General features: G+C 36.9%; 36 protein-coding genes, 10 long non-coding RNA genes and 1 other non-coding gene across 76 annotated transcripts; 23 read left to right on the plus strand and 24 right to left on the minus strand.

Moving 5' to 3' along the window:
• Positions 1 to 1,229: 1,229 nt before the first annotated feature.
• LOC123879906 lies at positions 1,230 to 74,751 on the minus strand. The gene is made up of 9 exons (XM_045927776.1): positions 74,622 to 74,751; positions 27,759 to 27,841; positions 22,480 to 22,990; positions 17,280 to 17,388; positions 8,571 to 8,653; positions 8,157 to 8,293; positions 3,230 to 3,410; positions 2,353 to 2,504; positions 1,230 to 1,381 (listed from the first exon to the last, which is right to left on the minus strand). Exons 2-9 carry the CDS (start codon positions 27,817 to 27,819, stop codon positions 1,266 to 1,268), a joined length of 1,350 nt encoding a protein of 449 aa, XP_045783732.1. The 5' UTR covers positions 27,820 to 27,841; positions 74,622 to 74,751; the 3' UTR covers positions 1,230 to 1,265.
• Positions 13,683 to 15,327, minus strand: LOC123879920. The gene has a single exon (XM_045927779.1). It carries the CDS (start codon positions 15,281 to 15,283, stop codon positions 14,285 to 14,287), a length of 999 nt encoding a protein of 332 aa, XP_045783735.1. The 5' UTR covers positions 15,284 to 15,327; the 3' UTR covers positions 13,683 to 14,284.
• A 109,034-nt stretch (positions 74,752 to 183,785) lies between the features above and the next one.
• Positions 183,786 to 206,002, plus strand: LOC123879790. Its single transcript, XR_006799075.1, has 3 exons — positions 183,786 to 183,871; positions 187,151 to 187,156; positions 205,984 to 206,002. It is a non-coding gene; the product is annotated as an uncharacterized LOC123879790 (long non-coding RNA).
• On the minus strand, positions 192,508 to 203,783 carry LOC123879784. Its single transcript, XR_006799074.1, has 3 exons — positions 203,771 to 203,783; positions 194,630 to 194,636; positions 192,508 to 192,649 (listed from the first exon to the last, which is right to left on the minus strand). It is a non-coding gene; the product is annotated as an uncharacterized LOC123879784 (long non-coding RNA).
• Positions 206,003 to 218,893: 12,891 nt separating the features above from the next.
• LOC123878958 lies at positions 218,894 to 219,550 on the minus strand. Its single transcript, XR_006798915.1, has 2 exons — positions 219,292 to 219,550; positions 218,894 to 218,998 (listed from the first exon to the last, which is right to left on the minus strand). It is a non-coding gene; the product is annotated as an uncharacterized LOC123878958 (long non-coding RNA).
• Positions 219,551 to 231,818: 12,268 nt separating this feature from the next.
• Positions 231,819 to 258,865, minus strand: LOC123878954 (guanine nucleotide-binding protein subunit alpha homolog). The gene is made up of 3 exons (XM_045926343.1): positions 258,128 to 258,865; positions 245,188 to 245,456; positions 231,819 to 239,957 (listed from the first exon to the last, which is right to left on the minus strand). The coding sequence occupies exons 1-3, from the start codon at positions 258,626 to 258,628 to the stop codon at positions 239,600 to 239,602; spliced, it is 1,128 nt and encodes a 375-aa protein (XP_045782299.1). The 5' UTR covers positions 258,629 to 258,865; the 3' UTR covers positions 231,819 to 239,599.
• Positions 258,866 to 259,484: 619 nt separating this feature from the next.
• LOC123879819 lies at positions 259,485 to 259,968 on the plus strand. Its single transcript, XM_045927715.1, has one exon. It carries the CDS (start codon positions 259,687 to 259,689, stop codon positions 259,966 to 259,968), a length of 282 nt encoding a protein of 93 aa, XP_045783671.1. The 5' UTR covers positions 259,485 to 259,686.
• A 73-nt stretch (positions 259,969 to 260,041) lies between these two features.
• On the plus strand, positions 260,042 to 265,542 carry LOC123879813 (RNA polymerase I-specific transcription initiation factor RRN3). The gene is made up of 7 exons (XM_045927710.1): positions 260,042 to 260,450; positions 261,411 to 261,510; positions 261,824 to 261,976; positions 262,564 to 262,779; positions 263,187 to 263,548; positions 264,118 to 264,343; positions 264,968 to 265,542. Exons 1-7 carry the CDS (start codon positions 260,042 to 260,044, stop codon positions 265,173 to 265,175), a joined length of 1,674 nt encoding a protein of 557 aa, XP_045783666.1. The 3' UTR covers positions 265,176 to 265,542.
• Positions 265,543 to 266,867: 1,325 nt separating this feature from the next.
• LOC123879948 (probable RNA-binding protein 18) lies at positions 266,868 to 271,125 on the minus strand. Its single transcript, XM_045927808.1, has 4 exons — positions 270,985 to 271,125; positions 270,661 to 270,746; positions 269,832 to 270,042; positions 266,868 to 269,270 (listed from the first exon to the last, which is right to left on the minus strand). The coding sequence occupies exons 1-4, from the start codon at positions 270,997 to 270,999 to the stop codon at positions 268,998 to 269,000; spliced, it is 585 nt and encodes a 194-aa protein (XP_045783764.1). The 5' UTR covers positions 271,000 to 271,125; the 3' UTR covers positions 266,868 to 268,997.
• Positions 271,126 to 271,566: 441 nt separating this feature from the next.
• On the plus strand, positions 271,567 to 273,029 carry LOC123881177. Its single transcript, XM_045929807.1, has 2 exons — positions 271,567 to 272,199; positions 272,505 to 273,029. The coding sequence occupies exons 1-2, from the start codon at positions 271,707 to 271,709 to the stop codon at positions 272,966 to 272,968; spliced, it is 957 nt and encodes a 318-aa protein (XP_045785763.1). The 5' UTR covers positions 271,567 to 271,706; the 3' UTR covers positions 272,969 to 273,029.
• A 2,496-nt stretch (positions 273,030 to 275,525) lies between these two features.
• LOC123880975 (SEC14-like protein 2) lies at positions 275,526 to 303,257 on the plus strand. The gene is made up of 10 exons (XM_045929433.1): positions 275,526 to 275,795; positions 296,073 to 296,142; positions 297,373 to 297,416; positions 298,205 to 298,325; positions 298,882 to 299,033; positions 299,986 to 300,124; positions 300,528 to 300,727; positions 301,690 to 301,835; positions 302,154 to 302,302; positions 302,738 to 303,257. Exons 1-10 carry the CDS (start codon positions 275,733 to 275,735, stop codon positions 302,884 to 302,886), a joined length of 1,233 nt encoding a protein of 410 aa, XP_045785389.1. The 5' UTR covers positions 275,526 to 275,732; the 3' UTR covers positions 302,887 to 303,257.
• Positions 289,201 to 295,027, minus strand: LOC123880971 (armadillo repeat-containing protein gudu). The gene is made up of 6 exons (XM_045929428.1): positions 294,267 to 295,027; positions 293,877 to 294,183; positions 293,454 to 293,799; positions 292,962 to 293,345; positions 292,086 to 292,300; positions 289,201 to 289,360 (listed from the first exon to the last, which is right to left on the minus strand). Exons 1-6 carry the CDS (start codon positions 294,863 to 294,865, stop codon positions 289,229 to 289,231), a joined length of 1,983 nt encoding a protein of 660 aa, XP_045785384.1. The 5' UTR covers positions 294,866 to 295,027; the 3' UTR covers positions 289,201 to 289,228.
• A 594-nt stretch (positions 303,258 to 303,851) lies between the features above and the next one.
• Positions 303,852 to 305,899, plus strand: LOC123880979. Its single transcript, XR_006799386.1, has 2 exons — positions 303,852 to 304,657; positions 305,074 to 305,899. It is a non-coding gene; the product is annotated as an uncharacterized LOC123880979 (long non-coding RNA).
• Positions 305,900 to 306,787: 888 nt separating this feature from the next.
• LOC123880978 (thioredoxin domain-containing protein 17-like) lies at positions 306,788 to 310,381 on the minus strand. The gene is made up of 3 exons (XM_045929436.1): positions 310,096 to 310,381; positions 308,482 to 308,563; positions 306,788 to 307,505 (listed from the first exon to the last, which is right to left on the minus strand). The coding sequence occupies exons 1-3, from the start codon at positions 310,238 to 310,240 to the stop codon at positions 307,352 to 307,354; spliced, it is 381 nt and encodes a 126-aa protein (XP_045785392.1). The 5' UTR covers positions 310,241 to 310,381; the 3' UTR covers positions 306,788 to 307,351.
• A 534-nt stretch (positions 310,382 to 310,915) lies between these two features.
• On the plus strand, positions 310,916 to 314,954 carry LOC123880972. Of its 2 annotated transcripts, XM_045929430.1 has the most exons (6): positions 310,916 to 311,165; positions 311,894 to 312,025; positions 312,187 to 312,350; positions 313,184 to 313,247; positions 313,746 to 314,468; positions 314,550 to 314,954. In XM_045929430.1, the coding sequence occupies exons 1-6, from the start codon at positions 311,093 to 311,095 to the stop codon at positions 314,891 to 314,893; spliced, it is 1,500 nt and encodes a 499-aa protein (XP_045785386.1). In that variant the 5' UTR covers positions 310,916 to 311,092; the 3' UTR covers positions 314,894 to 314,954. The 2 variants fall into 2 exon arrangements, with proteins under 2 accessions (XP_045785386.1, XP_045785385.1); XM_045929429.1 differs by having other exon boundaries at positions 310,917 to 311,165; positions 313,746 to 314,954.
• A 3,549-nt stretch (positions 314,955 to 318,503) lies between these two features.
• LOC123880977 (peroxisomal membrane protein 2) lies at positions 318,504 to 322,039 on the plus strand. The gene is made up of 4 exons (XM_045929435.1): positions 318,504 to 318,924; positions 319,351 to 319,443; positions 319,820 to 320,105; positions 320,536 to 322,039. The coding sequence occupies exons 1-4, from the start codon at positions 318,836 to 318,838 to the stop codon at positions 320,623 to 320,625; spliced, it is 558 nt and encodes a 185-aa protein (XP_045785391.1). The 5' UTR covers positions 318,504 to 318,835; the 3' UTR covers positions 320,626 to 322,039.
• A 2,582-nt stretch (positions 322,040 to 324,621) lies between these two features.
• LOC123880969 (serine/arginine repetitive matrix protein 2) lies at positions 324,622 to 353,930 on the minus strand. Of its 13 annotated transcripts, none has more exons than XM_045929415.1 (14): positions 353,795 to 353,930; positions 353,355 to 353,613; positions 349,418 to 349,522; positions 339,218 to 339,433; positions 338,862 to 338,921; positions 338,716 to 338,742; positions 338,604 to 338,636; positions 337,681 to 337,795; positions 335,325 to 335,377; positions 332,859 to 334,949; positions 332,153 to 332,239; positions 331,026 to 331,124; positions 326,334 to 326,352; positions 324,622 to 324,818 (listed from the first exon to the last, which is right to left on the minus strand). In XM_045929415.1, the coding sequence occupies exons 2-14, from the start codon at positions 353,591 to 353,593 to the stop codon at positions 324,663 to 324,665; spliced, it is 3,300 nt and encodes a 1,099-aa protein (XP_045785371.1). In that variant the 5' UTR covers positions 353,594 to 353,613; positions 353,795 to 353,930; the 3' UTR covers positions 324,622 to 324,662. The 13 variants fall into 13 exon arrangements, with proteins under 13 accessions (XP_045785371.1, XP_045785370.1, XP_045785374.1 ...); XM_045929414.1 differs by having other exon boundaries at positions 331,026 to 331,157; XM_045929418.1 differs by lacking the exon at positions 326,334 to 326,352.
• Positions 353,931 to 354,071: 141 nt separating this feature from the next.
• On the plus strand, positions 354,072 to 357,237 carry LOC123880976 (THO complex subunit 6). The gene is made up of 5 exons (XM_045929434.1): positions 354,072 to 354,328; positions 354,457 to 354,644; positions 355,657 to 355,858; positions 356,427 to 356,589; positions 356,883 to 357,237. The coding sequence occupies exons 1-5, from the start codon at positions 354,225 to 354,227 to the stop codon at positions 357,201 to 357,203; spliced, it is 978 nt and encodes a 325-aa protein (XP_045785390.1). The 5' UTR covers positions 354,072 to 354,224; the 3' UTR covers positions 357,204 to 357,237.
• A 1,054-nt stretch (positions 357,238 to 358,291) lies between these two features.
• LOC123880974 lies at positions 358,292 to 388,088 on the minus strand. The gene is made up of 5 exons (XM_045929432.1): positions 388,040 to 388,088; positions 368,158 to 368,243; positions 363,753 to 364,235; positions 359,686 to 359,906; positions 358,292 to 358,789 (listed from the first exon to the last, which is right to left on the minus strand). Exons 1-5 carry the CDS (start codon positions 388,068 to 388,070, stop codon positions 358,336 to 358,338), a joined length of 1,275 nt encoding a protein of 424 aa, XP_045785388.1. The 5' UTR covers positions 388,071 to 388,088; the 3' UTR covers positions 358,292 to 358,335.
• A 2,260-nt stretch (positions 388,089 to 390,348) lies between these two features.
• Positions 390,349 to 392,646, plus strand: LOC123878678 (dynein axonemal intermediate chain 4). The gene has a single exon (XM_045925994.1). The coding sequence runs from the start codon at positions 390,426 to 390,428 to the stop codon at positions 392,619 to 392,621; it is 2,196 nt and encodes a 731-aa protein (XP_045781950.1). The 5' UTR covers positions 390,349 to 390,425; the 3' UTR covers positions 392,622 to 392,646.
• Positions 392,647 to 392,733: 87 nt separating this feature from the next.
• On the minus strand, positions 392,734 to 398,232 carry LOC123879927 (rabenosyn-5). 2 transcript variants are annotated; one of them, XM_045927797.1, is made up of 6 exons: positions 397,697 to 398,232; positions 396,642 to 396,789; positions 395,859 to 396,073; positions 394,658 to 394,852; positions 393,868 to 394,128; positions 392,734 to 392,973 (listed from the first exon to the last, which is right to left on the minus strand). In XM_045927797.1, exons 1-6 carry the CDS (start codon positions 398,111 to 398,113, stop codon positions 392,899 to 392,901), a joined length of 1,311 nt encoding a protein of 436 aa, XP_045783753.1. In that variant the 5' UTR covers positions 398,114 to 398,232; the 3' UTR covers positions 392,734 to 392,898. The 2 variants fall into 2 exon arrangements, with proteins under 2 accessions (XP_045783753.1, XP_045783745.1); XM_045927789.1 differs by having other exon boundaries at positions 396,642 to 396,804.
• LOC123879940 lies at positions 394,227 to 394,566 on the plus strand. Its single transcript, XR_006799113.1, has 2 exons — positions 394,227 to 394,368; positions 394,399 to 394,566. It is a non-coding gene; the product is annotated as an uncharacterized LOC123879940 (long non-coding RNA).
• Positions 398,233 to 398,904: 672 nt separating the features above from the next.
• On the minus strand, positions 398,905 to 406,484 carry LOC123879860 (tetratricopeptide repeat protein 27). 2 transcript variants are annotated; one of them, XM_045927752.1, is made up of 12 exons: positions 406,305 to 406,484; positions 405,846 to 406,225; positions 405,242 to 405,500; positions 403,391 to 403,625; positions 402,747 to 402,971; positions 402,179 to 402,350; positions 401,630 to 401,705; positions 401,043 to 401,217; positions 400,562 to 400,748; positions 400,298 to 400,473; positions 399,446 to 399,593; positions 398,905 to 399,172 (listed from the first exon to the last, which is right to left on the minus strand). In XM_045927752.1, exons 1-12 carry the CDS (start codon positions 406,363 to 406,365, stop codon positions 398,906 to 398,908), a joined length of 2,361 nt encoding a protein of 786 aa, XP_045783708.1. In that variant the 5' UTR covers positions 406,366 to 406,484; the 3' UTR covers position 398,905. The 2 variants fall into 2 exon arrangements, with proteins under 2 accessions (XP_045783708.1, XP_045783713.1); XM_045927757.1 differs by lacking the exon at positions 405,846 to 406,225 and having other exon boundaries at positions 406,305 to 406,374.
• Positions 406,485 to 407,115: 631 nt separating this feature from the next.
• LOC123881106 (transmembrane protein 201) lies at positions 407,116 to 410,364 on the plus strand. Its single transcript, XM_045929683.1, has 5 exons — positions 407,116 to 407,425; positions 407,494 to 407,611; positions 407,704 to 407,897; positions 408,208 to 408,811; positions 408,893 to 410,364. Exons 1-5 carry the CDS (start codon positions 407,334 to 407,336, stop codon positions 409,916 to 409,918), a joined length of 2,034 nt encoding a protein of 677 aa, XP_045785639.1. The 5' UTR covers positions 407,116 to 407,333; the 3' UTR covers positions 409,919 to 410,364.
• LOC123881108 lies at positions 410,007 to 413,184 on the minus strand. Its single transcript, XM_045929685.1, has 5 exons — positions 413,010 to 413,184; positions 411,988 to 412,124; positions 411,262 to 411,435; positions 410,567 to 410,721; positions 410,007 to 410,339 (listed from the first exon to the last, which is right to left on the minus strand). The coding sequence occupies exons 1-5, from the start codon at positions 413,107 to 413,109 to the stop codon at positions 410,294 to 410,296; spliced, it is 612 nt and encodes a 203-aa protein (XP_045785641.1). The 5' UTR covers positions 413,110 to 413,184; the 3' UTR covers positions 410,007 to 410,293.
• A 239-nt stretch (positions 413,185 to 413,423) lies between these two features.
• Positions 413,424 to 415,627, minus strand: LOC123881109. The gene is made up of 2 exons (XM_045929686.1): positions 415,431 to 415,627; positions 413,424 to 415,316 (listed from the first exon to the last, which is right to left on the minus strand). The coding sequence occupies exons 1-2, from the start codon at positions 415,524 to 415,526 to the stop codon at positions 415,167 to 415,169; spliced, it is 246 nt and encodes an 81-aa protein (XP_045785642.1). The 5' UTR covers positions 415,527 to 415,627; the 3' UTR covers positions 413,424 to 415,166.
• A 381-nt stretch (positions 415,628 to 416,008) lies between these two features.
• LOC123881104 (E3 ubiquitin-protein ligase HECW2) lies at positions 416,009 to 544,359 on the plus strand. Of its 8 annotated transcripts, none has more exons than XM_045929676.1 (16): positions 416,009 to 416,483; positions 418,274 to 418,729; positions 470,925 to 471,026; positions 471,099 to 473,195; positions 473,648 to 473,792; positions 474,093 to 474,279; positions 474,830 to 475,015; positions 475,682 to 475,822; positions 477,740 to 477,832; positions 478,946 to 479,106; positions 531,332 to 531,529; positions 532,258 to 532,524; positions 537,948 to 538,113; positions 538,560 to 538,772; positions 539,232 to 539,398; positions 541,812 to 544,359. In XM_045929676.1, exons 2-16 carry the CDS (start codon positions 418,303 to 418,305, stop codon positions 542,068 to 542,070), a joined length of 4,809 nt encoding a protein of 1,602 aa, XP_045785632.1. In that variant the 5' UTR covers positions 416,009 to 416,483; positions 418,274 to 418,302; the 3' UTR covers positions 542,071 to 544,359. The 8 variants fall into 8 exon arrangements, with proteins under 8 accessions (XP_045785632.1, XP_045785633.1, XP_045785631.1 ...); XM_045929677.1 differs by having other exon boundaries at positions 416,010 to 416,483; positions 475,682 to 475,807; XM_045929675.1 differs by having other exon boundaries at positions 416,010 to 416,179.
• Positions 425,795 to 471,026, minus strand: LOC123881110. Its single transcript, XR_006799415.1, has 3 exons — positions 470,923 to 471,026; positions 470,486 to 470,491; positions 425,795 to 425,910 (listed from the first exon to the last, which is right to left on the minus strand). It is a non-coding gene; the product is annotated as an uncharacterized LOC123881110 (long non-coding RNA).
• LOC123881111 lies at positions 514,802 to 538,377 on the minus strand. The gene is made up of 3 exons (XR_006799416.1): positions 538,154 to 538,377; positions 530,054 to 530,063; positions 514,802 to 514,813 (listed from the first exon to the last, which is right to left on the minus strand). It is a non-coding gene; the product is annotated as an uncharacterized LOC123881111 (long non-coding RNA).
• LOC123881107 (plasminogen activator inhibitor 1 RNA-binding protein-like) lies at positions 543,851 to 545,833 on the minus strand. The gene has a single exon (XM_045929684.1). The coding sequence runs from the start codon at positions 545,635 to 545,637 to the stop codon at positions 544,450 to 544,452; it is 1,188 nt and encodes a 395-aa protein (XP_045785640.1). The 5' UTR covers positions 545,638 to 545,833; the 3' UTR covers positions 543,851 to 544,449.
• Positions 545,834 to 547,405: 1,572 nt separating this feature from the next.
• Positions 547,406 to 548,770, minus strand: LOC123879847 (glutamine synthetase 1, mitochondrial-like). The gene has a single exon (XM_045927741.1). The coding sequence runs from the start codon at positions 548,763 to 548,765 to the stop codon at positions 547,563 to 547,565; it is 1,203 nt and encodes a 400-aa protein (XP_045783697.1). The 5' UTR covers positions 548,766 to 548,770; the 3' UTR covers positions 547,406 to 547,562.
• Positions 548,771 to 548,960: 190 nt separating this feature from the next.
• LOC123879854 (glutamine synthetase 1, mitochondrial-like) lies at positions 548,961 to 550,260 on the minus strand. Its single transcript, XM_045927747.1, has one exon. It carries the CDS (start codon positions 550,152 to 550,154, stop codon positions 548,961 to 548,963), a length of 1,194 nt encoding a protein of 397 aa, XP_045783703.1. The 5' UTR covers positions 550,155 to 550,260.
• Positions 550,261 to 551,593: 1,333 nt separating this feature from the next.
• On the plus strand, positions 551,594 to 554,610 carry LOC123881197 (DNA-directed RNA polymerase III subunit RPC9-like). Its single transcript, XM_045929853.1, has 4 exons — positions 551,594 to 551,790; positions 552,543 to 552,663; positions 553,684 to 553,836; positions 554,453 to 554,610. The coding sequence occupies exons 1-4, from the start codon at positions 551,783 to 551,785 to the stop codon at positions 554,540 to 554,542; spliced, it is 372 nt and encodes a 123-aa protein (XP_045785809.1). The 5' UTR covers positions 551,594 to 551,782; the 3' UTR covers positions 554,543 to 554,610.
• Positions 554,611 to 557,099: 2,489 nt separating this feature from the next.
• Positions 557,100 to 860,927, plus strand: LOC123881009 (serine/threonine-protein kinase 17A). The gene is made up of 7 exons (XM_045929524.1): positions 557,100 to 557,726; positions 849,367 to 849,538; positions 850,162 to 850,462; positions 852,596 to 852,824; positions 853,234 to 853,577; positions 853,959 to 854,098; positions 854,650 to 860,927. Exons 1-7 carry the CDS (start codon positions 557,581 to 557,583, stop codon positions 854,827 to 854,829), a joined length of 1,512 nt encoding a protein of 503 aa, XP_045785480.1. The 5' UTR covers positions 557,100 to 557,580; the 3' UTR covers positions 854,830 to 860,927.
• On the minus strand, positions 560,905 to 579,607 carry LOC123881016. Its single transcript, XR_006799393.1, has 3 exons — positions 579,528 to 579,607; positions 574,930 to 574,935; positions 560,905 to 560,915 (listed from the first exon to the last, which is right to left on the minus strand). It is a non-coding gene; the product is annotated as an uncharacterized LOC123881016 (long non-coding RNA).
• On the plus strand, positions 563,035 to 575,686 carry LOC123881015. Its single transcript, XR_006799392.1, has 3 exons — positions 563,035 to 563,047; positions 572,463 to 572,603; positions 575,676 to 575,686. It is a non-coding gene; the product is annotated as an uncharacterized LOC123881015 (long non-coding RNA).
• Positions 664,994 to 667,750, plus strand: LOC123881010 (protein ALP1-like). The gene is made up of 2 exons (XM_045929525.1): positions 664,994 to 665,346; positions 666,512 to 667,750. The coding sequence occupies exons 1-2, from the start codon at positions 664,994 to 664,996 to the stop codon at positions 667,386 to 667,388; spliced, it is 1,230 nt and encodes a 409-aa protein (XP_045785481.1). The 3' UTR covers positions 667,389 to 667,750.
• LOC123881013 lies at positions 665,705 to 668,715 on the minus strand. Its single transcript, XM_045929527.1, has 2 exons — positions 667,748 to 668,715; positions 665,705 to 666,436 (listed from the first exon to the last, which is right to left on the minus strand). The coding sequence occupies exons 1-2, from the start codon at positions 667,917 to 667,919 to the stop codon at positions 665,760 to 665,762; spliced, it is 849 nt and encodes a 282-aa protein (XP_045785483.1). The 5' UTR covers positions 667,920 to 668,715; the 3' UTR covers positions 665,705 to 665,759.
• On the plus strand, positions 774,282 to 800,117 carry LOC123881014. The gene is made up of 3 exons (XR_006799391.1): positions 774,282 to 774,595; positions 780,123 to 780,127; positions 800,081 to 800,117. It is a non-coding gene; the product is annotated as an uncharacterized LOC123881014 (long non-coding RNA).
• Positions 860,928 to 863,942: 3,015 nt separating the features above from the next.
• Positions 863,943 to 878,426, minus strand: LOC123881007 (protein HIRA homolog). The gene is made up of 20 exons (XM_045929518.1): positions 878,283 to 878,426; positions 878,010 to 878,183; positions 877,298 to 877,459; positions 876,342 to 876,499; positions 876,155 to 876,263; positions 875,479 to 875,639; positions 874,297 to 874,465; positions 873,169 to 873,263; positions 872,239 to 872,409; positions 871,427 to 871,569; positions 870,797 to 870,940; positions 870,189 to 870,396; positions 869,380 to 869,482; positions 869,021 to 869,140; positions 868,428 to 868,574; positions 868,016 to 868,112; positions 867,311 to 867,418; positions 866,374 to 866,504; positions 865,565 to 865,656; positions 863,943 to 864,736 (listed from the first exon to the last, which is right to left on the minus strand). The coding sequence occupies exons 1-20, from the start codon at positions 878,317 to 878,319 to the stop codon at positions 864,599 to 864,601; spliced, it is 2,667 nt and encodes an 888-aa protein (XP_045785474.1). The 5' UTR covers positions 878,320 to 878,426; the 3' UTR covers positions 863,943 to 864,598.
• Positions 865,144 to 865,214, plus strand: Trnag-gcc. The gene has a single exon. It is a non-coding gene; the product is annotated as a tRNA-Gly (tRNA).
• Positions 878,427 to 878,565: 139 nt separating the features above from the next.
• LOC123881008 (solute carrier family 2, facilitated glucose transporter member 1-like) lies at positions 878,566 to 895,912 on the plus strand. 5 transcript variants are annotated; one of them, XM_045929521.1, is made up of 13 exons: positions 878,566 to 878,833; positions 882,426 to 882,526; positions 883,995 to 884,542; positions 884,928 to 885,074; positions 885,399 to 885,559; positions 886,315 to 886,439; positions 886,790 to 886,930; positions 887,790 to 887,927; positions 888,354 to 888,553; positions 892,615 to 892,827; positions 893,193 to 893,295; positions 893,855 to 894,023; positions 894,947 to 895,912. In XM_045929521.1, exons 3-13 carry the CDS (start codon positions 884,513 to 884,515, stop codon positions 895,050 to 895,052), a joined length of 1,533 nt encoding a protein of 510 aa, XP_045785477.1. In that variant the 5' UTR covers positions 878,566 to 878,833; positions 882,426 to 882,526; positions 883,995 to 884,512; the 3' UTR covers positions 895,053 to 895,912. The 5 variants fall into 5 exon arrangements, with proteins under 5 accessions (XP_045785477.1, XP_045785475.1, XP_045785479.1 ...); XM_045929520.1 differs by lacking the exon at positions 878,566 to 878,833 and adding an exon at positions 881,586 to 881,962; XM_045929519.1 differs by lacking the exons at positions 882,426 to 882,526; positions 883,995 to 884,542.
• A 1,571-nt stretch (positions 895,913 to 897,483) lies between these two features.
• Positions 897,484 to 916,564, minus strand: LOC123881012 (solute carrier family 25 member 35-like). The gene is made up of 5 exons (XM_045929526.1): positions 916,368 to 916,564; positions 900,421 to 900,716; positions 899,663 to 899,910; positions 898,967 to 899,179; positions 897,484 to 897,993 (listed from the first exon to the last, which is right to left on the minus strand). Exons 2-5 carry the CDS (start codon positions 900,702 to 900,704, stop codon positions 897,800 to 897,802), a joined length of 939 nt encoding a protein of 312 aa, XP_045785482.1. The 5' UTR covers positions 900,705 to 900,716; positions 916,368 to 916,564; the 3' UTR covers positions 897,484 to 897,799.
• Positions 916,565 to 916,686: 122 nt separating this feature from the next.
• On the plus strand, positions 916,687 to 922,061 carry LOC123878543. The gene is made up of 3 exons (XM_045925764.1): positions 916,687 to 919,216; positions 919,644 to 919,747; positions 920,411 to 922,061. The coding sequence occupies exons 1-3, from the start codon at positions 916,858 to 916,860 to the stop codon at positions 921,875 to 921,877; spliced, it is 3,930 nt and encodes a 1,309-aa protein (XP_045781720.1). The 5' UTR covers positions 916,687 to 916,857; the 3' UTR covers positions 921,878 to 922,061.
• Positions 922,062 to 922,334: 273 nt separating this feature from the next.
• LOC123878544 lies at positions 922,335 to 927,275 on the plus strand. 3 transcript variants are annotated; one of them, XR_006798842.1, is made up of 4 exons: positions 922,335 to 924,085; positions 924,174 to 924,283; positions 924,367 to 926,170; positions 926,258 to 926,367. XR_006798842.1 is itself a non-coding variant. In XM_045925788.1 (4 exons), exons 1-4 carry the CDS (start codon positions 922,462 to 922,464, stop codon positions 926,846 to 926,848), a joined length of 3,843 nt encoding a protein of 1,280 aa, XP_045781744.1. In that variant the 5' UTR covers positions 922,335 to 922,461; the 3' UTR covers positions 926,849 to 927,275. The 3 variants fall into 3 exon arrangements, 1 of the variants encoding a protein (XP_045781744.1); XR_006798843.1 differs by having other exon boundaries at positions 922,335 to 924,079; XM_045925788.1 differs by having other exon boundaries at positions 922,335 to 924,079; positions 924,367 to 925,890; positions 926,258 to 927,275.
• Positions 927,276 to 927,288: 13 nt separating this feature from the next.
• Positions 927,289 to 959,768, minus strand: LOC123878548 (solute carrier family 25 member 35-like). 2 transcript variants are annotated; one of them, XM_045925815.1, is made up of 6 exons: positions 959,458 to 959,768; positions 957,580 to 957,847; positions 956,845 to 957,047; positions 955,685 to 955,808; positions 954,022 to 954,164; positions 927,289 to 927,486 (listed from the first exon to the last, which is right to left on the minus strand). In XM_045925815.1, exons 2-6 carry the CDS (start codon positions 957,816 to 957,818, stop codon positions 927,296 to 927,298), a joined length of 900 nt encoding a protein of 299 aa, XP_045781771.1. In that variant the 5' UTR covers positions 957,819 to 957,847; positions 959,458 to 959,768; the 3' UTR covers positions 927,289 to 927,295. The 2 variants fall into 2 exon arrangements, with proteins under 2 accessions (XP_045781771.1, XP_045781760.1); XM_045925804.1 differs by lacking the exon at positions 954,022 to 954,164 and adding an exon at positions 954,995 to 955,137 and having other exon boundaries at positions 959,458 to 959,764.
• A 3,759-nt stretch (positions 959,769 to 963,527) lies between these two features.
• On the plus strand, positions 963,528 to 964,690 carry LOC123878552. The gene has a single exon (XM_045925828.1). The coding sequence runs from the start codon at positions 963,584 to 963,586 to the stop codon at positions 964,445 to 964,447; it is 864 nt and encodes a 287-aa protein (XP_045781784.1). The 5' UTR covers positions 963,528 to 963,583; the 3' UTR covers positions 964,448 to 964,690.
• Positions 964,691 to 973,256: the final 8,566 nt, after the last annotated feature.

The following is a 973,256-nucleotide window of genomic DNA, read 5'->3' on the forward strand; positions in this document are numbered from 1 at the left end:
ATATTATTCTGAAATCTAACCTCGTTCTTGTATGAATTTAAGGTGAAACTATCTCTAGTATTTTTGAATAGCAATGCTGAATAAATGAATGCCTACATAATATTAGTATTAATTTGTACAATATGGATTGAAGCGGCGCGGCGAAAGACCGTCAGTCAATCAATCAATCAATCAGCCTGTTTGCTTCCACTGCTGGACATAGGCCTTCCCAAAAGAACTCCAAAACACACGGTCCTCCGCCATTCTCATCCACCCACTACCCTTTTATGGTCGTCGGTCCAGCGGGTTTGAGGTCGTCCCATAATGCGCTTGCTGATACGCGTTCTCCACTCCAGAACACGTCTGCCCCGGCGGCCATCGGTTATGCGACCGATATGACCTGACCGACAAAGGACATTATGTCCAGCAGTGGACGTTTATTAGTTGATAATGCTGATTATGTACTCCCTAGTTTTTATTAGAAGCCGTGATCCAATATGCGTCGTATCTTCTAGAGGCAGCCGTAATATAACGCGATTATTCGACTATCGCAAGTTCGTGCGAATTTTTCTCGTATGAACCCGCAGATTTGTAGGTTTTGTCGAATTATAGTAAACTAGATATGCCCGCGGCTTTAGGTGCGTAGATTAAGTTTTTCTAAAAATCTTTGGTTTGTCGGAATAAAAAGAAGTCTATTTCCGTCCCCGGGATGCAACTGTCCAAATTTCGTCAAAATCGGTTAAACAGATGGGCTCGAAAAGGTAGCAAACAGACAGACACGCAGGCATTTAAATCTAATAGGTTTTAGTGTGGAGTATGGATTAAGCTGGAATTCGATGTTTAATAAGATCATGCAAGAACTCCAGGATCGATTAATAAGGAACTTTTAAAGTATAATAAGTAGTAGACTAAGAGCCCGTGAGGGCCAAACCCACCCAAAGGGTGTATGACAGGCGGTTGCCGCGATATGAAGTGTCTGACAATGCATGTCGTGATATTTTCTAATACTTTTTCGAAGAAAATATAAAAAAATGCTTTGATGAAAGATTTATGAGTAAGCCTTTGTTACCTGTTATCTATAAAAGCCACCATGATCCAAACTTCATAGTCGCTGATCGTTCCTCCCTGTGTTGGGGACAATACGCAGAGGAACTTTCAGCTTTTGTAAAATAACGAGGGTCTGGCCATTACAGGCTCCAAGTCTATAGGTATTGAAGGTCCCTATATAGAGAAATAAAACATTCGGTAAGTATATTCAAATATGAACAATTTATTATTATTATTATCTATATGTCATAGTACATTATGTGTAAAACTATCAACGTCCCGAAAGTAATGGCGATATGCAACGGGGCAGCTGTCCTTGTCCACGCGCCTTGGTGTAGCTCAGCCAGGCTTTCCCCTGGAACAAAAAGTCTAGTCAAGAACAATGTTTTTAACAGAAGCTTAGGCGGTTTAGGATGGGTACATACTCGTAACTTGCAATTAACTTTATTTTATAAAGTATAGCCGATGCCCGCGACTTCGCCCGCGTGGATTTAGGTTTTTCGAAATCCCGTGGGAACTCTTTGATTTTCCGGGATAAAAAGTAGCCTATGTGCTAATCCAGGATATTATCTATCTCCATTCCGAATTTCAGCCAAATCCGTCCAGTGGTTTTTGCGTGAAGAAGTAACAAACACACACACACACACACACACAAACTTTCGCCTTTATAATATTAGTGTGATTTTTGACTATAGAGTCAAAAATAGTTTTGACTGGAATTCCGGTCAAGTCTCTTCGCTGGAATAAATCATCATTAAGATGATGCATAATGCGTCCCTGATGTACATTGTACCTTCCTATATATAGGAATATCTACTGTCTTTGTAGGCTTATATCACTACACACCATTTACATACAGGGCTACAAATTGCTAGTGTAATCCAATACAGCCGTTTAACCCTAGGTGCAATAACAATATACGTTACACGGAGTTATTGACGCAGAAACCCATCAGAAATACATTGGCAACAGCTGAGCAAGGTGTACAGTATCGTGTTACGTAACGAAATTGCCGTAAGACGTTGAACGATCACGTTCACCAGGTATACTGCAGTATCACGTAAAGTCACAGTAAGTAGATAACTACGTAAAGTAAGTTTTAGGTCGCACAAAACTTCTAGTTTGCACGGAAACAGACGAATAAATTTTTACGTAGATTCACTATGTTAAAATCTACATTATTTCTGACAGTGCTTCGCGGAGCACGGAGCTAGCAACATTATAAATAACCTTTTCTGACTACGTAGTATGACGTACGCGTTGGACAGAGTCATCATTTCTGAGACGTGCTATACGGAGCACGGAGTTAGTGGCATTATACTATACCTTTTATAACATGTAGAATGACGTGAGCGGTGGACGGTGCGGACGCAGGGGCACGGGCGACGTTGCATGTGTAGCGGCCCGCGTCATCATTTCTCACACGTGCTACGCGGAGCACGGAGTTAGCGCCGTTTGGACCAAACTCTGTTCTGACACTGTAAAATAAAATAAGTCGTATTAGTAATACTATCCAGTTGAATCTTCATACGTACCTATATATGTAGGTACGTACATAGATTTTGTCTACAGAATCTATTGTGCCAACTGGCCATACATTTTACTGATGTAAAATAAATTTAATACCCTCTATATTGTACTACAGAACAGCAAGAAGCCATAAGCCTTGAAACCTTATGAGTAAGTGATTGATATCACGGTGGGAAGGGTAAAATTTGACTATCTTCAAAGGCTAGACAAGCGCATCCCAACCTAAACTTTATCGCTGCTTTTTTTTCATTATGCAGGATTGAAGTCTACGAGTAAAGTAAACCAATCTTGTATAAAAAATACATAAGTATAATGCCTCGTAGTGTCTTTCTTAATTGAGCTGCTCTTCCCGCCACAACAGCGAAGGCCCGCCTTCCATACAAAGACCTCAAAGTCAAAGTCAAAATCATTTATTCAAAGTAGGTACAATTGTACTCCTTTTGATGGTCGAAATTGTTAAATTTGTACGATATAGTGGTGATAATTAATTACGTAACTTAAAACTAAAGCTACGAGGGTTCCAAACGCGCCCAAGTCTGAGAAGAGCCCACAACAAACTCAGCCGGGTATTCTTTCCTCTCAGTTCGCACTGCAAGGCTTCTGTGCTGCCAATTTCACAAACTTGATCGAACGCTTCAGCACCAATACCACCAAATACGGAGTGATACAATACCTGATTCCGCCTCTAGTTGTGTCATCATTGAGCAGCGCTTCTCGTCTGTACCACAGCAGAGAAGGCCCGCCTTCCATGCGAAGACCCCTGACTTCACACCGCAAGGCTACAGTGCTGCCAAGCTCACATACTTGCTCGGAAACTTCGGCACCAGCACCGTCCACTATACGGACTGATACCTCTGCAAGGAAAAAAAATATGTCTCATTAAAAACACCTAAATAATTAAAATAATGATCCACATGCGAACTCAATTCTTCTATGAGAGTTGATGGCAGATCAATCCATACTAATATTATGAATGCGAAAGTATGTCTGTCTGTCAGTCTGCTAGCTTTTCACGGCCCAACAGTTTAACCGATTTTAATGAAATTTGGTACTGTGTTAGCATACATCCCGGGAAAGGATATAAGCTACTTTTTATCCCGGAAAATCAAAGTAATCAACTTAAGTTCATCATTTTGATGATGAACTTAAGTTTTCGGGTTTATAATATCTAGGTACTATAGTAAAGTTTTTGATGGAACCTTATCATGTTTATCATAAACTCAAGTTTTATGTACTTATTTTAGACCATGTAGATAGGTATTATAAAAGTCAAACTAATACAAAGTGTAAATTAAAAATTTATAACACCCCCGACAAGTGAAGGTTACAGTAAGAACTAGAAAAGAGCTAATAACTTTCAAACGGCTAAACCGATTTTCTTGGATTATAGCTAAGAACACTCTCGACCAAGCCGCCTTTCAAACAAAAAAAAAAAACTAAATTAAAATCGGTTCATTAGTTTAGGAGCTACGATGCCACAGGCAGATACACACGTCAAACTTATAACACCCCTCTTTTTGGGTCGGGGGTTAAAAATTATAGGACCCATTTCAAACATGTACATTCTTCTAAAACATTTATTATTCCGTAAATTTACCCCAAGTGCTTTAGCATCGGGCTCATAAAGCGTTTCATTTCTTTGTTACGCACCGACATCAACTTACTAACAGTTTTATATATTTATATATTAACAACCATCGTCACTTGAAGAAGGCAAAGAATTAATTTTGGCTTTAACGCCAATTGTTTAGTATCCAGAGTGTTTTTTTAGGTTTCCGTACCTCAAAAGGAAAAAGGAACCCTTATGAGATCACTTCGCTGTTTTTCTGTCTGTTTGTCCGTCTGTCGTGTCTGTCAAGGAAACCTATAGGGGAGCTTCCCGTTGACCAAGAATCATGTTTGGCAGGTGGGTAGGTCTTATAGCACAAATAAAGGAATAAATCTGAAAACCATGAATTCCCGACCTCCCACTAATAGGAACACAGCATTTACCACAGCGCCAGGAAGGTTGTCGTCAAGGTGTGAAATAGTTTTCAAATCACAGAGGTGTTCTGTGTTTCAAATGCACTCAGGCTAATACCGTAACCAAAAATACGTGTGTTACCACCATTGTTAGTTTGAGACTTGAAATACTCGTGCCTACGCTATTTGAATTGCCCGCATGAAACCGCGTGCGTGTGCATCCCAAACCAATATTCAGTCTGCTATAAAGCCTTCACCGACTATAGTCTGACTATTGGAGAGAAAACAATTTGTGTACATTCTACACAACCGCAAAAACGCAACTAAAACAATAGATCCAATTTATCTTTGAACAGAGGAACCTAATCAATTTGTTGGCCGATAAATTAATGGTAGAATAGATAGCCATGCCTAAATGGCTATGCATACGGACCACACTACAATTCCCATACATGTCACCGCGGTACAAATGTCGACAGCAATTATAGTCGTGTGTTGGTTTTGTTGCAGCTGCCTGAAGTTTCACTTCCACAAATACAAAATATTAGGAAAGTACTAAGAATTGTACGGTGATCGCGATGTGGTCGGCCATTTACATCCCACATGCTGCAACACGATGGCCAAGTGCGAATTGGCAGACTATTTTATTTTAATATTTTTTATAAGTACTTAAATGTACTGTTTGATTTTCCGGGGTAAAAAGTTGCCTATGTCAATAATAGGGACGTAAGCTCCCTCGGTACCAAATTTCATACAAATTGTTTATGCGGATGGGTTTGTGGGAATCCCGTGGGAACTCTTTGATTTCCCGGGATAAAAAGTCTATGTCGGTATGTGAATCGGTTAAGAGGGCTCTCTCCGTCACTCGTTTCATACAATCGTAGTTCCAATTTCATTTGAATATTAAGCAACCAAAGTCCATGAAATTTTGCAGACATATTCTAGAAACTAATATCTATGTCTGTGGTTTTCCAGATTTCTGTTAAAATATTCGGTTTCAAAGTTACGCGGTCTTAAAAATTTACATACAAATCTTTGAGCCCCTGTAATTTTAAAACTACTTATTTTTAGAAAAATCTAAAACACCACAGACACAGATATTAGTTTCTAGAATATGTTTGCAAAATTTCATGGACTTTGGTTGCTTAATATTCAAATGAAATTGGAACTACGATTGTATGAAACGAGTGGAAACGAGTGACGGAGAGAACCCTGTTAAACTGTTGGGCCGTGAAAAGGGAGCAGACAGACAGAAAGAAAGACAGACACACTTTCGTATTAATAATATTAGTATGGATCGTTAACTTTACACGTGTGGCACATAAAAATACAACTTTTATTTCATACGAAGAGTTCATCAAAAGTTAATAAACATAAAATTGTATGTTTATTAATGCAAAAGTCGCACCGAACGCTGTGGGGCTTTATGACAAAAGTTTCCAAGAGTTGTGGACATTTATTACGCTGTGCCATCAGTATTTTAATGCAAACTATTAAAATTGTTTGTTAATATTTTATGTTTTAAGCGCGAAAAAGGTGTTATTTTTGAGCAAGATAAGAACGCTTGTTTAATTTTAGAGGCTATTTAGGCGGACTAAATGCTCGATTAAAAATGATACTTATTTAACAATATACCTAAACTTATGGTTTTCATGTACACTAGCAGATGCCCGCGACTTCGTCCGCGTGGATCCCGTGGGATTCAAAATCCCATGGGACCTCTTCCTCTAAAAATCCTCTAATGTTACTTTAACAAGTTTTTAAAGTTTTTCCAATATGGACAATTTTTTACTCTTTTGTCGTCAAAAACTTGTATTATCAGGATGTAAAATCGGTCCATTCCGGGCACGTTCGGGACAGCGTCCCATTGACCCACGCGTTACTGATAACAAAGTATGTAGGACTTTCCATTATTATCTTCAGTATGATGCTCGTGATATGAGAATTCAAAAAGAGGCAAATAATATAACCTATTCAGTAGATGCCACAGCAATAAAAAATATGGCTAGGACACCGAAGTCCAACAGCTATACAAATGCAATCAATTTTAAATCACCTATTCTTCCAATCGCCAACATTGGTACTAGGTAACAAGAGTATCAGTGACAATAATATGATACCAATATGATAAATCGATAACGCACATCTATTGTTCATTAACGGAAACGTCCAGAAAAAGAGGATTATATTAGCTAGTCGTATATTCTGCTAGTCACAATAATTTCACTTGCTCAATGTTTTAAGTTCTTTCAATTCAATATTTTTTTTTACAGAATAGCGCTCGGCTGTAATCAAACCAGCTGGTAAGTGATGATGCCTAGAAGATGCCTACTCACTATTGATTTGAATTGAAGGTATATTAAAAGTGGAAGGAAAAACTGTCGCCCGCGCCGGAAAGGCATTCCACATACTAGCGGTTTGAATCAGAAACGAGTTTAGTTTCATTAGTTTCATCCAGTCGGGAAAGTTGAACAGAATCTAAACATGTCCCATTCCAGACACGTGCGGGATTGCGACCCGTCTTCGACCCGAACACCTATTACCGATAGCGAAGTTAGTACTCGTATGTTAAACAAGTCTTTATGGCCTTTACCCATTCAGCTTAATGACCCGTTATATGGCAACTCTGGTTTTGAATGAGTTATCACAACCTTATACAGGTGTTAGCGGTTAAGAGTGCATTCCAAGTTTCATGGTAGTCAAGTGTGAGAGCATGCTATTTCAATACACATTTACGGACAGGATATACGGAGTCGTAACAGATCAGTCTCACTTGGTTACGTAACCCGAGATGTAGCAGGAGCCGCCGGCGGATCCTGATCCAAGAGAGAGCGAGAGAGAGAGAGAGAGGGGGGGGGGGGGGGAGAGAGATAAGAGAAAAAGAGTTTACGCAACAGAAAGAGAGGCATTTCAAAGAATCACCAGAACACACTCAATTGTGGATTTGTGTGGTGTTGCGTGGGGCTTTCTTGGTGGCTGACTGTTCCTGAACGCTAAGCAATGGGAGGGTGGGCTGTGCATGTCGCTTGCTGCATGTTTTACCATATACATTATTTACCTTTTTCAGTGGATTACAGCAAATTAAGGTTTTTATTCCTTGGATATCATGGAATTCCGCAAAGTAACGCCTGCTTCCATACAATAGAGAGGCGTTTGTTAAACTTGTATTGCACTTTAGTGAATGGCACTTTATTGCGTCAGAACAAGAGTACCTACTTAGTTATTTATACAACCATATTTGCGGAGTGAGCCTTCTGTACCAGTATACGTACAGAAGGCTCACTCCGCAGTATATATGATACTATTAAGTACTAGAGGATGCCCGCGACTTCGTCCGCGTGGATTTAGATTTTTATAGATCCCGTGGGAACTCTTTGATTTTTTGGGATAAAAAGTAGCCTATGTCCGTCCCTGGGATATCAGCTAACTCTGTACCAAATTTCGTCAGAATCTGTTACACTATTGGGCCGTGAAAAGGCAGCAGACAGACAGACAGACCGACACACTTTCGCATTTATAATATTAGTATGGATGTATTCTGTGCTCAGGAAAAAGATAAGATCAGCTGTGTGAACGTTGTCAGTCAGTTTGTTTATTTTTTAAATGTACGTATGTAAAGAAGTTTAATGCGGACTTACCAGGTACCCTCAAAGTGACCCGCGCAGTCCTCGGAGGATGAGCGGACAGTTGGCAGTCGTAAAATGCTGCGTCAGACTGCCTCACTTCTTTTATCTGCAGCCTCCAGATGTCTGGCGGTATGAAGCGGGCTGAGTACCTTAATTTAAAAGAAAAAGGTTTTTTTAATACATAGGTATAAGTAATTGACATAAAAATGATATTTCGGTCATGTCAGCGAATATTTAACGAAGGGAGGCTAACCATAAGGTAAGTAATATATTATGCCATATAATATTTCCTGCATAGTTACGTAGAAGCAGTGGCGTTTGAAGTCAAGGTAAGCATTAAATTAACTCGGGACCCCAATAACATAATATGCATCCTGCCTCCGAATCAGCTAGCCACAGTCATGAGCCACTCATAAAAATATTCACCTGTCATCTGCCGTATACTGCTGTGTTCCAGTTGTTAGCAATTCCATCGGTTGCTCGTCGTTTTTCCGACGTACCCACGAAACCTGCGACAAGAAAAACGCTTTTATTTGCCATCTCATGCAGAAAATATATCATTTATAGTTTAATAGCTACTTTGAACAATGAATTGATGAATGTAACATGGCGAGCCATTCTGAGATCGCTATTGGTCTGAGGTACCTACAAAGCAACTAATTCTATGATTAGATAGGTAAGATGTTTAGATCGTAGACCAATAATTTTTTTTTTAATTCAAGAACTACGTATAATTGCCATTATGTTTGCCTGTAGTTTCTCCCGAATGGAATTAGGATTTTTAATCCCGTAGGAACTAGAAAAAGGACACCTACTCTCAGTAATGTAGGTTTTTTTAAGAATCCCATGGGAACTCTTTGATTTTCCGGATTAAAAGTAGCTTATATCCTGTCCCGGGATGTAAGCTACCTATTTACCTTGGCTAGTTGCCGTAGCCAACTGACAAAGTAAGTAACTTGAAAATAATATTGGTGATTACTCATATATGTAACTAGAACGTCTGCCCTTTCGTCTATTTAATGAAAGGAACGAAATCTACACGAAACTTCCCAGCTCTATATCCGATTAAGTTTATAGCTAGTAGTGCGATGAAATATGAGTATTTCCCTGGAGGCAACTCGTCGAGCACTGATGGAAGCGACCTTGCTACATCTTTATAGTTTATACCCTAGTAGGTACATACTAGTTTTTTCCCACAGCTTTGTCCGCCTTTTTCTAGATTATAGGCTACTTATCAAACTTAGCTCAGTATTTAGAGGTCTCGCTACATTACTTATCCTCTTGAAGTTACGCGTTATACAACACCATTCTAGACCAGCCATAAAAATACGTGCAAAATTGTTTCTCGTTTATAAATAACAGTTATTTTTCCAAGTTTCGACTGGCGAAGACTCCGCTGCCTTGGAAATTTTGAAAAATTCTATTAATTATAAAGAAAACCTTTGTGAAAATTTTAAGCTTTCTAGGTTTAAGGGTTTGGGCTGAACGTTGATAAAGTGAATGAAATACACTGACTGACTTATCAACGCTCAGCCCAGACATGAAAGCAATACACATTAAAAATAGGTTATGTGTGGTGTGTGGTCAATCAACAAAAATACTTTTTTTACTCACTATAATTTTTTTTTATAAGAAATTTACATTTATCTGTCGTCGTATTAAAATTATTTGACCGAAAAATGGAAAAGTCGGTAGTGGAAAATTAAAAGTTTTCATTCTTTGACTTTGTGCAATATATCTGTTTTCCGTAGCAGGTAATAAATTCTCATGCAATGTCTGATTTAATTGGATTACATCTACTTCAATTAGCAAGAACATCTGTCGTAGGGTTAGTTATAAATGCTAATTGGCTATCACGAACGATTTGTAGTGCTATAGATCATCGCTGATCTTAATTAGTAGCACTAATTGTAATGCATTCGGTAGATACATGTTGATTACTAATACAGAGTGAGATTTGGAGACTTCTTTGTTCATCGCACTAATATTATAAAGGCAAAAGTTTGTATGTGTGCGTGTGTGTGTGTGTGTGTGTGTGTGTGTGTATGTTTGTTACTCCTTCACGCAAAAACCACTGGACGGATTTGGCTGAAATTCGGAATGGAGATAGATAATACCCTGGATTAGCACATACGCTACTTTTTATCCCGGAAAACCAAAGAGTTCGCACGGGATTTCGAAAAACCTAAATCCACGCGGACGAAGTCGCGGGCGTCAGCTAGTTGATAATATGGTTTCAGCTGCGATTACACCTGTAAGTTTTACTCACGTAAGTAACTTACGTGATTAATTGACTACATTTGACAACTTTACCTACTTATAATATACACACGTTAGGCCGCGATTATACCTGTAGGTATTACTCATGCTTACAATTAACCTGATTAACTTAAGGCATACTAATGTAAACTTTCTTATAAGAAAATTTCTATTTACGTGAGTAAAACTTATAGATGTATTCGCGGCCTTCGAACAAAATATGTCCACTAGCAATAAAACTTTTTATTATTATTATTCAATTGTAATCAACAGCGTTATACAACATAATTATTATAATAAATCTTAGTTAAACTTAAGGCCACAAGAGATTACCTTCTTAAAATTAATTGACAAGTATTTTAACAGAGTATACAATAATATAAAGAAAAACAATAAAAACAAAGAGATGTACAAAAATTAAAACTGTGTGTGTGTGTGTGTGTGTGTGTGTGTGTGTGTGTATGTGTGTGTGTGTGTGTGCGTGCGTGTGTGTGTGTGTGTGTGTGTGTGTGTGTGTGTGTGTGCGTGTGTGTGGTGTATATGATTGTGCGTGAGTGTGTGCATGTTTAGTTGTTAACTATTTTTTTTTTTTTTTTTGCGAAGATGGAATTCCTTTTTTAATTTATTTTTTGTCAGGTGAAATAAGTCGAACTCAGCATACTGCTTATTATAAGTGCGTGCCAGGCGCGGAATTATAGAATTTTGACCATAATTTGTGTTGGATTTGGGAACATACAGAAGGCGCGTGTGGCGTGTTCGTAGAGATCGTGCACTAAATGAAAAGGCTGACAACAGGCTAGGACAGTCGATCGAGCCAGTCAAAATAGCCTGCAGTAATAGCATATCCAGCTGTTCTCTTCTTTGTTCTAGCGAGTCGATACTGTAATACGAACACGCTTCCTCATAACTATTGAATTTTTTAAAATCTTTAAAAGCTAGGAATTTCACAAACTGCCTCTGTATGCTTTCAAGCCTTTGGATATATATTATGTATTGGGGCGACCAAATACTACACGCATATTCAAGAATACTCCTGACATACGCAAAGTAAAGTGATTTAATGCAATCCACATTACTAAAATACCGAGTTACCCGTTTGATGAAACCCAGTTGTTTGTAGGCTCTATTAGCTACATTATCAATATGGTCAGTCATTGAAAGTTTTGCATCAATTTGGATACCCAGATCTCTAACGGTGGTCACTTTGGGTATACTTGTCCCATTGATTCTGTAATCGAATTCAAGTGTATTAATTTTACGAGTCAGAGTTATATGGTGGCACTTTTTAACATTAACTGTGATTCTGTTCCTCGCATAGTAATCTGTCAAAGCATTAAGGTCTTGCTGTAACTTGTGGCAATCTTCAATGGAACGTATTTTAACAAACACTTTTTTATCGTCCGCAAACATTAGGTATCGCGCATGTTGGAAGCAGCTTCCAATGTCAAATATATAGGCGTTATATAAAAGAGGGCCTAAAATGGACCCCTGGGGTACTCCTGAGGGTATCATCACGAAGTTACTTCTAGCACTACCCGTCACGACTGCTTGCATACGCTTTTTAATGTATGAAGTAAACCACCGGAGCAGGCTCCCATTTATTCCAAGCACGCTTAGTTTTTGAAGTAGGGATAACGTGATCTACGCGGTCGAATGCTTTTTCGAAGTCTGTGTAGACCACATCCACTTGATATCTCTCATCCATGCTTTGTAGTACATAATCCGTGAAAACAGCTAAATTTGTAACGGTAGAACGGCTCTTCATGAAACCGTGCTGCTCGTAGGGAATAGACCTAGTTATAATGGGACATATATGTCTGTAGACAACTCTTTCAAATATTTTACTCATCACGTTTAGGATTGAAATGGGCCGATAATTTTCTATTTGGGTTTTTGATCCGCTTTTATGTATAGGTACTATAAGTGCTTCTTTCCATATATCTGGGAAATCGCCAAATACATTAATGGACAGGTTAAAAATTATGGAGAGTGGCAGTGCTAAATTGTTAGCACACTTAGTTAGAAAGACGGGTGGGATGCCATCACTACCCGCTCCCTTATTAGTTTTTAAATTTTTCAGTAGTTTACAAACTTCATCTTCACTCACAATAATTTTGCAAATGGTTTCGTTATGGTTTAAATTTAGAGAACTTGTTACATCGTACGAGCTCGCCGGTTTTACGAAGACACTCTCAAAATATTGGCTGAATCCATTACAAGCTGAAGTTTCGTCTGTGTATGTAGTATTTCCAAGAGTGAGCTTGGTGGGATATCCTTGATCACTTTTTCTTAGGGACTTTGTATAAGAGAATAGAAGTTTAGGATCTTTGCGGATGTAGCATTGCATACGCTGAGTGTAAGAGGTATGGCATTGTCTCTGTACAAGTTTTTGGCGGGCCCTGAGTATAACAAACTCGTCGTAATCGCGAGGGTTTCTACTTTCTTTCCATTGCTTGTGCTTCTGTAGTTTTTCTTTCACTATATGAGTTAAAGACCTAGAGTACCATACAGGGAAATTAGATTTATATTTAACTTTGAGTGGCACAAATTTATTTATGGCATCGTTTAGAATGGCGTAGAAAATATTTGTTGTCTCATTAATGGAGTCAGCTACTAGCAGCTCATGCCAGTTAATTCCTGAAAGGTATTCGTTTATTTTTACGTAGTCTCCTTTATAGAAATTAGGTCTTTTCACGGGTTTGTGTCGAGTATTACGGATAAATAGATTCGAGAGATTAAATTCTAGACATGGATGGTATACGTCTTCTGCGACGAGGGGATTAATGCCGCGGTGAACAACAAAATCAATGTTGCTAAACAAGAGGTCTAAAGTGTTACCCTTACTGTTAAGGATAGTGTTATGTTGTGCCAAGCCAGAGAGATTACATATGTCCAAAATTTTTATAAAAGAATTCTGTAGTTCCACTGAGCCACGTTTTTGTACTGTGGGGCCGGTATCAGTCCACGTAACATTCGGTAAGTTAAAATCGCCAGCTAAGATAAAATAGTCATTGGGGTGAGTTGCCAGAACTTCTGCCAGACGGTAAGAGACTGACTCGAGTCGAATAGGTAACTCTGAGTCTGGTGGTGCGTATATTAATCCAATATGAAGGTTGCGGTGCCCTGGAATTTTGAGTGAGTCAGCTGGTATAGTTGCCCACAAGGATTCGACGCCGGGACAGATCCACTCACGTTGATGTTGGATATGTAGCTTCTTTGACGCACATAATAGAACTCCCCCACCCATATTTTTAGCAGATGTTTCCTGGTTTCGGTCACATCGTAAGATGTCATATCTATTGTCACAGATCTCACTGTCATAGATACCGTTAGTGAGCCATGATTCTGTAATTAAAATTAAGTCATAATCGTGGTTTAGTATGTTTTGTCTAAATTCATTCGTTTTAGTGCGTAGACCACGCACATTTTGGTATAGTATTTCTATTGTATTAGCGCCCTTGAATGTGCAATAAGTACCAAAATATAGAAAAGTAATATATGTAAATACCAAGGCAGTATTGTGAGTAATGTAAGACAGGCTGAATTGTTCGGATATATAAGGTAACATTTGCTTGAAGATCGAGACGGAATAATTCTGACGTTTATTTTAAAAGTGACGTGGGTGTGGTAACAATGTTGTATGATATTTGATTTGTGAATTCGGGAGCGAGTTGGATAAGGAATATATTTTGTGTGTGGTTTAATAAAGTGTGTATGTGTTGAGTGTTCGATGCAAGTGTTAGTGTTTAGAGTATGATTAAGATGTCGCTTATTATGCTGTGGAGTTTTACAAAAGGCGCTAGTAATCTTGAGTAAAGACAGAATAAGAATAATTGAAATAACTGTTAAAAGATAACACAATAATATTTTAATGTTCAAAGTCACTTTATCTTGGCTAAATCCTTTTCGAAACGAATGTGCAGTGCCGGCGATTCTTCGTTTTTTCTTAAAAAAATGTTACAATTCCTAACCCAGACAAACTTGTACGCTTTCTCTTTTGCTAAATTTTTAGTTGACTTTAACAGCTGTTTGTTCTCAGGGGTTAGGTGTTCATTTACGAAAAATTTTTTCTCAGTTCCACCGATGCCTATATCTCTGGTGCAGATGCCCTTTTTGTTTTTCAGGCCTGAGAGTATTTTATCTTTAGATAGACGGTCGGCTAGCTTGACTACAATAGGTTTGGGCCTGCCAGCTATGACTTTTTGAGGCTGGACGCGATGTGCAAAGTCAACATCCCCACGGTTGAGCTCGACGCCAGCGTATTCAGCAATGCTCAGTACTAAATCGACAGGCGATTCACTGCTGGTTTGTGGCAACCCTACAATTTCCAAATTATTCATTCTCGCCTGTTGCTGCTGTCTATTAAACTGTGCACGCAGTTCCGACACTTGATCCTCGGACACACTGATACGTTCCAGCAGCGCGCATACGTCACTCTTAAGATGGTCATTTTCCAACTGAAGTTGACTATAGGAAGTCTGCAATTGAGAAAATTGTGAAGATAACGATGTTATTTCGTTTTTCAATTCGGTGAAGATAGTGGTTTTTAATTCCTCGATTATTTCGCATTTAATCGATTGCAGCTTTGCGTCTAGAAAGTGTTCAAGTCGACTAACAATTAAGTTTGGGTCATTATAAGTCGGGGCTACGGGGACATCGCGTTCAGACTCCGAAATATCGGAATCGGCGGCTACAGTTCGCACAGTTTTGCTAGTTTTCTCTACTCGCACGGGTGTATTGCTGTTATCTCCACCTTTTCGCTCAGTCGCCACGCAACTAGGGCACTTCCATTGCATTCGTGCAGATGTTGTATCGCCAGTAAATCGGACACATTCAGAATGATACATGAAGTTACAAATGATACATTTTATGCGTTTCATCGTCACAGTAATGTGTGCCTGGCATGCTTCGCAAGTTCCAACCATTGTAAATGTTTGCAAATTAAGAAGAAATATAACTTGAAAAAAGTCCAATCTCCGCGGCGAGTCTCGAACCGGGTCCTCTTTGGAGCGAGTCGGCGTAGTTACCAACTGGCCACGGAAACGTGTTATTGAAGCGACGAACTAATAGACGCCTATTGGATTCTGAACGATAAAGCGTGCCGCGTGACACTGACAGCGTTCGCAGATCATTAATTTATAGGTACCGACATTTGTAAATTAATGATATTATTAGTCATTGAATCGAGAAGTTATTACACTGATTTTAGCACTTTTGCAAGCGAATTCGATTGAAAATTATTTATCACCACACTGTAAAAATAGTTAGCTTTGTACACTTAACACTTTTATTGTAATTATAGCAGTAAGTACGATGTTTTACAATTTTAAATATAGGAGCTATCGATATACGTCTACTCTGTTAAACGTCAAACGTCACAACTTGCTGAAGTTAGCCTGGCAATTCAATTGCACTGGGAGATCAAAAGCTATAATATCGCGATAAAAAATGTTTGTCAAAAACTGGGTTGGACATTCATTTTCTACTATGACTTCAACTATAATTTCTCAACTGCAGCTACCTATGCATAAATATAAGGATGCCCAAGCTGCTAAAATTAAAAACTAATCGAGTGTATGGTTCCGTAGCCATGAATACGTGATGCGCAGACACACAGACAGACGAATAGACGGACTGGACGAAATTTTAATGGCTCCCTATTTAACTAGGAAACTTTTAAAGTCTTTTATCCATAAAAATTGGTACTTACGCTTTAGGCTGAAAAAAAAGAAAGCAGTGTCTCGCAATTTGTGAAAATTACCACCACCACCAAAGGGATTCAATAATAGGGTCCCATTTGCACTCTACGCTTACCGAACCCTGAAAACCTAAAACCATCCAGGCGAAGATGCTAGAGCTGATAATATTATGATGTGTGCGATTAACTTACATACATACTAGAGAATGCCCGCGACTTCGTCCGCGTGGATTTAGGTTTTTAAAGATCCCGTGGGAACTGTTTGATTTTCCGGGATAAAAGTTGCCTATGTCAATTAGAGGGACGCAAGCTACCTCGGTACCAAATTTCATACAAATCTGTTAAGCGGATGGGTATTTGGGAATCCCGTGGGAACTCTTTGATATTCCGGGATAAAAATAGCCTATGTCCGTCCCCGGGATATAAGCTAACCCTGTACCAAATTTCGTCAGAATCGGTTAAACTGTTGGGCCGTGAAAAGGTAGCAGACAGACAGACAGACAGACACACTTTCGCATTTATAATATTAAGTATGGAGTATGGAATAATTTGAGTATTTACATAATCATCGAGTATTGTATTAGTCTATTAGTGTATTAATTAAGTACGTGGTAATTAATTACATTGGGCCTGGTTCAGAATGTTAACGAAAATATGGATAGGAATGTAATTTCATATTTATACAATTATTTCGGGAATTTGAAATGCGTCAAAATATCTACATTTTAATTTATTTATGTTTCATGTTACGTTAAGGTTTACGGTAAGATTTGATTGCCGGTAATACACATTATTGAACAAATTGTTTGCTTTAACGAGACATTCAAATCAATATCCTAGGGTCGAACACGCTTGCCTAGAAAATGCCTATTGAATATTGTAAGTATGTACTTAGAAGAGAGACTATGATACCTGCAATTTCGTCCGCATCGATTTATTATCTAGGCTTTCTAAATATACTGTGGGAACTGTGATTTTTGAAGTAGCCTATTTCCGTCTCCGAGATGCAAGCTATCTACCAAGTTCCGTCAGAATCGGTTAAACGGATGGGATGTGAAAATGTAACAGATAGCCAGACAGACACACTTTCGGATTTAGATATAATATTAGTATGGATTTTGATATGAGCTAGTGAAAGTATAAAATGTGCGGTAATGATGGTGGAACATACTTATTACCAGTTTATCGTGCAGCGCGTCCACCTTGCAGTCCAGGAGTGCTGTGGAGCCCACCAACGCCTCGATCTCCGGACCCGCTGCCACGTATATGCTGTTGCCGGTACCAACTCTATGAAAAAAGAAAAATCACTAGAAACAAGATAAGTTGAAAACTAAAACCCGACTGCGATCGTCTTAACAGGGCTCTCTCCGTCACTCGCTTCATACAATCGTAGTTCCAATTTCATTTGAATATTAAGCAACCAAAGTCCATGAAATTTTGCAGACATATTCTAGAAACTAATATCTGTGTCTGTGGTGTTTTAGATTTTTCTAAAAATATGTAGTTTTAAAATTACAGGGGCTTAAAGATTTGTATGTAAATTTTTAAGACCGCGTAACTTTGAAACCGAATATTTTAACAGAAATCTGGAAAACCACAGACATAGATATTAGTTTCTAGAATATGTCTGCAAAATTTCATAGACTTTGGTTGCTTAATATTCAAATGAAATTGGAACTACGTCTGTATGAAGCAAGTGACGGAGAGACCCCTCTTAATAACCGCTAAAATATTATAGTAAAATTGTTTGTCTGTCGCTTGGTATATTTTAATGCTGTAGTACACTTATATTCATGAACTCTGAATTTTCTCCTCTTTCATTTGACATCCCACTCGATACAGTAGCAAAAAAAAGTTTCAGAGACCCCCAATTTTTTCGATGCAACATCCGTCAGGTCTATTTTTTCGTATAAAATGTAGTCTATGTCACCCGGGCTTTTACAACGAATCAATTGACACCTCATTCATCTAAATCGGCCCAGTAGTTTAGGCGCTACGGTGGAACACACAGAATCTGGATTCAAACATACATACATACATACCTACCTAGACTGCTAAAATCACATCCCTTCCTTTTGTCTTTGCCACAGTCGGGTAAAAAATAATAATCAAACTAAGAGCCTTGACATCTCATTTTTGTTGTCGGTTGATAAAAATATAATTAAAGAAATGAGACTTGAGCAAAGTTTTGGATATCTGTAGACTATGCTAGGAAGACTATAATGGAAGCACCTGGTGCTTCCCTATGGTGAGAGCACTTGTTATTGTGGTTGAATTGAGTGGATTTTCTGTTACCTCTGTATTACGTGTCGCTTCCACCAAATGTGGTAGCTGCGCGGTTTTCCCCTCTGTACTAATTTACTAGGGTGGTTATTCCCTTCGGTACTAATTTACTTCCAAACAAACTGAAGTCAACATTAGATTTATTGATTCAATCTGAACCCAAAACTAAGTTCGTAAACAATGAAGTACGGAAAGCAAACAGAATAATTAATGCAAATTCTCAACAACTAGGTAAGTGCGAGTATTACTTGAGTGGTGCAAATCAAATTATCCTCAGAATTTGTATTCGACTATTGTAAGCGAACAAGGTTCATGTAAATAGTGAGCTATGGAATATTATATTGCCTTTGGTCCAATGGAGTAAGTAGAGTTTTTTAACAGCTTAAACTTAGCTTTATGCACTTTGACATACGGTTGAAATTGGTATACTGGAAACAAAATACGAAGAAGCCTTGAAGATTCAAATAGGACGCCGCCACCGCAATGGTTAAGAAAATAAAGCTCATTTGGAGTTGTTACCAAAAAAGACACGGCATCTCAGCACCACTAGGTACCTACTCTACAGGTTAGCGTTGCTCCTAAGACACGATTGATCGTATTTCAGTACTGAAATTGCGCCGTAGAAGAAGATCCTCTTCTACTAATAATTTTATTCTTTGTCATATAGCACTTGGTTCCATAGACTAAGTATAAGTCTCTATCGTCGTCGTCTCAACTGAATGTTGTCCACCGCTGGACATTAGCACATTTTACGACGTAAATTAGCCTTTTATAAGGATCCACGATCTTGGGCCAAACCACGATCTTGGGCCTCTTGTGTGGTAATAAGTTGAACTCAAATTCACATTGTCATTTAGCTATATATAGACTTATATATTACTTCGTATCAATGCATTTAGTACAATTTTCTTTCCTCCATCTACGATGATTGATATAGAATTGAAATTATCAATCAAAATATACGTGCCTAGTGAACCAGCCTGGCTTCGCATTCGGGTAGCTTATTACAATTTTGTAGGGATCTCTAATTTTTTTGAGAATTTTGCCTATTTCACTCAGGAAAAATGTACTTTTCAGTTGGAGAAAGAATTTTCTAAATCGATTCAAAGTTTCACAGATTACTTCTTACAAACAAATTTATAAACTTTACCTATTTATAACATTAGCAGGTAATAAGATATTCAAGGACCCTGAAATATAAATATCAGGAGGTTTTCAGGTGAAAGAAAAATAACTTTAAATGAATGAAAAATTAGCTTTTTTATTATAGCTATACTTTAGGTAAAGTTTAAAAGAGGTTAAAATTGAATGTTTGACAAGTGTAAATTAAAAATTTTCAACACCCCCGACAAATCATTTTCAAATAAATAATTATGTATATCTAGGCAACGTCCATCTTGACAGCTTGACATTTGCACTTGAATATTATGAACCTAAGGGTTATCTAACCTTCTTTTCTACAAGAAAACTAGAAAATAGCTGATAACTTTTAAACGGCTGAACCAATTTTTTTGGATTATAGCTAAGAACACTCTCGATCAAGCCACCTTTCAAACAAAAAAAACTAAATTAAAATCGGTTCATTCGTTTAGGCGCTACGATGCCACAGACAGATACACAGATACACAGATACACAGATACACAGACACACAGATACACAGATACACAGATACACAGATACACAGATACACACGTCAAACTTATAACACCCCTCTTTTTGGGTCGGGGGTTAAAAAATCATTTCAAAGACAGCTTCGTTTTTAGCATAAACCCTCCTGACCCTGTGACAACTCGAGTGATAAAAACCCTCCCTTCCCTTTACACACTCCACCCTTTCTATTCCATTTTACAAAGGCATTCCTGTAGTTTACATGTTTATACAAGCTACAATCCCCTACGGAAATGCGAAGAATTGCTCTACTGATTGAGAAACTGACAAGCTAAGTAACTGACACACTGACATACTGACTTACTAATGGACAGAATGACTGACAAAATGAAAAAAGAAAAGAGCTATAAGTAATGTAAGTTTATTGAAGCACTTCAGAAACGAAAGTCACGCGAATGCAAAGATGCCGTCTTGCGCTAACTTTGCAACGGCTTTTGTATGAAAACTGTTTCCTCTTGAAGATAAATTATTATTAGACTCTTCACAACTCTCTATCAATGATGGGATAGGTATTATTGGGTAGGTGTATTTTTTGGGAAGAAATTGTAAGAAGCAGCCTACAGTTGGTAAGTTGACGGTGTGTGCTCTGGAGAGCACGTACAACCGTTGGTCCTTTTTTTTTTTTTTTTTTATTAACTATCAAATATTGAACGTATTACAAATGCTTTTAACACAACAAAAAAACCACTAAGGTTTAGTATGTTGCTTATCATTCCGTCCATTCATCGATTTTGGGTATAGTACTTCCATAAATAATATATACATTATTTATAGAAGCACTAGGGAACATTACAAGATAATAATTTGTTATTTTTAATTTTTCAAAAATGGGAATTGTTATTCTCTTTACCAAAGAGAACGTTAAGTAATTGTTACTCTCTATCCATGACAGGATTGGTCGGTATTTTTTGGGAAGAAATAAGCAGTAGCAACCCAGAATTGGGAAGTTGGCGGCGTTATACCCCATGCCTTAAAGAGTACCGGTTTTAGGAATATCAGCTTTAGGCTAAAGCTGATGTTCCTTAACCAGAGATAAAGGTACTACACTATACATTTTCTGGGACAAATGTCTTGAAGAGATTCAAAAGAACTTGTAAAAGTCTAATTGAACAAAAATATTTTGAATTTGAATTTGAATTTGACTTTGAATTTGAAGATAATATACGAGTAAGTTAAGCCAAGATCGTCTACACTACTGAATTATGCTACATATTTATTATGCTATGTTATGCTTCGAAATATTATGGTAAATTATACAATATCGTAAAAGAGCCGACAGACGTAGGATTTGCATGCGGTTATCATAATTTGTAGCTCAAATAAGCTCCCTTTAAGCTTGGAACACACAAACGACAAAAGTGTCCCACGCGGCTGTTAGAAGCTGTAATACCTTGAGCTGTAATACAATACAAGGAGAAGGTCTTAGTATAAGATTTTAAATCTCACAGATGTTGATAGAATTCGAGCATTGAAATACTTTTGCGTTCAATTAAAATGGTCCATACTGGTATACTGCCAGAGATCCATAAGGAAATCTTGTGAAGTTAAAATGGGTAGTACTGAATTTTCGACTTTAAATCAAGAAGGTCTAGGAACAATTTGCACACCAGTAGGCATCTGGTAGAATGTGTAAGATGAATTGTATGACTATAAGATTACATTTATGTACTCATTTCTTACGAATAAAATATTATTTATTTACTTATTTAATATCATGCAGTTTCCGTCGTGCGTTCAGTCCGTTTCAGGCTTTAACTGAAACCTTTCTATAAACGATAACACACGTGTGGGAATAAAAATAAATAATCCTGATCCGGTGGCGGAAAATTGTATACCGTTATGATAATATTTTTCCATTAAACTCATTTTTTATATTATTGATCTATCTATCTAGGTACTCAAAATAAAAATAAGTAAATGATAATACTATTTAAAAAAAAACTGTCAAGTGCGAGTCCTATTCGCACTCGAAGGCATACATCATACAAAGAGAAGGGAAGAGTACCTACTATCATAGAAGAAATAATACTTTTAAATTTTTGTAATGTAACCACAAATTCGCGGTTTTCGAAATTTTCCGTTTTTGTGATACCTTCCAAATTTCATGATTCTCGGTCAACGAAAAGTACCCTATAGGTTATGACTCCCTTGACGGGTTTTGCCAGACTCGACAAACAGACAGATAACGAAGTGAATAAGGGTTCCTTTTTTCTCTGGAGACACGGAAGCCCAAAAAGTCCTGGCTCATTGACTGATCATTGTACAGCCGAAACCTAAAAAAATGTCTTTATAAGGTAGACGAGTAATAAGACCGGATTTTTAAATATTCTGATAGGATAGGGAATAAAAATGATTTATATTTACGTCGAGCGAAACCGCGAGTGGTTGTTAGTCCAAAATAAAATTATAGACGTGGTTCAACTTACCTCTCATTTCTATGCTGATGTGTGTTTGAGTACGTATCAAATATGTAGTTGAGCAATGGCGCACTGGACCCAGCTTCCCCTTGCTTGCGTCTCCTCTCCAAAGCCATCGGTTGAAGGCTCGGATACGTCACAGCAGGTTCCATAAAACCATCCATCGTAACGTTCTCGTCCCGTAGCACGTTTACATCCCGCAACACATTCACAACCCGTCTCTTTCTATTTATTATGTCCTTATCTAACATATTTGCCACAATAGCACCGTTATCTAAACTTTTGTACATTACGTCTGTGCGGTTCTCACAACACATTACTTTTGATTTATCTATCTTCTCCGTTGTAGAGAAATGCTTAGGTTCGAAACTATGTAGAACATTGAGGGAGTAATTAAAGTTGGGGTTGGTTTCATTATGTGAGGCGGTAGTAGCGTACAGCATTTGATAGACCTTATTTATCGTTGGCTGGGTTGTTTCATTGGTTTCGCTCGGAATTGTCGAGGTGTCAGCGTCCGTTCCTGTTGGGGGAAAAATGTGTTAATTTATTTCTAAACGGTATTGACCATTCCAAAGGCGTTCTTATCTTAGTTTTTGAAAGAATACAAACGGTTTTTCTTTGAGAAATATATTTCGGTTTACGTTATCTTTAACATTGTAATGAAAATTCATGAGTCAAATTGAGAGTCTTCGGTTTCATTTGCCCATTACCTATGATTCGTATTAAACATCTAAAGACTATGTAAAAATAACGTTATTATAATAATATATGTAAACAGCTCTGATAGCCTAGTGGGTAAGATGTCGATTTACCCTTCGGGAGGTCGGGACTTCGATCCCGGGCACGCATTTCTAACTTTTCACGAAGGAAAACATGGTGAGGAAACTTGCAAGCCTAAGAATTCTCCATAATGTTCTTAAAAGTGTGTGAAGTCTGCCAATCCGCACTTGGCCAGCGTGGCAGACTATGACATAAACTCTGCTCATTCTGAGAGGAGACCTGTGCTCAGTAGGAGGCCGTAATGGGTTGATCATGAGGATGAGAAACGTTGATAATATTATTACTTACTATAAAATATAAGACTTAACCCAGCCATAATAATAATCGATTTTTTTTGCAAGTAGAAAGTGAGAATATAACTATTAGAGATTATGAATAAGTACTCGTAGGTAGCCGGTAGGTGCACCTTGAATGAATAGTTTTTCTAAACTCTTTTAAATTAGAAAACTTAATAGGTACCTCTGTGCCGCCGTTCAAAAACGTTTCTTACAAACTTTTTCCACTTCAAGATGTGTTTCTACTCTATCGAGGAAGTTTTCAAACGTGTTAAAACTTTAAAGAGAATTTGCCGAAAAACTGAACATTGGGGACTTGAAACGAAACCGACCAACATCTTGTTTGTTTTGGATGTTTGGGAGCTTGTTTTTGGCTAACTATTCAAACCTTTTACTGCAGTAGTTTAACTGAGCATTGCAGTCTGTTGAAAATTTAATCAGTACCGATTTTATCTTTACGTAAATGGAATACTAACTTTAAATGTTTGTTAGCTCAACTGGGACATTTTTCTAGATTAAAGAGACACCGTTATATTATTTAAGTAGGTACTTTACTTTAATATTTTAATTGGTGGATAATCCATAGTGACGATATTATTAAAGCCAAAATGGATCCGTCTGCTTGTTATCTTTTCACGGCCATCCTTTTAAACGATTTTGACAGGTACATAGGTAGCTTGTAACCCGAAGACTACTTTTTAACAGGGCTCTCTCCGTCACTCGTTTCATACAATCGTAGTTCCAATTTCATTTGAATATTAAGCAACCAAAGTCCATGAAATTTTGCAGACATATTCTAGAAACTAATATCTGTGTCTGTGGTGTTTTAGATTTTTCTAAAAATATGTAGTTTTAAAATTACAGGTGCTCAAAGATTTGTATGTAAATTTTTAAGACCGCGTAACTTTGAAACCGAATATTTTAACAGAAATCTGGAAAACCACAGACATAGATATTAGTTTCTAGAATATGTCTGCAAAATTTCATAGACTTTGGTTGCTTAATATTCAAATGAAATTGGAACTACGATTGTATGAAACGAGTGACGGAGAGAGCCCTCTTAAGGCTACTTTTTGTATCAGAAAATCAAAGAGTTCCCACGGGATTTTTAGAAACGTAAATACACGTGGATGAATTCGCGGGTATAACCAAGTTACTTTATAAACCCTTTTAATTCTCACGTCATTGATTAATATTAACTATGCCTATTTTTAACCCCCGACCCAAAAAGAGGGGTGTTATAAGTTTGACTGTGTATCTGTGTATCTGTCTGTAGCATGGGAGCTCCTAAACTAATGAGCCGATTTTAATTTAGTTCTTTTTGTTTTGTGAGAGTCAAGGTGGCTTGATCGAGCGTGTTCTTAGCTATAATCCAAAAAAATCGGTTCAGCCGTTTGAAAGTTATCAGCTCTTTTCTAGTTACTATAACCTTCACTTGTAGGGGGTGTTATAAATTTTTAATTTACACTTGTTACTTACTAAGTATTATAACATCTTGGCTAAGTATCACCGAATATAGACGTCATCACCATTTTTTATTGACGGCCTATTATTAAGCACGGGCCTCCTCTCAGATTGAGTTAGACCATAATCAGACTTTATACACGTTTGAGAACATTATGGAGAACTCTCGAGCATGCAGATCTGGGCAGGTTCATCTTTGCAGAATGAGCTTTTAAGGAAAAAATCGTGAACCTGCATGCCTGAGAGTTCGTCATAATGTTTTCGAAAAAGTGTGTGAAGTTTGCAACACTGCACTTGGCCAGCAAGGTAGCCTAAATCCTTCTCATTCTGAGGAGAGATTGGTGCTCAGTAGTGGGCCGTCGATTGGTTGATTTTGGCGACGATGAGGAAGTATAATGTAATAAGGGTAATAAGTTTATTCAAATTGAGTTTTACCTAAGCGCAAGCAAGGGCCGACCTTTGCGGTGTGAATAAATACATATTTATTTAAAACTCTTATATTATTTTTAATGAAAAGCGAATGGATTTAATTAATGTTTTTCGGTGGAGCATTTTTAAGTGCTTGCAACCTAAAAGCAAAGTGGGAGAGAGAATTTAATTTCTTGTTCAAACTGGAAGTATTAAGATGATCGCATACTGGTCGCAAAAGCTGCAAAAGCCGCAAGAAACTTGACGACAAATGCATTGTTAGGGTTCTTTAGTAAAACTAGGACCTATCATAGTTTTATCCCGTCCTTCTATCCGTCTGTTTGCGTATCACAGCCATTTTAAAAGTAAACTATAAGTGTTATATCCAGGGTTCGATCACGGGTACGGACTTCTAACAATAAAATATCACTTGTTTGTACGGCGAAGGAAAACTTGGTGAGTAAAGCTTTATATATGAGTTTTTCCCTAATTTTCTCTAGGTTATGTAACCTATATGCCTCATTAGGCAGGTTTAAAGCAGTGCGTCTTTTTCAGTACCTACTACAAAAAGCACTTTTGCTAACGCGTGCGGTTCTTACGGCACATTGCGGCTGTATTTGCGATCAGCTTGGAAAAGATAAAAAAGAGACAAAAGCAGTCATATCGGGTATACTGCACCTACTCTCAAGATAGATTTCCATCGTTTCAGAAGGTTCCCTTTGAAATTGAGTGCTTCAGAATTAATTAGTTGCAAGTTCTCTGCTCGAATTTTATTTACAAGTTGTTACGTATTGGATTTTTGTTTCCAAGTTTGAAGTTAATTAGCTTTTGCATAATTGGTTTAGTTAGCTCTATACGATGGTACATTATAAATGGATAATACTACCATAATATTACCAAAACCATAACCATAACTATTAACCCAACCTCACATAGGTATAATTGGATCCTATAATAAAATATATAAATGATCTCCCTGACATTATAAAACACGAATGCATACTTTTCGCTGACGATACTACCCTATTAATTAAATCTAAACAACGTCACAATATAAAGAGTGAAGTACAAGGCGCACTAATGGATGTGGTAGACTGGCTTAATATAAATAATTTAAAAGTAAATATATCTAAGACTAATATAATGCAATTTCAAACATATAAAACTAAAACACAAAACCTTGATATTAAATTTAATGATGTGAGAATTGAAGAAGTAGATGACATTGTTTTTTTGGGAATTACTATAGATAAGTATTGTAATTGGAAGGCACATATTCAGAATTTATGCACAAAATTACATAAGTATGTCTATGCTTTGGGTCGTATTCGACAAATAGTTTCAGTTGAGGCATCACTGTTGGCCTACCATGGATATGCCTCATCTTTGTTAAGATATGGAATAATACTTTGGGGAAATTCCACCAATGCACTAGAAGCTTTTAAGGCGCAAAAACGTTGTGTTAGGTCTATTTGTAATGCTGATTTTACTGACAGTTGTAAGCCTTTATTCAAAAAACTTAAAATATTGCCTCTCCCATGTTTATATATTTATGAAGTTTGCATATTTGTCCGTAAATATCCCCAATACTTTAAACTAAAGACAGAAATAAAACCGAGCAGTAGACATAAAAATAAAATTTGTATACCAGCACAACGATTGGCTTTATATACAAAGAATGTGTACTGTGCGGCAATACGTATCCATAACCATCTACCGTCACACAGTTATGCAATGAGCCTTACTTCTTTTAGATGTTATTTATTTAAATTTTTATTAAACAAAGGTTATTATGATGTTAATGAATTTTTGAATGACAAATTTTAAATAGTGAATGCAATAATTAATAATAATTTGACATGTTTGTTACATTAATTAAATTCAATAAATTTTGCACGCCATGCTTGGCAGAATATGCGGTTCCACATAATATTTAAGACCAATGTACTTGTATATTATACCATATTCTAGCAAATAAACACTTCTTATTCTTATTCTTATTCTTATTCTTATAATCTTGAATTTATTAACCTACAAAAAGATTGAATGGGAAAAATATGACCTATTAAGTTATTTTAGGGAAGAATCGTAATACCGCTATTACAAAAGTCTTTCAATATATTATTATAACTACAATAACAATCTAAACTCAGCTTTATATACTTAGAAATATTGGTTTTTTGTATATTATAAATATAACGGGAGGACACCCAAGCACACTGCGCGACCTCCTGTGTTGTGGCGTGGTATGCCTTAGTTCGTCGCACACGGCGCTTTGAAATACCAAAGTAAATAAAGCTTAGTTTGAATTGTTTTAAAAAAAGACCAGTGTGCGTTGCGCTTAAACCTTTAATAAGGTACCTTTGCACGGAAGTGCGGCGAGCGCAGCTAGTAAAAGCGCCGCGGCAGCCGGCGCGCACATCGCTCTTACATCCTCGATGACACTGCAACAAAAGAGAGATTTTCCTCAGTAAAAAAAAGAAAAGACAGAGTTTAGAACAATAATATTAATAAAGAAACCTGTTACCGTTATACAGAAATATATTAAAATTTTGAAAAAAAAAGGTTATTTAAGCTACCTCCTGAACATGAATGTGAGATTTAAAAAAAAATTAGGTGAACCGCTTGTGTGATACCTCGTTAAATAGATATTATAAATAATTTTAAGGTTTCTTAGACAGTTTTGAAGAAGAAAACTAGTTTTGATAATGACCGTCAAAATTTTTAGCAACTGGTATTAGTACGGAACTCTACCTCATGCATCTTCGCTTCCGACACTTTAACATTCTCTCTATACAGTTGGTTCACGTTCAGTTGCATGGAAGAAAATCATAAAGATATCAGTTGATAACTATGAAATGCTTTGTTGGTGCCTCTTGCGGCATTTGCTGTTCGTTTCGTAGTACGCGAATATGTTTATAATAGTAATCGCATGCTAGGATGTTTGTCCTAGGGACGTGAACCCTTCCAAGATAAAATATAATGAAAGATGTTATAATATACTAGAAAATACACCGGTCTTTGTCTGTCTATCGGAATAGCTATTAGGGACAAAAAATCATAAATTAGCAATCATCGCCGAGACGGCTAAATTAAAACACAAAATTCAATTGTTCCAGGTTTTTCATTCCCGTTATGTCAATATCCATTAAAAGTCCACCTTAATTTAATATACCGAAAACAGTAGGAATATTAATTAAAAAATTTGCGCTCCAATTCTGGAGGTTATACAATTTAATTTGTGGTTTTCGTTATAAGTGAATATTGAGTTCGCCATCGAAATAATTTAATGAGTGGAAGTTTTTAATTTAATTATTTACTTACTCGCTGGTTTAGATGGCAACAAATAAATCTTTAGATGGCATTAAAGCTTCATTTACGCCAGAGTGACATAGTGCGACATTACGGCATGCCATAGGGCTGCATGGTACAATAATAATTTAAAATGTACCAAAAATCATTGCAGACTGCTGTTATACCATAGTATTCAAGTTCTACAACACGATGTTGTTAAATTAAGCATTCCAACGTTTTTTATGCCATAGCAACAACATGCGACAATACGGCATTCTACAAATGGAAACATTATTTCAGGGACACAGCATTCAGCAGTCAATTTTATGCCGAGATAAAGATTTGAATAAAAATATTACGGACAGTCTGCCGACGATTCTTGCTACATTTTAAATTATCGTAGCATGCAGCTCTATGGCATGCCTCGATGTCGCACTGTGATACTCTGGTGTAAAACGACTCGTAAATTAATTAAACCAGAATATCATTATCGCCAGCGTCCCCTTTGGAGCCCACAGACATAACCATAGAGCGAACAGTATATTTAGTAATCTAGTTGAACAGTGGACTGTTCGAATTTCAATTCACTGCTAGCCCTATGTGAGCTATTGAGGCTATTTGGATTTACATAGACAAGTGTAAATTAAAAATTATAACACCCCCGACAAGTGAAGGTTACAGTAACTAGAAAAGAGCTAATAACTTTCAAACGGCTGAACCAATTTTCTTGGATTATAGCTAAGAACACTCTCGATCAAGCCACCTTTCAAACAAAAAAAACGAAATTAAAATCGGTTCATTCGTTTAGGCGCTACGATGCCACAGACAGATACACAGATACACAGACACACAGACACAGATACACACGTCAAACTTATAACACCCCTCTTTTTGGGTCGGGGGTTAAAAAAGCGACGCAAGTTTTGACAGTAAATTTTTGGAACCTATAAAAGGTTTCCAGTAGAAAAAGGTAGGTATTTAGGTCTACGCGGCCGCACCTGTCGCCGTTGGCGCGAACCTTCGCCCGCTCTACAAATAAAAGTAAAATTTTATCGGAAAACCTTTTCTCCAGCACTAAAAGTGTCATTTTGAAAATATAACGACAGAGAATGTATGTGTTACAAACTGTGGTTTCAGAAACGCATTTTCATGAAAAATATTATTGGAAAGTGCTTGCTGATTTGTAAAAAATCAATATAAAAATGCTTTGTTAGCTATGATATTTTATTCTACAAAAAACTTAATTACACACACAACACAAGAAATTAAAATAATAAACATGATACCTACCTACACGGAAACGCTAAACTCAACAAGAAGCTGAATTATCCAATTAACCGAATTTTATTAATTTGTGTTTGCCGAAAATGAATTATAAAATTATTTATTATACCCTTATTTAAAATATTAACCAGCACATATACGGTCTATAAACTTAATTTAAGATTTTTACTTGTTACTTCTTTCTCTTCGTACTTCCACTTAATTCCATTAGGACTCTTCCCAAATCCCTTTGAATTCCGTGCCATAATAAGGGCTTATTACAACGTAAGAAGCTTTCAAGATAAAAGCCTACATTTTTAATTCTAAAAAATATTTTTACATTCCAAGGTAAATAGGTACCTATGGCAATTTTTTTTTAAGAATACCTTCTTCAGGTGCTTCTCTTCGAAAGAAGCGATTCTTTACACTTTAGAGATTGCTTGAGAATAACTAAGAAATTTTTCGGACAAAAATAACGTCCATACGTCACTTCCATCATATTAATTTATCGAGGTGGTATCAATTAATTAGTACCATAGATTAAAAGTTCTATTTTACCTACTTTATGATACTAGAGAAATTTTCAAAAATGGAATCCTACGCGCGTTTAGTTTTACTGTAACTGCGCCATTTCGCGTAGGTAATTGCTAACGGGATGATTAACTAACTCATTGATCAACACTAAATAATAGCCATCAAGATCATTTGACATTGGTTAGCTCTACACTGCTGCTCCACTTAGCGAAATTTAAATAATGTTTCGTAGAAAACCTTTAATGGATTAAAAATAAATGTCAGATGTACTCGGAGGCTAGGTACAATTCAGTCTTGACTACTGAGTTAGCGAATCAATCTTCAAGTGAGATAAAAAGAAAATTGGGTCCCCATATACCTACCTACCTTTTTAGGCAATAGTTTTGATCGATCAATAATATGAATTTGATGCTCCTTGTTTGCGAACCTGTATAAGAACCACTTAGGCCCACTAAAGTCAACTGATGCCGGTTTCAATACACATCAAATATCACTTTCAGTTTCCTACTAAGTTTGTTGTTTAGGCTTTTTACGAGCCTTAATTAAATAGTAAAGGAAGCCTTTTGGAGCGTTACCATATAAGATCCTACACTTTTCTGAGCCACCTTCTACCCACCACCTTCTTAAGGTCGTTCCATACTGCGCTTGCCGGTACGCATTGCGGTATACTCCGCAGAACGTGTAGACTCTACCGGCCCACGCTTTTGCGACAACATTGCCTGCCCAGTGGCCATTGACACTTCCATATAATATAACGCAAATTATAATAATTTTATTTGAAATACGTACAAATTATTATCTTTGTATGTACCCGTATTGTTATAATATGTTCCTACCTATCACATCGGGGATATCCGGCTTTACCTATAATCAAAATGTATGCTAAGCCATCATACGTGCCGACAAAAGACGCAGATACGAAAAGTCAACAGAGTAACTTTACCACAGGTAATATATTCATGTTAAGTAAGCACTGGAGTTACCAACTCCTAACTAGGCGGGGAAGTATAACGTCACCGATCTCCTAAAAAGTAATTTAAGGCAAAGTTCAACAAAACCGATTTAATTAGAAATCTGCCGCGTCACACAATCAAAGTTTCGTACCGAAAAGCTTTAAGGCTTTATCATTGAAATAGGAAAGACGTGATTCCTCTACTCTAATTGGATGGTTCTCAATGGCGTGTTCGTACCTACCTAAGTTACAGATAAAACACCATTGCCAAAGCTGTCGTTTGTTTATTTGAATGTAGACTTTTTGAAGACTATTCTGTAACTCTACGTGCCTTGGATTGGTTGATAAAAGTTGGTTCCCTTTTTAGGAGAAGGTTCTCAATTCAGCGCTTTTTTTAACAAGTACAGTAATAAACACTTAGTGCGTGTGCAGTTTGTAAGCATTTTCTAGACAACCTCAAAATCTTTTTATGGGATGTTACTTTCTGGCCTTAAGCGAGTAAAATGAATCTTTTGTCTGAATGTCTGTTTGTGACAGCCATTTTAATATTTCACCCACTCAGAAACTATTTTAATATTTAAATCTTCTCCCAATTTATGTAGCTCTATTTAAAGCTCCTACCTAATTTTGAAAGTTCATTTAGAAAAGTCATTTTATCTTTGTGAATGATTGATTATTTCTATTTGAACCAGTAAAGTTAGTTCTGTAAGGTACGTAAAACCGGAATTTGATGAGAGGGCGTGGTAACCTCACTCTCAGTTGAGTTAGGGAATATTCTAGGTATTCTGAGCAATTCCAAGGAAGGTTATTCGTCGAAACTTATACAAATGCCGAAGTGATAACTTGGTATAACCTTTTGTGTTGACATTTCAAATTACCTACCAAAATGTTACAGCTTTACAATGCGCAAGAATATAGTCGTAAGATAAACATTCACAAGCGCGTAATCATGAAGCGTAAAGGTCGTTTTACCCGGAGCAACAACGTGCAACAATCCGGCATGCCACAAACGAAAGCATGCGACAGTCTTTTTTATGCCAAGATAACATCGTTCTGTAGGATTGTAATTTTACGATTTGACAGTATACCAACAAATCTTGTTACTCTGTAACCATGCAAATCTGAGGCATGCTGCAATGTCGCACTATGTTACTGAATCGAAAATTAAGTATCACAATGTTTTTGGCTAGTGATTTTGTCTTTACAGCAGTTGAACTCTGATTTTTTTAAAGCTTAGCCATTTATCGAATGGGATGGAAGCGGGTCTAGCGTCTGAAATCAAGCACTGCGTTTTATAGCTACCGTAGAGGAGTTTAAGAAAAGAAGAATAAGTTTAAGAAGATAATTTTAACGTTATGGCAGCTAAAGATACTAAAATCTCTATTATTCTGAGTGAGCTAATTACAATGTGCAGGTCTCATAATAATCAATGCAATATACCTCTCACGCGACTTCCACAAGGCGTTGTTGATAAAAAAGCCGTATCAAAAATTGTCGCACTGCACAAGTTCTGTTTTTGACAAATATTTTGTCGCGTTACAGCTTGGGGTCTTGTGAAACTTAAGTAGTTAGTAACTTACTGTGACTTTGTTAGCATAAAACTTAAGAGCCAATATAAGTTGATCCTCAGAAGTTCAGAACCCGGATCGTACATTAAAAACTTTCTTTTAACATTTTACTCTGGCATCGCACTTCATGTGATTATTTAAGATGTGTTAGAATAGAATGCATTTTCCTGATACGCTAGCATTGTATTACAAATTACAATAGCTTTTGTAACATAATGTTGTTTTATAAGAAGAGTAAGTAAGCGTAAGTTCTGAGTATTTTGCCGATTTTTTCATCAGATTCCGCTTTCTAAATTAAGTCAGAGGTTGTCTCAGAGTCTATAGAGTTGTTGCCAGGAATAGATGCATGAATTTTGCATGTACAAAGGTAAAACTTTCCCTTACTTGAGAAAAGTCTGCACCTACGTTTTATATAGGTATGAAATACAGAAAAATTCCTCGTACAAATATTATGTCAAACTGTAATTTATGTTTTTCGGAGAAAAACGATACATTTGTCCTTACATTTTGCGAATACCGTAACATCCATAAATTCGTGGATGTAGGCTTAGTTTAGAGTAACCTGCTCTTATCCTTTTTCGTCACGTACCGATATTGTAATATATAACTTGATGTACTGTTGGAAACACTAAAAGCAACGTGACATTTGTGCAAAAATAGCTGACGAACTGGCGTAGTAGTACAGTTCGCGGCAGTTAGGAAACTTTTTAACAAAACGTCGAGGCTTCACCTGCACTGGCAGGCATCAACAAGTGTAAATTTAAAATTTATAACACCCCCGACAAGTGAAGGTTACAGTAACTAGAAAAGAGCTGTTAACTTTCAAACGGCTGAACCGATTTTCTTGAATTATAGCTAAGATCACAAAAAAAACTAAATTAAAATCGGTTCATTTGTTTAGGAGCTACGATGCCACAGACAGATACACAGATACACACGTCAAACTTATAACACAACAATATATATAAAAAATAATATATTGACGGCACACTGAAATGGATATAATATACAAGTAGGAACGCTGGAAGAGGTGTGCCACACAAAATTACAGTTATTTTTTGTCGGTACCGGTTCGAAGCACACTAATTCATTAAAATTGATATTTGTGTCAAATGGTCTTCGTATTGGCACTATGTTGACAGATTTCTCAACGCTAACATTTAGTGCCGAGTATGTACGCTTACATATTACATGACGCTGACTACTGCTATTAATACTAAAATGGCGTATATCAAGTTGCTTTAAAAACAGATCGGCAGTCGCATATCCAGCAAACTTTTATTAATAGAGGTCAGTGTTACGTATTATTATTCAAAAATGTCAAGACCTGTTATATAATCCACCATTATAATCAGGTTATAATAAAGGAAAATGTCGAAAATAATCACGTTAATTGACACACGCCATTAGCGACCTCCGACGGCTGGATTAAAAATACCAAAAATAATCTTTCATTCACAAATGTCAATATTAATTAATACGCTACCAATTAACTTGCTATTCTGAAACAAAAATTAATATTTTCAAATTTAAGTTCGGTTCAGACATCAACATCAAATGGACTAAGAGGCAGCGAGGACCAGACCTTCGTTATTTTATAAAAGCTGAAAGTTTCTCTGCGTATTGTCCCCAACACAGGGAAGAACTACGCGACTACGAAGTTTGGATCATGGTTCCTTTGGAAGATAACAGGTAAAAAGGGTGTAAAAATAACTTTTAAACTTTAAGGGTGTCTGGCAAGGGGTTACTACGACTCTAAGTGTCTGGCAATGCATGACGTGTTTTAGGTTTTAAGAGGTTAGGTTTTCTAATACTATTCCGAATAAAATATAAAAAAATTACACTTAATAGGTACTCTGACTTAAAATTGGAGCCTAGAGTTTGAATAAAAGTATGCTGTGTTTCAATATTTTAACACATTCAAATAATATAATATACCATTTCTAGATTTTTTATTTATAGTTTCGAAAGGTAATGAGGATTGAAATATGAAATGAAGTAGGTACTTAATATTTTTTTTACCAAAAGGGTTGTTTTTCAACACGTACCTATGGAGGTACTTATTTCTCACAAAGAACCAATCAATATAAACAAAGAGTATCAAAATGTGTCGTATAAATTGTTAAAATCTATAAATAAAGGACCTCCTCCGCGTTTTCAAAATCAAATTCAATACACGTGTAACCAACAATATTATGTATAACCAAAATGCCAAAAATATATTAATTTCCCATCTTGTCCAAAACAGAAATAGCAGTAATTGAACTGCTATTGTTAAATATTAAATAATTACTACATTAAAACTCAACATTAATTTGATATTTTGTAATAAGCAGGAATCATAAAATTCAGAATAAGTAGAAGTGATAAAGGAACCTACGTTCAGATGTCTAGTGAAACATCAGTGCAGACTATTTTCAGTTTAATTTGCCGCTGAAGCAGACGTGTTCTGGAGTGGAAACCGCGTACCAGCAAGCGCAGTATGGAACGATCTCTAACCCGCTGGACTAACGACCTTAAGAAGGTTGCGGGAAGTGGGTGAATGAGAAAGGTGGTCGAGGACCATATTGTGTGGTGGAGCGCTCCCGGGAAGGCCTATTCCAGCAGTGGACGCGAACAGGCTGATTGATTGATTGACAGTTTAATTTGTGTCGTTTTGAATATCTGAGTGCTTGATTGATACGTGCTTTCGACTTATCTTGCTAAAAGTCATCGATAGTGGTAATTTCTATTAAACCATAAATAGAACTCTGTGGTAGGAATATTAATTGAAAATTACCTCCAATTTTGGTATTAATTGTACAACGATTATCACATTATTAACGGATGTTGATTTTTTCATCAAAAGTCATTAACAGGAATGGAATGAATTTGTTTTTGATTCAGAAATTACTTTCATTAGGCTCATAATTAACTGGTACTGAACTTCATTCGCAAAATCCATAGGTATCCATGCGAAAATTCACGCCGATCCGTTGCATTGCTCTGTTGCGGCGTGATTGAAGAACCAACAATGATTTGTGAACAGACAAAACACACTTTCGCTTAATATGGGAAGTGATGATTGGATAACAAGGGTAAATTAAAAATTCATAATACCCTCGACAAGTGCAGGTTCCAGTAACTAGAAAAGAGCTGATAACTCTTAAACTTTAATTACCTATAGCTAAGAACACTCTCGATCAATTAAAAAAAAAACTAAATTAAAATCGGTTCATTCGTTTAGGCGCTACGATGCCACAGACAGATACACAGATACACACATCAAACTTATAACACCCCTCTTTTTGGGTCGGGGGTTAAAAAATACGATTTATTTGACGAACAGATGACAAAGACAGACCCTTTATGCGATCTGACGTATTGTTAAAATATGTATTTTGACAACAGACACGAAGCTCGTGTTAATTTGGTTGGTTGAAAAATAAATAGATGTTGTACTCTACGCTCTATAATAAACTAGATTCAGTTATTTCCGAGCGTAAATACAATTATATATAAGTATTTCTTATATTTTATAAGAGGAATTATTTTTAATAACGGTCTAATTAATACACTGTTTACAGCTTTGTCCCGTGCAAAATATTACTGAATGCTGGAACTGTTTGGAATGAAGATTTTTATTTCATTTTCGGTTTATTTCATTAATTCTATTCATTATTCCCCGTAAGGGTCTTATTTCGGTATTTTGTCTCTCAAAGTAAAAATAAAATGCCGCCGAAATATCTCTTCATTTGAAAAAGATTTGAAAGTGCTTTATGAACCATTTCGAGGTTTTTATAATTCGTTTTTCTTTCGCTTTTCTGCCCTCTGGTTTTTTTTTCTTGTTTCAAGTAAGTAAAGCACTAAATACGATTTGAAATAAATCGCAGCTCATTTGGATTTCTCAAAATGTTATTTCAAAGAGATTTTAAATACATAGGCAGGCATAAAGGTGTTTTTAGGGTTCCATACCTCAAAAGGAACAACGGAACCCTTATAGGATCACTTCGTTGTCTGTCTGTCTGTCTGTCCGTCCGTCGTCCATCCATCCGTAAGTCCGGCCGTCCGTCCGTGGGTCCGTCCGTCGAGAAACCGCTGAGTATATTTTGCTTATCAACAATCCAAACCTACCATTATGTGATTAATGAAAGGAGCTACCATCTTCAGAAATAGATTTTTTATTCATTAAAACTCGGAAGTGGTGGGTCTATATAAAATTTTGTCTCTACTTTGTCATTTATTACTCCTTTGTGCACACCATTTTGCTTTATTATTACTAAGGAAACGTGCCAACCCCGTGTTTTAATCAACCCATTTTAGCTCTATCAATTTGTATCAGTTACTACCTCACCACTATGAAAGCCGTGACAGAACTCCATTAACAATAATAAAATGTCTATGTCCATCCATTTAAAATACAGTATTAGTTGGCAATATAAAATTATATTAAAAGTATTCCCATTTCCTTCAAGAATACATAGACCTCATTATCTGGAATTGCGGCAGTAGGTACCTATAACCTCAAAACGACTCTTTATTAGGGTGCGTTTTCAATAAAGCGATGACTACTTAATAGCCTAGTATGTACCTACATAATAGACTTATTGAACCAGATTAATTTGAAATCCACCTTTTAGTGTAAACAATACTAACCACAGAGATATTCGTATTGGAACATTCGTCCAAATACAATAATAAAGTATATTATAACAGTAAGTATAAGGTCTAAGTACAGAATTGCGTGGGACGGAGTTAAACAGTCGATCTCATCTCATAGAACTCAAGCATGCAGGTTTCCTCACGATGTTGCCCTTCACAGTTAAAGCAGGTGATATTTAATTGCTTAAATCCCATATAATTTCGATAGAGGTGCATGGCCGGGATCGAACCCCCTGATCCGCCAAGTAGAAGGCGGACATTTTAACAACTAGGTTATCATCACCGCTTTTTGCATGAACAGCCAGCTTCATTGTAAACACACCCCAGAGCGATATTGGCGCGTCTACGTGCCTATGTTACCGTAACGCTCATTATGACGACTATTATTGCCATCTCAGTATTCTATAGACGCCTTGGCACCGCGTTCGCACGTCTCGTGGCCCGTACGTAGGCATCTAATCACGCGAAATGGCGTAATCGTCTACGTTGATGTTATGTATTAAAATTTAAAGGCAATTCTGCGACGTAACGAAGCGGCGAACGTGACTTGCAGGTGGGCGTATAACGTGTGTGATGGATATAAACCTTAATTCCTTTTAATTGTGAAATTATATGCTTTATAAACGCCTTATAACGACATTTTTGGGCGCAGTCGAGGCACGTTTTAAAAACGTGCGAGCGGCGGCTAATAATACTTAATTGGGTAGTTGATGGCAATAATATCTGTACTTCCATATTATATGCTTAAATATACTTACTATAATATACTATATTGTACCTATTACATATCCAAAGCGATATTAGCTTTAGCTAACTAAACTTCGTTTTATAAAAGCTCGTTAATTAATAACGGCAACGAAGTTAAGAACGTGACTTTCAGGCACTGTGGATGAATATCAATTTTATTTGCACTTAAATAAATTATAACTTTATTTACTTACTTCATTATTTGTGTTACGTTCACTCGACAATATTAATAGACAGGAAACGGGTTGCCATTTTTTGAAACATGCCTGTAGGTGTCGTTTTGTGCGTAGGTAAATACCGCACCACTATCTATGCAGTAGGTAGGTATGTGTCGCTACGCGAATGCATGTCTTCTGTGTGACTTTGTCTTCACTTTTTGAATAAAATACGAATATATAACTGTTTTTTTTTAATATCTTTCCGTTCACATAGTTAATAAATGACTCATTAATTTATGTTTAAGGACTGCATGGCAATATCTCAGGATCAGATGCTCAAGAATATCGCAGGAACATTAAGTTATCGTGTTGGGATAAAAGTCAATAAGGTTTTCCGTGGAAAATTCCGTTGAAACTAGTTTGCCGGGATAAAAAGTAATCTATGTTACTTTGTAAGTTATAAGCATGCAAAAAATTCACGTCGCTCACTAACTCACTCACTGAACAAATCAAACTGCTGGGTCTAGTAACTTGAGATTTATCATGTACGTTCTCAGGTTCTATAACTTAAAACCCTCACTAAGAAAGGATTTTCAGAAACATCCGAGCGAAGCTAGTGAGGATCAGTTAACAGGGCTCTCTCCGTCACTTACTCTATAATAGTTACTACATACATAGTTTATAGAATATGTCTTATTTCATGGACTTTGGTTGCTTAATATTCAAATGAAATTGGAACTACGTTTATATGGAGCGAGTGACGGAGAGACCCCTCTCAAATGAAAAGGTAAAACAAACTTGAACATTTTATATAGGTAGGTACCTATTAGGTACTCTTTCATATGTATATCTTTTTAGAGTGGCACACCTCGCTCTATCACTCGAGTTTCGATAGGATGAGTGTCTCGTGAAGCCGGTTCTATAGGTAAGGAGTAAAAAGGGTCAAGCACTCTTGACGTGGCGGGCCTCCTGTAGTGGGCAATATTGAGAGGTTATTGTTAAAATTACAGGCCAAAGCTACGTTAGAAAAAAGCGGTTTTGAAGTTCAGCCCTGGCCAATTAATGGGTATATTTTTCAAAAGATTTTCATTAATTTTGTCGGGGCCAAAGCCCACATAAAACGTCTAGAAAAGTTATAAATGGCACTTCAAAGTTTCTTATGGCGAACTTACATACCATACTTTTTGATAAATAAATTTTCATTTTATTTTCATTTCATTTTCATTCCATTTTCATTCCATTTTCTTTTTCTTTTTCTTTTTCTTTTTCTTTTTCTTTTTCTTTTTCTTTTTCTTTTTCTTTTTCTTTTTATTTTTCTTTTTCTTTTTCTTTTTCTTTTTCTTTTTCTTTTTCTTTTTCTTTTTCTTTTTCTTTTTCTTTTTCTTTTTCTTTTTCTTTTCTTTTTCTTTTTCTTTTCATTTTCATTTTCATTTCATTTCATTTTCACATCATTTTCATTTCATTTTCATTTCATTTCATTTCATAACAAATTATTTCTAAATACATGGAGATGTGGGTAGGTATTTAGCAATATTCCGATTAATATTGGTGCAAAGAGAAAATTTGCGGCGACCCCCAAGCCAGTTGCAAGTTGCAACTATGTAGATAAAGCTGGCCAACGATGCGATGGTGCCATACACCTTCTAAGTTAGACTTTATTTAGGTCTCCGATCTTATTAGAGATCGCAGACAAAGAACTCTTGTCATAAGATTTTAAAAAAGCCGGCCAAGGACGAGTCGGACTGGCACACGAAGGGTTGCTTATATGATGATATGTGATTACAGATTGGATGGATTATATGATGGATGGATAAATTATATGATGGTATATGATGGTGAATTTCAAAATGGCTGACTTGCATTTTGAAACTTGACCTCGTGACTTTAACTGTTAGTCGCGAGCCTATTGTTTGTAAGCGTGCACTATTTTGGGCGTTTAAATGTAAAATTCATGTTTTTTCTTTTTTTGACTGTATCAAAAGAAAAAGATGCAGATATACTCTAAATTTAATTTAGAGAAAGACAACAGAATCGGCGCTATTTTCTGCTTAACTCAAAAACAGTTTGCAATTGTTATTTCTAAATGTGTCTGTTGTTTTGCTGAAACGGGAACTCTCAAGATTAGATTCGTGAAGTGTCGGTTAGCTGAGCTAAGCTCACTAGAAATTCAATTCTTGGTGCTATTCCGAGAGTGTACCATTTAGCACACTTCCGCTAGATCTCTAGTTCATATTCATAAGTGCTGAATTAAACATGGGCCTCATGTTCAAGACTCCTGCCTTATCTTGTTAGGATAGTCAGCTTTGGTCTTGCATTTGTTTCTTTACTTACCAAATCTTACTTATATTTAACAATGTTTGTCTATCATTTTGTTACTTCGACAAATTTCATTTCCTAACCCGATGGAACCCCTTATTGTTTTTCGGGGTAAACCTCTCCTGCATGTTAAGCTGGAGTATCAGCCCAATTAATTTAAACCCAACCCCATCATCCCGGATCCCGAAACTAGCCTGGTTTACATAGACTAAATACGTGAGTAAAGCCGTAACAACCTATACTTTTAATGGAAATCAGTTTAAATTTAAAAAAAAAATTATGTAGTTTTGGTACCGATAATAACGCTTTCTTCTATCAAAATTTTCAATATTATATTTAACGTGCAGAAATCATCCATTTACAGTTTTATTTCAAGCACGGATCGATAAAAATATACCTAGATATTTTAATTCTGTTAGATTTCCACCCATTTTGACCATCATTCTATCGTAAAGATTAGTTCCACGGCTGAGCCGTGAAAAAACGTCATACAGACGCACCTTCGCATTTATACTATTAATATGTATGTGTGGATATAGATAAAATTATTACAAACGTTTTGCTAACTTGAAAACAAATTATATAGGTCACTCTAACATAATGTACAGAGGTATTCGCAAGCTGGATTCTCTTGGCTCTGTGACAGCGGGATAAGCCTGCGTTGGAACTGAGACGGTACGTTCAAAGTATGTAATGGCTTTCAGAACTTTCTAGAGCATTCCTTTTAGTTCTTAAACATAGAAAACAGTATAAAAATAATAGAACTATCCAAGGGATCGAATTTATACCTGAGATTAAAGATACACATTATTGAGTTTCTCTTTAAAGTAATATTCGAAACAAGAAAATTCGTAGGAGAAAGGAGAAGGCGGCAAGCGGATGGATGAGGAAGGCAGAAGACCATCGAATCAAATGTATGGACTTTAGGCTGGTCATTGACGAGTCTTTCAGTGAGTGAGTCAAGACTATTCTTTTATTGCAGGTATGCGATAATATTAGGTACAACGTCATTTGTCAAAACTTATTCTTATGAGATAGATTTTTCAAATCGTGTGCATTTAGGAGCGTTCTTGACTAGATTTTTAAACTTACAAGATATTTCTGTAAAGGTAGAGGTTAAAACGGTACGCTTTTGTTCAAGCTTTATCGAACAGATTTAAAATCCCGGGCCGGAGTTCGAGGAAAAAACCTCAAAATGAAGTAAATCCTTTCTGCTCGTGAAACCATTTTCAGCTCTCGATTATTTATTCAAATACGTAAATTGGTTCTTTCTGTCCGATGTCGCGTCAACGGATTGGTTCGTTACGTTATTTTCAATACTTTCTTACTTTTTCTATACAGAAAAAAATGCACTGTGTGTGTCTGTTTTGTGACCATAAGTGAGTTATCATCACATTTTCAGCTTGTAGATGATATTTACTGAACATAGGCCTATTTTCAATCCTTTTTCACTTTTGTCCTCCGCGGACAATAATCACTCGTCTGCGCCGGCCCTTATTCTTCAGAAAAACTTTTAAGTCTGATATCAAAATACGAGTAAATCCAATTCGCAGCCAAAGTCACAGATATTTGTCAGTGATAAGAGTTACCTAACGATAAAACGCGCATTGAATTTGCAAGGTAAACCCATTAACGATTCTTGTTACGCTAAGAGCTATGGCGTGTTACATTTTGTTTACTCTGCGCCTGTTTCCCGTAAATAGGTACTTAAGTACGGTATATGACCCGATTCAAAATGATGGAATGTTGTATGAAGCACTAAGCTACCTGGTTAGGTGGAATTACCTACTTAAATATGACGATTTTAGGTGCGTAGACCTTCTAAAAGAGTTATTGGCATATAATTTTTTATTGGACATGAAACACACATGGAATGAGTGCGCCGCTCCGCCATCGCCAGGCTCTGTCAGTCCGAATAAAGACCCTGGGGTCCCAAGTTCGGCAGGAATTTGGAATTTTATAATTTCTGAATCTCTCTGGTTTGGTGGGAGGCTGCGGCCGTGGCTAGTTACCACCCTACCGGTAAAGCCGTGCCGCCAAGCGATTTAGCGATTTGGCAGGTATGGGTTTAATAAAAACTGCCATACCCCTTTCAGGTTAGCCCGCTTCCATCTTAGACTGGATAATCACTTACCATCAGGTGAGATTGCAGTCAAGGGCTAACTTGTATAAGAATAAAAATAACAAAAGGCCTTTATAGCGCCTTAAAAACTAATTGGTTCATGAAGAGGTCAAGCTAGAAGATTGATACAGTAGAGTGCTATAAAAGTTAGTAATAGGGTCTTTTATTAAACCTCTGGAGATGACCGTAGTCGGATTAGTCAGTATGAAGGGTACTATACTAAGATAAGTCGCCGTTATTAAAGCTCGATTGTAGAATAAGATTTTTAATAAAGTCCAGGGATTATATGAGGATGCAATTTATTTTGTACTGCACCATTTTTAGGGATGAAATTTTCACAGAATGCGTATTTTTATTGGCGCTTTAAGAACAAATAATTAAACATCAAGGTACCATGAGACCCTGTAGTATACCGCAATGTCTTCTTCATGAATCTATAAAACCGACCAAGTGCGAGTCAGACTCGCGCACCGAGGGTTCCGTCCTCAGGTGTTTTTTTCGACATTTTGCACGATAAATCAAAAAATATTTAATTATACATAAAAATAAGTAAAAATCTGTTTAAGAATGTACAAGTAAAGCCCTTTCATATGATACCCCACTTGGTATAGTTATCTTACTTTGAAAATTGAAACACATTTTAATTTTTTTTTAATGATGTAACCACATATTCACGGTATTCGAATTTTTCCCGATGTACTACAAAAATTTTATGATTCTAGGTCAACGGGAAGTATCTTATAGATTTTATTTCCCTTTAGGGGTCTTGACAGACAGACAGACAACTATATTATGATCCTATCTCCTCTCTGGGCTGGTTTCCGCACTTAAAATTATGATCCTATAAGGGTTCCTTTATTTCTCTGGAGATACGGACCCCTAAAAGTTACAATTTTTAATTAAAATCTATGTTTTATATCAAAATTATTTTTGTTTTAATTTTAGAATAGGTACCCTTTAGATACAGATGTAACCAATTACGCTCGAATAAATAACAAAATGTTTGCTACGTTTTTTGTATGATGAAAAACACAATTTGTCACTGTCAGTCCGAGCCGTGGCAATTTGCGCTAATAAATTCCCACCTCTTAGTAATCAATTCTTTTGATGAATTCGCGATTGAATGGAGGTGTTTTCGTTTGACAAGAATTTTTGTAGAAATTGAAATTTTCCCTATAAAGAACGGAGAAAAATACGGCGTCTTTTTCCCCTTTTATATTATGGTGGCTAGAGCCACCATAATATAAAAGGGGAAAAGGGGATATTTGAAAATAGCGCTATAGATAGCGCTATTTTCAAATATTGTTTTTAATAATAAGAAGTTTATTTCAGACAATACATAGTCTATATATTATGTGTTAGTTACATTATTTACTTAATACTATATTAGTAGCTAAACCTAGTTCAAAGTGTTAATAACGATAACTTAAAAACTATGTTAGTACTTAAAACTATAAAACTACCTTTTACTTTTACTTTTTAATTTTCAGTTCGCTTTACGGCTGGGCAGTCATGGTTTTAAATTTACTTATAAAACTTGGTTTCACCATGTATAATAAACTACTTAAGTCAAGTACTACCAATTTTGAGCGCCTTTGAGTCAATCAACTGTCAAAGTTTGAAAATTTCGCGAGTCGGTGGAAACTTACAAGTAAGGATTGTAGATAATCGGCTTAGCCTTGTTCGTGACTAAGATGGTTTAGATAAACGATAAGTTCCAGCAATTTGGGCTGAATTTTCAATTCAAATTAATATATAATATTATGACATTTTGATTAATAGAAATGGGGACTGAATAAACAAGATACGAACAGCAGTTATATTTTCTCATTAGTATAACTCCTACCATCGGCCCTCTATGAACCTACAATATTAAGTACTATATACATGGGTCATTCTGAACAAAAATTGTATTCTGTGATGCCATCAAAATTAGGTAGATAGGTAAATAGATAAAAAACTTTATTGCACAAAAAAAAACAAGAGAAAAAAACACAAAGAAACGACGCCGACGCGACATCTAACCATAGTTAAATATCATCGCTAAGAGTTTTAGTTAAGTCTATATATTTATTAAACTCTTTGAGTTACGCCAATTGAATAATCCGTGACAAATGATAAATAACGTTGTCACGTGGTTGTCACAGTTTTCTGTCATGTAATAACGCGAATTACTCGCTGGTTGATGAATTACACCAGATTACACGGATTTTGTGTGATAAGTTTTGAGTGTATGGGTTTACGTATTTTAAGCATATGAAAAATTGTATTTGTGAAAGGAAATCATAAGCTGTTACAGGCATTAAAACTTTAACTAGAGATTTTGTTTCAAAAAAATCTTTTTGTTTTTCTACACACTTAACCCTAATTATATGAAAGCTAACGAAATAACCGGATGTGAAACAATGGCATTTCCGATTTATCGACGTCAATATGAGGAAAGGAAGAGTGTAAATGAGACTCCATTTCAGCACAGATCGAAATATACAGAAACCATTGTTGCGATATCTAAGGCCATAGTACACACGATAAATAAATAGAACGAAGTTTATTTTAAGCGACAAAGCTTCATTACGTAAAATTGTATAAGTAAAATAGAGTAAACTAAAATTAACTTCAATAAATTGATCATCATTGATTTTTTTATTTATTCAATGACAGCTTAGTGTGATGGTACGGTGTGATCGTCTATACTAGTGGTTAAGATTAGGCATTATGAAGAGATAAATAAGAAATAAACTCAGCTGAATTATAGAAACACCTAGGTATTTAAAGTCATGAGTTATTTACAAGTAATTAATTGGTACAGTACGTTGGGTGAACACGTAGACTTCTCGACCAGCTAACAGGTTTACACGGATTGAATTATAAAAAATTAATGTAAAATTTCAACTCCTCAAAATAGATATAATGAGTGGAGAGATTTGCTAATTTAGAACGTCCTGTTAGTGTGGAAAATCAGTTGATACGTGTATTTGCCTTATTTAGGCCATCGGTTTGAGACCAACCGGCATTCCTCAAGCACGGGGGGAGCCCTACACTGAAATCTCAGTCTTTTAGCATTGTTATCGGGGCACAGCACTTGGACTCTCCTATTTCGCTGCGAAGCGTTTTCAATTTGCCTAGGTACGGAAACCTAGGTTCTTTTCAATGAGCTCTGGGCTCGCCCCAAAACCATGGTATTTTTGTATATTTATATATTTGTTTGATTGATTGTCAATAAATTGGCCAATTTATTAGTTCGGAGAGTCCAGCTGTATAAAGACATGACGTGTTTGCTTTGTGCCGGAATCTCGCTGCTGGTACGTCACCAATCAACCATGTACCATATAATATCAAGCAAAGGAATTACAAAGTACAGCAAAACTAGTATTTTTATCTATTCAAAAACTCGGTGATTCACAAATTCAGCTGGCGTCGGTTTTAACAGATAATGTTACCTAAAATGCTGTTTGGGAAAGATCGGTACACCATAAAAAAAAAGGTACCTACCTGCCTCGCCATCTGTCCTCCGGAGGCAGCGTGTATTCCATTGTCTCGTTCAGGGTATTTTAGTAGGTAGATGAAATTTAGCTGTTACTCGAAAGTATCCTCGACAAGGTCCCTTTAAGGTGTCTTTAGCCTGGGATTCGAACCCAGCCAACCCTATTATCTTTAGTAGTGGAGAGCATTCTTGGTATATTAGTACTAATCGTTTTGTGATAATAAAAGTATAAGGAAAAACCATCGTGAGAATTTCACATAATGGTATAAAATACCATATGATGAAGGTAAACTTGATCGAGAGTTCTCTATGAAGTCCGCGCTCAGTAGTGAGCCGGTGAAAGCTGTTCATGTTGATGAAGACGATGTTTATACCGCGGTAGCTAGTAGTTTATAGCACACCACCTTATTTTAGCTATTGAGTAATTTTTCTACCAAATCTATAATTGTAACGACAAGTGTCATTCCATCAGACTGCATTAGACTGCTAATTCAATTTTATTCCCTATTTAATGCTGAATAAGAGCTAGTATTATAAATAGGTGCACTGCTGAAAAAAAAACCTAACCTAATTTTTACTTAATAATAGGAATTGTGATTGGTAAATAGGTCATATGAGAAAATCTTAATATTGGAGCTCAAGTTAGTTCGATACATGGTTTCTTCGTATCTTTGGCTTTGTTAATATTACAATACGATAGTCTAGCCTCCAAACAAATTGAATCTCCATTATTAAATGTCTAGGAAAATGTATCTAAATATAGCAAATAAAAGATGATAGTTATACCCAAGTGCATTTATTTCTGGTAAATAATTGTTTATTTACTCATACAGTTGAGTATTTAGAAAAAAAGAAGAGAAACTGAATTTATTATTTAGACTGGGAATTAAGTAACTTTATTACATTAATTAATTCCCGGCCGAATATTTGCTTCCTAAGCCATACTAATTATTGAAAGGGAAAAGCAAATATTCAAACAAAAAAACCCTTTCGGCTTTATATAATATTATGTACACCATTTTATCTAAAATACACACATGCCCACATAATCAATAGAGATATTATCTATAATTCTTACTTCTATAATAAAGTAAATTTTAAGGACACACATTATGCGTAAATTATAATATATTCATTATTTATTCTAGATATATTTGAGTCCTAGTTCCACAAAGAGAAATGTCCCATTTCTATAATTTTGGATGCAAATCTAATAGTTATACACAATATTGTAACACCTCCTAATATCCAAATAATAATATCATCTCTAATTTAGTTTGTAAAATAATTCTTTACTCAAGATTTTTGGAACTGATTTTCAAATAATCTAGTTTAAAATTAAATGTAAATTAGTACATCACCATATATCAGCTTCTGCTGGCCCGGATACACACTATTTTATTCTATTTATAATTTTTCTATTATTAACTATACAATTGCAATATATTTCTACACTTAATTAATATTCACTGTTAGGCTCTACTGCACGTTGAGCCAGACCTCAATCGAATGTCCCTCTCGGTCCCCCAGTGTAGACTTAAAACGTCCACACGGATATCTTTTGTTCACGCCCATGATCTGAAATGAAAAAAAAACCAGCGAAATTTCGGTTTCTGATTGGTTCACTCTTGCGCACAGAATTACCCTGGCTGATGGCTAATTGGCTGAAAATAAAATGTATTTCGAACATCCCTTAATGGGCCGTACCTTTTGCTTTCTCACGCTCTTGCCTTGCCTAGACCACTCGCATAACACGTGATTACAATTTTGTACACTTGTAGAGATTTCTAAGTTAAAATTTACGACTTTTATCTAATTTATGACCGACCCTAACGCAATTTAGCTTTAGAGCAATTTATTTTGCCCTTTTGTTTTTTATACTTCCTTTCCTACAATTACTCAGAATCTTAACTAATTTATTTCTTTTCGTGCGAGATTTTTGTTTTTAAGAGCAAGGCTTCAAATTTCCGACAGTCATAAAACCGTATGACGGATGGCAAGGCCATCTCACGCTCCCCCAAAATAGATTTTTAATACACGCAGTAATCCCCTATTTTCATTGCAGCTGTACTAGTCGTTTCAAAATCTATTTTTTTTTTTCTTATCTGTATTCGAGCGCTAGTCTTAAACCTCCCACGCCTATCTATTATACCCTCGGGCATGACCATAACTACTTAACTCAGGTATCTCTTTGTTTAGCGTACCCCAAACTACCTGTTCACTTTGTTTAGTGTACCCCAAACTACCTGTTTTCTGTTCCTTCCAGTACTCTGGTTTTACCTATCTTTCTAGTTATCTACATAGTACCTAAACAAATGAATGGCATTGTAGTTACCCTTAACTTTACTAGTATGAACGTCTATTAATGTATATACATTATTATATGGAACTGCCCCTATTATGTACGGTCCTTCATATAAGCGCATGAATTTTTTTGTCAACTTTTTATCAGCATCTGACTTTGTAAAAGTCTTAAGTTTCACTAAATCTCCGATTTCGAATTGTATTAACTTATGATTTTTGTTATAATGTAATTGCCTACTTTCGGCCGCCTTATCTATGTTTTGTCGCGCCTGCTGTCGAATCTGTTCTAACGGTTCACCCTGTAAGTCTGTCCTCACCGATGAGTCAGTGTTGAAATCAGTCGATAGCAGAGTACGTTTTCCATATATAATCTCGTTTGGCGAATATCCCGTTGTAGTATGTATTACCTGATTGTAACAATCTTCTATATCCGATAATAGATCTACCCATGAACGATGTGATTTGTCGCAATACGTCCTGAATAATCTACCTAACTCTTTATTAACCCTCTCTGTCGAATTTGGCCGCGGATTTCTAACAGATGTGTGCGTTAATTCGATACCTAGTTGGCGAATACCTAACTCGAAAACTTTTGAAGTAAAATTCGCGCCTCTGTCTGAACATAATGTCTTAATTGTGACCTGCTTATGAAACTTTTTTACACAAGTTAAAGTAGCCTTCCCACTAGCCTGGCGTAGTGGGTATAGTCTGATTAACTTACTATAAGCATCTTGCATTACGAATATGTATTTAAAACCAAATCGTCCTGCCGGTAAAGGTCCAAAAATATCGCAAAAAACTCTCTCCCCTATTTCCTTCGCTATTACAGTTTTTATCGGCCCCGTGTGCGTTTCCAAAGCATGCTTTGACTTTTGACATGCCTCGCAAGCTCTTACAACACGACCTATTATACGAGACATATTTGGGAAATAATATTGACGTTTCATCAGAGCATAAACCTTGTATCGCCCGAAATGACCTACTTCTTCATGTATGCTAACTATCAAATCCCTTAGTATGTTCTCGGGAACATATAACCTTAAGATATCCCCTTTTATGTCTCTTCTATAAAGAATCCCTTCTTTAAGCACGTAGTACTTTGATTCAGAAGTGTCTGCTGTTTGCACGCGTCTAATTATCTCACTAACAGTCTTGTCGCGACTTTGATAACTACCTATCTCTCTCCATCGCTCCCGCACTAATCGTCCTAATGATGTTTTAAATAGATTCATTTCAGGCCCCGTGGCCTTGTTAGTTAATACATCAGTGGTCCCCTTTAAGTGTCGAGACAATACGTCTGCTACAATGTTTAGTTTACCTTTCACATGTTCGACTGTGTAATTAAATCGCCCTATATAATGTACCCAACGTATCATCCTAGCGCTCAATAGTTTGCACGTCTGCAAGAAAATCAGACTTTTATGATCAGTCCTAATGACTAAATTCGCTCCTCTCAAATATGTTTCAAACTTTGACAAACTGAAAATGATGGCCCATAGTTCTTGTTCAGTAACTGTCCATTTGCGTTCTGTCTCTGTCAATGCTTTACTACAGAACCCTAATATTTGTTCTTCACCTGCTTCATTCAATTGATAGACATAACCCGAAACCCCCAAATTACTGCTATCGGTTTGTAAATAATAAGTTCCCTTAGGATTTGGGTGTACAAGAAGTATCGTGTCTATAAACAATTTCTTGACCCTTTCAAAACAATCGTTAATTTCCTCTGTCCATGACCATTTCGTATTTTGTTTTAATAGGTCACACAGTGGTTTAACCTCTTCGCTATATTTTGAAATAAATCTTCTGAAATAATTTATTAATCCCAGAAATCCTCGTAATTGTTTTATAGTCCGAGGTATAGGGAAGTCTAATATGGCTTTAACCCGTTCAGGATCCATACGTACCCCGTTAGTATTTACTATGTGTCCTAACAACTTTACCTCTACACATAAGAACCGACACTTCTCTAATCTTCCAGTTAAACCTGCGGTTTCTAATTTATCTAACACTCGATCTAAATGTTCTAAGTGTAACTTTATGTCCCCGGTAGTGAATATGACTATGTCGTCTAAATAGTTTACGCAAAACTCTCGTACTCCTACTAGGATATAATCCATTGCTCTCGAAAACCCTGCTACAGAAGTCTTTAAACCTTGAGGTAAAACATTATAAGTATACGTCTTCCCCATGAACGAGAACCCAGTATACTTCCTAGAATCTTTATGCAAAGGTATTTGAAAATAGGCATTATTCAAATCAATTAAACTGATATAATTTACTCCATGAAAGGATTGTAAAATCTCAGATGTGAGTGGAGGCGCGCCCGCGTCACCTACCATTTTCTTATTCAACTCTCGTGCGTCCAATAAGAGTCTTATTGACCCATCTCGCTTCTTAGTGAAAGTGAGAGGACTACAGTAAGGAGTCGCTTCCTGTCTGATCACGCCTAGTTTTTCTAACTCTTCTAATTCGGTTTTTACCTGTTCTCTATACGCCAAAGGTACCGGATAACTGTGTTTTACAAAAGGTGTTTCGTCTAATAGCTCAATAACGTGTTCGTACTTGTTTGTCAAACCTAAACCTACCGTAAATACCTTACAGTGTTTGTTTAACACAGGTAGTAATAATTCCTTTTGTTCATTACTTAAGTTCGCGTCATCTAATTTTAATCCCTTAAATTTCTCATTATCTAAATTCATGTCTGATACACTTTGTTCCACTGGCCTAGAGTTTTGATTTAATATTAAATTAATCGTGGCTGCGTTCGTCTCTCCCCCTAACCTTTCGATTTTGCAGTCCGAATTCAGCCTAACACAAGACCTAACGCCCATATGTTCAATAGTCAAAGTGTGTTCACCATTACAGTTCACTATTCCTTTTACCCGCTCTAACCAATCGTATCCTAGTATCAATGACCTAGGAAGACGTCGCATAACTAGTACAGGTGCTTCAACTAAAGTACTACCTAACTGAAACTCTATTAGTACTAACCGATTTGTGCTTTCACTTCGCGATCCAAACGCGCCTTGTATTTGAATTGCTGGAATAGCGATCTCTGGCAATGTCCCATGTTCTCTTAGAATAGAGTCGTACAATTCCCTAGTTATTCCACTAATCTGACTTCCCGTATCTATGAGTGCACTCATACTTCTTCCATACAATCTAACACATACTTCAGGTAACCTAGGTAAAGAATAATCAACACTCACATCGGTTTGTTCATCTAACTCATGATACATTGTGTACACATTCAAACCTCTCCTCATACAAGTTTCACAAGTCACGCCTAACTCATTACACTCTGTTACATTTTCAAACTGGTTTTCCAATAAGATTCCTATACTCCTAATTTCAAATTGACTACTATACTCGTTATAATCAACGCCGCCTCTTAATAACCGCTTAAGTCCCTTATCTCCGGTCCCCAAACTCTGTCCTGGCTTCCATCCACTATTAATTAAGATCCTATAGACTACACCTGTCCTTTCGTGATCTGAGGTCTTTCTGACGCCCGTGCCACACAAGACTAACTGACTTGACCTCGTTTGTGTTGGGCATTCTAGTTTTTTGATGAACCCTCCCCCACATTCTTAGACACAGTAAGATCCTCGCCCTCTTTTACGAACGTGATTGCCGGCCTAATTTGTTTAGTTTCGGATACCGTAGGTCTGTTAAAGTTAACCCTAGAACCTAATCGACCACGATAGCCGCGTCCCCTCGTCGAATTTCCCCTAGCTCTCCAACTTCTTGTTGACATTGTTGCTACAATAGGTCGTCTCGATGATGACTCATTGTATCGTCTACCTCTGTAATTATTACTAACAGTACCTCTCGTAATTTGCCTAGGTTTTTCAACAATATTTTGCTCTATGTTTCGAAGAAATTTCGCTCCGTTCATGATGTTAACTTCTTCTGTTCTAGTAAACCATAATCGCTGTATATCTATAGCATAATGTCGCATAATAGAATTGACCAAATCTCTCTCACTAAACGCAATAGTTAATGACTGCATTGATTCTGCTTGCTCAGCAAAATGTTCGGACATCGACATTCCCGAATCGCTTGAATATACCGCATTAATCAATTTATATCTTATAGATTCCTGAATTTGTTCGGTCCAATAATTTCGTCTAAAATCAATCTCGAAGTCAGCGAACGTAGTCCAGCCCTTCGAATACAAGTCCATAACCTTCCGAGCATGCCCCGAGATGCAACCTAACGCTATATCTATTTCGCGATCTAATCCATTTACCGCCCTTATATATTTCTTTAATCGTTTAAGAAAAACGATGGGGTTAGTGAATGGTTTTCCGTCGAAATTTGGTTTAGTTACTGACGGCTGTACAACATATAAATTCCGGGTCTCAGATAATGTACTTGTGCTCGCGGTTTCAAGATTCGACCCCTGCCTATCAGATTTTTCATTTTCATTAATCCCGTTCGACTCGTGTGAAGAGACGCTCGCGATTTCATTTGAACCGGTATTTGAATTTAACTGATGTAATTTTGCTTCGAACTCGGTGATTTTTTTCAAAATCAACTCTAATGTAGCATTCCCTAAGGTCGTTGTTTGCTCGCTCGATTCTACGGTACTAACATCGCTTTGCCCCGCACCTACTTGCTTTGTTCTACGTCCTTTTCTACCTGAAGACATCCTTTTTTTTTTTTCAATTTGACCCTATTTCTTTTACCTACTTTGGTACTGTTTTAAATTTTATTTGAATAACTTTCATAAGTCGCGAAGCCGTATTTTTAATACTAATATAATACTGATACTAATTGCAATCACATGTTTGGGTCTGCTTCGATTATATGTATTCTCAGAGTTTGAAAAAAATTAAGTCTGAGAAATAAGCAAGGAATAATAGCTCGATCTCTGTAGTATCTTCTGAAAACCTGTAAATTTTACATTTATAAGACATACAGCTTATTTCTGCTCTCCTGCTCCCCCTATACATAAATAAATGTAAATGTACAACATATAAATATAAAACAACATGCAGTGTGTCCTTAAAACTTATAATTTATAAATAGCAATGTAAGTTTATAAATTTTTCTCTCTCAAATACCCAATCACAATTTCTACGTTGTGTTATTTTTATGTTAATGTAAATCTAGTCATATCGTTATTTCGAATACGTACATAGATCCCTGGTCACTCGGCATCAAATTTCTGTGATGGTACGGTGTGATCGTCTATACTAGTGGTTAAGATTAGGCATTATGAAGAGATAAATAAGAAATAAACTCAGCTGAATTATAGAAACACCTAGGTATTTAAAGTCATGAGTTATTTACAAGTAATTAATTGGTACAGTACGTTGGGTGAACACGTAGACTTCTCGACCAGCTAACAGGTTTACACGGATTGAATTATAAAAAATTAATGTAAAATTTCAACTCCTCAAAATAGATATAATGAGTGGAGAGATTTGCTAATTTAGAACGTCCTGTTAGTGTGGAAAATCAGTTGATACGTGTATTTGCCTTATTTAGGCCATCGGTTTGAGACCAACCGGCATTCCTCAAGCACGGGGGGAGCCCTACACTGAAATCTCAGTCTTTTAGCATTGTTATCGGGGCACAGCACTTGGACTCTCCTATTTCGCTGCGAAGCGTTTTCAATTTGCCTAGGTACGGAAACCTAGGTTCTTTTCAATGAGCTCTGGGCTCGCCCCAAAACCATGGTATTTTTGTATATTTATATATTTGTTTGATTGATTGTCAATAAATTGGCCAATTTATTAGTTCGGAGAGTCCAGCTGTATAAAGACATGACGTGTTTGCTTTGTGCCGGAATCTCGCTGCTGGTACGTCACCAATCAACCATGTACCATATAATATCAAGCAAAGGAATTACAAAGTACAGCAAAACTAGTATTTTTATCTATTCAAAAACTCGGTGATTCACAAATTCAGCTGGCGTCGGTTTTAACAGATAATGTTACCTAAAATGCTGTTTGGGAAAGATCGGTACACCATAAAAAAAAAGGTACCTACCTGCCTCGCCATCTGTCCTCCGGAGGCAGCGTGTATTCCATTGTCTCGTTCAGGGTATTTTAGTAGGTAGATGAAATTTAGCTGTTACTCGAAAGTATCCTCGACAAGGTCCCTTTAAGGTGTCTTTAGCCTGGGATTCGAACCCAGCCAACCCTATTATCTTTAGTAGTGGAGAGCATTCTTGGTATATTAGTACTAATCGTTTTGTGATAATAAAAGTATAAGGAAAAACCATCGTGAGAATTTCACATAATGGTATAAAATACCATATGATGAAGGTAAACTTGATCGAGAGTTCTCTATGAAGTCCGCGCTCAGTAGTGAGCCGGTGAAAGCTGTTCATGTTGATGAAGACGATGTTTATACCGCGGTAGCTAGTAGTTTATAGCACACCACCTTATTTTAGCTATTGAGTAATTTTTCTACCAAATCTATAATTGTAACGACAAGTGTCATTCCATCAGACTGCATTAGACTGCTAATTCAATTTTATTCCCTATTTAATGCTGAATAAGAGCTAGTATTATAAATAGGTGCACTGCTGAAAAAAAAACCTAACCTAATTTTTACTTAATAATAGGAATTGTGATTGGTAAATAGGTCATATGAGAAAATCTTAATATTGGAGCTCAAGTTAGTTCGATACATGGTTTCTTCGTATCTTTGGCTTTGTTAATATTACAATACGATAGTCTAGCCTCCAAACAAATTGAATCTCCATTATTAAATGTCTAGGAAAATGTATCTAAATATAGCAAATAAAAGATGATAGTTATACCCAAGTGCATTTATTTCTGGTAAATAATTGTTTATTTACTCATACAGTTGAGTATTTAGAAAAAAAGAAGAGAAACTGAATTTATTATTTAGACTGGGAATTAAGTAACTTTATTACATTAATTAATTCCCGGCCGAATATTTGCTTCCTAAGCCATACTAATTATTGAAAGGGAAAAGCAAATATTCAAACAAAAAAACCCTTTCGGCTTTATATAATATTATGTACACCATTTTATCTAAAATACACACATGCCCACATAATCAATAGAGATATTATCTATAATTCTTACTTCTATAATAAAGTAAATTTTAAGGACACACATTATGCGTAAATTATAATATATTCATTATTTATTCTAGATATATTTGAGTCCTAGTTCCACAAAGAGAAATGTCCCATTTCTATAATTTTGGATGCAAATCTAATAGTTATACACAATATTGTAACACCTCCTAATATCCAAATAATAATATCATCTCTAATTTAGTTTGTAAAATAATTCTTTACTCAAGATTTTTGGAACTGATTTTCAAATAATCTAGTTTAAAATTAAATGTAAATTAGTACATCACCATATATCAGCTTCTGCTGGCCCGGATACACACTATTTTATTCTATTTATAATTTTTCTATTATTAACTATACAATTGCAATATATTTCTACACTTAATTAATATTCACTGTTAGGCTCTACTGCACGTTGAGCCAGACCTCAATCGAATGTCCCTCTCGGTCCCCCAGTGTAGACTTAAAACGTCCACACGGATATCTTTTGTTCACGCCCATGATCTGAAATGAAAAAAAAACCAGCGAAATTTCGGTTTCTGATTGGTTCACTCTTGCGCACAGAATTACCCTGGCTGATGGCTAATTGGCTGAAAATAAAATGTATTTCGAACATCCCTTAATGGGCCGTACCTTTTGCTTTCTCACGCTCTTGCCTTGCCTAGACCACTCGCATAACACGTGATTACAATTTTGTACACTTGTAGAGATTTCTAAGTTAAAATTTACGACTTTTATCTAATTTATGACCGACCCTAACGCAATTTAGCTTTAGAGCAATTTATTTTGCCCTTTTGTTTTTTATACTTCCTTTCCTACAATTACTCAGAATCTTAACTAATTTATTTCTTTTCGTGCGAGATTTTTGTTTTTAAGAGCAAGGCTTCAAATTTCCGACAGTCATAAAACCGTATGACGGATGGCAAGGCCATCTCATTAGCTCTAACCTATTTTTAGATAGTACCGGGCTAACGTGGAAGGGGTATGGCAGTTGTTGTGAATCGTATTTTTGAGATACGTTTTACGTGCATCTGGTTTCCCTTAAAAATTCGTATAATTTGTTCATGTGACTTGTCTTGCAGCTCACAATATAATTACGTTTTGACATCACTGAGTCGTTGCAACTATTTTTTAAAAGTGTGGAACGGTAATCTCGAGAGAATTCCGTTTCTCTTAAATCTTCGGTCAAATGTTATCATGTGTGCAACGGCCCTTACTGAGAACGCCGGCTTTCGTGACAAAAGGTCCCGCGTGACCGAGAATCGTGACACGTATTATTTTAGACCCAACACATGTCTTCGCTTAAAAAAGCTTGTATTAACAAAATTTTAACACGAAAATTGAGATGCTAACATGGAGTAGGTTATAGTGTTCAATAGTATACGTATTAGGTATATGTAAACAACTATGTGAACTCTAAATGGGTATTCGATGCAACCTTTGGACGAAGGTTTTCTTATAATGATCTCAATATTACTTTTAATTAGATTTTCTAATAAATAATAATCCATTATTATATTAATTTTCAATTAGAAGACTATCAAAACGTTTAAAATTAAATTTTCAAAAATTGATTACGTTTGGCAAAGTTTATTAAATTTTTACTATACAGCTATTTGAATTATTTTAACGTAATTTGAACCTGTCTGCTCCTAAATTAATAAATACGGACGTTAGAACAAAAGGTTGGCTTTAATATCATTAAACAATAAGTATGCAAATTTTCTGTTAAAACTTGCGCAAAGCAAGCGTAAGCTTTATAACCCTTTGAACAATTGGTCTATTAGTTTGTGAACCTCTGATTTACTCAGCTGAGGGATATTCTAAGGTAACACCAAATAATACGGTAATAAAGTATTCATACAGTAGTAATATTATGTCACTGATTTTTAGTTTCACATAATATACCTACAGGAATAATTTTTATCAAATTTCTATTTTCCTAATAATATTAAGTATATAGAAGCCATAATATATTGCAATTTTTTTTGAAGTTTTACACCAAATGTTTTTATCAGTAAATTTTGAAGAAAACAAATTGCGCTCTCTTCGCTCGCACTTGTGTTTCATAATTAAATTATAATTTTATAAATAAATTTGTCTTTACTCACTGTCTAGTGCTATATAGCACTAAACAAGGCGTGCGCGGCGGCCGCCTGCGGGAGCGGGGGGTCTCGCGGTGCGGCGCCGGCGCGCGGCACGATGCATTCGCGGCGCGACCGCCTCCTAATTACCAGCGTTAATATATTGTACTTGATTTGTATTTGATTACATTAAACATTTATAAAACCATAAAAGTGTACAGTCCATTTCAAAGTGCCATGAAACACATCACTATACACTCACGATATTATTTAGGTAGCTTATGCTTTTTTTTCACTATGATCCATGAGACGGGCATGGCCTAAAATTTTATAGAAGCAGATAAGTTACTATTTTATAAAGTTCAGTACCTCAGTGACACATTTGAAAGCCTTTTTATACAGAATGCAAAATTATTATGGTATACTAGAGGATGCCCGCGGCTTCACCCGCCTGGATTTCGGTTTTTTAAATCCCGCAGGAACTCTTTGATTTTCCGGGATAAAAAGTAACCTATGTCCTTCCCCGGGATGTAGCCCATATCTGTACCAAATTTCATCAAAATCGGTTCAGCGGTTGGGCCGTGAAAACGTAGCAGACAGACAGACAGACAGACAAACAGACAGACAGACAGACAGACAGACACACTTTCGCATTTATAATATTAGTATGGATTAGTTATTCCCTTAGCACCCCGAAGTGCTAACTTAGTTTAGCTGTGGTGCAGGTATTCTTGCATCTAGTTTAATTAGTTAATTAATTCAAAGTTATCGCGTGAATCTGCCACTTAGTATAAGATAACGTAGGAAATCTACTTACACTGCAAACTAGCTTTTGTTGTAAGAGCATAATACAGTAACTAGTAAATCTCAGTTCTGAATATCTTATCCATACTAATATTATAAATGCGAAAGTGTCTCTGTCTGTCTGTCTATCTGCTACCTTTTTAAAGCTCAACAGTTTTACCGATTCTGACGAAATTTGGTGCAGGGTTAGCTTATATCCCGGGGACGGACATAGGCTACTTTTTATCCCGAAAAATCAAAAAGTTCCCACGGGATTCCCAAAAACCCATCCGCTTAACCGATTTGTATGAAATTTGGTAATTGACATAGGCAACTTTTTATCCCGGAAAATCAAATAGTTCCCACGGGATCTTTAAAAACCTAAATCCACGCAAACGAAGTCGCGAGCATCCTCTAGTTAATATATTTCTATACGTACCTACTCCAAAAACTGAAAATCAGCTACCTGTTTCTGTAGTTAGTAAATCTCAAGTTTTCAAACTTGTGCTTTCGGATAAGGAATCAAACGGACGAAGTTGCAGGTAAAAGTCAATAGGCTCTCAGACATGATATATTCCGTAAGAAATATTTTTTTTCGTTATTATATAAAACACATTAGACATTATCTTGAAGGCATTAGGGTTCACAATTAGTGAGAACAGGCTTCTAAGGTTGTAATGCTATTTTGTTATTTGGAATAGTGCCAAGTTGTGCACGCTTTGTTAGAAAATAGAGAAACAATAAACTAGAACGAGTGAGTATGTTAGCCTTTTGTTAGAATATAAACACTACCTATGTACGTACTAATTTACACTATAATATCACTAACTGCTGCCTGCGATTTCATCCACGTGGATTCAGGTTTTTTAAAAATCTGTGTGAACTCTTTGAATTTCTGGAATAAATAGTATCCTATGTCACTCCTCAGGTCTTTAATTATATGTACCCATCAAAAAATCACGGCGATCCATTGGTCCGTTGCGACATGAGTGAAGGACGAACCAACAAACCAATAAACCAACAATCAAACACACTTTCGCATTTATATTATGGCTAGTGAAATATGAGTAGAGATTATATAAATGTGAAATTGTGTCTGTTTGTTTGCTAACTTTTCACGACCGATTTAGTTGTTTGGTATAGGGATAGCTTGCATTCCCTTGATGGACATAGGCTACTTTTTATCTCGAAAAATCGAAGATATCCCACGGGATTTTTAAGAACCTAAATCCACACAGACGAAGTCGCAGGAACCTTTTTTTTAATTTATGGATTAGCGCTTGGCTGATATCAGACCTGCTGGCATGTGATGGTGCAGTCTAAGATGGAGCGCGCTTGCTTAGAAGATGCCTGTTCATTCTTAGCTTAAAGGTACCCTATCTATATTTGAAGGGGAAGAAAATGATGTCGGAAGAATGTTCCATATCCTAGCGGTTCGAATTAGAAACGAGGAGGCTAATCGCTTCATACCTACATGTCCGTGAAATTTCCACCAAGTACCTACCGATGCAGACCTTAACGATGCCCTGCGATCTATTAGGTACGTTGATAGGTACTCCATAAATGCAACACATTTTTGGTAAGTTATACTAAGTTTAGTTTCACTTAAACCACCATAACGTTACTTAAACGCATCATTTCAATTTACTGACAGATGATCTAACATAAACATGAGCTGGCAAGTCGCCAAATAGCGAATAACAACTAACATCAAAATTCCATTTCTACTTATTGCTTAGCTAATAATATTTATATTGTCTGTGGAAAGATGCTCATGGTAGTTATGTTAATGGAAAGTTAACACTTGCGCTTTTGTAATAAGAGCTGTATTAGCGTGAAAGGAAAACATCTGATGTTCATAATTGTAGTTTATTAGACGTAAACATGCCTTACAATATTTGGCGGGTGGTAAAAATGATATTAGGAAAGAAGATAATTTTCATAATAAAGGTTGCTAGCCGTGCTAGCCTAGTGGTTTAATTATGTGGCATCTAAATGTCGCGTGTTCCTTATGTAACTACATTTTTTTTTTTCATGTACGATCAATTGTTGCCTGGAATAGTGATAAGGTCACCCTTTGCTTGCAAATCTTTCCTGTATTTTATTCTTTGTCATAGTTTTAAGCAATAAAGTGATTTAAATAAATATATCAATATCTGGCTAATTTTTAGTTTTAGGGCAGTAAAAAGTAGAATTAAGAACCAGTTACCATAAGTTTTGTATTCCAGTCAGTAAAATAAACTTTTTATAGCTACGAAAGCTCATCTCCTCCAACACAATTGAAGGAGGCTCAAAGAAGGACTTGAAAGAATCTCAAAATCAGTATTCGTTATTGTCAGGTTAAGGAAATAATGAGGTTCCTTGAGTCCTGAGTCAAAGTAAAGTCGTTATTATTTAGAACAACATATAGGTACATATTATTTTCTTTGTTTGTGTTTGGCTAATATTTTCAAACTGTGGCTTTCAACTTCAGGGGTCAAAAAAATATTTCCATCCATGCTGTAAAAAGTAGTTCCTAATCCATGCATAATATTATGAATGCGAAAGAGTGACTGCCTGTCCATCTGTCTGTATATCTGTTTGTAATCTTTTCCGTTAGACCGATTTTGATAAAATTTGGTACAGCAACAGCTTGGGCCCCGCAGATGGGCAAGGGCATAGTAAGTTTTATTCCGGAAAATCAAAAATTTCCCGCGGGATTTTTAAAAAACCTAAATCCGTGACGAAGTCGTGGATATCATACAGTAAATAAATAAATAAAACATTGTTTTTATTACCTGAGCGGAAGCAACATAATTTATTCTCAAAATATGATTTATTTAAAATGGGTTTCTACCGGATATATTCGATCCCGAAGCGATAATACTCGTATCTTTTGTGAGCGGTTCACTGACCTCTATAATATATTTACTCTGGATTTACTGGTTTTGACGTGCCTAATGGTCCTATTTGATTTAGATATTCCATTTTGGCGCATTTCACTGTTACACCTTTCTACCATATTTACCTATAGGTAAAAGGACACAATGGTTGCGTGTATTCGGTATGTAAACGAAAAAATAAAGCTTCAATTTTTTTCAACACTGTATCTTTGCCTTTATGAACTTGAAAATGAATATCATTTACGCAATCAGCACTCCGAAAGATCTCGGAAATGATACCCATATCCGATGATGGTGTTACTTATATGTAAAAAAAGTAGAAACGTTACACACGCGTCAAAAATGAGTGTCACATATTTTGTAGAGCGCTCTCTTTTGCTCTCGTGTATTTTGTATTTTCTGTCTAACTCATCGCCGAACCCGCATTTTATACGCCAAGTAATACGAATGTTACATATCTAGGATGGATACCCATAATTATCTTCAATTAATACATTTTGCTCTTTCTTATAATACCAGTAAAAAATTACAATTTTAATATAAACAAAGAATTTTGATTAACATACTATCAATCTCTCTCTAACAAATATTAACCTGAATAAATTTCTTAAAATAGAAAGTACCGAATAATGGCATGCCATACTTCGGTCACGATCAGTTTGACAAGGCATTTGAGAGTCTTCAGCCTAGCATGGGTACCTCTCTGTCAATTAAGCTCGACGTTAAGTATGAATAAGTACCTAGCGACGTAGCTGTCAGAGGGTTGATATTTGATTCAATCCATTGAATTAAATTTAAGAACGGCTATAATTACGAACAAAAATCGTGTTCTATGATGCTGAAAAACTTGATATGATACTGGACATCAAGTTATAAGCATTTTTTTGTTTAGAGTAAGTCTGTATAGTGCGTTATGCGTAGTTGGTATGTATACATATAATTCGTTGATTTAAGCGGATTGGGCCGATTTTGATGAATGAGGTGTCAATCAATTCGTTATTATGATCTGGAGGACGTAGGCTACATTTTATGTGAAAAAAATCGACTTGATTCGACTGATCGACGAATGTTACATCCAAAAAAGTGGGGGTCTACAAAATTTTTTTTGCTATTGAATGAATTATTGAAAAAAGTTCTCAGTTCTTAAATATAAATACATATAGTACAATGTTAAAATATACCGAGCGACAGAAAAAAATTTTTACGGTGCACCACAAGTTACAGTGAACAGTCATATCAGCATTTAATTCGAAACGCCCGATGGAGTCGAATTTTTTTGTTGTCCTCACATGCACTTTCAGTAATAGAAAAATGCATTACTTCCGGCTCCTGCACGTCGCGTCGTCTCGTGTAGGTATAGGTAGGTTTAGATTCAATTGTTCGGTATTAGATAAATTTTCGACAATGTTCCGAATAGCTTCTCTACCCGGTCGGTAAATCTCTTCGATTATGACACATAACGACGAAATGATCACACTTAATATTATAGTTTTGGCAAAGTTTTGTCCTCTGGTACAACGCAATGAGTGACAAATTACTCACAGTTGGGAATTCAAGTTATGTCGACATCCGACTAAACTTTGTGCTGACTCGAAGGGTTTGCACAGAAGTTCGTACCCTATAATATTCACAGATGCTTGCGATTTATGGAAGTGCGAAACGGGCTATATATACCTAGGTACATTATGAACCTTGTTCAGAGGTTTCGTCTATTTTGCTGACTTTGCTTATAATATAGCATACTTAACAGAGCTCTCTCCGTCACTTACTCCATACAATCGTAGTTCCCATTTCAATTGAATATTAAGCAACCAAAGTCCATGAAATTTTGCAGACATAGTCTAGAAACTAATATCTGTGTCTGTGGTGTTTTAGATTTTTCTAAAAATATGTAGTTTTAAAATTACAGGGGCTCAAAGATTTGTATTTTTCTTTAAAAAAAGGCCCAACTTTGTGCTCGTTTTTCTAGACAACGAAGCAATTTAATGAAATTTGGAAAAACCACAGACCTAGAAAATTTAATGAATATTATGTAGTAAAAAAATTATTGTTATATATTTTATATTGTTATAATTATGTGGGAACTACGAAAACCAGAAATTACACCCAGAAATCTTGAAAATTTCGTGCTGTCTCGATTTGTGCAAGCGGGGTGGTGAAGTGCGGGGGACGACACGTGAAACTGACAGAAACTGACAGTCTAAACACACGGGCCACATTTAGACTGCACCCAACTCCAAACTTGTCGATAGGTCTAACTAAATACACTGGTACATTTCAACTTGCGTTAGACGTATGCGTTACCTACTCAGACGTTGCCTGTAGATAAAAATATGTCTCATGTTTGCTGGCAATAGCGCATGCATCAAACCCTGCAAGTTGCAACTCTCTTGCAACCTATTCCTCACGCAATACGCACAGCTTTAATATTATAATTTTTGACAATGTATACTATATGTAATGCCATATCACAGGTCAATCTCTGATTTATTGCTAACAATTTACTTCCAAATGCAAAGAAATCTAAGTGTGTTGAATTCACACTGCCCAATACCAGGACCTTAAATGACATAAATTCATTGATAAATAATCATATGTTGAAAATAAAGGAGAACCCCGTGTTTCTCGGTATAATGTTAGATGCAAAGCTTCTATGGAACACCCACATATCAACACTTGATGGTAAACTCAGCTCTGCTGCTTACACTGTTAGAAAAATTCGACAGGTACTGACGTGGAAACTGCAAAAATTTTATATTTTGCCTATTTTCACTGTATTATGTCTTACAGACTCTTGCTATGAGATAAAGCGGTAGATATTGAGAAAAAAATGTATTACAGAAAAGGACAGGACGTGCAATTTATAATTTAAAACCGCGCGCTGCCATACAATAAAAATATAAGGAAATAAGTACCTTATCTATTATCTTATAGTAGCTTCTAAATATATTTACAACTAGCTAATGCCCGCAGCTTCGCTCGCGTGGATTTAGGTTTTTAAAAATCCCGATCCTTTCATTTCCCAGAACAAAAGTTGCCTCTCCGTAATAGCCCGTCCCCGGGATGCAACTTGTTTCTGTATCACGTAAGAATATTTAAACGGATTATCCTTTTCAAATCCCGAGGGATCACCAGGATTTAGGAATGCAATTTCTTACAGCATCAGGGTTGAGGTCAACGACAAAGTGTTTACTTGGTATAGATACCTTCAATATCAATTAATAATCGAAACTTTTTAAATCCCATTAGCTTTAGTAGTCAGGTCCCCTGCAACATCAGGATTGAGGAGTTGGAATCCAAATTGTCGCAAACTTTCTTTATCGATTAAAAAAACTACCCAAAATTACGCAGTTAGGTTACCTGCCAAATTTCATGGTTTGTCAACGGGAAGTACCCTAGAGGTTTTCTTGACACACACGACAGACAGAGAGATAGACAACAAAGTGATCCTATAAGAGTTCCGTTTTTCATTTTGAGGTACGAAACCCTAGAAAACGTAGGAACGGCATTCCGAACCAGTGGTAAATTTTTCTGACCATCCAAAAACACTTTGAAGTTTACCTAAAAGTTTACAGGAATAAAAATTTATCATTGTATTCCATTCCATTTCATTCTATTCCATTCTGTTCAAAGATAAATAGATAATAAAAATATTTGTCACCGAAACAATAATTTACGATACATCAACCAATATCAATTTTACTGATGACAATCTGACTATTACCAAAGTGAACGACTACTATAATATCTATTATATACGACTAACATAATATGTATTATAAATTGTGTGCCGTTTGCATTCTCACTAGGTTCTCATTAAGTTTGTTTTATTTGGTTAAACTTTCTGGCATTTATATTGTTATGACGTTTAATTGGCAAACAGTCTGTTTATTGGCTGAAACTCAAAAATTCAGCCAATCACAACAAAGAAAATATTGTAATAATGATTGATGCAGCTTTCTGTAATTGAAAACAAAATATTTGACATTAACTTGAATGTGACAGTGTTTTCCGAATAGGGTTGCCAGAGGCCCCGTATTTTACTGGTTACCCCGTATTTCAGGATACAGAAACCTGTAATTATGAAAATAAAATACGGGGCAAATAAAACTAAATATTTTTAGGGTTCCGTAACTCAAAAGCAAAAAAGAACTCTTATAGGATCACTTCGTTGTCTGTCAGTCTGTCAGAAATATATCAAACATTTCGCGCTCACTTCACTCGCGCTTTGAATTTCTATTACTTGGTGTAAACCCCGCAATTTCGTTTGCATGAATTTAGATTTTTAAAAATTCCGTGGGGGATTTTCCGGGCTAAAAAGCCGCCTAAAAAAAAATGTCTGGGATGCAAGTTACCTCTGAATAGTAAGTACCAAAATTTTGGTAAAGAAGATGGGCCGTGAAAGGGTAACAAATAGATAGGTAAATAGATATACTGTCGTATTCGTAATATTAGTATGGATAGGAAGCTTTAAAAATAAAATCTTGCTATGGCTACACTCGTTTCCCTTTCAATTTATTTTTTTCTGTATTGAACCAAAACACTTACGCTCACTGCGCTCGCGCTTTTTTATTGTTGTATTTTATCTCACTGTCAAATTGAAAGGCGAAATTCCACTAACCAGGTAATTATCCCATAAAGTTGACCGAATGTTTTTTCCTCATGACAGGATTCAGTTCCGGCCCTGATAAAACCTCTCCCGCAATCGATTCCTGGCTACGGCCATAGTATTGATACTGTGAAGGTGGAATTACAAATTAAATGTAATTTTAAGTTGAAATGAAAAGATTGTATGCATGAAATGTATAACATTTTGCTTTACAACACTAAGAGTTTTTTAAAGCTATTTAAATAAATAAATCTTTTATTTAAAACCACATTGCAAACACAGTTCACCAATCAAGACACGGCAACATACAGAGAAAAAATACAAAACTTACAAATAAACTGAAATATCTAAATAGGCTTTCCATGCATTTCAGAGAGAACCACCGCCTATTTTTTCAAATACTTCAAATTTTCAAATTTCTTCAAATCTAAACCCCGTATTTTTGATGGTGGTAGCCTGTAAATCAAAAAGAGCCAGGTGGCAACCCTACTTCGACCTAGACAGAATGAAAAATTGTTTTCATTACTCGGTATGCCTACTGCCATAGTGTGACAGAAAGTGTGACGGTAGTTGTGACCTCTGATTGGCCGACTCTCTTTCACTATTTGCTAAAATTGATGATTGCAACAACAATTTTTTCTTTTTTGTAATCGAAAACAGAACACGGACGTCAAACAGGTTGACTAATTGCAATCATTTCTGACCCGCTAACATTGTTCCGCTAGTGGCTCAAACTCACTGTCGCAGCAAGAACATGGTAAATTCAGCCAATCACAGCAATTTGAAATTTGGTTATCACAAATGTACCGATCTAGGAACCGAGAATGCACGAACCAGGGCAGATAGAGATAAGAACAATAATATCATACGTAGGAAATCGACGGGGGCTCGTTGACAAGGATAGCCTTAATGTGTGACTTCAACAAGGCTCGGGCAGCGTTTATTTAAAATATACTTAACTAGCTGATGCCCGCGACTTCGTCCGCATGTATTTAGGTGCTAACAAATCCCGTGGGAACCCTTTGATTTTCCGGAATAAAAAGTAAAGACTATGACCGTCAATGGACCGTATATCTGTGTAAGTAGAGACAATTTCTGCTCCGAATATAGTGCTATGTAATATGTAATTGGATTACGCTTACTTAACACATTTTCGCCCCGAAGTGTCCGGGGTGTGGCCGTGTGATATATAGGGGACTTAGGGCAGGCAAAACATAAAGGAAAGTACTATATCTTTGTTTCCACGGTTGTAAGAGCCTAAGGAGTACATAAATCGTTACAAATGTTCTAGGCCTACAGCGATTATCAAAATACTATAGTAGATATCATAATAAAATTGACAGTGCTTCGGAATTTTAATATAATTATAAGATAATGTGAAAGCGTATACATACAAAAATCTATTTATAATGCAAACATGTAGTTTGCAAAGCATCAAATATTTAAATGCGACAGTTTGTCTGTTTGTTTGTCCGTCTGCTTGTTAGCTTTTTATGGCCCACTCGTTTAACCGATTTCGAGGAAAGGTATCGAGATAGCTTGCATCCCAGGGAAGGGCATAGGCTACTTTTTGTCCTAATCAAAAAGTTACCACAGGATTCTTAAAAAACCAAAACATGAACGAAGTAAAAAGTTACCACAGGATTCTTAAAAAACCAAAATCCACGTGGACGATATCGCGGGCATGATCTATTTAGTTCAGAGGTACTCTTAGCTTGCATCCTGGCGACGGGCATATATTATTATTACACTTTTTATCCCGGAAAATCAAATAATTCTTACGGGATTTTAAATAGTTTTAGATTTTAAATCATCTAATTGTTGGAGGATCATATAATTTAAAAGCTTTAGAAATTTGAAAGCTTGATCAAGTAAACTTAGTTGTGTGATGTTAGTTCACACAATATTAATATCCTCGAGTCCTTTCATTTACGAGCATATCTATGTTTACGAGTATGTAGGTTGCTTATTAGAGATTCTTAGTAGCAATAAGGGCACCTTTAAATGCCGTTATTTATATTTTTTATTTTTGTATGGCATTTTTATCGTATGTGTGCAATAAAGTTGTTTTCTTTCTAAAAGCACAAAATACATAATAGTTGTTAAAAGATTTTCTGAAAGCTTGTCTCAAGAGTTATATTATAATTTATAGCGTAGACGAAATATTGCCAGCAGTAAACAGAAAACACTTCAGTCCTGAGGGAATATTTGGAGGTGGATTATAAACTTTAATATCTTGTTACAGGCAATTGTTCGACTTTAATTAAATTTTGATTGAGAGCTCAGTTGCTTTATTTTGTTTATATTGACGACATTGACATTTTTATTGTAAAATTCGTAGGTACGAACTGTACAGGGCTCTCTCCATCACTTGCTCCATACAATCGTAGTTCCAATTTCATTTGAATATTAAGCAACCAAAGAAAAGAAACAAAGCGAAACTTAAATTTAGTCTTTATGTAAATTAATTGAAATTCGCCTTCCGTATGTCTCAGTCCGTAAACCTCGAAAAGTTATCGATGGATTGACTTGAAATTTTTACACAACGTTGCATTTTATATAAGAGTGATTTCATTCATCTACTTAGGTTCTTTTTATCTTGAAGTTCCCAAGGGAACAGAATTTTTATACTTCAATTAATATCACGCTAAGCTTCAGCGAAGCTTGGTATTCTGCAAGAACTCTTTGACCTGGTTCCTCCTAACACGTACGAAACGATTTGCTTCCTCTTTCCTAATTCGAACCGCTAGGATAAGGAACGCCCTTCCGGCGTCAGATTTCCCTTCCACCTATTATATGGGTACCTTCAAGTCAAGAGTGAATAGGCAACTTCTAGGCAAGCGCGCTCCATCTTAGGCTGCATCATCACTTGCTAGCAAGTCTGATTGCAGCCAAGCGCTAGTCTATATAATTAAAAAAAAAAGTACCTATTATACAGATAGGTATGCAGAAGTATGCTCTCAAGTTCCAACTTAAGAGGGGTCTCTCCGTCACTCGCTCCATACAAACGTAGTTCCAATTTCATTTGAATATTAAGCAACCAAAGTTCATGAAATTTTGCAGACATATTCTAGAAACTAATATCTGTGACTGTGGTTTTCCAGTTTTCTGTTAAAATATTCTGTTTCAAAGTTACGCGGTCTTAAAAATTTACATACAAATCTTGGAGCCCCTGTAATTTTAAAACTACATATTTTTAGAAAAATCTAAAACACCACAGACACAGATATTAGTTTCTAGAATATGTCTGCTAAATTTCATGGACTATGGTTGCTTGATATTCAAATGAAATTGGAACTACGATTGTATGAAACGAGTGACGGAGACAGTAAGAATACCTACAGAAGTGGCATACGGAAACATGTCCGCATGTACACACGTTATATCCGTTGATCCTCAAAGACGGGAAATGTGAACATCGGGAAAGCTGTTCCATTTCGGAGCACAAATCTAAAAACATGGAACCGACTCAACCGTCGTTGGCGAGAATTGAACTTGTTTCTCGGAATGACTACTTACTATACGAAAAAAGTACGAGAATTGGTAACACGTGAAAAATATACACATAGGTAAGAACAGGAACCATATGTATAAAACTACACTATGACTTTCATGTTTAAAAGAAAAACTAATCCTTTTTTTTTTAATTATATAGACTAGCGCTTGACTGCAATCAGACCTGCTAGCAAGTGATGATGCAGCCTAAGATGGAGCGCGCTTGCCTAGAAATTGCCTATTCCACGTGTAGTCCCTTTGATCGTTAGACCAAACGTGCCTACCTACGAATTTTTGCTCTATCCTCACTCTGCTATTTTTTTAGATAAATAGGGACTGTTTGCTCTGTCTCCGTTATATCTCTACTAATTATGACTACTACCGGAGAGGATTCCCGCGGCTTCATCCGCGTGGATTTAGATTTTTGTAGATCCCGTGGCAACCTATTCGATTTCTATTTCGATTACAGGGACGCAAGCTACTTCGGTACCAAATTTCATACAAGTCGGTTAAGTGAATGGGTCTTTAGGAATCCCGTGGGAACTCTTTGATTTTGCGGGATAAAAAGTAGCCTATGTCCGTCCCCGGGATATAAGCTAACCCTGTACCAAATTTCGTCAGAATCGGTTACACTGTTGGGTCGTGAAAAGGTAGCAGACAGACAGACAGATAGACAGACAGACAGACACACTTTCGCATTTATAATGTTAGTATGGTTATGGATTGCAAATGCAAAAGTGCGTTTGTTTGTTCGTTTGTCCTTCATTCATGTCTCAACGGAGCAACGGATTGATGTGATTTTTTTGCATCGTCATAGGCTAATTTAGCCCCTCAAATCAAAGAATTTTCATGGGATTTTTAAATACAATACCTAAATCCACGCGAAGAAAGTCGCGGTTATCAGCCAATCAAGGACAAATCGCCAGACTACAAAAAACAACAACAGCAAAATTAAAAAAATCATGAAGCCATCATAGACTAGCTAGCAGATCTTGTTTGTTATCCTTAATTAACGCAAAGAAACGATCTTACTGTCAGCTTTTTTCATTTTCTCCTCAAAACTCCTCATAGCCTCTCAGAACAAGATCCCCGGCAAAAATACCCATCTGAAAAGCCTCGCTCTTCAATAACAAAAGAGTAAGACCATGCATAACTGAAATAATAATAACAATGTATCCTATCGTATTGGAGTTAGTTATTCCACAACTAAGAGGGTTCGTAGGCCCATCGGTCACGGTTATTATCATCCACAATAGTCGTTCGCTCCTATTTTGTTCACTCTAGTTATCTCAATCAACGAGTCGAGAATGTACCGACCACCGGCTGGAACTTTTTCTGCAATCCATACTAATATTATAAATCCATAATACGAAAATGTGTCTGTCTGTCTGTCTGCTACCTTTTCACGGCCAAACAGTTTAACCGATTTTGATGAAATATGGTACAGGGTCAGCTTATATCCCGGAGACAGACATAGGCTACTTTTTATCCCGGAAAATCAAAGAGTTCCCACGGGATTCCTAAAGACCCATCCGCTTAACCGATTTGTGTGAAATTTAGTTCTTAGTTCTTACTCGATTTATCTATAATATATTATGTACCAAAATAATAAGACCTATCCTAAGAAAGGAATCCTACAAAGTGATAAATTTTTGAAGACTATACCTACCTATATGCTTTCAAAGGGTATGGAAGACTAGCTTTAGCCCTTGACTGCAATGTCACCTGGTGGTAAGTGATGATGCAATCTTAGATGGAAGCGGGCTAACCTGGAAGGGGTATGGCAGTTTTCATTAAACCCAAACTCCTTTGATTTCTACACGGCATCGTACCGGAACGCTAAATCGCTTGGCGGCACGGCTTTGCCGATAGGTTGGTAACTAGCCACGGCCGTAGCCTCCCAACGAATGAGATAGAATAGTCATATTCAGCCTGACTAACATACTTTTATATAAAAAATGTACATATAATTTTACGTATTGCTAATTTGTTGTCGAAACAAATTAGGAAAGTTTTTGTTGCGTGTAAAATAAGTGCTCACAAACACGTGTTACGGAAACAGGTCGTGCGGGGCCTTTCGTCGTAAAAGTAGACATTTGCGGAAGATGGGAAATACCTCCATTTTGCGAAAAAAGTTCCTACATTTCTCGATTTGTGTTAAAATGAACAAAGTTCTCGGTGTTTGCGTAGCCCTTTCCTACGGATATAAAAAAATATAAATAACTAGCCGATGCCCGAGACTTCGCTCGCGCGGATTTAGGTTTTTCGGAATCCCGTGGGAACTCTTTGATTTTCGGGGATAAATACATATCTATGGATAAAAAGTAGCTTGAGTGCTAATCCAGGATATTATCTATCTCCATTCCCAGTCAAATCCGTCTAGTAGTTTTTGCGTGAAGGAGTAACATACATACACACACACACACGCACACACACACACACACACACACACACACACAAACTTTCGCCTTTATAATATTAGTGTGATAGTGTAATTTTTGTGAACTTGAAAAGTAAACATAGGTACCTGTATCACATCTAATACTATATTAAACCTATAGCGTAACTCAACACTTAGGACGCCACTTACACACAATCCGTACTTGGCCACCGTGGTGAATTATGACCTTAAGCACTTGCCATTCTGAAGAATTCTCAGTAGTAGGCCAGCGATGGTTTGAGGATGATGATAATAATTTATGCTAAATACCTCTGTCTAATAATAATTTATTAAAAGCTTTTTTGTGCCAAATTCAAAATAAGTTCCAAGGTTAAGCTACATTTTATATTACTTACAAATACGAAAGTATACCTGTATATACTTTCGTATTAATTATAAGTAACATAATTTGGTAAGGAAGTATGGATTAAGTATTATTATCATTCAGAAATAAAAAGAGGTACCTATTTACAATATACCACTTTACAGGCACTTATCTCAAGACCATTCTACTTAAGTCCAAACTCTACTACTGGTCGTGAAGTAGAGATTCTATTGAGAAGAATAAACCCAGCAATTACTCTTCTCACATATAGATAAACAAAGCAATAAATTAGGATAGAACCGATAGGAAAGTTTAAAATTCAATAACACTGGTCTGAATCTGCTCTATGTATCTAAAAAGGTTCATGCCAAAGATAATATTGTCACCTAATCTTTATAGATGCGACAATACGACTAAAGTATGATAGACGAAATGGCCGTAAATCCAACATACTTACGTGAAATGTATTTCTTATTTTAGAGTAAAGAACCAAAATTGCCCAATAACTGAAATTTAGACCAATTGAATTTATTTGGTTGGTTGTATATACTCACAAGTGTTTTAGTGTTTCAGCTAACATCGAGTATGTAATACTCTGTCTGTCTGCTACCTTTTGAAGGCCAATCCGTTTAACTGATTTTCATGAAATTTAGTCCAAAGATAGCTTGCATACCAGAGCCGCCCATAGTCTAATTTTCGTTCCGGGAAATCAAAGTTCCCACGCGATTTTTAAATTCTAATTATCCACATGGATAAATCCTCATGGATGAAATTAGGACATCATGTATAAATATGATATTGTATGAATCATAAATCAATATACTGTACCTACTCTTTAGAAGCTCTATTCTTTAGATAAATCTCTTTGTCCGGAGCTCTTTCAAACCCAAATATTATTCGGTTTTCGGGTCTAATTTACAATGCAAATATCTCTAGGGAACTGAAATTATGTTTCAGTTAGAAAGTTAGCTAATTCCGAACTGTGTTAAGCTTAATTTTATTTTCTACTGCAATACAGCACTAGTTATACAACTCATTTATTCTGTTTATTTTACGTGATAATATTTTTAACTTCATACACCACTGATTTTAGTCCGTACCCTATCTACACTATCCATACTAATATTATAAAGCGTGTCTGTCTGTCTTTCTGCTAGCTTTTCAGGGCCCATTTAACCGAATTTGACGAAATTTTGTATAAAAATTGCTGGCCATACCGAAGACGGCCATACTACTTTTTGTCGCGAAAAATCAGAGTTCCCACGGGATTTTTATTCATTTATTTAGAAATCTTTATTGTACATACATGTAAACAGAAAAACAATACAAAATACTGCAGAAACTATACAAAAAGGTGCAAGGGCGGCCTTATTTTAATTTTTTTAAATTTATTTACCAACATTTCAAAAATCTTTAGTTTATAGATTACTAAAAAAACTTCTACTTGTATTTTTTTAAAACTACATGCTTATTTCCTGATGTGTTCGGTATGAGATTTTTTGAAAGTATTTGAATTCATTTTTTCCAAAATAAAGGATGCTTTCTTAGACTAGTATTTTTCTAATTTGTAGTTTTCGCTTTGTGAACGCATAGATTTCAAAATAAAACAACTATTACTCTACGATTATATCTAACTTGTCTAGAAAGAGAGTTGTTATATCCAGGCGGAGCAAGACTGCAGCGTGTGGCAGTCTCTACAAGAGACGTGAACGTTTATCGGTTGACGATGATGATGATGATAATATATTTTAACCTTAACAGGTTGTACAAGTGTAAATTAAAAATTTATAACAGCCCCGACAAGTGAAGGTTACAGTAACAAGAAAAGAGCTGATAACTTTCAACCGGCTGAACCGATTTTCTTGAATTATAGCTAAGAACACTCTCGATCGAGCCACCTTTTAACAAAAAAAACTAAATTAAAATCAGTCATTAGTTTAGGAGCTACAATGCCACAGACAGAAACACAGATACGCACGTCAAACTTATAACACCCCTCTTTTTAGGTCGGGGGTTAAAAATGAAAAATCATGCATGATACCTATTGATCTCCCTTACTTTTAAGTTATACTAATTTTACTGATTACAAAAATAGTAAACAATAAAAAAAATATTTCAGTAAAATAATTGAAATTAAAATTACAGTCTACTTACCCACTACATAAAAAACAAATCGATGAAATTCACAGTCACAGTCACCAAGAATAATAATATTGAACACAATATTCTCACGCAAATATATCGAACTTTTAACGCGAAAGACCGTTGAACAGACGTGCGTTCAAAATGGGCGTCAAATAGCGACTGGCGTATCAAGCACTAAGCTAAGCTAAGCTTGGTAGGCTCTGTAGCGGTAAGTTAAGGGATGCTTTGGTGTTTATACGGTTTTAACGGAGTTTTAACGCAGGACTTATCCAGTTCTTAATGGCAAAAAGTCAAACATACAAGTTCGTAGCCAAAAAATACGTAGAACATCTACGTGCGTAGCATCGTAGCTCGTAACGGCGGCGCTCCTACTCGTAGCTTTTTGAGAATCTCAAGTGGGACTCATTATGTACTACTACCCATATTATTATTAATGCGCAAGTATATCTCAGGTTTGTGAGTTTGATGGTTTGTCCTTGAATCACGCCGCAACGGAACCACGGATCGACGTGATTTTTGCATGGGTATAGTAAAAGATCTGGAGAGTGACACTTTTTATCCCAGAAAAGAGTTCTCACGGGATCTTTTAAAACTGAATCCACGCAGACAAAGTTCTGGGTAACGGATGGATATTTATAGCAGTGATCAGTCCACCTACAATTATGTATTAATGCAAGTTTATTGTCGGTTCTTATCAGTAGAATCTGCTTATCAAACTAGTGGTATCAGTTTTCCCCTCCACTTTTAATAAATACATTCAAGTCAAGAGTGAATAGGTATCTTCAAGGCAAGCGCGCTCCATATCAGGCCGCATCATCACTTATCAGCAGGTCTGATTACAGCCAAACGCTAGTCTATAAATAAATAAAAAGAGTTAAAACAAACGCGTAAATAAAAGTTTAAGGCTAATTCAAGATTCCGTGGGAGATAAAAGCGCAATTTAGGCGATGTAGCGTTAAGCTGATATTCTGATTCATTACCCCTCAAGCTCGGTACGTCTCGCTGGGTTTTATTCCATTCTAACTCTGAATAGCTTGTATGTATAACTATGAAGAATAACTTTTTTTTAATTGACAAGATAAAGTTTAAAACTAAAACTCGACTACTCCTTTAAATAGGCGCTAAGAAATAATGTTTTTGATAGTTTGGTTTGATATAAACTATAATTATATTTCTGAACTCTGTAACTCTTTTTTCATTACTTTACTACTCGATACGATAGCAAAACAATAAAATTCATCTTTTTGTGTTGGTATTGATTTTGTTCATATAAAATGTGGTTTATGTCATCTGGACTATAGGCGTAATAACGAATCTAATAACATTTCAACAACATACTAGTACAAACATACATACATTCATACATGCATACATGCACAGACTGCTAAAATCATAATCCTTCAGTATGGTTTTGCTGTAGTCGGGTAAAAATATAGATTACATCATAGTAACTAACTATTCAGTAATGTGTGATAATACCTAGTCATATAAGTATACTTGGAACCGTCGCGAAAGCTCAAGTTACAAAAGCTCTGCGAAACTTAGCAACTTCCTCACGACTTACGGACTTGTTCGCACAAGTTACTCACTGAAGATAATAGGAACATTATCGCATAAGGGAGAAAAAGAGAGTTCGTAAAAGGGGATCTAGTAAAAAGGAAAATGTTATTACGAACTTCAAAGAACGCATGCCTCTAAAGTGTTAATAACCTAAATTAATATTGCAACACTAATTTCCTCCTGACTGAATTTATTATATTTCCATTCTTCCATCCTATTATTATTATTTGTTACTAAATGATACCAGCGAGTTCATCCACGTGGATTTAGTGGTTCAAAAATACTGTGGGAACCCTTTGATTTTCCGAAATAAAATATAATCTTTGTCAATTCCATCCATCCGTCAGCTTGTTTGCGTCCACTGCTGGACATAGGCCTTTCCAAGAGCGCGCCTCGTGTTAATTCCATGTGTTCATTAATTCACGCACTTTCGTGGATATGTGTGTTTTAAGCAATTTACACTTGCTTTAACGGTAAAAGAGCAAGTAGCATCTTGAGGAAACCTGCATGCCTGAAAGTTCTTCATAATGTGCTCAAAGGTGTGTAAAAATCTGCAAATCCACACTTGGCGAGCGTGGAGCGAACTACGACCAAAATCTTCTCATTTTATAAGAGACCCGTGTTTATGGGCGGAGGATATGATGATCATGTTTTTTTTTTATTAATTAAGCAAGCGCTGATGGAAAGTGATGATGTAGCCTAAGATGGGATGCATTTACCTAGAAGATGCCTATTCACTCTTGTTTAAAAGATACCCGGATTGTAATTGGTAGGAAACACAGGTCACAGAAGAGTATTCCAAACCTTAGCCATGGTGATAATAGGAAAATTAATTGTTCTACAAAGATGAAATCGTGAAACCGTTTCAAACGCACTCCTATCGGCTCAGTTTGTATTAGTTGATTGAGGCATATCGGCCAATCCCGGTCCGCGATTCACTGATATGAATGGAAACCTATGGCGATCTTTTATCGGTGTATTCTGCTTTTCTACTGCGCTCTTATTGTTCTAAGCTCGCGTAGCTTTTTGTTTGAATTTATTTTTTGATAGCATCGAATGAATGGTTAAAAGTTACATTAGGATATTTGGGGACCGTTTTTTATCGCAAGCAGAAAATGAAAGTGACACAAGACTTGCATATGAGAAAAATATTAAATTCCAAAAGCAACGGGAAGAAAATGTATGATTCTATCCTGTATATAAAAGTGTTTCCACTGGGCTGCATGGTCGCGGCTGCTGGGGTAATATATTTTTACGACCAACAAGGAATATACAGTATCTGTATTGCTTCGGGGACTGTATTGGTTGCATAGGAAATAGGTAGATGCTTGTCGAAGCAAAAGTCATAAACTAAATCGCAATATAAACTACTAAAATAGGTAGCTTTCGGAGGTTTACAAATATTAAAAAAAAAAAGAATATCAGTCATTAATCATAGGTAATATTCCCCTTTACCATCCAAATAAGCGCAATGCTTGTGCTAGGAGTAGGTACGACAATAACGCAACGGGTGGGGTATGAAACGTCGACCTTTCGGATTTCAGTCCGCTCGCTCGTTTAACCGTTGGGCTATTGTGGCTCAAGTAATTGCTGTAATTTCAGTATAATGCAAAACATTGCAAAGTCGTAGACCGCACTCTTCGGAAAACAACTTATCGTCATATCGAACATAAAACACAGTCGCTGACTTGAAACGGATGCACCGATTTATGTCGTTTTATTACAAGTCATAGCAGATTAGCGACCTGTATTCAATGAAATCACCCGTAGGGCGACTATGCACTCCTTCCGATCCGAATCCGTAAATACGTTCCAAAGTAGTCATACAACTATTTGTATTGTAGCTTATGTACTAGCTCCGACTTCCGTCATCCGTGAGAATATCTCGGAGTGCTTCGGATTCAAATCGGACATATTATGACGTAGATATGTCAAAGATGTCCACTGAATAGTTTGGATTTGGATCACAGATCGGATTAGTGTGGAAGCACTATCCGAGTTCGGTCCGAGTTTTTTATATCCGTATTTTCACGGACTCGGATCGGATGAGTGCGTAACCGCTCTAACATAGTTTTACCTGAATTAGGTGTCTATACTCGTAAATGTGACTCATCAACAACTATTGGACAACGATTTAGAAGTAACTAAAAAATCAGTCACTAATTTCGATGGAATGACATTCGATCGAGTCAGACTAATAAGAAGCTTTAAAACATTCAAAAAATAACTATACCGCTCCTTATAACATCCTTGTACCAACCCATAATCGCATTCACATCAGAGTTCCAACTCCAGTTTTTTTTATTGCCGCCTAACCCACTTAAAGGGAGGTCCTTGGATATTTACAAGTATGTCGGAACTTGTTTTATTGAAAGGTTCGAGTGAGGACTGATCATGGACTGAATAGTTATTTACCTATGTAATACGTACTAATATATTTTTAAAACTGATATTTTTAAAAAGAGATTGCTATATATAACCTAAATAAAAATCTGAGTCCTACGTAATATTATTGTTTTTTGAAAAATCTTTTTTTTATAATTTCTACTTGGCTATCTCAAAACTATTTTAGAAATAGGATCGCTACATGAAAAGCAATACATAAGTCTAGATTGGAATATATGAATATATTATTCAATCTTAACTTAAAATCTGCTGAGGGAAAAAATGGGAGAACTTCAAAAGTTATAAAATTAATTGAAGCAATCGGCTTGAAGATACTTACCCAAAAGTTTTCTCAACAAAAAAAATTGAAATAGTTTGAGCAAAAAAACCTCTTTATCAAAGGAGATTTTAACATTTTTGTAACCAAGACTGAAAATGCGAAAGCGATCATTAATTTCAAAACCCACATTACTTTAAGAATTTGATTTTACCTACTATATAGGTATATCTACGAGGACAGTTTGAAATTCTCTTACTCCGATATCAGCCGATTATGTCGGCTGCACTAATCTAATGATTCTAGTGCTGTCAGTGTTATCAACGTCAAACACACAGTGTGTTTAGGTATTTTGAAGATTTTTGGGATCAGTAATTTATATCAAAATTAAAACAAAAATTTTATAACAAAACCAGTAATTTATATCGCTCTTTACGGGAGACTTGAACCGATTTTTTTTTATTTCCGAAATTGGTTAAAAGTAATTTGTTCCGATGATTTCCAATCAATTTAAATCTAAAGCGAATTTATCAACAAGCTGTCAAAGAGTTTATTGAATTAAAAAGGATGAGTTGAGTGATCCAGAAATTGGACTCTGGCTTAATCTATTCAATTATTCGATGTGAAGTAGGGAAAGTAACGAGTTAGCCCTGACGGCGTTAGTCAAGAAAAATAAATGGCGGGTAATAATTTAAGACGGTCTTATCGTCAAGGAGAAATTTTCAAATCGTTCTTTTAAAAGTGAACTACTTAAACTTAAGTAACCCAGAAAGAAAGTAGAAGGAGAAGAAGTAACTTTATATTTTTAAGCGCGCGTTCTAAGTGTGAACGACTCCGACAGTTAGTGAGCATTAAATACCCATACATAGTTTATTGCTTTTCCTTATGTTTTCTATACAATATTCAACTTTTCATTCACACCAAACTGACAAAACGCTATTACGCTATCCACCATTATCTACGCATCACCGAGCTTCACTACTGAGCACGGGTCTCCTCTCAGAATGAAAATGTTTGGCTGAAATCCACCTGGCTGGCCCAGTGCAGATGGGCAGACTTCACACAACTTTGAAAACATTATGAAGAACTTTCATGTATGCAGGTCTCCTTACGATATTTTTCTTCAACATTAAAACATGCCCGTGTTGTAAATTAAACGTAACAACCGTGCCCAATACTGACCCACTACCAGGTTACCGGTAGTGGGTTACCTAAATCTGATGCCCGTGACAGTTAAAGGTTGAACTCCCTTAACAAATAACGAGGAGGTACGAGTACCTACGTCTAATTCCCAGAAGTAGCTAGCCCACGCAAAATTACGCACAAATAGAAAGTTCATCCTTCAGTATCAACGCACCTCAGGCCTTATCCTCTAAGAAAAGAAGTTATGCACAACATCACCATCAGCCAAAGTAGTGGACCACTGGGTCAAATAATAATATGACGGTGTCATTAATGTGTACCTGACGTTTATGCTCTGTTCTATTTTCTTTCGCAGTTAAGTCTGTTTCAGAGGTGAAGAAGGTCTAAACTTAATTCAAAATTTTAAATCCTTTCTTGCACTATTTTCGTTTAGTTGAAAGAAACCAGATAATTATATTGATACAAATAGTCAACTTAAAAGTATCTCAAATATAAAATTATATTGAATATTTGAAAAATAAATAACTAACGGTTAAAATTTAACTATAAATAAATTATCTCAAAAATATTAAATTAATAATTATTTAAATTAACATTAATAATTAAATTCTCTCAATCGCTTGCGATTAATTATTTTTGTTATAAGTGTGTTTCATATGTGAATTGATTTTCGTAATTTGTGAAATCACGAACGTCTTAACATTGAAAATAATAACAATAAAATGGACTATCATTAAAAGAGTGATATCGATGGAAAGCTACGACCCTCAAAGTGGAATGAGCGACGTAGGAAGAAAGAGCGCTATGTCTTCTCTTAGAAAATTTGCTTAATACGCGGTATCAACGGAGTGGCAAGATTGAATTTAATTATTCAGCTGTCTGTCAGTCGTAAACCTCTTGTTTTAAATTAATCCGCTAAACAGAAATCTTGATTAGACTGCAGTGCCATTTTGTTGATGCGGAAGTAACCACGCTGCGTTTGTTGTATGTAAATTAAACGCTATTGGTCAGACAATATTTATTAATACAGCTAATTTCAATTAAAAACTTAATTACGATTTCTGATGCATCGGCACATGACGTATAATTACTTGTTTACTATACTATATCCACGGAAACAAGTTAGTTTATCGCTCTTTCTGTCACGTAATCTCATACAAAAGACAGAGCCAACAATCTTAGTGGGTTTAACCATTTTGAGTCACCATCACCGAACAATCCGTTGCTCTGTTGCCGGGTGATTGAAGGACAAACCAACAAACGAACACGTTCACATTATAATATCCGTAAGTAGAAGGTCGAGGAAGAGCAAGGTAGTGGTATATAATGGTAAAGGTAATGGTATGTAAGTATTTTATGGCCGTATTTTCGGTAAATAATACTACTCGTATTTGGTATTTTACGAGAAATCTAACTGTCGGAAATGTCAATTAAGTACATTAACTACACAAAGTAAATTAAACGTAACATTCGCTGTGATGTGTGACAACTAAGTAGCGACGGAAACGTGGAAGGGAATTAGTTTTGACCCTAATTCCACCTTTAACATCGACATCGACCTAAATGAAGATTACGTTATTGTCTTATTTTTAGGGTTCTGTATAACAAGGAACCCTAGTTTCGTCATGTCCGTCTGTCCATCTGTCTGTGTGGCAGGTTAAATGTAAGAGCTGTAAGGTTGAAATTTGATACAGTTCTAGAAAATAAAAAGACATATTTAAATTTTGAAAAAAACAAGGTAAAATCAGGGTAAGTAGGCTATCTTAACATAAAAAGCGTGGGTCGTGAAAAAATACTTTTTTTTAAAAGCGGATAGCTCCAAAAACTGATGTTTCTAAAAAGAATGCTACTTAGGACAAAAGCTTTTAATTCGTTTTTAATTTGATCCTACCTGACAAACTTTTTTTAAGAAACATCCGTTAATCTAAATTCTCATGTTTTTAACAATAACTCACAAATTTCTAGGTATAGAAATAGAGAGATTTTTTTATTCGAATAACTTGAATAGTGCTTTTGAATCATCACTGAATTTACTCTTTGGGGTAAGCTGGAAAATAAGATAGCAGCCGGGTTATGACTGCAAACCTTACCTTTTAGCATAGCAGTCTGATCATCTTTGTATGGGTATAATAGTTCCTTAGTTATTACAACTTCTAGAAAGACATGTTTTCGTCGCGGGAGTATTTCAGACTAAATGCATTATCTCAGGAAACATTACCATAACGGATGGCGGTGTGATGTCCTTAGTGTTATCTAATGGACTGTAACTACAAGCTTTTACTGGGTACCACATTACCATAATGGGGTACTAACATAATATTATTATGAGCGAAGGCGCTGGCCTAATATGGGTCCAATTATTGTGACAAAACTAACCAGTAACCATACCTATATTAAAGTCAAAGTCAAAATCAAAATCATTTATTCAAAGTAGGTACAATTGTACTCTTTTTGATGGTCAAAATTGTTAAATTTGTACGATATAGTAGTGATAATTAATTACGTAACTTAAAACTAAAGCTACGAGGGTTCCAAACGTGCCCAAGTATGAGAAGAGCCCACAACAAACTCAGCCGGGTATTCTTTTTTATTATTATATTTAACGCCATTTTTATCGGTACAAGAAATCTTAAAAAGATTTGTTTGTCTCGAATAAGTACTTTTATGTAATTCTGCTTTATAGAATTAAGTAGACATTACTGCTGAATGTCATGACCCCTTCCATATATCACATACTTCCACCATAATAAGCACGTTGCTACTGTTTTGAAACCTACAGAAACTTCGCTTCCATCAACCATTCACAGTCACAAATTTTTTTATCTTTTTTTTTTAGTCAAAATGTTGTTTAAGGCTGCGATTACAACTGCGTGTTTTACTCACGCAAGTACCTTACGTGAATGTTCAGAAGCAATTTACAGGCGTAATCGCTTTGATAACCGAGAGCGGCTGCTTAGCCTACTTTTCGAGGCACAGAGGAAACGCAAATGCCAAATTCGGACATTCAGAGTAGGTTACCAACTTGGATAAGCATTGTTATCCAACGCAATCGATGAAATTTCACTGTTTTAATAAATAATTATTATAAAATACTTTGAAATTCCTTTTCATATTACTCATAATAATATTTTTTTCATTAGACCTGCGTAAGTTATGAAAATCTCGCAATTCTTTGGTGAGAAGACAGTCTAATGGAGACGAGGCCCCACAAAGAGTTACGACTCAAATTTCGGTGGCTCCGAGAGTTGGAGAAAAAAAAAACGTAATGTGTTGTAGGTCCTGAAATTCACGTGTCATGAATAAATAACAATTTGGTGTTATTTTTCATGCAAATAACTCGGCGATGCTCGAAAGGCACAACACGCGCGGGCTTTGGGTTTGATGCGGCCGTAATGACATCCTAATGGGCTTTGTACTGTACGTGATAGGACTTTTTCATGGAATATTTTAATGTTTTTTTGGGTCACAAATTTTTATAGACTATGGCTGCCCACCCATGACGTTAGCGGTGCGGCAAACGGAGCGTAAGCATATGGCCATCAAATAAACTGACCAACAAAATGGTAATTCAATCGATCAGCCTGATCGCGTCCACAATGGGACTTCCCGAGAGTGCGCCACCACACACGGTCCTCTGCCTTCCTTAACCCACCTTCTTCCCACCATCTTCTTAAGAATGTCATATCAGTCCAGCGGATTGGAGGCCATTCCACGCTGCGCTTCATGGTACACTGGTGTAATTACTACAACCTTGTCAAAAGTCAAACTATGTATATAAATTGGGTACAGTTGTATACTTTCTGATTGTTTGTTGCTGAATTTGCAATACAATGATGTAGTGGTGATAATAATAATTAAGTAATTAACTAAAACTACGAGGGTAAGTACTTGTAATTTATTTTCTTTAATCCAGACGTTCTGGCCAATCTGAACTCAATTCCAAGTAAAATGGCCTTAAACTATGCTAAAACTGAGTACTTTCGTGATTTCGATCACTGAATACAAACTTGAACTTAATTCCAAGCAAATCGGATGCCTAGCCGGGGAGACAGACACTCCCTTTGCCGAGAGGTGGTTTTTACTCGAGAACCTTACAATTCCAGCGGCCATCGGTCCTCCAACAAACGTAATCAGCCCACTGCCACTTCAACGTTCTAGCCTTGAGGCTGAGGGCTACGTCGGTTACCTACCTATTTTAAGTTCTTTGGCAAATCATTTAGTATCGGTCTTCTGCCTCAAAGAAATAATGATGGATGGTTCATAAATTAATCAAAATGTCAAAAAGCAGTTTTGAAGTAAGCAAAGCTTTTTATTTCGAAGATTATGTGAGCTTGTGAAACGGGCGATAGAAATTCTGAATTATGGTGATCATATATGAAACTAGAGGATGCCCGCGGCTTCACCCGCGTGGATTTCAGTTTTAAAATCCTGTAGAAACTCTTTGATTTTTCCGGGATAAAAAGTAGCCTATGTCCTTCCCAGGGATGTATACCAAGTCTGTACCTTTCATTAAAATCGGTTCAACGGTTGGGCCGTGAAAACATGTCGGATAGACAGACAGATAGATACACTTTCGCATTAATAATATTAGTATGGATGGCTTAGATAAAATTAAATTGAAAATTGTTAGTCACAAATAAAATTATCTCTAATTCCTCCAGCTGTGTTATTAAATGTTAATTGTAAAATGCAAACTTATCTTTTGTAAGCGACCATATAACGATATGGAGTATATGGAATTAACACAAACAACTTCAAAGTGCAGTAGATGTCAGCCGCCGCTTTGTTTTGGCGAGCTTGCGGCTACAGGTTTAAATACTGTGGCACTGTTCGCGTTATCTCACTAAACTCGCGCTATTACCCTGTTAAATGCAAGTTACGTTTTCCTATTATCTAAATACCTATATTGTTACAACACACAACCAAAAATGTACTAAGTAGGAGCAGAACAACATAAACATATTACTTTGTACCTAATTTTTAGGGTTCCGTAATCATAAATGATAAAACGGAATATTTATTAGGGATCACTCGTATGTCTGTCTGAACGTCTGTCACAGCCAATTAGCTCCGAATCTACTGGACCAATATAATTGAAAGTTAGCTACATGTTATTTAATTTCTGTAACTCGAACATGGACGTGTAACGTAAATAAAAGAACTTTGAATATGGGAATTGCTTTTGAGCGGCAAATTAGAAAATTAAAAAAAGTTTAAGTTTGTTTGTAGGGAGTAATCTCTGAAGCTACCAAACCGATTTTGAAAATTCTTACCGTTCGTCCTGTAGGTCAAAGTCGGAAAACCTGCATCAATCATTCTTACAATCGCAATTGTTGTAATTGGCTGGATTTATTGTGTTTTTGTTGCAACAATGCATTGTAGCCAATAGTGAGCGAGCGTCAACCAATCAGACGTGATTGCGATCATCAGGCTATACTTAGCTCTCATTTTACCGCAATCGAGCCCATGTTCCAAATAAAACGCCATATAAATAGACACAAACAACGATAATGTTCAGAAACTCGTTTTCGTCGAGAAAAGTGCAAACGGTTCGATCGCTCCGTCGGAAATAGGGACGAAACTAATTTCCTTCCTCACATCGTATCTCGCTAATACGTCGAGCTTCGATACATTTGTAACAGAAACCCACGGATTTCATTCTAGAAATAGGTACTTCTATTTCAACACCCACTAAAATAACTTTTTTGAATCTTAAAAAAAAACCTAGATACCTTAGCTTTTTTAAACTATATTATTAAAGTTGAAAAACTCTAGAAATAATTAAAGTTGTAGAACATACTATTAGGTCAAAGAGTATTACCTATTCACTTCAAGAGTAAGTAGATAACTCTATGGAAATAATTATCATTAGGTACTTAAGTATCGTTTTAGTTTATACAAAGTAAAACTGACTGTGTTATTCGTCGCTTTAATTGGAACATAACTAACATTAATGTTTTAATGTCATAAATACAATAAAAGTTACGGTTACAAGTATTACATTTATACCTAGAGACAAAACGCAAATCGTGGTTGATACGTTAAAACTACCGCCAACATGAATTTTCTCATTTGCGGTCATGTATCGAAATAGTTGGACGTGAATTTTCATACAGTGGTTTGAAAATTGTTACGATCGACTGAGCGTAAATTTTGTGGTAGATATTTAAGATTTGTGTAACTAAATCTCTGACTAACTCTTACTAACGAAGTTTATTCGAGTTTCTATCACACACCATTATCCATAGTAATATTATAAATGCGAAAGTGTGTCTGTCTGTCTATCTGTCTGTCTGTCTGTCTGCTACCTTTTCACGGCCCAAAAGTGTAACCGATTCTGACGAAATTTGGTACCGGGTTAGCTTATATCCCGTGGACGGACATAGGCTACTTTTTATCCCGGAAAATCAGAGTTCCCGCGGGATCTATAAAAATCTAAATCCACGCGGACGAAGTCTCGGGCATCCTCTAGTAATGATATATACACTGTGACTTGAAAACTTTGTACCACTTATTACACAAGTGTAAATTAAAAAATAACACCCCCGACAAGTGAAGGTTACAGTAACTAGAAAAGAGCTGATAACTTTCACACGGCTGAACCGATTTTCTTGGATTATAGCTAAGAACACTCTCGATCAAGCCACCATTCAAACAAAAAAAAAAACTAAATTAAAATCGGTTCATTAGTTTAGGAGCTACGATGCCACAGACAGATACACAGATACACACGTCAAACTTATAACACCCCTCTTTTTCGGTCGGGGGTTAAAAATGTGTATTTGCACTCAACAAATTATGATTATGATTACTATGATTATTATTACTTTAGTAGAGTACGAGACTTCTATGCAAGCTTTAGTAATATTCTGGCTCGATTCTCGTATGGCATGTCTCGGGTAAGGATATGACATTACATACAGAGGTTCGACGAAGCCGTCTAAACAGAGCAAGTGCAGGGTGCAAGAGTGACCCTAACTGGCCTATGTAGTTAGGACCCTATGTTCAAGGGTCGTCGAGGTCGTCATTTACCACGAGATCAAAACGCCGGACTACTATATCTCTATTTATTTATTTTATTTTTAACCCCCGACCCAAAAAGAGGGGTGTTATAAGATTGACGTGTGTATCTGTGTATCTGTCTGTGGCATCGTAGCGCCTAAACGAATGAACCGATTTTAATTTACTTTTTTTGTGAGTGTTCTTAGCTATAATATAATATAGCAGCCGTTTAAGAGTTATCAGCTCTTTTCTAGTTTTCTTGTAGAAAAGAAGGTTACATAACCGTTAGGTTCATAATATTATGTCAATCGACTTTCAAGCTGTCAAGATGGACGTTGCCTAGATGCATAATTATTTATTTGAAAATTAAGTTTTGGAAAACTCAGATACTTTGGATCGTAGGCGCGGAATAGTCCAAGAAAATCGGGTTCGGTCAGGTCTTTTCGGTCTTTTCTAGTTACTGTAACCTTCACTTGTCGGGGGTGTTGAAAATTTTTAATTTACACTTGTACATCTAATTGGAACGACAGTGCCACTTACACTAACTAGATTATTATATAAACACAAAAGAAACAAAGTACGCTGCTGTGGTTATCATAAAGTAGGAAAACGATTTAATGTTTTAGTGAGCTAATGATAGTTATTGCCCAGCTTGCGTTGCAATGCCACTTTGAACGAATCGCGCGCCACCTATTGCATGTTGACGGGACTGTGAAACCTTTCCGCAAATGCTAACAACGACTGTACAAAGTATCCTAATCGGATGAATAGTACCTACCTACTTAATGGTAATAAGGGACAAACAAAATCGCATTTATATTTACATAATATTAATTGATATTTATGTAAGCAATGAGTGACGACATTTTTCTACCATACTTCCACTCATTTTTTTTTTAATTCTTGCTCTACCAGGATTCAAATCCATAAGACATCCAAAAAGTACTATTTGCAACATTGCGCTGGGCTATAGTTCATCTAAGGCTTGTAATAATCTCATTTACTGAGAATCTGCGAAATAAATTGGGTGTACTTTTTCTTTTAAGCATCTATCCACTTCCGAAGATTGAGGTCCTATTGAAGGCCAAGTAATCGCTCTAATTGGTCTCATTGAGAATTTGCTGAGATTTCAATCTTTTATTTTCATTTCTTGATTTAAAATAATGTTTTATTTAGAAGTACTGTTTCATTCGCTTAGTTTTTTTAATACCTTAAAAAAATTGTAGGTAATAAAAATTAATTACTTTTAAGATTTTAAAACTCGCAATCTGCACTCTACCTATCTAGACGAAAAATTTCAATATGAATAATTCTCATACAAAGATAAAAACACACAACCTGCATTGGTTGAGCAGTAAAGGCATATAATTTGGAAGCGATAGATGATGGGGTTCTAAGCTGATGGAATGGCAACGTCACGTCACGCATCGCACCCGAAAAGACATTTAACAGTTACCATCGCACAGCGTTGGCAACCCCCTACTATGTGGAATATGGGCAGATGTTATCAAACGAACCGCAGCGCGCCGCTGAATTCAAACAGCACAAGGTCGTGGCGTCTGCAAGTCCCCAAAAGATACTTGTGTCCAGCTGTGGTCATTCAAATTTTATTTAGCTTAGATATCTACCAGACATTTAAGTTTTTGAAATGTATCCATACTAATATTAATGCGAAAGTGTGTCTGTCTGTCCATCTGCTACGTTTTCACGGCACAACCGCTGAACTGATTTTAATGAAAGATACGAACTTGGGATACATTCCGGGGAAGGACATAAGCTACTTTTTATCCCGGAAAATCAAAGAGTTTGAGATGGCCTTGCCATCCGTCATACGGTTTTATGACTGTCGGAAATTTGAAGCCTTGCTCTTAAAAACAAAAATCTCGCACGAAAAGAAATAAATTAGTTAAGATTCTGAGTAATTGTAGGAAAGGAAGTATAAAAAACAAAAAGGGCAAAATAAATTGCTCTAAAGCTAAATTGCGTTAGGGTCGGTCATAAATTAGATAAAAGTCGTAAATTTTAACTTAGAAATCTCTACAAGTGTACAAAATTGTAATCACGTGTTATAAGAGTGGTCTAGACAAGGCAAGAGCGTGAGAAAGCAAAAGGTACGGCCCATTAAGGGATGTTTGAAATACATTTTATTTTCAGCCAATTAGCCATCAGCCAGGGTAATTCTGTGCGCAAGAGTGAACCAATCAGAAACCGAAATTTCGCTGGTTTTTTTTTCATTTCAGATCATGGGCGTGAACAAACACATCCGTGTGGTGGGTTTAAGGCTACACTGGGGGACCGGGAGAGAACATTCGATTGAGGTCTGGCTCAACGTGCAGTAGAGCCTAACAGTGAATATTAATTAAGTGTAGAAATATATTGCAATTGTATAGTTAATAATAGAAAAATTATAAATAGAATAAAATAGTGTGTATCCGGGCCAGCAGAAGCTGATATATGGTGATGTACTAATTTACATTTAATTTTAAACTAGATTATTTGAAAATCAGTTCCAAAAATCTTGAGTAAAGAATTATTTTATAAACTAAATTAGAGATGATATTATTATTTGGATATTAGGAGGTGTTACAATATTGTGTATAACTATTAGATTTGCATCCAAAATTATAGAAATGGGACATTTCTCTTTGTGGAACTAGGATTCAAATATATCTAGAATAAATAATGAATATATTATAATTTACGCATAATGTGTGTCCTTAAAATTTACTTTATTATAGAAGTAAGAATTATAGATAATATCTCTATTGATTATGTGGGCATGTGTGTATTTTAGATAAAATGGTGTACATAATATTATATAAAGCCGAAAGGGTTTTTTTGTTTGAATATTTGCTTTTCCCTTTCAATAATTAGTATGGCTTAGGAAGCAAATATTCGGCCGGGAATTAATTAATGTAATAAAGTTACTTAATTCCCAGTCTAAATAATAAATTCAGTTTCTCTTCTTTTTTTCTAAATACTCAACTGTATGAGTAAATAAACAATTATTTACCAGAAATAAATGCACTTGGGTATAACTATCATCTTTTATTTGCTATATTTAGATACATTTTCCTAGACATTTAATAATGGAGATTCAATTTGTTTGGAGGCTAGACTATCGTATTGTAATATTAACAAAGCCAAAGATACGAAGAAACCATGTATCGAACTAACTTGAGCTCCAATATTAAGATTTTCTCATATGACCTATTTACCAATCACAATTCCTATTATTAAGTAAAAATTAGGTTAGGTTTTTTTTTCAGCAGTGCACCTATTTATAATACTAGCTCTTATTCAGCATTAAATAGGGAATAAAATTGAATTAGCAGTCTAATGCAGTCTGATGGAATGACACTTGTCGTTACAATTATAGATTTGGTAGAAAAATTACTCAATAGCTAAAATAAGGTGGTGTGCTATAAACTACTAGCTACCGCGGTATAAACATCGTCTTCATCAACATGAACAGCTTTCACCGGCTCACTACTGAGCGCGGACTTCATAGAGAACTCTCGATCAAGTTTACCTTCATCATATGGTATTTTATACCATTATGTGAAATTCTCACGATGGTTTTTCCTTATACTTTTATTATCACAAAACGATTAGTACTAATATACCAAGAATGCTCTCCACTACTAAAGATAATAGGGTTGGCTGGGTTCGAATCCCAGGCTAAAGACACCTTAAAGGGACCTTGTCGAGGATACTTTCGAGTAACAGCTAAATTTCATCTACCTACTAAAATACCCTGAACGAGACAATGGAATACACGCTGCCTCCGGAGGACAGATGGCGAGGCAGGTAGGTACCTTTTTTTTTATGGTGTACCGATCTTTCCCAAACAGCATTTTAGGTAACATTATCTGTTAAAACCGACGCCAGCTGAATTTGTGAATCACCGAGTTTTTGAATAGATAAAAATACTAGTTTTGCTGTACTTTGTAATTCCTTTGCTTGATATTATATGGTACATGGTTGATTGGTGACGTACCAGCAGCGAGATTCCGGCACAAAGCAAACACGTCATGTCTTTATACAGCTGGACTCTCCGAACTAATAAATTGGCCAATTTATTGACAATCAATCAAACAAATATATAAATATACAAAAATACCATGGTTTTGGGGCGAGCCCAGAGCTCATTGAAAAGAACCTAGGTTTCCGTACCTAGGCAAATTGAAAACGCTTCGCAGCGAAATAGGAGAGTCCAAGTGCTGTGCCCCGATAACAATGCTAAAAGACTGAGATTTCAGTGTAGGGCTCCCCCCGTGCTTGAGGAATGCCGGTTGGTCTCAAACCGATGGCCTAAATAAGGCAAATACACGTATCAACTGATTTCCCACACTAACAGGACGTTCTAAATTAGCAGATCTCTCCACTCATTATATCTATTTTGAGGAATTGAAATTTTACATTAATTTTTTATAATTCAATCCGTGTAAACCTGTTAGCTGGTCGAGAAGTCTACGTGTTCACCCAACGTACTGTACCAATTAATTACTTGTAAATAACTCATGACTTAAATACCTAGGTGTTTCTATAATTCAGCTGAGTTTATTTCTTATTTTATCTCTTTATAATGCCTAATCTTAACCACTAGTATAGACGATCACACCGTACCATCACAGAAATTTGATGCCGAGTGACCAGGGATCTATGTACGTATTCGAAATAACGATATGACTAGATTTACATTAACATAAAAATAACACAACGTAGAAATTGTGATTGGGTATTTGAGAGAGAAAAATTTATAAACTTACATTGCTATTTATAAATTATAAGTTTTAAGGACACACTGCATGTTGTTTTATATTTATATGTTGTACATTTACATTTATTTATGTATAGGGGGAGCAGGAGAGCAGAAATAAGCTGTATGTCTTATAAATGTAAAATTTACAGGTTTTCAGAAGATACTACAGAGATCGAGCTATTATTCCTTGCTTATTTCTCAGACTTAATTTTTTTCAAACTCTGAGAATACATATAATCGAAGCAGACCCAAACATGTGATTGCAATTAGTATCAGTAATATATTAGTATTAAAAATACGGCTTCGCGACTTATGAAAGTTATTCAAATAAAATTTAAAATAGTACCAAAGTAGGTAAAAGAAATAGGGTCAAATTGAAAAAAAAAAAAAGGATGTCTTCAGGTAGAAAAGGACGTAGAACAAAGCAAGTAGGTGCGGGGCAAAGCGATGTTAGTACCGTAGAATCGAGCGAACAAACAACGACCTTAGGGAATGCTACATTAGAGTTGATTTTGAAAAAAATCACCGAGTTCGAAGCAAAATTACATCAGTTAAATTCAAATACCGGTTCAAATGAAATCGCGAGCGTCTCTTCACACGAGTCGAACGGGATTAATGAAAATGAAAAATCTGATAGGCAGGGGTCGAATCTTGAAACCGCGAGCACAAGTACATTATCTGAGACCCGGAATTTATATGTTGTACAGCCGTCAGTAACTAAACCAAATTTCGACGGAAAACCATTCACTAACCCCATCGTTTTTCTTAAACGATTAAAGAAATATATAAGGGCGGTAAATGGATTAGATCGCGAAATAGATATAGCGTTAGGTTGCATCTCGGGGCATGCTCGGAAGGTTATGGACTTGTATTCGAAGGGCTGGACTACGTTCGCTGACTTCGAGATTGATTTTAGACGAAATTATTGGACCGAACAAATTCAGGAATCTATAAGATATAAATTGATTAATGCGGTATATTCAAGCGATTCGGGAATGTCGATGTCCGAACATTTTGCTGAGCAAGCAGAATCAATGCAGTCATTAACTATTGCGTTTAGTGAGAGAGATTTGGTCAATTCTATTATGCGACATTATGCTATAGATATACAGCGATTATGGTTTACTAGAACAGAAGAAGTTAACATCATGAACGGAGCGAAATTTCTTCGAAACATAGAGCAAAATATTGTTGAAAAACCTAGGCAAATTACGAGAGGTACTGTTAGTAATAATTACAGAGGTAGACGATACAATGAGTCATCATCGAGACGACCTATTGTAGCAACAATGTCAACAAGAAGTTGGAGAGCTAGGGGAAATTCGACGAGGGGACGCGGCTATCGTGGTCGATTAGGTTCTAGGGTTAACTTTAACAGGCCTACGGTATCCGAATCTAAACAAATTAGGCCGGCTATCACGTTCGTGAAAGAGGGCGAGAATCTTACTGTGTCTAAGAATGTGGGGGAGGGTTCATCAAAAAACTAGAATGCCCAACACAAACGAGGTCAAGTCAGTTAGTCTTGTGTGGCACGGGCGTCAGAAAGACCTCAGATCACGAAGGGACAGGTGTAGTCTATAGAATCTTAATTAATAGTGGATGGAAGCCAGGACAGAGTTTGGGGACCGGAGATAAGGGACTTAAGCGGTTATTAAGAGGCGGCGTTGATTATAACGAGTATAGTAGTCAATTTGAAATTAGGAGTATAGGAATCTTATTGGAAAACCAGTTTGAAAATGTAACAGAGTGTAATGAGTTAGGCGTGACTTGTGAAACTTGTATGAGGAGAGGTTTGAATGTGTACACAATGTATCATGAATTAGATGAACAAACCGATGTGAGTGTTGATTATTCTTTACCTAGGTTACCTGAAGTATGTGTTAGACTGTATGGAAGAAGTATGAGTGCACTCATAGATACGGGAAGTCAGATTAGTGGAATAACTAGGGAATTGTACGACTCTATTCTAAGAGAACATGGGACATTGCCAGAGATCGCTATTCCAGCAATTCAAATACAAGGCGCGTTTGGATCGCGAAGTGAAAGCACAAATCGGTTAGTGCTAATAGAGTTTCAGTTAGGTAGTACTTTAGTTGAAGCACCTGTACTAGTTATGCGACGTCTTCCTAGGTCATTGATTCTAGGATACGATTGGTTAGAGCGGGTAAAAGGAATAGTGAACTGTAATGGTGAACACACTTTGACTATTGAACATATGGGCGTTAGGTCTTGTGTTAGGCTGAATTCGGACTGCAAAATCGAAAGGTTAGGGGGAGAGACGAACGCAGCCACGATTAATTTAATATTAAATCAAAACTCTAGGCCAGTGGAACAAAGTGTATCAGACATGAATTTAGATAATGAGAAATTTAAGGGATTAAAATTAGATGACGCGAACTTAAGTAATGAACAAAAGGAATTATTACTACCTGTGTTAAACAAACACTGTAAGGTATTTGCGGAAGGTTTAGGTTTGACAAACAAGTACGAACACGTTATTGAGCTATTAGACGAAACACCTTTTGTAAAACACAGTTATCCGGTACCTTTGGCATATAGAGAACAGGTAAAAACCGAATTAGAAGAGTTAGAAAAACTAGGCGTGATCAGACAGGAAGCGACTCCTTACTGTAGTCCTCTCACTTTCACAAAGAAACGAGATGGGTCAATAAGACTTTTATTGGACGCACGAGAGTTGAATAAGAAAATGGTAGGTGACGCGGGCGCGCCTCCACTCACATCTGAGATTTTACAATCCTTTCATGGAGTAAATTATATCAGTTTAATTGATTTGAATAATGCCTATTTTCAAATACCTTTGCATAAAGATTCTAGGAAGTATACTGGGTTCTCGTTCATGGGGAAGACGTATACTTATAATGTTTTACCTCAAGGATTAAAGACTTCTGTAGCAGGGTTTTCGAGAGCAATGGATTATATCCTAGTAGGAGTACGAGAGTTTTGCGTAAACTATTTAGACGACATAGTCATATTCACTACGGGGGACATAAAGTTACACTTAGAACATTTAGATCGAGTGTTAGATAAATTAGAAACCGCAGGTTTAACTGGAAGGTTAGAGAAGTGTCGGTTCTTATGTGTAGAGGTAAAGTTGTTAGGACACATAGTAAATACTAACGGGGTACGTATGGATCCTGAACGGGTTAAAGCCATATTAGACTTCCCTATACCTCGGACTATAAAACAATTACGAGGATTTCTGGGATTAATAAATTATTTCAGAAGATTTATTTCAAAATATAGCGAAGAGGTTAAACCACTGTGTGACCTATTAAAACAAAATACGAAATGGTCATGGACAGAGGAAATTAACGACTGTTTTGAAAGGGTCAAGAAATTGTTTATAGACACGATACTTCTTGTACACCCAGATCCTAAGGGAACTTATTATTTACAAACCGATAGCAGTAATTTGGGGGTTTCGGGTTATGTCTATCAATTGAATGAAGCTGGTGAAGAACAAATATTAGGGTTCTGTAGTAAAGCATTGACAGAGACAGAACGCAAATGGACAGTTACTGAACAAGAACTATGGGCCATCATTTTCAGTTTGTCAAAGTTTGAAACATATTTGAGAGGAGCGAATTTAGTCATTAGGACTGATCATAAAAGTCTGATTTTCTTGCAGACGTGCAAACTATTGAGCGCTAGGATGATACGTTGGGTACATTATATAGGGCGATTTAATTACACAGTCGAACATGTGAAAGGTAAACTAAACATTGTAGCAGACGTATTGTCTCGACATTTAAAGGGGACCACCGATGTATTAACTAACAAGGTCACGGGGCCTGAAATGAATCTATTTAAAACATCATTAGGACGATTAGTGCGGGAGCGATGGAGAGAGATAGGTAGTTATCAAAGTCGCGACAAGACTGCTAGTGAGATAATTAGACGCGTGCAAACAGCAGACACTTCTGAATCAAAGTACTACGTGTTTAAAGAAGGGATTCTTTATAGAAGAGACATAAAAGGGGATATCTTAAGGTTATATGTTCCCGAGAACATACTAAGGGATTTGATAGTTAGCATACATGAAGAAGTAGGTCATTTCGGGCGATACAAGGTTTATGCTCTGATGAAACGTCAATATTATTTCCCAAATATGTCTCGTATAATAGGTCGTGTTGTAAGAGCTTGCGAGGCATGTCAAAAGTCAAAACATGCTTTGGAAACGCACACGGGGCCGATAAAAACTGTAATAGCGAAGGAAATAGGAGAGAGAGTTTTTTGCGATATTTTTGGACCTTTACCGGCAGGACGATTTGGTTTTAAATACATATTCGTAATGCAAGATGCTTATAGTAAGTTAATCAGACTATACCCACTACGCCAGGCTAGTGGGAAGGCTACTTTAACTTGTGTAAAAAAGTTTCATAAGCAGGTCACAATTAAGACATTATGTTCAGACAGAGGCGCGAACTTTACTTCAAAAGTTTTCGAGTTAGGTATTCGCCAACTAGGTATCGAATTAACGCACACATCTGTTAGAAATCCGCGGCCAAATTCGACAGAGAGGGTTAATAAAGAGTTAGGTAGATTATTCAGGACGTATTGCGACAAATCGCATCGTTCATGGGTAGATCTATTATCGGATATAGAAGATTGTTATAATCAGGTAATACATACTACAACGGGATATTCGCCAAACGAGATTATATATGGAAAACGTACTCTGCTATCGACTGATTTCAACACTGACTCATCGGTGAGGACAGACTTACAGGGTGAACCGTTAGAACAGATTCGACAGCAGGCACGACAAAACATAGATAAGGCGGCCGAAAGTAGACAATTACATTATAACAAAAATCATAAGTTAATACAATTCGAAATCGGAGATTTAGTGAAACTTAAGACTTTTACGAAGTCAGATGCGGATAAAAAGTTGACAAAAAAAATTCATGCGCTTATATGAAGGACCGTACATAATAGGGGCAGTTCCATATAATAATGTATATACATTAATAGACGTTCATACTGGTAAAGTTAAGGGTAACTACAATGCCATTCATTTGTTTAGGTACTATGTAGATAAATAGAAAGATAGGTAAAACTAGAGTATTAAAAGGGACAGAAAACAGGTAGTTTGGGGTACACTAAACAAAGAGATACCTGAGTTAAATAGCTATGGTCATGCCCGAGGGTATAATAGATAGGCGTAGGAGGTCTGATACTAGCGTTCTAATACAGATAAGGGGAAAAATAGATTTTGAAACGACTAGCACAGCTGCAGGGACAAAAGGAGCTACGTGTATTAAAAATCTATTTTGGGGGAGCGTGAGATGGCCTTGCCATCCGTCATACGGTTTTATGACTGTCGGAAATTTGAAGCCTTGCTCTTAAAAACAAAAATCTCGCACGAAAAGAAATAAATTAGTTAAGATTCTGAGTAATTGTAGGAAAGGAAGTATAAAAAACAAAAAGGGCAAAATAAATTGCTCTAAAGCTAAATTGCGTTAGGGTCGGTCATAAATTAGATAAAAGTCGTAAATTTTAACTTAGAAATCTCTACAAGTGTACAAAATTGTAATCACGTGTTATAAGAGTGGTCTAGACAAGGCAAGAGCGTGAGAAAGCAAAAGGTACGGCCCATTAAGGGATGTTTGAAATACATTTTATTTTCAGCCAATTAGCCATCAGCCAGGGTAATTCTGTGCGCAAGAGTGAACCAATCAGAAACCGAAATTTCGCTGGTTTTTTTTTCATTTCAGATCATGGGCGTGAACAAACACATCCGTGTGGTGGGTTTAAGGCTACACTGGGGGACCGGGAGAGAACATTCGATTGAGGTCTGGCTCAACGTGCAGTAGAGCCTAACAGTGAATATTAATTAAGTGTAGAAATATATTGCAATTGTATAGTTAATAATAGAAAAATTATAAATAGAATAAAATAGTGTGTATCCGGGCCAGCAGAAGCTGATATATGGTGATGTACTAATTTACATTTAATTTTAAACTAGATTATTTGAAAATCAGTTCCAAAAATCTTGAGTAAAGAATTATTTTATAAACTAAATTAGAGATGATATTATTATTTGGATATTAGGAGGTGTTACAATATTGTGTATAACTATTAGATTTGCATCCAAAATTATAGAAATGGGACATTTCTCTTTGTGGAACTAGGATTCAAATATATCTAGAATAAATAATGAATATATTATAATTTACGCATAATGTGTGTCCTTAAAATTTACTTTATTATAGAAGTAAGAATTATAGATAATATCTCTATTGATTATGTGGGCATGTGTGTATTTTAGATAAAATGGTGTACATAATATTATATAAAGCCGAAAGGGTTTTTTTGTTTGAATATTTGCTTTTCCCTTTCAATAATTAGTATGGCTTAGGAAGCAAATATTCGGCCGGGAATTAATTAATGTAATAAAGTTACTTAATTCCCAGTCTAAATAATAAATTCAGTTTCTCTTCTTTTTTTCTAAATACTCAACTGTATGAGTAAATAAACAATTATTTACCAGAAATAAATGCACTTGGGTATAACTATCATCTTTTATTTGCTATATTTAGATACATTTTCCTAGACATTTAATAATGGAGATTCAATTTGTTTGGAGGCTAGACTATCGTATTGTAATATTAACAAAGCCAAAGATACGAAGAAACCATGTATCGAACTAACTTGAGCTCCAATATTAAGATTTTCTCATATGACCTATTTACCAATCACAATTCCTATTATTAAGTAAAAATTAGGTTAGGTTTTTTTTTCAGCAGTGCACCTATTTATAATACTAGCTCTTATTCAGCATTAAATAGGGAATAAAATTGAATTAGCAGTCTAATGCAGTCTGATGGAATGACACTTGTCGTTACAATTATAGATTTGGTAGAAAAATTACTCAATAGCTAAAATAAGGTGGTGTGCTATAAACTACTAGCTACCGCGGTATAAACATCGTCTTCATCAACATGAACAGCTTTCACCGGCTCACTACTGAGCGCGGACTTCATAGAGAACTCTCGATCAAGTTTACCTTCATCATATGGTATTTTATACCATTATGTGAAATTCTCACGATGGTTTTTCCTTATACTTTTATTATCACAAAACGATTAGTACTAATATACCAAGAATGCTCTCCACTACTAAAGATAATAGGGTTGGCTGGGTTCGAATCCCAGGCTAAAGACACCTTAAAGGGACCTTGTCGAGGATACTTTCGAGTAACAGCTAAATTTCATCTACCTACTAAAATACCCTGAACGAGACAATGGAATACACGCTGCCTCCGGAGGACAGATGGCGAGGCAGGTAGGTACCTTTTTTTTTATGGTGTACCGATCTTTCCCAAACAGCATTTTAGGTAACATTATCTGTTAAAACCGACGCCAGCTGAATTTGTGAATCACCGAGTTTTTGAATAGATAAAAATACTAGTTTTGCTGTACTTTGTAATTCCTTTGCTTGATATTATATGGTACATGGTTGATTGGTGACGTACCAGCAGCGAGATTCCGGCACAAAGCAAACACGTCATGTCTTTATACAGCTGGACTCTCCGAACTAATAAATTGGCCAATTTATTGACAATCAATCAAACAAATATATAAATATACAAAAATACCATGGTTTTGGGGCGAGCCCAGAGCTCATTGAAAAGAACCTAGGTTTCCGTACCTAGGCAAATTGAAAACGCTTCGCAGCGAAATAGGAGAGTCCAAGTGCTGTGCCCCGATAACAATGCTAAAAGACTGAGATTTCAGTGTAGGGCTCCCCCCGTGCTTGAGGAATGCCGGTTGGTCTCAAACCGATGGCCTAAATAAGGCAAATACACGTATCAACTGATTTCCCACACTAACAGGACGTTCTAAATTAGCAGATCTCTCCACTCATTATATCTATTTTGAGGAATTGAAATTTTACATTAATTTTTTATAATTCAATCCGTGTAAACCTGTTAGCTGGTCGAGAAGTCTACGTGTTCACCCAACGTACTGTACCAATTAATTACTTGTAAATAACTCATGACTTAAATACCTAGGTGTTTCTATAATTCAGCTGAGTTTATTTCTTATTTTATCTCTTTATAATGCCTAATCTTAACCACTAGTATAGACGATCACACCGTACCATCACAAGTTCCTTTGGGATTTAAAAAACCGAAATCCACGCGGGCGAAACCGCGGGCATCCTCTAGTTGAAAAATAAAGTATTATCAGATTGTAAATTGCAACACTTTTGGATTTGGTAACTTTTATAATAATATATCGGTTAGTAGTTCCTAAGTTTTTGGCTTTTTGGCTTTAGTCTGATGATACTCGTAATATTGAAGATAGATAGCACAAAGGGAGATGAAAAAACTTATTAAAACCATTTAAGATTCCTGCAATTTCATTTGTATTCAGAAATTTAAAATTCCTAGCCGAGCAGCGGCTGCGGTCGGCTGAATGGCTGTGCACTAATTAAGATTGTACTTCGGCGGATTTTCATTAAAATCGGGTAATTAACGGATGACGACAAGCGTGGAATAAAAATAGAAATTGCCTTCAGTTACGTAGCTATTTATTTTTAATTTATCAAAAAAATATCTCGCAGTTATCTGAATAGGTAGGCTGAAAATAATGCAGAATAAATTTGAACATTTTTTTAAAAATAATTGTGTTCTTTGAAATACTTTTTGAACTTTAGAGTTTAATGTCATGTGAAACTATTTTCGTGCGTATTTCAATTATAAACTAAATAACTAAATAATAATTATTAAAATAATGAACCTAAAACTAAAAACCTTAAAAAATATATAATAACTAAAATAAATTATTGAACTGTATTAAACTTTAGTCCAATTTAGTGTTTCAGCATGATAAACTACGTAGAAGCGACGACGCGCGACGTAGCAAATCTTTTGACGTAACAAAGGTAATCGGGCATTTTGTATGTGATAATTTGTCTCTACTCTCTTTATGGTGTGTTTAGCCATACTCGCTTGAAAAGTTTGATCTCCAAAGTATACCCGAATTGTCAGGCCTCACAGTGACGTAACAGGTGTTTCCACAAGGAATATTTTGTAAAAAGGCCTTTTTGCATCAGCTTTATAATGCTAAAGCGGTCTAAAATTCGACACGCATGTCTGAATTTCTTTCATGGGAATCAACCATGTTTAGACCAATTCATAAAACGTAGTGCGTTTGCAAAAAACTCAGCCGACAGCTATTGAGACAACTTCGCTTTGGCCTTTTGCATTTAACTTTAGGTTTGACTGAAGCTTTGGTAGGGACTTTTCTACCTTTTCATCAAACGTTAGATTATGGAAGGTTGGTACAGAGAAATTCTGTTGACTTTGCTGAAATAAAGAAAATAAGCCTTCAAACATGCCCTAAACAGAGCAATATATATTATTACGTAATAAAACAGACCCCTATCATTCACTATATTTTTGCCTAAAAGTCCAAATATCAATTTTCATTATACCTATAAAATGACGGGATTTCATACAAACTTTGATAAGGATGACGGAAAATGACAGACTTTCATTTTATACCTTTGGAGGTGTATTTCCAGTGTCTACGTCAGAAAAGAAACTTGCAGTCAAAATTTAGTTTTGAACTGAAACGGTTCTGCGTTGATAGATCAGTCAATCAGGATAAATCCTTGTATATTGTATAGATTAATCTGCATCCTAAATTTTTACAACCAAAAGTAAAACTAAGATCTCTTGCCTGCAATGTTCTCTTGTAGCTAATAGCAATCGTAAGTATATTTATTTTAAATAAGTTACGCTATCGAAAATTAATTAAACATAAAAACTTTTGAACAAGGTACAAACCTTAACGAGATACAAAAGGAAATGCTTAATTACTCAAATTAATAGGAAACAATTACAATGAAAATGAATTTTCGCTGAAGAGTTAATTTCTACGAAAGTTTCGAGTATCGCACTGTGTTTTAATGAGTACAAATTTACAACGCGACGTCTGAGGAAACATTATTACTATACTTACTACTGGATATATGATGGAAGAGATCGCTATAATTTTAAAAACTATAGTTCATCATCATGACCGTCAACCAATAGACGGCTGGATATAAATCTCTTTTAAGGACTTCCACATGCCACGGACCTGAATCCAGTGGCTCAGTGGGACTTGTTTGATTTGACCAGTGCGAGGTTGCTATATATATTTTATCTTGCACACAGTCACATATGCATTAATATACTTGTACGTACTCCCGAATATTCGGTGTGTTCAACTTAAAAGCACGGATCACATCCCCAGGCGGCGCTTTGCGCTCGTCATCCCATCCGGTGACACTGCGCGCTGTAGCGCCCAGTAGGACCTACACAGCATTCTCAATCCGAAACCATGAAATTCTTGTTTCGTGTGGCTGTGATATGTGAATTGCAGATCTGCACTTAAAAATGAGTAAGCGAAACAACTCTGTCCCGTCATCCTAATTGGCAACGATCAAATTCAAATTATTTTTATTCAATTAAACTTTTACAAGTGCTTTTGAATCGTCAAAATAATCTACCACTGGTTCGGAATGCTGTTCCTACCGAGAAGAACCAGCAAGAAACTCGGCGGTTGCTCTTTTACGATCGTACGATGGCGCGATGCGTTTTCGTCGCATCGCACGAGCACAGGCAATGTTTAATCGTAGGATAAGTTTGATCGTCCGATCATGTAATCAAATATATCGATCTCGTTTTTTGAGTGTGCTAATTGGTAACGCATCATCTCGCGAGCACGGCAACGCGAGCATCTATTTTCATCGCACGACGAAAACGCACCGCGCCATCGTAGGTAGGTACGATCGTTGCCGGTTAGACGACGACGCCTGTGTCTGATGAGCGATTCCATACACCATACATTATTATATTTCAATGCTTGCACAGGTATTCCCCACGTTCGTAAACATTTATTACTGCGGAAGTGAGCACGTAACACCCACTGTGACGGCAAAAATAAATCCGTGAGTCAGCAACGCTCCGAAAAACGGCCTGCGTATATGCAAATCTTGTTTTGAATCCAAAGTGGAAAGCATTGAAGGCTTTAGCGCTTTTAAAAATATAAATTCTCAAAAGATATTCATTTATGCAATACGATTCCAATTTATTTACACTGCAATAATTACATACATAGGTTAGAATATTGAACACCTACTAATCTAACATATTTTTTAAAGAATTTTCGATGATTCTTTCATTAGAACTAGCGTATGCCCGAAACTTCATTCGCGTGCAATGCACCAAACCCCTATTTTACCCCCTAAAGGGTTGATTTTCAAGAACCCTTTCTTGGATCATCCTAAACTTCAGCCCGATTGGTCCAGTACGTTGATAGTTCGCGCTCAGGCATTTTTCCTCACAATGTTTTCCTTCACCGTTAAAGAATATTTAATTGCTTAAAAGTAGTATTTATAGAATTTTTCTTCCGCGTGGATCCAGGTTTTATAAAAATCCCATGAGAACTTTTTGATTTTCAGAGCAGAGATAAAACTCGTATCCTTTCCGGCAAAAATTGGTTTAGCGGATAGACCGTGAAAACCTCGCATACAGACAGACCACTTTTACATTTATAATATTAGTAAAGATGGATGTGGATTATCAAAAATAGTCTATAATATTAGACTTGTCACTTGATTTATACTTATCGCAAAACCGTAACATGTTTCGGCACAATTTGGCATTATGACATTATGATATGAGACCGAAGTATGGGCCTATAAAACTGCCATAACCCTTCTATGGCAACATGTCCCATCTTAGAGCGCTCCATCTTTTCCATCATAACATAAGATATCATTCAAGCGCAAAAAATACACACATCAACAAAATAAATAAAAAAGGTCCACTTTTAGTTTTACGTAGCGTGAAACACATCACATCCAAAGTTTCGGATTATCGTGTGGAAATCTGCCCTCATTTATGTAATACTACATGAAACCTGCGACTTTGTCCGGCGTGGATTCCCGTCCGTGGGAAAATCCCCGTGATAACTCTTTTATTTTCCGGGTCTTTCACTCTCCAGCGTAGCGGAACAATTCGCTAACTCAGTGTGTAACACTCAATTGTAGCCACCGTTTGAGTTCATTTGATACTGGTTGGTGATACATTGCTGTTTTATCGAGCGATATTAAAATAATTATTTGTAGAAAACCTTCAATGGTTTAAAAATAAATGTCGAATGAGCTCGGTGGCTATCATTCAGTGTTCGACTTTTCATTGAAACTACTTCATGAAAACTAACTTTATTAAAACTAACTAAACTGATTAAGCGAATTATAAGTAGGCAGGTTTTTAACTATATCCCTGCGAAAATTACGTCCATCCGTTGCGGCATGATTGAAGGAAAAACCAACAAACAAACAACCTTGCATTTATAACATGGATATAGTGTTGTAGGTAGTAATAGCGAAGTTGCGGTCGCAAATTCGCCGTGTTCTGTACACTCGAGAGCGCATCTGTGCACTTTAGTACCGTACATATAAATCCAGTGTAAGCACACTTATTAGTTATTTTATGACTCAACTTATTTTATAGCATAATAATTTTGAGTGCGTTATTTTTTGTTCTGCACTCGAGTAATGTTCTATTTGGATGATATATTTCGTAACTTTATCAAACTTACTAGCTTTTACCCGCCGCTTCTCTTGAAGATATTCATGTCAAGCTTGAGTCGTCTGGATCGATTTGAATTTCCGAGCAGTATTATGTTAGTTTGGCGCATTCGAATTTTACCTTAGTAGGTATAAAGAGGCACAGAACTCCGGTGCCTTTGATCTCGTGGTAAATGACGTCAACAAAGACTCTGCCATCTAGGTCCCGAAATTACTGGTACTGTTTCGGATCCTTTCCTTACCGCATGATTGCTCTGTCTAGATGGCTTCATCGAACCTCCACCAAACCTTACCAAAAATTACCTCCTAAAACCATAGTTATCATTATAATCAACCCAACACCGGCTCACTACTGAGTATGGTTCTCCTCTCAGAATAAGAAGAAACATCAATATCTAAGGTTTAGGTATTAAATAGGTCCGATAGCTGTGTTAAATAAAAAGCGGATTTTTTATACTTATTGTTTCAGGGAGTACTTTCAGTCTGGACTCTCGGAAGAACATAAATCAGCCGATATTACGGTCGAGGCGAAGCTGTCACTCAAAACTGTATTACGGGCATTTTTCCTCTCAAAATGAAAAAAACTTTCATGAAAAATTATTAGCTATCTTCCATCTACGACTTAGTTTGTGTACTCAGTTGTACATAGTTTGTGTACTCAGTTGTAAAATCTATACTTCATACTAATATTATAAATGCGAAAGTATGTCTGTCTGTCTGTTTGCTAGCTTTTCACGGTTCAACAATTTAACCGATTTTGATGAAACTTATTACAGAATAGCTGGCACCTCGGGGACGGACATAGGCTACTTTTTATCCCGGGAAATCAGAAAGTTTCCACAAAACCCATCCATCCACGCGGAAGAAGTCGCGCGCGTCAGCTAGTACTTAATAATTACTTAAAAATAAGTTCTTGCACCCGCTGGCACAAGCAAGATAGATCAGTCAGTCAGTCAACTTTTCCTTTTATATGTTGGTAAATAAGACTGATCATCTGAGTATGGATGAGCCTTAGTCGCCGGTGGCTATAGCTTGCATAAAAGCACTTACTACAGCATGCGTTTTAGCAATCGCTGGCACTCGAGGTGCGGGCGATTGCCAAAATGAGTTTCCTATCGACGAATGACGCAGTTGCGGGTCAGATTCTAGTTCAATGAGTGTGTATGAGATTTTATATCTCATCAACATTGATAAAATTGGATTATCAAAACAATTCAGTATTTTTATCTTAGCAACCTTGTTTTAAAGCTCAAGCCCATCCATATATTTTATCTATTTCACGCGGAAAAGTTGCGAAACTAATACTGTGACACTGAAGTTATGACCGTTAGGTCCATTTATTGTGTTTTGACGGTCAAGTTCTATCAATGAGATGAGCGATGTTTTTTTAAATCTAAATATATAAAAGGAAGATCTGTCTGACTGACTGACTGATTGATCTATCAACGCACAGTTTAAACTACTGGACGGATCGGGCTGAAATTTGGAATGCAGATAGCTATTTTGACGAAAACATCCGCTATGAAAAGATTTTTGCAAATTCAACTCTCAAGGGGGTAAAATAGGGGTTAGAAATTTGTGTAGACCACGCGGTATAAGTCGCGGGCATAAGCTAGTTCATTATAAGTGCACGCTTGACTACGATCTGATGGTAAGTGATTATGTGGCCTAAGATGGGACGCGTTTGTCTAGAAGATGCCTATTCACTGTAGTTTTTCTACCCGGATGGCAGAAAATACTCATCTGAGAAGAGTTTTCCAGACCCCACCCATACGTATAAAGAATGATGAAGCAAAACGCAAAGCGTAAAAAATCTAATAAGCATACTTATTTTAATCAAAGTAGGTATATAGATTTTACTACTTATAACAGTTTCAGAACAAAAAGTTTTCTGTGTCAATTGCAACAGTTATCTAAATATCTCGATACATTCGAATTCGTACCAATATTTCCATGAGAGCCAACTAATCCAATGTAGGTGCTTTTATCAAAAAATAATAGGAAGTGCAAACGAACCGATATTTACACTATTACTATTTTCCAGAGAGGTGTCATTTGCTAGAGGAGCCAACCTCGTACATTATGTACATATGTAAAAAAATTGACAGTAGGTACTCATATGCCAAAGTAAAAAAGGAGTATAAAAATGGATTTGTATAAAAAATCGACTTGTAAAATAACCTGTTCATTAGTAGCTCAAGCACAACCGTTACGACACTTTTTAGTGACTTTTTTGACTAAGTTGTGCGAGCGATGTGTCACAAAGGGCAATGTATTTTGCAAGTCTCTGCACGCTCTAGTAATATAAAAACTCTGTTATTTTCATATCGGTCAGCCACACTCGATGTAGGTAAAAAAGCGATGCGCTTTTCAGCGCTTAAAGTTTATTAAAGCTGTGTGAAACGCTCATGGTATATGAATAGACTCTGAGCCCATATGAAAACATGAAAATCGGTAGCTTTTGAGAATCATTTTCCATTGAGATTGAATTTATGCTTCGTTTTCGAAATCACATTAAAGTAGGTTTATCTATATTCTATAGAATAAAGCGGGGGAAATCTGATTTTCAAATTATGCTACATTCATTTTTCTTTACGCGCCCCAGTTTCCAATTAGTGCGTCCTCTTTTTGTTACTTTTCTTTTTAAAAGATAATTATGCGTTTGATTACGTTCTTTGTTGGTACGTCATATAATTAAGAGGGCTTTAACCTTAGTGCGCTCCAGACACGTAACTTGGCATCTAATCATGTGGCTTGGCTCTCATTTGAATTCTAACCATCCATTCTATATCATTCCATCATCCTGTATGCGTCCACTGCTGAACATAGGCCATTCCAAGGGCGCGCCACCAAACACGGTTCTCCGCTCCTCATTCTTCATCTTCCTCATTCACCCGCTCCCCACCATCTTCTTCAGGTCATCGGTCCAGCGGGCTTGAGGTCATCCCACACTGCGCTTACCTGTACGCGGTCTCAACTCCAGAGGAGTACGTAATACTATCTGATAATTTCAAAGTTGAAATATGGAAGAAAGAAATTTAAAGGAAGGAAGAGCAGTTTTGCATGAACAGAATAATTGGTTCTTGCAGTAACAAGATCAGTAGACAAATAAGTTCCAACGCCAAACTGAATTGCCAAGCTTATTTTTTGAACAAAAAATCGGTCAGCTTTCCTATCACCAAGAGGAAACTAGACTCGTAACATTGGTTGAATAAGAAAGATTCTATTTTCTTTTCGTCTGGATTTGTTTTGAAAATAAAGGAAGTGGATAGAACGAACTGAGAGATTTATTTAAATGTAAATGAAATGTATATCCGACTTGCCTTTGAGCTTCACCGTTTCTCTGGGGAAATATTAAATAATAGCAAGAATACAAGCACACTATTTTGTATTATTTGAATGGAGGAAAAACTAAAAATCTAGATATTAATTTCCGCGTAATATTATAAACCTGCCCACGAGCTTTCTGTTTTTATATCAAAAAATATAAAACTAGCAAAAGCCCAAGGATTCGATCAGCACAAATATATATTTAAATCGTTTGTTTTTTATATTTATCTAACTTTAAGGAATCCCCTGGAAATTTCGAAAAGTCCAGCTTTAATATCTTGCTAATGTTATAAATGGAACCTCTGTGCAAAATTTCAGCCTTCTAGATCTAAGGCATCGATGAGTTTGTTAATAATGAGTCAGGTGAGACAAATAAGCCTCTTTCGATTTGGTTAATAAATGCTAAAGTTTGTCGAAATTTTTATTTTTCACCACTTTGGAAAATTGAAGCAATAATCTAAGTAGCGTCTTATTCAGAATACTTGTCCAGATTTTCTTAGAGTTTCCTTTTTGTTTTCCAACTTACTCTGTCTTTCTTCAACTATTCATTTCTTAATAAATTGTAGTCCTTTGAAATGTTTTAAATAAATGAATACAAATAAGTTTTGCTGGCCACAGTTATAGGTACCCATAAAGTAAATTACAGTACCCACTTAGTTATAGAAGACTAGCTGACACGAAAAATCCTTTTTTAGCTGGGGTCTGTGATAAGAAAAAATCTACATAGCAAATCTGAGTTTCTAGACCCCCACAAATTGTGTGCGGACAGGCTGGTGTTCTGGTAGTAGTAAAAGACAAATCAGTTCGCTTGCATGAGAGTGTGAGTGTCTGAAGTGATTGTCTGTAAAACAAGTAGAGCAACTTAGCAGTTTAGATTTTCCAGTCCACGTCGAGTATCGACAATATTGAGTAGGTAAGTACTAGAAGATGGGTTGAGGCTTTATAAATATCTCGTGGGAACCCTTTGATTTTTCGGGATAAAAAATTGTCCATCAATAATAGTAATGTCCATCACCAGAATGCAAGATATCTCTACTAAGTAATAGATGCTCGCAACCTCGTCCATGTGGATTCAGATTTTCTAAATATCTCGGGGAAATCTTTGATTTTGTGAGACCGAAAATTAGGTAAATTACGAATTCGTTTCAGACAGAGAGACACACTTTCGCATTTATAATATTAGTATGGATAAATACATGGTATGTACAAATAACTTTTAAATACCTAATTGATTACAAAAGATATTTACTACCAAAAAAAAATTTCATTTAATGTTAATAAATCTTATCGCAGAAACGTTGGCGGTTAGCTGAATCACATTCCCCTAATGAAGATTGTAATTTACCGGTTTTAATTTAAAACTGGAAAACGCACGAACAAAACAAGCGCGAAATAAAAATAAACTAATTAATTTTAATGGCCGTGAAATTGGATTTTCGTACAATTCACCTACCTTCATATTTTAAAATAAACTTTTTCGTTATACACGTGGTATTTTTTTTAAAGTATTCGCTATGTAAGCGTGGCGAAATGTGAGTTTTTAATATAACTAAACGATGCCCGCGACTTCATCCTCGTGAATTTAGATTTCTAAAAAAATCATCATCCTAAATTGACTAAATTAAAAAAACCGGTCAAGTGCGAGTCAGACTCGTGCACTGAGGGTTCCGTACTCGGGTATTTTTCCTACATTTTGCACGATAAATCAAAAACTATTATATCTATACTTTATACTAATAAATAAAATTGGAGTGTCTGTCTGTAATTTCGAAATAACTACCTCATATTAAGCTCATATGGTTATTTGAACGATACCAACACTGAATCACACGTTTTTAAAATTTTTGTCTGTCTGTCTGTTTGATTCATAAAAATAAATAAAAGTCTGTTTTAGAATGTACATGGTAAAGCCCTTTCATATGATACCCCACTTGGTATAGTTATCTTACTTTGAAAATTGAAACACATTTTAATTTTTTTTTAAGTGATGTAACCACAAATTCGCAGTTTTCAGATTTATTCCTGTATTTGTGCTATAAGACTACCACCCTGCCAAATTTCATGATTCTAGGACAACAGGTACCTACCCTATAGGTTTCTTGACAGACAGACAGACAGACAACAAAGTGATCCTGTAAGGGTTTCGTTTTTTCTTTTGAGGTACGGAACCCTAAAAACTCTAAATCAAGCAGGCTGTCGTAAAGATAGCCTAAAAATCCACCATACAAAAATGTCTAGTATGACGAATTTGAATAAAATCGGTGCAGTTTCTAAATTCAACGAAGCTCAGTTCCAAAGGCTAAAATGAAAAGAGTAGATCTGAAAGCAGTTTGATTTGTTTGTAAACATTACGGTTCACGAACAGTGACTTTGCCAGAAGTTGTTAGCGTAGTTCTATGACTAGTGAATTTATTTTGTAGTACATTACTAATTAACTATCAAAACTCTACTAGAGCAAAGCCGTGCCGCCAAGCGACCTGTCTAATGGTGTGTTTCGCCACGTCATTGGGTGCGTCGTGTTCCGGTGCGTTGCTCTTAGTAGCCAGATCTGTGTTTCCTACCAATTACAATCCGGGTATCTTTAAAACAAGAGTGAATAGGCACCTTCTAGGTAAGCGCGTCCCATCTTAGACCACATCATCACTTTCCATCAGGTGTGATTGTGGTCAAGCGCTTGCCTATAGTGAATAAAAAAAAAATACTAGAGACCATATCAATACAGTAGATTCGAATATGAACTCGTAGTTAAATACATTTTTCCGGGATAAAAAGTAGCCTATGTCCGTCCCCGGGATATAAGCTAACCCTGTACCATATTACGTCAGAATCGGTTAAACTCTTGGGCCGTGAAAAGGTAGCAAACAGACAGACAGACAGACACACTTTCGTATTTATAACATTAAGTATGGATCAAAACTGAGCTAGAGAGAGAAACCAATACAGTAGATTCGAATATAGTTGTAGTAAAATTGAGTCATGCCTAGGTAGTAAGTATTTCAAAATTTTTAGCTATCGGAATCATTATCTACATTTTTATATTATAAATAATAAATGCGAAAGTGTTATTGTTGTTGGTTTGTTGGTATGTCCTTCTATTACTCCTTAACGAAGCAACGGATCGACGTAATTTTTTCCATGAATATAGTCAAAGACCTAAAGCGTGACATGGGCTACTTCTTAACCCTGGAAAATCAAAGATTTCCTACGTAATTTTAGAGAACATATGTCATGGGCATCAACTAGTGTTTTAATATTTCAAACCACACGTGGATCATGGATGCCATACCTACTTTACGATATGACTTTTATTGTAGACGGTCGAACGTAAAACGCAGTGTAACGAACGAAAGAGTGTACCTACCTTAACTACCTTGAACCGGATAAGCCTATGTAGGCTGTCTCAAGTTACAAGCAAACTTTATTATTTATTGCCTGTATTGACTTCGTTAGAATATATTTTTCTAGCCGTGTTTGCTGACAATGTTTGATAAAAGATTTGGAAACCTGCCAATAAAGTTTCTTGTCACTGATTTTGAATAAGTATTTGTTTCGTAGATGGTCTTGGCTGAGATCTTTCAATGAAATTTAACTAGTCAGAGTGAAAATTGAAGCAATCCGTAAAAAATTGGTTTCACACAATAATAGAAATTGTCAAGGCTTTTTTTTATTAATAAAAAAGTCGGTTTACTGACGATAGTTGAACGTAACAACAAAGGCCGATTGTGCTTCTTTGTCGCTCGTTCCGCGCTCTCGCTTGCACTTCAAGCCTTACATGGAACGCCTCAGAGCGAGGTAACGCCGCATGAGTCATGTTTTTTCGTGCGTGCAGCCGGCTCTATCGAATTATAAGACGTTGTCACGTCAAAAACAGCGAGCAAACGAGCAAGCGGGTCACCTGATGTTAAGTGATTACCGCCGCCCGTAAACATTTGCAGCATCAGAGGAACCGCCGATATGTTGCCGGCCTTTCAGGAATTTGTTGATCCGCCCCTTAAATGACCCCATGTTGCAATCTAGTGAGAACACCGCCGATCGGAGTTGATTCCACAGTTTGCATGTCCGTGGAAAAAGGTGGCACAACGGGCGGTCGAAGTGCACCAGTAGTCCAGGCACCCAGGTGGTGTGGGTGAAATGTCTTATTATTTTGTTTTTCGCCGAAAAATATTGTCGCGTCGGCAGCACAATAAGTCACTCACGGTTATGACAGTACTTACGACTTTCTCGCGGTTTTTCATCGACAGTTGCAATGCCTCGATATGTATCGCACTGACCGTTCTTGGGCTGCAGATCGCTAATTTTACCAGCTTGTACCATCCCTAAACCGCATGCAATAAAGTAACATCTGTTTTTTTTATCGTCCTGCTAACCCACTTTTAGGGACGTGCTGAAATATGTGCCGACATGAAGTACTTTCGAGTCCGTAACTCACTTTATTGAGAGGTGTAAGCCATGGACAGACACAACGATGTGCTATCAAAAATATAGGACAAAACGTTCCACAGAAACGCGCGTGTAAAATTTAACAAAGATGTACAAACATATAACATGGAACTAATTTACCAAGTATGTCATCATACAACTCAAATGTGACTGAAATCACACGAAACAGGAGATGATGCAGCCTAAGGAAGAACGCCCCTGCCCAGAAGGTACGGGCATGTGCGTTGCGTTTCACGTAACCGTCGCGCATTTTATGTCCAAACCTTAAAAATTTAACAGACTTTATTGAAAGATTCTATTATGAATGTATTCAGAATTTACTAGCTTTGTATATGAAGCATGTCGCGTCAAGGCCTTTATAGAATTGTTCCTGTTCCTTTAGATAATATATAGGTACGCGTTGGACTTGTTACTGTCGCGTGTCGCGTCTTGTGTGACCAAACCTTTAAAACCTCACTTTATGCAAAGGTTCGATTGTGAACGTATTCAGAATTCATGCCGAAAAGTTATGGGGATAATCCACTAGATTTGTTAAGTACAAAACTAGGTAGGTATCTGGTAGAAGTTCTAGAGTGGTTTTGGGAAGATTTTGAAGCTTGACAGTAGTTTCTTAGTTTGACAGTACCTATTTTTAACCCCCGACCCAAAAAGAGGGGTGTTAAAAGTTTGACGTGTGTATCTGTGTGTCTGTGTATCTGTGTATCTGTGTATCTGTGTATCTGTGTATCTGTCTGTGGCATCGTAGCGCCTAAACGAATGAACCGATTTTAATTTAGTTTTTTTTGTTTGAAAGGTGGCTTGATCGAGAGTGTTCTTAGCTATAATCTAAAAAAATTGGTTCAGCCGTTTAAGAGTTATCAGCTCTTTTCTAGTTTTCTTGTAGAAAAGAAGGTTAGATATCCGTTAGGTTCATAATATTATGTCAATTGACAAATGTCAAGCTGTCAAGATGGACGTTGCCTAAATACATAATTATTTATTTGAAAATGATGTTTTGGAAAACTCAGATACTTTGGATCGTCGGGGGTGTTATAAATTTTTAATTTACACTTGTAAAAGCATATTGTTCGCAACAGGTCGAGATGGCAATCGGGGTATGAGGCGGCGGGACGTCCCGCACACCCACACGTCACCATGATACTATTCCGCACCCGTAAATTAAATAAAATTGAGTTTTTTTTTTTAGTAAACAATCTGAAACTGAGTCCAATCTGATCTGATTTACCAATTATTATAATAATTGATCTCCTAATCTAATTTGGACGATGTAGCCATTCTCAAAGGAGGCTAACTTATATTATATTAAAAAAGTGCACTCTCCTCTCCATTCAGTCACTCTTAATAGTTTGATGGGGTGGCAATCAAACACGACCGGAGAAAGATCAGATGCAGGATCAACAACTTTAATTTCCAATACACGGGGTTGAAACACCACAAACTTCCCTAGTTAGGGACTGCACTTCCATAAAACCTACGCCAGGCTCAGCCCCATAAGATCAAGCGCAAAATAGGCAAAAGCTTTTTAACATAAACTACCATAGAACTGTGCCAAAGTTGTAACCCTCTCGGATTAAAAATTTTAACCATGCTATACGACGGGAAATAACTATAATACCCTTTTTATTCGGCCAATCTCAGTTTTATGTAGCGTGAAATACGTACAGTGCAAACTTACGAGATATTGCAAGGATTTTTGGTCCCATATCCTGTGGTCGCTGGCTTATCACACGGAACCATACAACCAAAGTTTACTCGAGCTGATTTCAGTTCTGGTCTAGCACTGAAGTTTGATAGTTATAGTGCAATGTGAATCATAGAAATTTCTTTTAATTTAGTTTCACGCAGTGTCTATCTGTGTGTCATAGTCATATTTATGGATCTGTGCCTCAAAAAGATATAAGGAACTCATATAGGATCACTTTGTTGTCTATCTGTCGTGTCTGGTAGGTAGGTAGGTTTTATAGCACAAGAGCACAAGTAAAAGAAAAATCCAAAAACCATGAGTTTGTAGTTAAGTACATCACAATCAAGTGTAAATTAAAAATTTATAACACCCCCGACAAGTGAAGGTTACAGTAACTAGAAAAGAGCTGATAACTTTTAAACGGCTGAACCGATTTTCTTGAATTATAGTTAAGAACACTCTCGATCAAGCCACCTTTCAAACAAAAAAAACTAAATTAAAATCGGTTCATTCGTTTAGGCGCTATGATGGCATAGACAGATACACAGATACACAGATACACAGACACACAGATACACACGTCAAACTTATAACACCCCTCTTTTTGGGTCGGGGGTTAAAAATATTTGTTCACGAAAAAATTAATTCATTACAGTGTTACATATACAAATCACAGTTGACCAGTTTTTTTTTTTTTTTTTAAATTAAGAGACCTGTAAAGTTGAAGTTTAGTACAGTTACAAAAATTTACTTCACAAAGGCCCATTTCATAGTTTTGGAAAGAAAAAACGTAAATTAACATGATAAGCGTGAATCGAAAAAAATGGTTAATGCCCTCAAGGGCATCATTCAAGGTATCAGTCAACTGATACCTTGTTAACAAATAGGTATTTCAAAAACATTATAGGCAGACAGTTTTCAGAAAAAACCTACCTACTGCCAAAGCTTTTAGCCACTTAGCTCACACGGCTACGAAACTTACCTGTAGATATGTTCTGTCACTTCTGTAAGAGTATTATAATATTGTATTATTTGTACAACTGAATAACACAGAAACAAGTGTAAATAAAAAATTTACAACACCCCCGACAAGTGAAGGTTACAGTAACTAGAAAAGAGCTGAACCTTTCAAACGGCTGAACCGATTTTCTTGGATTATAGCTAAGAACACTCTCGATCAAGCCACCTTTCAAACAAAAAAACTAAATTAAATTCGGTTGATTACTTTAGGAGCTACGATGCCACAAATAGAAACACAGATACACAGATAGGTACACACGTCAAACTTATAACCCCTCTTTTTGGGTCGGGGGTTAATAAAATGGAACATATTATTAGAAAAAAAAAAATTTTCAAAGAAATACTGTAGGAGTCGACTCAATTTATAAAACTAAAGCCGCCATTTATCATAAAGGACGATCCAGGAAAGGGACAGTTTTCGGACAAGTTATAAAGTGGTGAGGGTTTAGTGGTACTTACCGAGTTTTTATTGCAATAATAAAACGTTTTCGAGGATAACGAGACTAATGGTAAGTTTAGTTTTAGCTTTCATGTTTTTCTAACAAGTTGCCTTGTTATATGACATATTAAGAGAATGTATAACTTATTACGCGTACAAATTGAGAAAGTGTGACATGACCCTTTTCTTGAGGGCTTTTATTGAAACAACGAGTGATAGTCCGCGGCTTTGCTTGTCTTCATTCTCTATTCCGTGAGAACTTTCAAAAATCGTCTATGCGGTGGACGCCCAGATTTACTAAGTACGATTTCGACTCAGTCGATTTGGGATTACATGTCAGTGATAGTAGAATATAACCGATAGTAATAATAATCGATAAAAATAATAAAAATAAAATAATTATTAATAGCTAGTACCGGCGGCTACATAATATGCTCCCCGAGGCATGGAGAAATCGAAAAGGCCAACGGGCAGAGTTTTAAAGGAAAACAGCAGCTTTTTGCAGACAGACATTTATTTTGACACAACTTGTTATGCGAAAATAAATTTTTGCTTCCCCCCCCCCCCCCCTTTACTTCAATGAAAATTATAAATAAATAATATTATTTTTTATATAAGTCTCAGCTTTGGTTCATCGATTTACCTATTTGTTTTGAAGGAATAATGTTTACTAATTCAGAAGTTATACGATTCCGATAGACGGACAGACGTAGAACCAAACAGACAAACACATACGGACAATAAATTTGCAAATTCTTCCAAGTAGAACCTCGCTTCGCCTTTTCAACAAGCTTGTCTACAAGGGTGATATGAAATTTCAAGACTTCACATTTTTATTTACAAAACTAATACGATTTAATGAAAGTTTCACGTCAAAATAAAAATGTCGAAAACATCTTGAGCGACAGCGTCGCCGCGCCAGTAATAACAACTGATTTATGTCCCTCCGACGATCCAACTGAAAAATAATCCCCAGAAAGAATATTAAAACCCACTTTTTATAATTAAATTAAACTCTGAATTTAAGTTATCAATAGCTATATTAGCTGGCCCATTGGCATAGTGGCTAGCTTATTTGGCTGCGGATCATGAGTCTCAGGTTTGAGGCCCGGACTCAACTACACTGCTAGGTCAAAAATATTATAGGGATTTCCTTTCAAATAATGCTCGAATAGCAGCCTGAAGTTCAAAAGTAGGCGGTGCGTGTTACACCTTTGTACCTCCGGTCGTGTCATATTGCCGTCCCATGGAACTTTGAGATTGAGGAAACAAACAGTTGACTTGTATTTGGGTCTTTTTAACCCTCTTCAAAAAAAAGGAGGAGGTTCTCAATTCGTCGGAATCTTTTTTATTTTTTTTTAATATTTTTTATGTATGTTCCCCGATTACTCAAAGACGCCTGGACCGATTTGGATTTTTTTTTCCTTGGAAAGGAATCCCTTGGATAATTCTCTACCCTTGAATGGACTCCTCAATGGATAAGAGTAAATTGCTCGCGATCAGTGTAATAGCTTACTAAACAGTAGGGTTTTAACTAGGGTTATTACTTTTCAGTGCTTGTGGTTTTTGAAGCCGGTTTTATGTTAGCTTTAAGGCTCAAGTGGTGGTTTTTTTTAATTTCTTTAACTTGAGACGGCGCTTTTATTATACTGGTTTGAAATTTCTTGTACAATGGTGCGGAACGAGTTCGATTCGTACTTGACCGATTTTTTTTCAATTTCCTGCTATCTCTTTTACTTTTAATCAGAGTAAAATAAGTACTTCAGTCAACGTTTCCTCATAACGTGTGGTAAGGAATATCGACGGTCACAAGTTTAAATATGGGGGCCACGACCCAATATCTCGAAACTTTGTACTGTGTGTATTTCATGCATTGATATAAAAATCAAAGACACACAGTACTAGAAATGTACCTTTTCAAAATAATATTGTCTACATTTTCTTTTACATATAATATTAAGCAACCTTAAGTATCGCCGATTTTATTGATAATTTAAAAATGGATGTTCATGATTGAATCTTTGATTAATATTATTCAATTATATTTAACCAGGTAGAATAATGATGATATAAAGTCTTAAAAGAACTTTGCTGTAGTATCAAAAAATAATGAGTGGACAACTAACAAAGCGGCAGAGAACTAAGCACCTATGATTTTATAAATTTAAAAGTGAGGTGCACTTAGATTGTCTTGATAATTTAAATTTTTAAGTGGAGGACTTATTGTCGTCAATTCACCCTCATGATCAAAGCTGTTACTTGATTTAGTAATTTTTTTCCAAGCTAATAAGTTCAAAATATAAAATGCCATATTTACGAGTATCTTGGATAGCTCCATTTTTAAATGCTTACAGATTTAAATTTTAGTGACGTATCTACTGTAGATTTATGACGGACATTATTTCTTGTGGATCTGGGTATCTTGGGTTCTGCATATCAATGACTTCATGCTACATAAAACTGAGATTGGCCGGTTAAAATGGGACTTTTTATTTATATTTCCCCGTATTTAACTCAGATTTAACTTTTAAATAGGGTAAAGTAGCCCATAACTGTCCCAACCTTTACATTGAAGAGGTTTTATGTAGGCTTTACGCCTTTTTGTGGCAATATAAAATACCTATTTACTTTAAGGAAATAAGGAAAAACGAGTTGTACACATATACTTTAAGCCTAACCCTTTTCGTTTTTACTAGAATAAGGGAAGGTATTTAGCAGTCTATATACCTAATTTGTTTGTTAGTTCATTGGTTAACTTATAATTGACCAAGTATTCTTCGTAATTAATGAGTTGCTGTCGTCTTCATGTTTTTCATATCTATATTTAGTCTATACAAAAAGAATCGCTGAAATGTATGTAGGTACAACTTCCTAACGACTGTACCAAATTGGAAAAATCTTTTTTGTGTTCGTTATTATCAGGACAAGGTTTGTATGAAAGAAGATTTTGGAGTATCCACGCGAAAAGACAATCAAAAATGCAAAAGTGTGCTTGTTCGTTTCTTGGTTGGTTCTTCAATCACGCTGATGTAGTTAAAGACCTGAAGAGTGACACAGGCTACTCTTTATTACAAAAAATAAGTCATATATTGCATTGAGACATGCAAAGCGAAACAATTAGATATTCTGCGATATACCTTGTTTTTAAACAACTATATTATAGGTATATTGTCAACCTACCTAATGAAGTGGTGAGCACTGTGGTCTCATAAGTGGGAGGTCCTGGATTCGATTCCTGGCAGCAGCAATTTGGAAATTAATATTTTCTAAATTGTCTCTGGTCTGGTCTGGTGGGAGGCTTCGGCAGTGGCTAGTTACCACCCTGCAGGCAAAGCCGTGCCGCCTAGCGATTTAACGATCTAGACACCGAACAAGGGTATGGGTTTTATTGAAACTGCCATACCCCTTCCAAGTCAGCCCGCTTCCATCTTAAACTGCATAAGTGATGACTTACTATCAGGTGAGCCGCGATCTTGTACCAGAATAAAAAAAACATTTCTCGTTACTAGTGTACAAGCCTGATAAATAAATACTCAACGGGCTTTTCATGCTTAAATTAATGAATTCAATTTCTCCATTTAAGACATAAACCCAATTAACTTATAAATACAATGAAACATACTCGTCCTTCTCGTGGAATTGCTTCAGTAATTGAAAACAGACAACCGGAGTGACACTTGAGACAGTATCAAGATGAATACACATGCCATGTTAATTGGGTTAGCGACTAGTTATTGCGCGTGACTTGAGCTCTGAAATTCAATATTTAGCAATTATTCATTTTTTTAAATTCAGATACAAGTTACCTCTTGACTGCAGTCTCATTTGGTGGTAAGTGATAATGCACTCTAAGATGGAAGCGGGCTAATCCAAACCGTTGCACTATTGTCGTACCCACTCCTAGCACAAGCTTAACGCTTAGTTAGATGGGAAAGGGGAATGTTAGTCATGATTAAAATGACTAACATTTAAAAATAAAAAACTCAGCAAAATGTTTTATGTTCTTACCAATATTATCGAATACCATCACTTAAAATCCACAAAAATTTTATATTTGGACACCATACCAAATTGTTTTTCATTTTATTAACCGACTTCCAAAAAAGGAGGAGGTTCTCAATTCGTCGGGATCTTTTTTTTTTTTTATTTTATTTTTTTTTTTTTTATGTATGTTCCCCGATTACTCAAAGACCCCTGGACCGATTTGGAAATTTTTTTTTTGTTTGAAAGGGTATACTGTGCAGGTGGTCCCATATAAATTTGGTGAAGATTTGATGAATATCTTCGGAGATGGAGAACAGAACTCCTCAATGGATAAGAGCAAATTGCTCGCGATCACTGTAATAGACACAATGTAAACAGTAGGGTTTTAACTGGGCATAGCATATTATAGTACAGTGGGGCCACTAAAAATTGTGAAATAAAAAATTTTCAAAAGAAAAATAAAACCGACTTCAAAAACCAAAAACACTAAAAAGTAGAAAATAATTTTTGTTTAGCTACACATGTAATGTACCTAGGTATGAAGTCGGGCGAGCTTCACTCTTGGATTTCTAATTTTGTTTTAATATGCTCGCTCGACTTCATACCTAGGTACATTACATGTGTAGCTAAACAAAAATTATTTTCTACTTTTTAGTGTTTTTGGTTTTTGAAGTCGGTTTTATTTTTCTTTTGAAATTTTTTTATTACTATGGCACGCTCCAAACAGATCTTTCTTTGAATCCATTTAAAAAGGCTTTTATGGGAAGAAGAGCTTGCGATATTTTCGCGCTTTATTGACGAAATCCATTCATATTATAATTTAGGGTAAGATATGGGGATAACGGAACCAAACATCCCTTTGTCGCAGTATGAAAGATTCAATTAAATAAAGGGGCAGATTTGACTCAGTCTCGAGGAGTTCTAGCGGGCCCCATATAAAGGAAGTTTGATTTTTATTTGAATTCACTCCAATCAAATTTAATGAAATTTTATAGACACACTCTGGAAACTAATGTACTATCTGTGGATTGTCAGATTTTCATGAAAATATATATTCAAAATTACACGGGTTTAATAATTTGATTGGTTGGGAATTGGGATAGAAATATTATGAACACATTTTAAAAAATCAGATGCATTACATTTACACGCATTATCAATACAACTTGTAACTTCACCATATGCTTAGATCTCAAATCCCATCAAAGCCTTCGATAAAGTCTTTAATATAACATTTGAATAGTAATATCTTTGCCTCCAACCAGTCCAGGCAATTCAAAGTTATTGAAAAGAGAAATAAGATAATTTCCGATCGGTCTCCTTAGTTAGGATTATTGCCAGAACTTTGCTGGCACACCGCTGTTCGAATAGGTAATCCTCCTAAAAGATAATGGTGCTAATGGACTTTTGTTATTGCTACTTCAAGTAAGTATTATGTGAAGATATGATATCTCGTTATAAAACTTAGTAATGATTTCGGTACTTTAAAAGATTTTAATCTAGTTTATTAAGTGGGGCATATAGCCAAATGAAGGTAATCCGACAAACGTTTTGCAGGACATTGTCGGACTATCGAATTTGTCGGATTATAGAGTACTGCCTAAGACCCCCTATAGTCCGGAGTTTTTTACAAAAGAGTACCTTGTAATCCGACAAATTACAAATCCAATGATAAGATTCCATATTATGTCATACATACTCTGAAGTACATGTCATACTTCACTATGTATGTCAAATTTAGTAAATTCAATAATAATAGACATGTCGGTTTACAGGGGGTGCCGGATTAGACAGGGGCCGGATTACCGGGGGTCCACTGTATATGGTAACCCCGCAATAGAAATACAAACAAATAAAGAAAAGACAAAGAGTCTCCTTCGAAATATTGTTCAATAAATTAAGTATAAATACTAGTCTACCAAAGTCTAATGCCTGCTAATGAAGCAAATCCTCTTAGACACTTTGCAGAGCATCTCGATTTTAATACACTAATCCGATTATGCTAACTACATAAGCTAATTATGTATTATTGCGATATTATAATACTGTAATGATTAATTGTGCGTTGCAACTTGCAAAAAGTATTTTATTTACTTCCAATTATAAATAGGTAGGACTACCTATGCATGCTGATTATTCTTTTTTGCAAGTAATTATACATGCAGGTTTATGTGAATTTTGACATTTCTAATTTTGATTCATATAGTAAAAATCGGTTCATTCGTTTAGGCGCTACGATGTCACAGACAGATACACAGATACACAGATACACAGATACACAGACGCACAGATATACAGACACACAGATACACACGTCAAACTTATAACACCCCTCTTTTTGGGTCGGGGGTTAAAAACGTGGAATCTTCTTTTTACTTGTACTTGCAGCTGATCGAAGTAACTACAAAGCCCGTTGTTTTATTTTTAGTACTACTTGCTAATATCTACGACTCAGTTAGATACTCTTGTACAACTTTTTCTGTAGATACCACGGTTGAAGTATTACCGATGATATTGTGCAAAAAAAGAACTAAGTAAGTATTGAATTGCATTGAAGATTTAAAACTATTGCACTTGGGTAACATTAATTACGAGAACTATCTATTTTACTCTCATCAACGATCTATAGTACAATGCCATTGGGTATGAGCAGCAATACCAATGTTTTACATAATCTACCATACAACCGTTATAAAACAATTTAAGTCAGAGAATGGAGCTGACTATTAAAACATGCAAAAAAAAACACATTCATACAATTGTATTAGCGAAATGAGGTATGAATTCATATCGCGATTCTTTCCTCATAATCTCGGTGGTACGGCTGCAAATTCCTTATGACAGCTCGTTACAGCTGGATTATTTATCTTGTGAATGTAATCCGTTTATTATCTTGAATCTGATTCCACCAAAAGCCAAGAGAATAATCCCCTGGTAAAATATATAAACGTGATTTTGGAAACGAAGTTAGAAGGAGGCGTACGTCAGAATTCATGAATTTATTTTCTCGTGTTATTGTAGAAAAGTTGATTTCATTGCTAAGAAAAGAAAAATAAATTCTATCTCTTATTCAATGTTTGAAATAAATTATCATATTTCATTTCAATAACTCACTGAATAAAGATCAAGACATCAAGTCAAAGAACTCTGGTTTTAATACCGAGGTGTTACAGGGTGGACCTTCTCTCCTATGTTTTTTTTTTATATTTATAAGTGCCATTTGTAATATTAACTCAAGGTAAAAGGTAAAATAATTAATATGTTTATCTAAAATCATAAAATGTGTGTTTAGTAAATATCTTCTGAATATTATATTCCTGAACACAGTATAATCACTATTAATACAAACTCCGCTCAATATATTCCTCATAAGATCCAAAGAGCAGACCAATAAAATTGTAATAATGTCCAAAGTATTTATGTATCGTTTCTCATTGCATGATAATGAATGACAAGTGTAAATTAAAAATTTATAACACCCCCGACAAGTGATGGTTACAGTAACTGGAAAAGAGCTGATAACTTTCAAACGGCTGAACTAATTTTCTTAGATTAAGTATAGCTAAGAACACTTTCGATCAAGCCACCTTTCAAACAAAAAAAAACTAAATTTAAATCGGTTCATTAGTTTAGGAGCTACGATACCACAGACAGATACACAGATACACACGTCAAACTTATAACACCCCTCTTTTTCGGTCGGGGGTAGAAAATTAAAGCGAAAAGTAATTTAGTACGAGTTAGTTACAGATATAGAGAAAGAACTTTTTATACACACAACTCATTGTCAATCCCAAGTTTTAATGAGTGCTTTATCACGACTTTACGACTCGCAAAATGTAGTAAAATGTTGTTCTCGCGTTAATAAATTGCCAGCATTTATAACTCTCTTATTGCAAGGGCTCTTCCAAGATAAGGACGGCTTAATTGCCCTTGTTATAAAAAGAAATCGCATGTACTTACTCGCCTGAAAACCTACGTACCTACCTACCATAGTTACGAGTACATTTCTATAGGGTTTTGTTATTATTAAATGGTTGGATTTTATATTGAGGATACTTTTTAGGGTTATAGGATCACTTTGTTGTCTGTCTGTCTGTCTGTCAAGAAACCTATAGGGTACTTCCCGTTGACCTAGAATCATGGAATTTGGTAGGTAGATAGGAGTATACAAGTACAGGAATAAATCTAAAAACCGCGAATTTGTGGTAGCATCATTAAAAAAAATCAAAATGTGTTTCAATTTTCAAAATAAGATAACTATACTAAGTATATGCTATAACTATACCAATATAATTATTCCAAATGTTGAAAAAAATACCCGAGTACGGAACCCTCAGTGCGCGAGTCTGACTCGCACTTGGCCGGTTTTTCATAATATCAAGTCACTTTTGCCTCCTATTATTGTAGAATAATCCTAACGGAAATTTTAATAAAAATAAAGAAAAACCTGCGTTGTATAGACGTGGAAGATAAATTACCGTGATTAATGATCGCACGTTTGAGGTGGGTAAAAAAATGTTAATTACAAGAAATAATAATGATCTAACTTCGATGATAATTAATTCGCTTGTTTTGTGTATGCTTCTATTTGAATTTTTTATTAGATTTAGATAGATTGGCGTGCAATAGTTGAATAGCTCACTGGCACTCAATAATAAGTAAAAAAATGACATCCAAACTTCACGATAAAATCTGATCATCAAATTTTCAACAAGATATTAGAAACAATTTCAATAACGAGTTTCCAACGCTCCGAACTTTCTTGCAGCCGAAGTAGAATCAGTAGGACTTTTTTTTTTTAAAGATAATTTGTGTCGCATAGATTGTGGGTTAAGTCGACAATTTTATTAATAAAAAAAAAAGTTTATCTATCCGTCTTTTCGTTGCCTATGCTTTTATCCGATTGTCATCCGATTGATGAGTTGATTTTATGTAAAATTAAAATACTCTACACTCGTATATTTTTTGGTGAAGCCTCGTCGAGATTCGAAAGCCTGCATTAAAATTTTTCACGTGTGCTCGCTACAATGTAAGAACAAGTGTAAATTAAAAATTTTCAACACCCCCGACAAATCATTTTCAAATAAATAATTATGTATATCTAGGCAACGTCCATCTTGACAGCTTGACATTTGTCAATTGACACTTGAATATTATGAACCTAAGGGTTATCTAACCTTCTTTTCTACAAGAAAACTAGAAAATAGCTGATAACTTTTAAACGGCTGAACCAATTTTTTTGGATTATAGCTAAGAACACTCTCGATCAAGCCACCTTTCAAACAAAAAAAACTAAATTAAAATCGGTTCATTCGTTTAGGCGCTACGATGCCACAGACAGATACACAGATACACAGATACACAGATACACAGACACACAGATACACACGTCAAACTTATAACACCCCTCTTTTTGGGTCGGGGGTTAAAAAAAAAGTTTATCTATCCGTCTTTTCGTTGCCTATGCTTTTATCCGATTATCATCCGATTGATGAGTTGATTTTATGTAAAATTAAAATACTCTACACTCGTATATTTTTTGGTGAAGCCTCGTCGAAACTCGAAAGCCTGCATTAAAATTTTTCACGTTTGCTCGCTACAATGTAAGAACAAATTTGAACAGGGAACTTGCCAATGGCAAGGTAGGACAAGTATGTGACATGCAGACTTGTCTTACAAAGTAGACTCAAATATCTATAAAATTGTACTTTGTCATATTTCGCGGAATAGGAAGATATAATATCAGGCCATTGTGCAATGACATCTTCTGAATTGAGATGAAAATGTTGAATTTCATACTATCTTAGAGTAAAACGTATGGAAATGAAGTCTATTATGATAACTGCAAAGCTTTAAGTAAAATATATCAGCCAATCAGTATAGTTACCACTATCCAGTATTGTTCTTGACTAATTTTGGACTAATTAGTATTCGAATCAAAAAGTGTCGTACTGTATGGATATTTTTTATATAGCCCTGGAAAAGAACCTTTTTCCGTACATTGCCGTATGGAGGAACAACACTGCTGCTATGGCACTTGTATCTGAAAAATTTTCACCGTCGTAATTTCAACCGATAAACTCATCGCTTTCCATAAAAAATTGCTTGATAACGTCCGTCAACCAAATAGGGAATCCTCCAAACGCTGAATTTTCTGCTGCAGAGCTGCTATACCAGCACCGTGGGATCCCAAAGTTTATCGACTCTTTCAGCTATGTGTCCTTCAATTGCTTGTTCAGCTTCACAACATATTGAGTTGTATCATACTGACTCTTCTACGGATCTCCTTATTGGAACACGTAGAGACAACAATTTTCATCTTCCACAAAGTGCTCTGAGCGTTTTTATCAGGCTCAAAGGTAGCGAGCATGCATGTTTTGAAACCGTATTTTCCCGGCTCTAGTTGGACTACACACTAAAATACAACACTGTATGCAGGTACATCTACGAAATAAAACCCTAATGATATGTCGCCTAGAATTTGCACTGCAACTAGTCCATGTCAGGAACTAGAATATAATACATTCTTATTAGCGTATCCCTCAACGGAAACCCGTATTATAATTTTTCATTTTCCGCGAAACTCGTTCCGACGTGAACACAAATTCGAAGCACGGGGAGATGTAGATGACAGTATGCAATATCTAAACTCACAGAATATCATCTCTATCGTATCTAAACCTCTGTTTAGCAATCGCAAGAGTAGAGCAACACCCATACATAATGTGCACATTTATATAAATAAAAGATTAGGTATGGTTATATGGCATATTATTGTAAATTGAATATTTGAAAAGGGCAACCGCCGAGTTTCTTGCTGGTTCTTCTCAGTAGGAACGGCATTCCGAACCAGTGGTAGATTATTTTGACGATTCAAAAGCACTTGTAAAAGTTTAATTGAATAAAAATATTTTGAATTTTGAATCATATTCAGATTAACTAAAATTCAAGTGTGCACAATGTCTGACAATCACTTGAGCGATCGCTTCTTTTCAGAAACCGACAGTCTGATTTTTACCGAGCACTCGTAGGCAGCGAGGTTTTCTCAATGGTTGAGCATTAATTCATAGCTACAGTAAAGAAACTTGAGTTTGCTTCTTTAGACGTTATTGACAGCTATAGAGACAAAAATGCTATACGTCTTTCTGGAACACTTACTCTGGGCTTCTGCATACCTACTCGTGCAAGTATTGCAAGCAAATACTCGTACAAGACCCCACTCTTGTTACAACAGGTACTTACCTACCCAGTTTGTACAGCACGTTACAGGTAGATGGCACCAGGGTTTGAGGCGAGGAGCACCCCGCACATCCGCACGTTACCCGTCCTATCCCGCACAGGGTCAGCGCGGGGGCTGTGCAGGTGTCCGGGGCGACCCAACCCAACGCCATCTCAACCTGTCGCAAGCTATACGTCTAGGTTTTAGAAAGAGCAATACATTTTTTCAGAAGGCATATTATTTACACATTGTTTTTTGCCGCCCAGAATTCATGTTATTATTCACGCGTGGTATAGTCCGTACGTACATATATTTACTGTCCAACTGTATGATTATCAAACTATGCTTTTAACTCGTTACACTCTTCACACATTTTATACTCGTTGAAATATTAAATTTTAAATAACGGTTAATTAAATCTCTTTCTTCAGCGAAAAAGTGTGCGAAATAGGGTTGGCGCATACGTTTGTTCAAATTCGTCACCAATGAATAATTCAAGGAATTTTCTTATTTCCCCTGCGCCCATCATTCTTCCGTTGTTACCGTGATGATGTGTAATATCATTTGTATGCGGGAATGGGTTGTATTTCACATGAAGGTAGGAGGTGGCTTTTCTCAAAACAATACTATCACAAAATTGCTTATAGATATGACCCATTACATTACGTTTACGGCTTTGAAGTGGGCGTAATGAGACAGCGAATGTGTTCAAACGCGACAAAAATGATTAGATACTTATATATTTATATATTTCATGTACCAAAATTGTAGTTACAAAGTTATAATAAATAAATTAATCTATGTGCAAAGGAAATGCTTATCTCTAAACAGAGATTTCTTCCAGCTTTCCCGTGCAGGTTGTGAGTAAGGTGCATAAATACGTGGAATAGGTCCCATGGTACTAGATTTATAAAATGGTTAATACAAGTACTTACTAGATTTAACGCTTAACGAAACAGAAATAATTGTTCAGAAGTAATTTTGCGTATCATACAACATTGTGTTATTACTATAAGTACTATAGGACATAGGTATCCCGCTCCGATCAGCCTGTGATATCACTAGGGGTCGAACGTAAGCGATTGATGCCGTGTAGAAACCAAAGGGTAATAAAAAACCGCCATACCCCTTCCAGGTTAGCCCACTTTCATCTTAGACTGCATCATCACTTACCACCAGATGAGATTGCAGTCAAGGGCTAACTTGCATCTGAATAAAAAAAAAACTTCAACCGCGAGTAAATGTTACACGCACTTTTTTTAATCAACCTTCGCGACTGCTCCAAGAATTCTCTTGAGAATACTGAATTGTTTATACTTTATGCTCTTCAAAATCTTGTTCCGACTGGACAATATCAGACAGCACCGGAAACGGATATGACAGTAAGCAATATGCAAGCTCATGTTTCACCAAATACACATTGCGAAGTCGTAGACATCAATAAATGTTTCGCAGCGAGAATTAATGGCCCTGGCGCCAATGTTTGTTCCAATTCCTCACTAATGAAATATGCAACGAATTTTCGTATTTCCCCTGGGTGTGTCATTCTTCTGATTTATATACGAGTAGTCTAGATTATTATAATATTGCAGTTGTACTGCAAAATTTTAAGCGAAACTCTTAATTACATACTAACTTTTTCAAAGATTTAATTTATAGCTAATAACACGAATAATGTTTTTTTTTTGTCTAGTGGAAGGCTTCGGTCGTGAATAGTTACCACCCTACTGGCAGAGCCGTACCGCCTGATGCCGTGTAGAAACCAAAGGAGTATGGGTTTAATTAAAACTGCCATACCCCTTCCAGGTTAGCCCGCTTCCATCTTAGACTGCATAATTACTTACCACTAGGTGAGATTGCAGTCAAGGGCTAACTGAAAAAAAAAAGAATAATGTAATTATCTATTAGTGAAAGAACTTGCAGAATCAGTTCATTAGTTTCAGTGATTACCCCCATATCCAAACTTACGTCTTAAGGTCTCGGCACACATATGGGATCGGAAAGAGATCGTCACCGTATCGCCTCGAGCCGTTCAGAATGATTTGTATTAAACTCCCTACTGCAACGCACACTAATCGGAATCGTAACGTAATCGCCTCGCCTCGGAACAGGCTCCGAACTTGCAATTCCCGCGCTTACGGCTCATCGTCCCCGCGCTTACGTCTCTCCGTACCCGAGCTCACATCTCTTCGTTTTTTCTTGCTATTTTCTTTTTTCTCTTCATCAAGTGCTATGGCTATCATAGCCAACTCACGTATTGTAAACCAAGACATAACCGTGCGCTACACTTAACGTTTGGATTCAAACTGATCTGGTGCCAACCAGGTCAGCCAGCGGGCGGCGAGGCGTAAGCGCGGTGTCGCCTAGCCGTAGCCGAGTTGACGTACAGGCGCTGCTGATACGCTTTCGTTACGTGCATACGGTAGGTTGACGCCTGGTTGACAGCGCGGCGAATGGCGTTACGGTTACGATCCCTTTCCGATCCCATATGTGTGCCGAGACCTTTAATAACATTAGTGTAGACCAATAGATATAACATACAAAATCGTGACAGCAAAATATTTTCAACAAGTTAGCGTGTAAAGGCGGCCTTATTACTAGCACTACTAGATATTTTCCAGATTTAAGTAGACATTATTATTGAGAAAAGTTCTATACCTAATAATTAAGTTCAATAAATTAGCCTCTCCAACATTTTCAGGAAATCGGAACTTAATGGAGGTAAAATTAAGTTTGTAATTGGGAAAAGCTCGGTAGCTTTATATTTATTTTCCTCTCAGGACATCTCGAGTATCTACCTACTAATAAATTCTGAGTATCTAGATTATTAGGTTACCGAAGGAAGCGTGGGTGCATTTAAGTTTCTCTGCCGTCAACAGAACTCCACTTTGATGAGAAAGGTTTTTAATTATACAAGTGAAGACGTGGCTGAAAATTAAGAATATTTTAATAATCCCGCGGTTTTATACGCGAAGAATAACTTTAAAGTTACACAACAAAAGTTATACTAGTTAGCTCTTGACTGCGATCTCACTTAGTGGTAAGTGATGATGCAGTATAATTGGTAGCGGGCTAACCCGGGTGATAGATCACACTAATATTATAAAGGCGAAAGTTTGTGTGTATGTGTGTGTGTAAGTTTTTTTACTCTTTCGCGCATACACTACTAAACGGATTTGGCTAAAATTTGGAATGGAGATAGATTATACCCTGGATTAACACATAGGTTACTATTTCATAAAACTTATACTATACTACTAGTTCATAAAACTTATATCCACGCGAACGAAGTCGCGGGCATCAGCTAGTTGGTTAATAAAACCCATACCTCTAACCGTTTTCTGCGTGGCATCGTAACGGAGTGGTAACCATTAATAAAGAATAAGTTTATTTTGTTTCGCGCACGTCGAATTTAAATTGAAAACAAAATGTCATAACGTTTTACCTAAACATAGGCATAAAACCATCATAAAACAGTGCTTATCCTTAATTGATATCGCTCATTAGCTTATTTTTCATAACGACCTGCCAATAAAATATAGTTTCTTACCTAAATGATGCTTCACTCAATGCATGCCACTGTTTCAACGTCCTGTTGGTAAGATAAATAAAAGAGCCATTTTCCTGACTAGTGATCGCGATCAATGGCCCCGCCGAATATGGTACTGAAGCACATATGGGCCGAATGGCACACAAGGCCCCTTGATGTTAAAAATACGATCTCAAACCTCAAGGCGACACATGATGTATACCTACCTATAACTATATTCTGAAGTTCATCCTATTCCAGGGGACTATAGAATAGAATAGAATAGATTTTTAGTCAAATAGACTTTTACAAGTGCTTTTGAATCGTCAAATAATTTACCACTAGTTCGGAATGCCGTTCCTACCGAGAAGAACCAGCAAGAAAGTCGGCGGTTGCTCTTTTCAATTCTTCAATTTACAATAATATTCCATATAACCATAATCTTTTATTTATATGAATGTGCACAATACTCCACTGGCCGAATTTTGGCCACGGCAGCCAATCTCAATAGTGCCTAGGTACGCAGGAGATATCATCTTGAGCACTAGTACGCAAACACTGCACTCTGTATGCTTTTGGCTTCATTTACACGAGAGTTTATATATCACCCGTTAAAAAAGTATGTATTCCCAAGTATCTGTTCACACGTAAAAAAGTGTTGACGTGTGAACATATACTTAGGAATACCACACTTGAAAAGAGAAACCGCCGAGTTTCTTGCTGGTTCTTCTCGGTAGGAACGGCATTCCGAACCAGTGGTAGATTATTTTGACGATTCAAAAGCACTTGTAAAAGTTTACTTCCATAAAAATATATTCTATTCTATTCTATTTTGTTCTATTTGGGCACTTTTTTAACGGACCTTAAAAAACCTCTCACCTCTCTCACTCTCACTCATGTAATACAATGGCGTACAGCAAACTAGTGCTTTTCGCTGTAGGCATTTTACCATACATTTGGCATATTTCAGGCTTATTACATAAAATGAAATCAGATCTTCGTAAAATAATAACCGAATTTACCTACATTAACAAGACAAACAGACTGTTTAAATAGGCCTGTCAGAAACAACTGGGATTTTCTAGATGACCTAGTATTCCTATTTACCTACTTTTCGAACTTACTGATATCGAATGTATGAGAATCTTCTCTAAAGTCTGAGCCTCTGAATATAAAGCTGACAAATATCCCAATCTATACAGACAATATAGTTCATTCTGTAGTAGGTACACAATTCATAATTTAAGCTAAAATCACAGTTCCAAATGTAATCCGGTACCCCGTTCGAAATGATCCCTAGGTAGAAAAGGATTAAATGATTTAGACCTGTCAATTTAGTTTAGTTTAGATTTTGTATTACACTATAACATCACTGTTTATGGTACGACAATAAACAACCTCTTTTAGGGGCATACATTGTAGCGAGTATTTTAAATAAATAAATAATATTTTGTTTAATAATGGCATGAAAGCCATCAGTTCTGGCCTCTGTGAATATCCCACTACAGTCCCTCGGCATTTTATCAGACACTCAGTTACTGACTGAAATTACAGCTCAGGTGATGGAAGGCCAGCCTTAGAGATTTAACTTTGACCTAAATCACTCTCGACACGTTCGTTGGATCAAGACAATGAAAAGATAAAAACAAAAACTCGCAAGCTTCTGTGAATCGCTTTCACGCTTACAAGTGCTGAAAATGTACTAAGATGTTTCTTTAAGAGATTTCTCCTTTTGATAAAAACTTATGCACAGCTACGTGATATATTGTTTTGCAGCACAACTTAGCTTTTGCCAGCGGTTTCACCGAATCTTAGGTTCAAAAGATACACTGTGGCTATTTATATATGAATACTGTATAAGTTTATCAAATTGTACCTTTCACATGAGCGAAGCCGGACAGATCAGCTAGTCTTTTAGAATTTTTCCATTATGTTAACTTCCTTTTTATGAAACAAAAGCTTATTTATATTTAGGTACATCTTCATCGACCGCTGCCGATGCTGGACCGATGACCTGAAGAAGGTGGCGGGGAGCGGGTGGATGAACAAGGCGCAGGACCGTGTTTGGTGGCGCGCTCTTGGAAAGGCCTATGTCCAGCAGTGGACGCATACAGGCTGATGGATGGATGACATCTTCATCATCACCATCATCTCAACCCATCGCCGGCGCACTACTGAGAATGGGTATTAGGTTAGGTAGGTCCACCACACTGGCCAAGGGTGGATTAGATATGTATCGTAATATAATATGGGGATTTGATGTAGTGTGGAAATAACTAAAAATAATCTAAAATTAACTACTACTAAACTATATGCTACTTACCAGTAAAACTATTTGTTTCAGTTACTTACTCGTTTTGTGTGTTATTTTATTGCCACCAAGATTCCTTTGAACAAATAAGCCGATTCGAAACACAATACAGTTTTATTTTTAGTGTTATCGAGGTTGAATACTTTTGCGAGTTTGTTAGACTTTGTGTTCCTACTTAAACTTTATATGGACGTAGAAATAAATTCAAGGAAAGTATGCGACTTTATCTGTATTCTTCATTTGACATTAGATCACTATCATCATCATGATCAACCCATCGCCGGCTCACTACTGAGCACAGTCTCCCCTGCTGAGCTGAGTCTCCTCTCAGATTTAGAATGGCTTAGATCATAGTCCACGCTGACCAAGTGTGGACTGACAGACTTCACACACCTTTGAGAATATCGTGGAGAAATCAATTGATATTTAATTGCTTGAAATTCACATAACTCCGAAAAGTTGAGTCGGTCGCCTTAACTTTACTACGCTATGTGCTTGTCGCCATGCATGTCGCTTCTATTTGCTGGCAACCATAGCGGTGCGTTTCTATAGTCTCTACTCTATGGCCTCTACGCACCTCTACGGGCCTCTACGTGCCTCTACGCTACTCGCCACGCCTCTAATACAATGAACTTTTACAAGTGCTTTTGAATCGTCAAAATAATTTACCACTGGTTCGGAATGCCGTTCCTACCGAAAAGAACCAGCAAGAAACTCGGTGGTTGCTCTTTAAAACAATAATATTCCATACTATACAAGCAATTGCAGTTCAGCGCATTGCTGGAGCGTGCGAGTCAAATCCATGCTTTTTTATCATTTACATTATCTTTATAGCTAAACGAGCAGCTCTGATTTAAAAGCACCACGTTATATTATTATCTTTGAAATGAAATCATTTGTTTTTGGATATCATCAAAAATTGGTTATAAGGATCGCTTTCAAAAATTTCGTAAACCGAACTTTTTCCTTCATTCCATTGGCTCCCTTAATCCAGTTCATTTATCAGAAGCATTGAGTTACCAAATAATAATGGCAAGATCAATAACTCGGGGAATCCTTTATCTACGTTATTCGTTATAAGGGATTTGGGCGTCGACTTCAATGAAAAATAATGTAGGTAGCAAATATACCTACTCGTAGGATGTTCCGAATATGAAGTTGCCCTTTTTTTTAAACCTACCTAGGTACATGGGTTAGGTACTATAGTAAGCGTTTCAAATCTGAAAACCAAGAGTTACGAAGTATCTTGCCAATGCTCTGCATAATGATTCGGATAGTAGGTACTCTTGTTCTAGAAGTTTCATTTTAGAAAAGCTTCAATTTTCCTCCAAGTGGTCACACAAAGAAACTAACAGAGTCTTGACTGTAGTACCAAAATGATTGTGATGTTTTGTATAGGGCTAATTTGTGGAGCTATGATTCATTTTTAAAGAGAATAATTAAATAAAAATCATGATTTTTCTTAATTTTAAAATAAATATAAATTTTAATATAAATATCACAAAACTACAAACGAAAAAAAAAATACAGTGTATATTTGGTCCTGGCATTAGCGAAATGGAAATATGAATTCAGTCTGACAGCTCTTTTTCGCCGGATTATTTATCTTGCTAATGCTGTGGTACAATTCGTTTATCATTCTAGATTATTTCGAGTCTGATTTCATTGAAAGCCACGGGGATTTCATGTTCGGAGACGTAAGTTGTAACCTGATAATTCATATCGTTGGTATACCAAATAAATTAGTAATATTTTTATAGCCTTCAAAATAAAAAGGAGAGTATTATATAGGTATGTTGTCTATCTGTATCGTGTGCTTCAAGCCCCAGAGGCATTCGCATTTATTTAGTTTTGCGAATAAAACATATTTCACGTCGAAGATATATCATTAGATATAATGTTCTTGTTATTTCGGAAAGTATTTGTACCCTAGCATTGTACCCTTTCTTTTCAGAAGATACAAAAAACTAAATTAATTTTGTTGTTCTATAGATCTCGGAGTTAGAGACTGCATCGTCGCTTGTTACAGCTGGTGAGATCGCACTCAATTTATTATTCGATATTAATCAATTATTCGATAACAATGTAGCCCACATTGTTATCGAATGAAAAAAATAACTTTCCACAAAACGGCATGCATATAACATCTGCAATACAAGTAATTCAAAGATTTACGCTCAGTAAATCTTAACTTGAAAAGTTACAAAGACTGTAGAACCTCAGGGTATCTAATTTCAGGTACTCGTATCTACTCTTCTTGTTTTAAATAATTTTTGTTTACATACGAATACAAAATTATAATTTCAGTACCTACATAAATGTCAGCTTAGAGCCTCAAGGCATTGAGTTTTACTCCTCTTCTGTGATTTCAACAATTTTTGTTTGCATACGAATACAAAACGATATTTTGCGTGCTCAAACAAAGCGAAACTGTGTTCCACTTGTTAACTCCAAGCGAAGCCTACAACAAAGACAATTTAAGAAGCAAACAGGTTCTGGAGTAAAAGCCCGCCAGGGCCAGACCTTTCGTTATTTTATAAAAGCTGAAAGTTTCTACGCATACCATCCCTAACGCAGGGAAGAACATCAGCGATTATGAAATTTGGATCATGGTGGCTTTGGGAGATCAAAAAGAAAAGAATCATACATCAAAGTATAAAGTGTACTTTTTTATATTTTCTTCGAAATAGTATAAGAAACAACGGCATGCATTACCAGATAGTATTGTGGCAACCCCTGCCAGACACCCTTAAACTTTAAACTGTAAGGGTGTCTGGCAGGGCGTTGCCACGACTCTAAGTGCCTGGCCATGCATGACGTGATTTCTAATACTATTCCGAAGAAAATATTAAAAAAAAATTATTTTATACTTGGAATTAAAAAAATTACACCCTTTTTACCTGTTATCTCCCAAAGCCACCAAATCCAAACTTCATAGTCGCTGATCGTTCTTCCTTGTATTGGGGACAATATGCAGAGAAACTTTCAGGTTTTATAAAATAACGAAGATTTAGTCCTCGCGGGCTCTCTCTCTATTCCTATTGTTTCATGAAAACCGCTTCAGAGGCCACCAGTCAACAAAGGTTTCGTTATCTCTACATTCTAAACCAAGCATTGGAATTACAATGCGAACCTGGCTGGCATAGTGGTAGGCGATGAGGTCTTATAAGCGGGAGGGTACCGGGTTTGATTCCCGATGGGAGAATTGAGAAATTTATATTTTCTAATGCTCATTCCGTAGAATTAATTAGAATGCGCGTTACCAAAACAAACGAACATTTCTTATTGAAAAGAACTCGCAAAACTTTATCCCTTCTTAAATAACAAGAAAATGGCGGCTTTTTCAAAGAAACAAAGTCAATATTTACGAGAAAGAGCAAGTTTAAGCATACCTACCTACTTTACGCAGTTCCGAGAATAACAATAATATTTTGAACCACAGTTATTTGAATAGAAATTATTCCTAGCATTTTTTTAACAGTATTTTTTAATAATATTATGATGTAAGTAATATGTGTAGTAATACCCGACACTATAATGACAACTAGTCAAATCAGTATCTTTTTATCACACGTCAAAACACGCGCTTAGTAGGTATGCGAGCTTCTATGAAATACTGGCATGTGACGTCACAATGATTTGACGTTCTTTTTTAGTTTAATCGATAATTTAAAATGGTTTTTACGTATTTCGGAAGATTTATTATTATTGAGAAGTAATTTAATTTCGACGTAGGCAAATACTGTATTGTGACTAAGTAATTGATTTTATTCGTCCGAATTTCAGGCTTGAACTTCTATATTTAAGTATAATTATAATTAAAATATTAAAATGCATTTGCTGACTGAGAAATTGGACCTATTGTAAGTCTGCAGGGTGATTCGCTAACTCAGTGTCTAACAATGAATGATAACCACCGAGCTCATTTTTTAATCCATTGAAGGTTTTCTACGAAACAATATTTTCATTCACCCAGTGAAGCAGCAATGTAGAATCAACCAGTAGCTATCATTCAGTAAGACATTGAGTTAGCAAATCACCTGTTTTGGTGGTTTGGTGACTTCGACTGGCACACGATCGATTCCTAGTTCCCTCTACTAGGTAGTTACATACCTCCTAAAACTCCTGCCTTGTGTCTAATTTAAGATCTTCAATGTAGGTATATTTTCTTTTCAAACGTAAGCCCCTACAAGAAATATTTTTTTAGAAATAACAAAAGTGAAGTCGGGTAGGTTAACTAATAGAAAATATTTAATAATATTACTCTACAAGTGTAAATTAAAAATTTATAACACCCCCGACAAGTGAAGGTTACAGTAACTAGAAAAGAGCTGATAACTTTCAAACGGCTGAACCGATTTTCTTGGATTATAGCTAAGAACACTCTCGATGAAGCCATCTTTCAAAGCAAAAACTAAATTAACACGGATACACAGATACACACGTCAAACTTATAAACACCCCTCTTTTTGGGTCGGGGGTTAAAAATAGGTCATAGTTGCCTCAACGTACTTAGATATTGTACGGGTAATAGCAATAGGTAGCAATTCTATCGCTACGCTTGTGATTGCTTCATCAAAGCAGGTGCGGTCTTCGTAATTAAAGCCAGCCTGTGAAGCCAGCTCTATAAACCCCGGAGCAGCCCGAGCGTCATTCATTTAATTGAAATAATTATATTGGCGGAACACAGATCTATATTATCGTTAATTAAAGGTGATCATTTATATCACGAATACAGACTTTGGTGCTTTGAGAGAGGGAATAAAAATGCACCTATATTTACGCACACAAAGAAGAGCCACGATTCAAATAGGTGCGATTAAATAAATAAATAAAAATATTTTTATTCAATTAAACTTTAAGTACTTTTGAATTGTCAAAAGCATCTACCGCCTGGTTCGGAATGCCTTTCCTACCGAGAAGAACCAGCAAGAAACTCGGCGGTTGCTCTTTTTAAAGATTTGATAAACAATATTATGCCATGTATAAAAATAATAATTGCGAGGCGGAGGTCTCCACTTCAGAACACGTTTGTTCCATCGGCCGACAAACATGACCTGTGGCAGGGCCCTGCCCATTGCCATTTCAACTTGCTAATCCTAGTTATCAAGTAGCTGTAGGTCTGATTATTTTAGTTGGTTATTTCAAACTATTTAGAGCATAATAATCAATTAGACGCGTGACACGGGTCCGAGTCCGGCGATCGAGGGGCGGATTACACCACGTCACTGGCAATTACCGTGAGCCCGGCTAGGGTGGCCAGGATCTCTAATTATTACCGGGACATTACTGATCGACAAGATAAGTGCCGGTTGGAGACTGCGACCGTAGCTATTATAACATACCACCCTTAAGTACTCTATTACCATACTACCGGCTAAAACGTGCCGATGTAGTAATATCCTCCGCAGACCTACTGATTAATTAGGGTAATGAGTTTTGCCCATGAAATTAAGAATATTAATAGGTCGCGCAGATGTCAACTGCGCTTATAAACACAGACGTGGTTTAGGTTGTCTGTCACTATTCAAACACAAATATTTGTTTTTGAATAGTGAGAATAATACACAATATTCGGGTGGAAGGCTGGGTTCACATAGCAAAGGGATCTTAGTATCATTTTGTATGCCTACTTAGTAGGTACTTATCTTTATGAATCACCTCACTGTTTATTCTGAACATTTAATGTAAGTATACTAGTCTACATGCATGGTATATAAAACCAGTGTATTTGAAAGTTTTATCATAAATAAATACTTAATAGGTACTTTAGGCTCGTAAGAGACCTCTCTGATGACTTTCTGGTGCAAAGACCCGAATTTTCAGGAATTTCCTAGATTACTCAACAAATGATAACACTGCACTCGACTCAGTCAAACGTATTATCGCCCTATGTGCCAGCTTGTATATTGCAAGTTAATGGCTTGTCTGTCGATTAATAAGGTGAAAAGTGGACGTAGATACCTATACAAAATACAGGCTTTGTTTTCCAAATAAGTATAATACACAAATTAACGTAATAATCATACGTAGCTATACGTCATTAAGGACTTAGGCTCAAAAGTGAACTATCGAGGAAAAGAAATACAAGGAATCTGAAAAAATATCATCAGCAGAGGTATCCAAAAAAAATCTACATAAAAATAATAGATACAATGCATACCTTCCATTAAAGAATACCTACCATTATAAAAAACTAACAATATAACACCATTCGTCCTTTAGACCCTTTGTCTCCGATATTTTTCTTTGCCCTTACCTACATGTTACCCTTGAGCGATGAATTTCGAAAAAACGAATATATAAAAAGACTGACCCGTCAACGCTCAGCCCAATCCGTTCGACCTATAATTTAGAAAGCTTAAATTTTGCAAAAAGATTTTTTTACATAATGTTAACAAAAAAATATGGCCGAAATTACGAAAACCAAGTCGCGGGCGATCACTCATGTATCGGACATTTCGTATCGTATCGTATCGTATATTTTATCATGTATCGGACTGAGTTTGTTGTGGGCTCTTCTCAGACCTGGGCGCATTTGGAACACTGGTAGCTTTAATTTTTAGTGTACGTAATTAATTATTGCATCATTATCTTACAAATTCAACAATTGACATACAAAAAGTGTACAATAGTAAGTAATACTCAATTTGAATTGATTTGAAATCTATTTTGGACATACCTAGAGCCTAGGGCATACCTAATAATGTGTCTCTTCTTTTAAACCCCCGACCCAAGAAGTGGGGTGTTAAAAGTTTGACGTGTGTATCTGTGTATCTGTCTGTGGCATCGTAGCTCCTAAACGAATGCACCGATTTTAATTTAGTTTTTTTTTTATTTGAAAGGTGGCTTGATCAAGAGTGTGCTTAGCTATAATCCAAGAAAATCGGTTCAGCCGTTTGAAAGTTATCAGCTCTTTTCTAGTTACTGTAAACTTCACTTGTCGGGGGTGTTATAAATTAATTAACATTTGTGATTTGATTGATTTGATTTGAAATCTGTTGGGCACACCTAGAGCATACCTAATATTATGTCTCTTCTTTTTAACGTTCAGAATAGACAAGTAAGCACAATAACCAAGCTCACTTGCTATGGAATATACAGCTATTAATATTCTCAGAATACAAGCTTACAAGTTAGACAGAGTTATTAGGGCACGCTTATTATAAAGACGTCCGCCATCTCGTCGCGCGTGACCGGACCACAAAGGAGACAGAACAAAGCAACCTCTGGTAATATACCTCGCCACAGATCTCGACGATCTAATTTGTTACTGGACAACCTCTGGTAATACACCCGATAATATATTACGTTGTTGGATACATTTGTATGACTAAGTCTGCACAAACAATCCATACTAATATTATAAATGCGAAAGTGTGTCTGTCTGTGACAAACTTGTAACAAACTTTGTAAATTAAGTTGCTATTAATATTCATACGGCCTTAACAAAAAACGTTATATACCAACCAATTACCGAGAGAATAGAAACGATTTACGAAGAGGACAAAACATTGTATGACTATAATATAACCCGCTATAATAGCGTTAATTAGTAAAATGACTCGAAGACAAGCTTACAAGTTAGACAGAGTTATTATGGCACGCTTATTATAAAGACGTCCGCCGGCCGTCCGTCCACTCAAGACTCACCGTGACTCAAGTCACAAAGCAACCTGTGGTAATAGACCCCAAGAACATAATATGTTGTTGGATAGGTACCTATATCTAAGTTTCCAAAAATCATTTCAAGGTAATTGAAATTATATCTGCTTGCATTTAATACCAATAAATCAGTCAGCAATACATAGCTACTACCTTACATACATAAATGATTACGCCTACATCATGTCTCTAGCAACCAAAGCAAATAAAATCATAATTATTTCCAAATACGTCTGTTTTTATAATAACGCGCAATGTTGATGCATTAGTCATCTACTCAAACTCTAATGCACGTATGTAGGTAATTTGGTCGCTTGGTCACCCATCTAATTACCGACTTGAGTTAACCTTGTTTAACGATCACAATCGACTGCTATGCGCTATCACAACTAGACCATACTTCCTCCTAAACAGTAAATAACTATGTAAGCTAAAGCACAGTAATTATTATATTAAGTAGGTAGCAATATTTTGCGTGCCAGAACGCTTGGCACGCTGATTATGAAGGCATCGAGCGTCCTCGCGCGTGATCTGAACATAAACAAGTAAAGACAGCTTCTATATAAATAAGTTATGTGCCAGCGATAAAATAATTTTGTACTTTACTGAGACTTATCTCATTGATGATAAATAATGCAAAGATATAGGAAGAAGATATAGATATGTATTGTAAAGAAATAAATACGATACATAAGTATCTGAAGTGAAAACTTGAGACTGAAACTCATAAGTTACATTTTTGTAGAATGCTATCACTTCTACTCTTATGCGTTTTCTATCTTCTGTCTGTCTTATATTATATTTTAAACGTCATGAATGTTACATAGCATAACATATCATTATCTTTATAGACATACATATAACACAACGTAACATTATCTTTATAGACATGGTGGTATAATTATCATGCCTAAGTTTTAAATATAGATCCACAAAAAGTAGAACGACATGAGCAGTAAAAAGTGTGTTATCTTGTTACTTAGACTATAAAAGGCAAATGCAAAATTTACTAAAAAAACTGGTCAAGTGCAAGTCAGACTCGCGCACCGAGGGTTCCGTACTCGGGAATTTTTTCCGACATTTTGCACGATAAATCAAAAACTACTATGCATAAAAAGAAATCAAAATCTGTTTTAGTATGTACAGGTAAAAAGCCCTTTCATATGGCGCCCGACTTGGTATAGTTATCTTACTTTGAAAATTGAACCACATTTTTTTTGTGATGTAACCACAAATTCACGGTTTTCGCACTTTTCCCTTCACTTGTGTTATAAGACCTACCTACCTGCCAGATTTCGTGATTCTAGCTTCTAGGTTCTAGATTCACGACAGACGGACAGACGGATAGACAGACAAACAGACAAACAAACAGACAACAAAGGATCCTATAAGGGTTTCATTTTTTCTTTTGAGCCACGGAACCCTAAAAACAACTTGAGTACAATCCCTATACATATTATACCTACATGCGAAAGTGTAAGTTTCTTGGCTTATTGATATATCCTTCAATCACGTTGCCATGGAGCAACGGATCGATGTGATTTTTCGAGCATGGGTATAGTTAAAGTCCTGAAGAGTGGCAAAGCCTTTTTATCCCCGAAAATCAAAGAGTTCCCACGGGTTTTTTAAAAACCTAAATACACGCGGACAAAGTCTTTGTTTTATTTTATTATGTGGCATATTACGTAAAGCACAAGACAAATGCGCGGGCCGCCGCGGCAAGCATTCCTTGATGTGAGTAATGAGACTCGCTTCTAAGTTGACGACTACATACTTGATACTGCCTACATTACGAAGCCTTTAGATAAGCGACGCTAATGTCACGCGACATCCACCTTCGGCGGTTGTCCGACCACCGACGATTAGCGAGAAAAGAGCTAAAAACTAGAAACGTATTGACGAGAATCTAGTGTTAGTTGGGTTAGTTTTGTCGCTGGGCTATGAGTGAATGTGCGAGTACGATGTGCGACTAATCGCCTATCGTACATTAATTAATAATAACTAGCCGATGCCCGCGACTTCACCCGCGTGGATTTAGGTTTTTCGAAATTCCGTGGGAACTCTTTGATTTTCCGGGATAAAAAGTAGCCTATGTGCTAATTTGATGTGATATTATCTAACTCTATTCCAAATTTCAGCCAAATTCGTCTAGTAGTTTTTGCGTGAAGGAGTAACAAACATACACACACACACACACACACATACACACAAACTTTCGCCTTTATAATATTAGTGAAAAAGCGCGAGTGTTTTGACCGGAAAGCGTCGTTTAGCAAGTTTTTTACTTTATAGCTCTTGTCGCAAGGACAAACTGCAATGAGAGTTTTTCAGCAATGAACTAAGTATTACATATTATCTTTTTCATTGACACGGAAATGATATCGATTGTACGTTTCTTAAACCAGAAAATAGTCGATTGCTAGTCGCTTCTCCTCTGCGGTGAGACATCTGCCTTATTCTGTTTTTCGTAAGTTTATGAGTTCGCTAGTTTTTATGACCATAAAAAATTTATTACAATAATTAATCAACATATTGGATAGCTCTAATCCTGAAAAACAATACGGAGGAAAAAACAATAGGGAATCATGTTATATTCACACTTATCTATGGAATACGTCGGGGCGGATCAACGAGTCACAAATAAATAAACGAAAGACAAGTGTAAATTAAAAATTTATAACACCCCCGACGATCCAAAGTATCTGAGTTTTCCAAAACATCATTTTCAAATAAATAATTATGTATTTAGGCAACGTCCATCTTGACAGCTTGACATTTGTCTATTGACATAATATTATGAACCTAACGGTTATCTAACCTTCTTTTCTACAAGAAAACTAGAAAAGAGCTGATAACTCTTAAACGGCTGAACTAATTTTTTTAGATTATAGCTAAGAACACTCTCGATCAAGCCACCTTTCAAACAAAAAAAACTAAATTAAAATCGGTTCATTCGTTTAGGCGCTACGATGCCACAGACAGATACACAGATACACAGATACACAGATACACAGACACACAGACACACAGATACACACGTCAAACTTATAACACCCCTCTTTTTGGGTCGGGGGTTAAAAATGACTTTTAGTCTTCATTCGATAATGTTCTCACTTCCGAAGAGCACTTTCAAACAATACAAGGTCCTGAATCCACAACATTTCACAGATAACTGTGTGTGTAATATTGTGTGAGTTCAAACATCATCGCACTCAATTTTACCGGCGGAAAGTTTCACGGCAGTTTTATCTTCTTTTTACGGGTTTCGTTCAGGACGTGCTTAGCTGAAATGTATTGATAAAAAAGGAAGTAATCGCTTTCTAGTTCTTTTTGGGTGCGATCGATTATTACTTTCTAGTTACGTAGATGTGAAAGGTGTCTGGTGATACATTACCAGCATTTCACAAGTAGGTTAGTCGTCTGGGTATATAATTACAAAATACTAAGCAGTATCTTTTCCAAGAAGCACAAATCTATTAGTGAAAGCTCTTTTCAAGCCCTATCTGTTTAACTAATTTTGACGAAAAATACGAGATAACTTGCATCCTAGGGACGGAGATAGGCTACTTTTTGTTCCTTAAAAAGAAAGAGTTCCCACGAGAGTATTAAAAAACCTAAATCCACCTAGAAGAAGTAGCAGGCGTTATTTATTTGGTACAAAGATAGCTTGCAACTGTGAGAAGGACTTAGGCTACTTTTTATTCTTGAAAAACAGAGTTCCCACGTCGCACTTTTGAAAAAACTAAAATCCATGCGGCCGAAATCATGTAGTTAATTATATTATAATGATTCGATACAAAATATATAAAATACACTAAAAATACCGTGGTAAAATAAATCCATCCAAAATTCATATCACATACAAATCGTTTTACGACAGCAAAAACACCATACACTTTAGGTTTTTTGAATGATTTATGAATCAATCAAAGTGTCGTCGAAACGATATCAATGTATCAAACTTCGGGGCAATTTTTCACTAACCCGTTCAATAATTCAGGTGAAACAAATTGTACAAAAAACAATAATATTAAACTAAGTTTTTTGTTCTTTTTAAATTTTTAGGATTCAACGGGAACCTATTCTATTACTAAGCCTCCACTGTCCATCCGTCTATCTGTCGGTCCGCGGACTGTATCTCGTGAACCGTAATAGGTAGAGAGTTGAAATTTTCACAGAATGTGAATTTGCTATTGCAGCTAAGTATAACAATAAAAATGCCGAAATGACCGGCAAAAAAAAGTGTTATTGCTGTACGATGATACGGAACCCTTCATGTGCGAGTCCGACTCGCACTTGACGTTTTTAAACTTCTAAACTTTAAGGGTGTCTGGCAGGGGGTTGCCACCACACTAGGTGTCTGGCAATGCACGACGTAATTTGTAATACTATAGTAAAAAAAACTATAGGTAGGTAGGTATGTATAAAAAATATACTTTATAAAGTATATTTTTTTTATTTAGTTTTTTCAAAGTGTAATTACTACTGCTTACTTAGTACTACTTAGTATTACTTACTTTTTTAGTACTTAGTCATAGTATACTTTGACGTGACATTTTTTACACCTTAGTTACCTGTTATCTCCCAAAGCCACCATCATCCAAACTTCATAGTCTCTGATCGATCCTCCCTGTGTCGGGGAGAATACGTACAGAACCTTTCAGCTTTTATAAAATAACGAAGGTCTAGCACGCGCCGGCTCTCTCTCTATTATGGAACCTTCCAAACATTCGAAATTCAATTCAAAAACATAGGCTTTAACGGACAGACAGACGGACATGGCGCAACTATTCCTCGTTGACTACAGAACCCTGAAAAGATTAAACAATAAATACGTTTCTGTTAATTCTCTTAGCACACATTTTGTTATACCATAGCAGAGCGTTACAAGTTAACAAAATCACGTACAAAACTTCGTATTCCAACCCACATAAGGCTGGCGCGTGTTTCGAAAAATTCCGCATAACCGCTTATTAGTTTCTTTGCTTTTGTATGAACTTTCGGGTGCTTTAATTGAATGGGACGTGATTTGATTACGCTACCACAATACCTACTGGTAATTCTCGCTATTCTGCGATCAAAAAAAGATTCTGGTGCTTGTTGTTTAGTGAATTTTCTTTTCTATCACTAAATAGAAAGAATGAAACATTTTTGTTTATTTAATACTGATGATGATGAAATAGAAAGAATGAAACATTTTTGTTTATTTAATACTGATGATGATGAAATAGAAAGAATGAAACATTTTTGTTTATTTAATACTAGCGAATGCCCGCGACTCCGTCCACGTAGACTGCACAAATTTCAAACCCCTATTTTACCCCCTTAGGGCTTGAATTTTCAAAAATCCAGTAGTTTGAGCTGTGCGTTGATAGATCAGTCAGTCACATTTTCCTTTTATATATTTATCTAGCTGACCCACCCGAGCCTCGCACGGGGTGAAGTTTAAAAATCGGTGAGGGGTCGAATTTCTAAAAAATCCTGAAACATGCGTCGCTTTTTTGCCCGAGAACCGAATTCTAATCAATTTTCATAACTATACTTAAGCTTTTTTCTCTTGACATACGGAACCCTAAAAAGAAGCAAAGAACGAGATCATTCATTGATAAATTCAAACTAGACTTCCCCGCTTATCCGTGGTATGTCAATACGGCTTAGTACGGCCATTTATAAAACGTTGAAAGCTCTAGAAATCCCGGCTTTGGCGTAGAACAATCACACAGGGAACTAATTGATTAATTGCGTTTAGCTCGCCACTGCAGATAACGAGGGACCACTCTGAGGCTAAGCTGCAGTATGCACTAGCCATTGCTATGGACGGTGCTTAGTACGAGACATTGCATCTCACCAACGGTTATAATATTCGAGCAACGAAATGCCCACTTCAAAGACCACAAAATACTTACTAAGTACATATTAATACGTAAAAAAATGGCTTATTCTCGCCCAGTCAACTTAATATCATACACACAAGTTTTGTGCGGACAAGCACTCTGGTAATAATAATAGGTGGTGAAATCAGTTAGCTTGCATGGAGTGTCAGGGATGTTATTTAACTGCTTAGTTCTTAAGCTCAAGTTCATCCATACCTCTACAACCAGAGCTCCAAAAAAAAAAACACTTTATCAAGTTAGAAGGTACTGATTTTTTTTACTTTATAACGAAAAAATTAAGGCCAATTTTTTTCTGACCTTATTGTATTTCAACACTCGAATTCTATCACCGTCGCATGTAAAATTTCATACTAAGCATTGATGTAGGAGGAAACTACCTAGCTTTGTGCGAACTGGAATCTTTAATTCCGAATCTATTTCATACTGTTTTATTCATTAGCTACTACTTGCAAGTAAGTATCATGGATGGAAGTAGAATAGAAGCAAAAAATAAAAGGAAGTAAAGAATTCCAGATAGGTAGCTCATTTGAAGACATTCTCAGATACACATAAATATGTTTTGATTTAAGTCCTTGTTTTAGAACCTAGAAGTTAAAGAATAACCTAGATTTTGACTAAAATAATTATAATCATCAAAATCGTACAAACAATGAATGAATTACTCTCATATTCAAATAGGGAGATCACAAACAAAATTGCCAATGAAACCAAGTTTTAATGATTACCTATCTACAATTCAATACAAAATAATGACATAATTAAAATATAATAGTGATAAAATACCGTTAATGGCAAAATTAGTTAGATTCAGTTATTGCAAAACCTTATTAATAGTAGCATCAAATTTATATTTTGGAAAATTATATTCGGCATCATAAAATCATAATAAAATTATTATCAGGTTTCCTCACATATTTTCCTTCGCAGTTAAAGCAAGTGAGACTTAATAGCTTGAAACGCACAAACAACGCCGAAAAGTTAGAGGTATGTGCCTGGAATCGAACCCCAGACCTCACCCCTACAGATAAACAGACAGATAGACGGGCAGATGAAAGTTCCTTGTTTTATGAAGGAATCTCAAAAAGCTCAGAATTAATAAACATTCTAAGCTCCGCACGGATATGCAAAATCATACTTGACCGCAAAGGTAAAAATAAAACAATACATGTACCAAAATAATCTTATTCGACTTTGCAAACATCCGAGCTACAAATTAGCACGTGCAGCAAATGTTACAGATCAGAATGTTATCCATCCCACTTCTCATTTGTCCATTTCTCGTACTAGAATTTTCCATTTTACGCGAAACTCATTCCGACGTCAGCACGAATTCAAGCGAGACGTAACGATATAATCGTATGCAATTCACGCTCTCGTGTTTCACATGGTTTGGGAGATTGTGGTAAATTTAGCGAAGGTGCTTGATATACCTTTCTGAAATAAAGTTTACCTACGTGTGTTTTTGACCAACGGGCTATGGCATATTTACAGGTGAATAGACAGACGGACAGATAGAAGTTCCTTATTTTACTACGAAACCCTAAAAAGCTTGGAATCAATAAACATACAAAGCTCCCCACGGATATGGAAAAGCGTAAGTACTTGACCACAAAGGTAAAAAATAAAACAATTAAGCGAGGATCCATTCCATGCTTTTAATTGATTTTTTTAAACTTGTGTAAAGGCACGCCTAACGTTTTTACGGAATTCCGTTATAGTATAAATAATTACACTCATCAACAAACTACTTTCGGACCTTCTTGAGGCGGTCTCTTGTTGAAGAAACGGCTTCGCTCCGTTTATTGAGACGCGGTCTCCACTCGAGGATAGCAATCGAAACTCCGACGTTCATCGATCCTCCAACACACATGAATAGCCCACTTCCACTTTAACGTACCAGTCTCGAGAGCTATGTCGGTCACTTAAGTTCTTTGGCGAATCACTTCATTTCGGACGTTACTCTCACAGAAATTCTGAGCACAGTTCTTTCCATAGCATGCTGAGTGACTTAGGGCTGTTTGTTTATGTATGCTTGACATGCGAGTTTATTACAGACTTTTTAAATTAAAAAGTTTTATGGTAATATTATAATTTATGTATCCTGTCGCATATGTGAAACAAAATGAGCGAGTGATTCTGAAATGGAAGCTACTAGGAAACGTGCCAAAAAAGATAAAAATAATAACTGAAACTTCACAGCACCTGCTTCATGCCATGAAGTGATATTATGATAAGTGATATTATAAGCGGTGATCTACTGGTTAAGATTTTGACCTCCTATTCGGAGGATCTGGTGCTCATTCTGGTGCTCTGGCACGTTAAATTTTCGAATGTTCACGTTTTAAGCAATACCTATCACTTTCTTTAACGGTTATGGACAACATTGCGAGGAAATGTGCATGTCTGAGAGTCCTCAAGTTTTCTATACTTAAATTCTCAAAGTGTGCAATCTATCAAGCCAAGCCTAGTGGACTATGGCCTAAACCATTCAAATTCTAAGAGGAGACTCGTGTTGAGTAGTAGTGATAATGGGTCATAGATCGTGGACTAGCGATGGGTTGAGATTATGTTAAATTATGTGAATTACTTGTGAAAAAATCACAAATCGTGAACTCACCACGGACCACAAAATACAAATACACGAGACAGCATTCATCAAGTGCTTGTTTAAATTATTCCACGATCTAAAACACTATGATACATTTGGATATGCAAAGTCGCAGACGTCGAATAATATTCCACATTCTAATTTAATACAAGTTTTGCAATGTATCTATGCAACATGTTTCTTACTTTCTGTGAAACCGTAACATTTTCGTTCCAATCTAAACTAATATTATAAATACGAAAGTGTTGTCTATCTATGTGTTTGTCTGCGATTTGAATACACAAAGGTAAACAGTAAAGGTTACAGGGAATAATATAGTCAATTAAATTTCTTTTTTGTAGGTATTTTCTAGTTGATAACTTTTGGGAAAATTCCTTTCTTTTGTCTTTTCGAAAGTTCAAAATTCCAGAATTCCTTTCATAGTAGATATTGGAATACCTATCACACCTTTAATTTTGTGCAAAATTTCACGATCCTAGACGAAGTCTTATTTTACTTTGGATGAGATGAGTCAGTTAATATGTCGTTTTATTCAAGGAAAGAACCAAAGAAAGTTAGTACTAACAGATTTATATCAGCTTGTATAAAGTATCGACTTTCCAATCAGAATTAGAGATGATGGATTTTATTTCAAAGCGAATTGAGGCAATTTTTTTCTCATCTAGATACACAAAGAGCGCATTGTTTCTCAGATGATCTCAAATATTATAATGGAGATACTCGTAAGAGAATATGATAAGCTCGTCTTTGTCTCGAAGGGTCAAATTGAATCAAGCCTGCCTGCGGGCGCTGAAATTGGACACGTGTGACCTGATAATGAGAATAATTTAGTTTTTTTCCTTTATGGTTCACAATATTTAATAATTTATATTAATTAAATACACAAATAGCCATTTTCTGTAAACAGCATATCCCAGAGCACTTCCGCTAGATTTACATCAATATTTCTTACTGTAGTGGATTTATGTGGACATAATGGCGTGACTGGAGGCGGCGCAGTAAATATTGCGGCCCAAGGGGACATTAACGCGACTATCCGACCTTAAGCCGACAATAAACGCACTTCTGCGCTAACTGTTTAAACACTGTTTATTGCTGAAATACAGGTTATAAGAGCTGGCTATAATAATCATCTAGTATTAAAATATAATGGAGACAGGGTCGCTAACTATGAGCCTTTTAAGAAAGCTCAGAGCCATTTTCTCTACGTGTTCAAATGAGAAATGAGGAGATCCGTAGGAGAACCAGAGTAACCAAAATAGCTCAGTGAGTTATGAAGCTGAAATGGCAATAGGCAGGATACTTTATTCGAAAAGCCGATAAACCTTGGGCTCCCAAGATATTACAATGGCGACCTAGCACCAAAAAGCGAAGCGTTGAAAGACCCCTCATTGAATTAAATTAGCCGCTGGATTCAGGCGGTGTAGGATCCTGGCGTGTGGAAGTCCCTACAAGAGACCTGTGTTCAGCAGTAGAGGTCTATCAATGATAGACGGATAAAGTGACGAGATCTGAACCCATAAAATTAATTAAGGGTTGATATCCCAAAGCACTTCCGCTCGATTTTCATCAATATTTCTTACTGTAGTGGATTTATGTGGACATAATGGCGTGACTGGAGGCGGCGCAGTAAATATTGCGGCCCAAGGGGACATTAACGCGACTATCCGATGTTGAGCCAACAATAAACGCACTTCTGCGCTAACTGTTTAAACACTGTTTATTGCTAAAATACAGGTCATAAGAGCTGGCTATAATAATCATCTAGTATTAAACTATAATGGAGACAGGGTCGCTAACTATGAGCCTTTTAAGAAAGCTCAGAGCCATTCAGCGGACGATTGAGAGAGCTATGCTTGGCTTTTCTCTACGTGATCAAATGAGAAATGTGGAGATCCGTAGGAGAACCAGAGTAACCGAAATAGCTTAGTGAGCTATGAAGCTGAAATGGCAATAGGCAGGATACTTTATTCGAAAAGCCGATAAACGTTGGACTCGCAAGACATTACAATGGCGACCTAGCACCAAAAAGCGCAGTGTTGAAAGACCCCTCACTAAATTCCATAAACTAGCCGCTGGATTCAGGCGGTGTAGGATCCTGGCGTGTGGAAGTCCCTACAAGAGACCTATGTTCAGCGGTAGGGGTCTATCAGTGGTAGACGGATCACGAGATCTGAACCTATAAAATTAATTAAGGGTTGATATCCCAAAGCACTTCCGCTCGATTTTCATCAATATTTCTTACTGTAGTGGATTTATGTGGACGTAATGGCGTGACTGGAGGCGGCGCAGTAAATATTGCGGCCCAAGGGGACATTAACGCGACTATCCGACGCTGAGCCGACAATAAACGCACTTCTGCGCTAACTGATTACACTGTTTATGGCTGAAATACAGCAGGTTATTAACAACTAGCTTCAATAAAGGTCTAGTAATAAATTGTGAGGGGCATGGGGGTTTGGGCGGAAGGAAACTGGATCAGACCGACCCTGATGGCGGAGTTTGCATAATCAAGCCAAGGCTTTAGTTCTTTGCTGATGATGATGATGATGATGATAAAGTAATATCCTGTACACGTAACATTTACAGGTAGGTACAACATTTTGTACCTACCCAAGTACTAATCACATACAATAAATAATGTTTCGCGATCGAATAACTCTACAATTACAGGGTTAAAATACATAATTATTAATTACTTCTTTGGTCGCGTTAATACAAAAATATGTTTAATTAGTGATACTGATAGGTACCATATTAAACGAAATATTCCGTTTTAATTAGCGGCTTATTATTTCGCAAAAATTGATCGTAGTTCGTAAATTAACCGATGAATACAACATTTCATACATCGTATTACATTTCGTTTGATTAACTTCGTAAACAAGGTTCATATTAAGCGTGGTAACCTCGCATGCTCTGCTTTCACCGACAAGTGTAAATTAAAAATTTATAACACCCCCGACAAGTGAAGGTTACAGTTATAAATAATTAGAAAAGAGCTGATAACTTTCAAACGGCTGAACCGATTTTCTTGGATTATAGCTAAGAACACTCTGGATTAAGCCACCTTTCAAACAAAAAAAACTAAATTAAAATCGGTTTATTAGTTTAGGAGCTACGATGCCACAGACAGATACGCAGATACACAGATACTACACCTCAAATTTATAACACCCCTCTTTTTGGGTCGGGGGTTAAAAAAAATGGCTCACTCTACCTTCACCAGGGGTGCGTGAATTAAATTACTACATAAATAAAGGCTTTTTATATAAAAATTGTATTCAATGAAGCTGTCAAAATTAAATAGTATGACACTGAACATCAAGTTGAAAGCGAAAACAAATATCCCGCAAACAGTTTTGTTTGGAATTTCTATTACAATAGAGTTGAAAATTCGTTGCTCTTTAAAAAGCTGCGCTTAATATGAACCCTGGAGTATTTTTGTGAAGTCGTGGTTTAGCCACGTGGCTGCTGAGCTTAATTTTCAATCAGTGTGGACTTGCTTGGTGATGGACATTACATTAGAGTTATAAGGGTGCAGGTTTCCTCGCAACAGCAATCCCTGGGACGTCCACACTGGCCGATTATAATCGGTTATATAACTATTTGGGCTCAGCATGTGTCCTTAGTGTGTGGACACGCCTAATAATCTATGCAGTATGTACTTACTTTTAGTGCGTAAATTAATTTCATAGAACGCGAAAAATAAGGTAATTTTATATTTCTCAAAGGACACCTCTTGTTGAAAGTAATATTTGCCGGAGATTATTAGGTTACTGGGAAAAAACGTGAGAGCGAAATTGGGTGTTTCAAGTTTCTTTTCACGTTATTTTTTATTTGGAAAAGCCCCTGAATTATACAAAATACTTGCCCCATTTCCTTCAATAAATTAAAACAATTGACACATACAAAAATAATTATTTTATTTTCTTTATTTTATTGAAAAAAGGCACACAAAACAGGTTGTAACTCTAAATACTCTCAACATAAAAACAATTGATCCAACAACAACACATTTATATAACACAACAACAACAACAACAAACAACACAACAACAATAGATATAATATAGTCAAAATGAATGTCTAAAATAACAATAATTTGCTTGGTCTGGACAGACAGACAGACAGACACAGGCAGACAGACAGACAGACAGACAACAAAGTGATCCTATAAGTGTTCCGTTTTTCCTTTTGAGGTACGGAACCCTAAAAAATAATAGTTTGTAAATATTTTTCATTTTTCTCAAAAGGTATTAATGTTTGTGAAAAATCACTTCTAGAAACCTTACATTTAAAAGTACTTAAGTATACTCTGAAATGGCATCGCAGCTACTCGTATATCCTTTAGAAGCCTTGAAATAAATCTACGTCGGAAAGATTTCAATGGAAACCTTGCATACAATTTATATTCTCTAGTCTGGCGGCGGGTGTTATTGAACAAGATCATCTTTTTCTTTTCGCATTTAAATCAGAACTGAGGATAAAGTATGGGAATGGAATTGCAAATAATGTAGTAATGTAGCATTTGTTTTTTCCAAAATCTAAATTATACTCGTAATAAAAGAAGAAGCGTCACGCTTTGATTTCTAGTTTATTTTATTATAAATGCAAGATTTAATTTAAAATTCATTTCCTGGGTAAGTGTATATTACTGAAACCACACACGTATAAAACAAACAACGTAAAAAACAAAGTTCATTTTTAATAAGCAATAGTTAATATCTAGGCACTAGACCGGCTAAACTAATACATTATTATCATTATTAGGAAAGATGATCTTGTATTTTCCCAATAAATGCCATAGAAAAGTAGCTTCTATTTTTTTGTATAATTACTGAGGCAAGGGAAACCAATTTACTTATAAGGGCTGATAGCTTCAAGTAAATGAGCTATCATTCTACCCTCGTCTGTTGAGAGCGTGTCGGCCTAAACTATAATATTTGTTCGGGCGCAAAACATCGACCCGTAGCTGTCAAGTTGAGAGAAAGGCCTACAAACAATAGTACAAATTAATTAGGATACTTTACTTACGCGGCACGAAGAACCACGTAACAGAAACAAAATAAAGAAATATAAATAATGAATGAAATTGTGTGTAATAAAATCGACCCATTTATACTATTTTTGACAGTTCCTGTGAGCTAAAAACTTTGAAAATGATTATAATAATATACTATGTATCTATTTAATCAAGACCCTAATATTTAGGTACGTGACTACATGTGCTAGCTTATTCTTACTTAAAAAATAAAATAAAAAATATCATAACTTTTTACCTTTTAAATTAAAAAGGAAAAAGTATGAAAGTCTGTATCCACAAACTTTAGAATAATAACGATATTAGCCATAATTTCGTGAATTATTCATTGCCAAGTTTTTCGCTAACCTAAATAAAGCGTTGTCAAGAAAAATATAAAGTAGGTATGCCTTAATTAAACTTTTCTAGACCAAGTACAAGGACTTTATTCTATAAGATATTTAGTCCTGCGAGTTAAATTAATTTTTTTTTTTCACCAAGTGCTACACCTAAGTATAAGTAACACAATTTTTTTTATTAATGTCTCTCTCTTTTCGTTTTCATTGCCGAGGGTCATAATCCCTTTCCCAATCACATATTGGTATTCGCTAATTAATTTTATCGGACGTTTTTGAAATCTTCGGCAATCAGCAGGCTATAGATAGAGCTACACTCGAAGTACCTCTACGAAACTCGTAGAGGCTCTACGAGTCTCGTATTACGAGCTTATGGCTAATTCTGTCGTGAACAATCTCTTAATGACAGGTCCAGATATATATCTATTTTATTTTTGCTGTTTATGACTATGTCTTTTTCATAATGCCTCTTGCTGGCAAGATACAGTAGATAAAGTCCTGTCTATTAAGTTAAATTAGAGACTGTGTTCAATAAAATTAGCCTCATTAAATAAGAAATGATCTGTAACAGAACCAGAGTATCCTTAATAACATAATTAAGTATTTTGTGAATGAGTTTGCACCAAAAAATAATAAACATGTGAATGTTTGATAGGTATCGTATGTAACGAATCTAAATACTTGTTGAATTTAGTTCGTGCACTTCAGAAAATCGTGTAAATCCTTCGACACATGCTATAATTTGTATTTCAAAGTCTATGAAATGTCAAGTTTCTCCTCAACAATATGACCATGCAATTGCTGTTTGATACAATAACAGAAAACAGAGTTTTCATCACGTTATGTTTAATGTTTCATCAGTACAAATTCATGGACAAAGCAGAAAGTAGCTTTTAAGTAAAGTCAAAGTTCATCGGTTCGAATCTAACGCTACCAAAATACTGCATATATTATCATAATATCATAATATTATTACGGAGTCATTATAATAATATTATTACAGAATTGATGTGCGAAATCGGCACCTAAAATAACATCATTACTTACCGCGCAAACTTCAATCAATGAATGAGGAGGTATTTTGCCGAAGTGGGTTCCGTTTAGTGTACCGCAATCAGAAAATTACTGTTGGAACTGCAATTAGCCAAAATAATCATAGTAGGCAATATAGAGTTACTAGATGGTGGTCGAATTTATTCGAGTGGGTTTAGATTTTTAAATATCCCGTATGAACCCTGATTTTCCGGGATGAAAAGTAGCAGTCAATCTCGTACCTACACACGTAGCTTGCACCTCTTATTTGTCGGCGTTATTCGCGTACTAAACAATTAAATATCACTTGCTTTAACAGGGCTCTCTCCGTCACTTACTCCATACAATCGTAGTTCCAATTTCATTTGAATACTAAGCAACCAAAGTCCATGAAATATATATGCAGACATATTTTAGAAACTAATATCTGTGGTGTTTTAGATTTCTAAAAATATGTAGTTTTAAAATTACAGGGGCCTCAAAGATTTGTATGTGAATTTTTAAGACCGCGTAACTTTGAAACCGAATATTTTAACAGAAATCTGGAAAACTACAGACATAGATATTAGTTTTTAGAATATGTCTGCAAAATTTCATGGAATTTGGTTGCTTAATATTCAAATTAAATTGGAACTACCTACGATTGTATGAAACGAGTGACGGAGAGAGCCCTCTTAACGGTGAAGGGAAACATCGTGACGAGCTTGGGAGTTTTCCATAATGATCTCAAAGGTGTGTGAAGTGTGCTAATCCGCATTTGGACAGCGTGGCGGACTATAGCCAATATATTCTCATCCGAAGACGAGACCCCTAGAATTATAATGGGCTGGCGATGGCTTGATCATAATGAGATATCTAGGTGCAAACTAGCGACCCAGCCCGGCTTCGCACGGGTAACTTATTACAATTTTCGTAGGGTCTCTAATTTTTTTGAAAATAATATATGTATAGACTATGTCACTCAGGAATGTATTTAGAAAGCTACCACCACCACCACCAGTTCTTGTGTTCAGTGTAGTTCTTTCACCAGTAGAAACTGGTGATAGAATTTACAAAATCGGTTCGGTAGTTGCAGAGATTATTTCTTACAAACAAATTTACACATTTTACCTCTTTATAGCATTAGTACCTATAGCTATAGATCACCGATCCCTTGATTATTCTCTGCAGCTATGTTCTAACAATGAAAGTAATGCTGAGACTAGAAGGGGCATTCTATGAGGATAATGAAATTGTTGGCCGAGTAAATGAACAAAGGACATCATGGGGCCATTGAGCATTACTGTCCATTCATTAAAGTCGCTCCTGGTTATTGCACTCCTAACACGTTTCTGCAATTTTGATTAAACGATACGATATCGATGCGACATTCATGCATGAGACCTACGCGTGAGGACTGGCACTGTACTATGCTCGTATACTAATCGTCGATCCAAAACAATATTTCCAAATATACAATTTTGTGTGATTAATTTTGGGGGTCAAAATTTATAGAAGTTGAAGAACATTAATCAGCTTAGTTGGCATAAAGTTTAGTAAAATGCTTAAAAATGGTGAACGGGCTATTATAGCTACGTATAATTTTCTTTCGACACTAACATAATATGTATTTAACAATAATAAATAAATAATCAATGCTTTCATCTGAATCTTTAAAATCTAACACAAGTGCCATCATAATATCGAAGATAGATATTTAACTTATTATTTACAGCTGTTTCGAGGTAGTTGTTACTTTTATATTTTATAGAAACACAAGCCATGTATAGTGTAGAGTGATGTCAAAGAAAAAAAGCGCTGGCTCACTTTTAGCGCAAAGGAGGTCTGCTCATTATTTACAGCTGTTTTGAAGTAGTTGTTACTTTTATATTTTATGGAAACAGAAGCCATGTATATGATGTCAAAGAAAAAAGGGCTGACTCACTTTTAGCGCAAAGAATCAGTCAGGCTGTCCAGTAGGGAATTGCAGTCAGTGTTCTCGGCACCATTCCACGCGAGCATAAATTGTACAGTAATTAGAAAAGGCTTGCTTTATAGAAACATTTTCAATATTAAAAAAATAAAAAAATATGTTTTTCCCAATGTAGTTAGAGCCAGCTTGTAAGCAATTTAGCGCAGAATTTAATAAATTACTTTTGTACGTGCGCCACGTCAACACGCGTTGCGTCAACATACCTACCTCAGTAACTGGTATGGAGCGATGCGGCGCACTAACAATGTTGTTTTAAACTGTTGCTTCTAATTTACCTTATAAACGTGGTTAATAACGTAAATTATATAACGCAAACAAATCACACTAATATTGTAACGCACTGAGCACTAAGTAACCTTATAACTGGCGGGTAGGTAGGTACGTCAAGGTACGTGCGACAACTACAGTGAAACACTTATTAAGGTAAATCACGTTTATTCAACACACAACAATATTTCTAATTACACTTAATACTTTACTAATGCACTACACTTAATTTCACTTAAGAGTCCACTGTTCAGTTCTCAGCACTTTTCACTGTTAAGAGTATACACACACACACTGTCCCGTGGCCGAAAACGTCCGCTTATATAGTATTCCGAGGCTCCGTCTGTCCTTTGCTTTTGTATAAGCCTATCTCTTTCTCCGACTTTTCTGGACACCTCGAGTGGGTCATAAAACCCGCAGACAATAGATGTTTACGTTTCTGGAGTGTTTTCGACGCTGGCCTATTGTTCTTTTCGGCGTAAACAGACAGTCCTTTTGTTTTGATGCGCTTATTTTGAACTTGTATTTTCTCGAATTAAATTAATAGAGAATCATCGCGAACAATCTCCCCGCGGTGCCAAAGCACCTTCTCACGTTTTAAGCGATGATTCTGTAGGAACCACCACGTTAACTCGACGGACGTCTTAGCATTCCTCCGGTAGTTTGCCGGTCCGTAATTTGCTTTCTTTCTTATTATCGTTCGTTCTTTTTTCCTCTGGGCTTTTCTATTTGGTTTCCATTTCTTTTTCTTCTGCTTGGCAGCGTTGACGGTATTCTTCTTCCTTTTTCTTAATAGATCCACGAATCGGTCAACTCTTCCAGTAGCTTGAAGCAGCTTAGGCCAACATGAAGGTCTTTCTGAATCTGCTAACTCAATCTTTGGTATCTTCATCGTTCCAACATATCGCCTTATTTCTTTCTCTTCCAGATTTTCATTCGCTTTGTCATATCTTTTCACGGGCCATTCATCTTCGTTTTTGCGCAAGAAAGAAGGGCCTTGGAACCATCTTGCTGCTTGGTCAAACTTGTTTAGCGTCTCTCTCGTCGCATCGTTGGCTGGATTTTGATTAGTAGGCACCCACCTCCATTCTCCAACGTTCGTCGTTTCCTCAATTTCAGCCAGCCGGTGAGCTACGAAGGTCTTGAATTTTCGAGAATCAGATTTTATCCATTGCAAAATTGCACTTGATTCGGTCCAATATGCTTTCTTGAGCACACATAGATCCATTTCGCGGTCTATTGTCGCTGCTAACCTTGTCCCTAGTAAAGCAGCCTGCAGTTGTAGCCTTGGAATCGAAATGGGTTTCGTCGGTGCGACCCTTGCTTTCCCTGTAATTAGGGTAACGTGTATCTTCCCATCAGATCCTATGGTTCGCCAATACATGGCTGTGGCATAAACTTCTTCGCTTGCGTCTGTGAAGGTATGTAATTCTCCTTCTTGTGAGTGCGGTGAGATACATCTTCCGATTTTTAATTCTTTTAAAGTGGATACTTCTTCCAAATACTTCAACCATGACTTCACTTGATCTTCATGAATTTTTTCATCCCAGTCAATTTTCGTTCTCCAAATATCTTGAATTAATTTCTTCCCCTGTATCAATACATGTGTCGCAAATCCCAATGGGTCAAATGTTGACATGACAGCGCTCATTACTTCTCGTTTGGTGGGAATTTCCTTTCCATTCATTTCTTCTAAGGTATTTCGTAAACCAACATTAAAGGCCAATGCATTTTCTTTTACCAACCATCTTAAACCAAGAGTTTTTTCTTCTTTCGTGTGTTCTAAAGAATCATTCTGTATCTTTTCCCTGAATTCCTCAATTATTCTCGCGTCGTTGTTAGACCAGCATTTTAAGTGAAAACTTGCCTTTTCATGAATTTCTTTCACTTTTGCTGCAGTTTGCTTTGCTTCTTTAGTGGTCCTAAAACTTTGCAGGTAATCGTCCATATAATGTTTCCTTTCAATTGCTATTACTGCTTCAGGAAAAGATTTTCCGTATTCTTCAGCATTTTTATTCATGACGTATATGGCGGTCGCTGGAGATGATGCAGCTCCAAAGATTACCGAAGTCATTCGATATTCTTCAGGTTTCTTCTTTCTATCTTCTCCACGCTGTCCTGTTTCGTATTGATCACTTGGTAGTTTCTTCATGGTACTCTCTAGAACTTCTAAGGCTCTTCGGTCACTGTCATTACTCGGCAAATTAGGTTGTATTCCCAAAGACTCCAGTTTATAGTGTTCTCTGGTGATTTCTTCTATTCCATCTTCCTTAGCTCGGCAGTGGTTAACGAAGTTAACTACAGCATTAGCAGTTGTGTCAAATCCATGCAGAACCCATCCTAGTTTTGTAAGTGATGCCACTGGTTTGGTGGCCTTTCCTTTTAATAGTTTCCTTGTGACAATCAATTCCCAATTGTCCTGTCCTATAAGAAGCTTAGGCTTTTCACCGGCGTAAACGAGTTCTTTTCTGATTTTTACCAAATGAGGACAATCGTTTATTACTTTCGTGCCAACTTCTTGTTCTGACAACTTCAAATCGTCTATTGTCCTGGCTTCCATTGTCATTATTTCTCCACCGTTGACGCCTTTTATTTTCAACTTAACCCTCAAGGAATTATTCTTCTTCAATTCGTTTCCACCAACTGTTTCTATTGTCAATGGTTCTCTCTTTCCTTCAACTCCAATCTTCTCTGCGATCGAGGAATCTACCAGCGTAATTGTAGATCCTTCATCTAACAATGCTAACACTCGGACTTTTCCTTTTGGGCCATATAGATTCACTGGCACCATCTTCAGATACACCTTTCCTTTAGTCACTGTGGTATTGATGGATACAATTTTCTCTTCTGGTTCATCATCACAATAATAATCATCTTCATCGTGATATATTTCATCTTCGTAGTCGACATTGTTGCACGACTCGTTCTTCTGCTGGACTGCAGCTGGTGCGGGTCTTTCAGAATGAAGAGCTACATGGTGGTATCTCCTGCATCTTCTACAGGGTGGAGCCTTGCAGTCCAGTCTCTGGTGTCTGTAACGAAGGCACTTGAAACATATCTTAGCTTTCTTCGCAATTTCCCATCGTTCATCTACGCTTGCTTCTCTGAATTTCTTGCATTCTAATAGGCCATGATTCTCATCACATAAGGTACATGAACTCTTAACTGTGCGAATGGCTATTTCTCGACTCATCGACGGTGATTCTTGTTTTCTCTCTTCTGGCTCTAACATAGCGTGAACTGTCTTTCTTGAATTTACGTATTGCGGCGTTATGGTATCATCAATTTCAGGTGGAGCGAAAACTCCATAATTCTGTATTTCTTCGGTAAGGAATAAATCGATTATTTCTAAGTCAGCTATTTCAGTATCTCTATACCGGCTATAAAAAGCAACGTATCTATCAAACATGTTCACTGACATTTTTTCCCTTATGCAATTGGAAGTTTCTGGTGAGTGAAGATACTGTGGTTTCTTCAAGGTTTTGATGACAGAAATAGAGGCCTTTACCTGGCTGGCAAATCTGCAAATATCTCTTGGATCATTTTTCACTGGTTTTATCCGTTTCATTTTTTCTAACTCTGCTAGTGCTAAAGATCCAGGTCTACCAAATCTATCTTCAAGGTGCCGCATTACGATCATCGGATCATCAACGCTATTCATCAAGCTTTCCACTGCCTCTTTGGCAGTTCCTCGTAGAGCCTTGCGAAGGCGCGCTCGGTTCATTGCGTGGGAAAAGTTCTCAGCTGATTCAAAATAAGCTTTCTTGAAATTTAGCCACTCTGCACTTGCGCCACTGAATGGAGGCAACTCTATGATATCTCTATCTTTTTCGTTTAACTTCTTGATTTCCTGTACAAGTAATTGTACTGTCGATATTTCATCTTGCCTTGACGCCTGGTGCTGACTTTTATTTTGAAATTCATCTGAAGCCTGGATTACCCATTCTTCGACATGTTGTTCTTGTTCGTAAATTTCATCTTCGGTTTCCTCTTGTTCCTGCAATGCCAATAATTTCGCTCGAGCCAGCTTTTCAAGAGCTTTGGCGGTTTCATATTCCCTCTGCGCTAGCTCTATTTCAATTTCCGACCTCTTTTTCCTAGGCAACGGGTGCGCGTTATCCGCACACGTAGACTTATAAGGGTTCAAAGAAGTCCTTCGTATGTCCAGCGCTTGTTGACGTGATCCCTTAATTTTGTCTTTCATCCTGAATGATCCAGAAGGCTCAACATTCGGTGAAACGTCGATAGTACCAGAAGTGAATACCGGAATGCCCCCCTCTGTGGGGGCAGGGTCTGTATTCCCCCTGATTACGTCCCCGACCTGTTGCACCGGGGACCTCACTGCTCTGACGTTCACACAGGGCGGAGGCGTCCTTAGCGTAGATTGACTGGTAGCGGACGTGTCTGTAGACTCGACTGGTATACTTACAGTCACATCTCTCGCCATGGTTTCCGCCGTAATCCTTGAGCGTGATTCTGATCTTGTTGTCGGCATCCTCACCTGGTTTACCTACTACAATAACCCGATCCGGCTCTTCGAAGGACCAATTGTAACGCACTGAGCACTAAGTAACCTTATAACTGGCGGGTAGGTAGGTACGTCAAGGTACGTGCGACAACTACAGTGAAACACTTATTAAGGTAAATCACGTTTATTCAACACACAACAATATTTCTAATTACACTTAATACTTTACTAATGCACTACACTTAATTTCACTTAAGAGTCCACTGTTCAGTTCTCAGCACTTTTCACTGTTAAGAGTATACACACACACACTGTCCCGTGGCCGAAAACGTCCGCTTATATAGTATTCCGAGGCTCCGTCTGTCCTTTGCTTTTGTATAAGCCTATCTCTTTCTCCGACTTTTCTGGACACCTCGAGTGGGTCATAAAACCCGCAGACAATAGATGTTTACGTTTCTGGAGTGTTTTCGACGCTGGCCTATTGTTCTTTTCGGCGTAAACAGACAGTCCTTTTGTTTTGATGCGCTTATTTTGAACTTGTATTTTCTCGAATTAAATTAATAGAGAATCATCGCGAACAAATATTATAAAGGCAAAAGTTTGTATGTGTGTGTGTGTGTGTATGTTTGTTACTCCTTCACGCAAAAACTACTGGACGGATTTGGCTGAAATTTGGAATGGACATAGATAATATCCTGGATTAGCACATAGGCTACTTTTTATCCCGGAAAATCAAAGAGTTCCCACGGGATTTTGAAAAACCTAAATCCACGCGGGCGAAGTCGCGGGCATCGGCTAGTATGTACATAAAACACAAATATTTTTTTTAGCTATGTCCGTTATACGACACGACACCATCCAACCGATGTGTGGTGTGCCCCAAACCAGTTTCATTAGAAAGGCAATAATGCGAAGATAATTTTTGACCACTAAAACAGTGCATTAGGCACATCTTACTTACCAAATTGTACCTACCTAACTGACTAAATTTTGTTTTGCTTTTTGTACGTCTTTTTTCTGTATTAATTTTGTGGTGTACAATAAAAGTATATTCTATTCATTCATTCATCCTTTTTTTTTAATGTTAAAAATAACTTGCCTTATAGAGACTTAAAGCGTGGTCTATCCAATTTCCACTATATTACAAGTGTAAATTAAAAATTTATAACACCCCCGACAAGTGAAGCTTACAGTACCTAGAACAGAGCTGATAACTTTCAAACGGCTGAACCGATTTTCTTGGATTATAGCTAAGAACACTCTCGATCAAGCCACCTTTCAAACAAAAAAAAACTAAATTAAAATCGGTTCATTAGTTTAGGAGCTACGATGCTACAGACAGATAACCGTCACACACACACACGTCAAACTTATAACACCCCTCTTTTTGGGTTGGGGGTTAAAAATAACCCAGAAATAACCATTGCTATCACTGCAAAAGCGTGTCTACATCTTATGTTAATCTCAAGTTACGAGTAATTGTCTATTCCGAGAGAGTATGAAGCCTGCGTGCGGAAGATAAACAGAAAATTAGCTAAATTTAAACGAGTCTCTCGTTAACTCAATATTCAAACCTTCTGTAGTTACCGAGCTACGGAGGAATTTCATTTTCGTCAACAATTTATCATAGGGCAAAATCCCATGCCGCCAGACCTTGCTTATTTTCTAAGAAACAAAATTTGTGGGATAGAGTAGTGTTAATAGTGCTATTAACATGTTCCGTGAGCCAATTTATAGGTATCAGCTACTGAAAGTACCTATTTCAAAATTTACTCATTTTTTTAAATCTGACTGCTGATTTTCATGTATGTTTTACAGAATATTGTTTATAATAAAATTAATAGTCAATATTCTGTAGGCGGTAGTTTCCGGCAGACGCTTTAAAGTTCGCAAAAAATAACACTTTTTATCTTACTTATAGCCTGAGTCGTATTTTTATATTATGCTAGGTACTTAGAAATATCGGCTTTATCACCCGTCTTCGTTTTTAGTATTCTAGTTACACCCTGTATAGTGTATATGCAATGTAATATGAACGTGACCTGTCTATTGTATTATGTCATTGGCTAAGTTAAACAGAAATTATACCAGTCACTTTTAGGAACAAAATGTAGGCATGTTGTACTAATACTATTACAAGTTTATCACTTTCTTGTTATCTAGAGTTGGCAGCACTTTGTTTAGCCTTCGCCGGGAAAGTTTTAATTCTCTCGGGACGGGGTCCAATTGCTATCGACGAACGAATCTTCATTTTGTATTCTGGATACAAATACTTGTATCAAAGCATTCTTGCATCTTTTGACTTGCATATCACAGTAGCCTTTGAAAAGAGACCTGTCTATGACAATCTCTTTGTTATGAGTTTCAATACAGGATAATTAGTTAGTGTTCTATATTGGTGATAAAGTCAGTATAAATGAAACACAATTGCCACTTGAATAATTGTATTTATATTCTAATCATTTATTTATTTTTCTCATTTTACCCTATTTTTAAAAAAAAATCACGAAACTAAAATAACAGGAACAACAAAATAAATGAATAACAGAAACTAAAGAGAAATAAAATAACAGAAACAACAGAAAGGTAACAAAACTATTTATATTTTTATTGTATACTAGAGGATGCCCGCGACTTCGTCCGCATGGATTTAGGTTTTTAAAGATCCCGTGGGAACTGTTTGATTTTCCGGGATAAAAAATAGCCTATGTCCGTTCCAGGGATATAAGCTAACCCTGTAGCAAATTTCGTCAGAATTGGTTAAGCTGTTGGGCCGTGAAAAGGTAGCAGACAGACAGACAGACAGACAGACATACTTTCGCATTTATAATATTAAGTGTGGATTTTATAAAACAACCCCTCTGTATATTGATGCGATAAAATATTGAAGCACACATCCATCTATCAGCATGTACCTATGCATACTATTGGCGTCACTCAGAAAAGCAGGTATTATTTAAATATTTTTATCGAATTATTGGAATGTCCTCTCCAAAACCAACACAAAAAACACAAGTTTAATGTGCAAGGTTATCCGAGAGTTTTAATCTAAACAAACTAATGCCAAAATAAATAATTTAACTAGAGCGTGATTGCTATCACAACATCTAATTATCCAGTTCACAATCCAAATACCGAAAATATGCGATATCGCTCCGAATCTCAGAAGGAGACTGAACTAAAACCTTCGAAACACCCGTATTTATGCAAGTTCAATCTTGTTGGCCTCCTAGCAACAGATTGTATGACATCGAATGAGCGAAATATCGATTTTATCAACCTACCTGCATTACATAAACTAATAATTTTATATTATTGTTAACAATTCAAATCAATTTTTAAAAGTAACCTTACAATACACTCCTAGACAAAGGCCATTTTGGAAAGCGCTTTCCCAGTCTTCACCTTCCTCATATGACTACTTACTTCCGCTCCGTTCCTTTCCTAAAGTCCTTGGTGAGGTGATCTGAGGATTGTCCCAGACTGCGCTTGCTGGTGCACGGTCTCCACTTCAGAAGGCGTCTGCTCCCGTGGCTATTGGATCTGCAGCAGATATGACTTGCCTACAGTCACTTTGAGTTATCAATCCTGTGGTATAAAGAAACCTAACAAGAAAAATATTTAACGTTATAATCGTAGAAAAGTGAGGAATCTGCATTTTGTGATACTTTACAGTAATTTCTGAAAACTTTTATTATTTATTTTTTCTATAAAAAATCTGTAGCAATGAAAATTCACCTAAATTCGATGCAAAAGGTCTATTTTAAAATGCTTTTTAATATTTTCATGTTGTTAGCAGTTTTTTAGCAAAACCGACAGTTTTGCGATCATGATATTATTTAGATTTACCAATTAGAACATACATTTTAAACCATATTTCAATTCGACCCAAGAATTTTCAGTTAACCCGCACACATGCTGTAAATCAAAGGTTTTTGCGATAATCCAAGCTGTCGAACCCATTACCTCCTTAATGACCATATCGTTTCTCAACATCAATTGCACGGACTGATCGTGCTATTCATTGTTCCTAGATTTTAGATCAAAGTTAAGAGAATGGGTCAATTAGACTTCCTTAATTCTGACTTTCTGACAACTGACGACTGACTGATTTATTTTGTGCATAATAGTTTTTGGTTTATCGTGCAAAATGTTGGAAAAAATACCTGAGTACGGAACCCTCGGTCCGCGAGTCTGACTCGCACTTGGTCGGTTTTTTCAATCATGACGTATCCCAATTTAGAAATTATTTAAAGCAATAGAACAGATCGCTGTTAGTTACCTACTGAACATGATGTGAGCCAGCAAACAAAATGATACCTACTGTAGCGAAAAGCAGTATATTTGTATTTAATATTTATAAACGAAAATATACCACAATTTAGTACATGACTGCGGGGATAAAATGCGTAGTCTATAACAAGGTTTTATATGTGGCGTGATTTGAGCCGGGCATATAAACTGGCTTTGCGTGGCTATTATAAATATTGTACTTTTTTCATAACTTCTGATTTAATAGAGTTTTGGTTTCTGATATTTACCACAAACGCTAGTGCGTGGTTTTTTATCTGAATTTTCATTAGATTAATCTAATGAAAATTCATATAAAAAATATATACCTACCTACCTAAATATATACCTAAATGTATACCTACTGTGGTTTTAGGTTTAAACCTAAAACCACAGTAGGTATACATATATACCTACGTACCTACAGGTTGTAATTAGAAATTAGCCACTTGAACTTCACAACGCATTGAACTATGTCGCTAACTCTGGTTCTCCTACGGATCTTCTCATTCCATAAGAAAATTCCGTTCTGTGTAAAAGTTTCGCAAATTGGCACATAATAAAATTGAACTTAGCTATAATAAGTGTATAATGTGTAATATGTGCAATATGTATGTAAAGTGTGATCAGTACAAGCCTGTATAATGCTTACGAAATTTATAAAGATGATTTATCGCATAGCTAAAGAAAATACTATTTATATTAAACAATTTCGTATTTCAAGTGAAATAAGTGTACCTACCTTAAAAAATCGGTCAAGTGCAAGTCGGATTCGCACACGAAGTGTTCCGTACCATCATACAAGATGTACCTAACACTTTTATGTAGAACAAACACTGCAAGTTAATGCACTAAAAAGTTAACAGTCTGCACCATCTATATGTGACTTAGTAAATAAAAATTTTCGTGAACACATTTATAACCATAAATTCACCGTTTTCGGATTTTTTCCTTTACTTATACTATAAGAACTATCTACCTGCCAAATTTCATTATACTAGGTCAACAGGAAGTACCCTGTAGGTTTTCTCGACAGACACAACTGATATACGGACGGACAGACAGACAGATAACGAAGTGACCCTATAACGGTTCGTCATTCCTTTTGAGGTACGGAACCCTAAAAATTACAGAAACTCGTATTTTGTGTCTTGGCAATAGGCATTATACACAGATAATACATTTTTTCATGAATAAAGGATTTCCATTTAGATTTTTCTAGAACGGTTGCTCATATTGTCTCATCCTCTGGGGGCTGAAACGTATTTTGTATTTTGGGTAGAGCAGATAAGCAACGTATGCATTTAAAATAATTTATTTGCGTACAAATCATCCATCTTTTATTATAAAAATGAGATTGTTCAAAATACAAATGAGTTTGCGAAAAAAAATCCCAAAGCGATACTTTTGTATTGAACTAAGCCCGGTTAAATCATTAATTTTAAAAAGTAGGCCAGTTTATTTGTATATGTTACAAGCAAAATCTGCAATTTGAGCAAAGTCGAAACTGCCCGGACAGAGTTTTTTTGTCTCTGCACAGAGCTTTTTGGCAAAGTTGTACTGAATTGCTAAACTAATTACTAAGTTCTTACACCTCTCTGCAAAAAATGATAATATATTTTACTACCCCTTAAATTAATTTGCTCTTTAAAATATTATCACGTATTTTTTTACAGTCACAAAAATATAATATGCTACGAATAAGTTGAGTTCAAAAAAGTTGACGCAGCACCAGTATATAAGTGGTCTTAATTTTGACCATCAAACGAAGAAAAGTCGTTTATCCGAATCCTCTATCAGACTGTCATGATGACTAAAATTTAGGACAAAAGAAACTTCAACAAAAGAACTTCATTCAAGAATTCTGAAATAGCTAACTATACATTTTCCGTTTGGCGAAATACTAAACACGAAAAAAAGAAGACTCCTGAGCTCACGAAAAATTCTGAGCAAAATTTATTTAATGTTTACTAAACGGGCATTGTTGGCGTTACACATTTTCCAAACTTCGCATGTAACACACACACACAATTGTGCCAAAAAATTTGAAATACAAAGCGCCTGGCACAAAAGCACTTTTCAATTAAATTAAAGCATTGCAAGCTTTTGAGCTCTATTACAATAAGTTAATACCTGGAACGAAACTCGGATTCAACTTTTTCCGCATTTAAAAAATATAATTTTAGGCAGTGAGAACTTTTGTTATTTTGATGTATGGTCACAATAATTAAATTTTATCTTCTTGCTGTTTATAATACCCAATTATTTTACTTTGAAAAATAACCTTTGTAGGTCGTTATAACTGTTTAGTTTAAGTTTTTATTTACCTTAATGATCTTGTAGAGTGTTCCACACGCCACGGTTTTGCGCTGCATTAATCCAGTGGCACCCTGCAAGTCGTTTGATGTAGTCTGCGCACCTAGTGGTGATCAGCCAACGCAGCGCTTTCCGGCCCAGGGCCTTTTTTAATGACATTATAATATAATCATCTAGGAACTAAGTTATAATAATATTTTTTATACTTTGTGTTTGTTAAATGGTTATTCTCAAAAATAAATGGTAAACAAGTATAAATTAAAAATTTATAACACCCCCGACAAGTGAAGGTTACAGTAATAACTTGAAAAAAGCTGATAACTTTCAAACGGCTAAACCGATTATCTTGGATTATGGCTAAGAACACTTTCGATCAAGCCACCTTTCAAACAAATACTAAATTAAAAACGTTTCATTAGTTCAGGAGCTACGATGCCACAGACAAATACACAGATACACAGAAACAAAGATACACAGATACACACGTCAAACTTATAACACACTCTTTTTGGGTCGGGGGTTAAAAACAAAAAGCGCTCCTCGGTGACCATTTCAAAAGTTTTGACTTTTGAGTTTGTTAAACTCTAGTCTCGACTTTTTTAATTTCTCAAAAACTTAGATTCAACCTTCCGAATACCTAAACAACTTTAAGCACCAGTTTCATAAGGACATTCGAAAGGCAATCACTCACAAACGCTCTATCTAATCTACGTAATAAATTAGTAGCGATCGGCGGCGATTGAGAGCAATCATCGTAGCCATTGGCGATTCAATCGCGCGATCGCCTCTGGCCTAATTACGCCAATTTGTCTCGGATAGTGCCAAGCAGTTCTGAATAGTCCGAATTCCAGTTATCCAAGTATTAAATTGGACTTTTCTCTTTTACTATAATGAAATTTTGTGGTATATCAAGGTTCGATATAAATAATTGCTGTGATCAGTTGTATTTTTTTTACGAGGTTTATAATTTTTTAGCTCCTTCAAGTTTTTGTATTGTCTTTATTTCTATTTTTGGTTGATGACTCATTTAGAAAAAGTCAGATATGTAGATAGATATGCACATTATATGATCCCCGCGACTTTGTCTGCATAAATTTAGTTTTTTAAAAATGCTATGAGACCTCTTTGATATTATATAGGATCCAGGGGATACAACTTACATTCATTTTCGGGATTCCAGCTACTTCTGTACCAAATTTCGTCAAGAGACAGACAAACACACTTTCGCATTTAAAATATTAGTATGAATTTGGATTCATTGAGCCCTTGGATTTGTTTATTAAAAATTTTAACTTTTTCAATAACCTCTGAACAAAATACTTTTTTATATTATTCGGGCGTGAATTCAGTGGAGTTTTCCTTGGTGAATAATTTACTCTAATCAAAATTTTCCCCGCGAATTGGCTCAACGTGGAATTACAATTTTTGTGACCTCGTTAAATTTTGAGTGGAAACATTTTCTTTTTGAGATTTTTTTTAAAGTTGCAGATGCGAGGTGTTTAATCAATTTAGAAGAAAGTCTCAGGTGGGAGGTTTCGGTTAAAGCATTTTTAATTCTCTACCAAGACTAAGTCGTTTTAAGGCAGGATACGCCTATCGCCCAATGCGATGTGCCGCATGGCCCAAGAATAATTAGGGACCCCAGACGGATCAGAATTTTTCTGAAACTAGTCGGGCATGCTCCAACAAAAAACGCGAGTTTTAGCCATCTTATATTTATATTTATGTATATTTTATATGAGTAGACGTCTTTTGCTTTCCACTAGACATGAATGTATCTAATATTGCATTCTGAACATAAGTGACATAGGCATCGACATCCGAATTGTGCGGCGAAAGGGTCGCAACTTTAGATTTACAAGCCCCTAAACGAAGTTAATAAAATTTCACAAAAACAAAGTACACAGTTACTAACTAAATTTTTGAGCAGCCCTGTGAAATAAAAAATAACCTGAAAGAATAGCCGGCAGGTACGTTAGCAAAATCGCAATTTATTTTGTTTGGATCCAAACTCCAAAGTTTCGCAGTAAAACGTGACCGTTACAAACAGAGCGACACGTAGCATCATGTTACGGTTAAAAACTCAAGCTGAGTTCGGATTTAGTTTCTGTCCAGGTATACAATAAAAATATGGAAAAATCATTTTGCAAAATGAAAGTTTTTATCAGAACATAGTATTTGCTCTAAAGTTATAAGCTTCGTTTTTTTTTTTGTTGACAGGTGTAAGGGGCGAGGGAAAAACCTAAGATACCTGACCTCTTAGGGGGAGGTCGGGTCTTCCACTAAAACTCCCTCGATGGTCATCCTCAACATATACTAAGAGGCTCCGGGAACTCTGAAAGACTGCGCAGGTGCCTCTATTCTGCGAAGCCCGTTGGACTGGCCTGGCGCATTCCCTGACCTCATGCACCTTATATCTATACACGACAGTTTTTACCAAAGCAAGCTGCAGCGGCGGTCCCATTTCCGTACATATACGTCGGCCGCTCGTTGTGTGTGAGGAAACTACAGGTGAATCTTCCTACTACATCATTTCAGCCAGGCTAGCTCATAATGCTAGCAAATCACCAGGTTAGTGAGGATACATGCAAGAATGTCTATCAAGAACATCTGCACTTAATAGCAGCGTAGGCATTCGTACACGCGCTACGTTATTGCTACATCGAATGCTACGCAGCTATAAGTGCTAAAGCGATAAATACTTTGCATTGAATAGACAGCAAAACGGTCACAAACATTTGACCAAACATTTTTTCCACGCCAAATATGAACATTTTTTTTTCTATTTGAAACGTTGTACATGAAATGTATTGCGCTTTATCGGTGACTCGTAACACGTCCAAAGGTTCACCGTTATTCGAAAAAACAAAACATCAAAACCAAGCAGTGTATTTACATCATACCTATTGTTTGTTTTGATTCTCTTTGAAGAGTTAACAATAGTATCTATGTAAAATTATAATTTCCTATTTCTTCTTATTTCAGGACACTACATGCCGAGTGAAGAATTCTATGTGATTCAAAGTTAGCGAAACTTCACGGAAAGGTCAGCTGGTCCCGAAATCCCGCTCATTTGTATTCCGAACAAGTATTTGTAGTTCGCAACTGCATCCTAGCAAATAGCCCGAAGAGACGTGAACACTGAACACTTTAGTGGCGCGAACTATTGCCTGCCCAGTCTCTACTCTCTACGCTTGCTGTTTCCCTGGGATTCATTTTATTGTACAGCAAATACATTTGAGGATTAGCGAAATACTTGTAACAAAGCACAATATTTAACAAAGTTAATAAAATTATTAATAATATTATGTATTTTCGCAGTTCAGAAGTACAATTATATTGCTGCTAAACTCGAAACTTGAACCGAATTTCACGTGTGTAGAAACTAATTTGTTTATAAAAGGAGAAATGGACTGACTGACATCAACTTACAGCTCAAACCGCTGGGGGTGTTTCTGCCAACCCATTGCTTTCCTCCTCAAGTACTGAAGAATTTTTTCAAGTTAGATTCGGGCGATATAATGAAAAACTAAAACGAAATCCAAAAAGTAAATACGACGCATCATAAAATTTCACAAATCCCGGCAGGAGTAGCAAAAACTTTGCTGTCTGAAATATTGCAGCATATATTATTTCCGCCTTGCGTCGCTTATGCTTTCAGCTTTAAAGCGCGTGTATTTTTATAGTGCAATTTTCAAAATTGCGCTGCGTTTATGTGCCATGTGGCCACTCTTGTGATATGTAGTAGGTAAAGCTTTTCGGTGTAGCGGAATGTGTATAGTAAATAACATATTAAAAGTTTCATTAACATTAGAGTAAAAGGAAAAGACGACTGAAGCCAGAATTAAGTTTCACGTAAAAACATTTTCTTTTTTTTGGTTTTCTACGATTTAACCAACGACTCTGTTTTTAGTACCTACGTAGGCATAACAAATTGTTATTTGAGTTCTCCACTCCTTTCGCGCTGGCTCTTTGCAAAGAGCCAGCGCGTGCCAGACCTTCGTTATTTTATAAAAGCAGAAAGTTTATCTGCGTATTGTCCCCAATACAACGAGGAACGACCAGCGACTATGAGGTTTGGATCATGGTGGCTTTGGGAGATAACAGGTAATAAAAGTGTAAAAAATCTTACGTCAAATTTTCTACTAGGCCTAGTTTTTTTAATATTTTCTTTGGAATGGTATTAGAAATCACGTCATAGATTACACCACACCACACACAACTCGAAAGCGTCGAATATTGGTCGTCGTCAAATTATACTGTATTTTTCTTTCTTCTATCTGGGCACGTGACCGCTTGAACGTTTCCGTCTACTGTACAATTGTGTAGGCATAAGGAGTGTGTAAGGTTTTATCAGTAAGAGCTGTTATCAGATAAACCAAATTCAAGATATAAGGCATCAGCTATATAGTCAAATCGATGTAGGCATAGTCCTAACGAGACCACCAATTAGCACACGCAATACATCGATTAATTGGTCAATTTCGCCCCAATGAATAATTGGGTATCTTCGAACGACAATCAACACTACTCAGGTTTGAACTAATCCGAATAGCTGTTATCCGGTAGTAGTAATAATAGAAAGAAATTACAAAATCGGTTCAGTAGTTCCAGAGATTACTTCCAACAAACAAACTTACAAACTTTACCTGTTTATGATAGTAGTATTCCTATAGGTAAATCATTTTTTTTTTCCAACTCATGCTTTTTATGTTGTCATGCGGTTTATGTACAGGAGATATCATGGTATCTTTTTTTTTTCAAAATTCTAATATGCCTCTATGTAGCGGTAGTCTTAATAGGTTTCTATAACACTTAAATTTCAACTTTACATGATGTGACACACAGACAGACGGACAAATGGACTGGACGAAACTATAAGTGCTCCTAGTTTTGCTACGGAAGCCTAAAAACATATGCCTACATACAAATACATTCGTTATCATGTTTTCAAACGTTTCAAATATATCGACAGGGGATCTGACAACGAATATCCGACGCTATAAATACTGGCGCTTGATTTGTGAGTGTTTTATCTCGTGTCTCTGGATTATTCCATAGACATATCGCCGGTTCATTGGTAGCTAGTAAAGTTTAGTGGAACTTTAGTTTCCGACGGCCGCCCTGGCGCCGGTGGCAGCGCTGTGGTCTTATTTATGGAAGGTCCAGGATTCGATTCACGGCAGGGGTTTGGAATTTTATAATTTCTAAATTTCTGGTCTGGTCTGGTGGGAGGCTTCGGCCGTAGCTACGGGCAAAGCCGTGCCGCCAAGCGATTAAGCGTTCCAGCACGATTCTGTGTAGAACCCAAAGGAGTATGGATTTAATGAAAACTGCCATACTGCTTCCAGGTTCACCCGCTTTTTGAGGTACGGAACCCTAAAATCAGTACTGCTTATCTTAATTGAATGAATATAAGTATAGTAAGTACGCACGAAAATCTGAAGTGCGTCTTATTAATGAGGTTGTGAAGATTGATGACTTATGACGAGGCGTCTGCTCTGTATCGAGATTGAGATAAATGGTACGCCACAACCAGACTTTATAAGAAATCTTTTTGTTTTAATTTTTCTTTTTTTTTTTTAGTTAAAACTGGACGAGTGCGAGTTCTAGAACTCGCGTGGAGAGGGTTCCTTACGATAAATGTGTAAGTTCGTACAAGGTCTGTAGACTGTACCTACGCACAATATTGAGTTTTTTTAAGACCATAGACATCTTATAGGTTTTCCTGTAATTTATTTTCAATATTTCATCAAGCCCTTTTATATCGTATGTCACACGGTACAGTTTACAAAAAAAAAAAAATACTTTACATGTTCGTAGATATTTGGGTTACTGTAATTCAGCCCACTTAATTTCTACTAGATTCGAAGAAATTCTGTGACTGATGGCAGATAGACACAAGATTCACGAATCCTATAAGTAAAGGGTTCCGTTTTTTTCACTTGGACGAAGGAATCCTGAAAATGAAAAAAGTGGACAACGAAAGATTCCTCTATAGAGATTTAAAAGAAGACATGAATTTAAAACTATTTACCTACTACATTTTTTAAGTAAGTAACATTATTTTATAATTTATTCACCATCATGAATTTCATCGGGCGATAAATTAGGGATTGTTCAAAATTAATAATATGGAAAACTAAATTTTAAATTGCTCGGTGGAAATATCGTTTTCGCAAACGTTTTAAAAACTTAAAAGCTTTATAGAGCGGAATGAAATTACTCGTAGATATACATATTTCAAAGGTCGGTGACGATTAATATTTTCAAAATGTTACTATGCTTATTTAGTATTTATTCAAAACTATAGTTGATACCCATGACTTCAACGGCGTAGATTTAGGTTTTTAAAAATCTCGTGGCAATTTTTTGATTTTCCGGGACCAAAAATAGTATGTCGTTCCCCAGGGATGCAAGTTGTTTCTGTACAAGGTAAACGTAAAAATCAAAATAGAGATTCTTTTAAATTAGATATCTATTAAATCTATTGAGAGTAGGGCCTTTTTACAATACTTGCGGTGCGACGTCGTTGCAACGTAAAATTCTACGCCAACGCAAAATGCATCGTGGAAAATAGGATAGTAGGTACCTAATACGTTACGAGTAGTATGGAGACGCAAGGTGCGGTTCTTACGATACGGCGTCGCAGCGAGGTTTTGCAGCTGATACGAAAACAACGTAAAATTCTACGACAACGCACAACGCATTGTGGAAATTAGAATAGTACCTATATGTTACGAGTATAGCATAGAGTCGCACTGAGGTGCTGTTCTTACGATACGACGTCGCAGCGAGGTTTTGCAACTGATGCGATAAGAACGTAAAATTCAACGACAACGCACAACGCATCGTGGAAATAAGGATAGTACCTATATGTTACGAGTATAGCATAGAGTCGCACTGAGGTGCAGACGATACGACGTCGCAGCGAGGATTTGCAACTGATGCGATAAGAACGTAAAATTCAACGACAACGCACAACGCATCGTGGAAATAAGGATAGTACCTAATATGTTACGAGTATAGCATAGAGTCGCACTGAGGTGCAGACGATACGACGTCGCAGCGAGGTTTTCCAGCTGATGCGATAACAACTATAGTAGATCCGCTGTCTTCTTATCACAGTAATAGCGTTCAATTAAAGTGTCTCTTAAATAAGGTATCTACTCAAGTCTATTGTCAGTTAGCTGATAATTTTTATGAGGAACAGAAATAGGCTGTTTTAGACAGGAACGTAGAAATAGTTGGTTGAAGGTTATACACTTTTTGTACAGTAATATCACAAAGTTATCGCATTGAGTGTTTCGCTAGCAAGATCCCGAAAGCGGACAAAAGACAAGGACAATAATAACGAGTGTAACCGCTCGGTTCAGCCACAATGGAGCAACTTTAGGGATTTAGATCGTGATTGATGACGCAACTCCAGCCCTAAGTTCGCTTTACACCAGTTTGATAACCCTCTGTTTCAGCGAGGTTTTGCAGCTGATGCGATAACAACTAGATCCACTGTCTTCTTATCGCAGTAATTAGCGTTCATAATTATTAAAGTAGATCAAGTTTCAAGGGACATATAAAATTAAAAGCGTAGAAGCAACTTATTTGCAAAGGCCCGACATAAACCTGAGGAAATTACAGGATTGTTGTGTTGTATAGACGTATTAATTCAGGATAAACGAAATCCATACTAATATTATAAATGCGAAAGTGTGTCTGTCTGTCTGTCTGCTACGTTTTCACGGCCCAACCGCTGAACCGATTTTGATGAAATTTGGTACAGAAGTGGGCTACATCCCGGGGCAGGACATAGGCTACTTTTTATCCCGGAAAATCAAAGAGTTCCTGCGGGATTTAAAAAACCGAAATCCAAGCGGGCGAAGCCGCGGGCATCCTCTAGTATCTCAATAAAATAGACTAATTCTAAATCGAAATTGTCTAGTAGTTAGATAGATCTGTACATCTTGCTGGACTTTTTTTTAGACCTTTTTGATCGTTACAGAAAGAGCATATTATACCAGCTATTATGGTAACCATCAATAAAATTGATGGTGATATTTTTACGGTTAACCTAATTATCGTCTGGCATAAGATGTTATAAAAGATTCGTAATCAGCATTCAGCATCTGCACAAAACATTTTAAACGTAATTAAATAATCCTTTTGGAAGCCGGCAATCTTCGTATTTTTATCTTTTACAACGTCGTAAAACAGAACGCTCTCGTCTTATGCCCATTTCATGGAAACAATACCTCGTTTCCCTCGAACAGTTTCCTGACTCAGTAATAGGCTCTTTAAAGCCCTTAACTCCTACGCAATGCGAGGGGCATGTGGATAAGCAAATATTATTGCTTAACAAGTAGGTAGATAATTTATAGCTTTTATTAAAAAAGAAAGTTGTAACAATAAAGAGAAAAAGAAAGAAAAAGTGGACAGGGAAGCACTTATCTCTATAAAGAGATCTCTACCAGTGACCCTTGGCAGTGCGAGAGGTTGTAAAGGGAGTAGAATAGGTACAACAAGCTAGGGATTTTAAGATCGTCTGTGGAATTTAATATGCCAAAGTAGCTATAGTGTTTTTTGAACGAAGCTTCTAGGACATTCGGAGTGCAGTGATGAACATTGGGGACCTAACTGCCGAACCTTTAGTAGTATAGGCCCACCTGACTTCAAACAATTTTAGAAGCATTCGCAGTCGATTTTAGTTCCGTACCCCAAAAGGAAAATAGGTTATAGGCTCTTCCTCGTTGTCTGTCTGTCTGTCGTGTCTGTCAAAACTCGTCAAGGCCATCAAAACCTATACGTCACCAAAACTTCCCGTTGACCAAGAACATTGAAAGACAGATAGCAATATCGTATAGCAAGTAAACAGAAAAAATCCGAACTGTGTTTTGTGGTTCCACAAAGACTTTACTTTACATCGCTGTTACATCACAAAAAAAAATTTAAAGTGTTATTTCTTGTAAGTACAAGAAGATGCCCGCGACTTCGTCCGCGTGGATTTAGGTTTTTCGAAATCCCGTAGGAACTCTTTGATTTTCCGGGATAAAAAGTAGCCTATGTGCTAATCCTGGATATTATCTATTTCCGTTCCCAGCCAAATCCGTTAATATTAGTAATAATTTTAGTGTGATAGTGTGATGACAGTACGGAACCCTGCGTGCGCGAGTCTAACTCGCACTTGACCGGTTTTTTTTAAAGAAGTTCTTTATGTAGCATGTAATTAATTTAATTTGTTTCAAAGCCAATTTTGAAATAAATTAATTATTATTAATTTCATTCAATCCAAATTCTATCCAACCCTTATGCTCAGCCCAGAAAATGAAAAGAAAACATGTAGATTTCATGCGTGAATCATTCCATTATGGCACACGAATTTTAAAAAGGTTTTTCGGCGATCCTAAAAAGGAATCGATCAACGTCGCCTATTCAACCGTGCTGAACCGTGATTGATGCTACATGCGACAGCACCTGACGTTACACGTAGGCGCATCAATAAGTACAGATGTTCTATTTTACGAAGACCGTTTTTTTAAAGAATATTACCCATGGTGATCATGACTAATGGCCGATTCACACCAATTGCGTATGCAGCACGTACAAGTGACACATGCGTAGTGACGCGCGTAGGTAAACCCGTAGACGTAACTGCACGCATTACTTCAACTCCTCACTCTATATTATCAGGATCAGGTTCGGTCTGGCACGCAATAGGTACAGCTACAGCTACAGTATCACCATTGATGCTCATGGCACCCAAGTAATGATGTGCCCCATCACTGATGTTCATGGTTAAATAGATACGCTTGAAGGTATTATAGAATATATTATAAAGGTATATATAGGTATATAGATATATATTATAAAAACAAGATTTACGAGGAGGTATAATGTTAACTTTCCCATACTATAACATCTATATCCGCTGAGCCGTGGAGTTCTCCGTTCATACATGAAGATGAGTTTGGTATTTTAAGCGAATGAAGTTTCAGGATTTATTATCCTGTATGCTAATTGTGGTTTTGATCCTACGAGACTGACGATATTGTTGATTTTGAATTTTTTTTCAAGATAGGCTTGCGTAGTTGCGCTTAACGATAATAAAACCAATGAGACAAGAACTATAGTGATTAAACTCTCGGTTTGATCCTGAATCGACGATATTAAAAATTTTAGGTTATGGTGACAACAAGTATACCTAAATTAAAAATTTATAACACCCCCGACAAGTGAAGGTTACAGTAACTAGATAAGAGCTTATAACTTTCAAACGGCTGAACCGATTTTCTTGGCTCTCTCAACACTCTCGATCAAGCCACCTTTCAAACAAAAAAAAATCGGTTCATTAGTTTAAGAGCTACGATGCCACAGACAGATAGATACACAGATACACACGTCAAACTTATAACACCCCTCTTTTTGGGTCTAGGGTTAAAAAATTAAAGAAAAATAAGGCTACTTCAGGGCTACCTGCGTTTAATGTACCTACCTACTAACATTTGACGCCTGCCAGTGACGTCGATGCCTCGAAGTTTTGTTAGAAGTTCCCCTAACTGTCGTGAACTGATGTCTCTGATCGCTTCGCGTCTATACATTGTAATTTCTACTAAATAGCTCGAAGAAGGTTCTTTATAACCTTTGCCGTCATAATCGTGGAAACATAATACTGCAATGAGGCTCAGTGGGTCGACTAATCGCGCTGGAACTTTGCCAAATTAGTGTTATCGTTAAATACACTGCCCGAAACATTAACTCATACTAAACTGCTTTATTGTTTTAGGTAGGCATCTATTTTACCTAAGTATTTATCAAAAACTAGAGGATTCCCGCGGCTTCGTCCGCGTGGATTTCGGTTTTTTAAAATCCCATGGAAACTCTTTGTTTTTCCGGGATAAAAAGTAACCTATGTCCTTCCCCGGGATGTATCCCATATCTGTACCAAATTTCATTCAAATCGGTTCAGCGGTTGGGCCGTGCAAACGTAGCAGACAGACAGACAGACACACTTTCGCATTTATAATATAATATGGATATATGGATTAAGAGTAGCCAGAGTCAAATAGTTTAGTAGTAAGTAGTAGTAGATACTCGTGTGGCCGAACTCCTATTTCAATTTTGAAGAGTCCCAGTGTCCCAGAGTTAAGACCTACCTTGTAATTAGGTAGATGATAGGTAGGTAAGTATAGTTCGCGACAGGTCGTCATGGCAATCGAGGTATGAGTCGTGAAGGGGGGACGCCTCGCACACTCGCACAGCGCCTGTGCTATCCTGGCCCTAGTTGTCTATCAACCCATAGACGTCCACTGATGGACACAGGTCACTTTTAGGCGGACTTCCACACGCCACGGTCTTGCTGCCCGCCGCCTGAATCCAGCGGCTCCCTGCGACTCGTTTAATGTTGCCTATCCACCTAGTGCGGGAGTCTTCCGAAGCTACGCTTTCTGATGCGAATTCTAGCACATTGAGACCCCAACATCTATCATGTTTTCAAATTATGTCCCCTGCCCATTGCTATTTCAGCGAACTTCTCGGTTACTCAAGTTCTGATTTAATCGCATAGAAAAAGCCCAAGCATAGCTCTCTCCATCGCCCGCTGAGTGACTGAGCTTTCTTATGAGGCCCATAAGTAGCTAGCTGCCATGTCTTGGATCCCTGACATCGCTGGCACTGTTCTTCAGAGTGGTCTTCAAGCACCGAGGAATATTAGGAGACGACATCTCCAAGCTTCCTGCATCACCTTTACATAAATCCAATTTATTCATGTGGTATCCACGTGTAAAACATTACTTACCCGAGAGTAGACGTGGGACGTATGTTATTTGGAGTAAACCTTTTTACACAACGGCCTCAAATAAATCTATTGGCCGGAAAACCACTATCCATCACGAATGATCTGCACGCCTGACTGCCGCCATTGAACGAGTTTGTGACCAGTGATATACAAATGTTACCCTAGACAGGGTGTTTCATATTAACAAACTAATCCAACGAGCATCGGTATCCGCACTCCTGTAAATAGTAGATAGATAGAAGTCAGAAAAAAAAACAATTGTGTGCAAAGGCGGCCTTATTGCTTAGAGCAATCTCTACCAGGCAACCTTTGCTGAAAGGAGAAGCTAGTGTTATAGTAATCCGCTTTACACCCAGTCCGTTTGCAAAAATTATAGTAGCGCGGCGATAATAAATTATTATTATTATTTACATAACGTCGCTGCGCATGAAAATTCCGCTATGTGGAAAATCACAAGTCTTCAGGAGACTCTTTCAAACTTTTTTTTAGATCAAAATCTCATGGCTAAAAAGATTATCTCTATGAACGGGTTTCTAGATGTACACACGCCTTTTAAAACCAATTAAAATGACATGAAAATCCTAAAAAAATACTTAGCGGATTTTGCATACGCAGCGACGATAAGTAAGTAGGTACCTATAGTCTGTTCTAGCTTCCTAAAAATGTATGTTTGTCATGCTTGTATAGAAATGGTCTGCATGAGCGTGGATTGCGATGAGTGCAGACACCGAAGTTTGTTGGAACATTACTATGAAGCGCCCCATGAACATCTTATATCGCTGTTTGTGGCTCTCACGCTAAGGTTGAAATCTATAGACCACACTTTGACTTTGCTAAGACTTAAGATACTATTAAAACGAGACAGCTATACTGCTGACATAAAACCGTCTCGACTAAAAGCTCTCGTAAAGTCTAAGTACGCTCTATAAATCTCGGGGTAAGATCCGACGTACATATCTTTGGCAGTACACATACAACAAGTGTAAATTAAAAAGTTATAACACCCCCGACAGGTGAAGGTTAATAACTAGAAAAGAGCTGATAACTTTCAAACGGCAGAACCGATTTTCTTGGATTATAGCTAAGAACACTCTTGATCAAGCCACCTTTCAAACAAAAAAAACTCAAGTGCAAGGCGTCAAGTGATTTAGAACACAGAAAAGTAAACGCTCTAAAAGCCTAGGCGTGTGTTGATTGAGAGCAAGCGAGAATGTGAATACAACTTGGTTACAAATAGTTGTTTTTAGGCTGTATTTTTATAAGAAACTCAGTGCGGGCGCGCTTACTTTTACCAAGGAATAAATTAGGCGTAATTACAGTTTATGTGTATATGTGTGTGTCTGTGTGTGTGGGTGTTATGTGTCTGTTTGTGGGTGAGAGAGAGAAAGAGAGAGTACCCTTTCACGCAAAAACTACTGGATGGATTTGGCTGGAATTTTACTGGAATTAGGCTAGTTTTATATAAATCTAGACTGGACGTTGCCCGCGACTACGTCTGCGTGGATTTAGATTTTTGAAAATCCTGTGATGAGATCTCTTCGATTTTTGGGACCAAAAGTAGCCTATGTCCTTCCCCGAGATGCAAGCTATTTAACGCTATCAAATGTGCCACGAAAAGCTCTAAAGCTAAAATGCGAAAGTATATATTGTCTGTATTATTATTTTTAAAAAAACGCAAATGCTCTGCCATATTGTTTTTTTTTTTTTCAAATATTTTGTATCTAGCCAGTGTCAGCTCAGGACGATGTTAGTATTCTAACGATACCCCATACATCTACATCTTTTCAGGCATTTAAAAGTTATGATGGAACAAAGAAACTCGCATTAATAAGTAAATTCGTTTATTGAGCAAAACATAGATATAACATACATATAATAAGTACATATTCACATGAACCCTGAAAACATTACCTACCCCCTTTTTAGAGCAGTCCTGTAAAAAAACTTTCGCTTTTATCATTTTTAACCCCCGACCCAAAAAGAGGGGTGTTATAAGTTTGACGTGTGTATCTGTGTATCTGTGTATCTGTCTGTGGCATCGTAGCGCCTAAACGAATGAACCGATTTTAATTTAGTTTTTTTTGTTTGAAAGGTGGCTTGATCGAGAGTGTTCTTAGCTATAATCCAAAAAAATTGGTTCAGCCGTTTAAGAGTTATCAGCTCTTTTCTAGTTTTCTTGTAGAAAAGAAGGTTAGATAACCGTTGGGTTCTTAATATTATGTCAATAGACAAATGTCAAGCTGTCAAGATGGACGTTGCCTAAATACATAATTATTTATTTGAAAATGATGTTTTGGAAAACTCAAATACTTTGGATCGTCGGGGGTGTTATAAATTTTTAATTTACACTTGTTTAGTCAGTGCTCGAACAATTCACCGAATAAAAACAGATGCGTTATCGTGAATCGCATATACAGTCGCATGTCACTGGTCGGAAGTCTCTAGACGGATGTCACTAGTCGGTTAAGGGATACATCATACAATACATCACACCCCCTAGGCTCTTTATTTTGCAAAATCTACCCACAGGCATTTTTGTTTGCATGTACAATATACCTACGCGAACGTCAGTTAGATGTCACGCGTACTCCTGCTTTTTTATCAGGTGAAATTTTTGAAAGCAAAGAATTTTGCTTTGTATTTTTTGATGATCGCTCTAGCGCATTACTGTGTACTCTTTTTAACCCCCGACCAAAAAAAAGGGGTGTTATAAGTTTGACGTGTGTATCTGTGTATCGGTGTATCTGTGTATCTGTGTATCTGTCTGTGGCATCGTAGCTCCTAAACTAATGAACCGATTTTAATTTAGTTTTTTTTGTTTGAAAGGTGGCTTGATCGAGAGTGTTCTTAGCTATAATCCAAAAAAATCGGTTCAGCCGTTTGAAAGTTATCAGCTTTTTCTAATTACCTAATTACTATAATCTTCACTTGTCGGGGGTGTTATAAATTTTTAATTTACACTTGTAAACTAAAGGCTTCTATTTCTGAACTTAATTGAATGCAACCCAGTTGGGAAAATGAACTTATGTTAGTTACCTTAGTATCTCCGACTTAAAAGCTTCATTTTTTTGACCTACCTAGCAGACTCGATCGCCTTTTTTTCGTGAGGAATATCCATCGTGGATACCACCGGCAGACCTCACGAGTTCCATCTCACAGCTGACGATGGAGCACAAGGGATTGGCAACTCCTCAATACTTTGCCAGCGGGTGTCCACCTAAGCATACCCTCCACTGGGACACTACGTACCCCCAAACATAGTTAACATGCAGGAACCACAGCACGCGAACTACCTTAGGACCATACTGTGAGCGACGGACCGTGTCTATCATCCACAGATTCTCTTGGAGGTCAGGATTCCTTCTCAAAATCCGGGTCCTACCTACTTAGGTAAATATTGGCACCGTGCGTAACTTTGGAAATAGATTTCTAAATGCACTCAAATTTTATTTATCGTCATCATCATTATCATCACGTCGTCTTCTCATTTTGATTTTTGATAGGTAGTATCAGTTACTCTTGTATTTGAATCTTCAGCCCAGTGTGCCCCTACCTACCCGTTGCCAGCCGAACATAGTTGAATGCCCTTTGATAAATGGATAATCCGAAATCCAGGCACCACAGTCTACTTATAGCATTGTAAGCGTTCATAACTCTACAATGGAAACAATAAACGCCTTCAAAGCGTTCAAATTAATTACGTTATTAATCAGAAGCTGATATTTGATACAGTAACATCCGTCACTGTCGCGGCTTGATGCTGGAAAGAGATTGATATCCAAAATAGGTATAGCTGTGACAGCCTACTGGTTAGGACGTCTGCCTCCTAATGGGAGGTCGTTGGTTCGTTCCCGGACACGCACCTCTAACTTTTGTGTGCATTTTAAGAAATTAAATACCTATCACTCTCTTTAACAGTGAATAAAAACATCGTGACGAACCTCCTCCTCCTGCATGCCTGAGAGTTCTATACGTTTTCAAAGGCGTGTGAAGTCTGCCAATCCGCACTTGGCCAGCGTGGTGGGCAATGGCCAAACTATTCTCATGCTGAGAGGCGTCCCGTGCTCCGTAGTGAGCTAGCAATGGGTTGATCGTGATGATGATGATGATACTGTAGGTAAGTAGGTATTTGTCACGATCAATGTCTACAAGAATCTTCATAACTAATCTAACTTGACGTGACCTAACCTCCCTGGCGTAGTGGTGAGCGTGAGGTCTTATAAACGGAAGGTTCCGGATTCGATTCCCGGTTAGGGCTGGTCTGGTCTGGACTCTGGTGGTAGATGGTCGTCTGTTGCCACTTTATCCGTAAAGTCGTGCTTCATGCTAGTGACGGTCCCAAAGGACTGCTTGTGAAGCCCAGGCGCTACATCTTTTTTTATACCTACCAAACTTTACATCTTAATTATCATCGTCATCATCATGATCAACCCATCGCCATCCCACTACTGAGCACGGGTCTCCTCTCAGAATAAGAAGGGTTAAGGCTACGCTGGCCAAGTGTCGCTTGGCAGACTTCACACATTTTTTGAGAACTCTCAAGCATGCAGGTCTCCTCGCGATGTTTTCCTTCACCGTTATAGTGGTTAAAGCAAGTGGTATTTAATTGATTAAATTGAATCACACATAATTTTAAAAAGTTAGAGTAGCGTGCCTGGGATCGAACCCCGGATCCTCCGACTAACTATAAGTAGGCTATTTCAGCTACACTTCGCTTATTTTTTGGTATTTTCGAGAAAATTATCAAAACAAATGCTGAAGCATTACCTGATATTCCGGAAAGGAAGAAAATCCATTTAAATGTAAATAAAACGTATCCGAATCGTATTGTCTGTTGTACAGAGCACTATAGCAATAGACGGAGTTCTCTTGAAACGTTTTTTTTTTAAAAAAAGGGATTTATAATTATCCAAGCTATGTACCTGCTCTTTTTTAACAGTTTTTTGTTTTAGTGGTTACAGAAGTAGTATAATATATCTTTTAATGAGTCGATGTAAAAACAAAAGTTGTACAACTTCAGTCAATCAGGAAAAGGAATCAGGAAATGAAGGGGTGTTTTAATGGAAAACTGTTTTTTTTTTTTTTTTTTTTCAAATAAGTACTTATTTTCTATCGTCATTACTCTATCCCTGTATCGTGGAAGTAACCCGTCATTACAATACTCTATGTGGTAGACATTCGGATATCTACGGAAGGCAAATCTCCAAGGACCGATTTACTTAACATCGTTTACAAACTTTATGATATTTGAACATAGCGTTTATATAATTTTCTTTTTTTCTATTTTATTTCTTTCTTTTCTTTTTTAAAACTGAATTTACTTACTGGATTAAATTCTTCTTATGTCTGGAATTCAGTGCACTCCCAAAAGGTAAAGAAGAAACTGAAAAGAAAGAAGAGGTAAGAAGGAAAAGAAGAAACTGAGTTATGCTCAAATAGCTCAACTTATTTTTTTTTTTACTTTATATATAACGCAGACCTTTATATTCGATTTTATTGTATTTAGTGCGATTTTTTTTATATTCGTGATTTCTTATACAAATTTTCGCTTTTTAACAAGATTATCTGCTGAGTTTCTTGCCAGCAAGACTCAATAGAATCTGCTTACACAAAAAAGCAGCTGCTTCTGTTTGCTTCTGCAGTAAATGTATACGAAAATAAATAAATACAATTTAATTTGATTTCATGTCAAAATTATAGCTATACTTAGCTACTCTCAATCAAAGTCAAAATTTAATAGCTATACTTAGCTACTCTCAATCAAAGTCAAAATTTAGTACCTATGTTCGAGTGCAAATTATTATTATTACGCTCCGGTCAATTTTGCACATCCATAAGTACAATGAATTACCGCGCAGCAATTATCGGGAATGTACAAACATGACGTTAATTTACAAACCACTATTATACTGTTTGTGCTTTCAAATTCAAATTCAAAATGTTTTTATTCAATTAGACTTTTACAAGTTCTTTCGAATCGTCAAAAGCATCTACCACTGGTTCGGAATGCCTTTCCTACCGAGAAGAACCAGCAAGAAACTCGGCGGTTGCTCTTTTCAAAGATTTGATATACAATATTATGCCATGTATAAAAGCAATTGAAGTCCTGCGCATTGCTGGAGCGAATCGAAGTTCAAATCCACGCTTTTTTATCATTTACATAATCTTCGATAGTATAATATGCTTTTCTCAAGAGCATATTTTTAATAGATTTTTTGAACCTGTGTAAAGGCAAGTCCAAAATTGACTGAGGAATTTTGTTATAGAAGATTATACCCATTCCCACAAATGACTTTTGGACCTTCCTGAGACGGAGCGTAGGAGTCGCAAGCCTGTTACGGTGTCTAGTCAGCCTGTTGTGTAGATCGCCAACCTTCTTGTAACTAAGAATATTTTGTCTTACAAAAATTATGTTGTTGTAAATATATTGAGAGGCTACGGTAAGGATACCTATTTCCTTAAATTTTTCTCGAAGTGAATCGCGTGGTTTTAAGTTATAAATTGCGCGTATTGCCCTTTTTTGTAATACAAAAATTCTCCCAATATCTGCCGCTCTACCCCATATTAAGATTCCATAAGACATAATACTATGAAAATAAGCAAAATATACTATCTTTGCGGTCTCCACGTCAGTTAATTGTCGAATCTTTCTAACCGCGTAAGCAGCAGAGCTTAGTTTGCCAGCAAGAGTTGATATATGGGTGCCCCATTGCAGCTTCGCATCTAAGGTTATCCCCAAAAATGTAGTAGTCTCTTCTATTTTCAAAATATCATTATTTATCCTTAAATTAATGTTACTTGTGTTCTTGGTATTGGGCAGTGCGAATTCAATACACTTAGTTTTTTTTGCATTTAAAAGTAGATTATTTACAGTAAACCAGTGAGTTACCTGAGATATGGCACCATTTATATCGTCAAAATTGTCCTTATTTCTATCGACTTTAAAAATCAAAGACGTATCGTCAGCAAATAGTACGATATCGCAAATATTTTGGACTACATATGGTAAATCGTTTATGTATACTAAGAACATGAAAGGACCTAGAATAGAGCCTTGAGGAACACCCATTAGTGAGGCTGATCCGGATGACTTCACATCATTCACACATACTGTTTGAATACGATCACTAAGATAGGACGCAATGAGACCAAGCGCAGTGTCTTTGATTCCATAGTGGCTCAATTTAACTAAAAGAGTCTCGTGCTCAACGCAATCAAATGCCTTGGATAAATCACAGAAAATACCAATGGCATTCTGTGACCCCTCCCACGCATTGAATATATGCTTTAACAGCATTGCGGCCGCGTCGGTTGTTGATCGACCTTTAGTGAAGCCATACTGTTCAGAATGGAGTAGCTTATTAAAATTGAAATGCTGAAGCAGTTGGTTGAGCATGATTTTCTCAAATATCTTGCTCAGTGTTGGCAAAATTGAAATTGGCCTGTAATTGTTTGGGTCATTTTTGCTACCCGATTTAAAAAGTGGTATCAATTTACTACATTTCATGAGATCTGGAAAAGCGCCTGTATCCACAGACTCATTAAAAATTAAGGCTAGATATGGCGCAATAATATCAATAATATTGTTAATTATTTTTACTGATATTCCCCACAGATCTCCGGTTTTTTTGCTTTGTAAAGATTTGAACACTTTAACAATGTCATATGGAGTAACGTATTCAAACCTAAACAACACACCGCATTCAGTGACATTGGCCCTGAGAAGATCATAGGCTTCTGTTGGTGAAGAGCTAAGGGAACTAGTAGTGATGACTGGAATGTTCTGGAAAAAATTCTCAAATGTATTTGCAATTTCAATATTGGAGTCAATAATACGGTTATTAATTTTTAGCTCCAATTTATTGTTATGCACTTTTTGTTTCCCAGTTTCATCCGTGATGATATCCCAAGCTGCTTTAATTTTATTATCAGAATTAATAATTTTTTGCTTTATGCAGAGTGACTTTGCTTGTATGCAAACCTTTTTGAATAATTTTGAATAATTTTTTACATATTCAACAAATGTGGGAGTGTAGTTATATTGTTTTTCTGCATACAAGTCGAACAACTTATTTCTACTTTTATAGATGCCAACAGTAGCCCAGTCACTAAATTTAAGATTTTTAAACAGTTTTTTTTCTACAATTTTAAAGGTAGAATTAAATTGAGAGTTTATGAGATCAAAAAAAGCATTATAGTGTTCATCCGGACCACCCTGAGTAAAGTCAAGTTTAGGTAAAGCAGTTAAAACCTTTAGTTTGAACTGCTCTACCTTTTTAGTGGTTACTGGCCTATACTTTATTAACTTTGTTATGTCTTGATTATCACTGGGAACAGATATCATTTGTCCACAGTGATCGGATCTTAGATTCGTCATGATCGATTTTGCGACAATCTTACAGTCACAGAAAATGTTATCTATACAAGTGGCTGAATTTGCAGTTATCCGTGTTGGTTCATTGAAAATTTTCTGTAAATTAAAGCTTTTAAATAAATTGAGTAATCTGTCAGTAAAAGAAGTGTGAAGCAAAATATCAATATTGAAGTCTCCACAAACTAATATCTTTTTTGATGACCTACATATCCGCCTCAAGGCCTCTTCCATAACGTCCTCAAACAGAACAAAGTCACCTGAGGGGGGTCGGTACACGCAGACGACAATATAGCGCTCCAGCTCAACACAGGACAGCTCAATAGTGCGTTCCAATGAAAGATTAACAATGTCTTTCCGTTCTTTATAATTGATATTGTTGCGGGTTAATATTAAAGACCCTCCGCGTATAGCTTTCTTTCTAGAGAACGCACTTGACAATTGATAATGTTTTTTTTTCAATACAAATTGTATGATTAGTAGCGAAATCATTGACCCACCATGCAGTGTTAAACTTAGTTGATGAACTCGCTAACACAGTTGGGCGGTTTGAATAGTTCCTAATAAAAAGCCCTGATTTACAGAAAATCGGTCAAGCGTGAATCGGACTCCCACACGCAGGGTTCCATACAATTAGGTATACCAGAAATGACACTTTTTATTTTATTTTCAATTTTCATGCCGGTCATTTTCAAATTTTTATTATTTGTTGTTAAAGCGGCAATAGAAATAAACATTCTGTGAAGATTTCAACTCTGTACCTACAGCCCACTGAGAGACGGACGGACGCACGGACAGCAGAGGCTTTACTAACGGAACCCTATTACTATAGGGTTCCGTTGGCACCACAGGTTGGCACCCATCCGGTACGGAACCCCTGGGTATAGCATAATGGTAAGACAACCCATCGTAAGAACGACGTCGTAGCTTGGTTCAGAAAACTAATGCTGGGCATAGGTCTCTTTTAGACATTTTCATACGCGACTCGTTGCATGTTGTGTGTCCACTGAGTGGATCTTAGAAAACTGCACTTTTAGGTACGAGGTCGCCATTCTAGTACCTTGCGACTATGCTTGGGACCCCGACGCCTATCGTTTTTAGTACTAATGCTCATTCCTACTTGAGCTTCGCAACCCGTTTAGCTATGCGAGTTACTTAGGTACTTTATACTGATCTCCTCATTTCTGATTTGACCACATAGAGAAACTCCAACCCTAGAGCCTATTTCCATTGCCCACCGAGTGACTCTAAGCTTTCTTGTGAGGTCCTAAAAACATCAATTTCAATCAAAAAACACTTGTTACATTTTAGGTTATGTACTTAGTACTAAATGTACCTACCTACTTACTTACAATGTAATTCAAACAGCAGAGCTTTACTTAATAGAGGAGAATAATTTAGAAGTGTATTTTCAGGCAATTACCTACTGTCGCGAAGGCTTTTACAGTTCACTTCGCTTAGTCCTAACGATAATACTGACGATTATTTTACTAGCGCTAAAGAAGTAATTACGTGGGACGTTTATCTAGTCTACAGAATATAAAATGTACCTATTTACTTTAGAAAATAATGTCCTACTTTCTTGTTCTCTGGATGCCTAATTTTTCTTGAAGACCAGAGAGAGAAGAGAAAGAGAGAGCCAGCGCGTGCCAGAAGTTCTTTATTTTATAAAAGCTGAAAGTGTATCTACGTGTTGTCCTCAACACAGGAAGGAACGATCAGCGACTATGAAAGAATCAAACTTTAAGGGGGGTAGGGGCTAAATGTATGGCAATGCATGACGTGATTTCTAATACTATTTACATTTTTATTACCTGTTATCTCCCAAAGCCACCATGATCCAGACTTCGTACCTAGTCGCTGATCGTTCCTCTCTGTGTTGGAGATGATACGCAGAAATACTTTCAGCTTTTATAAAATTCCTAACGAAGGTCTGGCACGCGCTGGCTCTAAGTCCAGAATACTTAGATAATATCGAGACAGTTTCAAGTTTCGTGCTAAATAAGCTCTGAGGCGAAAACGTATCGGACGCGGCTGACGGACGCGGCTGAAGGCCACGACTTATCTTAGACTAGCTGATGCCCACGACTTCGTTCGCGTGGATGTAGGTTTTTTAAAATTCCCGTGGGAACTCTTTGATTTTCCGAGATTTTTATCTCGGAAAATCAAAGAGTTCCTATGTAATCCAGGGTATAATCTATCTCCATTCTAAACTTCAGCCCAATCCGACCAGCAGTTTTTGCGTGAAGGAGTAACAAACATACACACACACACACATACAAACTTTCTCCTTTATAATATTAGTGTGATATCTGGATAATACATAGTACATAGAACTGTGCAAAATATCGGACGTAACCTTGAGCGCTAGGACGTCCGAGGGATATCTCGCATGCCAAGTCCCAAACGACTGTGCAGTATGCATACTCAGTTGCGACTGTTAGTCACGGCTTACGGACGCATCCAATAGTTAATTCCAGATAAAATCTAGGTATAACGTTTTGATATTAATTTACTAATAGGTATTTTAAAATATAACATAAAATAACCGCAATTTAACATTTAATAAATACGCATCGATGATTATATTGTTTCTGAATCAGTGAACCGTGCAAATTTTATATTATTACGAGGGGTTTGATTATAATGTAGCCACACTGGTTTACAGCAAAAATAATGGTTAGTGCCTAAGTATTACACAGAATTCAAAATAAGTACGTATAGAAATGGTATAAGAGCATGAACCGGTTGCCGCGTAGCCTAGATAATGCCCAGGACTCCGGTTTGATCTAGGTTTCTAAAAGTCACGTGGGAACTATTGAACTTGCCGGAATAAAAAGTACCCTATGTCATTCAACAAATTTACAACTAAGTAAGTATATCCAATATCCATGCAAAAAATCAAGTCGGCCATTGCTGTGTGTGTGTGTAAGTTAAACCAACAAATAACACAACTTCGATTTACACACAGGGCAGTAATGGTGTGGTAATGGAATGATGATAAGCTGTTAATGGATTTAAACACATCACCTACCGCACCAAAAATCCAATGGAATAGTTACGGGATTACTTAATAGTTTCCCTTTTTGATCAAACAAATATATTATGAAAATCGTTGCGCTTGTGTGAGTCTGTGAATATTACTTTATTATTACTAAGACTATTATTTTATTATTACTAAGATCTGATCGAAATTTTAGTTCACTTAGTCGAGTCGTATAAGAAATGTCGTAACCATGCAGGAAAACTCCTACCATTATATTTAAATAATTAAAAGGGGCCATAACTCTCAGTAATGAGGCATATTATTGTAAATTGAACACTTGAAAAGAGCAACCGCCGAGTTTCTTGGAACTTCTTTTTTCTTTCTTCTCGGTAGGAACGGCATTCCGAACCAATGGTAGATTATTTTGACAATTCAAAAGCACTTGTAAAAGTTTTATTGAATAAAAATATTTTAAATACGATGCTGAGAGAGAGAAAGTTTGCACGATCCTAGTCCTTATATCATAATCTATACCTACTAAGTGATACTTTAGAATTTAATCTATTTAAGTAATTCTAAGAAATTTTTGTGAGAAACTTTTGCTTGAGTATCAAGTTTTAACAAGATCAATTTTATTAAGAGTCGCGAAACGTACCTACCTAGCCCCTACTATAATTTTGTCCTCACTTAATAAATTGCGAACATTTATAACTTTATTCTTACGTAGAAAGGCTTGTCATCCACGACATTGCTTGCTAAGCTAATAAAAATGTTCAAGTTACGGTCACACCTGCGCATCACCTCGCGTTGCAGGAGCGTTTATGACACTAATCTATACTTACGTACGGATTTTTTTTCGACATAATAAGTCTTAAATTGATGAAATTTAAAAGCACCACGCTAGAACCTTTATTATTTTAATGAAAATCCCGTCAAAATCGGTTCAGCCGTTCCGAAGATTAGCCCGTTCAAACAGACAGACGGACAGACAGACAGACAAAATTTTTAAAAACGTGTGATTCAGTTATGGTATCGTTCAAATAGCCTTAAATGAGCTTAATATGTGGTAGTTATTTCGAAATTACAGACAGACATTCCAATTTTATTTATTAGTATAGATAAGCACGCCGCCGTCACAGTATAAAAAGAGACACAGTAGCCTGACGTCTTTGATCTCGTGGTAAATGACGACCATGACGTCTCTGCCATACTTATTATAGGTCCCGGAATTACTGGGGTCATCTTGGGTCGCTCCCTTACCGCACGCTTGCTGTTTAGATGGCTTCGTCGAACCTCTGTAGGTAATAACATAGGTACTATCCTTACTCTGTGCCGGGGTAGGTCAATGAGGCCCTAATTCACGCATGCCAAGCACCCAACCATGATTTAGATAGTGTGACCCTCCAAATGACCCTACAACCCTTAAGGCTGTGAATAATGAGTTAATGACGCCTTGTGAATGAGGAAATTAACTATACTACAAGGCTTGATAGTTTTACTATTTCTATCTCTAAGTAGGTATAGTAGCAAGTAGCAAACCCTTGTGCCATGAATATTTTTATATTTTTTTTACCATTAAATTTACTGGGTTTTGTAAATCAGTTGGAGTGAAATATATGGAAACTCTTTGATTTTCCAAAGAGTACTCAAGTCTTTAACTGAGTATACCCATGCAAAAATCACATCAAACCGTTGCTCCGTATAGCGACGTGATTGAAGGACAAACCATTAAACATTTTTCTTTCATATTTATAATATTAAGTTGTGATATTATTATTATAGTAAGTATAGAACCGCCAAGCGAATAAGCGTTCCCGTATGATGCTGTGTAGAAACCAAAAGTAGTATGGGTTTAATGAAAACTGCCATACCCGTTCTAGGTTAGCCCGCTTCCACCTTAGACTGCATCATCACTTACCACCAGGTGAGATTACAGTCAAGGGCTAACTTGTATCTGATTAAATAAATAAAATGTATATCTACAATACCTCCAGGGATTCAAAACAAGGAAGCAGCCATGTTGCCGGGGCATGACAAGAGTAGTAAATGTACAACTACCAAACAAGTACGGTTCAAGCGACTCTCTATTGAGTTTGTTGTCGAGAGAATTCAATTTATCCGGACGTTTTATTATGTGAACAACATGTTGTTTTTAACTTCAAAAGGGAAAATATTACCTACTAGAGATAAAAACATCAAACAAAAAACCATTCCAATAAAAATTTTTGGAAAGATTTTGGTATAGACGATCGCAATTTGCGTTCAAACTTCAAATCTGTTCAGTAGTTAACCGGCAAAACTAAAAAATACTAATAATAATGCTTCCGATTAAAATTTTTAAAATACGTTTAGTATAATAGAAATCGTCCAATTACAGTGGATATTATTATATTGAGTAACCTATAGATTTAATTGCAATACCTCCTACAAAGTCAAAGAAGTTTTTCTTCACCCACGATTACACAGATGTGTCATTGCGTAGTAACAAGCTCACGCTTCTTTACCATTTCTATACCTATTTTGGATTCTGTGTACTTTCATTGTACTTACACAAAAAGCTGCCTCTTTTTCATTTTTATGGTTTCGCACACCTGGGAACTCATATCGTATACAAGTTTTAACATTAATTATAGTATTTTTGTTCACTTTGCTAGAAAATTAATGCATATTTACGTGAAATATAGAGAAAATAAAACCAGCAATAGGTACGCTTTACAGATTACGTTAATATTATATACACGGACTATTTTGCGGTAGTAACTAAGTATGTACCAACTAAATAAGAGTATAGTTGATATAATAATAAGTAGGTACTTCTTCTATAGTTAAAGGTGGATTTAACTTCTTTAAAAATCCAGTATAAAAATATTTGAATCTCAAATTCATCGCCTCTTCACACTGAATATGATGAATCGATGCCATTCCTCCGTGCACCCGAAATCGACATTGAGAAATGGTTATGCCACGGCCATTATGCGTCTAATGGGTTTAGCAGCTTGGATGGCAAAAACTTGTAGGTTACATAGCGCAAGTGTGGGTTCGATTAGTGTGGATAGGCATCAATTCATACTGGCTGCAGATGCCAAAGATTTCTTTAGGAAATATTCAGTAAAAACATTAAACTAGAATTAGTATTTATAGAAGGGATTTTTCACAACAAGGTCTCTATTTTGTTCCAAGGTCTTTTTTTACCTACAGAATAAAGTCTAAATAATAAAATTAATACCTTTCAACTTATAATGAAACTGGAACGGGGCGATTCATTAAATCTATACCTAGTACCTACTTACTATATACATATACATCTACGTAACTATATGTAGGAAATAGGTGCGTTAAATAAAAATACCAAAGTATTTTGAAAATTTCAATTAATCGAAATCATTGCCATCAATAGTATTAATTAACGATACTTATAATATGTAGAGCCCAAAACAATATTTTTTTATAATAATAATTAAATAATATATTGATCGTTTGAGGTAGGAAATGAAAATAAATGGTGTCAATGTTAACTTCATAAAAGTCAGTCAAGTGCGAGTCTGAAGGGTTCCGTACCATCACACATGAAATAACACTTTGAATTTTTTCTCTCCTTTTTCATTTTGAAATTTCTATTATTTGGTGTTATAATAGCAATAGATATACACATTCTGTGAACATTTCAACTTTCTATCTATTACGGTTCACAAGATACAGCGCGCTGACAGACAGACGGACGGACGGATAGTGGAGGCTTAGTAATAAGTCAACTTAGTTTTCACTTAAAATGTGTCTCCCTAAGTGTTACCTACTTATCTCGTGAAAAATTGCTAAGGCTACCCAAGTGAAGCCCAAGGGGGTATCTCATCTAGTTATTAATAAAGTCCAATTAGACCACGTCTAGCGTCCTCTAGACGTATAATATAACAGGCCATTATTAAACTTTGATTGCGTCATTTCACTTCAGGGATCTTCCTAATATGTAATACCACAACTAATGATAGGTTACTTTGATGACTAGTCCCTCACTTTGATCGCCTATTAATGTGTATGGTTACAGATCGATAGATATAATCGCCTGCATACCACGTTAGTCAGTGGCAACGTGCAGGGGACATAGTTTGAAAAAAACCGGTCAAGTGTGAGTCAGACTCGCGCACTGAGGGTTCCGTACTCGGGTATTATTTCCAACATTGTGCACGATAAATCAAAAACTATTAAACATAAAAATAAATAAAAATCGGTTTTAGAATGTACAGGTAAAGCCCTTTCATATGATGCCCCACTTGGTATAGTTATCTTATTTTGAAAATTGAAACACATTTTAATTTTTTTTTAAATGATGTAACCACAAATTCGCAGTTTTCAGATTTATTCCGGTACTCGTGCTATAAGACCTACCTACCTGCCAAATTTCATGATTCTAGGTCAACGGGAAGTACCCTATAGGTTTCTTGACAGACACGACGGACAGACGGACAGACAGACAGAAAGCAAAGTGATCGTTTATAGGATCACTTTGATCCGTTTTTCCTTTTGAGGTAGGTACGGAACCCTAAAAAAACCGGTCAAGTGCGAGTCGGACTCGCACACAAGGGTTCTATACCATCGTACAAAATATACCTACCTAACACCTTTCAAATTCAAATTCAAAATATTTTTATTCAATTAGACTTTTACTAATACTTTTGCATCGTCAAGAGCATCTACCACTGGTTCGGAATGCCTTTCCTACCGAGTACCTTTATGTAGAACCTGCAAATTAATAGCGGCCTGCACCATCTATATGTGATGTAGTGAATTAAATTTTTCGTGAACACATTTTGATTTATTTTTTTGTATGATATAACCATACATTCACGGTTTTCGAATTTATTCCTTTATTTGTGTGGGCATCTATCGGTTGATCTGGTTGATAATGATAAAATAGTATATTTCATTACAAGTGCGGAAAGGCTGTCATTGCAAAGAGTTCCGACAAATGTCTACCCGAGCCGAGGCGTAGCTGAAGGCGAGGGTTGACAGTCGGAACGAGTTGCAATGACGGTTCCGCACGTGTACTGAACGACTATTTTTAATACAGTTGCGAAATAATGAAGCAATTTAATATAATAATAAAAACACAATAAACTCAACTAACTTAATTTAATTTAAAACAACTTTATTGTTAATAGATATAAAAAACTAGGGTCGAAATCACTCATTTTGTGCAACCAACAACTAAACTCGCAAAGAAAATTTCTGAAAAATGGCGCCAACCGTAGAATATAAGCAGAGTTTTTTTTTTCTTCACCCATTCTGGTAGGCAAAGGGAACTATGCCATACAGCTAAGTCTTCAGTAGAAGTTTTTAATTGATATGAAATGAAAATGAAATTTAATGAGATGAAATGAAATGAAACCTAACCAAACTCATTCAATCAAATCATTAAATCTGATATTGAAACAAAATAGTAGCTTCTTTTTAGAAATATACGTATTTGCATGAATCCTAAATTTTTTTTTAGTAAAAACTTCATGGTTTGTTTTTCTTTTTAATAGACATTATTTTGACAGTTGGGAAAGAAAAAGCACGAGTGCGGGAAAGGTAAAGAAAAAGCACGAGTATGTAATAGCCCACATCCCGAACGCTATACGTCCCTGCAATACGCCACTTTTTGAGCAACTGTATTAAAAACGTATTTTCTTTTCTAGTATATATTTTTAACCAGGGAGAAAAACAGAGGAATCGTTTGTACGGTTTAAACGCCACCCGTATCTTTCGACTTGGCTTTGTTCCGGAAGGAATACCGAAAGGCAGCCTTTCAGTAGGGCATTGAACAATCCTATAGGGAAGTAATTGGTTAATTAGGTTAACTTTGCCCGCTTCGCCTTTGTGGGCAAAGCTTCGGACGGAGTGCACTCGCCCCATGTAATCTTTCATTTCAGCTTTTCAGCTAATATTTCAGCACACTATTTGTTCTATCTATCTATTTGTTGTTTCTATCTATTTGTTCTTTATGTTTTTTTTGTGTGACCAAAATGTATCTTAATTTAATGTAACATATTGCATGCTTATAAGCAGAATTTGGCTGTACCTTTTTATCTTTGTAACATCTCCACTGTTTACCCAAATTCGCAATAAAGAAATTTGATTTGATTTGATTTGATTTGATTATCCTATACTGAAAATGGATATCGATTTCAATCAAACATTGCCTTGTATATATATCTATCTCTTATTCTATCCGATTCGGAAAATGTAAACCGATTGATCGCCATGATAGGCGTTCGATTGAGCATTCCAGTATAACCGCACTTAGGAATCGATTCGGTGTATAACTGTATAGTATAGTGAATTACCATATCCTTTCCAGATTAGAGCACTTAGATCTTAGCTAGTTAGTTAGTTAGTTAGTTTTTCCCGCAAGCTTGTTGATGTCGTCGTATACCTGCCTACTTGCTTTTCCTACGAAAAAATGTAACAAAGTTTTTCCGCAAGTGTCCAACTGAATCCTCGTCCAAGATGCGGCGAACCGACAAATAGCCGCTCTCATTATGTCAGCCCAGCCTCAGAGCTTGATGTTCTTACTAACTGTGGTGTGGAGCTTTCTCATCATTTCAAAGATCGGTGCCGGCTAGAAATGGTCAATTTTCCGCATCGCGTCTTTTATATGATGCAAAAAATATGCGTGCCCTTAACTTGGCATTTTTAAGTAATCGCATATTGACCGCACCAAATGAACCAAAATGGAAAAGTTTTGCATAGGGGTGCGGTTTGAAAAATTTGTTCTTTCTGAGAGCTTCTGTAGTTGAATATACATAACTTAAACTCATAACTACTTAACACGGAATAGTCCCTCTCCCGTGCGAAGCCAGGGCAGGTCACTAGTCATATTTAAAGCTCTGGTAAGCAACGTCAATACAGTAAGGTCCCCACAGTTGAAAAGACGTCCGCACTCAAGCCGGGAGTGGCATAAATAATGAGGCTGTACCGGGTTTACTTTCCGGTCATGAAGCTGAAAAAACATAAACACATTGCTTAGTAGAGAATAATTTGATAAATATATTTATAGGGCGAGTAAATTTATTACAGAATTTTACTCAGAAGTCTCAACAAAATACCTGAATTTTCCACCCATAATAATTGACTTAATCGCTCGCATCGTAAGGGTATTTTGTTTAAAAGAAAAATAAAAGCTATACATTGGAATACCTAATCAGAAGTTTTCAATACAAACATTGTTGTTTGTTTAATCAGCTTCGGAAAAAATAATAAATGTAAGTTCTTTTTCCCGAAGCAACGTCGATGCATTAAAGCTGCCACAACATAAAGACGTCCGCACTCAAGGCGGGAGTGGCATGAATAATGAGGCTGGGTTTACTTTCCGGCCATGAAGCTGAGGGAACATAAACAAATTGCTTAATAGAGCATAGCGGAAGAGTTTTATAGGGTGAGAGTTCGTTCAGATCTCAATAAAATACAGGAATTTGCCAGCCATAAATGACTTAGGTAAGCCGTTTATTTCTTCGTAGGTACTCGATCTAGCATCACACAGGTACCATTATGTTTTGAACAAAAATAAATTATAACCAAGTGTCCTAATATAAAAATTGCTGTTTATACAATTAACTTCGGGAAAAATCGAACACTCTAACAGACGCCCGCTTTTAAGGCAAGATCGACACGAATAGTGAGGCTCTGCGTGTTTATTTTCCGGTCATGAAGCTGTAGGAATGTAAATCTAATCTAACGTATGTAATGTAATCTAATCTAATGTAATCTGTGTATCTGTCAGTGGCATCGTAGCTCCTAAACTAATGAACTGATTTTAATTTAGTTTTTTTTGTTTGAAAGGTGACTTGATCGAGAGTGTTCTTAGCTATAATCGAAGAAAATCGGTTCAGCTGTTTGAAAGTTATCAGCTCTTTTCTAGTTTTCTTATAGAGGTTTTTGAGTCGGGGGGTTTTTAAATTTTGAGTTATTGACCGTACTTGTTATTATGTCCAATGTCCATTTCAGTGATTCAAAACTATTCAGATGATAAGAAGCATCTATCAGAAAACGAATTGTATAATGTACTAGTGACTTTCAAACTAGTAAATCCCTGCGTCGAGACGCATATAACAACCATTAGTAAACGTAGAAACGGGCCACACGCTCATTTGTCTTACCGCCAGATTAATATACAGCAGTTAACCTCACGCTTTGCACGTTTGTCGCCTCGGAGTAGGTAATGCGAAAGTAGGTAGGTATTTAATTTTACATTACTCCAACCTCACCTCATAAGACCGTGATTGAGTAGACACAAACTGAAAAAGTTATGAGATTTTCATCCCGCTCATAGCACGGATGCAATTTACTAGAAAATTAAGAAAATGAAAAGTAAATTATCTACTGAGATTTTCATACAATCCCACGATTCTGGTGGTAATTTCCAAAAAGGGGGAGAAAAGACTTTTTTGTATAATAATTAATTTATCAAAAATCAACAAACATCCATTATCACAATCATTCGTTATTGGCTGATTGGAATTTTGACTGATTGATTTGATTTTAAAACAAAGATTGTATGACTCCCTTTCCATCACATTAAAATGGATTTAATGACCGCCAAGACATAAGAAGGGCAATAAACTGATGTAACGGAAAACTTGAGCTTGAAGTTCGTCTCATCAATCACCGCGCAAATCCTTAAAGTTGCTCCATTGTGGTTGAACCGCGAGATTACACGCCTTATTATTGTTGGCAGGCTTTTCAGCCTCGAGTAATCTTAATAAATTATTATTATAGACAAAGTTCATATCAATGTCAGCGAATATCTCGTGGAAGGCTTCGGCCGTGGCTAGTTACCACCCCTACCGGCAAAGCCGTGCCGCCAAGCGATTTAGCGTTCTAAATCCGTCTAAAACAAATCATGGGTATGATTTTTTTATGAAACTGTCATAGCCCTTCCAACTATTCCGCCTCTATTTAGACTGCATCGTCACTTACCAACGGGTGAGATCGCAGTCAATAGCTAACTTGTATCAAAATTTAAAAAAAAAACGTTTCACCGCCATACGATAATTCAAAAAATATATATTTCCAAATAGACCGCGTGGGAATCGAATTATTCTACTTTCACTCTTCTTTTTTCTTTTCTCTTTCCACTCACACACTTGTCTTGCTAGTCCATACTTCTCCACAACTTCTGTCCGTACTCCTGCCACTCCTTTTCATTGAACAGCATGCGCACTACGCTATGTATCATAGTTCGCTTTTTAAAATAATTACTTAAATATTTGCCTATATACTTATACAATTCTTTGTTGTTATAATAATATATCACACTAATATTATAAAGGAGAAAGTTTGTATGTGTGTGTGTGTGTGTGTGTGTGTGTGTGTGTGTGTGTGTGTGTGTATGTTTGTTACTCCTTCACGCAAAAACTACTGGACGGATTGGGCTGAAATTTAGAATGGAGATAGATTATACCCTGGATTAGCACATAGGCTACTTTTTATCCCGGAAAATCAAAGAGTTCCCACGGGAATTTTAAAAAACCTACATCCACGCGAACGAAGTCGCGGGCATCAGCTAGTCTAGTATAAACTTGCAAGCAGTTTACCTACTTAATTAATTATCACCATCTGACTATCAAAAATTGTACCATAGTAATTTGATTTGATAATTTGATTAAAAGATTTGATTTTGACTTGCGCCACATTTTCAATTTAATTGTATGTAGGTGGTTAAAGTGGTTAAAGGCATTGTTGATTGTTATCTGGCTTCTCATATTATGTGTAGTTCCCACAAAATGAATAAAAGCAAGTGGTTTCATTGCGATGTGGGATTCATTAAATCGTATTAAAATTATATCGGTGCAAGAATAATGCTATTGTGGTAAAATATTAACGTTTGAACGTGCTCATCTCATTGTTTGTATTCCCCTCGTTCCCGGTCGAGTCGGTGAGAAATTGTTGCAATATCTGATATAAATGGTTAATACAATAGTGGTTTATTTCTCGACACGTTTGTCTTTTATTTTGCAAAAGGGTAGGTATAAATTTTATTATTATTTAAATGTACAACTTTACACTTTCTACAGTTATATAGTGTCGAGCGGTGATAGTGGTTAGAACGTTGGAATCGTATTTGGAGGGTCGAGGGTTCTATTTCAGACACACGTAACTCTAACTTTTTGGATCTACGTGCGTTTTGAACAATTAAATATCATTTGCTTTAACGGTGAAGAAAACTGCGTGTCTGAGAGTCTTCCATAATGTTTTTAAATGTGTGCAGTCTGCCAATTCATATTTTGCAAGCGTGGCTATGGTGGACTATGGTTATAACCCTTCTCATTCTGAGAGAAGACCCAATGCCCTGTGCTCAATAGTGGGCCAGCGAGAAGACCAGGTTAATTAGTTATTATTATTGGTTAATTCTAAAAAAATTGTGCGTTGTATTCGGTGGTCAGTTATCTGCCCGCCATTTTGAAATTCTATAAAATATAAACATTCACATCCTTTGTGTTAAAATAATGGCATTTCCTGCATTGTTCCCGTTCAGAACAATTAGCTGATTCGACACAATTTTATTGATCAAAGGTTCAAATTGTGCAGCCATGCGAAATTGACAATTAATCGACGTGTGTGAGGTGCCACGTAATTGGTGGCATTGTTAAGTCACTGTCTCCATAGTGTGATGGCTAGATTATTCTGCCGCGGATGATGAAGTCCTTGGTTCGATTCGTGAGAGAGCCAAAAAAGGTCGTCATTATCATCATCATCATCTTATCATCATCTTTAACCGATAGACGTGGACGTGGACATAGGTCTCTTGCATGGACTTACATACGCCTTGGTCTTGCGCCGCAGACTCTCCCTGCGACTCGTTTCATGTCGTCCGTCCACCTAGTATGAGGGGTCTTCCAACACTACGCTTTCCTCTGCAAGATCGCCATTCGAGAAATTTGGGATTTGGGACCTGTCTGTCTGTCTGCTACATTTTCGCGGCCCAACAGTTTAACTGATTCTGACAAAATTTGGTACAGGGTTAGCTTATATCCCGGGAACGGATATAGGCAACATTTTATCCCGGAAAATCAAAGAGTTCCCACGGGATTTTTAAATCCTTTTAAAACCTAAATCGTCGCGGGCATCCTCTAGTACTAAATAAAGTTTTCGTTTACTTATTTCACTGAGTTCTTATAAATTATTCTATTCGTAAATACGGTCATAGCGGTTTTCAAGCAATTTCAGAAGTAGACTTTGCAATAAAACTTCAAGCATTATCCATAATTACTTTTTAAAGAGCATTTTCGTGGATGTAGAAATGGAATGAGAATGGTTTAATTCATGATACGAAAGAAATTCAGTGAAAACTTTTTATGTTTCATGAACTTTTCTTTTGAACTCATGTTTTAGACTTGTAAATAAGTATGTCTACAAATAAATAAATATATATAGCTGTCTGTTATATTTTCACAGCTCTGCCGCTGAACAGATCAGAATAAGTACACCTTGTAGCCGAACACAGTATAATTTGTATTCTGAGAAACCGAAAAGTTCCCATGGGTTTTAAACCTTATTAACAGTTTACCATGAATACGTAGTAGCATAGTAACATAGGAACCCGTTTTCTTTACCACTAACTAGCCTATCACCGCTGGGGTTTTTTTAGATAGATTCGAAGATATCCCCTTCCTACCAGTATAATTTTTAGTTAGATAGTCAATATTCTGTAAAAAGTTCTGATGATATAAGAGGAACGACTAAAAAATTAATCTCGACGATTTATTACAATAGTGAAGCAAAAGAGGCAAAAGATAGCAGCGAAGGAAGCTGTCCCGGCGGACCGGATGAGGTTCTTATAAAACGTTCAGAATTCAGACGTCTATCAGTCTATCCTACAGGATGGGACCGTCTATAACTTGAAATATAGACGTGTATCGTCATGTAACGTTTGAAACAGACGTAAGTACTCCACTTTGGTGTTTTACCTTTGAACATCTCTTTTTTTTCAAGCTTTGGCTAGCGCTTGGCTGCAATTAGGCCTGCTTGTAAGTGATGATGCAGCCAGATGGAGCGCCTCCTTCTACCTCTTCATACGGCCATCCCCACTATGAAAACCAGCAGATTATTATTTTTCCGTTATCAGAAACACGTGGGGCGTATAGCGCTCGAATATTTCTTTGTGATTGGTTTTTTTTTACATTTTTGAAACCTGTACATATTATGCTCTCCGCACCAGTGGAAGGGCATACATCATATTGTAATCTTTTTTCTTTTTAGCATCTAATCTGCACAATCCAATAGGTGCCCACGACGGGTCGTTCCCACTAGTTCAACTGATTAGTTCAACCGTTGAACTAGACGACGCTTGAGTAAATGCCTATTTAGCCTCTTGGGCTCCCCTACTATTTACCTTTAAATCAGCTAAGGAAAAATTGATAATAGGTCTTTTCCTACACAATATAAAATCATGCATATATTGTCTAAAACGGAGATTTACCGTTTAGCTAGTGAGGCTCATTACGCACTGCATCCGATCCGAATCCGAGGAAATTCAGATCTAGCAAACTAGGGTCGAATCCATAAATAATATCGATTTTACAATGTGTTCGCTTTGACGGATATTGCTTGTTTGGATTAGAATCGGGCCCAGTGCGGAAGCTTTCCTGCAAGAATACTGTTGTTAATTCGGTCCGTATAATGCTCCAAATGGGAGATATTCTCGGCTCCGGAATTCGAAATTTAGATTTAGTATAAACTCCTCATACAAACGAGAATCGAGTTTCAAGAACTCTCGAATTTGGATCGGATGCAGTGCGTACAGAGAATAAATTGAAATGTACATATAATACAGTAGTACAATATGACAATACTGTCCCAAATTGCATGTTGCTTACTTGGCGCAGCAGTAAGGAACCGATAAGCAAGTTCTGCTAACATTCGCACTTCAAGATATGTTGCGAACTTAGTATTCCTCTGTAGTCTATACTACCCCGTCTATAGATTACTCTAGGGTGAACAAAAGACTACCGACTCCACAATGAACCGTGTAATGTTACTTGGCACAATGAGCCAACTTTAACATCACTATGAAATTATATTAAAGCATTTTCCTTTCTTAATATTTCTTCTGGGTTTAGGCGGGAGATTGATTAGCTCTACCATGGCTCAGCCTCTTATATTATTCTAGATTACTTCTTTACTTTTTCAATATTTTCTCCTTAAAAACGGATAATATTTATATGGGTAGGTAAACATAATGACCGATCACGCTCATACAACAAATTAGTATTCGCTCCACGAACGTCGAAAAGTGAAAACGCAAAAAAACTTTCCTACAAGCACTAATTAAACATTTCTACGCGTACGGGACTTTTGTTATACCATGTACCTACTCATACCATACAGCCGTACTAAATATTACTACCAATATGAATGTATGTCTGTCTTCTTCTGTCCATTTTTCTCGTTTTCATATCCCATCTGTTTAACCGATTTTGACGAAATTGGGTAGTTACAGAGATAGCTCGCATTCTGAGATGGACATAGGCTAATTTTTGTCCTGAAAAATCAAAGAATTACCACGGTTTTTTTTTTAAACCTAAAACCACGTCGATGAAGGTATTTGGTGTAGAGATAGCTTGCATCCCGTGGACGGACAGATATAGGTTGGCTATTTTTATCTCGGAATATCAAGAAGTTTTTAATAAAAATTAAATTAAAAATTTAAAAAACCCCCGACACATAAACCTCTAAAAAGTAAAAAAATAATAGGTAAGTATGTATGGGCCCTTTAAGAATAGTATAAATAGTAAAGTTTTTATCCAAGCGCTCGTTGCGCCAGGGGACCGCTACCTATCATAAACTATGAATGTCATCTGTTGTAGAAAGAATAGTCTTTAGCGGTCCCCCGACGCAACGAACGCTTGGATAAAAACTTTACTATTTATACTATTCTTAAAGGGCCCATACATACTTACCTATTATTTTTTTACTTTTTAGAGGTTTATGTGTCGGGGGTTTTTTAAATTTTTAATTTAATTTTTATTTCACGCTTTTTAAACTTTTATTCATAAATTACCGTTTATTTGTGCCATTCTAAAACCCAATATAAATCCAATAAGGCAGCTAATATCTCTTCAAAAGTAACATCAATGTTATGTTAATTATACGTTCCATGAAATATTTTTGACCGACATCACTAAATCAAGAATTATCTGAATGACTCACATAGTTTAACATGACCAAAACGAAATATCTGTTTCTAACATGTCGTTGCTTTAAAAATGTACCCATTTTACGTAGTCGTATAATAGTTCGCTTTTCAAGATATACCTACGATTAAATTGAAATCGACTTTCACCCGATGATATAAGGAATAAAGTGGCTTGTATTTAATTTTGTTTGTTATTGCATGTCAAATTTTTATTTGACATAACTTTCAAAAACCGGTCAAGTGCGAGTCTGCCTCACACATGAAGAGTTCCGTACAAGTTTTTTTTATGTAATGACAATTCAGTTGTCGGATTTTTCTCTTTACTTGGGCCACAGGAGTAGAGTGCTTGGGCTATAAGATATTGCTACCTGCCTTTCATGATTCTTCGTAAACGGGAAGTACCCAATTTATTAGTTTTGATTCACTTGAAAGATGACACACAGACAGACAACGAAGTGGTGAAGGAAAACACCGTCAGGAAACCTGCATGCTTGAGAGTTGGCCATAATGCTCCCTCAAAGGTGCGTGAGGTGTGCCAATACGTGCTTGGCCAGTGTGGTAGCTTCTCATTCTGAGAGGAGACTTGTGCTCAGTAGTGAGCCGGCGATGGGTTGATCCTGATGATGATGAATTTTAAACGTATTTTGTCAAAGTAAATAAGCTGAGTTCAAGCAGATAAAATAAAAAGAAGGTGCGCCTAATGCATCATCCAAACCTGCGCGACAAAGCGACTACGATGCGGGAACCTCAGCCGCGCAGAGGGTTATCGCCTCCTACGACATTTAATGGTGCCATGCACACCTATGCGACTACAACATCTTTTTTTTCTACAGATACCTACTGAACCCTAAAAATAGTTTGAGTATGGTTTGGGACCTGGGTTTGGGTTGATTGTTCGTGGCCTTTGGTTGACTGTTGGATATTATAATTGAATTGATGTTTTCTCGTTTAACTGTGATTATAATATTTTATAAATTAGAAACTCCGCGCCTACGATCCAAAGTATCGGAGTTTACCAAAACATTATTTTCAAATAAATAATTATGTATCTAGGCAACGTCCATCTTGACAGCTTGACATTTGCCAATTGACATAATATTATGAACCTCTGTTACAATAGTGAAAGATCCCAGGGCCACCAGCCGTCACGTATTTTCTGACGAAGGAAATGTGGACGATTGAGTAGTGTTAGTATGTACTAAGAACGCATGCCTACAGACCTGCTAGCTTGCTTAGACGGCCAATTTTCAGGTACCAGGTAATCAAGGTACATAAAAACATTACTTACCTCACGTAAATTCTCCAATTTTTTTAATTTTTAGCTGTTTTTTTTAATATTAATAATTAATTGACATAAGTAAACTATAAGAGAGTGAGAGAGAAGTCAATATATCCTAATACATGTTTTACTCAGTCTTATGCGCGTAGATAATGATGCCCTCGCGCTCAAACCCACAGAGGCATTAAAATTGAATTTAGGGGATGATTGGCCCTCTGGATCGGTCTGTCTTCTTGCAAAAGGTTTTAAAATAGTTGTCTGGTGGACATATATAAAAATGGAGCATCAGAATTTACGTGCAGTTAAGTAATTACTTATTTTGGGAGCTTTAAAGCGTCTGCAAAGCAATACGGCCGACGCGGGAAGTGTCTGGGAGTATTGGCGACATATTTTCAAGGATATTGCCTAAAATATACGTAAAAATCAGTTTGGAGAATTTACGTGAGGTAAGTAATGTTTTTATGTACCTTGATTATCAGATACCTGAAAATTGGCCGTCTAAGCAAGCTAGCACGTAGGCTAGGCATGCTTTCTTAGTACTTACTAACACTACTCAATCGTACATATTTCCTGTGTCAGAAAATACGTAACCTCTGGTGGTCCTGGGATAAAAGTAATAAGAAAACCAGAAAAGAGCTGATAACTTCAAAACGGCTGAACCAATTTTTTTGGATTATAGCTAAGAACACTCTCGATCAAGCCACCTTTCAAACAAAAAAAAGTAAATTAAAATCGGTTCATTCGTTTAGGCGCTACGAGGCCACAGACAGATACACAGATACACAGATACACAGATACACAGATACACAGATACACAGATACACAGACACACAGATACACAGATACACACGTCAAACTTATAACACCCCTCTTTTTGGGTCGGGGGTTAAAAAACATAAACCCCACGTTTACTATTTACATAACAAACACAAACCAAGTCGCGGGAATAATTATAATTATGGTGGAAGTTGTTCCGGTCACGAGTCCAACTTTGTTTTGAAACATGTTGCCCCGATCACGAGTGCAATGTGTTAAAAGTTGTTTGTTTTGTGGTAATTAGTTCTAGTTTTCTTTTATACACCCTAGCCGCTGCTCGTGACATCGACCGCATGATCCTGCTGTTTTCGAAAGTGGTTGATTCGCAACAAAAACTAAGTAAGTAAACTAAAAAAACTAAGTAATACGCGAGAACCAATCTAATTAAAAATGCCGATAAACCACATTCAAAAACAAAACAGACGGAAACGTTTTAGTGCGGAAAACAGCCCAGAGTGAAGATGAAGATGAACCTGCATTCAAGTCATTTAAATCGACCAATGATTTTTTTTTAACTCTGGATGACCCATCCGAGCGCTACTATGCCACAGATAAACACAAAACAAGCATCCAGGCATATATAGATACACACAGACAGACAGCTGGATACGCACACAGGCAGATAAAGTAATCAAACTTATATTTAGCCCTTTTTGGAATGCAAAGCTGTCTATAAGTCATATTTCATTAAGATCGCTTAAGCGATAGCTTTAATATAGCTGTAAAAACTAGAAAGCTTTTAGAAGTTTATGCAGAATCAGCGCTAGAGTTTTAAGCGCTGCTTGAAATTATAGTTACAGTTCTAAGCTTTTGACGCGCATTTAATTACACTCGATTATTCATAACGAGTGAGGTAAAACTTAGTTCTTCTATAAACTTTAATATTAAAGTTATATTAGTGCCTAGCATAAGCTGGATCCCCACGTAGATATATGCTCATTAAACAAGTTTCATAGAACAGTACGACGTTGCGTGCAAGACGGATATCTACCTACTAGGTACTACTTAAGTTTCAGTTAAAACGAGACAAATTTATGCCCGCAGTATAACGCTGTCTCGTTTTAACACTGAGCAAAGTCAAAGTGCTTTCTATAGATCTCAGCCTAAGAGACCAAAGAAATTGATGGCTCACATTTCGAATTTGCTTCATAAGTACTTATGACTAAAAAGCTGGGTCTCCAGGCATTTACAAGCTCGATTACTTTCAGTCTATCGGCTATTAAACACATTATTCTTAGTAATCTACCTACATAGGAGTACACTACTTAAGTTTTGCAAAGCCGCCATTTCTTACTCTCAGCTTACACTAGACAGGCTCGAGTTACTTAAATAAATGAAATTGACGAATGTTTTTCAGCAACAAAGTGTAAGATTTCCCACGTGAAAATGCCATTTCCATCCGCAATCCATTAACGAGTAGTGCAATAATGAAATTCAGATGACGGTCAAATTTACATCATTAACTGGAATAAATCTTATTTGCTTCCAATCGCAATTCATCCATTTTGGCGGAGCCGAGAGCTGATTTTAAAATTCATCACAATTTTCGGCCGTAATCAGTTTGTGGTTACGATCACTTTAACGAGCAACACACTCGTAGGTATAATAATATGTGTGGTTATAATAATCTGGTGTCATTACCTATTAGGGCCAAGTACCCGGTAATAGCCTATAGTAGTTTCGGAGGGCTTCAGCCTTATATTATCCACTGTTCTTCGGAGGTCTTCAGCCTTATATTGAGGGGGCCAGGGTTTTATCCCGGACACGCTCCTCTAAGTCCTAACTTCGCGTTCAATTAAGTATCACTAAGTTATGAAGATACTCGTAGTTTTACCTACTAATGAAGTTGAGCCTCGATAGATCAACGGTTGAAGAGCGGACTGAATCCGAAAGATCGGCGGTTCAAACCCCACCCGTTGCACTATTGTTGTTCCCACTTCTGGCACAAGCTTTACGCTTAATTGGAAGGGGAAAAGGGAGTATTAGTCATGATTAGCATGGCTAATATTCTTTAAAAAAAAAGTTGGTCCTATGAACTGTACTTGTCTAAAGCCGATACCTGCCTTATTAGTGTCATTAGGCTTATGAATATGGTAAAAATATCAAAAGTAAAATCCGAGATGAAACAGAAAATTCATATAATTAGCCTTATTATCCCGAACCGTTGACCGGATAATACAATTAATTTGAAATTATCCAATGAATGGCGTTCGGATGAATCCATATTCAGAAATGAAGCTTTTATATACGATACTCTCGTGTTTCAGTTTAAAAGACGTTGAATGAAATACTCATTTAATTAAATTTGTTATAAGATTGTAGCGAAAAATAGAGTTCATTAGAAAATATAGGTACCTACTATAGCAGTCAGTAGATGTGTAGCTAATTACGATAATATAGATCTTTTGCCAGAGCAAAATCAGTATCACAGATCTTTCTCGATGCGAATTTAAAATTTGTAACACCCCCGACAAGTGAAGGTTACAGTAACTAGAAAAGAGCTGATAACTTTCAAACGGCTCAACCGATTTTCTTTGATTATAGCTAAGAACACTCTCGACCACTTACCTTTCAAAACAAAAAAAAACTAAATTAAAATTGGTTCATTAGTTTAGGAGCTACGATGCCACAGACATATACACACGTCAAACTTGTAACACCCCTCTTATTGGGTCGGAGGTTAAAAATCAAATTTGTTTTGCAACGCTTTGTTAGCGTATCTATAGACAAATCAGCGAGAAAACGTTGTTACTTGTTGCATTGTGCTGATTATGCTTGGCATTTATTCATTAAACTAAATTAGTTCTTACTAAGTTGGTTTCCGTGATTTCCTTCGCGTGAATTAAGGTTTTTACATATCTCGGGAGGACTTTTTGATTTAAAAAGTAGCCTGTGTTACTCTCCAGATTTTCAACTAAGTAGGTACATCATCTTCAAGGCAAGCGGGCCCCAACCTAGACCTCACCATTGCTTTTTTAAGCATGATTGTCGCTAAGCACAAATAGAATAAATAAAAATTCTTACAAGAAATCACGTCGATTCGTTGCTCCTTTGCGGCGTGATTAACGGACAAACCACCATTTTACTGTAAAATCATCTTTACCGTAGTTCGTACGTTTAAAGTAACAAATAGACAAGTGTGAAATGAATATGAAACGATTTCCCGCTTCGACGCGCGGACAGAGGATTTCCTATGACACTTGTAGGCCAATTCGAAGGGTGATTTGTCTACTTTTCAATCAGGCTTAGCTTTGAGAGGAATTAAACGAATCGTGACATTTGCACAGCTTAATACCTTTCCTATTTACCTCAGTCAGTATACCTATTTACGTACCTACTCTTCGACGTGCGTACGTTCATATTATTATTGTGAACTGAATTCGTGAATTGAACAAATGAACTCGTTCTAAAATTGAACTCATTTGAAATGAACTTGGTCTAAACTCTCCATAAAATACATCCGAACTATCAAAGGGAAAACGTGTCCCCAATGAAGTGACTATTTAAATTCAAACATTTTTAACATTATAAGTTCATTGAATGTTCTCCTACAAAATACATTGAAAATCTAATACACACGCACATAAAAATTAGTACTGATTTTATCAGCCCAGCTTGCACCGGAAACATTCCACATTCTCTAATCCTAACCATTGCGCCTCTATGAAATAATTTTCGTCACACCAAAAGAGGTGTCCAAAAACTGCATTCTTTAAAACTAAATTCTAATATAAGTAGTAAATTGTTATTTAACATTTTAAATGTAGCGCCGTTTAGGTAACTGGGAACTCCATTTATTGAGGTTGCACGTAAAATATGTCGTCACGTAGCACTCTCCATACACATTTATCACAACACTTCGCGTTTCGCTTCACGTCGCGATGAACGCTTACGAGAACATATGTTACTCGGCACAGACTGAAGAAAGAAGATAGAAACAGCCCACCAATAAATAAAAAAAGGTTGGAAAACATTCAATTCTAGCTGATACCCGCAAATTCGTTTGCGTGGATTTAATTTCTTTTAATCCCGTAGGAATTCTTTTAATGTTCCGGCTTAAATATTGTCACTCTCCAGGTCTTTAACTATCCATGCAAAAATCACGTCATACCGTTGCCCCATTACGACATGATTGAAGGACAAACCAATAAACAAAGACACTTTCGCATTTATAATATGGGTAGAGATGAGTAGTGATAATATGGGTATTACCAAAATTTAATTTTCCTAAATTTTACAGTTACTGGAAGAAATGTAGAGATAAGTAGTACTTTGTGGACGTCTTTCTTCGTTGTCTTGTATATGAGTAAATAAATAAAATGATTAAAATTAAGTACCTAATTATCAAATAAGATTTTTTACTATTGCATAGCGTAACGTTCCACCGTCAATTTGAACGCTTGCGTGATACAATACAACGCACATAAAGCGCATACAACTGGCTTCAATTTCCTTTACAATTCGCCCCGTCCATTGTTTTTCATTTGTCTGTGCTTAGGGGTTGTTGTTTGGCAAGCGCGCTTTCCATTTTAGCAAAACCTTTTAGGAAGAACTCCGTTCCACTTTATTTTTTACGCCTTGTAACTATCGCCGAGGCTTTTTCATTTTACTCGCAAGCTAGTGTTTAGCGACTTCGTACCGCATTTGCATCACCTGTAAAATTAATAAAACAACAACAGCAACCCTTACACCGGGATACAGATGTAAGTATATTACATGGATATTAAGTGATTACTTTTTCGGGCTTAGTTTTTGAGTTTGAATGATTTTTTGGTATGTGGGACGATTTTGGGATGGGTAAAAACCACAGGTAAAAACCATATGGCGTACACGTAACTGGCATAGCACAGTAGGTACAGTATAGATTTTGCAGAGCAGGGCGATTGAAGCAGTCACACGACCACGCGCGTATGCTGCGACGCAGACGAGTGACACCTGTGACACTGACTTGTTATATAGTTAGTAAGATATAAATTTCTGATTTGACGTGCATGTTTTGCGCAGAAATCTTTGCCGGAACTTGGCTGAGCGTAGGCTGATTGCTGACACGCAGGTATCGTAGTTCAGTGCAGTGCAGTGCAGGGCAGAACTGCAGCTTGATTGCGGCAGTGACAGCTACAATGTCACGATCGCAATCACCTCTCATTGGTTGACGCTCGCTCATTATTGGCTACAATGCATTATTGCAACAAGAATAGCATAAATTTAGCCAGTAACAACAATTGCGATTGTAATAATTATTAATGCAGGTATTACTGAATGGAGCTACATATTTTGTAATGCATGAATGTACTGACAGCTGCGTACGCTACGGCTTAGGTACGTGGGACGCAGTCATATTGGGTCTATAATTATATTATGCTGCTTTGCGTCGCGGTGTATTGTATGCGTCGTAGGTATTTTCTTTATTTTCTTTAATTTCTATTTAATCCATCGACTATTTTTCGAGTTTTGCGAACACAAACTAACGGAAGCTAAATTTTTATGTACTTGTAAAGATAACTTATTAAGATTTAAATAAGATAAACAAACCTTATTCAAAATTAGCCTATGGTTATATCTGAATCATTTTTTAATAAGATATAAGGTATCTATTTAAGGAAGGTAATTAAGGAAGACTCTGTTCCATTGTTCCTGTTGATAATTAGAAATTTCTCGTTAAAGCGTGGAGCTGAAGAGATGGGAGGGTGTAATCATTAATTAGGCATACCTACCTAGTCATTAATCTTCACACGTCGATGAGAGGAAAACTTCCTTGTTCCAACTTTACCTAAGTTAATTAAGTAATTAAAAACTTAATGCTTTGATTATCGAATCGCTCAATATTCGTAAAAACTGACTGATCTATCTACTCACAACCTATACCTACCGCTGGGCATATAAGCACTCACTTAGATAGGATTTTTGGAAATTCCAACCCCACGGATGATACTAGATGGCATTAACAGTCAGTTCAGTACTGAGTGAATATCTTCTTCTTTGTCGTTACACTCTTGGCAGAGCGGTCGTGGTCATCATGAAGTGACGTTTTGGGGGGCAGATGTTACACGCCTCACGAGCATTCGCCACTTCTCCCTGCTGGTCGACATTCTGGTACACTCGTGCACGGCACCGCCCACAGCGGACTTAATTTGGTCGGTCCATCGCGTAGGCGACCTTCCTCGCCCTCTGGTACCCTCCACCTTGCCCTGCACCACAAGACGCTCAATGGAGTCACTCTCACGCCGGGAGACATGTCCGAAGAACTTTAGTATGCGACCCTGTACTAACGCCGAAAGACGTTGTTTTATGCCGAGTTCTTGGAGTATAGAGACGTTGGTGCGAAATTCAGTCCATGAGACTCCTAGCATTCGCCTCCAGCACCACATCTCCAGAGCATCAATCTTCTTCTTCTCGACTGTTCGCAAAGTCCACGTCTCCGCAGCGTATAGAAAAATGGGAAAAACAAGTGTCCGAACGAGCCTGATCTTCGTAGCTTTTGTGATGTTTTTGTTTTTCCATATTTTCTTTAGCTTGTCCATTGCAGTTCTCGCTATCGCCATACGCCGCTTTACTTCTTCTACGCAGCCCCCATTGTTCGAGATTAAAGCACCAAGATATATGTAGGATTGGACGACCTCGCAGTTCGCAATTCGAGTGACTTCGGGCGAATTATTATTGGCACGGTCTACAACCATCATCTTAGTTTTACTGCGGTTGATTTTTAATCCGAACTCTAGACTGACGCGCTCCATTTTGAGAAGTAGCTCTTCCATATGACGAGCACTGGTCGCAAACAAGGTAGTATCATCGGCGTAGCGCAGATTTGATATCTTGTAGCCTCCAATAGCAACACCGTCGGTCCAGTCTTCAAGAGTAATGCGCATTATAAGTTCAGTGTAAGCATTGAACAATAGCGGCGATATTATGCATCCTTGGCGAACGCCTGCGCTGGGATGAAAATTTTGTGATAAAACGTCATCCGTCCGCACCGATGCCGTTCCATCTTCGTAAAGGCGTCTGAGAAGATGAACTAAGTGTTGCGGTGTACCCATGTCTAGCAAAACATTCCACAGTTTAGGCCATTTCACAGAGTCAAACGCCTTCGAGAAGTCAACAAAGCAAATGTAAGTTGGTTTATTGAACTCTCGTGCCTTTTCTATGATCTGGCGAACAATAAGGATCTGCTCACGCGTACCCTTTCCCTTAACAAAACCGGCTTGTTCTGGTGCTATCTCCTTAGACAAAAAAGTTTTCAGTCGCTCATGTGAATATAGGTATCACAATTTCTTCACTGGCAGCAAGCGAACCGTGGTCTTAGCGGTCAGACGCGAACCCAAAAGAGTACAGGTTCCGCATTTTTTTATATATATTTAAAAAAAATTTGAATGTAGTAATTTCGACTAAGTTTCATTTTTATGAATACCATTGCTTTTTGGGTTCCCGAAAGTATGAATTATTTTGGCAATCAACGTGTCGAAAAAGCAATATCAATGCGTCAAATGTTGCGGTGGGCAGTTTTTCCGCAAAACTATGAATTTTAAATTAAAACTGTAAACAACGTTTATGGTTTTCATATACGAGAGGTGGTCGTGTCCAATGATTGTATCGTGTTATTGTGTTACCGCGATAAAAAGTAATGTTTCCTCTTTTACGTTATATAGGTATTATTTGGTGTCATGAATATTCATTTAAAAATTACCAATTAATCAACCAAAGACATTCAATATTAGACAAGTGTAAATTGAAAAATTTATAACACCCCCGACAAATGAAGGTTACAGTAATAACTAGAAAAGAGCTGATAACTTTCAAACGGCTGAACCGATTTTGATTATAGCTAAGAACACTCTCGATCAATTTACCTTTCAAACAAAAAAAAAACTAAATTAAAATCGGTTCATTAGTTTAGGAGTTACAATGCCACGGACAGATACACACGTCAAACTTATAACACCCCTCTTTTTAGGTCGGGGGTTAAAAAGAAGCAACATGACTCTTGTGTGCTTAGTATGAGACTTTACGTGATAGAAAAGTCGTGGTACCTATAGTACGCGATAGATCGAGATAACAATGGGGGTATGAGGCGGGGGGACGCCCCGCACACCCGCACGTCACCCGCACTATCCCGCACCTGGTTAGCACTGGGGCTGTGCAGGTATGCGGGGCGTCCCCACCCCGATTGCCATCCCGACCTGACACGTACTATATGTATTTACATTGTAATATAATATTATTTAAGTAGCTTTAAGGAAAATCTGTACAATACCCAATTAACACTAACGATAATAAATAAAATAGTAAATAATAATAAAAAAGCTTTTTTATTTCTCATATTCCTTAATTAGTTACATAGTAGATTAGTTTTGTTAGTTATTACATTTCCCTTATTTTCCTAAGTTAGTATGGTTAGTAAGTGAACAATTTTTGTTATGGAACATGAGCCCCTTCGCGGGTGAAGGCCTCCTCCAACCTCTTCCACTTCTCCCTGTAAGGTAAAGGTAACACTGCGATAAAGGCTCTTTTATTTATTTATTACTAGCTGATGCCCGCAGCTTCGCCCGCGTGGATTGGTCAGATCCCCTGCAGCATCAGGATTGAGGAGTTGGACTCCAAATTTTTTATAAAACAATGTCGCAAAGTTCCTCTATCGATAAAAAAGAAATGACGCAAATCGGTTCAGAAATCTCGGAGATTTCGGTGTACATAGGTAGAAAAACATAACTCCCTTTTTGAAAGTCGGTTAAAAAAGTAGCCTATGTTACTCCCTGGTCAATTTTCTACTTGTCTGTGAAAATCCCGTCAAAATCGGTTCAGCCGTTCCCAAGATTAGCCTTTTCAAATAGACAGACAGACAGACAGACAGACAAAAATTTTAAAAACGTGTGATTCAGTTATAGTATCGTTCAAATAACCATATGACCTTAATATGCGGTAGTTATTTCGAAATTACAGACAGACACTCCAATTTTATTTATTAAAGTATAGATAATATTATGTCGTTAAACTACGAAATAAGAAGATCATTAGAGAGGTATTATACTTGTATCAATCGTTAACGACATCTCAGTTACATTGACAACAGTTTACTGACCCGTTTCCATAAACACACTAACATGATAATATGGCAATTAACCGTATAGTACCAATTGCACTGTTTAACGAGCCAAAGCTTATAGCTATGGATCTCTAAGAAGAAATATGACAAGTTTAGGAAACAGTTGTTGTTATTGGCTAAATTTATGGCACTTACCTACTATTGCTGCAAGTGTAAATTAAAAATTTATAACACCCCCGACAAGTGAAGGTTACAGTAACTAGAAAAGAGCTGATAACTTTTAAACGGCTGAACCGATTTTCTTGGATTATAGCTAAGAACACTCTCAATCAAGCCACCTTTCAAAAAAAAACTAAATTAAACTCGGTCATTAGTTTCGTCATTCGATCTATGAATTACGTGTTTCATTATTGCGCCGATAGACATAGTCGAGGAAAAAAGTAATATAGACTAGTTTTCCTTTCAAAAAAAAAACAAATACTTAGTTCCCGCAGGATAGCATGCTATAACACAAGATAAAATAACTTAGGCATTGCACCAAAAAATATTGTAATAAACCTCAATTGTTATTAAAACCTAGAGTCACGCGGGCGAAGCCGCGGGTAATAGCTATCAATAAGTACGAAAAGGTATATCGAAACGCTAAAATAAAGCCTGGCTACGTCGTCGGTAAGGTGGTAAAAGCCAGGCTTTACAAAAGATCATTTTCTATTTTTTCTCTTTACACGAACTGAACTTTTACTATTTTTCCTTTAATATTGTAGAAACTTTCTCCCGCAGTAATCACCCATTTAACAACCTCTGTATTTTACACACCTTACTTGAAAAAGGAACATTGGACCAGAAATAATGATTCTTCTTCTTTGCCCAGAATTAATTTCCAAATGGGACCTCGCCGGCCCAGCTATATTTTCAGAAGAAATAGTGTAGAGAGGTTTGGCTCTGACTCTCACATTCACTGATTACTAAAGGGTACTTCTCTGATTTGGCGCAAATCGGAGAAAATAAGAGAATTTTTTAAATTGTGAAAATTGCTGAACTAAACTAAAATATAGGTGAAATTAAAAAGAATGACCAAGTTATATCAAATTGCACCCATGAATTTCAGAGATATATGCATTTGAAATTTTCAGTTACTGAAGGTAATGATTTCTAGTGTGCTGGTAATGATTTTGGTGGAGAAGGCGTTGATGTTTATCTGATGGTAATGAAGCAATATTTCATTTTCAAAAAATAACGTGTTTCTTCATCTTATTAATCAAGTAAACAGAATTAATAACGGAAATATTGCAAACTTTAACAAAAATATTATTCCAGACATATCATCACCTATAAATTTTACTTGAAATGTATAAAATAATCATGCTGCGAGAGCATATTATCACGAAAACAAATGTTTGGTGATAGAACAGTATGAGCGAAAACATGATTATTTAATTTGCATAGAAATGGTAGACCTGCGAAGGGTGTCGTATATAAACATTTTAGTTGATGATAAAGTTAAACCAATTTTGGACCCTGAAGTCAAAAAGAATTTGTAAAACGATTTATAGAAAATGATATGTTCGCAGACACATGTCAAGGAATCATTGCAACATCTTGGGAATGTTAAGACATGCAATGAATACCGCACTATCAGCCTCATGAGTCATGTTCCAAAGATGTTTCTACTTATGAGCTCTTAAGGGATTAGAAATAAATGTGACAACTACTTCAATGAGAGTCAGTTTGTATTTAGATTTGGTGTTGGAACCTGAGAAGCATTATTTGCTATAAACGTACTAGTCCAAAAATATAGAGACATGCAAACTAATATATGAATTTCCTTCATTGATTATGAGAAAGCCTTTGACCGTGTACATCAAGTGGTACTTATTCGTCGTTTGCAGTATGTTGAACTCGTTGGCAAGGAAATAAAGATCATTAAGAACCCTTACTGGTGGCAGACTGGGACAGTAATAGTTGAAGTTGAGGAAACAGATGAAGTAGCGGTAGGCCATAGGGTATGACAAGGACACATCTTATCTCCGCTTCTGTTCAACTTATACTGAGACGCTATCATCTCAGAAGCATTGGAAAATAAGGAATGGGATGTCAAGGTAAACAAATAAATATAAATAATATTAGATACGCTGATGATACTGTTTTTTTGGCTTCTAGTTCCCAAGATCATTAGAAAATAATAGATAGCGTTTATAAATGTAGCAGACTAAGTTTATGTACAGTATCAAGAAAACCGCAACAAACCTCAATAAGAACTCTCACATGTACAACACTCGAAAGAGTTTCAATGCACAAATATCTTGGTACATGGGTAAATGAAGAATGGGATCCAGATTCTGAAATAAAGACCTGAATTGAAATTGCCCGTGAATTATTCATGAAAATGAAAAAAGTACTGCGCAATAAGCAACTGCTACTGAAAATTACTGCGAGTAAGTTGGGTTCAAAAAATAAAAATGAAAAAGATGCATCGGTAAAGATAGAGACCTAATTTTGGCGATCAAATGCAGAAAGGTCGGTTATCTGGGGCATGTTCTCAGACATGACCAGTATCAGTCGTACGCGTACTATCTTTAAGAGGTAATCTGCCATTAATAAAGAAAGGAGTATTAGTCCAATGGAAACGTACATCAGAAAGTATTTTTACTTTTGGTGAATTCCTGGCTTTCCTGGAAACTTCTTCCGTTTTATTTGTTTAACTGATAGAGTTTCTTGTAAAGGTTTTTTTATATAATCCCATCCTCGTCGCCACTGAAATATACTACAAGAAGTTAATAACCATGGTCATTTCGATACGCCATTTTATTCGAAAACACGTCAAACCGTCGAAACAAAAGCCTAATAATTATTGACATACACCATCGACAATGTATATTACACAAAGCTAGCCCTTGACGTCAATTGTAGAGGTTTTGACGAATAAATAACATCTTTTATAACTATAGGAGTAGTATGTTCACAAGGAGCACATTATTTTTCTGTGGATGATTTTCTTCTAAATCCCTTGTTATCTTAAACAGTATTTTCTCAATCGGCTTACTTCTTTTTATTTTTTCTATATGTTTTTTTAATTTTCAAGTATTTTTTTTCTCTGTACTCTTTGTTGTCTTGCAGTCAACAAAGAGTTTTGATTTTCTATTCTTCTTTAGTCTCAAAATAATCCGTAGAGTTAAGTAAGGATGTCTTCCTCACCACTGTTATTTATCTTGCTTATCGACGAAGTTATGCGTCGTGTCACCAATAGTCCGAAAGGGATATCATGGAGCAGTAGGCAACTTGAAGACCTTGACTATGCGGATGACATTGTTCTCATATCAGATTGACTCGAATACATTAAGTCCAAATCAAAATACCTACAAGACAAAGTTCCTTAACTGGTCTGCCGATAACCACAAAGAAAACAGTGAAGATGAGGATAAGTTCTACTGCTTCAGAACCATTTTATTTAGAAGACAAACCAATTAAACAGGTGGAGGAGTTCTATAACCTCGGTAGCATCATTTCTCCTAGCGGCGGTGCCAAGGCTGATGTCAATAACTGGATTATAAAAGCTAAAGCTCTCTCTGTTTGAATCGCTTGTAAATTCAGTCTTCTTATACAGGTGTGAAACGTGGAAACAACTATATCGCTAATCCACAGAATTCAGGTTTTCCACAATAAGAGTTTCAGTGTTATTCCCCGCATTTTCTGGTCTAACACGATCAGAAATGAGGACTTGTGGTACAAATGCCAGCAACTCCCAGTAAATAAGGAAATAGCTTTGAGGCGATTGTGATTGGATATTTTGCGAAGAGAGGAAGAAAACGTTGCTCAAGCGGCATTTATTGAAACCTGCCTACCTGGCAGCCTGGCGGTCAAATGAGACCTGGTCGAACAACAAACTCCTAGAGGAGGCCCATTGAAGCAGACCTTAAAAGAGTGGAATTCTCGTGGAACCATGTCAAAACAGCAACCAAACGTAGGGAGACCTAGAAAACAACTGCTGCAGCCCTAATATCCAAGAAGGAATGAAAGGACTCCATCATTCTTCTTTACGTTTCGCATATTTTTCTAGATCTTTGTTTAGTTCTTCGTTTTTGTTTGTTTTTTGTGTTTTTAGTCTGCGCTAATTTTTTTTCGCGCGTTTTTTGACTATTTCTTTTCACTATGGTAGTTTCTAAAATCGATATATGATGGTTATTTTTAATATTGAAATACCTCGAGTTGCAAGGATTTTGAATAGTTATTTCTAAATTGCTTGTAACAATATGGGCTACTAATTCAACTGATTAGTTACACAATTTTGGAACAACATTATTTCCTGAAAAATTGATCACCTCCTTCAATTCAACATCATTACCTTCAATTTAAAAACGGAAGGAAAATTACGGTAATGATAGAGCGTAAATGAGGTTTTGGCAGTTTTAATTTTATAACGTCGTATTTTAAAGTGCAATATATATGAACATCAAACTAGATACTTATGTTGTTATTAGTACATGAAAGAAAATAAAATTATTAAGAAAAACTAATTATTTGTCCTAAAATGATGTTGAAGGCAAAGAGTGAAAAGTCGTGCCAAACACCAGTTTTGGCACCAAAAGCGTAAATATTTTTTTTTCTACAAGTGCACGGCCACTTTCCGCAACATGCCTAGATAGGCTGATTAGGACTTAGTACGGGGCAGGGGAGAACGGATGGCAATATGTATACTAGAAGGATATTTTGGAGGTGCCATCTCAGTTGCAGGTAATGACTTTTTTTCTGTGCCAAACATTTGTTATTTTTTTATGACGTAATTAAATGATTCGTACGTGTAAAAATGCATTTTAATTGCTTCTCAGGATGTATATAATAATATGTGAAAAACTCGAGCTCGTTTAAAACCGTCTTCTTTGAAAATCATAGCGATTTTCCCTGAGACTCCTGTTTTACCCGTAGAAGGAGGTGAGTTTTTAATATCAAAAATATTATTTCTGAAGTAACCTTTGTAGTTACAATTTTGAATTTTGGGGCACCCGTAGCTGAATATACAAGAGTTCTTTTGTAATGCAATTCTCATCTGTAACTTCATTCATTATTTTTTTATTTGACCTGATATGTGATTTGCGCCAAATCTGAGAATCACCCTAAAGTCAGCTGATGGACACGTCTGAAAAAAAATTATTGCACGCTACTTTATTTAAATATTAGGTCTCGAGCTATGTTTGAGATGCAATGTATAGGTGGAGCACACTAGTGAAGTCTATTGGAGCCGATGCTCGGTGTTTTTCTGGATAACAACTCAAATTAACTTAAATAGTTTGACCTACTTTGAGTTTTGGCGGCGTTGTCCGACCGCCGACGATTAGTATTATAGACAAGTTAAGTGGGACAAGTGGCTAAAAGTGGTGGCGTGTGGCTAAGCGAGCGTCCTTCCAGTCTCCTCCGTATTTTTCTAGTAATTATATAAATTTCAACCATATGTCAACGTAGAAGGCGTCAAAGACTCGACCACTTCGTCTGTCTATGCTGTGTTAGTGTCTATCTTCTAGAAGCTTCTAAGCTTTGCTAGTTTGTTATCTATCTAATTAGTAGGGGCATGTCAAGCTTTTTACCTTGTTATTTACACATCCTTTCAGGATAAAGGGCAAATTAAAAGGACGATGTTCACACCCAAACAGAACTCAAGTTTTAACGAGGTCACGAAACTTGGGCAAAGTCCGCGTTGCGCCAACTCGTGAGGAAAATTTTGATTGGTGTAAATTATTCAGTGAGGGAAAACTCCGCCAAATTTTCCGTCTTCACATTATCCTTGTAAAGAGGGTGACTAAACGAACAAGTTAACAAAAGTTGGATTACTATGGCTGGAATAAAACCTGCGATGGCTGTGTTTTAATTACTTATTCTTTAAAGTGCCATGTTTTAGTAAGTACTTTGGTATTTTATAACTCAGAGGTACAGGGCTCGTGACGACCTCCTGGAGTAGAGGCACAGTCTAAAGAGATTATAGTACGCGATGGGTTGAGATGGCAATCGAGGTATGAGGCGGGGGGACGCCCCGCACACCCGCACGTCACCCGCGCTCACCCGCAGTTCAATAGCCAAGCAGGTTACATCGGCTCTTTCAAAATCAATGGGTTACATAATGTTATTCTCCATGACCTAATCCCAAAATAACTTTCAATATTCGAGCTGAAAACTTCTAAGCGATTAACTTTCTCCAAAAAATTCTGTTCCATTTCGGAAAGCTAATTTTCACGTCAAGGCGAATAACCTGCCACTTGCCAGCACAAGCATCTACGTGATAACTATAGCGTTAAAAATGTTTCAAAAGGTGATCACTAGGTACTAAGTATACTTAGTATGAGATATTACATCTCCCAACGTTGATAGAATACTGACGTCGAAACACAATTACTTCTAAGTACAAGTGTAAATAAAAAATTTATAACCCCCCAGACAAGTGAAGGTTACAGTAATAACTAGAAAAGAGCTGATAACTTTCAAACGGCTGAACCGATTTTCTTGGATTCTAGCTGAGAACACTCGCGATCAAGCCACCTTTCAAACAAAAGAACTAAATTAAAATCGGTTCATTAGTTTAGGAGCTACGATGCCACCGACAGATACACAGATACACACGTCAAACTTATAACACCCCTCTTTTTGGGTCGAGGGTTAAAAATGTACCTATAGGTGCTTGATTTAAAGTAAGAAATTCGACAACGAATGGTCTTCCGTCTGACCATGAGTTCAATGGGTACGGGGCATATAGAGGCTTTGTGTCCTTACTTGGGCTGCTACTTGTGGGGAAGATTAGGTACTTCCTCTGAATTCTTTAAGCCTGTGAGAAAGACTCGTGCCATCTTGGCTTTAGGGCCTAATGGACAACCGATTTTAACTTCGCAAGGTTACCCCTTGGAGCTCTAGCTGTAGATATACAGGTGAATTTGAGCTATACAACAAGGTTTTTAAAGCCCATTTTACTTTAACACTTAAGTGTTTCGACACTCGAATAATTCTTTCGACGTTGGTGAGGTGTAAAATCTTATACTAAGCACACGGACGGTATACAGTGGACGATGAATAACCTTACCTTTTTCCTAACCTTTTAACTTCCCGCAAGAAAATTGTAAAGGCAATTTTTTTCTGAACGTTAAATAAAATAGTTTCCAAGATAAGTTTATTTTTCTAAGGCAAAGAGATTGAAGATATTTTTATAAAAATCACTAAATATAATATATTATGTAGGTACCTACAAGAAACGTAGGAATGACACGACAACGCATTTAGCGGTTCCTCTGTCACTACAAAATACAAATGTTCATGGGCGGCGGTAATCACTTAACATCAGGTGACTCGTCTGCTCGTTTGCTCGCTATATTAAAAAAAAAACAGCGATCGCTTGTAAGTAACTGTACTTATTAATTTTGAATTATTTAATGATAATATGATCCACGTTTAATATTATATAATAAAAGATCAGCATTATTGCGACTGGAACGGTCAGCCGGGCACCGCGCCAGCAAGCAAGCGCAATCAGCAACGAACGGCAAAATGCTAGACACGAGTTGAATACCAACAGTAGGTACACATCTGTGTCTTACCCGCCTGAAGGAAAAGCCTCGGTCTTTGCTTGGCAAACTTGCTTTTTAAAGAAAATTTAAACCTACATTTGAGTGTACTCAGGAACTTAGTTACTCCTTCCCCGTAAGTAGGTACCTAATGTATCTACCTAATAGAAAGTGTCTGGCTGGGGTATTATTACCTGCTTATTTTCTTTGACTTTTATTTTATGGGTAGCTATCATGGATCTATAGGTTCATTCAGTAGAGGTTAACTTATTCATGAGTTATTAGAACTAGGCTTGTTGTATTTTCCCTTAGGTGTCGAGAACTAATCGATCAGCTTATTGACATGAATTGCCGAGGTAAACGGACTACGAATTCTTTGAATTACAAAGACCCAATAAAACTTCGAAGGTAATGAATTTAGTGCAATGGCAAGATTTACGTGAATACACCTACAGTCCGAGCAATTTTTCAGCATCGAACTTTTTCAGTGCTTTGTCGATGAGAAGCTCTCGAGAAATGTTGTGGCACTGTGTTGCGCTAATACTACTACAGCGAGCTTCAAGCAGTTACAACTGCAGTTGAATGTAACAACAACTACTTGAGCAGTCCGTGTACTTTGTTCAACGATGGACTGCTTCAAACATACAAAACACAACAAAATATAGGTACAGTCATGTTAGCAGAGCACTTTACATAGGCAGACAATAGCACAAGACGCTGTCCACACGCGATTTTCCGCGCGTCGGAACAACCCTCCTCGACTGACGCGAAATTTCGATAACTCACGTTGTTCGACTCACCCGATTGAGGCATAATATCTATAACATTTACTTGTTTCTTTAACAACGCCATAGAGTTATATCTAATGGAATTTTCGCGCCGGGATTTCGCGAGGTAGTTGAAAAGGTTCAAAAGGTTCCGCACGTTAAATTTTTGCTGATTAATCTAGCCCTGTCGCCAAAAAAAAAACTTTTGTATAACTCCACAGCTTTTAAATATCAAACAGCATAGTGAAGAGACGTAGCTTGAATAATAAACATTTGTCAAGTAAATCGAGTAGGAAATACAACGATTACTGCTGTACCAAGATAGCTATACTGGAACCTTACGAGCGTTGTCGCATCAAGAACGGACTGTTGGCGAGATAACGATGATGACTGTGCGAAGGAGATAGGAGGTCTTTATATCCATATGGCTGTAGCCATAATGTTTATTCACACTATATTAATAATACAACCTACACTGTGTACTGTTACTTAGGGCTCTCTCCGTCACTCGTTTCATACAATCGTAGTTCCAATTTCATTTGAATATTAAGCAACCAAAGTCCACGAAATTTTGCAGAAATATTCTAGAAACTAATATCTATGTCTGTGGTTTTCCAGATTTCTGTTAAAATATTCGGTTTCAAAGTTACGCGGTCTTAAAAATTTTCATACAAATCTTGGAACCCCTGTAATTTTAAAACTACATATTTTTAGAAAAATCTAAAACACTACAGACACAGATATTAGTTTCTAGAATATGCCTGCAAAATTTCATGGACTTTGGTTACTTAATATTCAAATGAAATTGGAACTACGATTGTATGAAACGAGTGACGGAGAGAGCCCTGTTAACTGCTAAGACAAGGCAGGATTTATTATGCTTTATCTTACACCACGGAAAATAAAGCGTACGGAATAAACGTTAATACAAGTGTAAATTTAATTTATAACACCCCCGACAAGTGAAGGTCACAGTAACTAGAAAAGAGCTGATATAACTTTCAAACTGAACCGAATTTCTTGGATTATAGCTAAGAACACTTTCAAGCCACCTTTCAAACAAAAAAAAAACTAAATTAAAATCGGTTCATTAGTTTAGGAGCTACAGACAGATACACAGATATACACAGAAAGAGGGGTGTTATAAGTTTGACGTGTGTATGTACACACGTCAAACTTATAACACCCCTCTTTTTGGGTCGGGGGTTAAAAAACCGCTCAAGTGCAAGTCACGCAAAGATTCCGTACCATCGTAGAAGATACCTACATATGTAGCTACTTTTTAACTATTTTAATTTTGCCTGGCGTTCATTTTTAAATTCGCCATCTTGGTTTTTTGTTGTAACTTGAAAAGTTGTAAAATAGATTAACTCCGTAGGTACTATCATGTTTGAAATACACACTATTTGAAAATTTCAACTCTACTTACGACGGTTCATGAGATAGTACAGCCCGCTGACAGGCAGAGGGACAGACAGACAGACGGACAGTGGAGGCTTAATAGATAATAGAGCCGTTGGCACTCTTCAGGTACGAACCCTAAAAACGACTCAGCTATTACAATAAAATAATTAAAATCTATCCCACTTTGTAATATTCATTCTAGAGAAACAATCTTACCTCGACCTCTTTTTTTCTACGCTTCTGGGACAAATAAATTTCGGTCCTGCCACTGGACATTATTACCTCTAATCCATTAACTAAGGGTCCTCGGAACGGGGAGGTTTAAAGGGAATACTATCACCATTACGTCAGGCTGTATGGGTACCATTAAATTAGGGAATAAGGGTCTGTATCAGTATTGTAGTCGAACACATTGTCTTAAAAAGTAGGACACACATTTTAAGCGTGAAAGAGACCTTTGCAATGAGTACCTAACTACCTTTACGAAAGACTCTAGTAACGCATTTTACGATACATTGTTTATAAGATACCCAGTAAGTACATATGTAGTAGGTTATTACGCGTAGTTAAGAAATATCTTACGTTATTAACGCCGCCCGGAAATTATGTTCCTTAAGTACCTACTATGTCCCTTATGAGACAAATAAGACGAGTTATGTACTTCTTACCTAATATACTTAATAATATTAGATACTTCACACGATATTTGTCGTTTACCTACTAATTAGGGTAAGGTTTTTTTTTTTTTTTTCTTTATTTATTTAAGGGCTTTGATACATTAAAGTACATGTCGGCCCTATTATAATCTAATTAAATACAACAAAAATCTTAATCTAACAAAATAAGTCTTTCTCACTATCCATAATTTAATTTAGAAAGCAGCCATGTGCAGATGTCATTATCCCCAAACCAAACCGAAATATACTTCATAATCTCAATAATAAAACCAATAAATGCTTTAATCTTTTCTTCGAAAGTGCAGTCCGACAAATATATCTCTTTCAATTTTTGAATTAATTTCATATAATTTATGTTACCTTTTTTTCTCTCGAATTTGTTCTTCTCATTGCCTTTGTTTTCATCATCACACTCATCCATGGACATACCTGTATTACTTTCTTTCTTCTCTTCACCACTGCTTCCTGTTTTCGTATTATTCTTATTTCTTTTCCTAATCTTCTTATTTCGTTTTACACGCTGCTTCGTTTCCGTTCTATCTTTTTCTTGTTGACTCTCTTCATCTGTGGATTCTTGCTTTTCTGTGTTGATACCAGGCTGTCTTATTAACACATCTTTGTATGAGCTTCCGAGACTTCGATTAAGGTTCGATTCGAGGGTAAGGTTTAATTGCCTCGTTGGTCTAGTGGTTGGAATGTTCGGCTGCAAATGACGAGGTCCTGGGTTCGATTCTCGGGTCGGGCCAAAATTAGATACATAGTGAGTTTTTCTGTTAAGAAATTCTACTAGCCCGGAGTTAGAAAGTTGGCGGTACGGTACCCTCGTGCCTCAGAGAGCACGTAAAGATGTTGGTCCTGATTTCTCTCCGGTCGTATCGGATTTCCATCCCATTGGGCTATGAGAGTGAGGTAACAGAGAGAAGGTACACCTGTGTCGGCGCACACACTTATATGCACTATACCTAATATCTCTCGCGCAGTTGGCTAATCTCTGTGGAGATCGGCCAATACTTGGTGGTCGAAATTCGCTCGGGAGCATTTCAGGGGCTCAGAATACAGCACAAACAGTACTTTATTCTGTACTAGATGGTGCCCGCGACCTCGTCCGCGTGGATTTAGGTTTTTAAAATTTCGTGGGAACTCTTTGATTTTCCGGGATGAAAAGTTGCCTATGTCAATTTCCGGTATGCAAGCTACCTATAGGTATATCAAATTTTATATAAATCGGTTAAACAGATGGGTCTTTAAAATCCCGTGGGAACTCTCCGATTTTTAGGGGTAAAAAGTAGCCTATATCCTTACCCGGGAGTAAGCTAACTCTGTACCAAATTTCATTAAAATCGGTTAAACTGTTGGACCGAGAAAAGCTGGCAGACAGACACACTTTCGCCTTTATAATATTAGGTACGGATTCTGAGAATTAGGGTATGGTACCACTTCATTATTGGGTTTCATGCCACTAGATTAAACGCCATGAACCAAAAAAGAAACCCCAATTTTGGTAACAAAGTACAGAAAAAATAGCGTGGAGCGGAAAATTTATCTTTCATGTGAAGAGCAATCTAGCATGAAACGAAGTAACATCATAAGAAGTTGATATAATGAGGGGCGATTTGCCGCTCCGCTGCACGTCGGACAAGGATTATGTATGACACTAGAAAAAAAAAACTGTTTACTTTATAGAAAAATATTGCGTCAATAAACAAGGCAAGAGCGGCGATACATAGCTTAGTAAGTAATCCATACAAATATTATAAATGCGAAAGTGTGTCTGTCTGTCTGCTACGTTTTCACATCCCAACTGCTGAACCGATTTTAATGAAATTTAGTACATACTTGGGATACATCCCGGGGAAGGACATAGGCTATTTTATATCCCGGAAAATCAAAGAGTTCCTACGGGATTAAAAAAAAACGAAATCCACGCGGGTGAAGCCGCGGGCATCCCCTAGTTTCAAATAAAACAACAGTGAAAAGCTAGCAGACAGAGAGATAGACACACCAGGTGTGCTATAGTGGTGTTCAAAGTTGCTTTATGGCAATCACTTGCTTAATGCTTTATATTTTAAGCATGCTTTTTTATATGCTTTATTATAGCATGCTTTTTTATTTGCTTTGTAGATACTTGTTACGGCCAAACGAGCGGATAAATCTGCACGCGGTGCTTAAAAAGCAAATAGCAAGTTGCTTAAAACGATCACGCAGTCAACCGACAGTAAGCGCTAGCATGCGACGACTGGCGAGTGACGCTGCGATGCTGTTGCTAGTTTGCTTAAAAGCAAATAGCAACAATTGAGAGCCACGATAGCAATTGCTTTATGCGATGTATATTAAGCACGGTGCTTTATTTTGCTATATACTTAATTAACCACCACTAGTGTGCTATTAGTTAGTTATTAGTTATCATTTATATTCATAGGCTATCAAATTATACTACAAATCAAATAACATAATAGATACACAGACATAAAAACTATATCTACTAGTTGTAAAAAGTTCAAACCATTAAAATTGTCGATTGCCGACAGTTAGGGCTGCGATATCACGGCTATTAGCGCGGCGCATGATTTGTGAACCTTTTATCTTTTTCCACTTTCCGCAGTTAATCACGTATCACACGAAATTTTATTACAGTTATCGTATACAAATAAATTACTATTCTCACCTTTCCGTAATTTTTTTTGGACATTTTTAAGCGGTAAATAGCCTAGTGGCAAATATAGTTAATAATATTTATTAACTAGCTGACGCCCGCGACTTCGTCCGCGTGGATTTAGGTTTTTCGAAATCCCTTAGGAACTCTTTGGTTTTCCGGGATAAAATGTAGCCTATGTGCTAATCCAGGATATTATCTATCTCCATTTGTTTTTAAGCCAAATCCGTCCGCAGTGGTTTTTGCGTGAAGGAGTAACAAACATACATACACAGATACACACAGATTTTCGCCTTTATAATATTGGTGTGATACGCATACTGCGTAGTAGTAAAGACGTCGGCTTCATATTCGAGGGATCCAAAGTTCAATCTTGGGCACGCAACTCTAATTTTTTGACGTTATGTGTGTTTTAAGCAAATAAATGAACAATAACATTGTGAGGAGACCTGCATGTCTGAAAGTTATCCATAACTTTTCAAAACTGTGTGAAGTCGGCCAATCTACACTTGGCCAGCGTGGTGGCCCAAAACTCTTCACATTATGAGAGCAGATCGTGCTCAGTAGTGCCATAGGTATAGCTATTAATATTCTTCTAGTACCTATTAGATTGGCATAAGTTTCAAAGTAGGAAGTAGTTACCTATAAAACCTAGGGTGGATAAAAGGAATAAGCCAGAAATAATATACAAATTCCGTTATGAAGATAGGTACACGTTTCCGAATAGGTAAGTACACCTTAGGGTAGCTGTTTTAGGGTGGAAAAACGAAATAAGCCCAAAATCCCTATTTGAACGCAGTGGTCCTACCAAAATCCTACAAAAATCAAAGCTACACCGACACAATAAAAGATTTACGCAAGCTCCTCTATTATAGTTCCGCGTCAACCAGCCCCGCCGCAGGCAGGCTTGATTCAATTTCACCCATCCTTGATGCCGCGACAAAGACCCAGCTCAGCATATTCCCTTATCTCGGGAATTTCGCGAACCCTCGCTAAATAACAGCCTTTGTATATTGAGCTCCTTTACTCGTACACAATCTTGATGAAAAACTATTCATCCGCTGGTCCGTATTTCGAAACAAAGAGTTCTTTCGGTGCTTTTTGTCTTCAAATCTGATTGAGGCTGGGCTTTGACCTTTTATTTTGCTCGATTAGATTTTATATTTGAGTTACGTTTGTTGCACGTACGTAGCTGTTATAGAATTTACTTGTTTAATTAACCCAACTTAAAAATAATTTATTACCGAATAGGTAGGTATATTATGTATATTCAAGGGTTAATGTAGATCTATAATAATATTTTTTGGAGTCGGTGCCAATGTGGAGGTCCAAAACAACATCAAGAACAAACGGTTTGTGATGCTTATAATTGTCACCGGCTCCAAAAAATATTACTATAGAACAACATTACCTAACTCTTGTAATAACTACATAATATATTCGGTAATAAATTAAACTCGCAAGTCATTCTAAGGGAGCAGGTCTGATTGCTCTGGTCTGAAGGGTGACTTCTGTGATATATCGTGTGCCAGCTTTCATAGTAGTTGAACTTTAGATTAATCATTACCAACTCAACGCCGGCTCATTACTGAGCACGGATCTCCTCTCGGAATGAGAAGGGTTTGACCATAGACCACGCTGACCAAGTGCGGATTGGCAGACTTGACGCACATTATGGAGAACTCTCAGGCATGCAGGTTTCCTCGCGATCTTTTCCTTCACCGTTTAAGCAAGTGATATAAATATAAGCTTAAAACGCACATGTCCCCGAAAAGTTATATTAGCGTGCTCAAAATGAACCCGACTCTCTAGACTAGCCGATTTTTAACCCCCGACCCAAAAAGAGGGGTGTTATAAGTTTGACGTGTGTATCTGTCTGTGGCATCGTAGCGCCTAAACGAATGAACCGGTTTTAATTTAGTTTTTTTGTTTGAAAGGTAGCTTGATCGAGAGTGTTCTTAGCTATAATCCAAGAAAATCGTTTCAGCCGTTTGAAAGTTATCAGCTATTTTCTAGTTACTTGTAACCTTCACTTGTCGGGGGTGTTATAAATTTTTAATTTACACTTGTTTATCATCATACGTGGTAGGGCAGTCGCATTTTTAATGAAACACAAAAAATACATGCATGGTATTTTATTACACTGTACAATAAATATTGGGCTGTATACAAAATATAGAGGAATTCCAAAAGATATTGTCAACACTCTAGCATACATTAACACGAGTGTAAAATGACGTAACATACCTTTAAAATTCGTAACATACAAATACAACTAACTATAAAGGTTCTCGCCCACTGTATTGGGCCATTACCGTAAACAGTCCATTTCATTTTGGTTTGTAGACAAAAAAATCTGCGTTGTAAACTTAGTCCTATACAATGGGCGAAAACTTAATAACCGCTTACTCAGCCTCGAAAGCTACTTCTATTCCTATCAAAAACAATTGCATACCTTTTTTCATCATCAAATAAACATTTATTATTGGATTTTTTCGAGCAATATAAGAATTGGCACCCACGGCGTTAATTACACTAATCGAATTGTGCCGAACATTCAATGTAATGAGACAAAACTTTTGATTAAAATCATTTTAATCGTTTGCAGTTATTATCGAATATAGAACTCTTACTAAAACGGATCCAAAGTAAAAAAGTTTAATTATACAGTTAGTTTTTTTTTAATTGCGTTTATTGCAAAACCTTTAAGTTAATCATAAAAGTTTCGTTCTTTTCAATGTTATTAATAACCATTTCAAAACAGAATTTCTGCTCCATCACTTACACAGACTAATTCAAATTGTATAAAACGCATCACTAACGGTATGGTGTCGCGGTACGGCCCGCACAAGTGTGCGTGAACCATTACATTGAATGTCCGACACGGCATCTACACAACATCAATCAGCCTATCACATTGCCTCGACTTAGTCGCTAGTTTGAGACCCATTTTCCGAACTTACTACATTTTTTACCTAACCTTTACCGTTGCGTTACAACACTAGATTATTTTGTTCCTTTATAAATAACATTGTACAAAACATACCTTGTACCGGTGTAGAAAATAGATCTATAAAATATCAAGAATTCAGTTTTTTTTTTTTAAGAAATTGGCCTAAGGTATAGAGATGTATAAAGTTCATGACATATTGCGTGATAGTCGAAGTGAAGCGACGCGACTTTTCTAAAATGTTTCAAAGTAAACTGAGCTTATAACTCAATATTTAATGCAACTGTGAAACTAAATGAAATATACGAGCGAATGCGGGCGTCGACTTGTACATTGCGTAGCAAAAGTAAAGTTCAGTTTGCTTCATAACATTTTAGAAATGACATTGATTCGTCGCCGCACATTCGACTTTGCCGCAATGTGTGCCGGCTATTTTTCGCCTAGACCAGACTAGTTTTCGCAATTCGCATATACATTTAATACTTATTGTTAGTAACGTTCTTTGTCAGTTTTAAAAACCAATTTTCTACACCTGTACATAGTATGATAAATCTTAAGCTTACAAGAAATACTTAGGTACAAAACGTGCATTTAAAAACCGATAGATAGTCTAGCTACACAGAAATCCTAAAACGAAGTATTTTACAAAAAAAGGAAATATTTTTAAATAATATAATTCATTTCAATAGCATTATAATTAATATTTATCAATAAATGAGATTATTTGTACAGATTAAAATAATTTATAAATCAACAATCATAATTATCTTTCTAAGATGGGCTCAAGACATATTGCTGCAGAGTTAAAGCGCATCCACGCGTCTTTGCTAAAGTGTGCCAAATAATATATACTAAACTTCATTTTCATTAATATTGTACTAATTTTTATAAAGCAAAGTGAAAAAGGCAAGCGGAGGCGCGAGTCGATGTGCGCATTTACGCTAACGGAATTGGTTTGGTCAAAAAGGGGATCAACCCGAAAGTGACTCATTGGACTCTTTGTAGTTCAAGTATAACAGATAACTTTGAAAATATTCAGATAAGACGCGTCGCTGCGCTTCTACTCTGCGCCAATGTGTCTCGAGCCCAACATTGTAAGGTACTAAACATTTCAAAGATAAGTTTTAAATTATATAAATTATATTCATATATAAATAACATTTTGTTTGTGTATATAGTTTGTATTTAATCTCAAATTGTGTATTGCTTAATTTTTCCTCAAATTTATTTCAGTATACTGACTATTTCAGCCCTGGTCGAATAAAACGCGAGACCGCAGCCTCTACAGCACGACTCTTATAGTTATACAAGAAACTGTACACACCTCAAAGTGCGATTAATACGAGTAGCTGCTGTATTTCCATCGGTCTTTGCTAAAAATCTCTATAAACTACACACTAGGTTGGTCATTCAAAACAAGAATTTTTTGATGTAGTGTCTGCTTATAATTTGATGGCGTATCATTTTTGTTTAACAGCTCTGTAAGACACGATTTTGGTCCAAACAAGCCGTTCTATAGTATTAATTAATTTAATTGGCTATGCAGTATGACGTACAGTTCCTTGTATTACAAGTAGGTATCTATTACTTGCTCCCGCAACGCTCTGCAGTTATCACATGTACATTGTGCCGCCCTGCCGTCACGCGTTGTATCTGTTTAGAGCTTTAGTGGATGCCCACAAATATAATATTGTATTAAGAATAAGGTCTTCCTCGCACATCACAGAAAAACTAACCAACCTTATTGGTCGATTTTTTTTTCAAACCTCTCCTTTTGCTATATCTATCGAGCATCCATCATTATAGGTAAAAACATTTTATTTCAAGGGTCTCATATTTTGATTAACTTATTTAGAGATTTATCGGAAATATGGGTCCATTTAGGTACATTTTAAAATATTGCGTTACCTGCGCAAATCAATTGCAAATTGTAATATTTAATGCATTGTAAATTACGCTTAAAACAATAAAAAAATCATTTTTGTATTTTTAAAACAATAATTTAATTGCAACTCCGCAGGCTCTATAACCATCATGTTAACTGCCATTTTGTAATGGCACCATTAAATGCAACATATCACTTATATAAGAAATCTAATCAAACTCGAAACAGTGATTTCTAAAGCTGTACTCACATTACGAGACTAGACGCAAGCGTAGTATTTTTCAGTATAGAGCGTAAATTTTGAGATCTCATTCACCATTTTTTTAGTTCTATGTGTCAACTTTCATGTCAAAAGTAAGTTTCACATTTAAGCTTAACTTGAACGTGAAACTTACTTTTGACAAAAAGTCGTACTTTTGACATAACAGTTGACACAGATCTATAATGGCTAGTGAGATCTCAAAATGTACGCATTATACTGGAAATGTGTAATAATGTCATACTTATCTGCATTTCTTTGGTGAATTCAAAATGAAAAATTCAGCGCATGCGCCTCGGCTCGCTCCTTGTATTCCAATAGTATAAAACCCGCATTCAGAGACGTATAACACGTGCCAATAATAAAGTAATCTAAACGAAGCCGCGCTAGCCACTAATCATTCCATCTCACTCAAACACTATACACAGGTATACTGTGTGAGTAAGATAGTATGATTAACACTGTTTTTGATTCATTTCTTTATTGGCACGAGTTAAAAAGTGGTCTTATGGTATTATCAGTCCTTATAAATATGTATTGAAAACAGAACCCGAGAATGTCCCTGAATACGTGTTTTAGGCTGGCTGTCTACCAGAAATATGAAGAAATATGTAAATCAATCAAATCAATATAGACACTAAAACAAAGAGGTATTTACACAGGTAGCCTCGAATAAAACGTTTCTAAAATAAACAAATGTACACAGAATAAATAAACAATTGAATTAATCTAAACATTACAAAACTCCGATAAACATTTACAAAACTAGAAATAAATATACTAAAGCTTACGAAAATCCAACTATAATGAGTATAATTATTATGATCGTTATAATTATGCGCTAAGTTTATTAAAACTATAAAAAGATCACTTTCACAGATCCGAATCATGTTAAAAGAATCAAATAGATAGATAATAATTTATTTATTTTATTTGTGCCCATTAAATCGTCGATTCTCTCTGAGGATCATATACTCTACGGCATTACATTCCATTCATAATCTCAATACTACGTGATATTACCATAAAAGCAATGGCGTAATTACATCCAGTGGTTAACCAACATTCGCAGAAGAGTTTCTGCTCAACATCTCAGATGCGAAGTGCGAACCGCTAAGGGGTGGAGCGCCCTTCCGGCGTCCGTGTTTTACTTTCAAGGAAAATGTACTCCAATCCAGACCTCATCATTGCTTCCCATGAGCCATAAATGAAAATGAACGATATCGAATATAGGCAACTTTAAAAAAGATTTACTTTTCAAACTAGCCTGAATTCATGTAAAAAAGGCAGTGTAAAGCAGGGTCAGGTACCCGAATACAGACTAGCGACCAAGTGTAATACCGCCATATAAGAACTTTATAAAAAGCATAGTTTGTCATCTTTAGAATTTTATGATTTAGTTACTGAAACCTCTTTGAAATAATTTATTGATTGTCATATGATAGTATTTTGGGTTGATTTTCAATATATTTAGTATAGAAGTAGAACTAAAGTAGGATCACTTTTGTTTGTATTTCTGTCTGTAAGATCTACCGAATCACATTCAGAATAATCTATTCTTACTAATATTATAAAGAGGAAAGATTTGTATGTTTGTAATCGATAAAATCAGAACTACTGAGCCGATTTTAATATTTCTTTCACCATTAGAATGCTACGTTATTCAGTTCAGTCAAATTATACGTTATGTACGAAGTCGTGGGCTAAAGCTAGTCAAATTCTGAACGTAATGATCTGAAAAATTATGTTAAGGGACGGAATTAAATCGTAAGTGCAAAGAAATTTTAAATGGCTTATTTCGTTCATCCACCCTAGAGTTTGTACCAACTGTGAGTATGCGTGTCTCTTCACCCCGGACGGGATAAATGAACTGAATTTGTATATTGTCGGTCACGCATTTCCGAGTTTACACCCTAGGGTGGGTGTTTTAGGGCGAATAAACGGAATAAACATTTTATATAATTATATTAGTCCATAACAGCTATTATTTTTTTTGACTAATCGAAGCATTTTAAGCGTTTATTTTTTAATATGATACTGCTTGGATATAATATCCAGTAAAAGCTTGATATGCATTACTTCAAAATTAATCACTTGTTCAATGTTTTGAGTTCTATATATTTACTTTTGTTTTAGTTTAATTCAATAAGGATAAATATTTAGATTTTAAAGTTAGATATTTTTAAGCTGCTCTTCATTTTAAGTTATATTCTTTTAAGAAATGACGTTTTTGTTTAGTAAAAATATTAATAAAGAAAATTGTATACTTAATATAAAAAGCGCACTTTAGTTTTCAGAGTTAAAAACAATATATTGTACTTTTGACATCCATATCTTTTATAATACAAACCATCCCTAAAAAACCGAGAAAATCAAACCTCAATCCATTTTCATATAGCTTATTAGGTTTTTTTACGTAGACATGTATCGAAATTTTTCTCTATACATAGTTGTTTGAAAATTTTCTTTATATTTATTTTATTCGATATAAAAATTCAGTCTATATAACATGTATGCGTAAGCATGGCATAATTTTAGGAATTTATTTCTATCACCGATCTTGAAAACGTGAGTCTAGGGCGCTTATGTTTTTCATAAAAACTCAGAGTAAGCGTAGCAATGCTCACTGCAATATGGTTTGAGCTTAAAAATTGTGTCATCAATGGTCATTGTACATACATATAACTTTTTCATAGTAAAAAACTTCGTTGCTGTTTACAGCCCTATAAAATTCCATCACAGTTCCCATACATTTTAATCCCTAAAGGGAAACAAGTTGTTTTGACTTTGATACAATACTTAACACCCCTGGATCATAATAAAGTACTATTCACGTCATCATAATGTTTATCATGAACGAGACAATTTATTCCGTTTACACACCCTAAATATTCAGTATAGGGTGAAAGAGGAAACATGTGTCCATCTATCCATTCTATTAACGGAATTTCGTATATTATTTTTTAGTCTGGTGTGGTTAGATAGATACACACTAGGGTGGCTGTTTTTGGGTGTATAAACGGAATAAACGATCGAACATATATTGTGATAGCATATATTACCTGCATGACAAAATTAAATTAATTACTTGCATTGCAATATTTCGCTTACGGTTAAGAAGTTTTAAATGACAATAATTGCTTAATTCACATTTCTATTAAAAATCACGTCCGATATAATATAAATAAATATAAATACTCATATTTAAATACAATCACAAATTATTCAGATTCGTCGTTTTCACATTCAATTAAAAATGGCAGTAAAATCTATTATATTACTATCGATAAGATTAATTTTAATGCTGCTTTAGACTTAGGGCGGTTCCACACTCATCCGATCCGAGTCTGTGGGAATAAGTTCCAAAGTACCTAGTTGTAGAACTATTTGTAGCTTACGCACTAGTAACGTACATCATCCGTGAAAATATCTCGGATGAGCCTCGGTTTCATCGGACATATGACGTAGATATATCAAAGATGTCCACTGAATAGCATGGATTTGGATCAGAGATCGGATTAGTGCGTAAACAATAACAGAGTTCGGTCCGAGTTTTTTATATCCGTATTTTCACGGACTCAGATCGGATGAATGCGTAACCGCTCTTAAGATTCCGATAACGACTAGGGTTATATAGAATACAAAACTGCCTCTATGTCTAGTGCATACATTAAGCTCCAAACTCCTAAACTCCAGTAAACACAAGTAAAAAGCGCCAAATACATACATATAAAAGTTATCAAAAAGTGATCATCAAATATATCATTTAGAGTGCAAAATCTACATTTTTGGTCATAAATAAACATAATATACAAATTTATCATTACAATATGATAAACTATACATATACTATAGAATGAATGCTTGGTGAACGTATTGCGCCGAACATTTAGCGCGAAAACATACTTACAACATACATAGCAATAAATGGGATTATAAGGCGCAAGGCACACCGGCAGAGCCGAAGTTCCGTTGTGAACAAGACTGCAACTGAGTCGAAATATCGGAATATAAAAAAATCATCAAATTAATCGTGGTATGTATCCGTTATTTATAATTATTTTTAAGGTTCCGTACAAGATGCTAAAGGGACCATATAACTAAGCCTCTGCTGTCCGTCCGTCCGTCTGTCTCATAAACCGTAATATAAAGTTGTATTAAGTATTTCTTGGTAAATAGTACGGAACCGTTTGTGTGCAAGTCTGACTCACAATAACTAAGGCAACCCTATATTAAGACAACATGCTTCGCGGATATCATGTTCGGTGCCCTGTTGTAAGTATATTTTCGCCATTACAAAGTTACAAAACTAGAGAATAGGCCGACGATAAAGTTCTAATAAAACAAAATAAAATACAAATCACATTTCTTGTCTTTTAAAATGTGCTTTCTTATTATGCAGATAAAACAAAATTACAACAGAACGCACGGAACCATCTACTATGATCTTTTTCACCCAAGTCCCTTTTGACACTGCATGGCTACAAAACACATGAATTAGCAATCCTCATTTCCAACAACGATTAGGTATATAAATGTTAGTTCTCAATATAATAATAGACTGAATATTGTGGAATCTACAACCTAACAAAAGTGACAGGTAACATATAACTGTATTGCTATCCTTTTCATTATGCTTCACGCGGAAAAGGATAGCTTTACATTTACGAATACTAGAAACGTAGCTATTTTGACTGATTTTTGCTATGCCAAAAGGAACTTACTATCTGAAAATACAGTGCTAAAAAAGATAAACTATGTATAGCCAGCAATTATCACAATCATTAAAAGTCCACTCTGGCATATGTCACTGCAGCATCAGAGATTCGAGATTGCGGTTGAGGATCGTGTCCTTAACGGAGTTGAATACGACCTCTATGTTATGCGTGTCTATGGCTGTGGTGAAATGGTGGTAAAGTGTTGTCTTTGGTTCCCTCCGGACGTTGGCGAACATGTTGAGCAAGAACATTTGCACATCCCTCAGGTTGTGGGGGTCCCCTGTGAACTGGGGGTAGTACCAGCGTATGTCAGTCTCACTGCTCGCGACTTTTTTCGCTAATAAGTCGGATTTGTTCAGAAAAAGTATAATGGAGATACCCTTGAAGTTCACGTTGTTCACGATCGTGTCGAATATATTCAGCGCCTCCTCGAGACGATTCGTTTTCCTGGAACAGAGAAAGCAAAAGTTTAGTTTGAGGGGACTCAAAACCTCAACTCTCAACCTAAAACAGAGCCAGGCATATGCTTCATCATTATCAAAATATAGGCACTAGGAATTTTAGCCTATTCTTGATTGGCTTGAAAACTCGTGGTCGTAGTTTTGGTTTCGGGCTAAGTGCTCTAGGCATATCTGAGAATTGCCTAAGGCTATCGCCAATCGCGGTGTGCTGCTTTGGACTCATGAATAACATACCAAGAAGTTTTCAAACCTTCTTTTCTTTCAGAATTAAAGCTAGGTATTCATAAATCACACAGTACCCTTTTGAGTTTAAGATTATTATTATATCGAAAAGGCAATTTTGTTTTAAATTCACTAACAAGACAGACCTAGCGTTTTTTAACGACTGATAATTTTGCATTTTTTTTTTAATAAGAAACCGGTTAGTTACAAGGTTATGCATGTAAGGTACCGAATAAATTCTTAAAAACTGTCTAAAGTGGCCTAATTTAAAGATTGTACAATAGTTACAATTTTAAAGTGTTGCATATGAAGTGTTATAATATATTGACCATTTATTTCAGTACTTTCAAACAAGTGATCCATAAGTTTACAAACGCATATATTAGTCTACCTGACCTGTGAATAGAAGATGGATTACTTTAACATAAATAAGTCAACGCGATTCGGATGCAGTTGCCGATAAATTAGTGTAAATGGGCTCTTAAGTCAACTTTTTTCCTCATAAAAAATGGGAAAGATTAATCTATTTTAGACTGTATCTAGTGAATCAGATCTGTTCGAAAACGTAGATCAGGCCTAAGTTGTAGACCTCGAGCGAAAAACCCCAAAAAAATCAAAAAACATTTTGGAAATAAAAAAATTGACATGTTACACACGAGTCAATGCGTGACTACTATCTACAATTTGCATTTTTAGCCGAAATAATGTTTGCGAGCGAGATGTATTGACCTTGGTGCTAAATGCCCGGATGTTGATTTTTATGTAAACTTCTGCTTGTAATTTGGTATTAGTAATACACTGCACAAAACTAGTGAAACTGAAAGATAACCGAGTTCGTCTATCTCGATTCTCGACATCGTTGAGAGATCTCAAGTATCTAAACTCTACAACGTCAGATTACAAGTGTAAATTAAAAATTTATAACACCCCCGACGATCCAAAGTATTTGAGTTTTCCAAAACATCATTTTCAAATAAATACATAATTATGTATTTAGGCAACGTCCATTTTGACAGCTTGACATTTGTCTATTGACATAATATTATGAACCTAACGGTTATCTAACCTTCTTTTCTACAAGAAAACTAGAAAAGAGCTGATAACTCTTAAACGGCTGAACCAATTTTTTTAGATTATAGTTAAGAACACTCTCGATCAAGCCACCTTTCAAACAAAAAACTAAATTAAAATCGGTTCATTCGTTTAGGCGCTACGATGCCACAGACAGATACACAGATACACAGATACACAGATACACAGACACACAGATACACACGTCAAACTTATAACACCCCTCTTTTTGGGTCGGGGGTTAAAAAAGGACCTAAACTCATTTGCTCAGTCAATCTCACAATAAATCAAAAGCTTTTAAATAAAACTAGGGGATGCCCGCGGCTTCGCCCGCGTGGATTTCGGTTTTTTTTAATCCCATAGGAACTCTTTGATTTTCCGGAATAAAAAGTAGCCTATGTTCTTCCCGGGATGTGGCCCAAGTCTGTCCCAAATTTCATTAAAATCGGTTCAGCGGTTGGCCCGTGAAAATGTAGCAGACAGACAGACAGACACACTTTCGCATTTATAATATTAGTATGGATTAGTAGTATACAGAATAGACGACTTTAAAAAAAGCTCTTTAGGTCCATTTTATCTGTCTACCTAGTTTATCGACCGAAATCTGTCTACCTAGTTTATCGATACTCGATATTTGTCTACTACACTCGTAAAAGGGTACTAGGTAGTGACGTGTCATGAGATTGATAAAAGCTGGGAAAGCCGCTTCGGTTGAGTAAAATGAATTTTAGGTATATGAACCGTTCAGGTATTGAATGAAGTTAATCATATGGGCCTACAACCAACGATTTAAGCATTTTTTTAAATATAAAATAGCGAGCACCTGATGCTAAGTGATAACGGCTGCCCATGAACATTTGTAGCACCAGAGAGGTACCGCCGATGCGTTGTCGGAATTTCCTTTTAGGAATTTCACCCCATGAATAACCCCATGTTTGACATGCATTTGCCAAAGTGCGGAGCAAACCTTGTCCAAAAAAAAGATCGGATATTATGCGCGTGCAAAACGCTAGTTAAGAATCAAAGCACCGACCTTTGAGGAAATAATTATGACATCAAGCGTCATTAAGGCCAGTTTCTCTTATTACTCGATTAGTAACGGGTAAGCCATGACTGACACAACTTTGCTTTCGTAATACACGCCACATTTACGCATAGCCCGCATACCTGACTATATTTAAAATGTATCGTAACTTAACGGTGCGGTTTCAAGCCCTGGTCACACAGAACGCGCCACAGCAGCTGCGCTGCTCAAAAGCATCGAAAGGACTCATCTATCATCACGATATCTGCCCCAGCGACCATTAATTTTGCTAGACAATATGACCTGCCACTGACACTTTAGCTTATTAATCCGTGCCCCAGAGTAGTAACTGCATTCCAGCAAATGCAGTATGTAAAGACACTGAAAGAGCTTAAGAAGTTGGCTAGAAAGTGGTGGATGCGAAAGGTGATGGTGCGCTCTCGAAGGCTATGTCCAACACTGGACGCAAACAGGCTGATTGATTAACATCAATATCTAAAACTGTAACCTTGCTCCCGTGCAGTCCGCATTCAGCGTCTCGCGTTCTATTTGACCAGAGCTCAAGAACGGGTCTATGAAAAATCTTTGATGGATCACTTTTATCCTCTGCCGGATTTAACGACGTCACTACTAAATGCGATCGCAATAAAAATATTAATGACACAGTTATAAAAACAACCGACTAAATTAATAAGGTATTTAATGTTTACTTTGATATCTATTTACGTTCACGTGCGCGTTATACATCAGAGTACTCAGTACCATATTTCCCAGTTTTCTTAGTTCCAGTTCTCATTTTCCAGTTTCTCTGGAATCAGGCTTAGTTCTTGAATGATAAGCAGTAGCTCCATTCCGTATAACCAGCATCAATCATTATTACAATTGCGATTGTTTTATTGGCTGAAATGCTATTCTTGTTGCTGCGTTTTCCGGTGCAATGTCACCACTCCCGCACTTCAATACCCCAACGTTTATCAATCAATCAATCAATCAGCCTGTTTGCATCCACTGCTGGACATAGACCTTCCCAAGAGCACGCCACCACACACGATCCTCCCGCCTTCCTCATCCACCCACGTCCCGCTAATTTCTTAATGTCGTCAGTCGAGCGGGTTGGAAGTCGTCCCACACTGCGTTTGCTGATACGCGGTCTCCACTCCAGAACACGTCTGTCCCAGCGGCCATCAGTTCTGCGGCAGACACTGCCACCTCAGCTGACTAATTCCTTAAGCTATGTCGATCACAAAATGTTTCATGTCTGTGCGACGTAACAAAATAGAACAAAGTGGCTAAGGAGATAAACAGAGGAGTTTAAAGACAGATGTGTGGGTAATTAGTATGACCGACACCCGGTCTAAATGATTATAGTATTCGCACGACTAGCCTATGCCCGGCGCGGATGTGAATTAGCAATTCATAATCGCTTTGATTGTGCATACAAATATGATTCATTATGTTGTTATTAACATAGGGCGAAAATATACACAAAGAAACTGCTTTTATAACCTGTTGAGTTGTTTTGTGCCCATGATCCTATAAATCTCTACTCGTAATGTGCACTTTATACACTCAGTTCTGTTCTGGTCTGGTCTGGTCTGGTCTGGTGGTAGTCTCCTGCCACAGTATAAAGAGAGACACAGTAGTCCGACGCTTTTGATCTCGTGGTAAATGATAACGACGTAAAAAAAATGCTTTTTTTTAATAACTTTATCAACCTATTCGTGTTTTGTGCCAATTAGTGTTGTATTCATAAAATATTAACGATGCTTTTAGGTGACTAATATTCCCTGGTTAATATATGAATAATAAATTAATACCAAAGGTGGGTAAACTTCGTCACTTTCCAAGAAGTTCCCTTGTGGTCAAGTAATCTTTTATATGTACCTAATTATTATTTGTGCTTTCAAGGATCTATAAATAATTATAGCAAACTAGCAAAAATCATGACGATTCCATGGTCATTTGCGTCATATCACATTATGACGTCACTAAGGTGTCACAGTTCGCTTCTTTAATGACTGTTGTTAGTGGCTGTATCTTTTCGTGTACTTTTATGTGGCAGAATATCATCATCATCATCATCGTCGTCGTCAACCTTTATCTGGACATAGGTCTCTTATAGAGACATCCACGCGCCACGAATTCGCGCCGCCTGAATCCAGCGGCTCCCTGCGACTCGTTTGATGTCGTCTGTCCACCTAGTGGGGGTCTCCCAACGCTGCGCTTTCCGCTTCGAGGTCGCTATTCAAGCACCCCACCGTCTAAATAACTAAATGGGCTTTCACTTGACTGCAAACACACCAAGCAAGAGATGATGCAGTCTAAGGTGGAGCGCGCCTGTCCAGAAGGTGCCTATTCACTCTTCCTTTGAAGGCACCAATATTATAGTTAGCGGGAACAAGTGTAAATTAAAAATTTATAACACCCCCGACAAGTGAAGGTTACAGTAACTAGAAAAGAGCTGATAACTTTCAAACGGCTGAACCGATTTTCTTGGATTATAGCTAAGAACACTCTCGATCAAACCACCTTTCAAACAAAAAAAAGTAAATTAAAATCAGTTCATTCGTTTAGGCGCTACGATACCACAGACAGATACACAGATACACAGACACACAGATACACACTTCAAACTTATAACACTCCTCTTTTTGGGTCGGGGGTTAAAAACTAAAGCCGGAAGGGCATTCCATATTCTAGCAGTGCGTATTAGAAACGAGGAAGCAAATCGCTTCGTACGGGTCCGTGGGATTTCAACTATGTAGGGATGCAGACCTTGGCGACGCCTAGTGGTTATTCGAACTATGTGTCCTGCCCAATCGCCGTTGGATATGTCGGACTACGGAGCTCATTTCTGGCTTGATCGTTATAATTTAGGATAAAGAATAAAAGTATTCACCTGTCTTCCGATAACACCTGGTCGAACTCCGAAGACGAGACTAGGAACAATATCGACGTGACGGAATCGAAGCACTGTGTCCATTTCTGCCTCTGCGTCCGTTGTCCGCCGACATCGACGAAGACGAATGGCACATTGTTGATGTTGATCGTACACTCCGTGATGCCTTTCGTGGCTTTCCGGCAATGGAGGATGTCTTGGTGTGAAGGCACGTAGTCCGGCCGCGCTATGCGCTCCAGCTCGCCGAAGAAGTAACTTACTGAGTCGCTCTGGAAAACGGAAACGAAAAGGTTAAAGACAACCACCAAGTATTTACAGGTGACCAAACGCACATATCACTTTTCGGAGTTGTGCCCATTTGAAGCAATTAAATATCACTCGATTTAACGGTGGATTTTACTTTACGGACGGATTTTATTTTACGTAATGTTCTCAAAAGTGTGTGAAGCCTGCCAATCTGCACTCGGCCAGCGTGGTGGACTAACCCTTTCCACTCTGAGAGGAGTCATAATTCACTAAGCAACAAATCATTCCCAATAATATTTAGCTTGCCTGTAAAATCAAAGCCAGTCATCATTGGAATTTACGAAAATCAATAACTATAGACTTCCGGATGCAGATTCCTTTGTCGCAACGCATGGCATGGCACAAATAAATCGTTCGTTATAAGATTGTACATTAACATATTATATTGTACGAGTAGGATGCAGGTAAACGAGATTCAAGGGTCATTACGTGTGACATTTAATAAATTACAAAATTCCATCAGCCTTAAACTTAAGAAAAGTACTAGTGTTACTTTTCTTAAGTTACATGCTTTGACTGTATCCAATTCTTGGTTGCTCAAAATTTTAGCATCGAATTTTCTCTTCAATATTATTGGATACCTACTTGACTTACCTAAATAATATTATTATGCACATCACTGTAAATAGCTTACGGTTAACATTCCAGTGCAAGACTATTAGCCTAAATGAGCAAAAATAAATTGGATGAACTCAAAACCATTGAACCTAACAAGGCATTTCATTCAATTCCATCTTATTCAGCCTTCAATTCATTCATCTGATCTCCGTATTGACGCCATACCTATTTATCTAATGCTTCTTTGTTAACTCGACTGACCATACTGAGACCTTATTCGCTAACCACGCATGGTACACTCTCGGTACGGTATTTATTTAAATTCAAGAGCTACTAATAAAGGACGTTTTATGCGTGGTTCCTTTTGTTTGCTATTTTTTGCATATTAATATATAAGATAATTAACATAATGAACTATTTATCGTTTATGAACGGAATTCCGCACCAGAAGCAGAGTGAACCAGAGTGAGGCAACTCTCGGTGTGATCGTGAATCGACGATATGTCAAATATTAGGCTATGACGTGAAAATAGGCGATTCATAGGCTTCCCAGCATGCAATCTTTGCATGCATTTGCATTTGACGTCTGCCAGTGACGTCGAAGCCTCGACGTCTCGTTAAAAGTACCCTAACTGTCGTGAACTGTGTTAGAGGGTTAAACAGAGTTATTCATAGTAATTTTATAGTTCATACGAAAACGCTTCAAAGGGTTAGCAAATCAAAGCTCAATTTGGTCTTCCAAAATCCATAACACCCTAAAACAAAAAGAAATATGAAATCGGTAGTCATATTATACTCTTGTCATTGTATAAATTTATCACAATCAGTAGGCTACAAAAATTTAAATCGCTACAAGACTTAAATGCAATAAGTATGCACATTGGAGGCAATAAAGGATGTCAAATTGATGAGGTCACACCTACAATCCGTGTTAAAATTGAGCGTCCACAATGAAAAGTGACGCGCCAAGTCACTGCTCCGATGCGTCTTTTAGGGCTGTCAAAAACTCCTGAGGGCCTAGCGCCATAGCCGTACTTTGGAGGTCACACCAACATATCCGTGTTAAAATTGTTCGTACACAATAAAAAGTGACGCGCCAAGTCACTGCTCCGATGCGTCTTTTAGGGCTGTCAAAAACTCCTGAGGGCCTAGCGCCATAACCGTAGTTTGGAGGTCACACCAACATAATATCCGTGTTAAAATTTAGCATACACAATGAAAAGTGACGCGCTAAGTCACTGCTCTGGTGCGTCGTTTAGGGTTGCCAAAAACTCCTGAAGCCCAAGCGCTCTAGCGTAGTTTGACAGCTACAATGTGACAATGACAATCACCTTTAATTGGCTGATACTCGCTCACTATTGACTGAAACGTATTGTTGCAGAAAGAATATCATAAATTCACAAAAATAGAGATTGTAACAATGATTGATGATGATGCAGTGCAGCTTTTTGTCAATCGAAAAACTGCGTCTCTAGCAAAAAACTTTAACAAAGCCTACGATGTAATAATCGCTATTGCTACTCACAGTGTAATATGTGTATAATATGTACATGAGCAGTCGAATTTTTGCCTATGAGCCCAAGATCAAAATCTTGTTTTAAGTTACGGATGTCAAAGTATCTCTTACTAAGGTACTTGATATATTTCCTGTGATCTTCTCATCTACGCCTGATAAATGATGTGAAACTGTAATGAAATATTCACTTTAAAATCCTGACTGGCAACCCTCAGGAGTAACGCTCATGCTCCGTATCAAACGTTACGAATTTTCACACGACAATGCAAACGAATAGTACGCAAACATAATGGCACCGTTAGGTATACAAATTACAAACACTAAATTAAATTTACTTTCGCAAACGAAGAGTTCTTAGTTGATGCATTGTCTCTGAAGTCTGAACACAATTTTAAAGAAAAGAAAAAGAAAATTTTTATTACAGACACAAGAAAAAATTGATGAAAAATTGCAGACAAAATTCACAACTAAACTCTTGGAAATAGATAGTCGCCGGTTTTTTAAAATCGGAAAATAGGTCATTCCGGTTACGACGTACTGTGGATTGGATTCCTATTATTCTTAAGTTGGGTAAAATCTTAAGATACTTGACCTCTTGACGGAGGGCGGTATGTGTGTGGGAAATACAATATATAAAATTACAGTATCTTTAGTACCTGTCTAAGAAGAAGCCTCTAAATATGTATTGAGAATGGCAACAATGTAGCATTTGATGAGGTTTTATTGATAATAATTGATGGATATCTAACCTACAGGGTTCGAAGAGTTCTAATAAGAAATAGGGATGGTGGTCGTAACCCTGATCTGTAATACCATTCGCACGACTTTTCTTAGAAAGAACATCGTGAACGAGGGAACCACTATCCTAAAAACTGAGGAAGAAATATATGTTTAAAACAATAACTACAATCGCTATAAAAACTCAATGGCAATAGAATAGGTAAACATAGCAGCGAATTGCGTTGGTGTGTTAATTAAGGAAGGATACGGTGAACGATTAGGTACAGACAAAGCCTTTATTGGCAAGGCGAGCAACTGATAAAAACCAGTCGGTTAAAACAGGTCCCTTATCAGAAACTGAGACGCTTTCTTGTTCAGCAAACAATCGAGCTAATACAATATGTGCTAACAGGTGTATTGTGGTTTATTGATAAGATATTTACTTGTAAGACGACTTAAGATCCCCTGTGAATCATACACCAATATGGAATGATAATATGCCTTCCACGCGAGTCTACTTAATTAATTCAGCCCAAAGGACTTATTGATGACTTGGTTAATAAGTAAAAAATAATATTTTGTCAAACAGGTTTGATGTTGTGAGTTCAAATTCAAATAGGTACACTATTTGAATTTGATAATAATAAAATATCAGTCAGCAACGCTGTTTTTTGCTGGCATCCTTCATATACGGGGGAGCCTAAAAATACTAGGGGAACTACAAAATATCCGGCAAAACGAACCCGATGTAGTAAACTTATAGTAACATAGCAATAATGAGTTTTACAAAGTAAAATCATCTTCAACGCGTTCCACAAATTAACATCAGTTATCACAAGTTCATTGCATATCACTCTGCTAATTGATCATTAATGCGTACAGGTTGCGAAATCAAAGGGTTAATAGCAAACCAATGTCATAATAGTTACTATGAAATAGGAACAATGTTGCAAAATACAGAATCTGTTGTTAGTGAGTCGATAATTGAGCCCTAATAATGGTTTCTTGAACTTCTAATTGGAGCTTTTCTGAAAAACATCCCAATCCACAACCAAGCAAAACTTGAGAAAACATTATGAACTAGTGTAAATTAAAAATTTATAACACCCCCGACAAGTGAAGGTTATATTAACTAGAAAAGAGCTGATAATTTTCAAACGGCTGAACCGATTTTCTTGGATGATAGCTAAGAACACTTTCGATCAAGCCACCTTTCAAACAAAAAAACTAAATTAAAATCGGTTCATTAGTTTAGGAGCTACGATGCCACAGACAGATACACAGATACACACGTCCAACTTATAAAACCCCTCTTTTTGGGTCGGGGGTTAAAAAACTGATTACAGCTTACGGTAAAATGACATATCGCATCGACATTCATCTGCCATCAGTTTATTATACTTATCTCAATTTTGATTTGATAGTGGATAGGACCGTTTAAGAATAAGAAGGGTTTTTCAGGAAATATACGCACAAAATTGTAGAATGATTAAGAGTTAGTCGGACTTCGCAAACTAAGTAGGTTTTCCCGCAACTTCGTCAGCTACAGGTCAGGGTAGTTTTAGATTTTCAAAAATTCCGTGGGAACGTCTTGATTTTCCGGGATAAAAAGTGGCATAAATCTTACTGTCCAAGTCTTTGACTGTACCCATGCAAAAAATCCCATCGATCCGTTGATCCGTTGCGACGTAATAGAAGGACAAACCAACAAACCAGCACACTTTCGCATTTTATAATAAATGGGTAGTGATAGATCATTTAAAAACACATTTAATTTTCATAATTTATCCAAGAGATAACGATCTTATCTAACGTTAGAAATCATTTTATAGGTATTGTCGCATTAGCAAATACTATTACGTGATGCTGATGATTCATGGATCTGTTTCGAAACAAAGGAAATAAACTAAGTGGCAACGACACTTCAGTTTAAGGTGTAGGGAACGCCGTCTACGGATGCACTGTCAACTCCAACTAGGATTATGTTGACCTCATTTTGACAACCTTCTTGTCACTGTAGCAGAGTGAGGGGATAGCACGGTTTGATCCAGCCCGGCTAGCATGGGCAGTAGATAAAAATTATATCTCCGATTATATCCACTGATTTCTATGACAACAGTGGATATAATAAGGGGCAATCATTGATCAGGGGATATAATTTTTATCTACTGCCCATGCTAGCCGGACTGAATCGATGATATGTCAAATATTAGGCTATGGTGACGCAAAATTAAAGAAAAATACGGCTACTTTAAGGTTATCTGGCTGCCTGCGTCAAATCTGCCAGTGACGTCGATGCCTCAACGTTTTGTTGGTAGTTCCCTAACTATCATAAACTGTGGCTGTAGTGAGCTCTATGGTCTTATAAAAGGTCCCAGATTGAGTCACTACAAGGGCAAGGACTCTTTTTTACCCGACTGCGGTAAAGCCAAAAGAAAGTGTTATGATATCTCATACATTTTCTTTAAACGACATCGTATTTAGTAAATAACTATTAAATAAGTAAGTACTTAAAATTTAAATTAATTCATGAATTAAATAATAAATTAGTCAAAATTTTAATGACTACATAGTCGTATCTTTTTATGTATTTGGATCAACAGGCAAATTAGTCAAACCGGTCTCGATTTGATATTTTACCGTCGACATTTCATAAAATGTGATACTATAATGTTACGCTGCGTTACGTTTACGAGAAAAATGCGACTGTTTTGAAAGAATAAAGATTGCGTTCGTGAATGCAGAATTCGACAGTAGAACCTAGGTAGGTATATTATCAGTTTTTTATGGAGTCCTCAATCTTCCTCCACCAATTGTGACTTCGGTACGAAAAGTTCTACCTAAAGAATCCCCTCACCGGCGCACCCCGGCCTCTTAACTCGATTGCCATGTCGACCTGTCGCTTACTATACCTATAACATAATAGAATAGAATAGAATAGAATTAAATTTATTCATTGGATCAACATACAGGTAATACAAAATACGCTTAAAATATAAAACTAAAAAATAAATAAAACTTTAATAGAAAATTAAACTAGAAAATAATATTGACTATAATAGTAATTGTAGTATGTATTTAACCATTTTAAGTTAGAGCACATACCATTACTGCAAAATGATGCAAACGATTATGTATAATGCCATAAAGACAGGTAGGTAAATATGAAATCATTGACGGAGATGGAATCCAAAGCCTTGAATTATACCGCACTTAATGACAGCGTGTGTATAATACACCTCTAATTCTAGGAAATACTCTCGCTAAGTATAAATTAAATAATATTATGCACGTAGTCGCAGATACTAAGGACTAAGGAGCCGTTGGTTTCAGGCGACCGTGGCGTATGGAAATCCCTACAATGGACCTATGTCCTGCAATGAACGTCTATAAACAAAAATTAGAGTAAATGATTGATTGATTGATAGATTGATTGACGATAATGATCATTATATGTAAGTAGACTATGGGCAGATCAGAAGTCACAGGGACTCGTTGGATACAAGTGGCGCAAGACAAAGATATCTGGATTCTGGATATCTGTACAGCTATACCCAGCTGTGGAAAATTTCTGAAGCCCAGTTTTGAAAATTCTTTCACAGATAGTTAGCTGCATTACCCCCGAGGCTATGAATTACGACTTAAGAATATGCATATGCATCAGAAACAAAGTCGCGGGTAAAAGTTAGTTGGAAATGTATCAAGCACGTTGCACTGTCCACTGCAGTGCTCTGCAGTTGTTAAAAAATAGTTACCTTATTCTCTTTGCAAGACGTCGCAGGTCGATTCCGAAAAACCTGCATCAATCATTATTACAATCGCAATTATTGTGATTGGCTGAATTTATGCTCTTCTTGTTGCAACAATGCATTGTAGCCAATAATGAGCGAGCGTCAACCAATCAGAGGTGATTGCGATCGTGACATTGTATCTGTCATTCTAATGCAAACGAGCCGCGGAGTTTCCACTGGCATGCGTTAAGATGTTAAAAATTATCGTTTTCATAGACTGGAAATAGGTCCGGAATGTTTTCGCCGATGACAGATATTGCTTGTTGTAAAATTCTATTCCATGAAGAATGGGGCGTAATATACCCTACTTGATATTGAGGCGTGGAGTAATCCATTTCTTACCTGTCGTAATTTTTTTGTAAACATTTCATTTTATAAAACCAGCGGAAATCTGATTTGTAGGATCGTTACAGGGTGTGTAAGAATACCTACAGCGCATCGAGTGAAAACTTTTCTTTATAGGTGTTTTTACGGCTCCGTACGCAACGTCATCTTATTATAAAGGCTCCGCTGTCCGTCCATCTGTCTGCCTGTCGGACTGTCTGTCCGACAGACGGACAAATTCTATTGCCACTATAACAAAAAAAATAAAAACAAGAGATTTATCTTGTACGATGGTACGGAACCCTTCATGTACGAGCCCGACTCGCAATTAACGAAATCTTATGAAAAGAGTTATAACTTATAGCTATTTTTGAATGAGTATATCTTTAATCGTTTTCAAGCAAAGGTGACTCTTGACCAAATCACTTACTTTTGGTTAATAGAGCCTCCTACCGAAAAATTGGTAACTAAACTACATTTCTCTAGTAGGTAAGTCAGTTCTCTAATCTCTAGTAAGGGCGGTACCAGACTATCGGCCAGCAGGTAGAAGTGGCGAAAGCTCGTAAGGCGTACAACATCTGCCCTCAAAAACGTCACTTCATGATGACCACGACCGCTCTACCAAAGTGTTACAACGAAGAAGAAGAAGTAAGTGGTCAGTTATGAAACACCCCTAGTCCTCTCGCTGGGTACAATTTTGAAGCTATTTTCTGTTTGCGTGCCGAACAGAACATCTGCATTGCGCTGTCGGCGTTTCCGACTCGGATTTGCATTTATAACTAACGAACTTTTTACTCAGATCGATCCTGTTGACTGCTATGACCTTGTATTTGATATTCCACAGGCTTTATACCTATCGAGTTATTTACATATTATTATCAGAGTGAATAGAGTGAGGAAACTCTCGGTTTGATCCTGAATCGACGATATTCACGCTTCTTATTTAAAGGCAGCTTAGAAGTTATTAGATCTATCTATTTTCTTACTTGATTTAAGGAAAAAGATTTTTTTTTTAATTTTAACCCTCCGTTTTTTGAAGTCACTAGGTAAAAATAAAGGATGGGTAAGTATCTCAAGTATTTACCTAAACCATTAAGTAAATTTTACTTAAAATATCTATATTTACCTGATATTAAACTAGACCGTTTGATTCTTTTCCTCTTAATTTAGAGGCGTGTTCTTAGAAAACTCTGGTTTGTATTAGGCACGTAGTGGTGTGAGCGCTAAGACGAAAACATTAGGCTCCTAATAATAATTGATTGTGGTGTTTCCAAGAATCATGGAGATGATCGCAATATTTGCACGAAATCTTGGACCAAGCTCCCTTTATTTGTTTTGTTAACTAGTTGTGTATTATCTAGGTACCAATGTACAAATATTCCATCACTTTCTCATTTTAAGTAACTTTCTATACTTATTTAGGCCTGAGCCGCCCGTTACGAACGCAATGCATTTGATTACTGAAAATATGATTTTTTTATAATTTTACAGTGGAAATCGAAAGAGTTGGATGTAAAAAAAAATCAAAAGAAAAATAAAACCGACTTCAAAAACCACAAACACTAAAAACTACAAAATAATTTTTGTTTAGCTACACGTGTAATGTACCTAGGTTACGACGAATTGAGAACCTCCTCCTTTTTTGGAAGTCGGTTAAAAACAAAATTTGTGATACAATAATGTGAAGAATAGAATAGAATAGATTTTTATTCAAATAAACTTTTACAAGTGCTTTTGAAGTATCAAATAATTTACCACTGGTTCGGAATGCCGTTCCTACCGAGAAGAACCAGCAAGAAACTCGGCGGTTGCTCTTTTTCATCGGCGTTCTTTTCGGCGGAAGCTCATTGAAATCTGTCAAAGCACCGTCTGCTTTAGGGCGCCTTCTCTGCAGCAGGGATGCAGCGCGGACGTAGCGCTGCAGTCGCGCGTTTTTATTTAAATATGGATTTACAACACCATTTACGATGCATGGCACTTTGCGGCAGATTTGAAGGCGCCCTTATAGCTTATAGTGTCCAATCGTAAGACTTTAAATCTAGAAGGAAAATCAATTCAATTTTCTTTTTGTCTACCTTGGTTTTTAACTGATAGTTGAATAGCACACTGATACTACTAAACTACTGAAGTTCCTCACTCCTGAGGCCTATTTCATTACTAGAATCATGTTGACTCAAGTAAAACCTAGTAAAAAAAACTAAAGTAAAGAAAGAGGCTAGCTAGCCGATAGATTTTGTAGAGAATTACATAATATTTAAGTAACACTTAGTCACACTTTTCAATCCAATGCAAATAACATAAAGGAGGAAAAACACTCAGCCAGCACTCTTTTATTTGTCTGCCAAACTTGATACTTTTTTGGTGCGAAATCTAATTCATTCGTCACTTGAATACAACACACTTCTGTCCATTGTGTACAGAATGATTTGTTTACTTTAATTGTTTTCCATTTAGTGTCTACAAAAAAAAACTCAACTAGATGACGCCCGCGACTTTTCCGCATGGATTTAGGTTTTTTTTAAAACTCTGAGGGAACTCTTTGACTTTCCAAGATAAAAAGTAACCTAAGTACCTACCTATGTTCCTGCGTAATGTTAGAAACCAGCATGTTGTAAGCTTTCTTTGTACCAAATCAAAATCGTACTAACGGACGCACCGTGACATAAATCGGTTAAAAATACATTCTTTCTGACTGACTGGTCTATCAACGCACAGGCTCAAACTACTTTACTAGCTAGACAGATCGGGCTATCCGCTAGAACAGGATTTTTGAAAATTCAACCCCTAAGGTGGTAAAGTAGGTTTTTCAAAGTATCGTCCACGCGAAGGAAGTCGTGGGCACGAGCTAGTGTGGTATAAACTTGAACCGAATTCAACGCGGGTGATGCCTCAGGCAAATGATAGTTAGTGGGTATTATAAAAGGTTATAAAACAGGTGGCCTGTCGGTAACAGGTATAGGCAGGCAGGTTAGATACCAGGAAAATGTAAAAAAAGGCTGACGCGGCTAGGAGTTGTTTTTCCTTTTTTAAAGTCGTAACAAAGTCGACGCATTTTTGCATCGGCTCATTATATTTTATTATTGTTTTGAACTGTTATTTCTGCTTTTCTATGAAGGCTGCACAATCATTTTAGGACTTCAAACGAAACGTGCGATCATCGAGATTGTTAAATAATTGGCTGAGTAATTTTATAAAAACAGGGAGATACTCCTACTCTTGCTAAAACTGTAAACTCAGTAAATTGTGTAGGAGTGATAGTTCCAAGTTTTTCTAGATAAGTGTCATCCCCAAGTTTTGCGGGAAATTAGAGATAACACCGAATCGAAAGACCCTGAGCGAAGTTCGGTCATGCCCAGGAACTTATAAAAAAAATATATTAAAAATCTGCGTTTATGCATCTGCAAAAAATTTGGAGCGGCTCAGCTCACTCGCTCACTGTACCTACTGACTATAGGAATGCTCACGTTACGTTCAAATAATACAGACCAATCGCCACCATGGACTCCTAATAGAACGCGATTACGCGTCATTCGCAAGCTCTTGCGAATTTTGTTTAGGAACCAAGATCTGCTAACTGATGTCGAAAAATGGCATTGAAGTTAGGTGTATTGTAGAGTACGCGACCATCGCCTAACAGCTTTCAATAAAGACATAATAAGACATATTCAGCTACATGAAAGAAATCAGCTTTGCATTCAGCTGCTCTCAAGATCCTACTTAGTAATGACTATAAGAACCTGCACACACAACGGAATATTGTCCGAGGAGGACAAAAGTTGATCCCCTTTGGGCCTGCACAGGCAACGGGCTAATTTCCATGGGGGAGGAAAATTTATCACCTAGATACCGCACAGGACTGATTAATAGTATGGCGAAAAATCGTAGTAAAAGACGACGACTTTTGTCCTTCGTGTACAGTAAATAGTCCCTCGTCCGTGCAGATTTTTATAGTTATAGTATAGTTATAGTATTAATTATAGTATTAATGGGTAGGTATCTTGTGGGCAAATGCAAAACCGCTTGCTTATAATATTATGTAACTTTCAGAAATCCAGGTATTGTCCAAACGCTGTAATTATTTATTACGGGTATAAATAATGGGTATGTGCCGCAGAACCTTGCTAACGTAACGCATGACGCAACTCTGTGTGACTAATCAAATGAGATAAAAGCTATTACAATTATTTCATTTACTATACTAGACAATGACGTCACAATATATCTGGTCAGGGATTTGGCAATATAACTATCGCATCAGTGTTACACATCATTGAGATAAATACTGGTAGAGATTGTTAATATTTATTAACCTAAGGATGCGTTTCCACGGTAGCAGAGCTGAGAGGAGACGTGTTTAATAACCCAATCAGATTATTGTTAGATGACCTAGTAATTTTATCAAGTCATTTCTCAGTAATTTTTATTTTAAATTCTCAGTAATAATTGATCAAAAACATGTCTCCTCTCCGCATCAGTGAAACTTGTGTGCATGTTTCTAGCATAGTACATTCAAAATACAGCAGCCATCTGTTATATTTTGATAGTAGCAAGCAAGACAAACAAATCACAAAAAAAAATAAAGAAGCCTTGCTATTTTCAAAGCATGTCAGGCATTAGTCACCTAGCTATTAAGTAATAAAAGCATCCAAAAGGATTAAAAAATTGTAACCTCAAAAAGGAAATAACTTAGGTGCATACAGTAAAAAACAGCAGGAGCATGTTCCAGCCCCGTGTAAACAAACTGGTCAATGAAGTGGAGGAAGATAAGTTTTGACCATTTAGTACAAAACTCCTTAAGTATAAGGAAAACCCAATTCAATGAAACAGTGTCCAAATCTGTTGCATAGATTTCACAGCAAATGGGAAATTCCATCAATGGATAATGTTAGATTAAGACCTTTAAATTTAGTTCAGTTTAATAGTTATATACAACATATTTCACCATATTATTATTACTTAATTAATTGATATAGTCACAGAAGTGGAACAAGTGGTCATGTTATGGGAAAAAGGAACGATAGCACAGTTTTAGGATACATAGATGTGAGACAGTGGCACACAAATTGTAATACAAAAAAGGGAGGGAGATCAGTGTGTATAGATAGAGAGGCCACATTGCTGAGTTTTCAAGCCCTTTGTCGCACAGAAATGTTTATGATACCGGGAAGGTGGGAGGGGCTTCGGCCAGAAATGGAATGGCTTAGTGTTTTTTCACTAGGCTTATAATAATAACATTCATAGTTAAGTATAACAGTTACTAAAACACATTATATGACATAGTAAATATTGACACTATACACAATGAAGAGCTAATTAAGACTGGACAACTAATCCATACTAATATTGTTTAAAAAAAAAAAGTAGTCTAATGGACAGCCAAATTTAACTGCAGATTAGAAATCCAGAATTGAATAAATGCTGCAATACTAAATATAAGTTTTGGTTTATGTTCTTGGTCTAGTGTTTTGTATGATGCGCTAATAACACACAAATAACCTGACCAACTAAATTACAATTTTATAATGATGACTGCTGAGAAACAAGAGATGCAAGTGTTATGTACATAAATAACTATTATTGACTAATAAAACTTGTATGAGATATGATGCAATTTAAAAAAAATGTAAGTATTTTTATTTTGTACAATGAATGTGTATGTTCCTTCTATAACACTAATGACACACCACTCATAAAACATAAAAGAACAAAGTAAACAAACACTCACCAATTGAAATTCTCTCCGCCTGTCATAGGCCCTCTTTATGGCTCTGTCCAACCACAGCGAGTGTATGTGCGGCGCGTAATGCATGAACAGGCGGCTGTCCAGAGACGCCGTACTGTTGAAATGCAACGCTTGCTGCCCAATGTCCAGATTCCTCGGGTTTTCCCAAGGAATCGCGAGCTTGTCCCGCGCGTCCACTAACACCTGTATCCCCTTCACAATGTTCTGGTATATCACATGCTGGAACTCGCGCACTAGTTCCGGCTCGAACTTCACTTTGTGTATGATCCTCATCTGCTTCAGGAATGTCGATTTTCCGCTTTCACCCGCACCGAGAAGCAACAGTTTGACCTGCCGCCGCAACGTCTGTTTGTCTTTCTCCAGTATTCTGTCGATCTCCTTGCTTCTGTACCTCTGCTCTATCTCCTCGGGCGACAGCTTGAGACGCAGCCAACAAGTCAGAGCCTCCGTACAACAGGTACATGACCACAGATCGTTGGCCATTTTGCATGATTATCGACACTCACATAGGAAACGAAGGCTGAGCGAGCGATTGTAAACACACACACGACACAGAATTTTTATAATCCACACATATTTAAAGAAACACTTTGTGCGAACTAATAACAATAAAATAAACTTTACCTATATCCGGAATAGGACGTACACACGCATTCTACCCCTCCCAAATTCATTGAGAAAAATAAAATGAAAAATTGACTGAGGTGAGTGAAAGAGACCACAGATTTGCACAGATCCAAAAGAATCCAACCAATTAAATGTATTTTGTTGCCATTAAAAAAAACTAATAAAATTAATTGAAAAATTATGTATTTTAATGATCTTCAATTTATTTCGAATACATCTGGTTACTTCAATTGATGAATTTCACTCCAATTCATTTGATTAATGGATTTAACATGACGCAAATTGAAGATCTACGCCATGGACGTATTTCTACGCACTCAGTCCCGTGGGCATTTACCTTTATAATTTTGTCTTCATGCAACATTCATTAAAGCTGTCAATTAACTTTTTTTTAACATCTCTGAATTTGTTTACTGCTATGGGTTTACTGTCAATGGAAACTTGACAGTGCTGCCAAATTTTGAATTTTTACATCAATTTAGGAAAAAATGCGTTGTAAAGGTATATTATAAAAATGATGAATGGTAATGGATTGTTATTTTATATTTTTTGGGGACTGACTATGGGTACCAAGTTTTAAAATAAAGTTGTGTACAAAAAATATTCCATAAGGATAGCATGTTGATTGATAATTATTGGGAGATTTAAAATTCACTTTACGGTAACACTATAACCTGCCATGTGGAATTTGACATTTTCACGGTAAAAAAATTGGTTCTTGGTTGACTTGGTTCTTGGTTGCGCGCATTTAAATTGTGCACGTGGTGTGTTTTTATTCCAAATAATTGATTTATTTTTAAGAATATTGTGTTAAATTTATTCCAGCGCGAATAGTAATAGCAAAGGCCTCATTTAAATTCTATTTATTCCTTGAAATTAAATTAAACGAAGTTACAATGTAAATTCTAAGCGTGATGTCCAAAGAAGGTTATAGTGCCGAAAAGAAAGAAGGTGACAGTAAAGTGGTTTTAGAGAAGTTGCAATCGTATCTCAAGGATAAGAGGAGTGTGGAAGTTGAAGCGAGCGTTATTTATAGCAAGCCGAGCACCAGTTTTGAGCCAAATCCTCACAGTGCCGTCGACGAAAGTAGTAACGTGTTACGTGACGTATTGAATCACAAGAAGGCAGAACTCCTTCGGCAGCCTGAGATAGTGTCTTTCCTGCAAACTATATCTTCCGATCTCAAGAAGTCGTAGTCAAACAAAACAGAGAACCTAATTTTAGGTAGTAAAAATAATAAATTTTAGAACTTGAGAAGAGATCTCAAAAATGGCAGTCGCTGCGCAAACCACCGTGGCATCTTTGATGCGTAAGACTCTAGATCGTCAAGCGGCTGTTGCTCGTATGAAAATAAGTTTTAAGAAGAATCAAATAGAACAAGTACTACATACCTATGTGAGAGATGGAAATTCTGGACCTTATAATGAATTAATGAAGATTTTGAAAGACAATCAACTGAATGACAGCAACTTTAGGGTTTTGTTTGAAGACTGTTTGAGTTGTGTGGTGTTGTTGGGTAGGGAAATGAAGACATTTGTGGAAGTCATTTGTAGTATAGACTGGGTGGACAGGGACGAGGATTTGGTCGAACTTTATAGCAGATTCTTGCTAAGTCTGGCGACAGCGCATACTTACCACTCTATGAGAATAATAGGGGCTTTAGTCAAATTGTTTAGAGGTAATTTTTTTAAATAAGAATTATTCAATGAATGCTTACTAAGTAATATTTATAAATATATTTCTTCACAACCCATCCATTTAACTTCTTTGACAAAAGTTGGTGCAAAAATAGCTTGTGTCCTAGGATGGACAAAGATAATTTTTTATTATGAAAAATCAAAGAGTTCTCACTGGATTTTTAAAAATCTAAATCGAAACTGATGAAAGTTGTGGGCATCATCCATAATATTAAAAAAAAAATACATTTTGCATCATACACACAGAATCAGTTTACAGAATCTTAAAATTCAATATTCTTAAGAAATATTTATGCAAAGCGATTGTATTTAATTGATTTTTTAATATAAATAGCTTAGTAGTTAGGTTTTATGAATACCAATGTTTTTACTCATTATTTTTTGGTTAAACAATGTTATGAAATGTTTCATTTTATTTATGTTTTTAATTGTAATGACTGAGTCATAGACTATCAATTGCATTAAATTATGTAATATAAATTATGAAAGTTTGTTGAAAAAATTTGAAAACTCAGATGAAAATTAAAAGTTAATGAAACCTATGGTTCGCGACAGGTTGACATGACAATCGACGGGGGGACGCCCTGCACACCTGCACTTCACCCGCGCTATCCTGCACTGGGTTAGTGCGGAGGTTGTGCGAGGCGTCTCCACCCCAATTGCTAGGTCGACCTTGGACAAACTATACACATAACTTGCAAAAAAAAAATTGAACTTGCTAATTGCCAGGTATCCATTGCAATGACTCTTTTGTTTGAATGACCTGCATGCCACCTATTGTATGTTGATAATACTCTGTCAGAAACCTTCACACAAGTTCCAAAATTTCAACTCCTATGTCATGATGAACAATATGCAAACAAATTGGTAATGAATTGGACAGACAAACATGAATTTTTATTTAAAACATGATTCATCATGTACATTTATCCTATTTTCAGCTGATGGTGAAAACTGGGAGGATACTCCAGCACCAGAGTTAGTTTCAAGATGGTCAAACATACATACAATAATTGCACAAATAGTGGCAGTTATGCCTATGTGAGTATGCATAAATTAAAAAATGATGACATATTAATAGCTTGTTCACACAGACTGCGTAAACGTAGATGTAGCGCGTACTATTGCATTGTAATGTATAGAACTGTATGAAACATAGCACGTCCACGCTTGCGTAAAGCGTGGACGTATGCGTAACCTGGTGATAGGGGTTTACGCGCGTCATTACGCACGTGTCACGTGTACGCAATTGGTGTGAATCAGCCTTAAGTGGGAAAAGAAAATATATGAACTTTTTTCCAGACAAATCATTTAAAACAAATTAAAATGCATTCTTAATTGTTGTAATTTCCAGGACCAGTGAACTTCTAATGCAAACAGTGACAGACCAGTTCCCATACTACAAAGCTGGCTGCTTTCCTAACAGGGCATACATTCACAATCTAATATGGATGAGCAAATACTTACCCTCTCTTTTAGAACAAATTATGGCAACCATTGTTAGCAAGTGAGTAATTATTTCTCTTTGATCTTCTGGGGCAAGGTTTTAACCATAGATAAAATGGAACAGGATTTTTTTTTTAAATTAAGATTCAAGTCACTGACCTGGAAGGGGAATGGCAGCTATTACTAAACCCATATCTCTTTGGTTTCTACCAGCATAGTACCAGAACGCTAAATCGCTTGGTGTCACGGCTTCGCCAGTAGGGTGGAAACTAGCCACATCTGAAGCCTCCCACCAGACCAGATCAGAATCGAACCTGGGACTTCCCAGTAATAAGACCACACCACTTACCACTACACCAAGGAGGTTGTCAAAATTTGGCCTTGTAGTTTGAGGGGTACAGAAAAAATTAACCAAACAGTATTGACCAATGTTAATGGAGTGCCACTTGACACATTGGTCCCAACATACCTGATAGTTGATATTATGCCTTGCTTTGCTTTTCTGAATTGTTTTTTCAAGCAGAAAAATTGTAGTTTGAACAGACAGTTTTAGAAATAAGGACTCCAAAGTTTTTAACATCTAGCATGGCTGTGGAACACTCGCACTTGACCAGTTTTTTTTTTTATTTCAACCTATTAAATTTTCAGAATGGTAGACATAGACACAAATATAGTAGACAGAGACAAACAGCAATCCCAAGAGCTGATGTTTGATATGGAATTGGATGAGAAGGATGAAGTGACTGAGACCCTGGACTATTGTATGCTAGAGATGCTGAAGTGGCTGGAAGACGAGCGGGACAAGGTTCTGACTATCATGTGCAATGTGTTTGAGAGAGTTCTACTGCCCACACATGGAATTAGGTAATTTTTTTTAATATAACTTGAATAGGTTGCAAGGTACATAGTATGCACCATGCTTAATACAATGGTTTATTATCAATGCTTCTATCTATCTATGATATGTCTGTTAGCAGGTAATTTGTGTATACGGTGCATGACATACAGTCCCCTGACAAACAGACAAATTGAGAGCTGAAAGTTGAAATTTTTCAGTAAATTATCTCAAAGCTTTGTTGCTTTTTATTATTTGTTGTTTTAGCTGCACAGCTAGTTTAATAATAAAAAATTTAAATGGTCACCATATAAGTTAAAAAGTACATAATCTTGTATAACGGTACAGAACCCTTCGTGCGTGAGTACGACTCGCACTTGGCTGGATTTTCCACTTTTTTTTTCAAATAATGAGGTTGACTTGTTTTTGTTTTCAGACACGTCCAATTCCTACTTCTATACACAATATCGATAAACCAACAATGCGCCGACCGTGTATTCACCAACCTTTGGATAGTAGCTGCTGGGCTACATGGGCTTGGCCCAGGCGCTTTGGCAACTAGAAGAACCGCTGCCAGTCATCTGGCAGGATTACTGGCGCGATGTGTCAGGGTGCCAAACTCGAGATTAATATTCTACTTGAAAAAAATGGCAGAATGGTGCCATTCGTATATTACTGCCACTCAGGAGTCAACTGTATTTGATAATACAAAAGTTCATGGAGCATTTCATGCCATTTGTCATGCCATTTTCTATTTGGTTGCATTCAAGAATCATCATCTGTTTATGAATAAAGAGAGTAAGTGCTTTTTTTGTATAGTTTCCTTATTCCACATCTTAGAGTCATAACTCATGATGTCATAATAATTAATCTCACATGAAATGAATTTATTTATTTCATGTAGGACAGTCTGTTCCAGTAATGATATAAAGATAAAGATTATTTTTTAAGATTCTGTATCTCAAAAGAGAAAAGGAACTCTTATACAATAGGATCACTTAGTTGATTACCTATCTGTCTGTCTGTTGTGTCTGTCAAGAAACCTATGGGTAGGTAGGTAAGTCTTATAGCACACATAGGGGGGAAAATCCGAAAACCGTGAATTTGTGGTTATATAAAAAAATTAAAATATGGTTATAGACAAATAATTAGCATTTTCAACTTTCAAAGTAAGATTACTCTACCAAGTGGTGTGTAATGTGAAAGAGCTTTACCAGTACATTCTAAAACAGGTTTTCACTTATTTTTGTGCTTAATAGTTTTGATTTATCGTGCAAAATGTCGAAAAAATACACGAGTACGGAACTATCGGTGCGCGAGTCTAATTCGCACTTGGCCGGTTTTTTAATCCATTATCTTTCCTCCAGGTCTAAACTTCGTAGAATCACTAAACCTACCTCGGCTAGTCACTTGCAACCTGAACCCTCTACGGACATGTCCCCCTCAAGTCACGAGAGCTTTTTCCTCCGTAACAAGATCACATCAAGTGGCCTACTGCCAGGCAATCATAGAGAAGAATACTAGACTGTCCCTGCACAGTGCAGTGCAGAAATATGATGAGTGGTTCCCGTATGACCCTTATATGTTACCTGTGTAAGTATCACTGTTATTATGATGCCCACAGCTTGGTATGCACTCTGCATAGAATTAGATTTTTTTATCTCTCATCTGGTGGTAAGTGATCATGCATTTGAAAATGATAGCATGCTATCCTAGAAGGGGTATGGCAGTTTTCGTTAAGCCCATACTCTTTTGATTTCTACACAGCATTGTACCGGAATACTAAATAGCTTGGCGGCACAGCTTAAAAATTCAGTGGCAATGACAAATTTCTGGGACAAAAAATAGCCTATATTTATCCCCAAGATGTAAGCTATCTTTGTACCAAATAGATAAATATGGTGCCTGCAACTTAAGCCACAAGGGTTTTGGGTTTTAATTCCATTGGAACACTTTAATTTTAATAAATTAATGAAGAGGGATAGGATGTTTGTCATCAACAGGATGGATTCTCTGTCTGTACTTTATCAATTTGCGCCAGTTTATCGTCGCTTGCTTACTGAGTTGCTTACGTACGCATAGGCCGTATAGCTTTGTCCTTGTCCCGCTCACTTGCCGTAGCTCAGCCCTACCGTTACCTACACACATCAATCATGTGTGGACAGGCCGGTATTCCGGTAGTAGTTATATATAATTAAATAATCTATCTTATTTCAGATCGGGCAAAATAATATGGCCGCTATGTATGGAGTACAAAAACATGTTCAAAGATGGAGATGACGAGACCCAATACAACTCCCTCAAAAGGAAACTAGAAGCTGAAGACGATGACTACTTAATGCCAAGTCCCTCGCAGAAACTAGCCAGCTCATTAACTAGTTGTATATCACCAGGGTTCAAGACCAGTGAATCTATATACATGTAGTATGTTAAGGTTAAGCTGTTCACTATCAATAAAACTTGCAGAAGTTCTTGCAAGTCATTTGCACTTGGTAAATACTCATAGCAAGTTTTGAGCTAAGTTTTAGCTATCCAGGCTCACTTGGTCACGTGATCCGAGAAAATATACCTTTGACTGCTCCCACATATTGTCTTGTTTGATAAGAGAGAGAGAGAGATGTAAGAGAAAATTTTACTCGATGGAGCGGCGTTTTTTTTTAAGATTTATATCGCAGCGCTGTGCAAGCTCATTTGCACTTTATTGCGTCACTAGCTGATGCCCGCGACTTCGTCCGCGTGAATTTAGGTTTTTCGAAATCCTGTGAAAGCTCTTTGATTTTCCGGGATAGAAAGTAGCCTATGTGTTAATCCAGGATATGATCTATGTCCATTCCAAATTTCAGCCAAATCCGTTCAGTAGTTTTTGCGTGAAAGAGTAACAAACATACATACACACAAACTTTCGCCTTTATATTATTAGTGTGATAACAAGAGTCACTATTTATTTAAAGGTGTTTGCAGAGTAAGCTTTCTGAAAGAGCAAGTTAAACTCACAGAATTTGGCAATAACAGCGACTTCTGCAAGTTTTATTACTAGTGGACATTTTAGAATTAAAAAAATTACCGCCTGCAAATCTGGTCTGCAAATACTAAGTCTGAGATCTATAAAGCGAACTTTGACTTTGAACAGATATAAGACACAGTTAAGACATAAATCTGTCTTGTTTTAACTGAAACTTAAGTCTGAACAAAGTCAAAGTACTCTATAGATTTATGACTAATAATAATAAATTAACGCTTCCTTTATAGATTTATTATAAAAATCTACTGTATATTGTAAAATATATTTCATCCTTCATTTTCTTAAATACAGGTCTTCTACAAGTGGTAATCAGAAGATTTTGTTTTATCAATTTACCACAAAAAGTTGTGGCTTCTGAGTTGTTTCTATACAGAATTTATTCCCTAGTTAGAATACTACCACTTTTATAGGTTATGCCAATATACTTACACAGAAATCTTAGTTTGGAATACCCAAACCGCGTGCCTGTGGTGTTTTAGATTTTTCTAAAAATAGGTATGTAGTTTTGCAATTACAGGGGCTCAAAGATTTGTATGTGAATTTTTATGACAGCGTAACTTTGAAACTGAATATTTTAACAGAAATTTGGAAAACCACAAGCATAGATATTAGTTTCTAGAATATGTCTGCAAAATTTCATGGACTTTGATTGCTTAATATTCAAATGAAGTTGGAACTACGTTTGTATGGAGCGAGTGACGGAGAGACCCCTCTTAACGTCAAGCAATAAGGTTTGTAATCCATTGGTGTACATTCGGTTTTGGTTGGCGTTACGTTGCGCTTGTCTGCGGAAACGAAATTTTCCGATGAGACTTATAAAATGGTAGTATTGTAATTATAGAAATATATAATGTTATTTATAGGAAATCCCATAAAATATAATGAGGGGTGCAGATTTTGAACTAATCAAAATTGAGAAAATGCTTATACCTATTATTCAATGTATGATCAAACTTGGGTACATACCTAGCAATATTGTTATTTGTAAAGTACAATAATTTTACTGTACCCGTAATAAATAATTTCCCCCCTTTTAATACTTTTCTATGGTAAGGGAAACCTGTCTAAGTTAAACAAAATGTAATAAAAAACTTGTTAAATAATAAATGTATTTATTAAAACATGATTTTATTCATACAACTAAGCTCTCACCAACAGAACATCATTCACTAAATAATCAGCTGTCAAGATTATTATCATTATTTTTTCCATCATCAATATCCTGAATCCATTTTCTGGATATTTCAAGGAAAAATAATAGGTAAGTTTTATTGGTAGGTAATACTCTATTAAAGTCGAAACAAATTATAGGACGTCCGAGCGCTCAAGGCTACGTCCACTACTTTCATTCAATAGTTTACTCAGTTCAGTATGCTCATTTTACTGAGCTGAGACGAACCAAAAGCCCTCTCGCATTTATAAATTGACAACTGTTAATGAAAACACATTTAAGGCCGCGTACATACGAGCACAAACATCACAAATATATAATTAATTGAACACCATAGGTATTATTAATAGAATTTCACAAAATAAATAATATTAATAGTAATTAGCATAATTTGTCGAGATTAAATATTAGAATACTGTTGAAAAAATCCTATTAAGATTGAACAAGAATTTTATTAAATTCAGGATAATATTTCATACCAAATCATTTTTTTCATTGAACTGAAAATCGAACATAAGGGCAAGGCTGCACTAGTGTTTTACCGCGCAATTTTTCTCTTAGCTCAATTTCCAGGTAACAGAATTTTTGGGACAAAAACACAGGAGAGGAGCGCAGAGTTTCGTCTAAATGCTACAGCGCATATCAGTCGATTTTGCTGGTTACGCAACATTGACCCAAGTCGGGAACTGGATGGATGACCAACTTTGGAGGTCCGGATTTGACTAGCTTTAACAATAATTGTTGAAACACGTGTAGATACTTTAATAGAGTTGTATGCAGAAGGAACTGGGGAAACCCCACATTTATGTTATTAAAGCAATGGGTTACAACGCTCAGCAATGAATACGACGCAGATAATTTGGCAAGATCATGTCTTAAAATGCCTTGATATGAAATAATCTCCTGAATATTTAAGCTTATTATTTCTACTAAGTCAAAGTGGATTTATAGTTGTTTGACGTGACGACACGTGTCGTGTTGTGACATTTTGGCTAGTTTTCACACTTATATGTCATGTTCTGACACCTGACGATATTTTGGATCAATTCAGCCGCAGCTCTAACAAAAAATGACTCTGACGCGTCAAAACACAGTACTGGCGCTTACACATGTGATGTGTCGTGATGGTGTCGTTTCCCCCGCCACTCTGACGCAAACCGCGATCGCTTCTGAAGCGACAGGTCGACGTGACATTCCGATTGGGGACGCCCAGCATACCCGTGTAGCCACGCGCTAATCCGGTGCGGGATAGCACGGGTGACATGCGGGGTGTCCCCACGCCTCATACCCCGATTGCCATGTCGACCTGTCGCGAACTATAGCATGTAATATACAAAACCGATTCCATTCTGATGCGTCACGTTACTACACGTCAGCTCGTCAGACAAAATATGAATCCACCTTCATTCATAAGCCCACTTGTACAGTGGCAATAATTAAACTGATTTAGTCAAATTTTTTAATGCTGTCACTTTTTGGAGAGATCATAATGTGCATTAAAAAGTCGAGGTATAGTCCATACAAAATGACTTCTCACGCGCCATTTTAACTCTGGGTCAACTGTCATGTCAAAAGTACAGTTCATTTTTAAAATAAGTACTAAAATCATACTATTGATATTGACATGATATTTGTCATGTAAAGTAAAAATGGCGCGTGAGAACTCATTTTTTACGCACTATATAACAGTTCAGTTGTCATTGTGCAAGTGGGTCTTACACTTATTGTTGAACATTTTTAGATCTAAGGAAAAAGTTGCCTCTCACTAATTTCAAGCAATATTTGGAGTTTGGAGATTTCGAAACCTGAGTTTATAGTTCATTTGCATTAAAAAATAGTAACAAAAGCTCACACATCTACAGTGACCACTAAATAAGGATTAAATTTATAGTTGGTATGTGACAGGTCGAGACCTCAAGATGGCAATTAGGGTGAGGACGGCCTGCACTAACCCAGTGCGGGTTCAAAAAAAAGAGTTAATTAACTGAACACTATTTTCTTAGCACAAATGAACTATAATTTTATTTACTACTTAAAAGTTAATTTAACTTAATTTATCTTTTCTTATGATAAGGATGTCTCCGTTTAAATGAACTTTGAGTTTTATTCGGTGGCTGATGATGTCTAGTCTGATACTGTGTGATGATAGGTGTCTCGTTGGCCGCAAGTTTGTTGATCACAAAGTCGTCTCCTGCTTTCATGTTTTCCATCATCTTGAGCTTGGCTTCAATGGACTGGATGGCTGTCTTTTTGCTGAGCTTTAACTCTGGTTTAACCCCACTCAGTGCTGCTATGCCCAGCTCTGGCTTTGGTTTGTCCTGGTCATCCTAAAATAAATACACAAATTTTGCTAGGGTTGTTAATTGCTTACTCAAATTCCACCACCACTGGTGAAATGTAAAAGCTTACAGTTAGAAGCATTTTTGGGTATCTACTGAAAATGTGAGTGACGTCAGCGGTATTAGGCGCTCTGCCCACGTCCTATAATCGATGACCGATGTTTTGTCGGTAAAAAATAAGACATAGATTGCAATATTGAAACGCACCCTGTCTTACAAAAAATCGGTAAAAAATCTGTGATAAATCATAAAAATTGGCGAAACCAACCACCTGATATCGAACCTACAAAAAGTCTGACGCGAGTAGACAGATTTAGGTGCGCCAAAATATGCGTGAGCCAATGTCATTTAATTTTCAGTAATGAAAAATGTATTGAGTATGCCATTTTATATTGTAAAACTTTACTATGATCACTAGCTACCCTTCTTGTCAAGAATAAATAAACATCAAATGTACCTATTTTGAAATCCTTTGTTCATTTATAACATCACATGGTGAATTGGGCAGTTGCAAGTGTGTGATATAGTGAATACTTATTATGTACTTACTGAAGTGTTCTTAGCAAATTTAACACATATCCTCTTGGAACCCAAGAGCTGTCCGTTCAAGGAGTTCATGGCATTGACGGCGTCCTGCTTCAGCTTATACGTGACGAAGGCGAAGCCCCGCGGCTGGCCAGCGCTCGGCCCGCTGCGGTGGAACAGCATGTCAAACTTCTCGATAGTGCCGTACACGCGGACCATTTTCAGTAGTTGATACCGGTAATAAGAAAAGGTTTCATTTAATCAATTGTTTATTTATAAGGGGCTATTACACTATCAAAATTTTATTGCGAATCTGGTATTGCAAGATTTCAAGAAAATCTGGATAAATTGTGATACTGTTAATAATAGCATCAATATTTCCTGGATACCAATGCAGCAGTGTATGAGATATCTTCATTAGATCCCCAGTAACACTTCCCAAAGTCCTTGCCTACCTGGTTGGGTTGCTTGGATTTTGGGTGAAACGTTTTATTGTAAAGAAAGATAATAATAATGCAGATAATGTACTAAAAGTTAAAAATTATATAGTAAATATTTATATAGTAAATATTGTGGCCTTATGTAAAACCTAGGTTAAGATTATAATATTAATTTTGTGAACGCTGTTGATTAAAATTAAATTAAAAAAAAAATAGTAGAAATTTGACTCATCCCACCAATATTATTTTTGTATGCTGTGTATAATGTGTGAGTGAAACAGGATGATTAGCACACTTCGTTTTCATTTCTATATTGGCATTAATTACACTACGGCCTTGCAATTTTCATGGATCAAAATCATTGAACTTAAATAAGGTTCACCTTGAGATATCTAGTAATTAATAAAACATACTCATTAACCCGCAAATCCAGATTTCCAATCCAAAGCCTTTTGTCACACCTTTCAGTTTGCTGGATAGGATCCAAATGTAGTGGAAGCTGTAAGAAAAACATAGAAATTAAAAAATGCCACCTACCCTGTTATTTTGATTTTCATTTCTGTTGGCTTTATGACTGGGTTAGGATTCTAGCCCTCAAATTACACATACACAACAGAAATGAAGCCAGTATAATAAGTATAACACCCCCACACAAATGTCTAATGTAGGACTTTAAAAACACTAGTTTACTATGAGTTTACTCAACTAAATAAAATATTAACAAGAGAAATACAAACAGTAGCCTCTTCCATGATTTTCTTGTTGATTAGGTACCACAAGTTTCAATTAACAGCGCTAAAGTTTGATGGACTGTCACATTATCTACTAAACAAGCCCATATTCAGATTAGTTACAATTTACAATACTTTTTAAGTAATTTAAATTAATTTATCACAATTCCATTTATTTTCTATCGATTTTTAATTTTTTTTTTACCACAGACGAATTTACTAAATTACCAATCACAGATACAGACCAGAGTATTATTTTGTTTTTCAACTAGCTTTACGGCTCTGGATTCTAGCATTTTGAGCCTAAACACATTTAACCATAATATACAAAACTAGTGTTTACAGTGTTTACAACTCTTCCCTTGGACTCTTTAGTTTGGGCGTGGTTTGGGCTAGAAAGAGCTGCACGTGCTGCTTAAAAACATTCACCGGTCAAAAAGAAAATTTTTGATTGATAGATGTTTAATGATCGCCAAGATTAAATTACTTGGCCAAAGTCGTTGATTGACCTCAAAAACAAGAATCCACAGCTGCAAACTAGTTCAAGAAACTATTTTTTTTTTGTCCATGGTACTACAGTATGTCATATTTTGACTTTTGTGTGAAAAACAACATTTTGGATTGGAAATAACCAAAGAAGAAAACAAAATTCTCAAAGATTTTTGTAAATTTACACAATTCGTATTTATTTTACCTTAAATGATTAAATAATTTTTCAGTTGTAAAGTATGACTGTTGCACAAAAAATGAAGAAGATAAACAGAAGAATCCCTGGTATTTTACCGCCACCTCCTAAAAGTGAAATCGATGGCAAAATCGAAAACCTATCCGCTAAATCCATTTCTGAATTAATGGAAATTCGAGATCGGCAGCTAAAACTTCTAAACAACAAGAGTTTCTTGAGAAAACTCGCGGATAAAGGGGCAAAGATTCAGGAATTTTATGACAAAATAGTTTTAGAAATAAAGGCAAAACAACAGGTAGAACAAACTTGTCGCCTATTCAACGATATGAGCATTACTTCTAACAAAGATTCAATACAAAACGTAGAATGGGAAGGTAAGATTCAAAGACATGAGAACACCTATTTGGATTCTGATGATGACAGTGAATCTGAAGATGCCTTGCACATAATAAGTCAAAACACTTCCCATGAAAAGAAAGTTAAAGTTTTACAGCCCGAGAAAGTATTGGTAACTCCTGAAGATCTGTTAAGTATAGGTAAGATTTTTAATTTTAGGTAGAAACTTCACATACTCAATGGTAAAAGTAAGCTGTAACTAGAACTTGGCCAACTTATTAGGTACCTAACACACCAAATTGAAATCCATTATTAGCACAAATGTCAAATTGTAAACCCATGAAAAAATCTTAATTTTTTAATTGTAAAAAATCAAGAATTTTTCCTTAAACTAACCTAACTTTTATTTTTAAAGAAAAATTTATTTTTAATAATTGAAATTTTGAAATTTTAAAACAATTTTTTTATATATAAAAAAAATTGTTGAAATCAATTTTTCTTCCAGGTGAGACGCCTTACATAAAGAACATAGTTGAAAAAACTGAATCCAATATAAAACCTAAGAGCACTGGTCAATTTAAACCATACAAGACAACCATATCAGATGTACATAACCCAGATAAGGAAATACTAAGAAAACAGAATAAGCATTGGGAGGTGACTGCTGCGACACCACCTCCCATAGTGCATGGTCCCGCAAAATCCTTGACTTTAGAGGAATCCTTAAATCTTCAAAAGGAACATTATAAGCATATGAAAGTAGTTGAAGCACAACATGCAGCAGAAAAATTATTTGCTCGGACTGGAATAAAAATGGCTCAGTTACCTGAAGATAGTTCTAAGTTTGGAAACTACAGGTCTGCAGATAGTGATGATTCTAGATCTGATTCAGATGTAGAAGGTAGTGATAAAGAAATACTTGATGAAGAACCAGAACGAGGGGGTGTTGTCTTTACAGTTATGAAATAATGTGAGCTAGGCAAATAATGTAACAGTTGTATTAAGTAAATAAAATAATTTTATATAAGTATTCATTTATTTTCAAATTGTGATTGATAGCTTGATACTTTAATATTTTCTTTGCTTCATGCTGCATTAATTTCATTAAGATTCATTTCAAAGTTCTCTTTATGAAATAAGATATTTTTGATATGACATAATATTATAACATGATGCATAATCTATATCCATACTGATATATTTTAAATGTGTGTATCTGTTTATCTGTCTGCTGTATTTTACTGATTATGACAAAATTTTGTTCAGAGATAGCTTGCATCCTGGAGAATGACATAGACTATAAGTACTTCAAAGCCTGCCCACAAAGTTTAAAAAAAACAAATCCATGTGGACGAAGGCGCGGACATTATCTGTATAGTACTGAGTACAGATGAGAGAATATTATTTACTTATCTGTGGTACTGAGGTAGCTTCAAAGACCTTACACTTACTAACTGTAAGGTCTTTGGGTAGCTTGCGTACCAGTGACGTACGTTACCACTTTTTCTCCATTTTATCTCGCCGAAGCACCTAAGACCAAAGACTACAGTGTACAAAAGAGAGACCACCTTGAGAACCAAGTCGTGCTCATCATCGAGTTATTATATTTTGCTTCCTGCCTTCTATAAATCTTCAGCTTTATTAATCACCCCTGCAATTACTGTATAATATACATTTTTTCCTGTGGTAATTTCCTGTCTCACCATAAAAATTATTAAATCATTATTTTTCATTCCAATAGCCTTGCTTAAAAATAAAATACCGGCTCGTACAAATCGTTTCACGTAAAAAAGCCTTTGGAAGATAGTGGTAGATACAGTGTGCATGGAGTTTTTCAAACTCTGGTAGGTATAGGCTTGCGCTTGACTGCAATCACCAAATAGTAGCCGACGGTGTAGTCTAAGGTGGAACCCGCCTGCCTATTCACTCTTCTTTTGACTTACCTATATTAAAGCTGACGGGGAAAATGGAAGCGGGAAGGGCATTCCATATTCGAGCAGTGCATTTTAGAAATGAAGCGATTCGCTTCGTATGAGTCCGTTGAAGTGGTGCGGAGTGCAGTCCGTCACAATACCTCGAGATGGGTACCTACATGATTGTATTCTCTCCAAGAGGATACAGCAAACGAAGCATTGTACCTATTCTCTCCAACAGGATACACAGGAAGCAAAAAATTTAGTGACGAACTAATGCGTGATGGCCAACACAACCGCGCCGCCCGGCCCTCGCGCTTCCTTTAGGAACTTACCTACTAAGACTGTTTTTAACCCCCGACCCAAAAAGAGGGGTGTTATAAGTTTTACGTGTGTATCTGTGTATCTGTCTGTGGCACCGTAGCGCCTAAACTAATGAACCGATTTTAATTTAGTTTTTTTTGTTTGAAAGGTGGCTTAATCGAGAGTGTTCTTAGCTATAATCCAAGAAAATCGGTTCAGCCGTTTGAAAGTTATCAGTTCTTTTCTAGTTACTGTAACCTTCACTTGTCGGGGGTGTTATAAAATTTTAATTTACACTTGTTATTATTTCATGGGTAGGTAGGTAGATATGTGAACTAGAGAAGTGGCAAGGGAAAGGATTTGGTTCCAGGTTTAGTCAGTAATTATTTCTAACTAATCTCTGTATCGTAGATGCACAACAATCACACATATTCTTGAAAAGTAGGTAAGCAACAAGTGAAAGTTCCACGAATAATAATCAACTTTAATTCTCAGCATTTTTGGCTTAGAAATACTTAATTAAAACAGTTACGTGTGTCTACTTTAGTTTGGGCTCTACTTATTATAATAGGGGGGTTAGGTAGGTAGGTAGGTAGTTGGGTAGATATTCATTTAAATGCGGTGATAAGTAAGCGGTTAAGACGTCGCGTCGGTCTCCTGTTCGGATATCCAGAGTTCGATTCCGGACCGTGCGGGTCTCTGAAGTTATGCTTTTTGGGCAATTAAATATTACCTTTAACGGTGAAGGAAAACGAAAAACCTGCATACCATACCTGAGAGTTCTCCATAATGTTGTCAAAGGTGTGTGAAGTCTTGTCAATCCACACATGACCAACGTGGTATTGTCATTCTGAGAGGATCCCGTGCCGTCCCGTCCCGTGAAAATCACTCATTCAAAGTTGGTACAATTGTACTCCTTTTGATGGTCGAAATTGTTAAATTTGTACGATATAGTGGTGATAATTAATTACGTAACTTAAAACTAAAGCTACGAGGGTTCCAAACGCGCCCAAGTCTGAGATGAGCCCACAACAAACTCGGCCGGGTATGATGCCTGCGATGAGTTGTACCTATTATGAACCTATATAATAGTAGTAGGTAATCAGTATGATTGTAATGTATACCTATCCAAAGTAGGTAAAGTGCTTCAATAAATATGAACTAGCAACTAGACAACTAGATATTCGCATTCCTCAAACCAAACCACTGAGCCATAGAGGCTCAATAACCCGCGCATGCCTCTAGCCTTCACTAATAAAACGCAAGCGCTAACTATGTCGATTGTTTACCTACAAAAAATCTTCCCACCATGCTCCGGTCCTAACCAAACCTATGAACCAGCTGTAAACTAGTCAATCTAGAATCGTTTTGTATCAAACAAAGCTTGCACGCACTGCACACGTAAACAAAGATAAAATACAACATTCGAGTCCGCGCGCGCGAGGTTATCGTACGCTTGTTTTGCTGCGAAGCGTGTATTAAATTAGTGCATCGGAATATTTTATTATATTTGTGAAATGGCACCGGTTTCTAACTCGGTTGTTGGTATTGATGATGACCAGCGCTTTGCCCTGATGAAGGTACGTCTTTGTGAATACCTAATTGTACCTAGGTAAGATTATTTATCTGGGGAAATGTGTAAATGACATTGCATTCCGTAGTTTTCCGGTACTGTATTGAATTGTTGCTGCATCGACGTTTTAGCTGCAGACGCAGAATTATTTAAATTTAATTTAATAACAGTCTGTAGATATTATTTTGTTCCGAATAACATTGCAATATTATAAGGCAAATACGCAAGTTTCCTTTTTTAGGGTTCCGTACCTCGAAAGGGAAAAAAGGAACTCTTATAGGATCACTTTACAGTCTGTCTGTCTGTCTGTCCTTTGTTCCGTCTGTCAAGAATAGAATATCAAAATAGAGTACACACTACACACGTACAGAAGGGTTCATGCAGGGTTCCGCACTCGGCTATTTTTCCAACATTTTGCACGATAAATCAAAAACTATTATGCATAAAAATAAATAAAAATCTGTTTTAGAATGTACAGGTAAAGCCCTTTGATATGATACCCCACTTGGAATAGTTATCTTACTTTGAAAATTGAAACACTTTTTTTTTAATGATGTAACCACAAATTTGCGGTTTTCAGATTTATTCCTGTACTTGTGCTATAATACCTACCTACCTGCCAAATTTCATGATTCTAGGTCAATGGGAAGTACCTTATAGGTTTCTTGACAGACACGACGGACGGACGGATGGACGGACGGACGGACAGACAGACAGACGGACAGACAGACAACAAAGTGATCCTATAAGGGTTCCGTTTTTCCTTTTGAGGGACGGAACCCTAAAAAGGAGCTAAAATCGAATCTGAATCAAAGTAGTGTGATAGTACCTTAGTAGTTAGGCGCCCCGGGGTCAATGCCCCGCCGTAGGTGTGGCCTTGACCTTGAGTTTTGCACGCTATACATTGCGGGTTTCAAAAATACTAAATCACTAATAAAACTACGAGTAATAAGGCAATTAGTATTGTCGATTGGGTCTAGGTAGTAATAAGAGCGCTAAGTTTTTATTAGCTTTCCAATTACACCCTGTATACGTACGAAAGATTATTATGAGATTATCATCATCAAAAAATAATTAAATTGATTTCGAAATCATTTCATATCCTACTTACGTGGAAACTTTCTATCTATCTTGATTGTACCTATCTATCATATGGGAATAACAAAAATAGCAGTAGGTAATAATTACCTAAATACCTACTAGAATATAATTAGAATAGGCATAACCTTTACGTCTCTATGGAGTGTAGGCACTGATGGCTGGCAAAATTGAACAACAAAATATAATTCGTCGAAAAAATATCACTTTAATATTACTAGGTTACCCAACAATTTGGTAATCCCAGGACATAAGTAAATTATTAAAACAGGATAAGGATTATAGTTTTAGGTGTGAGCATACGAGTTTTTGTGTGGAATAATATGTAGTCAGAATTATATTAAATGTTTTAATCCTATAAGCACACAAAATATTATTATAATTTTTAATTTGTTTTATTGAACTTAAAGAAAGTAAATGTCATTATTTTTGCTACATTCAGTGACACAAAAACCAATTATATAACTACATGTGCAAAAGTATGCATGTAGGTATACTACATAGTTACATCATAATTTAAATGTTTTTATTTATTTATTTAGTATATAAATTCATTATTTCTGTTACATTCACTACCAATTATATAAAATTATTACATATGCAAAAAGTATGTATGTATACTACAAACATTATAATTTAAATGTTTAATTTATTTATTGAGCATAAGTAAGTATATTTATTCTTATGTATGTACCTACTACCTATTATATAAAAGTATAAAATAAAACATTAAGTAAGTCGTTGACTTGAGATTGAGACCTTTATAATATCTGTATTTTTAGCACCGGCGGATATAATGTGTAACAAAAAATACCAAGTTACCTAACTATTTCAAGTTTAATAGAGAAGTTTAAGAATTAATTCAATATTATTTTATTTTTAGAGAACACAAAACAGACCTCTTTATGTAGCGTAGGTAGGTTCAGTTTTTACATCACAAATACCATACGTGACTTTGTTGCGATTGCTTGGTTTATTTATTCACTAAGTAATTTTTATGATGTTGTGTTATATGTATATAATCACATCATATTATGAAAATCATAATATAACAATGTAGCTCGTAATAAAAATTAAATAAAATCTTAAGTTATTTTTTATAGCTTGTAATAACCTAGGGACTTGCTACGTGCAATTATAGGTTTGGCATATTTATTACATACAACATAGTTCGCAAGCTAGTTTGTAATTAAAAAACTTGTAACTTTAATGTTAAAATTAATTTTTTTTCTTGAGGTATAGGTTTTAAAGTACGATTCGCCAATTTACTTTACAGCTGATTTTCAGGAATTCCCGTATAATTTTGAACAAAATATTATTTTAAATACATAGTATATATAAAAAACTTGTCCTAAACATAACTAGAAAATCTTATGCCCATTTTCCACGGTATTAATTATTCTTAAATTGGGTTATGAAATCTGCCTCTCACTTAGCCTTAATGCACATATTGCGTTGAGCGCCCATCTCTACGTTCATACTTATTATGTATCATTTAAATTAGGAAACTTAAAGTTAGGAAGGCATTTATTTCTGTAAACAGAATTCGGGATCTTTAACCAAATCGAATATTCCTTAGCAAGCTCATCAAAAATAGGCGCCTTGTTAGTTGTTATCACATTTGTTTTCTCATTGTACTTAATTTGTATTGTAAGTGTAACACAACACTACCTATTTGTAAACCAGTAACTGCGTTACAACAGCGGCACCCAACAATGCTCCCAATCTTGGTATCTGACGCCTGTGTCGCCTTTCATGGCCGACAATTGTCGCTGATGCGTTGCGAATAATAATCGTTATAATATTGCGCATTAGATCTGCTTATAGAACATCAAACATATTATGTGTCCTCCTTCATATTTTTTTGTATTATTTGTGACTTCCTTCAAACATCTATTATAACGTAAAACGCTATGTTACTTACTTCCTGAATGAGTGTTTTTTTTGGTCTGGGACTGTAATGTTCTAACTAATATTGGAGACACTGCCGAAGACTTACCTATTTTTAGGCTTTTTCGTCAAACCATTTGTATCTTTAGCCACACTGAGTCTAGCAATGACACTAAAGGCTTACTTATGTATCTCCTATTATAAACAAAAGGAAATAGAAAACATACGTCTAAGTAGTACCAACCTAATTACTTATAACATTACGAAGTCGGGATACAAAACTTGAATATGCAACCAACACTTTCCCTACTTAGGTATTTCAACTTTCCATTTTCTTTAGATATCCTAATTCCTACTAATGTTGCCCGCAATTTACTTTACAAAGATACGTGGTAGATATCTTTCAAAATTACGTACATTAAAATAACATTAGCAACAAACATTTTTTTTATTTTCTCCTATTCTTTAGGCTCCGTCGAACGGTAGCCGTTCGGAGAGGAGACACTAGCTATTACCACAGTTTAACCTTTTCAAAAATGCACAGTTCATATTTATAAATAGGTAGGTATAATATTTTATGTAGTTTTTCAAAACTAAAAAATATTATTTTTGGAAAAATTAATACATATGAATAATAATTTATCTAACTACTTACTAGGTATAAAATAAGTTAATGGTGTTGTTAGGTACCTATGTAATTTGTCATTGTTGGCCATAATATTTTTTTTTTAAATCGTGGCCATGGACGTGTGTTTCCGCCGTTGAAATATATGATTGTATGTTAATATTTGTGTATTAAAAAATAATTACTGTCGCGTACTAAATAGGTACATGGGTTGTGGGTACCTATCTTAACTTTAGAGGGAAATATATATTTTTGTCACATTCCTGTTATTGAAAATATTAAATTGTTTGTTAATTTTTAGTACGATATTTTTTAAATGTAATTAACTAGATACCCATTTAATAATATAGTAACTACCTAAGTTGTTGTCCTCAAATTACTTTTATAAAACATGGTATTAACATAGGTACATGATGTCAATGGATTAAACGTTGCACATAATAATATTTCTTTATCCATTAACTTTATCAATTAAAAACAAATTATTACGTTAATGCTCATTTATCACTGTTTTTGTTTTGATTACAAGTACAGAATATGGTATCAGAAACGTAAGTAAGTATTATCTATTTTCAATATTAATTAATTATTATTAGTGGATTGATGGATAATATCTTTCATACCTATCAGTAATTTGCATTGATAAATAAATTAAGACTCTTTAACTTTAAATCTTTGTTCATTGAGTAGATATATTTTTTTTGGACGAAATATAGTGAAGTGAAATGAAATGAAATGATTCTTTATTTTGCGAAATGTGAGTAACAATGATGGTAGGTACATTGACAGGTCCTTGGTCCTTCACATTTTGCCATTTGTGTATGGCGTGCAAAATATATAGTTAGACTATTAATTACAATAAATAACCAATAAAAAATAAGAATATTAATTGAGATTGAAATGACCATAGTGGTAGTAGTAATGATATAAGTAGAGGCATGTATGATACACATTCTTTACTAAGCGGAACCTATGGAAATAAAAAACGCTTTTCTATCCTATTAATCCATATATGCGAGATTTCACAAACTTGTTCGAGAAGTTACTTTGAAACCTGTTTGATAACAGTTAAGGTCAATTGCATTTTGACTGGCAAACAGATGTAAACTTGTTATCATTCTTATGAAACAAATATGTCGACTTTTATGTACCTGCCAAGTACCTAGTTAGTGCTTAAAATTAAATCCTGTATTTATAACATACATAAATTTATTATGATAGGATCTAGTAGAATAAAGTTGAAAACTAAAACCCGACTGCGATCGTCTTAATAAACGCTGAAATATTAGAGTTAAATTGTTTTTCTGTCGCTTGGTATATTTTAATGTTACTGTACATTTATATACATGAGCTTAGAATTTTCTACTCTTTTATTTTACATCCCACTCGATACAATAGCAAAACAAAAAAATAATTTTTCGAGACCTCTTTTTTTGATGTAACATCCGTTAGGCCAATTTTTTTCGTATAAAATATAACCTATGTCACCCAGACCTTTACAATGAGTCAATTGACACCTCATTCATCAAAATTGGCTCAGTAGTTTATGCACTACGATGAAACACACAGAATCTGGATACAAACATAAATACATACATACATAGACTGCTAAAATCGTAACCCTTCTTTTGGCTTTGCCGCAATCGGGTAAAAATGATCTATTGCCGACTAGGTAAGTAGTATTCCGCGGAAGTTTAGTTTTCTACTTTCAACTGTGCGTAAAAATTACACGCACCAATTTTTTTATTGCTTTATTCATTAAGAAGATTTATACTTACTTATTCTTACCAAATATAGTTAGTAGTATTTTATAAAGGCTTCTCTACACTTGTGTACTTATGGTTATGGATCGGAGTAGGTTGTCCAACTTCAAAGTAGTCTTCTGGACTTCCTGTTTCGACAGAATCGACATTTGAACATTTAAATTTTAAGACGGTTATTGCAAATGTGTAATAAGTAACAAAAAAATTACATTTCAATTACATTTTTGCGTGTTACGCGTGTATTAAGTAGTTAAAAATAGCCTTGATAAATAATTTGTTATTACTTTTTTACTAGTGTATGCGAATTTTTGAAAGAAATCCATTTAAATTCTAGTTAATGTAACAAGTTACAATTGAGGCTATTCACCTCATCGTAATTAGGTAATAAAAAAAATGACTTGTTGCTTATGTAATCTTTCGGCCACTAACAGAAATACAAAATGCAATCACAGAAAATAATAATCTGAAGAATGTTGCATTTATATGATTTATCACAGTGTAGGTATAGGTAGGTAGGTACATATTATATCATTTCAAAATCTTACACAACGTGTAATCTGCTATAATTGAGAACTTTTATACGAATTTTACGATTATAGTATCTACATACCTATAGTGGATTAATAAACCTTATCTGGTAGGTAACTCTACTTTCGTTAAATCAAAACGGCAAATGTCAGACTTTTACCCGCAGCCTTTTTAGTTTATTTACATATACATAGATTTAAGTGTAACATACAATAATGATGTGATTGTGTTGAAGTAGGTGAGATAGGTAGTTAGGGGGTTTATTATTTTTTGTTTCATGGTAGTTTTGACGTGAGAATTTCCGCATTAAATTACTGATTACTAAGTAAACTAAAAAAACAATGGGTAACGCTAACGTTATATCACTTGCAAGCTAATGATATCAAAGGTCAAAATAACTTTGAAAACATAATTATAAAAATAATAGATAGGTAGGTACTAGGTAGTACATCATAACATAGTTCAGAGTCCAAACAAAACAATTATTGTCGGTAAAGGCGGTTAAGCTAATTTTTTCAAGCTCTCTCACTCACCATGTAACTATAATTTATTGCTCTAACCTCATTGATCTATTAAATTACTAAATAAATCAACGCGTAATCTATTTTAAAACCTGCAAAATTAATAACTAAACTGACCACTAGTGTGACTAGTAGCCTAGATACTCTACATACTACACTATCGCATAATGGAAATGAGATAGGCACCGATTATTCTCAGCTATATATTTACTTGCGTTTGACTCGATATCTACTTAATTTACCTTCTAAGAAGCAAGATTATCCATACGGCCTACTGTTATACAATATACTATACGAAGATTGACAAATTTTAACATAATATTCGTGAGACATTAATCTGGGTCAAGTGCACAACGACTTCAAGTTCATATATTTGCCCATAACTTCACGTAAACGTATTTATGTAACGTACTGTTTACCCATAAAATTATTATAATATAATAAATCCAGTACAAATATCAAAAAAATGACTCATTAAATTTAATTAAATAAAATTATTTAAAATTATCTTTACAAAATTTTTGATGCATAAAAAAAAAATATTATTGAATGATTATTTTCTAAATTAATATTTATTGCTTTACCAATTGTCAGTTCTGATGATAAGCTTTAAGTATGACTATGTAATAAAGAAAAAATACGTGAATTTGGTTATTAATTATAATATGTGGATTCCAGGTCAAGTGTGTGCCTAAAGTTCGAGGTCACACAAGATGCCGATGCCGGCTTGTCGGCATCAAGCAAAAAGTGGGACTGCTATTTTATATGAGTTAAATTTTTTAAAGAAATAAAATATTTCCGATTATATAGGACTCTCATAAGAATTTAAATCGTACAGTAGTAATAAATTTTAACAAATTACGAAAAAATACAAATGGATAAATAATTGCATACATATGCGTTTTTATATTTCAAGAAGATAAAGAATTGATTGCGAAACCATTTGAATAATAATTTATTATTTGAAATGTCAATTTCGATATTTAGGTACTTATACTTAATTTAAAAAATAAAATAAAACTGTAGTAACTGGTCGTTTTGTAACTCCAAATCAATTTATATTCATTTAGAGACAGCCATTAACATGCAAATATTGCCAATATTAATTGTCAGATATTGCAATAAAATTTTGAATTCGCTGCATCCCACGGTTTGCTATAAACCATTCTTTATGCATATACAATGCAATTACAATTGTTAGGTAGATTGCGAGTGAAAACTCGAGATTGAATAAGTTTGTTATTGAACTATCCATCTTTTTTATATTTATATTACGAGATACGTGCGTGATTTCGTTGGCATGGATATAGTAGGGTTTTTAAGTAATGTTGTTGGTTTTCTGAGAAACCAAGTAAGTCTCTATCTACGCCCATCTCTGCGATGTTAGCTATTTCTGTACCGAAGTTAGTCAAAGGGCCATGAAAAGGTAAGGGACAGACAGACAAAGTTAAAATGGTGAGTAAGGTCTCATTTTGAACGGACTATAAAAATTTAGTCAAGAGTATGGCAATTTTAAAAGTAGAAATAATGTATGGGATAAATTAATTACAAATAGGTAGGACCTTACAACGACATGAATTCTGTATGAAACGTGTTGGTATTAAAATGTGGCCAAGTCATAAAGCAAACCACAGTACAGTAAACTGTTACGGAATATTTCTGCGGCGTCCAACCATATCGCAAGTGTCTTTGAAGTCGGTACCTACCAACCTACGTGTTGCAATATTTTTGTCATCGCTCATCTAGTGGCAGTGAGGGGACCAAACGCTTCATATTTTGCAATACAGTCCTACAGTGTACTCTTTTACTTACAATAAGCAGTAGAAAACTCAACAGAAAGTCCAATAATGGTTGGAGCATATGATGTTAAAATGGACCTAAGGCAAATAAACCACCAAAAATAATAGAACTAAAAATATTTTCACATTTTGCGAGACAGACATAAAGTGCACTGTCACTGAGAACTACAAGCAGTAGGTAGGTGAAAAACCAACAGAAAGTCAAAAAATGATTGGAGCAAATCACAATTGACCTAGGGCAGACAAGCCTCCCAATAGTACAATAGAGTTAACGATTTATTAGGCACTAGAGCTGTGTGCCCGCTGAAATTTCCTATCATCCACTGTTCAACCCCCTTTGGCTCGGTTTACATTTAGCACTGAGCCGAAATGAAATACTGTTTGAAAGAATTCGCGTGATTGCTCGCATTCACAATTTTTTTGAGTAGAAATTTATGCTTTAGTGCAATAATACAGGTCAATGTGCTAAGTAAAAATTCACAATTTCGCTTCTTAGCCTTAGGGGATGAATTTTCAAAAATCCTTTCTTATTTCATCTATATTACATAAGCAAAATCTTAAATCTTGTGCAAAATTTCATGCTTCTAGAGTCTAGACCCACCGGTTCAAGCTGTACGTTGTCTGCCAGACAGTTGAAGAATTTTATTGAGTAGATAAATTATTATTTCTTAAATTATGAACAATAAGCAATAGAGCCGCCCTTGCACCCTTTGTAAAGTTTATTATGTATCTTGTATTGTTTTCCTGTAATGTGTGTGAGCAATAAGAACTTGTAAATAAATAAAATAATAAAATAATTAGTCATGGCTCCTGCAGCCGCACAATAGTTTATAACAGATAAAGCAAATCTTTTTCAGGTCTTAGGGTATGATACGAGTATCTTTGACTTCTTCCTAGTGGGACGTAATATCCTGTATTGTGTCAAACATCAAGTCACCTTATGTACCTACGAAGATTATTATGTATAAAGTAAGCAAGCACAGTAATATGCGCTTATTAAAGTTTCATAAACTATATATAATTTTAGACATTTTAGTTTGAAAACGTACACGTAGTGGGTAGGTAGGTATTATTTTAATTTATTTCATAAATTACCCGTATGACTTCCTGTTAATGTAAACTGTGTAATAATGAAGGATATAATAATTTATAGTTTAGCAGACGATGTCCCTGACTTTATCCACGTGTATTTATTTCTTTTAACAAAATTTACTTTTAATTTAATTTAAATGCCGTGGGAACGCTTTAATTTTCGGGGATGAAAATCTCATCATCATCATGTGTTTATCCTGTATCACACTTTCAATTTCAAAGCCTAACTATTCCTTTAACTATTCCTTTCCTAATCTTAATTGTTTACATATTTATTAAAGTTTCATATCTTATACTTATTGTTAATATTTATGTTAGTCTTTTTATTTAGTGTAGGAAAGCGTATGAAGTGCGTGCGTGTGTGTTTTCATATCTGAGTGTATACCTACATATGTACCTGGGAATATGACCCTAGAGTATCACACTTTAATTATAGTAAAAATTCACGTCAATCCGTTGCGGCATCATTGAAGGGCAAACAAACAAATAAACAAACACTTTCGTATTAGTTTCTAAAAATCTCGAGGGAACCCTTTGATTTACCAGATAAAATGTAGCCTATATGTTACTCTGTATTCTTCCAACATCTCTATGCCAAAAATCAGATGAACAATAGATGAACTATGAATAATAACCCAAAATTGTCGTTGACAATTTTAGATTATTTTTCCCCAAGGTCGAAAATGTTAGAGCAGTTATACATTTCGATTATTTAGCAGTTTTATGCAATGATAAAAATTGTGAGGCACCGGAATTTAATGTGTTTTATATGTACAAATAAGCGGAAACGTTTAAGTGTGGAAGCCAGCCCAGAGAGAAGAAAAGAAAAGAAGAATACCTATCCTATACAAATAATACCTGCGTATCAAGTTGTATTTCGCAGGCCGGTGAAATTAAGCCCAATTTGCATAGCAAAAACTATAAAAGTAGGTAACAAAATATACGACAAATACGTCAAAAGTTTTTCTTACTATAGAACTGTTTAATTAGCTTGTACATGATTGCAAAATACTACTGAGCAAGGCCAAGGTGCAACCGATTGAAATCTCAATGCGCTTGCGCAAGCCAAAGCATGGGTGTGCGTTGGAAAATTTTATGGAACAAATTTTATATAGTTACTTATTAATTTTATTTATCCATAAGGAATATTTACAAATAAGAACGGAAAAAAGACGTAAAAGTGGAAAAGAAAATCATAGTTATAACTTTTCACAAGTAGAAAAAGATCAGAGGGGAAAAGTAAATAGTAAAGTCCGTGCATCTAGTAGAAATATCAAATTTTCTTAATAAAGATTTGTGATTTCATGGAATATTCCATTACTAACATAATAACAACCGATTACAAAAAAAAAACAATAGCTTTAACGCAGTCACGCTTTCAGTGCCTACACATTTAAAACCACTCTCACCTGCAAGTTATGTATCACGTTTTAAAATTTAACTGCATCTTTAATTATTTTATGATCTGCATCTTGTCGAGATAGGAAACATCATAAAACTGCAACATAACCGTACGTATCTATCGGATTGAACTTTCTCCATTTATTATTATGACACGCAGATTGAACACCTGACTACTACATGTGTTATGTAGTTATACTATAACGGATTTATGATTATTATAGAATAGTTAAACTCCAATGATAATTACGTTGATGGTTATGATGATGATCATTAAAGCAGCGTGAGTCATTCTGATTTATTTTTTGTGTGGTGAGAACTTAATGTTTAGTGGGGTTTTTTTGCTTCAGTTTTTTGATAAGTTTTTCCTCTTCGAACTAACATTCTTAATGCTTGAGAATTAAATCTTAGGAAATAAGAGCAAAAACACAGAAAAAATCTAATTCAACTTCATACTAATAATATCAATTCATATTCGCGGCAAAAAGGACCTAGTCATATCATGTAAAACCCAATATAAGTATAATTATGTGTACTTAATTATGTACCTACAATTTGACTAGGTGAATTTTTTTTAATTAAAACGCAATCGCTATTGCAATTTGATTAAAATAATTTAAAAGATAAGGTAAAGATTAAAAAAATTGCTACTTATGTATATCTGAACGGATAAGACGTATAATATGATTTTCAAGTAGAAACAACAATATGTTATGTATACATATATCTATGTTGTATAATAAATACCTAGTACTCATTAAAATGATACGTATAACGAGTCGAAATATTGCGATTTTATTTTGGTAACGGCCATGTGCGTTTTTTTTAAATTTTATTTTAACTCTTCCTATAAATAATTTTATGCGATCTACCTAATCCACAGAGTCAAGAAAAAAAAGCATAATATGAAATCATATTATGCAGATTACTCAACTGTAATTTACGCCTGGCTGCTCAACAAATTATGATCTTCTCGACTATCTACCTACTTTTAAACTATATACCTTCTTAGTTTATAGGGTTTTTAATTTTCCAACACTGTGCTGCCATCTCTAGAAGTCCTTTAAATAATCCCTTCGAAACCTTCCCAATTTTATTATGGTCACCCTATTATGCTGCGTAAATATTATCCCATTCTAAAAATTATATAAATTAATTTGGTACTTAAATTCAAAACTAGCCAAAAAAGTATTACCTACTTAATTAATTTTTTACCGTATAAAATCTATTAACCTATTAATCCTACCAATACGAACATGCGTAACTAATTTATAAGTATGATTTCTGAATCAAACAATTAAAATTAATATTATTTTGCAGTCAAGGTCATCCCAACCTTTGTTTGGATTTCGTCGTAAAAACCCGCCGAAGTCTGCAAAATTACTGGAACAATACCTTTAGCCTTTAGCCACGGTAATATTAATATTACCGTGCTTTAGCTTACAAATATGTTACAAATAATAAGTAGGTATTATTCTGTTTCACATTGATATAGAAGTGGTTGGGTAGGTTACATATAGTATGCGACAGATCTAGATGGCAATCGGGGTGGGGACGCCCCGCACACCCGCACATTCCCTGCGCTACCCCGGTGCAGGTTAGCGAGGCTAAGGGTGACAAATCAACATCGAGCTATGCTGCGCTGTACTGCGCTGTGCTATGTTTGGTCAACTCGCTCGTCTAATATTTTGATGAGGATACAAACAAACTATGCTGTGCTACGCTGCGTAAGGCTACGCTCTGTTTAAAAACGCAGCAGTCTCGAGCGAGGCGCGCTACCCGCCGTGCTGAGCCGCGCTGTGTCGAGCACATAAAATATCCATATCCGCTTCTTCTTCACTTTCATCTTCATCGGATTCAACTATGTCGTAATGTTTACGTTTTTTTGAAAATAAACTCATTTTTGACGAGATAAACGACTACACGAGCTGCTAATTACTTTTATCAACATCAAGCTGTGCTGCGCTTTGCTAAGCAAAGCGCAGCACAGCTTGATGTTGATTGTTAAAAAAACGAAGCTTAAGAAACACAGCACAGCACAGCGCAGTACAGCGCAGCATAGCTCGATTTTGATTTGTCACCCTAACGTGCGGGTGTGCGGGGTGTTTCCCCGCCTCATACCCCAATTGCCATCTCGACCTGTCGTGAATTATAGGTAAGGTAGGTACTTAGGATATTAATTACTTACTTATATTGTTATGTGAACCTAGTTTTCAAAATCCCATGATTTAATTTGTTTTTGTTGAGGTATCAATTAAAAACTAGACTTCGCTAATAAGTAGTCCATACATAGTCCACTATTGTCTTCTATTAATTTCTGCTATTAATTTATCTGCAAGTCAATACCTCTAAGGCTGAGATTTATAAAGCGCACTTTGACTTAGCTTAGACTAATTATTAAGACACTGTTAAAACGAGACAGCGTTATATCACTGGCATAAATCTGTCTCGTTTTAATTGAAACTTAAATCTGAGCAAAGTCAAAGTGCGCTCTATAGATCTCAGCCTAAGGATCGACAGTCGAAACCACTATACCCGACTTCGTAATAAAAACTCTTAAGCTCACTCAATGTGTTCTGGTCACCTCGTGACGCTACTAAGCTTAGTAATATTGTCACGTTGGTACCGGAACCCTGGTTCCGGTACCAACCGGTGGAACTGGTAAATGAAATGAAACTAAAATACCATCTGATAAGTACATTTATTATGTAAATTAAGCACCTTCATTGCTTCAGTTTCACCTTCTCAGTGGCCAGCGCCAACTTGCGTATGTTGCAGAGACAGCCCGCGGATGCTTCCTGCAGGACCGGGTCCTTGGACCCTATCGTCTCCAGCAAAAACTGTACCACCCCAGCCTGGAAAAGAGTAGATCTTCATATTATTTATATCCATATCTCATAGAATTCTTATCTGTGTAATCAACTCCCATCGGCGGTGTTCCCACTAGATTACAACATCGGGGGGACGGACCAACTTATTATTTAACTAAGTAATTATCCTTATTTAAATTGAGTAGATAGGTAGGTTATTTATTACTTAAATTGTGTTGACATAATACCCATATTCTAAGATCGAGGTAAATAGGCTTAGGCACTTGTGTCTCCATAAAAAAAATGATGTTCGTAAACTTTTTATAACACTACCAACCAAATAATAACTTTTTGTTTTTAAACCTTGGAGTTGAATTGTGGGAACTATTTCCAAAGGCGAATAGTTGATCTCGTAATGAGATGACAATTGAGATGAGAGAAAAAAATTCATTCATACGATCCGTCGTCAGTGTTGGGATGGAACCACTGGTACCAACTCGGTGAAGTTTTTTTTAGTTAATTAAGTAACTACTTAGTCAAGTTACAACTTTTCGCCACGGCCTTTAAAATACCTATTCACACGATCTTGTTACAACTAGGTATCACCCATTTAACATCTGTATCGGTAACATTTTTTTGATTATGAATAATTAGTAATCCTTGAATTGTCAGATGTAAGAAGATAACTTAGGTAAACCTGCATAAAACTTGTTCAGATCTTGCGATATACCAAAGAAGGATGTAAAAGGAGTTTGCATTAGGTAACACTCTTAAAATTATAAATGCGAAAGTGTGTCTGTCTGTCTGTCTGCTAAGCTTTCACGGCTCAACCGCTGAACCGATTTTAATGAAATTTTGTACAGACTTAGGATACATTCCGGGGAAGGACATAGGCTACTTTTCATCCCGAAAAAACAAACAGTTCCCGCGGGATTCCTAAATACTCATCCGCTTGATCGATTTGTATGAAATTTGGTACCGAAGTAGCTTGCATCCCTGTTATTGACATCGGCAACTTTTTATCCCGGAATATCAAACAGTTCCCACGGGATCTTTAAAAACCTAAATCCACGCGGACGACGTCGCGGGCATCCTCTAGCAACGATATACAAGATCAGATAAAGTAGTATGCCACGTAATTATTCATCGTATAGGTAGGTAACTACAAGACTTTATTCAGACATTTTCATAATAAGTACCTAGGTACCTACTATATGTTCTTGAAAGTTGTTAACCTGAAATATAATGTAGGTCTATCTTAGCCATTATACCTATTATCATGGTAACTAACATAGATCACTTGAGTTTTTTTTTTTTAACTCTTTATTGAAAAGCTTAGTCACTAAGTGACTATGTCGCTTTATTATTTATAATGTTAGGTACTAAAAAATAAAATCGTTGTTCGTACTCGTTCCCTACTTTCCTAGTTCCCTACTTTTAAAGATAGGGACCAACTAATATTGGTTGCTGTATTCATTCGTCAAAAGATTTTAGATAGTGAATAGAGACAATATGTTGACGAACATAAGTGAGATTTCTAACTTGCTTAACAGTAAATAAATATGTCTAATCAAAGCGACAAGTATTGCAACATGTGTGAAAAGCTATATAGAAAGAACTACAGACCTAATGACCTTATGTATCATTAACAGTTAACTTGAGTAAAAGGTGAGCGTTATGTGTCCTAATTTCTATAGCTTTTCTATAGCTTATAAGGCAACATTGACCCTTAGTCGATGCTTTTATGTGAAGACTCTTAGGTAACTGAACTTTGTTGATCTATACATATAATATATACATATAATAAAATTGTAGAAAAGTGGTGTCTGTACAATGGAAATATATAAAAAAAAGTACCTAGCAGGGGTTGTTATTATATCGATGCCGAACCCGAAATTGTAATTAATTTTTTTTTTTGTCTGTTTGTCTGTGTGTTTGTGCACGCTAATATCAGAAACGGCTTATTCGATTTAGATAGGTTTTCATTAATATATTGTAGTAAGCTTCACTTAACATTTAGTGTTTATTTCATGTCAATCGGTTCATAAATAAAAAAGTTATGTCAATTTAAAGAATCACGGCGAACATTTTTAACGTTCAGAGTACGTACTACACGCCTCGCGCCTGAGCGTCCGTGGGTATATAAAGCGCGCTGAGAGCCGCGCCGCTGCCATAAGGAATGCTGCCCGAAAAGTCACTATTCCACGCGAACGAAGTCGCGGGCACAGCTAGTACATAATAATTTTGTACAAACTTTCCAATCTTGGAGAGACCTTTAGTCGCTTTGTAAAACTAAGTGAACTTCTTGCTTATCAGTCAGATGGTGGAAACTGGTCGATTACGAAAAAGCTGCATCAAGCATTGCTACAATCTCAATTGATGTTATTGGCAGAATTTGTAGGTAGTATTTTTGCTTCAACACTGCATTTTAGCCAATAGCGAGAGAGTGATAGGATTGCGATCACCATACTGTAGCTGTCATTTTTTTTTAAATTATATGTATAGACTAGCGCTTGGCTGCAATCAGACATTCTAGCAAGTAATGATGCAGCCTAAGATGGAGCGCGCTTGCCTAGAAGTTGTCTATTCACTCTTGACCGTAATCAAGCCCCGTGTGACTGTAATATTGATGCAGGTTTTCCAGAAACGACCTAGGGATGACAATCGCTCTGGGAATAATCTGAAAGCCCTTCTATTCATTAGAATAGACAAACCCCGTTGTAAATACCACGAGCTTGCCAGGGGATAATAAAAAGTCTTACCCACTTACCGCATGCATAGTGACGCAGTTAATTGAGTAGAATGAGAGATGGTACAGCGCCAATGCAGTCGATCTGTGGACGTTGGGGTCTCTTGAAGTCATGTAGTTCACCAGCGGAGTGATGGCACCACGCTTCCCGAACTCCTGGCGATTTTGTGCCCATTCGCAGCAGTAGGCGATTGCAACACCCAGGTTGGCTCTCAGGTGATCGTCCGTTGTGCTAACTAGAAAAAAAAACCTTGACTGATAAATTTTTCATTTTCTAGTGCCATCAAAACTGTTTCAAACCTTGACTCAGGAGAATGTATTGGAATCTTAAGACTCGAGTCAGATTAAAAATCGATCTCTATAAATTCGTATAGATCTGCATATTATTCTTGTCAATGTACCTACTTGCCTCATTAAACCTTGACGAAGTGAAGGTGTCATCTTAATGCACTTAGCTCTTTTGAACTTTTGACGCGCCTTTAATAAACTATTATAAATTTCGTAATGCCTTTTCAAAGACCTTATTTTTTATAAGTACATATATAGAGATTACAAAGTATTGCTTAGGTACTATTTTCCTCCAATAATACACCATTGATAAAGTCATTGAATGGTGGACAAATAAAACAAAAGATAATAAGAACTGTTACCCGTTCACGATTTCATAACGCAAATGGTAGACCAATTACTATCATGATTTTACATTTACTAAGTTTCATAAGTTTCTCAAGCAACTATTGCGGTTGCAACAAACATCAGAAATCGCCAAAAAAAAAACAAATTACTGTTACCTGCTAGAATCTAATGAAAATCGGATTTTCTCTATTTACAGTGTGATTCGAAATAAACGAAGTATGAAGTCACTACTACTTAATTTAACAAATAGTTTCCATTTACCAAGTTTCGAAAGCTTCGCTACAACACCATGATCGGAAATCACAGCTAAATTTTCCTGGTCGTGAGCAATAGTAGCGATCGCCGCGCAAACAGCAGATAGAACGTTATGGTCATCAGAGTCCAGTAAATCGACAGCGAGATCTAGAGCTCCGACGAATGATCGCACCATTTCCCCAGAATCTGCCGCATTCTGAACACACGGGCTCAATGCTAGAGCTGCGTTAGTCTGCACCTTTTTAGAGTCGTTCTTAAGCAGTGACCAAATCAATCGAACTCCATCTAATTCATCGATTTCTCTCATGCAGGTCTCTTCTTTAGCACACTCCATGAGGACCAAGGGTACGTTCTCCAGTAACGGTTTATAGGTATTATTTAGATGGTGTACTGTGAACAAAGAATACGTTTTTGTCCACTATAGAAAACTTACCGGCTCTGGAATTCTTCATTATACCGGTATATCATCACCTATCAAAAATAAATTTTAAAACATACTTAACATCGGGATGCCTCCAGAACTTCTTATCTTGTCACGGTTAGGTGGATATTTTGCACACTCCGCAAGTGCACCTGCGACATTCGTCAGAACCCCGTCATTTTCGTCATCCAATAACCTTACAAGAATAGGGACTGCACCAAGGTTGTCAAGCTTTTTAACACTCGCATCACTGTTAGCACATTTCCATAGAGCTCCAGTAACCGCAGCCATTAGAGGTTTGTTAGACCTGTTTGTTGAATCTTGTGCTGCTTCCACTAATAGCTCGAGACCTCCAGCTTCTCGTATCATATCCCTTGTTATAGAGTCACTTGCACATTTGTATATAGCTAAACTGCAGTATGTCTAGAATAAACCATTGAATTCATTAGTTTTAAAGCTATTTTTTACGCGATCTATTTGACATTGACCTTTCAATATACCTTCAAGTCCTTGTCTTCATTTGCCAAATGAATAATCAAATCTTTAACCATCTTTTCGGTCTGTATAGCGAGCTGAAAGGAAGTTTCGTTAGCGCACATTTGTAACAGCCCAACTGCTGGTACCGCTACATCTAAATGAATGGTCTTGAGCAATCGAGCGAGGAGAGGAATTATGCCATACTTTCTCATCGCCTCGCGGTTTCGTTGTGAAGATGACATTGACCACAGAGCCTTTGCTCCGGCTCGTGCTACGTCTAGAAATTGTAGCTCATCTTGGTTGAGTTCCTCCCTCGGTGTGATTAAATATCTGCAAATCAGGAAATAATTTATAAAATGTCTTCTCGTAATTTAACTTCAACAACATCACTAACGACGTAATAATACCATCACCTTTCTTTTATGTCTAACAAATCTATCAATTTTGGAATCCCACCAAACTTTCTACAAAATTTTCTACTTTTACGAATTTTTCCTAAATTAGCAATCGTTTCTGCTGCAAGGATCTGAACATCCCTCGCTGGATCTGACAACAGACCAACAAGTAGAGGAATAGCGCCTAGATCTGTTATCTTCTTTCTTATTTCAATATTTGGAGATATATCTTTGAGCACAGCCAATCCTCCCAAAATACAACACAGATCTCTCGTCTCAAGTAAGTTAACCAAGAGTTCCAGACCTCCGATTTCTTGTATTGCTCTTTGATTTACTTCTATAGTCAAGTCGTGATCCTTTAGACAAGATAACGCTACCATAGTTGCTGTTTGGTTACCAGCTTTCATGTACTTCACCAGTTTCTGGATGTGCCAATATTCTGGGGGGATTTCAGTGGATTTGATGAGATCAGCCCAGTTGTCCTCTGAAGATGAACTGGACGACGGAGAAGAAGCAGAAGTATCAGATCCCTCCGTCACCATTACGATTCGAGGCAGACCAACCGTGTCTTGCCCTCCATCAACACTAAACGTTGAAATATTATCAGCCTCTGCCATGATTCTGGATTAATAGATATAACTTTCCAAAAAATATAGGTATATTGGATTTTTAAACAACAACAAATAAACAATAAACAAGTCGAGCAGTAGGTAATATTGAAAATAGTGATTCGTGAGATCGTGATCGGGATGCAATTCTCGAAACCCTGAAATCTGATGGATCAGTCAAATGGTTAGTCAATACGGTTTCCAGGCAACAATCCAAAAAGTTCCTAGTTTTGTTGAGTTGACTAGGTATTTTGTTTGTTAATTCCATGTTAATTCCATCGATGTGTTAATTCAATTCTGCAAAAAGTTACCAAAAAGAAAACAACCCGATCTTTAATAACTTTAACTTAACTAAGGCAATAATTGATAACGACTTGGCTTCCGATAGCTGGTATTGATTTAACTTTTAGGTCAGCTCTTCCTATTCATTAATTATTATCAAACAGCAGATGTACGAGTATAATTTGAATAATGCATCATTCAAGACGGAAAAATATTGCGACTTCTGGTCGAGATTCAAATCAAATCGTAATACTTTTCTATGACTATACAAAATAAAGTACAAAATATCCATTCCTTAATAATAGTTATTCAATAATACCAATAAATTATAACGATTCCACAATTTTATCGTCGTTATAACTGTTTCCGCCTTTCAGTCAAATTATCACAAGTCGGAAATCACTATAACCAGCAAGTAAGTAATTTAAAAAATTACGTAAAATTAAAATGTTACACACAATACTGTGAATACTCGGTCTAGTCCGACAAGATTGTTTTGGTTATTAAATAACTACAACCTAGTCCTAATATTATTTCTTATATTTAATAGCGTTAAATATTATGTGTGTACCTACTGAAACTAGGACATCTTTAATTTAAAAATGTTTTTAATTTACATTTAGCTGCACAAATTATTGCACAAAAAGTGTCTACTTCCTGAGCACTTATTTCTAGATTCTACTAAAACAACCGTCTACCGAAATTAAATTATGTTCATTGCATAAGAAATTTAAAAAATTATAGTACTTATTAATATAACTTGACTGGTTTTGTGATTGACGATTTGCACAATTACGTAGATAAAATCTAATTTCGAATGAATAATAAATAATCTGTCTCAGACTTAACCTAAATGTAATGTACCTATAGGTACCTATAGTGTTTCATAGAAATTTGAATAATATTTTAATAAAAAAATTGTCATTTGTTACAGTTTCGGAGGAGCGTAAGGGATGTTTTAAATCCAGAACACAATGACCACTTTTTACTAAGATGGCTCCGAGGTAAGACTTTAAACCAACCAGTCTAGTATAGTATAGTATAGTCTAGTATAGATCTAAGCCTAAGTGATCCGGATTGAAGGACCAAAACTGAATGAATCTTAAGTAAATTTTATAAAGCGTAATCATGCAATAGGTATTTTAGCCAACAATGGTAAATGGAAAACTAAAAGATTAAGTATAATCCATATTGATACAGTAGGTACTTTAACCACGAGGTAAAGGCTTTCAAACGTTTGTCGATTTTATAATAGCACACACTAATTATATGTAGGTATTTTAATAGCATTAATAAGATAAAATAAGTTGTAAAATATTAGGTGTGTTAAACTGATCTGGGCCAATTTATACTTAGATACTATCTACTTGAAGTATATTTAATAACTGACCAAGATCAATTATGTTAATTGATCTTGGTTAGTTTTTTTATGTAATGCAAACCATACCTACTTACTTGTTATGTTTTTAAAAGTTTAAAACATATTAGGTAGGTATGTACTCAGAACAAACAGTCTCGAAAAACAACGTGATTGATTTGTATAGGCATATTCGTAAAAGATAAAACCTGTATTAAAGAGGTTAAACAAATTCACCGGTGCAATTAACATTGGCATTGAAAAGTACTTGATGTTCGCTTGTTTTTTATGAGGTAAGAGCCAATGATGTATGGGTGCTTTACTATACAATATTTATATAGGTAGATACGTAACCACCTAGCTGACTCAGTTCAGTTCTGGACCATATAGGTGTTGGCTTTAACATGTATCTTTAGGTACTTACTTATCTGAACTTTTTCCGCGAAGCACTTTATTTTTCAGTGTGAATGTTTTCCATTCCATCCAAAATCTAGTTCCTAGTAAGTATATAGGCATATCCATTATCCATTGGTACATTATGTAGGTATCTATTATCTAGGATTTCGATTTTTGATTTTGCGTTCGTTATATATACCTACTAATGCGTTCGCGATTAACGTTCGAATTGGAACTTTGTGCATGGTACTAACTTCTAACACAGTACCATCAACGAGAAATAGGTGGCGCGCTCGTTCATTGCTACGCAATGGTGAGCAATTAGCTCGTTTCCCATGCACACATATCCATCTACATATATGTAAGTAGGTATATAAGTCTATTTAAAAATAGTAGGCAAGTAATTACTAAACAATAATAACTAACCCGACTTGTTTTAGGTAGCTACCCTGCATAATTAAATTTATTTCGTTTTTTTCAGCCAGACAATGGAATCCAGAAGCGGCCGAAAAAATGCTCAGAGATGTAAGTTACTAAGTTAAATGTACACTATAATAAAATTATTTTACTACATAGATGATCAGCGCGGATTCGTTCGTGTGGATTTAATACTTTTAAAAATCTCGTGCGAACTCTTTGTTTTTTTGGGATAATAAGTAGCTTGTCAGCCTCCGGGATCCAAGCTATCCCTGTACCAAATTTCATCATAACTGATTAACTTTAGATATTTAGATATTCATCGCCCATCGCAGATCTATAGATGAATATCATATAGGACATAGGTATTTTATTAATGTACGAGTAGGTACTTATACCTACTATGCAAAACATAAAATAGTGACAGCACACGAGTAGTGACAGTTCAGGTCAAAACTGCATAATATAAAAGCTCAGCACCATAGAGATAGCTCAGCACCGATTTGTTGCCAATATACAGCAATCTAACGAATCTAACGTAATTTTATCGCTAAGAAATCATACGTAGTCAAAGTGAACTTTATAGTCAAGACTTCTAGATATAGTAACTACTGTTTATGGTGTTTTTGCTACAATAAAATATTATTGTTGTATTTTTGTAGATTTCAATAGAAATTAAATAAATAAACCTTTCGATATTTTTTAATAATAGCGATAGTACTTAACTTTTAATTTAAATTACATCACACCAAGAGGCTGACTACTGGATGGTTTACCTCAGTATTTTTTTATAACGATTTCTTTCGAAGTAAGCATACGGCTAGGCTATTTATATTTATACTAAGTGAAAAAACATAGATTAAAATAATAATTCATATTTTAATTCTCTTTTTCAGTCAATGAAGTGGCGTGAGAAATGGGGCGTGGACACAACACTGGCAACCTGGCAAGCGCCTGAAGTTTTAGAAAAGCACTTCCCTAGTGGCAGTACTGGATTTGACAAAGAAGGATCACCAAGTATGGAATTACCTATTTAAAAAACCGGTCAAGTGTGAATCGGACTCGCACACGAAGGGTTCCATACCATCGTACAAGAAATAACACTTTATAATCCCACACTTAGCCCACCGTATTGACCTAGTGAAACGGAGAAGATCCCGCTGCTGATTTTAATTTTTTTAGTGATGTTTACCACAAAATCATGGTTTTCGGATTTTTTCTTTAGATAATAGGTACTTGTGCTGTAAGACCTACCTACTTTACCTAGGTACCTGCTTTTCATAATTCTTGGGCAACGGGAAGAACCCCATAGGTATTATAGAAGCGGCGTTATTTTGTAGAAGCCCATTGTATAAATATATGTCCATGGTTCATATAAACCCCATAGGTGCCATACAAACGTAGTTTAGCTCTCTTTTCAATCTTTGAGCTCGTAAACTTAAAACTCATTAACCTCAAAACTTCATATTACAGAAATACAGAAATCTGGAAACCACAGACATGATAATGTTATAAAAACAGATAGTTTAATCGTCAGAAAGTGGAAAGCCTAATAGGATTTTGATCGTTCCAGTAATAATAGTTCCGTTCGTGGGTCTGGATGTATGGGGGCTGCTGCACGCGGTGACGCGCACCGACATCATCCGCATGGTGCTCATCCACCTGGAGAACTACCTCGCACTCGGCAGGAAACAGGCGCAGACACATGGGGCCAACGCTCTGAAGGTAAATAGATCATCTTCTTCACGTTAACCTGGTACCTGGTATTATCAGGAAAACCCCGGCTAAGTGCGAGTCAGACTCGCGCACTGAGGGTTCCGTACTCGGGTAGGTATTTTTTCCAACATTTTGCACGCTAAATCAAAAGCACATAAAAATACATAACAAGTGTAAATTAAAAATTTTCAACACCCCCGACAAATCATTTTCAAATAAATAATTATGTATATCTAGGCAACGTCCATCTTGACAGCTTGACATTTGTCAATTGACACTTGAATATTATGAACCTAAGGGTTATCTAACCTTCTTTTCTACAAGAAAACTAGAAAATAGCTGATAACTTTTAAACGGCTGAACCAATTTTTTTGGATTATAGCTAAGAACACTCTCGATCAAGCCACCTTTCAAACAAAAAAAACTAAATTAAAATCGGTTCATTCGTTTAGGCGCTACGATGCCACAGACAGATACACAGATACACAGATACACAGACACACAGATACACAGATACACAGACACACAGATACACACGTCAAACTTATAACACCCCTCTTTTTGGGTCGGGGGTTAAAAATAAATAAAAATCTGTTTTAGAATGTACAGGTGAAGCCCTTTCATATGATACCCCACTTGGTATAGTTATCTTACTGTGAAAATTGAAACACATATTTTTTTTTTTTTTTAAATGATGTAACCACTAATTCGCGGTTTTCAGATTTATTCCTATACTTGTGCTATAAGACCTACCTGCCAAATTTCATGATTCTAGGATTTCTAGGTCAACGGGAAATACTCTATAGGTACTCTACAGATACGACGGACGGACAGACAGACAGACAGACTAGAAAGTGATCCTATAAGGGTTCCGTTTTTCCGTTTGAGGTACGGGACCCTAAAAATCGACCACATTAACCAAACCTCAATTTCCGGATTTCAAAAATGTAAATGGTTTTAGGTGACAGTGGTCTTCGACCTGGAGGGGTTCAGCATGCGCCAGTACGCGTGGAAGCCGGCCGCGGAGCTGGTGTTCACGCTGCTGCAGATCTACGAGGCCAACTACCCCGAGATACTGAAGATTTGCTTCATTGTTAATGGTGAGAACAAGACAATCTCAACGACTATCATCATCATCATCATCAATCGATAAACGCCCACGTGCAGGGACTTCACACGCCACGTGAAAGCCCCTACAAGAGACCTACTTCTATCCAGCTATCGGTTAAAGCCACGGTCTACGGATATCCTAAAATAAGGATGGTTCTTGTCGAAGCACTTTGTTCACTGGTTTGTTCTTGGAACACTTCATAAAGAATAAAAATACCTCAAATGGCTAAGAAAAAATGTGAATATCGAATCAACCAATCAAAGGGCAGCATTTGTCGTCAATTACGATGAATACGTTTTTCTTACACAATCCGGGGCCAGGTTTCATTAGAAAGGCAACAATGCGAAGATGGTTAAGGACCAATTTATGATAATCATATTGTCTCATTTCAGCCCCAAAAGTATTCTCGCTGGCGTTCAACGTGATAAAGAAGTTCATGCATGAGTACACGATATCCAAGATCCGCATCTACGGCAGCGACCCCAAGAAGTGGCAACCTCAGATACTCACCGTGATCGATAAGGAGACGCTACCGCAACATTATGGAGGCAGCATGGTGGACGAAAATGGAGACCCCAGATGCAGTTCTCTTGTAAGTGTCCATGTCTTGCTGTAAAATGTACGACACCGATCGTCTTCTGAAGTATCACAGCACGCTGCGTTGGTTCAAATAGGGTAGGTATGATGGTAATACGCTTATGCAACAATACGTAGCCACTACGCCAGCGACCCCGAAAGAAGTGGCAACCTTAGATACTCACCGTGATCGACAAGGCGACGCTGCCCCAGCACTATTGAGGAAGTAGGTATGGTAGACGACAATGGCGATCCCAGATGCAGTTCTCTTGTAAGTGTCCATGTCTTGCTGTAAAATGTTTGACGCCTTCTTCAGCTGAAGTATCACAGCACGCTGCGTCAGTTCAATGTATTTAAAGTTTGCATTTAAGAATTATAAAGGGTAGGTATGATGGTCAAAAGCTCATGCAACAATACGTACCTACACGATATTTAAGATCTGCATCTACGCCAGCGACCCCGAAAGAAGTGGCAACCTCAGATACTCACCGTGATCGACAAGGCGACGCTGCCCCAGCTCTATTGAGGAAGTAGGTATGGCAGACGACAATGGCGATCCCAGATGCAGTTCTCTTGTAAGTGTCCATGTCTTGCTGTAAAATGTTTGACGCCTTCTTCAGCTGAAGTATCACAGCACGCTGCGTCAGTTCAATGTATTTAAAGTTTGCATTTAAGAATTATAAGGGGTAGGGATGGTCAAAAGCTCATGCAACAATACACAATACTACACGATATTTAAGAACTGCATCTACACCAGCGAACCCAAAAGAAGTGGCAACCTCAAATGCTCACAGTGATCGACAAGGCGACGCTGCCCCAGCACTATTGAGGAAGTATAGTGGACGAAAATGGAGATCCCAGATACAGTTCTCTTGTAAGTGTCCATGCTTCCTGTACAATGTACGACAGCGATCGTCTCCTGAAGTATCACAGCACGCTGCGTCAGTTCAATCTATTGATATTTCTATATTCTTGCAGGTGAAGCCCGGCGGGAAAGTGCCAAAGAAATACTACGCGCGAAACGTGATGAACGAGTCAAAGAAGGAATATACGAAAGTGACCGTCAAGACCGGCGAGAAGCACTGCGTTGATCTCTTGTGTGCAGATGGCGACAGTGTCTTAAAGTAAGTCTTTGAGCCCTTACTTTCCACTTCCTGTTATTCCAGAGGCTAAATTACGATAAAAGGGGTTTGGTCTGGTTGGAGGCTACAACCGCCATCACGTTAATAATCTATCGTCCGGCAAAGCCGTGCGGCCAAGCGATTGCATTTCGGTACAAAATTAATAAGGGGTATGCAATAAGTTTTAATAAAAAACTACCATTCACCTTCAGAGTTAGCCCGCTCCCACTAGACTGCATCAACACTTACCACCAGGTGAGATGGCTAACTTGTAATCAAATCAAAGAATCAGTGTTTCTCATCCCTTTATTTTATTTCTAGATGGGAATTTGGGGTAGACCACCACGACATCAAGTTCTCGATAAAGAGGCGAGATCAGGACGGGAACGAAACCATAGTCCACGGACCGCGGAAGGTGCCCGAGGGACCCGTGGACGTCGGCGTTCTCTCTGTCAGTGGACCCGCTACTTGTACGTATTCCTTGATTGCTTACTAATGGCGGTTATACATCGAAAACCGTGGATTTGTGATAACATCACAAAAAACTTAAAGTACGATGATGACGGATCCCTTCGCATGCAAATCCGACTCACACTTAACTATTTTTAGGGTTCCGTACCACAAAAGGAAAAACGGAACCCTTATAGGATCACTTTGTTGTCCGTCTGTCTATCTATCCGTCCGTCCGTCGTGTCTGTCAAGAAAACCAATAGGGTACATCCCGTTGACCTAGAATCATGGGTAGGTAGGTAGGAAAACTGGATTTGTGGTTACATCATTAAAAAAAAAACGCTACACCTCTGCTACACTCCACGTTGTATGTGTGTTGCGTTAAAAAACGCACCCTAGATGTATGTTTAAGCTAAGCATAAAAATTATTTATTTAGCGATAATTTTCTTTCCAGACTCCATAATATTCGACAACAAGAGCTCCTTCCTTCGCAACAAGAAGGTGTACTATGACGTCATCATCTCTATTCCGGAGCGCGACCTCAACATGAGCGACGACCCCGAGGACGTCGTCCCCACCAGCACTGCGGCCGAAGCCTCGTGATCTACCATAGATAAATAGTGGATACAGTGCATACATTTTGAGATCTCACTCACCATTTTAGCTCTATGTAACAACTGTCATATGAAAAGTACGATTTTTGCATGGATTTAGCAAGTGATAATCACTAGTAGGCATATAATACTTCTATATTTTGTCCTTAGGCCGCGGATACACCAAAAGCGGCATTTACATTACAAAAATAGTTTCACGACATCAATTTCATTACCATGTATCACGAAATTAGACGTTTACACGTGCAGTTGATAGTGAAATTAATGTCGTGAAACTAATTTCGTGCCAAATGTAAATTCCGCTATAGTTTTACTCACGTAAGTAGGTAGCTCAAGTACTTACATGGAAACTAATTTCGTGCCAAATGTAAATTCCGCTATAGTTTTACTCACGTAAGTAGGTAGCTCAAGTACTTACATGGAAACTAATTTCGTGCCAAATGTAAATTCCGCTATAGTTTTACTCACGTAAGTAGGTAGCTCAAGTACTTACATGATCAACTCACATCTATACTAATAAATAAAATTGGAGTGTCTGTCTGTAATTTCGAAATAATTACCTCATATTAAGCTCATGTGGTTATTTGAACGATACCAACACTGAATCACAGGTTTTTAAAATTTTTGTCTGTCTATCTGTCTGTTTGAAAAGGCTAATCTTTGGAACGGTTGAACCGATTTTGACGGGATTTTCACAGACAAGTAGAGGATTGACCAGGGTGTAACATAGGCTACTTTTTTAACCGACTTTCAAAAAGGGAGTTGTGTTTTTCTACCTATGTACGCCGATATCTCCGAGATTTCTGAACCGATTTGCGTCATTTCTTTTTTAATCGATAGAGGAACTTTGCGACATTGTTTCATAAAAAATTTGGATTCCAACTCCTCAATCCTGATGCTGCAGGGGATCTGACCAATCCACGCGGGCGAAGCTGCGGGCATCAGCTAGTTACCAGTAAAGCTGTCAATTAATTACGTACCTATAAGCTACTTACGTAAAACTTAGAAGTGTAATCGTGGCCTAAAGTTGAACCATACTTTGACTTGACAGTTGACACATAAAGCTAAAACGGTGAGTGATTTTTTGTAATTTATCCTTTATAAAGCTTCATTTACGCCAGAGCAACTTGGTTCGAGTTATGACACTGGTACTGATTCTGATGGCAACTAAATTTTACCGAATTTGCGTCTTTTTATTACCAATAGAATAAGAAATGGTCAGACAACTTAGCAATATACCTACTTATTCAGAATTATAATCATTTTAGTTTGGTGTAAAGATTGTGTAGGTACAAGAGAAAGTCGCATAGCAGCATGCTTGTCGAATGGTTGGCACATACAATAATTTAAAATTAAATTTTAAAATAAATTTAATTCGCACGGTGACATTTTGCAGTGCCGGATTACCCTTAAAATAGTTATTTTGTGTAGCTAAAGCAAGTGGCCATGAGTGATTTGATTGTAGTGCCTTGAATTTAAAATTCCGAAATTTTTGTATTTTATAGTCTAAACATACTATTAATTGAATTAATATCGCGCGTTTTAGTTATTTATTTACTTTAAAAAATGCTACCTACGCTTAGACTTAGGCCTATTGTATAATTGCTCAAAAATCGCCACATAATTTTAGTTAATTTTAAAGCTCTAGTTTTCTAGCAGTCACAAAGCGGCCACTATAATAGCGTTGAATGACGTCACTATTATAGCGTTGAATGACGTCACTGAAATATACACTATTGAAACGAGGTCGTATGGTCACAGTTCACGACAGCTATTAGTCCGCACAAAATGACTTCTCACGCGCCATTTTAACTGTAGGTATGGGTTAACAGCTGCTGTCATGTCAAAATTACGTTTCACATGGGTTCACCTTTAAAATAAGGGCTAAAATCGTACTTTTGACATGAGATAATAATATTTGACACAAAGTTAAAAGTTTAGAGGCTCGATAGCTCAATGGTTGCGAGCGGACTGAATTCCGAAAGGTCGGCGGTTCAAACCACACCCGTTGCACTATTGTCGTACCCACTCCTGGCACAAGCTTTACGCTTAATTGGAGGGGAAAGGGGAGTATTAGTCATAATTAGCATGGCTAATATTCTTTTTAAAAAAAATAGCGTGTAAGAACTCATTTTTTAAGCATGATAATATTGCGTTGTTTACGCGTTTGTGAGAGAATGATTACTTTAGTTCGGCTAAAGAGAAATAAATTAGTATCGTAGAGCTCCGCTTTGTGATAGCACCGCTTAATCTATAAAACCAGAGTTACGAAAATGGTGAGGCATGTTCTGTGATAAATTTTTGTTTGGTGGGGTCTCTGTATACCTAACTATATATACCTAAGTATTTTCAATAATATTGGAGTTTATGGTTATAATAATGTAATTATTAGATACATTGTGTTTTATGGAAAATAATATTAGGTACTAGTACCTATCTTGTTAACGAATGCAATTCACAGATAGTTTCCACTTGGGTCCAGTTAAACTTAGTTTGCTTTGGCCTTCAATAAAAGCCAAATAGATTACGCAAATCAGGGTCTATTATAATAATATGTCTGTCTCCATAAATTACACAGACTCATCAAGCAGTAAAACATAGAGATAAGAAGAGAGCTTTATTATATCGTGTTCTCGATGGAATTTTAATTTTATAAGCGTACCACGCATGGACCATGCGTGGTCCACGCGTCATACTTTCTTTCAATTAATGTTCAAAATTCCACAGTAAGAACACAATATAAAGCTCACATACCCATGCTTTAGTCGAGTCTGTGTTATGTGTATAAAGTAACCATAACTAACTTTAACCATCTTTCATGCAACTAGATTTAAGTGTCGAGACAGTTGATCTGCAAGCTGACTGTAAAATTGCAGTTTGGATGCGTTTATATGTAGGTAATTGGCAGAACTGCTTTGCAACTGCCTTTTCGCGTGCAGTTTTCCAGTGTCTCATCTGTACTCAAATTGAACGCAGACTGTTGTTGGTCTACTGCATTAAAACTGAATTTTTTTTTTTTCTTTACATCTGGCTTTACTCTGATTAGCCAATGTCAAGTTTGTGATATTTTCAAGTTATTGAATTTATACAAGTATGGACTCCGTCTGCGCCGGCGCCCGCCGACATACGCGCGGCGCCCCTTTGGAGCGCTTCCCAGTCAGTTCCACCACCAAAAAACACCAACTAACACAAAAACCATCCACTCTTAACAAAAAAAAAACACTCCAAACAAGCACAGCACGCGTGCCAGCAAACGCCATCGCAGACGAAGTCCAACTGAAATTTTACAGTCCAAATGCATTTTGCGTATTATGTGTCTATAATAAGTAGATACAAAGGCGTTGACAATCATACACATAGAAATTTTTATATTATTTGATAAGTGTTGACTTATTTACGCCTGCATTTTATAGTAAAAAATGGTTGAGTAAAGGCAAACTATAATACTCCTGTCTTTATTTTCTTTCTGCGGTATTTCGATCTTAGCGTTAAAAAATGTACAAATCTTAGTACAAAATATTTTGATTAAGGGTGAGTTAGTATACCCAGTACTTAACATCAATAACCCTGGAAAACTTAATAATTAATCATAGTAAGTGTAAAATTTTATTTTCATTTGTAAATAATAACAGTCGAGTCTAGAATGTGTTATTTTTACAGTTATATTATTGTTTTTTTATATGTAATTTTTGACTGAAGTTTCTTCAGTTTGATGCATTTCCAAATGTAACTAAATATAATTAATTTTCTAGTATCAAAGATTGGTTGGTATTTTACTTTTTAAGTTTTTACTATTATTTTATAATAAAAAAATATGTTGATAATAATGATTATTTCATTTTTGATCCTTATATTCTAAGAAAAATGGGATAAAAATAAAGATCATTAAGTAAATGCAAATGTGTTTATTTAAAAAATTGCCTCCTTATGATTACATTTTTACATTAAGTAACTATAAAATATTAATAAGTAAGTTTATCATACAGAATTATACATGGAAATTATATTCAACTAATCAAGCAGTTGACAATTCAATTGCAGATAGAATATGACAACTGGAAGACACCTTGAGAATTTTAGAGCAGTCAGTAGATATACACGGTATTATGTGTTGACACTGCTCGATCAAACGGAGGCTTAGAGCGGTCGCGACTGCTCGAGCGGTCTCGTGTATGACGATGAAGAGAAGATTGTAATTTGCCATGCAGTCACAATATGAAGTGGTCAGTCAAACCTTAAGATCTTCGCATGTTACACAGACTCCACACTGTTCAAATTATAACTTTGATCGCCACGCGTGGACCATGCGTGATCCACGCATAGCAGACTATTTTCAATTAAATTTTGAAAATTCTGCCATAAGGAACATAAAGCTCACATTTCCATGCTTTGCCGTGAGTTGAGTCCATGCGAAGACCTTTAAGCTGCTTGTCTCTGGCCGCTCTTAATCATAACTAATCATCTTCCTCAAACAGCATCTGCAGCAGTTCCCGATTACAACACTGGCTACCCTCCAGCCTCTGCACTCCCTTCCATTTGATTAAAGTGGGGATTACCATCAACTTCGTTCGGCTGTCTGTCCTGAACGGACACGCTCTGTCTTTCCAGCTGAAAAAATCAACAAAGAACGAATTATAATCCATCCCTACTTAATATTATAGTGCGAAAGTGTCGCACTTGGTCGGTTTTTTTGCATGAATATAATTACAGATTTGTAGAGTAACATAGATTACTTTTTACCCCCGAAAAACAAACGGTTCCTGCAGGATGGCAGGCCATTCTGACTAACTAAAATCCACGTGGAGAAAGTCACTGTATTTTTGGGTCAAGAAAGACCTTTAGACTTTGAAAGTAGGTTCTCTCTATCATGCCAACTCTCACTTTTTCTGAAACTTTACCCAATAATAAAACTATTGCAGATCAGCCAATAAATCATATTAATCAATTCAAAAAACCATCAGCATCCTAATTAATAGTAATTTAAGTATTTCTTACTATTTTTTATTATTAGCTTATTAAATTTTATAAGTGTATCACTTGCAAAAATAAAACAGAGTCCATTAGGATCACTTCCGCTGTTTGTCTGATTTTAACATCTTGTGTAACATTGATATATCTCTGACACATTTCATACTTTAGCACGAGACGTAAAATGTGTGCCATCTAGGTCGTGACACTGTTACTATCTTTTAGTTTGTGAATTTCGCTGTGATGAATTTAATCTATTTAAACAAAATTAAGGTGGACAGGTCCCTTGCAGCACCAGGATTCAGAAGTTGGAGTCCAAATTTTTCATGGGGCAGTGTCTCTATTGATTAAAAAAACATTACCTATGCAAAAAAGGACAAATTTTGTTTTTCTACCCATGTACACAGAAATCTCCGAGATTTCTGAACCGATTTGCGTAATAAACAATTCGGTAGTTTTATCAATGTTAACATTTATGACATTCAGAAATTTAGTATGACCACTGATCAGCATGAAGGTTATGAAATTATGATAACAATTCTTATCTTATCCTAAGGATATCACAAATGTGATAACTTTGCAAGTAACTATAAAAAGTAAAAAATAAAATACTCACTATTCCCTATCGCCAACATCAACATAAACAAATGTTACATCTTTTTTGACCTCTGATAGAAATGCTTTGACCACTGGCTCAGCTGTAAAATAAAATTGCAATGTATGAACACAAAGAATCTAAAATTCAAGGCATATTAAATTAAGTAAGTAAATATTTATTTGGAAAAATATGCTACAGACACATTGTGTCCAATTCTGTTTACACAATCCCTAGACAAAGGAATAATGTATGTTTAATTCAATAGTCTAATATCCTCTAATGTTAATAAGAAAACCTACAAAAGTTGTAAAGCCTGCTCAGGCTATTTGGTGTATTGAACATTTGGCATATGGCAAATATTCCAAGTGGTCCAGTGTACATGGCCACTTGAAGTTTTAATTCTTATGACACATTGGCTGAGTGCATTGACTGAGTATTATTATTGGACCAATATGAACAAGGCATAAAGCTTTTACCCATTTGACAGTAAATACACCAACTTCTACCATTCTCCTTTTTACTACCAGAAAATAGTAAATACACATTCTTCTTTGACTTTAAATTTGAAACAAAATTAACAAATTCATTATAATTATTTACTGTATGAATTGTCACTTTATTTTTAACCATTCTGCAACAGCTAAATGTATTTAAATTAAAGAAACAATTTAATTTTTAATTTAAATTTTAAATTATGTAATTAATTAATTAATTTGGTATTCAATTACATTCAAAAGGAACCAAATGACAAATGTCATGAAATAGAAAGGTGTCATGTGTAAATTATTATGTATGCGAAAACTATTTGATAAAAAAAAATAGTTCATAACCCAAGTTCATAACATGTATGTAACATTGAAATTGAAATTCAATGATAAAAAGGTCAAGGAAACATAATATTCTTCAGTTTTGAATCATGCTACCATTACCGACGGTTAGAGAGGGTAAAGGGGGAGGGGGAGGTCACCCTCCCACAAATTGCTGGAGATGCATAGGTTTTTTATTTTATAAATGTCTGACCTATTGGTCAAGTAAACATTATTACTAAAAATGAACAATATTAGATATGCAAAGAGTCCAGGTGGGTTAGTAGGGCTTTGTTTCCCCTTTAATTAGCTTGAAGCCAGCTAGCCATCTCCCCCTTTAGTCCACTTGGTCTCGTAAGCTCACTTCCTTCAGAATCCTTTACACAAGCACTTCATAAGAACACTCTAGGACCCTAGGGGTAGAACAGACAATGAGGATTCAGGGTGCTTAGATTTTTGATCTGAGTCACATTTAGTTTAATCATATGTTACTTTATAAGTATCTTTTCGGCACGACTCCAGCAAATAAAATTGATGTTTGTTGGGGGTTACGTCTCTAAGTCCTCAGATTGTTTGTTTCTGGGCGGCTCTACAGAGTACAGACACGATTCGAAACCAGACTATTCTTCTTTCGAAAAAGTAATTAACAACTTACTGAGCGAATTAATTTATTACTAAACAAATGCCGTATATAAACTAGGTACCTAGGTACAATAGAATAGCATGAAATTATATATCAATTGGAATATCGTTGGATTATCCTCATTGCCAGAGATATCGATCGTTATGTTAATACATGATAGGGGACTGATTATCAAGTACTTACCTACAACACAATCAGGACACCAGCTATCGCCGTTCGGTAATTTTGAGCCGCTAAAATAAAACAATACTGTGGGTCCATTAGGTGCAATAGTTTCAGTATATTTTGTGAAGTCATCGAATCCTTTTAATACTACGTTCGTAACCATTTTAAAGTGAATCAATTCAAAAAATTAAGAACAAAGTTGATGAAAACAGGAAAGGTAACAGGTAAATAAATAAACTGCAAAGGTGAAAAACGGATGAAAATTGAAAACTTGCAAAAGTAAAAAGTCCACAGTCACAGAAAAGCAGAAAAGTTTACTTTATGACAGTGACAGGCCTGACGGACCTTTTTTTTCCTCTCTCGTCTAGCTTTCTGCTTTTCAAAGATTAGCCAATGTCAAGTTTGTAGTTATTTGTAACAAGTTAGTTATACTATACAAGTATGGACCCCGTCTGCGTCGGCGCTCGCCGACACACTCACGGTATCCCCTTAGAGTGCTTTCCAGTCAGTTTTAACAAAAAAAAAAAAAACACTCTAAAACGTAGGTACTCTGCCACGCCCGCCAGCTAACACCAACACAGACGAAGTCCGCTGACAGCACCACAGAATTCCATGGTGATTCCTAGGTGGCATCCGGATTCCTAATCTGTGCTAGGTGGCACGACCTCCGGATTCGTGGTCTGTGGGCACGACAGCAGAACCAACCGTCAGAAAGGCCCACAGGGACCACAGTCAATCAATGCAATATTATATGACAGTCGTGTATTATCTATGGTCGTCAGTCGTCACCGTGGAGTGGCAGGCAGACAAAAGTGACAGTTGACATTTGACAAAAACGACAGTTTAAACCATGTTTAAACATTTTAAACTTTGGAAATATTTGTTGTTGCTCTCTCTAAAATAATAAAAAGTCGTGTTTAATGACTATTGTTTCGTTGATTTGCAATTTGCATGTGTTGTGTTATAAATGCGGATGTCTTGACGGAATTACATCGTCATACAATAAAAAACAAGAATGGAAACAACAATACCATCGCAGACGCCCATGCGAGCAAGAACAATGGCAGAATTGTTACCGGGGATTAAAGGTACCAATTGCCATTTAATTGTGATTTTAACGTTATTATCCTTCAAGTCTTCTTTCTTTTAATGTTAATGACATATATTTGCCATGATGCACGCTTAGTGAAAGTTTTTACCTATTGTTTCTTTGGCCTTTCTCAGGTAAGACTGAAAATGCTTTCCTCCTGCAGGTTTACATTACATAAAAACATACATATGCAACATTTCTAAACCCATTTAAGTATTAGAACCCATTTAAGTATTAGAATTGTTTACTGTTTTATCAGTCAGCTAGATTCTCATTTTAAAGGCTTTTTCAATATGTTATCTAGTAAAGGCAACCAAAATTGAAGAGTTAACTCATTTAGAATTTAAATAACAAATCTTTGTTTCATCAAATTTATAAATAGCAATCCACCCCAGCTTTGCATGGATAGCATTGACCCATCTGAAAGCTTCCACACCATGGAAGCTCCCCAATGAGACAATTTTTTCTGACGTATCATTGTACCAATAGAATATTTTCACAAAATTTACATAAATTATATAACCTTCTTAAATAATCCCTCTTTCTAGTAGTAGTTTAGCTTGAACAAACATTAACTCAGCACAGCGGGGAACATTAATTTCTAATTTTTAGTGATAACTTTGACAAAACTTAATTATTCTAAATATATTATAAGTGACTAACAATTACATATGTACTTTTTCTTATTATTTTGCTCTATGGCTTTTATTTAATTATGTTTTTCAGCTCTTCTGTCCAAGGATACATTGCATATGATCACATTTAAGAATCAACAATCTTCATCTTCAAATATCTGTCAGACTCGGACAAATGAGAAAAATAAAAATATCAAACCAATGACTCTTGCAGAAATAAAAGGTAATGTTTTATGTGAAAATAGCTTATTTCTGTGACTTTGTCTGCATGGACTACACAATTTCTAACCCCTATTTTAGCCCCAAAAAATCCTTTGTGCCACACTGTGCAGCACCCTGTAATGCAATCCGGTTTTTAGAGTGTTCTTGCTTTCTATGTTTCAGCTTTAACAGGACCCACTCCTAGAAAATTTCCACAAGCAACAACTACTAAACCGAAGCCCTGGAACTCTTCAGTAAAGGTTGATAAGACTAAAATCCTCACTAAAGACGGCCAAATGAAGCATAGCACAGTGAGAAAAGAGCTTAATTTCCAACCTAAGCCAAAAGTAAGCACCATCAGCAATCTTCTTACCACTAAATTTTATTTAATTACTTACCATAAAAACTTCTGCTTAATCTCTTTTGGGTTCCGTACCTCAAAAGGAAAAAGAACATAACTAAAGAAGGCTATCTCAAAAACTAGACTAGTTAGGAATATGAAATTCAAATGAATCATACACTGTATTTAAACAACAAATACTGAAAACAACCATTTTTAGGGTTCCGTACCTCAAAAAGAAAAACGGAACCCTTATAGGATCACTTTGTTGTCTGTCTGTCTGTCTTGCAAGAAACCTATAGGGTACTTCCTGTTGACCTAGAATCATGAAATTTGGCAGGTAGGTAGGTCTTATAGCACAAGTACAGGAATAAATCTGAAAACCCCGAAAAAAAAAATTAAAATGTGTCTTAAATTTCAAAGTAAGATAACTATACCAATTGGGGTATCATATGAAAGGGCTTTACCTGTACACCCTAAAACAGATTTTTATTTATTTTTATGTATAATAGTTTTGATATATCGTGCAAAATGTTGGAAAAAATACTCGAGTACAGAAACCTCAGTGCGCGAGTCTGACTCGCACTTGGCCGGTTTTTCAAATAGTTTGTAAGCTGTGAGGAAAAAAACAAACATTTTATTGGATTTTCTTTCACGTTTTACTGTGGTGTTCTATCTAGCTCAGAAAAAATATTTCATACACCCAAAGTATGATGTTCATGATTATGTATGGAATCCTAAAAGAGCGAGGCCCGACTCGCACTTGACTGGTTTTCCCTTTTGAAATATAGAATCCCAAAAACTATTTATAATAATATGCTCTATTAATGTTGTTAACAGTCAGCCATCAACAATAAGCCGACCATGCCAGCTCCTGTGGTCAGGAAATCTTTTCACCCACAAGGTAAACATTAATTTGTTTATATAAATATAGATGATTCCGGCTACACTCATATGGTTAGTCAACATAAGCCCAACTGGTTTCGAACCCATCCGGGGTCCTATTCACAGGGACCCAGCTCGTAACACAGTAAACTGCCAGTTTAGTTAAAAATCTGAAAAATTCTAGGACATAGTAGGTAGCATGGAAGTTATAATATAAACAAAATGATCGCTATTGTGAGACCAATAATTGTTTAGTTATAGTTGACCAAAATAATGTGGTTGGTGAAAATTTTGTGTGGGAAAAATCACAGCAAAAATAGCTTCTGATTGTTATTTTTAAGATGGTTTTATAAGCCTACTTAATTTATTACTTAGCCTTATAAAACCCTACTTTAGAGTATTCTAACACCGAGTTGAGTTTTTCCAAATTGCATTTGTGGTTTCACAAAAATTTTGTGATGGCATGAAAATCTTAATCAGCCATAATTTGACTTTAAATGTTACAATATTGTTGCAGCCAAAGCCAGGGACTATGGCATATGTAGAATCAGTGGGGTGCACAAGATACCAGAAACACCTGCCTTTAATAAACCCAAACCAACATTCATTCCTCCACGTGAAGTAAAAACTGTTCCAAGAGTAAAAATTAATAATATTTCATTTAAATCCAATGACGACAGTTTTATACAGAAAGAGAAAGAGATAAACGATTTTGAAGAACAATCTAATGCTTTAGTCAAAGAACCTACTTTGGAAAAAAATTCAGTAATGTCACCATCCATTTCAACACCCTTTAAAGATTACAGAAATGTTAGAGATTACTTCAATCAAAGTGAAGCGGACAATTCGGTTCTATGGAATGATAACACTATAATGTCATTTGAAAAACCTTCAGACACCAAAGACGGTAAACGAGAGGAAAGTGTGATAGTGTCACTATGTGAAATGCTGAATAAAACTACTTTTACCAACTGCAATAACAATAATCAAGAACTCGGTGAATTAATGGAGGTTGAAAGAGAAACAGAAAATAATTTGAAAATGATTGATAATGTTATTGAAATGTTGCATAGTATGAAGAAGAAACAGTTTAAAACTTTGCAGCAAATCAGAAAGCTGAAACACAAGAAGTTAAAAACTAATGGGGCAGAAGAAAATAGTGCTGCTGATATGGCGAAGGAAAATATTGTCACTCATATGGCAAAAGAAAATAATGCCCCTCATAATATGGCAAAAGAAAATAATGCCATTCATATGACAAAAGAAAATAATGCCACTAAGATTGTAAAGGAAAATAATACCCCTTATGGGGCAAAAAAAAATAACGTCAAATTCGCTCTGACAGAAGAAAAAATCAGTCCCGACAAAAGCCCTATTACAAGTCGACCCACAGTTATTAAATCGAAATCGCCATCATACAAAATACCAAGGAAAAGTCTTTGTCTCAGGAAAAAAGTATTCTACAAATCGATGCCAAATATTAATTCCAATGGCATACAGACTCCAAATAAGAATAACGACAAAGCTCTTAACATGTACTTGCAGATAAAAGAGCAAATGACGTTTCTGAATACTCCATCGGCGAAACCTCGCACGGATGTCCCAGACACTCCTGCGATCACATCGCGCAATTTACAAAAACAACTGGATATGCTGTATAATTAATGCTGAAGAAACCGTTTACCTTCCCTCCCATGGGTTCGCCCGATCGCCGCTAACTCGACATTGACTTAGCGGCTAATACGCCGCTCAGAGTCCGCCAGCGGACAGTCAGCCGCTCACTGTTCACAGCGATATAACGCTGTCTCGTTTTAACATTGTTTTCAGCCAGAGCAAAATCAAATCAATAATAAATCTCAGTAAGGTTGAGATCTATAGAGCGCATTTTGACTTTACTTAGCCATAAGATACTGTTAAAACGAGACAGCGCTATACTGCTGACATAAAACCACCTCATTTTAACTGAAGCTTAAGTCTGAGCAAAGTCAAAGTATGCTGTATAGATCTCAACCTTACGGCCGTATTCACAATCATTACTATGAGGTCTCACAGTGCGCTCGAACGAATAGTGTAGGTTCCACCAATCAGATCATTGTAAATTGACGTGACACAGTAATCTCATTGGTGGAACCAACACTGTGCGTTCGAGCGCTCTATGAGACATAGTATAACTCGTGCGCATTAACATGGCACCTGGCACCTGGCTCGAAAACAACCCTCCTCCCACTTCCCAGCGCGATGTCTCGCTCTCGCCGTGCCGCCGCGCCGTGCGAGACCAGTAGCGGCACGGCGAGAGCGGGGCATCGCGCGGGGAAGTGGGAGGAGGGATTGTGTTCGAGCCAGGTGCCATGTTAATGCGCACGGGTAATAACGTTTGTGAATACGAGTGTTAGCCTCGATCGCCTGCGAGGTGGTTAGGTGCTGCGCACACGGTAGCAGCTGTTTGTGCTACCGGCAACTTGGAGCTAGCTGTTTTCGTATAATTTCGAGAAACCGCGCAGACTTACAACTTAAGTTGCGGGTTTCGGCGATCGAAATTATATGAAAATCGTTAAAACTGCTAGTTGTGAGTTGCCCGTTGCCGCAACAGTTGCTACCATGTGCGCAGCGCCTTAACGTTGCGCACACAAGTCCGTCAACGCTTATCAATACATTCCCTACTACAACCAAGGCTGAGCGGGTTTCATGAAAATATACCTACCTATCTCTTTCTAAGTGTAGACGGAGACGCGCACTAGGCGGACAGGTCGCGGTGACCAGTGAGATCCAGTTATCGTTCATAAATTTTAAAAACTGCGCGCATTTAACGGCACTTAGCCGCGGCAGGCGGTTCTATGCACACAGAGACAATTTTTGTCCGTAAATCTGTCTGTTTATCCCGCCTAATCTACGAAACGGCTGGACCGATTTCGACGGGAATTTAACTGGCAATGATGTTATTAGGAGTAACTAAGGCTATAGCTGAAGAATTCTTTTCTAAATAGTAAGTATAATACAATCCTTTGACTGTCTTTCACATAATAATGGGTGTATAATATTTTTTCGTGCATTTTTCATTTTTATTTAAAAGCAACTCGTGTAGTTAACTGAGAATTCTCGGCAGCTCCATTGGCCGCCTGGTCGTCGCGGCCTGGTCGCCTAGTGCGCGTCTACACTTACAGACGTATGACTGATTTACCATTATTAAAATACTTGACTATAGACTGTTTCAACGAATAGTTCCCATGGCGTTATGTTGGCCCCCACTGTCTGTATATGTCATTGGGTGGTCATTGGCACCATATTGGCATGAGAAGACGCATTTGATTTTCATTTCATTCATTCATGAAAATCAAATGAAAATAAACAAAATCTGTGTCTTCGCATGCCAATATGATGCCAATGACTTGGACAGACAGGGAAGCCAACATAAAGCCATAGGAACTATATGTTGAAACGATCTATACAGATTATTATTATACATAGGAGACATAGGATTAGAAAATAAAAGACTAAAGATAGATAACAAGAGATAAGCTTTCTGATAAAAAATATGCTTTTAACTTTATAATAGTAAGTATTTGTAACAGATTTTTTTTTATTTTTAACATTATTATGTAGTTTATTTAAGTAGTCTAGTTTCTAATTTTTTGAAAACATGTTACATTTTTTGAATACATACATGTGAACTGAATGTGAATACAATATTATGGCAATATATTTAAATAAATAAAGGTAATTACTTCTTACTTTTGAAACCAAATTAGTGTAAGTAGTTGATAAAATAATCATAATTGATAATAACTAAAATGATTACTGTATGAAATGTATTTAAAAGGAAATAGTTTTTGTAACTCTTATACTTAACAAAATTTTATAACAATATTAATACTTAATATATTTTCTTATTCTGCAAGAGCTACTGGTTAGTGGCCAATAACTGGCATTGTGTTTAAAATAAATGTATATTGATTGTAATGTAATTTTTAAAGACTATAATAAATTAAATAAATTTTAATTCATTAATATTATACCTAGTTTTTCAGTTTTTCTTTTTTTTTCTCTGGCTTTACAAAGATTAGCCAATGTCAAGTTTGTATGCAGGTAGTTATTTGTAACAAGTTAGTTAAACTATACAAGTATGGACCCCGTCTGCGCACGGCATACGCACGGCACCCCCTTAGAGCGCTTTCCAGTCACTTTTAACAAAAAAAAAAACAATCCAAAAAGGCAGAGCACGCCCGCCAGCTAACACCAATACAGACGAAGTCATGTTTTTCTTTGCTATTAGTAGGTATCTATTTTTAGAGTGTTAATAAGTATTTTGCCTTCAGCCTTTTTCCTAAGTCAGTGAACGAATTACATATTTACATATATACATACATACATAGACTGCTAAAATCATAACCCTTCCTTTTGGCTTTGCCGTAGTCGGGTAAAAAGTACAGAAATCGCGCTTCTAACATTATAGTTATTCAAAAATAAGCGCCATAACTAGCCACTCGGTAACATGCTAAATTAGGTATATCTGTGGCAAGACATAGGCAAAATGTCAAAATAGACCAAGTATTGCCAGTGGAATATGAGCTCCCCAATTTCAGGGACAGCTACCTATTATATCAACGCAAATCTAGTTTGATGTTATGTGCCCACGATGCGACATCATCTGCGTGGATATAAGTCTTTAATAATCCCGTGGGAACTCTTGGGATTTCCGGAATTTAAAGTAGCCATAAGTTCGTCTCCAGAATGCAAGCTATCACACTCTCCGTAATGGCAACCGTCAAATTCGGTTTTAAAGAATGGCCCTTGAAAAGATAACAAATAGCTAGATGTATACGTAGGTATAACACCTTTGAATTCTAGGGTTCCGTACCTCAAAAGATAAACGGAACCCTTATAGGATCACTTTGCTGTCTTTGTCCGTCTGTCGTGCTCTTAAGAAAACCTATAGGTCATCCTAGAATCATGATATTTGTCAGATAGTTAGGTCTTATAGCGCAAGTAAACGAAAAAATCGGAACACCGTGAATTTGTGGTTAGATAGGTACTTCACAAAAAAAATGTGACTAGCACTTGACTGGTTTTTTAATAAGTATGGATTAGTCCTTAAAAACTCCCGATTATTTTCATCATTTCAAAGCATCTGATATTTTATTAGTTTTAAAATTACGCATGCTGTAGCTTGCATCCATTTAACTGAACTGTAAACTTTTCGCTATACGCACTTGAGTGTACCTAATGATAGTTTAAAAAATCTTTTTGGGGTAAAATCAATATTCTGATCTGGCAGCCCTAGTTTTATTTCTATTTGTGAGTTTATTCAACTTTTTACATTACTGATTACGATTACATTTACTAGGTTGTTTGATTCCGTGTTATACCTACCAACTACCGATCGTAAATTGTAATTTTTATCATGTTTTGACAATAAACAGTTAGTTACAGAGTAGGTACCATCCCACTGTACGATTTCGTGATCTGTTTTTGCTTTGCTAATGATTAATGATAAGTGATAACATTATCATCACACAGTGAACATCGTCATTAGCAAGATAAATTGAAGAATAGAATTCGTAAACTAATTTTAGCAACTTAAAAGAATATTTCCAAAAACTTTCTATAAAAATGTCGTTATCTAAGCCCATAATGAATCTAGTGGCGTCGTACTTACAGAACTTGTATTTGCATCCTATCAGGACTAAAGCTATAACGAGGTGAGTCCTTTTAAAAGCTTTTTGTCGTATTTAGCATGACTTGCTGTTTTTTTGACTGTTTATATAATCTTAAAGTTCAAAGTGCATTTAGTTTAGGCCTAAACTAACAGTAAATTGTACACACCTTGGGATTGTCAGTTTTATAAATAAAAAGCGGTGATAGCCTAGTGGATGGTGATTCGATTTTAGCCTCCTATTCCTGGGGTCGAATCTGGGCATACACTACTTCTCGGAATAGTAAATACAGTGAAGGAAAACATGGTCTATCTATGTAAAAATAAATCTATCAATTTGCACTTGGCCAGTGTGGTTTAAACCCTACTCATTTTGAGAGAAGACCCATGCTACGTAGTGGCCCGACAATGATTGAACTTGAAGATGATTGTTAGTCTACTAATAAATAATTATCAAATCACTTTTTTTCAGCTGTGTAGTTGGTTCTGCAGGCAGCATAGCCTCACAGCTAGTTTCTGGTGATACTGTAAGACTTGATCCAGTTTTGGCCTTTGGCTTGTATGGGTAAGTAGGTATTTAAGTACTTACCTACTTAATGGTTATGAAAATTAAACTCATTCTGAATTTTTTTGGTGTTGACTTATCTAGTTAATCTAGTTATACATTATAAGAACAAATTATTTTTGTTGATCTACATAATAACATCAGCTATTAACAATACTAGACACATACTCAATAAAAGTAAACTGAATCAAGTTTGGTTTGTATATTCTTATAGTTTAGATTGATTCAGGCCAATTAAAAATTATACATACTCAACTGTTTTTATAGCTTCATTTTATTACCTCATTTTTAGTTCAAAAATGAGATAATACTTTGAACTGAATAACTAACTACTAACTAAAAACTGTAACTGTAGCATAATTTAATATACTTTCAGGTTAATATTCGGTGGCACTGTACCACATTACTTCTACGAGTTCATAGAAAGAGTGTTCCCACGAGAGACATCAGCATTCCCCTTGGCCAAGAAGCTGTTATTTGAAAGACTGATATTCGCCCCGTTCATGCAAGCGTTCTCTCTGTACACACTAGCTAGACTTGAGGGCAAGAATCATAAGGCTGCGTTGAAGCAGTTGACTGCATTGTACTTCACAGTGTTGGAAGCCAATTGGAAGTGGCTGACGTTGTTCCAGATTATCAATATGGCATTTATTCCACCCATGGTGAGTTGAGACTGTTTTTTATACTTTAAAATTTTATGCAGCAACTAGCCTATGCATGGAATAGAATAGATTTTTATTCAAGTAGGCTTTTAAGTGATTTTAAATCGTCAAAATAATTTACCACTGGGGACTTATGGGACTTCTTTGTGTGGTTGACACCAATTTCAAAGCCCTATTTTACCCCCTTAGGGGTTGAATTTTCAAAAATCCTTTTGTAGCAGATGTCTATGTCATAATAGCCATCCGAAGCCATATGGGCCTGTGTATTGAGCATTCTAAAATAGAAAACCCTTAATTGCATTTTTATTTCCTTATATTAATCATTATCCTTCTATGTATATAAATCGTTAATATGGTGGTTCATCAATATATTATGTACAACCTATTTATAAGTTTTATTACCTCATAAAACAATTTTTCCTTATTTCAGCTTCGAGTATTATTCATGAATCTCGTTGGCTTCGGCTGGGCGATGTTTGTGGCTTCAAAGAGGAGACAACAGAGTAAAAGAAAGGACTAAATAACAGATTAAAAAGGATAAAGTGGGCTATTGATTTATTACATAAGAATATCTAAAGAATTTGAATTTATTGGCTATTTCACATCAAGTGTTAAATCCTAACTTAATAAATCTAATGTAATAAGTGAACAGCCCTGAGCAATAGCCTATATTGAGTATACTCAAATCATAAAACTATAAATCAGAAGTGGTGCCATCCTTTTTTGCAAGAAATAAATAAATACAGAAGAGCATGGCACTACTTTTAGATCTTTAGTATTTGTGTAATTAGCTTGTGATGATGGTGGTGGATGTAAAAATATTTTTTATACTTACCTGGGAGACATATTTTTATACCTAGTTATTTTGTCGTTTTTATCTGAATTTGTGATATAAGATGACTTTGAATTTGTTTATCTCTAATGATAAAACTTATGGGCATTTAAACATTACATGTAATTATTTTTTATATATTTTTAAGCATCTATGACATTGTTACATCAAAAAATCCAAGGCACAAAATTTGTTTTTAGATATTCTACTTTAAATTTAAGAATATCTAAAAAGGAACTCTGTGTGGCTTAAATCCTTTATACATAACAATGGTCTTTACTAGAGAACAATATATTGATAGTATTATTTAGTTCAATTCGTCTCAAATAGTAAACTTTATATTCATCCTAAATATACTGAAGCACATTCTAAGGAAATCATGCTGGATTTTATTCTTGTCGACATAGTTTTGTTTTGTGAAAACATATTGTGATTGATCCAAGTTAAAATATAAAAATGTGTGATATATTTTGGAAATATTTACATTCCTCTATGGCCATAAGTGCAATTAAATAAATAATATAGGGAAAAAAGGTGCAATAAAAGTGTTTTATAAATATTAGGTACTTTATTTGACAACAGCAAAAATCTAATATTTCTGAATATTCGCCGTCGCGTCGTCGATATCGAATCGACTATCAAATGCTGTATAAAGCCTCATTAACATGTCGAGAGTTTTTCGTGTCAAAAATGTTATGAAAAAGTAACTATAAATATTATAATGTTGCAAGTAGAATTATCTCAATTAGTGGGAAAACGACAATCGTCTTTTTTGTCATTAACAGTGCGCTCACAACAAATACATCAGACCGTTCCCTATAACTTGCCCCTGACGTCATGTTGGCACCATTGCAAATCACACAATAATAAACCCTAAATTCTAAGGAATGAATTCAAACAATGCAATGGTGCCAACATGAGTTCAGTTTGGTTTGCGCACACTTTGCCATAGTAATAATTACTACTAGTTACATAATTACTAGGTAGTTCGTACCTTGTAACCCAACGGGCATAAACTCTTTTCATGTAAATCAGGCTTTAGCGATGAAAAACTTTGTTACTTACATTATTTATAATAAATTAATATATTTAATGATCATTATTCGAGTATTTTATTTACTAAATATAGTCACGTTTTCATTTATTGCTTTGGTATCCCAAATTTAAGTTGCTTTACAATGATTCCATTGTAGTGATCGTTATATAAACTTTATATTGGTAGGTACTATGGTTATGATGTACACAAATCTTTAAATTAAACTAAATTAAGATCTGTTTATTTTAGAGATTTGGTACCTCCAAATTAGCACTACTGTAGCCACCCCAGTATTTTTAAGGTCCAGAATAAGAGAACATTCAAGTAAGTAATTTTACAACCTGGTATAGGTACATGAATTGCAAAAATAGGTGCATAGTCATATTTTTAATCGGTTACCAAAGTTTTTAAAACAGCACAAGTTTGGAATGTTTTTTTAAATATGTTTTTTAATGTTGATGGTCTTTGCAACTATAATAACTTTTCAGAGGGTTGACCGAGAATCAATAAAATGACTCAACTCTCCTCGGTTTACCCTAATAATATAATAAGTGCTATACTTTCGTTACAACTTTTATTGTAAAAAATATTATAAGTAGGTACATATAGGATTTATCAAATTAATCCAATTCCTTAGATAGCAGAAACCATGTTTTCTCTTGACTAGATGGTTATAGGTTTCACATTATATCCAAAACACACATTACCAACATTTATAATATGATTTAATAAATTAGATTTTAGAAGTGTACAGGCTTCTATGATTTATTTTTATATACTTACTTACCTACCTTTAAATAAAGTTGGTACACATTTCTTGTAATAACAAGAACTATGAAGACACCTACCTATTTAAAAGTGGATTGAGATTTCCGTACACATAATAGGTATTTACAAAAAATATAAGCAAAATAAAAAATAAATTAGTTGTCAAATAAACTAGAAAACGACCAAAACAATTTAGTGTAAATATCCTTTTGAATTGAATAAATATATTGCACGTATTATCCTAAATGTAAAAATAAGCATTCTTATATATTTAAGACTAGAGTATTATTGTTACTTGGAATGATGAGTATTAAAATTATCAACAAATAAAAAATATAAAAATGACTAGGTAGCGTTTTAAAAAAAAAAACAACAATATTTAAGTTGGGAATCTGAACCTAACTTAATTGTAGAATGTAATCAACATCGAATACGAAGTTTGCCGAGCAGCATAATAAAAGTTATCTTAAATTAAAATAAATTAGTCTAAATGTGAATGCGTATCTAGACGCGCCGCATGTGCCGCAGTCATCACATTTTAAGGCCGATTCACACCCATTGCGTATGCAACACGTACCTACACGTGACACGTGCGTAGTGACGCGTGTAAATCCGTAGACATAACTGCACGCATTACGTCTACGCGGACGTTCACGCTACGCAAGCGGTATGTCATGTTTCATACAATTCCATATTACAACGCAATGGTACGCGCTACGTCTACGCTTACGAAGCCTGTGTGAACGAGCGATTTTGTATGTCTGTCGCAGCGATATAGCAAAAACCGGGAGTTGGCCATATCCCTTAGGATAGATACAATTCCCATAGCACTGCGTTCGGTGTTTACTGCGAGAGATCATGAGAAAATGCAATGAAGGCGTCTACTACTCGGTACTCCTGCGGTGCGTCTAGCTGTGCGTTCACCTTTAGTCACAAATTCTCTATAAGTTATAGGCGTACAACTTGACTGAGACAGCTCGTGGTGTGGGTTGCGACTCTCTTGCTCTCTCATGAGAGAGAGAGAGAGAGAGAGATCAGATAATATAAGAGAAGAGTTTACGCGATAGAAAGGTGTTAGTTAAACTTAAGACCGCAATGAGTTGAATAGCACCTTATTGCGTCATAACAAGAGTCGCTATTTATTTGAACGTCTTTGCGGAGTAATCCTTCTATAATAATGCGCTAGTGCTACAAGCCGTCTCAGGGGCTATCTAACGTTATACATATAAATTGTACTACATAATATTATATGCGTAGCAACATCCGTTATATTCCATTCGAGAGATAGATGGTGTTCGATATTACAAAAACTCAAGGTACCCACAAAGGTATTTTGTAGATTTTATGATCTAATAAAAGATGATTTTTAAACTGCATCGTACATCATTAAATTTGTCTACTTAAAATTACCAATAAATAAATTTTAATAACACTTAAACTAAATATGTATGTGTATATAATGAAAGATTACTAGTTTGTTTAGGGCAGCCTTCAGTGATGATAAAAATATACATATATTTTCGTTATAAGGATAACATAAGGCAAAAAAATAACATTGCAATCAGACCTGCCAATTTAACTCAGTCAAGAGATTGTGTCCAGGTCCAACCGAATTAGCAACACTCACAAACAAACCAGAAAATAAGAGTTATTTTTGTCTATTATATAATGTTATTTTGACTTATGACTAATTTCTGTTGATTTAATCACGCTGGAGGTCTGTTGCAATAAATAATGTCAATTACAGTAGGCAGTTACATAATCGCAATTACCTTTTGTTTCTGCGTCAATAAATAAATAAGAAGCGATATTTTGACAGATTTTATATGTTTCCTACGACGTAAATTTTCACGTACTTTTTCTAAGCAAATATTTAAAAAAAAACGGTACATTTTACTTGTAACATCTTAAGGCTGCCCATTCAATGTTTTTTATCATGTTTATTTCGTCGGCTCATTCTCGTTCGGGGCGCGGCGACCTCGACCAGCTCCTCTGCGAAGACCTGCTGCTGTAGTAACTTCCGCTGGACAGGGAGGACGGCGTCGGTCTTCGGTATGGTATTGGGCGTTTTCGTGCGCTGTTATTGTGTTAGTAACGAATTTGTTAGTATGTACGTAGTACCGTTGATGCTTTAAAAATCGTACAGTAAGTAAATGCTTGTTGATGCTTTGTGCCGGGGCTCGACCGCGAAATGAGCGGACAAAGATGAGCTGACAGAGTTCTTGGAAGCGAGAAATAGCTTAAATGAAAATAATGAGCTATAGGCTCGAGAGTTGCCGGCGGTGTTAGTGTTGTGACGCCTTCGATAGAGAACGGCTGTGTTAAAATGATTTGAAGACTAGAGCTCATAAGATGATTTTCAGACCAATTATGCAAAAAAAGGATTTTAATGGCTTGGTACCATAAAAGAGCGAGGCGCGCCAGGAGCACCGTAGCTCGCTCCGCTCGAAACTCGCAACCGACGCGGACGGGATGACACAGCGAGGCCGCTGCTCTTTTAGCCCGCTCCGCTAGACTTTCGCGGTCGAGCCTCTACTATGGAAATATAGTTGCAAGTTGAGCGGACTCATTAATGACTCGCTCATTTCGCGGTCGAGCCCCGGCTTTAAAATTAGTGTAGTACCTACTACCACTTTTATAAGCCGTATCGGCGAAATTACTTTGCGCATACTACTACCACTCTTATAAGCCGTATCGGCGAAATTACTTTGCGCAGAAAAGCGCAACCTAACGCCGACTAAAACCGAATTTACAATAAAATACAGACCTTATCGCTTGACGTTAAGATTTTAAACACAATGATCAACAGAGACACGTGCTAACTCGCTCATAATTCGCGCGTACGAAACATGGCGCGTAGGCAACAACCGATAGCGAACGTACGTGCGCTGCGATTCGCTGACATATGTACGCACCATTAAAAAAAAAGATTTTTGCGCAGTACGTCAATATAATTTTATAAAAGTGGTAATAGCTTCTGTACATGTAATTAGTTCAACGAGTTAATAAATTAGCTGTTATCCTTTATCTGAATAGTAAATGATACTACTAAACTGATACTGATGAAGGGTAAACTAAATAGTATGTCAGTTTAATTAAAAAAAAAAAAAAAAAAAACTAAAAATGTTGAAACTGAATATTTATAACTAAATCCATGCTCAAGACAAAACTACTCTTATTACACGACTGCCCAAAAAAGGAGTGTAATGTTTTCAGGGTTCATGTAGATACGTGAGTTTTTTTAAATCCACCATACATAATTTCTAAATGCCTGAACAGTTTTGGCTGTATCGGGTATCGTTAGAATCCTTATATCGGTTATGTTTTTTTTTTTCTTGAAAAATGTCGACTGTATGGCGCCATTTTCAAATGTTTTTCTTTTTTAGTTTTTAGCAGGGCAGTCGTGTTTATATTATTTTAATTACGACTTGTTTTAAATCGTTATTTAATGTATAAGTGATAATAACTTTCAAAAATATCACTTTAGTAGCGATATGCTCTAAGTACATAAAAAACATGCTCAAAAAAAAAACAACATCCAAACTAATAATTTACGCTAACTAGATACACGAAAGAAATATAATAAGCTTACCTTTACATGGAGGTCAATGCTGCAAGCGATAAAAACAAATTGATTAACCCTTTAACCGCCATTACTGTGACTTCCCGGGCTTCGTTGTGTGAAGCCCGAGTTCTCACATGTGACCACTTTCAAATTTTTTATTTTTAACTAACTTATGCCCGCGACTTCGTTCGCGTGGACTACACAAAATTTAAACCCCTATTTTACCACCTTAGGAGTGGAATTTTCAAAAATCCTTTCTTAGCGGATGTCTACGTCATAATAGCTATCAGTGTGCCTAGTGGGAGATTTTTAACCTATTCGATCGCGTAAAAGTTAACTGCGTTTTGTATGGAATTCTTCTTGTCACTAGATGGCGCTGTTTCAATTCCATACAAAACGCAGTTAACTTTTACGCGATCGAATAGATTAAAAATCTCCCACTAGGCACCCTGCATGCCTTTCAGCCCGATTCGTTCAGTTGTTTGAGCTGTGCGTTGATAGATCAGTCAGTCAGTCAGTCAGTCAGTCAGTCAGCTGTTCCTTTTATATAAGACATGTTTAGATATTTAACTAAAAATTATTCTGATGAAAGGAGCAACAATGAAAAATAAACACCACTAATTTTTAACTGCTTGCCATAAAATATATGTATCTGCTTGATCAGAATTCGATACTTAAAGCGTTTAAGCAGTTAAAAAAATTAAACCGAGTCTCAAATATCAATAAAAAATATGCTTACAATATTTTAACCAATTTAGTACTATTATTTAATTGGTCAAAATTATTGTGCTCTTATATTTTAAAAACAAAACTAATTTTGATAACATTGTTAGATTAAAGTAAAAAAATAATTCTGATTGCATGTTTAAAACAAACTGTGCCTGTATTCGCCCTTAAAAATTAGTGGCATATTATTTTTCAGTATCCTCTTCAACTGAAAAATTTCATTGTAGATCAGAGTGCGAAAAGATTGAAAATAGAAATTACTTGTTATGCGTACCGTTTGACTGAGACTCTGGAGTCGTGAGGTAGGGTGCGAGTGCGGGAGGGTAACAACGACGTTGAATTCCTCGATTTTTACGTTAACTGTCGTCCTTCTAGAACTCGCGCCCTACCTCTCAGTGAAATGGTATACCTATAAATTGGTTTAATTCAATAAAATAATATTTGTAAAATTATTGAGTGAGTTTTAACTCAAATACATTTGCTTTTCTATAGCTGATTGGTGCTTATTCGTTAGTAATAATCTGTAATCTGAATCTTAATATTTCATTTAGATTCTGTTGTACACCTCTTTTAACGAACAGGTCTAAATCTAGTGCTATTCCTTTCCGTGGGGAGCGTTATAAAAGGGATAGCAATACATATAGATCTGTCATTTTTATTTACAGATTGTGTACAACAAGAATTAGCTACCAAGATGTGCACCTAGGTCCTAGGTACATCATAGCCGAATTAGCAAAATATCCAATCAAAGACAAATACATACCTATTTGATTTTGTTTCAGTTATATAAGAATGAGCATAAATAAATTTGAAAGACTATGGTCTGGCGGTAAAAGAGTTACATTTTGAAATAGTGACGTGTATAGATTCTATTATAAAATCTACCATGCGAAATGAAATAAAAACAAAAAAATATAAATTTACAATACACTTTAATGTGATAACACAAAATAATTGAAACAAAACACACTCGAATTAAATTGTCCTTATAATATAGCACAACTTCTACTTCTGGCGTCGCTTGCATTTTCGCATAATATTGGTATGTGGCAACAATTTTTGTATAGTTATTTAACTCATCTTCTTCGATACTTGTATTTCTTTGACGTATATGTTAGGTCTATAATGGGCGCACTACGAAGAGAGAAAACAACAATTTAATAAAACTGAACTGCCTTTATAAGAACTAGTATGAAAATATATCTTGGTAATAAGTTAAATTATTACTACTAGTCGTTAAATTGATCATGAGATCAGAACATGTAAATGCGACCCGTTCAGTAATTTATGATTCTTGCATTTGTTTTATGAACCAAAAAAACATTGTGGGTATTAAATTTTTGTTTAAGGATTTATATAAATACACATGTCATCAACATAGAAAAAGTTAAATTAAGTTTTATATTAATATATAAAAAACCGGGTTAGTTGGTATACAAACAGAGAAAACGGAGAAACATGTTAGGACAAACATTCTACAGATTTTAACAAAAAAAACATACATAGGTAATACGAATAATTTGAGTAAAATCTACTGATAATAATTAATAGAATCTAATTAATATTTACAAAACATAAAATATGTATGAAGTATTTAATGCCATAGAAGTTAGAATTGTATAAAAAATATGTGTTCAATGTTCATTAAAAATAAAATGTTACTGTGTTTGAGTAACATCTATTGCTAAATTTTAATATCGAAATATTTACAATACAATACAATAGTACATAAATTAATGTGAGAAGTGGATTTAATACCACAGAAATTACTATAGATTGAGTTAGAAACCGCACATAACATAAAATTATGCCAAAATGTTAAAATATACATTATAGCAATACATGTAACTTAATGATAAATATGAGCTAGCACTTCACTATTCCGAGTGAACTACTTGTATCTTGAATACTCGGGCTATAAGTTCGTGTAATTTTTATCTATAAAGAAAAAAACAAATATAAATATAATTAATAAATTAATTACAAATATAATACTGCGGCGAAAATAAAAATAAAATAGTGCCTGAAAATGTTGATAGAACTAAGAGATTTAAAAAAATGTTTCAAACACATACATATTTTCGGCAAATTACGGGCGAACACTGGAACGTCAATTAAATAATTAATTGGTAACACCTAAAGGTGTGTTTTAATAGACGCTTCAGTATTCGTGAATATGAAAATAAAAAAAATAAAGCCCAATGGATTACCATAGACAAGCGACACTCTAAAAAATGTTAAATCACACAGACACGATATTGACGTTTATTAAATAATTGCTATTTTAAATAGTGTAATATTTTGAGGCAACATTAATTTAATAAACGTCAATTTTAGTGCAATTTACACGCTCTGACCAGAACAGTGCTTTTGATTTCTTTTTACAAGAAAACCCTTTTTTAAAGAAAAAAATATTAAATAAAATACATCAAATGAGTTTGTAATATATAACGACGCCGTAGATTTTTCTATAGATTGAATACTTAAAAAAAAATAATTGAAAACAAAGAGCAGAATCTAGTTGGTAAAGCGAAATAATAAAACACATTGCGTCGTATCCTACGAATAACGTCACAAAACGGCAGGAGTGGCGTTTTATTTTATTTTTACTAATTTGAAATCTACTCCAATTACGCATCATTCAAACTCATAAAAGTTTAAAAATTAGATTTTATTGCCTAGAAATTAGCGTTTCAAAATAAGCCACAATTGTACTAGCGAAAAAGATAGGACGAAACGGCCACCGTGGATGCAGTGTCAGACTTTTACCCACCAATCAGACATAGCTCATGCGCGAGGTCATGCCACAAACGCCGCTTTGTTACTTTTCGTCGGATCAGCGTGAGTGTCATCTTAAAATACTCTTTAAATAACTAGTTGGCTAATCTGTGTAAAGTAAAAAAAAAAAAACTAGTTAAATATAAGTATTTAATTTAGTTGTATTTCATTCTAGCACTTATAAGTTTGCACAACACCTTGGAATACAGGCACTATGGTGTTGGTGGCTATTGTCATAAAAGCTTTTAATACTTTTACGACTGCATTTTTCGACTAAAAATGGACACAAATGACCCGATAGAAACGATTCCATGGAATAAATTCCTAAGGGACAATTGTAATGCTTGCAATTGAAGAAAAGTCCGATAAACCCCTTCATAATAACCCTAAAACCCTTTACCAACTTTGTAAACTATAAGATTTCATACATGTTCATTAGTATTAAAATAAAACACAAAATGCTCCTTCTGAAAAGGAGGCCTTTTGTAACAGTGTCGTTATTCGTAGGATACGACGATTGACGCGGTTGCGGCATACCTTTGCCTTGTCAGTAAAAAAAAACAACCCAAGACATTAGTTTTCTTGCTTTCTATCAAGATCTAATCTCAATCCTCGTAAAGAATAAGACATTTCAAGGTTATCCTGGTATCTACTCCTGAAATTCAAATATGGATAAATAACTTTACGCACAGTTGTGGTTGAGACGAAGTTTCATCGTCGGCCACGAGACTTAATGAGAAAAAAAAAAGGAGACTTGAAGAGTGGGTCAATACTGGATAATAGTATAATGATTATTATTGCTGAGTTTCTTGCCGGCTCAAGTTAGCCAGTTTCAGCTTAATAGAACTGGCTTTCTGAACCAGTAGGTAGAGTCCCAGACACAAGAACTAAGAATCACAATTTGACGTATATGACTTCTATAGACGCAATTGAAAGTAACTCAGAATTTTGTCAGAAGGAAGCAACGTTCGCGTTACTTCCATCGGAATTTAATAACATGGGCTGAAAAGCAGAATAGCTATTTTGTGGCCGCCATCTTTGATCGAGGTGTTTTAAAGTACCAAGTAATAAGATTTGTTTTTTTTTTTTAAGTTGATGACCTTGCAATGTCTGGTCCGTAAGTACACGCACGTTAAGCCTTACGAGGATGACTGGGGTCTGCGGCATAGCGATTGTCGCTCAAAAGCACTGTGTGGTGTGTGTCGTCGTGGATACCTCGTGATCCGCCGCCGGTCCAGGAAGCTGGGCGAGCCGGCGCGGCGCGGGATGGACGGCGAGCGCGAGCGCGCCGAGCCGCGGTCGCGCTCGCTCGATCTACGGTAATCGGCGTACACGCCCGTCATTGTTCTGTTCGTTACGCACGCAAGTACGCATCGCATGCATTGCGTGTATTATACGTGAAAGAAAGAAAGTTAACTCCTTTTAATCCTTTACAGTGTACAAATATTATAAATGCGACAATCTGTTGGATTGTATGTTCAAATCGCGCCGCGCAAAGGAGCAACGCATGCCGTGGTTGCGCTCGCTCGATCTACGGTAAAATTAGCGTGAAGGGAACATTGAAAATTATCGTTAGTTCCTTTTCATCCTTTATAGTCTAATCTGAACACAAGGCGTCTGTGTGTGTGGTACATAAACGATCACAGCCGGGCTTGTGTATTTAATCTTAGGTTTTTACTTGCGCAAATTCAAATTGCACTACTTGTTTGGCATGCGCTATACCTGTAGCCCTACTAGTTCCTACTTTATATTTTTTAAATGCGAGTTTTCGTCCGTTGGTTTATCTTTCAATCACGCCGCGCAACGCAACGGATCGTCGTGTTTTTTTCATGGAGCGAGTGGCATCTATTTATCACGAAAAACGGAACCGGTCCGGTTCCCAGCGGAAGTTTTAAAGAACTAAATTCTTGCGGACGAAGTCGTCTAGTATTCTTTATGGAAACCGGTTTTATGAATTTAAATGGGCATAAACTTTGCCATTGTACATTCACGATTTTTTTGAGAAACTCAATTGCGTTAGTTATTACTTAGTTTCCAGTAATTTATTCTTTAATATTTACGTAAAATAAACAATCTTTTCCTTGTCTATTTTATTTCCGAATCATATTATAGAAAAAGTGACTGTTAAACGATTAATAAAGATCTAAATATTATAGTGGATTATTTATCCACTTAATTTTCACAAAGACAAAACACATTCCACGTGGTTCAGTTATACTTTTACGAAACCATACAATTGTCTCAGAAGTTTGAGCATCTGAAGAGATTTATTAGAATAAAAATACTGTTTACATAAGAAACTTGATGTAACACATTAATTTCTCGACACACACGATAATTACCTTGACGAGCGGGACGATCGCGATGAGCTTGACGACCGGGAAGAACTTCTGCTGCTGTACGAACTCGAACGGCTTGAGCGCGAGCGCCTGAAAATTTTGCTCCTTAGTTCCAATTTCGATCACAGATTGCACAATAATTTCCCCAAAATCTAAAGCGAAAAGGCATCAAGAATTTTATGGCCGATTTTTCAGTCACCAAATAACTTTTATCTAAGGAATTAATTGACGGTTGACAGTTTTTGTATAGGAAATCTGTCAATAGGTCAAATCTATTTCTCAGATGAAAGTTATTTGACGATTGAAAAATCGGCCCATAGTCGTATTTATTTTTAAGCTTGTTATGGTACAAGCTCCAATGTCGGGATCCAGCAAATGATTCAAATTCTATCACGATAGTTCGGTGTTTGACAATCGACTGGCCACATTATTTGGGATAAAGCGAATGTCTTGTTTTTGGCGAGTTTTTAAATAAGTGTGGCAAACCAGTAAGTGACAACAGTCCTTCCTGTGTATTAGATATTCCAGAAAAGCAATAAGTTCTCGCGGGACTTAAAATCTATATCTAGGCTCATCAGCCCGAATGTATGAACATTCGGGCTCGCGAATGTGCGAGCTGTGAAACGATACGATAGACAGCGGCCACACAATTCGCGATATCACAAATCATATGCCGAATTCCAATACCGAACTATTAGTGTCACCTTACCTTGAAGATGAATATGAACGCGACCTCGAGCGGGTGGATCTCGAGCCAGAGCGAGACCGCGACCGAGATCGGGACCGCGACCGCGAGCGCGACGACGACCGCGACCAGCTGCGCCGAGACGCACTTCTGTCGCGCTTCTTTTTCACTTCCGGAGAACTTTCCACGTTTACAGGGCTTTCCTTCTTAGGAGTTACAGGCTTAGCCGGACTTTTGTTGACAATTTTTGGGGAATCCTTTTCTATTAATGCGGGACTGCCATTTGTTTCCTTTTCCTCTGGTTTGCTGTTTGCGTCGAGAACGGCCTGCGAAGTCGATGCACTTTCCGCTTCCTCCTCGATCCTCTTTCGCTCCATCGAAGCTTTCGCCATTTGAGCTAACTTCTCCTTGAGTCTGTTCAACTCTTTGTTATCTATCTCCTCCTGGCGCGCTCGCTCGTCGAGCCTCAGAAAGTCATCTTCCGAATCGTCATTTTCACTGGACGAGCTACGCATGCACGCGGCCTTCGGTTTGTTGTATTTCTCGGCGACGTCTTTGCGTTTCTTCTTCTTCGGCTGAAGATCAGATGGCGATTTAATGTATTTCCTTTTATCCTTCTCTGGTAACTTCTCTATAATATCGCGGTATCTGTCCGGACTGCGGCGCGCCGGCGAGTAGCTGAGACTCGATGTACTCCGACTCCTGTGATTCGACCGCGACCTCGATCTATCTTTATGAGATTCCTTGCGATCGTTTCTGTCTTTGTCGATTCGATCTCTTTGGTCTGGCTTAGGTGACAAAGTACGTCTCTCCGAACTCTTCTTAGGTTTCAAGTTCGGTGTGCGGCTCTTTCTTTTCTCTTTCTTCGAGTGTCTGCGCTCTGGCGTAGACGATTTAGATCTACTTCGTGAATTTTTACGCCGTGTGTTTCCTACGGGCGTAGGTGACTTTCGTCTCTGTCTACTGTCGTCTCTTTTGTGTTCTGATGACTTCGAACTACTTTTATACTTTTCTGTTTTCCTCTCATTCGCTCTTCGGTCGGGAGATGCATGCCTACCGTATTCTATAGATGGACTGCGCTGACGTTTCTCTTTAGGGGGAGATTCGCTTCTCGGTTTATGGTTTCGTGAAGTTTTACTTTCTTTCGACTTTGGAGGCGCTTCTGTTTCGGAGTCAGACGACGAAGAGGGCTCGACTCTGGCGGTTTTGTAATATCTCTCAGGTCCCTTTTTTGATTCTCTTTTATTAGATTTGTTTTCAGGAGACCGTTCTTGATATGCTCGAGATGTTTCCGGTCTATCTCTTGATAGGCTTCTATTCTTTTTTCGCTTGTGCTCATCCAAGTTTTCTCTATAGTATCGGTCATTGTCAGTTCTGCGTCTTTTGTCATCTTCGTCTTTTCGCAATTCTTCCTGACGTCTACTTCTATAGTCGGGCGACTCGCTTCTTCTTGATCGTTTTTTATCGTTGCGTTTCACTTCTTCTTTTGACTTTTCTTTTTTACTGTTATAAGTGTCGTCTCTTCCTCTGTTGTCAAGTGACGGACTCCTGCGTCGTCTTTTTTCTGGAGGTGGCGAGTCGCTAGACTGTCGTGGAATTCTCTTTTCCCTGATTTCGGATTTCTTAGGAGGTGGTTCTTCGGAATCGGAACGAGACGGCGATCGTTTCCGGTCACGTTTGGACTGTCTAGACTCTTTTGCTCTTTCAAAATCATCCCTGACAGGATCTCTGCTTTTATCTTTGCTAACGTATGATTTTTGTCTATATTCTGGTGACCTACGATCATCCCTGCGCCGGTAGTCCGGAGAGGACCTCCGTTCAACAGATCGTCGTTTTTCAACTGATCTACGTTTCTCAGGCGACCTGCGCCGTTCGCCCGACCTACGTTGCTCAACCGACCGACTTCGTTCATCGCGTCTTCTGCTTGTATAATTCTGTCGTGAATTTCTTTGGTTTTCGTCGTATCGGTTATTGCGCTCTTCGCTTTCCCGATTCTTTCTTCGACTGTCATTTTCTTGATCTTCTGGTCGCTCCCAATTTTTTTTGCGGATATCATTTCCTCGTGAATCAGCTGGGCGTTCCCATTGTCTTTCTTTGGTCTGCTTTACTGGTGAACTGCAACAATAGGTCGATATATGTACTTAACAGTAAAGTTGTCATAGAAATATGACCTTCGCGCATGGTTGAAGTAAAATAAAACGCGCGCGGGATTTTTCTGTTTTGAAAATGAGTAGGCCAAACCGTTTTTATCATATTTACATGTCGTAAGTAATAAGTAATACATACTAATGTAGGAAGTAAATATAGAGCTTTTAATCTAACAGCCAACTACTTGGCATTTTAAAACACGTCTATAAAAGATGGCGGTCTCAAAACAGCTGTTCTGTTTGACTGAAAAAAGATTTGAGTTACTCTCAAGTAAAGCAAGTCTAAAGAAGTTTTAATATAAATTTTTTTACTTCATTATTTTGATTTTATTTCATTACTTACGTCTCGCGGCTGGACGGCGCACTGCTGGCCCGGCGCCTGCTTCCCGACTTTTTCTGTTCAAAAATCAATATAACATCGTGAATGTTGAGTTGCAATAATACGGCAATAAACACCAGTGCCAATACAAGAAGACTAGTGGTTATGGCAACTAAAAACATATTTTACTAAAATATTCTGAAATCCCTCACTTCACAGAAACGTTAGTGATTGAAGTATTTCTGTTCTTTAAAAATTAAACAACAAATTATTTTACACATGCACTTCTATTTGGAATCAGACAAAACAACTTATAGGCGTTAACATAAAGTTCACTGTATTAAAAAGCTACTCACGAAAGCAAATATTGAATAAAAAAATTATTTAATGGACGAATTGTTAGTTCTTTTTGTACTTTCTCAATATATTACAATAAATATATCATCCATAACACTCTCTTCGATACAAATAAATATAGTAACGTCTAAACAAAAAAGAAAGGATTTGGCACTAGTGCATGTACCCCTTTTTATACATAATCTTCTAGATTAGTAACACATTACAATGTTAATAAAAGTTGGTATGATACTTAAATACATAAATACATGTATTACACAAAATCAAATGTAATATAACTCTCTGGGACGTACCTTTAACAACAAACGGTGGTGGTAGTGTATACCATTTAAACATGTGGAGCATCCTTAATTAGTTTTGAGTCAATGAGAAGAGGGAGAATGTTATGGATTAGTTACATTTTTATAAACAATCAAGTTCAAAATGTGCGATACAAAAACGTGCTTGTATTCAGTACCCGAGAGTCGAAACTTGCACAGCAACGCGAGCAACAATCAGTGACGGCTACGTGTTACATCGATCGTGAGCGTTAAGTCGTTATCGAGCAGAAGTGGAAGGGGCACGAAGCACGTTTTTCCAGTACACATAAGGCATACACGCTGCGGATAGCGATACCACCATCTGTTCCAGAGTACTACAAACACCATGCAATCGTAATTCGTAAACAGTGCACATCAAGACCCTGACAATCGCCCATATTTGTAAATTCTCTTCATAAATAAAGTTAGTCACAAATGTATATGAAAATGCAATACCAAATTGAACACATATTATTTTAGTTTTCACCTAACAGTGTTTAACGTGTTATTGTTTTGTGATATACTTACAGTATACGTTATTTCTTCAGATAAAGATGGCTATCCTATGAAATGATGCACAGTTAAACAGATAATTTTTACTGTCTATTTTTTGTATTTACAGACAAAAAAATAAATAAAAAATGATGTAAAAGACAATAACCACAAATCTGATCTTAAACCCATTTATAAAAGATGTCCGTTCAAACATTTAAACGGGTGGGCATTGGAAAATAAAAAGCTCGCAGGGTATGTATAGAAAAGGAAAAATGTCGCAAAACAAAATAGTGATACTACCTACACTTCACAGTTTATGGCGAATGCATAGAAAAATATAGGGACGTGAATTTATAAAATTACAAGGTTAAATTTTGAAAAATATTGTGCAAGATTTTATAGCTTTTTATATAAGATCACGTTATTATTATGGTTCAAAGAAAAAGAAAGCATAGTGCTACAGATTATTCTCTAGAGGACGACATGAGTAAGGGTTGGTGACATGTCAGTGTATTTGTGACAAGAAATCTCCCCAAAATAAAAAATCATTAAACATATTTGACACTCATAATATATAACCCAAATATCCCCATTTCTACCCATTAAAATACAAGAGAGTAGTCACTAAAAAGTACCTAGTATTCAAAGATTGTGTAACATTCTCAATAAGTCAAATAAATAAGAAAAATACCTACAATTATTATGAAACATTTTTTTATTTATAGTATGTTGATAAAAATTAAAAATCTTTTTTTATTTATTCCTCCGATGTACCATCTCAAAGAATTTTCTAAAATAGAAATCAATTAAATAATTATACTTTGTCCAAGTTAATATTTCTCATGAAATGTGCGGATTTATCTACAAATTGACTTTATTACTGACTTCAAAAAAAGAATACCTTTTGTAGTTTCCATCAAAACCAATGATCTCTATGCAGTACAAGACAGGACATTCCGAACAAGTCCAACTTGGTTTGCTTAAAACTGATGGTTAGTGTAAGTACACTCTAATCTACAGCTTCGTAGAACATGATTTCGTTTCAAATAGCTCTTCTGTAGATACTAATTTACTTAAATGATCAAATTAGACGGTATATCAGACGTTAAAAAAAGATTCTAATGCACAATTCTGTCCAAAACACAATCTTTGAATAAAATAATTGACCAAATCTCAAACTGCTAAATCATAAGGCAAGTCAGTAGGCATTGGCCTCATGTGATATTTACCTTCTTTTTCTTCTGGCGTTCGTCTTCTGAGCTGGAATCGCTGTCGCCTTCCGAGCTGCTGGAACTTTCAGCGTTTGGCGACTTGGACCGTTTCTTCTTCTTCTTGCTGTCTTGCCTGACAAAATAAAGTTTCATTTACGCCAGAGCAACATAGTGCGACATTGCGTCATGCCACAGGGCTGCACAGTACAATAATATCAATAGTAATATACATGTAGCAAAAATCTCAAGTCTGTCCTTCTCTTATTAAGTCAAGATATTCCAACTCAACAGCACAATGTTATTTCAGTCTAAAACAGGCTGCCGAATGCCGCTTACTATTTTCATTTCTAACATGCCACATTGTTGCATGTTGTTGCAACAACCTAAAACCGTGTATTTTTATAAAAATAGGTTTATATTTTGTTTAAAACAACAGAATCGCAGGAATCGGAAATGTTCACAAACATAAAAGTATTACGAAATTGTGTTACGATCTTGAACTTTCTGACCTCGGAACACATCAATTTTTATTTATTTATAGGGAAGCGAAATGCTTAGTGTATTTGGAGATTATTTATAATCCAATGCCTAATTTGGTAATACATATATACCTATAAAACAAACCAGAACTATAACACATCCTGGAAAATAATGTGTTCTTTTATCCACCGACTTCGTGAATTTAACTGTTCTCAAAATGATTTCTTAGTCTTCGTCTATATTATAGAGCAGCTATAGGCGCATACGACCATAAAGATTTGGCGAGGGCTTACACGCAAAATCTCAAGTTTCACTCAGCAGTTTGAAATGTACGTCTATATTATGTCAGTCAGTCAGTTTCTTCTTTTATATTTAAAGACGTACGCGTCCATATGAATAAAGTTTCTATTTGCAGTCTACTGTCAGTTATTGCAAAAAAATCATTTCAACAATTTTCATACCTACGAATAAATCTCCATAACATTTTTCTTTGACTGAAATTATTAAACGGTCCTTTAAATATTTATTCAACAATAAAATTAAACATAATATCATGTATTTCAACGTACTTGCCTCTTAGTTAATGCTAGTGTCACCTGTCTAAGTTTAACAAAAGATAAATTTAGTTATGAAATATTTTTGTGATAAAATAACTAAAACACAATACGTAAAAGGAAGTGTTTACAATAATGATTTGCATATTATTAAGTAAAACTTACTTGTCTTTCTTGTTCTTCTTTGACTTTTTCTTCTTAGATTTTTTGGCTTCTGGTGATGTGCTGAAATTAGAAAAATTTGTGGTTATAAATGTTTCTCAAAGCACAAAACACTGAAATTAGAAAAATTTGTGGTTATAAATGTTTCTCAAAGCACAAAACATACTATCATTTTGGTTACATGATGTACACATACAGATTAATAAATTGACGAATCTTTTACATGAAAAAAATATTATAAATAATTTACTGAAAAAATATTTCATGATACCTACATGATTATCTGAGAAATCACTGTGAACTGGTCTACATTTTGAACTATTGCTACTGTACTGTATAGGCTCACAACTTCGTCATACCTTCGCTTCTTTTTCTTCTTGGTGACGTGCGTATCGCGATCCTCTCTTTCGTGGCTCGGCGTCCTCACTAGAGGGTACCTCTGAGCCTCGTCCCGCGCCCGGCGCTCCGCGTCCAGGCTCGTCCCTTCCACGAACCGCGGCGATATGCCGAACGCGTCCCTGATCCGCGCATTTTTCTCTTGTTGGGCCTCCGCCACTGCATGAGTTTCGCGCACACTGAAAATCCAACAAAATTTCAAGATGGCCGACAGATAAGACAATAATTTTCATATGAAGATTTTATTCGTGGAGCACTAAGTTGGTATTTATGGGACGATTGAAAGTTATCGTTAAGGTAGCAGAATATACTTAAGCTTCAATTAGCTGGAAATAAGATGATATTTACCTGAATAGCACCTAAGTGCGCTAGAATAGGGAAATTGTAAATTAATTTCTCATATAAGTACTAATATGTCTATCATAAATCGATCATTGCGGTACGAAATCGAAATGGTATTAACTGTTAGCGCATATTATTCACTGCGTAGCGTGAAATCGATTAAAAATCCAATTAGTATTGTACGCGTAAGATTGATACAAGGTAATTTTATTGTTTTTATTCGATCCACATAGTTAGCGTAGAGATAAGTAATCGGTATAATAACACACCTTATGACGGATCGCATAGATTTCCTCTCCTCGTCATTGGAGAGACAGACCTGCAAATTGTTGTTTATATTGTTGCGATTGGAGGCGCAACTGCATCGACAGCAGCAGCTTCTGAGTCCTTCGAGAATGGTTCTCAGAGCTGGTTCTAAAGGGTCTGTCGTGGTAGGGGTCGGTCTCAACGGTTCGATCGAGAGGTCGGGGTTAGGGTCGTGGGAGGAGGCGCGCGGCCTGCGCTGCGGGCCGGCGAGCACCGCCTGGAAGGTACCTCGCCATAGCCGCTCGAACACCACGCGGTTATTGTGCTCGCGACGCGACGCTCGACCACGGTGCATTATAACTAAATCCTTAACCTAGTGGAAGACTTGTTTTCTTAAAGCTAGAATTAGACTAAGGCGGCGGGACCGCTGGAAGACTGCAAAGGCGTGGGGCGTGAGGTTACATGGTAGTCCGGCCGGCGGCGGCCCGGCGGCGCTACTGCAGGAATAACAGGAAGCACGCGACGCGCGCACCCTGCGCAATCAACCCATCTCCGCTTTACACCGCCCTGCTAACTACAAAGGGCTTACTTGCCCTTTGAGAACAATACGCTATTTTTAATTCCTTTTAAAAATTGTACTACTTGTTAAAAAAAATCCTATTTCCTACTATAAATACAAATAATGGGCTAGGATCTCAATTTATTCAAATTATTCTAGTATTTCTGTAGTTATTACCGAGAAAAAAAGGAACCCTTGTAGGTTCACTTCGTTGTCTGTTTGTCTGTCAAGACCCGTCAAAGGAAACAAAACCTATGGGATACCTACTTTCCATTGACCTAGAATCATAAAATTTCGCAGGTAGCATGTTTAATTGCACAAGTAAAGGGAAAAATCCGAAAACCGTGAATTCGTGGTTACATCTTTTTAAAAAAAAATCTTGTAAGTACGGAATTCTTCGTGTGCGAGTCCGACTCACACTTGACCGATTACTAAGTGAGTATTGATCATTTTGCCAAGGATGCAAAGAATACGAGCGAAGACGCGAGAAATAGGAATCTCATCGTTAGCAGGCAATGCGAGTGAACCCAATCCTTTCGCCAGTAAGAAAATGAGTAAAGCCTAAGAATTGTAATTACGTCAGTGTTTCTATTTTACGTGTTGAAGTACCCACGTGTATCTCTGGCTACGTTTTGCGGTTTATTTTGGAATTGAGATTGATACAAGCAGTTGCCAAAAGCTAATGTGCTGTGTATGTACAAGTGTCTACGTTTCGCTGTCTTCAAACGCAATCACGAGACGTTTGCGATATGCATCAATCTTGTTTTGCTTGGATATAATTTATAGTCTTTCAAACCCTTATAAATAACCGTATCGTTATCGAAATCTTCGCAAGGTTATGTAATAAATGTTACTTTAACAATACATACTATTGTTATTTGGTATCAATCAGAGACTTATTTTTCCTTAAAAGCATTGAGGAAAGACCTTTTCTCAAACGATCAGTATCTTTTTAACCCCGACCCAAAAAGAGGGGTGTTATAAGTTTGACGTGTGTATCTGTGTATCTGTCTGTGGCATCGTAGCGCCTAAACGAATGAACCGATTTTAATTTACTTTTTTTTGTGTGAAAGGTGGCTTGATCGAGAGTGTTCTTAGCTATAATCCAAAAAAATTGGTTCAGCCGTTTAAGAGTTATCAGCTCTTTTCTAGTTTTCTTGTAGAAAAGAAGGTTAGACAACCGTTAGGTTCATAATATTATGTAACTTGACAAATGTCAAGCTGTCAAGATGGACGTTGCCTAGATACATAATTATTTATTTGAAAATGATGTTTTGGAAAACTCAGATACTTTGGATCGTAGGCGCGGAATAGTCCAAGAAAATCGGTTCAGCCATTTGAAAGTTATCAGGTCTTTTCTTATATTATAAATTTTTAATTTACACTTGTTTGTACTTAATGCCGGTCTCGCTTAAACATTACAAGATAGGTAAATTGCAAGTCCAATGGTAAGTAGGCACTTAGCTATATGCAAAAGAAGAAGGTAATGGTATATGCAGAATATTTGAGGACCTGGCGAACAAAAAGGAACGAAATGCACGAAAGGAGAAAAAAAAACTGAATGAAAGCTGTTGAAACTTTATATAACTGACCGTTTTAATGAAAATCGCAAGCTTGATTTTAGCAAAGTTTCAGTGCCGTTTTACTTGGAAATAAGTTCTGATTTGTATTCAATGATCCAATCTTCGTGGTTCATTGATAGAAATCTTTGGATTCAAGTTTAAGACAGTTTTAGCCTGTTTAGCTTGAAAATAAGCTCATATTTATTTGTATTCAGTGAGCCAAAAACATTCGGAAGAAGCCGTAATACACCATTTCGCCAGCTCCTCATGAAAATTATAAACCAATGAACACTGATTCAACAAGGGGTCAAAATCCAGAATAATCCTAAAGTTTATGAAGATATGCCGACCCTACAGAAGGTGTGACTGTGTAGCATTTGGCAGACGAAATTAAATCTGTTAATTATTATATGAATTTCGCTTGTCGCAGTACATTATTGCCGTCACGTGTAGTATGTCACTACGAGCAGTTAACTGATTGGCATGCAATTGTGGTTGGTTAGCACTCCGATATTTATTTAAACGTTTACAAATTACAGGCGAGCTCAAAAATCAGTGGCTTATTTTAAAATGCACATATAAGTCCAAGTTGAAGTGGCAATGGGCATGTTTGATGCTTGATAATAGTAGGTGGAGCCAGAAAGTTCTACAGTGAAAACCGCGAATAAGTAAGGGTAGTGTGGGACGCCTCTAGCAAAATGAACCGACGGGAAGTGGTTGGATGAAGGCTGAGGATCGGGTGTAGTGGCACTTTTTGGGAAAGGCCTATGTTAGGCAGTGCAAGCTGAAATGATGTCCAAACTCGATTATCCTGCCATATTTCATTAGAGAATTTCCGTTCCCACCCTCCATTTCAGTCATCATCAGGGCACAGTCATCGTGTTCTTTTGAAAAGTTTTCATGAAAACAAAGAAAATGAGTCAAAATACGACTTTCCATATGCCATCAGAGAGTTCCAATGTCGACCTCACACCTCCATCATGATGATAGATGATGGCATGGATGATCATAAGTTACCTAAGAGTTGTTACTCCGTGCTAGACGCCTTAAAGTTAAGTGTCTGGCAGGGGTTTGCCACGATACTGGCAATGCTTGACGTGGTTTCTAATACTATTCTATCGAAAATATAAAAAAATTAGAGTTTATATTTTAACGTAAGGTTTTTTACACCTTTATTATCTGTTATCTCCCAAAGCCACTATAAGCCAAACTTCATAGTTGCTAATCGTTCCTCCCTGTGTTGAGGACAATACGCAGATAAACCTATTAGCTTTTATAAAATAACAAATGTCTGGCATGTGGTGGCTCTTAGTTCTATGCTAGACGACCTAGGTTTTTCACAACGGTAGGTATATCTAAAATCCCAGTTGCACATCTCTTGTGTTTTTATCGCCGACGGCCTTTTTTCGATCTAAACCATTCTAAATATATAACTAAAGTGGGTTTTACGTGTTTTTTATGGACTTGCAACAAATTGTTCGTATTTATTTTGACCATAAATTATTTTCAGCAGACATAAATTTTGGACGTAACGGATAAATTTTTATTGCAATTGAATTCGAGCAATAATGTATTATGAAAAGAGATGGGAGAGAGCTTCGACAATGGCATATTTTAAATGCAAAAAATCTCAATTCTCCTTGAATTTGTTCTGCAATTGAAAGGGGTAATTTCTTTCTCAATTATTCACAATTCTTTGGTGATTTGGTGATACTGTACCTAGGTACAAAAACATACTGCGATTTTAATTAACAATTAGGGGCTCAAAGCATCGTTAGGTAGAATGTGAGTTCTATGCTCTTTGGCGTGAAGTAAGACTTGACATTTTCCACGGAGAGCTTGTTGAAAATGCTTTTAGGTCGACAGACGCTGTTGTTAAATATTTTGAAATAGTTTTTCGCAGGAAATTTTATACAATATTATTGATACAGACATGGTTTACGATACATAAGTTAGAAAAAACTTTGTCTAATTGAAGAACAAACCAACACACTAACTAAGCAACAAACTAACTCATTTTCGCTGTCATGTCAACGATAGACGTCCACTACTGGATTTAGATCTCCTGTAAAGACTTCTAGATGCTGCGGTCTTGCGCCGCCTGTATCAAGCTTGCGGCATTCTTGATGTCATTTGTCCACCTAGTGAGGAATCTACCAACGCTGTCCTTTTGGGTACGAAGTCGCCATTCCAGCACCTTTGGACGCATATCGGTTCTTCAAACCACGAGTATGTGCCCTGCCCACTGCCACTATAGCGTCGCAACTCGCAACCCGTTGGGATATGCCGGTAGCTCTGATGTTTTCACGAATCGCCTCATTTCTGATTTAATGACGTACCGAAACTAACTCTCTTCGGTGCTCGTTGAGCAACTCTGAGGTAGAAATCTATGGAGCGCACTTTGACTTAAGTGTCAGTAAAAACGAGACAGATTTACGCCAGCAGTATAACGCTGTCTCGTTTTAACAGGGTCTTAAGTCTGAGCAAAGTCAAAGTGGGCTCTATAGATCTCAGCCTGAGCGTTCTTATGAAGCTCATAAAATATAGGAGAATGTTTATTCATTTAAACTTATTTCATACCAGTATAATTGGTCCAAGATTAAATGAAATACCGATGCCAAATGCCAAGTGCTAAATGATTAACACCTTGTCAACATGTTCATGCTACCTACTATGTGTGTTAATGGGACAAAATAATTAATATTCCTGCTCTAAACATCTGCGAGGAAAAGGGTTATTTAGAATAAAAATATATTGAAAACTAGATAATGCCCGCGACTTCGTCCGCGTGGATTTGAGTTTTTTTTTAATCCCGTGGGAAATCTTTGATTATCTGGGATAAAGAGATGCCTATGCCAATTTCCGAGACCCAAGCTACCTCTGTACTAAATTTCATATAAATCGGTAAAACTGATGGGCTTTTAAGAATTCCGTGAGAACTCTTTGATTTCTCAGGATAAAAGTAGCCCATGGTGTATGCAAAATCTGTATCAAACATCAAAATCGGTTAAACTGTTGGGCCGTGAAAAGCTAGCAGACAAACAGACAGACACACTTTCGCATTTATAATATTAGTATACATGTAGAAGTATTCAAAGTTTTCGGATAAAAATGATCGACAGATAATTGTCGAATCTGATTGCTACTGAAAAAGAGAATTTATGGGTCGCAAACACTGAAATAATGGACATACCCACTATACAAGTACGCTGGAAGAGATATGCCATACAAAATGACAATTTTTTTTTTCCGATTCGAAGTGCTCCACCGAGCGTACCGACTATTATAAAATTGAAACTTCGTATCAAAAAAAATTGAACTCTGACTTTCCGGGATAACTTTTTGAGGTACGGAACCCTAAAAACAACAAGACAAAAGGCTTTTCGCAATGATGCCTGATGAATACTTCAGTCTGAAAAGTGCTCGTATTGAATGGCATGAAAAAACTTCGTATTGTTCGCTTAATTAATAAGCATTGTTTTCCGATTCTCTCGGAAAATCTGAACCAGAATTTATTAATTAGAAAATATTTGAAAGCAATTTTGAAATCACTTTTGGACTGAGCTCCTGAGGATCTATTGTTTTCAGACTCTCGAAAAATTTGAAATTATTTTAAGGCCATTTTAGACTGAATGCGAAGGGTGGGAAACAGGGGTGAAGCGATCGATATAGGAGACCTTTTTTCTACGACTGGTCTACGATAATGCTCTTGGCTACTTTGCAGTGCACCGTATCTTTCGCGAGACTATCTTTCACTGATTGGAAAATATTGAGAGTCCGTAATAATAAAATAGCCACACCCTCGACAACTGCGATACAAGCAGCTTGATCGTACACGAATCATGTGTGAGTAATGGCAGCGCAGAGGTCAAAGCGAAGTCAATCGAGCGGGATAAGGACAACGCTAGCGGGATGAGTCTCGAGCTGTCGCGAGTGTAGATGACTTCGTCTACTATCTTCTTGTCCTTTATCTCACGCTATGTGGGGTCGGCACAACATGTCTTTTTCTTCCACTCGCTTCTGTCATACGTCAACGTATTTTCCACTCCTCTTACACACATATCCTCTTTCACGCAATCCATCCAACTTTTCTTTGGTCTCCCTCTCTCCTCTTTTTTCCTTTCACATGCATGTTTAACATTCTTCTAGTGACATAATTTTCTTCCCTCCGTATTACATGGCCTTGTCTGCAATCGCTAGTGTAACAGCCGAAATAGTACGAAGTGAACTCGTCAAAAAATTTAGATAGGACACGCACACAGTCATATGTCGATTTTCACATTTTTTATCATGCCATAATGTTAGAAGTGTGAAATCTTGTCTCTCACATATAACACACGTACACAATCTCTATGCGACAATATTAAATCGCATATCAAACGCGCTGTCCTTTTCCGCAGAGGCCAATTTGAAAAGGATAGCAATTCGAACTACTTCTAACCTTGTTAATTTGATTTATCGGACTTTTGTTTGCTGGGTCAAGTAAACAACAACAAAAGAATTTTCACCTACTTCCACCCCTTAATAAAACACAGTATACAGCGAAATTAAAAATAAATAAGGTTGTGCAATACAACCCCTCGGTAAAACCCTGCCTCGCGTAACGGGTAGGGTGTGCGCGATCAATAAAAGGGTCACTTTTTCTAGGACAATAAGGACTTAGTACTTATACATCCATATTTGTGTAACTAGGTGCTCTTTGTTCTTGGAAGTGCAACCTAGGTAGCCGCGCAGACTATGCTAGGTCATAATTTGATTTCGACGACCTCCCTGGATGGCGCAGACGATCTTATAGCGATGAGCGCTGTGATCTTAAAAGTGAGAGCCGTGGGTTCAATTCCCGACAAGGACAATTTGGGCGTTTATGTCTCTGCTCTGGTGAGAGACTTTTGCCGTCAAAGCCGTGCTGCCAAGCGATTTGCCGTTCTAAAGCGATGCCGTGTAGAAACTGATAAAGGGTATGGGTTTGATAAAACTGTTATACCCCTTAGCTTAGCTAAAATAGCCCGCTTCCATCAGACTGCGTCGTCACTCACTACCAGGTGAGATCGCAGTTAAGGGCTAATTTGTAATGGCATTAAAAAATCTATATTTTTGCCAAACAGATTTACACTTGCAAAATAGAATTTATTCCAACTTATTTTAAGGCTCAAGGTACGAGTATGTAATATAAGCAGGACAGGGTTTTACAGATACATACATACATAGATACGAGTTGAATTGAGAGCCTTGTGTATGCTTAGGCGTAACAGCGATCAATATCTATAATAACAAGGGACTAGGGGAGACCCACTGACCTCCCTAAGGGACTCCCCATAACGTCACGTCTAAATTGGTAAATATAGACCGAGAACATTTCAAGAGAAATTTCGTTTGCAAAATATGACGACCGCGCCATGGCTTCTGTTATGTATTCACAAGTTTCTATGTTGCCGACAAGTTTTGTGGTGCTGAAAATTTTTATAAAGTCATCATTTTTAGGGTTCCGTACCTCAAAAGAAAAAACGTAACCCTTATAGATTGTTGTCTGTCTGTCTGTCTGTCCGTCGTGTCTGTCAAGAAACCTATAGGGTACTTCCCGTTGACCTAGATTCTAGAATCATGAAATTTGGCAGGTAGGTAGGTCTTATAGCACAAGTACAGGGATAAATCTGAAAACCGCGAATTTGTGGTTACATCATTTAAAAAAAATTAAAATGTGTTTCAATTTTCAAAGTAAGATAACTATACCAAGTGGGGTATTATTTGAAAGGGCTGTACCTGTACATTCTAAAACAGATTTTTATTTATTTTTATGCATAACAGTTTTTGAGTTATCGTGCAAAATGTTGGAAAAAATACCCGAGTTCGGAACTCTCAGTGCGCGAGTCTGAATCGAACTTGGCTGGTTTTTTATCTCCATCAAAAAATCTATCGTGTAAATATAAACACCTCTGAATGAATATTATTTTTTGGACGTCGTCGCAAAAATCTTCTGAACTGACTGAGGCTTAAAGGTATGCCTACCTTTACCGGATCAGGATATCCACCATGAACAGGCAACTGATAATATCTTAACTTTAATAACTTTATAGGATGGAAGCAAAAACTTGTTTTGTTTAGCTAAAAAGCGTTTACGTATACGCCTGCCAGTTTAGGTAAAGCTTCCTAGTTTACGTATATTTTAAACTAGAGGATGCCCGCGGCTTCGCACGCGTGGATTTCGGTTTTTTGTAAATCCCGTAGGACCTCTTTGATTTTCTGGGATCAAATGTAGCCTATGTCCTTCCCCGGGATGTATCCTAAGTCTGTACCAAATTTCATTAAAATCGGTTCTGTAGTTGGGCCGTGAAAACGTAGCAGACAGACAGACAGACAGACACACTTTCGCATTTATAATATTAGTATGGATTTTTGTTCCTAACTAGATAATCTTTTGCGTTGGTATGACAGATAGTTTAGATTTGAAGGTATTATTTTGTGTTAAAACGCATATGTGTTTAATATGTGTTGGATCAGCAAATAAATCTTATTCTATTCTATTTTATAACAGTCTTGTGACCGGCGGAGTACAAAATAGTATAAAAATCGTCAAACTTTGAGATAGGACATGTTGCCAGTACATAGTCGATATACTGCCTGGCAACATGTCCTATGGACATGATGATGTGGATTGTTGTAGCAAAAATAATAGAGTGACGGTTCAACAAAATCAAGAACTATCTAAGTGAGTATGAAATTACATTTTATAATCATCTTTTATTCCATCGTTATGTAGGAGAACATGTAAATAGGTAGGTAGCGATACAAATCTTTCTGATTACGTTTCCTCTTTCCTCCGGGTGAGCGAATCGATTTTCCGGCTGATTGCTTATTAAGCTAAGTGTTTTTATGCTTATTTCGATACCATTACACGCTATTGGTAAGAAACTAAATAAATTATATGCAAAACAGAATAAAAATAATTAAATAGAAACCACAGTAATTTGTGTATGTATTGCCTATAATGCTAAGAAGAAATGAAAAACAATTTCACATCACGATTCGGAAAATGATGAATAAATAAAACAAAATAATTTTGAACTTCTTATCCCATACGCGTCCAAAATTATTCTTTGTTAGAAATTAGTTTGGAAAAGTTGCACTATATTATGATTAAATAAAATTCGTCAAAATAGGTAGGTACTTTTTCTACTAATGCCTACCTGCTAGCTTTTGTCCACGATTTCCTCCGCGTGATATAATTTATAGCCTATAAGCACGGGGATAAAATAATTATCTCTCAGTGAAAGAAACTTTAAAAATCAGATCATTAGTTCTGGAAATTACCACCAACTCACAAACTATCATTATTATTAGTAGACAAGTATAGATTAAGTAAGTATAGATTGAGTTGGTATTTTTTATATTTACAAAAATAGGGTTCGCAGAGTACTAAAATCACAGAGATATTAAAATATAGGTAATATACTCACGCTACTCTTCCGAACTCATCTCTGGGCACATCCTTGTCTGCACCTGCTTCCGACAGCTTCGCTCTAAACGCCGCGACCCGCGCCGCTATTTCCTCTTTCGGTAACCTGCGCAACCACACCATAGACACGCTCATTATTATTAATAAAACTACTATTATTATTAATAATTATTTATTTTAAAATTTATTATTTTATTAATATTGTTTCGCCGTCTGTAGACGCGAGTGTTTAACCACGTTCTTGTATGTAATCGAATCTCAAAATAAATAGTGAGCGGTCGACTCGCATAACGCGTAAGGCCTAGTGCCCACTAGGTTTTAGGTACAAATGTTATTTAGATCTTGAGCTAGATGCTACATATTATAAGCTATTTTTGGGCTTATTATGGGATATTATATGTATGGCCATCTATAAATACACTAATATGATTAATTTGCCGTGCCGGGCTTATACAATACTGGCAAAAAGTAGAGTTCAAAACTGTAGTTTTTCCGGTATTGTATAAATCTGAAATGGCTTGCAATAGGACTTAGTTTTGACATTAATTTATTATATTGGGGCTTGCATGCAAGGTTAAATTATTTATCATACACCAATTTACTAGAGCCCCAATGCTATAAGCGTACTATCGATTAGATCAAAATCTATAGAATTGCAGTCTTCTTTTCAGACCAGGCAGACAGACGACACGATTCACAACAGTAAGCCCTAATTCGCACGAGCGTTATAAAAGCGTTTGTACATTGTACGCGTTAAAAAAGCGTTGTCGTGTGAACAGATACTTGGGAATGCATATGTGTTCTATTTGAACGTTTTTTTAACGGACGATAAAAAGCTCTCGTGCGAATTGGCCCTTAGGGCACGTCACTAGCAGGCGTCAAATATTACGCAGATAGGCCTAAGGTTCTCTTTGATTTTACGTCACCATAGCCTAATATTTGACATATTGTCGACTCAGGATCACACCGAGAGTTCCCTCACTCTAGTTCACTCTGACGACGACGTCAGTTTATTTAATAGAAAAAAAAAAGAGCGCTACTCACAAGTGTACACTGGACCTAAACTTACCAAAGCATGATACGGTGTTGTAATCACATAATTACTTTAGAAAACAATAAAAAAGCGCGATAAGACGCGCACGGCGTGCGGCCGTAAACCGAATGCGCTGAACAACTCTCCGAAGGACCCCGAGTATGCATTGAATTATTGATTCGACTCGTGCGCAAGGGCTAATGCCCCTAACCGAGGGTTGAAAAAATTAATATATGGACTTCGGGGGAGGCAGGATTTGTACGGAAATATAAAGGGTCCTTTATCAAACATTATATCGATACTTAAATGACACGTGTCCGTTGTCGTGTATGGTAATGACGCAAGGTGCAATTAAAATTACAACAAAAATCGTAAATCTATTTAGTATCGTAATTAAACTTGTTTTTATTTGTATTTTATTTTTTATGTTAGTATTCTATTTAGTTTTTTTTTTCTCTATATCTCTTCCATCGTCCTTAGACACAATTTTTTTTTAGTTGAAATTTTTTTGTCAGTTTGTTTTGAGTCTAAAAAAATATAACAGAAGGGAGCGCGTATTTTAGAATTTTTCATATTTTAATTTCTAAAGCAACACCAAAGTTGAAAAATTGTCTCCAAAGTATAATGCCACATTGGCAAAATACCTAGTCTAGTATGTTGAGAATCTGGTATTATAATAATCTGATAAATATTATGATAATCTGGGTATAATTAATATAAGGGGAAAAATTTAGCGATAGATAATAGTAATATGTACTCCATTACTCCATAAATCCATTACTCATAGGAAGCAAGGCCAAATTGAGAACCCCCTCCTTCTTGGAAGTCAGTTAAAATGATAAATTACTCAAGTTCTCTATATTAAGTGACTGCTCAAAAGGTGGTCAAACCCATTTCTGAAATCTGACTGGTATGGTCAGTTCGAATCCCGTCTATTGATCTATTGACCTCCTTATCATATCATCACAGCAAAAGCTTTGTTTAGTTGGAAGGAAATTTTTTTTTAGAAAAGGGTTTAAAGGGGTTAACTAGGCGGTGTTAACTCTGAACGGACTAAGATTTGTAACTTGGCACCACAGTAACTTTTGTTGAACACGAAAACACCTATCTAAACACCGCTATTGGATAGTAGGACAATGCATTCTTTTTTAGAAAAGGATGTTTTTGGAAAAAGCAGCATGATTTCTTCTTTCAGCAAGTCTCAAAAAAAGTACTATAATTATTAAGTAATTATTATATGTATATTACTACTGTTATAAAATGTATGTAATCATACAATAAATTAAATCTACACAATTTAATTCAAGTTTTCAAGGTTGTTTTGCATCAAATCTTAGCAAAAATTGTTTTTATGATTTTAATGCACTGTCTTGTAAAGTTAATAAAAACCGGCCAAGTGCGAGCCAGACTCGCGCACTGAGAGTTCCGAACTCGGCTATTTTTTCCAACATTTTGCACAATAAATCAAAGACTATTATGCATAAAAATAAATAAAAATCTGTTTTAGAATGTACAGGTAAAGTCATATGATACCCCACTTGGTATAGTTCTCTTACTTTGAAAATTGAAACACATTTAAATTTTTTTTAAATGATTGATTTTCAGATTTATTCCTTTATTTGTGCTAGAAGATCTACCTATCTGCCAAATTTCATGATTCTAGGACAACGGCAAGTACCTTATAGGTTTCTTGACAGACCGACAGAAAACAAAGTGATCCTATTAGGGTTCCGTTTTTCCTTTTGAGGTAAGGAACCCTAAAAAATGAGTTATTAATGTTGTTCTTTCCAGATTTTGAAATGGTTCATAAATCAGCCCACTACTGAGCACAAGTCGCCCTTCAGAATGAGAAGGGGTTTGAGTCATAGTCCACCATGCTGGCCAACTGCGGATTAGTAGGCTTCACACACCTTTGAGAACATTATGGAGAACTATCAAGCATGCAGATTTTCTCATGATGTTTTCCTTCACCATAAAAGCAAATGATATTTAATTACTTAAAACTAACATAACTTTTAAAATTCACCAGTGCATCCCCAGGATTGAACGCCAGACCATCCAAATAGGAGACCAGAATCGTAATTACTTTATACTAATAGTTACTATTTTCTAATGCTTGCAGTAAAACTATTGTAACTTCAATTCACTATTGATTTAATAGAACTCTTGGTAATTTTAGCTTCTGTTATCTAATAAAAAGGATTGTGATTATCCAATTAATTGCATTACCAATTGTAATCTGCATGATTGCATTGTACAAATAAATTCTATTTAGAATGAAGGATGGACAAGATTTGCAATAAACATCATTGTAATTATCTTTATAGACCAAGACTTTGTAATTGCCAAAAAAAGGGCAAATAAAGGAAAAGTTTATTTCTAAATTTTTTAATGTGGAAACTTTTTCTTTACTATAAATGAACAATGTTATTAAACCTATTTGTTTCTTATTTATTAAAAAATGTGTGGACACTATATAATTTAACAAATTACAATGGGAATAACAAAATGTTATATCGGCTCAGCATGTCACATGTGTGCTAACAAAATTTTAACCAATTATTTATTGCTATTTTTATAGATATTTTAAGACACCTATTTTTTAAAGCACACTCTTTGGTGTCAAAAGGTATGTGAACCCTGAAGCAATATCTATGTAACTAGTCTGTGTTGCTACTCATATGCAGATGTGTCACACACAAGGGTTCATTCTTCACTTTTAAAATATACCTAACTGCATGAGCCTAGCCTATCTGAAGTTTTATAATATCTTTGGTGTCAAGTCACAATAATTATAATTTGCTAAAATGTCAAGACAAATATTTGTGAGTGAAGTTAGTAGGACCAAAATCATGTCTAGCACTTGAATAGGGTAATTTTCAAATAATCATCAAAACTGACTCACCCTTGGTCTTCCAGTGTATCCTCTAATTCTGCACATTTTACTTCAATTTTTCTCTTTCTCTCATGATCAAGGATCTCACGATTCGGTTGTTTATTTGATGCAGAATCTAATTTCGCGATTTCATCTTCAGTTCTATAGTTCACAGAATCTTTGGTTTTTCGAACAGAAGCCCAATTTCTTTGCACGTAACCATTCGTACCGGAGCCTCTTGGCGTTGTCAAACCAATCCCATTATACATCTTGAAGATCTAACTCCCAACTAAAATAGGGAAAACACATTATTTTCACATTACAAGATTTTTCGTTTTCTACGTCGCGCGTGCAATTTGATACGTAAGCAAAAATAGCTAAACAGTCAACGAATATCAGATACACGACATATATGTATACTAGAAAGTTTCAGATTTAAGAACTAGGTCAACTTGATAATATTATCTTACCAATGGCGAGAAGCTCTAAATATTTGATTTCACAAAAAATACGTCCATCTTGGTTGAGGTTTTGATTTTTTTGGGGTGTCCACAGATAAATATTCTATGCCATTCTTGGTGTTCTAGTCATCTAGTGTGATTGTCTATGAAATTTTAGAATCAAAGTTGGTGACATTGCGGTGTCTAATGTCTGCGCTGCTCGCAACTTGATTGTAAATAAAAAAAATTGCCCTATGGTCACTGGTCAGTAGTCTGTGGTAAGTAACTGGTTACTGGTCTATCCACATCTACGTCCAGGGCCGTACAAAATAAATTAAAAAAAAGTGCGTTACTGTTTATCACTGTTTATAGGTTATTTTTGTGTTTATTTTCTTGCGGAAAATTATTAAATTAATGCAATAGATCTCTTATTTTAAACGCAGATAAATAAATACCAAAAATGCTCGACAAAATGTTATATAACACAGTTCTTTCTCAAACGTTTTCACCGTGCGGTAAATATTTAGTAGCCGGCAATATTTATGGTCAGTTGGCTGTTTTTGAGTAAGTATTCACATAGATTTCCTATATTTAGCACATTTACAAAGTATTTTAGCCCATTCATAACATTTTAAAACCCGTTCGCTTGTTATCGTCATGAAAATATCAATAAAAACATATTAATTTTTCAGTCTGGATAATATTTTTAATCCAGTCATAGAACTCCTCACTGCTGATTACAACAAACCAAAACACATTCACACCATTGAGTCTGGTAGTCAAGTATGTAGTTTAGTAACTACAAACAAGTTTCTTGTGGTTGGTACAGTCAATCAAATATCTGGATGGGATTGGAAAGCTATAGAACAATCGAAATTGGGTATGTAAATTCAAAAATGTAAGGTATTTCTACTGATTTTACTGTACGTAGCAGGCAGCAGTCAAGTCTAAAATCCTTATTATCCTGTCTTCACCAGCACAATCAATCATTTCACCGATTGAAATCGGCCAATCTCTCTCAGAATGATAAGGGCTTAGGCCATAATCCACCATGCTAGCCAAGTTGATATTGGTGGACTTCAGAGATCTTTGAGCAAATTATGGGGAACTCTCAGGCATGCAAATTTCCTCACAATGTTCTCCTTCACTTAAAGTGAGTGATATTAATTAATAGCTTAAAATTCACATAACATGTAAATAATTGCAAAGATGCATACCAGGGATTATATCCCAGACCACCCAAATTGGAAGCTGACATCTTAGTCTTAACCACTTGGCTATCACTGCTTTTTCTTAATTTCTTGTTAAAGTGAGTGATATTGATTAATAGCTTAAAATTCACATAATGTGTGAATTGCAAAGATGCATATCAGGGATTATATCCCAGACCACCCAAATTGGAAGCTGACATCTTAGTCTTAACCACTTGGCTATCACTGCTTTTTCTTAATTTCTTGTTAAAGTGAGTGATATTGATTAATAGCTTAAAATTCACATAATGTGTGAATTGCAAAGATGCATATCAGGGATTATATCCCAGACCACCCAAATTGGAAGCTGACGTCTTAGTCTTAACCACTTGGCTATCACTGCTTTTTCTTAATCAATTAAGACATACATTGGCATTGATTCTGATGTTTTTATCTAAATTAAATCTAGAGTGTCTGCATTTTCTCTTTTTAATATTACTAAAAAAGATGGAATTTTAAATTAAACTAAATTACTCTACAGTCCAAACAGTTCTAAATTAAAGTAGGTTCATTTAGCTTTTTCTTTTTACATTGGAAGAAGAAGATGTGAATCCTCTAAAATTTATTTGCCCTCAGAATCAGTACAACTGTCCCAATTTGCAGTCAACACGCTCAATTACTTAGCTGGTTTTATTTTTATAGGTAAGCCATCATGGACTATAGAGATACGGGCACACTCATTAATTGAAAACTGTGATATCAATTGTCTATGGTACTCCGAAGAAGAAGCAAAACTGTATGCAGGCTGCGGTGATAATAAAATATATGTGTATAATCTGGAGGACGGTCGACTTGTGAATACATATGAAGGCCACTCAGATTATGTGCATAGTGTGCATGGCAAGTAAGTGATTTTGTGTTTATTTTTATTTGCTATACGAAAATCAAAAACAAACTAGAACGATAAAATTTACTTAGATGATAAAGGCGAAAATAAACTATCGGACACATCTGACGAACGCAGCTGTTAGGTTATTGTATAATACCTAGTACACTGAACTGGGTAAACTATCAGGCGTAAGTCACAGATGTAGCCTTGAGAACTTGGACAACCATGAGATATCTTGAAAGGTGCATCCCAAACGACGGTACATATTTAGTTGTGCCTGACGTACGCGTTCCATAATTTGTTTCCGCCTTAATTATAGAAATAATATAGCCAATTACAAATTTTCTCATAAAATTAACAATTTGGAGAAATAAAAATAAAAATCTATTTCAAATATAGAATAAGCTTTAAATTAAGTATAGCAAAAGTGGATTTCGGAAAGTGAATTAAAAGTACCTTTATAAAAACATAATTTGTACAGTCATTGTTGACACTTGCTATGGGTTCTGACACAGTACTATAAGTGGCATACAAATCTAATTGCAATGTGGGCTCGTAAATAAATAAATCACTTCTGTTTCAGTGGTCAACAGTTAATCTCATCAGGTGAAGATGGGCTGGTGCTGCTCTGGGACACGAGAACTAAGAAGTCACATAATAAAATAGAGCCTCACACAAACAGCAAAGTAGCTCGACCTGATATTGGCAAGTGGGTTGGTGCAGCTGCGTTGGGAAACGACTGGGTTGTAAGTTTAACTGGCTTTTACCTGCTCAAATATGGAGCAAGCTGTATTTCAAACAATTTTAATCGACTTTTTTGCAAAAATATCTTGTTACGCTCTCATTATTCACATCATCACTTTCCATCAGGTGTGATTGTGGTCAAGCGCTTGCCTATAGTGAATTAAAAAAAAAAAAATCTCGCGTAGCTTTAGTTTTAAGTTTACGTTATTAATCATTATTACCACTATATCATCTTACAAATCTAACAATTCCGACCATCAAAAGGTGTACAATTATATTTCTATTATATTTCTAGGTCTGTGGAGGAGGTCCTAGACTGTCCCTCTGGCACTTACGTTCCCTCGACGTGGTCACAGTATTCGACCTCCCCGACACCGGCATCCACGTGGCATTCTTCCACGACGACTGCGTGTTCGCTGGCGGCACGGCCAAGCACCTCTACCAGCTCAGCTACTCTGGCGACGTCAGAGTGGAGCTGCCAGTGTCCGCGACCACAGTGTACTCTGCGGTGTTGAGGACGACTCCGCGGAAAGTGCTGGCGATCGCGGGATCTAGCCCGGAGATCGATTTGTGTACTACGTTTAATTATAGAGACCAAGTACTGCATTTTCGATAAATGAAAATAAATGTATTTTTTTATGAGTAGGTAAGTATAGTTTTATTTTTAGAGAAATTCTCAAGACTAAGGTTGAGATCTATAGAACGCACTTTGAAATTGCTCAGATTTAAGACATTGTTAAAACTAGACAATGTTATATCGCAGGCATAAATCTGTCTTGTTTTAACTGAAACTTAGTCTAAGCAAAGTCAAAGTACGCACTATAGAGCTTGGCATAAGTTATATTTCCGTTATCTGTGGTTATACCCATTCTTACAATATTGTGTCGACGCTATAGTGCGTTTCATCGAATAGTACCTATGGCGTTATGTTGGCTCCCCTGTCTGTTGGATGGTCATTGGCACCATATTGGCATGAGAAGACGCAGATTTTGTTTATTTTCATTTCATTCATTCAGGAAAATCAAATGAAAATAAACTAAATCTGTATCTTCTTATGCAAATATGGTGCCAATGACTTGGACAGACAGGGGAGCCAACATAACGCCATAGGTACTATTCGATGAAACGTACTATAGCTCTACTCAAGTAGGTAGGTAACCTAGTAAGTAGTACACAGGACAGGTAGGTAAGGTCTCTACTTACAACAAAAAAACCACTAAGGTATACCTACTATTGATGCATGTACTTACTGTGCGGTGTTGTGGATAACTTCTCGTTTTGTCAATTGCTGGATCCAGCCCGGAAAATTGATTTGTGTAAAGCTTGTCTAAGCTGAAATGACGCGCCCCACTACGTAATTTTGTTGACTTAGATGTGTAATTGCAGTAGTGGGGCGTGTCATTTCAAAATAGACAAGCTATACTATGTTTAATTAACTATAGTGATCAAGTGCTGCATTTGTGATAACTGGAAATAAATGTACCTACTTTGGAAACTTGTTGATTTTGTTTTATGAGTTTGAGTCCAATCGCGTTTCCAATTTGATAACAGTGATTTCTAGTTTTTTGTGCGGTGGTTAGGGAATTAGTATGTTTTTGCATACCAACACAATTAAAATAACAACAGATAAGATTTAACAACATTTAATTTATATTGTACCTACTTAGCTTCCTAAGTCCTAAACCTTAACAAAAAATAAAAACCTATTAAGTATACAATACTTAAATGCAATGAAAGTAATTTTTGAATCAGATAAATCCATGCCCTGCTATCGCAGCCGGAATAAAACCCTGGTTCCCATCTTTCCTTCTCACATAGAACCACTCCAAGTCCACATCGGTCTCACCCCCGCCCTGTATTAACACGACCACTTCACCCTTTTTGACTGACAACGTCCTGTTCAAAAAACTACCCTTATAATCACAATTCACTACCAAAAGGGTTTGTCTTTGCACTTTTCCTTTGACATCTAGATTTTCTTTGTCGAGATTGGAGCAAACTGATTTCGTCTTTAAGTATAGGTCATCAAAGTCCTTTTCCGCGCAGGATGTTTTGAGTCGTCTGTTCTTGGGACGATGTCTGCTCTCGGATCGTGTTCTGCCGCGCAGTTGTTCCTTTTCGCTGTCGGTCAGGTTGCCGCAGGGCCTTGGGTAGATGTCCGTACTGCTCTCCCAGCACGGGGTTTTCTTTTGGAGAGATGATCTGAGGACAAAGAATTTTTTATTCGTCTGCGATTTCAATGATAAATGATGCAGTCTAACACCCGTATTCACAAACGTTACTATGAGGTCTCATAGTGCCCTCGAACGCACAGTGTCCGTTCCAACAATCGGATGACTGTATCACGTCAATTTACAATGATCTGATTGGTGGAACCAGAGATATAGCAGTTATATTTAACACCTAATAGCTATCTACGCGGCATCGTACCAGAACTCGCAGCACTTCTTTGTCGGCGCGGGGAGGAGGAGGGGGGGGGGGGTGATGAGTAGAGGCGGTGGAAGCTCGTGAAAGATTTTCATCAGAAGATAGAGATGACAGAGCCAGAAAATAGCCGCATCGGACGACCTGAGTCAATTTAGAAATTATAAATTTCTACTAGGAATAGAACCTGGAGCCTCCTACTTATAAAACTACAGAATTCACCAATGCGCCAGAGAGGCTGTCAAAAATGGCTAAACTCTTTGAAGAGTGGGCAATGATATCTTTCAGTTCAGAAGGCTTTTCTCATGGTACAGTGGTCGCAAAACAAAACAAGTAGTCACATCTAAAGTTGCAACATAGCGGTTTGCCCAGGTCATAGATTAAGGAACAAGCCTGGCTGAGTAGGTATAATTTTGTATAATCCGCGTCTTATATGCCTTGTGTTTTGTTCCTATTGTACTACTGGTTTGCGCAGACTATAGGTACTTAAGTAAGGAGTATTTCTAATCTAACAGAATCTATCTTTCAGTGCTCAGGCACATCGGATGAAGTCGAAGGTTTTTTTTACTTTTTATTCAGATACAAGTTAGCCCTTGACTGCAATCTCACCTGGTGGTAAGTGATTATGCAGTCCCCGAAGGTATAGGGTATTATGAGGACTAGAAACTACTCACCTGCTAGGCAATATTCCTAAAGGCAAGCAGGCACTGTACATGACATAGCCCTCATCCCCGTGCGGTGTCTGCGCGTACAGCCACTGTTGGTTCTTGAACACCGCGTTGACCACCGTGCCTAGAGGCAACGTCAGCTCTCTTTGCAGGTCTTTCTGTGTCTGGTACAGCGTAGTGGGGAAGGCTATGACCACTGGGATGTTGCCCGGGTGATCTATCGTGGCCTGAAAATTGAAGAGTGGAAAAATGTGTAACCCACCATTATAATTAAACCATCGCTGGCCTGACTAAGCACGCATTTCTCTCAGAATGAGAAGGGTATAGGCCATAGTGCAGATTGGGAGACTTCGCACACCTTTGAGAACATCATGGAGAACTCTCAGGCATGCAGGTTTCTATTCACCCGGCCGACTAGTCGACATTGCGTAATGTCTCTTAAAGCAAGTGATATTTAATTGCTTAAAACGCATAAAACTCGAAAATCTGAGGTGTGTGTGCACGGGAGCGAACCTCCGACCTCGGATAGGTAAGCAAAAGCTTGTTGTGCAAGTCTAAATATAATTTTAAATTAATACCTACCTACTTAGTTTTATAGTTATTTAAGAAAATATACGAAATTTGACAAAATTCCCCTTAGCTCTGAAACTAATGGTCTAATTTATATTTCAAATCTATTGCTAAACGTTAATTAAGTATATTTCACGCTAAATCCCTAATTCTGACATGTCCTTTAGTGATCGAGGCATGATAGCTACCTGTAGGTAGGCAGGCTGCATCTAATTAATGATTGCAGGAATTCAAACCCGTGTTTAATTAATGGTTGCAAGTATCGAAACAAAGTTAATCAAACCAGTAGGTAGGTACAGTTGAAGGAGCAGTTATGTAACCATTGATAATAATCAAATTCATTCAATAAACCTGCGTCTGGCGGGAAATCAGGTTTGCTTACAGAAAATGCGATAATTTCAACGTGATGTTTTTAACAAAATTTAGGTATCATCATCATCAGCCTATGGACTGCCACTGTTGGACGTAGTCCCTAAAGAGCACCGCCACACCCGGTCCTCAGCCTTCCTCATCCAGCCACTTCCCGCCAGCCGCTTTATATCGTCGGTCCATCGTGCTGGAGAGCGTCCCACAGTACGCTTGCTTAAACGCGGTCTCCACTCAAGGACTTTCCGGCTCCAACGGCCATCGCGTCTACGACAGGCATGGCCTGCCCACTGCCACTTCAGCTTGCTAATAGTTTGGGCTATGTCAGTGACTCATTTCGGATCCTAAAAGTTAGGTATACCTACAGGGTGTAAAATAAATTGATTATGAAAATCGCGAAAGCAGCAGAAATTGAACTCGCATCTCTCTTGGCTATCGCGGTCTTAGAGTGCTTTTAGACCATTTAGACCACGGTTCTTTCACTGCCAATGAGAGATACCATATACCTACCTAACATAACTAGTTATGAAGAGATCATTAATAGCTGCCAACGAAAATAATACATTATACCTAAGAACTATGATAGCTATTTATTTTAAAAAATTTAAACGTGAACATTATTTTAACAGTGAAATAAGTAGGTATTTGGGTGGTATTTGGTTCCCTCAATTACTATTGTTCACTAAACAAAACATTCACATTCCAATATCAATCATCATTCAAACATTTCACTTTGTCAACTTATAGTGAGTCAAAGGTCAAAGACAAATCGTGGTTATTTGTTTGGTATTATTTTAGTCTCCATCGAAATATCATATTACTTTCACAAAACTTGCTGGTGCAATCTTAGGCATTTAATGTACCTTTGATTTGAAGCATTGACTTATGGGCGTTGTCCAAAGAACTGATCGTTTTCAAAGTTCCGATATTTGGTATATTTGGTTCTCTGTACTTATCTGCGAGTTTATCAGGGGTCGGCAAGTACACTATAGGTTTTCTTAACAGACGCGACAGACGGACAGACAGACAGAAAGCAAAGTGATCCTATAAGGTTCCTTTTGCGGTACGGAACCCTAAAAATGTTTCGAATGCCCATTATTATACGTTATCTATACATATAATAAAATTGTAGAAAAGTGGTGTCTGTACAATGGAAATATATAAAAAAAAGTAGCAGGGGTTGTTATTATATCGATGCCGAACCCGAAATTGTAATAAATTTTTTTTTGTCTGTTTGTCTGTTTGTCTGTTTGTCTGTTTGTCTGTTTGTCTGTTTGTCTGTTTGTCTGTTTGTCTGTGTGTTTGTGCACGCTAATCTCAGAAACGGCTTATTCGATTTAGATACGGTTTTCACTAATATATTGTAGTAAGCTTCACTTAGGATTTAGTGTTTATTTCATGTCAATCGGTTCATAAATAAAAAAGTTATGTCAATTTAAAGAATCACGGCGCCTCGCGCCTGAGCGTCCGTGGCTATATAAAGCGCGAAAAGTCACTATTCCACGCGAACGAAGTCGCGGGCACAGCTAGTGTAATCCTATATGGCAGTTAAAATTGCAGGGATAATCGGTAAGCCCCGAAACGTGAGCTCCGTAATATTACGCCATTAAAAAAATTCGTAAATGATGTTGCTCGAACTGCAATTTATGAGTTCTCCAATTTTGCACCAATTTTTTGCTGTTTACCTACAATCGATTTGAAAAACGTGACTTGAAAAATTCTTGCTGTTGACGTAAGATACTTATTGCTGAATGAGAACGAGTAGGTATCCAGGTACCTCTTTGCTTGCGTATTTACCGACGAAAATGGTGGTGGGAAGTGACTGGATGAGGAAGGCTGAGGTGCGTTGGCACTCATTGGAAAGGCTTGTGTCATCAGTGGTCGTCCACAGGCTGTGTTTTTCTAATCAAAACTCACAGGGAATTTGAAATAGCATCCCATACTGCGCAAATTATAACTAAGAAGAAGAAAAATTTTCTTCGCATTTTACTCACCTAACAAAGTAACTAGTTAGGTAAGTAATTCAAAGTCACTGAATGAAAATAATTGAACAAGTACCTATAAATTAAAAATTTATAACACCCCCGACAAGTGAAGGTTACAGTAACTAGAAAAGAGCTGATAACTTTCAAATGGCTGAACCGATTTTCTTGGATGATAGCTAAGAACACTCTCGATCAAACCACCTTTCAAACAAAAACAAATTAAATTAAAATCGGTTCATTAGTTTAGGAGCTACGATGCCACAGACAGATACACACGTCAAACTTATAACACCCCTCTTTTTGGGTCGAGTTTAGCTTGGCGATCGACCGGTTGAAAAACCGTTGTTAAATTACAACGGATTTAAATAATAACATGGTGGAAATAAGGCACTATCGTTATTATAGCCCGAATTAATGTTATCATTATAACCAAGAATAATGCACATATCGTGACCGTGGAATGATGAACTGTTAACGTTAAGCCACAATACCCTTTTAATTATTTTCTCTTAAGCGTGTAATATCTTCTCTGGAATTTTTTAATCTCTACCAATTAACCCGGCGTTGAACGGTAAAATTGCATAATGCGAAAGGGCATGGTATCGTTACGTGCTAAACCTACGTACAGATACAAAGCAAAGGGCAAGGAGTCAAGTCGGTGAACTTGCAATTTTTTTTTTTTCAAAAAAATATACGTGATGAAAAATCCACGAAGTCGAGAATCGATTTTTCAAGCGCCAAATCTTCTTCCAGGCTGTCTTGACAGGTTTAAGGGTTTTGTAGTTTTATGCTATTCTGTTGAATTTGTTCCTCAGAGTTGTCTAACAATTGAGAAATTAATAAGGGATGGCAAAAACATTTTTCTAGAAGCATACTGCATAGTCAGTAGTCAATGTGCATCTGATAGCACCACACTTACAATCTTACAAAAGCACATAATATAACAATTCCTAATCGGTACAAGAAAAAATCGGTAAATACAAAAAAAATGTTTTGAAAGGCAGGTTTTAAGATTCAACAATTAAACCCACCAACAAAGTATGCTTGCAACAAAGTAGTTAACGCTAAAGAAAAAAGTCCGGAATTCGATTCCCGGTTACATAAAATTATGCTTATTACTAACTACTGAGTTTAAAAAAAATTATTCGTTACCTCGCTAAGAAATGTGTCCAAATCTCGAATATCATATCCAAACTTGCTGCTCCTTTTTCTTCTCCTGTGTCGGTGCCTGTGTTTCCGTCTCACGAACTCCTCAGTCCCAACACTAGAGTCCGAACAAGAGTCCTGGTTGTTAGCGAATTCGTCACACGCACTCTTGAACCTTAGATTATGATAATATTCGTTGCGTCCAACAACTCTTTCTCTTCCTACACATTTACTGTCAAAACTTTTCGTAACCGGTTTGTCGTAAGTAAAGCCTTTTTTTTCTTCTTTCTTTCTGTCAGTTTTGTCCAGGTTTTCTTTCAACACCCACGTGAGGGATATCTTAGACTTGTGCCGGTGGGATAATGGCGTGGAATGCCACACACCCATATCTTCGATTTCCGCGTATTCGACCTCGGACGGGGTGTCGTTAGGTTCGCTCGTTATTTTGCAATTTGCCAGCAGGTCTAGAGCTTCGCATGTTGCAGGGTCCTGGAAAGTAATTTTCATGTCTTTTAATTAACATTAGATTATGTTGTTTCTATGTTATCTATTTATGATTAAAGTTTGTAAGTTTGGATGAGGAAGATAATCTCCGAAACTACGATTTTAAAAATTCTTTCACTGATTAGCTACATTATTACCGAGTGCTAAGAAGGTAGGTATATGTTCTAAGTTATATCACGCGAAGTCGTGGGAAAAAGCTAGTAAGTATATCTATATAAACTGAAATGATATTAATACTTTTAACGGCTTTATATATGTAAATGTACACTGCCTCGGACAATGGATTGCGTACAGAAAAAAAACCCGGTACATATTAACAACTGTTGTGAACCACGATTCTGCAAACAATCTACTTATGATTTATGAACCACTAACTAATAAACTATACCTTTTTTAACCCCCGACCCAAAAAGAGGGGTGTTATAAGTTTGACGTGTGTATCTGTGTATCTGTGTATCTGTGTATCTGTGTATCTGTGTATCTGTGTATCTGTGTATCTGTGTATCTGTGTATCTGTGTATCTGTCTGTGGCCTCGTAGCGCCTAAACGAATGGACCGATTTTAATTTAGTTTTTTTTGTTTGAAAGGTGGCTTGATCGAGAGTGTTCTTAGCTATAATCCAAAAAAATTGGTTCAGCCGTTTGGAAGTTATCAGCTCTTTTCTGGTTTTCTTATTACTTTTATCCCAGGACCACCAGAGGTTACGTATTTTCTGACACAGGAAATATATACGATTGAGTAGTGTTAGTAAGTACTAAGAAAGCAAGCCTAGCCTACGTGCTAGCTTGCTTAGACGGCCAATTTTCAGGTATCTGATAATCAAGGTACATAAAAACATTACTTACCTCACGTAAATTCGCCAAACTGATTTTTACGTATATTTTAGGCAATATCCTTAAAAATATGTCGCCAATACTCCCAGACACTTCCCGCGTCGGCCGTATTGCTTTGCAGACGCTTTAAAGCTCCCAAAATAAGTAATTACTTAACTGCACGTAAATTCTGATGCTCCATTTTTATATATGTCCACCAGACAACTATTTTAAAACCTTTTACAAGAAGACAGACCGATCCAGAGGGCCAATCATCCCCTAAATTCAATTTTAATGCCTCTGTGGGTTTGAGCGCGAGGGCATCATTATCTACGCGCATGAGAATGAGTAAGACATGTATTAGGATATATTGACGTCTCTCTCACTCTCTTATAGTTTATTTATGTCAATTAATTATTAATATTAAAAAAAAAACTGCTAAAAATTAAAAAAATTGGGGAATTTACGTGAGGTAAGTAATGTTTTTATGTACCTTGATTACCTGATACCTGAAAATTGGCCGTCTAAGCAAGCTAGCAGGTCTGTAGGCATGCGTTCTTAGTACATAGTAACACTACTCAATCGTCCACATTTCGTTCATCAGAAAATACGTGACGGCTGGTGGCCCTGGGATCTTTCACTATTGTAACAGAGGTTCCAATTGGCAAATGTCAAGTTGTCAAGATGGACGTTGCCTAGATACATAATTATTTATTTGAAAATAATGTTTTGGAAAACTCCGATACTTTGGATAGTAGGCGCGGAGTTTCTAATTTATAAAATATTATAATCACAGTTAAACGAGAAAACATCAATTCAATTATAATATCCAACAGTCAACCAAAGGCCACGAACAATCAACCCAAACCCAAACCATAGTCAAATTATTTTTAGGGTTCAGTAGGTATCTGTAGAAAAAAAAAAAGATGTTGTATGTAGCCTCGACTGTTGTAGCCGCGTAGGTGTGCATGACACCATTAAATATCGTAGGAAGCGATGACCCTCCGCGCGGCTGAGGTTCCCGCATCGTAGTCGCTTTGTCGCGCAGGTTTGGATGATGCATTAGGCGCACCTTCTTTTTATTTTATCTGCTTGAACTCAGCTTATTTACTTTGACAAAATACGTTTAAAATTCATCACCATCAGGATCAACCCATCGCCGGCTCACTACTGAGCACAAGTCTCCTCTCAGAATGAGAAGCTACCACACTGGCCAAGCACGTATTGGCACACCTCACGCACCTTTGAGTTGAGAGATGCTTGAGAGTTGGCATTATGGCCAACTCTCAAGCATGCAGGTTTCCTGACGGTGTTTTCCTTCACCACTTCGTTGTCTGTCTGTGTGTCATCTTTCAAGAGAATCAAAACTTATAAATTGGGTACTTCCCGTTTACGTAGAATCATGAAAGGCAGGTAGCAATATCTTATAGCCCAAGCACTCTACTCCTGTGGCCCAAGTAAAGAGAAAAATCCGACAACTGAATTGTCATTACATAAAAAAAAACTTGTACGGAACTCTTCATGTGTGAGGCAGACTCGCACTTGACCGGTTTTTGAAAGTTATGTCAAATAAAAATTTGACATGCAATAACAAACAAAATGAAATACAAGCCACTTTTTTCCTTATTTCATCGGGTGAAAGTCGATTTCAATTTAATCGTAGGTATATCTTGAAAAGCGAACTATTATACGACTACGTAAAATGGGTACATTTTTAAAGCAACGACATGTTAGAAACAGATATTTGGTTTGGTCGTGTTAAACTATGTGAGTCATTCAGATAATTCTTGATTTAGTGATGTTCGGTCAAAAATATTTCATGGAACGTATAATTAACATAACATTGATGTTACTTTTGAAGAGATATTAGCTGCCTTATTGGATTTATATTATTATAGAAATTGGGTTTTAGAATGGCACAAATAAACGGTAATTTATGAATAAAGTTTAAAAAGCGTGAAATAAAAATTAAATTAAAAATTTAAAAAACCCCCGACACATAAACCTCTAAAAAGTAAAAAAATAATAGGTAAATATGTATGGGCCCTTTAAGAATAGTATAAATAGTAAAGTTTTATCCAAGCGTTCGTTGCGTCGGGGGACCGCTAAAGACTATTCTTTCTACAACAGATGACTTTCATAGTTTATCATAGGTAGCGGTCCCCTGGCGCAACGAGCGCTTGGATAAAACTTTACTATTTATACTATTCTTAAAGGGCCCATACATATTTACCTATTATTTTTTTACTTTTTAGAGGTTTATGTGTCGGGGGTTTTTTAAATTTTTAATTTAATTTTTATTTAGTTTTATAGCTAAACAATAACTGTCATTAAGTACTGTAAGGAACTAAACACTAGTTGAATACCATATTGCTAGGTGGAGGTAGGTGACTATGCAAATTTTGTCACGATGTTTTCCTTCGAATAAGTAAACTGTAAAGGCAATACCAATTAGTCACATGAGTTGCTGCAGAAAATTTAAATGTGGAACAAAGCTAATTACTAGACAACTGCGGTAGTAGCGACTAACCTAATTATTATAGAGAAAGACCCTGCGAGGGCGAAATCTTCGTCTATATACTAATAAGTAAAATTGAAGTCTCGTGTCTATTTGAACGGGCTAATCTTCTGAATGGCTAAACCTATTTTGACAGGACTTTCATAGACAAGTAGAGGATTAACCAAGGACTGAAAAATGGAGTTGTGTTTTTCTATCTATGTACATTGAAGTCTCCGAGATTTCTGAACCGATTTGTAATTTTTTTTAATCGTTAGGGGAACTTTGCGACATTGTTCCATAAAAAAAATTGGATTCTAACTCCTCAATCCTGATGCTGCAGGCGATCTGACCAATCCACGCGGGCGAAGCTGCGGGCATCAGCTAGTTATTAAATAAAAGCTGAAAGTTTCTCTGCGTACTGTCCCCAACACGGGAGGAACGATGAGCGACTATGAAGTTTAGATCATGAAGGGTTTGGGAGATAACAGGTAACAAAGGTGTAAAAAGTCTTACAACAAAGTGTAAAGCCATCATTGGACCAAAGCCTTTGACTTATTTTCTTTATTAATTACTCGTAGGTAACTTCGATACATACCGGAATCTGCAGTTGGTGGTTCTCACGGTGGATTGCTTCCTCTTCATTTTCCCGATATGGTGGCGGCAAATCTTTGAATGTAATTCCTGTAGGTAATAAAGTTGATACTTCAGACACGGTAATGGATAATATTACCGTGCTTCAGACCTGGCTTGGGTAATGTAGCACACAGAATTCAGAACAAGAATAGAAGTGATAAAGAAGCGTGGGCATATTATCGAGCAGGTGTGCAGTAAAACATTAGTGCATGTTGCTGTAAAAACAGACTACTCGTAAGTATTTTCATAGAGTTATAGTTTAATGTAGAGTGGTAGCCTAGTGGTAAGGACGTCCGCCTCCTATTCGACAGGTCGGGGGTTTGATCCCGGACACGCATCTCTAACTTTTCAGAGTTATGTCTGTTTTAATTCCTTAAAATATCACTTGCTTTAACGGTGGAGGGAAAAATTGTGAAGAAACCTGCGTGCCTGAGAGTTCTCCGTAATGTTCTCAAAGGTGTGTGAAAGGAAAATCCACCTTTGGCCAGCGTGGCGGACTACGGCCTTCTCATTCTGAGAGGAGACTTGTACTCAGTAGTTGGCCGGCAATGCGTTGATCATAATAAAAGACAGTATAAAATTACATACCTAATACTTATTATTTATAATTTAGCAATGTAACGTAGGTACATTAATTAGCATAGCATGATGTGTGATAAATTTATTATGGCAATTTTAGGATGATAATTTTCAATTTTAAAATGGTTGCTAATTTAGTATGTGCGTAAGAAAAGTACCTATACCTAAGTAAAAACAAAGTTCAGCATTTGAAACTACATTTTGTTTTATTTTTTATTTTACGCCTACATAATGGTATTAATATAGAAAATTTCAGAAAATTCAACAAGATTATTCAAGGGGTCGACGAACAAATTCCTGAAAGGCCGAGAATGCATTTGGCAGTTCCTCTGATAATACAAATGTTCATGGACGGCGATAATCACTTAACATCAGGTGGCCCATCTCCTCGTTTGCTCACTATTTTTATTTTAAAAAACAATAATTCCACATTAGGAATTCCAAATTAAATTAAATTACCTCTGAAATAAACTGCATTTAAACACTGTAAACTACACAAACACTTAAGTTTGGGAGTTCTATTATTATCACTATTTTTTGTCTCACAGTTTCCCGAAAGCAACTACAAATTATCGAGTCGATAACGTACCCGGACCAGTGTCCAGCCACCACAAGTTCGCGCCACTGACTGGCATGCCAGCGCGGCTAGCCATCAAAGCGTTCGCCAGCGCGTAAGCCACGGCCTACAGAGTGTAGAGCCTCCCGAAAGTAAAAGCGTCAAACAAACGACATCAACGCGCTCGTAGCTGCTCTGATTTGCGTTGCTTTTTATCCCTTTTTTTAAAATTTAACATTTTAGATATTTTTTTAATGAAAATCACACTAATCACACTTAATATTATAAAGGCGAAAGTTTGTATGTGTGTGTGTGTGTATGTTTGTTACTCCTTCACGCAAAAACCACTGGACAGATTTGGCTGAAATTTGGAATGGATATAGATAATATCCTGGATTAGCATATAGGCTACTTTTTATCCCGGAAAATCAAAGAGTTCCCACGGGATTTCGAAAAACCTAAATCCACGCGGGCGAAGTCGCGGGCATCCGCTAGTATTACAATAAAACTTAAAGCTAGCCTTTTCTAATTACTATACAAATCATGCCCGCGTGGAATGAAGCCAAGAATACTGGCTGCATTTCCACGCTGGACAGCCAGGCTGATCCGTTGCGTAAAAAATGAGTTGGCCCTTCTGTTTCCCGATGAGGCTATTAAACGCGGGGAAATGTCTCGTAAAATTTTAGATTGTGCTATTATCAATTAACTATTGGTTTATTCCTAAATAATTATGTATACTTACCGCGCGAAACGATTTGCTTATTTTACTTGTTACTACTTTACCTATATTTTTTCTATGGAATAATAGAGTGATTAGCACTGGAATTCATAGCCAAGATAGAGGCTTTTTTAGGGATCCATTCAAATGACCTGTGTCATATTCAATCTGCATACATGCCTACATTGCAGTTTGAATACGACACTTGACTCCAGTATAACTGGTATTTGACAAATAAAACCTACAGCTTTTGCCGTTTTTGATTATTAGGTATATTATTTGAGTCAAACTCCAGAATCCATAATTCATATATGTATTTTCAAAAAAATTGCTCTGACAATAAAGTAGTTTTCAAGGAAATCACATTTCCTGCGTTCAATATTTTTGTGAATGACGAATAATTGAAGGCTAGATAATAAGATATCTACCGAAACTAAATATAGGACTAGGTAGATACCTACGAGTAGGTATAAGGTTCATGAATGAGCTAACACAAAACTATACTAAAAACTTAAGCGTTTGTTGCATTAGTAAATTGACGAGGCTATCAGGCTATCTTCATAAAAATATTCGAAGCCATATTAGTACGGTTCGCCCATTAACCGTGCGAAGGAATTTCAGTACATTCTCACGGGGCTATACGCACGCAGGGCCGCAGGACACGCTTCTTTAGCGGCCCTGGACAGACAGAGCGCGAGGCAGCAGCAAGGCGTAGTATGCTTACAATTACACCTTGTCACACTGAACGCGTCGTGTACGATTTGTAACACAAGAACAATGGTGTTGATTCAGGAAAAGCTGTACAAATCATCATTACTTTTTAACCCCCGACCCAAAAAGAGGGGTGTTATAAGTTTGACGTGTGTATCTGTGTATCTGTGTATCTGTGTATCTGTGTATCTGTGTATCTGTGTATCTGTGTATCTGTGTATCTGTGTATCTGTGTATCTGTCTGTGGCCTCGTAGCGCCTAAACGAATGGACCGATTTTAATTTAGTTTTTTTTGTTTGAAAGGTGGCTTGATCGAGAGTGTTCTTAGCTATAATCCAAAAAAATTGGTTCAGCCGTTTGGAAGTTATCAGCTCTTTTCTGGTTTTCTTATTACTTTTATCCCAGGACCACCAGAGGTTACGTATTTTCTGACACAGGAAATATATACGATTGAGTAGTGTTAGTAAGTACTAAGAAAGCAAGCCTAGCCTACGTGCTAGCTTGCTTAGACGGCCAATTTTCAGGTATCTGATAATCAAGGTACATAAAAACATTACTTACCTCACGTAAATTCGCCAAACTGATTTTTACGTATATTTTAGGCAATATCCTTAAAAATATGTCGCCAATACTCCCAGACACTTCCCGCGTCGGCCGTATTGCTTTGCAGACGCTTTAAAGCTCCCAAAATAAGTAATTACTTAACTGCACGTAAATTCTGATGCTCCATTTTTATATATGTCCACCAGACAACTATTTTAAAACCTTTTACAAGAAGACAGACCGATCCAGAGGGCCAATCATCCCCTAAATTCAATTTTAATGCCTCTGTGGGTTTGAGCGCGAGGGCATCATTATCTACGCGCATGAGAATGAGTAAGACATGTATTAGGATATATTGACGTCTCTCTCACTCTCTTATAGTTTATTTATGTCAATTAATTATTAATATTAAAAAAAAAACTGCTAAAAATTAAAAAAATTGGGGAATTTACGTGAGGTAAGTAATGTTTTTATGTACCTTGATTACCTGATACCTGAAAATTGGCCGTCTAAGCAAGCTAGCAGGTCTGTAGGCATGCGTTCTTAGTACATAGTAACACTACTCAATCGTCCACATTTCGTTCATCAGAAAATACGTGACGGCTGGTGGCCCTGGGATCTTTCACTATTGTAACAGAGGTTCCAATTGGCAAATGTCAAGTTGTCAAGATGGACGTTGCCTAGATACATAATTATTTATTTGAAAATAATGTTTTGGAAAACTCCGATACTTTGGATAGTAGGCGCGGAGTTTCTAATTTATAAAATATTATAATCACAGTTAAACGAGAAAACATCAATTCAATTATAATATCCAACAGTCAACCAAAGGCCACGAACAATCAACCCAAACCCAAACCATAGTCAAATTATTTTTAGGGTTCAGTAGGTATCTGTAGAAAAAAAAAAAGATGTTGTATGTAGCCTCGACTGTTGTAGCCGCGTAGGTGTGCATGACACCATTAAATATCGTAGGAAGCGATGACCCTCCGCGCGGCTGAGGTTCCCGCATCGTAGTCGCTTTGTCGCGCAGGTTTGGATGATGCATTAGGCGCACCTTCTTTTTATTTTATCTGCTTGAACTCAGCTTATTTACTTTGACAAAATACGTTTAAAATTCATCACCATCAGGATCAACCCATCGCCGGCTCACTACTGAGCACAAGTCTCCTCTCAGAATGAGAAGCTACCACACTGGCCAAGCACGTATTGGCACACCTCACGCACCTTTGAGTTGAGAGATGCTTGAGAGTTGGCATTATGGCCAACTCTCAAGCATGCAGGTTTCCTGACGGTGTTTTCCTTCACCACTTCGTTGTCTGTCTGTGTGTCATCTTTCAAGAGAATCAAAACTTATAAATTGGGTACTTCCCGTTTACGTAGAATCATGAAAGGCAGGTAGCAATATCTTATAGCCCAAGCACTCTACTCCTGTGGCCCAAGTAAAGAGAAAAATCCGACAACTGAATTGTCATTACATAAAAAAAAACTTGTACGGAACTCTTCATGTGTGAGGCAGACTCGCACTTGACCGGTTTTTGAAAGTTATGTCAAATAAAAATTTGACATGCAATAACAAACAAAATGAAATACAAGCCACTTTTTTCCTTATTTCATCGGGTGAAAGTCGATTTCAATTTAATCGTAGGTATATCTTGAAAAGCGAACTATTATACGACTACGTAAAATGGGTACATTTTTAAAGCAACGACATGTTAGAAACAGATATTTGGTTTGGTCGTGTTAAACTATGTGAGTCATTCAGATAATTCTTGATTTAGTGATGTTCGGTCAAAAATATTTCATGGAACGTATAATTAACATAACATTGATGTTACTTTTGAAGAGATATTAGCTGCCTTATTGGATTTATATTATTATAGAAATTGGGTTTTAGAATGGCACAAATAAACGGTAATTTATGAATAAAGTTTAAAAAGCGTGAAATAAAAATTAAATTAAAAATTTAAAAAACCCCCGACACATAAACCTCTAAAAAGTAAAAAAATAATAGGTAAATATGTATGGGCCCTTTAAGAATAGTATAAATAGTAAAGTTTTATCCAAGCGTTCGTTGCGTCGGGGGACCGCTAAAGACTATTCTTTCTACAACAGATGACTTTCATAGTTTATCATAGGTAGCGGTCCCCTGGCGCAACGAGCGCTTGGATAAAACTTTACTATTTATACTATTCTTAAAGGGCCCATACATATTTACCTATTATTTTTTTACTTTTTAGAGGTTTATGTGTCGGGGGTTTTTTAAATTTTTAATTTAATTTTTATTGCATCAATTGCTGCGATTGGCTGAATTTATGGTATTCTTGCTGCAACAATGCATTTCAGCCAATAGCGAGAGAGTGCTGGCCAATCAAAGGTTATTGCGATCGTCACATTGTAGCTGTATGAAGCGCGTGATGGTGACGGCGCCTTATTTAGTTATATACTACAGAAAATGTCCAACAAATAACACTCAAGCTCCGAATTTATTTTTTGGCTAACGTTGGTAACCAACCGACATGGCACAATAATCGATCTCAGATCTGTAAGCGGTGAGATGATGGTCTTGGCCGACTAACAGCACGGCGGATGACAGGGGATTGAATATGGAATTAAATAGGATGCGCTGCATGGTGTAAAACTTTCACACAGTTCCTTGTATTATAAATTCAAGAAGCTACTATGTTGCCGCCGCGCGTTGGTGTCGATACGCTTTGTGTGTGTCCAAGGCTTAAGTTTGCCCTGACGCCCTGACGCCCTGAGCCGTCTCTCACGAACACTCATTACGGCAATCGCGGTCTTCGTTTAGACGAACGACCATAACTTTTGATATGAGAGAATTATGGCTCTTATGTTATACCTACGCGTTTATCATATAGCTGGGGTTATTATATTTGCCATAATAATTAAAACTGACTTTAGGCATTTTTATTACTTTGTTGAAAAATAAATTTATTCAGCGATTGGAAGAATAAAATATTGGCAAATAATCAAATCAGACTGCAAAATCGTACCAACCACCAATCTTTGCGGTTTAGAGTACCTTTCCCTGGCGGTAGCCGCGGCTACCGCCAGGGAAAAAATTAAGTGATTTTTTTTTAATAAAAATATTCAAAAAATTAAGTGAATTTTTCTTGATTACCTATGTAGATAATTGATATTTTTGTCGGTGGTGTAAAAGGGGTGAAAAGTTCACCCCGAGGATTCAAGTTTTCCGTGAATCCGTTACTGTCGTAACTTCGTTAACGTTCGTTACTCCGTACTTTCCAGTAATATCTAAACTTCTTCCAGTAATATCATTTTTTCTCTTGCTTCCAGAAATTTTGTTAGAATGCTCCAGTGATATTTCACGGGACATACTTAAGTACCTACCTACTTGTAGATTGATTCTCCACGAGTCATCGTTTTTCAAACATTTGAATATTTAGCACTTTACACTCCTAAATTAGAGACCTGAGGTATTCCACACCTGTGTTTGAAAAGCCTCTTTGTTTCAATGCAATGACTCCTCTCGTAGCTCGTAAGTGATAAATGGAACAGGAGCCCTGAGAAGGTACTTAATAGGGCTCTCTCCGTCACTTACTCCATACAATCGTAGTTCCAATTTCATTTGAAGATTAAGCAACCAAAGTCCATGAAATTTTGCAGACATATTCTAGAAACTAATATCTGTGCCTGTGGTGTTTTAGATTTTTCTAAAAATATGCAGTTTTAAAATTAGAGGGGCTCAAAGATTTGTATGTGAATTTTTGAGACCGCGTAACTTTGAAACAGAATATTTTAACAGAAATCTGGAAAACTACAGGCATTCTATATATATACTATATACATATTAGTTTCTAGAATATGTCTGCAAAATTTCATGGACTTTGGTTGGTTAATATTCAAATGAAATCGGAACTACGTTTGTATGAAGCGAGTGACGGAGAGACCCCTCTTAAATATTGGACATAAGCTTTTCCCGCGACTATGCTGAGTGAGCTATTCTCGTTCTACACCGAATACAGTAAAGTTAAAAGAAATAGATTATAGAAACAATAACACATTTCCACAGAGATCTGAATTAATTATCTAATTATTCGATATACCTACGCGTAATTCTGGATTGTGTACTAGAAATCTACGTTAAAGGCAAAAAGTAAATGAAATATTGATTAAGTTTTAAATTTTTCTGAACTGGGTAAAAAATATATTATTCGAGCTATTTTGTTATTATTGCTGAGCATTCTTTTATTAGGAGTTTCTGCTGGTTAAAACTTTTTCTCAGAACAAGCCCAATAACACTACCTAGGTATGTTCCTCGAAATCGGAAAGTAACACCGCGAACGTCGGTTACCCGCAAGATTTCGATACGCGGATATTTTGGTTAGATGATTCTACCCAGTTCACCGGTTTTACGCTTTTTTGCGCTTCTGTAACGTTTTTTAAATCAAATTACACCTCACAAACAGGTCACCTCTGTAACAAAATAATGCTAGTTTTATGCTACATACAGTGCATAGTAAGCTTTGGCATATTTATCCAATTATTTTATTTTAAGATAATCTTAAAATTAAGGAAACTCCATGAGAATTATTTTTTGTCCTCACAGAATTTATAAGTAATTTTAACTATTACCTACCTACTTCACGGGTTTTAAAACTAATTACATTCTTAGGTATCTAGTTGAGTCTAGATTAAATTTAAGTATTTGGTTACCAAAATGCCTACCTAGAGGCTGAATAACAAGTGATAACTTATAATACAAGAGTAAATTGAAAATTTATAACACCCCCGACAAGTGAAGGTTACTACTTAACTAGAAAAGAGCTGATAACTTTGAAACGGCTGAACCGATTTTCTTGGATTATAGCTAAGAACACTCTCGATCAAGCTGCCTTCTAAACAAAAAAAACTAAATTAAAATCGGTTCATTAGTTTAGGAGCTACAATGCCACAAACAGATACACAGATACACACGTCAAACTTATAACACCCCTCTTTTTGGGTTGGGGGTTAAAAATTGAGAGTAGCACGTTACATACATACGAATAAGTACTTATAGTTGAATTAAGACTTATACAGAAATACAATATAAATTAAACTTTGAAATCAAAGAGTTAAGTAAATAGTAGTAAAAAGTTATAGTTTAGTGCAGAGTATTAAGGAAGTATTTATATCTTCTTTGAAAGCAAATAAAAACTGCTTTGAATAGATTTTAACATCGGAATCGTATATTAACGTGACAAAAGGGTGAGTGCGTGTATCACGGTAGGGGCACGTTTTCGGCAATCGTGGATCCCTAGCATTCCCGGCATGCCACAGCTGTCGCATTCCTCGCATACGACATGCTCGTGCGAGCACGCGTCGTGTCCCGTTTCACGCCTGCTTAGCTTTGGCGGCACTAATGTGTGACTGTGACATGCTGAAACTGAGCACCGTTTACATCTGAATAAAGGTTCGTTCACCATTATTCATACACAAATACCTACTTACTATAGGTAAATGAGGTAAATCTGTGGACTAAGCAAGATCATATCAGCTAGACATTAGGTATGAATTCCCGAAAGAATCGAGTTCAATACCAATGGTAATTTACTACTAATTGGTTCACAATGCGATTCAGGCAAATGGAACTCAGCAAATTTCTTTTTGTGAATCTAGCTAAAAAAGCTGTGATAGCCTAGTGGTTAGAACGTCCGGCTCCTAATCGGAAGTCGGGGGTTTGATCCCCGGCATGCACCTCTAACTTTTAAGTTATGTGGATTCTAAGCAATTAAATATCACTTGCTATAACGGTGAAGGAAAACATCGTGAGGAAACCTGCGTGCCTGAGTTCTTCATGTACCTACTCAAAGGTGTGTGAAGTCTGCCAATCTGCATTGGGCCAGCGTGGCAGACTATGGCCTAAACCCTTCTCACTCTGAGAAGAGGCCCTTTCTCAGTAGTGGGCCAGCAATGGGTTGATCATGATGAATCTAGGCAATTTTGCTACTATAGCACGCGACAGGTCAAGATGGTAATGGGGTGGGTACGCCCCGCACACCCGCGCTAACTTGGTGCGAGTGACGTGGGGTGTGCGTGGCATTTTTAAATAGAACTCATAAAAACTTAGTCCGTGTCTTGGAGAGATGAATCTACTGAGGATAGGTAGGTATTAATATTATTATAATAACTAACTATAGGTACCTTCGACTTTGCCATCGTCATTAAGGTTTTTAAAATCCTTGTGGGAAATCTTTGATTTTTCGGGATAAAAAGTAGACTACGTTCGTCCTCGGGGTGCAAGCTTACTTTGTTAAACGGATGGATCGTGAAAAGCTAGCAGACAGATAGAGGCTTTCGCATATAATATGAATAGAATTGCCTAATAAAAAGGCCATGATAGGTTTGTACAGTTTAAAAGTCTCTTATTATACGAATTATGATCACAAACAATAAATTATCATAAAGCTTAGCGGTAATTTACTGAGGCTCAGCAAGCCCGGCCCACGTTGCGTAGATGATTATCAAAAAATTAAAAAGTTCAGCTCGTCGACTATTATTTGTTAGAAACGCCTCCACTACGTTGGATTAGACGGAACATAATAATTACGCGAATTTATTTATTAGAGATTTTCCGCGTCGATAAATAAATTCTTTATAGAGTCCCTAGAAACAATCGCTTGCTGCTTGATTTACTTTACTAGATGCCCGCGACTTCATCCCGTAAGTAAATCCACGTGGGATTTACTTACTTAGATTTTAAAAATCCCGTGGGAGACCATTGATTTTCTGGGATAAAAAGTAAGATATTTCAGCTACACTTATATTTTGAACTAGGTTAAAGTTTGTAAGTTTGGATGGTAGGTATAGTCTCCGGAACTAATTAATGCCCCGATTCTGAAAATTCTTTCACTGATACTACTTCTGATTCTTTTACTGTCAAAGCTGTCTTATTATGGATTTGGAACGTCAACCTTAAAGTGGTTAAATAGCTTCCTCAGTGATCGGGCCCAATCGGTACATATAGACCAAAGTGATGGTAGTCAATTGATTTCATCAACGTCCCCAGTTGTACGAGGAGTGCCTCAAGGATCTGCACTCAGTCCGTTGCTTTTTGCTGTATATACAGCAGACATAGTTAACTGTTTCTCCAACTGCAAATACCATCTCTATGCTGACGACGTACAACTATATTTCTCATTCAAACCACAAGACGCAGCAGACGCAGAAATCAAAATTAATGAAGATTTAAAAAGAGTATTTATCTGGTCAGATAAAAACTCTTTATTATTGAACCCTCTAAAGTCTAAGTGCATGATACTAGGAACTAATAAGATGACGAAAACAATCGAATCTCTCAATCTACAAGTTAAAATAGGAAATATTAGTGTAGAAAGAGTAACTGAGGCAAGAAACTTGGGAGTAATCTTTGACTCAAACCTACACTTTGAATCACATATCTTGAATATAGTCAAAAATTGCTTCTACAGATTAAAAGTACTTTATAAGATAAGACCTTACTTAAGTGTAGAAGTTAGAATTCGGATATGTGATTCACTAATCTTGTCCAAGTTAAACTACGCAGACACAGCATACGGGCCTTGTCTGCTTGGAAGAACCAAGAAGTTAGTACAGAGAGTCCAAAATGCATGCGTTCGATTCTGCTTTTCCATTGCTCCTCGTTCTCATATCAGTCCCTATCTCAACAAAGCAAACCTATTAAATATGTCAGCTAGAAGAAATCTGCACTTGGCTACTTTGTTGTTTGGGGTTATTTCCACTGGTAAACCAGAATATCTTTTCACGAAGATTAAGTGGGCAAGGCAGCACAGTAGGTATGCGCCAAGAAATTCGGCGTGTCAAATAGCCGTGCCAAGGCACAGGACCGCCGCATTCCGAGGGAGTTTCAGGCTTGCTTTCTCCAGGATCTGGAACATTATCCCACCGCCAGTGCAGAACCTCAAGTCAGTATTTGCTTTCAAGTCTAAGCTTAAAAAGATACTATTAGAAAAGCAAAAGAGCTTGGAAGCACTTACTTGAGTTTACTTTTTTATCATCAATCCGGTATTCTGGAAAGTAGCCTGAAAAATAGCGCAGGGAGTTTCTTAGACTTTGGATCTATTAGTTGGAGATAGAGATTATAAAGAAGTAAATTTTACGGCTATCTGCGGACTTAGTCAATTTTGCATAGGGAGGTCAATCGCACAGGTCAAACAGAATAATATCTAGACTGATCCGGGACGTCGAGCTGATTTTTTTCAGGGGTTGCCTGAAAAACAGCGCTGAGGTAGTGTATCCACGTACACTACTACAGCATTATGCTGAGGCGATTCCCTTTTTGGGACAGTTTGGCGCCACAGACACGCATTCTGTTTTTTACTATTATTTAGATTTTATAATTGTTTATTTTTAGATTTAATATAAGTAGATATAAGATTCATTGAAATTCCATGCAATTCGGCTCAGAGGATCACCGTGCCTTTGCAGTACAAGTTTATTATTTATTAGAACTACGAAATAGCGGTGGTCGTCTCGGCCGAAATGCATGGAAAGCTCAGTAAGTTATGTTTTGGATAATTTATTTAGGTTTTTAAGTTTAATTTATTAGTTTTTATGTTTTATCTGTTTTCATTCTGTGTACTGTGTTTGCGCCTAACTTTGTAGTCCCGAATAAAAGTATATTTATTTTTTTTTTATTTTTTGATATAAGTATATCTCCAATCGCTAAAGTATACCTACTTTTAGACTATAAATTTTATATTGCAGGTGGACGATGTTGTGCGAAAAAGCTAGTATTATAATTATATAAATAGTGTCATAATACTTATATTATTATATTTTAATGGTATTAGCTAAAACGGGTTGTTTTGTATTAGGTACATGTAATAACTACGATGAAATCCCAGAGCCTTCCGCGCATTTTTAATTGAGATACAATGCGTAATCAAAGTATACCTTGGTGTTTAAGCTTCGATCGAAAATCAATTAAGTAAACTTAAAGCATTTGAGAGCGATTACGGCAAGGTGCAATTCGCCGTGTTGGTAGGCTGCAGGATCAAATTAGGGGTAAGTGTAGGCAGCCGATAATTGCACCGTGAGAACGAGATGCGCGTGCGCAATCCTTACACGAAAACGATACACAGCATACTGTAGTTTGTATCTACCTACTATAAAACATCAAAGTATTTAGTGAAAGCGTAAAAATATAGAAAGGAAAAGGAAAGGTGTAACAAATAAATGCCTAAGTAGTATTTAGCATTCTAATGGTTTGTTTGGGTTTTAATACCTACTCTAATATACATATTATTATGAAGAAAGGCAATGATCACATTTTTGTTATTTAAAAATCAAAAACACTTGTTCATAGTTTAAGTTTTCACTTCTGTCGGCAGTCGTAGTCGCCACTGATTGCCAGTTTTTTCTATTGAAAATTGAAGGGATATAAAAAAACTGGCCAAGTGTGAGTCTCGCGCACTGAGGGTTCCATTACTCGGGTATTTTTTCCATCATTTTACACAATAAATCAAAAACATACATACATAAAAATAAATAAATATCTGTTTCAGAATGTACAAGTAAAGCCCTTTCATATGATACCCCACTTGGTATAGTTATCTTACTTTAAAAATTGAAACACATTTTAATTTATTTTTTAAATGACGTAACCACAAATTCAGGTTTTCAGATTTATTCCTGTAGGTACTTGTGCTATAAGATCTACCTACTTACCAAATTTCAAGATTCTATCTAGGTCAACGGGAAGTACCCTATAGGTTTCTTGACAGACACGACGGACAGACAGACAGACAGACAACAGAGTGATAAGGGTTCCGTTTTTCCTTTTGAGACAAGGAACCCAAAAAAAATGCGGTACGAAAATATTTTTTCGAAGTTGTGAAGTACAAAAAAATCTAAAATCTAAATCTATTCAACTAGGTATCTTACTCTACTCCAACAACGGTCCCAACTCAAAGTATTTAGACAAATTAAATACTCAATAGTAAAATAGATGATCGTATCATTGGAGGCAATGTTCATAAGTTAAGCACAACAGAAAGCGAAACCTTAAGGTCAGTGGAACAGCCACGATGTCGCAACTCGCGAACACTGCTGTGAAGTGTGAAGCTGTGACGAATTAGTAATCATAGCAATTGGACGCGGAACCAACGGTGACAAGTGTTGTAAATACGACTGATAGGTATGTATGCATGAATGCTGAACGGCTAGGCGAGTGCGAAATGATTGTTCCTAGTACCTACCTACATACTTAAACAGAGTCTGGAGCTTTTTATTCGATAGACGTACACAGCTGGACATAGGTCTCAATGTAGGAACTTCCACACGTCGCGGTCTTGCGCCTCCTGCATCCAGCGGCTCCTTGCAACTCGTTTGATGCATCTAGTGTGAGGTCGCCTAGCACATTGAGACCCCAACGTCTATCGGTTTTCGAACTAGGTGTGTAGTTGTGTGTATAAATTTTTTCATCCCGAAAATCGACGTTGAAACTTCCCGGAAAAAAGCTTCAGTAAGAGAATAGGTATACCTACGCTTTTAGTTGATAATTCAAAAGCTTGATGATTGAAATTAATAGTTCCGAATTTATAAAGGAAAAGGAAGTTGCAGTGAATGACATTTTTGTACCCAAAAAATTAATTTTATTCTTTATTAATAACATTAGTGTGGCCTTACCTCAATCTACCTATGCCAAAATTCCACGTTGCTATGTTTTGGCTAATGACGACTACGGAGTAAGGTACCTATTAGTAGGTAAAAATGCGGTTCAATTCAAAACACAAGACAAAAGGGTTGCATCATAGAAACTGTGAATGATTGCACCGATTCGCCATATCCCGGCGAGCGCGGTTGATCGCAGAATCACAGATTACGTAATCTTGCATACGTTATTACCGTATCTTCGCAGGAATGCAATTTGAAAAGAATGCACTTCGGATTATCCAACACAATGGTGTGGCGTAGTTATGAATGTGAATAATATCGTTCTGCGGCTATTTTCGCCGAGTAGATAATATCGATGCCTGCTAAGAAGAATGATGTCTATTGATGATCGGTCAATATTATGATCGAAACTCCGAATCGCTAAAAGTTGTTGAAGCAAACACCAAACATAACACCGAATTCTGCACCCCGACCGGAGCGCCAACAAAATTAAGTATGGAGATATTTAATCCCATTTAAGATGTAGTTTGGCCCTGAAAAAAGAATTAAAATTCCATATCGTATCTTATTCTACCTAAGAGAAGTCAGCTTTGTATCCTAATCTATTGATTGTTAATCCGAACATAAACAAAAATATTAATACTAGAACAATGAACCTAAAACTAAAAACCTTAGAGAAGTTACCTAAGTTCTACGAAGTAGAGTACCTTAGTTAGCCTGTAAGTGATCATCACGCAAAAACTACTTTTAACCGATTAACTATTATTATAACCTACCAACCTGCTTATCAGTTCATGATACTGCAAATTTGAAAATCGATATTGAAAATCGTTTCATTAGACTCGAGAATACGAGCGAAGCTGTAGACAAAAGCTATACTCATTCGTATTTCATGCTATAAGTAGGTATAATCAGTATTGTTTAAAATTAATCAAATTTTACTTAATTACTACGTTTGTGTTACGAAGGTATCATTAACAATTCGACGTAGGTATCTATAGATATTATCGTGGAGGCGGAATTATCGCGGAATTCCTTTTAAAATTTAAGAAAAAAAGAGCTTTACGCGGAATAATTTGAGGTCAAACAGGCGCGTGATCTCGGTGGATAGTGAGGATAACAGATTGTGAGTTGGTTTTAACATCGTAGGTTCTGTAGAAACCACAGAACACATGGTCTGTGGTAGAAACAAAATTGCCTAGTGGAAGGCTACAGCCTTTTATAGTTAGGTACAACCAGTACAACTCTACCGACAAAGCCGTGCTGCCAAGCGATAGCGTTCCAACGCGGCGCGGAAGAAATCGCTACCAATTAAAAAAGTAGAATGAGCTTTAGGTACAGTTTCTAGCTGTTTTATAGACTGGAATAACTCTGCCACCAGATTATTCCTAGATTGGAAGCACTTCTTGCCTCCAAGCACAATTCAGTGCTTGGAGGCAAGAAGGATTTAGAAGTTCGTCTTGGATTGGATGCATTGCTGCATAGGTGGCAATCCCTTAGGATTTAGCTGCGATATACATAATGATGAAAACAACAAAAAGTAGAATAAGCTTTAGGTACAGTTTCTAGCTACTTTATAGACTGGAATAACTCTGCCACCAGATTATTCCTAGATTGGAAGCACTTCTTGCCTCCAAGCACAATTCAGTGCTTGGAGGCAAGAAGGATTTAGGAGTTCGTCTTGGATTGTATGCATTACTGCATAGGTAGTAATCCCTTGGGATTTAGCTGCGATACACATACTGATGAAAACAACAAAAGAGACCAAACTATAAGGCAGGACATACAAACCGACGCGCGACGTATCAAAAGGTACGAGACAGTCTCGTCAAGACTAGAGGAATTTAGAAAAACTTCTAAAAACAGAAGAAGCCGTACGTTTTGTATGTTTCTTCAAAGATCAACGACTTGTTCATCGCAATTTGCAATACCTACCTAAAACTTATATTTTATATTGTTTTGAACATCTTTTTGTACACGGAGCCCTAAAAGTAATCTGCGTGGGGCGCGGCAATTAGGGAGGCGGGGCAACTCCGACAGTGACCCCGCGACCTCGCGCTCGGACTGTGTGCAGACTGCAGGGTCCTTCGCCTGACGCCTGTCCACTCGCCTTTTGACGCGTCCAAGCATCTAGCAACACGCCTAACAGTGGACATAACTCTAGCAAGCGGCAACCTGGGCGGTCTACTCGGCTTCTGGAGCGAGCTTGGATGGCTGGAGGGAAGACTCCGGCAAGGAGGGGCAATGCACGCACAATAGACTGAAACGTTTAAGTGCGGAAATCTGCTCAGGAAGAAGAAAGAAGCTCTAACATTTCACTTAAATTCATGTGCATCATACAAGTCGGCAAATAAAAAGGACTGTGACATGCGCAGTGGGTGATGTAAATAAAAATATAAGAAAACGAGGAAGAGGAAATAAAACGGGCCGTGAAATTAGTCACTAGTGTTATAGACGTAAAAGCGGGTACACGGCCAACAAGGAGGCAGTATAGGTTTAAGCTGGTAAGAGTCTGGCACTACGCAGTGGAGTCCATCATTCATTAGGAGCTCCCCTTCTGGATAGTAATAAGTATTTAAAAAGTGCATGAGGATTTCCCCTAATGTATAAGAATATTTCAAAAAGTGGGTGATTTATAGATCTATTTGGCGTTTCGAAGTAAGACTGGGCGCGGGCGAAGTTCAGCCAACTACAACAATGGCGATCCATCGCAATATTATATTTACAAATTTCGTGCTAGCCCCCAGACCAACAACAATAATTCATACACACTTCGGTATCTATCACATATATTTTTTGACCAATTGGTCCGATGTTATGGCCCACAAAAACGTGGGTACAGCTTCCCTACTCGATGGGTGGGGCCGCGTTTCTTTTTGGACGCACCCAAAGGAATCCCAAAATTACAGACCTGGCTTTCCCGATCACGATTTCACCCACTTTCCCGCGCTTTATCTTGAATGTTTTATTACTATAACCGTTAACATAAAAGAAATAACGCATACCTATGCGGAAATAAACTGTGGATACCTAGCATAAAAGGTTACCATTTAAGTACAATTATACTTTTACAGTAACTGAATAGGTATCTACTGCTAAAATGATTAAGAATTATATTTTATCAAACTAAAAAACATGCTATTCAAACCCTTATTTAACCTTTAGGGGTTGAATTTTCAAAAATCCTTTCTTAGCGGATGTCTACGTCATAATGCCACTTGCATGCCGAATTCAGCCCGATCCGTCCAGTATGTAGTTTGAACTGTGCGTTGATTGATACTCGTAGATCAGTCATTCAACTTTTCCTTTTATTAACCCCCGACCAAAAAAGAGGGGTGTTATAAGTTTGACGTGTGTATCTGTGTATCTGTGTGTCTGTGTATCTGTGTATCTGTGTATCTGTCTGTGGCATCGTAGCGCCTAAACGAATGAACCGATTTTAATTTAGTTTTTTTTGTTTGAAAGGTGGCTTGATCGAGAGTGTTCTTAGCTATAATCTAAAAAAATTGGTTCAGCCGTTTAAGAGTTATCAGCTCTTTTCTAGTTTTCTTGTAGAAAAGAAGGTTAGATAACCGTTAGGTTCATAATATTATGTCAATAGACAAATGTCAAGCTGTCAAGATGGACGTTGCCTAAATACATAATTATTTATTTGAAAATGATGTTTTGGAAAACTCAAATACTTTGGATCGTCGGGGGTGTTATAAATTTTTAATTTACACTTGTATATTTAAACGTACATAAGTAATTTATTTAAGTATTGGATATCTGCTTGTATGTGGATGTATACTTTATTGAAGTAGGTAGCTTACATACTGGTTGAGCTTGAAAGTAGCATGAATAATATTTAGTTATCTTTTAATAGGTTCTTGTATGCACTTAAGTACCTAAGCTAAGGTACCTTTAATTGCACAAACGACATCCCGCATTGCATTAGTCAGTTCCGTTTCGCTTTTTGATGACTGGTTTTGGCATAGGTACCAACCGAAAACCTTAAAAGACTTTTTTAATGTTCTAACAGTTTTCACTTACCGACTGTCAATGCCTACACACTAGGCTAGACTTACGATTTTCCTAAACATGGTTATTATATCGTGCAACTTTATACAGACGTACCTATTGCATTTGGATTGTAACCCGACTGCAAATTGCAGTTGGGTTGCATTCAGTGTGAACTGCACGCCGACTGCGCAGTCATTGGGCAGCTACGGTGCAAGAACAAGTCAAGCAAGCAAGCAACTTAGATTCTTGACGGCGCTTTACCATAATAAGAATAGGCTCTGATTTCCGAACCAATAGTAGAGTCACAATAAATTACAAACTGTCAGACTTGAATTTATATAAACTCCTGTAATTAAACCTACCTTCTTATTTTATCCTTATATGTGTTTTTGTGTGCAATAAAGAGTTTCTATCTATCTATCTATCTATCTACCTACATGAAATAAAAGTAAGTAAAGTAATTTGATTTTGAAGCATTTGTCATCGTCAGCCACGTTGCGTGTTGAATCGATTAGACAGATACCTACATATGAGCGGACTCTATTATGAAACGGGATACGTACTGTAAGGTAGTTTATGACAAGGTGAAGAATATTCAGTGGGCAATGGCATAGGGTGGAGGCAACAGGCTGGATAAAGTGCGCTCCGACAAGCAACAGAGGTTACGCAAATTTACGCATAACTCGAGATTAGCGAACGTAATCGATTAAAAACTTGAAAAATAAATTAGGACATGAAAAGAAAATGCATATGAAAATATAGCTGATAGCCTAGTTAAAAGACATCGGTCTCCTATTTGGACGGTTGGGGGTTAGATGCCGGGGCCCCAACTCTAACATTTCGGACTTCGTGCGTTTTAAGCAATTAAATATAACGTGCTTTATAGGTGAAGGAATATATCGTGAGGAAATCCTGATTGAGAGTTCTCCAAAATGTTCTCAATGGCGTGTGAAGTCTGCAAATTCCTTTTCATTCTGAGAGGAGAGCCGTGCTTAGTAGTTAGCCGGCGACAGGTTGACGATGATGATGACGTTAATTACATATGAAAATAATAATATGCTTATAGATACACTGCTAAATAAAAAAGTGATCTCAATTTTTATGAAAAAAAATTAAAACATAGGTACATAATGCTATTATAGCTATTATATTCTTTGGACGCGTTGATGTCTTTTGTTCGCTCGACCGTGGTGGTGCCAGACTGGGCTGAACTGTATATAATAGTATTTATTTTGTAATGCAGTGGTAATAGTGTAAAGTACCAAGAAAAACTATTTATTATTTTGGGTAAATAAATTAAGGGTCAATAGTTTTGTTAGAAATTTTCTTAGTGCCTTTTTCAAACCTTGTTATCCGGGCGGCACAAATCTGCTGTAACGAATTTAGTCATCCGTTAGTTTTAGCGAATCGTGTGATTTTAAAAACCGCTACTGAGATTGTGATCGAACATCTACCAAATTCAGAGCAATCTTGTGTCTATTATTTGAAATAATGTCTTTAAAAGTAAAAAAGTAACTCCCTCTGGATGGGGATTTAAAAAATCCGCAACTTAATGCATACATATTATATGATCTACTTACCCGTCTATAACTGAATGCAACAGTCGTTTCAGTTATCATAAAAATCAGCAGTTTATTTACTTAATTGTAATACTGTTTCAAGAAAATTACATTGATTTATTTGTTCTCAAGTAGCAATCCGGATAAACACGAATCTATTTTTATCAGAGCAGGGTACGAAACTCAATCAAACAGGGAATTAAGTGCGCGAAAGTTCTCTTCGGCGGCGTTTTGTCCGCGTCCCAAACATTTCAGGACACATTTGCGCGGGACTCAGTTTGCGTTTTTCCGTAGGAATCGAAAAGAGCAACCGCTGAGTTTCTTGCTGTTTCTTCTCGGTAGGAACGGCATTTCGAACCAGTGGTAAATTATTATTTGACGATTCAAAAGCACTTGTAAAAGTTTATTTGAATAAAAATCTATTCTGTTCTATAGTGAAGTGTGAACTAATAAAACAGAAGGAATCGAGTTACTACAAATTCTATAAAGCTAGATGTATCTACTTAATTAGGAACAAAATCAAAATGTTACTTACTCTCTCGCAGCTTCCTCAGGATCTTCTTCATAGCGAAGACGAGCAGGTGTTTTCCGGCACGCGACCACCGACTAAATGCTCAGCGCAACAGTCGCATCGTCACGCGTCAGCTCCCGCGCCGGTATCGTCACGGGGTGGTTAAACTCAGACAAAGGGCGAATTACTCATCGCAAATTAGTCACTAATGAAAAACTGACACCAAAATGGCAAGGATGTTACCACTTTGGTCTTGCTCGATATACCTAACTGCGTTTAAGATCTTCACACATCATACAGACTCCACTCCAACACGACTCACAGTAAAGCATGTTCCTTACGGTTGAAACTTTCAATATTGTATTGAAAGAGATGGAGGTTCGATACGTGGACCACGCGTCATATACTTCCTTCGGAATCCTTGAAATTCCACTATAAAAAACGATATAAAGCTTGCATTTCCTTGTTTTACTTTGATTTGTGAGTAGTCGGAGCGGAGTCGAGTCTGTGTAATGTGCGAAGATCTTTAATCTTATATGTAGCTACCTACATTAGAGATACCTATTATATGCGAGTAACTTAGTAAGTAGATAATGTTGCACACAAAAGTTGGGTTTTTAAAATGCATAGCTTAGTATTAGATAGGTATCATCGGGTTATGGTTAAGTAGAAAAACTTTCTGTAATATTCCCTATAATACTGAAAGTACGCCTGTTCTAATCTCAGCAACTCGGATGTTTAACTAAGTTTTCCGAAGACATTCAGGAAAATAGCACTATGATTATCAGTTTAATCCATAAATAATCCAAATTGGCTGGACACCCTCGCTATATACTTTCGTCGGCGCTAAACATCAAGATCAGCAAAACATTTAGGTAAATACCTAAGATATGTATGTCTTGCCATACTTAGGGCTATCACTACGCCATGCGATCTTAGCAGAACGTATACGACGACTAAATAATTGTAGTAGGTACAAGTGTAAATTAAAAATTTATAACACCCCCGACAAGTAAAGGTTACAGTAACTAGAAAAGAGCTGATAACTTTCAAACAGTTGAAATGATTTTCTTGGGTTATTAACTATAACCCAAGAAAATCTTGGTGGCTTGTTCGAGTGTTCTTAACTAGAACACTCGAACAAGCCACCTTTCAAACAAAAAAATCTAAATTAAAATCGGTTCATTAGTTTAGGAACTACGATGCCACAGACAGATACACAGATACACACGTCAAACTTATAACACCCCTCTTTTTGGGTCGGGGGTTAAAAAGTAGAGTGAAGTATGCAAAAGTCTGCGCTGGCCCAAGACTTTAATTGGAAACCCGCATTGGATACAAGGCGTGTGTTTAGTGAATTAATCAAGAATAGAGACTCGTCTCGTATGTAGATGGTACAGAAACCGTTGAACTCAAGACGGAAGCACGCTTCACAAAGCGCGACGACATCGTGTGCGATATGCTACACTAACTCCTCGCTCGGCGACTCTCCGAGCTCACTGCTGGTGCTCACTGCCACGGAAACCTTATATTACCTTGTTTACATCTTTATACAGCGTGTTTTATAAAGCATAATATAACATCACACTATCACACTTCATCACACTAATATTATAAAGGCGAAAGTTTGTGTGTATGTATGTTTGTTACTCCTTCACGCAAAAACCACTGGACGGATTTGGCTGAAACTCAGAATGGAGTTAGGTAATATCTTGGATTAGCACATAGGCTACTTTTTATCCCGGAAAATCAAAGAGTTCCCACGGGATTTCGAAAAACTTAAATCCACGCGGACGAAGTCGCGAGGGCTAGTGACAAAATATGGGGTAGGTAAGTAGCACCAAACTAAAACTTAAACTTTAAAGTGCGTCTGGCACTGGAATGCCACGACACTAAATGTCTGGTAATGCATGTCGTGATTTCTAATACTATTCCGAAGAAAATATAAAAAATTAAACATTATACTTTGACGTAAGATTTTTTACACCTGTATTACCTGTTATCTCCCAAAGCCAACATGATTCAAACTTCATAGTCGCTGATCGTTCCTGCATGTGTTTAGGACAATACGCAGAGATAGAAAATAAGCATAACATCTATTGTACTCCTCAATCTATGCAAATAAATGAAATGAATAAACTTTCAGCTTTTATAAAATAACCATGCATCCGTCCATTAATACTTTTTACATTTGCAAGATCCTTGGGTAATCCTTATTTTAGCGTAGGTACGGTACCTTTTCAGAAAAAAGACTCAGATCAAAATCTTGACAATTAATGACAATATCGATATCAATCTTTTGTCAATATAAGACAAGATAAAATAAAAATCGGTAAGAAACCAAAGAAACTATCCGAACAAAGCCAACAAAGCTTATTTTTATTGCTGTAGTGCATCGAAATCATTCATCATGGAGATCGAAGACACGTCTATGATTGCAGAGGAATTCAGCACTCTCGCTACATCCGAATCGGTTTCTAAGATGAGTATCTTATCCAAAATTAGTAAAGCCACCTTTTGTTTCATGGAGAAACGCGATATTTTCAGCGTAGTTGTAGACGATATCGACTGCACACCAGACAACATAGTCGATCCCGATTACGTTACAATGGAAGACACATTCTCCCACGCCGCTTTTGAAACCAGAGTACGCGCCCCTGCATTGCGAAGCAGTGTCAAGTTATCAAAGAAATCCAAATCCGGCGTCGACACAAGCATGAAAGTTTACGCCACTACGATCTCCCTTGACGATATTCATATCGACCACACAATTAATACGGAAGAGGGATTCGTATCCGACGATCTCGCTCTAGACGTAGCTCCCTCAGCTTTTTATTTGCCAAAAAGATTACCAATCATGTCGTACCCACCTGAAATATTTGTCATATTGAAGGAAACTGAAACATGTTTTCTGTACGAGTTACCTAGTTTTTCTTACGACAGAGGGACTCCGGAAGGCGCCGCCGTGGAGGAAGAGAACGAGTTCTATCAATATATAACCGTCGGTAAAGGTAAGAACCGAAAAATGGTGAACGAAGAAACACAGACTAACGAGCTTATTACACAAACGCGACAAACCCTCGCCACTCGACCGCAGAAGAAAAATGCTATCGTATTCGCCTCCATGTGGGACATGCACGACACGTACGCGAGACTAGCAAAAATAAAACCAAAGGAACAACCAGACGAAATGGTTATGTATCAGTCTGCTGCGCCCCACTTATTGCGTAAGAAAAAAGACAAATCACATGAATTTGAACTTGAAAGAAGAGGCAAAACTTTCGATGAGATATCAACCAGTCCGGAGTTTTTAGATGCAGTTCTTTTAACTGAGCGTGTGCTGGCAACGTTGGAGTACTCGAGTGCGCAGAAAAAGTTTCGCGGTCTCATAAGGATAAATCCACTGTCGTTAGATTTGATCTATGTTTACTCCATGAAACCTCTTTGGACCCTCGAATGTAGCGATACAGAAAATAGACCGATTACGGGCATCTCATTCAATCCCAAAAACAATAACATTTTAGCCGTCGGACACGGAAAGTTTACCTATGCTGAAAATCAGCCCGGTTTGGTATGCGTATGGTGTACCAAGAACCCCTGTAAACCTGAGAGGCTGTATCGTTTCGAGGATCCTTTAACGTCACTGGCTTTTTCAGAGAAAAATCCAAATTGGCTGGCATGCGGTTTTACCAACGGAGATGTATTGATACTGGACGTAACATCTTACCCTATTAAAACTATAGCTTCGAGCAAACGCGACACTAATCCTTGCTTCGAGCCTATTTGGACGACGAATTGGCGCGCTATCGACAAGCACAACGAATACGTCATAGTGACGTGTCAAGATGGCAGAATTAATAAATTTACGAGTACGAAAACTAATGACTTTATTTGCACGCCCTTGATGCGGGTATCCACGGTCGAGGGAAAGATGAAAGGGTTGGAAGCGCCGAAGCAGTGTATCAAAGAGGACGTGCCCATCACCAGGTACCCAGCCGCGCTATGCATGAAGTGGCACCCTAGAATAGACCACGTCTATTTGATCGGGACTAACGAGGGTTGCATCCACAAGTGTTCGACGCACTATTTGAATCAGCACATGGATGTTTTCAGGGCGCACTCCGGGCCCGTTTACAGTATGCAGTTCTCGCCGTTTATGGACACGCTGCTCGTATCGTGTGGCGCGGATAGTGCTATAAGACTTTGGATAGAAGGGATGGATGACGTGATACTGACGATGACCTGCCCGGCCGCAGTGTACGACGTGGCGTTTTGTCCGGTCAGCTCTACCATCATTTTATCGGCGAGCGGTAACGTGCTATCGATATGGGACCTTCGTCGGAAAACCCACATGCCGTGTGCGGAATACACTTTCCCTGGTCATGTAGTTTTAACATTCATCCAATTTTCCCCCTCTGGTGACAACGTGTTTGTCGGGGACTCTGTGGGACGTATCCATACGTTTCATTTGGAGGACACGCCGATACCTCCTTTTTACCAGAAAAAACTATTGGATGAGACGATAAAGAAGACTTTGTGCACGCGACCACAAATGCTCAAACAATTAGAGAAACTAGAAAAGTTTAGAGAGAAATTCGCTAAATAACTGCTTCATAATAACGTTAAAAGCCACAAAGTCAAGCTTATGTAAATGTTTTGATTTTATTCAAACATAATATATTTTAATTACTTAAATAAGAAAAAATGAAACCATTTTATGCCATTTGTGTCTCTTTATTCTTAAATCTACTAGAGACGGTAAGAATTAAATATTATAATAATAAATATTATTACATTATAACAATAACTAATTTAAATACGAAATGTGCTTAGAATATAATTATAAATATTTATATGAAAAGCAATTAATGAATTAGAAATGACTAGGATTTGTATGAGAGCATTTGAAGCTGGTATTCTTTCTTGAGTTCTTTCAGATTTGCTTCCAATATCGCCACCTGTACACAAAGAAGCCCTGTAAGCGCGGCTTATTCGGCAACCCACATTTTGACTGTAATATGAAAATTGGAGGGGAATAACTGCGCTAGAGCAGTCGACAGACAGCTCGAGAAGTCGAGTGCAGTCAGTGTGATTTGCAACAGTCGAACGAAGCTGTATGACTGCTCGTGTACAACAAGGAAAGAAAAATTTGTTGTTCGCTTCTAAACCACAACTTGAAGTCATGATTGCTTCAACCAGTCCACTGAGAATGTAAGCAAGCAGTTCACTAAGGCGCCTTCTCTACGAACAAAAGTATCGCGACGATAGTCTCGCCATGCCACCAAAAAAAAAAAAACAATTCAACTTTAATAGGCTAATCTTCACAGGGCAATACTATCGCCGACGATAGTAGGTCGGACTCGTTGCGATTCTCTCGCCCGTACAGACGGCGCCTAACCTCTACTAATACAAGTACGCTGGACTTGCAATTGCCGATCTGTTCTTTAAGCAACTTGATATTCGCCATTTCGCCATAGCAGCAGTAAGCGTCATGTCATGTGAGCGTTCGGTCGGTAGGGCGCTTCGAATAGGAACAAAAAATTGGTTGTCTGTAAAGTCGGTTTACTGACGATAGTTGAACGTGACAACAAAGGCCGATTGTGCTTCTTTGTCGCTCGTTCCGCGCTCTCGCTTGCACTTCAAGCCTTACATGGAACGCCTCAGAGCGAGGTAACGCCGTCAGAGCGAGGTAACGCCGCATGAGTCATGTTTTTTCGTGCGTGCAGCCGGCTCTATCGAATTATAAAACGTTGTCACGTCAAAAATAACTGTCATCTTCCAGCGTACTTGTATTTATGTCCATTTCAGTGTGCCATACAATTAATTTAATGAGTTTAAATGTGATATCTTACCTCCTCAAACCGCAACTCTTTCCGTGCCTCTTTAATGTAGGCTCGTATGATATTCATCTGCTCCAGTAAAGGGTTATCGTCATCATGGTCGGGGCCACTGACCCGACTCCCGCTGGACTCCACCTCACTCCTCCACTCTCTCTCCGTCTCTACTCTCTCTCTTTCGAGCTGTATTTGTTTCTGAGCGCGTTCGTATCGTTCTCTTCTCACTTCCTCTATTTGTGCCTCAGTTGGTAACTTTCGTAAGGATAGCAGTTGCTCCTAAAAATGAATACTCATTTAAGTCAAAGCGGTAAACACTATGCAATATCACACTTTCTTTTATTATAATTTATAACAATCTTTTAGTTTAGTTTTGTTTAGTTAGGTTTTGAAGATTTTGACCTACAGTAGTCCGCCATTTCTTTTTTTTCCAAAGTGACGGCCCCACATAAAACCTCTATTAATCAATAGCTGGCATCAGTACAAACAAGTATTGTATGAGACAAAATCTTCCATAGTGTTACGTTTTCAAGATATAAGCTATCAAAGTTGCACTGGTGGAGTCATCAGTACAACAGTCTAGCCACCAGTATAACTTTGATAATAATTCATATCTCGGGAACATGACACTTTGAAAGATTTTGTCTCATACAATACTTGTTTGTATTGATACCAGCTATTGATTAATATGCAGGTTTTATGTGTGGCCGCTACTTTGAAAGAAAAATTTAGCGGACTTGTAGATAGGCCAGGCTTCAAAGAATAAGAAGAACTGTTGAGCTATTGAAAAACCTAACATAATATTCACCTTAATATAAATAGCAGCAGCCTGTCGTATATGCTCCTGCACCTTCGCTTGGCGCGTGTTGGGCTCGGCTGGGAAGCTCGTAATCTGTTTGCTCAATAAGTCAATCCCCTCTGCCAACTTGCCGATGCGGCCTCGCATCGCATTCACGTCTGACAGGTTGTAGGTCGTTTCCCCGTCGAATAAACTTTGACACATCTAAAATTACACAAAAATTGTGAAAAAAGAATGTTTGTACTGCTGTTGCTGATCCAAGTGAAATTTGATATACCTTAATGGGCTTCCATACTTCTATACTATAATATTATAAATGCGAAAGTGTGTCTGTCTGTCTGTCTGCTAGCTTTTCACGGCCCAACAGTTTAACTGATTTCGATGAAATTTTGTAGAGTTAGCTTACATCCCGGGGACGGACATAGGCTAATTTTCATCCCGGATTTTTTGACCCTTGGACCCATCTATTTAACCGATTAATGTAAAATTGACAACGTTCCTACAGGATTTTGAAAAACCTAAATCCACACGGACGAAGTGGCGGGCATCATCTAGTAATATAATATAGCCTATGTTACTTCTTCATCAAGTAGTTTTGTAATGATGAAAGAATTATTAAAATTGGTTCAGTAGTTTCAGAGTTTATCAATAATTAAAAATACAAATGTATCTCTTTATAATAATAGTATAGCTTTGGCTTGCCTATGTGATATCATTTATAGCCCCTATCACTAAGAGATAATATAGCTATATCAGCGAAAGAATTTTAACAATCAGATTATTACTTCTGACATATAAACTCATTAAGTAATAAATTAACAAAATTTACGTCTCCTTAATCCATACTAATATTAGAAATGCAAAAGTGTGTGTCTGTCTGTCTGGTAAGTGTTCACACCCTATCCGTTTGAACGATTCTAATGACGTACATGGATAGCTTCCAAGAAATAGCATCCAAGAAATGGATATAGGTTACTTTTTTTTAACAGGAAAATCAAAGTTCCCATGATTTAGGTGTTAGGTATGTGGACAGAGGTAGCGTGCCCGAGCTATTTGGTACAGAGATAACTTGAATCTTGAAGGTAGCCTTTTATTGTGGAAAATCAAAGAGTTCTACAGGATTTTTCATAAACCTAAATACTAAACCCACGCGGACGAAATCGCGAGCATCATCTGACGATTGTATATTTACAATTACTACAATAAGTACCTTTTCATACATAGCCACAGCTGGCTTCGCCTGGTCCATAAGACTTCGCATTTGTTCATAAGCAGTCATAAGCGCCGTTTTAGCATTCCTGTTCTCTTGCACTTGTTTACGAAGCTCGATGAGCTTGTAGCAATGCTCACACAGGCGCAAACCATTCTTCTCATTTACTTCATGCTCTTGAGATGTTTGTGGTGCTGATGGGTCCACTATAGTTCCTAGAATATGACAATTTAACTTACATATAATAAAAAAAAGAAGTGCAGTGGTCAACGCTGACTGTTGTAGTGAGATGGAAAGTGTTTCGCTCTGCTGCATTTCGTGCATTTGCATCTTGTGCCTCTAAATGCCTTCCTCAATGAACCCTACAATTATCTTACTGGATATTCTGCATTCGACTCATTCTCTCGAAGTTTAGTTTTCTGGAGGTTTGACTTTTACCATGTGTGACCTGCACACATGTTTTTGTTGTTTGGATAAAACTAATTAATTATTATCAATCCAATTAATTCACAAATGTATGCACACGCTTTAAAAGCCGCAACTGTCAAATAATTTTCTTATTTTCAGTATTAACTAGATTAAGCCCTAATTCGCACGAGCGTTAAAACCCGGCGTTGCGCTGAAAATACAAAGTGCGCGTTAAAAAAGCGTTGACGAGTGAACAGATACTTGGGAATGCATTTGTTTTGTTTGAACGCTTTTTCAACAGATGTTAAAAATGCACTCGTGTGAACAAGGCCTTAGTTTTTAAAAAAATAAATAAAAGTAAAACACACAACTTACTGGCAACATTCAAGTCTAAAAACACAGAGCAGTCGTGGCACTGAATGGACCCACAGAGTCTGCAGTGGTGTTTCCTCCTGGTCAAAGTGAATGCTTTAGCACAGTTGGGGCACAGCTTCACTGATGTACCGTCTAGCCATGGTACCACCTGTAAAGATTGAAACTATTCTTATTCAAATAAGCTGTTGAAGCATCAACATCATCATCCAGCAATCGCCAACTCAATACCTGTAGATTGATTCCAGAAAACCTGCATTAAGTAAGCAAAGCTCTGGTCTTCTCTCAGAATGAAAAGGTTTTTTGGACATAGTCTACCAATAAAAATTATGTTGGCCAAATGCAGATTGGTAGATATCACATACCTTTGAGAACCCATCTCTAGAAGACCCCTACTTTTAGACTTCTTTATATTACCAATTAAACTTTGATTCAAATGTACTTTATAAACTGTGAATGTATTTAAATTTTAACTAGTTAATTTAATAGAGGAAAACATAATATCACATACTTAATATTCAAAGTAGTTATAGTTAAGTTACTCCCATAAAAAATATATTTTAGGGGTAACTTTCTATTCATGCATAATTCTTAGCATGATAAAGACAAGCTTCATATCTCTATCTTCTTTGACAGAGAAAAGCTATTGGACAAGTAAAAAGATGTCTTGTTGTCAATCAGGGTGTACTAATTAATGTCTTCTTTTACACTCCATCAAGGAAAACGAAGTAACAATAGCAGTATTACATAATTTGTAAGGTTCTGTACATTAAAAGGAACCCTTAAAGGATCACCTTGTTGTCTGTCCAGGGAATTAAAACCTATAGGATAATTTATGTTGACCTAGAATCATGAAAATTGGCAGGTAGCAATATCTTATAGTACAGGTAAAGGGAAAATCCAAAAAATCATCACTGGTTACATCACAAAAAAAATTAAGTGTTGCTTTTTGTACAATGATACGGACCTCATAGTGTTGTGAACACTACTCAGAGCGAGCTAGAAGTTTCACACATGCTATACTGTACATAAAAAAAGACAACATTATGATGACTCACTTCTTGTTCATGTTGCTTCCTTTGGTTGGGCTCGCTGGGCATATTACACACTAATTTATCTAACCTTATCAATAACTTATTAGTTTCAGTCGCGTATCTCTCTAATCTCGCCGAGCGTACAGCTTTGAAATAATCGGTGCAGCTCCGAGACACTCCAATCGTCTGCTCTTCATATGGATAATATTCTTGAGAGTTCTTTAACGCCCGATCAAAGGTTTCTTTCAATTGGGTATCGTCAGCATTCAATATAACTTTCTTTGCTTTACCGAATATGTCCTTTAATGATTTCAAAACATCCTGTTCTTCTTGGTGCAGGCTCTCAAAGTGGCTCGTAAGTTGCGTCGCAGATTTTAAGTCCGCCTTACATATGGGGCAAAGGAAGCCCTCTAGGATTTCTTCGTCGTTAGTTGCTGCCATTATTACGCATCACTCAGGCACTAAATTAGGCATTTTCGATTGTAATTTAATTTATTTCAATTATTTTTCCACAACAAACACCCACAATCACAGAGTTAGATACCACCAGTGTTGCTAGCTTCTTTCCAAAAAATGCACCACCCTCGATTCCTGCTCTGAATTTATTGATTTTGCTAATTTTGTTAGTACACTAATCGAACAATGTTCCAAAAAACCCTACTGTTTTTTAATGAGTATTGAAGCTTAATAAACTAGAAAGAATCTAGGAAGATATTTGATAGAATGGTTTGCTTCACACTAACTAGGCCCTAAAGTAAAAATGCACTATTCACCTTAGGCACTAAATTGGCAACATTAGAAACCAATCATTTCCACAAACCTCGAGGTACGCTGGACTTGAGATTGCCACTTTTTTGAAGTAACTTTTGAACCTACTTGTTTCTATTAGTGCGCTATACAACTTGAATTTACGTAGTAACTAATACCTAATCTGTGCTTGAATTGGCGTTAAGTTTACGTAAATAGTACCTACCTAAGTATGCGCATACTTTGTTTAAGACGTAAAATATGTACTCCTGTTTTTACAATTTAATGCCCAACATTGAGCCATTTTTGTCAAAATTACGAAAAATATTTAGGGCACTTGCAGAAATCCATGCCATTTGACCGATGCTTATTACTTATACCAAATTCCAAAGTAAGGTACAGATCACTCCATACGCCATCTGTCGTGATAAAAAGTTAGTTGTGCTGTTTCTCCTTTTTGAGGAAGTGTGAGCAATAAAACAAAATTTACATAATCGATTTCATATATTCCGTAACATCATCATACAACTGTTTCAACCGCTCTAACATATCCCGTGTTTCAGGCCAATCCTGTCTCTCTGCGGCCCGTACGACCGCCTGGCCCGTAAGCCGAGCGGACGACAGCTGTTGGTTTGCTTGGAGATGGTCTTTCTCTTCAGCCTCTTGTCTTGCCTTTAAGCTGTACTCTAAGAGATTTTCAGCTAACTCGATTACTTTCTTGCATGTTTCTGGGTTGTTCGTCCAGTTGCCACTCTGTAATAAGAAAAATAATTAAAATACGCGTTTCAACACCAAAGATGTAAGCATAGCGATGACTTCCTAGTGTTTAGACGTCGGCCGCCTATTCGAGGGGTTTGGAGTTCGATCCCAGATACGTGGTACCTCTATTTGGAGGTATCTACATGTGACAACTTTGTCATTGACCTGTTTGTAAAGATCTTCACAAATAATTACAAAGTGTTATTCACATGTCATAGCGAACTAGTAAAACCTGTAAAGAACACACACAAAAGTATAATTTCTTACCAGCGTAAATCCTTTATAAGCTTTAAGTAAACGTTGGGCTTTCAACAAATAGCTTGGACTTAGGTCAGAATACAACTGCCATATTTCCGGCTTATTTTGATGTATTGACGTGATTCTTCCAAACAACTCAAGAGCTCGCTTTTGCAATCTGTAACAAAGAATTATAAAAAAAAACTAATATAACTGACTGTGATTTCTAAATCTAATTTTCCTCTTGTCAAAACCCAAACCATTTTTCACTTTTATTCATCCTCAAAAATGCAAACGGCTGAACCAATTTCGACAGTGATTTTACATGTAGGTAATGGCTTGTGTAGGGACTAGGGAGTGATATATGCTACTATTTCACCATCATCAATCTATCACCGACGCACTACTGAGCATGAGTCTTAGAATTAGAGGGGTAAGGGGGCTACTATTTATTTATCTCAAAATCATATAGTTCTGTAAGGAAATTGACTGCGGATGAAGTCGCGGGCGATTATTACTCTGTCAATCAAATAAACTTACAGCTTTTAAAAGTTGCTAGAATATTAAGCCCTGTTAAGGGCGTTTGTGCACTCATTCGTATTCGTTTTCGTAAAAATAAGATACAATGTGTACCGCAATGCCGTCATTCAAAATGTACGGACGCTTGCGCACTAATTGGTTCGTATTTATATGGATTCGTCACAATAGGAATCCAATGAGTGCACAAACGTACATGTACATTTTATGTGACGGCCACTTCGAGTCCTGTTTTTACGAAAACGAATACGAATAAGTGCACAAACGTCATAATAGAGCAAAAATTTTAGAACAATACGAGATACACAAAAAATCTACTAATTAGTAAAACAAACATTTTTTCACCTGGCAGCACTATTGCCATCTGCATCTTTCGCATCGTTAATAATGGCTCTGACAAGCTGCGATAACAGTTCGACATCCTCAAACTTGTGCTGTAGGTCGAGTATGCGATGGCATCCACGGATTACATCGTCAAAATGGCCGGTGTCTATGCTCACTATTATTACATTTTCCCATAGCTGAAAAAAAGAGTCAATATTAACCCTATGATTATGTAGATGCCATCATCTATTTTTATTTTTGGTAGTTTTTACAATATTTTCTCACCTTCCAGTTATCATAGTTAAATCGGAGCGCTTCCATCAACGCGCGGTAAGCTCTGTTCTTGTCTCCCTGCTTCACGTACACCTTCGCCAAGTTGTTCCACGCCTCAAACGTGTTTGGTTGCAAGTATGTGTACCTGCGGTAGGCCTTAGCTGACAGTTCCCAGTTTTCAGTCATCAGAGCTGCATATCTGCAAGAATAAGTGTTCGATTCCTCGCAAGGGCAATTTACGAATTTATATTTTCCTAAATTGTCTCTGGTCTGGTCTGGTGGAAGGCTTCTATGGTACAGTAAAATGGCTTTTATGGTATGGCACCAATATCGAGATTCAGCAAATGATTTGTGATATAGCGAATTGAGTGGCCGACAGCAATCGTATCGTTCCGGCCTCTCGTTCTCGCTCGGCAGTTGAAGTGGGATAGCGATAAGGAAGAATTTGCATCAAGTTGATCTATCCATAGCTACATATAGATTCATATCTCACCCTAATCTGAGCCACACTCTCTCCTGTATGGAGTTAATCTCCACAGACAGTTCGTAGTGCGGGATGCACTCCTCATACTTCTTGTGATCGAACAGAAAGTTGCCCCAGTGGCGTTGCGCGCGGCTGCTCCTGTGGTTGGAAAACTCCCACGCTTTGGAGTAGCAGGTGACGTCATCTGCCAAGCAATAGAGAGGATGTAATTCATGGGCCCTGGGAGGATAATATTTTTCAGGGTGGTACAGTGCCTACTGCACAGCACATAATATGGTGATAGACCATAGACAGACCGGAGGGACCATGGGTTCATGGTTGGTAGTACTTGTTAAAATGCAAACTTGGCCGATTGGCGGCGCGAGTTGTTTTTTCTGTAATGTTTTTCATGATAGGGGGTTGCAAGTGCACAAAAGGTTGCAAGTGAAAAAGAGGTTCCCAAGTCCCAATTTTTTTTTACTTATGACCAAGTATAATTTTTTTACAGAGTTTGATGATTTTCTTATGGGATAAAGTATAAAGGCTGCGCCAATAGCGGTAGCGATATTTAATCGGTTTGATTTTATGTTAATAAGTTTTTTTAAATGATTTCTTACCAGTAGCATCGCCTAGAAGACAATACAATTTGACTGTTGGTTTGATGTCTATTTGTTGTTGGATTACTTCCGCGGCCTGAAACAGAATTTTTGTAAAACAGGTGTAATATTTGAGTTTTTTCGGTGTGCTTATTGAGAATGATATTCATTTTCAATTTCAAGATGGTGGCGTTATATTTTTATGAATGCATGTGACTGTTGTGAAGTTATATTATATGCATTAAATTTGAGATAGTGGATTTACATTTTATTTTTAATCTGAATTTTAATAGGCTAGTTTTTTATCCTGGATAATCAAAGAGTTCCCACAGGATTTATAAAAACCTAAATCCACTTGGACAAAGTCACAGGCATCATCTATTTAGTGTAGACTGCAGAGGTAGCTTGCATCCCAGAGATGGTTAAATGCTCCTTTTTATCCTGAACAAGAGTTGCCACAGGATTTAAAAAAAACCGAAATTTATGCGTACTTCTAGTCAGAGAGAGTATTAATGACGGCTTGGTTCAGTCCTTTTATTAGTCGGCTTTTAATTAAAGTCAAATATTTACCTTGTGTCTCAACTGCAACATAGTATAGCACACAATAACGTCTTCCCACAGTTGCAGCTTCTGGTATTCCTCCAACGCTGCCTTCACGAGGCCGAGGCTCAGGTACAGGTCGGCCAACTGCTGGCGCCAGCCCCACGCGGTGGGCAGGCCAGCTGCCCAGAGATATGATAACCTGTTGACAAAAATAATATTTACTAGCAAGTTACGTAAGCGTCCAGGGTGGACTGAAGAAAACGGAGGCTTATTAGATACTAGCCGATGCCCGCGACTTCGCCCGCGTGGATTTAGGTTTTTTGAAATCCCGTGGGAACTCTTTGATTTTCCGGGATAAAAAGTAGCCTATGTGCTAATCCAGGATATTACCTATCTCCATTCTAAATTTCAGCCAAATCCGTCCAGTAGTTTTTGCGTGAAGGAGTAACATACACACACACACACACACAAACACACACACACACACACACATACAAACTTTCGCCTTTATAATATTAGTGTGAAGTGTGACATACTGGGAATATAATATGATTGACTCCTCAGGCACATGCTATTCTTTAAACTCAGTTCTCACCGGCTAGTAGCAGCAACTCCTGACTTGTCATTAACGATGGCTTCAGCTTGCAGCATCGCTCGCTCCACCGTGCGCTTATGATTCGCCTCTATTTTACAGCGAATGAGCAGAGCGGCCACGCGGGTCGACCACGGTCCGCTCTTCTGAAATAATATCGCCTCTATGTACGGCTTTATCTCCTCGTCGCGAAGATCGTCTTTGGGCTGGGACTTTTGGATGTATTGGCTATAAAAAGTATTGAAATAAATACAAGATTTATCAGACAAAAAATCAGCAATTTTTTGCAGATGAACAACAAAATGAAAATGTAATGTTGTGACTACATACTCTTTAAAATGTATTTCTTAGGTTGTTTTAAGTGCACAACTTGACTCCGGCTCAACTCACAATGAAGCATTAAAATGTGAGCTTTATATCGTGTTTCCCGATAGTGAAATTTTTAACAGTAGAGTTAAAAAGAGTTGGCGCCGAGTCTGTAATGTGCGAAGACCTTTAAAGTATGTTTATAGTTTTATACAGTCAGGGCAAACGTTGGCTAATATCGACCACAAATAAATAAAATATAGACATGAAGACAAGATGAGTGTTAACAGTACGTTTACACGGCGTTGGCGCGGCGATCTGTGTAGGGATAAAATACTTACACAGTGAGTAAGCACAGTGTCTGTTCCAAGCTAGGCAGTTCAGCTTGCACTATATTCTCGCTGAAGGCTATCTTGTTGAGTCGCACGTCGTCCTGCAACTCCACCTCCGCGGGCAAGTCCGCGTCGCCGTGACTTTGCTCAGCAGACGGACGCTCCATGCTAGAGTCTAGCTCACTGGACAAGGCTAACTGAGCTAGTGCTTCCTGCTGGAACTTTGTACGCTTTCCTAACACACCTGTAAGGAAAAAAGTTAACCAAAATATATAAGTTACCTAAAGAGCCAACTAATCTACACTAATAAAGAGGTTTGTAAATTTGGATGTAGGAGAAACATGTTCTGTTATTTTATAATTTTTTTTTACTCTGATACACACAGATACAGTTAACGGTAAGTGATGATGCAGTCTAAGATGGAAGCGGGTTAACCTGGAAGGAGTACGGCAGTTTTTTAAACCCATACCTCTTTGGTTTCTACACGGCATCGTACTGGAATGCACAGACCACGAATCCGCTGGAATGCTAAATCGCTTGGCGGCATAGCGTTGCCGGTAGGATGGTAAGTAGCTCTCACCAGACCCGAACAGAGATTTAGAAATTATAAAATTCCAAATTCCTTCCGGGAATCGAACGCGGGACCTCCCAAATAAGACCACAGCGCTTGCCACTGCGTTAGGAAGGTCGTCAATTTTATACACAAATGATATATTTTTAAGGTCTTTTTAAAATTAAAACAGCGAAATACAAGCCAAACGAAAAAAAATGTAATAACAAGTTGTAAAAGTTTGAAAACTGCTATGAGTTACATTTTGACAATGGTCTCAGTCTTCATAATATATTTTGTAAGGCATAGCAGCTGTACTAGTAAAATCGACCCGTCGTGATAGCGGCACCTACACTAGATGGCGCTGTTTATTTTTCCGTCGCATGATCTTTCATGGCTATAGTAATTGGTATAAGATGGACTTCAAACATTTTATGACGCAAATCAGTTCAGTAGTTTTGAAGAATTTTTGTATTCTATTTCAGCGCTTATTTGAAGCGTATGAAATAGCCATCAATATAATATCTGCCCCAGATTCCCTTAGGTGGAACTATTGAAAATGTTAACATCATTTCAAAGATGGGCTTGGAGAAAAGCTACCTTCAGTGTTCCCCAAAACTTCCATAATTAAGGTTTTTCATCTGCCTGTCAGTCTGTCAGTCTGTCTGTCAGCGGGCTATATCTCGTGAACTGTCACAGGTAGAGAGATGAAATTTTCACAGGATGTTTTTTTGTTGCTGCTACAACAACAAATACTAAAAATTTTAATATGACCACCAATGGTGCGGAACCGTTTGTGTGCGAGTCAGACTCGATCAACTGATTTCTCATTTCATCTTCTGATCTACCATAAGACAAACACATTTTAACAATCTATATGTATATTCCTAAAGATCCCTTTCATATGTAGGTAAATCCCTTATTCAAACTTCACACACCTTTGAGAACATTATGAAGGACTCTTAGGCATGCAGATTTCCTCACTATGTTTTCCATCACCCTTCTTCTTCTTCTTCTCTCTGGGCTGGTTTCTGCACTTAAAAAATCCATTACCCTTAATGCAAGTGGTATTCAATTACTTAAAGCACACATTACTCTGAAAAGTTAGAGGTTTTGCACCCCTAACCTCTGATTAAGAGGTGGATCTCCTAACCACTAGGCTATCACAGATTACACACAAGCATAATTAAATAATTTGAAAAAAATAGACAATCTCATCAAAAAATTTGAAGCGCAAATGGCATAAGCACATTAACAAAAGCTGCTTTATAAGTACATAATGATGATAATTAGTAAACCTTGTAACTTACCTGTCAACTCCAGTTTCAATCCCGCTATTTCTCTTGCTTTCAACAAGTACTCTTCAACTTTTTGTACTCTGCCATACATTAAGTAGGCCTGTGCTATCTCCAAATATAACAGTATCTTTAACCGAGGCTTGTCCAGTATTTGTGAAACATTGAATAGTTTGGCAATTATTAGTTCCAGCTCATTGTAAAGAGTTGCACTTGTGTCTTCGAGGGTCCTCTGATGGATAACTTTGCTGCGGAAACACCACCAAAGGTTAACCTGAAAAGTAATGTCAAAATCCATTCTAATATTTAAATGAAAAAATCTGTCAGCTCTTCACAGTAAATCCAATTAACTAATTTTGACAAAATTTGGCACAGATATAGTATGCGACCCGGGGATGGACATAGGCTTCTTTAATCCCTTAAAATCAAAGAGAAATTGGTTGGTCCATTATGATGGATATAGTTTTTTTTTGTAGAATAGTACAACGATTTTGGATATCTATTAGGAAACACATTGTTTTTAAAGAATAAGGCTGAGATCTATAGAGCGCACTTTGACTTGAAAACAAGAAAGAAAGAAGTTTTAACTCTAAGTAAATTCTGAGCAATGCCAACTCACTAGGTTTTGCTCCACAGCACACAGTGCAGAGAAAATTTGTGAAGAAAAGTACAGTAACTCCGGATATAAAATGTTTGTGTATAAAGGTTCTGAGTCACGCTGCAACTTTAACGATACATCCACATCTTGAGGCCAATTAACACCCAAATATTTATTTAAATCCAGCTCTTCAGGGTGAGGATTCCAATTTATTTCACAGAATGTTAGAATAGAACATATGGCTGTATGTAACGCCCTTTTCATTTTATTATCATCATGATATCTTTTCAAGTGACTTTCTAAAACATCTATTTCGAGCCCACTGGACAGAAATTCCTTACACAAATCAGTGTTTTCTAGTGTCCACATACCTGACCATAGTTTTTTGACAGTATCAGGGGCTAAAATATAGAAACATTAAGAAACTTAGCTTGTTTTAAATACAACTTAGAAATTATTTTAATGCGAATTCAACGTTACCTGCATCACTTATTTGATCATCGTAGTTACACATATAAAGAATTTCTTCGTTTGAAATCATTTTAAAAGATTATTACCACCTAATTTTTGAATAAAGTTGACTGAAATTTAAGTACCTACTAAAAATGTAAACATAACCTTTGAATGACAATTGAAAACAAAACGTGAACATGACGGTGTTTGTGACACTGACATTAGTAATCAGTGTTTCCACTTACGATGTTGGGCTTAGCTTAGTTTCTGTAGAAATTCACCCCAAATTACCTAAAAAATATTTAAAATACCCTAATTTACGGCACGTAGCAATTAGTTCACGTAAATTGTTATTTTATGTTTTTAAACATTCCCAATCCTAAATCTTTAGTAATGTGACGAAGGTGTTCATTAATAATTTTCTTCTATCAATACCTCTCAGTCTGATACAAATAATAAATGAACACCTTGCTCATTAGTGTCTACCTATACAGAAAACTATTATTGTGCAAATTCAGGATATTTTTTTTCATTCCACCCTTTTATTTTAAGCCTATCCCGTGTAATAAATCTAAAAAATACAGAACTCATATAAGCCAAGTTTACACCAGCATAACAGCATTACCACCAAAAAATTTACTCCAAATTACCATAAAAATTAACCAAAACAGTACCTGATTATCATTTTACCTTAAAATAGGGTAAATAAAAACATCCGAAAAGTGGAAACACTGATTAATATTTGTCAATTTGACAAATAACAAGATTAGATCATAGAGTAAAGTAATTTATTATCTAGAACTGCTATCTTTTTGGATTTATAAAATTCATATATAATTTAAACTTATTTTGTACATAAAAATACATGAAAATTAATTATTTCATCATATACGAATCTATTTTTAATGTAGTAGATCATTGGTTTATAATAATATTATAGTCATATTTTAACAACTTTTTAATCTGTAATGGTGATGGTGGGTGGCCGGGTTTCGTGTATTTTAGGTTAAGAAATAAAATATGAATTTGTAAATTATTTGACAAAACTGACCAAAAATGAAACTTTCTCAATTTATGGAGTCAACACTGTTAACTATACCAGCCATCCTGTGCGCTTTGTTATTGTGGAAACTAATTTCCAGTTTACGGTAAGTGATGTAAGGTTATAATACTTTCCCGCCGTTGTAGTGATTTTACTAAATATAATTTTTTCCAGGTCGTCTCTACCTTGGAGAGTAAACTGTTGGTTTTGCAACAGCAATATTTGGGTGAAGTACATTGATAGTAACTGTTGGACGTGCCCCAAATGCGACCAGTACAACGGGTTTACGAAGGTACCTTTTTTTTCTTAACGTTCACGTTACATAAAAAAAAAACAGTAAAAAACGTTCTGATTCATGTAACTGATCATAAATGTATATTTTAGGACGGTGACTACAACAGAGTGCTATGTGCAAACATTGAACAAGTTTCAAATAGTCCCAAGTTATTCCAAAGAAGCCCATCCAAAAATGGTCTCTGCAGAATGTGTAATATTAATCAACAGCTCAAGGTGACACAACTAGCGAATTTTGTGCCCATGAATGAGAAAAAATATTATGAAGAAATTGACTCTTACAGGTATTGTTATTTATTTCATTAAAATAAAATAATTAATTTGTAGGCTGATTAGATAGAAACATGGAAGACTGATTTAATATTTATAAAATCATAATTAATGATAACCAAATATTTTTATAGATATTGTACTTATCTGAAACAACTTGTTTGTATAAATTATTAAGTTTAACATTTGTTTGACTTGGCTTAATTTGCTATCAAAACATAACAGGAAAATTTTATCAATTCTGTCATGTTAATTATATCCAACACTAATTATTTTTATTATTTATTTATGATTGTGCCTAATATATTGTAATGTTTTTTTCAGAACACAGTTAGAAAAGGCATACAAATTATGCAGTCCATGTGAAAAATTTTTGCAAAAGAAACTTCATAAGGAAAAAGTCTCTTTGTTAGGTTCTAAATTATTAGAAACAAGGACTTCAGATAAAAATCATGAAAAGATCCAAAAACAAAGTAAACTAGTAAAGAATGTAATAAATAGTACATCTAGGTTAATAGCAATAATTTTACTAGTTTTGGTAGTAATTGAATGCCACGGAAATGCTTCGAAACACAAGAATTTATCAAACACAATACATAATGTTAAAGATATTATTGAGAGTCTTGTAGAACGAATTTTTTCTATTGTTAAAATGAAGACCTTACTTACATTCCCGTCACTAGAAGATCAACATATTGACATTTATAATATAGATATAGAGATATTTACAAGCTTTATTGGACTCGACGATTTAATGCAGAAAGCATTAGGAGGTGTTGCATGTATCATACAGATTATAGGACATATTTGGAATATAAACAAAGCACAATATTGTACACTAACTGACTTGTTCTGGTCTGTTTTTATACTGACTGCAATAGCACAAGGTTATGTGACTGCAGACCCATTAATTATGAGCTTAATAAAAGTAAGTACATAAATAATAGACTAAGATAAATCCAAAGTATTTTTTTTATAAACGCTCACCAATAAATTTGATTTGTTTCAGTTATCTTGTACACTGGCAGTGTTGCTTGTCTATAGACATTTAAATAACAAGACTGTTATACATGTTACAAGAAAAAATATTACGCCAAAGAAATTGAAGAATTTTGCGAGTGGTGCGCCAAAAAAACTTTTTGATGAAGAAGATACATCTTTGGATACGGACAGCGACGTGTCACTCAGCAAGTTTGGCCTGCACAACTTTACTGATTCATCCAACGAAACTGCCAGCTTAGTGAACCATAGTCTTGTGAACGGTCGATCATTCACCCCCCGCAACGATTCATTGTGGAGCAAACCCAAACTCAATTCAACATTTACTGTAAACTCTGTTGCAACTAGCCCAAAACCTGATTCAGTTTTCATAAAACCGAATTTCAATCAATACCAGAAGATCGACGACTCGGACTCCGAGTTAGATGAGAGCATAAGTTTACTGTGTATAAGTAGTCCTAAAAAGAAGAGCTTGAAAAGCAATCCCGTTTTTGCGTTGCGTAAATTCACGGCGTCGCCTTTCGTCGTTCCGACGCCTATGAACCGATCGAGACCCGTCATATCGCCCAGCAAGCTCGGCCACAGCACTTCCTGGGTGGCGGGCGGCTACTGGGGCACTGAGGGGGAGCGCCAAATTATATTTAACGTAAACGGGAGTCGCTCGTCTAGTCAAAGTTCGGGCTTTGAGTCTCAGGCGTCTAGTTTGAATCAACGTAATATTTTCTCTCAGCCTTCGTCTCGAGAGGAGTCCGTTTGCGGGGAGCCCGATAAGCATACGCTATTCGACCGATTCCAAAACTGCAACATGAATAATTATAATCAAAATCCTTCATTATTCGCGCCGGTAAGCTCGCCCGTGTATCCTCAAATGCAGTACAATAGCCACGTACAAATACCTCAGCCGAGATTAGCTCAGCAAACTTTCGTATCTCAGAATGTGTTCGCACACCAGCAGTTCGCGCCGCGCAGTATGTTCAAAGCCCCTATTGGGTCCCGACTGATCAAGCTGCCTCAAGACCATTTCGTGTCTCGCTAAATGCTCAACTGCTAGTCAGATTGGCATAGTATCTTTTTTATTCATTCTAACACTTTTATTCTTTGATTGTTAATTTTTTACTACTGTGTCAGGAACTGCCATTATCATAAGGATACTTTGTTAAGTTATATTATATCACTTTCATTAGTTGTAAGCGGTTATTATTAGTTGTAATGGATGAGTGAACCTAGCTGTAAGTGTATCTGCTGATCTCTTGTTGGGCCGAGTGACGGCCATATTATATGAAAGCATTAAGAATTATTGTATTGTTACAATTTTTACACGGACGTCACTGTCCTTTCTCGAACAAAATGTGATATTTAAAGACTAGTAATTTTTGCAAAAAGTAAAGAAAAATGATTCTTGATGTTATCATTATTTTGATTTTGCCATCTTGTAGCGAAAACTTTTTGTGAAGCTCCTGAAATAAAAGATATAGACATCAATTAATTTGTTTAATTCATCTGGCATGAAAAGTACGCGTTTCTCTATTCCACTAATTTAAAGATAGGGTTAGACCAGAGATAATTTAGAAATTATAATCTGCCGGATTCCAGAATCAAAACCAGTACATCCCACTTCTAAGGCCACTGCGCCAGGGAATCTTTATGGAATCTATGCTGAAGAATAATGAAACTGTCGACTAACGAATTCCTCGCTTTTCTTTCGCACCGCTGCAAGTACTGATGAGGCCTCGGCGGCACGTAGGTGTCTTCATACAAGGTCGACGAATAGTCTGACACATCGGTACACTTCCACTCGTGTTCCATAAATTTCTTCAGACCCCATTCTGTTACGTTGCCCTTGAAAAGAAAATTTGGTTTTGTGTAGAGAAGGTACCTACCTAATAAGCATCATCGTCTCATCCAATAGACGTCCACTACTGGATGAATACCCGTAGATTTCAACAATCTCCACAAAATACTTAGGTGCGGTCTTTGGCGTTTATGTCGTGCGGTACATGAGTACCTACCTAAAGAAGTGCCTGCGGCTAGTGAGTAGTGACTAAGCTATACACTCGAGATCGTGAGTCCTCGAACAGACGACGCAACTCAGTGATGAACGCCTCCGCCTAGGGCTCTGTTCTGTGCTGATGAAACTGCAACTTATGTTAGGTAACTACTTTAAATTCAGTTTGGTGCTTTGCCTATATTGTCTTTAATGAAACAAGTTTCACATGTCGCAATTAGTTTCAGACACGTTTCAAACGCATCACTGATTAATAAGTGCATTGAAAAATCTTAGGTACGGTAACGTAAAATTATCTATTAGTTTCATTAGGCAAGCACCCCTAAAAACTTGGATTTTAGTCTGTTAGGTAGGTACACTTAGGTAACACTTACGAAGCATTTCATAAGGTCTGGCTGCGGGTAGAACTGGTGTTTGCTGCGTCTGTAATAGCGTTGGATGGGTCCACACAGCGGTTTAGGCAGATGGTTGTAGACCACGTCGGAGGTAGTGGCGAAGTTGCCGCAGTCGTCGTGGCTATCGTGACGGATTATAGCGTTCACATTGCCCTAGAATGGGTTTTCGCATATTTCCATAAAGATCCGTGTATTTAGGAACATCTTGGATATTTGCTAGTAGATGTTTCCCCTGGACCACCCTAAACTTTGGGGACTAGAGAAGAGCGGCGATAGTCTAGTGGGTAAGTCTATTCGGGAGGTCGTTGGTTCGATTCCGGGCACGCATCTCTAACTTTTCAGAGTTATGTGCGTTTTAAGTAATTAAAATATCACTTGCTTTAACGGTGAAAGAAAACATCGTGAGGAAATCTGCATGTCTGAGAATTCTCCATAATGTTGTCAAAGGTGGCAGACTATGGCTTTAGACCCTTCTCATTCTAAGAGAAGGTCCGTTCTCAGTAGCAAGTCGGTGAAGGGTTGATCATGATGAGTGTTAACTTACCTATCTATCCATGTACCTACTTAATTAAACACTTCATAACGAGTGTGGTGGTAACTGTTAGGAAGATAAGTGTAGTTATTTGATAAGTAGGTACTTAATTAACTAATCTTATCTCGAGTATCTAGGTAAATAATGTAGGTATGTAATAAGTATCTAACTACCTGCAAACCATTTAATTTATTTAACCGGAAATCCGGTTGTCTTGATTCTGGTTTTAATTTCACATCGATCTCCTCTTTGGGTGGAAAATAAAGCGTACCACCTTTGGGGCACTCAATTCGGTCCTCAACCCAATTTCCTTAAGGAAAAAAGATGTGTTTACATCTTTAACCACTCAAATATCTTATTAGTTACCACACCTATCATCTTTTCTCACAGTTCTGCCGAGAGTAGGTCGGTAAGGTCTCAACTTTGATGAAAGCTTTTGTTTTGTGATCCAAGGGGCTAGCTAGGATGCGAGCGACGAGGATATATCTAACTATAATTATTATTATACCTATAGGTAGGTACCTAACTACTAGCTTTTGCCCTCAACACCTCAACTTCGTCCGTATATCTCATATAGGTAAAAGTATAGCATAGCCTAGCTCAGAAAATTTGATAATTAGTTCCTGAGATAAGTTCCCCTTCATCCAAACTTACAAGATTTATTCGTGGTCAGGCATCTTTCTATACTTAAGTAATCATCATCTACTCGATTCTATTAATACCTACCTGTGATACCTACGATACATGTCATCCAGAGACTGAGGTCCCTTGTATCCTACTACCTTCGTCTTCGGGATGTATTTTAGAGTGTGTATGCTCTAGATACCTACCTGTCTTCTCAAGAGTGAGAGTGAGATTTAGATAATGTTGACGTTAGGGAAAGATTGCCAAATCGATTGGTGGTATATATTTATATTTATTTTTCATGTAAGTACCAAAATTGTAGTTACAAAGTTAAGATAAATTAAGCTATGTACATAGGAAATGCTTATCTCTAAACAGAGATTTCTTCCAGCTTCCCCGTGCAGGTTGTGAGTAAGGTAGGTACCTAGTACCTACTGCTCGAGCTCTAAAGAGTAGGTAAAATAATATCGAGCTCTTTCGGTTTGTGACTTTGCGATCTATGGCTCTACCCATCATGTATTTCGCTGACCTAGTCTCGGTTGAGGTATGAAACAAAAATTAAGGTACCTGCCTAGAAGTACTCCAGTGCAATAGACGGGGCCAGGTCTAAGAGCCCTGGCAATTGCCTCAGCGCGTGTTGGGGACTTCGCCCTCGTGCTTATTGTAGTCATAGTTATAAAATAAGTTAAAAAAAACTGTGGTACAAAAATGTTTATATTTTGGATTGTTTGAGGTAGGTACTTTGTCAAAATCTGTCAAAATGCTAACATAGACAAGGTAAATACCATTGACGTTATCTATCAAATCGATGATAAAAAGTAGGTAAATACCTACCATAAAAACAGAAACCTTAGATTAAGGAGTACAAGAGTACCACCGAGGAGTACCTATACAAAAACATTTTTGACATTTATCTCCACGGAGGATATTATTAAAATGACAAACATACAACTTTAACCCCCGGAAAGTAAATAAAATCACCATAGCTTATGCACTGCTTTATTTTATACAATGATAATATCATGCAATAGCGTTTGTATGATTTGCTGTTAGATATTATTAAAGGAACATACCTACTCAGCATAAAATTTAATATTAATAAAAATAGAAGACAGTAAAATAATAACAATTTAAATATTATAGAGTATCAACTTTAAACCTACTTACGAAAATAAATTAAAACTATACATTTTTATTATTACAACAAAATAATAACTAAATGATTGCATTTTTTTACTGTACCTACCAATCACACAGTAATTGAGATTTTGACGTGACAACGTCTTATAATTCGATAGAGCAGGCTGCACGCACGAAAAAACATGACTCATGCGGCGTTACCTCGCTCTGAGGCGTTCCATGTAAGGCTTGAAGTGCAAGCGAGAGCGCGGAACGAGCGACAAAGAAGCACAATCGGCCTTTGTTGTCACGTTCAACTATCGTCAGTAAACCAATTTTTTTTTTTCAAATATTGGCAGTGCTTTACAACACCATGCTTAGGCTAATATGTGCACTTCATATAGACTGAAATGCAATGCCTAAGGCGCAATCTCCACAGACGTGCGAATGGCAATGAGAATGGCAACGATAATTGCCCTCGTTGGTGGAGGTAGGGCCTAAATGTCTATCACAAATTACAATATATGATGTGCATCAATTTAAAAACAGCATAATACTATATTACTATGTATATTTAAATATACTTTTGATTAGTAAAATGTTATATTATACTGAACACAATGTTATGTAATACGAGTAAGGCTGGAATCACATTGGTAAATGGCATATAAATGCCCGACACACATTATCAAGTGTATTGCCCAATTTTTATGAAGCTGTGCCAGACGCTTGTGACAAACATCAAACAGCAACATGGTTGGGTGTTTGTGTATGCTTGTTAATACTTTGGAGAGTTCCGAAAGGCAGGGAAGCCATCTATGGTATTTGTCGATGCTTTGCTGTTTGTTGTTTGCCACAACCATGAAACGCCGGCTTGAGGCTTGATAGTGTGTGGCTAACATAATATTATGTAAGGCTTGAAATGTATTGACAATGTGTTGAATATATTATACTTCGGTACACAACACATACATGGAGGAATCTTGTCTTGTCTTGAGCTAGAGATAAAATAAATCTAAGTGTGAGTGTTACACACACAATGACATTTTGAAATAATGTAAAAGGGACACTATACATGTGCAGACAAAATACCAAAGAAAAATCAGCAGGCAAAGTTAGCAGGTTTGTCTGTAGTCTTTATGAATCACTGTACCCAAGTATATCTATATTCTGTGCTATTACTGAGGGTGCAATATTATGCTAATTTTACTAAAACATTATAAGAGCTCATAAAAGGTACATTGCAAAAACTATTTTTTGGGTTGTCTCCAAAAAATGCAGGAAGTTTCAAATGTGATGTTTTTAAAGAAGAATGCTATATGGGACTAAACTAAAACCTAACTAGAAACATTGGCTAGCTAAAAACAGCATTCATTTTTAGAAGCTTCCACCAAAAGAAAATTTTGAATATTCCAACATTTTTTATCAATAAGTTATGATTTAAACTGCTATAGACCTTACAGCTGTTACAATTTGGACAGCAGAATAGGTGGGCAGTGCATAGTTCACACTGCTGTTTATAGATAATTAAGTTTGTTATTACTTGTGTATCAAGGACTTTGCAAAATAAAGCCTGCTTCTATCCAACATTTAGATTATTAATTTGTTTTCATTCAGTCTCCATTGGCAGGGCAAGGTTAGGCTTGGGCAGTGTTTGCAACAGGGCAGATAGCTGGCTCTCCAATGGGCCAGCTTGTTGGACGATGTTCTTCATGTTCTTCTCTACTTGCATGATGTCCTGGTTTATTATTTCCATGTTCTTAAAATAATAAAGAAATAGAACAGTTTAAACTTTTTAATTAAAAAAAAAACTATAATAGAAATAGACAAATATAGTATACATATAATATAATAAAATATACCATATAAATACCTGAATCATAGATTTATAAAGATGTTTGAACTTTTCGTCGCTGTAACGAATAAACCCACTGACATTCGACTCAGCGTCTGATGGCATTGATTCCATTTTATTCAAAATTTTGGTTTAGATTGGTGCTTTATTTTTTATTCAGGAATATTATTTACACTACTATACAACGACAGAGGCTTCGCATTTCACAATTTTTCACTGACAGTGACATTTGATATGACAGTATACATCTACGTTCTGAAATATTGTTATAATAAATGCTTTTTGAAACATGATTCTGATTCTGAAACAACTTAACTAATATATCTCAATTATTAAAACAATTATTTGTAATTTTCACATAAATCACTTGACCTTCAAAAACTACTGTTAATTTCGTAAAGTAAAAATTCAAAACATTTGGTTATATGACTTTGACGTTTGACTGTAGAATGTCAAGTTCAAAGTAACTTGTCATCTGCAGTACAGCAGACGCGAAATTTATGACCAATCCTAAACTTCTTGCAGGTTTGGTACGATATTTGATTGGTTGGCACATACTATTGACGCATCCCTGTTCGCTCGATGTCAATTGTCATTGTCAAGTGAAGTGAGCAAACTGCAGAGATTAGAAGAAAGATTTTTTGAAATAATTTTGAAATCGAAGAAATATATCCTAAAATGTGTTAATAGTGAAATAATAATTTAAACAATTGGTGGAAGAGTGTATGTGATTTAATTGGCTTATAATTTAGTTCAGAAAAATCCACGTAATACAGCAATTTTCACTTCATTTCCAGCCAGTCTTGTTGTTTTTATTTAGTTTTTGACAAAATTATTGATCCTAACATAAATGTTCTTTAAAAAATCGTGTAATACTTGAAATATCGCATAAATAATTCTTTTCTTCACTTTTTACTTAATTTATTCCTCCCCATAGTCCTTTTCATTGTGAAGTAGGTAATGAACTAATGATCCTTATTTAATTTAAGTTCACATCCTCCTTTCATTCACGATTCTTGATTACTTGCGACATTGAGGAACTTCAAAGATTAAAAAAACAAGTGTTGTGAGGTGATGTATAAATTATTGATTAATATAGTCTATCTTGAACCTACTATACAGTAAATTTTGATCTATTTCTTATGAAAATTAACACAATAAAATTTGCAGCTTGAAAGCCTGTAGTCAAATTCCAATACTCACATTGAATATCATTTAAGTCTGTCCACGACACAATACCTGTTAACTTTGTTCAGGCAATTCCTCTTAGTTGGGCTTTATCACGCCCATAGATCACACCAGTGGTTTTTTATGGTGCACAATACAATAAGCACACAAACTATTACTTAGGTATAACATCATAATATTTAGTGGGTAAAGGATGATTATTCACAAATTCTTTTTTAATCAATTTTTATTTTTATTGTATGCCATCAGTGATCCGCCATTCAGGTATAATTACTTAAGTAGATGAGAAGAATTCTATTTTTATGAGACAATGGTAAATTGAAAAAATGTCATAAAACAAAGTTTTAATGGGTTAACTGTAGATTTGTGTCCATTTTAGTCATTTTTATGCTAGTTAATTAAGTTAGTTGTTTCCTTAACTTTTTATAACAAATAATGGCTTTATAGTCCGCATTGTTAGTTAGTTACTTGTTAGTTAACTCAAGTATTAAGGTTACCAGACAACAAGAATTTTTCTGGACAAAATTTTGTTCCTTATACAGGAATCTATATCAATTAATTTGGTATTTCGGAAACATGAAGAATTGGAAGGTATTTTAGTTAGCTGAATAATATAGAAGTCTCAATAGCTCAATGGTCACAGAGCAGACTGCAATCTGAAAATATAAAACATCAATCACTAGCCCCTGCTTTATTTTAGCAGATTTTTTGCTAGGGGAAAAAGGGGAAGATGAGTATTTTTTACTTCATTATGTATTCTTCAAAAAAATATATTTTATTTTACCTACTAATAAAGGAAAAACTGTATACTTAGAATTGAATGACTGAAAAAATCTGAATATTTTTTTTGTCTAGAAATCTTCATGTTGGATCTGGTCACCCTCTTACATAGGTACATTTTTACTTAATTCATTATTTTAGTTAGTCATCATAAAAAATAGCGGCTAAGTAAGTGCTAAAATTAATCTCCATACAATAGTCTTGTCTGCCATTATAATTTCCCAGTGCATTTGGTTTTAAGTCATTGTTTAAGTTAACGTCTGTATAGGCGGCACTAGGCGTCAGTTGGTTGTTGGCGCCGGCCGGGCTGGCGTCGCGACGTCGCTTCGCATCTGTACCCCTAACCTCACCCCTCAGTGTCTCTCGCTAGGCGAATGTTTTTAGCTCTCATTTGGTTCTGCTTTCTTTTTAATTCACATTCGTATCATTGTAACTTGTTAAAAACTCAAAAAAAATATATAGTGTACTTATTTAACACTTGTTCTTCCATCTGGACAAGTTTCCGTCTGTTGTGCGTGATCCTAAAACTCGCGTAAAAAAAATTGTGAAATCGCCGAATATTGAAACACCATTAAGTTGGGTGCAAATGATATAATTTGTGAATTTTGAAATTTTTTGATTATAATTCCGAACTCATGATTGTTGGTATTGGATGAATCTATTGTTGTGTTGCTCTAATATAATCTAATGAAATCTAATCAAGTGTTGCTAAAATTGTGTACTTCAGTATTTTTAGCCAATAGTATTTTTAGACGATTTGACGGACGGAACTGTTGTGATTATCGCATTGTTGAAAGTTCTTAGCAAATTTAATAAAATAATGTTTCAGTATTCGGCATTATAGTTACGAAAATTGCGTAAAAATTCATTCATTTCGTTTAAAATAATTGCAGTTAACGATGTTCGAGTAGCTTTTTGAGTCATGTCAGAGGAACATGACGTTGATTGCGCCGAAAGTGAACGAACTGAGGACAAAGAGTGCGAGGAAATCAGAGATTTGACAGGAGATGACAAGACAGGAGCTAAAGACGAGACAGAAGAACAAGATAAGACAGAACTCGACCAAACGGAAAGACAAAACGGAATAGAAAAACAAGACAAGACAGAAGAACAAAATCAAGTAGATAAACTAGATAAGACAGGAGCAAATGCCAGTGCCAATGTTACAAGTGCCACAAATGATAAGGAAAGTCTGAGTAGCGAAGTAGATGAGAAACAAGATGTGTATGGAGGGAAAGGTTCGAAAGGGACGCTTACGTGGACGAAGGAAGATTCCTGTCTCCGAGTGTCATGGGAACTGCTCGAAGGGACTGCTACTCCGAAGGACTATGTGGCGCTATGTTATGCAGGTATGCCGGTTATTTTATTACCTAGTTTTAAAGCAGATTTGTAGATACACACACTGTTTTTGCTTGTTTTGGGATCTCAAATTACCCATCTTTGCAAACGCGAAATATTTTTAGAATAAAACCAGTTTCAATGTTTAGCAAACAAACATCAAAGTGTTTTTTCGAACATTGACAGACTTATTCCTTGTGAATTGATCAACTGTCTCTATAGTATTTTAATGGAATTGATGCTCCTTCGTTGATTTGGTATTTGCTTCTTCAAAATTTAGTTATTGTGACAAGTCCTATCTTTCGCCAACTACTCATTTGCCGCCCAACTTCATTAAAATTACGAATTATAATTACCTATAGGTATCGGTTATGGAAAAAATGTTTAAGGAACATAGGCAATAGGCATCTTTTTAACACGGCGTTTTAATTATGCAATTTCTAGCGTAAACTTCTACGTAACGGATAGCATATTATGTAGGTAATTTTGGCAAGTCTCTTGATAGCCTTGTAAAATAATTCTAGTTGGCGTCTATTAAGAACATCAATAAGTGCGATCAAAAACCATCAGGATTCTTAAGTCTGTAGGGACGTGAGGTTTGACTTGCATATATAATTTAGCTTAAAAAATTTCAGTCTCATCTTGTAAGTAGGTACTTACCATAGAAAGCTTATAATAGCTGATGCCCGCCACTTCGTCCGCGAGGATTTAGATTTTAAAATATACCGTGGGAACTCTGATTTTTCGGGATAAAAAGGAACTTATGTCACTCTCTGGGTCTTTCACTATACTTGATTATGCAAAAAAAATCACGTCGATTCGTTGCTCCTTTGCCACGTGATTGAAGAACAAACCAACAAACAAACATACTTCCGCATTTATAATATGGGTAGTGATGGTTATGTAACTGGGTACTAGTCGGGCATATTTTCTACCTGTATATTTTCAACACTGCGAAAAATATCTTCGCATATTTGCGCACGGAAAATTCCAGCTTTTCCTGATCAACGTTTGTTGTTTTATAGACGCAACAAAATTAATATGGTTCTCCTTTAAATTAAGTTGATAGCTAAAATAGCATCGTCAGCCCCATAGGAACACCGTTTCGATGAGGAACCACGCTGTTTTATGTTATTACTTCCAGTATTAAGTGCCAAAGGCAATTAACCTTGGTAATATTATGCTATAAGCCACTTAACCTTTATTGCAAAGTTATTTTTAAATATCGCGACTTTGTTTATGGCTTAGACTAACAGCAACGAGCAAAAGCCGCGATAGCCTCGTGGTTAAGTCGTCAGCGTCACATTTGAAGAGTTCGGGGTGCAATTCCTCTGAGCTACATGCGTTTAAAGCAATTAAGTATCACTTGTTTTAACGGTAAAGTCGTGCATGCCCGGTACAACGTACGAAAGCTGGATTATCCGAATATTGGGATCGAAAGTCATTGTAATATTTGCCTTGATTAGGTAGGTAGGATTAGTTAGGATCAGGCAATTTTCGAAACACGCATAGTTAATTATTAGTTATGATAATTTCTGTGTGTCAATCAGCTGTAAAGTCTAGTATAAATCGTGATTTGGGTGTTCTATCATTATTTGCTCCCAATTTTGCTGTATTATGAAATCATATTATAGTTAACCAGCTGATTCGTCCTAGCTTCGGTCGAGTGGAATTTTTGAAAATCGAACCTACTGTCGAAATTACAATTTTAACCACAGCAGTGTACGCTATGCGTTGGTAGATCAGTCAGTCAGTCAGAGCAAGTATTTTTACATATATGTATATATCATAAATATAGCAAAAGCTATTTTGCATCCTTTTAAGAAGATATCAAAGTTACAAATAATAATCTTATCTACATAATCTTCCAAAATTAGGAACACGTACTTGTTAATGTCATACATTATGACTATAGACCACTCCTATAACTTTTTTACTTGGCTTATTTGCCAAAAGCGCAGCGACGGCTTTTGAAGTTTGGTGCAACGCCGAACTTTGTCTTGAAAACGCGGCCACAAATGGTACAAGAGTTGACATAATGAAAGCAGAAAAGAGCTTGAGCTTCAGAACTCCGGAGTTTCGAAAGACTATAGGTCCGTTTGTAAAACTGGACTCGTGAACATAAACGGAGTTTCAATATTCAGATTTAAAAAAAATATGACGAGCTTGTTCAGCGGTTTCATAATACCGTATGAGTTTTCATAAATGCATAAATTAAATATAGAAATAGGATAAAACTCATCCAATTTTATCGACGTAACACATGATTAGAAAATCTTACTTATAAATATTACCAGATCATAGAATAAAGTTTCCTTTTCATTTTTCAATTTCAAGCCTGAAGCAGAAAGCTTCAGAAATAATTTAAACATCATAAGTTCGCTTAACAGCTCTTTTTAACCCCCGACCCAAAAAGAGGGGTGTTATAAGTTTGACGTGTGTATCTGTGTATCTGTGTGTCTGTGTATCTGTGTATCTGTGTATCTGTCTGTGGCATCGTAGCGCCTAAACGAATGAACCGATTTTAATTTACTTTTTTTTGTTTGAAAGGTGGCTTGATCGAGAGTGTTCTTAGCTATAATCCAAAAAAATTGGTTCAGCCGTTTAAAAGTTATCAGCTCTTTTCTAGTTTTCTTGTAGAAAAGAAGGTTAGATAACCCTTAGGTTCATAATATTCAAGTGTCAATTGACAAATGTCAAGCTGTCAAGATGGACGTTGCCTAGATATACATAATTATTTATTTGAAAATGATTTGTCGGGGGTGTTGAAAATTTTTAATTTACACTTGTCTAAATTAATAAATAAATAACTCTGGACTTTGTAGAGAAAATTTTTGCTTGAATCGCCGTACTTATCGAGGTTTTTTGCTAAGATATAACGTTTCTCTGTCCGCAACTGGATGTAACTGTACCCGCCGGAGCTTATTGCATTAATTGAAAACAGGAAGTGCTGAGTGCTCTCCCGCGTTCCCTTGATAACACCGCTTGGACGGCTTGAATTCATTTATCTTAGGAAATGTTGAATGGGAAATGTACGCCGCGTGATATGCAACATTTTGCAATTTATCTTGGCTCCCTGCGAGATAAAATATACGAGTAGATATACTGGTACAGTGTTCTGAATTCTGATATAAATTGCAAATGTTTTGCCATACAGAAGAAATGTGTTGGTGTTGGTATTTGCTAATAATCGTTTCAAATATAAAAGTCTTGCTTGTAGATCTAATCTGATCGATCTGTAGAATCTAATAGACCTGTAGACTAGCTAGCGTCTCTTGCGGCCTCGCTCCCATAGGAATTTCGAAAAATCCGGTCTTATCTACATTATAAAGGAAACTTCTGTACAAAATTTCATTTCTGTACGTCCAAGGGCTTGGGCTGGACGTTGATGTTTGGTTTGGACTTTTCATTTTGTCGCATGAGATTTTTGGTAAGCCAATAGTATAGTCTATTCTGCAGGTCTGGGGTTCGATCCTGGACACGTAATACTAAGTTGTCAGCGTAATGTGCGTTCTAAGCAGTTAATTAACACTTGCTTTAACGGTGAAGGAAAAGATCATGAAGAAATCTGCATACCTGAGATCTTCATAGTATTCTCAAAAGTGCGTGAAGTCTACCAATCCACTCTTAGCTACCGTGGTACTATAGTCTTAACCCTTCTCATTTAGAGAGGAGACTCATGCTCAGTGAGGGCTTGAGTTGGGTAACAAGATTATATAGTTTTTACTCAAAGATGGATTGAAATCAGATGATGCGACTGAAAATGATCGGCAAGTACTAATAATAAGCTACTGCTTCTTTTAAGAATCAGTTTTACATCTCATTGCGAATAAGGTATTTAACATTTAAAAACTGGTATGGGTACTTACCTTTAAAATTTTGGGGTGTTATTAAAACTTGAAAAGCGCAATTAACCGCGAGGATTGTATAAAAACTAGTCAAGTGCGAGTCGGAGTCGCACACGAAGAGTTCCGTACCATCGTGCAAACTTATACATATATATATTTTTAATTTACATGGCGGCTATTTTAGCATTTATATTACTGGTTGATATAGCATGGGTAAAAAATACACATTCTGTTTCAACTTTCTACTCTATTTGTCCCATGAGATGCATCCCGCTGATAGACAGACAGACAGACGGACGAATGGACAGCGGAGACTTTACAAGAGGGTCCCGTTGGCACCCTTCGGGAACGGAACCCTAAAAGACTTTTTATCATCGGAGTCAATGGATTCTGAAAGTTCACAAAAGTGCAATCTGCGCCCACGCGCGCTTAATTGCGCGCCCGCACCGGCTCCCGCCTCGATACACAGCAAATTGATAACCGCTTTTATTACCTAACACCGTTTTATTGCTATTAAGACGGTGCTCAGTGAGGGGCCTTTTAATTTTGCGATAATTAAGTTAATGGCGATTTCCGATACTAAAAAATCGGTTATAGCTTCTGAGTCAGATGCTGCATTTGGCAAATTAAAACTGACGATTTTATGGCATAACTTTAGACACCCGATAACGTTGTCTAGTTGTCGATGTCTATTGGGAAACGGGTAGATGACATCATTTATGATGTACTAGAATATATACTATATATTATCCGCGACTTCGTCCGCTTGGATTTAGATTTTTTTTAAATCCCGTGGGATCTCTTTGCTTTTACGGGATAAAAATTGCCTATGCCAATTTCCTAGACGCAAGCTACCTCTGTACCGAATTTCAACAAAATCGGTTAAACTATTGGGCCGTAAAAAGCTAGAAGACAGACACACATGCGCATTTATTATATTAGTATGGATTTGATTCATTAAAAGTAGCGTAGCAAGTCATCGTCTACTTTATTTCATGCAAACGTTCAGGCGATTCTGTTTTCAAAGTTTCTGGTGGATCAACCCAAGTCTTGAAAGTATGGGTTGTATTACAGCCAACCACGCTGTCACTTACAGCGTTTTTTATATTATACTAGCTTATGCTGGCTGCCCGCGACTTCGTCTGCGTGTACAACACAAATTTTAAACCCCTGTGTAGGGTTCCGTATTTCCAGAGAAAAAAAAAACTCCTAAAGGATCACATCGCGCTCCATCTGTCAAGATCAGTCGAGGGAATCAAAACCTAAAGGGCACTTCCCGTTCATCTAGAATCATGAAAGGCAGATATGAAATCTTATAGAACAAGTAAAGGAAAAAATCCGAAAACCGTGAATTTGTGCAAAATATAGGGTTGATTATGATTATCGTTCCATCACCAAAACAATTAAAAGTGTTATTTCTTGTCCGATGGTACGGAACCATTCGTGTGCGAGTCCGACTCGCACTTTATCAGGTTTTTGATGTCATTAACAGGGCTCTCTCCGTCACTTGCTTCCACTCGCTTCATACAATCGTAGTTCCAATTTCATTTGAATATTAAGCAACCAAAGTCCATGAAATTTTGCAGACATATTCTAGAAACTAATATCTGTGTCTGTGGTGTTTTAGATTTTTCTAAAAATATGTAGTTTTAAAATTACAGGGGCTTAAAATTTGTATGTAAATTTTTAAGACCGCGTAACTTTGAAACCGAATATTTTAACAGAAATCTGGAAAACCACAGACATAGATATTAGTTTCTAGAATATGTCTGCAAAATTTCATGGACTTTGGTTGCTTAATATTCAAATGAAATTGGAACTACGTTTGTATGAAGCGAGTAGAGGCGAGTGACGGAGAGAGCCCTCTTAAGATTTTTGTTACTGTACTTGACCATAGTTAATTATATTATTTGTCTATATCTATCCTAGATTCTAACAATTTATGGTCGAGTTCTTAAACTCTGAAATTCAATAAGTTTTCTGGAAGACTAAGCGAGGGAGCGTTTTTTTTTTTCGTTTTTGAGAAAACGTCTAATTTCTTGGCGGCTTACCACATTGGCTTAGTCATGCCGCAAGTCACCTCTATCTTAGGCTTGTGACTCTTACAAAATGCTGTGAGTGTATGATTGTCTGAAGTATCAACATAAAGGAACCTGTCTCGGAGTTCTTGTTCTGTAATATTTTTTTTTTAATTAATTAATTAATTAAGTAGGATTTTCTGTTACATTTGAACAAGGCTCAACCAATCTCCGTCTAGAATCTAGATAATGGGCTAGATAGAGAAGTAGAGTAGGCAGAGCTTTTGTTAACAGTTTCGTTTGTTAACAGGCAAAGAAACTTCGCACCTTTATGCTTCACTGTGATTAATGAACGTTGTTAAAATTTACAGTCGTATTGTCTTATACTTATGTAGGTGACGGCTTCCGGTATATTTACGAGTACAGTAGGCACCGCTCGACGCTCTCCAATTTCATCCGACTTTCGCCGATTCAGCAGTTATATTTGTGTCATTGCTGCATCGGGTTAAAATAAACTTTAAGAAATAACCATTGCTCACAGCAACATTTACAGATACATAATAATATGTAATAATTAAAAATATATGTCAAGTGCTGGTTGGTTCATATTTGCACTGGTTGACCCCACTTAATTATTTACTAGTTTGCAGTGGTCGGCATAGTTAATTAATTATTTATTAACCAGTTCCAAAGAATAGGCTGAAGTCGCCAGATGATTTGTTGCCACGACTTTGGGGATTTGGGTAAGGCATAAACATTTTTTGTAGCGTTAAGTATGCAGGCAGCAACATCAAGTTTTATGGAAATGACATCATTTGCTTTATGCCTGCCATTACTTACGTCATTTTCACATGATTTTAACTTTTTCTGGTATAACTTAAAGGTAGATACGTCAGTAGACGGTTAAAATCTCGAATCGCCATTCTCAAAACCGGTGTGGCAACTGGCAAGAGGGCGAATGGTCGCTTTGCATGGTGCATGATTTTGTGTGCAGCGGTTACCAGAGTGCAGTGAGCAGGTCACCACGCCTCGGTGGTCGCATGAATGGGCAGCGGAGCCCCGCACGCCGCTCCCCGCCACTCGATTTGTGAATGAATGCCCCACCGGCGCGTGCCTCGCCGCTCACGCTCAGTCGCGACTAGCACCGCCTTCGATACGCGAGCGCATGCCTCTGTTTCCAATTCTGACGGATCGAACTTTGAATTCGCGAGTTTTGTTAAAGTTATCACCCAAGAACTCCAAATCTGGAACCCAGTCCCAGTGACCACTGAATAACACTGGGAAGCTGTTCCACGAGCCGTTTGATCGGCATTCGAGACCTCATCGCTTATTAGGTAAGCAATTAAAAGCTATTTTGTTCTAGCCAATTCTTATATCGAGCTAGGTGACACGTAGGCTAGATTCATTGAAAAATACGACATTGGGTTGTACCGTAGGTGGGGTGCCCACGTTATTACAAAAATATGGTACATGTAGTACGCCGTCATCATGTCTTCTTCGATATCGGGCACGTATTTGGTCGACCATTGTAGGTGTCCGTCCGTAACACTTTCACAAGCGCTCGCTCATTCTGCACTATTACTTAATTCATTCAGCTAATGATTAAATTCTGTTTGAATGGGCTTTATCGCAAGTGGGCCTAGCCCTGGGCTGTGTTCGTGTTACGGTTCAATGTACAAGAAACTAATTAAGTTATATTCGGGTAACTATTATTACCAAACCTTATTTTCTTTCCTTGTACCACCCTTGTACATATATTTTCCATGCTATGAAACTGATTTTTCACAAAGACATTCTGATTTTTATGGAGAACTGCGGAACCTGTTTGGTTGAATCTATAATCAAGTTTTTGCTGTCTGAATTTGTCTTTACCGGATAACACTGTACTCATAATCTTTATTCATTATCTTCGAAGTGTTTGGAATATTTATCACCTTTTTTCACAGTACAGTGCTAATAGTCAATAGTATTTTCGTGGTCTACGTGGAGTTTCAATGTCTTGATGATCTCACAGATTAAAATAATTTGATTATATTATTATACCGGCAAAAATCCGGCAAAGCAACTCAGTTTCTAAAAGACAAATTGCAGTATATTTACATAATTACTATACACTTTCATCTGTAGACCGGATTCATATCCACCAAAAGTCACATCAAAGTTTTCGAATAATTGAATAAAATGCATGGGAAACTCGGTGCCAGCTGCTCGCTCTAAACTTGAAGTGGTTCCACACTTTTCATATTTTATTCTCCACGGCAAATGGAAAAAACTAAAAACTAGGCGCCGATACAATGGGTCTTTTAAAAGGCGCTAACGGCAACTACCTGGGAATCATTTGCAACTTTTTCACAATGACGAGCGATTGCGCCCGTATGCCTTTGAAATTGATGACACTACCATTCTGTGGGCGATATATCGATCACCGTGTGACACCGCATTAAACATCACGGCTTGTGGAACATCGTCATATAAATTGTTTTCGGTTTGGACTAGTCGGGAATCATTTAGTCCACCAACATGAGAAGTCTCCAGTAACTTTCCCAAAAAAATTAATTCTAAACTTTTCTTAGGTACTATAACAGCTATTTACAAGTGTAAATTAAAACACACCTGACAAGTGAAGGTTACAGTAACTAGAAAACAGCTGATAACTTTCAAACGGCTGAACCGATTTTCTTGAATTATAGCTAAGAACACTCTCGATCAAGCCAATTCTCTCTCGATTAAAATCGGTTCATTAGTTTAGGAGCTACGATGCCACAGACAGATACACAGATATACACGTCAAACTTATAACACCCGTCTTTTTGGGTCGGGGGTTAAAAACATTGAAAAGGGTTCAAAAACGGAATTTTTTAACCGCGAGTAACATCCATTCAGTGAATATTTTAAAGTCGTCTAAACTTTCTTATGAAATTGACTAGCTACCTCACCATCATCGTAAACCCGAGGCACGTCCGGCCGTAGGGTTAATAAAACTGCCATCCATCATGCCACCGGCGGATATTAAATTGACACGCCTCACTCCAACACTCCATCTCATTTCATTATGATGATATTACTGCACTAGCCATCTAGCGCTTGATCACGGCTTTGTCTGGTTTTTTGTTTACTAATAATTTAAATTTTGTGTTTGACTACGAATATATCTATTGATTTAATTTGCGGAAGATGCTCGTTTGTGTACTGTCCAATTTCTGATAAGTAACTAATAGTTATTTGACTGTTCGGTTTATTGAATTTGCATTAAGTTTGCTAATGCTAAAACTGGGGCCTTACCTCGGTAGTTTGTCAGATACAGTGTGATCGTAGCAATCGCCTCTGATTGGCCGGCTCTATAAATTCAGCCAATCACAACAATTAAGATAGTAACAATGATTGATATGAACCAATTATATAATATGAGTCACCTAATTGAAAAGATAGCATTAATAGTAATTTGATAATTGAAGGAATGGCGCTAAACTGAAAAAAATGGAGTATAATATTCAGAAGAACGATTGTTTATATCCCTTGAAATCAGTCAGACACAGTATACCTACCTAGTTTTGGTTTACAGTTGGAAACATTGAAATATTCAAACAGACAGGACAACAGTATACATCGTTTTCAACTGTGGGCAATATAACAGTACCAGTATAAAGAACGTCTTCTATATAATAATAATCGTCTCTATAAATATTACATTAACCACGTCTTTCAATATGTTTTTATTGGCTAACGATAAGTGGTCCCCAGGTGGTACAGGAATCCCATCTCTATTAGTCCCTTGCATACTTTTATTATCTTTCTCGGGAGCGTTGCTAGGCAATTCCCTTTTTCATTCTCAATAAATGGCACCTATGTGGCTAACGATAAACTTTATGGGGGATAAAATTAAATTCTGCTGACGATACGTTGTGTGGTCCAAGAAAAAGTCGTAGCTAATAAATAAACTATCTGCCTACTACGATAGAGGCAATAAATTACTATACAATTCTGAAAACTTGTATAATTGGTTTGATATTTGCTACAAATGATCCCCTGTCTAGTATACCACAACTAAGACATATGGCAGAGTTATGCTACAATAATAATATGTGAAGTCAAGAAACACAAAAATATGGCTTTTATAATAATTAGGGTCTCCTACGATTTTAAAATAATAAAGCCAGCATTACAATTTTTTATATGAATCGTATGAATGCTGTAGTACAAAAAGGAACGAGATCTAATTCCGGGCAGCTAGATCGCTTAACTTTTCTCTAAAATCTATTTATATGGAATACACATAAATCGTAAAGGAAAACGTGAAGAAACTTGGATATTATCTTGAAAAACTTTTGGAGAATGTGTGCTATCTATACCATATCCATAATATTACTTCCGTAGACAGTCCTAAATATAGTTTTTAGTTCTATCATTATTTGGTCTTCGTTCAGTAGATGTTCTTTGACCTTCAGATTAAGGTATGCAGATGATGTTACATAATCCATCGGTGATAATGCGCACAGTTTATTAATTTGGCATAAATACATATATTGACTACAAATGTTAATCATGCAATCAAAAACCTGATAATAATCAATAACCTTTTTGATTGGCTTCTGAATAGAGTAGCCAATTAGGTTGTATTTTTACGCATGTCTCCATTTATGGGCATGTTTTGTATGTAAAATTTACATTTGAAATTAGGTTGGAAACTTTCGATCAGAAGAATAGGACCGTACCTGGAAATACTTGTAAATAATAATCAGATATCAGTTCCAAATTATTGATATTGTTAAATTACTATCAGGAAAGATCAACAATTAATTAGGGTTTTTCGACTTGAGTGTTTTTTGAGGATACAATTGATACCTTCGTTAGCTTTTTACGTGCAGCCACCTTGAGTAGAATTCATTCCATACCATAATAATTCTCGTACTGAATAATATTTTTTTTAACCTAATTAGGTTAACTTTTGTCTATTATATTAGATATACTTTCATATACAGAATCAACGCCACCATTCTATGCCTTTCCGCATTCCGCAGTACCGGGCATATTGATCAAGCGCTTTATTTTTCTGTTAATGTGGATGACCTCAAATGCGGGAATTTTTGTATGCTCCAAGTGCGCGATGGATCCTCTAGGCGGGCTAAGATGCCATATTGGTACTTTAAGTACAGAACAGTCTGTTTCATAAACTTATTAGTGTGTTTTGTGACTGTATTAGTGTACATACTTACTATCAACGGCGGCCGACGACGCGGACGCCGCGTCGTCCGACGGAAATTAACTCGGCCCGCCCTCATTTCTTGCCAACACTGCGGCCACTATACTTTGCTCCTTTGCAATGTACTTAATTTAGTTCAAATTGTCCGTCTTATTTCAATTAATCACATTCATATGTATTCTTGTTTTGTTTTTTGGAGATTTATAAATTAAACTACAATAAATTATTACCAGTTTAAATAAATAATCAGTTGACTTCTGTGTCATTGTTATTATGTGTTTTCGCCGAATATTGAAACAATAAAAGATCGCTCTTTCAAAATCTTCTAAATAATTTGTTTTTCTCTTCTCTGATTTAAGTTACTCAAAATCTTATACGTTTAAAGTGCATTTGCACTTATTTTTGTTTAATCATAATAATTTACTCTCAATAACTTTTATTTAAAGCTCAATAACCGCTGCAAATGTTCATTATGTTGTTACATTTACAACGATTTCCTTTAAAAGTTAGGTTTATGATATACGTCTCCGGTGGGCTAGCGGCTTGATTCAAAATAAATACTTATAGTTTTTTTTTACTACCATATACTTAAAACATCCGTCTTAAATAGACGTTGAATTATCATTATTTATCGTTTGCTTATAAAGTACTTAGGTAATCAATTAAAGTTCAATGCGTTAATGTAGTTACTTGTTCATAGCAAATCGCGTTATCGTGCCAATCCTAACTAGATGTTTCTAATTTCTAGTGTATAGTTTTTCATAGTATCTTGATACAGTTACGTTATTATACAGTTCTTGAACTGTTACTTTATAACGTCTTTGAAATTAATGCTTTATTGTATTCATAACGCTTTCTTGCGAAATTTTTCTTTGTCTCATCTTACAGGTTTCTCTGAATTTAATTCACATATTGTTTGTACAAGACAAAGGATTTCCCAAGCGGTTTCCTCACAAGTCGTTTATCTGATTTTCTTTAACGACGTGCAAACTAATAATTTAAGTACCTACTGTGATTATAGTTTTCATTATTTCTTTAATCCTAGAGATCAATTTAAAATAAGTCGACCTTTATTGTAAGCAGTTTATTTTAATATGAATTCAAGTATCCTCAGTATAGTGGTTAGGCATTTTCTAGGCAAGCGCGCTCCATCTCAGGTCGCACCATCATTTGCCAGCAGGCCTGATTGCAGCCGTAGTACTAGTCTATAAATTAAAAAAAAGTGTCGAGAAAATCTTGCTGGTTTAATGATATTGATGTAACGTTTTCTGTACCTTAAGGTATATTATACGTTTCGTCATACCGCTTGTTATTTATGCGATTGCAGCAGTGATTATGTAATACTCTCTCACCATGCTTTTTGATTGAAGTTATTATCATGCAATGCATGTTGCATTAAGTCCTCGTCATATTAACAATTATATAGAGAAACTGCGGTGCCGCAAGATTACGTCATAAAGTTGCATTGTGCATGTTCTACCTACTTACAGTGCCGTAGGTGAATACTAGATTCTGTAACTATTTCATATACTTGTAGACTGTTGGAAAAACTAGGACAGTGTAAATAATCAATAGTATAGAGGGGTTGGGCCATCTCCAGAGATTCCACGATATGATCCCTTATATTGATTTGTTATAATAACGCTTTTGAATCTTTAATCAATAACACCTCATCTAAATCATTTATTGAATTCCTAGTCAAGTAGGTATAGACGTCTAGATTAATATCATCTGAAAGAGAAATCGTCGATTTAATAGACTTTGCCATTAGGGAAGGAATGTAGTAAATCTCGTTTCATTGATACCAGCGATGAACTAGTATCGAAGGTTTGCAAGGATAAAAAACGTGTCTCTAGTAACTAGGCATGTGTAGTAGATTTTAGAAGGCCTTCCAAATTATTACATGTAGTGAAGTTCAACTGAATTGAACATATTTTGTCATCTTTAGTAAATGGTTGATGTAGAGTAGTGGGGAACATTATTACGGGAGCAAGATTTAGAATGGGACTGAATCTTGGAAAATGTTCTAATCGTTTGCGTTTTAGACGCACAACGCCAAAAACGCAAATAGCGAAATGATGTAAAACGGTAGCAGAATGTCTGCACTATGCCATATTGTACGCGAAATATTAATGCAAAAGAATATAAGCAAAAAACTGAACTATACTATAAACGAAAAAAAAAATATAATAAGGGTACCTATCTTCAATGTTAAGGGTAATAACCCTCAAAACTTAAGAAGGATTTTAAAAAGAGACCCTTAAACTTTAAGAAAACCGTGCTTTAACTACGAACTGTTTGGAATTTCCAAAACATTTAAATTTTTGCATTTTGCGGTTTTGGCGTTTTAATGCTTGTTTGATATTTTGCCTAAGTAATCTTTCATTATCGCAAAACGCCAAAGTTAATTGGAATTTTGCGTTTTTGGCGTTGTACGTCTACTCTAATCGAAAGAAATGATGGGAACTCTTCCCACGACATGGTACCAAGAAACATGGCGGGAGGGACCCCGCTGCTTCGATTGACTCTTACGAGATACTAATTGCATTTCGACTTCGTTAAGATTTCTTATCTAAAAAAATATTTTCCTTTTTATTGGAATGCTTTTGTCTTACATTTCCAATAAATACCTCCGCCAGGTACTGATTGAATTAAAGATCGTGTAAGGATCCATTATGCCCAGTTATTTTAGGTTTTGCCACTTTAGTGCCCACTGTGTTAATTGTCACAGATTTTTAAAATTGCCTTAGGATTTTTTGCATTCGAGAAAACATCCGTTTACATCCTGTTCAATATACATTAATCACTGTCTTGTTTCTTTTTGCACTTTATTTTTCTCAGACACAAGTATTCTAGAGATTTTAAATAGAGTCGCATTTCTCATCTATTCTGTACTTATCTAATTCTCTATCAATTTTTCCGCTTCATCAATTTTAAACCTAGGATGAATCTAAGAAAGTTGTATACTTAATTTTAAGTTTTACTATACTAGTTAAATCAAAATGTATCCTGTATAGTTTGAATATCCAGATTGCTCAGCATAATTTAAACCAGGCAATCAAGTCAGTAGATTATGGGAGCTTGTCTCACTCGAGTATAGATTAGTGAATTTCTCTTTAATCGCATATATCTTCGAGAGTCTGGCGTCTCAGCTTGTCTCTTGTGATGTGATAAATTGCTGCCTTCAACTTATAATTTGTGCTTTGAATAAAGATATGCATTACATCAGGCGACCATAAGATTTGTATGGGATATTCGAAGTAAATCTTTCAATTTCATAGATAAAAAGAAATTGAGATACCTATTGATGGAAATTTGTATAAGGGGGTGACATAATGTTGTATTGTGAATTAGAAAAACCATCGGGATAAACAGTCTGTAAACAATTATGTACTTGAGTTTATTTTAGTCTCACAAACCCGCGAGAAGGTCTTACTAGACAAATTATATGCGGTACGTACTAGGCACATGTATACGACTCAGGCCATTATCTTTCCTGTGTTTGTGTAGTATTGTTTCGTCGAAAATACTGAGAGGAAGCGATAAATAATCTTCGAAGTTTATAAGATCGGCCGATCTGCGTTCGCACAGCATCACATACCCTCGTTATTCGTTAAGGTTGTTTATATTTGTAACGATATCGGCCACTTTAGCTCCTCTGTTCCGCTAACATAGTATATCACACTAATATTATAAAGGCGAAAGTTTGTATGTGTGTGTGTGTGTGTGTTTGTTTGTTATCAACACACGCAAAAACCACTGGACGGATTTGGCTGAAATTCGGAATGGAGATAGGTAATATCCTGGATTAGCACATAGGCTACTTTTTATCCCGGAAAACCACAGAGTTCTCCCGGGATTTCGAAAACCTAAATCCACGCGGACGAAGTCGCGGGCGTCAGCTAGTTGTGAATAAATGTAGGAAGTATTATCTATTTGTAACTAGGGGTAGGTACTATGTTTAAAGACTCTTTCGACAATTAATGGGCATGCCTACTCCACTATATTATATTACATAGGTATATTGTATTTAGGTGATATGTAGTTCGCCGTGCCACGCCGATTCGTTTGCTTAAAAATTTTTTGTCTGCAGCTGTCCTTTCATCTTTGCCGAGCTTTTGTTTATTGTGTTAAGATTGTGTTGTGACGGATAGTAAAGAAATAATAATAGTTTCGGAAAGGCCCAGCTGGCTATGGCGAAATTCTCTAATAATATCACCGACCTCTTTATGAGAAAGATTAGGTTCAACGTAATTAGTTATTAATAGCATTAGATTCTTACTCACTAACTAATAACCCTCGAAAAACTCTCCTGCTGTCTCTATTGTGATTTACAGTTACTCGTTCTGACCGTGAGAGCTAAAATAAGGATCAAAGTGAACACAAAAACGATTACCTAAGTACACTTAATTTTTATTACCCGAGTAACAATTCAATCTACCTTTCCGACTTGGTGCATTTAATTTTTACAACGGACAAATAGACGGAAGTTGTAGTCGGAACAAAGGTTCCGTTGACTTTTTAAGCTTATTAATTTTTGTCCCTTCCGGATCAGCCCCTAAACTAGGGTGGGACTCATTCAGGCGAAAACGGAAGTAGCATACGCTCGCCATACCGTCCCGTAATTGGTGGCACGGGCTTGCGTTTCCGGTTTTAAGAGGCACTAATAATAGGCCAAAATGTTTGCTTTCAACGATTGAGTTGCGTTTGTTAATTTATAAACAAAGACGGTAAATTCTCACGAGGAGATGAGAATTTCCCGTCTTTCTTTTGATACCCTACCTGATTATTTTCGATATTCAAGTAATATTAGTTTTTGTTGAAGGATAATGTGCTATTAAAACAGAACTTAAATTTCGGTATTCCAAATAAGTGATGACAGTTGGCTGACTCTGGAAACCAAGGCTAGCTGAGTGATTTTAATAAAGCTCACAATAACACTATTTTTGTTCGTTTGTAACCCACAGTCATTCATAAATAAAGTCTGATTTCTAAAGCGTAGATGACTATAAATAGAGACGTTATTGGATTTGGCCTCTCCTTACGAAGTTCCTACGTACGGCTTAATGGCCGTCCCAATAAGACGTGTCCTTTGCTCATAAGAGCGTGACACGCACTCTGAATACAAGTGCACTTGCGTTGGCATGCTTGTGTTCTCAATGAGCCGTGTCTTAAACGATGAATGGACCAATGGAGCCAAGGACGATTGATTATGCAATAAACAATTTGTGATCCCAAATGAAATTTATATTTGTATCTAAAATTGGTACACTCTCGTAAAACGTTGAAACGCTGGCAACGTTCGCAAATATCCATGATGATAAACTTTAAGATATTATATTTATAAAACATTTTATAGCAGGAAATCTATGTAGCTTTAAAAACGATTATGTAAAAAATTTATACAGGAAAAAGATAAATTTAATAATGGCCATTTTGTTGTTTATTGAACGCCGCTTTAAATCGAAACTCGCTGCGCCACTAATAAAAGTGTATGGGACAAAATTTGCCGTGGGTGCAGTATTTTTTCCCAAGACAATTTCTTGGGGTAATAAAAAGATTATAGAAGGGTGGAGGTGCTAATGCATGTGTGTACGCACATCCGGTCCATTGGTGTCCGTTAATTGGTCCGCGTAAAAGGGATATCGTGTAGCCGCCCCCACGTCCCTTCTTGACTTCCTTTCTCGCGACACCGACAGGTCGAGATCACGACGTGAGGACACTTTGGACAAAATACTCCTTAAAAGGCCTGATGCTTTTAAATGCGGCCGTACTACCACCCGCTGAGCCGCCTTGTCTTTGATCTTCAGACACGATTATTCTTCATATTAAGTAGGTACCTATTTGCTCAAATTAATTATTATTAGTATCGACAATGTTTTTTTATCAATCAATTTGTTCTGAGATTCCCTTTATCTGACAGTGGGTGATTCTTGTCCTTTATCCCAAGATAGGTGGGGTCGGTCTTTTTCTTCCACACACGTCAACGCATTTTCCACGTGTTTTGCACCACTTTTTACAGGTCATCAGAGTTCGTAATATTAATTCTAAGTTTTTTAGTTTGTTAACTATTTAAAATTTATAACTACCTCTTTGACTCACTCTTTGATTCTTTGACTTTATACCCAGAATTATAGAGTACGTAATAATCAATTTTAGTGATTTAATATTTTACTTTACTTCTTACAAAAGATTTCGAGCAGTAATTATTTCTTTAATGTCGGCTTTTTACTTTTGTCACTCATTAGTCTCCAGGACCACATCCGAAATTATATATTGTTTAATGAATGGCCTTCCCACGATTCTTTGTAATTTCATGAACGAAATCATTAACCGTGGCTCCCTGTTATACTTCTTTGCTGTGATTCGTAATCTGAACTTCATGTTCCCATGACGATGTCTTGGACTGTGACTACCACTTTGGTTTATACTTATTCATACTTATGTTCAGTGTACCGTGTCCTCGCTAACTGCGTAGGTACTTCGTCGTCAACATAGCTTCTTTGAAATTGCAAATTCACATAAATCAAAAGTAGCATTCCATCTTGATGCGTAATACATATATCCAAGCTAGGCGTGTTATTATCTTGATATTTCTTCCCGCTATTTTCCTCAATTTTGCGATTGTAAACAATTTGAGATGTAATTTCCTAGAAGTGCTTAGAGATATTCCAGGGTTTATGGTGACTTGTGTTAAGGATGGATTAGTCCTTTTCTTAGAAATAAACGTTAGACTAGGGTCCATATCCTAGAGAATATAGAAGAGAAAGAGACCAAAAAATAAAGACAAATATTATCGTTGCCTTATTTGGTATTTTTAGTAAAGAATTTATTTAAAAAGCAGTAAACCTGCGTTGTTTATTATTGATTTGCTCAATTAGTGTACTTTAAGTAGGTAATACCAACGTCATGATTGTTTTATTATTTACAAATGAGATAAATTGTTGTATTAAACAAACGTGAACATATAATTATAAGATCTATGAGCCGGATCTCATTGAAATACTACACGCGCACTTAAAAAACATTCACACAATAACAATATTAAGTTTTCTATGGATTTCGATTTGTCCGTATTTGTGTTTGTAAAAATAAATAAAGTCAATCTAATGTCATATGTAAATGATATTTGATCATTGGATTATTTATCAAGACGGTCTTCGTAAGCTTCGTCGATTTATTTTAGATGTTTTTCGTCGACTGGCCAGCGGAAGTCATTATGCGTTTTCCGCCGTAGGTAGGTACTGCCCTGTAAAAATATATTCATTAAAACAGCGACCACGAATTCATTCAGTCCCATTCTTTAACGCTTGTATTTTAATATACTATTTTACGATTCTCTTTTTAAGGTTACTGATCCAGTTATTGTTGCTCAACTTTGCTCTACATTCATCAAAATTCTGATCATTGTCCTCATTTTGTATGCGAGCACAAAATTATATTCAGGAGTATATTTTTAGATAAAACAAATAGAAGTACATAATATATCAAGTTCACAAATATTTGGTTGGGTGTGGACTGCGACAGGTTTTGACTTCAATAAAGGATGCGTGATGTTGAAAAATGGTTTAAGGCGGTCTCTTGCAATCGCGGGGGCTTGTGACAAATATTGACATGGCAAATGTTTGCCTCGCCGAGCACGCTCATCTCTTGTGCCACTACGTGCAGCGTAGGAGGCTCACAGATAAAGGTTATACCGCTGGGCTCCGAGATAACTACAATGTTTGCACAAAATAAATCTTGTTTGCTTTCTTTATGTCCTGCACATTGCCCGGATCACGGCTGTGTGAATCCTCACGTTCTGTTTGTTTTTGCTTTATTATCATGGACATTGTATTTTACTATCGCTGGGGTTTAAGTTATGGCCGCAGTGTCTGTGTGACTGATCGAGAAATACGTGGTAATACGGCACGGAGAAGGATTAGTTATGGTTTTTGTTTGATGATAGCTTATTTCCGTTTCAGTCGCTACCATAAATATGGCTTGTTCTAATGTAATCTTACCATTTACCTTAGTCAACTTTTTAAATCAAAACTTGACACGGAATCTGAATTTTGCAATGTTATTGGTTTGTCTGTCTTCTCATTATTCTTCTATTGTACATATTACAATTTTTTATATTTCAGAAATCTATTTAGGTCTTGACCTACGACACATGCGCGCTTCAGACCAGAACGGCGATCGAACGAACAGAACCTAACTTAGAAACTTGGCAAAGTTATCTTGTAGTTTGTTTAACAAGGTTTAAAAGTTACGTAAAATTTTATTTTATATTAATAGCCTGAAAATTACTACAAACTATGTACATATTTCATTAATTTACAATATTAAATATACCTAGTTAACAGAGCTCTCTCCGTCACTTACTCCATACAATCGTAGTTCCCATTTCATTTGAATATTAAGCAACCAAAGTCCATGAAATTTTGCAGACATAGTCTAGAAACTAATATCTGTGTCTGTGGTGTTTTAGATTTTTCTAAAAATATGTAGTTTTAAAATTACAGGGGCTCAAAGATTTGTATTTTTCTTTAAAAAAAGGCCCAACTTTGTGCTCGTTTTTCTAGACAACGAAGCAATTTAATGAAATTTGGAAAAACCACAGACCTAGAAAATTTAATGAATATTATGTAGTAAAAAAATTATCGTTATATATTTTATATTGTTATAATTATGTGGGAACTACGAAAACCAGAAATTACACCCAGAAATCTTGAAAATTTCGTGCTGTCTCGATTTGTGCAAGCGGGGTGGTGAAGTGCGGGGGACGACACGTGAAACTGACAGAAACGGACAGTCTAAACACACGGGCCACATTTAGACTGCACCCGACTCCAAACTTGTCGATAGGTCTAACTAAATACATTTCAACTTGCGTTAGACGTATGCGTTACCTACTCAGACGTTGCCTGTAGATAAAAATATGTCTCATGTTTGCTGGCAATAGCGTATGCATCAAACCCTGCAAGTTGCAACTCTCTTGCAACCTATTCCTCACGCAATACGCACAGCTTTAATATTATAATTTTTGACAATGTATACTATATGTAATGCCATATCACAGGTCACTCTCTGATTTATTGCTAACAATTTACTTCCAAATGCAAAGAAATCTAAGTGTGTTGAATTCACACTGCCCAATACCAGGACCTTAAATGACATAAATTCATTGATAAATAATCATATGTTGAAAATAAAGGAGAACCCCGTGTTTCTCGGTATAATGTTAGATGCAAAGCTTCTATGGAACACCCACATATCAACACTTGATGGTAAACTCAGCTCTGCTGCTTACACTGTTAGAAAAATTCGACAGGTACTGACGTGGAAACTGCAAAAATTGTATATTTTGCCTATTTTCACTGTATTATGTCTTACGGACTCTTGCTATGAGATAAAGCGGTAGATATTGAGAAAAAAATGTATTACAGAAAAGGACAGGACGTGCAATTTATAATTTAAAACCGCGCGCTGCCATACAATAAAAATATAAGGAAATAAGTACCTTATCTATTATCTTATAGTAGCTTCTAAATATATTTACAACTAGCTAATGCCCGCAGCTTCGCTCGCGTGGATTTAGGTTTTTAAAAATCCCGATCCTTTCATTTCCCAGAACAAAAGTTGCCTCTCCGTAATAGCCCGTCCCCGGGATGCAACTTGTTTCTGTATCACGTAAGAATATTTAAACGGATTATCCTTTTCAAATCCCGAGGGATCACCAGGATTTAGGAATGCAATTTCTTACAGCATCAGGGTTGAGGTCAACGACAAAGTGTTTACTTGGTATAGATACCTTCAATATCAATTAATAATCGACACTTTTTAAATCCCATTAGCTTTAGTAGTCAGGTCCCCTGCAACATCAGGATTGAGGAGTTGGAATCCAAATTTTTTATTGAACAATGTCGCAAACTTTCTTTATCGATTAAAAAAACTACCCAAAATTACGCAGTTAGGTTACCTGCCAAATTTCATGGTTTTGAGTCAACGGGAAGTACCCTAGAGGTTTTCTTGACACACACGACAGACAGAGAGATAGACAACAAAGTGATCCTATAAGAGTTCCGTTTTTCATTTTGAGGTACGAAACCCTAGAAAACGTAGGAACGGCATTCCGAACCAGTGGTAAATTTTTCTGACCATCCAAAAACACTTTGAAGTTTACCTAAAAGTTTACAGGAATAAAAATTTATCATTGTATTCCATTCCATTTCATTCTATTCCATTCTGTTCAAAGATAAATAGATAATAAAAATATTTGTCACCGAAACAATAATTTACGATACATCGACCAATATCAATTTTACTGATGACAATCTGACTATTACCAAAGTGAACGACTACTATAATATCTATTATATACGACTAACATAATATGTATTATAAATTGTGTGCCGTTTGCATTCTCACTAGGTTCTCATTAAGTTTGTTTTATTTGGTTAAACTTTCTGGCATTTATATTGTTATGACGTTTAATTGGCAAACAGTCTGTTTATTGGCTGAAACTCAAAAATTCAGCCAATCACAACAAAGAAAATATTGTAATAATGATTGATGCAGCTTTCTGTAATTGAAAACAAAATATTTGACATTAACTTAAATGTGACAGTGTTTTCCGAATAGGGTTGCCAGAGGCCCCGTATTTTACTGGTTACCCCGTATGTCAGGATAGAGAAACCGGTAATTATGAAAATAAAATACGGGGCAAATAAAACTAAATATTTTTAGGGTTCCGTAACTCAAAAGCAAAAAGAACTCTTATAGGATCACTTCGTTGTCTATCAGTCTGTCTGTCTTTCCGTCTGTCCGTCTGTCCATCTGTCCTTCTATCCGTCTGTCATGTGTTCATGAACAAATATTAGTATTTTCAATTTTCAAAATAAGATAACTACATATATCAAGTGGGTTATCATATGAAAGGGCTTTACCTGTTCATTCTAAAACAGATTTTTATTTATTTTTATGCATATTTTTTTTAATGCATAACAGTTTTTGATTTCTCGTGTAAAATGTCGAAAAAAATACCCGAATCGGAACCCTCGGTGCGTGAGTCTGACTCGCACTTGGCTGGCGAAACCGAACACTGACGTTATGTCCAGTAGAAAGAATATTTTCCTTTTGCGGCAATGCGTAGCCGATACCCACTCGATATTGATCATGGTCGTAGCCAAGGCGGCGGGGCTTGGTTTGAGGATGTTAGCCTTTTTTTATACAAGTTAGCCCGTGACTTTAATCTTTTCTAGTGGTAAGTGATGATGCAGTCTAATTTCTTGGCCGTTAGGGCCATACTAACCATATAACTAGCCATGACCGAAGCCTCCCACCAGACCAGAAATTTAGAAATGGCGACTGCGCCTGGGAAGCCGTCAAAAACCTAAGCCTAAAATAATACTTACACTATTTCTTGCATTTGCTTACCAATTTTTTTTTGGAAATATATCAAACATTTCGCGCTCACTTCACTCGCGCTTTGAATTTGTATTACTTGGTGTAAGCCCCGCAATTTCGTTTGCATGAATTTAGAGTTTTAAAAATTCCGTGGGGGATTTTCCGGGCTAAAAAGTTTATGTCTGGGATGCAAGTTACCTCTGAATAGTAAGTACCAAAATTTTGGTAAAGAAGATGGGCCGTGAAAGGGTAACAAATAGATAGGCAAATAGATATACTGTCGTATTTGTAATATTAGTATGGATAGGGAGCTTTAAAAATAAAATCTTGCTATGGCTAAACTCGTTTCCCTTTCACTTTAATTCTTTCTGTAATTGAACCAAAAATACTTACGCTCACTGCGCTCGCGCTTTTTTATTGTTGTATTTTATCTCACTGTCAAATTGAAAGGCGAAATTCCACTAACCAGGTAATTAGCCCATAAAGTTGAGCGAATGTTATTTTCCTCATGACAGGATTCAGTTCCGGCCCTGATAAAACCTCTCCCGAAATCGATTCCTGGCTACGGCCATAGTATTGATACTGTGAAGGTGGAATTACAAGTTAAATGTAAATTTAAGTTAAAATGCAAAGATTGTATGCATGAAATGTATAACATTTTGCTTTACAAAACTAGAGTTTTTAAAAGCTATTTAAATAAATAAATCTTTTATTTAAAATCACATTGCAAACACAGTTCACCAATCAAGACACGGCAACATACAGAGAAAAAATACAAAACTTACAAATAAACTGAAATATCTAAATAGGCTTTCCATGCATTTCAGAGAGAACCACCGCCTATTTCTTCAAATACTTCAAATATTTAAATTTCTTCAAATCTAAACCCCGTATTTTTGATGGTGGTAGCCTGTAAATCAAAAAGAGGCAGGTGGCAACCCTACTTGCCACATGACATTACAGAATGAAAAATTGTTTTCATTACTCGGTAAGCCTACTGCCATAGTTTCACAGAAAGTGTGACGGTAGTTGTGACCTCTGATTGGTCGACTCTCTTTCACTATTTGCTAAAATTGATGATTGCAACAACAATTTTTTCTTTTTTGTAATCAAAAACAGAACACGGACGTCATACAGGTTGACTAATTGCAATCATTTCTGACCGGCTAACGTTGTTCCGCTAGTGGCTCAAACTCACTGTCGCAGCAAGAACATGGTAAATTCAGCCAATCACAGCAATTAGAATTGGTTATCACAAATGCACCGATCTAGGAACCGAGAATACACGAACCAGGGCAGATAGAGATGAGAACAATAATATCATACGTAGGAAATCGACGGGGGATCGTTGACAATGATCCTCTTAAATCGTTTATTACAAATGGTACGACAGCAGTTGTGAATCTGGGTAAGGTAAAATTATTGTCAAAAATAAAAATAAGTTCTGATAAAAATAATGTTTTTACTAGGTCATTGTAAACTTTATTTGAAGCCTTAAATTAGTAACGTTACGGCAAACTTTAAATAAGATTTAAGTCTTTTAAGTTTAAATATTCTACTGTTTATAATCTGATAATAGAAGAATTAGGTATGTATTTGTTATATTTTATTTTAGCATTCTATTTATACCTAATCACCAAAAACAAATGTTTGATTTTAATCTTAGGCGTATCTAATACAATAGAATCTAAAGTAAAGTTAATTTGGCTGAAACTTCCAATATCCGTAAACACGACTGCCAAGGCCAGTTATGTTTACGCGATGGTAGTTACTGCTTACAGAGCAAGCGTTGCATACCTTGTGTATACTACAGTGTGTATACTATTTACGTGTTGGGGATGCTATTATCATCACTCATATTGATAAAAATAAAAGCACTTATTGTAAAATAAAAGAAATTCAGCTTAGATATGGAAGATCATAATTCTTCTACAACAACAAATAATATTGAATCCTTTATCAATGAAAACATTATCCTCTTGAATTCCTTTTTTCTAGTGTGATAATTTGTCCGAGAGCACATATTATTTACTCCAAATACAATAATTTATTATTATTGAAGCAGGTAACTCTGTCTCATTATTCCATTCTTGGTTCTCCAAGTCTTTTATTTGGCAGTTCACCTAGCAGTTCCAATTTAAACGAGAGGATGAAATAAAATCAAAGATTTGATAACCTCTCGTCTTGAACTTCGTTCATCAAGCCCCTTGATAGTATAGTTCTATAGCCGATGCATCACAATAAATTGAAACATCAATCAATTTGTTGGAGATGTCCATTACATAATAAGTGTGCTCAACTCGATAAACTGCGTCGCGTGTAAATCACCAACGGAAATGAGTGCCAGTAATGAGGTTCGGATGTCGCTCACCTATTGTGCCTTGCGAATAGATATCGACTTCCTCAGTTCAGTTATTGGTAACACAGCGCTGTAATGAGGCATTGTTCGTGAGTCAGGAAGTCTTCAAGTCCCTGCATCTTATTCTGTTTTCAGGACGCAGATCCGTGCTGTGATCCGATTGCTAAATCCTAGTGCCGTTTGTTGCAACTTTGATACCGTCGAGGTCTCCGTGAAACCAGGTCAACGTCCGCTCACGGATCTCCGATCGTAATTTGAGCTGTGTCTTAGGTATTTTACTCAAGTGCATTGAAATTGAGAATTCGTGGTTGGAGTAACATAACCAATCACAGATCACGACTGTAGTGGCCTTCATTTGAGACCGCTTGATATTGCTGTATTATTTTCACAATGCTCACATTTTATCATTAAATAACTTCTTTCTAAAAATACAAATTATTGTTATCAGGGAATTTACTTTCATCACTTGTATCGTTTTACAGTTTACTAATAGTTAACATTATGTGCGGTTCATTGCAGTTATCTGTTTAGGTACTAGGCTTATCAATATTTATTAATATTCCAGATATAGTGAGCGCGATCACAATACTATTTGCAAATATTTTCCAAGTGTAAACTTCTACTTTTCTTCTTAACTTTACAATACATAATTTCTAAAGTAAGAGGATGGGTGTGGGATGGGTGCAGCTGCAGCCGTATTTAACGCCCTGTGATTTTCTCGTGTTCCGCTTTTGCATGAGAATAAAATCCCTTCACAAGTCTCACAAGTCGCAACATTAAACCCGTAGAAGCCATTCTTGTGTGAATTTGATAAAGGTTAAACGTATATTAGGGTACCCGATTTTAAGGTAAATTCTGGTATCAATACAAATTGCGATCATTACATTATTTGTGATTAAACAGGCTGTGGTAGTATTATATTCGTAGCTAAATAAGTATTTATAGCGCAGACCAGATGTCTAAAGATCTAAGCTTGATAATCTCTATATGGCACGCGCTTGCACGTCTTAAAATGGGTTAGCGTGTCAGTTACAAGGTCGGACCGCTTTTTTTTTATTTCGGTGATACGTTGAGGTCTCAAAGTCGAGAACACTTCTAAAGCTTTACGCGTCGCCTTATAATCTTTATATGTCACATTCAGAGTGGGTTGAGAATATGGCCTGCTATTATTTTCACGCGAGCGTCTCACCAAGGGGTAATAAACCTTATCTTGTTCGCCTATGTAATGGAAACCTGAATGTTTTATTCAGTTTGGTTGTCTGTATTCGTCCCATTGAAAAGCAGAACTATATATCTTATTGTATGATGTTCTGGTTACTTCTTAGAATCAAGGAGGTAATCTTATCAAGTGGCAATGGTGGTAACTGGTAATACACTTTAGAAAATCATATTGCATCGGAGAAAATTTACATTTACATTCTCGTACATATTATTAACGTTATAAATCCAGTTTTAATATTAACGTCCTTGGTATAGTTGGACTCGTTCTACTTCCTGTTACGCGGCGAATTGTATACACAGAGCACGTCACTCATTCAGACTCAATCAAAGGATTGTGAATGAGATGTTTACCGCGTATGCGGGTATAGTTATATTATGTATAATGCAAGAGCTCGGCGTTTCCTGTTGTGGTTCTGCTGCATAGCATCGTGCGCTATGCTTTTATGGATTTCCATTAAAATTGTTTTCTCACACAAAAGTGTAAATTACATTAATGCCATCCGTTAAATGGTTGAACAGATGAAAATAATCCATCTATTACAACTTTACCAGTCGATTCAGCGATAAACCTATATAGTGATTTCCATTTTAGTTTTTCGTTGCCTTTAAAGTGGTCGTCGTCGATTTGTGACATCCATATAATATGCATCCATGAATAGTCGTGGCGTGGCTCGACGCGAGCCGGGTCGGCCGTCCTACCAAGGCCAGCGAGTTCATTAGGGCCATTCATGTATGCCTGCCTCTTTCCCTCGCTCATGGCGACAGGATACTCTTCGTTTCTGTGTCCTATGCTGTGCTTTCGATCGGTTTCTTTTTTTATGGTCGAACTCAAGACAAAAACTGAGCGCAATCGTAATTCACCGGATGCACTAACGAGTGTAATTTTTTAAAGTTTCACCATGTAGCATTAGTTTGTTTTTGTTTAGAGCCTTTTCCGCCATGACATAACTGTTGGGTAAATATATATTCTCGTTACGGGTCAATTATTTTGTTAGAACTATATTTATGTTAGTTTCTGCGATATTTACAGTCGATACTACAGACATAGACACTTCTTCGAGGTTTGAATTTTGAATACAGGTGCAAAACCTAAGCCGTCTAGACGCACGGGCTTTATGTATTTGTACTCATGTATGAAAGATACATCAAGAGGCAAAGAGCTGAATAGGAAAGTTCTTTCATGAAAAGTTCCTTAAAGTTTTCATGCGGAAGAACTTTATACGCATCAATGTCACCAAAGGGTTTTTAATTCTTTCAAAACGAAGCTTCACTATTTTTTGCAAGTTCATATCATTTCAAATTTTCTTCAAAATTAAAATACACGAGTTCAAAACGTAATGTAATTGTAATTCAAAAAGTAATGCTTAGTAATCATGATGATGATGAATCTAAAACAAATATTTTCCAAACTAAATTTTTTTACTTGAGAAAGATCTTGGTACCCAAAGTCGAGTCCTCTTTACAGTAAAAATCCAATTAATAAAGTATAGTAGTTTCGACATGACCTAAAACTGCGAATTCAAAATGAAATGTAAACTCAGGAAGAGGAAGTGTAGTCCAATTGAACTAACTAGAGAATATTGTAGCAATGAAATAGCGTAATCTCCGTCAATCGAAGTACCCGGGTGGTATGATTTTGAAACCTGATGTTTCCAAATCATTCACTCCAGAAAAATCTTGATACCCAAAATTCTAGTCCTCTTTATAATAAAAATCCAAACAAGAGTAAAGTTTAGCGGTTTTGACATGACCCAGAACTGCGGATTGAAAATGAAATGTAAACTCAGGAAGGGGAAGTGTAGTCCGATTTAACTAAACTACAGAAACGAAATAGCGTAATCTCCACCAATCGAAGTACCGGGTGGCGTATTTTGGAGTCGCAATGTGGGCAATTCGTCATCATTTGCGTATGTAAATCAATGGAGTTTAGCTATATGAACGTAACGGTATTTTCGTCGGTATACAGCAGGAAGGCGGATGCAATAAACACACATTCAGTAAACCGCAATTAACCGGGTATGCCCATAAAGTTTTCGCAATTCAAAAATTTTCGATGGTTATCGAATGTGATCTTCGTTTGTCATCCTCTGATGTGATGTGTGTACTTTGATAGTTCTCTGTAGTACACCACTGTTATATAATCGAGATGATTCAGTGGCGGGGGCGTCCTTAAAAGCAAAAATATCTACTTTATCTTTGATAGCATTTTCCCGAGGCTTTAAATTAATTGGCATGATTTTTTTTAGAGATGCTTTCAATGCTTATATTAAAAACACATTATTTCTTAGCAATTATTAAATAGATGAAATTCCAAAATTCATAAAATCCATATTCGCTGCTTGTTTTAAGTTTGCTAACCATTTTAAAGTATAGATTTAGTTAAAAAAGTACGTCAAACGTTTATGGCGTCACATACTGTATACACAAATTTCATACGAGCTCCCACACTTTTGACGTTTGATAAAAAGTTACTGATTTGACTGGTAGGCATCATCTCTATTCTAACATCCAACAACCGGAAGTTGGAATTGAAATTGCAAGAGAATTTCTCAAAATACTTTCTTACGGTCTAAGTTTTAGAGAAAACTTAAACCTCTGCAATATCTCAAGTTTCTAGACCCAGTAGTTTGAGCTATACTATCATCATGTCAGTCAATTTCTCCTTTTATTTATGTAGATACTTAAGTTCATATTTGCAAATAGGTGTGCATATTAGCGCTACGTTTCAAGTTCTCAACCAACGCTGCGCGCAATTTTCAATATGATTTCAATATTTTACGCCTCCATGCATAAAGTGCCAGGATTATAACCCTCGTCTGATATTGCTCGCGGGTAAGCTTTTTTAATAACTGCGGACCCCTACCTCATAAACGTTTTAATTTGCATAAAAATTTTATTTCCGTTTTATAACTCTCCTACGTTCATCTATAAATTTCAATCTTAAAAGGCCTTATTTTGCATACAAGTAAAATAAAATCATTCTGAAAATTTTTGTCTTGGAATCGAAAATGCATTTTCTAATGGAGATAAAAACAGGAAAATAACAAAGCAGTAGTTTTAATCGTTATGTCTAATAGTAATAAGATATTGAGGAAAGCTCACATCGTGGAGGAAGCAAATAACGTAGATGGCAGAATTAAGTGATGACAATTTGTAGAGGAGGCCAAGGCCCGCAAGAGCGAACGTAGAATTTAAGTCAGGAGTACTAAAAGCAAAAGAGTTTAAAATAGAGATTAAAGCTAAAAAGTTTATAATAAAAAGATAATTGCATAATCAAGCAAGCAGAATTGAGAAACATAGTTTGCTTTTGGCAACGTAGACTCCAGGTAAGATTATTTTGTATTCACTCGTGTTTGATGTAGTCGTATATGTACAATGAAGTATAGTAATTTAATCAATCCAGTATAATAACTTCTTATATAATCAGAAGTTATACAGCACAGCAGTATTAAATACTTGTAAAAATATATTAAAGAATTATGTATATTAACAATTTTTTGTACTACCTACCTTACTACGGATTATTAATGAAATTATTTTTTTCAATATTTTTTTACGTGATGACGTCGTTCATTTAATATTGTTACTTATACCTTCCTGTTTTTCAACCGGTTTTCATTGTTTATTGGCTATGCTCGATTATAACTTTAACGAACTTCACGGAAGATCGACGCTGTCTTATCAGAGATACAGCATTTTATAATCAGGTAAAGTTGATACCCTTATAAACTTCCTGTATCATATAAGACTACAATAATTTCAAAATACCGTTAGTTTTTCTCCTAAAACTCAAGCAACTTATGCATCAGCAAGGATTGTAGTTAGTGTAGGATTTAAACAAAGCTATGAACAGTTACATAGCGAGTTCCATCACCGCCCCCGACCATCACAACCTACACCCGGCCACATCTCCCTACGCAAAGAAAAAACCACTATAAGGTAGATTTTGTTTATAGTCTCCGAAGCGCTGCGCGCTGGGCGTAGGCCCTAATAAGTGTTTTCGAGATTTACACATTGACACATTCCTTGGACTCTCTCAAGAGGTATGGACCGCTGTCACACCCACGAATTGGTTTATCAATCACGAAGGATCGATTGAATAAGATCAATAAGTAAAGTGAGCAGTGGGCGATCGGTCGACGAACTGCGCGGGCGCAGGCTGCCGGTGGTGTGCTCTAATTTGATTTAACGACAATCCACCGCACACGCACAACAATCCGTTTCGCTGTCGACGATGTATTACTCAAGCCGATATATTACAATCATTTAATAAGCTTTGTGGAGTGTCGACTTCGAAATATTATTTGAATTATTGCTTAATATTATCAGATACGCGCTTAGAAATTGATTTAACGTAATGTTCAGCGGCGGGGCCATTAAATGTTGACAAACTGTTGAGTAAGCAGGATTATACCGCAGATATTATTAATATTTTATAGGATTTATGCTCCACTCGACAAGATAAAATCAATTGTCCGAGCTTACTGCCGTTGAATGCGTGCGTTTTAGTATCTACTGTAGAGACAATTTTATTATTTAACTTCCCTTTCAGTCATGATATGCCTATTGTTTAACCGATAATATTGCCTTTGCGGACGGATCTGCAAGGATAGGCCGTGTCACCTTGAATGCCGGATGCCGGTGTTCTGACGGAGGACCTATCGGCCGTCAATCGTGTGAGCGTCTCGCCATATATTATGGTCGTCTGTCTGTTAGTCTTTGCGGCTGAGAGCCGTTTTTATTTTACGACCGTCCACGTCCGCTCCGCGAGACCTCGACCAAGGTCAACGTTTCTTATAACTAATCGTCTGCAACAAAATGAATAAGATGAATGTGGCATTTAGTAGATGTTTGCCTTAAGTCGATTTAAATCCCGGCGTAAAAAGCCGATGATTTTCTTGGGAATAGCGTGCTACATAAAGTACGCAGCGGAAACAGAATGGACGTGGGCGACGCCTACGTTTCACGTTATTGACCATTCTTAAAAGTAACATGTAACGAGTATTATATTTCGTCTATTTCTGGACGTGGTCTTCAATTTCTTTGCAAACTGCTTGATTTTGATTTTCTTTTTTTCAGGTAATACTCATCTCTGATTTCTCCACAATATCTTCAAGTTCACATCAAAGCAAGTAATCTTCTATAGTCTACACTCTATACCTACTTACTGATGCTTACTCTCTATCGTCTTTAGCTTATGTGATTCTTATAACTGTCATTATTTTACAACGATTTTCGCTGCTCATTGCGACATAGGTATGTAATACGTATCTTTTTGACTAGAGTGATGAGATGGAATTCAACCGTCGAATAAGCTGTTGTATAATCAAAAATTCAAACATAATCTTTTAGTTTAAAATGATAAGGTTGAAAATTGGTTAAATTCCATAGCTCCCTTTGATGTAGAACGGGAATATCGACAAAGACGGATGTCCGGTGCCGGTCAGGATTTGTTTCACACGCAGTGATTTCTCGGGCTTGATGCAGATGAATAATTCCTAATAATGTAAGGAAAATTGTACAACAAATATTTTGGATTCGGAATTGGAATTTCGGAGTCGATGGTAGCAAAATATTAGATAAATAACCAAGGGGTTGTTTTTTCAGTAGAAATTTTTACAATCCATCCTCGCCTAAGTAATTGCGTTGCCGATAAGCAATTTAATTAATTTTCGTCAAGCAATGCGGCGACTGAACTCCAAACTTGCTAACATTAATTAAAAGTAAGTTTCGGTAATTAACGCAATGGTGACGTTTGCTTGATCATCTAGCTATATCTTCTTCATGTTCCTCTCCATTATTGAAGGTCAGCAGTCAGTTTTCTGAACTTCTTGTCTATGGTTTGGCGGAATAGTACTCCGTTTGTTTTTATTCCAGTCCACACCCTTGTTTCGTCCATGACTTCCTCCTTCTTCTCACCCCCAACTTTTTTCTGCGACTTTAGCCATCATCATTATCAGCAGCAGGTAGTACTTATCGTATTTCAAAATATGATCCAGGCACGAGATCTTATGCTATATCTAAAACGCGCGGATTCGATACGACGATCGATTGGCTGGAGTTTTTAAATTCCGACGCACTATAATGCCCATGCAATCGCGAAATCGCTTAGTTCTAAACGCATTAATTCATCATCATCATCTCAACCCTTCGCCGGCCAAGTGCGGTGTACTATGGCATGGGCCATAGTACACCGCGCTCACTAAGTGCGTATTGGTGGGCTTCTTAGTATCCCTCTGAACATTGTGGAGAAATCAAGCATGCCAGTTCCTCACGATATAAGGCAAGAGATATTGAATTGCTTGAAAAGCACATAACTCTGAAAAGTTTAATGTGAGCGCCCGGGGTCGAGCTTCGCAAAGGAAGTCGAAATCTGAACCACTAGAACTAGATTATCACCGCTTACAAATTCCAAATGCAAATAGGTAAATATGCAACAATGTTTATTTAGAATATTCTAAAGGGAAGTTGGTGTGGCGAAGAATTCTTCCGGTCCTTTTGATATAGCCAAGCAGAGTGTGTGCATTTCAAAGGGCTACCGTGTTTGCCGGTTCTTATATAAACATCGTTTGTTTGCTCGCCTATGATTTACCTTTTTGTGTAGTTTTTGCTGGCACGTCCGTTTAATCGTATTATGTCGCGTGCATCCGGAAGTAGATTATATTCGGTTAAAAGCAGAACTTACACAATAGCAACTCAAAGCCGGATGGTGGAAACAGATTTGTTAGTATTTGAGTTTAAAAAATGGACTTTTAGGTATATGTCCTCATTTAGCTTATGACTTTTTCTAAATATCCTTTTCGTTTTGTTGGTACTAAATTTTTTTAGAAGGCTTGGCCTGGTCAAGTATTTAGATACTTCAGATTGACACGGTCAAAGGCCCCCTCTTTCGACTTAGTCACTCCAACTATCAGCAATTCACTCTGGCCTTATTTAATCTATCTTAAATCTGTAGATAAGTTACTTAACAACATTGTTATATGGCAAAAACACCACACAATTCTTACAAATGGCAACATTGCTAAGTAACGTATCTCCAAATTACAGATAGATTAAATATTGAGAACGGCCTAAGCAAGCGAGATTCTTCTGTTAATCTCTTCATAAATGCGTGTTTTTTATGCTATAGATTTCGCAACGTCGAAATCGCTAAGGCTTTCTTTCCTACATTAAGTACCCTAAATATGAAATCGTTCTTCGGTCGTTTGGTGTACTGTACATTCCTGGTAGTAACAATTTGTATAAGAACAGCTAGCTTACCGTTACCGCTGTTGAGTCAGTATTTGGCGGAACAGAGTCGCTTTGCATACAATGCCCATACTGGCTGCTTGCGCAACCGGTCATCGGGCCGGATGTGACGACATGTCCAATCCAATACTACGCCTAGATGTCTGAGTTAAGTCACTGTTTAGTGATTACTCAGATGATCGCTAAGTTTAGATCAAAGTTTATCTTTTTAGGTTTCAGGATCACTTTGTTGTTTGTCTGTCCGTCTGTCGTGTCTGTCAAGAAAACCTATAGGGTAGGTACTTCCCGTTGACCTAGAATCATAAAATTTGGCAGGTAGGTCTTGTAGCACAATTTTGGTTACATCACAAAAAAATCTTGTATTAACGAAAAAATTTATTGACTAAATCAAATCAGGCGCAGTCCGTCATTAACTTGCAGTGTTCTACATAAAAGTCTTATGTAGATTGTAGCTGTATACCTTGTGCGATGGTACGGAACCCTTCGCGTGCGCGTCCAACTCGCGCTTGACCGGTTTTTCATATACATATATACTTAATTACTTGCATTATCTCTAGACCACTGCATTTTCTGTGTGTTGTGGTGCTGCTACAAATATATTTTGCAAAGATTTTGTGGATAAAATTAGGAGACTCATGTGTACAATAAGAGATAGGTTTTTTATTTAAATTTGATTACTAGAATGCTAAGTGAGTCAAGTGGAATCGAACCACATTATGGCGTTTGATTTTTTTTTTTTTATTCACTATAGGTAAGCGCTTGACCACAATCACACCCGATGGAAAGTGATGATGTGGTCTAAGATGGGACGCGTTTACCTAGAAGGTGCCTATTCACTCTTGAAACAACAACATACAGAATTTTTCTCATAGCAGTAGCTACATTTTCGAACAAACATTTTGACTCATTAACGTGCTAACAGCATCATAATCAGATGCTTCTTATTAGGCCGATTCGACCTGTTTTGGACCGTGCTCAGCCAAGGTCGTTTCATAAACGTCCAAGTAACAATTCAAACACGTGTCCATTGGACGTACCAGTGCTTCCGGCCGCTTCCTATGTATAAATCGTTACAACATCGGACTCTGCTATGGCAGTGCCGTCCTTGGAATTAAATCATGCTGTGCATGGTCACTTAATAGCTGTAGACCTTAATATACAGCATACTCTTAATACAATAAGGAATCAGACTTTGATTAGTGGCATGAAATTAGTTTTACTAATTTTGTAATGTAATACCGCTTAAAGGTATTTACTATTTTGTTGTTTTCAATACACTTATAGATCGATGCTTCAGTATGTCAGATATATGATCTAGAATTTTAAGCCTCTTTGGCTTCAGCTCGGTGTCGAGTTATATGATGGTTAGAATAGAACGTAGGTATTATGTGATTTTGCTTGTGTAATTATGATAATGTGGCTAATTCTATTGTTCAACAGTCCCTTCTCTCCCTGCGTCGCTCCCTCAAAGAAGATCATGAGATGACCCTTGGCACAAGCTCTAACTCAATTGACAGGTTTAAATCTAGCGCTATCCTTCTCTGCGAGGGCCATTATAATAGAGATAGAAATGCATTTTGATCTGTCATTAAAGTTAAAAGATTGTTTACAACGAACCAGTACCTTTTAATTCTAATTTTTTCATAAGGCTCATTTTCCGGCCTAAGGAGACGAATGTAGCATAATTTCGCACATTACAATATGAAAAATATTATAAGCATAGATTAGGAATGCGCCTAGGATGAAACGACTAAGAAAATTACCAATCTCGATTTTCCGCTTTTGCCCGTGGCCTAAAGCTATAAAACTGCCGGTTAATTGCAAATGCAGTGCAGGCATGTTTTTAAAGTTTTGTCAGTGATTGATAAATCGTACCCGCATAGCGCTTGCCATGGGCGCAAATGCAATATAGGTGAATATCACTGGTATACCTGCATATCCGTTTCAATATTAGCTACGCCATTTTTTGCATCGCTAGTACTTTACTTAACTAATTTATTTTTGTTGGTCTATCCAGTTGGTAGAGTGGTGATAGGCTAGGTTAAGATGTAGGCCTCCTATTGCAGTTCCAGGCTTGAACTCTGACTTTTCGGAGTCATGTATTTTTCAAGCAATTAAATATCACAATATACTTTAAGGGTCAAGGAAAACATCGTGAGGAAACGTACATGCCTGAGATTTCTCCATTCCCATGTTCTCAAAAATGTGTGATGTCTGCCAATCCGCACTTGGCCAGCATAGATGGCTCAACCCTTCTCATTCTGAAAGGAGTCCCGTACGTACTTACTAGTGACCTGGGCCAGTGAAGTATTGAGATGATGGCATAACCATACTAAAAAAAATATATTTTCAAGTACTTACATTTAATTATTCTCAAGTCTACTTTTCCTGATTATGATTTTTGGCTGACCTTAATGACAGCCAAAAAGCATAATTTAAAAAATTTAAAAGTTGTAAAAACTGGTTAGGCTTTTTCGAATTTTATTTATTATTGTCCACATCCTCAATAAAAATGGCACTAGGCGACCCAATAATAACTATGTATGTTAATTGCATAGATAAAGAAAAAGTAACGTTAATTGTTATTTTTCGTTTCTCCTTGTCTGATATAAAAAAAGTTATGCAAATTGATGTGCCAATAAAACTAATGCTTCTCCACCATTTTATCATTTTAATGGCGCATATAACATCGGTGTAAATTCCTTTGGAGCTATTATAGCTTGTTTTATATTTCCTGTAACGAGGCCTAAATAACTGATAAGACATATTCATATATTCAATAAAAACATCCGAAAAACTTTTAGTACCGACATGTGTGTTATTATAATTTATATTCGAATCTCGAAGCTTTTATTAATATGTTTGTGAGCAATTAATTAACATTAATGCTTTTAGCAAAACCAAAATGAAGTGTGCCACATCTCAATCTATACTGAATTATATCAAACTATAGTGGATAATTTTGCCCTCCATTTGCTCTACCATTCATGCAAAGAATAAGAACTTACTCAACCCAGGCGAAGATTTCCAACGCTTCAAACTAAGACTAAAAATTCACCTTCTAGGCAAGTGCATTCTATCGTAGGCTGCATCTTCAGCTATTAAATATTTGTCACGTTCTATTTATTGCATTTAATTGCAAATTGTTAACAAAATATAGCAATTCTCTAACAAATTCCATTTAATTTTGATAAGAAAATCTATAACACTCGAATCTCTTCCTGCTTTCACAACAGTGGAATGGTTTTGAATATTTCATCTTATCGCCATGTTTCCTTGCGCCGGGATATTACAGAAATATATTAACCATATGACTTACATCCTCCGAGGTAGGTATCAGGAAACACGATGTCGGTAACTCGAGTCCTTGCTCCAGGACCGTTACACGAAGGGTCAAGCTTGACAGGTTTATGTGCGTTGCGTGCACCACCATTCGCATGTTCAATCATCATGTTACAACTTATATCATGTAGGTAATACATAGCTAATTGCACTTGAATGTCATTTTAGTGAATGAGATTGTATTTTATGTTTCCTCTTACCACATTTTATTCTTGGCCATCGTTAAAAAATATGTTGAATCTTCAATGTTCAGATCATAATATTCTTGTGTCTAATTCTACATGTTACATATTACGTTACATTTCGTTTTATTTTACATACTTCGACTTTTATTACTTCTGCCGCTTTATTAAATGAGACCGTATTTTATGTTCCCGTCATATCATACTCGTCGCGTATTTTGTTACATTATCGAAAAATCATAACCATGTTGTCCTATTGAGGTCTTGATTCTTGATAATTTCTAGACATTTTACACCTACTGAGATTTAATATAAGAAACGAAATCTCTGAATCTCATTGCAAACAATGCAATGCATGGTATTACCAACATGTACCTACCTACTATAAATTCTATTGCATTCGAAAAACCGTCCCAAAAAGTCAAAGTAAAGTTAGTCCAAATTACTTTGCCCAACTCACAAAAACACCTCATTAAAAATAAAATAAAAGAAGAACAATTTAGCTCCAATTGCATGTGCTAAAGTGAGTAAATGTGAGGAACTGTCTCTAATTAGCGGAGGCGGCTGACAATGCTTGTTTTTCTCACGACTCCCTGGCACCGGAAGTGAATTGCAAAAGATAAATCAGTTCCCTTGCGTAGACAACGCAAACAGCGGTACTTATGTGAGAATGCAACGCTCTACTTACTGGTGAAGCTGCTGCTCACTCCGTTACACGATCCGCTTGGAATATCAAACTGTTAAACCGATTTACTGCCCTTATCTCGCTTTATGCCTAACCTTTTAAACCCTTATCATAAAGTTATAACGCTTCATACACATTTAAAAGATTCAAACGACGATTTTACTTCTACAGTTTCATACTTTGGCTACATTTCGTCTGTTTTCATTGACTTTAATTTCCTAGCGTATTTTGACCAATACCCCCAAGTTTTTTCTCTTGTCAATCATTAACAAAATAATTCGGGCTTGTGAATATCTCTGTTTCCACCAAAATAATCTGGGATGTTATTAGGAAAGATAGTAATTAAATATATCGGTTTAGTTGGCATAAAATCTACAAAAGTTAACTTCAGAACCAAATGTAAAATAAATTCACACAATTTACAGTGAGACACAATCATCATTTATGCAATTTACATTGCTGATTGTCTGAAATAATTATTCTAAACAGTTTTAAATGGTTTAAATATCTTCTAATTCCGTTTGTTTTTTAAATACTTCAAAACGACGCGACCCTGTTTGCCAACACTTTTGTACAACCATTGTCTTCAAGTGCCATTCATTTTTCTGCGATTCCCATGTCAAGTGCCTTTGAGGGTCCCTTCCAAAATAACAGAAATTATCTATGATTAAACTCTTGTGAATGCTTTGGGCTGTTCCAGACGTATGAACAGTGCAGATACATTTCAATGTGGTAAATAGACAACCGGAAATCCTTAGAGATGACCTATGACATTTCATTACGGATCGTGGTCAATAGTGACTACATCTATCATGTCTACGTCTATTAATAAGCTTGAGCATGGCATTTTGTTTGTCTTGTATTAACTAATTAAAACCTTAATAACGGTAATTTATCTAAGTTTGCTTTCGCAGTTATAAGTAAAATTGTAAATTGAGCGTTTCATTTGTCCTAAAAAAATCAATAACAGCTTTTATAAAAGATGACAGAGGCCTGATGAGGAAATTGAACATCTGATCAGCCCAAAAATTAATAGAGAAAACAGTTTAGTAGGTAGGTAGTTTCAAAAAAGAAACCACGAAATCGTAATCTGCAACTGTAAGGTAGTAAGATTCAATTACTGGGAAATCAAATATGATATTTTCCCTTTTTTTAGGATTTACCTACTTTATGAACTGAATCAGTAAGCATTTTCTAATGAAAGTTTGTTTGAAGTAGCAGAAGGCATGAGAAAATTAATGTCATATAACTAACTAGTAGAACTCGAAAGTCAATTTTTAATGGTACACCACACACTTCGATGATGTTTTCGATGAATACAGGAAGTGCGTGCGAGAATTCAATTTGTCATTACCGTTGGCACTATGGGCTACTTTTATTTAACGTTTAACAATTTGAAAGTTTCGGACACACCAAATTCGTATTGTTTCATCATTACTAACGGTTTATGCTTAGATACTTAAGACACAAATTGAAAACTATTAAATTACTGCCATTTCCTTAGACTTCGACATGTCTTATTAATCGCAAAAGTAGTCGCTGTAAAATATAGGATCCAAATATTAAATCCTTGTGTAGAAAATTTACTCTCTTTGCATCATGTTCCCCATTTCCGATGGTAATGACTCCATTCAATTAATCACAATGGGTTATTTTTTTGGGATAATAATGCGGTGGGCTTCCAGATCCTTCCGCATATCCAAACCCTTTTCATTTATTGTTAAAGCCATTAAAAACTTCAACTTAGTCAAAATATTTATTAATTAGGTTCACGTTCAAATAATCCATAGATAAACAAAATTACTTCTGTATTTTTCTTTAAAAATAATATGTTGCCTTCTTATTGAATACCGCTATAGCTATATTTTAAATTTTATAGCTTATTTTAACTTTCGATCAGGTCAAAGAAATCTATTCGTTTGGGACATTTCGTATTCGTTTCGCAGTGTTCGAGGTCGTTCGTCCCGGTTCTTGTCTGATGCTAGTTATGCTTTAGTATTCCGCGGACAAAATCTTTATTCCGCGTTCGTACTTGTATTAGCACATTGAAGGCACATTGCGATTTGAATTTTTTACAGCTTTTCTATTACCATACTATTAGCGCAGTTCTGTTTCTAGGTTATCTGCAGACATGGGGTTTGGTATTTCTAATATGCGAATTAAGACTAACTTTTAATCCTTTACCTTTGTATTCCGATTCTTTCTGCCCATCATGTGATGGCTTATGTTAATTTAAAATAATTTACTCTTGTCTTGTTTAAATTACAATTTAATGCATTACACTAACACTATTGCTTAAGATGATTATTGAATTTAAATTTATTAAAATGCATGAAGAACTAATTGAACAAGTTATTAGTAACTTGTTTTTTTAAATAAATTTTAACTTTTAAGGCATCAAGTACTAGTTGACCTTATCAATACTTTAGGAAAAATATTGTTCATAGAAATAGCAGCCAATGTGTTTTTGGAGTCGTGTCCTTTTGTTTGTCAGTCCGTGGGAGCATATTGACTTGTAGAGCCATGGCCTGAACTGGCATGCGACAGGTTGGCGGATGTAGGTGTCTGCAAATATTAGCAATTGCCTAATTCATTGCCTAGAGACCTGTTTACTCTATTACCTAACCTGCCTATTTAATGTGGTTCTGTTCTTGTGTCAAGCTGTTTATCTTCATACCTTAGTATGTTCTGTGGGTGTGGATATGACGCTAAGATGACACGAGATGATTGTTGTTTAGGTGCGTCGACAGGTTTCATTGATAAGTGGGGGATTATAGTTTTATGAGAAACTTCGACACTAAAAGCCCGTCACCTTAGCGGCACTACTTTCCTTACATTCTTTGGAGTTCAACGACATTGAGATGAGTGACGGGACAGTGTAATTTGTGATTATGACACGAGTAATCTGAAACACGCGTTTGCGGTGGCGGGCGGCGCGGGCGCATTGCGCGCTCGACGCGATGGCGAGACGCGAGGTCGCGGCTCGCGATCGATGTGCGCGTTATGAATGGACCCCCACCCCGCGGCCATGTTGCCGATCAATGGACCGCACGTGGTAGTAAATCGATTGAGAAATTTAATACTGTTGTAGCTGATGTATAATGTTAACCTTTAGGTAATTGGTAGCTACATTAATGTTTAGCATGAACACCTGATAAACGATGGCGGCATAACGTCGCGTATATTACCGACTCCATTAACAGATAAGTGCTTATGAGAACTGATTCTAATTGAGCGGTCGGCAATCTCTTCGTAGCTTGAAGTGTCATTAGCAAATAGCACTGATGATATAAGTAATATGGTTTGAGGACATTACGGCACTAAATTATCATGTTTTGTTCAATTATTAAATAGATTCAAATGTCACACCATTGAACTACTATGTACTATGTGTTACACCAACAGAGTAAGCGGTTTCTCTGGTGGTACAGTGCTAAGAACGTTGTACTTTCTGAAAGTTCTCTTTTTGCCACAATCTAAGAATAAAGGATAGTTATTTAGTCTCTAACACAGGTGTTTGACTTACGAGTTGTTGAGGGGAAATCCTGAAATGTTAGTCAAGTTGGACTTCTTATAGACGATTTATAACAAATACGAAGTGAGACTAGAATACTGATCGATGCAGGTACTATTTGAAATTCCTCCTCTTACCACTTAGTAAGAATAGTCTTTAACTTAGTTAGGAGAAATGTTAGAACATCAATATAAGTTGAACTTCTAAATGATCTTAACAAACACTGGGATGTAAACTTTTTGAATTAAAATAAACTTTTAAAAAAGTGCTTTTGAATTTGAGTGAACCATTTACATGAATAAGAAATGTAGATTTATATGCAAAGGCTTAAAAATAAATATAATTTCATGTATTAATGAAAAACAAGTGTAGCGCGTGTAGAATTAGTTTTAAATCACACACCGTCTATTTCTATAACGTGAACTTGTGCTGTGTTAGTAAACGATAATATGATGTCACAGAGTTGACATACTACTAGAGCAGCTAGATCAACAGGATTATTGTCCTTCAATGGTGCTGATCTTTTTGCATTTATTCCATCTTTCAATACTTAATATTGCTGTCTTTATCACACAGGTGTTAAAAATTCATATCACTCCCGACAAATGAAATTGAAAAGTATGGCTTTGCGTTTGATGAACCTATCATCCTGCTCTTCTTTCTCTCTCATCAAACCCTGGCCGCTATCTGTACTAAGGTTAGATTTTTGCCTTATTAATGGTGCTTGCCTATGCTGTTAATTAATCAAGTAGGTTAGTTTGAAAAGGGTGTCTAGCCTGCCAAACTACGAGTATGTTATATTTATTTCTATGTTTTAACCTAGGTTACTAGGACAAACTACGTATATATTTTATTGTTCAATATTGATAAAGATATTTTTAAAACTAACAAAAAAAGCAAGTAAAAGTTGTAAGTTGACAAGAAGTAAGGTAGACCATAAGGCTTCCCTGGTTACAGCATCAGATTAAAGTTACAATTATATCGAAGCATCGTCGAGCTGGTAATCATCAAACCTCTGACCAAATCATTAAACATCAATCATCATCAAACAACATAAATTACTTAAAAATGTTCATTAGAACGCATATACGAGTAGTTGTACGTCATTGAGGTGAGGGCGCTTTTTGACGCTTGAGGGTTTGCTGCTCCACGGTCTAACTCAATGTATGATATAATAAGCTCGTGCCAAACCACCCACGTGCATCGAGATCATCACAGCTTCACATCTCATCTCGAAATGAGACCGTAGTTTATTTTCATTCACTAGTGACTAGAATGACAGTGGAGTACGATTAAGTGGATTGTAAACAAGAACAAAACTGTTGATGCGGTGTGTAGCTTTGGCGGAATCACTTTCATGCTATTCTGAGTTCTCTTGGGTGTTTTCTCCCCGTACATTTAGCGCTCTCCTAATATTTCCAGGTGGCCCATTCTTGCAAAATTCAGATTTTTTCTTAAATTTGACACTAGTCTTTATGAGCCATCATCATCGCCACCCATTCCTAGCCCACTACTAACCACGGGTCGCCTCTGCCCTCTTTGAATGAGAACATTACCAGATGTGAAAACCAGTAGGTAAACCAAGCCACTTTATAAATTAGTCTTATTTATGTCCAATTACTGAAATAAAAGTTGGTTCTAACTGTAGAAACGCGTGATGCCGGTGACTTCAATCCGTTAAATGAAGTCATGTATATGATTTTCTTTTTCATAATAGGCAGAGTTATTGGCTTACCATATCGGCGCGGGCCTAACAAGGCGATAACGGGCGACTCCTTCGAGGCCTTCATTAGGAAACTAGCTCCGTCGGATATGGTTAACATGCGCGATGTACGATTATATAAATATTTGATAGAGAGAAGGCCCATTGGGAGTGTGGTATTGGCTAATTGGATGAAAAAACTCCAGGCCATACAAAATATTAAGTAAATATCGATATGAAATGTAACATTCTGTGGATATATTTACTGTAGATAATGTAAAGACGGAAAGTGTTCGGTACAGTAGCTGAATGAGGAATGAAGGACCGGGTGTGGTTCATTAAGAAAAGCTTGTGGTCTACTTTAACAGTCCAAGGACTAAACCACTAAATCAATCTGATTCTGTTTGGCACACAAAGGGATGTCTTTGTATCTATTCGAGACAGAAGTAAGCGAAAGAGGCCGAAGATTGACCGTGGCCTATTTGATTTTTTCCAAAATCACTGTCGCACCTGAATTACTTGACGTCAACAGTATGCTCAGTTTTCAGCCTGCGGCACCATTTTTGTGAGAACCCAAAATGGCGGCCAGACCATAGGCCATGGTCTTTGAATTCCTTTTATTGTGAGGAAATAACTTAGATTTACCCTTAATAAATAATTTAAAGAAATATCTAGTCATCAATATCAGGGTCGAAGTATCTATCTTGTGTAACTATCGTATAAGTAAATGACAAACAAACTAAGCTGTTATTTATTCAACAAAACAAACCAAATGAATGCTTCTATGCTAATCAAACAATTAATTTTTTATTGTTTGTAATGTGAGGTAAAAACAATACATTAGAATAGTAGATAAATTCAGTTCCAATTAAATTCCGTAAACTACGTGTAGTAACAAGGTGTTTTTTAATTAATCACCCTAAATTATCGCAGTCGATCTATGGAAAAATAATCAAGGAGACTTGATTGATTTCCTTGAAATATAGTTAACAATTACCGGAATCATACATATGCATTACTCAGATCAAAGTAAACTCATCTATATTATTATTATTAGTTAGTAGTTACCTATAACCGCAATAGGTGTTATTAGAATTACCATTATAAAGTTGCTATAAGTTCTATGACTAAACGCAGCGGTCTACGATTACGAACAATGTATTTGCTCGATTTTGAGTTTTTGCAAAGTTTTCTTACCTGCCCAGCGATCCTAAAACGATCTTGGCTCTTTAATATACCTACTTATACTATTCCTACATGTTATTTCCAATTTTGAAGGCTTGCAAAGGCAAACCTCAAAAAGATATAAGTTATGTATAAGTTTTGTCGCTCCAACTATTACACAACATGTTATTATGTAAATACAGATTTTTTTTCTTAGTATCATGTCTATGGAAAAAATCGTGTTCAATAGGAGCTTTACCATGCTCGAGCAAGCGAGTCAAGTCTAGTCTTTTTAAAAGTTTTCCGATTATGTTGTGTAGAATCGGGGTAATATTTTTTGGTAACATATTTCATGGACTCTTTAGATACCTTTAACCTAACTAAATAACACTAACACTAAGAAGCATACCTACTATTGTTTCATGTACTTACTAAAGTACTAGTGGTTATTTTGTAAGGTATTGTTTAGTTTTAACTTTAATTTCCGGTACGATTTGTGCTCGCACCATGGAATTTTAAGTGGTCTACACACTCGTAAAATTAACCGGTCCTTAATGGCAGGGAATGAATGGAAAGGAATTTTAAAAAGCATTTGCATTTGCCCGGGTATTCTATATGGCGAGACCATCGAAACTTTTAAATACATAAAACTGTTGCTTGAATACATTACCTTTAACAGACTTTTCGTCTCCCACATTTGAACGTTGCGACTTACGATGTCATTAAAGTTGCGTAATTTAAATTCTGAATACGTAAAAATTTTGTTTTTATGGGTTAGTATCCATGTCATTAATATATTTATTACAACTGTGTAAGACAAATACGCGTACAAATTGTTCAAAATTTATCCTTGTACTAGATAATGCCTGCGACTGGATTTAGGTTTTTAAAAATCCGGTGGAAACTCTTTGATTTTCGGGGACAAAATATGTTATTGATTCATATAATCGTAGTATAAACTACATATCTCCATTTCAAACAGACAAATTGGCTTGGTCATGGTGGTGCGAAGGAGTAGGAAACATCCAAACATCCAAACTTTCACATTTATAATATTAGTAAGATATTGTTTCGTGCCTACTTGCTTGATTTCTATAGTTCAGATTGTTTAATGCCTCATTCCCTTATTTTGTTTCGTGTTGCAGTTGTCTCTGCTGCGTGTCAATCATCGCTATTGATCGTCTAGGGTACTTATAGATTTACCGGTTGGTAATCGTGTGAAAGTCGGTAACGATATTTAGTCACACGTCATCGTCCTCTAACAACCTCGTGAAGCTGTCAAATCGTCACTTCGCTAATGGGGGTCTGTCATCAAGGCGACCCCTTTAAACTCGCGTTTCCTGTCGTCCAAACTCCGAATGTTATTTTGAGACGGATACACTTAAGTGCTTGAAATACTGCGGTTTGTCGATGAAACTGTACGTGTCTTTCCGTGGCAGATGTCTGGCGATGACAATAAATATGACGTCTTGTTTTAGAAGGGTAGGGCTGGAGATAATCGATTTACGATAGCGCATCCCAATGTCAGCGCTCATTAACACACCCGCATACTCTGCGATGAATGAGATAAAATCTTTTAACCGCTTTCAAGAACTTGACTTATAAAAGACTAGCTTATTCCAGTGACTTCGTCCGCGTGGAATTGAAATTCTTAAAAGATCCCGCTGCTCAGAATCTTTTCTTAGTATAGTGAGATCCAGTTGTGTGATTAGACGGTTAAAGTTACGTTACGGTTACCTACCATTTTACCTACTTTGATCATCGGTAGCAAAATGGACTGATCAATTCAGGGCTTGTTAACAGGGCTCTCTCCGTCACTCGTTTCATACAATCGTAGTTCCAATTTCATTTGAATATTAAGCAACCAAAGTCCATGAAATTTTGCAGACATATTCTAGAAACTAATATCTGTGTCTGTGGTGTTTTAGATTTTTCTAAAAATATGTAGTTTTAAAATTACACGGGCTCAAAGATTTGTATGAAATTTTTTAAGACCGCGTAACTTTGAAACCGAATATTTTAACAGAAATCTGGAAAACCACAGACATAGATATTAGTTTCTAGAATATGTCTGCAAAATTTCATGGACTTTGATTGCTTAGTATTCAAATGAAATTAGAACTACGATTGTATGAAACGAGTGACGGAGAGAGCCCTCTTAAGTTTGGATCGAAATATTACATTTAACCATAATATGGAAGTATGAATATTTGTGTAACCCATTTTGCTATTTAATGCTCAAAGTTTAATGGTAACTGTAACGTAATTTTTAACCACTTGTCAAGCAATCTTGTTTACAGCTCGCAGTTTACTTCGATTAAGGATACCAGGTGATTGACGTCATTCAGAGCTTGTGTGAATGCGAGGGACCCACTTAAAACGATATCAGACACGACAAAAACGGCTAAACAGTCGTAGGCGTTAGAAACAACGCTGAATGAGGGTCGAGAGATGACCGTAGTTTAGTTTAACTATGGACTTCCGTCTAATGAGCGGTTGCGTGACACATTGTTCGATTGTCATGGCGATCATAATTGCAGGCTGCATAGAATATGGTGTAGTAAAATCTAGAACAATCATCAATAGCTATACTATACATAGCATAATCTTCCATTTCCGTTGCTATGCCAAACGCTTCATCTGACTAGATCAATTAACACTTCTCCGAAATTCATATTGAAAAAATCGTGGACCTAAAATAAATTGTAAATCCATGTTTCGAGGAAGCTCTATGATTAACAGATGCTTCCTCTTGATATTATCTGTCGTTGACTTTTTGTATAGTGGTGGTTCATTCTTCTGAAAAAGTAGACGGAAATGAATTTTAGTCATACATTCTTCCATACATCTTACCACATTCCCTGATCTAAGAAACGATTCTACCTACTTGACGACGATTCTGGAAGACGACTAAGTATTATTGCTAATTTTTATTGATCTAAAATATTCCAAAGTTAAAATTTTGTTACCAGAGTTAACTCATTATGTATTCTAATTGCTGTGCCCCAACGATTCCAATATTGTTCTGATGTGATCTGTGATATAGAAATTGCGAAAATCATTGAGAATAATATTGGAATGAATGTGAATATTCCTGACAAAGAAATATTCATTGTTAAAACTAGAGCGTTTGCCGAATGCCGACTAACCAGCGCAACCGGTTAAGGGTAAACGAGTAGGTCAGGTTTAATTTATTTGAATAGGTCCAAAGCTTGTATAATTTAATTAGGTGTTAGTATAACTGGGCTTAATGTGATCTACGAGATAAGATTACAAACTTGCTCGAAACCCGACATCATACTCTGATCTGACTCCGTAGATGTGGTTGTACCTGAATATCAAAAACGTTCTGTCCTCACTCGCGTCGTATTCCTGACTAGGTACTGATGTTTGTGAATTGTGACCCTTTTCCATTGTTCACATAATGGATACGGGTTTTCTGAAGATAACAAGACGGTGGACTCCCAGATCCTTCCGCATACGTCTCTACTAAGAGTAGGTACTGTTTTAGTTCTCTGATTATTATTATTATATCCATATTACCAGAGGTCTTGTCCTGCTGCAACAGCAAACTGCAACGAACCAAAAATCCGGGCAAGTGCGAGTCGGAGTCGCACACGAAGGGTTCCGCATCGTACAAGAAATAACATTTTTTTTTGTGATGTTACCACAAATTCACGGTTTTCGAATTTTTTCCTTTACCATGTTCTATAATACATTGCTACCTGACTTTATGATTTTAAGTCAACGGGAAGTAACCTTAGGTTTGGTTTTCTTGACGTATCTTGGCAGACAGACAGAAACATCAAAGTGATCCTATAAGGGTTCCTTTTTCTTTGGAGATACTGAACCCTAAAAAGTCACTTTTTGCCTTCGATTAGTTAGTGGGTACTGGGTATGTTATAAATTGTAATACGAGTACCTATGCGTGACCCAATTCAGACATCCATCGGGCTGTCGCAAATCCCGCGGAAGCCCATCAGTTGATCTCGCCGCTCTGGTATCTGTTCCCACATCCTGCGGAAGCTTGCGGATATGGAGTCACCGGAAATAGACGCCCTCTGTGTCACGCGTGTCGTCACCACCGCCGTTATGCTGTTGACGGCCGATATTCTGTGGATCTGTCAGCTAGCACGATAATTAATTAGGGCACTATGACTATACCATCAACGATTGTGTGTGTACACGTCTTTTTCAAATTTTAAACAGGTTTAGAAACCGAAGGAAGTTTTCAATCTTGGGGTTCTTTAATTTATTGTGGTTCACTTGTGTTTTAACTTTGTACACTTATTAAATACTTGCTTATGCCAGCGATTTGAGTGGATGAAGCTTATGTAAAATCCCGAAGGGATTTCGTCAAAGTTGTTTTCGCGGTTGAACCGTGAAAAACTAATAGACAGACAGACAATTTATTTTTGGCATTGCATTTGTTAGATTTTCAAAGGAATATTGTATAAATATCATACTCTATTTTTCTGTTTTATTCCTCTGTTTAATTCCTGATTTTTTTCTCACTTGGTTTTTTATATTCTGTCTTCTTACTAGTTTTCGTTAGAGTTGTAATCCATACTAATATTATAATGCGAAAGTGTGGCTGTCTGTCAAAACCTTTAGTCACGCGAGCGAAGCCGCGGGTAATAGCTAGTATTATATATTCCTCCAAATAGGTCAGTTTCATTCTGTAATTGGTGGTTTTCATGGTATTTTCCCTATGGTCATTGTTTTTAATTTCCCAGTTATACCTAATGCTTTAACAACTGCAATTTAACATGTCTTTAAAATATAATTCATTGTAATCTTTACATGGAAACTCACATCCGATTACTAGGCTTGAAGCCGACATAACGACTCTGGAAATGACTGCCATTAAATAATTTTCAGTTCACATACAATATTTGTTTTAACTACAAATGGGGCCTTGTAAAATTAACTACGAGCAAAAAAATAATGGCTGCCATTGATCACGTAAAGCCAATTTACCTGTGGAACTTGGAAGTGATTATGAACTAACGGAAACGATCCCGAGATAATTCCGCGATCTATCCGTTCTACCCTACTATAGTCTCGCCCTTCCATTTCCGCAGCTGACTTTGTTAACATATTTCAATATATCACTCCCTACTCGCTACATGCTCGAAAATAATGTTGAAAGTTTGACGTAAACATTTTCACCACGGTCAATATATTTTACGAGCCAGTCAAACACTTAATCAACGGCAGGAAGATGTAAACTGTCCGCTCATATCTTATCCCAATCGAAATATGGTAATGGCTGGGTGCGGGTGGATGCACCGGTGTCTTGCAGAATCAATTTGCGTTCGCGCTATTTATGGCCTTGTTTCCCCAATTAACTGGCAATTCGGTGGCTTCGATTATTTCGCTTTAAATGTGCGGGCGACTCCCGCATCCGGCGATTATGTCTGGCGCATAATATGTGACGCGCCAGCGCCGAACTGCGCATCCTACGCATCGATTTTTGTTAGATATAAAACGGAAGGGTTCGTCGTGGCTCGTTTCGCTGTTCTCTGTTTTATTTTAGTTTCTTGTTCTTATTCTCCTTACAGTTCTTTGCACCTGTACGCTTTTTGTTTCTCTTATTTGGAGCCGCCAGCTTTAAGTAGGGGCTTTGTTTTTCACTTTGTATGTTTCACTTATTGCATAAATGGCAAGGTTTCTTTAAATGTTGATTACAATAAATTAAACTTGATTTATTTTATTGTAATTGGGTTTTTAAATAAATAAGTTACATAGGTATGTGAATTTAATCACAATCCACTTTGGGTTTCAGTTTAATTTTTTCATGAGATAACCTGAAACCTTGGATTACGGATGGACTTCTTAAGTGTATTCAAAAAAGGAACAGACTTCATAGAATGCACAAAAAATTTCCTAGTGAATCTATTGTTAAAGCCAATTATTTAAAGTATAGAAACATTTGTAATAGAATAATAAAAGAAACAAGAGAAAAATACTTTAGGAAAAAAATTTACAAACACTCAGGGGACTCTAAAAAAATATGGGAAATTCTGAATGAAGCTTCTAATCGAAAAACTAAACAAAAGTTGCCAATTAAGGAAATGTTAATAAACAACAAAATGGTAAATTTTTCGTCTGACCCAAATAACATAACAAATGCTCTTAATAGTTTTTACTGTTCAGTAGGACATGACCTTGCTAAAAAGCATCTACACAATATAGGGGTTACAGAGCAATACCTATGCAACAAAATTAATTTCTCCCATGCAGATAAAACTTTTTATTTAAAACCTACAAATCCATCTGAAGTAAGTAAATTTATTAACTCTCTAAAAAATACGGAATCCTGTGGACACGACGGCATTACCTCTAAAATATTAAAACTAATGAATCGTGAAATAGCTGCTCCACTCTCATCTATAATTAATTTAAGCTTTAAAACAGGAATATTTCCACAGACCTTAAAAACTGCTATAATTATGCCACTACATAAGAAAGGGCCAACAAACCTAATGTCGAACTATCGTCCTATTTCACTTTTGCCCACTACTTCAAAAATTGTTGAAAAAATAATGAAAACCAGGATTGTCAAGTATACTTCCGATATTCTATATAATAATCAATACGGGTTTAGAGAGGGAACAGGGACCAATGATGCAATAGCTGAATTAACAAAGCAGATTGTTGTAAATCATGAAAATAAAAATAAAACAATTGCTGTTTTTATAGATCTAGCCAAAGCTTTTGACACCATTTCACATCAATTATTACTAAAAAAATTAGAGAGATACGGTTTTACTCGAAATGCTCTTAACTGGTTCAGTAGCTATCTTAAGAACCGGAAACAATTTGTGCGAGTTGAAAATCACATTAGCGCTGAAAACAGTTCAGAAATAGCATTTGGTGTCCCTCAGGGAAGCGTATTAGGCCCTATTCTATTTAATATATATCTTAATGACTTTTGTTCACTACTGACAGACAGACAGACGGACTCTAAGTCGCTATGTTTTGCAGATGACACTGTCTTATTATTTACAGCCTCCACGTGGGATAGTACCATCCAAAAAGCCGAATATGGCCTTTGCCTGGCTAAAGGGTGGTATGACAATAATCTGCTAACGTTAAATGATGAAAAAACTGTATGCATGTGTTTCTCTCCGACAAGTGCCGGTCTTCCGACCGAGACTCCGAAAATTAAAGTGCACTCTTGCTTGAATAAGTCTGACTGTGTAAACTGCAAAACATTATCATGTACCAATAGCACAACTTATCTCGGTATTATTGTTGATCAACATCTAAGATGGGACGCGCACGTAGACATGCTAACTAATAAAGTCCGAAGTTTGAGCTATATATACAATGATCTAAGAAATATTATGAGTGTCAAACTACTCTTAACAGTGTATTGCTCTTTAACTCAGTCGTTAATATTGTATGGCATCATAGCATGGGGTTCATGTGGATCAACTTTATTAGACAAACTCAATAAGGCTCAAAAACTCAATCTCAAAATTATTTTAAGAAAAAATCGACGATTCCCTACAGAAGAACTATTTAAGCTGAGTAAAGTACTAACACCAAGAAAAATATACATATGGCAACTAACAATGTATATGGCAAAATATATAGACGACTTTACGTTTGAGCAAACTCCCAGTCACCTCAGGCAAAGGCAACAAAGATGTTCAGTTCCTCGACGAACATCTGGATTTACGAGTAGACATTTTACAGCTGCGGCGCCAAAACTGTTTAATAATCTTCCTTTGGAGATATCCAAACTGCTTTTATATGCCCAGCGTAATTCCTTAAAGAGAAAACTAAAAATCTATATAAAGAAATTTTTGCTAGAATCCGGTTTTGAAAGTTTTAAATGCCTTTATGACAAGATCTGTTGAAACTCAATGCTATAATCTAAACTTTATCCTATCCTATCTTTATATATTTTTTGAAATATTATTATATAAACACTGTTGCACAAAATTTTTTTTTTTTTTTAATTTTTTTTTTTTTTTTTTTTATTCTTTTCTTTTTTTTATTCTTTTTTTTATATTCTTTTGTTTGTAAAAAATGTAAATATAGGAGTAAAATCATAAAATAAATTAATCTTTTTTTCTTTTTTGTCAGCCCTAGCACAGACTACGGTCTATTTGGGCTGCAAAATTCCAAACACCAGTCTGTTTTTTATCTAGTGCTTTGGTCTATAAAAAATGGTGAAAAATGTTTCTCTTTAAATTAAGTCTATTACTAAATAAAAAAAATAAAAAAATAAAAATCTATAAGGAAATGAATGTGTTAACGAGATGAGTTTTGTGGCGTAAATAACGTAACGATAACATTTTATTATGTCCCTTTACAGAGACCGCAAGCCTCGCCGGTATCGCCAGGCTCGTGCCGGCGACCGGATGCGACTCTGGCCATATAATGTGGCTGCTTGATGAGCCCAATCAGCCTTATGAAGGTAATTCATCTTCGAAGATTTATCATTTGTTTTCAGATTCCTTTAACTAATCAGCATATTTTACTTTTTCAGACTGTGAACAGCTCCTCTGCTTTCGCTACTACAATGGCGAAGAAGATGATTGCGTGGCAGAGTCCTCGTCGATCCCGCCGAAGTTTAAAGTTGACCTCAAGAAGCTTCCCTCGAAGCTTAAGGAGGGCATATCGAGAAAGAGAAGCGGGGACCAAGTGTCGCCCTTCTCCTATCACAATGAAAGCTTCGAAATGAACTCCGAGAATACTCCGCGAATGGAATTAGTTAGCACGAGCCAAGACATTAAGCATCTTAGTGAAAACGTTAACAAATGCTCAATTAGCGCTTTAGAGTCTAGTGAGAAGAATCTCGAACAAATAAAATGTGATCCTAGCAAATCTCTAGTTAGTAATAGTTCTGAATCTCAATCTGTAAATAGTGAATCTCTGAGTGCTTTGAACTGTAAACCGACATCGTCAGGAGTTAAAAAGAAATGTCCTCCGCCCGTCGATACCGCCAGCTGTGTAGCATTAAATGGAGTAAAGAAGAAGACAAACATGAACATCGGTTTCGAATCTCCCACATCTCCGGATACTGAGTATTACAAAATATGGTCACCGCAAAACCCTTGCAAAATTATGAAGTTTGTCTACGACGTCGAAGGTGCTAATGTGCCAAATGATGCTCAAAAATCACCAGTACCTCCGTTGCCACCTCGACAGTCGCATAAACCTTTAGAGAGAATGCACGCCTTACCTCCGATAGTACAACGACATCGAAAACCAAAAAAGCTTACTAAACCTGAAGATGCCTTCACCTTCGAGCTAATAGATACAGACGAACAATTTTTTACGGATAACAATATTGCAAATTCTGCGGCGTTACAGGGAGATATAAATGATTTCAAGCCTGGGGAGTTTTATTCCGGTGCTCAAGCACCCATGTCTTCTACTGCGAGCTTTTTGAGAGGGTGTCAAAACGTCGCTCCTTTGGCGACACCCGAGACTGACGGCAGCTTGTGTGAATCGACAGTTTCTATTAAATTATCTAGGTTAGCTGATGATAAGAAGAAAAGTGATGTACCTGATAGCACGCAAAGCGTGAGTAAGAATAATATTATGTTTATAAAAGATATAGGTCCAGATAATTATATTACTACGACGTTTGCTAGAAAAGATAAGAATATTTTGGATGCTTTTCATTCGACTCCTAATCATGCAAAATCTGAAGAGAAAGCTCAACATACCTTTCTCAATGATATAAGTAGCCATCAAGATTTTGAAGATGACAACAGGAATCAAGTCGAAGAAAAGGAAATTACGGTAATGAAGGGACATAAACCTCTGACGAGGCAAAACTCGGGACGGGCTACACCGACAATGATGACAGCTTTTTTGAACTCCTCCCACATCGATGGACCTAGTCGAGAAACCGCTCCAAGTAGTCCAAACGCACCGAGTTCCTGCAATTCCTCACAATCAAATTCACCGATAGATGAAGCCAGTAAGATATTGCCCAGTGTGGGAACTCTACTGTTGAATCGTAAATATTCATGTGATAGTTCGACGCCCAAACATTCAAGTTTACCTCGGCATCTTTTGAAGAGTCTCGGCTGCGAGGGAACTCCTAAACATTCTCCTCACAAGACGATTCCTTCAAAAGATATACCTGATAGTCCATTAAGGCCGCATCCCAGGGTACTATCGCGAGTTGCAGCTTTAGCTGGATCTACGGCTCCCCAATGCCCGCCAACGCCCACACATCACGCGAGAAGGCCAAGACCGCTTCCACCAGCAGATTTACATCCACCGCCTATTCAAAACACAGAAAATAGAGTACTAGAAAATTTCGAAATGGTTGAATTTACTAATGAATTAAGAACTTCAGAGATCAGATCTCCGAATCTTGAATTCAGTAATCACTTTACGATAGTTCACGCGGGGCCTCCAGATGATGTAGTTCTGAGGAGACCGCACGCGGTTGATGATTGTGATGATAATGAAAACGCTGTAGCATCGCCGACACCTTTAAGACATATGGCCGGAATAAGATTACCTTCGATACCTGAACGGGCGTCGAGACAGATGGCTTTGACGGGAGATTTTCCGGCCAATATGATTGGCGGAATTATTGAATGTGAAGAACCTTTGCCTCCTGGTAAGAATCATTTGAGGACTAATTTTTAGGGTTCCGTACGTCCAAAAGAAAAAAGAACCCTTATAGGATCACTTCGTTATCTATCTGTCTGTCGAATCTGTTAATTCGGGGGAAGCAAAATCTATTGGTTACTTCCCGTTGACCTAGAATCATGAAAGGTAGCAAAGTCTTATAGCACAAGTAAAGGGGAAATCCGAAAATCGTGAATTTGTGGTTATATAACATAAACAATTAATGATTTGTATTCCCAACCTAATAAAATTAGTTTACAAAATCAGGTGACCCGCCTGCTCTTTTATCGCTATTTTTTTTTTATTAAAAAAAATTCATAATACTAGTTTGATATTTCTTGTACGACGGTGCGGAACCATTTGTGTGCGAGTCCGACTCGCACTTACCCCGTTTTTCAGATGATCAAAAGCTTTTCTAATAAGAATATGTGTGTATTTCAGGCTGGGAGGCCCGGATGGACAGTCACGGACGCGTGTTCTACATCGACCACATAAACAGGACGACGACGTGGCAGCGGCCCGCGGCCAATGGGAGCTCTCCGAGAACGCCCGCACCCGAAGTCCAAAGACGACAATTAGATAGAAGGTAAGAAACTTTGCTTTCATCTAAAATCCGGTAAAAGGATTTTTTTATTTTTAATATTTTTAAGGTTTAGCAAACTAGTCTTGCCTAGGTTTCATAGATTCCTGCAATAAACGCTCCATAGGTAGTGCAGGATGATAATATACCTGCTAATCCATCAATCATAATCGCATAGCCTCAGGCGCATATTTTTTTTGTGTTCTTTTAAATTAGTCATATCTTTTGAATATGATGAAACTTGAACTAGGTTTCAATTTTACCTTGTTGAGCTTTGAGAACTAAAAGGTTCGTTAAATATTTCAGATACCAATCAATTCGCCGTACAATGACTCGCACGCAGCTAGGAGAAGAGGAGAGAGGAGCAAGCTCGTCTCCTCCCCCCGCGGCGAGCACTTCCCGCCCGCTTGAGGGCCAACCGCCCCCCGCGCCGCACCCCGCCGCCGAGTTCCTAGCCCGGCCCGACTTCTACTCCATACTGCATATGAACTTGGTAAGATAATATAATATCACGTAACTTCTTTTACTACATAACACTTTTCCACGGCCAAGCAAAGAAAAGGGAGGGTACGAATGCGTTGCCTTCTCTTTTCGTCTTACCTGAGAAGAGTCTCATACTCATACATAAGAGGAGAGAGGGGCAAGTTCGTCACCTCCATCGGCGGCGAGTACTTTCCGCCCGCTCGAGGGCCAGCCTCTCCCCGCTCCGCACCCCGCCGCCGAGTTCCTAGCCCGGCCCGACTTCTACTCCATACTGCATATGAACTTGGTAGGATATATCACGTGACTTCTTTTACTACATAATACTTTTCCACGGCCAAGTTAAAAAAGAGAGGGAATGAATGCGCCACCTTTTCTTTTTGTCCTACCCGAGAAGAGCCTCATATCAGGCAAAGAGAAGAGAAGTGTTGAGTATAGTAGATTATGCGCGATAATGATTGTCAAATTTTCCCGAATGGTGGTAGTTTTTTTCGTGCAAGACCAATGAAACTGTGTTTTTATCGTTTTTTAACCTCAGTGTTTGTCTTCATGTTTGCCTCCAGGAAGCGTCATCCCTATACAACTGTAACTCGACCCTGAAGCACATGATATCCAAGATACGGCGAGACACTTCGTCCTTCGATCGTTACCAACACAACAGAGACCTGGTAGCCCTTGTCAACATGTTCAGCGAGACTGAGAGAGAACTGCCCTTGGGATGGGATTCCAAGCTGGACAGAAATGGAAAGGTGAGCAAGTTTGCCATCTTCATTAAAAAGTCTTTCATAAAAATTGTAATTAAAAAAGGTAAAACAACTAAGATAAATTCAGAAACTGTGGCCCCAAACTTCTTGATCTCTTTGAAATAGTGATGAGTAGTATCGGATTAGCATTAAAAACTTGTTTTAACACCAGCGAAAAGGAGCGAGCAATACACCCGAATGCTACAAGATCGTCCTGTGAATTAGTAAGTACCGGGGATTTGTGCACAACGTACCGGCGCATACATGAATTTCAGAGCGATGAAGAAGCTTGGCGTCACCTATACTAATAGTTTTTTTGATGATCACTCGGAAAACTTGCTTTGCTAGGTCGATAAAACATAGTTTGGTGTCACTGAAATAAGATAGGTTCCCTGCTGAAAATCAGCGCTGTATGTTCATGTGTAACGTACAAGGCATACAGCATTATGCTGAGTTGGAACCCTTTTTTCGGTTTGCAATACTTGACACGGTTTATTCCGGCGCATCTTCTGCTTGAGGCATTTTGGCTGTAATATTCAAGTGGTGGAGAACCAAGTATAACATGTGATGTGTGGCACAATATACAGACCAAACGTTTTTCTTTCTTTCTTTTCTTTCAAAATTATGCGTTATTGGTAAACGAAAGGTGTAAAACTGGCTGGTGTCCCTTAGCGTTTCTTCGTGGACCACGTGATGCGGCGCACGACGTTCATCGACCCGCGGCTGCCGCGCGCCCCGCAGGCCGGCCCCTTCTCGCCCCTGCTACCGCAACGCAGGCGGCCCGTCTTGCCCGACCAGGTTCACGATATACGAGTACGCTGCTTGTATGGGGCCTTGTTTGTACCTACTGCATAACGTGCACGTTCTTATGTCATTTTTTTAGTTCTATTAAACTGTAGACTTACCACACTTGGGGGTTAAAAATATTACCGCACAGTTATTGTGACCTACAAAGTCATGCAGTAATATTCATTATTGGACTTTTGGCTACCACGTTTTATCGATGTGTGAAAATATCAAGTAAATCGGCCTCTCCTCATCCCTACTACCGCAACGCAGGCGGCCCGTCTTGCCCGACCAGGTTCACGATACACGAGTACGCTGCTTGTATGGGGCCTTGTTTTTGTACTGCATAACGTGCACGTTCTTATGTCATTTTTTTGGTTTTCTATTTTTTTTTTTATACATTTGCTTGAAAAGTGGCTCTTATTTCACCGCTATCAAAACTGTAGACTTTCCACACTTGGGTGTCAAAAATATTACCGCACAGTTATTGTGACCTACAAAGCCATGCAGTAATATTCATTATTGCACTTTTTAGGTCACCATGTTTTATCAATGTGTGAAAATACCAAATAGGTCGGCCTCTTCTCACCCCTACTACCACAACGCTGGCGGCCCGTCTTGCCCGACCAGGTTCACGATATACGAGTACGCTGCTTGTATGGGGCCTTGTTTTTGTACTGCATAACGTGCACGTTCTTATGTCATTTTTTTGGTTCTATTTTTTTCAATACATTTGCTTGAATAGTGGCTCTCATTTCACCGCTACCAAAACTGTAGACTTACCACACTTGGGTGTCAAAAATATTACCGCAAAGTTATTGTGACCTACAAAGCCATGCAGTAATATTCATTATAGGTCTTTTAGGCCACTTTTAGGTTTTCTCGATGTGTGAAAATACCAAGTAGGTCGGTCCCATCATGCCGCTCTATTGCCCCAGCGCATGCGGCCCTTCCTGCCCGACCGAAGTTTACGATAAGTGCTGCATAACGTGCACGTTCTTTTTTTCCAATTTTCTTGGTGTTTTATTATTTTTTCAATACATTTGCTTGAAAAGTGGCTATTATTTCACCGCTGTCAAAACACACTTGGGTTTCAAAAATATTAGCGCACAGTTTTTAGTATTATTCATTATCCCCAAAAACGACGATACTCCTAATCAACTCTAAAGAGTTGATTACGAAAATTATGTCCATTTACATTTTGAAAAAAATCTCGAAACACACCATTTTAAAATTACTCAAATAGAAATAATATTAAAAATTAAAAGAAAGTTTATTCTATCATCTTTTGTCGTGCTGGCAGTCCCTCCCGCGTGTCTCCTCTGCCATCCTATCTGATTGCTCTGTCTAGATGTCTCCGTGGAACGACTGTATGCATCTGTTTAGACTGTGATAATATTATCCGCGGTTTAGGATACCATAGAACTTCATTAGCATTTTCGATCATTTAATTTGCTAGATATGGTATGTGAAGCATGTATGTTTGTAACTTAGTTTTTCTTATTCGCACGTTATTCTAGGCTTCCTATCCGATTGAATTTGTTTTTCAAACTAAGTATTATGATTTGCTGCTGTAGTTTTTTTTGTTTGGCGTAGTTTTTTCGGATTTTAATATCAAGAATGTGTTATATTTATTGAATTGATTATTATTATTATAAACGGGGCATCAAGTCCTTCAAGACAGTAAGGGAACTTGTAACAAAACGTCGAGGTTTCGACGTCACTGGCAGGCGTCAAATGTTATCTACATTTACGCTAGGTAGCCTATGAATCTACTATTTATCGCTTATCATTCGTCTATTTTTCTTTGATTTAACGTCACCCATAGCCTAACTTGACATATCGTTGATTCAGGATCAAACCGAGAATTTTCTTATAGTTCATTCTGATTAAGCAGTGATATTTTGTTGTGTGCCATATAAATAAAGTTATTCTTTGACGCAGGCGCCGACGCCGCCGCCGCGGCCGCCCGTGCCCACAACGGAGTCCTACTCGCATCACACGCAACACGACATACCCGTTGCTTATAACGATAAGGTAACAGTTTATCATTTTTCCCTTTTACATTTTTTCCGATCTTCCAGACAGATATAGATAACTAGATAATGCCAGCGACTCCGTCCGCGTGGATTTAGGTTTTTTAAAACTCCCGTGGGAACTCTGCTTTTCCGGCATAAAAAGGTGCCGAAGTCAATTTTCGGGGCGTAAGCTACCACTGTACCAAATTTCATATAAATCGGTATAAAAAAGTATCGGGATAAAAAGTAGCCTATGTCCGTCCCCGGGATGTACCTTAAAATCGGTTCAGTGGTTAAGCCGTGAAAATGTAGCAGACAGACAGACACACTTTCGCATTTATAATATTAGTATGGATATGTACAGTGAATGCAAAACAACTAGCCCAATCTTACAACCCTGAACTAAGTGCGAGTTCCCCATTCCTAGCACTTTGGAACTCGAACGTCTGTCGGACTATGTGCCCTGCCTATTGCCACGTCAGCTTCGCAACCCGTTGAGCTATGTGGTCACTTTGGCTCTCTTACGGATCTCCTCATTTCTGATTTGATCACATAGACAAACTCCAAGCATAGCTCTCTCCATCGGCCGCTCAGTGACTTTTTCAATTTTTATCAATTACAGTGGACCCCCGGTAATCCGGCCCCTGTCTAAGCCGGCACCCCCTGTAATCCGACAAGTTTATTTTATTATTATTGAACTAGCTGATGCCTGCGACTTCGTTAGCGTGGATGTAGGTTTTTTAAAAATCCCATGGAAACACTTTAATTTTCCGGGATAAAAAGTAGCCTATGTGCTAATCCAGGGGATAATCTATCTCCATTCTTAATTTCAGCTCAATCCGTTCAGTAGTTTTTGCATGAAGGAGTAACAAACATACACCCACACATACACACAAACTTTCCCCTTTATAATATTAGTGTGATGTGATGTGGTTTACTTTTGACATAGAATATTATCGTTGGATCTTTAATTTGTCGGATTACAAGGTACTCTTTAATAAAAAACGCCGGACTATAGGGGGTCTTAGGCAGTACTCTATAATCCGACAAATTCGATAGTCCGACACTACCCTGCAAAACGTTTGTCGGATTACCGGGGGTCCACTGTAATTTTTTTTAACTTGTTATACAGGTGGTGGCTTTCCTCCGACAACCGAACATCCTTTCAATACTCAAAGAGCGCTGCGGCGGCTGCGGCGCCTCGCTACGGGATAAAGTCAACGCTGTGCGAGTGGAGGGCGCGCCTGCGCTTGCGCGGTACCAGAACGACGTGCAACTTACCTGTCTGCTGAGGTTAGTGACTTAATTATACAGAAAAACACAAAAACATTGGGTTAATACAGTTAAAACTAAGATCGAATATTGTCGATACAAAAGGAGCTGTTAATATTCTACTCAAAGAGTGTCGTCAACGGGATGCGAGTGGAGGCAACGCCCGATGAGCAACGTGCGGCTTACTTGTCTACAGATATTCTTGGAATAAGGACGATTAAGGTTTATTAGAAAGGATCGGAAGGATCAAATTAGAATGTGTCTGTCATACTGAGATGTTAGGACAGTGCCATATCTGCGCAGACAACACGCCAAAGAGAATTTCCGAGCGCGGAATTTATTTGTCCCTGGACCAAACTATCCGAGAAAATGATTTGATCAAATCTCACATAATTGACAATGTGAATTGTGGATAGGCTATGACGCCCTCTGTCCTTCGATGTCAAAATCAAATAAGTAGACTATAATAAAACGAACGTCATCTGTCGGTCCTATTTGCAAAACTTAGTATATAGAACTTGTGGCGCTATAGATGGCGCTAGTTGATCGTGCGGTGGCGCTGGTTTCTCAGAACCAGCTCTTTTTCGTTGCCTTGGAAGAAGCCACGCTCCTCAGCAATGAGAAAACTCATTACTAAGGGGTGATTGCTTTTCATCAAACAAGTACCTATATATCTACCTAGTTTCGTTTATTTTCATTAATTTTTACTATCTATTTATTCTATTTGGTATTTTGCGTACTTGTGTATATGCGCTTTGGCGTTACGCGATTTGGTATTTCGCGTACATGGCACTATACAAAAGCATTTTGCGTATCGTTTTACGTCTTTAGACTTTCGATGGCATTTCGCATTTTTCACGTTGTGCGTCTAAACGGCCTATGGCATCATACCAGACAGTATTGTACCACAGAGTGTTGTGTTGTGTAATTTGATTGATTTGGATGTATTTTTTTCTTTTGTCATTTAAAACGCACATTACTGTGGGTTAAATTATAATTAAGCCGTTTAAATAACTGAGCATTCACAAAGGTATCTAGAGTCCCAATTCGCACGTTCCAATTTGCGGTTTAGATTCATGTCTATTCTTTGTGTTGTTAGTTAAATTACATGGCATAAAACAATAATTACATTATAAGTATTGCAAATGTTTTCATTATTATTGTCTGTCCGATTCGTGCAGTTTCTTAAACGACGGATAATTTTATACGCAACTAGCTTTTAGTCGTGAATAATTGTTGTTGTTTTTCCTTTATTCGTTCCAAAAAAAGTTGTAAAAATCAGAAGAAAAAGTTAAAAAGTCCTTCTGTCTCAAGTAGGTATCTCATCATCATCATCATCATCATTATCAACCCATAGAGGCACATTGCTGGGCGTAGGTCTCTTGTAGGGACTCCACGTGTCTCGTTCTGCGCCGTCTAAATTCAGCGGCTACCTGCTTAGGTGTCTAATATCTTGAAACCGTCTCCAAAATACAAGCTACTTCTACGCCCAATTTCAATAAGACAGACTTCGCAGTTTTGCTTTGAAAATGTAACAAACAAACAGAAAGACAATTTAGCCTTATTTATTTTCGTTTGCTCATCACAACATGGAAATTTGCAATTTCACATCCGATTGCATTATTAGGTTTTTAACAACAGTTTTTTAGGGTTCCGTACCTCAAAAGTAAAAACGGAACCCTTATAGGATCACTTTGTTGTCTGTTCTTCATTTTCGGTTCAGCTACGCGACCTTACGGAGTCGAAGTATATGTATATCTTTTATGTATTAATATTAAATTTTGTCGTACAAAGCAATTCAATTTGCAGAAGATTTATGTTAAAGAATTTTCCCATAGGAATAATGATCTTGACCACGCTGAATCCGGTTTAAGTATAATTATTGCAAATTCAATGCACTCTGATGTCGCTCCGTTGCATTGTTTCAAGTTTTTGTGCCTTTTAATATAATACATTTTATTTATTTTGTTCTAAAGCTAACTGCCCACCGGGAATATGCATAGATGAGTAGAAAAAGATATATTATGTGACACATCAGTAAAATCGCTTCATTTTCATAGATTTTCATCTATTTTCCATCAGATTTAACGTAAGCGAGGCTTTAAAAATGTTAGTCTGTGCTGGCCCTGAGCTTTCAACGAATAACTGTTATAGTGTGCAAAGATAACTAGCAACGGATGTTGGTGAAACCATTAAAAAAATAGCTTCGTTTTACGCTTAGAATTTGGATCATCTTAGCTCTGGTGAAAATGTTTCAACAAGCTAGCTTATGAAACGGCGGTTTGACATAAATCATCATACATCTCTCATGGACATTCACCCTTAACTTGTACTTAGTGGTACCTATTCTAGTTTCATTAAAGTGTCGAGTCAATGGATGTTTCATAGTCTTTAACAGGTTCACCAGTCTATGTTGTACGGGTCCGGTAATGGTTGTTTTATTTTTATTTGCCATTCAAGACTTCTGTACGATTTTTGCTCAACGGTTTTATTCAACTTGATTGATAAGCCAACCATTCCAAGATTTCTTGTACTATAACTATTTTTATCGTTAACAAGTTTTCACTTGACTATTATCGTAGGAATCCGACTAGAGTTAGGTTTATTCAACTCCTATACCTATTTCTTCTAAGTTAACGTATGTTGGGTTCTCTTTGTGAATGCATCCTTCCTTATTTACCATTAGATTAGATTGTAGTTTAAAAAAACTTTGTCTATTCAGAATCATCATTGTCATGATCAACCGATTGCCTGCTCAATATTGAGTACGGGTCTCGTCTCTGAATGAGAAAGGTTTAGCGCACCTCTATCTTTTCGGAGTTATGTACGTTTTAAGCAATTAAATATCTCTTGTTTTGACGGTGAAGAAACCATTAGAATTGAATAGAATAGAATAGATTTTTATTCGAGTAAACTTTTTACAGGTGCTTTTGAATCGTCAAAATAATCTAAGTACCATCGCGTTTCCTCTGCATCCCTGAGAATTCTGCAAAATGATCTCAAATGTGTGTGATATCTGCAAACTGCCTATGGCCTATTTCTATACGAATCAATGTGCAAGTGTCGCGTAGCTCAAAGTTCTACTTTTACAGGCGGCGTATTAGAAGTTTTTGCACTACATTTGCTACATCAAATCTAGTTAGTCAGATAAAATCTTGGTAAGGATTTATGAATGTAGAATATTAGTAGAGATTTGTAAGTAGCCAAACGTGATGAGGCAGCAAATAAACACATTTCCCTATTTAGGTATTTTACAAGGTAACGGAGGAAATTACGAGCAAGTGGAACGGCTATCTCGCAAATCGGCCGTATGAGAATGTTCAGAGGTAATCTCACATCTTTAGTGACTTTCCCGTATATTATGATAAAAGCTGTGCATGGAGATCGTGTGTGGCATATGTTTAAATATAAAATTGGTCAAGTCCGTGTCAGAACACGGATAAAGTAGGGTTCCGTCCTTGCTAGTCGCTAAACTTTGGCGGTTATTATTTCTGAAACTAATTTATTTCCAAAATCTGTCTCAGACATCTCATAAGTTCAGTTAAACGGTCTTCACTATGATTTTTTGTCATAGCTCGCTATTAAGTTGCGACACCACGGTGTCATCAGTATGGTGATCGAGTGATCAGTACAACAGTCTAGCCTCCAGTACAACTTTGATAGTTTATATCTCGGAAACGTGACACTTGGGAAGATTTTGTCTCATACAATACTTATTTGTATTGATTCCTACTATTGATGAAGAGCAAGAGGGAGACAAAGAATTAGATGGAGTGATATTTTAATAGGATAAGTCTGTTTAATTATAATATTAAATATATAAGATGTGAAGTAAATAATTGTATTAAATTGTAAAAATGAATGGAATTTCAGTAAATAAAGGCTATTATGAATTTTATTATATTATTATTGATGAATGCAGGTTTTATGCGTGGCCGCTATTTTGAAAAACAAAACATGTCGGACTACAATATTATGTCCAGGCCAGTCTCTATACTAAAATATTCAAACCCCTTCAAAACCCAAAAGCATAGTGGGTACTAAGAAAACTGGTTTATCCCCTGCAGCGGTACCTAACATTATTAAATAATTATTTGAAAATAATTATATTAATTAATGTTTAGCCATCTTCCTTATTCGTACCATCTCATATTTCTAACTCGTAAAGTACCTAAAATAAGTTTTTTCGGGATTGGCCTATTTATTGAAATGTCTAAAAATATATTGCCTTCCCGTTTAGTAATCCACTGCTTTAGTGAACGCGTGAACTGGTTACTCATTTTAGGGCAGGTTATGAAATACGATGCGGCAATAGATAAGTTTGTGTAATAGGATTTTTGTGACTAATAGGTATTATAAAGAGGTACGAGTAAAAGTTAGTTTGAGTTTGTCGGTAGGGGGTAAATAATATCCGAAACTAATGATACCATTCTGAAAATTCTTTCTGGTTAAATTATCCCCGAGTGCTAAAGACTACAAACTATACTACGTGAACAAAGTCGCGGGTAAAAGCTAGTAAATCAGAGGAAAACTAAGTAGGCTGCCGACAGACTGAACTAGCGTGAGGGAACTCTTGGTTTTTTTAAAGTTTAGTTTGTAACGATGGGGCTGGCATATGGGTCACCTATAAAGTCACCCCTTAAAAAAATCTGATTAAAATAAACTTGGTTTGATTCTGAATCGACGATATCCCAAAATATTAGGTTGTGGCGACTTAGAAAAATATCTACAGAGGCTGCATAAGGGCTACCAGCGTCAAATGTGCTAACGTTTGACGCCTGCCAGTGACGTCGAAGCTTCGACGTTTTGTTAGAAGTTCCCTCTGTCCTGAACTGTGCCGGCGAGGAGATTCAATCATTAAGATGATGATGATGATGGTGATGATCTAATTTCTAGATAAAAACGGTAAAAAGATCTACAAATATACTTTAACAACATCCTCATAAAATATGTTTTTTGACAACCGATTCGAATTTCATTGCGATAAGATATTTGTCGACCTCTGCATATTTGTTACGCCTAAAATAATTTACGAGTTCCTTTAAACCGCTGATACTTTGGTTCTCCGAATTTAGGATTATAGTTTGTAGTAATCTCTGATACTAACATTTTTATGGGGGCATGCTATGGGGTCATGCAATTTATTACTTCTTCTGTCGCAGCATTTTGAAACTGTTGAAATATATATTCGTTCTGATATCGTAAAGTCTAGACTAACTTATGAACAGGCATAGACAAAGGAAAACGAACGATAGAGTTTTCGCGTACAACCGCGTTTACAAAAAAATTAAGCCAGTTAAACACTGTTGTTGCGCTTGTGTCTTATTGGGACTTTTATTTTATAATATTATATTATATTATATTATAATAATATTATAAGTTACAGCAAACATCCTGTTTGCTGTAACTGAGAAACTTTCTGATTTTCTCCTCCCAGAAGCGTTTTCTTTCAAACCGGAGAATTTATCTTTTACCGATAATCTAGCGAATCGGAAAACTTCCAAATTCCTACTGATATCGGGAAAGGAAAGTTCTCCCTTTTGAAAGCAAAAAATCAGAAACACGTCGCGTCGGCAAACTCTCAGTGGTACGAATGCTTTATCGTTGAAGATAGGTTTAGATTATGATAGTTAAGATTTACTGGTAAAAGCGTCACTATGTAGAATTCTTTTTCATCAGCAAATATTTTACCAACTATGTCTATATCCCATCTTTTAGTCAATGTTTAGGATCGCCTAATCACCGAATTACAGACAAAGTAGCTGGAATTTGCTAGTGATAAAAACGATTCTCAAAACTTATCCATACGTATTATAATTCTTCGTATAAATGATTGTCATATCACATAATTAGTTCTGGTTAGCTCGCAAAAGCCATATATGAACGGAAACCTTTACGGAAAATCACGTAGAAGCCTTATTAGAGCTTTGCAGGGACGATGCGTTTCGAGAGTTGATTTCCATTGTGATTATTTATCGATAATAGTCTTTTATCAACTTTTCCATTGAATTACACTTGATGTGATAATATAGATATATCTTGACTTCGTCTGCGTGGATTAATGTTTTTTTAAATCCCGTGGGAACTCTTTATTTTACATGAGATAAAGTATGTTCGTCTCTGGGATGGTAGTTACGAGACTCTCAAAAAAATGTTTGTTGATAGGTTAGTCTGTCAGTTTATTCTTTTATACCCAAAAAATATAGATAAAGGTGCAGCTCTTCAATCGTTTGGCTTCTTGTTTTATTGTTTTTTTTTTAATTATTAAGGCTTACTTAATAATATATTATTTCCTTAATTTTCCAATAAAGAAATATACTTATATTTGAAAAATTGTGAGTCTATAAATGAATAGTTAAATTTTTCCACGGGAAGTGGCAAAAAAAGTCATAGATACAACTTTGCATGGTTAGGTGTAATTTAATCATCATTGTAATACAGATAAGTCGCTTAATTACAATACATCAATACAATTAGATGACGAATTGGATGGAAAATTCAATACTTGGCTTCGTTACAAGCTTCCGTTGCATTAGTCACTTTGATGAGTTTGCTTCTGTTAAGGTAGACTTTACGGTACGCGACGGCGCGGCGGCGACATATCGCACTGTCGCTAAATGTCTACCTGTCGCGTGTCGCCGTCTATTTGTAGAATTCAGTAGCGAAAAATTTAACTTTAAGATAGTCTTTTAGCTGCTAGTGTAGCTCAAAGTCTATCTTTAAGTTATTGCAGACTTTGCATGATCGCCACACGCGATACTTGAGGGCGGCACTTGTGCATTGCTTTGTATAGAAATGTATAAAGAGCGCCTTAGGTAAGCAACCGTTAGCGTTGTTTTTTTTAATAAAAATAGTGAGCAAACGAGAAGGCGGGTCACCTGATGTTAAGTGATTACCAATGCCCATAAACATTTGGAGCAGAACCGTGAACTTTGTCGTGGGATTGTATGCAAAGTACCGCGCGTCGCAGTGCTGTAGCTCAAACTAGCCTACCTAAGGAATTGCTGTAGCTTAAAGTAGCCTTCCTAAGGAATTGGCGACAGAGAGGCAACGACTTCGCGCGATAGACATTTTGCACATAATCCCGCAACACGTTTTGCATGTCGCCAACGCGCATCGCAGTTGCGTACCGCAAAGTCTGCCTTTATAGTTAGACATTACGCCAAAGTATAGATTAACGCATTTAGCACAGAACTTGCGGTATTTGGTATGCTTTAACGCTATAGGAATAAAGGCGTTAATAGCTTCGCTATCACATGCTAATGTGTTAGTATGCTGAAGGTATAATGACGAATGAACGGTTAAACATCGTGAATGATAATCAAATTGATGCTTTTCAGTTATAATTTCACATTTAAACAGAAAGCTTGACGTAATTTGGGATTTTACCGCTTTTTTGTAGCGAAAAAATTACAGTATTCGACCTGTAGTAGGTATTTTACGTTGATTTTAGTCCGAGTTTTTTGTTGGTTTAGTTTTGCGTACAGATGGGGGTATTGGTGAATTAAGTGAAAAATTATATGCAATCATTTTTGGATATGTACCTACGTCAGAGAAAATAATGATACAGAGCGGAAAGTTTGGCATGGAAATTTTTAGAGGAAATAAATGTATGATTGAAATAAGTACCTACTAGGTAGGTACTGCTGACGAATCGTTGTAGTTACACAGTGCTAACAAATGCGAAGTTAATTAAGTAGCTCAAAGTTAAAGATGGCTTTATCTTTATACCAAAGATTGCAGAAGAAGTCACACAAGTAATTTGTGGAATATGACAAAGTAAAATACACGCAAGAGCTAAAAGTGCCGTCATCCTTGAGAATTAGACCTTCTCTCAAGTTTGCTTCTAATCTTGTAAGAAAATAAGAAGATTTTACCTCCATACAAAAACAAAAGAGGCAATATAATAAGGAGTGCCTTATTTTTTGCAAATGAAGAGATTTATTTATTTAATTCTCAGGGAGTAAAATATCAAAGTAAGTAGGTACTATTGTACAAATTTTGATTGTTAGAATTATTAGATTTGTAAGATGATATAGTGGTGATACGTAAACTTAAAATCACTAGCCCATCGCCGGCTCATTATGGAGCATGGGTCTCTTCTCTTCTCTCAGAATGCGAAGAGATTGAGCATAGTTCACCATGTTTGCCAAAGAAAATATACGCTTTAACTGTTTGAAAATATGGCAAAAATAAATATCTGCGAACATTGCTCTACGTAACTGTATTATTTTTAGGAAATGACTGAGAATGCATCATGCAAAAACCACCAGACCGTGTTTACTAACAAAGATATCGCAATATTGCTCAATTAATGTGATGATGTCAATATTACGTGATATCAATTATTATTATTTATATTGCTATGATTCATTACTAAGTAACAGAATGTCTACTGCAGAAGGAATACTTAGTAGGTTTTTGGATTAGACTCCACCATAGTAGGTACAAGCGGCTATCCTAATTTCATCGATGATATTCAATTTAAGTTTTCCTTATGCCTTAATTCAATCATGATCTATAAGCGTCACCCAGAAAAAGCACGCCTCATTTAAGTAATTTTGACGAATTATTGGAATGTCCTCCTAAAACCTACGCGATGAACACAGGTTCAACCGAGGTTATCCGAGAGTTTTAATCTAAAACAACTAGTAGCAAAAAAAAAATATAATTGGAGCATGACTGATATGACAACATTTAATTATTCAGTTCCACGATCTAAACACTGATAATATTCAATAATCGCTTCGAATCTCGGAAGGAGACTCAAATAAAAATCTTCAAAACACCCGTGTTTACGCAAGTTCACTCTTGTTGGCCCCCTAGCAACATCGTACTATGACATCGAATGAGCCAAATATCGATTTTACTAAACTACCTTCATTAGTAATATTAATAATGTTATATAATTTTTGACAATTCAAATAAATTTTTAAAAATAACCTCACATATTATCTCACCTATCCTAAGCATACCAAAGTTGATGAGCACCGACTTCTCCCAAATGCCTTCACATACATATCTCCGTCATAAATAACCTCTAGGTACTTTTTCCAAAATCTCTGTGGATCGCTGACGTTTACCTACTGTGTACGTATTATCATATTATTGTAAGGAAAACCGCAATTTTCCACTAGTTCCCGTAGATAATTGCCAGTCGGTTGATGTGATCACAAATAATTATAATTGTATTTAATTAAATGAATCATATTTATTATTATGTATATTGTCAAGAATAGTTGTAACAATTGTAGCTTTGAAGTTCGCTGGTTTATGAAAACCTTGAATTCGCTTGAACATTTTGCGTGAACAATAATATCTATATCTGCGAAATTTTCTCCAACAAGGTTTTTGAAATGTCTATGGATTTCTTTAAATACATTGGTTCATTTAGAATAATGATTCCACTACATGCTTGTTGAATAAATTTGTATTTTAAACTGAATTTCATATTGAGGATTAAATGTTATATTTTCTTTACTTTAGGAACTGTTTGTGCTTTACAATATGCAAAATGTCTATGTCTAGGATGCAAATTATGTCTGTAAGGAATAAATGATGCCCGCAACTTCATCCATGTTGATATAGGTTTTTTTAAATACCATGGGAATTCTTTGATTGTCCAGCACCAAAAGTATCCTTTGTTTGTTCTTCTCCGGTATGGAGGATATCCTTGCACCCGTCAAAATCAAAATGAAAAGTGGATGGTTCATGAAAAGATAGCACACAGACCGACTGACACTATTTGGCGATTTGTAAATCTTAAAGTATGGATATTATTCTTCGCTTAACAGAATTAGACTCTTTAGGCTATCAGTTTTGTGTTAATATACTTTGTATAACATTATCCATTATTGCCAGTTAGTATTCTTACACCAGCTCTAATATTCTGGAAGCATTCGCAGTAGACTTCAGCTGCTAACTCCTAACAGCAAGTCCTTACCACCAATTCTAAACAAACTTCAGAAATAAAAACATCAGTGCTCATTCAGTGCACTTCACACGTCATTGAGTTCCACTTAGGATTTCGTTAATTGCTGCTCCATACAGTCAATGAAGATTGATTTACATGTTTAAATTCTCAAGGAATTCTAGACAGATTGGCTTGAAGCATAAGGGTGTGAATGGCATGAAACGTTTTCAGGAATACATCGATCAAACAACCAGCATTCAGTACTCGGTTGAAAAGGTACTTGTATTTTACTTGAGTCATTCTTGGCGCATTTCGGGCTTCAGGCGGATTTTTCCATGGAAATTGTTCAAGATTTTCGTCTTTATGAGCAACTGTGTAAACATTTTGTTAATCTTGTTATTATTTCCTCAATGCTAAATCCTTCTTTATAAGTTTAGATTGAACTTTATTGGATTTCATGTAAAATACAAGATGTGCGTAAATGTAAAGAATGTAGCTTTTCTGAAACATAAATAGATGCCGTGCTGAAATGTTGGGACCAATTGCTAGGTTTAAGAGATTATCATGTGCATTAATATGTACTTATTTATGTACAAACTTCTTATTAGTTATTTCTCTGTTGCTAGGATACCAAACACGTTTATCTTATACGAGTATAGCTTTACATACGAGTAGTACCTACGACCTCGCTTGACACTTTTATGAAATCTCGAAGTAATTTAATTAAATCAAATTAAACAACTATGTTGTTTCCACTGTAAGGCTTTCAATATAATTGATTAACTGAAGGGTTTCGCAATCGGCCAGATGCGGTGTCAATAGGGGTCGTGGCGTCAAGCAACACGCTGATTTATAGACATAATATCCTAAGATTTGTCAAAACTACAATTTACACACTTTGTTTGCCGTGTATAAGCCTAAGGAGTATGGGTTTAGTGAAAACTGCCATACCCCTTCCAGCTTGGCCCGTTTCCATCTTAGACTGCATCATAACTTACCACCAGGTTAGATTGCAGTCAATCTGTATCTGATTGGGAAAAAAAACTTTGACAAAATATAATTTTTTGCAATATAGAACCCCTAGAAGCTGTATCGTGGCGGAAATTCTTTCAAAACGACCTCTTGAACACATACACACTGACAGAAAATAGTGTCGCTATGAACACAAAACATGGAATAGTATAACAACCGCATACATCGATATAGTTTCATATATAATTAACTACTGCTGTTACGGTAAGGCAGAACATACCTTTGATAACTAATATGTTTTGGACTGATTGGTCGAATGCTTTGGCAAAGAGAAATGTTGTCCATAGCTTCTCCCACTCGTTACCTCGTTGCTTTTTCAGGTCGCGTGTATGCGGGCATTTTACACACTTTGATGTCGGATATTTTTGTATAACCCACTTATTGTAATCAATTTAATCTTTGGTACACATGAAATAGATTGAAGTTAACCGGAAATCGTTTTTAAAGTTCTTCCTTATTACATTAATTTCACCCTTCCTATTTCAGCATGTGTAATAAAATGGATTGTTTATAGGTAGGTATTATTGGTTTTTAGCACATGCAAAGTCTATCATCATTATATGCTATTCAGCTGGAGGACTATCTGAGGCCTTCGAGGATGACATTATGTGTGGAAAACCCGCAAAAGGGGCTGCTTAGTTTTCATAGCTTAGCTCCGTGCCTTTTAAAACCAGAGCTGAAATGAAATGAAAATGAGAAGAACTCGAGAACTTTTGACACAAGTTTAGCACAGATTCAGGCCGTTTTATTTTTTTTACTTTTATTTTGATAAGAAGTTTAATGACACCGTTTTTCTTCCCAGCTAATTGCTTTGTTGAGGTAATATAATGACTCCCTATACATTTGAACCGCTGTTGAGTGTTGACGTTTTAACACCCTCTTGAACTTTAATGGTCATCTATTACATGCGATTTTACTTTTGCGCTGATTTATGGGTAAATAAAAACTAAATTTATGGCGCTAAAATCGCTTTTTTACTACCCAAACATCCTGGCTGGACGATTTATGTAACGACGACGTTCCGTGTGATTATTCCTTAAGTTTTAATAGTTTTCTTTAGTTGAATATGTTGTTTTAACGGTTGGCATATAATATACTTCTATTTTTAACCCCCGACCCAAAAAGAGGGTTGTTGTAAGTTTGACGTGTGTATCTGTGTATCTGTCTGTGGCATCGTAGCTCCTAAACTAATGAACCGATTTTAATTTTGTTTTGTTTTGTTTGAAAGGTGGCTTGATCGAGAGTGTTCTTAACCTTAAAATGGCTGTTTTAGGGTGCATAAGCGGCATGAGCCGTATTTTTCATTCCTTATATTAGTCTTCAATTAGGCCTTGTTTTTTGTTTCTAAATTACCTACTTTGAATATGCGTGCATCATTTAAGTGAAGATATCACTGTTTTGTATTCATTTAACGGTCGGTTTGCCAGCCGTTAAATGCTAAATGCGGACAAATTGCAAGTCAACGCTGAGGATATTTTTGTAACTTTTTTACATTGTCTCAGAACTGTTATTGTCTAAATAAATATCAAACATTCTTAAAGGAGGTCCTTTTTACGGTTGCATAGTTTCCTCAGGTTCCTGCAGGTTTCCTCACGATTTTTCTTTGCCGTTAAATCATGAAATCAAAAATTGCGTAAAATAATTGTTTTGTGATTATTTTTTTGTAACCTTCCCGTGATAAGTAGGTGTTATTAGCTGATTGCTACGACGACTGTACGACTTAAAAAAACTTCGCTTGAGTTTTATTACAAAGAGGCATCCGCTCGGGGGCGTCAACGTTTATTTGATCGCACATCAACGTCGCAGATTAGCGATCATACAGTATGGAAATTAAAACAGATTCTTGAATCCATGTAGGGTTGTTTACGAACTGTACAGTCGCTAAGCTGTGTCAACGACCAACATCGACTATTTCCATCGCTTCAGACGATCCTTGCGAGCGATAAAATAAACACAAAGCATAAACACACCATTCCTGGATACCATTCACATTCGCGGAGACTTGCCAAATGTTCCCCCTTAATTATATTAAAACAACACCTTTGTCTTTGCTGTAAGTCGGCAAGTCGGCGCACCATCAATAGGCCTCAAGCACAGAATTGTGAATAGGCTTAGAGGTGGTAATGGCGTTTGAACTCGCCGCTCAGATGTCTATTCAAACATCAGTGCGCATTATCAGAGTGAACTAGAGTGAGAAAACTCTCGGTTTGATCCTGAATCGACGATAATTATGTCAAATATTAGGCTGTGGGTGACATGAAATCCAAGAAAAATCGTGATCGTTTCATAGCCTGCCTAGCGGCAAATGTGGGTAACATTTGACGTCTGCCAGTGACGTCGAAACCTAGACGTTCCCTAACAGTCGCGAACTGTGTCATTATTGTTTAAATAGAATTATTTGTTGCTATTGATATAGGAAGGAATATAGTGTGTTTTCACAGACGATAGAGTATCAGATTAATATTAATAATATGATTTGCGTCGGCTTTGTATTCTACACTATGTTCATTGTTCATTCCATCTTGACCAGCTATTGTCCCAACATTAAAGACAGCAAGCACATATACCATTTCTTTTAAGATATTTAAAATTCTGTGAAGCCTAAAATATCTCTCCCTGTGTGTACTCTTTGATATAATAATAAACATTTTAATCAACCACACTCCCAGTTCCCAATTCTCTGAATCCTTTAAAAATATCTTAATACTCTTCAGTTGTAAGTAAACGGTTTGAATGTAGAAGAAATATTTGATTGATTTAAATCCTTTCAATCATTATTATGTATGCATCTAAGACAAGCTTTCCCTCGATAGACTAGAACGTGATTTTTATTATGAGTACAGAGTTTTTGGCAAAAAACGCAACCGTCCTTTTACGTCTATTCTATAAACTACAGCTAATAAAATATATTCTCTATAATAAAGTTAATGTTAAATACTAGTTATGTACATAAGAAATATAAAAAAAACAAGTCAAAGACAGTAATAATGTTTGTTTATTTATGCAGGCATATTTTTTTGTAAAGCCAAGTTGCGTTTAACATTTGCAGCGCAAACGCCACAGCGGTTTTAATTTGAGATAATCTTTACATTTCTATGTACAAAAGTGTATTATTATATCCAATTTAGCCATCTGCCTTACATGAGGCGTCTCCTATAAGACATATGGCCTACCTCCACTTGAAAGTACCCACAAATGCTTTTATGGTATTGTATAATAGCACATTTCAATATGACATGCACGGGATGTCTCCAGTCCTGACACTCTTATTATGTCATGCGGTACAACTCGTTTTTGCGGCAAAAAAGATTGTACTCGCATATTTTTCCCACACTATAAATAATTTAAAAAAAAAGATTCGCTGCATGCACCGTTTTTATATGTAAGTACAGAAATCCTGCGCAGGTGTATTTATAAGTATACCGACACAACCATTGTCCTAAACCTTAAATAGGTGCAAGCAAAAATAGGTATATCTATTCATTAAAATAGGGGTGAAAATAGGTTAAAATACTTGAATATCTCTAGTAGCTACCTACCGCTTTAGGAGCATCTGTTTGTATAGTCTTCACAATATAATTATTGTAAACTCATATTGTTGTTATCCTAACGGAACCATCTTTATAAGTATGTACTCTCTTTTTTCATGCGTTTCTATAAAGATTGTTAAAGATTTCTTTAAGGTATACTATTTTTGATATTTCAATTAGTAATTAGAGAACTCTGATAAAATTTTAAGTGTGAACTTTAGAGTCAATAAATATAACCAAATGGTCGGTCTATGATCTATATTCTATGTTATATGATCTATATTATTCTTTAACAATACAAGGAAATTGTAAACATAAGATTAAAATTAATCTTTACTTTTAGTAGGAAATAAATTATGTATTACAAAATATCGGTCCAATACATACGCCATGATCAACATCTGTTATAATTTTACAGTTAACATCCTTTTCTCAAACATTCAATCTTAATCCATGCAATAATAACCTTTATTTATATGAAGTGAAGAATAAATCAGTATCCGATTAGTTGAGAATTTTGTTCTTATGAGTGATATCTTAGGATTTTCAATAAGTTAGTGGGTAATCGATTTACCGGCCTATCTATGGGCTAATGTTTTATTGTAAGGTTACAGGGGTTAATTTGAATCGGCTACAAATAGTTTGGCTTACCAGATGGTGTTTATTCTTCTTAAAAAAAATTGGGTTCCTTTGGAGATTGGATTTTTCATGATTATTTTTTATTAACAATAAAATATTTTTATGATGAAAATGATCCTCTCAAGAGCAAAGGATTAGCTATACATTTTTACAGTTTCCATATCGATGGTTCCTAGATGCAGTCTAGAAGCTAGGCATAGATAGATGAATATTAATAAACATAGTGGCTTCTATAGATTTAAATAATTTCTATGGTAGTTGCATTGCATCGTCAGTCGCGATCATTAGATAATGTTTAAACTGACATCAATATCGATCGATCGATCGAGTATCAATTTTTGGTTCTCCTCTTTGGAAACAAAACATCTTCTCTTTATTTATTTTCTGTTTGTAAGAAATTGTAGTATCACTCTTAGTAGCAAACGTTTCAATTCAATTTATTTTTACAAAAATATACTTACAATTTGAAAAACTTATTAAAAAAAATGTCAATTCAAATCTGAAAGGAACCCATGTCCCATTTCAATCAAGGCGTCTTATTTTTTCCGTCAATCTAACGGTACGGACAATTTGACGCAGGTAGATGCGCCCGCGCAGTTACACCCGCCTTCTGGATAGGGTTACATCGTTGCTATGTAATCTCGTGATATTTTTTGTTTTTTTTTTAGGGTTCCGTAATTTCAGTGAAAAGTGGAACCCTTATAAGATTTCGTTATCTGTTTGTCTATACCTTTTTCGCATATTTCAAAACCCATCTAGGGAATCAACATCTATATAGGGTACTTCCCCTTGACCTAGAATCATGATAAGGTAGCTAGCAATGTCTTATAGCAAGAGTGAAGAGAAAAATCCAAAAAGCGTGGATTAATGGTCCTTAGTATGTATTAGTAACATCACAAAAAGTGTCATTTCTTGTACAATGGTACGGAACTCTTCGTGTGCGAGTCTAACTCGCACTTGGCCAATTTTTTTTTCTTTTAATTCCAGCATTCATTTACCACTCTTGGCTCTTGCAGCTTTTTGCGCATATGTTCATTCAATCAGACCTTTTTATTAGAAGTTTCGTACTGTACCATGTTATTTTACATGTAACTCTAGATTTAATTTGATACGATATTGAAGCAATCGCATGCTGCATGCTGCACGTTTTACTTACCTACCAAACAGATTGGTTGACGGATTATAGCGAATGAAGCTTGTGTTCCTTGGGCACAGTAAACGTTTTAGATATTGGGATTTGGGATACCAAAAATAGTCGATGGCCAACAATGTTTTCATAGATGCATAGAAATCCAGTGAAAGCATTAGACCGTTAAACTCTTTTTACTTATTATATGTAAGGCCTCATTCGCACGAGAGCTTTTTTAACGTCCGTTAAAAAAGCGTTCAAATATGTAGAACAAATGCATTCCCAAGTATCTGTTCACACGTCATCGCTTTTTTAACGCGCACTTTGTATTATTATTATCAGCGCAACGCCGGGTTTTAACGCAACGCTTTTTTAACGCTCGTGCGAATTATTGCTAATAGTATTTTATATGTATTTTGACATTATTGATATGGGTGAATCCCGAAAAAAATAATATTTGAATTTGAAATATGTAACACATTATGTAGTTATTTAAGACTGTAACCGCGCGTGGTAAAGCGCCCAACCAACTAAACAAAAATGAAAATGCCCTGATCCTTTGCCGTACTAAGGCAGTAATTATATGACAGTATAAAATAGTATATTTCATTACAAGTGCGGAAAGGCTGTCATTGCAAAGAGTTCCGACAAATGTCCACCCGAGCCGAGGCGTAGCTGAAGGCGAGGGTTGACAGTCGGAACGAGTTGCAATGACGGTTCCGCAAGTGTACTGAACGACTATTTTTAATACAGTTGCGAAAAAATGAAGCAATTTAATAAAATAATAAAAACACAATAAACTCAACTAACTTAATTTAATTTAATTTAAAACAACTTTATTGTTAATAGATATAAAAAACTAGGGTCGAAATTACTCATTTTAGACAACCAACAACAAAACTCGCAAAGAAAATTTCTGAAAAATCGCGCCAACCGTAGAATATAAGCAGAGTTTTTTTTTTCTTCACCCATTCTGGTAGGCAAAGGGAACTATGCCCATACAGCCAAGTCTTCAGTAGAAGTTTTTTATTGATATGAAATGAAAATGAAATTTAATGAGATGAAATGAAATGAAACCTAACCAAACTCATTCAATCAAATCATTAAATCTGATATTGAAACAAATTAGTAGCTTCTTATTAGAAATACGTATTTGCATGAATCATAAAAACTTCTATGAATTTTTTTAGTAAAAACTTCATGGTTGGTTTTTCTTTTTAATATTTTGACAGTTGGGAAAGAAAAAGCACGAGTGCGGGAAAGGTAAAGAAAAAGCACGATTATGTAATAGCCCACATCCCGAACGCTATACGTCCCTGCAATACGCCACTTTTTGAGCAACTGTATTAAAAAGAAATGAAACAATAGGACCCGTCGAGCGCCATTGTCTAGAATTCGGTGAAAGTAAAAGTTTTAACAGGGCTCTCTCCGTCACTTGCTTCATACAATCGTAGTTCCAATTTCATTTGAATATCAAGCAACCAAAGTCCATGAAATTTTGCAGACATATTCTAGAAACTAATATCTGTATCTGTGGTGTTTTAGATTTTTCTAAAAATATGTAGTTTTAAAATTACAGGGGCTCAAAGATTTGTATGTAAATTTTTAAGACCGCGTAACTTTGAAACCGAATATTTTAACAGAAATCTGGAAAACCACAGACATAGACATAGTTTCTAGAGTATGTCTGCAAAATTTCATGGACTTTGGTTGCTTAATATTCAAATGAAAATGGAACTACGTTTGTATGAAGCGAGTGACGGAGAGACCCCTCTTAAAAATATTTAGTAGGTGTAATATTGCTGGGCGATTCTCCGCTCAAAGGAAGAAAGAAAGAAAAGATCGCTGAACAGAATAGCATGATGGAAGAAAAAAACAAAAATCTGGTTCTCAATTTGCCCAACAAAACTGAGGAACCGTTTCTTATATCTCTTTGTGTTTTAAGAAAGGCACTCTTTAAATGTCACTGATCACGAAACAAAGTGCTTTACATACTATTGTCTTGTTCTAATATTGTTTTGTTGTAAAAATTGCCTGTAGCGGTTGAATTATTATTTTAACGGTGGACACATTTTTTGTGAATTTTGTAAAAAATCCGTGATACTAATCACCAGTGCCTTAAGGTACTTAGGTAACTTAAGACATTGATTGATCTACGGATCAACCAATGCCTTAAGTTCTGAAGCTTAATTTATGAATTTTATGTGCATGAAATACTTACTTTTCGATAACTTTCTGTAAAATCATAATAATTACACGATGTGTATATTATATTATTAACTTAAACAAATGCAAGTTGCATTAGAATTAGCAAAAAATGGACTGAAAAGATAAAGTTATTATTTTTGAGATATTCAACTATTTTCAACAAAAAATGACACTCTGCCAATACATATCACAAATATTTATGTACCTACTTACAATTACAAGTAGATTATTTTAGGTTTGGGTGAAATGTAACAACGACAAGAAAATACAAAAGAGTGATATTTCATCAAGGGTGCTAAAAATGGAGTAAGTTTTCGTTGTAAATGAATCCCACCACAAAACACAATAGAAGCAGCTTCCATTCCAGTGGATCGATGTTCCGTGCAAGTTGGAAGTGACAGCGACATGCGACACGCGGGATGCGCGCGCGCACGCAGGGTGCAATCCAGATTTAGAACTCTGTTAGTAATTTGATGTGTGAAATGAAAAAGAAGCGGTTATTCGGTTACAAAGATGTTGCTATGTGGCTGCCGAACTTGATATTATGCGGTATACCTATCGTTAATAGATTTGTTAAAGTAGGAGATGATGCCCGCGACTTTGCCCGCGTTGATTTAGGTTTTTAAAAATCCCATGAGAACTCTTTGATTGACCGGGATAAAAAGTATCCTATCCTTCTCCAGGATTCGAGGTATCTCTGTACCAAACATCAAAATCGGTTCAACTGTTGGGCGGTGAAAAGCTAGCAGACAGACAGACAGTCAGACAATGTTAATAATATTAGAATGGGTAATAAGCATTAAAAAAAAGTATATTTTTCCATAATAGGTTTGTGCTTGAAGGAAATTGGTAATGTTCAGAATGGAAAATGTCCGAAAGAAAAAGAAAGTTTTTAATACTTGATTGATGGTAGAGCATTTCATATCATCCCAACCAATGCAACTAAGATGCAATGCAATTAAGGTGTTAATAAAAAAACCCTTGCTTTTATATATAGTATAGAAATAACGGACAAATATGAAATGTGCCCAGAATTTCGAAAAGTTCCTTAGACCAATATAAAATTTTAGAAACTGCTAAAATAAAATAAAGTAAAGTAATTAGTCTCATGTGCCCTAATATTATAACTAGGTAAGTACGTATTGTTGTGTTAGCCCAGGTCTATTTAACCAAACAAAGATAACCAGCGCGAAACCCATTGCAAGTGTGAGTAACGAGCGTTAATAAGGATGCGTCGATTGTGCGGATACTTTACTATTAATTAGTAAATTCATCTTAACTATACTGGTTAATTACCGGAAGTGGTGTATAGTTGATGATAGGACTGATAAAGTTAAATGCGGCCTTATGCCTACCATGTTGTAATAGTTAAAATCTGTAGATATAAAAATGTAAGACCAAAATAAACAGTCCACTATCTATGCGCCTAGAAAAATAGGTAGTAGGTATAGCGTTTTATTATACTCGTATTAATTTTTTGTATAAATCATTGTAAAAATGGAAATATGACCCACATTTTAATGACACGAACGAACAATCGCATGATGACTAACTTCTGTTTCTTATTGGACGTAATCGCATTACCTAAGTTTTTTTTTATAGACTAGCGCTTGTCTGCAATCAGACTTACTAGCAAGTGATGATGCAGCCAAAGATGGAGCGCGCTTGCCTAGAAGTTGCCTATTCATTCTTGACTTGAAGGTACCCATATTAAAAGTGCAACATAAAAACTCCTGACTCTCTGGCTGACTCATCAATGTCTAGCCCCAAGTCCTTGGGCCTAGAAAGCAGAAAGCTGGCACACTCCTTTTATAACGTAGACAAGAAATAAGGCCGCATTTTTCAAAATTCCCACGAATATCGGGGATTAAAACGAGCGAAGCCGCGTTTTGTTAGCACATACCTAATACCTATAATATTATAAAAATCCAGGTAACGTTCACAAAAGGGAAACTCGTCGAACGATGCATCCCACACATACTGTTTCATACTAAATTACGTAAACGTTCAAATAAAAAGTTCCAAGTTTCAATGTGACATAAATTACCAAGAACGTAACAATACGAAAATAGGTCACAGTACTTATAGGGGTCCCTTAAAACGAGATACGTTGAGATATCGGCCACGTGCGCTCAGTGTATGCGTAATGCGTACAGCAGTAGAATCACAATGAGCCCTATGTTTGTTGTATACTAACTGGTGCCCGCGACTTCGTTCCCGTGGATATAGATTGGATTGGATTAGAGGAAATCTCTGTTTAGAGATAAGCATTTCCAATGTAATTTAATTTATTATAACTTTGTAACTACAAATTTGGTACATGAAAAAAATAATTTTAAAAATCCCGTGCAAACTCGTTGAATTTCCGGGATAATAAGTAGTATATGTGCTAATCCAGGGTATAATTATCTATCTCCATTCTAAACAGTCATACCCGTTCTGTGGTTTTTGCGTGAAACACATCCGTACATACATACAAACTTTCGCGTATATAACATTAGTAGGAGACAATCGAGTTTACTATACACCTCCTACCTATAAATGGCAGTGTAGGGAACGTGCGCGATTTAATAATATTTTACTTCTCGGAACATCCAATTCATAGAGTTCGTTAAATATAACCCAGTTGTGATAGCCTAGTGGTTAAGAAGTCGGTTGGCAGTTCGAGAATGCGCGGTTTGATCCTGTGTATCTACCTACCTCAAACTTTTCGGAGTTATGTGCGTACCTACTGCCTTTTAGCAATTAAATATTACCTGCTTTAATAGTGAAGGAAAACGTGAAAACCTGCATCTCTGAGAGATCTCAGCCAGCGTGGTGAACTATGGCGTAAACTCGAATGGCGAATCAAGTTATTAGAGTGTTGGCAGTTGTTAGTTTTTTCTGTTTTTTTTCAACAGATAGTACTTACTGACTAAGAATAGAAATATATGGCTTGTGGCGTATCAGATATACTCGTATTCATGAAATATGTGAGCCTAACGTCATACCATGAAAACGGGTAGTAAAATATAATTAATCCAAGAAGGCGCTAATTTTCCTAAGTCGTGAGGCTAGACGCTCTTTTCTATTCAGTTAACTACAATGAAGCTATTATGTCAGGCGTACCGTAAATCTTATAACCTTCGAATCCCAGGAAAACTGAAGCCTATATTATCGGCACGCAAGGCGACGTAATTACGAAGATTGCGACTCGTTACGCCTTACATTATATTAAATTACAACTCAATTTAGCTTTTATTACCCTATAAACTATATAAGTGAGTTAGGTGTTGAGACTAGGTGATTACCAATTTAGGGTTATTTATCAAAATAATAATACAATGGCATCGATTCTGAGGTTTTTTTTTTTGGAAATGATGGAAAATCATTTAAAATTAGTGTAATAACTAGTGCTATTTTTAACCCCCGACCCAAAAAGAGGGGTGTTATAAGTTTGGCGTGTGTATCTGTGTATCTGTGTGTCTGTGTATCTGTGTATCTGTGTATCTGTCTGTGGCATCGTAGCGCCTAAACGAATGAACCGATTTTAATTTAGTTTTTGTTGTTTGAAAGGTGGCTTGATCGAGAGTGTTCTTAGCTATAATCTAAAAAAATTGGTTCAGCCGTTTAAGAGTTATCAGCTCTTTTCTAGTTTTCTTGTAGAAAAGAAGGTTAGATAACCGTTAGGTTCATAATATTATGTCAATAGACAAATGTCAAGCTGTCAAGATGGACGTTGCCTAAATACCTAATTATTTATTTGAAAATGATGTTTTGGAAAACTCAAATACTTTGGATCGTCGGGGGTGTTATAAATTTTTAATTTACACTTGTTAAAAACTACAACTATTGAGTTTTGACAGCTTTCAATAAATTAAGTTTATCTTTCCTTATCTTATTACACTGATAAGAAAAAGATGCTCTAAAATTTGGTTCAGAATTAACGTAGGGCTGTACCAATATTAAGGATTGCAATTTTTATAAGGATTAGGTGCAAGCTTAGGGCCAACCTCCAGTTGTATGAGTTGTAAGCATTTTCATTTTCAATCTTAATAAAAGCTCGGCGTTACTTTGACAAATATAAAATTCTTAAAATAATAATGTGCGATATTAAATGGAATGAAATCATTACATTTTGTCATTATCCTAAGATGAAATCATTATATTTTGTCACTTTGACAAACAACGTTATACCTATTTATTCTTTTCCGCAGTAAAAAAACTCGCATAAATTTTCATCTCTAGGAACCCTGCTCGAACTCATTAAGCCAAGAAGGAAATAATGTCTTGTTAAATTTAAGCAATATACCTATCTAATACATAATTACATATATTCTAACAATGTAAGTAGATTTAAAGTGGTCATTTTTTACAAGGTATGATATTTTGGTTTAGACATGACCTCACTGGCACGTTTTTGCTAGGTTTATTCTAATGACAATTATCAGGCCATTAAGAGGGCTCTTTCCGGCACTCGTTTCATACAATCGTAGTTCCAATTTCATTTATTAAGCAACCAAAGTCCATGAAATTTTGCACACATATTCTAGAAACTAATATCTATGTCTGTGGTTTTCCAGATTTGTGTTAAAATATTCGGTTTCAAAGTTAAACGGTCTTAAAAATTTTCATATAAATCTTTGAGTCCCTGTAATTTTAAAACTACATATTTTTAGAAAAATCTAAAACACCACAGACACAGATATTAGTTTCTAGAATATGACTGCAAAATTTCATGGACTTTGGTTGCTTAATATTCAAATGAAATTGGAACTACGATTGTATGAAACGAGTGACGGAGAGAGCCCTGTTAATGCAACGATATTCACCTAAGGTTGCATTGAGAGAGGTGCTTGAGTCACGTCATGATGTCACTGCGACCTGACCGGCACGTCACTGCACTACGTATGAAACATGCACCTATTAGGTACTTTACAAAGAAATCTCTCCAGTCGACCTTCCAGTCGCAGTGGTAAGCTCTATGGTCTTATTAGTGGGAGGTCCCGGGTTCGATTTCTGACAGGGTTTGGAGTTTTATAATTTCTAAATCACTGGTCTGGTCTGGTGGGTGGCTTCGGCCGTGGCTAGTTACCGCCCTACCGGCAAACCCGCGGCGCCAAGCAATTTAGCGTTCCGGTAGGTACGATGCCGATCCGGTACGAAGTAACTGCTCTCGAATATTAATAATAACCTAACGCTACTTAGCTCTAGTGAGCAAGTAGTATTTAAGGCTGATTAGTTACATTACATTTCGGATTAAGCTTTATTTCGGTTCTCGGTCTGATCAGATATTATTTTTAAGTCTTACTATCGCTAGATGCGACAAACTGACAGACTATCACAATATTATTTATTATGTAGAGAAGATGTGTATTTTTTCCAGTACATATAATATATGCAGTTATTTATCAATTAGTGCAGACCTTAGGTAGGCATGTCTACAACGTCAGAAGCCATTTAAGGTAAAGTGACGTAGCATTAGAATAGTTATGCGAGCTAGGGGTCATTGTGTACCGTTGTCTTATTACGCATTACAACAATTATTATACCCATTCTAGATAGCTCGTTTTTTAGAGTTCCGTATCTCAAAAATAAAAAAGGAACCCTTTATAGGATCACTTCGTTGTCTGCCTGTTTGTGAAAACCCTTTTTTTCAGGAATGCGTGAAGGTTTTAAAGTTGAAATTAAAACGAAATACTCAGAACTCGAAATAATCAGGTCTACATTCCCTTGGAGATGTGAAAAAATCAAACTCCTAAGTCAGCGCAATCAAAAGATAGGCCATTTATGGCGCATATTTTGACACTCGCAATTGAATCAAAACCTATAGGGTACTTCCCGTTGACCCTAAAGTCATGGGTAAGAAGCAATTTCTAATAAATCCACAAACCATTGTAGTTATATAACATGCGATTACAAACTTTTATTTTAGTTGAAGATAGTAATTAATTTATGCAACAAAGTAATTACACGTATCCTTTACGTACGGAACTATCGATGCGTGAGTCCTACTCGCACTTGACTGGTTTTTTCTTTACCAGTTACCATAATAAGGTATGTGTTAAACTATATTTCGTTGTGGAAATATACACTATCGCTTGTTTATTTTTCCATTGACATGGTAGCAAGCATTTTTAACCCCCGACCCAAAAAGAGGGGTGTTATAAGTTTGACATGTGTATCTGTGTATCTGTGTGTCTGTGTATCTGTGTATCTGTCTGTGGCACCGTAGCGCCTAAACTAATGAACCGATTTTAATTTAGTTTTTTATGTTTGAAAGGTGGCTTGATCGAGAGTGTTCTTAGCTATAATCCAAGAAAATCGGTTCAGCCGTTTGAAAGTTATCAGCTCTTTTCTAGTTACTGTAACCTTCACTTGTCGGGGGTGTTATAAATTTTTAATTTACACTTGTTACTATTCACCCTAGTTCTAATAGAACACAAACTGACAGGGTTTATTTAATTAATTTTAATTAATATATTCTTAGATGTTTAATATATATTAACTTTAATTACCTTTCTAACCTTTTATATAAATAAAAAGTGCATTTACGCATTTTATGAAAAAAAATTGTAGTGCCGTCTTTTTATTGAGATACGAACCGTTAGAGCACAGCTATCCTCTCTGGCTTAAAGTTCAGGTTTCGCATCCATTTCAAGTTTCGTGTGATAGTCTCGTATATAGGGTGACTGGTGAGTAATCCTTACGTTCATCACTTCTACGTAAGTTGGACTTCAAATATGTAGATTTAAATAACCCTGTTTTAAAGGCAAATTGGAGAGCGTTGACATGCGATTCAAATTAACAATTTAGTAGCACAACACGCGACGTTTGCCCACAGGCTTTCAAAGTAAAGTCTGAAAGCAAGCTTTGTGCCTTAGATCGCGTGCTCATACAGAAAGGCTCTTGGTCTCCAAGGAATCTGAATACATAATAGGTATTTACCCCTCAAAAGCTTTAAAGTTGCAACTGTAACACAAAACATAAGAATTTAAAGTGGGCCGCACAATAGGCACAATTTTTTTATTTATTAAAAAAACAATAGAAGTGACGTGGGCACGATTTTTTGAAACATCCTGATGACGAAGGATGTACCTATAGGTAACATCAGAAACTATACATTAGTTTAGGATAAAACTTTCAAATATTTTCAAAGTTTTTATTTATAGGTACTTATAGAGAGAATGAAAGTTGTATGATTTATAATTTTTAATGTAATCGTACTAATTGTTTTTTTTTTTTTAATTGTTTAAGTATTAGATCTTTTAACAGCTAGGTCCTGCTTCTAACTGTGATGACTAAAGACATCCACGAGCAAGACATAAACCAACACTTTAGTAGAATGTAAATTAGCTTATTAGCAAAGCTTTTAACAGCTAAGTTGTGCAGCTTACTGTCAACTGTCTATATATGTATGTTATGTAATAAATGAAGTGAACAACGAAAGTTTCCAATGTGCGCTGAACTTAAGCAACGCAGTCAAACAAACAGATAGTGCTGTACGATAATGGTCACGGCGAGCTTACAAATTACTACCCCTGTAGCACATGAGTACCTGTAGCAAGCGTAGCGGCCCGCTTTCCAAGTTCCGTAGATGGCAGAATAGAATCTATGTCCTAACGTCAGTTACGTACGCACCACGCCGCCGAACGCACGTGTCTACTGCTAACCATAAACGACCTCCCTTGATTTTATACGTACATCGTATTTAATTACGTTCCGTGTCAACGCGCCCGCTTTATGCGCTTTCGTACTAAAACAGGGACAATAATTGTATTGTATAATACGATAGAAATTTGTTAAACGTGTATTCGGTACACCTTATTGTAATGAACGTCCTAAAATCCCAAAAGCAGGTAGATCTTTTGAACCGGTGAACAAAGTTTAAAGTTAACGGTTGTTCTTGGATAATGTTAGTGTGGTGTACCTGAAAAGGTGATGAAGGATTGGTCCAATCAGGGTGGAGGAAAGTCGTCAAAATTAGCTCCTACTCGGAACTCGGTGCGCCGGCGTTGCCCCGAGGGGCTCGCCGCCGCCAGTTCATCAAGGGCTGGAAGAAGACTATGGGAGTCATCTCTAAGACGTTTGGCGTCGTATTCAGTCTGTGAGTACATTTTTGAGTGAAAATTTTGTAAGGCGCGTTGGGCGATTTTGGGATGGGTAAAAACTTCAGCGTTGCTATAGTGCCTAGTGGTTAAGACGTCTGCCTTCTTTTCGAGGTCGGGGGTTTGATCTCGGGCACGCACCTCTAACTTGTTGCGTTTTAAGCATTTATGGCACTTGCTTTAACGGTGAAGGCAAGCATTGTGAGGAAACCAGCATGCCTGAGAGTTCTCCATAATGTTCTCAAAGGTGGTTAAAGTCTGTCAATCCGTAGAGTAGGTTTTGGGAGGCATAATATGGAGCTAGGAATCAACATAGCTTAGGAAGACAAATCGTTGTTAAATAATAATGTGAATACTCGTAAATAGCTGGTTTTGATTTTATTTCTATAACTATTCATATTTATGGCAAATATGAAGTTTTATTACTGTACTTGTGTGACAATGTATTTTTTATTGATGAAAACAACGCAAATAACTGTGTTAGGTATCTATTGTATATAAAAAATAATTCATTCAAAAGAATGTAAATATAGTCAATTAGAAGTTTTTATAAGACCTAGTTCCCCGTACTATAAGTATTTGTATTTCATTTATATAAATATTTATTTTCATCTCTAGTCATACTACCAAATAAACTGTGTTTGTAATAGGTGCATTCATGTAATATAACATTGTGTTTGTTTATTTTTTGTTTTACACGCGGATTATGAACAAGCACCGGGATAAAATATCCTAGCGTACCTATAACCTATCATCAGAAAAAAAATCCTTTAGAATCGATCCTAGAGCTTGATCTGAAATTCATGCGAACATAGCGAAATTACAATAAATCGCAATTTTTTTCAGTTACAATGTTTTCGCACATAAGTTTTTCATATTTTCTACGGGTGTATAATTATAATTATTATCTGCACCTATAAAGCGATAAACTGACTGACTGACATACCAACATATCAATGTACAGCTTAAAACTTGAGAAATTATGTGTAGGTTTTCTCTACATTTTAGGCTCTTACTAAAAATGATTCTCAGAAATGTCTTCCGAGCAAAGCCAGGGTGGGTCAGCTAGTTGTTATATTAATTTGTACCTATAAAAGGATATACTGACTGACTGACATATCAATTTACAGCTCAAAATTTGACAAAGTATGTGTAGATTTTCTCTTTAGACTCACACTAAGACACAATTTTAAGAAATTTCTCCCGAGCGAAACCGCGGGTAAAATATATCATAGACAGTCATAAGGTGTAATAAAGGGCTATTATCCGGTGGTGGTTGCGCAAGCGCCGCTGTTCGCACGGGCCGCACGTAGATGCGCTTTCGCTCTGCTAACCTAATGGCCCTGCCGACGATCATCATCTCACTCCTTTTCTCACTCTAAACTATTGATATATAACATTCAAGATATACTTGAAATTTTAAATTGAAACTTTAAGTAACGGCAGTATGTAACATCGTAGACCCCTAATGGATTACCCAATTATAGTGTTTTTTTGTTTAAATTGTTGGGATAGTGAAAGAGATCACAAAATGATAAAAGTTCCTAAACATTATTGTTTTTATCGTACGACTGCCCATTTTATTAAGCTCTAGTTTTTCAGCAGTACCTGCCTACTCTACTAAAATTACGATCTACTTATATGTATAGCCTACGAGTAAAGCTAGTAAGTAAAATTATATTAACTTAAACTTATATATGTATTGACTTTATATTTACTAATCGGTCCATTGACTTATCTTAATTCTAGTTATCAGTTTTTATTAGACGGCACTTTGTTCTTGTTGTTTATATTAGGTATATAGCACTAGCTCTACACTTTCGCTTATTCATTCATTAGGCTTTTATTGTTAAAGTACTTAATAAATGAGATTTAAAAGTTGCAAAAAAACGTGTGATTTAATTTTTTTTTAATAAATTTATAATGGATATTGTAACTTTTTGGTATATGACGACCCTTGTACGAGTGCCATAATTTGACATTTCGCAGGAACTGTGTATCTTTGGTGGCTTCGGCACAGCTTTGGTGTGTGTATCAATGTTATCTACGTACATGTTATATAATGAAAAACTTACGAAATACTTAGTTTAATTTATTTATATGAGTCGCGCTTGCATTGTTTTTATGCTAATTAACGAACTGACGCCTAATTCGCACAGTTTCCTTTGTTTTCGCTTTTACAATAAGGCCGAAGGTTTTAATTATTTTATTTCACTGTGTGCAAAATATTTAAACCTTCATTATTATAAAGCTGGGCATTATTTAAAGTAATTTTGTCGTATTTTAATGGCACGCGCACATTGTTATTTTTCTTTATCTTTTCGCAGCGTTCTAAAATCACCATGGACTCTGGGGACAGTGGTCTATAAATTAAAAAAAAACTAGGCTTTTCTCACTAGAATCAGCTTTCTGAAATCGTGGTAGAATTAAACAAAACGGTAGCGCGTATAAGCCCTCATAAGCCTATGGGAAGTAAAATAAAACATTTGCATAGATTTTAATGAATAATTGATGTGGATATCTAATGTAATAATTATAGGTGATGTCGATTGACCTATAAAAATTTCATGGTAGTTTATCGGTAGACTTGAATGCTTTTTCAGCGATTTTTATGCATTAAATTTTAATCTTGCTTCAAAGCATATACTTATCGTTACATAATAAACCACACTTTTCTCTGCCTAGATAGGTACAAATTATTTGAATCCCATAGTTCTGTAGCTAGGTGTAATTATATGATGGGCCTCTACACCAACCCTTATTATGTGATTATACACATCCGCTATGATACATGATCTTATAAACCATAATTGTTACGTGATTTTGGAAAACGAGAATTTCTATGAGATGCAGTCACAGAATCTTGAGTTTTTTTTTAAATACGAAAATTAAGGAAAATTAACATCCACTGATAATAAATAGATAAGGTTTTAAGTTTTGATGTAGGGGGTAACTAATCGTATTATAAAAATTCTTACTAGTCACATACTTTAACACTGTCCCGAGTGATAGTTAATTGTTGATAAAAATCTCTTATTTTCTTCTGCTTCATTGTACTTAAATATTTTATCGCTTGGCGGCACGTCTTTGCCGGTTGGATGGTAACTAGCCACGGCCGTAGTCTCTCCTACCAAACCAGACGTATCTACCGAAACCAGTGTAATAGTAATTTAATAATAATATTATCATTAAATAAGTTAGAAGGGAACGGGAAGGATAATTTCGTACTATTAGTCACAACAATAAAAATAACCATTGTTCGTTGCAAATTATAAGGCAAATATGTATTAAAAAGCAATTTAAGCCAAATTGATAACTGAGCCTTGGTACAAACCAAACAACATGTAAGTTTGATACCAAAGATATTTAAGTAGAGGATAGAGTAGCCATTCCGAATATGTATTTTCACAGAATAATTATTATAAAATAGGTATGAACTTTACTTCAATAGAGACATGTAGATTTCTTTACAATTTGAAAACGAACAGTAGAGCAGATAGTAGACAAATGCCTTGTTGTTAAGGTACTGTACCCACAGTAATATGTATCAATCACAACTTTTGCAATACAGGCCGATTTCGTATTTAATTCGCGGTCAGAACTCATAACATTCATCATAACAGCGGGTTCACGATCTTGATACCTACTAATTCACAAATAAATCTTGCGCTATGCAATTTAGAGCGGGGCCAATGATTTTGATTACGTCACTTTACTAATATAAGCTAGAACATATAGGTATATAGCGAAATTGAAGATTGACCCTAAGGTAACTATTCTAAAATAAAAATATTCTACAAAAAAATTACATTTAGTTGTTAGGTAAGGTTGTTTCAGAGAAAGAAGGTAGCCAACGAAGAGAGCTCTCCATTTCTTCCACGTAGGTAGAGAAGATTAGAATAACCGGTTTAACTTGACCTTCGGATTCAGGGCCAGATTTGTGTTTTTGGACTGACCTGGAAACGCACTGGATTGAAAAGAGAAACGATTGCATTCCACTTTTGCGTTTACTTAATGCAAGAGAAATGGACTAAATCGGTTTTATTATTTCTTTTTTTTATAATAAAAAAGAATATTAGCCTATAAAAGAATATTATCATAACTATATAGGTTTCCCCTCCAATAAGCTGAAAGCTTGTTTTAGGATCAGGTACGACAATAATGCATCGGTGGGGTTTGAACCGCCGACCATTCGGAGTTCAGTCCGCTCCTTAACCGTAGAGCTATTCAAGCTTTTATTGTTCCATAGGTAATCTAAGATTTCAGTCTGATTTTACTCTAAATCTAAGGTAACTTAAATATAAAAAAATCAAGTAGGTACGTAATAATTTTTCTTCTAACTGTGTTTTAAAACTTTACAGCTCCCATAGTTTATTTTTAAAAAGGCTGTGACACACAGACGTGCAGATGGACTGGAGGAAAATATGAAAGACTAAACAACTAATTTTACTAAAACTAACTCCATAGTTGGTAGTAAGTAACAACGATCTAACAATTTGTAAATGCCTTCCTTGGGTTGCCTTTTAAACGCTTAATTACCCTACAAAACCATTTAAAAACAATAATGTGGTGAAGTAATTTCCAATATGCCTCATCCTTTTGTAAAGATAATAAAAAGATAATAACGCTTACTACAAATATGAGGAATGTGTCGTTTGTCTATTAAAACCCCCCTTATCTTCGTGAAAGGAAAGAAAGGTCACATTAGCGACCGTTCCCTAAAATATGTTGTCAAACCGCGATAACATCCTGATAACACAGCACACTTTGTTAAGTAGCGATCTATTTGTTGACCTACACGCATACCGATATTTAGGCCAGCCGCATGTTATCAGAAAAAAATGGTCAAGTGTGAGTTGGACTCGCACACAAAGGGTTCCGTACCATCGTACAAGAAATAACACTTTTTATTTCTTCGATTGATATGTAAACACTTGGTCACTTCTTTTATAAAGCGACAATACTAATTTATAATCACAGCATAATAATGACTCCTTAAATACATCCCATTAACGGCTAAACAAACCAAAACTGCTTATTTATGATGTTTTGATTTACAACCCTTGATCCTTTTTATTTATCACCCGAATCGAATATCAATCGAATTTTGACGTACGACAAATATTATTAACTTCTTCTAAATCCTAACATGTTTCTGATTTTTATTCGAGGACTATTTATAATAATAATAATAATATAATGAGAGTAAGTTATATAGATAATAATAATAACGTTTATTTACAAAAGAAAGATTCACAAAGGTATGACATGGACCCCTAACTCCCAAAAAAGTATAGACTATGTTAATGGAGTTAGTGCCTTCCCTGTTGCATTTGCTCTAATTTAACTAAAAGTAAAGTACGAATAAGTAAAAGTAAAGAAATTAAGATTAAGTTAATATAAATGAATAAAAGTATTTGTGTAGTATGGTGTGCTGTGTGTGTGTGTGTGTGTGTGTGTGTGTGTGTGTGTGTGTGTGTGTGTGTGTGTGTGTGTGTGTTATGGCTAGAGATTTAACAGAAGTTCAGTGCGCGGAATCTACGTGGAAAATTCCCCTTTAACAAACAATCTAGGCGGAAATTTCGCTTAGGTTCTGCGACTTTGGGAAGAAGTGCAGTTGCACTAAAGAAAAAGTTGATGAAATTACGCATCAAAATCTAAACCACTATTAAAAGTCTTAAAACCAACGATATAATAGTATGTTAGTATCGTATAATGTATTTATACGGTATACCTTAATAAAGAGAACTGATTAAAACATTGGGAACTTACTAAAGGAACCCTTCGAAGGGACGGACGTCCAAATTCAATGTGTTTGCGGCTCACATTTTTATACCTGAGAAATTACTAGGACGAAAAAACATACGTCCAAATTCGATGTGTTTGCGCGAGCTCATACGAACGAAGGTTTATACCTATCGTAAATAGTACGATACCTGTGCCTTTCCGTGCCCCCATATCGTTAGTCGCGGTCCAATCAAAACCTCGTAAAGTGTAATGGTAATCTACTCGTTTGATATGGGAACGGGCTTTTCGAATAGTGTAGGAGTCGTCTTGAACTTTGACCCCATCAATCTTCCTTGACCAAGGATATAGTATTCTTCAGTTGCTACTATTCACTTCTTTCTTTAGCGATTCCAAGCCACTTTGTTTCTTGCGGTTGCGTTAGTATTTTACCATGTTTTACTGTGGTCGCCATGAAGGTTCTCCACATTCCTCAAATAGGTATATGCTTACGAAGGGTTTCACTTCTTCGTTTCTGATACGTAACTCTAATACATGTAATTAACTTGAATATCCTTTCGGCATATTGTGTGAGTCTCCAAAGCGAGAGGATTAGATTATATATTCGTCATTTAGACAAAGCTTTCTACCAAAAGCTCTATCATTTATACCCATTAACGTATCAGTGTCAGTCACTAATATTTTCTCCCTCTCCCCTCATTAGTCATGACTGAGGATATCTCCTCTTCCTCTCTTTCACCTCCTTGGCAAGACAACATTTTGCGGTAAATGATCTCCTACTATCGAGAAAGCCACCTGTATAGCATCGTATGGGTTAAACGTGCTAATCTTTTGATCGATTACAAAAAATTAAAATAGGCGAAACCTGCGCAGTAGTAATAATTTATCGATGTATTTGGTAGTAGTAGAGGCGCTATTTTGTCGATGGTACCTCGCGATAGTTCGTCAGCCAACCGTTTCATGTGCTTTTGTGTCACACGCAGTAAGTATGCAAGAGCAATCTATGCCCAAACACATATCAACTCAAAGCCTTTGCTATGTACTTTTAAATACATAGCAAAACCTCTCTTTCTTTACCTGAAACCAACTGTATCTATTAATAGACATTCAAAATTTTGGTGGTTCTAAAATCTATTGCCTCTCTCTCAGTCTATAAGATCAAAGTGATCTAATATCGATAAACAAAGTATCCTTTAATCGATAAAACAAATCATTCTCTATTCCTTGAGCACCAAGGTTCATAATATTTTTTTTGTTTTATTCTTTACCATCCTCCAACATTGGACAAACATCATGTTACGGATTAAACCGTGTGTGAAGAACTGTTGTTTCCTATGCTTATTGTGTTTTATGGGCGAGTGTTTCATGGTACATACGTTCCGGTGTATCATAATTATTTCGATGAGCGTTTTTTTTCTTTACTCCGTACAAAAAGTTGCGTGATGTTACGAAAGCTTTTAATGGTTTAATTCTAGTAAAAAATGTTTTGAATACAAAAGTAATTCTTTACTTCGCATTGCATTTTAAACGTATCTTCATTAAGAAATAGATGAAAAGTTGTTAGTTTAATTTAATTTTTTAAGTCTACTGCTATATTTTATTCAAAATACATAATATGTATATTCGTGCGTCGGAATATAAATATATTTAAAAGGAAAACGTGACTGACTGACTGAATGACCAACGCACAGCTCAAACTACTGGATGGGTTGGACTGAAAGGCATGCAGATGCTATTATGACGTAGACAGTGCTAAGAAATGATTTTTTGAAAATTCAACCCCTAAGAGGTTAAAATAAGGGTTTGAAATTTGCGTAGTCGCGGGCATAAGCTAGATTTTTATAAGCTTTCTCAAACTGGATAGAAAGTGGGTACTTTTAAGGTTGTCGAAAATATTGATTCTATTGTTCTATGCATAGATATATGTTCTGAGATTTATTTATTTGGCAATAGACTTCGAATACTTGAAATCCTAGGTGAGTCCATAGGCTATATCATAGGTAAATTCAGTATGGAGGCATATCCAAGATGGCGTTTAAGTCATTTAAATTCCAACAGAACGCAAACAAGTCGCGAGTTTATTAATAATGTAGCATTACGGTAATTTTAAAAGAATCACCATTACTATTTACTAGGTATGAAGTAAAAAGTAGCAACTAAGTGCGGTATACAATTAAAAGGGTCTAATAAAAAGGGATTGCTGGTCCGTAATGGCATTGTCGGGATGTGGCGGGCCGACTGGTCCAGATGTCCCAAGGCTGACGGGATTGTTGAAGTAGCTACCCTCCTAGGGTTGCCACTCTGGAAAATTCTCTTGCTTACATCACTACCACTTTTATTGCATTGACATAATTCGTTTGCACAGAAAATCGTAATCTTACGCCGATTAAAACCAAATTTACACCAATGAAATACAGACCTTAATATTGCTTGGCTACAGAGACCCGTGCTATCTCGCTCTTCATTCGCGCGTACAAAACATTGCGCACAGGTAACAACCAATAGCGGCCGGAAACGCACTATGATTAGTCGATATATTTGCACGCCATTCAAAAATAAGATTTCTGCACAGGTACATCGGCGTAACTTATAAAAGTGGTACTACCTGCTACATTTACTTCTATTAAATCACTATCACATGACGTTCAGACTCGACAGCGATAGAGAAAGCTATGCGTGCGTAAAAGCCAGCCACCAAGCAAGCGCCAAGTACCACCACGCAACACCACACAAAACCATTAGAACGCACTCGACGCACGTTTCGCTGCGATACCAGAGCATCCTCAGGAGATGTAGACCTTACAATGAACAATTGCAAAGTAAATTAAGTTTTTTTTAAGAAAATGAGTATTTGACATCCCTAATTTAGACAGTACTTGATGCGACTTAACATTCAATCTAGTGCCACCAGATTCCCGCAGAAGTGGTAGCGAGTAGGTAATATGGTTGCGGTGAAAAACAGGCTTTAGTTGCCAAGTCGCCACTACGAGTAACTGTCTCCGTCATATCCGTTCAGATGATGTATCTCTTTAATTATCTACTGTTTTCAATGAGTAATTGTGTTTTTAATCAAAGTGTACGTCACGGTGCATTTTGGATTTTAATTAGTGTCAATTTTTGGAATTTTTATTAAGTCTAACAAGAAATGTTAACAATCGAGTAGCTACGGGTAAATATTTATAAATTTGACTTTTTGTTGTTTTTAATTAATATTGATCCTTTAATCCGGATAATTCATTAAACTGAAAAAATCGTTAAATGAGTCTCAGAACGAGAATAATGTAGGGTTCCATAGCTATGCTAGTGGCTAAAACGTTTTTTTTCCAAAACTATTTAAGAAACTTCATAATGAAATTATATAACTATATAATGAGGCAGATGTTACTCGTTATTATTATCAACACTTTTTTCAACTCGCTGAAAAATACTGTTTTTTTTTTCATGACTGTGCTTGTTAACTTCACAGCTCTTCTAGTTTATTTTTGAATTGGTTGTGACACACGGACAGACGTACTGGACGACGTTCCTTATTTTACTACGGAACTCTAAAAATAATCAGTTCTAAGTTAAATGCATATCATTGTAACAAAAAGATCTTTAAGTATTTGGTAATGTTAAAGGATTCATCTATGAAACCTTATACGATTTTGGAATCTTACCCCGAGTGCGTAAGAGTGTGTAGTAAAAGTAAGTAATTACTTAAAACCTTGAAGCTATCGGTAAGTATAGAGGTTGTTCTAACTTAGTCACCAAGTATGAATAGCGCGGGAGTGCCTTACCAATCGTACACTGACCTTTATTAAAAAGGCTTGCCTCGTTGATAACGGATGCAAATTTGACTTTCTTGTGCAAAAATTGTTTTGAATGATAAAAAAGTGATTCAGAATTTTAAGCTGACCTAAAAAAAACAGTTTCATAATTTTTGTTTCCAATTTTTACCCCTACATCCAAAAAGAATCATTCTTGACTTACCTATAGGTAATTTAGTTAGTTCCTAAGTATTGGTTGTATTTAAAATTTATTGTTCTTGTTAGCACTATTGAACTCCACATATAATCTATATCCATATATATAATTTTATAAATGCGAAAGTTTGTCTGTCTGTTTGCTATAGTTTCAAGACCCACCCGTTTAACGTTCGCACGGGATTAAATAAAACTTAAATCCAAGCCAAGTGGCCGAAGTCGCGGACATCATCTGGGTAGTTGTGCATAAACTGAATTAAACTGACTAACAAGTGTAAATTAAAAATTTATAACACCCCCGACGATCCAAAGTATTTGAGTTTTCCAAAACATCATTTTCAAATAAATAATTATGTATTTAGGCAACGTCCATCTTGACAGCTTGACATTTGTCTATTGACATAATATTATGAACCTAACGGTTATCTAACCTTCTTTTCTACAAGAAAACTAGAAAAGAGCTGATTACTCTTAAACGGCTGAACCAATTTTTTTAGATTATAGCTAAGAACACTCTCGATCAAGCCACCTTTCAAACAAAAAAAACTAAATTAAAATCGGTTCATTCGTTTAGGCGCTACGATGCCACAGACAGATACACAGATACACAGATACACAGACACACAGATACACAGATACACAGATACACACGTCAAACTTATAACACCCCTCTTTTTGGGTCGGGGGTTAAAAATAGTGTCATACAATTTCTCAGTAAAGCTCTGATTTCCTGAGTAAATTTTAAAATTAGTAAAGTCTTGTAAAAACTTAAGTTTTGTAAACAATTCAATTCAAACACCAGTGGGGCAAAACTTAAGGTTCAGAAGTCAATTAACCTTTATCACGTAAAAGCCAAGCTGTCTGCTATCAAAAGCTATTTTAGCCAAGCGTCATTCAAGTCGGTTTTTGCTCGTCATAAATCTTTTTTCCCTACTAATTATCCCCAGACCGAATTTCAAAATTGAAAAGCTCTGGGAGGATCCTTTAAATGAAATAATGATAGGTTAAGGATAATATGAATTTTGTGCCGCAATTCGACTTTGGGATACAAAAGCTTGATATTTCAGAAGATCCCTTTATAGGAATTTTGTAATTACGCGCAATTTCAATTAGGTAGATGTTAATTTTTTTATTTTTATTTGTGCTAAATTCAAAACTTGCTCAGTAATAAGACTATAACCTAAACCTAAAACAGGTCGTTACTTTTTGGTGGTAAAACTTAACTTTGACGATAACCTTACTAGGTACCTTACTTACCTACCTTAACTGTTCGATATGCAACTGACCTTAGATACCTTACAACAGACCATTTAACTAATGTGTAACTTACTGATAACGAGAGCCTAGCCATAAAAATCAGTCTAACGCTCTGCTGTTATGGAATAACTCGACAAAATTATTACAGAAATCCGAAAAGTTAGAGGTACTTTAGGACTATTATCGCTTATTATATTAGTCCTTACATTAGTAATTAGAGTAATTATTTTATTTCGTATTTGCATCAGACGATAATTCGGTAAAGCCTTGGCTCTGACTTTGTTTACGATGACGTGATAGAATGTTGCTTATATAACAAAGAAATATTGTAATAAATGCAGTAGGTACCTAATGTGGTTAAAACTCTTGAACTCATTGCCTTGATGGTGAAAGGCATAGGAAGGAAGTGGATTCTAAGTCAAACTAAATATGAAGTTAAAATGCTTTTTTACGCAACTGTGCGTGGTGCGTGTGTTCTTCCTCGTGTTTATTTTATTTTATTTTATTTTTATTTATTTAGGACAGTAAACAATTAGGTACTAAAACTATGTAGTAAAACTATAACTTAAATCTATCAAACAATATTGGCAAATTTAATATAATCAATACATTTTGTTTTGCTTTGTATGTTTTTTCTGTATTAATTTTGTGGTGTTCAATAAATAGTATATTTCATTACAAGTGCGGAAAGGCTGTCATTGCAAAGAGTTCCGACAAATGTCTGCCCGAGCCGAGGCGTAGCTGAAGGCGAGGGTTGACAGTCGGAACGAGTTGCAATGACGGTTCCGCACGTGTACTGAACGACTATTTTTAATACAGTTGCGAAAAAATGAAGCAATTTAATAAAATAATAAAAACACAATAAACTCAACTAACTTAATTTAATTTAAAACAACTTTATTGTTAATAGATATAAAAAACTAGGGTCGAAATTACTCATTTTAGGCAACCAACAACTAAACTCGCAAAGAAAATTTCTGAAAAATGGCGCCAACCGTAGAATATAAGCAGAGTTTTTTTTTTCTTCACCCATTCTGGTAGGCAAAGGGAACTAAGCCCATACAGCCAAGTCTTCAGTAGAAGTTTTTTATTGATATGAAATGAAAATGAAATTTAATGAGATGAAATGAAATGAAACCTAACCAAACTCATTCAATTAAATTATTAAATCTGATATTGAAACAAATTAGTAGCTTCTTATTAGAAATACGCATTTGCATGAATCATAAAAACTTCTATGAATTTTTTTAGTAAAAACTTCATGGTTGGTTTTTCTTTTTAATATTTTGACAGTTGGGAAAGAAAAAGCACGAGTGCGGGAAAGGTAAAGAAAAAGCACGAGTATGTAATAGCCCACATCCCGAACGCTATACGTCCCTGCAATGCGCCACTTTTTGAGCAACTGTATTAAAAAGTATATTCATTCATTCTTCTACGCAAACGAAGTCGCGGTTTAAAGCTTCTCTGTAATAAATAAATAGGAAATTGGAACAATTATTCATGAATAAGCCCGTCTCTACGGCAACGATGGACGGACAACAAATTACGTCTGTATATATGTACGTCTGCATAATATAAATCATTAGCACAACAACAATCGCGTGGATAAACATTGTGTTTATTATACTGTGCCTAGATTATCTGAAGCCATTGTTACTGCATTAAATAAGATTACTGTTGGATATCAAGCTTTGTATGTTGTATTATGGTGTGGCATGGTGTATAGGTCAAAGTTATTATCTAATGTGTCGTTAATGACCGCGATGGGCTATCATGGTGTCTGTTTTAAAAGTTAAAACATTGTTGTACTTTTGTTTAGTTTTAAATGTTACACTTTTTTCGTGTTACATAATCGATACCTACTATACCTACCTCTATTGAGGTGCAATAAGTACCGATATTTGATTAACAAAATTGATACACTTAGCAGACAGACTGAATACCACTAATTCCCCATTGACAATCCCCAGGAAGTCTGTAAAAAAATGCTTTGTCTGAAAGTCAGCTGAAACTAAATGTTCAAATCATCGTTTCATAAATATGTAAGCGTAATATTGTAGAGTAGCTCTGCCACTTAGATTTTATGAGTCGCATATAACCTAGTTTTTCGTTTCGTTACACTTTTTAAGTGCAAGACGTACGTCATCGTGTGTTGAAAGCGAAAAAAGAGGAACCACTTTCATTGTTTTAACGTGGGAGTTCGGACCACATTGTTGCTGCCTCAACCTTGCGAAGAAATTTAATTAAACAGTTGTTTTCACAGGTGTCTGTTAAACTGAAAGAAGTATGCTTTTATTTTTGTTTTTAAAAGCTTTGCGCACGTCCTCGCCTACTTACGTGGATTTAGGTGTTTAATAACCATCAACTTTATTTTGCCAGGATAAAAAGTCTTTGTACTTCCATGGGATTTAAGGTTGCATGGCAAATGGAAATGCTCATTTGTCTTGACATGATTCCAAGAGAGTCCCAGTCTTTGCGGTATGGCAATAATGACAGAGGGATAAAAGTGTCCTACAAGCAAACACTTTCGGATTTCTGACAGGTGTTGATATTAATTAGTGATTTTCATTTTCGTCTGGGAGCGCTAATTATTTATTATTGCAGATTCGTAAAATCTCTAAAAAGACAAAATTATACGAATCAAACAACAGTTACTAATTCTGAAAATAACACTGCTAAAAGGCTAAAACCTGGTCCCTGGTTATAATAGCCGTTTTCAAACGTTAAAACAGACTTACTTTCACATGCATAAATTCGAGTGAAACAGTTGTAAACAAGTAACTGTAACAATTAATTCTACCCTCATTTTATAGATTATGATTCATTACCGCATGATCTACATACGAGTGCAGACAGGAAGTTGTAAACAATGGTGTGCCATGGGCCCTCTCAACCCTGACCCCTCGGTTAGCATGCGGCCGGCATCATTAGGTATTTATTTATAGCGGACCTAAATAAGCCTTTTAGGGCTTTTGTGTGTTCATTATGTCCATCCTTTGAATTGTTTAACGGTTTCTGACTCCGGAAGCTATTAATTATACTTATGTATTTGTAAACGATAGTAGGTATTAAGTCCACGTTCTGCTATATCCTATAATCCTGGCATTAACTAACATAATCTAAAATTTACTTACTCTAAAAGCTAAACTCATCTTTGACAGACAGTTTATTATACCTTTTAGGTGAAATAGCTGAATTGCATTAAAATATAAAACATTTATAACTTTTTAAACCTTAAGGGATCACCTTCAATAAAATTTTCAAAAATATGTTAACTATAGAAATTAGGTCCCAGTGTTGAGCCTCGAAAAACACCAGATTTTTTTAACAATGACTGAATGCGTAGGCTGAGTAGTAGTAGGTTTAAGACAATAATAGAATTTAATCCTACTAAATGACGCAAAACAAAATGGAAACCCTTGTAATACCTACCTACATGTTAGTCTACTGTATTAATCCGACATAGACCAAGCTTACCTAGTCACTTCATGTTATTTGAAATGAAAATAAAAAATAAATGAAGGCCTACTTTATTCCTTACAAACTTTATCGAAGCGTCACTTTTGCTTGTCTAGTGACTCTACTACAATATAGTTCGATTCTAAAGTGTTAAATGAACTTGAAAATAAAATAGCAATTAGCGAAGCAAAGGAAACTATAATAAGAATTCATTATAAACATTGACTACTTTAATCTACTAACTCCAAAGATAGATGAAACTACATCACAACTTTGTCTCTTATCACTTACAGTAATTGTCCAGTGTAACTGAAACACGCTTCAACAGATATCTATATTTAAATGAAAATCGAACAAGTTCCTCAGCTAATTACAATACCAAGTCCATACCTACGACACAATGTAATTATTTATTTCGGCGTTAATTTTATACTGGCCTTGAAAACTGTTAGTAAAGCAGTTAGCTTTAGATTTTCTTTTGTATTATTGTTAGTATCAAAAACAGAACCTCTATAAGGCTGGTTTTCTTCTCACGCCGATCGTTGTCGTTGAAAGGTCGGTGAAATGAATGATCAGATGGGAAGAAAATCAGCTTACCTACCTGGTCTGGGATTCTGCTTTCATCAGGCTTAGTAAAAAAGGCAGAGGCTATGCCTTTTTAAATTAGCCAGCTTTCTTTATTTAGGACAGCAACTGAATAAAGATGTTCTACACACAGTTTTTTAGCATAGAGGGCATTATATCGGTGACAGGCATGCTCATGAAAAGGCTTACCTGCGTGTAATGTAGTTAACAGAAATGGTTACTAATTATGATAGCTATATCTCTATATTTTGAGAAGGAGAGTACGGAGTGACCCTGTTTGAATATAGGACTTATTGATCCTACAATTGAAAATGTAGAGAATCTTAAGAATATATTCAAAAACAAACAAGATATTTTTCTCTTTGACAAACAATAGGTTCATTTATCTAAAACTTAGACACAGTCACGGTCTCACCAAAAATTTGGTCGTTCTTAACGAGTATATGTTGTACATTACAATGAGAACTCTAGAGGTACTTTGCGATAGTAATGTACAAGAATAACAAAATTATACAAAACTGTCATTGAGTAGTTTCAGTGTAATTAGACAGGTGGCTTCAAGGCTCGCGTTGAATTTGTTTCCACAACACAATACGCCTTTTGTTTTCTTGTTAGCAATGGTCCGCAGAGGAAGTAATTTAGCAGAATATTGGGCACGTAATGTGCTAAGGCTCTGTAAGGTCGGTGCTTTGTCAACGCTTCCAATTTTATATTAAGTAGTAGTTATTATTATCAAAGTTATCGTTTCCTGTGCCTATGATAAAAGTAAGAGGTTGTTTTGTGTGTGATATTTTTAATAACTTATAAATTGGTTTCCTCAAAACTATTCTTCTGAAATTAGTTGTGTCTGTTGTTTCATCTGCCCATATAACGCACGAGAGTATGTGTATGACATAAAACTGAAAATTTGAATCTTCCCTCTTTCAATTTAAATATGTAAGTACGAAACGGAGACATGCTAGGACGAAAAAGATGAACATAGGAAATTGTAACATAGTAATACCAGAAAGCCTACAGGCGCGGTAGTAGTAAATAACACTGAAGCGGTTGATGAAACCTCACTGGGCGTTTGGGACCGCGGGCTAAACGGTTATTACCTATCTTACCTACTAGTCATTTTGTATCGACCCTAATATTATCTTAATATCCACAATATAGAATTACACCTAAATTAATGTTAACCCGCACAAAAATTACTATGAAGATAATAATGATTTCAATATCTTCTATAAATATATTTCTATGAAGTAAATTAAATTATCTTTCCATAAACTGCTAATCATCTAAAGATTTGTTTAATAATCCTAATGATGTTGTTATTGACTTATTTCAGATATAGTTGATTTTTATTGACTTTGCTAAATTATAAGTTAATGGCTTTATGTTTATTAGTAGTATTTAGTGTATTATTGGTATTTAACCAACTGTTTCATACCTTGAATAATTAATTCTACTTTCATTATCACTTAAAACAATAAATTCTTTAAAACGAACAAAATATGCACCGGATTTGGCGGGCAAACGGGTTCTCACATCCGTTTCGCTTTACGCAGGTGCTTTTTATTACATCTAGATATACTGAACATCATCCTTCCGGGCTATTCGATAGCTAACAATTGCGAGTAATTTTTAACCCCCGACCCAAAAAGAGGGGTGTTATAAGTTTGACGTGTGTATCTGTGTATCTGTCTGTGGCACCGTAGCGCCTAAACTAATGAACCGATTTTAATTTAGTTTGTTTTGTTTGAAAGGTGGCTTGATCGAGAGTGTTCTTAGCTATAATCCAAGAAAATCGGTTCAGCCGTTTAAAAGTTATCAGCTATTTTCTAGTTTTCTTGTAGAAAAGAAGGTTAGATAACCGTTAGGTTCATAATATTATGTCAATAGACAAATGTCAAGATGGACGTTGCCTAAATACATAATTATTTATTTGAAAATGATGTTTTGGAAAACTCAAATACTTTGGATCGTCGGGGGTGTTATAAATTTTTAATTTACACTTGTATGTGAAGATATACAATTGTACAATTTTATTTCTTTTATTTGCACATGTTCTTTATTGTGTAAAATGTTAATATAACATTTGATTGACTGTTTAACACAAAACCCTTACGTTGTTTTATGTTGTGTGCACTTCACAAAAGTAATTATAATAATATATTGTCTAACTCTATTCCATATGCATTAAGTCCTGTTACCTTCCTTATTTCACCTACTTGACTAACAACAATCGAAAGATCTGCTTTATTGGTTTGGTTTAAAAGTTTCTTCCAAATGGCTGCCCTATATTTTTTATTCCCGTTCAACTTTTTACTGAGTATTCATGTTATTTTTGTTTTATCGTCTCACTCAACCGTATCTCTATATCAAGTAGCATCTCGGTTTCATTGATTACTATCTAAACATCGTGCGCTTAATTAAATTACTACCACAATAGCTTTAAACCTCCGTGTCATGTTCGATCTACTCAAAACTGAACTCACTAAAGAATCAAGACATCAGGCCCCGTGAGCGTACCTTGTACGAATGTCTTCCCTTAGGTAAAGGATGCTTAAACGTTATTATTTGGACAGAGGTGGTAGAATGAATGATGATAGGCCTAACTAAAGTCAAAATGAGTCATGAGCTACAGCACAGACTACGTCTTTGAGGACCTAGTCTAGTTATAGGGGCATTAGAGAAGCAATGCATGGACAACTTGAGCAGGTGAGCGCTGAACGGTCTCGTATACGGCAATAAAAGGAAAAATGTAGTAGGTACCTATGTACGTTTTGAAGCGACTAACTTATGACTGCTACACAACAGTTTAATCTGCAATTACGGACTCTACTGCAAATCCCTAGGTATTATTTTCAATCAACTGTCATTATGAACTACTCTTAATATAATATAAATGACTATGACATTGCCGCTCTAACTTTAAAATGAATCTCTCAACTTCTCAAAACTATCGCCGATACCGGCCCGTGGCCTGCGCGGTACACCTGTTGTCTATAAAAAATGGCAATCGTAAACTATTTTAAACTTTGAGACAATACTCATAAGTGAGGTTTTTCAGTAATTCAAGGGGTTAAGATAGCCTTAGGCCCGGACGCGGCACGCGTGCTCCGAGCTTAAAGGAGAGTTGCTCCTTCTGACGGAGGGGAGGTGATATACGCTACCTCACCGTCTGCTAAAGTACCAGATCACTCGGTCCAAAATATATATTTTACAATTTTCTATGAAGATTTGACAAGTTTATTAATCAAAATAGCTAGCTTAGTATTTGAAGCACTGAACGATGTAATAATCAATGCGATAAATAATTGACTATCATAGCATAGGGAGAATTTTGATAAAAGTCTAAACGGTGGAATTTAAAATCCGGGATTAGTCTAGTCTAACGGAGAAGCTCAACAGAGAAGATAATAAAAGTACATGTTGAATTGTAAACCTCAAATCGAAAATCGAAAGTCTTTTGAAAACAATTTGAAATGAATGGGTATAGTAGTTAAAGAACTTAAGGCACTCAAAGGTTTTGTATCCCGGAAAATAAAATAGTTCTTACGGGATTTTTAAAATCCTAAATTCATGCGGATTAAGTCGTGAACATCTTCTGATCTAATATACAGTATGCTAAAGATAGTAATGGTGTTTGTTTTAGTGCTGTGGCGGTAGACTTTTTGGTTGAACGAAAGCGCAATGTCACCTCTCCTAGGCGTGTTAGATATGCTCGATGGTTGGAGCCACAGGGGAATGCCTCCTATAGTCATTAACTTTTGGAGATTGGTGGCATCACAATGATATATGTTTGGGATGTGCCGGATGCTTATGTAATGACTGCGGTGAAGCTATTATTGTGAATACGAAATGTTTTACATTTTTTGTTTTGTAACCTTCCTTGCGTTCGCTTGGCGCGCGATGGCTGGAGAAATTAGGGTTTGTAGGAATGAGGTAGATTGTAGAAATTATCAATACAGTGTGGCTTATTCTGTTGCACACAGTAGGTAAATTGACATGTCTGACTAATGCTCTTCTTTTCCGCAGGGACCATTGTGAAAAGTATAGCTCTATATGTCTATACCTGCCATTTTATTTAGTTTAGTTTAGAGACTGTGTACAACAGAATCAGCCATTTGTTTATACAATAGTTTTTTAATAGCCTTATAACCAAAAATGCACCTAATTACGTACCATACCGTCCTTTTTTAGAGTAGGAAAAACTAATTACTAAAAAAATAGCTTGTATAAAATGGTGACTGGTTTGAACTTTAAAAAATATTGGGTTCTATAACGCAGAATATTTACTAACCTAAGCGTATTATCTAAAATATAGATTTTATCAATATTATACAAACTCGCGTGCCTTCGCGTATTTTCTCGCCAGTGCGTTTTGTTCCGGCCTCACTGTCCTCAAACCACACTACAGACTTTAACTTAGTTTCAATACTTTTTATCTTGGTATCGTCCCATATATCATTCCATAAGTCATTTAAAAACGGATAAGTTAACCAGTATAGGCAATATCAATGATATGTAGTTGACAAACTCTTGTTCTTTTAAATAAATTGATGGTTTTCGGTTGAACCTATTAAGCACAGTTTACCAACTTAATGCGGCTGTTTATGTAATATAAAATCTCAAAAAAAAAACTAAGCTGATTTAAGGTATCCGCTAGTATTAGAGAAAACACGAAAGAATTTGGTGGGTTTATCCCAAACGACGTGTTTGCCTTTTCAAGTTTTTCCACACAAAATGGAGAAGCGACTTTTTGTCGAGGTGTTATTGTTTTACATGAGTCGCATGTGTGATATAGTTGTTAGGGCCACAACACTCTCATCGTCTAACGACTGACGAGTAATATCTGCTGGAGCGAGGGTAATTTTAGGTCATTCCCATCCATCGGTGTCGGGAAGCGGCCTTGCCTCCGACGCACACACACGCGTGCAAACGAAACTTTCTTTTCGTATTTCTTCTTCTACGTTTTAGATATAAAATATGTTAAGACTTGCACAGCTACTACTCTATTTACTGTTTCTATGATAACGATTAGTCAGTTAGGTACGCGCTGGATTCCACAATTTTCAACAATGAAACAATATGGTATGATTATTTTTTCTCTATAAAGGTACGCTCTACGGAGTTTGATCCTGTATATAAAATAAATTTTCATATAATAACAAGCAACTAATTCACTCATATGTTCCTTAGAATTGCCAAGCTATGTGAAAGGTAACCTGTCTACATCGAAAACTGTAGTACATATTATATCGTTTCACAGTTCTAAGGGCTTTGAGAAGCTTTGATTATAGAACTTCTTGATGGTTTTTCTCGGTAGGTAGAACATTTCTAACCAGTGGTACTGAGGTACATTAACTTAGACTGTACAAAAGCTCTTTGTAAAAGTTTATTCGAAATTATACAGAAATACCTTTTTCAAAGCCAGGCTTACATAGGGTTAACACATAGGTCAGCATTCATCAAGTGCTTTATAATTTAGTTTAATGTTATGAAAAAGTGGCGCTATAAGAGGAACTGAAATAGTTCTGCGAATCGGGTGCGCTGAATTCGGTTTGTTTTGTCTACCGTTGCTATATTACGTAACACTAATGTGCTTCAAAAATCAAAACCTTTATCTTGACATTATATAATACATATAACCTGCGTTACTACTTATTGTGTTCAACTATTACAGACAATGAGTAGGCATGATTGATTACGTTGTCTTGCATGTTTATTTTTGCTTTACGAATTAGTTCATCAAACCCTTTCCTACAAAAACAATTTATTATTATTTTTCTTGACTATTTATTATTATTTTGACCATCAGACTAATCCAGCAAACATACTTTCCTATTATTTATAGATTAGTATATAATAAGGTATACCTTTCCTTTGATTGTTTTCTTCGATTTTTTTACTTTTGGCGTGTTTATATAATTTTTTACGTATGTTACCTTCCTTTCTTCTTTTTGTCTTGTCCCTCTGTTATTATATTTTCCTCTAGTTACATATTTTGCGGCCTTTGTCATTATTTTATAGCTATTCTGATTTCGCAACCAATATATGTATTCTCTATATTTCCGATTCTGCTATTTGGTGTAAAGCTGTAAACTATAAATGGGGTCACCAAGAGAAATATGAGTATTTACCGCTTGTGCTTGCGCAGAATGTAAACACATCTGCTGGCAGCGAGCCAGTTGTATCCGTAAGTGAGCCGCAACTGAATCTGGAGCGAGAATCAAAATATCAGATAAAATCATGCTGCCATAAAAAGCACCAATTACTGCAGTTAGAAGCTCGAGTTGCTTTGCGTTTAGACGTCACATTGTGGCTTTCTGTTGCACTTGTACAGAATCTCTAAACTAAATTGATTTGTTTTAATATAGTGCTTTCCTTTCCTGCAGAGACCATAACGAAAGGGATAGCAATACATTCAGATCTGTTACTTTCAATAAGTTTTGAGATTATGAAAACAGAATTAGCCACAGCCACAATATCTTAATAAAATAATTGTGATCAAAGAAGCTTACATTGTGGTATTCAAATATTTGTCACAAACGTTATTCTTAACAGAAATGTAGGTACACAAATTAATCAAATGTTTATAAATAAGTGATTACCTTACAATAGTTCGTATTTTATCTCGGGGCAGCCAAAATATCCCATGATTACCATTGTCATTCAAATTCTGAATAATTGAATACACTTTGAGAAGTATTTTTAAATATATTTCAGATCTCTGTGATAAGGCGCACGTGGCAAGATGTTTTCGTATAACATAGCCACCTATAGATCTTCCAACGTGTCTGATGCCAACACGTTTCAAACAGTAAAATATTGATCTCGATAACCGTACTTTTCAAATGTCAGTTGACAGACTGAGAAAATATTGCGAGTCCATTTGTAGGCGTTATAATAACATTCTGGTCGCTCGCAGTTTAATGTCCATTGTTCAATGAAACTACAGTACTTGTATGGCCATTGACCATTTGTTCGAAAGAAATTGGGTAGGACATCATGAAAATTTCAGCTTTCTAACGTCTTCCAGACCGAAGCTATGACGGTTCGAAAATACGATGAAACGCTTCCAGAAAAGGTAGGTAGTGCCCTGTCATTTAGTTTGGCTCGTCGATAGCGATACAATTTGATCTGAAGATAGCCATGTTGGATGCCGACTTAAGTTAGAGTTGGAGGTTGGCATGTCTGTAGGCGATAAATTTTGGGACCAGTCCTATTTCCGAGTCCACATTATTCTAATTACGCCATGTTGATCACCGGCAGGGCGGAGCGACATTAAATCTCCTCCAAATCGATTATAGCTCCAAGTCGCTAGCCTAGAGCCCTCGTTTTGTCTCTGTCTAATGGCGATCTTCCTCTCTTTTTTGGGCACAATTTTGAACGGTTCATTGTACCTTGTGGGCCATTAGGACTAGCTTTGCCCGCGGCTTCAATCGCGCGGGCCCATAAAGGAAGATTTAAAAGCCGATGTTCTCGGAATATTTAACAACAATTAATATACCTATAGAATACTGATGCATGGAAACATATAGCTTGTAAGAAAAAAGGAACTAGTGGCGATGAATTTCTTTCACTATAATAATTTCCATTTTTATCCAAATAAAAATAGTTTTGCCGCACATTGAAAAATAGACGCACGATCTTGTAATTTTACGTAAAGCTCTACGAAATTTTGCATATTATAAGTATTTTGGAGTACTTACAAATAAAGACGAAAAATATAAGGCAAAATTCCAGTAGGTACGTAGTTCAAAGGATTAAATAAGCGCCATTGACTGTGTCTTTATGTTAGAATCATAACTCCAAAGACACTCAACGAGTATTCTAAATTAGAGTTGTGTGTTTCATCAATATAGAATGAGCGGAAAAGGAAGGCATTAGTCAAGTCACAAAAAAGGAATGCCTTTCCCTATTCATAGACAAAGTATATTACTTAAAAGAGAGTATAAATAACTGAAAATATACAAAATAACGTTCAGCAGAATTATTCCTGCAGGGCGATTCAGAACACTTCGATAACATAACGAATCGATTCGATTCGGTATCGATCACGAATCGAACAAATTTTATCGTGCAATTCAGAACGTTCGAGAAAAGGATTCGATTCGATTTCGATTACGATACCGTTTTCGATAAGAAACATTGCGATTACATGTGCATTTATAAAGTATGTTATGTAACCAAAATTTTACTTGTTTTTAAATTCAAATTAAACATTAAAAAATAACTTTTATTCATCTTGAAGGTAATTTAAGTCATTACTTAAAATGATAGCTTATTAAATTATTGATTTCGAGAGAAAAACATCGAAATGTACTAGTGAAGTTTTATTAAAGCTATCCTCGTAAATACAACACAAATGTCAAACATCAATTACGTCTGTCAATCAATGGCAAGTTTGGTTTTTTTTTTATTAACTGGTTTTACGGCTCTGGGTTCTAGCCCTTTTAAGCTCGGTATTGTGATTCTTGTCCGCTGGTTTTAGGGTTTTGTACCCGAAGGGCACCAACGGGACCCTATTACTAAGACTCCGTTGTCCGTCTGTCTGTCAGCGGGCTGTATCTTGTGAAGCGTAATAGGTAGAGAGTTGAAATTTTCACAAAATGTGTATTTCTTGCCGCTATGACAACAAATAATATTAAATTTCAAAGTTTCAAAACTGTTGTTTCTTGTACGATGGTACGAAACTAGGTGAACAAAAAGATATCGAATGCCCTATAGCTTTCGAGAAGTAAACATCAAAAATTATCGGACGTTCGACAAATATTATTCGGTTAGGTTGTTGTGAATAGCGTTTGATAGTCGTAATCGAACGATATCTACGTCTGTTCGATTCGGTTTCGGATTCGACAATTTCACTGTCGATTCGGTTATTCTGAATTGAAAATACATTTTATCGAACGACAACTTGCCGAATCGATCGACAATTATGTTATCGAAGGGTTCTGAATCGGCCTGCTGATCTCCCAATAGGTACACTTTGACGCAGTAGATAGAGCGCTTATTGGCTTCCGTATTACTATTCAGTTGGTTGTTTAAGTAGTTTATATTATTGCCTATTGTCACGCCAAAATTGGTTTGACTGCTACCTATTCATATAATTGAATAGTTCGGGCAGTTCAAAGTCGGCGATGTGTCATCCAATAAATCCCTGTTTATGAATTAGCTAGCTGATATCCGCGACTTTGTCCACGTGGATTTAGGTTTTAAAAATCCCGTGAGAACCCGATAAAAAATAGCCTATGTCACTCTCCAGGTCTTTAACTATACCCATGCAAAAAATCACGTCGATCGGCTGCGACGTTGCGACGTGATTGAAGGACAAACCGACAAGTCTATGAACCAACCAACAAACACTTTCGCATTTATAACATCAAAGTTGATTTATGAATGTGAAGACTCATTGCATATTAACTTACTACCTAATATCTTACACATACCTACTCACTCATAGGTATGCAAATCTGCTGGTTACGAAAATGCTGAATCATACATTGGTACAATATCAATGGTTGCGGTTAGCTGAATTTATGGTGCTTTTACTGTAATTCTGCATTTTAACAACAGGGAGCGAGTATTAGGACGTGGGCCAGTCAATAAGTGGTCTGATTGATACTTAGACTAGAATTATTACTTCGCAAATAAATGTAATAAGTAATATTATTTTAATGAGAAGATTGTATTCATTACTGTGTTATTGTAATATTGCATGCCGTAAGGTAGAATTTGGCAGAACCTAAGTATTAAGATCTGTAAACTAACCCTAATGGGCAATAAAGATACATAAGCTGGACAGAATATAATGAAATTATGAGCAATCGTTCCGACAAATGATTGTTTTAATAATCTTCGCTCTGGTAACCACAGTACATCTGGCAGTACATCCGAAGAGAACATCCTGTGTTCTACAACTTAGGCTTTATACTAAGGTCTTAAAGAGCAGATTACAATCTGGCATTGCAGGTTCACACCTGGACGAGCATTTCGGTTAAGGTTATGTGAGAGGTGCATAACAACGAAATGTATAAAAGTGAAACAATCATGCGTCTGCACATTTACAGCATTTACGAATGTCGGATGTGTGGCGAAAGTGAATTTTAATTTATAATCACTAGTATCCAAAAGGTTCTACCAACATGATTTAGCTTATATTTTCCAAGTTTAGTTTAACTTGATTAATCGTTTTTGGATCTATCTTTAACAGTAATGAAAGTTTTAACAGGATTGAAAGTTCTAAAGTGAACCTATAGGATTTCGCGAATAGATGCCGTAGACTTAATTCACCTGGGTTAATTTTTCACCTACTTAGGTGAATTAGGTAGGTATACTGATTTGAATATCCTTTAGCACGCGAATGTAAAACAAACAATAAGTCGTCAGAAGTGCTTAACCAACGCCAAAAAAATTAAGAAATAAGTTTGGAAAACTATTTCAAAGCTTCAAGCCTTCATTGCCTCAATAGCAAAACGGTCAAGGAGCGTACTGAAATCTGAAAGATCGAAGGGTCCAACTCCACCCGCCTAGTAGGAACAGTCAAGTTAAACATGGTCTCTTTGAAAGAAATTGGTCCATTATTATAACCTATAAGTTCAAGAGCGCCTTTTCACCTAAAAGTTTAAAAACCAAAAAGCGCACAAATGTAGATGTTGTTAATATTACTTTCAAGAGTGACTACAATGCTATCTCCCTCTTTCCAGCCTGTTCGAGCAGGAGATCATGAGCTATGTGCCGGCGACGGGATGCGCAACTGCTGAACCCTCGCCCGTGGCGTCACCCGCCGCAACCAGGAGTACCAGGGCTCCAGCGCCACAGAGAAGAGATTTTGAAGCCAAATTGAGAGCGTTCTACCGGAAGCTCGAGAGCAAGGGTTATGGACAAGGGCCGGGAAAACTAAAGTAAGTAATTCCGTAATCATTTTGCTCCATGTTTTAACAGGATCGCCTTTCCACAAAGCCGTAAAGCCGCGTAGCAAATCATGAAGCTTTTAGATAGGTAAACTTGATTCTATCTCGAACGCCGTCATGTTCGAACTGATACAGACAACAGATAAGTACAAATGTATTTGCTGAATTTTTGGTACCTTTCCGAATTTATATTAGGAGTCTGTACAAAAGTTGACATTCCGTCAAAATTCTTCTTTTTCCAAACATGTAGACGAAATCAGAAGTTTGGATAGTTTCAATTAACGTTGTTTTAGGCATGTACTCGTACACTTGTAGGTATGTCGATAGCATAGTTTTCGTTACTTTTTCCGGTAACCATTGGTGCTACGCCAGAAAAATCTCAAAGCCTAACTTAATAGAAGAATGAGGGAAATAGAATTGCGGATTACACCGCGAATTTTTTCTACTGAATTCTGTGACCTGTGGAAATTGTATAAAGCCGCGCCTTCTGAAGATTCTGTGGGAAAAATCGTACAATTTTTTTTAAAGAATATTAGCCATGCTAATGATGACTAATGCTCCCCTTTCCCCTCCAATTAAGCGTAAAGCTTGTGCCAGGGGTGGGTATGACAATAGTGCAACGGGTGGGGTTTGAACCGCCGACCTTTCGGAATTCAGTCCGCTCTTCAACCGTTGGGCTATTCAGGCTTTATCTAAACGTTTCATTAAAAAACTTACAGATTACACATACGCCGAGACCATCTGCTAGAAGACGCGTTCAGGCGAATAATGTCGTGCAGTAAAAAGGAGCTTCAGAAGGGCAAGCTCTGCGTGCTGTGGGACGGCGAGGAGGGCTTGGACTACGGCGGGCCCAGCAGAGAATTCTTCTTCCTTCTGTCGCGGGAGCTGTTCAACCCCTACTATGGACTGTTCGAATATTCCGCAAACGACACGTATACGGTTCATGTGTCGCCGATGTCTGCGTTCGTTGACAACCATCACGAGTGGTAAGTGACTTTGAGTTTTGAAATCACTTAATTTTAAGACCGGCCAAGAATCCATACTTAGTATTATAAATGAAGTGTGTCTGTCTGTCTGCTAGCTTTTCACGGCCCAATACTGACCGATTTTGATGAAATGTGGTACAGACTACAGAGGTAGCTTGCATCCTGGAAATTGACTAAGGCATTTTTTATCCTGGTATATCAAACAGTTCCCACGGGATTTTTAAGAAACCTAAATCCACGCGGATAAAGTCGCGGGCATCATCTAGTTCTCCATAATTTACATAAGGATCTACCTATTGAACCCTTCCTACGGGATTTCAAATTCTATTGTATGGTACGGGAATACTCAAAGGCGTAGAGGCATATGAGTCACTTTGGTAAAACGGTTAAGAAAGAATCGATTTTTTCCTAAAATTGAGCCGAAACATTGCAAGAAAAATGCGACGCAAAGCCATCATTTGGTGGACAAAATAACGATTCTTTTCTGCATTTTAATTAGGTGTTGATCAAATGACACCTAAGATTTGTTAACCAATAAAATCTGATACTTAAACACTTATAAATAAATCTGTCACTAAAAAGTTTAATATATTGTGTCTTAAAACAATATTTGCAATCCGGCCTGGATTGTTATGTGGCGAATTAATTACTGCTATTATCGATAATGGCGAATAATCGATGTACTCGTAACAATCGCGATTATCTCTCGAACTGCAAACGATTGTAACACTGACGAACAGTTAAAGATTCTTCATCGTTAACTAGATTTCCTATCGTAATGTAAATACGTAAATGTATAGGTAAATTGTAAGAGTTCTAAATATCCCTATCGAAAAGTGTTTTTAGCTAGTTTTTTTAAATAGTTTTTTTTCCTAAGCTAAACCAATATTTAAGAAAAGCACATAAGTAGATAGATAGAGAAAGAGAGAGACTTCGGTTCGAACTGCCAAGACGCTGGATTCGCAGACAGCGCAAGACCGTGGCGTGTGGAAGTCCCTACAAGAGAGCTGTGCCCAGTAAAAGATGATTATAACTATCGTAATGAGTCATATTCTATTTCGGCCCGATTAAAGCCTGGTAGATTAAAAGTTGCAAAAGATAATAAAATGTGTGTTAGTCAGTCAAGGCGTATTTATCATCCCGAAGCCCTGCAAAGTGATATCTCTTTATCACGCGATTCCTGTCACGAACTTATGATAAGGAAGATTACGCTATTGTTGTACGATTTTTTACTGCCACACTATAAATATTTATGTTACTACCAAGTACCACCATACCTACCTTAAACAAAAAATCTTAATACATAGTGCACTAGGGCTTAAGTACTGTTCAAGAAACTAGATAGGTGGTAAAAAATATTCAATAAGTACACGTATATTATAGTCACATTATGGGCGCTTAAGAAACTTCAAGACTGTTTGTAGACTCTATTACTCGTACATAAAAGTTAACCGAACGTAATGTTATGTCAATTTGTATGACGAATCCCACGTCAAGGATGATTTATGGTAGACCGTGCCGCAGCGTATTGTGCAGACGATCCATGGATTGCAATTTTGTATGAAGAAACGTTACACGGACGAGGCTCGGTAAACTCGGACATGGCACGGTCTGATGTGACCCCATACGTGGTAACGTCTGATCCCTAACCGACATGAGGACTGATTCGGGACTATCAGAAATTCACCTTAATATATTGGGGTCTGAATAATCAAAAGCAGATTTTTGACCTTTGACTAAGAAAAAGCACGCTTACAATTTACCATTTTTTGATTTGACTAAGGCCTCTAGAAAAACACTTAAGGATTGCCTAGGCAAACCTAAGTATGTTTGTGTTTCTGTTTCTTGCTGTATCACTATATGTATTGATTTAGTCATGCTAATTTCTGCAAGTTTTTAGTAAGAGTATAGCCACAGTTCACGACAGTTAGGGAACTTCGAACAAAACTTCGAGTCTTCGACGTCACTGGCAGGCGTCAAATGTTCGGACTACATTTGACGCTATGAATCGCCAATGAATCGCATATTTTTCTTTGACTTCACGTCACCCATAGCCTAAAATATGGCATATCTTCCATTCAGGATCAAACCAAGAGTTCCCTCACTTTAGTTCACTCGGGTATAGGTACAAAACTTGCAAAAGTTGACATGCTACGCTGACAGTGGCGTGCACAGGGTTTAAAGCCGGGGTAAGCATTAAGGTATGAACTTATTTTCTTGTTAAGTGTTGATTTTCTTGTTTGTGTTTCTTAAGTGTTGATTTATTACAACTAGGGTAGGCAGTACTTTTATACCTCTATGAGCTGCACGCCATTGTACGCTGAGTGTGTTTACATAGCAAAAAGCTGACTTCTGCAAGAAAACGCGGAAGATATTTGGCAGCGCGCACGTGGACACGTGGCCTAAAGTATAGATAGCAACATTGTTACGGTACAAGTGTTTAACGGTTCAGCAATGATTAAATAATAAAGTGCACATAAAAAGCAATTTGACGCACCGAAAGAGATAACAAAAGAGAACAATATAAACACATTCAGTCACCGGTGCCGGGTGACTAGACCTATTGATAAAAGGTCTTTTTATATTTATTTACGCACTCCTGAGTGTTTTCAACTTTTGTGCCGTTTATAATTCAGGTCAAATCGTCACGAAAATAAAATGAATATGTCGTATCAAATCCATAAAATATGTCGCCTCCAAAATTAATTTTAAAAGTAGTTACAACTATGGATGCAAATCTTGAATATGTAAATAAACATGTATGTAAAACTTTGTGAGCGTACAATAACGTAATGTCGTAAAAACATGTAGGTATGTCTTATGTTTTTATATTATTGTGTATTTTAAATAGTATTTTATTTTACCTTTTTTAATATGGAATTTGTATGTACTTACAAGTTTAATATTTTTTTAAAACCTACTTCCCTAGTTTTTAGTCTTTTTCTTATTCACAATTTTAGAGAGCGTCAAGTGAGGTGGTAATAATTATATTTTTGTATGTATGTCACATTTCCAGTGCTTATCTACTTCAATAATTGCAGTACTAAGTTACGAATAGTATAAAAGTTAATTTCCCGTCCTTTCCTTATGATATAAATAATAATTTGATGCACAGGACGTTTAGATATTGGAATATCGGTTTTTATTAATCGGATTTTCCAGAGTTGTAATGTATGATATGTCGGTTGTCGTAATATCGTACCGTATCGTCTCAAATCGTCGAGTGATATAAAAGCGCCCCGCTTTCAATCACAAACAAACGGGTCATTGTACTTTTTTTAATCAATTATGGTGCGTTTTAATTGTCATTCACAAAGCAGGGACTTCCGTTGATTGTTTTACGAGTAGGTACACCGCTGTTCAGTCATAGGCCAAGTATTTTTATTGCAAGATAATAATTTAATATTTTGGTTTTGCCGTGCCGTGCAGGAATGGCTGCAACTCGGCAGAACCTCACTCTGAACGCGTATGCTCAAATATTTATTCCTTACACCTAAGTAAAATAATGTGATTAAATTTTAATTCAGTTAGTCACTCAATATCAATTTTTTTTTAATTTATAGACTAGCGCTTGGCTGCAATCAGACCTGCTAGCAAGTGATGATGCAGCCTAAGTTGGAGCATCTACAAGTTGCCTATTCACACTTGCCTTGAATATCACTATCTTAGAGTTTAAACTAAGTATGTATTGTGAGTGATATCTATTATAAAATATGTAACTGTCCGACAGCTCAACTTACGTGCTATGGTCGGAGTATGCCCGACTAATTTAAAACCCGTCCAAGGTCCTTTTTAATGGGCCTCAGTCTCTTCAGCACGAGCTGAAGCGCACTGAAAAAGAACCCCGGACGGGACGGGTTTGAATTGAAACTAATCGGGCATGTTCCAACTAACTCGTGAGATTCAGCCGTCAGTTTATAAAATAGATGTTATTATCTTACCTGTTTAACTGTGGACCCATCTAAACCTTAAAATTGCTGATGTCGATGAAGTATACACCTATTCTTAGATTATTATTTACTAGAGGATGCCCGCGACTTCGTCCGCTTGAATTTAGGTTTTTATCCTGTGGGAACTGTTTGATTTTCCGGGATAAAAAGTTGCCTATGTCAATCATACGTAGGTACGCAAGCTACTTCGATACCTTTTCGGTACCTTTATCGGTTAAGCGGATGGATCTTTAGGAATCGCGTGGGAACTCTTTGATTTTCCGGGATAAAAAGTCTTCCCCGGGATGCAAACTAACTCTGTACTTACTTACCTTTATTCAAAATCGGTTACTGTTGGACCGTAAAAAGCTAGTAGACAGACAGACACACAGACGCACCTTCGCATTTATAATATTAGTATGGATTACTTTAAAAAATATTCCTCTTAGGTACCTACTCATTTGATCGTAAAACATCTAATCCACGGTTCCAAATACAGCGGAGGTTTTTATGAAATGTCTCGAAAATCTCACGTTACATCCGCTATCGGGTTACAAACAGAATAACTACGCACCTACTGGTTCAAAGTCACAGGTGCTTCTAGTTTTTGCGTCCATTGGACACCTCGTCAGTAGTCTGCGACTGTCACGGTTGAAGAACACGTAAAAACATTGAAAGGCAACTCAATCGCTTATAATGTCAGTCATACACAATTTTGAGGTTTAAATTAAAGAATAGAATAGAATAGATTTTTATTCAAACAGACTTTTAAAAGTGCTTTTGAATCGTCAAATAATTTACCACTGGTTCGGAATGCCGTTCCTACCGAGAAGAACCAGCAAGAAACTCGGCGGTTGCTCTTTTCATATGCTATATTATTATATGCTTATTGTATAGGCTTTTAATGAGTAGGTGCGGTATCAGTTATTACTACTACGAGCTGTAGATAGATAGAGCTAGGAACTAGGCAGTTCCTATTAGGTAGGTACTTCAGAGCATCCGAGCTTCTGGGCGAATCAATCTTAGCGCATAGTGTCCTTCTTTTAGCAGCTCAAAGCTTTTCAGTATGATCATATTTTGTTGTTCATTATTATACGGATAGAATAGATACATCTGAGCGGAAGTGAGTATTGGCCTAAGTTAGGCTATTATTGACTAGGAGATACCTATTCACTCTTGTTTAAAACAATAGGTTTCAAGATATCCCGATTTTAAGTGTCAGGGGTCTTTGAAAACGGTTTAATGCGTATAGAATGTAGATGTAGATTTTTTAGTATGTAGCTATCTGGCTAATGAAACATCATCATCGGCAACGCATGAATGTCCACTGCTGGGCATAGGTCTCTTGTAGGGATTTCCACACGCCGTGGTCTTCGGCCTGTCTACCTAGTAGGGGGAGGGGGGTCTACCAACAATGTCTTTCTGTTCGAGATAACCATTCCAGCATCTTATGACGTATACCAACTCGTAATATAACGAATTTGTCTTTTCCAGGTTCAGGTTTTCGGGGCGCGTGCTAGGGCTGGCGCTCGTTCACGGCTACCTATTGGAGGCGTGGTTCACGCGCGCGCTGTACCGCGCCCTGTTGCGTCTGCCGCCCGCCTTGGAAGATGTTGACGCGTTGGACGCACAGTTCGCCGCGTCACTACGGTGGCTTCAGGTAAGGTTTTAGATGATTTACGATATTAAATTTTACATACCTACAGGATGTTATTAGAACGCTTGCAAAAAATGAAGATAGGTGATAGTACTGATGATTACTCATAACATACCACAAAAAATGTATAAAAAATCCTGTATTGTTAAAAGATTGCAATGTTTTGCAAATAAAACGTCTGACTGATGCTAAAGGTCAATAAACGTTGCGTAGATAGGGGTTGCGGGTAAATACCGCGTAGGCGGGGCATTGACCCCGTTTTGCACGCTATACGTGTTTTGAAAATATAGGTATATAAGGCAATCAGTTATTGGTATTGGATTGTGTTTAGATAATACAATACGCTTAGTTTCTGCTAGCATTCTAATTACACCGTATAATTGTCGTGTAATCATTTAGTATACATACTGAATATAACGTTTATAACACGGGCTCATGTGTTGCTACAGTCGGCGCGCTGCGTGTCGTCGCTGGAGCTGACGTTCGCGGTGTCGGAGCGGCTCGCGGACGGCCGCGTGCTGGAGCGCGAGCTGAAGACGGGCGGCCGCGACGTGCCCGTCACCGAGCGCAACAAGAAGGAGTACCTCGAGAAGCTCGTGCGCTGGCGCGTGGAGCGCGGCGTGGCGGAGCAGAGCGAGTGGCTCGTGCGAGGCTTCCACGAGGTGCGTATCGTAATTCGTCTCCACATACTGACACTAGATGGCGCTACCGCTATCTTCAATCACTCGCTGCGGAATCTAAATCGCGCGAACGAAGTTTTCCCTAGAACGCTGATTATATAATTACTGACTATTAGAAACTACTTATTTATTTCAATTGTAACATATGTTATGGAAAAGCGGGACCGCCTGCCACAAGTACTGGTAGTTATACTAGTCACTTACTGGGATGGTCCCAATTTCTATGTTCTATGTGAAATTGTTTTACTGAAATAAATATTTTTGTATTTTTGTTTTGTATAATATAAAAATATCAGCTAGGACCAACACTAGCTCGGAGGACCGTAACAATCTTCATATTGTTACGGTCGAGCCTACAACACAGCTCCTGTACAACCTCATGAACACATTTTTCGCTTGATTTGTCTTACAACTATCTGAAACGTGTGTTTGTTCCATCAGGTGGTTGACCCGAGACTGGTGGGAGCATTCGACGCTCGCGAGCTGGAGCTCGTGATAGCGGGCGCGCCGGAACTAGACGTGGCGGACTGGCGGAACAACACCGAGTACAGGGGAGGTTACCATGACGCGCACCCCGTTATACTGTGCTTCTGGCAGGCTATCGACAGGTGAGGATATCGACTGGTGTACATACATATAGGGATATAGGGAAGCATAGCGGGTGCGCCTGGCGGAACAACTGCAAATGTTCATGGGCGGCGGTAATCACTTAACATCAGGTGACCCGTCTGCTCGTTTGCTCGCTATTTTCATTAAAAAAAGATATCACCACCCAGTCTGACTCCTACAATTCAATGAATCTAATGACACCTCATTTATTAAAATCTAGCAGCCGTTTAAGCTGCAGGCGATCACATTGGTAACGAATTTACACAAGCATAATTTTTTATGTATGAGGTGTGCTTTTCGTAACTGGGATTATTAGGTACACACTAAACAGTATATGAATATCGAGAGAATTGATAACCCTAGCTCAAATTGATAAAATGATAATAATATTTGTTTCGTGACCTATGCTCGGCTTAGCGAAATGTTCCCAATAGATTACCTTCAGTCTACATTCCACATAGGTATGTATGTAAACAGATTTACATACTTACAGCTATAGGTAAGTACCTAGGTACCTATCAGACTTCTTCATAACAAGATTGTTTACTCAAACACATTTAAATATTATTAGGTATACCTACCGACCAACGTTAAAAATCGTTATACTTACCTTAGTCATATTCTGATAAAACTTGATATTACTTTTGATTGACTTAGTCATATTCCGAAAAAGAATTGATAGCCAATTCTATAATAATAATCTTTCTGAATTATTCCTGCTTATTAACCCCCGACCCAAAAAGAGGGGTGTTATAAGTTTAACGTGTGTATCTGTGTATCTGTGTGTCTGTGTATCTGTGTATCTGTGTATCTGTCTGTGGCATCGTAGCGCCTATACGAATGAACCGATCTTAATTTAGTTTTTTTTGTTTGAAAGGTGGCTTGATCGAGAGTGTTCTTAGCTATAATCCAAAAAAATTGATTCAGCCGTTTAAGAGTTATCAGCTCTTTTCTAGTTTTCTTGTAGAAAAGAAGGTTAGATAACCGTTAGGTTCATAATATGATGTCAATTGGCAAATGTCAAGCTGTCAAGATGGACGTTGCCTAAATACATAATTATTTATTTGAAAATGATGTTTTGGAAAACTCAGATACTTTAGATAGTAGGCGCGGAATAGTCCAAGAAAATCAGTTCAGCCGTTTGGAAGTTATCAGGTCTTTTCGGTCTTTTCTAGTTACTGTAAGCTTCACTCGTCGGGGGTGTTATAAATTTTTAATTTACACTTGTTACCATAAACTATTGGCTAGAGAGTCTATTAAAATAAAATACTATAATGCTATAATATAATAATAAAATAAAATACTATAATAATAAAATACTGTAATGCATCATTATTGGTGTATATTTAAAGTCATATATCCTAATAATATTTTTCATTTCATCTTATTTAAAAGTATAACTTAGATCTGGACTCTCGAAATATCGTTTTTTAAATAAATTAATCAAGTAAGTGTCCTAGACGTAGGTACAATTATACACTGTAACTGTTGGTGGAGTAAATATAGTTATTTTTACTCCTTTTCACTCGAGGATAAGATAACACTAAAGGATGTGGTCAACGAACAAAGTGATAAGAGAAATACATTTGTAGTGAAAACAATATTGTATATTATCTTTAACCACATTTTTATCTTGAACATGTTTCGCGTTCGTCTACGATCTCACCTAATGGCGAGTGGTTCAGTGATCGAAGTGAACGTTAACTTAATGTTACCTTGAAAACATATTAATTTAAGCCCACACTTTCATTGATTGGTATTGAAACTGAATTAAAATGTCTCACGTCTTTGATCATTAGTGCAGAGAATTATATAATCAGACTAAACTCTATTCAAATACAGTCAGTAATTCAGTATACAGCGTCAGTTCGCTATACAGAATGTACACATAAAAACCCAAGACGAAATCCAGCGTCCCCTGGTCAAATACCCTGAAAATGTGTCTAAGAACCTCTTAGGTGATAATGCAAAAAACCGCATCAAAATCGACCCAATAGTTTTCTAGAAAATGGAAACAGTCAAGAGTGAATAGTCATCTTCTAGGCAAGCGCGCTCCATCTTAGGCTGTATCCCCCTACACTTTGTATGTATGTATTTGAAGTAGGGAGTACCTGTGTACTCCCTACTTCAAATTAAAACAATAAATTACACTTATCAACTTACCTATTCTAACTTTTCAGTTATATGCGTTATAAGCAATTAATAACATCGAAAACATCGTGAGGAAATCTGCATGCCTGAGGTATCCATAATGTTCTCAAAAGTGTGAGAAGTCTGCCAATCCGCACTCGGCCAGCGTGCTAGACTATGGCCAAAGCCTTCTCATTCTGAGAGGATTGGCACTTGTTCTCAGTAGTGAGCCAGCGATTGGTTGATCATGATGATACCTACTTATTTTTGTTCTTGTTACAGATTCACGAATGAACAGCGCCTCCGTCTAGTCCAGTTCGTCACAGGCACTTCCTCAATTCCTTACGAGGGCTTCTCAGCACTGCGAGGCTCGACGGGTCCGCGCCGCTTCTGCATAGAGCGCTGGGGAAGAATCGAGTCACTGCCTCGAGCCCACACCTGCTTCAACAGGCTCGACCTGCCGCCCTACCCTACGCTCCAGCTTCTACATGAAAAACTGCTGCTAGCCGTCGAAGAAACGAATACCTTCGGAATTGAGTAAATCCCAGACTAGCTTATTAAGCGTGGACAGTGAATTTCTTGAAAAGATATTTTCTCGTTTTGTTGCTTTTGAATCTAGTCTGTGGTTAAAACTTAGTCTGAGATCGATATAGAATACTAAGACTTTACTTAGCTTGAGATCTATAGAACCTACTTTGATTTTGCTCCAGATAAAGTTAATATGTACATTGTACATGTATCTTTTATAAATCTGTCTCGTTTTAACTGTCTTAAGTCTGACCAAAGCCAGTGCGCGCTGTAGAGTTCAGCCTTAGTTACAAGACAAAATTGATAGACATAAATGTCTCGTTTTATCTAAGGCTGAAATCTATAGATGACACTTTGACTTTGCTCAAACTCAAGACCCAGTTTAGTGAGACAGATTTATGTCAGTCACAACTTCCGTCTTGTTTTAGCTCTTTGGACTAAGCAAAGTGAAAGTACTCTCTATATATCCCAATATTAGTCTGCACTAAGTCAAAGTCCTAGATCTCAGCCTTAAAACCCTTACCAAAAGATAAACTAGCTGCTTATAAAACAATGAGTTTGATATACTAAGGTTGATTGTAAACACATTAGCGCTGTAAATTATGAGTATTATGACTCTCATGTAAATAATAGTCAATTGATTGTATAGTTGAGGACAAACAAAGATAGTGTTATATCTATTTGCTGTATGTATGTAATGTAGGTGTGCCAGAACGTTTACAATAAAGCTAGCCACGTATCTATTGGAGGTTTGTACTTTATAAACACTTTTATTGTAAGTGAAGTATATTGTGGCTGTGAATCGGGGCTCAAGTCCCAAGTTTAGTTATTACGCTTTTATGTCACTAATTTATAATAGTTATATTAAGAATCCTACAAGTTTTGAGAATTGTATAAGTTGGCGTTTTGTTACTCTGTCGATCAGTATTTTGTTTCTTTAAATTATTTCGATTTAAACACATATAAGTGATTACCTCTTAACACTCTTTATTGGCTATAACAGAGAAGCTATTAAAATTTACGAACATCACTTCCTAGTCAGCTAATATAAATATATGCTTATAATAAACATAACTGCAACAGAAATCATAATATTGCTTGTTCATCCCTGTAGTTACACTTACCTATTTATGTAATTAATATAATAATTGACATGTGGATGTTGTGATTTGTTTTGCTAATCTTATATTGATGTTCCTCTGTTAATTTATTGTAAAATTAACTATTCAAACAATCTGGAGAAATTTCATGCTCAAAATTTCTGTAAAACCAATGGAAATGGTCACATATTGAATGCAAGTGTATGTAAATACATTATTTATTGTTTATGTAAATCACACTCAAGTGTAAGTTCATTTTATTTTTGTAAGTAATATAGCTCTATTATGTTGGGTATTTAACTATTGAATATTGTTTTATTATGAGTAAATTCTAAGTAACTTGTTTTGTGTGAAAGTGATCAAATGTGTCAATATACAATATTACTTACATAAAACTGTGGTTTTATTTTTCTTCCATTAGTCATAATTTAATCTGGACGTTGATATAATAAACATAAGTAAATCAAGTCAATAATATAAGCATCACATCAGATACTTATCATTATTGAAACTCCTACTAACTAGATTTTAATGACAAAGGAAATATGATAACTTACAGGCAGAAATAACTGCATCAAACCAGAACGGACTTGCTGCAAGGGGGAGGAAGTCATTTGTGACCATAAGATGTTCTTGTTAGAGGAAGTGAAATTTGCAACTGAATAATAAAATAATAACAATAAAGCAAGAATGCACACATACAAAATGTTTATTTTTCAAGAAGTTTGTGTAACAACAAAAATCAACCTTGTTATTAAAGACCTTATCTTTTAAACATTTATAAAACTATTTACAGTGTAAAGTCTGCATCTGTCAACACAAACTGTGATACAAAATGCAACAGGTTAATTCACAATACTCTAAGCTAAGTTGTGACAGAGTTAATTTATTATGTGGCACAGTCCACAACTTTAAAAACTTATCGGATATTAGAACTCATCAAAATAAATGTAAGCCGATGTGATTATAATAGAAGCTACTGTTAAGATAGATTCATATACGCATGACTGTTGCTACGTGTATGCAAAGTAAACCCAGAGTCCTTCCCCTCCCTTACACCGAGCCGCACTCTGATCTCGCCTTCGTCACATCCCTGATAAAAATTTAAAGAACTGCACTTCACCAGCAGGATTTAGACACCAACATGGAGACAACGACTCAACCGAATGCAATATAATACACATCTCTGTAAATATTTTGTATATTTACTTCAAAAATAACGGTACATACAATTTAATCTGTATCTCTATCGTACTTTCGAAAGGAGAGAAGAACGGAGACTCGCCGCGAGTCTAGCTGAGAGAGGGGAAATCCTTGCTGTCGTCCACCTTAGGCGGAGCGACCTGGCTGCGCGCCGCCGGCCGCTCCTCGGGTGGCACCTCCGGCTCGCGTGGTGCGCCGCCCGGGGCGCCTCCGCCGCGGCCACCGCGCCCGCGCCCGCGCCCCCGCCCGCCGCGGCCACCGGTACCGCCGCGCCGCGCCGTGTCGTTGAACGTGAACTCGATGCCCAGCACGCGCTTCTGGCGTCCCACGCGCTGCGGGTAGTCAGCGATATCGTACTCCTCGTCATCTTCCTCCTCGTGCTCAGCTTGCTCTGCCTCCTTCTTCTTCTCCAGCAGCACGAGGTTCTTCCACTGGCTCAGGTCCTCGCCCTCGCCCGCCTTGCGCAGGTTGTACTGCGGTTGCGCGCGCGCGGCGTTGCGCAGCGCCTTGTACTCGTCCAGCGTGAGCTCGCGCGGCTCCTCCTCGGCCGGCGGCGCGCGCTCGGGCTCGGGCTGCTGGCCGTCGCCGGCCGCCGCCGCGTCCGCGGGCTTCTCCTCGGCCGCCTCGCCTTCGGACCCCGTCTTGTTCAACTCGTCCAAGTCGTCTTTGATCGTTCCCCAGTTGTGGGGACCGGCTCCTTCGCGTTTGTCGACGGGCTTCACGCCCGTCTTGTCCGAACCCGACCGCCTGTCGAACTCCCTCTTTCCTCGGCCATCGTAGCCCGGCCTGGGACCGCGCTGACCTTCGCGTGGCTCGCGCGGAGGTCTGGGGCCCCTACGCTCGCCTCCTTCGGGGTTCTCGTTGAAGTTGCGTCGTTCGAAGTTAGGCCTCCGGTCGCCGAAGTCGCGGCGAGGGGGCCTGGCTCCTTCCTTGTTCTCGACGGCTCCATTCTGCGGACGCTCCTCGCGACGCCGCGGGGGCGGTCTCTCCGTGTTGCGATCGGTCGTTCGCGGCGGACCTTTGTTCTTCTGTTGATCGCCACTTTTATTTTCCACGGACTTCACATTTTGGGTTTCTTTGATTCCCTTCCTTACAACGACACTGCCGCCTTTAGGCTTGACCTCGGGTTTACCCTTGTTCTCCTTCTCGGCGTCTTTGGTCTTTTTTTTTTGCTCTTTTGCCTGCTCTCGAGCTTTTATAGCATCAAGAGGATCGGACTCGTCGTCCAGGAAAAGAGCATATCTATTCACTATCCCCACACCGTAGGAATTCTCCATTGTGATCCTCTTGATGTTTTGATTACACAAAAACTAGATGTTTATGGATTGTTTTAGTGGAGCGACATTTTGCCTTATTTTATTGATTTCATTTATTTAATATGGCGGCTAAAGAACACACTAAAACGCCATATGACGGCAAGAATAGAGAACGGAGAACAGAGAATGAAAATGGCCGCACTCTTAACTTTTTAATGTCTATGATCGGATTAAGTGCTGCCAGCCCGTACTAAAATTTCCCTCAAGTGTTAAAATCGTGTCGTCATCTTGTAGTCCAATGGGTAACAATGGAAGCGGTCAAACATAAATCTTAAACATGTCAACGACTTCATAAAAATTTTTCCTGCACCGAGATCTTTGCACAGTTTCCTTTATGATACCTATAGTAAATGCATAATGTAAGTATAAAAAACCAATCTTATCTTTGTCTACAAAGCTACCTAGACAACTAAACTGTGACAACATTAAAAATCACTAACTATACTGTCTACGATGTAGACAAGGAATAAGGCTGGATTTTACGGAAACGTTTAAGTGCGGAAACCAGCCCAGAGAGAAGAAGAAGAAGGCTGGATTTTTTCAAAGGGATAACTGATGATTTATATTTTCATGGCGTGAATTCGCGGGTGGTCGTTAGTTTTTTAATAAAAGGATACATAAGTTTTTTGCACAAAGAATGGGAATGAACTCCTGTGTAATAAATAGAAATTCTAAATACAAGTCATGTTGTCGATAATAATCGAAGTGTTCTGAATCACCCTGCAAGAATTTTAAGTCAAAACGTACCACATCATTATGCTTTCATTCGTTTTGTTCTACACAGACTACGTTTGGAGAATTAACCTGAATTTTAAAAAGCTGTTTCTCTCACACTCACTCAATGATTTCTCCATTCTGGTGTACTTTCTATTCGTACTAAGGTTAGATTTCAGTAATGGTTTTTTGAAGCTCCTCGACGAATTCACAAATTCCTGCCCCTAAAAATCTTCCTTTCCCCTAAATATAGGCTGAAATCCCCAAAAGTGGCACTTCTGCTGTTTATGGTTTTCTACTCAGAGCCAATAAGGTCAGTACAGGGTGGGTAACATTAATATATTATAGTTTTATGCGTTAATTTTGTGAATATTCTCTCCGGATTTTTTAAAATATTGCGAAAATAAAAGTGCATATGTACATTTCAATTACACATTCAATCTGTTGAAGCAAGTTTAAGTTGAATAGAAATATTCAAGCAAACTTTAACACTACACTTTTAAAACTTTTACATTATAAAAGACTAGCTGATGCCCACGACTTCATTCCCGTGGATATTGGTTTTTAAAAATCGCGTTGGAACTCATTGATTCTTTGAGATAAAAAAAGCCTATGTGTTAATACAGGGTATACCTACATCTCCATTTCAAATTTCAGCCTTTGTTCTGTAGTTTTTGCGTGAAAGATTCACAAACATCCATAATACATACATACAAACTTTAACGTTTTAGGATGACGCGCTCCACGCATTAGGTAGGTAGTAGGTACCTACCTTATGCAAAAAAAGAATGATGTAAATTTTTTTTTAAAGAGCAACTAGCGCTTTTCTCATGCTGGTTATGCTCGGTGAAGGGTATTCAGAATAATAAGTGGGATAGTTATATTTTCACAATTTCAAAGTACTTTCAAAAGTTTATTCGTCTATTTTTTTATTTAGCAGATTTATAACCATCTAAAATATTTTTTTCATACATTTATGATTCCATCTAAAATATTTCAAACCAAAATAAATATAAACATTTTAACAATATTTATTTAAAAAAAATCACAAAGCAAATAAACTAAAACTTTACAAAAGTTTGAAATCCTAGAAAATTCGGTTACAAATAAAACATCACCAATGTACAGCATTTTGGCATACATACGCTAATAAGTGCTGAAAGTTATTATCACTAACATATTTTCTTGCCTTTGCCACCACTTCCTCCTGATCCTAGGCAAGTATCCATCAACAACCCACAAACAAGGTAGGGATCGCAGTCCCCAGCCGGTCTTCGGTCCTCCATGAAACCTTTACCTTTCTCTTTTATGTTTCTTTGTAATCGAATAGAGGCTTTTCTGTTCGCTATGCCCCAAGAAAACTTTTCAAAAGGTGCCGTCTCGAACTTTCCAGACAACCGCATGCGATTTGTTTGCTCATCAGCTCCGTATCGTTTCATATGCTTCATATGATTCTGTTCTAATTTTTTAATACATTCCTCGATGAACTTGTAACCGCCATCTGAACGCATTCTTTTTGTACTAAAATTGTGATGCATACCAACACCTGGATGTTTCGGGCCCATGGGCTTTGGGTGGTAAGTTATAACAACACCGTAGTCTTCAGCTACTCGAGACATAAGAAATCGTGACATCCACAAGTCATCTGGAGCTTTTATACCTATGGTTGTACCTATTTGCCACTCCCAGCAAGCGAACATAACCTCAGCATTTGTACCCTCAAAATCACACCCTGCATACAAGCAGCACTTTGAATGAGCTTCACTTACATCTCTTCCAGCTATATATTTAGCGCCTACTCCACAGTAAGAAAACTCATAATTAACAGCTGGGAAACCACCTCCTTTAGGCCAGCCCAAACCCCAGCCGTCAACATCCAACATAGTATACTCCTGCTCTAGACCAAACCATGGCTCTTCAGATCTATGCGCTTCACAAAGATCATTGCAGAATTTCCTATGATTAGTAGCGGCTGGTGAACCGTCTGCCATATACACTTCGTTGAGCACAATCACATGGGGCTCTAGTCTGAAAGGGTCTCTATATACCGCACAAGGCTTCAAGCTCACGTCGGAGTTATCAGTGGTGGCTTGACCACAGGAACTCCCATCAAAACCCCAACCGGGTGCTACGTCGGCGCTGTGAGGAGTACAGTTCAGAATTCTATCCTTACATCTCATGTTGATGCCTGATCCGTCGATCCAGCAGTATGTTGCCAAAACCTTATTGCAGGGCATTGGTAGTCTTATGTATCTGTCCATTACTTTTTTGTTCATAATATGATTAATAGATTGTTTTAGCATATACCTTTTTGATATGGAAAATATGCCTACATGGTTTTGCAGTTTACAAAAACACTTCAAAAAGCTCTCCATCTTGGGATTTTATTCTTTTTTCAACAACTTTTAGAGAATTTAACATTTAAATGAAACGGAAATTTTTCTATAAAATATTTCGTATTCTGTTAAATTTTTCTTGACGCATACTTAATTTAAAATTGAAAGACGTGTCCTTGTGTCGTAAAATATTTTTTTAAACTGTTTTCAGAAAAGCAAGCGCTATCAAGCCTGTCAATTCAAGCAAGTATCTGCTAAGAGAGCGCAAACTCGATACGGATCGCAATCTCCAGCTGGTCTTCTATCTTCAAGAAAACCTTTTCCTTTTAACATAACTCCTCTCTGAATTCTCACCGATGCTCCTCTATCTGCCACTGCCCACTTGCATGTGTCGAAAGAGGCAGTCTCAAACTTTCCTGTAAGCCTTTTCTTGTTTTCTGTTCCATCTCCAAGTCCATAGCTGTTCATGTACTCCATGTGTTTATCACAAAGGATTTTACTCACTCTTTCTATTTCAGCTAGTCCTCCATCATCTCTCATTTTTTTAACACTAAAATTATGATGACAGCCTATTCCTGGTTGATGTTTTCCCATTGGTTTTGGATGGTAACTGATAATAGTACTAAAATGTTCAGCTATCCTGTTTAAAATATACCGCCCGACCCATAAGTCATCTGCAGCTTTTATCCCTAAAGTGGTTCCAACTTGATATTCCCAAGATCCTTTCATAACCTCAGCGTTACATCCTCCGTAGTCCATACCGGAGTAAATACAAGCTCTCGCATGGCATTCTACAATCTCTCTTCCAGCGATGTTTTCGCCGTTGCCACAATATGAAAATTTTGATTTAGTTACTGGAAAGCCACGACATTTTGGCCATCCTAGTGGCCACATATCCGTATCGAACATAGTATATTCTTGTTCAATTCCAAACCATGGTTCTTGGTCTGATATTCTACTAAGTACATTTGCGCAATGTGCTCTGTGATTAGTTGCTGTGGGTTTCCCATCACCATGAAATGTTTCACAAAGTATAATGATGTGTGGACTTTTACGAAATGGATCTCTATAAATTGCACAAGGAATTAACATAGTGTCCGAGTCATGCGTTTTAGCTTGGCCTGTTGAACTTCCATCAAATGACCATTTAGGTACCATTGTGAGATCACATGGTACCCTCTCTAAAATACGATCCTTAGAACGCAAATTGATTCCACTTCCGTCAATCCAAACATACGTTGCTAATATTTTGTCTTTTGGCAACGCTAAATTGATATAGTGGTTATAATAAGCGTTTATTGGCGTATTCATTTTCGTTGTTCCAGAGGAAAAATGTTCTTGAGCCACAGTACGCGCATGAATTCGAATATTAGAGAAAATTTTGAGGATATTATTTCTTTTATATAAAATTAATTTCATAATAGTCATAACTTTAACAAAAGTTATCAAAGTACCTAGTTAAATAATTAATTTATTAAAAATGTCTGTAACAAATATGACGAAAATCAAATAAATCGATTTGGAAATATCAGGATGGTTATGAGAAAAAAAAATCTAGTAGCATTAAAAAGATTATTATAACATGAAATTGCGAATGGGACGTATCTAAGTCTTATCTCAAAACTTACAGTGACTAAGCCTTTTTATGGCGTTCACTGCCCATTGCTTTACAATAGGTACGAGGATTATGCCAAAAGAAATCAGATCGTTAGATATTCAAAAATTATAAATTGCATTCTATAATACAGGTATCGATTTTTTCGAAGTAAGCATTCATCCTAGACATGTTTAGATTAGTATAAACTTTTATGGAAAATACTTCTGATCATTCTTTTATTAACATCTCAGAAATTCCAAAGTTCTAGCAACTAGGGCACCTTCTTTTCTTTCAACCCATTTCAACCCCATTATTTTTATTTTTTTCTTTGATTTTTGAAAACAGGTAAAAATGACAAGGGCAAATGTGGCTGGTAAGATAGAATAGAATAGAATAGGCATGTTTTTCGAAGTGAAATAGTTGAGTATTCTGGCAGAAGTATGTGGAGCGGCGTTGTCGTAATGCCAGAGAAGATCCCGGATTCTTAACTTTGGCCGCTTGTCACACCAAGCTGACCTCAGAATAATTAATAAAAGGGGTGGCACTCTAAAATTAATAAAGCTAACAATACTTTTGAGGCACAAACTTTCATAGATAAACCTACCTACGGGTACCATGTACGGAACATACGGGTTACCTGGGAGAGATCACTTTAGTGATAAGGTCGCCCTTAGCATTTCTAAAATTGTATCATTTATTATTATCTTTGTATTTCTTGTGCAATAAAGCTGTTTAAATAAATAAATAAATAGATCATTCAGAGTTAACCACCCTTTTATCCTCTACCACCACAGTAGTAATGTGTACCGATTTGCAAATGAGGTACTTAACCATTTTTTTCTGTGTTTCATGGTTTCGTGCATGGTTCATTTCGGAAAAGTCGGCTCATGTTCAAAGCACCATACCGTTGACTGTCTCTTTGCTATAACGACATTTTGGCAGTATGTACCTAACTTAGTTTCTCGCCAGCTTCGATTTTATCTATTATTAATTAAATTAACGACCAATAATAACAATGCAAAAATCATGTCGAATGAGCCCATTGATGCAAGTAAATGCCCGCCAAATTATTTTTGAAAAAGTCTACATTTTTTTTTGAAAAGTTCTAATTTTTCTAAAGTTACCCGTAACTCTGCACCTTACAAAATCCATAGAGCAAGAACGAAACAGGAGCGGAATCCCGTTGGATGACATAATTTCTCTATGATACTATTTTAACTGGTCACGTCAATGTCATTCAGTTGTCATTGTCATTGATTGGCTTGTCAGTTGTCATAGTCATATTTATTATTTATTTTATATTGATAATTAATTGCTTTGCTGCTTTGCTCATTGTTGTACTCAGAATCTTGGAATTTGGATATTGTATGAGTAAGAGTTGTGTTGATATACCATGTTGATATCCACAGCAACAAAATAATCCACAATATCCAATTGATTGTAATAGGTACCGTTAGTAATGGAAACGTAAGTAACTAATAATTTATCAAGTAGCTAAGTATACTTATTTATTTACTTACTCTAAATTCCAATCTTCATGTGCTCCAAAGTACCACTTCAGCCAATTCAGCAATTAATAAATAACAGCACAGTACCTAGGTACAAACTGCATACCATATTAATTCAATACAATTACTATATTAGGTAGAGTAGTATATTTTTAACCCACCATTAAAATTAGAGCGCCAAGTAAAACTACTCTTGACTTAGCTGAACCTTCAAGGCCAGTAACATAAAATTTGTTTCACAACCATCCAAGACCTTAACAATTCGTTTTACCACCGGGGTTAGGTATAAAGAGTCCCTGGTTCAATATTTCAGGATAAATAAAGGATTGAGGAAGCTGCGTAGGTCGTCCTGCCCATTTACAGCGTCACCAGGTGGGGTCGCGATTGCAGAGCACTGCCTACGCAGCTGTTTAATACTTACAACCATTCCACACCCATCTTTTCTTGCTCGTGTGTATTCTTGTAAACTTTGTTTATCTAGAGCCAACATAATCTATTTGCTATATCTGCCTGATATATCAACATAGAGCTAAAATCCCTGGGTCTAGAGATTTTAAATGTAGGTTCTCTTTATTAATAAGTATAATGTAGACCTACACCAAGAAAGAAATTTTAAAAATTTCAATGTGATCTTTAGAAACCTCAATCCACACAATGTTATGGGAAAAACTAGTATTTTTTTACTGATAAAAATGTATTCCTTGCTTTCAGAACAAAGGCAAATGCAGCATTTTTGTGCAACTATGAAGTGATGCAGATATTACAGAAGTTGAAAGATAATACACAGAAGAAGCATAAAAGGGAAGGATCATTAGCTACTGTGACATATGAGGTGCTAAAACTTCTCACATTATAGAGCCCTTTCTAAGTTACTAATTTTCTGTTTCAAATAATTAAAAACTTTGTTCAGTTCACACACAGTAGCACATTAAATCTTCAAAATGATATTAATGCAGAATATTAAGAGAAGGATAGTTGTAGGGTTTGTTTATTATACACATTGTTGCCAAGTTTAAAAAAAATACATTTTAGACAAGAAGGTCAATCCTGGATCCACCTCTAACATTTCTGCGTAATGTGTGTTTTAAGCAATTAAGTATGAACATTAACAGTGAAGCATGTGAACTAAGGTGAGGAGGCCTAAGAGTTTTCCATAATGTTCTCAAACATAAGAGTTTTCCATAATGTTCTCAAACATGAAGTATGCCAATCCACACTCTGACAGGATGGTACTTTGGTCAAACCCTTCTCATTCAGAAAGCCAATCCATGCTCAGTAGTGAGCCGGTAAGGGGTTGATGATGATGATGATGAACATTATTAGGAAGCTTGCACCTCGCTGGTTATGTGAATAAATTGAAAGTTTAAGTTAAGAATTCCAAAATTGTAAAATATTTGATTGTCAAAAACATGTTTTATATTGATCTACATTCACATTGGTACTGAATCTGTTGGGAACTAAATTTTAGACTATTTGCATCCTCTTCTTACTAATGTAATATGAAAAGAATAGACAGTTTTAAATTAAATTTAGAGCTGTCAAACCTCCTGACTTTGGCTAGCAGTTGCAAGCCTATTGTGTAGTGTGCCCTAATATTTAGTCATTAAATGTAAAATTCATTTTCCGTCCTTTTTTAGCAATTTCAAAAGGAGGAGGATGCAGCTACTCCAGATTTAGTTTAGAGGAAGACAAAGCCGCTGAGGTTTTGTCTTCCTTAAACGAAATATAACAGGCACAGACTGTCAACAGATAGTATAGAACATAGATCTATAGGTCTTTGCCTGTCCCGAAGACTATTCTAAAAACAACAATTTAATGTTTAAACTTAAACCATGTGGTTATTATTTTGCAGACAGTTCACTACTTGCAAGACACAGAGTGCCAGAATCAAAGTGCGGAATCGATCCAGAAGTTTCTGGAAGCCATGAAAGGTTTCAAATTGACTAAATCTGAGAAGTTAATGATGGTTAACACACCCCCTAGAACTGAACTGGAGATACAATTGGTAAATATCATTTTGTGTGAAATATGTTTGGAATAGTGAACTAAACACTTCAGTTGGTCATTATTCACTAGATAGTATTGATACAAACTAAGAATTGTGTCCTACAGATTGACAACATTTGTACAATGTGGTAGTCAATGGCCAAACCTTTTTCATTCTGGGAGAAGGCCCATGGTCAGGCGGACGGGTAATGGATTGATCATGAGAAAGTATCTAAAACCAATGTTAATTCCTGTTGTTTGGTTCATTAAGTGAGAACATTGTGATTTTGAATAACATCATTATTTAAAAAATACCTTTGCTTGTTTTATACAAAAGATTTGCCCGAAAACAAACATATTTTGTTTCAAGATGGTGGGATTATACATCTCGAAATCCTGCACAAATACGGAAATGGATACAAATATCCATACCAATGATAATGTTTAAGGCCCTGCTCATAACGTAAATAGTAAAGTAATCTACACTCTAGTAGCACAGATGTAATTTAAATTCATCTAGACAATCTAGATACCTGATAAATCTAGGTAGATACAGTATAACATTATATTCTTCCTCAAACAACATTATACAACATTATATTTTTTTTCAAATTTGATTTTTCATTTGATTTCAGATAGTGCAAGAAAGTGAAGAGAGGTTATCAGAAGAAGATGTCAGGAAAATTATAGCCCTGGCAAATGAATTCTTTCCAGCAAGTTCATAGCATGAAATATAATATTTTTTTATTATTGACTTTATCAACCTTCTGTCAAACCGACGCGAATCCCGTACTGGATGCAGGAAGATAGTTCGCGCCGTGTTATCTAACTTGTATGGACGTGGACGTGTTTTAAGTGACGTTGTTAGTTGCTTTGGAAAACTTTTTTTTTAAATTTATAGTCTAGCACTTGGCTGCAATCAGACCTGCTCTGCCGTCCTAACAAAGAGTGCAATAAGTCGAGTTTTTGGGCAAATTGACTTAAGACCATATCCGTAATCAGGAAAATGAGCTCTATATTTTCGCCTTAGACGTCTTTTTTGTATCTTCAGTAGTTTCGGTTCTGTTGGTTATCAAAACTGCAATATGTAATATTACGATTTGTAAGTAGCTAATCATAACCGCGAATATCTCGAAAGTAGTCGAAACCTAGTTATTGCTCTCTTCGTTAGGACGGCAGTGCTGGGAATTGATAATGGGGGCTAAGATGGAGCGCGCTTGCCTAGATGTCAATTCACTCTTACTTTAATACACAATTACTTTTGCCAATTTGTGTGCTGTATCCCGCACAGTATCTGATTCGTTTTGACCGAAACTTCGAACTTTTGTATAATTTGTGATGTAAATTACGTGTATAATTGATTAGTATAAATCGGTATTTTAAAATAAATTTTATTTTCTATTTTTCTACAAAATGAAGATTGTTTCAAGGAAAAATTGATTTTGTAAAGTGGTTTGTTATCAAATAAAAATAAAAGAATACCCGGCTTAGTTTGTTGTGTGCTCTTCTCAGACTTGGGCGCGTTTGGAACCCTCGTAGCTTTAGTTTTAAGTTTACGTACCTAATTAATTATCACCACTGTGTATATCATCTTTCAAATCTTAAAAATCGGACAAACAAAATAGGTACAAAGGTGTACATTGTACACCCTTTGTACCTATTTTGAATAAATGATTTTGATTTGATTTGAAATTAACAACCCTGGAGCTGCTCAGTGTACAAAGCTTTTGCATATGACTTGGCAAATAAATAAAAATTAACGTAACGCAAATATTTGTTTTATTGTTACTACTACAATCAGATAATTAGGTACTTTGATATTGATATATAGACGATGATGGTGAGCACAGATTAGCCAGAAAATACCCGGCGTGGTGGATTAAAGTGGATAAAATTCTCATCCAAAAAATATGTCTGAACGTATAGAACGCGGCAGGTGGAGATGGCAATCAGTTGGGGACGCCCCGCACACCCGCTCAGCCCCCGCGCTAATACCCTGATTGCCATCTCGACTTGTTGTGTACTAACTATATACAGTGGGCCCCCGGTAATCCGGCCCCTGCCTAATCCGGCACCCCCTGTAATCCGACAAGTCTATTGTTATTGAATTTACTTTGACTTACATAGTGAAGTAGGTACCTATGATTTGTACTCCAGAGTATGTAGAACATACAGAATCTTATCATTGGATCTTTAATTTCTCGGATTACAAGGTACTGTTTGTAAAAAAAAACCGGACTATAGGGGGTCTTAGGCAGTAATCTATAATCCGACAAATTCGATAGTTCGACACTGCCCTGCAAAACGTTCGTCGGATTACCAGGGGTCCACTGTATTTAATTTGTTCAGTAGGCCTCATGGATGTCTAATGGACGTATTATTCCTGAAAATCGACCAAGTGCACTCTGACTTGCGTACACAGGGTTCCGTGCCACGAACCCTAATAAAAACTACTACACATACACACGATAATAATATCATCAGAGCATAAGCCATTAATGTCTATTGTCTGGAAAAGTGCAAGGTAATATCCTGAAGAGATCCTGAGGTATTTTTAGGGTTCCGTATCCGCAGGGCGCCAACTGCCAGCGACTCTATCACGAAGCCTCCGCTGTCCGTTTGTCCGTCAGTGGGCTCTATCTTGTGAATCCTAGAGTAGAGTAGGTAGAGTTGCATTTCTGTTGCCGCTATAACAGCAAATAATAAAAAAATACGGAACCAAACGCTTCGTGTGCGAGTCAGACTCGCACTTGACCGACTTTTTAACAGAATTACCTATGGAGGAGTATTTATTTATTAACACCTTACCTCATGGATCATACCGTGTACGAACAATAAAATTACATATACCTACAAGTAGGACGTATTTAGTTTGCACGTCTTCCTAATTCCATGAGAATACTTCATGCCACTGCCATCTTTACGAATATGGAAGAACTACATAGGTGCATTGTAAAGTCAAACCATTTTCTTAGGTATTTTAGTGTTGTTATGTAGTTGAAAGTACTTTCTTGCATAGATGTATGTATATGTTACTTGTTTTGTTATAATATTAAATCAGTGTGAACATTATGTTACATGTTTTGTTAATCAAAATTATTTTAAAGGCACAATATTATATGACATCATGTTTTTAAACGACGTATGTTATTATTTTTGTAATATAGCAACACAAAAATATTCTAGTTTTCAACGCCATCTAGTTACACACTTGGCATCGTAATGACCCCAAGTGACGTACGGCCATGCAACTTTCGAACTTGAAACAACAGAATAGTGACATTCGCCAGAAGCGGAATTCGAAGTATCAGCGAGCGCCGAGCAGCGAGCAGCGAGTCCGCGACGAGAGCGCTGGCAAGTGGCAACAGAAACGTGTACGGCGAAGTGCGGTCGACTCGTCGATTCGCAGCTGTCCAACCGCGTTTGACAATTTTAAAGTTTTACTCGAAACGCGTGTGTAAATAAACAAATTGTCTTATTACTTTTCGTTAAGAAAATGAAGTGAAACAAATGTTTGTTTATCAACCGTGCATAATATAAAGTGGAGCTTCGTTAGTTCGAGCCTTCGAAACCTTAACCGCTTCTCGCAATGACAAGGGAGAGCATTCAGTTACCTTTTGAGAAAACGGAGGCATTTAAAATGGTTTAAGTCGACGCTTTTATAACGTATAAGTGAATTCGTTCAGTATAAGGACTACTGTGTTTCGTTTTGTGACAATTTGGAGTTCTTTTCGAGTCGGTCGTTAGTCGCGACGCATTGAAAATGAGTGTTTTGAGTGGTTTGAGCAAGGCTGACTTCAAAACGGCGAGTGATGGGCTGTTGGAGCTCTCTGAGGAGCGACTCCGCAGCATCATGCGCACGGAGCCGATCACAGACGTCTATCACGTCGAACAGACACCCTTTGCAAGGTCAGTTTGTACAACTTCACAACTTGTCACCAATGTCACATAACTTTGTTCTAAAACTTTTCAATAACACATAAAAGTCTAAAGAAACTACGATATAAATAGCAGGATCTCTCGCTAGGCGTTTCCATTCAAGCCTATAAAAGTTGCTCTCAAAGTCACAAGTTATATTGATAATAAACTTGCCACCAGCAACAGGTTTCTAAGTCCCAACACTTGTATATCATATTTAAATTTGTCTTTAATTAAATCATCAGCTAGCAGATATCTGCATATGTTTTAATATGTTAAGTATTTGTTCATATTGCTTTCATTTGCTCATATTAATTTGATTTAAGAAATAATAAACATAAAATAATTTCATGGCCATATTATCAGCTCTATCAGTGTGTGTCATAGGCTAGCACTTATAGCCATACAGTTTTATTACACAAACACATAGATGCTTGTACTCAGTGTTTGAGTGTGATTGTAACATATAATTTACAGTTGCCTTGTGAAATGGCTGGGCATAATATAATGTTTATCTCAACATTCCTGATAAAAATGACTGATGATAGCTGAGTGTGTTGATAGTGAAGATAACATTGTTTTATTCACCTGTATTGAGACTCAAGTATTGTACATGAGCATCCATAATCATATTTCTTACATTTTGAAGGATTGTAAACAATTTCTGATCAATTTAATACACACAGGCCCAAACTTAATCAATCAAGTGTTTAAAATATTAATAAACAAAGTCACTTTTATAGTCCAAATACTTAATATTTAAATTAAGTAACTTTAGATTTAATAAGTTAATTATAAACCATGAATTGAATCATGAATGTTTATGTTTGACTATGACTTATTTGTTATAATGTCTTCTTCGACTTAGTGTTTTCCCACCTAGATGGTGTCCTCTTTCCTAGATGTTGCCCAGTTTTGATTATCTGAGTTACTCAGTCTATTGGCTTTCAAGTCCATATTCACAACGTCCGGCCAATGCTTGTTTGGGTTTTGCTACATAAGATGCAATAAGGCCTATGTCCAAAAGTAGATAAATTCACAGGCTTGTGATCACAATCGTTTTAAAAGGGACTGATGACCTACTTATGTAAAGTAGAGACAGTTTGTGGTGCACTTTAACTAGTCCACTCCACCTCAGCCAGTGTCAGCATTTACCAGCAGGGTTTGCATATATGCACTGATCTGTAAATGAAAAACAAAACTTCAGAGTGATGAGATGTGGCTGGATGAGGAAATGTTGGCCCAATGTGGCAGACAGAGACCTTCACTAATGGGTTGTGCTTGTTTATTGGTGGGTATGATGACAATTAACTTTTAGTATTTCATTTGCAATTGCATATTATGATAGATATAATAGGTACATAGATTTGTAATCAAGCATAGTTCTTAATGTTGCTGTAAAATAACCTTTTCCAGTATTGCATTAGAGTGGGGTCAATTAAGTAATTATACTTAATAGTAGGTAGTTCAAGTAAATAATAAAATCAAAATTGATAACTTAAGTATAGTAATTATGTAACTCAGTTGTTCAATATTATTTATCTATTTACTTAATTTTTTAATTAAGTACAAAAAAATTACGTACATTTGGTGTAAAAAGTAATCTGAACAGGCATTAATAATATTGAAAGACTAAGGTACAAAGTTAATTATTAAAGGGTTGATTTATATTAATAATAGCAATTCCAAGTGAAAATCGTCAATTTTGCATAGCACTTCTATCTCCACAATGTAATGCACAAGTTCATTGTTTATTTTGTTGAGATAGAGGTCAATATTCTAGTTATGTAAAATTTTAGATTTTCACTTTGATTTGCTGTCTATGTGAATCAATCCTAAGAGAATACTTACCTACTCAATTAATATACAATACTTTTAAATAACATATTTTAAGATATCAATTCAGATGAAACTTGTTTAATAAGTGGGTTCAACTGCTCACTCAGTGTTGGTATAATACCTACATTATTTTGTTAATCTGCAACAAAATTACTAGGTGCGTACTTACCTAACAAAATTGATTTTGTAATTTTTTCTTGAAAACTTAATACTTACGTAATAATCAGTTGGCTTCAGTTTAAGTTTACAATTTATTAAAGATTGTGGTCCCACATCCCAGTAAGTACTTTTTAACAACTGGATAAATATTTACACTGTTTTATTAGTTTTTTAGGCACTAACTAGTGATTTACCTTTAAAATACTTTCTTTAAAACATGAAATAAATGAATAGTTCCAATTTAACAGATTTTTATGATAAAAATCCTAAAATTCTTGCTTTTTGCTCTGTTTCAAACACTAAATTGTAAACTAAACTTTGGCGAGTGAGGTAGCGGGAAAATTTTCATTTGACAGATTGAAAGTATTTTTTTTTAATTTAGTTTTTCGGATAAGACAAAGGTCGTTAATCATACAGCCTAGTTAAGTACTAAATCGTATCTAAATTTTAAATTACTGTCCTGATTAAATTCGAGCTACATTTTGTTCTTTTCTATCCTACGTATTTTTTATTAAGTAGGTATAAAGCATGTAGCACACTGCACGCGAAATTGTACTGACTGATATTTATGTGTGTGTCGCTAAATCGATATGAGGACATGCCCAACAACTTTTCCCATCGTCTGATGTCGGTCGCGTCGTACCTTATACTAAAATTGTATAACATCAAAACCTATTAGGTTTTAAAATTGCTATGCCCTAGATTTTATTTACACTATAAAAATTACTTTATTAATGTCTTACTCGTAATTTAAGTAAGTAGGGTTAGATCTTATTTTTCATTCGATTAATTACAGGGCACCGCTGCCGTTGCATTCAGAGAAGGAAAGTGAAACGCGGCGATAAATCTAGAAATAGAGTTGTTACTCGATTGTATCGAATAATAATAATCGATTGTAAATTTATCCGATACGAAACAATATAATAGTTACCTAAGTTTCTAATATTACTTTCCATGACGGTTTTACAAGTTAAATAAGTTTTATCTAATTTAAATAAAGCTCGCAATCCACAATATAAAACACCTTTTTAAGGTTCCGTACCCGAAGGTTGTCAAGGGGACCCGGCTGTTCCTAAGTCTCCGCTGTCGTCCATCTGTCTGTCAGCGGGCTGTACTTATCTCATGAACAATACGTAGAGACTTGAAATTTTTTCACAGGATTTGTACCTATTTCAATTGCCACTATAACAACAAATAATATAAAAATCCAAGATGACGAATTTCAATATGGCCGCCATGCAAATTAAGTTTGAAAAGGTACAACATAGTGTTATACCAATTACCAACCTATATCTTGTAGGATTGTACGGAAACCTTCCTGTGCGCACTAAAAATTGTGAAATATAAATTTTTCAAAATAAAAATAAAACCTACTTCAAAAACCACGAACACTAAAAAGTAAAAAATAAAATTTTTGTTTAGGTTAGTTTTGTTTAGGCTCGACTTCATACCTAGACGTACATTACACGTGTAGCTAAACAAAAAAATATTTTTTACTTTTTAGTGCTTGTGGTTTTTGAAGTCGGTTTTATTTTTCTTTTGAATTTTTTTTATTAACCTTAGTGCTGTTTTAGTACGATATTGTGTCAATGTAGTGAATTTTCCGTGTTAGTTTACCGTGCTTATAGGAATTGCTGATTACAATTTTACTATCATAACATTTTAGATAACGCCCCATTGCGTCGTATTTTATATTAATAGGCCGATAAGATACTTACCTACTTATTACTTGTATGTGATAGGTAGAATCTAGACTCTTAGAATTGAGTACGTACTTAGTAGGTACTTAGGTTGCATTGCGGTTATTTGCGTGTTATGCTGACGAAAGAATAATGTGTAATTTACACTATCATTTATACTTATTAATATTTTTTTCTTGTTTCTATTTAACGCGATTTTATAACAAAGCGATTGTCGAGTTTACTACTTAGGTAAGTATTTATTTTTTCAATAAAAAAAATAGGTAATAGATTGCACGCGTACGGTCACAATTGCTTAATTTTTTTTACGCAAACTGCATTTTATTTTTATTTTGGCATTGAAATAGTTATTGGAGTTCTTCGTTTACACCTCTCTTACTGCCAAGGATCACTGGTAGAGAATAGAGATCTTTTATAGAGAAAAGGTTCCATGTTTAACTATTATTATCTTTTATATTCCGATTTAAGTATACAATTTTTTGATACGAATAAAGAAAGATAAAAACCGCCTTGAGTTTTTAACAACTAATCTTTTCGCTTGCTCCTTATCTGGGGATAAACCGAAAAATAACATTTACACGAAAACCAACTGAGCAAAACTCCTGAAATTCAAACTCCTGAATACAATTTCAGGAATTACTGAAATACTCATATATTTCAAAGTCACTGAATTAATAATATAGATAAACGCCAATTATCGTGGTTTTATTTAAAATATACCTACCTACCTAACATTATCAAAATAACTAAAATATTCGTCTTTGTTTGATTATTCATTATCATTGTGGCTATTTACACATTGCATTGCCTCTTTTATTACATTTTCCAGGTTTACATAACTCGCCAAACAGCTTTTTTTTTTAAATTTGGCATTGAGATACTTTGGTAACAACCTATTCTTGTTCGTTTCTCAATTTAATTAAAAACCGATACCGGTTTATTGTATTCATAAATACCTGAATGTAAGTTTACACTAGAGAGACGTGCTATTCGGCTTAAAGCTGCTCAAAACTTTGGTGTTTGGGCAACCATTTAACTCAACTTTGGCACAACTTTGCAAGTTGCAAGTTGCAACTTGCAACCTAATGGTAACCTAAACTCCATGGTTTTAAGTGGATTTTATAGCAGTGGTCACTGGTCATACTGGCTTTAAAATTTATAATTCTGGCGTTCAGTTAGGGCAGAAATTGCAATTCATCACACATAAATATCTGCTAGGTATGTGAAGAGTGCAGGCAAGAAATTTGGAGAAAAGGCCTATTATGTACACTACATGAACATTAAGTAACCTACTCATGTAAGGAGAGGATCAATAACATCCCGTAAACCATTCTTACTCTGTGCTACATCTGTATCAAAAAAAGATTGACTTCCTTTTTTCATCGGCTCAAAAGCTTTTTAGCAAAGGAGTGGCAATGCGTTCGTATTACAAGATAGATTATCTAGAAGATACAAAAAGTCGTCATACAAAAGGTTCCTAATGTGAGGTTAGTAAGAACGCGCCATGATAGATCGGAGAGGTACAATACGGATCGTTTCCAGGGCCTTGAGGCGCAAGGTCGCGGGGTCTGTCGATGGCCCCGCGCTTATCAGCCTCGCCATTTCTCAGAGCCGGTTCATAGATAGATCTATTGCACTTTCTGCGTTTGCGCCTCTACATGTAGGGACGTTATAATGGCTAGATTTGATCCGTTTGAGAAATATCGTGTGATAGTTTGATCTTACTCGTGCTGCATAACTGGTGGGTAGGTATATTTTGTGGGACAAAACTTTTTTTTTTCGCTATTGGCCCACTCTTGATGGAATCACACCTGATGGAAAGTGATGCTGTAGCCTAAGATGGGACACGTTTACCTATAACATGGCCTATTCACTCTTGTTTTAAATATATCCTTATGATTGGTCGGACACATCGCGGAAGAGTATACTAAATCCATGTGTATAATATAAGAAATGATGCAAAATGTTTCGTGCGTGTGGATGGAATGTCGAAGACATAAGAATGGAAACTCACCCGCTTTGCCGCTAGGGTGGTAACTAGCCACGTCCGTAGCCCCCCACTAGACCAGACTACAATCAATTTTCAGAAATTACAAATTGGGCTTGGACTTCAGTAATAAAATGATGTTACGTTTTGTATAGCGGTAGTTTATGGGGCTAGAATTCATTATTAAGGGGCATGAGGACGAGCCTGCCCGCGAAATTAAAATTTAATTTGGTTTTTCACAATTTGTAAACTAATACGACAACGTAGGCTTATGGCATTTTAATTGGGACACTGGCAGTATCATCCTCACAGGTTTATATAAAAATCTATATTTGAAAAGGTCCAGTTTAAGAAATTAGCTCTAGTATCGACTAATTTGTGAGAATAGTCGGTACTAGAGCTGATTTCTTAAACCCGCTGTTTACTGGTACCCCAGTAACCAGGTTGACTGGTGACTAGCCACGGCTGAAGCCTGCCACTAGACCAGACTACCAACTCCGATCTCCGACATACGCCGTATCCCGAATAGTCTGGCCAGTTGTTTTTCCGAATGGCGAACTGTCGTATGCCGTATTCCGATCGTGGAGGCTACAGCTATACTTCTACAGTAATTACAACAAATACATATTATAATCTTCGCAACTATGACCTAATTTTCACCGTTTAATTAGGATAATGCACATAATTCAACACGAGCCCATCGCTCTATGACGCGGTTAATTAAAGTTCGCAATAAATTGCCGACGCGTCCCAGTTTGCGCGCGTACGAGAGTTTCGCGCTGTTAGATAATATTTCGCCGGCCTGGAATGTTTATTATGTAAACATGATAAATCGCAAACGACCCGATTCTAACGAGATATGAATTAGGTCTGGCGCCCACTGCGGGATTAATGAGAATTGAGATGATTATTTTGATGAACGTCTCTTGCGCAGCCATGTAAATCATAAAAGGTACTTACAAACTTATTGCATAAGCCGTGATAGCCTAGTGGTAAACACGGCCTTATATTCGGGAGGTCAGGGGTTCGTACCCGGGCACACACCTCTTACTTTCCGGAGTTATTTAAGTTGCTTTAACGATGAAAGAAACCTGCATGCTTGAAAATTCTTCATAAATGTTCTCAAAGTGCTGTGAAGTCGGCCAGCGTGGGAGACTATGGCATAAACCCGTCTCAATGTGAGGAAAAACCCGTGCTCAGTAGTGGGCTGGCGATGAGTTGATCATAATGATGATGATAAGTATAGCATTCGTTGAGATATTTTTCGGGTTAATGCAGATTGCAGGCAGTAACTTCATTCAGAAGATTGTCTCAAATAGTAAAATAACCATTTGTTAAAGTACCTTATATTATAATACCTAGTTTTTTAATCCAGAACGGGTCAGACTTAGCTAAGACTACGTTATGTGAACCCGGATTTATTACGCTCATAAATAAGGCTGACCTATTTCCGAAACGATTTACCTACAAAAATAGGTTAAACAAAATAATCAGGGTAACAGTTGGTTTTCCATTGAACTAGAGCTATTGGGAATAACAAGAACACATTTCATACACCAGCGGAAGATTTTTAGCTGTTTATGAAACAAATTGTAAACCTGACCTCGTATTGTTGAATGTTTTGCTCGTGGCGTAAATACCACGATACCCTGAATGGCCAGAACACCTGGATTATTTCCAGAGAGTCGTTAAGTGGTTTGAACTTTAAATTTGGTTCGAATCCAGGGTAGTAACCTCTTGAATGGGGATGATTCCTAGGTCAAAAATAAATTATTTCTTACTAATTATATTTAAAAGAGGGTCTTCCAAAATTCGTAAAATCCACGATTGCTAACCATTGATCCCAAGCTCGTATCTCTAACTTTTGGGAGTTCGAAAGAAGAATCGAACCCGGGACCTCCCACTTATAAGACCACAACGCTTACCACTGAGCCTGGGAAGTGGTCTAGTTAGTCTCTAGTTGGAGCTTGTTTGGAACACGGCGTAGATACCGTGGGTAAAATAACATGACGTCAATCGACATTGGCGTTACCGCTTGGTGAACTCTGCACGAATGTAATATGCTTCTGTAATTGCATTTTTTTGCGCTATTGAACCAACGGTAACATAAATTAAGTATTAAAAAAAACTCTTTCGTGCAAATAATTAAGCTAATTTAAACTATAATATTATTAAATAAATGAATAAGGTCGTTATACGCGCTTTAAGACTTATTTAGTTAGTAAATAGAATAATATTAATTGAACGTACGCAACTTACATAATTTTGTATGTTGGGCATACATTAGTCGATATCTAATTAGGTGAGTGCAAGTTGCATAGATAGTGGTCGGCCCTTTATAGTACCAACTTAATACAAGGATACACATGTACCTATCATCGTATCTAGTGCCTATGCATCTATCATCATCATCATCATCGTGATCAACCCATCGCCTGCTCACTACTGAGCACTGTTCAAACCATAGACACAGATATCAGTTTCTAGAACTTATTTACAAAATTTCATTGAGTTTGATTGGTTGGTTTGATTTGAATACAAATGAGAGCCAACTACAGTACCCGGCAGAAAACTGTTAGAAAGAGATAATCTTTCATACAATCCTTGTCCTGTCCGAAGAGCCGGGATAACCAACAGATGAAATGTGGCAAAATAAAAAAAAACTTTTTTCTTTCTTCTTTCAATTTCCCGGGACTGGGTAACAGTTTTTACTCGCCACTGCGCTGGTCAGATCAGATGTAATCGGTGACTTTCTACAGCTGGTCGGACGGTTTCACTTTCAAGCGTCGACGGAATGCGGTCGGAGTCCGGACCTCCGACCCGACTCTGCCTTGACATTGACGTCTGGACAACCCTTTGATATTTCTTTGGCGTTGGGGTCGTCCAACTAAAAGATGAATTTTAAGATAAAATTTCATATATCTAGATTCAGCAATAGATTTAAGTGAAGGAAAATTAACGTTTTTCATTCATTCTTTTCACTTCGGGTCAAGAACGTCTTACTTTTGGGCAGGTTTCCGCACTCAGACGGTAACTATGCCAGCCCTACGTACCTACTGAAGACTAAAGTAGGTACAAGATTGTAGTATAAAAAATGCGATATGACATGACCAGCGGCATCACCAACTATCTATGGCAAGATGTTATGGACTCGCGCCGGTCTTTTCATGTCTTGTCAACTCTCGCGTAACACATAATTTATCTTAATAATTGATAGATAGGTCGATTGGCAATGTGGATTCGACGCGGGCCGAATGCCCGAGTGGGATGGCTCGACAGCGACCTGCGCTAATATGTTATTGGTGTCATTGGTGCGAAATGTCAGCGGCTTGGCAGTCGCCGGCCCCCGCGTGCCGCGCGGACGATGCACCACATCCAAGCTAAATTCGGGACCGTTGCATCATTGATAGGGGTGTCGATTGAAAATAAATATTTGTACCTACTGCATCTGGAACGTAAACTGGACTTCGAGCTCGACGTAGAATAAAATAAAAATAATAAATAAATATTTTAATGTTTAAACTATCGTGAGATATTTCCATTTTAAGTATAGATTGTACCAGCTACTCTATATTTAAAATGCTTCAGATAGCTATTCGATGTAAGTCCGACTAGTTAGTGTGAGTATAGCTGGTACATCCCATACTTAAAATAAATAAATATGTAATGAATAATAATAATTATAAAAGTTTCTTTAGTTCACATTGTAAGAAATATAAATTATGTTAAAAAAAGCATAACTAGTGGCCGATAACGATGAATGAAAACGTGAAGAAACCTGCACCCCCGAGAGTTCTCCATAATGTTCTCAAAGGTGTGTCTTCCAATCTGCACTGCCACGCAATACAAAAAATCTGCCAATCCGCACTAGTCCAACGTGGTGGATGACCTACCTTCATTCTGAAAGGGAAGCTGCTCGTTACTGGGCCAGCCGTGGTGGTACCTTCATATTGAAAGGGAAGCTGCTCGTTACTGGGCCAGCGATGGGTTAGGATATCGACTGTACTGAATTTAAAATCGTGCCAAAAAATTAAATTCTATCTTCTCATTCAAAGTTAGCAACCCTAATCAAAGAGCACTTTCGGTTTCGTTTGTCACGCATCTATTTTAGATAATGTCGATTATTAGAACTCCACATTTAGCCCGACGAGCCGCCCCGCGAGATCTATCCGGACGAGAGTGACTAATCGAGTCGGCATGAGGAAACTCGCGCGGCAGTTTAGGTCCTGTATCCGACCTCGTGTTTCCTATTTAAATATACCGACGGCTAAAATAGGGCACTATAAGGCTAACTTAGTTTCAAAGTCAGCGTGTGAACACAGCTTAGATAGTGTACAGTTCAGAAATGGTGTTGAACGGCGTAAGCGAGCGCTGCGGAACGTATTCCATAAACTTAGTTTGTGGGACAGTCAATGCCTTGGGTCTTTATATGCCATTGCTGGTCAAAATCTGTTGCATCATCTCTATAAGGATTTTTTCCTACAAATTAAAAGAACTGTACGTTCTTCTCAGAAATACAAAGGGATATAGAACTAAGACGTATCCAGGGTGGGTTGACAGTTTAGAAAATGCATTTTTACTAAGATTTTTGCCATGTAAATAGAAAACCCCAGACTGATGAACATTGTACTGAGAAAATTGAAATTTTACACAAAAGAATAAAGGTTCTTTATAATGTAGATAAGAAATTAGGCCGGATTTTTCGTTTTTAAGGGATATAGGGAATAAAGAGCATAATTATATTTTCGCTTGATAACTGAAACGAGAACTGGCCGATCCAATCCGTGGGGCGCATCAGCTAGTTTTAAATTATATTCAGAATTATTGTACAGATATTTGGGCAACAACCCACGCACTGTAACCCCTAGATCACTCGATTGTACAAACAGCGTGTATGGCTTTCACCGGACTGTACGTTCGCTATACCGTGGCGTAGACTGTGCAGCGGGTCTGCTGCAGACTGCAGTTATGTTGACTTTGCGGACGTAACCCGATACGAACGTAGTGACACGGGCGAGGACAACGCGTCCGTACTACAGTTCTTTTACTTAGACTGTTTTGTTTAGTATTTATACTTGGTATGAATCATTTTCTATTGACCCATTAAAAAAAGCAGTAATAGCATTTTTTAACCCCCGACCCAAAAAGAGGGGTGTTATAAGTTTAACGTGCGTATCTGTGTATCTGTTTGTGGCATTGTAGCTCCTAAACTAATGAACCGATTTTAATTTAGTTTGTTTTTGTTTGAAAGGTGGCTTGAACCAGAGTTACCATACCTGAGAGTTGTCCATAATGTTGTCAAAGGAGTGCGAAATCTGCTAATCTGCACCTAGGTCATCTTTGGACTTATGGCCTAAGCTCTTGTAATCCTGTTCTTAGTGATGATCAAAACTATCATTACATGGTTTGTGTACCTAAGTAAGTAAGTCCAAATATAAATGGGCAAAATAAATCATACTAGCAATTTCTCATTCGAATCTTAATTATCTCACGAATCGGGTATACATTACCGCCCATAAGCCATATCTAGGCGCCTGAAGGTCGGCTAGACTTTCGCTAAGCTGCTTGTACGTATATTTATACCAATAATCTTAGAGATTTACTTAAATTGTAGAGCGGCTGTTGGAAACATTTTCATTCTATTAACTGATCCAAGAGCATTCACTGAAACGGAACTAAGCGTAGACGTGCTTTAGATCAATCAGATTATTGGGAGATGACGTGCTAAAATTATCATGTCATCTTACAATAGGAACCTAATTTGTCTAATGAAGACGTCTCCGCTCTACCCCACTTCAGTGAAATCGCACTCCAATGGAGTCATCAAATCCTGGCACTTTTCGCGACCGGAATAAGGCGCATAGATGTTTTTTAATAGGACCTCTTACTAATAAGACCAAGCGCTTACCACTACGCCAGGGAGGCCGTCAAATTGGTAGAAATATAGGTATCTTTGGTAGTGACCCAACGGAAACCTAGTCGCCTACACGAACGCACCGCGAATACGAGATGCAGGTCGGCCGCATTACCATAGAGACAATCAAAAGTCAACGCGGGAGCCATGTTGACATTGGCCTGCTGTTGTTACATTCTGTTTTGTAATAGAATAATAATAGAACCAGAAACCTGCATTCCGATGTATGTTGCCGATTGAGTATATTTACGCAGAACCGTGTCGTTTTAGGGACGTGGTAGTGATTTCAAGGGTATTTGTTTAAGCTTCTTCCTTTTCTTCTTTTTTCCACTTTCAGTTCGTGAGTGTGGGTATGCGTCGGCTAGAGCGTAAAACGTTTTTCGGCGCTATTAAAAAAACACTTGTCAAAATTCTTGGGGCGTGTTCTCCCAAGGTGGGAATGACTCCATCGACCGCTTTTTCGTGCAGGGCAAAGTCGAAGGCATTAAAGCGTAGATGTCGAGGAAGGTCAACCACACGATTCCCCATTGGACGGCAATTTAACACGACCGGGGAGAGATTAAGTGCAGAACCAAAGGCTTTACAAGCTTTCTGTACCTACTAAAAATTTCTTGGCAGAAAATCCACTAACATCATATTATGGTGCTACGTTATGATACTAGACCAACGAGGTACCTACCTACCTAGTAAATCTTGTGTAATATAGTAACAGTAATTTTTTGACAGAGAATCCAATAACATTTTTGGCACGTATCTGCGACCTTCCCTGTACTTACCGCTAAACGTGCGCTAAACCACGAGGTACCTAGTCAATCTTGTGTAACATAGTAACAGAAGCCCGCATTCCAATGTTTAGTTGGTCGAGAGGAGTGATTGTTCTCGATCTGTCGCCCACGTGCTGTCGTGACAGTTGCACAACTAACAAGCAACCAGTCGCCCTCGCTCTAGCGCAGGTGAACATTCGCCCAGCGCTGGCCTTGACGGCGAAGGGCACGACCGTTGTCCGTTGCCCATTCCGGTACGTCCGTGAAGCGGAACGCCCCAACACCCCTGATAGGTGAGACTAAACCGGATGTCGATACCTACGTAATAAGACTAAATATAATTTTTTTTTTCATGAAGAAAGCTCATTTATTAATGTTTTTCATTATTTGTGTATTCGACAAGTGAAATAATATTTCTTTCATCAAGTAATAAAGATTAAGAAAAGTCAATAATTCTTTTACTTTTAATGACAAGTGTAAATTAAAAATTTATAACACCCCCGACAAGTGAAAGTTACAGTAACTAGAAAAGAGCTAATTACTTTCAAACGACTGAACCGATTTTCTTGGATTATAGCTAAGAACACTCTCGATCAAGCCACCTTTCAAACAAAAAAAACTAAATTAAAATCGGTTCATTCGTTTAGGCGCTAAGATGCCACAGACAGATACACAGATACACAGATACACAGACACACAGATACACAGATACACATGTCAAACTTATAACACCCCTCTTTTTGGGTCGGGGGTTAAAAAATGTGCGAATGATCACTCACACATTTTTTTAAAGATCATTCATTAATCATTTTACATCAGTACAGTTTCTGCACATTTCACTATTTAACCTGAAGGAACTGCTTTACCACAGCTGATGATACTGCAAGCTTTACATCGTTAAAAAGCTCGCATTTTTATTCTCATATTTATAAGCGAGTAATTAGTGTCTTTTGTCTGTAGTTTTCTTGAGAACTTTTTCATCTTTTTGCTAGTGACTTACTAGATTTATTCATGCCAAATTCAAATTGTGTTTTTTTAAATTTTTCAAAACTACTTTTTGTATTACATGCTCGTTTGGTCTTATAGAATCTGTCCTAAAATGGTCGAAAATCTTTGATTTAGTAATTCTCTTAATTAACGCTATGTATGCTAAACACGTCTAAAATACCCATAGATAATGAAATTATGCAAATTATATTATGAAATATAACATATCTATTATCTTATTTCTTACATCTTTCTTTTAGTCGGTAAGTAGTCAAAGTGCGTCTGCACAAGATTTTAATCTGTTTTTAAAGTTTTAACCCGTGTTGAGTTATGTTCGACGATGTTATCACGTGTAAATAATATTTTTGTTTCGTCAGTTCTGTTTGTCAGTTTTTTATATGGTAACATTATACTTACACATGTTAACAGGTTTGGTAGTTTATTTATTATAATATTATTTATTATTATAGGTGTATTATTGTTGTTGTCTCATAAGTTAAAACGCAAATATTACTTACTAACTCTGAAGTAGGGATGTTATGGATATATAATTTCGGATCCGGATATGGATATGGATATTGGTAAAAAATAATATCGGTTTCGGTTACGGTTATGGATATTAAATTATTTCGGATTATCCGATAGTTTCGGTTACGGATATTAATTTTTTAAGGAACTGTAAAATGAGAACTGATGAAGGTGTCGCATTCCAGCGGAGTGCACAGTTAATTCGTACGAGTGTAGTATTTAGTTAGACTCCGCCCTATCCGAAACTATCCAAAACTTTTATTACGGATTCAGTTACGGTTACGGATATTTTTTTATTTCGGATATCCGATAGTTTCGGTTACGGATATGGATATCCATAACAACACTACTCTGAAGTTGTTTTCGGAATCAGAACTTATAAATACTTAAATGTAAAAAACTTGTAAAATGATTACAATAATTGAATGGTTTGAATTTAAGATTTCTATAAATCCATGGGAACTCTTTGATTTTCCGGAATAAAAAGTAGACTATACTAGTGTAAGTAGAATTCTGTTTTTAAGAATCGTGTGTGTCGGACAAAAAGTAACCTAGGTCCATCCCGACCGGGGTGGAAGATATCTCTGTACCAAGTTTCGTCAAAATCGGTTAAACAGATATGCTGTGAAAAGCTAGCAGGCAGACAGATAGACACATTTTCTTATTTATAATATTAACTGTAGATTACTGACTATAACTTTTCCGTCTTGATGTCATGCAATCTAGCAACATTTCAATAACATTCTTCGGAGAACGTCTTAGATGCTGAGAGGATAAAATACAGTAAAATACCGTTGAATCCAATGAAAATTCTGCAATACCTGAGTTAAATCCAACAGAGTAAGAGAGATTTCACCAGCGTAATATAAGTCTTATCCGAGAGTAAAGATATTTTGGCAGGTTTTCAGTCCAAAAACTGTTATTACCCCAATTTATTCCTTGATTAAACGTCACTTGATGTTGGTGAAATCGGCACTTAGTAACTGGTAGGTACTTAGTAAGTTTCCAATCTCAGTGATTATTATAGAATTGACTCGGTTCAATGCCGTGAATCATATTCCACGTCATAATTTCATAAATGATGTAACACAGCTCACAAGGCTGGGGATTTCCAACAAATCGAAGAAATTCGGTCACCTACTTTTGTTGACCCAGTGATCGTACGGTTTTTACTTTTAATTGGTATTCTGTTTACATGTGTTGTTTACACTTTTAGGTTTTCAGAATCGTCCAAGGTAAACGATTTGCTATACAAAAAATAATAATAAAAAACTTACGTACATGATATTAGAATTGATTACACTTACTCAGTTTTAAAAACAAAAAAACAAAATAGGGAAATAAGGAGCAAAATGGAAATAGAAAAACTTAGAAACATACAGATGAAATCTGTCAAAAGTCCCTAGGTCCCTAAAGGTCCATAGTCCCTAAAGGTCCCAGCAAGGGCATAGACCTTAAATAGTACCTAAACTATGTTATGGAATTAGAATACACCATTCAGTTTGAAATTGAATTGGCTGGTCAAACTTTAAGTTTTGAAAAATGTCTCGATGTTGTCTTCAGAGGAGCATGTATGTGATTAAATAATATGATAAGGCAATGCCATTGTAGTATGCAATGTGTGATATTTATAGCCCTAGGTCTCAATAACACCACAAATGCTCTGTAAGATTCCACGTGCTACTATAGTGCGTTACATCGAATAGTACCTATGGCTTTATGTTGGCTCCCCTGTCTGTTGGCATGTTGGTGGTCATTGGCATCTTATTGGCATGAGAAGACGCAGATTTTGTTCATTTTCATTTCATTCATTCAGGAAAATCATTTGAAAATAAACAAAATCTGCGTCTTCTTATGCAAATATGGTGCCAATGACTTGGACAGACAGGGGAGCCAAAATAACGCCATAGGTACTATTCGATGAAACGCACTATAATACGAGATCGTCACGTCAAATGCACGTCTACGTCAGATACTACGAATTGAATAATATTTACGTATCCATTAAAAATATATTGCCCATTTATGTAGTCCGTAAGACTAGTAGTCGTATGCATGTTTATCGCTGTATTTATCTTTATCGTGTTTAGATAAGTGCTTTATAAACGGGCTATAAAAATTGCAATTTTCAATTATGTAACTGGCATCCATTATTTATTATCTATGGAATAATCAAGTCATTATTGTTTTAACCTTATTCTATACCTTACATTTTCCTTCGTCTCACTGAACAAATTATTTTACTCTTCGACACCAACTTTATTCTTGACTTGCCTCATAGAATCTCCTTCCACGCTTCTATAACCGATATATTACCCGTAATCATATTTCAGCGATAGTAAATTCAGTAATTTTTAGTAATTTTTATGCTTGAAAAGGAAAAAATAAACTCTTATAGGATCACTTCGTTGTCTGTCTGGCGTGTCTGTCTGTCTGTCGTCTGTCTGTCTGTCTGTCCGTCTGTGGTGTCTGTCAAGAAAACCTATAGCTACTTCCCGTTGACCTAGAATCATAAAATTTTGCAGATAGCAATGTCTTATAGCACAAGTAAAGGGAAAAATCCAGAAACCGTAAAGTTGTGGTTACATAAAAAAGTGTTTTTGCTTTTACGATGGTGTGCGAGCCCGACTCGCACTTGACCGATTTTTTATTTTGGGTTTAGCTGCCAACTTACCGGCTACAAAATTGCATCTAGGAAATGCCGAAAATATAGCCCGCTTATGGGCGTATGCCGATGTGTTATCTAGAATCGCAGATTCATTATAGGTACCCTGGTATGCTTCGAGAGGGGCCTCGAGTTGAGCTAATATTGACGTGTCTCGGTTTCATTGTTTGATCACTTGATGGGTGCGCTTCGATGTTCATAAGTTTTCCAAGAGTTTACGATTTACGGCACTATCCCTACATGCTCTTTGTTTCATTTTACTTGGGATTGTTTTTGAAAGAGTAGTAGATAGGTGAACGAAGAATTTTTTTTTGTTTACAATTTTTAATATTACTTTATTTATTTTTACTCTACAGCAGATGTAGATGAATTTTATTCCAACACTAAAACGGTTCTGATTAACGCATAACATTAAGTACTTAAGTAATAAGTTTTGATTTTGATCAAAAAGTTAATAATGTCGTCATACTTTACCTTTGGTCACTAATGTCAAATAGAAGAATCTCCGTCATCCAAGGATTTTTCAGTTTGTGACCATAGTCGATCCTAGATTTGTCCTAGGAAATCGCTCTCTTTGGCAACACTAGCCGTCGCATCGTCGCTCCGTTTGATGTGGATTCCCTTCCCTAACCTTGAGTCGAGTTCAGTGACTCCGATCTCGCTGAGCTCTAATTGTGCGTTTCCGGAGTATTTCCATCCTCCGCCAGGACCTAGGACATCGCGCAGCACGTGCATCCTGAATGTTTACACGCCCGTCTATATTTAACTCGCTCTTGTATTTGTGGCGCCCCCCGCTTTGACGTATACACGTGGTGACGGATTGGAATAAACACACAGATTGTCCTAAACTAGATTCCTTGTATTTTTTAACCGACTCGCATAAAGACGGAAGTTCTCAATTCGGCCCGTTTTCTTTGCTTCAAGCAATTTTTTGAATAACCAACATCGTTGAAGCACTTCGCTCCGTTTAGTTATCCAGATAGAGAAATTGAATTTGCTGATTTGATGAAGGAACGAATTAGGGAGTTTTTCAAATATTAAAAGTCCGTTTATAATTTCTGAAAATTAATAAAATTATAGGTATGTCAAAGTAACTAATACAGTAATTCTTTACCTATTGATCTATTCCATATTTCCACGATAACATTGATGGTATTTCTCTCCAATGCATGATCGTTTCCTAGAGTTTTTATCACGGGTAGTCCGCTTATGATTATCTCGAATGGAAGCCGCTTATTGTTCTAGCATTCCTCGGGGAGGATTTAAAGCACGTCGGCCGGCGCTGCGTAAATATAATTAGAGGGGCTATTTATCAGCGAGCGGAAGGGCGCGCTCTATCGCCGCTGTAAATCTGCCGAGCCCCCGGATGGCTCAATCTGAAGGAGAAATGGAGGCAGATTTTACGAACTCGCGCGGATTTCCGTTTTGGAATGACGCAGAAGTAGGGACAGATTCTGACTTATTGATACTGAGTCATTGTTCGATATCTTCCTGAGGATGTTCCTGTTGCCATTTTGGGATTTGGTGTTGGGTGACTAATTAAAACGAACTCAACTTTTTAGTATGTATCTATTAACTAGTGCCGGAAGTTGTAAAAAGAAAACTACACTGTGAGGTTTAAGATTAAGACATAATATATATAAAAACTTCTATCCATCGATCGATTTGTCCTCATTACATCTTTTGTTCCCGCGTGATACCGAATCTTTGGATAAAGATTTTGATAATTGCTCGCAATAATACTTAACTAGAATGTTCGGCTGTACTTTATAGTTCTGCCTTTTATCAAGGCATAGGGTAATTAAGACCAAATTAAGACCATGAAAAATAAGTAAAAAATGTTGAAGAAACATATCCTGGAGAATATGTTGGTCCATAACATCCTATTACTAGCATAAAACCTTGTACTTCATCCGTCAAAACCAGCAGAGGATTACCAGTTGAAATAGAGCTGGTACTTGGCTAAGTGGAATGGATAGGACGCATGGTTGGACGCTTCGTTGGGATTATGTTAATTTATGACATTACCAGACATCGATGCTAAACTGGGATCGCCCCGGCATTCCGATGTTAGAGAACATGCTACGATATCATTATTTCTATATTCAGATTATTCTTGAGTGTTTTCTTTATCCTTTGTTATGGCATCATTTAGATATTTCAGTAGATGTGTCGATAATGCTGGTTGTGAACTTCTTTATTGCATTAAAGCAGAGGATTGTATTGCAATCCGCTTATTGAACCTCTAGTCTTTACAAATTTTCTCTACTTAACTGTGTTCTCGGTTTATTTCTGACTTTGAATGCGTCTGAAAGATATGCAAATAGCCATAATATTATTGTCCTTATAAATATTCCAATACCGTAGCAAAGCTTAGTCTAAGTATTTACATTTTTTTAAATTTAAATTCAGAAAAGACTTTTTTCTTATAGTTCAATTCAAACGGTCCCAGTCAGTATAAAGCTTGATATTGTTATACTATATTCTATTTCAATAATAGGAAAATTATCGATTTTATCCATGCTAGTTCGAGAAATCATTAACATTATACAATGTAATTCAAATTATATTTGCATGGGTTTATAAACAGAATCGGCCGGGCCGCAGGCGGGGGATGGTCATCTGTAGCAACAATACATTAGCATACGCTATGCACAATTGCACTTGAGCACTGCCCCGCCCACGGCGAGCTGTGGCTCAAGTAGAAAGGAGGAAATCAAAACTACATACTAGTATAGTCAATATAAGACTATTGTGAGGAACTTTGTTATTGCTGAAAGCGATGATAATACACGTCTTGTAATGAGCATATTTTAAGCTAATGTTACGTAACAGGTAAAAGCTCACATAAAAAACAACAAACACCATTAAAAATCGTCGAATGCTCAAAGAGAACCCCTTAAGTTTATCATAAGATCAAGGAGATTTAATACAGTCATAACTAGCGAAATAACTCGGAAACTAGAATCTAGAAGTGTTGTATGTAGGAGGCGTCAGTTTTTCGAAAACGGCTCAAAAATATCTCAAAGATATCGCGACATGAGTCGATTAAAAACATTCTAATGGTAAATCGCGATAATTTTAAAACAAGAGCTCTGTAAAAGCCTTCTGAAAATTTTTAAGTCTGTCGTTTGTAGGGTATGAACAAAGTACACATCTTGAAAGCTTTTATGTGCAAAAATGATTTTTTTTTTGAAGCAATATCTGTCTGATGTCTCACTAATGTGTTTACACTCAGCGCGTTATCGTGATTATTTTTTACTCATCTCGTTGAATAAATTTTAATTTTTTATGCAAATATATCCCCTTTTATCTTTTTTTGCCTTTTTCCGCGTTTTATGAACTTCTACGTCCGTGTACCTGTTTAATGATGCGTTTAATTTTAAGGGACTTCAACCTGTGTGAATTCTTCTTCATGCAATTTTGTGAGTTTATTGAGCACCGTACTTTATTTTCTTCGACTACCTTCGTCAGTGCACCTAAAGAAAATATCGTGTGTTCTAATAGGGAGATAAATACTTACTTTGTAGAAGATTTATGACAAAGTTTTTGTACATAATTTCAAGGAAACTCTTGCTTATCTTTGTACCAAACACAATAAAAGTGCAGTCTTTATTGAACAATACGCGAATGCGGCTATGAATATTTAATGGGCGTCCACAACCATGACCTTTATTTTGGCCTTTCTCTCCGGCTATTGTTCTTGAACAACCATAGCTGGCTAGCCTAGCTATTTATCTTGTATTAGCTTCGTATTGAAAACTTGTAGCCGTAGAAAAACTACCAAGAACATGCCCATATTGTGCTACAATTTTTTGCGACTTGCTGTCAATAAATGTCTGTCAAGTAGCGATATGTCGATCCCTCACGTTCTTTGTTTAGATCAAAGTTACGATATGTTATGGCACAAAAAATACTCCATGTCAGATGATGTAATCAACTTTAGATTTGACCGATTATTGTGTGGATGTTTACTCATCTTCAACCCATCTATACTTACCTACTTTAATGGTACATATTTGCATTCTTTGTCTTCTTACATTTCAAAGCTATTTTGAAGTGTTTCTATCATCATTTTTAGAAGATCAATCTGACCTATTCAAGTTGTCACCTTCCTATAAATATTCTAAAATGTGGTTAAATTACAAGTCTTGTGGGTTCTACAATGTCCGCTTGGCATACCTCCCTGCCCATAATGATCCATCGGTAAAGGATATTGCATTTCTCAACTTATGCTTACTCATAAGCGGTTTTGTGAGGTGATGTTGTTGAGTTTTTTAGACTATTTTCCAGATGACTAATACGATATTTGCGTAGTTATGCCTTCTTAGAAGAATGAAGTGTGGTTTATTCTTTGGTGTGGTTCATTGCTCTTGAATAGTTGGGTTTCATAGACATGATGTGTATTAGATAGCCGTAGAAGTCAAGTAGTTAGAGCGAGTGCATCCTTACCAAGCCTAATACGTGCTAGTAGAAATTTCGACTTTCGGAATCTGTACTGTAAATAGCCGGGTTCTCACTAAGCCTCGCGAATTTTACTTTGTCTGGCAGCTCGGTTGGTATAGAATGTTTTGCCTCTGCCTGGGCGCGTAGGTAACTGGCGCGCTACTGTGCAAATCTGTGCCTAGTGAGGTTGTCTCGCGTATTAGGGATCCATTCCCTTTTGCTGATCGCAGACTATCATTACCTTACCAGAACCAGTGCTTTACCTTAACGTCTTCGGCTCATACTGCATGCTTTAATAAAAAATCCGAAAAATTGTGTGGAATTGAAAGGATCTGGGGTTCCACCGCATTATAGTCCCAAGAGAGGCGGTACTATTATGTGATTAATGAATAGGGGTCATGACCCTCAGCAATGATTAATACGACGCAGAGAGAGTCGCGACGGTGAGACGAGTATACGCATCGGTGCTCCAGACACGTCGCCATATTAAATTCCCCCATTTAGAGCTATACACTGTGACGCGTTAACTGTATCGAAATTAATTTGTTCACATGTAACGAAGCTCACCGTATCGTTTTACACGCGTTAATCAAAGCAGGCCGACTAGGAAGACGCCTCGTTGGCTACGGTGACAAAAAATCGTCACCGGTGCGACGCCCGTCTGACGCCAGCTAAGCAGTTAACGTCTACTCAGAAAACACACACATATTAAATATGTCACTTCATTGACTCAGATTCAGATTGATTCAGATTTCACTTTATTGGTCATGAAATGGCATCGTCTGTTGAAGGAGACTTGCTACTGTGTAAGGAAAACGTATTCATCATAATCGTAAGCAAATTCTGCTCCTCGATAGGCTGTGAAAAATTTTGAACAGCAAATTCAACCAAACAAAGCGTGGGGCAAAATTTTCTGTCAATTACGATTACGGTGAAAAAGTTTTGCTTACGCAATCGGGAGGCTGGTCCACCAACCGACTCCAGGATTAGGTTTTAATGATCTAGTCTTCTTTAAAAGAGTAGATAGTATATCGTACAATATATCAAGTCTATGGCCAAAGACGGTAGGTTATGGAAAGCTACTGCTGCTACTTATGTTCCACGGAAGAACAAAAGGACTCAATGCCTTTTCTTCTACTTCCACGTTCTTAATCTCGGTAATTCACCAAGGTACTTTCTCCACATCGCTTCAAAAAGCGGACAAGTTTTATCGTCGGAGTGATTGCCATTCAGAATTAAGTAATTGTTTTTCAAAAAGGTTTCCTAAATTCGTTTACATGTTAGACCTAGACTGCGATCTAACCTGGTGATAATGATGATGCAGTCTGAGATAAAAGCGGGCTAACTTGGAAGGAGTGTGCCAATTTTATTATCCCATACCTCATATCGCTTTCTAAAAGCATCGTACCTGAACACTATACCAATTGGCGGCATGACTTTGCTGGTATGATGGTTACTAGCCATGGCCTTTTCAATAAACTCGAAGCATATTAACATATAAGTTAAAGAAATCCATCACTTGAACAGCTTCCAAAATCTAGTGTCAAGTTTTTAACTTCGAACCTTACTTACACTCCTCTATTTTGTGTCTCAAAGGCAAGGGACAGTTGTATTGCGAGTTTGTTTACTAAGCTCGCGCAAGCTTATTCGCATTCAGTGGCACAACTCAGGATAGCAAAGGTCGTTTATATTCGCCATCGCCGGTTCCAATTTCCTGGATACCTGGTTAGTGGAATATTCATTTCGTTCCCGATATAGCGGTATTCAAATGGTTACGCGACCGGAAATTGCATTCGATTCGAGTACTTGCCCTGATTATATTATGGGTAAATATTAATTGATGAAATGCTTAGATAGATAGAATCGCAGGAAGCATGGCGCGAAGTTGCAGCAAGTACAGCTAAGTTTATACCGCGCATTAATCGATAAAGTATTATTTAAGATGTAGAGTGCAGGACTACGTAAACGCAAGTTTTGGAGACGCCTCGCGTTCAACATCTTGCAGAGTAACCACTAGCTAATGTTATTGCATCGCTTCATCTTTAGCAAAACGATTAAAGTTAGATACGATATCGGCATAATGATTTTGTAGAAAGTTTCTCTGCTCATTGTCCCCAACACAGGGAGGGACGATCAGCGAAGTTTAGATCATGGTGGCTTTGGCAGGTAATAGATAACAAAGACGAATAAAATCTTTCGTCAAAGTATACAGTCTAATTTTTTTATATTTTCTTCGGAATAGTACTTATTAGAAATCACGTCATGCATTGCCAGACACTTGTATCGTGGCAACTCCCTGCTAGGTCGGGGGTTGCCAAAATAGTGTCTGGCAAAATAACGAAGGTCTGGCCCTTTTGGGCTTTGTCTCTATTACCGTCGATGTACGATGCTATTAGAGATGTTAAGGGATGGCCAAGGAATATCTGATCTAAAGATCTGATCCAAATGATAGATCTATAGTAGATCAAATAAAGCTTATCATTGCCGTTCAAATATGCGATTTCATTATTCGCTCTGTCGCGCACCTTTGTACGTCCCTTTCTCCTGTAGTTTTGTTTGATTTTGGACGAGCGTGGTCGATGACAAAACTTGAAATGGCAGCGTCACTTTCTATGGACGCACGCGCAGCGCCAAATGAAGTGTCTCGCGTACGCAGACAGCTGCGTAGTATTAGCGTAACGTCACACTAGGGACGTTTTTGTCTTTATTCTGTCTCTTAAACGGTCTGAAGGTATACACTCTCGCCAAAAGATAGGGATCACTGAACGTGATGGCAGTTAAAATAAAAGAATTTTTCCTCATCGAAAGAGTAAAAATTTTATCGTTTCGATGTTACTCCTTTATGTTGTCTGTCCAATATAAGATATGGTAACTATGTGTATGTGTGTAAGTGATGATGCAGTCTAAGATAAACGCCGGCTGACTTGGAAGGGAAATTGGCAGTTTTACTAAACCCTTAAAACCGCTTGGCGGTACGGTTTTGCCGGTAGGGTGGTAACTAGCCATGACTGAAGCCTCCCACCTGACCAGACCACAGACAGTAAAAAATTATAAATTCCCATTTTTTTTTCTCCTATTGTATGCACCTTGCGTAGCACGTAGATTACGCGAGAACGACTTGTTTACGATTTCGGTCGGATAAGGTTTAGACCCTTAGTCCACAAAGCTATGTTGAATGTTTGATGTTTTAGGCGTACAGCATGTCGCTTATGTGTTCTCAGCATTTAGTTAAGTTTACTGCTCAAATGTACTCCGGAAGCCATCAATTGAGATAGGGCAAGATTGCCGCCGCAAACATTCTGTGGGATGCAAGTAACCAGCACCAACCAGTGGCTGGAGGAAACGGTGATTTATGACGTTTATTGTTTCGTTCTAGGATCAGAATCCTTCTACATCCTCAATTAACTTTTAATATTAAATGTTAGTGGGGTAACGACTTAGCTATATCTTTAGTGTTACGAGTAGGTATACATTACAAATTGTATTTAGGTATTACTTGAAGAATAAACTAGATGAATATTTAACCCATACTTAATTTTATATGTGCAAAAGTGTCTCTGTCTGTCTACTAGCTTTTAAACGGTTTACCCGTTTAACCGATTTTGATGGTTACTTTACAGCCTCCTCCCGTATAGGAGGCGGATGTTTTAACCACTAGGCTATCAGGGGATATTAGCTTGAATTATTGGGGAAGTAAGGGCGCGTCAATCCGCGTCAGTGAATGATTTTGCGAAATGTGATCCACAATCCACATTATCTAAATAAATGTTCGAATAACGAGGGGCCGTGACATCTGTTTCTCTTCCTGTTTCCCCATTTGCCACACATTTCCGAACCCTCCTGATTGATTTGATTGGGGATACCATCCATGCCATCTGTACCAAATTCTGTTCCAATAAGGTTCCAATAAAGTTTCTGTTGTCTGCTATTCAATAAAAATCAAACACCTAGTAGTTAGTACCTAATGATAACTCATTTTGCCAAAAACTTTCAGTGAGGTGTTTCTTCTTCATGATGAAACTTAGAAGTTCAGTAAGCAATCTGTTTACATTGTTTTGTCAAACCATTATTGATAAGATTATAAGATACCACCTTTACAAAATACAATTGTATAATATTTGACTATCTAGATTCTAGTCTTAATATCTTTGCTTAAAAGATGCAAAATTCTGTTCACTCTACAGAAAAAGTTGTTGGTTTAGTTAGTTCCTCAATCTGTGTAAATGCCGCAACGAATCCATATCGCTGTTCGTTCACGAATACCTTCACTCTTAATCCGTATAGCCTATATTTGCTTAAAATCAATGATCAATGTGTTCATACCGAACACTTTCTCGCGTCGGAGCGAGTCGAGCGTTGCGCTGTCGAAGTATTGTTTATGAAAAGCGGGTCAGATCTGAGAAGAAAGCGATTGGACGGCCGTCGGCGGCCGCGCGGCTGCTCACTCGGATATCTCCCGGTGAAGAGGTCACGGCCAAGAACATTGGAATACATAATAAAAATGAGCACCCTTTTATATGAAATCCATAAAAGACAGATTTAAGAGAATCAGTTAGGTATATAGAGATTGGATAGATATGGGTGAAACACAAACATTTATTGACCGAGATGTGAATGTTAAATAATAAGGAATCTTAGAAACTTTTCTGAGCGAAGAGATATCTACATATCAACTATAGTTTTCTTACATAAATTTATTGCTCTGTAAGTTAGTTTGAATACCACTCACTATTCTTAATAATTTATACTGTAAACTGTTAAACTCATGTACTCTAGAAAGTTTTTTGAGACCTTAGAACAATTAGAGGATATTTTATTTCTCAGAATTCACTGATGTCTAGTTTGTAACAGGCGGTTAAAGTTACGTTACAGCAAGAGTTAAACTTTGACCAGCAATAAAAAACAAAGTGGGTTGAACAAATTGATATTCGTACCTCCATTTAAGGTTAAAAGTTAAATGGCACCATAACTTTAACAGCCACTAACGGATTTAATTATCAAAAACAAATCTGGACTGTTTCCTGTCACCTGAGGAAGTCATAGTTACGTCTAGCTCTTTTGAATCTTTTTTAACCCCCGACCCAAAAAGAGGGGTGTTATAAGTTTGACGTGTGTATCTGTGTATCTGTCTGTGGCATCGTAGCGCCTAAACGAATGAACCGATTTTAATTTACTTTTTTTTGTTTGAAAGGTGGCTCGATCGAGAGTGTTCTTAGCTATAATCCAAAAAAATTGGTTCAGCCGTTTAAGAGTTATCAGCTCTTTTCTAGTTTTCTTGTAGAAAAGAAGGTTAGATAACCGTTAGGTTCTTAATATTATGTCAATAGACAAATTTATGTCAAGCTGTCAAGATGCCTTCACTTGTCGGGGGTGTTATAAATTTTTAATTTACACTTGTTGATAGAGCAGCTTAGAAAGCCTTTTATCATAATCATTGTTATGAACCCTCTCTTAGTCTAAATGACTCAATCCTACCGTAACAATACCTTTTTGTTTGGATTCCGTTAACCTATAAATGCTACGGATTTCTCTTTTCGCCGTCTTACCACTAATTGGTGCGATTCGAGTGCATTCATTGCATTGGAATTTTTATTGCATTGTTTTATCATTTTCCTCCGCTAAGCGTAAAAGATGAAATCCACAGTATTATGTGTTAATCTTTATGACTAATGAATATTGATACATAACTATCTGTTTAATTAATTGATATTGAAAACGTATATACTACTAGATCGCCTGGATAAAAAGAATTCTGTCACATTTGTAGAGCGCTATCTCTTCTACTCTCTTGAGTTTTGTATCTTCTTTCTTCTTATTTATCACCATTTTATGCGCCGTGTATGTATAATAATATGAACGTAATATAATATTTATATGCCACCACTATTGATTGTACTGATCTTTTTCCGACATGATTTGAATTATGCAAAAAAAACATTACATATTTTTAAATCGATAGTGTCAAACAGACAAGAATTTCATTTATAATGGTTCGGCTCTACTATCGAGATTCGGCAAATGATTCGTGATATCGCCAATTATAGCTACGGTATATCATTCTGCACATTCAGTCTAACCCAAATGGTTTTAAAAATCCCGCGGGAATTCTAGGATAAATCTAATACAGCACAGGAAGGACTATTCGCTATCACATAATGTCGCATCTTCTAGCCAGCTGATTTGCCAAACTTATTTAAAAATTCGCTAAACACAAAACATTCGCTGTATTCCGAATAATGTGGCCAGTTGATTTACCGAATACCGAACTATCGTAGGTTGAACCCGAATCATTTGCCGATTCTCGATAGTGGAGTAATTCCATAAAAGTAACCATAGGTGTGTTACGTATATATAACTCGAATAACAAGCTAACTAAGCACAAAATGAAATAAAAATAGACGTTAGATAACTTTTCATGGGTTCCATTCAACCATTGTTGTGATGAAGGGTTATTGTCGTTTGCTCGCTCAACTGTAAACAATCAAGCTACCGTTTGTACCGTCGACATTGCTAATTGAATTCGCTTCAAGTAGCTAGCTTGGTACACTGAGTTTCAAATACGAATGAGTGATCCATCGTCGGCTTTTCGTTATTTAATGGTATGAATATTCATTTGGGCAAGTGCATACGTCTTGATTAGGGTTATCACCACATTTGCTATACTTTAGTTTTCCTTAATTTGCTTAAAAGTTAAAGAAATCGCAGAAATCTTATTTTTCTTCATTAGATCTCTGGAGTTAGATTTTTCACTTGCATCATGTTTTCATTGTCAGTTCGCGATAACACATGACAAGGTCGTATGGGCCTCTTTTTACGCATTCAGTGAGCTTTACCTTTTAAGTTTTAAGTAAACTAAGGAAAACTTAAGTATACTTGCCACCGGATTAAAACTAGTTGTTCCTTGTGGACACTTCAATAATTTAGGGTAAGTATAATCATCCAAGTTTTAAGTTGGCAGCCCTAAGTATGTTTTTGTGTGCGCGGGCGCACATCGAATCAGGAATTCGTTTGCACAGCATGCGCTGCTGGTAGCGTAGTGTCATTTGTCTGCGATCGCTTTGTTTGAGCGCTATTTTGTCACAAGGTCGCCTGTCGTCCCGTATTGCAATTTGCAATACTCTATTATGTTCTTATATCATTTCACCGACATCGACAATACGAGTTTGTTGACATTCCGTAGTTCCAGTCAAGCAATATCAAAATACCAACCCATGTACGTACGTGTTAGCTTCATCTTAGACTGCTTTAAGCCAAGATTCATCATCATCATCATCATCGACGGCCCATTATTGAAAGAGAAGAAGGCTATATAGTCCAGTAGTTGGCTTCGGTAGACTTCACTCACCTTTGAGAACATTACGGAGAACTTTTAGGCGTGCAGGTTTACTCACATGTTTTTCTTCACTGTTAAGGCAAGTGATATTTGATTGCTTAAAACGCGCCTCCACGCGATCCTGAGAGAAAAAAGCAAATTATATTGTAGCCAATTCTTCAAAAAAGGTATAGAAGCCGTCAGATAACTAATTAATAGGCAAAAAGGGAATAACACTCAGCACCACAGCGGCAAAGTGGCAAGCGGTTAGGTACGTGGGTGGCGCCCACACGATCAATAAATCACTCATCGTTTCCATGTCCGCGATGTTTTCTATTACAGCATACAATATATTATAATGGAGGAATAACGTTTTCTCACCTCGTTAAATGTAGATCCAATGAGGGAATCATATTGCTGTTTCCTTATGCCGTTTTGTGGAGGCGGCAGTCGGTGATATATGCGGTCGACTTCTAAGGGGGTATCCCACACAACCGTTCAGGAACGTGGCAGCTGTTGAGGTTATTTATTTTTATTTATTTGGAAAAGCAAACATTTACATATTATTTAGGTTTCAGCCTGTCCACTAGTAGGTACGGGGATGAATCCATGTTCTTCTCAGTAGAATCTGCCGTGGTAGACAACCACACACACACACTCACACACATACGCACACGCTCACACACACACGCACACACACACACGCACACACACACACGCACACACACACACGTGCGCGCACTGCAAAGATTTTTCATTGTATATCATGGACTTCCGCAAAGTAACGCCTGGGTCTAATAAATTGGAGATGATTAATCAGATAGGTACTTACTTAAAAATAAAATGATAACTTCCTCAGTTCGTAATTTAAAGGTTCAAAACTTTCGAAATCACGATCGATGTGCGACCAAAACATAAATAAGGTTTCAATGAAATAATTTTTCTTAACAGAGCTCTCTCCGTCACTTACTCCATACAATCGTAGTTCCCATTTCATTTGAATATTAAGCAACCAAAGTCCATGAAATTTTGCAGACATAGTCTAGAAACTAATATCTGTGTCTGTGGTGTTTTAGATTTTTCTAAAAATATGTAGTTTTAAAATTACAGGGGCTCAAAGATTTGTATTTTTCTTTAAAAAAAGGCCCAACTTTGTGCTCGTTTTTCTAGACAACGAAGCAATTTAATGAAATTTGGAAAAACCACAGACCTAGAAAATTTAATGAATATTATGTAATAAAAAAATTATCGTTATATATTTTATATTGTTATAATTATGTGGGAACTACGAAAACCAGAAATTACACCCAGAAATCTTGAAAATTTCGTGCTGTCTCGATTTGTGCAAGCGGGGTGGTGAAGTGCGGGGGACGACACGTGAAACTGACAGAAACGGACAGTCTAAACACACGGGCCACATTTAGACTGCACCCAACTCCAAACTTGTCGATAGGTCTAACTAAATACACTGGTACATTTCAACTTGCGTTAGACGTATGCGTTACCTACTCAGACGTTGCCTGTAGATAAAAATATGTCTCATGTTTGCTGGCAATAGCGCATGCATCAAACCCTGCAAGTTGCAACTCTCTTGCAACCTATTCCTCACGCAATACGCACAGCTTTAATATTATAATTTTTGACAATGTATACTATATGTAATGCCATATCACAGGTCACTCTCTGATTTATTGCTAACAATTTACTTCCAAATGCAAAGAAATCTAAGTGTGTTGAATTCACACTGCCCAATACCAGGACCTTAAATGACATAAATTCATTGATAAATAATCATATGTTGAAAATAAAGGAGAACCCCGTGTTTCTCGGTATAATGTTAGATGCAAAGCTTCTATGGAACACCCACATATCAACACTTGATGGTAAACTCAGCTCTGCTGCTTACACTGTTAGAAAAATTCGACAGGTACTGACGTGGAAACTGCAAAAATTGTATATTTTGCTTATTTTCACTGTATTATGTCTTACGGACTCTTGCTATGAGATAAAGCGGTAGATATTGAGAAAAAAATGTATTACAGAAAAGGACAGGACGTGCAATTTATAATTTAAAACCGCGCGCTGCCATACAATAAAAATATAAGGAAATAAGTACCTTATCTATTATCTTATAGTAGCTTCTAAATATATTTACAACTAGCTAATGCCCGCAGCTTCGCTCGCGTGGATTTAGGTTTTTAAAAATCCCGATCCTTTCATTTCCCAGAACAAAAGTTGCCTCTCCGTAATAGCCCGTCCCCGGGATGCAACTTGTTTCTGTATCACGTAAGAATATTTAAACGGATGATCCTTTTCAAATCCCGAGGGATCACCAGGATTTAGGAATGCAATTTCTTACAGCATCAGGGTTGAGGAGTTGGAATCCAAATTTTTTATTGAACAATGTCGCAAACTTTCTTTATCGATTAAAAAAACTACCCAAAATTACGCAGTTAGGTTACCTGCCAAATTTCATGGTTTTGAGTCAACGGGAAGTACCCTAGAGGTTTTCTTGACACACACGACAGACAGAGAGATAGACAACAAAGTGATCCTATAAGAGTTCCGTTTTTCATTTTGAGGTACGAAACCCTAGAAAACGTAGGATCGGCATTCCGAACCAGTGGTAAATTTTTCTGACCATCCAAAAACACTTTGAAGTTTACCTAAAAGTTTACAGGAATAAAAATTTATCATTGTATTCCATTCCATTTCATTCTATTCCATTCTGTTCAAAGATAAATAGATAATAAAAATATTTTTCACCGAAACAATAATTTACGATACGATTACGATAATATGTATTATAAATTGTGTGCCGTTTGCATTCTCACTAGGTTCTCATTAAGTTTGTTTTATTTGGTTAAACTTTCTGGCATTTATATTGTTATGACGTTTAGTTGGCAATTAGTCTCTTTATTGGCTGAAACTCTAAAATTCAGCCAATCACAACAAAGAAAATATTGTAATAATGATTGATGCAGCTTTCTGTAATTGAAAACAAAATATTTGACATTAACTTGAATGTGACAGTGTTTTCCGAATAGGGTTGCCAGAGGCCCCGTATTTTACTGGTTACCCCGTATTTCAGGATACAGAAACCTGTAATTATGAAAATAAAATACGGGGCAAATAAAACTAAATATTTTTAGGGTTCCGTAACTCAAAAGCAAAAAAGAACTCTTATAGGATCACTTCGTTGTCTGTCAGTCTGTCAGTCTTTCCGTCTGTCCGTCTGTCCGTCTGTCCATTTGTCCTTCTATCCGTCTGTCATGTGTTCATGAACAATTATTAGTATTTTCAATTTTCAAAGTAAGATAACTACATATATCAAGTGGGTTATCATATGAAAGGGCTTTACCTGTTCATTCTAAAACAGATTTTTATTTATTTTTATGCATATTTTTTTAATGCATGACAGTTTTTGATTTCTCGAGTAAAATGTCGGAAAAAATACCCGAATACGGAACCCTCGGTGCGTGGGTCTGACTCGCACTTGGCCGGTTTTTTACAAATTCAGCAGGAGCTGGCTGGCGAAATCCAACACTGACGTTATGTCCAGTAGAAAGAATATTTTCCTTTTGCGGCAATGCGTAGCCGAAACCCACTCGATATTGATCATGGTCGTAGCCAAGGCGGCGGGGCTTGGTTTGAGGATGTAAGCCTTTTTTTATACAAGTTAGCCCGTGACTTTAATCTTTTCTAGTGGTAAGTGATGATGCAGTCTAATTTCTTGGCCGTTAGGGCCATACTAACCATATAACTAGCCATGACCGAAGCCTCCCACCAGACCAGAAATTTCGAAATGGCGACTGCGCCTGGGAAGCCGTCAAAAACCTAAGCCTAAAATAATACTTACACTATTTCTTGCATTTGCTTACCAATTTTTTTTTGGAAATATATCAAACATTTCGCGCTCACTTCACTCGCGCTTTGAATTTCTATTACTTGGTGTAAACCCCGCAATTTCGTTTGCATGAATTTAGATTTTTAAAAATTCCGTGGGGGATTTTCCGGGCTAAAAAGCCGCCTAAAAAAAATGTCTGGGATGCAAGTTACCTCTGAATAGTAAGTACCAAAATTTTGGTAAAGAAGATGGGCCGTGAAAGGGTAACAAATAGATAGGCAAATAGATATACTGTCGTTTTCGTAATATTAGTATGGATAGGAAGCTTTAAAAATAAAATCTTGCTATGGCTACACTCGTTTCCCTTTCACTTTAATTTTTTCTATATTGAACCAAAAACACTTACGCTCACTGCGCTCGCGCTTTTTTTATTGTTGTATTTTATCTCACTGTCAAATTGAAAGGCGAAATTCCACTAACCAGGTAATTAGCCCATAAAGTTGAGCGAATGTTTTTTTCCTCATGACAGGATTCAGTTCCGGCTCTAATAAAACCTCTCCCGCAATCGATTCCTGGCTACGGCCATAGTATTGATACTGTGAAGGTGGAATTACAAATTAAATGTAATTTTAAGTTGAAATGAGAAGATTGTATGCATGAAATGTATAACATTTTGCTTTACAACACTAAGAGTTTTTAAAAGCTATTTAAATAAATAAATCTTTTATTTAAAACCACATTGCAAACACAGTTCACCAATCAAGATACGGCAACATACAGAGAAAAAATACAAAACTTATAAATAAACTGAAATATCTAAATAGGCTTTCCATGCATTTCAGAGAGAACCACCGCCTATATAATATATATTCTTCAAATACTTCAAAATTTCAAATTTCTTCAAATCTAAACCCCGTATTTTTGATGGTGGTAGCCTGTAAATCAAAAAGAGCCAGGTGGCAACCCTACTTCGACCTAGACAGAATGAAAAATTGTTTTCATTACTCGGTATGCCTACTGCCATAGTGTGACAGAAAGTGTGACGGTAGTTGTGACCTCTGATTGGCCGACTCTCTTTCACTATTTGCTAAAATTGATGATTGCAACAACAATTTTTTCTTTTTTGTAATCGAAAACAGAACACGGACGTCAAACAGGTTGACTAATTGCAATCATTTCTGACCGGCTAACATTGTTCCGCTAGTGGCTCAAACTCACTGTCGCAGCAAGAACATGGTAAATTCAGCCAATCACAGCAATTTGAAATTTGGTTATCACAAATGTACCGATCTAGGAACCGAGAATGCACGAACCAGGGCAGATAGAGATGAGAACAATAATATCATACGTAGGAAATCGACGGGGGATCGTTGACAACGATAGCCTTAAGTGCGACATTACAAAAGTGGCAGGCCATTATAAAATCAATAAAATTTAAGCCCAAAGCTCTTCACCATAAATGGGCTTCCACATCCGCGAGCCTTCTGCGAGGATTTGCATAACAACACACCGTCGACACTCGTAATCTGCGGATATCAGTGCGAATTTATTCTCAAAATGTACTTGAACATTCTTATGACAAGTCTGTTAGTAGATGTAATGTGACCTCAGTATCAAAACAAGTGTAAATTAAAAATATGTATCACCCCCGACAAGTGAAGATTACAGTAACTAGAAAAGAGCTGATAATTTCCAAACGGACGGATTTTCTTGGATTATAACTAAGAACATTCTCGATCAAGCCAAATTAAAATCGGTTCATTAGTTTAGGAGCTACGGTGCCACAGACGGATACATAGATAGATACACACGTCAAACTTATAAATATACCTACTCTTTTTGGGTCGGGCGTTGATAAGCAAAATGAGGTTTAATAAGCAAAATTAAGTAAAACCTGGACAGTACTCTTTTTAACCCCCGACCCAAAAAGAGGGGTGTTATAAGTTTGACGTGTGTATCTGTGTATCTGTGTGTCTGTGTATCTGTGTATCTGTGTATCTGTGTATCTGTCTGTGGCATCGTAGCGCCTAAACGAATGAACCGATTTTAATTTAGTTTTTTTGTTTGAAAGGTGGCTTGATCGAGAGTGTTCTTAGCTATAATCTAAAAAAATTGGTTCAGCCGTTTAAGAGTTATCAGCTCTTTTCTAGTTTTCTTGTAAAAAAGGAGGTTAGATAACCGTTAGGTTCATAATATTATGTCAATAGACAAATGTCAAGCTGTCAAGATGGACGTTGCCTAAATACATAGTTATTTATTTGAAAATGATGTTTTGGAAAACTCAAATACTTTGGATCGTCGGGGGTGTTATAAATTTTTAATTTACACTTGTAAAATAAGCGGTGATATCCTAAGCCTATAGTGGTTCTCCTATTCTGGGACCGGGGTTTCAATCTCGGGCATGCACGTCTAACTTTTCAGCCTTAACTATGTAACATTTTAAGCAATTAAATGTTACTTGCTTTAATGATGAAGGGAAACACCGTGAGGAAATCAGCCTGAGAGTTCTCCATAATGATCTCAAAAATGTGTGTAGTCTGCCAATCCAAACATGTTCTGCAATTTTATTATTATCGGGGCTTATTTTTGTGGCTGCATACCACAAGATTTGTCATGTCATGATGTCCATGACAATATTATATGACAGGCAAAACTTAAGGGACACCTCATTTATCGAAATTGGTTCTTTTAAAAATTCTTTCCTTAGATGGTTGAGAGACGTTAACATGATTTAATCACCTTTAGATGTAAAGATAGTTTTAAGTTAGTTTAGTTCATGCAATATCGTCTGACTGAAATTTATCTGTCTTTCTCTTCAAATAGCTATAAAATAAACATATGATTGAATCACGCCAGTCAATTACTTGCCTTGCATACTTTAATGAAATGAATATTGCCCACTAGTGGGAGGTCTAGTATTCAGGCGACGCGACGCCCATAAAATGCTTTCATCAAGCGCTCAATCGAAGGTTCTATATGACAGTGTAATAGATTCCATTTTAAACACTTCCGCGTACGTTCGGCTGGTTATTCACACGTGTAGTTTGTGCCTTTGGGGAATGTTGGTAGGAACATATTTACAACATGCCACGTAGCGTGTGTTGTGTCGAAACTAATTGTAATACTTATTTCATATGGCCAGAAACATATCGCTTATACCTATATCTATTATCGGGCAAAGCATGTAAGGGGAAAATACCCGATAACACCCGATGCCAATCATTTATCATTTTTCAGGAGGAACCTTGAAAAAATTCTTTTTCAACATTTCAATATAGACGTTTAGTAGCGGTAGCAAGTTTCTATGAATGTGCCAAATTTTAACTTACGTGGTGGCATTTTATGAATATGTTTCTAGTTGTACTTTGGCTTATGAGTCAAAACTAGCGCCACGTGGGTGGCAACTTGTGTACTCACTACTTAGATGGGTTTTTTCACGTTCGAGTTCACCAATACTTAATAAGTATATTTGGCTGGGGACCTCCAGCATAGACGGTTGAAATAAGCTGCTTGTTATCCATCTTATATCGTTAACAATTGTTTACAATTTTGTTGTTTGTGTGTTTTGTTATTTCGAATCAACCACCGTGATATCAAATAACGTACAATCTATTTTTAACCCCCGACCCAAAAAGAGGGGTGTTATAAATTTGACGTGTGTATCTGTGTATCTGTGTATCTGTCTGTGGCATCGTAGCTCCTAAACTAATGAACCGATTTTAATTTAGTTTTTTTTTTTGTTTGAAAGGTGGCTTGATCGAGAGTGTTCTTAGCTATGATCCAAGAAAATCGGTTCAGCCGTTTAAAAGTTATCAGCTCTTTTTTATTAAGTTACTGTAACCTTCACTTGTCGGGGGTGTTATAAATTTTTAATTTACACTTGTATATTTTGTAACTAACGTTTACAATTTATTGAAATATATCAAATTAGGTATCAAAATCATTGACATGATCAAGTGTAGTTTTAACTGCAGTATTAAACTATTCTTCGTGACTTTGTTAGCTTAGATTCTAGTTAAGTATCTCGAGATCGATTTCGATCAAAGTTAGATTGACTACGAGTATTTTTAACCCCCGACCCAAAAAGAGGGGTGTTATAAGTTTGACGTGTGTATCTGTGTATCTGTGTGTCTGTGTATCTGTGTATCTGTGTATCTGTCTGTGGCATCGTAGCGCCTAAACGAATGAACCGATTTTAATTTAGTTTTTTTTGTTTGAAAGGTGGCTTGATCGAGAGTGTTCTTAGCTATAATCTAAAAAAATTGGTTCAGCCGTTTAAGAGTTATCAGCTCTTTTCTAGTTTTCTTGTAGAAAAGAAGGTTAGATAACCGTTAGGTTCATAATATTATGTCAATAGACAAATGTCAAGCTGTCAAGATGGACGTTGCCTAAATACATAATTATTTATTTGAATATGATGTTTTGGAAAACTCAGATACTTTGGATCGTCGGGGGTGTTATAAATTTTTAATTTACACTTGTTATACGAGGCTTTCGAAGGGTATTGTCTCAACCGGTCCAGTCATTTTTGCGTTTCAAACACAAACAAATATTTATTTTTTTGTAGAAAAATTAATACAACTACATTGAAGGGACCACGAATATCAGATCGCAAGAGTCACTTATTGTTATAATCGATGCTAAATCTATTTACCCTGCAAATATTCGTCATTCATTTTATTTTGGTCATTAAGTACCTATAGCTAATAAGTCGGTATGTACATAATATTATGTTGCTATAAACGGTTTAGACTGTATTATAGTGTTCATTAGTTTAATTTAATTCACTTCGTAGAATCAAATTAGATTGAACTTGCTTGTTCTTTGTAAAACTCAAAAGAATTCAGTCGAGAAACCAGTTGGACGGCCCGCCTAAAATATGCGCGTGTATGCCTCAAATTGGGTTATTCTCTTCAGTATTTTATTAATGAGTACAATCAAAGATTAGGGACATTCTTGGCATCGTTTTTCGTAATCTCACCGGAAGGTCGTAGTAACGTTATCCATTTATAAACACCCACTCAAATTTATGCTCTATCACTATGTAGTATAAGATTTAAAATTGCTTGGAAATAATAGCGTAGGATTAAGAATTCAATTTGATTCACGGCTTGGTGTCACAGGTTAAAGTTAATTATGAAACAGCTGGGGATAAATCGAATAAGGGAACATATTTATTAATATAAACAGTATATCTTGTAAATTAACCTATTTTCCTTGTGGTACATCATGTTGCAGTGTTAAATAATTTTAATGGCAAAACTGGTCCCTTATAAGGAGCTAGGGTTCACATAATAAGAGTTGATTTGTTACTTAGTACTTACACAGTGGGTAATGGGCAATGGTGATGGGTAGGGGTCAAATTCATAGGCTTGACACTTGACACTTATCATGACCTGATTAGCTCCTATGTATTAATATAATCAGTAAATTAATCTATTTTCATTGTGGTACACCATGTTTCAGTGTTAAGTAGTTTTAATGGCAAAACTGGCCCCTTATAAGGAGTTGGGTTCACATAATAAGATTTTAGTACTTAGGGGTCATATCCATTGAGTTGATAACTGATTACAATTGATACTTAATACGACCTTATTAGCTTCGTTTTTGTAGGACAAAGTCGAATATCCTCAGGTCAGAGTTTGAAAATACATAGATTATTAAGCAGTTATTAGCAGTAAGTGTTTTTTCAGACACAGGCAGGATGTGTGAACAACCACTACAAGCGAAGTGAAGCTTCTTAACGGATAGCTCAAAGATGAGGAATTAGGCCTTACTGGGTGAACGTACGAGGCTCATAGGCAGCGCGTACTGCTGCCCATTATGAGGAGCGAGACAGAGTACGAGAGAGTAGAGCTTCGCTTCTCTCTGTTCTAATGACACCTCATGGGTTTTTAACCCCCGACCCAAAAAGAGGGGTGTTATAAGTTTGACGCGTGTATCTGTGTATCTGTCTGTGGCGTCGTAGCTGCTATACTAATGAACCGATTTTAATTTCGTTTTTTGTTTGAAAGGTGGCTTGATCAAGAGTGTTCTTAGCTGTAATCCAAGAAAATCGGTTCAGCCGTTTGAAAGTTATCAGCTTTTTTCTAAATACTGTAACCTTCACTTGTCGTATCGATATCGTAGCAAATAAAATTAAAATAAGAAAAAAAACAGATTACCATATTAAATGAAGGTGTCGGAAGTTAGCGCATTATTAATTAAAACAATTAATTTAGTTAAAATGTCTCGATGTTAAAATCGTTAAATTATTGCGACTTGGTACAGAATTAATGAGAATTGAGAATTTACGTGCAACCTTCGGGGCTTGAACTCAAGTCCTTTTGTGGTCTTTATTTAGTCCGAGTCAAAAGTAGTCATACCATTCCTAGGGGAGGCGTTATATTATGTAAAGTTCCTCTGTGCCAAAATAGCAGGATCACTGGGTCTAAAAAAATTTTTTGAATTGTTGCGTCAGTCTAACATGTGCGTAGGTTCACAAACCGCCACTAGAATTTAAATGCTTTGTACGTGTGTATCTATAGAATTTTTTCGGTGTGCATTGAAAATGCTATTTTTCCCTTACTATTTCTTTTTCCGTATATCTGTAAATTATATCAGGCAAGAACAGGCAGGTCCAATCAAAAGCCGTTGATTGAGCTGAAGGCAAACCAAGATCTTACAATATAATCAGCGGTGGACCGTTCTTAGTGAAAATGAATGATCATGATGATGTCTTGCTTTACATTTCTTAAGAGACGGTAATTTAAAAAAATCTAAGCCTGTCTTGTCCAAGGCGTGTTGCTCGATGAGTCCGAATAGGCTACTTTGTCGCCGTTTACACATTACCGAGATCGATGGAATCGGTTTTAACCTTATTTGGCGGCCATATTGTTTTACTGTTATTTCCATTATTTATTCGTGTCGTAAAATTATTAATTTAATATTAATCGGTCAATTACTGTAGATCTTTCACTTCATAATTTTCGCGGACTCACTCAACACAAGCATTTTACAATATGTTTTATGTTTCTTCTCAGTAGAGTTTTCTTTCCGACCCAATGGTAGAGTCTTGAAGTAGGATAAGTTCTATAAGTTGTCATAAATTATATGAAATAAAATACATTACAACATTTCTTAACTATTTTTTAAAATATAATTTATGGGCTGTAGGCCTAAAGTACCGAAAGTAAAAATAAAATAAATCGGAATAGAAATCAAAATTTCTATCGCGCTCAAAATTTTCTTATTGCAACAATATTGATTTTCCGGGAAAAAGTAGCCTATGTCCATCCCCGGAATGTATAATAACTCTATACCTTTCATCAAAATCGGTTGACCAATTGGGTCGTGAAAAGCTAGCAGATAGACTGACAGACAAACTTTCGCATTTATAATATTAGTATAGATGGAACACTACATAATAGATGCATTTTATACTGAAATTAATTTATCTTCAATGGTAGAGCAGAGGAACTGGTCTGTTGGCCACAGTATGGTCGCAATAAATAATCGTGGCCGGATCAGCGTTATTAATCATAATATTGTCTGGCGGGACTTCTCAAGTTCCCGTCCCGTTCCGGGGCAGGTGGGTGTCCATCCTTGCCTTATTAATTGATCCTGTTACTTGGTACTATTCACTTGTCTTCTCATTTTACGAGTATGTCTATGGCTATCTATAGATATAGTATGATCTGTAGAGCTTATATTGATTTTGCTATGACTAAGGGTGAGATCCATAGAGTGTACTTCGACTTTAACAACTCGGCATTATAGGTATAGGATGCGCGGACGAAGTCGCGGACAAAAGCTAGACAATTACAAACAGGTGAGATCATACTCAAGGACGAACTTGTCATCGAATAAAAAAAAAGATTATAGGTATTTAATTGTAAGGAAGTACTTTGTCTTGTACGTAAAACGTCAATATTAAAATAGTGTCCAGTTGATTTACCAGTTGTCAGCGCTGGGCAGGTTTCACTCAGTAATTGGGACGGAGCCAATTACCTACGTACATGCGGCACAATGCAAATATACGAGCCGCCTGTACATAGATCCGAGATAAAGTGAGAACCTACGAACGTACTTACTGCTGCAATCCATTGGCTGAAACTCGGCTAAGCCACTACTGCTCGATTTTGAGTTTCTAACTATAATTGCGAAAGATACGTCTTTCTGTTACGTTTTCTTGGCTAATTCGCTTAACTGATTTTATCAAAATTTGGTACCGATATATTTTAATCTCTATCTAATCTATGTTAATTTAAAAACCAATAGGTACAGTCGACAAATGGAGACATCTAGACAGAGACATACCACTGCCACTCACTGCTTTGCTGAAATGTGCGATCTAAAGCAGAAAATTCTTCATTGATCTGTCTTCGAAATGTTTTTCATTGTTAAGTAAATACATCTCAATAAGTAGGTTATATTTTTAGTTCAATGTAATTTTTATTTTAAAACCTTTTGTGTGGTGACGAGCTCTTCGGAAGGCCTATGCCCAGTACTAGACGCAATTAGGCCGATTGATAGACTGATGTATTTGTCTTCCAAACCATGACTTTTGCACTTATCTGCGTTTTAGTAAAGTTTTAGTTAACGGACACCAGACTGGCATTCAGTTGCCTTTAATTTGACGAACGTTGCCAATGTTTGTTCAAACAGTTACTCGGCACACATTTCCCGCCGCGTCGATTACTCCAACGACGCGACGGCGAAAACTAGCCTGTACTGCTCTCGACCTGACGACCTTTATTCAAAGAGCTAGGGATAGCTCATCACCAGCGTTAAACGACCTCGCGACTTCTTCTAAACCCATGTCAGGATTTAAACCACCAGGGGTCAAGTGTGAATGGATGTGCTCGCTTGGTGGGGTGCCCGTTAGTCTTACTGCCTAGGGGTCATCGACAGGTGGCGATTTGCAATTGACGAGCGTGGTTTTCCTATTTTGGTTGTGCATTGTTAAGAAAATAAACGTTTCCCGTTGCGGACATGTCTTCGTAGTTATCTCGTGTAGCTCCCATGGCTAGCTATCCTGCCTTATAACAAGAATACGGGGTTTTATTTTGATAGACAATTCGATATCTTCGTGTAACGGTAATAAGCTGTGAACCGTTAACCGCAGTTTAAATTATTGTTATTGTTGCCACCGCGTGTGATTTAATACTTACATAGTATTTGATCATTGTAATTTTGTTGCTATGATCTTTGGCAAGCGGATCGATTAGATTTCAACCGCGAAAAAATATGAGAGGCGAGTTTTGAATTATCTATCTATCTATCGTTCTATTAATGGATTAACATTTTAGTGAGGAACCGTTATCTTTCTATTATTTAAAGGATTAAGTTTTAGTATAGTTTTTATGAATCATGCAAAAGATATTTTCGTAAAAAAAATTTAAGGCCGAAGTCCATGGAATTTTAATTTTCTACAATGACTGATTTCGCATATTCAAGCTCCTTATGAAAATTTGTTTTGTCACATAACAATTTATTTAGAGGTCATTTAATTAGTTTTTTTTTTAAGTTTGTTCCACGATTGTGATAAAAAAAAATGTTTTTATTAGGCTCGAGTACTTTAGAAATTCCTGATGTAGAGTTTGTAGTTAATATTCAGTTTAATTTCTCCGTCATAAATCCAATAAGATGTATCCAGGCTCTATTGAATTGCCATAATTATTCCTCCAATCTTTTCGTAGCAGTTTCGTTCTTTGCCATGATATAAATCCTGAAACCGACCGATTGCTTTACAATTTAAATTGTAGAACTGTAGGTCTATAAAATGATTGTAATAATCAAGACTTAATAATAAACTTAATAATAAACACTTAATTATGCAAACATTTATTTTATTATGGATAAAAAAATCTGACGTATTTTATTATTAAGTTACAAAGTTATGAATAAATTAATCGAAGCCATATTTAGTTGCATAAACAAACACGCTGGTACGCAGTTCCGATAGAATTAATTACATACGATTAAATACTGTGCAATATTGGCATAGTAATAATTTAAAAGAACCTATTGTTTCGTTTATATGGACATGGCAATCAATTTAAATAATCATGGCGGAAGATTTTTGCACCCATCGCGAGTCCTTTGGAGCGTTTATGTTCTTTTAAAGAGAAAATTGAAATTTAATAACATGTTCCATCAATGAAAATCGCCAACATTGTACAGAGTGGTGAGCAATTTGCATGTCGACGTAAACGATTATTCATACGTTTATTTTCAAGTGTCGGATGTATTATTTAAAGGCCATAGCAGGCTCGATGCTTTTGGCATCAGCGATTGGCGTTTACTTAGTTGTTTTTCGGAAGCTCGATGCTGCGATTGAACGCTTTGCTCCGCACACATACAATCACCAGTTTGCACCGAAATTCCATGGAAATTCTTTGATTTTTCAAGATAAAAGTAGTCTTTATCCATTTCAGGATGCAAGCTGTTCCTATACCAAATAAATGATGCCCGCGACTTCGTTTACGTGGATTTAAGTTTTTTTTTAAATCCAAGGGAAAGTCTGATTTTCCAGGACGAAAGTAGCCTATGTCCGTGTCAGGAATGCAAGCCAAGCTGTACCCGTCAAAGTCGGTTAAGCGGAGGATCTGACAGACGGACGCACTTTGGCATTCATATATTTTAGTATAGTGGGTAAGTATGAAATTGTACTGAAAATTTTATCTGAAATTCATGTTAGGTATCAAAAATCAAAAATTGAAAAATCTTTAGTGAAAAATCTGGACCGAGCGATTCTCTCGTATCTTGCTGAAAGAGTTCTTTCTCTGCTTCGTAATCCTCTTTGCTGAGGGTTACGATCCCTTCCATTAATCATATGAGGATAATAAGCTAGGGGAAAACTTGTTATCACACCATAGTTATTTATTAAGTCAACTAAAATGTTCTGTCTATGTTTGTTACCATGCAATATTTGGTAAGCAGTTCGATTTGCTTCGATGGGGATAAGCCAATACGTCTCTATTACCAGCCTCGGAGCAATTTCACGCAGGCATTATTCAGTCTAGATAAACACGAGATATTGACAGATGGCGTTCCTTGGATACGTGTATTATGAATCATTTTCGATTTTGCTTCGTTCGTGACGATGTAATTCCGCCTTAACGACTTAATGTAATACCATTATGGAGTTAGGAATTTTATTATATTACATTGTATGGATTATATATTATATGGTATAAACTTGTTCATAATATTAGCTGTAACCACGGCTTTGTTCCCATCGGATTGTTTTAACATAAAATTAATATATAAGACATTTTCAATATATCGAAAGTCAAAATATTGCGTCTCACACATTTTTCCATAGAGTATACTCACTAATCATTAATTACAAATGTTGAAAAGATAAAGTTGCATTTGTTGCCCTTAGATTTCAAATATTTTACATAATTTATGTTAGAGTTTTGCTCTTAACAGGGCTCTCTCCGTCACTCGTTTCCACTCGTTTCATACAATCGTAGTTCCAATTTCATTTGAATATTAAGCAACCAAAGTCCATGAAATTTTGCAGACATATTCTAGAAACTAATATCTGTGTCTGTGGTGTTTTAGATTTTTCTAAAAATATGTAGTTTTAAAATTACAGGGGCTCCAAGATTTGTATGAAAATTTTTAAGACCGCGTAACTTTGAAACCGAATATTTTAACAGAAATCTGGAAAACCACAGACATAGATATTAGTTTCTAGAATATGTCTGCAAAATTTCATGGACTTAGGTTGCTTAATATTCAAATGAAATTGGAACTACGATTGTATGAAACGAGTGGAAACGAGTGACGGAGAGAGCCCTCTTAATTAGAAGTGAAGCCGACCTAATTGTTGTAACTTACCTTCACGTAGATAACTAAACGTCAAATTACTTTCTGATTCGTAGATAAAGTTGTGTTTTGTCTATTTCCAATCGGCCCCACAGGTTTTAACGATTAAACGAAAACAGCTGTTATTTTCAAAACACTACCAGTTCTGGTTAGTGCGGCGCTCGCCATGTTGCCACGTTGAAAAAGTTGTCCTTACCGCTATACGTACATATACAACTATGCATCTTGTTTAATTATAGCTGGTTCTTCATAAAGGTAGAGCGCAAACATACCGCACCACGACTTTATGGGGTTCGGACTTTTAAAACGTGCGAGGAAAACTGGCGAGAGACCCAAGTGCCGGACTAGGCTTCCATTATAAGTTAGCCCATCACTCGGTAGTGAGTGATGATGCAGTCTAAGATGGTAGCGGGCTGACTCGGGAGGGTAAAATTGTATATCAAATCTTTGAAAAGAGCAACCGCCGAGTTTCTTGCTGGTTCTTCTCGGTAGGAAAGGCATTCTGAACCAGTGGTAGATGCTTTTGACGATTCAAAAGAACTTGTAAAAGTCTAATTGAATAAAAATATTTTGAATTTGAATTTGGTGTGGCTATATTTTATCACATCCATAACCCTTATCGGTTTCTACAAGGCATCGTACCGGAACGCTAAATCGCTAGGCGGCACGGCTTTTTTTTTATTTTTTTTATTCTAATATTTTTAAGGGGCTTTTATAGGTGTCCTATATGCCAGCCCCACGGCACGGCTTTGCCGGTACAGCCACGGCCGTAGCCTTCCACGGTACGATGCCGGGCCGTGTAGAAACCAAAGGGGTATGGGTTTAATAAAAACTGCCATGCCCCTGCCAGGTTAGCCCGCTTCCACCTTAGACTGCATCATCACTTACCACCAGGTGAGATCGCAATCAAGGGCTTATTTGTATCTGAATAAAAAATAAAAAAAGAGTAGGGCCCTATTACTGCTACATATTGCTGCCAACTGGTCTAGCTAAGTATCTATAGTAACCGATAAGGATAGTTCCTATTGCACTGCATTCCACCGAGCAGTGCGTTATTATGAAAACATTATTGTATTATCGACTTATCGTATTAACACTTTGCCTCATAGGCCTCAATGATATTGCTGGTTACTTCGTATAATAAAATGCTTAACGCTTAGGTTTCTATGACTTTTCCATTCTAGAATATCTCCACAGTTGTGAGCATTTACAAGTGTAAGTTAAAAATTTATAACACCCCCGACTAAGTATTTGAGTTTTCCAAAACATTATTTTCAAATAAATAATTATGTATCTAGGCAACGTCCATCTTGACAGCTAGTCATTTGTCAATTGACATAATATTATGAACCTAACGGTCTGTTACAAAGTTACAAGAAAACTAGAAAAGAACTGATAACTTTTAAACGGCTGAACCAATTTTCTTGGATTATAGCTAAGAACACTCTCGATCAAGCCACCTTTCAAATAAAAAAAAAACTAAAATAAAATCGGTTCATTCGTTTAGGCGCTACGATGCCACATACAGATACACAGATACACACCTCAAACTTATAACACCCCTCTTTTTGGGTCGGAGGTTAAAAACACGCATCACTGTCTATCGCATCAAGTTGCTTCGAGTGAAAAGATTTTATTTTACTTATTTATTATGATTTATCTACAGGATATACAGTAGGTACAATGATGACTGTGATGTAAGGCTATATTTAAATCAACAGACACATTTTCCGTGTAAACCAGTAAACACCAATAAACACAAGCAATGACATCTTACTTTATTAACGTGAAATAACTGTACGCGCATTCGTCATGAGGAAACACCGCTATAATGTCGACCATATAAAGAAATAAAGAACCATGAAATGTCGAAATGGAGATTCATAGAACGAATCAAAACAGTAAATAATTCTTTACTGCCTTCAACTACATCCACGTGCGTATTCGTGATCGCTGTTTCAAGGTTCAACTGCTAGACGTCCACAGCTAGACGTTGGTCTCAAGGATTTCTACCGAACTCGGTTTTGCGCCGCTCATATCCAGCGGCTTCCTGTGACTTTAATATCGTAGGAACGCGAACTTCCCAACTCTGTTTGTTAACCCCCGACCCAAAAAGAGGGGTGTTATAAGTTTGACGTGTGTATCTGTGTATCTGTCTGTGGCATCGTAGCTCCTAAACTAATGAACCGATTTTAATTTAGTTTTTTTTGTTTGAAAGGTGGCTTGATCGAGAGTGTTCTTAGCTATAATTCAAGAAAATTGGTTCAGCCGTTTGAAAGTTATCAGCTCTTTTCTAGTTACTGTAACCTTTACTTGTCGGGGGTGTTATAAATTTTTAACTTACACTTGTCCAGGTGCTGTTTGAACGCTATTTGATTTAAAAGCAAAAATTGCTACTCATATAATATTATACTGTATATCAGCTTGTTCATCCATTGAATCAGAACCATCCTTGACCGACATTTTATACATTAGATCAAGCTCTTCTGTATAATTGACGCACGATATTTTCTATACCCGTCGTCGATCAATCCAGTTTTAATTGACACTTGGTCGAGCGTATTTCTGCCGTGCCCGAATTCGGAGGGTTACCGTTAAACCGCCTCTGCTGGCGTTCCGCACGCGATTTATTCCCGACATAATCGGGTCCCTTACGGTATCCATCTATTCTGTATCGCTCATTGATATACTGAACTCCAAGAAATACACTTAACAGAAAAAGAGCCTGAGAAAAATTTGTGTTTCAGTCAAAATTGTCAAACAAAAATAACTATTAGAGATAAGAATAACAAATACCCGAAATACCTGTAAAAATTCTAGTTTCGCTCGAAAAAGGACCTGAGAATAAACTACAAAAAATGATAGGTCCAGAAAAGGCGATTTTAGTACGAGCGAAGGCGAAGTTAGTTGGAGTGTTCGAGAAAAAAGTGACATTCTACAAAATTGTACTGCTCGTATTTCTAAAGAGTTATACATATTTGTATCTTTGGTTTTGATATCAATGGTATCACTCAATAAAGCATGAAAAGCGCACCTGTATCACGCATGTCTATCGGTTGGACGTCGACCCTGATTTGGAGCCAATAGCTTGACTTGAACTCGCAAGAGTCGGGAATAAGGTTAAGAAACGGATTCTCAGTAAACCTCCCGGAATCGGTTTACTGCTGATTGCTTATAAATTTTCCAGAACCCAGGGATTTATAAACTACAATTTTCTTCCATGGTTTTCATAGTCTGGAACCGAGACGGAGAGGAAACCTGTCCGCCGATCTTATAACTTTTTTGACATTAAGGTCCACTTGCTCAAGGACACTTAACTGATCTAGTCATTTTTTTACAAAATTAAACTAAATAGGTTTAGGTAACTGCCCTGGTGCAAGCGTAAATTTCGTTCCTATACTAATTCTAAAATATGAGTATTTGACTTAACTATCAGATAGGCGAACCTACCTCCTCTAAAATTTTAATTTGAAAATCAATAACGCTAACGAGACAATGAATAGAATTTAGATTAGAAGGTGCTGTTGTCACAAAGGAAATACTGTGTCAAGTCAATATGTACCTACTAAGATTAGAGTTATCAACGCGCTGTAAAATTTCCGCTTTATGACTAGTCACCTAAGAATTATGTTACGTTTAAGCAATTAAATATCACATGCTTAAAGTGAAACAAAATGTCATAAGGAAACCTTCATGTGTTTTCCATAATGTTCTCAAAGGAGTGGGAAGTTGCCAATCTACATTTAACCAGCGTGGTGGACTGTGGCCGAAAGTCTTCTTATTCTAAATGGAGACCGTGCTCAGGAGCAGGACCGTGCTAATTAATATATGTAGCTAGTAGGAATAGACGTATAGTTTCAAATTTATACGTATTCAAAGATTTTCATAAAAATCTAACTTTAAAATTACACATTTTTACGGAAATCTCACACAGATACTTAATTTCTAAAACGTGTCTACAAAATTTCATCGAGTTTGATCGGTTAATATTCAAATAGAGTTTGTATGGAGCGCGCTCTGAACACACTCTTAATAATTTCACAGTCCATAATTGAAACTGTCATTTCAACTGGCATTCCACGTTCCTTCATTCCGGTAAACGGAAGCGCATAATCGTCCGCCGATGAACAGACGTAACTGTGAATGCGATCCGCTATTTCCCCACGCGATAGACGACTAGTTTTTATCTTGTTCATGCTAAAAAATCTACATAACCTTTAGGCTGATAATTAACCTTTACAGAGAGAACGTTGGAAAAGTTTTATCGTGTTGAAAGTCTCTTGGATGTTTCTAGTTATTTGTAATCTTTGGACTATTAAAATCCTTCTTTCTTTCCAATTAATTGATTGGGTGCCTCAATAGTTCAACGACTGCCGACGAGTAACTATAACTATTAAGTAAGAAATCTTCCTTGCCATTTAGTTTGTAAAGTGTTCATTAGTTTTTGAATGTCATGGAGTTGCACTAAGGCTGTGATCTATAAAGTGCACTTTGACTTTCTGTTAAAAAGAGACAGTGTTATACCGCTGGCATAAATCTGTCTCGTTTTAACTGAAACTTAAGTCTAAGCAAAGTCAAAGTGCGCTCTATAGATTTCAACCTAAGTGATGTTAGTACCTTTGTTATCTTTCGCAATAATTAATGATTTATTACCGTTGTCGTGGAATTCAGCAAAATAATCAAACTCTCATCCGTCATTTTCTAAAGAAGCTGCGAATTCTATTAAAATATCAAAACCCATGACTATGCAATCACGGTATTCTACCTACTCGAGTGGTGTAGGTACTGGCGCCTCTTTAATTGCGGAAACAACTCTACCTGACTCTCAACTTTAAAGCTCGTTATCTTTGTCATCCTTCACAGCCTTACATCTCTTTATGGCACTCGAATTGTCTTTGTTGTTTGCACGTCTGTTTGTCTGATTGCCTTTTTCGTGATGTGTGCTATGGCCAACATTGTCACAGGCAATTACTGGGGGTTTATTTTTATATACGCACCATTTACGGGCAACGGGCGGAATTATATTTTCGACTTTAACGATACATTGTGATTCCGTTAAATAAATGGCTTATTTAACAAAAAACTTGTAAGAGAGATGTTTAAAAAAATAAAAATATACGGTTGCGACTTAAATGGCGATTTATTTGTAATGCATTTATATAAATAAACAGACGTATCCTTCCTTATTTACTTATCGTATGCCAGCCGAAGTGCTAAAATTAGAACTCGCTAAGATAAGAAATAGAGACAGTAGTCCAGTTTTATGACGTAGGCGCCGCGCCCACTTAGGAAAAACTTTAAGATTTCTTCTAGAATTTTAGATCATCAACGTCTGCAATTACCTCACCTTAGGAAACCGTCAACTTCTTTAAGTTGGTAACCGGTCTCTAAACATAGCACTACCAAATATCTTTCATTTGTAATTCCTACTTCTATGGGCACTCCTGATTTGTTTGTCAATTTCTGAAATTCGTTTGACGAGATTGGGCAAAGTTGAGTTTTACCGCTTTACAGAATAACGCTAAATCGAAATAAAAAATTCTTTTTAAATATTTAAAATCGATTCTATAGGTAATCGAATCCGTTATTCTGTCTTGCGTGTGTGCCAAACAGGTAGTCGTTTAACAAATTAAATATTTATGACCCGTTTCGGTATGTACGCAGAGCTGGTCGCATTTGCGCACGAGTTGCCGTTTGCCGTCGGCGGCGCCGGCGCAGCGTCCGAGTGCGTTCCCCGACCCAATTCCCTGCGCGGGCGTCGAGACGCATATTACTCACTATTTAAAGTATTATACATACAGAACGCGTATCGGAATCTTTTTCAATGTTACTCTGAGGGTGTAATACTGTTCTGTGCAGTTGGTTTTAGGTAAATAGAGTTTTGGACGACAATGAATAGGACTATGTTTGCGCCTAGATACTGTTTTTTGATATTGCGCGCTAATCTAAAGGTTGAGTGAGGATATGAACCAATAGTGCGGCGATACGGATACACACGAACACGCCTCACTTCAAATATAATAAAAGGATAAATCTACCACTGTGCAGGTTCGAGGTCAAAGTTATGCGTTCATCAACTATCGTAAAAAGAGCGTGCATCCTGCGCTCCGCCCTCGTTCTTCATACAGTTCTTTGTATTACAAATAGGATAAGAGGATTTAATAGCTTTCAGTGAGGCTTCCTATCATGCCATTTCATATAAATCGCGAGCAAATGACCAAGAAGGTCTCTTGATTACTGTGGCTTATAAATATTTGCAACGCCAGAGTAACGGTCAATGAGTTGCCGGCTTTTTCTTAGGAATTCGTTGTTCTCTTGAATAACAACATATCAGTTAAGCGGGAACGCCGCAGTTGCCGCAACGCGACGCCGCGCTTTGTATTGTTTGTTTCAGCCTTAAGTTTATTTACTTGAATTCATCTGTCGGTTAGAACTTGTGTTATATAACAAGGAGTTTAATGAGATTCATGGAATTCCATGTCTGTTAGAACTCCGGAGGCGTGGAATGAATAGACTCAAGAACTGTGGACCGTTGGCTGTGGGATCGGCATTTGAGACAATATTATGATAATCGCCCTGAGTTCAGATTGGAATTTGTTTTTTATTAAAATTTTCTGTTTCCAGTTAGATTCGAATATTTTCCTAACTTATTTTCATATTAATTTCCGAGCCTATTCTCACTTCTACAGGCTATTTTTATATTAAAGATAACCGGTGATTTCCAATGACGTCTATTTTTGTGACTTTCTTCAGATAGGTACCCTGAGATACAGGATCTCCTAGTTTAGGGGCCAGGATTCCTTGTAAGCTTATGTAAACGATTATTGTTGATCAATAAATATTCATATTCGTTCATTCATCGGTTCAGCGATTAGGCTGTGAAAAGGTGAAATACACCACACGTTGACGTCAACTCCTGGAAATAGGTAATCATAGGAATAGGCATATAATAATGTATTGAATCAATAGTTACAATATTACTAAAGACTCTATTACCCAATTCACGTTCAATTAAAATGTTACAATATTATTATAGCGGTTGCAACACTCGTGATATTTGTTACGAGTGGCGCAGCGTTGCTGCAAGGACGTGGTCATCACGCGGACATGTGACGCGGTGGTCACGAAACGCCTTTCGAGATTCGACTCCTGCGCATTTGTAAGCGCAAGATCATCCTTGCGATATGTCGCGCGACAAATTGTCATTGCCGTCGCTCCGACCGACAGGTCTCCAGGGCTGGACATAGGTCAACGACCTCTAAATAAATCCAACTATATTCAGCGATTCGGTTTAAATCGTCCGGTCACATGTTGGGAGACCACAAAGTACCTAGTTATTTCTCGTCCGGGGTTGCCATACTGATTCTTTGAGACCCAGTGTTCTTTGAGCTAAGTAAGTGCCCTTCCATTCTAGGCCCAACTAAGCGTAAAGCTTGTGCTAGGAGTGGGTACGACACTAGTGCAACGGCTGGGGTTTGAACCGCCGACCTTTCGGAATTCAGTCCACTCCTATAACCGTTGAGCTATTGAGGCTAGTTTAGGTCGTTAGTCCCTGTTTTACTTGTCGTTCACGTTTTTGGTTTATGAAACATTAATCTGAATAATATTGAAATAGTTACCCACGGCAATTCATTTCCTTTCACTAGCGATCGTGCTTGGAAATATATTTTATTAATAAATTGAGTGGCAGCTGTAGGTACCACTTTTGTAAGTGTTTATATTATTTTTAGTCTCAATAGTTCAGCTGTAGATAAGAACGCATTGAAATCTGAAAGATTGTAGTTCGAACACCATCGGTTGGACTGTCGTACAATAATTATATGCCTCATTGATTGATAAATTGTATTAGAGAAGTTGAGCAATGGTCGATCAACTGTTCGTGTAAAACGATCATGATGAGATTAGGCACCAGAAAGTGTCAAGGTCCTAACAAACGCCCTATTAAGAATAATAGGCAGACAAAACAATGACTATTCACTAGTAGTCAAAAAATGTGTTCAAAAATTATATGCCTCATTGATAGACAAATTGTATTAGTGCCGTTGAGCAAGAGGCAATCAATCGTTCGAGTAAAGCGATCCGATTATGATAAGACAGACGCTAGAAAGTGTCAAGGTCCGAACAAAAAGCCCTATTACAAATCAACCGGTTATCATATGAATAAACATTGCTATTGGTTTAATTAAAAACCATGTCCTAATTAATATGATACAATCGCTATTATGAAATGTTGCGGTTATGGACAATGTGCACCTATCGAAGATAAATTGAATCGATAAAGTTTTACTGTTTAGCTGCTATTGAATGCATTAGGATATTTAATTTCTAATTTTGTCTCTCAAGGCCGAACGTACTGCTTAAAATTGTTTTAATAAACAACTGAGCCAAAAAATTGAATGAATTGTATCATCAGAGAACCAACCTATACATCGATTTGTACCATTGGGATATATTGACATAGCTGGAACTATTCAACCAATATAAAAAAAATCATAATTGCAACATAAACTTTAAATACATTCAAAAAAAAAGCAACACATTCTTGTGTTTAATGAGCTCAGTTTTTGTAAACATATTTTGAAATTGCTTCAATTCTGTCAATCGATAAAACTCATCAATCACCTGCACTTATTCTTTAAGTTTCTTAGGAAAGAAGCCATTTTTTAGGGTTCCGTACCTCAAAAGGAAAACCGGAACCCAAATAACCCAATCACTTTGTTGTTTGTCTGTGCCTGTCTGTCTGTCCGTCTTCCCGTCTGTCCGTCTGTCGTGTCTCTCAAAAAAACCTATAAAGTACTTCCTGTTGACCTAGAATCATGAGCAGGTAGGTAGGTCTTATAGCTCAAGTAAAGGTATAAATCCAAAAACCGTGAATTTGTACCCATATCACACAAAAAAAAAAAAAAATTTGATTCACTAAATTACATATAGCTGGCGCAGACCGTTATTAACTTGCATAAAGGTGTTAGGTATATTTTGTACGATGGTACGGAACCCTTCGTATATGAGTCGGATTCGCACTTGGCCGGTCTGAATATGCAGTGACACGGTAACTTCTGCACAAGATTTAGCCAGCGTTATTTTTTGTACAAAACGCGGAGCCATAGAATTGAGTCTGTTTTCTTCATTCCTTTTGCCTTTATCAATCATTCGGCGCAATGCCTGTCAGAACCCGAGAAGTACGATGTAATTCTATTCACATTCAATCTAATTCACCTTACATAAGTACGTTTGTTGAATTCTTATTCGTAGTAATTTTATTTGAATCATCTCTATTTGTGTGTTTCATATGTACATGGTGTATAAAAGTTGTTACTATAGTTATTTCTGCATCGCAAAGTGTTTCTACGGCACTTTAATTGTTTAGATGTTACGTATATTTTGTTGAGTAATTGTATGACCAAACTTAAATATCGAAATTTAATTTTCCTTTTGTGTCTGTTACTTTCTTTGGTTCAAGCACTGAAATATATCTGGAATCAGCATATTTTGACAAGATTTGGCACTCGTTTATATAGGTACATAAGGTATCTTACCTTATATTTTGGAAACGAACTTGTACTGTTAAAAACCGGTTAATGAACCTAATTTCTACGGAAAAAATAAAAAATATTTCGTGCGCAATACCACAGCAATGCATCGTACCTAACTTTCATTGTAATCACCTAAATAATCACAAGATTTACCAACACGTTTTGATTTTTATTCACTTCAATTTAAGTTCTCGCCTAGTCCTTCACAACGATTAACCTACATTACGCAAGATCGGTACTGTGCCGAATCGAATCGGAATCGACTCGGTAGCCCACTTCGCTGTACCCTTGTGAATTGATATCAATAATAATCGAATATATTGTGAAACTTGTCCCTTTCAATGATGATCAATTATGAATTATGATTCTATTGTGTTTACAAAGGCAAAACAATAGGTCAATTGAGATATTTCGTGGTTGCAATAAAAATAAATCAACGCTAATAGCTTGATTCGTACAATTACGACTGTTTCTGGTTTTGAATGCTCTACTATTTTAGTCACTATTTTACTTTTACGGAAATTTTTGTACTTATTTTTCAAGAAAACATCAAGCGGTACTTCGTTTTTAACCCCCGACCTAAAAAGAGGGGTGTTATAAGTTTGACGTGTGTATCTGTGTATCTGTGTGTCTGTGTATCTGTGTATCTGTCTGTGGCATTGTAGCGCCTAAACGAATGAACCGATTTTAATTTACTTTTTTTTGTTTGAAAGGTGGCTTGATCGAGAGTGTTCTTAGCTATAATCCAAAAAAATTGGTTCAGCCGTTTAAGAGTTATCAGCTCTTTTCTAGTTTTCTTGTAGAAAAGAAGGTTAGATAACCGTTAGGTTCATAATATTATGTCAATTTACAAATGTCAAGCTGTCAAGATGGACGTTGCCTTGATACATAATTATTTATTTGAAAATTATGTTTTGGAAAACTCAGATACTTTGGATCGTAGGCGCGGAATAGTCCAAGAAAATCGGTTCAGCCGTTTGAAAGTTATCAGGTCTTTTCTAGTTACTGTAACCTTCACTTGTCGGGGGTGTTATAAATTTTTAATTTACACTTGTCTTAGCAAGTAACTGAAAATTAATCTTGTATTCTATTTAGGTAGTTTTCCTTTTATCAGAGTTGGGTACACAAAGGAACCCGGCAGATCCTCAATGATTGACCTGGCCTACTTGCAGTGTCACGTTGGCAGTCAGTCCATCTGTTTGATCAAATGTTAATTTGAGTTTATTAGCCGTGATTGGCCGGCGGGTCAACATCGCAGTCATTTTGTACACAGATACAATTGCCTTTGGTCTATTTGCCTCGTTGAGGTCGTTTCTTGCTTCTTGATCTACTTTGCGTCTAGTATTAAATAGGTCTTAACTGTCTATATACTTTCAAAATAAAAAAAGCAGAAGTTAAAGTTTCTGCTTAATCGTAGTGCAAATAAGTTTGAAGCAAGAAGTATCGTTTGTACTTAATTTTTGTTTTCATTTTAACGGTCTACTAATTGGCGATTTTAAACTGATTATATGTAATATCGGGGTTTCTAGGTTTAATGTTTTTTTTATAACTTTTTTCATAACTTTTCTATTTATGGAAACATTAAATAGTCGTGTCCAGCAAAGTAAACCTTTTAAACGCTTGATTGAATTCTCGCAATGTGTATTTATAATTTGTTTGTTTTTGTTACAGGTAACTATCAATTAATGAATCATCAGTTTAATAATAAGTAATAACTAACCTGAGTGGTAAGTGATCTCATTTTTTTGGTGTTTTTACCCTTATCTACGTTCATGTACGTATCATTTCTACGTTCTACGTTAATAACATTTCATAATGCAACTAGGTTTTTAAAAATCCCGTGGGAACTTTTTAATTTTCCGGGACAAAATGTCCGTCCCTAAGATGCAAGCGATGTATGCCTTTCGTTAAATCGCCATTACGATTTAAGAGCCATTAAAAGGTAAAAGATAGAAAGACACACATCGCATTTATAATATTAGTATGGATTTACATAAAATACGCCTACCATACTTTCATTTGACTAGTTTGGGAGATCAGATGCTTTGTGTAAAAGGTTTTTTATCTGTACCGTATTGTGTTTACTCCCCGCGCATGTCACGAGTCAACGTTTCCATTCAAATGAGATGGTGCCGGTACACACGATTATGAGCCGCTGATTGGCCAGTTGACTCGGTTGATTAACCGTGCGGCAATTAATGCGCGTCACGGCGTGATAAATGACTATGCAATTAAGCCGACTGCGACGCGCCCCCGATTCACTCGCTATCACTTCGGAAGGTACTTTTCTGTTCTTTACTTTTCTGATAAAATGTTAGGAATTTTTGGGGTTCCTTTGTTCACGTGTGTCTTATTTCTATGCCCTCTCAATTAAGGTTTCATACAAGTGTAAATTAAAAATTTATAACACACCCGACAAGTGAAGGTTACATACAGTAACTAGAAAAAAGCTGATAACTTTCAAACGGCTGAACCGATTTACTTGGATTATAGATAAGAACACTCTCGATCAAGCCACTTTTCAAACCAAAACAAATAAAATTAAAATCGGTTCATTAGTTTAGGAGCTACAACGCCACAGACAGATACACATGTGGTAAACAACCACATATTTGGTTTCGCCATCTCTATTTTAAAATCTAAATAAAACTGTCTACAAATGTTATCCTTCTTCACATTACGGGGAAACAATAGTCACGGTAGTATCTGGTTTGTTGACTTAATTGTTAAGCATTGTTCTCAAACAGCGAATATGACTAAATATTCTTATGAATTTACTATGTGCTTCCCCACTCTGGTTTTATTTCTGTATTTACAGGTTACTAATCTTGTCCTCCAAAGACTTTTGGCTTGTCATTGTTAAACCTAAAACCACACTGTTTAAATAGATCTTTGAAGTGTATATTTTTAACCCCCGACCCAAAAAGAGGGGTGTTATAAGTTTGACGTGTGTATCTGTGTGTCTGTGTATCTGTGTATCTGTCTGTGGCATCGTAGCGCCTAAACGAATGAACCGATTTTAATTTAGTTTTTTTTGTTTGAAAGGTGGCTTGATCGAGAGTGTTCTTAGCTATAATCTAAAAAAATTGCTTCAGCCGTTTAAGAGTTATCAGCTCTTTTCTAGTTTTCTTGTAGAAAAGAAGGTTAGATAACCGTTAGGTTCATAATATTATGTCAATAGACAAATGTCAAGCTGTCAAGATGGACGTTGCCTAAATACATAATTATTTATTTGAAAATGATGTTTTGGAAAACTCAAATACTTTGGATCGTCGGGGGTGTTATAAATTTTTAATTTACACTTGTCTTATATTAGATTACTTTGAAATCATATTCATACCTACTAATATTTAAATGCGAAAGTGTGTGCGAACCGCTAAATCGATCTTTACACCATTTGACATGGGCATATCCTGCAGACTTTTATCACGGAAAATAAAAAAAGAGTTCCCACGGATTTTCAAAAAGCTCAAGCGACGCGGACAGAGTCCGCCGCATCAGACAGATGAAAGAGATTAATATTGTTTTTTGTGGATATATCACCCCACTTTCGATTCGTTTGTGTTACGTTACAAGTGTTACAATCTTATCCTCGCGAGCCTTTTGTCATGTCATTATTGAAACCACAACAATCGCTCGGTCAATGTTTATTCATCAGAAATGGAGATGTTGCAATTCCGAGAATCATAAAACGTAACATTATCGTTCAATTAACGGATTCCGTTACACCACTTTCACTCGCGACGATAAGTACGAGAGTAACGTTGTCGTTTTCATCTTGTTTTCGTTTGCTTTTGTAGAATTGGCCTACATTATAATATTAAAGATAAAACGATGGCTCCAATGAATCGCCTTGTCACACCCCTAATGTATTAAGTAAATAGCTGACATTGTTTAGGTTATTTGGCATAGATAAGATAGAGGTCAAATTAAAAAGCCTTGCTATTTGCAATATGTAATCTAAAAAAAATTGGATCAATGACGGCACGGAAGATAAGTTTAGATTACAAGTGTAAATTAAAAATTTATATCACTCTCGACAAGTGAAGGTTACAGTAACTTGAAAAGAGCTGATAACTTTCAAACGGCTGAACCGATTTTCTTGGATTATAACTAAGAACACTCTCGATCAAGCCACCTTTCAAAAAAAATAACTAAATCGGTTCATTAGTTTAGGAGCTACGATGCCACAGACAGATACACAGATACACACGTCAAACTTATAACACCCCTCTTTTTGGGTCGGGGGTTAAAAATAAGATCCAGACTAGGATCCATTATCTATAGTCCTTGAATCACCCCTTCACTATTACTATATTAGGGGACAAAAAGTACCGCTATCTTTTTCGTTTACGGAAAGAGAAAAAACTAAGTGGACAGTGGAAATACAGTTGATTAAACATTGGTACTGATTCTGTTGACAACTTAATTTTAGAGTGTTCGCATCCTCTTCTTACTAATGTAATATGAAGAGGACAGACACAGTTTGACAGATTTAAACTTAATTTAGAGCTGTCAAACCTCGTGACTTTAGCTGCCAGTCGCGAGCCTATTGCTTAAAATAGCGTGCACTAAAATTTAGAGTCTTTAAATGTAAAATTCATGTTCTGTCCCTTTTCAACAATATTAAAAGGAGGAGGACGCAGATACTATAAATTTAGTTTAGAGAAAGACAACAGAATCAGTACCATTATCGAAATAAATTAGTACTGTGGTACTGTGCGATAAGTTAATCATATTATGCCCAACTTATAATAATTTTATAATATAATGCCCAAATAATTTATTATTTTTTATTAATAATAATTTATTATTAATAAATTATTTCTCTCTCTCTATAAACAAAGGTACAAAGTAACTACCTACATAGTACATAATTTATGTAGTTACTCTTTATCGCACACGGAAATATTATTTTTATTTGTGTTGGAAAAGATAGTGTTATAAAAATAATATCGTATCTATAATAAGAGCTGTTCTATTTTATTTCTGTTCTATTACATTGTACATTTGTTTAATATTTATAAAAATAAAACCAAATAGCTCTTTTTTGTGACAGGGATAACATATAACCCGGACTCTCGGAGTGCAATAATTAAATATTAACTTGCTTTAATAGTGAAGGAAACATAGCGAGGGAACCTGCATGCCTGAGAGTTCGCCATATTGTTCACCATAAGGTGTGACGTCTGCCGATCCGCACTTGGCCAGCGTGACAGACTATGGTTCTCATTCTGAGAGGACACCATGGATCGAACTCCCGACATCACCGTTTTTTTAAGCTTAGGCCTATATAAATACATACTCTAAATAAGTATTGGAAAGTGGAAAGCCAATAAAATTGTTATAGACTACAGGCCCATGTTCAAAAATGGATGGGTCATATGAACCACCAGGTGACGTATACAGGACGATATAAGAGCATAAAATAATAAGATTCAGCACTATGCCGTCACTTGTAAGCTGTCCAACAGAGTGCTGGTGAGAATTCAAAAGTGCAGGTAGAGTGAGTACATTTTGGTCATATATTTTTGTACGGCATTTTTACCATCGATAGATCCATGAAAAATAATAAGAAAGCGCGCAGTGCCGTAAAAAAATGGTGCGCCACAAAGTCAGTAATTTTTTTGATTTTCTGACAATTTCCAGGGTAAATTTGGTCATTTCATTCTGTACGGCATTAGTTTCATACTGTTTCAATACAGCCTCTTATCTATTATTCCGCAACGCCGTACAAAAATCATGCGACAAGGGGAAAAAATTGAGGGTAGCAACCCCCTCTCTTTCCGTGGTCCGGGGGGTGATTTGAAAAAGTACGGCTTTGGTTCCAAAACATTATCTAGCACTCAAAAGTACTATTAAAAATAATGCCGTCAAAAAATTAGTGTTCATTTGAATGTGTATCAATAATTATCTTAATTTCAAGGTATACTTGATTTTTAAAGCTGTAAAATTATTTGACTCTGTACGGCAACTTTTTTTTTAACATGATAGTGTAAAATACTATTGTTATATAGTATTGCCGTTCAAAAGAAACTGTTCTAAAAAAAATTATAGAGAAATACAAAAACTGAAATTTTTCAAATTATTGCAAAAGTTTAAATATTCATAGATTAATAAAATATAGCAATTTTCTACGCTTTTCCCTTGTTTTAAATAGTATTAAGATAAATAAATTAGGAAAAAATTATGCCGTACATTTTAATGCAGACCATATCTTTTAGGCTGATGAAAATGACGCTACCATTTTAAGGGTGTAGTACTTTATGGCCATCTGATACTGTACGGCATTAACATATTTTTGAAGAGAACAATTGATAATATGATAAAATCACTATGCCGCCTAACTGAAGTGAACGGGTGTGTATATAATATCCACATCCCCTACAAACCTTTGGACCAATGAAAATGTACGGCATGTAAAAAAATATTATCTATGCATAAAACACGTTCAAAATAAATTAATTTTATGTTGTTTCAAATCATCCCCCAGACCACGGAAAGAGAGGGGGTTGCTACCCTCAATTTTTTCCCCTTGTCGCATGATTTTTGTACGGCGTTGCGGAATAATGGATTAGAGGCTGTATTGAAACAGTATGAAACTAATGCCGTACAGAATTAAATGACTAAATTTAACCTGGAAATTGTCAGAAAATCAAAAAATTTCCTGACTTTGTGGCGCACCATTTTTTTACGGCACTGCGCGCTTTCTTATTATTTTTCATGGATCTATCGATGGTAAAAATGCCGTACAAAAATATATGACCAAAATGTACTCACTCTACTTGCACTTTTGAATTCTCACCAGCACTCTGTTGGACAGCTTACAAGTGACGGCATAGTGCTGAATCTTATTATTTTATGCTCTTATATCGTCCTGTATACGTCACCTGGTGGTTCATGTGACCCATCCATTTTTGAACATGGGCCTGTAGTCTATTAGATCATTTAACGGTTTACAACAAATCTTATCATAGCCAATTAACAGTTTTGCGGTCGTTTCGTTATCGTAACGATAACGGAGGTTGTAATGTAAACTTGTAACGGCTAAAATACAAGTAGTAATTTAAAAAAATAACGGAATTACTCTTTATCTGCAGCGGTTAAGATTCCTCGTGACAGTTTCTGTGATAGTGTAATGGGTTTTTAATTACCGGCTATTAGCACCTTTCGTTATTTTTTTGTTTAACCTACATTTTTCTGTAAAAATATGTTAAATATGACCGATTCACTAAAATGTGTGAATAATTTGGACCAGGTCTGGATCCAGCTTTTGGATTTCAATCATTCTAAGAGATACAGTGGATGCTTCCAAAGCTCTTTATTATATACCTATTCTTTATTTTGTAAGTACCAAAACTTAAAACTAAAACAATCTTTGAAGGAACATGCGCAAAGGGAACAAGATAGACACTCACGCGCGCACACACACACTCCACATACATAGGCATTATCTGTGTTCTGTGTCTGTACCTCAATAATTTTAATTAAATAGGTACAACTACTTTGTTTGGTCACTGGCTCTTAAAATAAATAGGGCCTTTCCTAGTTCGGAGGCCAGAACTCTATGAAAGTTAAGTAGGTACTTATATGCAACCAAATTTTTTTGGTTAGTATAAATATTCATTTCATTTCATCTTTTTAAGAGACTTCTACCAGAAGTCCTAGAATGAGAGAACAAAAAAATTCGAAACAGAAGAGTAGGTATTACATTCAATTATACAAGGGTTGTTGAGTTTTTGAACATTCGCGTTTTTGAGCTTTTCCACCATGAAACCATGGAATAGTTCCACCACCATGAAATAGTAAACAGACTGGTCAGTTATCGGCAACATTCTAGAACGAATAAAATAGTCTTTGGAGATAGACGCACTCGTTACCTACCTATTAAAGACGACTATAACAAAATTCTTGTAATTTTTCGTGTCTGTCAATTCGTATATCAAAGACACATAAACCCTGAAACAAATAAAGTAGTCCATATTTCTATGATGATAAGAACCAAAATGCATTACGACTTACGAACATATACTAGATTCTAGAATGCGCCGGCGCCGAGCCCACCTGCCCACATAACTGATTTACGAGGAGTCAGAACAGAAGCAAGTTACAGCCATTAAGTATTGTTGCTTTAATGTTAATTTAACTACCTTACTGCGCCTACTTGTTTTGAATGGGTTAAAGCAGGTTAAAGTAAATGACCGTTTGCCCAAGATGGTCGGACGACCTGGCTCAAGTGGCTCTCATGCCTTTTGAGTGGTACTCTTATACCTTATGCTAGATCTGTAAGTGCGTACTGCGTAGTGCCTCGATGTTTTGAAGTAAGTACTTTTAAGAAAATTCACTGGTGTGAACGTAACGTAGCCTACGATCTACAAAAATTACTCGTACAGCATTGATCAGAGTTAGAAGGGTTTCCAGAGAATGCTCTTTTTGGCTTTGACTTCGTCCGCTGATATAATACACACTATACGCTGATATAATAAGCACTCGGGGATAATGTAGCTATTTTTCAGTGAAAGACTTTTCAGAATCGGGTCATTAGTTCCGGAGATAACCACGTACATACAAACTATTTTTTTTTATCACTTTATGATACCTATTACTCCTAGTGCACATCGGGCGGTTGACTTACATTACGTTTACTGTTTTTTGAACGTCAATATAGCAAAGGTTCTGTTTACTTTGGACCGAAATTTTACCTATTACCTTTACCTTGTGTGTGTAACCACTTTGCTTTTTATTGATGGCGCTAAAAGGCTTATATGCAATTGGATGATTCAATTCAATTAAGCAAATTCGAAGGTGTGGATGCAATATCGAGTATTAATTTTTTATATCCTACCAAGTAACTACGCTACTGGTGACCGGGTTCGACTTCTTTGTTTGTGTACCTTAGCAAGATTTATTTTGAGTAAAAAATATAAAACAAAACAAGTTTTGAGAATTGCAAAAATAGTCTCAAAACTGGTGAACTTACAAGCCCCAAACCGCATATGCAATAGAAATGACATCCTAGACAATACTCTATCCACGGAGAGAAATTAATATAGGACTCTCTCTGTTACGTAATCCTATACAAATGACAAAGACAAAAACTCAGTGGGTGTTAACGTTTTGAGACACCTGTCGTAGAGGCGATGGCCGTTGGAGCCGGAAAGTCCTTGAGTGGAGACCACGTTTAAGCAAACGTAGTGTGGGACGCCCTCTAGCACGATGGACCGACGATATAAAGCGGCTGGTGGGAAGTGGATGGATGAGGAAGGCTGAGGACCGGGTGTGGTGGCGCTCTATAGGGAAGGCCTATGTCCAACAGTGGACGTCCACAGGCTGATGATGAACATGATGATGAAAGTAATAATATTAAAAAGCATTTAAGTTTTAAGTTGGTAATAGTGTTTTTCCCTTTCTCGACATTTAAGCGTGAAGTGGACTTTCCAAAGATTATGTAAGCAGAACCTTAGCTAATAAATAAATAACTACTTTAATATTGTATGCTTTTTAGGGTTCCGTACTTCAAAAGGAAAAAAGGAACCCTTATAGGATCGCTTTGTTATCTGTTTGTCGTGTCTGGTGTCAAGAAACCGAGGTAGATAGGTCTTATAGCACAAGTAAACGGAAAAATCCGAAAACCACGAATTTGAGCTTACTTCACAGAAAATTAAAAATTGATATTTTTTGTACCATGGTACGGAACCTTTAGTGTGCGATTCCGACTCGAACTTGACCGGCTTTTTTTAGAATTGGTGTTTAAATTTACTGAAAACGTGATTAACTCCAATTTAGTCTCTCAAAATCAGAATCCAATGCTATAAATTGAACTGTAAAAAATAAATCTTTTGGCTGTTTTTACATTGATGCTTCACTAGTCATTTGCTTTACTAATTCTAATACCTATTCAGAGTTCTGTAATACGGATTTAATATAAATAAACTGATTATAGATATCCTTCCTTTACCATGATTGAACCTATCGTCTTACCAACGCGAACTGAACAAGTAAAAGAAATATATGTATGTTCGTTTATATTATACAGCGAGATTGCATCTGACCCCCGCAAGTCGTTAAGGTTTAATTAACCGAGGCGAGTTCCGATTAAAGATCAGCTCGTGTTAATGACCACTATCGGACGTACACTGTGATAATTAGCCTGGAGAATATCATCATCATGATTAACCCATCACCGGTTTACTACTGAGCACGTCTACTCTCAGAATAAGAACCTATAACGACAAGTGTAAATTAAAAATTTATAACACCCCCGACAAGTGAAGGTTACAGTCACTAGAAAAGAGCTGACAACGTTCAAACGGCTGAACTGATTTTCTTGGATTATAGCTAAGAAGTAAGAACACTCTCGATCAAGCCACCTTTCTTCTTCCTTATAACACCCCTTTTTTTGGGTCGGGGGTTAAAAAGGTTTAGTGGGCTATGCCTTGTTATGAGTTCACCTAAGTTACTAAGTTACTTCTGTTCAGGCGAGGCCGACGCGACGTCTTAACCATTAATTAGGCTAGAGTCTAGACATTAGGCAAAAGTTACACAAGGCGAATCACCTTTACTGGGTACGTTCTAAGTATACAAGGTAAGAAAATGATTTGCATACATTAAATTTAACTGGCTGTTAAAATGTAGCCGTTAAGTAAGCTCCATTAACTCGATGCGGGTCACAAGTCGCCGTGTAGGAAAACTTGTTATTGACTTTTTCTTTGTCGAAAGTTGTGGTCGTGAACTTGCTCCGGCTTGCTTGTCGCGTAACTGTGTGCACAGTGATAAGGCAGAAAAACCGGTCAAGTCCGAGTCGGACACGCACGCGAAGGGTTCCGTACCATCGTACAAGAAAAAACGCTTCTTTTGCATTTTAATGTAAGCACAAATGCAAGTTTTCGGATTTTTTTCTTTACTTGTGTGCTAAATTTCATGTTTCTTGTTCAACGAATAACAACGACAACGAAGTAATACTATAAAGGTTCCTTTTGTTCGAGAGATACCTACGGAACCCTAAAAACTTGAAGAATCGCTTACATTGCAAGAGGCAGGCATGTCTTAGGCACAGCAATGTGGAATGTTACTTAAGTTCTTTTTACACGACTGCCAGAAAAAAGAAGTGTAATGTTTTCAGGGTCGGGTGTATGTATTCTTTGACTCCAGCATAACTATGAAATTCTTGAAAAGATTTGGATTTATGAGGCTTAGATTACTTATATCATCCCGAGAGACAGTGACAATAATATTTAGAAAAAAAAAAAAACAATATAGCGGTTGTATATGACGCCATTTTCAAATAAGTACATGTTTTATTGAAACAGTCACACTACTAATATTATAAAGCCGAAGGTTTGTCTGTGTGTGTGTGTGTGTGTGTGTGTAAGTGTATATGTGTATGTTTTTTACTCTTTCACGCAAAAACTACTGGACGAATTGGGCTGAAATTTGAAATGGAGATAGATTATACCCTGGATTAACACATAGGCTACTTTTTAGACCGAAAATAAAAGACTTCCCACGGGATTTTCAAAAACCCTATATCCACGCGGACGAAGTCGCAGGCATTAGCTAGTTTTGTATATTAAAAAACCTCTCGAAGCTAGTATATAATACGAAGTGCACACAAAAACAACTTTCGCCCAGCGCAGCGCCGCGTCCGTCGTGTACCGCCTAAACTCGACTTCGAACGAAATCGCCTGTCAATTGAAGTTAGGGCTGCCTCATAGTGCTTGAGCCATTTATGTTAGTGACCTACTTACTTGTGTTTGAAATGAAAATGTAAAGACACATCAATTCTTATCTAAGAACCATTTTCCGGGATGAAACGTAGCCTATGTCCGTCCCAGGTTGCAGGTTGTAAATTTCATCGTAATCGATTAAACTGATGGGCCGTGAAAAGCTAGCAGACAGACAGACAGACAGACAGACACTTTTGCACTCATAATATTAGTATGAATTTTATAACGACTGTAACGGAGTTACAGTCATATTCATGATAGATCGCCCATGAATTTAAAAAAATAATCTTTTAATAATATGTTTGTGTGAAAATGTGTTTTTTCACTGCTCAATCGCCGAACCGGTATTGACGAAATTTAGCACTGAGATAGCTTACATCTTAGGGATTGATACCTATAATATGTAGGATACTTTTTATCCCGGAAATTCGGGTGATTTAAAAAAAAAATCTAAATCCACACGAACGATGTCGTTTGGCTCGTCTATTAATCTTTCGCTTGCAGAGCTTCCAGCGCTCTTTCTACGTGATCCAACAGTAAATTGCCTGTAGCAGTTAAGTAGTAAAGTGCCGTTTTAACAGTCTAGTCCTCATAGTAGATGTGGCAACCCTATGATTGGGTGAAGGGTGACGTCACCGCTTTCGCAGCGACCGGAAATGCGCCATAAACAACGAAGAGAAGAGGTGAATGTCAAGGCTCCCGCGTGTTTTGATGTGAAACTGACTGACTGACCGACGCGCGGTGCTTGCGAAGTTAACGACCGGCCAATTTCGTGTAATGGACTTTTGGACGTCGAAGCATGCTGTGTTGTCAGTTATTACGACTATTTGATGTCGATATGTTGCACTAGCCGATGCCCGCGACTTCGCCCGCGTGGATTTAGATTTTTCGAAATCCCGTGGGAAAAAGTAGCCTATGTGCTAATCCAGGATATTATCTATCTCCATTCCAAATTTCAGCCAAATCCGTTCCGTAGTTTTTACGTGAAGGAGTAACAAACATACACACACACACACACACACACACACACATACAAACTTTCGCCTTTATAATATTATTAGTGTGATTAGTGTGATAGTGTGATAGTGTGATTAGTGTGATAGTGTGATGTATGTAAGCTATAGTCTACCTACGTAGGGTTTATGAGTAGGTATCCGTTCACGGTTTAACTAATAGACGTACAGGGCTTTTGCATGCATGTTTAAAGAACACTGTTAGTCTCCATTCCAGCACTTTAAAATCATCCCAACGGATATCAGTTCGATGCTCAGAATACAGGACGACGTTAAAAGCGGCTAACTCCAAAAAGTAGTTTTCGGTTAGGTAATCGCCAAGTTATATGAGAATTTAGAAACCTATGTATTGTAAATACATATTATTGTAAATTGCAGAATTGAAAAGAGCAACCGCCGAGTTTCTTGCTGGTTCTTCTCGGTAGGAACGGTATTCCGAACCAGTGGTAAATTATTTGACGATTCAAAAGCACTTGTAAAAGTCTATTTGAATAAAAATCTATTCTATTCTATGCTACGTAGGAGCCAAACTAACAACGCTTTTAACAAAAGGACGGCAGATTGCCCGTTTCCACAATTCGTTTTCCAACTTAGTTTTCCAGTTTGGACCAGGATCAACTTAAAATTGATTGCAATGTCGGTTCTATGGCTTAGCCGTGAAATACGCTTTGTTATTAGATCTCTCGTATCATAATTTAATTTGAGCAATAAAATACAAGTAATAACTAGCTATTTATGTAAATGTATTATGTTTTTAGCTAACGTAACAATCTCATCATGTTAATGCATGTGCGTATGTCCCTTCATGTTCTTGGTATATATAAACGATCTACCATATTTTGTCCAAAATACTTGCGATATTGTACTATTTGCTGATGATACGTCTTTGATTTTTAAATTAGATAGAAATGAGAATAATTATGACGATGTAAATAGAGCCATATCGCAGGTCACTCACTGGTTTACTGTTAACAATTTGCTTTTAAATGCAAAGAAAACCAAGTGTGTCGAATTCGCACTGCCCAATACCAAGACGACAAATAACATAAAATTAATGATAAATAATGATATGTTGAAAGTAGAGGAGACCACCGTGTTCCTGGGGATAACTTTAGATGCAAAGCTTCAATGGAACGCCCATATATCAACACTTGCTGGCAAACTCAGCTCTGCTGCTTACGCTGTTAGAAAGATTCGACAGATAACTGACGTGGAAACTGCAAAAATTGTATATTTTGCCTATTTTCACAGTATTATGTCTTACGGAATCTTGCTATGGGGTAAAGCGGCAGATATTGGAAAAATTTTCGTTTTACAAAAAAGGGCAATACGCGCAATTTATAATTTAAAACCGCGCGATTCCCTACGAGAGAAATTTAAGGAAATAGGTATTCTTACAGTAGCTTCTCAATACATTTACAATAATATAATTTTTGTACGACAAAACATCCTCAGCTACAAAAAAATCGGTGATTTCCATGACAGGCCAACTAGAAATCGTAATAAGCTCGCAACTCCTACGCTCCGCCTCAGAAAAGTGGGAAAGTCATTTGTGGGAATGAGTGTAATATTTTATAATAGAATTCCACAGTCAATATTAGACTTGCCTTTACCAAAGTTTAAAAAATCCATTAAAAGTATGCTCCTGGCAAAAGCATATTACACAATCGAAGATTATGTAAATGATAAAAAAGCATGGATTTGACTCGCTCCAGCAATGCGCGGGTCTGCAATTGCTTGTATAGTATAGAATATTATTGTAAATTGCACAATTGAAAAGAGCAACCGCCGAGTTTCTTGCTGGTTCTTCTCGGTAGGAACGGCATTCCGAACCAGTGGTAAATTATTTGACGATTCAAAAGCACTTGTAAAAGTTTATTTGAATAAAAATCTATTCTATTCTATTCTATTCTATGATGTATAAATGTATAAGTGATGTATAAATGTATAAGTGAGCCGCATCGCCCGACCGCGACCACTTTCACTGACATTGAAATAGTAAACTTGGACTGTCGAGTGGAAATGTTGAATTCATCATCATGAATAATGGTGATGTTGAATAAATATACTAGTAGAAGTAGTTATATAGGATTGGTTAGCTGTTTTTCTCTTATGTGCCTTGTTACTTATCTATACTAATATTATTTAGACGCAAAGTTCGTAAGTTTGTTTGTAGGAAGTAATCTACTGAACCGATTTTGAAGAACCTTTCACCGGTAGAAAGCTATATTATTCCTGAGCGACATTTATTTTTATTTTTAAGAAAGTTAGAGAGCTCTATGAAAATAAAAGTATAATTTATAGCCTAAATCCATTAGGCCGAGTTTCTTGCTGGTTCTTCTCAGTGGAAAAGGCATTCCGAACCAGTGGTAGATGCTCTTGACGATTCAACTCTGATGTCACATATTCAAAAGTATTGTAAAAGTCTAATTGAATAAAAATATTTTGAATTTGAATTTGAATTTATAAAATAGGAGCTGCCTAAATCACTCGGGAATAATGTAGCTATACATTTACCTTACAGTGAAAAAATTTTGCGACATGCAATATGGGACGCAATATCACAATATTTGATTGGTCACCATATAGGACTTTTGATGTTGTAATAAAACTTTCAAGATACAAGTGTAAATTAAAAATTTATAACACCCCCGACGATCCAAAGTATTTGAGTTTTCCAAAACATCATTTTCAAATAAATAATTATGTATTTAGGCAACGTCCATCTTGACAGCTTGACATTTGTCTATTGACATAATATTAAGAACCTAACGGTTATCTAACCTCCTTTCTACAAGAAAACTAGAAAAGAGCTGATAACTCTTAAACGGCTGAACCAATTTTTTTAGATTATAGCTAAGAACACTCTCGATCAAGCCACCTTTCAAACAAAAAAAACTAAATTAAAATCGGTTCATTCGTTTAGGCGCTACGATGCCACAGACAGATACACAGATACACAGATACACAGATACACAGATACACAGATACACAGACACACAGATACACAGATACACACGTCAAACTTATAACACCCCTCTTTTTGGGTCGGGGGTTAAAAACCAACTCTAATCAAGCAAGTATTAAAACGTGTGCACAAAGTGCGTCTGAATCAGTAGTGTGTATAAAAATTAAAATAAATCATGTAATGAACAATAGGCGACCGGGTGAGGAATGTAAACACTTCTATGTACTGAGTGGGGAATTTCTACAATAACAGTAATTACTACCGGGTATGACTTGACTCGTAAATCGTAATGTATTGTTTTGAACTAACCATAAGGATTTTTTCAAAAGTCAACTCTGAGTTTCTTTTGTTCCCACTTCTGATGTCGATGACTTTTAACCCCCGACCCAAAAAGAGGGGTGTTATAAGTTTGACGTGTGTATCTGTGTATCTGTCTGTGGCATCGTAGCTCCTAAACGAATGAACCGATTTTAATTCAGTTTTTTTTGTTTGAAAGGTGGCTTGATCGAGAGTGTTCTTAGCTATAATCGAAGAAAATCGGTTCAGAGGTTTGAAAGTTATCAGCTCTTTTCTAGTTTTCTTATAGAGGTTTTTGTGTCGGGGGTTTTTTAAATTTTTAATTTACACTTGTTGAAGAACTTATTCGATAAATATTATTATAATACTGCTAGTAAAATATGGAGTAGGTATCTAGTAAGTTTATGCAAAGGTTTTGATTTGTAAATTATAATAATTTGGCATAATTAAAAGAGTAGGCTTTTGAAAGTATATAAGCTCTTGTATTTGTTATTTTATGAGTCTGCCAGTCTGTCTGTCACATATTATACAGAAGGTAGGGGAAATCCTCGTGGACACCCTTAAAACTGTTAATATGGCAATTTTATCCCACACTGAATATAAAATCTCGTAATGGACACAAAATATATATAGAAGAGTGCAATAGAAATTCTCTGTCCAGTTGTAAGATAGGCCGTAACACTATTATTTGAACAGAGTTTGAACTGCACTATTAATTGAAAAGAGCCATTAATAAAACCGACGCGTCATCGGCGCACGTGTGCAAACACTCATCGTTTACTTCTGACATTTACCCGGAATTTTATAGAGTGCATAGTTATCTTATTATAGGCAAGGTGTCCTAACCAAGTGGTGAACGTAGCCTTACTCAGTTATAATTTCAAGGACTTATTACCCTCAATTTATCAATCTGCTGTTTTTGAAGCGAAGTTTCTTATCGCACCTTATAGGTCGAATGCTGGAGAATAAAATGAAAAAATCTTCACCACGACGCCGTGTCTCCGTCACCGTCACTGTCACCTAGAAAAAAATATATTCTCTCAGCTCACTCTCATTCTTCTGCTGGTTATTGCGTATGCTCCTGGTATGCTCTGGCCAACACTATTGACATAGACTTCAACTTTCAAGATGCAACCACTGGGTGAGCATTCTATTTTCTCAATCTTATAGCTTCCTTCATCTCCGTCTATGTAAGCAGGGTGGGGCGGTCTTCTAACGCCGCTTCTTGCCTTTCAAGCACCTTGACACCCTGTCTGTCGGTTCTTCGAGCTACGTGCCTCGCTCATATCCTCACGCTTCAGCTTTACAGCTCGTTGTATTATGTTGGTTACTCTGATTTTTCTTCGGATCTCTCAATTTTATAACTATTTGAGATTAAATTGTCATAGTATAGCAACAAATATCCACAGTGTAATTAGACCAAATGGCATGTAGGTGTAAAGGTTTCAAAATATGCGTATGATTACGCAAGCATGTGCGCCAGTTCTCGCCTATGGGAAAAAGCCGAGGCGACTGTTTGTATTGTGCATGAGAAAGACTACAAGGAAGGCTGCCCAAATGATATTGTGTGATGTGTGTGCTAGGGGTGACCCTGACGTAAACATTTTTTGGTGTAGCAAGGTAAACATTTTTTGGTCTAGTTTATGATATCCTAGTGGTTACACTTCGACCTCCTATTTAGAGGGTCCGGGTTCTGATACCGAACACGCACCTCTAACTTTTTGGCATTATTTGCATTTTAATAAATTGGAAGAAACACTTACGGTGAAGAAAACATAGTAAGGAAACTGCATGTCTGAGAGTTCTCCATAATGTCCTCAAAGATTTGTGAAGTCTGCCAATCCGCACTTGGCCAGTTTGGCTAAACCCTTCTTATAACGAGAGAAGACGCATGAACAGCAAAGGATTGAAATCATGATGATAATGATTGCTACTTAAATGTCTAAAATAAATTTTAAATACTTTCCTCTTCATCTTTACAACTGAGTCAGATGAACCGGTAAAACATTGTAGGTTTTGAGGAATAATTATTCGCTTATTAGTTATTTGTTTTGAAGGAAGTGAAGGAACACCTTAGATTGGAGCTGATTTTAAAATTAGCATGATGTAATGTGTGCGCCATAAATTACCGGGTATGTCTAGGTACCTATAACGAAAATTACTTCAAGGTTTACTTTATTCATATTGATTTGTTTAAATATGATAATTATCATCTGCGTGAGGTTTTATATTGAGAATTACATGAAAACAGCATGTATTTAACAAGCTTTATCATTTGATCCATAATTTTGTTGTATAACGATAAAATCCGAGTAGGTATGTTTTTCAATTATTGAATTGGTAGTAACTAGTAATCGTCAATTATTAATTAGGAATTGGGATATTTGTAGTTAGCCACTAATTTTATAAAATCGAATGCGAATTTGTTTTTCCGGATGTTTTCCCAACGTGATTTTTAACCCCCGACCCAAAAAGAGGGGTGTTATAAGTTAGACGTGTGTATCTGTGTATCTGTCTGTAGCATCGTAGCTCCTAAATTAAAGAACCAATTTTAATTTAGTTTTTTTTTTTATTTGAAAGGTGGCTTGATCGAGAGTGTTCTTAGCTATAATCCAAGAAAATCGGTTCAGCCGTTTGAAAGTTATCAGCTCTTTTCTAGTTACAGTAACCTTCTCTTGTAGAAAGTGTTACAATTTTTTTATTTACACTTGTTCCCTAAACACCTGCTCACAAAATTCTAGCGATTCACAAAATCTTCTTGCGCATTCTAGAGTTTGTCACTAACTATTGTAGTTTGTGCAGCCCTCTCTAAGCTAATATTTGTTCTGGCAGGTTGCCGCAACGTTTAGTGTGGGCCACGGGTAAATATTGAGCCTCATACGATATACGAGTACCAGTCGAGGAGGTAATGGTGCGAGTAATAGGTTATCTTTGACGTCCATTGAGAAATCTTCTGAAATATCTTATTATAACAATTGTAAATTAAAAATTTATAACACCCCCGACAAGTGAAGGTTACAGTAACTAGAAAAGAGCTGATAACTTTCAAACGGCTGAACCAATTTTCTTGGATTATAGCTAAGGACACTCTAGATGGAGTCTAGAGCGCCTGGAGGGCTTGCCTAGAAGTTGCCTATCCACTCTTGACTTGAAGATAAGTACCCTTTTTTATCCCCCGACCCAAAAAGAGGGGTGTTATAAGTTTGACGTGTGTATCTGTGTATCTGTCTGTGGCATCGTTGCTCCTTAACGAATGAACCGATTTTAATTTAGTTTTTTTTTTGTTTAAAAGGTGGCTTGATCGAGAGTGTTCTTAGCTATAATCGAAGAAAATCGGTTCAGCCGTTTGAAAGTTATCAGCTCTTTTCTAGTTTTCTTATAGAGGTTTTTGTGTCAGGGTTTTTAAATTTTGAGTTATTTAACTTATTTCCTAGCTAGCCGCGAATACTTGCCATACAGCAGCGACTAGTAGCTACGTAGTCGCGAAATAGGTATGGTTTTGCTACTAATACCTACTTACCAAGCGTTTAAAATTCCAATACAATATGTCAGCGCCAAAATAAGAGCATTACTATAAAGAATACGCGCTGAATTTATAACCTCTTTTATAAGTCGGTCAAAAAGGCTCATCTACATTCTACACGTCAATTATGAAACTTTGTATCGTGTAATTACAGATCGTGGCATTACAGCAAATAGCAATTGTGCGATGTAATTTGCGATGGCAAATGTGCAGCCATTTATTTTGACACAAATAGGCGACGCTGAGCGATCTTTAGCTCACGTAACGTGGAAAGTGCCTTCGTGCTGCCGTTTTCCCATAGCGCCGCGCTGCGGTTTTTGGGTCAGTCATCGAATAAAGGTCGCTGCATACGTAACGTATTTTTTCCCGTCCCGGACGGGACGGGAGGATTTCTCGAACTACTATTGGACAACTAGAACGCCCCGCCCAGTCCGTTTTCTAGTTGTCCAATAGTAGTTCGAGAAATCGTCCCGTCCCGTCCGGGACGAGAAAAAACACGTTAAGGCTCGATGACACTAGGCTAATTTACGAGCTGCTAGTCGGCGAGTTTAAAAGCTAGCGAGTGAGCGAGTAAGCGAGTGTCGATGACACACAAAACATTCCACTCGCTCAGTAGCCAACTAGCTAGCGTGTTGACATTTTAGCTTTAACTGCCAAAACGCAGATGCTCGCAACTAGTTTACTAGCAGTGATGATGACACGTGGCTACTAGCTAGCTTACAGGCCAACACGCCAGCGAATGGCGAGTAAATTAGCCCGGCTTTCTATTTTTCAAGCAGCGTTTTTACAATCTGATAATCAAAAGCAGATTGTGAAAAAGCTCGATGACACGTGGCGAGTTTACAAGTTACAAGGCAGCGAGTTCGCTAGCAGCTTGTAAACTCGCCCCGTGTCATCGAGGCTTTACGTATGTAGCGACTTTTACACGGCTAGAAGCAGTAAGGCACATAGCACCTTTGAACGGTTTAGCGTCGAACCTTTTAAAAGAAGCTGGGCTATACTATTTTGACATAAAATAATTGGCGACACTGAACGATCTTTAATTCACGTTTAGTTTTTTTAAGTCCACAAATCTGAATACAATTTTATGTATAGCCAACTGGTAAGTATACAAAAATACAGGCTGTCAATCGAGTTTTCTGGTACTTTTGCTGTTTTCCATAGCGCTGCGGTTTTTGGGTCAATCATCGAGTAACACGGCTAGAAGAAGACATATCGCTTTATCCGCTATAGAAAAAGCTGGGCAGATTATTATTTGAGTTTTGACACAAAATAATAGGCGACGCTGAACGATTTCTAGCTCACGTAAAGTGGAATATGCCTTCGTACTGCTATTTTCCTATAGCGCTACCGTTTTTGGGTCACTCGTCGGGTTACGCGGCCTTGGAGTAGACATCGCTGTAATCTTATAGGTCAGGAATAATCCTGTCGATTTTGACACAAGCAACGCTGAACAATTCTATAATTACATCTGTTAAACCTGTATCAGCAAATAAATAAATTGATTGATTGATTGATTGAACAATCTTTAGCTCGCATAACGTGGAAAGTTCTTCGTTTTGCCGTTTTCAGTCTTCAAGCAATACGGCAAGGAGTAGTCATAGAACTCGCGTTTTGTCGTAGTGTAAAGGGGAAATTGCGTTCTACTCGTCCAAAATAATAATTCGTTGATATGACGCAAATCGCAACACAGAAAATTCACGCACATTTATTTGGTTAGTCGCTTATGTATGTCTTATACTTGCTGGAATGTTGTGTAGGAGTCCTTCCCCTTAAAAGACCACAGGGCCTTTTGATCACAGGCCATAGATAATTATTTTTCCTGTTTAGATAATATGTTTTGACACAGTTTGACGTTTGTAGGGCTTTGTTGACAAGTCTTGATTGGGACTATTGGCTACGGCCAGTATTTAAATGGTTATATTTGATTTATTTCTTCTACTGAACTAACTGGAATTGTACTGTAATTGAACGCTTGTGTAACAGAACTGGTCCGAACCGTAAAACCAAGAAATCAATGATTATTATTATTGTAATAGTCTCTGATTGAATCATTTGTTTCGCTTTCGTAGGTCACTGTCGGGTTGTAAATTATTATAATGTCAAAAGTACAGTTTACCCTTAGACTAAAATCGTACTTTTGACATGATAGTTGACCGTGATAGATCACTTTTTCAAAATTTATTATAAGGTATTTGGAAGGATTTATTGCGTCGACGCGATTGATAAGAAAGAGCCAGTGGCGTAAAGTCGAATGGGCCACGTTCAGCAGTTAAATCAGGTTGCCCTGACACCCATTGCGGTTGCAATTTGCATACCCTTCACCACTGTTGTCCCTCAGAGCGATTTTGGTATAGTTCTCCGTAGGGTTGCCTTATGATTCCGTAGCGAACCAATAAAATAAAATTATCTATTGATACAGTGCTTTGAAATATTGTTCCAAATATTTATCACCACTTTCACTCCACTCTCGTTTTTTCCACCAATTATATTCATTTACTTATAATTTTTATTTATAACTTATTTATTTTTAACTTCACACAAATAACTTGCGCTTGCGCATTGCGCTTAACGGACTTTAAGCGCAAGTCGGTTTCCAAACCTCTCAACAAATCTGAAAAATTCTTTACATAAAAATTAATTGTTTTCCTTAGGTAAGGTAAGTAGATTCAAATAGAAACGTCTGCACTCTAAATAAACGGTTATACAAGGAACAACCCTGGAGGTACCGGTTTTGATCGATTATTATATAATAGTGGGCGCCGTATCTCAATGCCTCCATCGCGTTCACAAACTACTAACTGCCCTATTTCCTTGTTTTTACGGTTCATTTTTGATTGTTCTGTGAAGGTACCTCGTTATGCTAATGCTAGGCTGCTAAAAGCTGCTAGAATGTTAGGTGAAGTAGCTATGAGCGTAATAGCTGGTCATTTGTCATTAGTTTTACTAGAAGCATCGCTTAGCTATCATACAGTCAAGAAATAGCTCTAAAACGTAGACCACCACCGCTTTTATTGTAGTATCTCTAGACATAATATTACGTTGTCGTGGTTTTTTTAGATGTTTTCGTGCTCTACAATAATAATTCTTCTTTATATAATTTTCATTATCTGTTACGGTTATAGTAGCGTTTTAAGATAGTCCTCCATCCTCCTCTTTTTTTGGTAGGTACCTGTTTTTTACGCTGTCTTGTATCAGAAAAATGGTGACTGACTTTCACAATCTTTTTGACAATTTCAAGAAACATAGCCAATAAGTAATAACGATCCTATGAGACAGGAGTACACTGTAACAACCAGTAATTTTTTTTTTGAAAAATCTGGTTAATACTTCCAGAGGGTTCCTCTGGCACTACAAATGTTCATGGGCGGCGGTAATCGCTTAACATCAGGTGACCCACCTGCTCGGTTGTATTTGTATAAAAAAAATTGGTTGTCTGTAAAGTCGGTTTACTGACGATAGTTGAACGTGACAACAAAGGCCGATTGTGTTTCTTTGTCGCTCGTTCCGCGCTCTCGCTTGCACTTCAAGCCTTACATGGAACGCCTCAGAGCGAGGTAACGCCGCATGAGTCATGTTTTTTCGTGCGTGCAACCGGCTCTATCGAATTATAAGACGTTGTCACGTCAAAAAAGATTACCCCATACAAAGATTATTATCAGAAACTACTTCTTTAAAATATTAAGTGCAGCATTTATGGACCCAGCGATCTGGCATTTTGACAGATGAGCATAACTTCTCCCAGTCCCTTCTTGGAGCCCACAAACATACATTCCCTTGTTAGTCAGTTGCCGTTGATGTACGCGTGTTTCTAAACTGTATGATAGCGAGACTGTGACTACAGTAGTCACAGGGCGGTTAGGCTGTCCGTACTTTGTGCAGCGTGTTATTGCTCTCCTTTTATAAGTGCGATCGCTTATTAACACACGATTTATTTTCATCTGACATAATATTTTCATTTTTTTAACTGTTTCTTGGTTTCGCTTACAATCATACGAAAAATAACATGATCTTATCTTAAAATCTCCTTTTATATTCTTATACTAGCTGATGCCCGCAGCTTCGCCCGCGTGGATTGGTCAGATCCCCTGCAGCATCAGGATTGAGGAGTTGGAATCCAAATTTTTTATGAAACAATGTCGCAAAGTTCCTTTATCGATTAAAAAAGAAATGACGCAAATCGGTTCAGAAATCTCGGCTATTTCGGTGTACATAGGAAGAAAAACACAACTCCCTTCTTGAAAGTCGGTTAAAAGAGTAGCCTATGTTACACCCTGGTCAATCCTCTACTTGTATGTGAAAATCCCGTTAAAATCGGTTCAGCCGTTCCGAAGATTAGCCTTTTCAAACAGACAGACAGACAGACAAAAATTTTAAAAACGTGTGATTCAGTTATGGTATCGTTCAAATAACCATATGACCTTAATATGTGGTAGTTATTTCGAAATTACAGACAGACACTCCAATTTTATTTATTAGTAAGTATAGATTATGAAGATTATAAATGTCAAACTACTTACAGATTAAACTTAAATCCTAGTGAACCAAGTCGCGGGGCAAAGCTAATTATAGCACAGGTACGTAAATCGCAACAAGTTAGTGTACAACTTAAATGTGTAATTTGTTTGACAGGTATTTCTATGTTTACATAATTTACATAATACAACGAAACTGGACGTTAACTAACTGGACTGGAACTAAGCTGAGTTGTTGAAAGTTAGTTTAGTGAAAACTGGAACTAACTAACAATATCAATGCTTGTACTCAAACGTGTTCCAAATACACGTAACATCGCGTAATAATTATGTATATAATGAAGTTACTCGTCAAAAATTGTATCCACCTACCTATTACTTATCACAGAATATATAATTACCAATAATTGATATTATCATGAAATTAACAGAGCATGCGATATTTGCTTTTAGAGTTCCGTATCTCAAATTGCAAAAGAAACACTTTTAGAGTATGTTTGTTGTCCGTCTGTATGTCTGTAAGATTCTCTTTCTCTGGAGTGCGTGAAGGTATTAAGTTGAAATTAATATGAAATACTTGGGTCTGCTGTATCTTAGAGCTATAAAAAAATCGAACTTCTAAGCCCACGCAGTCAAAAAATGCGTCCATTTATGCCGCATATTTTGATCAAAACCTATAGGGTACTACATACTTCCCTTTGAACTTTAATCATGGCAAGAAGAGAGGTCTCACAGCACAGTTAAAGGAAAAATTCAAAAAATCGTTAATCATTTATCGGGTAATACCTATCACGTAAAAAATATTTATTTACGTTTACAAACTTACGTTTGCAGTTGAAGATAAATTAAGAACTCAACAAAATAAATACTTCTTCTTCAAAATTCAACAAAATTCTTCCAAGGTACAGAACCCCCGGTGCGCGAGTCTGACTTGGACCAGGCCGGTTTTCATTTATTTCGACACGCTTTAGATATCCATGCTGTAGTTTGTGTAGTTAAAAAGTTCAGTAGTTGTAAATTAGCAGGTTAATATACTGCAAAGCACCACTTTAACTCCAAGACTGCTCAAGGGCCCTCAGAGAGCCTGTAAGTTTTGCTTAAGGAAGCTCACGTTCCGTTACGTTGCACCCGGCTACTTGACGCTACCTTACTCTACTCTTGTATAGTAGTTAACTTAGAATTCCTAGTTGAAAAGTTGTTCCTTGCCACCGATTACGCCCATAACTTTAAGCACATACCTGAGTTTTCTTTAAAACTTTCTCTGAAATAAAATTCATACTAATCCGTGCTATATTATCTGACTGTTTTTTAGATAAGTACCCTTCACGGTTTAACCGCTGAGATGATTTTGATATTTGGCACATGGTGGCATGGCTAAATTTTGGAACACTGTTCCGCGATCTGTGTTTCCTACCAGTTACAATCCGGATATTGTTAAAAAAAGAGTGAATAGGCATCTTCTAGGTAAACACGACCCATCTTAGGCCACATCATCACTTTCCATCAGGTGTGATTGTGGTCAAGCTCTTGCATATATTGATTAAAAAAAGTCTTATTATCTTACCCGGTTACGTCAGATGCGTTCCAATCATTTGTTACGACCTACGCTAGCGCAAAACACATTCATTTTCGCCGGCCATAGTCAATGGGCCGTCAACTCACATGTTTTTGCCAACATAAAGCAACCACGGATGATTTGCGATCGCAAATTGCACGATTAAATCATTAAATGATCAAATGATCAGTCTTTTGTGATGTACTAGGCATAAAAAGCATCGCGGCTCTTCCTTTGAAACGCCCTCTACCAATAAGGTAAAGATAGTTGCTCTAACAACGATTTTTTTTAAGTTTTGCATCGAAATATCATTCGACAGTGTAAGTATTCTGTTGTACAAAATCTCTAAACTTAAGTTAAACGACAGATATATGTTATGTATAGAATGTACCAGCTATACTAACGTATTTAAAAATACATACATAAAATGGAAATAACTCACGATTGATTTACATATATTTAGGTATTGATATTATAATGCTCCCGGGGAGAAGGAGAGCATTAGATTTAGATCTGTCAATTTAGTTAAGTTTAGAGATTGTGTACAACAGAATTAGCCCCTTTATGTACTTTGTATACAGATAAAGATAACAGACAGAAAAAGGATAGCAACTCAGGAAGGCCGTGAATCGTGATAGGCAATATACGTAACTTACTGGTTTCGGACCGCTAGGTCTCAAAAAAAAAAACTAATTGTGGTAAATAGTCAATGTGTTCTTCTATTTCCTAGATATTTACGTTTGCGATGTAGCAACGAATTACCTATAAGTAGGAGCTTTAAATAGTGTTCCCACAGCATGAAATGTTAGAACTTTTTGTTCTAGCGCTAAGCGCTAGATCTAATTCTAGGCATGTTGCGTTTAGAGTCATACCAATTATAAAATACCGTGTATGTATCGCTATTGTATAGAAATAATGATGCAACATATTTTTTTCGTTTCGAAAAATATTAGGTATTTTTCATAATTTTTTTTAAATATATGGTGTTATGCATTTTGAAGGTCAGACGGATGGATGAAGTGTCGAGACATTTGGTCGCCGAATTTACTTCCTCGCGGCCCGTTAAAGCCCGAATTTATTCGTCTGGTCTGTGGAAGAGAGTGGTTTTAGTCTAGACGAAAATGGTCATAAAATGCAAGATTGTCAACATTTTTTGGCCTGAGGAAACCTCTAACTAATAAAGTTATAAAAGTGTAGCTTATTAGCTAGCTATTATCTCTTTTTTTGTTACCCCTTCCTGGTCCATCCAATTTATTGTAACGGAACTTACCGAGATAGCTTGCATCTAGAGACGAAATGACTAACGGAAAACTAATTTTTATCACGTTAAATCAATGAATCTTGAACAAGTCACTTGTGCTATAATCCGCTAAACCAGATAAGTAAATGAATTCAAAATTTTTGACTTCGTCAGTTCATGCCTATTTCTGAGTTGTGCCTATTCCTATTACACTTCCATTCACAACCTTTAGCTGATCAAGTATGAAATTAGCAACATATATTTTTGTATTTTTAAAAAGAATCTCAGTAATTTATAGTCTTCCATTGCCAATTTGGGATGTTACGATATTTGAATATGAATAACCGAATATTACCAAATAAGAGCTGTTGGATTATTTATTGATTAAAAACACCTTTTTTTTTCTTAAAAGTCATAAAGTTCCCACAATTTCGAAGAAGCGAACTTCTAAAAGGAGGTCAAATGGTGCCCTGGCCAAACACGGCTCAGCTCGAAGCCCGCCTGCGTTCAAGAGATGATTATTTACTCAACGATTTCGCTGAATAGCTGCACACTAGTGCTTTATGTAGGTTCTGTATTTGTATCAAATTCCCAGGATATTCCTTCTTTTTATGAGACATGGAACGTCCTTCCGGCTTCCGTCCTTCAGTTTTACTTTCCTTTTTTAAGAAGGTACCTTTAAGTCAAAAGGGAATTGCATCTTCTAGGCAAGTGCGCTCCATCTTGGGCGCCATCGTGACTTGTCAGCAGGTGTAATTGAAGCCAACCGCTAGTCAATGAATAAAAAAAAAAACTATTTTGTCGACGTGGCCACTTCAGTCTATAAACTTATCTATGTATGCTGTATATCCATCCGATAAGTTGCTATTAACTTGGTTACATATTTGTCAAAAATTGTATCGTCTTTTTGACAGAGGATTGTTGCTAAGTAACTTACTGGCAGGTTACGCATGATAAATTGTTTATTAATTTCTTCCCTTTTTCTTCCGTGGGACGATAGGTTTTTCTGTCGGTAGGTATTGGCGCAGACACTGCTTGAACTGATGGATAATCTACCTACAGCGATCCGATTTGATGATCTCTGCGCCATCATTAACTCATGAGTCAAGATTGACGGAATTTCCCGTGCCAAAACATTACTTATCGGACGCCTTATCAAACTTTTATCTAATCTGTGACCTTATGTGATAAAGCCGTCAATCGACCATGATTCCTATCTTTTGTTACTTTTATGTATTATGACGTGTGTACGATGATCAAAATATGTATAAATAGTTTATTTTTACATTTGTATAGAGTTGGCAACCCTACCTGGCTATAAATTAGGATGTACTCGTTCCGCCAATAAGAAAAAGCCGAATCGAGTCAACGGAAACCGGTCGAAAAGAGACCTAGACAGATCGCCGCCACAAAGAGAGATACACTCGCATATATTTTAAAGCCCGCTCTACACTCGCGACCGTGAAAGCCGCGATTCGCGCGTAATCCGAGAAATGGCCGACAGCGACTTTTGGCAGCGATACAACCGCAAAAAAGTCGCAATTCAGTAGCAATGCATCGCTGCTTCGTATACCTTTGCCCACGATTCAGTATCGCTACTGTTACGATTAAGAATCGCGTTTAATATAAACGCGGTTGTATCGCTACAAAAAGTCGGTGTGGACGATGTCCCTAATATGTACTTTAACAGTTGGAAGTTTTCACAATTCGCAGTTTCGGCCGCATAATGAACCTGTTTAATGACGTCATTAATATTGCCTGATTTTTGACATTTCGTCAATACAACTTTTAAACGTCAGTGTTTGGAGCTCTCTTACAATGTTTCATTTGTCAGCTATATAAGTCGGGGAACGCTGCGAAGCGCGAACGCGAAACCATAATACCATCCACGCTTGTGTTGCGGCGTTCGCGGGCTTCTACGCTGCGGGTGAAGTACAGGCTTATTACGTGTCGCGGGCGATGTGGCGTTTTATATTTATAGAGCCCAACCGCATGATCTATGTGCGACTGGTACTGATAGTTGATACAGCTGATATGTATAGCTCCTACATATTAATATCAATGGTTTTCAAGTACGTAAAAGTCTAGAATTCCAACGCAATTTATAGCTTTAAGATATTCTGATTTGAAATTCTCGGTCCCTCAAAAAAAAAAATTTTTTTTTTTTAAATTGTAATTGCCAATACATTATTTATGTATGTAGAGCAGATTAGGTGCGTCCAATAGTCTCAGAAGATCACACTAGACATCTCACTTGAATACCATGGCAGCGCCACCGGTCGCGCTACCGTGGTGTCTCACATCAACACGAGCATGGCAGTGAGTGGGAGGAGCGTCAAATGAGTGTGACTGACTCCAAATAACTTACAATCTAAATATTAGTATTTGGGCCATGTTACCGAATTGGTTGTGCAACCAAGTGGACACCAGATGACGTACCCTCCTTAGAGTTGTATACATTTTAATGTTAGCGCGACTGGTTGCGCCACCACTGATGTCCTAGTTAGTTAAAGCCCTAAGGCCAGTCGTTCGAAGAGGGTCGATTCGGCTTGTAGGAGGAATAAATCATGTAAGCCTTTGCACTCGGTACCTGAAATCAAAATCTCGCTATCGGGCATTAGCCAGGTTATTGCACATTACCTCTGGCGGCTACAATGGCGCGCCGGCGCGCCTGAGACGCTGCCATCGCGATAAAGAACCACAGCTTGGCTATCATACAGTTCGGAAACACTCATAAATCATGTTGGTTATTAAACTTCTCAATGCGCGTTCGGATCTGTCTGACCGTGGGTCATGAGCCACCGATTAACTTAACAAGTAGTTTGTAAAGATGGTCAATGGATCTGTATAAACAAACTGCATGATAGCTAAGCTAATTTGTACATGATAAATAAAAATAAATAAATACTAGACCCTGCCAGCACTACTTGTATATTTCAACACGTAGTATGATAACTTGCCATTATAATAATAAATTCCTATAAAAAAAAATTAAGGTATTTTCTTTGGGTAGCCAAAGAAGAATCAATTTTGACGAAATAATACAAATCCCTCTTGCAAAAGTGACTTACAAAAACAAGGATGTCACTTGACAGTGTTTTTATCAATTTCGATTGTGGCGTGATCTTTGAAATTAATTTCGATGAGATTTCGATATTCTTTAGGGCTGACGTGACCGATTTAATGCAGACTTCAACGTCATAGCATCAACGCATTCAGGAGATAAGTACCTGCATACTTATGTTATTCACCGTGAATTTGCTCAAGTGTCCGCCCGGAGTGTTCCGATGTGGGATTAATGAGGAGCCGTCATGTGCTCAAGTCTAACATTGTGTATGCGCCGGCGCCGACTGCTCTAATAATAGCCGCATTCCAAACCTCTCTCCACCATGTATCCTGAAAGAGCCATAATAGTATAAGGATTAAAAGAAAAACCGTAGTGACTTAAAGATATACTCGTACATTTGGTTGGAAAGAATATTGTTTACAGAATTGCACTGCCTGCGAGTGATTAACTTATCACTATTGATTGTTCATCAAATCTTCCCCCAAAAATCATCAGATCTTCTGGTTTAAATGGAACCAATCACTTATAGTACATCGTTTGAAGTAAAACAGTGTTTTTTCAAAATAACTTTTGGTAGTTCTATATTTATTGTAGGTATTTATATATGTATTTATTGTATAGTATGTAACTATTAGAGTGTATGTTTATGTATACCTAATTGTATTTATAGCTGCATGACGACTCCTCCTCTTATCCTGTAGGTTCGAACATACGGGTTACCTGGGAGAGATCACTTTAGTGATAAGGTAGCCCTTTGTATTTTTATAAGTGTATCATTTATTATTGTCTTTGTATTTTTGTGCAATAAAGTTGTTTAAATAAATAAAATAAAATAGTTCTATCTTATCATTAAAAAAAATTAAAACTAAACTTCGAAGGTGGAGGACAGAACTGTTCAGCGAATCAGTAAAACACTTACGACTAGCGCAATCTTTTGGTAAACAGTACCTAAGCTTTTCAACCAAGCTTAATAATGTAACACATTGAAGTCTGCTTTCGATTCTTTAAAATCCTATTGTTGCATCTACTGAGAGCGACATAGGTTTATTTCTAGGCTTGTTTGATGGTAAGGTCTAACCACCTGCCTCACTTTCCTTTTCCCTCCGCCACTTTCCCTCCCACAGTGACATAATGTGTTAGATAAACATCTATCACACTTCCCCATTATTTCAGCCCAAGGGGTCAAAGGTGGTCGGAAACCTCTTGCTGTGTCGTGTTCACCTCAGTATTATGTCCTGAGAATAAACCGATCGGTGTATTTATTATGTAAGACTGTTTTAATATTATGGGCTCTTTACCTTTTATACAATGCTGAGGTGTAAATTGTGGCAGAAGTATAATTTTATATTCTTTGGATTCAGATTACATTATGTAGACTTTTAGCATAAAATGTTGTAATAATGTTTGAATGTTTTGACGCGTTTTCTTATGTTGCCCATAATGCTTTTTGCTTTACATGTACATACAATAATCACGATTTTTACCATGACCTAATCTGGGCAGCCCGACTGATCCTTTGCACAAAAATGAGCCAGCTCTTCTGTCACCAGATGAGGCTAGAAATGTCATATTTATTTTATTAAGTCAATATTCGCAATGAGTTTGGCGATGGTTTTATTTGTTGTTACACTGTTGTACAACTTTCAAAAATCATCGAAATGTGTTTTAAAGTCTAAATGTAGATTAACAATTTGGTAACTTTAATGATACCACAAAAAAAACCATGTTAAACTAAGTACAGTAATATTTCATTTAATGGTAAGTATTTGGTACAGTTATGTACGGAGACAATTTGACAATAGTTAGGAGCAACGTTTCTTAAGCTATTAAGGGAGCCAGGAGCCGTGGCAGGCAGCAGCGTGGAACCAACTAAAGGGCTGTCTTAGACATAACGTGAGAATGGTTTCAAAATACGCACCTTGCATGGCGATGACTCAGACTTGGGGATTCGAAGGCTGATTCAGCAGTAAACTTGAACAACTTAACGAAATGTGGTAGGTAATACTTCGACTAGCCATACTTGATTGACTACATTTTTTCTATTTTGACCAAAAAAGAAAGAATATGCAATATGCATGTTGAAGGACAAAAATGAGACGAAGATCAAAGAAAAGGTGAATAGATTGCGTGAAAGAAGACATGCGTGCAAAAGAGGTAGATTAGATAATACGTTGATGGATAACAGGAGCGATGAGAATAAGAAGTCATGTTGTGCTAACCCCATGGCATAGCTTGGGACAAGGACAGGAACAAGAAAACCAATAGAGTAGAGACCAAGTTACATTGGTTAATATTTCTACACCACTGGTAAAATGTCGCACGTCTGCTAGTTATAATAATAGCCGTGTAAATTAAGAAGTATTTAGTGTCATAAATGTTTTAATATTTGGTCATTCAACTGGACAACAACAAGTTCAAGTTGAAGAAAAATGTTAAAAGCCCCAATTATGTTTCAGAGAATAATTCAACATGAAATATTTATGGCACCGCGCGCAAGATAAACGCATTCTTACATTCGGTAAAGAAATTTTAACAAGGGCATCGGTTTCAATGTTATGTTGGGGTGTAATTTTAGCTTCTATTATTACCTAGAAATAAAATAAACTTGCACTATAAAATATGAGCCTCTGAAATTCCTGTTAAATTACCAACATCGGCTACAGTCACCTGCATTAAATATGTTTACATTAACCTAGCTACTTTAGATTACCCGAGATCTGGTCTTAACACGATTGGTCTACTCAGCACGATTTCTATTTGTTAATCCTATTTATCGCCCAAAATTTTCCTTGCAATCCTACTTTCCAAGGTTTGGCAAAGTCTTCTATCCTTTATAGGTAGGTATATTGCCCATTGCCTTGTTAGTATCTGTATGTGCTTATAGAGGTGGCAGAAATTCTTGTCTGTAAGTAAAAATTAAGATTATAAGTTTATCATGGAGATAAGACTTTAACTATATTTATAAATAAAGGATTTGTTGAGTGAAGAAATGTCAAAGGAGCTTGACAGTTCTTCTGAATTCTGCGTAGACTCATTTGCTCGGCAAGTTTATTATAAAATTATGGTGATATCGTCACACCCTGCGGCACGCTCTTTGTCCTTGAGGAAGGTACACCATCTGTCCTCAAACGTGTTCGATACGAGCATGGCATTAATTAACGCCATTGAATATCCTACTTACAATGGCCAAGAAGCGCCGGGAAGTACGCTTCCGCTCCTGCCTTCTCTGGAATAAAAAAACGTTCAACGTGAAGTTAGTTGAGTTTGAAGTTTTAACCTGTGATAAGAAAAACATTAAGCTTTTATAATTTTGAGATTATTCCTCATTTCTGTCTGTGGCATAGTTTAAGCAGATAGACCGACTGTAGTGGATTGAAAATTTAAATGTTCGTGTTAAGCATAAGTTAAGTATCTCTTTTCTGTGAAGTTATTGGGTAGACTTTCAGTCTTGTTTTATTTAATAACTGGTTTATCTGAGATGTTCTTAGACATTTTTTAGACTGTTATGGTAGGTTCAGACCAGTTCTCACAAAATATTTGGGCTAACACATTACCATTACTTATTAGTAAGCAAGGATAACCCAGATATAGGTTTTTATCAGGGAGAAGTTTAAATCTGGCTTCTATATCGTATGCAGTTACTATAGCATTGAAAATATTACGATCGGAATATTTTGAGTCCTATTTTACATCTTATAAGCCTATGATCAGGCTTTGCATCTCATCTGAATTTTGTAAATATTCAGCAGATAATAAATAATTGACAGTAATCAAAACACAAACGTCAGACACTTGCCGTGACCCTCTTATCCGTTATTTATCTATACATATAATAAAATTGTAGAAAAGTGGTGTCTGTACAATGGAAATATATAAAAAAAAAGTAGCAGGGGTTGTTATTATATCGATGCCGAACCCGAAATTGTAATTAAATATTTTTTTTGTCTGTTTGTCTGTTTGTCTGTGTGTTTGTGCACGCTAATATCAGAAACGGCTTATTCGATTTAGATACGGTTTTCACTAATATATTGTAGTAAGCTTCACTTAGCATTTAGTGTTTATTTCATGTCAATCGGTTCATAAATAAAAAAGTTATGTCAATTTAAAGAATCACGGTGCCTCGCGCCTGAGCGTCCGTGGCTATATAAAGCGCGAAAAGTCACTATTCCACGCGAACGAAGTCGCGGGCACAGCTAGTGTTACAATATCGACAAAAGCTGAAATTATACTTGAAGACCTTGTCCAGACATCTTGCAATCCACAGTCTAGTCAACATCCCACGAGTTCTACCTGTAATAGTTGCCTTGTAGGAAGCATTTATGTAAGTAATAAATCACAAAATATCCAAAATGACACATCACGTAATCACGATAATTTTTTTGCTTTGAAGCATATTTTATTGCCTTACACCTTTATTTGCATTTTAGGAATATCTCTAAATTCTGCCAATCCGCAATTGACCAGCGTGGTGGCCTATGAGTATACTATTCTCATTCTGAGAGAATATCCGTACTCAGTAGTGAGTCGGCAATGGGTTGATCGTGATGATGATGATGAATACCTACTTAGGTATGTATATCTTTTTGAATTCGGTGGTATGAATTCGTTTTGAATATAGGCGACTTTATACATATTGTGAATTATCGTACTACATCAAGACAGAAATACAAGCTTAGATTTTGCGAATTTTATCAAAATTTTGTTTTTATGAGCATGGTTATTCGTCTGCTTCTATCTTTATATCTGTGTCTCAAAGTATCTAATGGTGGCGTGATCATATACATGACATTCTGTGATATTCGCCCGTGTTTCAATCTGTGATTTATAATCACCATTACCATTAGGCTAGCAAGTAACAGGTGTTACAGTAGGTGATAATTGCGTCCTCCAGCGCAGTGTAAACTATTGCCACGTTAAGATAATGATCGCAGTCATTTGCATGCAATTCGATCCTTATTACCTTCAATCTGTTTAAGTAGCCCATTGACCAACACTGACTTTTTGCGTGTTACTGATTATCCGATGTTGCATTGCTGCGTTATTTTCGAGCATGATTGGTGCAATTTTGGTGTTTATACAAAAACCGTATATATTTACGTATATATCATTGTCATTTTATGTTTAGTTTTCTTATAATGCTATCTCCTATCGAAAGTTGATACTCAGCTAAGGATGAAATCAGACAATAAGATTAGTTGGACTATATTAACCGATATCCTATACTATATAGTGATTTCAAACTTAGCGCACTACGTTTAGTTTATTAAGTTTACTTTTTAAAAACCATTTTGGTATTTGTGGGATGTCTAACTTTCCAATCATTAGACAGTGATTTATTAAAAGTCAGCTATCGCGGTAACACTGATGAAACGTATTTTCTCGCAACGTGCTTAACCTGCGACCTTCTTGAAATGGTATGGGACGTATGATTCACGAATGTTTACGTGTTTTTCGCGCAGTGATAGAGCCATATCGAGGGATCGCGGGCGGGCGATTTGGCAATCATTCAACGACCGCTGTGTGTCCCAAACATCCAAAGCATTCCCTCGATGTTCGTCACCGGACGAATCATGCAAATGATATGCGAAGACCGCCGTTAGGAACCTGCCCTCGACCTGGGAACCGAGCAAATCGTTTTTTTTTTTTTTGCCAATATAACGCTTCTACAGGCTCTGACTCGTTTAATAACAAATTCCTTAAATATTATGATTATAAAATGTAGGGTACTCTTCAGGTTTTTGTAATCCACAAAGGTCAAGAAGCAACCATGCTTGTATGTAAAATGAAGATTGCCCTATTGTACTGTGTTTTCAATTTGATCCGAAGTTTGTATAGCCTTCATTTTTCTTTAAAGCTAAAATGATAAAGATAGCTTTATTTGCTCAAATGTGGGTGCTGAAAAAAGATACAATGACTTATTGATCAGTTCTGCCATAATTTAACCACATATATTGAAACTTTTTACTTAACATTTTCTTTCTTAACTCATAATCTCATGAAACCTTCAAGATCATCTATCCTTATTGTATCCTTATCCTTGTTTTCTTTTGTACATCCCTTGACCTATGTCAATGAGAATACATTTGTACCGTCGTAAAAAGTACTTAAAGACTGTGTTGTCCATTACCTAGTATGTACTTAAGAATCCTCACATAAGTCACCACAAAGGAAACATAAACAAAGGAACTTTAAGCCCAATTAATTAGTCCCCGTTTCGACAATTGCCTTTTTGAGTTTTAACTCATTTTTGTTTTGCATTCTTACGACGTTGTGATGGCCACTTTTTGTGTTGGCGAATTAAGGTTACTGTCATAACCTTTAAATTCATTACTCATATTATTATGATTGGATTCGGTTATTGTATTGACTATAATTAAGACGTTAGTCGGATGTTTTGGATGTTTTTCAGTTATTAATATTAATTTTACCTTTGGGTTAACAGTTCCGGGGTGATTTAATGTCGTTTACATTTAATATATGCCCGTGGAGAGATAGTTGAACGCAATCAGCTACAAATCACTGGGAAAGTACTCAGCATATCAATTTAAATGGTGAAAAGTCTTTCTACTTTTAAGAAATTGCCTTTTCTGAAACAAGTTTCCCTGGTCTTGTTGATTGATTCTACCACAAATACTTATTAACTCTTCGCGATCAAATCAGAAATGAGGAGATCCATAGAAAAAGCAGTGCAATCGATATAAGCTCAACGGGTTGCGTTGCGTAGCTGAAATGGCAATGGTGGCACGAACAAGGTGCTAGAATAGCAACCTCGCACTGGAAAGCATAGCCTAGGTAGAAGACATTAAACGAGTCATAAGAAGCCACTGGATTCCGGCTGCGCAAGGCTGGCCTGTGGAAGTAGCTACCTACCTGTGTCCATGTGGACGTCTATCGGTTCTTGACGATGATGTATTATTATCCTCGCCATCCGCCTTTCCAGACTGAACTTGGCATTCAATATTTTAAATCTATTGATTGATTGATATTGATAAACAAGCGTTGAACGCGTGTTTATTTCAAACCAGACAGATTTCCCCTATGGATTTCCCATACAAAGAATGGCAAATCGTCAATTCAATCATCAGTTAAACTTGTTTTTTTTTTTTTTGGTAAGACGGTCTAATGTATTTTACTACTTTCTTTAATGTTTTTTAATTCAAATATTGCTGTTTTTTCCTACATGTTTTCAATTTTACTACCATGTTAAAATACAGAGAAAAGAAGCCAAACAGCTAATAAATGATTTCTAATTCAATAAACATTATTACTCTCTTCACCTCAAAGTTAAAGTGAAATTACCTACGTGTATCAATTTATTACATCCGAAACTACTCGTACATACACGTGAGAACACTAACTAAGATATTAGCTGAAATTTATCTCAAGAGCAACAAGGCTGGTTCCGAAGTGGGACAAATTTACGACTTGATAATACTCTATTACACGGTGTTGTTTGAAGTTCCCATCGTATAAAGTTTAACTTTGTACACAACGCTATATTGTGGGTTGATTGCAATCTTGTATCTACTATCTACCACGAACCGTGGCTTCAAGCAACTGGAGGAAGTTAAGTCAAACATAATAATATAACGTTGAAGCTGCATGATATAAATCAGTTAAGAAAATAATCTTAGCACCAACCTGGAAATCTTGTACCACATATTGCTAAGTGAAGAAGGAAATAAAATGCTTTTAAACATACTTCAGAAGAGGTCATAGTCGCATAGTGCTTACGAAAAGAACACCGACAAGTTATTGACTCTGCATATATTTTGGACCCAGTAGTTCAGTTCTTTTAGAGGAACGTGTAACCGTGACGTAGCTATAGATCCTGCTCAAGAAAGAGGCGTTTTTCTTGAAACGTAGTTATCATGATAACATAATCTTTGATCTTTGTGCAAGAGCAATTTATCATCGGCGAATATTCTGATAGGCTATTATCACTGGCTAATAAATCTAATCGTTTTGACTCGAAGGCCGGCCCTTGAGGTGCCTTGAGTGTACTGTTTCGTAACTGTGATGAAATTGTTGGAAAGACTTGGATTGAGAAAACAGTTGCGATGTTTTGAATGAGATGCGGGTTAGGGTCAAGACTCCCAAGTTCAGCTTTGCAATAGCAGTGACCTACTCGTTTGACCTTGGTCCACTGATAAGCAGGCCTATCGCAATTTGATAGCTACAGAGATGTCGCAATCACCTCTGATTGGCTGACACTCTCTCGCTATTGGCTAAAATCACTGTTGCAGCAGGAATACCAAAAATTCAGCCAATCAGCTGCTTTCAGCAATGCAATAAATATAACTATCGTGCCGAGGGGACAGAAGCGCCGCCTCTAGCTATGTTCTTGATTCTTGATTCCTATTATAGTTAATTAGGGTAAAGTTTCAAACCGAAAATGTATGGATATGATCCGAGAGATAATGTCGAAGAAATCATCCCCCTGGTTCGTGGTCATGATGAAATGAATATTTTTGAATTTTCTAGGATAAGACCAAATTTTTCACTTCTGGATTGTACATTTTCTAATACACTACTCCACGATTGCTATACGATACATTAACCAATTCATTTTAATTGTATCGCCACTAAAACAAATTCTGGGGATATCGTCGCATTGATGTTCCCAATCAAGGATTTGGAATTGAAACTTTACTATTGAGTTAGCACAACTTCAGCCAATAACACAATTGCGTTTACCAATACAATAGTCACAAGTTTGGTGACCTGGTGAACGACCCTTTGTCACCATAGTAGCCACACACCTGGCTAATAGAATTCATCTCACACCTTGGCCGCGGCGCACCGTACCGTTACACTACGCCCCTCCCATCCGATAATGTGCGGATTATAATACGTACCTATTGCACAATTCCTTAGGCCATTCTGATCTTATCGGTGTGAGGTAAGCGTTCATGCGGTGGAAATTATAATTATAGTTTTCTGTGCTTCGTTGTTTTTGAAATAAGTATGTTGAGCAGTTGAGTTTCTTTGCGGGATCAAAACAGAAATGAGTTGATCCGAAGAAGAACTAAAGTAACCGACATAGCTCGACGGATTGTGAAGCTGAAGGGGCAATTTGCACATATAATTCCGTCTATAAACCGATAAAGTGCAGCGTTGGTAGACCTGCCACTAGGTGGTCAGACGACGACAAACGAGTCTCAGGGAGCCGCTGGATTCAGGTGACAAACAAGACCGTGGCGTGCCTATAAAAGAACTATGCCCAGCAGTAATGTTTATCGGTTGAGGAAGAACTAATTAAAAAAAAGTTAAAGCTTGCTTTGGCTAGTTAAGCACAGTAACGATCCCTAACCATACCTTGAACATAAAAATCTATCAAGGAAAAAGTTAGTGTCTAATAATTCATACTTACATAAACTGACCCTTATTAGGCGTTGTGATGATGAATCAAGGATGTAACAACGAGTAGCAATAATACAGCTCTTAATATTCCGTTCGCGTGTCTCTCGTCCGTCATTTAGTTGGGCTCTTCCTAGAAAGCGAAGTGGAGTGGCCCACTGTAGGAAACCTCCGAGCGCCGGATGTGGCCTCAGCGTCATATTAACTGTTGATTTTCACTTTTATTAACATACACAAGTAAGAAGCTACCTCGTTGGTGTAGTGGCTAGCTGGTTCTGCATCATGCGGTACCTAGTCTTAGGTCGGATCAAAAAAAAGTTATCAAATTTTTCAAAGTATTTCAATAGCAACCCGGTGTTGGGAAGTTGGCAGTAGTTCGTGCCTCGAAAATGGTTTCAAGCTGTTGATCCTGCGCCTGATCTCTCTCCGATCGTGTCGAATTGCCGTCCTATTGGACTATGATAGTTATGAAGGAAATAGAGAGTGTACACTTGTGTTTGCGCATATATTTATACACGGTAGATTATAATATCTTCTGCTTAGCACTCGTTGAGATTAGCGACCATGGCCGAAATTCTATCTGGAGGAATGTGGCCGTTATGTTATATTCGTCCTTTGCTGGACTGTTTCTAGAAAGAAAGAAAATGTGTAATCACCAATAATGTCACAGAAAAAAAACCTCATCTAATAGTGTCTGTGAGTTCTGTTACATCACCCAAAATGGGTTACAACAGCTCAGAGCGGAGTGGCGCGGGCGTGGACCACTGTAGGAAACCTCCGAGCGCCGGAAGTGGCGTCAACGTCATATTAAATGTTGATTTTCACTTTTATTGACATAGACTTGGTGCGAAATTGAAAATCTCATTCCGAACTATATTTTACACTTTCTCTACTTGCTATCGGGGGTGGTAGTCATTATACTATCAGACGCCGTCAGCTGGTGTGCCGCCCTATCAATAACCGTGGTTATTGCAGGAACTAAAGTTGTTGCTTTAACACTTCTGTGCACGTTATTTTATATCTATTTTTTCTGTGAAAACTTTGGGGAACCGGTCAGTTATCTACGAGTACGATTATATTAACACATATCAGCCTGCTGACGTCCTCTGTTGATCTTAGTGAACGCATGGCTATAAGCAATGACAATAATTTCAATATTGATTGGATTCAGTTATGCCAAGATGTGCCCAAGCCACATCGCATTGATATCGAGTAAAACTAACTTAATGTACTTAAATAATTATTTTAAATTCTAGTTTAAACAAGTGTAAATTAAAAATTTTCAACACCCCCGACAAATCATTTTCAAATAAATAATTATGTATATCTAGGCAATGTCCATCTTGACAACTTGACATTTGTCAATTGACACTTGAATATTATGAACCTAAGGGTTATCTAACCTTCTTTTCTACAAGAAAACTAGAAAATAGCTGATAACTTTTAAACGGCTGAACCAATTTTTTTGGATTATAGCTAAGAACACTCTCGATCAAGCCACCATTCAAAAAAAAAAAACTAAATTAAAATCGGTTCATTCGTTTAGGCGCTACGATGCCACAGACAGATACACAGATACACAGATACACAGACACACAGACACACAGACACACAGATACACACGTCAAACTTATAACACCCCTCTTTTTGGGTCGGGGGTTAAAAACAAAGAGTTTCAGAGTTTTGATACACTCCTAATTTTCTTAGGATTGTTTAATAAATAATTGAAAATTCATTGCTTTACTCATTTTATGTCAATTTGTAGGTTGGGTCATGTTGGCATAACATGCTCATACTGAGAAAACCTGAACACAAGTCTATCGCTACGAATATCAAAATCAGAAACATAACTTTGTAACAAAACCTAGCATTACGTTATCGCGGCGTGGAAATTGTAATGACATCAGGAATCGTGACAGAACGTATTGTAATACACTTCGTGACACCGCTGACAAAAATAATGAACCCGAAACGGTGTAAACTGAAAACGATACCGATCGTAATTCGCATGTCGACTTGGAATCAGCATATGAACGACACGACAAAGGGCTTGCATAACTTGGTGACACCGACTAACATGCTCAAGAAATGCGCCAAATCGTGCATGCAACTTTTTGGATTAAGAACAATCGACACTTGAGTTTCAATAACTACTTTACCCACAGAATAAACAACGCCATTTTGTCAGTTAAATTGTGATTCTACACTATAATGATGAAAATAATGAACCCGAAACGGTGTATACTGAAAACGATACCGATCGTAATTCGCATGTCGACTTGGAATCGGCATATGAGCGACACGACAAAGGGCTTGCATAACTTGGTGACACCGACTAACATGCTCAAGAAATGCGCCAAATCGTGCATGCAACTTTTTGGATAAAGAACAATCGACGCTTTTGTTTCAATAACTACTTTACCCACAGAATAAACAACGCCATTTTGTCAGTTAAATTGTGATTCTACACTATAATGATGAAAATAATGAACCCGAAACGGTGTATACTGAAAACGATACCGATCGTAATTCGCATGTCGACTCGGAGTCGGCATATGAGCGACACGACAAAGGGCTTGCATAACTTGGTGACACCGACTAACATGCTCAAGAAATGCGCCAAATCGTGCATGCAACTTTTTGGATTAAGAACAATCGACACTTAAGTTTCAATAACTACTTTACCCACAGAATAAACAACGCCATTTTGTCAGTTAAATTGTGATTCTACACTATAATGATGAAAATAATGAACCCGAAACGGTGTATACTGAAAACGATACCGATCGTAATTCGCATGTCGACTTGGAATCAGCATATGAACGACACGACAAAGGGCTTGCATAACTTGGTGACACCGACTAACATGCTCTAGAAATGCCACAAATCGTGCATGCAACTTTTTGGATAAAGAACAATCGACGCTTTTGTTTCAATAACTACTTTACCCACAGAATGAATTAGGCCATTTTTTCAATTAAATTGTGACAGTACACTAGTGATGAAAATTTTCAGGTCGAAGGACATTTCTCAATATTGTATATAGGCAAAATATATCAAGTTTTAAAGATAGAGAATGGTCTCATTTTATTTAATGTGAATAGCCGCTCTAACCTTTGTAGTGTAAATCTCCTTGATTCCGACTAGTACTAACATTTGCATAGCAAAGCAGCCACGCGACCTATTAGAACGAGGTGTCAGTTGAAACTTTAATGACTTCATGGAAAGCGAAAGAGCTAGCAAAAAGCCCCTTGATTATAAAATCGATGGAAACCTTGGAATGTATTTCTAACGAGTTAAAAAAGATATAGTATTCATTTGTAACCTGCTATAGTTTAACCCATCACCGGCCCACTACTGAGAACGGGTCTCTTCTCAAAATGAGAAAGGTTTAGGCTATAGTCTACCACGCTGGCTAATGCGGATTGGCAGACTTCACACACCTTCGAGATCATTTTGGAAAACTCTCAGTCTCAGGCATGCAGGTTTCCTCACGATGCTTTCTCCCCTCCTCATCGTTAAAACTTATTATTTTTCAATGGTTAAAACGCACGTACCTAACTCTGAAAATGAAGAGTTGCGTGTCCGGTATCTAACCTCGGATCTCCCGATTGTTAAGCAGTTATTATCAAAAAAAAGTGCCAATAATTGAAATACAAACGTAAAATAATAATCGAATGAATTGATTGATTCTGACAATAAATCAACTTACTAACCTGCATTTAATTTTAACAAACCATTGAGCATTTTGGCAACGAAAGTGTATATAATTTTGTTCGTGATTCTCACAAATTGTTATAGTTTTGATTTAATCATAGTTTGATGGTAATTTAATGTGTAAAGATGGCGCTGGCATACAGGTCACGTATAAAATTCCCTTTAAAATATCAGATTTAAAAAAACCCGGTATAATGATCAGATAACACCAGAAAACTTATCGTATTATGTTAGTGGGGCAAACAAGTTCTTAATTCGATTCCTAAAGGAGTTGCGAAATTAGTGGGCGTAGTGGCAATTACATAAAAGGAAAACCAGATTAACTGATCCATTAAGCCTTAATAGTTAAGGCTCTCTTAAGTCTACTCTATTCTATTAACTTCATAAAGTTCTCGCGTCTCTCTAACTGCGTCGTATTTCGTTTACGGCAGTTTATTTTGTTTACAGCAGAACCAAAAAAAAAAATTAAGCGCAACCAAGGCGCACAAAATATAAGTGCAAGGGTTATTTTCACCGACACTTTTTGATATCCATCATCTCATCTTTTGCAATTATTTATCGAAGTAAATAATACTAATATTAGATAGTTAATATGCGTGTGTAATAATTTAATGATACCTATTAATTTATTAACCAGCAACCAAACGTGCATAATGATTACAAAACTTTAATGTACGCACTGTCAAAATCATTATAACTCTATTGTAACTTGATTACACGAATAGCCAACAAAACATGACAGGCAATTAAAAACATACTAACTATAATTACAATGCAGTGCTTGAATATTAAATTTTGATCGATCTGACACCAGATTATAATGTCGCCTTGAACCGATTCCTTTGGCGTTCCAATAGTTGTTGGGTATTGCAAAATTGAAACCGCTCGCTAGTGATTCGTCTCGATCAACGAGCAATGTTCCTCTGGAAGGGGAGGTGTTATATACAACGTTTTTCTTTGTCAAAGTACTGGACCATTACGTCAAAAGATGTAATATCATCAAAATTGGGTAATTTTTTTGTGTTTTCTGTTTTCTATGTGTCGCATTGTTTCTGATTTCATTGCATTTACTAACATCAATATATTACAAAGTTTTAATTGTAGATATTTTTCATTGTAGCGACAAATTAACTAGTCAATAGTGAGTATGCTACATATTTTTCATTTTCATTTCACAAAAAATGTAAAAATCCTTACTAAGTGCACTGAGTTTAGCAACAAGGGAATGGTTTAAACACCAAATTATTTTAGATCTAAATGAGTCTAAATTCTAATTTGTTCGTAAAATTCGTTGAAATTCTAGGACTTATGTATTGGAAGGAAAATCACTATGTCCTCTCTTCTGTGTACGCGTGTTGCTTGATTCGCATCGATGTAGCTATTCCGCTACCGATTTGTGTCGGTAATTCAATTACAGAAACACATGTAAATGTCATAGCGCAATGAAACTTGCTAGATAGGCGATAGTCGACAATTTCAAGTGCTCTTGCGTAAAGTTAGAGTGGCCATACACGGGCAGTTCGAAGCAGTCGTGACCCCTTTAAGCAGCGACTGCCTATTACAATCTTAGTACACGAGTAGTTGACAATGTGGCTAACTTTGTTGTACAGACACAACCTTTAACCTAAACTAATTTGACAGGTTAAATCTCTGGTGGGAGGCTTCGGCCATGGCTAGTTACGACCCTACCGTCAAAGCCGTGCCGCCAGTGTGTTGTAATTTAGCGTTCCAGCACAAAACCGCATAGAAACCAAAGGGGTATGGATTTAATCAAAACTGCCATACCCCTTTCATGTTAGCCCGCTTCTATCTTAGACTGCATCATCACTTACCACCAGGGGAAATTGCAGTCAAAGGTTATGTAGTATCTGAATAAAAAAAAACTAGTACTTTTTTTTATTTGTACCAGAAAGTTGTAACAATTTAAATAAAAAGAAAGAAAAAGTGTACTATTTTTTCATAGGGATTTAGACCTGTCATTTTAGTTTAAAGATTGTGTACAACATAATGATCCATAATACTGCTCAAGCAGTTGACAATTACTGCTCAAGCATCCCGTGTAAGGCCGCCCTTACTCTCAGTTCTTCAGTATGTTGGCTAATCGCATTATTTACTCGCACGCTTTTCTTATTTCGATTTATGTTTACATTACGGTTAGGTAACGGCTGTATCATTTTATCTTGTGTTTGTTTTATTATGACTTTATCTTAATTGTCTATTGTTTTGTGTGTGTGTGTTTTTTTTTAATTTACTGTGTTTTTAGGTCAATTGTTGTTTGTTCTTGAAACACCAATATTTGAACCCAATAGAAAAATGTGAGGTTCTTTATTCCACCATAACTTCGATTTGGATGTATGGGGTATCGTTAGAATCCTTACATCATCCTAAGTGACACTATGAATTTTTTGGAAAAAAAATATCAACACGCGACGGCCGCGGCTGTGTGGCGTGTTTTCAAATATGAAAATTTTACTTTTTAGTTCGTTTTTTGGCAGGCTGGTCGTGCTTTTTAATTTTTTTATTACGATTTGTTAAATGATAGTAGGTAACTTTTAATGAATCACTTGTACCTAATGTATTTTTCCTCTCTTTACAGGTAAGGCGAAGTTTCTGGAAGCGTGCGTCAACATGGGTTTGTCTACAATAGCGTCGATTCTGATGTTTTTCTCTAAATATGGAGTATCTGCATCTTTATCTTTTTAATATTGCTAAAAAAGGCCTGAAAATGAATCTTACATTTAAAGACTACATTTTAGTGCACTCTACAAAACCATAGGCTCACGACTGCCTAGGCAGTCAAGATGTTGGGCAGTTCTAAATTAAATTAGGTTTGCCTGTCTTTGCGCCATTGTCACCTTTTCTTATTACATTGGTAGGAAAAGATACGAATACTCTAAAATTTAGTTACGCTCAGAATCGATACCAATATATGTTATTAAAATCAGACGTATAACCTTGTTAAGTATTCCGGAGGGCGCTGGCAATTCATCAGTATGCGCCCGCGCACTCACGGAGGATTTGACGGGTGAATCAAGTCACAACCGTTTTCTTCGTAGTTGGCTCACGTGACGTCACGATTTCGATGTCGCACGCGCTCGCGACAAGTAGTTAAATCGACTATGAAAACTGTTTATGGATTTTTAGGATCGTGGTCTATTATGATGATAATATAGTTTGTACTTTCTAACATTTTTTTTTTTTTTATAAAATTTACTGAGACCCGGTCTTCAGGCTGCGTCCACTAGTCCTCCCACTGCCACTTCAACGTGTTAGCCTTGAGAAAGAGCTAGGTGCGTCGGTCTCACTAGTTCTTTGGCGAATTACTTTGATTCTCACTATTTCGCTTAAAGACTTAAGCCCGCTTGGTGTCTTTGGTTTAGCTACTCTATTGATTTAGAAGTCGTAGTTTATTGGTACGAATACATAGTTACAATCGTGTTCTAGCGACACGGCTAATCCTCAGCTAAACTCGTACCTTGTAAGACGAGACAGCTATATTTTAAGCGATACTTACTAACGACTTAATGGAATGTGCAATAAAACTTAATCTAGTAGTAGAGAATCTCCATAGTCCCGGTCAGTCCCGGTCAAACAAAACGCACGACGGCAGCGACGTGGCTCAATCGAGAGGCTTCGAGCTCGTAAATCGGATATAAAATACTTACTGAATTTTTGTTATGGCCAACCGAACCCAACCAGTGGTATACTAACTTGACGATTCGAAAACACTTAAATAAAACGGTTTTTTTTAAATAAAAGACTCCATTCTATAATTTATTAAAGTAGTTATTACTAAACTGGGCGCGAGTGATTTGTTGATGTCCATTGTGGACTTCCTTCCTTCATCTTTATCTTCATCAGATTTACTTATGTGATGATATCGTTCTGACTAATTATCCCTTAAAAATTGGTTCTGTTTTCCCAGCTCTACCATCATAAAACATATGCGTCGAATTGCGAACTTCCTTCTTTGTAATCTGGGTCAAATCGATCGCGCAACGACGCGTGAAGAGAAATAACGCAGTTTCCAAGTCTGCCATGTACTCATCAGACTCTTATCAAACCAATCAGGCACTTGATAAAATTATCATGTCACCTCTCAAAAATACGACTCGTCAACTAAGCATGACAATCATATTTATACAGTGAAGTTATAACTACGACATTCGCTCAGTTACATTGGCGTTCGTGCCGTCACGCGTCGTGTCTGTCAGAGCCTTATGCTTAGCTGCTTACAATGTAAACACTGGCAATAACCCTGCTCATTAGTTTTATTATTAGTCGTAACTTCCATATTCCGGTTAGGTTGTAAAAAACGAAGGTGGACATAATAATATTTTGTCTCGCTATGATGTTACAAAAGAAAACGTGTTTCGAAACACTTTTCTCACTAGCTTTGCCCCGCGGCTTCTTCAGTGTATCGTTCCAATGTATATGGATAAATCCCTTCATCATCTTCTCAACCCATGGGTCTCCTCTCAGTATGACAAAGATTTAGGCCATAGTCTAGCACACTGGCTAAATCCGGATTAGCAGACTTAACGTACCATTGTTCAGTACATTACGGAAAACTTAATTACTTAAAACGCACATAGCTCCTAAAAGTTCGAAGTGCCCACAAGTGTAGTAGAAGTGTAGTGCGTACATATATAAATATGTATCCCTATCCTAAACTTTGTTTGGAGATCGAACCAGAAATCTTCGAATTATAAAGCTAAAAGTACACCTTTGCACGAGAGAGGTCAACATAGATAAGGAGACAACAAATTTTGATTTCGCACAACGTAATCAATAACTCGATAATGCAGACATCGGCTATAAAATACTGTTGAAATGGACATGAATTATACCTTCTGTAAGCTTAGCTCGAGTTTGCACATTTCGACAACGTTGATCGAATTCGAATATCGAAATACTATAACATCACATAAGATGGTGCTACACTTTGACGTGGTGAACAGTAAATATAAACGGTTGTTTAAACGACGGTTGGGCTGATTACGGTTATCCAAGCGTTGATTATGTAGCTTCTGATGAACTTCACCCTCAATAGTACTCTGACAACGTAACGCAAAGGCGACTCGTCCGCAAATATCAAGGTCGTTGCCTTAATATATGTATTTACGCTGTGGTTACAGTGTATTGATACTCGAAATCTTTCAACGTTGTCGAGATGGGCAAACTCATCGTAAGCCTGCTGTTCTTTTGTCTCTCAGTTCGAGCATTATTCATTAAGATGTATCGGCACTGACGCTAGATGATTCAGTGCAAATAATCAAACGTGCACTTTGATGAATGCTGCGGCTTGGAAAGAGGACGACTGCATTAATTCAACGTCCATGACTCATAAATTCATAATGCAACATACAATGTTTCTATTCTCAGTAAAATCGGTGGTAGATTCACTACAAACAGACAGGTTTCGTATAATATTGGTACCTACCTTCAATAAAAGAGTGGATAGCCATCTTTCTGGGCAGGCGCGTCCGCCTAGGCTGCGTCATCTCCTGTTTGATGTGATTGCGATCAAGCGCAAGCTTTATAGAAAAAAAAAAAGGGTTGACGTTTAAAAAGAACTTGTAAAGATAGCCTATTTCTGCTAGAACTACCGTAATTTGCGAACCAGAAAGAGCTTATAGAATAAAAAGTTTGTGCAGAACAAAACTTTCTTGTGTGCTCCTTCTTGGAACATACGTTAATAAATATCGCATAGAGAAGAGCATAACAAACTACGCAATCTATGGCAACATTCATCATGCCTTTGCATTCAATCGTCGACATTGACTTGAAAGGGACGGAGCAATCCACTAGACTCAGAGAGATTTTATTAAGCGACAGATAGGAAAAAGCAACCGTCATACTCATGGCTCATGAGCTATGTAAAAGAGACCATTCGGCTACTATTACATCCGTCCAAGCCCGTTTAACTTATCAATTTTATTTTATACTTAAGTATTAAAGTCAACCTTATTAAAACATGTAGTCAAAATGAAAATGTGCCTTACTCTACTTACTACTACTAAAACTTACACCTGTAATTTTTACTCACGTAAGTGCCTTACGTAATTAATTGACAGCTTTACAAAGGTATTGTACTGTTTGGAGTGTTTACATTAGTAAAGTTGTAACTACTCTACCTATTTACGTGAGTAAAACTTATAGGTTTATTCGCGGCGTTAGAATAACGCGTGATTCGTAAATGATGTTAAACTTGAAAGAAATTGTACCTACAAAGTGCCACGATTACAGATAACAAGTGCTTACGACATAATAAAACTAGGGCTTTGAAAAGATCGCACTAAAGGGCTATGATAGAATATAGAAAAGCATCTCTATCATTTAGCTGTTCTTTCATGTCTGTTACCAGGCTTTATGGCCAATCGGTCGAACAACCGGAGCATTTAGTTCCTGCCATCGTTTACTACAATCGCTAGATCGCGGTAAGTGCTATGGCAGCGCTATGATAGAATACAGAAAAGCTTCTCTATCACCTGGCTGTTCGTTGATGTCTATTACCAGGCTTTATGGCCAATCGATCGAACAACTGGAGCATTTAGTTCCTGCCATCGTTTACTACAATCGCTAGATCGCAGTATAGCGCTATGACAGCGCTATGATAGAATACAGAAAAGCCTCTCTATCATTTGGCTGTTCGTTGATGTCTGTTACCAGGCTTTATGGCCAATCGGTCAAACAACCGGAGCATTTAGTTCCTGCCATCGTTTACGACAATCGCAAGCCAATCGCCATTGTGTCGCAGCCACGCTGGCCGCTTACATTGTTGAACAATAGAGATGCCGATTGCGAAGCCGCAGACCGGCTTCGTTTTATTGGCTATGGTTCCTTCCACGAGTGTTAATAACGCTTATTTAGTATTGGAATGCGACATCGATAAAGTGACTTGAACATTCTAACTGATATTCGCCACTTCGCCGTGGCTTCGCGATATTTTTTTTTCAATCCCGTTGGATTTTCTCGAAATGCTTTCTTGATGGTCTACGTTACAGAGTACCATACTAGGTTGTCTGTGCAAAATATCAAGTTTCTAAACCAAACCGTTTTAGATTTACCTTTAAAATTTATTATGTCAATGAGTTTCACCTTTATGGGTACTTAGACTATGAGTTAACTTAGACTATGACTTCGTCCGCGTGGCACAAATTTCAAACCCCTATTTTACTCCTCTAGGGGTTGAATTTTTAGAAATCCTTTCTTTGCGGATGTCTATGTCATATTATCAGGCCCAGCCCAAACCGTCCAGTAGTTTGAGCTATGCGTTGTAAGACCAGTTAGTCAGTCAGCTTTTCGTCTTATATTATTTAGTTAGATGAAGATATTGGTTAAAGGTAACAGCGACTCTACCGCTGGTCTAGAAACGTACCAATACGTAATGTTTCACAGTTCGAGTTACACATCCGTGGTCGCAGCTGTAAACGGACACTGTAACGCGATAGTCGACCAACTCTCTCCTGCAGATGGAATGGAAATGCAGAGCGGAACGCTTCCTAGTGTGTTCTGCCTCGAGCTTGTACAGGGTGTTCAGTAAAATGCTCATCGTGAGTTGGTAACTGTGTTGCCTGCGCTTATAGACTAAGCAGCCAACGCAGATTCTAGGCGCGTGGCCGATGGACACCCAAGTCTCGCTTTCGCTGTCGTACAATTGGCGAATCGAACGAATCGGAAGAGTATAAGCAGTAAATTGCTAATCATGAGTTGGTAACTGTGTTGTTTAGGCTCTTATAAACTGAGCAGCGGAGCCAACGCGAATTCTAGGCGCGTGGTCGATGGACACCCAAGTCTCACCTTCGCTGTTGTAGAATTAGCGAAGCGAGCGAATCGGTGGGATATAGAAAGGGGGTTTTCGACAAAGACTTGTGAAGTTGTTTCAGTCGTACTAAGCTTCGGTCAGTTACCAAAACTTGCCGAGAAAAATAATACGGATTTCAAAATTTAGACGTGGGTCGTTACGTCATTTTTAAGAAACGTAACGAAATCAGTGACTTGGTCGGCGTCACCTGTTTCGAAACTAGTGATTTTTGTAACTAGTTTTGTAATTTTTTTTCAGCTTCTGTGATTGTTTACATTAACCTCCACCAACTATACCGTTACACACGAAACGAAAATAGCTTAAATCACTATCTTTGTTTGTAGTTATAGGTACAGTTATATCAATAAATTAACTTCCCTTCATACTTTATTCAGGCTTAGGACTGACTGCATTAAATGTATTTATGGTTGATTAGTGTTTAATAGGAAACTTGTAGGAAACTATGATTTTATAAAATTATTAATGCAGGCGTATTTAGAAGTTGATTTGATTGTATATACAATGATCATTTATATTTACAATTTATTTACAATTTTGATATATTTACAGTTTATTTACACTTTTTCAACGTTTTCACTGTCTGTTTTGGCACTTTTATTTATACACTTTGTTTGTTTGTTTGGCTATTTACACACAGTTTTTAAGTTTTATAATATTACAAGTACAGTACACATTTACATTTTTTCTACACATTTAGTAGTTTTATTATTCTGTTTATTATTTATGTATAAACGAGTTTATGACTCTATCAAAAATCTTTTTGGATCTAGATTAACATTTAAATAAGTTAATTGGGCAACTTTGTATGTCTTCAATTGTGTGCGGCGGTTATTAATCGTGAGACCTGTCTTACTAAATATCCTCTCGCACGGAACTGACGTTGCCATTATGTTGCCATACTTGCGTAGAAGAATGGCAAGGTTGGGATAAATGTGCTGTTTAAGTTGCCACCATTGCAATGGACAGTTAAATTTCCCATTTTCATTGAACGTGGGTAATATGTCCTCTTTTAAATAGGAGTCCACTTCTTTGATGGCACACGACAAAGGTGTGCCTACTTGCTGCTGCTGCGTCCCAACAATATTGTTTAAAATCGTCCATGGTGAAAATTTATCCCTTACTGGGACGGATGCAGAGGTTGAAGTCGATTGTTGTGGTTGTTTTTCTCCATGTCGTCGCCTAATATCCGTTGCCAGTATTTCCTCCAGCACTTTCTTTGCTTTTGCTGCCTCACTTGTGTCTGAGAATACATTGGTTTTGTACCTTGGGTCTAATAATGTACATATCGAGAACGTGCCACTTCTCTCAACACCTTCAAATCTTTTATCCAAGCCTGTCCGAAGTACTGTAATTATATTATTTGTTGTAACAGTAAAGCCTTCCAGGAGCAGTTGGTCACAGGATTCCTTAAGACAGCGTGTCATGACTATAATGGTACTGGCTGTCATATAATCTTCACCACTCATAGCTTTCGTAGCTTCGTCAAAAGGTTTTAAAACCTTGCACAGTTCGTGAAATACTGTCCATTCCTCGAGAGTTAAAATTGGTAAATCTTTTTTAAGAACTGCAACAGTGGCACATATTTGATTTTCCAGTTCTACAAATCGCTGTAACATAGCAAATGTAGAGTTCCACCGGGTTGGTACTTCCTGTATCAAGCGCTTTGGTGTCACGTCCGGCTTTTCCTGTGATTGCGCTTTTAATAATTTTTCTAGCGCTGCTGTACTTGTTTTAAAATGACGGACTATAGTTTTAACTTTGTCCAAAGAAGCTTGGACTGAATTCAAGGCATCTTGCACTATTAAGTTCAACGTATGGCCATAGCAACCATAATGCTTCCACCCTATATCAGCTATGGCTTTTTTGACGTTGGGTGCGTTGTCACTAACAATAAAATTTATTTTATTTGTTAAATTCCACTCGTTGGTCGTTTCGAGCAATGCAGCTTGAATATTCGTACTGCTGTGCGTATCTTTAAACTCTGCACATTTTAGTAAAAATGTTTTAAGAACAAGATCTTTTGTTAGATAGTGCCCTGTAACAGCAATGTAAGCATCATTGACCCGAGACGTCCATAAGTCTGTTGTTAGAGATAGAAATTCAATATTGTTTATTTCTTCTTTTTTTCGTAAAACTGTTTGGTCGTATAATGTAGGAATTAGAATATTAGAGACAGTTTTTCGCGATGGTAAGTCGTATCCAGGTATGTGTCGGGCAAATTTTTTAAAAGCACGTTCCTCTACTAAAGAGAAAGGGTGATAACTATCTATAAATAAATCGGCAAGGTCATTGTCAATTTGTCTTTTTTTAGTCAGTGTTACTTTTTTTTTGCTAATTCCGTACCTATCAATGAGCTGTTGCGCAGCGCGGTATATGGGTATGGTACTTGCAGCAGTGGACGTAGAAGCTGAGGCAGCATCGGAGCTGGACGACGAGGGCTGAGGTTGCACATCGTCTGCGGGTTCCTGCCCACGACTTTGTTCTGGGGTCCTTGCCGTTGATTGCGCGGTACAAAGGCTTGTATACGCATTGAGGTGTTTTCGCCTCAGATGTGTTTTCAAATTCGCAGTTGAAGTTTTGAAGCTATAAACTTCACCACAACTGTTGCATTTCGCTTTTTTTTCGTTATCCAGTTTTTGAAAAAACTCCCACAAAGCACTAGAATTCAATCGAAACATTTTTATTTAGGTATAGTTTACTTAGAGACAATCCACAATTCCACACTAATTATATTTACATAATATCCTAACTATATTTACATAACATCAAAGAAACTTTACATTAAATTTACAAAAAAAGCACCAAAATAACATTTATTAATTTTTAGAAGAAAGTACTCAAAAAAATACAAGTCCAACGACGAACTAAAACCATAAATTTACGAAGCGAAAAATCATAGGTCTATGACTAAGGCCTCCTACGCACTGGCGACCATAGACGCGGCCAGGCCGCCGCGGCTATGGTCGCCGGTGCGTAGGCAAGCGCGACATGTGGACGGCCGAAAAATTTGCAGTCGACTTCCAAGGATGTGTCAAGATGGACGTGCAGAAGATAATCACGCTAACTGTGCTTGTGTATTTACTACGAAAACGAAAACGGAAGATTTCACGTAAAAGACAGTTTTGGGTGCATCCATTACTTTGCGAGAGAAAGACTAAAGGATTATATTATACTTATTTTTTGGATTTAAAAATGTATGAGAAGAGATTCTTTAATTACATGAGAATGTCAACGAATACTTTTAACCTGTTACTGGATACAATAAAACCAAAAATTACTGGAACTGGTAACAACTATCGGAAATGCATTCCAGCAGAAGAAAAATTAGTAATAACAATAAGGTAAGCTTTTTCTTTTTTAAATACAGAATGTTTAAAAAATACGTGATATATTTTAAAGGATGTTTCGGAATGGAGTATTGTGTACAGGAAAAATAAAAATAATGTGATAGGGCCTTTTTTTTTACTTAAACTGCTAAACGGATTTTTTGTAAATTTGAATTATACAAGACTTGATTCTGAATCACCCTAAACCACCACTGTTGCGTTTTTCACAACAACCTGTATAATTCATTGACCAAGGTTTTGCCACTTTAAAAAATTTATGAACTATTGTTCAGTAGTATTCTACTTTACGACTTTGAAAAGGAGAGGAAAAGGGCTTGCTTATAACATGTTTTTAAATATTAAAAAACTGAAGTAGATAATCAAATTATTTGTATTTTCATAACTTAAAAAATGGCAATTGTGAACAATTAATCATTCAAATTGGGAAATAGGTCTATCATTTCTGAATTTTGAGAAATATCAGAATAATGAGTATGAGTATCGCTGTAATTTGAATCATCTGATATCCTGTTGGTAGTAGAATAACCTGAATAACTCGGTCGATGCGGGTCATATTCTTGGTCGTTAAGAGTATTGAAATTACTTGAATAGTTTATGCGCGCTGTTGTAGGTGTACAGTTCGGTTGGTATTTTTCTATAATTTCCATGATTTCCATTTTCGCTTTGGTCTTCATTGCAGCAGGGATTGTTTGAAATCTTTCGAGGAGGGATAAAAGAAACAATCTGTCACAATTTGAATCATTCTGTGTAGTCGCTATGGTCTTATGCAGAACTGAAATTAGAGGGTCTGTATCGGATTCTTCGTTTGGTATTTTTTTCTTCCTTTTTGTTCTAAGCGACTTTGATGCAGACTGTTGAGTCTCAAGATCAGAAGATCTTGCACTTTCATTTTCTTGACTTGCCTCTTCGAGACTATTTTCTGTTGCGTTTGTGTCCAGCACTGATTTCAAAAACAGTAATTGGTTGAAATAGGTGTATTGTGATTTACGTTTTGCAGCAGAACCACTTTTGACATCTTTAAGACGGCGCAGCTCTCTTGTGAAACAGTCTCTAAGGTTTTTCCATCTTTTTTGGAGAGTAATGCCTGTAAATCAATAAATAAATGTAGTACATATTACAAAACTAATATTATGTTTATTAATGTGAATTTTATTTTCAGGTATTTGGCTACTGGGTGTTCTTTATCTCATATAAGTCATGAATACCGTATAGGGCTTCCTACAGTATCGGAAATAGTATTTGATGTTTGTGAAGCAATATGGGAGATATTAAAACCAATTGTGATGCCACAATTGACCAGAGATAAGTGGATTCAAACGGCTGAAGGTTTTCAAAAATACGCCCAATTTCCTAATTGCATCGGAGCCATCGACGGCAAGCACATTAGAGTTATCAAACCACAACATTCGGGATCTCTTTATTACAATTACAAGAATTATTTTTCAATCGTGTTACTTGCAATATGTGATGTAAATTATAAATTTCTTTACGTAGATATTGGAGCATACGGCAAATGCAGTGATTCGTCAATTTACAAAGACTCTGTATTTTATCATAGGCTCTTAAATAATGATCTCGATATTCCGAGCAATAACCCCATCAAAGAAAATGGCCAATCAATGCCGTTCGTTTTAGTGGGTGATGAGGCGTTTTCACTATCGGAACATATGATGCGACCGTATGCTGGGAGAAACTTGAATAATGTAAAGACTAATTTTAATTATCGACTATCCCGTGCCCGCCGCTATATTGAATGTACATTTGGAATATTAGCCAATAAATGGCAGATTCTTCACCGACCCCTAAACGTCAAGAAAGAATTTGCAGTTGTGATTATAAAAGCTCTATGTGTGCTTCATAATTTTGTGCGAGAAAGAGACGGATATGATTTCAAGGACACGTTAACTGTACCAGAGGCTTTATTAGAAATACCTGCATGTTTACCTAATAGAGCAAATAGAACATCAACCGAATATCGAGATATATTCGCAAACTACTTCAGTACCGATGGTCGCTTGCCCTGGCACAATTTGTAAATATATGGGTGCTCGCCGCGAGCCGCCATTGCGCGCCGTAAACAAAATGGCGTCGAACGCACATGCGGTATGAGTAATCTTTTTAAAAAGTTATTCCAATCATTACGAAAACCTGGGAAATTTTAGCAAATAATTGTCAAAACTCATGTGCAAAGCGAAAAATAGTAGAAATAAAATAGTTATACTTTTGACAATTACCTATTTGCTAAAATTTCTTAGATTTTGAATGAACGGAACAACTTTAAAAAAAAATCACTCATGTCACATATACGTGTCGAATGCTACTACAGCACCTGCTGCGTTTATTGTAGTTCATCGCATTATTAATTTACTTAGGCATAATAAAATAAAATACTAACCAAGTTCTGCCTTTTCTTTATCTTCCATGGATTCACCGCCAAATATATCGACCACTTCAAGCCACAACTGCCGCTTAACATCTTTATTGGAGTAATCATTTGATGCTAAATCCCATAAACCTCTTCTATTTTCAACTTCAATTATGAACCTTTCCGTGTCGAAATTGGCCATTGTAAAATAATCACTCTGTAGCTAGCTACACGTCTGGTCGCCGCGGCCGATGCGGTAGCACTGATGAATTTTAATACAGAAGTGATGTTCTCGACGGCCACGATTGGTCGCTGGTCGCGTGGCATCAAATTGGACGCCGCGGCCAACGGTGGCCGCTGGTCGCTGGCCGCTAAGTGCGTAGGGGCTATAGCGATTGCCATATAAAGTCCAGAATTCACTGGCCGCCGCGGCCAGGTCGCGGCGACCATGGTCGCCAGTGCGTAGGAGGCCGAAAACAAACTAAGTTCTTTTATTTTACTTTTCAACAAATTGACGCTCGCTTCCTGGAATCGCAAGCCGTTGAAATTATTTACAAACAGAGATCACTTATTTTATTGTATTTGTCTAATGTCTATAGTCTTACGTATGAAAATTAAACGTACTTAAACTAGTACTGTTACGCTGTTTTGTTTTTTGTTGTATGCCACGGCATGTGCGCGTTCGGATTACTTCGGATTTTCGTGTCACCCGCTCTCGCTTACTCGGAAATCTGATCTGCTATCTCGCTCGACCGGCCGGTAGGCGCGATGCGAAAGAAATGTAACGCATTTACAAAATTACTACTCGAAAGAGAAACTAGTGATTCGGTTATATGCCGCGTATTCATATTATTGTGCGCGTGGTCACTCATGACCCAACCATCCCAGTAACGCATTTACAAAAATCACTACTTTTAATTTGAAGCGAAACTAGTGACTCGGTTACATGCCGCGTAACTAGTTAATGTATCTAGTGACGTGAAATAACGCCCACGTCTATTTCAAATAAAAATAAGTTCTTAAAAAATGTGAAATATCTACTGATTCTTCAAGATCTTTTTCTTCTTAAAATTTCTAATCTAAACTCGTCTTACAGCTCACTAATAGTAACCGGAATGCTATTTTCTGGGCAACCTGTATAACGTACTTTTATTTCTATTGTGTTCGCTATTCGCTTGCATCGCAGTTCAGAGGGCAGTCGCCATTGCGGCGCCCTCTCACAATGCGAGCGAGAGTAGGGTACTCTCTACTCCGTATAGCTTCCGCAGATCGTTATCACGCCCTCTAATCGAGTTCAACTTGTTTTGTTTACGTCCTAACTTCCGAGTTACACGACACGATGTTATTACCCCATTAAAATCCTTTCTTTTTTTTAGCTACTCGTATTTTTAACCCCCGACCCAAAAAGAGGGGTGTTATAAGTTTGACGTGTGTATCTGTGTATCTGTCTGTGGCATCGTAGCGCCTAAACGAATGAACCGATTTTAATTTAGTTTTTTTTGTTTGAAAGGTGGCTTGATCGAGAGTGTTCTTAGCTATAATCCAAAAAAATTGGTTCAGCCGTTTAATAGTTATCAGCTCTTTTCTAGTTTTCTTGTAGAAAAGAAGTTTAGATAACCCTTAGGTTCATAATATTCAAGTGTCAATTGACAAATGTCAAGCTGTCAAGATGGACGTTGCCTAGATATACATAATTATTTATTTGAAAATGATGTTTTGGAAAACTCAGATACTTTGGATCGTAGGCGCGGAATAGTCAAAGAAAATCGGTTCAGCCGTTTGAAAGTTATCAGCTCTTTTCTAGTTACTGTAACCTTCACTGGTCGGGGGTGTTGAAAATTTTTAATTTACACTTGTACGATTAGCACTTACGACTGCCTTGTCCGTGTGAGACAATAATTTATAATCTACTAGCTGATGCCCGCGGCTTCGTCCGCGTGGATATAGGTTTTTTAAAATCCCGTGGGAACTCTTTGATTTTCTGGGATAAAAATAGGCTATATAGTATATATGCTATCTATCTCCATTCCAAATTTCAGCCAAATCCGTCTAGTAGTTTTTGCCCGAAGGAGTTACAAACATACACACATACATTCGCTTTTATGATATTAGTGTGATAAATTAAATAAGAACGGCGAGTCGTTAACACGTCGGTTTTCTATTCAAGAGGTCGGGGGTTAGATCCCAAGCACGCACCTTTGATTTTCCGGGATTATGTGCGTTATAAGCTATAAATATCACTTGCTTAAACGTTGACGGAAAACATCGTGAGGAAAACCTGCATGAGAGTCCCCATAATGTTCTCAAAGGTGTGTAAAGTCTGCCAACCCGCACTTGGTCAGCGTGGCGGGCTATGACCTAAATCCTTTTCATTCTGAGAGAAGAGGAGTTGCAGGGAGCCACTGGATTCAGGCAGCTCAAGACTGTGGCGTGTGGAAATCCCTACGATGTCCAGCTGTCTACATCTATCGGGTGACGATGACGATAATGATGAATAACATTACATTATTACGAGTATTTACGTGCAATTGTCTAATATTTGAATAGTGTTGCCAGTGTTGCCACTGATATAAATTTTATTATGGTCACGCTAGACAATGAAATAATACAATTTTTATCATTATTATCTTAACGTGTGGTAAAGCCACCTACTTACTGACTGTTTAGTTGTTTGCGTATTGTGTCCCCATATTTGGGTTGTTAAACAAGCATTTTGCAACAAGAGCCAACACGAGACACGTATCTGTCGTGGGTGACCATCACCTCGATTGTATCTGTTGTTTTTAGAAAAAGTGGTCAAGTGTGAGTCGGACTGGACTGGAGGGGTTCCGTACTTTTAAATTAAGGCACTTACGTTATGGTGGCCATTTTTATATCTCTTATTTTTTGTTATATTATACTATAGCTGCAATAGAAATACACACTATGTCAAAATTTCATCTTTCTATCTATTACGGTTCATGAGATAAAGCCAGAAAGACAGACGGATGGACAGCGGAGGCGTGGTAATAAGGTCTTGTTGGCACCCTCAAATACGGAACCCTAAAAATAAAACGGATGTCACGTTCGTTGGAGGAGGATTCGCAATATTGCGTCTACTTCTACTAAATCAGATGAAACGATTTGAATTTCTGGTTTTGGTTTGAGGATGATAACATTTTATTATGTTGTTTTTCCAACTAAATTGCGCACGATGTCTACAAGTATTGTGGTAGAGAAAAAGGTATACTTGCCCACTAACTGGATAACAGTTTGTATTTATGTTTTTTTTGCTGTTTTCCTGGGCTATTAAGATTTTTCTCTCGCGGTAGAGTAGCCTACATCACTCTCCAAAAGTCTCAAGAAGGATCATTTCATCGGTGTAAAGGACAGAAACATTTTTGCAAACACACGGACTTTTGAAGTGATAGATGGTGCCCACAACTTCGTTCACTTGGATCTAGGTTTTTATAAACCCAGAGGGGACTCGTTGATTTTCTGAAATAAATAAAATATATGGTATTCCTTAAAAATAGGTAGTAGGTTCCGTAAAAATCACGTAGGAACTCTTTGGGGATAAAAAGTAGCCAATATCGGTCTTCGGGATGCAAGTTTTACCAATGTACTACAAAATCGATATAGCTGATGGACCATAAAAAGATGGATAACAGATGATAAAACATAATAGAGAAAAAGTAATAAGAGGTTTGCTAGACTTACATACTTTCGCATTTATAATATTAGTATGGATTATGACTTGTTTTATTAACCCCCGACCCAAAAAGAGGGGAGTTATAAGTTTGACGTGTGTATCTGTGTATCTGTGTGTCTGTGTATCTGTGTATCTGTGTATCTGTCTGTGGCATCGTAGCGCCTAAACGAATGAACCGATTTTAATTTACTTTTTTTTGTTTGAAAGGTGGCTTGATCGAGAGTGTTCTTAGCTATAATCCAAAAAAAATGGTTCAGCCGTTTAAGAGTTATCAGCTCTTTTCTAGTTTTCTTGTAGAAAAGAAGGTTAGATATCCGTTAGGTTCATAATATTATGTCAATTGACAAATGTCAAGCTGTCAAGATGGACGTTGCCTAGATACATAATTATTTATTTGAAAATGATGTTTTGGAAAACTCAAATACTTTGTCGGGGGTGTTATAAATTTTTAATTTACACTTGTTATATTATTATGGGAGTGTCAAGAATCCGATGTGGCGGTTGCCACACTCTCAGGCGCAAGCAACAATCAACTTCCTAGGCTGACTTCGTAGCCTTCTATTAACCTTCAGAAATGGTATCTAGATGGTATCTATCTGGTTGCAGATGCCCAACTCCACCAAGCGTTCGAATTCGTTCGGATCCATGAGACTCCCATAATATGAATAGATCCGCACTCTATATTACAAGATGAATGCAGTTGCAATATTCATCTGGCTCGTTGCTAAGATTCCGTGATATTTCAAGTCGGGAGCGCCCGCAGCGGTCTTGCATTGCATTAAAAGCACCGACCACCCTGACAGGGTCTGTTACGTTTTCAAATTGCACAGCTATTTATCGGAGACCCTTTCCTACAGACCTATATAGAAACTGACGTCCGTGATTTACGTAAACTAATCAGATGCAATGGTAGAAAATTTGCTTTGCTAGTTAACGGTGTAAGGACTGCTGTTGCTTGGTTTAAGTTACAAAGAAGTAATAACAGTACACTTTGACATGTTTTCTTGTTAACGGCGTAAAATCCTCAGTCGTCTACTACCTAATGGCTAGAATAATAATTTTGCAATGCAATAAATTCACTCAACAAGTAAAATTGCGAGGATCCTAATAATCTATCAATCTATAACAATCTATATCTTCTTATAATAAAACTGTAACTGTTTCTGTACATTTAACTAAACCGACATACTTGACTTGCTACGTACAAAATGGTAAAATGTTATACATTTTCGGAAAAGTCTATAGCCGGAACAATTCTCAGGAATTTCAGCGTAAATTGTAACCCAATGTGAATTCATTCATAGATCCTAATTTTAAACAGTTCGTAGTATTGGATAGTCGCCAATAAACGCGTTTACAAGAAATACTATGTTATCATAGCAATGCCAGAAATATACTGTTGTATTTAGAAATAGAAAATACTATTTTTACTTCACGGATATTTTTAGTGCCGAAAACATTGTTAACAAAGTCATTATCAAGATCGTAACAATTTTGAGGGACAATATGTAACCAGAAGTGAATAACAAAATATGTGCACCCGCATATATTATATGTATATCTGTCGATATACCTACAGATAACTACTACAGAATTATTTTAAATTCATCCAAATCACCCTTACTTGGGTCAATATACCTACTCATAGCAGTAATTGAGTAATTAATAAAATAATAGAAGTTTATTGAAAGCAAGAAAGGTTAATGTAGGTGCGCTAAATATTTTAAGTAAAATACAAAAAAAATGTAAACCACTACTGCATGGTTTCTATACTATTTTTTTTTTCTAAATAGGGCGAAATCCTCACGGATGTCAACAGTCTATTGACATGCCCGACTTCACTGAGGCGTCTAGAGCTGAAACCTTGCAATAGCGATTCACACAATAGTCAGAGTCTGTTGGCATCACCACTCGCACTAAGCATACATCGACTTTGTTCAGACTTTACTTAGACTTAAAACTGATGCAGCTGATTAGACCACTGAGACAGCACTGATAATAAGTAAAATAATTATCCTAAAGAAGCAGTATATATTGAAAATATGGTGGACAAATACAAGAGAATTGTTAAGATTTCTCAATATTGGAGGCTATGCTCTAGTTACGAAACGCGCAGACTTATATTAGCTATTCAAATGGAGGAAAACAATGCCCTCGGTTAGAGAGGTCAGACAGCTCCATGCCAGTATCCGACACTTTAGAATAATCACAATAGCTACCGCACAGATTACTAGTTGAAAGTAATAGTCAGAGATTACTAAAGGAAAACAACAGATGAAAGGTTTTATTTAGTAAGGGAATAAATAAAGGTTTGAACAAACAAGCAAACAAAGAGACAAAGGAAGGAAGGAAGGAAGAGTGTGGTGGCATTCACTAGTGGCTGAACCCTTAAAAAAGTCTAACAATATAAAATTTTAGGCCATCTTTGCACAACCATCGGAACTAATCCAATTCGTTATCCGGCAATACCAATATAGCAAATTAGTCCACGGCCTTGTAATTGTATTCTAATGGCGAATGTAATATTCCATTGTGCGCGTGCGCACACCTTCACCCACCGAGGACACACACTTAGGGTTACCAGATGACATAATTTTTCGTGATTGTCCAGAGTTTTAGCCAACTGCCAGTATTTGGAGCGGTATCAGCATACCAAAATTTAAAATTTGTGAGGGGTTTTTGCAGATCTTTCTAGCGAGAGGTGAATGATGTGGTTATGAAAGGTCCCAGGTTCGATTTTCTGTAGGGGTAATTTGGGAATTTTAAATATCTGAATTGTCTCTGGTTTCGTCTGATGGGAGACTTTGCCCTGGGTAAGTATCGGCGCGGCAGTGTACTCACTAGATTACAATATGGGGTTATTCAAGGGGCGGACCAACAAATCCCTGAAAGGCTGCCAACTCTCTTCGCAAGTGTCCGTAGAAACAAGTGCAGACCTTGACTATGCCTTGCGATATGATAGTAGAAAGGCGAACGTTCCTCCTTGCAGGTTAAAAAGCATACAAAATGTCTTGGGCACAATTACCACGAGGTGAGATCGTAGTCAATGGCTAACTTACAATCAATATCGGAGGGATAGCGATTATCTCGTTGTAGCTATTAAAGTGCGGTGCTATGCTGACAGACATTAAATCAGCGGCTCGATTGAGGAATGACAGCTTCAATGTCACGATCGCAATCATCTCTGATTGGTTGATGCTCGCTTACTATTGGCTACAACGTATTATTTGAACAAGAATACTATAAATTCAGCCAATCACAACGATTGCGATTGTAATAATGATTGGTGCAGTTTTGCCGCAATCGAGGAGGAGTTCTCACATTTGTATCGGGTAACCCTGCACGCAGCGTCACATTCGCGCTTTGACATTTTACAGCTTTATCTAATACCCGCTCTAATATTATCCTGTCAGCATAAATTACAGCGAGCCTTGTCCAATTATGCTGTTACGATGCCTAAAGGTGGTATTGTAATTGGCTATTGTTATATTTTATGCTAAAGGTTAATATATTATTGCCATTAGACAATATTCTCGTTTAGTTGAGCGCTTTATTAGATGAAAAGGAGCTATAGGAATAGAGAAATAGAGCTAGTTGAGTCTATTACAAATCGTTAATGAGGTTGTTCACCTTTATTTGCTTATAATACTATCAGTGCTGCAATGAGCAGTCATACGACTGCTTATTTCAGTTCAGCGTAAATAGTAGCGTCTAAATAGAAAAAAATAACTGGTCGAGAGCTTGTCAAAACTCTTATGGTAGGGTTCCATAATCAAGCTAGTTCCAAAAACTTTGAGGGTTATTATTTCGTTAACACTAGTTATTTTTTTTCCAAAAGTAATCTGACCTCATGATGATGAACCCCTTGAGGACTTTAGTCAAAAAATACTTCGGCTCGCGCTTTTCATGCCTCCTGTAATACAGTTTTTTTTCTCAGGAGGCAGGGCCACAAATACACTGTGTTGGCTGTGACACACATGCATACAGACATTATGGACTGGACGAAACTATAAGGATTTGTTGTTTTATTGCGGATCCCTAAAAATAAAACTTAATGTAACGCCATTATGAATTTGGCACTTTATGCTGAGATAACAGTCACGTGATATTTCACCACTGCCTTTACTCCTCAATTTAACGCTGAAAAGCAGCCTGGCTGTTAGCGCGAAATTAAAACGGAGTTGTACCTACGTTTTTAACCCCCGACCCAAAAAGAGGGGTGTTATAAGTTTGACGTGTGTATCTGTGTGTCTGTGTATCTGTGTATCTGTGTATCTGTGTGTCTGTGTATCTGTGTATCTGTGTATCTGTGTATCTGTCTGTGGCATCGTAGCGCCTAAACGAATGAACCGATTTTAATATATTTTTTTTTGTTTGAAAGGTGGCTTGATCGAGAGTGTTCTTAGCTATAATCCAAAAAAATTGGTGCAGCCGTTTAAGAGTAATCAGCTCTTTTCTAGTTTTCTTGTATAAAAGAAGGTTACATAACCGTTAGGTTCATAATATTATGTCAATTGACAAGTGTCAAGCTGTCAAGATGGACGTTGCCTAGATACATAATATTTATTTTAAAATGATGTTTTGGAAAACTCAGATACTTTGGATCGTAGGCGCGGAATGTTATGTCGAGGGTGTTATAAATTTTTAATTTACACTTGTTATAAGGTTTACTTGTTAAACAAGAAAACCCTTACAGATTGGTCATATCGGCATCCTAAAGTGTCTTTCTTAATAATTTAATTACAGTTTACTGTTTAGTTTTATTATACACATAAGTTGTTTTAATAACCCATAAACGTTGCAATTAGAGAGGAAGGTATAAAGTTTTATCGCACTTTATCTATTGATTATACTTCTTTATTAGCCGTAATGGCGATGCTATGATTTTATAAACACTGTTACTGTTGTAACAGCTTTGATTAGCGAAGTGTGCTGCGTTAATCAACTTGAGAGCTTTTATCAGGGGGCACGGCAGTGCCCCCGCCAAGACGAGCCAAATGGCGGCCGGGGCGCTACGTACCTTTTTCTCGAAGTGTTTCGCCGTATTTTCGACCCGCCATAACTTCGGTCTGGATAACGTTAGAAAGCTGAAATTTTCAATATAAGGTGTCCTCAGCAAATTTACCAAATATACCAAGTATCACATATCTAGCTTTTATGGTTACAGATTTATTGATACCTAAAATACGCCGATTTCGTCCCTCACTGATGATCATCAAAACCTCTACTCAAAACCTCTAAGGTACTTCCCGAAGTCCTAGAAGGCTGAAATTTGGTATGTAGACTAGAAATTGACAACAAACTACGGGAAAATTAAGAAATTGGAAATGCCCCCCCTCTACGCCTCTTATGGGTGAAGCAAATCTGTAAATTCTATCGCTAGAATGCTGATATTTTCAGGATAAGATGTCCTTGGCAGATTTATTAAACGCATTGAGTATCAATTGTCTAGCTTTTATAGTTTCAGATTTATTGACAGTCAAAACTTCTAGTCTGTAATTCTAGGGTACTTCCCGAAGTCCTAGAAGACTGAAATTTGGTGTGTACACTAGAAATTGCATACAAACTACAGGAAAATTAAGAAATTCAAAATTTTCCCCCTCCACTCCCACGTATGGGGGAAGCAAATTATTTGTAAAGTCTATCGCTAGAATGCTGATATTTTCAGGATAATATGTCCTTGACAGACTTATCAAACGTACCAAGTATCAATTCTCTACCTGTTATGGTTTCAGATTTATTGCCATTCAAAACCCCTCTAGTCAAAAGTTCTAAAGTACTTCCCTAAGTCCTAGAAGACTGAAATTTGGTATGTAGGCTAGGGATTTCATTCAAACAACAGGAAAATAAACTTTTCCCAGTCTGTACATTTAAAAAATGTGTTTCCTGAAGTCCTAAAAGACTGAAATTTGATATATCTGCTTTAAAATTGAGTTGCAAGATTCCACCCAAACAAACATAGTTACATACATTGCAAGTGGAATAAAAGCTTTTAAAAAAAGAGGTAACGATAGAGAGCGGGCCATGAAAATGATGTAGGTACCTACAAAAAATAGATCCAAAAAAAAAATCTAGGGCACCTGCCAAAAAGAAATGAAATCCCACCAAAAACATTTCATGTAAAATGTTGCCAAGACTCACAAGTTCATAATGCTTTCACTGTTAAAAAGTTATGAGATCTCTAGTAGAGCCAAGCCCCTAGCTGAGCTTAGAATTGCGCTGCCCATGGGACCTATCCCAAGTCCAAAGTATATAGCTCTTAAATGCTCTTGAGTATATCACATTTATAACAATAAAGAACAAATAACTCTACTTACAAGCTCTGATTTTACAAACCCTAAATCTTAGTTAAAAAAGTACGGCTTGGCCGTTTAATGTTCGTGAAACTATTACATGTCATAACATATTATAATATTAAGGTCATAAGGAATAGTTTGTTCGACAATTACTAATTTATATTATTCTTCATGATTGTCGCACAAGCTATTCCGGGCTTAAATGTCATATCAGATAAAAGTACCACGAACATTAAACGGCCAAGCCGTCCTTTTTTAACCAAGATTTAGGGTTTGTAAAATCAGAGCTTGTAAGTAGAGTTATTTGTTCTTTATTGTTATAAATGTGATATACTCAAGAGCATTTAAGAGCTATATACTTTGGACTTGGGATAGGTCCCATGGGCAGCGCAATTCTAAGCTCAGCTAGGGGCTTGGCTCTACTAGAGATCTCATAACTTTTTAACAGTGAAAGCATTATGAACTTGTGAGTCTTGGCAACATTTTACATGAAATGTTTTTGGTGGGATATGTATGACTAGCTCTCGCTTGCGACTTCATCCACAGAGAGGAGGTAAAAAGTTTCATCGTGCTTTATCGATTATATAGCTATAGCGATTTTACTGGCGGTTTTTCACGGAAAGTGATTTTTAACTGTCGTAGTTACATTCATGTACTACATCAAGTTGGCTGTATCATCACTTTCCAGCAGGCCTGATTGCAGCCAAGCGCTAGCCTATATTATAGAAACTAAATTCGGCCGTTACAGCTGGTATAATATTGTCTGTCTGTGTGTGTATACGACAACGGTCAATCGTTTTAGCGCATCACAGCAATAGATCAGCTTGTAATTGGCCTAATAAGCCGCATCCTGGCGCCAGGCAGCGGCCAACGCATTCGCATCAGCTACCTAACGCTTTTTACTCGTGTTTAAACAACTGCGAGTACCTATATACTAAGTAGTTACATAGCCGCTGTATAAAGAGACATACCCGACTTATTCAATAGCCGAGGTGTAATGTTAATGACCGGCTTCAATGAGTTCTATTTTTCATCAATACACGGAATCGGCAAATTGATGGGACAAATGAATACTTAATGATATCATTATCATCATCATCATCATCATGATCAATCCCATTGTCAGCTCACTGAGCACTAGTCTCTTCTCAGATGGGAAGGATATATTCCACGGGATTTTTACAAAGGGCTTGTAGGCTAGGTGAAATGAGTTTTTTGGTGGTTTTGTCTTTCAATCAACGGATCAACTGATGTTTTCATGATAAAGTGGATGGATAGTGGCATAGGCTACCTACTTTTACCCTCGAAAATCAAAGAGTTCAAATGGGATTTTTAAATGAAACCTAAATTATTTCGGGCCTACTCGCGGGCGTCGGCTAGTGAGGAGTAAAGGTGAAATGGTATCGTGATCTGCGTGCGCGCACGAACGGCGACCCAATTCAACTAAGTGCGCGCCCTGATGAATGGGGATCCATTTAAGAGATAGACGGATAAATAAAATTAATCGCACATCTAGCTAGCAACATACGCCGTACGAGCCGCACGCGATTTCATTTTAATTTCGCAGAAGTGCTACGAATTTAAATGACGCTTTTAGTACATTGTTACATTGAACTAGAGTGAGGGAACTCTCTGATCCTGGATCAGGATCTATCTGAGGATATGGGTGACGTGAAATCAAAGTAAAATAGGAACATTTGACGCCTGCCAGTGACGTCGAAGCCTCGAAATTTTGTTACAGGTCCCTTTACTGTCATGAACTGTAACATTGTGTTAAGAGAATTAATCCTAGTGCGTTCCCCAGCACTGCTCCATACAAACGTAGTTTGATTGTCATTTGAATACCATTACAACTCAACAAAGTTTTGTAGATTCTAAAATATATTGTTACATTTCAGCCAATGTTTTCTAAAATAACAAAATATTTTCAAAATACATCACAAGTTCCTCCAGGTAGGAAACGGCCTTACGCGTTTTTGAAAAATATACACCAGAAGACCCGTAATATCCTCATATCATAAAAGCCATTTTTGAAAATATTTAAATTCACTATATCACTTTATAGCTTGTATTAAAAAGTGGGACAATTCCTTGAGTTTCATCATTTATGCTTTCGTCGTATCCTCTGCTAGCGACAAGACCCTTTCCTATCCTCAGTGGGATCTCGCCGATTGTTTCCAGTCTAGATTCAAGGCGATTATAATGTAAGGGGTACAATTTAAATGCTCACCAAAATAATTTTTAGACTAAATGTAATGCCAGCTTAGTGCGTGTGTTGCTAGATGTGCAATCAGCTTAAGAAAATAGGCGGCTAGATACGGCAACACATGAGCAATGGCGGAGTAACCCCCGACATTCGTTTCAATTTATTATATTAGCCTAGACCAGCTGTAAGTGGCTGCTCCATATAGAGATTTATTGAACAGATTAGTTGGTGGTTTGTTTATCTATCTGCTGGTGGCTGTTTGATCGAAATTACTATTAATTTTCTTTTTATCCGACTTGTATCGGATATATATCTGTTGCCTTCCTTTTCAAGCCGATTTCACTGTCCATGTCTTTAACTAATATAGTATGCAAAAATGTGTCTATCAGTTGCTTCTTTGCGGCGTGATTGAAGGACAAACCATAAAACCGATAAATCAACAAACATGTTTGTTTGGCTTTAAATGGCACAATGATTAAAAATTATTTAAAACTAAAAACTAATTACTAAAAACGTGAGTATTGAAGTTCTTTTAGATATTAAGTAGTTTTACACAAGATTATCTTGTTAGTTATAAGACAAAACAGGCTTGCTCGATAAAAAGTGTCTGAAACTGATGACATTACAAATCAATGTACATACTACAAAAAAAAAATCTCATTAGCATACGTTCGGTAAGTCACGCTTAAAATGACAGCAAAAAGCATAGCTCTATATAAAGCAAAAGTATGCAAAAAATATTCGTATTAAATTCGATTAGCAACAAGATCAATGTCGCCTCGACGGCGCCTACGCCGGCCAGCGTAGACAGAGGATATAATTCTATCTATTTATATTCATAATATAGAAAAGGCCTTGGAGACGAGCTAAAAAAATATTAATGACATAAACAACATTTCCAAAGCTGTTTCCGAAACGCTCTCATTGATTAAATTAGTAAATTTGCCGACTATTCCATTCAAATATGGATTGCATAACATAGTATCTTTTTAGTTTTAATCAAATGCCTAAGACTATCTATAGATCTAAACCTTAGGTTTAGTATCCCTGCAAGTTATCGAAATTGATCACTTCATAACGGTGATAGCTCCTTAGCAGTCTATTAAAGAATTGGTACTATTATAGAACATATTGGTGAGAGAGTAATATCATAAATCAAGAAAAGTAAAGTTTAGTTTTTATTTGTGTCTGATATTTGAAGCCGATTTGACTATTTTAAAGTAGAAAATATAGTCTTTACTCTTCATTAGAATAAAATTTTAATGATAGAAGAGAAAGAGGTATATTGTTGTCTCGCTGACCTATTTCGGACACTCTGGTTCTTCTACTTCGGATCTCCTCAATAAAATTCTGCTTTGATCACGTAGACAAACTCCGAACATAGCTCTCTCCATCGCCCACTGAGTCTGAGCTTTCTTATTAGGCCTATAGTTATGGAACATCGATGTATAGGACTTTAAACGGCCACGCATTAGAAGGCGTTGCGGTGTATACAACTCTTGTCATTTATAGCCATCACAATCGTCAAATTGGTAGTTAGTGCCACTAATTAGGCAGGTCAATGTCGTTCACAGTCATCCTACATGGTAATCACAGGCGAGTAATAAACCATTAGATTTGATTACTGAGTACTGAGTTACTGACTAGTGAATACGAACTAACAAGCAACATATACAAATTATTGTTTGTCTGTTTGTTATCCATGCGTTCGCGCACCGTTAATCCGATTGAGTTGAAACTTTGTACAGTTATTGTTGGCACTTGCTAGCTAGAAGGTTTTGTTGTGTATAGTATTGCACAATAGATGGTATGCGAGTGGGCAGTTGGCACGCATGGGCACTTTTTTATGAATATAAAATTGTAATTGTTCGTTTATTAGATATTTGCATCGATGTATATGGATTAGCCTTTCCTTTACAATTCCGTCCGCAAAAATACGCTTGAAAAAAAGTCAAGAGACTTTTGCAATTTCTCTTGACTTTTTGAGCGCGTTTTTTATCTTCGAAGGGCCCATCCATATACATCGATGGATATTTGATTTTTACACCGTTTGGGATGGAACCTAATTCGAAATTGCATAAGTTTCATGAATCAAACTTTGATAAGGATCGATTTATTAAGTTCTGAAATGTAGCTTCGTCTGTCGTATCCCATACTACTGAACTTATTCATATAAATAAAAACATACTGTTAGTTTGATAAAATTGCCGTAAGACTGCTAATTTAGAATCCTAATGTGATGATAAATGTATTTAGGCTTTTATTTATATTGTTTACCTACTCATTTTCTTGGTATTTTACTATAGTATCAAATTATTCTCATCGTCTAATACCTAATCTCTAATCAAAAGCTTTTAGCAAGAACGGAGATTCATTTAAAATTCAAAATGAAATGCGTTAAGACATTTGAATAAAGTAGGTTTTCCAAGAACATCTGTTTTCTCAGGACCCGTCCTGATTTCTATGGCATCGTAGGTTTCTTTGAGAAATTTTAGGTTTTACATTGCATCATAAAGTAACTTGAAAACTCTAATTTATATCTAGTCGTGACTAGCTTTTTCCTGCAACTTCGGCCGCTTTCATTTAGGTTTTTGAAAGATTACGTTTGAATTTATCAAATTCCTTTATTAATGAGGATAGAGTTTACATACCTGTGCAAAATCTCAAAGTTTCAGGAACCATTTGAGCTGTACGAAGACATTTTATTTAGTTTTATATTCTATTTAAAAAAAAAGTCAATTTTTCGTTTTTGTATGGCTTGCACTGCCAAAAAGGTTTAGATACACTAGATTATGACCTGCTAATTTAATTTAGTCTAACTCTTAAATTAAGGATTGGTCTCCGCTGCGCTCGAGCGAAGACCAATCCTTAATCTAAGGTTGAACATAACAGCAGCATAACAGAATTAGCCACATTGTAGAACAATAAGAGGATTTACTTTAAAAGGTGATTCTTTTAATAAAAAATCTACATGTTGTCCTTGAGTCAAACAGCTGATAGTTACCCTACAATTAACTATGCATGTTGACATCATTTCGATGATTGGATTCGCTCCTTGGTTAGTGTGCCAGTGTCAACGGATATTTGACAAGAGAATTAATAATTTTAATGCAGATTCCGAATCATTCATTATAAAAACTTGGCTGCCATAAAACATTTTTGGCGCGTCCGTCGTACGATGTGTAAAATGAATGTGTCAGTTCGGTTTTGGTCTACTGACATCGATTGATTAGGTGTTGATTAACAGAATAATAACGATTTTGGTGGTAGTACAAATCAAGGAGTTAGGAATAGGGTTATAACTTTGGTACAAATACAATGTTTTTAATGGTCCAAATCTGTTTCATGAGCCTTTTATTATTTAAAATAATTATAACTCCAGCGGCCAACGGTTCTGCGACAGACCTTAAGATCTTGTAATTCTCTTCGAAAGTAGGTACCTAACTGTATAGTAACAAGAGATAATCTTGATTAACACGCATAATATCACATTATTTTTTAATCTGTTTTTTTTGTTGATAAAAATGTGCTTATCATATATTTTCTTTTGTTTCAGGTATTGTATCATTGCTGACATAAAAATGTAGGCTCTTCATCACAGTTCACGACAGTAAGGGAACTTCTAACAAAACGTCGTGGTTACGACGTCACTGGCAGGCGTAATGTCATGTAGCCCTAAAGTAGCCCTATTTTTTTTTTAATTTTACGTCACCATAGCCTTTTTTTTTTTTTTTTTTGTTGACGCTGGGGAATGCATTTACGCATCCCCCCCGGAGGGAGGGTATGTGGGACTCGCCGGCCGAGAGGCGACCGGAATACCCACTAAACCCCAGCGGCGCTACTGCGCGTCGCCTGGCGACTGGGTCACGGGAACGGCCGAAGCAAACAACCGCGACCCAGCCAGCGACGTCTGCCAAGGCAGACCCTCCACCGGGGACCTGCTCGGTCCCCATCGACGCACCTCCGGGACGCACCAACGAAGTGCGTCCCCCGACCTTGGGACGCGCACGTCGCCCGCGTCCCATCCTCCGCTTCATCCACTGTGCCCTCTGCTAGTCAGAGGGACACGCGGAGAAACCTCCCCCCCTGCCAGGTCATTAGCCATAGCCAACAATATCTCCGAAGAGAAATTATTAGCCATGTTACCGGGGCGCACCGGCCCGAACACTGCTCTTCCCCTCGGACGCATCCAAAAGGGACCAGCAGCATCCAGGCACACTGGGAGGTTACCTGGCTGGCGCCCCACGTCACCATAGCCTAATTGACGTAATATTTAATACAATATCGTCGATTCAGGGTCAAACCGGGGGTCACTCTAGTTCACTCTGACTGAAGCTTTTTTTTTTTTTTATTCACTATAGGTAAGCGCTTGACCACAATCACACCTGATGGAAAGTGATGATGTGGTCTAAGATAGCTTGATCTGAACTAACAAGGTTTACCGTAGGCACAAACAGCGACAAAGCTACGAGTAGGTTTGCATCCGACTATGGACGAGTGCAAACCAATGTTCGTCGCTGACTCTACTAAATCGTACTTTTGACATAACAGTTGGCACATAGAGCCAAATATGGCGGGTCCCTTCTCATTTACGCACTATACATGTTTTTTCAAATTTAAATTCCGTTAATTATGCATATCAATGTATGCCAAAGTATGTCAAGACTCGAGAGTACCGTAAAAGTTTTAAGACACAATAAAAGATAGCGGCGGGTCTGTTCTTAATACTACACAAAGTTTAACATAATGTGTAGCGTAATAAATCTTATTTAATATGCAGTTGTCACGAGCAATAAGTCCCCCTTTGAAGATAGATCGCGATTGTATTTATCTGGTCGTGACTCCGGGCTTACTAGTTGCGTATTTCCTGCTTTTCCTACTACTTACCTACATATTTGCTTAACTTCTGTGGTAATATTTGCATTTCTACTTGTAGTTACTAAGGTATTCTAATATTTAGAATGATACTAGCAGTGACTTGACGCACAGTCGACTAGTCGTTCGGCAACTCAGTCGACGGCGACCGTTAGCATCTGTAATTTATATAGAAATCGCCGTGTCATGCGCACGCAGTCGCCGCAACTCCGATCGTATGCAATGGGTCTAAAGCTAAAGCCAGGATAGGCATAGGTTAGGTAGATATAATAATGAGCATTGATCTATTGGAATTAGGGTAAGCAGTTCTTATAAGCCTCATCAATTTGATCAATCAATCATTTTGATGACAAGTTTCTGCTTAGCTACTAATTCACGATTTGAGGTACCCATACTAATTTAAAAAATGTGAAAGTGTGTGCCTATCTGTAATGTCTTTTCAGTTTTCACGCCCCATCCGTTTCCGAGGATCGATTCTGATTAGTATACCTACAGACTACAGAGATATAGGTTTTATCCTGAAGACAGTTTAAAAAGAAATCTAAATCCAAGCGGAAGTCGTGGGCATCATTTAGTATTGAAACAGACTAAGATCACTCATTTAAAAATAATGATTAATTTAATCATCTACGTATCAGTTTCTTCGTGCTATCTATCTTGCTATATTGTCGACTAACAATTACTTGTAAGTTGTAAGTTCATATCAAGTTTCCAAGCATCGCATCGACACAAAATAGTGATTCATCCCGTAAATCTTGATGAATAAACTTTATTAATCGAACGCGGTGCTAAAAACTGGCAATGATTTACACATCAATAAATGTTTTATCATCTTTCAATTCTCATGATCGGTTGGCTGGAAAGTTATTAGGCACAGCCCTTATTTAGGCTCTAAATGATGCCCGCGACTTCGCCCGCGTGGTTTTATATTTTAAATATCCCGTGGGAACTATACGATTTTCCAGCATAAAAATTGCCTATGTCACTTTCTCGCAGGTCGATTCCCGAAACCCTGCATCAATCATTATTACAATCGTAATTGTTATGATTGGCTGAATTTATGGTATTCTTGTCGCAACAATGCATTGTAGCCAATAGCGAGCGAGCGTCAACCAATCAGAGGTGATGGCGGTCGTGATATTGTAGCTGTCATTCTACCGAAATCGTGCCACAGGTTTTTAACGGTTTTTAACTATACCCATGCAAAAATCGCGTCGATCCGTTTCTCCATTGCGTTGTGACGTGATTGAAGGACAAAACAGAAAATCAACAAACAAACACACTTTCGCATTTATAATATGGGTTGTCATAATATGGGTAGTGATTATTACACACACTTAACGCGGAACATTCACGGGGATTGCATCCTGAATATAAATCCACCAATTAGCGGTCGCAGGAACCGAGACGCGACCGTTTGTCTGCCGATGGGTGAAGTTAAATACATTTGAATTTTCGGGGTTCCCTAACTCCTAGGATAATACCATGAAAGATTTTTTTTTTAGGATATCGTAGGAAAAATCGCAATTAACAGACTAATTTGCTGTCTAATTTCTAGGTTTGCCATGTTAACATGCTCTATCTTCATGCTAACATCTTCTATGTAGATTGTAGATCTTTAAAAAAAGCAACCGCCGAGTTTCTTACATGTTCTTCTCGGTAGGAAAGACATTCCGAACCGAGTGGTACTTAGATGCTTTTAACGATTCAAAGTACCTACTTGTAAAAGTTTAATTGAATAAAAATATTTTTATTTATATATTTATCTATATCATAAAATGCAACGTGGAGGCCTACAAAAATGAGCAAGAAATCGAATGGCAACTTATTTAGATAAGTACATATTTTTAAATAAATAAAAATTTGTTGCCTTACAATTTGAAAAAGCTAAGAAATCTCAAAAACATCTTTAATATGTTTAATGTAATCTGTATCCAAATTGACACTTGACAGTTCTAAATCTAGTGCTACGCTCTTCCTCAGGCAGCATTATGAAAGGGACAGCAATATATTTAAACCAGTCAGTTTAGATTTGTACAATAGAATTACTTAATTATACACATTATCTGACTCTATCTAAAATCTACCTAATTAGTGTGCCTGCGTGTACTTGTGAAAAGTGTTACGGAACCCATAAGAGGAGAGTACTTCCTTCACTTGTCCGTGTTTTTATTACAAAGCAACGGTTTCGGCGATTAGATTCACAGCCGGTCCGTGAGTCACCAACTGGCCAGGGTCACTGGACAGAGCGGTTTGCCAAATAATGGACCCCACCCGAATTTGCGAAACTACACAAGCAATTCTGTTCTATATCCCCATCTAATAATAACCATAATAGCCTGCAGGTCGGAAGCTGTTTAGTTGAAAAATCACACCCGAAAACTACTTATGCTAACATAATAAGTGTGAAAAAAAACTACACCCGAATTAAGTATGCAATGAATAAAAAACTTCATTTCATTAAAGGTGATTGCACATTTATGTATACGCACCGTTATCAAAATAGGTTGCAATCTTGAAGTGTGGATATCAGTTTTGACAGCATTCTGTTTTAATGTCCTTCTTAGCTTAAAAGTTATTCTGTTAGGTAACTTTTTTCCTAACATTCTCTAATTCTTGTAAAGCTCTGTTTTTGAGTATCTTGCCCTCTATGATCAGCCTGGGAAACTAGGCATCCTGAGTCCGAAAAATTGAATATATGTAGTTATTTTTATCTATGACGGATTAGTTCTTGTTTTTAGGGCTTTTTGTTATTTCTACTTACTTACATAAGTTTGTTTTGAAAGAAAATGCATGTTGAATCTCTTCTAGTGTTCTTTTTTTTCCTCCAATTATGTTTAAAGCTTATGCAAGGCACTTACCCACAGCTCATTGCTAGCCCGCCATCCCTATGGGGGGCTTGCAGAGTGGTGAGAGACAGAGTGTGGGCCAGCGACTTTTCCAAATTCAAACTGTTTTTTGACTGTTAACTTACTGAATAATATAAATTTGAATTCTGTGATTGAGCTATTTAGGCATCAAACTTATGTGCGGTGCAAACAAATGTGCTTGCACCTTTAACTCCAACAATAACCGTTGAGATCTGTTTGCGCTGACGTTGTATTTGTCTTGAACATTTAAAACTGGTTTCAGTGATGAATTCACTCGCCGAAGTTGAAATTGAAACTGGTAGTTTTTGTTATTTTTATAACTAACTGTTAAGTGTTCAGCAAATACAGGATATGATTGGCTGAGTTTCAATTACATCCATTCACTTTACTTCTTTAGTAATTAATATTGTTTTTTGTGTCCAAGAGGTACGCCGTCCGTAAGGATTATTATTACCAGTCAATCATCAGAATTTAATACTGGAATAGTCCACCAAGCTGGCCAGTTGCGGATTGACAGACTTCACACGCCTTTGAGAACATCTTGTAGAAACTCTCAGGCATACAGGTTTCCTCACGATGTTTTCCTTCACCCTTTGAGTAAGTGAAATGAATTGCTTAAAACGAAACTCATATAACTCCAAAGAGGTGCGTGCCCGGGATCGAACCCCCGACCTCCTCCCGAATAAGAGGCGGACGTCCACGCACATAACTCCAAAAATTTAGAGGTGCGTACCCGGGATCGAATCCCCGAGCTCCCGAATAAGAAGCGGACGTCCTTGTTACTAGGCTATCACGGCACTCTATATTAGGTACTGATATGTAATTATTTATTACTCTGGTCTACTTTTTACGTTTTAGGGTCCGGGCCTCGGGGTCCATACCATAAAATCTAATAAATTAAATCCTTGTTAAATGAGTGCCAAAGGTCCTTTGTTCTGGATGTGACAATACTGTACGTACGGTCTTGCCGGATATGACATGTTCCCAAAAATATCCACAAAAGCGCCAGGCTGTCTGCCCAAAACCCATTGTGCATTGTGTATACTTGTTGTACAGGTCTTTCAGTACCAGTTTAATATAACACCCGTATTTTTGGGAACATTGTATCTAGAGAATGTGTATTGTCATAAAATCAGGTCAAGAGCGAGCCGAATATGCATAGGGTTAGGTTCCGTAACCAATAACCATGCTAGATAATTATGGCTAGAAGCTAAAAATTTTGGCAGTCATTATTTTTAAAATGTAAGCTTTTTTAAAACTCACTTTATAATGGGTTTTAAATACCTACGTATTTAACGCAGAATTGTTCGAGGGAGTTCTTTGCGTCTCTCTCTCTTTATCACGTTCAGGAGGTGCCTTGAAAATTCTTTTCATTTTTTTTCAAAATTTTAATATGCCTCTATGTAACGGTAACAGATTCTATCACTATGCTAAATTTTAACTTATTTGTTTATTAACAGCTATTTTTGTTTATTTCTAAAATGGCTGCGACACATAGACAGACGGACTAAACGAAAGCTGTAAGGATTCCTTGTTTTCCTAAATAACTCTTAAAATCCTCTCTTAGGATTGTAGATTTTTCTTTTATTATCCGACTAGCTGACGCCCGCGACTTCGTCCGCGTGGATTTAGGTTTTTCGAAATCCCGGGAGAACTCTTTGGTTTTCCAGGATAAAAAGTAGCCTATGTGCTAATCCAGGATATTATCTATCTCCATTCCAAATTTCAGCCAAATCCGTCTTGTGGTTTTTGCGTAAAGGAGTAACAAACATACACACACACATACGAGTACAAACTTTCGCCTTTATAATATTATAGTGTGATTCTCTTACTTCGTTTTTTCTTCCTTAGATTTTTTTTCATCATTGGTTAATTATATTATGATAACATAATATTATACACTGGTTAATTACATAAAATAACTCACAGTTCGTTAAAATAACTCGATAGCGAGATACCTATTTCCTTCCTTATTAGACTCATGTTCCATACTTATTAACTACCTGAGTATTTACCTATACCTATGCCCGGTATAAAAGTATTATGCGACCTAGATAGAAGGAAGTCGCCGCAGACATTGCGGGCGCAGTTAGCACTCCAGGCGTTAATTACTCGACCTCTATATGACTCAGACTGGCATGGTTTCCAATTATTCTCTTGCTATTCTCTCTGTCATATTTCATGGCAGTTAGAAAACTTGTAACTAAACTTTGATGCTTCACCTACGCTGGCAGGCGTCAAATGTTACCTACATTTGACGCTAGGTAGGCTGTGGGGTATACAACTAGGTATCTTTAGGGTTCGATCCTTTTTGCAGAACTATGTCCAATGGTCAGTGTAATATTTTGTGTCTCTTCTACCGGCTTTCCTACAAAACCTGTTGGAACATCAGCAATATTCTTCATTTAAAGATTATATTGGTCGTAGAAAAATCAGCTCGACGCAAAGTAAACCTCTCGAAACGTGCACTCAGATAAGATAAAAGCAAAAACCAAGGGAAAAACAAAGCACTATAATATTAGTTCCTTGAGTTGTTCTCCAATATTGATTTTAAAAGTGAAAGGTAAAGTTCTCGGTATTTTATTTTTGCAATACAATGAAGGCTTGGACAGACATAACGCGGCAACGCGCTTCGGGAACTGCGCAGGACGTCACTCTGAACGCGCACGTGTGCAATGTGCTTGATATAAAAATTATCTGCATCATATAAGTTTCCTTAGCTGAATTTTATGTTATAACAATGTAAACAAATTCCAGTGGGAATCAGCGACGCGCTTTGCTTGGTCCTAGACGTTTTGAAGTTTGGTTTTCATTCGAATTGCGAATGATTTGATTGTTAGTTCTCTGTAACGCGTAAAGTGCGACTTTTATGCGTTTTAGGCGAGAAACTCCTGTTCCATTAAGGAAAATCAGATTGTACATGAAACTGTATGAAGTACGTCACGCGACAGACTTTTGCAACGCAGATCCAACGTTTCCAATATCATCATAGATATTCTGGGTGTTTTCTAATATTTGTAATACAAGAAACCGGATACAGGCATAACAAGTGAGCAAGTTGCTCTGCAGGCAATGTGGTGAGCTTTTAACAGTACCTCTTTTGGTTTTTAAAAAAGGTATTGTAATGAAAACGGGAGCCACTTCCATAAAGGCTAATTTAACAATACGAGTTTTGTCATGTTAGCAGCCGCTACAGTACCTTGGTTAAAAATTTAACACATTTAGGCGCGCGTTTACTTAGATATCTTTCGGGTGTGCTGCTGCTATCGCGCGTCGCTCGCTGCCATCTCGCGTTGTGATTGTCCAGGCCTTTTAAAATTTCCATTTTATTTTACCTGTTTCAATGGAGTGAAAAAATGTTCATTTGAATACAGGAAACGAGAATGTGGGTTGATTGAGGCGTTGATGGATGGCCCTCTGTTGCGAAGTCGGTCAAACTATGTGGGTTACGACTTGCGGCCCAGGACCATTGCAACCGAGTACTTAGTACGAGTTCGGACATTCGACAACGTTAATAGACTTCGAGTGCGGAAATTTTATTGTTGCACTAATTTCAATTATTGTGAATGGCTGAATTTATGGTATTCTGGTTGCAAGCATGCATTCTAATCAGAAGTGATTGCAATCGTTACTGTGTCCTGTAGCATTATGGCTATCAAATTAGGGCGCTGAGGAGCTTAGCTAATGGTCTCTGTTTTAAATTCTAGTTCATCCATACATTTACAGATACAGCACAAGCGAAACTTTGTAATATTAAAATTGATAGCAAAAAAAAAAAACGAACTTTGGCTTTATTTTATCTGACGTTTTAGCGAAGTTTACCTATTTTATAGAACCTTTGGTTATAGCATTTCGATTCTCGAAAGCTATCAACGTTGACGAGATTTCCAAAGTCGTACTAAGATTAAGCACTGGGAAATACGACGAGCGTACAAAAGCGCATTGTCGCATATTTGCCGCTACTTTTCCCACGATACAGTATCTCTGCAAGATTAACAATGAATATTCCTCACCATTCTAAACTGCATCTTAAGACTTGAAGTTAAAGTTGGTATTTCAGTGGCGGTAAAATCGTGATTTATGAAGTTTTGGAGGGGTATACATTCAGATGCGATCGCAAGAGAGCATTGTTTTAAGTTGCAGAATGCCATTGCCTCGTTTTTTCACCAACACCAATGGACTCTGTTGACCTTCCTGTAATTGAGATGTACTCTTTCATTGAGATCTTTAACTCTGTCTTCTAACTGTGCAGAATTTGCCGTAGATATCGAATACCAAAAAACCCCTCTCTGTAGCAGAAAATCCTGTAAGAACGACCATATTAATGGTCAATATAACGTCATGATTGAAATAAAATAAAAAAATAGGATTAAAATTATTTAGTTTCCTTGAAGTGTAGGTAAAATACTGTCATAAAAATGATAAATAAAAGGGCCCGATTAGGTTTATAAAAATCCCGTGAGAAATCTTCGATTTCTCGGGACAAAAAGTAGTCTATGTCACTCTTCAGACTCACTCTGCTACCTACCGCTATTACCTTTGATGATGTGATGAGGGTTGCATAGGAAGGTATCATTAACGTTAGATCATTTACATACTTTGTATAAACACAGCACGAACCCAAAATTTCGTTCAGTACGATGCAGTCAAATGTGCATTCAGTTTAATCTTCAAACAGTACAGTAGCTCGCGCTGTCTGGCGCCTGCGAATTTTAAACATACAATAAATCTTAAGTACACACACGATTATAAACTTTAAGATGAACTTATTAAGGTTTAGTATGACCTGATGATGATTAACAGTAGGTTGTCAATCAGCCCACCGTGCAGTATGTAAACAAACGGTGGAGCATCAGTCGACTTCCTTTCTTCTCGGTTCGGCGAAGTTCCCTTCTCGGAACATTAACGTTAGCCGTCCGTGTTATGCTTTAATGCATTTAAATGTTATTTGGTTTGCAATCGATATGTGGGACGGGGTACAAGGTCGTCCCGATACCAATCGTTTAGCGTTTAACAAAGGATAACCTTTATAATATTGAAACGAAGCTGGTAAAAATAATAGCACTAATTGAAACGCGAAATATGATTTTTGAATTTCGAAATGTGGTAAAGAAAAAAATGATACAAAAATTACATCGAAGGTGGCTGGTTTGCTCAAATGCCTGTTTTATTTGCTTGCATTAGGTTTGTTTACATGTGTAAATAAAATAGAATAATAAAATTTTAATATCTCCAGCAATGTGTGTGACTGTAACTGCAATATACATTTACTGGCTAAATAATGGCAAGTGACTTAGAAAGAGTAGCCGCCGAGATTCTTCTCCTTTCGTTAGGGCTTTCCGAATCAGTCGACGATCGAAAAGCACTTTGTACAAGTTTATTAATTATTATTAATAAGAAAAATAATTTAATAAGAAATTTATTAATAAGAAAGCTCTTCTACTTTATCATAAAATCTATGCAAAAACCGGGTACATACCAAGGCAAGGGTAACCTACTACTACCACTACATAGTAAGTCCTATCTATAGTCTAATAACATAATTCCATTGAAAGAAAATCAACATCCTGCAACATAATAAACGTAGCTGCAATACCTAATACTGGTCAAGTGTTTGCACAATTTTTGTATAAGCAATGCCTCCCACGTTCCCACGAAGAATCAAGAAGCCTTAGCGAGGTAAAACGCCCACGACTAACGGCGAGAATGTACCGCCATGCTGCCACAGTTTGCACAATCCTTATCACGTCAGATGATAAGCGCGCAGAGCATACATTGTGAAACTGGGGCGGAGGCAGGCTGATGAGCTGAATGGATGTTACTCCATACTTTACGAGCGAGTTTAGTGAAACTCCAAACAGGTGATACTCATGCATAATATTGAGATCAAACAAATACCTACCGAGAAAGTGTTTTGCATAGTCTAATTCCTATAAGAAAATGTTATGTTTAAACTTTTAACGAATGGATATCTAAAACAAAAAAAAGCCCAAAAGGTTCTCTCTGTAACGTAAGAAAGAATTTTGATATATTATTAATATAGATAAATCTAAAACCACGTGGATGAGATTGCATGCATTATTCAGTAAAAAATAAACAAAACAAGGTCAAAAAAAAGAAGGAATTGAAGAAAATAAAATTATGACCTTAAATGCCAGAGCAATTATTACAAAGTTTACTAGCACGACATAGAAAAAGGTAGAGTAGAATATTATGTAACCAAACAAAATAACATAATGATAACTAATGTATAACACAATTATCATTATGTATCTTTGTGTAAGACAACGTTACGCAATTTAGCAAATACTAAAAACGTCTTGGCCCTATAACCGAGTGAATAAAATGCGTTTGCGCAACGAGTGGGCGATCCGAGCCAGGGATCGTCGCTCTAGATGCGCGGAGACAATGCGCTTGCGACATTGAGCGCAATGCCCACCAAGAGCTCAGCTAAGCTTCTTTAAAAAAAAATAGCGAGCACACGAGCAGGCGGATCATCTGATGTTAAGTGATTACCGCCGCCCATGAACATTTGCAGTAGCAGGGGAACCGCCAATGTGTTGCCGGCCTTTCAAGAATTTGTTGGTCCACCACCACATTGGTAATTAAAAAAAAATACGATAATGGAACAATCCTGTTCTGTTGGTGGTGGCCAATGGTCTGTCAAAAATAACATTTGGCACATCTCACGTTCATAAAAATAACATCGAAGACAATGCAACCATTATTCTTGAGCCAAAGCTACGCGTTCTCATCTATGTTTCTGCAATGATCAGGATACGCCTTTGCTAAGTATTCGGTGGTGGTAATCAGAATCTTGCCCGAAAACCGAGTTTCTATTGATACTATCAATATCGATTTGAAGCTTTTCTATAGGATATCCGTTCATCCATCAGCTTGTATGCTTCCACTCCTAGACGTTGACCTTTCTTATCAACCCACTTCTCGCTACTACCTTGTAGGTCGTCGATTAATTGATAATATCTAGTTTTATTTGCGATGGAAATGAAAATTAGAGAAACTTGGTTGCGAATTGTGATGCGAGTGAAGCTAAACTAGCTTAGCTGGACTATCTTAGCTTCGTCCGCGGAAACAATGCGGTTACAACGTTTACGGGTAAAGCCTTACGCAAGGCGGTCGCTATTCGCAGATCGTGGAAAGCAATCTATGGGCAAGGTTCGCTCGGCACGTTCTGCCTTATGGAACTTATGTTCGTGACTGGAATTTAATAGGTCTTGTTAAAATTTTTGTTCCAACCTTTATGAGAGTGGGAAAAACCGACTAAATAAGTTTTCTGTAGAGCGTACTTTGACTTTGCTCAGAATTGAACAGTCGAAATTCACACAGATTTTTGTCTAAAAGAATTCTATTTTGGTTTAACTCTAAGTAAATATTTGGAGAAAAGGCAAAGTACGCTGTATGAGTCTAACAGAGACCTCCCTGGCTAGTAGGTACTTAAGCGCTATTGATGTTATAAGAGAGAGAGATTTCGGGTTTGATCTGGACCAGGAGCGAAGTAGAACTTACTAATTTCAAGAGTCCCTCTGGTCAGGTAGGAGACCTCAGACGTGGCAAAATACCACTTTATCGGCAAAGAAATACCGCCTGCAAAGATAGACTGCATCGTCACTTGTCACCAAGTGAGATAGACGCCAAGGCCTACTAGTCGTTGAAAAAAAAGAAAAAAATTACGAAGGAGCTTGTAACGTACAAATACAAACCACTTTAAGCCAAAGTCTAGACTATAGAGGCCACGGTAAATGTCGGAATGTGTAAACAAATATACTCACTTAAAAAAAACTGTTTATATTCGAAACTATTGGATTTTTCGATCCGTGCGTCCGTACTCCATAGTGTTACTTCCGGGAAGTGACACCTTAGCATTTAAGTTTATCCGATTAATTTTAATTTAATGTGACATCGACCAATTTATTTTTGTCACGAATGTGGTTAAAGAAACTGATACTCGAATTATAATAATACAGTTAATATAAGAACATATTTTTCCGTTTCTGAAATAACAAAATCTGTTTCTCTTTGGATCTGAACCTTGAGTGTGTTTATAAGAAGAGAAACAGTATCTGTTTAAGTATGGACTGTCAAATGATACAATTTGTAATGGCGGCCACACACTCTCAAGTATTCTTCCAAGTTGCATGATAGCTTGAGGCTTGATTTAATCGCTACTTCATCCAATATGGTCTAGCCCGGGAGGGCCAGACTTTCGTTATTTCATAAAAGCTGAAAGTTTCCCTGCGTATTGTCCTCAACATTGGGAGGAATGATCAGCGACTATACCTTTGTTACGTGTTATCTCCCAAAACCACCATGATTCAAACTTCATAGTCTTAGTAATAGATGCTTGTAATCAAAACTGACATCCCACGCGATCAAGATTACATGATCAAGCCTTCAAGTCTAATGAAAAAACGCACTTTTGAAAAATTATGGCAAACTCCAGGGTCAAATTACTTATCTAATATACATTTAAGACTGCCTGCTTTTCAAACCCAAGTAATTGTTTACTTGAACGCTTACATTTTACTCAACTTATCTACACATCTCTGGTAAGGCAGTGTCTGAAAATTGGTGTTGTTTTATAAAAGAATGCTACAATAAAGAAAAACCAGTGCGGTTCTGTAGGCTTGCTAAGATTTATGCGCCCGCTTCGCTTAATATTTCACATCCGGCACGCACTTTCCCTGCGACGCGTTTGAAAATTGCCGCATCTCCGACCATCCGCGTGCTTTAATAAAAAGATTGCCTCTATTCCGTGATGCTATGCAGTATTTCAACATTTTCTTAGTGTCTCAAGGAAGTATGGTTTGGTAGGTCATATTGGATTTGACTAACAAGATTGGAAAGAGAACCCTACTTTAGCTTCTAAACTAACTGAGACTTAGACGACCGTCTTTCTCTTGAATGATGTTATGCACAACGCTTGTTCTTCATTTTCTCAAAAGAGTCTCTTTCTCTTCTAACAATGACATTAAAAAAATTAAGGTGTCTCTGAAAACTGGTGATTTGGTTTGTTATTAGATCTTTGCTATAGTTCAGTGTGCTAACTGCTATTCCTATGACTTGGGTTTCTCTCTTTCATCTCTTTCAGCCCATATTATTGCCCAAGCAAAAAACATCAAATCAAAAAATATTATTCCACTGTTTTGGAAAAAGATTTCGTTATTTTGCCAGACTCCTTATAGCCATCAATACTGTTACATATAGCCATCTAATAAGTCTGAAAATGTTATTCAACGTTTTTGGAAAGCCGGGCAAAAAGGTTTCGTACTTATACTGTTTGCGCCCTATCATTTGCATTATTTACAAGTCAACAAGCGCTTGTTGACCTCACAAGTCGCAACACAGTAGGTAAAGCCGGAACCGCGAGCAAAAGGCTTCGCACGCTCAAAAAGGGAATAAGCATTGCTTTCGTTTGGAAACAATGGGCCGATGGAAGCCGCCTCGCGGGGCAATGAGCATCGAACTACTCTAATTTGATTCGCCTTTGCGGAAATTTGAGAAAGCCACGATTTGAGCCATTTATTGAAGTTTTAGTGCTCCTATTCCATGTATGGGAGAGATCAAATTTCCAAACAAGTGATGGCGGTGAAAGTGCGAAACAAGAGTCGTACCTACACAGAAACAGAACTGTAAATTGCTAAACTTTGCCCTACTTTATTCTTAGTATTATCTTACCTAATTTACGTTGGTCTTCGCGCAGTTCATTGCTACTGCTAGCTCATCACCTGTGTCCTGTGCAGGTTATATGTACCAAGACTAGCTTATCTACCTCATAATAACTATCTGCATGCCTTTCAGTCCGATCCGTCCAATAAATTGAGCTTTGCGTTGATAGATCAGTCAGTCAGTCAGTCACCTTTTCTTTATATATTTTTAAATTTATCCTGAAGTATTCTGGCTCCCTCGTGTAGTTTTGCTTTCATTGAAAAGTGCGTGATCATTTATAATATCAATTAAATGTTTCCTTGTAGTAAACCTCGGCAAAGATATCAGTCTGGCATTTGAATCGGTGACCTGGATACTCCATGCTTATTTCAACACTGGACCACCATGGGTTTCAACAATGTGTGTAAAAACAAGCTCATTAGTGCTCAGGGTCCACGCAGATCACAGATAGCGTTGTATGAAGAGAATTGTGGTGCCTCGTGGGCTGTTGTCGCCCATGTAGGAGTAGATATACAGGATGTAACCAGAACGCTAGTAAAAACGAAGACAGGTGACAGTACTGATGATTATTGAAAAGATACCATAAAAGAAACTACGAAAAAAATAATTGCATCACTTAAGTATCACAATATATTGAAAATAAAGTATCTGACTGACACTGGAGGTCAACGACCGTTCCGTAAATAGGTCACTCGAAGTCAATGCAGCGTCGCAGGTGGGGTACCTATACCTACCCCGAGTTTTGCACGCTATACAATGCGGTTTTGAAAAATACTAAATCACTAAAACTACAAGATAAGGCAAATGGTTATTCGCATTGGATTTTGTTAAGCCTGTATAATAATAGTGCTTAGTTTTTGCTAGCGTTCTGGTTACATCCTGTATATACCTACCTACAAACTCAATGTATCAGATACGATTTAGTTTGAATAGATTCTTTAGGTATCTCTTTCTTCAGTATTGCGTCGTTTGTCTAGTGATACAAGTATCGAGTGAACCTTAAAAAAAGTTACTCGGTTCTCTGTAAGAAATTCTCAGTAGTGCCCCTGTGTTCCGTACTTTTGTTTAGTATTTTACTATAGTGAATTTTCCTAGCACAAACGGGATTTGACTTTCTTGGATAAAAAATAGCCTGCGTCACACTATGATGGAAACTATCTCTGAACCAAATCTTAAAAGCTGCTTAGCGGATTGGGCGAGAAAAAGGTAGAAAACAGATTGACTTTCGCACGGACGGATTTTTTTATTTATAATATCAGCACCTAGGTTCCCCAACCTCACTCCATGAAGTCCTCGGCAACCTGGGCGGTCTACTTGGCTTCTGGAGCGAGCTTGGATGGCTGGAGTGAAGACTTCGGCAGGGAGGGGCTACACACGCACTACAGACGGAAACGTTTAAGTGCGGAAACCAGCCCAGAGAGAAGAAGAAGAATATCAGCACCTGTAGATACTACCATGTTTCATTTGTAAAATAGAATGACAATGCAACACACTAACACCTACATCATATTTAGACCAATTGGTCTTGTACTTTGGAAAAGGCGTATAAGGTTGCCTCTTAGTAGTGAAACAAAACTGCGTTTACAATGTTGCTAGCGTATAACAAGTTCTCATTAGTAAAGGCCCACAGATTGTCGATAAAGTTGGCAGAAGAACATTACCTCCTTGCGCGATAAGAGTAACAGATGTCTGAGAGTAATGCCAATTTATTGTCTGTGACACGAATTTTATTGTAACTTTTTTTTAAACAGCCTTGCTTGTGTTTGAGTTGACTACAATCATTCAGAGATTTTAGGCAAGCCCAAATACTTGACTAAGCAGATTCTTATCTGCAGCTCTTTTTTTGAAGGAACTCAAGAAAAAATTATATGTACATATTTATATAATGCAAGCCAACTTGTGGTTCTTGTTAAAAGGCAAGAGTCTATCACCGATTCGGAAAGCAGATTGTACTGAGAAGAGCTGGCGAGAAATTCAGCTGCTAGTCTTTTTAAAAGGCAAAACGTTACCTGTTAGGTATGAAGCTGTATCACAATGTAACAAATCATTGTACCTACTATCTTGTGGGCACCTACTAGAAATCATGATCAACCCATCGCCGGCCCACATTGAGCACAGGTTTAATTTCAGAATGAGAAGGGTTTAATCCGCCAAGCTTGCCCAGTGCGAAAAGGCACAGTTTTGTCCATTAGAAAATATAACTTCCCTTAATTTATCACGTGGATATCAAAGTAAAACACGGTACAGTAATTAAAATTTATAAAAATTAAAATACTCAAGTTCTTCAGACATGTCTCCTGGTGTGAGGGTGACTCTATTGAGCGTCTTGTAGTGCAGGGCAAGGTGGAGGGTACCAGAGGGCGAGGAAGGTCGCCTACGCGATGGACCGACTAAATTAAGTCCGCTGTGGGCGGTGCCGTGCACGAGTGTACCAGAATATCGACCAGCAGGGAGAAGTGGCGAATGCTCGTCAGGCGTATAACATCTACGTCCAAAAACGTCACTTCATGATGACCACGACCGCTCTGCCAACAATGTTACGACGAAGAAGAAGAAAAATTAAATACTAAATAGTCTAGTAGTAAACATAGACGCCACTTACCATAGATAAACTGAACAAATTGTACTAAGATCTGAAGGAAACTGATACTGCATCTCATTGGAGACCTTGTAATTAAGACGGGGATATCTTTATCTGAATTATCTATCAAACGTCGCAGCGACTGTCTTGAGATAATCCGTGTCTCTATTCTCTTATCTCTGTAGGTATTATCTATACATACATATATAAAATACTTGCCCTGACTCCTGACTAACTGACTGACTAATCTATCAACGCTCTACCTAAGTCGCTGGGGTTAGAAACTTAATTTTTTGACAGTGAATTCCGTTCATATCGGACGGGGGAAATTTTTGAAAACCAGTGAAAGGATGGAATAAAAAAAAAAAAGTTTTAACCAGTCAAAGTAGAACTATAGTAGGATCGATTGATCGATTGTCTTGTAAAAGTCAATACATTGTACACAATTTTAATGCACAGACTCCAGTAAAGGACCAGTTTGTCACGATAGGACCTTGACTTTTACTTGTCCATAAAAGTAAAATGTTTTTTATTGCACTTGACAATTATCGAAACTGACTTGTGCGACGTTATAAAAGAACTTAACGTTAATGGTTTCTGGCATTTCGGTTATTTATTACTTAATACACTTGCTTAATACAATAATATTAAATAAATAATAATGTAAGTACTACAATGTACGATGATTTATGGTCAATTATTATTTTCATTCTACGAATTATTATTTTAGCATAGCGTATGTAATATGTTAAAAGATATTATTCACAAGGAACTACAAGCTTGATTTGTTAAAATCTGCCAAAACAGACCAATCTGTATGGTATAACGTGCAGCATGCAGTGTGTGGCGCCAGCCCTCCCAAAAAAAAAAACAGGAAAAGCAAGCCACAAAAATCTTCCTGAACACAGTATTAGCATTTTCAGAAGATTCCCTGAGAAGGTTCCGGTGTTGGAGTTTTAATTAAATCAAATTCGGTGATAAATCCGAGTTTGTTTTGTTGTGAACTAGCAAAATACTGTTAAGTATGTCCCTAGATAAAACTACTTAATTCTGAGTTAAGTGCTTATATCCTCATAACTCTGCGAGACAGAACATAAGACTTCAAAGACTTGCAGACCTATTACACACTCTTTGAAGGTAAAACCTCGTATTTGCTTGTACAGAAGGGATGTAAAAAAGTGTTAACTACAGCCACAAGTTCTTCCTGGAAGGGTAATTCTCTATCACACACTTTGACTTCCACCTTAATGTATTGCAGTAGGGTTTAAAGTAGCTTAGCCTATGTAGTAACTTAGTAGGTATGAAGAAATGCTTGTAGGTACATAAACGACATCAAAAATGCCGCGAACACTCAATTAGTGAGTTCCTAGAGATTTCATGTATGTCTCAGGTTGGAAAAAAGTGCATTGAAATGTCGGACGCGGCGTGACCCGGTCACTGCACGGAACCGATACGTGCCGGGTTCTGTGCTAGGTTGTGTGGAATCGCCCACTTAGCTCGTGTTAGATACGGATGGAAAACGGTTCTCGGTATCAGGGCGCGCTGAATCGGATCGTGGTTACTAACATAAGTACCTATTGTACTTAACCGATTTCAAAATCTCTGTTACAGTACTACACATAATATATATACTGTTATATAGGTATGGCTATACATATTGGCTTATGCCCTTTGAACCCCTATTTTACTCCTTCAGGGGTTGAATTTCCAAAGATCTTTTCTAAGCGGATGTCTACGTCATAATAGCTATCGGCATGCCAAAGGGGTTTGGGTAACTTTGTATGGAGCAGTGGTGCCTTTTTTTTATGTTGCGGCCACTGATGGTATTAGTGTTATTTTATAGTACTACTTTAAACATTGTAATGACAACAAATAATATTGCTCTAAGTGACATCGGGGCTGAGATATTTGAATTTGAAAAATTAAACTCGAACCATGAATATCGATTTCAAATTCACTTTCTAACTGAATAATATCTTTAAATATGTAGATATGACAATGAATAGGATCTATAAATATAAAATGATCTTATTTTGAGCTAAAAAGACCAAAGACTTGGAGGACAAAAGACATCAAACGAGCCTCAGAGAACCTCTGAATTCGCGTGGCGCAAGACCTTACCGTGTGGGAGTCCCTACAAGAACCTATATCAAGCAGTGACCTCTATTGGTTGATAATGATGATGATGATGATGATGAGAGCACGCAGTCCCTGTAATCTCCAGGCTATATACCTAAACAAAGTAAATTCTTCTCAAAGAATGATGGGACTGAATTAAAACTTCGAGCATTTGCCCACCGTGCGCTGACCGTAGGTAGACGAACCCTGCGCTGTGATTGGCTGAGCTGTAAGCACGGTGCTCCTCCATTTGTATTTTGGGAGACGTTCTATGGACAGTTCTAAACCACTACACAAAAGCTTGTTAAAGATTTGGCTAGAGATCCCAGAACCAAATTGACCCGACGCTACACCGAAAATGTCCCGGACGTCAGCCTTTATGAGATTAGTATGGCTCTCAAGCAACTCAAGAACAACAAGGCACCAGGTGATGCCGGAATCACAGCAGAACTACTGAAAACGGATGGAAAACCAGTACATAAAGTCTTTCAGCGTTTGTGTAATCCCGCCATTCACGTCGCCATAATGCCAGAGGCGTGGTACAGAAGCGTAGTGGTTCTATTCTTTAAAAAGGGATTGTTGATGAATTATAGACCCATCTCGCTGCTGAGGTATGTCTGTCAGTTTGAAAGTCATCACGAATCGTCTCGCTCGTAGTTTTGATGACTGCCAGCCTACCGAACAAGCCGGATTCTGAATAGGCTTCACAATAGTACAATAGATCACACCCACCCGATACGGCAGGTTATATAGAATGCAGGAAAGAATATATCGAACCATATCCTACGAGGCATCCTGTGTCTTGGCTAGGACCCCACCATGGGACCTGGACGCTATGACACTGGCTAGTGTGTACTAGAGGAGGGTGGAGGCCCTTTACTGGAGGAACAACCGACTCCGATGGAAATATATGGGTGGCAGCGATTAGCGCAGACCAAGCTCCTCTTCTATTGGCAGAGCAGGCTCGAGTCACCCACAGCCGGTCACAAGACAATTGAGGTGATCCGTCCTATCCTTGAGGAGTGGGCGAAGAGGAAGCACGAAGCACTCACGTTCCACCTTGCTCAGGTTCTTACGGGGCACGGGTGTTTTGGGAAATACCTGAGCAAGGTGGTGCGAAGAGAGCCCAGAGAGAATTGCCACCATTGTGGTAGTGCTTTAGACACAGCACAGTATACGCTGACAAAGTGCCCGGCATAGACGCCACGCCAATTGCTGGTGGAAATTATGTCGTGGCTGAATCCATGGTGGACAGTGAGAGGGCTTAGAAAGCGATGGTCTCCTTCAGCGAGGAAGTAATGACGCACAAGGAGGCAGCGGAGAGGATTAGAGAGGAAGCCGAGAACTCTTATTCCATGCGCTGCTGGAGAATCGGGCGCAGGAGAGCTGCGCATGACTGTTGCTTGCCCCCTTGAATAGGACCTACGGGTAATAGGCACGGGGAGTCTATTGCCCACGGGAAAGTAGGTTTTTGAGTTGGAAAACAAGCCCGTGTTTCCGGTGAGTCTTATACTGTGCGTTTGGGATCCCTTTTAGTCCCAGAGCGAGACTTGGGACACCAAAGTGGGTGCCGTTAGCTGGGTTGCAGTTGAATACGTTCATGTCCCTGTGCCCAGTAATAACGACCATGACGGAAAAACGTGGGGTATTAGGCGGTACCACCTCCCCGAGTGCGGTGGTATCCATGAGTATTTCCCTACGTAAAAGAAAAGGGTTATACAGAAGACTGAAGAGCATAATCGACCACTTTGCTTACCGTTTGTGGACTATGAGCCTTCAATTTAGTAGAAACTAGGGCTGTCTTAAGGTCGCTACAGAGACACCGAAACGGCTAATGGTATATCTAAGTGCTGAAGTGTTATATCCAAGTATAGGTGGGTCCATAAATGAACGTGAGGAAGACGAACTAAAATCATGTCTAATGCTCATGTCCCGTCCCATCCAGTAATTGTTAAGAGCCCTGCACTCGAAATTGTACCCCCCTTTTCCCCCTCCCTCCCCTAACTCCGCCACTAAGTGGACAGACAACATCAAACGAGTCACAGGAAGCCACTGGATCCAGATGGCGCAAGATCGTGGCGAGTGGAAGCCCTATCGAGAGACCTATGTCCAGCAGTGGGCATCTATCGGTCGATAGTGATGATGATGACGATGCATTTTGGTGTGGCCATTGCTTGTGAGTCAAAAGAAAGCACTTTTTATTGCTATTAGTGCGAACAATTACAAAAAGACATTGGGTGTAATCAATGGAATTTAACATATTAAAGATGGAATATCTCTGCCCCGATGTGAGTTAGCTATATATGTTACATAATATTTTTTGTTTGTTTTTTGCTGTTCTTTCATAAAATACCAGTTTTATCTGTGGCCGCTATCCTAAAAAAAGGCACCAATTTTACCCAAACCCCTTTCAGTTCGATGCATCCAAGAGTTTGAGCTGTGCGTTGATAGATCAGTCAATCAGTCAGTCAGCTTTTCCTTTTATATATTTAGACTAGCGACCCGCCCCGGCTTCGCACGGGTGGACATTTATTTTTTCTATTTTCCGGGATAAAATATAGCCTATACGAATTCGGAAGAATCCCTCTAAGTAATGGTAAAAGAAATTTTGAAATCGGTCCAGTAGTTTTTGAGCCTATTCAATACAAACATACAAAAATACAAAGGTTTCCTCTTTATAATATTAGTATAGATGGTAAAGGTAAGTAATCGCCTCGTAATGATTAGACGACATATTACGTTACACCCGGTCTCGGCGCCGCTCTCCCTTGAATCGACGATTTGCATACGCCAACGAGCACCATAAAGCATACGCAACAGATATGATTAATGCCGAAGTAATAGACCCATTAGGCCATTACGGAGACACTGGCCGGGCGAGAATGTCGCTACGTCCGCGTACAGCCAGCCTAATTGGTGTTAGGACTAGGGCTTGGAAATCGGACCATTTTTCAGCTCCGGAGTCGGGTTTCGTTGTCAGCAGTTTAAAAGCTTCATTGTAGAAATTGAATGTGATTAAATAATTCATTTAATTTGAATATTTATTGTGCACGTAGTTAGCGCTTTGTCTATGAAGCACAAAATAAAAAAAAAATTAGTTAAAAATTAAAAGGGAGCTTTCATTTTACGCCCTGGTAAAATAAATTTCTCAATCAGATTTTTCTTTTAGATTTTGTTAAATTATGTTTTTAGATAATTTTTATTATTATATTTAATATTTCACATGTACCTATTTAAGAAGAGTTTATACGGTAGAAATAATATGTGATCGCTGAAAAAGGACATCTTTTTTCTAAAGATTTGAAAATTGACACTCCGGTTACGTTCATGGCAACTCCGGTTTTACAAATGAACCTGTAATCTTTCGAAACTCCGGAGTTACACTAAAACTGGAAATCCGGAGTTCAAGTCCTCCGCGTACAGCCAGCCTAATTGATGTTAGGACGACGACCTGTTGCTAAGAGGATTAGTTTAATGTTGAACCGGCAAAAAGTTACAACCGGTTCAGTACTTAATCACTGAACAATCGATGTACACGTATATGTGTAGAGATAGGCCCTTTTATACATTTAGATAGATTTTGGATCAATTTGGATTGGTCCAAAATTGGATCAATTTGGATTGGTCCAAAATTGAGTGATTGATCTATCATCACACAGCTCAAACTATTGGACGGATCGGGTTGAAATTTGGCGTGCAGATAGCTATTATGACTGACAAGTGCAAATTAAAAATTTATAACACCCCCGACAACTGTAGGTAGGTAGAAAACAGTAACTAGAAAAGAGCTGATAACTTTCAAACGGCTGAACTGATTTTCTTGGATTATAGCTAAGAACCTTTCAACCAAAAAAAACTAAATTAAAATCGGTTCATTCGTTTAGGAGCTACGATGCCACAGACAGATACACATTTTTGGGTCGGGGGTTAAAAAGAGGCAGTGGAGACCACAGTCGGGGCTCATTGAAAGCTTTTTAATGAATTTATACTTGTTTGTTGCGTAGGTGCGTATATTATTTTTAAAATATTTAGTTGTTACTCTATTTATCCAGTTTCGACAGGCTATCACTTTACACGAGGCGATTACCATCTGACCTCATCGACCCGGGCCTCAAGATACCACAGCGGTGCTACACTAAACAATTTTGATAAATGAGCCGTGCCATTTCAATGCCGAATCCGTGCGCGAGCGTTCACAATTGAGAGATTAAGACCTTCTATTTTCCCGTGAGAATCGATCGATAGTAATCCACTTATTTGGATTAAGATATTTGACGCCGCGCTGGCGCAACGGGCACATGATTGGCCTCTCAAACTAAAGTTCCTAGTCCCTATTACTGGTTTTACATCTGGAGGAGGTTCATTGAAGCAGACGTTAAAATAATGGGATTCTCATGTCAAGGCAGCAGCCAAAGATAGGGAGACATGGAAAACAACTGCTGTAGCCTCTAAGTTTCACGAAGGAGTAAAAGGACTCCATCATCATCATCAATACAGGTTTTGTATGATAGATGATTACGGCTGTGACTAGTTACCACCCTAAGGTGCCGTGCAGAAACTTATAACCGATTAGTGGAATGTTAAGTTTCTTTCAAGTTAACTCGCTTCCATCTTAGACTACATCTACATTTACAATCAGGTGAGCACTGACAACTCAGTAAAGGACTAACTTGTGATCGATATCAAAAGTTTGAAGGTAAGGTTAGAGTCCTGGATTAAATAAGACGGCTTTATGAATTTTATTCGGAGTGATTTGCCTTTCAACCAAGAGTTCCCCGTCTACGGCAGGAAGGCTTCGGCTGTGGGCTGTGGCTTGTTAACATCCGACCGGCAAAGATGTAGGTATCTAATACACGTAATGAGTATTTTTTTTAATCCGACATTATCGCTAGTAGATAACAGTAAGCTTATTTGGATTAATATTTTTAACAACCTCACAGGCTCGACGGTGCGAATGATTGGCCTTTCGGAAAAGAGATCCAGGTCGGATTACAAGTTAGGTCAATTTAGGGTAATCCTTTCTTAATTGGCTTTAGTTTGGGGCAGTGTGCTCTAGCCAAAGCTACCCTAGATTGATTGATTGTTCTTAATAAACAGTTATAATAAGCCACTCACTTACTGCATAAACTGAATTCATGATTTTTTTTAAGCCCCGTGCGAACTGTTTGATTTTCCGGGGTAAAAAGTAGCCTATGTCACTCTCTAGGTCTTTAACTATACCTATACATGCAAAAAATCATGTCGATCCGTTGGTCCGATACGGCGTGATTGCAGCAACAAACCAATAACCAACAAACTAACAAACAAATCCAATAAACAACTTAATGTATAAGTGATAGTGATTATTATTTTTTCCTTTTTTTTATTCACATACAAGTTAGCCCTTGACTGCAATAACCTGGTGGTAAGTAATAATGCAGTCTAAGATGGAAGCGGGGTAATCTAGTAGGGATATGGCAGTTTTCATTAAACCCATACTCCTTTCTATATATGCCTACATTTTGATACGAATCCTAATCGGCGATCTCTATTGGCGCTGCTATCACACTAATATTATAAATCAGAAAGTTTGTATGTGTGTGTGCGTGTGTGTGTGTATGTTTGTTACTCCTTCACGCAAAAACTACTGGACGGATTTGGCTGAAATTTGGAATGGAGGTAGATAATATCCTGGATTAGCACATAGGCTACTTTTTATCCCGGAAAATCAAAGACTTCCCACGGGATTTCGAAAAACCTAAATCCACGCGGGCGAAGTCGCGGGCATCGGCTAGTTAAGTATATTAAGTTAGTGTTTAAACACAATAGCTGTGCATAATGAGCTTGAATCAGGTCAAGTATAGCGGAAGCGCGGCGACCGCACGCGCCCTATTCAATCTTTATCACTACACTAGCACTAGCACTGCGGCACGCTTCCAGCGGGTTTATTGAAGCCCTGGTCACACACAACGCGTGGCGATGGTTCTAAAGTATAGTGTAGAACTTTAAACACAATGGTACTGATTCTTAATTTTAGAGTATTCGCATCCTCTTCTTACTAACGTAATATGAAAAGGACAGACACAGTTCGACAGTTTTAAAAATTTAGAGCTGTCAAACCTCGTGACTTTAGCTGCCAGACGCGACTCTCTGTCTAAATTTGTAGCGTGCACTAAAATTTAGTCTTTAAATGTAAATGAATTTTACTCCGTCCTTTTTTTAGCAGCATTTAAAAAAATGATGCAGATACTCAGTAGTTTAGAGAAAGACAACAGAATCAGTGCCAATAGTTGTGCATAATAAGCTTGAATCGGGTCAAGTATAGCGGAAGCCTGGCGGACGCACGCGCTTATTCAATCTTTATCACAGCACTAGCACTATGTAAAAAATTTAAAGTAAAATTTAATGTAAAAAGTTTTGTAAAAAATTGTGTCATGTTGAGTATTGAAATATTCAACAAGATCCCTAATAGCATCAAATTGTTGCCTTTGAATAGATTTAGGACTGAGCTATTTAAATGGCTCAACAAGCACAATTTTTATGAACTTAAAGAATTTTTTGACATAAAATAGATAGATATGGACTTTGAGTGATTTTAACCATTGATGTTTCATGCACGAAATTTGCACGCCATTCCATGGCAAATGTGGTGATACCAATATGAATTTGTAAGACCTATTTAACCCGCATTTAAGCAAATAAAATAATTTGATTTGATAATTTGATTTGATTTGATATGCAGCACGATTGCGGCACATTTGCGGCACGTTTGCGGCACGTTTGCGGCACGTTTGCGGCACGTTTATTGAAGCCCTGATTACACACAAAAGTCGGGTAAAAATCAGCAGTTGATCTGCTGAACTATTTACACAGAACAGCTAAGATATAAAATACATATTACAGAGATAATCAAACAAATTGTACCTACTTAAAAATGAAATGGAGACTCTACCCATCACTACTTACCCAAAATATTATAAATGCGAATGTGTTTTGTTTGTTTTTGGTTTGTCCTTCAATCACGCCGCAACGGAGCAACGGACCGGCGTGATTTTTTGCATGGAATAGTTAAAGACCTGGAGAATGATTATAAATGTATATAAGTTACATTTTATCCCCGAAAATCAAAGTTTTCGCTAGTAACAGAGATGCATACAGACCCTTCCGCATTTATAATATTAGAGTGGAATTATAGATTAGAATTAGTTTAGAATTTAAATCCCTCCGCTTCGTATACAAATGATAAGGTTGTTTGAAAGAGCAATAGGCAAAGTAACTTTGTTGCTTATTCCAATATCAGTATGCGAAACAAATTGAATCTGATACACCATTGAAGTTTTAGCTTACCTTTACAATGTAACAGAAGGACACGGGTTGGAAATTACACGAACATTTTACAACAAGATATATGACTAGGATACTACACTATGTTTAATTTTACAAGCTGTACAAATGTTAATATTGCTAGAGTAAAATCAATGATGATAACATAATAATTTTATTGATTACTATAGCTGGTATCGCCGCTTCGTCCGCGTGGATTTAGGTTTTAATGAATCTCGGGGGAACTTTTTTATTTTCCAGAATAACAAGTGTAGATTAAAAATTTATAACACCCCCGACGATCCAAAGTATCTGAGTTTTCCAAAACATCATTTTCAAATAAATAATTATGTATTTAGGCAACGTCCATCTTGACAGCTTGACATTTGTCTATTGACATAATATTATGAACCTAACGGTTATCTAACCTTCTTTTCTACAAGAAAACTAGAAAAGAGCTGATAACTCTTAAACGGCTGAACCAGTTTTTTTAGATTATAGCTAAGAACACTCTCGATCAAGCCACCTTTCAAACGATAAAAACTAAATTAAAATCGGTTCATTCGTTTAGGCGCTACGATGCCACAGACAGATACACAGATACACAGATACACAGATACACAGATACACAGACACACAGATACACAGATACACACGTCAAACTTATAACTCCCCTCTTTTTGGGTCGGGGGTTAAAAAGTAGCCTATGTCACTCTCCAGTACGTAGTGTAGTGATACTTACCATAATTCCATTTATGAGTATTTGTTGCTTGAAATAAACTTCTGTTTTTAACCCCCGACCCAAAAAGAAGGGTGTTATAAGTTTGACGTGTGTGTATCTGCGTATCTGTGTATATGTCTGTGGCATCGTAGCTCCTAAACTAATGACCGATTTTAATTTAGTTTTACTTTGTTTGAAAGGTGGCTTGATCGAGAGTGTTCTTAGCTATAATCCATGAAAATCGTTTCAGCCGTTTGAAAGTTATCAGCTCTTTTCTAGTTATTACTGTAACCTTCACTTGTCGGGGGTGTTATAAATTTTAAATCTACACTTGTATATTTGGTAAATGAATGGTATTATTATCAAATGTTTGTAATTCTACAAATCAATTCAGCGATTGCGTAACCATTTGCTTCGCATTCGGAATACAAAATGTCGAAATTGAATCACGCGCAGTGCCTAAATTCACGCGCGAAATATCACGTTTTGTCGGCGAAAATCTCGGAATCGAAACATTGATTTATCGGCAGTATCGATTACAGGAACAGCCGAAGTATAAAGCAACATCAGGAATACCTATAGGTACCTGTGCCAATTTCCAACAATGTTGCATTTGAAATCGATTGTGAGAATCGAAACACCTTTAGCCCACTCACTATATTCTTAGCCCATAGCAGTGATCTAGATTTAAAGGTTTTTATTAATATACTAGGTTTTTTTTTCAGCTAAGTACTTCGTACACGTGGATTTAGGTTTTTAAAAATCCCGTTTGTAATTCTCAGAAAACTAGCTTGTCGGGCCTACATTACAGAGAAAATCTACATTCAATATCCCAATTATGTATCTATCTACGTATAACTATAAGCTATATTACGGTATATTATGGCTATAAGGTATATTATGGTAGGCATATACCTAAGTAATTCGTTTTAGCTAGACACTTGCCGGATGAATAGGTTTAACAAATACAATAATTTATTAGTGTTCTTTTTTAAATGTTCAACATTCAATGGATAATACCCCTTCAAGCGAAAATCTTATTCTAGAAATGTACCTACTTACCTCCAGTCATATCAGCTTGAAAACCGACCGACGGATGAGATTTCAACCTATGAGCTAACTGATCCTCCATCTAGTAGAGTAAGCTATTGAGAATTTGGTCTCCACAATCTATATTTCGAATATAAGACACATATTTCGTAGCATCGAATAGACGTTGGAGTTCCAAGAGGCTAGAACGGCGACCTCGTACTGGAAAGCGCAGTGTTAGACCTCTTATTGGGTGGATAAACGGTATCAAACGAGGAGCAGTTAACCGCTAGATCCAGGTGGTTCAAGACCTTGGCGTGTGGAAGTCCCTACAATAGACCTATGTCCAGCTTTGGACGTTACGATCTATTTACATTCAGCACAAATTACGTATTTATTGCTACATTAAATTCTACAATTCCGACAAAGGTAAGATAAATGGGCAAGCAATAAAAGTGTATAAACAATCGAGGTAGATAGCCAGAACCTAGAATCGCTGGAATCAAACGGTCAGCCCCGCGTAAACACATTCTGCAATCGAGCTCTGAGCCACAATGGGCGCGTTGGAGCCCCCTTGACGGATTTATGACCGCCTGTTGAATGAAACAATGTAGCTTTCTAACTGAACCTGCTGTTACCCTAAAATCTATGGGGCCGCGTCTGTCTACGACGAGGATATCTAAACGTGATGTAGGTGGCAGATAGGCAAGTCTTTTATCAAGAAAAATGCCATTTGGCTACTTTTCCTCTTGTGATTTTCAGTTAAAAGTTCGAAATTGACGTACAAAGGGACCGTGCCTACAATGGACTAAGCACTCCAGCCACGATAGGTCAGGGATTTTTGAGATTGAGATCAGAGGTTACTTATTCGTTTTTAACAAAAAATAAACAATTACCAAAAAGGATACAATCAATTTACACTAGCTTGCGCAATCACACTAATTAGCGTGGCATTTGTTAAAAGCCGCTGTAAAAAAATCCTTTTGAATTATTAGTTTTTTAAAGAGACCTGAATCATCTCTCCAGTAGGGGTTGGATACTTTCATTATTTTAGTAAGAGGCTAAAATGAATGCGATTTTGTACGAATCTAACTAGTGATACGTACGAACACGCACGAATAATCCCGACCTTACAAGTAGTATGGGAGCGCGCAGTGCGAGTAGTGCGTATTTACACCAGTCTGTACGCTCCTATTCATACGAAAACGAATCCAAAGTGTGGCTTCGCTGACGTCTATAGCCGCTCTACCCTTCGGTAAATTAAGAGGGTAAGGTAGGTAAATCTCTTTGGCCGGCATCCATTATTAGCAAACAAACGGTTTTGTACCGTTGAGAGACGTTTGAAGTTTGAGGCGTATCAAACCCTTAGATCCTGATCACCAGTTGCAATGAGGCCAACCACATTTCTTGACAGGTTAACTATAAACTATTAAGGATAGAATTTAGAGACCCTACGAGCTTCGAGGAAGTCCTAGTGAGTTAATCCAACTACTCGTAACAAGCATATACGAGCTTTACAAATCTTAAGTTGGGTAAGTATATGAGTCCCATGCCATCTGTAATACAAAGTGTATTACAGACTAGCTGATGCCCGCATAATATAAATAACCATATGACCTTAAAATGCGGTAGTTATTTCGAAATTACAGACAGACACTCCAATTTTATTTATTAGTATAGATGAAACTCGTTTACATTTAAGGCATTTCGTGAACAAGCTATTTCCTCGGTAGGATTGATATCCTGCGGACCCAGAGAAGGATCTTGCGCAGCCATCAAAAATCTTGATGGCTCCACTTCTTAAAAGGGTCAGTCTAATCTTTGATATTGTGGAATTATTCTGTTGCACACAATCTCTACACTAAACTAAATTTATTTGCGACCTGGACACTTTAAAAAAATGTCAGTAACGCTGATTTGTTCGAAACAAATTCAAAAATTTAAGTGGAAATTAAACTCATTTAATCACAAGGATTTTATGGAATCTCGTGTTTAATTATTTTAACGTCCACTTACATTTTTGAATTTCTTTCGAACAACCCAGCGTTAGTCCCGTTCTGTAGGGTACAAAAGCTTGTGCAATTCTAATTTAGTATTCCCTTTGTGAGATTTTAGCATCTATCGCTCGGTTTCACCTTTAGACTCCTCGATCTTTGCCAATAGCGTGTGGCAACCATTTGTTCACGTTCCCCGATCGCTGATCGCTCTACTGAGATTTGAAACAATCCGATGTTGAAACCACATTACGACTTGCTTGCTTCGTTGAATGTCACTTGATACCTTTGTTAAGGGACCATTTAGCTGTAGATCAATGTTTTTATGGCAGAAAGGAATTTGGAGAATCTCAATTTGTCCCTATACGTAAGCTGGAAGTTTGTGCATGGTTTTATTATGTACCCAGACATTTCAACTGGACCCGACTAATTTTTATCGCAGCTATTGAGACTAACTAAAACTAATGTAAGTGTTCAATATTGCGAAAAATGCATAATTAATATAGAATAGAATAGATTATTTTTATTAAAGTAAACTTTAACAAGTGCTTTTGAATTATCAAAATAATTTACAGCAATATTATACTTACATTTTGCCAATTTCAAATGCAAATCTGGGCAAATTTTTATTCGTTTAATATAGTGGATTTGAGTCGCGGTTTGATAGAAAACTGTTAAAGTATTTTTACCAATAAATACTAAGATCACTAAGGTAATTGCCAAAATAGTTGCTTTTAAATAAAATAAAATTCTATTCTTATTCAAAATTTATCAACGTCTCTACGTTTCTATTCTGATTTTGCGTAGTCTAACAGATTCTTGTATTACGTACCTACATCTAGCAAACTATCGGGAACTAATCGTGTGTTTCTTTTCCAGGTAAGATGACCGTTGTCCGCTTCCACGAAAGCCTACCGCCTGTGCGATGCTTACAACTCAACTCCCAAGGTTATACAAATAGTAACAAAATAAACAAATCAAATTAATAAAATTAATTTAAAAAAATAAGCACCTTCTAGGCAGGCGAGCCTGCATTTTCCCTATGGTTTGGTGTGATTGCAGTTAAGTACAAGTTTATATTAGGTATAGTTAAAAAAAGATTTTCTTTCTTTCTGTCTTTCTTTCTTTCTTTCTTGCAATATAGGTTTTTTAGATAACTGTGATAGGTATTGTGTGGGTACTCTTATCTGAACCTATAGAGTCTAGTGCAAGTTTTCATAGTTTTGAAAAAAGGTTTTTTTACGTTTAGTTCTTCGTATTATAGAAATGTTTCTTATACATTTACACTGTAAATGTGTGAAATGAACGAACGAATCTATCATTAAATACGAATACGAATAATACGAATCTTGCAATAAATATTAGCAGTACTGTAAAAAACGACTTCAAAACTAAAAGTTTTACTCCATTTTACTCCGATGTTTTAATTACGTGAAAGCTCATGCTGTACAGTCGTTATCAGTTTAACATAGTTGCTTATTAGTATCTTTTCGTCCTTGGCGCCCGATGGCCATACTCCTTGGTATGTTCCTACAATTATTATAGAGTTGAAATCAGATGGATTACTATCCATATATATCTACGGATAAAACACTCGACTGGGAGTTACGAAGTTGGAATAATATTGCCGTGGAGTAAAAACCAGTTGTATATAGGATGGTTGTAGTACCTACCTAAGGGTACCATTGTCAAATGAAATGCTATAATTGTCAGTATTTGTACCACCTCCTTTTAAGGTAAAATTGTGGAATTAACTTGTGGAAACCCTATTTGATTTCTTTTGGTGATCAAATTTAAAGTTAACTGTAACTTATCCGGTTGATATGTAACTGGTTCTAAGTAGTACGCACTACTACTTACTAAAATGGACTAGGATTCAAAGCCACCTTACCAAACCTTTAACAGGGCCGTATATTTAGGTAGAAATTGTACACGGAGCTTCACCTAAAAATCTGGTAAGGGATATTTTCCTGCCAAGATAATATACATATTAACTTTGATGGAACGATCAGGAAACCTTGCGTGGCCTTAGCACCATCTCGCGTTTCATTAAAAATAAAATTCCACTCGTTCAATGTATGTCGGTACAAAAAAACTACGAGGCCCCCTCCTTCAGGGGAGAAGCTATGCGCAACGTTTCCATTTAAATACCGGACCTTGAGTCTAAAAAAGAAATACTTAGCAAAACTACTTTTCATGTTGAGTTTTTCCAAAAATTTCTGATCACCTTTCAAAAAGAGTCAGTAAGAAATTCAAATCTAAAACGCTCAATACCAGGAGGTCTTTAACTGTGTTTTTTTGCCTACTAGGTAATGTATTGACATTGATGGATAACTAGTACCATCTAGGCTAGATGGTTGCATTGCGTGAAGGTTTGTGTCCTATGAGCCAACAACAACAATTTTACAAAGTTTCAGCTCAATCGGATGAATGATGAGCGAATGCATAAATAACAATTGAACAAACACATATCATTATTTTTCATAGATATGTTGCATTGTATCGGTTAATTTTGATATTTCAATATTGTCAATAAACTAATTGGAAGGAATGAAACTAGTTTGGATTTTACACCTTCTAATATCTAAAACTCTAAACCATTGAGCTATTGGAGCTTTCATAGTGAGTCTGTTTTGGATGAGAACATTATGTCTACTTCTACACGTGCAGCTTGTCGAGTTATGTACCAAGTATAATATGCGGTAATTTAATTACTGTGCGCCAATCGTGAAGGACGTATTAATAATGTTAGCGACTCAATTCTGAGAAAACGTATTTCATATAGGTCTATAAATTGTATGTAAGATGAGACGGATTGGGAACGCGGAAGTCATTAGCGCTTTTAATAAATAAAAATGTATTGAAAGGATCTTTTTGCTCGGTAAACAAAGTATATTTAAGTATTTTAAAATTGAACGAGGGTACAAAGCGAATAAAACCAACGGTGTACTGTACTGACTGGCATAGCAACCGCTCCCCGCTGGATCTAGAAATGAGAGATTTTGCATACAAGTAGGCTTTTTCTATAAACCCCTTCCCAAGAAAGGATTTTCAGAAATTCCACAGGTATGCAGGATTCCTCACGATGTATTCCTTCACTATCAAAGCAAGTCATATTATACTTAAAACGCACATAACTCCGAAAAGTTAGAGGTGCGTGACCGGGATCGAACCCTGGACTTCACGACTGGAAGGTCGACGTCTTATTAAACACTAGGAGGTCACCACCGTTTTTTAACACTTGGGTAATTTCATTTTTTAACCCCCGACCCAAAAAGAGGGGTGTTATAAGTTTGACGTGTGTATCTGTGTATATGTGTGTCTGTGTATCTGTGTATCTGTCTGTGGCATCGTAGCGCCTAAACGAATGAACCGATTTTAATTTAGTTTTTTTTGTTTGAAAGGTGGCTTGATCGAGAGTGTTCTTAGCTATAATCCAAAAAAATTGGTTCAGCCGTTTAAAAGTTATGAGCTCTTTTCTAGTTTTCTTGTAGAAAAGAAGGTTAGATAACCCTTAGGTTCATAATATTCAAGTGTCAATTGACAAATGTCAAACTGTCAAGATGGACGTTGCCTAGATACATAATTATTTATTTGAAAATGATGTTTTGGAAAACTCAGATACTTTGGATCGTAGGCGCGAAATAGTCCAAGAAATACGGTTCAGCCGTTTGAAAGTTATCAGCTCTTTTTAACCCCCGACCCAAAAAGAGGGGTGTTATAAGTTTGACGTGTGTATCTGTGTATCTGTGTATCTGTGTATCTGTGTATCTGTGTATCGGTGTATCTGTGTATCGGTGTATCTGTGTATCTGTCTGTGGCATCGTAGCGCCTAAACGAATGAACCGATTTTAATTTAGTTTTTTTTGTTTGAAAGGTGGCTTGATCGAGAGTGTTCTTAGCTATAATCCAAAAAAATTGGTTCAGCCGTTTAAAAGTTATCAGCTATTTTCTAGTTTTCTTGTAGAAAAGAAGGTTAGATAACCCTTAGGTTCATAATATTCAAGTGTCAATTGACAAATGTCAAGCTGTCAAGATGAACGTTGCCTAGATATACATAGTTATTTATTTGAAAATGATTTGTCGGGGGTGTTGAAAATTTTTAATTTACACTTGTCTAGTTACTGTAACCTTCACCTGTCGGGGGTGTTGAAAATTTTAATTTACACTTGTTTAAACAAACAAGTTATTAGCGTAATATTTGACATATCGTCGATTTAGATCAAGCGAGAGTTCCCTCACTCTAGTTCACTCTGGTAATGTCCAGAAACCCTGTACAAAGTCGATAATGCCAGGGCATTTTTAACATTACACCCTGATGACTTGGCCCTGGCCATAACATATGACAGTAGGTACAGGCAATACCAGTAATATATCGGCAGTGTCATACCAGTCCTCTATTTGCATCGCCTGCGCATCTCGGAACGGTATCGTTGCGTGCGCGCTTATGCAACGCGGGCGACGTCCTTGCGGTGCGGGGGGAGGGGCTCGCGGGGCGAAGGCCGAGGCAGGGCGCCGACCCTGTTCGGTAACCACCCCGCTTTTTATGACCTACGTCACTGGTATCACTAGTAGGTATCGCATTTTTTAACACACAAAATGCGGCTTATATTCGTCGTTGTCCTCGTCATCATAAATCGATAGACGTTCATTGCTCGACATAGGTTTCTTGTTGGGACTTCTATATGCCACGGTTTCTCCTAAATCCAGTGGGTGCCAATATTGCGCTTTCCGGTATGAAGACTAACACCTTGAGTCCCCAACAACTACATATATCGGTTCTTCGAACTATGTGCCCCACCAGTTGTCACTTCAGCTTAACAACAAATTGTACTATCATTTACTTTGGTTCTTCTACGAATTTCCTCACTTCTGAGTGACTAAGCTTTCTAATGAGGTTCATAGTTAGCGATCATGTTGGTTCTATATGTGATCAGTGGCAACATGTATTGTTCTAAGATTTTCGTCTACTGACTCCTTTATCCGGTTTATATTAGTGAGTGACAAAAACCGTAGTTCCGACGTATGTCTCTTTCATAGAACCAGTACAGTAGAGTAGAGCTCTCGCGGTCACTGTCACATACCCTGTGTACTGATGCCATGCTTGGTCTATGTGGAGAGTGGTCAGGTCCATGCCACGTCTCCTATTCGCCTCTTCTATAGAAACGGCGCGGTATTTCCATCGTGTGCGGTTACGCAACGCGGGCGACGTCCTTGCTGCGGGGCGGCGCGCGGGGCGAAGGCCGAGCTAGGGCGCCGACCCTGTTCGGTAACCACCCCGCTTTTTATAACCAGCCTCGGAGGCTCGGAACCAGTTCAAGCGAGTCCTGTTTGTAATCACTAGTGTATCGCATTTTTTCTATGCACCTACGGCATACCTTCTACTAAAGACTAAAGGAACTAAATAGAAGGAGCACTCGAGAATACTGAAGCCAGTTATATTCGTATTACATCTAGCCAAACAGGTCTTTCAAACATCTGTCTCCAGCTCACTTGACCATTTTGGATATCGCAGAATGATTGTGGACCGAACAAAAGAATCTAATATTATGTAAATGCATATGCGCCAACTTCTCTGGTTACTATAAAATATGTACTATAAAAATCTTGAAACTGATGCATTTGAAAATTTAGTTTTATGGCCAAAGATAAAAATTTGTACATAGATCTTTCCTCTCGCGTCGATCGTGGATGCCTCAAGATATCACCTCTTTCACAATGTTGTGCCATTTCTCACTGTTGGAGGCTGTACGGACGGTATTGCTGAAGGTTGTGTCGACTGCTTCTCTTATCTGATCAGGCCAACGTCTCGGCCTTCGCCCGTGGGGTCTCTTTTCTCCTAGCTTCAGTAGAAGATGATCATATGTATTGTGATTTCGCAATTTATGCCTATTCATAGTGAGGTAGATCATAAACATCGAGTCTCAAGAAACCGACTGGAGAGTTTCCTTCTGTGCCTACTGATTGATCATAATAGTTAAGCTTGCAAGCGGGTACGTAGTTTTTGAAATCGGCTTCCCATATCCCGTGTTCTGTCTTCGTTTCTCTTCAGTCTGTGCCCAGTACAGATACTAGTAAATCCAGCAAAGCCTATATGCCAGATGCGGTGTAAAGTACATGGTGCAGCTGCAGGAATGCAGACGCCTCAGCGACTACGCTGCTTGTACATTTTAAATATGCAAATGTTAATTACACCTAACTGCTAAATATGCAATTTCAAACACAATTACATCGAATAATTTCTAGTACACTTGATCAGAACGATGTTAAAGTATATGGGCATGTTAATATCTCGGTTCTGGACAAATGCGACTTCTCATAGGTATGAGAAATAGCAATCAATCCACTATGTTGCGGTATACTTTAACATGCTTCCAGTCTAAGTCTAAGAATTTTTCTAAGATTTTCGTACGAAATTTTCCTTTTCCATAAATCAAGAGCTTTTTACATTTTCCTTTTCCGTAAATCACATGATCGTACTTTTTCCTTTGCCGTCGTAAATCGTATGAGAACTTATAAACACCAGTTTAAGAACATATGTTTTCAGAGGGTTTTTCTAGAAAATTCTGGAATGTCCATAGACATACAATTTTCGCTTCGCTCAAAGACTGACAAAGTGAGGGAGCGAGAGTAGTTAGATAAGACACACTGCCGCGAGCGAAAGCGAGATAGCGAAACAAGATGCCGATAAGTCATTGTTTACGTGAGTATCGGTCCTTATGAGTTCGGCCTGTTCCAAGTCGAGGTGATTTTTTGCATTTACTAAATAATTTTACGATTAAAACGTAAAATCTATGTCTTGCCACCATGGTGTCTTGTTCAGTGAGCGAATGTGACGTTACAAAACGTTATAATCCGCGTAAATACACGTTTCACAGGTAATTACTGATTATTTATACTAATTGTTTATAATCATTATTTCATCATTTGTTGTTTGAAAATTAGGCAAAATAGCTATTGGAAGCTTAGATGATAGGTTTCCCTTAAGACTTATCATCAAATTACATTGCTAAATGAAGAATTTTTGGATATTTTGTGTAAAATTTAAAAACGTTTGTTTACGATAGGGATTGACAAAGTAATGACGTCACAAGTATCGATAGTCGATAATCGTGTCTACCGGTAGGTTTGATGTGATAGGTTTCATGTGATGTATGTAAAATACAATATAAAACACTAGGTACTTTCCAATAAAAGAAAAGAACGAAATAAATATTTTCACTAATTTTTATTTTATTTAGCGTGACTTAGATTTCATATACAGGGTTAAGGGTAACCCGTACATTACTGTATTTAAGTGCTTATCGGGGAGGTCATTAGCTATGAATTGAGCGCCATATATACATACTATTTATTTTTATTAACTTGTCACTTAGACATTATATCAGAGTGTTATTGTAATTAATCAAATTAAATTTACTTGCACCCTTTAAAAAAATAAAGGTGGAAAACCAACAAATTCCGGTAATTTATATGAAAATCCCAAAAATTGCTCTATTTCTCAAAAAAAGATTTTTTTAAAACGTCTTTTAATAGTTTTCTATCGAAATATCAATAAAAAATGTTATAAGGGGTTAAAATAACTGTAAGTATCTCAGAATTCATTAATAAATTATTTATATAAAATATTAAAGTCATTTCATTAATAAATAATAATCTGTTACCTAGCTTTAGCTTTGTTACTATTTGTGTATTTGAAATGTATTTGATTTTTTAAGATTATAAGATGCTTTTTACTTCACTTCGTTAAACTAACTCATTAGTGTCCTATGATTTCGCCAGTAAGACTATCGATAATACAAATGCTAAAGTCAGGACAACTCTATTTCACGCACACATTTACGTTTCATTTTTTGTAACACCGTTAATCTGTCACTGTTGGTCTTGTAAGTCTTTGGGAATGTCTGACCAAAACAGCATGGCGGCGGTCTGGCAGCGGTGTATTATTTCTCTAATTATTCTTTTGATTACTTTAACCTTTTATTTCATAACTGTTTTCCAAAATTTCATCAGCCATGATTGTCAAGCGCAGTCTTGAGCCTATCTACGTTAAAAAAAATATTCTTCACCTTCAAAAGAAGAGTGAATAGGCACCTTCTGTACAAGCGCGATCCACCTTATGCTGCATCATTTCTTGCTTGGTGTGGTTGCAGTCAAGCGCAAGCCTATATGTAATATGTAGTTATTAAAAAAATATTCTTTTGAAGTAGCAGTTAGTAGACGGTATGCTTGAAAGTCGCAGCCAGCTCCCTTCACCGTTTTGAAATGTTCCTTTATATGATAAGGGCAGTTCGTGACTGAGGCAATGGCGAAATCACACGACGCGAAAGCTCGTGGTAGTTGGAACACACGAATAACGAACGTTTAGTTTCGAAAAACTATTAAATTGTGGCGAAATATTGTTACTAATATTATGAAGTTGTAATGGTTTGTTTTAATTCCTTCATATTTCATATTTGTGCGCAGACATACTGCCTGGTGGTTTTCCAAATTAGCCCGCTGCCACCTTAGATTGCATCATCACTTCTGGTGAGATCGTAGTTAAGGACTAACTTGTGATCGAATAAAAAAAAGTTCAGTACCCTTCGAAGGGTTTACCTTTTCTCGTTGCTTAAAAGTCAGCTTACAGTTATCACTAATTCTAAAGTAGGCAAAAAAATGCAGCTTAGATATACGGGTAGAACTAATATTTTAGATGCAAAAGTGTGTTTTTTATTGGTTTGTCCTTCAATCACTCTGCATCGAAACAACAGATTGATGTGACTTGCATGGGATACATTTAAAGACCTGCAGAGTGACATGGGCTATTTTTACTACCCGGAAAATCAACAATTTCCAAATAACCTAATTCCACGTGGATGTAATCGCGGATGTTATATTATGTAAACTAAATTGTCATCGAATTAAAAGCTTACAATGGTAGATGGGTATAAAGTAATTCAGTAGAAAGCCAACAGAACAACTGCGTCCTGAATCATATAAATTCGCCGGCAACCGCGTCCGCGGCCGTTTGGCGCCGCAATAAACATCGCCAGATAGAGCTCGCACTATCTGTATCTAGCAGCTAGCTCGCTTTGTTTGAGTTACTTCTACGCCTTATTGTTTGGATATCGGTGTGGATTAGAATTACGATTGTACCCGTGTACGCGCAGCCTTACAGCTACCATTTGAATTTAGATTCGGTTAGGTTTGTGTTCCATCGACTATCGCATAGAATAGAGCTCGGATAGAGCTCACACTATATGGTATCTATAGTGCGTTTCATCGGATAGTACCTATGCCGTTATGTTGGCTCCCCTGTCTGTCCAAGTCATTGGCGTCATATTTGCATAAGAAGACGCAGATTTTGTTTATTAACCCCCGACCCAAAAAGAGGGGTGTTATAAGTTTGACGTGTGTATCTGTGTATCTGTGTGTCTGTGTATCTGTGTATCTGTGTATCTGTGTATCTGTCTGTGGCATCGTAGCGCCTAAACGAATGAACCGATTTTAATTTACTTTTTTTTTGTTTGAAAGGTGGCTTGATCGAGAGTGTTCTTAGCTATAATCCAAAAAAATTGGTGCAGCCGTTTAAGAGTTATCAGCTCTTTTCTAGTTTTCTTGTAGAAAAGAAGGTTACATAACCGTTAGGTTCATAATATTATGTCAATTGACAAAATATGTCAAGCTGTCAAGATGGACGTTGCCTTGATACATAATTATTTATTTGAAAATGATGTTTTGGAAAACTCAGATACTTTGTCGGGGGTGTTATAAATTTTTAATTTACACTTGTTTTCATTTGATTTTCCTGAATGAATGAAATGAAAATAAACAAAATCTGCGTCTTCTCATGCCAATATGGTGCCAATGACCACCCAACAGACAGGGGAGCCAATATAACGCCATAGGTACTATCCGATGAAACACACTATAGCAGCTAGTTCGCTTCATTTGAGTTACTTCTTTGCCTTATTATTCGGATAGAATCACGATTGTATAGTCCGTTCATATTGACTTTCATGGCGCCATTTTAACTCTATGGGTCGACTGTCATTTTGACACCTAAAGTTACAAGTGTAAATTGAAAAATAACACCCCCGACAAGTGAAGGTTACAGTAACTAGAAAAGAGCTGATAACTTTCAAACGGCTGAACCGATTTTCTTGGATCATAGCTAAGAACACTCTCGATCAAGCCACCTTTCAAACAAAAAAACTAAATTAAAATCGGTTCATTAGTTTAGGCGCTACGGTGCCACAGACAGATACACAGATACACACGTCAAACTTATACCACCCCTCTTTTTGGGTCGAGGGTTAAAAATGGCGTGTGAGAAGTCATTTTTTACACATTTCGCGCATTCACGCAGTCTTACAGCTAACCATTTGAATTTAATTTCAGTTGGGGTTGTGTTCTGTCGCATAGAATAGAGTACAGATATATAGTGTCAGTATCTGGCTACAAGTTGAAGCGTTGATATCACGACTGTACACAGTTTCGGTTAAGTATGTTCGCGTTCCTTGTACCCACGAAGGTACACATACGAGTATATTTTCATTAGGGCTTGTTACTCTCTACAGTTTATTCAAATAGCGTCCACGGCTCATTGTTCCGCCGGTGCCGGTGTATCGCTGCGGATTTGAATTGCGTAAATGCGATCCTTCGTGTCGGTGCAGCTTAATAGCCGCCATTTGAATTTATGAATACTAGATGTCCACGGTTTGTTTTGTACTTCTATCGTTTCAACTTCACTTTTTTGGGTTCCGTGCCTCGAAAGGAAAAACGGAACTCTTATAGGACCACTTTGTTGTCTGTCTGTCAGTTCGTCCGTCCATCCTTCCGTTCGTCTGTCAGGTTTGTCATTTATTTTCATGCATAATAGTTCAAATCCTCGAGTACGGAACCCTCGGTGCGCGAGGCCTATTCGCACTTGACCGATTTTTTAAAATTTATCACACTTTTCAGTCATCTCATCATCGTCTTACTCCACGCCGAGTACGGTTATCTTCTCCGCCTAAGAAAGGTTTATTTAGGCCATGTCCACCACGCTAGCCAAGTGTGGATTGGCAGACTTCACCTGTGAGAACATTATGGAGAGCTCTCGAACATGCAGATTTCCTCACAATGTTTTCCTTCACCTTCACACATTAACTCTGAAAAGAGGTGCGTGCCCAGAATCAAACCTCCGAATAGAAGGCTGAATTTATTATTGAGAGCTGAATATAATATTTTTGAGACTTTTCACACGCTTCTCGATTTCATCACAGTCCGGCAGCCCGGCTCCATCATCCATCATCGCGGATTAAGTAATGCACTCAGAAACGTGTAAAGTGGCGAACTCTAGTGTTATTTAACATCCGTTTTATTAATTTGAGTTGAAGATTTATGGTGATTGCCAACGACAGTGTTAACACAACCATAAACATAATTTTACTAAGTAGAATAGGATAGAAACATTTTAATCAAAAAAATAATACTAGTAGGTACTTTTGATCGTGAAATACATCTATGTACAGTCAGCAACAAAACTAGGTCTGCACCCGTCCATAGTCGCTTGTACTGGCGGGTGCAAACCTTTGTTGCTGACGGTACCACTGGTTCGGAATGTTTTCCTACCGAGAGAAACCAGCACGAAACTCAACGGTTGAACTTTTCAAAGATTTGAATATCATGCCATGAATAGGTACAAGTACATAATGGCAAACCTGCGCATTGCTGGAGCGAGCTGAAAGTCAAATCCACGCTCTTTTATCATTTACATAATCATCAATTGTGTGATATCCTTTTTTCAGGAGCATACTTTTAATAGATTTTTTAACTTGTGTGAAGCGTTCGAGATAACTGCTAATAGTGGCAGGGCCGCGGTAGCAGCCAGGCTGATAAATTCTCAAGTACGGAGCTACTAAATTAATATTCAGTACTGCCTTGAATTAAAATACATGTCTTAAATTTCGGCACTGGTGTAAAACGTGACCTAGTTGGTCGATGGCGCTCCAGATGCGACATCCATTGAAGACTCAGGTTCGAACTTTACCTAAGTGAACCGAGTGTCAAATATTTATTGTAAACGCTATCGGTATCCCTACCAATTACAATCCGGGTATCCTTAAAACAAGAGTGAATAGGCACCTTCTAGGTAAACGCGTCCCATCTTAGACCACATCATCACTTTCCATCAGGTGTGATTGTGGTCAAGCGCTTGACTATAGTGAATAAAAAAAAATAAAGGTATATTGATAATGCGAATTACGTAACCACGACGCAGGATTACCTAGTGTGGGTACCATCGGACAGAGAAAAATTGTATCATTTTATTTTTTTATTAACACTCTATCACACAAATTTTGTTACTCAGAAAATAAGTAAGGTCTGGCGGCCACGGGATCTTAGGCCATTATAATTTATGATATCCGTCTGCATTCGATAGGCTGTTAAATAAGGAATTAACTTGTTTCTAGAAATTAATTTAATGATAAGAGCTTAATATAATAGAGTTAATTTCCTATAAATAACGTTCTTATCAAATGAACAGTATTGAATATGTATATTGTACCTTATCAGACGGTGATTCAATACGACAATTATTCAATAAGGAAAACAATAAAACCATTATATTATACATACCTAGATCTAGGTAACTCAAAAGTGGGTCAATGTCTAGTTATGTGACACAAATAGATTGCACTTACGTAAGTCTGTCTGAGTCCTAGGGTATAGGGGGTACCCACTCATTTTATGAGAAATATTGTCTCCTACCTAAAACGATCCCAATTAGATAGGCTGGTAATTTTTCCTACCTATTAATTTTTTTTATTTAAACCTAGCCGGCATAGCCTAGTTCTCCTATTTAGGAGGTCGGAGGAGGTCGGACCTGCCTTCCTGAGAGTTCTCAAAGATGTGTGAAGTCTGACAATCCACACTTAGCCAGTATGGTAGACATGTGGTTAAACCCCTTCTCATTCTGAGATGCGACCCGTGTTCAGTAGTGAGCCGATCATCATCATGATGATAATGAAGTCTGTCTGTGTCCTAAGATACTCATTTTATAAGAAATATTAAACCCTTATTAAAACGATCTCAAGTTAAACCTACCTACTATAGGTACGTAATTTTTTCTAGCCATTAATTGTTTTAATGAATCGTACTTTGAGCAATAATAACTATCTATAATTTGAATAGGTATATTTTAATAATAATACATCCAAGTTTTTTTTAAAATCCCATTGAACTTATTGAAAATCCTTTCCTAGTGGGAGTTCACTTTATAGAGAGAACTAACGGCAAAATCTCACGTTTCTAAACTCTAGAATTGAACAAGCAGCCAGGTTTTACATACTATTTAAAGACCCTGGAACTATTTTAACACCAACAATTTATCGCAACAAGCATATAAATCGAAAATCAGATTACTTTTACGGGATTTTAATTAAAAAACCACCACAACGGTATCGGTTTTTGGACGTCAAACAATAAAATTTATACCTGCCCAGCACGGCATCGGCGCCTTTTACGAATTCGGGGAATAACATTAAAATTCGATCGGTTTAAACGTTTTCTCGGATACTACTAAAATATTCAATAGAAACCAAATCATTTCTTTACACCAATAATTCCTTCTAGGAAAGGACATTTACATACAAACCGTGAAAAAGTGACCGAAATAACTCAAAATTTAAAAACCCCCGACACATAAACTTCTATAACAAAACTAGAAAAGAGCTGATAACTTTCAAACGGCTGAACCAATTTACATCGATTATAGCTAAGAACACTCTCGATCAAGCCGCCTTTAAAACAATAAACTAAATTAAAATCGGTTCATTCGTTTAGGAGCTACAATGCCACAGACAGATACACAAACACAGATACACACGTCAAACTTATAACACCTCTCTTTTTGGGTCGGGGGTTAAAAATAGAATGTACCTAATGTGTTTCAAATTTTCAAATACTCCCGACTTTGATTTACGTTTTTTTCAAGATCCCATTTGGATTTCTCAAAATCCATCCTTAGTGTACCTGTAAGGTACTCGAGAAGTATTAAGTACCTAGCTCCAAAGAACAGGTACCTGTAGCTGAATGTTTTAGGAACATCTACAAAATTAGTAAGTAATTTAATTAGGACAAAACTTATTATGTAATTTGATTAGGCCATTTTTGTAGTTTTACATGTAAAGGCTTAGATTTAATTGTCACCACACAGTCACAAACGACCTCTATGGCGTTCTAGACACTTCCTAAAACTATTCAATTCATGAACATTCAGTTCATTGATTAAATTCTCATCCGGTATTGGCATTGACTTAGGGTGCTGCTGTCGCTTACAATGTCAGTAATAAAAATTACCAAAGTTGTCTTCTTAAATACTTTTACACGTTGTACAAGAAAATAGAAATGCTTTTAGGAGCTGTATTTCTAAGAACCATACATAGTTCCTTAGAAATGTAAAAGAGTTTTTATATAAACGGGAAAACAGTACAATGTTGGCTCCAGAGTCCAGACGCATTTCTCATAACAACTAGGTACGTACTTTAGCGTATGTCATGTCAGAAGGTGTCATTTAGGTGTAAGTTTTAGGAGGATAAACGTAGCTAGCAATGGATGGATTACAAGAGAAAGGGTGCGTGATATGTGAAGTTGCAATGGAAGTCTCTCTGGTGCATAGGGTTCGCAACTTCGTACTTCTTTTATGAGAATATAAGGTATTTGAACTTCTTGTAAAGTAGTAGTAAAGTTGTTCTTAACGTTCTCTGTATTTCGGTCTCTGAAGTCTTCCAATCTGCATTTGGCTAATGTTTTAAGCAATTAAGGTATCACTTGCTTTCACGGTGAAGGAAAACATTTTCAGGAAACCTGTATGCATAAGACTCTCCATAACGTTTTCAAACGTATGCGGAGTTTTCGCACTTGGTCAGCGTGGTGGACTGTGCCATGCATTTTGCGAGTTGCGACAGACAAGGTCTGGCACTGTCACTTCAGTTTGCTAATTCGTTCGGTTATGTCGGTCACTTAGGATTGAGTGTGGACTGTGGACGGACACATCCTCACATTACCTCGTCTTAAACTCGTCATTTCACCCCTGAGAACATTATGGTTAAATCTCAGGCAGGCATGCTTCCTCACGATGTTTTCCTTCACCGTTAAAACCAGTGATATTTAATTGCTGGAGACCTTTTATTCCCTCGTGGAACTTAGGGCTACAGCAGTTGTTTCCCATGTCTCCATGCCTTGTCCACGAGACTCACACTTTTAGGGTCTGCTTTAATGGACCTGTTCAGGTGTTCTTTGGTCGACCAGCGCGGTGGTTATCTAACTCAGTGTTTAACAATGAACGACGGCCACCGAACTCACTTTTAATCCATTGAAGGTTTTCTACGAACAATATTTTAATATCATCCAGTGAAGCAGCAATGTAGAATCAACCAGCTGCGGTGGCTCTCATTCAGTTACATTGAGCTGGCGAATCATCCCGCGGTGTGGAATGAAAAGATTTATAGTTGCTAAATCTCTTCAGTGATAACTGGCAACCCTAGGTCTGGTGTCCTTCAGTCGACGGGAACCAGCGGCCTTCGTCCCGACTCCCGTCTGCGGCTAAATTTAGCCCAGCGCCCTTGGGGATACGACGCCAAACAGGATTTATGGCCGGCCGGTGCACGCTGGAGCCACACCGCTTCGAAGCTATAGCTATGAAGAATATTGTGGCAGCGTGGTTGACTCTAGTAAAACGCCGCTCACATGGGTGTACACTTATATTCACAAGATACTATTTACAATACTTATACTGTATTTACAACAATTCCATTAAACCGATTTTGACACGAAAATGAAATTTGGCACGAAATAGATTGCATCCCGGGGAAGGACATAGGCTAATATTTATCCCAGAAGATTAACGAGTCCCCACGGGATTTAAACAAAACCTAAATTTACGTAGAACAAGTTGCGGGCATCGACTTGGTACACAGATAGCTTGCTTTCTGGATATGGGTATACACTAGGTACTTTTATCTCGGAAAATCAAATAGAATCCATCATCTAACATTTAATAATGTGTGGTTATGGGTTCTAAATATATACGAATTGAAGGTTGCTAAGAGTAAACTAACTGACTAGTAAAGGTTATGAATTTACGAGTAGGTATATGTATAAAGGTAGCCAGTACATGATGAGCCCTTATCCATAAGTGGTTGGCAGATTTAAAGAAGAATCTTTATTTTCTTTAAAACTAATCAAAACTAAATAACTATCTGTTTTTGTACGAGGTCCTTAGCCTTTATAGTTTATTCTGTTTTATTAATTGCATTTCTGAATGGCCGAAGAAAACCTTTACTACTCTTAAAATAGATAAAAATTAAAATCCCATGTGTATTAAACTATTGCATTGCATCTAAAAGTGAATCTTAACATTAATGGGCCACGTGCGACCATATCCAGTAACAATATAACCTGCATAGTAAACCCAACCTTATGATTTAAGGATATGGTTGAAATTTAATTGAAAACAATGTCGCCAGTTTTAATATATTTTATAAATTCCAACGCAAGTAACACTAATGCATTTTATATGTGGAAACTATAAATATGACGTTTCGTTGGATATGCGTGACCGTCTAATGGGTGTTGCAAGTCTTTTTACTTTGTAACCTTTTTAATGGGATGCATCATTCTGCTGTTATTTATGGACCCATCATCCCATCAAGCAGTTAGTGCTCTCGTCTGATAGGTTTAAAACGTTCTTGTTTTTCATACTGGAGGAAAGGCGGGAAGATTGCGATTCCATACAAAAGAGAGCCCTTTTAATGGGATGCATCTTTCTGCTTATAATTTATAGACCCATCATCCCATAAAAATTCAAGCAAGAGTTAGTTCTCTGATTAAATGTTTTGGTTTTTTCATAATAGAGTAGGAGATAGATTTCATTTCTACACAAACATATACAAAACGCAGTCCACATCACCTGAGGATACATTGATGGAGAAGTGAAACGTAGAAATCTGTTCTGTTTTGGGAATTTTGTGTGATAGTTTGTATAGCTTGCTTGCATATGTGTATTCTGCATTGTATCGCACAGATTATCTTAATTAACATATTATATTAACATATATTATAGTACATATTATATCCTCTTGTCCGCAACGGAAGAACGGACCGACGTGATTTTTTGCATTGATCCCGTGATTGCGTGATTTTTGATTTGATTGATTCGGGATTACGTTTTATCCCGAAAAATCAAAGAGTTTTCTCAGAATTAAAAAAAATTAAGTTGTAAGCATCAGCTAGTTCTATATTTAGAATTATCGCAACAAAATACTTAGGTACCTATTGCGTAAAGTTCTAAAAAAATCTTTGTCATTGCGTACTCTAAAGATGCTTTCGCGACTAACTCATCGTGGCGAAAATACAAAAGAATGTAACTGTTCTATTTTAATGACACATAGGTATTCTATGTAGGATGTGCTGACAGGTTAGGTATTTTTGTATTTAAGTAATTTAGACGAAAATACATTCATAAATTCCTACTGTTTTGTTTCAAAGTCGCATATTACCGTTGTCGACGGACATTTTTAGGGTTCCCGTGCCTACCCGAAGGGTGCCGACGGGACCCTGTTTCTAAGCCTCCGCTATGCGTCTGTCCGTCCATCCGTACTTTGTCTGATAGCGGACTGTATATCGTCAACCGTAATATCTAGAGAGTTGAAATTTTCACAGAAGGTGTATTCCTAGTGCCGCTGTGACAACAAATAATAAAAAATAAAAATAGTGGCATATAAAAAAAGAATGATAATAAAAAAGAAAAAATTGCATGATGGTACGGAATCCAATTTGTGTGAGTCCGACTTGCACTTGGCCGATTGTTTCTGATATATTTTAAGTCTTTATTTTCACGGTCTCATTTTGTAACAGTTCGTTAGTGCGATTCATTGTGCAATTATTTCGTCACAAGAATTTCGGATGTTGTAACACGAGGCACGTGATCGACACGTTTTTAACCCCCGACCCAAAAAGAGGGGTGTTATAAGTTTGACGTGTGTATCTGTGTGTCTGTGTATCTGTGTATCTGTGTATCTGTCTGTGGCATCGTAGCGCCTAAACGAATGAACCGATTTTAATTTAGTTTTTTTTGTTTGAAAGGTGGCTTGATCGAGAGTGTTCTTAGCTATAATCTAAAAAAATTGGTTCAGCCGTTTAAGAGTTATCAGCTCTTTTCTAGTTTTCTTGTAGAAAAGAAGGTTAGATAACCGTTAGGTTCATAATATTATGTCAATAGACAAATGTCAAGCTGTCAAGATGGACGTTGCCTAAATACATAATTATTTATTTGAAAAATGATGTTTTGGAAAACTCAAATACTTTGGATCGTCGGGGGTGTTATAAATTTTTAATTTACACTTGTTTACGAACTTAGTTATGAGGGTCTGTAATAAGTATGGGTATTGGGTATAAATGTAGCCCTCGTAAGAGGGTTGACAAGTTCATGTTATGTGAATAATATTCATTGAACTGGATAATAATGTGTTATTAGAGGGGAGTGTCAACTAGATGTAACTATTGAGTTGTCAATACATTACTTTCATTGCGCTTTACGTCAATTTATGTTATTAGCGCAAGTAAATGTAGTTTTTGTAATTTTGGAGTCCTGTTAGACATCGACAAAATTCCCTAAATAAAGTCAAAATAAATCTAGGACTTGTGAACTATGCTATGCTATGTATTTTTTTTTTTTGCCTCACATACTACGAGATAAGACTCGAAAACAGACGTCATAAAATACGTGTTTATTGAAATTAATAATTTTCAATTTCTATGAAATGCAATTAATTACTCCCCTCGAAAAATAGATTATTTTAGTAAATAAATATCAAGTCAAACAGTATATTACGTAGGTATTATTTCACTTAGGATATAGAAAGGAGTCTCAGTTCAGTACTTCACACTTATTAATATTATAAAGGCGAAAGTTTGTATGTGTGTGTGTGTGTGTGTGTGTGTGTGTGTGTATGTTTGTTACTCCTTCACGCAAAAACTACTGGGCGGATTTGGCTGAAATTCAGAATGGAGATAGATAATATCCTGGATTAGCACATAGGCTACTTTTTATCCCGGAAAACCAAAGAGTTCCCACGGGATTTCGAAAAACCTAAATCCACGCGGACGAAGTCGCGGGCGTCAGCTAGTTTATAATATACTTAACGCAGGCATTACATGACACGTGACAACTGCATAATCCGGCGACGCGATGGCGCCCAACGAGGGACCGATTTACATCATTTAATCTTTATTGACTTAACTGCGACTTCGTCCGCGTGGACTACACAAATTTGAAACTCGTATTTTACGCCCTTATGAGGTGAATTTTCAAAAATCTTTCTTAGCAGATGCCTACGTCATAAATAGGCTATCTGCATGCCAAAGTCCACCCCAATCCGTCCTGTAGTTTGAGCTGTGCGTTGATAGTCGGTCAATCAGTCACCTTCTCCTTTTATATATACGGAGTAGCTTATGCTTGTGACTTCTTCTACGTAGACGACACAAATTTCAAACCCCTTTTGCACCCTCTTTTCAAAAATTGGGGTGAAACATCTTTTATGTGCCTCATATTCAAATCGGACATTAATTATGATGTTGATATGTCAAAGATGTCCACTGAATAGAACAGAGATCGGACCGACTTTTTAACCCCCGACCCAAAAAGAGGGGTGTTATAAGTTTGACGTGTACATATATCTGTGTATCTGTCTGTGGCACCGTAGCGCCTAAACTAATGAACCGATTTTAATTTAGTTTTTTTGTTTGAAAGGTGGCTTGATCGAGAGTGTTCTTAGCTATAATCCAAGAAAATCGGTTCAGCCGTTTGAAAGTTATCAGCTCTTTTCTAGTTACTGTAACCTTCACTTGTCGGGGGTGTTATAAATTTTTAATTTACACTTGTATATATATGTATTTTCACGGATTCGGATCGGATTTGATAATCGAACCGCTTTTGATAATGAGAAATACGATATCGAAACAGACTCAAAAGCTAGCGCTGACCCATTGAGTTAATTAAGTAAATAAATCGTTAGTTAAGTTAATATTCGTCTGTGAGATAAATATTAGCATCTAAAGTGATGTTACACCGTTTTGTTATAGCACGAGAACGGTAAAAATAACAGACTGGTTAGGTAAGTCTATTGTTTCCTAAACCTGTGGTAACGGGGTTTATCTAAATGTATCGGATTTCATGCTTATTTTATACGATACTGTGACAGTTTAAGATAAGAGTAGCATTAATGATAATAAATACAACTTATGCAACTTTTAAGAAAATTAGGCATGATTTTTACCTAATGCATTTTTGAAGCAATTAAATGTTATTAAATGCTTTAACGGTGAAGGAAAACATCATGAGGAAACATGCAATCTGCATTCGTAAGATCTTTGCGTGATATTCTTAAAGATGTGAGAAGTCTATCAATTCACAGTTGGCCAGCGTGCTGGACTGTGACCTAAACCTTTTCAGGCTATAAATTGAAAAAAAAACGACTATGGTGGTAGAATTATGGCCTAAGCTCTTCTCAACCTGAGAGACCACCTATACCTACTCAGTGGGCGATGGGTTGAGATGATAGTTATGATTAAGTTCGTTTACTTCCGTTACCTCATAAACTATATCAACAAAACGCGAAATCCCTCGTGGCAACGGTAACTAATTAGGTGAACAACGAGAAACGAGTCAGAAGACTGAGTGCTGTCCGAATTTGGCCGCGTCGCTCCGACCTTGCGCCGCGGCAATTATAATTAGCGGCGCTTCTTAAATAGTCGCTAACGGCCTCCTAACTGCTTCCTAGATCACTTAGTCAAACGTGAGTTCATCTTAGAGGTGCTACTTCACGTTTATTAATGTTTAATTAACGAGCACAAAAGCAATAATAATAAGTAATTAATGATTAATATTCTTCTGAATTAATATCGGTCATAGAGCTTAGCCATCTTTGCAGGAAATATTACTGCACAATGCAAACTCATTCGTACTCTCTATTCCTTCACTCTCACATTGCCTGTTGGGATAGAAATCCGACACGATCGGAGAAAGATCAGGTGCTGAGTTGACAGCTCTGTGTGCTCTCCGGGGCAGGGGTTTTAACACTGCCAACTTTCTAACTCAGGTATAGTAACTTTCTAACTCAGGTATAGTACTGAAAATTTCTTAACAGAAAACCTATTACCTGATTAGCTTTGGCCCGATCCAGAACTCGAACCTGGGACCTTATGACGTGGAGTCGACTAAGCTAGCCACTAGAAGTATTTTCTTCCAGTCAACTTTTTAACTAAATTATTAGAAAAAACTAGCACACATCATATGAAGTCAGAAATGTCCGTTTCTAAATGAGGAGTCAAAGTTCAATGCTATAGAAGATATTTCATTCCGAAACTAGGTTTCTAGTTTAACAAGATAATCAAAAACGGATAAACATATTCCGAACAAAAGATTGTTTGCCTCCGATAGCGTATACGGTTTTATTGGGAAATATCATCCCAACTATTTGGAGCAACTGAGTGCAATAAAGCAACAAAGAGATTATATGTAATGCTTATGCTCTGTAAAAGCGATGATAGCCTAGTGGTTAAGAGGTTGGCCTTCTTTTCGGGAGGTCGGGAGTTCGATTCCAGGCACGCATCTCTAACTTTTCGGAACTATGTGCGTTTTAAGCAATTAAAATATCGCTTGCTTTAACGATGAAGAAACACATTGCAATTAAACCTGCATGCCTGAGAGTTTTTCAAAATTTTCTCAAAGATGTGTGAAATCTGCCAGTCCACACTGGGCTAGTGTGGAAGACTATGGCTTAAAGTTTAAACCCTTCTCATTCTGGGAAGACACACGTGCTTATTAGTGGGCCGGCAATGAGTTGATCACGGTGATGATACTCCGTAACTTCCGATGTAATATACGGTGATATTGGGAAATATTATCCTAACTATGTAGAGCAACTGATGTGCAATAAAACAACAAAGGGATTATGCAATTTATATACCCCGTAAGCTAACGGTGGTCTTTCACGGTGCTTGAAAACACAAGCATCCCAAATTGTATGCGGCTCGCGCTGCCTCGAATAAGACGTTTCCTATAGATTGTATGCTCAGGATTTGAACTACTTCAGGCTATTTGCCTTCTACTATCATAAGCAATAGCTTATCTTGGAAGTAACCGACTTATAGCGCAACAGACCAAGTCTCTTATTCGCTTTGCATAGGTAGGTATATTAGCAAAACTCGATATAATCGATAGTAGAGAAATAGGATGGAGCAAGCGCATTTACTTAGGAATACATTTTTAGACTTATCATTTTAGTTTCGGGATCGCATACAATTAACCCTACTCTGTCATTATTGGCTAAAATTAGGAGCTGAAACAAAACAAGACTACCATAAATTCAACCATTGTTGTTATGCCTATGTAATGATCACATCTTTCTGCTAATAAGTCTGAGCAGTGAACCCTCCTAACCAACTTCCAAGTCATAACCCTTCGCAAAATTGGGTTCACGTTAGTATGAATCTGAACAAATAACGCGTGGCATGAAGACCGGTGGAAAACCACCTCAATAACAAAATGTTAACAGCGTGCGTTACGTTTACACCTGAGATGACATTTCGCGGTCTTGGATCGTGACTGCGAAATGACAAGTCGTGGCATTCTCATTGCATTTTTCACCTTTGCGAACGAATCGTGATCGGTAACGACTGTCATTTACAGTCTGAGCCCTGTCTAAACTAAACATTTAGTTGCCACGATTATACTGAGTGATTGATATCAGACCAAAATTTATAGGAAGCAATGTGGAGCAAGCGAGAAATGGTGGAAATACTTGTAGCACTTATATTACTTACTGCAACAACTCTCTTAATCTCGGGACCTCAACCGCGTGTACGTTACGTTTTAGAAAAATCCTTTTGGAGCTTCTCAAAATAATTTTACTTAGAACTTTGATTTATAAAGAGAATCTACAAGCTGGATGTTTCAAGATCGTTTAATTTGTACTGACGTCTGACTCTAATGCATTCCCAAATTTTGAATCAAATGTTTGGAAAGGCACTGCCTTACGGGCTTGATGCGGGCTTTCCTTGTTTAGGCGTCAGGATTCTAATGTATTGTGCTATTACTGAGATTTACTAACAAAGATTTTCCAACTTTCTAATGGTAGAAAATATTACGAATACGATTAGACTTCATTAATATTAGCTGTTTAATAGAGAGCAAGGGCGCACAAAATGAAGCGGCCAACGTCCACGAGCCAACAATGGCGGGTGACAGCCGACACCTATAAATCCGGGGCTGCGCCGGCGCCGCTGAACTGTATTATTGTACGTACCATCTAGCAGCTAGTAGCTACAGAACACGCATTGTGCAACGCGTGGCCTACCTCTCGCCTCTTTGTTGTGTCTACGACTCGGAGTCGTGGTAAATTGCCACATTCACCTGGATGAATTACTTAACCTCATAACGTCTGAACGTTTAACGTTTAAACGTGAACTCGTGCGTTGTACTAGCTGCCACTACGTAGTACTATTATATGTTCTGTGCTACCACTGAAGTACCTCCACGACTTTCAAGTACCTATTATCTATACGTAAAAGAAAAAGCTGACTGACTGACTGATCTACCAACACACAGCTTAAATTACTGCTCGGATAGGGCTGAAATTTGGCATGCATTTAAAAAACATCGTGAGGGACCTATGAATGTCATAATGTTCTCTAAGGTGTGTGATGCCTGCCAATCTGGACTTGACCAGCGTGGCGGACTGTGGCCTAACTCTTGTCATTTTGAGAGGAGACCTATGCTTAGTCACTACTAGCACTTTAATAAAAACTCATGACGATGATAACAGTTTTTATTAAAGTCATTACTACCCTTAATTAACCAGTCCAGAGACAGTTTCGATAGTAAAATATTTCCAAATTGAAACTGCGACCTCCTATGTTACGCATATAATAATTGAAGCTATTCACTCACCACTAGGCCAGGGTGGTCCTCAATAGCATAATTTCCATACCTTTGCAAATGGAAAATTGATTCAACATCCAGCCTTCACAGCCTCAGATTGACGGACAATCTCTGATGATATTTAGTTTTTGCGTCCCATTCACTGTGTCTCAGTTCTGGCCATTAAGTGTATTAATAGGTTTTTGCTATCACGGAATGCCTGAATAGGTCGTTTATACGCAATTAGGCTCTCATTACCCGTTTGTTTCGCCCACGTCCTTTTAATCACGACAAGTATGTTGTGCTTTTTATAGGGTTCCGTGGCACATAAGTCCAAATGGAAAAACGAAACCCCTATAGGGTCACTTTGTCGTCTTTCTGTCAAGTTTTTATTGTATCAGAATTGACTTGACCCAGAACTAGTAAGAGAGCTCTCGGTTTGGCCCTGAATCGGCACCTGTCAAATATTTGGCATTTGAGCACTAGGGGTGACGAAAAATCTAAGATTTTTTTGCCACACTGCCAACGGCCCATACCACACTTACATAGCCTACATCTGACAGACGAAGCCTCGAGGTTTTGTTCCAAGTTTCATTACTGTCGTGAACTGTGCTTGAGCTATCTCGAAGTTGAAATTTATGTTGATACTAAGATCAAGCCCCTAATTGTTGTAAAAGTTTCTAGGTATAAAAAACTAGCGACCCGCCCCGGCTTCGCACGGGTGGACATTTATTTTTTCTATTTTCCGGGATAAAATATAGCCTATACGGATTCGGAAGAATCCCTCTAATTAATGGTAAAAGAAATTTTGAAATCGGTCCAGTAGTTTTTGAGCCTATTCAATACAAACATACAAAAATACAAAGGTTTCCTCTTTATAATATTACTAGCTGATGCCCGCAGCTTCGCCTGCGTGGATTTAGGGTCTGAAATCCCGTGGGAATTTTTGATTTCCCCGGGTTGCAACGTGGTTCTGTACCACGTAAAAACATTTAAACGGATGATCCTTTAAAAATCCCGAGGGTTAGGAATGCAATTCCTTACAGCATCAGGGTTCAGGAGTTGGGTCCTCGAGGTCAGCGACAAAGTCTTTACTTGGTACAGATACCTTCAATATCAATCAATTTATAACCGGCAGTTTCTAAATCCCATCAGTAGTGATGGTGAGGTCCCCTGCAGTATCAGGAATCCAATTTTTTTTTGAAACAGTGTCACAAAGGTCCTCTATCGATTAAAAAAAAAATACGCAAATCGGTTCAGAAATCTCGGAGATTTCGGTGTACATAGGTAGAAAAACACAACTCCCTTTTTGAAAGTCGGTTAAAAAAGTAGCCTATGTTACGCCCTGGTCAATCCTCTACTTGTCTGTGAAAATCCCGTCAAAATCGGTTCAGCCGTTCCAAAGATTAGCCTTTTCAAACAGACAGACAGACAGACAGACAGACAGACAGACAAAAATTTTAAAAACGTGTGATTCAGTGTTGGTATCGTTCAAATAACCATATGAGCTTAATATGAGGTAGTTATTTCGAAATTACAGACAGACACTCCAATTTTATTTATTAGTATAGATTAGTAAGTATAGATATAGCTAGTACAAACTTAAAAATTTGCACGAAAATAGGTCTGAAAATGATCGGTTTTTGGGCTGACTTATTACGAAAGAAACTTTTGGGTTTAATTTCATTACTTTTGGGTTTAATTACACTGTATGAATTTGCCTCCGTATAAAGATGTGGAACCGTCTGTATTTTATGAAATTGGTTGCATATAAATATTATGGAACCCTCGGTGCGCGAGTCTGACTCACGCTTGTCCGGTTTTTTCACATAATTTACTTGTAAGTGGGCACCTGAATGGAGGTTTATTACGGGCTTGCGTGTTTACAATGAAATGACATGTGGCTTGATAGTCAAAAGCCCATTGTGGATTATTATCATCTCATTTTGCTCGCTGAACTTTATTATTCCGCGCAATTTTATGCGACCACTTTGTGTCTCGAGAAACGTGTGTTTAATGTCCCCAGTAGCTAATCGATTATGGTCTTCGTTCCTTGCGCGTGTATGTAATTTATTTTTGTTGTGGAATCTACCTACATTATAATACTTTTAATTTCTTTAGGGTTGTCTTTGATCATTCATGTAAGTACAAGATTATGCTGTCGGTCTTTTCGGATAAATTACTGCTCACTTGCGATTGCGCATTTATCCTAACTTCCATATTATAACCTAAGTCTAAGCTATCAATACTAAGAATAAATGCGAAAGTGTGTATGTCTGTGTGATACTTTTTCACAGTCTATCCACTTAAGCGATTTTGACGCAGTTATGTTTAGCTTGCAGCCCGGAGACGGACATAAGTGAAATACTTTTTATCCCAGAAAATCAAAGAGTTCCCACGTAGAAGTCGCGGACATCGTCTAGTTTTATAGTGTGCCTTTAAACTTGTAAAAATACAAACATGTGTATGTTTAAAGTAGTTTATAGGAATCTGTGTTCTTGCTTATTTATTTCGTTCTGCTGTAAGTACCTATAAACTTGAAGCGGACTTTTCTGCATTATTCTGTATTGGACTGCATATCTTATACTTTGATGATCGAAGAGGGTTTTGTATAGAATTCGAACTCCAAACGCAAATGAGGGATTTATGTTCGAACTAAACGAATGGGGTTCGTCGTCAGTTCACGTGTCTGCTAAAATGTATGTAAATCGTCTGACTACGAATGAGTCATTCGACAACCCTTGCAAATGTTTTAAAGGCGTTGCATTATATAGCGAATGCTTTTGTGGATTTGTTTAAAGTCATGTAAAATAAATATTTAGGTACGTAACAGTTTATTTAAATAAAATGTTTGAAATAGTAGTTAGTACTCTACTTGCCGACTAAATTCAAATTCGATAAAAAATAAAAATGAAATATTATTTGTTTATTTCAGACCTTGGTCTCAGTGACCTTCTTTTATAGTGTCAGTAAGTACAATATTTACTAAAAACTATATTAGTACAAATTAAACCAAAGTTTACTCGTGATTCTTATGCTAAGCCTGCAGGGACAGCAAGACGCCTAGCACAGAAACCATGCAATCATAGGCGAGCATCAAGTTATCGTCCGATAAGCAATAAGGTTACAACTGCACCGTGATAGAGTACCCTACTTGCCGACTCAATTCAAATTCGATAAAAAATAAAAATGAAATATAATTTGTTTATTTCAGACCTTGGTCTCAGTGACCTTCTTTTATAGTGTTAGTAAGTACCTACAATATTTACCTAAAAACTAGATTGGTACAAATTAAACCAAAGTTTACTCGTGATTCTTATGCTAAGCCTGCAGGGACAGCAAGACGCCTAGCACAGAAACCATGCAATCATAGGCGAGCATCAAGTTATCGTCCGATAAGCAATAAGGTTACAACTGCACCGTGATAGAGTACCCTACTTGCCGACTCAATTCAAATTCGATAAAAAATAAAAATCAAATATAATTTGTTTATTTCAGACCTTGGTCTCAGTGATCTTCTTTTATAGTGTTAGTAAGTACAATATTTACTTTAAAACTATATTAGTACAAATTAAACCAAAGTTTACTCGTGATTCTTATGCTAAGCCTGCAGGGACAGTAAGATGCCCAGCACAGAAACCATGCAATCACAGGCGAGCATCAAGTTATCGTACGATAAGCAATAAGGTTACAACTGCACCGTGATAGAGCACGTGTAGCGTACTGTTGTGCTCGCCCCCATTGATAAGTTATCGGGTCTACCGGGACTTGCAGGTCACCAATTATGCATTGCATTGCATCTTTGGTTCTCCTTTCTTAAAAGGCTGTTGGAATTATACCTTGGACACTTTGCTTTAGGTTTGGATATAGATTTTTTAAACGGGTTGACTATGTCAGGAACTCTTTAATTTCCCGGGATAAAAAGTAGCCTATGTCCTTAAGGATAAGGATTTTTTAAAGGTGTTGACCATGACAGGAACTCTTTAAATTCCCGGGATAAAAAGTAGCCTATGTCCTTAATACAACGGGATGCCGGCTGCGTCTGTACCAAGTTTCATCAAAATCGGTAAAACGGATGGGTTGCAAAAAGCTAGCAGACATACAGACACACTTTCGTGACTTTCGCATTTATGATATCGGTAGGTATGGATTATTGAATTTTGAAAAAAGGTGATACATATGTACCTACTAGGGACATTACAATAAAGGAATTTCGAACTTTGATTTATGTAGAGTGCATACCTTCCCTGCATAGCGCATACTCCCATACCTAAGGGTGATATACTCGACATATAAGGGAGATAGGGAAAGCACTCAATCCTCAGAGGGCTTTCAGTGTCAGGCTTCACTTTGTCTAGTGTAGGAGCCGCGGGGGCTTTATTAACGGAAGTGCACGGAAATTAATGTGCCGTGTCTAGGCGGGCGTTGCATGCACGTTTCAAATCTTCTTAGTTATGTAGCTATATCGAGATTTTTCTCGTATTTTAACGTGTGAATGATTAGATTTAGGTGGATACCCAGTAGTTTTTTAATATGTTTTATATTTAGATTAGCAGCGTGTTAAATGAATGCTTCCCTTTTCTGAACATCTTTTTGGTGGGTGTGTACGTTAGAGAGAAAACCGACATGCAAAATCTTATATTTCTAGACCCAGACAGATAGTAGCTGCGCTTACTGTTATGCTTTTAGTGAGCCAGTCACCGAGTTGTAAGTCTAATAATCTCTTTGGAGCCATCCATCTCAGGTTTGTAGCAATAATGAAAACTTTAGTAGATAACCTTTAATAAATAGGTACCTATCTCATAAAGGATAAAAAATTACTTCTTATTTTGCTCAAAAAAATAATTCCTCTCATTCATTTGCGAGTCAAAATGTTTATTAAGTAACGATAATTGTTTATTAACGCCATATATTACTTGTATCAGCAACAATGTAACGAAAATTGGCGGCGTCAGTGTCAATTAAATACGGTGTAAATCTACAAAAACACGGAGCTGGCTTGATTGATGCCTTCCTCGATTCGATATGTCGCGCTTGTTTACGTTTATTGTTGCGAGTGGAGCCGTAGGATGAATAATATCAGGGACGTCATAAAGAAGCACCTTCATAAATTTCATTTATGGGGGGACGAAAGGTCCCACGAGGGTTGACGAAAAAGGCGGTGGTAGAAAAGGTTTCTCTAAGTGGTTTAAAAAGAAATAACAACGCAGGGTCGCACAGACCCCGCCATCCCCTTTTAACTTAACCCGTCCGAGTCGGATTGCCCCGAGTACCGAGCTCGCTTCGCTCGCTCTTGAGTCCTAAGTTCTCTATGTCTGTTTTTTCCTATGTATTAAACTTCATTTATGGAAAGAGGACATTTTATAAAAAAAAAAAACCGGTCAAGTGCGAGTCAGACTCGCGCATCGAGGGTTCCGTACTACCGTAGTATTGTTTCGACATTTTGCACGACAAATCAAAAACTGTTATGCATAAAAATAGATAAAAATCTAATTTAGAATTTGCAGGTAAAGTCCTTTCATATCATACCCCACTTGGTATAAATCTTAATTTCAAAATAAAAAATACTAATTATTTGTTCATGGACACATTTTGATTTATTTTTGTAATTTAACCACAAATTCAAGGTTTTTGGATTTTCCCTCTTACGTTACAGTGTAGATTTTCTTGACAGATACGACAGACGGACACACAGACAGATAGACAGACAGACAACAAAGTGATCCTATAACGGCTCCGATTTTCCTTTTGAGGCATGAAACCCAAAAATTACCCATTATCTGTGTTAGTAGTAGTAGCGGGAGAATTGAATATAACTTTTATTGTCAATCTGTTCCCGTATCTCTCAGCGATAATGCGTGCGCGCCGGTACAGTTAGGAATCTGATACGACAACTGTTAGAATGTTGAAATTTTCACCTACGCGGCGCCGGCGCTTCGCTCTATAGTCTATGCGATCTTAGGTTTTGGGACCGGCTCATATTTGAGACACAAATATGACACACTGGTACTGATTCTGATCGCAACTAAATTTTAGAGTATTTGCATCTTTTTCTTACCAATGAAATAACAAATAGACAGACAAACTTAACTTAATTTACTTAATTTAGAACTGTCAAACCTTGTGACATTAGGCGCCAGTCGTGAGCCTATTATTTTAAGGGTTCCGTTCCTCAAAATGAAAAAGAAACCCTTATCACTTTGATGTCTGTCTGTCTGTTTGTATTAGCACTAAAATTTAGAGTATTTAATTTAAAATTTATTTCCCGTCCTTTATAAGAAAAAGATGTAGATACTCTTTAAGTTTAGAATTTTTTTCAATAAAGTTCAAAAAGTAGTCCATATTTATGGCACATCTTGGACTCTCCGCAATCACACAACACATATAGCTACCTTTTGTCATCCGCGGGATTTTCCAGAGTTATTCCATTCCAAAAACAAGCCATAAAACTTAACAAGATCATGTTTTGAATCCCATATAGCATAGTTTATGACAGTAGCTAATGGTGTACCGACAGTCAACACCCACGCAAGATTAGACAACCATAGATTTACGGTCCACGTGTTTTGAATAATGACGTAGCCACGTCATATTGGGACTGCAAATCAATTGCTGTGACCAGACTACACCAGTAGAGCATCTATAGTGCTCAAAATGACTAATCCATTATCAACTTTGGAACTACACAAGCACTTGAATATTTTCTTAAGTCGAGGTAACCAACCGGGTGATTCGCTAATTTGATGATCATCACTAAATGAAAGCCATTAAAGTCATTTGCAAATGGATGGTTCTAAACTTCTTCACGAAGCCATATAAAAATAATATTTGGTAGCAAACCTTCAATGAAATAAAAATGAAAATTATCAAATGAACTTGGTGGCTTTCATTCAGTGATTATCACTGAGTAAGTTCTGTGACTAATTTTGATATCAGCCTAGGTCTCTATTATTTAAGAATATTAAGATACAATTTTTTTTACATTATAACTGGTTTAAAATATTTCTCCAAATTCATCTGTTTCTTTTATTGTAGTAGTTACTTCAACTCGAAGACTCATAATTTCTCTTTATATTTGAAAGATCTATGAAATATCCTTCATCAAGATATGGTAAATATAAGGATAGGCCTCCTTATTAGTATAATCGTGAATCTGAAGCATAAGGGAATGCTCCCGTTCACCATTTTGAAATGGCCGTGCAGCATAGCAATTAAGAAGGCTCCGCAAGAAGTTACCGTAGCACTGCGCATGTTCGCACGCTCCAGATTGTGTGCGCGCGCGCACGGCGTGTAAAGTATGAACGCATTCGTGTACGTTTCGCTGATTGCTTTACGTATTAGCATCAACACACGTTCCGACAAAGTTGGCTGCCTTTGTAGGAATTGCACATGTAAATTTTTTCGTAATTTGCGTTTTTGATCGAGACGCTATGGTTGCAAAAGCAAAGATATTTTGAAAGGAGAAAAGTGAAGAAATCACTAGGAGGAGGAGCCGGCTGCTTGACTGCTGGGTTGTAATTGTAATGCCAATTTCCAATGACTACGTTTGTGTATGTCGTAGCAAAGTCGCGGGCCGAATCAGCCTCAATACCTATCAATAATTTATTTTTAATCGGCTTCAAAAAAAGAGGTTTTCAATTCGTTAGAATCTTTTTTTTTTTTAAATAATTACATGGATCTTGCCAATAGACTAGCGAGTATGGTTGATTCGCAAATCGTCCCGATTTAATCTCCAACGTTACTTCATGTATTCATCACTTTGTAGGACCATGTCACATACATATGTGCCAACAGCCAACTTGTTGGCACATATGTATTCAGTAGATGCCGTGTGAAATATATTTATTATTTTATTTTGAATTCTTGGCATTGTTCCATCTAGACTGAGCCTCCAACTTATAAACTAGATTTTCGGATGTCTTCAACCGACTTGTTGGAACGTCTGTAGATATATGAAATATACATTCATTATATTGAGAATTCTCTGCATATTGTTATTAGATTGCTTTTTGGATACAACACATTTTGCTGTTGTTCGTAACACAGGTAATGTTCCAAAAGTCCAGTTACAGAGCAACGCGGAAATATCAAAGGGACAAAAAGTTTATGCGCTTTTCGTGTTCAGGTTTTTCAACGTGTTTTGAAAAACATTTGAATATTTGAAGAAACCTTGGAATTTGGTGAGAACGCAGCCCACTCGAGTTCCTTGTTGAGGTAATGAGCATGTTTACTTGATTATCTTTTAGGTAATAATCATGATTATGTAATCAAGTAAACATTACTTTTAGCAAACCTATATTTACCTTTATCATTATTATAGTTAGTATTTTATAGTTTCCTGGTTCCTGGAATTAGCTCAGAATTGGTAAGCTTTGACTTTAGCAAGTTACCACCCTGCCGAAATAACCGTACCGGGTTTTAAAGCGTTTTAAAGAGCGTTCTAAACTCCAGTAGAGTTTTTATAAAAGTCTTTTAGATTAGCATCTATTTTAGATTGCATCTTCAGTTAACTTCAGGGGAAATCGCAGTCAAGTCATAGGCAGGTATATACCTAACTTGACCAATAGCTTTAACTTGCGAAATGTTTATACTTTATAGGCTGTTCCTTTACTTATTTTCCTTTGCAATAACGTAATCCTCTGAATACCATAATGGATAGGTACTGTATGCAAAATGTTGTTCAAGTATAAAAAGTGTAGCATTAAAATATTGTTTTTATTGCACCCGCACTTATCTGATATCTGCGCGACACCAATCGCGATCGTTTCATTCATCGGCGATACCATCGAGCGATCGACAAGGACTCGTCAAGCTATACGCCTAAGAGGAGACACTTTACACTTTGACCGACAATAAAAATCTAATGGATTACACAAGTCAGTTTGTACCCGGACGATTAGTTTTAAAGTTAAAATTTTGATTAACAAATTGTAACTTTTGCAACCCGTTTTGAGTTTATTTACAGTCAAACTTTAATAGTAAGCGTAACGTTACCTTAACATGTTATTGAACTGGTCGTAATCATAACGTGACTTTAACTGGCTTTGATACCTACAGCTAGATTTTAATGGTTTTACGAAAGTTATATGTCACGTTTGTAAAGTTTTACTACGTCGGTTGTGGACACCACGATGACATATTTCCTATATTCTCTGTGTATTTTGCCGACATTTCAGTGGTCCGGTACTTTGCCAGAGGAGGAGGAGGAGAAGACCTAAACATTCTCCCTCTATAACGGAGGGCTTCGCTTATCTTCTCGAGCGATCGACACGGTTCAATAAATTTAATTAAACCTCCCGTCGCAGCTTTGCCTGATTACATTTTTTATCTTAATACGCGCGCGGTTAAAAAATACGGCAAAGCTCAGTACAGATAAGATAAACATGGCGGTATACCACAGATAATGAAGCGGGATTAAAAGAGGCTTTAGTTTTTACCTGCGTTTGATCTCGCCTAGATACTTAAAATCATAGTATGTACATTGTACCTACATATTTAGTATCTAGTTATATAATATTTTTCGGCGTGACTAACTCACTCACTCACTTAGCAATTCAGTCAGAATTAAATTAAACGTATGTATAACAATAGACTTGTAACAACAAAATGTAGCACATAGTAGTAACATGACATTGATGAAAAGTTTAGTTCCTTTACCTCCAAAGCTTCAACTATCAAGCTAAACTAGAGGTTCTACAAAGTTCAATGTAATGGAAATATCATTTTATGACGTTTTTGGAGTGCGTCGTCGACGCGCTGGCGGTTACCGTCAACCCCACATCGTCGTCCTTAAGAAAACTAATTGAAAACAGATACAATACAAAATACAGGAGAATTCGTTGAGACCCCATGCAGCCCATGTTAAGCAAGAGTGAATAGACATCTTCTAGGAAAGTGCACTCCAATTTAGATCACTTCTTTTAATCAGGCGTGATTTTGCACAATATTAACACATTAAATAATTAATAAGGTATTTGAAGAAATATGGGTAAAAATTAAGGAAGGAGCAATCTTTTCTTTATCTGACCTTTTGCATTCATGACCTAGTTTAAAATAAAGAATCCAAATAAAACAATAGGAAACATCATTAAGAACTTGTAATGATGCTGTCAGTTGTGGACATGATTTATCGTTTCGTGACGTCACAACCTCCTTTCCTGCAGCCGACATGTTTTACTTTAGTGACACCGTTTCGCTGGACTCTTTCAGTCTCAAGGTTTCGAGTCATTAGTTTAGGTACTGTTTTAACCGACTTCCAAAAAGGGGGAAGTTCGTTTGGTGCACTGACTTTTCCAAAGTTTCCGGACCGGTTTGCTAAAATTCCTTAGTCTATGGCCTGCGCAAAGCTCCATGTTGCAACTCCGGATAGGACTAATCGTTTTGCTGTCTCTGTAAAAGATATTCGTAATTGAATCGATTACAAGTCATTTTCTATACCGTTTGACTTCCGGCTCAAGTTACGCTCGTCCATCAAAGCGAATAAAAACATCAAGAAAGTTCTGAAAGATTGTTTTTCAAAAATAAATCACTTTGTGCGATAATCGATATTTAATCAAAACAAACTCGTAAAGTCTGGCGTCGCGAATCGATTCGACGCGAATCGACTTTCTTGGCGAGTTCGCGACGCATGACCGCGCGATCTGGCGATTTACCTCACGGCTATGTAAATAGAAATTGTGCAAGTATCAAACGATATTGTACTAGAAAGTCTTGACAAGTTTCAAGAGAGTTTTGTTTATTAAAGGAGAAAATGAATTCGTTTAGGTATTTTGTATTATTTGACCGATTGATTCGTCAACCGTTGTAAATACAAGTGTAAATTAAAAATTTATAACACCCCCGACAAGTGAAGGTCAGTAACTAGAAAAGTGCTGACAACTTTCAAACGGCTCAACCGATTTTCTTAAATTATAGCTAAGAACACTTTCGATCAAGCCACCTTTCAAACAAAAAAAACTAAATTAAAATCGGTTCATTAGTTTAGGCGCTACGGTGCCACAGACAGATACACAGACACACAGATACACACGTCAAACTTATAACACCCCTCTTTTTGGGTCGGGGGTTAAAAATTGTGGAAATGACCAATTTCATTTAAGGAAGAGAAATAATAGAGCTGCTAAAAAGAAGTTAGTCTTCCAAAAAAGACTGGACTGATTAAATAGTTTTAAAACTCTATGGTTGCGACCATAGAGTTTGCTCCTAATTAATCCAAACAGCAGCAGCAGTGGGTATAAATCTAATTTATGTTTACCGCTGGATATAAATGGTCTCTTGTAGGGACTTCTAGGCGCCACGATCTTACGCCACCTAGCCTGTATCTACTCGCAGCTGTTTCTTGCAACTCATTTGATGTCATTTGTCCACTTTTCGTGGAGGGTTTTCCAACGCTGCACTTTTCGGTGCGAGGTCGCCATTTTAGCATCTTGGGGACACTGGTATATGCCCATATAATGATTACTACCCATATTATAATTATGTGAAAGTGTGTTTGCTTGTTGGTGTACTAGTCTGTTAGTTTGTCCTTCAATCACGTCGCAACGGAGCAGCGGATCGACGTGATTTTTTTGCATGGGTATAGGTTAAAGACCTGGAAAGTGATATAGGCTACTTTTTGTTGCGGAAAATCAAAGATTATATTAAAGCTAGTATTTAAATGAAGCGAATTAAAACCTTTTCGATGCTTGAAATAAAATAAAAAAATATTTTTATGATTGCTACACTTTTACCAGTAGGTAGAGCAGCTGTAACCTAGATTTCAATCGTTAACCCGTGCTTTGTGGGCGCATAATATTTATTATTTCGACCCTCTCAAGACCGCGTTTAGTACAATTTAGTGGTTTTGAATTAATTGAAACGCCTTCGCTAAGAAATTTAAATTTGTAATTTACGAATATTGTTTCTTGAGCAGCATTCTAAGTGCACTTTGTAAGCTTTAGAATTTGAAAACTATAAAGTAAATAGTCTTGAGTCTATCACATAAGAATTATAGGCAATACAGAATTCAAGACCTAGTTATATGGTACTCTACCTTAAAACTAGGTCTTGAATTTTGTTGGTCAAGAAATTCCTTTTATTTAATGTTGACTCAATGTAATCGTAACAATAAGTTAAGTGTACTTTCATTGAGAGAGTGTACAGTGGTAGAGATAAGAGTCACTACCAACCTTCTACCAACAGTCAAAGACGTTTAATTTTGCTTTTGTATCATTATCTGACTTAGATGCGTTTTAAGAAATTGCCCATCACTTGCTTTAACGTTGATGGAAAACATCGTGAGTAAACCTGCATGATGAGAGTGCTCCATAATAAAGGTTGTAAAGTCTGCTAATCTGCCAGCGTCTATCAATCTGTTAGCTTGCTGCACGTTTGTTACTCAAGATAAAAAGTCTACTAAAATACTTACCAAAGACTTGGGGCCGGCTATTCGGGCGCACCTATTGCTGATACCGATACGTATGTGCCAATAGTTAATCAATAATTCATCATATTCCGATTTGAATGGCACCCCCAACCTTTGGCCGGTGTGGCAGACCTTGGCGCGGTCCCGAGGCGGTGTTTCTAATCGTGACCGGCCCGGCCCGCCGATCCCTTTCCCGATAATATCTGCGAGCATTGTGTTCGCGCCAGCCCGCTCTGTTGCTGACATTGTTGCATTATGTACCGAACCAGCCTACCCGGTACCAATACCCACTAGGCGTCCGTGACTTTGTATGTAAACCTATAACACCTGAAACAAACCTCTCTCATCTTTCACCACCGCTCTGGCACATTGGTGAGCTATGTATCTTGTGATTGTGTGTCCTGTGCTGTGGTTGAGAGGTTCTGGTTTCGATTTCTGGCTAGGCAATTTCGTAATTTATTCATCTGGTGGGAGAAAACTGGCATAGCCCTGAATCCACGCTCTTTACCATTTACATAATCTGCGATTACTAAGCTTTTTTCACAAGCATACTTTTCAGCAAGACACATGTTTTGTAGCTAGAGCTAATCACTTGACAGTTTTAACTGGGTTGGTTCTGTGAACCATAGAGGATGCCGCGATATTTTACTCTAGAACCTACCACCTGTGCTTGTTCTTCGCCATTTCTCGCTTATGGGCTCTCAGGCTTGCAGGTCTTTACACGCTTCGTTGATTCAGATATTTCTAGGGCGTCCGGTCCGGGTAGAGCATTTTAATTATGATTTTAAATTACTTGAAAATTTTAATTAAAAAAAAATACTGAAAAAAAGTTATGATTTCATATTTCTACTTAAAAGTCATGCGTGTAGTTTGAAAGTGTAACTCTTTGAAGTGCAGAGCGTAGGCCGTCTGGCTGTAACTGTGGCCTGCAATTAAAATAACTCAAAAACCCAAAACAAATTGAGAGGAATTGTTTTTAATGACATGTAACTTTGCAGTGTAATAACTAACATCTACCTATATGAATTTAATTCGCTAGTGGTAGCTATGTAATATTTAGGGTTGGTAAAAAGTGATTTTTAAAACTTTCTCGTTTTAACGTCATCGTTATGTCCTAGACTTGGCTACAATTTTTCCATGGCCCTTAGTATTAGTAATACATTCGAAATGCCTCTACGTCGATTAGCGGTAGGTACATAATGTATGCTTCGATCGCACTGATTGCCTCCACGTGTGAGTGACTCACTAATATACTTCGTACAATAATATGCTAGATATGAAGTCCCATACAAAATTTAATTGAAAAAGGTTTGTTTCGAGTTTGTTCTCTTTTATGGGTAATTTTTTTGTGGCAGAACTAATGAAAATTGGCAATAATACATTTAATTTTCAAAGTACTTTAAACCTTATATTCTTTATTACAACCTTGAAACACGCTGCGGGATTCTCACTATCAAACAATAGAAAATAGATTCTAAATCGTGGGTAAGAACTAATTTTTTAACCCTCGACCCAAAAGTATATAGTGTATCTGTGTATCTGTCTGTGGCATCGTAGCGCCTAAACGAATGAACCGATTTTAATTTAGTTTTTTTTTGTTTGAAAGGTGGCTTGATCGAGAGTGTTCTTAGCTATCATCCAAGAAAATCGGTTCAAACGTTTGATAGTTATCAGCTTTTTCTAGTTACTGTAACCTTCACTTGTCGGGGGTGTTATAACTTTTTAATTTACACTTGTCACGAACTGTTTTTGACGACCTAAAGCTTATGTAGTACATTATTGATCGAAGGTCCCATAACCATGTTTACGTGTACCATTTCTATGTAATGCCGCCAACCAGACCCGACCTTTTGGCGTTCGGAATTTTTTACTGAATAAAACATTAGTTACCAGTTACCACTATTTGCTTTGACGCACTATCCGCAATCTCGCATAGCTATCTTAACGGTCATATATGTGATAAATAAAAGAGGAATGGATTGGGACTGTACATTTGTGAATGGAGATAATATAAGGAATCTATAAAATTCTGACTTATGCCTCTTTACTTCTTTTGCAATTAATTGTACCTACATTATTATTTTTAATTTTGACTGTTCATAATATTCTCGCGAATTCATTGTCGTCGTCTTTTGTTCGATCTTCTTTTTTGGGTGTATGAATATACTAATCTCAAAAAATGCCGGAAGGTTTATATTCAAGAGGGTTCCGATACACCAGATTAATACAATGCCACACGTAAAAAGCAGGGGCTAGTCAGTCAGTAGGTATAAAAGTTACTGCCAATTTATATCAGCATGCCTACAGCTTAAACTGGAATACAGCTTAAAATCGAATTTGATATTTTGCATGTTTTCTATAACGTAGATCTTTACGAAAGGATTTTCAAAAATTCCACCCAAGTGAAGCCGGGGTGCTTCAGCTAGCGTTCCATAAAATATGACCGAGCACGGCTCAGTTTCTTACGTGTCTATCGCTGATTAATGGACCGAGATACGGAGTCGGACATCGTTCCGCCATCATCAATATCAATTCGGGGCTCCGAAAACAATCGGTAATCGTCTTTTTATTATTCACCGATCGCTGACGCCTGCTCGACCATGAAAACCATCTCTGACATCTAACTATTAGTATATTTTTACATGTCATGTAGGTAACTATTGAAGTCTTATATATATATATATATATATATATATATATATATATATATATATATATATATATATATATATATATATATATATATTTTAATGTATTTTCTTCTTTAAACGCCACTTAGAGTGTATAAGTATAGTTTTCCATGTCACCCTCCAGGTGTTTAACTATAGACCTGCAAGAAACCACATCGACCCGTTGCTCTATTGCGGGGTGATTGAAGGACAAATCAACACAAAACACACTTTCGCATTTATAATATCGAGTAGTGATAGTAATGATTAACCACCTGCAATAAATTGCTATCATCTTTAAATAAGATTTTAGTTAAAGATTTGTTTATAGTCGTAGGAAAAAAATTACAATCCACCATTTAGATCTTCCTAAATAATGTCTGAATGATTTCCAAAAGATTTGACATAATCCCTTTTCAAAATAACACTTTTTAGAAATGCAGGACTTGACTTATTGTATTCTCACTAGTTGCCATTTCCATATTATTACATTTTATTAGGTTATTTATTTGAGATTTTTACTTACCTACTGCTTCATAACAAGCCAATTAATCTTCCATTTGCAAAAAAAAACCGAGTTTTTCTAATTTAGGAATTGATAAATAAATTTTTAACGTGACCACATTAATTCTGCGGAGAGTCGTAAAAGATGCTCTTGCTGTTTCTTAAGTGAACAAAAAAGGTCGTTATGTTTGAGATAATTATAGTCTCAGCCTTGACTTTTGACGGTCACAAACAGCTTTACTCATTAGACTTTTTTAAGAGGGCTCTCTCCGTCACTCGTTTCATACAATCGTAGTTCCAATTTCATTTGAATATTAAGCAAACAAAGTCCATGAAATTTTGCAGACATATTCTAGAAACTAATATCTATGTCTGTGGTTTTCCAAATTTCTGTTAAAATATTCGGTTTCAAAGTTACGCGGTCTCAAAAATTATCATACAAATCTTTGAGCCCCTGTAATTTTTAAACTACATATTTTTAGAAAAATCTAAAACACCACAGACACAGATATTAGTTTCTAGAATATGTCTGCAAAATTTCATGGACTTTGGTTGCTTAATATTCAAATGAAATTGGAACTACGATTGTATGAAACGAGTGACGGAGAGAGCCCTGTTAAAGGATGGTTCATTTTAGAAATCTTCTTGACACCATCATCATCATCATTACAAGTTTCGCTTCCGTATACACAAGTCTTCCTTATTTTACAGGAAGTTTGCCCTATTTTATTTCTGCACTGTTTTCATGTGGCAATCATCTTTTATTATTACCTTTTATCTTCAAACTTTTTCAAATTTTTGATTCTATTAAAAGCCTTTGCTTCAGCAGATCTGCTAAACTGAAACAAGACAAATCAAGTCAAATAATCATCATTCAATTCCAAATTTATCTTCTTTTGAATTTTTAAGTCTTCTTCATTTAGACGAAGTTTGCCCTATTTCATTTCGGCACTATTTTATTTTCGGCAATTATTACCTTTTTATCGTGACTTGTATCATCGTGCTTTATCTTCCTTCTTTAATACTTTGCTAGATACGGGTAAATTGCACTATGGTACAAAACCATTCTTTACTACTGGTTTTATTTTTGACATAATTAATGGACCGTAAATTAGAGTGCCCAAAATGTATCCAAAGTGGGCGTTTTCTATAAGGCTCAGCAACAACAAAATTTACGAGCACTCATAAATGGTTTGCAACGATAACCTCCATTTTATTCGCCAAGGTCTTTAAATCTTTGAGGTCTATCAATTTCGCGTTCCTTGGGTTAGTATTTTGGGTTTAGCCAGAAGTTACACTAATATGGATTACGCCTAAGTGATTTCTTTAGTTGAAAATGATTAGGAGCGGCGGTAAATGAAGTCTTTTCACCAGCTTAATTATAACACAGCTTGACTCTATTTATCTATTCTTGCATTATCCGAATCTTCCTAGTGCCCAACCAGGCCATGTTCGTTCATTATTTTTTAACTCATTCTACGGGCTGTCTACGTCGGCATCTAACTTTTTTATTTAGTGTTAGTAAATACTTCAATTTTTTTCTCAATTCCCCTGTTTCTTGACAGCCTTCAAATGATTCTCTTAGTTAACTTAAGAATTTCCTCTCTCCCAATCATTTATGCGGTAAAACAAACCACAGTAGATACTCAAGGCTAATAAAGGTAAAGTTGACCTCACAAAATAATAGCATATTTGAGTAATTCTTCAAGCGAGCCGCCAGTGTATTGTTATAGACTGTGCGGAACCATCGATCCGCTTGATCAACCGCACTTAACCGCTTGTCTAATTTAGTATGGGCGTTTAATGGGTCATTGATTGCCACCACTCGCTCCCCGATTCGTCTTGGTTTGGGAACGCGGAAACGTTTTCCCGCCGCCAATCGGTTTTGACATCGCTCGCGGGAGTGTAACGAACCTTGAACTTGGCTTGGCTTTAAATATTTAGTTTGGCGGCACTGCTTATACGACCAAAAAACAACCTATTTACGACTATTTGTAGTTAATTTAGCTACTGCAGAGTTTGCTTTGCAGTATGAGTTATGTATTTATTTCGTGTAGGATAACTTATGTCTCTGGTTTGGAAACTCTTAGATTTTCTACTAAGAGATGGCAAGAAACTCGGCAGTTACTTTTTATAAAGCAAAATGTTACAATATGTACAGATATACTCGTACAATACATAAGTGATGGTCGCTGAATGCAAAGCCATGTAAATTGGACATTTAAAAATTCGTCAATTTTATAATAAAATCTATTTAACAAATATTGTTTAGCAGTGTTTTTAACCCCCGACCCAAAAAGAGGGGTGTTATAAGTTTGACGTGTGTATCTGTGTATCTGTGTATCTGTCTGTGGCATCGTAGCGCCTAAACGAATGAACCGATTTTAATTTACTTTTTTTTGTTTAAAAGGTGGCTTGATCGAGAGTGTTCTTAGCTATAATCCAAAAAAATTTGTTCAGCCGTTTAAAAGTTATCATCTATTTTCTAGTTTTCTTGTAGAAAAGAATGTTAGATAACCCTTAGGTTCATAATATTCAAGTGTCAATTGACAAAAATGTCAAGCTGTCAAGATGGACGTTGCCTAGATATACATAATTATTTATTTGAAAATGATTTGTCGGGGGTGTTGAAAATTTTTAATTTACACTTGTTTATGCAGTAGCAAATCTGAGAACTCTTTTCTCAGAATCATGTTATAAAAGTTTATTGTATAGATGCCAATGAATCTTTTTATAGTTTCCATTATTTAGTACCACAAATTGGAAAAGTTACGTACGTAAACTTGCTCGCCTTTGTGCTCACAAAGGATCGCAAACTTAATTCTTCTCTCTTCGAGAAACGGAAATCTTTATACGGCGTATTGAAGCGTTTTACAGAATTTCGTTCGGGAAATACTTTTAGTCGAACTTTTTGTTGTGTTGTAGCTAGAGTGATTGAATTTACCGTAGATTTATCGGCATAATATACAAATGCTTCAGCCAAATACTGAAATACGTATTAGTGCTAAAGAGATTTTCAAATAGTTGGTAATAATTGATTATTGTTTGCGATTTTAATAAGATTCTTCGCTTTTAAGATGCTTTTCAAGTTTTCAAAGTTTGGGGGTTTAATACTTACGTGCAAAGCATACCAGCAGAGCCAAGGGAGTTTTATTTACCTACTTTGGCATAGATAACCACAATAATGGCGACGCAACGGCGCGCGGCAAGCCTATGCGCTTTCAACTTCCAAGCGCGAAGCATCTTTTGTCTTTTGATTTCAGTATACGAATTCAGCTGTATTTTTATGACTCGGCTCTATGACGTCTGTTTGTGCTGGTCCTTATGTGTTGCTTCAATAAATTCAATTATTTGCTTTTCTTGGTCCATGTTTGTTTCCTTTATGAATTTAACCTCTTCACTCCGTCTGTTAGCGCTGGCCCTTAATATGTTGCTTCCATAAATTCGATTATTTGCTTTTCTTAGTCTATGTTTATTTTTTCTATGTAATTTTGAAGGGATATCGCCGTTGACAGCATCAAGAATGCAAACCGCTTCCGCCATGTGGCCGTGCGTTCGATGCTTGCTCCACGCGCGGTTACGCTTTGTTGACTTTTATTTACACGGACAGTTACACCGAGCTTAGGGCTGCTGTGCTTTCTAGTGTCTAAAGCATCAATATAAAATTTCACTAGTGTACACCCATGACTGACCTTACTACTTACATTGACCGTATGAAAGGAGAAACTGACTGACATGTCAATGTACAGCACTAACCACTGAGTCTAGAAACTTGAGATTTTGCATGTAGCTAGGTTATGTCTATGACGTAAGGGAAGGATTTCTGAAATTCTTCCCAAGCGAAACTGAAGTTTGCTAGTCAGCATTAAATACTGTGCTATGTTTATTCATAAAAATAAAAGATTTTATTTGTCTAGACTTTGACCCCAAACATTCGGTTGAAATCTATAGAGCTTTGACTTTGCTTAGACTTAAGTTTCAGTTAAAACGAGACAGATTTATGCTAAAAGAATACCGCTGTCTCGTTTTAACAGTGTCTTAACAGGGCTCTCTCCGTCACTCGTTTCCACTCGTTTCATACAATCGTAGTTCGAATTTCATTTGAATATTAAGCAACCAAAGTCCATGAAATTTTGCAGACATATTCTAGTAACTAATATCTGTGTCTGTGGTGTTTTAGATTTTTCTAAAAATATGTAGTTTTAAAATTACAGGGGCTCAAAGATTTGTATGTAAATTTTAAAGACCGCGTAACTTTGAAACCGAATATTTTAACAGAAATCTGGAAAACCACAGACATAGATATTAGTTTCTAGAATATGTCTGCAAAATTTCATGGACTTTGGTTGCTTAATATTCAAATGAATGAATTGGAACTGCGATTGTATGAAACGAGTGACGGAGAGAGCCCTCTTAAGTCTGAGCAAAGTCAAAGTGCACTCTGTAGATCTCAGCATTAGACGCCGACGCTTCAATTCCGCTGCAAACTTGACGGTTAACTTGTTCGTGTACGGCCAGCGTTATAATACGAGTATCAGTGTAGAAATATATTGATGACATAAATTGATCTAAATCACAAATGAATAAATTAAACGCAGCTGAACCACGGCGCCTTAAAGATATATTCAACTGTGATCGAAATCAGTATTTATCTATACTAATAAATAAAATTGGAGTGTCTGTCTGTAATTTCGAAATAACTACCTCATATTAAGCTCATATGGTTATTTGAACGATACCAACACTGAATCACACGTTTTTAAAATTTTTGTCTGTCTGTCTGTCTGTCTGTCTGTCTGTCTGTCTGTCTGTCTGTCTGTCTGTCTGTCTGTCTGTCTGTCTGTCTATCTGTTTGAAAAGGCTAATCTTCGGAACGGCTGGACCGATTTTGACGGGGTTTTCACAGACAAGTAGAGAATTGACCAGGGAGTAACATAGGCTACTTTTTTAACCGACTTTCAAAAAGGGAGTTGTGTTTTTCTACCTATGTACACTGAAATCTCTGAGATTTCTGAACCGATTTGCGTCATTTCTTTTTTAATCGATAGAGGAACTTCGCGACATTGTTTCATAAAAAATTTGGAGGCCAACTTCTCAATCCTGATGCTGCAGGGGATCTGACCAATCCACGCGGGCGAAGCTGCGGGCATCAGCTAGTTAGCGAATAAAGTTAAAGCAAGTAAAATGTCGACCGTAGCAAATTATAAATTGGAGGCTTAAACGCTATGTTGTCGATTTTGCATACAATGACGCCCCTTTGTATACAATATCAAGGTTTTCCTTTGTCGGTATCTATAATAATAATTTTATTCAGAGTTTGTGATTTCGAAATCGGCACTTGTTTGAAATTTGATATGGCAACACAGAGTTGTCTTGTTACTAAAGTAGCAATATCTCGAATTTAATCCACCCGACAGGTGTAAAAGTTTTCCAATTGTAGTTTATATCGTTCAGTAGATTGACGCTGGATCGTTAGGTCGGAACGTTTTTAGCGCCTAATGTGGTTTGCTGCTCCACAATCAAACTCAATGTGTAGCAACCCTAATTAGACAATTTCTTAAAATCAAGACCACACGTTAGGTTCCCTGAAGTCAATACTAACATCCTGGAAGGAGATATTATGCATTGCAAAACGGTCAGATTACCACAATGCAGATTAGAATCTAAAAGTCTTGGTTCAATTCCTTTTGGATTTATGTGTAATTGTCTAGTTAACTTGCTACCTTACCCGGCTACGCTCAAGTGCAATTTTGGAATCTCTTTGGGGGGGTTTACGTTAGTAAAAACTGAATATTTCTTATTAATTATTAATTATTATTAATTTCTTATTAATTAATTAAATATTAATTAATTGTTAATTAATTAAGAAATTAATTATTAGTTTCTTTTCTTTCTTTCTTTTAAATTAAATTAAGTACACTGTATTGTACACCCACAACAAGAGCGAACAATAAACTACTACAAACTCAATTGAAATTGGACAAGGAAGACAATTTAAATTTAAAACATATACACAACAACTTTACACAAACGATATAAAATAAATTAGACATTCATTTCACAAAATGCCATCTTTAAAGTTATACCTTTCGATTTACCATATTGAATGCTCCAAGTGAATTTACTCTTATTAAATGTGTAGTGCAGTTTCCGGTCCTCTAGAATCTAGACTGGTTTATTTTATTATGGAGAGCTATTTGCCCATATATTATTGGCTATAAAACCTTTATTTTTTTCTTTCACAGGTAAGATACTAGAGACTGTACCACACACAACGCTGTCGAACAACACCTCTGCATCCAGTAAGTGACCATAAATAGAGGACTCTATATAACGGTGCTATAATGGTGGTGTAGCGGTCTACTTTATTACTTTATTTGTTAAGTTCCCGGTTGCCATATAAACGTGTGAATCTTGCATCAATACTTGTAACGCAATAAGGAATTTCTTCACAGCGATTGTTTTCTGTATAGTGGCTGTTTAAATTTCCTCATGCTTGGTTTCGTTTGTGGATATTTGTAATTCTAATGGTTAGGATATTTTTTATGTGACTGTCTTTCAATTCATTAAGTTTTCTCAATCCGATCGTCCAGACGAGTGGTTCTCTGGCTTTATATCGCAAAAAGCCCCAAGTCTTTTAATTATAACTAATAGCTTACTAATTGAAAAACCGTATTTTTTGTTACATCGATGTTGCAGGCAGGACGCCAGCTTAGATTTGTAGCCTACTTGAAATCCAATTATATTTTTTTCTCTTAGTTTGAAAGAAATATCAAAAATTGTGAGAGAAGGGCTCATCATTTTAATCAGCTTTAAGGCAAAGAGATCTCCAAAAGTTAAGTAGAAATAAGCAGATCTTGCACTTATAATATGTAGTAGTTATAAAACTCTTCGAGCGTCTTTCCCACCAACTCTTGGATTATATTTGTTGGGGGTCTGAACTTTCCCGCGTCATCCTTGACCTATACATCTAACACCTGTCTCGCTGGGCCCGCATTAGGTGCCATTGTTGTAACAATAGCCGCTAATATACCAACAATTATTCCGTCTGTGTTTATGTGATTGTTGCATCAAAAGCTCTAAATCGTAACCAAGTTAATTGTACTATACAATCAACCTTTTTGTTAAAGGTGCAGTAATGACCGCGTTTAGCTCAATTTAATTTAACCTTTATTTAACATTTATTAATATTGTGATTTAGATAGTTTGTTTCGTCTACTTGTTCGTATATTTCTCTTATTTCATGTAGCTTATCCATTCCTAGTAGAACGTTTTATTTTTATATGGTCAACACCATTAAACTTGCTGAATTTTGCCAAAAAATAATATGGTGGGATTCGAGAAGATATCTGTATCTTTCTTGGACCCGGATGATGGTGGAATTCGAGAAAATATCTATAAGTATATATATTTCTAGAATCAGGATTATTTCTTTTTTTTTAATTTTCACACCAAACACATGAGAACAAATTTATTGGTATGACAAAAATTAGTGATTTGCTTGACGCTATATTCCACTATTATAAAATGTACATACTTTTTCTACGTAGGCATAGTTGCAGAAATCAAGATACGATATCGAGATTGAACTGTCCTATTACCATCTTCCATTAAACAAATATTTAGCTAAATCTATATGTAGATTATAATCTCGCAACATCATTGGCATCGCGGGATCAGTAATAATGGCAATTAGAAATTTATTCATTGCCTTTGAATAATAATGCGGCGTATTTCTTACATTTAATGCTGAGTTCTGACACCGAATAGGTACTGAGAGCGCATGAAGTCATAGAGATCTAGATTTAACAGATTCCTGCATTAATGTGAGGGAAAAGTTTACGGTGTTTACCTTATAAAGTGTTTCAGAGGCAATGGATTCTAGCCAACTTAATAAATATACGTTGTATTCGTTTTAAACGATTGCGGAGCGATACTTTAGTTTCTAGAACCTGACAGTGATCACTAGTCGAAACTATCTACCTATTGGTAATTTCTTAGCCAACTGCTATTGTTTAAAAAAAAAAAACTATAGAAAAAACTTTTGTAAAAACTATAGAAGTATGTAAATGTATGATATGATTTGATTATACTGTGAACTACTATTAATGTGTCTCAATTTAATATTAAGTACTCGATTCTGCGATACGTGGATTGTGTGATGACAGATGATACAATATTGTTGGCAAATATGCCAATATTTAAAGACTGAAAATTCCGGACTAAAGTATAAATAGGTACTTATAGCTATTCGATTGAACTGCCAAGTGAACTAACTAACATATTATTTTACTTGTCTCAATTCGATTCGATGTTCCTCGACGCTTTAAAATCTGTTGATTGTATGATTTTTAATAATTAATTAAATGAAATAAAATGAAATGATTGTATCATTTTAACATTTTTGGCGGTAATTCCGAAATGATATAAAAATTTCATATTGTAAATAGTCGATTAAACTGTCAAGTGAACTATCATATCCAATTCGTCTCAATTCTCGATTCCTCGGAATCGATTCCGCGAATGTCGTTGGTATGATGAATTCAGCATTTTGGTCGATAATGCCGGTCTTTAGCAGCTGACAGCTCTGAAAGGGTAATCGCTGGGCAATCAAGGTGAAAGTCAGGCATCCTCCGCGATGTCCTGAATCTCGAATATGACCCACTTTACGTGAAATATTACGATTTACGAGTATAATGTGAATCGGTTTTGTTTACGCACCATTAATGTTCATGATCTTGTTCTTTTTTTCTCAATTTTAAAAAGAATTTTAATATGGTTTCTCTTTTTTTGGAAATTTTAATGTTAATGTAATAACGTACCTACTCGTAAATTAAAATATGTAATTTTTTTAATCAAAATGCTGAAAATGAAAATGCTTTAGAAACGAAAATTGAAAGTTTTCAGATACTCACAGTATATGTACTGATTGGTCTGGTACTCTAGCTTACATAATACAAACTGCTGGTAAGTTGAAGATACAGAGGGGTTTTATATGTTTTCGTGTTTATTATAGAAAAGAAAATCATAATCGGCATGCCATTGATAAATAAATAATTAAGTAATTAATGTTCACGACTTCGTCGGCGTAGATTTACGTTTTTAAAAATCCAGTGAATTTTTTTTAATATTCCAGGATAAAAAGAGCCTTTGCGTGTCTCCCAAATGTAAGCTATCTCGTACTGAATTTCATCAAAATGGGTTACGCAGATAGGCCGCTAAAAGGTGTGGCACACTTTCGTATTTATGTTACTACTAGTATAATAGACGCAGAGCAGATGCGTGTTTGTATAACGCAGGATCCAAAATAAAAGAATATTTATTTATTTATTTTATTTGCAGTCTGTATTGAACAACTTAAGTGCTCGTACATTACCTTATATAATTTATTTTTATGACCTTAAATTTTAACACCGTTGCATAGCTGATACTGAAATAATGACCTATTGTGACAATAAATTACCATTTCCCCACCAAAACCGTTATGGATACTGTTTTGCGGACACGTTCCATAAATCTGTCCGTACGTACGTCCGCGGTCCGCTGGTAATTTGGCAATAAGTCAATGGTTAATCTGATGCAAATTGCTTCATATGTTTCTGTTATCGGTTCAAGTGTCACCTCGCGAATTTCCTCTGACCCAGAAAGAGTCACTATTCGTTGAGGACCTCTCCTATTAACTGGGGATATCCGGCAGAGAAAGGTGTCCCTGAACAAAAATTATATTCTGTCCCGTCAAAGTTTTTGGCTCCAAAGGAATAGTACCAAACTCAGCTATGTGGAACATTGTCAAAACATATTTGTAATCTCCTTTCATTTATTCAAAACTTAATTTTCTAATTATAATACTTCTTAATACTTTACTTAAGTCTACTCCAGCCACGGAACTAATTTAGTACTTATAGAAGGGTCATATTCGTGAAAGTCAAAGTCGCTTTGTATCTTAGCCAATTAGTATCTTAGCTAATTTGTATTTTAGCCAATATAATTTGTATCATAGCCAATCGATACAGTTTCATCGAAGATCTTAGCGGCTTATTCAGTTGCTTAACGTTCGTCTATAATAATTTATCAACGATTCACATCTTACTCTGCATTGTAATAACGATGTCAGTTGTGATAGTTTTCGTCGTTAGCATGCATAACACACAAAGTAGGGAAGTTTTCTTCCACATCGATCAAATCTGTCTCGTATTGTTACGCTGTTACATCCAGTTTGTATGAAAGTCCTCTCTCCATACATCGTCACTGTTTAGTCACGAAATGTTACTTAACACGCCATAATCTCAGCTTAAAAATATGTTTATTGATAATATTCTCATTCAGTTTTTGAGTGAAAGATAGTTTATTTGAATGCTTATTTTTTCCTTAAGATATTTCGTAAGTTATAGCATTGGATCATAATACCTAGTTAGTTTTGATTTAATTTTTTTCTTAAGTCATCTTCGTCCTAGATATTATTTTAGTCTAACTTCTAAACCAATCAAGGTTTGATTATAATGTTCTAAAACTAATTTTGGCTACTATATAGTTTGTTATCACATATTTTTAATTTAGTCTCAGTATTATTGTAAATTATTGAATTGTCTTAGATGATTCCAGATTCATATTTCTTAGAGAGAATGCGAATATAATGTTTTCCTTAGAAAATGCGAATAGGAATTTCGTTGCGAAAGAATCTAAGAGCCAGACAATATGTTAACTAGTGCCAGTTTATTCACTCATAGTGCCAAGAATCCACGTTATCCAATCACTAGACAACCATACCTTATTTTAATAGCTGTAAATTAAGATTTATAATATGCTACATAAAAATTCACGAGTTTATCTAATTTGTAATTAGCGAGTTTAAAATACCATTCATCACTCGATACCATCGGAAACGTTAACATATTTAAAATCGGCGTAAATCTTTTACGTCTGCCTTGCGAATATTTTTATTACCGAGAACTCGTCGAACTACACGCCTAGGAGAAGACATAAGTTTGAAACTTAACGCCCATTCTACCAAATAAATATCCGCTGTACATACAATGTTACAACGCAACCTAGAAGAACATTGATATGCCCATTTATTTTATCGATAATTTACTTCGTTCTACCGACTAAAGACGTATCATCAACAAATACTTCAATGTCGCAAGTATTTTGGGTGAAGTATTGGTAATCATTTTTATAATTATTTTTTTGTGAACGCCTTTTAACAAGTAAGGGTGATCCAGTTGATTTCACAACTGAGATAAAACGCAGTAAGTGTCAGCGCGGTATCTTGAGAACATTCGGATGCCTTACATTAGATAAATTACAGGAAATACCAATGACATTCTACGTATCTACGGATACTTATTTGGTAAGATTTAAGTAGGTTGCAAAAATGTATACACTAAACTGTTTTTGATTCTTGACTAAGCCTGGAACTTTGGCATTGTTTATATTATCTGTTCTCACGGCGAGATACCATATTGCTTAGAACTAGTGGTATGTACCTTCAATGCCTATACGATTTTCGAAGAGATCGACCAACCAACCAACCATTGATACCACCTTTATCTGTTTGTCTGATTTACTGATTGTCGTCATTCATTCGGATAGCTGAAGCTGAGCATTTCAAACAAATATAAATGCTATATTATGTTTATGTTTGACCCAGTGATCTGGTAATTTGGCAGAGGCTAACGTAGCATAATATATTATTACATCGCCTCTTCTTCAGGCGAATTGCTTTTTGCTTATAACTAGTTCTACCCACTAACCTCAATGCCTTCCCGATGCTCGAATAGATCCACCATTATATCGATACTGGTTGTCATCATTCGTTTGGCCGTCATGGCTGTGTTTATTCATATCTTGTATTGATGCTCCATATTCCATTTGTATTGACATAACCTGATTGGTTTGGATTCTTGTAAAGTGTTTGGGACGTTTTATTCGATTATACGGTTAGAATTTTAAATTGAATCGTGTGTTCTATTAATTTATGTATGTAAATGAATCAGTGTGATAAATAAGCACACGTGGGCATGTAATAAATAAAATAATTGACGCTTATCGCAGACATCTGATATTCCAGATATTCGGTCCAAAAATAGTAAGCAAAAATTACGAAAATGTTTTTTTTTAAATTGCTTACAATACCTATTACATACTTGAACGCAGACGTCCCAGAGAAAGTTGTTAGAAAATAGCACACCACTTCTCTTAACTAGATTCGGCTGATGTCAGATAAAAATCGGTTTCAAGTAAAAAACTATCTTCTGTTGGCTCAGACTCATAATAGGTCATCGGCTCAGGGAGTAGGTAAACTGAACAACGAAAGGTTCATATACCTACCATCATATAGGTCGGTTTATATACCGTGGTCGTTAAAATTTTATTATACATACGCGCGCATTAGTATGCTCTGTCAAGCGAATGATTTTTCCGAGTGTACTTAGATACTGCTAGCATGAGCTTTACGCATAATTGGAGAAAAAAAAGTGGAAAATGTGCAACATAGCTTTAAAAAAACACAGAAAAGTTTATACTTATCAATTAAAACTGTAAAACCAAAAATATTATCAGCATTTTTTCCCAGCTAAATCATTAAGGTATATCATGGAACGCATGAATCGCAATTTGAGACGAACATGGAAAAAGCGTGATCCATCCGTGGAGCTTCTCACGAAATGGTAATGCGTTTTTGTGGTTTTTACAAATTTCGTGGCAGCGGCAAGTAATCCACGGGCGAAACGCAATAATGTTTCGATTCGTTGTTGTGCCGCGGTAGGTTACAAATTGACTCATAATATGATGAAATATTTTTATTTTACGTCTGTCAATCAAATCGAATGCGTCGATTAGACTTCCTGAGTTTGAAGCCATTGGATTTAAATATGGAGTCAGGGCGCTTTTAGTGTCACGCGGATTTGCTCACGCACGCGGGATTGGACCGCATGCGTAGCATCCGCAAAGAACAATTTCATATAGGTATCTATTGTAAAGCGTGATAAACGCACGCGGGACGCGGGGCGCTGTGCGGGGCGTCACCCCGGTGCGGGGTATCCGCATGCGTAAGCGCTGCCTACAATTTCAGTGCCCATTTTAGAGTCGAGCGGGGCGCACGCGCCGTATTGTACTACCGAAATGAATGAACACGTCTATACCGTTACGCAGCCCGTAGAAAACTGAAACTCATGCTGCGTATGATCCGCAGCGTGAAATTTTACGCATGCGGTCCAATCCCGCGTGCGTGAGCAAATCCGCGTGACACTAAAAGCGCCCTTAGGGGCGGATCATCAAATTCCTGAAAACCTGACACCCATTGACGGTCTCGCCGTTGCTGTTAATGTTTTCGTGGCAGTGATCACTAAATATCTGGCGACACGCCTCATTTGCTAAAGTTTTTAAAAGTTCTAAAAATTTTACCTGTCAAATTGTCCGTGACACTTCAACGCTGTGTTTCAAAAAAGGAGATTTTTTCTTTTGGAAGAATTGGAAGAGCTGAAGGATTGAACCTGCGGCAATGGTTGATAAAGTAAAATTTTGGGAAAAGAATGATTTTTCACTGTAGTGTGTAGTGTCCTGAAAAGCGTTACTCAAAAAAAGATTTGATTTACTCTTTTGATTGATCCCTTGTTCGATAGGGTTTTATTATAATCGTTAAGGTTGCTTAGTCAGATTTTAGAAAAAACGTATAAGAAATAATACCCGCACAAGCTTTTAACTTGCGTGGCCGCGGAACCCTATCCTATGCGTATTCTGCCACACACTTGACCATTTAAGAAAGCGAATACGACCGTGTCGCACGTGATTGACATACCATCTCGATTTACAAAAGTACCTAAGTATTCGTATAATTTGATTCGTACTCGAAACATACTCGTATACGTGTGACCGCGAACTGAGACCTGACAGATTTTATTGTTCGCTGGATGACAGCCTCTTTGCAATTCACTCGCTCGATTTATTTCCACGAGGTTTATTCTCTTTTAGCCTGCTCGCACACTGGATCCGTCTTATTTATTCATATCTATTGAAAACTGTAAAAAAAAACCTATGACTCGGAAGAATTTGGGAATCCACCACTTTATTATCCAAGAAAACCCCTACTATTGCGTGATTAATGGAAGGTGGTCACGACCCTCAGCAATGAGAAATACGATGCATAGAGGGATAATTATTCGAATCGCACGAGCACAAACTATTCCAGTCTAGATACAAATTAAAAAAAAAAACCATATTAGCTAAGTTAATGCAGAACACTTTTTTTAAGTAATTAACGTTTGTCAATACTTTGTAAATTCGTTTGTACAGCTTTCGTTAGCACAAATTGTGCCGCCGAGTGCATTCGTCAAGCGAGTGGTATCTACCTGCAAGGAAGCAGACATAACACACAGTAAGAGTAAGTTCATTATAGGCTCGCAAATCTGTACCTAGTTAATTTTCTAGAGCTATTATGTTTGTTAACGCAGAGCAAATTCGTATCCCAGATAATAATTTGAAGGATTTGTTATCCTACGTAACGAAAAGTAGCCAAATTGCGGCCGGCCTTATTTCTTCAAGGTCCACTCAGAGTTAAATGTTTGTACAACTGCATCGGGGCTGTTTGAGTTATTGCATACTGATCGGTTTGCGTAACGCGGGTTTACGACGATACGTGGCTATTACATGTTTTATATATTTTTTCTTTTTTTTTTTTTAGAATCCAATTTTTTTTTTTTTTCATTTAAGGCACACCTAAAACATGTTCACAAAACACTTAAAAAATACAGTAGGTATAGTCTTATTCGGTGTGATTGATACACCCCTTATAAATATAATAGTAAATGACTGATCACATAATATTAGTTAGTACATAATAATTTTAAGAATTAATTTTAAGCTCCGAAGAATAATGATGCTCCGAAGAATATTTAGAATTACTTATACGGCGTACCCTTCGTTCAGAGGGATAGAGTCAAAGTTAAATGTTTGTACACTAGACAAACAGACTTTTGCTTGTGTATAATTTGTGAATACTGCGAATGTGTGAACGTGACTTCTATGCAATGTCCTTACCATGAATTGAATAAAATTGAAAAAAATATGTCTATTCCAGTAAACTCGTACAAACTTTTGTATAGTCAAACAAGTGTAAATTAAAAATTTATAACGCCCCTGACAAGTGAAGGTTACAGTAACTAGAAAAGCGCTGATAACTTTCAAACGGCTAAACCGAACACTCTCGATCAAGCCACCTTTCAAACAAAAAAAAACTAAATTAAAATCGGTTCATTAGTTTATGAGCTACGATGCCACAGACAGATAAACAAATACATAGATACACAGATACACACGTCAAACTTATAACACTCCTCTTTTTGGGTCGGGGGTTAAAGAATGGTTTAGCATGCACGAGTTAGAACTTTTACGAAACTGTGGGATATTGGTTCAAGCAACGAGCGTGTATGTAGGCAATAAAATTTGTGTAACAAGCTAGCAAGTTTGAGTGCTGAGCTGTGTAGTGTGAGTTGTGACTAATTGTCGTCAAACATTCCGAGAGCCGTATTATTTTTATAATGGCAAATAAGCCTGCGGTCGCCGCGCTGTCCCGTTATGGTGTGTTAGTCCTGTGTATGGGCACCATGGCTTATAGAGTAGGTAAGGACAAAAATACTTTCTATAAGATGATGCCAGTGGATTCGTTCGCGTGGATTTACGTTTTGAAAATCCCGATGTAACTTCAATTTTTCGAGGTAAAAAGACCTCCGCCCAACTCCGGGATGCATGCTATCTATAGATATCTGTATCATAACCAGTTAAGCAGATGAACCGTAAAAATGTGATAGACGGACACACTTTTGTATTAATATAATGGATTTATCCTTAGCTGCCAAAAATAATAACTTAATCGCTCGAAACTTCTCGCATATAGGCGTAAGTTACCCGTTATTCACGGCAAGGGGTTGTTCTTTCAATTAGCAATTTGTTTTCCCTTACATCTCAAACAATAAAAAACATAATACAGCTGCTTTATCGTTGTCATCGTCAACCATTAGACGTCTATTGCTGGACATACACGCTATCTGCGGATAGAAGTTAGTAGGGTGCTAACCATTTTGAGTCACCAACCAGTCACAAACAAAACTATGGTTTCTAATTGAATTTGGAATATTTTTTGAAAACATTTTCGAATAGAATTTTGAAAACTTATTTGTGATTGATTGGTGTCTCAAAATGGTTAACGTCCACTGAGTTTTTTTCGCTATCATTTGTATGGGATTACGTAACTAACTTCTTTCCTTGGATAGAGTATAGTAATATCCCCAAATGCAAGGCACACCTGGACAACCTAATACTGAGTAAGCAAACACCATTTCTTTGTTTGAAATGAGTAACAGAAGAGGAATTCACGGCTTAGCATATTATGGCATTACGACTGGGGACTTATGAGCACTAACTGTCTTTTATGTCGGTTATGCAAAGATTTACCTCAAAGGTAGAGCGGCTAATCCCACATATTCATCTTGGATGAATAAATACTCAGGATGGTATGCTCCGAAAAGTCAAATGAAGCAGGGGAACTGTCAGTTGATGAGTATGTGTGCGTTATGGAATGATACCATTCACATATGAAAATTTGCCTATTTTCCTATTTTTCCCTATTTTTCCCTTTCACGATGATTATTAAAAAATGAGATCTCATTAGATTAGTCTTTATTATGATAGTTACAAATCGATGGATGTTCGATGCTAGAAAATAATAATTTATCGATTGCAACGTATTAAAATTTACCTACTCTGTTTTTACATAATTTTGATTAATTACAGTATAGGGCCTCTGGCCTTATTGAAAATCTCTGCTTAACAGGGTGCCCATCACCATGTTTACTATATAATCGTATCCTGACAGTTAAAAATAAAAAAGTTAAAAAGTCAAATATAAAAACGCAATATATTCACTAAAAATATTTAATAATAATCCAAGTATGTACCAGTTAGCGATTTTATTTAGCGTATCTCGCAGGGTTAGTAGACTATTCACTACTTTTGGTGTTATACACCGGGCAAGTTTACATCCCTATATCGTAGATCTCTTACCAAATTACACAAAGCGGCTCTTGGGTAGCGGTTTTTTTTTTCTCTAAGCCAAATTCAAAGTTATTTATTCAAAATGGGTTCATATTTTATTTGTCTTGTGTTTTCTGACATTTATGACCTTAAAAAATACCTAAATAAAGATAAATATTCTAGCTATCCGTATAGCGTCCCATCTTTGACCACATCACGCGTGACGAGTCCTCCGTTCGTCGCTAAGGTTGTTTTGGTGGGTGCCTACCAAAACAACCTATCATGGACTAACTATAACTAAATAATATTATTAATGTAGTAAGATTTTGATTACCTATTTATTTATTTCTTTATTGCACACACAAACATATACATTTACAAAAAACATAGAAGACAACATGGTAAGTACGTTGGACAGTTTTTATCTGTCCAACGTACGTACACCAATTACGTAGGTACCTAGGTACTTCATGATAAATTTGGCATGCAGCTATTATGACGGAGACTGGTATATTAAATGTACTACATTAATTTAGTAATAAGTTTTGTTTTAGTTAAATTTCAATATCAATTTAAAATCTTTTAATTAACAAAACAGCCTTTTTCGCTTAGTTATATTATGATTGTCATCAAAAATAAAATATAAATTTGTCTAAATATAATGAAAAAAAAATTGCTCATTTTTAGGCAAAATTACCCCATTTATTTTCTGACAACCCTAGACTTCAATTTGAAGTTGTGTAATTTGCACAGCACGATTACGATACGATTTAAAATTAAATTATTTCATTGAAGTGTCAAACAAAAAAATATAATCACTACGTTGTGTCAAATGCGTATCGGAAGGTGTTAAGTGGCCAGTTTCGTAGAATTTATGTTGAGTTTGTGTGCGTGACGTGTAATTACAGAGATTTGGTCGATAGTGGGTCGATAGTTGTGCTTCCTTCGTTTGTACGGCGGGGTCACCGGTTGATATTCATTTAGTTTTTTTAAGGTCGACTTTTCAATCGCTGAATAAACGTAAACTGATGAATAAAGTCACTTTGATTGATAGATATCCAATACGAATTATGTTAAAATGTAAAAATTTCGCAGAATATTATTTAGCGACTAAAAATCGGCACTAGGGTTATTTTAATCATGAACGTGGTGCTGATTCGTTAGTAAAAAATTCGTAAACTAAAGAAAGGTTTAAAAATAGTGCTATCTCTTTCACAATGTTCCTTGCGGAAAAAGATAGCATTGATTTACGACCTATTAGTTATCCAAATTAGCATCAATTTCACTAAGTTTCGAAGAAATTAAGATGTTTATGACCCATCCTTTTTCTTTGTAAGCGATAAGAGGACACAAAAGCTGCCAAATGGTGCGCTCCTTTTTATTGACTTACGATTTTGTCCTCTTTGTCACACATTATCATTTCAAATATCCTTGTTATATGATATCCTGTTAATACTCAATACTTACGTGAAGCTTATTGTGTGATTTGTAATAAGGAAAGATTGTTGTACTTAACTGCATAATTAAAGTTATTGTGCTTTTTATTGGACATGCTGGTTGCATTGTAATGTGTACCTACTGTAATATGTTTGTTGTTTTTACTACTATGCTAGTTAAATCAGGTAATTATTACATTGTAACATGATAGTCGGTCTGTTGTTGTTGATACTTTGTAATGATAAGCTCTGAGGCTTTTATATTAACAAAAATTGTCGTTAGAATATAGTCAACTAGCTGATGCCCGCGACTTCGTTCGCGTGGTTGTAGGTTTTTAAAATTCTCGCGGGAACTCTTTGATTTTCCGGGATAAAAAGTAGCCTATGTGCTAATCCAGGGTATAATCTATCTCCATTCTAAATTTCAGCCCAATCCGTCCAGTAGTTTTTGCGTGAAGGAGTAACAAACATACACACACACGCACACACACACACACACACACACACATACAAACTTTCTCCTTTATAATATTAGTGTGATAGATTTTACTGATTGTTTCTAGGCTATTGATGATCTTGATGATATTTTAAATGTCAAAGTCTGTCTGTTTTTTGGTGTGTCCTTCAATTATGCTGCAACGGAGCTACAGATCAATATGATTTTTTTGCATGGACCTAGAGACTACTTTTTCTCCCAGAAAATCAAAAAGTGCTGCTCCATTTCCACTCCATAGGTACTTAGGTAGGCGTTTATCTTTCCAAATCTCGAATAGAGCATCTACAGATAGACCCTCAGAGAAATAACGATTGTGTGTGCGCATTTTGTTTTTAAGTTTATGTTATGACTAGAGACCCGCTCCGGCTTCGCACGGGTAGCTAATTACGAATTTCTAATAAAAAAAAAATTATAGTTTATGTCACTCAGGAATAATGTAGCTTTTTACTGATGAAATAATTTTCAAAATCAGTTCATGAGTTCCAGAAATAGTTCCTACAAACAAACTAACAAAATTTACCTCTTTATTATATGAATATAGATGATAAATGTATGAGAAAATACTCATAATTCAGCACTGACAATCTAATACTTGCGACTATCTGTATATCAGCATTCAACGCCATGTTTCCATCTCCGTCCATAAATACGAACTGTAGCGAGGATATTTCAACGGAGTGGTTTATAAGTTCATTGCGAGTCATAATTCCATAGGAACGGGTCGTCAAATACTGTGGGAACGTCGAGACACGAGGGTCGTGCGGCGACGTTGCATCCACGGGATTGCCCACTGTCATAAAGCAATCGATTTATACGCCCATGGAGTTAGCGATGCTGATAGCTGGTTAAAGTGAAGGCGTTTTTAGAGTTCCGTATCACAATGATAAGGCTGGATATCCACCAGAGCGAGATGAGTGGAGATGTGTTTAGTTTTCATAAGAACTGGTCGTCAAATACTGTGGGAACGTCGAGAAACGAGTGTCGTGCGGCGACGTTGCATCCACGGAATTGCCCACTGTCATAAAGCGATCGATTTATACGCCCATGGAGTTAGCGACGTGATAGTTAAGGAATAGCGTCCACCAAGCGCACCGGGCATCAACAGAATTATTTGAAAAAAAAAAAAAAAAAACAGATTCCGCAATTGATGTTCATTAACTTGAACACTGTTTCATCCAATCGAGGCATGGTAACAACATCATGAGAACTCACGAAAAAAGGCATTTCCATAAAATTCATAGCCGCCATAAATCCGCGTTCACCGAAATGTTTCAAACATTTCGAAGTGAACTCTCAAGACGAACGGCACCGAGTCACGCTAGACGCTAATTTACGAATTTCACCCGCCACTTAGCAAATGGCTGATGAGGATTCGCTTGATTTTCTCCCAGCGGCTATCCACCGGTTCTCTCTACTATCATTTTAACCTCCTATCATTGGGCCTCTTAAAAAAGCTCTGGTCTGCGCTAGGACCTTTTCTCCATTTGGTTCTTTTGAACCAAACTATATAGTGTATACGACAATATAGTGTATACGACATAGCTCAACAGGTTGGAAAGCTGAAATGAAGCTGATGAAGTCCCATGGTAACCTCGCAATTATTGAAGGCGCAGCGTTGGCAGATCCTGTCTAGATGGACGGACAACATCTTGTACCGATTGATGACGACGATACTGGATCTTAGCTTAACGCATGTTACGACTACACTTCCTACCATTTAATGCCTACAGTTTATGCTGGTACATCTGGCTCTAAAGTCCTCGTTGCGCGTCGTCGTAATGTCATATTCGTCGACTACTGCAAAGAGGTATCTTGTAGGGACTTCCATAGTCCGCACATATCCATTCCAAAATAATTATTATTAATGCAAAGCAAGTGGAATTTCCTAGAACGTGACATTATCAACTTTCCATACTATAAAGGCATCATTTTAATTTATTGTTTTGTAATAAACCGCAAGTTTGTATAATAAAAATTCAATAAAGAGGGCAGAATAAATTCTGGCATGACGTCAGGGCAGCGCGCGGCGCCGCGGGTGGCCGGCCGTCTCACGATACCCGCCCGGAGTTCATACGCATTTTACATTTATTACATTTATTATATGAAATATCTTTCATTCATCCGCACAAATTGAATTAAACTTGGTCAATACACGCATGAGCGTAAAAGACTCTATAACAGTATATTAAAACCAAAGAAATGTGAAGGTATAGAGTAAGTTTTAAAAATATTTTCTTAACATTTATCTCGGATTCTTCAGAAAGGCCTGTCTATCTGCCTAAGTACGTTCTGTACCTAATCTATAGCAATAACCAATCTTTTGCATTGCACGAGCGAGTCGAAAGTATCCAGATTTTATTTACTTACATTACCATACTCGTACATTGTTCCATACTCGTACAAAAGTTGCTACTATATGCTAAATTAAAGAAAAATAAAGAACAGAACAGTATATATGTTATTCTTTATAGTCGTATTCCTCATTGTTGATGGTGGTGACCATTTTCCATTTAATCACGCAATAGTAGGATCTCTTTGGATAATTACTCCCCAGTTTTCAAATAACTTCAAAGTTCAACAAACAATTTACGGTCGAACAGGAAAAACATAGAGTGGTCACACATTATATATAGAGTGTAACCGGAACGCTAGCAAAAACTTAGCGATATTATTATACTATCTACCTAAACACAATCCAATGCCAATAAACTTAATAAATAAATTGGCTTATTTTGTAGTTTTACTGATTTAGTGTTGTCCAAACCCGCAATGTAGGGATTATAGCGCGCAAAATTCGTGCCAATGCCCTACCTACGACGCGGCATTGATTCCGAGTGGCCTACTTACGCAACGTTCGTTGACCTCTAGCGTCAGTCAGATGTTTTATTTGCAATATATTGTGAACTTTTAAAAAATACAGGATTTTTAATTTTTTTTTCGCGGTTTATTTGTGGTCTCATATCAGTAATCATCGGTACTATCACCTGTCTTCGTTTTTGCTAGCGTTTCGTTTACACCCTGTGTAAATAATATATTCCTATTATAATTACTTTTCTTTGTATACCGTTGGCTTCCTATTAAATAAAATAAAATAAAATATATTGTAAAGATACAACATTCTGCCGTGAAGCCATCTGATTACATCTCGCGTGTAAACACGTGTGTGTGCGTGCATATTAAGGTTTTATCCTGTGATCTGTGAAACGCATCCGATGGTATCGATTCGATATGTAGATATCTATATGCAATTAAAACCGCAACGACTGTTGGTGTAATTAATTGTTTTTGTAATAAATATGCTGCACAAATGACCTCTCATATCTACCATACATACCTAGTACCTACGTGGGTGGTACTTAGGAAGAAAATTTAATGATATTTACAACACGTTTAAAAAAAATTCATTGATGAAGAACTAATTAAAAAAGTTGTGAATTTTGTCCAAAATATGTTGTTTATAAAATTTTAGGTTTATAAATTCATTTCTAATTTGTCCTATGGGTTTAAAATTGATATTGATCGATATATAAATCTTTAAAAACATATATTATCTAAGGAATCATGAAACAATAAAATACTTATGCCAATATGTGAACAAAAGTTTGTATGTTCGCCAAATAATAAATGCAAGCGACGTAACAAATAACGAGGAATCGATGACGTAACGGAAAGAAAACCGCGTCTGTTTGTCTGTTTGTCCATGCGGATGTTTACACGCATCTCTTAGGAATTTTACACTTAATTGTAATTTTGCTCTGAATCCTAATTAGCTACGGCGGAGTCTTTGTTTTCCTGAACAGACTGTGTGGCTCAGCTATGACATGTTGAGCTGAGAGCACACTGTGAAAACGGTTTTGTGAAAAAATTGATACAAAATATTTAAAAAATATCTAATATATAATTACTAATCAAAAAATAAAAAATAATTTAATTAATAATTTAATAATTATTAAAAAAATATCTAATATATAATTATTATGTTTAAAAAATTAACAGAAAAAGGGCCGTGCATAAATTCGATCGTAAAGCTATTATGTATTTCTTAACATTTCTATTATAGCTTACTTTTAAAAGATTTCTCTCACATATAATGCGAACTTTTGCTTATCTTAAGTCGATATGATATACTTTTGAACTAGAATTATAATGATAGAGGTGGAAGACATCTAGGTGGGTCTCGTCAGTAGCTAATCGAAAGTCAAGATTTTTTCTTATATGTGTGTAGACTGTAGAGTGTAGACTTAGTTTTATCTCTCTGCCCTGCATCGTGTCTACATGATTTGCAAGATAATGACAATTGTTTCGCAATGCTCAGTTCTTCGTCATTCGAATTTTTCTTGTAATTTATCCTGTTTTTGTGCAATCGAGACAACGCGCGTGGCATAAATTATTGTCTTGCACTATTTTTCCTATTCTTTTTTCTTAGTATACGGTAAGATCAATAAAGCCACACGTGTATTTATAATGAAAAACGTACCATAACGTATTTTTTATGCATAAAAATACAAAAACTACGCAGTTATCGATCTATGTATTGATAATATAAATTGAGTAGCGGTGCGCCGAGCGAAGCGAACGCATGTTTTCTTACGACGTGTTTATGGCATCAATTAATTATTGTTAATTTAATTTCAAATCCATTTTATATGAAAAATTATACATACTTCGAAAAAACTATATAGAACGGAAAAAATCTTTATAGAACCACAAAGGGAACACACCTATGCCTAGTAACTATGTATATGAAAAAAAACCTCCAGCATTATTTTTTAAGGTTAAGGTCACGCCTTCAACGTAAGACGATGTCCATTTATATAAGGGGCGGATTAAAAACAATAGCATATTACCGTTAACACGTGTCACATAAATAAAAAATTAAATGATTGACGTATTACGAAATACCGCTTCTGGTAACGCCTTACCTGTGTAAAGAAATAATAAATGAAACAATTTGTTTCCACTTGTCGTCTCTAAAAGGTCAGTACCAATACCACCCAAAGTTCTTCATTTGATTTATTGTTTAGGTAGGGTAAATAAATGTTTAAAACATAGAGGGTATGTGACCATCAATATGTTTTAAAGATATATTTACTTAAAAAAGTATTATACATCGACTCTATTGATTCCTTGTTCTTAATAATAACATTAGAACAATGACTAACAATTAGTTGTTACGGAACCTTTCGCGTGCGAGTCCGACTCGCATTTGACCGATTTTTATTAACAAGTGTAAATTACAGTGACCGACAAGTGAAGGTTACAGTAACTAGAAAAGAGCTGATAACTTTCAAACGGCTGAACCAATTTTCTTGGATTATAGCTAAGAACACTCTCGATCAAGCCACCTTTCAAACAAGAAAAACTAAATTAAAATCGGTGCATTAGTTAAGGAGCTACGATGCCACAGACAGATACACAGATACACACATCAAACTTATAACACCCCTTTTTTGAGTCGCGGGTTAAAAATAGGAAAAAAGGTAAATGATAGTTATTACACGCTTAAGTAAACAACACGCGCTTGTGTCAATCGGAGCAACATTGTAAGAACGTCCTTCGTAGGCGGGAACCTTTTTTATTACTTTTTTTTGCTACTTAATAGCCTTTACGTCAAGATAACGGCAAGGCACTATTGTCCCGTGTCGTTTTATTTATATTTTGTATCCTCCTCCGCACTAATTTACAATTCATTGGCATTGATATAGAAAAAAAAGATAACTTATGAAGAAAAAGTAATAAAGTAAAGGAAGCTTATATTTAATTATTGTGTTACTACCAATAAGTAATAGCGGTATAATAATAGGCTTAGACTTCGTTCGGGTTGTCAAGAATTCGACTCCGGACATGCACCTCGAACTTTTCGGTCTTGTGTGCAAAAATGATGTGCAATACGCAAATAATGCAAAAATTTTAAGTAATTAAATGCCATTTTCTTAAATAAGTTTTCATAAATATATATCTTCAAGAAACCTACACGCCTGAGAGTGCCCAATGATGTTTTTAAAGGTGTGTGTTGTCACCAATTCACACTTAGCAAGCGTGGTTGACTATGGCCTGTGATGATGATTTATTTTTACACGCCAGTCCAGGATATCGTACGTTTCGTTTATCAGTGGTCACGCATCCCTTTTTTGTCCGTCTGTCCGTCGCTATTAACAATGGTCGGTAAGCAGAAGGGTTGTGTTTTTCTGTCGAAAGTGATTTGTTGCCGGCCGCTTCGGCGGTATGTTGGGTGTTGACGTCTTGTCTGATTTGTTGATATATGGTTAACTTATTTTTTACGCTACACTTATCTTTTGTTTTTGATTTTGGAAAGTGGTTAAGTGGGTACCTTCAAGTAAAACTGTGCTTCAAGTCAAGAAGGAATAGGCATCTTCTAAGTAAGCGCGCCCCATCTTAGGCTGCATCATCACTTGCCAGCAGGTCTAATTGCGCTTGCCAAGCGCTAGTCTATTAATTTAAAAAAACACCTTCTTCTTCATCTTCAAAACGTTGTTGCCGGTCCCCTACCAGACGAGCTAGTAAAAACCTTTAATTTTAACTCGTGGACCACTACTAAATACAGATTTCCTCTCATAATAAGGTTTTAGGCCATAATCCGCCAAGTGCGGATTGCCAGACTTCACACATCTTTGAAAACATTTTGGAGAACTCTCAGGCATTCGGGTTTCCTACGTCGTTAAAGCAAGTGTTTTTTAACTCAGAAAAGTTAGAGACGTGCACGGATTCGAACCCCAGACCCTCCCGAATATGAGACCGAAGTCTGAGAACATCATGAGGAAACGTGTACATATTATAATGAGGTATTTAGTGTCAATCAACTTAAACATAATATCTCTTTATGTTACATGCAATGTGTTTCATAAAAGCGCGCTTACAAAACAGTTTTGAAAGGCTTTTCTCCAGTTCCTCCGTCACTAAGCCGGTGTGTTCTAAAACTTCTAACAATAAGGCTTTTAGCCCACTATATTCAAATGATTCTTAGCACCTCCGTCGCCTTTTAGTAGGACGTTTATTGCTTCTAATACGAAAGATCATAAAGGTATTATGGTAACGTGAAACTATACTTAGAAAGTTTTACAACATACTAGCTAATGTTGGTAGTTTGGTCCTCATTAGAATCTGGAAAAATATCTAGTTTTAAGGTTACACGAGCTAGTTTTTAACCGACTTCCAAAAAAGGAGGAGGTTCTCAATTCGTCGGGATCTTTTTTTTTTTTTTATATTTTTTATGTATGTTCCCCGATTACTCAAAGACCCCTGGACCGATTTGGAAATTATTTTTTTTGTTTGAAATTTATTTATATATTTATTTACCAAATTTATATGGGACCACCTGCATAGTATACCCTATACTATGCAGGTGGTCCCATATAAATTTGGTGAAGATCTGATTAATATCTTCGGAGATGGAGAACAGAACTCCTCAATGGATAGGAGCAAATTGCTCGCGATCAGTGTAATAGCTTAGTAAACAGTAGGGTTTTAACTGGGCACAGCATATTATAGTACAGTGGGGCCACTAAAAATTGTGAAATAAAAAATTTTCAAAAGAAAAATAAAACCGACTTCAAAAACGACAAACACTAAAAAGTAAAAAATAACTTTTGTTTAGCTACACGTAGCTAGCACGTAGCCTAGGTATGAAGTCGGGCGAGCTTCACTCTTGGATTTCTAATTTTGTTTTAATATGCTCGCTCGACTTCATACCTAGGTGCATTACACGTGTAGCTAAACAAAAGTTATTTTTTACTTTTTAGTGTTTGTCGTTTTTGAAGTCGGTTTTATTTTTCTTTTGAAAATTTTTTATAAGGTGACGGGTAGCTCCTCGAGGCATCGACGTCACTGCCAGGCGTCAAATGCTCCTTCGTATGATGCTAGGTGACCTACGAATCGCCTATTTTTCTTTGATTTCAGGTCATCCATAGCCTAATATTAGACATAGATAGTCCCCTCACTCTAGTTCACTCTTACAGTACAGAACGGAAGGTTGTCATGCTAAGACGACATAATCTTGTAGTGGCGAGCGACGCGCGGCTATGTTTCCCGGCCGTTGCCCGTCCGCCTCGTTCTGTCGCGTATAATATGCCTCTATTTATACCACCTTTGACACTACCTTTGATTTATATTGTACCATGGACGTGGCCAAGTCGTGATCTATCAAGAATATAGTTAGAGGACTTCGATCACAGTATGCCATTGTTTACGAATCGCCGCTATTTGAACGTAAAATAACTCAAAAAAACCCCTGACACAAAAACCTCTATAAGAAAACTAGAAAAGAGCTGATAACTTTCAAACGGCTGAACCAATTTTCTTCGATTATAGCTAAGAACACTCTCGATCAAGCCACCTTTCAAACAAAAAAACTAAATTAAAATCGTTTCATAGCTACGATGCCACAGACAGATACTACTACTGCACTAGAGCAATGTCGGGGCAGTAGGTTTCTTAGCTTAAGCTCCATATGCCTTTCTCCAGTGAGAGAGGCGGCAATTGGAGTAACAATTTCATGATAAGTAGCTATCACTAATAACTATGAATAATAGAAATTGTTTTAGCTACAGCGCGTAAAAGCTTTTCAGGCCGTCAGCACTTTCCTAAAAGCCGTAACATAAAGTAAGCATAATACCTTCTGCACGTGAAACTAAAGCTTGGCGCCCATTACACTAAATTTCATATTATCTCACTTCCGAGCAGAAACTCTTAGGCCTCTTAGCGCTTTCAGTCACTGCAATTTATACTAAGTACTCGTCGGTTACCGAGTTACATGGGATACAAGTGCGTACCAAAACTTTCTATTCGCGCCTACAAGAGATATATTTTACGATATAACATTCCCTTTCCCATGCTCTCGTATATTTTAAACACGTGTCGTTGAATAAATTAATATTGGAGTGCACGCAGGAGTTATGGTAGAAACGCACTTGCTAGACGCTTCTCCGCGCAACGTATTGACAGCTTTCGATTACCGTGATTACATTTATTACACGTGATTTTTAACCCCCGACCCAAAAAGAGGGGTGTTATAAGTTTGACGTGTGTATCTGTGTATCTGTGTGTCTGTGTATCTGTGTATCTGTGTATCTGTGTATCTGTCTGTGGCATCGTAGCGTCTAAACGAATGAACCGATTTTAATTTTGTTTTTTTTTGTTTGAAAGGTGGCTTGATCGAGAGTGTTCTTAGCTATAATCTAAAAAAATTGGTTCAGCCGTTTAAGAGTTATCAGCTCTTTTCTAGTTTTCTTGTAAAAAAGAAGGTTAGATAACCGTTAGGTTCATAATATTATGTCAATTGACAAATGTCAAGCTGTCAAGATGGACGTTGCCTAAATACATAATTATTTATTTGAAAATGATGTTTTGGAAAACTCAAATACTTTGGATCGTCGGGGGTGTTATAAATTTTTAATTTACACTTCTGTCCTATCACGTTAGCAAGCCGTGAACATTTTTTTGTTGTGATACAAGTTAGCCCTTGACTGCTATGTCACTTGATAGTAGATGATGATGCAGTCTAAGATGGCAGCGGGCTAACTTGGAAGGGGTATGGTTATATTCAACCCTTACCATTATAGCAATGTAGGTGCACCGCTTTGATGCTTGTGGCCGTGGCGTCACGTTGAGTCCTGTGTTGATAGTGTGACACTGGTCATACAACGATTTTTTGTTGACTCAGGCGTCGCGTTGCAAAAAGTCGCCGCTAAATGACGTTATCCAATCCAATCCAATCCATCAGCCTTTAAGCGTCAATTGCTGGACATAGGCCTTTTCAAGGTTTAATTAAATGACGATACCTTGCGCTAAAATCCAAGTCGTATATTTTGGAATTTGTTTTCACTTCTAATATGTCTAAAGTTGTATGACACGTCTCGCGACAAGGGATATTCATAGGCTTATAATAAAATAACATTATTATACGGATATAATAATGTTATTTTATTAAGCATGTAGGTACTTTACGCATTGTTTATGCTGAATACGAATACTCAGTATCAATAAACATTATTTTATGACTGAACATCTACATACGTTTATAAATGTTTTGGTTATTATTAAAAGTACATGTTAGAAGTTAAATCTTTAATAATTCTTTAATTTAGATTACCATCAGGCACCATATCACCGGTATTTATTTGTCAAAGTAACGTTATGTTCCATCATCCATTAACGTTATCTAATACCGGCAAAAAAACGATATTTTACCGAAAAATACCTCTATCTCTAACTATCGATGTCGTGTGCAATGCAGCATGTTTGCTTGACTTGCATTTACGGTTAGGTAAGGATTAACCTTACCTTTTTAACGAAACATAACGAAATATATTGGTAGTTTTAACGATAACAATTGAACAACGGTAACCGCGATCATGGCTACCATAAAACAACTCATGCCTACTACGAATAAGTACTCTATTCATATAAAGCATATCTCCAAAGTTTTGTTACGTGTAACGTGAATGAAGTTATAGTTACATCGTAGTTACTAAAAAGACCATTCCATTCAAAACATAATAGAGATAATATTTCATCCACGATCTCGACCCGCTTTTCTCCTATTATACTACATTTTAATTCCATTCATATTACTTGTACATACTTTGTTTAAATTTTAATAGACGACCCAATTTGGTTGGCGCCGACCAACGTGGTCGGATTATGAAACTGATTTTGTAAACTGTCTATTCATTAAACCAAAAATCATCAAACATGTGAATGTTTACGAGTCAAGATTTAATTGCAATGTTACCTACATGAACCAGTTTCTGTTCAATAAATTATACGACAATTATAGCTGACGCGCGGATTTAGTTTCTTAAAATTTTGATTTTCCGGGATAAAAAGTAGCCTATGTAACTCTCCAGGTCTTTAGCCCATTCAAAAAAAATCACTCTAATCCGTTGCTCCATTGCAGCGTAATTGAAGGACAAACCAATAAACAAACACACTTTCGTATTTATAATATTAGTGGTGATGCAAACGCAGTGTCGACACAATAGCAAAAATCAGAGTTTTTAACATGTTTTCATGTACGAGTATATGTTTTATCAAATATAAATAAAAGTAGGAAGGTACAGATGAATATCGTCAACATAATATCAATGCTAAATAATTTTTCATTCTCAGGTAGTTTACAGATTTTCATATTTAATGTGGACTATATTTTTCTAATTTTAAGTACACTTCAGGGAAATTTCTAAATATTTTTAATACTCGGCCGGTTTCGCAATTTTTGATATATATTTAAAAATGAATGTGACCAATTCGGTAGCGACCAAGTTGCTTCGTCTGTACAAAGCAATAAACTAAATTATACACACACGGACTATTTTCACGTTATGGATGCGTCTCTACCACGCACGATACATTTAAAAAATATATTTTCTATTACATCTGTCCAAATGGCCGGTTAGCTGATATTTTATGATGGCATTTCTCGAATTGATACCTATATATTCTATTCACGCCACACCCAGGCCTGTGTTTGTTTACAATTTAAATCGTTCTTATTTAAATCGGGACTACAGATTATGAGGGCATCCATAGAATTATTATGGTGGAATCATACTTTAGAAACGCAAATCGTAAGTCAAATTACACTAAAAATGTCCTTTAATCGGCTGAACAAGTTTTCAAGATTATAAAGAACCATTCATCATCATTGTCAACCGATAAACATTCACAGCTGAGCTTCTCTTGTGAGGATTTCCACACGCCGCGGTCTTGCGCCGCCTGAATCCAGCGGCTCCATGCGACTCGTTTAATGTCGTCTGTTCACCTTCTTCCAACGCTGCGCTTTCCAGTTCGAGGTTGCCATTTCAGCACCTTTGGAACCAATGTCTATGGGTTTTTCGAACCCTGCCCAAATGCCACTTAAACTTCGCAACTCACTGAGCTCTATCGGTTACTCTGGTCTCCTATTATCCTTCACATTGTAAAATTCAAAATAAGAATGCTTTCAAATCGGTTTGTTTGAGCGCTACGATGCCACATACAAACAAAGGTGTCAAATAATATATGATAGTTGCTGTCTTTTTGTGTCGAGGGTTAAAAAATAAAGAGGTTATTTTGCAGGCAGAGTCTAGAGCGTAGGTAGGTATACAAAGGGGAAAAGTGTGTTTCATTTTTAATACTCGGTTTGTTTGGTAACAAGAGATGAGTTACGGCATGTAAAAGTGGTCGCAATAAATATTTTACTCGCCCAAAATCGGGTCAAGCCGTCGGGACGAGCGTTTTCATTGGAAACCGGTCCGGGAACCGTTAATGCCAATAAATTATCCGAAATTAGTATGCCCACTGAAAAATGACGACCAAAACTCGGTCCATAATCATCCACCCACGTGGATTCGACATTCATCGGTTTGACCGAACGACATTTGTATCAGTTAATAATAATAGTAGGCATAAAGCAAAGTGATTCATAATTTAACTACATTTTTTTTAAACCGGTCATTCGAGTCGTATAATCATATCATTTTGGGTGTATGAAATATTTCTTTTCCGAATAGAACATCACAATAAACCATGAAAGAAAAAATGTTCGTTTGTTTTGGCCACAGCTTGCAAACTATTTTATAAATTGTTGTTTTCAGTATATGTTGTTTAAATACAGTAAATGTTTATTGTATATGAAATTTCAAATTCCTATTTTAGTATAAAAATGTGGTGTTACCAAGAAGTCCCACCAACATCCTGAGTTTACCTCCAACCAGGCTTATGACATCATAATACTCTTAACATTATTATAATGTAGTTATAATGTAAGTACACGATTAAAACATAGACAGACATTTAACAAGTATTTTTATGCGCCTAGGTGTGCAAGGATTGTATGTGATGTAATAGAAGTATGTATGTAATATAGTAATACAATTATAATAAGCAAGCAATTAGTTTATTTCTCGGTGAATATTTATAAGCCATAATTACGCGTAGGTACCAGGCTCTCCCGACGTGTTGTTGGTACTTGTTTTATTATAAGTGAGAATTATTAGTGTGGAAGCACACTTTTAACAACCGTCACGGCAACACGCCATGTGAGGTCTTGTGAGTATAAACAAAATATCATTTCAATTTATATTTTCATTTTATTTCATAAACGTACCTATCATTTTTTTTTCCTTTTTATACCTACGCGTACTATTTATCCGATTGTTTAGTTGTGTAATGGGTGTAAATGTTTCATTGGAAACAATTATTATATTGGGGGTTTTTATATGTATTGCCTGTCATTTAAGTATTGTATGTGTTTCCATAAAATAAACGAAATAAATTAAGTTATCGTGTTGCATCGGGTTGCATCGCGTGTCAAAAGTATGCTGCCACCTTCACTTGCTTTACAAGCGAGGATAAATATAAAATCTCATTTTAATTGGATCCTATCAGTGTCATGTTTTACATGTTGGGTTCGAGTACCTACCGTAGGTATTAGAATCTGTATTTTCCTGCTAACTACCGCAGACGTGTTTATAGTTATGCGTTAATTGGATAAATATTTGAGGAAATAACTAATTATTTTATTGATGATACTTTATTGAATTTCCAATACTGAGAAATATGCTTATATTTGCCCTCTTTACAAAGATAGGGACTTACATAAACTACCGTCCGCAAGCACTACCTAAATATTCTAATTTTAACAAAAATTAAGACTACGTCTGGAAGTATTTCGAGGTTGGTCTTGGTTAAATACTATCTCACTTAACTAATGCAATAAAATAAAAAATAAAATAATTTAAATAAAATAATAAAATAATTTCCAAACCGTAGAGATCTCAACTCGATTTCTTGAGGACCATTTTCAAGATCTTCCCCAATCGAATTCAAAACAAGAAACAGGCAAATCGTTTCAGAAATATCCGGGGAATCGGTGTCCAAAAAAACACTGTTTAATAAAGAATCTTCCCAAAGTTTTCATAGCAATATATAAGTTTGCTTTCAACGGAAACGAATCAACGAAATCGCTTTCGTTTAATTATAGTAATCACGTCAAAGGCACCGCGTTCGCAATTCGCATCTAAAGCGTATTTTAAGGGTTCCGTAACCGAAGGTTGCCATCGATAGGTACCCTATAACTAAGCCTCCGCTTTTCGTCAGTCTGTCTGCCTGTCAGTGGACTGTATCTCATGAACAGAGCAAGTACACAAGTAGAGAGCTGAAATTTTCACAGAGTGTATATTGATTTATTTCTATTGCCGCGATAGGCAACTTCTAGGCAAGCGCGATCCATCTTAGGCTGCATCATTACTTGCTAGCAGGTTTGATTGCAGCCAAGCGCTAGTCTGTAAATTAAAAAAAAAACTTCAAGATGACGAATTTCAAAATGGCCCCCATGTAAAGTAAAAAAAATAATCTTGTGCGATGGTACGGAACCTGTATTGTGCGAGGTTTGCGAGGACTCGAACTTGACGGTTTTTTGCGCCTAAGTGACCGTGACGGTCGCGAACTCAGCGTGAGTTCGGCGGGTCAACGCCCTTGCGGAAATAATTTCAGACGAGATAAAAAAACATGGATGAAATTCTATACCGACGTTATTTGATTACCAGGCCGTGAAATGATACCAAATACAAAACGGTACTGTTTTTTCTTGACTTGAATCTTCAAGCAGCAAGCCTAAGGAGAAGACATATCGCTGTCGTCAAAAGAAGTTTAAAGCATCGGGTGTATCTAAGTTTTAAAGTCAATTGTGAAACTATTGCGTTTACCTGATTTTTACCGGAGAACGTCAAATCACGGCGTTTCGCGATTCATATTATCTTATTTTTTGTATGTTAACTTAATTCATAGATACTTACTAATGAGCTCTGGCATTTACTGGAGTATGTTGTGATTGAAAATGTTTAACAAACACAATTTATAATATGTACCTAGTGTGGATTAAAGTTCTTAGAAATCCCTTGACAGCTTTCTGATTTCCTGGGATACGAAGATAAAATGTCACTCTCCGTGTCTATGTCCAAGCAAAAAAAAATCACGTCGATCTGTAGCTCTGTTGTGGAGTGATTGAAGGATAAACCAACAAACTAACAAACACACACTTTCACATTTATAATGGGTAGTGATTTTGATTAACACACTCAAATCACTTACCATCAATTGAAATCGCAGTCAAGAGCTAGCTTGTAATGGAATAAAAAAAAAACACTTTGATGATACCTTTATACCTAGTGGTCCAGTATTTAGACCTAGTGGTCCAGTAATTTGTCAGAGGGTGTAGTTGAGTTAAAGACAAGAGGCCGTATAGCTTTTTGTGCCCGCCAAAGGATTACATCGCTGCGGCTTAATAACGACGTTACGTTTCTTTTGGAATTGCAAAAAAAAATGAGATGTTGATTGTAATCCAATTGTAAACGGGCGGCATCATCAGAGGCGTGGTTGATGGTTATTACTTACAAATTCGTCTTAGCAGGTTAGGGTTTACAGTTCTCCTGATTTTTTAGGACATTTTGAAATAGCAAAAAATAAGATGCTGATTGTAATCCAATTGTAAACGGGCGGCATCATCAGAGGCGTGGTTGATGGTTATTACTTACAAATTCGTCTTAGCAGGTTAGGGTTTACAGTTCTCCTGATTTTTTAGGACATTTTGAAATAGCAAAAAATAAGATGCTGATTGTAATCCAATTGTAAACGGGCGGCATCATCAGAGGCGTGGTTGATGGTTATTACTTACAAATTCGTCTTAGCAGGTTAGGGTTTACAGTTCTCCTGATTTTTTAGGACATTTTGAAATAGCAAAAAATAAGATGCTGATTGTAATCCAATTGTAAACGGGCGGCATCATCAGAGGCGTGGTTGATGGTTATTACTTACAAATTCGTCTTAGCGGGTTAGGGTTTACAGTTCTCCTGAATTTTTAGGACATTTTGGAATAGCAAATAATAAGATGCTGATTGTGATCGGGCGGCATCATCAGAGCCTAAGTTAGTGGTTATTACTTACAAATTCGTCTTAGCAGGTTAGGGTTTACAGTTCTCCTGAATTTTTGGAATTACAAAAAAATGCGATGTTGATTATAATCCAATTGTAAACGGGTAGCATCATCAGAGGCGTGGTTGATGGTTATTATTTACAAATTCGTCTTAGCGCGTTAGGGTTTACAGGTTTCCCGATTTATTACGACACCCCTGGCTGTTTGGCTGAATTTACGGTATTTTATTAATTTATTTCAACTATACATTTAAGCTAATAGCAGGAGGGTTTATTGCAATTGGCGATTCTCTTAATAGGTACAAACAAAGTAGTTATAGTATTCGCTTATATTAAACTTGATCTATCGATCTATCCATATATTGATCTTCCGATCCATCGATTTTTGTACGGAATAGCCGTTTTGATTCAATGATTACAACGCTGCAGCTGTTAAACTATAGTGCTACTCTATTGCTCAGTTTATGCTGGTGATAGCCTGCTAGGGCAGCCTATATAACTCAAATGTGTTTTATATGTCGGACTTGACATGTTTACATAGAAGAAGTTTGGGCAATTATCATAAAAGTTTAAGACTATGTTCTCAAGGAGGTAGATATTTGCCTGATACCATTTTACTACTTTTTGTTTGCTTTTTATGCAAATCCTTTTTTGACAACTGCTAAGACTTTTATTACAGTCCCATAAGGCGAAGCATAAAAAAGGTCACACGACAAATCTCGACAGAAATCCCCTTGGGAGATGACAGTCACATACCACACAAATAAAATAAAGTTGGCTCTATATACAGGCCAAGGTTTGTGCCAAGCTTTCAAGAAGTAGAGGGTGTTGGCTCATGTTTGGATGCAAGCTAAACGACATGCCATTTACATTCAGCGTAGTGTGCGATGAGATTGAGAAACGTATGTGATCAGATCAGTGATAAGATAATACGTTATTCGTAATGCTACTGATACTGCCGCTTATGCTTCCCGAATCCCGTTGCTAGTTTGTCGAATGCGAAATAATAACCGAGTATGAAAATATGTATTTAAGGGTGTGGTCGTAAAAAAATGTATAGTTGCATTCATGACATCGTAACAAACGTTACATACCTGACTCAATGATACATTCATGATCAACATAAAGCTTAGTTCAGAATCATACAATATTATGATTAGAATATTATATTATTTTTACAATATTATATTATTACTAGCTGACCCGACAGACTTCGTCCTGTCAAAAAGATTTGTAATGTAGCAGTTTTTGTGCCTACGTATTTTAAAAAATTCTCCTGAACAGAACCGTTGACGTTAGGAACACACCTACATTGCTTAGACAACAGTGAGTGCTTGTAATTTAATATGAACTTTATACCATAGCAATAAAGCTCAAATTGACTACGTTTTAGTTAGAAATCATTTGTATGGGAAAAAGAAAAGGGCTATTTTTAGGGTTTTTCCAGCAATAATTCTAATTTTTCTCGCCGTAAAAACCATCCTTGAACTTCAACGAACATTTAAAAAAAAGATTTGGCCAAATTGGTCCAGGCGTTGTTGAGTTATGCGCTTACCAACACATTTTGCGATTCATTTTTATATTATAGACTAGTGTTTTGCTCGGTGCGCGAGCTGCTAAAGCAGCTCGCGTGACGTGGTAAGGTTAACTTTATTATATAAAACCAAATTGATTTATTAAGATACATAATTCACCCCGAAAAAACCCATAAAATGACAGGCATTTCTATTTTTTGTAGAAAATGTAAGTCCGCCATCTTGGATTTGAAAATTAATGTCATTATCAAAATCAGCACCCTGGAAAACCCTGAAAACGACATCCATATTATTTTTTGTAGATTAGGATAATAATTTAGTAGGGTGCGTGGGTGCGCGGACCACTAAAGTGGTCCGCGAGCATGCAGAGTTTGTTCCACTGAGTAGACCTTCGGACCCTACTCATCTTTTGCCAAGAAACCACTCTTCCATCTTTTATATTCTCCGAGATAGACACCGACGAAATTTGTACGGCGGCCATCTTGTTTTTCCAAAATTTTCCACTTTTTCTATTAATCGTTTACTACATTCTTCAAAGATTGCGAGTTTGAACGAAATCGGTTGGAAAACAAAAGAGTTGCAAAAATCATATAGGCCGCCATCTTGTTTTTCTGAAATGTCATAATTTTTCCCTACTCGTCTCCCCCACCCGAACACATCTCGCCTACATTATCGTATCGTTTTTTGTCTCTTTCCAGGAGAATGAGACATTCAATATTCGCCATACAAAATGTATGGGAAAATAAATTCCGCCATTTTGAATTTTTTTTCTATTCATCGAGTAGACCTTTGGATCCTGATCCTCTTTTGCCAAGAAACCGCACCTCCATCTTTTATACCCTCCGAGCTGGACGCCGGCGAAATTTGTATGGCGGCCATCTTTTCTTCGCCATTTTGAATTTTTTTTCAGCTTTTTGGCAATTGGATGATGTCATGAATGACATTTGGTCGAGCACCCCCCACCTATCTTCAATACCTTGAGCGGACCCTTCACCCGTCTCCGACATCCTCGATCATCAGCTATTTCCAAATTTTTCCTCGATTTTTTTTTAATTTTCTATACGAAACCATCAGTGGAAAAAAAATTTTCATACAAAATTTTACAGGAGGAGTTTTTGGGGAAAATTTCGAAAAACTCCCCAAATGTGGCAACACCGTTTACATATTTCGATACTGCTGGTTGAGTCACACAATCGATTGATACATGTCGACTTTCCAAAATGTTGCCAACTGCTTCAAAAACGTGGTCAAAATTTCGAAAAATTAAAAAAAATACAAAATGGCCGCCAACTCGTTTCACAGAAAGATTTTACACTGTTTCATAATTTTCCTATTAACTACAGGATATACCGCTCCCGATGACGTTTCAATCTCTCATCTCGCTCGCACCCACGCGAAAGGGGATACCGTGAAAAAGACCGTGTCGAAAATCACTTTTTCTTTGATAAATTCCAGTGTTGCCAGTCTCCGGCGACAAAAATACCGAAATGTCATTTGTATGATCAAAACACATAATCGCTCATACTCGGATTTTGCGAAAAGTCCGTATTTCGATTTTTTTCAATTTCCCGAAAATCTTGAAATTTCCCCAAAAAATGGGGTAATTTTTTTCCTCCAATCTATACCTCGAGCCTATACGTACAATCGCTTCATAGAAGCCGAATCGCTCCGATGTTGTCAACCTTGGGATATTTAACTTTAAAAATTGCGTTTTTTCGTACCTCTAACATAATGGCCGCCACGACAGCCGCCATCTTGAATTTTTAAAAACTACCCCCATTCCGTCAAAATTAAGGATAATCGTGGGCGAAACCAGAAAAAAATTATAAGTTTCAATTTCCCGTTTCGGATCTGTGGCGCCGCGGTTAGGGATCGAAAAATGAAAATTTTGAAAACGCTCCAGCTCGGCCGCCATTTTGTTTTTCCAATTTTTTCTACCTTTTCTATTAACCGTTTACTACTTTCCTAAATAGTTGCGAGTTTAAACAAAATCGGTTGGAAAACAACGGAGCTGCAAAAATCACGTCGGCCGCCATCTTGTTTTTCCGAAAAGTCATAATTTTTCCCCAGAGGGTTCCCGAATCCAAACACATCTCCTCTACATCACTATATCATTTTCCTTCTCTTTCTAGGAGAACAATTATGTCAATGAGTCAGTCAGTCAGTGAGTGGTAATCGAGCTATATATATAACGATTTCGCGACCCTGGGGTCCCGGTCCTTTAGTAGGCATACGAGGGGCCAAAGCCAACTCGCAGAGACCCCATTAGACATTATATACACTAGTTTTTTTACATCAGGTGATACCGCTAAGAATGGTGACACTTATTTTTTTGATTTTGATTTTGAGTTCGCAACTTTTCCCGATATTTGTTTTGCCTTTCGGTATTGGTTATTGGTGCCATCTGAAATATAAATTGCACTCTTCGCACTTTTGTGGTCAAAACGACGATAAAAGTTGGAGGAACTGAATTAATACAAGAGCTATTCTATATAATTAATAATTCAAAAATTATTTTTTTAAAGCAAAATTTTAATTTAATATTTTTTAACTTTCGCAGCCAATCACAGACAAGCAAACCAGAAACTTTTGATGTACACCAAACACGATAAATATAAATAACTGTATGTACTAAGTAGTTCAGGCATAAAGAATCCTACGGTTATCATTAACAGGGCTCTCTCCGACACTTGCTCCATACAATCGTAGTTCCAATTTCATTTGAATATTAAGCAACCAAAGTCCATGAAATTTTGTAGACATATTTTAGAAACTAATATGTATCTGTGTCTGTGGTGTTTTAGATTTTTCTAAAAATATGTAGTTTTAAAATTACAGGGGCTCAAAGATTTGTATGTGAATATTTAAGACCGCGTAACTTCGAAACCGAATATATTAACAGAAATCTGGAAAACCACAGACATAGATAGTAGTTTCTAGAATATGTCTGTATGTCATGGACTTTGGTTGCTTAATATTTTCAAATGAAATTGGAACTACGTTTGTATGAAGCGAGTGACGGAGAGACCCTTCTTAAGAAATTAAATTAAGTCATAATTGAATTTCTAAAGAAGTGTACTCTCCGCCTTACAATCGGTCATGACCGTAACGTTACACATTTCGTTACATATGTTACAATCATGACAGAAAAAAGCGAACGACATAAGCTCAAATCAAAATATCACTGTACAGCGAATAATTACGGACAGAGAAGTAGTTTCATTGTTTTACGCGATAACAAAGCTTTATTAACCTTTATTTATGAGTTCGAAAGAATGTCCAATACTCACCCTGCAATTCAACATAAGAAAAACAATTTTTGGCGACAATTCTCGCGTCAACACACACTAACAATTTTACTCCTAACAAACATGGCCGTTTTTATTTTCTGAATGTTGGCGCCTTGTTCAATAGTGTTGCCAATAAATGAAAGGCAAAAGAAACCAAATTATTTATGTAGTATGGCAAAAATAGGCGTTATAATGTCGTTACATTCAGGACGTTACACACGCACAAAAAATTGGACACATTTTAGAAGTTGAAGAAAATTATGGTTATTGATAAAAGAATGGTAACCTTTTGTAAATACGTTGGAAAAGTAATCAGAACTCGAACCTAACTTACAAACGCAATATTAGGACAAAAGTTTTGTTAAAATGACATGTTTTCGATAATAGTGTAGTAGTTGGACAAACTGTTTTTGTATGGAGCAAAAATTTTGCCAATCGGAAAAAAACTAAAATAAATACAAATTTGTAAGGATAGCTGAGATTTCATGGTTTTATCTAAACTACAGAGAGGTTATATTTAGATCAATATGGAACATATATTCGTAACTAAAACAGCACTGATTCTATGACAAAAATAAAACCAGGACAACAAAAAAAAAACTAATGTACATTTTTTTACGACCGAACCCATAATATGATCGATATTTCGACCCATTTGCAACTTGCATGGGTCGTGGACACGACGCGACGGGACTGTGGGATTATAATAAATGTCGTTAAACTACGAAATAAGCCCAAAATAATAAGGATCTATCATTTCTGATTTGATCTCATGCCATTCCGACTGATTAGGAGGTAGATGTCTTAAGCTAGGCTTCTTTCTTTCTTTCACGTCGCGTAGCACCGACGGCTACGTTTAAGTGCGGGAAAGAAACCCAGGCAAAAGCCACTAGGCTATCACGGCCTTTCAAAGTATACGTGGTTGGTTTTACCAACACTGTTGGCACACGCATTAGCCAGCATGCAAAGCGGACTATACGATCGCAGGCACCGCGAACGACATCAAAGGCTAAGCCGAAAGCCCCCAAGTTCATTGCCGTGGCAGCCGCGTGCGCTCGATGCCGCGATAACCGAAAATGGGTGCGCAAACAAAATAACGCCTAACATGTCCCAAGTACGCGCATGAAACGATAGAGCAGCGGCTCCCAAACTGCTTTGTCGTTATATCTGATGTTCTCTCTTTCGAGGTGGAAGAGAGTGGAACTACTTTTCCTAAATCCTCAGTTAGATCGGCATCTGAGGTTCTAATTAAGTACCTATCTAGATCGCATCAAGGCCTAAATTTATTTGACTAATGTAAAGTGTTTTGAAAAACTTTTGAAAAAAAAAAAGTTTTCTTTTTATCGTTCCAATGACCTAGTTGTACTTAAGTATATGCCAAGATTATCGTTGCTGCATTTAATACTAAAAAAAGTCGTTTTATTACTCTCAATGTTTTTCTGTCATTTTTATGCACCAAGTATAGAAAAATGTTTATACTTTCAGTAGGTACCTAGTAGTCATGTTTTCCGGATTGTATCTAATCCATTATAATATATCATTAGGATTTAGGACCTAGTACTTGTTGATCTAATCTCATGGTCTTTATTGATGACCTAACCTGGGATCGTTGCCGACTATTTTGGGAAACGCTGCATTAGAATAGCATAGAGGTGAACAAAGATTGCAGTTTACACGACTTTGAACTTTATCCCTATCGTCATAAAGAATGGTAGGGTTATTATAATCTTCGATCTCGCAATCTTTTTGGTGCGGTAAAGGGACCGCCACGGAAGGGGGCGGAATCTCACGGTTCTTATGAGTTTAACGTCTTATTTTACGGTGTATTACAATGGAAAATGAAATTAAGGTTTTTGTTGGAGCGAGCAATAAAATTAGGTGTTTGTTAGTGCAATTTTTATACGCATTCACTACTTACATAGTTACTAAATGACGCCACTTGCCGGCGACTTCATCCGCGATACGTAGTTTTTTTTAAAACCTATGGGAAGTCTGATTATTCGGGTAAAAGTAGCCTATTTACATCACCGAGATAGGAGCTATCTTTATATAAAACATCAAAAATGTTAAACAGATGGGCCGAGAAAAGTTTTCAGATAGACAGACAGACACACTTTCGCATTAATAATATAAGTAGGAAAAGATCGATGTCGACAGCTGGTATATTGGAAAGCTCTACTTCGCTAGGTATTCAAATAGAGAAATCGCAAACTTCAGTAAGCGGGTTTTGTATTTTAATATTTATACAGTCAAAGGCCGTAAATCGTGTAGCACCCTTAATGATCATATTTGTGTGGCACGGTATGTACATGCGTTAGGGTGTGTGGTGTGTTTCTAGATAAATTTCGTTAGTGCGACAGGTTTTTGATGCAATAGTTTCGCGGAATTGCTACTTGAATTCTGAGGCTGACCGTACAACTAAGTACAAATGTTAAAATAGGTTGAAACTTACATGAAAGACAATCAACCTAATGCTAAGCGATCACATGACTTTAGACTACGTATTAATATGCCATTATGGTACAGCATCCCATCATATTTCAATCATATTCCCATCATAAATAAATATGTTCTTCTGTTCCCGCAAAACATCAGTTACCCGTCGACACCCTTTGTTTAGTTCTTTGTAGTTTGTTTAAAACATAATATCTTCTCGTATACCGACTTACGCTAGGGTTGCCTCCTTGGCACTATAATAAGAACCCTTACGTACCCTTTCTTTCATCACATATGATTGAAAATGCCAATGTAGGTAACATTAGGCAGAATGCGCTTGAAGAACCCTACTTTCCCATTTTCGTATGGAAAAACGCGCTTGATTGATTTGAAGTATTTAGAAAACCTACAATTAATCAGGATTAATAGCACACGGCATACCTAGCAATTCAACAAAACGCACTAAACTGGACCATTTTCGAATATGCCTTCTCTATTGTGTCCAAGTCGAACATATACAGAGGTTTTTTTTTATAAACTAGCGTTTCGCTGCAATCAGACGGTGCGGGCAAGTGATGATGCAGCCTAAGATGGAGCGTGCATGCCTAGAAGATGCTTATTCACTCTTGACTTGAAGGTACCCATATTAAGATTGGAGAAGTAAACTGAACGGATTGGCAGAGATTGGCAGCCCTGCAGCCACAGACCCCGGCGTCGTGGCGGTCGCCGCGCCGGCGCCTGCGCACCTACTATGCCTAGTGCCTACCTCATACAATATTAATGGCCACTCCACAACGATTAGTGCTGGCCACAGCCGGCCAATTAGATATCTATCCGATACAAAAACACCTAGAACCTACTCACGATGAATGACAAAAAATAAAAGAGCAATATGTAATCAGTTTTGTGACGTAAATTATATTGACTTATTAGAAGTAGGTAATCAATAGTAGCTGGAACTATAAAATTAAACGTATCGGGAACTTTTGCTCGTACCTATATCCGCGTAGTATATGTACATATGTTCTTAGGAGGGGCTCATTCTTTTCCCGGAATAAAAAAAAAGTGTTCCCGTTGCAATTGTTTTCGCAGTTAGGGAGTAAAGGGAATAAAATATAAACCAATGCATGCTGTCGGATTAACATTAATATCAGTATGGGATAAATCGTTAATCTTTAATATCATTACAGATTTATCATCTTCCCCTTGTCCCGTTGTTGTGAATCCCGTGGGAACTCTTTGATTTTCCGGGATATTTTAACCATTGTGACGTCGTGATTGTTTATTGTAATTTTACATTGTCACAACTATACCCATGCAACATGCAACAAATTACGTCGATCCGTTGTACCGTTGCGACGTGATTGAAGGACAAATAAACATACCAACAAACAAACATACTTTTGCATTTACCATATGGGTAGTGGTAATTTGCAATAATGTCTATCTTTGTAGTAAACAAAGCGGCGATCCATATAGGCTCAAATTATTCGTACGCGACATAATATTGTGTAATAGATATAGAGTAGTAACGGCGCGGCCGTCAAAAGTTACCAAGCGGAAATATTTTACCATCGTACCTACTGAATAGTCAATAGTTTTTTAAATATCCACAAAATAAGAACTTAACATTTGTATTTTGCTTGGTAACCCCAGACTTACAATCGAATTTGCAAATCTAATCAAAACACATTACGGATTCCTACAACAGTCGTGTCTGCAGTAGATTTATCGAACGCTCAAAAGAAATGCACTAGTCATCAATAACAGAACAGTAGCGGAATATCGGCGGCGCGTGCGCAGCCCGCCAGCCGCTGACATAATACGAACGCTAAACCTATTTATTTATGTACAGGATGCTTCACTTTAATTCAGCGTCATATATTTTACACGTAAAATAATGTTTTTTATCTTTATTCTCTGAATGTTGTGAATAATTTTAATATTCTTTGTTGCAGGTAAATACATTATAGCAAGTTGGTTGTCAAAAAGAGAACCAAAGCAAAGCAGCACTTTTACAAGGTTTGAGGTCACACAGAAGTTTGCAACTTCAGTTAACCACAGCTGGTGTTCGTGTGTGCTGCGACGCGCTTTATTGCGAGAATTGACCAATCAGAGCCCGTACAACTTAACATCAATGCGCCAGGATCACTGTGTGCATATTATAGTGGTCCATATCTTGCTGTAATAGCCTTGTGTTTAAGACTACGGGTTATCCTATTCTGATGGTTCAGGGTTTGATATCAGGCACTAACTTTAAAATGTTCGTAGTTATATTATGTGCTTTTTAAGCAAATAAATATTTTTTAACGGTGAAAAAAAAACGTCGTGAGGAGTTAAATCGATAATTTGAAATGGTTAGCAAACTTGAAACTAACAGCGAATGTGAATTTAACGAATTTTTAAAGACCCTTTATTTAATAATTCCTAAGAAATAATTTATTTTTAATATAGGTATCACTATCCCAATTACAGTCGAAATAGCTGATTGGCTCACGGGTGTAGCGCAAGTGAAAAACAGTCTCCATGTTATGAACAAAGCATGTGTTATGAATTAGAGTTATTCGCTGTTAGCATGTAGCTGATCGAAGACCACCAGTCTCTCTGCCCCAGGTCTAGATTCTAGTCAGGTTAAGTAAATAAGGTTGTCGCCCGTGCGGTGAGGATTCTGCGGATTGTTGAGATGAAAGTGGACAGTGACGGATAAGTGTCACTGGCATCTGCTTTTAGTGCTGCGTAATGATGAGATAAATTTCTATCGATAAAATCGATACTAATATTATAAAGAAGAAATGTTTGTTTGAAATTTTCCACCTCAAATTATTCTTATTTGATGTTACAGAGGCTATAGAAATACACTTTGTGTAAAAATATCAACTCTCTACCTGTTAGGTAGAGAGTTGATATTTTTTGAGAGTTGATTATTTACCTGTTAGGTAGAGAGTTGATACCTGTTAGGTACCTTCGCCAGTGGTTTAACATGAGTACAAGGTCACTGTTTAGAGCAGCGGTGAACAAGATCCAGTTAGCCTCAATGATTGCCAACCTCCGATAGGAGATGGCACTAGAAGAAGAAAAAGACCTGTTAGGTACGATTAACGAGATACAGCCCGCTGACAGATAGACAGGCGGACAGCGGAGGCTTAGTAATAGAGTCGCATTGGCACCGTTCGAGTACGGAATCCTAAAAATATTTATCGTTCGTCTTTATCATCTCAAAAAAAATCCGTTGATTTATAGCGTCACATTTGCGTGCAAAAAATGAGATTACCGTACTGTATTTTCTTAATTATTCTTATCAGTAGTATCATTTTATTATGTCTGACCTCTCAATTTCATATTTGTTATAATCTACGCAGTACACAGTTCATGACTGATAAATACTCGGTACAAAGGAGCCGATGGGAATTATCTAGAATATTAGTGCAAATAACATGTGTTAATTGCAATCAAGTTACTCGTAGATAACGTAATATAATTTCCACTATTACTTTTGAATAATATAATTATTCAATTATTGAATAGTAGTTTCACGGTCAGCCGCCTCTGGTCATAACAAAACAAATAAAGGGCAATGCAATCCATATTTATTGTAAACAACATATTGAATCTTAGATTTATAGAAGTAAAGGATAGATCCGATAGTAAGGTTCCGACTTTCATCCCGTTGGCGGGATTCTCACGCGGCGGCAGCGCGTTCCAACCCACACACATTTCAATATTTTTACCTGTGCTATAAGACCTACCTACCTGCCAAACTTTATGATTCTAGGTCAACGGGAAGTACTCTATAGGTTTTCTTGACGGACGGGCAAACAGACAACAAAGTGTTCCTTTAATGGTTTTTTTTTTTCCTTTTGAGGTAAGGAACCCTAAAAAAAATTATAATATTTTTTTGATCTAGTTTCAATTTATCGATGGCAATTAGTTAGTGCATTATCACATCCCTACATCTAACTACCGTGAACAATTTACTTAGGTGTGCATTCGTATAAAAAGATGTCTTCGCACCAGTGCATGCATGGGTCGTCCCCGTTTTAACGAGAACAGAAACTCGACTTGGGATTCTTAACCCCCGACCCAAAAAGAGGGGTGTTATAAAGACGTGTGTATCTGTGTATCTGTCTGTGGCATCGTAGCTCCTAAACTAATGAACCGATTTTAAGTTTAAGGTGCCTGATCGAGAGTGTTCTTAGCTATAATCCAAGAAAAAGAAAGAGAACATAAATAACTCGTCTATTCCTCCTCTGTACTTATGCGTCGGCCCTAACAATATTATAACGAAGTTCTATATTATATCCTTGATGCAATCCACACCGACTTGATTTATTTTAATCGCTAATCGTAATTGATCCACTTACCATGATAATTTATTGTGATCACATAAATTGAGTGGAAATCTAAATGGTGTGGCGCTTAAATACACTACAAATATGTATAGAACTTATAAAAGCATGGAACGTAATCCTTGATTCCTATATAATTGTGCAAATTATGTTATCTGATTCCCATGGCTAAAGTTACCACAGTCTAGCAATTGTACAGTAAGATAACGCTTTTGCATTCAACGCAATTTAATGCGGGCGACTGCCACCACTAAAATATCAAATCAGAGAAAGCCTTTCAAACATCCTAAAACTTAACAAAATCCATCGGTCTTATTACCCTGTATAAGTAGGTATCAATATTAAAAGTTTGTTTTGATATGAACTGTATGATCGTCAACTGTGGCTTTACATTATGCATTTTATTATTGTATCTGGATGTGATTCCCTGCCGGTCCGTCGTCGCTGCCTCGGGTCGAGCTTAGGATTTATTGTATTTGTTATTGTCCTTACTCGTAGATTTTTTATTCCATTACAGTTGGCCCTTGATTGCGATTTACGACCTCACCTGGTGGTAAGTGATGATTCGGTCTAAGATGAAAGCGGGCTAACTACGAAAGTACGGCAGTTTCAAAAACCCAACCCCTTATCGGTTTCTACATGGCATCGTACCGGAATGCTAAATCGCTTGGCGGCACGGCTTTGGCGGTAGCTTCGGCGTTTCTTGTAAATTTAAGTAGCCAACTGTATGTTTGCTATACGGCGGTAATACATTATGCATTATATTCTTGTTCCTAGATGCCTAGATGCTCCGCCGCTCCGTCGTCGGGACTCTTGGAGGGCTGCCTCGTGTCGTGTTTAGGATTTCTTCTATTTGCTGTTATTGTTCAAGCTTCAGCGATCCTTATGAATTTTGTATGTAAGTTTGTACGCCTTTTTGTTGGATGGTTTTACGGGTTGCCTGATTTAACAGTTTCATGGCATTTTATAGAATACTAGCTGATGCCCGCGACTTCGTTCGCGTGGATATAGGTTTTTACAAATCCCGTAGGAAATTTTTAACTTTCCGGGATAAAAAGTAGCCTGTGTTAATCCAAGATATAATCTATGTCCATTCTAAATTTTGAACGAATGCCATAGTGGATTTGACTGACAGACCTATGATTCAAAACAGAAAAAGTCTTAAGTCCAATTGCATGACAAGTGGTTAAAGTTACGTTACCTTTACGGTAACGGTTAAGTTTTAACCATTAATAAAAAGCTAAGTTGTTTGCGGTCCAAAGTTAACTAACCCTGTGTTTTGCAAACTATTTTGCTTTTAGTGACGGTCGAAATGTGACCGGCGTAGCTTTGACCGCCTGTCATGCAACTGAGTACTATTTTAATTTTGAATAAAGTATAATATTGAGTTTACAACCCTATGATAGTGTGATAATGTCATACATTATGACAGATCTCATTATTATCGTGGTAGATCACTTAATTACATTGGCAGGTATGCAGAATGTATTGCCTCGACGATTTTTATCATATCGATAATATCGGGCGTGGGATTATGCTATCGTATCGACTTGCGGCCAAGTTGACAATCTCATCGATAATATAATAATATCGATATCGATAGAAAGTGCACCGCGGCCAATGCACAAATATTCCGGTTAAATTCTCACTCGTATCTATGATTTTTAGTTCTTATCTTCTTAGCACTTAGCTCCGTCTTCTTAACACTTAATTAGGGTTTCGTACCAAAATAGTAAAAAGGAACCATTATCGTGTGACTAAGTCTCTCAGGTCTGTCACACCTGCTTTTTATTTGCGGCACTGAGATCAGCTTTGGTTTAAATTAAAAGTTTTTTTTGTTTGACTTCATAAATACCTATAGTCCTTATATGGGTCATTTAACAGTTCAAAACCTGAGGCCATTGTACCCATAGAGGCACACAAGGTGAAGGACAGTTGCTAACGACGACACAAACGCATCGAGGGCACGTCGTTTCTCATGCGTTACTTTGTCTTCTTTCTGACATAACACAGTGGACTGCGCATCCTGCTGCGGTCATGCATGCCGGCGCTAGGCTAGTTTTTCGGGATCATAAGGCTACACCCTTTTTCTCTAGCCTTTTAATGGGTCATTTAACAGTTCAAACCTGAGGCCATTGTACTCATAGAGGCACACAGTGTGAAGGTGAAGGACAGTTGGTTAGAACGACACGTACGCAATGAGGGCACGTCACTTCTCATGCGATACTCTCTCGTCGTGTAGACATAACGCAGTGGACTTCCCATCCTACTGTAGTCACGCATGCTGGCGCTAGACAAGTCTTTGTAATATGGTGACGCACTTTTTCTCTATGTCTCTATGAGACATAGAAAAAAGTGCCAGACGGCAGTAATCTATTAACAATTTGATGGCGTCTTCGAAGATTCAAAAGGGCTTGTATATTGTGAAATACGACTAAAATGCTGAATGCATTGAATTCGTGAGCTTTTCTAGTCGATAGGGTACGATGTTAAGGATTTGATTTTAGTAATTTTGCTTCTTCATACAAATTCCTCATCCTGGCAATCTCTGGCTAACATTATTTACGAAAAATATAGAAAAACAAAGCCTGTGCTATGTAGCTTTCATATTTCTGTAGTAATCTGGATATGCTACATTACTTTCGTGTTTCTTAAGTTATTCAATACGTTCAATTTAAATCAAATAGGTAATTTTTATTCAAGTATTTTCTCCGTAATTAAAACCTTTAATTTATTTCACTCTTTCAGAAAAACTTACCTTATTTTTAATGTTTTCTTCAGATTAATATTATAATTAATCGTAAAAAGATAAATTTACGATTATTTCCGAACAGTATCCATCGTACATATTCCATTTATAACTTAAAAATATATAAAAAAAAATTAAATAAAATAATAAATAAACATTTTCGTTGTCGACCTTCACTTGTATTTGGCTGACCGTGGAGGGTTCTGTTTTTGTTGGAAGGCAGCAACACAGAACTCTAAATAAGCTGATAGAAATGATAAAATCTGCTGTCTTTTATACCTGTGTTTCGCCGATTATGAGCAACTCACTCATCTATACTTTCCATATTAATATTACAAATGCAAAATTGTATCCGTCTGTCTTCATGACCCTTCCTTTTAAGAGATTGACGCAATTTATTACAGCGTTAGCTTGCATTCCAAAGGTAGTCATAGGCTACTTTGTATTCCAAAAATAAAAGAGTTCCCACGACAATTTTAAAACTAGTAGGTGCAAAGACAATTAGATATGTACTTATCTTGTAGGTATCTTAAGTCTTGCATGCTAGAGGTAACATCTAATGACATATTACTTATATCATACAATATTTGGCAAATACGTCTGTTACAATTACACGCTCTGTTGGCACTTCTACAACTATTCTGGATTCTGTGGCTGCAATAAACAGGACAACGGGTATTGTCAACCTTTTATATTATGCGTTTTATCGACGGTTATTGTGATTAATGCGGGTGTCAGGTGGCGGCAACCTTCGGTGGCGCCAGGAGTACAGCACCCTGGTGACTGACCATGGACCTTTTATTGGTGACGAGGCAGATTTATAAGTAAACGCTGTTTTTATTTGGATGACTATGTGCTTATAAGGATTGATTGGGCTCAATCGATTAAGGCTGGGTGCAGATTGGTTACTATGGTCTGAAGGACTAGGATAGAGAAACTTGTACTGGCTCATTTTTAGCTTCAGATGCTAAAAATCACCCGCTTCAGCTACTGAAAAGAAGCTGAAATTCTGTAGCAACGATAAACAGGACAACGAGTATCGAGTATTTATGCGTTTTATCGACGGTTATTGTGATTAATGCGGGTGTCAGGTGGCGGCAACCTTCGGTGGCGCCAGGAGTACAGCACCCTGGTGACTGACCATGGACCTTTTATTGGTGACGAGGCAGATTTATAAGTAAACGCTGTTTTTATTTGGATGACTATGTGCTTATAAGGATTGATTGAGCTCAATCGATTAAGGCTGGGTGCAGAACCAATCTGCACCCAGCCTTCTATCCTATCTTAGTCCTTCAGGACTAGGATAGAGAAACTTGTACTAGAGTAGCCGCGGAGTGCCTCGTTTAAAGCTTCAGATGCTAAAAATCACCCGCTTCAGCTACTGAAAAGAAGCTGAAATTCTATAGCAGCAATAAACAGGAGAACGAGTATCGAGTATATATGCGTTTTATCCAGGGTTATTGTGATTAATGCGGGTGTCAGGTGGCGGCAACCTTCGGTGGCGCCAGGAGTACAGCACCCTGGTGACTGACCATGGACCTTTTATTGGTGACGAGGCAGATTTATAAGTAAACGCTGTTTTTATTTGGATGACTATGTGCTTATAAGGATTGATTGAGCTCAATCGATTAAGGCTGGGTGCAGAACCAATCTGCACCCAGCCTTCTATCCTATCTTAGTCCTTCAGGACTAGGATAGAGAAACTTGTACTAGAGTAGCCGCGGAGTGCCTCGTTTAAAGCTTCAGATGCTAAAAATCACCCGCTTCAGCTACTGAAAAGAAGCTGGAATTCTGTAGCAGCAATAAACAGGACAATCAGTATCGGGTATTTATGCGTTTTATCCAGGTTTATTGTGATTAATGCGGGTGTCAGGTGGCGGCAATCTTCGGTGGCGCCAGGAGTACAGCACCTTGGTGACTGACCATGGACCTTTTATTGGTGACGAGGCAGATTTATAATTAAACGATGACTAGTGTTTATACGGATTGATTTCTGCTGGTACAGTCAGCAACACAGCTAGATTTGCACCTGCCAGTACAAGCGACTATAAGCTGGTGCAAACCTGGCTTTGTTGCTGACTGTACATACGGATAAGTTCTCTGTTACGATAAAACTCATATTTAGGTGTACAATACGTCATTTCCCATAAGTCGTCAATCTTTTCGAGATCGAAATCTTGGTACAAATTGCCCCGGCGGCGGCGATTGTCCTGTGAGCATGGATAAATGACGTCTTTTAAATAATTGTACGGCTCGCGCATTGTGCCGGACATAATGAAGGCGACTGCCGATGATGTATATTGTTAACAAATTGTGAAGTGACGCTGATATGAGGATTTAAAATTCTTGTTTTTTGAACAGCTCGCGTTTTTGAGTGCTTTATTTTTAACCCCCGACCCAAAAAGAGGTGTGTTATACGTTTGACGTGTGTATCTGTGTATCTGTCTGTGGCATCGTAGCTCCTAAACTAATGAACTAATAAAAAAAACTATGTATTCAATACACGGCAGACGCGTGCATGTATTTCTGTCAATAATTACATGGGAATCAAAGCACAATCATTACAGTAATTACATTTGTGTAATAACAATTACTGCATAGCTACATGATCGCAGTATAAATTAGACGTTACATAATTATTATTGCAAGAAAATGATTTGTTTTTTTTTTTCTAAATGTAATATTTTCAATGACAGGACCTTGTTTGAATTCGTTTTGTTATACATAAATACATATAAAAGCAGTAGGTATGTAAGAGTGAACTACGTTTTTAACGACAAAACTAAAATACACCAAAGCAATGTGATCGCAGATTGCTTCAAGTTGTATTTTCTCAACGAATTGAACAAAGTTTTACATAGGTATAATACTTCATAATAATATTTTAATAGCAGTTTTTACTAAAGGCATTAAAACTACCCAGTGATATACAAATTAAAACAACATGTAACGTTATGTATGATATAATGAATTACCAGAGTTACAAAATACATAGATATAAATGTAAACTATCAAGAAGGAACCCTAAAACCGTTTAAAGTGATCATATTACATGTAATTAGGTCATGAGTCATGACCTACATATTGTTATATCAAATGTCTCTCAAAAATACGATATCTTTTGTGAAAAAAAAAAACACAAAAAAGACTTGCCCATTGTGTGAGCGAAATAATAGTGACTTTATAATAGCAGGATAATGGACGACCTACTTACGATCTTTTACAGCGGGACTATTTTCTACTGCAGTAAAATCATAATGGAAAGAAAAAAACTTCGTCCCCAAAAAATCTCGGGAACTCTGATTTTCCGTTATAAAAGTAGCATATAACCGTGTTCTGGATACAAGCTACATCTGTAAGAAATACTCGTAGATACAATAATATTCGCGACTTCATCCAAGAGGATTAAATTATTTTTATCCCGTGGGAACTCTTTCATTTTCCGTCCGTCCCCGGGATGCAAGCTTTTTTTTTATTCAAATTCAAGTTAGCCCTTGACTGCAATCTCATTTGGTGGTAAGTGATCATGAGTCTAAGATGGAAGCGGGCTAACCTGGAAGTCCACGCGGATGAAGTTGCGGGCATAGGCTAGTTTAAATTAAAATTTAAAATCATTAAGTTACTACATACAAGAACAAACCATCCTTCTAGTTTTGTTTATGCCCTCAATGACTTAATTCAGTAATCACAATAAAGAGTCATCATCATTTATTCGTAAATCTCTTAATAATAATTGTCATTAAGAATCCATGTCACGCGCGACGAGTTTTTCGAATGGTTTTTCGCTTTAACAGGTGTCGGGTGGAATGCATGATGACAGTGCAACACCAAATATGGCTTTATCACTATATATATGTACTTAATTACTCCCACATGTAGGGTTATTCTATAAGACGATGTATTCGTCTGTGAGTTCGCCGACGGAACGTCTGAAGCAAAAGAAAAAAAAAAAGAATTACTTTTTAGTGATTACTCTTAAATATATGGATCCGAGAACTGGTCGCTAACCCTGAATCTTATAAAAAAGCTCAGAGTCAATCAGCAGGCGATGGAGAGAGCTATGCTCGAAGTTTCTCTTGGTGATAAGGAGGAAATCCTCAGAAATTAGGAAATCTGGAGAAGAACCAAAGTAACCGACATATATCAACAACTTTCGAAGCGAAGTGGCAATGGGTGAGGCACATAGTTCGAAGAACTGATAGACTTCGGGATCCCAAGGTGCTGGACCTCGCACGGGAAAGCGTAGTGATGGCAGATTCCTCTCTAGGTGGACAGACGACTTAAAAACGAGTCACAGGTAGCTGCTGGGTTTGCAAGACCAAGACGGGGATAAGTCTCTACAAGATACACATGTCCAGCTGTGAGTATCAATCGGTTAGATGACAATACGGTTGTTTTACTAAAGAAAATGCATATACTGTTCAAAGGTTTTTTTTTGTTAACTGGCTGTTTGTGCATTTGTAACTTCTGAATGCTATGTTTATTAAAAATATTGTGTAGTTTATATACGTCATTTTGAAAAAACCTTGACTTTATGTAGCATAGAATTATAATAAACTAAGTAATACAGTAATATACAAATATACTCCATTCGACTGATGTATGAAGGTTGAGTGGTTACAGAATAGTACTTCAAAATGAGTCAACACGAAGTCTGAAGTTATATCTGTTTAGAAACTAAAGTATTTCTACAAATAAAGTAACAAATCGGAAAACTTGATTTACAACTTTTAAATTATACATTTGTCTCTTTTCCACTTGTATTCTTTAACTAAGGAAAGATAGAGTTAAATATAGCATTGTGGATGTGAAAACCACTAATGGCTATGTACGAGTAAGAATTGCATTCAATAAATATGTTGTCTACGGTAATTGACCAAATGTGTAAATACGTTGGCGCCAAACTTCTTCAGTGCTTTATATGACTCTACAATCTACATTTTTATAATCTAGACATATAATAAAATTGTAGAAAAGTGGTGTCTGTACAATGGAAATATATAAAAAAAAGTGGCAGGGGTTGTTATTATATCGATGACGAACCCGAAATTGTAATTTTTTTTTGTCTGTTTGTCTGTTTGTGTGTTTGTGCACGCTAATATCAGAAACGGCTTATTCGATTTTACTAATAAATATTGTAGTAAGCTTCACTTCACATTTAGTATTTATTTCATGTCAATCGGTTCATAAATAAAAAAGTTATGTCAAATTAAAGAATCACGGCCAACATTTTTAACGTACAGAGTACGTACTACACGCCTCGCGCCCCGAAAAGTCACTATTCCACGCGAACGAAGTCGCGGGCACAGCTAGTACATTAATATAATGTACATTAAACATTAACTTTGTCTTGTTTTGAATGGTTGGTATAAATAAGTAAATTAGAAATGCGAAACTTTGCTTTAAGGCTTGGCTTTTCATTAACCTGACTCCCGAGGTAAGATAAAAGTCAAGCCGGTTCCGCAATTTTTGATATTTATATAAAAAACGTAGGAGAACCTGAGTAACCGACACAGCTCAGCGGGTGGCGAAGCTGAAGTGGCAATGGCAGGGCACATAGTTCGAAAAACCGATAGAGGTTGGGGTCCCAAGGTGCTGGAATCGCGACCTCGCATCGAAAGGAGCAGCGTTGGAAGACCCGCCACTAGGTGGACGGACGACATCAGGCGAGTCGCCGGGAGCCGCTGGATTCAGGCGGCGCAAAACCGTGGCGTGTGGAAGTCCCTACAAGAGATCTAATATGTCCAGCAGTGGACGTTTATCGGTTGTTGTTGTTGATGATGATGATTTGAATATTATTTATAAACTAGAGGATGCCCGCGACTTCGTGCGCGTGGATTTAGGTTTTAAAGATCCCGTAGGAACTGTTCGATTTTCCGGGATAAAAAGTAGCCTGTCCTCGGGATGTAAGCTAACCTTGAATGCTGGTTCTTCTCGGTAGGAACGGCATTCCGAACCAGTGGTAGATTTTTTTGACGATTCAAAAGCACTTGTAAAGGTTTAATTGAATAAAAACATTTTGAATTTGAATTTTTGAACCCTGTACCAAATTTCGTCAGAATCGGTTAAAATGTTGGGCCGTGATAAGGTAGCAGACAGACAGACAGACACAAGTTCGCATTTATAATATAAGTATGTAGTATATAAGTATGCTGCTAGTATGATAAGATTTCTTCATTCTGTTCTGAAATAGTATTGCAAAATTGAATAAAACATAGGCTTCAGCTCTTAAGTGGTATAAACGTTCAGCTGATAGTCGGTAGTAGGTCCCCCTTTGTTGACTCAATATCTGGCGGTAATCTGGAACTCTAATTGCTGTGAAGATAAAACGAGCCTATTGCCTAGAATTCTTCCCAAGGTCTATATCACACTATCACATCACACTTCACACTAATATTATAAAGGCGAAAGTTTGTATGTGTGTGTGTGTATGTTTGTTATTCCTTCACGCAAAAACCACTGGACGGATTTGGCTGAAATTTGGAATGGAGATAGATAATATCCTGGATTAGCACATAGGCTACTTTTTATCCCGGAAAATCAAAGAGTCCCCACGGGATTTCGAAAAACCTAAATACACGCGGGTGAAGTCGCGGGCATCGGCTAGTACCAGATAAATACAACAATAGCCAATACAGAGGTGTAGAAATCCATCATCATCATCATCGTCAACCGACAGACGTCCACGGCTGGGCATTGTCCTGTTCTAGGGACACACGCCACGGTCTTGCGCCGGCTGAATCCAGCGGCTCCTTGCGACCATTCTAATTCTGAGAGAAGACCCATTCTCAGTAGGAGTGACAGCCATTCCTATGATACTGTAGTCTAAATATATAAAAGAAACAGCTAGCTGACTGACTGACTGACCGACTGACTGATCTGTCAACGCATACCTCAAACTAATGGACGGATCGGGACGTACATATCGGTTAAGAAAGGATTTTTGACAGTTCAACCCCTAAAGGGGTTAAATAGGGGTTTGAAACTAGTACAGTCCAGGTGGATGAAGTCGCGGGAATAAACTAGTGCACAGTAAAATTAATGTTCCCTCAAATGTAGGCGCATTCTTCCCTTACGTCGCGTCTCATTAAAAATCCAAATCGATATTTTAATGTAAGTAACTACCTACCTCCACCTACGTACTCCAACTAAGGGTAAAGTAATTTCTCTGCATTAGTAGCTGAAGTAGCATTCAAATTACATTGAATGGACGTTAATGAGACATTAATCATCGAATCATTACACGCAACGACTGACGTGTGCGCAGCGTCGGCGCCGCGTACGGCTCGTATTGAGCAAACATTTTGACGGCTCAAGGTTTCATGTAGCTACCATGTACAAATTCATGTTTGAAGACCTTCGTAGCACCGTGGAGAATATAGTGTTGGATAGATGGGAGATTCCGGGATCGATTCCCAACTGGCCAATTTTTATATGACAACACAAAAATGACAATACTTTATGTAAAAAACTGCATTAAAATCAGTCTAGTAGTGTTTGAAGAAAATGCCAACAAAAAACCGCACAAATACTTAACCTCCTTTCGCCAAACACATTTATTTACCATCTCGTTGTAAGTAAAAATAAAACCCATGAAACAAACTTCTGAAGAACTGAATACTAACATATTTTCTAATGAAAAGCGTGGTTGCTTAGTACCTACCTAATTATAAATACATAACATACAAATTGATATTCAAGATTAGTACAACAACAAGATTCCGTTTGTCTTAGAATAAATAGTGAATATAAATCATATTTGTAATAATTATAAATGAGTTTTACACTAGCACACCTATGCATATTTGCATTGGAAGTTGTATTTCGTAGTTTCGTAGAAACGAGCGTGAGAAAGATTCGTCAGTGGGCGTTAAAATGGATGGCGCCTCGATAATGGGCTGCCCTAACGATTTCAAAATAATAAAATAGATAGAAATATTTTCTGTTCAATTGAACTTTTACAAGTACTTTTATATCGTCTACCACTGGTTCGGAATGCCTTTCCTACCGAGAAGAACCAGCAAAAAACCCAGCGTTGCTCTATCAAAGATTGAGCCTCAATAGCTCAACCGGTAAAGCAGTGGACTGAAAACCGAAAGGTCGACGGTTCAAACTCGCCCGTTGCACTATTTGTCGTACCTACTCCTAGCACAAGCCTGACGCTTAGTTGGAGAGGAAAGGGGAATATTAGTCATTTAACATGGCTAATATTCTTTAAAAAAAAAAAAGATTTGATATACAATAATAATGCGTCTTAGAAATCGAAGTAATTAATAGTGTTTTGTTTTTTTACCTAATTCGGACAATTTTAATGTGGCCACTTTGCTTGACTTCCGTGGGGGCGGGTGGCAATCTCTACAGTGTTTACGTTTTTTTTATCGATGACTTTGTTTGTGATCACACATTAATGGATCGCTATCACGAACTTTTAAGTGAATAAATGATGAATAAAATAACCAAAATTTGTTCCAGTTTTTCAAAATTTCAAAACTTTCAAGGATTAATACTGTAGATTACAAGTTTTGATTATTTTTTAAATTAATGACACCATTCAGTCATCTCATCATCGTCTTACTCCACGCCGAGTACGGGTATCTTCTCCACATGGGAAAGGTTTATTTAGGCCATAGTCCACCACGCTGGCCAAGTGTGGATTGGCAGACTTCACCTGTGAGAACATTATGGAGAGCTCTCGAACATGCAGATTTCCTCACAATGTTTTCCTTCACATTCACACATTAACTCTGAAAAGAGGTGCGTGCCTGGAATCGAACCTCGGAATAGAAGGCTGAAGTCTCCTGAATGGTGCAAGCGGTGATAACGTTCCAACATGGGCCTCCTGAGTCCTGACATGGGATACTTGTAAATCAAATAGTTGCAGACAACTCCCTGTACCTACACTAGATGGTGCTGTACGACTTTCCGTCGCGCTGTCTTTCAAGGCCATACAACGTATAAGATAGACGTCAAACGTGATTTGCTAAAATCGGTTCAGTCGTTTTGAAGTATTTTTGTAAACTCTTTCAGCGTTTACGCTTGAAATAGTTATAAATGGTTTATTATCATCGAGTGAAGTTATATTACGCAGTCAAACTGTGGTCAAACCTCGATCTTTACGCAGTCCTGTTTAGGTCGGGTCTATAGAACTATTGATAATAAATAATAATTGAAAGGAGTGAAATTCCTTCTCCCTCCCTCATACAGTTATCCTCATATAATTATAAGTATAAATATCTCTCATATAATTATAAGTATTGTTTTTATTATGATTTGAAAAGAGTGATTGCTGAGTTTCTTGCCGACTCTTCTCAGTAGAATCTTGATTCCGAACCGGTAGTAGAGTCATAGACGAAGCATAAGTCGATAGTTGTCCTTCATGATATAATCAAATTTTGATTTCGATAAAAGGAGCCAAATAGTCGAATTGCTATACAAAGTGTCTTAAAATGGTTTGCATTTCGGTTGACCGTATCAAGATCAGCAGTATCATTAGTTGATATTTACGTGTCTTATGTCATCACAGTATAATTTACGAGGAGTTCGTATCATCCTCTGTAACCTCTGCGCGGCGTGGGCAGGCTGGAGTAATGACCGGCGACAGGCGTGACTTGCACGACTGTTTGTTTGTCATGCCTACGATTATGACATGACGTCTAGTTGTACTACAACCTTACAAATTATCTGGTGATTAGATAGACATTTCTATGGAGTTTTAACTGTAAATTCTCGATATTTAGTATGCCCTAAAGGCCTCTAGGTGTCTACTACGCAAAAATGGGTAGTTAAAAAAAAAACTACGGATTGCAACTCACTTTTGCTTATAATTTGATGGCCATACTTATTTTGAAAGCTTCATAGCACTCGATTATTGTAAGAAAATGCCATCTAGCGGAAGATTACTTAAAAAGTACTTACTTGAACTAGATTAAGATGAATATCTACTAGACTTGATATGCAGAACATTAAATCTCCAGAAAAGCATTACTCTAAAACTAAGTTTCTTTACTCTACAAATAAAACTAACTAAATGCTTTAGCCTTAAGGTTCAAAGTTTTAACCATTATCATTATAGTATTTTGATCTTATTTTGTTGCCTAATACGTACCTAGTTGCTGGCAATGAACTCCAAAAATTGATTTTGCACACCGCCCGAGTCTCTGTCCATGCTCCTCACCTCAACCACTTCCCACGTGCCATTTGATTTATATGCCTAATAAAACAAAATAATGATGCGTCTTAGATTTAGTGGCTAGTATTTTCCGCCCATGGCATGAGGTCCCTGATTCGAGTCCGGGGTTGGTCAGGTCAAAAAGTTATTGGATGTTTGTCAAGAAACTGTGAAAAGATTTGATTTGAAATTGACGAATTTCTAAATTGTCTCTGGTTTAGAGAAAAGGCTTTGGGCGTGGCAAATTTCTACCCTACCAGCTCGGAGTAAGCCGTTCCGCTTAGCGATTTAACTTTCCGGTACAATGCTGGTAACCGATTAGGGGTGTATGCTTACATATTAGACTGCATCATCACTTACCACCAGGTGAGATCGCAATCATATCAAGGGTTTACTAGTTCTGAATAAAGTAAAATAAAAATTCTCAGTAGCAAACCAGAGTTGGCGGTTTACAGCCCTATGTTTCACCGTTAAAGCAAGATATTTAATTGCTTAAAACGCACATAACCTCCGAAAAGTTAGAGGTGCATGCTCGGGAGCGCACCCCTGATCTTCTGAATAGGAAATCGACGTCTTAGCTCCTAACCACTAGGCCATCGCGGCTTTTTTTGATATTCGGTCAGGAGAACATTATTATTAACCGCTACCCACACGTGCCATTTGATTTATGTGCCTATTAAAACAACGTGACAATTTTATCTTTATTGCGTTAGGTACACTAAATTGATGTTTTTTGTTTTTGTTGTTACAGGTGAGTCTTTGGATACAAGTTACAGCAGTTAAGAGGGCTCTCTCCGTCACTCGTTTCACACAATCGTAGTTCCAATTTCATTTGAATATTAAACAACCAAAGTCCATGAAATTTTGCAGACATATTCTAGAAACTAATATCTATGTCTGTGGTTTTCCAGATTTCTGTTAAAAGATTCCGTTTCAAAGTTATGCGGTCTTAAAAAAATTCATACAAATCTTTGAGCCCCTGTAATTTTAAAACTACATATTTTTAGAAAAATCTAAAACACCGCAGACACAGATATTAGTTTCTAGAATATGTCTGCAAAATTTAATGGACTTTGGTTGCTTAATATTCAAATGAAATTGGAACTACGATTGTATGAAACGAGTGACGGAGAGAGCCCTGTTAAAAGAGAACGTGAGTATGTAGAACTCTTTGTTCTCCCTCGTCGTAACACCTCTGTCGTCGTAACACTCTGGGCAGAGTGGTCGTGATGATCACGGAGTGACGTTTTTGGGGCAGATGTTATGCGTTTCACGACTCACGAGTATTCGCCATTTCTTACTGCTGGCCGATAGTCTGATACACTCGAGCATTTCCTTCCTCGCCCTCTGGAAAGTCTTTTTCAGCTCTATTTACTGAGATGAGTAGGTTAGCAAGACTATAATCTGATAGACGATAACACTATTCAATAAAACGTTTGATAAAACGACTTCTGAACGTTATTCTATTATTTGAATACCTCTTAATAATCCAGTTTCGGCTCCATTCAACTCTCGAAATGCTGATTGTAGGTATTTAAATTGGCTCTATCTATTTTATTAGTCGTAATCGACATACAGATTACAGCTACTTCTAAAAAATATTGTTTTTTAAGAACACGATTTACAGGTTTTGATCTTTTATGACTCATTGATGACCGATACTCGAATTCTTTAGTTTTTAGGGTTCCGTACAAAAAGGGTGCCAACGTGGCCCTTTTACTAAGACTCCGCTTTCCGTCCGTCCGTCTGTCCATCTGTCTGTCAGTGGGCTGTATCTCATAAACCGTAATAGATAGAGAGTTGAAATTTTCACAGAATGTGTTTTTTCATCGAGCTATAACAACAAATAATAAGAATTTCAAAACGATCACCATGAAAATTGAAAAAAATTAAGTGGTATTTCTTGTACAAAAGCACGGAACCCTTCGTGTGCGAGTCCTACTCGCACTTGACCGATTTTTTTATAGCGATGTACCACACTTTAACTTCATTAATGGTTGGGTATAGACAAATTCTAAACTACTTATACATTAAACTACAGTTACTACTTAACTTTGAACCCAATTTTTCCAATCTAAACGACTGTTAACGACCGTTACTTTTCAGTTAACCTTAATAAGCCACTAATATATTACCATAATAAAAGATTAGGTAATTTAAAATATATACGTAGCACTGTAAGGGTCAATACATACAGACGGACTGGACTGGAGCCGACTTAACAACTAAACTAGGAAACTCAAAGGACACACGGCGGGTCGAGCGACAACTCAATGCCAAAGCACGCCAAAGTAAATAAATCCTTTTAGATGTTTATGTCGTTTTCAAGAATAACGCTGCATCTGAGCACTTCAATCTGCGAGTGGGCAGAAAAACAACGATAGACATATTTTTTTTTTCACGAAAAAAAAATCCTTTGTAATTACGATTCTTAATAATATTTAAATGAACCGATACATCCTTATGTAAATTTTTTGCTTCAATAATAAAGCATTAGACATCGCCTGATATAGTTTGCCCTCCAGCTATTATTTTTGTTAATTGACATCAGCAATTAAGGCGCTTCAAAAATAAACTGGTTTTTAGAGCAGACTAGAGTTGTTCGCAGAAAAATATGAAAGATACAAACGAAATTTCTTTATATTTTTCCCTTGACTGCAATCTCACCTGGTGGTAAGTGATGCTGCAGTCTAAGATGGAAGCGGGCTAACCTAGAAGGGATATGGCAGTTTTCATTGAACCCATACTCCTTTGGTTTCTACGCGGCATCGTACCTACCGGAACGCTAAATCGCATGGCGACACGGCTTTTCCGGTAGGGTGGTAACTAGCCACAGCCGAAGCTTCCCAACAGACGACGATTTCCCACAGATTTCGCCGGTTTCCTAGGTTGAGGTTCGTTATAGTATGAGTCACGACTCGTGCGCCCGTGGCTGCGGGTGGGCGCGACCTTGCTGCGCAGGCGCAACTTTTTGTAAAACAAAAAATGCCACTACATTTTAACAACTCGATGACGGTGACGATTAAATTAATAGTAACGAATTTTTGTCTTTTTTCTTCTCTTTGCTTATAAAGTTTATAACTTTGAAGTTTCGATGTTACGGGTATAAGAGATAGTCCTGAGTTGGTACTATACTTCCTATTTTATTATTTATCGGTACAGTAATGAAGCGGTGACAGTAATGAAGCCTCAATAGCTCAACCGGTAAAGGAGTGGACTGAAAACCGAAAGGTCGACGGTTCAAACCCCGCCCGTTGCACTATTGTCGTACCTACTCCTAGCACAAGCCTGACGCTTAGTTGGAGAGGAAAGGGGAATATTAGTCATTTAACATGGCTAATATTCTTTTTTAAGAAAGAAAAAAAAATAAAAAATGAAGAGGTGATTAAGAGGTGTGGGCTTGCTATTAGGAAGATTGGGGATTCGATCCCGGGCAAGTACGTCCCCTCCAACTTTTCAGAGATAAGTGCGTTTTAAGCAATCAAACGGTGAAGGAAAACGTCGTGACTCGTGAGGAAACTGCATGCCTGAGGTCTCTTAGACTAACTACTAATAATTTCGCTTTGCATCTTCAAACTTTTAGAACAAAAACCTTCATTCCTCACATAAATGCTGCAATTGTTATGGGCGGCGGTAATCACTTAACAGCAGGTGACACGCCTGCTCGTTTGCTCGCTATTTTAAAAAAGTTTTTAATAAAATTATTAACAAAATTATGAGTCGACCAATGCACTATGGACGTAACTTCGCGTTTTATAGACCTAGTGTCTCCTATTGTACTGATATTAAAGCCAAGAAATCAAAGATCAAAATGTTCAGTTTATCCAAAGATATAATTACTATCTAGATAGCGCGGCCGACATCGGCCAGCTTGGGGCATTAGAATAAAGCCTAGCACTTAACGGCCTATTCTAGTCGACTTCTTAACGTGCCCTGGCTCTGAGTCCAATAAATACATGGTTTTATGCTAAGTTTTCGAATACCGTGCTAAAATTTAACAAGCTTTGGCTGAACCGTGATTAAACCTTTAGATTTTACGAGCATTAGCGTGTCTGAGTAAACATCATAATGTTTAAAACATATTTTGTAATGTGTAACACATAATAATTACAGCATTTACTACTTAAGTTTACAGCGCGCGTTCGTAGCGCGAAAATCTTTGGTTGAGTATTCAGAGCTTACTTTGACTTGGCTTAGACTTAGACACTCTAAAAATGAGCATAAATCTGTTTTTTTTTTTACTGAAATTTTAGTCCAAGCGAACTTTTTACTAGGATTTACTTTGACTTTGCTTAGAATTAAGTTTCAGTTAAAAAGAGACAAATCTGTCTCGTTTTAACTTTAAATAAAGTCTGAACAAACTCAAAGTACACTCTACGGATTTCAACCATACGATCACATGTCTAGTTTAATACATGAACACGTCACCTATCTAAAGTCCTTACTTTTCCTTTTTGTCAATTTGCCACCGGTCCGTAACAGACGTCGTATAACGCATTCCTGGTCTCATGTTACGTTTACCACGTGCCACGGGATTTGTCACCGGTGGCTTTCACTTTTCTTTTATTCAACCAACTAGGGTCGATGACACGCCACCAGAATGAATCCAAAAGCAACGAGCCAGCTCCCGTCAAGAGGAAGAAGCTATGTACAGGGTTAACAAATTGTTGCGCTGCTGATATATCAGACCATTCGGTCAAACAATATGTAGCGATTACATCGAAGCTTGTGTGAATATTTGAAGAAATAGAAAGATTTTTATTCAAATAAATTTTTACCAGAATCGTCAAGTCCGCTCTCGTAAAACGTTCGGAAGCGCATTGCATGTTATTCGTTTGATTGAGATTATTCATATTTTTAACTTCTTTATTTACTTGCTTTTGACTGCATACGTAGTCGCACAGACACGTACGAAGCGATTTGCCTCCTCGTTTCTAAATTGAACTGCCCGGATATGGAACGCCCTTACACTATCAGTTTTCCCTTTCTATAAATGTATATAATAGGTATCTTTAAACAAGAGTGGATAGGCATCTTTTAAGCAAGCGGCTTCCATCTTAGGCTGCATCATCACTTGCCAGCAGGTCTAATTGCAGTCAAGCGCTAGTCTATATATTAATTAAAAATAGGCATGTATTAATTGAAGATGAGCTGTATCTTGGGTAGCAAAGTACGTAAGTTTGACTACCCTGGAACAATCCGTTGGACGTCTCAATAGTTTCAACAGTGTATACATGAGGCGCACAGTTAATATACCGATAAACAGTTGCAGATTAGTGCTGTAAACAGTTCTTACGTCTTCTTTTGGACGTGTTGCTTGTGGTCGTGAACCCGTCGGAATGCTCTCCCCGTTTCCACGGCTTAATGAGCCATAAATCCATTTGTTATTATTGGGTGTCCGCGGCTCGAATTAGAGTCTCTGAGCGTTGACCGCCCGGCATGCCATTCATGCGAAGGACGGGGGAAATGCACGAGAAATTAAGAGGGCTCTCTCCGTCACTCGTTTCCACTCGTTTCATACAATCGTAGTTCCAATTTCATTTGAATACTAAGTAACCTAAGTCCATGAAATTTTGCAGACATATTCTAGAAACTAATATCTATGTCTGTGGTTTTCCAGATTTCTGTTAAAATATTCGGTTTCAAAGTTACGCGGTCTTAAAATTTTCATACAAATCTTGGAGCCCCTGTAATTTTAAAACTACATATTTTTAGAAAAATCTAAAACACCACAGACACAGATATTAGTTTCTAGAATATGTCTGCAAAATTTCATGGACTTTGGTTGCTTAATATTCAAATGAAATTGGAACTACGATTGTATGAAACGAGTGGAAACGAGTGACGGAGAGAGCCCTGTTAATGCGTGCGTGCCATTGATATGTCTAGTATATAGACACATAATACCACTGATATGCAAGACCATGATAAGTAATTTATATACATATAATAAAATTGTAGAAAAGTGGTGTCTGTACAATGGAAATATATAAAAAAAAAGTAGCAGGGGTTGTTATTATATCGATGCCGAACCCGAAATTGTAATTAAGTTTTTTTTGTCTGTTTGTCTGTGTGTCTGTGTGTTTGTGCACGCTACTATCAGAAACGGCTTATTCGATTTAGATACGGTTTTCACTAATATATTGTAGTAAGCTTCACTTAACATTTAGTGTTTATTTCATGTCAATCGGTTCATAAATAAAAAAGTTATGTCAATTTAAAGAATCACGGCGCCTGAGCGTCCGTGGCTATATAAAGCGCGGTCACTATTCCACGCGAACGAAGTCGCGGGCACAGCTAGTGTTGCCATAAATCTATTTCTTATCATTGAATATCTGCGGATTATTGAGGTTTTTGTGATGTTCAAAAAACTAGGACGAAGATTTTATTAGCTACGATGTAACTGTCTGTCTTCGCCTTTCGTTATATCAACGGTGTACGTCAACCGCCCGCCTCAGTTTCCGTTCTTCTAAATTTAACGCTACATATCATAAAGTCTAGACAGCTCTTTCATCAAATAAAATCTTTTGCTGAAGAATAATTTAGTTGTGCGGTCTTGATAAGCAATCTATGACTATGAATTTTCTATGGTCGCGTACCTAAAAAGTGCCAACAGGAGTCGGGCCCCTATTCCTAATTAATATACATTTTTGCCGATCTACCACAAATTAGCTCATATTTATGTGGTGTTCTGCCGCAAGTTTTTCTAATGAATGAGGAAGCCACGAGGAAGTTTACATTAGTTCAGCTCTATTAATCTTTCTTTCATAACTTAACTCAATATATCTAGTCCATACTCTTGTCTTCTCTATCGGTCACAGCGGGCAATAATATTTTTAATTTTCGTCATTGACCACCGAGGTGACAGAAATATTACTCACTAGCTGATACCCGCGACTTCGTTCGCGTGGATGTAGGTTTTTTAAAATTCCCGTGGGAACTCTTTGATTTTCCGGGATAAAAAGTAGCCTATGTGCTAATCCAGGATATTATCTATCTCCATTCCGAATTTCAGCCAAATCCGTCCAGTGGTTTTTGCGTGAAGGAGTAACAAACATACACACACACACACACACACACACACACACACATACAAACTTTCGCCTTTATAATATTAGTGTGATTCAAGAAATATCATACTTTTATGGAACAAGAGACCTTGATCTTTCCTAGGTGTTCCACATATTAGCCTATCTCTGTTTGTTATCTACTCAGCAGCAAGTTTTTCTAATGAATGAGGAAGTCATGAAGAAGCTCTCGTTAGATCCGCTCTATTAGTAATCTCTCGTCCATGACCTACCCTATAATATAGGTCACTGCCAGCGTCCGCGCAGATTTTACGATTATATCGCATACACGCCAAGCATATTGGCAAAATGTCAAAATTTCACACGTCTGTAGTAAGTCTGACAATGACTCGAACGAAAGGCGTGTAGGTAGGTACGTGAATTATTTCCTAACCAAAAATATTAAAAACAAAATATTAAGAATCTATGGGTGTCCGCGGTTTCTAATAATTTATCTTGCTTTTAAAATCTATAACATATCATTACTAGGTTATATTTTATTATTCGTTTTTAGATGTACAAAGAAAAGTCATCAAACTCATTTGACTTTTGTTGGATCTACATCACACTTCACACTAATATTATAAAGGCGAAAGTTTGTGTGTGTGTGTGTGTGTGTGTGTGTGTGTGTGTGTGTGTGTGTGTGTGTGTGTGTGTGTGTGTGTGTGTGTGTGTGTTGTTGTGTGTGTGTGTGTGTGTGTGTGTGTGTGTATGTTTGTTACTCCTTCACGCAAAAACTACTGGACGGATTAAGCTGAAATTTAGAATGGAGATAGATTATAGCCTGGATTAGCACATAGGCTACTTTTTATCCCGGAAAATCAGACAGTTCCCACGGGATTTCGAAAAACCTAAATCCACGCGGGTGAAGTCGCGGGCGTCAGGTAGTTACTGTATAATTTTTCGTAGAAAACCTTCAGTGGTTTAAAAATAAATGCCAAATGAGCTTGATGGCTTTCATTCAGTGATGATCACTGAGTTAGCGAATCACCCGCCTGGTGAGATCATACATCAACTAACTTATCACTTATCACCGGATTTTAAAAAAAAAACCTTCAATTTGACAGCGACTAATTCCGCATCGCGCAACATTTTGAATGTCAAGATCTAAACACCGATCGATATGTTACTCAAATCAATTACCGGATGACTAATTTTTTAACGTCAAGTTTTAATGACCTGTACCGATTTAGATAAATAGATAATGCATAAACATTTGTCAATTTAACGAGTAGTCGAGATTTCAATGTTGAAATCCTTTCGTAATACATATTTGCAAGTTGAACGGTAACCACTTTCGCTAGCCCTCAAACGTCTGAAGACCTCATTAGTAAGACCATGATATACAGGTGGTTAGGACCGATGTGTGGATATAGCAAAATATAATAAGCCTCGTAGCGTAATATCTGTAGGATATAATATGAGGATTTAAAGAATTTGAATATTGCATAGAAGTAGGCGTTACTTTGCAGAAATCCATGATATACATATCGTATGCTGCACGTTGCACCATACGTATACAGATTTGTCGGTTTCAGCATTTCAATATCAATCAATTTGTGTATCAGTCAAACTGTAAAGTGATCTTACAAACAGCTAATTCACGAAAGGTACTCTTAAAACAATTCTGTAAACTTGAAGAACTGACAGTTTAAAGACATCCTTATGTTTACAAGGAACCAAAAGCTTAATTTGCTATCACACTAATATTATAAAGAAGAAAGTTTGTATGTGTGTGTGTGTGTGTTTGTTACTCCTTCACGCAAAAACTACTGGACGGATTGGGCTGAAATTTAAAATGGAGATAGATTATACCCTGGATTAGCACATAGGCTACTTTTTATCCCGAAAAACCAAAAGTTCCCACGGGATTTCGAAAAACCTAAATCCACGCGGACGAAGTCGCGGGCGTCAGCTAGTAATCCGCTAAACACTAACAAATTAAGAAAACCACCAACTAGCAAATTAAGCTTTTGGTTCCTTGTATATTATGGACTTTCGCATACAACATCTTTACGTTTGTACCTGCATGCCCACTGAGATACGGAATAGGCCAGTTTATAGGCACCCTCATGTTTGTATCTGCACATCACAACGGCGCAGACGCACGCAACATCGTTATCTATACGTACTGCAGCGATGCCGTGTTTTTGCGTTGTCTCCGCGTCTCGTGTACTTGATCTCGATCGTGTTAGTGTAGGTTGCACTTAGGGATGCCTTGCGTCAACATAACTGATAAGAGTCTGAGTATCACTAACTATATTATAAACTAGCGACCCGCCCCGGCTTCGCACGGGTGGACACTACCACGAAAAATCCTATCTATTTTCCGGGATAAAATATAGCCTATACGGATTCGGAAGAATCCCTCTAAGTAATGGTAAAAGAAATTTTGAAATCGGTCCTGTAGTTTTTGAGCCTATTCAATACAAAAATACAAAGGTTTCCTCTTTCGTGTTAGTGTAGGTTGCACTTAGGGATGCCTTGCGTCCAACATAACTGATAAGAGTCTGAGTCATGATGAATCATGATCAACCCATTTCCGCCCCACTACTTAGTACGGGTCTCCTCTAAGAATGAGAAGGGTTTAGGCCATAGTCTGCCACGCTGGCCCAATGCGGGTTGGCAGACTTCACACACCTTTGAGAACATGGAGAACTCTCAGGCGTGTAGGTTTCCTCACGATGTTTTCCTTCACCGTTAAAGCAAGTGATATTTAATTGCTTAAAAAGAGTCTGAGTATCACTAACTATATTATAAACGCGTGTTTGTCCTTCAATCACGTCGCAACGGAGCAACGAATCGACGTGTTTTTAACATGAACATTGTTAAAGATTTGAAGAGTGCTGAGTGACATAGGCTACTTGTTATCCCGGAAAATTCCCACAGGATTTTTCGAAACCTTAATCCACGCAGACGAAGTCGCGGGCATCAGCTAGTTGGTTATAGGTAATAAAAATAGCAATTGTATTTCATTTATTGCAAGATTGTAAGTAAAAAAGATGTTACATAAATTTTAAGTAGGTACGTATCACAATCTGCCATGAGTGGCGTGCAAAATTTACTATCTTTACATAGATTTTATTTTTAACCCCCCCACCCAAAAAGACAGGTGTTATAAGTTTGACGTGTGTAATGTGTATCTGTGTATCTGTCTGTGGCATCGTAGCTCCTAAACTAATGAACCGATTTTAATTTAGTTTTTTTGTTTGAAAGGTGGCTTGATCGAGAGTGTTCTTGGCTATAATCCAAGAAAATCGGTTCAGCCGTTTGAAAGTTATCAGCTCTTTTCTAGTTACTGTAACCTTCAGTTGTCGGGGATGTTATAAATTTTTAGTTTACACTTGTAGCCTTATCAATTTGTTTCGGGTTTAATTTCATATGCAACAGGCAAATTAATATTTGCCACGAATGTTATTTGATTTATAAAATAAAATCGGATTGTGACAGCCCTACAGCTAGGTCACCCGATTCCGTACTCGCACCCGCGATTACCGTCCGCGTTATGTGGCGAATAGAAAGCGAGTCCCTGCTCACTGCTTGTACTTTACTAAGGTCTTCCAAACACGAAGCAATGACCTAACCTACCTTACCTTGTTCAGGGATTCGAGCTAATATATAGGGATCTCTCTTGTACAATATATAGAAGTGCAAGGTCGCACTACGATTGTGATCGGTGAGTGGGGTTGATCACACTAATATTATAAAGGCGAAAGTTTGTGTGTATGTGTGTGTGTGTGTGTGTATGTTTGTTACTCCTTCACGCAAAAACCACTGGATGGATTTGGCTGAAATTCGGAATGGAGATAGATAATATCCTGGATTAGCACATAGGCTACTTTTAATCCCAGAAAATCAAAGAGTTCCCACGGGATTTTAAAAACCTAAATCCACGCGGACGAAGTCGCGGGCGTTAGCTAGTCATTCCATAAAAATGTTACGGCGAGAAAATTATGGAGAACGCTCAAGAATGCAGTATGCCTCACGATATTTTCCTTCACCGTTAAAGCAAGTGATATTTAATTACTTTAACGCACATAAATTTGGAAAAATTAAAAGTGCGTGCCCGGGATCGAACTCTTCGGAATAGCAAGCGGACGTCTTATCTATAGGCTGTCACGGCTCACTTTACATGTACGTCGTGGAGCAACGGATTAACGTAATTTTTTGCATAAGCAGGTATAGTCAGTTACTATAATTAATAATTATATTATAGACTTCTTTTTAACCTGGAAAGTCAATGAGTTCCCAAGGAATTTTTAAAGACCTAAATCTACGCGAATGAAGTTGTAGACATACAATCTTTGGACGCATAGACGGCCTGAAAGCGTCAGAGGTCAGTCGTCAGCGGGTCTTCTCTAGGTAAGGTTATGGGGAGAAAGTGCGCTCATCTCATTGTGTAGGACCAGTTCGCTGGCCGCCTAGCGACGTGAGTAACGATGTCGATCACTCGATAGCTTTGTTTTCGCTTTTATATCGTGTAAACAGCAGGGCTTGTTCTACTTGTGTTTATTTTTTAATTCAGATACAAGTTAGCCCTTGACTGCAATATCACCTGGTGGTAAGTGATGCAGTCTAAGATGGAAGCGGGCTAACACTGGAAGTGGTATGGCAGTTTTTATTAAACCCATACTCTTGGGTTTCTACACAGTATCGTACCAAGCCCCCACGCTAACCCGTTTCTGGATAACGCGAGTGACGTACGAATGTGCGGGGCGTCCCCCCGCCTCAAACCCCGATTGCCATCTCATAAAATAAATCTCCTGCAAGATGCGGCAGCTAATAAAAGAAACTGCAGTTATACCCAAAGGGAACTATAATAATATTGTTATTCCACAAAATAATAGTTTTCTTCCCTGCCCCTTGTTACGAGGCGTCCCTCTAACGAGAGGCACCGCAAACACTTATCGCGAAGAGGGCTCCACCTCGCCCTCCGAGACCTCGGAGGGTAGACAAGTATCACTTTAGTTTCTATAAGACTGCAAGGGACCGTGTTGACGCTTCGATTAAAATATTTAAACTTTATCGAGGGCTTTACACACGAGTCGAGTTTGTTAAATTGACCTGGAGAGCTACTTCAATGAATCCCGTGGGAACTCTTTGATTTTCACAGATTAAAAGTGTTTATCCTGCCTATTTCCTTATTAGTTAGCCGGTGGATCGTGGAAAGGTAACAGGCACCCGGACCACAGACACACTTTCCCATTTATAATATTACAAGTATAAATTAAAAATTTATAACACCCCCGACAAGTAAAGGTTACAGTAACTAGAAAAGAGCTGATAACTTTCAAACGGCTGAACCGATTTTCTTGGATTATAGCTAAGAACACTCTCGATCAAGCCACCTTTGAAACAAAAAAAACTAAATTAAAATCGGTTCATTAGTTTAGGAGTTGTGATGCCACAGACAGATACATAGATACACACGTCAAACTTATAACACCTCTCTTTTTGGGTCTGGGGTTAAAAATGGTTTTACTTGTATTTTATGATTTCTGACAGATTATAGAGCGCACCACTTTCGCGGGTAATAATCACAATAAAATTCTCTCCATCCATAAGTCTATGTCTCCATCATAATATTCAAGTGCTGCAAAATTTTGCCCAGCATAAAAATGTTAGTATTTGGTAGGATTTTTTTGATAATTTGGGCATGCAAAAGGCAAATGTAAACTTAGAATAACTAATTAATACTTTTTTTTTTTCATTGGAGTTGAATTTACTTTTATTAGCTATTTTTCAACATGAAAAACTTTTACTTAAAATATGAAAGGTTTTTCCTATCGAGTAAGTAAATACGCACAGCAAGATAGGCGGTGAAGATCAGAAATAACTTTTTACCGATTTCTATTTAAAATAAATTCCCATGACCTCTAACGATTTAATAGAAAGTGCGAATTTTCTATGCAATCGGTTCAAGTTAACCTCCCATTCAGTAACACTTGCGGAAAAGTAAAAAGCGACCAACAATAGAGTCAATAGAGCATCGTGCTCAGCGATCTGCTCTCACGATAGCTCTATCCGCATCGATTCACTGATAATGGTGCAAGGTACCTACTAGCTCGCGTGGATATACCGATTTGGTACTGGACTTTAGTATCGCAATATCGATTTCAAAAAAACGGTTGCTAAAAATCAAAGAAATGTACAGGCTACTCGTATTTCTCAGTCTATATTATGACGATCTATTGAACTCAAGTTCTAACACCGTGTTGCAAACATTGAGCTTCGAAAAAATTGTTATTCGCGTCTACGTCTACAAAATCGATTGGATTTACGCATTATCGATTTTAGAAAAATCGATTTCCAATAATCGAGTACCGAAAAAATTACACATCAACGACCGTTGTTATCATTTTTCATCATATTTTCGGCCAATAAATGATAAGTAAGTAGTAATGACCCATTTAACTTTAAGGTCACAATATCAAGTTCAATAAGCAACGCCGACAAGAAAACAGCAATAACAAAAGAATCAATAGTGCTTAGCGAATGCTCCCACGATTGTTATTCGAGTCGATACCCTGATAATGATGCTGGATGTAGCGACTATTGGAATCGATAACCAGATTTTAGATAAGGAAGTTCACTTGCCATTTCTTGGCCCTTCTCACCCTTCTGATAACCTATCGAACTTTAAGTAAGTAGGTACGTAGTAGGTAATAGTTAGTATGCTTTGCTTTATGGGAGAAATTGATGTGAGTATTGTATATAAGGTTATTATGAAAAGGAAGCGTCCACCATCCAATCTACTCATATATGAACGCAAACAAATAAATGGAATGAAATGAAGGTTTGGCACGGCAATGGCAGTAGAGTGTTAACTAGCCGAAGTTGAATTTAGAGATTAAGTACGAATTCATTATTCAAGCCAACTTCTAGTTGCTATAAAATTCGATTCAATTTATGCTTGCTAGTCATCATGATCAAGCTATTACTGGCTCCTACAGACCACGGGTCTCCTCTCAGAATGAGAAGGGCTTTGGCCATAGTCTACCACGCTGGCCGAGTGCCAATCAGCACACTTTAGAAAAAAATATGAACAATATTCAGGCATACAGATTTCCTCAAGATGTTTTCCTTCACTGTTACAGCAAGTGATTAATAGCTTAAAACGCACATAACTCCGAAAAATTAGAGGTGCATGCCCGGGATCGAACCCCCGACCTTCCGAATAGGAGGCGGACGTCTTTACCACTAGGGCATCGTGGCTAAGCTATCACGGCTTTGCTTGTTTCTTAAAAAATGTGTTGCTTTTGGTTCGGCTCCTGCTACTATAAATTATGAATACCTGTATTAATGCTAATGGAAATATGGTAATAATATGGTGGTGGTATGGTGTTTAGCATTTGTATAGAATCTCCTTAATATCTATCGAAAGTGAAACACGAACTAAATCTCTACTAATATCTATCAGTCCAATCGCCTCGACCATGTTCCTCCGCCCACTCTATTAGGTCAGTGGACAAACTCTAGGAAGAGACCGTTGATATAAAAAAGAAAGATACACACGCACAGATTCTGAGAAATTAAAATCTGAGAAATAACTTAAGTTACGAGAAACGTAACTTAAGTTAACTCCAGACAATAATCCTTGCCGATACATAAAATTTTGTAAAATTAAATAAACTACACGCGAAAATCCATTTTACTCATTATAAACGCGAAAGCGTGTTTGACTTTCTGTTACTTTTTCATGGCCCATAGTACGTTTAAAATTTATTTTGGCGAAAAGTAGACAGATAATCTGTCACGAAGATGGACATAAGCAGTTTTTTATTTCGGAACATCAAAAAGTTCTCCCTAGATTTTTAAAAACCTTGAGCCAATTAGTTTCTATTAATTTCAAAAAAAATTAAATCATGTTGTTTTCGGGAGGAACACTTGGCCTTTGTATTTTTCTGTTTGTGTGTATGTTTGTATGATTGTGTGCTTTTTTTTGTTTTCATTTTTGAATCAATTACATTGCACAGCATACAAAAGTAATGCAATAAGTGGTAATAGTTACCAACCTACCTGCAAAACCGTGCCGCCAAGCGATTTAGCGTTCCGGTACGATGCCGTATAGAAATCAAAGGAGTATGGGTTCAATGAAAACTGTAAAACACGTTATCATCACTTACCACCTACTGAGATTGCAGTCAAGGGCTAACTTGTATGTATATTTAAAAAAGAAGTGCACATTAAAACACAAAAGGTTTGATCTATGTTTCAAGATCAACGGTAGAGGCGTCCGTTATCGGGACGGAGGATCGGAATGACAATGGCGCGATCCGTTTATCTGGGCCGGTTCTCAGATCTCACTAGGAAGTGAGTCTGCCTGCCCTGTACCAATGCCGTGTACGTTGCTTGCTATGTACTAAATGCAACTAATCTTCTTGATTGTTAATGCGAAAGTGTGATTGCAGTTTAAGCTATTTTTAAAGGTTCAGGAATTAGTTATAATGTATTTTTTACTAGACTGACTTAGGGCCGATTTTTCAATCGTTTTTCTTTCGATCTTTTAGGGCCGATTTTTCAATCTTTAAAACAAGAGTGAATAGGCACCTTCTAGGTAAACGCGTCCCATCTTAGACCACATCAACACTTTCCATCAGGTGTGATTGTGGTCAAGCGCTTGCCTATAGTGAATAAAAAAAAAAAAAAAAAAAAAAAAGTCAAATAACTTTTATCTAAGGAATTTTGACGTTTTGACAGATTTCCTATACAAAGTTATCTCGTAAGTCTGTTTGTTTTTCTAAAAAAAAAAAAAAACGGAGGTCAAAAAACGCACAAGCGAAGACTGATATCGGCGGAAATTAATTTAAAGAGTTATTAAATAGTATATTTTTTTTTTTCAAATTAAAGAGTTTGTCCGGAAAATTATTTTCAAATAAATACGGTAATGTACAATTATAATCATATAATATCAGTCTACATTTTATTACCTGTTGAGTGCTGACGTTGGACTAAAATGTTTTGCGCCTTCTAGCAAACTCAATTATGTACAAAACGGTGTAGTTTTTTTTTATGTCATGCAAATTGCTATGTAGTCTAAGAGGCGGTGAAACAAATCACCAGGATTGTACATTTGCACGTAAATAATAACTGTCTTACATCGCCCTGCCTAATGTGGATTGACCATTCTTTACTTCTAAAATAAAATAAAAAAAATTTTATCCATGCTTACTTTCTCGGTTTATTTTCTAAATTAGTATTTATTAATGTTTCTTAATTTCTTTATAAAATACTTAATCAAATTTTTACTAAAAAAAAGATGAGTTCGAAACTCAAAACTTATAATATTATTACGACAATAATCTAGCGCGGGTAGGCCTTCGGATTATTGTCACTCCACTTATTAAAAATCACTTCGATCTTTTGCTCCGTTGTGACGTAATTGAAGGACAAACCAATGAAGCAACAAACAAACACTGACATTTATATTAGGGGTATAAATTCTACTCTAACAAGTGTAAATTAAAAATTTATAACTCCCCCGACAAGTGAAGGTTACAGTAACTAGAAAAGGGCTGATAACTTTCAAACAGCTAAACCGATTTTCTTGGATTATAGCTAAGAACACTCTCAATCAAGCCACCTTTCAAACAAAAAAAACTAAATTAAAATCGGTTCATTAGTTTAGGAGCTACGATGCCACAGACAGATACACACGTCAAACTTATAACACCTCTCTTTTTGGATCGGAGGTTAAAAAATAAATACAAAAATGGAAGAGTTTCATCTTAGGTAATTACTTTCTACTGTTTCAATCCTCATTAAAAAAATGTAACTGTCTCTCAGATTATGAATATTAAGCTTGAGTTATTCACGTCGGCGATGTTCACTGCTCACGGATGCGTGGGCGATCTATTAATTACAGCCAAGTTGCTTCCGCGGCCGCGCCCGCGCATCTTTGTTCCCGCGAGATCATTAGGCGCTCGGGTGTTTGCCGTCAACTTGATAGCTATTTGTGTGTATGACTCAATGTCTTTAGGCACTATCATAATCATCATTATCATTTCAACCTGTCAAGAATTCCGCATCCGAATGACTATAATCACACTAATATTATAAAGGCAAAAGTTTTTATGTGTGTTTGTGTGTGTATGTTTGTTACTCCTTCACGCAAAAACTACTGGACGGATTGGGCTGAAATTTAGAATGGAGATAGATTCTCTGGATTAGCATTACTACATCCACGCGAACGAATTCACGGGCATCAGCAAGTATGATATAATTTTGCCAATTCTGTCCCCGCGGCTTCGCCCGCGTGGATTTCGGTTTTTTTAAATCCCATAGGAACCCTTTGATTTTCCGGGATAAAAAGTAGCCTTTGTCCTTCCCCGGAATGTATCCCAAGTTTGTACCATTCATTAAAATCGGTTCAGCGGTTGGGTCGTGAAAACGTAGCAGACAGGCAGACAGACAGACACACTTTCGCATTTATAATATTAGTATGGATTATTTATTTTTACATATTCATGACCAAATAATATGAATGTTGGGCATGCCCTTCCCAATAAACGCCACTTCCGACCCTTAGCGAAATAACAGAAAAGTTATAGGCACTCTTGATGAGGACAGCCTAACTCAAACTTGAAAAACTTCCATACAGCGTGATGTTAATAATAATTATGTTAAAAATTTCGAAAAATCTATTTTTTTTTTAATTATTTTCTTTTATAATGAATTGTAGCCCCATAACTACCTTTATAAAAACATCACATCAATTTATTAATACAGTCCAATATCCTACTGAAAATAAAGTAATTAAAAATTGAAATTCGTAAGCGATTAAAGGTCATTTGATTGAGTCATTGATACGCAAAGGCTTTTAACGCTATATTTTCGAAATTTTATTGCTTAGGCCTTTCTTTGGTCGTAAAACGTGCACAAAACAAAAATAACATTATTGCCGATTAACTGGGTGATAATGATTCGAGTAGTTCACCAACTTGAAAAGAAGGGAAAATGTTTAGATATTAAACCTAAGTTTTGATAACGATTAAAAATATATATCTATTAATTTTAGTAGGTAACAGGTATGAAATACGTAAAGCCTTCGTGTTAAACTTTTCGATTTCAAAAGAATGTTGAATTAAGGTATTGTGACTATGAACTTTTAACTCGCATAGGCAACAGACAATATTAATTGATTTTTTTCAGATAAATCTAGTGATTTCTAAGAATTATAAAATTAATTTATATTGTCCTTGTATTCGGATACTGACAGAAACACTTTCAAAATCCGTCGTAACATTCACAAACCTCTTACCCAGTACACATTGTCCCAATGCACTCGGAAAACATACATAGAGCCATAATAATATAAACGCCAAAGTTTGTTTGTTGGTGCTTTAATCACTAACTTTCACACACACACACACACACACACACACACAGACACACACACAATCACATATCAGTAACTTTTTGCATGGATATAATAATTAAAGACAAACAAGATTAATGACTAACTCAGTCAGATTAATGACTAATTCATTACTGAATGAAAGCCATCAATCTCATTTCACATTTATTTGTAATCCATTGAAGGTTTGTTCCGAAATTTAATTTTCATATCGCTCAGTGAAGCAGCAATGTTGAACCAGCCAATGTGAAATGAGTTAGTTGGCTTTCATTTAATTATGATCACTGAGTTAGCGAATCACCCCGCTGCGTTGCAGAGTGACATGAGATACCTACTTTTTTATCCCAGAAATCAAACATTTCCCACGGCATTTTAAAAACCTAAATTCAAGTCGCAAAAATCAGCTAGTTGTGAAAAATCAACGATATGATTTACCACTTACCGGCTTCGTGCATAAATCAAAGGATCTTGGCGTAGTTGGGACTCGGAGTTTACATATTTGCCGAACGCGTTTGGCCAATGTGTACTGTAGCCATCAGGCTTCAAGCAATCAGCTTAGTGTAATAGTAATAGATTTTATTAGTGAATCAAGCGTGTCTTTGCATACAAATTTACAGTTCGATTAATTTAGCTGTGCATAGGAATGGGTGTTCAAAGGCCAGGCACCGAACCTGCAGACCTTGACACCGCGGCGACAGGTGAACTGCCGAGTGCCGCGGGCATTCCGAACTGGTGGAAGGAATTTGCTAAATGAGACGTTTAAGGTTTAGTTAGACATGATAATGCGGGTCGGGAAATATGCAATTGGCTAATTATGTATTTGACTACATGTTAATTTTACTGAGAGTAAAATAACGAAAAAGCGGCGATTGCTTGGTGGTTAACGTGTTGGCGTCCTATTTTGTACCCGAGCATGAATTGTTCGGAATTGTGTGTTTTAAACCAATATCACTTTTTTTAACGGTGAAGGAAAATATCGTAAGGAAACTCGTATGTCTGAAAGTTCTCCATAATCTTCTCAAAGTGGTGTGTGAAGTCTGCCAATCCGCACTATGCCAGCGTGGTGGTATGGTCTAAATCTCTCCTATTTTGTAAATTGAAAATTTTACATACTGTATGTTTGGAGTGCTACTAAAATATACCAACAAAGTCAATTCAGAGCGTGTACGCTAAGTTATACTAATTAATTAAATACGAGATAACAAAGGATCAGGCAGCAACTTTATCTGTGAACCATGATTATTCATAACACATAACATTTACCCATATATACAGAAAATCTACTCTTATCTATCTATAGATAATAGCGTTGCGGCTACGATTGACGGCGATTAGCGATGGAACAGTAGTGCGTTGCCATTGTGTGCTTATCTGTCTGTGTGTAATCGCTGCCAATTGCCCGCTTCCGCCATTATTATTACCTTCTAGCCTTCTTGTGTTATAAGTGTTTGAAATGTGCACGCATGTGATTGTTTTGTTTGAACTTTGATGGTTTGAATCATCATGCCAGGCAGTCATCTATAAAGTCATTATTAACGTATTTAGTAGTCGTTGGAATACTCATTGAAACGCAATTTATCATCTAAGATATATAAAAGGAAAAGCTGACTGCCTGACTGACTGATTTATCAACGCACAGCTCAAACTACCGGACGGATCGGGCTGAAAGGCATGCAGATAGCTATTATGACGTAGATATCTGCTAAGAAAGGATTTAAGTACCTAAATTCAATCCCTTAGGGGATAAAATAGAGGTTTGAAATTTGTGTAATATCCAAAATGTCCTACGTGGTCTGTTTTGCTTAGAAAATTATTTACATACTTAGTTAAGTATAAATTACTTGTTAGAACATGTGCACGCCTTCGGGGCAAGCAATCAGCCCATTCCTGACTCCCAAGCGTGATTTGTGTGACGTCTCCCTAACCAGATAACTATTGCCTATTGGTAAATACTAAACACTAACTAAACGGGCCTCGGAGCGGTGTCGCAAATCGCAATAAAATTAATTACGCCCTCAGCTATTGCTGCGGTCTGTGGTATTTCAATAAATTATTTATATTCCATATCGAAACCCGCAAAGAGCAACAGAATCTGTCCCATCTAGGAGAGAGTAGCTATAGATCCACTGTTCGGCGTTGCCAAAGGACATGATCATTGACCTCGTGGTTCAAAAATATGATGTCATCGAAGTATTGGTGAGTTTCTATGTTTTTGCTAATTTTGTTCCTAGTGCATCGTCGTAGCGGACGGGAGAACAATATTTAAAACATGTTTTATTTGAAGTTTTTCTATGTTGGTGCGGCACGTACCATCGAAATAGAATGAAGCCGAGTTTTTCATGATAAAAATTATCATCAGTTTTTCTTGTTTTGAGATACCGTGAAATTTTGTAATGGAAAATAAACTCGGAGGAAACTCAAAACTGCACCAACATTATGCCAAATGAAACAAAATGTGAGTTTGTGTTGTTTAAAAATAGAATGATAAGCGCGCAAGGAGTGGTGGATTGCAATTTCACCATCCAGCCGCCTTTAGTTTATTGTTATATTCCAAATTCTTCAATTGGCTAAATATTTATGTTATTCTCTCTGCAATCGTGCATTTTCGCCAATAATGAAAGAGTGTCTACCAATCAGCGGTGATTACTACACACCCTACACTGGTACTATGTAGCTGTGTAACTATCGCGTGCTAAAATTTTTGTGATTATAGGGCCAGAAGATCCCCGCGTGAAATAGTTACCAACAATTTATTATAACGGAAGAAGCTATCTATATCTCCTCTTAGTCTTAAGCGTGTTGCTCATAGTAAATTCGTTATCGATGGCTCGTAAATAACCAATGAGCATATCTGGGAGAGGAGGCTCGGCGCACGCGCTTGCGGCAGGTGCGTACGGTACCGGCGCGCGGCGCCCTGCGGGAACGGAGATCGCTTCATCTGCATAATACTGGTATAAGTGCTCTTGTATCTATGTCTATGCAGTTATTGTATGATACTCGCTTTTTCGACTTCATCCGCGTTGATGACGTTGGTCATACACGATAAGTTTGCAGCGGGCTCGAAGCGGCGGCCCAGAAAAAGAGAAGTGTTATAAGTTTAACGTGTGTATCTGTGTATCTATGTATCTGTCTGTGGCATCGTAGCTCCTAAACTAATGAACCGATTTTAATTTCGTTTTTTTTTGTTTGAAAGGTGGCTTGATTGAGAGTGTTCTTAGCTACAATCCAAGAAAATCGGTTCAGCCGTTTGAAAGTTATCAGCTCTTTTCTAGTTACTGTAACCTTCACTTGTCGGGAGTGTTATAAATTTTTAATTTACACTTGTAATAAGTGTAGGTAAGTATTGGAGTCGCAACGTCAGATTTGTCATTTTTCGGGAAATTCCATCTCTAGTTCTATCTCTCTGGATTGCATAATCAAAAAGTGTTGCCTGGCATAAGAAAATAGGGTAGGGAGGGTAGTGGGAAGTGGGTGGTGGCGCCTCTTGGGTAGGCCTATGTCCAGCAATAGACGCAAACAGGCTGATTGATTGACCCTAATACAACCACTCTAGGGTGTATACTCGGAATCATTATCCATCTATCCACCCCGGACTAAAAAATGTCTATACAAATTCCGTTAATCGATATCGTGGATAGACGGACACCGTTTTGGCGTAAGTAGTACGTACACTCTAGGGTGGCTGTTTCAGGGTGGAAAAACAGGGTAAGCTGAAAGAATCTACGGTGGTCTCGTTTATGGTCATGGGCGTCTTGGAAGTATTCCCATCCCGCTTGTAAAATCATGTTTAGAAATTTATTCTCTAAACTAGACAGTATTTATTCTCGAAAGGGACTTTCTTATATGTAAATGCGAGTTGATTTATGAAGTCGCGCAAAGTGACGTGAATTTTCTGGTCGTGTCCTACTTCCCTTGTCTGATGCTAATACTTTACATCCATTCTATAGCTGAATCGATGAAGTATATCTAACAAGTGTAAATTAAAAATTTATAACACCCCCGACAAGTGAAGGTTACGGTAACTAGAAAAGAGCTGATAACTTTCAAACGGCTGAACCGATTTTCTTGGATTATAGCTAAGAACACTCGATCAAGCCACCTTTCAAACAAAAAAACTAAATTAAAATCGGTTCATTCGTTTAGGAGCTACGATGCCACAGACAGATACACAGATACACCGTCAAACTTATAACACCCCTCTTTTCGGGTCGGAGGTTAAAAAGTAACAGGTGTTTTTGCCTGTACATGAGCGATACTATTTTGGAATATACGATATTCAGAAGCTACTTTATTCTAAGCAATTGAGTGCTGACTTAAGACGGCAACTAGGCGGCTGTGCGACTTTTGGTGTCCCAATTTTGGCGGCTATCTTGTTATCTCGGAGAACGTGTTCGATTCTGGATGACATTATACTAAGGCTGCGATCTATAATGTATGCTTTAACGAGACTTTGAAACACCGTTAAAATAAGACATATTTATGTAGAGATAAAAATCAATATCTTAATATAAATAGTTAGTATAAATGTTAAGTCTAAGCAAATTCAATTTGCGCTCTATAGATCTGAATTCTCAAGCTTAAATTGAAATCATACTTTAGTGTAATCGTATGGAGAAAGGTCTAAAGCCCACCTCTTATCAGATTAGTTTCTAAAATATGTCTGCAAAATTTCATGGACTTTGGTCGCTTAATATTCAAATGAAATTGGAACTACGATTGTATGAAGCGAGTGACGGAGAGACCCCTCTTAAGAGTCAACAGAAGAGATGGCAACCTTCAGCAATAAGTAAGATACATCCGTATATTCAATGACTATTACGTCACCTCGCGATGTCGTCAGTCAATCTAAAGTGTAACTTATGTGATCTTGTTCTCCCTGATCAATACCTTTGTATGAACTATCCGTTCCCTGTTGTGTGTCGCGCGTGACATTACCGTTTGCCAAATCGCGCTGTCGCCGCCGGCGCAGCTGCGTAAAAACAAAGGTTAAGGCGGCTATACATTGAAAGCTATATAATTGACAAACTACAAACGTATTGATGAAATTATTATCCCAAGAAAGTTCTTGACATTATGTGATTAAATAGAAAGATGTCACAAAATCCTCAGTAGCTAACGATTAAAGGAGAGGACTGAAATCTGAAAGGTCGGCGGTTTAAATCCCACCCATTGCACTGTTGTCGTATCTACTTCTAGTACAAGCTTTACGCTTAGTTGGAGGAAAAAGTGAAATATTAGTCATGATAAACTTGATTTTGACTTAAAGTTACGATCCTTAGCAATAAGGAACGACGCAGAGGGAAGATAAACTTATTGCATCAATTAACTTATTATGACATTATATTATTATGTACAATAGACTTATTAATATGTCTGATTTTTAATGTAGGTATAGTTTATTTTAGAATTTTATCATTTTGAACTATAAAAATAATTCAAATTTTAAGGAAGACATTAAATTGTCCTAACACCTAACATAGGTCAAATGGCAAAATCAGATTACGAATTGATTGAATTATAATTAATTTTATTTTATTAGCAATATTAGCACATTTTTTCATATAAAAATGCAAATGCAAAGTATTTTGCATAATGGTGATTATTTATAAGTATACGCGTGCTTTGTTACGTGTTAAAAAAGTTAATTTTTAAGAGCTAAATTATTTTAGATTATATTACAATATATTAAACATAATATTTACATTATTCTAAAAGTTTATTTTTTATTTTTATATAATCTTTGCTTAGCTTAGCTCTCGATGTCATACACATTACTATATTGAGCTGGGCGTTGATCACGAAGTAAATGTTCAGGTAAAGCAAGCGACATATATAGCAAATCTTTCAGTGTACGACATGCCTTAGCCCTCAGCGAACCTTTTGTAACACACTCGACATAAAGTTGTACTTTTAAATGTTTACAACATCAAATCGGGACAGAGCATTTTCATAATTGAATGTAATGTAATATTTATGTTCGGGCGAAATGTAAATTACTTCTTACAATTGTCAATGTCACGCGTCTTTTGCAAGTCTTACTTACTTTATGGGTGTGTTTATGTGACTTTCATTTTTAACCGACTTTTTAAAGAGGTCGGTTTGTTAATTGTTTTAGGTCGTTTAGATTTTCTGTTTACTACATCATAAAGAAATTGCTTCATAATAGACTAGCTGATGCCCGCGACTTCGTCCCCATGGATTTAGGTTTTTCGTAATCCCGTGGGAACACTTTGTTTTTTTGGAATAAAGAGTAGCCAGTGTATAGTATGTGCTAATCCAGGATATTATCTATCTCTATTCCAAATTTCAGTCAAATCCGTCCCGTAGTTTTTGCGTGATGAAGTAACAAACATACACACCTACACACACACTTTCACCTTTATAATATTAGTGTGATAAGAAGTATAGTACGCGACAGGTCGAGATAGCAATCAGGGTATGAGGCGGGGGGGACGCCCCGCCCTCTCGCACGTCACCCGCGTTATCCCGCACCGGGTTAGCGCGGGGTCTGTGCGGGTGTGCGGGGCGTGCCCACCCCGATTGCCATGTTGACCTGTCGCGTACTATAGGTATATGTTACTACGTTATATACATATCTATCTAAAGTGAAGACATAGATAACTACGACACTTATGTCACATATTTTGTCACATCGCTCTCTCCTACTCTTTCTCTCCTATTCGTTTTGTATCCTCTGTCTTACTCATCACCGATAACGAATTTTACACGCCATGTTTGTATATGAATATGTCTATGGTATAATGTCGTTGGTTTATGGTAATTTGTTTAAATAAAGATTTTTGATTTGAAAGAGCAACTGCTGAGTTTCTTACTAGTTCTTCTCGATAAGAAGGGCACTCCTAACCTGAGTGGTAGATTCACTTGGCGATTTGAAAGCATTTGTAAAAGTATATTTGGATATAAAAATCTTTATACTTTGAATATATGTACAATTGTACAGGTAAGAAACTTGTTGGTCCCTTTGATATGCTTTAAAAGTAATATTTATTTGTGCAGTGTTATAAATTGTAATCTGTTGTAAATTATAATGTCTCCTTATAACATTAAATTATCGCTGTATTTTCATTTTCGTGATGTATTGCAGTGTTCTGAGATTAGATATAAAATCATATCTATTACAAGCTACGTTTCTTAAGTTGCGGCCCAATTTAGAGATACAAGCGATCTCTATCTCGAAATCTTTATATATAAGCATTTTTTATTACTTAAGTGTCTAATTTTAGCATGGAAATTAATATCTTTAATGCATACTGATATTATAAATGCGAATGTGTGTGCTGTCTGCCTAGTACCTTTTTACGACTCATTCGTTGAACCGATTTTGATGAAATTTGGTACAGAGATAGCTTGCATCCCGGAGATAGGCATGGGCTAGCCATAGACCTCTTATCCCTTTATCTTAAAAGGCAAAGAGATCCCACGAGATTTTCAAAAACCTTAAGTCCACGCGTACACAAGTCTCGGGCATCATCTGGTTTAATATAATAGATATAACTATAAAATTATTTATTAATCTGTCATTCTTCAATAATTAAGGTTATTTATCCTTTTATACATATATATATTATATACATTTTATTTGTTACTATAAAGACATCTTACAGAGCAAAGTTTTTTCTTCCTGACAGCGGGAACTATAAAATTTCGAAATAAACAATCAATTGTGAGAGTACGGACATACAAATATTATTATGGAAATTGAACTCTAATTTTTTTTTGTATTTGATTGTATTTTCTCTTTTTAACCCCCGACCCAAAAAGAGGGGTGTTATAAGTTTGACGTGTGTATCTGTGTATCTGTGTATCTGTGTATCTGTCTGTGGCATCGTAGCGCCTAAACGAATGAACCGATTTTAATTTAGTTTTTTTCGTTTGAAAGGTGGCTTGATCGAGAGTGTTCTTAGCTATAATCTAAAAAAATTGGTTCAGCCGTTTAAGAGTTATCAGCTCTTTTCTAGTTTTCTTGTAGAAAAGAAGGTTAGATAACCGTTAGGTTCATAATATTATGTCAATAGACAAATGTCAAGCTGTCAAGATGGACGTTGCCTAAATACATAATTATTTATTTGAAAATGATGTTTTGGAAAACTCAAATACTTTGGATCGTCGGGGGTGTTATAAATTTTTAATTTACACTTGTTTATAATAATATCCAATGATGAACTCGCTTCCGGCTATGCCTTGTGCCAACCATTCGCAGCCTACGTCGCGTACGTGCAAGGCGTGATATCCGAGATAAGTTCGCAGTAAACGCGAAACCTCTGTGATTTATTATCCTCCACCTTTCCAGTTCCCTCCAATCCCATCCATCTATCTCCGTTGCGTAAACGAAACGTAGGACAGTATCAGGGAATGTGTATTCTTTAACTTACAGTCTCGCTTTCAACGCTGACGCAGCGACGAATTGAAATAATTAGTTGACTCTTAGACCATATCTACTATCTTGCTATATTTTGGTTGCTCTTCTCAGTAGAAAAGACATTCGGAATCAGTGGAAGCTGCATTTGACGTTTAAAAAGTACTTATAAAAGTTTTTTTGAATGACGGCCGTATTCACAAACGTTACTACGAGGTCTCACAGTAAGCTTGAACGCATAGTGTAGGTTCCACCAATCAGATCATTGTAAATTGACGTGATACAGTCATCTGATTGGTGGAACCGACACTGTGCGTTCGAGCGCACTATGAGACCTCATAGTAACATTTGTGAATACGGGTGTTAACTATCTTTGTAACTACCTATGTATTTACCTACCTATTAAATATTTTTATATCAAAAAAATAAAGACTTCCAATCAAAAGTCACTTAAAGACACAAAGAATTTTAAACACTAGTTTTAAGAAATTATTGTTTTGGTTTGGTCTGGTGAGAGTTAACGCCGCGGCATTCGACTAGAGCTGCTGCCGAAACAAAGATGTAACAAACGATATTATTAATATTCCTGCCAACTCATGTTGATTGCCAATACTCTTTCAATAGATTACAACGTCATTTACTATTACGAATCACGGTCAAGCTATTGACTGTTATAACAGTTTAAGAATTTCGACGGCGACTACTGATTTTTACAGAATAACCCAGCAGATGTTGGCCAACCGTTGGTAACTGCCATGGCGTAAAGAATTGGGTTTTAATAAATCTCAATAATTGTAACAGTTTTTAGTCAAATGCTTATTTAGTTTTTGTGCTGTGTCGTGCTGATTCAATAAGTAGAGTACCTAGCCTTTTCAGTGATGAAAAAGTTGATGATATTCTTTTTAATTTGGATTTTAATTCACTTTTTTTACTAACGGTGCTCGAGATGTTCCTAAATTCATATGCGGTTTTTAAAGTTTCTCTATTGTAGTAACTTTTTTATGCAGAGTTGGATATAATCAATATTGAAGATCTTTTTCGTCCTAGCATAAACTATTCCATGAAAAACTGATAAATACTATACTCCTGCACTAATCAAACTCTCGGAAACATGAAAGGACGTAACCAGGTGTAAAACTGTTCCCAACACGAAAGACTACAAAACTTGAAGTGTAAACAGAGTGTACTACAAAACGCTACAACAGGCCTATTGTGGGCCCTTCAAAAACAAAAAAAATGTGATTAACTCTACTCCCCCGCACTGTGCGTAATTCTTTATTAGCGGTGTACACACCGCGCGCATACTCTCGAGGCAATCTCGATATCGTGAAAACGTGCTCCTGTGCTATCGCGAGCGACGTACCAACCGAACGTCATTTAGGTACTCTTGAATTAATTTTGGCAGCGGTTGCGTACAAACTGTGCCTGTACAAATACGTACGTCGTCATTGTAAGGCTGACAATGCTGACAGCCGTCCCAACTGCAGTACAGTTGGTGTAATGTAAAGAGGCCCTAGACAACAGTGGTAGGAATGTGTTATCGTCCCTCACTTCGTAGTTCGTACTACCAAATAGATTGCCTACTGTGCAGGTACATAGGTTTTTTTACGTGACAAATAGTAATTTTATGTGGCAACTGATATCAGTGTCGGAGAAATTAATGCCTAAGAATGATGGTATAGTGCAAATGAACGCAACGCATACATACTTTAGTATAACTTTATGCAATGCATATTTTGTGTACACAAACAAACCCAGTTACCTACCGGACGCATAGTTCGACAAATCGATAGACGTTGGAGTCCCAAGACGCTAGTATGGAATGCACCGGAAAGCGCAAGTTGAAGACCCCCACTAGGTGGACACACGACATCAAAGAATCGCAGAGAGCCGCTGGATTCAGGCGGCACAAGGCCATGGCGTGTAAATCCCTACAAAATACCTATTTCCAGCCGTGAACGTCTAATCTATTGGTTAGGTGGTAGTAGAATTCGACTTCTGTAGTAATTTTTATCTAAATGTGCTGAGTTTACGCACCAAAAAAACCTCTTTATCTTCCTATAGCGAGGCTGCAGCGCGTGCGCTCGGTGTGAGCACGGCCATCTCGACTCCCCCACATAAGGGCGTAATTGTCTATTGACGAGTTGACGTACGCACTGCATTGTTCGGATTTCTAATTTAAAACTTGATTGCACTCTCGGGCATGCATCCCTTGACGCTATTGTCCGATGATGTACAGAGTAGTTGTGACGCAGAGATCTAGGGATTTTCTAAAAAAAAAAAACTTGGAAAAATCGGTACAGAAGTTCAGAATCGAAAGAAACTTCGTGAAATGACTAAATGAAGTTATCACATTATTTTTAAATGATTTAAAAACAGATGTTACATCTTCAAAATCTATATAGATTTATTTCTTATCTTTGTTACCGGTCTATTTTAAAAGAAAAATAGCTTTGTAAAAAAAATCATTTTTTATTTTCAAGTTTGCAGCTGCATGTTAATAAGTATATTTTGAAACTGTAATTACATTATGTTGTTATATATGAAACTGTAATTATGTTATGTTGTTATGTTGTAATTACATTATGTCATTAACAAGTTAATTAAATACGCCTTGAAATTAAATATTTAAACAATGAATAAAAAATTAAGCTGTGTTATTAAGTATTTCAGTTTCTTGTAAATAAAACTGGTACATTTAATTTACATTCATGTCAACTCTACCTAGTTTTATACAGTCATCAAATGATTATTATGTTATTAAAGTACCAACCTACACATTAAATAACAATTCTATATGAAACCATAGATGGCGTTTCTCTACGAATCATGTACCAGCACTCTACTCTATAATTACTCTATGCTAATGACAGCATGCCCTTGTAAAGTCGTTGATTCCGCACAATTTGCATTCTAAATAAACTACCAGCCATCAATTTGGTCACCATTTGGAACCGTATCTTACTAAGATTTTGAGCTAAAATTATATTTATTGTTTCTAAATAAAGCTGTGATAAGTTATTATGACAAGAGTGTACGTTTTATTAATTTATTTGCACTGCGAATATTATTGTACTCTGCAGTAAATGTAGTTGAGCGTAGAGCAATGAGTTCTATTACTATTGTTTTAGAGTTCAATTTCAATTGTGAGGTTGGTGCAATAGAAGTAATGGCCATCTGAGGATGAATAAAGATAAGTTTTATGACTTCCCCTATATGGTCCTTTAAAAAGAATGATCGCTTCATTATATAATAAAATATGAGTTAGTTATGCGATGTTAAATATAATTATATTATAAACGAAGTTTATTCGATTATAAAATCAGCATCGTACCTAACGTTAACTTTTATAGTCATTGAAATAGAATAATCACTGCGTAGTGCGTAGTAAATAAAAATTAGATCTTTATTGCACACCAACACAAAAAACTAAACCACAAACTTAGAAGTACTAAATTAGTAGCTTTATTTATTATACTTTATTGAATGTATGATATTATTTAACAATGCGATTTTTTTCGTTCTCGATAGCCTATACGAATACCTTTGCCTTTTACTTAAATATGGGACCTTTATGTCAAGAGGTAATAGGCAAGTGGGCTCTATCTTAGACTGCATCATCACTTGCCAGTAGGTCAGATTGCAGCCAAGCGCTAATCTAATTTACAAAAATAAAACTTTCTAACGCATACGTCCAAAAGTTCACTGTTCAAGCACGCTGCAACGATTGGCCAAGGTTGCGTAACCGGACCGATGACCGTCAAGTGACGCGTCCTTGGCAATGACGGACGAGGCGTATCTGGTTCCACTTTCATACAACTATCGCTGAACGACAACGGTGTAGATATCGATTCTTTCCGTTTGCAATCGCCCTATAATTTCTAACATCCAAAAGTTCACTGTCCAAGCACGCTGCAACGGTTGGCCAAGGTTGCGTAACCGGACCGATGACCGTCAAGTGACGCGTCCTTGGCAATGACGGACGAGGCGTATCTGGTTCCACTTTCATACAACTATCGCTGAACGACAACGGTGTAGATATCGATTCTTTCCGTTTGCAATCGCCCTATAATTTCTAACATCCAAAAGTTCACTGTCCAAGCACGCTGCAACGGTTGGCCAAGGTTGCGCAACTGGACCGGTGACCGCCAAGTGACGCGTCCTTGGCAATGACGGACGAGGCGTGTCTGGTTCCACTTTCATACCATTATTGCTGAACGACCACGGTGTACATGTCGATTCCTTCCGTTTGCAATCGCCCTATAATTTCTAACATCCAAAAGTTCACTGTCCAAGCACGCTGCAACGGTGGGCCAAGGTTGCGTAACCGGACCGATGACCGCCAAGTGACGCGTCCTTGGCAATGACGGACGAGGCGTGTCTGGTTCCACTTTCATCCCACCATCGCCGAACGACCACGGTGTACATGTCGATTCCTTCCGTTTGCAATCGCCCTATAATTTCTAACATCCAAAAGTTCACTGTCCAAGCACGCTGCAACGGTTGGCCAAGGTTGCGTAACCGGACCGATGACCGCCAAGTGACGCGTCCTTGGCAATGACGTACGAGGCTTGTCTGGTTCCACTTTCATACCATTATCGCTGAACGACCACGGTGTAGATATCGATTCTTTCCGTTTGCCATCGCCCTATAATTTCTAACATCCAAAAGTTCACTGTCCAAGCACGCTGCAACGGTTGGCCAAGGTTGCGTAACCGGACCGATGACCGCCAAGTGACGCGTCATTGGCAATGACGTACGAGGCTTGTCTGGTTCCACTTTCATACCATTATCGCTGAACGACCACGGTGTAGATATCGATTCTTTCCGTTTGCCATCGCCCTATAATTTCTAACATCCAAAAGTTCACTGTCCAAGCACGCTGCAACGGTTGGCCAAGGTTGCGTAACCGGACCGATGACCGCCAAGTGACGCGTCCTTGGCAATGACGTACGAGGCTTGTCTGGTTCCACTTTCATACCATTATCGCTGAACGACCACGGTGTAGATATCGATTCTTTCCGTTTGCAATCGCCCTATAATTTCTAACATCCAAAAGTTCACTGTCCAAGCACGCTGCAACGGTTGGCCAAGGTTGCGTAACCGGACCGATGACCGCCAAGTGACGCGTCCTTGGCAATGACGGACGAGGCGTGTCTGGTTCCACTTTCATCCCACCATCGCCGAACGATCAACGATCAACGATGATTGATTACGGTACGCGCTCTGATTTTCGAGTCGGGAGTTCGTCGGCAAAGTGAAAATTTAATTTGGGTATAATGGGCTTTAACAATTTTGAGATGTTTTTGATTATAATCAGTTTAGTACCTACTTAGAAAAATGCACTTATTTAATTAGATAGATAAACCAAATATTATATTACCAGCTGATAACCGCGGCTTAGTCCGTGTTGATTTATGATTATTAAAAATCCCTCGGGAACTCTTTGATTTTCCGGGATATAAAGTAGCCTAGGTATGTCGGGATGCAAACATCTCTACACGAAATTCAATTTAAAATTGACTTGAATTGTTCTGAAAAGGTAGGTAACATTTTTTTTAATTTGGAATTATATTCTTTATTTAAAATTTAAAAAAATTAACCATAATGATATCGTATTGTCGATCTACAGAAACTCAGTCGATCAGTATAAAAGCATCCTTGTTCGTCATTCAGCCAAGCAACCGGCAGTGAATTGAATTGTCTAATATGGAAAAATGAGACTTTTATCGAATGCTCGCATGTTCATACAACTGACGGCTGACCATAAATACTGGTTGCGGCCAATTGCATTGAGCGCATTACGCGTCTATGCTATGACCACTTGATAGGTTAGCGCCACAGAAATCAGAATATGTATAGAAGTGTTAAAGAAGCGTGAGATTGTCACTGCCACGAAGCTTGCAACTCAATTAAGGGCGGAGGAGGCGGACCATCCTGAGCCTCGGATCTTGAGAAGTCTTTTAAAGATCCAAATATGTTAGTAAATTAAAGTTGGGAGTTGCAGGTGGAGAAGAGTAAAATAAAGAACGGAAAAATTCGTGCTGATCCAAAGAATTAGCAGTGATCGCAAAACTAGTAAGTAGTTTTGTAGATCTTTTTCTGCAGCGTTAAAACAAATGATTACTTAATTGCTTAAAACGCACATAACTTCCAGGTTAGCCCCGCTTCCATTTTAAACTGCATCACTTACCACCAGACGAGATTGCAGTCAAGGGCTAACTTGTACCTGAATAAAAAATATCTAAATTAAAGCACAAATAGCTATATAGTTAACAACTCCTTACCAACAGCTGCAAGATGTCTACTTAAGCAATCCGTTCAGTTCAAAGTTGTTTCAAATCAAACGGCTGTCTCCCGGCGTCGTATTTTCGGCATTTTTTCGGCAGTCGGCCAGCTGCCGCGGCAGGTGCGCCCTTTTCGCCGAAAATCTGCCCCCTCCCCCCGCCGCGCATACCCCGGTACCTACGGCCATAGCATCTGCACCAGTTTTTACTTTAGCTTCATTTAAACGTCGCAATCAGAGATCGCTTGAGGATTATATCTCCACAGCTTAAATGAAGTTTAATTTTGGCTGGTAGACTGAGAGCTAGTGAATCATTTGTTAAGGATATTGTATCTGTACCTATTCAAGTGTCACGTTATTTTCTCATAGGCCTGCAGAGGGTGGTGTGACTGATTTAGGTCTGAGGGTTTGATTTGTAGTCATCTTCATGTTATTTTCATACTCAAGGTGTTTAATCAATATCCAAATACGCAAATATTCAGATCTTAAACATGCTAAAGATAATTTTGGGGGCACTTGTACCATATATTTTATACACGTTACATTTATCATGATAATTGATTGAGTATATATTATTATCAATGTACCTACAGCTTAAATTGCTGGATTGAACTTGAGATTTTGTATGTACGAGTTGTTTATAATAAACACCACTATTTTCAGAATTTTCATTCATGAGAAACCGGTTAGTATTGTTTAAAACTGAAGTTTGCATTAAAACATTTAATGGACTTAAAAAAATTTAAGAGTACTCTCTTAAATTTTACATACTTTGTTTGGTATAAATACTTTGAACGAATCGGTTACTTGCTCTTGGCGTACCGCAATTGTAAGGTTTCGATGGCAAAAAGTTTAACTTCGTGATTTACTGTTATTTTCTGTGGAAGGTGAATGACACCGCTTAATGAAGATATTCCCACAAAAAGCGACGAGGCTTCCTCTGGTTTATGACCATTATAGATTCGACGGTTTTGGTCATACAATACGTTCTTACTGCACAAAAAACTACCTATATATTTCATTCATGTAATGATATTCAGATATTAAACTTTTTGAGATTTGAGAGAGAGCTGATAAGTAGGTATAACTTTTTTAATCTAATTCCAAAACGGCGGAGGTACGCAATTCGGTGCGTTTAAAAAAAAATTCTTAATCATCATCCTCATTTCAACCCATCGCTGTGTTGGGCACGGTTCTACTTTCAGAAATAGGTTTTAGGCCATAGTCGACTACGCTAGCCAAGTCCGAATTGCCAATCCGCACTGACTACTCAAGCACAAGCACAACACAAGACTGTCGCAAAAGCAAAAGTCAATCAATAAATTGTGCGCCAGCTATACCATCTGCATAAACAGAAACGTTATAATTAAGAGGAAAGCTTTGATCTAACAAGTAACGAAACACGTTTCACTAAAGGCCGAGCTATAGAATTTCCTCCCATACATCACGCCCGGGAGTTACACCCTCGATGACAGTACTGGCATAGTGTATAGCCACAGTATAAAGAAAGACACAGTAGTCCGACGCCTTTGATGTCGTGGTAAATGGCGACCGCGACGACTGTTCATTATAGGGCCCTAACTACGTAGGCCAGATCGGGTCGCTCCTTTCTTTCGCACTTACCGCATGAATGCTGTATCTAGACGGCTTTGTCGAACCTTTGTATGTAACAAGCTTATGGCCGCGACTTCATGCGCGTGGACTACTTTTTAGGGTTCCGTACCTCAAAAGGAAAAACGGAACCCTTATAGGATCACTTTGTTTTCTGTCTGTCTGTTTGTCCGTCCGTCCGTCGTATCTGTCAATAGTTTGAGCTGTGCGTTGATAGATCAGTCAGTCACCTTTCCTTTTATATATTCAAATATCATATCCTTACTCTGTGGTATAGCAATACAACTCTACTAGTTGAGTTGCGCCGGCGCCGGCCCGCTAATTGCGGCGCTCAGAAGATTTAAACCAGCTGATTTATGCCACAGAAGAAATAATATGCATCGGAACAAGTGAAACTGGCTAATTTCAAGCGCAGGCGCAAACATGGGAGCGTGGGCTATTGAATGCAACCTACATGATTCTAATGTTTACTATTTCTCCTTATCTTAAACTTACTGTTACCGTCATTTATGTTGTATACTTGCTTTTGGGTAGTACCCTGGCACTACATAGTGGCTGAAGCAGTGATTTTGTGGTAGAAACTTGGACCCACGAAATCAAATGAGTGCAGGGAGCCGCAGACGCAGGCGTCACCAGATCGTGAATTGTAGTAGTTCCTTCAATAAAGCTATTTCTAGCTATGAACTGCATCCATCATTTGAGACGATGAAGATTCGTGCCAGTCACCGAAGTTTTTGAAAGTCCTATTTTTTACAATATTGGCTTGCTGATCACTTATATAGCAACATTGATGATGCAGCCTAATGTGGAGCGCACCTGCCTAAAAGATGCTTATCCACTCTTATTTTGATGGTATCAATATTTTGAATTGCAAGAAAACAAATTTTAAAACAAGAGTGAATAGGCACCTTCTAGGTAAACGCGTCCCATCTTAGACCACATCATCACTTTCCATCAGGTGTGATTATGGTCAAGCGCTTGCCTATTGTGAATAAAAAAAGAAAACGGAATCTGAAACAGCAATCAATCATCATCAACCGATAGACTTCCACTTGGACTTAGGTCTATTGTAGAGCCTTCGACATGCCACGGTCTTGCACTACCTAAACCCAGCGGTTCGCTGTACGCCTCCGGAAAATGTAGTTACCAAACAATATTTTGCACATTCTGACAAAATGCTTAGTTACCGGCAACTGCAGGAATCTAGATTTAGCATAATTTGTCAGTAACTGACATAAACTGCGACGATGCATCACTGAAGAATGTAGGATGTATAGCCTATCAGACTTCTGATGAATGCGTCTCTTCCTGCTGCACAGACTGCAGACGGGTAATGTGTAAGAGTTTGTAATTGGGCAATTTCGCCAAGACGACAAGCTGAATGCGATAAACATCTCATGAAAAGACCATTAGTGGGCCATTTGTCGTCGTAATAGCCCTCTCGCATGACGTCTGAGAGTAAAACGCAACGCGGCTTCTCTCGAGAAGGGAGAAGGTTTCTCTTTGCCAAAGAGTTAGACCACGGGGTCCACCATGATGTTGAAGTGTGCGTGAATTTTTGATATGTTTTTTTTTTACTTCTATTTTCTTTGCTTTGAAAGACAATACATATTTTGTAGTTAACTTTATTGTTATTTTTATTTTCCTCCTCCATGAAATGGCAAAGTTTTCGTTTGAAGCAAATTGTAACGTTGGATCGTATTGCATATTATTTTTGCGAAACTGGGCACCTCCTGGATACGTTCTCGCCGTTCAAAAACGAATGAACAACATGTTCCGAGCGGTATTGAAGCGATCGAACCCACTCCAACTATTCAGGAGTGCAATACTGTGGAGGTTCGTGGACTTAGTTAATATCCCAGCTTCATGTCGACTTCGAGGCGTGTAGCTGGATGAGCAAGAGAGCATCGCAGTCATTCAACATTCAAATGGCTTCTTCCTGGCTGGAATAATTAGACAACAGTCAACACTAGTGATACACGTGTCTGAGCACATAGCTCTTCCTGTTTCAAAGGCTTAATGATATGTATCACGAGCTTACATTGTAGCTAAATTACCCACTTACACCTTAGAAAGGAGGCATTATCGTGTCTTCTCTTACAAACAATTTGTAGTAGATTCTAGGTATTATAAAGGAATTCTAATATTATATTCAAGCATATTGTCTACCCTTTAAAAAATTTTTGAGAAAATTTATCTACTGTAGATGAAATGTAGTGATGCGTAGCATTGATGCTTTTATCAGTTCTGTTTTACTTTGGGGTCTAAATAAACCAAACTTACATTGTAACTGAATTACCCACTTAGACCTTACAATCGAGGTAGGTATAAACCGCGTTTGCTTTTACAAAATATAATTTGTACTGGATTCTAGCTACATATATAAGATATAATATATAAGTTCTAATAAATAAATGTTAACGCATCCCTACCCTTGAAAAACTTTTGAGAAAACTTACTGTATGTGAAATGTAGTGATGCGCAGATGCTTTTATTATAAAGTTCAATTTTACTAAACCAAGAAAACCAAAAAACATCTAAAAATAATTTCCAAACTGTGTATTTTAGCCTGAAGACAAGATAACATGATTAAGACAAGAGCTTCTTGATTTATAAGTGATTTTTGTTTTATTTCTTTGCAGGGGCAAGTTCGCATCAGTCCGCAAAATCCGCCACCTGGTCTCCGGCGAGGAGTACGCGGCAAAGTTCATCCGCAAACGGAGACGCGCGGCGGACACCACGCGAGAGATCCAACACGAGGTTGCCGTGCTTGCCCTCTGTGCTGATAGCGCGCGGGTCGTGAGTTTACATGAGGTGAGATACGCTCATATACCACCCATATACCCATACGCTCCCTCCCTTTCAGACTTCAGGGGTTTATCGATCTCCCTACGATCTTAGCCAAGGAATTACCATTAGATAGGAAGATCAAACGTCGTAAATGGGGTTAATGGGTTAATGGGATTCCGAAATTTTAGTACACTTGATTTGTTTGTTTTTACCATATTGTCACCATAGCCTATATCGTCGATTCACGTTCAAAATTAGAGTTCCGTCATTCTAAACAAGTCCTGATGTCATCTAAAAGTTCCTTGGGTCTAGAACCTTTTTATGGTTAGTATACCAGCTGAAAAGTCTGTTGAGAACATAGATATGTAGAGAACATTGTTCTGATATCCAAGTTAATGGCCGAAGAACTCTTACTCATTATCTATTTGTAATAGTGTAACTCAGTTCAAATGGATTCCTTAGAATCTTAACTTCTGAATGTTCCTAAACTAGACAAACTCTGATTTTAGTCTAGCTTGATTCATCAGAGTCGCTGTAACTTAAATTTTTTAAACGATTAAAGCTAGTCAAATGAAAATACTCAATTGATTTCGCATTTTTAGGGGCAAGTACCTACCTTACTTACGCATAACTATGCTGTATTACAGGTATATGAAACACGTTCAGAAGTTGCCATAGTGCTGGAGCTGTGTGCGGGAGGGGAGCTGCAGAGACTTCTAGACGAGGAGGAGAGGCTGTCCGAGGGCGCGGCGCGCCGGGCGCTCCGCCACGTGCTGGAGGGGCTGGCGCACCTGCACGCGCGCAGGGTGGCGCACCTGGACCTGAAGCCACAGAACCTGTTGCTGTCCGCGGCGGGGGAGGAGCTGCTTATATGCGACTTTGGGATCAGTCGGGCGATACAGCCTGGGGCGCACGTTCGAGAAATCTTGGGCACGAGAGACTATGTTGGTGAGTTACCAATGCTACCATGTCCATTTTTTTTTTAAATAACACAAATTCGAAGAAATTGAGTCTCCCTCTCTAACTTTTCGGAGTTATCTGCACTTTAAGTACTTAATTAAATATCATTTGCTTTAACGGTGAAGGAAAACATCGTGAGGAAACCATCATGGCTGTGTTCTCCATAAGGTTCTCAAAAGTGTGTAAAGCCAAGCTGCACTGGTCAGCAATGTGACCAAACCCTTCGCATTCTGAGAGGAAACCCATGATGCTCAGTAGTGAGTGATGGATTGATCATGAATCATGATAATGATGACTATTATTTTTCTAAAATGCTTAGGATAGAATATAATAGAAAAGTTTTTGATTCAAATGGTCGTTTACAACGTGTATTCAAATTGTGAGGTGAACCTATCACTGCACTGAGTTTTCTTATAGAATCTAAAGTAAATGTAGCATTAAAAGCTTCGAGGGATCAAATGTAATTATTAATAATGTAAGTAATATTATAGATATAAGCCACATTATAAAACTTAGTAAGCAACCATAGAATTTCTATTTGTTTTTGATGTAAATAAAAACTATTCTATCCTATATTTCCACATACGTTAAGATTGCATAATTAAGATGCACTCAGTTGCATCTTCAGTTTTTCATTCCCTCGACCATAACTTAGATAATTTTTATGGTTGGGTTGCCATGGAAATTATACCAGGTAATGGTATGTAATGGTTTGAATGTTACGTTATGTAGATACACTTATGGCTTGGTTACACAGTTCAAGTTGATGGCCTTCTAAAAAACCTTTTTATAGCGCAAGTAGGTACGTGCAAACGAGAGTACCTTTATGCAAAAATTTCTAAATCTGCTTGACAGTAACAGACCATAGTACTGTTTTATTATATTTATTTTTTCCTGTTGTTACCTTAAAACTAAAATACTTATATACAATGAAAGCGACGGGCACAAACTTACAACTTGTCCCTGCAGGAGATATTTCTTCTAGCAGCTCCAAAATGTGAGAAAATTTATTTTTGACTAGCGACCCGCCCCGGCTTCGCACGGGTGTTCCGGGATAAAATATAGCCTATACGGATTCGAAAGAATCCCTCTAAGTAATGGTAAAAGAAATTTTGAAATCGGTCCAGTAGTTTTTGAGCCTATTCAATACAAACATACAAAAATACAAAAATACAAAGGTTTCCTCTTTATAATATTAGTATAGATGATGCTTAATAGCTACTGATCTTTAAATGTATGTATTTATTGATTATTTCATTTACACGTAAAAAGATCGCTAGGCCACAGCTATAGGGATCTATCTGCGCCCACCCATGTATATTGCATGTGGTTATTATAGTTGTACAGTATGTAATGTGTATATTGTAGTGTCTATATTGTCTGTACAGTTGTACAGTCTTACTTTCAGCCCGTAGACTGTATAATATACGTAATTTACAAGTTTATTTTGAATCGCTAGTCAGTTTCCTCACATTCTTCACAATTCGAACTTCGGCGAGTCGAGCTAACATTCGTGGCAGTAACTGTCTATTATCAGGTCAGCCGCTAGCACTGTGTAGCCAAGCAATTACTTGAGCTTATGTGGTAAATCGTGTAGGATAAGAATCGGTTCTGGTGTAAAAGCAGACATTATTTATAGACCATAAAACATTTGTTAACATGGATTGAGTTTGTGATTATGTTAATAGATGCGAAATATAGCGTGGGAGGAAATTTGTTCGTGATTAAATAATTTAGAAATTAATCGGTTTTGTCTCCCTGTATGCTTTAGGCTTACCTACGTTTTGCTTAAAATGTCAACAAGAAATTGTATAAGAGTCAAAGGTCCTCAGAGGATGAATAATGTAGGTGTCTAGTTCCTAAATTTTCAATGAATTCTTTTTTATTTTTTGCAAGATTTTTGCCGACAATCATATTGTATAAAAAGCAATAACGAGGTCTAAGTTGGAACACGCTTAGCTAAAGTTGCATTTAATAAAGATCAAGCACATAGGTCGGCTGCCGAGTTACGATTGAAAGCATTTCTATTTGCACTTTTATTTTAGCTCCCACTATAATAACAAGCTTGTCTTTGTAAAGAATACCATAGAAGTTATATAATAAGTATATTTTTGTTCCCAGCACCAGAAATCCTCTCATACGAGCCACTCACCCTGGCGGCGGACATCTGGTCGGTGGGAGTGCTGGCCTACGTGCTGCTCAGCGGGTACTCCCCCTTCGCGGGCGACACCAAGCAGGAGACGTACCTGAACATCGCGCAGTGCCAGCTGTCGTTCCCGCGCGACCTCTTCCGAGGAGTCTCGCAACGTGCCATCCAGTTCATCAGAGATACCCTTGTGGTTGATCCCAAGTAAGTGAACCCTTTACAACTATTTACAATAAATCGATCAAAGATTTAACTGAAATCCCATATTTGATTACTAGTATAGTGAAAGAACTCTCGGGTAACCTACCGACAATGAATGTATCGGGCATTTCACTTTCTGACGTAACATTTTTGGGTAACGATACTTTATACTCGTGGTACTGTTGCAAATATAAAGTATTTTGTAAGAATCCTATTTTGTAAAATCGTCAAAAAGATCATGTTGGAATATTTTTTCCGCAATGGTTATTTTAACAACTTTTTGAGTCTAATAATTTCATGCTCGCATCGCTTAGGTCTGCTTTAAACTCGCGAGACAAATTTTGGTGTATGGTGGTGATATTATAAATAAGCAGTTTTCAACCATCAACTAACCAAATATTTTTGTGTATAGGGGTCGTCTTACAGTGGAAGAGTGCCTGGAGCACCCCTGGTTGAAAGACGAGTCAGACATCCCGACCGCCATCGTCGGCGTCGGCTTCGGCGCGACCGACCTCGCGAGCGACGACGACACGTCCGACGACCTCAACGGTGTCAACGGACACCACGGACACAACGGAGTCAACGGACACAACGGCTCAGTCAACGGTGTCAACGGAGTTGGGTCGGTCAACGGCGTCAACGGTTGCACAAACGTCAACGGAGTGAGCGTCCACAGTGTCAACGGAGTGAATGGAGTCAACGGACACAACAGCGTCAGTGAATGCAATGGCACCAATGGTGCGCACGATGATAATGGTAGGTATTTTTTTACAATCTGTTAGTTTACAACGATCTCAACGGATACAATGGTGTCAACGGACACAATGGTGTCAACGGTTGCATTTTGTGACCTATTTTTATCGCCAATTTCTACCATAAGTTTTTTGTTTAAAGTTCACTAGTTTTGGTTTAAAACTTTGGAAGATTCGAGTATTTTTGATTCAAAGTTAATGTGAAAGTCATTTATTGAAAATAGGTACAATTGTACATATTTTTACTCTTAATTGTTGGATTAGTATGGTGATAATTAATAACGTTAACTTCAAGCTAAAAGCACGAGGGTTTCTAACGCGCCCAGGTCTGAGAAGAGCCAGAAGATTCTACCAACTTTAAGAATATTTGTTTGGTTTATTCCAGAATCAGAGTCGCGCCCCGCGTCGCCCGCGCCCTCTGGGGACCGGGTGGAGAGGGAGGAGGAGGAGCGCGACAAGCCGCTAAAGCACGCGCACGCGAGAGATGTCTCTCCCCCTTTCCCTGATGCACCCTCCACACCCAAGGTAAGCTTTCATACGTTTAGCCGGTTATTAGTTACGTTTATAATATGTCGTCCAACTAATTTTTATTTCCGGTTAATAAGGTGTGGTGGCGCTCTTTAGGGAAGACCTATGTCCAACCGCGGGCATCCACAGGCTGATGATGATGATGATGATGAAGGTGTTCTAATCATGCATACTATTCGCAACGTTTTGCAACTTGCTCATTCTGTTTTTATGACGTCCAGTGAGTTGACTCTCTGCTGACTGGGTTATCTGTTCACATATCATCTAACTGAATTTTCTTTCGGCTAACTAGGCACGTCCAACGTGAATTGTCTTTCAGCGAAAAGGTCAATCTGATAGGCATTACCTTTGAGAACATTCTGGAGAACTTTCAGGCATGGATTTTTCCTTACGATGTTTTCCTTCACCGTTAAAGGGATACATACTTAATTGCTTAAAACGCACATAATTCTGAAAAGTTAGGGGTGCGTGCCCGGGATCGAAACCCAGACTCCCTGACTATCACCGCTTATAGAAATTGATCTAAGTATATTTGTTTTTGTTTTTAGGTGTCGCGCAAATCGCACCCGCACCCGCCGTCCGTGCTGGCGCTGTGCAAGAAGTTCCAGCCCGACTACGAGAAGCCGGCCACGCTGACGCACGCGCACGCGCACGCGGACTGCGCGTGCGCGGCGCCGTGCGCGTCGCTGCGCGTGCGCGCGCCGCACGACCGCGCCGTGCTGTGCTAGCGCGCGCTGTGCTGCCTGTGGCGACGGCGCCCCTAACGGAGGACGCACGCGGACACATGCGACGTATCCTGGATATGATACGTTGAGATTGTTTGATGAGAGTGGGTGATTGTTTCTTTGTACGGATACATACGGTGCTTAGTATAATATTTTACCAAACGTTTGAACTTCGAAACACTTCAACGTTAAGTAAAATGGCCTTTAACCGCCTTGTTCTAAAGCTCAAGTTCGTCCCATACGTTTAAAGCCAGCGCTACGAGCGGAAATATTGTGAAATAAAAATCAGTGTTTTTTTTTAAATCAAGGCTTAAAATGAAATGAATGAAATGAAAATTTATCAATCAATGAAACGTACATTTATTAATCAAAAATCTTTTACATGCTAGTTTCATGGAGTCCTGGCCCCAAAACTAGGACAGCTCGTATCATAGGGGCCAGTGCCTTCCCATACAAATGTTTATAATAATTAAGATTTACTAGAATCAAATACAAGGTTGTAATGTAAAGTTTGATTCTTAAGGTTCTTTTTATTCTGCCACTATTGTGTGTGTGTGTCTGCCATCAAACTAGATATGATACAAAGAAACAATCTTACTCTATTGGATACGTGTCCGCTTCCCCTCCCATGCTCCGTAGCGCACCGACACTCGCGATACCACGCGTATCTTAAGTTTAACCAACTTGAAGAAAAGAGAGATTTATCTCCTTAGCAGTGTCGTGTGTGAACTATAGACTCTGGTGATGAGAGTTAGATAAGGCCGTAAGATATATTTTGATGCAAACTACACAAAAATCGAACAAATTGCGTGATAACTTACTCACTAGAGTAAGCGTTTAGTGTCAAGAAATAGGAATGATGACTAGTCAAATCAGCGACTTTTATTTGTGCATACACTTAGCTAGTCTCCGTTAAGATTTCATGCCATTGGTTCAGAGCATATTATTAATGCTCTTAAACAGCTATAAAACTGAATGTCTTCTAAAAACAAAACGCATTTACTACCGTTTGTGTTAAGGTTCAATTTGTACTGAAATTAAAACTTTTTCACTCCGCTTATCATTTACTTTTTGTGTAGTTTGTTTCATAATAGACTTGGGAATAATATGTAAATGTTGATTGTGCGATTATACGGCGACGCGTCGACGACTACACGACGAATTGCCAACGATTAGTGAGTATGGATCACATCAAGTACAATGCTAGGTACATTAAAGTTGTCGTGTCGTATTCGAGTCGTTGACGCGTCGCCTCTACGCTTTTGCTGAGAAACTGTGAACATTCGATCCGCTACCGATTTTGTTGTACTCAAAACTTTGAGACTAAAAATACTGCTCTCCCTGTCTTTAAAGAACATCGTGAGAAGGATAGCACTATTATTTATTTTCATCCAAAATGCTATTGCATATAAGTCTACTCATAATCATAATATTCAAATACTTAATCGTGTGTAATGTTTTACTGCGCGCTTTACGCAAACTATTTGCATAGCATGATGATTAATTATTGTAGTATTGCGATCGCCGTATTGCTTCGAAAGCGTTATTTTATATCGAAGCTCGCAAGCGTAAAATGACGAACAAATCTCTATGAAGACAGATACAAGATTTAAAGGTTCGAGTACAACACAATTAGTCGTGCTGTCGATTGTTACAATGTATTATGATGTTATGCGTAGCATCGCAAAGCCGCGATTGGCTGTAAATAACGTAATTAATTTAGGTACATTTGTATATTTTTAATAGTAGGGACCCGATTACGCGAACTCGATCGATTTTGATACTTGAACGAGTCCTCCCACGTACCAATTCGTGATTTGTAAAATTGTACTTTCTAATGGAATTTTTATTATCAATTATGACTTATGAGATATTGGAAACAATGAATTAGTTAATAATTTAATATACGTAGCTATTGTAATTAGATAGTTAATTGAAGGACTGCCATACAACAGCGTATATTAAAAGTAATGATATAAAGGTGTTTTTATATTTAAAGAAAAACTTATTTATAGTGCAAATTGACGCCTTTTGTGGTCCCAACTGTGCCTTAGACAACAATTTATTCGCATCAACGATGTCAGATTTAACCAACGATATATAATAGACTCCGATAAAAGCACCAAGACTATATAGTTAACGTAAATAAACTTAACCCTTAATGTCAACGTACGTAAAACGTAAGATTCGTGTGTATATTAATTACGTAAGACTTGAATTTCTCGTACACTGAAATCGATCGTGTACGTCGGCCGCACGGACTATTCGTACTTTGTTCTACCGACATACGCGACCGATATCAGTTTAAGAGGCATCCAGGCTTTAAGAAGATTGTTAGGCACTCGTCAAGGTCCTGAGTCCACTAGACTCGTCGAGTTCGTCGCATAATCGCGCTCCTACGCCGAAGGTACAAAATGCATAATCGTTTGTCTACGTTCGATAGGCGGCCTTATTTTTCCCGTATACTAAATTTAAACTAAAAAGACAGAACTGAAATAGTGCCATCCCTTTCGTAATATTTCATGCCGAAAAGGATGGCAAGAATTTGACATGTACATAAACAGCCGAATTCACACCACTATATACTTAGTAAAATTATTATTCTATTAAGATTTTATCACACGGTAAAATCTCGTATTCGATAAATTCCATCGGAAAAACTTAACACAACATCCGCTACTCGACACGGCAAAAAATCGTGTGCGTTATCGTGTACGGGGAAAATGTGTCGCACGTCTGGACCTGGCCTTAGTCACTGAGGCGAGGTGGGCCTGTCTGTATATGTGTTCCGAGAGCGTCGCGGGCCGACTGTACATAGTCTGTTATACGGTCGGTGTTGCGCTTCCCCCAAACATTTGCGAAAATATCGATCGGAATGACGACCGGTAATATCGGCAATGATACCGTGAGGTTCGCCTCGATATTTCTGTCCGTGATTTCGTATAGTTGTTCTATTTCAAGAAGACCGCTCAGCGTTGTTTGTAGTAGTGAGTGTGCGGATAAGCGTTAATGCATTTGTGTGCGTAACGTAAGCCACGCCGTGGTCGAGACTGAGGGAGAGATCCATAGAGCGCACTACAGAGTTAAAACGAGACAGATGTCTATCTCTCACATATATCTGTCTCTTTTTAACTCCAATGTGTACAGTCACACAAACATAGCTAAAGGGTTTCCATGAAATAGAACATGAATATTATCTGTCTGTATTGTGGTGTTTGGGAGAGGCCTTAATTTATTGAATCGGTCTCGCGTCGCTCAGCCTTCCACTTACTTAGATAATAAAAATTGTTGAAACGTGTCCACGACCGCTTGGCACTGTATTGGTCTAGAAGTTGGTGAACGATTTGGCCAAAGCGTTGGTCCTAATGTTACAACTAGATATCGAGTGCTTTATCTTGGTCCTGAAAGCTTTATAGTTGTAAACGCTTTTATGTATTTGTATAATATAAATGCAAAACTAAAAGACGGCGTCCCAATAAAACGCGATTATGTGATCACTACATTTTCGTACGAATTTGGTCCGTATGAATATTAGTTCATATGAACAAAATTCGTGCGATATTGAGATGTGGTATAATCGCGTGTTATTAAGACTGTCTGTAGCTTGATTTTAACACTATGCTTGCTTGTGTCAGTCTTGTTGTAGATATCTTGAAAAAAGCTGGTTTAAGCCCTGGGATTTTCCTTCTCGATATCTTGTTGGACACTAATACAAGTTTGTACGATTTTGGATCGGTTTAACGCATTGAATAAATCTTTCACCAACTCTCATGGTCGAATACTGAATCAGTTTAAGGGCGCATTGATACATTCTGATTTTTGACATTTTCTCTAGGTATTTAACAAACCGACTGGGAACATGTCCTACTTATCTCAAATTTTTGACGTTTCTACTTCACACTATTTCGTATGTCAATGTCGCAGTTCAAGAAAATTATCTAGCTTGGATTTTTTTGAAAAAGCACGTACGTACACTTATAAGCGTATACAATCACTATTGAGTCGGTGCAAAGTTTTTCTTGATCATGTTCTTGTGCAAAATGATATAAGTATCAGTTGCCAGCTCACAGTCGAAATGTCAAAAAAGAGTCAGCGTTCAGAGCTCTTATATTGTCTCAGTATTCGGTCGTCAGTCGTATATTGTTAGGCGCTGTCCTAACCGCCAATCGCCTGCACGATAATAGCCGTGTGATCGCAAGTTCGTACGATCCGATCGACGCATGTTCTTGCTAGCGACTGCTAATCAGTAGATTCTCCATTCTCACCAACCTTAATAGAATATCGAGCGTGGAAACACTCTGACTTTAAATTAAAATGAACCTTAATGATCTTGTTTTAAAACTCAAGTTCGTAGATACATCCACGGCCTTGGAGAAATAAAATCGGTGGTACTGAATTTTTGATTTTAAATTGAAAGCATTTAAGTCCATTTTACTATGGTATTATTTTTCGACGTTAGAATTCTACCAACGTTAGTGAGATTTCATCTCTCAATCTCATGCTAACCATATAGTGTGTACATGTGTAACATACAGATTTTACAATCTCACCAATTTGAAAGAACTCTAGCACAATACCGCCAGAGTAAAACAAACTAAAAGTCCTTGACTTAAGGTCTATAATTCAGTACCACATATTTTGATTTCGCCACGTTTCCGCTTGGAGCGCTGGCTGTAGATGTGTGAATGAACTTAAACTTTAAAACAAGCTACTCAAGGTTCAGTTTTCTTTAACGCTGATGTGTGTCAACTCTTGAATTTTATCAATATTTGTGATACGTGAAATCTTCTAACCATACAGGGCAGCGCCTTAGACGTAAGTGTTTAGATGATTTGTTTTAAAGAGTAATCGTTACGTTAGGTCGATACGACACCGGACGCGATGCCCCTGTATGAACTGGGACCAAAATTTTTGAGTAGTCGCAAATGATTCCATATCGGTATAGTTTGTTCTCGTGGTTGATGTAAAATAAGAAATTTATCACTAAGAGTTCCCTTAAACTACAAACTTTTGATTGGGCGATACTTTTGTTGGTTAGCAGCCGAAATTATTAATCAATCTTATCTGCAATCTATCGATAAGTTACTTAGCAACGTTGTTATTTGTCAAAAAGTATGATACAATTTTTGACAAATAACAACGTTGCTAAGTAACTTATCGACGGATTACGGATAGATTGATAGTAATTTCGGCTGTAAGAGAAAAATTCAAGTTTCTCAGGCTGGCTAGTTTAGTCTAACAAAACTATCGGCCTTTCAAGTCTATGGTTTGAGGGAGCTCTAAAAGTGACCGCTTTCGGGTTGTTGAATAGATAGGAAATTGTTACGTAGTGGATGTTTACATGAGCTCAAATCTTGCGACTTTTTAATCTTGTATAGTTTATACACGGACTAAAGGAAAAAGGTAGATGGAGTAACCGATAAAAATGAAGCGAGACCCTAAATAGAGCTGAGGCGAGCCATAACAACCGCACGCGAAGTATGAACGCAATGCATTATTTACTATTGCAAATGTGCATGAGACTAATATTGATGATGTAATGATGTACCCTTGGAAATGCTGAAAAAAATACTGTTTTCTCTTAGATATAAATTCCTCTTAATATGCTGATGTTGGTCACGCATATTATTCTCATACCATTTTCAGCGTTTTGAGCGTCACTGACCAACATACTATGAGACCGAATTTAGGTTATCATTCGCATTTCTTTGGCATGATGAGTGCAGGAGACATCATTCGTATGATATCAGTACTGGTAAATGTGTTATCTTGTTTTGATGCGTGCGGCTATAGCGGCAAGTTTGCTTTAGCTGTAACTTGCAATCGGCTTTAGTCGCCGCTTCGCGATCGGCTTCTTATATTTTAGCATCTATATTTTTCCTTTAGTCTCATTGGTGCATATAAGCACACTAGGCCGATGTTAGTTTCCACTTACTTTTTTAGTTGTGTATTATATTAGTTATGTTTCGTTCATCATGTTTTGTGAAATGTTTCATCGTATAATATTCTCTCAACTCATCTCGAAGATTTGAAACACCTTGTGAGAGCTGTTGTGATCCATAACTCATTTGTAAAAATAAATTATTGTGATACAAAACTTACCGTTGTTTATTTCCTGCCTACCTGAAAATATTCCCTGTATAGATATGAATTCACGCTATACTGTGCACGTGCAGGGCCGTTGCCAGTTTTGAATACCTGGCGCAGACTTGGCGATGTAGCATTCAAATTATAAAAAACCAGTCGCTGTTTGATCCTGCCTGTGACAATACGCGGAGAAACTTTCACCTTTTATGAAATAACGAAGGCCAGTTTGAGAAATTAGCTCGAGTATCGATCTAATTTGTGAGTTATAGTCGATACTAGAGCTAATTTCTTAAACTGGACCCTTTCAAGTAAAGATTTTTTATATAAACCTGTGAGGATGATACTGTCACTGGCGCAATTATAGTGCCATAAGCCTACTTTGTCGTATTAGTTTACAAATTGCGAAAAACCAAATAAAATATGAATTTCGCGGGCAGGCCCGTCGCATCCACCTTTAAGCGTTTACTTCTACAATTAGGGCAGAAAAGATAAGTGGTAATTGAAAGACATTGAGAGTAAAATTATTTTCATTTTATTACAGTCTTGTGGCTTATAACTAAAGACCATCACACACTAGTTGTAAATACATGCACATTGATATAAAAAAGAACTATCTGTATAAAAGGAGACACTGACTGAAATATCACAGCTCGAACTGCAAGGTCTAGAACTCTATATGCTTGGTGTGAGGTTTTCTTTATAATAAAGATCCTTATTAAAAATTTGAGAAATTCCACATGAGCGAAATCGGGCAAGTCAGTTATACTCCTATAAACTATTTTATTAAAATCATATTGATTTTTCTGGACTTCGTCTGTGATGGCGTTTGCTGGCGCGCGTGCTGTGCTTGTTTGGAGTGTTTTTTTTGTTAAGAGAGGCTGGTTTTTGTGTTAGTTGGTGTTTTTTGGTGGTGGAACTGACTGGGAAGCGCTCTAAAGGGGCGCCGCGCGTATGTCGGCGGGCGCCGGCACAGACGGAGTCCATACTTGTATAAATTCAATAACTTGAAAATATCACAAACTTGACATTGGCTAATCAGAGTAAAGCCAGATTAAAAAAAAAAGATTGATTTTTCTTTATATCGATGTACCGGCGGACACAAACACAATTTATTGACAGATTGGCACAATGTCTGAACACATTGCAGTAAGTAGGTAGGTATAATTTATTTTTTTCTTTAATAAAAGAAAAAATTGCAGGTATATTTTTTATTTTCCCTAATAAACGAAAAAAACGTGTAAACGACGCAAATAATGTAACAAGAAGCGGGGGTAAATAGTAAAAGTAACCCTTTTTAGAATAACTAAATACAATCATATGGCCAATATTTACAGAAAAAAGTTTAAAAAATAATCAAATGATTTAATAGTGGATTCGTGCTGATGAGAGAAAAAGTATGAAAATCACAAACAAACCTATCGAAATATCAACTTAATCTTACACACAGCGGTGCTAATTCGGTTGTACATTTAGCATAGAACCGTTTATGGAACATTATAAAGAAGGAAGATAGAAAAATTTAATTTCAACATGCAATCTACTACTAGGTACTACTATCACGAAAGCTATATACTAGCACGAAATGTTTTGCTCAACGTTTCTTATACGAACCGCTAAGGCGTGGAATGCCCTTCCAGGGTCCGTGTTTTCTGCCAAATATCACCTAAATACCTTCAAAGCGAGAGTGAACAGGAATCTTCTAGCCTAGATCCAGCCTAGATCTCAAGATTGCTTTTTCAAGCACGATTGTCAAGCACAAACCTATCACTACAGTATAAGCAGCCAAAGCTTTACGCTTAATTGGAGGGGAAAGGGGAGTATCAGTCATGATTAGCATGGCTAATATTCTTTTCAAAAAAAAAAACTTCAACACCTCTGATCTCGTGCTAAATATCCCGGTATTACTATGGAGATGCCGGGTCGCTCGTTACTAAGTAAATATGGAATACCTTTCCGGCTTTCATTTTTCCCAGCTATAATATTGGTGTCTTCAAAAGAAGAGTGAATAGGCACCTTCTGGGCAGGCGCTCCACCTTAGCCTGCATCATCTCCTGCTTGGTGTGATTGCAGTCAAGCGCAAGCACATATAGTTATAAAAATAAAGTTGAAAACTAAAACCCGACTGCGATCGTCTTAATAAACACTGAAATATTATAGTAAAATTGTTTTTCTGTCGCTTGGTATATTTTAATGTACATTTACATTTATGAACTCAGAATTTTCTTTTCTTTCATTTGGCACCCCACTCGATACAATAGCAAAAAAATTTTTGGAGACCCCACTTTTTTCATATAATATCCGTCAGGTCAATTTTTTTCGTATAAAATGTAGCCTATGTCACTCGGAGACCATTACGACGAATCAATTGACACCTCATTCATCAAAATCGGCCCAGTAGTTAGGCGCTACGGTGGAACACACAGAATCTGGATACAAACATACATACCCACATACATACATACCCATATACATACATACATAGACTGCTAAAATCATAACCCTTCCTATTGGCTTTGCCGCAGTCGGGTAAAAAAGAAAAACATGCCATCATGCAATAACAAAAAAGTGTTCTGTAAAACCGAATTAGCACTATTTAGAATTTTATTTACCTATGTGTAATGTGTATAGTTTAATGTACGTACAAAATTATAATAAAATCGGCAGTTACAGAGCGAGTCTTTTCTCATTTAAATATATTCATTATTTTTGACATATTTTAATTTTTATTGTATTGTATAATATATTTCTTAACAACTATCTACTTTTTTGTTGGTATGCATCGATTTTATGTTTTGATTCAATCATACTAATATTATACATGCGAAAGATTTGTGGGTTTGTCCTTCATACCACAATGGAGCAGCAATAGATCGACATTATTTTTAACCCCCGACCCAAAAAGAGGGGTGTTATAAGTTTGACGTGTGTATCTGTGTATCTGTCTGTGGCATCGTACCTCCTAAACTAATGAACCGATTTTGATATAGTTTTTTTTTGTTTGAAAGGTGGCTTGATCGAGAATGTTCTTAGCTGTAATCTAAGAAAATCGCTTCAGCCGTTTGAAAGTTATCAGCTCTTTTCTAGTTACTGTAACCTTCACTTGTCGGGGTGTTATAAATTTTTAATTTACACTTGTTGCACGGATATACTTGAGTTTACTGAGAGGCTACTGTTTCACCCGGAAAATAAATACGTTGCCATGGGATTTAAATCCATAAGAATAACCTAAACCCACGCGGACGAAGTCGGGGGCATCATGGTGTCATTAATATTTATTAATACCAACAGCCTTTAGTTGTTTTAGATTCAATTTTAACACCTATGCTATAAAGTAGCTGCCAACTACCAAGTGTTTTTAAAGTGCTACAATCATTTATTGCTAGCCAATATTGCTGACAATTTAGCCCGTATATGAAGCACTCACAAGTATGAAAGTGCAGGGTTCATTGATCATAGTTGATGCACTAAGAGGGAGAACATTTTAATCTAAAAGATCTTGTCTTTTTATCATCCATTTAAAACCGGGCAAATGCGAGTCAGACTCGCGCACTCAGATTTTAAAGAAATATTTTTTCCGGGCTATATTGCCAGCAAGGTTTGCAGTAAGGTACAATTTTAATTTAAATAAAAACTTAATTTCCGGGCAATATTGCCAGCAATGTTTGTAGCCCGTCTGCGTGGCCGGCTAGTACCCGTTGACCATAGCGCTGGTCTGTGTGAGGCTGCTGAGCTGATCGTTGTATTCTGTGTAGAGTCGCTGCCACCGCAGCTGACGCACTAACAGGGAGAGCATCTCTTCTAAAAGATCGTGCTTTTTTATACCCTGAAAAGGTTTAAGAAACAATATTATTGCGTGTGCTACTACGGTAAAAAAAATAATGTGCCTGTTGCATTGTTTTAGTGGTAGCAGCATCTTCGCAATATTGCCTTCCTATGAAAAAGTTTGGCGTACATCGATCGGTTGGATGGTTTCAAAGTCTATAATGAACATAAGTAGAAACATAGTGTTTTAATTAAAATAAATAAGTTTCTTGCACTATCTATGTTTAAAATTTTGTAACTATAAGTTTTTGTTTTAAAATTTTAAATTACGATATTTAATATGTTAGTATTCGATAATAATAATAAATTGACGAAGTAATTCAAACGAGTTACGATAAAGTAAAAGTGAATGTTCAAACATTCATTTTACAAGTTTTCTGAGTCTTCATTTCGGTAACATCCTCATAAGCATCGGTGGTTCAGTGGTAGAATGCTCGCCTGCCACGCGGGCGGCCCGGGTTCGATTCCCGGCCGATGCAATAACCTTTTGTAATTTTTATATCAATTTAATTTTATTTTGTAGTTTTTAATTTTTTTCTTAAACAACATTCCCCAAAAATAATAATTATGTGTGTAAGATGATTTTGTAAACTTAAAGGGTTCCAAATGCGCCTTTCAAACACCTTTTTATAGAGCGCACAGACACACAGAGAGACCGATACACAAAAATTAGAAAACAATCTTGGATGAAAACAATGTACGTTGAGTGTCATAGATAGTTGTTGACAGGCATATACCTGTCAGAACGAGAGCTGTGAAGTGACGCGACGACGTTCCGTTTCGCGTTACATGTGCCTATATAAAATTTTTAATACAGCATTTTTCTTACCAATATCGTATTCTGCCATTTTTTAGGTGTCGATGTACAATGGCTAGGTCCGAGCATATCGTCCAACATGTTTCTTAACTGCTCTTCAGTACCTGTAAGCATCAAATATTTTTCTTCTTTATTCTATTGTAAATATTTAGGTTTATGACTATGCGTAGCTATATGTAGCTTTATATGTTAATTTTTAGATTAGATTTAATTGAAAGAAAAGCAAAAACGGAAGAACAATGTTTATAGGCATCAGATGTTGTAAAAGTATGAAAATTCTACGATGGAATATTATTTTTTGTATAAATATAGAAATAAGAAGAATAATGCTCGCAAGGTACGGTTAATGAGTAAGTGATATTTGATAACTATTTCTATAACTTTTGAATTATGAGTTATTTTTAAATTTGATGTTTCGAAAACGTTCAAAATGTCAATTTAGTCATCAGCAAATCTTGAAATACAGGCAGCGTGGAAGATGGTAAATTAATGTTATTTTTTGGGTTCCTTACTTCAAAAGGGAAAAAGAAACCTTATACACTTCGTTTTCGGTGACTGTCGTGTCTGTCAATTCGGAGGAATCAAAATCCCATTGACCTAAAATCATGAAGTTTTATAGCACAAATAAAGGAAAAATCTGAAATCCGTAAATTCGTAGTTACATCAGAAAAACTTTAGTGTAGTAGTGCGGGTTTTTTTTTACTAGTATCACGACCAAAAAATATGTTAAGTAAATTTCATCATAGATGGCGCTGTCTGTTATTAAATTGCAGTGTTGCACAGTTGTTGGAGCGACAAGTGCTAGTGTAGCTCTTACATACCGTGATGCAGTAAGTGTTCGAAGAGTGCGGTGAGCCAGTGCCGGTAGTCGGACGCCAGTCGCAGATGCAGGCATGCCGACACCTGCGCCTCTAGCCAGCTACGCGCCGCGCCCGACAGCGCTTTCGCACGACTATAAAGAGTATAAAAATAATCTATTTTTTCTGCAATTGTTTTATTATGATTACAATAATAATAAAATAGGCTATAGGTACATAAAACTAAGAAACTAACTAGGAATGGTAATAATTTTACAGTGACAATCAATTTCATACTTGCCTTTACACAAGTTTAAAACATCTGAAATACAATCGAAGATTATGTAAATGACAGAAAAGCGTGGATTTCACTATAGCTCGCTCCACCGATTCCGAAATATTGTAAATCGAATGTTTAAAAAGATCAACCGCCAAGTTTCTTGCTGGTACATAGAATGTAGGAAAGGCATTCCGAACCAGTGATAAATGCATTTGACGACTCAAGTTATGGCAGCCCGGGTTAGCAACTAGATGTAGAGGGAGAGAGAGGGAGTCGGAAAAGTCTTAGGGTGGTTGTTGTAATTGCGCTGATGACCCGCGCAAAACTATGAAACTAGTTTAGTATCGCGCAGTTCAATTTCAGTATGAAACGATATAAAAACTAACCTTTTTAAAACCATTTTATATTGTAAATATTATTGTAAATTTCTATTAAGCCTTCATTTTAAAAATTCTGTGTACATCTTGTGTAATGTACATATTTATTTAGGTATAGTATTGCTGTGTACACATATTAGGGGTTGTCACTTAGATTAGTATCTTTTGTTTTTATGTTTGGACCATTTTTAGTTACAACCTGTTTTGTGTGCCTTTTCAATAAAATAAAATAAAATATCAGTCTCGTGTCCCGCACGCTTACCGCCGGCGCTGGCGGTAAGCGTGACTATGCAACCAAACTTACCCAGGCGTGGGCAGGGCGGGCGGCGGTCGCGGCGCGCGTTTGGGTGCGCGCGGCCCCACCCCTCCACCCGCGCGGCGCACGGGGTCCCCCGCGTCTGACCATACTACCCTGAAAATAACAATTAAAAAAAAAATTAAATCGGTTAAGAAATCTCGAAGAAATGGAGAAATCGAAAGGTCTGCCAATGCTGAGGTCACCATTCCAGAACCGATTTCTCCGAATAGATTCCTGGGCGCGTTTAGTATCCTGACTTTGATTTTCATTATGAACCTTGGGACTCGAACGTCTATAGAACTATATTTTCCGCCCGTTACCACTTCAGCTTCCTACACGCTTAATGAACTACTATCTTTGTTTCACAAGACCGCTCGAGCAGTCGCGCCGCTCCAAGCAGTCAGCTGCAGTTGAACTGTCAACAGTTGATAATTCAACTGCAGTCAATTGCTCGAGCAGCCCTGGTAAGGCCACTCTAATTCTATTCCATCAACCTGTATGTCACTAAACACGGTCCTCCACCTTCCTCATCCACTCACTTCCCACCATCTTCTTCAGATCATCGTTCCAGCCAGCTAGAGGTCATCCTACACTGCACTTACCGGTAATGGAGACCGCAGTCTCCACTTTCCCCATCGGCCGTCGGTTCTGGGACAGACATGACCTATCAATCCTACATGTCAATAATAGTAAGTAATATTTTGTACTCACCAAGCACATAGTTTCTTGCAGTAAATAAAGCTTTTTCCGTTGCTGAGTGAGATCATGGGGTTGCCGTCCTCTAACAGCGAGCAGCCGGTTACTGTCACTGAAACATTAAAAATGGATTTAAATACTAATAAATACCGAAAAAAAGAGTGTTAAATACAAATAATAAATAATTAATATTTAATAATTCACATTACATGGCTTGATCACAATACTTAAAGTGGGTACATTCCACGGTACAGAAGGATCACTCCGCAAACATCACTACCCATATTACAAATGTGTGAACTCAGTATTATAATAAATATATTATACTGATGCCTGCCTATCTGGAGTGTTATAATAATATTTATTTGGGAATAAAGATTTATGTATGTAAAACGTGATGGTGATCATAGTATATTTGTTAACCTACCCCCATGTGACAGTAAATTCCTGAAGCACAGAGGTCGTATGACGCAGGAGGCGGTGGCGAGGTCCCATATCGCCAGTGTGGCAAACGTCGTCACTACGGCCAGTGTGTCGCCTGACAATGTTAATTTAGCTGCTTGGGATGTCAACGCTGGAAACAACAATGGCCAATAATGAATGAATGAAAACTCTATTGTACACTAAGAAAAAAAGAAAAGTACACTAAGAAAGAAAATAATTACATATGGATTACTAGTTGATGCTCGCGATGCACTTTCCCGAGGATATAGATTTTTAAAAATCCCGTAGGAACTTTTTCATTTTCCGGGATAAAAAGTAGCCTGTGTGTTTTTCCAGGGTATAATCTATCTCCATTAAAAATTTCTGCCAAATCCATCCATTAGTTTTTGTGTGAAAGAGTAACAAACATACACACATGTACACAAACTTTATAATATTATTAGTGTGATACTAGAACGAAAAACAATAAACAGAAATAAAAGTGCAATTCGCGGCCTTTTAATAACTGGATTTCTTTTAAAATTACGCATGACTATACATATCCATACATACGTATACATCGATGCATAAACTCACCAATGGGCGGAAGCGCGCGTTGCGCGTTGGCGCGCGCCAGTGCCCACACGTGCAGCGTGCCGTCCGCGCACGCCACGCACGCCCAGCGCGCGTCGCACGCGATACTTGTCACCGGCGACCCTGATTAAAAAGTGAAACCTGAACGTTACAAGCAGCCGGTTGCTGATGAAAACAGCGAAGACAGCAATCAAAGATTCTAAGATTTTGTTTCCAAACCAATATAGTCGTTTAGGACGAATTCAAAGTCGCAAAGTGTTAAGTTAAGCTATTAATTAAGTATCTTGAAAGGTTAATCTAATTTTTATCCTCGTCAGATTCTTGTACACAACAAATCTAGTCAATATAAACCATATGCATACCTAAATACGTCTCCCACACGGGGTCATTGGATGCCGAGTTGTTCGGGATCAGCTCCAGCCTGGACAGCGTCCCGTAGTATGTGCTGCACGCCTTATTTACCACCTGAAACAGCCACTCTTTAAACTTTTACACACTTTTACAATTCTTGCTACAAAATCTTTAAGCGTAATCTAAACTGACATTTAACATGTATAGGAAAATCGTATAGGCCCTAATAGACAGGGAGTCAGCGCATGCCAGACCTTCGTTATTTTATAAAAGCTGAAAGTTCCTCCGCATATTGTCCTCAACACAGGGAGGAACGATCAGCGACTATAGTTTGGAACATGGTGGCTTTGGGCGATAACAGGTAATAAATGTGTAAAAATCTTACGTCAAAGCATAAAGTTTTTTTTTTTAATTTTGTTCGAATAGTGTTACAAATCACGTTATGCACTGCCAGACACTGAGGCTGAGATCTATAGAGCGCACTTTGACTTTGCTCACACTTAAGACACTGTTAAAACGAGACAGCATTGTGCCGCTGACATAAATCTGTCTCGTTTTAACTGAAACCTAAATCTAAAAAATGTCAAAGTGCGCTCTACAGATTTCAACCTTAGTGTCGTGGCAACCCCCTGCCAGACGTCCTTATAGCTCGTTCACACAGGCTGCTTAAGCGTTGCGTAAGCGTAGACGTAGCGCGTACCATTGCGTTGTATGTACGGAACTGTATAAAAGATGGCATACCGCTTGCGTAAATAAAAGAATTATTGTATCGGCGGTACAAACGGTATGGAGAAGCGCATGTGAACTATATATATCGTACCTGTAACCTCAAAGCCCCCGCGGCGCGCACCACGGGTCCGGCGGTGCCCAAAGCGGGCGCGGGCAGGGCCGGAGCTAGGGGGCTGGCGTTTGCGGCATTGGGGATCGCGTTAGAGGGAGAAGCGCAGGACCTCTTCACTTGTAACTCGTCCGCTTTGGGCCCGGGCAGGGACGATGCTGTGCGCTTGCGGAGCCGCTGATCTAGGCCACTGCAAAAATCCATTCACAAAAATTACCTGTAGTAAATGTCTTTTATTCAATAACAAAGATTATTTTTAAACAAGAGCCGATGTTACTCTGGTTAATCCTCTACTTATCTGTGAAAGACCCGTCAAAATAGGTTCAGCCGTTCCGAAGATTACCCCGTTCATACAGACAGACAACAATTTTGAAAACGTCTAATTCAGTTATGGTACAGTTCAAATAAGCATAGTTAGTAATTTCGAAATCGCAGATAGACTTCAATTTTATTTATTAGTATAGATAGTTTGATTTGATTTGTGGCGGGCAATCTTGGTTTATTGTCATCTCTTTCTCAGTACACTGCAGTAAATATATCTATCCTTGTCACATCCGCGACTCGCTCTGAGGCGACGTGTGCGTACATACTTGTCGCTCCTCGAGGCAGTGGCATGGTTGCTCACGTTGGGGTGTATGACGATGTCGTCACGCCTCTCCACTCGGATCCGCGACTTGCTCTGAGACGATGTACTGAAGCAACTCTCCGTAGCCGGTTGAGAACCTAGGGATTCGCTGGAAAAATCGAGGCAAATACTTTTTTACTCTATGATGATGGTGAGTGACGATGCATTCAAAGATTAAAGCGCTATAACCTAGGAAGAGGTAGGGTAGTTTACAATACCCTATAACTTTGAATATTAAAGTATAAAAATGCAGTCCCGTACGTATAAAGTTCAATAGAAAAAGTTATCTAGCTTATACTTATTAATTTATAGCAGAACCAAAAACAAAAGTAGTGGGTGTTACCTTTACCCGCGATTAAAGTAGGCATGCACAGGATTCCATTTTTGAAAATAAGTCTGATAAAAGATGGCAGCTTCTAAACAGGTGTTCTATTTGGTGGACATTTTAATTCGAATGGAAGTAACGCGACCGTTACTTCTGCGCAATGCACACAAATTATTGCAACAAATCCATGCGCAAGTTATGCGCAACAGATCCAGCGTTCAAAGTTAGTCATAGAATAGATACTAAGATGAAACAAAAAGATGGTCATACTTGGCATCAACGCTAGTGAGGGGGATGAAGACAGGAGTTATCCGTCGTTTGCCGTCCGACGTCCTGGTCTCGATCTGTCGGTCCATCGGTCGTAACGGGGTGTCGCGCGACACGGAGGGCGAAGGCGTTAGTACTGGTTTAAGCTGAAAGAAAACAAACTGTGAAGTCATTTTATCGAGATCGGTGCTGTGTGGCATGGTGCATTTTGGCATGGCTCGGTACTCGTTTACGGGCACATGTTTTAGAAACTACCTACAATGTGTTTTGTAGTGATTTTATATTTTATATTTGTATTTTTATTGTTACTACTATACTAGAACTACAACTACCCGCATACTTTGTGCGTAAATATTTTTAAACTTATGATAGAGGAATGTGCAGTGCTCAGACAAGCCGTCAAGCACGAAGAAACCAATATTGTTATCTCTTTTTTTTGTTAAAAAAATCTTACTATTCTATGATCAGTAAGTATAACCGTTCTCAAATGTGTTTGACCGTTGTATATCCACCCTTAGCCAGCATGGTGGATTATGGCTTAAGCCCTTCTCATTCCGAGATGAAACCAGTGCTCAACAGTATATAAAAGATATTTTAAAACCGGCATATTTAGACGTTCGCAATGTATTACTAATAAAACATCTGCTGACGCGAGGTCAACGAACGTTGCACAGATAGTTTTGCACGTTATACATTGCGGGTTTGATAAATACTAAATCACTGGTGATTAGCGATTTAGTATTGGATTGTGTTTAGGTAGTATATAAGAGCACTAAGTTTTGCTAGCGTTCTAATTACACTCTGTAGAATGTTACCTGTGTTTTATCACATTTGGGCGTGGTCTCATCCTTGGGAGGTTCCTTCTTAGCTTCCTGTTTGTCCCGAGCCAGCAGTATCTCATGAGATTCGACCAATAAGTTGGAAGACAAATCGCCACCAGATTCGTTGGCCAAACATTTGCCATATATTTTCTCGTAAAAGGAGTTCTGTAAAGAAAAATTTTAGAATAAGTTTCGTAAACTCTCTATACCTACTCTATAGCAACTATTCTACACCACTAATTTTTAATTGCTTGAGAAGTTGAAGTTTCTCTGCATATTGTCCCAAACACAGAAAGTTTGGATCATGGTGGCTTTGGGAAATAACAGGTAATAAAGGTGTAAATAAATCTTATGTCAAAGTATAAAGTCTAATGTTTTGACGCGTTTTACTTTCTATAAATAAAAGCCTTTTTTCGGACGGAAGTTACATTCATACGTCATTTCGTCGAAAATGGCCGCCAATCAGATCAGCTGTTTTGCGGCCGCCATCTTTTATCGAGATGGTAACAAGTAGTTAATGTCATAGGTCAAAAGCTCTTACTACTAAGTTTACTTCAACCGCGCATAAGTCACATCTACTATTTTTAGGATTCCGTATATCTAGAGAAAATCTCTTAGGCTCACTTCGTTGTCCATCTGTCTGTCATGACACGTCAAGGGGTTCAAAACCAAAACCGTCCAGGGTATAGAATTATGAAATTTGGTAGGTTAAGGAAAATTTCGAAAACCATAAAGTGTTATTTCTTGGACGATGGTACGGAACCCTTCGTGTACTTGCAGTTGACCGGTTTTTTTATTATTATACAATTAGTACTTAATAGTATAGTTTTAGAAATAAAGATGTTTGAGTGTTCAAACCGCCAAGTTATTTAGTTGGGGTATAATTCTAAGATTTTCTATAGAGTATAGACAGAGTATTATTACCTTTTCTTCTATAGTGAGCGGTGTCCCAATTTCTTTGTTAGTGAATTGTATACACGCAACGGTACCGTCCGAACTGCATGCTAAAAGATTTAAACCTGAAAGAGATAGATGTATACTAGACAAATTTCGTTTGCGCAGAAAAGTGGAACCTAACGTCTACTAAAACCGAAGGAAAACCAATGAAGTATTGTTTGACGTTAAGATTTCAAATGCAAAAGCAACAGATACTCATGCTATCTCGCTCATGGTGTGCGAAACAAAACATGGCGCGTAGGCAACAACCAATAGCGAACACGCGTTACGATTGGCTGAATATTTTGACTATATTAAGGGGCATGATACGGGTACGGCAAATCTAATTTGGTATTTCGTAATTTGTAAATAAATACGACAAAGCAGGCTTATGGTATTCTAATTCCGACAATGGCAGTGTCATCTTCACAGGATTACATAAAAATCTTTACATGAAAATGTTCAATTTAAGAAATTTGTCAAAATAATGAGTTTGACATGAGTTACTCAGAAACTAGTCGATACTATAACTAATTTCTTAAACTGGACACTTTCAAGTAAAGATTTTTATATACACCTGTGAGGATGATACTGCTATTGTCGCAATTAAAGTGCCATAAACCTACTTTGTCGTATTAGTTTACAAATTGCGAAAAACCAAATTAAATTTGAATTTCGCGGGCAGATCCGTGTCATGCACCTTAGCTTGACTATACTTGGCACAGAAATATATTACATTTTGGAAACAGGTATAAATTTTTTTTTTTTTTTTTCTTTATTTTTTGGTGGGGTTTTAGTCTAAGGAGACTATGTCACTCCCGTAGGTTCTACAATTAACAATTATAATGCGTACATAAAACATAACAATCAAAAAAAAAAAAACACAAATCATATACCTATATATTACAACAATATTAACACATTTTAAGAAGCGACCTAAAATATTTTTCATCCCGGAAAAATCAAAAAGTTCACATGGGATTATAAAAAACTGCACTTTCACAGTTACAAGTACAAAAGTGGTTTGAAAAGCAAAATATAAAAGCAGCAATTTTATTGGAAAACGTTTATAAAAGCAGCAATTTTATTGGAAAACTTTGAAATTAGGACATTTACCATCAGAACTCCAGGATAAGTCCAATACGCTGTCGCTGAAAAGTTCGTGTACAACCACGAGTGGCCTTTTGAGTGACGTCAGCCAGATGGACAGCGCGCGGTCGCGTGAACCCACTGCGGCGCAGCAACACTTCTTGCCTTCCTTCACGAAGATGTTGCTGTTGAAACGCTGTTGACCACCGAAAATATGTTACTTTTCAACATTCGAAAAACGAAAAACGGCATTCTGGTATAGCGAGAACAAAATTATGTTGTTTTTTTCATCATACCTATTCAAAAAACGAAAATTGGCATTGATAGCGAGAACAAAGTTGTATTTTGTCCTTACAGGAGTTGAAGGTTTCTTTTTGTGATTCGTCCGCGTTCGCACTGTAGTTGTAATAAAAAAAATAGTGTATGTCACTTGGGACCAAAATATTTTGTTCTCAGGGTGGCGTATATTGGATTTCTTTCTACGCTCCGGATTCTACTTTAGAAGCCTTCAATCTGTATTCAAAATAATGCCCTCGAGGAACAAAAAACAAAAAACCTTGCAACTTGCAACAAATAACTATTAGAGCGTTTCTAAAAATAATACAAATACAAAAAATCATAATAAGTCAATGAAATAAGTACTTTGATTAATATCTTACTTTCAATAAGTCAAAAAGTATTTCACTATTTTCTTAAAAAGAAAAACTAAATAAGTTCTGTAAAGGCGATATACAACCTCTATCGATGATGCCACGCTTTGCTGGCCGTTTAGACACAATATCCCAAGAACCAATTCAAAATTTCGCTGGTTCTTAGCGCGACGCCATAGCGAAGAGTTAAGCTTGGGAATCAGAGTGGAATTTACTCTGCCTTCAAGCTAAAATCAGCCAGTTTTATCCGAAATAACTGTCCATTGGAATCACCATTGAAGAACTAAAAAAGAAACCTTGAAGATCGGGTCAAATCGTTAGCAGGGACCCAGAATAGACTGACACTGGTACAAAAGTATACAGTAATGCCACCTACCACGCATGTGACGGCCATCCTCTGGCCCACAAGCACAAGGGCTGTCGCAGCGTCAGCCCTTGCGTTCTACCACTTGCACCGTGGGTCTGCTGCCGTTCATCACGTGACTCATATCACATACTGACCATCCGGGGCCCAGGATAGATTAACACTGGTACACAAGTATACAGTAATGCCACCTACCGCGCAGGTGACGGCCTTCCTGTGGCCCACAAAGTCCTTGTCGCAGCGCCAGCCCTCGCGCTCCACCACTTGCGCCGTGGGCCCGCCGCCGTTCATCGCGTGAGCAGAGAGCACGTATTGACCGTCTGGGGACCACGATAGGCGCAGTACGTGTGTTGTACCTGACCAGATAGATATCACAACATTAACCCTCTTTTTTAGAGTTTACACTTCACAGATATAAACGATTCTCAGAAAGAACATGCACGCACTTTTAATATGTACCTACATTTATTTTTTATTTTTTTAAACAATGAATTATTAGCCATGTTAAATGACTAATATTCCCCTTTCCACTCCAACTAAGCGTCAGGCTTGTGCTAGGAGTAGGTACGACAATAGTGCAACGAGCGGGGTTTGGACCGTCCACCTTTCGGTTTTCAGTCCACTCCTCTACCGGTTGAGCTATTCAGGCTACATTAACGAACCCGCAAATATAGAAATATACAAGTATGTCTGACTACAATGAAGCGAAAACCTATACAATTTAATAAAATACTAACTTTCGCACGCACTAATTCATGCACGCCTTCACTGACATACATTTACGCACGTATTCGTAATAGTTATTTGAGGGTAATTTTTTTATTTGGTTGGTATATTAACACTTAAGTAAACAAGTGATTCTCATAATTACCTCCACACTCCTCAAAAGGTTCAGTGATGATGGTTTCCGACGCCCAATCGGCGGTTTTCCACACCCTCAATGATTTATCATCCGATTGGGAAGCTAGGTATTTACCAACCTAAAAAAAATTATAAAAATGTAAACTAAATCATCAAGACGCCCGCAGTGTATATGCGTGTATATCTGTGTAACTCACAGGGTCCCAAGCAACACCTTTTACAAGGCCAGTGTGTCCGTTCAATACACAGACCAGTTCTGGAAACTTCTCTGCATTCCAAATGATGATAGTGTTGTCGACACTGCAACTCGCCAACCATTTGTCCAGCGGTGACCACGCTAAGTCTAGTACATCACCTGGAAATAAAATTATGTCTCTACTAGCCGATGCCCGCGACTTCGCCCGCGTGGATTTAGCTTTTTTGAAATCCCGTGGGAACTCTTTGATTTTCCGGGACAAAAAGCAGCCTATGTGCTAATCCAGGATATTATCTATCTTCATTCCAAATTTCAGCCAAATCCGTCCAGTAGTTTTTGCGTGAAGGAGTAACAAACATACACACACACACACACACACACACACACATACAAACTTTCGCCTTTATAATATTAGTGTGAAGTGCAAGTATAAGCCCTTGCCTTTAAACTGCTTTCCTCTCGCAATCTGTCTTCTTAATCAGAACAAAACTGAAATCACAGAATCAAATCAAGTTTTTTGCTACAAAACTTCATTTTTCCCCTTAAAAATCTAGATAAAATAATGTATTCAACTAGCATAAATAGGTATTAAATTATGGTGATCTTTTACCACTAATCTAGTAATTTGTAGTCATTCTGATGCACATTTTTATGCTCATACAATCTTTATTTTATGCCTTAAGAATCTAGAAAAAAATACTTATAGGTACCAAATAGATGGTACATTATAGTGCAGAGACAAAAGCACAATACTGAGCTTGCATGGATGGTCAAAATGACTGGGAACTTTTTAAATTACATAATTTGTACAAAAGTATTAAATAGTACTAAGTAGGTATTTAATGCTGGTGACATTTTCAATTTGTTCAATTTCAATTGGTGACATCTGTCATATTGTACAGTCATTGCACATCTCTTAATGAGAATACTCTTCTTTTAGATTGTACAGTAAAGTACCTGCATGCCCCCTCAATGTGCTCAAGCACCGCCATGTCTCTGCCTTGTGTTTTCCCGTGGCACCCGCTACTACACTGAGCCCCCACACCATCACCAGCCGGTCGTCCCCACCAGACGCCAGGTACCGCCCACCATTGCTCCACCGCACACAATTTACACAAGCTGGGGAATAAATGATAAATAAATTAAAAAAAAAAAAGAATATTAATCATTTTAATTATCACTAACATTCCCCTTTCCCCTCCAACTAAGCGTTAAGTTTGTGCTAGGAGTGGGTACGACAATAGTGCAACAGGTGGGGTTTGAACCTCCGACCTTTCGGTTTTCATTCCACTCCAATAACTGTTGAGCTATTGAGGCTTTAATGAATTATTGAATGTACAATGCACAAATATAAACATAAGTATATAGTTTATGTGATGATTTTTATCAATAATTAATTAGACACAACTTGACTAAAGAGTCAATTCTTGGCTAAAGAACAGTTATAGCAAGTGTATTACTAGTACTTTTTTAGTCTTTAAGTAGATTCATACTCATTCATGAATATAAAAATTTGCATTCTGAAAAATTATTTATTTATTTATTGGTAACATTGCCAAATCAATCAAATACCAAAGTACAAGTACAGTAGTACTAAATTTGAAATAGCTTTGAAGCTATAGCATATATATTAAGGCTATCCGTTGAAAAATAAAAAGCAAGTTCTAACCTAAATGATTATCCATTTGACAGAGCATTTTCGGCACATTTGGGTCCACTTCAACCTCCTCATATAGAACAGAGTTTAGGTTCCAAACGACCACTCGGCCGGAGTCTCCGCCTTGTCCCCCGGTCGCGAAACGTTTCCCAGTGGGATGTATGTCCACAGAAAATATTGGTTTCTCTGAAAAATATCAAATTATAACAGTAAAACAATCATGTTTGTGTGAAACAATGCAACACAATAAAATTGAATTTTTAACAGCTTTCTGCATTAACTTACCATCGTGATTGACCCAACTGGGCTTTAGAAGCTTCATTTATGAAGAATTGATTGGATTTATTATTGATAAGGCTTTTTATTTAATTTAATTTTGTTTATTTTTATTCTCATGAAAATGACAGTGACACTTTGGGTTGTTGACCTGCCGCCGCGCCGCCGCGCGCCGTTGAATATTTCGTTGCATTTAACTTGAATTGAGCTTTTACTCTATGGCACAGATCTATGGTTCTTCGTCTATGATTAGTCATTTTTTTGACATTGACGTAAACATTTTTTATGTCGATGCGATGTCATTGTCATTTGTGTTGTAAAAAAATTGAAAAAGTCAGCTGAGGAAGCTGAGGAGGTACTATTGTGAAAATTCAAAATATTTTTGCAAATATTTTCGAAACCGGTATGAGAGGAGCCGATACGCTTATACCAGCCCGCTTTTTAACACTCCTAGGGCACTTCTGTGTGCTTGTAACTCTGCTATGGGAGAGCAATCAGAGCATTCGTCATTGTTTGCCCAGCCGATATCACGCCAGTCATTTCCAGATTTATCACAGCCGGTAAGAATTTAACCATTTATTATAATTTATTTAAAGTATTTTAACATTTAAATAGTAGTTTAATTCAAGGCTGTGAGCGGTGTAATGATTTTTTGTCATGATTCTTTTACGTAAATGCGGGTTGCGACAAGTTGCGGTTGACTGCACTCAAACTGCACTGCAGTAAATGTGGCAGTAACTAATTTCCATACATATGTCTAATTTCATATATATGTAAAAGGACTTGTTTTATTTGTCTCTATATGACAGAAAAAGATAAAAAACTTACTAGGTAGGTACTTGTACTTATCCTTATCTGCTAGCTTCCTCATTTAAACAGTAAAAGTTTCATCAAAATCTGTTCTGTGGCTTTGTAAGAGTACAGAAATACAAAATTACCAACATGTTACTTTAAATACTTATACTTATCAATAAAATTGTTTACTTTCCTTTGTTTATTCAATTATTGTTGTAATTCGATAAAAGAACATTTCACACAGGAAAAAAATAATAGTCCTGAATCACTGACTCATCAACACCCAACCCAAAGCCTTGGACCTAGAAAGCTAAAATTTTGCAGAAGTTCCCTTTTTATTTATTTTGAATTTTTTACTATTTTTTGTTATAAAGGCGATAGAAATAAATACTCTGTAAAAATTTTAACTATCTACGTACGAGATACAGCCCGCTGACAGACAGACGGATGGACGTACAGCGGAAGCTAGGTGGACAAGGAGTAAAACTGGATTTTTCAAAATCCTCACGGGAGCGAAGCCGTGAGCGTCGCTAATTTTAACTTAAATATTGTGAGCAATAAAGTTTTAAATTTTAATTATAGCCTAAGGTCTAAAAGAAAATATCTGAAGCCATATGTGGTAGTATTTTTTAATTCAGTAGGAAAGGCATTCTGAACCAGTGGTAGATGCTTTTGATGATTCAAAAATACTTGTAAAAGTCTTATTGAATAAAAGTAATTTGAATTTAGTACTACCACATGGCTTCAGATCTGTCTGAAACTGGTTATATCCAGTTTGATGATAAAGTAAAGAGTAAAAACTGTGTAGCTAAAACTGCTAACTTGTTTTTCCAGTTTAATAATTCATGACTCAAATAATATGCATTAGATTTATATTCAGTAACTTTACATTAGTTTACGCTCAGTACTTACATAGCTAATGATACTATTGTTTCACATAACTTACATGTTCATAAATATCAGACTAGTCAATATTGATAATAACATATTATACCTAAGTCAATTGAGGAACTAGAATCTAGAAACAGTGTATTGAGATAATTATGTACCTACATAGGTACTAACTTAGTTATTATAAATATACTGTAGTAGGTACCAAGTAATAGTAATACTTTGTAGTGTTCAATTTTGTACCTACTGTGTGTACTTTAAATATTCACCAATATATTAGTAGTTATGTAAATACAGTAAAAAGTAAACTTAGTAAATAAATGATTAAAAAAAATACCATAATTCATATTTGTTTTGTCACTAACAAAATCAAACTTAGTAAGTGGCATTAAAAACAAAATCCTTTAAGAGGGCTCTCTCCGTCACTCGTTTCATACAAACGTAGTTCCAATTTCATTTGAATATTAAGCAACCAAAGTCCATGAAATTTTGCAGACATATTCTAGAAACTAATATCTATGTCTGTGGTTTTCCAGATTTCTGTTAAAATATTCGGTTTCAAAGTTACGCGGTCTTAAAAATTTACATACAAATCTTTGAGCCCCTGTAATTTTAAAACTACATATTTTAAAAAAAATCTAAAACACCACAGACACAGATATTAGTTTCCAGAATATGTCTGCAAAATTTCATGGACTTTGGTAGCTTAATATTCAAATGAAATTGGAACTACGATTGTATGAAACGAGTGACGGAGAGAGCCCTGTTAATAGGTTTTTATGTTTTTATGCATATTGCCTAAGTCAATAACGCTTTTCGTAAATCTTTTCCTGATCCAGTTGGATCGCTGAAATCGCATCTGTTTACAAAACACCAGGTAGGTATTATGATTTGTCGTTACAAGCATAATATGAGTAGGTACTCAGTGGTCAGCCGATGTCTATCACGCGACATCTTTGCACGTGCAAGATTATTTTTAACTAGAGGATGCCCACGACATCGTCCGCGTGGATTTAGGCTTTTGAAGATCCCGCGGGAACTTTTTGGTTTTCCGGGATAAAAATTTGTCTATATCAATAACATGGACGCAAGCTACATCGGTACCAAATTTCATACAGATCGGTTGAGCGGACGGGTCTTTAGAAATCCCGTGCGAACTCTTTGTTAAAAGTAGCCTATGTCCGTCCCCGGGATATAAGCTAACTCTGAAGCTTTCGTCCGGATCGGTTAAACTGTTGAGCCGTGACACGGTAGCAGACAGACAGTCAGACAGATAGACAGACAGACGGACACACTTTCGCATTTATAATATTAGTATGGATATGGATTGACACTTTTTATGTGACTTCAAAAAATTTATACGTACTACGTAAAAATTTTGGAGAACCAATGAACTATAGGTACGTCGCCAGTCAGTATACATTTACGAGTCAGTCAGTTTCTACTTTTACCTAGATATATTTTAATTTGCGTTTCAACTTTCGTGACGAGAGATTTACTACGTGGTATTGTTATTGCATTTTCTTACATCGTATTTATCATTCACGTACCTACCGGTTTTTGACACCAAAGTTCAAGGTAAGTAACTGTTAAGTAATAAGCTATAGCAAGTTACGAATACAAACAAGTGGACCGTTGCGAATCAGTTGTGTTGGTTAGCGTCGCATGGCAGACTACTGGTAGCTTTACCGATATTAAAATAACAATAAAAATAATTCGATACGAAATGAATTAAAAAAAGCGTTTAGTGTTATAAATAAACTGTTCATTATATTGCTCTGTTTTAATGAATATGTTTTGTTAGTAGTAGGTACGTTCGCGTCCGCGGTATATTTGTAGTGAAGTGAAATCTTTGTACATATTTGCTTAGTTTGATATACGTATACGATTAAAGGTATTATTGGATATTCATTTATCAGTGAGGTATGCTAGGGAACTTACACGTGTGATAGTAATTAATCAATTAGGAAGTAGGAAGCATGGCAGTAGAGCAGAAACCTGAGGTCAGTAACCTTTGCCATAGTACCTACCTATAGTGGTCAATTTCAGTGGTACGTAACTATATCATTGTAATCGTAAGTTAATGCTTCGATTTTTTTTATAGGTAGGTAGTTACTTATTAACTTAAAATAATTTAATTTCTCATTTATATTTATTCTTATTTTCCTTCTAGTTAAGTCCTTCCTGTAGGTTCCTAAATAGATCTAAAAAAATATTTATAGATTATGTTTATTCGGACTCGTTAGTCCCTGAAACCTTAATTCAGGGTCTGGTTCCTTCTTTATAATTATGAAACGGATTTTGATAAAAATCAACTTTTAAAGTATTGAACAGGTAGGTAGGTATTGCATACCTATAACAATCAAAGATTTGCTTTGAGACCTATGCCCAGCAGTGTACGTGAATCGGTTGACGTTGATTATAATGATGTTTCAAAGCCATCAAAACATTAATTAATCGTTTCAGATTGGTCGGTGGTCTAATCGCGTCAGTCGTTCTCATAGTGGCTGAGTTCACCACCTTCATATTTGGACTAACCATGTTCTCACCGTCCGTTGCCTTAACCTGTATCCTTTTGTTAATGTACCTATCTTTTAAACACCCGCTTATATGAACCACACTGACCTTATACTAACCGCTCTTACCTAACCTACAGTGACCGGCAAACATATTGAGCCAAAACCAGCGTGAGGGCGATGGATGATTCAAGGGCCGACGGATCAACCAATCGGATGCATCCGCGCGGTAGAATCATCTTGTCCCTTCAATCCGTCAAATAGAATTAAAAATCGACTATTTCGAATTTTTCACGGCGTTTGCCGGTCACTATTTACACTATCACATCTTTCTGAGTTTTACTGCACTCTGCAGCACGATTTGATTTTTAGTAACGACAATCTCTGAAGGATAGTCAGGCCAAAAGAGCGTAACTTTGTGAACTTGTTAATCGCATGTCTTTAGTCGCCATTTGATTCGTGTCTTACAGATGCAATAAATGATGTTAATTTTACGCGACTGAAAAACAGGACAAATGCCGTTACAACTCACAAACTTACGCTCGTTTTGTTTCACCCTGCGAAGCAAATTCAAATTCAAAGTATTTTCATTCAATTAGACTTTTACAAGTACTTTTGTACCTACTTTACAAGTACATAGATATACTGTAAGTGGGGTTGAAAAGAATTCTAGCTCTGTCTGTTGTTATTCACGGTCACCTGAGTGTATATTTATAAGTCAGGTAGCACATTTTAAAGCTCGGGTTATTTATGAACGATTCGACATACAAAGTTGTCAATAAGTGATATTTCAAGGGGCACTGACTTCGACAATGCACGTACACTAATGTTTGCAAATAGAGACGTACATATGCCAAGGCATTTTGGTAAACCTCCAAGTAACCCGCGATATATCACGGGAGTGGGGTATCCTTCGACAATCGGCATGGCAGTGCGCGTGTATTTGTATATCTACATCAAATATAATATTATGACGGTGACATCGATATATAGCGAATTAAACCGCGACCGCGAGGTATTGTTGTGCTTGTAAGCCTGTTAGACATCGTCGGCCTGTGGTTACCCTAAGCGTTAATTATTTACTTTTGGACTTATAACGACGGAGGCGGCACAAGACGACCTTAGGCGCGCCGCTCTTCCTTCGAGTTTCCTCCATGTTCATGCTCCAATTTCAACGATACGTCAAACTAGGTGCATAAAGCTGAGTGTATTTATAGCTTCTCCATATAAACGTAGTATAGCTCATTTGAATATTAACCAATCAAACTCAAAATAATTTTCCTGGCACTATCTAAAAACTAATATCAGAGCCTGTGGTTTGCCAGATTTCCATTTAAATACTTAGTTTCAAAGTAATACGAGCTCAAATATTTACATGCACACCTTGAAAATGAGAAACAAACTACTTTTGTACTGTGAATGTTGTTATCTTAGCTCTGCTTCATTCTGTAGGTTTGTGTCGGAAGAAATTCTTAAAATATCCCCGTTGTTCTGAAAAACTCCTTAACTCGTAAAACAGCGATCGCAGCCCATGGTTTTGCGTCTATGGTGCTCACATACTTCGTCCTCGACGGCTGGCTCTGCGATTGGTTCTGGCTCATCTTCTGCTTTTGTTCTGTACTACCATCGGTCGTTGATTTATCAACCGCTGTCATCACCTTGTGCACTTCCAGATGGTAGAACTTCGCTATATTACGAGATTTTTTGAAGATCTCAATAGATATTCCAGTTTTTCCGAATTTTGAATTACTTTCTGCACGTCCAAACGGTGATAAATATCTATCTAGATCTTTGCCATCTCAGTTGGCCGCTATTTTGAGTATTCTTCAGTAATTATTTGGTTTTCATTACAAAAGATTTTTATTCTAAATATCTGACATTACTCTAGCTACTTATATATTTTTTGAGAATAACCTCATTCGCCGTCGTTCATTTTCTATGGTTGTATAGTATTTACGACGTTGTGCCTTAGCATTAATAAGGATAAAACTTGAAGATAAGCTCTTGATTCAGTCATCAGTCATTATCTGATCTGAAATGATGATCGCAACGCCAATTATAAAAATTGTAAGTTTTATTTTTATGTTATGAAAAATAAATTACACCTGTGCAAAAAACATAGTTTTTGTCTTTTTGAGCATTTACAATTTTTTCAGTTATCAGGTTCGTACTCTAGACCGCCGTACAATTAAAATAAGTCATTTTTTTGCAATACTTTTACCTTCATAATTTTATACTATTATATTATATTAGTTGGTTAAAGATCTATGTTCCTTGGTGCATATGAACGCAACGCATACCTAGTCACAACTTACTAACACAGAAGTTACATACGAAATAAATAGTGTGCGTGTTCTATAGTGCGCACAAACGCACTGCCTATAAATGTCCTACTAACGCTTTGCGTTCGTACGCACCAAGGAACCCCTACATTTAATTATGTGTCTTGCAGGTAGCCAACGAGCACCAACATTTGACCCAATCCCATGACTACAAGGCAGGATGGTCGTTCTACTTGGTGCTAGCGGGTGTCATCACAACATTCGGCTCGTCGCTGCCAGTTGGTTTCAACATTGGAGTTGTCAACACGCCAGCTGACGTAAGTTATTGGTACTCTATCACCAACATTTGAGCAAATCTCACGACTACAAGGTCGTTCTACTTGGTATTAGCGGGTGTTATCACAACTTGGCTCTTCGCTGACAGTTGATAATGGAGTAGTCAACACACCAGCTGACGTAAATTATTGGCTGCCAACTAGCCAACAACCACCAATATTTGATCCAAGTTCCGCAGTTCTCACTCACTCTCTCACTCAGAGAAATTCTCACGGGATAGAAAATAAATGGTCCAGATTTTGCTGTATAGTAACTCCCGCACTAATGACCTAAAATGTATGTTAATCTTCTACCTTTTGTTTCAGCTCATAAAAAGTTTTTGCAACGAAAGCTTTATAACCCGCTACGACATCCAACTTAACAAGACATGGCTAAACGTGCTATGGTCTTCAGTCGTGTCCATATTTATTATTGGAGGATGTACTGGCTCCATACTTGGCTCGGTTTTAGCTGATAAACTCGGCAGGTGAGTCCTTCATCTTTTTAACCCCCGACCCACAAAGAGGGGTGTTATAAGTTTGACGTGTGTATCTGTCTGTGGCATCGTAGCTCGTAAACTAATGAACCGATTTTGATTTAGTTTGTTTTTGTTTGAAAGGTGGCTTGATCGAGAGTGTTCTTAGCTATAATCCAAGAAAATCGGTTCAGCCGTTTGAAAGTTATCAGTTTTTTTCTAATTACTGTAAACTTCAATTTTTACTTTACACTTGTTCTATAAAAAAACTGAAAGAGATGAGAGATAAGAATTAGGTATGAGATACAAACTGAGGCGTTTATTAAATTTTAGGCCACGGTGCTGTGCGAGCTGAATTGCACTTTATGGCGTCGTAACAAGAGATGCTATTTATTTGTACGTCTTTGCGGAATGAGTCTTCTGTACCTGGATGGTACTGTTAAATATTCTATAAGCCTCGAGTTTATATTTTGTAGCGAAACTCATTATTTGAATTAAAAGTTAAAACTTGATACAAATTAAAATAAAATTGAATATTCATGTATGTGGAACAGAAACAATAGATTTCATAAAATGCATTTTATTGTTGTACTGAAAAGCCGGATTGCGTACGTATGTCTTTAAAAAATAATTTGTTTATTTCAAACATTAAGTAACACGCTGAGGAGAAGACAACACTTTCATATATTTTTTGGACCAATTTTGGACCCAATTGGTCTGGTAGGTACTGTTCTTTATTTGATAGGAAATATTTTTCCAATTTTCAGAAAAAAGGCTACAATATTAACGAACGTTTTGTCCCTCGCCGGTGCCGTTCTTTTTCTGTTCTGCCGGGCTGCTAACTCGGTAGAAATGCTGATTATCGGCAGATTGCTTGTCGGGTTGTCTGGAGGTAACTACGTTACTGTTTGTCGAGATACTTGGCAAAAGTTTTTTGTTTCTATTCCATTGTAAGTTATGTGATCATGCAGTCTAAGATGCAGTGGGCTAACTTGAATGGGAAGGTCGCTATTTAGCGATAAGACCGCCTTTTTGTAACTACATTTAAGGTTTTCTCTTTTTTAACCTGTCATTTGTGTTTTGTGGTGCAATAAATTATATACAATATACATACATAATAATACATACATATTTTATACAAACAAATATTAATAATGGCCAAACTGAACTTATTATTATTTTCATCAAAATTAAATCAACGATTTTTTAAAATTAACTAATAGAAGCTCATTTTTTCTCCAGGACTAACAACCAGTATAGTGCCAATGTACTTAACAGAGTTAGCGCCATCGGCCTTAACGGGTGCGATGGGCGTGGCGTGTCCCATGGGTGTCAATGTTGGCGTGCTTGTTGGACAGGTTATGGGCCTCAAGTTCTTATTGGGTGAGTTTTATATTACACTAGAATCTATAACTGGGTCGTGCTAAGTTTGAACCTCGATGGAATGCGGCGCCTCTCCCATTTCCCCGCGACCGTCTTGTCGCGTCAGTGCGGTTCGCATCCCGTACCTAAGCGTCAGTGTGACGTAATCGACGCGAGGTGCAAACTTAGCTTGACGGAGTAGTAGATGATGCCCGTGATAAAAAGTTGCCTTTGTCAATTTCCAGGACTTTTCCAGAAAAAAACGGGTAAACGGATGCTTCTTTAAGGATTTCGTGGGAAATCGTTAATTTTCCGGGATAAAAAGTAGCCTATTATTGATGTATAATATACAAGGAACCAAAAGCTTAATTTGATAATATATAATTAATATATCATGGACTTCCGTAAAATAACGCCCGCTTCTATAATACAGATATATAATATTATCTATACTAATATTATAAAGAGCTAAATTTTTCTTTGTTTGTAGGAAGTAATCGCTGGAACTACTGAACCGTTTTCGAAAATTCTTTCACCAGTGGAAAACTAGATTATTCCTGAGTAACAAAGGCTATATTTTAGTTTCAAAAGAGTTTCTTGTGAAATTAGTAATCCTTACGAAAGCCGGGACGTGTTGCTAGTATATGATAATACTAGCTGATGCCCGCCACTTCGTTCGCGTGGTTGTAGGTTTTTAAAAATCCCGTGGGAAGTCACTGATTTCCCGGGATAAAAGTAGCTTATGTGTTAATCCATTGTATAATCTATCTTAATTCTATTTCAGCCAAATCCATTCAGTAGTTTTTGCGTGAAGGAGTAACAAACATACACACATACTGTTGCCTGTATAATATTAGTGTGATAGTGTGATTGTTTCCAGGCGGGGTTGACGACTGGCCTTACCTACTGTCCGTGTACGCGCTGCTAGTCATTGTGTGCCTGCCGGTACTACTCATACTGCCGGAAAGTCCAAAATACCTCTTTGTAGTTAGGAAAAATGAATTAGCTGCTATTAGTGGTAAGTGCAATATGTATTTCCTAAAAATCCCTTGTTTTTAGGGTTCCGTACCTGAAGGGTAAAAACGGAGCCCTATTAATGTCACTCTGCTGTCTGTCTGTCTGTCCATCTGTCCGTCCGCGTGTCACAGGTCTCTAGCTCGTAGACAAAATGAGTTACAAACCTGAAATGGTATTTGGTGTAAAACGTTGACCCAAAACCTTGATTGATTTAAAATTATTTATTGTTGTTTAGTATTTAATGTTTAGTATTTAGTGTCTAGTATTTAAAATTGATGATTGAATTAAAAATTAAAAAATAATTATTAAAGAATTGTCGTACCTACTACTAGCACAAGCTTTGCGCTTAATTGGAGTGGAAAGGGGAATATTAGTCATAATGATAAACTAAACTTGGCTAATACTCATTAAAAAAAATGTTTTCCAGAATTAAGCCGCCTCAGAGGCGTGTCACCAAGCGTCCTTACTGAAGATTTAGAATTATTGAGAGAAGAGACGCGAACTGATGTGAGTTCTGCCGGGAAACATTGGAGCATGTTGAAAGTGCTGCAAGAGCCAAGACTACGACTGCCCCTACTGCTGACGTGTTCCATGCAAGCGGGGCAGCAGACCAGCGGGATTAATGCGGTAAGATGATAAAACGTCGGAATTTCCATCTTTATATCTATACTAATAAATAAAATTGGAGTGTCTGTCTGTAATTTCGAAATAACTACCTCATATTAAGCTCATATGGTTATTTGAACGATACCAACACTGAATCACACGTTTTTAAAATTTTTGTCTGTCTGTCTGTCTGTCTGTCTGTTTGAAAAGGCTAATCTTTGGAACGGCTGAACCGATTTTGACGGGATTTTCACAGACAAGTAGGGGATTGACCAGGGTGTAACATAGGCTACTTTTTTAACCGACTTTCAAAAAGGGAGTTGTGTTGTTCTACCTATGTACACCAAAATCTCCGAGATTTCTGAACCAATTTGCGTCATTTCTTTTTTAATCGATAGAGGAACTTTGCGACATTGTTTCATAAAAAATTTGGAGTCCAACTCCTCAATCCTGATGCTGCAGGGGATCTGACCAATCCACGCGGGCGAAGCTGCGGGCATCAGCTAGTATATAAATAAAATAGATGTACGGGAGCTGTGTCTGTGTGCTCGACCGTAGCAATAGGGAAATTTCCCACCGAGCGGTATTGTGCTCAGGGCGCTAGCTGGGCCGACGGTTGTGCGTTGAATCTTCTATATATAGTGCATATTGATAAACGCTCTGTCAATGCGATTGAAAGTTGCGTGTTCTACTTGAGCTTCCGATTAAGCTACCCGTGCTGCCATCTAGTCCGTGCGTCGTGAGTAATCAGGCTGGGGTTCGTGTATCGAGCGTTGTTGATTGATTGAATTTAGAAGCGACATCTTCTTGTGAGTGTGGCAACCGCTACATTACATAAAATGAAATTTGTTTATTTGAGACCTTATAGTGTTTGTACAATTTACCTAAAAAGTATGTTAGTTTATTTAAAATCGACATCATTGTTCTTTCAAACCTCCTCAATTTCAAGTCTAAATTTTCGCTTCACAGAGCACTCTCCAAATAATACTGTGTAAAAAGTTCTATCATGCAAGGGAAACTGAAATTTAACACACACGAGACGTAGTGACAGAATATGGTCATCTTTACGACGCAATGTAAATGCAGTAAGGCAATATACGCATAAAAAAAATCACGCATATTTCTTTGGTCCGGTGGTCTGATATTTTGGAAAAAGCTACCTTGCGTATAGTCTCTCCTTAGAAAAACCGCGACACTTTTTACAGAATACATTTTTTATTCAAATTCAAATTCAAATTCAAAATGTTTTTATTCAATTAGACTTTTACAAGTTCTTTCGAATCGTCAAAAGCATCTACCACTGGTTCGGAATGCCTTTCCTACCGAGAAGAACCAGCAAGAAACTCGGCGGTTGCTCTTTTCAAAGATTTGATATACAATATTATGCCATGTATAAAAGCAATTGAAGTCCTGCGCATTGCTGGAGCGAATCGAAGTTCAAATCCACGCTTTTTTATCATTTACATAATCTTCGATAGTATAATATGCTTTTCTCAAGAGCATATTTTTAATAGATTTTTTGAACCTGTGTAAAGGCAAGTCCAAAATTGACTGAGGAATTTTGTTATAGAAGATTATACCCATTCCCACAAATGACTTTTGGACCTTCCTGAGACGGAGCGTAGGAGTCGCAAGCCTGTTACGGTGTCTAGTCAGCCTGTTGTGTAGATCGCCAACCTTCTTGTAACTAAGAATATTTTGTCTTACAAAAATTATGTTGTTGTAAATATATTGAGAGGCTACGGTAAGGATACCTATTTCCTTAAATTTTTCTCGAAGTGAATCGCGTGGTTTTAAGTTATAAATTGCGCGTATTGCCCTTTTTTGTAATACAAAAATTCTCCCAATATCTGCCGCTCTACCCCATATTAAGATTCCATAAGACATAATACTATGAAAATAAGCAAAATATACTATCTTTGCGGTCTCCACGTCAGTTAATTGTCGAATCTTTCTAACCGCGTAAGCAGCAGAGCTTAGTTTGCCAGCAAGAGTTGATATATGGGTGCCCCATTGCAGCTTCGCATCTAAGGTTATCCCCAAAAATGTAGTAGTCTCTTCTATTTTCAAAATATCATTATTTATCATTAAATTAATGTTACTTGTGTTCTTGGTATTGGGCAGTGCGAATTCAATACACTTAGTTTTTTTTGCATTTAAAAGTAGATTATTTACAGTAAACCAGTGAGTTACCTGAGATATGGCACCATTTATATCGTCAAAATTGTCCTTATTTCTATCGACTTTAAAAATCAAAGACGTATCGTCAGCAAATAGTACGATATCGCAAATATTTTGGACTACATATGGTAAATCGTTTATGTATACTAAGAACATGAAAGGACCTAGAATAGAGCCTTGAGGAACACCCATTAGTGAGGCTGATCCGGATGACTTCACATCATTCACACATACTGTTTGAATACGATCACTAAGATAGGACGCAATGAGACCAAGCGCAGTGTCTTTGATTCCATAGTGGCTCAATTTAACTAAAAGAGTCTCGTGCTCAACGCAATCAAATGCCTTGGATAAATCACAGAAAATACCAATGGCATTCTGTGACCCCTCCCACGCATTGAATATATGCTTTAACAGCATTGCGGCCGCGTCGGTTGTTGATCGACCTTTAGTGAAGCCATACTGTTCAGAATGGAGTAGCTTATTTAAATTGAAATGCTGAAGCAGTTGGTTGAGCATGATTTTCTCAAATATCTTGCTCAGTGTTGGCAAAATTGAAATTGGCCTGTAATTGTTTGGGTCACTTTTGCTACCCGATTTAAAAAGAGGTATCAATTTACTACATTTCATGAGATCTGGAAAAGCGCCTGTATCCACAGACTCATTAAAAATTAAGGCTAGATATGGCGCAATAATATCAATAATATTGTTAATTATTTTTACTGATATTCCCCACAGATCTCCGGTTTTTTTGCTTTGTAAAGATTTGAACACTTTAACAATGTCATATGGAGTAACGTATTCAAACCTAAACAACACACCGCATTCAGTGACATTGGCCCTGAGAAGATCATAGGCTTCTGTTGGTGAAGAGCTAAGGGAACTAGTAGTGATGACTGGAATGTTCTGGAAAAAATTCTCAAATGTATTTGCAATTTCAATATTGGAGTCAATAATACGGTTATTAATTTTTAGCTCCAATTTATTGTTATGCACTTTTTGTTTCCCAGTTTCATCCGTGATGATATCCCAAGCTGCTTTAATTTTATTATCAGAATTAATAATTTTTTGCTTTATGCAGAGTGACTTTGCTTGTATGCAAACCTTTTTGAATAATTTTGAATAATTTTTTACATATTCAACAAATGTGGGAGTGTAGTTATATTGTTTTTCTGCATACAAGTCGAACAACTTATTTCTACTTTTATAGATGCCAACAGTAGCCCAGTCACTAAATTTAAGATTTTTAAACAGTTTTTTTTCTACAATTTTAAAGGTAGAATTAAATTGAGAGTTTATGAGATCAAAAAAAGCATTATAGTGTTCATCCGGACCACCCTGAGTAAAGTCAAGTTTAGGTAAAGCAGTTAAAACTTTACTCCATTACTTATACTCCAGAGCTGTAGTATTTTCTATAGGTACCTAGTAGTTTTTCAATTTTTTAGGGTTCCGTACCCGAAAGCTGCAACGAGACCCTAACCGTTATAGGTAGAGTTGAAATCTTCACAACAAAAAATAGTAAAAATTTCACAAAGATCACCATGTAATGTATACTTACAAGTGTAAATTAAAAATTTATAACACCCCCGAGAAGTGACGGTTACAGTAACTAGAAAAGCGCTGATAACTTTCAAACGGCTAAACAGATTTTCTTGGATTATAGCTAAGAACACTCGATCAAGCCACCTTTCAAACAAAAAAAAAAACTAAATTAAAATCGGTTCATTAGTTTAGGAGCTACGATGCCACAGACAGATACACACGTCAAACTTATAACACCCCTCTTTTTGGGTCGGGGGTTAAAAAAAATTAAGAAGTTAGCATACATAATCTTGCACGATGATACGAAACCTTCGTGTTCGCCTCCAACGCGCACTTGACCGGTTTATTTTTATTTTCAGGTATTCTACTACTCGCAAACGATATTCAAGCAAGCAGGTCTAACGGAGTTACAATCTCAGTACGCGACGATTTGTTCGGGCTTCATCAACGTTTGTACGGCGGTGTTCATGCTGTATCTCCTGCCAAGGACTGGCAGGCGGCCTCTGTTGCTGGGCTCGATATTTGTGGCCTCCGTGCTACTGGCAGCTCTCGCCGCCGCTATGAAGTTTATTGTGAGTTATATGAAGTTTATTGCGAATTGTATGAGGATTTGCAAGTTATGATAAGTTTAATAAACGTTGCACGTTTTTTTGCTTATTCCGATACAAGTTAGCCCTTGACTGCGATCTTATGCGGATATAAGTGAAGTGAGTGACGGTATTCGTATTATACCTTATCATAACCAGGTGCTCGCGCCTTCGTCCGCTTAGATTTAAGGTTTTTAAAAATCTGGGTTCCCGGTTAAAAATTCAAAGATATCCTATGTTCGCCAGAATACAAGCTATTTTGTACCCGTCAATTAGATAGGTTCAGCGGTTGAACTTATAGCAAATTGACAGACAGAGAAACACATTTATAATTTATATTTGTTTTCCAGAACGCTGCGTCGTGGATGCCGTATCTATGCATGATGGCAGTGTTGGCTTACGTTCTAGTCTACGGGTTCGGACTTGGCCCGATTCCGTACTTCATTGCTTCAGGTAAGTTACGCAAAGTTGTAGGTAGTAAAAAGATCTACAACTTTTGTACTAACAATTTTTTCACATAACCTCGAAATTTAGGTGAAAAATTCAAATAACTAAGTTTTTAAATAAATAAATAAAGGTTTATTTAGCTCATATACAGAATTTTTGGTTTTTTATTTTTATCTCTTTCAAAAAAAATTTTTTTCTACGTGGTGAAAACTTACCTTATTATGTCCCGAATACACTGTAATTTATTTGATTTAAAATATTTATTTTTTCGCCTTATTTTAACTTAATATCAAAAAAGCACCCTAATTTTCTCGTGAAATTAAACAATGGCTAATAAATATATATATCTAATGGCTAATAATAATATATAATCTTCCACAAGTCATAGTACTCAATACTCATAGTACTTATAATGTACTTTGTGATGTTCGAGGTGGCCCCCCGGCCCGCGGGCATGGCGTGGGGTTCTCTAGCTAACTGGGGAGGAAACTTCCTAGTGGGGATGTATTTTCCCACCATGCGTGACGTCATCGGAGCCTACTTGTAACCCCTGCTTGTCCAACAGAAATGTTCGAGGTGGCCCCCCGGCCCGCGGGCATGGCGTGGGGTTCTCTAGCTAACTGGGGGGGAAACTTCCTAGTGGGGATGTGTTTCCCCACCATGCGTGACGTCATCGGACCGTACTCCTTCCTGGTGTTCGCGACCGTTACCATGGGACTCTTTGTATTCCAGAAGTGAGTATATCGGCATGTTTACACGTTGTGTCGTACATCATCACGATCAACCCATCATCGGCTCACTACTGAGCAAAGGTCTCCTGTCAAAAAGGGTTTGCCCATACTCAACCACGCTGGCCAAGTGAGGATTGGTAATCTTCACACACCTAGGAAAACATTATGGAGAACTCTAAAACATGCAGGTTACCTCCCGATGGTTTTTGATTTTTAAACAATTAATGTTTTAAGGTTTTGTACCTTAAAAGAAAACCCCTTATAGGGTCACTTCGTTGTTTATCTGTTTGTCTGTCGTGTTATGGGAATCAGAACTTATCTACCTAACCTACTTCGCGTTGACCTAGAGTCAGAGAGGTAGCAATGTCACATAGCATAAGTACAGAAAAAAAGTTCTGTTAATTGTGAATTTGTGGTTACATCACAAAAAAATAAAGTGTTACCTCTGGTACGATGATACCGAACCCTTCGTGTGCGTGTCCGACTAGCACTTGACCGGTTTTTTAGGGTTCCATACCTCAAAAGGAAAAACGGAACCCTTATAGGATCACTTTGCTGTCTGTCTTTCTGTCTGTCAAGAAACCTGTAGGGTACTTCCCGTTGACCTAGAATTATGAAATTTGGCAGGTAGGTAGGCCTTATAGCACAAGTAAAGGAATAAATCTGAAAACCGCGAATTTGTGGTTACATCATTTAAAAAAAAATTAAAATGTGTTTCAATTTTCAAAATAAGATAACTATACCAAGTGGGGTATCATATGAAAGGGTTTTACCTGTACATCCTAAAACAGATTTTTCTTTATTTTTATGTATAATAGTTTTTGATTTATCGTGCAAAATGTTGGAAAAAATACCCGAGTACGGAACCCTCAGTGCGCGGGTCTGACTCGCACTTGGCCGGTTTCAGAATAAGAATAACATTACAGGTTCTATTTCCCGGAGACGCGCGGCAAGACACCGGCGCAGGTCACCCAGCTGTGCAGCCGCGGGCTCAAGTCCCGTCCGCTGCGGAGCCTCGCGCTCGACCACTAACACTGTCAAACGGGCCTGTTGATATACCGCGAATAACAATATCCAAAGAAATGAGTTACGTATTGCGGCAGCGTCCAGGGTGGACTGAAGGAAATGGAGGCTTTTTACTAATTAACTTTATTCTTAAAACTATGTTATCTAAGTGACAATGCTGTTCACTATACTAAATCTACCGATCGACGATATAAAGCGGCTGGCGGGCAGTGGCTGGATGAGGAAGGCTGAGGACCGGGTGTGGTGGCGCTCTATAGGGAAGGCCTATGTCCAGCAGTGGACGTCCACAGGCTGATGATGATGATGATGATACTAAATCTTTATGTTTTATATCCGTGTCCCCTCTTCCATTCTTCAGTCGTTGGCAAGGTCGTTGGTTACAGAGATCACGTACAGTTGCGAGCGGAATTGGCGGTGTACTGCGTCGGCGAATTTCCACACGTAGTGCGTAGACATACTAACTCCTCTGACAATGCCTGGGTTCCTATAAGGGTATCGGTGGAATACGTCGTAACTAATGTAACACAATCCATTGTATTAAATCCATGTCTTTCTCTCGTGAGAGTGATCTATAGTACGCGTCAGGTCGAGATGGCAATCGGGCTACGAGGCGGGCTACGCCCCGCACACCCGCACGTCACCCGCGTCGGGTTAGTGCGGGGGCTGTGCGAGGCCATGATTGCCATAACGACCTGTCGCGTACTATACATATTAGCAGTGGATTAGTTTATTGGACTCGAATAATATTGAAATAATATACCCGCTGTAAGTACAAATTATAAAAATGATTATTTTAAGTATTACTGCAGTAATCCATACTAATATTTATAAATGCGAAAGTGTGTCTGTCTGTCTGCCTGCTGCTACCTTTTCACGGTTCAACAGTTTAAGCGATTTTGGTGAAATTTGGTACAGAGGCATTCCGGAAATTGACATTAGCATATTTTTATCCTGGAAAATCAAAGAGTTCCCACAGGATTCAAATAAAAAACTAAATCCGCGCAGACGAAGTTGCGGGCATCATCTTGTTTTGTATAATGTGTAAAAATGTCTTCTCACGCGCCATTTTAACCTTATGTGTAACCTAAATATCATGTCAAAAGTACGATTTTAGTCCTTATTTAAAGGTGAACCGTATTTTTGACATTACAGTTGACCCATAGAGTTACAAGTGTAAATTAAAAATTTATAACACCCCCGACAAGTGAAGGTTAACAGTAAGAACTAGAAAAGAGCTGATAACTTTCAAACGGCTGAACCGATTTTCTTGGATTATAGCTAAGAACACTCTCGATCAAGCCACCTTTCAAACAAAAAAAAACTAAATTAAAATCGGTTCATTAGTTTAGGAGCTACGATGCCACAGACAGATACACAGATACACACGTCAAACTTATAACACCCCTCTTTTTGGGTCGGGGGTTAAAAATGGCGCGTGAGAAGTAATTTTGTAAGGACTATACAGTTCGCTTGGTTAAGAAGTCGCTGGTAATACATGATATGTGTATGCGCATAGGTATATGGTCGTACAGCTCTTACCTACAACTCGCAAAAAAAAAAGATTCCGACGAATTGAGAACCTCGTCCTTTTTCGAAGTCGGTTAAAAAGGTTGATTGAATGAACCAATGCGCGGGCGAAGAGATGCTATCGCTGTCGCCTTTTGCATCATACTGTCAAATAGATGGATAATTCGCTTACTACTCAATCAGGTTAGTGGTTAGTTAAAAAGATTAAAAGAAAAGTTCTGTGTATCTCGTATTTTGTAACAATAGTAATTTATTTAAAATATTTTATTTTTAATTAATTGATAACTTTTAGATTAATTATAACAGTATAGGTAATGTCATTGTTGTAATTATCTGCAGCTTGGTCTTATGAAGTGTTTAAGTAAATAATAATAATTATTAGTTATTATAATACGACGCAAATATATTTTTGTATAATTGGCTACTTTTTGTTTTAATTATGTACCTACCTACAGTACCAAAGCGTCATGAAAGCTAAAACTGCATATGGCGAGAACACAATGTGGCTAATTATTTTGTATTTGATAACTAAACAAAATGAAAGATCTAAATGTACTGCTATCCCTTTCACAATACTCTGTGCAGAAAAGAATGTAGGTATTAGATGGGTCAATTAAGTGACAAGATAAAGTTAAAAACTAAAACCCGACTGCGATCGTCTTAATAAACGCTGAAAATATTCATCATCATCATCATCATCGGAGACTCACTTTTTAGATGTAGCATCCGTTAGGTAAATTTTTTTCATATAAAATGTAGCCTATGTCATTCTTGACACCTCATTCATCAAAATTGGCCCAGTAGTTTAGGCGCTACGGTGGAAAACAGAATCTGGATACAAACAAACATACATAGATTGCTTAAATCATTTAACCCTTCCTTTTGGCTTTGCCGCAGTCGGGTAAAAAAAAGTCTTCTATAAAGGACAAATTCCTATAATAGGTCTGTGAAGAATTTTTGGTAGTACTAAGTTCAACAGCTTAGCACTATCTCACTAACCTAGTATAAATGCGAACGTGCGTCTGTGGTTTGTCATTCCATAATTTTACATAGATTTTTTGCATAGGCATAGTTTCTAGAGAGTGGCATAGGCTACTTTTTACTAAAGAGTTCCCACGTAATTTTTAAAGACCTAAGATCACGCGGATCTGTCTTTATGTCAAATCGTATATTGACCCGTTTAATATCACTAGATTTAGATCTGTTATTAAAGATCTCTGGGTTCGTCAGCTTCTTAAATATTCTTCCAGTATCTTGAGTTGGTCCCAGCAGACCAGCAACAGGACGGTATGCGGTCCCAACCTCAGATAATTTGCGGTGACTCCCTTGTAGAACGCGCTTGCGCCTTCAGTACGCAGCATCTTGAGGAAACAGTCTGGCATTCCGCGGTACAGTTTGCCTCTGTTGTTGCTGTCGACCGCTGGAAGAAAGTAAATAAAAATTTGAAAATCTCCGACGGAAAACCTCTAAAAAGTTAAAAAAACCGGCCAAGTGCGAGTCGGTCTCGCGCACTGAGGGTTCCGTACTCGGGTATTTTTCGACATTTTGCACGATAAATCAAAAACTATTATGCATAAAAATAAATAAAAATCTGTTTTAGAATGTACAGGCAAAGCCCTTTCATATGATACCCTATTTGGCATAGTTACCTTATCTTACTTTGAAAATTTAAACACATTCTAATTTTTTTTTGATAATCTAACCACAAATTCACGGTTTTCAGATTTGTTCCTTTACTTGTGCTACGTGCCAAATTTCATTCTAGGTCAACGAGAAATACCCTATAGGTTTCTTGACAGACACGACGGACGGACGGACAGACAGACAGACAACAAAGTGATCCTATAAGGGTTCCGTTTTTCCTTTTGAGGTACAGAACCCTAAAAATAAAAATAAGTGTATGGGGGATTTTTTTAAATTTTTAATTTCATTTTTATTTCACGCTTTTTAAACTTATCTTGAAATGATTTTTTTTGTATTTTATACAACTTCCTTTTTGCTGAAGGTAGAGATTTTGAAGTTTTGTAGAGATAATAATGCCACCAGATTCTTAGGCATAGATTATTTTTTATGAATTCGGTAGGATTTGTAAAAAGTCAAATTTTAACTAATTTGATGAGATTTGTAGAGTCGAAAATAACTAGAGTCCAGTAAACAAAGAGTTGAAATCGACAATTTAAGATTTCACATGATTATCAGATGTTAGTGATAATAATTGAGACCTCCGAGGCTAGGGAGGATGCTCCCTTGTCTCGGATTTCACCTTTCCGATGGGAAAGGTGAAATTTGGACTTCCAAAGTTGATTACCCATCCATTCATCGACTCGGACCAACTTTGCTTGTGCTCTGTGCACTATATGTTCTGGGATACTTGGAGGTTGCTGCTTACTTACGTTGGTTGGACAGGCGAGTGGCGATGACGTCGAAGGGGTTCAAGCAAAGCGTCATGACGACGCCTCCCAGGTTAGCACCTAGGAAGGACAGGAGTAAGGGCGCCTGTACACCGCGGTCTCGGAGCCACTCCTTGGCGAAGGCAAAGCTGACCATCTGGGAACTGCTGCCAACCGCACCCCGAGGAATTTGAGGGCCTACGCCTCTGAATAAACCTGTTCAAACAATGTTGATTATCAGCTTGTGCAGAGCAGTATTAATGACAATGGCGATATTAGTGAAACTAATTTTGATACTAGATGTTAAAGATACTCGTAGTCTGGTACCTTATTGCTATTTTTAAATGAACAAACAAAAATCAGTGATGTTAAATGTTAATGTGGTTTCGGTTTAATCCATCTTTGTCGCAAAGTTAGGTATGCAGCTCAGGCTTCCCTCTTCATGCATCATATTTGAACTGTGTGTCCCGAATATCAGGTAATGCTATACCTAAACATGCACACGTATAAAAATACCGTTGCTTCCTATCTACCTCCTCACTCCTCGCGTTTCACCTACTCGTGCCTTTACTGCGACATATTGCAGCGAGACCACGCTGTGTTTATACTGGTAACCCACTGCGATGGCTGAAGTTGCCTGCGCTTGCTTGCTTGCTTCACTAGGAGGAAAGGCATCCCGGCGTCAGCGCCTCGAGTTACCTTTGATTCCTTCACTGCGGAATATCGCAGTGAGCGCGCTCATAGTCCCGCTATGTTTGTGCTGGTGGCCCACGGCGATCGCTGCAGTGGCCTGCGCTTGTAGTCTGGTCTTCACTAGGAAGAAGGGAGTTCCAGCGATGGAACCCAACGCCCCGCCCACTCCAGCCGCTAGAGCACCGCGTGTTACTGAGGTACGACCGTCGACGGTAATCAGACCACGGCGTTCCGATATACGGTACACACCTAACCTACAACATAGAAATACTTATTATAGGTAGGTAAATGTTTTAACGAATTTGATCTTGGACGAATTGGTGAGATTTATGAAATGGCAAGTTTTAACGAATTCGATGGGACTTGTAGGTGACTTGTAGTTAGTCAAGATACATAGATGAGACAAGTTTACGACTTGGAAGGAATTTGTAGGTATAGTGTCGACTTTTAACGACTTTGATGGAATTTGTAAAGAGGCAAGTTTTTTTATAAAGATGGGATATTTGTAAAGAACATGCTTTATAAACTTTGATGAGATTTGTACTTATGATGAGATTTATAAAAAGCTGAGTTTTAATGACTTCCTCGTCAAAAGATTTACCTACTTAAAAGAACTGAAACCCCATAAGAACGTCCCATGGGGGAGCTACCTCGACTTGAACTTGCAGGTTTATCAACTTTGATGGAATTTGTTAAGTTTCAACGAATTACAATTTTTATTAGAGTTGAGTTTTAACTTTGATGGGTAGTGGTTAAAGGCTTACCTAAAAGTATTGAGAAAGAACTGAAACCCCAGCATAGCAGGTAGTCCATTCTGTAGAGCAACGATTCCCTCTGTTCTGGCTATCACGTACAAGCCATGGGGGACGTTCTTGTAAAACACCGCGTGCTTGCCCCTTGCAGCCAGCTCGCCTTGCAGTTGCAGTCGAGTTTTAACGACTTCGATGGGATTGGTGAAGATCGTCGCAAACATGGCCGACGTGCCGCCCATCGCCATGTCTGTGACGTCACGAGTGACGCCATCTTTGGTTATTGAAGCTTTCGCCATGTCTGTCTGGTTCTGTGAATAGAGGATTTGTATCATGTTCGTATCCTAAAGGACACGGATAAAAATCGAGGGGTCCTTTTCCACTGTCAATAAATATATCTACCTAACTAAAAATAATGGCGTCGATTCTGATGTCCAGAATATATAATGTAGGTAATCTGTGCTGATGTCTTTTTCTAAACTAAATTTAGAGTATCTGCATCTTTTTTATTTTAATATCGGTAAAAAAGGACGAAAACTGAATTTTAAATTAAAGACTATTGCAATCAGAATCATTGTATGTGACCACCAAAATTTTTAGCAACTAGCGTGACTACGGAGCTCTGCCTAGAGCCTTATGCATGTTCTGATATACACTTGACCATATATTTAAAGAATTGGCTAATTTATTTAAATATACTTATCCGGTTATTGTATGCATAATAAATAAAACTCTATAAGTAAAATACAACATTTATTTCAAAAATCAATTATTTACCTTAACAAATTTACTGCATTTCAATAATAAACTAATAACACTGGCATAAAATACTGTAACGAATTCGACATAGATATTTTTATATACATTTAAAAAATCCTTAATAACTATTACAACGTAAACAAATAAAAAAATGAAATAAAAAAAATCTTAAAAAGATTTTGCAAATTGCAAAGCTTACGAAGTACTTAATTTTCAATGACAAAAAAAAGTTTTTCAAATAGCACCTAACATTTTTTATACCTAATTTTGTTAATACACACGTCAAAAATAATTGAATCTATATTTGAGGTAGGTAGATACTGGCTACGTTTACACTTATTTGAAGTTGCAGTTTCCGGTCAAATAAAATTTAGTAAATACTTACTAGACTAGTAGTAGTAGGTAGGTACCTACCAATAAAGAACTTACAACTAAATAAAAACTGAGTTTTTCTACGCAATCACATAACTACAACAGAAATATAAAACTAGAAACGTAACAACGTACTTCAATTTCATTCGTCTGTTTAGAATGTCACACATTTCTCGTAAACTAATTGATTATAAACTATGTATGTTTAAACTATTAACTACACTAACAATGCAATTAGCTATCTCTTTAGAGACACATTAAGGCCATAAATGACTATTCAACTTGAGAATAACGATTTAATTTCAACAGAAATGAAAATACATGTTTCAATGTATACCTAATACTAATATGCGAGTTTATAGTGCCTGCCTTATAATATACGATTTCTATACAAGCATAGAAAAATTAAAAATTATAATAAAACGTTCTTAATATTATAATTGTTGCAGTTCCAGAATATGTCATAATAATACAAGATTGAAATATTGTGGTAACTTGCCAAATTAATTTTAATAATTTGATTTAATTTCTACTCCACTGGAATGGTATACAGTGGACCCGCGGTAATCCGACAAACGTTTTGCAGGACATTGTCGAACTATCGAATTTGTCGGATTATAGAGTACTGCCTGAACCCCTATAGTCCAGAATTTTTTACAAAAGAGTACCTAGTAATCCGACAAATTACAGATGCAATGATAAGATTCTATATGTTATACATACTCTGAAGTACAAATCATACTTTACTATGTATGTCTTTAATAAATTCAGTAATAATAGATATGTCGGATTACAGGGGGTGCCGGATTAGACAGAGGCCGGATTACCGGGGGTCCACTGTACTAAGGTTTCAATTCTTTCTTAATACTTTTAGGCATGCCTTAACTATTTGAATAGGAAGTCATAAAAAATTGTTTTTTTTTTTTTGCATCAAAACTACAAAATCTATCAAATTACAAGCCTATTTTTTAATAATCTTATGGATAATAGTACAATTCAATCCACTTCTGCGATGTACCTAATTCGAGTGTTGTACGTTAGGTATATTATGATGCGATCACATCAGAATGAAGGCTCTATTTATTTGAATGAAAATAACGAAATAATTGATTTTTGTACACTACACTTTCATATTATCTATCAGGGTATTATAATTCAACGTGGTAATTAAAAATTTATCAAGTTCTATAAAGGATTGTTTTATTGGTCGATACCAGTAAAATTCACTAGTTGGTATCATTAATGTTTAAGAAATTGAATACTTTAACAGTAAACGTCTAAAATAAGCCTTATTAAATAGTAACACTACACATATGGTTATGAGGTATTTGTATAACTAACAATAATTACTTGTTATGATCTAAGATTTCGCATTACACCGACCTTTACCCATTTGCTCAGCAAATGAAAAGTATGGTTTTTTTTTGTAAATTTTGGATAGGGTGTAACGTGTACCTTAGCGGTCCCGTTACATCCTTTATTTAGATCGCATATTTTTATTAACATAACCTGAAATCTGTTTGTAGACCTTTTTATATGTCATATGTCAGTGTCCCAAACTTCACCATGACGTTTCTAAGGCGTGACGTTTGGGAATGTAATTCAACGATCTGTCAAACCTTCTTTCATATTGGAAAAAAAACTAGTAACATTTTTGACAGCTCGTTTACCGAATGAAGTTGGCATCTTTCGGTGGCCATTTTGAAGCTTCACTTTTCTTCCTACATAGACACGCAAACATTTGCTCGTCAATTATTAATTTTTAAAAATGTGAAAGTTAAACTAAATAAGTATAATACATATTTATGGGCCAGAGGGCTATAGAGTAGCAGGACACGGCGCTTTTAGCGGTGAGTGTTCATTTTTTTACCCAATCTCGCCATTAGAACATTGCATTTTCCAACAAGAAAATGGATGAAAATTTTAACCTAACATTTCCTTGTTACAGCCGTTGATCCTAGATCGTTGATCCTAGATCTCCGTTGATCCTAGATCGTTGATCCTAGATCGTTGATCCTAGATCTCCGTTGATCCTAGATTGTTATCATTTAACGCCTCATTTGATCATTTATCATGGGAATTTTCCCGTAAATTTCATTTTGGATCGTACATGTTACGTGTTATATCGGATTCCATCCCGGAATTGGTGTGATGGAATACAGTTTTCGGCCTGTGGAATTAGTTAGATATTCGACATGTGCCTAGCTTATTCTCTATTTTAACGAATTTTGTGATAATTTGGACTTTATTTTTTTTTATAACCTAGTGTGTGGCCATGTGGCCCAGGCTACTATAAGTTTGTTTATTTTTGATAATTGTATAAGACATATAAAATTAAGACAAGAACAAAGGGGCGATACCTATTATAAATTGTCATATTTTTTTTTCCTCTTTAATAAATAAAATTTGTATAAAACTTTAGAAATTTAATAAATTAATTTTTAATAATAAAAATTTTCTTTGTTACAATTGGCAGCCCCGAACAGGGACTGATTTTTATTTGGGAACCTAGTTGTGTTGATTCTCATAGTATTGGTGAATAAATATTTTAATTGTTCTAGTTCTTGTCTTAATTTGTATTTTTTGTAATATTTTAAGGTGTATTGTATTCTTGTAACTTATTTTTTTTTTGAATATTGTATGCCTAGATACTAAGATGTTTGTTTTAGCATAGCTAATTTAAGTGTGCTCGCATAGTTAATAAGCGTAGTTTATTTTGAGGTTTTTTATACTACTATTATTTATGTGTTACTAGTGAAAATGCTACTTACCTAAAAAGGCCATTTCTTTGTAAGAAACGGAGCCAAAAAACTTGATAGGTGTCGCTGTGACCAGTTTTCTCTTGAAAATGATAGGTGCACGACGATTGAAAATCTATTTTATTTAATTTTATCTATTTTTTTTTTGACTTTTTCCAAATTTTGTTAGAAGAATCTTCTAGAGAATAGACAGCGTTTGTAGTCCCAGGTCGTGGTCTATTTGTATTCGTTAGGATGTTATTTGGTATGACAAATGCACCGTCGAATTACACAGACTTTCTGATCGTTTGTTTGGACCAGATTTTGATAACGAAGTCCTGTTACCTAGATGATATTATTATTTTACTTTCAAAAGATTTTAAATTCATTCAGCATTTTGGATAAATAAATATCAAAGATTAAAAGATTCTAGACTTGCAAATAACTTAAATAAATTTGAATTTTGCTAAAGAATATAATATTCCAAAAATATTTCATAACATACTCCTCAGAATAACCCAGTTGAACGTTTTAATAAGACTATTGAGACTTGTCTAGCATGCTATGTTGAGAACGATCATAGAAGTGGTATAGGTATTTACCCCATGTTCAGGCAGCTATTAATGGCACTATTAATTTAGTTACAGGATACACACCTAATTTTCTTATGTTTGGTAGGGAAGTTTTCCTTGATGGATCCTTACATAAATTTTATTCTATCTCTGACCCTTCAGAGTTAACTATTGGTAGTCGTTCAGATTATTCGGACGCACTTCTTACTTTGAGTAATATTTTTGATAAAACTGTTAGTAATCTGGCCAAGTCATATAGACGAAATGCCAAATACTACAATGAAGGAAGAAAAAGCATTTCTTATTGTGTTGGAGACACAGTTTGGAGGCGCAACTTTGTGCAATCCAATGCTGCTTCTTTCTTTTCCGCAAAATTAGCCCCTAAATTTGTTAAATGTAAAATAATAAAGAAAATTTCAGATAATGTATATTTATTAAAAGATTTGGAAAAAAATAGTACAGGTAGATACCATATAAAAGATATTCTTAAAATTTGACAAAATTAAAACTTAAAATTAATTTTAACAGGAAAAGAATCTAGCAGAAGCTAACACAATAAGGACTCATTATTATTTTGTGTAGGATTTTTTTTGGCTCCTTTGTCAGTCCTACCGATTTGTAGGTTGCGGCTATGCAGTTGCTCCGCATTACCTCTCCTTTTTGTATATATTGTATATTTTTGATTTTATAGTTCTGTTTATAAGAGATCTTTTGGTAGCGGTTATGCAGTTGCTTCGTTTTACCAGGCTCTTGAAGAACTCATTTTTGGTTGCGGTTTTGCCTTTGTTTGCACCGTATTACCTAATTTTGTTGTAAATATGTATAGTTTTCTTTTAAGGGATTACGGTTTAGCACATGCCCCGTATTATCCTCCTGCTTGTTCTGCTATAGTCAGTCAGGTAGTTTTGTAAATATGTACAGATCTTTTGTGGGATCATGGTTGGCACATGCTCCATGTTATCCTCCTGCTTGTGTCTGTTTTATCGGCAAGTAGATGTATATATTTTTTTCTATGTGGGTCTTTAGTACTCATCCTTGGCCTTGTCTCACACATGTGGACATGTTCGCTAGGTCCTTGCTTTAGGCAGGACGATGTTTTAGGTGTTGCTCTTTTGTAGCGCATCTTTATTTTGGATGGTTCGACAATGCGCGGCGAGGGTGCCTGAGTGCTTTGTTCGGTTGCACACCATTCCGAAAACCCCTTAGCTAGGTTAGTTCGTCAATACGCGGCGAGGGTGCCTCAGTGGATTGATCAGTTGCATACTAACTCTAGACTCTTTTTATTTTGGCTTATGTTGTGTTAGGTTGGTTTGCCATTTCACGGCGTTGATGCTTAGTGTCTTGGTCAGTAGTATACCAATCCTAATCACACACTCTTTAGAAAGTTTTCTTCCCTTCTTAGCTAGTTTGGTTTGCCATTTCACAGCGTTGATGCTAGTGTCTTGGACAGTAGTATACCAATACTATGCAATTCTAGTTTAGGAATTTTGTTTTAATGGATTGCTTCTCAATCTGTATTTATTAATGATTATTTGGTTGTTTTGGCTTACATAAATTTAGATATTTAACTTTCCTTTTGTTTGGTAGTTCCCTTTGTTTTGTCTTATAGAATTGTTTAGGGTAAAGAAAAAAAAAAGGTTTTTTTTTCTTTTCTCTAGAAAGGGGAAATTGTAACGTGTACCTTAGCGGTCCCGTTACATCCTTTATTTAGATCGCATATTTTTATTAACATAACCTGAAATCTGTTTGTAGACCTTTTTATATGTCATATGTCAGTGTCCCAAACTTCACCATGACGTTTCTAAGGCGTGACGTTTGGGAATGTAATTCAACGATCTGTCAAACCTTCTTTCATATTGGAAAAAAAACTAGTAACATTTTTGACAGCTCGTTTACCGAATGAAGTTGGCATCTTTCGGTGGCCATTTTGAAGCTTCACTTTTCTTCCTACATAGACACGCAAACATTTGCTCGTCAATTATTAATTTTTAAAAATGTGAAAGTTAAACTAAATAAGTATAATACATATTTATGGGCCAGAGGGCTATAGAGTAGCAGGACACGGCGCTTTTAGCGGTGAGTGTTCATTTTTTTACCCAATCTCGCCATTAGAACATTGCATTTTCCAACAAGAAAATGGATGAAAATTTTAACCTAACATTTCCTTGTTACAGCCGTTGATCCTAGATCGTTGATCCTAGATCTCCGTTGATCCTAGATCGTTGATCCTAGATCGTTGATCCTAGATCTCCGTTGATCCTAGATTGTTATCATTTAACGCCTCATTTGATCATTTATCATGGGAATTTTCCCGTAAATTTCATTTTGGATCGTACATGTTACGTGTTATATCGGATTCCATCCCGGAATTGGTGTGATGGAATACAGTTTTCGGCCTGTGGAATTAGTTAGATATTCGACATGTGCCTAGCTTATTCTCTATTTTAACGAATTTTGTGATAATTTGGACTTTATTTTTTTTTATAACCTAGTGTGTGGCCATGTGGCCCAGGCTACTATAAGTTTGTTTATTTTTGATAATTGTATAAGACATATAAAATTAAGACAAGAACAAAGGGGCGATACCTATTATAAATTGTCATATTTTTTTTTCCTCTTTAATAAATAAAATTTGTATAAAACTTTAGAAATTTAATAAATTAATTTTTAATAATAAATTTTAAATTCTTTGATTTTTATTCACCAATATTTATTTCTTGTGGATATTTGGCGTCCCGGAATAGAGAGCACGGCTAGGTGGACCGAATCTCTGACTTGCGATTAAAAGTCCAGGCCTCGGCAAGTCTATCTGTGGAGATTTCTATCCAGCTGGCTGGCGCCCGAAGGTTTTCCCTATATCCATTTTTATATATATATATTTTGTCAGCTGGAAGTAAAAGTAAGGAATTAATTCTATTGTTTTGTTTTTTTTAAAATAAATTTTATTTTAAATTTTTCACCTATTGGGTGGTGAAAAATTTTCTTTGTTACAAGGGTCAGTTTTGTTTTCAACGTGCGACCCTGTGCCTTTTCAAGCTAAATTGGTAACGCTATTAAGTTTCAAATATCACAAGTCTATACTTTTCTGCAAGTCTTTGAGCATGTCCCAGAACACTAGCAACAGCACCGTGTGCGGGGCCTGCCGCAAGAAGCAAGGTCCGATCCCCTTGTAGAAAGCCAATAGTCCCTCAGTTCCGATGATCTTGCGCGCACAGTCCGCGATCCCGCTGTACAGCAGACCTCGACCGTGAGCGTCGACCGCTGGAAAGATATTTTTTTTTAATTAATCATACATGACATAACATTCATTAGTTTTGACGTGAGAGTCCACAGTAAAATGGGTACAATTCAACATATATCGTAAAAAATAAAATAAAAAATTTAAAAACCTCTAACACAAAAACCTCTAAAAAGAAAATGAGCTAAGTATGTATTGGAGCCTTTAAGTTTAATATAAATAAGTTGTTATACAAGCGCTCGTCGCGTCAGGGGACCGCTAAAGGTAACAGAAACAGCTATGCAAGTCATCTGTTGTAGAAAGAATAGCTTCTGTTATCTATAGTGGTCCCTTAAGAGGATCATTGTCAACGATCCCCCGTCGATTTCCTACGTATGATATTATTGTTCTCATCTCTATCTGCCCTGGTTCGTGTATTCTCGGTTCCTAGATCGGTGCATTTGTGATAACCAATTCTAATTGCTGTGATTGGCTGAATTTACCATGTTCTTGCTGCGACAGTGAGTTTGAGCCACTAGCGGAACAATGTTAGCCGGTCAGAAATGATTGCAATTAGTCAACCTGTATGACGTCCGTGTTCTGTTTTTGATTACAAAAAAGAAAAAATTGTTGTTGCAATCATCAATTTTAGCAAATAGTGAAAGAGAGTCGACCAATCAGAGGTCACAACTACCGTCACACTTTCTGTGAAACTATGGCAGTAGGCTTACCGAGTAATGAAAACAATTTTTCATTCTGTAATGTCATGTGGCAAGTAGGGTTGCCACCTGCCTCTTTTTGATTTACAGGCTACCACCATCAAAAATACGGGGTTTAGATTTGAAGAAATTTAAAAATTTGAAGTATTTGAAGAAATAGGCGGTGGTTCTCTCTGAAATGCATGGAAAGCCTATTTAGATATTTCAGTTTATTTGTAAGTTTTGTATTTTTTCTCTGTATGTTGCCGTGTCTTGATTGGTGAACTGTGTTTGCAATGTGATTTTAAATAAAAGATTTATTTATTTAAATAGCTTTTAAAAACTCTAGTTTTGTAAAGCAAAATGTTATACATTTCATGCATACAATCTTTGCATTTTAACTTAAATTTACATTTAACTTGTAATTCCACCTTCACAGTATCAATACTATGGCCGTAGCCAGGAATCGATTTCGGGAGAGGTTTTATCAGGGCCGGAACTGAATCCTGTCATGAGGAAAAAAACATTCGCTCAACTTTATGGGCTAATTACCTGGTTAGTGGAATTTCGCCTTTCAATTTGACAGTGAGATAAAATACAACAATAAAAAAGCGCGAGCGCAGTGAGCGTAAGTGTTTTTGGTTCAATTACAGAAAGAATTAAAGTGAAAGGGAAACGAGTTTAGCCATAGCAAGATTTTATTTTTAAAGCTCCCTATCCATACTAATATTACAAATACGACAGTATATCTATTTGCCTATCTATTTGTTACCCTTTCACGGCCCATCTTCTTTACCAAAATTTTGGTACTTACTATTCAGAGGTAACTTGCATCCCAGACATAAACTTTTTAGCCCGGAAAATCCCCCACGGAATTTTTAAAACTCTAAATTCATGCAAACGAAATTGCGGGGCTTATACCAAGTAATACAAATTCAAAGCGCGAGTGAAGTGAGCGCGAAATGTTTGATATATTTCCAAAAAAAAATTGGTAAGCAAATGCAAGAAATAGTGTAAGTATTATTTTAGGCTTAGGTTTTTGACGGCTTCCCAGGCGCAGTCGCCATTTCTAAATTTCTGGTCTGGTGGGAGGCTTCGGTCATGGCTAGTTATATGGTTAGTATGGCCCTAACGGCCAAGAAATTAGACTGCATCATCACTTACCACTAGAAAAGATTAAAGTCACGGGCTAACTTGTATAAAAAAAGGCTAACATCCTCAAACCAAGCCCCGCCGCCTTGGCTACGACCATGATCAATATCGAGTGGGTTTCGGCTACGCATTGCCGCAAAAGGAAAATATTCTTTCTACTGGACATAACGTCAGTGTTCGGTTTCGCCAGCCAAGTGCGAGTCAGACTCACGCACCGAGGGTTCCGATTCGGGTATTTTTTTCGACATTTTACACGAGAAATCAAAAACTGTTATGCATTAAAAAAAATATGCATAAAAATAAATAAAAATCTGTTTTAGAATGAACAGGTAAAGCCCTTTCATATGATAACCCACTTGATATATGTAGTTATCTTACTTTGAAAATTGAAAATACTAATATTTGTTCATGAACACATGACAGACGGATAGAAGGACAGATGGACAGACGGACAGACGGAAAGACAGACAGACTGATAGACAACGAAGTGATCCTATAAGAGTTTTTTTTGCTTTTGAGTTACGGAACCCTAAAAATATTTAGTTTTATTTGCCCCGTATTTTATTTTCATAATTACCGGTTTCTCTATCCTGACATACGGGGTAACCAGTAAAATACGGGGCCTCTGGCAACCCTATTCGGAAAACACTGTCACATTCAAGTTGATGTCAAATATTTTGTTTTCAATTACAGAAAGCTGCATCAATCATTATTACAATATTTTCTTTGTTGTGATTGGCTGAATTTTTGAGTTTCAGCCAATAAACAGACTGTTTGCCAATTAAACGTCATAACAATATAAATGCCAGAAAGTTTAACCAAATAAAACAAACTTAATGAGAACCTAGTGAGAATGCAAACGGCACACAATTTATAATACATATTATGTTAGTCGTATGTAATAGATATTATAGTAGTCGTTCACTTTGGTAATAGTCAGATTGTCATCAGTAAAATTGATATTGGTCGATGTATCGTAAATTATTGTTTCGGTGACAAATATTTTTATTATCTATTTATCTTTGAACAGAATGGAATAGAATGAAATGGAATGGAATACAATGATAAATTTTTATTCCTGTAAACTTTTAGGTAAACTTCAAAGTGTTTTTGGATGGTCAGAAAAATTTACCACTGGTTCGGAATGCCGTTCCTACGTTTTCTAGGGTTTCGTACCTCAAAATGAAAAACGGAACTCTTATAGGATCACTTTGTTGTCTATCTCTCTGTCTGTCGTGTGTGTCAAGAAAACCTCTAGGGTACTTCCCGTTGACTCAAAACCATGAAATTTGGCAGGTAACCTAACTGCGTAATTTTGGGTAGTTTTTTTGATCGATAAAGAAAGTTTGCGACATTGTTCAATAAAAAATTTGGATTCCAACTCCTCAACCCTGATGTTGCAGGGGACCTGACTACTAAAGCTAATGGGATTTAAAAAGTGTCGATTATTAATTGATATTGAAGGTATCTATACCAAGTAAACACTTTGTCGTTGACCTCAACCCTGATGCTGTAAGAAATTGCATTCCTAAATCCTGGTGATCCCTCGGGATTTGAAAAGGATAATCCGTTTAAATATTCTTACGTGATACAGAAACAAGTTGCATCCCGGGGACGGGCTATTACGGAGAGGCAACTTTTGTTCTGGGAAATGAAAGGATCGGGATTTTTAAAAACCTAAATCCACGCGAGCGAAGCTGCGGGCATTAGCTAGTTGTAAATATGTTTAGAAGCTACTATAAGATAATAGATAAGGTACTTATTTCCTTATATTTTTAATGTATGGCAGCGCGCGGTTTTAAATTATAAATTGCACGTCCTGTCCTTTTCTGTAATACATTTTTTTCTCAATATCTACCGCTTTATCTCATAGCAAGAGTCTGTAAGACATAATACAGTGAAAATAGTCAAAATATACAATTTTTGCAGTTTCCACGTCAGTACCTGTCGAATTTTTCTAACAGTGTAAGCAGCAGAGCTGAGTTTACCATCAAGTGTTGATATGTGGGTGTTCCATAGAAGCTTTGCATCTAACATTATACCGAGAAACACGGGGTTCTCCTTTATTTTCAACATATGATTATTTATCAATGAATTTATGTCATTTAAGGTCCTGGTATTGGGCAGTGTGAATTCAACACACTTAGATTTCTTTGCATTTGGAAGTAAATTGTTAGCAATAAATCAGAGAGTGACCTGTGATATGGCATTACATATAGTATACATTGTCAAAAATTATAATATTAAAGCTGTGCGTATTGCGTGAGGAATAGGTTGCAAGAGAGTTGCAACTTGCAGGGTTTGATGCATACGCTATTGCCAGCAAACATGAGACATATTTTTATCTACAGGCAACGTCTGAGTAGGTAACGCATACGTCTAACGCAAGTTGAAATGTATTTAGTTAGACCTATCGACAAGTTTGGAGTCGGGTGCAGTCTAAATGTGGCCCGTGTGTTTAGACTGTCCGTTTCTGTCAGTTTCACGTCTCGTCCCCCGCACTTCACCACCCCGCTTGCACAAATCGAGACAGCACGAAATTTTCAAGATTTCTGGGTGTAATTTCTGGTTTTCGTAGTTCCCACATAATTATAACAATATAAAATATATAACGATAATTTTTTTACTACATAATATTCATTAAATTTTCTAGGTCTGTGGTTTTTCCAAATTTCATTAAATTGCTTCGTTGTCTAGAAAAACGAGCACAAAGTTGGGCCTTTTTTTAAAGAAAAATACAAATCTTTGAGCCCCTGTAATTTTAAAACTTCATATTTTTAGAAAAATCTAAAACACCACAGACACAGATATTAGTTTCTAGACTATGTCTGCAAAATTTCATGGACTTTGGTTGCTTAATATTCAAATGAAATGGGAACTACGATTGTATGGAGTAAGTGACGGAGAGAGCTCTGTTAACACAACGACCGCTTGGATAAAAACTTTACTAATACATGTCTGATTATCCTTTTTTTAAAACTCACATTGATTATAAAGGCGCGTCATAATCACGTCCATGGGCGTAAGGGCGATGGTCTTTACGACGGCGCCGATGTTGCTGGCGACGAAAGCTGACAGGTACTTTGACTGCTGGAACAAGTTGTTGTTATCCATCCATTCCTTGCACCTGTAAATAATAAAAATACATATATCTATACAATAAATAACCTTTTACACGTTTATACAAACACTGACAAATATTTAAATGTTGATAAAGTCAAGGATTTTGCTACTGACTTCAATTTTTTATTTGGTGTAGTTCTTTTCAATGCTCAATTTTCTGTTATCTCTTATCACTAAATGCAAATTAACGCTAATTTTCTAAATAGGTACATCGTATATACCTACTTTATTAGTTATGTGTAAAAGATATTAACTTGTTTGTTTAACTTTATCACCTTGTATTGTTTTAAACTACTCACTTGGAACAATGATAATGTTCTTCAGTAAAAACCTATATCCGTCTTCAAAAATGCTTTTATCCAGTTCAAACTTTTAAAAAGGAATCCATATAGGATCACTTTGTTGTTTGTTTGTCGTGTTTGTCAAGAAAACCACTACTTTCAGTTGACTTAGAATCATGAAATATGGCGGTTAGGTAGGTCTTATAGCACAAGTGAAGGGAAAAATCCAAAAACCGTGAATTTGTGGTAACGTTACAAAATAATAAAACAGTGTCATTTTTTGTATGATGCAATGGCACAGTTCACGACAGTTAGGCCTCATTTACACGAGAGCTTTTTTAACGTCCGTTAAAAAAGCGTCTATGTGGACGCTTTTTACGTGTGAACAGATACTTAGGAATACATTTGTTTTATTTGAAGGCTTTTTTAACGGACTTTGAAAAGCTCTCGTGTAAATGAGGCCTGAGGTAACTTCTGACACTACGTCGAAGCTTGAACGTCACTGGCAGGCGTCAAATGTTCCTACATTTGACGCTCACTCACACACTTTTAGGGTCACTATACATATAAAAAATATCAGTGTGGATACTTACATAGCATATGCAGCAATTTGAGATGCTGACCCAATAGAATTCCGCATCATCATCCCATGAGCGCCTCTCCACAATCCAAAGAAACCACTCTCCTTATATAACATTTTAAAGGCATTTAAAGTGCCAGGGTGACCATGCTGAGTCCCAACAGCAATCTTCTTAGAAGAGTACGACATTAACTGGGTTTTAACTAGCTGGAAGGGACTGCCCACAGCACCCCCTGCCATTCCAGCGATAAATCCAAAGCATAAACTATTTACAAGCTTTGTATTGTGCTTTTCGTCTCGAAGAAGGCCATAATTGTCTGCTTGTTGATAAATTCCTAACCTAAAATGAACGGAAAAGTTATTAGCTGTTGACAAGATTTCATGTTTACTCAACAGCACGATAAAGGTTGCAATGACACTATGGTTTTTACCTTTGCCTTTTTTGGCATTTTGAATTTAAAAATAACAATTAGACCCATAGAAGCTGGCTCCTTCTTTTCTAACCCATTATCATGATAAAACTTGGATAAAATTAAGTTTTAATCTCGATAATAAGTAATGACACAGGAAAATTCATTTTTTAATTTGCTGTTTATTTTATGGGACTGTCCCGAACAACTAAACAAAGTTGGCTACAACAATACCAAAATTTTTGATTTGTTTCTATGTTTATATCTACATTTACTCTTTATCTGTCTTTTTCTTCTAAGTACTTTATTTATTTGAAATTAAAACTTAGGTAATTTAAAAATTATGATGTAAAGCAATAAGTTTCAAAGTTCATCCCAAAATTATAATATATATCAACCAAAATAGTTGACACATCATAGTATCAAAGTAAACAACTTACCGTACCCCGTTCACAAGCCACTGGAAGCACAGTGCAGGCACTAAGCCCTTCTGGAGTGCAGATAACCCATCATGCTTCACTATAGTGTACATAGCATGTGGTATGTTCTTATAGTGGACTGCATGTTGGCCCTTCGCCCGCAGCTCTCCTTGCAACTGCATGCGGGTCTTTACTACATCAAATGGGTTGCTAAAGAACCCAGCTCCGACGCCCGCTAGGCCTCCCACAACGAAATCCATGGTACTATGAAATATATTTTTTATTCTAACTTACACTTTGATGTTTTACCACATTATTGAAAAAATTGGTGCAGGTCAAACTCAGAACACATATTATGTGCGCTTCCATAGCTATGTTAGTTGCTAAAAACTTTGTCAGTCATTGTAACATGTTAAATGGTATGAGTAGTTTATGTCAATAACGGGTTCATTGCGAGTCGGACTCTCACACGAACCATACAAGATATACCAATGTAGAACACTGCAAGTTAATGACAGACTGCGCCATCTTGATATGATATATAAAAATGGTGTTACAATTAAGAAAATTTGTTTTTAATTTTTACTAAATGGAAAGGATTTTTTTTTCTAATTTTGATTGTTCTTTAAGTATAATGCTTTAGTTATAAGAGGTCTTTTTCTTTTTTCTGTTTTTATCATGCAATCAGTCAGCAAACTATAAACAAATGCAAGCATAAATTACCAGAGGATATTTTATAGGACTTAACTCCATAAAACATATTTTTTTAAAAATATGAGTCTACCATTTTGAAGCTAAAGACTTCATCCCACATTGGGTGAATTTGGATGTAAAAAGTTCAAGATTGCATCACCAATATGCTAATTTTATAAGCTTTTTTTTCATAATGCAGCCAATTCCATTAAAGATTGAACCTATTATGCTATCAATATTCATAGTACCTCCTAACAGTTCCTAATTTTTATGCCAAAGAAAAATTCACAACTTTCAAAAGTACCTTGCTTTACAAAAATCATTTTACCAACATGTTTTCAACACAAAAGTTGGCAATTTTCTTTAGGAGGAGATGTAGCTTAATAGTTTTAATTTTTGTACTTCTGACAGTTATTTAGTCCCCACTAATTTTATTTTTGTTACACTAACTTAATATGTTTGAGTTACTTAAGCAAATTACCTTTTATTTAAATTGTTTTTATTGAATGAATCACTGATGCACTTTATTGTACTAATAACAAGTTTGCTACAGTACACACTGTTAAAAACTTAACAAACACATAACTAATATCAAAGTTAAACATAAGCATGCAAGATCAAATTAAGTGAACTATATGTGTTAGAACAATGTTTTAAATCAAAATTAAAAACAAAATTATTTACAATAATTTGCAAATGCAGTCATGATTGCGAACAAAGCTAATTTTAACATAAAAGAACCGCACTTTATTCAAAAGTAAGTATTATAGATATATCATTGACCCCATGACTAAGATAATAATTTACTATTAATATAGTGAATTATTGTCGTAAGCACTGTTTACTACTCAAGTGTAATGTGACGCAAAGATAAAATATAATTCGCAAGTATGTTCGATAAGATCGTTTCGAGAATAAATTAAGGATGAAAAGTTAAGTCATTCTTACCAGAAGAAATGATCACCTCCCTATTTTAAAAACTAATAGCACAGCCTGCATCGTGTCTTGATTTCTACTGGAGAGTAATTAAATTATTAATACTGATAATCGGTAATATAAAGAACCTGTGTTTCGTAATAAAATGTTTTACTTTTTTCGTAAAATTTCCATTTGGGAAATACCACCAAGACCATGTGACAATGACATTTGACGGCATGTCAGTTGATGTCACAAACAGCTGATGACAAGCTGATGACGTTCAGAAACTTGGCTTGAATGTTACTGGTTAGATGAAAAAAAATATATGACTGCGTCGAAAACATTTTCATTGAGTTTTGTTATTTAGATCAAAGGTGCTTTTAAATTTTTAGTAAATCCATGATTTAAAATAATATTTATCGAAATTTTCCACTAGCGTTTGTTAAAAAATGTAAAGTACCCTCTACAGCTACCGAGTACGTTCCGGTATCTAAATGAAAAGTTCAAAAAAAGCAGAATAATGGCTGTATCAAACGCTATGTTCCTTTTTGAGGTAGTTGTGGGAAACGTTAAGAGTATGGTAGAGAGTCGTCATTTAATCATAAGAAGTGATTTTGCTGATATATTCTCTTTAGAACTTAAAGATCCTAAAACTATGCAAATTGTTATACCAGAGCCCCCACCTCTGCCTCCAGAACCACCAGGCAAAAAAGGTAAAAAGAAACCGCCGAAGCCTAAAAAAGGCAAAAAGAGTAAAACAGGTGCTTTAGTAGAGCCACCTCCTGAACCTGTAATTCAATCGGGTCAGTCTGTATTATTTTCAAGCAATGCAGAATTCATAATTCAAACCATGAAAAAATTCCCTTTAGAATTGTCCTTATGGAGTAAAGAAGATAATTTGACTTATATCGGAGGTACATTCATTCCATGGGATCCCGCTTTTTATACATATTTGGAAAAGATATGTAATTGGGAAGAACCTCCACCTATTACTATTTGCGATGACTACAACATCTTTGAAGAGGGTAAAGCAAAACTAATGGCAAAGATCGGCCTTCAGATAAAACTAACTTATTTGACCGATAAAGTGACAACGGCCTTTCGGACACTTTCCGAAGATCCTACAGTTAAAAAGGTTTTATATACAGGCATCAATTCAAAAACCACTTCGTACATGTGTACATTAAAAACTACAGACGAGGAATTCGAAGAGAACTGTAACAAAATAGAAAACAATTTCGTGATCGATAAAGATCCAATTAAAATAGTATACGCCGATTATAAGAATGCTCCCGGAGCTAATCTTACGTTCTTTAATGATGGAGATTACTGTTGTATGAATAACGCAGATAAACCACCGGAATCAATATACAAAGCGCCAGAGACTTGTCCTGATATTGATTTCATTATAGACTACGTAAGAAAGATAATTGTATCGTGTAACGACAATATGAGAATGTTAACACCGCGTCCTACGATACGACCTAGAATCAAAGCGACCGATATAGACAAATTGTGTTATTGCAAAGAAACAAACTGGCCAGAAGGACCAATCGCAGAAAGATTTAAGAATGACGTACAATCTGGACCCTGCCCGATGTGTATTAATGCTGGGAAGAAACCAGAAAGCTCTCGTGGAACTACGTTTGATATAGCTAATATCAAAGGACCTTGTGGAAGGGCCGATTGTAAAGTCGCCAGAGACCTGAGGGAATACATTGAAAAGCTTATTGAAGAAGATAATAAAGAGATTGACATTAACAACATAATTGGGCCATGTGGGAGTAATGAGTGCCGAATAGCGGAAAAAATTCAAGAATTCCTTCGGCACGAGGGTATGTTCGCTCAAGGATCTACGTTGGAGGGCTTGTCAACACAGTGCGCTTGCTTAAAGACAATGCAAGACGCTCTCACTAAAAAGGAATCTTGCGACTCTTCGTGCTCTAAGGATTGTGCAGAAACTAGCAGTGACGAAAGTAAATGTGACGGAAAAGCTTGCCCTTTCAAATCTAAAGATAAGCAAGTGTATAATGTATACTACTTCACTGTAGAGTATGACATTGATAAGAACAGCACTGGAACAAGATCCCCAAGTGAAACGGAAAAATCAGGCAAATCTGCCAAATTTAAGGGAAGTTCAGGAACATCATCGCCAACTGGCACGGACAAATCATCTAAGTTTAAATACTGTTCTACCGATTGCCCTAGCACGAAAACATCCAACACATGTTCTAAAAGCGTTTGCTCTACTTTGACAGATAAACAAAAATTTATGCCAGGTGGTGAATCAAAATGCCTTGATCCTGTTTGTCCTACAAATGTGGAACCACCTAGCCCGGCAGATAGCGACATCGTCATACGTTTTGATGATATTTATAATCCTTGTTGTGTGAAATCATGTGATGTTGCCGAAAAAGTAAAAGACTTTATAGTAGATGGTATGGAACATCAAATAGATAAGAAAGCGGAAGATGATCCATGTTTTTGTGACTGCGAATGTACTTTTAAATTTTCTAAAAACACTACATATTGTAATGTTTGCGGTGGATATGAATGTTTAGGCGAAGATGTTGAACAAATGCCTGAGTTTGCAAAGCCGCATCCATGTCCAGTTTATCATAAGTTGTATGATAAAAAGGCCATCAAAGTTAATAGTCCATGGCCAGAAGATGAAGACATTAAGAAACCAGATACTATAAGTAATAAAAGTTCACGCACGCAATCTGGTTCAAAAACCGGTTATGGGGATAAAAGAACTCGTTCTAGTTCTCGTTCCATGAAAATTATGCACGAAAAAAAAATAAAAACTGTCAAAGGAGATAAAACTAAACCTGAGAAGAAGAAAGTGGGCAAATTCACCGCAAACGTAGAGCCAACTGGTAAGCTTGAGTATAGTTTGATTATATATTTACTACACAGGCCTACCGCATAATTGAGTACGTTCCTGCGATAGTGGAGTGGTGCGGGAGATGGTGGTGATTCGTCAATTTGGGGTTGTCACTTAGATTAGGATCTTTTTGTGTTTATGTTTGTACCATTTTTAGTAACAACCTGTTTTGTGTACCTTTTCAATAAATAAATAAATAAATCTGTTATAACTGCAGTTACCCTTCCGCACCACTCCTATATCGCAGGAATCGTCTCTGTTATGCGCTATACCTACCTATAATATTATCTGTGTTTGCCTGCCCTGAGAAATGAGAATAGATTTCAAGAATCATTGATTTAATCAACTCTAGAAACCCCATTACCGTGGAGTCAATACTTTACATTTTCTCAATTTTATCACCTACGCTCTCATTTTAGTAATGCCAGTCGTGGTGAAGAGACCAGAAGCTAAATATCCATATCCACTTGTGCCTAAATCTAAGGGATGGAACTGGACCGCTGAAGATGTTCCTGGCATGAAGGTACTTAAACGGATTTACTTAATAATTGGTGTTCAGTAAAAGTAACTGGTGAAGTGCGTGTTAGTACACGTAGGTATACAATGCGCCAGGTCGACATGGCAATCGGGGTATGAGGTGGGGGGAACTCCCCGCATGTCACCCGCGCTATTTCGCACCGGGTTAGCGCGGAAGCTGTGCAGGTTTACGGGGCGTCCCCACCCCTATATAGCCATGACTTATAGTAGACCTGTCGTGTAGTATAAGTAGGCTGTAAGTTTAAAGTCTTTTAATTTCTAACACCACACAATTCAAAATTAGCAACTTTACGGAGCGAAAAAACTTTGCTTGCTTAAATAAATAAAAAATAACTTGTATTTATACCTCATCAATAGCCTATAACAATCCACTGCTGGACTAAAGGCCTATCCCAATGGGCGGGCTTGCCCATTATCACAACGCTGGGCAAACGCGTTGGTGATCGCAGTTGATAGCACAGAGGACGCTGCTGCCCGTTCTCCGTTATAATATTCTCTACGGAGCTATTAATTTATTGTTGTTGTTAAGAATAAGTAGTTATACTTGAATTATTTTGATTGTATACATCAATAATCAATAATTATTGTGAGCACTCGTATTTTTACGTCAATAAAGTAAACGATCAACAAATAATGTAATGTGTTGCAGCCTCGACCGAAATGGAAACCAGGAGCAGCTAACAAAATTTTGGTAAGGCGTTATAGGGCAATAAGAGAAGGAGTGGATATTATAGCAAAGAAAAAAAGGGCTATGATGCAGCGTAAGAAGAAAATTGAACATAAGCCTACTATAGTAGTGAAGAAAGAAAAAGGCGAATACACAGTTCAAATGGAGGTGTTCAAAAAGTACTCTAAGGAAAGACTTGTGTTTCAGTATCCATATGATGAGAAACCTCCTCTTATATACACGATAGGGAAAACCGAGGAGGAGAAACTAAAGATTCAAAAACAGCGAGAAAGACGAGAGCGAAGAGAAACAAGGAGAAAAAGTCGATTGTTACAATCAACTTTTAGAGACCGATGCCAAGAAATTTGTGTAAAGGCGTTTAATCAAGCGATGGGCGTGCTACCTTTACCGAACCCGAATGACCCCGAGTGCCCATGCCATACTGAAGCAATTCAAAGTGTAAGCCCACCAATAGATTCGTGTTCCTGCTCTGAGGAAGATGAGATCTCCAGCAGTGATACTGATGGTGATGAATGGGTTATACAGTTCTCGCCACCTGCAGCTCGCTGGGACGTTAAAGCAAAACATCCACCAATCTTAGCCGACAACGAAAGTCAATATAACTACTTAGATTACAAAGTGAAAGTGCTCGATAGATATGGAAATCCTGTCCCAAGATTTTTCAAAGGTCCCGATGGAAAACAAGAGTGTAGTGATCTTGGAGGTTTCTGGGGTCCCAATCATGTGTGGCTTGAAATCAATAAAGACGGCTTCATCGGACCCGATTGCCGGTGGGCACCTATGAACTTCGTTGGCCCTGATGGTATGCTTTATTCAGCAGAGGAGGGCTCTTTTACCGATAGTTCAGGACGGCATTTAAAAATAGGAGTCGATGGTTATATAGACAAAGATGGAAAATGGGCATGGTACTCGAAACGAACAGGTAGAAGCCTAAGATCAACGTCACCTTCAAAATCGGTCACAATGACGAGTTCTATGCGAGGTAAAACACCAAAAAATATACAAGCACCTAAAGAGAAAATTAATCCTAAAGATAAATTAGGAATGAACACTAGTCCCAAAAGCAAGGATGCTAAAACAACCTCACCAGTTTTATCAAAAAATCCTACGGACCAAAGTAAGGTAAAGAAAATCGTATCGTACTCGTCTGGTAGGCAAAAAAATCCTTTACTAATGAGTGTATCAGTTAACTTCGAAAGAAACAGACTGTTGAACTCAACTTGGTTGAAAAATGCCGAAGAAGCAAAGAAATTACAGAAATATAGAGAAATTATGGAAGAATTACAGATGTATGACGACATGCCCGAACTGAAGCGACCGGTCAAAACAAATAGAGCTTCAAATACACCAGCAAAAGGTTTTTCTTCTTTCGCAGACCAGAAAAAATACCCTGTCCAAACGCAGAATGTTTTAAGTAGTTACTGTTAGATCTGGAAGTATAATAGCATCAAGATCAATATTTCACGAATAGTGAAGTCACTATTTTTCTCACAAAAACCTATTCAGTTAGATATATTTTGTAACTAGTAGTTTATGTCTATGGTAATTTATTAATGTTTTTTTTAATGTTCGTACTAAGTACTCTTTGAAATAAAACCCGACACTCATCATTTGTTTTCTCTGCTTTTCTCCTTGATATTTTTTTATAGATCATTAGATTAATAGTTCAAATATTGCGATAATTTTGTGATCGTCCTATTGATGATCGTACATATCTTAGCTGATTCCTACTTCCGTGTATGGATATGAGCTAGACAAAATTATATTTAAGTAAATAGGTTCTGCGTTTATATTTCAAAACAGTAGGTAGGTTGGTACTATGGTAGTACTGGAGGTACTGGCCGATGTTCGTTTTTTAAATTTCATATTCAGACAACTTCCGACACATTACAAAAATATCTTGTCATGAAATGGTCTTTTAAATAAAACTTTTGGCTGTCATTAAAATTACAAGTGGGTATTTATATGAATTCCATAATTAATTAATTAATATATTTGCCACAAATCTCAAAATGGCTCTTGCGGATTCAATGTTTTTGTTTGAGATAGTTATAAAAGATTTGTGGAGTTACACGCATTACAAAAAAATGAAAATTATTGGTCAATTCGCCGATGTGTTCAAGGTATATTTGAAAAGTCCAACTCCTTACTCAAAGAAAACAGGAACGAAAAATGTTAAACAAGCAGACAAGGTGAAAAAGAATAATCTTAAGGATAGGACATCAGAATCAAAAATTAGAACCCATATGGGGCAATTAATTTTGATAGTAAACAAGACATCGAATCTTGTTTCTCTTATGAAGAAATATCCTTTGGAAATACTTATTAGCAAGGACCCTGAACAATACCTTGGATCAACTATTATTCCATGGAGTAATGAATATTTAAATTATTTGACTAAAGATCATTTGAAATCAGCATTTCCACCAGCTTACACTGAAAGAGAATACAACGTATTTGATGAGTTAACCACACGGCGAATTTTTACAATTAATATGAGTTTAAAGTTAACTTACTTAAAAGATAAAACAATAAGTCAGATCAGGTCGATATCTAACAAGAACTGCTCATTGATTGATTTAAATAAATACAAAATGATGTACAACGAATCTCTAATTGATGCAAGTACTAAATCTCTAATCAGCGTATCAAGCAAAGAAATGTATACTTCAGATAACGCTAAAGAAATCTCTAATGAACGAATTTTACTCAAATCAGAAAGTATAGTACAAGAAGTTGGTTGTATTGAAAGTGATATAGATATTTCTAAGGAACATAAAAATACAGCTGTTTCCGGGAAATCCTGTTCATCAATAGATTATAGACAAAATAATCTTTTTCGTTACATATTTGGAGATCCGATGGGATCTTTTGGTAACAAAGTTTATCAGGTGGGATATTTTACAGTAGAAACTGATGTTGCGGGAAAAAATTCCCCAAAAGTTGTCTCAGGTGACCAAAGTCCCGAAAAATCTACGGAGAGTAAAAAGAAACTAGGTTTCAAAAAATGTGATAGTGAATGTTTGAATAAAGAATTTGGTTCCTGTGAGGATAATGTATTGGATTTACCAGTAGAAGCTTCTCATTTAATTAACGTAACAAAATGCAAAGAACTTACATGCAATTATAAAAAACACAGAGAACTGCCACCGTCACCCGATGATCGTATATTATTAGATGTCGGTCAAAAAATTGATTGTTGTTCTAAAGTAATGGAGACAGTTGAGGAAGTCGTAGGAGGAGTTATTACAAAAATGAAAATTGGTCATGATCCTTGTTTTTGTACTTGTGAGTGTGGTTTGGTCAGTATTAGGAAAACAACATATTGCACAATTTGTGGTGGATATGAAATAGCAGGCGATGATGGAATTCGCAAGACAGCTTTTGAAGATGCTATGCCATGCCCGATTTTTCATAAACTGGTTGATAAAAATAAACTAAAAACTTGGAGCACATCTGGCAGCGATAGTAGGAAAAAAGGCGATGACCAAAGAAGTACGAGTATCAGGTCTAGTCAAAGAACAATAACTGATAGGCGCCCAACAGTTATTGAAAAGAAAAGCATTGAATCCGAAAAGAGTAGAAAGAAAAAAAAAGACGATAGGTTCAAATTCAACTACGGCTACAAAGGTATACGTATGTATTATTATATTACTCTTGTAATTTGTATTTCATTTGTAAGACCACTTAAGTAATAAGTATATAATCCTAACTTAATCTACAGCTCCTCAAATAGGACACAGCAAATGTGCTCTACCGTGTACAGGTACTTTAGATAATGTTCCAAAGCGTATGGGTTGGCTTTGGTCATCGGAAAATGTGCCAGGTTTGAAGGTAATTTTTAAATTACTCAATCGTTTTTCTAAATTGTTAATATCTTGCATAAACTGTATTTTTATTTTTTTTATTTTTCATAGTACCGTCCCATGTGGAAGCCAGGAGCTATTAATAAGCACGTGCTAAGATTACTACGGATGGCACGACATCCAGGTCAAATTATATCTAAAAAGAAAAGGAAGGATTTAGGGAAGAAGAAACGGCCACTTAAACGACCTCTACTTATGGTTCATAAAAAAGATGGAGAATACACTGTCACAATGGAGACTATGAAATCTTTTTCAAAACCAAGAGCACTTAACCAAAACCCATACGAAGACAAACCTGTAGTAACATTTACAGTGGGCCGAACTGAGGAAGAAAACCGTGAACGTTTAAAGAGAAAAGAACGTGAGCAAAGACGTCTTGAAAGAGCTCAGCGCAACTTCATCCAAAGTGCATTTAGAGATATGTGCCATGAAATATGTTTAAAAACATATCAACAAGCTCTCGGAATTCTACCAGATGCTGAAGATCTTCCATGTACATGTTATCCAGCTATACCATCTGCTAAGGATACAAACATGGACCTGTCATGTTCATGTTCTGAAGATAAGTCGTCAACTATTGGTTCCGATACAGATTCAGACGAGTGGTTAGTCGAATTTACGCCGCCCAATGCTACATTTGATCCATTTCACAAAGGGAAAAAAGTCTTGAAAGAAGATAACGGGTCTCAGTATACTTATTTAGATTATAAAGTTAAACTATTTGATAGATTTGGAAATCCCATACCTAGATTTTTTAAAGGTCCTGATGGAAAACAGGAGTGTAGTGATTTAGGTGGATTTTGGAGTCCAGATCATAAGTGGTTAGAAATAAATATAGATGGATATATAGCACCAGATGGTAAGTGGGCTCCGATAAATTTTATAGGACCAAGTGGTGAACAAGTGGAAGCAGATACTGGAAAATTTCAAGCTATGAACGGCAAATGGTTAGTCGTTGGTGTTGATGGCTATGTTGACAGTAAAGGTAAATGGAAATTTTATCCGAAGGCTATGGAGTCAATGAAAAAGAGATATGGTGGTGCTGCTAGGAGAAAAGGGAAGCCACGCGACAAAATAGAAAAGACTCCATTAAAATCAGAAGGTAGTTGGAGTTGTTTTGGTGATGTTTCTCCTAGACATCTATCGGAATTAGGAATTATCGGTCACGGCGAAGATCGAAAATTACTTTTAATCAAGTTACAAAAAATGTTGGAACGCGGAGAAGATGTAAGAATACCTCAACCGTCAACGGTTTATCGTTTACCACGTTCAAAGACTGGAAAGAAAGGAGTAAGTCGTATGAAATTTTATCGGAGTTTCCAAAAAAGTTATGAATGCCATCATCCTGTACCATCGGATAAAGGAATAGTAGCCGTGAATGATCATGGCAATAAAATTTATTTTAGATTGAAGGACCATAAAAATAGGCGGCCCATTGAACGGATAGCCAAGTTGACTGAACAAGGCATAAGTCTAAGTTCTTTCCACGTCCCGTGTTTCCATTCCTTCATTAATGCAGAAGTAATGAAACAACAACAAAGAGAAAGATTACTCGCCCTTTCTAATAAGAATGTTGCAACACTGTTATAATACTGATGCTCTGGCTATTTGCTGTCCTGTAGTTTGTTTTTTTTTTTTTGGTGTTAGAATTTGTGATGTGCCTAGTTAAACTTTGATTGATGTTAATTCATAAGTAGTAGTTTATTTATTTGGTATTGTGCTAAGTTAAATTTTGTAACGTTACGACACCTAATTGTTAAGAGAAAATAAATTTGGAATATTACTTAATGTTTCATTTTAATCAATTTCTATAACTTTAGAATCTTACGTTTCTGTAGTCTACAATCTACATAAAGTAAGTTTTTTGTTTTTTTTTTTTTAATTTTTTTTTGACTGCCTTTTAAAGTAAGTAGTTTAACTAATCTGTGATATTTCTCCAAAGGTCTCCCGTGGTTGGAAACCAGGTGCCATATCTAACAGGTTACTTCGAATGCTTGACAAAGCAAAATCTAACAAGTCAACCGCAGAAAGAGTCGAGCACATTAAACGTACCAAGAAACAAGTAGAAGAGAAGCCGACGCTTATAGTTTGCAAACGAAATGGGCACTACCATGTGGAACTGCAAGCATCTGCCGACAAGCAGAAAGAATTAAATGAACAATATACGCCTTTGATATACAAAATTGAAACTTTGAACAATAAAGCTAAGATAAAGAAGAAGGAGAAAATCCAGAGGCGGCTCACAAGAGCTGCACTAAACGGGGCATGGTCTGATCCTGTTTATCCAGAAGCGTGTGAGAATGTTTGTTTACCAGCTTACAAACAGGCTGTTGGTATTTTGCCAGAAAGTGGAGATGATCGAATAGATTTCCAGGAACATGTAGATGATTCAAATAGCTGTTCATGTGATGATGAAGAAATCAGTTCCAGTTGCGAATCTTCGGATGTTGATTGGGAGATTCATTTCACTCCCCCTTTTGTGTCACACCAAAAAACAACGTTCCAAAAGAACAATAATGAATTAATCCAATGAAAGAAAAATACAGCAAACATGCAAAAGAAAACGCAATTATTGTAACTGTTACTTTTTCAGCAATTTTAATTACTTAGCTGTTTCTAGTGCGTGCTTGCTTGCTTACTTAAATAAAATTTTGCCCGAAACTTGGCCCGAAAGCAATTTTTATCACACAGCAAAATTATTCTAACTGGCACTATTCAGGCTTTTCATCTTCTTTTGCTCAAGCTTTTGCTTTATTAAACCAAGCCTTTTTATTTAACTGCTTGTAGTGTGTTCTTGTTACTTTAAATGCTAACGTATGGCCGTAAGGTGGCTAACTAACTGCTAACATGAATGGATTATTGTATTTTGATTAATTTTTTGCTTGAGGGCTTTTTCGACAGACTTCGACTCTTTACTACAAACCATGTTAAGTATATATTATGTACTTCTTCATTGAGTTTAAATAAAAGGCATATATTGCTATCTGTTTTTATTACTGATCAATATATTCAACATATCCCAAATAACCAAGGAAAGTGTCGTGTGGGGTGCTATCCTGAGGTAGAGAGGGCCTAATCCCTTGTAGAGACCATGGAGTCCCTCAGTTCTGTATGTCTTGCTCAAGCAGTCAAAGACTCCTTTGTAGAGCAGTTCACCTTTTGCTGCTGGACCTAGAGAAAAAAAAAACAAAATTTGAATGTTTAAGAAAGTTCTAATTCAAATCGTAAATAAAATTTAGCTAACATCAAATATAGATAGGTACTTTAATTTTTTCAATTTATGGATTTTGGACACACATTTTACGAAATTTTTGAGAAGATAACATTTTTTTTTAACTGTTTTCAAAATCCAAGTGTAAGAAATAGATCCTGTTAGGTTGTTAACAAGAAGCATGCAAGTTATTTCTATGATACCTACTCTTGATGGTTAGAAAAACACATAAAATAAGCAAGCTTAAAAGCGAAATTATACTATATATAGCTCGATTACCACTGACTGACTGACTCATTGACATAATTGTTCTCCTAGAAAGAGAAGGAAAATGATATAGTGATGTAGGGGAGTTGTGTTCGGATGGGGGAGTCTACTGGGGAAAAATTATGACATTTCGGAAAAACAAGATGGCGGCCGACGTGATTTTTGCAGCTCCTTTGTTTTTTAAGGGATTCCGTTCAAACTCGCAACTATTAAAGAATGTAGTAAACGGTTACCAGAAAATGTGAAAAAAATTGGAAAAACAAGATGGCGGCCGAGCCGTAGCGTTTTCAAAATTTTCATTTTTCGACCCCGAACCGCGGAGCCACAGATCCGAAACGGGGTAATCGAGGATAATTATTTTTCTTGGTTTCTCCCACGATTATCCTGTATTTTGACAGAACGGGAGTGGTTTTTAAAAATTCAAGATGGCGGCTGTCGTGGCGGCCGTTTTGTTCGAGGTACGAAAAAACGCAATTTTAAAAGTTAAATATCTCAAAGTTGGCAACATTGGAGCGATTCGGTTTCTATGAAGCGATTGTACGTATAGACTCGATGTATAGATTGGTGGGGAAAAATTACCCCATTTTTCGGGAAATTTCAAGATTTTTGCGAAAATGTAAAAAATCGAAATACGGACTTTTCGCAAAATCCGAGTATGAGCGATTAAGTGTTTTGCTCGTACAAATGAAATTTGGGTATTTTTGTCGCCGGAGACTGGCAACACTGGAATTTATCAAAGTAAAAGTGATTTTCGACACGGTCTTTTTCACGGTATCCCCTTTCGCGTGGGTGCAAGCGAGAGGAAAGATTGAAACGTCATCGGGAGCGGTACATCCTGTAGTTAATAGGAAAATTATGAAACCGTGTAAAATCTTTCTGTGAAACGAGTTGGCGGCCATTTTGTATTTTTTTTAATTTTTCGAAATTTTGATCACGTTTTTGAGGCAGTTGGCAACATTTTGGAAAGTCGACAAGTATGAATCGATTGTGTGACTCAACCAGCAGTATCGAAATATGTGAACAGTGTTGCCACATTTGGGGAGATTTTCGAGATTCTCCCCAAAAACTCCTCCTGTAAAATTTTGTATGAAAAATTTTTTTTTCACTGATGGTTTCGTATAGAAAACAAAAAAAAAATCGAGGAAAAATTTGGAAATAGCTGATGATCGAGGATGTCGGAGACGGGTGAAGGGTCCGCTCAAGGTATTGAAGATAGGTGGGGGGTGCTCGACCAAATGTCATTCATGACGTCATCCAATTGCCAAAAAGCTGAAAAAAAATTCAAAATGGCGAAGAAAAGATGGCCGCCATACAAATTTCGCCGGTGTCCAGCTCGGAGGGTATAAAAGATGGAAGTGTGGTTTCTTGGCAAGAGATGATCAGGGTCCGAAGGTCTACTCGATGAATAGAAAAAAAATTCAAAATGGCGGATTTTTTTTCCCCATAGAAAATGTATGGCGAATATTGAATGTCACATTCTCCTAGAAAGAGACAGAAAACGATACATTGATGTATGGGAGATATGTTTCAATGCGTGATATGAGTAGGGGAAAATTATGACATTTCAGAAAAACAAGATGGCGGCCTATATGATTTTTGTGACTCTTTTGTTTTCCAACCGATTTCGTTGAAACTCGCAATCTTTGAAGAATGTAGTAAACGATTAATAGAAAAAGTGGAAAATTTTGGAAAAACAAGATGGCCGCCGTACAAATTTCGTCGGTGTCTATCTCGGAGGCTATAAAAGATGGAAGAGTGGTTTCTTGGCAAAAGATGATCAGGGTCCGAAGGTCTACTCGGTGAAACAAACTCTGCATGCTCGCGGACCACTTTAGTGGTCCGCGCACCCACGCACCCTACTTTATTAACCTCAACTACCCCATTTTTACAAAAAATGATATGGATGTCGTTTTCGGAGTTTTCCAGGGCGCTGATTTTGATAACGACATTTATTTTGAAATCCAAGATGGCGGACATGCACTTTTTAAGAAAAAAATTGATATGGGTGTCGTTTTGTGGTGAATTGTGTATCTTAATAAATAAATTTGGTTAAATATAATAAAGTTAACATAACCACGTCACGCGAGCTGCTTTAGCAGCTCGCGCACCGAGCAAAACACTAGTTATTATACTATATATAGCTCGATTACCACTCACTGACTCACTGACTCATTGATACAATTGTTCTCCTAGAAAGAGACGGAAAATGATATAGTGATGCAGGGGAGATGTGTTCGGGTGAGGGAGATGACTGGGGAAAAATTATGACATTTCGGAAAAACAAGATGGCGGCCGTCGTGATTTTTGCAGCTCCTTTGTTTTTTAAGGGACTCCGTTCAAACTCGCAACTATTAAAGAATGTAGTAAACGGTTAACAAAAAATGTGAAAAAAATTGGAAAATCAAGATGGCGGCCGAGCCGTAGCGTTTTTAAAATTTTGATTTTTCGACCCCGAACCGCGGCGCCACAGATCCGAAACGGGGTAATCGAGGATAATTATTTTTTCTGGTTTCGCCCACGATTATCCTGTATTTTGACAGAACGGGAGTGGTTTTTAAAAATTCAAGATGGCGGCTGTCATGGCGGCCGTTAAGTTAGAGGTACCAAAAATCCCAATTTTAAAATTAAATTTTTTCCCAGTCGACGACGTCGGACCGTTTTGGTTTCTATGAAGCGGTTGTACGTATAGACTCGAGGTATATATCGGTGGGAAAAAATTACCCCATTTTTAGGGAAATTTCAAGATTTTCGGGAAATTGTAAAAAATCGAAATAAGGACTTTGTGCAAAATCCGAGTATGAGCGATTATGTGTTTTGCTGGTACAAATGACATTTGGGTATTTTTGTCGCCGGAGACTGGCAACACTGGAATTCATCAAAGAAAAAGTGATTTTCGACATGGTCTTTTTTCAGGGACGATAGGTTCGCATGGGTGCGAGCGAGATGAGAGATTGAAACGTTATCCGGAGCGGTATATCCTTTAGTTAATGGGAAAGTTGTAAAATAATCTAATTTGCTTCTGCAAAAAGAGTTGGTGGCCATTTTGTATTTTCCTTAAATTTTCCGAAATTTTGATCACGTTTTTGAGGCAGTTGGCAACATTTTGGAAAGTCGACATGTATGAATCGATTGTGTGACTCAACCAGCAGTATCGAAATATTTAAACAGTGTTGCCACATTTAGGGAGATTTTCGAGATTTTCCCCAAAAACTCCTCCTGTAAAATTTTGTATGAAATTTTTTTTTTTCACTGATGGTTTCGTATAGAAAACAAAAAAAAAATCGAGGAAAAATTTGGAAATAGCTGATGATCGAGGATGTCGGAGACGGGTGAAGGGTCCGCTCAAGGTATTGAAGATAGGTGGGGGTTGCTCGACCAAATGTCATTCATGACATCATCCAATTGCCAAAAAGCTGAAAAAAAATTCAAAATGGCGAAGAAAAGATGGCCGCCATACAAATTTCGCCGGCGTCCAGCTCGGAGGGTATAAAAGATGGAGGTGCGGTTTCTTGGCAAAAGAGGATCAGGATCGAAAGGTCTACTCGATGAATAGAAAAAAAATTCAAAATGGCGGAATTTATTTTCCCATACATTTTGTATGGCGAGTATTGAATGTCTCATTCTCCTAGAAAGAGACGGAAAACGATACGATAATGTAGAGGAGATATGTTCGGGTGGGGGAGGCAAGTAGGGAAAAATTATGACATTTCAGAAAAACAAGATGGCGACCGACGTGATTTTTGCAACTCTTTTGTTTTCCAACCGATTTCGTTGAAACTCACAATCTTTGAAGAAAGTAGTAAACGATTAATAGAAAAAGTGGAAAATTTTGGAAAAACAAGATGGCCGCCATACAAACTTTGTCGGTGTCTATCTCGGAAAGTATAAAAGATGGAAGAGTGGTTTCTTGGCAAAAGATGATCAGGGTCCGAAGGTCTACTCGGTGGAACAAACTCTGCATGCTCGCGGACCACTTTAGTGGTCCGCGCACGCACGCACCCTACCTTATTAACCTCAACTACCCCGTTTTTACAAAAAATGATATGGATGTCGTTTTCAGGGTTTTCCAGGGTGCTGATTTTGATAACGACATTTATTTTGAAATCCAAGATGGCGGACATGCACTTTTTAAGAAAAAAATCGATATGGGTGTCGTTTTGTGGATTTTTGTGGTGAATTGCGTATCTTAATAAATAAATTCGTTTTAATACTTGTCAACCTAACCACGTCACGCGAGCTGCTTTAGCAGCTCGCGCACCGAGCAAAACACTAGTTATACTATATATAGCTCGATTACCACTGACTCACTGACTGACTCATTGACATAATTGTTCTCCTAGAAAGAGACGGAAAATGATATAATGATGTAGGGGAATTGTGTTCGGTTTCGGGAACCCTCTGGGGAAAAATTATGACATTTCAGAAAAACAAGATGGCGGCCGAGATGATTTTTGCAGCTCCGTTGTTTTCCAACCGATTTCGTTGAGTTTTGCAATCTTTGAAGAAAGTAGTAAACGATAAATAAAAAAAGTGGAAAAAATTGGAAAAACAAAATGGCGGCCGAGCTGGAGCATTTTCAAAATTTTCATTTTTCGACCCCGAACCGCGGCGCCGCAGATCCGAGACGGGGTAATCGAGGATAATTATTTTTTTTGATTTCGCCCACGATTATCCTGTATTTTGACAGAACGGGAGTGATTTTTCAAAATTCAAGATGGCGGCTGTCGTGGCGGCCGTTTTGTTAGAGGTACGAAAAAACGCAATTTTAAAAGTTAAATATCTGAAAGTTGGCAACATCGGAGCGATTCGGCTTCTATGTAGCGATTGTACGTATAGGCTCGAGGTATAGATTGGAGGAAAAAAATTACCCCATTTTTCGGGAAATTTCAAGATTTTCGGGAAACTGTAAAAAATCGAAATACGGACTTTTCGCAAAATCCGAGTATGAGCGATTACGTGTTTTGCTCGTACAAATGACATTTGGGTATTTTTGTCACCGGAGACTGGCAACACTGGAATTTATCAAAGTAAAAGTGATTTTCGACACGGTCTTTTTCACGGTATCCCTTTTCGCGTGGGTGCAAGCGAGAGGAAATATTGAAACGTCATCGGGAGCGTTATATCCTGTAGTTAATAGGAAAATTATGAAACCGTGTAAAATCTTTCTGTGAAACGAGTTGGCGGCCATTTTGTATTTTTTTTAATTTTTCGAAATTTCGATCACGTTTTTGGGGCAGTTGGCAACATTTTGGAAAGTTGACATGTATGAATCGATTGTGTATCTCGGCTGGCAGCATGGAGATATGCAACCGGTGTTGCCACTTTTGGGGAGATTTTCGAGATTTTCAACTAAGAAACTCCTGTAAAATTTTGTATGAAAAATTTTTTTTTCACTGATGGTGTCGTATAGAAAACAAAAAGTTAGTAAGCCAAAATTTTGGAGAGAGCTGAAGATTGAGGGTTTCGGAGACGGGTGGAGGGCCCGCTTAAGGTATTGAAGATAGGTGGGGGGTGCTCGAGCAAATGTCATTCATGACGTCATCCAATTGCCAAAAAGCTGAAAAAAAATTCAAAATGGCGAAAAAAAGATGGCCGCCATACAAATTTCGCCGGTGTCCAGCTCGGAGGGTATAAAAGATGGAAGTGTGGTTTCTTGGCAAGAGATGATCAGGGTCCGAAGGTCTACTCGATGAATAGAAAAAAAATTCAAAATGGCGGAATTTATTTTTACATACATTTTGTATGGCGAATATTGAATGTCTCATTCTCCTAGAAAGAGACAGAAAACGATACATTGATGTATGGGAGATATGTTTTGGTGCGCGATATGAGTAGGGAAAAATTATGACATTTCAGAAAAACAAAATGGCGGCCTATATGATTTTTGCAACTCTTTTGTTTTCCAACCGATTTCATTGAAACTCGCAATCTTTAAAGAATGTAGTAAATGATTAATAGAAAAAGTGGAAAATTTTGGAAAAACAAGATGGCCGCCGTACAAATTTCGTCGGTGTCTATCTCGGAGGCTATAAAAGATGGAAGAGTGGTTTCTTGGCAAAAGATGATCAGGGTCCGAAGGTCTACTCGGTGGAACAAACTCTGCATGCTCGCGGACCACTTTAGTGGTCCGCGCACCCACGCACCCTACTTTATTAACCTCAACTACCCCGTTTTTACAAAAAATGATATGGATGTCGTTTTCAGGGTTTTCCAGGGTGCTGATTATGATAACGACATTTATTTTGAAATCCAAGATGGCGGACATGCATTTTTTAAGAAAAAATTCGATATGGGTGTCCTTTTATGGTGTTTTTGGGGTGAATTTTGTATCTTAATAAATAAATTCGTTTTAATACTTATCAACCTAACCACGTCACGCGAGCTGCTTTAGCAGCTCGCGCACCGAGCAAAACACTAGTTATACTATATATAGCTCGATTACCACTCACTGACTCACTCATTGACATAATTGTTCTCCTAGAAAGAGAAGGAAAATGATATAATGATGTAGGGGAGTTGTGTTCGGATGGGGGAGTCGACTGGGGAAAAATTATGACATTTCGGAAAAACAAGATGGCGGCCGAGGTGATTTTTGCAGCTCCGTTGTTTTCCAATCGATTTTATCGAATTTTACAATCTTTAAAGAAAGTAGTAAACGGTTAATAGAAAATGTGAAAAAAAATGGAAAAACAAGATGGCGGCCGAACCGTAGCGTTTTGAAAATTTTGAATTTTCGACCCCGAACCGCGGCGCCACAGATCCAAGACGGGGTAGTCGAGGATAACTATTTTTTCGTGTTTCGCCCACGATTATCCTGTATTTTGACAGAACGGGAGTGGTTTTAAAAAATTCAAGATGGCGGCTGTCATGGCGGCCGTTTTGTTCGAGGTACGAAAAAACGCAATTTTAAAAGTTAAATATCTCAAAGTTGGCAAAATCGGAGCGATTCGGCTTCTATGAAGCGGTTGTACGTATAGACTCGAGGTATAGATCGGTGGGAAAAAATCACCCCATTTTTAGGGAAATTTCAAGATTTTCGGGAAATTGTAAAAAATCGAAATACGCACTTTTAGCAAAATCCGAGTATGAGCGATTATGTGTTTTGATTGTACAAATGACATTTGGGTATTTTTGTCGCCGGAGACTGGCAACACTGGAATTTATCAAAGATAAAGTGATTTTCGACACGGTCTTTTTCACGGTATCCCTTTTCGCGTGGGTGCGAGCGAGAGGAAATATTGAAACGTCATCGGGAGCGGTATATCCCGTAGTTAATAGGAAAATTATGAAACCGTGTAAAATCTTTCTGTGAAACGAGTTGGCGGCCATTTTGTATTTTTTTTAATTTTTCGAAATTTTGATCACGTTTTTGAGGCAGTTGGCAACATTTTGGAAAGTCGACATGTATGAATCGATTGTGTGACTCAACCGGCAGTATCGAAATATGTAAACAGTGTTGCCACATTTGGGGAGATTTTCGAGATTTTCCCCAAAAACTCCTCCTGTAAAATTTTGTATGAAATTTTTTTTTTCACTGATGGTTTCGTATAGAAAACAAAAAAAAAATCGAGGAAAAATTTGGAAATAGCTGATGATCGAGGATGTCGGAGACGGGTGATGGGTCCGCTCAAGGTATTGAAGATAGGTAGGGGGTGCTCGACCAAATGTCATTCATGACGTCATCCAATTGCCAAAAAGCTGAAAAAAAATTCAAAATGGCGAAGAAAAGATGGCCGCCATACAAATTTCGCCGGTGTCCAGCTCGGAGGGTATAAAAGATGGAGGTGCGGTTTCTTGGCAAAAGGTGATCAGGATCCGAAGGTCTACTCGATGAATAGAAAAAAAATTCAAAATGGCGGAATTTTTTTCCCATACATTTTGTATGGCGAATATTGAATGTCTCATTCTCCTAGAAAGAGACGGAAAACGATACGATAATGTAGGGGAGATGTGTTCGGGTGGGGGAGGCGAGTAGGGAAAAATTATGACATTTCAGAAAAACAAGATGGCGACCGTCGTGATTTTTGCAACTCTTTTGTTTTCCAACCGATTTCGTTGAAACTCACAATCTTTGAAGAATGTAGTAAACGATTAATAGAAAACGTGGAAAATTTTGAAAAAACAAGATGGCCGCCGTACAAATTTCGTCGGTGTCTATCTCGGAGGCTATAAAAGATGGAAGAGTAGTTTCTTGGCAAAAGATGATCAGGGTCCGAAGGTCTACTCGATGAATAGAAAAAAAATTCAAAATGGCGGAATTTATTTTTCCATACATTTTGTATGGCGAATATTTTATGTTTTATTCTCCTAGAAAGAAACAATCAACGATACGACGATGTTCGGGAGATATGTTCGGGTGCACGATATGAGTAGGGAAAAATTATGATATTTCAGAAAAATAAGATGGCGGCCGACGTGATTTTTGCAACTCTTTTGTTTTCCAACCGATTTCGTTGAAACTCGCAATCTTTGAAGAATGTAGTAAACGATTCATAGGAAAAGTGGAAAATTTTGGAAAAACAAGATGGCCGCCGTATAAATTTCGTCGGTGTCTATCTCGGGGGCTATAAAAGATGGAAGAGTGGTTTTTTGGCAAAATATGATCAGGGTCCGAAGGTTTACTCGATGAATAGAAAAAAAATTCAAAATTGCGGAATTTATTCTTCCATACATTTTGTATGGCGAATATTGAATGTCTCATTCTCCTAGAAAAAGACAATGAATGATACGATGATGTTCGAAAGATATGTTCGGATGCGGGATAGGAGTCAAGAAAAATTATGAAGTTTCAAAAAAACAAGATGGCGCCCTACGTGATTTTTGCAACTCTTTTGTTTTCCGGCCGATTTCGTTGAAACTCGCAATTTTTGAAGAAAGTAATAAACGATTAATAGAAAAAATGGAAAAAATTAGAAAAACAAGATGGCCGCCATATAAATTTCGTTAGTGTCCATCTTGGAAGGTATAAAACATTGATGAGTGGTTTCTTGACAAAAGATGACACGCACCCTACTGAATTATTATCCACAACTACCCCGTTTTTACAAAAAAAAAATATGGATATCGTTTTCAGGGTTTTCTAGGGTGCTGATTTTCATGACATTCATTTTCTAATCCAAGATGGGGGATTTATACTTTTCACAAAAAATAGAAATGGGTGTCGTTTTCAGGGTTTTCCAGGGTGCTGATTTTGATAATGACATTCATTTTCTAATCCAAGATGGCGGACTTATACTTTTCACAAAAAATAGAAATTACTGACGTTTTCAAAGTTTTCCAGGGTGCTGATTTTGATAGTGACATTCATTTTGTAATCCAAGATGGCGGACTTACACTTTTCACAAAAAATAGATATGGGTATCGTTTTCAGGGTTTTTCAGGGCTGATTTTGATAATAACATTCATTTTCTATCTAATCCAAAATGGCGGGGTATGGGTACCGTTTTCAGGGTTTCCCAGAGTGCTAATTTTGATGGTGGTATTTATTTTTAAATTAAACATGGCGGACATGCGCTTTTTACAAATAAAAAACTGGCCAAGTGCAAGTCGGACTCCCCTGCCAAATTTCATGATTCTAGCTCAACGGGAAGTACCCTATAGGTTTTCTTGACAGACACGACGGACGGACGGACAGACAGACAGACAGACAACAAACTGATCCAATAAGGGTTCCGTTTTCCTTTTTAGGTAAGAAACCCTAAAAATTAATATGGGTATCAATTTTTGGATTTTCCGGAGAGTTGATTTTGTTTATGACGTTTATTTTGAAATCCAAGATGGCGGACATGTACTTTTAACCAAAAATGGATATGGGTGTCGTTTTCTAGGTTTTGCGGGGAGCTGATTTTGATAAAGACATTTATTTTGAAATCTAAGATGGCGGACATGCATTTTGATAATGATATTCATTTTCTAATACAAGATGGCGGACTTATACTTTTCATAAAAATAGATATGGGTATCGTTTTCAGGGTAAATAAATTCGGTTTAATACAATAAAGAATTTTGAATTTTTTTTAGAATTTTTCAAAATTTTGGTCATATTTTGAGGCAGTAGGCAACATTTTGGAAAGTCGACTTGTATGAATCAATTGTGTGACTCAGCCGGCAGTATCGAAATTTGCAAACAGTGTTGCCACATTTGGGGTAATTTTCCGTACTTTTCCCAAAAGTTCCCCTTGTAAACCTTTGTATGAATTTTTTTTCAATCGTGGTTCCGTATAAAGAAAAAAAATCATTCGATGGAAAATATGGAGAGAGCTGATGATTGAGGATTTCGGAGACGGGTGAAGGGCACGCTTACAATATTGAAAATAGGTTTGGAAGTGCTCAAACAACTCGAAACGTCATCCAATTAGCAATGAGTTAAAAAAAATTCAAAACGGTGAAGAAAAGATGGCCGCCATACAAATTTCGTCGGTGTACAGCTCAGGATCCAAAGGGTTACTCGATAAATAGAAAAAAATTCAAAATGGCGAAATTTATTCTCCCATAGAAAATGTATGACGAATATCTGACTATCTCATTGACATAATTATTGTTTTCCCAGAAAAAACAGAAAACGATACGAAAATGATCGGAAATTATACTATATATAGCTCAATTACCACTGACTCATTGACATAATTGTTCTCCTAGAAAGAGACGGAAAACGATATAATGATGTAGGGGAGATGTGTTCGGGTGGGGGAGATGACTGGGGAAAAATTATGACATTTCGGAAAAACAAGATGGCGGCCGTCGTGATTTTTGCAGCTCCTTTGTTTTTTAAGGCACTCCGTTCAAACTCGCAACTATTAAATAATGTAGTAAACGGTTACCAGAAAATGTGGAAAAAATTGGAAAAACAAGATGGCGGCCGAGCCGTAGCGTTTTAAAATTTTTGATTTTTCGACCCCGAACCGCGGCGCCACAGATCCGAAACGGGGTAATCGAGGATAATTATTTTTTCTGGTTTCGCCCACGATTATCCTGTATTTTGACAAAACGGGAGTGGTTTTTAAAAATTCAAGATGGCGGCTGTCATGGAGACCGTTTTGTTCGAGGTACGAAAAAACGCAATTTTAAAAGTTAAATATCTCAAAGTTGGCAACATCGGAGCGATTCGGTTTCTATCAAGCGATTGTACGTATAGACTCGGGGTATAGATTGGAGGAAAAAAATTACCCCACTTTTAGGGAAATTTCAAGATTTTCGGGAAATTGTAAAAAATCGAAATACGCACTTTTAGCAAAATCCGAGTATGAGCGATTACGTGTTTTGCTCGTACAAATGACATTTGGGTATTTTTGTCGCCGGAGACTGGCAACACTGCAATTTATCAAAGAAAAAGTGATTTTTCGACATGGCCTTTTTCACGGTATCCCCTTTCGCGTGGGTGCGAGCGAGAGGAGAGATTGAAACGTCGTCGGGAGCGGTATATCCTGTAGTTAATGGGAAAGTTGTACAACGATGTAATTTATTTCTGCAAAAAGAGTTGGCGGCCATTTTGTAATTTTTTGAATTTTTCGAAATTTTGATCACGTTTTTGAGGCAGTTGGCAACATTTTGGAAAGTCAATATGTATGAATCGATTGTGTATCTCGGCTGACAGTATGGAGATATGCAACCGGTGTTGCCACTTTTGGGGAGATTTTCGAGATTCGAGACTAAGAAACTCCTGTAAAATTTTGTATGAAAAATTTTTTTTTCACTGATGGTGTCGTATAGAGAACAAAAACTTAGTAAGCCAAAATTATGGAGAGAGCTGATGATTGAGGGTTTTGGAGACGGGTGGAGGGCCCGCTTAAGGTATTGAAGATAGGTGGGGGGTGCTCGAGCAAATGTCATTCATGACGTCATCCAATTGCCAAAAAGCTGAAAAAAAATTCAAAATGGCGAAGAAAAGATGGCCGCCATACAAATTTCACCGGTGTCCAGCTCGGAGGGTATAAAAGATGGAAGTGTGGTTTCTTGGCAAGAGATGTTCAGGGTCCGAAGGTCTACTCGATGAATAGAAAAAAAATTCAAAATGGCGGAATTTATTTTCCCATACATTTTGTATGGCGAATATTGAATGTCTCATTCTCCTAGAAAGAGACGGAAAACGATACGATAATGTAGGAGAGATGTTCGGGCGCGGGATGGGAGTCGAGAAAAGTTATGACGTTTCAGAAAAACAAGATGGCGACCGACGAGATTTTTGCAACTCTTTTGTTTTCCAACCGATTTCGTTGAAACTCACAATCTTTGAAGATAGTACCAAACGATTAATAGAAAAAGTGGAAAATTTTGGAAAAACAAGATGGCCGCCACACAAACTTCGTCGGTGTCTATCTCGGAGGGTATAAAAGATGGAAGACTGGTTTCTCGGCAAAAGATGATCAGGATCCGAAGGTCTACTCGGTGGAACAATCTCTGCATGCTCGCGGACCACTTTAGTGGTCCGCGCACCCACGCACCCTACTTTATTAACCTCAACTACCCCGTTTTTACAAAAAATGATATGGATGTCGTTTTCAGAGTTTTCCGGCGTGCTGACTTTGATAACGACATTTATTTTGAAATTTAAGATGGCGGACATGCACTTTTTAAGAAAAAAATTGATATGGGTGTCGTTTTGTGGGTTTTTGTAGTGAATTGTGTATCTTTAATAAATAAATTTGGTTAAATATAATAAAGTTAACATAACCACGTCACGTGAGCTGCTTTAGCAGCTCGCGCACCGAGCAAAACACTAGTTATTATACTATATATAGCTCGATTACCACTCACTGACTCACTCATTGACATAATTGTTCTCCTAGAAAGAGAAGGAAAATGATATAATGATGTAGGGGAGTTGTGTTCGGATGGGGGAGTCGACTGGGGAAAAATTATGACATTTCGGAAAAACAAGATGGCGGCCGAGGTGATTTTTGCAGCTCCGTTGTTTTCCAATCGATTTTATCGAATTTTACAATCTTTAAAGAAAGTAGTAAACGGTTAATAGAAAATGTGAAAAAAAATGGAAAAACAAGATGGCGGCCGAACCGTAGCGTTTTGAAAATTTTGAATTTTCGACCCCGAACCGCGGCGCCACAGATCCAAGACGGGGTAGTCGAGGATAACTATTTTTTCGTGTTTCGCCCACGATTATCCTGTATTTTGACAGAACGGGAGTGGTTTTAAAAAATTCAAGATGGCGGCTGTCATGGCGGCCGTTTTGTTCGAGGTACGAAAAAACGCAATTTTAAAAGTTAAATATCTCAAAGTTGGCAAAATCGGAGCGATTCGGCTTCTATGAAGCGGTTGTACGTATAGACTCGAGGTATAGATCGGTGGGAAAAAATCACCCCATTTTTAGGGAAATTTCAAGATTTTCGGGAAATTGTAAAAAATCGAAATACGCACTTTTAGCAAAATCCGAGTATGAGCGATTATGTGTTTTGATTGTACAAATGACATTTGGGTATTTTTGTCGCCGGAGACTGGCAACACTGGAATTTATCAAAGATAAAGTGATTTTCGACACGGTCTTTTTCACGGTATCCCTTTTCGCGTGGGTGCGAGCGAGAGGAAATATTGAAACGTCATCGGGAGCGGTATATCCCGTAGTTAATAGGAAAATTATGAAACCGTGTAAAATCTTTCTGTGAAACGAGTTGGCGGCCATTTTGTATTTTTTTTAATTTTTCGAAATTTTGATCACGTTTTTGAGGCAGTTGGCAACATTTTGGAAAGTCGACATGTATGAATCGATTGTGTGACTCAACCGGCAGTATCGAAATATGTAAACAGTGTTGCCACATTTGGGGAGATTTTCGAGATTTTCCCCAAAAACTCCTCCTGTAAAATTTTGTATGAAATTTTTTTTTTCACTGATGGTTTCGTATAGAAAACAAAAAAAAAATCGAGGAAAAATTTGGAAATAGCTGATGATCGAGGATGTCGGAGACGGGTGATGGGTCCGCTCAAGGTATTGAAGATAGGTAGGGGGTGCTCGACCAAATGTCATTCATGACGTCATCCAATTGCCAAAAAGCTGAAAAAAAATTCAAAATGGCGAAGAAAAGATGGCCGCCATACAAATTTCGCCGGTGTCCAGCTCGGAGGGTATAAAAGATGGAGGTGCGGTTTCTTGGCAAAAGGTGATCAGGATCCGAAGGTCTACTCGATGAATAGAAAAAAAATTCAAAATGGCGGAATTTTTTTCCCATACATTTTGTATGGCGAATATTGAATGTCTCATTCTCCTAGAAAGAGACGGAAAACGATACGATAATGTAGGGGAGATGTGTTCGGGTGGGGGAGGCGAGTAGGGAAAAATTATGACATTTCAGAAAAACAAGATGGCGACCGTCGTGATTTTTGCAACTCTTTTGTTTTCCAACCGATTTCGTTGAAACTCACAATCTTTGAAGAATGTAGTAAACGATTAATAGAAAACGTGGAAAATTTTGAAAAAACAAGATGGCCGCCGTACAAATTTCGTCGGTGTCTATCTCGGAGGCTATAAAAGATGGAAGAGTAGTTTCTTGGCAAAAGATGATCAGGGTCCGAAGGTCTACTCGATGAATAGAAAAAAAATTCAAAATGGCGGAATTTATTTTTCCATACATTTTGTATGGCGAATATTTTATGTTTTATTCTCCTAGAAAGAAACAATCAACGATACGACGATGTTCGGGAGATATGTTCGGGTGCACGATATGAGTAGGGAAAAATTATGATATTTCAGAAAAATAAGATGGCGGCCGACGTGATTTTTGCAACTCTTTTGTTTTCCAACCGATTTCGTTGAAACTCGCAATCTTTGAAGAATGTAGTAAACGATTCATAGGAAAAGTGGAAAATTTTGGAAAAACAAGATGGCCGCCGTATAAATTTCGTCGGTGTCTATCTCGGGGGCTATAAAAGATGGAAGAGTGGTTTTTTGGCAAAATATGATCAGGGTCCGAAGGTTTACTCGATGAATAGAAAAAAAATTCAAAATTGCGGAATTTATTCTTCCATACATTTTGTATGGCGAATATTGAATGTCTCATTCTCCTAGAAAAAGACAATGAATGATACGATGATGTTCGAAAGATATGTTCGGATGCGGGATAGGAGTCAAGAAAAATTATGAAGTTTCAAAAAAACAAGATGGCGCCCTACGTGATTTTTGCAACTCTTTTGTTTTCCGGCCGATTTCGTTGAAACTCGCAATTTTTGAAGAAAGTAATAAACGATTAATAGAAAAAATGGAAAAAATTAGAAAAACAAGATGGCCGCCATATAAATTTCGTTAGTGTCCATCTTGGAAGGTATAAAACATTGATGAGTGGTTTCTTGACAAAAGATGACACGCACCCTACTGAATTATTATCCACAACTACCCCGTTTTTACAAAAAAAAAATATGGATATCGTTTTCAGGGTTTTCTAGGGTGCTGATTTTCATGACATTCATTTTCTAATCCAAGATGGGGGATTTATACTTTTCACAAAAAATAGAAATGGGTGTCGTTTTCAGGGTTTTCCAGGGTGCTGATTTTGATAATGACATTCATTTTCTAATCCAAGATGGCGGACTTATACTTTTCACAAAAAATAGAAATTACTGACGTTTTCAAAGTTTTCCAGGGTGCTGATTTTGATAGTGACATTCATTTTGTAATCCAAGATGGCGGACTTACACTTTTCACAAAAAATAGATATGGGTATCGTTTTCAGGGTTTTTCAGGGCTGATTTTGATAATAACATTCATTTTCTATCTAATCCAAAATGGCGGGGTATGGGTACCGTTTTCAGGGTTTCCCAGAGTGCTAATTTTGATGGTGGTATTTATTTTTAAATTAAACATGGCGGACATGCGCTTTTTACAAATAAAAAACTGGCCAAGTGCAAGTCGGACTCCCCTGCCAAATTTCATGATTCTAGCTCAACGGGAAGTACCCTATAGGTTTTCTTGACAGACACGACGGACGGACGGACAGACAGACAGACAGACAACAAACTGATCCAATAAGGGTTCCGTTTTCCTTTTTAGGTAAGAAACCCTAAAAATTAATATGGGTATCAATTTTTGGATTTTCCGGAGAGTTGATTTTGTTTATGACGTTTATTTTGAAATCCAAGATGGCGGACATGCACTTTTAACAAAAAATGGATATGGGTGTCGTTTTCTAGGTTTTGCGGGGAGCTGATTTTGATAAAGACATTTATTTTGAAATCTAAGATGGCGGACATGCATTTTGATAATGATATTCATTTTCTAATACAAGATGGCGGACTTATACTTTTCATAAAAATAGATATGGGTATCGTTTTCAGGGTAAATAAATTCGGTTTAATACAATAAAGAATTTTGAATTTTTTTTAGAATTTTTCAAAATTTTGGTCATATTTTGAGGCAGTAGGCAACATTTTGGAAAGTCGACTTGTATGAATCAATTGTGTGACTCAGCCGGCAGTATCGAAATTTGCAAACAGTGTTGCCACATTTGGGGTAATTTTCCGTACTTTTCCCAAAAGTTCCCCTTGTAAACCTTTGTATGAATTTTTTTTCAATCGTGGTTCCGTATAAAGAAAAAAAATCATTCGATGGAAAATATGGAGAGAGCTGATGATTGAGGATTTCGGAGACGGGTGAAGGGCACGCTTACAATATTGAAAATAGGTTTGGAAGTGCTCAAACAACTCGAAACGTCATCCAATTAGCAATGAGTTAAAAAAAATTCAAAACGGTGAAGAAAAGATGGCCGCCATACAAATTTCGTCGGTGTACAGCTCAGGATCCAAAGGGTTACTCGATAAATAGAAAAAAATTCAAAATGGCGAAATTTATTCTCCCATAGAAAATGTATGACGAATATCTGACTATCTCATTGACATAATTATTGTTTTCCCAGAAAAAACAGAAAACGATACGAAAATGATCGGAAATTATACTATATATAGCTCAATTACCACTGACTCATTGACATAATTGTTCTCCTAGAAAGAGACGGAAAACGATATAATGATGTAGGGGAGATGTGTTCGGGTGGGGGAGATGACTGGGGAAAAATTATGACATTTCGGAAAAACAAGATGGCGGCCGTCGTGATTTTTGCAGCTCCTTTGTTTTTTAAGGCACTCCGTTCAAACTCGCAACTAATAAATAATGTAGTAAACGGTTACCAGAAAATGTGGAAAAAATTGGAAAAACAAGATGGCGGCCGAGCCGTAGCGTTTTAAAATTTTTGATTTTTCGACCCCGAACCGCGGCGCCACAGATCCGAAACGGGGTAATCGAGGATAATTATTTTTTCTGGTTTCGCCCACGATTATCCTGTATTTTGACAAAACGGGAGTGGTTTTTAAAAATTCAAGATGGCGGCTGTCATGGAGACCGTTTTGTTCGAGGTACGAAAAAACGCAATTTTAAAAGTTAAATATCTCAAAGTTGGCAACATCGGAGCGATTCGGTTTCTATCAAGCGATTGTACGTATAGACTCGGGGTATAGATTGGAGGAAAAAAATTACCCCACTTTTAGGGAAATTTCAAGATTTTCGGGAAATTGTAAAAAATCGAAATACGCACTTTTAGCAAAATCCGAGTATGAGCGATTACGTGTTTTGCTCGTACAAATGACATTTGGGTATTTTTGTCGCCGGAGACTGGCAACACTGGAATTTATCAAAGAAAAAGTGATTTTTCGACATGGCCTTTTTCACGGTATCCCCTTTCGCGTGGGTGCGAGCGAGAGGAGAGATTGAAACGTCGTCGGGAGCGGTATATCCTGTAGTTAATGGGAAAGTTGTACAACGATGTAATTTATTTCTGCAAAAAGAGTTGGCGGCCATTTTGTAATTTTTTGAATTTTTCGAAATTTTGATCACGTTTTTGAGGCAGTTGGCAACATTTTGGAAAGTCAATATGTATGAATCGATTGTGTATCTCGGCTGACAGTATGGAGATATGCAACCGGTGTTGCCACTTTTGGGGAGATTTTCGAGATTCGAGACTAAGAAACTCCTGTAAAATTTTGTATGAAAAATTTTTTTTTCACTGATGGTGTCGTATAGAGAACAAAAACTTAGTAAGCCAAAATTATGGAGAGAGCTGATGATTGAGGGTTTTGGAGACGGGTGGAGGGCCCGCTTAAGGTATTGAAGATAGGTGGGGGGTGCTCGAGCAAATGTCATTCATGACGTCATCCAATTGCCAAAAAGCTGAAAAAAAATTCAAAATGGCGAAGAAAAGATGGCCGCCATACAAATTTCACCGGTGTCCAGCTCGGAGGGTATAAAAGATGGAAGTGTGGTTTCTTGGCAAGAGATGTTCAGGGTCCGAAGGTCTACTCGATGAATAGAAAAAAAATTCAAAATGGCGGAATTTATTTTCCCATACATTTTGTATGGCGAATATTGAATGTCTCATTCTCCTAGAAAGAGACGGAAAACGATACGATAATGTAGGAGAGATGTGTTCGGGTGGGGGAAGCGAGTATGGAAAAATTATGACATTTCAGAAAAACAAGATGGCGACCGACGTGATTTTTGCAACTCTTTTGTTTTCCAACCGATTTCGTTGAAACTCGCAATCTTTGAAGAATGTAGTAAACGATTAATAGAAAAAGTGGAAAATTTTGGAAAAACAAGATGGCCGCCGTACAAATTTCGTCAGTGTCTATCTCGGAGGCTATAAAAGATGGAAGAGTGGTTTCTTGGCAAAAGATGATCAGGGTCCGAAGGTCTACTCGGTGGAACAAACTCTGCATGCTCGCGGACCACTTTAGTGGTCCGCGCACCCACGCACCCTACTTTATTAACCTCAACTACCCCGTTTTTACAAAAAATTATATGGATGTCGTTTTCAGGGTTTTCCAGGGTGCTGACTTTGATAATGACATTCATTTTCAAATCCAAGATGGCAGATTTACATTTTCTACAAAAAATAGATATGCCTGTCATTTTATGGGTTTTTTCGGGGTGAATTAATCGAGGTTAATAAATAAATTTAGTTTTCTATAATAAAGTTAACCCAACCACGTCACGCGAGCTGCTTTAGCAGCTCGCGCACCGAGCAAAACACTAGTTATTTTATACTATATATAGCTCGATTACCACTCACTGACTCATTGACATAATTGTTCTCCTAGAAAGAGACGGAAAATGATATAGTGATGTAGGGGAGATGTGTTCGGATTCGGAAACCCTCTGGGGAAAAATTATGACATTTTAGAAAAACAAGATGGCGGCCGTCGTGATTTTTGCAGCTCCGTTGTTTTCCAACCGATTTTTTTGAATTTTGCAAACTTTGTAGAAAGTAGTAAACGGTTACCAGAAAATGTAGAAAAAATTTGAAAAACAAAATGGCGGCCGAGATGGAGCGTTTACAAAATTTTCATTTTTCGACCCCTAACCGCAGCGCCACAGATCCGAGACGGGGTAATCGAGGATAATTATTTTTTCTGGTTTCGCCCACGATTATCCTTTTTTTTGACAGAACGGGAGTGGTTTTTAAAAATTCAAGATGGCGGCTGTCGTGGCGGCCATTATGTTAGAGGTGCGAAAAAACGCAATTTTAAAATTCAAATATCTCAAAGTTGGCAACATCAGAGCGATTCGGCTTCTATGAAGCGATTGTACGTACAGGCTCGAGGTATAGTTTGCAGGAAAAAAATTACCCAATTTTTAGGGAAATTTCAAGATTTTCGGGAAATTGTAAAAAATCGAAATACGCACTTTTAGCTAAATCCGAGTATGAGCGATTATGTTTTTCGCTCGTGCAAATGACATTTAGGTACTTTTGTTACCAAAGACTGGCAACACTGGAATTTATCAAAGTAAAAGTGATTTTCGACACGGTCTTTTTCACGGTATCCCCTTTCGCGTGGGTGCGAGCGAGAGGCAAGATTGAAACGTCATCGGGAGCGGTATATCCTGTAGTTAATAGGAAAATTATGAAACCGTGTAAAATCTTTCTGTGAAACGAGCTGGCGGCCATTTTGTATTTTTTTTAACTTTTCGAAATTTTGATCAAGTTTTTGAGGCAGTTGGCAACATTTTGGAAAGTCAATATGTATGAATCGATTGTGTATCTCGGCTGGCAGTATAGAGATATGCAACCGGTGTTGCCAGTTTTGGGGAGATTTTCGAGATTTTCAACTAAGAAACTCCTGTAAAATTTTGTATGAAAATTTTTTTTTTCACTGATGGTGTCGTATAGAAAACAAAAAGTTAGTAAGCCAAAATTATGGAGAGAGCTGATGATTGAGGGTTTCGGAGACGGGTGGAGGGCCCGCTTAAGGTATTGAAGATAGGTGGGGGGTGCTCGAGCAAATGTCATTCATGACGTCATCCAATTGCCAAAAAGCTGAAAAAAAATTCAAAATGGCGAAGAAAAGATGGCCGCCATACAAATTTCGCTGGTGTCCAGCTCGGAGGGTATAAAAGATAGAAGTGTGGTTTCTTGGCAAGAGATGATCAGGGTCCGAAGGTCTACTCGATGAATAGAAAAAAAATTCAAAATGGCGGAATTTATTTTTACATACATTTTGTATGGCGAATATTGAATGCCTCATTCTGCTAGAAAGAGACAGAAAACGATACGATGATGTTCGGGAGATATGTTCGGGTGCGGGATGGGAGTCGAGAAAAGTTATGACGTTTCAGAAAAACAAGATGGCGACCGACGAGATTTTTGCAACTCTTTTGTTTTCCAACCGATTTCGTTGAAACTCACAATCTTTGAAGATAGTACCAAACGATTAATAGAAAAAGTGGAAAATTTTGGAAAAACAAGATGGCCGCCACACAAACTTCGTCGGTGTCTATCTCGGAGGGTATAAAAGATGGAAGACTGGTTTCTCGGCAAAAGATGATCAGGATCCGAAGGTCTACTCGGTGGAACAATCTCTGCATGCTCGCGGACCACTTTAGTGGTCCGCGCACCCACGCACCCTACTTTATTAACCTCAACTACCCCGTTTTTACAAAAAATGATATGGATGTCGTTTTCAGAGTTTTCCGGCGTGCTGACTTTGATAACGACATTTATTTTGAAATTTAAGATGGCGGACATGCACTTTTTAAGAAAAAAATTGATATGGGTGTCGTTTTGTGGGTTTTTGTAGTGAATTGTGTATCTTTAATAAATAAATTTGGTTAAATATAATAAAGTTAACATAACCACGTCACGTGAGCTGCTTTAGCAGCTCGCGCACCGAGCAAAACACTAGTTATACTATATATAGCTCGATTACCACTCACTGACTCATTGACATAATTGTTCTCCTAGAAAGAGAAGGAAAATGATATAATGATGTAGGGGAGATGTGTTCGGATGCGGGATTCGACTGGGGAAAAATTATGACATTTCGGAAAAACAAGATGGCGGCCGTCGTGATTTTTGCAGCTCCTTTGTTTTTTAAGGGACTCCGTTCAAACTCGCAATTATCAAAGAATGTAGTAAACGGTTAAGAGAATATGTGAAAAAAATTGGAAAAACAAGATGGCGGCCGAGCCGTAGCGTTTTCAAAATTTTGATTTTTCGACCCCGAACCGCGGCGCCACAGATCCGAAACGGGGTAATCGAGGATAATTATTTTTTCTGGTTTCGCCCACGATTATCCTGTATTTTGACAGAACGGGAGTGGTTTTTAAAAATTCAAGATGGCGGCTGTCATGGCGGCCGTTATGTTAGAGGTACGAAAAAACGCAATTTTAAAAGTTAAATATCCCAAAGTTGGCAACATCGGAGCGATTCGGCTTCTATGAAACGATTGTACGTATAGGCTCGAGGTATAGATTGGAGGGAAAAAATTACACCATTTTTCGGGAAATTTCAAGATTTTCGGGAAATTGTAAAAAATCGAAATACGGGCTTTTTGAAAAATCTTAGTATGAGCGATTACGTGTTTTGCTCGTACAAATGACATTTGGGTATTTTTGTCGCCGGAGACTGGCAACACTGGAATTTATATAAAAAAAAGTGATTTTCGACATTGTCTTTTTTCAGGAACGATCATTTCGTGTGGGTGCGAGCGAGAGGAGAGATTGAAACGTCATCGGGAGCGGTATATCCTGTAGTTAATAGGAAAGTTGTAAAATTATCTAATTTGCTTCTGCAAAAAGAGTTGGTGGCCATTTTGTATTTTCTTCAAATTTTCCGAAATTTTGATCACGTTTTTGAGGCAGTTGGCAACATTTTGGAAAGTCGACATGTATCAATCGATTGTGTGACTCAACCAGTAGTATCAAAATATGTAAACAGTGTTACCACATTTGGGGAGGTTTTCGAGATTTTCCCCAGAAACTCCTCCTGTAAAATTTTGTATGAAATTTTTTTTTTTCACTGATGGTTTCGTATAGAAAACAAAAAAAAAATCGAGGAAAAATTTGGAAATAGCTGATGATCGAGGATGTCGGAGACGGGTGAAGGGTCCGCTCAAGGTATTGAAGATAGGTGGGGGGTGTTCGACCAAATGTCATTCATGACATCATCCAATTGCCAAAAAGCTGAAAAAAAATTCAAAATGGCGAAGAAAAGATGGCCGCCATACAAATTTCGCCGGCGTCCAGCTCGGAGGGTATAAAAGATGAAGGTGCGGTTTCTTGGCAAAAGAGGATCAGGATCCAAAGGTCTACTCGATGAATAGAAAAAAAATTCAAAATGGCGGAATTTATTTTCCCATACATTTTGTATGGCGAATATTGAATGTCTCATTCTCCTAGAAAGAGACGGAAAACGATACGATAATGTAGGGGACATGTGTTCGGGTGGGGGAGGCGAGTAGGGAAAAATTATGACATTTCAGAAAAACAAGATGGCGATCGACGTGATTTTCGCAACTCTTTTGTTTTCCAACCGATTTCGTTGAAACTCGCAATCTTTGAAGAATGTAGTAAACGATTAATAGAAAAAGTGGAAAATTTTGAAAAAACAAGATGGCCGCCGTACAAATTTCGTCGGTGTCTATCTCGGAGGCTATAAAAGATGGAAGAGTGGTTTCTTCGCAAAAGATGATCAGGGTCCGGAGGTCTACTCAATGGAACAAACTCTGCATGCTCGCGGACCACTTTAGTGGTCCGCGCACCCACGCACCCTACTTTATTAACCTCAACTACCCCATTTTTATAAAAAATGATATGGATGTCGTTTTCAGAGTTTCTCAGGGTGCTGATTTTGATAACGACATTTATTTTGAAATCCAAGATGGCGGTCATGCATTTTTTAAGAAAAAAATCGATATGGGTGTCGTTTTATGGTGTTTTTGGGGTGAATTTTGAATCTTAATAAATAAATTCGTTTTAATACTTATCAACCTAACCACGTCACGCGAGCTGCTTTAGCAGCTCGCGCACCGAGCAAAACACTAGTTATACTATATATAGCTCGATTACCACTGACTGACTGACTCATTGACATAATTGTTCTCCTAGAAAGAGAAGGAAAATGATATAGTGATGTAGGGGAGTTGTGTTCGGGTGGGGGAATCGACTGGGGAAAAATTATGACATTTCGGAAAAACAAGATGGCGGCCGACGTGATTTTTGCAGCTCCGTTGTTTTCCAACCGATTTCGTCGAATTTTGCAATATTCAAAGAAATTGGTTAAAAATTAATAAAAAAAGTAGAAAAAATTGGAAAAACAAAATGGCGGCTGAGCTGGAGCATTTTCAAAATTTTCATTTTTCGACCCCTAACCGCGGCGCCACAGATCCCAAACGGGGTAGTCGAGGATAATTATTTTTTCGTGATTCGCCCACAATTATCCTGTATTTTGACAGAATGGGAGTGGTTTTAAAAAATTCAAGATGGCGGCTGTCATGGCGGCCGTTTTGTTCGAGGTACGAAAAAATGCAATTTTAAAAGTTATATATCTCAAAGTTGGCAACATCGGAGCGATTCGGCTTCTATGAAGCGGTTGTACGTATAGATTCGAGGTATAGATCGGTGGGAAAAAATTACCCCGTTCTTAGGGAAATTTCAAGATTTTCGGGAAATTGTAAAAAATCGAAATACGCACTTTTAGCAAAACTCAAGTATGAGCGATTACGTGTTTTGCTCGTACAAATGACATTTGGGTATTTTTGTCACCGGAGACTGGCAACACTGGAATTTATCAAAGTAAAAGTGATTTTCGACACGGTCTTTTTCACGGTATCCCCTTTCGCGTGGGTGCGAGCGAGAGGAAAGATTGAAACGTCATCGGGCGCGGTATATCCTGTAGTTAATAGGAAAATTATGAAACCGTGTAAAATCTTTCTGTGAAACGAGTTGGCGGCCATTTTGTAGTTTTTTTTATTTTTCGAAATTTTGACCACGTTTTTGAGGCAGTTGGCAACATTTTGGAAAGTCGACATATATCAATCGATTGTGTGACTCAACCAGCAGTATCAAAATATGTAAACAGTGTTGCCACATTTGGGGAGATTTTCGAGATTCTCCCCAAAAACTCCTCCTGTAAAATTTTGTATGAAATTTTTTTTCCACTGATGGTTTCGTATAGAAAACAAAAAAAAAAATCGAGGAAAAATTTGGAAATAGCTGATGATCGTGGATGTCGGAGACGGGTGAAGGGTCCGCTCAAGGTATTGAAGATAGGTGGGGGGTGCTCGACCAAATGTCATTCATGACGTCATCCAATTGCCAAAAAGCTGAAAAAAAATTCAAAATGGCGAAAAAAAGATGGCCGCCATACAAATTTCGCCGGCGTCCAGCTCGGAGGGTATAAAAGATGGAGGTGCGGTTTCTTGGCAAAAGAGGATCAAGATCCAAAGGTCTACTCGATGAACAGAAAAAAAATTCAAAATGGCGGAATTTAATTTTCCATACATTTTGTATGGCGAATATTGAATGTCTCATTCTCCTAGAAAGAGACGGAAAACGATACATTGATGTATGGAAGATATGTTTGGATGCGCGATATGAGTAGGGGAAAATTATGACATTTCAGAAAAACAAGATGGCGACCGACGTGATTTTTGCAACTCTTTTGTTTTCCAACCGATTTCGTTGAAACTCGCAATCTTTGAAGAATGTAGTAAACGATTAATAAAAAAAATGGAAAATTTTGGAAAAACAAGATGGCCGCCGTACAAATTTCGTCGGTGTATATCTCTTAGGCTATAAAAGATGGAAGAGTGGTTTCTGAGCAAGAGATGATCAGGATCTGAAGGTCTAATTGTGTAACAATCTCTGCATGCTCGCGGACCACTTTAGTGGTCCGCGCACCCACGCACCCTACTAAATTATTATCCTCAACTACTCTGTTTTAAAAAATAGTAATATGAAGGTCGTTTTCAGGGTTTTCTAGGGTGCTGATTTTGATAATGACATTCATTTTCAAATCCAAGATGGCGTACTTACATTTTCTACAAAAATAGAAATGCCTGTCATTTTATGGGGGTTTTCGGGGTGAATTGTGTCTCTTAATAAATAAATTTGGTTTAATATAATAAAGTTAATCTTACCACGTCACGCGAGCTGCTTTAGCAGCTCGCGCACCGAGCAAAATACTAGTCTTGATATATAGGTAGATACTAGATCAGAATCAGTCACACCTAGGTATTCAATTGTCTTACTGGTGGCATTTTGCACATATACCTACATGAACGAAAAGCCATAAAAATAAGCGCTAATTCACTGGTTAATTTTTAAGGTAATTGTTAATAATACCCGATATAATCTTCGAAGAATTTCGTAGAATAGGTACTGCTAGATATAACCAGTGATAAAACGCCATTTTACGGCTGAAAGCCAAAGTGCGGTTGATTCTAGTTTTAACTGGCTACGAATATGTGTGGCCCGTAGCAGTTGATCAAAACTTAACTGTACCTATCGGATGTATTTGACTGAAATGGATTACGCCAGAAGTCGTCCTTTCAGTCAGCTTTATCTACTAAACCTGTTTTTGTCTTGTTGATGTCGCTTCGATCGCTACCTCCTTCCTTCATTCCACTTGGCCTCGTAAGCTCACTTCATTCAGGATCTTTTTGAGCTTCTGGTTTTCGCTTTACAAAAAACTCTAGGGGTTGAACAGACAAAACTGAGTGGATAAAGTGTGATCAGATTTGAAATAAGGGGCAGCCAAATGCTGTTTTTGGTCAAACGTAACCGCATGTACCTAGTCTTAGCCCTGAATAAACATGTTGCATTTAAAAACCAACTGCTACCTGCTGCATCTAGTTGTAGCCGGTTAAAACTAGGTGTAACCGCACTTCGGCTGCATCCCCTGCATGCCTCGCCAGTATATCCGATGTACGGCCAGCCACAACACCTTCACCACAATTACCCTGGTTGTAAAGCCGCGTATTGACCACGTCCAGCGGCGTTTCCAACAACACACACACCACCCCGCTGACGAGGCTTGCAGCGAACGCGAGCGCAGCAGGCGACTGCTCCAAATAACCGTGGGCAAGGAGGGCCTGCTTCACTCTGCAATGGAGTCACACCATCAAACACATTCAACCATGATGTGAATCACTATGATAATAATGGATGTTTGAGCGTTCTTTGAAATAAGGAGAAAATTTTAACTACCATCCGTCATGGCAACTGGCAAGCATCATCATCAATAATCATGATTGTATATACTATAAGTGAGGTACTCAGAAAAAGAGACAACGATACTCGTAATGGTTGAACACAGTGACAGATCAGGATGTTCAGCGTACCGGAGAGAGAGAGAGCGTTGAAAAGTGTGGAGCCTCCAATAAAATGCGTGCTTGCTACTCTTTATTGAAATGAATTACCTCCAAGATTATTTACTATTCAATTTTTTCTGGAACGATTATGAAAATATCGTTAAAACAGATCTTACCACAAATACTTTAGGGGCGTATTAAGCTGACGTTTTGTATGGGATAATCAATTTCAACGTAACATTTAAAGTTTGTGTGGTAAGGGTAAGACAGTATTCTCATGCGATATCTTAACTTTGTTTTAAGATTCAAGATTTTAGATTCAAGATTCAAGATTTTTTTTATTTGCAGAAACATTTTTTACAGTGAGATGTTATTAAGTACATATTGTCCAGTAGAAATGTTTCACCTTACATAATGAGGCATGCAAAATTTGTACAAAGTCATTATTTAAACTATTCTTTGAATTCATTAAACTACATTAAATATATCATTTAAGCACACTCTAACATCATGCATCACAAATCGCTATCCTACATGAATTCACAAGATGCACATTCACATTTTGCAAGCGGACCAGGGGTTTACTGAACAAGCAGGGAAATTCAAGGGTGCTCTGTTTACCCTGATTATATAGTCGTACTGCGACGACATCTAATGGGCATATGGCGAGTGCCACCATGATGCCGCTCAGACAACTCGCTGCGAAAGCAAGGCCGAGCGGCGACCGCTCGCCTAAGCCATAAGACTGCAACAATTCTTTTGCACTGCAGGAGAAAAAATAAATGTTTCGTCTACAGTCTAAGTACATACAAAATACCATAACATCTTGATGGTATCGATTTCTCGTTGAAATTCAAAGATAATGCCAAATAGACCAAATTCAGAACTGGTTTCATCAATTTAGGAACTTATCCTTTATTTCTTGAATGGCTACTATCAGTGGCTGCTACTCATTTTAAACTCATGATTTGTGCGTTAATTTTCTACCTCGTTAAAGTCTCTTACGTTTCTTACTAGTTATGCTCAAGCTAATAAATCGCACCTATCTGAAGGATAATATATTTATTCAATTACAAAAATATTTATTTCATATAGGGCAGCTGTAGCTTGACATGTCAAGATTCTACCACCTTCGAGTTAGGAAAACAGATTCAACAGAGAAGAACTGGCTAGTGTGTAAGTTAATGCATCCCGGAAATCTCAAACTAAATACCTTATGAGGAATATCCAACATTTGAAAAGCCGGATTCTGCTTTAGCAATAATTGCTCTCGATTCTAACACAGGTAGGGAAATCAAAATAGGAACTTACGTAGAGAATGTCGTGAGTTGAGCTGCAGATCCTACGGCCAGCCTGGTGCACGTGGCGTTTACTCCCGCAAAGAAGCCACGAGTGCCTTCAATTTTGTAAATCTTCACAAATCCATCTATCATGCCTGAAAAATTAAAACAATTTAACTAAGTTATTGCTGTATGCGTGAAACGAGACATTCGACTGGAACCCTCAAGGAAGCAAGAAGCGTGGCTGGCCTAGCAAAAATTGGTAGCGTAAGGTACTGGCTGAAGTCACGAGGATAGGGTGCAGACTCCAGCCAGACCTCAGGTCTGGATGAATGGAATGGACTCGCCAAACCTATACTCAAACTCAAAATCATTTATTCAAAGTCACTTTTTGATGGTCGGAATTGTTAGATTTGTAAGATGATTTAGTGGTGAAAATAATAATGAATTAGCTACGAGTGGTACTAGAGCTATTGATTAAATTAAAGTTATCTCGTAAACTATCGTATTTAAGCTAATTCATCAAAGGCTAAATTCAATAGTTTACAAGTTGGCCATGTCGGACTATCGCGGTCAAGCTGTGAAAAATCGTTGCAGTTCTTGTCACTTCACTCTTGATTACTTGACTCCAATTTTTTACCCGACTACGGCAAAGCCGAAAAGAAGGGCTGTGATTTTAGCAGTCTATGTATGTATGTGTGTATGTTTTTATCCAGATTCTGTGTGTTCCACCGTAGCGCCTAAACTACTACGCCGATTTTGATGAATGAGGTGTCAATCGATTCTTTGTAATGGCCCGGGTAACATAGGCTATACTTTATACGAAAAAAATTGGCCTGACCGATGTTACATCAAAAAAAGTGAGGGTCTCAAATTTTTTTTTAGTTGTTCGATTTTAATTAAGTAAAAGAAAAAAGCGTTTTCCTAATTTGTTTCAGTGAGATCTCTCAAGTTGTTATAGGTGCAGGTATAAAGCTACTCAAATGAAAATTACTGTTACTCCGAATAGATTGTTGATTGGAAAAACGGTCAGATGCTAACTCTCGACTAGAATAGGTTTATTCAATTAGATCGCAAAGCAAACTGGACTATTTTGTACGTTTTGTAAGTATTGTAATGCTGAATGCATTCACTCGTTCACTATACATAGCCCACAGGGCTCACGTCCCTATGTATAGGTATAGTACATACCATTATAAACATACTGCCTCCCGACAGCTATGCTGGGATGGGCGGCAGACTGCATCCTCGTCTTGACGACGGACGCCGGATTGGCAGCGAGCCCGCTCACGAAACCACTCACGCTTGACCAGAATATAGTCTTGTGAATACTGATATCGCCTTCCTTCGTCTTGGTCCACCCTTGCACTTCAGCTATGTGGTATATGCCTAACCTGTCCAAAAAGTACGGACACTAAGGCATGAGATCTATAGAACGCACTTTGTTTTTGCTCAGACTTAAGATACTGTTAAAACGAGTCAGCGCTATACTGCTGGCATAAATCTGTCTCGTTTAAATTTATAAGCAAAGTCAAAGTGCGCTCTGTAGATTTCAACCCTCGTAGTTCAAGTTCGACTGAGGTTTGGATAGTGCCACTTTTAAGGTCAGGGTTAATTAATCTAGTACTAAGTATAATAAATTATTCGTTAACGTGTTTTCTAATTTCTGGATGAGAGATGGGATAATTGCCTTAGTCGCAAATAAAAAGCATTTGGAGGAAAGGATTATTGAGTCAAGATTCAAGACAGTTCTGTAGGTGGAACTTGATTCAAAATAATAAGAAATCTTTTTTGATTATCTAATACAACCCATAGAATATACCCCAATTTCGCATTACTATACCTACTCGTTTTGTGCCAGCAACTCCCAATATAAAGTTACAGCGAAATTTTCACCCCGTTCTTATAGTCTCCTAGTATTCTCACCTGACAGAATTCATACAAAATCCCAGCACCATGGCTGGAGCGAGGCCTTTCTGCAACGCCAGAGCCCCATCGTTTTTGGATATCACATACAGGCCATGGAATATGCCCCTATATCGCGTGGTATGCTCATTCCGTGCCCGCAATTCCCCCTGGAGCTGCAGCCGAGTTTTCACCACATCCATGGGATTTGTGAAGATGGTTGCACCGGCGCCCGCTAGACCGCCGATGATGAAATCCATTATGAACACGGCATCTACCTACTGTTGAACTGAAAAAAATTGGTTGTCTGTAAAGTCGGTTTACTGACGATAGTTGAACGTGACAACAAAGGCCGATTGTGCTTCTTTGTCGCTCGTTCCGCGCTCTCGCTTGCACTTTAAGCCTTACATGGAACGCCTCAGAGCGAGGTAACGCCGCATGAGTCATGTTTTTTCGTGCGTGCAGCCGGCTCTATCGAATTATAAGACGTTGTCACGTCAAAAAATTAAAAGTACTTAAACAACCATATTTTTTCGTCACGTCGAACATTTTTTTTAAATTGGACGTAAATAATTAAATAGGTACAATCAGTACCTAGTTCAGATTCAGGTGATCAGTACGGTCTATCTTGATTTTTAGACGTGGCCAGTTACCACCCTAACGCTTTGCCGTCAAGCGATAACGCCCCGGTACGATGCCGTACAGTACCTATCCATGACCCTTCACCTTTGAAGTAAAGGGTTTCATAAACTATCATACTCTTTAGGTACAGGTTCATCATCATTGTCATGATCAACCCGTCGCCGATTCAGTTGAGCTTAGGTGCGGGAGTTAGGACATAGTCTACCACGCTGGTCAAGTGCAGATTGGCAGATTTCACACACTTTTGAAAACATCACGGAGAACTCTCAGCCATGGAGGTTTCCTCACGATGTTTACTAGGATTGCTCGCAATCAATGGCTAATGTTGTTCCATCGAATTATCTAACCTAGCAGTCCAACGCTGGATAAGATAACTACTGGAATACATAATATTGTGTACGGTATATGCTAGAGTACGGTAATTGTTGAGGTTCCATTTAACAGTAATAAAATGTAATATCTACGGTATGTGTACCTAGCCTTCGTATGAGTATATGTAGGTAGGTACGAACTTCGACCGTATCCGTGTACGATCAGTTGTTGGTGTTGTTTTGCTCAATAAAATTTTAATTAAGTAGATTCAATTTTGCATTTGAAGTTTTAACACGTGACTTTGTTCGCTTAAAATTACCTGCCTGTGACTACAATCGTGGTTTTGCTGGTCAGCCTCAAATTCCAATTTAAATTTTGTAATAGTTACCTAACGTTTAAAATTCGTAGGTTTAAATATATTTTTTTGATGCACTAAAGACCTTCCTGGCGTAGTGATGAACGTTATAGTCTTGTAAGTGGGAGGTCACGGGTTCGATTACACAGGATTCCTAAATTGGTTTGGGTAGGTACCTATGTCGGCTTCGGCCGTGACTAGTTACCACTTTACCTACAAAGATGTGCTGCCAAACCATTTAGAGTTCTTGTACGATGACATGTAGAACAAGAAGGAATTAGGAAACCCATTACGAATTAGGAAGGAATTAGGAAACTGCTATACTGCTTCCAAGGCAGGTAGTTAGTCCAATTCCATCGTAGACGACATCGCCACTTACCATCAGGTGAGGTTGCAGTCAAGGACATAACGTATCAATAAACTAACCTGGTAAGTGGTGACCTATAAAATTCTAAGATAATGTTCTTGATACACATGGTCAATAATACACCGCACGCACAATCAGCTGCTAATTTATTATCATTTTGCCAAACGATTATCGTTCCAATTACTATAGATATACGCGTTAGATAACGAATTAATTCACTCACCGTTTGAATATAACACAAAACTTTGCCACAGTCAATTTACTTAGCACACCATGTTAAAAGTAGGTCTTTACAAGGTACACTATTGAGATCTTTCCATGTTACCAATTCACATTTGTTTAGAGTTTAGAGCGAATATAAGTTTAAAGCACGTGATTTTTCGTCAAACGTTTCGTATGCCCGAGATAACGTTACGTACTGACTTATAAATCGACAAATGACGTTTTGCGGTTCATGGCAATGAAACAAGTTATGGATAAGATAATGCAATACGCACATCGTCATTTTATTCATCTTAATATTAGGTATCAAAATATAATTATTAGGTTTCAACTTTCATTGAAGTACGGTAGATTCTTTTCCCTTAGTCCAGGAACCTATTCAATTCCTATAAAATATTTACTTATATTCTAGAGGAATTTGTCGTATGAAATTGTTAGGAAAGCGTGTGAAAATTATTATCTGCGCAGAATGCAGGCACTGAAAAATAATAATTCAGCTGCACGCGTGCTCCGTGTTTTTTCAGTATATACTACAAACTTCAACCAAAATACATTTAAAATTTGAGTTTAGATAAAAAAAAAGACTCTACCTATTTCACTTCATAATAATTTGTGCTGGCCCTAAACGTAGAGTTAGCGAAGGTAGACTCGGGTTTGCATAGCGCCATTCAATTGACGTAATATTCATACGAGATTTGGCAAAGGTTTGAGGATGTGTGAAGTATAGTTACGTTTGACTTGTCAATGAGTACCTACCTATGGAATGGTTTCATGGAATCCCAAAAAATGAGATTTTCAATGCGCCATACTTTGGCTGGTAGTGTTAGAATACTTGCCAAAGACTTAGATATTCTATGACGCTCGATTAGATCAGACATTAGGCAAAATCTGTTTGTAAAGCAGGTAAGTAGGTAACCTACTATCTAACAAACGAGACAAATAATTAGGACAACCTGGAAAAATTCTTGCCACTAGGTAAGTATCAACTTCATTAGGTAAGTATCTACTTATGCTGTAATTAATTAGATTAGGATTGTTGGAAAATATAATAGGTAGCTTCAGGTAGGTATATTTTACTGTAAAATTTTCGATTAAAAAAAACCTGGTAACCTTCTCACTAGAATAAGATAGAAAATTGGCCAAATGCGGATCGGACTCGCACACGGAGGGTTCCGTAACATCGTACAGTAAGTGACACTTCAATTTTTTTTAATTTTCGTAGTGGTTATTTAAAATTTTTGTTTATTTGTTTTTATAGCGCCCATAAAAATACAAAATCAGTGAAAATTTCTACTCGCTACTTATCATGGTTCACGAGATACAGCACATTGACAGACAGACTGACGGACGTACGGGCGGACGGACGGACGGGCCGATAGCGGAGTATTAGAACCCTTAAGATAACAGTTAGCAGACTGGACGCACATTGGACGTCTTTCGATCTCGTATTTGTCACAAGATTGGAAATTGTCCTAAATTAGGTAGGTCCCTACTTGCCTAAATAACTGGTTTAAAAAGATAACGATGGAAATTAGAATGATAATATGTTACAATTTTTCTCTTCTACTAACTTTTTTACCTAGTTTGTAAAATAATAAATATCTAGGTAGGTAGGTAGGTTCTTTGAGTTTGAAGTTATTTTGGGGTTTTATTATAAACCCAATAAATCAAACCGATCGCAACAGGATCGCGACTACCATTATCAAACAGTTAACGAGTAGCTAAGCCTATCTACCCCTCTTAGCCAAATGAATCATTAATTGTGACCTTTAAGGTCAACAGCACGAATAAAGGTCAGGGGTGGCTCGGGCTGACTTATCAATGAATCACAGTGCCAAGGTCAAGCTGGCTTTCTAGTTAAGAACACTGTTTTCTAAATAACTTGAAAGAAATGTTTAATAGGTAAGTAGGTAATCGAAAATCTAATCAAAATCTACTTATAAATCGTAGATAGGTAGGTAGATCTTAGATATAGAAAGATAGACTCATATGCCATAAGTCTATGGTATCCGTACTAATATAATAAATATTATAAATGCTAAAGTGTCCGTCTGTCTGCTAACTTTTCACGCCCATCCGTTTAACCGATTTATATATGAAATTCGGTACAGAGGTAGCTTGCGTTTCGGAAATTGTCAACTTTTTATCCCGGAAGATCAAAAAGTTCCCACGGGATTTTAAAAAACCTAAAATCCACGCGGATGAAGTCGCGGGCCTCATCTGGTATACCCATAAGTATAGACTTAGGTAACGTAAGGAAACGGAAGATCATTCCATATTCTACTACATAATATTCTATGTACTCAAGCAGTTCGTATTAGAAACGAGGAAGCGAATCGCTTCGTACGAGTCTGTGGAATTTTCCGCTAAGGGGGTGCAGACTGCAGACGATTATATCTTGCCTAAGCCTGGCCCGATCTGTGAGCGCAAGGAAGGACATCAGCTGCACCATATAATAATTCAGCCGTCAGCTAAACACATTGGCGTACCTACTGCCTGGCATTATCTTGTAGAATATTGACAGACAGGCAACCTTGCGCCGATCGATGTTCTAAGCTTTGGCTTTAGAATTTTTTTGAACGACCCAATGCACGTTTTTTATAGACAATTTTTTTTTTAAAGATTAGCCATTCGACTCATGACTAATAGGTACTCCCCTTTTCCCTCCAATTAACACATAGTGCACCGTGTGGGATTTGAACCGCCAACCTTTCGAAATTCAGTCCGCTTCTCAACCGTTGAGCTATCGAGGCTTTAAAGAATTATATCGTATCGTGTATTTGAAACGCATAGACTATAGGTACTACAAAGTTGAAGTCGCGGGCACCGCCTAGAAGGTAAACGTACCTAAACATTATAATTTCCTTTAAAAATTCATATCGCTCCATCATGATAATATTCGGATACCTGCGTCCATGGGTTGACAAATAACTTTTTCAAGGTGGCGTTCGATCGATGCCACTTTGGAACTTGGTATGTGGTACGTACCTAATGACAGTCATTATATCCAGTAGATGTGGGAGTTTTTACTTATCCATGCTGACCATTTTAAGTCATATAACTTTATACCTAGGTAGGTAGGTAGTAGATACTTCGATGGTACTTCGCACATGATTTTTACTAAATAGGCTGGGCCCAGCGAGCCCACCTATTCCATAGGAAAATCTAGGTATGATGAAAATCTAGATTTAGAATCATGAAAGGCAAGTAGGTAGGCTTATAGCACAAGTAAAGGAAAAAATCCGAAATCCGTGAATTTGTGGTTTGTTACATCGAAGCGAAAATTGTATGTCTATGGTTACATCATATAAAAAAAAAGTGTGTTCATTAACAATTATTTATTATTATTTATTATTTTCAATTTTCAAAGTAAGATAACAATACCAAGTGGAGTATCATAATATGAAAGGGCTTTACGGTCTCTACATTCTAAAACAGATTTTTATTTATGTTTATGCATAATACTTTTTGATTTATCGTGCAAAATGTCGGAAAAAATACCCGAGTACGGAACCCTCGGTGCGCGAGTCTAATAGGTCGGTTTTTTTTTATATTGTCTTCGGACCAATATTAGAAATCACGTCATGCATTGCCAGACACGTAGTACCTTTCGTGGCAACCCCCTGCCAGACACCCTTAAACTTAACTAACAATATAAATAATAAAAATGTAAATGGATGCATTCGAAGTGAAAGTAGTGACAAAGCTTAGTTAATTTATTCCATGAATTGCTAGCTACAAATATAATATCCTTTAATATGATATCAAAGAGACTAATTAGGTGGGTAGTGTAGGTATCGCATGTGAATAGCGCACGTGTTGTGCTCTCAATAGAGGCACAAAGGCATTGCCTACTACCAAAGTTCTATATCTACTTACTTATTGGGTTTGATTGCATCATCGATTTTGGAGCGCCAATGGATTGCATATTGATCAAAGAGAGCTACGATGTTTTTTATCAATAGACATTTATTCAACTAAATCCTTATTTAACAAGCAACATGCACCTCAAGCACGTCAGAGAAAAAAATGTATGACATTATTTAAAAAACAAAACCAATTAATATCAAAATGACAGTCTAATTTTAACACAAAAATAGTTTTAAAAACGATTTCAATTTTTCTCAATGCTCTCGAATTTTCCTCTTTCCAGTAAAAACCAGTGTGATAAGGACCGTCGGCTCCGTCGATCCGTCAAATCGCGTCGATGCAAACGCGTCGTGTCCAGTCAGAGGCTATCGCGCGTGAGCCGTTCGATTATCAGCCCCGCGAAGGTCAGGGTTTGTAGGCGGGCGGCCACCATGCTGCCCGGTCCACTCGCGCCCCTCGACGCACGCAAGACGCGCGCCCTCACCACCATATACGCACCCCGGAAGCCGAAACCACGGAATCATAAGACCGCACAGTCCAGGATGCTAGAAAACGACATCAAAACTACCTTCAAAACATCCCTTTCCACTTTCCACCCATTACCAGCCATCGGCCAGAAGCAAGAAAAAACTAAAGTCATAATCTTCGACTTGAAGAATGAAGATCGCACACTAAAACTTCAGGAAGTTCTTAAACCTCTCACGCCGTTAAGCATTCAAGGCTTCCGGAAGAAAATAGAATGTGATAAGAAGCCTCAACAACTTTTAAGAGAGAACACTTACGACGTCATCGAACCAATTTTTTTGACTCCGAAAAAAGTTAAGAAGAACCTCACACCATGTAACTCCCAAGATAAGGATGTAAAAATGTCGCCGAAAAGTCGATTCAAAAATGCGGCACTCCAAGTCGCTAAACTAACGTCTATGCCTGAAACAGGCAAGTTGCTTTGTCTACGGGAAAGAGAGACTTACACGATATGTAGAGAAGATGATTCGTGTAGGTTGCAAAAGTTACCGCAAAGTCCTGCGCAACCTTTGAACAAACTTTCGGAGATTTTTCAAAGCCTAGACATGAAAGGAAGGCATAGGGATAGAATGAAAAAAGAAAACAGTTGGTTTTGATTACATTTTAAGGTGTTAAGAACCGTGCAGTTTTATAAACTGTTTCTTAAAAAGAAAGTTGTGAAAAAGTTAAGTGATAAAGTGTCGAGGTAACGTCAATTTATTTTTGCTAATATTTCATTTCGTGTTACTGTGTGTGAGATATTTAATTAAAAATGCCTATTGCTCAAAGTTTCCGTGCTGGGTAGGTTGAAGTACCAGTTGTGTTTTTCATATTTTAATAAAAGTGTGTTATGTTTTGTACATTATTTTTTCCCTTTTTAGAAAACGCAGAAAACCCCGTTGCACGGTTACACAGCAAATCTGCAAAAATGTGGAATTAAAACAAAAAAGATATGCACGCAAGTACTTAGGTATGCATTCCCTTTAACGGTGAAGGAAAACATCGTCAGAAAACCTGCATGCCTGAGAGTTTTCCATAATGCCCTTGAAGGTGTGTGAAGCCGCACTTGGCCAGCGTGGTGACAACCGCCAAGCCTTTCTTATTCTGAGAGGGAAACCTATGCTGGCACTTTGTTGATGATGATGACTTGATGAGATAATGATTTAAATTAATACTCAAAGAGGAATGCATATAAAAACGTTTGCAAAAGTTTCATCAGTATCTGCGGTCTGAAACTTAAGACCATGACTACGATGAAAAGTGTGCTGTGGTCTGTGTGATATCTGTCTACCTATTCTACCTATTCTATTCTACCTATAAATTCACATTAAAAAACTGGTAGATGGTACCTATAGCTTAGTACTACTGTACTTAATTATTTAAGCAGTGTTTGATATGAAATCTTTGTCGATATTGAAATAATAATTGTGCTTAATAGTTATAGCACGCGACCGGTCGAGCTGGCAATCGGAGTATGAGGCGGGGGCCCCCCCCCCCCCCCGCACCTCCGTCATCCGCGCTATCCCGGTCGGGGTTGCCATCTCGACCTGTCGCGTACTTATACCTACCTATAGGTATAATTACACTGATAGACAAAAATTACCTTAATGAAAGTTAAATGTAATTGAATGGGTTATTTTGTATCTACAACTAGTCTGTAACTAATCTGCATTTTTAGAAAATTTCGATCACCCTCAGTTTTTTTGCAACAGCAATTAATCTTTTTTTAAGTAAAAACGGTAAAAAAATGTTTCAAATGAAGAAAAAATAACTCATATTTGCGTTTATTCAGGATTTTCGGGAATATTTAGCGTCAGGTACATCCTTTTTGAGTGTGCAGCAGTAGTCAGCTAACATGTTCGGACTCCACTTGCCTTGGTACCGTTTTTCCATGTTGGATATGTGCTGATGGAACCGCTCACCGTGTTCGTCGCTAACGGCTCCCAAATTTTGAGGAAATAAATCCAAATGCGAGTGTAAAATATGAATCTTGAGCGACATATTGCATTCCATGTCCTTGTAAGCCGCTAAGAAGTTGTTGACTAACTCTTCATAGTTTTCGGCCCTGTGGTTTCCAAGAAAATTACGAACAATATTTCAAAACATTTCCATGCGGATTTTTCGATCGGATTAAGTTTTTTTCAAACTCTTCATCAGCCAGTAGGTCTCTTATTTGTGGCCCTACAAATATTCCTTCTTTTATTTTGGCATCACTCATTTTGGCATCACTCTCGGATACATTTTCTTCGGTCACGTCATCCATGTTTACTGGAGGCTGAGAAACAGGTAAATCATCACTGTGTGGGATAGGTCTTTGAGCAGATTGTAGATTTAGATAGTTCACAGAGTGCCCAGATTTGTGATTAATACCTTTTACAGAAGTTTGGCAGAAATAACAATCTGATACAATATGGTCTTTCGGTTCGGCCCATATCATTGGAACTGCGAACGGCATATTATGACGAGATCCTTTAGCCCATGATGTTAACAAAGTGACACACTGTGCACAGCAAACACTAGGAGTCCAGGTTTTGTCCAAATTTTGCGCCGGAAAACAAAAATAATTAAAATAACAGTTTTTAACTAATGGTGTCAAACGTTGACTTTTAACAGTAAGTTGACTACCAAATATAACAGAAGTTATCAGGATGGTTTACACACACTCTCGGCATCTTAGTATGATGTATAACACTAATCTAAAAAAAAAAACTGTTTTAATTTTAATATTTTTCGTTAATTTATTCGGAAACACACGTCGATAAGCAAAATTCGCGTAATCGAGTAAGTCGATATTTTATGAAAACTGAAGGTGATTGAACAAAACTAAGTATGGGGTTTATATGCGGGTAGGTAGTAGTGTTTGAAAATATGACTTGATTTCGTTTAACAAATTTACTGTTTATCAGTGTTATTAGTTACTGCTACTGACCTTACTTCGTTATGTCTAATCAAAGTAACATTTTTCTTACTACCTACATAATATAATTTCTCTGATTCATTTCAACTCGCGATTCTAACATTAGGTACCTAAGTACCTAATGCCCCTTAACATGACAAAGTAAACATTGCCTTTCGTGGCAAAGTAAACATTTTGTTTACTTTGCCACGAAAAATTCGGTCACCTTGGCTTTATATTATTTCAACTATGCCCCCGACTTCGTGGATTCAATTTTTTTTATCCCGTAGGAACTTTTTAATTTTCCGGGATAAAAGTCCTATGTCCTCCCCCGGGATGTCAAAATCGGTTAAACGGATGGACCGTGAAAAGTTAGCAGATAGACAGACGCACTTTTGCATTTATAATATTATTACTCAGTACCTACCTATGGACAATAGATGATAATAATATGACCTTTGATGACAATAGAATCGAAAGAAACACCTTTATCTTCTTGCCGCGGGCGGTCCAAAGAGCCCAAAGACTAATAACCCTCCTTTGGGCTTCGCCGCAGTCGGGTAAAAAATAGGTAGGCATAGTATCAAAAAATCTAAGCACAAGTAGCAAATAGTGTTCGCAAAATTTTTAGGATTCTGTACCCTGTAAGTGTAAAACGGACCCCTATTAATGTCTGCTGTCTGTCTGTGCGCAGGTCACAGGTCTATAGCCCGGAAAAGAAATATTTCATACATCTAAAATAATTATTGTGTTCATAATTATGTACGAAACCCTAAAAGAGCGAGGCCCGACTCGCACTTGACCGGTTTTTGTGAATTTATCATGCATTATTGAATTCGAAAAATTGGAACTATCTGTATATTCATATCGGTAATAATACTCGTAGCTACTCCTAAAGCAGTAGAATTGCATTGGAATTTGGAGCATTCAACCGGAAGTAGGTCGAACGAAGCCCACCCTCGCGTGACAAATAGACAGACACGGCAGACAACGTGCAGTTAGCTGTTTACCCCCTCCCCTAATGCACACGATCAAATTGTTATGCCCTTTTTTAAAAGGCAAAATTATAGACTAAAAAAAGCACAACTGCATTATATTTAGTAGGTACTAGATGAGGCCCGCGGCTTCGCCCGCATGCATTTAGGTTTTTCCGTGGGAACTCTTGATTTTCCAGGAACAAAGTAGCCTATTCGTACTCCGTAGTAGCCCGTCCCTGGGATGCAAGGTATTTATTTATGTACCTTTCGTAAAAAATTAAAGAGATAATCCTTTAAATCCCGTGGGATCACCACTATTTGGAATGAAATTCCTTACAGCATCATGGTTGAGGAGTTGGGTCCTCGAGTTCAACGATTAAGTCTTTTCTTGGTACCTCCAATATCAATTTATAAGTTATAACCGACAGTTTCTAAATCTCATCAGTTTTGGTGGTAATGTCCCCTGCAGCATCAGAGTTGAGGAGTTGGAAATCCAAATTTTTTGTAGGACATCGCAGTTTCTCTATCGATTAATTTTTTTTACACAAATCAGTTAAAAAGTAGCCTATGTTACTCCTTAGTTGATCCTCTACTTGTATGTGAAAGTCCAGTCAAAATAGGTTCAGCCATTTCGAAGACTAGCCCATTCAAACAAACAGACAGACAGATAGAACTCCGAAAAGTTGAGACGCGGATCGAACCCAAATTGGACTTAACCACTATAGGCTAATAAGGCTGGGCATGCACCTCCAGCTGTACGTACATTTTAAGCGATTTTAATGCCACAATTGCTTTAACGGTTAAGGAAAAGATCATAAGGAATGCATGATTACCTAGCTGAAAGGTATACAGAAACAAGCTAATTAAGCAATAAGGCCGCCTTTGCACACATTTGTTTTTAGTTTTTCCTTTTTTTTTGTGTGCAATAAAGTTTTCTATGTATAAAATTTGTATTCGTGACTCTTAATATTAATACCACATACCATAACTCGTCTATAACGTCATACTAAAGTAATTAGGTAGATAGGTACTGGAATAATGACCGTGATGGACAGTAGGTATTAGAATGCTGAAGGACAATCGATAAACGACTAATAGGTGGCCAGTCGAGGACTTAGATACTACCTGTTCGTAAAAAAAACAATATGTTTATTTTATAATTTTGAACTTTGACGGCTAGGTCACGGTTCACTTACTGCCAAGTGCCGAATTAATATTATTATGTATTATCCTATTAATATTATAAACGCGAAAGTTTATATGTATGCATGGATGTATGGATGACTCTTTCACGCAAAAACCACTGGACGGATTTGGCTGAAAAGAATGGAGATACCTAGATACGGAAAATTAATTAGTTTCACGGGATTCTTGAAAATCCTATATCCACGCGAAAGAAGTCGCGGGCATCAGTTAGTGAATCATAATATCAGCAAATAAATAAATTGATTGATTGATTGATTGCATAGATATTGATTGATTGAATATATTATGTATTTTCATTCAGGCCTCAATTATTGAAGTAAAAATAATATTTTACTAGGTGTAAATTAAACTCAATGATAATTACAAAATCGTCTTTATTTATAGTACTTATTTGATTTATTGTAAAAATATGAACTATGGAATAATCTTATTAATAAATTAATAAACACTATGACTTAAAATTAAAAAGCTATTGATAAGCAACATTTGGCGTTTGGTATACCTACCTAATATTATATTTTATGAACCTTATGCGATTGGATATTCGTATTGATATAATACGTCCCAAATAACAAAGGGAAATCGTGTCCGCCATATTGTGTCATAACTATCAATATGATCCGGTTAGCAAAAAAATAACTACCTACAACAAAATAATAAAATCTCGAATGTATTTTGTTTTGTAATATATACCTACTAGACTACTATTTAAGAAAAATAGTATTTTTAGGGTTCCGCACCTCATAACGAAAAAAGGAATCCTTATAGGATCACTTTGTTATCTGTCTGTCCATTGTGTCTGTCATGAAAGCCTATAGGGCACTTTCCGTTGACCTAGAAAAAAAATTTAAACGCATTCACGAAATCATTACAAACTAGATCACATATAGATGGAGAAGTCCGCCATTAACTTGCAGTGCATTAACTCGCACTTGGTTGGTTTTATTAATATTGTTTATAATAAAACTAAAGTTCTCTTTTCTATGCTTGTGCACAAAACGATTTAGATCGCAATTTGTTTTATTACATGGGTACTTATGAATAAATGTGCTGTACTTATATCAAGTATTTGTGATTGGAACACCAAGTTTATAATATTTTTAGGAACCAGAAGCGGAAATAAATAAAAAAACAATTCAAAACAATCGAACCTCATTTTTATTCCACAAAGGAATTACCAAAAACAAAGAAAAAGGATCAGTCCAACCTCATTTTATAAAGCACACGAAATAATCACAATTCTACACAAAATTAATTACAAAAATAACCCAAAAACAGATAAATATAGCTCACGTGACCTGATAAGCCCTAAAACACTGTCAGATTACACTTTTCACGTGTTGCACTGTCGAACGCCACGCCGTCAATGAGCGCGCGGCAGAAATCAACCGGCTTTTTATAGCCGACCTGATAAAAAATGGTGGTCACCCTCCAAGACGGCTTCTCCTGACTATGCGGCGTCCTCGCCCGCCACTATAGCCAGAAGGGTCGCGAGATCCCGTCTGTTAGGACTCTCAGCTGGTGCCACAACGCCGTCGGCGTGCGGTGCACGAGGGGAGACCGGCGAGGGGCGCACGGGAACGAGCAGCGCCCCTGCCCCCGCCTCCAGTGGTGTCGGAGTAGACTCAGGTGCGGAACAAAGACCAGCACCTGGGTCGTCCGCTGCATCGTCAACGCCTGAAACCAACTTTGGTATAACACAACCCCATAGCTATGATTGGCAATAACAAAACGAATAAGCAATTCGAAATTCTACTAGTATTGGCTAGGCATGTAGATAAACCATTTAGCCTTATGGGGTATCCCTATCACCTAGAAGAGGTGATACCTAACAACCTATGAGACGTCTCAAACCTAGCGCGCGCACTCATGGACCGCCATACGGCCTTGCATCCATGTCAGTAGATGGACCGCCATACGGCCATGCGTCCATTTCAGTAGATGGACCGCCATACGGCCATGCGTCCATGTCAGTCAGATGGACCGCCATACGGCCAGCGTCCATGTCAGTCAGATGGACCGCCATACGGCCAGCGTCCATGTCAGTCAGATGGACCGCCATACGGCCAGCGTCCATGTCAGTCAGATGGACCGCCATACGGCCATGCGTCCATGAACCAAGAACTTGAGATGACCATCATCAGACCGCCAGACTCGGGCAACGGTCGATGAAAGTTTATCCCAACTAGCCACCGTTGAACTTTCCTTGAGGGGCAAAGCATTACCGTGATTGGTTAATCATAGCACTAAAATAGATGTCATGGGTCAGTCCATAAGTAGGTAGGTATCCAAGGGCAGGTAAGGCCTTTTTCGTTAAAAGGGTGGGAGTTGCTGGGCACTATGGTTAACAAAATCACGACTTTAATCTTTACCACCACAAGGTAGCCAACAGGCTGGACTTTCGAAGAAAGCAGCACACGCATCCGGGCACCACTCTCCTCTCCTCGCCAAGGCACCATGTGCTCCGCCGCCGCCCGAGTGGTCTTGCCATATGACCCACTCAGCAGCCTTAACTCGTAGCGGCCACTTGGCAAGATATTCAGGACCTTGTATGACCCCCACATACCGGGATCAAGCTTCCCTGTACACAGAGAATTTCATTTCAAATACAAGGTCTTTAAATCCATTTGATAAACTCGTTGGACTCAAGCGTTCACCCTTTATCGCAGACCATTAAGATTGATACGCTTAATTCCCTGAGTTACTGCACGTTTTAACGCGATTTCATCTTTTGACGAGGTATTGGGCACAGTAGGCAATACTTGGTGAATGCGTCTATCATTAGCATGTTCCCAGGACGAAGACTGCCAAGATACAACCTGATACGCATCGAAAGGATGCAACTTCCGGAACCAGACACTAGGTCGCCAGACTTGGGAGCACGCTGCATCTGGGCCACACCAGCCACACGCTTCAACCAGCAAGACATCTCGCCTCACACCCACTCGTACGCGAACACATAGTACGTGCTACTGTAACAAAGGAAGCATTGAAATATTCGGTTGAATGCAGCGCAACACTCGAGATACCACTTTCTGGATCTTAGATTCTAATTTTCCCGCGGAATTGGAGTATTTGACAACAAAATCTGGTCGTTAATCTTAAAAACTTTGGGAGAGTGTCAACGACATTCACTGAGGAATCTTACTTAAAACCTTGCATGTGAAACCAAAGAGCAACAAGAACTACATCACTTTGGTACTGATGTACATTTCAGTAGATAACTTATGATGCAATTTAGCCATACAGGAACACCGGTCAAATAAAAACAAAGTTTTCTATCCATGACGGTAGAAGAACAATACCTTTCTGATTGAAACTGCAGGAGTGCTATCTAAATTATGTAATCAGGTGGCAAGTAGGTATTCACTAACAAAACTAATCTGCACAACTTAAGACAAGTTAAACGAAGTCAGTCTAATTCACTTGATCAACTCCTAAATAAGTGCTCGGTCTACCTGACCTTAACACATTCAAATCAACCTTTCACCTTAACACATTCAAACACACCAATCAAAATAGTACTTTCCAATAAAATCTGAAACTCAACGGTAAAATGAGATTGACTCGATTGAAAACTGGCAGAAACAGCACGTTACATGACGTGTAAACAAGTACTATTCTTTTGTAAAACAACAGAACATTATCAAAACCATACCTAAGCTTGTTGAACTGGTAAAGTTCGTTATAATGTTTTCCAAAAGTACTGAATCTCCATTTTTCACATCCACATTACACCATTTATGAACTTACTGCGTCATTGGATCCCAACAGACAACTTTTACCCATAGCGAGACAAGCAAAGCTAGAGCAAGGTATTTTCTTTCCATGATACCAATGATTCAAATAAAGTGCTTTACTACAACAGGTATCGACATTATAAATCCTCACTGGATAAAAACAAAGTAGGAAAGGTCTTACCAAATTGCAGCTGATACAAATACAAATGCTTATCACATCACCCCATGTGACAGAGGGTCTCACTGAGGCACCATAATGAGGCACCGCGTTTCATAGCAACGTGCACGGCTTGGCCACAGCACCAGGCGTTACGCTCGCGGAGAGCGCCGAAGCTCGAAGTAGCGTGCGCGGCGTGGCGCCGCAACACCAGCGAGCTGTCACGCCCGCGGAGAGCACAGGAGCTCGCAGCGCCATGCGCGGCGAGAGCGTAGCGAAGCGCCACCGCACCAGTGAGCTGTCACGCCCGCGGAGAGCGCAGGAGCTCGCAGCGCCATGCGCGGCGAGAGCGTAGCGAAGCGCCACCGCACCAGTGAGCTGTCACGCCCGCGGAGAGCGCAGGAGCTCGCAGCGCCATGCGCGGCGAGAGCGTAGCGAAGCGCCACCGCA

Source organism: Maniola jurtina, chromosome 3, assembly GCF_905333055.1.
Source record: "Maniola jurtina chromosome 3, ilManJurt1.1, whole genome shotgun sequence".
Classification (NCBI taxonomy): domain Eukaryota; kingdom Metazoa; phylum Arthropoda; class Insecta; order Lepidoptera; family Nymphalidae; genus Maniola; species Maniola jurtina.

Coding starts and splice junctions, on each gene's coding strand:
- LOC123879920 (XM_045927779.1), bottom strand. CDS start 15,283: ATGAAACGCATAAAATGTATCATTTGTAACTTCATGTATCATTCTGAA.
- LOC123879906 (XM_045927776.1), bottom strand. CDS start 27,819: ATGTGCGCGCCGGCTGCCGCGGCGCTTTTACTAGCTGCGCTCGCCGCA. Junction 22,991..27,758: donor CGCCGCACTTCCGTGCAAAG/GTACCTTATTAA, acceptor TTCCCCCAACAG/GAACGGACGCTGACACCTCG. Junction 1,382..2,352: donor CATTCTACATGTTATAAAAG/GTATAGTATAAT, acceptor TTTTTGTTCCAG/GGGAAAGCCTGGCTGAGCTA.
- LOC123878954 (XM_045926343.1), bottom strand. CDS start 258,628: ATGGCCAACGATCTGTGGTCATGTACCTGTTGTACGGAGGCTCTGACT. Junction 245,457..258,127: donor GGCGGAGAGAATTTCAATTG/GTGAGTGTTTGT, acceptor TCCGTTTTCCAG/AGCGACTCAGTAAGTTACTT. Junction 239,958..245,187: donor CAGGTGTTATCGGAAGACAG/GTGAATACTTTT, acceptor TCTCTGTTCCAG/GAAAACGAATCGTCTCGAGG.
- LOC123879819 (XM_045927715.1), top strand. CDS start 259,687: ATGTCCAAAGAAGGTTATAGTGCCGAAAAGAAAGAAGGTGACAGTAAA.
- LOC123879813 (XM_045927710.1), top strand. CDS start 260,042: ATGGCAGTCGCTGCGCAAACCACCGTGGCATCTTTGATGCGTAAGACT. Junction 262,780..263,186: donor CTGCCCACACATGGAATTAG/GTAATTTTTTTT, acceptor TTTTGTTTTCAG/ACACGTCCAATTCCTACTTC. Junction 263,549..264,117: donor TCTGTTTATGAATAAAGAGA/GTAAGTGCTTTT, acceptor TCTTTCCTCCAG/GTCTAAACTTCGTAGAATCA.
- LOC123879948 (XM_045927808.1), bottom strand. Junction 270,043..270,660: donor CTGGATTTGCGGGTTAATGA/GTATGTTTTATT, acceptor TTCTTATTACCG/GTATCAACTACTGAAAATGG. Junction 269,271..269,831: donor AATTTGCTAAGAACACTTCA/GTAAGTACATAA, acceptor TATTTATTTTAG/GATGACCAGGACAAACCAAA.
- LOC123881177 (XM_045929807.1), top strand. CDS start 271,707: ATGACTGTTGCACAAAAAATGAAGAAGATAAACAGAAGAATCCCTGGT. Junction 272,200..272,504: donor TGAAGATCTGTTAAGTATAG/GTAAGATTTTTA, acceptor TTTTTCTTCCAG/GTGAGACGCCTTACATAAAG.
- LOC123880975 (XM_045929433.1), top strand. CDS start 275,733: ATGGCACCGGTTTCTAACTCGGTTGTTGGTATTGATGATGACCAGCGC. Junction 296,143..297,372: donor TTTACTAAGATGGCTCCGAG/GTAAGACTTTAA, acceptor CGTTTTTTTCAG/CCAGACAATGGAATCCAGAA. Junction 300,125..300,527: donor GATTTGCTTCATTGTTAATG/GTGAGAACAAGA, acceptor GTCTCATTTCAG/CCCCAAAAGTATTCTCGCTG.
- LOC123880971 (XM_045929428.1), bottom strand. CDS start 294,865: ATGGCAGAGGCTGATAATATTTCAACGTTTAGTGTTGATGGAGGGCAA. Junction 294,184..294,266: donor TTGTTAGACATAAAAGAAAG/GTGATGGTATTA, acceptor CCTGATTTGCAG/ATATTTAATCACACCGAGGG. Junction 289,361..292,085: donor ACTGCGTCACTATGCATGCG/GTAAGTGGGTAA, acceptor ACTCTTTTCCAG/GCTGGGGTGGTACAGTTTTT.
- LOC123880978 (XM_045929436.1), bottom strand. CDS start 310,240: ATGGTTACGAACGTAGTATTAAAAGGATTCGATGACTTCACAAAATAT. Junction 308,564..310,095: donor GTGTCCTGATTGTGTTGTAG/GTAAGTACTTGA, acceptor TTTATTTTACAG/CTGAGCCAGTGGTCAAAGCA. Junction 307,506..308,481: donor GATGTTGGCGATAGGGAATA/GTGAGTATTTTA, acceptor TGATTTTTTCAG/CTGGAAAGACAGAGCGTGTC.
- LOC123880972 (XM_045929429.1), top strand. CDS start 311,093: ATGGAAACAACAATACCATCGCAGACGCCCATGCGAGCAAGAACAATG. Junction 312,026..312,186: donor GACTCTTGCAGAAATAAAAG/GTAATGTTTTAT, acceptor TCTATGTTTCAG/CTTTAACAGGACCCACTCCT. Junction 312,351..313,183: donor ATTTCCAACCTAAGCCAAAA/GTAAGCACCATC, acceptor TGTTGTTAACAG/TCAGCCATCAACAATAAGCC.
- LOC123880977 (XM_045929435.1), top strand. CDS start 318,836: ATGTCGTTATCTAAGCCCATAATGAATCTAGTGGCGTCGTACTTACAG. Junction 319,444..319,819: donor TTGGCCTTTGGCTTGTATGG/GTAAGTAGGTAT, acceptor ATATACTTTCAG/GTTAATATTCGGTGGCACTG. Junction 320,106..320,535: donor TGGCATTTATTCCACCCATG/GTGAGTTGAGAC, acceptor TCCTTATTTCAG/CTTCGAGTATTATTCATGAA.
- LOC123880969 (XM_045929414.1), bottom strand. CDS start 353,593: ATGTATAATGGGATTGGTTTGACAACGCCAAGAGGCTCCGGTACGAAT. Junction 338,922..339,217: donor AAGAAGAAAAAGAAGCGAAG/GTATGACGAAGT, acceptor TTCTAATTTCAG/CACATCACCAGAAGCCAAAA. Junction 338,637..338,715: donor ACACTAGCATTAACTAAGAG/GCAAGTACGTTG, acceptor TAATAATTTCAG/TCAAAGAAAAATGTTATGGA.
- LOC123880976 (XM_045929434.1), top strand. CDS start 354,225: ATGCTCGACAAAATGTTATATAACACAGTTCTTTCTCAAACGTTTTCA. Junction 354,329..354,456: donor GGTCAGTTGGCTGTTTTTGA/GTAAGTATTCAC, acceptor TTAATTTTTCAG/TCTGGATAATATTTTTAATC. Junction 356,590..356,882: donor CGTTGGGAAACGACTGGGTT/GTAAGTTTAACT, acceptor TTATATTTCTAG/GTCTGTGGAGGAGGTCCTAG.
- LOC123880974 (XM_045929432.1), bottom strand. CDS start 388,070: ATGAAGAAGATCCTGAGGAAGCTGCGAGAGA. Junction 364,236..368,157: donor ACCACCAACTGCAGATTCCG/GTATGTATCGAA, acceptor ATTACTTTCCAG/GACCCTGCAACATGCGAAGC. Junction 358,790..359,685: donor TTAGGAATATTGCCTAGCAG/GTGAGTAGTTTC, acceptor CTTTGTCCTCAG/ATCATCTCTCCAAAAGAAAA.
- LOC123878678 (XM_045925994.1), top strand. CDS start 390,426: ATGGAGATCGAAGACACGTCTATGATTGCAGAGGAATTCAGCACTCTC.
- LOC123879927 (XM_045927789.1), bottom strand. CDS start 398,113: ATGGCAGCAACTAACGACGAAGAAATCCTAGAGGGCTTCCTTTGCCCC. Junction 396,805..397,696: donor GGAAGCAACATGAACAAGAA/GTGAGTCATCAT, acceptor GAATAAGAATAG/TTTCAATCTTTACAGGTGGT. Junction 394,853..395,858: donor CTGTGGCTATGTATGAAAAG/GTACTTATTGTA, acceptor GTGTAATTTTAG/ATGTGTCAAAGTTTATTCGA.
- LOC123879860 (XM_045927752.1), bottom strand. CDS start 406,365: ATGATTTCAAACGAAGAAATTCTTTATATGTGTAACTACGATGATCAA. Junction 401,706..402,178: donor TGTTGCAGTTGAGACACAAG/GTAAATATTTGA, acceptor ATTCTGTTTCAG/GCCGCGGAAGTAATCCAACA. Junction 399,173..399,445: donor CTTATAAAGGATTTACGCTG/GTAAGAAATTAT, acceptor TTCTTATTACAG/AGTGGCAACTGGACGAACAA.
- LOC123881106 (XM_045929683.1), top strand. CDS start 407,334: ATGAAACTTTCTCAATTTATGGAGTCAACACTGTTAACTATACCAGCC. Junction 407,612..407,703: donor AGTACAACGGGTTTACGAAG/GTACCTTTTTTT, acceptor TGTATATTTTAG/GACGGTGACTACAACAGAGT. Junction 407,898..408,207: donor GAAGAAATTGACTCTTACAG/GTATTGTTATTT, acceptor TGTTTTTTTCAG/AACACAGTTAGAAAAGGCAT.
- LOC123881108 (XM_045929685.1), bottom strand. CDS start 413,109: ATGACTACAATAAGCACGAGGGCGAAGTCCCCAACACGCGCTGAGGCA. Junction 412,125..413,009: donor TTGCACTGGAGTACTTCTAG/GCAGGTACCTTA, acceptor TTTTTCCTTAAG/GAAATTGGGTTGAGGACCGA. Junction 410,340..410,566: donor GAAAGAAAAGCGAGGAATTC/GTTAGTCGACAG, acceptor CTTTTATTTCAG/GAGCTTCACAAAAAGTTTTC.
- LOC123881109 (XM_045929686.1), bottom strand. CDS start 415,526: ATGGAATCAATGCCATCAGACGCTGAGTCGAATGTCAGTGGGTTTATT. Junction 415,317..415,430: donor TTTATAAATCTATGATTCAG/GTATTTATATGG, acceptor TATTATTTTAAG/AACATGGAAATAATAAACCA.
- LOC123881104 (XM_045929676.1), top strand. CDS start 418,303: ATGTCAGAGGAACATGACGTTGATTGCGCCGAAAGTGAACGAACTGAG. Junction 474,280..474,829: donor CCATACTGCATATGAACTTG/GTAAGATAATAT, acceptor GTTTGCCTCCAG/GAAGCGTCATCCCTATACAA. Junction 531,530..532,257: donor CAAGGGCCGGGAAAACTAAA/GTAAGTAATTCC, acceptor AAAAACTTACAG/ATTACACATACGCCGAGACC.
- LOC123881107 (XM_045929684.1), bottom strand. CDS start 545,637: ATGGAGAATTCCTACGGTGTGGGGATAGTGAATAGATATGCTCTTTTC.
- LOC123879847 (XM_045927741.1), bottom strand. CDS start 548,765: ATGGAGAGCTTTTTGAAGTGTTTTTGTAAACTGCAAAACCATGTAGGC.
- LOC123879854 (XM_045927747.1), bottom strand. CDS start 550,154: ATGACTATTATGAAATTAATTTTATATAAAAGAAATAATATCCTCAAA.
- LOC123881197 (XM_045929853.1), top strand. Junction 552,664..553,683: donor TAGCTACTGTGACATATGAG/GTGCTAAAACTT, acceptor ATTATTTTGCAG/ACAGTTCACTACTTGCAAGA. Junction 553,837..554,452: donor CTGAACTGGAGATACAATTG/GTAAATATCATT, acceptor ATTTGATTTCAG/ATAGTGCAAGAAAGTGAAGA.
- LOC123881009 (XM_045929524.1), top strand. CDS start 557,581: ATGAGTGTTTTGAGTGGTTTGAGCAAGGCTGACTTCAAAACGGCGAGT. Junction 850,463..852,595: donor GGGCACGAGAGACTATGTTG/GTGAGTTACCAA, acceptor TTTTGTTCCCAG/CACCAGAAATCCTCTCATAC. Junction 853,578..853,958: donor TGGTGCGCACGATGATAATG/GTAGGTATTTTT, acceptor GGTTTATTCCAG/AATCAGAGTCGCGCCCCGCG.
- LOC123881010 (XM_045929525.1), top strand. CDS start 664,994: ATGTGGACGGCCGAAAAATTTGCAGTCGACTTCCAAGGATGTGTCAAG. Junction 665,347..666,511: donor AAATTAGTAATAACAATAAG/GTAAGCTTTTTC, acceptor TTTTATTTTCAG/GTATTTGGCTACTGGGTGTT.
- LOC123881013 (XM_045929527.1), bottom strand. CDS start 667,919: ATGGCCAATTTCGACACGGAAAGGTTCATAATTGAAGTTGAAAATAGA. Junction 666,437..667,747: donor TAAAGAAAAGGCAGAACTTG/GTTAGTATTTTA, acceptor ATTGATTTACAG/GCATTACTCTCCAAAAAAGA.
- LOC123881007 (XM_045929518.1), bottom strand. CDS start 878,319: ATGAAGCTTCTAAAGCCCAGTTGGGTCAATCACGATG. Junction 874,466..875,478: donor GGAAGGCCGTCACCTGCGCG/GTAGGTGGCATT, acceptor GGTGGTCAACAG/CGTTTCAACAGCAACATCTT. Junction 867,419..868,015: donor TGCAAGAAACTATGTGCTTG/GTGAGTACAAAA, acceptor TGTTATTTTCAG/GGTAGTATGGTCAGACGCGG.
- LOC123881008 (XM_045929519.1), top strand. CDS start 878,756: ATGGGAGAGCAATCAGAGCATTCGTCATTGTTTGCCCAGCCGATATCA. Junction 878,834..884,927: donor TTCCAGATTTATCACAGCCG/GTAAGAATTTAA, acceptor TGTGTCTTGCAG/GTAGCCAACGAGCACCAACA. Junction 888,554..892,614: donor AGACCAGCGGGATTAATGCG/GTAAGATGATAA, acceptor TTTTATTTTCAG/GTATTCTACTACTCGCAAAC.
- LOC123881012 (XM_045929526.1), bottom strand. CDS start 900,704: ATGGCGAAAGCTTCAATAACCAAAGATGGCGTCACTCGTGACGTCACA. Junction 899,911..900,420: donor TTCTTTCTCAATACTTTTAG/GTAAGCCTTTAA, acceptor TCTATGTTGTAG/GTTAGGTGTGTACCGTATAT. Junction 899,180..899,662: donor CCGCAGTGAAGGAATCAAAG/GTAACTCGAGGC, acceptor TTGTTTGAACAG/GTTTATTCAGAGGCGTAGGC.
- LOC123878543 (XM_045925764.1), top strand. CDS start 916,858: ATGGCTGTATCAAACGCTATGTTCCTTTTTGAGGTAGTTGTGGGAAAC. Junction 919,217..919,643: donor CGCAAACGTAGAGCCAACTG/GTAAGCTTGAGT, acceptor CTCTCATTTTAG/TAATGCCAGTCGTGGTGAAG. Junction 919,748..920,410: donor AAGATGTTCCTGGCATGAAG/GTACTTAAACGG, acceptor AATGTGTTGCAG/CCTCGACCGAAATGGAAACC.
- LOC123878544 (XM_045925788.1), top strand. CDS start 922,462: ATGGCTCTTGCGGATTCAATGTTTTTGTTTGAGATAGTTATAAAAGAT. Junction 924,080..924,173: donor ATTCAACTACGGCTACAAAG/GTATACGTATGT, acceptor CTTAATCTACAG/CTCCTCAAATAGGACACAGC. Junction 925,891..926,257: donor CCCTTTCTAATAAGAATGTT/GCAACACTGTTA, acceptor ATTTCTCCAAAG/GTCTCCCGTGGTTGGAAACC.
- LOC123878548 (XM_045925815.1), bottom strand. CDS start 957,818: ATGGATTTCATCATCGGCGGTCTAGCGGGCGCCGGTGCAACCATCTTC. Junction 955,809..956,844: donor GAGGCAGTATGTTTATAATG/GTATGTACTATA, acceptor TTAATTTTTCAG/GCATGATAGATGGATTTGTG. Junction 954,165..955,684: donor CAACTCACGACATTCTCTAC/GTAAGTTCCTAT, acceptor ACTCCATTGCAG/AGTGAAGCAGGCCCTCCTTG.
- LOC123878552 (XM_045925828.1), top strand. CDS start 963,584: ATGCTCTCGAATTTTCCTCTTTCCAGTAAAAACCAGTGTGATAAGGAC.